This window comes from Mustela erminea, chromosome 1, assembly GCF_009829155.1.
Source record: "Mustela erminea isolate mMusErm1 chromosome 1, mMusErm1.Pri, whole genome shotgun sequence".
Lineage (NCBI taxonomy): Eukaryota > Metazoa > Chordata > Mammalia > Carnivora > Mustelidae > Mustela > Mustela erminea.
The window spans coordinates 52,696,721-53,709,459 of NC_045614.1; the positions used below are offsets into that span (position 1 = coordinate 52,696,721).

At 43.5% G+C, this 1,012,739-nt stretch overlaps 6 protein-coding genes, 3 long non-coding RNA genes and 2 pseudogenes across 39 annotated transcripts; 6 read left to right on the forward strand and 5 right to left on the reverse strand.

The window, feature by feature from the left end:
• Window positions 1-2,222: 2,222 nt before the first annotated feature.
• On the forward strand, window positions 2,223-130,746 carry SLC6A11 (solute carrier family 6 member 11). Its single transcript, XM_032327206.1, has 14 exons — window positions 2,223-2,690; window positions 5,625-5,759; window positions 5,876-6,016; window positions 9,541-9,631; window positions 30,437-30,569; window positions 62,396-62,530; window positions 97,836-97,939; window positions 103,370-103,494; window positions 115,378-115,490; window positions 118,629-118,766; window positions 122,360-122,462; window positions 123,296-123,396; window positions 124,149-124,319; window positions 128,434-130,746. Exons 1-14 carry the CDS (start codon window positions 2,432-2,434, stop codon window positions 128,584-128,586), a joined length of 1,902 nt encoding a protein of 633 aa, XP_032183097.1. The 5' UTR covers window positions 2,223-2,431; the 3' UTR covers window positions 128,587-130,746.
• Window positions 130,747-178,767: 48,021 nt separating this feature from the next.
• Window positions 178,768-222,198, forward strand: SLC6A1 (solute carrier family 6 member 1). Of its 2 annotated transcripts, XM_032327230.1 has the most exons (16): window positions 178,768-178,996; window positions 201,979-202,041; window positions 203,247-203,576; window positions 203,965-204,096; window positions 204,689-204,789; window positions 205,687-205,796; window positions 207,446-207,578; window positions 210,814-210,948; window positions 211,169-211,272; window positions 211,559-211,683; window positions 212,962-213,074; window positions 213,470-213,601; window positions 215,016-215,118; window positions 216,765-216,865; window positions 217,686-217,853; window positions 219,823-222,198. In XM_032327230.1, the coding sequence occupies exons 3-16, from the start codon at window positions 203,339-203,341 to the stop codon at window positions 219,925-219,927; spliced, it is 1,800 nt and encodes a 599-aa protein (XP_032183121.1). In that variant the 5' UTR covers window positions 178,768-178,996; window positions 201,979-202,041; window positions 203,247-203,338; the 3' UTR covers window positions 219,928-222,198. The 2 variants fall into 2 exon arrangements, with proteins under 2 accessions (XP_032183121.1, XP_032183111.1); XM_032327220.1 differs by lacking the exon at window positions 201,979-202,041 and having other exon boundaries at window positions 219,823-219,990.
• Window positions 222,199-306,132: 83,934 nt separating this feature from the next.
• Window positions 306,133-306,201, forward strand: LOC116580984 (annotated as a pseudogene).
• An 8,017-nt stretch (window positions 306,202-314,218) lies between these two features.
• On the forward strand, window positions 314,219-389,013 carry HRH1 (histamine receptor H1). 4 transcript variants are annotated; one of them, XM_032327340.1, is made up of 3 exons: window positions 314,525-314,599; window positions 334,760-334,887; window positions 385,198-389,013. In XM_032327340.1, exon 3 carries the CDS (start codon window positions 385,233-385,235, stop codon window positions 386,694-386,696), a length of 1,464 nt encoding a protein of 487 aa, XP_032183231.1. In that variant the 5' UTR covers window positions 314,525-314,599; window positions 334,760-334,887; window positions 385,198-385,232; the 3' UTR covers window positions 386,697-389,013. The 4 variants fall into 4 exon arrangements, with proteins under 4 accessions (XP_032183221.1, XP_032183231.1, XP_032183248.1 ...); XM_032327330.1 differs by lacking the exon at window positions 334,760-334,887 and having other exon boundaries at window positions 314,219-314,599; XM_032327357.1 differs by lacking the exons at window positions 314,525-314,599; window positions 334,760-334,887 and adding an exon at window positions 370,154-370,173.
• On the reverse strand, window positions 388,994-394,114 carry LOC116580763. Its single transcript, XR_004281777.1, has 4 exons — window positions 394,028-394,114; window positions 393,837-393,916; window positions 393,649-393,743; window positions 388,994-389,708 (listed from the first exon to the last, which is right to left on the reverse strand). It is a non-coding gene; the product is annotated as an uncharacterized LOC116580763 (long non-coding RNA).
• Window positions 394,115-394,135: 21 nt separating this feature from the next.
• Window positions 394,136-637,903, forward strand: ATG7 (autophagy related 7). 9 transcript variants are annotated; one of them, XM_032327289.1, is made up of 20 exons: window positions 394,137-394,223; window positions 410,501-410,673; window positions 411,360-411,414; window positions 419,108-419,225; window positions 421,209-421,286; window positions 424,806-424,922; window positions 426,227-426,376; window positions 435,069-435,157; window positions 436,748-436,869; window positions 441,104-441,194; window positions 441,998-442,142; window positions 445,718-445,876; window positions 451,405-451,599; window positions 453,080-453,283; window positions 455,036-455,151; window positions 459,635-459,710; window positions 472,816-472,896; window positions 509,825-509,947; window positions 618,213-618,276; window positions 636,212-637,903. In XM_032327289.1, the coding sequence occupies exons 2-19, from the start codon at window positions 410,514-410,516 to the stop codon at window positions 618,249-618,251; spliced, it is 2,118 nt and encodes a 705-aa protein (XP_032183180.1). In that variant the 5' UTR covers window positions 394,137-394,223; window positions 410,501-410,513; the 3' UTR covers window positions 618,252-618,276; window positions 636,212-637,903. The 9 variants fall into 9 exon arrangements, with proteins under 9 accessions (XP_032183207.1, XP_032183180.1, XP_032183191.1 ...); XM_032327262.1 differs by lacking the exons at window positions 618,213-618,276; window positions 636,212-637,903 and adding exons at window positions 404,396-404,498; window positions 519,716-521,535 and having other exon boundaries at window positions 394,173-394,223; XM_032327282.1 differs by lacking the exons at window positions 618,213-618,276; window positions 636,212-637,903 and adding exons at window positions 404,396-404,498; window positions 519,716-521,535 and having other exon boundaries at window positions 394,173-394,223; window positions 410,504-410,673.
• Window positions 558,849-563,459, reverse strand: LOC116580756. Of its 3 annotated transcripts, XR_004281776.1 has the most exons (4): window positions 563,342-563,459; window positions 562,782-562,852; window positions 561,899-562,031; window positions 558,849-559,206 (listed from the first exon to the last, which is right to left on the reverse strand). It is a non-coding gene; the product is annotated as an uncharacterized LOC116580756 (long non-coding RNA). The 3 variants fall into 3 exon arrangements; XR_004281773.1 differs by lacking the exon at window positions 561,899-562,031; XR_004281774.1 differs by lacking the exon at window positions 558,849-559,206 and having other exon boundaries at window positions 561,759-562,031.
• LOC116580755 lies at window positions 601,600-604,868 on the forward strand (annotated as a pseudogene).
• Window positions 637,904-638,392: 489 nt separating the features above from the next.
• VGLL4 (vestigial like family member 4) lies at window positions 638,393-796,443 on the reverse strand. 6 transcript variants are annotated; one of them, XM_032327374.1, is made up of 6 exons: window positions 796,259-796,443; window positions 781,430-781,506; window positions 680,802-680,991; window positions 645,728-645,950; window positions 640,618-640,741; window positions 638,393-640,169 (listed from the first exon to the last, which is right to left on the reverse strand). In XM_032327374.1, the coding sequence occupies exons 2-6, from the start codon at window positions 781,491-781,493 to the stop codon at window positions 639,898-639,900; spliced, it is 873 nt and encodes a 290-aa protein (XP_032183265.1). In that variant the 5' UTR covers window positions 781,494-781,506; window positions 796,259-796,443; the 3' UTR covers window positions 638,393-639,897. The 6 variants fall into 6 exon arrangements, with proteins under 6 accessions (XP_032183265.1, XP_032183288.1, XP_032183270.1 ...); XM_032327397.1 differs by lacking the exon at window positions 796,259-796,443 and adding an exon at window positions 795,171-795,419; XM_032327379.1 differs by lacking the exon at window positions 796,259-796,443 and adding an exon at window positions 792,316-792,409.
• A 30,997-nt stretch (window positions 796,444-827,440) lies between these two features.
• On the reverse strand, window positions 827,441-889,537 carry TAMM41 (TAM41 mitochondrial translocator assembly and maintenance homolog). Of its 12 annotated transcripts, none has more exons than XM_032327465.1 (9): window positions 889,122-889,537; window positions 886,261-886,443; window positions 883,795-883,887; window positions 875,507-875,657; window positions 861,288-861,433; window positions 851,317-851,482; window positions 849,795-849,857; window positions 830,693-830,775; window positions 827,441-829,514 (listed from the first exon to the last, which is right to left on the reverse strand). In XM_032327465.1, the coding sequence occupies exons 1-8, from the start codon at window positions 889,269-889,271 to the stop codon at window positions 830,699-830,701; spliced, it is 1,029 nt and encodes a 342-aa protein (XP_032183356.1). In that variant the 5' UTR covers window positions 889,272-889,537; the 3' UTR covers window positions 827,441-829,514; window positions 830,693-830,698. The 12 variants fall into 12 exon arrangements, 11 of the variants coding, with proteins under 11 accessions (XP_032183356.1, XP_032183387.1, XP_032183373.1 ...); XM_032327496.1 differs by lacking the exons at window positions 827,441-829,514; window positions 830,693-830,775 and adding exons at window positions 834,276-834,356; window positions 839,143-839,190; XM_032327482.1 differs by lacking the exons at window positions 827,441-829,514; window positions 830,693-830,775 and adding an exon at window positions 834,276-834,356.
• Window positions 889,538-957,696: 68,159 nt separating this feature from the next.
• On the reverse strand, window positions 957,697-961,066 carry LOC116580815. Its single transcript, XR_004281799.1, has 2 exons — window positions 960,853-961,066; window positions 957,697-957,910 (listed from the first exon to the last, which is right to left on the reverse strand). It is a non-coding gene; the product is annotated as an uncharacterized LOC116580815 (long non-coding RNA).
• Between the last annotated feature and the right edge of the window lie 51,673 nt (window positions 961,067-1,012,739).

Here is a 1,012,739-nt window from a genome sequence, read left to right on the forward strand (position 1 = left end):
GTTAATTTAAACAGTAGGACTCCTAGGTACTATGTGCCTACTGTGTGCAGGCACTGTCAAGGTCAGACATGAATTCCTTCCTTCATAGACCATTCTATGTGCAGTATTGAGGATCACGCCCCCCTCTCCCCCAAATCAAAGTACTAATATGGAGTTTTTGTGTGGGATAGACACAGCATCCGTTTAGAAGGAAAGGCTAGGGCAATCAGATTGTGGGGTAGTCTTGAATGTCAAGATAAGCAATTTGATTTCATCCTGTAGGCAAAGAAAGGCCAATGAAAATTTTTAAGCAAGGGAATGACATCACCATCAACTTCAAAATAAAAATAATAGCTACTATTCACAGAGTACCTATTGTTTTCAAAGCTTTCAGCCTGCAAACCCTCACACCATCCCATGGGGTCAGAACTAGTATCAACGCCACTTGGCAGAGGAGGGAGTCTGAGGACAGAGATAACACAGCTCCTAAGGGGAAGAGCCTGGATGTGACCCCACATCTACCTGAATTCAGTTTACTCTTATCCTAAACACTCGGCAGGATCTTTGCTTTTGGACATACCCTGTACAGCACATGGGGACAGAGGTGTGGGAGGTGTGGGCATTATTATTTTTTTTTTGGGTGATAAAGGCATGAGATGAAATTTAAGAGGAGAGAAAGAAAGAGCTGAGAAGCAGGAAGAGAAACAGCAGCTGAGGCAGGCAGTATTAAAGAAAGCATGCAAATGTGAGTTTTAAGACAGAAAGAAGAGGACAATGGTACAGAAAGTTACCTAGAGGTCAGGCAGGATGGGGATGGACAAGGAACTATAAGATCTGCCAAATGAAGAGGATTTCAGGGACTTCACAGCGCTTTCAAAGGAACGGTGGGGGTGGGCACCAGATTGCTGTGGGCTGAGGAGTGAGTGGGAAGTGAAGACAGGGCCAGCAGCATGTAAACTTACTCTTTCAAGAAATATGATAGTGAGGGGGAGGGGAGGAAGAAGGCCTGAAATGGGAAATGGTGGCAGGAATGGTTTTCTAGAGGGGTGGAGGTGGGGAGAGACTCGAGCAGTTGTAAGCTAGAATGAAAGCAGAGGCTGAAGGCTACCAGATGGGGGAAGTTTTCCCTCAAAAAGCCCCAGAAGGAGCTCCAAGGGATGGATGGAGAACACAGAGAGTGGCATTAGTAAGAGATCTTGTGGTTGGGCTCCTCCAGCGCTGTGAAATGACTGAGGTGGATCTGATGATCTCTGTAGTCCCTTGCAGATCTAATTTTCTTTCCCTTTCCTTCTTCCTCCCTTCCTCTTTCTCTCTTGCCATAGTATTTACTGAACACCTACTATGTGCTAGATCTTGCGTTAAGCTCTGTGGCTATTATAATGAATGAGACAGTGTATATCATCCTTACAATTTAAGTGACATGATAGATACTAAACAAGAAGATGCACAAATATAGACATTGTGTTACTACACATTATATGATATTGTTAAAAAGTGTTAATGTTCATTGAGCTCTTCCAACATACTCAGTACTTTATAAGCATTTTCTCATTAAGTACAAACCCACACACAACCCCTAAGAAAGGTATTATTGGTATTTCCTTTTGCATATCAGGAAAACTAAGACACTGAGGTCAGATGACTTCACACAACTCAGGTGGAGCATGATTCAACCTATACTTGCCTGTCTTCAGACAGATGCTCATCTGCCACACTGTCCTGGTTCCTTGTGTTTAGAACAGTGAGCACCAGGATGAACAAGTTCTGTAGGCGTACCCATACTAGGGAAGTTTGCAAACCTTGAGAACTGGGAAGAAATCAAGAGTTCATTTACTCTCCTTTTCCTCCAGGTGTAGTTCCTGAACCAGCAGCATCCACACCTGGGGATTGTTAGATCACAGAAGCTCCAGCCCTGCCAGACCCACAAGATCAGGATCTGCAGGTGCTTGGTATGTACCTTAAAGATGGAAGAAGTCTGGTCTAGAGCCCACTTCTCTTATTCGAGATGGGCAGTCTAGGCCCAAGCTTTCAGAGGTTAAACACGTGATGGAACTTGAGGGACTGGTGCCAGGAGCCCAACCTAGGCCCTTCCTCTCTTGTCCTAAGGCCAGAGGGTAGGAGAACAGCAAGGAAGGGCGCGCAAGGTGCTCGGCGCGCTCAAGGTGCTCGGCGCGCGCAAGGTGCTCGGCGCGCGCAAGGTGCTCGGCGCGCGCAAGGTGTTCGGCGCGCGCAAGGTGCTCGCGGGTTCCCGGGCCTTGCGGGGCTGAGGCGGCGTGGGCGCCCTGAGGGCCGGGCCCGGCGCGCGGCGTTCCCGTCCCCGCGCTGGCCGGGCCCGGCCCCTCAGCTCCACCCCCTGCTTCCCCCTCCCGCCCGCTCGCGCCTCCTGAAAAGCCAGCCCGCCCGGGGCGGCGGCGCAGAGCCGGGCCCGGCGCACGAGGCAGCCAGCGCGGCCATGACGGCGGAGAAGGCGCTGCCTCTGGGCAATGGGAAGGCTGCCGAGGAGGCGCGGGAGTCTGAGGCGCTGGGAAGCGGCGGCGGCGGCAGCGGGGGCGCGGCGTCCGCGCGGGATCCGCGCGACAAGCGCGACAAGGCGGTCCACGAGCGTGGCCACTGGAACAACAAGGTGGAGTTCGTGCTGAGCGTGGCTGGGGAGATCATAGGGCTGGGCAACGTGTGGCGCTTCCCTTACCTGTGCTACAAGAACGGAGGAGGTGAGGCGGCACGCGCGACGTGAGGGAGAACGGGGAGGGGAACTCAGCCCGGTGGGGGCGGGGAGCAAGGGGGCGAGCGTGCGACCCCGCCCGCGCCTGCGTGTAGCGGGACCCTCGGGGGAATGCCCTCTGTGGGCCACCTGGCGCGGGAGCATTTCCCAGGGCTAGACTCGCCTCTCCCAGGGCGCATGTGCACGCGCCTCTTCGCACCTGAATGTGCCGCCTGCTGGCACGCGGGGACTTGACAGCCAGGTGTGTTCTGCGGCAACTTGAGGTGGAGGCCTAGGCTAGGAGCCCTTGCTTTTTGTACCCGTATCACTGTTAAGGAGGAGAAAAACCCTTTGACCCTCAGCTTTCCTCACTGGAAACCAGCATGAAGGAAAGGGACTCTCATTGTGATCTGAGTAGGCTCAGGTTTTGAGCGCTTACTGAAATGCCAGACTCTGTAACAAGCTTTACCTACATCATCTCCTTGCATCCTTAAAGTCATCTTTGCGGGCATTGGCGTACCCATTTTGCAGATGAGATACAAAGGTTCAAAGAAATAACCCTGTGAGAGGTAAAGATGGGATTCTGCCACCAAGGCCTTGTTTTAAACTGGTATTGGACTGACAACAGGGAAAACTTTAAGTTGGGGCATTAATGTTTGATTACCTGCCCAGTCTTTCATTTGCCCTTAAGGCCTTCACTAGGTCCCCTTCCTGGCCCATCTGGTGGAAACATTGGCCCCAAGCACTTCCTTTCACTAGTCTCAGAGCCACCTAAAACAAATAGCAACAATACTGATTTAATGTGTAGGAGATACTTAGAGGTATTGGAGCAGGGAACAGGGAAAGGAAGGAGATGAGAGAGTCTTTCCTAGTGACGTGTCCAAGTCAGTTTGGTGGTGATGCTGCAGTGAATCCTCAAATCTTTCCACTCAAGGACTTTAGGAGCCTCCACCTATCATATTTGCAGGACAGAAGGCAGGTGCATGGCAAGGGTACCTTGTGATACCTTCTTGGGCACAGTTTCTCTAAGGAAAAGCCTGTGTCTATGCATTCCTCTCTCTCCCTGCTGTTCGCCTGCTCCTCCAGCAGATTCCCAGATCCCACTGAAGGTGGCTCAGAAGTTGGCTGGCAGGGACCACACTGTTAGGTTGCGTGGAGCTGGACTTCCTGTGCGAGCAGCTGCAGGGACAGCGAGAAGGGTACTGCTTGGCCCGGGCCCTTTCTTTGGAGACATTCACTCTGAAGGCACAGGCTGCTCCAAGCCTGCTCTGCACTGGTAATGAAGTGGCCGCCGGTGTTGGTGGCTTGGCATGAGAGAGAGAGAGGGAGTGGCCTTGGAGACCCGGAATGTGCCCTATGGCCTCAGCTGTGAGTTCTGCCTCTGCAGATTCAGCCTTTAGTAGCTGCCGTGTCTTCTTAGAAACCTGTGGAAACCCTTTAGGGTAGTCCCAGGCAAAAACTGTTTTAACACCTTTTTTTAAATACAGGAAATTATTATGCCAAAACCAAATGCATGCCTAAAAGGAGAAAACAGAGTGAGTTGGGTTAATTACAAATTCTGCACAGATTAAAAAAAAAAAAAAAGGTGTAGTGAGCAAAGTTTAAAAATTAGGTTTTTTTTTCTCTGTAATTTGCCAAGAGTCTCCGTTACGTACACAGATAACCTGATTTAATTGAGCTAGTTATCTTAAGGATTGCTAGTTTTGTGAATACATAGGCTAAAAGTTTTTCAGAAAGTGCCACCTGTTAGGTTCTAGAGGGTTCACAAGTATACTACAATGTATTAGGGAACCTACTGCAGCTTGTTGTAAACACTTAGATTTATGTTCAGCAAACAGATCCTCTTGTCCCTTCTCACACACTTTTTGCTTCTGATAGAGTTGGGGTATCTGATTACCAACTGCTTGCCTTTAAAAAAAAAAAATACACAGTTCTATTCATAGATCCTAACAATAGTTTAATGAATTTCTTTCCCATTGTGAAACTTTAAAAAAAGTATCTTGCCCAAAAAAGCTAAAACCCTTTCAAAATCTGGTAGATGCTGTCCTACTATCAGGATTGATCGAAACGGGTTGTTATTAATTCTAAGGTTAAAGAGACTTCATTTAGCAAAAAGCAATTTCAGTTAAAGCCTTCGTTTGTGAGATCAGATGGTGGGCAATAGCATGTGTGTTCAGGCTTTGTTATTAGATGGGTGAGAGAGAATGAGGGATTTGAAAAAAATCCCTTTCTGGTTAAAATAGCTCATGTTCACCTCAGTTATTTAATTTGTTTCACAGAAAGGCCCAGGCAATGGGTATTGTGTGTATCAAGATAGGAGCCCTAAAGCTTATGGTGGTCTTTTCTCAGACTGATTCAAAGTCAACTTTTCTGAATAGATAGATTCTTACAGCAAACCCCTTATAACTCAGCTCCTTTATCTGACTCTCATGTGCTGGGGCCTGAGGCTGCTTATTGCACATCTCCTGGAGAATGCATCTCCTAATGAAAACATTCTTTTTGTAGATTACTTTCAAAGTAAATAAGAAGAAGGGGTCACCCTTACCTCGCCTGTTGAGGTTACTTTAGAATACAAAAGGACAATGTAATGTTCAGAAAGGGAATTGATTTAACCTATGCTGTAGGGTGAAATATATAAACACAGAATCAAGGAAAGAAAACACTTTGACATTATCATCTTAGATGTACATTTCTGTGAGAAGAGTGGTATAGATATTGATTTTTAAAGCCCCATTTTACAGATGAAGTTAAGGCTGGGAGATGGGTGGTAGATGTACAAACAGCACAGACCCAGGGCCATGTTTTCTGACTCAAGGTGTGGACTTGACTTTAAGCTCAGAGAACATGTCTCACACATAGGAGGTGCTTATTAAAGATTTCTTGTGTCAAACTTGAAATAGTAGAGGCAATTTTAACCGCATTCCCTTACTTTGCATCCTTGTAGGGGCGTTCCTGATTCCCTACGTGGTGTTTTTTATTTGCTGTGGAATTCCTGTTTTTTTCTTGGAAACAGCTCTGGGACAGTTCACTAGTGAAGGTGGCATTACATGTTGGAGGAAAATTTGCCCTTTATTTGAAGGTAAGCATTGAGTTAGAAAATGAAGTGGTTCCTGAGTGATGTCAGGCTGTGAAAAGTAGCTGAGACTGTTGTAACAAGGTGGAGAGAGATACAAATCATTCCCTTTGTTCTTTCAGGCATTGGCTACGCAACACAGGTGATTGAGGCCCATCTAAACGTGTACTACATCATCATCCTGGCATGGGCCATTTTCTACCTGAGCAACTGCTTCACTACAGAGCTTCCCTGGGCCACCTGTGGGCATGAATGGAACACAGGTATGGCCCCCAGGGAGGGTCTGTCTGCTGGTGCTGGGGGACTTGGCATTGAGGGTATGCCCATATCCTGGAGATCAATCAGCCTTTGGCCTTTTGACATGAGTCCAGACTCCACTGAAATTGGAGGTCAGTTCTTAACTGGGTCTGGTTTCATTCTGTGGGTTGCAGCCCTGAGCTTGAGCTGAGCCCTGGCCCAGGAATTGGCACAGGTAGTGGAATGGTGATGTTCTTTCCTCACTTTGCCAAATATAGAGACTGAGTCCTGTGCAGGCAGGTATGAGGGGGTCAAGCTCCATTTCCAGCCCTGCATTTCTGGATATCAGATTTTCCTCTCTAAAATGAAGGGGTTAGACTAGATTAAGGGTTGCAAACCAGGGGCCTACACACCATTAGGTTTTTGATCAGTGATCAGTGAATTTCAAAAATGTATCTCGTTGACAAAATTTAAAAACCAGAAGACCTCACATGAAAATCCAGATTTCCAATTTCTCTTGAAAAATTAAAAAAACAACCTGGCAACAGCAGACCCACATTGCCAAATTCTTGCTTGGCAGCAATTCTGGGGCTAATAAGCAGTTGTCTTTGGACAACACCTCTGTCCTCAATTTGGCCACAGTCTCCACTTAGTCCACATTACATATTTACTTTACCTGTCTAACTCAGGTAGATATTTGAATTTACCACTCTCCTGCTTCCTCGAGTGGATAACTTTTTAGATTACTTTGGATTCTAATGTGCTGTTGGCTTTTCAATTTGTCCATCCTATTAAGATTGAGTCTTATAATCCAGGGAAGGCAAATAACATGTTCAATCCCTATCTGACGGCCAGGTTCAGAGCAGACATCACCAATCGATTGTAGACCTCTTCCCTTTTTGAATCTAGTCTTGGCCTCAGAACCCTTCTCCGCTCTGCTCCAGGGAGCCACTGCCTTTTGACTGGAATCGGCACACGTGCTTTAAGCTATTCATCATCTGTGTTATAACCTGTGGTTAGGTTGTCTCTGGAAGCGGTCTGTCATCCTGAGATACAGTAAGACTGGGTAGGATGTTGGTTACCAGCAGAAGGAACAGTAGCAATTAGGCCTAGGAAGTGCTGTGAAGTAGCTTCTAGTCCTGCATGACTTTATCCAGCTCCCACCCATTGCATTTTGTAGAGGTCTCTTATTGTCTCTCTTTAGGGTCGTGGTTCTTTTTTTTTTTTTTTTTTTTTTTGAAGATTTTATTTATTTATTTGACAGAGAGAGATCACAAGTAGGCAGAGAGAGAGAGAGGAGGAAACAGGCTCCCTGCTGAGCAGAGAGCCCGATGCGGGACTCGATCCCAGGACCCTGAGATCATGACCTGAGCCGAAGGCAGTGGCTTAACCCACTGAGCCACCCAGGTGCCCCTAGGGTCGTGGTTCTTAACCTTTCTTTGGCCAGGGATTTCATTGGGATGTTTCTCAAATTAAAATTCAAGTGTATACTCTAGGAGGCCTATGAGTCCTCCATGATAATTTAATTCTGTGTGTTTATTTTGAGGACACTCTAAAAATATGCGCCCATGGATTCTGTGCACAACCATCTTATAACCAAGGTCAGGCAGGAGGTTGCAGTGCCTGGCTGTGCGTGTTTGCAACTTAAGATTTGTTTTTGATAAATAGGATGGTGGCCAATGGAGAAGAGCAGAGAGATTTAATTTATAAATGGTGCTTCAGTACTAAGTGAAGTCCAGTTAAGAATGTAGCAAACTCTAAGAATAAGGATGTTGCGCAAGTGTGACCAGAAAAAAAATGGTAGTAGCATTGAATCTCAAGTAGCCAGTGGAAGAACAGGCAAGCAGAGCTCCATAGACCCTGCCTCCTCCCTGTTGATTCCATTTTTCTGCTGGGAAGTCCATTTAACTTCACAAAATGGCATTATACTACACATCGATTTTATGCTATCAATCTGAATTGTCTTTTGTAGTTGATACTTAATGTATAAACTTAATACTGCTTTTATAGTTGTATGATTACCATAATACTATAATCACTCATTTATTTGTACATAACTAAATGTCATTTTAATAAAAACACCTTGTCCATGTCGGATGTCTGAGAAATTTTTTTTACTCTAGGGGGGAAAAAAAAAACCTTGTTTTAGAGACTGATCAAAACTAAGGACTCCTCTCCCTGGATAAAGGCACAAGGGCACCTATAATCTCGGGTTTTCAGACTCTTTTCAGGACTTTGTGGACCCCACACCCATCCCCCTCTTCAGAAGATGATTAGCACTTGCCAGGGGAGCAGGAAGGAGGCCAGTGATCAGAGGACATTTCCCCAGCAGACTGTGAACCTGTCTGCCCCTGGTTTGTAGCCCCCTTTCGCTAAGAGTGTGTGAACACTGTTGATGTGGTGAACATCAGGTATAGGAGGGCTTCCTGCTCCAGAATTCACAGATGTAGCTGGAGAATTTGCTCACGTGTGAGGAGAGAGCAGTACCTGACTGGGCAGAGCACTGGCTCTATGCAGACTCTGTTGCTGGGTGCAGGGCCCCTGCAGTGAATGGCACAGCTGCCCTCAGGGAGTTCCCAGTCTGGCTCTGGTTCCCAGTCTGGCTGAGGTGGCTCTGTAACCAGGGGTGCTGTAAAGAACTATGGGTCCCCTGGTGGGGAACAGAGCTGGGTGATGACCATAACAAAGCAGCTGACTCCCTGGTCTGTCTGCAATTGGCTGGTGACTTTGTAGAGGAGGGAGAGGGTTTAGGTGCAGGTCCGTTGACTATTTCTGGCCCTTAAGGTTCTCCTTTTCAAAATAAAGGGAGTTGGAGAAGGTGGTTCCTTGGAGGGCCTTTAAATCCTAATTTTCTTAGCATTTGAGGGGAGGGAGATTGAGTAAGTCTTCCTGGAGGAGGAGGTTGATCTGGGCCATTAAGGTTCAACAGTTGGATGTTTTTACCTGAAATTCGAATCCCCCTTGGTCATTAAGTTTCATGAAATAAAGAGACATTCAACAAAACTTTCCTTGGACCAACGGATCAATTGAGGGAATGGTGAAGAAAGCAGAAATCCTTTACACATACAGGCTCATGACATTTCATCCAGTTATCATGTCTTTATGAGGCAGCTACAATGTTAGTGTTCTACATGAAGGAGAACTCAGTCTCAAATGCATTATTATCCTAGTGACCCCATGACTGACACAACTCCTTTAGTCCCGCCATTCCTGCTGGGGCCACTAGGCAGGACAGAGATGCCATGGGCAGGCCTTCAGTAGAGAAATAGAAAAGAGGGAGCAAGGCAGGAAGGAAGAGTTGGATAGGACGTATGGAGTGGGACTGAGAGAAGGTGCCCTGCCCTCCCCCAATTTTGCTCCTGTTCTAATCTGACCAGACCTCTCTCTTAAACTGACAAGTTATTGATCTCCATCCCCAGTGTTCTCTGAGGCATGTTTGCTTGGAGCGGCTAGGTAAAACCAGCTGGTTGCATCATCAAATCTAAATGTTTCCCAAGGTCCAGCCCTTGCAGAGGTTAATCTTCTATTTCTTGTCTTGTTTCCACTGTAGAGAATTGTGTGGAGTTCCAGAAACTGAACATGAGCAACCACAGTCATGTGTCCCTGCAGAATGCCACCTCTCCCGTCATGGAGTTTTGGGAGTAAGTGGAAAATGATTTGTGTCCCTTGGCCTGTGAGGCCTCTGTCCTGGTTCTGCTCAGTTAACGTTGCCCCACTCTGGGAAAAGCCTGACCTCTTCTTTCTTTGGCTTTGCTCGTGCTAGCTTCTGTGGGCATTTGACGGCTTTGGAGATTTTAGAGGTTTCCCAAAGAAGCAGCTGAGAGAAACGATTTTTTTGTTCTTTGATGACCTGTCAGCATGCCTGGTTGCTTATTAGGGTAAGAAACACTCGTAAAATGATAGTTAAAAAAGAGGCATTTTTAACAAAAGAGGAGACAGCGTGTTTGTAGTAACCTACGTCAAAACTATAGTCTGGAAAGCAGAAGTCTGGGTGGGGGACAGGGGGGATTCATTTTCTTTCAGTAGCTGAGGTGTCATGCTCAAGGGAAGCAGATCAGCATTGATGGATAGAGGTTATAAAGAGGCTGGTTTCAAATGTGCTTAAAGCAAGAGCTTAGTTTCACAGCACTATCTACAAGTACTTCTGAAGCTTGTGATCACCCATCTCTGAAAGTGTTCAGCTAGTGGAGGACCTCTAATCATTGTTGGGGAGGTGTTTGAATCTACCCACATTATAAGCAGTAATTGTGTGGATGGTCATTTTTCTTCATCAGCCTTCCAGAAGGGTTTATGACCTAGTGGTTATAGGGCTGCCACAAATGGTTATAGAAGCTGTTCACTGCACAACCCTAGAGGGCATCATTTATATAGTGAAATGTGTGCTCCAGAATTGTGCATTACCAACATGCATAACAGGGCACAGTGGCTCTGACTTAGCATCTTCTGAGTAGAGGTAGGAGGATCCCTTGTTCCAGGTACTGAAGAGACGCTTCCTCTCTGAGTCAGAGGTTGGGCTAAATGCTTTTGGAGGCTTTCAATCTGAAAAAAATATGGTTTTATTCAAGAACATCCCTTACCTTAATCCCTAATGCTTATTATAAGTAGTGTAGAGGGCCAGTGGTTTTATGAGTGATTTTAATTCTCTCCCCAGATACCATTTATCTCCTTCCCTCTTTAGAGGTCACGATGCTGAATTTAGACTGAGCATTCTCAAGTTTACACATGATGTGTGTGTGTGTGTGTGTGTGTGTATCTCACACACATATGTATATACACATGATATATTAATATATAATCATACATTTTAATAAGTAACCATGTAAGTTTGTATAAAATTATATGTTACATATAAACTATATGCTAATAATATGTTATATATTCATCTCCCAAATAGTGCCTAGACCTTTCTTGCATATTTAAAAATTTCATATTGATGGTATACATTATTTATATTCTCTCACAACTTTGTTTCTTTGCTCAGTATTGGTTTTAAGATGTTCCCATGCTGATACATATAGGTTTGGTTCATTAATTTTTTTCTGCCGTGTAGTATTTCAATGTATAAAAAGACTACATTGTGTTTAGCCAGCTCCTCTTGATGGGGATTTAGACTTTCTCCTGTTTCCCACTGTTACTAAGCACACAATAAATGTCTTTTCCATGCTTCCCTGTCTGTGTGAATGGAGGTTTCTAGGCGGTATACCTAGTAGTGGAATTGCTAGTAGTAGGGTGCATGCATCATGGGTTTTATCGGATAATGTCAAATTGCTTTCTGAAAGGATCATTCTGGTTTACTTTCTAAACAATAGTGTATGAAAATTCTGCTGTTCTATATTCTAGAAAGCACTTGGTCTGGTTGATTTTTTTTTTTTTTAAAGTTTTGAATCTTAGTATTTTAAATTTACATTCCTCTAATTACTTTTGTGTTTTTTCCTCTTGGGTTTCTCATCTGTGACCTTCTTGCTCCTATCTTTTTCTCCTTGGATTGTCTTTTCTCATGGGTAGGAATTCTTGATACATTCTAGATATTAGTATCTTGATACATTCTGAATATAAGTATGCTGCATATAGCTTTTCTTACTGTGTGGCTTTTCTTATTTGTTTATGGCATACAGGAGTTTCAACGTTATTGAAGTCAAATTTGCCAGTCTCTTCTTTTTGGTTTGCATAATCGGTATCTTATTTAAAATGTTATTTCCCTACCACAAAGTTGTAAAAATCTTCTGTATTTTCTTCCAAGAGTTTTAAATGTTTTATGTTTTCATACTGAGGGATATAACCTACTTTGAATTTTATTTTTGCATATGATGTGATGTAGGAGTTCAGGGTTTTGTTTTTTTTTTTTTTAATATAAATTATCAGTTTCTTCAGTAGTATTTCTTTTCCCTATTGATTTGTAATGCTGTCTTGCATATATAGTTCTCCTAAAAGTACAGGTCTGTTTGGGGCTTTCTGTTCTATTCTGTTACATTTTCTCTTTGGCTAATTTTATGTTAATACCTCACCTGTACTTTAATTGTAAGCCTGGAGATAGTAAGACAAGTCTCTCAGTTTGTTCTTTTCCAAAATTGCCCTCCAAATTAATCTTAGATTCAGCTTTCAGGTTAAACAATAATAAAGAAAAAAAAAAAACTCCATGGGGATTTTGGTTGGAAGTATATTGAATTTATAAGTTAATTTGAAGAAAATTGACATCTTTGTGATTGAGCCTCTCTATCCATGAACATGGTATAGCTCTCCATTTATTTAGGTTTTTCAAAATGCCCAATACAGTAGTATTACTTAAATGTTTGCAGACTAGCAGCACGAGAATCACTGGGTTAGACATGCAGATTCTCTAGTCCTCCCCAGACCTACTGAGTCATTGTCCCAAATATAGCATAATAAGATGTGTGCTAGAGAGGAGGCTACTGGGTGGGTAGGCCTGTGTGGCCTTTCCCAGCCCTCCAGGGCCATGATTTCCCAGAGTAATGTCACAGAGACTTATTTTTGACCTGCACATTTGAGGATCTGTAAAACAGGGTCTCTGTGCTTCCTCAGAGAACCCATCCTGAAACCCCACACTAGACAAGATCTCTGTGTAACTTACCATTGTTTTGCACCATTTATTTCCTTTGTAATATATATAGAAAACCTTAATTAAATCATTTTTTGTGCAATGGATTTGTTTATTGTCTGTATTCCCCAAAAGGTAGTTCTAAAGCAACACCTTATTTGGCTTTACTTACTACTGCTGATCTATGGAAGACCCCCCTCCCCCCAGTGAATATTTACAGAATGGATAGATGAATGGGAGCAAGACAGGCAGGCAGTATTTTCTGCATGAAGAGTCAGAGTGGGATCTGGCAAGAACTCATCCTGTCACTAAGCTGCTCACCCAACAACACTGATTACTTCCAGGATCTCTTTGTAATATCCCTATCACCTACTTACATGGGCACCAAGTGGTGGGAGGAGACAGCTAATTTACATACTCATGTGTAACTGGACCTTTTGGCTTTTCACTTGGCCATTCCAGATGTAAGTCTATCTGGACTTTTTTATGAGAGAATAAACCAGTGGTTCTAGTTTTCTCCTAGACTGCGTCTGTACTATATGTGCAGTGTTGAATTTTATGTCCTAAAAGTACTTAAAAACTGGTGTGACACTCCGCTTTTCATAAGATGCTTTTGTCAGCTCTAATTCATCTTTTCTCACAGATGAGCTTAGAACAGAGACTCTGTGAGATATTCATAACATCCTATGGAAAGCTGTTGGGGCCACATAAATTTGAGAAGGGCCAAAAACTGTGCTCCTCAGCAAGAACATCTGTTATCTTTGATTAACTCAAATTCCTCAACTTATTTTCCTGTGGAATGATTTGGAATCTTTCCCTTCCTTCCCGTACTGCGCCCCCACTCCCGGAGTGCTAGCAGTCCACAAAACACATACTTCGCTGGGAAAGAATTCTTCCTCAAATTCAGCTGACAGTTGACTTCTGGGGCTTTGGATAGAGCATGCCTAATTCCTTGCCAGTGTGACAGCTCTTGAAGTATTGGATCAAGTTTCCTCAGAAGCATTTCTTCTTTGGTTCTTTTTGCTGTTTCCCTGTGTGGCCGGCACACAGATGCCTTCCCTTGGTTCAGGTCTCACATGTGCTCCTATTGCCCTTCCTCGCTGACTCTAACTCCAGGGACCTCATTCAGGACCACACCGCTTGATAAAAATAGACCCTCAGCTGCCTGCCTGTTCACTCATTCCACAAATGTCTGAGCTCCTGGTGCATGCACATAGGAAGGACTATTGCACATTTGGGGGAGGCAGAAGCATGGGATACAGTTCTAGTGCTCTAGAAGCAGAGGGGAGACAAGCCCCTAAACTATCATAAAATCAGTAACAAGATATTAGTTACTTTCCTGCCCATGACTGCCCATGGCTTCACCTTGACCTTGGACACCTGGCCCAACCTGATCCTCCCCACCCCATCTTAAAGGTTCATTTCCTTTTTCAGTATATAAATTGTTGGTTTAGGCAGTGAGAACAGTTCTGGCCCTGGGTCAGTCTTGGGTTCTTGCTCAGGCAGGAGGTCTAGGGGGCAGGGGCCATTTGTCTTTCTGATGTCAGATTTCAAAATTAGGCCATCCTGGTTTTCTTAATAACTTATTATACATCTGGCATCTAAGCATTTATCTAAATATGTTTGTAGTTTTAAATGTTAAGTGCATGTCCTCTGGTGGGATCAAGTACTGTCAAGCATGTAACTAGCATCATGATATCTGGTGGGCTTTGGTCTTTCTTCACTTAAGACCTTGAATCCTATTGATCTGCAGGTTTTCAACAAGTCCATGTTTGCTGTGTATGCAGTTGAAATCACTTTTGCACGGTGTCCATTCAACTAGCATTTGTTGAACACATACTGTGTGCTGGGCCTAAATTAAGCTCTAAGGGTTTTCAGTTCTATATCTTAATTCAGGAGGATGAGGTCTTATCGTCCTGGTTTATCTTCACTGGATGAGTTTTTAAAATTAAATTATTTCTAAATCATTTTGGCCACTTGATTTTCTTTGGATACAAATTCTGGGAGGCAGAGGAGCTGGAGCGAAACCCTGATTCTTTCTGTGGACCTAGCGCCCAGCCCTGCCTCCCTCTCAGACTCGTTCCCCTTACCATTGCCCTCCTCTGCACCGGCATTCTTTCTGTCCTTTGTATGTATTTGTCCCACGCTCAGTCACAGGCTTTTGTTGTTCCTTTTGTTTAGAAGAGTCCTCACCTGTTCCTTGGGTGTCTGGCTTCTTCTCATCCTTACATCTTAATGCAGATGTCATTTGGGATGCCCTCTCTGACCATCCCACCTATATCAGCACTTAGCTTCTCTCAACCACATTTCTGTTATTTTGTCTACACAGTACTTACTGAAATTCCCTTGTCTTTGTTTATTTGTGTATTTTCTCCCTCCCTCCATTAGAATATAAGCCCCATGCCAGCAAGAACTGGCCTCGTTTGTTCCCTATTGTTCGGCCAGCACGTTCTAGATACTTAATAAATATTGGCTGAGATGGATGAATGGAGGAGGGAATAAATGAATGAATGGATGTTTCTTAACCCCTTGGAGGCAGGTGATCATGATAAAGCCCATCTGCAAGCCTGAGATGATGATTGAATGAGTCCTCACCTATATTGAGCCCAGGATAGCTTAGGCCCTTTGGAAAGGGTTGAATGCAGAAAGAGAATATTTGTGATTGACGTTCTTGTTTGTGAGATGGGGATTAGTCCTGTTCCCTTGCCAGTTTCTCTGGATCACTGTGAGGATTAAAGGAGAATTTTCATGGGTTGTAAATGGGGTTCCTGAGTTAGCTCCTGGTACTGAGGCTCCATGGCCCGTTTTGCCCCTACCTCTGCAGGTATGGATTCATGGCAGATCCTTGTGCAGAGTTGGCTTGTATGTCTGAAAGAGCCTTTGTGTCTCCTACTGAAGGGTCAGAAGTGCCTCCCAGACCCTTTCCCTAAGTCAGAACCCAACATCGGGTGGCACTGTCTACTTCTGCTAGTTTGGAGTATCCCAATCCCAATGTATTACCCCCTTTGTGTACACAGTGTAGACTTCAGCCAGCAAGTTCTAGAACCCAGTTTAAGTCCTCACTTCCTCCACTAGCACAGCATTCAACCCAAGGCAGCTACCCTCCTGAGTCTCCATCTGCTTCCCTGAAAATGAGATGGTAATAGGACCTAACTCTCAGGGTGGCCAGGAGCATTAGATGAGATGAGGCCTATGTGCTTTCCATGTGGTGAGTACTCAGTATGTGGTAGCTAATTTTTACAAGGAAGCTATCATTCAGCTCTTTGAAAGCCTATGTGGATTCTTTTCAGGATTCTTAGAGAAGTTTCTTCAGCCTGGTCTGAGGTTTGCCCCTCAGAGTGGACCTGAACAGCTCCCAGTGCATTTACTTTACTTGATTGTTCTTTTGACACTTTTGGAGAATCTACTGGGTGCTGGGCACCTTATCAGTAACTAGAAGATCTCCAGAATGCTATCTGTCCTTGAAGAAGCACATAGCTTAGTGGAGGAACCTGGAAAGTAAACATATAATAATGAAATAAAATAATTTTTTTTGAAATATAAAGCAACAAATATTTGTAGGATGGTTGTGTTGAGCTAAGATGAGGAAGCCTGGATGCCTGGGCTTTGGGGAGGTTTCATAGAGCTGATGAGGCTTAGTAGGGTTTTGCAGGGAGAATAGAAGTTTATGTGTTTGCCAGTGGAGTGAGTGAGGAGCATGCCTGGTGGAGAAAATAGCACAGGCAAGAACCCAATGACCTGAAGCAGTATGTTGAGGCTTATAGACTTTACCTAGTAGTGTCCATGCCTGTGGATACTGGGGAATGGTGGGGGCTTTGCTGAGGAAGTAGGCAGGACCAGAACATGTAGTCAGTCCCAAGTCTTTACTGAGTACCTGCTGTATGTCGGGTATCATTATGGGTTCTGGAATACAGCAGGAACAAAACCAAAGACTTGCCTGGTGGAGTAGATGTCACAGACAACAAGGTAGGCGGAAAGTATTAGGTTCAGTTAGGATTATTCTGCTGGAGAATAAGCAAGCGGGGAGCATGAGTGTCACAGGATCAGGGAAGGCCTCTTGGAGCAGGCACCTGAGAGAAGGGAGGCAGGCAGCCTGGTGGATATTGGGGATGAGCCTTCGAGTCAAAGGAGTAGCAGGAGCCGTGACCCTGCAGTGGGAGTGTGTTGGAGGTGTTCGGGGAAGAGCAGGCAGCCAGGGAGACTGGAGCCAAGTGTGAAGGACTTTGGTGCCTTTCTAAAGGGTTTGAGGGGCACCTGGGTGGCTCAGTGGGTAAAGCCTCTGCCTTCGGCTCAGGTCATGATTCCAGGGTCCTGGGATCAAGCCCCACATCGGGCTCTCTGCTCTGCAGGGAGCCTGCTTCCTCCTCTCTCTCTCTCTCTCTCTGCCTGCCTCTCTGCCTGCTTGTGATCTCTGTCTGTCAAATAAATAAATAAAATCTTAAAAATATAAATAAATAAAGGGTTTGAAATCATCCCGTGGAATGCCTCCAAAGGCCATATCTGTGTGATAACAGGGTGGGATCTGGGAGTAAGACAGATCACCCATGCTGCCAGGTGGATGCAGGAGGCAGGAGGCAGGGGTCATGGGAGCACTTTCTTGGTCTAGGCACATGAAACTGAAGTTTCTGCATGGAGAGAGGGCAGGAGTTGGGGGGGGATGGTGCCCTTACCTCTCAGGAAAGATGGGTAGAAACAAGTCTTATGGGGATGAAGGTAATTCTGCTTGGCCATACCATGCCCTGGGAGAGTAAGAGAACTTGCCCTTCTGATCCGTTAATGCCTCCCACCTACCCACTGGCACTAAGATGCCTACTACCTGCACATATCCTTCCTTGGTGGGCTTTTTCTGATGAGGGCAGATGGGAGGCTCTAAATTTGCCTGGACTCTCCCAGCTTTTACATAGCAGTGGAAGCCAACTTAGCAGTAACCCTCAGTGTATGGGCAGTGCATTTGCTTTGTCCCCCAAATCCCACTTCTGGAACTTTATTCCACTGGGGTGACCATGCTAGTTATGAACAGCAGGCCAACAGCAACAGCGTTTGTGATCATTTAAAAAAAAAAAAAAAGGACACATGTAAAATGTTCTTAACTATGATACTGATTAGATAAATTATGGTATTTTTGCAAGAACTGCTGAAAAGGAATGAGCAGAAAATGTATTGATACGAGAAAGACCTCTAAGGTAAAATTAATTAGAAAAAGCACAGTGTAGAAAGTTGTATATAATACCATAATTATAAAAATATATGTATATACCTTCTTCCCATAAATTTTTTTCTGGAAGGATACACAGGAAGCTGTTAACCATGATTTTCACCCAGGAGTGGGATGGAGGGCAAGCAAGGATGTTGAAAGAGATTTATTTTTTGCTTTATACTTTTTTGTACTATTTGAATTAAAAAAAATTAAAAACAAAAGCATGATTATTTCATAATTCAAAAAAAGAAGCTTGAGGAGTTACTGAATACACTGTAATTTATTACAGTGATCTCTCCTGAGTGACTAATCCCAATTACAACTTTGGTTTCACCTTACTAGTCATTATTTATCTATCTTACAAGTCATTTTTGTTAACATTGTCTCATTTAATTTTATATCGGCCCAGCAGATTGGTAAAAGAAAAAAAATATCCATTTTTCCGTTAAACATCATCTTGGAGAAACTGAGGGATTGTCCACCTCGTATACCAGAGCTCAAAACTCTCAGCTCCCACTGCCCCCAGGCAGCCCTGGTTTTTCCTGAGGGCCCTGCTCTGGAGTGTGCATCAGAGGGAGCAGCTGTCTCTCCTTACAGGTCCTTCCCCCAATGGACTGAGGAATTCCTTAATTCCTGCTGCTCAATCCTCACTGCCAGGGAGACACGAGGGGCCCTGAATTAAGGAGAGCAGGGAGGAAGTCCCCTTGAGATGTACAAGGTTTTGCCACACCAACCTCAGTGCAAAGGAGCTGGCCTGGGCAGCTCTTCCCCGCCCTCAGGAGATGCACCAAAGCAAACCTGAACTGGCATTTTGTGTCCTCTTTATTGTAATTATTTAACATTTCACTGATTGTAAAAGTAGTGAGTGTGGTAAGTGAATCAAACACAACAGCTACATAAATGTGATACTTTTGTGTATCACATATTAAATATGTGTTTTCACAGGTTCAGGCTGCTATAGCAAAAATACCACAGACTGGCAACAATTTATGTCTCACAGTTCTGGAGGCTAGAAGTCCACAGTCAAGGTGCTGATAGATTTGGTGTGTTGTGAAAACGTATTTCCTGGTTCATAGACGGCTGTCTTCTTACTGTGTCCTCACCTAGTAGAGGGGGTAAGGGAACTCTCTGGAATTCTTGTATAAGGGTACTAGTCACATTATTAGGACTCTACCCTCATGACCTAATCACTTAACAAAGACCCCATATGCTAATACCATCAATTTGGGGATTAGGATTTAATGTAAGAATTTAGAGTCCGCTGTAGTAAGCTCCTCCTGGCCCCTCCCCCCAAGAAACAACGATTAACAATTCAGAATCTCTTCCTGCCAATATTTCCCTGTATATTTAGTAACATTTTTACTTTTCTTTTTGCCATGTCTATTGAAGGAAATCGGTTCCCAGGTTCAGGAATTTAGATCTATTAATAAAGGTCAACTCTCTTTTACAGAAGTGGGTTCTCCAGTGAACACTGGGATTTCCTTATTGCAAAAGTAGGTTGTGTTTTGTTTTGTTTTGCTTCTTTTTTGTTTTTTTTTTTGGTTTTTTGGCAGAAAATATAGAAAGTCTGTTTAAGTAAAAGAAGGGAAAAGAGCACAGGCAAGAGGGTTTCCATTTCCGCATTGCTGAAACTCAGAGGGATTACTTGCCAAAGGCCACTGTTGGGACTCCCTTGTTTCCATCAGATCCACCCTGGTAACCACCCCTGAAGCAAGACCCAGGTGTCCCATTCAAGGAACAGCAGGCAGCTCTCCCCCACTGCTAGAAATGGAGGCCCGAGTGTGGGGCGCCCGGGGGGGGGGGGGGGGGGGGCTCACCCCAGCTGTGAGCTATTTGCCCTCAGTTGTCAGCACTGGGGTGCCAGCTTGCAGAGAGCTCCTGCCTCGAGAAGGACCAGTTTGTAGCTCTGCTGCTGATGCAGTCTAAACACAGCACTGTGAACAGAGCAGAGGGTAGAGGCCTGGCTCATATACAGAATTACAGAAATGCTCTTTAAAAATAACAGTGATGCAGTATGGGGATGCAGAGACCTGGGCTTTGGGTCCAAACAGCAAGAATCTGAATCCTTTTGCTTGCATTTATTAGCCTTGTGTTCATTACTTAAATCTCTCTGCAGTTCATTTTTGTTGCCTGCAGAATGGGAGCAGTAGTATTTGGGCTTAGTAAGTGCTGAAGAGCTTGATCTGCTCCTATGATCTTTTGTTGATTGGTGGAGTAAAGGTATTTGTATATAAAATCAGCCAGGAGTGTATTTGTTTTCACAGAAAATGTCTTACACTAAATAATGGGAAGTTGCAGTTTACAGAGCCAGAAGAGCTTTGTCTGAGGTTCCTTTTATGTCTTGTTGAGTACAGCAAGGGAAGGAAAGCACTGGCTGTGTGCGCCGCCCCAAGCATGCCCTCTCTCCATGCTATTTCAATTTAATCCACCCATCCCCGGGATAAATGGTGTGGCATCACTGTGGGGGTCCTCCTCCTACAGAGGGGATTCTGAGGCAGTGAGAGGTTAGGGTCTGGTCCAAACTGCCTCTCTCGGCAAGCCAGAGGCAGACCCGGGCTGAGAGCAGATCTCTCCAGTCCTCCCTGCGTCACTTCACCCCTCCGTGCTCCTCCTGCCCATGTCTGATATGCCAGCAACTGCCTGTTCTATCACGTGGCAGAATTTGACTGACATGTCCCTTCTCTCTGTAGGCTGGTGGACTGATGCTCTTGAAGGAATAGTTTTTAGCAGATGGGGAGATATAATTGATGTAGGAAGGGAGAAACTAACAGGGGAATGAATGAAGAGAAAGCTCTGGAGCCCAGCCAAAACAAAATAAAATCATCTTCGGGGTTCTTTGTTGGATTTCAAGAGGTTCCTTTAGGAAAAGGCTTGAACCTTGATTTTAAAAGAATATTGTGGTTTCCAGCTGAGCCAGGTATTGTGTGTGACCCTGGCAGACTCGGATGTGCTATGATGACAGATGTAAATTGATGCGGACCTCCAGCGTATGGCCCTGCAGCTGGTGGCATGGGCGTTCATAAATGACTATAGGCACAGAATAACGCATAAGTTAAGGACTGTTATCAAATCTTAGTGCATTATGTCTAGTCTAGATGCACACCCTCTTGTCTGCCCTACACTTCTCCTGGAAGACATCCAGGATGGGGAAGAAGCACCAGAACTGGAGGACATGTCCCTCCCACTTACTGGTGGGGCCCCAGGCACGTGATCTGAAACCTCTATTCCCTTATTGGTGAAATGGGTGTACCTGTCCCAGGCCTCAGGGTGCAGTCCATGTGAAATGACGGGCATGGGTAGTAAGTAACTGGCCAGTGGAGTGCCTCTCACTCCTGCATCCAGCCTACCTGCCACCCCCCCCCCCCCCCCCCCCCCCCGCCAAGGATAAGGTGACATTCAAAGGATGGAGATCTCCTGGAGGGAGACACCGGAGGTGGGAGCAGATCCCCACTCCCTACTCTGGATCTCCTTAGTCACCAAGGACTTTTCCTGATGGCATGTGTGCCTTTCCTGCTTGCTGTCCCTCCATGGCAGGCAGTGACTCCTTGCCAACCTTGACACAGAACATCTCAGAGGGGCCAGGGCTGGCAAAGATGGTCAGACTCCATCAGAGCTTTTGGTGGCTGATGATGCAGAGGTGGGGTACTGTGGGAACCCATGGGATGGGGCTGGAAAGGCCTGGGCAGCAGGTTAGGGCTAGGCAGAGTCCTGGCGAGGAGGAGAAAGGCTCAGGAATTGGAGGGTCCTGGGACCCCAGCCATGGGTGGCAAGGTCCTCTCTACTGCGGGGGATCTGTGTGACCCGTGTGAGGATGGACTCTGTTAAGAACCAGTGGGTTTCCAAAAACTGTGGCAGCCCCTCTGCTGCTCAGTTTGTCCCTTCTGCCCTTTGCCTCCTGATCAGCAGTACCTCTGTTTTACATCTCTCCATGAAGTACAAGTGTTGGGAGCCTTCCCCGAGTTTCAGTGCTTTAACAGTCCCTTCTTCTATACTCACTCTCCTTTTTTCACCACCTTCTACTTCCGTGGGTCTCACCCGCCAGCAGTTGCAGCACAGGAGGCTGGGGTGCAAGTCCAGGCTCTGCGACTTGCAGTCTGTGATCCAAGGCGAGGTCAGTAATGACAGGGAGCCTCCGTTTCCTCTGAACAGTAGGAGCAAAACAAGCTCACAGACACAAGAGTACCAGAGTGTTCTTCCAGCGCATGTTCTGTGTCATGCTAGCAAGTAACACTTTGGAAAGGCAGAATGGTGGCAGGGGACACTTCCTTCCTAACTTCTTAATAACTGACATCTCGTTTACATGCTATACACTGCTCCTCCTGTAGGTGTGCAAGTTGGTGATTTTGAGTAACTGTCCATTATGAGATCCTCACAATACTGGTTGACAACATTTCCAGGACCCTCTTCAGGGCTTTGGTACCCATTTGCAATTCATCTCTCCTCCCACCTCTGTCTTCAGGCCACCACTCCTCCACCTCTCTCTGGGTTTGCCTAGTTAGGACTTTGCATATAAATGGGCCATTCAGTGTGGGTCCTGTGGTCACTGACTTCCTTCACTTAGCATAATGTTTTCAAGATTCATCCATGTTCTGACATGGATCACTATTTCATCCCTCTTTGTGGTTGAATAACATTCCATTTTATGGATATCCCACATTTTGTTTATCTATCAGTAGATAGATACTTAGGTAGCTTTCAGTTTTTGGCTATTATGAGTAACCTAGGGGTGAAATCTCTGAGTTCTATGTTGAGTTTCTTTCTTTCTTTCTTTTTAAAGATTTTATTTATTTATTTATTTGAGAGACTGAGATCAGAAGTAGGCAGAGAGGCAGGCAGAGAGTGGGGGGGTGGGTGGGGGGAAGCAGGCCCCTGCTGAGCAGAGAGTTCAATGCAGGGCTGATCCCAGGACCCTGAGATCATGCCTGAGCTGAAGGCAGAGGCTTAATCCACTGAGCCACCCAGGCGCCCCTTATGTTGAGCTTCTTAGGAAATTGCCAAACCATTTTTCAGTGTGGCTAAGCCATTTTGCATTCCTACCAGAAATAAATATATGATGTTCCATTTCTCCACATCCTTGAGGACACTTGTTATTGTTTTCTTGATTACTGCCATCCTAGCAGCTGTACCCTAATGGGTGTGAAATACTATCTCATTGTGGTTTTAATTTGCACTCTAATAGGGAACACTTCTGAGTAAACTTGGGAAACATTGGGTGAATGAGAACTATGAAGGTGTCTTTATTGCAGGAATTCTCAGAGCCTTTAATATTCTTATGATCGTTGAGACTCTCAAAGGAGGGCTACAGTGTACATCATTTTCTCCAGTGAGGGCCTGATGTGACCTGAGAACTTGGAGTGATTGAGGGATTAGTGTTCTTTGGAAAGCATTAGCCTAGGACAGGGGTCTGGAGACTACTGACCAAAACTCATTTGCTGTTTGTTTTTGTGAAAAAAAAGTTTTATTGGAAGACAGCCATACTCATTCATTTATAAATTGTGTGTGGCTGCTTTCACACTGCAAGAATCAAGTTGCGTAGTTAGGACAGTGACCTTATAGCTTGCAGAGCCTAAAATATTTACTATCTGGCCCTTTAGAGAAAAAATTTGTTGCCCCTGACCTAGGAGTGCCTGGTGCAAATTAGGTGCTTGCTTAACCTTTAAATGAAAGGAGGGACTGACCCTAAGGGTGAAGAAAGCACTTAGTGAAGTTTTGTATTATTTGAGCAGGTGCTTAAAGGACCTGTGGAGTTTTTATAGCTTGGGAGAATTGAGAATGACATTCCTGGCAGAGGGAACAGCAGGAATGAATGCTATAAAGTAGAGAAGTCAGAGTGTGTTTGGGGGCTGGTGAGGACTTCTGCTTCACCTACAGAGATTTCTCAGGCCAACTTGGGTTCCTAGTTGTATTCCCTGAATGACAAGGTTCTGGCCTATCTTCCCCACGACCAGACAGTGGGTCCAAGCTCTGCCTCTAAAGTTGAACAAATGTGGCTTCAGGTTCTGCCTCAGCCTTCTTGGGCATGCAAATTTGTATAAGCCATAGTTTTCTCATATGTGAAATGGGAATAGCGGTTGCATTCCCCTTGGGAGTAAACATGAGGGAAAGCCAAGCTTTTACGTCCCCTGGGTAGTGAGCTCTCTGAGGGCAGAATGCCCTGCTTTCCTCTTCCTTGTGGCTTTAGTCCTCAGGGTACTCGGCGTAGCATAGAGTTTGCACCTGCTCAAAGGTTGCATGCTGAGGAGGCCTCATTTTCTTGATAAGGGGGTTCCTTGCCCTGAGGCTCCAGGGGGTTTTAGGACTCCTGCTAGGGGCTAGAGGAGTGAGCCCCATATGCAGGAAGAGCTGGGGGCTCCTCTTCTTTATTCCCAGAGAAGTGACAGCAGAACCCTGGAGGCAGAGAAGTTCAGGAGGGGGCAGGGAAGGCACATTTGTTTTGGTGATGGGCCCTTTTTTGTTTGTTGCTTGGGGAGACCAGAAGGGAAGACCAGCAAGGCTATTTATAGCCAGGCCCCTCAGTGCCAGTTTTTAGGGCGGTCTCTGCGTCCCTGGCAGCGCTTCCTCCGTGGCAGGTTAAAGAAAGGTGATGTGTTTGCCGGCTCCGGCTCCGTGCTGGACATTAAGATGAGGCCTCCCCGACTGACCAGCCGTGCTGGGAGCTGTTCCCACACAGTCTCTCCCAGGCTCTTTGGGGGTGGGGGAGGAGGGCCTGGCTGCCTGCTCCCTCTCTGCTCTCCTGATTCAGACCATTCCTGGCGCTGGAAGCTAGGGAAGCCCCAGGTGTGAGGCTCTTTCCTTCTCACTGGACCCAGTCTGTCTGAGTATGAGACACTGAGAAGGGAGTGATGCCTGAGGACTAGATTTAGGATTCCAGCAATTTCCCTAGGACCCTGAAAGTTGGAGGAGGGCCCTTGAGTGAGATGCCTTCTCTCCCTAGGTCCCTTTCTGAAGACAGCAGTTGGGGGATGCAGGATGGGCTCCAGAAGAAGCTGATTTCAAGTCCTAATCTGGGCAAGGTGCTTTACCTCATTTGGCCTCAGTTTCCCCATATATAAAATGGGTCTAATAATCCTCAGCCCTTCCTCACAGGAAGCACTGAATGTAGGGCTTTTAGTGGCATCTGCCTTTGTCCCCTCCACTGCCAGCTCCTTCCAGTCTTCTCCTGACAGTCTCTTAATAAGGATGGTTTGTTTTCAAACTGGCCTCATGGTTTCCCCAACTCTTTCCCTCCTGTTCCTATAGCAAATGGCAACATCTCTACCAGCATGTTCTTTCTTTTAGCACCCCCCCTTCTCCCTTACACCCTATCCCATCCTGTGTTTGACCCCATCCCCCCCTTACCCATTAACTACCCCACTTGCACCAACCTGAGAACAAAACTGGCATAGCAAAACAGCTTTTGTACTCTGTGGGACCCTTTTAGCTACCACAGCCTCTGATCCACAAGAGCCCAACTTCCTCAAAGAGCCACCTCACCAGGGTCCCATCGTGTATCTGCTCCACACCCAGAGCAGCCTGAAGTCTGTCCTGCTCCCCGCCCACAGCAGCCTGAAGTCTGCCCCACAAGGACCCTCTCGCCTTGCCGCAACCACACCTTCTGGTTGCAAATCCCGCAACACTCTCCCTCTCACCAGACTGCCCGCCAGCACGTGGCAGATGGGCTGCTTCCCCTTCTGGAATACCCTCTGCCTCCAGGGATACCCCCTTTTCCTGTTGCTCCCCTGCCTTTCTGCCTGCCTGCTGCAAGGACTCCTCCCTTCCTCTTTCTGGGCTGTGAATGCTGGGGTTCTGGGAGCTCCGTGGCAGGTCCTCTCCCTCCTCCTCCAGCTCTCCCCAGGCAGCCTCATGCTCTCCTAGCACACCCTGAGTTCAGGTCTCAATCTCATCCCTGCAGCTCTTTTCAGAGCTTTACAGCCAGAGCCCCAATTGCCTCTGGGCACTGCAGCTTCCTGGGTGTTCACAATCCTCAGAATCATCTTGTCTAAAAGATCGATTCTTTACCACCACCTCCTCCTACCTGCTCAACCTCCATTCCTGCTCAACTAATGACCCCACATCCAACCAAGTCAGCTGAGACCTCCCTCTTCCCTGCTACCTGCCGCCCGCTGGCAGTCACTTTGTACCTGTGCACTTTTCAAGTCCACTTATTCCTTCCAGGACCATTCCCCTACCTTGGTCCAGACCCTCTCCCTTTAGTGTCTAAACTAAGGGAGCCCTGCCCCATTCTACCGTTATTGTCCATTCTTCCCACTGCAGCCAAAGAGTTTTTTTTTGTTTTTTTTTAAAGATTTTATTTATTTATTTGACAGAGAGAAATCACAAGTAGATGGAGAGGCAGGCAGAGAGAGAGAGAGGGAAGCAGGCTCCCTGCTGAGCAGAGAGCCCGACGCGGGCCTCGATCCCAGGACCCCGAGATCATGACCTGAGCCGAAGGCAGCGGCTTAACCCTACTAGGCTTCTGTTGCCCTCAGGACGAAACCCTAGCTCCTTAGCAAGGCTCATAGTCTAGCCCTTGTTCACACTCCAGCCTTGTTCTCACCCCTACCTCTCATCCTAGCTTCTGGTACACTGACCCAACATACTATGCCCTTTACTGACCTCACCAAGCCTTCCTTCCAGACTTTTGCACCTGGTGGCCGTTCTGCCCCAATGCTCTCTCTGCCACTTCTTTGCTAATTCTCTTCCTACCCTCCAGGACCCCCTGGCTCAGTCACATCTCCACATCCTATTTTTGGCCAGATCCCCAGTGAGGGTCCCTGCTTTTCTCCATCCTGACCCTCTCCATGCCCAGTTCTGTTTTCTTATCTGCTTTCCCCTTTAGAACATGAGCTCTTTACAGAACCCCAGCTGTAACACGGACACACTAAGGACACCTTGATAAGTTCTACTTGAATAAATTAATAAATGCATGAAGGACATATGTACTACCTTTATGTCATATGCAAAGACATGTAATATAGCTTTGGGGCATGCATTTACCAACAGCTTTAATTTATGAAGAAGAGAGGAAGGCCGTCATTTTACAGGGTAAGTGTATGGGGGGAATCTAGGAGCTAGCATTGAGCCTGAAGGTGTGGCCTTTGGAGCCAGGAGCCCTAGATTCAAATCCCAGGGCTTTTGCTTGCTCCTGGTATGACTTTGAAATGATGGTGATTGTACTTAACCTCAAGGATTGTGGGGAGGGTTAGATGATGGTTGAAAACCTATCAAAGGGAAGTATTTTCATTCCCATGTTATGGATGTAGAAGCTGAGACTCAGAGAAGTGATATCCCTATCACAAGGCACACAGCTGGTAAGGAGCAGAGCTCAATTTGAACCCAGTCCATCTCTATTTATGCACAGGGGTGGAGAAGCAGAGGCCTCATACTTCCAAGCTCTGAGATTTTAGTCTCTGGATAGCAATCTCCAGAAATACTCTACACTTAGGGCCTGAAAAAGATGCCTCAGGAAGGATCTGCTTCCCTTCCTGGCTCATAGTAGTTGTTCAGTATAACTCGAGTAAAGGTCTCCAAAGAGTTCTGTCTAGTCTTCAACATTTCCCGCTCCCTGGACAGTGTCGGGAGGTCTGTTCCTTGGTCCTTTTTTTTTGCCAGGGTGTTGGCAGCAAACTCTTCCTTATTCAGACCTTTCTCCTGTCCCAGCTCTTCATGGGGGAGGGTCATTAAGAAAGCTTTTTCCCAGGAAGAGCTGTGCCTTCTCCAAGTCTCCGGAGTTGAGTGCCCCAGCCCCTGGCTCTCAAAGGCTGCCCTTGTGGGTTTCAAAACAACCCCCAGGCCTGCAGGCTGAGAACCTAGCCCCCGACCCCCCTATCTTTAGAAACCCAAGGTCCATTGCTAGCTAGAGTCAGCTATGGTAAAACCTAAAGAAAATCATTTGGGGATGTTTTCAAATAGCGTCTGGTGGAACAAAAGAGCAATTCATCCTGCGTAGCTTTTAGTAATCTGCTTCCCATTCTGGGAATTAGATTGTTCAATTAAGCGAGAGGGCGTCAAGGCAGGCTGCATGACTCAAAAGTTTGCAGCATCCAAAATGTGGAAGAGAGGGGACCTGAGCCAGCTCCCTCCTGGCTGATCTGCCTCCTCTGCTGCCCCTCTACCCCTGTACCATTTCCAGTTTTCAAATTCCAGTTCAGAAAACAACCGCATCAATAAGAAGGCATGTGTGTTTGTGCCCCCCTGCTAGCTAGGGACCTCATGTAAGTATTTCTTTAATGAAAAATTCAGAGCCTGGGGTGGACTGGGAAAAGCACACCATCTGCACTGGCCCACTTTCTCTCCTGTGTGGGCTTCACCCTTCTCATTCACCAGCTGCTGGGCATTTGGGTTGCTGTTGGGGGCAGTGGGCAAGGTGGTAGATATATGTCGCCTAGGAGACTCTTAATCTAGAAACAAGGTACTTGATGAACACCATGAGGTTTCCCTGCAGAATTTTGGGAGTGAGTGGGTACATCACAGTATTTTGGTGGGGAGAAAGTCAAGCCCTTCAGTAGCTTCTCGAAGGATACAGGATACCGTCCCCAGGTCCGCTTCAAAAATACTATTCAGGTGGAATTTGTAGGTCATTCCTTCATTGCCAGGGAACTCTACTTCTGTAGTGTAGAAGCCTTATCATGCATAAGCAGTCCTTGGGGAAATGTGGCAAAATGCAGCTGCCAGGGAGCTGTACAGAAAAGATTCAGACTCCGTGGGTCTGGGATGAGGTGCAGGAATTTTTGTATTTTTAGTAAGTGTTCCACAAAGGCTGTGCTCTTTGGCCCACTACTCTGTCATGATAATAGATATTCTTGAAGGTTTTATTTAATGGCCTGTAGGTCTTAAAAGAATTAAAGCCAGAAACTACTAAGACATAAGAAATGAAATAAAACACAAAAAACTGTTGCTGGGGCGCCTGGGTGGCTCAGTCCATTAAGCCTCAGACTTGGTTTCTGCTCAAGTCATGACCTCAGGGTCGTGAGAGTGAGCTGAGCACAGAGCCTGCTTGAGATTCTCTCTTTCTCTCCTTCTGCCCCTCCTGCTACTGCTCTCTCTCTAAAATAAATAAACCTTGAAAAAGCAAAAAACAACCTATTGTAGCTATGTGGCTGTCTCCTTCCTTAAATAACTTGGATTTTTTTTTTTTTTTTTTTTTTTTGGTCTAACATACTAGTAGAGGGCAAAACTTATACACACTTACCTTTTTATCTGTAGTATTAGTCGTACATAGTAGGTGCTCAATAAATGTGTATTTAAGTGGATTTTCCCACTTCTGGCTATAGGTCTGAAAGCTGGTTTCCTTTCAGGTGGGTCCACAGCTGCACACAGCCCAGTTTTGTTTGGGGGACTGCCGGATTTCTCCAGCAGGGACTGGGGCTGGAGGGAGCCTGTAGACCAGGGCTAATTGGTGTCATTGGATAATTAATGCAGAATCAGGCCCTGAGCAGATTCCCAGGGAGACAGACACTGAGGGAGGCTTTCATGCTTGGTGGGATGGGAGCTGCTTGCTCAAAGGACGTTCCCAGAGCGCTGAGGCAACCGGCGTGGTCCAGCGGGGGTGGTTTGGCAGCCAGAATGGGGTTCGTGGAGTGAGTTTGGAGGGGGTTTGTTTTGGTGCCATGGTTCTACACAATATGGAGCGTGGCAAGTTTGACTTTAAAGAAACACAAACCCCAGGCGTGGGCTCTGGGAGCCAGGCCTGTGTCAACCCTGAAGAATTGATGGTTCTGAAGGAAGACTGGGGCAGGAGGCACTGGCTCAGTGTAGCCAGGGGTCCTCCCCCTCCTGTGGATAGCCCATCTCTCAGCATGTTATTCAGGGCTCCCAGGGATACTCCTCTGTTTACCTTTTCTGCATTTCCCTTCTGATCCCCATGCTCCAGCATTCCCCAGGTATCCCATGCTCTGTGTTCTGGCTAATCCCTCGATCTAAAACAACCTTAACTCCCTCTCTCTCCTGACTAAATCCCATCATCCTTCAAAGGTTAGCTCAAATATCACTTCTTCCAGAACGCTTTCCCTGACCCCCTGTGTATCGGTCAGGATTAGTTGGGTTTTGCCACGATAACAAACACCTCCAAAGATCTCAGTAGCTTAAAGCAACAATGTTGCTTTCTTGATCACACCACATCTTGGACAAGGGGTAGCAGAAGGGCCTCATGAAGTCACTCAGGAACTTAAGCCTCTAGAAGCTTCATCTTGATACATACCCTGTCATGACAGCAACAATAGGGAAAAGGGAAAGAGGGGAACTGCACCACCTGGCCCTGGAAGTGACACAGGTGCCACTGGCCAAAGCAAGTTCAGTGTTCACTCTTTAGTTCAGCAGGCCAGGGATGTATAATGCTTCTGCTGAGGGAGGGACCTGGAATGTGTATGGACAGTGCTACAGTCTCCTGGCAACCTTGAGATAGGCTAGATGCTTCCTGGTCTCTCCAGAGCCCCTACAACTTCCTCTCCTTGCCCCGCTTACCATAAACCATCTACTAACTGGCCTGTCTTTTTCCCCATGAGTGAATCCATGAAGACAGAAGGCTGGGTCTTGTTCTTCTCTGGGGTCCCCATACCCAGCCCTGGGTTTGGCTCAGAGGAAGTGCTCAGCAAATGGTAAAGTGCAGGTGAATGAGTGGGTGGCCCATCCCTGCCCCTCTATAGCACTAGCTTTGCTGGGGGTTGGTCAGGGTGGGTTTCCAGCCTCTGTGACTCTCCCTACTCCCCTCTGCAGGCGCCGGGTCTTGGCCATCTCAGATGGGATTGAGCACATTGGGAACCTCCGCTGGGAGCTGGCCTTGTGTCTCCTGGCAGCCTGGACCATCTGTTACTTCTGCATCTGGAAGGGGACCAAGTCCACAGGGAAGGTAAGAGGTGCATCTTGAAGCAACAGCCATGGGCAGGGGAGGATATGAGCTGTCCTTGTGCGAGATCACACGTGAACTGTAGAGTGCCAGGGAGTTCACATTGCAAAAGGCAACTCTTCTGTGGGGTGGTAGGAGGAACACTGGACTGAGAGTCCACTCAGGAGCCCAGAGCTAGAATCCCAGGGTACCACTCACTTGCTGCACACCTCAGGGCTATTCAGTTCCCTTCTGAGCCTCAAGTTGCTCATCCGTGAAATAACAAAGCCCGTTCTGTCTTATGGAGAGCCATGCAAGGAAGGGGGAGGTAAAGTGCTTTGAACCCTGGAAGAAGTGCTAAACTACTACCATGGGATTTTGTAATGAAGACATGTGCTCCAGGCACATGCGAGGGCAAGAAATGCTGGCTGCCTACACTGATAGGCCCCGAGACCTCACCCACCTGGAGTCTGTGGAGGGAAGGGCAGATGCTTCCATCTTGTTACTGTGCTATCTATACCATGTAGCCTCCAGGACCTCTGTCTCCTTAGGAAAGAGAAATAGGAGGAGGCAGACAATCTCAATAGGCCTGGTCAGAAGGTTACCACGGGCCGCTTGCCAGAACCTAAGGCTTGGCCTCAGCTAACTGTCAGGGGGGCTCGAAACATAGAGTAGCAGGGGGACGTCTTTAGCAGAGCCATCTGTGCTGCAAGGATCAATACAGAGGTTGTAGGTAGCTCATAGACAAGTCCAGCCTACTCGTGTGTTTTATTTAAGAAAAGAAAGTAAAGAATTAGTTGCAAGCATTTAAAAATCCAGAGAGTTCATGGTGAAAAAGTAAATATGAGTCTGGTATCCTTTGGAAAGTTGAAAGGTTTGGTGACCTAGGGCCTGCATGCCTACACAGCAGCATTTGGCTGAGCTGCGCAGCAGCCACATCCTTCTAGGGATGCTCTGCTTGGCCATACTCCCCACCATTCCCTATTGCCCTGACCCTTTGGCTGAATGTCAGTGCCATTAGTGTCCTCATTTGTGCTGTTCCATTTTTTTCTTGTGGGAAAGAGGACATGAAGCTTTACTCACTTCTGGGTCACTCCTTGCCTGCCTGTTTCCAGCAGGCATTTGCTCATCACCTTTATTCTAATCTGTTAGCTTGGTCAGGAGCTGGAGGTCAAACCTCCAAGGAAATGGGAACTTAACAACTCTGGGTCCTTTTACAAAAGATGGTTCCCTCAGCTGCCACAGTGGTAAGTGTTTGGCAGGTGGACATACTTGTTGGAGGGAAGTTAGGAGAGCAGAAAACAGGTACCAACAAGCCCCCATGCTGTGAGCTCTAAGGGAGCTGAGGGTATACTAGAAAGGAATCATAATGTGCCCGGGGGGTGAGGTGTCAGAGAAAAGAGAACGGACACCCATGTCCTTTTGGCCAAGATGATTTTTCTCTAGTTTATATCAGGAGAAAGTAATAGATAGCATGCAAGACCATGGGGAAGGGGAGGGAAAACTGAATGGGAAGGGATCAGAGAGGGAGACAAACCATAAGAGACTCTGGGCTCCAGGAAACAAACTGAGGGTTACAGAAGGGAGATGGGTATGGGGATAGGGTAATGGGGTGATGGATCTTGAGGAGGGTGTGTGTTGTGATGAGCACTGGGTGTTATATTCAACTAATGAATCGTTGAACGCTACATCAAAATCTAATGATGTACTATATGCTGACTAACTGTACATAATTTTTAAAAAGCAGTAGGATTTTTCTATTTTTCCAAATCTAAAAATCTGTGCGTAATTGATATACTTCTTTAGACTATATACACTTTTTTCCTGTTCCCCTCTTTGCTGCCTCTTGTGGCTAAAGAGGAGGAGAAAGACTTGGAGGGCTGAAGACTTGGAGGGCTGAAAGTGTGGAATCAGGATTCACATCTCAGGTCTGTCACTCACTAGCTGTGACCATAGCATGTCACTTAACTTCTTTGAGCCTCAGTTTCCTCTTATGCAAAATGGGGATTGATATGAGGCTTTTCTCACGGAGTGGTTGCCAATTATGGCAAGTGCTGAATAATGGGGTGATCTTAAAAAATCTTGTTATAAAGATAAAATTTATTCGTTTGAGAAGTAGTTTCTGGGTATCTATACCTAGCATTGTTCAGTGGATATCCAAAGATGAACAAAACACAGCCTTTACCTTCCCAGTTAACGTATGTGAGAGGGCCTTGTGAATGGTAAAGAGAAGGGAGGAGGTGTCATGGTTGATACCATGATTGCTTCAATCAAGATTACAACTTTCCTGGGAGTCAATGCCAAGGCCAGTGGACTTGGCTGGGTGGCAGTTGTGTGTGGTGAGGTTTGAGGGCCACTGGACAAGATGTTAGTGCATGCCTGTGCTTGGGTTGTCCATGTGCACATTTGGCCTTGAGTTCTTGGGCCCAGGACATGGGCCTTACCAAAGTTTGGTTCCACCCAGTCCTCAGGAAGAAGCTGAGTCCCACAGTAGGCCACTTGCCATTGGTTGAGCCATCAAGCTTGTGTGTAGAGAATGCAGGGACTGGGGTTTAAGAAAGGACCAGCAGGCTGCATTCTTGGAGATTTCAAAAGAAGCATATGGGAAGGTATGGGAGAGAACATTCATCCACAGTCTTCTGCTCCCTGCACACTCTGCCAGGAATTTTTCATCCACATTAGCACACACAATCCCACAACCTGGGGAGGTATTACCTCTTAGCCTCTGGAGATGAGACCCAGAGGCTAAGAGGTTCAGGAACCTGGGCTCAATTACTTGAAGACTTTGCACTGCAACACTGACCCAGAGCTGCTCCATCTTACCTGTCCTTAGACTTGATCAAATTTTAGGCTGTCATGATGTTTTGAGTGATGTCCTTTTATACATTCTGCCTGAGCCTACTTGCTCTTGCCTCTAGTAGATATGGTAATGATGGCAACAGTCAAAGTGCTCGTGGTAGTAACAGATAATCATCACTGAGTGATTCACAGGCCCACTCCATTCAGATCATGAAACAAGCCCAGGAGACAGGGGCAATCATTATCTCTGTTCCAGATGAGGAAACTGAAGCTTGTGGGAGGAAGTAAGTAGCTTGCTTAAGGACCCTTGGGTAGGAAGCAGACCCCACGTCTTGGTGACCATATAGTCTGTGCCTTAGATGAGTGTACCGTCCTGCCTGTCACCTGTGATGTAGGGACAATGACAGTTTTCTTATGGGCTGGTTATAGTGAGGCAGTTAATGAGCTAGCTTAGCACACTGTGGGTGCTCAATGGTTGTTGGTTGCCAGTGGATCTAGATGGGCTTTTAAGGGAAATACTTAAGTCAGATGAGCCAATGCAGCATTTTTCCTGAAGGCTTCGTTTCAAGGGTTCTTCCCCCTATACTATTCTCAAGACCAGGGTTAGCATCCAGGATGGGATGTGGTTTTCCAGAGCTGCTTGATTTCTTAGAAATTATCTGGTCCATCCCCTCCCTTATTTTATCACTCAGGAAACTGAGGCTCAGAGAGCAGAAGCGACTTACCCAAGGTCATGCAGTAAATGACCACTGTCAGGTCAGGAACTGGAGCCTGGTGGCCCAACTTGTCAGCTGTTTATAAATGATGAGATTCTGACAGTTTTAGGGGACCAGGAGTCTCTGATCGGCACACGATATCTTCTTAAGAGAGGGGGTGATTCTTTTCTTACTGTTTATTGTGCACCTCTTCTTGGACACAAGCCCAGAGTCCAAAGGTTTTTTAGGTTCTGTACAAAAACAGCTAAGAATAAACACAGGTCATCTGAGTCTCCCTGAGTGGGCAGCTGCCACCCCTGTCTCTTGCTTGTGGGGCCCTGGCCAGAGCCGCTTTCATGAGGCTGTCCAAGGAAGGAGAACCCTGTTTTTCTGCTCTTCTCCAGGACATGGCTGAGTTCCAGCCCACTTCCCATACTCAGACCTCAGCAGAAATTCTAAAATTTCACTAACTTGAGAAAAGTTTCCTGGTCCCCTCTTTTATCTAAGGGAAAAACAATAACCCCAGCTTTAGCTTAAGATTCAGCAAACTGCTCCTAGAGGCAGACATTGCAGTCCTGGCCTGTTAGCAGGTGACTAAGAGGAGATTTGGGATCAGTTCACAAATGAGTAGATCACAGATGAATCTGTGACAGGGTCCCAGGTGAAGGCCCAGCCCCACTCCCGCAGCTCAACAGGCAGCACGTGGGCTCCCGAGTCTGCTCTGGCATTAGCATCCCCCAACCCTGCCCCGCCACTGATAGTCTCTGCAGATGTCCTTTGGGGCTGTCCTCTTCCACACCACATTCAAGTGCTTTACAGCCCTCTGATGTCACAGAACCCAGCATTTGGTATCTCCCCAGGGTCAGAGTGAGCAACCTTTCAGAAAAAGCTGCTCTAGTTTGGAGATACTGTGTTCCAGCTTCAGAATGTAGCAAGGTGCCACATCCTGTTCTTAATAAGCATTTGTGGAATGAATGAATTCTCCCTGCACCTGGGCGCTCCCCACAAGGTACTGGGATGCCGTAGAGGGGATGGTGGGCCATCTTGTCCCTATAGAGTGTGCAGCCTAGCAGGGCAGGCACAGACAGATAAGCAATTGCAATTCAGTGTATTAGTGCTAGCATTCACAATAGGACAGTTGGAGAATCAGATGCTACAAATGTTGGGGTTCTGATGGCTGAGAATTGGCTCTGGAATATTAGAGTGTAGCTTGTCCAAGCTGGGAGACATGTTGGTTTTTAATTTCAAACCCTATTTTATAAATAAGGCAGTAAAGGCCCACAGAGGTTGCATGGTTTGCCTAAGACCACCCTGTTTGGAAGGAGTGGTGCTGGGATTCAAGCCCAAGTCTGTCTGCCCTCCCTAAGCCTGAGCCTCCTCTGCTCTCATGCCCCCAGCTGGAGACCTTATGCAGGCTCCGTGTGAACACGTTGATTATAGTTCTCCGCACATGGTAGGTACTCAGAAAGCTGTTTATTTCACCCACCCCAGTCCAACAGCTATGGTTTTAGTTCTGCACAGTGATCTTTTTATCTCTTTAGACACTAGTGGAAATGCTAGAAATCTGGATTAGAAAAATAAGTAAAAACCTTTCTCAATTATTTATTAAATTTTGCAAAGATGCAGGATCCTAAGATACTTGCTTTCTTTCTTTTTTTTTTTTTTTAAGATTTTATTTATTTATCAGACAGAGAGATCACAAGTAGGCAGAGAGGCAGGCAGAGAGAGGGGGGAAGCAGGCTCCCCACCAAGCAGAGAGCCCGATGCAGGGCTCGATCCCAGCCCCCTGAGTTCATGACCTGAGCTGAAGGCAGAGGCTTTAACCCACTGAGCCACCCAGGTGCCCCAGATACTTGCTTTCTTTAGGAGGAAACTTCCAGGCTATTTGTACCTTGTCAGCCTCTGGATGATGAACAGTTTTACTCTGGATAATTGAAATCAAGTGACCACAACATGGAGACATCTTTGTGATTTTTCTGTGTCCTTGGTTTTTGTAGTTTGTTTTTAAAAGACTTTATTTTTTTTCCTCTCTTTTTAAAATTTTTTAAAAGATTTTATTTATTTATTTGTCAGAGAGATAGAGAGAGTATAGGTAGGCAGAGTGGCAGGCAGAGGGAGATGCAGGCTCCCTGCAGAGCAAGGAGCCCGATGTGGGACTCAATTCCAGGATGCTGGGATCATGACCTGAGCCGAAGGCAGCTGCTTAACCGACTGAGCCACCCAGGCATCCCAAGACTTTTATTTTTTAGAGCAGCTCTAGCTTTACAGCAAAACAGAACAAGAGGTACAGAGACTTCCCATATATCCCCTGCCCCTACACATGTGTAACCGCCCCGAGATCAAAATCCCCCACCAGAGTTGGGCATTTGCTGTAACTGATGAAACTACAGATGCTTCATCATCACGCAAAGTCCGTAGTTTCCAAATGCCTCACTCTTATTGGTGTACATTCTGGACATTTGGATGAATGTATAATGACAGGTATCCACCCTTAGAGTATAATACAGTATTGCCCTAAAATCCTTTGTGCTCCCCCTTTCCGTCTCCCCTGCATGCAACCCCTGGCAACCCTTCATCTTTTGACCATCTCTGTAGCTTCTGCTTTTCCAGAATGTCGAATCATTGGAACCATACAGTATGTGGTCTTTTCAGATTGGCTTCCTTCACTTAGTAATGTGCAATTAAGGTTCCTCCATGTCTTTTGATAGCTTTCTTTTTAGTACCAAATAATATTCCATTGTCTGGGTGTGCCACAGTTTATCCATTCACCTTTTTAAAAATTGGCTTAGTTGAGTATAGTTGACACACAGTGTTCTATTAGTTGCAGGTGTACAACATTGTGTTTCAGTATCTTTATGTGTTACACTGTGTTCGCCACATGTGGAGCTGCTGTCACCACAGGACACTGTTGTAATACCATTGACTGTAATTCCCTGTGCTTACCTTTCATGCCTGGGACTTAGTCATTCTATCCTGTATCTCCCATCCCCCTACCCTGCCTCCCCTCTGGCAACCATCAGTTTGTCCTCTGTATGTATGTATATGATTCTGGTTTTTGTTAGTTTATTCATTTGTTTTGTTTTTTATTTTATTTTTTAAATGATTATTTATTTATTTATTTGACAGCGATCACAGGTAGGCAGAGAGGCAGGCAGAGAGAGAAGGAGAAGCAGGCTCCCCGCGGAGCAGAGAGCCCGATGTGGGGCTCAATCCCAGGACCCCGAGATCATGACCTGAGCTGAAGGCAGAGGCTTTAATCCACTGAGCTACCCAGGTGCCCCTGTTTTGTTTTTTAGATTCCATATATAAGCAAAATCATGGTATTTATCTTTTCTGTCAGACTTATCACTTAGCATAATACCCTCTAGGTCCATCCATGTTGTTGGAAATGGTAAGATTTCATTCTTTTTAGAGCTGAGTAATATTCCATTCCAGCTTCTTTATCCATTCATTTATTGATAGACACTTAGGTTGCTTTCATATCTGAGCTATTGAAAATACTGTTGGAATAAACACTGCAGTGCCTATCTATTCGCCTATTGATACACATTTTGGGTACTTCCAAGATTGGCAGTGATGAATAAAGCCATTATAAACATTCGTGTGCAGATTTTTGTGTGGACATAAGTTTTCAACCTTTGGATAAATACCAAGGAGGGTGATTGCTGGATGGCATGGTGAGAGTTTTGTTTTGTTTTAAGATTTATTTACTTACTTATTTTTGAGAGAGAGCACAGTGGGGGGGGGGTGCGGGGGGGGTGCGGAGGGAGAGAGAAATTAAGATTCCGCATGGAGTGCAGAGCCCAATGTGGGTCTCTGTCTCAAGACCCTGAGATCACAACCTGAGCCGAAACCAGGAATTGGACGCTTAACCGATTGTGCCACCCAAGGATCCCAAAGACAGTTTTGTAAGAAACTGTGAACCTATCTTCCAAAGTTGGCTGTACCATTTTGCATTCCCACCAACAATAACTTATGCTTTATATGCTCACCATCATTTTGTGCTGTCAGTGTTTTGGAGTTTGGCCATCCCAATAGGTATGTAGTAGTGTCTCATTGTTTTAATGTTTAGTTCTCGATGACATTATGAAGAACATCTTTTCATATGTTTACTTGTCATCTGTGTATCTTCTTGGTGAGGTGTCTGTTAGGGTCCTGGGCCCATTTTGTAATGGGGTTGCCTTTTCATTGTTGAGTTTTAAGGGTTTTGGGGTATTTTAGATATGTGCCTTGCAGCTGTTTTCTTCCAGTCTTTGGTGTGTCTTCTCACTATCTTGACGTTATCTTTAGCAGAACAGAAATTTTTCATTTTAATGTAATGTATCCTATCAACTGTTTGATGGATCCTGCCTTTAGTGTTGTGTCTAAAATGTCGTGGCTAGGGGGTGCCTGGGTGGCTCAGGGGGTTAAGCCTCTGCCTGTGGCTCAGGTCATGATCTCAGGGTCCTGGGATGGAGCTCTGCATCAGGCTCTCTGCTCAGCGGGGAGCCTGCTTCCCTTTCTTTCTCTGCCTACTGCTCTTCCTACTTGTGATCTTTCTCTCTCTCAAATAAATACATAAAAATCTAGAAAAAAAAAAAAATCATGGCCGGAGCTAGGTTTTCTCCAGTTATCTTCTAGGACCCTTATAGTTCTGTGTTTTATATTTAGGTCTGTGATCATTTTGAGTTACTTTTTGTGAAGGATATAAGTAAAGTCTGTTCTAGATTTATTTTTTACATGTGGATGTCCATTTGTTGAAAAGACCAACTTTGCTCTGTCCTTTTTTGTTTGTTTTTGTTTTGTTTTGTTTTTTAATTCATCAACCAAATTCATCTTGACCACCCCTGACACCCATTCTTCCTCCAAGTTATTTTTGACATCGTCTCCCTTTCTGTCTCATGCAGTTATTGACCGAGTCTCCTTTTGTAATCTCCCTGGCAAACATCCTGTCCTCCCCGTTTTTGTTGTCCATTCATCTACTCACTCACCCACACATGCAACAAATATTGAGCCTTTGGTGGCTCCCCAGTACCTCCAGAGTGAAAATTGCTCTTAGAATTTCCCACTTGTACAAACATATTGCTGACATGCAGAATAATACAAATGCTGTGTATTCTATGAAACAGCAATTTCAAATAAATTCTTTGTGTTCCTGTCTTCATTCTGTTTTATCAAGTGATAGCATGTGAAGCAATGTCATGGTTTTGCAATATTTTCTCAATACCTCCATGCATATTTGTTGAAGATGGAAAAATCTGGTCATTACTAGTTGTCCTTCTTTTGTGGCTTTGCTAAACCTTAGTCTAATTCAGGGATTAACCAAATCAGGCCAATGGCCTGTTTTTATAAATAAAGTTTCATTGGAACACAGCCACATCCATGTCTATAAGCAGAGTTAAGTGCAACAGAGTTAAAGTGTTGTGACAGAGACTGTGTGATCCACAAAGCCTAAAATATTCACTGTCTGGTACTTAACAGAAAGCGTTTGTGGATCTGTAATCTGTTAAACTAACTCCGGCAGACTCCTTGCCATTTAACAAGAAACTAACATAAACAGCTGTCACCCAAAGCATGTTCCGATTCAAACACTGCAAAGCTACAGTGATAATTGCAATGGGGAACTCTTCTCAAAAATCCTTAAAATCTCACCCCAACATTTTCAGCCCCCAAATGTGCTATTTCTTGTATCCAAATGCTCACTTGGTATAGATGTTGCTCATTCACTCATGCATCCTGTAAGTGTCTGTTGCACACTTACTGTGAGCCAGGTACCAGGGTGGGGCTCTTTGCAGTGGTGAGAGAGCCAGACCATGGAGCTTACAGCCTGGTGGGGGAGATGGAGAATGAGCAAGTCATTGAAATGCAGCGGATGGAAGAAAAGCGGGGCTGGGAGAAGAAAGAACAAGGGCAGGAGGCACCTTGAGTGGGGGTGTCCATCTGTGATGGGAAGGATGAGAAGGGATTGGCCAGGTGAGCGGTACTCGTGAAGTTCTCAAATGGGAACGACCTTGTTAAGGTGCAGCTGAGCAAGTTGGGGCCCAGACAGAGTCAGGGGTGGCAGGAGATGGGGCAGGAGACATCGGCAGGGGTCAGACCTTGTAGGCTGTGGGGAAAGCTTGGGTTTTATTCTGAGTGTGATGGAGAGCCACGGAATGTTCTTAAGCAGGAGTAGCATAATCTGAATTTCATCCTGAAAAGCTGGCTCTGGCTGCTTGTTGTGAATGGATGGGTGGGAGAGAGAGAGAGGTTGTAGGAGCCGTGTTAGCAGGTGACCAAGGCGGAGGTGGCAGCGGAGTAGAAACAATCAGTCACATCAAATGCCTTTTGGTGTAACATCCTTGTTCTGTGGGGGTAGAAGTTTCAAGAACTTGTAGGGGTTCAAGAACTTGTAGTACTTTGACTTTTGAATGGGGGTGGCTCTCCCCAGCCTCTGCCTTCTGCAGACAGCCATCCTGCTCCCCAGATAGGGTGTCCCCTCATGTTGCCCCCCACTCCCTCCCCAGCCGGCTCGTCCTTTGCTCTCTCCTCTGCCCAATTTCTTCTGTCCTCCTCTCTGTGGATGATTTATGGATTTTTCCCCCTCGTTTCCTGGTCTCCAGGAGCAGAGGTTGAGAGGGGAGGGCACAGCAAAAACAATTCTGGTCCCTTCCCCGCCCCTTGCTATTGCCGCTTTAAAGGAAGCTGCAGGATTAGCTGGGATTTTAAGAAGAATCCTGCCTTTTCACTGCTTTGGGGCTCTGTTTTTATTCTTTTCAGAACTCTAGGACACCAAGGCAGGAGAAAAGAAAACACACACACACACACACACACACAGCCGCACTCACACAGAAACAGCTGCAAATAGCCTTGAATTGATTTTTTTTTCCCCCTTTCCTTTCCTTCATTCACCAACAAGTAGAGGAATTGGAGGTGGCACAAGGACTCTTAAACAGCCCGCATCGTCTGCATGATGATGATAGCAAAGCAAATGCTTTATGTGGCACTTTGATCCAGACCCTGTTCTAAAGCCCTCATGACGTTAACCCACTGAGTCCCCACAACAAGCCTGTGAGAGAGGTGTGACTGTCATTCCCATTTTGCAGATGAGAATACCAAAGTTCACAGTGCTTAAGCTGTGTGCCCTAAGATCTTGGGGCACCAGAGCCCATCACGGTGGGGAAGGAGCATGGTGGGGCCTCTGGGCAGGCGAGGGCACCTACTCCAGGCAGCCTGCCCTAGAGCTGCCTCAAGGAGGCACAGCTTTGAGGGGCCCTTGGAGGCTCCTCCCTGGAGTGCCTGCCTTTTTCTCCACTGCCTCCCCTCAGATTAAGGCGTGTTGTAGCCGCCAGCAGGGAAACGACCAGGAGCCCCACACAGAAAATTTATTCTTCGGGAGCACCCTATAAAGTGGCTAATGGATTCAATGAGGCATAAAGCAGGAGTAAAGGGAGCAGGGGAAATAAAAGGGAAAGATGTATGAAAGGGAAGAGAACAGGCCCAGGGAAGGAACTGGGCAGCGCTGTCTCTGGGCCCTCAAGTGGCCTTTGTTGCCGCCCAAAGCGAGTGGGGCCGGCGTTGGTGGCAGGGCTGTCCCAGCGGCCCGGCTGATGTCCGCATTCAGAGCGGAAACTAGAACACTCATGAGAAGCATGCAGAGAGCCGGCGGCCGGCGCGGGGCGAGCCCTGCCCTCGGGCCCCCAGAGCCCGAGGACACCCCAGGCCACTGCGGAGAGGTTTTGGTGCCCAGTCGGGAGAGCTTCTCCCACAACTGTGGTTTGGGGAGAGCCACAGATTGTCACATTAAGTCAAAAGAGTTTAGCGTCTTGATTCAAGCCTTTCTTTGGCCTTGACTGACAGCGCTTCACCTTTAGCGGGAACCCTGGCAGCGAGGAGACTTGGAAAGGAGGGAAGCTTTGGGACTCAGTAATACCGTCTTTATTAAAGCACAAAGGCCCCCCAAAGTCTGAGTGGTTGCTGGATGGGAGGGGTTCTGCAGGGGCTGGCCGCCTCCTGAGAAAACCCGTTGGAGCACTGCAAGGGGGACCTAAGCAGGGGCGGCGGGCACTCTTAACCCGTGGGGAGCGGAACGCCTCCGGTCCCCAGCACTCGGTGGAGCGGCCCACGTGTGTGGCCTCCCTGGGAAACGGGAACCCACCCTCCCTGATGGCAGGCGTAGAAGAGTCGAAGTGGCTTTGCTCTCCGTGTGAGACAAAGCACAGTGCTTTTGGAGAACAAAACCAGAAGCGAGTGGCTACTCGTTTTGTGCCTCTTGAATATCAGCACTGTGCTAGGCACTCACAAAGAGCTGCGTGCTGTGTATCCTGCCTTCAAGAATCTGGCAGAGGAGAAGAAGACGACAATGAAGAGGAATAGATAGAATAAGCCACCTTTTGGAGTCAAGAGTCACACCCTACCACTTGCAGACTATGTGACAGAGTGCAGGCCACCATTGCCTTCTCTGGCTATTCACACACTTCCTCTTGCAGGGCCTCAGTTTCCCCTTCTGCCAAAGTTAGGGTGACACGTGCAGTGACAGGTCAGTGGCTGTGCAGGTGTCACTCATGAGATAACAATTGAGGCGGGGGTGGGGGACGGCAGTCAGAGCCTGCTGGAGACAGGAGGAGGACCTGGGATCGGGTCTAGGAGGTTCTGGGCAGGGGTGGTGAGGGAAGGGTGATGCGCATAGACCCAAAGGGGTGTCCGGGGGAGCACTGAGAGGTGATGTGAGCTGGGTGAAAGTCACCCAGCCGGTATTGTAGCAGTGGCTATTTCAAAGCAAAAAATGGTCTCTCCCCACATGCTGCCTTTTGATGCTTATATATGTGTAACCATAGCTTATACCCTGTTTAATCATAAGAGGATGTAATTCAATATTTTACATTTTCATTTAACAGTCCTTCCCAAAGTATGTTCCCTCATTTTGCCATAATATGATTTCTAAATTCCACTGAGTAAATGTCCCATGACTTAATAAGCTACTCTGTGACCACTGGGCTCTTAGGATACTTCACAGTTTTCCTCCATCGTTGAAAATGCTAAAGGAAATACTTTATTCATATGGTTTTCCTTCCTTCTGGAAGGTCATTTTGAAGGGAAGGTTAAAAGGGGTGAAACCTAAAAAAAAAAAAAAATTTAATTAAAAAAAAATTTTTAAAAAAAGGGGGTGAAACCTCTGCCAAAATCACCGGTCTCATCCATCCAGAAAACCTCTGTCCACTACCTGCCTCCCCCAGCAAGGCAGGTACCCCCTAGCAACTCCCCCGTCACATCCGGTTCACTTCCCTCTGCCCTGACATTCTGGCCATGGCTGACGGTCCATCTCGAATCCCTCCTTGGCATTTGGGAAGTGCTAGCATTGGATGGAGGAGATTTAAGTTTCCTTCGCTCCAAACAAGTCTTCCCTTACACATGCTTCCCTGTCTCTATGCCGCTCTATGCACGACCAGTCCTCCCTGTGTCCCTGGCAGTAATGGGCATTGGCTAGGTAATGGGCAGCACCATGCCTTGTTCCAGCTCCTGCTTCCTCATCCACTGTTTTTCTGCCCCTCCCTGATGTCTCTTTTTCCTCCAGGAAGCCTTCCAGACCCCCTCCACACTCATCCTACTTGGCCGTCTCTTAACTCCTCCGCTGGCTCTTGATGGCAGCAGCACACAGCGGCCCCAAGTTTGCCTGTCATTGCCTCATGCCTGCCAGGCTTTTGGGCTCAGGGAGACTTCTTAGTTTGAGAGACAAATATTTATTAAGCATGCCCTGTACCTGGGACTACAGATATCAACCCTAAACAAGTTAAGAGGCTGGAGTGTCGGCAGGCAAGTAAACAGGCAGTTATGAAACGTCCCTGTGCTGGGGATGGTCCTGGGGAAGCAGTGGCATCCAAGCTGGGTGGTTATTAATTACCCCAAGGCAGAGGAGAAAGGGGAGTCCAGGAAGAAGGAACTGCATAAAAGCCAAAAAGCTGGCTTACATCCTTTTCCCCTTCCTCCTCTCTTCCATTTTCCTTCTGTCTTTTACTCTGTCCCTTCTTCTTCCCTCCTCCTCCTTTGGTGAGTGACATCCATTGCTTGTCAGGGGCTCTTGTGCATTTCTTTATCCCTAGGGTAAGCCACTTGGTAGGTGCTGGGAGAGTTCGCTTATTAGTTGATCCAGTCAGCTGACAAGTATGCGATGCCTGTCATGTGCTAGGATCTGTTTGATTGATTGGGGTGAAAGTTCCAAAGTATTTCCTGACAGTCATACAACCAAGCCCTGTTTCCTGCAACCCCCCTCCCAGTGGCTAGGAAAAGAGCAGAAAGAAGACCTGTCTTGGGGGAGAGGAGTGAAAAATGTGGCAGTGTCCCTAGGAATTGTGTGTGAGCCCAAGTGTGCAGCAGTAGGTGTGAGACCTTTGTCTAAGGTCCAGCAGCAAAGGGAGGGTGATCTCACAGGTCTAGAGAGGGGATGCGGGGAGATGGTGTCCCAGAAGCTATGGAGTCAGATTGACCCAGGTTCAAAGCTCGGGTCTTTGCCCTAAGCTGAGTAAATGATTTACTGTTTACTGTGCACCAGACATTGGGGTGGGCATTCTACATTCATTATTTAAGTTAACCTTCACAACGGACTGTCAGGTGAGTGTTAGCAAATCCACTTTATAATTGAAGACACTGGGGCCCACAGGTGCACAGGGCCACACAGCTGTTGGAGGAGTCAGGATTTGAAAGCAGGTCTGAAAAGGGGATCTGAGAACCACAGTGTTCTTTTCACTAGTGTATGTGAAGCTCTGAATAAGTGTTGGCTCCCTTCCTGACCTAGGTGAATATTCGTCAGCCCAAGCACTAACCATGTGCTTGGCACCATTGGTGGGTGACATGGAGGTAGGTGGGCAGGAGAGAACAGAACTGAGAGGTCCTGAGTTTGAACTGAAGCTCTGCCCTGCAGGTCTGGGCATGGCCCTTTCTTTGCCTCTGAGCTTTCCTCAACCGTCACTGGGGACAATAGGAGGACTCATGTCAGTGGGTCACTATACGGCTTAACTGGGGTGAGGCATGCAAATATTTGCCCAGCACTTGTCACACGGGACACACCCAAATTGCTGTTGTTTTTATTTAATTGCTTGTGATTTTTATAAACCTATTCTCTCTCTTAAAAAAGTTCTCGGTCTAGTGGAGAAGGAAGACTGGATTCCCTGACTCGAAGATAATTAACACAATTTTGTAGTATAGATTAGCTGTTCCAATAATGGTACTGTCCTGCTGGTACAGAGCTTGGATAAGGAAGCTCCTGTGGCCCAGAGTGGTCTGGAAAGGCCTTTTGGAAGAGGTAGGACGTGAGCTTCACTTTGAAGGACAGGCAGGTAGAGGGCTGAGCTGGGCCTTCCATGGAGGAGGGGTAAGGAAAAGGAGAGTCAAGGGTGGCTGTGGAAATTGGGAGGCCATAGGGAAGGCCAGATTTCGAGGGAAGGGAGCACAAGTGCCAGACTGGGGTCACATGGGCAGTGGAGATCCATAGAGGGTCCTTGAGCAGGGGTATATTTTGGGAAAGTGGAGGGGGCACCTACAGGCCTCATACTGTGTGCTTTGTAGTGGCATCTGCTTTCTTCCTTCCCGTCTGACAACCCCCTAAGTGTAATGAACTAGAGCCCACCAGTGAGAACACTGAAGCAGAAAGCAAATGTAATCTTTATCCTGAATCACAAGTCTGTGTGTCACAGTCAGGATCAACCCAATACCTTGCCAATAGTGGTATCAACACCAGGAGGCAAGGGCTCACTCCAGGCTGCGTCTGAGACCTTTACAACCCATCCCCAACCTGTGCTGCTTTAGCCTCTCACAGACTCTGCAATCTTTGGGTATGAAGAAGATGTGCAGTACTGCCTTTACCACCCTGAAATGCAATTCATAATCTACCTACACAGATAAGTTCAAGAAAGCTGATATAATAGCCCAGCTATATTTTAAAGGAAAAGCAAAAAGGAAGCAATGCATAAAACAACATGTGTTTCAGCACGTAAATGCTCAGGCACACCACAAAGGCGATAGTGTTGTCTGGTGCTGGCAACAACCTGGCATGAATTCATCTGGATAGAAGGCAAGAGAGCCAAGTTGCCGTAGGATGTTACCAATATGTTTTCTTCTGTCATTGACATCTTGAAATAAGAGCTACATTAGGGAATCAGCATGAATGCAACAGCTACAGATGTGGACTGATGGAAGGGGGTTGCACTGACCACCACTGGAGCTCCATCTGTGGCCTTGCCGTTAGTGATAGGATTTTCTGCAACATGAATAATATTAACACTCGATAAGGAAAGAGTACAGTCTACCCTCAATTTACATGGGGATTGTGTTTCTGGAAAATTCAGTTTCCAGAGGTGGGGGAGAGAGAGAGAATCCTCAAGCAGACTCTCTGCTGAGTGTGGAGTCTGATGTGGGGCTCAGTCCGAGGACCCTGAGATCGTGACCTGAGCTGAAATCAAGAGTTAGATTGTTAACTAACTGTGCCACCCAGGTGCCCCTGTAAAATTCAGTTTATTTTAAAATGAAGTAAAATATACTTTGAAGTTATTTGTAGAGCAGTTAGTTTCTAGGCTTAATAATTATAAACACCCCCCCCCATACACCCACACATGAATGTCCGGTGGTGCATTTGGAAATCATGAGAAACAGAGCATTTCTTATTATGTGGGGACTGTCCCATGCATTGCAGGATTGCCAGCTTTCTTACCCTTTGGTTATTAAATGCTGTATCTTAATCTTTATGATGTCCTCAAATGGCCCATAAGTCTCCAGGTTACCCCTTAGATACCAGTACTGTTGTTGTGACATCCACCAACTCACATTATGTTGTTTAATCTTTTTTTTTTTTTAAAGATTTTATTTATTTATTTGACAGAGAGAAATCACAAGTAGGCAGAGAGGCAGGCAGAGAGAGAGAGAGAGGGAAGCAGGCTCCCTGCTGAGCAGAGAGCCCGATGCGGGACTCGATCCCAGGACCCTGAGATCATGACCTGAGCCGAAGGCAGCGGCTTAACCCACTGAGCCACCCAGGCGCCTCATATGTTGTTTAATCTTTACAACAGTCTGTTGAGTAGGTATTTTCATTCCCGCTGTTGGGTGTGCACTTTGAGGGTTAGACAGGTGCTGTCCCCTGCTCATGATCACAGAGCTGGAACTGGAACCCACTTCATTTGTCTGCCTCACCATGGCATTTAATACTACATTAGTGTTATATGGAACCGTATGTTTTAAGATGAATTCAGCGTGCATTTATTAAACACCTACTAGATTACAGACACTGGTAATTCTTGGAGACACAGAAGCAAATGTCTAAGACGCAGTCCACGTGTAACACATGAGAGAGAGGGAACATCTCTCAGGAATGTAATAGAAAGAAGTTCACCATGGCCAGAGCGTCTATTCCTTGACAGGGAACGGAGAGCAGCAGGCTGGATTGACTGGCAGGGACCAGCTCAGGAGGGGTTTGTAGGCGAGCCTTGTCAGAAGATGAAAGTAGTGGTGAGAAACTGAAAGGCTAAACGCAGAGATATGACCAGGGTTTCTTATAAAAAGGCCCCTTTGACTGTGGTGTGGAGAATGGGTAGATGGGAGCTGAGGCTGGATCCCACTGTGGTGGTTCAGCAGGACATGATGGCAGCCTTGCGGTGGAGAGAAGAGGACGGGTTTGAGAACAAGAATGAGCATCAGCCCCCGCACCCTGAGACTGAATGTAGAGGGGGAAGGGGACAGAGACATCTATAAGGAAACTCATTTTCCTGGTTCAAGTGCATGGTGCCCGGTGCCACTGCTGGCTGAGATGGGGGACATGGCAGGAGGACGAGGCATAGCTGGAGCTGAGGGAGATCACTGTCATGTCTGTAACACCGGTGGCACCGCAAGTCGAGGTTGTCTGCACCATGGACAGGGAGGTCGAAATCCCAGGAGAGAGGGGTGTGCAGTGAGGGGTCAGCATGTATCTCAGGGTTTCTTTACCTGGGATCCACTGAAGCTTCAGGGGGCCACCAAACCTTTTGGAATTGCAAAAAATTATGGGACACACTCTTCTAGGGTGAGGGTTCATAGCTATCTTCTGATTTTTGAAGGGGCTTTTGTCCCCAAAATGTTGAGAAACTTCTGATATTCCAAATCTCATCTGATCTAAGTTACACCACTATTTTATATGCCAGTTCATAATACTACCACTGAAGAAGGACGTTTGCCAGAAGCAGAAATACTTCCAGTTCATCTGCTCTGCCTCTCCTGAACTTCCTATGTGGCACGTGAAGTAACCACAGAAGACTTGCATACACACCTACTGCTTTGAAGTTTCTTTGGCAGATTCTCCTGTCTGTAGGTGTATTGCGTGAGGCTTACTAGCTATCAGTCTGCATGTACTGCAGTAACAATGTAATACAGCTTCATCTACTGGGAGGCATTTTCTTTGATCCCTAAAATGCAGTTGGCTCTTGGGCATCATAGGGTGCTAACCCTCTGCACCGTCAAAAATCTATGTATAACTTTTGACCCCCCCCCCCAAAACACTTAACTGCTAATAGCTTGCGGTTGACCAGAAGCCTTATTGATAAAATAAGCAGTTGACTTACACATATTTTGTATGTTACATGTATTATATACTGTATTCCTATATAAAATAACTAGAGAAAACAATGAAGAAAATCATAAGAGAAAAGTATATATATAGCCCTACCCTTATTTATATTTTTAAAAATCCACGTATAAGTGGACCTGAGCAGTTCAAATCTGTGTTGTTCAAGAGTCAACTGTATTTGGTTTTCTCTTTGCAGGAAAATATGAGATTGTGATTATTTTTCTAGTGATTTATATTTGCTTTTCATTATCAACTTTCACCCCCCTTTTCTGTGCCTTTCTGCAGAAACATGGTATAATATTTTAAAAAGACAATTTAAACATCAAGCAGCAGTTGATTTAAGTTAATTTAATTTAAAATATTTTAACCAACAAAGCCACTCAACTAAAGTGATGGTAATAGGAACAGCTCTAACCCAGGTCCCTTATACTCGGGAGCAGCAACTATGTTGCAGCTGTCACCTAGAGCAGGGGTAGGGGGCATCCTAATTTCAGAGATAATAAGGTGAACAGTGCTAAAGTCATGCATCTCAGAATGGATGGAATTGAATCCCCAGGAACAGGTGGGCTACCCAGGGTGAGAATGTAAGAGAAGGATGGAGGGGCCAAGATAAGGGGTTTGGGAGGCTGAAAGGCAGAGGAACCTGAAAAGGAAACAGAGTTCTCTGGAAAGTAGGGAAAAGGCAGGGTGGTGAGGCCTTTGGGGAGGGTGGGGGAAGAGCCCACTCTAGCTGGCCACATGCCATGAGACCAGGTGCAGTGAGGGGGCTGTGGGACAGTGGAGTCCAGCTGTGAATTTCTCTATTCATGAAGAGTGGGGGACAGAGTAAGCGTGATGCTGTTATCCAAAAAAGGTACATATAGGAGAGACCTATTTGGGGGAGAAAGTCATGGGGTTGGTTTTGAGCATGTGGAACTAGAGGTAGGAAATCCAATTGGATATACACATAGATAGTTGAACGCCCCAGTCTTCAACTTGAGATTCAGCTGGGCTGGTGAGGGAGACTGATAGGCCATCAGGACATCGGTGACTCCTAAAACTGTAGGAGTAGGTAAGAAAAGGCAGGAGAGTGGGAAGAGAGTGAATAGAGGTGCGGTGAGGCCAGATTTGGGGAAGCAGCTTCTCGTGAAACAGAGGGCGGAGCTTACCCCTGATCTTTGTTGGCATCCTCTGCCTCCTACAGTGTCTGGCACAGGACGAAGCTCATCAGAGTTGGCTGATCGGTTAATTAATTGCTGGAAAGAATGAGTGAAGAGATGAGCCTGTGAAAGAGACTAAAACAATCATGAGGAAAAGAAGCAGACCACCAGAGGCATCATCTAATGAGGGAAAGTTAAAGCTGCAAAATTGGACAAGTCCTAAGAAATTACTGCATTTGACTTCATAGGTGTGCCCGGTGTCCTCCGGGGTGGCTGCTGACTGAAGAGGTGGGAGGCAGCATGTGGGTCTCCATCAATAGAGGCAAGTGTAGATTCTTCTTTCAAGACTTGAAGCTATTTTAGAAGGAGTGTGTTGCAGGCAGCACAGTGGTCTAGGAGGGACCCCTGTTGCTCAGGACTCTTGAAGAAGACCCAGGAGAATGCGTGATTGGCCTGTGGGCTGGAAGGGAGGCAGTTGGTCTCAGAGAGCAGGCGGTGATTGCGGGATCCAGACAGCATGCTGTCTGGCTGCAGACACAGTCCCTGCATGTCGGCTCTCTCCCCTCCGCTCCTCCGTTGCCATGAGCAAGCGTGTTGAAGACTAGCGTAAGAGGATGTGGGGTGGTACTTCTTAGCTGACAGCCTCCCTACACTGGTAAAGCCCTGCCTGGGATTTAATGGTGTGCCTTAATGGTGCTTTTGATCTCCATGGCGATGCCAGCTTTCTAGTCTAAGAGAGATGGATAGGGTTTAAATCATTATTAGCCAAGGTACCAAGTGTGTTTTCCAGGCAGTGAATAATAGCTCCTAATGCTAGTGTAGGCTTGGCTGGGCACTGCCTGGAATATTTATGTTACTTGAGCTTGTTTGGGGATTTGTTTTCATTTTTGTGGTCTTCATGGTGGAGCTATGTAAAAATCAATAGCATTGCCTTTCTAGTTAATTCACCATGAAATAGGCTTAAACACTAGAATCCCCCATCCAGTGATTTTTAGATATACTGTGGACAGGGATTTTAATTGGGCTTGGCTGTCTTAATGAGCATGGTTGCTGTTTAAGTATCTTCTCACCTCTGGGCCTCCACCTCTGCTCCCATGCAAAGCTTATCTCTTTCCCTGGAAGTGCTGGTCCCAGGCTGAAGCACCCCACATGCTCCGTGTCCTGACCCTCCTTGCTTTGAGGAATGCATTTCCACAGCACATTCTAGAGCAGGACTCTTTGGAGCAATAGGGACAATTTGTCCCCCTTCAAAGTGCAGGCCCATGAGGAGCTCTCTAGACACATCATTGGCACCTGAGCTGCCTGCTCCCTGATCACTCTGTCCCTGAGCTCCCACTGCTGCCACTGAATGGTCTACCATTATGGCTGTCTGTGTCTGTGGCCGGCTCTTACGTCCTTGCAGGCAGAGGCCTGATTCATTCATCAGCATGCCTTCCAAAACCAGCACAGGCCCCGGCCCACAGTGGGCTAAATGAATGGCTGGTGAATTGAATTAGAAATTTCTTTATCCTCAGATTGGGAGGCTTGTAATGAAAACTGTTTACACTTAAGGCCCATTGTGGCCGCATGGGATTATACCCTGTTTTTTGTTCCGTTGTGTTCGCACTGGGTTATTGAGGTCAGAATGTGTTTATTCATCAACTATTTACAGTCTTTGTAGGTCTTGTGAGCAGCATTCAGGATGGGCCAAGATGAATAAGCCCTTGCCCTTCAGTAGATCCTACTCTAGAAGAGAGGCCGGTGTATGAGAAGGTAGAGTGAAATACAAGCTAAGTGAAAGAAGTATGGGAGGCAGCTTGCTACAGCCTGACGGGTCAAGTCTCCATGTCTGGCGCTGTGTAAACATTGGCTCATTTAATTCTCACCCCTCACCATAAGAGGTAGGAGCTGTTATCCATATTCCATAGATTTAAGAATCCACAGTTCAAAGGGATTGAGTTAATTGGCTATATTATTATCCCCATTTTATAGAAGGAAATATCAAGACCTAGAAAGACGATAACTTGCCAAAAGTTGATCATGTACATAGAAAGTGCTGGAGGCTGGATTTGAACTTGGTTATTCTGTGGTCAAGACTGATGCCCCTGTCTGTATGCTGGATTGCCCAGTGTGCTGTAGGCTATAGGAGAAGCATTTCATCCTGTAGCCTAAGGCTGATTCATGGAAGACATAATAATTGACCAGTCTTGAAGGTTGGCAAGATTTTGTTAATTAGAAAAGGGAAAAAGGACCTTGGACATGAAGGGAATAACAAAACCAAAGGCTTACATGCATGCAGTACAGGGTTGGTTTGGGGAACGCAGGGACATGTGTAAGATGAAGCTAGTTGGATTACAGGGACACTTGAATTTCCTTTGGGTCCGTGTAGTGTTTGAATGCTGGCTTTGGAGTCCTACTACAGATCTGAGCCTGAATCCTGACTTTTTCTTTTCTTTTCTTTTTAAAGATTTTTTTAAAAATTATTTATTTGACAGAGACAGTGAGAGAGGGAACACAGCAGGGAGAGTGTGAGGGGAGAAGCAGGCTTCCCTATGAGCAGGGAGCCTGATGCAGGGCTTGATCCCAGAACCCTGGGATCTTGACTAGAGCAGAAGGCAGATGTTTAACGACTGACCCATCACAGTGCACCATGAATTCTGCCTTTTTCTTTATTTTTTTTTTTAAAGATTTTATTTATTTATTTGACAGACAGAGATCACAAGTAGGCAGAGAGGCAGGCAGAGAGAGAGAGAGAGAGGAGGAAGCAGGCTCCCTGCTGAGCAGAGAGTCTGATGCGGGGCTCGATCCCAGGACCCTGAGACCATGACCTGAGCTAAAGGCAGAGGCTTTAACCCACTGAGCCACCCAGGCGCCCCAAGTCCTGATGTTTTTCTTATCTCTGGTCCTATTCACCCGGATTTACCACCTCTTTATACCAGCCTTCTGTTGCCACCACATTGCTATTCATTCCCATTGATAGTGAGAGAACCCCATAAGGATTTTCAGGAGCCACTCTCTAGTCTCCCCTTACAGCTGAGACAGGGCTGACTCCAGACTCTCTGTTTATATTCTTGAATCACCTGCATCCCCCCATTTATGTTGTTCTCTGCTGGCTAAGGCTGCTCAGCCACTGAGCTGGAGGGCCAGTGCTTACTGAACCAGTGATGGCCAGCAAAGACAATCACAGTCCTTCCAGTCTGTGTGTTGGGTGCTTTGCATGGTGACCTCAAATTCTCACATCAACTTTTGAAGTAGGCATTATCCTCATTTCACACATGGAGAGCATGGAGGCTCAGGAAGACCTCAGAGACCTTCTGACTCATGTATGCACCTTTGTACTTGATGACGGGATTCACACCGAATCTGGCTACTCACCCTGTCAAGTTCATTCTAAACTGTGGCAGAGAAGGTTGGCTTATCAGAAATGGTGATCTCTTTGACAGGTCTGTTCTGACCGCTCTTTTAATGTTACTAACTGGGTCTTTCTGAAGACTTGCTGACTATATTTGTTGCATTCCTGGTTGATTCCAGGTGTGGAAGGATGTTCGCTCTGAAGAGTTCACCTTCAGAGTCCTAGGTCATCTTTGGAATCTTCTCTTCATTCTGAGCAGGAAGGAATAGTGTGGATCATTTGGGCAAGTACCTTCATTTAAGAAAAATGATACAGACTTAGAGCAGTAATGGGACCCATCCAAGATCACAGAGGCAATTGGTGGTTAGATATTTCAGTTCCATGTTTGACTTTTTACAGTGGAGACCTCAAAGAACAGTAGTGGAAACAAGACAGTTTATTTCTCTCTCCCGTAACAGCCCAGGTATGACTGGCCTGCTGTCAGGGACCCAGACTGTTTCTGTTCCATTGCTCTGGGTGTTGGGTGTTGCCCTCATTTCTGTGGTTGAAGATGGCTCACTACTTGGTCTTCATTCCAGCCTGTGGGAAGGGCAAGAAGGGAAAGATAGAATACAGCCCTTCCCTTTAGGGACACAATCTGGAAGTTGTACACGACACCTTCATGTGTATCTGATTGGCCATGATGTAGTCACATAGCCTAGCTGCAAGGGAATTTGGGAAATGTTGTCTATTCTAGACAGCCATGGATCCAGTCAAAAGTAGGAGTTTTGTTACCACAGTAAAGGGGAAAGTGAATCTTGAAATGAGGCTCATGGTCTCTGGCACTGTGGTAGAATAGGGACAAGAGCCAGATCCTCCCACCCTGGGTGCTGCCTCCAGTCCTAATCCTGTCCCTCTCCTCCTCCTCAATCCCAAATATGCCCTGAAGCATGGATTCCAAGGCTGGCCAGTGTTTTGGTATATTATTTTAGGCTCCACACCTAGGCTAACTTTTATAGATAACGATAAACCATTTATTGTTGCATAAAAACTGTAACTTCAGCTTCTCATGGAAATATTTCTGCATTGCTGAAATACCATTATCTCCTATAATAGTGAATATTTTCACTATTTTCTTGTGAAAACATGACTCCTCTCACTGATTTAAAATTTGGTTGCTTGAAACAGAATGTGTTTTCTTCATTTCCTATTTCTGTTAGAATGGTCTGAAGAATAATTACTCTAAAAAAAGGGTGAAGAGGCCAGGTATGCCCATGGTGACATCCCTTCTTTGGCTTCACATTCTCTTAGCACCTTGTTCCCAGATATCAGTAACATCTTATGGGAGGTCATACCAGGCTATTTGGTGCCTGCTCTGGTGTTTCTACCTCAGAATTCAGGTAGTTTTCTCTCGGAAATTATGTTGATATTCAAAACACTGATTCTGTAAGGGTTGATGTTTATTACGTGCTTTCCAGCCATATGTAATGGGCATATGTACCCTACACACAGAGGCAAGCCCAGCCAGAGGAGAAGTCGGGGACGACTGGACTAATACAGTATTTCCCACGCCAGGGTAGTGGGCTACGATGAGTTGCTGCCAAAAAAGTAAAGCAAGCCAGACATTTGTTTGTTTGGATCTTTGAAGTGAAGGACAGACAGAAGAAGAAACGGGAGTTGAAAACAGGAAGATGTGTCTGGTCAGGTTTGCGGCGTGGAGCATGGCACGTGTGTTGGAGAGAGCTGACTTCTGATCTCATAGTTCTGTGACCTGGTGCAAGCCACTTCTTTCTTTAATCTTCAAGAGTTTTTGTTTGTCTTTGTCTGCAAAATGGGGATAGAACCTGTTCAAATGGCATGGATATCAGATAGTGGGACCATATGACACATCTCTGGCACCCAGTGGTGCACAGTTAACAGCAGCCTCTTGCAAGGCCCTGGGTAGCTTGCTCTCAGAAGGTTCAGCCTAAATTAGTGTCAGGACCTTGGATAGCTCTATGGAATCCTGATCCTTTGCAAGGATTGTGGTTAACTATGAGCTAACTGTTCCAGAAAACACTTGTTTGCTGGGAAGGACCCTAGCAATCATGCATCTGATCCTTTCCACAGGTTTGGGAGATGTTCTTTCTATTGGAAGTCCACAGGATGATTTTAGTGACACGTGAAACTGTATCAAAGAATATTCAATTATATAATGAGATAATAGTCCTTTTTCATGTGCTTAAGGCAAAAGGTACAGTAAGCTGTTTTATCTTTTAGCACCTCCCTGATACTTGCCACTCTTGCTTTTGAACAAATGGAAAACACAGGTCAGACTCAGAGCCTTTGGCTCTAATTTAATCCTATATTATTCTCATTGTATTTATTTTTGCACTTACCTTCTATATTTGTGGTTAGAGATCATGGTTTTCTGTTTATGGTGGTAATTCAGTTTTTCCATTAATATATTTATTGAACATAAGAGAGAATATTGAATTCTAGAAAATATTAAGTAAACAGCCCAAAGGAATACATGCATATGGCAAAAAAAAAAAGAATTGGGAAAATGGTACAAGAGTGATTGAAGCTTGGATTAGTTCACCCCTGCCTCTTGTAGATGGTAAAATGCCAGCCCAGAGAGGGTATGGAACTTGCCCTAGCCACTTATTATTTGGATCTTCTGACCCTGTGGTTCTGTGTCTTTGCCCCCACACCACCCTGCTTTCCCAAAGCCTTTTGAACAAGGCTCAATTTTCCAATTTACCCCATTATCCTGGAAAACTTAGGGAGGGGCAGCCTTTCTGCAACCTTTGTCATGTTCCCAATGATCAGACGATCTCCCTGCTATGAAATAAATAGCTGTGTCCTGGAAGTAGGGGGAAATGCCCCACAATTCCAGTATTGGAATGCAAATGAGCAATTAGAGTCAATTAAGCAGGATACAGTATAATTACCACCAATTGTGCTAACCTTTATATTCAGGAGGACTTGACCTGCTGAAAGGAAGCTAAACAATAGTAAAAAAACCTCTTCCTCAACCAAAGCATGTGCTTGGGGCAGGAACCTCATTTCACAGGGGCCTCAGAGGTCTGACAGATTAGACCCTCCTTCTTCCACACCCACCTCTCTGGGTCGGAGCCATCTCTGGCAGCAGCCGGAAGCAGCCAGGAAGCAGCCAGCCTTTATCGTACCTTCTCAGTGACTTATTGTGTCTGTCACCAAACACTGCATAATTTACCATAATTCCTGAGGCCTGCTTGGCTCATCCAGAGAATCCTGTAGCGGCAGGCCTCTTGAAAGTGATGAATTTAGCTGGGGATTACCTTATATCTGAACTTTCTTGCCCTCTGTATCTGGACTGATCTGTCTTTTGAAGCCAAATCTCTTACTTCCTTATTTAGAAACCCTCCTCTCTTGCTCTCTCTCCATGTCCCTCTGCATGTGTGTGCTCTCTCTCAAATAAATAAATACATCTTTTTTAAAAAATCAGATTCAATTTTCTGAATCCCATTTTATGGACCTAGCATTTCATAGGACAGAGCACGCAGTGGTGTTCTGAGGCCCTGCAGCCTAACCTCAGGATCCAGGATCTCAGCCTGCTGATTTGTTTATCCTTCTACCAAATATCTATTGAGCATGTTTTATGTGCCTTATACTGTCCTGGGCACTGTGGATACAGCAGAGAAAGTAAAAGACAAAGCTCCCTTACCTCAAGGAGGTTATGATTTAGAAATCTGAAGCTTACAAGGCAGTAACACAGCTGATGGAGAGCTGCTGGAGGTGCTCAGAGGGTGCCAGAGTGATGGGGACGTGGGTGGAGTAGGGAGTTGAGGAAGGACGTGGTACTTTAACCCCTCAACAATGGTAGCTAAGAGGATCCTGGGTTCTGAGGTGAGACTGAGGTACAGTATCTGTCCCCCAATTCATGGTTTCACTTTTTCCCATTTCAGTTCCTCACTGGAAGCAATGATCATCCTTCTGATGTCAGAAGACTGGTAGTAGCCTAACTCTGTGTCACAGTGCCTGCGCCATTCCTCTCACTTCTCATCACATGTGCATTTTATCATGCCAGCCTCACTCAAGGATGAGTATAGTACAGTGGGATATTTGGAAGAGAGAGACCACATTCATGTAACTTTTATTGTAGTACATTGTTATAATTATTCTAGTTTATGCTCGGTTATTGTTTTTCACTTTACTTTGCCTAATTTATAAATTAAACTTTGTTATAGGTATGGACATACAGGAAAAAAACATATATAACATTCTGTATTACCTGTGGTTTCAGGAATCCTGTAGGGGTCTTGGAACGTATCTTCTGTGGGTAAGGGTAGGGGGCTACTGTGCTTCCTCCACTCCTCTGGGCCACAGCTGCCTGACATATAAAGCAGGCAGGACAATGATATTGCACCTAGAAGGCAGGGTCCCTGACTTGAAGGAGTCCTAGCCTTGTGGGATTTAAGATATACTCAGGATGAATACCTAGGACTGGGTGTTACAGATAAAGGGGGACATGAAAAGATAAGGAGGACTTACCCTCAGGGAGGCTGGCACACTCCCTGAGGGTAAGGAAGCTGGCATAGCAGAGGACAGAGTGGTTGGGGGAAGGATGGAAGCTAATCAAGTCACACAGCAAGTCGGGGCAGAGTCAAGGTTAAACACAGGTCATCTGACTCAGACCCCAACCCTTTGCACTGTATCCCACAACCTTGAATGTGAGCCTGGGGAGATCAGGAAAACACATGCTGGACTCAGTTTTGAAACCCAGGCTGCAGCGTGGATAGCATGGGGCTGTCCTGGACGGAGCAGAAAGATGACACAAGTTCCCAGTGATGGGGCTGAAGAGGGGGCATCATGTCAGAATATAGTTGGAGATCAAGTTGTCCAGACTCGCTGCCCCTGATTGAATGTGGAAGAATTTGGGGGAAGAAGGGAGGCAGGCTCCAGTTTGAACACCTGGAGCACAGCCTGGGAGACAGTATTCTCAGCCCATTTCCTCACTGTTGGCTAGTTTGACATCTTTCTTGGCGGACTCAGCCTTTCCAATTCCTGCTTAGTGTTGGAAATCTAGCTTCAACCCCACTGTCAGAGCCAGAAGGCTGAAACTATCCATAAAGAAGCTTCCAGCCCATCTCTCTAGCCTCCTTTTCATGTTTCACATTAGTCCAGTGGGTGTCATGATCCCAGGTCTGTCATTCAGGTATGCACATTCAGCAGTTCTTTCTTTGAGCACTAGATCTGGGTCTTACCACTCTGGGGACAGGCACTAAGGGCCTGCAGGACACTATGAATGCATCAGTGAAAAAAAGGGCTAGAGCAAGAGTAGGAGATAGTGGATTTCTTCCCAGTTGATTATGGAGGCTGCCCAGAATACTGTGGAGGGTCTTGAGGCTTAGCTACATCCAGGCTTAACTTCAGAGAATATTGTGATCAATTGGTGATGTCTGCCATGAGCACAGGCATGAGCACATGGGGGATGTGGCAGCGTGCATGCCTTTTATGTGCAATTTCTTAATGACAAGGTCTGTATTGTTTGCATAGTCTATGGCTGTTCTCAGGAAAAATCAAAGATATTTTCCAGGTGTCTAGTATAGTTGAGGGTTAAAGGGGCTGTTGGGAGAACTGGGACCAGTGTCAGATACAGGCTGTCCTCAGCATTGCATTTTCGACTTTCATACCATTCTCCACTTGTGTCCATTACATAATGATGCCCCTAAGCCACCTTTTGTTCCCTGACTCAAAGCTCTCAAACCTCAGCTCACAAAGGGATTTTTTCTAGCTAACGCCTGCCAGCCCGTGGTTTCATTTTGGCAGCCTAAGTCATTGTCTACACTGTGGTCTTTGGACAGTTCATCTGAATATTTTCTTTCCCTTATGGTTTTATTTTAAAAACTGTAAAAATGAAGGTGTGGATTTCAGTGGCGGGAGTGTAGTTCTCCTCAATGTAATGTAGAAGCAGAGCATGCATTTAGAGCTCTAAACAATGGGATTACTTCAGAAGAAACATTAGCCATTTAATAAGTCATGCCAGTTTGGACCTTGAGGAACAGTCCGTATCCATGTGTATTGCTGAGGGCATGGTCAGAGCTCATTTGGCCAGGTTATAAGTGACGCCTTAATGACACCCTGGTGGCCCAGTATATTCAAAACAGACCAGACGGAGGGATGCCTGGGTGGCTCAGTCAGTTTGCGTCTCCTTCAGCTCAGGTCACGATCTTAGGGTCCTGGGACCAAGTGCCACATCGGGCTCCCTGCTCAGTGGGGAGTGTGCTTCTCCCTCTGCCTGCCACTCTCCCTGCTTGTACTTGCTCTCTCTGACAAAAAAATAAATAAAATCTTTACAAAAATCCAAACAGATCAGGGAGAGCATAATCAACAAGTTTAGTCACATCAAGGTTGTCCCACATGGTAAGGTTAAAGTCCTATAATTTTCAATTGTTCTTCTGTTTTACATGGTTAACATTCTTTCCCTTAGATTTTATGAGCATGGGGAGTTAAGACAGAAATATCATTATTCAGAGCCTGGGCATTCTGGATAATTAATCTTCTGCCATACCGCAGAGACAAATGTGGAAAGTATGCAATTAAAAGCAATAGATTTTAGCGTCCCCCCTCCTTACTTTTCATAGACACAAGCTGGGTTGGATGGAGTGTGGGGGTTCATTGTGAAGGGAGAGAATCCATAATTTATATGAAATGCTGAGGATCCATGATAGAATATGCTCACCAGACTAAGGGAAACAGCACAGCACAGTTTACCTCTATGGGCAGGAACCGTCAACCCTGTTGATTGCTGGCCTCTGATTTTTTACTGTTAATATCAGCCATGGGCTCTTGTTCTTATATATCTAACTCACATTCACCTTTTCTGGATCACATGGTATATTACAGCAAGAGATTATTTGAAACAATCATGTGGCATGTCCGCGGAGCCGATGGTTGTTCTGGAAGCAGGACACTGAAATGGCTGCAGCCAGGTTGTGAGCAGGCTGAGGCTGGTTCCGGCCTTGTAGGTTAAGGACGATGTGTGGATGAAACAATCCAGCCCTCCAGACATAAGCAGCGTCCAGTGACACCTCCCCTTCTGCAGGTTCTTATTTCTTGTTTTTGAGGACTGGGTTTCCTGCTGTGCCACTCACCAACCCAATGACTTACCTACCTTTGCTTTTATGTAAAGTATGGCCTCTTACCTTTTAGTTTACAGGATGCAGCAGGTTAACTGTTTCTCAACAGTAACGGGTTTTTTTTGTTATTGTTTCATTGTGTTCCTGTCCCCTTCCTGTCCCTCCACTGCGCATAGTGGAGCATTCTTCAATGAAATATAATAGGGCAGTTAACACAAGGATACTGTGTGTCATACTGTAATTAATGTTTCTTTTAAAAAAAGAAAAAGATTTTTAGGGGCACCTGAGTGGCTTAGTGGGCTAAGCCTCTGCCTTCAGCTCGGGTCATGATCTCAGGGTCCTGGGATCCAGCCCTGCATTGGGTTCTCTGCTCAGCGGGGAGCCTGCTTCCCCCTCTCTCTCTGCCTGCTGCTCTGCCTACTTGTGATCTCTGTATGTCAAATAAATAAATAAAATCTTTAAAAAAAAACGATTTTTAAAACTTATTTATTTGACAGAGCAAATGAGAGAGCACCAGCAGGGGGAGGAGCAGCAGCCAGAGGGAGAGGGAGAAGCAGGCTCCCTGCTGAGCAGGCAGCCGGGACACAGAGCTTGATCCCAGGACCCTGGGAACATGACCTGAGTAAAAGGCAGATGCTTAACCGACTGCACCACCCAGGTGCCCTCTGTATTTAGCGTTTCTATTTCAGTTTTTCTACGATGTTAATTTATATGAAAATAAAATAAATAATTCAAGGAAAAAATCCAAGAGGAAATGCTGTATAAATGTGGCTATTTCTATTGTCACATGTGAAGTGATTGGCATTTAATAGGATTTTATTCTCTTCTTTCCTCTGTCCCCATTTCCCATGTCTTCAACTTCTGCTAATCCTTTATGGGCCAATCCCTGGATCACCTCCTTGGAGAAGCCCTTCCTGACTGCCTCTGTAATTAGTTCCTCTGTGCTCCTCCATCCTTTACTTTCTCCCCTGATCACATAATGCATTACCTACATGTCTGTCTGTTCTCCTAGTGGGGAAGCCTCTTGAAGCAGAAACTTCCATTCAAGACTCATTCTTATTTGTGTATTCCAGAATCTAACTCAGTGCTTGGTACGTAGGAGTGTTCTGGGTGTGTGAGTGAGTGAGTAGGGGAGGAGTGAGTGAATGAATAAACGCACAGAGTGAAGGACTGGACTGCCGTAAAAGAAACCCTGGACTGAGAAACGATTCCACCAGAAGAATTAAGACCATAGGTCATAGAGCACAGGTCCTTGATTGGGGCACTCTGAGTCTTTGAATCAGTCCGAAAGCTGGACACATTTCTGTGTCTGTGCACCTTTGGGGGAAGGACAGAGAGTCTGTAGCTGTCCTCGGATCCTCAGAAGTGTCCGTGGCTCCCACATGTTGACAAGTTGCTGATCTAAACAGATGGAACAGGCAGGCCCCACTGAGAGGACATGATCAAGTTACTTCAGAGGAGAACGTGACAAAGAAAAAAGTGAGAGCCGGAGGGGACACCGAGTCCTGCAAGGACCTCAGGTGAAGGTGTGCCCCAGGACAGGAACTCCCAGAGTGGAGAAGGTGTGGCTGTTTCCTTGTAAACAGTTCTTGTATAAAGAAACCCAGGGGGGATTTTGGTACTTGTTCAGAAGTGTGGGCTGAAAGGGCTGCCCAGGTTCCTTGGGTCCTCCAGACACACCCCGCGGAAATGAGCCCTGGCACACACTGGATCTTTCTCGCCTCCGATAGTGCCCTCCCTGACTCCTCTCCTGCACTTTTCTATCCTATCCTTGACTGTGAAAACTCAATTTTACTCAAGAGCATTGTTTTTTAAAAATGTGGATCATGGCCTGTTGGTGAATTGTGACTTGCATTTAGAGCATCATGACCAGCTCTTTTTTAAAAATAAGAAATCAGATATGATAGAAAATATTGAGTGCATCACACATGGAAGAGTGAGTATTTTGTGAAACATCCTGTTTCAGCTCGATGTGCATTGAATTTTGATATCCTGTATATTACCTTCTGTGGGGTATGGCCACAAATGACTGAAAAGCACTGATCTCAAGCATCTTTCTCAGTACTCAGAAGATACTCAATGAAGGAACTGGCCCTTGAAGGGTCCAGATGGTGAGAGATAAGATGGGAGAAGAAGCCATGTGGGATGTTCATATATCCCTGCACTGGGAAGCCCTTTGTGCCAGGCCAGGATTTAGGAGCCTGCCATGTCGCCCCCACATGACCACCCCTTCTTGATTCTTTCCTCTGCTCCCCTGGGCAGGTTGTGTATGTCACTGCAACATTTCCATATGTCATGCTTCTGATCCTCCTGATCCGAGGGGTCACGTTGCCCGGGGCCTCCGAAGGCATCAAGTTCTACCTATACCCCGACCTCTCCCGGCTCTCCGACCCACAGGTAAGAGTTGCTTGCTCAATGCCCAGTTGCCCATCACACCTGGGAAGCCTTCTGTGGGCCTCTGCTACTAACCCAGGGACTCACCAGCTGGCTGAGTACGTGGAATCCTGTAGACCCCTTCTCACAGCAATAATTTTCAATACATACCTTAACATTAACAAAAAACGAATTTGTGACGTGGTAATAAAGCATGTGCTCATTTATCAATATATCAAATAACAAGATTCTGCAATAGGTCCATTCGTTTTCATGATTTCAAAGTAGTGATGATCATAAAAGACCTTTGGAGATATCTGTACTGTGATATGAAAGTATCTGGAATTTCTACTGCTAACAATACTGTAATTTGTTGTCTGCCTTCATAATTGAAGAAGTGCTGAATTTCAGAGGTTAGTGACAATAAAACACACGTTTTGCTCCCACCTAAGGTCACAGATCCCTGCAGCCATGCATCTCAGCCAGAGGAACTGGGTCTGTGTTGGTGATTGATTTTTCTTATGGGTGTAGCTCACAGAAAGAAGACAATTGGTGAAGACTGGCTCCCCTGTTAGTTGTCTCCAGGAAGGCATTGGCTTCCTGTTGTATATGTGTATATGTGTATATGTTGTATATGTGTATTGGATAGTGACTGTTTATACCTAACCTTCCCTAAGTGGGTAGTGGGGGTATGCCTGGGGGTACATTAGACGAGAGATGAAACCAAACATCTTGCCCAGGAGTATTCAGCCTCATTACTTGTTAGAAGCTCCTGGAAACTTTCAAAAAATCCCAATTCCCAGACCAATTAAATTAAACTTTCTGGGGGTGGGTCCTAGGTATCAGGATCTTCTAAAGGTCACCAGGTAATCCCAGTGTGTATGTCAGATAATGTGCTCAAAGATATTTGATGGATGTGGAGACATCCATTTTTCTTTTTTTTACTGAAGTGTACTTTACATATAATGTTACATTATTTTCGGGTGTATAACACAGGGATTCACCATTTTTATACATTATGAGGTGATCACCATGATAAATCTAGCTACTGTCTGTCACCCTACAAAGTTGTTATATATTATTAACTATAGTCAATATAGTGTACCTTGTATCCCTGTGACTTATTTATTTTATAACTGGAAGTTATACCTCTTAATTCCCTTCCCCTATTTTGACTACCCACTCCCCAGCAGCCACCACATTGTTCTCTCTATCTAGGAGTCTGGTTCTGTTTTGTTTTGTTCATTTTTTTTTTTTTTTTAGATTCCACATATAAGTGAAATGCAGTATTTGTCTTTCTCTGACTTACTTCATTTAGTGTAGTACCCCAGGTTCATCCATGTTGTCACAAATGACAAGATTTCATTCTTTTTTATGGCTGAATAATATTCCATTGTGTCTCTACACCACTTCTTTATCCATTCGTCTCTCCACGGACACTTGGACTGCTTCCACAATTTGGCTATTGTAAATAATGCCACGATGAACATACAGGTACCCATATTTCTACTAAAACAAACATAGATGGATCATGCATTAGAATGTAGAATCTGTATTCATAGAAGATAAGCCTGCAAGAAATTCCAAGTGTGCAGTCTGTGGCTTCCAGCCACCCCCTGTTAGGAGAAATTGGATGGGAAGGTTTATGGAGGGTGAGTTACTGTAGCTCAGCTGTACTCATTATACTGATTAAGTCCATGGTGGAGTGGCAATGTGTACTCATTTCTATCTCAGTTTGCTGTGCTGTGAGGGGCCCCCGAGGCTCAGGGCACCATCGGGCATCTGAGGCAGCATCCTGAATTGCATGCAGAATCCCTAGGAAGAAGGAAATGAGCTCCTGACTGTTGGCCTTGCCAATGCCAACCTATGATGGCAAAGGCTCAGTTGGAGAATCGGTTTTGGAAAACCTATTTCCAGAATCACTCGTCTGTGCATTTGTGTTAGATCCACAAATTCTTGACAGATTTTCTGTTCTTTCCTCTACTCATGGGCCTCCTTATCCTGGTCCTCAAGGTCAGGCAAGAGATTCTGAGCATCACCCAGAGTTTCCAATCCTCAATGATTATTGAGACACCTTGGAACATGTTAAAAGTGCAATTTCAGGGGTTATGGGATGGAAACTGCACATCTATATTATTAGAAAGTTGTAGAGGAGATTCTGATGGTCAGAAAAGTTTGGGAAAACCCAGCCACCACCTATAACCATAGAGCCCTATCTACACATGTGCACACATGCGCCACAAACTCACACCCACACACAGAACAGAAGTGAAGCCTGATAGTCCACCATTCAGACTGCCTGCCCACACGATTCCAGTCTCCTGCCATCTATGTCCTCCTAGGCCTTGGCTCCCAGGCCAGCACTTACCTGCAAGGCTGTTCTGTGGAATGGCCTCTTGGAATTGTGGCCAGCACATTGGGCCAGCAGTCTGGACCTGGTTTTCCTCTGGCTCTGCTGCTGATCCTGAGTGACCTTGGACAACTTCTTCCTCTTTCTGGGCCTCAGCGTTCCCACTAATGACATGAAAAGATTGAATTCAGTCAGCAGTTTCAAAGTAGATCCAGAGAATCCTGCATTTTCTGTGAACGTGGGTTGACAAACTGACTTACAGGCCAGATTCAGCCCTCTGCCCTTGTTTCATAAATAAAGGTTTATTGGAATGGAGCCATGTTGTTTGTGGCTGCTCAAAGGCATAACCCAGAGGCAATGTGGAGTAGATGAGACAGAAACCATATGACCCCTTGTGTCGAGGGTGCCAAGACCCCACACACGTTGAGTGATTGACTAGAAGGGCTCAGAGGACTCAGCAGTTATACCCTTGAATGTAGTCTATTTTCATCATCAGATGAAGTCTGGAGGAATCCATGCTTAGTCTTCCCATGGTATTCTGCCAGGAGGAGACACCCTGAGCATCTTCCTTCTTGTAGTATCAAAATGCAGCAGCATGTGGTCAGTATTTCTGCCCAGAGGAGATTGCTCAGGACCTGGGTTTTTAATGAAGAAGATTGATTAATTGATTGATAAATATTTTATTAATTTATTTGTCAGAGAGAGAGCATGCACAAGCAGGGGGAGTGGCAGGCAGAGGGAGAAACAGGCTCCTTGTAGAGCAGGAAGCCTGATGTGGTGCTCAATTCCAGGACCCTGGGATCATGACCTGAGCTGAAGGCAGATGCTTAACTGACTGAGCCACCCAGGCATCCCAATGAGGAAATTTTATTAAGTGCACAGATACTTTCTGGCCATGTGGTCAATCACACAGACCCCAGAATTCCCGACCTTTAGAAGGAAAGCAGGTGCTCACCGTAAATTGTCTTGCTTGCATAAGCAATCCAGGCAGGCTGGCCCAGCAGAATTCAGTGCCCCAGACATCTGAAATGACTGTGTGACTTAGTACCAGGGGGAACATCTTACCTAAGTTCCCAGACACCAGTTAAGAGCCATTCCTGCCAGCAGGCCCTTTGGGACAGCAACGTCACGCCCCATGTTGCTCTCTACCTCTGCTGCTACCAACCTGGTCCAAACACCACAATCTCCCACTTGACAGGAGCCTCCTAACTGGTCTTACAGAAAGATCTTTTGACCCTTGTTGGCCACTCTCATACACCAGCAGAGTGACCTTTCCGAAATATAAATATGACAGATACCTCTTTGCTTAAATCCCTTCTGAGGTTTCCTGTGGTCTTTGGAATAAGATCCAAAGGGAAGGACCTCCAAGGGCTTCCTTGAACTGCCTCCTTGCTTCATCCCTCCTCCCTTCCCGCCTTTATAGTTCATCCCAGATACTGGCCTTCTTTCTGCTTTGGGACCTTTGCACATGCTGTCTCTCTGTTGAGAACACTCCCTCTTTCTTCCCCAGATCCCCCTTCCTTACCTTGCCCCCTAGCCACTCAGTTTAAACATCACGTTTTCAGGCAAGTCTTTCCCAGCTGCCAACCATTCACCCCCAAGGATTTCTACTTGTTTTCCAAAGCATTTACCATATGTACAATGGAATATTTATATATATACATACATATATGTCTGTATTACACGTATGATTCACTTGACGCCCATGCATTTGCTTAGCAGATACTTACTAAGTGCCTGCTCTATATCAGAGATTATTATAGGTATCAGGGATATAGTAGTAGACAGCGGACAAAACAATGACATTTATATGCTAGTCAAGGAAGAAGGCAGAAAACAGAAGTAAAAATAAAATATGTAGTCCATTAAATGGTGACAAGACCCATGGAGACCAAGTATGGAGTATCAAGGGGAGAGCTTGAAAGAGAGCTGAAGTTTCCAGCATGGTGGCCAGGGAGGACCTCCCAGAGAAGACAGTTTGGAAGCAAGCACTGTAATCTGCCTTGTCCACCACTGTGTCTCCACAGTGTCTACCAGTGCCTGGTACATAAAAGGTGCTCAGTAAATATTTGCTGAATGACTATAAGAGCCAAAGTTATTTTGATTTTTGAAGGAAGGTTCTATTGTTTTAGCTAAAATTCTAAAAACCTCCAGCTCACCAGATCTGAGAGTTATGTTTTTTGTTTTTTGGTTTTTTTAAAAGATTTTATTTATTTATTTGACAGAGAGAGATCACAAGTAGACAGAGAGGCAGGCAGAGAGAGGGGGAAGCAGGCTCCCTGCTGAGCAGAGAGCCCAATGCGGGACTCGATCCCAGGACCCCGAGATCATGACCTGAGCCGAAGGCAGCGGCTCAACCCACTGAGCCACCCACGCGCCCCGAGAGTTATGTTTTTGATCCTTCATCACCAATGGCAAGGAAATGTGTATGTGTGTGTGTGTGTGTGTGTGTGTGTGTGTGTGCACCCCAAAATCAACATGAGAGTTAACTGTGTGGGGCAGAGGTAAGTATAGTGACTGCAAGACTGAAGGTAAACAAAATTCCATGTAGCTGGTGTTTTTTGGAAGCTGGGGTATGTTGCGGGATGGGCCCAACATGGCTGAAAAGGGAGGAGGGAGCAGCCCTGAGCCTGCTTTCTGTCTGCTCCAGGGGGCTGAAAGTTTGGTGGTGGGATGTAAGGGACCCCTGAGTCTGTGGAGGGGTCTTCAGACTTTCAAGGCTAGCACATCACACAGGTTTATCTCAGTGTGTGGAGGGAAGGCGGCCTATGGGTGGGCCAGTAGAACCACAGATCCAGGTCAGAGAGGCTGAGCTACTTGCCTGTTCACAGAGCAGCTCAGTGGTCCAGTTAGGACTTAGAGTCCAGCGTTCCTGGGTTTTGGGCAAGAGAATACTAAATGAAGGAAGGTGATGTCTGAAGAAGAAAACAGCAGATCCACTCACCCCAGTTCCAAGCATTCTCATTTGTGCATGCCCTAGGCCATCGTTTCCATCAGGAAGGTCCTGGTTTCAATTCCCACTCTCCTGTTACTGGTTGTGGGGCATCTAGCAAGGCTCCTCCCCTCTCCGGTGCCAAGTCCGCCTTCCCTACAATGAGGCTTATAGGTTGTAGTTCCTGCCCCATCAGATGACTGGGAAGGTGAAGTACAATGACCCAGTCAGTGGAGGACTGGTTTTTTTCTTTTTATTGTAGTTATTTATTTATTTTCATGTGCATTAGAAAGAACAAAAAAACAAAAACCTGGGATATCAGTCAACCACATCGAAACCGTGACTTCATAGTTATTATTGCTAAAATGAAGCTCTATCTATGTACACTTACACACACATGCATATACATACTTGTATGTGATAAGGAGCCAGGTTCATTGAAAAGCAGCTATTCCATAAATACTAGAATGGGCATGGACTTGGCAAAAGCAGTACCAGGGGAAGATGGTGGGCTGCAGTTTGGGACAGAGCGAGGGCTGGAGAATCATCTTGCAGTAGTGTTAGGACTTCAGGTAGCCGCGTGGTCCTGCTCAAAACAATGGAGGCATGACTCAAAATTAGAGAAAGTAGGTCAGGAGAGCTGTCGGCTGGAAATCCTTAATCAGGAGATTAGAAAAAGGCTCAGTTTCTTGGTAGTTATCTCCTTTTATCAGGTAGTATCTCCTTTGTGGTTTTTTGTTTGTTTTTTGTTTTTTGTGAAATGATCCTGACTTAGTTTCCCATTTGCCCTTCAGACTGCACCAGAAAGAAAAGTTCCCAGGGAGGTCTAGTGGTTTGGGTTGTTGAGGGGTGGGAACAACCTTGTTTCTTGGGGTTGATCTAGAAGTTGCAGTGTTCAGGCTTCCTGCAGCTACCAGGGACAAAAGGGTTGATGGTGGAGCTACGAAACGGCCTCTTGTGGGTAAACAAGTAGGAAAGAGAGGGGATGGAGGAGGTGAGCCCCAGGGACTGGGGCTGGTCGGAGGGGCCGCTGCCAGAGACGGTCAGGTCTCCAGCCTCAGAGCCCCATCTGTTCCCTGCACTGCTCTAACCATTCCCAGAAGTGTGTGTGTTGGCGGGGGTGGGGGGTGGGGTTGTTGCTCTTAGGTGGACTGAGGACCAGCAGAGGTAAAATGAGCACTTCTTGGGAGTCTTCTCTAGGTTGCCAACTCCAAGAGGACAGGGATCACGACCAGGATCCTGTATACCACTCACCTATTGCCAGAGCCCAGCAAAGCTGTTACTTAGTGCATCTCACAGATATTTGCTGCATGTCTACTATGTCACATATTTAGTACATAGAATGAATAAGACTCTCTCCCCTTGTCCCCAAAGAGCCCACAGTCTGGTGGAAGAGGAAAGAGCCTCACTAGTACTTGACTGGGTTGGTTTCCATCCTTTTAAGTAGAAAGACAGCTGGAGGCGATCAGAGCTTCTCATCCTTCCTTTGATCTGTTGAGAAGAACATGCACCTTGTTCTTGGTGATGGTCCTCATGGCAAAGCATGTGAATAAGTCATGCCTTTTACATACCGAGGAAGATCTAAAGTAGCTGCATCCATGCCGTCCCTTTCCCTCTTTTGCTTCTCAGGAGCGTCTGTGGGCAGAGGCTTCATGGGAGGGCTGACCGCTGGTGCTCCAGGCACTGGATGGAACCCCCACTTGCCTTCTCTGTCCTGCTGCTGGAAGGGCCAGCCCTGTCCCAGCGATCCAGTAAGAGCTGTGAAGCCTGCCTGTTATCATCAGAGCTTTACTTCTCTGGAAGCAAACTTCTCAACTTCTCTACAGTTGGGGTTTTTTGAAGTCTTGGTGCCTGTGCACGTTAGCCAGGTAGGACAGGTAATAACCCACAGAAGGAAAATAACATTTGGGGTATCTCTGCCCCATAGGACACTCTTGCTCCCTGCAGCCCACATCCCAGCCAGAGTGACAAGGATGTGGGACCTTTCTGTGACACAGGATCTGCATGAATTCCAGCCCTGGCCTCCAGCTCCTTATCTCTGCTGCTTACAAGGGGTTCAGACATGCCTGTTTGCAATGTCATTTACATTTCTAAAGGAACACAGGGCTCCTGACAGGTGCAGCACTCTGGACCTCAGCTCCCTGGGGCATTAGACAAGGGAAAAATCCTTTCAAGGGGTGCCCCTGGCCCCTCTGGGCTTGCGTGGCATTCTGCAGGAAGACTGATGAAGTGTTGATCTGGATAGGCAAAAGCATTCAGAGGGTCCCTCCTTCTGTCTCCCCAGCCATTGAGGCAAGAGAATTCTAGAAAGCAGGTAAAGACAGCTCAGCTGTGGGGAGCCGGGGAGCCAAAAACACCTTCCTCACGGAGTAAGGAAGGTCTAGAGAGAGAGTCATGGAAGTTGTTTTAAGGTGTAAAGGTAGTCTCCGTGGGAGCTTCCTGACAACCACCCTCTCTAAAATCACACTTTCCTTCACCCACCCCGCACTTCCTGTTCACCACCCTGCCTTTGGTTTTTGCCATGACACCTGCCAACATCTAAGGCATCCTTCATTTTGTGTCATCACCCTCTCCTCACTAGAATGTTAGCTCCAGGAGGGCAGAGGACGAATCTGTTACATACACTATTAGATCTCCCACCCCTGGAAACCGTGCCTGCCAACATTAAGAGCTCAGTCAGTATTTTTTGGAAAGAATGGAAGGAAGGAAGCAAGGAACTGAAGGTAGGCAGGAAAGGAAGAAGGAGGGACGGAGAGTTTCAGGAGAAGCCTCTGTGACTCCACATTGCGGTGACCTAGCATGTCCTGCAGTCAGTCGTAAGCTCTCCAGAGACAGGATTTGTAGTGCAGTGGAATCTAGTTTCTAGGAAAGGAAATTGAGTCACTATGTTGCCATTGACCAGCTTGGTGTCTGTCCTTCAGGCTGTTTTCCCTTTACCTTTCAGGACTCAGGGTTCTCACCTGTCCATTGGGGTAAGAATACCCACCACAGGGCCTCCTGGGTGGCTCAGTGGGTTAAAGCCTCTGCCTTCGGCTCAGGTCATGATCTCAGGGTTCTGGGATAGAGCTCCGCATCAGGCTCTCTGCTCCGCAAGGAGCCTGCTTCTTCCTCTCTCTCTGCCTGCCTCTCTGCCTAGTTGTGATTTCTCTCTGTCAAATAAATGAAATACTGGGGAAAAAAAAGAATACCCACCACACAGTGAAGTAAGTGTGCACATGGTTACAAAAGCACTTCTGGTTCTCGTTTTCGGTGCCCAGCCCAAGGTCTGGCATATAGTAGATCTCTGGGGACACTGGTGGTGTTCTTCACTTGCCTCTATGTCACTGGCTCTGGGCAGGATGAGTCGGAGCCCCACAGCCCAAGGGGGAGGCTTTGAACTCAGAACCAAGTGCCTTTATTGTGAATCCAGTAAATTAAGTTTCTCGTCAAGAACTTGAAGCAACCCAGCAGCTTGCCTTCTTTGTCCTCTGTCAATTTGCATTCTGTGGTCTCTTATAACTTTCTAAACATCTATTTGTCTTCATTGTCAGCCCTGTGTTCTCTCTGAAGTGTAGAGTGCTTCCACTCCATTTTTTCCCCCCTCAAATTTTTATTTTCTGTCTTTTCAGTCTTTGGGGGAATGAAGGGGCTTTTGCAGGAAATCACATTTTCCTTGTCCCAGATTCCTGCCACTCTCACTCTTCATTGTGTTTCAAGTGTGTGTTTTCAGGGCAAGAACAGAAAGGCCTGTCACAGATCCAAATCGTGGGGTCCGCTTTCCCAGGGTATGCACACATTCTCCAAGTCAGTCTCTTCTATGCAGGGAACTGGAGTCTGCGGCTAAGGTGTCCAAGTTCTGAAGGTGGGGTAGAAGGATGTCCAAATAGTGAGAGCATCTCAGAACACTAGAAATCTACTCCACCTACCCACCACACAAGAACAAATCAGGGAAAATAAGACCTTTGGGTTTTTTTTTGTTTTTAAGGATTTTATTTATTTGACAGACAGAGATCACAGGTAGGCAGAGAGGCAGGCAGAGAGAGGAAGGGAAGCTGGCTCCCCGCTGAGCAGAGAGCCCGATGCGGGGCTCCATCCCAGGACGGGGCTCCATCCCAGGACGGGGCTCCATCCCAGGACTGTGGGATCATGACCTGAGCCGAAGGCAGATGCTTTAACCCACTGAGCCACCCAGGCGCCCCAAGACCTTTGATTAAAACCTCACCTGATGAAAAAAAAAAAAAAAAAAAAAAAACCTTACCTGATGAACCTAATGGACGTGCCCATGGAATTGCTGCCACCTGGTGGCAGTGTACTCTAGTTCCAAATGGATCCAAGGAAAAATGGGTTCTTGGCTGTTGAACTTTGAAACCAAAATGTAAATAATGACATTGACTTACAGATGTTGGAAACATTTTTGAAAATATTGCAAGCCTCACTGAACATGAGGGCTAGTCCTTGAGACTGAAAATCAATCAAGGTTTCCTTTTGGTATATTTGATTCTGGGTTAGAGTCCCTGTTCTACGAGCATTTATTGTTGTCTCCTCAGTACCAGGTACTGGGGATACAGAATCAGATGACACGATTCTTGTCTTCAAAACGATGACAGTTTCTTGGGAGGCACACATAGTTAATTAAGTCAGCAATAAAAGTGTGAAGGGAGTTACTGGGGTTGGAATTCATCTGACATGGGTGTTCTCCTTCCAGTCACCAGGTGAACTCAAGAATTAGAGACACATTACTGATCTAACTCACGCACTGAGAAGTAGTGAACATTTCCTCTTTTCTTGACTGCTTGAAATTCCTTAAGAGTTGCTACTCTCTGGAATCAGAATTCTGATATACTCCAAGGAGATTCTTGGAGTATCACTGGGGCTCCTCATTAAATCCTTTCAGTCACAGGTTTACTCAAAGGGAGGTTTTATGAATTTTAGTTCTGAACTGTTTCAGCAGCCCCTTATTAATCTGTAGTCTCAGTGGTTGAAGAACTGCTTCACTGCACAACTGGTACACATGAGAGTAGTGATTCTAGTTATTGTTTCTTTAAGGCTGGTTCTCTGACAGATGCTGTGCTTCACAAACTCACCATTTAATTAATCCTATTCACTGAATCAACAAATTCTTACTGAAAATTATTTTCTAGATTCAGGCACTAAGTCCTATATATAAGTACCTTAAATTCTTAGGATCTGTAAGAGAGGACCTGAGGTTCTATTACCCTAAGAAAGGTTCTCTCTTACAGGTCATGAGAGTTTTAAAAATCTTTTTCCTAAGGGTTTTACAGATGAGGGGACTGAGGGTCCAAGAGCTTAAATCACTTGTCTTCTGCTGGCAGAGGTAGTACTTAAACCTAGGTGACTCTGACTTGGTCATGTAAAGGATACACTCCTAAAACTCTTTGTCTTATATGATTTTTCTGGCCTTGCTCTTACTCTGCACCCCTGGGCTGCCCATCTTGGGTCTGGCATCTTCGAGCATCTCAGACCTACAGGACTACTTTACAAGAATGCTAGAATCTAGCTTCAGGTGGGTTTAGTCCCCACCCAGTGCAGGAATCCAGTCCATAGTAACCAGATCAGTTTCTGATTGACCTCCCCTACAAGGAAACCTTTCACCTCCACTTTGGAACAACTGTCCAGCTCACCTGGTTCCCATTGTTGAGACAGTCACTTATTCTTGCATTTGCTTGTTCTCTCTTGATTCATCTGCCCCAATTTGTGCCCCACTTTGAGAGTATCTACCAGGGTTGAACATACTAATTTAAGTGCATCTCAGACAACTAAGACACAAACCAGCCTCCTCTGGGCTAATAGAATAGCTCCAAGTGGACTCCCTGCCTCTTACCAGTATTCCCTTCCTCACCCTGCAGACTGAGGGAGCGTTGAAAAAGGAATTCTGGCTTATGTAACTTCCTGGCATTATTCTTTAAGGTGTTGCACTTTAATTCCTTGAGTGTGTTAACAATAGCTACTCTAAAGTCTTTGTTAAATCTCACATCTCTTTTTCTTAGTGAATCAATCATATCTTCCTGTTTTTGTGCATGCCTGGTAGTTTTTGATTGAATACTGTGAATTGTAGTTGAATATTTTGGATACTATATTATAGATGCTCTGGATTCTGTTATCTTCCTCTGAAGAGTGTTGGTTTTTATTTGAATAGGTATTTCAATTACTGGCTGACACCTTAAACTTCTGTAGACTCAACTTTGTGTTTTCTTAGTACAGATATGTGGAAATCTCAAGCTGTTTCTTAAGACCCTTTAACTTAGTGGGACTTTGGTTCTAAACTCTTTGTCCTCTGTACAGTTTGTCAGGGCTCTGCTTTAGGCCTTTTTAGGATGGGACTAAAGTAGTTATCTGTACTTCTTACTCTAGAGCACTGGTTCTCAACCAGGGAAAGTTTGCTTCCCAGGAGACATTTGGCAATATTTGAAACAGTGTTAATTGTCACTGCTGTGTGTGCTACTGGCATCTGGTGAAAAGAGGCCAGGGATGCTGCTAAACATCATCCACTACACAGGACAGTCCCTGCAACAAAAAATTATGGGGCTCAAAATATCCATAATGCCATGGTGGAGAAACCTTGCCTGGAGGCATTGTCCTTGCTCCTCAGTGGAGGTTGTTCTGTGTCTCAGCCAGATGCCAAGGCTGAATAGTTGGTGCTGGCCAGATCTGTCCACTTTTATAGGCAGGATCTCCAGTCTCCCAGCCCTGTTCTTCCTCCCCATTCCACTCCCTGTCCAGCCTCTAGTGTCTCTGTTCCATTCTCAACCTGTAGTAGCACTATTTGGCCTTGGATGGGCTCCCCCTGGACCTTTATAGCTCAGCTGTCAACCACAGCCTCACAGGGGACCTCCACATGGACTTCTGGGGCCCTGCTCTATACAGGTCCCCCTTTCTGATGCCCAACACTATAGATTATAACTGTGCCAGCTGTCCCACACTCTGGCCCTGCCTCCTTGGCCCGGTGAGACTATGTGTTCTACTCGGACTCTAGCCCTCTGTGCTGTGGTGAAGAAATTGTTCCCAGGTGGAATGCTGGGCAAAACCCCTGTGGAATTTCCCATCTCTTAGGATTACCAGCCCTGACTAGCATGTTATCCAATGCCTGAAACAGTTGCCTCTGCTATTTTGTCTGCTTTGATGGTTGCTTATGGAGGAGGACTAGTCTAATACCAGTCACTCAATCGTGACCGGAAGCAGAGGTCTGACTTTTCTGCTTACAGTCCCCCCCAGCAGCTTCCCCTTGCACAAGGATTAACATCCAAACTGTTCACCATGGCACCTTTGTGGCCTTGTTCCATCTCCCACATGGCCCTGGGCATTCTAGGCTCTTTCCTACCACAGACCCTGCCTGTGTGGATTAGTGTTCTCTCAGATCTTCCCATGGCCTGCTCTTTCTTGCCCTGCAAATCTCAGCTCCAAAGTCAGGTCACCTCTGGCTGCCTGAGCTCAGACATCCCCTACTAAACCCCATGACTTTCACCAAACCACTGTTTTCTTTTATTCATGGGGCTAATGGCTCTCTGAAGCAGTCTCATGTGTTGGTTGATGTGTTCACTGTTGGCCTCCCCCGTTAGTATGTAGCTCCATGTAACCAAAGAACTTCATGCACCATGGATTCCCCCACCACTGTTGCACACAGCCTGGTGCATGTGAGTCCCCCAGTCAATACTGGACTGGTGGGTGGGTGGGACGCCATCTGGTGGTTCAGATAAAGGACCATACATGGTCAGGAGAACAAAATTATTCCCAGTTACACATCCTTTAGAGACTTTGTGAAACATACAGCCTTTGATTGGATCCCTGAAGGATGGGGAAGAGAAGGCTATTTAGAGATAAACAAAGACCAGACATAGGAAAGTCTGCATATGCAAAGTGAATGGTCAGTAACTCAGTGTGGCTATAGGACAGGTTTTGTTGCAGGAAATCATAAGAAATAAGATTGAGACAATAGACTAAGACCCCATCACTAAGACCTTGGGTGCCAAGCCCAAAGAGCTTAGGACTTCATTCATTGGCCAGGAGGGAGCTGTTGAAAGTTTCTGGGCCTGAGGTTGGTTGGCATGTATAGAGCTGTAACTTCAGAAGACTGCTTAGACAGGAGGGGCTCAGTAGAACTTGGCAGCAGACTATGAGAGTCAGAGCTGCGTTTGAATGCCTGCCTCTCACTCACCTCACTATGTGACCTTGAGCAGGCACTCACCCTCTCTGAGCCTCAGTTTCCTCTCTTGTAAGCATCAACATCCAGTCTTTTACTCATCTGCTTCCCTTGTAGACATAGTTAAGATTAAATGAATCAGCAACATGTAAACTTCTCTAGGGGCAGAAAAAGAGAAAGCAAATAGGATGAGTTTGGAGGTGAGGAAAGAAGTGGACACATGTGTCAAATGACCTTGATTTTGGAGTGGGTGGGCAGAGTAAAGCAAGGAGGAAGCCCATCTGCCAAGGACAGTGGGGGCTTTGTAACATCATAGGGGACACAAAAAGTGGCTTCAGTTGTGACCTCATGGGTTTTTGCGCAGATATGGTGGAAGTTAGTGCCATTGTTTGAATTCATCTGGCTACTTCCAGAAGCCCAACAGGTGCTGCAGAGGAAAGAAACATGGGCTCATTTCAAAGAGATGTTAGCAAACCCTGAAGAGGCACCTGCTCTCTGCCAGGTCTGACCATGTACTGGGATTACAAGGGGTGAGTTGGACAGTGCTGTTGCTTTTGAGGATTTTGCATTCTCATAGGGAGAGAGAGATGTCACCAGGAGTGGCTGCAGTGGGGGCCAGAGGGGACCATGGACGGTCTTGACCCCAGCTGTACCAACACAGAAGAGGAGTGACCATGAGCCTTTCTCCTTGGATTCTTAGGCTGTTTTTTGTTTTTGTCTTATTTAGGATTCCAGCCTTGTGTTTTTTCGTCCAGCAAGTATTATTGAGCACCTACTGCATACCGGGCATTGTGCTGGCTAGGGCTTTACTTTTAAAATGAATCAGCAGAGGGGTGCCTGGATGGCTCAGTGGGTTAAGCCTCTGCCTTTAGCTCAGGTCATGATCTCAGGGTCCTGGGATCAAGCCCTGCATAAGATTCTTTGCTTGGCGGGGAGCCTGCTTCCCCCTCTCTCTCTGCCTGCCTCTCTGCCTATTTGTGATCTCTGTCAAATAAATAAATAAATAAAATCTAAAAAAAAAAAAAAAAAAGAATCAGCAGCAATGTGCCAAGTATCTACTCTTGCTGGACATTTGCTGGGCTCTATGAAATGGAGTGGGGTATGAGTAGTGTTTTCTAAGACAGGGGTTTTTAATTGGGAAGGGTTTGGGCCCCCCTCCACACAGTTGAACATAAAATTTTGTGCACTGAACATGTTCTTTTTTAATTAATAAACTTTCTAAAAGTAGTTTTAGCTTTACAAAAAGATACAACAACAAAGAATTCCCATATACCTCTTCACCAGTGTTCTGGTTTCCCTTATTATTTTCATTTTGTATTAGTGTGGTGCATTTGCTACAGTTGCTGAGACAATCTTGAGACATTATTATTAACCACAGTTTACTTTCAGGTTCATTCTTTGTGTTGTTCACTCTGTGGGTTTTGAGAAGTGTGTAATGTATCTACCACTATAGTGTCATACAGAAGAGCTCCACAGCCCTAAACATCCCCTGTGCTCCACCCACTCTTTCTTTCCTTCCCTGAACCTCTGACAACTGATCTTTTTCTGTCTCCATAGCTGTGCCTTTTCCAGAATGTCATACAGCATGTAGCCTTTTCAGATTGACTTGTTTCACGTAGTAATAAGCATTTTAGGTTTAGGCATATCATTTTGTGGCTCAACAGCTCATTTCTTTTTATCAATGAATAATATCCATTGTCAAGATGTACCATATTTGTTTATTCTTTCATTTATTGATGGATGTCCTGGGTACTTCCAAACTGGGCAGTTATGAATAAAGCTGCTAGAAACATTTGTGTGCAGATATCTCCTTAAGCATGTTTTCCTTTAAAGGAGTCCAGCCACTCTCAACAATCAAGATCCCTATTCTTGAGCTTTTGACCAGAGCTCTTGCATAGTATGGGGGTTACCATGGTTCATCCACTTTCTCACTATAACAACCCTGGGCAAATTACTTAAGTCTCTGTGCCTTGACTGTGTGCTTTTCAAATCTGTAACAAAGGTTGTTGTGAGGATTAAATGAGATAGTCCTCATTCATGATGTGTGTTACATCAAGTCCAGTGCATAGTAAATGCTCAGTAAGTGTTGACTGTTATTTTCTCTAAGAGATGAATGTACCTTTGATTTTATTTTCTTGACCAACACTTAAAGTTTTTTCCTACATCAGTTCTGCATAAACTGATTTAACCTTCTCCTGTTGTCATAGAGTTTGCTTTTAAAACCCTGTGGAAAACAGGTATGGCAAAAAGAGAAGATACACATATTAGTGGAAGCTGCTATTATGCTAGATGTGGTGGCTGAGTTAACTGACATTTTAAGACAATGGCTCTAAAACCATACTACTCAAAATGTAGTCCCCAGACCACCAGCAGCATCATCAGTGTTATTTGACAGCTTGTTGAAAATACAGACTTTCAGGCTCCATCCCAAACCTATTCATAAGAGTCTGCATTTTAGCAACATCTCTCTCTGGTTTGTATACACATGAACGTTTGAGGGGCAGTGGTCCAAGAAAGTATGCAGGGCAGGCTGAGAGCTGTCAGACAAGCAGTGAGGGCTGTGGTCAGAGGAAGGAATGGGGCTGGGGCTGAGTGTTGGTGCTACCCACCTGCTCTGTCTCACACTCCAGAGCAGAGGGTAGGAAAGACCACTCCAGGGATTCCAGCAAAGGTAGGGAGCTACCTCTCAGGAATCATTTGGGAATAGAATGGACCTCTTCAGGGATTGCCCACCCTTTAGAATTATGTTGTCCATTACAGTAGCTGTAAGTCATGTCTCACTGTTTAAATTTAAAGTAATTTAAATTAAATAAAAATTAAAGTTTAGTTTCCTCAGTTTGGTTAGACAAATTTCAGGTGCTCAATAACCAAAGGTGGCTAGGAGCTACCATATTGTATAGAGCAGATATAGAACACTTCTATCATTGCAGAAAATTGTATGGGACAGTAGTGCTCTAGATGAAAAATGGCCCAGGAAACAGGAACTTGGGGAGGTGACAGTCTGGAAACTGAAACTCAAACTGCTCCAGGCACTTGGAAGTGGAGTGGTGACTCCTGGCTCTTTGAAGGAATGCTGTCAGCATTGTGAGTTCCTTCCTGTTCCTATACCCCATAAGGGCCAGGTTATTTCCAGAAGAGTTCAGAGAATGCCCATTGAAGAATCATGACTGGAACTGTGGCCACTGTTGTCTTGGGCAGAAAGCACAGCAACTGGAAGGCCATCCTGCGAAGTCCTGAGAAGGTGGTGATAGTTGCTCATTCACTGGTTCTAGCTGAGAAGAAAGGTCTTCCCCAGAACACTGTGAAAAGATAGATGATGCCGAGTTCATCAGAGTGGCTGTTGGCCAGTCTCATCCTTTTTTCTGAAGAAGAAAATGCCTAAGATACAAAATTCCCTTCAAATTCCACATCCCTCTCCATTCTTGTTATGGTTATTTACTACTTTTTAAAATTCTGCCTTGTTACTTTCTGGAGTTGATACTTGGATTTTACAATGTTTACCCATTTCTTTGCTCCCTGTTACTTTCACTCCTTTCTACTGGATTACATTTCCTTCGTCCTGAAGTACATCCTTTAATAGTTCTTTGAGCAAGCTCCATAGGAACTAGCTCTCATAGTCTGTTCATGTCTGAACAAGTATTAATTTTACTGTCACTCTTGACTGGTAGTTTAGCTGGGTATGGAATTCTAGGCTGGCAATGCTAAGGTTGCAGTTTAAGCTTAGGTGCCCACTTTACAGGAGCCAAGTTTATCATACCCAAAGCTGGAAGTTCTGTGTTGAAAGTCCTGGTCTAAAGGGTAGGATTTTCTAACAACTCATTCATCATAGGACAGTCCTTTTCCAGCTCCTTGCCTTTTGCAGTAAGCCCATTCAGGTTTAAGTCATGCTCAAGGGTTATAATCTTAATTCTAGCCTTGAAAAGGAGTTTAAGCATCAGTCTTCTCTCTCTGGTTGGATATCCCCATGGGTTGCTGAGTCTATTTCTACTCCTCTTCTTTCAGCTTTGACTTCTCTCATTCTGGTATCTGGGAGAATTTTCTATCTTTTCAAACTAGGCTGTAATTTTAAGTGGCTATCTTATTTTATGTGTTTTCAGTATCTCCCACAAAATTATGTTTAACTCTCAATACTTTCTTCTCTTTACCTGCTAGTCTTGGATGTGACATACTGAGTGTTCAGGTAGCACATTAAGGGAATTGGCCCATAGTCATTTGTGCTTAATTTAGCAGCTCAGTCTTATTTGTAAAGTGATATGTTTGTGGTGATTTCATATTTCATACTACCCATTGAATATATTTTCTGACAGTAAATTTGCTTCCAGCACATAGAGTAAGATTATATTCATCAGGATAAAAAGCCCCATGGAGCCCATTTATTTGCTATTTTAACAAGTTTGAAAGTCAATATCTAGGCTTATTTTCTTCTTTTGTGGATGAGTAGCTGAGTGCCCAAGAGAGGATATGACTTACCCAAGTCCTCAGTTAGTGGAGAACTGGACTGGAATGCAGAACCTACAGTTGAAACACCTGTCATATTTCTATCCCTTTGAGCTTTTTTCCCATTTGTGAAGTTAAGAGGTTAGACTAGACATACACTGCACTCCTGACTGCCTAGTTTTGTGACATGGGCAGACCACTTAATCTATCTGGGCTTCTCTCTTAATAAGCCCTATCCTTTGTACCTTGGATGACCGTCAAGAGTGACAAACATGTTGATATGTACAACAACCCTGAGAAACACAAGGGTTGCAGAGACGTGCATGTAGTTCTTATAATTAAGATGCTGTGACTGCCTCTTGCAACTCCTCCTTAGTTAGGAAGAAGTCTGGGGTCTGCTTTGCACATACAATGTGTTCTGATGATTTCTGACCCAGCACAGATTGGAGCAAGGAAAGCAAGGATCTCTTTTGTCTGTAAGTAGCAAGGCTTTGATACATCTTAGTTTGCTGGGATTATGACATTTGATGTTCTTCTCTGTGAAAACTCACTGGTGTGTGAATCTCATGTTCCACTTCCCTCACTTCTCATATGCAAACCAAGCACTGGAAACCCCTGCAGGGCGAGTGCTGAGTCCTGCATAATGTTCACAAAGAGGTCAAACTTATCTCCTTCTCCTTGATGAGAGCCTTAGAGATGTTCTAAATATGAGGGGCCCGTGGGCAAAGCTCAGCCTCCAATGTTGTAAGGGCCTTGGTCCTTGCATTTCCTACCCTCCTCTGCCCCAAGAAGGCAGTGTTGCATAGTAGGGAACTCCCATGCTTAGAATCAGTTCTATCCCTGACCTTGAAAAGACATTGTCCATCCTTGTGCCACTGTTCCCTCAGGCATAAAATTAGGGTATCAGGTAAAATCACTGGTTTTCAATGTTTTCATTACCAGTAGCCCTTTACTTTTCTTTTCTCCCTTATGACCCATTCTCATGGGCTAGTTCATGCCAGTAGGAAGCTCCTATTAGCAATTGCATGTGTCCGATTAATAAAAGATAGCAGAACCCGGGAATTATTCTTTAAAATGTTCTTTGTGAAAATGAGACCCAGAGATTTGAGATGATTTATCTGCAGTCGTGTGAATGTTTTTATGTTCTAAATCATCCACATGCCTCCAAGGTTATGCATGATAGTGCATTAAGATTTCTCTAGGCCATACAACTAAGAAAGGAGCATCAGGTGAACATCATTCTAAGCAAGTATGAGGTTAACCTTCTTGTGGGGAAATCCAAAGTATACTTGATCATTATCCAAGACTACCCTTGCAGAACATAAACAAGATCTTATTCAACCAGACCTCTCCCATGGTGGGGACTTGCATATGGCCCAGCACACAGCAAATGCTCACTAAATCCTTCTATAGAATATGGTCATCATCTCAGTACTTCATTCATGCCTGGGACAGTTGATGCCATGATAACTGTTTACACCTCAGAATGGGCAACAGTGAAGACACAGAGTGGGAAAGAAAGAAAGGGTTCTGTCTAAGAAAGACAGGAAAATAAATAAATAAATTACAGGCATGATCTTCTTAGTGAATGCCTCAGAACCAAATGTTAAATGAATCTCTACAGTTGTACATAGATGACTGGGGACTACATACTTGTCCATTGCTCCTCCTCCTCCCATGAACCCTGGAAGGTTGTTCCACCTCATTCAGAAGAGAATGGTGGCTGAAAATGAGGTTTAACAACTCAGATAAATCCATGAATTACTGCTAGATGACTTATGGAATTCAGAAGGGTTTTCAATCATTGAGGTGGTGTCAAGGAGGAGAGAAAAGGAATCTCAGAAAAACCCACATGTTTTCAGATTGGTGGCTGACTCTGGGTTTGGCTCCTGACTGTCCCTAGAACAGCAGAGGGATTGCCTCAATTTACCCCTCACTGATGTGATCATGAGTTACTGGTCACAAAGCATATGTCTTCTCACTAGTGTATCCCTGGGAAGCATTCCCTCCCGAGTTTGTGGATATGAGTCAGCTCAGTGAGCCCACCACTTCCCGCTGCTGACATGGGAGCTTCCCCTCTTCATCTTCTTGGTTCTGCCTGCACAGGGAGCACCCACAAATCCACCACCTAGATTCTACCATCATTATTTTGCTGTGTCTGCTTCATCATAGACCTCTCCAAGCCTTCTATCCATCCATCCATCCACTTAATTTATTTTTAGATACATTTCAGAGTAAGCTGCAGACATCCGTACACTTTTTCCCCTAGATACTTCAGCATTCATGTTTGATTTACTTTGGAAATGATCACTCTTGTGTTCCTTAAGCCAGTGCCCATGGAAGTTGCTAAGAGAGGCATGAGGAATGAGGTCAGCCCCTCTCATGGCAGCTTTGCCCAGAGCCAAGGCCATAGTCATGGGCATCATTTGGGAGGGAGTGTGGTGGCAGCCTGTCAGTGCCTCCTATTAGTCCATGTGCAAGGTTAGCCAACCTTCCTGGGTTCTCTCCCTCTAAGACCTTGCTGTGGTCAGGAAGGTGGGGTCAGTTTTCAGGTGGAAGGCAGCCTGCTGTGCCACTGTGGTGACTCACTCACTCCATCACCTGGATCTGCTTTGACTCTGCCCTGAGCTCTCTGGGTGCCAAGGTTCCCAAGGATCTGGTGTTGTTTAAAACTCTTACCTCTCTATTTGAATGTGCAGAGCGGAGGCACTGTGAATTAGGTGGACTTGGGCCATGAAGTTTTTGTTTTTGTTTTTAAGATTTTATTTATGAGAGAAAGGGTGAGAGAGAGAGAGCGTGCACACAAGTTGGGGGAGGCAGGGAGAGAGAAGCCGACTCCCACTGAGTAGGAGCTCGATGCAGGGCTCGATCCTAGGACCTTGAGATCATGACCTGAGCTGAAGGCAGACACTTAACTGACTGAGCCACCCTGGTTGACAAGGATGTAGGGAGGTAGAAGGAGAACCATATGTGGGTGGATGTGGGCAGGTCACATGTCAGGCACCAAATCCATCCGGGCTTTGGGCCTGTGAGGCTGGTCATCCTGGGCACTCTCCTCTTGGTTGAGGTGGTGGCAGTCTCATGGGACAATTCAAAGGAGGGCTTTGGGATCAGACAGATCTGGGTTTTAATCTTCCACTTGCTGGCTAGGTGATGAAGGGCCACCTCCACAGCCTCTCTAGGCTTCAATATCCCCATCTGTAAATGGAGAAAATCGGAGTACCAAGCTCAAAGCATTGCTGGAGGGACTGAGATAATCGTCAGCCTTGTAGGGCCCCAGTGAAAAGAGTGAAGCATGTGAGGATTTGAGAGCCTTGTTTTCTACTGCTGAGATAATAGAAAAGAATGCACTTATCTTTTTTAGGAGCAAATGGTGTCTGCATCCCCACGTGGTACTCATGTAACAGCTTGCATAGTTCCTCGAAGGCCCATACGGAGATGGCAGGTTTCCCCTCTGTTCTCACTCCTGATGCTGCCCACACGTGCAGTCCTAAATGAAGCCTGGGGAGCTCGGTTCCCTGGGGTTTGTCTGTGGGGTGTGGGAGAGGATGCATGAGCTTGGGAGTTGGCCTGGCCCCTCCTGGGAGCACTCACCCCGGCGTGAAGAGGCCAGGGCTCTGGGGCCTGTCCAGAATAGATGACTTTTCTTCTGCTTCTCCCCCGGGACACACTTACTCAGCTTCCCAGACTCTTCAAAGACTCTTTCTCAAGCCAGAAGTAATGACCCCTCTCTGGCCCCTCAGCCCCTCCCACTGGATGCAGCATTTACTGTGAGCCAGGTATCAGTGTATACTCTATGTACATTGTCTTGTTTTGTGTCTGGAACAAAGCCGGCACCCTGGAGCTGTTGTTCTTCCCACAACACCCATAAAGAAACTGAGGTTCAAAGAAGTGGCTTCCCTGAGGTCACCCAGCAGAGCTGGCACTGAACCAGATTTGATACTGTAGACAGGGGAAGGTGCTTGCTTGTCTGACTTCTTTTTCCCTTGTTCACTTGCTAGATTGCAAGCTCCTGAGCAGGAAATAGGGATCTGAATTGTTTGCATATTCTCCACCCCAGCAGATACATGATGCTCAGAAAGTATTGTGGAGGGGATTAACTGTTTAAAGTTTTTTAGCAGCAGAAAACCTCAGTGATTTCTACCCTAACTTTCAATGCAATGCAAGAATTTCCTCACTGCGTCCCCAATTACTTAGCAAAAGGGAGCTCATCCTAGGGCTGAAGCTCTCTGCCAGGGACAAAGCTTAGTTGCTGCTATGACTGTCCCCACACCCCCACCACCATGGATCCCCCCTCCCCCCCAGGAGGCTCTTTGGAACAGGAATTTGAGTGCTTTCCCATTCACTCTCAGAGTTCTGTTTCCCAAGGGAGTAAGTAGCATCTTCCTGCAACCTCTGTACGGCCACCACAGGCATTTTCCCAAAGTCAGAGCAGCTTCCAGCCAAACATACCATGATGAATTAAATACCATCTCTGTGAATCCATGGGGCCAGGGAAGGTGTGTTCCATCCCCTCTCTTGTCCTTTGCTTACCTTAGAAGCATCTTCTGGGGCAACTTCATATAGATCTTTCTTTTCCCTGACTGCTAGGCCTTTGCTGATACCATTTACTCACTACTAGAACACCCCTCCTCTTCCTCTGGCCTCCAGGCCAGGACAAGTGCTGAAAATCCCTTGGAAATGTCTATTTCCATGAGTGGGACATCATTCTCCTCTTTCCTTAATAAAGTCTCTTGGCTCCTGTGTTTGATTTGAAGTCTGTTCCTGGAGTGGGGCAGGAGCATAAACTCTGGGGTGTCACAGTGTCTTCCTGGGCTTTCAAGACTGGAAGGTTGAAACACCCCAAGGAAAATGAGTCTCAACTGACCCCAAAACATATCCTTGCTCTATAAGCCTGGGGCATCAAGGCTAGAAGACCATCTTTCACAGGTTTTAGCTCACTTACCAATTCGGACTGGTAGTAGAATTCTACCACAGCTAGACGGAGGATAAGAACATGTTGCAAGTGATTAGCAATATCTTTCATGAGAGGAAGGATTGTGGGGGGCACGTTACCGATTAACAGTGTGTACCATGGGCAGGAATTGGAGTGGGATTGATTAACAATGTCTGCCATAGGAAGGAAGAGGAGTGAACTCGATTAGCAATGTCTGCCCTGGGCAGGAATTAGAGTGCGATGTGTGTGCCCCATATTTATCATCTGTGCTGCAATCCACTTTCCTTACAGATTAGAAGACTGAGGCTGGGAGAGAGAATTTTAGGGAGAACAGACAGGACCTATCAGGGCAACCTGGGATTGGAACCCGGTGTTCTGAACCTGTCAATCTGGCTCATACTGTACTTGGTCTTGTAGCCAGGACTCTGCAGGAGGCTTGAATACTCTGTTCCTGTGGTCTGGAGACGCTAAGCAGCCGTGGGCTTTCAGCACATAGTTTTGAGTGTTTACCATGTGCCAGGCAGTGCGTAAAGTGCTAGGGGAGCATCAAAGAAAAAGTAAATGAAAGTCCTTGCTCTTATTGAGGCTTTGTTCTAGTTGGAGGAGACAGACAATAAGCAATGAATATAATGATGTGACTCAATGTATTTACTTCTTTGTCTCTGGGCAGATGCAGAGGTAGCTGCCTTTACCAACTGTGGCTGTTTCCTTTTTCATGTTCCTCCCAAGGGAGTCCTTTCTCAAGACTGCAGTGTATGTGACCACTTGGCTCTCCCACAGTGTGGGGCATCCTGGCATGCCTTTGCTTTCCCTGGCTCCCTGCCTTGAACCAGCTCCATGATTCCTAGAGGAGAGAAGCAGTTATGGCAGGAGATGATGAGACTTCATCTTGGCTGCTTGCTCCTCTGACACAGGACAATGAACCACTTTGGGGCTGGGTTGGGAGCTGATGTCTGTTTTGGCTCAGAAGCCCCTGGCCTTTTGCTCCCAGGGATGGGATGCAGGTTCTGCAGCCCAGCCACTGATGCCAGTTCAGATTCCTCCTGCCTCACTGGTTCTCAGCCACTTAGGATCACTTAGAAACACATGGGAGCCTGATTCTGGGTTCTGCGATGACTGAGACTGCCTCTAGCATTTGGAGAGTGGGAGCCAGTGAAGCAACGCCCCCTGCAGTGAATGGGACATTTTGCACAGTGCATTGTCCTGTCCAAAATGCCAGTTGCATTTCCCTAGAGGAACACTGTTGGGCTAAAATGCAACCCCTCAAGGGTGCATGGACAGTTGTGAGACAAGCTCAGGACAGGGGACATGCTATCTTCAGGCCTTGCTCACACTTTCTGGTGCTCAGAACCTCTTCTGTTTAGTCATTTGGTAAAACAGGGCGCAGTTGTCCCATGGGATGGATTAAGGGGTAGATATGCACGGGCCTCAGGATTCTACCTCAGAAGGCCTGGAGGTCATTGCCATCAGCCCAGTGCCAACAACCACCCATCCACTCCCTCAGCACTCTGTGACTGGTACATGGCTGTCCAGCCTCTGGGCAGAGACCCAGCCACAGTGACCCTGCTCCCTGCTCCACACAAAAGGGCCACCAGGGTTAGCCTACACACCCAGGCTACCCCCCCACAGAACTGAACAGCTCCTCACCGCCCGTGGTGCAACACTTCAGCCCAATGACACTTTACTGGCAGGGCAGTTGGCAGGGCCCCAGGTGGCCCCCGGGGCCGGCTGCCCAGGGAAGCGCTTGGCTTCAGAGCCAGAGGCTGCAGAACATATTTCCAGTGGGCCTTCCAAGCCAAGAGCTTCTGCCCCTTCCCACCACTGTTCCCACTGGCCCTGCCTGCCTGCCCAGCACATTAGCATTTAAATATATCCAGAGTAGACTCCTCCATAGCCCTTTCCCCACCATTGAATCCACCAGGGAGGGAGCATTTGAATCCTTCTCCCTCCCGACTCCCTTCCCGCATAATGGCCATACTGTATTCATCAGCTTCTGTATGTGGCATTAGCCGAAAGAAGGAGAGAGGGCGCCTAGCAACCCAGAGGGGGCTGAGAAAGAGGTGGGAAGGAAGTGATTTTCATGTAATTATTCACTTCTACAAAAGCCGTTGTCAGGTACACACTGGAAACACAGCTGTTGTATTATTCTCCTAACCTACTTTTAATCTTTTGAGAATCTTTACCAATATAAAAGGAGAAAAGAAAGAGCTTAACTCAGCCATTTTCTGCCGGGCCATATAAGTTATGTTTCAGCCTCAATCAAAGGGTTTGCTTACAAAAGTTGTGTTGTGTATGTGTGTTTGTGTATCTGTGTGTGGCTGCTTGTATGAAAAGAAAATGTTAAAGAGACAAAGGGCTCTGGGTTGTGAGCCCCTGGAGGGCCACCAAGCCCTGTCCTGTCTACTCAGGTTCAAAAGCCAAATGCTGCATGTGTTGTTGGGGCTGGCAGTTTTCACGTATGTTCTTGGCCTGGCTTTGGGACTGTAAGGAGTCTGGGAGCGATGAGATGTTGGTTCCTTCTGCCCCTCATTGTCGTGTCCATGTTCCAGGCCCTAAAAGTAAGTGAGTCTACGGTAGTGGAGGGTGGCTGCAGTGTTTGGTGCTGCTCAGAAATCTGATTGGTTCACCTGGTCTCAAGGGGCTGGGATGGTAGGAAAGAGGCAGGAGCTGGTTTTCATGGTATAGTTGAGAAGTGTTAGCCCTGAAAAGAAATGAGATTAAGGGAATCTTACCAGGTACCCCACTGTGTACCTTACACTCACAGTATCTTTTACGGGTGAAGTGGTTGAAGTTCAGAGAGGTGAAGTAACTTGCCCGGGGTTGTGTAGCAGGTAAGTGGACAAGCAGGTCTCCAACCTGGGTCTTCCTGATTCCAAACCTCACACTCTTTCCTTAAGCCACAGCAAGGCTTGGAGTCAGGCATCTAACAGAAACCATCCTATTTAACTTATTCCCCCTGGGCATGGTCTCCCAGAGGGCAGGCCAGGTTCCAGAGGCTCATTTATCAGTAAGGCTAACTCCTCACACAGCAACCAGTATGTACATCTCTCCAAAGCTAGAGGGACATGTGATTTCACCTCTCCAGGCATTCGTTTTTTTATCTATAGAAAGGGGATAATCATAGCTCAACAGTGAGTCTAATACTTGCAAAGCCTTTAGAATAGCCCCTGGTGTGTTCTAGGCGCTAGCAGAGATGAGCTGGGATGGTGTTGGCTGGCATCACTGTCACCAACTCCTCCTCCTACTAGTGGCAGGATGGGTTGATGCTGCATTTGTCGGAGACCTCAGAGGATCAGTGCCACATGTGCCACCAACTCCAGGACACAGAGATGGACGTAGCAGGCCTGCCAACTGGCATCAGCTTTGACGCTGCACAGAGGCACTGCCCCTGTGCGCTGACGGATGGCTTCGTGTGTAGGCCTGAAAGTACATTTCACAGGCGCTTCTTCCTCTAGTCCATGCTGCACGAGACACCATAGAGAAGGAGACTTTCAGCTCCAGTCCCCCCTCAGGCTCCCAGGGCGGCAGCTGCATCTTTACCAAGCAAGGCCCTGGGCCCCACGGCCCTGCGACCTCAGCCCCTGTTGTTCCTATTTTCTCCTCTCCACCAGATGCGGGGTTGCTGCTTCTCTGCATTGGTATGTGGTCCGTCCTGCTAGAATGTGAGCCCCCTGAGGGAAGACGGTGCCTGGCACAGGGTGGATACCCAGTGCATGGGTATTAGAGGGAAAAGGAGAGAAGAGGCTTTTTTTTTCTTCCAGACTTTTGAATACTGGTATATCCTGAGGAGGGATGAATGTTGACTAAACACCTACCATTTGTTAGAGCTCACGGGCTGGGTTTCTGAGCACTTCCTTAGTGCCCTCCAAGAGCTAGGCACTGTGTTGAATATCTGTTGCACACACATTATCTTTTTAAGCTTTTGTATATAAGAGAAAAAGAGGAAGATGCTAACCACATATGCCCAAGGACCTTCTCCTTGGTTCTGCCTAAGCTGGATAAGTCTTTTCTCTCTAAGACATGAAGCATTCACTCACAAACGTCTAAGAGATGAGACATTCTACGTATATGGACAAGATGGGCATGTGGGGAGAGAGTAAGTATGTGTCTGACCCTGCACACAGCTGTCTCTAACCTGAGGATAATCATGCCCACCTCAAGGCAGCTGTGGGTCTCGGAATATAAGCAGGTGCTTTATGAACTGTAAAACGATATCCATGTGGACTGGGGCAGCCAGTACTGAGCATCTATCTTGACAAATGTGGCTTCTAAGCGGGGGTAGGGAAGAATTTGTCCTTGTCTGTCCATCCTTCTTTGCTCTCCCTGTTTATATCATTGAGGACCTACTCTGTGCAGCACAGTGCTTGGCTTTGAGGGTCTAGTTGGGAAGGCTGGTTGTACTCTAACCCATTGCTTTCTGTACCTGCTGTGCACCAGGGCTCATTGGAACTGGTTGCCCTGAAAGTGATGAGGTTGACCCGAAGCTAGAGGGAGGGACCACCTCTCTTCTAAAGGGGCCCTGCTCCCCTGTTCCCATGCAAATCTGTTCTCCAAACCTCTGAATGTGGACCGCCCACATTCATGCTGCCAGAACGCCCCCCATTCATTGCTGTAGAACATGGGGAGTGATCTGTTTCTCAGCTACTGACCCAGCTTCCTTAGGGTTTGTTTTGTGGAGACTATTTTCCCTTCAAATTGTGTTGAGAAAAGGAAGCCCTTTCTCCACTGAGCTGCCCCCTTTCTAGCATCCTGGGAGATGCTGGTCAACGGGGTTCAGTTGCCTGGTCTTCCTTTCATTGAGGTGGGGTTGCCTTTGTCTTTGACTGGACAGCTACAGAGCTGTTTAAATCCTAGCTGAGACTCCAGGCCTACTCAGCACACTGAGAGGCCCCAGGTTTTCTCTGTAAAACATGGAGCCAGGGTGTTATGTGTTCAAACCTGACTCTACCTGCTAAGCTGTTTGACCTTGTATGGATTCATTTCCTCATCTATAAAAATGGAGAAACTACTTACGTTACTGAGATGCTTATGTAAATGACGAGATCATGTCCACAAAAGCCTTGAGTACAGGGTAGGTTGTCAGCAAACATTAACTCAAGTTTTCCACTTCCTAAGACATCATCAAACTGGTGGAAGTGTTCATAAATATGGCCAGTCTGTTTTATTAGTCTCTCTTTTCCCTTTTTATCAAGTTATTCCAGTAGCCACCGTTGATCTTACTTGATCTCTGGGTGCCTATGGAAATCCAAGTTGAAGAGAGAAGTAGGGAAATAGACTTTTGGGATAATGCCTGTAGCAGAAATAATGCTATGTGTTCACCAACCAGATCAATATTTCCTTTTCTCATCCTTGTAAGTAGGAAGACTACATTTCCCAGATTCCCTTGATTTTAGCTTGGGACCATGCAATTTGGTTCTGCCCAGCTGTATGTGGGCAGAAGCAATACATGCAACAACTACGTCTAGCTCTTAAAACTTCCCAGGCTTACCTCCAATGTCTTGTTCTTTGCATCAGAGGGTGTGTTGATGTAGATAGAAGTATCATGATAAGGCAGATGGTCTTGTAAGGCTTGAAGAACACCCCTTCACAATTTGGGTCTGGCTTTTTGTCGGCAAAAAAATACATTTTTGTTGTGCTAAGCCTTTGAGATTTGGGGGATTCATTGTTTATTCCTGCATAGCCCAGCAGTAATTATCTTAATACATATAGCAGCTCCCTGGCAAATTAACTAATTCCTTCCCTGATGAAAAGGAAGGCTGACAGCTGGAGCCCTGTTACATTTTTGCAAAGACAGGCATATGTTTAAGAACATAGACACACCTCAGTTATGCAAATCTGTTAAGAAGTCTAATGGTACAGACTTCATGTAAAGATACTCATGCTTCTTCATGAGACTTTTTCAAGAAATCTAACCCTGAAGGTTCTTGGTTCTTGAATGCCCAGTGAGCACATGTCTAAGCAGAAAAGTTTTATCAACCTGAGTTTTCCAAATGTAGGAAATAGAAAAAGCCAGTGGAGAAAGGTTTGGAGCTGAAGTCAAGGAGATATAAAGTTACTCCTAAAATTCTGAGGACATCCAAATTTTTGTCTCCAGCCCAGGCCGTAATATTTAGCCCTGACTTTCCATCTGTCTCCTGCACATATCACTTGGATGTCTAAAACTTGCCTTATCCAAAACTATACTTCCCCATTTCCCTACTTTATACTTCCATCCTCCCTTTAAAAATCCAGCTCATCTTCTTTTTTTTTTTTTTTTTTAAGATTTTTATTTATTTATTTGACAGAGAGAAATCACAAGTAGATGGAGAGGCAGGCAGAGAGAGAGAGAGAGGGAAGCAGGCTCTCCGCTGAGCAGAGAGCCCGATGCGGGACTCGATCCCAGGACTCTGAGATCATGACCTGAGCCGAAGGCAGCGGCTTAACCCACTGAGCCACCCAGGCGCCCCAGCTCATCTTCTTTTATACCCCATCTACCAAATTGCTGAACCATGGGTGTTCTTTTCTTACCTCCAGTCAGCACCAATCTTGTTTCATCTGCTCCCTGAACATTCTTGAGAACCAAGTAGATAAGATAGCAACAGGAAAAGGAAAAAAAAAAAAAAACTTTAAAAAAATATTCCAGAATCTCACCACCAAAAGAGAAAAACCAGGATAGTAAAACAAAACAGAACAAAAAACATCTTCAGCATAATTAGGTAACTCCATTAAGCACAAAATGTGAACAGGTGGAGCCGAACACTGATACCAGTAACATCTGCATGATGTCAACTCTATGAGATGAGATGAAGATGAAGGCAAAGGGAATGTGGAAGGCTGAGAGCCAGCCCCTAGAAGGAGAGTATTCACCCCTAGAAGGAGAGGACTGTAGGAGAGTAGGCTTGGTGGAGATATCTTAGAATGTCAGCCAAAATTAACAGTGATATATGTGGGCCCCAAGTTATCGGTGAAAGTAGGAGAGCTGTAGGAAGCTTCGGCAGAAGTCTGGGACCCGGGAAGTCTAGGGACCAAGCAGCTGAGGCTCCATAGCCAGAGAGAACCCCACACTGGGGAGAAGCCACTAGGAGCAGAATACAATTTGAGCAGGATGGAGATACTAGAGGAAACAAAAAGAGAAATTTTGGATGGGAATGAGGGAAGGGAACAGAGAGTAATAATTTCAGAATGTACTGTCTGCACAGTCTCAGTTTATACTAATAGAAGTGGTAACCTAGAATGTAAGGCTAGACAATCTACCCTGGATCATCCCTATTCCTCCATACAAGAAACCCTCCTCGTAAGAGGACAGGGAAATGTATCCGACCTGCACATGAACGATGGAAAAGGATCATGTCAAATCCCATTAAAAACTACTAAGAGAAAAAGAATTCTGAGCATAATCGTATTCCTATAGATAATGTATGTATTCCACAGACAGGGCCACAAAACAGCTGAATACTCAAACCTAATATTTCAAAATAAGCTAAAAAAAAAATGAAGATCCAACAGATGTGATTAAGTAACAGTGTAGGTGAAATTGTGAGACAAAAAGATTTGAAAAGAAAGCTAACCAAAGGACAGCTTAAGAAAGGCAGAACATTTCAGGAGGAATAACTGAATAGAAGGAATAAAGAGGTGAGTAGACACCATAAAGTGAATAGGGGGTGGAAAGGAGGAAAATAAAAAAGTCAGAAAGGAGATTACTTAAAGAGTGGAAGAAAAGGTGATATAAAAGACAAAGAAGGTCCAACATACACATGGGTCCCCCAAAAAGAAATGCAAAGCAGGGGAAAGGAACAAATTGTTTACCTAAAACGGTAATTCAGGGATGTTTTTCCTTGAAATTAAAGAGAAGACTTGAATTATATCTTGAAGAAGTGCACCACAAGCCTGGGAATATCAGCCCAGGGTGATAAACGTTAAGACCTATTTTAATCAAAATGACCGAATATTAAAGAGAAAAGAAAAAACCTGTTGGTCATTCAGACAAAAAGAGTAAGTGAACAAGAATGGTATCAGATTTTCCTACAGCAGCACTCAGTGCCAGCAGACAACTAAACAGCTATTTAAGATACTCAGGAAGAGAAAAAGGAAACCAAAGACATTATATAAAGCCATACTGATGTTCAAGTATGAAAGCTGTTGGTCAACTGTTATGAACATGCAAGACTCCAGGAAGTATTATTTCCCATTAGCCTTGCCTAAGGAACCTACTAGAGAACAAACTACAGGCAATCAAACTGCCTGGAGAGGTATAAACATAAGGACTGGGGGCAGGGGGCGGGGAAGCATTAAATTTATAGTTACCTGTAGAACTCACAGTTCCATGGCTGTCAAGGAGATAATGCAATTGTACATTCTGATCATGCAGATATAGACAAGTATTAAAAATTGGGAAATTGTCTTTCTCTGCTTGAATTATTTCACTTAGCATAATCCCCTCAAGTTCCATCCAAGTTGATACAAATGGTGACAACCATTTTGAGAAAAAAAAAAAAAAGGAAAGAATGGAGTATGTATGTGAAAAATAGAATAAATTCACATATTGCCTTTACATATTAACTAGAAACAAATGAGTATTTCTTCTAATTAGATGCTAGAGGAAAGGGACGGAAAAGAAACTGAGACTACTGGCTAATTTCAGTATAGTTGGGAACCAACCCTCGGTGTCTCAAACGGGGAGGACTCAAAATATTATATGAAAGTATTGATTCAATGCTAACCATCAGAATAACAGTGACAGGCTTTTTACCATAGAGGTAGAACAAGAGGGAAAAAACATTTGAGAATATATCCTCCTCCTCTCACATGAACCTCCAGACCCAAGATGTCCTTTCTCATCCTTTCTCCAGTGTTTAAAGTTATGCCTCCATCCAGACAGCCTTCTCTGATTGTTCTAGCACATGTTAAGTGTGCCCTTCATCAACCACTCCTTGGTACTGGCTCCCTTTGCCTCTAAATGTCTCCCCTTTTCTCACGAAGAAACAGGGATGCAGTGCTCTATATAATTGTATAGTACTTCTTTCAGATTATGCCACAGGGTTTTGCATGCAGAAGGCCTTCAGTAAGTGTTGGTTCATCAGTAATTCGGAATTGATGGAGGGATTTGGGCTTCAGCCCCTGGGTTTTTCTATGAACTTAACATTGATACTAGTCAGAATTCTTTGAGTTTTGAAGTGACAGCAGTCCTATTCAAGTTGACATAAGAAAAAGAGGAATTTATAGGCCTCTGAAATTGAAATGTTTTAGGGTAGGATTCATTTCAGGTATGGCTGGATCCAGGTACTCAAGTCATTATACCAATAGCAGCCTTTCTTTGTTCTACTTTTTTAAAGATTTTATTTATTTATTTGAGAGAGAGACAGTGAGAGAGAGTATGAGAGGGGAGAAGGTCAGAGGGAGTTGCAGACTCCCCGTGGAGCTGGGAGCCACATGTGAGACTCGATCCCGGGATTCTGGGATCATGACCTGAGCCAGAGGCAGTTGCTTAACCAACTGAGCCACCCAGGCACCCCTCTTTCTTTGTTCTAGACTCTGTTTTCCTCTGCATTGTTTTTATTCTCATACAGGCTCTTCTCTCATGGTCAAGGATGATCCCCAGCAATTATAAGATTAACATCTCCAGGAAAAAAGGATGTGTCCCATTTGCAGTAGCTCCAGTAAAATTCCCAGGATTAAGTTTCATTGGCTTAGCTTGCATTATATGCTCATCCTTGAACCAATCACTATGGCCAAGACAGATGCTTTTGTTGGCTAGACCTGGGCCGTGTGAACACCCCTGAAGCTACATCCCAGTGGAGAAGAGGGGCTTTCCCAAAGGAAATTAGGGCACCATTTCCTGAAAAGGGGAGATGGATGCTGGGTGGGCAAAAACAGCAGATGTCTGTTTTAGTGTTGATGTTCAGTGAGAAGACTGCAAGGAAAATTCCCACAGGAGAAGATCATTCTTCGGGGTCCCAACTTTGAGATGTGTGGATGGAAATCTCTCTGGTGTTTTCAGAGTCACAGAGGGCTTGTTTACCATGTTTTGGGTGGAGAGGAACCAATTGCCATGGGGCCCAGCCACGATGAAGGAGCCAGAGTTCCCACAAGTTTGGTGGTTTTTCTCACTGTGGCCCTCATGCTCAGCCAGAGGACAGTGAGGGATCTGGGAGGAGGGATATTTAATTTGCAGAGGCATTTTCAGGAAGAGTAAGGGACTCGAGGAACAGGGCTCGACTGAGTGCTGAAAGTCCTGCTGAGTAGCTCCTGTGATCTTGTCTTCTGTTTCCTGGGTTAGCATCTGTACTGTGTTTTACCTTTCCTTATGATTTACTACTAGTCTTAGATTAGAGATTCAGTGAAAGCACCAGTGCCCTTGGACACTAAAATTCTTCCCTTCTCCAGGCAAAATACCTCTGTTTTCTTCCTCTTGGAGATTTGAGTACCTGGTATATAGATCATTACCCTGGATTGGGTTAAAGAGAATCCACTGAGGTAGCAAATGGGGAAACTGAGGCAGAATGGGTGGACTTGAAAATGCATACGTTTCTCTCCTACATATTTAATACTTTCATCTGCACTGGACCCTTCAACATTTAAACATCCTTGAGTTTCTGCCATTAAAAAAAAATATCTCGGGGCGCCTGGGTGGCTCAGTGGGTTAAGCCGCTGCCTTCGGCTCAGGTCATGATCTCAGGGTCCTGGGATCGAGTCCCGCATCAGGCTCTCTGCTCAGCAGGGAGCCTGCTTCCTCCTCTCTCTCCCTCTCTCTGCCTGCCTCTCTGCCTATTTGTGATCTCTCTCTGTCAAATAAATAATAAAATCTTTAAAAAAAAAATCTCCCTAAATTACACTACCATTACCTATCTCCCAACTCCCCTTTATGGCAAAACTTCTTATAAAAGCTTTTTTTTATTCCATCTTTCCATTTCCTCCTCCCCATGTCTCAGTCCACTCTGATCTGCTGGCATCCCTGCCCTACGCACACACACACACACCCCCCATGAAAGAGCTCTCCTTGAGTTCCGCATCAGTTCCAAGACACTCCAGTGAGGGAGAAAAATGTATTCATTTCTTAGGTTGAAAAGCAACATTATGATCTTCAATTTTAATAAGTATTTGTTGAATGATTTAACCAGCTTGAGCTAATCCAGGGTACAGTGACCTGTACTGTTATTATAAAATCCCTGAGAGAGGAAATAGAATTATTTTGCCTAGAGAAGGAAGAGTTCTAGGATCCAAGGGGCACTGATGCTTTCTCCAAATCTCTAAAATGCTACCATACAGAAGAGGAAGGTGTGGTCTGGATGGTCCCGGAACTAAGAACACCTTCAGGAAGGGGGATTTCCTCTCATTTTCAGAAATATTCTAATGGACAGAACTCTGTAAAGAAGAAAGAACTGCAACAGGATATAGTGAGTTTCCTGTCACTAGCAGTAATCAAACAAACTATTCTGTCAGGAGTAGTCAGAAGAGAGTCTTGTGTTGGATGGGAGGTTACCCCAGAGGACTTCTAGGTGGTCTCCATGGACCTGCCTTTACCACTCCCAGCTGTGTGGCCTTGAATAAGTCATGCAACTTCTCCGTTTCTGTTGCCTCAGCTGTAAAAGAGGGTGCATAATAGCACTTACCACAGAGGGTTGCTGTGAATATCCAAGTGCCATAACGCACAGAGGGCTCAGCACCGGTGCCTGGCATGTAACAAGTGCACAATAAATGTTAGTGGGTATTTGTACTTAGTGCAAAGCCTTGTTCTCTAGATGACACCTGATTCTCAAGCTTCAGTGTCATCGGCTGCATTTAGCTTTTAGCTATGGATTTTCCTTGGAGCTGAGTGCAGAGAGAGCTTGGGGGAAAGTGCTAAAGAAGCCATCATAACTCCTGGTGTGCATGTCGTGCTGTCAACAGCAGTTTTTGCCAGAGAGGAACCTGGAGACTAAGAAAGTGGTTTCAGTTATGTACCACATAGGAAGCCTAAAATGCATCTGTTTTGAAAGGTGAAAGATATAGGTGGGCCTCCCCCTTCTCCTATCCCTTCCCTGCCACCTCTTAAGCTCAAATCAACTATGCAAATATTTTCCTAGGGACAGAATCCTATGACAGTTTACTCATGGTATTCTTAATCGCAAAGATAAGCAGTCACTCATTTTGGCTTAAATATGCCTTAGCTTATGAGCTGGGTCCCACGAGCTTCCGTTCCATATCACAGGAATCCTCTTAACAATTCTGAGAGGGTAGTTCATTCCCCAGTTTGCAGATGAGGGGACTAAGCCTCAGAGAGGTTAAGTAGCTTTTCCAAGGTCACATAGTTGGAGCAAGGACCTAAACGTCCAAATTCTTGCTGTTCAGTGAACTATTATCCATAACCTCTGGAAAATTCTGGAATTAAGGACATTTGTATTTAATGAAGCAGTCTCCAATAATAGAACTCTTAAAGCACATTCCCGAGAAGGTTAGGAAGTTTATATTTTTGCTTTGCCTAGACTTTTTGGAGGACAAGGGAGGGTGGAGGATTTCCAAGAATGGGGCCACCCCTAATCTGACTTCTCTTCATGCTGACTTCTTTGTGCCCTCCTGCAGGTCTGGGTAGATGCTGGGACGCAGATCTTTTTCTCCTATGCCATCTGCCTGGGTTGTCTGACTGCTCTGGGAAGTTATAACAATTATAACAACAACTGCTACAGGTGAGCACTTCACAGCCCTACCCGCTGTCCACCAAAGCCCTCTGTGCTGCCAGGCTAGTTCACGTTTGTCTTCCCACTGTGTGGGGCCAGGATGAGACAGATGGCTTGTTTCTTAGACTCTCCCTGCCCCAGGGTCACAAAAGTGGGCCACCTGAGGAGCTAAGAAAATAATGAATGTGATCAGAGTACATTGCAGGCTAAAAGCAAGTCCACTCCAGGAATTTTGTTCCTGGCCTCCATCCCACCCTATATGGCAAACATTTATCCCAGGGCAGGTAAGTGACTTGCCCACAGTGACATAGCTAATAAGTGGCAAAACCAGGACTTGAACCCAGATCTGGCTTTGTTCTTCTGTCTTCTGTTCAGAAACCAGCTCCCTGCCCCTTCTCACTTGAATGTAGGCTCCTCTCCTCTTCTGTCCCCATCTGGAGTGGCCAGTGCCCCATCTTCCCCCACAGCCTTCCTCCCGGGCCTCCTGCATGTGGCCACACCCAGCACTGGGAAGGGAGGTGCCCAAGTTCGGGCCTGAGCCTGACACTGTCTGGTCCTGGCTGCCTGGTTTCTCATGCCTGCAGTCTGATTTCTGCTCTGAGGCTGAGACGCACTGAGGGCCAAGAACCCACCCAAGGTCCCCTAGCATAGCGGTGCATGATTCACATGCAGATGGCACCCTGAGCTCTAGCTCTAGGCCAGTGGTCTGTTTGCTGAGGTCTCTGCACCCCTGCATCCAGTGCCTGGTCATGGTAGGTAGCTCTTTGGGGGTTTTGTACCTAGTAACCAAATAACTCGATTGATCTGTGGCTCAAGTGAGATCATGCATTTGAAAGAACATTTAGCAGTGATAAAGTTCCTCCCACATTATCTCCAGCTTCACATAGTAGAACCTGGACTCTGGCTGAAGTCTCCCGGTTTCCATCCCAGGACTCCCGCACATCTCTCTGAAAGCTAGCTTCATGGTCACTTTATTAATCCATTCACTAAAACCATGTGCATTGTGGCACTCCAGAATCAGGAGTGGCACAGCCTCAGTCTACAGAGTTCATAAGTTGGGGAAACTGAGGACAAGGAAGTGACAGTGGGTAGGTCCAGCATGCTGTAAGGAAAAGCCATGGTAGAATCCAGTGTGCCGCTAGACAGCAAGTTCTGTTGTTCCTGGGGGAGCTTGGGCAGAGAGGTATTGGGTAGGGCTGGCCAGAAGGATGCTGGAGAGGTGGTTGACCATGCCAGGTTGTTCATAAGATCCTCTCTACCTTCCACGCATTCACGGAGAGGCAGGTCTGAGGGATGAGAGGCGGAGCACTGTGAGCCACTATAAGGACAGTCACCATGGGCAGGAAGCGAAAGGCACTGGGACAGGGAGAACAACACAGCAGGCTTCTGGTTTGCATTGAATGTGACCCACTTGGGATGTTAGGGAAGATTGCTGTTTGTCTACGGCTGTCACCCCATCAGCAGCCGGCACTCAACATGAGTCCTCCGTGCAGGGCACTGCAGAAATCATTTGGTCACTGCTCAGCTGTCAGTTCTGTGAGGACACAGTCTGGGTCTTCTTGTTCCACACTGTCCCTCAAGCCTAGTACAGTGCCAAATGATGTGTCAGGAAGCGAGGAAGGAGCCATCTGTTATACAGATGAGGAAACTGAGGCCCAAGAGTAGGTTGCTTGCTCATGTTCACATGGCCAGTGGTGGAACATGTCTTTGAACCCAAGTTTTTCTGGTTCCTGCACCCCTGTTCCTCACTAAGAGGGATGGCCAGTTTTTTCCCCAACAACTGAAGCTGACAAGAATTCGGCCAAGACCGCCCTGTCTTCAGGCTGTGTTCTGGGGCCGTAGCGACTGTCTTCCCCACTGAGCATATGCGTAAAATATGCTGGCTGCCACAGTTCCCTTCTGCTCTCCCATCCAATAGGCAGGTTATTCCCCCTCCCAGCGGCAGAAGAAAGCAGATGATATTGCAGGTGATATTGCAAAATCTGAAGGCCCATTTTATTTCTATTTCCAAATTGTTCTGCGAGAAGATCTTCCCAACTCAGAGGGAGTAAATTAGTACCCTCTCTTCTGACAGCATAATAGCTTCTGGAGGTCTTCAAAGCCCAGCTCAGCTCCTGCCAACTTTAAAGTGCTTGTTACATAAGCTTTCACGTAGAAGGTGCCCTGCAGGAAGTGGAGGGATGGGGAATACAGCAAACCAGGCGGGGGCAAATCCTCACTTCAGAACACAGGCTGCTAAGCCCCCTCTTCTTGAAAGTGCAGGTGCTCTGAGGACTGGGGTGTGGGACGCAGTGCTGGAAGGGACCTCAGGTCTACTCAGTGCTTTACTGTGCTTCTGTGGTGTGAGGCAGTCACTCGGGAGACCTCTGGGGATAGATGGGGACTTTGCAATAAGGGATATTTGTTTTTTTTTTTTTTTTAAATATTTATTTATTTATTTGACAGACAGAGATCACAAGTAGGCAGAGAGGCAGGCAGAGAGAGGAGGAAACAGGCTCCCTGTGAAGCAGAGAGCCCGATGTGGGGCTCGATCCCAGGACCCTGGGATCATGACCTGAGCCGAAGGCAGAGGCTTTAATCCACTGAGCCACCCAGGAGCCCCAGGGATATTTGTTTTTCAGCAACCACATGGTTACCCACAGATAATTGTCCACGAGTCAAGATCTGAAAGTCTTAATTCTTGGGGGGTGGGGGCTTTGTTTTTGTGCAGCTCCTGGAAGATGCATGGGTTTTAGTGTCTGAGATAAATGGATGCACATTCCATCCTCACCAGTAGAAGCCCCTGAAACCTTAAGTATGTGTTTTTCCTCCCTGAGTCTGGAGATTCAGTGACACAGTGTTCAAGAAACCCCAGCATAGGACTAGGCACATTGCAGATTCCGGTTATACAGGAGAATTCCAGAATGTAGAAGATACAGAGAAAGCACTTTCCTCACCAGGACCACCTTGTTTCTCACTGTTTGATGAGGCAGGGTCAGGAAATGAGCATGAGGGAACATCTTCACCCTAACCTTGGGCATAAATCTCCCTTTACCTTGCCTGAGTTGCATTTCCCTTTAAGGAGAGAGAAATCAGGGGCACCTGGGTGGCTCAGTGGTTTAAAGCCTCTGCCTTCAGCTCGTGTCATGATCTCAGGGTCCTGGGATTGAGCTCCACATCAGGCTCTCTGCTCAGCAAGGAGCCTGCTTCCCCCCACCTGCTTCTCTGCCTACTTGTGATCTCTGTCAAATAAATAAATAAAATCTTAAAAAAAAAAAAAGAAGAAGAAGAAGAAGAGAGAAATCTGGCTTGCAGATAATCTTCAGATCTGCCAGCCCAGCCCTCACCCACATGCCAGAGGAGTTCTTTAAAGAGACCTGTAATCAGTCACTCACTGCCACAGTAAAGCTGTGTAACAAACAGACCCCAAATCTCAGTGGTTTAACATGACAAGCATTTGATTTTATTGCTCACAAGTCTCCTGGCCAGCTGGGGAAGCCCTCCAGTGGGCTGTGAATTGGTTGGGTTTGGCTCCAAGGTGTAGGCAAGCTCAAATCTGCTTCATGTGTGTACGTTGTGGGGTGCAAACGCCAAGGACAGCAGCTCCCCTGGGGAAGTTCCTTTCCTTGCAAATCACAGAAGGCATAAAGGACAAGTTCAGTCACATAAGCATATCTCAGACCTCATTTGTGTCACATCTGCTAATATCCTGTGGCCAAAGAAAATCATGTGGCTAAACCCAAAGCCTGTGGGGCAGGGAAATAGACTCATCCCTAAGGAAGAAGGTAGGGGGATATGACTACTTGATAAAAAATAATCTGTCATAAGGCCCAAGAAACTCTGTTATCAAGCATTTTGTCCTATGGTGAGATCGGGTCCAGAGAAAAGAATTGCAGGGGGAAGTGGAGACCATGTCTCTGGACCCCCAGGGTAATGCCTTCTCCAGTATGCCCTTGATCCTCAGAGTCATTGCAAGGCAACTGGGTGTCACAGTCACCAACATTAGTGTAACCTTTGGTTACATTACAAAAAGTATGCTGTTGGGAGAAGAGGAGGTGAGAGTCCTGCTCTGTTCTTGAGTCTTGGTCCTGGACATGGCGCTTGAAGAGGGGTCAGACAAGCTGGAGTGTGTTATAGATCACTAGCAGGATGAGACAAAGCCATGCTCCTCCAAATCCCTGGTAGGAGAGGAAACCAGGGAAAGCAAGAGAGGAGTGATTTCCTGGGAACTCAAAGCTAGGAGGGCAGGAGAGGCAGGATGAGGATCTGGTAAAGGAACTGGGACAGTTAACTGAAGGAGCAAAAAACTCAAAGGGGATGTAGGGCCACTCTCTTCAGATCTCCCAAACCTGAAGGAGGTGTAGGCTGGTAGGAAGGGCAGAACTAAAACTCACCAGAGAAGGCCGGTTTGGGATGAACACACATGAGGAAGTTCTTAGTGCTGTAAGCAGCACAGGAGGGCCAGCCAGGGGAAAGTGCCATGGAACCAGGGCACAAGGCTTGCTAGGGTGTGAGCCGAGGCAGCCCTGTGGTGGCATGAGCCACCACCACCATGGGGACACCCCAGAGCCCTACCTCAGACCAGAGACTGGCCAGATCCTCTAGGAGCGCCTCCTGGGAAAGTGTGGCATCACAGGTGCCCTAAGCCTAACTGGCCAGTGCCTGCAGCCAGCAGCTGAGAAGACTCTGTGATTACTCTCTGTGGCTGCGTGAGGATGCCAGGCCTGAGGAAGGAGAGGCTGGGAATTGTGGGTTCTGCCTTCGTCTTGGCAAAGCCCCATCATTTGCTCTCATTTCTCCTGGGCCGCAGCTTCATGCTGGTGCTTCTGCTGCTAAGCCCCTCCCCAGGGCAAGAGCCAGGCACTGCTCTGATAACCCCTCCATGCGGTGTCCAACCTAGAAGGGTTGCTCCCTCATGGCAACTGAGCCATGAGGGCTCTGAGGCACTGCTCCAATAAACAGTGTGGCGTGATGGGGTGTCTCCTCCTGAAGCAGGTGGGAGATTCTAGTGTCAAGTCCATGGATGCTCCCCTGACTGAGAAGCAGCTGTTTCTCAGAGGCCTCTCCTGCCCTCTTAGCTTTGATTTCCCAGGAAATCACTCCTCTCTTGCTTTCCCTGGTTTCCTCTCCTACCAGGGATTTGGAGGAGCATGGCTTTGTCTCCAAATATCTTCTCAGTAGTGCATTTTCTCACGTGCCAGCCTTTCTTCCTTCCCATCCCTCTTCCACGCTTCTGGTCCATAACCACCTTATCTTCTAGAAATGCAAGAGAAGCTGTGTGACCATGGGCCAGCCACCTAACCTCCCTGAACCACAATGGCTTCAACAGGCATATGGGGCTGTCTGTGCCCACCGTGCCCTGCCTGCTCCACAGATGGCTATGGTGCTCAGAGAGAATGTTCGAGCAGTGTACCTGTTCCTCCCACTCTGACCTCAGCCCCTCTCACTGCTTCCCCGCAGGGACTGCATCATGCTTTGTTGCCTCAACAGTGGCACCAGCTTCGTGGCTGGCTTTGCCATCTTCTCAGTCCTGGGCTTCATGGCATACGAGCAGGGGGTGCCCATTGCCGAGGTGGCAGAGTCAGGTAAGTCTGCCAAAGGCGAGGGAGGCCTTGGGGGACTGGTGGGTCAGGGTGCAAATACGATCTGCCTCCTCAGCTCATTCTTCTCCTGGATTCAGGTCTTAGAAGGTGGCCCCACCATCCATACCCAAGCTATGATCGTAGGAGAGAAACTGTGACACCTCCTCACTCCCATATCCAAGACATCCCCAAGTGATATAGCTTTTGCTTCCTGGGTGTTGCTCCACTTCATGTACTTTGCCCCAGCAACACTCTCCCCACTAGCCCAGACCCCCATCACTGCTCACCTACGTGATTGCAGGAACCTTCCACTGGCCTCCCAGCCACCACTACTGCCCCTTCTGTTCCACGTGCAGACTGGCTTTCAAAATGCAAATCTGAGCATTTCTTTCTCTGATCAAAAGCTTTTCTTAGCTTCTCACAGTGCTGGATTCTTAGCAGGGCCCCAACGCCATCGTTGCCCAGCCTTTGTAGCTTCTCCACCCACATCATTCCCTCACCCTCATGCTGCCCTGCTGTGGTGGTCTGCTTTTGCAACATGGCTTGCTTCCTCCTACCCTGGGGTCTTTACACATACTGTTCCCGCTGCTTGAAGAATCTCTCTCCCTTCCCCTCATCTAAGATGCAGAATCATGATGAATGAGACATTCTTAAGTATAGATTGATGTGTGTTTATTTCAAACCCACTACAGACAGAGTTATTGTTGCTAATGTGATTATGCAAAATGGTGAATTACTCTTGCCTTGATTTACATGGTGTTTGAATTCTAGGAAAATTCAGTGTGTACTTTTTTTAAAAGTGTGAAAATAGTTTGTGTTTTTATGACAAACACATTCTAACCCCAATTAAGTCTGAAGTTTTTCACCCCCAAGAATATTTAGTAGAACAATTTGCCGAGAGTAACACAGGTAGCTTAGCCTTCTGGCCTCCATCTACTCCATGCTAGTCATGCCCCAACTTATTGCAACCACCCCCAGGCACCCCTGGGAGCCACACTGCCTCTCTTGAAAATGCTGGTCTACAGTGTCCTGTTTGGTGTGGCATGCACAGATAGGGAAGCATCCCTCTAACCCACCAAGATGGCAGAGTCGGGTATCTGGACATCAGAGCCGGTGCATGGCTGCAAAGCTCTTCTGTGTGACCACTCAGGGTCTCCCTTACTCTGGATAATGTATGCCAGAGATAGAGACAGTCCCTTCTGAGCTCAAGAGTCCAGATCTAAACTAGAGAATATTAGTATGACTAAAGGTCTCACTCAGCAAGTGCTGGCTCTGGGCAGGAGCAGTCTCAGCTCAGCCCTCCAACATTTGCTTTCCCTATTTGACAAATAAAGAAGCTGAGGCTCAGAGTGTGAAATGACTTATGTAAGGTTATACAGGCTGGAAGGGACATAGTTGGGACTTACTATGGGCCATCTGGCTCCAAAGCCCATGCTCTGACCATGCCATCCTATTGCCCACTGTGGTCACCTGACACTTGACCAAACATCCATGCTCCTTCCTGGCATGAAACTACATTGCAGCCCTGTGAAGAGAGAGCATTCTCTACAGGAGGATTGCCTTCTCCAAGAATCCATTTCCTCCTCCATAAAATGAATTTCCTAACACCTACCTTAGGTAGTAAGTGGAATAAGATATCTGCAGCACTATTTTTTCTCTTTATGTCACCTTTTAAATTTTATAGATGAAATTGAAAGAGGAGTCATAGATGGAAAGGAAAAGAGCCAACTAAAAATAAAGTTTGTTCATTTTTTTCCTAATTTCAAACTGAAAGCATATTCATAGTAGAAAAATGTAGAAATCTTAACAAAGGAAAAACTCTGCACTCTGAATATGACAACACTTTGGGGTTCTCCTGTCAGGATTTTCCATGCATATATATCCATACTTGTGGTGATGGAAACCAGATCAAATTATCCTTGGTATTCTGTAGGCTGCATTTTCCCATTTACAGTAAAGCACAAGGAGCTTTCTGCCTCCATGAACAGAGATCTCAATCATGAGTTTTAATAGTTATGTGGTCTTCCATTGGATGGATGGATGGGTCGTAACTGATTTACTCTGTCCCACTTGTCAGGCTCTGGGTGGTTGTTTTTAACACTCTACCTCACAAACTGCTCACAGCACCTCTACAAGGTAGGCTTTAAAAGGTCCTGCACTGGGGGCTGTGCAGAGTATGCACCACAGTCCTGCAGGGGACACTCTTCACATAAACAGCAGCCCTAGGCTTTCGAACCGTGCCCACTGCAGATGAGGACCCTGTAACACAGAGCTTGAGTTACCCAAGTGGTTCACCCAAGTTCACACAGCTCATAGGCGGTGCAGCCTGGCTCTAGCCTTTTCTGGTTCATCTTCCTGTGTTGCTTCTTGTATCCAGCAGGTAAATCTGCTCTGTGCCCCTGTTGGGCAATGTGGGTCAGGCTAAGATTCTCCTTAGGAGTCTCTGCCATTTGGAGAAATTGCAAGTTGCAAGTGAATGTGTAGCCATCTCACCTTGCTCAGAAGGACCTCGGCATGCTTTCTGATGAATGATTTTTTGAAGATACCTAATTAAATGGCAGAATGTTCAGTGGGATGTCCCAGCATACCTGGAACCTGATCCAGGAAGGCAACATGCACTTGTCACAGGGCTCAGATTTTGTCATGCTATGATCCCACCACTGAAATTTGTGGCCCTCACCCACATGTTCCTTGGTGTGTTTCTGTGATTCTTTCATCAGGTACGCTCTCCTAGAGGTTGAAATTTTAGACAGCTTAGAATTGGGTCTTGCTTTTTTATACTGTCTTGATTATCCATGTCTTTTAATTGGAGTATTTGTTTTCATTTTGTAAGTACTGATGTGGTTAAGTCCTAAATTCTGTTTCGAGGCAGAAAATGTCAGAATGATCATCAGAAGTGGAAAGTGTCAGATATGTGGTAGCAGGATTAAGTGATATGTTGTTAACTCTAGGTAGACTTTGATGGGTTATGGATGCATATTGTTGGCCCAGCTGCTTAGAAAATAATAATAATAGGTAGAGCTACAAAGCTTAGAAGAAATACAATTGAATATGTAAAAATATTGATTAGCCCAAAAGAAGGCAAGAAAAACACAACAGAGTAAATAAATGAAACCCCCCAAAATTCAGAAGGAACAAAAAGAAAACAAATATGAAATGGTAAACTTACACCTACCCCGTATCTATAATTACATTAAATGTAAATGGGCTGAATACTCCAGGTAAAAGGCAGAGATTATCAGACTGAGTAAAAAAGCAAGACTCAACTATAAGCTTTCTAAAAAGAGATACACTTTAAAGACACAGACAACGTGTAAAACAGAGGGAAAAGACATACTCACCAAACAACAAGTACAAGAAAAGTAGCTTTGGTACACTAATATTAGAGTAGACTTAAAGTCAAAGACTATTACTAGAGATAACAGGGGGACACTTCATAATGTTTATAAAAGCAGTTCATTTGTAAGCTATCTAATTTGTAATGTGTTGCTACATAATGACAGACATTTAAATTACATGAAACAAAAGCTGAAAGACTAAAACAGAAAATAGACAAAGCTATAACCATAGTTGAAGATTTTTAATATCCCTTGCTCACTAGTGTTAAAACAACTATACAAAATATTAATAAAGAGGTAGATATTGGAAAGCTACCAATGACTTGCCGTGGTTGACATTTATAAAACACTGCACCAAACAACTGCAAAGTACAATTCTTTTCAAATGAGCATGAAGCATGCACCTAGATAGGATATAAATTGAGCCATAAATAAAGTCTCAATAAATTTCAAAAGATTGAAATTTTAAGGTATATTCTCTGACTACCAATTAATTAAATTGTCCATAACAAAAATATAACTAGAAAATCCTCAAGTATGTATAAACTAAGCAACACATTTCTAAATATCCCACAGGTCAAAGAAAACTGCATGGTAATGAAAATACAACATACCAGAATTTGTGGGATGCATTTAAAGTACTTACAGACAAATTTATAATTTTTAATGCCTAATTAGAAGGATTTAAAGTTAAAAAAAATTAACTTTCTATCTGAAGAAGCTGCAAAAAAAAAAAAGTATAAATTAAACCCAGAGTAAGTAGAAACAAACAAATTTGTAAGACACACACAATACAATTCCAAAGCCAAAATTTGGTATTGAAAAAGATAACAAAATTATAATTCCCTAGCAAGACTAGTCAAGGAAAAAAAAAAAAACATGAGAAAACACAAATTACTAATATCAGGAATGAAAGAAGAGATACGACTACAAATTTTACAGACATTAAAAATAAGAATAGGAAATATTATGAACAATTATGAAAAATTATGAACAATTTCAAGTTAATGTATTTGGTAATATAGATCAGAAAAATTCCTTTAAAAATATAATTTACTCAAAATGACTCAAGAAGAAATAGAAATACTGAATAGCTCTATACTTTTAAAAGACATTGAATTCATTATCAAAAATATTTCTAGCAGGAAAACTTGAGGCCCTCATGGTTTCATTGGTGAATTCTACCAAACATTCAAGAAAAAATAATATCAATCTTATACTTTTTAAAGTACACTCTTATATTTTTAAATAGTCTTTTCAAAATTAGCGGAAATAAGACATCTGAATATCTGAGTATGGTGACAGCTGTATAGCCACTTTTGTAATTCAGTTTTCTCTCCAAACAAGAACAAGAAGGGAAAATATATTTTATACAAAACCATGTCCCTGCATAATTTGAAGACAGGAAATGTTGAAGCTACAGATAGCTCTAACAAAAGGAAAAATTATCAATCCAGGTGCACAATTCCTCCAGCTACCACCTATGCCTTCACAGCTGCTAGGGCAAACTGAGAAAAACTGTGGGAGAGACAGAAGACAGGCTGGTGAAGGGACCTAAAAATGATTTGGAGCAATCACCAGAAAGATTAAATCCACTCTTAAGTCTGAAAAATGCTGGAAAAGATCCAGACAAATCCCTTAACCAGGACAACGGAGAAAGGGCTCAGTGTGTGATTTAAAGGGGTAGGGACCATTTATAGGAACAGACACAATTTAAAGGAGAGACCATTTGAAACACAGAACTTCTGGGGAGAAAAAGACAGAAAGAAAGATGCACCCTTTAATAATTAGACAGTGAAGAGAAAACCAAAAAAAGGAGACAAAGTCCTGCAAAACAAAAGAGAACTGTTAAATTAGGGTGTGGAATGGGGAGATCACCTTCCCTCCACCATCAACACAAAATGCTGTTAACTACCTGGACTGAGTGCCTGGGTGGCTCAGTGGGTTAAGCCTCTGCCTTCAGCTCAGGTCATCTCAGCATCCTGGGATCAAGCCCCACATCGGGCTCTCTGCCAGTGGGGAGCCTGCTTCCCTCTCTCTCTGCCTGCCTCTCTGCCTACTTGTGATCTCTCTGTCAAATAAAAAAATAAAATCTTTAAAGAAAAAAGAAAACTACCTGGACTTTGTCATACTTACAAAAGAGGGCACTATTAGTTGGGAATATTATAAAATACCCAAGAACATGAACATGAACATTAGAAAACTTAAGTCCTTGCAGAACTACTGCAGAAAACAGGCATGTAAATTCCCCACATATCAATGACCATGAAATCAACCATAAAATAAAGCAAAATTATGTATCAGCACTCCAGACAGAAGTAAATATATCTGAACAAGCATATGAGGATGTTGGGAAAAAACATCTTGAACCAGGAATTTTAAAACTAACAAATGGGCAAAGGGGTAACAGGAATAAATGAAGAGAAAGTTGATCAAACTCGGGGAAAAATGAGAAAAAAGAATGACCAAGGTATCTTAGAAATAAAGAATAAATTACAAAGTGTCCAATGGAGAATAGTCTCAAAAAAGGGGCATTTTAAAAAGGAAAGAAAACAAGGAAGTGAATGAAAATGACATAAAGAAGTAAAAATGTAGAAACAGAAGACTAGGAAAGAAAAAAATATTAACATTATAAGAGTCCCTAAAGAAGAAGAAGAAAAAAAAAAAAAAACAATGAACAGGTAATATTTAAAACTATAATCCAAGAAGACTTTTCAGAAACAAAAAAAGAGTTAAATCTATACGCTGAAAGGACTTCTTAGGGACTAATGAAAATTCACATAGATTGATCAACTCCAAGACATTCTGGCAAAGATACCAGCTTTCAAAGAAAAAGATAAAATCCGCAAGGCTTCCAGGAGAAAAAAATTAAATAACTTACAAGGACAAAAGAATTAGATGGGGTATCACACTTTTCAAAACCAACACACAAGGAAAGGCAACTATGAAGCAGCATTTTTTTTTTTAATTCACACAAAGAAGTGTGAATCAAGGCTATAGAAAATGTCAAGGCTATAGAAAAACCATTTTAAACAGAACTTTGAGGCTTCTACATTCATCCGTGTTTTGGAGTAATCTATTAGAAGGTGAGCTTCTCCCTACCAATGATGACTGGAAAACTTCAGAAAAAGGACTGATAGTAAGCATGTAAAAATGTTTAAGCATACATCTAAGACCGAAGCAAAGGTGGGGAAGAGGACAGATGACTAATACAGACATATGTTGTGTACTGTTAACAAAGTAGAAATCATTGAATTAAAAGATGGAGAGACAAGGCAAGAGGAAAATAGAAAAAGCTCATTGTTGTGTGGGCCATAAGTGGTGTCAAATGATACGGGGTGGGAATGGGGATGAGGGGAGCCAGAAAGCCAGACAGTAAAGATTTAGATAAGAAAATAAGGGTTTAAAGGCCTTTTTAAAAGATGTAGATATAAAGGTAACCACTAGAACAAAAACATAAACCTTCCTAAGTACCAAAAAATATTTACAAATAAAAGAACAAAGAATACACAACTCATAGAGGAGCATAATAAATATTTTAAAATACACATAACCATAAAAGGTTTTCAACTTGCCTCACAAAATATGACCTATATATATGCTGCATATATAAGAGACACACCTAAAACAAAGTAGACTCATAAAGACTAAAAATAAAGGGGTAGACAATAATAGCAATCCTTATATCAGGCAAAGTAGAATTCAAGCCCCAGAGCACTAAGCACTACAAAGGACATTTTTTAATGGTAAAAGCTACATGTAACACATAAAAATATGTGCACAAAATAACACAGCAATAATCTTTATGAAGTAAAATTTCAGGAAGTAAGTAAGGAGATATAGATAGAAATAAACCGATATGAGAAAACTATACTAACCACATTTATCAATAAAAATAAATGAATTATACCTCTTTTTCAGAAAAACAATAACAAAATAGACCAAAAGAAAACATGAGGAAGGAAATAATAAAGAGCAAGAATGAATGAAATAATTATAGAGAAATAGCAGATCTAATTAACAAATTAAAATTCTGGGTCTTTAAAAATAAAAATATACAAATTACCAAATTGCCAAGAAAAAAAAGAGAACATACAAATAGAAATAAGAAATAATAAAGGATAAATAACCATTGAAGCAGAAGACATTTTTTTAAATCACAAGAGACTGCTTTATAGTCTTCTCTACACATAAATTTGAAAACTTAATTGAAATGAATATCCTAGGAAAATAGATTGCCACAACTGACTGCATTTGATTTAGAAAGCTTAAACAAGCCAATAGACAAAGTCTCTAAGGAACTACTCCACCAACAAAACAAAACAAAGCAAAAACAAAACACTAGGTCCAGATGGTTTTTCAGATAATTCTATCAAATTTTCAAGGACCTGATAATCTCAGTCTCTTTAAATTATTGCAGAGCATTGAAAGGGAAGGAAAACTTCTCAACCCCTTATATGAGGTATGTGTAACACTTATACCTACACCTAATAAGGCAAAGAAACAAATTATTACTCATGCATATTGTTGGAAAATAGTAAATAAAATAATAGGAAACCCAAATCGAAAATATTAGAATCCAAAATCACATTAAGAAGGTAATATACCATGTCTAATTTGGATTTACTCCTGGACTAATGCAAGACTGATTTAATGCTAGGAAATCTAATAGTGTTCAACATATTAATAGCCCAAATGAAATAAATTACAAAATTATCTTCACAGCAACAAAAAAATTATTTGAAAAAAATACAACATTCATCACAATACAAAAATAATCAAGCAAATGGATATTGAAGTGTATTTTTAAAATGGTAAATGTGTGTGTGTAAGTTTAAAAATCAAATATCTATAGTATCCTACCCATTGTATAAGAAAAGAGATATAAGAAAGCATGTCTGCTCATCTCTGCAGAAGAAATATGTAAAGGATGAACTAGAAAATAAAGAATGATTACCTACAGGGGATAAGTGGACAAGGGATAGAAGGAAGGGTGGAATTAAGGATGAGAAGGAAACAATACTTCTCTTAATATATTTTCGATACCTCTGACTCTTAGAGAACCATGGTAATAGTAGTTTTTCACATAGCACCCAAAATAAACAGTTCCTTTTTGTGGGTGGAATTAAAAGGGAATACAAACAGTAAGAAACGAGCCTAACTGTATTATGAATGAAAATGTAACCACACTGAAGAGAATGGGAAAGAAAACACTTAACCTAAGTAAATTTCAGGAAACAGTATTTTAACTGTACACTATAAGGCTAAAAACAAAAAATTATTGTACTATTCTCTTGTTTGTACAGGGATATGGTTTTGTAATTCCGTAACTATTGTATATGTATATGAGGATTGAACAAACAAATGAATATAGATCACTGGGGACAGATTTTACACTAAGAAAGAAGTTACAAATGAGGAAAGTGGAGAATCTACAATGAACTGTATTAGAATTTGAGGTATCAGGAGACTCATATGTTTGATATACATACAGATGGATATATATGTGTATGTATGTGTAGATATATATACATAGGTCTCCTAGCTTTGTGTGCTGCAAGAAGTGGTACCCCAGCTGCAATGAACACACTGGAAGCCATATCTTGGTTTCTGAACACCACTTTCCATGAAAGGAACCAGGGCTTCTTGGAGAAGCAGTTGATTCCAGTGCCAGGGCAAGACATGATGAAGCTGGAATATTTAGTGGTACCAGAAATAAGGAAGTGCTCAGAAAAAGGATGAAGGTATGTCAAAAGGACATAGGAACCAACTTGAAGACGCTCCTAGTAGCAAAACCTAGAACAACTTGAATAGCAGAATAAATATAGTATTAGATTGTGATCCATAGAATAAACCGAATACATAGGAGTCCATACTGAAGTAAGTAAAAATTGAATAAATAAATGATTGTGAAGGGATAGTTCTTTCTTACAGAATAATTCTAACTAATAAAATGTAGAAGGAATGAAAATAATAGAAACTTGTGAGGCAAACACCGCAGGAATAATTGTTGCAAGGAAGATCTACCAATGGATGCTAAAATCAGTGGGTATAAGTTTGACTTGAAACAGGATATTTTCATAATCTCAAAGTATCCTCCCAAGATATTTATCACTTAGAGAAACACAATAACTTTACAGTGGAAAAAACTGATATTAACCAACTTAATATCATGAGGAAGGAAAGCTTGATCGAGGTAAGGTTCACCTATAATACAGTTTATGGATATCATGTACCTCTCCCAATATAATGCACTGAGAAGGATACAGCATCACTTCTATGATGTCCTTACTCCCCAAAAATGTAATAATGTTTGATAATGAGAAAACATCAGACAAATCCATACCAAGGAACATTCTGCAAAAGAATGACCAATACTCATCAAAAATATCAAGGTCATAAAAGACAAGGCTGAGGAACTGTTGCAGATTAGAGGAGAGTAAATAAATATATCTCTGAAGTGCAGTGTGGAATCCTGAATTGGATACTAAAACAGGAAAAAAAAGACGTAAGGAGAAAAACTGGTAGATAATGAAAAAGGTCTGTAGTTTAATCAATAGTATTGCACAAATGTTAATCTGAACACTAAATATTAAATGCTTTCCCCGCAAATCAGAAACAAAGCCAGGGTATATGGTGTTTCTGTTTTTATTCCATATGGTTCTAGAGTTCTTAGAGAGTGCAATAAAGCAAGAAAAATAAATAAATATCATTAAGATTAGAAAGGAAAAATAAAAACTGTATTTTTGCATGAGCATGATTGGCCACTTAGAAAATCATACAAAAATTAAGTGAACTTAGTATTGTCACAAGATAAAAGGACAAGAAACAGAAATCTATTATATTTTTTATATGCTAGCAACAAACAAGTGGAAAATTTAAAACTTCTGCTCTTCACAAGGTACCATTAAGAAAATGACAAGGCAATGGGGCGCCTGGGTGGCTCAGTGGGTTAAAGCCTCTGCCTTCGGCTCGGGTCATGATCCCAGGGTACTGGGATCGAGCCCCGCATCGGGCTGTCCGCTCCGCGGAGAGCCTGCTTCCTCCCCTCTCTCTTTCTACCTGCCTCTCTGCCTACTTGTGATCTCTGTCTGTCAAATAAATAAATAAATAAAATCTTTAAAAAAAAAAAAAGAAAAAAAGAAAATGACAAGGCAAGCCACAGAGTAGGGGAAAATATTAATAACACTTCTCTGATAATGGATTTGTATTCCAAATAATATCAAGAATTCCCACAACTCAGTAAAAAAAAGGGGGGGGGGGACAACCCAATACAAAATGGGCTGACTCAACAAGGACTTTGCAAAAGATCTATGAATGGTCAAGAAAGATATAGGAAGAGACCTCCACATCTGATAATATCAAGTGTTGGCACAGATGTGGAGCTACTGGAACCCTCAAACATTGCTGATAGAAATGTAAAATGACAGTGAATTTGGAAATCAATTTGGCATTTCTCAGAAAGTTAAACTTATGTTACCAAATGACCCAGCAATTCCACTCCTAAATAAGATGGGCAAAGCTAATATGAGGTGAAAAAAAATCAGATCAGTGGTTATCTGGAGCTAAGACAGGGAATGGGGAGAGAGAGAATACAGAGGAGCCCAAGGGGACAATAGGAATGTTCCATATCTTGAATGCAGTTATCTGGATATACTTCAAAACTCATTGAAATATACACTTAAAATGAGTGCTTTTTGTAGGTAAATTAGATTTTAATAAGGTTGCTTTTAATTAAGGTAAAAAAAATTAATGATCAGAGTTAATGTTTATTGAACATTTACTTTAAGTGCTTTCCATATTCTGCATCATCTTACTGAATTCTCAAAACCACTTTATTAGGTAGGACTTTATTATCCCCATTTTTCAGCTGAGGAAACAGATAGAGATCCCAGTAAAGAACAAGGATTTGAACCCAGGCCATCTGACTGCAGAACCTGTGTTCTTGACCACTGTGCTACAGGTCTAGAACATCAGGTATCTCTCCCCTGATATTAATAAAAAATTAATAAGTCTCATCCTCAGGACATGCTAACCACGCTTTCTGTTTGGAGCAGCCAAAATAAGTGAGTGTGGATCCAGGAAATGAGGGGAGGAACCAAAGGCAGAGGCGGCCTAGGGTAGAACGGCTTTTGTCCAAGCCTGGACTCCAGCTCCTGCATTGGAATCACCTGGTGCCTGGTCCTTGCCTCACCCTAGACTGACCCAGTCTCTGGGGTGGGCCTGAGATCTGCATCGTATATGTGCCCTAGTGAGAACAATAGAGACAGGACTGTACAGAGGGAAGTCTGTGTGTCAGAGCAGCCTGGGTTTAAATCCTCGCCCCTCCTAACCCTTTCTCACCTCTCTATGCCTCAGCTGGCTCATACCCACCATGGATGTCATAATAGAACCAACTGCATAGGGTGGCTGGGAGATTTACGTGATTTGAGGGAGAATTAGGCATAGCACCTGGCACAAAGGCACTGGATATATGATGGATTAAAGTAACAATTGAATGAGGGACCGAGCTCGACCCAGCACCTCTCTCTCTCTCCTTCCTCTCCAGGCCCTGGCCTGGCCTTTATCGCTTACCCCAAGGCTGTGACCATGATGCCTCTTTCCCCACTGTGGGCCACTTTGTTCTTCATGATGCTCATCTTCCTGGGCCTGGACAGCCAGGTAAGGGGGGATCCCAGGCTGGGAGGGCAGGGAGATCACATGCTACTTTCAGGAGCGGCTCAGGGATCTTACCCACACCTCAGTGCTGGTTGTCTGGGCCCCGCCCACTGTTCCCACCCTGCTCTCCTCTTAGCACACCGTGTTCTCTACGGTCACCCTCAGACACAACTGTATGGCTCCTTCCACAGCTTCCCAAACATACTTTTCCTTACCTGAAATTCTCAACTCCCAATCCAAGTTTTAAAAAATTGCTAAATTCTTGCATCCTGTGAAAATACGTCTGTGCAATAGCACCATCTAGCAAGCAGAAGAAATTCTCAGAGAGAAGGCAATGGTTAATGGTATCCAAGAGCTCTACCACCATGTGTCCCTGTCCCAGGCAAATCGTGGGGGACACAGGAGCACAGAAAAGTACCCTCTCCTTCCTTCCTCTGTCTCTGTTATGCCCCCCGACACGCTCCAGGTGGACACGTGGGTCCTCGGCACCACCGTCAGCTCCCCAGTGCCCCTTGTCCCACCGGCCTGCTCTCTTCCTTCTCATTGTTGCTGATCCGGCTCTCCCCACCCACCCCCCTCTTGGCAGCCTGCCTTCCTCAGCAAAGGGTGTATAGTTAGAACTAGCAATTTAAATGCGTACATTTTCCTTTCTCTCTCTGTGAATTCATGCCCTTCATCTTCTCACACTGTAAAACTCACCTCTGCCTGCCCTCCCAGCCCTCCTCCAGGGCTCTTCTGGATTTTCCAGCCAGATGCCTGTGGCCTCTGGTCACTCACCACTCTCCGAAATCTACCCTATTTCCTGCTATTCCAGCATGGTGGGTTTCTCTAAGAGCCCCAGTGAATGTCTTCCACCTAAAGCTGTCCTGGCACAAAGGCACTTGGTATATGATGGATTAAAGTAACAATTGAATGAGGGACCGAGCTCCACCCAGCACCTCTCTCTCTCTCCTCTACCCATGACCTTGTGCTAGTCACTTAGCACCCAAACCTCATACCAGTATGTCTGTTAACCCAGCCAAGTCCAATTTCTTCTCCTGGGTGATTTCTCAGAAACTGCTGAGCCGAGCTGCTGAAGCACCGGGTGTTTCTGCTGATAATCTTCTCTTCCATTGTTACGGGCAGAGGCCTTGGGAAGGATTGGCAGCTTGTGCGTGACAGTGACCATCCTGCATAGGGAGGTGGGGGCTGGGGCCTTGGTTCTGTGAGTCCCTGAGGGTGTTGAGCACTTGGGCCAAGATGCTGTGTTAGCAAGGGGGACTGAAGTGGCAGACTGAAGTTAGCAAGGGGCCAAGTGGGCAGGTGGCCACAAGTGTGCTGCACTTGCTGAGCCTGGGCCACACCCTCCTTTCTCTGTCACAGTAGCCACATGGACTGGGGGTCCCCTTTTGTCATCCCCATTTTGCACATGAAGAAACTGAGGCTGAGTGAGTTGCTAGAACATGGACCCAGGTTTTTGTACCTCTTGGCCCACAGGCTCTGCGTCTCTTCAGTTTGGGTCCTGGATAAACAACCTTCCCTGAATTCTTCCTTTCCCTGAGGACCCTGGAGAAAGGACTGAAGATAGCCTTGCAGTAGAGGCAGGGTAGCCTGGAGGCTGGGAGCCTGGGCTTTGGAGTCAAACAAGGCTGAGTTTGAGTCTCAGATCCACAACTTTTACCAGCTGTGCTCTTCTGGGCCAGTCACTTCACCTCTCTGTGCTTGGTCTCTTTGCTCAGTAAAGCTGGAAATATCTTTCCTGAGGAGGTAGAAATGAATCAGAAAGGACTTGGGGCTAAAAAATGGCTCCAGGGAAGGAAATGTCTCCACACTGCAATCCGCAAAGGAATCCTTTGCTTTTTTAATCCTTTGCTTTTTTTTACTTCTCTTTGCCTTGGCAGTCCAGCACAATGGTTAAAGTCCAGTCTGTGGAACAAGATTGCCTTGGTCCCTACACAGGCAGGCTGTATCTCTGAACACCTCTGTGCTCTCAGGCAGGTGGCTTACCTCCTATGCTTCCACGTCATCACTTACAAAACAGGGATGATAATAGTACTACAGAGATCAAATAAATGAATATTTGTTAACTGCTCAGAAAAGAGCCTAGCACCATGTATTCACCATTATTTATTATTATTTTTATTGATTTATCAAAACTTTTCTGAGCATCTCCTCTGTGCCACTGGGAATAGATGAAAGTGGCATGTATGGTCCCTGCCCTCCAGGGTCCCAGCTTATAAGGAGATAGCTGTAAGCTCCATGGGCACCATGGGGTGAGGTGGGGGGTTGGCTGAGTATAGAGTAGAGGAAGGGTCTGTTCTGCCCAAGTTCAGGGCAAGGAGGAGCTGTCGGGGAAAGGCTTATGCAGGAGATCTGCGTACAACAGTGCTGGAAAACCCAGCAAGAGGTCGCTGGGATATTTGGGCCGGCTGTTGATGGGTAAGCAGGAATAGAATGGATACTGTGTGTCTTGCCCAGTCTCAGCATGGTGGGATGCACTTAGTGGCACAAGGTCTGCTGTCGTAAGCCTGCACAGTCTGGCTAGGCCCAGAGAGTCCCATAGCAGAAATGTAAGAGCTGGGCGTTGGCTCACCTCTGATTGCTCTCCACCCATCAGAGGGGGAGCTTTCCTAGAAGCGAAGGACGGGAGAACTATTCCAGTCCTAGGGAATGAGGAAATCCAGCCCTGCTCACAGAGACTGACCAGAGCCTGCCACTAGCGAGCGCCCAGCTCTCAGGACAGTTATGGAGACTCCCATCTCGCCTCCCAGACAGCGTCTCATTTAAGTGGTTGACCCTAGAACAGGGCCCAGCACACAGGCACATGACAGGAAGCATGGGGGAGAAGGAGTACTAGCTTCCGAGTCAGGAGTACCCAGTTGACGTTCTCACTCTTTTACTTCCTGTCTGAGCAACCTTGGACAGGTTACTTCCCCTCACTGAGCCTCAGTGTTCTCATCTGTTACATGGGTTTGCTGGAAATCTGTAAGTGCCTGGATTGTTATTATTCTCAGGCCCTCTTGTCTGTATGAGTGTGGAAAGAAGGGTGGGGCCCAGTGAGAGGGAAGCCCGGGGGTTAGGTCTGTTGCACTTGTCCAGAGCTGGGACCACTAAGAACAGACTTTCTCTCAGGCATGATGCCATCCTATCTGCCCTCTGCAGTTTGTGTGCGTGGAAAGCCTCGTGACCGCTGTGGTAGACATGTACCCCAAGGTCTTCCGGAGGGGTTACCGGCGGGAGCTGCTCATCCTGGCCCTGTCCATCGTCTCCTATTTTCTGGGCCTCGTGATGCTCACAGAGGTGAGTGACATGGAAACAAGTAAGTGATGTGACACGGTAACTTAAAGGTTAAGTGCTGGGCTCTAGGTTAGGCAAGTCTGATGTCAAATACCAGCTCTGGGATTGGTCGTGTGACCCCAGCCAGGTCTAGCATTTCTCTAGGACTCATTTTCTCCTCTTTGTGGAGATCCCTGGAAGTTCTCATTGAGCCCTAAGCATAACGTCTTCACGTGTGTGAAAGCTCAGCTAACAGTCACCGTGGTCACTACCAGAGGGGAATAAAACTCACAAAGAGAAAGACTGGGGTTATATGGTCATTATCCACCCATACAGTACTTTGGGGTGAAATGGACAGTGTCAGCCATGGACCCCTCAACCAGGTACTGCTCTTGGGCTGAAGTTCAGAGCAGGCTCTTCTAGAATTTCCATGAAAACAGACGTGCATGAGGACATTTGGCACCTCAGGCCCCTTGTCTCTCATCTCTGCTGGGCCTGTGAGTGAGGAAGTGTTCACCATGACCCCCCACATTAAGACTCTCATGATACCATGTTTCTCCCCCCGCTCCCACAACCATCCTGTCTAATAAATATTTTTTCAAGTACCTTGGGAAGGTGGGATGAGATATCTTTCTCCCCATGCTGACAATACTAGTTAATTAAAACACACACACACACACACACACACACACACACACATATACACACACATGCACACACAGAAAACTGTTGCCTAGAGACAAGAAGAGGTTTTGAAAGAAACATGGAAAGAAATGAGGGAACTCCAGTCCATTGAAGCAGCCGGGGTGACATTGAGGTTGGTCTGTGGATCCTCTGCTTCTTAGCTCAGAGGCTGCCTCCTGGAAGGCTCCTCTGCTTTCCTTCCTCAAGCACTTAGCTCCAGGCTTGCCCCAGCCTTTCTCCCACCTTAGAATGACCACTGTGTTCACCCGTCTCTCTGCGTCTAGGCCCCGAGGTCTTTGAAGGCAACAGCTGGACTTCACCGGCTCCGTGCCCTTGGGGCCTGGCAGGGGGTCGACGCTGAGGGCGTGGTGGCTGGTGTTATTACTGCTCCTAGTCATTGTCACATTAATGGGAGTGATAATCAGCTTTGAGCAAATGAATGGTGTGGCACTTCCCGTTTCCATCTCTCCTCTCCCCACATGGGGAAAGCAGCCCTGCAATGAGCAGGGCTTCATTAAGTGCTGATTAATTACACAAAGTAGAGTCTTCGTCACGTACAAATTGGGGGGTTAATGTGATGTGTTAACGAGGCTGATGGGAACGGGGCTACAAGAAGAGTGGGCATTGGCGTGGGTGTCATTGGCTTGGAGCAGACAGGCAGAGGACCCTCCTGGACCTCCAGCCCCAGTACCCCTGGCCTTGCAGAGCCTCCATGCCCACTCTTCAACCTGAGGCCATGGGTCTGTCTAGGGGTGCCTCACGGCCCCTGGGGCCCATCAGGGAAAGAGCGCTGTGGTGACTGTTAATCAGCACACCCTTGGGCTTCACATGCCAGCCCTCCAGCTCCACGGAGGAATTTCTGTGAGTGATTGCACCAGTGAAGTTCAGATTGCCAAATGGGCCATGTGGGCCTCAGCCTTCACAGTAATTGCTGGCAGGATCTTACCCCTCATTTACACACATTTAAAGTGTGGCTTTAGGGAAAAAATAGGCCACAGATTTCTTACCCTCCACCATGGTGGTGTGGTGGAGAATTAAGAGCATGGCATGGACTATGCAGCCGTACCACCTAGGTTCAAGCCTCAGGCTGGCAAGCTGGATGACGCACCACGAGCATTCTTGCTCCTCTGTGCCTCCGTTTCTCCTATGAAGACTTGAGGACAGCAGTTATGCCCTCCTTTTAATTATACACGCTGTAGGGATCTGGCAGACTGAGACATGGGAAGCAGCTCAATCAGAGCCCAGTACTTGGAGAGGGCTGCATCTGTATACACGATGTTCATGGGAGAAGATATTCCGGAGAGCAGTTAGGAGCATGGTCTGAGCTGTTAACTCAGAAAGCTGAGCACATTCCTAGCCACAGAGGAGCCTCAGTCCTGCTTCTCACTCTCATAGCCCCAAATATCCACCACAGTCAGCACCAACAGGAGGCCCTAGACCAGATATGTCCCAGAGATCCCCTTTGTTTCACCCCGCTGTGTTTTTAAGAACATAAAGAGGTTGCCAACAATTGAGAAGGACTTCTTGTGAAAATCTGATTTCTGGCCTCTTCTAGAAAAATCTGCAGATCTGGCCACACCCAGGCTTGCCTCCCCCAGCAACTTTCTTAAGGCATTGTGTGGCCACATGGGGCCTGTGCTCTCCAGTTACCCCCAGTCCCCCCACTTCCTGGGGTCACACACCGGGCCTACCTCTTTTCCTCATGTCATCTGTCTGGCCCTCTGGGCATCGAGATGCTGCCCCAGATCCAGCCAAAGAGATGAGTGAGGAAACAAACAGTCCCAGCCTGTGTGTGGTCTCAGAGGGTAGCAGGAGGCCCTAGAGGCCGTGGGAGCACTGGCTGAAAGCTTAATTCCAAGGAACAGGAAGCTGTCCAGGCTTTGTCCTGGCCTCTTACCTCCCTGTCCTGGCATTCACAATGCCTCCCCCAACCTGACCCTCCTCTTTTCCACTTTTATTTCTCCTGCTGTTGATTGTGTTATCCTAAGGGCTGTCATGTATTATATAGATGACCTATATAGATCCAAACCCTTCTGAGAGCTGCAGCTGCTGCCCTCTTCTCCTGCCCAGATGCCATCCCTCCTTTCTAGAAATCTTCCTGGTCATCTGGCCTCTGAGGCCTTTCCCTCTCACACTGGCAGTAGATACAGAGAGAACCAGTATAGGGGCCTACCCAGCAGAAGCCCAGAGCTAACAGAGCACCTGACAGGAAGACTTTAAAAAAAAACAAACAAACTGTGAATCCATAAAATGTGCTGCAGAGGCCTGAAGAGAAGATAAGTCTGTCAAAAGGGGCTTCTTGGAAGAGGTGACATTTGAGCTGAACTGTGAAGGAACTTACCAAATAAAGGAGGGACAGCATATGCAAAGGCACAGAGGCAAGACTATCCCTTAGTCTGTCAGGGGGAAGCATAGGGGGTTCTGCTGGGAGGAGGGGGAGACAAGGCCAAGTGAGAGGGCCGCTCTTACTGGCAGGCTGACAGGAGCCAAGGGGTAGTGTTAAACTGTGGAGTGACATAATTGGATTTACATAGTAGAAAGGTCCTAATGAAAGCTGATGTGCGGGGAAGGAGGTGAGGCTCTAGGCAAGGAGAGCGGTGGGGAGGCTGTCAGAGCCATCAGGGAAAGGGGCCGAGGCTGCCCAGCCTCTAGTCTCAGGTTTTCTGTGTGGTCTCTGACCTTTAGGGAGCAGAGACAAGAGAAACCTTCTCAAGCCCAGCTACCCCAGAGGGTGCTACCTTCGGGGTGCCCAGGTACAGAGGCTGTATTGTTTGAGGAGACTAGGAAGAAGCCGTCTGCTCTGGTGGAAGTGACCCTGGGCTGATGGTAGCCCCAGGGCCAAGCAGAGGGCCTTTCCAAGTCCAGCTGGCCAACCTGCTGTCCCATGTGTCTTTGCATCCCCATGTCCATGTACCTGTCCTCCTGCTCTGCAGGGTGGCATGTACATCTTCCAGCTCTTCGACTCCTACGCCGCCAGCGGGATGTGCCTTCTCTTTGTGGCCATCTTCGAGTGTGTCTGCATCGGCTGGGTGTATGGTAAGTAGAGGCCGGGCCCACCCACACGCCAGCAGCCTGTCAAGGTGCCCAGCATATGGACGCCTGGGGCTCTCTGCACTGGTTTCCTTCTGTATCCACCCTTCCTCCTTTCCCTCAGAGGATCAACCTGTCACATTTGTCAGGAGAGCTTCTTGATCTTATCCCCCTGCAGCACAGGTGGGGGTTCCAGACTCAGGCACTGTGACCTTGGGCCAGTGCCTCAGCCTCTGAGCCTCAGTTTTTCCATCTGTAAAATGGGGTAGTCCTCCCATGTCTCCAGGTAGGAGATAGTGTGGACAAAGTCGTCAGCATGGTGCCTGGCCCTCATGATCACCTGTCTTGTGGTCCTCCTGTTTCCTAAATCGAATGAGTGGATGAGGATTGCTGGACTCAGTGATGATGGCTATTCCCACTGTGAGCATAGCTTGGGAACAGGTCTCTCTGTGAGCTGCCCCTCTCATTAGCAGCCCAGCCAGGTGTCCCCTTCAGAGCCCTGCCTCCTGCCCCCACATATGTCAGCCAGGCCTTGGCCCTGCCTCTCTAAGGGACCATCTTCCATCTTTCTCCAAGAAATGTTTCCTTACACACTGTTTCCTGGGCCTCACTGACCAAGGTCAGGAAGGGTCTTTCCAGCATTGGTCCAGAATTCCTTCTACTGCAGTATATTCTGAAAACTCACATAGGTAACATCTTGGTAGTTGTTAAGTGGTAAATAAAGTCCCTGCTGTCATTTGTCTGTTGGGCTGGGGAAAGCAAACCCTCCTAGCCCTCCCTCTGAGTCTTGTACAAAAATTCTCTGGGGTGTGTGTGCCTGTTTGTTTTATTCTGGACAGGAAGCAATCGCTTCTACGATAACATCGAAGACATGATTGGCTACCGGCCATTGTCGCTCATTAAATGGTGCTGGAAGGTTGTGACCCCCGGGATCTGCGCGGTAAGGGCCCTGCCAGAAGCTGCCTCCAGGCTGGCCACCTACTCTCCCCTTCTAGCACCGCAAGCCCAGCTGAGGCTGGCCCCCTGGGAGACCCTCTGTTCTTCCAGAGAGTCCGCGGCACCCAACAGCTTCCTAAGTGGCAGTCGTGGGGGCAGTTTCTGGGCTTGGCCAGGGAGGGGACTTCCTGGGATCCCAGCTCTGCCACCAGCTTGCTATGTGACCATGAGCAAGTCCCCTCCCTTCTCAAGGCCTCAGATTCTATACCTGCAAGCTAAGTGGCTGGGGCCTGTCTCCATAAGGGCCAAGGATCGTATGAGAGACAACATTTAGCTTAGCCTTTAACAGAGAAAGCTACAGAATACAGCCACACCTTGGAGAGGTCTTCACATTTCATAAACACAGCCCCACGTTCTTCACGCAGTTCTTGGCACTGAAAGTGTCTCAGAACATCTTCACAAACCATCACAGTTCTGCAAAGGCCACTTTGAAAGCAGTCCCAAGAAGCAGCTAGAAAATTTCTTACTGGGCAGAGGCTGGGGATAAGGCTCCTGGGGTGGGAAGGGTTTCACAGCCCTGTTAAGGTACTGGGATCTGTGAGAGTCCATTCCTTATGTGAGCTGGCACAGGGCCTCGCCTGTCCAGGACTGCCACACGGGGTGGTCCCTAACCCCGCTGGCCTCCTGCACGCAGGCCTGGGCCTGAGCCTGTCACCGAAGGCTAGCCCTCAGGGACCTCTCCCCGTCTCTCGGCAGGGCATCTTTATCTTCTTCCTGGTCAAGTACAAGCCTCTTAAGTACAACAACATTTATACCTACCCCACCTGGGGCTACAGCATCGGCTGGCTCATGGCCCTGTCCTCCATGCTCTGCATCCCACTCTGGATCTTCATCAAGCTATGGAAGACAGAGGGGACGCTGCCTGAGGTGAGACAGCCCAGGTTGGGGGAGGGGTAGCGGGGTGGCAAGAATGGCTCTGAGGGTGCTGAGGCACACGCAGGGCCTGGCTCTACCTCAGGTGGGCTGAAGAGCAGGAGCAAGTCCATGGGTCTTATCTGAGCAATGAGTGTATGAAGAATGAGCCCTCATGTGTCTCCTGGGGAAGCCACGGCCAGCTCCTTCCTGGCAGGTGTTCACTCTTACCATGGTGTGAAGTCATCTCTGTGAGGCCTGGAGAGTGTGCCAGTTTCTCTGAGTGTCTTCATCTATAAAATGGGGACAACAGCAGTTCCTGACTTACAGAGGTTTTTATAAGGACTCAATGAGTTCATGGAAGGAAAGTACTTAAACTGGGACCTGGAACAGAGTGACAAAATGTTGGCTTTTACTGTTCTGTTAGTTCATGAATGACCCCATCCCCAGGACAAAGGGAGAAAATCTGATGTTGAGGGAACACCTATCCCCTGTCATCACCATGGTAAACTCTCTACATGTTATCTCCCATAGTCCTCAGAGAAAACCAGGGTGCTGGCCTCATTTTCTGCCTTCAGCAGGTAGAACCTGAAACTAAAGCTCAGAGAAATGAAATCGCTCAACCAAAAATTCGCATCGCACAGCCAAAACTTAGTAAACCAAATTTTTAAAATTGCGATATAATTGACATAAAACATTATGTTGGTTTTAGGTAACAACATAATGGTCTAATATTTGTATGTGTTGTGAAATGACCACCACCCTAAATCCAGTTAACATCCCTCAGCACAGTTAAAAATTATTTTCTCGTGATGAGAACTTTTGAGATCTTTTATCTTAGTAACTTTCAAATACACATTACAGTATTATTATCCATAGTCACCGTGTTGTGCATTACATACCCATGACTTGTTTATTTCCTGACTGGAAGCCTGTTCATTTCTGCCACTTCACCCATTTCACCTTCCATCCCCCCCGCCCACCTCTGGCAACCACCAGTCTGTTCTTTGTATTTTTGAGCTCAGATAGGTTTTGTTTGTTTGTTGGGTTTTGGGGGGTTTTTTTGTTTTTTTGGTTTTTTTTGGTTCCACATATAAGTGAGATCATATAGTGTTTGTTCTTGTCTGGCTTATCTTGGCATAATGTCCTCAAGGTCCATCTGTGTTGTCACAGACAGCAGGATTTCCTTCTTTTTTATAGCTGAGTCATATTCCATTGTGTAGATGTACCATAACCTCTTTATCCCTTCATCCACTGAGGAACAGTAAGGCTGTTTCCACCTCTTGGCTATTGTAAATAATGCTGCAGTGAATGTTGGGGGGTGTGGTGTACATACCTTGTCAAGTTAGTGTGTTCCTCTCCCTCAGATAAATACTGGAGTGGAATTGCTGGATCGTATGGTAGTTCTATTTTTAATTTTTTTTTAAGATTTTATTTATTTATCTGACAGACAGAGATCACAAGTAGGCAAAGAGACAGGCAGAGAGAGAGAGGAGGAAGCAGGCTCCCTGCTGAGCAGAGAGCCCGATGCGGGGCTCGATCCCAGGACCCTGTGATCATGACCTGAGCCGAAGGCAGAGGCTTCAACCCACTGAGCCACCCAGGCACCCCTATTTTTAATTTTTTGATGGAATTTCATACTAGTTTCCACAACGGGTACCAAATTTTAATAGAAACAATTTTATTAAAGTATGTTTAACGTATGCTAAGATTTACCCATTTGGAGTATGCAATTCAATGATTTTTATTGTAACTTTCTGTGTTCTGTGTATTAGAATCATCACCACAAATCAGCTTTAAAACATGTCCAGCACCCTAATAAGACCCCTCATGCTCATTCACTTTACCCTGTTCCTGCCCGAGACACCACCCATCTTCTCTCTGTCTCTGTGGATTTGCCTGCTTGGACATTGCCTGTCAGCAGCACCGTGTGTTGTCCCTTGGGGGCAGGCAGGGTGGTAAGCCACACAGTCCTACTCCAGAGCACTCACAGGCTCTTTACTCTCCTTTCCCACCTGCTGGCACGTCACATGGTTTGAGTCAGTATCTCACTCATTGAGCAAACTGCTGTGTGCCAGACACTGTTCTGTTTCAGCTGTGATGCCATTTAACCCTCATAGCGGTCCTGTGAGGTGGAGACTCTTACTGGCCCCACTTCACAGAGGAGGAAGCTGCAGCACAGGGAAGTGAAGCAACTTGTCTAAGGGCACACAGCCTTGGAGTGGCAGAGCAGAAGCTCTGAGCTCTTGTCACCTAAGTTTCGCTATCTCCTTCCTCTGCTCGGACTGGGCACCCTCCAGAGATCTCAGGGGTTCACCTTTTTCTCCCAGAACAAGGCCACAGGGAGATGGGAGTGGATGTGTATGCAAACACCCAAACATGAGTGCTAGCTCAGGGCTTCACCCAGCCCGCCTGCCCACGGGACGGCCAAAGATCCAGGAAAAAAGCCACATATCCAGCCCGAAGGACCAAGCTGAGAAAAAGTCTCTTACTCAAGCATGCCCATACCCCCTGGGAAAGTTTCCTTGGCTCCTGCAGGGAATTTAGGTCAAGGGCAGTCGGTTCTGATCTGGAACCAAACGATGTCCTTGGTTCCTGCAGGCCCCTGCCCAGACATCCAGTGGCCTTTGGTTTTCAGGAATGCCCAGTGTCAGGTGGGCAGGTGGAAGGAGAGGCTACTTTCCTGAGCTGCTTCTATCTCCCTGAGCTCACGCATCTGCCACCACAGAGAGCAAGGTTTATAAATGACAGCAGAACTGATTTCCAGGCCTTGCTTACTGAGGAAACTTGTGCCAGTTAGTTCACCTTTCCAGAAGGTTCTGACAGCTGAAAGAAAGGATCTGGATGGAAAAAGGGGGTCAATGGTACTTACCTGAGAGAACTGCTGTGATGATGGATAATCTGTGCTAATCTGTGGCAAGGTCAGCTGATCTGAGCCTCGTGTTAATCCCAAGAGGCAGGTGCCCTTGTTCTCTTTGACAGATGAGGAAACCAAGGCACAGAGAGGTTAAGTTTCTTGCCCCAGTGAAGTGACAGAGCTGGAATTCAAACCCAAGCACCCAGCTCTGGAGCCCATGCTCTCAGTCCTCTCCTGCATGGTGCCTGGCACACAGAAAGTGTTCAGCCTGGGAGATTTGGCCTGGTAATCCCACCTGGGCTGTGTAGATTCAACCTCTTAGTCGTGGCAGCATCTGGAAGAGAAGACAGAACCTTGATCATGAAAAATCAGACCTTCAAAAGTCTTTCCAGGCTTCCTGGGAAAGGGTTTATGCCCAGAAAAGACCTCCTAAGTCCTGGTCCAGTGCCTTCCCCTGATGGATTCTGCAGGATGTCCGTGGACCTGAGGTGTGGGGCCCCAGGCAGCACTGTGACAGCAGAAGCCTGCGTCAGGAGTCTGCCTGTGATCTCTACTCCTTCCCTGGTACAGTAGGGATGACAGCCACACCATCTGTGCCCAGCCCAAGGCTGGCCACTTTGCCAGGCAGCATGGGGCCACCATGGCTGCGCTGATGTTTCCATCTCCATGCATGGCAAAAGGAGCACACAGCACACACCACATATTCCCCTAGACAGTGGCCCCATGATAACATCGTCTTTGTGGGAAGCATACCCATTTGCCCGGCAATCACAGAAACAGGGCCAGAGGTACTGTAGATCACTTCTGCAACACCCCTCTCAGGCCAGTATTGTTCTCCCATTCCACAGAAGAGGAAAATGCAGCTCCTAGAGGTTATGTGAGCTGCCTAACAGAGCTAGTGAGAGGCCAAGCAGAGATTCAAAGCCAAACAGCTGTCTCCTGTGGAGGGAAAGGTGAGGCCATCAGCCCCAGTTATACCTGCAGTAGGTCAGGGACAGTACTAAGCATTTCTGTAAGCCATCACCTCACTCCTCAGCAAACCCCAGGAGTGGGTACCTCTGTCCTTCCCATTTCCCAAAGGAGGAAACTGAGACCTGGGAGGTCAGTTCATCATGCAGAACAGAGCTCTAAGTAACAGTGCAGAGGCCCAGACCTTGGTCTCGATGGTTCTGTGGCCTGCAGTATCCACCCGTGCAGTTGGGAGAGGCCGAGCCAGGCACCCGGACCCTGGCAGTCCCTCTCAGACAGTTCTTCTCCTTTCTAATCACATAGAAATTCCGGAAGTTGACCATCCCCAGCGCTGATCTGAAAATGCGGGGCAAGCTTGGGGCAGGCCCACGGACGGTGATGGTTAATGACTGTGACGCCAAACTCAAGGGCGATGGGACCATTGCAGCCATCACAGAGAAGGAGACACACTTCTGAGCCACACCTGCCACCTCGGATGCCTCTCCTTTCTTCCCTCCCCCGACCCCATGTGTATAAATGAATACCTGAGACACGTACTTCACCTAATGATAGAGGCTTGCTTGTTTTGCACAGGATTTATTAACAAGTTAATTTTAAGGTGGTCATGTACACTCTGGTTTAAAGTCCCATTCCTCTCCTTGCCCCCAGTTATCATGTAAGTAACATTATGAAGAGATAATACTGTACAGGGACTAGCAGAGTCTTCCGTGCTAGGATGGTTTTAACCAATGTTTTCTAGGGGTTAGGGAGAAGTTGTATCATATGGTCAAACTTTTATACTTGGGCTGTGGGGCAGGTGGGGTGGGTGTGATGCCTGATCTCTGTCAGCCTTTTAGCTGACCTGTCCATGTCCCATGTTCCTCCCTGACCATTACAGCTGCCCCTCTTCATGCCTCCAGGGACAGCTTTGCCTTCAAATCCTGCCTTTGCCATCCCCAACCTCTTAGCAGTGGGTTTGCAGACAGCAAGGCTGTGTCAGAGAAGAGAAAGTGATCTTTCTGCCCTGATCCCAGTAAGTGACCTTGGGTGCTCCCATCCCTTCCCTGGGCCTCAGTTCTCCCATTTCCTAAATGGGGAGGACCAAATCAAGTGATCTCTGAGGTCCTTCCTGACCTGGCCAGGTCTCTTGGGGATTCGCTTGTTATGTCTTGCTGGCTGTCAGGCCTGACCTTGACCTTGACCTTTAAGTGTTCTGAAGGCTCCCCCCTGCTTATTTAAAATCAAGTTTTTCATGGAAATGATGTGGCATTTTCCCCTTAAACTCTAGGTTGATGCATCTGTGAGTGACTCCATTCTCTGGAGTCTGGCCAGGTCCTCAGCCCCCGTGACAAGGCTCCTCCTGTCCTGTCCATCTGCTCTCCCTGTCATGTCTGCCTCTCCATTTTCATGGGGCTGACTGGAGTCACCTGCATGCTGGTTTTCAGGGTCAGGAAGCAGCTGCTATTCCCTTGCAGCTGTCTGTCCTGCCGTTGCTGCTGCCTCAATCAGGATCTGTGTCTAGGACCTTCTACCAGCTTTCCAGGGGAAAGAACCCCATTAGGGCCTAGAGCCTGGTTTTGTCTTCTGGCCCCTTCATCTGCCTGCCACTTCCTCTCTCTCTTATATCCTCTGCCCTCTTCTCTCTCCTGCTTTCCTGCTACCTCTTAGTCTTCCCCATCCTCCTCCTTATCACCAGCGGAACCTTCTCTCCCTACCCATTTTTTGGGAGCTATCCTAAATGCACCTCTCACCGGGGGCGCTGAGAAGCCTCAGCCCTTATCCTGGAGGAGAGAACTGGGCTCCCACCTCTCCTTCTGTGCAGGCCTGGGGTTGGTGGGGGTGAGGCCAGTGCTGCCTCAGACCTCTCTGCCTGACTTCTCTCTCTAACTGGATTTCCTTGGCCTTTTGTCTTGGATTCTGAGTTATTTGGGAACTGGGAAGGTACAATCTTTATCCTTTTCCTTTATGTCTCCAGTTTTATTTGGTGGAAACCAGAGCTTACTCTAAACCAAGGCCTTAGTTTCCTGTAGGGAACCCACATGTTTGATTCATCTGAAGCTTTCCAAACAGACAGCTTCTCTGGTCTGGCCAGCCCCCATCTGAAGCCTGAGTTTGTTAGAAGGGAGGCCCAGTGCCCTCTCTGAGGTAGGCTGGGATGCCTGCTTCTGGGCCCCCTTTTGCACACACTGCCAAGGACTGTCTGGCTCTCCCTGAGCTCTCGAATCTGGTGGATCCAGGAAGTGGACCCAGGAGGATCGGGCCTCATGCTGAGCCTTCTGCTGTGTCTGTCCTCGTCTGCTCTCTCCCACCAGGTGCCGGGGAGAGAGAGTCCCCACTGCTGCTGCTACCGGTTCTCCACCTACAGCTCTGAAGCCTCACTAGGGATGGGATGCACTGCACTGTACCTGTGGCACTTAACATTTCACTCACTTAACACTACTCATGGGGCAGGGTGGAGGGAGGGCTTTTGCTCTTTGTTTTTTGTAATTTCCTACTAGTATTTGGGCAACTTGGGGCAGGGCGGGGAGGGAAATGTGGGGGCAGGGGAAATGTCATTGTGGTGACTTTTTTGATATTCATTAGAAACAATACATCCTTTCTGAGATATTTACAGAATTATTAAAAAATGAAAAAGGTTGTACTGTTTTACATAATGAACGTTTTTATTGGGTATTCAAAGGGCACACGATTGTCTGCTTACTCATTTTTAAAAATTAAAGGAATGAACAAACTGTGTGTGGCGGTTCCTAGCAGAGTGGTCTCGCTGAGTTGTCCTTCCTGTGTTTTATCACATGCATGATTTATCTGCAAAACCCTCTTGGTTCCATCCCTGGAAGTCGTAGTTTCAACTCAGGATTATAAATTAGAAGCAGCCAGGGGTGTTTCAGGAGCCCACACTTCTTCCTTCCATGTGCTCAGCATACATTGAATGTCTGCTGGATGCTAGGTGCTCTACAGAAGTTGTCTCTTTACTCTTCAAAACAATCCCATAAAGCAGGCATCTCCCCATTTTACATTACTTCCCCCACTTTACAGATAGGGGAGGTTGAGGCACAGAGAAATTGGGTCTATCTGAACTCAAAGCCCGGTCTCTTAATCACTCTGCCTTTCTGTGTCTCATGCTGTGAGCCCCAAAGAAGGCAGCAGCTGCCTCGTCATGGCCACAGTGGCTGCCGCAAAGCTCATGGGCCCGACCTGCTAGGGAGACCTGCATGTCTGAGGCAGACAAGGTGGGGTGGAAAGACATTGAGGTTGGAAGCGTGGAGTCCTGATTTGGGCTCCACCCTCTGCCCTTGCCAGCCTCCAATTTCTCATCTCTACAAAGAAGATAGTAGCTCCTGTTTCAGGAGTGAAGATTATGAAGATCCCGTGAGGGTGATTATGAAGATTATGAAGAGCTCTGAGTAGGATTGGTAGAGCTTTGTATTCACATTGGTTATCATCATCCTGAACCAATAGTGCCCAGGCTCTAAAAGTGTAGCATTGCTTAGAACTTGGGCAGAAATCTCTAAATCTGCATCTGCAATTTCCAAAGAATTGCTTGGGACAACAAAGCATGTTTTGTCCTGCCAGTCCGTGGAACAGTACGATCATTACACACAGCATCTGCTTGTTCCTGTGTGGTTGACTCTTCTACTTCAAATCCCTGATCTTGGGATCCACCAGAAACTATCTTGACCTCTCGCACTCTGAGATGGTAACATCTGCTCATAGGGAAGGCATCCTACAGAGTTCCAGGTTCAGAAAATCTCTGATCCCCAGAGGGTCCCTGAGAACTTCATAACTTCATAGAGCTATGGGGATTGGTACAATCACTGTTTGCCACTATTCCCTCCTCATGTCCAAAGTGGTACAAAGCATCAAGACCCAAAGAGGCTGGGTCACAGAAATGTGGGTCTCCCTCATTCCCAGGAAATCTGATTGATGGGTGCTTAAGCTTGTAGAATTGGTAACCTATGGCATTATTTTACTCAGTAAACCCTGGAAGCTGCAGTGTGTGCTGGTGACCCTGCTGGCCAGGCAGGACTCTGCAGCCTAGCTCTATTAGGCACTGCAAATAACCAGAGCAGAGGAAGTGAAGTCAAATGCTACTTGGAAATGAAGTCAAAGGCTACTTCAGACCTAGGAGATTTTCCTCTGATTTTGGGTGGGGTGGGGAGCAATGGGAGTCAGGCACCAAAGACCTGACATTTTCTGCTGATGGCTGCAAATTTTGGAAAAGATCATGTATTCAACAGGCTTCTTCTTTTCCTTGAATGTCCTGTTCCTCTAGGTCAAGAGGACAGGTGTCCACACTTCTCTGGACAGGGGTAAATGCATGCAGAAGCCATTCTTCCTTCCAAGTCTCAGCCTTCTCCAGCCAGTTTGAGTTCTGTGGTGTGGCTCTGGGCAAGTCTGTCCATTGTTCTAGGCCTCAACTTAGCCATTGGGAGAACGGCGAAGAAAATAAGACCCAGGGAGGAAACCTACCTGGCTCAAGATCCCCCTAGAAGCCCTCTGCATCTTCTCAGACTGTTAAAAATCAAATGGGCCCTTGACCTGGACATCTTGCTACCCTTTAGGAAGCCAAGTCAATCTGTTGCCAACTCTTGACCTTCTCTGCCTCTCACTTCTGGATAAAATCCATGTTGCAGGAGATACCCATGCACTTTTCTCAGAGCCTCCAGGTCAGCTGACGCGTCAGAACCATGAGAAACTACAGGCAGAATGCCAAGGACTGAGTGCTCAGGGAGTGCCAAGCAGAAGAAAAGGACTATTTACTGAGCAGCTATTATGTTCTAGGTATCACACCTGCATTACCTCATCGGAGCCTTACAACAAATCTAAGAAGAAAGTGTTATTTATCCATTTCTCATATGGAGGAACTGAAGTTTGGAGGCTAAATAATTTGTCTCCAAAATGATAGACCTCCTGGTAGGTGGAGAAGCTGGGCTGAACCAATGTTTGCTGGTTCTAAATAGAGCCCAGGTACCCAACCACCTAACCAAGGATATGGAACTTGAGCTGCACCTTGAGGGACAGGGAGATTTCACCAGGCAGGGAAGAGCATTTGAGAGAAGGGAACGGCTTAAGCAAAGGTAGAGGCAGAAGAATGTCTTTAAGCAAATATGGCAGAAACTAAAATTTCTCCATCCCTGGTCTACTTTTACAAGCCCTCATGCTACTTTACCAGCTGTGAGGGTAGCCCCTCCCTCTTCTCTCAGAGAAAGGGGCTTAGGTAACATCCTGCTTATCAAGGATGGTATCTGGTGTGACACAGTGGGTGCTCCACGGAACAGGGCCTTCAGTGAACAAGTGCTTGGCTGGCCCTGGAATGGGGAGCCACTGGAAAGGGAATCAACAGACACTGAAGACCCACTCAGTGCTGGAAATCATGCTGGGTCCCTTCTTTTTTTTTTTAAACATTTTCTTTCTTTTTTTTTTTTTTTGAAGATTTTATTTGTTTATTTGACAGAGATCACAAGTAGGCAGAGAGGCAGGCAGAGATAGAGAGAGAGAGAGAGGGAAGCAGGCTTCCTGCGGAGCAGGGAGCCCGATGCGGGGCTCGATCCCAGGACCCTGAGATCATGACCCGAGCCGAAGGCAGCAGCCCAAACCACTGAGCCACCCAGGCGCCCCAATGCTGGGTCCCTTCTTATGTATTATCTTGCCCTCAGTCACCTTGTGGATTGGCAAGGTGTTCGTATTCTACCAATAAAGAAATGGGCTGAGTGAAGTTGAGTTAGCTGCCCAAGGTCCCAGAGCCAGTTAATAGCAGAGCTATGGTAGTGGCCCCATGGGGCTCTTGCTCCAAGTCCCATGCACTTTCCACAGACCACTTTTGGGAGCCTCCAGTGGCCACCACAGCCATCAGCACTGATGAATCATTGCAGGCCATGGAGAAACAGATGGTGGAGACCAGGTGGAGAAGGTCGGAAAGTCTCGAGGACCCTTGAATAATCTTTTGGACACCAGGGACCTCTGGGAGCCTCCTTGGTATCCCAGAAATGATAGAAGGTCACCAGGGCTCTCTGAGGTGGACAAAGGGATATTTGGGGCTAGTGAGAGGCACTGAGAGTGGAAAGGACCATTAGAACCCTGGAGACCTGTAGGAGAGATTGAGAGGTCCTGAGTGAGGAGCCAGAATTACGTGGAGTCAGCAATGAGAGACAGCCCTTGAGGAATTACGAAGCGTTGAGCATACTGGAGGGTGGGTATGGGAGCTCCAGGGAACTGCTGGGGGAAATGAAGGTTTATTGGGGAAGCACTTCAGAGTTGCTGGGGATCATCAAAAGCTGTAAAAATATATTACAGCCCTTGGTCATTACAGGGGGCACTGGAGCCATGCAGAGTTCGGGGGGTACTTAGGGTCACTGTGGGAAGCAGTATCTGAGGAGCACCCTGCAGGATGCAGCCTTGAGGAAAGTGAAGGAGAGGAGGGCAGGAACTTGGAAATCCTCCTAGAGGTGGCGCATGGACAGTGTAGATGCGGTGACAAGGGACTGAGGACCAGGAGGGCCTGCCTGGCAGCGATGGGGAGGCCCAGCCAGAGCTGCAAACCTCAGGAGACAGCAGGCAAGTTGCGCCTGGGCACAGGACTCCATGACCTTCATCTCACAAGAGTGGAGCAGGCTTGACTCTTCCCAGAGATCCCACACCTGGATGTGCCAACCAGCCAACGCTTGGCTTTTCTGATCTCCATGGAATTTCCTTTGTCTTCCTTTTGAGTATCTTTCCAAAGCCAGCGTTTCTGGAAAGAACAGGCTCTGGGAGTCTGGTCTGAGCGGGAGCTTGGGCCCAGTAGGGAGGTCCGGGCCTGATGTGTGGACAGTGGAGAGAAGGGACAGAGGAAATAGTAGAGCAGGCAAGTATCATTGATCACCTCAAGTATCATTTATTCAGTACCTACCATGTACCTGGGATAGGTTCAGGTATTTTCCGCAATGAACACAACTGCAGCAATTCCAATTTATTCCCATTTTACAGGCATGGAAACAGGCTCAGAGAGGTAGGGGAAGGAGTTAACCAAGGTCACATAGACTGAGTTGGAATTCAAAGCCAGGTCTATCAAATCCAAAGCTCTTAGTTTTTTCTCTATACCAGGTGGCCATTGGGGTGGCCCAGAGTCTCTAGCAGGGAAGAGTGGGCCCTGGGCCTCCCTTCCCTCCTTACGGCCCTCCCACCTGGAGCCCGGGGCTCCAGCAGACTCTGGTAGCAGCAAATCAGCCACCAGGTGGCGCTGCTGGTAAGCCCAAGCCCCCTCCCCAGGGTCCAGGCTCTGAGTAGTGAGGTCAGAATTGGAGCTGGGACCACAGGACTACTAGGCCCTCTCTAGATGCCCAGATGAGGGACAAAGAGGCTGCCCTTGACAAAAGGATGCAATTCACCCTTCTCACCCTGCCCTATCCCTTGCTCCTGTTCGAAGTATTACCCCAACAGCCAGGCACACCCGCTTTCAGTTCTCAACTTCCCCACTAGTGGCTCTATGGCCTTAGGCAAGTGACTCTGACTATAGCTTCCTCATCTGAGCAAATGGACGGAATAGCAGCCTTTTGGCAGGGATGCTGAGAGAATTAAATGAGACCATAATTCTATGTGGCTGACACATAGAATCTTGTTCTTCTGTGTCACTTTTCTCAAGATGACATCAGAAGAGCCCCCACTGGCATCAGGAGACCTATGTCCTAGTTCTCTACTCTCTGTCAGCCTTGGACAAAGTTACTTTGCCTTCCTGGGTCTCAGTTTCCTCATCTGTAAAATGGGGCTAATCACAGGAATTCTCTCATTCAGTTATTCTGAGAATTAAATGAGACAGTGGCTCTATGACATTTTGTTTTATAGAGCTCCAAAAGAACAGGAAAAATGATTAGTGAAAATATTCACATTCCCTGGAGTCGTAGTTAGGTGAATATGCAATGATGATAAGGTATGCAGGGGGCAGGGCAGCCCCTCAGGGACTGACTGAGCCTATGGGCCAGGCTGTGGGTTTTGCCCTGACCATGTACCAGCAATTACACAGGCCCTGTCAGCCAGGGTCCACCTGTGCCTGCTCAGTTTCCCCCCAACCCCTACTTTCCTCTATCATCCCTCAACTCCTGTCCCCAACACACTGGGACACAAAAATATAGAATAGAGGTGAGAAGGCTAAACAATGAAATAAGAGGATGATTATCTCTAGATGATAAAATTTGGGCTGATTTTTATTTTCTCCTTTATTTCTGTACTGTCTAATTTTTCTTTAACAAAGAACATCTATTGCTTTTATATTCCAAGAAAATAAAATCAATAAAGCTATTTTTAAAAATCCTCTCCTCGCCACTTGGAGGTTGGTTACAAATGAAGACTCGGAGCAATGAGAAATTATTCTGATGTGGCTGGAAGAAATGATGAGCAGGAGAAGGGAGGGGGTGTGTCGCCACTGCAAAAACTCCTCCAGTCCTCTGGCTCCAGCCTCCCCTGGGGATTCTGAGCCTCAGAATGAAGGAGAAGCAAATGGAGCAGGACCTCTCCACTGGGCCACATATTCTCCACATTTCTGTGTGGTCCAGGCATTCCAACATCTTCAAGCATTGCAGGAAGCTCTTGCAGCTGTGTGAGGAGAAAAAGAAGCAGATAAGCAAGGCAGCCACCCTTGGTTGAGAGCTGACTATGTGCTAATTACTGCCACTGCTTTTCATCTCATCAGACCCCACCCCCCATCGTAACTACACATGCTCCCTCAATGGTGAGGGAGCTAGGATTATTTGCCAGATGAGATTATTACTGCCTCCTGGGTATCTCCAGTTGGGTGACTGTTGGGGCCTCTCAAACTCCATTTTCTCAATTGAATGCCTCCTCTAACTCACATACCTCCCCCCAGTCTATCCCTCCTAGTCTCAATAAATGACACCATCATTCTCCAACTTCCTTCATTTAGCAAATATGATTTAGCAATCACTATGACCCTGCCCTCAAGAAGTTCTATTGAGAGAACAAAACAATGACCTTTTTAAAAAGTAAACATATATCATATAGCAGAAGATAAATGATCTGGCTAAAAATAAAGGAACAAAGGTATAGGGAGGAAGAGGAACTATGGGTTAGGGTTGGAATTTTACATAGGATGAGGGAAATCCTCACTGAGAAGGTGAGGGACAGAGCCTGTGATTTCCTAGAAAAGAGCAACCAGGCAAAGGAAGCAGCATGGGCAAAGGCCCTGGGGTGAGAGGTTCTCTGCGGTGTTCCCAGAGAAGCTAGGAGACCTGGGTGGCTGAAGCAAAGTGAGCAAAGGGAAAATTTTAAAGTGAGGTAGGGGAGGTGGGGCAGCAGATGACAAAGGACCTGGGAGGCTGGTGTAGATGTGAGATGAGGGTATTGAGCTGAAGGACGTAACCTGATTTGTTTTAATACGAATTTCTGGCTACAGTGGTGGACTTGAGTGGAAGCAAGGAGACCAGTAGGAGACTGTTCTAGTCTAGGCAAGAGATGATGCTGGCTGGACCAGAGGAGACAGCAAAGAGAGGACATGATCAGATTCTGGGCTTATTTTGAAGGCAAATTAACGAGACTTCCTAGTGGATTAGAAGTGGGGTATAAGAGGAATCGAGGATGACTGACTGTAGGGCCAGCTAGTCAAGTGAGAAATCCTCCTCACTCCCCTCCTTCCATCAGTCAGTGAGTTTCCTTGGTTCTTCCTCATCAAAATCTCTCAAATCCATCCACTGTCCTCCATCTCAGCCACTGCCCTGAACCACTCACCATCAATTGGGCCACCACTGTGACCTCCTGCCTGGCCTGCCTGCACACCTCCCATGCATTCTCTTCTTATAATAAAGCATTTCACACCTTGTGCTCCTGGCTGGGTGGACCTGAACCAGAGTGCTTCCCACCTCACTCAAAGCCTCTGTCAGGGAGCTTTCTTTCTGCCCAAAAGTTACCACCCCAAAAGGAAATCGGGAGGCACTGTTACCAACAGAAGAGGAAAAGATGCCGGGTGACCAAAAAAAACCCCACAAAGTTTACCACCCAGCCATACCCACCCAGTTCCATGATAACTAAGCATCAATCAAAGGGGAGAGGATGGTGGCCCCAGAGGTAGTAGGGAAGGCTTCCTGGAGGTGGTGGCAGGGGATGGGTCTTTGAAGAAGCTCAGAGCTTAGTGATTTCAAGTGGTGGGCTCTGGCATTTCACAAATGTGGGTTTGAACCCTGGCTTTACCACTCACACACCCTCTGGGTGACCTTCAGTGTGTCCCTTCATTTGTTGGAGCCTCAATTTCCCTCATCTGCAAATTGGGACCAAGAATCCTCAAGCCTAGAGATTTTTGCAAGATTTGGGAATTTCATTAGGCTGTGGCTTAACCTAAGATGATGTCTCCTATAGCCTGATGGTACCCTCTACCCCATAAAAGGAATAGGCACAAAATTTAGAGTTAGACAGACTCAATTCCCACCCCAGCTATGACACTTAACAGCCCAGTGACCTAGGGCAAAGCCCCACCATTTCTGAACCTCCATTCTTCCCCCTGCAATGAAAGCAGGGCAAAAAATGGAAGCTGTCCATGCACTCAGCCCATAGTAGGTGCCCAGCCAAGGTGCAAAAGAGTTAGGACCTCACCCAGGAGGCATCTGGCCCCATTGCATGAACACCCCCCTTCCTGGGCCAAGGCAGCTGCAGCCCCCATGCAGCGTTTTTTTATCTCCAAGCTGCAGTGGGCTCCAAAGCGCTCGGCAGAGTCCCTGGACAAAGGGCTGTTTCTCCCGCGGATCTAAAATTGCCTCCCTCTGATTGCCGCTATACAAACCCAGGCGGCTGCTCGCTTCCCCCATCCAGTTGGGTCTATTTCAAGAACACGCTGATTAGCGCTGATTGCGCCTTGATTATGGAGAACGCATCACTCAGCCCCCTCCCCAGGCTCTGTGGGGAGTACATGCTCCCACACCCACCCCCCACCCCACCCCCAGTGAGTGGTGCAGCCTCCCTGGGTTGGGGTCCTCATTCTGCTTCTACCGCCCATCGGACTTGGTGCAGGTCACTTTCCCTCTCCCTGGCCTCTATTTACTCCACGGCAAAATTCGCCTGTGCTAAAAAAAAAAGAAAAGGCATTAAACAAAATTGTGCCCAGGGAAATGTGGCTTTAATGGTGGGCTTTTAGACATTGTGATAGGTCACTAGGAGGTAGGACATGGTTTGGGTCAGGGGAAGCAACTCTTCAAAACACACCCATTCACACACATATGTCCATGCGCACCTGCGTGTGCACGCACACACACACACACACGCACATAGATTGTTCCTGCCTCTGCCTGTACTTGAGGCTGTCCTTGGCAGGGTGGGATTGAACTTTAATAATGAGAGCTTCCCTTACTTTGCACATGCAGGTGCCTCGGGCTCCTTCTCAAGTGCAAATGCCATAGCTGTTTTTGAAGCATGTATTTTGTGTCCATGTGCAGGTGAGGACCCACAGGCTAACAGAGGTGAGGTGAATTGCCCAGCATCACCCAACTACAGATTGGCAAAGTCAGAATTTGAACCAAGGTCATTGTGAAGGAAAGCCTGTGCTTCTCACCATCCTACTGCATGCTCTGGATTCTTCACCAGGTTGAAGGGACACCATAAATGGGCATTGTGTATCAGATGCCTTTTGCTAGTTATTTCTACTATGCCAGTCCTGTGTGGTCCTGGAAAGTATTCCTCCCCCGCCCCGGGGACCTGAGTCTTCCTCTGTACAATGGGGTGTGGACTCAGAGTGGTCCAAACTCTAGGCCATTGCCCATGGCAGATGGACTGATTCTTGGAATAACCCAGAAGTAGGTTTTTAAAAGGAAGATTCTGGACTTCATCCTTAGAGATCTGAACTCTATCATGCCGGGATAGGCCCACTATCAATATTCCGAGACACTATGCAGTGAGGGTCAGTGGTTCTGACATCAGGCAATTCTGCCCCAAACTCCATCCCCCACCAGCCCCATTCCTACTTGAGACCCAGCTGTTCTACTCTCTAATAGGTCAGCAATCTGGCTGCTTCTCCATATCCCTGTTGCTCCCTGCTCCCAGCCCCAGCCCCCAGCCCCAAGCCCCCATTGTCTTGTGCCCAGATCACCTCAGGAGCCTCCTCCCTAGACTCCTTGCTGTCATTCTGGTCCTGTTTGGTCCATTTTTATGCAAAAGATTGAAGGATATTCTTGAAATGCAAATCTGAATACTGACACTACCACCAACAGCCAATCTCCCTGCCCCCAGCTTTAACCATCAAGGCCTCCTCATTACTCCAGGGATAAAGACTGAACCCCACACTTTGCCTAGAAACCTCTGCAGGAACGTGCCCCTGCTCCCTCTCCAGATTCATTTTTTTGTCACCAACCCCCTCCTTGAAGCACTCCCCCCACCCCCGCCCCGGGGTTCTTTTGAATTTCAGACTTTGCCCCACTGCGTGCTGGCCCAGCAGAGGGGCTTTGCATTGCTGGTCCTTCTTGGAGCACATTTTCTCCCTTCTTTTTCTAGTTTAACTCCGGCTCATTCATTACATACAGCTCAACCTCACTTTCTAGAACTGTCCTGGGAGGGATTGGGCCGCCCTGGGGGGAAAACAAGCTCCCAGTGCAAGGAAGCATAGAAGAAGATTCTGCTGACCTACCTAGAAGATATCTGCTTTGGGTCTGAGCCCTAGATCCTTCTCCCTACCTAGGAGAGCCTGTGGTTCTCTAGGACAGGGAGCCATGCCCTCGCTGGGTGTGGGGAGCTAAGGGGATAGTGGAAATCTGGCTCCAGTCCCCAGAACCCCAAGGAACCTAAAGAGAGCCTGGTTGGCAGCAGTGGGGTCTCCCAGGCTCTGGCAGCAAGACTGGAATTCTCATTAGATTTTCCACTCAGCTCCTGGGCCCTGGCCAGTGCCAGGCAGTGGAACAATCTGTCACTGACATCTGGTTGGTGAGCACTTGTACCTTCAAAGGGGATTGTTGTGAGCTCCTCTCTTGTCTACTATCTGAGACCCCTTCTTTCTCCAACAGCCCTCATCCTTCTCCTCATCCTCCAGTCTTCAACAGTTCATCTCCCCTCCCCCCGCCCCCTTCCAGTGCTCTCTCCTCTTTCTCACCCCAACTCTCACAGGTGGCTCTCTCCTCTGCACACTCCCGCTGCCTCCTCTCCCCTTCCCATCCTCACTACCCAGTCCCTGTTGGTCTCTCTCTCTGCAGCTGCCCCTACTCCCATCTCTTTGCCAGACTGGGGACCTCTATCCACCTGGACCAGGGTGCCAGGGAAGGCTGCAGGTGCCAGGCCAGGCCAAAATGTTTCTACAAATAGCCCGAGGAATGGCCTCCCTATGGACAGGACAGGCAGGAAAATTGACCTGCTGCCCTTTGCTGTTATTCCGGGACTTCAAAGCCCCCTACACCACTGTTAGGGGACGGGCTTTAAAGTCACGATCTTGAGGAAGAAGAGAAGGGAGACACAAGTCCTTGAAAGCCCTCCCATGATGTCCCTGTGCAGAGCACAAGGCCCTTGGGGGAAGGACGGAGGCCCCACTGGTAAGAGGAGGGCACAGAACAAAGAGGATCTAGAGAAGGCCTTGTCATATTGGGGTTTAAAGAACACAGGCTCTAGAATCACACATGCCGGGGTTCAAATCCTGACTCTGCCACATCCTGGCTGGGTGACCCTGGGCTAGTGACCTGGCCTCTCTGAGCCTCAGTTTCCCCATCTGTGAAATGGGATAAAGCTAGTTTCTGCCTCCCAGGGTTGTTGTGAGAAGTCCATGAGCTAATGTTTGCAAATGTAGCACCAGGTCCAACACACAGTGGGTGCTCAATAACTTTAATAGGCAACTAGAGACAAGTCATGGTCTCAGGCTTGATGTCTAGGTAGGCAGGGGACATCTGAGCCAGTCTCTGAGTTTTTAGATGAGCTCTCAGAGTGAGGAGGTAGGTTCCAGAGTAAAAACTGCAAGGCATCTTCCCACCCGTCACTGTTATAACCCAATGCCTCCACCAGTTTGGGATGATTCCCTCTCCCGTGTTATACACGGAGAAACTAAGGGTGAGCCCGTGTGCCCTAAGCCTTTCAGTGTGTCTCCCACAACCAGGCCTGGAACTCCGCTCGGTCGCCCCATGAGACCTGTCTCCCTCTGTTACTTGGTGCTGGGCCCCAGCCCTGAGGACTCTCATGGGGTTGGTACAGAATGTTCGAGATCCAGGCCTGGGTTATGGGAGATAGGCAGAATGTTTGTCCAGATTCTGGGATTGTGCAGAGCCCGCCAAAAACCCCCATCCCTCAACCCCCGTTGCTAGGCAATAGCAGCTCATCCCTGAGGGTACAGCGGAGGGAGGCTGAGCAGCTGTTTTTGTCCTCCATGAAGAGGCCAGGGGAGGCTGTTCCCAGGGCAGGCCTTGTGAGACTCTGTGCCTCAGAGATGTGCAAGGACTTGTCCAAGACCACTAGAGATGAGGGTTAACATCTCAGCGCCCAAATGTCAGAGCTGGTAAGACCCTAAGAAAGTCAGCTTTCAGAAGCACATGCACTGTCACCCCTCAGTTCCTCAGCCAGGACAGACGTTACTCGTCAATGACGTCCATGGGGCCCAGCCTTAGCATCAGAATTCTCCACACGTGGTCAGTCATGGGTCAGATCTGGCGTGCAAGTTAATCTTTTTCTCATCTCTTCTCTGTTCCTGTGGTTTCATTTTATAGATAGGGAAACAGAGGCCCTGAGACACGTGGTGGAACAAAATGCACATTGAGCTTGGGAGTCAGAACCTCAGGACCTAGCTCTGTACTATCTTGCTATGTGACTGTGGGCAAGCTGCTATGCCTCTCTGAACCTCAAACTCTACTGTATGTAGCATGGGTTTGATGAAAGCAAACCTTCCCTGTAAAAATTAAATGGGGAAGTGGTTGCAAGGATCCCTGGGAGTATCAGACAGGGAAGTGGCACTCAAGGAATTTCTGACCCCATCCTCCCTTTCTTACCTGTCTCTTCTAGGTCTTGGCAGTAGTATCCTCCATCTCCAGGACACACCTTCCTCTGTTGCAACTTTGCCAGCAACTCCATTCCTGGAGACTCAGATGTTTGCCCAACAAGTGGGTTTAACTACGAGGGCCTGGGGGAGGGTCAGTACTGGAACTCATCAGGTCCTCGGTTAGCTGGAGAGGGAAGGAAAAGATGGCCACCCATGAGGGTGAGGACTAGAGATCAGGCTGGGGAGGGGGAATTATTGCCTGGCAACTGCGGGGGTTCAGCTGAGCATCTCACTGGCTTAGGTAATTTTGAGTCCTCAGCCTTCTCTCCCCTTCCCTAGACTCAGATCCCTTCCCTAGTTCTGCCTCCTCCTGGCTGCTGGAGAAGAACCTGGCAGGCTTCCTCTCCACACACCACACACCACACATATCACACATCATACACATATCACATACCATACACACACCACACACACATACCACACACCACACACACATGCCTCACACACACCACACACACAACTCACAGACACCACACACCGTACACACACTACACATACCACACACCATACATATACCACACATACTACACACATACCACACACACCTCACACATACCATACACACACCACACATACCACAGCACATATCATCACACACACAACACACATATACCACACATACAACAGGTTATTTATCACATACATACCATACACACAACACACACAACACATCACCACACACCAAACACATACCACACACCGCACCACAAACATGCACCACACATGTACCACATAAACTTCCCACACACCACACATCACATACCATATACACATACCCACATACCACACCACACTGCATACCATACTACACACACCACATATACTACATACATACCACATATCACCCTGTATATTACGCCCATACCCCACACATCACAAACCACACATTACACACACCATGTACCATACATACTACATATCACATATGCAGCACATACCACACACACCCCACACATATCACACACCACACATATCTTAAGTGAGCTCATTCAATCCCATGACACAAGAGCCAGGCACTTGCCAGTGGACCACCGGGTCTCAGCTCCTCTGACCCATGGTGGGCACACAGGGGACCAACAAACACATACACACCAACCCCAGGTCTTGAAATCCCTTCTGCAGCTGCCCTCACAGGGAAGGGCTGAGCCTCTCACATGGGTACTCATCCAAACCAGGGTCATCCTAGGCTCCTAGCCAGGAATCTCTGAAGGCAAGGTCTTGATTTGGGTAGCCCTGTTCACCCAGAAGACACAGTAGGTGGTTTTAGTAAATGTGCAGACCAGTGCAAACTGAGTGATGGTAGGAACAAACAAGCCTACATACTAGACTGTGACTTCCCTGAAAGCAGGAAGGGCTATGTCATAGCTCAAGGGCCAAACTGAGAGTAGGAAGACTGGGTTCTGTCCCTAGTGTGCACCTGACTATCCGACCTTGGGCAAGTCCCTCCCCTCCCCAGCCTCCATTTTCTCATCTGTCAATTGATGGGTTGGAACAGATGATCAGGTTGTGCAATTCAGAATATCCAAGGATGAGGTTTGTAACTTGCAAGACCTGCCCCTCTGGATGCGTCTGGATTGGGAAGCAGCTGACATGGGGGAGGACAGGGAGAGAATCTCCTCCTCCCCAGTGGCTTAGCTTGGGATCATCCCTTGCTAGGGAGAGGCCCCTCTGCAGGTAAGGAAGGACATGGTGGAACGGAGATGAGGGGTGCGAAGGGGGTTTTCGGAGAAGAATCATGCCGGTGGGAGTTTCCTGTAAGGATTCCCTAAACACAAGGTGGGACTTGAAATGAGAATGTCTGAGAGAAATGTGCACGCCCCCCCCCAACATGTGCATACATGGGCATATACACGCATATACATCACAACACACTCCACACACATGTACAAGCGCACACACACACACTGTTTTCCCTGTAGAGCTGTTTCTTTCTCCCCTTGAAATGTCTCCATGGTCTTCTAGATCTTCTCATCTCAAATATGATCATCCCTGACCCAGCTGAGGAACAGGGGAGCTTTCAATATTGGGCAGCCAGCAGCACGGCCACCAGCAGAGGGCTGAGGTGTGCAGTCCTGCGTTAGTGTCCAGGGCCGCGCTGACCCACTTTGGGGCTTGGACTCACCCACCCTAGGACTCTGGGTGGTGACCATCTGTGGGCCCTGAGTGGTCAGCTCTGCCCTGGGGCCCAGGTGTGATGCCTCATTCCATCAGCAGGGAGCGGCCCCAGGCCTACCTGGGGAAGAGTTAGGGTCCCCTGGCCCCGCAGCCTTCTCTGCCTGGGCTCTCGCTCTGGCTGCACTGGTTCTCACTGCACCCCATTCAGACAAAGAGCTTTGTCACAGCCTTTGCATGTCTGGTCTGCTGGGTTCAGAGATTCAGTTTGAAACCACTGTTCCCCAGTTTTCTCTTTACATTTTGTGAAAGTCCTCTCTTCACTGCGATTATGTGAGCCCCTTTTGTCTTGTTTCCTAAACAATCCAGTGAGCCAGGAGCAGGAGTGAAGACATCCAGTCAGAAGCAATGAGTTTAAGATTGCTTGTTAATCTTTTTTTATTTTTTTTTAAAGATTTTATTTATTTATTTGACAGAGAGACATCACAAGTAGGCAGAGAGGCAGGCAGAGAGAGAGAGAGAGAGAGGAGGAAGCAGGCTCCCTGCTGAGCAGAGAGCCCGATGCGGGACTTGATCCCAGGACCCTGAGATCATGACCTGAGCTGAAGGCAGCGGCTTAACCCACTGAGCCACCCAGGCGCCCTGCTTGTTAATCTTTCATTAACTCACTAAACAAAATTTTATTGAGCTCCTACTAGAAGCCAACCACCATGCTGAATGCATGTTTCTCGCCCCATGGGAAATATGCACTAGTAAGTCTAACCATAAAAAGAACAATAATGGTAATGAAGTGTGCTAGGAGGGGGTCAAGGGCCCTAGACGGGGCATGTTAAGGCCTAGGGAGGGTTGCTTCTGACAGAGTACTCAGAAAATGCCACTCTGAAGGACACACTCAAGGGAAGAAGGGAGGGAGCCCAGCAGAGCAGAGGGAACAGCATTATAGGGAAAGGGAAATAGCAAAGGCAAATCCCCAGGCAGGAGGTGCATAGTGTGTGTAGAACAGAGAGGAGGCCAGAAGGACTGGTGGGGGGGTGGGGGCAGATGACGTCATAGCAGTTAGGTGGGCTGGACTAGGGTTAGGTCTGGTGTGGCGGGCAGGGAGTGGACCTCTGGGGGAGAAAATGGAATCACGAAGAGTAGGTTTCTGCTTAGGTGACTGGAGGCCATGGCCTCCAGTGCCAGATCCTTGTGCTTTGTCAAGCTGGTGGCCGGCCCATCACTACCTTCCCCAACACCCAGGACTGAGTCTGCTGGCCAGGCAGGGCCTAGTCAGATCTACAGGGCGGCAGCTGCAAACACACGCTCCCTCGCTTCCTTTCCCTGACCCATAGCAGCTCCTGGAGTGTGGGCCCCAGGCACGGACTCTCATCTGAGACTCCCCTTACTCCCCTGGTGGGATCGAAGCTAGAGAGCATTCAGGAGGCCTGGTGCTCAGAGAACAAATTCCCTCACATCCCAAGAATTTCTGCTGCTTTTGTCCCTGGTCTCCCATTCCAGGGGACTCAGCCCAGGTAAAGATGGACAAATACTTGGTCTCGGGCTATGAGTATCCCACCCCCTAGAATTTAACTTGCACTTTTAGATTGGGCACCCCCTTAAATTGGGGCTCCCAATCCCACCAGAAACTTCTAAAAAAAATCCAGTTTCCCAGGACCCATCTCTGAATTGCCAGTTCAGACTCTCCAAGGGAATTCTGGATTCTTAGTAAGTTTTCCTCTGGGAACCATTGTTCTAGAATAGAGAACTGATGAGCCCGAGCATAGGACAGAGGGAAAAGATGGAGGTCCTGGAAGCAGAAAGCCCTGGGCTTAAATCCCAGCCAACCTACTGTGTGACCCTGGGTAAGTCGCTGAACCTCTCTGAGCTCCCTTTCCTCACCTATAGTGGAGAAACAACATAATTCCAGTCCTACCACCCCTCGCAAGGATTCTTTCCAAGATACGTCAAGTTTCTGGCACCTAGTAGGTGCTTAATTAATATCAACAGCTTTCACAGTTGTCTTTGAGGTATGTCCTTTTCATGGATGTTTAGACAGAAACTGCCGGCTTGTGCTGACTCTCCAAATGATCCCCAGGGCCCGCCAAGCTGGCCCCTTGTTCCTGCTCAGACGGGCATGCTGAAATCTCTCCGGCAGGTCTCCTTGACGCTGAGGGTGCCAGGCATGTGCTTTCCCCAGCAAAGGCAAAGAGGAAAAGATCTTTCTAGTGTCCCCAGTTGCCCTGTGGATGGGGGACAACCCCACTCACCCAATCCGGATGGGCAGAGAAGGAGGGGCCTGAGGAAGGCTTAGAGAGAGGAAACAAGTCCCAAAGTGGGTCAGCGCGGCCCTGGACACTAACCCATTTCCATTCCCTCCTGCCCACAGGCCCGCCGGCCACGGGACTGTCATCTTGCATTCACTCCTCTCCTGCCGGAGACTTTGACCCCATTTTCTACTCTTGGCAGCACAGAGGGAGAGAGCTTTGAACAACCTGAGCACAGATCACGGGAGCTGTGGGGAGGGCTCTATGGTTCATGCTGGATGTTCTAGGAGGATTTGTCACCCACATATCCTGACTTTACTTGGAGTGGGGATTATGGGGTGATCTGGGAGGACTGTGGCAATCAAAATAATACAGGCTTTAGGGCAGCCAGATATGGGTTCTAAACCCAACTCCCCTACTTCCGAACTGTGTGGTCTTGGGCAGTTGGCTTCGTTCCTTCTGAGCCTGTTTCTTCATGCATACAATGGGCTGTCGCAAAGGTTCGATGAGAAGGTATCTGCCAAAATCCTTCCTGGGGCCTTGCTCAGAGGAATGTTCCACCAATGAGACGATACAATGCCTACTGTAGTGTAGCAGAGTCTGAGAGGCCAGGCCTGGGAGTCAGCCAGCCCCGGAGCTGGAATCCTTGCCCTGTTGCTCCTTGTGGTGTGATTTGGGATAACTGGCTTCATTTTTTTCCCAGCCTCCATTTCTTTATCTGTAAAATGGAGATGCTCACCTTCCAGGCCTAAGGGGATCCCACGCAATGATGTTTGTAACAAAGCCTCCTTGTGCAGAGGAAAAAGCATTCTCAGCTAGTGATAGTCATTCATAGTGATAATTGGGGCTTGGATGTGACTCCCCAGGCCTCAGAGACAGAGTTTATTGACCATTGGGTGACCAGGGGTGCACGGTCCCAATGTGGAGTGTGGCCCTACTCTGTCCTCTGTAACCTTGAGTGGGGAACCTGGTTTAGTCCAATCCCTTTGCTCTCCAGAGGGTCCTGAGGATGGTGACGGACCCCAAGGTCCCCAGCCAGGGAGGGAGCCAGGTGCCCCAGTATACCACATGGCCTCTGCATCATATCTGTACTCTTAATGAGCCTTGAGTCCCTTCCATGTGAGCAGAGGGGAGCAGGCCATGAGCTTCCAAGCAGACACGCATCCAGAAGCCATCGGCTGGCATCTGCGGCTTGGCTGGCTTCCCAGCTATCAGTGACCTAGTAATGCGATGCCACAGCTGCTGGAAACCAAGCTGTAGAGGCCACTTGACCTAGGTGCCTATCTCTCAGCAGTTCTCGTGCCTGCATCTCCAGGATGTGAGACAAGGATCTGCTGAGACCCAGGCCCAAATGGGCAGCCGAAGTAGAAGAGCCCACAAGAGACCTGCTCCTGCAAGAGACACCCCTAGGCTATGAGGGTCAGGGGGGTCCCATTCCCTGGGGTGCTGGGGATGCATTTCACCCAAAACCCCTCCCTGGGAATGACCTGAGCCACCCGCTGGACACATGTTGCTGAGACAGAAATCTCTCAGAATTCCGCCTGGGACACTGGGCCACTTGGAATCTGGAGTATCGTAGGAAAGGAGCTAGAGACTCAGACTTTGGACCCAGGTTTGTATCCAACCATGGCACCTTACTAGCTGTGCCTCCATTTTTTTCTACTGTAAAGTGGAAACAATAATAGTAGTGATCCAAGGGACGGGAGGATGTTGAGAGGTTTAAATGGGTTCGTATATGTGAAGTGAGGAGAACAGGACACATAGCAAAGGTCTAATTAATTAATTATTTGAAGGAGTGAGAGAGAGAGAGAGCGCACAAGCGGGTGGAGGGCCAGAGGGAGAGAGAGATAGGCAGACTCCCTGCTGAGCAGGGAGCCCAAAGCACGAGGCTCGACCCCAGGACTCTGGGATCGTAACCTAAGCTGAAGGCAGGTGCTTAGCCAACAGGTGACCCCCTAGCAGAAGTTTATTAAGTGTCATATGGTATTATTATTCAGAGTGAGCAATCCTGCTAGTGGCAGGGGTACAGACAGGTGAATTGTCAAGGAGTTACCCAAAGGAAGCCAGTATACATAGCAGGTACATTTGGTGTCCAGAATATATCTGACTCCTCTGCCTTTGACTCCCATGCTCTTGACCCCTCTGATATCCACCATGGCTGTCCTCGCAATCTCCTTCTCACTTTGTTCAAGGACATGCCAGAGCCTTTGCCTGAATGTGGGGTTGTGGAGATCATTGGCACCTCATGGACGTGCAGCTCAGAAGTACAGGGAAGTCAATACCCCTGTCCCAGCAATCCTTGATAAATGGGGGCCCGGACCTGATGGACAACTGGGAGGACTTCTGTATACTCCACAGAAGGTCCTGATGGATTTGAGCTGCTGTTGCCAAAATGGCAACCCAGATCACACAACCCTGCATTGGTGTCTCCTTTGTGGCCTCCCTACCCCCACCCCCACTCCTATGTCCTACATTGCCTTTCACACAAACCACCTCAAGGAAATCCTGGTCTCAAATTCAGAGTTCAGGGGAATCTGAGCCTAGCTCAGGAGCATGGGTTCTCCCTGACTCTTCCCTCTACACACAGTGTGACCTTGCATAGGGCCATGTCCTCTCTGGGTCTTGGTCTTTGTCCACTCCATGGGGGGTTAGGTCTTTGTGACTGTGACATGTAGCCCTGGAGGGAATTCTGGGTGTTCTCTGGGAGACCTCACCCTCCCCTTATTCCTCTCCTCCCTGCAAGCCTTGAGGTCTGTCCTTCCCCCGACCTCAGGTTAAATCCCTTCCCTATCTGCTGTGGAATTCTCCCAGCATCTGCCCTCCGTCTCACCCAGCAATGTGTGTGATGGCTCAGGGGCAAATGTCAGTCCATACACAGGGTCACATGCACGTGTTCATGCACACATACATGTGTGTTTAAGTCCTGCACCCTCATGAACACCACATGTGCAAGTGCATGTGTGGGGATATGCGAGTCCACTGTGCATGTGCATGCATATATGTGCACACTTTCTCAACATCCACATTGCAGCCTAGGAGACCTCATGCAGCGGAGGCTCAAGATACCCACAGCCTGAGCCAGAGCCCCAAAGGTCATCTGTCTGTAATTCAGACCAGTCAGCCAAGGGAAAGCAAGGAGGCATGAAGCAGCAGAGACTCTGGGAAGGGGGGGTCGATTAAAGAGGAAGAAGGAAGAAATAAACTTAGTTAGTGGTACCAGGTGCTTCACAGATGTCATCCCCTTTTAACCCCATAACTGTGGGGTAGGGATTATAAACTCACTTTACAGACTAGGTAAAATGGCAAAGGAGAGGAGACTCATAGAGGCTCTGAAGTTCAGATCGTAGATTCAGCACTAAGAAGCTTTGGGAAAGGACCTTGATGTCTTTGAGTCTCAGTAACCTCATCTGTAAAATGGGGCTAATGATTCCTACCTCTCAAGATTCTAGTGGATGTTAGGGGGAAAAAAAATGACATGCAAAGTGCTTTTAGCTTCGTACCTAGCATAGAGAAAATGGTTATAAATGAGGGTTGTGATTATAACTAGGATGACATAGATGGGGTTCAGAGACTATGGTCCAGACTTTCATCCTTTGCTCAAGATCCTCTTTTCCCTCCTAACAGGCCCTTTGGTGGTACTGGTCAGCTCCATGCCCTTGGCTCCCTATGGTAGAAGACAGCTTTCATGGAGGCATCATCCTCACCCCACCAAATGCACCCACTACTCAAAAGCAGAGTCTTGGAGAAGGCAGTGAAGGTCATGAGAACCCCCCTCCCAACCTCTCAGAGACAAAAATAAAGTGTGGAACTGTCAGAACCATTATGGAACTGTCAAAGGTATATGAAATCACTCCCGTGAATTATTAATGTCACGGGCCTAATTATTCAGTGACAGTATAAAAAGAGACAAAATGTTTATCAAGAGATAAAGAATTCAAAAAACCAAAGAAAAGATGTGAGCTATGAGAATAGTTGGCCATGAGTTTCCAGAGCCAGGAGCCGGGAGTTAGGAGAAACCAAGAGCCATAGTACATAGTGTTTCAGGACCATGGAAAGCAGCATGGATGGGAGAAAGGGGAGCTTCTGCCACCATGCCTCCTCTGACCCAGGGCAACAGCCCCAGCTGTCTGGATCTCCACTCCTATGCCTTTTGCTCCAACTGCAATTGCCTTTGCCTAGACCACATTTGGAGCTGGCTACCCCGCTGGCTGTGACCTCACCTCCCTAGATTCCCGCTCACTGTAGAATCCATGGAGCCCAGTGCCCCCTTCGTGGCAGGAGAGGCTGGGGGTGCAGCCTGAGGATAATTATCTTTCTCTGAGCAACTCGAAGTAACTAATCAGCTCCATGATGTTGGCAGCTGTGACTGCTAATGGAGTTAGAAACTGTCAAACTGAAGGTAATAATTGTCTCCTTAAGAAAAAAACTAGTTAATTAGCATAATCAGGGCATAAATGGGCCAATATTCCTAACCCAAAGTGGGAGGTGAATATGAATTGTGGTGCCTTCAGGGACTCCACGAGAGATATTGACACCAGCCAGGAGTTGGGGTCACCAGTTTAGAAGGAGAAGGAGAAGAGGGCAGGAAATGTGTGTGTGTTTGGGGCTCTTGCTGTGTGAGTTGTCTACAGGAGATGTTATTTTATGTAAAAATGCACCCTTGTTTTCAAGGCATCAATGCTCATTTGGCATTTTTCCAACCCATCCTTTGATGTGTATTTACTGAGCACCTGCTGGGAAGGCAGCCAGGATTCATTTCTGGAAAAAAAAAAAAAAAAAAAAGGAAAGAAAATTTAAGTTCACAGACTGTGCTTCCCATCCTCCAAGCCCCTCATTCCCCCTTCCCATTCCCAGAGAGATTTGCTATCTGTTGTGGGTAAGGTGAGAGCTCACTCTAAGTTACATGTGTCTAGTAAGTCATCCTAGGAGGCTCTGGGAATTGAAAAAAATCATCTCTATGTCTCTCAAGGTCTTCTCTCAAATCATGGCAGGTAATGGCTCCCTGAGCTATGTGCCCTTCAGACGAGAATGAATAGGGAGAGTGGAGACAAGCATGACACCGTCCTCATAAAGCAAACACTTACACAGCACTTCCTGTGTGCTGGGCACTGACTAAGACTATACATACATTCATTTAATCCTCCTCACAACACTATGAAATGGATACTATTATCACCCCTATTTTATGGAGGAGGAAACTAAGGCAAGAAATGGTTAAAGGACTTCCCAAAAGCCACTGTGCCAGTGAGTTCCAGAGCCAGGATTTGCATGTAGCCTAACTCCAGCGTTAGGCTGAAATTTCAGTCTAAAAAGGGGGAATATGCTCAATGCAACCAAACACCCATAAGAAAGAATGAGGATAGCAGAAGGGAAACAGCTTATACTGAGCACCTGGTTCTTGGGAGGCCCTGAGCTGGATACTAAGGCCCCAAGGGAACTGAGCCATCCTCCCTATAACCAAGGCACTCGCAGGGTGAAGCTGAGAGTGACTGACATGCACAGCACTGGGCTCTTGCACAGTCACTCCATGTGCTCTGCATTCAAATCCTGGCCTTTCACCTCCCAGATAGGTGCCCTTGGGGAATGATCTGCATTTGAGTTTCCGCCAGGTGCTCATCTTGAAACAAGATTTTAAGTTTAAATAGTTTAGTTGAGAGGTGAATGAATATAGGAAGCATCAACAGTGAAGGGAGACAATGTTTTAGTTACCTATTGCCATCACCAATTACCCCAACACTTAACAGTATAAAACAACGAATGCTTATTATCTAACAGTTGCTGAGGGTCGGGAATCTGGAGGTAGTTTAATGTGGCAGTTCTGGCCCAGAGCCTGGTGTGAGGTTTCAGTCAAGCCATCAGCCAGGGCTGTAATCATTTGGAGACTCAACCGAGGCTGAAGGGTTCACTCCCAAATTGGATCTCATGGTTTTTGTCAGATCTGGATTCCTGACTGGCTACTGGCTGGGGGCTTTAGTTCCTTATAATGTAGACCTCTCCCCAGGACTGCCCATGATGTGGAAACATGCTTTTCCCAGAGCAAGCACGGGGGACTGGGGTGGGGAGCGGGGGGCTGGGTGGAGAGATCTAGAGAGATCTTAGCCAACAGTGTCTTAACCAACCTAATCTCAGGCACAACATCACTTTTTTCTTTTTGTATTGGCTACACAGACTGGCCACTGTGGACAGCTAAGAGCTTAACCCCACCAGGGGACCCTGGAGAAGAATGTAGAACATTCCTCAGCGTCATCTCAACCAGAGCACAAGGGCTCTCACCTGTCATCGGCTGAGATCTGTTTCTCTGGCATTGAATCCATCATTTTCTGCTTGCTCTGTGAGCTGGGCAAGCATGATGGGGGGTGATGGTCCAGTAGAATCTACTGCAGTAGTAACTTTCTCTTGCTTGAGATTCCTTAGGCGAGGGTGATAAGAGCGCTTGAATGACACAGTGACGACTGAGCGCTGCTTGAGTCTGGCAAACGGTAAGTGTTGAATAAAGCATATGATGTGGCCGAAGGGTTCATTCTGATGGATGGTTGTAAGGATGAAGGAGACGATGTCAACACCACTCTAGTGAAGTCCTGGTTTCCTGACTCCCATTCGTGTGCTCTTTCCAGCTCAGTACATCATTTCCCAAACTCCAGACAATAACACTTCAGGTCTCAGTGCTCTGCGGCTTCGAGGAGCCCAGAGACAAACTGCAGGTGGGAGTAGATGATTTCAAAAGTTCCTACCTACCTCAGCATCCATGACAAGCACAGGACTCAAGGGATCCCCATCTGGGATCACCTTGGATAGCTCCCAAGGGCGTGGTCCTGGCACAACCCCGCCTTTCCTGGTTTGATCCCCAACTTGTTAGCAATGTCTCCAAAGTAGTAATATGTCTTAAGGCCCTCCTGTGTGTCATTAAAGTAATTTGTCTGAACACAGCTACACAGGGGCAGAGCCAGGACTTAAAGACCAGGTCTTGGATGAGGTGTTATTTCTCTCTGCCTCAGGTTCCTCATGTGTAACAAGGGAGTGAGGTTGGCTTGTCATGGGCATACGAAATGGTTTAATTATCTTTTGTCACTGTTTTGAAATTCTCATTATATTCTTTTAAGATTTTATTTATTTATTTGAGAAAGAGACAGAGAGAGCACAAGTGGGGTGGGTGGGGCAGAGGGAGAGGCAGGAGCAGACTCCAGCTGAGTAGGAAACCTGGGGCAAGGTGGCGCTTGATCCCATGCCCTGAGCCAAAAGCAGACACTTAACTGACTGAGCCCCCCAGGTGTCCCGCTCAATAGTTTTTTCACTAGGATATTGGCATTTTCATCTTTGCATTAGGTTCTGAATATCACTGAGCCAGTCCTGCCTGGGAATGATCATCATCTATTCCCCACTCCGGGTCCACTCTCCAACTTTCTCCACCCTGCCCTGTGGCCCAGGAGGCTGGACTATGAGGACTATACCGTCAGGCTCCCAGGTCCTCTGACACACTGTTGTATTCCACCAACGGGGGGCGCTGGTGGGAGATGAGAAGGCAAGGAAAGTAGAGTACTCATGTGCAAGGACAGGCTACCCATCCCCCAGTGGGGTGTTTTCCTTGGGCTCCCTCCTTCTTGGGTCATTTCAGATTGACTACATTCTCTTGTTGGAGCCAGAACCCCTGCCAGGCAGCCTTGCTGGGATTATCTCCATTCTTACCAGGTTCCAGTAACATCTCCTTCCCTTGATCCACATAGGCCCATGGTTGCTGACCTCAGGTGCTTCATTATCTTTTGTTGGTTTCCCTGGACCTTTTGTTAAGCTCTCCAGGATTTCTCCATGTGTGTGCACCTTCTCTTTCACAACAGGACCAGCCTGTCACATTGTCACATGGGACTGCTGGGAAGGCTAAGAAGAACCCCACCCCTGGCTCACTGGGTATGGCCGCAGGTACACAGTAAGCACTGAGTAAAAGTTCACTGTTGTCACTATTGATTATGTAGCTCCAAAGGCCAAAAGCTTTTCATCGTCCTGCTTGGCACAACCCTCCCCAAACGCACACAAATCTGCATACACATACATACCACTCCACTGAAAACAGTTTATTTGGTGGAAAATAGACAACCAGAGAGTGCTCTCTAGAAGTTTCTGGCTCTGGGAATGAACCTTGATGTAAATCGCTCCAAGGACCTCTTGCTTCCAGCCCATGGGCTCTAGGGTAGTCTCTGAACCTCATCTTCCTCTCTTTCCCCCTATTCCCTCTAAGACAGCCAGCTGACCAGCTGGTCTATGGAGTCTTCCCTACCCTGCCCTACCCCCACTCACCCAAAGCTTGGGTCTTTGCAGTCTTGAAGACTCCTCTGCAACACATAAGCTCTGCATGAAAAGACAGAAGCCAGGACTTGGTTCTCTCTCTATTTGGATGAACCAATTACCTCTCAGCATTATTGCCCGTTTCCGAGGGTAGCTGGGAGAACTTACAACACCAGAAGGTATAAAAAGAGTTCTACATGGTGGCCAGGACAGTGCGAGCACCACCAGCCAAGGATGCCAACTGATCACTGCTATTTCCCAGAGCAGTGTTAGGAACCCTCAGAGGGCGCGCTCAGCTCCCTTCACCAGGGCCCTCTTCCACCAGACTCCCAACAACATAGATCCCCAAAACCTGGAGCCACCACAGCCGTGAGATGGCCTTGTTGTCCCAGAGGTATATATGCCTTGTTGTCCACTGCATCATTGGATCCTGATACATGGGGTGGGCGTTCCATAAATGTATGCTGTGTGAGTGAATGAATGAATGAATGAACGAACACTTGAGTCCATAAGCTGGTACAAGAGCCAGATGAACTCTTTCTGTATTTTAGAACCAACCTATTTCAGACAAGATCTCCCTTCATGTAAGGCCTGAGGATGCCTTGGAAGAATCCCCGCAGAAGGCATTTTCCTCCTTGTGGCCTTTTGACTCAACCAAATATACACTTCCCTGGCCCGTGGCAATTCTAGTTTGAGGGAAGAAATCCTCAACTACTTTAAGTAGTTCTCCCTCTCTCATGCAGCCCCATTCCTGACCAGGAACCCTATTGTGAGGGCAGGTGGAATTTCAAAGGAGAACTTCAAGGGCACTTCTGAGAAAACCACAGAGACAACTCTTGGGATGGAGAGTCTTGGCTGGGCTGGCAAAGAAAAAATGGCAGATGTTCCCCATGGAAACCACCCCTGCCAAGAATCCACCTGCCTTTAGTTGACTTCCCCCAGAAACAGACCTTGAGACAAGGGTTCAAATGCAAGCAGCTTATTTAGGGCATGACCCAAGGAAGCACTGGTAGGAGCCTGGGGAAGGTGGGGAGGGGAAGGAGTAAATAAATGGCTAATTACTGAGTAGGTGACCACTGTGAGTAACTAGGGACAATCCTCCCAGCATAGAGCACACCTCAGCACCATCCCATGGAGGGGCAGGAAGGTGGGTATCCATCCCCCACTGTCATTCTTCATTGGCCAAAGTTTGCTTCCAAGAGCAAGAAGTTCTAGAGTGTCCAGGCTGCCCAGCATGGCCAAGAGAAAACACTTGTCTGGAGAGGTGCAGGGCCTTGCAGGGGGAACTACCTATACTACCATCACCTAATATGCACCATCAGTCACCCCACAATAGGACAGAACTTTCTGTGAGGTGTATCTGGGTCACTACTGGATCCATGGGTCTGCATCACTACCCTAGGCAGAGCTTTACCCCTTACAGACTCACCACCACAGTCTTCACACAACCTCGTGAGGCTGGGGGGCCAGGCATCTGCACTTCACAGATAAGGAAACTGAGGCATGGGGATGCCATCACTTTCTCAAGGTCTTCTAGCCAGTATGTGAACAAAATAAATGAAAACTCCTACTCTGACATCACTTTAATTTGTGGAGAAGAAGACAGACAGTAAACAAAACAGTTAAGTTGAATGTATAGGGCTTTTAAAGCCGGCAAGCTCTGTGCATGTGTGTGGAGGAAAATAAAGGAGCTATATATACATAAAATACAGGAGCTATATATATGTGAAAAATGCAGAGCTATATATATGTGTAAAATGCAGGAGCTATTTATAAAATAAAGGGGATTAGGAATACAGGGGGGAGCAGTACAAAATGAAAGAGGCGATCAGAGAAAGTTTCCCTGAAACCACGGCCATTTGCCAGGGCCTAGCGAGGGAATCAAGTTCCAGGAAGGCAAGTACAAACTCCGGAGGTGATAATCTACCTGAGTATGGAGACAGTAACCTTCGGGAGGCTAGAGTAGGCTCCCTGACCAGGAAGTGGGCTTCTTGGGGACAGGGCCACCAGCCAAGATCACGCAGGGCCTCGCAGGCTCTTGCAGGTACTTTGATTTCCACTCTGAGGATGGTGGCTTTTGAGCCAAGGGGGGCCAGTCTGACAACATTCCATACCATCCCTCTGGGGACAGGTTTGAGAAGAGAACAAAGTCATATGTGAATGAACGAGTGAGTGAGTGAGTGAATGAATGAATGCATGAGTATCCTTGTACCTTCTCACAGATCTGTCCTGCCCCCTTCCTTTATGGAGAGGCGGGAAGAAAGCAAGAGAGGCCGAGAAGCTGCTGGAAGCCTGTGCTGCACACGGAGTCTGGAATGCGGGCCCTGCAGTCAGGCAGCTGGGCCTGGCGGGAAGCTGATGGTCTTCACTGTGTTCCCAGCTGCCCCAGCCATCCCTGTGTTCTCGCCGCCAGCACCACCTCAGGGAGCTGGTGTGATCACGGACATGAAAGGGAGCTCCATGCAGAGAAAATGATCCCACATCCTGTGACAACTGTTTTCCCTCAGAGTGTGCCTTTCAAGAGGCCCCAGGCCACCCCTGGCAGCCCTTCTCATCCTCATCCAGCCCCAGGCTGGTGGCCCCTGGCAGTAGGCTGAGGGCTGACCACTCGCAGCTAATAGGAGAAATGGCAATGCTGTCACCGAAGTTGTAACACTGTGAGGCAGGCACCCCTGCTCTGAAGGAAGGAGGCTCCCAGCTGCCTGGAAAGCCTGGGTAAACATGGGGCCACAGAGGCCCGAAATTCCCCCAATAGAGCAAGAGCTCCTTTGACTTAGACATTGCCTCCCTGCCCCTCCCCAACTCTCTCTGCCTTTAATTGTCAGTTGGGAAGGTTGAGAGAAAGGAAGACAAGGAACAAAGGCTCAAATGGGAAAAGGATAAGGGAAGGAAGAGACAGAAGAGTGGAAAAGAAGAAAAAGACAGAAGATCCCCAACTCTGGGCAAACACATTGCCAAAGGCTTTCTATTCGTGATTTCACTTAGTCCACACAACAGCCCTGGGAAGTAGGCCTATTTCACAGATATGGACAATGGGGCCAAGAGAGGTTAAGTCACCTGCCCAAGGACACAGAGCTGGGGTTCTGTGTCCTGCCACTGACCCTGCCTGCATACAGCAGTCTGATGAATGGTGCATTCTGAGCCTGGTTCCCTGGCAGGCTGAGGACCAGCAGCCCCGACTTCCTCCAGGCCTCAGAGCCTGAGAGAGGGAAAGATGCTAGGTGAAGGGCTAGCATCCAGGCACCAGGTCTCACTCAGTTCCAAGCACCCTGGTTTCCCCACTCAACTACCAGTCACAGGCTGGGCTATACTAGGGACTCTGAGCTGACTAAGACACCATGGAGTTCATGGGGTTATCAGTTCCGGGGGCACACATGACCAAAACCCAAGCTGGAAGTTTCCAGCTACTTCCAAACTCCTCTGATCCTCAACAGGATTTGACTAAGTCTATCCATTCCCCTCCCATTTCCTGGAGCACCTCTGAACCTGGGGCTACAGTGGTGAATAAGATGAGGTCTCTGTCCTCAAGGGGCTCTCTGCCAGGCTACAGGGGGAGGCAGGTATGTACATAAACATATGCAGATAAAAGTTTACAAATGCCTCTCAGGCCATCTTTTCAGACCTGAGTGGAAATCCATAAAGGGCTGATTGGAGAAAGTAGAGTGGGCTTTGAAGCATGATTGAAGCATGATTACAAGTGTTCTCAGATCAGGAAGAGAGGCACAAGCATTCCAGAAAGAGGGCACAGCCTGGGCCAAAGTCCAAGGACAATGAAGGTCATGATGTGGCCAGAGAATCGCCAGGAGACCAAGGCGGAAGGAACAATTTTCAAGGCATGCCCCACATCTCTTCCCTTCTCTTCTAGCCACATAGTCTCTAAAAGTCCTCTCTACTGGTAGAGCGTGCCCACTCTGCACTCAGCTTACATTCCTCAACTGGTCATTTGCCCAGTATTGGGGATCTCACTCCTAATCCCCCCCAAATATACAGGTAATCATCCAAATAAATCACCTGTCTTCCTGGATAGAAAATGAGCTTCTGAGAGTGTAGGATTTTCTGCACATGGTTACCCAAGAGCTAGGAAAATGTTATTTCATTCAACTGAGGAAAAAGAGCAGGGGAAGAGGCCACCATTCTAGCTGGGGAGGCTGGATGATTTATCGTGTTATTGGAGTGGATTGGGGTGCTTGCTTCGGCAGCACATATACTAAAATTGGGAGTGGATTAGGGTGCAGGGAGAAGTGATGAATGGAAAGGAGAGAGAGGCTGGGTCCAGATTAAGAAGGCCAAGAACCCCAGGCTGAGCTGCTGACATGCTGCTGGCAGAAGTGTGTGCCGTGGGCAGCTAGGATAGTCTTGGCTCTGGGTGACTCAGCTGGTGGCCACCCTAGGCGTGCCTGAGGTGAACACAGATTTGGCATTCAAAGCTGTCAGAAGTGATTAATTCATCAGCAGCACAGCCCACGGGACAACTGGCTCTGACTCAATGGTTCATTAATACCCAGATTCTGATAGGGCCACAGATGCTAATTCAAGCCATCTGAATAAAAGTCTGGGATTAACCTCTGCCTCACTCCCCCTGGCAGGGCACACACTCAGAGCCTAGAGGAGGTGAGTATGGGTGTGGGCTCTGGGCTGTCAGAAACCCTCCAATGTGAGAACAGAGAACAGACTCATGCTTGGCAACTCTTGAGAGACAGAGCCCAGTAGTACTTACAGATGATCAGGCCCAACCCCTGCCATTTTGCAGATGGAGAAACTAAGGCTCAACAAGAGACAGGGACTTCCTCAAGGCCACTTAGCACAAAAGTAGCAGAACTTGGACTTGACTCCAGACCTGAGCCCTTCCACTCTGTCCCTTTGTCTCGTAGTCCCTGAGGTACATGTATATGCCAGCACCACACCAGGCAGTTGCAAAAAAAAAAAGGCCTGGCCGAGCTCTCAACCCAACTGCAGGAAGATGGAAGGGACATTGCTGGGAGGCCAGCCATATCATCTTAATCAACTCCATATCTTAGCCCCCAGCCTAAGGCCTGGGATAGTGAAGATGCTTAGTAAAATGTAGAACAAATCCATGAATGAGTGAGCTTGGTCATGCCAGAATGCGGACAGGTGTACAAATGGCCCTGTGAGTTTAGAAGAGGAAGAGATCAAGAAATGCTTCCTGAAGGAAGGAGCATCAGAAGTGGGCCTTCAAGTAAAGAGACATAGACTGCTCTGCCTGGGCACCTTCCCTGCTTCCCTGGGCACCTTCTCATTTTTATCTTCACAACAGCAACCCAATTATAACCATAGTAAAAATTATACCCATTGTACAGATAATGACACTGAGACACTGTCAGGGTAAGTCCTTTTCTCAAAGTTCCACAGCCAGGAAACAAAGGAGTTGGGACTTCTTGTTGAAGTCCATGTTCTCACCAGCATCTGGAGGCCCAGCTCAAATGCCCCTGCCAAACGGAGTCCTAAACTCTCTCAGGATATGACCACTCAGGCCTTAGGATGCCATGTCACTCCATCCCAGGATCAAACTTGCCTTCTTCTGTTGGCTCCAGTCATCTGTGTCTAAGATGGGGTTCATCATAGCATCACCAGCATGGGAACGTTACAGCCTAGCTACCACCCATACATGTTTACCAAGGGGACTTTAATCCGTTGGAACCTAAGATCACAGAGCACTGCTGTGAGGAATCCATGAGTAGACACTTACGAAGTGACCGTCCCACTTACCACAGGAGGAGGCCACTGCTGGGCTGCTCACTGTTATTGGGACTCTCTGAGCCCCCCTTCCTGGATACAAAGCAATTCCTGCCTCCAGGAGCAGACCACAGAAGATCAGATAGCCACATGAGGCTCAAAGTTCAGTTTCCCAACTCCCATCTCCCTGGCTAGTGCTCCTTGGCCTTCAGAAACCTCACCATTCACTCATGGCTGGGTTCTGCATCCTTTGGTTACATAAAAGCTCTTCTTAATAATTCAACCTCAATCTGATCACAGAAGCCCATATCTGTTCGCTTTTTACCCTGTCCCTGTCCTATCCCTGCATGCCAGACTAGCCTGGAGTGCCCTGGGGGGATGTGTGAGCCCAGGGTAGTGGGTGGGCACCTGTGTGTGTGAAATGTACGAGCCCAGCAGGAGTGTGCATATATGTGAGTGTATGTGTGTAACTGTTGTTTCAGTCAGTGAAGACTGCTATGCTGCTGTAACAAATGGCCCCCAGATCTCTGTAGCTCACAGCAGCAGAGATTTATTCCCCAGCATCTCCGAGTTAATTCACAGGTTAATCCATTGCTTCCTCTCAACTGTGCCCTGAATCAGGAGTAAATGGGTAGCCTTCACCTGGAACACAGCTGGTTGCCATGGCAGAGGGAACAGAGAACACAAGGAACCATGGATAGGCTTTGAAATATCCTCTCCAGGAGTCACACACAGCTCTCCCACTTTCCTTTCATGGGCCACAGCTGGTCACAGGACCAGACCTGACTTCCATAGCATGGGAAGTAGAGCCCTTCCCCAGTGAGAGCTAGGAAATCTGTGAACAAGGAGATTGTCTAACGCACTGTGATTCCAGTGTGTTGTGCAAAGCCAATTCAAATGAGTGTTTTCATCTTGATGGGTATTGGTTTGTGTGAAAAAATTCAGGTGTGCAAACTTACCTGTTGGGGTGCTTTGTGTTCAGAATGTAGACAGGGGTAGGTTGGCATTTCTAGATGTAAAAAAAGTGCTTAAGAGGTGTGTACAAGAGCCTGTGGATGAATGGACAAATGTGAGTGTGCGTGTGATGGGAGGAATGTGGGTTAGGGGAGTGTAAACATGTGGGGGGGTGTGTATGCGTGTCCACATGTATGCATGTGTGTATATGGATATGCAAGCATGTGGGCATGTGTGCATATGTAAACATGCATGTGTATCCACATGTGTGTACACACTCGCCCTAGCCACAGCACCATCTGAGTCTGTTTGTAAGTATGCCGAATGCCCCCCACACTCACACCTAAACATATGCTCCCTTCCACAGGGAAGAGGCTCTCGCAGATGGGTGGTGAGATGCTCAATTTCCCAGCTGATGATTTAGCAGGTTCATTCACCCCTCATTTGTGGCCATCTGTCACCTTCCACACGGTGGCTGTTTCTACCTGGCCTGTACAATGTGGCTGCAAAGGGATGCTGGTAGGACCAGAAGACAGGCATTCTGCCTTTAGCTACCAACTCCAGAGAATGGGTCCCCCTTCCAGCCCAGGACTAATTCTCTTGGAGCTTCCTTGGGGGATGGGATCCCAATAGGATAGCAGCCCAGAGCAGTCCCCAAGGGTAGAAGGGAATTAAAGGTCTCCAAAATGCTTTGATTCCCCCAAACCTCCAGCAGCCCTTCCCATCACCCAGCTCATCCCCCCACCCCTCTAGGGAGCCCTGGCCAAAACAAACCAGACCCTAATCATTGCTGAGAGAGTCGCCTCCTCTGGGTGCTGATCTGATGCCAGGCTCTGTGCTAAGTGCTTTATATGTATTGTCTCATTTAATCCTCACAAAACCCAAGAGACAGGTGATACTCTGCTCCCTGTTTGACAGATAAGGGAACAGACACAAAGATCTGTCCAAGCTTTCATAGCCCGCTTGTAACAAAACTGGGTCTTGTGCTAACTTCTCCCTGTTCAGCTCTTCTAGGTGAGTCTAGGGGTGCTCCAGGTCATCTCCTCCAAGAAGCTGTCCCAGTTCACAGCCTGGAGGGGTCAGGCCTGGGTCTATGGCTGGAGTAGCCCTCAGTGTGGATTCTGGGGAAAGGGGGTGGAGGAGAGAGTCCAAGACACCCCATCTTCTTCTCTGGCAACCAAAGAACCATCCCCTTAAACAGGTTATTCCCCTTGACCCTGCCTTCTGATTCTAACACATCCTTGAAGTGAACCTTCTAAGCCCATGGCTGATTTTTGTCATGTCCCAGCTAAACTACTGCTTGGGGTACCACTACTCTCAGAACGAAGTCCAGTCCCCCCAACATACTGTATCAGGCCCACTTGTCTAGGCTTATCACTCAAATCTTCCTTCCCCTCTTACTTTGAGTTCCTCACTGACATTCCTTCATCTCTAATCCTTTGCGTACATAGGGCACTCATGGCTGAAGAAAGAGCAAGTGAAAAGGCCATGGGGTAGGAGTAGGTTTGGCACATTTGGGTTATGCCCAGGTAACTGGAGCATAGAGAGCTAGGGCGGGGGGTAGGGGGAGAGGATTCAGAGCGGTAACAAAGCATTTTCTGAACATTTTAAAACTTTGCCCTTGAATGCTCTAGACAGCCTCCAGAAAACCTTCTCTGGATTGCCACCCCTTATACCTCTGAGCTCTCCCAGTCCCTACCCTCATGACCCAAATCATCTCTTGGCCCTTTAGATGGAGGAGTCTCTAAACCCCTGCCTTGTCTTATTCAATGGATGGTAAAAACATTTTACAACTGGGCCTTCCTCCAGTCCTGGGTCCCAGGGTCAGGAGAGTTTCTGCAGGTTTTGGATAGGTCCCAAACAGGACAGTTGTCCTCCACATCAGCTCCAGCTCCAGTTAGCAGGTCTCTGGGGAGGCAGGCTGGACTGGCTGGGATGTGAGGCTTGGTTATTTATGGATTTCAATTTCCCTGGCTCCCTGTGACTCCCAGGAGCATCCGAGGGAGGCTGCAAAAACATATTTGTCTGGGACTAGAAGAAAGATTCAACTGTCAAATGAATCAAATATCCCCAGAAGGACCCATGGTTATTTCAGTGTCTGAGAGACCAAGAGAGACAGTGCAGAGGGCTCTGGCTGGGAGTCAGAAAACCTGGGTGCTAGCTCTGGCTCTGCCCCAATTTTAGGCTAGCTCTACTCTGGGACCCACTTTGTAGCTCAGTAAGAGGTGAAAGAGATTGTCTCAGTCAGAAATTGACAAACATTTTATAAAAGTCCATATAGTAAATATTTTGGGGTTTGTGGGCTATAGGGTCTGTGTCACAACTACTGAACTCCAGTGTGTTGTGCAAAGTCAATTGTAGTGCAAGTAATCATAGACAATGTGGAAACAAATGGGCATAACTATGTTCCAATAAACCTTAATTTATAACAAAGAGGTGGTAGGCCAAAACTTGGCCCATGGAACACAGATTACTTACCCCTGATCCAGGTGACCCTCCTATTATATCAGTTGGGACAATTTAGGTTACAGGCAACAAAATCCCAGTGCATACTGGCTTAAGTTAAACATTGTCTAGGGGAGGAAGGATTACCCTCTCAAACAAGAGAAACATCTGAGTAGACCTCAGGCATGGCTGGATCCAGGGGCCCAGATGATATCTTTAGGACTCATTGTGACTAAGTTTCATTATCACCATCCCTTGCCTACAGTTGCCTCTACTCTGGCTATGATTTTAGATAGACACTCTTCTTATGGAAGCAACATGGCTGTTAAAGCAAAATCCCTTAGGTTCGCTCTGATTGGATGAGCTTTGGTGATGTGCTCCTTCCTGTACCAATCACCCAGGTGAAGTTGAGGTAGTTACTCCAGTTGGCCAGGCTTGAGTCATGTTCTCATCTCGAGAGCTGGAGATGAGTCCAGTCCCACCAGGTTTATATGAGCTGGCAGAAGTAGAAATGTGATTCCCCAGAAGGAATTTGGGATAGTATATGGGCTGTACTTACCTATAGTGTACCTTCATGCGAAATAGAACAGCTTTGTCCTCTGTGTGGACATAGCTGTACACTTTAGATTGGCCTGCAAAGCACAGAATGGATTTCAGACCCACTTGCCCCAATGGTGGAGTGTGATGAAAGACATGCACCACAGTATATGAAGCAGACATATAGTCAGAGTGGACATCACAAAATGTCCATGTGGTCCTCCCACTGACAGCTGGGGGTTCTTGGTGTGGGACTTATATTCAGGGTTTCTCCTCAAGATGTCACCATTCTTCCTTAGAGGACCTCTTAATCCCTATCCACTCTCTCTCCGTCCAACCCCCACCACACACCACCACCTGATTAATCTTCCCATATCTGCCAAGTCACTCCCCTGCTCAAGAACATTCCTTGGCTCCCAGTTGCCATCAGGATAAAAACTTCATACCTTAGTCTGATGCTCAAGCCCACATGATCTCACCTTACTTCTCCTTCTCAATCTTTTCTCTTCTAATCGTCTATGCTGGACTAAGAATCCAAGACTTCCAGGGAACAGTGACCTTGTGCGACCTTAAACAAATTTCTATCTTTCTGGGCCCTCAGCCTCCTCATCTATAAATTGTGGGTGACAATGGCTACGTCTTGAAAAATGTGAGTCAAATATTCTATAAATAAGAAGGATTATTATAGCTTGAGTTGCCCCAGGCCTCCCCAGCTTATGGGTTCAGATGGGGCCCTGGAAACAGTCCTAGTTCCTGTTTCATTGGCTCTACACCCCCCTCACGTGGGCTCTGTGATGTCTCCCCAGTGCTCACCAGCCAGCCCGTCAGTGGTAGTCACCTGAGGCATCCACTGTGCTCTTCCTCTCTAGTGGTCACACTGGCTATTGCCTGCAATGCTGTCCCCAGCTGTCTTTGCTGATCTCTGGGCCCGGGGTGCTGTCCCCACGTGTCTCTCAAGCTGCTGGATGGGTGCTTCAGGCAAGGCACAAATGGAACAAGAAAGTGCCTTCTCTCCTTCTCCATCACTTGCTCCCAAGCCTGGGCAGAGCTACATGGACCCAGAGCCTCATGAGAACCCCCATGGAAGGGACTCCCTCCAGCTTCCACAGTAACCCCTTCCTCCTGGCCTATAGACCATGGTGCAAAGAACTCAGGGGTTCTGTGGTCCTGCATGGGTAAAGCATCACATCTTTATGTTCATTAATTCCCTTCCGCTATGAATGAAGGTAACAAACTACAGTCATGTTGGCTGTACCTGTGCCTTTGTGTGATCAACAGAAATCACATGTATAGCTCACAAAAATTAACACAAAATGGATCATAGATTTAAATGGAAAGTGAAAACCATAAGCTCCTAGAAGATAACAGACAAGGAAATCTATATACTTTGGGAATGGCTTTTAGATATAACACCAAAGGCACAGTCTAAGATGCCTTCGGTAGGTGAATAGACAAATAAACTATAGAAAGTCCAGACATTGGAATATTATTCCACACTAAAAAGAAATGAGCTAGTAAGGCAAGGAAAGACATGGAAGAATCTGAAATACATATTACTAAGTGAAAGAAATCAATCTGAAAAGGGCACATACTATACAATTCTGACTACATGGCATTCTAGAAAAGGCAAAAGTATGGGGAAAATTAAAAGATCAGTGGTTGAGATTCCCGGGTGGCTCATTTGGTTAAGCATCTGCCTTTGACTCAGGTCATGATCTCAGAATCCTGGGATTGAGCCCCACATCTAGGTCCCTTCTTAGCATGGAGTCTGCTTCTCCCTCTACCTCTGTGCTCCTCTTTCTCAAGAAAGTAAATAAAATATTAAAAAAAAAAAAGCTTTAAAAAAGATCATTGGCTGACAGGGCTTGAGGAATGGGGGAGGGATGAAAAGGCAGAGCAAAGGATTTTTAGGGCATTGAAAATACCTGGTATGGTCCTATAACGATGGATACATGTCATTTTACATTTGTCCAAATCCATAGAATGTACACCATGGACAGCCCTAATGTAAACTGTGATCTCTGGGTGACTATGATGTGTCAGCTGTAGGAGATGTACCCTCTGATGGGGGATGTTGGCAATAGGCGAGCCTATGGATGTGTGAGGGTGAGAAGAATGTAGGAATTGCTATACCTTCTTCCTAGTTTTGCTGTGAACCTAAAACTACTCTACAGTAAAGTCTTTTTTTAAAAAAAGCAAGTGGCAGAATGATAACTAGAGTACGGTGCTATATTTAGAATATAAGTGCACTCACCAAAAAAACCCATTGTTACATGTTTTCTAGGTATATATAGATGTATGCAACTGGAAAGGGAAAAGTCTAGAGCTTTTCTACACAGCACAGCACACTCTTCATGTTGTATCTGGGAAGGGAGGAAGAAGAAATGAAGATTAAGTTGTTAATCCAAAGGTCTTACATATTCTAATAGTTTACAAGGAGTGTGTACCAGAAGTATTAGGTCATTAATAATATTTTTTTAAGAGGGAAAATGAAGGAGAACAAAATAAGGAACTGAAAGAAAGAGAGAGAGGAAGAGAGACCAGGGAGTTACAAGGACAGAGAGAGGGTCAGGGAGAAAGGAAGGGAGGGGAGGCCACAGGGGTGAGGACTCAGGTTGCAGAAACCCCTTGCAGTCCACTTCCTCCACATCTGCCAAGAGCTCTCCATCCTCACCAGCCTGAGGCAGACAAGCTGAAATCCCAGGGCTCTGCAGTGTTCTCTCCCATTAAGATGTCAACTCTTCTCCTGTCCCCCCACCTGCCCTGAGCCTGGCCCCCTGCAAAGACCTTTATTCCTCTTATCTGAGAGAACCACATGGCTGGCCCCATGCCTGGCCCACTGATTGCAAATTGTTTCTGAAGGCGTGTTTAGCAATGGGTTTTCCCTCTCCCAGGACTATTCTAGGAATGTCAATAGCTTCCGTTTGGAATAAAAATGCTGAATCCATTTTTCTCATAAATACTGATATTGTGATTATCTGCCATTCTGATGGCAGATAATGAAAGTAGAGCATGCATTTGCTGCTTCTGGATCTCCTAAGATAGAGATGTGTGGGTGCCACAAGCCCTGATGGGGCATCGGCTCTGCGCCAGGCTTTGAGTCCATACACTCCTTCCACCTCTTCTGGGTCGTCGTGGCTGTGTCTACAGAGAGGAATAACTATGGCCCAGTGACAACATCCACCCTCAAAGTCCTAGAATGAACTGAGGACTTCTCTCTCCAAGAGCAGAATTCACATCTCTACACCCCAGCTGCCCATTACTCTTGGACAGCAGAAATTTCAGAAGATGAGTGAAATGAGTAGACTCAGAATGGGGCTTCCTGACTCACCCCAATCAGGCATTAGCCCACCCCTTCCCCAGTAGAGAAGATACAGTATATTACCATAACCCTGGGCTTGACCTTTCTCAGGGACTCTGACCAACCTCCTACTCCTTCACCTGCATCTCTGCCTGGGGGCTTCCACACAATACCCACGAAAACTACTGTGCCACATGCTCATTGGTCCAGAAGTGTCAGGAAATTAACACCATTAGAGCAGTCCTCTAACAATGGTTGTCAGGAGTGGGTGTGTGGATACCCCAGCTCCCTCTCCTTTCAGGTGGGGGTGATTCTGAAGTGCATGTGCTACACTCTTTCCTAGAGCTTCCCCCTGGAATTGAGTACCAATTGTCCACCAGCCAGTGGGCTGGGTCATGCACTCCATGCTGGCTGCCTTCCCTTCCCAATCCTACATCCTACTTCCTTACTGTATTCCCGGAGTTTCCCAAATAGATCACTTGCATTCAAGACCTTGTCTGGGGGCTGTCTCTGGGGGGACCCAAACAATGAGCCCCTTCGAAGCCAAGATCCAGATACATGGTAACAAAAACATCAGTCACCCACAACAGATCTCCTAGCAGGAACTTCCCAAGACTCAGATCTAATCACATCCTTCAAGTCTCTCTAGGTTAAGTTCAAGCTTTTTCAGTTTTATTTTGTTTTGCTTTGTTTTGTTTTCAATTGAGGTACAATTGACATATAGCATTATATTAATTTCAGGTACAACATAATGATTTGATATATGTATTTATTGTGAAATGATCACCACAATAGATCTAGTTACTGTTTGTCACTACACATAGTTACAAACGCTTTTCTTGTGATAAGAATGTTTAAGATGTACTTTCTTAGCAACTTTCAGATGTTCATTACAATATTATTAACTGTAGTCGCTATGCTCTACATTTCACCCCCATTACTTAGATACTTGATAACTGGAAGTTTGTACCTTCCCACTCCCTTCACCCATGCCCCACTCCCCCTTTTCTGGCAATTTCAGGTTCAAACTCATTAAGGTGGTATTTGGACATTTAGAGGATTTTCCCACTTGGTAAACGTTTTCCCTGGTCTGCTTACAACCTCTCAGTTTGGGGGTGGGGGTGGAGAATTAGTTCTCCAAACTCAGTCCAAAGAGAATATTGGATAGATAGCATCCTTGACAAGACCTTGTTTAGGAGTGTATGGATTCGAATCCTGTCTGGTGATGGAGCATCTGTTCTTTAAGTATTTTCTTCATATGTTGGGCAATAAGGAGAGGATCTTCCACATAGTCTTGTGTGGATTAGATGAGCTCATACACACAAAGTGTTGAGTATAGTGACTGGTCTGTGGTTCAGGTGGGTTGGTTCCACCAAGACTCCATGAAGCTGGACTGCATATGAATCAGGTTTAGCCAAAGGGAACATGAAATATCTCTGACCATAGGGACTGGTTTCAGAAACACACCCAAGTTAGTCCAGTGAATGTCAACCCTGAGAATTTTCTAGGAATACTGGGAATTAGATGGCTTTTCCTGATGAGAAAATAAAGATGTTTGTCTGGAGCTGTTGGTAGCCATATTGTTAACACATGGGGGAGAGGCTGCCCAAGAAAGAAGCCAAACCTGAAGAAAGCAGGACTAGGAAAGGGAAAGGAGATAGGGAGAGACAGAAAGACAGATATAGGCAGAGGAACCGAGACACAGAGAGAGAGATGGAATAGATCCAGTTATGTGACCAGGATATATCCTTGACATTTTGATTATGCAAGCCAATAAATTCCATTTGGTTTTCAGGTGGTTTGAGTTCAGATTTCATCTCCTGCAACCAAAGGAATCTGGAAAGGAAACTCGCTCAAGAACTAAATTGAATGAGCCAGACAGTCCTTTAAGATACTAAAGCCAATGACTTCTAACTTTTATCTCTAGCTGCACATAAATTGTATCAAATAAAATTATAAGTAGAAGCCCAGATTATAAAAGTGGAACTGTTCTGGCTGAATCAGAGATGTGGATCCTTGAGTCTGCCTACCTCCACCCCCAACCACCTCTCACATGTTACTGCTCCACAGAGGTACCTCCAAGATCTAGGGACCAGTGGGACCTCAAATCACTCTCCTATCCCAGCCCTAGAACTCTCCTGCTGAGGAGTCAGGAAATTCATAGGCACGTAAAACCTTCCAAAGCACTAGACTGTGGCAGAATTTCCCTTTACCTCCCATGACTTCTCCCTCACCTCCTATGACTTGCCCAAGGTTACACATTCAGAGCAACAACTGGAATTCAGGTGATTCTCTGACTCCACCCTCAACCCCCGTGTTTCTTAAGTTTCAGCCATTCACATGTCACCTTTATTTCTGTTTTCAACATTCACACTCCAATTTAGGAATTTTGCCATATATGGGCAGTACTCAGATTTCTCTTTAAAGCAATTCTCCTTTAAATGACAGTAAATTTATTTAAAAGGAAACATTTTGCCACTGCAAATGGAAAGCCAATAATCCCTTGCCAAAATAGAAACCAATTTAAAACAATTACAATAACAATAATAAGCAAAGAGCAATGTTATTAAATTCTATGTTACAGAAGGGAGGCTGAAGCTAGTTCTTTGTTAAAAAGGGAGATAGATTAGCAAGCATTGGAAAGGTGTTAAAGGCATGGTAGCACTAATCTGAGACTTTCTTTTTGATGTGACAGCCAGAAGCTGAGCTGAAGGAAGCCAAGAAGATAAAGCCACCTGCCATCTTAGGCAGCTTAAGGTTGGAATCGAAAAATTTTTGTTTTTTAACAAATATAAATAAAAACAGTGATATAGAATGCAGCAGGGACAAGAATCACATCAAATGGGTAATCATTTTGATGGGTCAAGCAGCACAGCTGTCAGATGAGGGAATTAAATAGCCATTGAACCTTCTCAATCAAAGACACTGGTGTAGACCCTCCCTTTGGCACTGGTGGAGTGTGAAACCAGAGCCCTGCACACATCATCTTTAGTCTCCCCATGACTGGGTGGGGACTTAGATAAGAATCCATTTCAAGGGCTCCTTCTTCCCTGTCAAAAGAGGCGGGTCTGGGATCTTACCACCAAGGATCAAGAGCTCTTAAACAGGCTGCTGACATACCCACCAAAGTTAAACACACACTCATGACCGACAATCCCATTCCAGGGATGTGAAAGGCAAGTCTGCAAGTGACTCTTGGCTTAAAAATATGTGACACTTTATCAGCGAATCTGTAAGTGTGAAAGAAAACCACCAACCAGAAATGCATTCATATGTGCACCAAAGGGCATATATGAAAAGATTTCCGGCAGCACCATCTATAATTGCCCCAAGCGGAAAACAACATAAGTGTTCATAACAGCGGGAAAAAAAAATAAAGAAATTATAGCACAATCATATAATGGAATACCATATGGCCCTGAAAAAGAATAAACTAATACCTATACCCAACTGTGTAGGTGAATCTCACAGTTGTGATACTGAGTGAAAGAAGCTGCACATGTAGAGTGTGAGTCTATTTATATGAAGTTCAAGATCACAACTTATTTCTAACACCAGAAGTCCGAAGAGTTGTTACCTCTTAGGGTGATGTATGGAGTGGGAATCTCTGGAGAGTTCAAAATGCTCTATATCTTGCACATGGAAGTATGCATGTGTAAAATTGCACTAAGCTGTCCACACAAGGTAAGTACTTTCTGTGCACTTTATTTTAAAAATTTTTAATTGCAGTATAGATACCTGTAATATTATACTATTTTCAAGTGTACAATATAGTGATTGTGCACATTACAAAATGCTCACTACAAGTGTAGTTACCATCTGTCACCATGCAAAGCCATATAATATTATTGACACTTTAACACATGTATATTACACCTCAGTTTGAAAACCGTATACCAGCTGCTGGCTGAGCCAGCAGGTAGAGTGAATTGACTGCTATGGGTGAAGAAGTGAGGTTGGTACGATCTGGTTGCTGGTGGATTTTGTCACCCAGTTGTGGGTTAGGGTATGATCAAGGAGGCACCCAAGAGCATGGCAGGTGGGGAACTACTCTCTCTCCATTTTCTTAGAAGTGCCCATGTCATCACCGACGCTGATCTCAAAAGCTGCACCAAGATTCCATCAGTTTGAAAGCCACCAAAAGCTCTCTGTGAGGGGCTGCCATTGTACCAACTGCTACCGTGGCTGGGCACAAGGCACTTGGTGGCCATCACCTTACTGAACTCAGACCACCAGCCCAAGGAGCAGAGACACGGCAGAAGGTTTAAACAACTTGCCTGAGGTCAGCCAGCTGGGAAGGGGTGATGTGGTTTTTACCCCTTTCTTAATTAATTGTAGGGAATCACACCTGCATCTGCTTCATGTATGAAAGCTTTATAGATAAAGCTCCCCCAAAATTCCTTACATAGGTGTGATGAGAAGTCAAGTGAATGACATAGGCATTGTGACACAATGTTAGGCTACCACTTGGCCATTGGACAATTCTTCAAAAGGAGGATCATCTGCTTCCCAGGTGCAGTTGACCAACCCTGGGTAAATGAACCAGAGGAAAACAAAAGCAAAACCACTGTACAAGGGATGACTATACGCAGACTGAATATACCAGGAAACTGGCCCACACCTGGAGGGCAAGAAGTGTCCCACTGGCACCCAATCTGAAACCTGCAGACTGAAGAAGTGTCCATCAGGAGAGAAGGGTAAGGGAACAGTGTCCCTGGCAGAGGGAACTGCATATGCAAAGGTCCAGAGATTGTAACCTTTTGAGGGAGCACTAAAAGTAGCCTCATGGCTGGATGCAGGCAATGAATGTGGAAGGAATCCAAATTCTAGGTTCTCTGCACCAAGAGAGGATAGAAGCATCAGTGGATATTGAGCTGCTACTGTGTGCAGGGCTCCAAGGGACAACAGTCCCTGGATCCACCAAAAGGAGAGTGGTAAGTATCTGCAAGGAGGCAGGAACAAGACCTACAAGGGGATTTCGGGAAGAAGTAATCACAACCATTTGGCTTCCCGGAGGTGGTAGCATTTAAGATCGTCTTCAACCCTCAATTAGGATCTTGTCGATTGCGAAGGGAGAAAAAAGGAGATTCCTTGTGAATGGCGCCTGAATAATCAAAGTATATTGAGCAGACACTGTGCACCAGCTCACTAGCTTGCTTTCTCCTAGCAACGCTGTCAAGGTGGATGCTATTATGATTCTCATTTTATGGATGAGGAAACTGAGGCCAGGGAAGGTGAGGTCACTTGGCTAAGATCTGTCCAGCTGCAAAGCCTGCATGTTATCCAAAACGCTGCAGGCTGTGGAGAAATGTTTATTGGGCTGTGTCCTCAGGGACAGGCTCCGCCTCCAACCATCTTTTGGGAGGTTGCCTCTTTGGAAGTGGCCTTCTGTAGAAGCATGAAAGTATTGATCCCAGCATGGTATGACACACACAAATATTTGAACATTTGGCAGCGAAGCCACAGCCAAGGATCTGCCCCAGCGTGACTCACGGGCAGGGTAACAAAACGATCTTATGTCCTATTATCTCCCGTGAGGTTTATTGTGGTTTTTCAAGTGATTACACACATTAAAGCTGCCGCTCTTTAGCTAATGGGGGAATTTCTGGCATGGAGGGGGGTGTGGTTAAGATAACAGCATCCCTTCAGAAAACAAAACAGGAAACTCTGTTTCCCCACAGGGGAGATTTTCTCAGGTGGAAGGGATGCTTCTCTGTTTTACTATAATTCTGGAGAAATTCGAAGAGGGAATTCTGTTGTCCACGGAGACAGTTCACTACAAGCAGCGGATGGGGGTTCAGGGTAGGAGGTCTGGGCAAGGCAGTGGGGAGTGAGGAGACTTGGGCGTGGCCTTCGCCCTAAGCCCCTCCCCCAGCAGCCTGGTGACTCGGGATGGCCGAAAGGCATGCTGTCTTTTTAATTTACAGGTAGGTGAGTAACCTGGGGCTCAGAGAGGGAAAAGGGTTTGCCCAAGGTGACCCAGAGGGTGGGTGACAGATCTCAGCATCCTGATCCCCAGATCAGGTCTCTTCCCACAGCATCACCTGTGGCCCAAAGGGAGGCCCCCAGAGATGGCAGAAAACCCCAATGGGGCAAGATTAATGAGCTGAATGGCTCAGTGGATTTGAAATGGCCTAGGTGGAGCTGGGATTCCCAGCTTTGCTCCTCTCCTGCTGTGTAACTTTGGGCTAGTGACTCTCTGGGCCTCTGTTTCCCTACATGTCAGTGATTAGCATGCTGCCAGTGCTCCAAAATGTCGACTTCTGACTCTTCCATCACACTGCAAGAGGCTCTCACTCAAGTCACTGCCTATCTCTGGGCCTCGATTTACCCATTTCTAAAGCAAAAGGACTTGACTAGGTATTATCTAAGGGTCAACTCCAATCGGAAGCCCTGTAAATATGACTTCATGAATTACCTCAAGTCAGGGAAGGAGGAAGACCATAACAATAATAGTACCAGTAATAATTTCAACCATTTATTGGGTGCCTCCTGTGGGAGCTCTGCTAGGTGCTAGCCCACCCCATGTTCCATCTACAATGCTAGAGCAGCTCCCTGCTCATCTCCTGGCTTCTGGTCTTCCACCCTTCAATCCATCTTGCACATCTGGCCAGCCTCAGCTCTCTTAGACCTTACCTTTCACTTCTGCTTCAGCACAGTCAATGGCTCCCCAGTGCCCCCAAGGTCAAGTCCAATTCTTTAATGTGGTGGTTAAGCTTTCCATGCTCAGGCCATGCCCTCTCTAGTGGATTTCCTATCAACTGTATTGTCTCTTTGCCTGGTCCTCTCCTGTGCCTGGTACTCGGAGGTGCTTAATAAACATTTGTTAAGTGAATGAACACGTGGGTGTAATGTTTCTCTAAATTAGGATACTCAAACTTTAGTCATTTGCAAACCACTTATAAGAGTTTTGTGAAATCTGTGCATCATGTCTATTTTTATTTACCTAAATATTTTTCGTTTTTAGATTAAATAAATGTATTCCAAAAGGAAATTGTACATCATGCTATAACTAGAAGATCAGTATTGCTTGCCAGAAATAGGTCTCCATTAAAAGAAACGCAAGGACAAATGAGCCAAGCATTCAATTCTAACTAGATATTGTTGTCTACCAAGGCTGGCATCCTAGGGCTTATCTCTCTCTTAAATGGGATTGGTCAGTACTTTGGAGAGGTGTTAATGAAAAATTAGCACCAACCTGAGACTTACCCATGGACAGAAATCACAAGAATGTTACAAGGAGATGAACAGAAAAGAGCTTTTCCTTTCCAAATTATTCCACTCCTCTGACAATTATCCTAGCTAGCACCCCTCGTTGCCAGGCCACATTCTGGAAACGCTACTTAATGGAACCCACCACGCTAGTCCATGGGGGACACCTGTGAGTTCTCTGGAAGATTTTAACTGGGGATTTTAAGAAGGACATGAAGGTCCTCCATACACCAACGTCAGCTTTCTAGTACAACGGCTCTTACCCAAACCCCACGGCACAGGTGACAGTTTTCAGAACTCCACTGAGATAAGAGTTTGTTATTTGAAACCATCTGCCTGATGGAATAAAGAGCTCCCATCATTGGAGATGTGCAGACAGATGCTAGACAGTCATGGGGGGAGAGGGGACCGGGAGCAGGGAATATTGTGAAGATAATTCAAGCATCAGATGGCAGCCGATGAAACTGACCTGACAGCCAGGATTTGCTTTGGTATGTAGGCAAAACACATGTACTGAAATAAAAACAGCAGAGAATGAACTTCTGATCAGGAATCTAGAAAAAAAAAAAAGAGAGAGAGAGAGACAATTGCAAACAAGGTGGTCCAGGAGACCTAAAGGCAGGATGGAAGTGGGAAGATGGAAGTGCTTATGATTATTTCTTTATATAGGTGATGCTTCATGTTTCTCAATCCAGCCCTGGATTCATCAGGACAATTTTGATTTTAAGCACCGGAAACTGAACTCAAACTTGCATAATTGACGAAAAGGAACTTAATGGGTTTTTTAAAATAACTATACAGCCTTCAGGCATGTCTAGATTCAGATACTCAAACGTTATTCATCAGAACTCAGTCCCCTCTCCATCTCCCAGCTCTTCCGTACTCTATGCTGGTTTCATTTTCAGGTAAGGTCTGCTCCAGGTGTGACAAAAATGGCTGCTAGCAGCTCCAGGCTTAAGAGCTGTGGTAGAGATCAAGCTTCTGTTTGACAACAGTTTTAGCAAAAGTCCCAGGAAGAGTTCTCACCGAGCCAGTTGATGTCATGTGTTCCATCCCCCCTTCCCCACAGAGGTCAGGGTGATGTACTCTGGCCCTGCTTGGGCCATATGTCCAACCCTGGAAGGAGGGAACCCCACCCAGCCACAGGAATGTGAGTGGAGGAGGGCAAATTCTCCAAATAAAAACTGAGGTGGTATCACCTAAAAAGTTGAAATGAATGTCAGGTAAGCAAAAACAGCTTCCATTTTAGTTAGCCTCTTATCCTCCCTCAAAGCTGTGCCCCACATCTCCATCCACACATCTCCTAATTATCCTTTGGCCCTCAGTTCAAATAGCATTTCTTTGAGGAAACCTTCCTGAACCACCCGAAGCTAGTCTGAGTTCCCCCCTGAAATGTATGCTCCTGGAAGAGCTAGTCACTCTGGGCTTATCTGGCCCATCTCCCATGCTGGACCAAGACCATCCTGAGGTTTCTCTTGTCTACCACTGTGTCCCTGGAGCATAGGACGGTGCCTGGGAGGTAGAAGCACAATATATATTTATCTGAAGTACCAGTGGAGGTTATAAGCATATAGAAGCTGGTGACCTGTGAAGGGGGGAGGGATGGATGGAAGACATCAAGAAAGGTATCAGGATTCCATGCTTGTGGGTGAGTGTGGGCAAAGAACAAGGAGAAGCCAGGGTGGCCTTGGGGAGCACTGTGTGTCATGGGATGCCAGGATGGATGACCCAAGCGAAGGGCAAGGTGGCCTAGAGGATAGCAAGTCAATCAGGAAATGCCAGCCTAGGGGAAAAGAGAGGAGGCAAAGAGTAGGTCAGGGCTGGAGAGAAGGAATCCTTTCTATGAGTCCTTGGGGGAACGGAGAGGGAAGGGCAGTCGTGGCCCCATTCCCAGGAGCCTTTGTGAAAATGGAGGTGGATGGGGGCGATGTCAGGACTTGGCAAAGGGGAGGGAAGGAGTCCTCAGGCACTGGGTTGGACCCACTAAGAGAGACGCTTCTCTGGGACAATCCCTCAAACCTCAGAAACTGGAAGTAGGAAGATGTCTTGGGGGTTCTGAGGTCAACCCTTGGGTGTTGTTCCAGGCTCTTTCCCCTTTTTAGTAGTCTGTTTATCCATCTGTCCATCCACGTACATAACGACTTGTGTTTCTAAGACCAAGCCTTGGTAACAAACTGCCCCTTCCTGCCACAGGCACACCCCCAGCCTGGCACCAAGCGCCAGTTAGTTAGCTTCAGGTCAGAAGTTGTGTTCCCCTCCTAACAGGAAGCAGGAGGCTGACCCGCCAAGAGAGGAGAGTGGGCCAGGAGCCCACTGCCACCCCCACCGCCACTGAGGGGGCCTTGTGACCTACAGAGAGAAAAAGGTGCCAGAAAGAGAAATAAAAAGGACAGACCAACAGAAGTGGTCTGCAAGGCTGGAAAGAAAAAAGCCAAGAGGTAAATCCGTGATGAGAAGGAATGGGAAACAGAGACCAAGACACGCGGGCTGAGGACCCTAGGGCAAGGCAGGAAAGAGGCCAACTGACAGAAGAAGGAATAGGGGAATGGGAAGAGGAGGGGGAGAGGGGAGCAGGCGAAACGGATGGAGGTGGGCTGGCAGAGGGGGAGAGAGAGGAGGGAGAGGGGAGGGAAAGCAGGAAAGAAAAGAGGAGGAGGGGAAGAGGGGAAGAAGGCGGGATGGAGAGAGAAGGGGGCAGAGGAGGGGAACGCAGAGAGAGCAGCGGCGACCGCTAGGAGAAGGAAGGGGGGAAGCTGCCCGCGAGGAGACTGCGGGGTGGGGAGAGTGCGGCGCGGGCCAGGGGGTGGAGGGAGCGCGGGCGGGGGGCGGGCGGCCGGCGACGCCCCTCCCCGGGCTGGGCGGGCTCCCGGAGCAGTGCCCCGCCCCCCGCCCGCGCGCGCTCCCGCCCTCCGTCCCTGGCTCCCCCGCCCGGCCCCTTCCCGGTGTCCCTCCGCCCGCCCTCGGAAGACCGAGCGAGCGGCGAGGTTGCGGGCGAGCCGCGCGGCGCGGAGCCGAGGAACCGAGGAGCCGACAGCGCAGCGCGGCCAGAGTCCGGAGCGGCCCCGCGCCCGGAGCGCACCGGTGCGGCCGAGCTGCCCGCGCAGCGCCCGCTGCGGGCAGCGCCAGCCCGGGCCGCAGGTAGGAAGGGGCGGCCGGCGTCGGGGCGCGGGGCGCAGAGCCCCGGACGGCCCGGGCAGATTCGGCCGGGCGGGGTGGGGGCGGGCATCCGGATTCCAACCCCCGCGCCTCCCCTCGGCTCGTCTCAGGGCTGCAAGAAGGAGCCCGGGACGCCGCTCCCACCGCCGACGTGAGCCCGGGCGATTCACCCGGGGTGCGCTGGGGGCATGGGGACTCGCGCGAGCGTCGCGAGAGTCCTCCTGCCCCTTCCCTGGCGCGGAGTCCCCTTGCACCTCCTAGCTGGCGCTGGATTCTCCTAGTTGGAGCCGTCGAAGCGCCGCGTCCATTTATTTCTCAGGGGATGGCGGGACCCCGGGAGTGAATAATTCGAAGAGCGTTTGCGGGGGACGTGGCCACTGGTCGGTCTCGGTCAGATGCGCTGAGGTAGAGCCCGTGCGCCTCATTTATTCTCTAAGGGCTCTGGGGCGAGCGACTTGGGGGTGGGTCACCCGCTTCCCATCCTGGGGCAGCTCAAGCTCTCGGGAGACGTTGGCTAAAAAGCATTTACCTCAGTCTGGGCTTAGCGCACACTAGCTCGCGCCGCGCTCTCCACTCCTTTCCCTGAGGAATGTGGGGTGAGGGGACTCCCTCTGAGGGTTTGAGGACAGTGTCCCCTTGTCGCCGCAGAAACTGTTTTCACCTTCTTGTGTCCCGCATTTTCTCACTGGGGATGGGGAAAGGGAAACTGCCTGCCAGGGTTACTTACCTCAGGACAATGACCCTTAGGTCTCCGTGTCTGGTCCCTTTGTGCCCACCATCCCCTATGGGGGGCACCCACAGATGCCCTATTCCAGTTTGACTTAGTCTTCAGACAAGGAACTTAGACCGGGCAGTCCCCCACTGAGGCTCTTAGCTAATCTCTTCCCAAAATAGACATGGACCCCAAGGAGAAAATTGGATTTAAAAAAGCCAAATGATAAAGCCCTGTTTCTTCCTGATAGGGGGCTGGAGCGCTCCCTGCGTCTCCTAGAAACCCCAGCCCATGAAACCCCTCCATGGGGTGGAGGGGGAAACACTGAGTAAAATGGCTCCTGAGCTTTGGTGACACCCCCAAATCAGAGGCTGTCAGGTTATGTGAATGGCCTTTGGGGTCGACCTTCATTTTTCTGTGACACACAAAGTGGGTGTTTGGTGAGAGGGGGTGTTGGGTGCTGGGTATTGCTTAGATTTTTCTCTTTGGGAACTTTGGGGAAAATTTATTCATAAGGGAGTCTGAAAAGACTGCCCCAACTCTCAAAGTCCAGAACAAAGGAGATCAGTGGGAACTACAGGCAACTTGTACCCTCTGTCTCCCTCTTTCTCTCTCTCTCTGTTTGGAGCACTCTCTCTGGGAAGGGTTGACCCAGCCTCTGCTCTGATCAGGGTCTGAGCAGTCTCAGGCCCTCCCCCAGGCAGAGGAGGAAGAGGAGACTTATGAGCCCTTAGAGGTACAAGTCCCAGGAGGAGTGGGAGGGACCTTTCCCCAGAGCATCCAGGGCAAAATGGCTGAGCCTCTCTTGAGTCTCGGAAATAAATTGTCAGGCAAGCAGCAAACAAAGAAAACGCTCTCTCTCTCTCTCCAGCCAAGCGCTGGCTCGGTGGCCAGGGCTTGGAGGACAAACAGTGAGTCCCAGGCCGGGGCACACAGCCGGGCTTGTCTGGCAGAGCCTCTGGAGAGTGGGGCGATTTCTGAGAACCACACGGGAGAGGGGCAGCTGCTGTGGGAGAGGAAGCAGGGACCAGCTCTCTTGTGTGCATCCCTTCATTCTGGGGCTGGAGGTGTGGGAGGTGGGTCCCCAGAAGCTTGGGATGGAGCTGAGAGGGGCATCAAGAGGCCCAGAAGGAAGCAACTCAGAGGGTAAAGAGGAAAGAGCAACTCCATCAAAGCCGAAAGAAGCACAATGGCTCTGTCTCTGAGGGATTTCTCATGCCTGGCCATCAGGAACTCCAAATGCCATTTGTTTATGCATGGCCCAGCCCAGAGCAGCACTTACAAAGTGTCTTACAATAAAGCCTGAATGGATGGAAGGTGCCGGCATGGACTGACCTGCAATATCTTTCTATGTCACTGAGCCAGGGAGGCTCTGAAAAGTAGACACTGAGACCAGAACCGGCCCTGGCTGGGTTGGCTTTGAGCTGGGGTGCTGCCATTTTCTGGCCCGGTGGTGACCTTGGATAAGTTCTCATCCCCACTGAAAGGAAAGATTGGAGTCCTGAAAGCTTCCAGTGTGGCCAGCTCATAATTCCTATCATAACTTTGCACAGTAGGTACTCTTCTAATCCCCACTTCGGAGGGGAGGAAACTGCAGTATAGAGAGGGGAAGTGAATTGCCCAAGGTCACCCAGCTAGGAAGAGGCAGGACAGGGATTTTAACCCCGCTCTTCTGATTTCCTGGCCAACACTCAGCCCCACTGTTGGGTCTCTAGGCCTAGGTTTTCACCTCCACAGAATGACATGGAAGGGTGGTTGGGACTGAATGGTGGACAGTTAGGCCTTGGGGTCTGGTGTCTGACCAGTGGCTATTTCTCTACCTCCTGGCATATGCTAAGAGCTTGAATAAAGCACTAATGTCAGATGGCTTCTTGCCATCACATAAAGACACTGTTCCTAGGCTTGGCTGTGAGCTCAGCAGCTGAGACAGAGCTGTTTCAAGACACTTGGAATTCGGAGATGGCTTTCTCCTTCCTCTCTTAGCACGTATATGCATCACAGGCCAGGTGCCAGTCATTAAGCTTTGTCCACCACCTCTAGCCCCCTGCATCTGCATCCAAGTCTGCCCCCTTCGTCCTTGGGAGGCCCTCTCTGTCACCTGGCCTCAGGTGTGCCCAGCTTCCTTGCCTTTGATCACTGAAGCCACACCACCCCAGCAGCCCTGTCCTTCCGTCCCTCCTCCCTCCGCTGTAGCTACAGGACAAAACCCATTTAGAGCCCCTTAATCGCCTTATTCCCCGGAAGGAAATGGAGATGTGAGTGTCAGCAGGCATGATTTTGCCCGTTTCAGACTGCCCCTTCAATTTCCCTGCTGCGCAGTCTCCTGAGCTTCTCTGCCTGAGCTTCTCTGTGCCCAGAGAACAGTGGACAGAGCCCAGCCCCTGCCAGGATGAAAACAACCTTGAATTGACTCCAATTGCAAAGAGCAGCGGGGACCCTCTTGGTGAGGAGATTGGCTTCTCCGTAGCATTCCTCTGCACTCTGGCCTCAAAGGGACCCGGTGCATGTGTTTCTTTGTGTCGCCTTTTTGCCCCTTTCCCTGAAGGTGGCTGGGAGATGGAGGGAAAGAGTGTGTGGTATCTAAGAGCAGGAAATGACTGGGAGGCCAGATATGGACCCCGAAATAGGGCTTCCCAGGAAACGTGCCTCCAGGAGCTTTGTGAACATGTAACATCTTCACTTGGAGCTCACCTGCCGACCTCAGAGCCAGGGGGAAGGTTGGCGAGAGAGTCAGTAAGGAACCCAGCTAATAGTAGGGATAAGGGCTGCCTGGCGTAGATGGTAGGTGTGAACACAAGCTGTGATATTTCAGCACAGACTTGGATTCAGTCACAAACAGCAAAAAGAAAAAAAAAACAAACAAACACACCCCACTAAATATTATTCCAGTGATAATATCATCAATAATAATAATAATAGCTAACAGTTATTGCACGTTGATGATCTGCCAGGGAATGTGCTGTGTGCTTTACTTACATCATTGCATTTAATTTTCACAAAACCCCGTGGGGTACATAGGATTGTCCCTGTGCAGGTAAGGAAACCGAGAGGAAGAGAGGTGAGGGCGCTTGCTGCAGGATTGCTAGGCTAGTAAGTGGCCCCTGGAGCCCAAGCTCAGCAGCCCTATGTTGACATCCCAGCCCCGGAAGAGCTCCCCCCAACCCCCACCCCCAGTACTGCTCACTTGGCAAGGACCACACACCCCATTTATGGAGCTGCAGGGTTGGAAAGTACTCCCCCCGCCCTTTTCCAACAATTGAGCTTTGCCACAGCTCTGGGAGGCCGGTGGTGTTCCTTAGGGGAAGCGGAGGCAGGGAGAAATGAGTTTGTGCCTGAGGTCCCTCAGCTGCTAGGGTGCAAACTGGGATCTGCACTCAAGTGCCCTGGGATCTGCGACTTAGTACCCTAAGTCTTTGTGAGCTAGACTTCCAAGTTCATTGAAAGCTGGCTTCAATATTGTGCACCCAGCCACCTTTCCCTAACTCTTAGGTGTCCCCCAATTTGTCTCCTACCCTCTCACTGCTCTGGAAGCCATTGAGAGCAGCCGACTAAGTCAGTCAGCTCCGTTTACCGTGATCTGACATGACACGAAAAGCGGCATCCAATTTGATGCGAGCCGCCTGCATCGAATGGCCTTCTATTTTTACATTTGTCACAAATTGGAAATTACAAGGAGGCCAGGTCTTGCTGAGTGATTGGCCGTGGCTCTTTGAAAGCAGGGGGTATGCAGCTAGGTGGAACGGGCCACATTAGGGTGTCAGGGGCCCTCTTGGCTCCAAGAGAGGCCCCCAGCTTCCGGGGCCGGATGGAATCCTGGCATACAGACCCGGCTGGAGGATGCAGGAGTTGGTGGCTGTCTCAGATGGTGACCTGCAGCTCTGCCCACCTGTCAGTGCACAGAGTCTGCAAGATCAATGTTGCATGCCAGCTCTTAACACAACTGAGCCCTGACCAGAGGGACGTTCAAGGTCAAAGACACCCCGAAAAACGTTGACAGCAGGCTGTTTTGGTACCTTATTGTTTGGTAAGGAGGTTCTGTCCAGGGAGAGGGCAGCAGCCACGGGAGGTGAGCAACAACATTTGGTATCAGAATTGCAGTTTGCCGAAGCTTAGTGCCGAGAAAACTCCGGATCGTCAGAAAAGTACTTTGGAGTTTGCGGAAAAATGTTCCTGAAGCTGGTGTGTCTTTTGATCCTATAAGTATTCCAGGGGAAGAAAATAAGGTCCTTGATATCCTGGAGAAGAATCCTCTGTCAAACAAAAAGAGACATTTTTTTAAAGCTAGTTTTCTCGTAAAGCCCAGGTCAGAATGACCTTGATTCAAATGAGGTCTCTGTGTACACACATGAGTTCATGCACACTTAACACTTAGGTAGAATTTTTTTTTTTTAAAGATTTTATTTATTTATTTATTTATTTGACAGATGGAGATCACAAGAAGGCAGAGAGGCAGGCAGAGAGAGAGGAGGAAGCAGGCTCCCCGCTGAGCAGAGAGCCCGATGCGGGGCTCAATCCCAGGACTCTGGGATCATGACCTGAGCTGAAGGCAGAGGCTTAAACCCACTGAGCCACCCAGACGTCCCAACACTTAGATAGAATTTTATAGTTGAAATTTGCAATAGCCCCGGGGGTTCCAAATGAAACTGTTATTGTTGTTGTTGTTATTATTATTATTATTATTATTGCCATTATTATCTCCATCCTTTGGATGGGGAAACTGCGGCTCAACAAGCCCTGAACACACTTATTCCTGACCTCTGGATTGCCAGCTGATGGGATTCACTTTGATGAAACCCAAGTTCAAATTCAGCAGGTTGCCCCTTGAGAAGGAGCCCAACGAGCCCGATCTGTGGCGGGCAGCACCCCAGCCACACAGGGACTGACGGCAGGATCGTGTGGGAAGGCACAGCCATGCAGTGTGGGAGAGAAGGCCCCGGCATCGTTTTAGTCTTCCCTGTCGTTTGAGCTCCGGCCAGAGGCTAACATGTCCTCAGTTATGCCCAGAGTTTGTGGAGTCTGACGTGTGCTCATTTGGCCAGGGGGCCCCAGCAGTAGCCAGATTTGGGAGGAAAGGAAGGGATGATTACTCTCAGACAGTGCTTGAATATCTAGGTGATTTTGGATGAAAACAAATATACCAGGGGCCCTGTGAGGTTGTCTAGAAGGATCTCAGGGCCCTGGCAACCAGGAAGCATGTGGGGCAGTATTCCTAGGTGAGCCTTAGGTTGTTTGGGACCTGCTGGAGGAGCAGGCTGATTAGTTCTGAGTCCTTCCCGGCAAAGAAGGTAGGAAAGGGGAGGGGGGGGGTCAGTCAGTTCTGGCCATTACTCCCAGTTCCCCTCTGCTCTTGCTGGAGATGATGAAAAATCACAAGTTCTGGGAGCTTCCTACTAGGGTGTTGGGGGGTGGGGATGCCTGAGAGTTTGACTCTCCCCCCCAACCCAGCCAGCTTTTCCCCAGCCACTGAGTTTGGCACACCCCCTGGGCACCAGTCCTGGGCCTGAGGCAGATGAGAAGGATGCTAGGTGTAAGGGGTCTAGGTTCTACGGTCTCCTTGGCCAGAGGAAGATCTGGAGGCTGAGGGAGATGGAGTCACTTACCCTGGCTTGCACAGCAGAGTTTGAACCCAAGCCTTGCTGATGCCAGCCCCCATATGCCTTTTCATGCTTACCACTACCTCTGGAAAGCACCTGAATAGAGGTCACAGTGGAGGAGACAGGGGCTTTGACTCACTGAGGCAGAATGTCAGCTATGCAAAATAAAAGTGACCAAAGCCAAAGGCTCCCATGCCCTTGTCCTGGGTCCAGTTCCCCTGCTGCCCGAGTCCCTTTGCCCCTTTGCTCTCATGTCAGATGTCCTCAGAACTTGAGATCACCTAGGATTTAAAAAAAAAAAAAAGTGAGCTTGGGAACAGGGAAGAAGTTGTCATACCGAGAGTATTATATGAAGATGGAATTTAACTGCATACATTTTTAACAGGTTGGTAGCAAATGATCAGATAGCTACAAGCCCTTTCTGGCCTTTGAGATCTGGCTGTGATCCCATGATCCAGGCACTGAGCTGAGGACTTGACAAGCACTATTCTAGGATCCTCCATAAGGAAACTGAGGCCCAGAGCTCACATGGTTGCCCAGGGGTGCCCCACTGATGTGCTGCAGAACTGCAACTCAGATCTAGGTCTACGGGACCCGGAGGCCTGTGTTTGCACTCCGGGATGGCCTTGAACTTGCAAGGAATAAAGGGCAGGGTCCTTACCCCTCTCTGAACTTTGCTTTCTCAGTCCATAAAGCCAAGGGATTTGGACTGGACTGGACGATGGGCTGCTCCCCAAGCCCGGCGCCGGTTCTCCAGGCAGGGGAAGGGTGGCTGCACGCCCCGTTTCCTCCTCCATTTCCCCCATAATAGCCTCCCGAGACTAATGACTGGGGAAGATAAGAGCCCTTTCTCCAAATGGCAGTGAATGCCACTAATGACAGAGCAGATGCAGCACTGTTAATTATGCCACGGGTATTAAATGAAAATGCCAACCCGGGATGAGTTTAATAGCGCCACTGGGCTGGCTGTGGCCATGCTGAAAAGCGGTGCTGTGGACCCAGGCTGAGGCAGAACCACCCCCTCCCCAACTGCAGGGCCAAGACAAGAGCCACAAAGCCTATCCACACTGGTCCCCTCCCTGGCATGGGGTCCACAGTGGCTCTTTGTGGCTAGGGATGTTGGTGGCCACTCTGGAACATTTTCATAGAGGCCTCTGGGGGCCTAAACAGGTTACCTTCAGGGGTAGCAGCAGACAAACAACTGTGCCCGGTAAAATTTTGAGCACCTTCTGTATGCCACGTCCGACCGTAGGTTGTGGAGACAAATCAGACATTGTTTCCAGCCTTTGATGAGCTGCTCACAGTCAAAACTGTACATACCCTACCAGCAGGAATGCAGTGTCTTCTGGCATCTCTGGTGCCCAGCATAGTGGGACACATCGTAGGTACTTACCTCTTGCTTTTTGTGATCTACAAGTCTTTCTCAGTGTGAGCAAGAGGCCACAAGCTGGGGACCAGAGCACATTCAGCCGTGGGCTGACGGGGAGGCCCGACAGGCAGGTGGACCGGCTAGCTCTTTTTCCCTGGCAAACCAACCTGGCCTTCCTGGACAGCTGGACTTTCCACCTGCTGGGTGACCATGGACAATCCTTTTGCCCTCTGAGCCTCTGTTTACACATTTGCAAAATAGGGGCTGTGATGGCTGCAGGCAAAACTGTGTCTCTTAACCAACCCCAGCTCTGAACTCAGAGATTGCATAAACATCTGAAAAGTGACATTCTGGTGGGCAATTCAGTAGAAGGAGAGTGTTTGGTCACTAAAGTAGCTTCTGGTTCTTCTCATGGATATAGGATATTACTTAAACCTCCACCCACTGTCTAGTGGCTCCAGTTCCCTGCCTTCTGCTTCCACCTGGAGAACTGTTTCTTAGGTTTTTCTAGGCCAGAGAAAGTCACAAAATCCACTCCTTTCAGACCCCCCTGTGTTATAGATGAGTAAACTGAGGCCCAGAGGGGAGGAGTCCTAGGACCACAGGCGCTAGGACCGAAAGCTTCTAACCCCTAACCCAGTGCTCTTTCCCCTGCCCCAAGCCAGCCCAGCTTCACTGTTGAGAAATTATTAAATAGAGTTGGTGGAAGGACTCTGGTTGCCGTGACAACGGAGCCTGTGTCCTCGGGAGATAATGGCGTTGTACAGGCAGAGTGATGTGTGTTGAATGCTGATTCGGGACCTGCTGGAGGAAGTGAGCAAGAGTGCAGAGGGGACTGGGTCTGGGGTTTGAGCTTCCCCAAGGAGACTGAAGCTGGGTGGATGGAGAGAGCTGTGGGGGACATTCGTCTCCCCTAGTTCCATCCTTCCCACAGCCTTGGCAGAAAAGGATAATTACCAGCCCTTCGTGGAGGTATGAAGTAAGGCAAAGAGAGGTGGCCTGACTCTTCTTCACCCAGGTCACACAGCCAGGCGAGAGGTGGAGCTGGGATCTAAATTTCAGACTGGTGTCAGGAGACTAGGCCCCGGGGCGGGCCTGGAGCAGCACCTGGAGAGTACAAGCAATTGGTGGGAACCTGAAGGGAGCCGGCTCTGAGCTCTGCACTCAGGGCACCTCAACCCCTCCAAAGACTGCTGAAGAGAGTGCTCATGGGGATTCTGATGGGCCAGGGATGACAGTTCCAGCCCAGGAGGCGTGGGGAAATAGTATGGCAAGACAGCTAGCTACCCATATCAACTTGGGAGCCAAAGTCCAATCCCGCCCTACCACTTCCTAGCTGCGTGACCCTGAACAAGTCACTTTAGCTGTCTGAACCTCCGCGTCCTCATCTGCACAGCGGGGACAATGACAGACTTCCCTCATAGGATTGTTCTAAGATCAAATAAGGTAAGGTAGAGAGCTCGTCAAACCCGGCTCCTAAGCACAGTGCAGTCAACAGTAGCTAGGATTATTAACCAAAGAGGAGATGCTAGGAGAAGGAGCCACTCCCAGCTGGGTAGCAGCTTGGAAATTGTGGTGTTGGAGGGGTGGAACTGGCTAAGATGGGGATGAGAATGATGAATAGCAGAGCTCTTCATTTCAGGCTAGTGAATATCAGTGGAACAAATGAACAGTCCCCATCACCAAAAATATACATCAATATTTTGCATTGGGAAAGCATGATTGATGTACCTCACTGCAACGTGCTCTCCCTAAAAGCCCATGTGCACACCACGCTGGGGAAAATTGCCTTTTCTCTCTGCCAGCTATCTAAATGACCCCATGCTGTGAACCCTTTTGGAAAATAAATACTCGCACCCACGCTCTTCCATTTCTCCCTCCTGCGCAGCTGGTGCAAAATATTTACTCCCCTCATCGGGGATTGGAGAGCATGGGGTTAACACCCTGAGAAACCCCAAAGTGTATCATTTGCATGCTGGCAAAGATGTGATGGAGCTGGCAGACAAGCCCACTCCTTTTGGGAAGCAGAAAGAGGGTGCCGGACTTGGGCATTGGGCTGCTTTAAAAGCAATGGTGAGAGCTGGGATCCTGAAGGCTCGGAGGCAAGCAACCATTTTGTTTGTTTCCGCAAACCTATCTGAGCAAATCCACCCCCAGAGATAGCAACCTGTTTCTGGATTCCCAGAGAGAAAGGGTCATTTGTTTGCTGCTGATCCTGGGGCTGGATGACAGGGTGTGAAGCAAGGAGCCTGAAGACCTCAGATTCCCACAACTCCGACTCGGGCGGCGGCAGAGGGGTCAGGGGGACTCATCCAATGGACATATGAAGATGGCTGACATTTAACTGAGATTTGAACAGAAGTGCTAATTGCAGGAAAGGTACACACATCCACTTTGGGAATCGTGTTTAAAAAGTATTTGCTCTGAGATTTTGATTTGATCAGCGTTTCCCGATGCTGGCACCGTTCCCTTCTATTGATTGCCTATAGGTTAAGATAACTGCGGCATTCTGCCCAGGACTTTCTCCCATAACTATCGAAAACAAAACAAATAATATTAGCCCTAGTCAAGTGATTTATGATAATACCTGCCAGGTAGCAAGCATTTTTCTCTGTACCAGGCTCTGTGTTAATCACTTCACGTATTATCTCAGTTAATCCTCATAGTAGCTAAACGGAGGTATCATCACCTCTGTCTCAGAGAGGATGGGGAACTAACCTATAGTCACACAGCATCTGAGGGTTTTCTTTCCCTTAGGGCCATTGTCCTGAACCACTCCCCTGTTCTGCTTGTCCCTGTCCTCACAGCCAGATCAACCTCCAAATACCCTTTGACATGCCCAGCGGAAGGTGTTCATGAATTTGTTCATAGACCATGGACTTAAAATGTGCTCAGTAAAAAATCCCATTTTCCCAAATGGGTAGGTTTTTTTTTGCTGCATGTGGTTTTTCACTTTACAAAGAGGGGAGATGCATACTCTAAAGATTCCTTTAGAAAGCTAAGTGAAATGAATCAAGAACAGATGCATTGGCTAAAGTGAGCATTCATTTGAGTCTCTTAAAAATAAAATCAGCTTTCTCTTGTGGGAAATATTCAAGACCCTGGAATCTGACCCACAATCAACTCTGAAAATACACACCCTCCTCATTCTTGCAAAATATTCTCAAGCAGTGTCTCTCAATGTTGTTTTAAAATCCAGCTGAGCTTTTATTGAGAACAATAGGATTTGTTGTTTCTCAGATACAAAATTACGATTACAATACAGATTTTTTTTTCTAATCCCTACCATCCCCAATAGTTTTGCCCATCTCCTAGAGGAGAAAGAGTAACTTTGTCCTTCTACCACTTAGAGGAAGAGCTTTCTGAGAGGAAGAGCTTTCTGGAGTGACTAGATTGCAAACTAGAGAGCAGAGAGCCAGGCAGTTCAAAGAAATGAATCAAGAGATCAGGGACAAGATATCACTCGTGGCAGGACTTGCAGTAAATTGGAAAACACATGCCTATTCCCCCCGTGCCTCCCCCACCAAAACCTGCAAATGCAAGTTTTAAAATTCTGATACCACTCAACCAGACACATGTAGGGGACCCTCTTGGCCCCCACAGGCCATGCGTTTGAGATCCCTGCAGGTTCTTACTGTGAGTTTGTGTGATCTTGATGCACACAGTTTATCTCTGGGGCTTCAGTGTGTTCATCCATAGAATGGAGCCCATAAAGCCCACAGAGTTGGAAATGGAGCCCCAGGTGTGGACGCTTGATAGGGAACTGAAGAAATGGCCCGGGCCCCTGCGGCGGAAGTGCTATTCCGTGACGCCGAGTGGGCTCTCTGTGTAGGCGGCGTGTCTGCATGTGACTTATTACAGATCATCATTTCGTTCAGCCTGTCTCTGCAGTACTGTGTTTTCCTCCCCCCACCCCCAATCTGAGTTTCTAAAGGCCGTTTATCCTAACGCCCTTCAGAACGCCCTTCAGAGTCCTTCAAGCACATCTCCCAACAGGAGAGAGCGGTGATTTAACCCCCTGGTTTTCTTACAAGAGTGTCTTAGAAGGCAAAGATGAAGAATGGTGTACAAGAATGCCAGGTGGTCAGCCTGTCATTCTCATTTCCCAATCGCGGTGAATCCTTTCTGACTGGGTGAGCCGGGGCCTTTGCTGAGGCAGCCCCTGGAGCGCAGCGCTGCAAAATTGCACGCAGCCAGCCAAGGAAGGGAGGGGGAAAGGCTTAGCCTGGAACAGGACAGGACGGCCAGGGCCCCGCGCAGGGTACCTGGCACTAGGGGCCTCCAGCCTTCCGAGCTGTTAGGAAGGCACAGAGGGATGGGCTGGCCCCCAGCAAGTCCAGTTACCAAAAGGAGGAAGGCAGGGGGGCAAACCCTATAGCCTGCGTCCCGGGTCACAGCTCCTCAACCACTTGAGACTGTGGGCTCTGCCACCATGTTTCTTTCTGCTCAAATGCAGGCCCCCTCCTTCATTGGTTCTCCAGAGGCTACTGTGAGATCATAGGGTAGAGCCTAGCACAGCCCACAGGAAAAGGACAGCACCCTGTCTCCCCCTCCCTCCACTGTCTTTTCTTTTTCCTTTTGTCTTTTTCCTTCTGTCTTCCTCCGTGCCCCTGTTCTCACCTCTCTGCTACTCCCCTCCCTCCGGTTTTCTTTGCTGTCCTTTCTTCTCCTCCTGCCTGCCCTCCTCGCTACATACCTTCCCTCTCCTCAGCACCCACAGAGGGCTGGACTGGGGCTCCACACACCTGCGGAAGCAGCAGTGTCCACTCCCGTGACTGTGGAGGAGGTAAGGTGAGCTTCCCTACAGGAAGCACACAAGAGTCCGCTCCCAGAGTGTGCTCATCTTCTCCCAGTCCTGTGACCTCATGGTGGCTCCCTGAACCCGCTGCAGTGGGAGCATTTACACCCCAGAATCAGCCTTCCGTTTGCTTTCCTGAGGGCCTGCTGGTAAACACAGCACACCGCTGCTTTGGAGACCAGTGCCACCTTCTCCGAGGCAGATGTTTCTTGAGGACTTTTAATAACAAGGTCTGCTGTCACAGAGAGGGACAGAGGGACAGGTGGGGATGGAAGGTGGAACTCAGGACAGCATGTATGCATCTATCACTGTTTGAGGGGTGTGGGGGAAACAGAGCAAGTCTTGGACTTCCGAGTCGCATCTGTGTAGAGGATACAATGTACCTGGGGAGATAAGACCAAATAGCCATTAGTCAGAATAGAAGTTGAGTTGTGAATAGTGACAGGGCCTTCCCCTTCACCTCCACGGTGATCCCAGCTGTGGTTCTGTCCTCCCCCACCCCAGGTGCCAATCTCCTGTCAAGTCATCGCCGGATCAGATCTCCCCACTTTTAAAGGCTCCATTGGCCCCCAATTCTCCCCCATTACCCAAGGTGTGGAAGAGCAGTTAGAAGTATGGGCTCTGGAATCTAGCCTCCTGGATCTGGGACCTCAGGCAAGGTGTTTTACTGCTTTGAGCCTCAGTTTCCACATCTGTGCAGTGGGGTGTGGTGAGAGGTAAATATGATCATCTATGAAATGCACTAACCGTATTAAGCACTTAATAAGCATTCAGTGTGATCACTGCTCTCACTACAGGATACAGTGCCCGCCCTTTTCCTGCATTCAAAGCCCTTTGCTGCTGCTTTCCACCTCTCCAGTCACACTCCTTCAATCAACCCAGCTTCTAGCCAGCCACGCCATGCTCCTCAGTGGTCCTAAGTGCATTATGCATGTTCACCCTCTTCTCTCTGCCTGAAATGGACCAGCAGCTAGGCTTGGGGAAAGGCAAGGATCCCAGTCCTGCTCTCTCTGGCTGTGGTTATAAAGAGAACCTCCCCACCTCTGTCCCCTTCTGTCAGGGAACACAGTGCCATTCTCTCCCAGGTGCCTGTGGAGAGGGCCATCCCTCCTCTGGGCTGATGAAGAATTTATCACATGCATGCTGGTTACCTGTGTCCCAGCTGTCCTGAGAGCTCCCAGCCATCCCGAGAGCTCAGTGGCAGCAGGCCCAGACTCCGACTGGTATCTTTCTTCCCCTGCACCTAATGTGGGTCCTGCTACCCTCGTGTGCACGGTCCATGTGAGCTGGATTGGATTGAAAATTGCCTGGATGAGAGGAGGTGCTCAGTCGGGCTTTGCAGACAGTTAGGGACCAGGACAGATGTTAGCACACCACTGACTGGGTAAGCTAGACTCGCAGGGTGAGATGAGAATGAGGACACAGAGTAGAAGGGGCACTAGAAGGCACAGTCTGGCACCTGTCCTTGCACACGGAGGAGAGCCAAGACAAAGAGCAGAAGGGGCTGGCTGGAGACCACACAGCTGGTAATGGGTGGAGTGGATTCCCACATGCGGCTTGAGGCTCCAGAGTCTCCAGCTGGCCATGCTCCCTCTTTGCCCTGCAGACATGGCCCGAAGGCAGGCCTCCTTCCAGCAGCACACAGGACCCATATGTGCAATTGGGGGAAAACTGGGGACTCCCAGAAGGGATCACCACCACTTGAGCCTGGTTGCCCCTGCCCCTCTGGGGGACGCTAATTAGAGCCTCTAGCCCCTAGGGCCTGGGGAGAGCTGATCATCCTGGATCCCATGTGGCCTCTTGTTGGCTCCCGGGACACTGGCAGTTCTGCCCAATATGGCCATGGGAACAAGTTAACCTCTCGGGAGCCAAACCTCAGCAGCCTGCCTTCAGTTTCATAAAAAGAACAGCAGGCCTTGTCCTTGTGGGGATTTGTCCTAGAGGGAGTTGCTTGCTGGAAATGGGCCACTCTTGCACACCTTAAAGATGGGGTTTGGGTGTCGCCTGGGTGGCTCAGTGGGTTGGCCCTCTGCCTTCGGCTCAGGTCGTGATCTCAGGGTTCTGGGATTGAGCCCCCTGTTGAACTCTCTACTTGGTGGGGAGCCTGCTTCCTCCTCTCTCTCTGCCTGCCTCTCTGCCTGCTTGTGATCTCTCTCTCTCTCTCTCTCTCTGTCAAATAAATAAATAAATAAATAAATAAAATCTTAAAAAAAAAAAAAAAGATGGGTTTTGGGGGTCCCACTGGAGATAGCGGAATAGAGTGTTTAAGAGCATGGACACCAGGAGCCCAGCTGCCTGGATTCATCCTAGGTCCCCTCACTCCTAGCTGTGAGACCTTTGGCAAGCCAATTTAAGCTCTCCGTGCCTCAGTTTACCATCAGTAAATGGAGAGGGAGTGAGAATAGTTAACATACATAAATCATTCAGAGCAGACTCTGGCATGTTAGTTAAGTGCTGGGCTCACTTCCTTCCTGTGCTCTGATATCTTCTTTTTCTTTCCTTCTTTGTTAATGAAATTTGGGGATTTTTTTCTCTGTGTGTCACCACGAAAGAGAAGCTTGACTCCTGGAGTTTATTTCACCATTAGATGGGTCTGTTAAGCCTCTAGCAGTTATAAAGCTGACTTTTTTTTCCTTTCACTCTGCTTGTTGGGGGTGGGCGGGTGCGTTCTCTAGCCATCTCCCACATTCTGGTTTTGGGAGCACCCCAGAAAACTCTAATTCCAGGCTCTCGGGGATGCAAGTGGTGGGGAAGGGCTTAAGCTTGGGTTTTCTTATCTGCATGGGTTTATGAGGCTGGGGAAACTCATCTACCTGTGGTCACATATCTTCTCCTCGGGACCCAGCAGGAAGGCTTGAGTAAGTGGTAAGGCTACATCTAGAGGCTTCAGAGAATTTCATACAGGCCTGTGTCTGGCAGGCACCTGCTGGGTGAGCAGATACCACCAGACTGAGCCAGGGGGCCTGAGTTAAATCCCATGTGACTTTGCACAGGTCATTTGACCTCTCTGAGCCTCGGTACCGTCATCTGCAAAATGGAGCCAGTAATCATTTTAGTTTCAGTGTATTTAGCACTTGCTGGGCTGGGCACAGCACTAGAAAATTCAAATCCAGTCCTTATGCCTCATGAAGTAGTTACTGTTGGCTCCATTTCCTGATGAGGAGACGAACACTTTAAGGAGATAAGTGACTTACTTGAAAGTCACAGTGGGATATTGTGAAGCATAGGTATACAATAGATGCTATTAAGAAATGCACCTGGGTCTGCAAATTACCTCTCAGGTATGTTGAGTCAGGTGAGAAGTTTGTGCAAGATGTGGAGCTGCTTTCCTTCATCTCTTGACTCTGAATGTGTAATGAGCTGAGAATTGGGGTGGTGGGGGTCTCCAAGGATCATACTGTTTGTGTACTGTGCGACCTTGGGCCAGCAACCAGCCCTCTCTTGGCCTTGTTCTTTTTTTTTTTTTTTTTTTTTTAAAGATTATTTATTTATTTGACAGACAGAGATCACAAGTAGGCAGAGAGGCAGGCAGAGAGAGAGGAGAAGCAGGCTCCCTGCTGAGCAGAGAGCCTGATGCGGGGCTCGATCCCAGGACCCTAGGACCATGACCTGAGCTGAAGGCAGAGGCTTTAACCCACTGAGCCACCCAGGTGCCCCTCTTGGCCTTGTTCTTAATCTGTAGACTGTTGGTATAGACCAGGTGTACAAGTGTGGCAGAGAACAAGCCTGGAGCAGGAAGGAAGCTGCATAGGTCCTGGCTCTGGCTGAGGGTTCAAGGAAAAGGACTTACCATCTAGACCTGTGGCCGGCCAGTTTGCTACAGCTCACACGCTGGTGAAGATTGACTCTTCGCCCCCAGACTCGGGTCTCTGAGACCTAAGTCCTGAGGCCTCATAGACCCTCTCCAGCTGCCCCCTCTCCATCAGAGCACCTTCTCTAGGGATCCCTCCCTAACCTTCAGGGCAGGTGGTGTCAAAGGCTGCCCACAGCACCTGCATCCACCTGCCCACATCCATCCTCCCTCTAACCGTCTGCACATGATTATCCGCTATTAATCGGTCCTCATATTTGTGCAGTGTTTTTCAATTACAAAGCACTTCCCCGGCCATTCATCTCTTTGAATAGCAATCGAAACTGCTGTTTACTGAGCACTTCCTGTGCACGAGGCCCTCTGCTCTCACCAGCCTCTTGCCATGCATTATCTTGATTCGGAGTTTCACAGCCATCCTGTGGGGCATGGGAGTCCACAATGACCACTGAGGATACCTGATACTCAAACACACTAAATATATAGCCCCTGCCCATACAGGGAATGGATGCAAGCTCTGTGAAATAATCGGGGTCGTCCCTAACCTACAACCTCCAGAGCTTCCGTGTGCACCCTTGCAAAGCTTGTATGGGCACTAGGACTTTGTTAAAATGCGTCTTCTGATCCCATGGGGCTGGAATGGGGCTCAAGATTCTGCATTTCTAACAGGCCTCTGGGTGATGCCAATGCTACCTCTTGGAGAACCACGCTTTGGATAGCAAGGGCTTGAAGCACCAAGCCGGCTGAGACTGCTTTACCATAGACACAGACTGGCAAGCCTCAGTTTCCCTATCTGTCAGATGGGTGAAATAGCCTTTGGCTTACAGAGGTCGAATGAGTACTGGGTGATATAGCACCTGTTAAATGCTTGGCACACAATAGGTGCTCAGTAAATGCTGGCTCTTCTCCCTTGATAGGAGCTGGCATGGGTCTGGATACACAACAGATGCTCAATGAAGCCTGTCCAATTTATTGAGCCTAGCATTTTTCCCTAAAGCAGAGAATAAACTGCATTATGTTTCCCTTTGGAATGAAGCCAAACCCAATATTAATTTTTTTCTTGAACTGCAGAGTTCCAAAAAGAAATAAAAGCAAGTAGAGTGATTGCAGTTTGAAGCAAGCCTCTGTAATTTCTGTAATTACAGAATGGGAGCAAGACAAAGCCGGAGTATGCACAGTGTCATGGGAGGGAGTGGGGGCCCCTACTCCCAAGCGTGCTGCTCCCCCTCTTGCCTTCCTGGCTCTTCATGGTGCCATACTCCCTCTGAGCCTCCTTCTGGGCCCAGCCCTAGCCTTGGACAATGACAGCCCTGAGACACTGGCCTTGGCCTTTTGGCCTCTGCCCAAGTTCCCACCCCACGCAGCCACCAGTCCCTCTGATGCAGTGGGACAGAGGGGGGATTGTCCAGGGTGGCTGCCACACGCTCCCCTCCCCCCAGCCTGCCATCTGCGCAGGCCTAGGCTGCTGATAGCCAGTCTCCTAGCAAGGCCTGCAGGGCCCACCTCTAAAATAGATCCCTGGTCCCACTCCTCACCACCTCTTCCCTAGCTGCCACAGTTGAAGTCACTGTCTTCTCTCATCTGGACTCTCAGCCTCTTAAGGAGCCTCCCTGCTTCTACCTCTGTCCCTCTGCCTCCTCTTCTAGACAGCTACAATGAGACTCTTAAATATAAGTCAGATTTCTCCCACCACTTACACCCTCTACTCTTCCCCATCCTGTTTAGAAGAAAGTGTAAACTCCTTGCTGTGGTCTCTGAGACCTTGTGTGATGTGGGGCTTGCCTGCTTCTGACTAGTTCTGTTCCCTCCCTTGTTGGACTCCAGCCAGCCCAGCCTCCATGCTGACTCTCAAACATGCCAAGCTTCTTCCAGCCTCAGGGCCTTTGCAGTTGCTGTTCCCTCTGTTTGAAATCATGTATCCTAGAGAGTCATATTTCTGGATCCTAATTCAAACTGAAAAAAATTTTGTTCAGGCCAAATAAAATAAGCCTAAGGGCCAGTTTTGACCCATTTTGCCACTTCTGGTCTAGAGCTTCCAAACTTCTTCTTCTTCTTTTTTTTTTTTCCTCTTACAAAGCATCGCCTCACTCAGGGATTAGCAGAGGTATTCTTTCTGCTTGGTTTGGCCCCATTTTTATTAATGGCTTTAGGACTTGGTCTCCAACTGCACATTGAGGAAAGAACATATTCATGGGAACATTTTCAACACTTTCCTGCCTTGAGTCTCGTTCTTTCACTCCTTCCCAGAGCCTCCCTGAGTGAGTCTTCTATAATAACAATCTGTTCACATCATCACCCCAGTTGCATCCTTGCAACTGGTCCCGAAGTTCCTTAGCCTGGCTTTCAAGGTCTTTCACAAACTGACCTTCCTATCTTCAAATCTTTCTACTTCTGTTCCTGCATTCTCTCCACTTAGGATGCCCTTCCCTCTTTTTGAGCCTGATGAACACCTATTCAACCTTCAAAACCCAGTTCAAATGTCCCCTCATCAGGGATGCTGCTTTTTTTTTTTAATTAGTTTATTTATTTTAGAGAGAGAGAGTAAGAGCAGAAGAGGGACAGAGGGAGAGAAAGAATACCGAGCAGCCTCTGTGCTCAGCATGGAGTCTGATGTGGGACTCGATCCCATGACCCTGAAATCATGAGCCAAAACCAAGAATTAGAGGCTTAGCCAACTGAGCCAATACCCCTAGGATGTCTTCTCTGGTTGAATTCCATCATTCCTTCAAGGCCTGCACAAAGGCCTCTTTTCATATACTCTTGCTAGAGTATATGAGTTCATATACTCTTACTACACATATCACAGGTACTATGATTGGCTACAGGCAGAGATATTTTTCATTATAGGCTGTGACCTTGTGAAGGTCATGGACCTTGTCTTATTAATGCTTGCGACCCACGTGTCCAGCCCAGCTCCACAAATACATTAAGCCCTGGGTAAATATTTACAAAATGGAATCTTTCTGCTGGCTCCTGTTAGTTCACTGATTCAGACTCTGCTGCAGAATACAAAGGGCTCGAAATGATTGTTCCATCCCCATTTCAGCACACAGCGCGTGCTGAGCAAATAGTTGCTGAATGAAGGAAGGAGTGAATGAGTAGGCGAGTGAGTACAGAGGACGTGTCACGGGGGTCTCACATTAACGATGCCCTGTTGAACGTTGCTTCGGAGGAATTCAGTCAATATGGGGAAACGTTAAGGACTTGGAGGAACGTGTATTCAGATTCTTCATCTGCAGAATTCTGTCATCTGAAGAGGAAGAACCAGAAGACTCTGGAAGAAAGCCTTGGAAAAATGCCCCACATCACGAAGGGGTGAAAGGCATTCCTTTTACCCATTCCACCAGCAGGTAGAGGAGGCCCGCGCTGCAGAGGGGGGGGAGAGATGCATGGTCCTTCTGCTGTGGACCCGCGGAGCTGTCCTCCGACACAGGGCAACCCCTGCCTGGCAGAGCAAGGGAGTCCGTTTCAGGAGAGGGGAAGTAACTCCTGGCTGACAGGTGGCTCCTCCTTCTGAGATCATTCTTTTTCTAGAAAGAGAGCCAGCTTCCTTTATTGGGCACTGGTACATGCCTGTGCTTTTCATGTGCCATTTTTGATGAGACAGGGAAGCAACAGGTTAACCAGCTGGTGTCAGGAATGAAAATTCACCAGCAGCTATACTCCTGGAGTGTCTGAGCGAGGCAGCTTCCGGAAGTGCTGTCTGTAAGTTCCAGGTCCCAGGCTTTTTAACTAATGGGGATCCCTTACTCATTTTCCTCCCATCTACTAGACTTTTGTTCTTGCCAGACTTATTAAGGAATAATCCCTTATTTTATTGACCAGACACACAAATGTACCACTCCTACCTTCTGCCTGGCCCAGGGTGATGGGCTAGACCACTCATCAGTTGGTATACAGAGAGCCCAAAGCAGGAAGATGTGAAATCTTTATTAGCTAGTTTCCCCCATGGAGGCTTAAAGGACAATTTCCATCAGTCTTCTGAAAGTGCTGCCAGTCTCTGGAGGGCATGGATAATAAGCCCATGATAAATGTTAGTCGTAATAGTGTCATCATTGCTGTACCTCCCAGGTTAGGAACCACAATCCGTATATAGTTGGTAATCATCACCATGATGAGAACGGCGGAGATGGCCTGAGCCCTCGCTCTGAGCCCTGTAGTCGCAATGATTTATGTGTGCGATCTCATTTATCCTTCACTGCAACTATACGAATAAAAGATTATCATTATTTCCCCATTTTACAGATGAGGATCAAAAAGGGGAGGAACATGCCCAATGCTAGTAAACCTCAAGGGGAGCCAAGGTCTCGATGTAGCACCATCTCACTGTCTTGTGACCCAGGGGACCTCCTCCCTAGGAATCCCCGAGGAAGCACAAGATATATCTGTTCTCAGCCTTCTACTGTTACCTTCACATTTTGTCTTCTAAAAGGAAAGCTCTATCTGGCTATGTGGCTCTTCAGAGGGCAGTCACAGGCATCTGCCCAAATCTTTTCCCTTATTCTGAAGATAACACATATGCCTTCCTCACGCTGAGCTCTTCAAGCAGCCGTGGTCTCTGATCTCTCTGGCCTTTGCACGAAGGGATGCTAACTGTGCTCAGGGAGGGGACGGTGGAATAAACCTCTTGGTGAACCGGAGCTCTCCTTCCTCCCAGTGTTCCACCTCTCTTCTGTGTTGGTGTTGAATGATTTCTTCAAAGGACATAAACACCACATTTCACCCCATTAAATGCACCTTGCTATCTCTCCTTCTTGCTGGGAGTGAGCCGGACCTGCACCTGTCTCTCTGTCTGTCTGTCTCTCCCTGAGTGGTGTGGGGCAATCTGAGGTCTAGTGCACAGTAGGTGTTGGAATAGGTTTGAGTCTCCGTGGATAGTCAACAAAGATATCGAGGGCAGAGGCCAGAAGTTGTTGTTCCCATAGGGCTACAGGCCTTCCTGAGAACTTAAGCTGAGTGGTAAGAGAACAGAGATTCAAGACGTTAGCAGGAATCCCCTGTGCCAATGTGAGCAAAAGGAGGGAATTTTATTTTGGCATGGTGGAGATGCTTTCTTTATGAACTCTGAGCATTGGAATGTAGCCAGGCTTAAGAAAGCCTGGAATGGCAAAGACAGATGCTTTCAAGACTCTCCATCTTTTTTTTTTTAAGTTATTTATTTATTTGTTTGTTTGTTTGTTTGAGAGAGAGAGAGAGAGAGATCACAAGCAGGCAGAGAGGCAGGCAGAGGGAGAGGGGAAAGCAGGCTCCCCGCCAAGCAGAGAGCCCCGATGCGGGGCTCAATCCCAGAACCCCGAGATCATGACCCACTGAGCCACCCAGGCGCCCAAGACTCTCCATCTTTTGACTTCTCATTTCCTTCCTCCTCAGCAGACCAACTCTCCCTGATACTCTGAGTGTGGGTGGGCAGAAGACAGCTGCCTAAGAGTTCCCAGTTCCCCGGACAGGCTGGCCTTCTTTCTCAGCCATGTGCCAAATTTCCAGGGAAGGAGCTTTGAAAGACTAGCCAGAGTTAGGTGATCAGCCCTGGTCCAAGGTAATTGGATCCTTCTGAAAAAACATAGTGGCTGGAACCTACAAGGGTAGGTCATAGGGACAGTTAAGCGTCATCTTTGATTTGACAGTTAATGGCTAACCACCTCCCCCCAACACACACCCTTTCCTAAGGCTTCTCTCTCCCCTGCATATGCCAAGACTTTCTGGTAGACCACAAGATGGGCTACCACTCCTGACAATGGGAGGTCACCCTACCTGAGTCAGGAGTTCCTTCTGATGGTGGCAGACCAAAGTCAGGAAGCAGGTAGTAGGCATCTGAGACAAGCCTGTGGGTCCTCTTGAAGAGTGAGAAACAGGGTTGGAAACTGTCTAGAGGTAGTCTGGTTTTCTGTGAACTCTAGGCAGAGACATTGGTGTCTGGGGATAAGGACTGAGTGTGAGGGGTGTAGAAGGTGAGAGCACGGCAATCCGGATCCCCCAGTGGGGCAGAGCTGAGAGAGGAGACCTTCTGGGGCCATGTGCTGCTTTTGCTCTGCTACTACATCTCAGAGGCTCCAGATTATTGTTTCACACAGTCCTGTTTGTTCTGAGCATTCTATAAGTTTATTCTGTGTTACTTGATTAATGTAAAAATTTTGTAGAAATTTAGAAATTATAAAAATCCAGAAAAGTGCAAAAAAGGAAACAGAAGTCACATATAAATTAATCACTGTGTATGCCTTAGAATATATCTTTAGGGTTTTGGAGGGGTTTTTTTAATGACTAGATTGCAACGGGATGGGCAAAAAAAGATCATACTAAAACTATTTTGAGGTCTGCTTACATGGCCTTTTACAACATTTCTGTACTTTTGGTTAGGGGATGGAGAAAAATCTCAGCTGCGTTTGTTGGCTCCCAGTTGGACCTTGAAGGGCTTTTGCCCCTCTGTTGACTTCTCTTTTTCTTCTGAAGAAATGATGGAAGGCCGTCCTCGCATTGCCCTCATGCCCATCCCCACAGCTATCCCGAGAAGGCCACAGGCCCCTTCCAGCATGTTCTAGTGCCCCATGGCTGGCATGGAGGCTCGTGTGGTCACCTGTGTGGGGGGCTCCCATGGGCTTCCTGCAGCCCTGCTACTCTCTCCCTAGGGCTGCCCATTAGCCACCACCTGCCAGCTCAATGGCTCCCTCCCCATCTCTGCTTTGCAGGTGTGCACTCAGAGGTGGCCGAGGGAGCTACTCTGGAGCTGACCCACCAGCAAGTATCATCAGGTAACATCCACAACCAAAATAATCACAACCATATGCAGAATTCTCTTTCTAAACCAGTCCGGTGAAAAATACCTGTACAACCATGAAAGCTTGTTTTTGCCGCAATTCTACAAGCCAGATAAGATTACTGCCATTTTATAGGTGGAGAAACTGAGACTAGAACAATCAAGAAGCATGAGGCTAGAGCAGGACGTAGGGTCACTCAGTTTATAAAAGGCAGACTGGAGATTTGAACCTAGGCCTGGGCTGAGTCCGATGTCATACATCATTTTCTACTCCATGCTGCCTCTGGAACTAAAGAGGCAAGCGAGTAAAGAGTGTAGATGGACTTTCTTGGGTCAGGGAGGTCAGGTAAACCAGTGGTCCTTTTTCAGCTGAGGGCTGTGACTTGCTCCCAGCATAAGAATCTCCTTTTGCAGAATTTGTTAAATGTATGGATTCAGGACTCATCTCCAGATTTAGGACTCATCTCCTTGAGATTCTCATGTGTGACATCTGGGGTGGGACCTGGGACTCTATCATTACAGAGCTTCGCAAACAACTTGGAAGCACAGCAAGGTGTGGGGACTGCTGACAAAATAGTAACACCACTTGCCAGGCACAAGAGACTTGCTGAGTAACAACCTGACATACTATTATCATACTCAGTTTAAAAGGTAAGGAGAGCAGGGCTCAGAGAGGTTAAGAGGTTTTCTCAAAGTCACACAGCTAAATGTGAAAGGGGACTTCAATCGTGATTAGAGTCTGTGCTTATCTACCACCTTCAGCCACTACCCATAGCTGGGTCACCTCCCTATTTGGCCCCATGGTAAGCCCCTCCATGGCTTACAGTGACTATGGTTACTGTGCCTCGGGGTATGAAAAATCTAATTGTATCCTGAGAGGCAAAGATGAGGAACACTTGATATTCCTGTCTGGAAATTTGGTCTCCTCAGCTTTCTTTGCTGAGCAAGACACATAAGAGAGGGCACATGACATAGATTTGCAGGTGTGAAGCTAGTCCAGGAGCCATAAAATCACTACGTCCTCCCCACACAAGTCTAGGAACAGAAGGCACTGTGCTTCCTCCAGGAGAAAGAGGGTGATGAGAGAGCCTTCTCTGACCCCTGGTTGGTTTGTGGGCCATTTTATTCTTGTTATTTTGGAACAACTTCAGGATTTGGCCACTCTTCCGTGCCTGTCACCCCACCCCTCTGTTCTCCTAGGGTGACCCTGAGCCGCAAAACTGCTGTCTGCGTGGACTGGGGCAGACGTCACACGTCCATCTGCCAGGACCTCTGTGTCCAAACTCCGAGACATGGCAACCAATGGCAGCAAGGTGGCCGATGGGCAGATCTCCACAGAGGTCAGCGAGGCCCCCATGGCCAATGACAAGCCCAAAACTCTGGTGGTCAAGGTGCAGAAGAAGGCGGCAGACCTTCCAGACCGGGACACATGGAAGGGCCGCTTTGACTTCCTCATGTCGTGTGTGGGCTATGCCATCGGCCTGGGCAACGTCTGGAGATTCCCCTATCTCTGCGGCAAAAACGGTGGTGGTAGGTGCTGTCCTGGCCACATCCCAGCTGGGTCTGGACCCCTTGAAGAGTGTCACACTTGGGCATTTTCTGAGGGAAACTTAGGGGAAGGGCCCCCTAAAGACCAGGTCCCATTTCCTGTTTTTGTCCCTTTAACAAAAGTTTCCCAAAGGACGATTGCCCTTTGTTAACAATACCAAACAGTTCACCTCTTCATTTTGCAAAGAACAAGGGATGTAGTTTGAGCAAAGGACATCCTGGACTGGATTTTGGCTGTGGGTGCTACTCTGAAGGCAGAGGGTAGGGAGATTGTGGCTGGGACCCTAGAATGCCCCGCCATTATGCTTTCTCTGAATGGGGCTTCTCCAAAGCTTTGGGGCCATGAGCATCTCTCTTCTCTCCCCCACAGGGGCCTTCCTGATCCCCTACTTCCTGACACTCATCTTTGCGGGGGTCCCACTCTTCCTGCTGGAGTGCTCCCTGGGCCAGTACACATCCATTGGAGGCCTGGGGGTGTGGAAGCTGGCCCCCATGTTCAAGGGTAAGTCTGCAGAATGGGGCCACGTGGCAGTGCTCCTGCCCACAGAACTGTGGTGAAACCAGGGCCATCCCGACACTCTCAGCCCTCCTGGAGAGAGGGACCTTGTTCACTTCTGAACAGAGTAGAGCCCTCAAAGGGGCCAGGTGGCAGATGGCAGCCCCGGCTAGGATCTAGGTGGACAGGAGGCCCCAATCCAGAGACGACCACCCCCACCCCCCCGCCCCTGTACACACATCAGCCTGCCCTGTCCTGTAAGCTCATTTCCCCAGCCAGGGCTGGGTACGACTTTCTTTGCTTCCTTGCTCAATTGCTCGACAGACCCTCAGACAGATACATGGAGGGCCTGGCAAGCCAAGACCCCCACCCCACTTGCAACCTGCCAGTGCTAGGCCCCAGACCCAAGTCCTCCCTTGCCAGATGTGTGTGACCTTAGCTAAGTCTCTCCCTCTCTCTTAGCCTCAGTGCCTCCATAACACCTTTTTCCAAGGTCCAGTGACCTGGTGGACATCATGGAAAATAAGATGACACTTCCTAGGGTAGTTACTGTTATTGCTCTGTTAGACCAATGTCATGATGCCGTGTCCACCCGCAGGTGTGGGTCTTGCCGCTGCTGTGCTGTCATTCTGGTTGAACATCTATTACATCGTTATCATCTCCTGGGCCATCTACTACCTGTACAATTCCTTCACCACAGTGAGTGGCCCCTTGGACCGCTCCTTCCAGAAGGAGCCAAACCCAGAGCCCACCCTCCATCCGCTGGACTACCATTCTGCTAATAGGGCTGTTCCTTGGGTTGGGGGAGAGGGGTGGGATGGTGTGTCTTCAGCAGCCCCTGTGTCCCCACAAGTTGTAGCACTGTGAACCAAGCACCTGCTCCAGGCCAGACCCTGCTCCAGGCCAGACCCTGAGCCATGGGCTTCGTGTGGACTGACTTCTAATCCTCCTGACTCCCCCTCTTAAGGTAGCTGTTGTTAGCTCATTTCATGTGGACTCAGACTGCCTGGGTTTGAATCCTGACCCCAGTATATACCAGCTATTCAACTTTGGAAAAGAGACTTAACCTCTCTGAGCCACAGAGCCCTTATTTATAAAATGATGGTGAAAATGAAACCTGCTGCATAGAGTTGTTGTGAGGAATAAGGAGTAAATATGTGTAAAGGGCTTAGCACTGTACCTTACAAAGAACAAGCACCGTTCAGTGGTCACTGTTAACATCGGTGTGCAGAGTGTCAAACAGGTGGGATCTCTTACCTGAGGTCACAGAGCTGGGAAGTAGCCCCAGGGCAAACACACAAGAAGTTACAGCACAGCTTGGAAAGCTGATTTTCAAAGCGAAATGATCAAGGTTCAAATTTCAACTCTGACACTTAGGAGCTGTGTGATCTCAAGCAAGTGGCTCCCCCTCTCTGATCCCCAAAATGGGGATCTCAATATGACCTGCATCTGGGAGCTGTTGGGAAGGGGAGGTGAGATCATGGATGGCTTGGAAGAGGCTTAGGGGATGGTGAGGATGGACAAAGTGCGCTGAGACCACTGTTGCCATCCCCTGGGGGCTCAGCAGACCTTGTCTCTGCCACTGTGCCTTTGCAGACGCTGCCATGGAAACAGTGCGACAACCCCTGGAACACAGACCGCTGCTTCTCCAACTACACTGTTGTCAACACCACCAACATGACCAGCGCCGTGGTTGAGTTCTGGGAGTAAGTGTGGGGCTGTCAGAGGTAGGGGGTGCCTGTCAGCCAGGGCCAGCAGGAGACAGAGGCACCCTCAAAAAGGTAATGGGAGCTGGTGAGGTGTTCCAGCCTCAGGGAGAAACAAGAGATAGTGAAGCCTTCTCTTCCCCTGTAGAGAGCTGGGCTGTGGAAAGGGCCACTAGACACAAGCTAGAGAGAATGAATTCCTGCCTTCTTGCTCCTCTGCCCAGTGACTCCTGCCATCCGTCAAACCTACTTAGAAGCCAAAGGGCCAGGGAGCCAATGAGGTAGCCCCAGCAGCCAGCCTCCTGGGACACAGAGCAGGGTGGAGAGGGTGGAGGGTATACCGCTGGAGGGCAATAGCACAGGCCAAGAAGAATCGCCAGGACAGGCCAATGAAATCTCAGTTCATCCGGAAAACCAGTCCACTCTACTGAGAAACGCAGAGATGTTTGGAATAAAGGCATGTGCACACACACATACACACACACATACACACGTACGCACACACGGTTCATAGTGAGGGCTGTGCTGATTGTATCTTCAGAAGAACACATTGTAGATGTGTGTTGAGGTATTGATTTTACAAAAGGAGGTCTTGGGATCCAAGTCTCTTTGGCATGAAGGAAGCATCTGTGCTGGGCAGCTTGCAAGGGTCTGGGAGCACCCAGGAAGGTTCCACGGCACCTTGCATAAGCTGCCAGGGGGAGCCATGCTCAGGAGCTGTCAGAACACCTGATGCGAGTCTCTTTGTGCAGAAATGTCCTTAATGAGGCTATCTCCTTACAAATAAGAATCAAATTCTTCTCCGGCTGCTTCTTCTTTCCAGCATGTGCCACATACAATTCTCTAACGCACCTTCAGCACTGCATTGAACCATGTAGTCAATAAACGTTTCTTGAACACCTACTATGTGCAGTCTGGTTAGAGACATGGCAAACAAAAGCAAACAAGCAGAGTGGCAACACCAGATGACCAGTACTAACAGGAGGGGATGCACAGGGGACTGTAGGGACCCCAAGATGGTACCTGGACTAGCCCAGGTGAGGAGCGATGTCTAAGGTGAAAACCACATAGGTGAGACCAGTGTTGGCAGGAGGAAGAGAATGCATGAAGGCTTGGAGGCAGGTGACAGCAAGCCAAGCATGGGTGAGGGAATGGGAGTCATCCAGTCTGATGAGCATTGGAGGGGTTTCAGGGAGAGCTGAGACTGGAGAGAGAAGCAGGGTAAGCTCAGAGAGCCTTGCAGGGTTGACCTGGGGAGGTGGGGCTTCATCCTGAGGACAGTAGGATGCTATTCATTGCAGGGTTTTGAGCAGGAGGGGACACAGTCAGACATATGATTTAGAAGGGTCCCTGGAGCTGGAGTGGGGATAGAGCAAAAGTGAAGGTGAGGGTCTTGCTAGGAGGGTCCCAGCAACCAAACAGGTGAGCAATAATCCTGGACAAAATAAGGAACCATCAGGTCCCTTGAGCAAATAACACTTCTACCGGTTAGTATAATGGACCCCACAGTCTCCTGCCAGCTCCTGGGTCTCCCTGATCACAGATGTCAGCACGGTCACAGCGGAGGATATCACTACCTGGGCACCCCGAGGCCATTTCAGCTCCCACTAGCCCCATGTGACTTTCTGCTCCTTCCACTATTCCACCAGGCGGAACATGCACCAGATGACAGATGGGCTGGATAAGCCAGGACAGATCCGCTGGCCTCTGGCCATTACCCTGGCCATCGCCTGGATCCTTGTGTATTTCTGTATCTGGAAGGGTGTTGGCTGGACTGGAAAGGTAAGATATGTGCACAGTGGGGACCAGAGAATGGGACTACAAGAGGATTTCTGTCCTGCACAAGGAGTCTGCACTTCCAGGAACCCCACTGAACCTGGAATGCAGCAGGTCCCTACATCCTGCCCTGCCTTGGTTTTCTTTCCTGTAATATGGGAATAATAACATTACCTACCTTCTGGGCAGTATGAGGATGAAATGCAATAACGTAAGTCAGTTACACAGAGCCATCACAAAATAGATAGTAAACTTTGCTCAAGGACCATTGAGCAGACTGTCCCTGAGCATTGCCACTGTTGGGTCCGTTATCAAAGGAACAAGACTGAGGCTAAGTGAAAGTTATGTAAAGCTTTATTCTATGCCAAGCATTAGAAGTCAGACTGACCGGCCAGGGCCTCCTTCGAAGAGAGCGACCCATCCTTGGTCTTACAGTTTTATAGGGCACAACCTCAGACCTCTACGTATGTGGCTTTGGCTGATTGGATGTCTCCTACCTGTGTGTTTTAGTAATGGTTACCCGGAACTGATACTAGTAACTGCTGAGGCGTTTATTAAACAACAAAATGGACTTGTTTTAGGTATGTGTTTTGGCAATGGTTAAACGGTTAACTGATACTGGAACTGGTAACAAAAAAATGGCTACCTAGGCAACATGGAGTCACTATGGCTAAGTAGGCCCAGAGAAGCCCTAGGGGTTTAACAGGTTTTAATGTGGAATTGGCCCCAACAGCCACCATACCAGGTTTTGTTCCAGGGTGATCCAGAGATGAACATTCCACATCCCAGCCTTGGAGGAGGAACAGAGATGGATCAATGAATGATTAAATTCTCGGGCTTTGTACTGAAATAGTCCTGAGTTCAGATCCCAGCTTGGCTGTTAACTTGGCTAGGTGGCCTCAGGCAGATCACTTCACCTCTCTGAAACTCAGTTTCCTCCTCTGAAGAATGGGGCTTATCTGTTTGTTTGCCAGGAGAGTCAAATCGAATGGGATTGGGTAAAGCACTTGGTAGCTAACAAGAGGAAATGCATTTGTTTTTGTTTTTAATATTGGTAAGGGCAGAGCCAGGTCAAGCTGGGGGTCCAGCCTGAGGACACCTGGGGATCTTTCCAATTAAGTTAGGGGGAGGGGCCTGGCTTCACTCCCACCCTTTTCCTCTTAAAGCTGCACCCCAGGGGTGTAGGGACAGAAGGTAGCCCAGGCCCTCACTGGACCCTGGCCTGAGGGAAACTTAGAGGAAACCTGAGTTCTGACAGCAAGTAAGAGAGAGAAGGAATTTGAACTGAATCATGCTGGAGCAGGGAGGTTCAGACTACCCAAGCTGATATGGACAAAACAGAATCTTCACAAATGCCATACTTGGACATGAATATGACTGATGAAATAAGTGCCCAATTCCAGTCTGGTGGGACCTATGGACTTACCAGTTCTCAGATCCGAAGCCGGTGTCTAAACCTCTCTGATGCATCCCTATTTGAACAGGCAGGAGGAAGGCACAGGTGTCTCCCAACCCAAATTTAAGAAGCAGAAGAATATAGAGCCTAAGGCCTCTACAAGAGATAGACCAGAGCTTGAGTCTCAGTCTTCCAATACCTAGCTATGTGTGCTTGGGCAAGTCATATCAACTCTCTGTGCCTCAGTTTCCTTATCTGTTAAATGGGTACAATAATAATACCTTACAAAGGTTGGCATAAAGACTGAGGAGAATAATCTATGTGGAGTATGTAGCACCTAGTAGGTAGACAATACATGGTATCAGTTGTCTTTTGACTGAGTCATCCAAGCCAGTAAATATTTATTAAGCACCTTCTACATACTTGGCTCCATACTAAACATGGAAGATAGATTCAAGTGCAAGACCTAGGCAATATATATTAGGCATGCTCTATATCCTCATACAACTGACCTTTCTGAGTAGGCAGGTTGATTGTATCCATTTTCCAGACCAGAAAGAACAAGGGTCAGAGAGGATAAGAAATTGACCCAATGTCACACAGCTTATAGGTGCCACAGATGGTTTCGAATTTCCTTTTCCTAATTCCAAGTTCAGTGGCTTTTCTAGTGGATCTTGGCTTCCTTTCCTAACCCTGAAGACTCTCGATCCAACCAGGGAAATGAACCTAACCCAGAGAACAGTTCATGCTGCCCAGAAAATAGGGTCACATCAGACTGTGAGATAACAAGGGTTATTAAACTTGAAAATGGCTCTTTCACAACGGCAAACAAAGAAATGTCATTTCAGACATTCAGACAATGACATTAGTCTTTTGATTATCAATTTGGCAAAAAAAAATAATGTTTTTAATTATTATACTCAGTGCTGGCAACTTTGTGGGGAAGGTGTGCTCTGAAATGCTAGACAAAGTTCCCTTTCTGGAAGATAATTGCCAATATGAATCATAAGCCATGGGGAGGTTCATCCCTTCTAGTCAGTAATTCTACTTCTAGAAAATTTTCCCAAGAATGGTATAATAATTTTGTAGACCAAGTTTTATACACAGGGGTTTCCAATATAGTATTAGTGAGATTCACATGAATGGATAACAGTAGGAGAGATTTTAAAGAGGATGGTAGAACCTCCTGGAGGACTATTTTGCATAATTAAAAACCACACTGTTATGAGACAATAAAACAATGTTTAGTAAACAAGAAATTAAGTATGCACTTTTTTTTTAAATTTTAAACATGTTAAATGAGAAAGCAAGCACATAATTGGAGCATCATATTTTAAGAAAATGTGATCATACATGCATAACAAAGTCTCAAAAGAGGAACATTAAAATGTTAACATCCATGCATTTATGTATTAGGCATTTATTAAGTGTCTCCTATAAACTGTGGATTGTTCTAGGCACTGGGAAAACAGAGGTGAACAAGACAAGCCCTCTCCTTCACATAACTTAAATTCTAGGGGCTGCTAAAGGGAACTTTAAGTGTGTGTGTGTAACTTAAAAATTTTCCTGAGACCATGTTTTACTTGAACAATTTAGACAAAAGTCAAAAAATAAAGGAGGGGTGGGGGGAAGTGAAAATCAGGTGCTGAGCTGGTTGGTTGAGATTCTAAGGAGAGGCCTCAGAAAAGTGGATAAACACAGTCAGTTAGGAATCCAGGAAGGTTTCCTGGAGGAAGACGAACTGGGAGTAAGCCCAGGGCCACAACGGACATAGATGTCAGTGAAGTTGGGGGAGGACAAGAATGGGCGCACTGGAGGGGGCATCGTTGTCAACTTTACCCCCAGGTGGTTTACTTCTCCGCCACCTATCCCTACATCATGCTCATCATCCTGTTCTTCCGTGGAGTTACGCTGCCTGGGGCCAAGGAGGGCATCCTCTTCTACATCACACCCAACTTCCGCAAGCTGTCCGACTCAGAGGTGAGTGGCCTTCCCAGGTTCCTGGCCCCCAGCGGCTGAGTTAAGGGCCTGCATGAGTCCTGAGCCACTATTTACCAGCTTTAGGATAAGTCATTGGACCTCTCTAACCTCATATGTAAACGGAGATGGTTGCCAGGTACAGCTGGTTACATGTAAAGGGCCATGGGGCCCGGTGGCTAGGATCATAATTTCGACTGTTTTTTGTTCATTCTACCTATAGGTGTGGTTGGATGCGGCAACCCAGATTTTCTTCTCCTACGGACTGGGCCTGGGATCCCTGATCGCTCTTGGGAGCTATAATTCTTTCCACAACAATGTCTACAGGTGAGAGAGCCCAGGGGCCCCTTTCTTCCTGGCCACGCCCCTCCAGCGCCACGCCTCCTGCAGCCACGCCCCTTATAGACCCCGCCCCGGGGGAATTCTTATAGCCACTCTTTCCACTCTTTCCACCAGCTACCTGGGTGGGGTGGGGGCACCCTCCCTCCGGCCCTGCGGCTCTGCTCCCAGGCCCCCTCTTCTGCCCTTGCCGCTTGTCCCTCGCTGCCACTGCTCCTAGCTCACCTCCTTTGCCAGCCCCACCGTCCCTGAGTCCACCCTTTCTTCTCTGCAGGGACTCCATCATTGTCTGCTGTATCAATTCATGCACCAGCATGTTCGCGGGATTTGTCATCTTCTCCATCGTGGGCTTCATGGCCCATGTCACCAAGAGGTCCATTGCTGACGTGGCGGCCTCAGGTCAGCGCTACATATGGGAGGGCCAGGGCTCCTGGGGTGGGAGGGGCTAACACGTGGGCTTCTGTGGTCATTACCGCCCTCACCAGTGGGAGCCAGAGGATGAGCGTGTTGACAGAGAGAAAAGCCCGTAGAAGGACGGTGAGACAGGGATGAGTGTGGTGTGTTGGCTCCAGGGCTGTGAGCATCACTAGGTACCAGAGCAGGGAGCATTTTATGTGAAACTATCCAAAACCGTGGAGTCCATGTTTTTTTATTCCCTTTACTAGGTGAGGAAATGAGGCCCAGGGACCATGTTCACCAAGCTAGAGAGGTGATGGAACTAGAGTTGAGCACAGACCTGGCTGATCAAAAAGCTTGGGCTCTTAATCACCTGACCATACTGGCACTTCCAGCACAATCCTGCCTTTTGCAGGGAGATCTGACTCTTGCCCCCGAGATATAAACCTTCCAACTCAGACATGCTTAAATCTTTGCTTTAGTCCCATTCCAGATATGTTCTCACCAAATAGTCAGCAATGCTGTAGGGTCCGAGGAGAGCCCCAGGCTCAGCTGGGAAAGCAGTGAGCAGGAGGGACTCAGTCTGTATACAGCAGAGGCCCTGAGACTTGGGGAGGCAATGGGACTAGCCCCTTCCCCATCACGGAGAATTGGGCTGCTCATGTGGAAAGGAACTTTCTCCACTGATGTCCTCATCTTCTCTACAAGGGCTAGCTCGTTTCTCTGGCATTCCCCAGCCACCACCCCTCTTTCCTGAGCCAGACCCAGAGAGCTTACAATTTCTTTCCTTCTCCTTCCAGTGGTTCTCCTCCTCCCTTGACTCAAACATAGTATGTCCCAAACTGACCTCCTTAAACTTACTTCTTCCCTGTGCTCCCCACTGCAGCAAAGTGCGCCAAAGTCCTGTACCCAGGACAGCCCCAGCATCATTCTGGACCTTTCCTTCACCTTTACTCTACAAACCAACCAATACCAGGACCTGCCCATTCCACCTCCTTAGTATCTCTCCATCTGTCCCCCTCTCTGCACCATCTCCATCCCTGTCACAGTCCATCCTTTCATCTCACCGGTGCACCTCCCCCACTCACGCACACTCTGTATCCTCACCTAGGAAAGGGGGTGCTGACAACACTCACCCAAAAAATTTACTCTGAAGATGAAATGCAATAAAGTCTAGAAAGTGGGGGCTGTGCTGGTATGCTGTAGGTGCTCAGTACTTTTCTTCTCCCCCCCCCCCCTTTTTTTTTTTTTTTGGCTTCTTTTTGATCCTTTCCTCCACAGGCCCTGGATTGGCGTTCCTGGCATACCCAGAGGCGGTGACCCAGCTGCCCATCTCTCCCCTCTGGGCCATCCTCTTTTTCTCAATGCTGCTGATGCTGGGCATTGACAGCCAGGTGAGGACGCCCTCCCTGGCACCTGGTGGAGGCCCCACCCAGCCTTGCTGGTCTGGAAACAAGCAGGGAGAGGAGGCCATTGGCCATTGTCTTGGGCCCACAGGAAGATGACCAAGAGTTTCAGACCCCTAGACTGTTCCACATGAGACTTTAGGGTAGAGCAGCTCAACCACCTTCCGCATTTTCCATCTCGGGAAACTGATGTCCAGAGGGAAGGGACTCTCCTGAGGTCACAAAGAGAGGCAGAGGCAGAATCAGGCCTGGATCCTGGGGCTTCTCTGGCTCTACCGTCCCGAGAATGCCAGACCCCTTTGGTCTTGCCCCAGAGAGTCAAGCCCTGGGTGGGTCGGGGCTGGGGTCTGCCACACTTGGCTGACCTTCGTCCCCCCTTGAAGTTCTGCACCGTGGAGGGCTTCATCACGGCCCTGGTGGATGAGTACCCCAGGCTCCTCCGCAACCGCAGGGAGCTCTTCATCGCGGCTGTCTGCATTGTCTCCTACCTGATTGGCCTCTCCAACATCACCCAGGTGAGCTCACCGGGCCCCGAGCACACCTCTGGTGCACTGCCCCCAGGCCCACTCCCAGGTCCTCTCTACCCCAGCCTCATGCTGTCCCACCCTTCTTCTGTTCCTTGAGCACCGTCTCTGTCCCAAGTCCTGTACAAACAGCAGCGAGGCAGATGGGAACCCTGTCCTCAAGGTGAGAGGGTGGGAGACACAGATACTGAGCTAGAAAAGATAAGACACAGCTGGAGAATACAGCCCCTAACTCAGCCTGGAGCACTCAGGATTGCTTCCAGGAGGAGGGGATACAAGAACTGAGTTTTTTAAAAACACACAAAAATTAGACAGTCCATTTGGAGTTGGGCCTTTGACATTGACACTGCCCCCTTCTTCTCGTTCCCACTTTTCTTTTACTAATGATATTGATGATCAGTCCTCTCCGCATTCAAGGCCCTCCTGGTCTAGCCAGAAGGCAAACACATAACCGATGAATTGTACAGCAAACATAAATGACCTGAAAGCCATGAACTCAACCCTGTGGGTCTGCTTTATGATCCACAGAACTACCCCTGGATTCAAATACAGTTCATCCCCAGAATATTATTCATTTGTCCGTTTATTCCTTCATGGTTGTTAAACACTCACCATGGGTCTGTCATGACCTTGGAGATTCAGCAGTTAACGGGACAGACACAATATCTGCTCTCTTAGAGCTTATGCTTTGGTGGACAAGACTGACAAATTAAATCATCTCAGAGTGTGTTCAGTGCCATGAAGAAAAGGTGATAGTGAGACAGGGAATGACCAGTGAGGGTGGGAGGGATGCTGCCTCAGACAAAGTCATCAGGAGAGGGCCCTCTGAGGAAGTGGCAGTTGAGCTAAGACTGAAATGATGATGGAAGAGACAGCCAGGGGAAGATGAGCATAGCAGGTGCAAAGACCCTGAGGTAGGCATGGGCTTGTTAAGTTTGAGGGGTAAAGGGAGTGATCAGATAAGTAAAGGGAACAGAAACAGATCATGCAAGAACTTAGAGGACAAAGCCATTTGTATTTTGCGTTTTATTTTATTCTCTCAACTTTTTGATGTGTTAAATTTATGTCCTTTTTAAGCCATGGAAGGTTTTAAGCAGAAAGAAGACATAACTGGTTTAACTTTGTGGAGAGATGGCCTTGATATCTAGCTCCTCTTTTAGTCCAGCATTCCCAGAAATGGGGCATTTCTCTTCCCCAGACATCTTCCCAATTCCCAGGGAGTCGATGATCACACCATCTCCTGGTTACTCGGCTCTCATGCTTCTTTTAGTCTTCCCTTAAGCCTCCTCGCTGCAGTGTTATCTCACATATACCTCGCCAGACTGCAGAGCCCCTGTTGGCTGTGAACTGAGTGTCTTGGGCCTCAGTGGGAAGTGGACCCCCTTCATTGCTTTTCCTCTTTTAGGGGGGCATCTATGTCTTCAAACTGTTTGATTACTACTCTGCCAGTGGTATGAGCCTGCTATTCCTCGTGTTCTTCGAATGTGTCTCCATTTCCTGGTTTTATGGTGAGTGTCCACCCTCCTCCTTCCTTCCCTCCCTCCCTCATCCCTCCATTCATTCATTCATTTCTTCAATCATCATTCAACAGATAGAGCTTGAATACCAAGCCCTTTCTGTACATTAGCTGACAACTGACCCTTGAACAACCGGAGCTGCAACAGCACAGCCTTCTTGTTGTGTGTGTAAATGCAATACAGTATTTTTTCGTACTCATTTTGATACAAAGTAGTACTCTACAGGTAATTTCTCTTCCTTAGGATTTTCTTTTTTTTTTTTTTTTTTAAGATTTTATTTATTTATTTGGCAGAGAAATCACAAGTAGGCAGAGAAGCAGGCAGAGAGAGAGGAGAAAGCAGGCTCCCCGCTGAGAAGAGAGCCTGATGTGAGGCTCCATCCCAGCACCCTGGGATCATGACTCCAGCCAAAGGCAGAGGCTTTAACCCACTGAGCCACCCAGGTGCCCCTCCTTGGGATTTTCTTAATAACATTTCTTTTTCTCTAGCTGACTTTATTGCAAGAACACGGTATATAACACGTAGAACATACGAAGTATGTATTAATCAATTGTTTGGTATTGGTAAGGCTTCTAGTCAACAGTAGGCTATTGGTGGCTGTTTTGGGGGAGTCAGAAGTTACATGTGGATTTCGACTACATCAGTTGGGGGGGCAGTCAGTGGCCCTAGCTGCCACTTTGTTCAGGGGTCAACTGTTTTCAGTCCTCACAGCAATCTAATGAAGTTAGCAGGGGGGTCTTGTGTTTAGGAGACACCATAAGACGGGTTAAATAAATTCATTTAAAGTGGGAGCCAAAATGTCTTCATAAATTTGGGGATAAGAGGGTTTGAGATTTTATCTAGAAAAAGTGACACCAAAACTACAAAAGAAAAAGTCCAAAGTGAAATATTTAACAAAAGTGGGGCTATGGTGAAAGGTACACACTCCCTTAGAACAAAAAATGGAAGAAACAATGATTTTATTTATTTTGTGGCCTGAGTTTCTAAATCCCCCCTGCACAATAGTCAAAAGGCTGTCCTTCCCTGAGCTTTGATTATCCCAGCAAGACAATGTGTTTGAAATGTTTTCCTTGGTCCTTGATATTCACTGTGCTTTTTTTTTCTTTTTCCATCTACCCCTCCTTGTCATCCCCTCTCCCCTCAAATCAGTTTCCTTGCTGGGTCAGGGGCTTTGCACAGAACCTGAGGGATGGCCAGTAACAGTCTTGGAAACTTCATGACACTGGTGGTGTTTTGCAATATTTGTGGTTCTTCTTTGCAGCCTATCTCCAGTTGCTTATAGCATCAGAGCTCTGGGGAAAACCGCTCTGTCCAGCAGAGCTTTGAAGGAATGGCTGGGCTAGCTATTGGGTGGGAGGGTCACTCAGAGAGGTGAGAACACGCTTTATAAGCATAATCTTTTGTTGGTGGATATTTTCATGTGAGGTTCCTGGCTTTCTCACACAACCCACTTGCTGGGTGTTATTGAGTGCTTAGCGAACAAGGACCCCCTCAGAGCTCTGGCTGCTATTACAAAGAGGCTGAAGCTCCTAGAGGTCGGGCTGCAGTCATACTGCCAGAAAGTGGCAGATTGAGACTTTGAGCCTGCAGTGCCCACAGCTCATTCATCCCTTCTGCTCTCACTCTGAATGTCACAGGTGTTAACCGATTCTATGACAACATCCAAGAGATGGTTGGCTCCAGGCCCTGCATCTGGTGGAAACTCTGCTGGTCCTTCTTCACCCCAATCATTGTGGCGGTAAGGAAAAGTCCTGGCCAGCCCTGTTGGGATCAGGCCAGGCCCTGCAGTGACTCCGGCTCAGAGAGAAACTTCTGGAGGCAAAAACGCCCATTCCCTAATAATACTACTCCATCCCATTTGCTGAGCATCTGCTCTGTGCCCTGCACGACACCAGAAACATTACGTCATCCTCGTAAACCTCAACAAAATAGGCCTTCTTGCCCTACTTGACTGCTGAGGGCCCTAGGCTCCCCGCTGCCAGCGTCACCCTGTTAGCTGGTGCTGCATTCAAATCAGGTGGGCCTGATTCTGAAACCCAAGGCCGTGGGCTCCAGGAGACCTCTCATTCTCAGCTTCCTTGATTCCTTCAGGCAGGAGGAAGCTGAGGTGTGAACAGGCCTGGGATGGCTGCCCCAAGTGCGTGGGGTGGGTTGGGCCACGGGGTAAGTTGTGTCCTGCACAAGTGCACTCGGCAGATGGCAGACTAGAGCCTAAAGTCCAGCCCTTGCTCTCTTTGCCAAGCTGGTTAACTTGGAAGAAGAGGAGCCTTTTTTATTGTCCTCCCAGAAAGGATCCCTTTTTCTGGTGGGCAGAGGGCACTAACTTCAAGTTGTTTCTCCCAGAAGGGGTGCCTTTTTCTATTCCATACAAAAATGTCTTATGTAGTAACAGTGGCCTTTGGTGCCGGATTCCCACGAGGCTGGACCCTTGTGAGAGTCAGCCTCATGTCAAGGGAGGTGGTCAGTAGACCTATCAACTTCAGAGTCTAGGGAGGGGTCTTCATTGTCCAACTGGGGAGACTGACTGTGTCCCATCCCCTCTCCTCTCCCCTCCCTAGGGTGTCTTCATTTTCAGTGCTGTGCAGATGACTCCTCTCACCATGGGAAACTACGTTTTCCCCAAGTGGGGCCAGGGCGTGGGCTGGCTCATGGCTCTGTCTTCCATGGTCCTCATCCCTGGGTACATGGCCTACATGTTCCTCACCTTAAAGGGCTCCCTGAAGCAGGTAAGTCCCTTCTTCACCCTTCAGATTGCTTAGTTTCCTTCCCCTACTATGCTGGGCACGACCCCTACCCTCGTGGAGCTCACAGTCTAGTTAGGAAACAGACAACTCAATATCCAATGACAACAGAATGTTGGAAGTACCATTATTTGAATAAACCAGGGAGATGAGTTAGCCCTGCCTGGGTTGAGGAGGGTGAAGGAAGGCTTCTTAAAAGAGGGGATAGCTAAGAAGAAGCCTACAGATGAGCCCGAGATAAAAGTAGAAGCAGAAAGAATGTTCCTTAGAAGGGGATGAGAAATATGTGCAAAGGCCCAGGGGTATAAACAGCTTTCAGTAAACTGAAGGGAAATCAATGTGGCTGGAAGGTAGAGTGGAGAGGGATGCAGAGGGGGTGATAAGAGAGAAGGTTGGGGATGTAAGAAAGTCAGGCCAGCTCATGAAGGGCTTTGAAAACTAGGACAAGAATTTTTTTTTTTTTAAGATTTTATTTATTTATTTGACAGAGATCACAAGTAGGCAGAGAAAGAGGGGGGAAGCAGGCTCCCCGCTGAGCAGAGAACCCGATGCGGGGCTCGATCCCAGGATCCTGAGATCATGACCTGAGCCAAAGGCGAGGATTTAACCCACTGAGCCACCCAGGCGCCCCTAGGACAAGAATTCTTAATTTTATCTTGAAGTTAATGAGGAGCCTCAAGGGTTTGAAACAGATGAAGGGTGGGGTTCTTGTATTGTGGGCTTACTCTAGACCCCTTTTGTGTGTTTGATAGAGACACAATGTGGTCTTGCCCTCAAGGTAATATAATGTAAGGCATGCTGTCCTTAGAAGGGGCCCTAGTGGCCCATTCTAGGTCCACACCAGCTATTTGTTAAATTATGTAGAATTCTCAAGTGACACAAGGCAGTGCTGCAGGTACTCAAGAGACATCACTAGATTAAGAGTAAGCTGAGAAGATTTTACTGGGGAGAAGTGGATGATCAGAATATGAAGGGCCACAGCTGGGAGGCCTTGGATCTGTGGCTCTCAACCTTATTTCTACGAAGATGGGCCTTCCAGACCAATCAGAGCCAGAAGAGGGAGCTCTATGGTCTGTGGCCTAAGGAAGGTAGGGGTCCATGTGCAGCACCCGGACCAGCCTCCTCCTTTCGTGGATGCAGAAACTAAGGTCAAGCAAGAAGCCACTTTCCCACCCCTTGCCATAAGTTATTAGGAGAGCAGAGGCTTGTAGCCCCTTCTTCCAGCTCCAGACCCAGTGCTTTCATTTTCCACAGTCCTCTGCTGAGTGGCAAAAGGCAGTGAGGTCTGGGAGGGGCAGAGAGGCAGAGGAGGCTCATTTGAGGAGGGGAGCACAGCCTGTTCAAAGGCCCAGGAGTGGGCACATCTGATGACAGCACATGCTTTGGGGGGACACGATTTCAGGGAATATGTGGAGAGAAGGTAGGGGGAAATTAATCCATTCAGGAAATAGGTATTCAACACCTACTCTGTGCCAGACAGTATTCTCAGGGCTACAGACACAGTCATAAGAAAAACAGGCAAAATTCCCAACCTCCTATTCTAGTAGAGGAAGACCAACAATTAACAAAATAAAAACATGTTAGATGGGGATGAGTACTGTGGAGAAAAATAGAGTTGAAGGGGGTTTCAGGGAGTGCTGAGTGAGGTCTTGCTGAAACCGTAACACTGACCCAAGACCTGAGGAGGTCTTGAGCGGGATCAAGCTGTGTAATTATCTAAAAAGCAGGATGTCTCAGACAGAGGGCACAGCAAGTGTAAAGGCCCTGAGGCAGGTGCATGTTTGGCATGTGTGAGGAGACGTGAGGGGGCCAGAGAGTGTGGAGGGTGTGGGGACAAGGCCAGAGTCTGGGTGCATTTTGAAAGCAGACCAGGCAGGATAAACTTAGAAAGAGGTGGGGGGATGGAGCCTCCAGTCTTCCTCCTCCCCACCCGAATTCTCCCTGGGGCCTGCAGCGCATCCAGGTCATGATCCAGCCCAGCGAAGACATCGTTCGCCCGGAGAATGGTCCGGAGCAGCCCCAGGCCAGCGGCTCAGCCAGCAAAGAGGCCTACATCTAGGGGTGTCTGGCGGCTTGCCGACCCGCCACTCTCACCCCCCAGCCCGGCTGAACGTGACCACCACTTGATGTCTGAAGATACCGTCTATCTCAACCTACCTCGAGTGGCGAGTCCAGACACCATCACCAAGCAAAGAGAGGGGAGGTGGGGGACAGTCACACCCCTGGTGGGCCCCGCCCTGGGCAAAGTTACCCGATGGCTCCAGCACCTGCAGGCTGGTGACCTTTTGAATCCGGGCCCCATAAGCATCAAGCAATCAGCCTTCGTGACTGAGCCGTAGATCATTTTTATCTTGCCAGCGAGTGCGATGCGGCGAGGCCACACACTCCTGGCTTTTAGTCCTGTTCCTGACTGTTCTCTTACTGCCGAAACCCATGACTCTTATCTCGGACTTTGCCGGAGTTCGGTTCCGTTGGAACGCCGCTCTGTACACATGAAAAGGGCATTTTGTATAATGGGGATTTCCAGGGAGAGCTCCCTCTTAAGTGCAGGGAGCCCGCGGAGCTCTGACTTTCATTTTTTCGGTTGATCCTTCCCGAGGCAGCTTGACAAAACAACCCCCCAGGACCTCCATCAGTATTCCCCTGGAACTGCCCCCGTGTCCCCAGCAATTTGCTGAGCATCCTTCCCTGCCCCCTCCTAGCCAGGCCAGGTGGATTGCACCTGGCCCAACAGCGATCATTCCAGATCATTCCAGGCAGCCCAGCTCCCTCACTCCCTCCTTGGAAAACTGCCACAAGCACAACCGATTTTTGTTTTATTATTATTGCCATTCTGGGGGCCTAAGATCCCGCTGGGGATATTCCCTAATCAGGAGCCCCAGTTTCTCTTAGACAGCCCCGTTTTATGGAGTACAAATCAGGTGCAGAGGAAATCAAGGTGAAGGTGTGTCTGTCCTTGAGTCCAAATGGATGTGGTTATCTTCCCAGCTTTCCCTTCAGCTGTGTGCTCACTGCCGTCCCCGTCAAAAATGCTGCCTTCTTCCTTCATATTCCTCAGCGGGAATCCCCTCACTACCACTAAAATCTCCCCAGCCCACTAACTGAGGAGCTAGGGTTCATCCAGACCACCCCCACGCCCCCTCCCCGCAAAGTGCTTCCAAGCTTAAACTGCTTCATCGAGAAGTAGTATTTGTTTCTGGAACTGGGCTCCGTGGCGATGGCGGCGGTGGCAGGTGGCAGATCAGGCAAAGACAGTTTCTGGCAAGCTCCAGTGACTCAGCGTTTCTCCTTTGCCAGGAAGATGGGTTCCCATGTAGCAAATCGTATGTTGTGCCCCGTAGCTCCTTAGCTAGTTAGCTCACAAACTGTGTTTTACAACTAATCCTTAATAATTATGGTAAATAACTGTGACTGTGGGTTTTTTAATCTCTTGTCATTCTCATCCGACAGTGACCAGCATACCCATTCTTGCAATAAGGTATTACCCTCAGAATAGTAAGCACATTCTTGTAGAAAAACATACCGTACGTGTACACATATAAAGGCACACACATAAACGTTCATCCTCACGCGTGGTATATAGGGTCTTATTTGATATCGTGTAGGAAATCTCAACCCTTTTCCTGAGGTCATCTGTAAAATAGTCTCATTGCTAAGGCATCCCAAATGCCAACTGGTGAATCCATGATCAAAATGCATATGTGTTGTTAAATTATAGGGTTTAGAATGAAAGGAACCCTTCACTGTGTCTCATGGTCCCCCCCCATCCTGTGTGAACTCCTTTAGAATAAGGGCAGGAAGACTTCTGACTTTCTCTTTGTTCTCTTCCGTGTGAAACTAAGACCAAGTCTTTCTAAGACAAATGCAGTGTACTTAATGTTTGTATGCAAATCTAACGGAGATGTTTGGCAAGAAATCCCCTAACCGATTTCCATCCAAACCTACTTAATATAGCACAATATTACGTGTCGTACAATTCCAGTGAGAACTGTGAATACGTGTACCTTTTTTTAGTATTTGCCCTGGGGGAAAGATATTGTATTATCATATATGCTTTTTTTGCAATAAGGATTTATTCTCAGAACACCAAGTAAATCTATCTCTATATAAAAAAATATATGTAATATATACTTATTCAAACTATATACAGAGCCTGTTTTAAAAAAAATTACAGTATTATTTAGAAAAATTATCTGTTCTATGGACCAAATGTAAAATATTTATAAATGAAGATGCATTTTAAATGTCTATAAATGGTGTCATAACTAGAGCACGAGCGTTATGTACGTTTCTAAGAATTTAGAGGAAAAATAATAAAGGTTCTATGATATACGATGTCAGACCTTCAGTTCTTTGGGTTGGGGGCAAAATAGCTTCTTTCATTGCAACAACGACATATACACACAGCACTATTTCTTCCCCAACAGAGAGAGAGAGATTGGGGCTCAAAAATCCAGCAAGATAAAGCTGGGTTTCCCCAAAGTCCTGGAATGAGTGATTACCAAATGACTCTGAGCTCCCTAAGAGAGGTGTTTTTACTGGGAAGCAGGGCCCTGAGAGGTCACACCCTGCTCCAACCAGTACCTGCCTCCAATGCAGAAAAAGGCAGCGGTACACTAAGAGACGCTCAGCACCCAAGGACCCCCGTCACGTGCTTTCTTACTCCAGTTACTTCCCCATTCAAGCCAACCACTCACACTGAAAATGATGGCCTAGAAGGGAAGGGAAGGATATGGGACCCCATACTCTCCCCAAGCATCAGGAAGTGGAAGAAGTGAGTATGGGCGGCAAGTGCACATCTAAAGAAGGGAAATCAAAACAACCTAGTTTTGTGCAGGTCTCTCCTGTTCTGGAAAGAACAGAATGCACATGCACATATAAGTTTTGAAATATGTGTTGTGTAATTCACACATGAACTAAATGCTCTCCTAGTGGCATTTGTGCAGTATAAAGATGAACAATAAAATGTGTGCAGGGTGATCACGACTGGTTTTGGCGAGTCTAGAGTGCCAGTGGGTTATTCCTTTTTGTATCCTCACAAACCATCCCTTTCGTGAGTGATCTTCGAAAGAGCTTCCCGGGGTCACACCTCAAGCTGGCTGAGCTGTTGCAGGGCCTCTTCAGACGCCACCCCCTGGTGGGTAGCGGACAGTGGTAATGAATGCTTATGAGGTCCTGCGCCCACAACCTTTGGAGCACTTTCTCATTGAACCTTAGGACACTCCATGAAGTGTAGGGGATCCTCATATTGGTGCCCCCTTGGGTCCCTTTCCCATTTTCATGTTGTACACATGTGCCTTCACTCCCATATCCGGCACCTCCTGTCTGTGCCACAGACACAGACATTACTTTTTAAAATGGGAACCACATAATAAACTGTATTTTTTTTTTTTTTTTAAATCACCGAGCCACATGGGTTTGCCAATCTGGAGGAGGACAGTTTACTGACAAGCCCATCTCATTATGATGCACATATAATTAAAGACTGTGCATATTTTACTCTTGGAGGAAAGTCTTCTTGTATTAAAAAAAGGCTAATGGGGACATGGGTGAGCAGCCCAGGCACGACAGGGAATTCTAATAATATCTAATAATATCGGAACACCATCTGAGAAGAAATCAGGGGCTCCAGTGACATGATCACTGGAGATTTCTTTCATCTGATGTTTTCAAGAGGATTTGCTGGTGTTTTCCTTGAGGTTTGAGTCTGTTCAGGTCCAAAAAGAAGCAGACAACAAGACAGAGTCAGAAGTACAAGAGATTTACTGGGGTAAATATCTCTGAAGGACATGGGAGCAGGGCAGGAGCAGGCACTCAGGCCACGGTGGCAGTTGAGCACCTGTGCAAGGAGGGAGAGAAACGGAGGGTGGGGAGAGCCTCAGGCCACGGGGCTACAAGACAGTTCTGGCCAGGCCCAGGAAGAACCTCAGGCCAGCGGCTGTCATTAGAGGAATCCCACGCTGAAGAATTCTCCCTGCCCCTGCACGTCCACCAGGCTTGGTCCCTGACTGTGGCTTGCCAGGGGGAGTGCAGACTTGATCAAAGGTGCTGCAGCCGGAGGTCACGGTAACTGTACTCTCCACTGCAGTTCCACAAAATACAAAAGTATAGGGACAAGAAAATTGTAGCCACATTTCCTAAAAATGTTTTATTTGTCCAACACCCTCTCAAGAGATGCTGTTGTCTTCTCATGGCCATCTTGCCAACAATCACAGATTATTCTTTCCTCTAAGAGATGAGTATCCTGAGGCTCAGACAGGGACAGCAACTTCCCCAAGGCCATACAGCTACAAATCATGGGACCTAACACCATAGTGGCCTCCTTGGGCAGAGAGACACCCACACAGGACACCGGGCAAAGGTCTGAGAGCAGGCGGAGTTAAGGCCAGAAGGTAGTCAGGAAAAATCCATGGCATGAACTTCAGGGGCTCTTGACTCTTTTCTGATGGAGCTTCAGGGATTAGCCCCACCCCTTGTGCCTGCCCCGTGGGTGAAAGGGCCTGCGCTGGCCCCGAGCATGCAGGGAGCTCCCCTGTACAGATGCCCAGTGGAGTCGACAAGGAACGTGCCTCCTCGCACCCTCCCGGAGGCCCCAAGCACAGAGGGTGCTAACTGCACCTTCAGAAAAAGAAAGCTGTAAGCCTGCCATGTACAGGGGAATCAGGAAGGCTGCCAGATCAAAAGCTGATACCCAGGCCCATTTCAAACATTCTGATGCAGGAAACCTGGGCTGGGACCCAGAAATTGCCTTCTAAAAAGCAGCCCCAGTTTTCTGAGAAAACTGACTGCCAATCGCATCAAGAAACACTGTTCAGAACAATCCAGGAACCCAGATTGAGGGTCGTTTTACAAAACAACTAGCCTCTGCTTTTGAAAAATGTCAAGGTCTTCAACAACATGGATGGGAGGATTTTTCAGATTAAGAAGTGACAACTGAATGTAACACATGGTTCTGAGTTAGATCCTGGGCCAGAAAAAAAAAAAAATTTTTTTTCTTTTGCTATAAAGGGCATTGGTGGGACAATAGGTAAAATTTGAATAAGCTATGTAGATGAGATAATTGTGTTGTATCAGTGTTAATTTCCTGATTTTGAGCAACACACTGTGGTTATGTAAGAGAATGACCTTGTTTTAAGGAAACGCACGCTACGGTATTCTGGGCTAAGTGGATCAGGTCTACAATTTATTCTCAAATGATTGAGATAATCATAATGACAGACACATGTGTGCACGTGTGTGTATGTGTGCTAGGGTGAGAAAAATTTGAGTGATGAAGCAGGACAACATGGAGAAATAACCCTTGAGGGATCTGGGTGAAGGGGATATAGAAATCCTTCACACTAGTCTTGCAACTTCTAAGTCTGAAATTATTTAAACACATGACCGAGAAGGAGGCTGGGTGTCACCTGCATTCGATGAAAGCCATCCAGGGGTCCCTGCAGGCCTTCAGGGGGCCCGGCCATGGATACCCAGGCTTCGGTTTGGAACAGGGTCACTCCTCACCTGCACACATCCATCCTGTAACTGCCCCCTCCTTCTGGAAAGCAACTCCTTCAGGTCTCAAGTGAGAAGTCCCTCCTGCAACCTCTCAGAGGCAGCAGTGCCCAGGGTGCTGGGTGCCCCCGCCATGCTCCCTGGCAGGCGCTCCTCTCCCTGCTTGCTCACTTGTCTCCCCCACTGGCCCGAGGGAAATAGACTGTGTCTCATTTGCCTTTGTGTCCCCGGTCCTGGTACAATGTTTGCCACAGACCCATGCTCAAAAGACTGCTTTTGGTTTCCTATGGCTGAAATCCAACATTTTGCAATACACACTCACTAACAGCTTTGCCTTCCCTGTCTCGTTAGCACCCAGAAAACTTGTTAAGGTAGGTCTGATTACTCCCATTTGATGGATGAAAAAATGTTTAGGAAAATGAAGTGACTTCCTTGGGGAAAAAAGTCTCTTGGATGTACAATGAATAAGTAAATAAGACAGAAGGTGCAGAGTGTTCCTTGACCCCAGAGAGGCCAAAGGTGTGTGTATTAGAAGTGAGAGAGGGTCCACAGGAGATATACTCCAGCTCAACCGAAAGAAGCACATTCTCACATTCAGGACTATCCTATAACACAACCAGCTGCCTTGGTAGGGAGTGAGATCTCCATCCCTGGGCTCATGCAAGCAGCAGGTTCTACCTTGACAGAGATGAGAGGAACATGAGAGGTGGCTGACAGCCAGCAGGGGGCCCATTCTGTGATTCTTCTAGCAGCAGATGGTTTCTGAGCTGATCCGGTGGAAGAAGGGCCGTGAGACTGGGATACATGAAGGGTGGGATACATGAAGATATGCCTTTGTGCCCCTTCCTCTCCCTCGCCTCAACCCCCTCCAAGAGCAGCATTTCCCTGAGGGCATGTGGCCAAGACCTTGCCCATCAAAACATGAATTTAAAAAATTTGCCCTTGCCCTTAGAACATTTTTAGGCTGAGGCTTTGCAACAAAACAATGGCCCCCTTCGACTTCATCTGAAACGAGGATGCTGACCCTCAAGCAGACTCCTATTGGTCATGGGACCTGCAGCTGGTCCCATCTGGGGCTTGAGGCCAACTGGGGCGTTCACAACGGTATCCTCTCAGCCTTGGCCAGAACCCTGCTCCCAGCACCCATCCCTAGCCAGCTCTCTGCTCCAGGTCCCCACAAGCCCTCGATGTGGGACATTTACCTGGGGGGGGGACCCCTCAATATATCTCAACTCCGGTCTCTCTTGCCCCCACCCAGTGCAAACCACCCATGGCCTGCTGGCTGGTCTCTGTCTTCTGCCTCCAACCCATTCTCTACCCACAGTCAGAGAGCTCTTTCTAAAGCTTAAGTCAGGAGGTGAGACTCCTGCGGAAAACACTCCAGCATCCTCCCACGGCCCTGAACATCATGTTCGAACTCCTTGCTGTATTCTGCAAGACCCTGTCTGACCTGGTCTCCTCCCTACCACAACCAGCTACCCCTTGTTCTCTGCACACTCACCTAGCTGTTGGCATGTCTGGTTTGGCTGTCACCTGTCCCCACTCCCCTTGTAAACTCCTACTCATATGTCAAGAGCCTTCTGGAGCACCCTCTCCCTCCAGCGCCCATCCCTGAGCCAGGGCCCTCCCTGCACTCCGGCGGTGTCTGGCCCCATGGGCTGTGCAGAGAGATGCCGGTGTTGCCATCAGCTCACTCCTTCTACAGCTAGACTGTCAGTCTCGCGAGTACAGGGGCTGTCTTGCTCACCATCATTCCCCCCACACCAAGTGCCTGCCTGTCACATTACAGAGGCCCACTAACTATGTGTTGACTGAAGTGGGTACAAATCAGTGAGAATACCAGAGGAGAGGTTAAACTGTACTCCCCACAGGAACAAATCAACAAATACCACATAAACACAAATGAAACCTCACATGGATGAATGCTTACATGTAAGTAAACAAGTAAGTGACAGAACATTTATAACAACAGTTCCCAAACCTGGCTTCATGTTGGAACCTCATGGGAGCTTTTTTGTCTTTTTAAAGATTTTATATATTTATTTAAGAGAGCCAGAGAGAGCATGAGAGCGGGGAGGGTCAGAGGGAGAAGCAGACTCCCTGCCGAGCAGAGAGTCCCCAGACTCCAGGATCAGGATCTGAGCTGAAGACAGTCGCTTAACCGACTGAGCCACCTGGCGCCCTCACATGGGAGCTTTTAAAATATCCTGGCCCAGGCTCCTCCGCATCGATTAGCTCAGAATCTTCAGGCGGGTCGGTGGGGCCGGGGCAGGGCGGGGTGGGGATGGGGACGGTTCAGGTTTTCAAAGCGAGTGATTGTAACACACCCTCAGGGTTACGTGGGTCACGTGGTTCTCCTGGTTCTCCTGGTTCTCCTGGGTCTTGACGTGGTCCGTGAATCAGCAGCAACGGCTTCCCCTGGAAGCATCCGTGTACCTCAAATTTAGCCTGGCAATCTTCCAATTCCTGGGCTCTGTGGTGGGTCCTGGTCATCTGCTTATCTGACAAATTCCCAGATGCTGTTGGTGGGGGTGACACTCGAAAGCCCAGAGCTCTAGAGGCATTCTTTCTCTCCGGTCCTGATCAGAAGAAGGAGAAGGACGGAAGGGGTGGCAGATGATGTTTGCCGTTCTGGGGTCAGGAACCCATGGAAGGAGGGTGTGCAGATATTATTATATCAATTTTTTTCCTTTTTCTTTATTTTTTCATTTTTGTGGATGAGGAATCTGAAGCCTGGGGGGAGCAGCAATTTGCCCAAAGGCTGGGATCAAACCTTTTTAAAAATAATGTAAGGGGGCGCCCGAGTGGCTCAGCAGGTTAATCCTCTGACTTCGGCTCAGGTCAAGATCCCAGGGTCCTGGGATCGAGCTCCATGGGGAGTGTGCTTCCTCCTCTCTCTGCCTGCCTCTCCGCCCACTTGTAATCTCTGTCAAATAAATAAATAAATAAATAAATAAATAAATAAATAAATAACATCTTAAAAAAAAATAATGTAAGGATATTTATTGAGCCCTTGTAAGTACCAGACATGTTCTGAACTCAGGGATCAGGCCTCCTAACTCAGTCCTGCTTCTTTGGAGTTGACACCAGCATCCCAAGGGCAGAGCCTGGGGGTGGGAGGTCTCTGGTGCGGCCCTAGCTCCACGTTAGCTGGGCCAGGCTTCCTGCTCCTCCCATACCCTGGTACAAAAAGTAGATTTATCCTCCGCTTCTTGAGCTCCCAGGGTCTGCCAAGACCCACGGGGAAAATGATGAGGAGCCAAGGAGGCAAGGCAGCCAACTGGAGGCTCCCGGCTAGCTGCCACACAGGACGCTGCCTCCCTTGGGTAAAGCTCCGTGCCGGCACAGTCCATTTTCCTGTCTGCCAAGGTGGTCTCTGGAGACTGTGAACGACACAGCAGGCTGGGGAAAGCAACAGCCGCTCCCCCACTTCTCCCACAGGAAGAAACCCTGATCTTGTTCAGGGATCAGGCACCCTAGGTCTACAGGAGAGGTGGGGCTCTGCCCAGCTCCAGAAGGTAAATCTTGATTGGTCTAAGTCAATTAGGTGATTCCATTCTCCAGGACAGTGATTGCTGGAGTCCTAGGCGGGGGAGCAATTATGGTAAATGGAGGGTTTTTGTTTTGTTGTTTTTTTGGTTTGCTGTTGTTTGTTTTGTTTTGTTTTGTTCTGCTCTTGAAAGTAGATGCTGAGGAAGGTGAGTGGGTGCAATTTGCCTAAAACACAGTTGGGAGGTTCAGGGGTAGAGCACTGGGCCCCTTATAATGCTTCCCAGGGCCGCGCCCCCAAGGCTAAAAGCTGGCCTCTCCTCTCTGCAGTTACTTCTCTGCTGCATTCAGAACCCACCTTGTTCTCTGTTGTTGACCAGCTTGCTTCCTCCTGTCCAGGCTGGGATCTCCTGAGGGCAGGGTGGGGCAGAGTAGGTGCTCAGGGGATCTTGGTTAACCAGAGCAAGTGTGGGGCTCACGGTAAGGACTGCCCAGCTCTACTCATTCTTCCCTCCTTCCATGCTGAGGGGACCCAATGTATTTGGGCCGCAATGGACTCTGTCACTGAGGACAGATCACTCCTGGCCTAGTCGGGTAGTTCTCAAATCTGGCTGTACATCAGAATCATCTGAGGGAGATTTTAAAAATAACCAGTCCATGCCTCGAGTCCAAAGATTCAGGTTGGTTTAGTTGGGGATTTAGGCATCAGGATTTTCTGAAAGCTCTTCAGATTACACTGAAGGGCAACCACAGCTGAGGACCCCTGGTGTAAACCAATCATGGTAAACCGACCCTCCTTTGCCAGAAGCTCACTTCCCAGTCTCTCCTAACTACAGGGTTGCTTGTGACACAGTTGTGTTCAGTGGGAAGTGAGAAAGTATCTGGGAGAAGGAGGGAAAAGGAGTTTCTGGGAGGGATGTTTCTCCTGAGGAAAAGATGACAGAGCACTCTTCTCCCTTCCTGCTTTGAATACAGGTGCAAGGAATGTGATGTTTGGAGATGTGGCAGCCATCTTGTGATCATGAGGTAGGAAGACAAAAAGCAAAGGACACTTGTGCTTAATGACATCATTAAGCTATTGAATCAAATCTGCCTCTTGAATTCTAGTTATGCAAGATAATTAATTATGCTGTTTGAGCTTCTATTATTTTCTGTAACCTGTAGTTGTATATATACCAACCAATACCAAAAAATAAGAGAATGGATGAACAAGTGAATGCTTTTTCCTACTGGCCCCCTACTAGGACCTTTTACCTAGCCAGAAACATCTTTCCTCTCAGATCCCCCCTCTACACCCATATATTTGCCCCAAAGTCCCTCCTTTCATTCTTGGAACTCTTCTGGGTAGCACTGTGCCAGACCCTCCTGGGTTCAAATCCTGGCTATGCCACCCACTGCTTTGTGACTTGAAAATAGGTCTCTCCCTCTCTGAGTCTCCATGCTTCATTTGGACCACCTTGTAGAGAAGCTGTGAGAAAGAGACAAGGTGCTTTCTCTGAAGGTCAGCATTCAACACACAGCGCGTGCCCAAGAATGAGCTACTACTAAATGTTATTATTTGCTAAGCCACATTCCCCAGAGATCACTCCCATATACCACTTCCTTTCCCAGGTCCCTCCCTCGAAGTCTCTAACCACCCTTCACACAATATTCTTGTAACAATAATAACTACAATTCATTGCACACCTACTCTGTGGCCGGCAGTGTTATGAGCCCCTAACACATGAGAGTTCATTGAATCCTCACTACCAGCATAGGGCGTAGGTGGTAGGTGGTAGGAGTAGATGCTATCATCATTCCTGCTTTATCCCCCCAGGACCCAGAGGCCTACAGAAAAAGCTTAGAAAGTCCCTATACCACCGCGCAATTTACATTCTAGTTTTCTTAGGGCAAGGGTAGAGTAGAGGTGCCAAACAGAAGTTCAACAGAAAAGATGTTACATGCAAGGCAGAGCAGGGAGAGCTCCATGGGGGTGGGATGGGTAGACCCCTGTGGGCTGAGGTATCCAAGAAGCCTTTCCTCACAAGTCACCTCTAAAAGGCTCCTTCTCTTCTCTCCCCATTCACTGTCCCCCCCCCCCCCACTCACTGGGGTCACTGAGGTCCCCGACCCCTGAGGCTCTTCTACCTTTGGCTTTTGCACATGCTGTTTGCCCTACCTGGAGCTTCCTCATCCTCTTGTTCAGCTGGCTAACTCCATCTCTTCCTTCAGGTCTTGGTCTAGGTGCCCTTCCTCCAGGAAGACCTCCTGGGCTGCCAACGAATCTCTTGGGAATCTGAAACCCATGAAGCAAGAAGAGAGGCAGTAAACCTGTATATGCCCAGCTCTCTGAGAGGCAAGTCCATATTTGGTTCTTCCAGGACTTCCCAGACCAGGCAAGACAGGCTTTCTCAGCCCCACCTGGCAGATTAAGAAACTGAGGACCAGAGAGGACAGGAGACCTACATAAAATCACACAGCATTCTTGCTGTCAGAATACAGGCCCTAGACCAGGCCTGTGAAATTTGGCAACAATAGCAACAAAGATAATAGTACACGCTGAGGGCTATTTGGCATTTATTGAGAAGAGATCTAAAAGCTTTATATGTATTTGTTCCCTTAGTCTTCACAACAACCTACGAAATAGATACTATTATCCTCAGTTTATAAGTAAAGAACCAAACATGTAGAGAGATGAGAAACTTGTTTTCCCAACTACCAAATTTTCATCAAGTTCCAAAATACTCCTCTTTTCACCCAGGAATTAAAGCAACTAGAGCGATCTTCCTCATCCATTAAGTCCATAAAACTTTAAAGAATCATAGACAGTGGTATCAGCAAGGAAAAGAAACACATTCATGTATGTTGGACCGATACCTAAACTGACTTTTTAAAATCTTTCTGGATACATTTTGGCAATAATATACAGTAGGATACATAGTGAGAGTATCTGTTCCCTTCGACACAGCACTACCACTTCTAGAAATCTCTTAGGAGATACCAGAAATGTGGGGCAGAATTGCAGTGAAAAGAAAGGAATTCACCTAGAAGTTTAAGAGTAACATTAGTGGGATAAACCATTGCACCCCCAGCCCACAAAACATGACTCAGCCATCGAAGATGATGTTAGGAAAGAGAAGTAGATGTCGTTTTTTAAAAAAATGTCCAAAATTCAGCTATGATTAAAAATAAATGAGATGAAAAATTTTGTGTATATAATATCATAATATCTTTCACATTGTGCTGTGCTGTATTGTCATCTACTTGGAAGGAAACATCCCCAAAGGTTGACACCTGTGCAGCAGAATGGCTGAATTTATTGAACAGGCTGGACTGGGTACATAATGACCTCATTCCTCCTCCTATCAGCCCCTAACACAAACACTGTTGTATTGTATTCCCATCCCACAGATGAGACCAGTGAGGCATAGGACATTAAGCTCCTTACCAAGGCAAGAACTGTCCAGCTCCAGAGCCTACACCCAGACCCACACCTTCTATCCCCTATTTCTCTGTTCATGGTCTCTCAGTATGACACTATAGGTAGACAGCTGAAACTTCTGGGCTTTTAAAACTTTTTCCTAAGCTGTTTATAATACACATCCATCTTTATATAATGATCAAAGTTGGGAGGCAATAAAATCATTCATGTATGCAAAGTGTTAGAAAGTTCCAGAAGGCTACACACACTCAGGTGTTAGCCGTGATTATCTCAAGCTGCCAGGAGGACGAGAGCACACTGGGGCTCTTTATTTTGCTCTGTTTTGTCATTTTTCCGGAGAAAGTAAGCACATGAGTTGTTTAGAAGTTGGATGTCTTTAGCATCTGGAGTTTGCTTATGATCAGCAGTGGCTTTGGGGTGGGAAGGGACGGCTCTGATGGAAAAGGGGGTACCCCAGACCCCTGCCTGCCTCCTGCCCACCAGCCTGGGCCATGGCTGCTCCTTCCCACGGGAAATGTGGAAAGCCAGCACCAGCTTGTGTCTCTCTTCCTTCCCTCCCAAGAGGGCCATGTCCTTGCTCATCTGTAACTTTCAATTAACCAGACACCAGGCTCCGGCTCAGAGGCTGAGCAAATGTTCCAAGGAAGAAAAGGAAAATCAGCCCAACAACTCCAGGAGGACATTTCCTTTTAATTAAAGTGAGGATCCAGGCGGCCCTCAAAATCCCTTTCTGATGAAAGTACAGTTGGCCAGGAAGGCAGAGTAGGCAGGGGTGGGTGCCAGAGGGAGCAGGATTGTGTGGGGAGGGAGCCCCCCTCCTGTCCCAGCAGTTCTCTCCTGATCCCCTTTGCAGCACTGGGATCTTCTCACCGAGGTGAGGCAAGGTGGCTGATCTCAGAAGCCAGGACTCCCTGAGAGAGCCCATCCCCAGAGATGGGATTATTGGCAACTTTCTGACTGGTGGTGGTGGAGGTGGGGACCAGGCGGGTGCAAGCCATGCTGGAACAGGGCTTTGGACTTGGCCCATGAAGGGCTCTGGGTCTCCAGGCTTGCTTACTCCTCTGGCTTGCTGAGCCAGCCTGGTTTCTCAGCATTTGTTCTGACATAATGAAGGGGAGGAAGAAGACAGTGTGGGGTTGTGACTTCTCTTGAGCCAACTTCCCAGAGGCCTGTCAGCCGAGCTGGAGGCCCACCAGGCAGTGGGTGGGGATGGCTACAATCATTGCAGTAACTTCTATTGACTGTAACTACTGCCCCTGGGGGTGCATCAGGAAGAGCACAGACTGTGGGGCTCAGCCTGTGTGAATGTGAATCCTACCTCTGCCACTCCTGAGCTGTGTGGCTAAGGGCAAACTTAATTCACCTCTCTGGACCTCAGTTTCCCCAGCTGTAAGGATAATTAGTGAGTCCTGTCTCACAGAGAATAAAATTAGTAAACATGGATCCAGTGTAAGAACAGTGCCTGGCACGTGGCTCACACTGAGTAAATGTTAGCTGTTATTAAAGCATTACATTTAAACGAGTTAACTCAGTGATCCGTCCCAATATCCCATGTGGGTTCATTTTCATGAGGTCTCTTGGCGGACGCAAACACAGGCGCAGAGGTTGGTAACTTGCCCAAGTTCACACAGCTCCCCTAGTAAGGAGAGGGGGAGGGTTCAGACCTAGGCCCTCTGGGCCTCATCTTGTTCTGCTTCCCAGTGCGGATATGTGAATGTGGAAACATAGATGTATATAGTGCTAAGCTGCAATCTTTTAAAAAGATGATGAATATTAGGGGAGTGGCTATCAAAGTTGAAGGTCGGGGCTCAGGAGTCCGGCAGACTTGAGTTCAGGCCTCAGTGGGGGCTGTTTTCTAGGTGCGTGCCATCGGGCAAGTCCCTTGGGCCTCTCTGGGCCTCCATTTCCTCATCTGCAAAATGGGAACCCTGTCCCTTCCCAGGGCTGAAGTAGAGTAAGAAGCAGTGCAAGAACAGTTCCTGGGAAGGGTTCCTGGATGAGATGGGATGTGAGGGGCACCAGGAGAAGGGCCTATCCCCTCTGGGTCCTGGACTCCTGCCCAGAAGGGATTCCTCCCTCCTCTACTCTCTGCCTCTTACAGCCGCCCAGAGCCCACAGAGGAGCCAAGGCAGAGCCCCAAACCCCCAATGACAGCCTAACATAAAATGATGAAACATGATGCCCCCTCATTGCACCAGATCCCAGCAGGGGCACTGCAGGCTGAGCCTAAAGGAGCTAGAAGTGGGGGCCCTGCTGAGGGCAGTGGGGACAGAGGCGGGGGATGGGAGGAGACCAGTGAGAAGGCCCTCCTTGCTGGACCCTCTCGTTCCTGTCACTTCCACAGATATGCTAACAGTCCAAGACTCCATCATCTAGATTGCCACCATGTTTTTCCCCCCACACCCCTCCTCCAGGCCTGCTTCCTCCAATCCAGCCTCCGTGCTACAGCGGAGGGGTCTGTCTAATGGTGGGTCTGATCTGATCTTGTCACTTTGTGGTCAAAGCTCTCCAAGGTTCCCCACTCTGCATCATGTTCCATATCTTTACCATGACTCTGAAGCCTCTTTCCCTCTGGTCTGGTCCTTCCATCCTGACTGGCCTCTGCCCTTCCCACTTCATCTGCTAAGTTCAGACAACACTGAACATCGCTTGGTGCCATGCTCTCTCACCTCTGCCTTTGACCATATAGCTCCCTCTTTGAGAAGTTCCCCTCCTGCCCACTCCCCCTCCCCACCGCACTGAGACTGCTACACCACTTCCTTGAAGAAACTCTTCCCAGCGCTCCCCAAAGTCAGCTGCCAAAGGTTTCCACAACCTTCTAAGCTTCCCTCATTGAGAATTTACCACACTCTGTTGTAAGTGTTTGAAAAGTGTGTCTCCATTGGACTTAGAGGACTTCAAGGATGGGGAGCAAGTTGGAGTTGCTTATTGCTGAAATGGTGGTGCCTGGGACAGAGAAGATGCTAATGGGTCTGCTGGATGGATGGATAGAAGGATGGATGGATGGATGGATGGATGGATGGATAGATGAATAGATGGATAGGTGAATAGATAAGTAGGGGAATGGAAAAAAGGAATGATTTATTGGGAAATGAATAATGGAAGGATAAATTAATAAATCAATAGTGGATGAGTGGGTGAATGGTTGGACAGATGAACAATTAGTTGACAGATGAACAATTAGTCCATCATTAGTCCAACATGCACAGTTGGATGCTGGTCCTTCCTCTATCATTAGAGGTGGAAAGCTCCAGTCTTGGATATCAAGGTTTGGAAGGCTCTGTGCCTGCCCCTAGCTCTTGTTTTCAGTGGCCACAACAATAGTATTAACATATTCTTAAACCAGGCTTCTTTTTTATTAATTGAGGTAAAATTCATATAACATGAAATTTAACATTTTAAAGTGAGCAATTCAGTTGTGTTTTTAATACATTCACAATGTTGTACAACTGTCACATCTAGCTGCTTCTAAAATATCTCATCACCCCAAACTAAAAACCCATGAAGCTGCTTCTCACCACCCTCCCCTCCCCCAGCCCCTGGCGATCACTAACCTACTTTCTGTAAAGGGCATTTCATAGAAATAGAATCATACAGTATGTGACTTCCCCTGTCTGGCTTCTCAAATCAGACCCCTCGTGTTCAACAAAAACTAGCATCTGAGGTTGGGGAGGAATCCACAAAAGGGGAATATGACAGCCCTGGCCCGGCACTCCTGCTGGGAAGACAAAAGGACTAGTGGAAGCAGTGGGGGCTGAGAAGCCTGCAGAAGGACCCTAAGGCTCCAGGCTATGAAGTGGGCATGGAGAACATGTTGACCTCACAGGGTTTGCCAAGCACCTGGCTTAGGGTCTGGCAGGCAGTGAGGGCTTGAGAAGTAGGAATTGGAGTTAAATAAAGGGCATGAGGAGGAATAAAGATTCCCCTCACCTGGTTCTGTAATAGTCCCAGAGGGGAACTTTCTCTTTCTACGTTGATAAACACCAATAAATGCAAAAAAAATAGGTTACTTGCTGCATGCCAGAAACTCCACCACGCCTTTTCGCTTACTCTTCCCCAAAACCTGGCAGAGGGTCTATCAGAAGTCCCCTTTTACAGATTTGGAAGGGCAAGCTCAGAGAGGTGAAGACACTCATCCAGTGCCTCGGAGCAGAAAAGAGCCTGAGCGGGGCAGGAGCTCATGCTTATTTGACACCAACCCACAGGATTCAAACCCTGTAGGATGTAGCCCCCTGTATCCCACCTCCTGAAACCTTCTTAATCACTTCCTGCTGCTGGTGGCATCCCAGACAGGCTCCCTTTCCCCCTAGCAGTCCGCTGCTCCCCTCCAGGCGGCAAAGTCTTCTTCACGGCCCGAGGCTGCCACCTGGTGTCTATGTCGGGTACAGCAGCCGCAGAGGGAACCCGGGCAGCAGGCAGCATTCCCTGCCCAGGGCGGGAGCACTGGTTCCACCTCGCCGCCCAGGGCCGGGGTGGGGGTGGGGGTGGGTTGTAGGGTTAGGCCAATTTTATGTGGGCTCCTCCTCTGTGACTGGCCCTATGCGTGGTAGGTGCTTCACCTGCACCGATCTCATTCAATACACACTTTAGCCCTGTAAGAACTACTCCCCATGTATGTAGCAGGGGCACGAGAAATACATACAGCAGATAGATCAATGTCATATGATTCCATTTATATGAGGTTCCTAGAGCAGTCATATTCTAAGAGACAGAAAGTAGGATAGTGGCTGTCAGGGGCTGGGGGGAGGGGATTGGGGAGTTCATGTTTCACAGGGACAGAGTTTCCGTTTGGGAAGATGAAAAAGTTCTGGAGATGGACGGTGGGGATAGCTGACAACAGTGTGAACGGAGTAATGCGTCAGAACCGCACACTTCAAAATGGTGAAAGTGGGGAGTTTTAGGTCATGTGCATTTTGCCGCAGTACAAAAGAGAAATATACATGAATGAATAAATTAAGAGCGGAGCAAATGAACAAAGGAATGCATAATCACAGGATGTCAGTCATCCTTGTAACACGTTGTTTGATTCTGAGGGAATTCTATCAGGATATGTCTCAGGGCTAGAGGCTCTTGGGGTACAGCAGTGAGCAAAGTCCCTACCCTGACAGAGCTGGCATTTTGTGGGGAAGATAGCAAACAAGGAATATGAAAGTGTCCAAAGCTGCCGTGAGATGATGACATGAGTTTGTGTATTGGGAGCCTCGATATGGTGGCTGCCCCAGTGGCCGGGTCCACACAGAAAATGTGACCCTAACCTGGCCTGTGCTTACAGGACACACACTGCCAAGAAAGCCTGACGTGTGCCCATCCAATCCTCCAACTCAGCTTTAGCTAGCTCACCTTTCCCTGGAAAGTAGGACCTGCTAGGCTCCTAAGGAAATCCCCCATCTCATAGTCTATCGTGTCATGTTTCCACATTGCCTCTTCCAAAGTTCTATAAAACTCGCAGTTGGCCAAAATCCTCCCAGAACCGTGCTCCACTGCTTGCAAGGCACTGTCCTCCTCCAATCCATGGATTGTTTCCCTTACATAAAGGACACCAAACCCATTACAAACTTTTTTTGTTTTGTCAATTGACAGTGCTATAAAGAAAAAATAAGGGGTGCCTGGGTGGCTCAGTGGGTTGAGCCTCTGCCTTCTGCTCAGGTCATGGTTTCAGGGTCCTGGGATCGAGCCCCATATCGGGCTCTCTGCTCAGCGGGGAGCCTGCTTCCCCCTCTCTCTCTCTGCCTGCCTCTCTGCCTACTTGTGATCTCTGTCAAAAAAAAATTAAAAAAAAAAAAAAGAAAAATAAGACAAAGTAAAAGAATGAAGGAAGGGAAAAAAAAAAAAAAGAATGAAGAACATCTTGGATGGAGATGGGGGAGCTTTCAGGTGGATGTAACTTGGGAAGACCTCTCCGAAGAAGTGGTATTTGGGCATCCTGGCTTGATCCTCACCACATGCCTATGAGGTAGGGACTATGGTTATACCCATTTTACAGATGAGGCACAGGGTGGAGGTGCTCAGGGTTGCCCTACCAGGAAGTGGTCCAGCCAGGAATTGAATCCAGATCTGTTGGAGCCTAGCCCTGAAGGTCTTAACCTCACTGTGAGTAAATGAGGACATGATAGAGCTTCTTGGCCTGCAAATCTTTTTAAAATTTATGTGTGTATGTGTGTGTATTTTTTTTTTTTGAGAGAGAGAGAGAGAGAGGAAGCAGAGAGCTTGACCTCACAATCCTGAGATCATGTCTGAGCAGAGTTGGACGTTTAACCAACTGAGCCACCCAGGCCCCCCAAATACTTCAATCTTTGAGGGCCTCAAGGCTCTGTTTCAGAGCCTGAGCCTGGTGCTCCCCTCCCCACCATCAGGTGGCAACAGGAGGGGCAGACGGTTGCTGGTGTCCAGCAGGTGGCGCTGCTGCCCGACCCAGATGCGCCCGCCTGTGGAAGAGCCCGCTGCGGACCTCTCACAGGCCACAGGTCCACCCAGGCTGCACGGGAGGGGTTGGGGCGAGGGATCTAGGGGGTATGGGATCCGCCTGAAGTGAAACTAGGTGGGCGCTTCAGATGAAGATGGAAGGCTCCTACAGTATTGCCCTGGTGCTGTGAGTGAGAGAGACAGGCCCAGGGTCAGAATGTCAGCCTTGTGTCACTGAAGCCGAATTCTGGCAGATGCTGGTTCTCTCCTTCCTAACAATCCTTCACAGGTCATTGGGAGGATTCAGAAAGCTCGTGCATTCATTCATTTGAATGAATTGCCTCCTCTATGCCCCGCCCTTGGGATTCAGCAGGGATCAAAGCTGACAAAAATCCCTGCTCTAGGGGACACCCTATTCCAGTGGGGAGACAGACAGCAAAGAAGAGAAATAAGGCAAACATTAACTCAGGGAAAGGTGATAAGGAAAAACAATAATAAAGCAGAGAAGACAGGTGGGATATGTATAATTGGGGAGGGGGGGTCAAATGCTTCGTGTGGGGAGCTGAGGAATAGTTTGCTGAAAAAGTGACATTTGAGCAAAGGAGGTGAGGTGGCAAACCATAAGGGAACACAGGGCCATACCACTTCAGGCATTCCAGAAGGAATAGCAAGGCAGAGAGCATGTTTGGTGTGTTGGGGACAGCAAGGAGGCCAGCAGGACCAGTGGAGTAAGTAGGGGAGTCAGAGGAGAGGGGTCTGGGCAGGGCACCAGAAAATGAAGGGCTTTCCCTGTCATAGTGGAAGGAATTGGGCTTCCACTATGAATGAGATGGGAAGCCAAGAAGGTTTTCAACAGTGGAGTGCCGTGACTCTTACGGAGCTCCAGGGTCCTTCTAGCTACTCTATAAGGAAAAAGCCTGGTGCATAGTTGGTGCTCAATAAATGATGTGGGGGGGGGTTAATACCAGTCAGAACAAATAATAACTGTAGTGCTAGGCCAACTGTAACCCCGTGTCCCCACTGCTTGAAGCAACAGAGGTGTATTTCTTACTTATATTACATGTCCAACAAAGAGTTGGCCCCAGTGGATTGGGGTTCTCTTCACAGGGTCCAGCGGATTTCAGTGCCACCAATCTATGGTGCTGATGTTTTGACAGTAGCCTTCAGGGTCCTTCAAGAGAATGGTGAAAAGCTGAACAGCAACTAGAGGCTTCTGACTAGAAATGGTCTATATCTCTGTCTCTCGCATTTCGGGGGTCAGAATTAGTCAGGGACCCATGCCCAGGGCTTTATTAGTCAGGATTCTTCGAAGAAACAGAACCAACAGGAGGCATGTGGATATCTCTGTCTATCAATATTCCCATTTATATATCTTTCTATCTGTGTCTATATACATGGAGATTTATTACAGGAATTGGCTCATGCCGTTATGGAGGCTGAGAAGACCCATGGCCTGCTGTCTGCATGCTGGAGACCCGGGAGAGCTAGCGGTCGGGGTCTCATCTGAGTCTGAATATCTGCCGACCAAAGAGCTGATGGTCCCAGGGTGAGGACAGAAGGACATCGTCCCAGCTCAACAGTCAGGCAGAGGAGAATTCTCTCTTCTTCTGCCTTTTTGTTCTATTCAAGCCTTTAACGGATTGGGTGATGTCCCCCTCCAATGGTGAGTGAGATCTTCTTTACTCTCTCAGTTCAAATGCAAATGTCTTCTGGAAACAAAAGACACAGACACACCCAAAATAATATTTAGCCAGACACCTGGGTAGCCCACGGCCCAGTCAAGTTGACACATTAAATTAGCCATCACGGAGTGGGAGGGAAAGTGTCATCCTCAAAATATTCAGCATGGCGGAAGTTGGATTAGCAATGGATTAGCAATAATAATAATATTATTATTAGCAATAATAGCAATATTAATAATATTTCTATTAATAGCAATTTTAATAGAAAATTGCTATTATTATTTTCTACTGTTGTAATATTTTAAAATATTATAAAGTTATAGAACTCCCATTGGAGGGCTGAGTAACTACCTCTACTTCCCAGGGAGAGAGTCTGGGCGGACATCAGGTGGGACCCTGTTTGAGTAAATGGCTTCCCCTTCCACCCAGCTTCTTACGTCAGAAACCCGGGCATCATTGTGGACTCTTCCAAAGGTCCCCCTCCCATGTCCCTTCATCACTTCCCATGCATCTTGCCTCTAAACCACATCACAAGCATATCCTTCTCTCTCAACTCCCATCAGAGACAGCTTTCCGGCTCCGACTGCAACCATCTCTCACCATGTAATAGCCGCTCTCCCGCTGGCCTCCCTGCCCTGGTCTTGCCTGCATGGTCTCTTTATGTGGCCACTCTGAGCACATCACTTCCCTGACTTCTCTCTAGTGGCCCCAGATGATATCATAAAAAAAAAAAAAAAGTGCTTTTCCTGGCATTCAGACCCTTTAGGATTCAGCCTTCTCTTACTCTCCAGCCTGATCTCATACCATTTCCAGCCACACTTTCCATGCCCCAGGCTCACAGGGGTTGTGGCTCTTCTCCCTGCTTTTCCTTGCCTCTGTGCTTTGGGGCCTGCTCCTGCTGTTCCCTCTACTTGCAATCCCTTCGCTCTTCCATTAGGGAAAAAACTCCTGCTCATGGTTCAACCACCTTTTGTGTGAAGCCTCCCCAGTGTCACCCAGCGGAGGGACTGAGCCCTGCTGGCACCCTCCCCCCACCCCCGGTCCCCACATCCTGCCATCTAGCGCCCACCGTGCAGTGTCAACATTTTTTCCACAACATCTCCCCTCCCCCAGAAAATACATTTCACATCAAAATCCCATACCCACAATCACACGCACCCTGGATGCAAGAGTTTCTCAAACACTATTTTCCCTTGCTACCTGCTATGCACACTAATATTTTCAATTACGGTCTATTCTGTTTCATTTTATAAAAACGTGCCAGTCAACCCATTAAATTCATTTCGCTACAGTCTGAAAAACACTGGCCTAGGACCTCCTGCCGGGCTGCAGGGACTGCGTCTGTAATTCTCTCTCCATCTCCCAGAGCTGAAGGCATTAATAAATGTTGGTTTAAATAAATCGGTAAATAAATGAGGGAATGGTTATTTAAGTGTGAGTGGAGGTGTGAATTATTGAATGAGTGAGTGAAGAAACTGATGAGTGGAGAAGCGAACTGACGCATCAGTGAAGGAATGGAGGCGGGGCCGGCTCCGGTGTGGGGGCAGAAGTGTAAGCCGGTGGGCTGCCCCGGGACGCTGCACTGAGGATGCGGGCTTTCTCTGGTTAGAGTTCCTGGGAGCAAATGAAAAATGCAGGTGCACCTTAGACCCATGGAACCAGACTCTCTGGGACGGGGCATGGGAGTGTGCATCTTTGATGGTGCATTTCTCCCAGGTGATGCTGAGTTGTGCTCAAGTTTGAAGACGCTGCTCCGGCACCAAACCAAGCTATGGTTGGAAGAGGCATAGCGAAAGGAGCAGAGCAGAAGCACCAAAGACCGATAAGTACCTCCCCTGCATCCTTCCCTGACTTGCTTCCAAAAGGTAGGGACTTCCGGTGACCCTGCTCCTTCACCACCTGCAGCCGGTGGTGAGGGGGCGAGAGAGCCCCAGCCCACGCAGCTGACAGAGGAGCAGGAAGCACTGGTTGCCATGACAGCACATTAAGAGAAGCAGAGCCACCTCCAGTTTCTGCGTCTGGAAAGGGTCAAGCCTTTGGAACCTGGAGTGGGAAGGGAAATCGCTCCCCCAAAATCTTTATAATTAACAAAACCATAGCACTGTGCCTGTGACAAAGCCCTTTTAACAGGCATTACCTGGTGGGGGATCCCACAAGGTAACTGGCAAATGGTGTTCCCATTTTACAGATCAGGAAACTGGGGCAGGAGCCCCTTGCCAAGCCAGTCAGTGGCAGAGCTGGTATTTGAATCCAGCCTTCCAGATTTCAAAGCCTGTGCTCTTGTCCTTCTTAGGAAGTGACAGACAAGGGCAGAGAGACTCCAGAATCCTGTCGGCATTGGAGTCTGGGGGGGATGGGCGTCACATGCCTTGACTTGACACTACCTGCAGCCCACTATGCTTGGCACCCATCTGCAAAAGCTCACATTTGCACAGACATACAAAGAGGAAAGCTTCCAAAACACGCTCATGCATGCAGGGCATGTATACACACTCAGAGAACTTATACACACACAGCAACTTCACATGCACACACACTGATGCCTGAACACACTTACATTCACAAACAAATACACATATACCTATAAGTATAGAACACCTGCTGAGGTTTTGTGGTTGTCTGTTATACAGATTTATTATAGCAAAGGTGTAGTATGTATACACCACAAGGGAATTTGTCACATGGTGTGTTGGCCTTTTAAAGGCCCTAGGAGGGGATTCTAGCAATGTGTTTACCTAGTCATATGGTTTTGTAAAATTTGCCAAATTAATATTCTTCTTTAATAGCTTGAGATATAATTCACATACCATCAGACATACCCACTTAAAGTGTACAATTCTGGGTGGCTGTTTTCTTTCTTTTCTTCTTTTTTTTTTTTTTTTTAGCATGTTCACAGAGTTAGACAACCATCACCACTATCTTTTTCCAGAACTTTTTCATCACCCCAAAAAGAAACACCATACCTATTAGCAGTCACTCCCCCATCTCCCTGCCCCCAGCCCCAGGCAACCACTCATCTACTCTATAGGTCCGCCTACTCTGGACAGTTCATATAAAGGGAATCTGACAATATTTGGCTTTTATGTGTCTGATTTCTTTCACTTAGCATAAGTTTTCAGGGACCATCCATGTTGTAGCCTGAGTCAGCATTTCATTCATTTTATGACTGAATAATATCCCACTATATGGACATACCACACTGGGTTTATCCGTTCATCAGTCAATGGGTTGAAAAACAGGAAAAGTAGCACATTCCAACTACAATCTGTTAACACTACTAGCTCTTTCTTCACAAACCCCCTCGGTCACATGACAGGTAGCATTTTGGGGACACCTTTAGTTTGGGAACCAGAGGGGATATACGTGTGGTTGACCTTCCCTTTCATAGACAGTTTATTATTAACCATACTGGCATAGTGATGGCTTCTAGAAATCATGCTTATGTCCAGGTTCATGACATGAAGCAGTGAGACCCATGGTTGTGCTGAGAGAGTGGTGTTCCCTGGTGCCTCCTATGCTGGAGATTTCTGGGTAACAAGAGAAAAGAGACTGGTAATGTATGGAGCTGGAAATTAGGCTTGGGAGTGGAAGTGGACACTCTTCTCATCATCAGATATGTAGTATTATAATTGGTTTCAGTTCTCATCGACATCTAGTCATAAATGGATTGCCTATCCAGGAGTATACAGCCAAAAAGATAAAAAGAAGTAGGAAATCCATTTCAGAAAGTATCCAGAAGGTAATTTATACACATTATTTTTCTAGGTTCTGTGATGTTTCTGGCATTTGTGAGTTTTAAAAAAAAATTGTAACATTGTGACTTCTTTTTTTTTTTTTTAAGATTTTATTTATTTATTTGACAGAGATCACCAGTAGGCAGAGAGGCAGGCAGAGAGAGAGGAGGAAGCAGGATCCCTGCTGAGCAGAGAGCCCGATGTGGGGCTTGATCCCAGGACCCTGGGATCATGACCTGAGCTGAAGGCAGAGGCTTTAACCCACTGAGCCACCCAGGCGCCCCACATTGTGACTTATTTTTTTAATTTCAAATAAATATTCATATGGGCACCTAAATTTGTATTATTTTGAAATCTTTTACTTAAACAGTGTCCCCCAAATTATGTAAACTTTAAATCCCCCCTCACAAAATTTGGGACCACCCTTGCCACCACCAGTGCCTGTCCATGTGCTTCCGTGTGCCTAGAGCAAGAGCTCTTCGAGGTCAGGGATGGAAGGAGGAATGGCAGCTCTATTCTTAGGAGGCAAATGAACCCCAAGTCACATATATGATCCCGCCTGAGAAGCTTTTCTGTAAAGAGCCAGGTTCTTAGTATGTTATGTTTTGGGGGCTATGGACAGTCCCTGTTGCCATGACCCAGCTCTGCCACTGGGAGAAAGCAGCCATAAACACTATTCAAATGAATGAGCAAGGCAGTATTTCAATAAAACCTTGTTTACCAGAACATGCGGTGGGCCAGACTGGGCCTGAGGGCTGGAGTTTGCAGACCCTACGCTAGTCTAAGCTCCATGTTCTTCTTCACCACTAAACCTTGGGGGTGTCCCAGCATGGCTGGCGTGGAGTGAGATCTCAGCAGTATTCATTGGCTCTGACTGTGTGTGTCTCTCTGTTTACTGCTTTGTTTCCTACTCCTCTGTCTCCCTCTGTCCATGAACACTCACCTGGCCTTAGCCTTGCAGAATCACAGCCACCTGCTCCCAAGTGAGTCAGGCAAGGAAAAACACCTCATGCTTAGGGGATCAACTAATTGCACAGCTCTCCCAAGCGCTCAGGCAGAGAAGGGAGCTCGGCACTTAATTCCTCCTCTCTCTTAAGCCTCACCACCAACTTGAGAAAGGCATTTAGTTGGAGGGGCCCAGGAAACCTCAGGGACAGGCAGAGCTGGCCTGTCGCCAGCTGTGAAACGCTTTCTCCTTTCTTGTTATTCATTCATGTGCTCATTCAGGATTTCCTGAGTGCCAACACTGTGCTAGGCACAGGGCACTCAGCTTGTGGTCCAGCAGGAGAGACAGAAAATGAACACTTACACAGTCAGTGATGCATGGAAAATAGCCAAAAAGTTGCTAATGAACAAAAGAATGGAAATATGGATTGGTTCCACCAGTGAAAAACAGGCACGTTTTCCTAGGGCTAAGCACAGGAGGACGGGGCCTCGGGATGAGTGACTATCGCTTCCTGAAAAAGGGAGGCCCAACTAGGAGGCAGCACTGATTTGCCAAAAACAAGGTGTTAACAAAAAATTTGATAAGAAAAATAGGCAAGGGATCTGAACTGACATTTTCCTGAAGAAGACATACAGATGGCCAACAGGTATGTGAAAAGGTGCTCAATGTCAGTCATCATCAGGGAAATGCAAATCAAAACCACCATGAGGTATCACCTCACACATGTGAGCATGACTATTTTATTTTATTAAAGATATTTTTTAATCATTTGAGAGAGATACTGAGACAGAGATTGAGAGAGAGCACAAGCAGGGGGAGAGGCAGAGGGAGAAAGAGAAGCAGACTCCCCACTGAGCTGGGAGCCTGACATGGGGCTTGATCCAGGACCTGGAGATCATGACCTGAGCTGAAGACAGGTGCCTAACCATCTGAGCCTCCCAGGCTCCCTGTGCATGGCTATTTTAAAAAGACAAAAGACAAGTGTTGGTGAGGATGTGGAGAAAACGGAAACCTCATGCATTGTTGGTGGGAATACAAACTGGTACAACCACTGTGGAAAACAGTATGGAGGTTCTGCAAAAAAGTTAAAAATGGAATTGCCATAGGATCCTGTAGTTCCTCTTCTGGATATTTATCAGAAGGAAATGAAAACATGAATCCAAAAAGATATCTGCACCCCCATGTTCACAGCAGAATTATTTACAATAGCCAAGATACAGAAGCAACCCAGTATCTGTTGGTGGATGAACAGATAAATAAAATGTGGCATATATATATAATGGAATACTATTCAGCCATAAAAAGAGGGAAATCTTGCCATTTGTGACAACATGGATGGATCCTGAGGGCATCATGCTACATGAAATAAATCAGATAGAGGAAGATAAATACTATATGATCTCACTTATATATGGAATCTTTTTTTTTAAGGTTTATTTACTTATTTGACAGAGGGAGACAGAGAACAAGTAGGGGGAGTGGCCGGCAAAGGGAGAGGAAGAAGCAGGGTTTCTGCTGAGCAGGGAGCCCAATGCAGGACTCGATCCAAGGACCCCAGGATCACAACCTGAGCCAAAGGCGGATGCTTAAACTGACTGAGCCACCCAGGGGTCCCTATATGTGGAATCTAAAACAAATAGACGAAGGGATAAAGAAGATGTGGTCCATATATACAATGGAATATTACTCAGCCATCAGAAAGGATCAATACCCAACATTTGCATCAACATGGATGGAACTAGAGGAGATTATGCTGAGTGAAATAAGTTAAACAGAGAAAGACAATTATCATATGGTTTCACTTATTTGTGGAACATAAGGAATAGCAAGGAGGGCATTAGAGGGAAGGGAAAAATGAAGAGGGGGATATCAGAGTGGGAGATGAACCATGAAAGACTGTGGACTCCAGAAATGAAACTGAGGGTTTTAGAGAGGAAGTAGATAGGGAGATCTGTTAGAACAGTGATGGGTATTTAAGAGTGCATGTTTTGCATGGAGCACTGGTGTTATATGCAAGCGATGAATCATGGAACACTACATCAAAAACTAATGATGTGCTGTATGATGACTAACATAATACAATAAAAAATTAAAAAAATAAAACAAAGTCATTGATAAAGAGAACAGATTGATGGTTTCTAGGGATAGGGGATGGGGCATGGGGGAAATAGGTGAAGGCGATCAAAATGTACATACTTCCAGTTATAGGATAAGTAAGTTTCAGGGACATGAATGCAAGCATGGTGACTATAGTTAATAATACTTTATTGTATATTTGAAATTTACTAAGAGAGTACATTTCAAAAGTTCTCATCATAAGAAAAGAATTCATAACTATGTATGGTGATGGTTGTTAAATAGACTTATTGTGGTGAACATTTCACATATACATACAAATTTCGAATCATTATGTTGTACACTTGGAACTAATATGTTATATGTCAATTACATCTCTAAAAAAAAAAAAAAAAGGGCATTGGATAATGATCAGCCTTGTCCACAGAGAGCTTGGAACAGCCTTGCCAAGACTCCACCTTCAAAGAGGAGCCTGTGCCAAAGGCACAGGGCACCAGTCTCTCTAGAGATGGGACAAGGAGATCCAGTGGGGTACCTGACTGTGGGAAGGTTACCACCCTTATATTGGAAGTTAAGTGTAACACACTTCAAGGAGCATAATATGATATAAGTCTGTGTTCCTGCTCAAGCTACAGTTCCACAGGAGTTGTCAGTTGCTTATTCTGGAATTCACAGTCCAGAGGTGGCCAGTTGGCATCCTCTTCAGGAAAGCCTCACTGGCTCCAGAAGGCACTAGGACAAGAGCTTCATTTATCCTTGATGTTGATCAACACTAGAGGTTTTGCTGATTAGCATAATGACTGTTAAAAATAAATAGATTTTCAGAGGTGAAATCAGTGGCTTGTTAGCCAGCTTAATGGATGCTAGAAACAGGCACTTGTTGTTGAAGTTGATGAGATTCAGAAGATATAGCCTGGCTTAAACATTTTAGAAATGCTCCCTCCCTGGCATGAACAAAGTGTGAGTCCCACAAACACTTAGGAGGGCACCCCAGGTGGGTCCCTGTGGATCTGCACTCAGCCATTGGTGTAGGATGATTCTGGTTGTCTGACAGGGATTCTAACAGTCACAGAATGTGGCTCTGGAGTATTTTTATGTCTGCCTCAGATTTATTGAACTTAATAATATATTATATGCACTGTTTGGGGCCTATTTGCTCATAACAATTGTTTAATAAATGCCACTGAAGGAGTAGAATTCTGTCCACCACTTGCTTTCGTTATAGACTGGTAGCAAGACTGTGGGGAAGCAGCAAATCCTCCCTCAGTCCTAGTTGTCGGCTATTGCTGTCATCCACCAAAAAGAACTTCGATTGTGCATTTCAGATCAGATTAGATATTTTTGCAGTAAGGGCCCAGAGAGTTGGTGGCCCTGGAACGAGGTCTAACTCCCAGACCATTGCTCTGTCCCTGTCAGCTGGGAGGTGACTAGGTGTAGCTCTGCCACGTACTAGAAGGCATCTTTCCTCCAGTCCTTGCCAGAAGCCATTTTCCTAGCAAATGGGATGGCTGGGGGAGAACAAGTAAAGGGAGAAAAATATCTCAGACTTCCTGAATTCCATTAGAGATAACTGTGCTTGAGATCCATCCTCTTTGGTCACGGAAGGGCATTCCAGAGCTACCCCTCCATGATCCTATGGAAATTAATGAAAGGAAATCTCATATAGAATGGAGTGGGGAGGGACACCTGGGTGGCTCAGTGGGTTAAGCTGCTGCCTTCAACTCAGGTCATGATCCCAGGGTCCTGGGATGGAGCCCCACATCAGGCTCCTTGCTCAGCAGGGAGCCTGCCTCTCTGCCTACTTGTGTGCTTTCTCTCTCTTTCTGACAAATAAATAAATAAAATCTTAAAAAAAAAAAAAAAAGAATGGAGGGGGGAGGGGTGCCTGGGTGGCTCAGTGGGTTAAGCCTCTGCCTTCAGCTCAGGTCATGATCTCAGGGTCCCGGGACCAAGCCCTGCATCGGGCTTTCTGCTATCTCTCTCTCTGCCTACTTGTGCTCTCTCTCTCTGTGTCAAATAAATAAATAAAATCTTAAAAAAATGAAAAAAAAAGAATGGAGTGGGAAGGCTAGCAGGGGTCGCTCTCACGCCCTACCTCTCCTTGTTGACTGTAGACCCAACAGGAAGAGAGGGATTTTTTTTAAAAATTATGTTCAATTAGTCAACATATAGTATGGGACCTTGCGCAGGGATACTATTTTACCATCTCAGCAAGAGGAAGAAAGGCTTTTCTTCTCCCCTGGCAACAGCCCAGCCAATGAGAGGCAGTGACGACTCAGCCAATGAAAAACCACTATACTTCCAGTGCCCAGTTTATCCAATGGATGTTTTGTTTATAATAGTCTGCAAAACTTCACGCTTTCCTCTACAAAAGAGCCTCATTCTGCTTTATTGTTTGGACTTGCCTATGGTTTTGGTGGGCCTTGCTTGTTTGGCTTCCCAGCTCTCTGCTTTTCCCAAACAGATTCATCTTTTGCCTGTAAAGGAACCAGCAGTTTTATTTTTAAGATTAACATTACTTGGTGACCAGAAGTGGCAGGATCCTGAGAAGAGTAAGCAAAACCGGTGCCAGGACCGCAGAGCCAGCTTTCTTGAACTTACTGGTTTTTTTTTTTTTTTTTTTTGCCCACCCTGGCTGGAGTCTGAGGGTAAGTTTTCTCCTGGATCTCAAGCCGCTCTCTCCTGTTTGAGCTCTCTGGGCTTTATTTAGGATCTGTTTTAAGGTCTTGGGTTTTTTTTTTTTCCTCTGAGAGTACTCGTTTGCCCTTCAGTCTGACTCCTTTTCGAAACCTGACGGTTCCTGTTGAAACTGTGCTGTTTAGGAATTTCTTCTTTTTGCTGTAGAGAAAAACCTCCTAGAAATGGGATACCAGTCATCGAAATACTTTGAGGGTGGTGCCTCCGCCCCCCCCCCCCCCACTTTTGGGACCCTGGCCGGTTTTACATTTACAAAGTATGGTCCCTCCACCTGCGCATGTATAATATAATTAAATGGACTGACTTAACAAAAAGTAATTTCAAACACAAATGGCCATTATGGGGAACTGAGCTCTCTCCCAGCTTGTTTCGTTCAAAATTAAGTGAGAGAGGCACTCCAAAACCAACCAACAAGAAACCGCATTGGATGCCTATTTTACTTTATTATTTTTTTTTTAAAGATTTTATTTATTTATTTGAGAGACAGAGACAGAGAGGGAACTCAAGCAGGAGAAATGGGAGAGGGAAAATCGGGCTTCCCATGAAGCAGGAAGCCCTGTGTGGGGGTGGATCCCAGGACCCTGGAATCATGACCTGAGCCAAAGACAATGTTTAAGGACTGAGCCACTTCGGCGTCCTGGGATGCCTAAAAGGTACCTCGAGGCTTCCAGATGTTTTCAGGATTCTAAGATTGCCTCTTTGCAAAATACTGTTTCTAAATTAACTGATGTAAACAAAAAATTGTGAAGGAATCAAAATAGCTTCTTAGGCAGCTTTTTCTTCCCCTCCCTTGTCGTCTTTGTCTGCAGCCACCTCCTGCTTTGGTCCCACATTTGTTGCCATTTTCCTCTGTCCTCTCTGCCATAATTCCGTTTTCCTGAGGCTCTCCCCGCTCCCTTCTCTTATGAATCCAATAAAACCTGCATTTTTAAAGTTAAGTCTTCCGAAGATCTAAGTAAAACTGAAATTTCTTATCTTCCCTGGACTAAAGCCGAGTTGCAAGCCATAGTTAAGGAGTTTTCTAAAGTGACTGAGGAACCCCCTTAAGTTTGCCGGAAATTTTAGTGTAGTTATTCCAACTTACTAACCTGGTTTCTCAGATTTATTTCAGTTAGTTCACATACTTGTGGGTGAAGGCTGGGCCAAACACTGGATGAAACTAGCTGGACGGGAACATCTGAAGCTTGTTTAGAGAAACCGCTAACTTTTGGCAAGATGCTAGAACACTTTCTAGAAATCTCCACTGCAAAATTGCAGTAGCTTTTCCCAAGCCTGTTGTTTGGAACAAAGTTCCAGCTTTCACACAAAAGCCTGATAAACCTGTTCATAATTATTACAATCCATTCCAAATTGTCTTTTAAGAAAACTCTGGTCTTCCTTTAGATATTGAATTTATTCACATAGATATTGATGCCATGCTTATTAACAGGATGATCTGGGATCTTTCTCCTTTAGTTCAAAGGGCCAGGATAGACTGGGAAACTGGCTCCTCCAGATTTAGGTAACTTGGCAAACCAGCTCCCTCGCATCCTGGATGAGTTATCTAAGAGAAAAAACACTAAATTCTCAATTTTCCATTCTAGCAAGTGAAGACCCCCAAACGAACACTCAAAAATCCATAGTTTCTGTTTTTGCAAGGGGCCAGGGCACTGGAAAAAGGATTGTTAGAAATGTATGTGCTCCAGGTACTTTGAGCCTTCTAGTCAGTATTTTCAGTGCCCTCCTAATTCCCATTCAGAAGGATCTGAGAAACTACAGGGGTTCTTCCCAATCCTCCCTCTCCATAGGCTTGGAGAAACCACTCTCTGGTTTGGGAATGGCTCTCTGTCCCTGTTAACACCAGAGCTACACTCTCTGGTGTTCAGCTCAGCCCCACTGCTGTAAAGCAGCTCCTGCCTCAGAGTGCTAGAACAGCTCAAATAGTGGCTCAACTAGGTGTGAACAGGTTCCTGTCTCTGAACCTATTATCCCTAAGCCCTTGGAGAGACACACATCCTTTTCTTCTCAGTTCCTCTACCCCTAGTCATTTACTGGACTGAGATTTCTTAGGAGTATGCCAGAATTTCTTTCTTCAAAAAGGAGGAAACAATTCTAGAATTTGATAGTGGTAATCAAAATAGCTAATGAAGAGAATTAAATGACCCTTTCACATCTTTTATCTGTTCCTGTAGGATCAGCTACTGTTCTCTTTATGGGCAAGATCCTCAGCTGATGTTGACAGAATCCACAGTGCACCCCCACTGAGATTCAAATAGATCCCTCAAAAGTCTCTTCTCATAATTAATCACTGCTGTACAAATAAAGGAGCACTTTAAGGCATCAAGCCCACAGTAGAAGATTACAAGGTTCAGGGCCTCATTATCCCCTGCACTAGTCCCTGTAATACCTGTATTTTATCTGGGAGAAAACCCAGTGGCTGAGGTTGGAGGGTTTTCCAGGACCTCTGAGCAAAAAATATCTTTGTTATCCCTTGGCACTCTGTTGTTCCTAGCCCCCAGGTGCTACTGACATCCATTCCCACTGAAAGCAAATTTTTCACTGTAATTTCACTGTTTTAGTATTGACGGTTGAAAAGGATAGCCAATTTTTTTTTGCTTTTACTTGGGAAGCACAGAAATATACCTGGACAGTAATGCCAGGGTTTCAGAGAGTCTTTACTTTTCACAAAGCTTATAGACTAATATGGACGATCCGAGGTTTTCCACAGGCTCTACTTTGTTACAATATGTAGATGCTTTGCTTCTCTGCTTCCCTGGCTAAAGGTATTCACAAAGAGACAGCACCCATCTCTTAGCTTTAAAGGGACATAAAGTTTCCAAAGAAAAATTGCAGTTAACTCAAACTCAGGTTCTATACTTGGGGCATCTGGTCTCAAAACAAGGACTATTTTGGAACCAGATGAAACCCTCTTGACTGCTTAATGCTGACAGGTTACCTTGGGAATCCCTGTGACAATTCACAGGAAGCTCCTCTAACCTGTGCAGGTTTTCATGGTTTACCAATAGTTCTTATAAAAAGGATGAAAGGGATAAATACTGTGCTGGTTTACCATTGCAGCTCCTTTTGAAGTCATCGAGACAGCACCTTTACATTTTGATTAATTCAGCCCAACAGGCAGAATTAATATGCCCTTTCTCAAGCCTGGACCTTAGCCAAGGGTAAAACAACCAGAATTTATGCTGATAGTTTGTATGCATTTGGGGTAGCTCCTGACTTTAGAATATTATGGAAACAACAAATGGACCTTACCTCCTATGGGAATAAATTAAAAATGTAGATGTCCAAAATTTATTAAATGATGTTCATTTGTTGGCTGCACTGGCTCTTAAGGCTCCTGGGCATTCTAGACTTGACTCCACCCTGCTGATATTTCCACCAAAAACTGCCACTCTCAGGAAAATTAGTAGCTAAATCTCTGTCATGGTCCAGTGGAACATTATCACAGATGATAATTTTAGAAAAAATGACAAGAGATACCCAACAATTGACCCCAGCGAGGAAGGAAAGAATATTGGAAAACTAATAATTATCAGGCCAATAAAAAGAGAACTCTGGTTTGGACCACATCATAATCTGGCCTTACCAGAAGATTTTAAAATTCCCACTCCTTTCCATTGTACATGCATCAGGCCACTGGTCTGCTGACAAGATGATAGCATTCATGGACCAGCACTGGTGGGAAAATGTATAAGGCCATGAAAGGTGCCTACCTCACCTGTCCCACCTGTCCACAGTACATTCCAGGGAAACCTGTTGGCACAAATGGATTTTATACAACTTCCTCCTCTCACACATAAATATGTTTTAACCACAGTCTGTATATTTTCTCACGGGACCAAAACGTTCTCCTGTAGACCGTCCAATGCTGCTTCTGTTAGAAGAGAAGATCCCTACCTGGAGAACACCTCTCAAACTCGTTTTGACAACTCTCTGCTGTTTGCTCAGTTTTTCCACACTTCTATCATGCACACCACTCTTAGTCCTCAGGCTTAGTTGCATGCACTTGTGGTTCTATTAAGACTCAACTGGCAAAATTTGTAGAGAACCTCCAAATACCTTTTCCTAAAGCATTGCCATCAGTCTGTCTAAATTTCCAACCCACCCCATTGGGAACTCATAGACTCTCACCGTTTGAGATGGTCACAGCCCAAAGCATGGAGCCCCTACCACCTTTGACCCAGAGTTGATAAAAGGAAGTCTGTTTCAATAATGTACAGGCCTGATTGCTTCTATTTAAAATAACCGTGCTTTGGTAGAGCAGTCTTCACAGTGCACTCCTGGGAGTTGACCTTAAGCATCAGACCTTGTAACCTAAAGATTTTGTCTGTTAAAAAATACACCCCAGAAAGACTCTTCAACCTCTCTGGAAAGGCCCTTATAGGGAACTGCTAACCCGTGCCACTGAACTCTAGGGAGTAGACTGTTGGATTCACGTGACACACCAAAAAAAAAAAAAAGATGCCAAACCCAGACTGGAGCCGCATACCGTCTGGTGGCCTGAAAGTAAAGATTTCCTGGAATTGAAGGGGGCGACATCTGACAGCACAGCTTTCCCAAGACATCCAGAGCAGGCCAGGACACCTTTGTCTCTCCTTTCTGAAGGCTTTGAGAGTCCTGGAGGCAAGAAGTCCAGAGGGGAGGAGAAGGAAACAAGTATACTTCTCACCAGCGCACCCCACACCCACCTGCATCAGTAGTGCCCCACTGGACCGTGAGAAATGCAGCTTTAGGTGGGTGTCGGGAAGGAGCCTGGGGTTTGGGGAAGATGTACCTCTCCAGGAGATACTTCTCTGGGACTCAGACCAGCAGAAGCACTGAGGGCTGGGGGTATGGCAGATGAGTCACCCCTCTGACAAGCTGGTCAATTTGGAATTGTCCCTCCACCTGGCATCCTTTCCAAGGCCCTCCCAAACTGCTTGGAAAATGTCACCTCCTGTGCCTGACTCATCTGGGTCCAAACTCTCAGCCTGGGCTGGACTGGACAGCTGCCCTTGGGCTCCTTCCATGGACGGGACTCTGAGGAAGCTGGCTAGGCCTTCTGCAAGGAAGATCTCACTCTTCCCTTTGGGGAGACACTGCCAGGAAGCTCTGTGCCTCCTCTTCCAGAGGTCTCGAGAGCTGGCACAGCTGCCCACAGTAATAGCCTCGATAACACAACTTTATATATTGACTTTTCTCCTGCCCTATCCCACTACCCTTCTTCCTCCTTGCTATTGCCCAGGATACCTCCCTGACCATATAAACCCCTCAACACCAAGTCCCTGCCTAAAACTCCGCTCTTGGGGGACTCGGGCTGTGACCCTCCTCATGGAGGTGGTCTTGACCCCTCAGAGGTGCCAGGATCATCCCTACACACTCTGGCAACTCCCTACATTTCCCATTCATAGCTTTTAATCACCCTTGCAATTAAACTTTTATGGAGTTATCTATTCATGTCTCCCTCCTAGTTAGACTATAAACTCCATAGGCTGAGAAGAGTCTGTCCTCTTAACTCCTTTATGCCCAGAGCACATAGTGTGTGTTAAATAAATACTTGTTGAGTGAATGACTGATGGATGGGCAGCAGGTGGAGTGGATGTAATTGCTATCACATACCAATTCTGCCATGTTGATGAAGCTACCAAGAGCCTCCCTGCTGCATGTCCTCCCCTGTGTGGAAACAAGGCCCCAAAGGGCTGACCTGGGGGCTTAAGGAGACTCCAAGCCCTTGACATTGTAAAAAGCTGAGCAGAAGGAAATGAGGACCATGGTACCCAAAGAAGTGCTGGGCCTTTCTTTAGGTTACCTGTGAGAGGTTGGGGGCGGAGGAATTAACATTTATAGTGCATCTCCAATGTTCTAAGCACTCAGTTGACATTGTTAAATGCACATGTGCTACCCTGGGTCCTACCACACTCCCTAGCTCCCAGGAAGACATGTGAAGGAGAAGGCCTTCCTCTGATCCCACTGGAGAATTTACTGTTCGGTCAGCAAACCATGCATCAGACCCTTATTTCTCCCAACAACAATAGAAGATACCACTCACTGCTCACAAGTGGGGTGCCTCAGTAGCCCTCCAAGGGGAGGACCATCAGTCTCCCCACTTTGCAGGATCTGAGCAATGAAGCCACTTCCACAGGGTGTGCCGTTTAAAATAAGACAGATTCAAGCCAGGTCTGTCTGACATCAAAGCCCAGATCCTTCAGCCTTTCCCTGGAGAAGGCCTCATTAACCATGTTTCCAGATGGCCAGAGGAAGGCATAGGAGCCAGGAACCTTGATTGTTTCCTGGAACCTGGGGCTGTGCCTTTCTTTGCCTTCTCCTCCACGTGCAGAATGCAGGCGTGGAGGGTACAGGCTGAGAGCCTGAAGAACAGTAAACAAATGCCAACATTCCGTGAAAGGCAGGGAGTCATCTTGATGCCCTTGAGCTAAACTTTTACTACCGTGACAACTACATCACAAAGAGAACGAGGAAACTCTACTCTGGGATGCTGATCCTGGGCCAGAGGGTGGGCTAGGATTGGGCCCCAACTGTTTCATCTCACCCGCAAGGGAGCCATATTCAACCCCATTTTCCAGAGGAAGAAAGTAATGTTCAGAGAGGGGAAGTACGTGCCCAGTTTCCCACAGCTGCTACGTGACTGAATCAGGATTCAACACTCAGTCTGAACTCAACGTCCCCATTCTTCCCAATTACCACATTTCCCTGTTAAAAACAAAAATTCAGCTGTGTAAATTTGAAGAACAAATTGGCTTTATTCACTGATTCATGAATCAGGCGGCAGCCCATCTAGCAGTAGAAAGGAGCTCCACTAAGCTGTAGAAAAGGCAAGGTCTTTAGAGGTGAAAAGGGGAAATAAAGAGGAAATTATTAGCAAAGTGTGCATTGTTTCAGGCAAGGTCGTCCTCTTAAGGGGAGAAAAAGGGGTCTGTCAAGTTATCTCACCAGTGCTGACCAGGTAGTTTTATGATGACTGATTAAAGTTTACATTTCTGGGGGGTTAAAACTGGTTAGGTTAGGTATCAAGGTTTGCTGTCTTAGGGTTTAGCGTGCATGACTCCATTTTTCTTGCTGTCTCTTAAACAATCTCCTCCTTTTGACCTATCAGCTTACCTGAGAGATGTCCACTCTACTCCCAGTTACTGCTCTCCAGTTCTTGAAGCTTTTGTTAATTCTTTTGTGATATTCACAGGTCATGATATTTTTGGATTAATCTTTGTGATATTCACAGGCCAAGACCTTAAGTTCACAATTCTTAAGTTGTTCTCTTCTTTCTTTCTTAACATTGCAGTCTTCGGGAGATTGCTCTGTGGTTAGTGGCTGCAAATAGGTATGTAAATCATTGGGGGAATACAATACACCAGGGAGATTATTATGATTATTATAAGTAGGATAACTCCCAGTGTTTGGACTGTACTTCAGGACCATGGTACCCAACACCCAAGCCAATCAAAATCAAGTAAGTCAAACAAAGACTTATTTAAGGGGGTCACCATTTTAAGCCAAGTGGTTTGCTCAGTAATCTTACATGACTGAGTTTCAACATCCCCCAGAAATGTTAATCCAGATGTAGCAGGTAGAGTTGCCCACTGCACAGACCTCTCCCTGCTCAGCTAAATGGTAATTGGGCTGTCCTGTTATCAAGACATCTTTGATGAGACTCAGGACTTTTGGGGGGGCAGCTATTGTTTTAAAAGTGGATTCTGTAATATCAAGAGTTAAGGAGAGATTCCTGAGCATAGCCTCATTTACATTTCTAATCAGGCAAGTATTGCAAGTGAATCCTGAGTTAGGACTGACTCCTGGCAATTCCTAACTCCATGGTGTAAAGCCAGGAGAGTTGACCAATCAGGTGTGTCTGTGTTTGTTTGTGGGCAGTTAGGGGCACAGTTAAATAACCTAGGAGGCACTGTTCAGTTACATACCAGCTGTCTCGGCATTCATAGGTCCACAGAGAATGATAACGACTACAATGGCAATCCCTGTTGGGGCACACACTGCTCCCTGCTCAGGTGGCATTATTAATGGACAGATAAGGTTTTGATTTCAAATCCAGCAGTCTGAGATGTAAAGGCTACCCTTCTCAGCAGTGACTGGGGAGATTTGCATGAGGTTGTTACCTTCCCAGGCCAGTGCCAGAGTAAAGGAAAGAAAGGAAGGAAGAGAGCGTTTTATGTTTCAAGTTTGAAGTCTTTATCTGGCATCTTGGGAAGAGGCAGTCTATCTCTATGTCAACTCCTTCTGCTGGTCAGTTGGATTTGGAGGTCTCCAGTGTTTGCACAGAACAGAGCCTTCTTCAGGTGGAGCCTTCTTCAGCTGTGAGAAGTGGACTCAAGGTTCAAGTCCCTGAAGGGGCTTGACTGCTGCCTTGGTTGTGAGGAGGACCTGGAATAGTTCTTTCAAAGGAGATTCAAGGGCTTAGTTTTTAGTGATTCCAGTCAGAAGGGTGGGAAACAGAAATGTTAGTTTGATGCATCATAGTCAGGTATTTGAAGAAACTAGAACTCAGAATCCAGTCCAGGTGAAAGATACATTACAAACTTCAAGACAGTTAACAGTATTAGAATCTAATATCTACAAAGGTACAAACATAATTTTTCTTCCTGTAATTATTCCTGGTTTTTTTTTTAAAGATAATCACAGTAAAACATAGGTTTGTGTTAAACTTGGCTTAATCATAAGTGCAGTGAGGTTAGTGATTGACCATAAAAGCTCTTTTTAAGACCATTTTGCTAGAATCTTGTGAGTAAGGTACCAGGCTGATTCAAGAGATTTTATTGGCTCCATAAAATCAATCTTAAAATGGAGACTATAGGCTGGAACCGAGGAATTGTGGGCTAACCCAAAGACCAGGGATTTGGGTTCAGGATGGAATTTTCTGCCAGCAAGTTGACACATTAAGCTCTTGACTGGAAAGTCCATTAGATTGGGAGTTCAATGCAAAGAGAGCAGAGCACAGAACCAAGAGGGATTGATTTACTCATGACCCTCAGAAATGACAGTGATCTCAAAAAGGGTTTACAGGGTACCATGCCTGTATTTCTCACTGTTCCCAAATACCATCAGAAGTTCACTTTGGTTCCTATAGCTACCAACCAAATCTGATAGGAAACAAATTCAACTGAATAAGTTAAAAGATTAAATAGGCTTTATTCAGTGATTCATGAATTATATAGCATCCCTTCTATCAGTAGAACGAAGCTCCACCAAAGCTGTAAAAAGGAAAAGTTTTTAATGACAGAGGGGAGTGAACAGAGGAAATTATTAGTGAAGAATGCAATGCATAGTGAAGATCACCCTCCTGAGGGGAATGGAAAGGGTCTATCAGATGGGTTTTTCTCACTAGTGCTGACAAGGTAATTCCATTTGATTGGCTTAAGGTCACATTTGGGGGCAGGGGTGGTGGTTGAAACTGCTGTTAGGTTAGGTATTACGTCTTGGTTTGCTGATGTGGGGTTAAGCACAAGTGACTCCCTTTTGGGCCTACTTGTCTAATTTCTAACACCCCCCTTCTAGAAAAGAGAATAATTTTAAAAATAAAAAAGATTCTGCTGTAAGAGTATAAAGTTCAATTATATTGCTCTGATTATAGCTCAATTATATTTTTATGATTGGTAGACAGGGAGATTAAGGAATAAAAAATCTTTAACCATTACTACCCTACCCAGATGGTGTCTCTCCCATTGTCCAAGAACTTTAGTCAGCTTCAGACTGTTTTATTTTTTCACATCTGTGACCTGTTGGTGCTGCTCAACCACTGTGTGAAATGGGTTCCAGTCATTCTCCCAGTTTACAGATGAGGAAATTGAGGCCCAAAGGGCTTAAGCAGGTTTTCCAAGGTTACACAGGTAGGAAGTAGTGGGGACAGGGTCCAGCCTGAATCGCATACTGGTTCCTTAAGCTACTACATGCATCTGCTTTGTCAATCATTGCTTCACTTAATGCTCAAGATGATCTTGTAGTAGAGGAGGATTATTTAATCCCATTTTTTAGGAAAACAACAGAATCTGGGAGCAAGGAAGACACTTGCTCAAGTCATATGGCAGGCAGCATCTGTCCATCAAGAAAACCCTAAGACAGGGCGCCTGGGTGGCTCAGTGGGTTAAGCCTCTTCCTTCAGCTCAGGTCATGATCTCAGGGTCCTGGGATCAAGTCCCACATCAGGCTCTCCGCTCAGCGGAGAGCCTGCTTCCTCCTCTCTCTCTCTCTCTCTCTCTGCCTGCCTCTCTGCCTACTTGTGATCTCTCTCTGTCAAATAAATAAATAAAATCTTTAACAAAAAAAAAAAAAGAAAGAAAACCCTAAGACATCTATTTTGTTTCCCCTGAAGAATGACAGATATGTCCTTCTATTGTGGGTGCAGGGCTTGTCTCCTTGTCCCAGAGTTACACAGATGTGAGCTGTGGAGGTGCCTGCGGAAGCTGCCTGGCTGAGCCTGGATCTGGGATGAGAGTAGATCAGTAACTTCATAGCTCAGCTAGCTGTGTGGCCTGGAGACTTATCCATCATCAGGTAGGGAAAGACAAAGGAACTCAACCTGAACCACCACCTTTCTCCCATTGTCAAGTCATTGGATGTTCCTAACTTCCCATCTCATAGATGAAGAAACTGAGGTCCACAGAGGGAAAAGGATTTACCCAAAGTCACATGGCTTATTGAGCAGGGATCCCCACACAGGGCTGTCTAGGAAGCTGGGCTCCCTCCTTTGGTCCAGATTCCCCAGTTCTTGAGGCTAACCCTATTCATGGGGGTCTCCTAAGGCCCTGAAAAATTACCAAAAAAAAAAAAATCAGAGTTACCTACCTGGGGCCTTCTCTTCCTTTTTTCTTGCTGTTCAGTCCTCCCTGGGTTCGGTGCCAGGCTGAGGCTCCACACCACAGCTGTCTTTGCCCAGTTCTGTGCCCTCCAGATCGCACAAGCCTTGCCCTTTTCCTGGCCTTCCTTTCTAAGATGTGACCCTGGGGAGAGCAGAGCAGATGGACAAGGTCAGGTGCCAGAGGCTTGAAAATCTTTCAGCCCTTGCCAAGGAAAATGTCAAACTTTATAAGGAGAAAATGATCTCCCACCCACTCCAGACTGAATTCCCACTTCCCTGCCACTTACATGCCTAAAAGCATATGTCCTTTTAGGAAATAAAGGATTCATTTTTCCATATTTGCTTAAAAGATATGGTGAGATATGGAGAGGAATTTAGCCAGAGAAGTAGAAAATTTAGCTTGGATCTTAGCTCTGTTTGGACAAAGTTGTGGGACCTTGGGCTACTCACTTTCCTTCTCTGGGCCTCATGTAAAAAATAAGTTAAAACAGATGATCTCAAGCTTTCCTCCACTCAGCCCTGACATTCTGTTCCTTGAAATTTAACATGACCTATATTTGCTTTGCTTAAAGTGGGTTGGCACTTGTTCATCCACTGGAGACTGGATACAGAGAGGTACAGGGGTATAGTGGAATACTATTCAGCAATAATAAAAAAATGGCTACAAATAAATGCAACAACATGGATGAATCTTAGAAAGCTATCATGTTGACCTATCATACCTAGTGAAAGAAATTACATAGGAAGGACCATGGATTACATGAGCTTATTACACAAAGTTCAAAAACAGAAAAAACTTGAGTAATAGTGGTTACTTTGGGGGTGGGGAGGGTGATTATTGAATACAAAGGAGCACGGGGAGATGATTTGTTGCACACCTTGATCTGAATGAGGGGGTTACAGTGATCTAAACAGCTAAAAATTCATTGAGGTGTATGCCTAAGATATAGGCATTTTCCTATACTTTAATAGTAACTCAATATATATAATTACATAAATTGCAATATGTAAACATTTACATATAAAAATATTAAAGTCTGAGTGTTTTGCTTCTAGAACTATGCATAATTAAAACCACTAGAAGCATCCAAGTGCCAAGTTTTCATAAAACAATTGACAAACTATGCCCATGGGTGTGATCATGCCCTCAAAGGAAGAAAAGTGATTCGATCCTTCTTGATAAAAATTTCTTTGTGTGACCAAGCTTTGGAAAATGCCACTGTGTCCAAGAGGCAGGAGGAAAAAAAAATTCAGGTTTGAGGAAGTCTGTTTAAGGCCCAGGGCAGCCAAATCCGTGCCACGTGGTACGGAGGCATGTGGGAATATGCTGGAGAACAGTTTTCCAGATGTAATCACCACCCGGCCCTGCCCTTCTTGACACAGCTAGAAGTTTTTGGGAAGTCAATATGTCTGGTCCCAACCTCACCCAGCTGTGGGCTTCTGAGCCCCTATGGGGGCCATCTGCCTCTCATCCCCAGACTGAGCTGTCATCTGAGGAGTCACAACAGTTGCCCTGGCAGCATCCCAGGGGCCACTCTTAACTTGTTGTACATGTCTGCTCAGGCTGCTGTCTGTAACAGCACCACAGACTGGCCAGCTTAAACCACAGAAATGTGTCTCTGCATGGTTCTGGAAGCTGGACGTCCGAGATCATGGTGTCAGCAGGCTGGATTTCTTTTGAGGCTCATTTCCTTGGTTTGCAGATGGCCATTGTCCTGCTGTGTCTCTTCACATGGTCTCCCTCTGTCTGTGTCTGTCCTAATTTGATCTTTTTATAAGGAGATGAAACATCTTGTTAGGGCCCATCCATATGACCTTACTTTACCTTAAGGACCTCTTTATTTATTTTAATTACCTCTTGAAAGGCTCTGTCTCCCAAAGCAATCAGATTCTGAGTTTCTGCAGGTTCCACCTTCAGCATATGAATTTGGGAGTAGGGCATGATTCAGCCCATAATACCCATCAAGGACACTTTCTGCCTAATTGCCAAAGGGAGTCTTCTAAAACACAAATCTGATAGTGTTGCTTCCCACTCAAAGTACTTCATGTCTCCCTGCCATCCTCAGGACACTTTTCAAACTTCTTGTCTGGCACAAGCCCTCCCCACCCCGCCACAGCGTGGTCTGGCAACTGCCTACCATCCCAATCTCATCTCTCTCCTCTCTCCCCTTGTTCTCTCTGTCCACCCCTGCCTCCTTGTTGTTTCCCTACTGCCCCAGGGCCTTTGCACAGCAGGTCCTTCTGTCTAATGTGTGTGTGTGGCAAAGTCATTCATTGGAGAATTTATTTCTAATTCTCACTCCTGCCAGTGAGTCAGAAAAGTTACTTGTCTTTATCAGTTCCTCCTCTCTCCCCCAAATCCCTATAATTGCTAGTATGTATTCTGATACTCCCAGGAGCGTTTGCGATACAGAGCCTCAAACAGAACTTTCCAGACCTCTAGAAGGGCCCTCACCTATACCAGATTTCAGCTAGACTTCATAAGTCTATGTGGGGAGGCTGGGATGGAGGCTGAGATCTGACTAGGGAAGAAGGGGCAGGGAAGGAAATGGAGGGGTTCACAGGGTGGTCATTTTTGCAGGGAGGGAAGATCCATAGTGTCCCTGCAGTTGCAGAATGCCTAGGGAAATAGCCCTGAGTCCATGAGTAAATTCATGAGGGTTTCCACATCCAGGCATGTGGCTGGTGGTGAAAGAAGACTTCAGAACCAATAGAGACTGATGGAGCAGAGAAGCAGACCAAACACCTACCTTGGAGAGCAGAGGGAGAAATGGCCACAGTATTGGCCACAGAAATGGCTGCAAAAAAATTCTTGTTTGAATCTAAAAAGGGTAGCCTGAAAAAACAGCTCAAAAAAACCATAGCTGAGACTGAAGTGTTCGCCAATCCTGGTGAGTGTGGACAGAGGGACATCCTTAAGTGACTGAGACAAAATAATAGGATTTTTCGTATGTCTTTATGTTGTGGAGTATACTGGTACCCACCTGTAATAGCCAGTGTCATGTGTCAACTTGGCTGGATGACAGTGACCAGGCATTTGGCCAAACATTGTTCTGGATATTTCTGTGAAGGTATATTTTGGATAAGATCAACATTTAAATGGGTAGACTTTGAGTAAATCAGATTGCCCTCCATAATGGGAGTGGGCCTCATCCAATCAGTTGAAGACTTTAATAGCATTAGAGACTGACCTCCCCTGAGCAAGAAGAAATTTTACCAGCAGGAGGCCTTTGGACTCAAACTGCAATTCTTCCCTGGGTATCCAGCCTGCTGGCTTACTCTGCAGATTTTGGATTTACCACACTGCAGATTTTGGATTTACCACATTACCACAATTGTATGAGCTGATTCCTTAAAATAAGTTTCTTTGTACATATAAGCATGTTCTGTTGCTTTTGCTTCTCTGGAGCATTCTGACTAATACACCACCATAAACTTTTTAGCTCCCCCCAGGGAAGACTGCTCACATTCTGGTTAATTATGTTCATTCTTCCTGTCTCTGCTTAGACTGCACTTCCTACAGGAAGTCTTCTCTGGCCACCACCAGCCTCACTCTCACGCTGCTTTAGGTGCCTCCTTCATGTTCCCATAGCAATATGTACATTCCCCATTGTAGAGCTTTCATTTTCCCATGGCAGAGATTTCCAAACTGAGGAGTATTTTCTGTGTTCCTAGTAGATTATGAGCAGAAATGAAATCCATTTTACTAACAGAGCCTGATACATAGTTGCTGAATGATGAACGAATGAGAAGAGTAAGTAAATGTGTGAATGCTTGTATGAATTTCTGTCACTGCTATTAACAAATTACCACAAACTCAGTCGCTAAAAACAACATAAATTGATTATCTTACAGTTCTGGTGGTTAGGAGTCTTAACACCGGTCTCCCTGGGCTAAAATCAAAGTGTTGGCAGGGCTGCATTACTTTTTGTAGAATCCATTGCTTCACCTTTTCCGGCTTTTTAGAAGCTGCCACATTCCTTGGCCTAAGGTCCCCTTTCTCCATCTTCAAAGCCAATAACATTGCATCTCTGACCTGATTCTCTGATTTTTAAGGACTCGCATAATTATATATTCTAGGAGAATCTCTTTGACTCAGAATCCTTAATCAATCACATCTGCTGAAGTTCTTTTTGCCAGGCAGTGTAACTTACTTACAGGGTCCAGAGATTAGGATGTGGACATTTGGTGAGTGTTCTTCCTACCCCAGTCCTTCCCTGTTAATTTAACAGACTGCTCAGATTTCCCCAGGGTCTCCATCTCCACTAAGAGCATTGGGACACAGTTCAATGTACCCATCTAACAAATGAGAAAAGGGAGAAAGGGGCATTTATTGAGTGCCTACTCTGTGCCAGGTGCTGTGCTAAGAGCCTCTCACGGCTTGTCTTCAAACAACTCAAGAGGAATGTATTATTGTTATATATATGACACTACTGAAGGACTCTTCAACTGCAAAGGACAGAAAACCCAACCCAAACTGGCTTTAGTAAAAAACAGTGATTGAAAACCCTGAGGCGATGTTCAGGTCCTGCTGGATCCTGATGTTCAAAGGATGTTATCAGACACATTCTATTCCATCTCGTGGCTTTGTGTTGTCTCCTTTCTCAGTCAAATTCTCCTTTCATGGAAGCAAAATGGCCATGAGCAGCCCTGAGTACAAACCCTCCTTGGAGAGCCCTGAAACACCTGTGGAAAGAGCTGTTTCTCAAAACATCCAACAGAAGTCCTGGAAATGAGGTCCACTGAACCTTCAGGGGTCCAGCATCCATCTCTGCACAATAAAGGGGGGCCTGACGATGGAGTACACTTGTAGGCCAGGGCTGAAATGCATGCCCAGTTTGAAGACCAGCCTTTTCTGAACATAGGGCCTGGGTGTGCAGGGGCTACTCTCCAGGAGAAGCAGTGCTGCTACCAGAAGTGACAATTCCTGTGTATCAAGGAGGAAAACCCCCACTATCAGGAAAAAATGCTGATTATCATCATATCTGTTTTATAGGAGTAGCAACTGAGGCACAAAGTGGTTTGGTAAAATGCTGTAGATCACAGAGCTGGTTCAGTGGTCCTGCCAGGACTCAAGCCGTGATTCTCTCCCCCTGTAGGGGGCAGTCTTAGAATTCTGGGCAGGGTCCCTGCACACTTGGATCTCTCTCTCACTTGGTCTGAACTTCGAGACTCTGTCAAAAGACACACGTGACTTGTTAGCTACCTCCCTGGACCTTGAGATCAGGCTGGAATCCTGCTGCCTGTCCCTGATATGTATGACCTGTGAGTGTCTCATCTCCTGCAGAAGCACCTCTAGTAAAGGGAGGAAATAGGCACTGACCATCAGCCCCTTTGAAGTCATCTGTGATGGCAGATTCTACGTGGGCCTTCATCCTGTCTTACTGGGATGCCAAACAATGGACACAGCTTATTGGCAAAGGCTCTACCTCAGAGAAAACTGTCTTTCCAAGGAAAGGGAGGCCGGATGGAGTGGACAATGAGGGTGCTCATAAAAGAGATGAGTCTTCTGGAAGGTGTAAGAGCGAGCTAAGAAAAAATAACCGAACCTTTGTGGGCAGTTCCTGGAACTGAGGCCAGAAACGGAAAGGACAAGAGTCCCTTCCCAGAGGGTGAAGAGTTTCAGTAGGGTAAACAAGCAGGATGAGCAGGACCCCCTAGCGCAGGTGCTGAACCTAGGAAAGCTGCCCCCGCCCAGGGATGACAGGACCAAAAATACATTGTTCCAGAAGAGGAAAGGGGCAAAGAGAAAACATTTACCAAGTGTTTACTGTGTGCTAAGCACATCACATCATGAGGCTTCCTCTCCCCTCTCATTGTTCTGAGCAGGCACATTAATTTATCCCTTAAAATTTTTTTTTTCCTTACAAAGAGGGAAGCTGAGGCTCAGAAAGATAAGGCAACTCACTCAAGAGCACACAGACAAGAAATGGCATAGAGGGATTCAAAACCAGTTCTATCTGCTTCCAAAGTCAATGCTTTTCCCTCCACAATGTACATACAGTAGGTTATTAGAGAATATGTGGACCTCCCAAGAACATTTTAAACTCACTGTTTCTAGAAAGCCCCCATCAAAAGCAGAGTCCTGGGTTGAATGGACCAGATGATGCTCAGTGGTCAATGCTCAACTTCTTAGAAGCAAATGATAGAGAAATGTCAGAGTTGGGGAGAGCGTGGGGACAGGTGAGTGGAGGCTCCCCTGTCTCCAATAGGTGTGCATAAAGATCATCCAAGTGCATGGCAGGAAGACAGAATGATGTGGCAAGCTGGTAAGACCAGATGATTGTCAGCCACCATCCCAGGTTCTTAAAGTTAAAGGGTTCCCCATCACTGCCCCAGCCACTGTCTTCAGGAACCCCAAACTTCCCAGGAACTAAAGAGGTTCTCCAGGACCCAGCTGCCCTGCCAGCTTCTTTCTGCCTATTGCTCTTGCTTAGATGCATAGACTTTCGACTCTCACTCTGCCATGGTCCCCAAAAGTGTTGGATTTGCAGTAGGCGGGGCACGCACATTTGCAGTACTAAGTGCCACTTCTCTTGCACCTAAGAAGTAGTTATTATTTCTTCACTGCCTGTTGTGTGAACTTACAGAAGCCCTGGGCAGTGGGTATTTTACCCCTTTAATAGGTGCTGTTGGGGCCCCAATCAGGTCTCCATAACCAGGCCATCATACACACCCACCAGCTGTGTAATTGTTGGCTGTCAAGAGCTCAAAGCTGCACCCCTTCTCTGGAAAATTGCCCTAGGTTGACAGGAATCTCACTAGTTGATTACATCCCTCCAAGAACATCTCACAGTCAGTGCTGAAAAGTGGGTACAAAAGACTGGCTCCCCATCTCATCTAGGGCTGTGAATAGCTTTGTAGTGTGATTGTCCCACAGCCTCCAGTGGATCAGGCTGCGGCTGGACCTTCCTTACCTGGGGTGACATTCCCCCTTGGCTCCTCCCTCTTCCCTATCCTGTTTCCCTTACCCTTTATAGGTTTTTCTTAAGAGCACTCCTTCAATAAATCACATGCACCCAAAGCCCTAAAACACCCCTGCCACATTTTACGGAACAGGAAACTAAGGCTTACCTATGATGTCCCCAGAGTTCAAGCCCTTTCTGCTCCTTTCATCCTGTCTGGACAGAATGGGCAGCATATAGGTCAGGAGCAGAAACCCCAAGTCCCCACAGGGATGGGCAGATTTCCTCCCTCAGCAGCAGCAAGGCTCCTGTTGCCTCCCCCACACTGAGTCATCACCCATGCAGAGCAGTGATAAATCAGAGCAGGAATGGGCGGGTGGCTGGCACTCAAAATGAGATTTCTCAGAAGCCTCAGTCCTGCTCAGTTCAGGAAAGCAGGGGTTTGGGATGGAGATGGGGTGGGGGAGGGGGTGGCTCCTCTTCACTCTTAGTTCACCCAGGGCTGGAGACTGGAGGCCCAGGGGCTCCTCTGCCTCCTGTTGAGCCTCTCCCCAGGGACCAACTCTCCAAGGTGTTTCAGGAAGGATGGGGCAGATGGCAAAGCCCAGGTCCTAGGAGCTAAGCTGACTCAGCCACCAAAGCTATATAGCAGGGTAACAGGAGGCAAAACAAGGTCCCTGGAACACACCAAAGGCTAAGCCACACCCCTACTTAGACACCTCCCAGGGCCCTAGGGCGTAGAACATCAGAGGCAAACTGTGGAACTTTGAATTCTGGGTCTTTCAATTTGACTCCAGACACTTCTCTAGTCACCACTTCTGCCTCCCACCTTTTTCATTTCTTTTAGTTGAAGAAAAATTTATATACACTCAAATGCACAGATCTTGGATGTACCAATAAACAGAGTTGAGAAAATGTACATACCCACGTAATTAACACGATTCTCAGCATACGAAACATTTCCATCACCAGAAAGTTTTTTCATGTTCCTTTCCAGTTAACCCCCATAGGCAATCACTCTTCCGATTTCTATCACCATGAATTAGATGTACCTTTTCTTGACAATCATATAAGTGGTATCACACGGTCTGTACTTTTGGGGGGTCTGGATTCTTTCATTCAACATCATGTCCATGAAATTTATCCATATTGGGCAGTCGTGCATTCCTTTCCATTACTAAGTGGTATCCCATTATGAATACACCACAATTTGTTTATCCATTCTCCTGTTGATAGCCATTTGTGTTATTTCTCCTTTTTGACTTACAAATAGACTGCTATGAATATTCTTGAACAAGTCTTTCTGAGGGCGTTTGTTTTCATTTCTTAAGGATTAATAACTAGGAGTGGGATGGGTGGGTTGTGGGGTAGGTATTGTTTAACTTTATAAGAAACTAAACAAACTGTTCTCCAAAGTGGGTGTACCGTTTTACACTCCCACTGGCAATGTTTGACATCTTGAACTGCTTTGTCCTCATAAACATTTGGCATTTCAGTGCTCTTAATTTTAGAAGTGGCATTTCCCTGATGACTTATGAAGTTCATCACTTTTTCACATGCTCATTGGCCATTAGGATAAATTATTCTGTGAAGCATCTGTTCAAGTCTTTTGCCTATTTTCAAAAAAGCTTTTTTTCATTATTTATTTTTGTTAATAATTTGTATTTATAAGTTGAAAAGAAATACTCTACAGCTCATCCTGTCTTAGGAACAATTAGAAATTGATTTATTTGTGTTGAGATACACATAACATGTTAGGGGATGTCCAGTTATTAGAAGATGGAACCTGACTGGGGAAACTCTGACAGAGAGGATGGATGTCATGCTATATCCTTGGTTAGTATTATTACATCTTAAATCTCCATGGAGAACACTGGATTTCATATTGTGCATGTACTTTTTTCTAGCTCATTGATTGAATATTCTACTACTATGTAATCAAATTTATAAAAGTTGAATCAGTCATCTTCTATTGAGATAACCGTTGGCTTCTCATCCAGCATCGATTTCCCTCTTCCTTCCTAATTCTTTCTCTGTCCAGTTCTCATTCTTCCCCCACTGAGCCATTTGCTGCAGGGAAGGTTGATAGCACCCCAGATCCAGGCTGGTCCTCAGTGGCTTCAAAGTAATACTGTTCCTGATTGTAGCAACTGGCTTAGGATGGACACACAATCTACTTCTGGCCATAAGATGTGAGGGCATATATCTTGGGGGCTTTGGAGGAAATTTTCCTCTTTCTGAAGAGAAAATCTTAAGAAGATGAGCTCTCTTTTTTGCCTCAGGACTTTGTTTTGTCAGATGTGATGCCTGGAGTCACTTGAAATTGCTTGCTACAAGTTTGGAAAAAAATCTCGCACTGAGCACTACAAGACCAGAGAGATGTACCAAAATCTGAGTCCTTGACACCAACATTCAGCTACTGAATCAGTCTATCTGGAGGGTTCCTTCTCCCTTTGGACTGCAAGCTTCCTGAGTCAGTAACCTTTCTTACTGGTTAAACTAGTGGAGGTTGTATTTGTGTTACCTGCAGATGCTAAGTGTATACTCTTTTGATTATTTTATTAAACTATGTAACAAAGAACAAATATACAGTTCAATGATTTTAGTGTATTCATAAGGTTGTGCAACCACCTCCACTATTTAATTCCAGAACATCTCATCACCCCAAAGGGAACCCTGTACCAGTTAGCAGTCACTCCCCATTCCCCTCCCCCAGCAGCATCTGGCAACCATTAATCTACTTACTGTCTGACCCTATGAATTTGCCCATTCTGGAAATTACATGTATATATGGAATCATACAGTACGTTCCCTCGTTTGTTTGGCTTCTTTCACTTGGCACAATGTTTTCAAGATTCATCCATGTTTATATCTTCATTCCTTTTCATGGCTGAATAACATTCCTTGGTGTGGATAGACCGTATTTGTTTATCCATTCATCAGTTGGTGGACATTTGGGTTGTTTCTACCCTTTGGATCTTATGAATAATTGTGCTGTGAACATTTGTGCACAATTTTTGTGTGAACATATGTTTCCAGTTCTCTTGGAAATATACCTAGGAATGATATTGTTGGGTCATATGATAACTCCATGTTTAACTTGGAGGAACTGCCAACCTGTTTTCTACAGCAGTTTGCATACTCTTACATTCCCACTAGCAAGGGTCCAGGGGCTACATATCCTTGCTAACTAACACTTGTTATTGGTGTTTTTTTTTTTAAATTATTCTAGTCATCATAGTAGGTGTGAAGTGATACCTCATTGTGATTTTGATTTGCTTTTTTTTTTTTTTACTGTGTTGTTTTAGTCACCATAAAATGCATCATTAGTTTTTGATGCAATGTTCCAAAATTCATTGTTTATGTAAAACACCCAGTGCTTCATGCAATATGTGCCCTCCTTAATGCACACCACCAGGCTCACCCATCCCCCCACTCCCCCTTCTCTAAAACCCTCAGTTTATTTCTCAGAGTCCACAGTCTCTCATGGTTCACCTCCCCCTCCAATCTCCCCTAATTCACTTTTCCTTTCCTTCTCCTAATGTCCTCCATGTTATTCCTTATGTTCCACAAGTAAGTGAAGCCATATGATAATGGTTTGACTTAATCTTCTTGACTTACTTCACTCAGCATAATCTCCTACAGTCCCATCCACGTTGATGCAAAGTTGGGTATTCATCCTTTCTGATGGCTGAGTAATATTCCATTGTGTGTATGGACCACATCTTCTTTATCCATTCATCTGTTGAAGGGCATTTCAGCTCTTTTCACAATTTGGCTATTGTGGACAGTGCTGCTGTGAACATTGGGGTCCATATGGGCTCTTCTTTTCACTACATCTGTATATTTGGGGTTTGCATTTCCAAATGAGTAATGATATTAAGCTTCATGTGTTTATTTGGCACTTGTGCATCTTATTTGGAGAACTATCTATTCAGATCCTTTGTCTGTTTTTAAATTAGGTTATTTGTCATTTTTTTGGTTAAGATTTATTTATTTATTTGAGAGAGATAGAGAACATGTGCACACAATGAGAGAGGGAGAAAGAGAATCTCAAGCAGGTTCCCTGCCAAGCATGGAGCTGGACGTAGGACTGGATCGGAGGACCCTGAGACCATGGCCTGAGCCAAAATCAAGAGTCAGACACTCAACTGACTGAGCCACGCAGGTGCCCTTGGGTTGTCTTTTTATTGTTGAGTTTTAAGTGTTCTGTATGTGTTCTGAATATTAGACCTTTATCAGAGATATAATTTGTAAATATTTTCTCCTATTCTGTGGATTGTCTTTTTCACTTCCTTGATGGTGTTGTTTAAAGCACAAAAGTGTTTAATTTTGATGAAGTCCACTTGATCTATTTTTTAAATTTTGTTGCTTGTGTTTTTCATGTCATAGCTAAGAAACCATTGTCTAATCCAACAAAAATAACACCCATGTTTCCTCCAAAGGTTTTGTAGCTTTGGCTCTTTATACACTGGAGTCTCTGATTCAACTTGTATGTGGATATCCTGTTTTACTACTACATTTTGTTGAAAAGACAATTCTTTACCTGTCTTGGCACTCTGTCAGAAATCAGTCATAAATGCAGGGGCTTATTTCTCAACTCGCAATTCCATTCCAGATGGACATATCTATCCTCATGCCAGTAGCACAGTCTTGATTACTGTAAGTATGAAGTAAGTTTTAAAATTGGGAAGTATGATTTCTCCCCCTTTGTAGTTATTTTTGAAGATTGTTTTAGCTATTCTGGCTCTCTTGTATTCCCACATGAATTTTAGGATCAGCTTATAAAAGAAAAAGGATAACTCTAATTTTAATAGAGAATGCATTATGTCTGTAGCTAAGTGTGGGTACTATTGCTGTCTTAACAATACTGTCTTACCCATGAACACAAATGCCTTTCCATTTATTTAGGTGTCTTTTAGTTGCTTTCAAAGTACTTCATAGTTTTCCATGTAAAAGTCTCTCACCTCTTTTTTGAAATTTATTCCTAAGCATTTTAATCTTTTGATTGTAAATGGAATTGTTTTTTTTATTTCATTTTTGGGTTATTGTTGCTAGTACATAGAAATATAGTTGATTTTTGTACGTTTGTCTTGCATTCTGCAACCTTCCTGCACTCAGTTATTGGCTCTAATAGTTGTTCCTTTCTTCCTTCTTCCTTTGTGATTTCTTTTTCCTCCTTTTCTTCTTTTCCTTCTTCTCTACCTTCTTCTTTCTGGTGTTCTTCCTTTAGGATTTTCCATGTTCATGACTATGTTTTCTGAAAATTGACAGTTTATTTCTTTCCTATGTGGAGACTTTTCTTTTTCTTGCCTAATTTTCCTGGCTAGAACCTATAGTACAATAGTGAATGGAAAAGACGAGAGTACATACACTTGTCTCATTCATGATCTTGGAGGAAAAACTTTCAGTATTTCACTAATATGTAAGCTACTAGATGTTGCTTCTTCATAGGTGTCCTTTTTCAGGCTGAGAATGTTCGTTTTTATTCCTCATGGGTTGAGAAATTTTTTTCATCATGAGAACGTTTGGGTTTTGTCAAATGCTTTTTCTGCAACTATTGAGATGACCATGTGATTTTTATTTATTGTTCTGTTGATATGATTAAATGATTTTTAGATGTTGAACTGTCCTTGCCTTTCTGGGATAAATCCACCTTTGTCATAGTGTATAATCCTTATATGTTGCTGGATTTGATTTACTTGTATTTTGTTGAGGATTTTGCATATTTATTCACAAAGATGCAATGGTTGGTCTGTGGTTTTCTTATGTTTTTTTTTTCTGGCTTCTGGTATCAAAGTTAACACTGGCAATTTTTTATTCTGTAAGGTTGGTAGTAATGCCCCCTCTTTCATTCCTGATCTTAGTAATTTGAATCTTCTCTCTTCTGCTTCTGGTCATCTAACCAAAGGTTTGTCAATTTGGTTTATCTTTTCAAAGAGATAACTTTTGGTTGTATTAATTTTCTCTATTTTTTCTGTACTCTTTTCATTCATTTCCACCATGATCTTTATTATTTTTTTCCTTTTGCTTGGTTTTAGTTCAGTTTGCTCCTCTTGTAGTTTCTTAAGGTTGCTAAATAAATTTGGGTTATTGATTCGACATGTTTCTCCTTTTTTATAGGTATTTACAGCTGTGGTGATTTTCTAATCTCATTCCAGTGTGAGCAGAGAACACACTTTATATGATTTCAGTCTTTTAAAATGTATCAAGCTTTTGAATTTTATTGAGACTTATGGCCCTGTTTATGTTCCATCTTAGTGAACATTTCATGTACCTTAAAAAAAAGGTATTCTGCAATTATTTGGGGTAGTGCTCTTAAAATGTCAACTAGATCAAGGTGATTGATAGTGTTCGAAGTTTCTATATCCTTACTGATTTTTGTTTATTTTTTCTTCAATTACTGAGAGTTTTTAACCTTGCCAAACATGATGATAGATTTGTTTATTCTTCCCTTAAACTATGGGGTTTTGCTTTATTTATTATGAAATTCTATCCAAATTCTTTTGGATTGAAGTCTGTTCTGTAACTAATTAGCTGGGTCACTTTGGCCAGCAAAATTACATTGAATTGAATTGGCTTTCTTGTCCTTATGAAAAGTCTCTCCTTATCCCTGATTGCTCTCCTTATCTTAAAGTTAGTTTTGTCTGGTATTTACATAATATCACTAGCTTTCTTTAGCTTGCCATTAGGGCTGTATGTTTTTTTTCTGTCTTTTATACTAGGACACAGCCCCAAAGCTTGATCTTTACTCTTAAGGTGTGACCTTTCTGAGCTGTCAGCTGAATGTCCAAGATACTCAGTGATGACTGTCAACTCAGATTGGGATGGAACTCCATCATGTGAGCAACCAGTGTCTGCATTCTCTGCTGGGCCTCTCAGAGTCTCCCTGTACATGTGCATTCCAGCCCTTGGCCAAGGACCTATCAGAAACCCCCACATGGACTTTTCCCACTGCCATCCTCCCCTGTATAAATCCCCACCCACCCGGCACTCTGTTCTGCAAGTGTCAGCTACTTCAGCAGATTCAAACTGCTGTCTGCCACCATCATACATTATGATCTGGAAAGTGCCTCTAGGCTAAACATCAGGGTGAACATGAGGGTTCACTCATGTGTTTGCCTTCTTTCCACCTGGCTCTTGACTTTTTTAATCAGTGAAAGTGGAATTCCCATCCCTACTTCCTTTAATTTCATAAAATGCACACAGTAAAAAAATAAAAGGATATAGGAGCCTTTTGCCTCATTTGTAAAATGGGAACAGCGATACTAACCACAATGGTTGTGTGCACTGGGGTTCCACTAAGGCACCTGATGCAGAATGAATACTGAGTATATATGACCGCACTAGGCAAATATTTATCTAACACTCCCCATGGGCCTGGCATCACAGACAACCCTTTATCAACAGATATCCTCTAATCCTCATGATACACCCCACCAGGAAGGTGCCATTATCACCTACATTTTACAGGTGAAGAAATTAAGGCTAGAGAGGTAATGTAATTTTGCCGCCCAAAGTGACCCAGCTAATTAGTTACAGGGCCCAGAATCTGTGCTCTTAACCATGTTCTCCCCCTTTCCACAGCCTTTCTCAGGGGTGCCCTCCCTTCTCCTGCCCCTCAAAGAGCAGGAGGTAGCATTACCTAGAGGTCAGGTACCTGGGTATTGACGGTAAATGACTTTTCAGCTCTCATTTATGGACTGTATAGCATTGAGCAAGTTATTTGCCCATTCTGAGCCTCAGTTTCTATACTGATTTCCCAGGGCCTTTGTAATGAATTACCACAATCCAGTGGCATAAAGTAACACACAATCATTATCTCAGTCTGTAGCTCAGAAGTGTAAGGGGTTCAGCTGGGTATGTACTTGGAGTCTCACAAGGCTGCAGTAGAGATTGTAGGCCAGCCCAGGCCCTTAGCTGGAGGCTAAGTGGGGGAACCAGCTTTGGAGTGGAGTCGGGTTGTAGGCAGGGTCCAGATCCTGTGGCTGTAGACTGAGGTCCCTGTTCCCTTGCTAGCTGTCAGCTGGGAGCCAGCCTCTGTCCTAAGGGCTGCCAGCACTCCTTCTCAGGTGAGTCTAGTCTGTCCCATGCTTTGGATCTCTCCAGCTTCTCTTTCTGCTGCCTCACTCTCACTCCAGCTTGGAAAAGTTCTCTGCTTTTGTTAGCTCATGTAATTAGATTGGGTCTCCCAGATAATCTCCCTATTTTAAGATCTGTAAGTTCAATCACACCTGCGAAGTCCTTTTGCTAGGTAATGCAGCATATCCACAGATTCCTGGGATTAGGCCACTGACATTTTGGGGGGGTTGTTCTGCCTTCCACGGTTCTTTTATTCCTTCATTCAACACACATTTGTGAGCTATGGAGCAGATATTTGGGTGCTGTTGGTGCGTGTCCAGCCCAGCTCCCCACTGCCGGCACCTGTAGCCCCTGGCTACAAGCTTTCCTGAGATGCCAGAGTGATCTTGCAGAGCCTATACAGTAGGACAGAAGTGCTGGGGAACTCACACCTACCCAGGGGCAGCCTTCAACCTATGGCTGGTGGCATTAGTGGATAAACCCCCAACTCCATCCACCTTGAGATGGGGTAACTTGGAGCCGTGTGTCTACACTGGCACCCAGCAACCTTCTTCTCCAGCTGCCCATACTGGTCACTTACCAGAGCACACTTTCCCTGCTGCCTCCTTCTTCTCCCTCATTTCTTCCTCCCTGCCTCAGATCTCACCACACAAACAATTTCTGCTGGTACGCTTGTCTCAGGGTGTCCATCTGCGGTGACCAAGACCAGCACTTGCAACAGACAGACACTATTCCAGGCCACATGATTAGCTCTGTTTACAGATGGGGAAACTGAAGCACAAAGGGACTGGTTTGCCCACATGGTTAGCAACTGGCAGGCTGGGTTCAAACCTAGGCAGCCCAGTCACAGGGTTCCCACTCTTATTAAACCATACTGGCTTTTCCCTGAGCCATTAATCAAAAGCTATGTTCCCATGTCAATAACATCACTGTGAGGATTAAATGAGATAGTGCTTGTGAAGGCTTCATTATTATAGTGGCATGCAGTGAGCACTCAAAAATTGCCCACCTGAAACAACAACACCCCTGCTAATAGTAATAATGCTTCAGACCCAACTCTGAGGCCAAAACCTGAGCCAGTGGCTGGCCAGTTTAAGGGGAACCCGTCACTCTACAGGCAGATCCATTATCCAACAGGGACTAAATAACCCAGCTAAGTGCAGAGGAAGGTGGTAGGTGTTGTTATAGCAACTGAAGAGCCTTTCTGTGTCCTCACAGCCAAGTGGGAGGTGGAGCAGGGGAGGAAGAAGCTCCTCAAAAGAAGCCGGCAGGAAGTGAAGGGGGGGCACACTCAGGGAAGCCCCACCTCCCTTCCCCATTCTGGCCCGACAGCCTTGACTCTATGCCCTAAGGCTGGCAGGGGGCAAGGCAGGCTGCTTCCCTCCTGGGGCAAAGGGCACCGAGGTGCTCAGAGGCCAGGCAGGGGGGAAGGCATGGGAGTCATAGCGCTTGGGCCCTCAGTGCTGAGTAACCACAGGCAGTAAGCTTTGTGGACACAGGAAGGCAGGTCTTCACTGTGCCTGGAGTGAGTGCTTTGGAAGCACTATTTTAAGAATAGAATCTGGCAGCTCCAAAAAGGGACTGCTCTGGCCCCTGTGGCCCTGGACGGAGGAGCTTGCTAATGGCTAGTGGTGCAGCCACATCCTAGCTAAGAAGCCGAGTCACCTCTCTTCCTCTCTCCCTCCCCCGCCTGGTGTGGTACTGACGCTTTTCTTGGGATTGTTGTCCTCCATGAATTGTGTGACCTCCCTCCCATCTGTCCTTCCATCCATCCATCTGTCCACCCACGCATATTGAACTCTGCCGAATGCCAAGGAGTGAGCGAGGCATGTGGGATTCAGCTGGAAACAAGAGAATCTTGGCCTTCTCGAGACTTGTGACTTATGGGAGAGGCAGACAGACAGGCAGATGATGACCATACAGAAAGGAAGGCCCAAATGTAGGTGGTAGACCAGGAGTTTCCAACTGATGGCGCATGGGAGGAATTCATCCCATTGATACATTTTTAGAGTATTTTATTTTTTTATTTAATTTTATTTTTTAAGTGTTCCAAGTTTCATTGTATATGCACCACACCCAGTGCTCCATGCAGTATGTGCCGTCCTTAATATCCACCACCAGGCTCACCTAACCCCCCACCCTCTCCCCTCCAAAACCCTAAGTTTGTTTCTCAGAGCCTACAGTCTCTCATGGTTCATCTCCTCCTCTGATTTCCCCCAATTCACTTTTCCTTTCCTTCTCCTAATGTCCTCCATGTTATTTCTTATCCTCCACAAGTAAGTGAAACCATATGATAATTAATTCTCTCTGCTTGACTTACTTCACTCAGCATAATCTCCTCCAGTCCCATTCATGTTGATACAAAAGTTGGGTATTCATCCTTTCTGAAGGAGGCATAATACTTCATTGCATATATGGACCATATCTTCTTTATCCATTCGTCTGTTGAAGGGCATCTTGGCTCTTTCCACAGTGTATTTTAAAAATAAGAACATTTAACATAAAAGTCTTATTTTTAAGTTCTCATGAGAAATAAGGAGGTCTGGTGACCCTGAGCCTCATGGTGACAATCGTGAGAACCTAGTAGCAGAACCCTTCAAGTTCTCTCCAGTTCCCCCTGCTCCATATTGTCCTACATCTGGCCCAGCTCCTCCAGGGACTTTGGTCAGCATGCCAGGAGTAGGGTCAGGACAACTCAATACAGAAAAAAAAAAAAAAAAAACCCTCAGCCTCAAAGGTCTATCCTCTGAATAGCTAACAAGGGTGAGCTCCAGTGAAAATCACAGCCCTTTCTCTGGTGACATCAGAGAAGTGTAAGCTGGGGAGGGGTGGCAGAGAAGGATTCAGGGAGTACATTCCTAAGCCCAAGCTCCAGGACCCTTTGGCTGATACCACTGGGTATGCGATCCTCAGGAACATCAGTAACTCAGCTTAGCCTCAGCATGGGTGTCCTGGCTGCTTTGCCTGATTCAGGGCGTTCTCCAAGCTCACTTCACCCCTCGGATGGTTCTGGGCTCTCACTTGGGGCATGTCTTATCAGAATCTGGATTAAGTACTTAACTATGCCATGTGTTGCTGGAGGTCTGTGCTTAGGGTTCTTAGGATGCAAACAGTAGAAAGGGACTCAGACTAATGGAAACAAAGGAAACTTAGTGGATTCATACCAGGGGCTTAGAACTGAGTGAAGGCTGAAGAACTTGACTGGGGTGGAGGCAGGAACCAATGTCAGAGGGCTAGGATGCTAGGACCTCTGCAGTGAGACTATAACAAGGGCAGTCTGATCAGGGGGCCACCACCTGATGAGTCAAATTCAACTACCTTCATGTTTTTGTCCTTTTGTCAGAGTTTTCTATTGCAAAGACAGATGATCAGTGAGCTTGTTGGTGGGTCATGGGCCAAACTTTCAGGCAGGAGGAGGGTCCCTGCTTTTACTCCTGTAAGCTATATCAAAGGGTGGATGTAAATCCTCAAAAGAAAATTGTCAGGAATTGGAGTCAGACTCCCTTGAATATGCCTTGTTTTGTAGACTTGACTTGGAAAATATCCAAATATTTTACATGATTATAAAATGAAAGTGTAAAAAAAAAATCACCAAAAGTAAAAAACTAAATAAAACAAGACTTAAAAAAAAGAAAGCAAAAAAAAAAAAAAAAAGAAAAAGAAAAAAGAAAGAAAGCAAGCAAGCATTGCTGATGTAATCACACAGAGAAGAATTATGATGAAGGACAGAATGATTTGACTGTATACCCCGGTGGGATATAACTGAAGAGCTCTAAGGACAGAAATAACTGCAAAAAGGATGAACATACTAAGTACCTACCATGTGTCATCTCTGTGTGAGATGCTGGGAGACACTGATGAATAAGGCAGACATCCCTGCCCTCAAACAGTCTTGTTTGGTGGCCTCTGCTACCTATATCCCTTTGCAATATGATGCCAACTTCCTTAGAACATTTTTTTTTCTACAATGCAAAGTGTCAGACTTCTATAAAGTAGGCAGAATAGTTAAGAAGACCCAAGTGTCTTTCACCCAGCACCCCCATTATCAATCCTGTTTCTTTTCACCCCACCCCCATTATTCTCTCCCTTCCCAGATTATTCTGAAGCAAATTCCAGACTTCATATTATTTCAAAGTACCTCCATAAATATTTCAGTATGTCTCTCTAAAAGATAATGACACTCTAAAAGAATAATAACCACAACACCATTATCACACCTAGAACAAATAACAACTCTTAACAGCCACCAAATATTCAGTGTTTAGATATCCAATTTTCTCATAAACACTATAAAATATTTTACAGATTGCTTCCGCCAGGATCCCAGAAGGTTCACATATGGTGATTGGTTGATATGTATGACTCTGAAGACTCTTAATTTATGGGTCCTCTCTCCATTAATTTTCCCCCTTTAAAATGTATTTCTTACAAAAAAAAAAAAAAAAAAAAGCTAGATTGCTTTTTCTGTAGAGTTTTCCAGAAAATCAGAGTTTGTTGACTTGGCTGACTGCATCAGGGTGGTGGTGTTCACAGGTCCTCTCTCTTCTGAATTTCCTGGAAACCGGTTGTTGAGCGGAGCTGTGGTGTTTGGGACAGTAGCCGCCAGGTGCGTGTGGCTACAGAGCCCTTGAATTGTGGCTCCTCTGAGCTGAGATGTGCTGTATGCACATGACACACACCAGATGTCAAAGACTGGGTATGAAAGAAGGATGAAAATGAGTTTCATCGATCATTTTTTGTATTGATTGTATATTGAGATGATAATGTGTCAGATACATTGGGTTAAGTCAGATCTACTAAAATTAATTTCACCTCTTTTTCAGCATGCTTTCTAGAAAATTTAAAATGGCATATGTGACCTAAGTGACTTGCATTTGTGTGTATTTCGCTGAATAGTTCTGTGCTAAGGATTTGGTCAGATTTAGGTCCAATTTTCTGGCAATTTCAGGGTGATGCCATGTTCTTCGTCAGGAAGCCTTAGTGTCTGCTGGCCGTTCTTTTTGTGATGCTTGTGGCCACTGATGTTCAAAGCATGGTCCATTAATCCTTTGGGGGTTGCAAAATTAGGGTAGGTGCATGCTATTATTTTATCTTTATTTATTAGCTGCCATTCTATAAAGAAAAACTTCTTATCATCTTAGGGAATGTAAGTCAGCCCCTTAGAGAGGTTTTCCCAGCTGCCCTTTGTAGGGCGTAGTACTCCCTTTCGTTGTACTGTTGGTCTCTTTCGTGGCCCTTTTCACCATTTGTCATTATCACCATATCTGCTCACTTGCCCATTGATGGCTGCTACTATAGCATAAGCCCCCAGAAGGGGAAGGACTAGCTCTGCTTTCCTCATCTATGAAATCCCAGTGTCCCACCCTGATGAGGTGCTAGGGAAGTACCTGTGGAACGAAGGGAGAGATTACAAACGGATAAAACCCCAAGCCATAACACAGGAAACCTGAGCTTGAATCCCAGCTCTTCTGCCTGCTGAGGTTCAGTCCAGCCTCTTCAGGCCTCAGTTCCCTCAAATGGGACAAGCAAGTGGTCAGTCCAGTTGCTGGAGCACAGTTCCAGCTCTGGGGGGCTCTCATTCTGCAAGACTGGCCTCCCTTCAGTTTATGCTTCTAAAGGCCTCTCTCCCACCAGGGCTGAGCTGGGGCCAGGTGGCAGATGATTAAAGCGACACCCCACAGCTCAGAAATCCAAAAGCTAATTAACTCCAGCTCAGCAGACTCAAAGGAAGTCAGTCTGGCCGCAGCACTGATGGTGGGTGGTGTTAATACCTAATGGTCTATTCTAATCGCTTTCTTTCCCCAAGTTCCTCCTGTTTCCCAAAGCACTTTCAATCAAGCAAAGAGCATCCACAGAGCGCTTGTGAGCCCTGTCCCCTGGAGAAAAGAGGCCAGGAAAAAGAAAGCCTCCCTACCAGGAGCTAACGAGGAAGCTGGCCAGATGAGATATAACATTCAGGGAGGAGTGAAATAGCTGAGCAGGGCAGGGTGAGGGTTTGTCTTCCCTAACTAGTATTTGTCCCTCACAGCGTGCAGGGTCATCTCTGTGAATGGGACTGGCTTACCTGGCCTTTGGGGAAACTGAGGCTCAATATCAGGACTGCCTTAGCCAAGGTTATGTAGCTAGTGAGTGGCAGGGCTGGGAAGCCAACCCAAACGGATTTATTATTCATTCACTAACAATAGTGATGGGACCCCTGCTGTGTGCTAGGCAGTATGCTACACATGGCATACTTAGGGCATACTGAGAGCACCCAGGCATCTTAGGGCAGGTGCTCAGGAAGGGGAGCTGCAGTCAGGGTGGTTATGTACATGTGGGGTGGGAACTGAGTGAGGACACGACATCCCAGGGAGGCTGGCTTCACCCGGGCCCTGCAAATGTGCATCACTGAGCTGGTCCCACCTTGAGGCAAGGGGCAGGATTTTGTATCTGTGTCAGTCCCTGGCTGAAGACACTCCCAGGTGTGGAAGGCCGGACCTCCCAAGCAAGAGGGCTTCCATCTGGCTGAGGGCAATTCTCAGGAGAACTGGGAAGGGCACCAAGAGCACACACAATAGTAGGTAATATAGAAGGTGAACATGCTTCCTGTTCTCAGGTCCTTGCAGTTGCAAGACAATGTATCAAGGAAAACCCTTAGAAAACTCACTGAGACCTCCTGACACCACCCTATAAGCATGCTTGCACTTACACTTCTTGAGGAAAGTAAAAGAGATTGAGTCATTAATAATTTCATGAGAACTTCTATGTGCTGAGCACTCCTCTAAGCACCTGAGATAGAATGGTGGAGGGGGAAAGTCAGAGCTTATATTCTGATGGGGGACAGAGCCATCCTACTGCACAACTCTAGGAGGAGCCATTGTCCTATCACATTGCAGTCTGTGTAAATAGTGACTTCTGGAACTGCACAGTGCGCGCCCTGCGCAACAGGACACAACGGTTTCAGTTGGGGGAGACAGATAATAAACAACATAGGTAAGTACAATATGTGCTACAGTAGATGGTGAGAAATGCTGAGGAACTTAAAACAGAGAATACAGAGGGGGTGTGGACAAGTGGGATGGTGCAATTTTATACTGGGTGCCAGGGAGTAAGCTCACCAAGATTACCACACCCAACAGCATCCCAGCAGGGAACAGCTGGCACACTGAAGTGGATCATTGGATGAGAGTTAGCAGAGAAAGTATTCATAATGATGTGGACAGGATGGAGAGAAACCACAGGGACAGTGACCCTGAGGCTGGCAAGGCAGGCCACATGACAGAAGACAGAGGCAGTGTAGAGAGGCCACCTGTCAGGGCCACAGCCCGCCTGCAGCAGTTACCTGGGAGTGCAGGGAATAAATAACTGACCTCACTCCTTCTTGAGGTGCCCTCCATAGACCAAACCCAGTGGAAGCCAGAAGGTGAAGGCTCTGTTGTTTAGTCCCTAGAGTAAATACCCAGGAGACAGAGCGGGGTGGAAATACTTGTTGAGTCGATCCAGGCATGCAAACAGAAGCTACACAATGACATTAAATCAGAGACCTGAAGGGAATAAGTTTGAGTGGATATGTGGAAAAGAGTATTCCAGGCAGAAGGAAGAGCATGATCAAAGGCCCTGTGGCGGGAGTGTGCCTGGGGCATCTATGCCACAGCAGACTGGCCTCTAGCTCTAGCAGAGTGAGGGGAGCAGATGAAATCAGCAGGTAATGGGAGGTTGCATGGGAGCGACTGTCTAGGCTTTTGAATGAGATGAGAAGCCCTTGGAGGGTACTGAGCCGAGGAGGGGCATGCTCTCCCTTCCATCTTGACAGGTCCTCTGGCTCAGTGCAGAGATGAGGCTGGGGACAGAGGTGGAGGCATCAAGAGCAGAGAGGAGGCTGTGCGGCAGCCCAGGTGAGAGATGGTGCAGGCTGGGACAGTGACAGGAGCAGAGGTGGAGACATGGGGTTGGATATTGATTCTGTTTTGGAGGTAGAGTGATGGATTGGTTGTGGGGTCTGGGAGAAAAAGAACTTGTTACTATATTGTCTGTTAACCTTTGGCAACTTATTCATGGCCAACATGTGCCCTTTCCTAAGATGTAGCTTGGAGAAGCTACAATATCAGCCAATTCCCTGGGAATCCCTTTTTGGGGATTATTGCTGGCTAAGGGCAGGGGATAGAGCATAAGGGTAGTATTGTGGTTCTGCCTAAAAGTGATGCATTTTTCTCTTAAACTTAGTCTGATATGTTTGCAGTTGAGGTGATGAGAAGCCTGGGATTTGCTGCAGAATAATATGGGAGGGGGCAAGGCTACAGAGAAATGGAAGCAGCTGTAAATTGGGAGTTACTGAAGTTTGCTGATGGCATATGGTGTCAGTTACACTATGCTCTCTATTTTTGTGTAGTTTTAACTTTTCCAAAACAAAAGGTTTTTTTAAATCCCTATTGTAGATCCTGGTGATGGAACTGTTCTGTATTTTGACTACAGAGAGAGGGTCACATGAATGTACACAGAGGATAAATTTGCAAAAAACTGCTTCTATACACACACGCACATACACATACATGAGTGCATATAAAATTGACATCTGAACAAGGTCAGCGGATTGTATCAACATCAGTATCCTTGCTGTGATATTCAGCTATACTTGTGAAAGGTGTTATCATTGGGAGAAATTACGGGAAGAGTATCTGAGGTCTCTCCACAGTATTTCCTAAAGCTGCATGTAAATCTATAATGATCTCAAAATTTTAAGTCCCTGTAAAAAATTAGAAGAGAAATTAACAAATGTTGGAGAGGATGTGGAGAAATTGGAAGGCTTATAGATTGTTGGTGGGAATGTGACATAGTGTAAATGCTGTGGAAAACAGGTAATGCCTGAAAAAATTAAACATAGAATTACCCTATGACCTAGCAACTCCACTTTCGGGTGTATACCCTAATAATTGAAAGCAAGGACTTGAAGAGATACTTCTACACACTTCTACACACATGTTCATGGCAGCATTATTCACAGTATCCAGAAGGTGAAAACAATTCATGTGTCCCTTGATATGAGAATGGTTAAATAAAATGTGGTAAATTCATACAATGGAATATTATTCAGCCTTTAAAAGGAAGGAAATCCTGACACAAAATGGATGCTTCCAAGGACAGACATTGTGCTAACTGAATTAAGCCAGTCACAAAAGGACAAATACTGTATGACTTAACCTCTGTGACTTCCCTAGAGGAATAAAGTTCATAGAGATGGAAAGTAGGATGGTGGGTTCCAGGGGCTGGGGGAGGGGACTGGGGAATGAGTGTTTAACAAGAGTTTCAGTTTGGGGAGATGAACAAGTTCTAGAGGTGGATGGTGGGGCTAGTTGTACAACAGTGGAAGTACTCAGTGTCATGGAACTGTACACTAAAAATGATTAAAATGGAAAATTTTGTTATGTATTTTACAACAATTTTAAGAAAGATAAGTGGAAAACAGTTTCATTGATGTTTCAAAAAAGGTAAAAATGGGGGCATCTAAGCAGCTCAGTTGGTTAATCTGCCTTCAGTTAGCTCATGATCCCAGGATTCTGAAATTAAGTCCCCTGTTGGGCTCCCTGCTCAGTGAGGAGCCTGCTTCTCTCTCTCCCTTTGACTCTCCCTGCTACTCATGCTCATGTTCTCTCCCTCTCTAATAATTAAAGTCTTTAACAAAAATAATGGAATACTACTCAGCCTTCAGAAAATGAAATCTTGCCATTTGCAATAATGTGGATGGAACTAAACGGTATCCTGCTAAGCAAAATAAGTCAGTCAGAGAAAATATGATCTCACTCATATGTGGAATTTAAGAAACAAAACAGAGGATCATGGGAAAGAGAGGAAAAAATAAAACAAGATGAAACTAGAGAGGGAGACAAGCCATAAGAGACTCCTAATCATAGGAAATAAAATGAGGGTTGTTGGAGGGAAGTGGGTGGGGGATGGGGTAACTGGGAGATTAAAAGGGGCATTAAAGAGGGCTCGTGATGTAATGAGCCCTGGGTGTTAGATAAGACTGATGAATCCTGACCTCTTCCTCTGAAACTAATAATATATTATATATTAATTAATATATAATTATATATTATTATCAATCATTATAGTTTGTCTCCCTCCCAATCCCATCTTGTTTCATTTATTCTTCTCCTACCCACTTAAGCCCCCATGTTGCATCACCACTTCCTCATATCAGGGAGATCATATGATAGTTGTCTTTCTCTGCTTGACTTATTTCGCTAAGCATGATACGCTCTAGTTCCATCCATGTTGTCGCAAATGGCAAGATTTCATTTCTTTTGATGGCTGCATAGTATTCCATTGTGTATATATACCACATCTTCTTGATCCATTCATCTGTTGATGGACATCTAGGTTCTTTCCATAGTTTGGCTATTGTGGACATTGCTGCTATAAATTAATTAATATATTAGCCATGCAATTAATTAATGTATTAATATAGACTCAATTAATATATAATATATAATTCAAATACTGTGTATTTGTTAAATTATAATTTAGATTTAATGTTAAATCAAAAATAAAATAAAATAATTTGAATCATTTAAAAATTTTTATGATACTTAATTTATATTAAATTATTAAATATATATTTAATTTATATTAAAATAATTTATTAAAAGGAAAAAATTGGTTATAATCAAATGTCAACAGATTTCCTTATTCTCTTTCCAGAATAACATAATCAAAGGCAGAAGGAGAGCCACTGACAGATTCTTTTAGGTGCCCTTGTTTCCATTTCAGTGCCATCAGAAGAATCCCAGGCAGTGCTCTTCCAGGCTATGGAGACATCCCCGACATGGGAGTCCCTAAGACTGAGAAATCAATCAGCAAAGGATGAACTGGCACCTATGGTGCCAACCATACAGGGGGCATCACCAGGCTCTGATCACATATAATGGCAGCCCAAACCACTGGTCAACCTCTACATGTCTTTCAGATCCTAGCTCCAGCATCCCTTTCTCAAGGTAGTCTTCCCTGATTCCCTGGCTTGATGGTGCTTCTCTATGTTGGAATTACCATATATCCCAGTTTGCCCAGAATAGTCCCAGTTTATGCCATTTGTCTGGACATAATTATTAACAGCCCTTATGTTTGCTTTCCAAAGTGTCTAGATTTAGATGGTAAATCAAGTGGCCATCCATTCATTTTGGACCCTTCTAACGTCTCTTAATTCTGACTACTTCACTGTGTAATGCTGTCTCTCCAGCTGTGGTGTAAAGCTCCTGGAGGGCAAGAACATGCCTGCCTGGTTCACTGTCATAGCCATGCTGTCTTTATGTTTATCATGAGCTTAATAACATTGCTTGGATGAATGAATGTTTCCATTGTTGGGTGTCTGTGGGGGCCACAGAGCTGCCCCTTTAAGTCTCCCTGCTGGGATGCATGCTGTTGGCTGACTGCCTCCAGCTGCTGTCCCAGTTGGCTCCCAACTCGTGAGCACAGTGGGGATAGCAGAGCTGGGCCTTCCCTCCCAATGGTGACCCCCTCTAACAGCCAGTCTTTCTCCTGAGGCTCCCCATCCCTCTGCCCTCGGCTTTCTCAGCACCACTCTTCTCGCTCAGCTTTCATGAGTGTCCAACTGCACTTGGATCAGAGGCTTTCCTGTCTCCTCTGCTCCTCTTCTCCTTGATTATTCCTCACAAGTGGCTTGCCCCCATATCCCTTGCACGCCTCTTGTCTTGGGGTCTGCTTCTCAGAGGACCTGAACTGGTGTACCATCGCAATAAGAACATGAGGTGGGAACCTGGGTCCAAGGCTCTTCTTCTCACCAAGACACACCCCCCCTTCCCCTGGAAGGAGGGGAGGGCCTGCCCAGCATACTTTCTCCTCGCTCATGTTGGGCACTGGGGAATATAATCTCTGGTCAGTGCTTTTGTGCTTCCACAGGTTTTTCTTTGCTGTTTCTCCACTTACTCTTGGCCAGTTAGCTCAAGAAAATATCTCCCTTCCTCTCCCTCCCTCTTCCTCCCTCTTCCTCTCCCTCCCTTTCTCCATCTTCTTCCCCTCTCCCTCTGCCTTCTTTCCTCTCTCTCTATCCCTCTCTCTCCCTCCCTCTTCCTCTCTCTTTCTCTTCTCTCTGGGTCTCAGCCTTTGAGAGTTTCTCTCCATCTCTTACTTTGTTTAACTCACTCCTCCAAAAATAAAGCTTTACGAACATAGTTTTTCCCATGACATAAGCTAAATCAAAAACAAGGGTAAGATAAGAAGAAATGTGCAACTTGTGAGGCCCTTGAAAGTGTCCACACATTGTCTTCAGCATCTTTGTGTCTTGTCTCCTCTAATTAAATCTGCTTTTCTCCAGCTGTAATATTCAGAATCAATTAAATAGATAAAAGGCATTGATTAAATGGCTCTAGCTCCAGCAGTACAGAGTACTTGTGTACTTGTGTACTACACTAATGTGCAGTATTTGGCTGCACATTAGAATCCCCTGGAAGCTTCTTAAAAATAGTAATTCCCAGGCCCCACCGCCAAATGATTAAAATGCTGATGCCTGGGCCCTACTCCAGAAGGTTCAGATTTCATAGTATGGAGGTGGAGCCTGGGCATCAGCTTCCTGAGGGGTAGAATGTGCAGCCCAGATTAAGTACCACAGGTATAGAAAGTTTCCCACGTGCATTAGTTAATTCTGCCAAGGGAGTGCTGCTATCTCCTTTCACAGATGAAGACACTGGGGGTTGGGGACATGGAAGGAAGTAGAATACAGAGATCCCAGACCTGTACCTGCTGGGGGTAGACCCAGGGGGAGGAGAGTTTCCTGGTGGGAAGAGGAGCCTTGGAACCAGTTTCCCAACTCATGGTCTTATTGCAATAGGATGCCAGTCCAGGTCCTCTGAGAAGCAGACCCCAAGAGTCAGGAGAAGAGCCAGCAACCTCCCTCTTCCCTTGCCCCAGTCCACCTGCACCCAAGAAATTTGCCAGCTGTCCTTTATGGTGTCATTCTTTACAGTAAGACTTGAGGCCCTGTGGTTGTGGGTTTTTTCTTAAACAAACATTCTGTAACAGTTATCTCATTACTGCCACCTCAGGGGTCAGAATCTTACTGTCATGGATTTGACTCTAGAGCCCAGCATAGTGCTTGGCCCAAAGTCAATACTTTAAAAATGTTTGTCGAAAGATTGTTTCAGAAATATGTTGGATGGGATGAATGGATAGATAAACAGACAGGTGGACAGACATGAATGGATGGTGATAAGCAGATAAATGGATATGAGCAAATGGATAGGCAGTAGATTGGATGGACGGATGGACAGATTGATGGATAGATGGATAGATAGATGGTTGGATGGGGAGGTGAATGCAAGAATAGATTTGTCTACACCCTTCCTTGTGTCCCAAAGGATTTGAGATATGCAAAAGGTTTCAAGATACTTACAGTAAAATTAAAAACTAAAATTTTAGCAATCTCTCTGCCTGGCTTTACTCTAGGCAATAGGATACATCTGTGAACAAGAGACAAAGATTCTTCCCCTTGTGACCTTTCCATTTTAGCACCATGAAACAGACAATAAACAATAAACATAACAAATGAGTAAATTATATAGATATGTTAGAGGGCTAAGAGCTATTGATGAGAGAAGACAGTAGGGAAAGAGAGGTTGGAAAAGATGGGAAAAGCCAAAGAGGCAGGAATGGAATGCCATTTTAAACAGGGAGATGAGGGAAGGACTCATGTAGAAGGCCTGAATGAGGTAAAAAAGGGAGTCCTGAAGGGATCTAGGGGGAGAGTGTTCCAGGTGAGGGAGAGGACCTATGCAGAGGTTTTGGATGAGAGTGTGTCTCTGGGTTTAAGGTATAATATCAGAGGCCAAGCACCTGGAGCAAACTGAGTGGAGGGGAGAGTAGGGGGTCAAAGGTCACAGGGTGGCTAGGGCACATAGGACCTTGTAGGTGATGGTGAGAATTTTGGTGTTTTTGCTGAGGGACATGGGAGCCACAGGAGGATGGATGTGACCTGGCTTAGATTTTAAAAGGATCCCTCAGAAAACTCATAAATGAATAGACCATTGGAGGTTGAAATCAAAGCAGAAAGAGCTATGAGAATTCTCATCCTAAGAGGAAATGGTGCTCACACCAGAGTGCGGACAGTAGAAGGGATAAGGGGTGGTCAGGGTCTAGGTATACTCTGAAGCTAGATCCAGCAGGATTTCATGGCGACTTGGATATGGGTGTCAGAGGAAGAGAGGAATCAGTTTTGATGCTGGGCTTTTTGGCCTGAGTAACTGCAAGTCAGGAGTTGCCACCCACCTAAATGGGGAGAGCTGGGGTCAGGTCAAGGTTTTGGGAGGGGGCACAATCAGTAGCTGAGTTTTGGACATGAGGGGTTTAGCTGTGCATTGGGTATCTGGCGGAAATGTCAAACAGGCAGTCTCTGTGCTTGGAATTCAAGAGAAGTCTCGGCTGGAGACATAAGCGTGATCACTTACATATAAATGGTATTGAAAGCGATGACATTGGGCAAGGTTACCAAGACAGTGATACAGATGGGGAAGAGAAGAGGATCAAAGACCAAGCCTCAGCTCTTCTCAGCATTAAGAGGTAGGGGAGAGAAGAGAACCAGTGAAGGAGTAGAGAAGAGAGAAGGAAGAGAAGGAGAAGGAGGAGAGACCAGAGGGAGGACCGAGACCACACGGTGTCCCAGAAATCAGACAAGGGAGAAGGGAGCAGTCAACTGTGGTTACCCATGTGAGAGATGAGAACTGAGAAATGAGCATGGATTTTGCCACGAGGAGGCCACTAGCCACCTTGACAAAAGGGCCACCCATGGAGCAGCAGGAATGGCCCCTGGTCAGAATGGTTTACAAAGAATGGGAGGGAGATGTCAAAAAGATTGAGCTCGGGCAGTTTCTTTGAGGAGTTTTGTTGCAAAGGATATTGTGGCATTCTGTTGCTCAGTGGCCCCAGGGACCTTGTCTCCTGTTATTCAGGTCTTTGTATAGTCCCTTCCCTTGCATCTCAGCTGTCCCTAGGACTGACTTTACCCCACAAAATGTGGCAGAAGCCACACTGCTTCTGTTCTAGGCCTAATTCTTAAGAGAGCCCAGCAGCTTCTGCACTGCTGGAACCTAGGTGGATGCTATAAGAGACCCAAACCACAGGGCAGGCCATGTGGAGGGGAGCAGGGAGGCCCTGCACTCAACAGGCCAGTTCAGGCTCCAGCTACCAGCCAGCACCAAGCACTTCCAGGCTTCCAGCACACCAAGGCCTCCAGACTTCCCAGCCCAGGGGAGCCTCTAGGAGCCTCCAGCTGCAGCTAATACCACATGAAGCAGAAGAGCTGCCCAGTGGAGCCCTGTCACCCCATGGTATGGAGACCTGAGAACTTGGTTGTTGTTTGAAAGTTATTAAGTTCAGGGTGGATTGCTATACAGCAGTAAGGAATCCAAACAGGGAGACATGGAGGGATCATCAAGGGGGAAGAGGAGTCAAGGTTTTTAGTAGTGATGGCATCACTCTTTTTTTATTGAATTATAGTTGACATGCAGTATTATATTAGTTTCAAGTGTACAAGATAGTGATTGGATATTTTTATACATTACAACATGATCACCAACATAGGTCTGGTTACCACCTGTCACCATAAAAAGTCATTATAATATTATTGGCTATATTCTCTATGTTGTGCATTATAGTTTTCTTTTATAAGTAGAATTTTGGACCTCTTAATCCCTATCACCTATTTCACTCATCCCTCCCACACCCTCCCCTCTGGTAACCACCATTCCCTCTCTGTAACTGTAAGTCTATTCCTGTTTTGTTTTGTTTGTTGTGTTTCTTTCTTTTTTTTTTTAAAATAAACATATAATGTATTTTTATCCCCAGGGGTACAGGTCTGTGAATTGCCAGGTTTACACATTTCACAGCACTCACCATAGCACATACCCTCCCCAATGTCCATATTCCCACCACCCTCTCCCGTCCCCCCTCCCCCCAGAAACCCTCAGTCTGTTTTTTGAGATTGAGTCTTTTATGGTTTGTCTCCCTCCCAATCCTACCTTCTTTCATTTTTTCTTTTCCTACCCCCCCAATCCCCCCACATTGCATCTCCACTTCCTCATATCAGGGAGATCATATGATAGTTGTCTTTCTCTGATTGACTTATTTCGCTAAGCATGATACGCTCTAGTTCCATCCACGTCGTTGCAAATGGCAAGATCTCATTTCTTTTGATGGCTGCATAGTATTCCATTGTGTATATATACCACATCTTCTTTATCCATTCATCTGTTGATGGACATCTAGGTTCTTTCCATAGTTTGGCTATTGTGGACATTGCTGCTATAAACTTTCGGGTGCATGTGCCCCTTCGGAGCACCACGTTTGTATCTGTAGGATATATATACCTAGTAATGCAATCACTGGGTCATAGGGTACCTCTATTTTCATTTTTTTGAGGAAACTTCACATGTTTTCCAGAGCGGTTGCACCAACTTGCATTCCCACTAACAATGTAGGAGGGTTCCCCTCTCTCCGCATCCTCGCCAGCATCTGTCATTTCATGTGTGGTGTAAGGAAATAGTCCAATTTCATTTTTTTGCATGTGGCTGTCCAATTTTCCCAGCACGATTTGTTGAAGAGGCTGTCTTTTTTCCATTGGACATTCCTTCCTGCTTTGTCAAAGATTAGTTGACCATGGAGTTGAGGGTCTATTTCTGGGCTCTTTATTCTGTTCCACTGATCTATGTGTCTGTTTTTGTGCCAGTACCATACTGTCTTGATGATGACAGCTTTGTAATAGAGCTTGAAGTCTGGAATTGTGATGCCACCAACTTTGGCTTTCTTTTTCAATATTCCTTTGGCTATTCAAGGTCTTTTCTGGTTCCATATAAATTTTAGGATTGTTTGTTCTATTTCTTTGAAAAAAATGGATGGGATTTTGATAGGGATTGCATTAAATGTGTAGATTGCTTTAGGTAGAATAGACATTTTCACAATATTTGTTCTTCTAATCCATGAGCATGGAACATTTTTTTCTTTCTTTGTCTTCCTCAGTTTCTTTCATGAGTACTTATAGTTTTCCGAGTATAGATTCTTTGCCTCTTTGGTTAGGTTTATTGCTAGGTATCTTATGGTTTTGGGTGCAATTGTAAATGGGCCTGATTCCTTAATTTCTCTTTCTTCTGTCAGTATAAAGAAATGCAACTCATTTCTGTGCATTGACTTTATATCCTGACACTTTACTGAATTCCTGTACAAATTCTAGCAGTTTTGGAGTGGAGCCTTTTGGGTTTTCCACATATAGTATCATATCATCTGCAAAGAGTGATAGTTTGACTTCTACTTTGCCGATTTGGAAGCCTTTAATTTCTTTTTGTTGTCTGATTGCTGAGGCTAGGACTTCTAGTACTATGTTGAATAGCAGTGGTGATAACAGACATCCTTGACATGTTCCTGACCTTAACGGAAAAGCCTTCAGTTTTTCTCCATTGAGAATGATATTTGCAGTGGGTTTTTCATAGATGGCTTTGATAATATTGAGGTATGTGCCCTTTATCCCTACACTTCGAAGAGTTTTAATTAGGAAGGGATGCTGCACTTTGTCAAATGCTCTTTCAGCATCTATTGAGAGCTATCATGTGGTTCTTATTATTTCCTTTATTAATGTATTGTATTACATTGATTGATTTGCGGATGTTGAACCAACCTTGCAGCCTTGGAATAAATCCCACTTGGTCGTGGTGAATAATCCTTTTAATGTACTGTTGGATCCTATTGGCCAGTATTTCAGTGAGAATTTTCGCATCTGTGTTCATCAAGGATATTGGTCTGTAATTCTCTCTTTTGATGGGATCCTTGTCTGGTTTGGGGATCAAGGTGATGCTGGCCTCATAAAATGAGTGTGGAAGTTTTCCTTCCATTTCTATTTTTTGGAACAGTTTCAGGAGAATAGGAATTAATTCTTCTTTAAATGTTTGGTAGAATTCCCCTGGGAAGCTGTCTGGCCCTGGGCTTTCATTAGTTTGGAGATTTTTGATGACTGTTTCAATCTCCTTACTGGTTTTGGGTCTGTTCAGGTTTTGTATTTCTTCCTGGTTCAGTTGTAGTTTATATGTCTCTAGAAATGTATCCATTTCTTCCAGATTGTCGAATTTGTTGGCGTAGAGTTGCTCATAGTGTGTTCTTATAATTGTTTGTATTTCTTTGGTGTTGGTTGTGATCTCTCCTCTTTCATTCATGATTTTATTTGTTTGGGTCCTTTCTCTTTTCTTTTTGATAAGTCTGGCCAGGGGTTTATCAATCTTATTAATTCTTTCAAAGAACCAGCTCCTAGTTTTGTTGATTTGTTCTATTGTTATTTCAGTTTCTATTTCATTGATTTCTGCTCTGATCTTTATGATTTCTCTTCTCCTGCTGGGTTTAGGCTTTCTTTGTTGTTCTTTCTCCAGCTCCTTTAGGTGTAGGGTTCGGTTGTGTACTTGAGACCTTTCTTGTTTCTTGAGAAAGGTTTGTACCGCTATATATTTTCCTCTCAGGACTGCCTTTGTTGTGTCCCACAGATTTTGAACCATTGTCTTTTCATTATCATTTATTTCCATGAATTTTTTCAATTCTTTTCTAATTTCCTGGTTGACCCATTCATTTTTTAGAAGGATTTTTTAGAAGGATGCTGTCCATGTATTTGGGTTCTTTCCAAATTTTCTCTTGTGATTGAGTTCTAGCTTCAGAGCATTGTGGTCTGAATATATGCAGGGAATGATCCCCATCTTTTGATACCAGTTGAGACCTGATTTATGACCCAGGATGTGGTCTATTCTGGAGACTGTTCCATGTGCACTAGAGAAGAATGTATATTCTGTTGCTTTGGGATGGAATGCTCTGAATATATCTGTGATGTCCATCTGGTCCAGTGTGTGATTTAAGGCCTTTATTTCCTTGTTGATTTGTTTCTCAGATGATATGTCCATTTCAGTGAGGGGAGTGTTAAAGTCCCCTACTATTATTGTATTATTGTCCGTGTATTTCTTTGATTTTGTTATTAATTGGTTTATATAGTTGGCTGCTCCTAGTTAGGGGCATAGATATTTACAATTGTTAGATCTTCTTGTTGGACAGACCCTTTGAGTATGATATAGTGTCCTTCCTCATCTCTTATTATAGTCTTTGGCTTAAAATCTAATTGATCTTATATAAGGATTGCCACCCCAGCTTTCTTCTGATGTCCATTAGCATGGTACATTGTTTTCCACCCCCTCACTTTAAATCTGGAGGTGTCTTCGGGTCTTAAATGAGTTTCTTGTAGACAGCATATTGATGGGTTTTGTTTTTTTATACATTCTAATACACTGTGTCTTTTGATTGGGGCATTTAGCCCATTTACATTCAGGGTAACTATTGAGAGATATGAATTTAGTGCCATTGTATTGCCTGTAAGGTGACTGTTACTGTATATTGTCTCTGTTTCTTTCTGATCTACTTTTAGGGTCTATCTTTGCTTAGAGGACCCCTTTCAATATTTCCTGTAGAGCTGGTTTGGTGTTTGCAAATTCTTTCAGTTTTTGTTTGTCCTGGAAGCTTTTTCTCTCTCCTTCTATTTTCAGTAATAGCCTAGCTGGATATAGTATTCTTGGCTGCATGTTTTTCTCATTTAGTGCTCTGAATATATCACGCCTGTTCTTTCTGGCCTGCCAGGTCTCTGTGGATAGGTCCACTGCCAATCTAATGTTTTTACCCTTGTATGTTACAGACTTCTTTTCCCAGGCTGCTTTCAGGATTTTCTCTTTGTTGCTAAGACTTATAAATTTTACTATCAGGTGACCAGGTGTGGACCTATTTTTATTGATTTTGAGGGGCGTTCTTAGGATCTCCTGGATTTTGATGTTTGTTCCCTTTGCCATATTAGGGAAATTCTCTACAATAATTCTCTCCTATATACCTTCTGCTCCCCTCTCCCTTTATTCTTCTTCTGGAATCCCAATTATTCTAATGTTGTGTCATCTTATGGTGTCACTTATCTCTCAAATTCTCTCCTCGTGGTCCAGTATTTGTCTCTCTTTTGCTCAGCTTCTTTATTCTCTGTCATTTGGTCTTCTATATCACTAATTCTTTCTTCTGCCTCATTTATCCTAGCAGTAAGAGCTTCCATTTTTTATTGCACCTCATTAATAGCTTTTTCTATTTCAACTTGGTTAGATTTTAGTTCTTTTATTTCTCCAGAAAGGGCTTTTATTCTCTCCAGAGAGGGTTTCTCTAATATCTTCTATGCCTTTTTCGAGCCCAGCTAGAACCTTGAGAATTGTCATTCTGAACTCTGGATCTGTCATATTACCAATGTCTGTATTGATTAGGTCCCCAGCTTTTTGTGTGTGCCTCTTTGTGTGTGTGTGTGTGTGTGCGTGTGTGTGGTGAGTTTTTCCGGCTTGTCATTTTGTCCAGATAAGATTTGCTTTCTCCTCCTCTGGAATTCCGCTGTTCTTCTTGGTGAGTGAAGTTGGTCTTGGCTGGGTTTCTTGTTGATCTTCTGGGGGAGGGGCCTGTTGTAGTGATTCTCAAGTGTCTTTGCCCCAGGCAGAGTTGCACCACCCTTACCAGGGATTGGGCTAAGTAATCCGGTGGGGTTTGCTTTCAGGAGCTTTTGTCCCCTGAGCGCTTTCCATAGAGTTCTGGAGGACGGGAATGAAGATGGAGGCCTCCCAATCTCCAGCGTGGAAAAGCCGAGAGCTCGGGGTCCCACTCCTCAGTGCACCCTCAGAGAAAAGTGCCCAACCGCCCTCATCTCCCTGGTCTCTGGTCGTGCTTGGAGGAAAGTGCTCAGTTGCTCACACTTGGAGAAAAGTGCCCGGTCACTTCCGTCTCCGTGGCCTCTGGCCGCACTCCGAGCTCACCCAGCCTGCGACCGGCTCAAGGAAACCCCGAGCTGAGAGCTCACTTCTCAGCTTTATCACTGTAGCAGGCTTCCCCGCTCTAATATCTGCGAGCTCTGCGACACTCAGACATCCCCGGGCCTTCTGTGACCCCGCGGGACCTGGGGTTATGCTGACCCCGTGTGGTCTTCCCCCCAGTTTAGCCTCTGGAGCAATGTCCCTCCATGGAGCATACTTTTAAAAGTCCTGATTTTGTGCTCTTTTGCTCCGCCGCTTGCCGGGAGCCAGCCCCTCCCGCCGCAGTCTATCTTCCTGTGGCTTTGGATTCACTGCTCCGCAGGTCCTACCTTTCAGAAAGTGATCGATTTTCTGTTTCTAGAATTGTTGCTCTTCTCTTTGATTTCCTGGTGGATTTGTAGGTGTTCACAATGGTTAGATAAGCTATCTAGCTGATCTCCTGCTACCTGATGTTGTCTCAGCCTGCTACTTCTCCGCCATCTTGACTTCTACCCCCGTTTGTTGTGTTTCTTAGATTCTGCATATAAGTGAAATCATAGCATATTTGTCTTTTACCTTTGACCTAATTCACTGAGCATAGTCTCACTCATTTATTTTTGTTTTTTTCCCTCTCGTGTGAGAAGACAGATCCAAAAGAATGTTGCTAAGACCGATGTCAAGGAGATTACTGCCTATGTTTTCTTCTAGGAATTGTATGGTTTGGGGTGTTACATTCCAGTTGTTAGTCCATTTTGAACTTATTTTTGTATATGGTGTAAGAAAGTGGGTCAGTTTTACTCTTGCAAGTAATGGCCAGATTTTTGTTGTTTTAAAGGATGGGGGAAATTAATGGCATGTTTGTATGCTGATGAGAATGATCCAGAAGAGATAAAAATGATGCTGTGGATCAACATGGATGGAGCTGTAGGGGATTATGCTAAGTGAAATAAGTCAAGCAGAGAAAGACAATGATCATATGATTTCACTCATATGTGGAACATAAGGAATAGCACGGAGAACCACATGGGAAGGGAGGGAAAACTGAGTGGGAAGAAATCAGAGAGGGTGACAAACCATGAGAGATTCTGGACTCCAGGAATGAAAATGAGAGTTGCAGAAGGGAGGGGGATGGGGGGATGGGGAAAACGGGTGATGGGTATTAAGGAGGGTACATGTGGTGATGAACACTGGGTGTTACACACAACTAATGAATTGTTGAATGCTACATCAAAACTAATGATGTACTTACTATATGCTGGCTAATTGAGCCTAATAATTTAAAAAATCCTATGGGGGAAAAAAAGCCCACCAACATAAATAAATAAATAAAATTTAAAAATAAAAATGATGCTGTGGAAAAAGAGGGCAGATGAATGGGGCTGGAGTCTAGTGCACAAGGACAGGCCATTCACCTGTAGCAGCAAGTAGGAAGCCTGAGTACATGGGAGGGTCAGCACATGCTGGGTATGTGGACATTCTGAGGGCTTTGATTTTGTTGGTGAAGAGGCAGTGGAGTGTGTGGGGTGTGGGACACTAAGGGTTTAGGGGAGCAGAGGAGTGGAGCAGTAGTCTAGCAGAGCTGGAGAGCCAATGGGTAGGTAGGTAGAGCCTAATAGCCAGGCAGCACCAAGGGCCCTCTTGATGTTCAAGGTCATGAATTTTAAAGTGAGCACAGTCGAAGCAGTTGTTAAGCTGCAGTTGCATGGGGTGGATGCGGCGTTGGCTGAGAGTGGACATGACCAGAGTTGTAGCTTTGTCGAGTGAGTATGGAAAACACAAATCATAAATGAAGAAATAGAGACCTGGGGAAAGCAATTCAAATTAAGAGCTCAAGACCAGAGTCAAAATTAGAAAGCAGACCATGGAAGGGGTGGAGGAGGGAGGAAGGAAGGAAAGAGAGAGAAAAGAAAGAAGCATTACAATGTTTTGGATTTGTTTTATTAGACAACTGCACTTGAGTGTGGATGAGGTTCAGATCCTGTCCAGAGAACACGTTTAGATGGAAAGAGCAAACAGGGAACCAGGAAGGTGCCAGGAGCCCGAGACAGGCAAGGAGGTGACCACTGAAGCCCTAGCCAGCCCCCTCCTCACCACAGTTCCACCCTGACCCAAGACAAACCTGTCTTCTGTTTATTTTGGTTTCAGTTCTATTCATTGTATGATGGAGCTTCCTATTTCCCTCCGTCCCCAGACCTCCCCTTCCCATCTCATTAGGGTCTGCACCCCAAGAGACTTCTCTCCCCAGAACATCCTTAACAGCCAAATCCAGCAAGGAGAAATTATTTCCAGCAGCTTGGCATCAGGGAAGCCAGCTTTTGGCTGCCAGTCTGGGAAAGTAAGGTGGTCAATCACACACAGCTGGGACCTCAGTGACCTCTCACCAGAGGCACATCTCAGAATTCTGGGAAGAGAACCAGACCTCCTCAGAAGATGGGGCCCCCTTGCCCTCTCACACCTTTCTGTGTATTCTCAGAGTAGTCACCTACTCCCCTGGTTCCCAGGAGAGTCACCTGTTAAAAAATACAGATAACAGAACACCTGCCAGAAGCTGCAGTAAGATCCAGGGATCCTTATTCTCAACAAATTCTCGTAGTGATCCTCTACCACAGTCAAGGTTGAAAGCTACCAATTTGTCTCTTTGGGCCTCAGTTTCCCCATGTGTTCTAAAAGTTAGTGGAAGAGTCTAGATGTGCTTTCCAGGCACACATGTTCTTTGAGCTTCACAACAGCCCAGAAGGTGTTATCATTTCCATTTTTGAGGTGGGAAGAATGGGGTTTTAATAGAGGCAAAGGGATGAGTGGTGGACCACAGAATCTCTAAGGCTTTTTCAGTGCTGTGGTTTGAGGCATCTGAGAGGGCCAGGGGTAGGGGTGGTGGGCAATGGAATCTGCCTCCCAATACCTAGGGCTGACTCAGGCTCTCACACACCCCAGAGACTCAGGTGAGTCCACTGAGCCGGCCTGCATGTCTAAGTCCAAGCGCATCACTACACATGCGTGAGTGAGGTTCCCTTCCCTCCCCCTGCAGCCTTCCCCTCCCCCTTCCCCACACAAACCAGCTCCTCCCTGACCTGTTGCTGCCCAACCCATGACCTATTTTGGAGTTCCCCACTGCCATCTCTTTATGTCAGAGTGAGTGATTTCTGCACAGTGTGGAGGCGGGGCAAGTTGGGAAATTGGGAGAAGGTTCGGTCTGGCTGAGTCACTTCAAGAAAGAGGGTAGAGGAGCAGTCATACCAAATGCCCCTGCCTAAGCGTGGGTCTTCTCTCTTGACTTTAGCCATTGAGAAGTTGGTGAGGGGAGAACCACGATGGGATACTTACTTAAGAAGAGTCACTCTGCTTCTGCACTGAGGGAAGAGAGAATGGACTGGAAGAAGAAAGCAGGGAGGTCTACAGACAATTACGGAATGACTGAAATCCTTCAGGTAACCTGGGCCTAGACTGGGGTGTGGGGGGAGGAGAGAAGAGGGGAAGTGAGAGCTATAGTGGCAAATTGGCTGGTGGCCTGAGGGGGCGCTGGAGTTTTCCCTTGAAAGTCTGGGTGATGGTAGGTATTATTCATGGAGACAGGCAGCTCAAGGGGGAAGGGACATGTTATTTTCAGATTTATGCCCTGAGTGCCTGGCATGTGGGGCACTCACTGTAAACGTACAAAGGTACTAACATGTTCTCTTTGGTAAGACCTCTGAGGAACCATTTGTTTCCACAGTGGGAGAGTGTTCAGTGCTCTGGCACCAGGGGTAAGGTCCCTACCAGCCCCAGAAGAGCCCTACCCATCAGAGAATGGGAGGAAAGAAAAAGGCGATCCCCAGAGAATGGGAAGAAATATTTACAAATCATATATCCAATATTGGTCTAGTATCTAGAATCTATATAGAATTCTCACAAAACAATACTAAAGGCAAACAACTCAACTACAAAATGGACAAGGGATCTGAATAGACATTTTTCCAAAGAAGTTATACAAATGGCTAATAAGCATATGAAAAGATTCTCAATATCATTAGTCATTAGAGAAATGCAAATCAAAACCACAATGAGATATCATTTCACCCTCACTAGGATGGCATATAAAACACAAGACAACAAGTGCTGGCAAGGATATGGAGACTTTGGAACCCTCAAACATTGCAGTTGGGAGGGTAGAATAGTGCAGCTGCTCTGGAAAGCAGTTTGATGGTTCCTCAAAAGTTAATCATAGAATTACCATATGATCCAGGTGTTCCATTTCCAGATATATACCCAAGAGAACAAAAAACATATTCACACAAAAACCTGGACAAGAATGTTCATAGCAGCACTATTCATAACAGCCAAAAAGAGGTAACAACCCAGTGTCCATCAACTAATGAATGGATACACAAAAATGTAGAATATCCCTATAATGGAATATTATTCAGCCCCCAAAAGGAATTAAGTACTGCCACAACATAGATAAACCCTGAGAACCATAGATAAACTTCAGCTAAGTGAAAGAAGACAGTCACATTCAGCAGCATGTGGTAGGGTTGATTCCATTTATCTAAAAGTGCAGAACAGGGAAATTTATGGAGACAGAAAGTAGATTAGTGGTTGCCAAGGAATGAGGGAGGGCGAATTGGAAGATACAGAATTGTCTTCTGAGGTAATGACAAATAGTGGCGATAGTTGCAAAATATTGTGAATATAAATCCACCCAAGAAGCAAAATAAGCTCTTCTTCCCACTTTAGGCACCATGGTTGACTTTGGCCCCAGCTCCAAGATCTCTCACTCTGCAAAAACCTCCTGCTGCAATTGTACCTACCACTGGAATTTCTTCAGCCAAGCCTCTTCCACACACCCAGGCTTGCTCATTCTTTCCATTCCATCTATGTTCCCTTTTTGTCTTCATACCCCTAAGGAGCCTCCCAAGGGCTCACCCCGCCCCTTTAGGTCCTCCATGCCCCATTCTCTCCACCAGGCCACCCCCCCCCCTTTTTCAGAACCGTGCTCCCTGCTCACCTCTTCCTAGAACTTCCCTTAGAGGAAACCCTGACAGTCCTTTGCACTTGTAAGGGCACCCAATGGCCAGGCTTTAACCTTGGCTCTGCCACTTGAAGCCCATGTGACACTTTGAGAGTCCTATAACTTTTCCAGTGCTTCAGTGTCCCCATCTGTAAAATGTACATTGCCATGTGTCTTAGCCTGTTTAGACTACTGTGATATACCACAAACTGTGTGACTTAGACTACATAAATTTATTTTCTCACACTTCTGGATACTGGAAGTCTGAGATCAGGGTACCAGGTAGTTGGGTTCTGGTGAGAGCTCTCTTCTTGGCTTATAAACAGCCACCTTCTTGCTGTGGCCTTTTCTCTATGTGTGTCCATGGGAAGAAATAAGGAGGGGGAGAGAGAGAGGGAGGAGAGGGAAAGAGAAGGAGAGAAGAAGAAGAAGAAGAGGGAGAAGGAGAAGGAGAAGGAGAAAGGAATGAGGGAGGAAGAGAAAGTTCTCCATGGTGCCTGATCTTATAAGGCCACTAATTCTATCATGAGGTCCCACTCTCATTATCACATCTACCCCAAATTACCTCCCAAAGTCTCCACCTCCAAATACCTACAATATATTGAGGGTTAAGTTTTCTACATATGAATTCGAGAGAGGGGAGACACATTCAGTCCATAAATCCATGCTTTACTTGCCAGGTGGGAGTCTATGGATTTCTGCAGGTATGAAGCCTTATATATGCAAAGTGCCAGACCCTATGAAGTGTTATCATTTCTCATCACTCCTGTATAAACATGTGTGTTTCTCAGCAACAGAACACCATATGCTATTCATTAGCATCTGACCTCCTGTAGTCAGGTACTCAAGGGAAGGGAATGTGTCTGCTGCTTTTGGAGTGTTCTCCCTAACTATGAGAAACTACCAGAAACCAGAACCCAAAATTCATCTCTCCTTCCTGGGATCCTAGAGCTATATTTGCCTTGGGTCATACACACTGAGTTTCTGACTCTCAGACCTGACCATTAAGCCCTTAAGTTCAAGGGCTCTGCACAGAGAGATTTCATTGCCCTACACCTCAGTTTTCTTGTCTTGTCATCTCATAGCATGACTGGGAGGGTTCAAATGAAAAACCACAGGGTAAGCTCTCAGTAAATGTCAGTGATAAAGATGAATATGATAGATTAGTTACTTTTTACCGTAAAACAAATTGCCCACTTAGTGACTTGAAACATCAATAATCATTTGTTCTCTCATGGTTTTAGTGGGTGAAGAATTCAGGATTACCTTGAATGGGCAGTTTTATCTCAAGGTCTCTCATGAAGCAGAAGTTTTAGTCATCTGAAGGCTTGACTGAGCTTAAGAATCCAGTTCCAAGTAGCTTGCTTATATGTTCCCAACCTGGTACTGGCTGTTGGGAAGTGTGGGGGCCTTGGTCCCTCTTTCCACAGAACTCCTTGAGTGTCCTTACAGTGTGATAGCTGGTTTACCCAATGAACAATCCAGGAGTCCCAGAAGGACCTGCAGTACCTTTTATGATCTAGATTCAGAAGTTACACGCTGTCCCTTCTGCAGTATTCTGTGCGTCAGTGCAGGCCAACCCTAATTGAATGTGGCTACACACAAACATAAATACCAGGGGATGAGGGTCATTGGGACCCGTCTTGGAGACCAACTATCACAGAGGATGGCAAATATATTCTTCATGTGAGATCAGATGTCCAACAACTGGAAAGTGGCATAGCCAGGATTTGAATTCAAATCTATCTAGCTCAGACTCAGAGATCTTAACCACCACTCTTTGTTGACACCCATTTTCTTCATGCAAGCAATCACTTACTCATTCAGGAAACCTTGCCTAAGTACCTGCTGTACTGTGAGTGCACTGGGTGCTAGCAAAGCCCCTGTCTTCCAGGAGACCCCATCTGAAAAGTGTGTGGATGGCGGAACTAGATCCAGCTCCCGAGTCTTTTGGCCTCTAGTTCACTGTTCTTTCTATTCTGATATGCTTGCATCAGAGGGGAAAATCGCTCAAGCCTTACAAGTCTTTTGGCAAAAAGAGGTGGAGGGGAATTACAGAAAATGAACTGAATGTGGAACCAATTGTCCTGGGTCTAGTCCTGTCTTTGACAGTGATTTGTAGGATGCCTTTGATAAGTCCCTTCACCTCTCTGGGCTCAGTTTTCCCCACTTGCAGAATTAACTGTAAGGAGCTTACCTGTGCAAATAGTTCATTCAATACCATTTATAAAGCACATACTGTGGCCCACATGCTCCTCTAAGTGCTGGGGACACAGAGGGGAACAAGCTAGTGTTCTTGCCCTCTAGCTACTCTCTTATATTAAAATGTAGACTATAAGACAATAAACAAACCAGCAAGGAAAAAGATCACTGCAGACATCTATGACAACCACAAAGGTTGAAATGATAGGCAGGGACCACTACTTTGACCAGGGTAGGCTTCTCTGAAGGGTGGCAACTGAGTACAGAATGGTGGTGAGGTGACCGTGGAAAGACTGGCCTGGGGTTGGGGGCATGGAATAAGTATCCCAGGCAGAAGAATCATCAAGTGCAGAGGCTTCAAGACAGGACAAAATATTGTTCTGTGTTTGTCTGCAGCAAAGAGAGTAGCATAGCTGGAAGGTAGTGAGCTCAGGGAGGAGGGTGAGACATGAGGACAGGGAACAAGGGTGGATGATAAGGAGACTTACAGACCTTGGGAAGGTGTGTGGGCTGAATTTTAAGTGGGATGGGAAGCCTCTGGATGATTTTCAATAAAAATGATCCAATGTGCATCAAAGGAGCCCTCTACCTGTTCAATGGGAAATGGGTTGCTTTTAGCTAGTAACATGTTGTTTAAAAAGTTTCTATTAAATTTTCTTATTGTGATAAAATACACACAGCATAAAATTGACCATTTTAATCACTTTTAAGAGTACAATTCAGTGCCATTAAGAACATACACAGGGCGCCTGGGTGGCTCAGTTGGTTGAGCGACTGCCTTCAGCTCAGGTCTATGGTTCCGGAGTCCCGGGATCGAGTCCTGCATCGGGCTTCCAGCTCCGCGGGGAGTCTGCTTATCCCTCTGACCTTCTCCTGTCTCATGTTCTCTCTCTCTCTCAAATAAGTAAATAAAATCTTAAAAAAAAAAAAAGAACATACACAGTGTTGTGCAACCATCACCACTATCCATTCCCAGAGCATTTACATCATTCCTAACAAGCTCTCTACTAAGTGAAGTTTTTCAGTGGCGCCTATGGTCATCAGAATTCTCTCAGCTCAAAGTGACAAAAAACCCAACTCAAATAGAATTACTCCAAGAAGAGAAGCTAAAGTGAAAAGTACAGGTTTGGGGCACCTGGATGGCTCAGTGGGTTGAGCCTCTGCCTCAGGGTCCTGGGATCAAGCCCCACATCGGGCTCTTTGCTCAGTGGGGAGCCTTCTTCCCCCTCTCTCTCTACCTGCCTCCGCCTGCTTGTGATCTTTCTCTCTGTCAAATAAATAACTAAAAAAACTCAAATAATAATTAAAAAACAAAAACCTCACTTAAAAAAGAAAAGAAAAAAAGTACAGGTTAGTCTTCAGACATGGCCGGATCTAATAGTCCAAGCAATATCCTCAGACATAGGGCTCTGTTTACTCAAGTGCTGGCTTTATTCTCAGGCAGCCTTTCCTCCTTCTTGGTGGCAAAAAGAGCCATCAGCAGCTTCAGGCTTCCAGTCCACCAGCTCAGCAAACCTAGAAGGAAGGAGGGGATTCTTTGCCAAGAGTTCCAGCAGAATTTCCAGGGCTCTCATTGGATCAGTCTGAGTCATGTGTCAATCCCTGAACTGCATTCCACCAGAGAGCTGGAACTTGCCGATTGGCCAGTGTCACATGTCCTACACCTGAGAGGTGGGATCACCCCCACTTTAGGCACTTGACCTGAGATTAGGAAGCCATAAGTTCTCTGTAGAAAAAGCAGGGTTCTATCATAAGAGAAAGGGGGAAACAGACACTGGACAGGCAAAAGTACATCTAGCCAACTACTATAACACTTACAGATGTTACCTCCTCTGATTTTTTTCTCAGCAGTTGGCTCCTCCCTGACATGAAAGGCGAGATCTTGACAGTTTCTTTAACTTCCTGCCAATCTTATCAGTTGGGAAAGCCTTTCTCCCCAGTGTCCCTGGAAGCTCTTCCCTCAATCCCAGTCCCCTTTTCTTCTGCCCTAACTCAGACCACATACCCTACCTCTTGGATTATTGCAACCCCCTCTACACCACTGTCCTCCCTCCCTCCTGAGGGAGCTTTTCTAAAGCTCAGATCTGACCACAACTTTTAAGGCCCTCCCATTTGAGCTTCCATCTTGCTTATGAGGCTCCATCAGATCTGACTGCTGCTTCCATCTGTAGTCCTATCCTCCCACTCTCACCCCCCAGTCAGGTTCTCATGGGACTCACCCAGTGCCTTTGCATGCAGTTCCTCTGTGCCTGGAATGCCCTTAGAGACATCTTTTGCTTAACCTTCAGTTCATACCCTTTGACATTTAGCTGAGCCATCCCTTCCTCCAGGAAGCCTTCGTTGGGGAGCCCTCCATCCGTACACCTCCATCCATACATACACAGTGTGGTTAATACCCACCCCCCTGGGCTAGCATAGAGTGCTATGTGTTTACCTTGTCATAGCACCCAGGGTAGCATATTGTTTTTGAAATATTAGCCTCTGGGTTTTTTAATTAAAATAAAATTTTAAAAACTGATTTCTGCATATTAAAATGCACAGATATATCGCTTCTCGGCCTTTTGGCTAAGATCAAGTGTAGTAAAATGCACAGATATTAAAATTTTTACCTATCTATGTACGTGTGTCACCATCCCAAAGATCAAAGTATAGAATTTTTCTAGCACCTGCTTCCAGTGCCTCTTCTAGGTCAATAATAGTCCCATTCCCCATCCCTCTCCCAGAGGTAACCACTTCTAAAACTGTAAATTAGTTCTGCCAGTTTTTGAACTTCATATGAGTAGAATTATACAATATTCACTTTTTTTTTTGCATTTGGTTTCTCTTATTCAAAATAATGATTTTTTTCTTCTGTGTTGTGGGCAGCAATAGGTCCTCTACTTGGATTGCTGCATGGTATCCCAGACAATGAATTTGTTTATTCAAACTCTTGTTTGCATGGATATTTAGGTTGTTTCCAGTTTGGACTATTAGGAATAAAGCTGTTATGATTTATGTGCAGTTTCTGTGGACATGTTTTCATTTCTCTCGAAGACATACCTAGGAGTGGAATTTCTGGATCATAAGGCAGATCTATGTTTATTAAGGTTGCCAATCAATTTTCCAAAGTGCCTGTGCCATTTTACATCCCCAACAGGCATGTCAGAGAGTTCTAGGGGCTCCACAGCCTGGCCAACACTTGATGTTGTCACTCGTCTTTATTTCAGTCATTCTGACAGGGGATGGAGGAAGCTCTTGGAGTTGTTTTGCATTCCTGCTAATTTCTGTTACCCAGAGGTCTTATCTTAAGCTACTGTCTCAAGGCTATTTTCTTTTTCTGGCCCTCAGAAAGAAAACAAAATCTTTCCCTGCCTTTTGGGTTTCAAAAATCTAGGGTCTCAGGAGCTACAGGAAAAGGTTCTTACATACTGATGACATGATTAAAACAGGGAAATGCAGTGTATTTAGGAGGAAGGTTCCACTTCTCTGAAACTAGGCAAGAGTTTCCAGATGTGAAAACATGTTAGGGAAACTGAATTCAGAATTGGAGTAGGGAAGCCATGGTCGCAGGTTGCATAGAGCAGCAGGAAGAAGGAAGCTTTCTTTTTAGTCTGGCAAAGGCAAGCTGCCCTCGCCTGCAGTCAATGAGAGACTGCCCCCACTTCAAACTCTCATTTTCTTCTAATGAACCTTTGTTCAAAACAATCCCACCCACTCCCTTTTTCCTTCTATAAAAATCACTCCTCCTTTGTTCTGAGACTTGCGTATGGTCTGTTATAGTTTGCTTGTCCCAAATTGCAATTCCTCTGCTATTTCTGAATTAACTGGATTTTACTGGTTGAATCACTTACCTTGTTATTTTAAAATGTTGACAGAGACAAGGGTAGGAGAGAGAGCTGGAGCTGCAACAAAAGGGGAGATGGATGGTACAAGCCCCTTGAACTTGCCCCTTCTCTGGAGATGGCCCTGAGGTTGAAGAAGGGCCCCCAAATCTCCAGATAACTTCAGAGAAGTTGAGTGTAGAAAAACCTGTACTCTTCTCCTAAGCATACTCTTGGGCATAAAAATAGCTTTGTGTGGCTGGGCAGAAGAACCTCAATGTCTAATAGAGTTCTCTCTGCCCCAGGGGCTGTGGGAGCCAAGCAATGGCTCCTGTGCACTTGGAAGGACCCTGGGAGCAGCTGAGAGAGGAAATGAGACTCAGGAACAAGAGATAATATAGCAGTGCCCTGTGTGTGTGTCTGTGCATGCACACATGTGTGTGTGTGTGTGTGTGTGTGTGTGTTCCCACAAGATCCTTAGAACTGACATACTACCCCCAGAGAAATAGGAAAAACCCAACTTAACTACCATTAAGGACTCCCACCTGAAATGGGAGATCATAGTGGAGACTGAGCTTATGTAACAGAAACTAAAGTTACCTTTCTTGCTTACGTGAGTTTGTGAATTGGAATTGTAATTTTTAGGATTTTTGTAAGTTAGGATTGGGTTTATCTGTATGAAAGAGAAAATCCAAAATATTGGGGTGATAAGGAAAATAAGTTTCTTTTTTATATAAAAGAAGTATGGAAATAGACAATCCAGGGCTGGTATAGCAGCTCCATGGTATCAGTGACTGAGGCTATTTTATTTGCTCCATCATCTGAGTATGGGGCTCCCTTCCCAATGTGACATCATAGGTCAGAATGGCTGCTAAAGTTCCAGCCATTGCATCTACATCCCAAGCAGCAGGAAAAAGGAAACAAGATTTGCTTTTTCGTTGTGTTTTTTTTTTTTTTTTTGTAAGTTCCTTTTAAAAAGACTTTGCACTAACCCCCACAACATTTACCCTTACATCTCATTAGCCAAAATTTAGTCATATGACCACACCTTGCTGCAAGAGAGGCTGGGAAATCCAATCTTTTGGTTGGATATTGAAAGAATGGTTATTAACAGGTCAAGCACGGTCTCTGCCACATTATTCCTTTAGCATTTTCTACGGCATACCTGGGAAGGTTTATTTTGATATTCTTCTCCACAGCTAGAATACCCGAAGGCAGATTCTTGTCATCTTCATTCTCATATCCCGAAGTCAAGCACATTTGGAGACACTTGAGATGGAGGAATGAGTGACTAGGTGTTACCTTTCTTTAGATGCCCCAGGAGCCCCTTAGCATGAATCTCTGCTCACAGCAATCCTCCAATAATTGTTTGAGTGACATGAATTTACATGTTCTTGACCTCAGTTTCCTCATTTATTAAATGCATATAAATGACCTCAAAGATCAATCCCAATTTAGACATTACCAGAGTCCACTCTATAAAATTTGAAGAATAAAGCTAACCATTAAAAAAATGAAAACCCAGCCAGAGATAGAAGCTGTAGGTAGCTTTCACTCTTTCACTGTTTCTTCTGCATAAACACATAGACCTGTTTTGCATATGAATAGGATCCCACTATGCACATGTTTTATAACTAGCCACTTTTACTTAAATAATATAGGACCAAACTTCCTCTTCTGCGCAAGAAAACTAGCTTGTAGAGAGTAGTGCTCTCCATATTCAACTACAAAACCCAGCTAGAACTGTTAAAATGAACATAAAAATCTGTTCAAAGGCATCAAAGAGCTCTCCAGGAAGCCAAGACCTGAAGGATCAAGATCCCAGAGTGAAGAGGAACTCATGGAGGTAAGCCCAGCATTCCATGTGTTTTCCCCTGGAATCTGCCAATTCCCAAGAAATGGTAAAGCTAAGCAGAGCTTTCACATAGTCATATAGGGCTAGAGGGGCAAAAATAATTTATACTGAACCCATTTCTAGACCATACATGTTCTCCCCTAACATATATGGACATTCATTGGAGCTCACAGACATTTTCCATACATAGGGTTTTAGCCTTGGAAAGAACTTCAGAGATAATGTAACCAAACACTTCATTTTAGCAATGTGGCAACTGAGGCCCAGAAACTCTGAGTGACTTGCCTGGGGCCACATAGCAAATAGAACACATAGCACATAGCCTCCTGGTTCAACCTTCTTGCACTTCCCTGGCCTGCATCTGTTGCTGCTACTCCTGCCCTAAGCTCCCCATTCCTTTTCACATGTCCTACCCAGAGAGAGAGAGAGAGAGAGAAAGGGAGATAGGTCAATTTAATCTCACTTCTGGTTTGTGATTTTTTAATAAGTGAAAGTGCTTTTCTAAAAGGAAACCAAACATAAATCCTTTTATAACAGTTATTGGGCAATTACCTAATTACCAAAGTAATACAAATTTACTAAAGAAATATTAGGAAATACAGAGGAGTAAAAACCAAAAGCATCCCACTCCTTACCACTATGCCTTATACAACTACTGAGGGTTTTTTTAAGGTATTTTTATTAATTTATTTGTCAGAGAGAGCAGGAGCACAGAGAGCTGCAGGCAGAACAGGCAGAGTGAGAAGTAGGCTCCCTGCTAAGCAAGGAGCCCAATGTGGGACTCGATCCCAGGACTCTGGGATTATGACCCAAGCTGAAGGCAGATGCTTAACCAACTGAGCTACCAAGCGTCCCAACTATTGAGTTTTTTTTTATACATAGGTACACTTTTTCACAAAATGAGTTCATACATACCAGTCTTTTGTTACTAGCCCTTTTAACTTAATATTCATATCATCACCCATTTTCACATAATTCTATAGTATCTAAGATGACCTTAACAGGTCCATTCTATCTGTATACCATAATTTATTTCACCAGTTTCCTGTAGTTAGACATTTGGATTATTTTCTTTTCCTATTACATGCAGTCCTGCAATGAACATCTTGCTGTATATCTTGGTGATATTCATGATTATTTTCTCAAGAAAAACTCTTCGAGCATGGAATAGTAGACTGAATGTTTTTAAAGTCTTCCACATTTGGTTCCAAATTGCCCTCTGGGAAGTCTATATCAATTCATGCTTCCGCTAGCGGTGTGCACTCCAAACCTATGTGCTTTACTTAAGAGGGGAAGGAAGGGGTCAGTCTTACTCCAGGTTGATATTTGCCATTCTTGCTCATTCTTTGCTCACCTTGCTTCACAGCATGCCAGTCTAACTAAATTTAGAGTGGAGAAGTCACACTAATGGCCCAAGGCCAGAAACTTTGGAACTGCATCAGGGCCAAGTTGAAAGGGTCAATTTTGATAATTCTAAATAACATTCTTGCTACTTGGCCCACTTCAGCCCTGAAGGTCGAATATCTGTTCTTACAAACTGAGCAGGAAATAAAACAAGAGAAAGGCCATCTTGCCTTCTTTGGGCAGCTATCTGAAAAACGACCTCTTGGATTTCTCTGCAACCAGAGTGCAGAGTCCCCAGAGGATATGGCTGAGTTCATAACATGTTGGGTGGGGAGCTGGACTGGGCATTCTGCCCATCAGCCCGTCCATAGCTTGTTGCACGGTCTTGGAGTCCAACATAAGTTGTGTTCATGTCCTCTGGGTCTTAAGGACTTTGTGATTTCCTGTGTCCCCTGTGCAAATGCAAAGAAAACTCCTTTGGCTAGTGAGCGATCTCAAATTTCTCAGCTGAGACTTTTAACTGGAATTTGTTTCAGTTCAAGGGACATTGCTTCTATGATTGGGTTCTGTGGCCGATCCCCTGGGCCACCTGGGCCATTCTCCTCTCTGGACCTTCTTGGTTTCCCCATTTGAAGGAGGAAGCAGTTGGCCTGGATTTGGTGGGCCATGAATCCTGTTTCCCAAGAGTGAGGTCTCAGTTCCTGAGCACCCACCACAGCCAAGCATTTCACACACATGAATGTATTTAATCCTAATAATGGTTCCATGGGAAACTAGACATCTGTGCCAGTCCAGGCCCAATGCTCCCATTATTCTGCTAATAGCACCCTGATTTTCTTTTAGGGACCCATCACTTATTTGGGGCTGACCCCACTCCCTGACTCTAGCCACAGGCATAGAACTCAGGCTTTGCTAATCAGAACAGCTGGGATGCGTTTGTCTGACCATGTGACCCAATCCAGGCCAATGGAGATCAACCCTGGGATTTTGGCTGGAAGTATTGGGAAGGAAGTGATCTCTTTGCCTTGAGGTTGCTTAATGGGCTATTCTTGCTTGTCTGTGGAAAGACCCAGCCTTCTAATAAAGCAGACACAAAAGAAAACAGAGTCAAGACACAGAGGGAAACAGATTCACAACAACTTCCTTTGAGCTTCTGGCATGGACTATGTCTGAATCCAAAATGTCTTCTGAAATTTTTCAGTTAATAACAGTTTTTGGCTGAACCTGCTTATAATTGGGTTTACGTTCCCTGCCACCAGAAGAATCATCATTAAAATCCTGGGTATGACCCAGGTGTTAGTCTCATTTAACAGATGAGGTCACTGAGGCTCAGAGAAGCAACTCGAACACTGACTTAACCAGTGGTAGAGCAGATATCTTTCATCTACCCTTCTTAATCCATCTACCTTTCATCTACCTATCTTGACTCAGAGGCTCAAATAGTCCCCCTTTTCTTGCTTGCCTCCAAAAAGCACAGAAGTAGGAACAGGCTTGGGGAGCCAGGCCAATCCAGGTTCCAGACCTGCTTCAGCTGCTTCCTAACCATCTGATCTTGGAATGACTTACTAGCTGTGTATCCTGAACCAGTCTCTTCCCCAATTTGTGCCTCACTTTTCTCATCTGCAAAATAGGAAGCTAAGAGTATCTTGCTAACAGCATTGTTGTGCAGAGTAAGTGTATTCAATTATGTCTAATGCTCTTAGAGCCTGGCACATGATAAGAGTTAACAAAAGGCTTACAGTTATTTTTCTTCTGCTGCCTGCATGTTATTAGTAAGTTGGTTACCCACCTCCGTCCCACACACCCAGGATGCAGCCTGAGTTATGATATATCAGTTCCAAATGCCACAATGAAAAAACACACACCCTGCTCACCCAGGGCTCCAAATAATATCTGACGTGCTGGTTCTAAAATGCTGATGTTTCTAAAAATGGTGATCACTATGGGCTTAGTAGGCCTAAAACCAGCCCAGGAAGTAAAACTTTGGAGAGGCACTCCAAATAATCAAGCTTTTGCTGACTTGCAGAAATGAGAGGGGATGGGACTGGGCCCAGCCATTTCCAAGCTCCCCTCAAACTCTTATCAGCCTCACAGCTGCAAGAGGGAGTAGATTACATTTCCCTTAGAATTTATAGCAGTTGCTCCTCCAAGGGCTAACTCAATTACAAAAGTGGCATCAGTCTGGCAAAGTATAAAATATGGAGGACCTAGAGAACCACCAGGGAATAGAAAGGGGCTTATGGATTCATTGAGTCCCAGTGGGGCAGGGTTGCTCATCAACAGAGGTCTGGTCAGAGGAACAAGGCAAGAATCCCTTGCCTCTCTGATTAGTGAATGTCAGAACTGGTACCCTGGATGATAACATGGATTGTCAGCTATCTTGAACCTAAAGTTTCCTATCTCTGTGAATCACCGTCAGTCCTTTAATCCCTAACTTGCAGAAAGGCTCAGTGGTCTCTGAGCTACCATTTATGGACTTGCTAAGTCTCTTATGTAAATGATCTCATGGGATTTTCCAGCAGCCCCAGTGAGATGAAGATGACAGCACAGTAACTATGATCTTGGACCTTCTTGTAGCTGAGTTGTATAGGGTGGATTCCCACTTCTTCTATATACCAGCTGTGTGACCTTGAGCCTGTTACTTAACCTCTCTGTTCCTCTGTGAACTAGGAATAGTTATCGTTCCCACTTGTTCAGGGTGTCATGAAGATTAAATGCGTAAGCACCTGTTGTACTTAGAAGAGTACATGGCACCATGACAGCTGTTTTTATTCACCCTCATTTTGCACATGTAGTCCAGGAGGCCAGAAAGATACTACATACCACGCACAGCTTGTGAGGCTGGGCCTCAAACTAGCTCTATGTGATCTCACTATTAAGTGGAATTGCTTTCTATCAGAGGAAGCTAAAAGCCCCACCACGCCCCAAACCTGCCCCCGCCCCCCGCCAAACTCCAAACACAGGGTTCTTTCCTCCTCAACACCCTTCTCTCCCTCTGAACTTGAGTGTCTCTTCTGAAGCACTGAGGTAAGATCTGAGGTCATAACTGTTTAGAGGTTCAGATGGAGTTTTCCTGGTACTGAGGAAAGAAAACTTTGCCTCTCTTCCCTGGTTTTGTAAATGAAGGCAGCCAGTAAGAAGAATTCTCAAGTTGCCAGGAATAACCCCCACCCCCCAAACCTCTCCTGGCCCCAGCTCTAGATTCAGTCTAGCACAGGATGCTAACTGAAACATATTGTAATTTTGAAACTTGAGCTCATCTGGAGGGGCTGCGGAGAAATAGAGGAGGGTGTAGTGTTCTAGACTTTGGAGGTCTCTCTAGTTCCCCATGAAACCTCTAGGGTAGGGTGCCTATTTGTCAATCTTATTGTTTCTTGGTCTGGCTGGCTCTGTCTGTGTTTCTATTTTGGCCTCTCCAGCAAGGATAGTGGAGGTGGGTTATCACTGTATGTCTTTGTCTATCCTTCGGTTTGTGGTTGACTTTGCCAAACATCATCTCCTTTCTGACTTTCCATCTCCTTCTTTATCTGGACTTACCTATTTTGGTCTGCCCACCCTCGTGTGAGAGTGGGCGGTGGGGAGTTCTCGCCAGGGTTCTGACCAATCTTTTTTTTTTTTTTTTTTTAAATTCTGACCCTCTGTCACATCGCTCTCCAACCCCGAGGAGACGTACCGCGGCGCCGAGCCCGAGGCTGGGGTGCGCGGCGGGAGGTGCGAGAAGGTGTCAGAGCCCAAGGCGCCCCATAGCGCCCGTTCGCGCCCCCTCCCGGTGTGGGGGCGGATGTGGGAGCTCAGAGCCCGAGGTGACGGCGCTGCAGGCCCGCGGGCCTGGGTCTCCGCCTCCCTCCCTCGCTCGCCCCCCTCGGCGCGGCTCCTCCTCCGGAGCCCCGCCTCCGCAGTCCGCTCACTCTGCGCCCCCGCCGCCGCCGTCGCTGCCGCTGCCGCCGCGGAGCCCCGAGCAGCCTGGCCGCCGCACCCGCGGCGCCGCCAAACTTTCCCCGGAGCCGGCGCCGGTGAGTCAGAACCGAGCGCGGGCAGGGCGCGGGCAGGGCGCGGGCAGGGACCGCAGCGGGGCCGCAGCGGCGGGGCGAGGCTGTGCGCGGCCGTTGGGATCTGGGCATCCTTATGGAGCATCGGATACCGCGGGAGCCGGCTGGCGCGGGGTGGGCGCGCTTGGGGTGTCCGGGGACCCCAGCGGCTTGGGGCGGGTCCCGCAACACGGCTCGCTGCAGGGCACCCTCCCTGATACACAGTTCTGGCGCCGCGCCCCAACGCGCAGACACCTGTGGCTTCCACGGGGTTTGCCAGGGTGCGCGCCCCGGGCATCTGCCTTCAGGCTCCGGGGCTGAGAGGGCGAGTTTCCAGCTTTCCCAGAGCTGCCCCTGACTCTGAGTTGGATGTTGACCGCAGTCCCACCCCATCTGTTAAGTGCGTTATGTGTGCCAGGCGCTGGGTATCCATTACCTCTTGGGATTCTCCCTGTAAACGCCAGGAACCGGGGATAATTACACCCATTTTACAGAAGAGGAAATTGAGACTTAAGCAAAGTTGTGCGCAGGGGGGGTCAGCCGAGTCAAAGAGAGAGCCAGGGTTTTGAGCCCCAGTTGGCCTGACTCAAATCATTTGACTTCACACGGGCAAGCCCTGGGTTCAACGTCACCAAGCGTCCAGTATGGGAAAGTCAAGACCACAGCCAGCGGCCTTCTGGGACTAGGCTGCAAGCCCAGGAGGGATGTACACATCCTCAATGTACCTCTTGGACGATCCTTTGGAGAAATGGTTTGTCATTATTGCCAGGTGTGGATTTTGGTTGCCATAGCGCATGGGGGCTGCTCTTTCAGGGCAAGAGTGAGAGGGGACCAAATTCTGGAAGTTGCTCTAGATTTTTCTGGAAGGAGACAAGGAAGCGAAGAGCAGGATCTGGAACGCAGCACTCTTTTATGGAAGCCACTTTCTCTCTCTGGATGATTACCGCCCTCCTACCCACTCCCCCACCGCCAGTCCTTCAATGTCTTTGAGGTGTCCGCTCAGCCTGGCTGCTGATAGTTCAGAGATGCTCCTGGCAGGATCGCTGTTCTCCGGCAGGGGGCTCCCACCTCAGACTGGCACTTAATAAGAGAGGACCAGTGCTTGTCTTACTATGTGAGCCTGACTGGAATGCACTAGGGTAACTCATTCCTGGGTGGGGGGTAGGCCCCTGTGAGTGGAGCACAGATGGAGTCTATCTCCAGAACATGGAAGAAAGGTGGTTTGGGGTTCTGATATAGCCCCATTCTTGGCAGCCAGGAAAGAGCGTAGACTGGGAGAGGGAGAGAGAGAGGACCGATCATAGTGTCATTATGCATTATTCCATTTAGTTCTCACAGCAACTTTACAAGATAGGCACTGTTATTACAAGCCTCATTGAACAGATCATTTGTTGAGGCTCGGAGGAGTTAAGTAACTTACCTGAGTTTGTCCTGCTGGTCTCTGGCAGAATTGGGATTGAACCCAAATCTTACTTGATTCCTTCCAGATTATCAGTGAAACTCAGGCTGCAGATGGGACCTTAGGGCCCTCCTACTTGTGGCTGGCAGCAGCAAAGGTAAAGAGTAGGGTCCCTGATGTGTGTGCACCACTCTCCTTTTTCTCTGTTGGGTGTCTTGCGGGAGGCCTGCTGCTGAGTGGGTTATCATTCACAGGAATCCCTGACAGCCCTATATAAATATGCTAGTATGATTCAGGGATGGCTGGAGCTTCATCAGAGCCCAAGGCTGTCCAAGGCTGCCTGGCTCTATCAAGAGGCCTTTCACCTGGAGGAGAGAGGATCTGTGGACAGGGGAGGGACAGCCTGGTACCATTTTCAAGTGTGAGGCAGATCCTTTCTGAGGTGAGAGATGGCCCAGTATTCCCTGTCCATGATTTCAGAGCCGGGTGGAGACTGAAGCTACCTGCAAAGGAACCTGTAGATCTGAGGAGACTGGGCAGTCCCTGGTTGGAAGTGCTCCCTCCTGGCCCTCAGCTGAGTGTCCAAGGGAGGAAGAACTTATATCCAAACCTCCTGCCCCTGGACTCTCTCAGAATTCCATGTTTACACTTTCCTTTTCACAAGTGAGTTGTACCTAGTGGAAATGGAATGACCTTTCCTTAACAAAGAGGAGGGATGGGGAGGAGAGCAAAATTGTGAACCCTGGAACTGGCTCAAATCCCAATGCTGTTTCTGAGCTCTGTGGCCTTGGGTCAGTTGCTACGACTCTCTTTTCCTCAGTTTCCTCATTCTAGAATAGGAAGATTCAAAGCACCTTCCTCACTGAGTTGCTGAAAGAATTGTGTTCATATTCACAAAGCACTTAAATGGGATGTGTAATACATTAACGTGCTATTTAAAAGTTAGTTGTCATGATTGTTAGTATTAAGGTCAAACAGGCCCAGCTCTGTACCCTGACTCTGCTGTCTGCAAGCTGCCTCACAATTCAAGCCTCTTGCTTTCTCATTTGTCAAGTGGGAGACATAAGTGTGTGTCTGGGAAGTCTTAGCGCGGTTCCTGGCTTTAAATAGCCCAAAACTCAATGTCCTGGGGCAGACTTATCAAAACTTCTGGCACCCTGCAAAGTGCAATCTGATGCAGATGCTGAACATGACCACAATTATCACTGTTATGATGAACCTCATTCCTTCACATAGTAGCTTGAACTTCATACTTCAGCTTGGTTCTATGGGCCATGGGGTTTGGGTCAGTTTTCTGACTTCTCTATTGGGAAGTGAAGGGTTCTGCCTATCTTTTAGCCAGGCTCTCTTCATGATCATTCTCAAGTCTGAGCCTGGGCCTCTCAGTGGCTGTGCATGGTAGGTTTGAAATTCATTTCATAAGGTGTCCTGTCCTCACCAAGGCAAAGGCCTCAACAGAACACACCATCGAGCTGCCTTTCAGATTGTCCTACTGACTTGGGATATTTTGCGCACCTTCCAAGTGAATGGACACAACCAGAGTTCTGAAAATGTTGTCCCTTAAAGATAGAATGGTGAGATTAAAAACAAAACAAAACAAAAAAAGCCCTCAGGGTTAGAACCCCAACACTTTGCACTTGGGCATTAGTCTTTTCATCTGCAGAATGGCCCTAATCACATTTCCCAGTGTCTGGTTCTTGGAATCATGTCAAGATGGAAAAGCAGAGAAAAGGAAAAAAGCAAAGAATTACATGCAATTGTAAGTAATTCTCATTAGCATTCAGGCAGAGCATTAGCTGTAACTGCTCCTGATCCAAGATGTTGTATCTGAAGGATGTACCTGGCAGAGGATCATTCAAGCCCCAGTCACCTGCTGCCCTCCCTTTCACAGTGATGCTGAGCATTTCTGAATCTCAGGATGGAATTATAATAAAGCTCCTGTATCTTATTTATAAGTGACTCACTTCTGCCATTAATGGTGGCAGAGGACTCAGGCGCACACTCATTGGGAACAATGTCACTGATGTCATGGGAGGGGGGCCAGGATGCCTCTCCTCGTTTATGCATTCATCTTCCCTGCTGTAAATCTCCAGTGATAATGCACGAGGATCACATGGGCTGGGATCGAAGCTGACAGCTCTCAATTTGTGCAGTAGCTTTCATGGCAAGGCCCATTGAAATTTGCCTCTGCCAGCAGAGTGGATGTTAGAAATCAGTACATCACAACAGAGGGAATGGAGTAGAGGAGGTTGAGGAAGACACCTCCAGGGAGTGGTTAAAAACGTGGACTCTGGCGTTCTATAGGCCTGAGTTTGAATCTTGGTTCTGCCAGCTCATTAGTTGTGGTATGAATTTTGGCCATCTTCCCAGCTAGACTATCACTTTTGGTCAAGCAGGGTCCATCTCTATCTTATTCTCCATGGTATTCTTATCTCCTGGTACATAAGGGGTTCATGAATGAAGAAATGGGTATACAAATGACAAGTTGCTAGATTGAGTCTCAACTTTCTCATCTGTAAAATGGAGTTAATATAGCACCCACCTTGTAGGTTGCTGTGAGTACCGAGTGAGGAAATTCTACACACAGAATAAGCACTCAGCAATGCGCTTGGTGACAAATTGATGAGCAGAGTCTGCAGAGTGAGAACCTTTTCCCCACCCTCAGACCAACAAGAGGTCATGAGAATCTCTGTATTTACACAGCACTCTACAAAGTGCTTTCATATCTGTTGACCCCTGACAACTAGGGAGAATAGCTCTTTCTGTTTTACAGCGACAAACAGGTTCAGAGGAGTTGGTGGGATGCCCAGAGTCACAGTTAGAAGCGGCAGGAAGTAAAATATAAGCGAGTTTGCTCTGATCTGCTACCTAATACTGAGAGCTTTCTGTTGCCCCACTGGGGGCCAGATAGTGCATTATTTAATCTTTCATGAACATGGTATCTCTCTGCATTATTTAAGGTATCTTTAACTTCTTCCCAATTTTGCCTTGGTGGTCTTGCACATCTTTTGTTAGATATATTCCTACTTATTTGATATCTTACATACATTATAAATTATATACATACATATATATTTTCATGTTCCATTGTTTACATTTTGGAAAAATATGTTTGCATTTTGTATGTTGATTTTTTATCTGGAAATCCTGCTAAGCTGTCTTACTAATTATAAAAGTGTATTTGTAGATTCTTTTGGAAACAATGTGTATAGAATTATAGCTGGTGCAAATAATTGTTTTTCTTCCTTTCCAATCCTTTCAGTTTTTTTTTCTTTTTTCTTTTCTTTTTTCCTTGCCTTATAGCCCTAAGACTTCACCTTCAGTACAAGAATGAATTGAAAAGGGGATAATGAATTGAAAAGGGGATAGTGGACATCTTGCCTTTTGTAGTTATTATGGAGGAGCTGTCCACAGTTGACAATTAGGTATGTTTAGTCTAAGGTTTTGGTAGATAATTTTTATCAGATTAAAGGAGTCCCTTTCTAATTCAAATTTGCCACTTACTCTTTTTCTTCCTTTTCTCCCCTTCCTCCCCCTTCTCCCCCTCCTTTTCCTTCCTTTTCTTTTTGGTTATAAATGGACAGATGTTTTTTTCTGCATCTGCTCAGATAGTCACATGATTTTCCTCTTTCCATCTGTTAACACAGTGAAGCACAATGACTTTCACATTTCTGAAATCAACCCAACTTGGGTCATCCTGTAGTATCATTATTACTGGATGATTTCTGCTCACTTTTTTTGTTGAGGATTTGCACGTTATGTTTTCATGAGTGAGATCTACTGGTGATTTTTCTTTCTGGTGCTTACTTGTCAGGCTTTGGTATCAGGGTTATGCTGGCCCTGTCAAACGAGGTGGGCAGTGTTCCCGGTTCTTCAGTTCTCTAGAAGAGATTGTGTAAGCTGGGTGTTGTTTTTGTAGACTATTTGGTGAACTCACCAGTGAGGATCCAGAGGATAGAAGCTGAAGAAAACGGTGGGGAGGGCAGCTGGTTTCAGCTCTGTCCAAAGTGGAACTTCCTAACAGCAAGAGGTTCAGGCTGCCTCAGGTAGGGGTTCAGGGATTGTGAACTCCAGCTGACCTGAGTGCTGCAGGGGGAGCCCAGCCTTGGATACTGGGGAGGGCTTTTGCAACCAGGGATCCTGGGTGAAGGGAGCTCAGCCCAGGGTGAGAGTCTGATGCCTATGAGCTTTGGTTGAGTGTCCTCCTGCTTCTAAAATTCCCATGGCTGCAGACAGTGTGCTCACCATACATTATTAGTCTCTGGTGTCCACAGATGGAGGGACCTGCCTCCACAGACCATTTGTCTTCCAGCTGGTAGGACAGGCTTTCCCTCTCTGTGATGTCAGTTTGCTGGAGTCCCCAGATTGGGACCTGGGACCACACGCCTCCTGCTGATTCCCCCAACCCACTGTCCCACTGGGGTAGCTAGATCCGGGCAAACCTCTTAGCCCAGTCTTCCCTCCACCTTCTTTTACCCAAAGCACCAAGGTGCTATGCTAATTTGGATCATCTCTCTTAATCCCCAGAACAATGTTTTAAGGTAGTGACTGTTATCCCCATTATTCACATTAGGAAAACAAGGTTTGGGGTCATCATTATCTCAGTGGTTTCCAATTTTACACTAAATTATCCTTCTCTAAGCTATTTTGAGTTTGGGTGTAAATTAAAGGTGCATCTTAATTTGCTTTTCACATCTTTAACCAGCTGCCCCCATCCTGCTTATGGCCACTTTCTTCCCTTTCTCACCTGTATGCCACCTGTATCAGACACTAATACACTCCGTATGGTCAGAGGCAGAACCACAGCAATGCACAACTCCAGGGGACACCAGTCATGGTCTCTGATCTTGGGCCTCAGGGTGTATCAGCTGGAAACCTTGTCATTACTAGCAGGTCTCTTCCCAGGCTGTGTGTTCTGGTGTTGACCTTTCTGATGATTCCAGCAGCCGACCAGCTGACAGGATTATGGTGGGAAGCAGAGGGCAGATGCCAGCTGGGCATAGGAGACTGGTGGGGACTGCGCCGCAATGCTCCTATGATTAGCTATGTACTAGATGTGTTAAGAGTTGGCAAAGACATCTTCCTTTGTCTTCATTTTCTTTTCTTTTTTCTTTTTTTTTTTCCCTCCCTTTTAAACTTTTCTAGGCAGTTTTTGCTCAACTTATTCCTCCTGAGAACTTTGTTTATTTACTAGCTGCCTTTTCTCTGTTTCTGGAGGATATCATCATTAAATAAATTCATCCTGCTGTCCCTCGCCCTGACCTATGTGAGACATAGCCCATCACCAGCCCACACATGTGGTCTGAAACGTCTGCCAACATGACTGTTGATCCTGGGCCGAGACAGAAGCCTCACTTTCTTTCCTCTGTCCTCGGCACCTAACTGCCTGAATGGTGGGTCCACCCTGATGGGCCCAACATGGGCCTCTGGTGGATCTAGTTTCAGCCTCCCTGGGGAAGGGCGGTCTAGCTTTTCGAAGTGCCTCCTGTGGACTCCCCAGAACAAATTGGGGGGAGGCAGGGAACTGTGAATTCTGGATTTAAATCAGATCATCACAATCTCTTGAAAACAGGTTCCTGTGAGACAGAAAGAGAGAAAATGTTGTGTAGATAAATTTAGTAGGGTAAGTGACACTTGTAAATTCAGCTTATGGTCAGAGCAGAGATCCCAGGGCCAGACGATGCAGGTTTGGTGTCTGGACCCACCACTTACCAGAGTATGTCCAGGGCAAATCATCCCACCTATGCTTCCTTTGATCCCCTCAAGTATAAAGTGGGGTTAGTGACTGTAGTAATTTACAGCATCACTGTGAGTAATAAGTAAGTCATGAATTTCAAAAGAATTAATATTTGAAAAGGATTTATCACAGAGTCTGGCAACTCATAAATGTTTATAAAATAAACCAATTAGTAAGTAAACATAAGATGGATTTTTTTCTCCCCTACGAGATCAGGAGTCATTTTGTCATGTTCCAGAACGAGCCCCACTGGGTTTTAAAAGTTGGAATGGTGTTAATCCTATGCATCAATTTCTGATCCTCCCTGTGTGATTAGTGTTTTTGGCATGAAGATATTTTCTCAGATTACACTGGAAGCTTCTTGAAGGTGTGCTGTATGCCACTTAGCTGAAGCACTCCAAGATAAGATTCTTTTAAAAGTTGCCACAACCCAGAGATAGTGGGTTTAGTGGCAGTATTTGGGATTTCACATCCTGATGCCATCAGTAGTTACCTCCTTGGCCTCAGAGGAAGCACTGTAATCTCCCTGGCCTCAGTTTCCATATTTATAAAAAGGAATAATAATAATTATTATTATTACTTTTCTCATAGCATTAGGGATCACCTCTTCTCCTAAGCCTGCAGTGACTGATCTTCTCATCACCGAGGACTCAAATATTCCCTCTTTGGAGAGGCGTTCCCTGACTACCCTGTTTTGGCTTCCTGTCCCCACTCCAATCCGGTTCCTCTCCACTGATTTTCTTCATAGTGCCCATCAGACTTCCAGCCCCAGGGGTAGAGATGTCTTCTGCCTGGTTTACTGCTATGCCCACAATGACTCCATTAGTAAGCCCTGAGCACCTAGTAGGTGTGCATTAAAAACTTACTAGATGAAGAAAGTAAGGTCACAGCTGGAGCCTTAAAGACAAAGGCATGCCTGGATCCCACGGAGGGTGGCAGACACTGCCGAGATGGGGGATGTACCTGGTACTTTGTAGTATTCACACACCCCAAAATGCTTTTAGGCATTTTAAGAGTAGTAAGAAACACTGAACAAAGATGGGTTCTTTATCATTGTTATATCAAGGATGCAGTCAATATTTGTCCATTATTGATTGATTGGTTCTCCCAGCACCCAACACCAGACTTGACTGAGACCCCGAGGAGCTCGATAAACAAGCTGGGGACAGAGGGCAGGGTTTCTCCTTCTCTTCTCTCCTTTTGGGGCTGGAAGTGGGGGGGGGGGGGCAATACATAGCACTCCTTTGCCTGACTTGCGTTCTGGCCCAACTGAGAGTTCTGCTCAGCTGGACAGCTAGAGAACAATGTGTCACCATTAGCACTGATTGCAGTAACCCTGGCTGAAGGCCAGAACAGTGTCCCTACCTGTCTGGGTGCAGGCAGTGCTGGGCCTCACAGGGGCGTAGCCCCGCCTCCTTCCTGGTAGAGAGCCCAGTTAGATACATGCTTCCTGCAGGTAGGCTGGCTTCTAGGGGAAGCGGAGAAGAGAGTGAATAATACTTGCCTATTTCATCTCTGCAACTCACTCATAAACATGTGGTATGCAGCACAGACCCAGGAGATGAGCAAATGAGGAGGTGGGGGAGGCCAGTTCCCATTACCTGGAAGGAAACATGTGGAAGGAAATAGGACAAGAAGCCTCCACAGAGGTAGGGACAGCTGGGGGCCTCTGACACCTGCTCATTATGTATACCAGCGGACTCTGAAAAAAGGACTTCTGAGCCTTCTGATCCAGCTGACCAGATCCAGCTGACCAGGGAAAAGAACTGCCGTCTGTTGAGGAAAGCACACCAGGCCAGGGCTTTCCATTCATGATGTCGCCAGTTCCCTCCACAGTCCTGTGAGATAAGAATGAGTGTGCCCATTTTATCAATAAGAACACTGAAGTCTGAGATGTTGACTAACTTATGCTAGCGTGGAACTGGGGAGACCTGTAAGGTGGCTATTGCAGTCTCCAGATGAGAGAATGTGGTCATTTGGACCAGGAGGTAGTGGCAGTGGGGAGAATGGGACGCACTGACACTATTTTGGAACAGATGCATTGGGACAGACAGGTGGTTGAGTGTGGTGAGTCTGGCTGGGGCATTACTTTAGAACAGTGTTAAAGCAGTGCCATCAGGTAACTAACTCATGGGTTTTTCTGCTTGTTTCTTGCATTTTGGGTAGAATAGACAGGGTCCTTCTGGAGAGATTATTCGAAGAATTAAGAATTCCACAGGCACCACATCTGCACGTCTCAGCGGAACTGAAACTGATGATCACTCATTCTTAATTGGGAGTGCTAGCTGGAGCATGCTGGGAGAGAATGAATGAGAACACACAGGGGTGAGGTGGGGGCCAAGGGAAAAGATGCTTGGGTCTGTGAGAGGTCTTGTAAAGAAGGGGGTCCCACCCTCCGCCTCCTGCATTTCCTCCCTCCCTTAGTATTGACAATTGCTGCACCCACTGCCCTGTCCTGTTCCCCGAAGCCGAGCCCGCTCCACAGCCCCCCTATTCCAGCCTGGGTTAGGCCTTCCCTCCCCGCTAGAAACCCCTACAACACTCTGCTGCCCGCCCTTCTCCCCCACCCCACCACCCAGGGCTCTTTGCTAGGCACAAATCTGATCATGTCAATTCCCTGCTCAAAATCCAGTGGCATCCTCTGTAGCCATTAAATAGAATGAAATCCGAGTATCACAACTTGGAAAGATGTCCATGGTAAACATGTCATTAAGTGAAAAGAGAGTGTGGCAGGATAGCTCTGACAGTGTAGGATGGCACAGTGCACCAGTCAGAAGTGTGGGTTCTGGGGCCATGCTGAGTTTGAACCCCAGCTCCGCCCCTTGGTAGCTGTGTAACCAGGAGCAAATTCTTAGTGTCTCTGTGCTTCAGACTTCTCATCAGGTCAATGGGAACGAGAGCAGTGCTCACTCCAAAGGGCTGAGAGGGCTAAAGGAGGGCTTAGCCCAGTGCTTGGCTCCTAGCAGCACTCAATAAGCGGTCATTATCATGGCCATAACTGTATATATTCACATATATTAAATGTGAATATAAACCTCTTTCTCCTCTCATCTCATTCTTCAGAACTCAGATTCAGAAGTCTCCTCTTCCAGGAAGCCTTTCTTAAACACTGCCCGCCCCCTTAGAGGCTAGGCTGGACTCACAGTAGGCTTCTCTGAACTCACAGTACCCCCTGGTCTTACCTCTACCACACGTGTTACTCCTTGTTGTAACCACCTATCTGCTCATGGCTGTAAGCAGCCTGAGGACACAGTCTGTGGCTGTCTCTCCCATTAGATCCCTGGTACCCATCACAGTGTGGGGGGCATAGTAAACCCTCAGAAAATATTTGTCGAATGAATGCATGGGTGAATGAGTCAATGTGAACAGGGCTTTGAAATAGAAGTTTTCGATGGATAGGGGTGTGGAGGAAGAACATTTTGGGCAGAGGGAAGAGCGTGAGCAAAGAGGCACGCAGGTGGGAGGGAAGGAACAGTCTTCGGGAAGAGTAAGTAGGCTGGTCAGGCCACATCATAGAGTGTGACCACGGAGGGACAGGAAGTACTGAAAGTTGGAAGGTAGGTAGGGAACCCAAGAAATGTCATGTCAACAAAAGGAAAGTAGACGTAATGAGGGTGGGTACAGAGAAGGAAGTGATCTATTTTGTGTTTGTGTGTGGGGGGTGGGGATCATGCCCTTCTGTCACTCATACGCTGATCCCCCAGACTGGCTGTATCCTCAGCATCACGTAAAACAAACACCTGCTTGGGCGCCTGGGTGGCTCAGTGGGTTAAGCCGCTGCCTTCGGCTCAGGTCATGATCTCAGGGTCCTGGGATCGAGTTCCGTATCGGGTTCTCTGCTCCGCGGGGAGCCTGCTTCCTCCTCTCTCTCTCTCTGCCTGCCTCTCTGCCTACTTGTGATCTCTCTGTGTCAAATGAATAAATAAAATCTTTAAAAAAACAAACAAACAAAAAAAAAAAAAACAAAAAAAACAAACACCTGCTTTACCTGTCTCTTTCCACCTCCAGACTGCAAACTTCGCAAGAGATGGAAATGTATGTTCTCTCTCTCTTTTTTCTAAAGCTCTTCTTGCCCACAAAGATCAGCTCTTTCCTCCTCCATACCTGCTTTCCTCTGCCATATATGGCTATAGACATAGATTGTGTTGTGCGTTCTGATATCTGGATCCTAGTATAAATCACTCCAGTTTTTGTGGGAGTAGAAGATTTATGGCTTTTCTGCTTAATTGAAACCATCCGTGTGACTCTGCTTCCTTTATGGAGTTCCTGTATCAAACCAGCAACAGAAACAGACTGCAGTTCAGTCCTGGGTCAGAGGCAAACATTGGTCTTTTGACCGGAATTCCTGCAAAAGAAGTCCTCGCTTATAGTCTTAGAGCTGCATGGAGCCCTTGCCAAACCTAAACAAGCAGGGCTGCCTGGGTTCAGCGGCAGGTGAAGAAAAGGAAAGCAGGAGTTGGAGTCTGTTGTGGGGATCGTGCCCCTGCTGTGTGCTTGGGATGCTGCAGTGGACAGACAGACACACCCATTGCCTTTACAGGGTGGCAGAGAAGACAGACACTGGACAAGTCACAGTGAAACAGGATGTGAGGTTCCCAGCTGGGAAAGTGCAATGTTAAAGGAAGCTCAGAGAGGCTGAGTGACTCGCCCAGGGTTTCACAGCTAGTTTAGCCAACCTGGCATTTAAACAGAGATCCTCTGACCTTTTTCCTTAGTGCCACGATGCCCCTAACGTTAATTGCCCAGAACATTTTAGAAATCGTTCAAAGTCAGACAATCCTGACTCTTCCCTTGGTATCCCAGGATATATTCCTTCATTCATGCCTCTATAGATATAAAATGTGGCTCTTTCTAGATGTGAGTTCTAGGGTGGGTGGCAAGAGTCAGTCACAACACTAAACCCTGGGTTCCCTGTGTGGAGAGCTCACTGATACCAAGAGATTTCACTCTTTCCTTTCTGTTACAAGCTGGAAAAGCAGGCAGGCAAGTAGGGAAGAAAACTCAAGTGGGGCATTTGGCTCTGCAGGTTGAAGCAGGGAGCTTGAGTGAGGGACAGGGATTCAGATGCACAAGGTTTGGACACCCAAGTTGCCCCGTCAGTGCTGAGTTCTCTATTGGCGAGCTCAACAATGCCAGTTCTGAACACCCAGGGCTCTCTGCGTCCTTGGTTGCTAGGGGAAACCAAGTGTTTTCCTGGTGAATGCATCTTACTCCCTTTTATCCCAGACACAGAGCTCTGTGTGTATCTGTGCACTTAATGTTACCTTGTAAATAGTGCAGTAGGGGGCAGATCTCAACTTCTAGGCTTATTACCTTACATTATTGCCGTCACACATCACTGGCATCACCCAACACAAGGCACTGGTAATAATGGCACACACTGAGCATCTACTATGTGTCTGATGTCGTGCCGAGCACTTTATATTGTCAGCTCATCTGGCCTCTAAATAGCCTCATGAGGTCAGGACTGTTGTTGTCCCTGTTTTAATGATGAGGAGCCCAGAATCACACAGTCAGAAAGTGGAAGAACTAGGATTCGCAGCCAGATCTGGCTCCCAGCCCCTCTTCTTTACCACATTGTTTAGGGGACATTAGAGCTACAAAGGTCTCTCCTTCAGAGGAGGAATGTGGGCCTGGAAGAGGGAGGGAGACTGGCTCAGGGTCTCACCTCCTATAATGACAGAACTGGCTCTAGAACCCAGGTCTTGTGGCCTTTGTGGGCACCACCACTGACTTTGAACAGACCGCTCTCTTTCTGAGACTTCCCACATCAAATCTAGACTCCAGGCCAGAGTTCTATCCACGGGCTCTTTGTGCACTAGTCCCCATCCATGCTGGACAACTCACCCTTCCCCGGACACTCCTCGTGGCTCCTCGTCACCATGACTTCGTTGCCATCATACCTCCCACTTCCCCTGTCCACTCAAGCCCTAAGTTCCCACTGAATTGTACACTTCAAACAAGTGAGTTTTATTCTAGGGATTTTTTTTTATTGTGATAAAATATACATAGCAAAGTGAGGGAATCTTATGGTTTGTAGATTATATCTCAGTGCCACTGTCTAAGCACAAGAAAGAAAGAAAGAAAGAAAAGGAGTGAGGGGAATGCTTGTTCTGGGTTCCCCCTTCCGTGGTGACTCTTCCAGGAAGCCTTCCCTGTTAGTTATTTGGGGCTATAGCAACTGGACTTGAGATGCACCCTGGGGTGTATGATCTGTATATAATGGAATGTGAGAAAGACAAAAAAGAGTGTCACTGCTGTCAGATGACAGTGTCAGGCCCCATGGGGAACTGGAGGGTCATTCAGATCTAGTGTTTTCTGTTCCCCTCTCTAGGACAGGGACAATGAAGGGCCTCAGCAATCTGCTCCTCAGCTTTGACTGTTCCTGCTGATGCCAGCTGGTTCTTCTTTTTGCTCCACGGCTCCTTTCATTCATTCAACAAACATTTATTGAGCATCTACTGTCTACCAGGCCCTCCTCTAGGCGCTTGGGACACTCAGCAGAACAAAGCAGGCAAAGATGTCTACCCAGGCGAGCCTCTGTGCTGCTTCCAGGATCCTGCTGGCTCGTTTATGACCTCTGTGTGTCGTGTTTCTGTGACCTCATGGCTTTGGATGTTTGTCCCTGATTTCTACCAACTGCGGCTGTTCTGTATGTTTCACATTCTGCATTTCAAGAGTCAGATTTATACTTGGGGTTAGCCTGTTTCTGGTTGTGCAGAAACTTTGCCCCAGGCCACCCCACAGATAACCCATGAATGGCTCTTCTGGGGGCTAAGATACAGGGATGCACAAGATGAAAGGTGCTACCTTCTTAGGGGAACAGGTGGGAAATACATCAACAAGTGAATATAAAATGCAGTGATAAAGAGTGGTAAATGATAAACAGGGTGGGAAAATTAGGGGTGTCCATTCATGTGGGTAGGCAGAGTAGCATATGAATCAAGTGAGGAACTGAAGCATGAGGGAAAAGCCTTCTGGACAAAGGAAACAGCAAGACCCTGAGCTGGAGTTGGTCTGGAATGTTCTAGAAAGAGGAAGGAAACTTGCGTAACTAGAGCAGAGTGTGCAAGGGCAAGTGTAGGGGATCGAGTCAGAGTCATGGGGTCAGGCAGGCGAGGCCTCGATAGCCATTGTGAGGACCTGGCTTTTGTTCAGAGGACATTGGGAGCCTCCAATGACATGATCGAATGTGCAATAGAGAGCATCACCCTGGCTGCTGTGTGGGCGATACACTGTAGGGAGGGAAGAGTGGTGGCAGATGACTCCAAGGAGGCTACTGCCATCTTTCAAGCAGAGGGCAGTGGTGGCCTAGTCCAGGGTATAGTGTGGACACGATGAGGCGTGATAAGCTCCCAGGCCTATTTTGAAGAACTGAGCATAATCAGTCTGGTTACCCGGTTATCTGGGCGGACGCAAAGGGTGCCTCCTGCCTGAGAGGCTTACTTTGGGTGCCACCAAGGAGTTTCCTGATCTGCAACAAGAGAATAATAACTGTGCCTCCCTCCTGAGGTCATTGTGAGCATGCAGGACCCTAGCAGGTCAGGGGGTACCCAGTAAACGAGGGCCATTATTGTTAGGAACACGGGAAGTGGTGCAGCATACAAGGGACACCTCTGGGTTGGACTGCTACTGGTGGATTTTGGGCAGCCCTGGCTCTGCTCTGCCCAGAACCCTGGGGTTGGGGCCTTTCCAGTTGGAAATGGAACACAGACCCCTTTACTGAAATCCAAACAAGAGCCTGGGGCTTGCTCTAACTTATTTCTGTTCTCACAGTCCCTTGGAGCAATGGAACTCACCAATCCCATTCTAGAGTCTCAGAGAGGTGAAGGGATTCATCCAGGGGCCTATGGCAAGTGTCAGACTTCAGGCCTTGACCTGTGGCCAAGGGGCAGAGTGATATAGTGATTAAAGGCCTGGACCTGGGGCCCACAGAAGTCTAAGTTTGAATCCTGGCTCTGCTCCATGTAATCCTGAGCATGTTGCTTACCCTCTCTGTGCGTCAGTTTCCTTAACTATGAAATAGGACAATACCAGGTTCCTTGCTTCGTTGAGGTAAGCTGTAGAGAGGGGCTGGGTGTCAAGTCTTGGACGGGACCCACACAGAGTAGGTACTCAACAGCCTATCACCCCCAGGCCTGTGTTTCTGTGGCTCCTGCCCAGCATCCTTGCTAGCGTTTTGAAGTAGATGCCTCATTGCCAGATGCTGTCATGGAAACCAAGAGGTGGGGGAGTAGGAGAAGCCTAGAAGAGGTCCATGGGGAGGGAACATCATTCCCTTGCTCACCCTCTGGCCCACCTCAGCCAGCTCATTATAGCAGAGATGGCTCAGAGAAACAGAGTGGGGGTAGGAAGCCAGGCCGTGATGGGGGAGACAAAGGCTAACTGGGCTCATCTGGAGGCTTTGTTCCTGTAGGGAGTGTGGGACACAGGGCACCACCCGTGGGGCCAACTTGCAGCCACCTCCCAGGCCCCCAAAGGCTTGGACAGGCCGAAGCCCGGATGTGACTCATTCTGGAATCCCTTATCCACCTGTGTTCTTTCCACCCCCTTCAAGAGGCAGTACATTCATTGTCTTGCCCTTTGAAACAGCCTCCCTACTGCATCTCTATCAAGTCAAAGCTGACAACCCTTCCGGCTGTGTCTGTGAATTGATATCAAACATGAGTTGCTCACTGTCTTGCAGCAAGAACAGCTCCATTTGGAGACCTAATCCCCCTATCCAGGTACCCTTCAATAATTAGATCCCTTTGACACCTTGTCCCAAGGAAAGGGCCCCCTTCCCTGCACGTGGACACTCTTAGGCCTCCTCTCCCGTATTTAGAATGCATATTTCAAGCCCTGCAGTTTTGGAGGAATTCAGAAGAAGGATCCCAGAGCTTGGAGTCACACAAAGCTTGGAATTCCCATTTGCACACTCCATGACAGGTCAGCGGCCCCTGGAAGTCCCAGTTTTCTTATCTGTCCAAGGGGCTTTGATAGGTGGATCTGCCTCACAGGACTCAATGATTTAACCCAGATAAAGCAACTGCAAACTGCATTACTATTATTTTCACTTCACACCTTTCTTTAAACTCAGGAGCAGGCAAGGAAGCAGGAAAAAAAAACCCAAAATCACTTTGTTTATAATATTAAGTCTTTTCTCTTCAAGATGGAAAGAATTTGCTGAACTCTTTTCTTGGAGGAGATGTTACCAGCTTTGGATCAGAGTACCAGACGTTTATCACACGCCTCCTATGTGCCAGGCTTTGTACTAGGCGCTGGAGAGACAAAGGGGACAAGGCATGACCCATGCTTTTGAACTTGCAGCATGGTGGGGAAGGCAGACCTATATCCACTCAGTCTCCATGTAATAAGATATGTGTCATGGTCTAGATGGACGCAAGGCTCACAGCTGCACAGATGTCGGCAGGGTTAGGTGGGAGTACTTAGCTCAGCCTAAGGGTGTGCCTGCCTAGTTTTCAAAGATGAGTAGGATGAAATTCAGCAAAATGAGGTAAAATGAGCTTACAGGCAGAAGTTATGGTCTCAGCAGAACAAAACAGCATTCCAGCTAAATAGCATGGTGTGTGCAAGAAACTGTAAAGAATTAGGTTTTGCCAGAGCATAAAATAAAGCTTACGGGCAGGGAGGTGGTTGGAGATGGACACACCTAGAGAGAGAAACAGGATGGTTAGGGATTGCTTCCCTTGATTTAACCTAGAATCTTCTCATCACAATGAGTGAAAGATTCAGGGTTGCCAGGTGGCCCAGTAGGTGGGTGGAGGGGTTTGCATGGCCCATTTATTCTCTAGAAACTTGCCCTTCGTAGAGTGGTCCTAGGACCAGGACCAACAACATAACTTGGGAGCTTGTTAGAAAGGTGGAGCTGCAGGCCCTACCCCAGACTTGCAGAATCAGAATCTGCATTTGAACACGATGACATGTACACGCCTTACAAAATGAGGTGATGCTGGGCCTGGAAGCATCTGGACTTCACCTGCTCGGCCTCCAGCTCTTGCTACTCTTCATCCAGTGCAGGACCCTGAAATAGGCATGCGGCATTGGTCTTAGATGAGGACTAAGAGTGCATTGCCCCAGTTTGGGGACTACCCTCCAAGGGGACATGTCTGAATCTCTTTGACCACCTCCCTGGGGTCTCTTGCTTGTTCTCAAGCAGGATCAAGTGGGATATATCAATACAACTTTCTTACTTATTTGTTAAGTAGAAAGTTTTTCTTTGTTCCTTATTAAAAAGAGTGTCCAAAATAAAAGATATATGAACAGGAGATGTGGCAGGTGTTACTTACTTGGCTCCTTCTGTGAGTTGGTCTGTCTTCGGGGACAGGGTACCTAGACCTTGTGCATGTCACTTTTATAGCTCCTTTGTTCATCCATTTGTTCTTTTGAGAAAGGGACAAAGACTAAAAAGTCTGCCACATCTCCCAGGACCTTGAAAATCAGGCCAAGTGATTTGGACTTTTACCAGAGCACTAGGGAGATATCAGGGAGTTCCAAGGAAGGGAGTGGCAGAATATAGCTGATTGAAAGGCCACTCTGCCAGCAGCGAGGAATTGGCAAGAAGGGTCTGGAGACATCAGTGCAGATGCTGATGTCAGGGTCCAAATGAGAAAAGATCAGGCCTGAGTCTAGCCAGTGGCCCCATTTGGTGACACTGCACCAGCTTTCAGAGGCCCATACTTTGTCCTGCTAAGTGGGTAATGACACAAGAATTCTGAGTTCATAACCTATTTAGCCTGCTGGAGACAGAAGTGGCTGCTAAGTTAGAACTAGCTGAGAATAAAATTTGGAACCCTCTGTGTGTGATCTGTACCCAATGAGGTCATCTATTTAGAGCCGGACAGTTTAGGAACTGCTGGCTGGACTCTTGGCTTCCTGGGGGAACTCCTCTGGATTCTCACAGTGACCCCTGGGGTGAACATAGAAGGGCCTGCTGAGGACTGTGGATCCCTGCGCCCAGCTGAGAAGGGAGAAGAAGAGAGAGAAACAGAGCCTCAGAAGCCCTTCTGTTACCTTTACTGCATCTTGGTAGGAAGAGAGAACAGTGTTTCCCAAAGTTACTCTGCGGAACCCTGACTAGAAGAAGGATCCATGGCTGCTTAAGTCTAGGAATGCTGCATATCATATCCCCTTCTTAGGGATTCACAGTGCCCATTAAAGCATGAGGACTTCAGTCAGACAGAGCCTGGCTTTGACTCTCAGCTTCACTGTTTACTGTGATCTTGGCAGTGAACTTCACTTCTTGGGTTGATTCAGTCTTGTCTGCAAAATGGGAATAATAGCAGTACTGATGATGTAAAGTTACCATGAACATTCATGAGATAATGCATAGCACCTGTCTTGCACATTAGGAAACATTAAACAAAAGATAGCTGTTAAATTATTATATTTATAATGGTATTAAATTATTTATAAAAATTTATTTTAAATATATAAATTATTATTGTCTTATTATTTTACCTTTAAAGGCTCTGAGAAATCCTGCAGTAGAATCTGCTTGACTTTGCTTAACTTAAGGTTTCTGAAATTTACTTGATTTTGGAGTCACATTTTTTATATAACATAGAGGACTTTCTGAGGAAATTGTGCTCTGTGGGACTCTGGGATTTTTGTGCTTTGGGGACAGTCTGGGGAAGCCAATATCTCTGAACCAGAATCCTGTCTAAATATGGATCATTCTGGGTGTAGAGTTATGTTTCATTCTCAGTCCCTTCTCCACTGCCTTTTCCCCCATGGTTGTGACTCAGAAAGAAAGGCATGGGCTAACCATGCCAGAGTTGTAGGGCTAGCAGAATGAGGTGAGACTTGCGAGTCTAGCCCAAGACTTAGAGAACTCCTCCTCATCCCTCAATCCCCCATTGCAATGTTAACGTCTCTCAGAAGGCTTCCCACCTTGCCTAGGTGGAATTAGTTGGCCATTTCCCTGTGGGATGACCTTTAGAGTGAATGTCATACTCAACATGTACCACATTTAACTATAGTTATCTGTTACATGACCAGCTCCTCCCAGCTAGACCATGAACTTCTTATCTTGGTCCTCTCAGATGACACTTGATCAAGACCAGATTTCCTTCCTCACCTTCTCTGAATTAATTTTTTTTTAAGCAGGTGCTTTTAAGATTTTTATTTATTTGTTTGACAGAGAGAAACAAAGCGAGAGAGGGAACACAAGCAGGGTGAGTGGAAGAGGAAGAAGCGGAGCAGGTAGCCTCATGTGGGGCTTGATCCCAGGACCCTGGGATCATGACCTGAGGTGAAGGAAGATGCTTAACGCCTTAGCCACCCAGGCATTCCACCTTCTCTGAATTCCTAATGACTCAGCCAAAGAGAGGAGGTCTAAAGAGATGGTTCTCCGTCTCTTCTGAGGCCGGGAGGGGACCTCTCCGTTCTGACAACTCTGCGGGTTCCCATTGCCTTGGGGGAAGGAACCAGTTCCCGCTGATGGCCAAATGCATGGTTCAAGGGCTGCCTGGGGTTCCTGAGAGCCGGAGATGAAAACTGGGATTACTGTGAGGAATTGAGAGCAACGTTCAGTGAAAGAACAAAAGCCACCAGAGTGATAAGAAAAGCCAGCTCCCAGGGCCCACTCCAGAGTCTGTATGTCATGAACTATCACTTGGTGGCTTATGTAGAACCAGTTGAGGGCTCCATGGATGCCTAACCATGGGAGGACCACAGCTGTCTCCAGCACTCTGAGGCTGACGTGGGCCTGGTGCAGAGGGGCCTGGCTGATCCTGGAGGCTCAGGAGCCAGAGCCGGCACCTAGGAGGCGGCTCCTGGCAGGTCCCCAGAGCCTGCGGACTCAGTGCAGGGCATGCCAGGGCCCCAGCAGTGGTGGGAAAAGTGGGGAAGCTGAGCTCAAAACCAGTGCAGAGACTGGAGGAGCTTTGGACCATAGAACACATTCCACCCACACCACCCAGGGCAGCACTCAGTAGTGAATCAGGCCTGATTCACATGGTCCCAACAGGGGTGTCTTGGTTTCATGGTTTATATGGATCTCTCTCAGGTTCTGGAGATCAGGATGCTGAGCCAGGCTGGAAGTGGCTGGTGTGGTTGAAACACTAAGGCCCGGTCACAGCTCAGTGTTCTACGTTGGGGAGGACTCCAAGGAGAAACAGCAACAAGGACATAATGGTAAATCAGTTGTTACTGTTACTGTTGTTACTGAGCCCTTAATTTGTGCCCTTCCACAGTCAACCTTATTGAACCCTCACTACAACCCTTTGAGGTGGCTATTTTATCCCCATTTTGCAGACAAGGAAGCTAAGGATCAGCAGGATTATACAAATCCCCTCAGGTCGTATAATTGTGAGCAGTAGAGCTGGGTTTCAAATTAAGTTTTTCTGGCTCCCAAAGCCTGGCTCCTATCCTTCGGCTCTACTATCTGTCGGGAAAGATTCCCATTTCTTTGGGATGGACTTGTATGGACTAGACCAGTGATTCTGAATCCCTCAGACCCAATGCTCCTCCCACTTTAAAAAAAAAAAAAAGATTTTTATTTATTTGACAGATAGAGCGAGAGCACAAGTAGGCAGAGCAGCAAGCAGAGGGAGAGGGAGAAACTGGCTCCCCGCTCAGCAGGGAGCCCGATGCAGGGCTCAATCCCAGGACCCTGGGATCACGACCTGAGCTGAAGGCAGTTGCTCAACCAACTGAGCCACCCAGGTGCCCCCCAATGCTCTCTTTTATTACCAAAAGTTTGTGATACCCTCTTTACCATCCTGAAATGCAGTTCAAACATAGATCAAACAACCTATCTACAAACACTAAGAATAATGTAGTAACTGCAAGAATGTAATTACCAGAATGTAATTCATAGAATGTAATGTACTACTCCTAATGTAATTAGTAGAAACTAATCTTATGGTAAAGGAGAAATGAAAGGAAAATGATTTATAATGTAATAATAATACAGGTTTCACTATGTAAACACTTGGGCATGCCCACACTTGAAGATTTTCTGAAGCAGACAGAAGCCTGCAGCCACATCTAGAATCAGGGAAATGCAGAGCTACAAATACAGGTGGATGTAGGTGTGTTGAATTGGCAGATCAGATGTCAACAACTGATTCAACCCATGGTCAAGCTCCTTCAATTTCAGAATGTATCACCTCCCTCAGTTCACATGATCAGAGCAATATTAGACAATTCAGAGCAGATCAAAATGTGTGTGTATGTACATGAGTTCTTGCATGTGTATGAGTTCTTACATGTGTATGTGCACGGAAGTAGGGGTTCTTGCATGTGTATATACATGGAGGTAGGGGTTCTGGATTTAGATGATTATATCATGTGCTTCTGTCTACATGTAGTCCAGGGAACCTTTGAAAGGTAGGCAGGACAAAGGATGGTGCTTGTTGCATGGGTCATCACGGCCACTGCCCACAAAATGCCAGCTGTGCCCTCCAAATTACTGTGATAACTCAGAATACTCCCTCCACTTCCAGATGCTCCATAGGAGATACCCCCCCAAACACCACCACCACTGTCTATTGAAAGCATTTTTCCAGGCTAGCACGGTGGGGTGGTGGGCCTGAGGGTTAGAGAGGTACACAGGTGCTGTGATTCTCACCCCACCACGCTAGAATATGCATTGCAGGCCTCTGGCTACAGTTCCAGGTGCCACCTACTGGTGAACCTGAAGGTGTCCAGTGTCTTAAGTTGGCTCAGGGACTGGGCAGGATAAGCCCATAGCCAAGTAAGAAAAGGGGAAAAGAAATGAATGAACATTGAGCGCTTACTTTCAGCTAGGCACAAGGTCATCCTGTTCATGAGGGGCGAAGCCAGGATTCAAACTGGACCAACTCCAAAGGAGATAATATCTCTTGTACTTTTTTAAAATTAGGGTTGTAATGTGGGAGATTAACGTGATGGGAGTGTCAAGATAGTGTTATATAATCCAGAGTACAACCTGGAGTCAAGTACAACCCAGTCCCGCTACTCATCAGCTGAGTAACTTTGAAACAGCACTTCCCTCAGTCTTTTCTGGTGAACTCCTACTCATCCTTCAAAACCCAATTCCAATATAACCTCACTTGTGAATTATCCCTAGTTCCTCCAGGATGAGGGAGTAGTCCCTCTGAGCTCTATGCTCCCATCATTAACTCTCATCATGACACTTAGCACCCTGGGTTGTGATTCCTGCTGTGTGTCTGTCTCCCCTACTTCATGATGAGCTCCTTGAGGGCGGAGACCTTGTTTGAATTCCTTTTAACCCCTCCACCCACTCCCCTCCACCCCCAGTGTCCAACACTGCCATCCAGGTGCATCACGGGCATGAAAAGTGCAGAATTTATGTTTGATTGAATCAATTCACTTTTCCTGCTAAGTTGCTCACAGAGCAGACCCTTCATGCTGGGTGACTAAGTAGAACAGGTCACAGTCACCTGGGATTTGTGAGCTGTTTATGGTTTCCCTTTAAACACAGCAGCTTCTCAGCTGGCACAGATAGAGACAGGAGTCAGCCTGTCCCTGCGGCAATTCAGCCTCCCTCTGAAGAGGTTTATCCAAAAGAGTTCCCTCTGTGGGGTTTCTTTCTGACACATCTGCTTCCTGCAGTCATCTCTGTTACCTCCGCCCCTCCATGCCCACACCAGAGCTTCCCCCAGCCAGGAAGAGGTGGCTGGGTTGCATTAGGACCCAGGCCTCGGAGGGAGGAGGCGCTGTCCGCCTGCCTCTGTCCTTTTCCTTCAGCACACAGCCCTTTGCCTCATACATACTTCATCCTCTTTTCTCCCATGGGGGTCAGGTTCATGTCCTCCCCAGACTGTGGCCTCTGGGTGCTGTCCTCCTTTCCTTCTGGGTCCAGCTTGTTCTCCTCCCTCCTGGGGGCCTATATATTTGGTCCATTCCCCAACCTAGTCTATGGGCACATCCCTCCTAAAAAGGGTGCCAAGGTCATAGACTTTGGGAACAGACCTGGTTTCAAATCCTAGGTCCCTTATTTCCCACCTAGGTGCCTGAAATGGATGGTATTGGTCAACTACCAATCTCCTTTACAGTTTCTGTGCAACCTCCCTCCAACTCACTGTGCTTTTGCTCCAAAGGTACACACTGGCACCCTCCCTAGACCTCAGTTACTTTTTCTTTTTTAATAGCCTTATTAAGACATAGTTCACATACCATAAGGTTCATCCATTTAAAGTGCACATTTCAGGGTTTTCAGTATGTTTACAGAGATGTGCAACCTATCACCATGATCTAATTTTAAAGTATTCTTGCCACCCTGCAAAAAAGCTCCTCCCCTTTACAGCTACTCCCCATTTCCTCCCTCATGCCGGCTCACCTTCCGGCCCCTGGCAACGCTAATCCACTTTCGGTCTCTGTGGATTTGCCATAGAGAAGGACATGGGACATTTCCCATAAATGGAGCCATATAATATGTGGTCTTTTGTGGTATCTGGCTTCTTTCACTTTCACTTTTTCACTGAGCATAATGCTTTCAAGGTTTTATTCATGTTGTGGCATATGTCAGAATTTCATTCCTTGTGGCTGAGTAGTATTCCATTGTGTGGATGCACCGCATTTTGTGGATGGACATTTGGGTTGTTTCCACATTTGGGCTATTATGAATAATGCTGCTGTGAACAAGTTTTTCGGTGAATTATGTTTTAATTTTTCTTGGGAATATTATGGGAATAATACTCTATGGGAATAATATATATACATAATATATGTAAATATATATTATGAATCTATATTTATACACTTAGGAGTGGAATTTGTGTCATATGTAACTGTGTTTAATTTTTTGAGGGATTTCCTATTTTTCAAAGAGACTGTACTATTTTACAATCTCATCAATATGTATGAAGATCCTAATTTCTCTACATCCTCAACAGCACCTATTTGTCTTTTTTATTTTAGCCTTGCTAGTGAGTGTTAGTGATATTTCATTGTGGTTTTGATCTGCATGTCTCCCCAATGGCTAATGATGTTGGGCATTTTTTCATGTCCTTATTGACCATTCATAGATCTTTGGAGAAAGATCTCCATTCAGAGTCTTTGCTCATGTGTTTAGTTGGGTTATTTGCCTTTTGTTGTTGTTGTTGTTGTTGATTTGTAGGAGTTCTTTATATTTTCTGGATTATTACTTCCTTATCAGATATATGAGGACTCATTTCCCTCATCTTTAACTTGCTATTCCCTAGGTTATGATACAAAGTATATAAGGTGCCTGTAAATACTAGGTAGCTGTTAGTTGGTATCATTAATGGAACATTCTTTAATCTTTTTAATATTTATTTATTTATAGTAATCTCCTCATGCAGCGTGGGGCTTGCACTCATGAGCCTGAGATCAAGAGTCCCATGCCCTCCAACTGAGCCAGCCAGGTATCCCAATAGAACATTGATTTCATTCACAAGGCCAGATAAGCCTTCTGATATCATCCAATCTGTCCCTCCCTTCTATCTACCCATTTCACAGATGAAGCAACTCAGGCCAGAGAAGGAAAGTTATTTCCTGCTCTTGGCTTCACAAATGGTCCAACGCAGATCTGCAGTGGAGTTCAGCTATGTGACATTGGGCAGGTCACCCCTCTCCACGTACCTCAGTGTTTTCTTCTATAAAGTAGAGGTGACGGGTGGTGGGGTGTGGGTAGTTAGAGCTAGCCTGCACTGAGCAACTCCTCTGCGGCAAGCACGGTCTGAAATGCTTCCATGAACATCATCTTGTTCAGCCTTCCCAACTTCACAAAGTCATAGGTGTTCTTATCTGCCCATTTCACAGATGTAGAAACTGATACTCAAAGAGATGAAGTCCCTTGCCTGAGGCCTTCTGTCTGGGAAATGACAGCATCAGGATTTTCCAACCTCAATGACTGTCCTCTCTTTGGCTGACACACCATGACCCCTGGGGTACTCCATCTCCTGGATCACTCCAGGAAAGCACTTTTTTTCCTTTTTCTCTTTTCTGTTCTTTATTGTGATTATATCAGAACTTTCTAATCACCACAGAGGAAACCTGAAGAAGAAGGAAAAGGTACTCCCACTCTGGTCATATCTGTTGCTTGTACTACCTCTTAGACTGGCAGGATTTTAAACACCATGTAGGCCCAGCCAAGTCCCACCATATTGAAGTGGTAGCCTGGGGAGGCTAGAAGTTCACCATTCCCGGGGTCAACCCTGGCTTAGACTGTGCTGGTTTTGGGAAGCGAGATCCCTTAGGCCTTTCCTTCTAGAAGTGGGCAGCTCTGAGTGCTCACTGGCTGGGGGAGGGGGTTCTCTTGGGCAGAGGGGCTCCGATTCTAAAACAGTGGTTCTCAGCCCAGAGTGGTTTGGCCCCCACTGGGCATTTTTCTACAGGTATTTTTGGTTGTGGTGCTTTGGAGAGGGTTGGGAGAGTGAATGCTACTGGCATCTAGTGGGTAGACGGATGCTACTGAACATCCTGCAGATGCCCAGGACAGCCCCCCAGACAAAGCATTCTCCTGCCCCAAAGTGTCAGTAGTGCAGAGAAATTCTGTTCTGGGCAGATACAGCTGCAGGATTGGTCCTGCTCTTCCCCGGTGCCGGGACATGTGTCTATGTACATGGGTGACTCTACTCTACAGGAAGATCTTCTTCAGTTGGTGCCTGGGCATTCTTTTCCTTTCCTGCCCCCTTCCTGTGTTCTAGGCTGGACATCACAGATAAGCTTGTGATGAAGCCAGGCAGTGGGAAATCACAGATAAGCTTGTGATGAAGCCAGGCAGTGGGAAATCTTGCTTTGTTGTTTAAAAGCACACAGGGCCCTGCCACTCAGAGAGGCAGATGATGCAATGGTTTGCTCGTTTGTTGAAACCTGGCTCCTCTTGAGCACAGGCACTGTGTCTCATTCACTGGTCTATTTCCAGTGCCTAGTGCGGTAAATGAACATAGCTGGTTTTCAGGAAGAACTTGCTGAATGAAAGCAGTTAGTCTGAGAAGATGCCTTCTATTGGTTTAAGAGCTGCCCCAGTCTTGGCGATGGCCAGCCTCCCACCCCCCAACTTTCACCTCTAAACCCTATGGTAATATAATGAAAGCAACTAGTTATATAAAATGTATTATATCTGACAGGCACAATTCTAAGACCTTTAACATATGGGAGTTCTGTTAATCCTCACACAGCCTATGGGATGGATATTATTGTTGTCCCTATTTTATGGATGAAGGAACTGAGACCAGAGAAGTTAAGGAATTTGTAGTCACACAGCTCAGAAGTAACAGAGGCAGAAATTGAACACAGGCGGTCTAGCTCCATGCTCTTTATCATGGAATGTTTTCTCCCTTTCTTAAAAACTACCAGGGAGGTATAGCCTGCCCTCCCTCCCTGCCTCACGTGTCTCGGGCCAACTTTCTCCCAGATAGACACAAGAAGTTCCCGGAGCTCCAGGCTTTTCTAACATGTTGGGCATTATTAATGGGAGTGGAGGAAGCACTTTCTTAATGTACCCAGATAATGTTTTTCAAACACAAAGGAGAGAATCAGACTAATTATGGTAGGATAAATGGGCATGGGGTTTATCCCTGGGGTTTCTGGTTTTGCTTTTCCACTGGATTTAGTTTTTCTTAAAACGAATAATGCTCCTAAGAAAAAAGTGCCAATAGCTGCACCCTTGGATAGCAGGCCCCAAATGCACACCCTCTGATGAAAACCTGGGGGGCTAGGAGAAAACTCAAGTGCCTCTGGGTACTAGCACTATAAATTCAGACTTAGAAGGTCTGGGATAAGGCTTAGGAATGGGTATTTCTAACACAGTTCCCTGGAAATTCTAAAGTACAGTATAGCAGTGAGGCTCAGGAACCCGACTTTTCAGTCATTGAGGAATAGATCAACTCCCACTCATCAGTGATGATGAAAGCATCATTCAAGGTCTGTCTCACAATCGCCTCCTCTGGGAAGCCTCCCCAGATTCATAGTAACTAATTGTTCCTTCTCTGACCTCCTGCAGCATTTGGTACACTCATTACACTTGACATCACAGAATAGTTACTTATTTATTTGATCCTTTTGAGAGAGAAAGTTCTTATCAGCCTCTGTATATCTAACACTGATTCTAGTCCTAAATATGAAGTTCGTGCTGAATGAATGTTTATTGAACAAATAGATGACTAAGTGGACAGGCCACTTTGGCCTCTGTCCAGAGCATCTCGTGGTCTAGCCTATAGATTGAAAAGAACTGAGTTCTCACTTAGTGCATTTCTAGCGTCTTGAGTTTGGGCTACTCATGTGCTCCAAGTGAATCTTAGTTTACTCATCTGGAAAATGGGAATAATATTAATGTGTTGCTCTTTGGGGAGCTTAGATGATACAGGCAACAGTGTGATGATGGTTTATAAACCTAAGGGGCCATGCTGGTGTGGGGTGAAAGAGAAGGGAGAGGATATGGTGCCTGTTCTGGAATGTGGGCATTCTGAGAGATGCTGGTTAGGGCAAGTTGTGGGCTCAGAGCCTGGCTTCCCCTGGGCTCCCAACACTCAGAGAGGGCAGATAGGTGTTCCAGATATGAGTGACATCACTGGATCATTTGGTGTTGTATGGAAGCCATGACCTCCAACCACCATCCCAGTTTTCCTGCTCTTTCGGCCACCCTTGCGGGACTCCGAAGCAGGACCCCTCCGGAGCAAGACTGGCCTTTACATTAATTGTTTTTTAGCTTTGCAGCTCTAAGGTCAGATGTAACGTTCCAATGGGCAGGCCCTTTCTTCTCCCAAGGAACTTGCCCTTGGGAATCCTTTACCCTTGGGGTGTGTATGGCCTGAACTTCAGATTTGTTAACTAGCTGTCAGGAAGCTTCCCAGGTTGGCCCTGTGCAGTGATGGATGTTACTTGCCTGAGAACAAGGGACAGCGGCTCTGTCCTGGTGGCAATGCTCTTGGTGATTTTAACTGTGGCTTTTACTACCGCACCTCCATTTGCTGTTAGCAGGCTGAATCCTGGAACCATGACATAGGTGTTATTATTACTACCATTTTGCAGATGAGAAAACCAAGGCTCCAGGATTTGAGCAAACTTACCCAAGGGCAAACTCCTTGACTCTTGAGAAAGCTAGAATCCAGCTCAGAGCTGGCTGATGGCCTTCGCTGCCTCTGAGAGAACAAAGGGAAAGAAGAGTCTGACTTTTATGCCTGGTTTATCTCCCTGTCTTGGTGGATCAGGATCTGGGGCCTCTCTGATCCTCCACCCCCAGGGTCAGGAAAGCGTCCTCGCCAGTTATGGGAGATAAAGTGGCACAGACTGGGAGAACCTGGTTCTAGCTTCATCTACACCATAAGTGTGCAGGTTACTATGCCCACATATGAAGGTGCCTGGCTCCAGAACAGATAGGCACAGATACAAAGAACAGAAGAGTCTGGAAATAGATATATGAGAATTTAGTATGTATTAAGTGTGGCATTGCAGACCACTGGAGAAGAGATGGATCACTCAATAAATGGTATTGGAACAATTGGAGAGCTAACTGGAAAATATTAGGGTAGACCTCAACCACTCATTTCACCAGAATTAGTTCTGTGTTGATCAAAAACTTTTAAAAAAAAAGATAAAATACAATTACTTGAAGAAGATGAGAGATTTTTAAAACAACCTCAGAGTGAGTGGAAAGGGACTTTCTGAGTATAATATACAATCAAAAAATGCACCAAAAATGTTTGATAAATTCTAACACCTAAAAAATATAAATATCTTCATTACAATACTATAAGCAAAGTCAAAAGACAAATAACTCACCTGGAAAGAAATAGCTATTAACACATCTCACACATGAGCTAATTTTCTTAATATATAAAGAGTCCCTACAACCAATAAGAAAAAGATCAACCCCATAGGAAAAAAAGCAGTCAAAGAAAAGGGGACACAAATGGCAATTATGTAAAACAATGTACAACTTTCCTTATTATGGGAAGTATGAATAAAGTACAACCATATCACTTTAACTTAACAGACTGGCAAGGATTTAGAAGTTGGACAAGACATCTTGTTATCAAGGTTGTGCAGAGAGAGCCTGAGAAATTGTAAGTAGTGCACAAATGGTCCAGCCTATGGAAAGCACTTTGGATCCTACAGAATTTTAAATGCACAAATCCTTTGACCCAGTGATTCTACTTCTTGAAGTCCATCCTACAGACAGACTTGCACATGTGTGAATCAGTGATTGTCTGAAGAGAGTCTGAAGTGGGAAAAACTTGGAATAACTATAAATATCCACCTCTAGGGTACTGGTTAAATAAGTGATCATGCAGCCATATATGTCTTACTATGCAATTGTGAAGAAGGATGACTCAATTCATAGAAACTGACACAGAATGTTTTTCAAAGGCCATTTGTTTAAAAGAAAGAAAGAAAGGAAGGGAGGAGCAAAGAGTTTATGTCAACACATGGACTTCCGTGCACATAGTCTGGGTGGGAAGGAGACAGAGGATGCTAGAAACGGAGGTGCTTCTGGGAATAAGATCTCATTATTAGATCTCAGCTGGAAGATAGGGCTTGGTTTCCATACTCTATTTCTTCTTCTTCTTCTTCTTCTTCTTCTTCTTCTTCTTCTTCTTCTTCTTCTTCTTCTTCTTTTTTTTTTTTTTGATTGGAATATAATTAACATACAGCATTGTAGCAGTTACAGATGTACAATATAATGATTCAACAATTCTATACATTTCTCAGTGTTTATCAAGATAAGTGTGCTCTTAATCCCTGTCACCTGTTTCACCCACCTCCCCTCTGGTAACCAGCAGTTTGTTCTCTCTATTTGGTTTTTTGTTTGCCTCTTTTGTTTGTTTGTTTGTTTCTTAATTTCCACATATGAGTGAAATCATACGGTATTTGTCTTTCTCTGAGTTATTTCACTTAGCATTATACTCTCTAGTTCTGATCCATGTTATTGCAAGTGACAGGATTTCATTCTTTTTTATGGCTGAATAATAGTCCTGTGTGTGTGTGTGTGTGTGTGTGTGTGTGTGTGTGTGTGTGTGTGTGAAAGAGAGAGAGAGACATCTTCTTTATCCATTTATCTGTCAGAGGACACTTGGGCTCCTTCCCTGTGTTGGCTATTGTAAACAATGCTGCAATTAATAGGGGCATGTATATCCCTTCAGATTAGTGGTTTTGTTTTCTTTGAGTAATTACCCAGTAGTGGAATTACCAGATCATAAGGTAGTTCTATTTTCAATTTTTTGAGGAGCCTCTGTGCTGTCTTCCAGAGTGGCTACACCAGTTTGCATTCCCACCAACAGTGCATGAGGGTTCCTTTTTCACCATATCATTGCCAACACTTGTCTTGTGTTTTATATTTTAGCCATTCTGACAGGTGTAAAGTGATCTCTCATTGTGGTTTTGGTTTACATTTCTCTGATGATGAGTGGTATTGAGCATTTTTTCAGGTGTCTCTTGGCCATCTGTATGTCTTCTTTGGAGAAATGTCTGTTCATGTCTTCTACATGTTTTAACTAGATTATTTATTTTTTTTGGTATTGAGTTGAGTTGTATAAGTTTTTTTCTATATTTTGGACATTAACCCCTTTTTGGAAATATCATTTGTAAATATCTTCTCCCATCCAGTAGGTTGCTCTTTTGTTTTGATGGTGGTTTCCTTCACCATATAGAAACTTTTTATTTTGGCATAGTCTCAATAGTTTAATTTTGTACTCTATTTTCTTTAGTATCTTTTTTCCTAACCCTATACACAAATGTGTTTTTCATAAATCTAAATAAATAAATAAAAGAATAGAACGATGTAAAAATGCCTGGCTCATAAGAGGTACCTAATATAACAGTTTTCTTCACCCTCATTGAACTTTAGTTTCCCCTTCTACTAAACTGGAATACTAAATTATGGCACTGCCATCCTCTATGGGCCATTGTGAGGATCAAATGCAAGAGTTAAAAGAGGCCATGCTTCGAAAGGGGCCTAAAGGTCTAGTAATGTAGAGTTTCAGTAGTAGTACTGATGATAGCACCATTATTTCAAGTCATTATGGTCCCCCCAGATGTGGCACCACCTAGGACCTAGCCTATTTATCCTAGTGACTTAAATTCTCTCTCTCTGGGCCTCTCTCTGTTTTTTGTTTGTTTGTTTGTTTGTTTGTTTGTTTGTTTTTTTATCTGTTAAAAAGGTCCATCCAGAGCTCCCATTGGGTGATTTCTGACCCTGGGGTCTGCAAGGCTTCCTGCCTGTTCTGGTAAGAGCTGTTCTATCTCCTCCGCTCCTCAGTGGACTAGAGACCACCCTGGATTCTGCAGTTAGCTTTCCATTCACCCTCAGGATTATACATTTCCAGACCTGTCTTCTTCCCAGATCTCAGGGTGGAGAAATAGAGGGAACCCAAAGGCTTGGAAGAAACCAACCTCAGGGTCATTACACTGAGCCTTGCTTGCCACAAAGATTAAGGTAACAACAGAATGACCTTAGTAAATCACAGATTTTTCATCTCCTGTGACATAAACACAGGGGGCTCCTAAGAAACTAGATTAGCCCATTTGGAAAGTCTCCTGGAAGTATATACTTAAAGTGGTTTTTGGTGGCAGCATGCAAATGCCAGGTCTCCATAGCTCCCCTCCCACCAAGTTCACTTGTTTCCCCACAGACAATCCCTGTTGTCTGTGCCTCGGCTGCTGGTATAGGCAGTCCTCATGGCCCCACTTGACCTATTCCTCTGCTTGGAAGTCAGGTTCATGGCTTTGTCATCTGCACATTCCCAGCCCTTCAGTCAGGCTGCACTCCATGCATGTTGACTTTATAAGTGAGTAAAGGGATGCCCAGGGAAGAATGGTATGTTATCCAAAGTCACCCAGTAGCAAGTGGCAGAGCCAGGACCAGAACACATCTGTAAGGCCAGAGGAGAATAGGGTGCTTGGTGTTTCCTTCCTGTGGGAAGGAAAAGAAAAGTACCTGTGGGAAAGAATCTCTCCTGAGCCCCCTTTTCCACCTAGGCTAAGCAGGGCATCAGTGGCAGCTCTCAGGAGTTCACTTGAGTAGAGGTACTGACATCTTGTGATCCACAAAAGTTTCTATGAATGTTGCGCAAAAAGGAAGACTTCGCCAGGGTTTGGGAAGAAGGGAAAAGTGTGGCAGGGACATTGGTCTACTCTTGGCTGGTTTTGGGTCCATGGGCAAGCCATACTGTATCCCTGAATTGATTTCCACAGCCATAACACACCCACCAACCCCCAAATGACCAAAGGGCCCAGAGGAAGGGCTCGAGAAGCACTGGAATCATTGTTGAGAGATGCAGATGTCTTGTCATCTTGTCCCGGGCAGTCCCGTCCCCTCTTCTCTTCCTCCTCCTCCAAGTGTGAACTCATGGCCTGGACATGACCTAGGATTTTTCCCTTCAGTTAAAGGGCATTTACAAACTTCCTCAAAACAACTGTTGTCTATAAAACTGAAATACCTGTGTCAATGACCAACTGTAGGGTGAGAATAGCAAGTAGCTCTTTACAGTGAAAAAAGAAAAGAGAGAAAAGAAAAAAGAAATGAGAGAGAAACCCATTTTTGCTAAGAAATTATGACATCATCAGAGAAGCCTTCTTTTTGACCTCGTTCTTAATTTCTCTAATAAGCCTGGTACGGTGTTAATCATCTCTAATATGCCTGGCATGGTGCTGAGAACTGTGGCAGAATGTAAAGTGAACAAAATTTGGCTTCATATCACATATAGTAATGCTCATCTGATAGAGCACGTGCTTCCCTACTTTTCCTGGCCTCTTGCAGCCAATCAGGGCCAGTAACTAGTTCAAACTAGTTGAATCCAAAGCACTTCCTTAGTACTCTCTTCTGCTGTGGTGTTAATATTTCAGACGATAAAGCCTCTTCATCCTGGTTCCCTGAGTGACTGTATGGAATAGCATCCCCTGCTGACTTGCACTGGCCACATAGCATGAGTGAGAAATTAACCTTGGTTGATTATACCTTGAGATTTGGGTGTTAATTTGTTTCTGTAGCATAACTGCTCCTGGGCTGACTAATTCAGTCCCTATATTACCTCGATAATAACAGCTGCCATTTATTGAATGCTTATTATATGCCCGAGCACTTGACTTGCTTGATCCCATTTAATACTCACGGCAGGCCGGTGAGAGAGCTCCTACTGTTTCCATATCCCCAATGAGGAAGCAGAAGCTCAGGAGTCTTGCCCAGCCAGGGTCATGCAACTGTGAAGTTGCAGAGTCAGGGTTCTACCTCAGGTCTATCTGATTTTGAGGCTAGTGTTTTCTTTCTAAACTAGTTTCAAGTTCAAGGGAGCTTAGACAAGAAAATACATTGTGTAAGGTGAAGGTTGGAGACTAGGGAGGCAGGACAAAGGGGAAGTAAGTCCACAGTGCAGGGTGAGAAGGAACATCCAGGCCCCAGATCCCAAATTAGAATGCTAATATTATTGAGAGACCAAAATACAACTTTAAATACTATTTTGGTAGTGACCATCCCTTGATGTTGCACATAAAGAGGCCATTAATGTCGACATATAGCTGCTATTTACTCCCACCAATAAGAAGAATCCCTAATGTGAGCTGTTGGCTGTTTCACAAATATGTTAACCCAGAAACAAGATTAAGTCATAAGACATTAGAACAGAAAGGAACCTCCTCTTACCCTTGGCATCAAGAAGGGTGAAGCCCAGGGTCTCCTGGGTGGCTCAGTGGATTAAGCCGCTGCCTTCAACTCAGGTCATGATCTCAGGGTCCTGGGATTGAGCCCTGCATCGGGCTCTCTGCTCAGCAGGAAGCCTGCTTCCCACTCTCTCTCTGCCTGCCTCTCTGGCTACTTGTGATCTGTCTCTCTGCCAAATAAATAAATAAAATCTTAAAAAAAAAAAAAAAAAAAAAGAAGGGTGAAGCCCAGAGAAGGAAAGTCCCCTGTTTCACACAGTGTGTTCTTGGTAGCTGTCCTTGTTGTGCCTCAGACACTTTGCTTGAGTGTTGGCTAAAATCACAGAAGAAAATGCATGGGTGCTCTCTGCCTTTCCTATCCTGTAAGGTCCTAAATGTTTCCTGAAAGCAGGAGTAGCATTGCACTTATCCATTTGTCTCTTTCCCTTCATGCATACATTGTCCAAAAACTAAGTATTTGCAATAGGAGTGATCTCTTCTGACCTTCACAGAAACCCTTTGAGTGAGCAAGGCAGATTTTTGTCTCCATTGTGCAGATGCCAGAAAAGTCTCAGTGAGGTGGAGTGTTTTGTCCAAGGTCACACAGCATATGTGTAACTGCAACCTGATTCTTTGCTCTCAGATGAACTTGCTATCCTTTTGGATCCAGAGGACACCCTTGGGCTTATGTTGTAGACCAGCCCTGTGATTAAGGTCTTGGCTCTGCATTCATAATCTAGCGAGTCAGTCCTTCTGTGACTCACTTTCTAAGTTAGGAGGATAATAGTAACTATCTATCTCAAGAAGAATTAAGTAAATAAACACATACAAACCTCTTAGAAGAAGCTAGGGACATAGTTAGTGTTCTGTGGGTATTAGCCAGGACTCTAACAAGATGCTTGGCATCAGTGGGTGGATATTTTGGCGGTTCTCAAAAAGACCTCAGTGGTCCATGACATGTAATCATTTGTTGTTTTTCTGAGACAGATGTTGACTACTCACATGGAATGATACGGTGATGATCATCTTCCAACACTCACACATTCTTTTTTTGTGAAAAATGACCACTATGTGAGTGAGAATAGTATAAATCCTGGTAACTGGGGGAGCAACAGGCAGGAACATGTGCCTCTAGAACAGCTATGTGTAGGCAGAGAGCAGGAGCCTTTCTGGAGCAATCAGGAGGTCTCTGGGAAACTCTATGGATGTTGGTAGAAGGGTGTCATCCAGATGCCATTTCTCCAGAGGTGCTGGAACACAGGGCCTGCCTTGCAAGTCCCAAGAGGTAATGTAAGTGCCCAGAGGACACAAAACGAAGTATCAGTCTCCAGCTGTGGCTCCAGAAACCCCCCAGACATGGAGTGAGCATGACCAGACGAGACTGGAAGAGTCCCTTCCCTGTCCTCACTCAAGGCCCAACACTTACCACCCCAGTAGCTGGAAGAGACCTAGCCATCCCACGCTGTCCCAAGACCTAGCTGCCCCGGTCTGCTCATTCCAGGCCTCCTGAGGACAGGGCGGTGGGCCTGCTACATGGCAGGAAGCACTGGTTCTGCAATTTGTTGGGTTGATACTAGGTTATCCAAGCACAAATGCAAAGAGATAATGTGGCATAAATTAGAGCATTGGGGTAAAATTGGCTGTGTCCCAGGTACGGTGTTGATGAGGTGTTTGTAGGAAGGACCGTGTCCTCCCTAGAGGTGACAGAGAATGATACATTGTTCAGGGTGGGACAGTGCCCTCAGAGATTTTGGGGCCTGGAGGCAAACAGACCCAAATCCAGATCCCAACTTGGTGCTGTATCATACTCTGCATTTGGATGAGCGATCCCATTTCCCCAGGGCTCAGGGAACCTGATGTGGGGCTCGATCCCAGGACCCTGGGATCATGACCTGAGCTGAAATGACTGAGCCACCCAGGTGCCCCTTGTCCCAGTGTTCTGCAGATGTCAACTTTGGGTACACTGATGTGCTCGCTATTATTTACTTAATCACTTTCTAAGTCAGCTCACATTTTAGGTTAAGCCTCATCCTTAGCAATCGTAGCCGTGAAATGATGGGCTTGATATGCTTTTTTTCCCCCCTAACATGCCTTAAAATATATGCATAAGCACCAAAACAATATTCTTTGTGTGAGACCAAAGAAAGAAGAAAAAGAAAAAAGAATCAGTGTGCTCAGCAACATTGATATGCACACCACACTTGGGGACGCCCGCATGTCCGAATTTAATCCCCGAGCTGTCCTGTCAAGAGGAGAGCTCTTTTTGAGATGAAGAAACGGATTTCCCACTCAACAGCCTGCATTCAGTTAGTACCTTTGAGAGGTCAGTTTGACATTCCTTCCAGTCATTTTCTTTTTAAGAGGAATCTTTCAGATCCTCAATCTTCTTCTTGCCAGGAACCAAAAAGAGCAAAACATTGTGGGGAGTGCTCCTCGGAACACGCAGCTTTCTGCAAGGTTGTTTTCCTTTTGAAAAGATTCATATTCATCTCAATCCCTTGTAAATCAAACCCAAACCTCCAACGTGAGGAGAAAACATAAACAAGTTTGAATGGGGCTGACTGGATGGTGCCAACAGTGAACCTTCCAAGCCAATCTGTCCAAGCTGTCCAAGCCAGCCAGACCATATTTAGGCATATCTGCCCTGTGATTCCTTTACAACCTTCCCTCCTCCCCAGCTCACCTTCGCATTCCTGGGTTGACTAGAAATCCCACCTCCAGGGAGCACGTGGGGTGACCTCACAGGGCCCAGGCATAGCTCAGGAATCTACATGCATTCTTCAGAGCCAAGCAGCTCTCACGACATCTGGGCTTCAGTGATGGGGCATCCGGAGACCCCAGTCCTGGGGTGTTGCCCCTTGCCTTCATAGTGCTGTCCCACTTGTGAATGCCTCAGCTCAGATGTGCTGCAGAATTCTCCAGTGCTCCAGTGCTGCAAGAGACAGAAGCCACCTCAACCAAAGAAGTCCTCATAAGGATACAGAGGCATTCCCAAGGAAATCAGCACAGGACAGCAGAGGAGCCTCAGGAAGGGCCCACAGTGTTCCACAGCTCCCCTTCCCCTCCCCTGCAAGCCCTCTCTGTCCCAGTTACTTCATGTGTGTCTCATTCATGCCCCGGTCTGAGCACATCATCCGTCCCTGCCTCCAGCATTCTTGGGGCAGAAAGTGGCCATCCACAGTTGTAGAATTTTATGCCACCCAGAGAGAGACTGGAATGTTCTCTCAGGCCCAGTTCCATGCTCCCAGGGAAGGGGCTATACAGTCTGACCCACAAGTCCATTTTCTTCCCTGTGACCAGTGATCTTGTTTTTTTTTTTTTTTTTAATATTTATTTATTTATTTTAGTGAGAGAGAAAGAGTATGGGATGGGGAGGGGCAGAGGGAGAGTGAGAATCTCAAGCAGGCTCCCCCCTGAGCGTGGAGCTGGACTCAGGGCTCCATCCCAGGACTCTGGGATCATGACCTGAGTCAGACCCTTAATCCACTGAGCCTCCCAGGCGCCATGTCCTGTTCATCTTTTCAAAATGTAATCTGGTTATAGTCTTCCCCCCCCCCCCATATTTGTCTTATTATGATTTTTGGATTTTTATTTGTCTACCCCCATTCAACTGCTCACTCCATCAGGAACGGGATAGCTCCTAGCGGTGTTCCTTAGTAACAGCAGTGTTCATGCCGGAGCCTTTAACTGAGTCATCCCTCAGAACCTTTCAGAGCAGCCAAGTTTCAAAGGTGGATAAAATATTTGAGATACTGCCTTTTGGGAATCTGCATGATCCTGTCAGAGGAAATTATATCCCAGATCATAAGAAGCCATTCAGCCACTTTATTTGTGGTCCATGGACCAGCAGCACCTGAGAGCGTATTAAAAATACAGAATAGGCCCAACCCCAGCCCTACTCAGTAGGAATCTGTATTTTAACAAGTGGATTCGTGTGCACATTGAAGTTTGAGGAACGCTGAGTTAGGACATCTTTTTCTATGTTCCTATAACCTCCCTTAGTTTCTTTCCATTCCCTTTAATTTCTTTCCATTTCTTCCTTAGTGTTGGACTTCTTTTCTAGCCTGTGAGCCTCCTGAGGGTCGGGACACTGGCTGCTTTGCCTAGCTCTTTAACCTTGGTGCCTGGGACACAGCCTGGTATACATAGGCAAGGATGATCCCCCCCCCCCGAAATTGTCCCCCAGGAAAGGGTCCATCCAACATTCTATTAATATTATAGAATGCTCTATAAATTATTTTGTTCTGAACAAAAGTTACTGTCTGGGAAAGTCACGTTAATGTGGAGATGACCTCAGTGCTAGCTAGTTTGGATGTTTGCGGAGGTCACTCAATGGATTCAATGAACAGTGGATAAAGAAATGCAACCCAATTTAGTCATCATTTCTGGAAAATGTGACTTCACAATAGTAATTACTAGAAAGCACTGTACATTCCTTTTGAAGATCATCTTAAAAAATATTACAGTGTGTGGTTATGTTTTAGGGTTATGACATATAACCAGAGAATCTTTAAAAAAAAAATCAGACAGGTCATCCAAGACTTCCTTCCAGGCTGCACACTGGCTAATGCTAATGAAAGCATTCGCCTTCAGGAGTTAAGGAAGTAAGACCACATCTGGCAGGTCATGGGAAGGTCCCTGCCTTGCCTTTTGCCAGCCTGTAATTGTATATGATCCATTTTACTTCCTTACCTGGGAAACAGGGATGCTGCTCTCCAATTCTACCTGTCTTTTGATTTCACGTATTCCACTAACTAGTGGAAGGCTGGGTTATCCAGCTCTCTGCAGGTCCCTCACCTACCTTCAGTACCCTCAGTCATGTGTTCCCTGCACCACCAGTAGCCTGCGCTGTGTGTAGCATGGGGGACATGGCGACCCTGACTCAGCCTTCTGCAAAGCTGTGAGGTCATACCGGCTGCAGTAGGTCCTGCATGCCCTCAGGATTTCTGTTCTCACACACTCACCCAGATGCTTGCCCATCGCCCCGCCCTACAAAGTCCCACCCAAATCCACTTCTGTCTCCCCCCACCCCACCACTTTCCAATTCCCCAGGCTCCAAACATTTACTCTCTCTGATCTGTCTAATTTCCATTCTTCAGGGCCCTGCTGCTAGGATTTATAAGAAGGTACTAAATGCCAAGAGCTTATGAATGACTGAGAGACCCATTTTTTAGTATTATAATAACCACTACAGTGGATCGGACATCTGGTTTTGCCCAGCTTTCTGGCTGGATGTGCAGCTGGATGGTGGTGCCATTCTCTGGGATGGAGAAGAGGAGAGTGGGGACTTGCTGTTGAAATGTCTGACTGAGCTGACGAGGGAGAGCCCCATCCCTGGGCCCACACCTTACAGACTTGAGGCCCAAGGCAAGAAAGAGTACAAATAGTCTGGGGGTGGCTGCAGCCATGGGTTTTCTGGAGGAAGGTGGAAGTGAAGGTTGTTTGGACCCACATTATAATGGATCTTTATGGAATTCATCCTGGAGGATACAGAGAGCCAGTGAAGAGTCAGAGAGGACGGTGGCATGATCTGATTGGCATCTTAGGAAAATTCCATAGAGGGCAAGACTGCAAGCAGACAGACTAGTTAGGAGAGAGTCAGAGCATTCCTGCCAGGAGACCTGGACCACCTGAACAGAGGCAGTGACATGAAAACAGCAGGTGAGGTTTGATGTGTAAGAAGTTTCCAAGGCAGAAACGGAGCGGCAAGGAAAGAGAATAACTTAAGGTGACTTCCTGCTTTCCAGGCATGTGGTTGATAAGGTGGGGTGGGGACCTTGTTACTGGTGCCCCAGAAGGAGGCTTGGAAATGCCAAATTTGAGGTGCACGTCCAAGAGGAGTTGTCCAGGAAGCATTTAGATATATAGGCGGGGCTTGGCAGATCTGGGCAGATTTAGGAGCCAGCAGGATCAAAAGTTAAGGCAGGGATACAGAACGCTAGAGCTGCTGCCCAGGTGAGATACAATGGTGGCCCAGCCCAGAAACGGTAATGAAATGGCACAGAGAAGTGGATGGACTTGAGAAGCATTTAGAAGGCAGAACAGACAGCACTTAGAGATGGTTGGAATATAAGAGGTGAGCTGGAGGGGAAAATCAGTGGTGGTTCCCAATTTTCTAGCTACAGCATCTGAGAGGAGAGCAGTGTCGTCCATGGAACAAGATGTAGTTTGGGGGAAAGATAATGACTTAGTTTGGGTTCTCCTCAAAGCAGAGCTTGAGGCAAGGATTTAGGTAAGCACTTTATTAGGGAGGTATTCCAGGTAGGAGTGGGAAGTGAGCCAGGGCAAGTTTGAATGCTTATGGAAGGCGTGTTTGTGCACGGATTACTGCTGTGGGCAGTGCCACAGCTCTCAGTGACAGACTCTGAGTGACAGACTCTAGGCCATGCCTGAGCATGGTCCCCTGAAGCTGGTTGTGCTTTGTTCTTGGGGTATTAACTCTCCAGCACTTCCATCCCATGCCTCATTGGGGGTGAAGAGAAAACTTTCTCTGGTGGTATAGACAGCTCTCAGAGTAGACCAAGGTTGTATGGGTGGGACATCAGAGGCATTCGCTACAGGTGATGAGATGGCTCAGATGGACTGAGTCTCAGGCATCTGAGACTTCCAGCTGGAGATGTCCCCAAACAGAAAATGGTAGTCATCAAAGATTCCTGACACTGTACCCTGGAAAGGTAGATGTCTTTATGTGTGTTTATTTTATGGGGTTTTGTTTTGTTTTAAGAATTTTATTTATTTATTTTTCTAGAGAGGGCAAGGGAGAGAGAGAAAGAGTATGGCGGAGTGGGTGGGGCAGAGAGAGAAGCACAAACTCCCTGCTGAGCACAATGTGGGACTCCATTGCAGGACCCTGGGATCATAACATGGGCTGAAGGTAGATGCTTAACTGACTGAGCCACCCAAGTGCCCATATTTTATGTTTTTTTTTAATATTTTATTCCTTTATTTGAGAGAGAGAATGCATGAGTGGGGGGATGAGCAGAGGGAGAAGCAGACTCCCTACTGAGCAGGGAGCCCAATACAGGGCTGGATCCCAGGACCCTGAGATCATGATTTGAGCTGAAATCAGATGCTTTGCTGACTGAACCACCCAGGTGCCCCATGTGTGTTTAGAGCCCTTGAGTATCAGTGGTCTGGGGGACCCAGCCAATGAGCTCCTCTCCCACCCCTGGGGCTGGCTACAAGGCCAGTATTTGGGGCTCAGTCCACCTCTCACAGAACAGTCACCAGGTGTTGGTATAGCTCTCCCTCCCTGTCTGTGTATCGAGAGTGCCACTTGTCAACGGTTCCAAGAAGTGGGGCTCATTAAGCAAAGAGGAAACTGGGGATCTGGAGAAGACAAACTAAGGACAGAGCAGAGACTGAAAAACAAGAGAGCTGGGGGGTGGGGTGGCGAGTGCCATCACCATGACATCAGCTAAGTGAGTGAGAGGAGAGTGAGTGGAATGAGTGCTAGCCAAGGATTTGATGCCGTGTCCCTTGTCCCCACCGTACCCTCTTAGCCACAGAAGGCAGGCATTGAATGCGTTTGTGTTTCAGTTCCTTGACATTTGCAGTGGGATAATTTACTTCGCCCAGCCCATCCAGTAGAAATAGGACGCCATCCAGAAATGTAATTGTAAATATCCTAGTAGCCACATTTTAAAAAGTAAAAAGAGCAGGTGCAGTTCACTTCAATAGCATATTTTATCTAACACAATATATCCAAAATACTATCATTTCAATGTGGAACCATTGTCAACAATTATGAAGATGATTATCAGATTTTTTTACATTTGGGGCTGTGGGGTTAACTCTTCAAATGTGTGTGTATTTTGTACTTAGAGCCCATCTCAATTCGGACCCACCACATTCAAGGACTCACTAGTCACATGAGGTTGTCCCACTTATTGGGTGGCCCGAGTCCAGCCTGTCTGCCTTAGAGAACCATGGGGAGGAGCGAGTTGAGCTCCACCCATCTCTCTCATCATATCTCTTCATTGTAGGGTCTCGTCCTCACAATATGATAATTATGATAACTGAGGATTTACACTGTGGTGGGAGGTTTATGTACTTGACCTTATCTGAGCCACACATCCTGTTAAACATAAATTATTAACCCTGTATTATTTATGGGTTAAACAGTTCAGGCACTGTAAGGTCAAGTAGTTTGCCTGTGGTCATATTCCTCATTAGTACTGACCTCAGGATTGGAAAGTAATTCTCGTTGACTCAAAGGTCTTGCACTTACACATGAAACATGCTGCCAGTCCCAAGAGTCATCTCTCTCATTCCCCCTCAGGGCCTTTGCACACATTGTTCCTTCTGCCTGCAATCTCCCTCCCTGACTCACTCCCACTAAGGAAGACACACATAGAAAGGGATGGTTTTTCTTCAGGATGTTGACTTGTCAGGGTGTGACCTCTGTGCCAGTGGCAGCCATCTTGATACCAGGAGGCGTATTCCTGACAGGTGAGGATATTCCTGACAGATGCTGAGGATGGCCAAGCCAAAAGACAGAACTGAAGTCCTTGATGATGTCCTTGAGGTGTTGAATTAACCAACACTGGATCTGCCCTACCTCAGGACTTCTTGTTAGAGGGAGAATATATTTTCTTATTACATAAGCCAAGTGAGTTGAGATTTTTCTATTACTTTTAGCCTAACTCATCCTAACAATTACATTGTACCATGGAGAGAGAGAGTATAGTCTGGGACCAGTTGGGGAAAAGAGCAGGGACGTGGACTCCAGCTCCAGCACTGGAGGGTCTGGGATATCTTTTATGCATAGATTGGATGCCACTTCCACACAAAGCCTTCTCAGAGTGCCACCTGCCCCCCCCCCCAACCTCCCGCAGCCTCCCAGGAAGTCATTCCTCCTTCCTTTGGACTCTTCTGTCTGCGTATATTGGTAATCCATGTGTATGTCTTCTCTCCCTGTTGCTTATAAGCTCCCCAAGAGGAGAGCCTGTGTGTCAGTCATTTCTGTATCCCCCCAGTTAAACCCTGCACATAGCAGGTGCTTGAAAAATGATTGAGGAATAAATGGAAGTGCGAAGAAGTTAATATTAATATCTCTATTTCCTATCATAAGAGAGAAGGCATTTCCCTAAACATTCCACCTGGCTGACAGATGAGTAAGTCATTTTTCCTGCTGTAGGCTCAGCTTTTCCATCTGTAAAATGGGAAGGTTGGATTAAATCTCCAGCTCAAAAAAACCTCCATGACTTGATAGTACTTTTTATTGGGGTCTGCTCTGTGCAGGCTGTGCATTACAGGCAAGAATCAGACACATTCTCTTCCATCGAGACACTCAGGGTCTAGGGTGGAGGTTCTTTACCTTTGTGGAGGGACTAGATCCCATTGATGGCCTCTCCCCAGAAAGATGCTCTTGCCCTCTTTACATCTGTGGGCAGTTTTAGGGAATCCATTGAGCTATACAAAAGCCTCCAGAGGCCCACCCCTGCCTTCCAGGCTTGTCTGAGCTGGAGCTAGAGGGCACGGAAGAACAGCATGTTTCTCAGAGGAGTCCCCAGTGCAGAAGGGAAGGCAGATATGTTGATAAACCACTGGTCTCCCGTGTGAGAGGCGCTGCAACAGGCAGGCTCTGGTGACAGCAGGAACTGCTGGGGAATGCAGAGGAAACACTGCTGCTTGTGTAGGAGTTCACCAGGTTCTTGTATGAGGAAGACCTCTTGGCAGCCAAGCAGGGGGAACAGGCACCTGCCCATGGGCTGTGAACGGGCACCAGCTTTTATGGCTGTTGGGTAACTGGGCAGCTAGAAACCAGAGAGATGGTGGAGGGCAGCAGAAGGTGGTGGGGTGGGAGAGAAGCCAACAGGAAGTGGCCAAGTTCTGCATGGTTTTGGGCATGCCATAGAAGTGGGGATCAGAGCAGGAAATCTCTATAAAGGTTCATGAGGACCTCAGGTCGGATATGGGCCTTCCAAGAAGCAGGCTGAAGATTCAACACAGCCTTAGACTCTGCGGGACAAGGGCTATCTGTAAGTTCATGGTGTTACCAAGGCTGTCACTGTGCCCTGAAAGGGAGCCTTCCAGGCAGAAAGCTGTCCTCACCAGGCCTTGTCATGTGCCTGTGGAGCTGCCAACAGGAAGCAGGTCTAGCTAGGAAAAATAAAAGCAGAAAGCTTTTCCCTTTGTGTGGTCCCCTGGTGACTCTTAACTCTGGCCCTTGTCCTCGGCCTCCAAAGGCTGTTGTTAACATTTTGGGAAGTTAAAGGAAATCATTTTTCCTGCTGCCCAGGCCCCGGCGGGCCTTCCTTTTTGCTGGAAATGCTTGGCAAGGTGTCTCCACATGGCTCCCCTCACACTGAGCAGGCACCAAGGGGATAAAACAGAATGCCTTTGAGTAATTCAAAGCTGGGAGAGTGGATTTTTCCTTAATTCATGTAGTTTTGTGGTAGATGAAATTATTTCATAATGGGAAGATTAAAAGGAGCCTTTGAGAACAAATTAACCAGATCATTTCTAAAGTTCTTTCCAGATTTCCCATCCTGATCGTATGTGGTGTCAGCCTCCAGGCTCCCTCTAGGCTCTGCTTTCCCCTAGCCAAACTGCTCTATGAGCTAGCTACCTGGCTGCTTCTGACTCTTCCTTAATCAAAAGGAATGGGGGCATGGAATGATGTTCCATGGGAACCTATTGTGTGCCAAATATTGTTTAATCATTTCACAACACCGTGAAATGAGGGTGAGGTGATGATTCCCATTTGACAGATGCATTCAATGAGGCTCAGGGAGGTGTGCACATTAAACAAACATGAAGGAAGGACCTATGCGATAAACCCTAAGCTGGGAGCTGGAGAAACAGCAGAGGGCACGATGGAAGTGTTTCCCAGACTTACAGAGCTTATTGTCTAGCTGGGAAGAGAGGGACCCTTGTGAAATAATCCCACAGATAAAGGATGTTAGGAGAGTGTCATCAGGGTTGGGGAAGGCTTCCTGGAGGAGGTGACACTTGAGTGCTGATTGGAAGCATGAGTAAGTATTAAAGCAGAGAGCCACAGGCCAGATGATCCAAGCAGAGGGAAGAGCACTTGCAAAGCCCTTGAAGCAGGAAGGAGCTTAGAGCTTTCCAAGGACTCGGAGGTGTGTGTGGCTAGAGCATGGAGGGGATGATATGAGATCATACTCACTGAATTAGGAAAGGGTAGACGGGGATCGGCTCCACATGACCTCCTGAGTCTGCAGTGCAGAAAGAGAGGGCATGAGAAAAAGAACAAACTAGATACTAGGTTTTGGGCCAGGCGCTGTGATCCCATCTGATTCCAGAAGCCACCCAGGGGCAAATATTTTTATTATCCCATTTGTTGCCAGACAAAACTGAGGCTCAGAGAGGGCACACAGCTGCAGTTCCACCGCTGGTCAGAGGTGGACTCAGGCTTCCTGCCACATCCAATTCCAAAGCCCAGGCCAACCTCAGCTTCTCATGTTAGGGGCCTGGACACCCCGGCTGCCATCCCCCCACCACCCCTGCCTGGCCCCTCTTCTTTCAGGTGGGAGATTTCCCACGGGGAGCGCCCAGCCTGGTTCTCCTCAGCCCCATGTGTTTGGCTTCTGGCCTGCCTCTGTGGCATCCTTGCTTGGGATCAGAGAGGGAGAAACTTGGGGTCTGGTAATTGTATTCCATTAAGCCTAATTAAGATGCAAATTTGTACAGTTAATGAAGAAGGCAATTTGGAGGCAATTTCACTGGTGACACAGGACTCTCATCAGTGCCTCTCAAGAGGTAGGGCTGAGAATATGTGAAATGTATGCACTGCCGCCCCCGACACAGCCTCTGGCTGCTCTCCAGGGATAAATTCTTCCTGCTGGAGAAGCACAACCCACCCCAGGTAGAGCACATTGTGCAGAAACTGCTCAAATCACATAATCCCTGACGTGGGGATCCCCTGGTTCTGGGCCCCTGGGCCCCCACCCATGGACTCTGCCCTGCCCAGGTCCCTCGATGTGGGGCTGGAAGATCTGAGCAGTTTTCTGGAATCAGACTGCCTGGCTTCAAATCCTGGCTCCACCCTCACCAGCTGGGTCTTCGGGCAAGTTTGTTAATCTGTCTGGACCTTAGTTTCCTCCTCTGTGAAATGGGACACAAATAGTATCACCCGTTAGGGTTGCTGTGAAGACAAAGTAAGATGATGCATGGAAAGCACTTAGCAAGACCCCTGGCGCGTGAATGTGGGGCATTTTCAGTAGCTTGGCCACTTTTCCACACTCTGCTTGGGTGGGGGTTCTGCCCCCAAACCCTAGGCTCCCAAACTTCTTTCTGTGGCTGTCAGAGGTCTGTTGTCTTGGAGTGGGACTTTACTCGGGTCCTGGATGCCCTGTCCCTGTGGTCCACCTGGCTGCAAAGCAGTGACCTTTGACACAGATTGCTGCTTGGTGGTTTTCCCATTTATGGATACCAAAACCGGCTTGCTGGCCTGGACTTCAGTAGCTGACTCACTGTCCTCCTGCCACCTGGCTCCCCCTGCCCCTGTGGCCAGATTCATTTATAAATAAGTTACTCAACTGACATCATCATGAGCATAGCTAGGATTTGTTATGGGTTCGCTATGTCAAGCTCTTTGCCTATCATTATGTTATTTCGTCCCAACAACAATTTACAGATGCAGAAACTGAGGCTCAGAGTAGAGTGACTTGCTCACTCTACTGTGCTCCAGGTGTCAGGGTCATTCAGCTGGTGTGGTACGGAAATGGAACTCAAACTGTGTCTGTCTGGTTCCTAACCTGAATTGTAAGCCCTCTGGTCAAGTCCCTCTACAGTTCCCAGGTACCTGCTGGGGGCCAGACGCTGTGCACAGTGCCTGGGGCAGAAAGCCCTGTCTATAACCTCTACAGGCATATAGATTTGTAGGAAGGAGCAGACAGTAGGACAGACAATGCCAGCAGAGCGGAAGTGCTGTGATGGAGGGAACCTGGAGGAGTGGGGTGTGGGGGAGCTCTAGGCTGGGGAATTGAAGGATGGGTGGAAGTCTCTGGAGATTTGCAGGGGAAAAGGCATTCCTGGAGGTAGATACAGAAGGAACAGTGACAGGGAGGTGTGAGACACTTGAATGTATTGAAGTTAGGGGTCATGGGTAGATGGTGGGCATGGAGCGGCAGTGATAGGCAGGGGGTGGGAGGAGGCAGGAAAGGCAGGTAGAAGCAAGATCATGCTAAGCCTCCCAAGCCAAGTTAAGACAGAACTCAACAGAGATTTAGAGTGAGGTGTTCAGGACTCAGACAGACCTAGGCTGGAGTCTGAGCTTTTCTACTTATTGGCTGTGTGACCTTAGATAAGACTCTTTACTTCTCTGAGCCTTGGTTTCATAATCTATAAAATGGAGGAGGGTAGTGGTTTTAAGTGTGGTTTTAAGAAGATGCACAAAAGATTAGCAGTCTTTACAAAGGGAACCTTCAGTAGGTACCCAGGGAACCTTCAATATGTACCCACTGCTCCCCTCATTTGAAGCATTGGGGGATGGGGAGCCACTGCAAGACCCAAGGAAGGAGAGTGGCCATCCCTGCATGTCCAGTGTGTCTGTCTAACCTGTGCCCTGAGAGCTGTCAAGAAGGGTGGGCCTGGTGGGCCACCAAAACTAGATTAGTGGATAAACAGAAGGAGTTTTCCTCACTCAGTAATTTATTATTTAAAGGTGAGAACAGTTTTTCCACTTTGTGGAACACACACAAGAGCAAGGCAAAGAAGAATTTAAAACTGTATTTCAAACTTTCACACTCCCTTTGCAATATATTCATGTCTCTTTACTCCCTGCTCTACCTGTTCTTCCCTTAACACTATTCTTGAAATCAATTTTAAGTTGACTTTTTTTTTTTTTTGCATAACTTGTCCTGACACAATACTATCCATTAAATAAAAATCCAACGCTTTTTTAAAAAGTCACTTAACATCCTTCTACCAAGGAAAAACCAACTACGAATTTTCAGGCACCTTTTCTCCAAGGATACACACTCATCCGATTTCGCATAATACAGTTACGTATCATTCTGTAACCTTCTTAATTTGACAGCTACGAACATCTTCCCACATCCACATCATTATTAACAGCTGCATATGTTCTTAGTGTTCTTATGAGCCCATACTTAACCAATCCCGTGATAACTGTTGTTCATATAGCTTCTGGTTTTCTAAGAATGTAAATAGCTAGACAAAACTCACATTAAAAGCATTGCTCTAGCCTTCTGTTTCCCAAACATATCTTCATGGAAGATGCCATGAATCGAATGCTTGTGTCCCCCTGATTCATATGTTGAAGCCCTAACTGCCAATGTGATGACATTTGGAGATGGGGCTTTTAGGAGGTAATTCGATTTAGGTGTGGTTGTGAGAACGGAGCCCCCATGATAGGATGAGTGCCTGTATAAGATGAAGATACCAGAGTACTGTGAAAGTATTTTCTCTTCCTTATGACTTTCTTACCATGTTCTTTTCTCTAGCTTACTGTAAGAATACAGTATATAAGACACATATACAATATGGGTTAGGAGTGCCTGGGTGGCTCAGTGGGTTAAGCCTCAGCCTTTGGCTCAGGTCATGATCTCAGGGTCCTGGGATCGAGCCCTGCATCGGGCTCTCTGCTCAGCGGGGAGCCTGCTTCCCCCTCTGTCTCTGCCTGCTTGTGTTCTCTGTCAATAAATAAAATCTTCAAAAATGAATAAATAGATAAATAAAATATGGTTTGATTGATTGCTCACTGTTATCAATAAGGCTTCCAGCTAACCGTAGGCTATTAATAGTTCAGTTTGGGGGAAGTCAAAAGTCATACATGGATTTCCAACAGCGCAGGGGTTCAGTGCCCAATGTCATTCAAAGGTCAACTGTACTTAACAAAGAGATTTGGAAATTATTTATTTGTGATGGTAAGTTTTAATTGTGTAGAGATTCTTGATTCTTTTCTTGGCACATCTGATCTGGTAGTAAAACAGCTTCTGATCTGTATGAAGAAATTTAATCTATCGTATTTTACAGTGTTTCCCTAATAATAGCCCTGTGACTTCCAGAATCTCTTGTCTTAGCTCAGGCTGCCACAACAAAATACTGCAGACTGGATGCATAAACAACAGATGTGTCCTTCTCACAGTTCTGAAGGATAGGAAGTCTGAGATCAGAGTATCCATATGGTCAGGTTCTTGGCGAGGGCTCTCTTCCTGGCTTGCAGACAGCCACCTTCTCACTGCGTCCTCACATGGTGGAGAGAGGACCCTCTGGTGTCTTTTCTTCATCTTATACAGGCACTCATCCCATCATGGGGGCTCCGTTCTCATAACTGCATCTAAATTGAATTACCTCCTGAAAGCCCCATCCCCAAATGCCATCACATTGGCAGTTAGGGCTTCAACATATGAATCAGGGGGACACAGCATTCAATTCATGGCATCTTCCATGAAGAGAAGTTTGGGAACCAGAGGGCTAGAGCAACGCTTTTAATGTGATTTTTTTCTCTCCCGCAGTAGCCAATAAACTCGATTGTTCATTAAGTGCTAGCTACATGCCAGGTTCTCTGTTTGGTACACTCTCTATGTATTGTCTCAGTGGACATCCCTACAAGGAAAGGATTATTAGCTCCATTTTACAGAGGAGGATCCTGAGGCTCAGCTAATAAGAGCTGGAGCTCAGATTGGGAGGCTAACTCCAGGCCCCTGCCCATTGTCATTCTACTACATGGCGGGGTAGACTGTAGGTACAATTTCTGGAGGGTAGGGGTTTGTCTTGCTCACCTCTGGATCCTATCCCAGTGTCAACATAAGGCAGATAGCATCTAGTCCAGCTGTTAACAGGTAGAGTAAAGCCTTAGCCTTAGTTGTCTTGGATTTGAATCCCCCCCTCCCCCATACCAGCTCTGTGCCTTTGGCTTTGGTTTTCCATCCCTTAAATGGGGTTCATAATCCCCACCCTGCAAAACTGCCTTGAGGACAAAATGAAATATTGTGTGCAGCTGGTATGTAGTAAGCACTGAACAAATTTATTATTTTTGGTATATTCATTTAGTACCCCCAAAGACCCCAGGATCCCATGAGTAGAGCACCTTGGAGTTCAAGATAGTTCTGTGGACTCTCAGAGTATAATAACATCATCTGTTCACTTATCCATGCACTCAGCAAATATCAATGGAATACCTATTACGTGCCAAGCATCAAAATCCAGCAGTGAACAAGATAAAAGCCCAGCTCCCAAAGAGCTAACCTGCTAGGGGGATTGAGATAGAAGATAAAGTAGCCAGCAAATAAAGTGATTCCAGTAATGCTGGGTGCTATGAAGAAGAAAAAAAACAGAAAACAGAAGAGGAAAAATAAAGTAAACTAAGAGGTTAGAAATGAGAGAAGGCTTGGGGAAGAAGAATTCATTAGACAAAATAGACAAGGAAGGTGACAACTGAGCACAGACATAAATGAACTTGAATGCACCATGGGAGAATTTTAATTAGCAAATCTGGTGCCTGAAGCAAGCAGCTAACAGGGCTCTCAAACCACTATTGTAAATCCCGAGGAAGGGGTGCCAGCCAGGAGCTCTAGCTGGTGGCCCCTTATTCCAGCCATTATAATAATAAATGTTGCCCATTGAGCTTTTTTGTTTCCAACCGTTAGGGGAGTACCTATTGCCAACATGTAAATTCAGCAAATTGAGAGATGAAACAGCATTTCATAATCAGGATTAGACCTTGTTTTCCTTTTAGAGGAAGGCAGGTCTGGCACCCTCTCAGATATGCCTGTCCCCAGGGCAGCTGCAGTTTCAGGGCGTGGGTCTTCCTGAGAAGGACCCAGAGAGCAAACCCTGCATGTTGTTGGTAGCTCAAGTCAGGAACATCAGCAAAGACTGGGATTTCAAGATTCTCCTCTGCTCAGATTTACCCAGGAGAGTTCCCACCCGTGTCGGGAGCCAAAACGTGCTACTTGCGGTGTGAGAAAGGATTTGGGGCCACTTCCTGGAAGGTTCAATGCAGAAAGATTGGGCTCTTGGAGCTATTCATGGGGCTTGGGTCAGTGATTCTCAGACTACCAACATCAGAATCACTGAGGACTCCTTATTAAAGACTCAGCTTCTGGGCCTCATGCCAGACCTCCCGGGTCCAGTTCCCTGGAATCTGCCTTTTAAGAGTCTCCTCAGAGGTTCCTATGCACTCCAAAGTTGGGGGATGGTTGGTGGGTTTGCAACCACAGGACGGTCCTAGGACCACCAGCGCTTCCACGCTACTGTCAGACAGCACTTCCCAGTTGGACAGGGCAGGGAGGCGGTTTGGGGGCCTGGCCACATCCTGGGGTTGTATTTTTATCTCAGAGAGAACTGCAGCAGGAAGGAAGGCAGGAATTTCAGGAGATGGTTTTTGTCATGCTGTGAGACAGTGTGTGTGAGAAGGTTCTGCCATATTTCTAATGAGAAGGAGGAAGAAAAAAAGACATATATATATGTGTGTACATATATATATATATATATTCATTCTGGAGGCAAATGTGTGACTTCCAAATTGATTGTTTTCCAGCCTGGACAGAATTTTCATTTCTCTCTGGTGAGTCACTATAGATGTTGCCTTTTTCTCTCTGCCTCTTTCAAGCAAAGGACACATTTCATGGAGGGGCTGAGACCTCCCCAGGAACAGGCCTGAGAAGTTTACACATCGCCGATCCAGTTAGAGGACCCACTCAAGTCACCCCAGAACCCCAACCAGTCCTGTGCTCTGGGGGCCGCAGATCCTCCTGACTAGCAAGGGGGTGGTTATGCCAGCCCCGTTAGCTCAGATCTTGCCATCTCTTGTTGTTTTGGGCTGTCTGGCTGCCATCCTGCTGGTTTCAATGAGAAAATGTCTGCAAGTACCTTTTGGCACTCATTCAAGTAACAATCAGAAAGTATAGCATAGTAATGAAGAACATGGGTTCTAGGAACCATCTTCCAGTGGCTCCCTGTCTCAAACAAAGTCAAAACCAAAGTATCTAGCACGTCTTTAAGGCCCCAGATGATCTCATCTCTACCACCTTTCTGCTACCATTTCTCACTCAGCTCCAGCCATACTGATATCCTGGGTGTTTATCAAATATATCAAGGATGTGTCCACCCCAGGGCGTTTGCCCAGGCTGTTCCCTCCTCCCGTCATGCTCTTTCTCCCAGATCTTTGTGTAATTCATTTCCTCGCTTCCTTTAGGCCTCTGCTCAAATGTCACATCACCCTGACCATCCTTTATCCAATAGCACACCTACCTCAGATATAATATTCCCCTTGTTTTCTCAAAGCATTTGTTATCACCTAATGTAGTATTTACTTTTTTTTTTTTTTTTTTTTTTTTTTTTAATGAACTGTGTCTCTGCGCTAGAATGATAGCTCTTTGTGGATGGGAACTTTGTCTGACTTGATTCCTGCTATTTTCCCAATATCTAGTATATGTCTAGTATATTATAGGCCCTTACTAAATAATGATTTATGGAATGAATGAATGAATACATGCATGCATGCATGCCTGGCTTTGTTCCTTGCTAACTCTGTGACCTTGAACATCTTAGTATCTCTGAGCCTCAGTTTCCAGGTCTTTAAAATGGACATGGTTATAGAGGTTTACATGTTAAATGAGACAATGCATGTAAGTTCTTTGCATGGTGACCAGCACAGTTAAAGTTCTCAATAATGATGATTGACCTTAGATAGTTATTATTTAGACCAACAAATTCAAATAGAATGTACTAAAGAAAATGAGAGAGGTGTGCAAAGGGCTGTCCTGTTGAGAAATGACAAAGGTTCTGACCGGGCCAGGTAGTAGGAATCAGGAAAGCGTCTCAGGAGGGGTAGCCTTTGAGCTGGGCCTCTGGGTTGGGCAGGATCTCAGTAGGTCAGTACTGATTTTATAGAACGGTGGTGCAGGAAAAAGGAACAAGTGTGAGCAAAGAGGCAGAGAGTTCAGGGACTGGTCAGGCTTGCTTCAGGGATTGGGGTGGGGGCAAAGTCCTCTTTCTTGACCTCGGTGGTATGTATCTTACAATTATCTATTGAGTAAACCCATTACATTAGTGTTGTTTCCTGTATTCATGTTTTGTTTTAAAAAAAAAAAAAAAAGAAAAAAAAACACTCACACACTTAAAATAAGAAAGGAAGAGGTATTGGATACAATCAGATGGAAGTTCACCGCCTGCCTTCTGCCAGCTCTCTGACCTTTGGCAAGTTATTTAACCTCTCCCAGCCTTCATTTCCTTATCTGGAAAGGAAATTATAATAGCACTTACTCCTAGCATGTGCTGGCCATTTAGTAAAAGAATGCATGTCATCCACACCCAGACCCTTGTAAGATCTGTCAGTGTGAGTTGGTGGTCCTAGAAAGAAGCGGACTTGGGTATCAGAAGCCCTGAGTGCTGTCTCCACCTCTGTCTACCTCTCCCCCTGACTTGCTTTGTGATCTTGGCAGAGTCCTTTCTCTGAGGTCTGATACCTCCTGATTCTCCTGAAAATCCCATCTCTGGTAAGAACTGTAGCTGAGATTGGTAGGCTGCTTGCTGGGACCTGGGGTGCTCTGGGCTGAGCCTGCCCATACTTGTGTTACCTCCAAACACGCGGAGCACCCAGTGGCCCTGGGAAACAGCAGGCAGTGAGAGGTGTGGAATCCCCGATGTTTCCCAGGCCTGCCCGTGGCAGGTGAAAATGCGCCGGAGACACAAGGCCGAGACAGTAAATTGCTTTCTGGTGTTTTATGTAGGGGAAATGGTGCTGCTTTTACTCTTCTAGGCTTAGGCTGCGTCCTGTAAGTTTTGTTTGCCTCTACTGCCTTCACCAGGTCATGTGGGCTTAAAGAACAGACAAGTGGAGGGTAATTACCTGGGAAGGGTTCCCTGCCTCTCTAAGGGTCACTTTTCCTAGCCGGTGTCCTACACAATCCTGCTTCCTTGGGAGCAGAAGAGAGATGACCAACTCCTGATTTTTTGACTGAACTGAGAGGAGAAATCAAGGCAGATGAATCAAGGGTTGCTGCTCCCTGAAGTATCTGGAGGTGGGAATATGAGTTTATAAGAAAATGTAAAATGTAACAATTAATTGAGCACCCTGACATCTACCAGGAACTCACATTCAATGTGCCTTGAATTCCCAGGAAGATTCCGTCTAAAGGTCCCCTTCAACTGACAAATCCTTTTGTATTAGACACCCCACCCCAGAGTGTCGCAAGGAGTTGCTTGGTCAGAACCTCTTTCATCTTAAAAAACTGAACCTCTGTATCCATCAAACACCAACTCCCCATTCCTGTTTCCCCCAGCTGCTGCAACCATCACTAGACTTTCTATAATAAGCTCTACATAAATGTGCTCGACATTTCTATAAATGTGCTCTTAGAACCACACAGTATGTCTTTTATGACTGGCTATTTTACTTAGTACAATGTCCTCTAGGTTCATTTTTGTTGTAGCAAGGATCAGAATTTCCTTCCTTTCTGAGGTTATATTTCATTATAAGAATAGACCATATTTTTTTTATTCATTCTTCTGTTGATGGACACTTGGGTTGCTTCCACCCATTGAATAATGCCACTGTGAACACGATCAGTTTCTCCTTAAAATCGTCCATTAATCCTATATGCCAATGGTAGTGTAGTTGTTCTGATGGGCTGGGGTACTAGCAGTCAGCTTCTCTTTAATACCCATACCCTGGGCTCAGAAACTGGGGAGATAGCCATGTAGCTGTGGAGCTTGGGCAAAGGACAGGAACAGAGTCTTATCTGAAAAACATGGGTGGACAGGGTGCCTGGGTGGTGAAGTGGGTTCAGTGTCCGACTCTTGATTTCAGCTCAGGTCTTGATCACAGGGTCGTGAGATCAACCCCTGTGTCGGGCTCCACACTCAGTGGGGAGTCTGCTTGAGATACTCTCTCTCCCTCTTCCTCTGTCCCTACCCACTAAAAAATCATAGGTGATAATAATAGTTCCTTCCTGACCGGGTTCCCATAAAGTTTAAATGAGACTATGCATAACAAACTCTCAGCTTCCATAGATGTAGCTCTCATTTCCCAAGTTTACAGACAAGGCGGTGGTGGGAGAGAAGCCTTCCAGGCAAAGGCACAGCCCAGGTCCCTGAGGGCAAAGCAGGCAGCCTTGCAAGGGGCACACCATGTGCTGGGGGTACAAGCAATGGAGAAGAAGGTGTGCTGGCAAATGCCATGGGAGGTCGCTCTCGGAGGCAGGAGGGCCCCCACCCAAATAAGGACTTAGGGCCCCCATATTCATTTATTAGCTCTGATCATTTTCTTGTAGAACCCTTGGGATTTTCTAGATATAAGATCCTGTCATCTGCAAATTGAAAAGTTTGACTTCTTCCTTTCAAGTCCGCGTGACTTTATTGCCTTCCCATGCCTAATTGCTGGTCTGCACTTAACTTCATTTATTTCAACTAGGCGAGAACCAGGCCTGGCTGGGGTCAGAGAGAGGGACAGACACCCCTTTGGAGGGCTGATCAGACGTAGCCATGTAAGTGCCAGCACCGATCTCTCAAGCTCCACTGTGATATGAGCTCCCAGGCTAATGAGCAGAGGGGAGAACACTGGGAAATACTTTTCTACAGTCCTCATAGCTGGAGCATATTTCTAGAGAATTCGGTAACTGTTTATTGTGCAGCTTCCTGGTTCTTGGGGCTGAGGACACAGAGATGACTCAGACTTAAATTTGGCACCTACAGTCTAATGAAAAGTCTGGTCAGTAATTAAGAAATTACAACCCAGCTTGACAGGGGTTATAACTGAGATCTGTACAAAGTTCAGAAAAGCCCTAGAGAAGGAAGCCAATGGACTCTGTCTCATGGAACTGAGAAAGTCTTAGAGGAAGTGACATCAGAGCTGGTTGTAAATAATCAATTGAATATGTTGTCAGGCTGAGAGGGAAGAAACAGGCAGCCCCCGTAGAGGCAACGGCATTTGGAAAGGTACGGGGATGCTTGAGAGCCAGGTTTATGGAGGCAACATGGAATTGCAGGAGAGGAGGCCACACAGGAAATTGGGTACATCCCAATGGAAAAGGCTCTTGTGTGAGGTCAAAGGTTTTAATATGCCACTGCCGGTCCCTGTCCCTGTCTCTCAGTTTCCAGAGTGGAATCTGTTTTTGAATGCTTGTCTCTTGGGCTTCTCTTGTGTTGATTGGAGTAATTTATGAGTAAAGAAAACATCAGGAAAGCAAAGTGGATTTCTGTTAAAAATGCAAGTTGACTTCAACAGGTCAGAAAGATTGGAGTGTAGATGGGAGAAAGGTAGAGTAGAAGGGGGAACCAATGCAAACTACAGTTTTTGAGAAGAGAAGAGGAGATTCAATGGCAGGCAGATGACCCAGGAAGTGGCACAGTAGGGTAATAGATGGGACAAGTGGTGCTTTAGGATTTTTTTTTTTTTTTTTGCCTTTTTAAGAGTCTTCAGAAGAGGTTTAAGTTATTTCCCATTTGTTTTCTTCCTGGATGTTAGAGTTGAATTTCTTCTGAATATAGTACCATGGTTAGACTGGGTACAAAACAGCCCAGTTTCATTTGGGTTATCCTTGTATTACACATAGGAGGATTACCCAATGTATCCAATTGTGGCGGGACAGCCATGGCAAGCCATTAGAGTTTCCGTAAGAGAAAGAGGTGATTGGAGGCGTGGTTTTTTAGAAAGATTATCTGGCTGCTGCATGTAGGATGGGCCGAGGGCACCCAGATCAGAATCAGGATGACCAATTTGGAAACTGTTAAAACAGTGGAACAGAGAGCGAAATAAGTCAATCAGAGAAAGACAATTATCATATGATCTCTCTTATATGAGGAATTTGAGAGGCAGGGTGAGGGGTTGTAGGGGGTAGGGAAGGAAAAAATGAAACAAGGTGGGACCGGGAGGAAGACAAACCGTAAGAGACTCTTAATCTCATGAAACAAATTGAGGGTTGCTGGGGGTTGGGGGGGGTAGGGATATGGGTGGCTGGGTTATGGACTTTGGGAGGGTATGTTCTATGGTGAGTACTGTGAAATGTGTAAGCCTGATGATTCACAGACCTGTAGCCCTGGGGCAAATAATACATTATAAGTTTAAAAAAAAAGTGGAGGAGAGATATTATCAAAGTCTGAACCAGAACAGCAATGGCACAAATGGTTATTATCTCTGCTTTTCAGTAATCTGTGGTACAAATCTTAAAGCAGCTCTGAATATGAGAAGGCAGCAACTGGGAAGGAAGTTCTCTTGAAGTGTGAGGTAGTTCAGATCTTAATCATATCCTAAGGCCTTTGACTTTCTTTGTGTAAATACACACCCAGAAGGAAGTTTATTTAAGTAGCACAGGGTTTCTCCTGTGAGACTCACCTGAGTCGGCCACCTCTGAGATTCACCAGTAACTTCTGCAGTGCTTGGAGAGATCTAGACAGGACCACTTTCTTTTTGCTCGGTTCACTCACTCCTACCCTCCAGGAACTTTCTCTCTGGGAATTTATATAGTCTGTCCTTACATTTGCTGAAGGAAGCAGCCAGGAGGAAGGTTTGCTGTCAGCCACTGGGGAGATGATTGCTGTTGGTACTGGCCAATTAACCAGCAGGACAGAAAGTTCTTGGACGAACAAGGACACAGCCCCAGCTTTCCCAAAGGCACATTGGAACAGGGGGAGAAGTGAGAGTCTTACTCATGTTTTCATCTCCAGCAGCGTGGCCTAGCATAACACCTAGTACTGCGTTATTGCTTAATTAATAGTTCCTGAATATATTAATGAATTAGCATAGCATGAAACCCTAAAAATGGTCATGTTGGGTCAGGACTGTGATGTGTTAGAGTAAGAATTCATCCACTCATTCATTCTTCATTTACTGAGCTCCTCCTACCCTTCAGCTTTGGTTAAGCAATGGTTCACAGTCTTGGCTGGATCTGGAGAGTTTTCAAAACTCCTGATAATCAGACCACACTTCACAACAAGAAAATCAGAATCTTGTCTAAGGGTGGGAGCCAGACATTAGTATTTTTCTTTATTTTTTTAAAAGATTTATTTATTATTTATTTATTTGAGAAAGAGTGAGAGAGAGAGAGCCCAAATGGGGACAGAGAGAGAGGGACAAGCAGACTCCCCGCTCAGCAGGGAGCCTGATATAAGTCTTGATTTCAGGACTCGGGAATCATGACTTGATCTTGGGGTCATGAGATAGAGCTCCACATCAGATTCCTCGCTCAGCATGGAGTCTGCTTGAGATTCTTTCTCTCCCTCTCAAATAAATAAAAAGATCTTAAAGGAAAAATAGAGATATGGAAACAATACTGTGGGAACCCAGAGGAAGGAATGCTTAGATGTGGCTAAAGGATATAGGAAAGCTTCGAAGAAGAAGGAAATTTTAAGATGAGTTTTGTGTGATAAGTAGAAATTCAGGGGTGCCTGGCTGATTCAGTCAGAAGAGCATGCGACTCTTCATCCTCTAGTTCCTTTGTCCTTCCATCTAAATTTTAGAATGGTCTCCTTCATATCTACAAGACACCTTGCTGAGATTTGGGCATTAATTGCATTAAAACTGTACATCAGTTTGGGGAGACTTGACACATCTACTAAGCCGAATCTTCTACTCTGTGAACACCGTGTATCTCCTCATTTATTTAGATCTTTTATTTCTTTCATCAGCATTTTGTAGTTTTCAGCATACAAGTCTTGCACAAGTTCTTCTTCTGAGAATGTATTGATTCCCCTTCATTTCCTAAGGGTATTTTGCCAAGTGAGAGATACTGGGTTGACATTTCTTTCCCTTTGGATTCTGAAAATCTTATGTCACTTCCTTCTCATCTCCACATTTTCTGATGAGAAATCTGTTGTCATTCTCATTATAGTAAAGTGTTTTTCTTTGGCTGCTTTCAAGATTTTTTTCCTTTAGTTTTCCAAAGTTTAACTATTATGTATGCTGGTGTGGGTTTCGAGAGGCAGTTATCCTGTTTAAGGTTCACCCAGCTTCTTGATGAAGGTTTATGTCTCTTACCAAATTTAAGAAGTTTTCTTCAAGTGCCTTTTCATATGTATACTCTTTCTCGTCAACTTCCAGGACTATGCCTACATGAGTGTTAAGTCTTTTGTTATATAGTCCTACAGATCTCTGGGACTTTTTTTTTTTAGCCTCCAGTCTGTTTTCCTTCTGATGTTCAGATTGGGTAATTTTCATTGTCCTATCTTCCAGGACAATAGGTAATTGTCCTATCTTCGAGGACAATAGGTAATTTCTATTGTCCTATCTTCCAGTTCACTAATTTTTTCCTCTCTTCCTCCATCTTGATGTTGAACCCAACCACTGAGTTTTTATTTTAATTACCAGATGTTTTGGTTCTAAAATTTCCATTTTGGTTCGTTTTTCTTCTGTTTCTTTTCCCAGACTTTCTATTTTCTCATTTGTTTCAAGGATGTTCCCATATGCACAATGAAGCATTTTTATGATGGTTACTTTAAGTGTTTGTTGCATCATCCTAGCATCCCTGTCATTTTGACATTGGTATCTATTGATTGCTTTAAGAAAAATTCTGTATGAGCTCTTCCCAGTTTTTTATATGAGAAATGATTTTCAACTGAAATGTGTGTGTTTTGGGTGGGCATTTGAGACTCTGTATCAAATTTAAGTCTTCTGTTTTATCTGGTGTTATGGGACACTGCTCTGGCAGGGGAAGCAGGAGGCAGTGAGAAGGGGGTATGCCATCTCGTTACTTCCAGGTGGGGGTAGAAGTCCAGATTCCCTGATCAGCTTCTGTGATACCTGAAGGGGAATGGGTCTTTATTACTCATGAGCATGAACAAGTTCTGGCTCCCTCCCAGGCCTCCTGGAATAACTCCCTGGCTGGGAGGGATAGAGGTGCATCCTTACTGCTCCCCATGTGGCCTCCACTGACTCTGGGGGGTGGGCTGCAGGGCTGATCTCTACCTGATGAGGATGAAAGTCCTTATTAAGGACAGTAGGGACACGTCCCCAGCAAGAGAGTCACGTCACCTTGTAGTCTGACAACGGTGAACACCTTGGCTCCCCTCAGCCTCTGCTGGCCAGGATGGGAATGGGACTCTAGTGTTTTCTGTGGTGTTTGACTGCAAGTAGACCAATTTTAGTCTAGAAGTTTTCTATTTTGCTATGCTTCTCCTTTCCTGGTCCTTTGGATAGACACAGCAGGCTTTGGGGAGGGGGCTTTTTTTTTTATTTATCTGTGCCCATTGGCATTTCTGATCTGCCATCCTTTGTGGCTCAAAGTCTCAGATATATATGGCCAAACAAAAACCCAGGGAACTAACACTGTGTCATTCTTTGGGTCCAGGGATCCCTAGCTGGTCTGCCTTTGCCTCTCTGCCTTTTAGAGTTGTCTTATGTTTATTTTAAATATAATGTTCAGGTTTTTTTTTTTTAATTGTACTTAACAGAAAAATAGGGAAAAGTACCTGTACTCAGTCTTCCCTGAAATAGATGTCACAGGTAGCCAAGGTTGAGAACCATTGGTATAGGCCATGAGTTCCATGAGCAATGGGGTTGTGTCTATTTTTCACCTGGCATAGCATCTGTGCCTGATGCCTCACTAAGGAGTTTTGAATGGGTGGATTGGTGGAAAGAAGAGAAGATGGATGGATGAATGGATGGATGGATGGATGGATGGATGGATGGTTGGATGGATGGATAAGTAAATGCATATGAGAATGCAACGAGCCGCCAGACTGATTCACTCCCACCTATGCTAGTGTACACGTATAACCTCAGTCTAGAGACGAGCATGGCCCAGTACCAGCAGGAGGCTTGGCCAGCAGGTGGCGCTGAAGAGCCCCCGGTATGGTGCTGGCATGGCTGTTGCACAATCAGGCAGGGGGTCCCTTGACTGAAAGAGACAGATATTAAAGAAACTCCCAATTATCTAGTAGCTTTCTCTTGTAAACATCTCATTTGCCTCTCCTTTCTCTTCTGCCAGCTCTTTTATTTACTTCAATATCATACATAATTCTTTTTTTTCTCAAGAAGAAAACAGGCTGGATAACTTTGTTCTTTGAAAGTACCTTTCTCAAGGCTTAATCTCCGGGACTTGGAACAAAAATAAAACATTATTCATTGTGTCCTGAAGTGATACGTGTGTGTATGCTGGGCCTGGTGTTGTGTACAGTGTCCTTGTCTAATGTTAGCACAAATGTTTGTAGTACCAATGCCATGAAATGTTTATTTAAAGCATGTATTTACTTCTATCTCTTTCTTACTATAGTGAAAAGGTGGGTGGGTTAGGGCAGGTGGTCTGAAGCCCCTTAAATAGCCTAGAAGGCAGGTGTCACTTGGGCTATTAAGGGACTTGTTCTTCAGTCATCTTTGGATCTTAGTGCAGGGCACCAAAAAGCGTATAAACTCCAGAGACCTCTGTTTCCTCATCATTAAAATAGGGGCAAAAAATGATTCCTTTATCATAACCTGCACTGCGAGGATTCAGTGAAGCAACATGGAAACCCTCGCAGCCCAATGCTGGTATGTCATAGGAAGCCTTTGAAATACTACTTTTTCTTCTCATTCATTGCTTTTCAATATCAGAGGGTAAGCGAGAATGGAAGCTGGGCTTTTTCTGCTTCTTTTGTTTGACATTTAGTGATAATTATGCTTTGGCTTCCCATTCCTGGCCTAATTTCAAAATCCCAGCCTGTCATACCAGTGGTGGGGCTTGTAAAGAGCAAATAAACAAACCCAAAGTCTTAAGCCAAATTATAAAATGAGAGAGGATCATGGATGCACAGGAGGAAAGAGTTGATATAGCTAAGTTTTGTCCACTCTACTGCCTAAGGATTAAGAAGTTACAATGTAACATCGCAGTGTGCCTCCCACTCTAAGAAACCATTTTATCTAAAACCGTAATTCCAGTTAAAGCTGTCTTTCTGCTAAGCAACTATTTTGCTAATGACATTGCTAATTATGACATTGCTAATGACACTAGAATCCTGTAATTGATCCTGTTTTTCCTCTTTGCTGTGGCTCCTGGGAAGCTCAGAGTCAAAATTGTGACCCAACTCCAGTGATTCTCTAGGATCTACCCTTAGTTTAATCCTTATCTACCTAACACCCCTTTATTTCCCTTAAAAAAATTCTGGTGCCTGGTAAGTATTTTAGAAAGCAATACTAGTGTACCAAAACAAGTTTTTAAAACAGACAGAAGTCTGGAAACCTAGACAGCCTCTTGCTTGGACCACCAAATTTCTTTTTTTTTTTTTTAATTTTATTTATTTATCTGTCAGAGAGAGCATAAGCACAAGCAAGGGGGCATGGAAGAGGGAGAAGCAGGCTCCCCCGCTGAGCATGGAATCAGATTCAGGACTCATCCCAGAAGCCTGGGATCATGACCTGAGCCTAAGGCAGACACTTAACTGACTGAGCCTCCCAGGCGTCCCTGAATTTATTTTTAATCAACTTTTTTGATAAATTATCTATATACCACAAAATTCACCCATTCTGAGTAAATCATATAATTAAATTATTTTTAGTAAATGTCCAGAGTTGTATAATCATCATCAGAATTCAATTTTAGAACATTGCCATCACTCCCAAAGACTCCTTCCTGCTTCCACCCCCAGTCTCAGACAACCACTAATCCACTTTCTGTCTCTATGGATCTTCTATCCTGGACTTTTCCTGTAAGTGGAATCATACAATATGTTGCCTTTTGTGTGTAGTTGCTTTTACTTGCATGATGTTTGATTATCCATTCACCAGTTGATGAATATCTGGGTTGTTTCCACGTTTTGGCTATTTTTATAATACTAGAGACATTCACATACAAATTTTTATGTGGATGAGTATCTTCCATTGTCTTGAGTAGATATCTAGGTAAGAATCACTGGTTATCATGGTAACTCCATTTAACTGTTTGAGGAACTGCCCGATTTTTCCACAGTGGCTGCACCATTTTTCATTCCCACCAGCACTATAGGAGGGTTCTAATTTCTCAACATTCTCATTAACGCTTATTATTGTCTGTCTTTTAAAAGTATAGTCAACCAGTGGGTGTGAAGTGGTATCTCAGTGTGGTTTTGATTTGCATTTTCCTGATGACTAATGATGTTGAACATCTTTTCATGGGTTTCTGAGCCATTCTTATACTCTCTTGGGTAAAATGTCTATTCAGATCCATTGCCAATTTTTAAATTGGGTTTTTTGTCTTATTACTATTGAGTTGGAAGAGTTCTTTATACATTCTGCATCCATCAGATGTATAATCCAGCAAATACATGAGGTACAAATGTTTTCTCCCATTCTATAGCTTCTTACTCTCTTACTGGTGCCTTTTGAAACACAGGAGTTTTAAATTTTGACAAAGTCTAACTTAATTTTCTCCTTTATGGGTTATGCCTTTGGTATTATATCTGAGAAATCTTCAGCTAGCTCAAGATCTCAAAGCTTTTCTCCTGTGATTTCTTCTGATAGTTTTAAGACGTTTAGCTGTTACATTTAGGACTATTGTCAATTTTGAGTTGATTTTTATATAAGGTGTGAGGGGGAGAGGTCTAGATTCATCTTTGCACAGGGAGAGATCAGTTATTCCAGCACAGGTCATGACATTTGTTCCCTGCCTTGTTACAACCTTTCCTCTGCTTCAGGGCATCTGCTTATGAGCACCACTGCCCCTCAATGGTAGCCACAATCCCTCCCCTTTCTTGTCACTTCAGTTCATGAGACCAATAGACCGTCTTGGCTGCACAACCCCCATCCCAGTTTTCTAGAAGAAAGAATGCAACTTAGCCCTTCTAGCTCAGTTGACATCCTACAGTCCAATCACATTATTAGAGGTCACATTTACATGGTATAAATTCGGCTGCCAGTATCTACTCCTAGATGGATGATGGTTCCCCGAGAAGGAAGCTTGTGAATTGGGCAGCTACCCCAAAAGGGGTCTAATCTAGGGTCATTATCTTGTATCAGCACTCCAGATTCCCTATGAACTAGCTTGACATTTCCAGCTCGGGGCTCACAGGTCACATCCTCAAAATTTGTTATTGCTTGACCTGTTTTCAAGTGTTCAAGAAAACAAATGAAAAAACTAAATAAGGGATATTTTATTTATTTTTTTAAAAATATTTTATTTATTTATTTGAAAGAAAGTGGTGGGGGGGAGACAGAGGGAGAGGGAAAGGGAGAGGTAGGCTCCTTGCTGAACAAGGAGCCTGATGCCGACCTCAATCCCAGGACCCCTGGGATCCTCAAATGCTTAACCAACTGAACCACCCTGGGGCTACAATAAGTGACATTTTAAAACTAAAAGATTCCATGTAAACATCCATCTTTTATGCTTCATTTTTAAAACAGGCAGATCTGGGCCTGCAGCCGTTGGTGGCATCTGAGCAAGAGTTGTCCTCTTCAGACAGAATGTGCTCTCCAGGTTGCCCCAGTCCCCACCATTTCCTCTTCCTTGAGACACACAGTCCCTGTTCTTACTAACTTTCCCTTCCTGACTCTTTAGGCATTTATTTTTTTTTAAGATTTTATTTATTTATTTGACAGAGAGAGATCACAAGTAGGCAGAGAGGCAGGCAGAGAGAGAGAGAGAGGAGGAAGCAGGCTCCCTGCTGAGCAGAGAGCCCGATGCGGGACTCGATCCCAGGACCCTGAGATCATGACCTGAGCCGAAGGCAGCGGCTTAACCCACTGAGCCACCCAGGTGCCCTCTTTAGGCATTTAAATGTGCACCTCCACCTCCAGAAAAAATCTTCAGGGCCACTCTCTCCCCACAAGGTCATCTACCTCTTGCATCTTACCCAGAGGCTAATTCTCAACCCAGCACTGCCCTACATTCAAAATCAGGCATGTTCCTACAGCACCAGGTTTATAACAGGATTTTGCTATTTGCAGTCTGCTCTCTGCACCACAGCCAGTGGCAGTGATAAGCCTGGATGTTTTATGGAAATTATACCTTGGCGACACTCAATGGGAATATGCAATATTTGGGGTACTTTCATGCATGGCACCTCACTCTTAGAATTGGAGCGAAGAAACTAATGTTCAGACTGAACTGACTAAGATAAACATCCAATGCAAATGAGTCTCAGAGGGTAGAGCAGTTTGGAATGAGGAGTGGTGGGTGAGGCAATTTAGAATGTATCAAGAAAGGAATCCCAAACTCTCAACGCTTCACTAAAGAAAATAAAAGATGTGCTAAGAATGTGGAAGACCTTTCCTTAAAATTTTTTCCCCAATGGAATAAATCTATTTTATCTTGTTTTTTAAAAATGAATGCAGTTAGTTCTTATTTTCCCCTGTTATAAAATAAAGATGCTCTTATTGTTGATATCTTGGGAAATGCCAAAGATAATAAACATCACCCACCACCCATAGGAAACCACTGTTAATATAACCTAACCGAGACTCACCCTTATACTAAACCTAATAACAGAATGGACATCATCCAGGATAAACAGCATCTGTAAATTTAATTTCATTGTAAGCATTTTTCCATACTACTAATGGTGGTCCATAAATGTGATTATCAGTGACTGCATGATATTCCATTCTGTAACTATCCCATAATATGTTTAGTTCCCAGATGTTAGATTTCTTTTCTTTTATTGGCTATTTTAAATGATGTTGCAGTAAGCATCCTTGTGTGTAAATCTGTATTCATGTTTTGGATTACCATGAGAGAAATTTTCAACAGTAAAGTTTCCAGGAAAAAATAGAAAAGTTAAATGAAGGTTATCAATATTCATCAATAGCATAAATCTTACCTCTGATTTTTGTTGACGTAGGCATCTTTGTGAAAAATAAGCCCATGCTTTCCTTTTTTTTTTTTTTTAAGAATTTTATTTATTTATTTGACAGAGATGACAAGGAGGCAGAGAGGCGGGCGGGCAGGGGGTGGGGGGCCCAATTTGGGCCTTGATCCCAGGACCTGAGATCATGACCTGAGCTGAAGGCAGAGGCTTAACCCACTGAGCCACCCAGGCACCCCAAGCCCATGCTTTCTGCAGTTGGATTCTTCCTCCTGCATCTCCTGCTACTCTTCATTCATGTCTTGCTTTTCAGAGCCCATCCAACAAGTGTCCATTGAGCATCCCTCATGTACCTGCATGGCACCAGCATGGGACAATGGTGGTGGAGGAAAAGGGGTGGCCCTGCTGTAAAGAAGGGGGTGTCTCCTTGATGATAATTGGTGTCTCACGTTGGAAACAGAAATAGTAGACACTTTCCGTGCCCCTCAGTGGGTACTCCCTGTTAGGGACAATCAGCTGAAGAAAGAATGATAAGCTCGGTGTTATGAAGGGGTGTTAGAGGCATTGAGGGGATGCAGAGGGAGAGCAACTAAGAGTTTCCAGGCAAAGGGTACTCCATACAGGGAAACATCACAAGCAAAAGCATAGAGGTATAAAAGAGCTTTCTGATACCTTATCCCCTGATGCCTTCCCAGATTCCTCATTCCAACAATTCCCTCCCAATTCCTCACACTCAGCTCTGTACTTTTTAAATTTTATTTTATTTATTTGTTAGAGAGAGAGAGAGATCACAAGTAGGCAGAGAGGCAGGCAGAGAGAGAGGGGGAAGCAGGCTCTCTACTGAGCAGAGAGCCCAATGCAGGGCTCGATCCCAGAACCCTGAGATCATGACCTGAGCTGAAGGCAGAGGCTTAACCCACTGAGCCACCCAGGCGCCCCTCAGCTCTATACTTTTATTCTTTTTTTTCTTCGTCCTTAAATTTCTCTTCTTTCCTCCTGGTGAACTTTTACTCATCCTTTGAAGCCCAGCTCACACTTCACTCCTTCTCCAATGTTCTTCTTGACATCTGCACTCTACCTTGAGAGAGGCTGTCCCTCCTCCCTCTGTCCTGTCACCTGCTTTGATCTTACTTCAGTCATCATATTTGTGCAGGTTACATTCTAGAATTTTTTTTATTTTTTGATGCTGTTCCTTTATCTTTTGTCTTTATTCTCATGTTAATGGACAAATTCCTTGAAGTCAGGGACTGTGTATCAATTAGGATTTGGTTTGGCTGTGTGTGATAGAAAACCTAACCTATCCCAGAGAGGGAGAGCCCTGACTGGTTTGGCAGCTTTGCAGTCATCAGAGACCTCAGCTCCATCCAAATTGCTGCTTCTCATTCTGTGGTCCTTCCTCATGGTCCCAAGAAGGCTGCTTAAGCCCTATTCATCCTACTACCATTCCAGCCAGCTAAAAGAATGAAGGGCCAAAGAAAAGAATCTATCAAGACAATTCATTGCATTGTTAGATAACATCTACCCTTTTTTACCTTGAGCAGAAAGCTGTATTCTTTGGCAGTTCAAGGTGTTTATTCTTCAGTTAGACCATAGATCTAAACTAAGGATCATTTTTGGCTCCCAGTGGATATCTGGCAATGTCTAGATATATTTTTGGTTGTCACGACTGGGAAGAGGGGGAGGATGCTACTGGCACCTAGCAAGCAGAGACCAGGGATACTGTGAAACAGCCAACAATGCACAGAACAGTCCTTCACAACAAAGAATTATCCAGTTCAAAATGTCAATAGAACAAAGGTTGAAAAACAGATAGACCCAGGTTGGAATCTTGAGTTTATCAGTGTCTTCCTAGCTGTGTGACCCTGCGTTGGTTACTTCACCTCTCTGAGTCTGAGCTGACCGTTTCCTCATCTGTACTTTGGAGATCATCATAAGACCTCCCTATGGGCTTGTGGGAGACATTTAATAACTAATATCTGAAACGCTTGGCTTGGCTTGGCTTGGCTCCTTACAATCTTAGCTGCTCCAGTCAGCATTCCCAAGGAACTGGAAGAGACCTGGACTACCTTTGTTTACTTGCTGCCACATAGGCCTGATTGGATTAGACTATTTGTAATCATGCTGGAAAAAGTCCCACTGCAGCTAATGGTTTTGGAATGGAGCCATTGCCTTAATTCAAAAATGATGGCTTGCTTGTGCACACAAACCTCTTTAGAGAAAAGGGATTCATTTCTGCTTGTCACCCGGTCCTCATTACCTGGGGAATTAGCCGAGCTTTCCCACCCCCACTGCCTCAGAGGACCCTCTCAGCAGCCTAGGGAGGGAGGTAATGATGTTTTCCCTGCTTTACAGGTAAGGAAATTGGAGGCGTGGCTGTTTATCCAAGCTCCACACAGCCCATCAAGTGGCAGAGCTAGGAGGAGAGCCCTCCCCTTCCTCTCCTGCTTCTCTAGGGACACAGTGCTCTAAAGGATTTATAGGTACCCACCTTTCTTTTCCAATTGCCCTGTCCGAAGTGCCTCCTTGAGCTTCCGTTCTCTCTTCTCAAAGAACAGCCCATTGCCTTCCCCTTTTCTTTAGGCTTGACCTTGATCCCAGAGAGAGCCCCTCAGAACCCTCTGGGGTTTGGGCAGACTGAAGGGAGCATGGCCTGTGTAGCATGAGGGTACAGTGAGGATCCATGTCCCCACACAATCCCACACTCAACTTGACGTCTCTTTGGCATTTGTAGAGAAAAAACCATTCAGTGATCTGCGTTTTAAAATGCAGATCCCTGAGGGAGGTGAGAGTACCTTACATTAGTTATCTCACCAGTCAGGGCATGTTCGGGATTGGGTATAAGGACCAGAGAGCAGGAGTGGCATACAGCAGCCACACAGACTCTTGCTCAAGAGGGCCCCTGTCTCTGTTTCATGTTCTGCTGTTGCCATCTTGAAATTCTTAATGATTGTTTAATTTTTAATTTTAAACTGGGCTCCACAAATCACATAGCCAGTCCTGAGTGGGACAGGAGGTCACAGGAGGCAGCAGCCAAGATGGGTCTGCAGGCAGCAGAAGGGTGCTGCAGTTGCCTTTCTAGGAATCCTCCCCAATTCCATAGCTTCAGAGGGCAAAAGTGGATTCTCTTGCTTCTGAAGCAGATCACTGAGCTGAAGGGAACCTTTTACCGATAAATATCTATTGAGTGAGTAAGTTCTTTTTTTTTTTTTTTAAGATTTTATTTATTTACTTGACAGAGATCACAAGTAGGCAGAGAGAGAGGAGGAAGCAGGCTCCCCGCTGAGCAGAGAGCCCGATGCAGGGCTCGATCCCAGGACTCTGGGATCATGACCTAGGCTGAAGGCAGAGGCTTTAACCCACTGAGCCACCCAGGTGCCCCTGAATAAGTAAGTTCTGAATGGAGATGCTTTGTGGCACCTGCCTCTCCCTCACTCACTCATCCATTTGACAAATATGTATTGATCTTTAGCTTTTATGTTTATGCAAACTAACATGTCTGAGCTACGAAGGAGAACATGTGATAAAGAACTAAGCTTACAGTGATAGGTGAGGAGGATAAACGTATATGTGCTACGTTAATTTTCCCCAACGTCTTCCTAGGAAAATTACTGATAAAATAGAAAAGTTGCTCACAGACCTGTACCCCTGGGGATAAAAATATATGTTTATAAAAAATTAAAAATTAAAAAAAATAGAAAAGTTGGAAGCATTGTACAGAAAATACCTATATATCTACCACCGAGGTTAGGAATTAACATTTTGCTCTTTCTGCTTTATTTTATGTCTGTTCCTTTATCCCTTCTAACCAACCATCCATCTAATTCTTTGATTCATTTCAAAGCTGTAGACCTCATAGATTTTACCTCTAAATGCTTAATATGCTACAGTAATTTTTATTTCAGTAATCTCAATTCAATCATCACAACTTTTCTTTTTAGTCAAAAAGGGAAAAAATCAGTGATTTTTTAAATCAAAAAATCATTTTCTGTCACATTGTTGAATGACAAATAGTATACACACAGTGAAAAGAGATTCTCTGTGTGCAATGAGAAATGTGGAAAGAGAACTTTCTTCAAGGCAACAGAGGGTTGCAGAGGGTGGTTGGAGCTACCTTGAAAATACCCGCCTGTAGGAGTGTTTGGGGAACTGCTTCTGTCTTTGTCCCAACCAAAATCCAAAATAAAACTGAGATGAACCTCCCTAGCCTCTTTCCTCCTTCCTGTGGTGCCTGTGGACAATTCCAAGGGGTGTGAGTTTGGTCAGGGCTGAAGGTGAAGCTACGAGGTCCTGATTCAGGATGTGAAGGTAGAGAAGGAGAAGGCTAAAGCTGTAGATCTGGGGCCTATTATCCTCACAAAGCTGATGGCTGAGGCTGACAGGGGTGAGTGGGGAAGGCAGGCAGGCAGACAGCAGAGAGTGACAAGAGCAGAGAGCAGGGCTGGGTCACAAGAGAAGGTGAGGCTGTTCAGAGGAGGCACACTCGAAGAACCTGGAGTGTTGCTCTGATGGGCAGTTCTGAGCTGGAGGAGAATATGGAAAAATACCCAAAACAAAACTCTAAACAGGATACCTGGAAAAGCCTTTAGAGATCACCCACACCGCCTTTCACATTTGACCCGTGAGAAAATGCAGGCTGAGAGATCACTCAGAATGTCAGTGGCAGAGCTGGGGCAAAATCAGTGCTGCTCACGTGGTGCTTTTATAAGAGTAACTCGAGGATTCCTTCCAGAAGGATCAAACAAACGCCTTAGGGCCTTCCTTTTTATCTTTAAGAAATCATACAAATTTATTTTTCATCTCAAGAATTTATCTGGCTTTGTCCTAACATGAAAGTACTTTGCTTTTGCTAAGTTATTAAGAGAGATTTACACTCTGTTAGGGCTTCTCAGTTTTCTTCAAACTAGAGTACCATATCCAGCCTAGACCAGTCAGAATGTAGTCCATCTTCCCAGAACACGTGCAACATGGGACTTATACAAACTTTGTCCTGCTTTTGCCCAGCTGCCTCACTAGAATGTAAACTCTAGGAGGGCAGAGATTTTTGTTTTATTCACTGCTATATTCCCAGTGCCCAGAATGATGCTGGGAGTTCACTAAATAGTCATTGAATGGGTGAAGAATTGAATGACTAAGGAAGAAGGGTATATAGACTGTAGGTAACTAGCAGTATCTACTGCCTTAAACAGCATACAACCCCAGTTAGATAAACTTGATGGTCCCAAGTGACTCTACTGATCTCCAAGGCTCTGACCTTAATCCTTGTGTCTTTCTTCTCAGGGAGGGAGCCACAGCTGAAGGCTGCTCTTGTGCCAATGACCCTTCCCAATTCTTCCTGCACTTTCGAAGACAAGATGTGCGAGGGGAATAAGACCACCATAGCCAGCCCCCAACTGATGCCCCTGGTGGTGGTCCTGAGTGCCATCTCCTTGGTCACAGTGGTACTCAACCTGCTGGTCCTGTATGCTGTGCGGAGCGAGCGGAAGCTGCACACTGTGGGCAACCTGTACATTGTCAGCCTCTCCGTGGCAGACCTAATCGTAGGGGCTGTCGTCATGCCCATGAACATCCTCTACCTCCTCATGTCCAGGTGGTCCTGGGGCCAGCCTCTATGCCTCTTTTGGCTTTCCATGGACTACGTGGCCAGCACAGCATCCATTTTCAGTGTCTTCATCTTGTGCATTGATCGCTATCGCTCTGTCCAGCAGCCCCTCAGATACCTGAAGTATCGTACCAAGACCCGAGCATCAGCCACCATCTTGGGGGCCTGGTTTCTCTCCTTCCTGTGGATTATTCCTATTCTGGGATGGCATCACTTTATGTCACAGTCCTCGGGACACCGGGAAGACAAGTGTGAGACAGACTTCTATGATGTCACCTGGTTCAAGATCATGACTGCCATCATCAACTTCTATTTACCTACCTTGCTCATGCTCTGGTTCTACGCCAAGATCTACAAGGCCGTGCGACAGCACTGTCAGCACCGAGAGCTCATCAATGGATCCCTCCCTTCCTTCTCTGACATAAAGATGAAGCCAGAGAATCCCAAGGCAGGGGCCAAGAAATCAGGGAAGGAGTCTCCCTGGGAGGTTCTGAAAAGGAAATCAAAAGATGCCAGTGGTGAGCCTGTCTTGAAGCCACCATCCCAAGACCCAGAAGAGATGAAATCCCCAGGTGTGTTCAGCCGAGAGGAGGACAGAGAAGTAGACAAACTTCCGTGCTTTCCCCTTAACATTGTGCAGGTGCAGACTGAGGCAGAGGGGAGTGGCAGGAGTTATGTAGCTATTGACCAGAGCCAGGGCCCACTCGGGATGGATGAACAGAGCCTGAACATGCATGGGGCCACTGAGATATCAGAGGATCAGATCATCGGTGATAGCCAGTCCTTCTCTCGGACAGACTCAGACACCCCCACAGAGTCAGCATCAGGGAAAGGTAAACCTAGAAGTGCATCTAGCACAGGCCTGGATTATATCAAGTTCACTTGGAAGAGGCTCCGTTCACATTCAAGACAGTATGTGTCTGGTCTGCACATGAACCGAGAACGGAAGGCCGCCAAACAATTGGGTTTTATTATGGCGGCCTTCATCCTTTGCTGGATTCCTTACTTCATCTTCTTCATGGTCATTGCCTTCTGCAAGAGCTGTTGCAATGAACGTGTGCACATGTTCACCATCTGGCTGGGCTATATCAACTCCACGCTGAACCCCCTCATTTACCCCTTGTGCAATGAAAACTTCAAGAAGACATTCAAGAAAATTCTGCACATTCGTTCCTAAGGGAGGCAACAAGGGGATGCAACCAAAATGATGTTTCTGAAGAAAATGGAGGATGAAGGCCTGTGAGTTTCCAGGCACCTGGGCTTTCTGGAGTCAAAAGACTAGTCTTAAGGACTAGGTAACTTGGAAAGTTCTAAGGGACTGTTGGCAGAATAGCAGATGGCAGAGGTGGTCAGCAGACAGACTGTACGCTGAGTAAAGAGCAGGATATTTCCAGGAGAATCAGATCTGGATGAGTTCTCCTGCTCCTCAGGAAATGTGGGAGCCTCAGACTCTCATTGTAATTCAAGCTTGCAGACTGGAATTAATTGGAAACTGAAGGGACATGTAGAGAGAGTTTCACTGCTGAATCAGACGGAACTCTCAAGCCTTCCTGGAATGGAGTTATAGGACTGTGCAGAGACCTTACATATGCAGATTGATGCTGTCCCTTCCAGGGGTCACCTTGATAGGCATGACAGCAATTCCATTGTGACTGTCACTTCTCAGAACATCTCTCCTCTGAGCCCCTTCTGCAACTTTCTGCAGTACCTGTGTCTGAACCAAGTTGGAAATTCTGCCTTATTATTTCTCTTTCACACACACATCTTAGAGTTGGTAGGAAATTATGCAGCTTGTACATTCATTGTTTTCAACCCCCAATTCCTTTTGACTAGTAACAAAATAATTATAAAAGCTACCCTCAAAAGAAAGAGGAAAGGGGTATTTTTTTAATGGTTGCACAATAAAAACAAACAAAAAAATGGGAATGGGGAGAAGAAAGCCGTATTTCTTGAAGGCTGGGTCATGCTTATCTCATTGAGGCTCTATGACATTCCACAGCAGGAGGGTGGTGTTATTGAGGAGCAAGCTGAGGTGTGGTGAGGTGAAATAAGGTGCCCGACATCACACAGTTAGAATGAAAACCCAGTGGGGTTCCAGCTTGTTGTCACATGTTACCTCCAAAAGGCAAAAATTTGTCCTGTTAAGTATACAAGACACACACACACACACACACACACACACACACACACACACACTTCCTGAAAGTGGTGGCAGTTCCAAAAAGATGTGTTGAGAGAAGGAACGGCTGACATAGACTATGCCCGAGGCTGCAGAAAGTGGTACTTGAGGGCATAGTGTGCATTTTTATCTGTGAGTTCTGCTGTGTTTGTTGAAGAAGAGTTGTCATGTTCTTTTATAGTCACACTTCTTCAGTAAAAACTAGCAAAGTCATGGGAACATCCAGTTTTCCTTGGGGTTTATATCGCAATCTGGTTGTGATTTATATTTTAAAACTTAATGCCAAACTGTCATATATGTAGTAAAATGGAGTGCGTGCACAAGCTGGTATTTTGTCTCTTGTGTTCCTGTTTGCATGATCTGTTAGAATGACAGATTTTTACCTACCTAAAATATGATATTTGAAACTATACTGAGTTTGATTTATTTAATTCTACCTTCCTGGGTCTCTTCGACTGAGAAGATATATTGAAACGTACTGTCAGATATTATATAGGGTTTCTCTTTGGTTTCTGGTTACCTTTGTAAATGTCTTTAGGAAAGAACTTACTTTTTATAACAAGCTTCACTCTCAGCTTGGCATCTCCCAAAACTCCTCTTGCTTAAAACTGGGAGAGTGAAAGAGACTTTTATGCTGGGTTTAAAAGCTGCAGCTAGTCTGTTCCCAAGTCAAAAAACATTTCCCAAATGCCCATTATTTATGTTGATAAATGTTTGAGGCAACTAGTGAAGAAGACAAATGTTTATGAGCTCTGGTTTTGGGTTGAAGAGACCTGGATTTGAGTCTGATAAGAACAAGAAATGGTCAATATAAATTGTCAGAGCATTAAAAAAATGAGGCCCATGCATTACTGAATGCAGTGTTTATGGTGCCTGCTGAGTGTCCTGTACACAGTGGGGACTCATATGTAGTTTTAAAACATGCTGAAGATACTGTGTGCCAGGCCCTATGCTTTACCACTATTATCCACTTTAACCTAAAACCAATATCATGAGGGAGAGTTCTGTGATTTTACAACTAGGCAAACTGAGGCACAGAGAGAAACTGGGGAAAGGGAAAGTAGAAAGTGAGGGACAGAAAGAGCATAAATGAAGTGGCATAATATTACTACACTCAAGAAAAATCTACATTCAAGAACATATTCTGGATTAATGTATTCAGAAGTTAAATATATTCAAAAGAAGAATAAACCATCCTTAGCTTTTGATAAATAGAAATTCCTTCAAATGATTCTCTGAAGACCACATGAAAATCAGTCAATTACCACATCACATAAATCTTTAAAAGATTGTGAAACTATTCTATCTAACAGAGATTTCTATAGATCTTAGAAGTTGGTAATGTTAATAAAGTGTTCATTCAGAAAATCCATTAGTCTGCAGATTGGCCATTTGATGAATTGGCCATTTGGCTACTTGGCTTGTAGAAAATTGCTGGTGTCTCTTTTGAAAATGGGCATTCCAGAGGTAGATTTCAGTCCTAACACAGGGTGAAAAGGATGCTGTGGCTATTCTGGCTGGGGTGCATTCTAAGTCCTGGGAAGAAATAATGCTGTTAAGATTTAATTTGCCAACATGTCTTCACACAGTCTCTTGTCAAAGCCAAGGCATGTGGTTCCCATTGTGGGGAGCATGTGCTCTCCTCAACTGAGCTGCAAGTCAAATGATGAAGGTGGATTGATCTGAATCGCTGTGGTCTTGGTTAAGTGTCATGGGCTTCATTGCCTTGCTGTGTCTGAGAATATTCTCTGCCTTTTTGAGAGTCCTGATCTTGAATCTTTCGTGATGCTCCATCATCTTTGTGCCCCAAGGCATGAGCATCAACTCAAAAGTCCAAAGCTTAGAGGAAAGAATCATCCTGTGTCTACCTCTGCTGCAATGAACTCTGAAGGGAGGTGGGGGCCAGATGGCGGATGTGGTACAAACATGGCTGGAAGACCAACAATTCCCAGAGAAGCAGAGACATAGTGAGCTGGGCAGAAACTCCCAAAAGGTGTTAATTATAAGGATCTGTAAGTCCAGCAGAGAAAACAAGCTTGTAAAGAACTAACTTAAATGCAAGCTCATATATGCCTAATAGAGGGAAGCCTAGAGGTAGGTGGGTGTCATTCTACTGGGTTATTTTAAAAACCAGCTTTGTTACATTCAATATATACAGTAAAATTAACCCATTTAAAATGTGGAGGTCAATGAGTTTCGACATATGTATACACCCATGTCATCTCCATCTCAATCAAGATACAGAACATTTCCATCAACTCAGAAAGTTCCTCATGCCCCCTCTATGTCCCAGGCAACCATTGATCTAACTTCTAATCACTACAGATTAGTTTTGTTGATTCTAGAACTTTGCATAAGTGTAATTACATTATATATATATATTCTTTTTTTCATTTTTGTCTAAGATTTATCCACATTTCAATGGGTTTATCATCATCATCATCATTATTATGATTGAAATAGAGTTGACATGCTTTTGGTTGTCCATATATTGACTTTACAGTTCTATGCATTATTCAATGTTCACCACAGTAAGTCACCATACAACATGATTATATTATTGACTATATTCCCTGTGCTGTACTTTTCATCTCTAAGACTTATTTTACAACTGGAATTTTGTACCTCTTAGTCCCTTTCACCCTGCCACCCCCTCCCTTCTGGCAACCACCAGTTTGTCTCTGTATTTATGAATCTGTTTCTGTTTTGTTTGTTGACTTGATTAGTTTTTTAAGAATCCATATATAAGTGAAATAATATAGTATTTGTCATTCTCTGTCTGACTTACTTTACTTAGCATAATAGGTCTTTCCTAGGTCTTTCCATGTTGTTGCAAATAGCAAGATTTCATTAATTTTTTACAACTTAGAAATCGTCCACTGTATCTTCTTTATCCTTTCATCTGTCAGTGGGTATTTGGACTGCTTTCATATATGTTGGCTGATGTAATTATAGGGGTACAGGTATCTTTTCAGATTACTGTTTTTGTTTTCTTTGGGTAAATAACCAATAGTTAAATTACTGGATCACATGGTATTTCTATTTTTAATTTTTTTGAGGAACTGCCCTACTGTTTTCCACAGTAGTTGCACCAATTTATATTCCCACCAACAGTGCACAAATATTCCCTTTTTTCCACATCTTCACCAACTCTTGTTATTTCTTGTTTTTTGTTTTTTTTTGATACTGGGTGTTTTGATTAATGTGAGAGGATATCTCACTCTGGTTTTGATTTGCATTTCCCTCATGATTAGTTGATATTGAACATCTTTTCATGCATCTGTTGGCCTTCTACATGTCTTGGGAGAAAGGTCTATTCAGGTCCTCGCCCATTTTTAATTGGATTGTGTGTGTGTGTGTGTGTGTGTGTGTGTGTGTGTGCGCGCATTGAGTTGTGTAAGTTCTTTTTATGTTTTGGATATTAACCCCATCTCAGATACATGATTTGCAAATATCTTTTCCCATTCACTGTACTGCCTTTTTGTTTTGCTGGTGGTTTATTTTGCTGGGAAAAAGGTTTTTATTTTGGTGTAGTCCTAATAGTTTATTTTTGCCTTTTCTCCCCTTGCCTGAGGAGACATTTCCAGATATTGCTAAGGCCAATGTCCAAGAGATTACTGCTTATGTTTTTTTTAGGAGTTTTATGGTTTCAGGTCTCACATTTAGGTTTTAATCCATTTTGTATTTGGTGTAAGAAAATACTCCAATTTCATTCTTTTGCATGTGGCTGTCCACTTTTCCCAGCAGCATTTATTGAAGAAACTGTATTATTCCCATTGTATATACTTGCCTCCTTTGTCATAGATTAATTGACCATATAAGAATGAGCTTATTTCTGGGCTTTCTATCCTGTTCCATTGGTCTTCTATTTTTTGTGTATGTGCCAGTCCCATACTGTTTTTATTACTACAGCATTGGAGTATACCTTGAAGTCTGAAATTGCGATACCTCCAGCTTTGCTCTTTTTTTCCCAAGATCACTGTGGATATTTGGGGTCTTTCATAATTCCATACAAATTTTAGAAGTATTTATTCTCATTCTATGAAAAATGCTGTCAGTGTTTTGACTAAAATTGCGTTGAATCTGTAGATTGCTCTGGGAAGTATGGACATTTTAACAGTATTAATTCTTCCAACCCATGACCATGAAACATCTTTCCATTTGTGTCATCTTCAATTTCTTTCATCATTGTCTTATATTTTTCAAAATATAGGTCTTTCACCTCCTTGGTTATATTTATTCCTAAGTATTATTTTTGGTACATCAACTTGGTTTTGAATACAGAGAGAATTACACAAGCAGAGGAAGTGTGAGGGTATTGCAGGGATGGAGATTTGTATAAAAGAACAGAGTGTGCTTAAAACATCAGAATTAGTTTGGTGTGACCCAAGCGAGCAGTCTGAGGGGGCATTGGCAGAAGAGGAACATGCTATAAAGAAAGAGTTTACAATATGGAACTTTATCTGATCGCTGAGCTCTTGAAAAAAGTATTGGTTTTTCAACACCCTTCTTCCACTTTTCTGTCCTCCGGGAAGGGTTTACTGCAAAGAAATATCTACTCCTCTATGACTTAGGTTAAGACTCATGGATATCATCCTTGTTTACCTGTGACAAGGCAAGACAGTCCTTCTGAACTGCTCTTCTTTGCCTTCTAAATGTTTAGTTGAACTACTTGTATCCACTGATGAATCAAAACAAAATGCTTTGTTAACCAACTTTAGTTAAGCTTCTCCCATACCCTCCAAGCCCCTTATTTTTTTTTAAAAGATTTTATTTATGTATTTACAGACAGAGATCCCAAGGAGGCAGAGAGGCAGGCAGAGAGGAGGAAGGAGGCTCCCTGCCGAGCAGACAGCCCGATATGGGGGCTCGATGCCAGGACCCTAAGATCATGACCTGAGCCGAAGGCAGAGTCTTTAACCCACTGAGCCACCCAAGCACCCTCAGCCTGAGCCACTATACACCCCCTGCAGAGAATAGACTGACCTCATGGTAAAACAGTCTCTGACCTACTACTATCTGATCAAGCCACCTTTTCCTCCCACTTTCCCACACTCAGTTCTTTCTAGCCTTCTTTACTCTTCCCTATTAAGGAAAAATTATCTCTTTTTCTAAAAAAAGAGTTTATTTATTTGACAGAGCAAGAGAGCACAAGCAGGCAGAGCAGCAGAGGGAGAGGGAGAAGGAGAAACAGGGCTCCCCATTGAGCAGAGAGCGCAATGCAGGGCTTGATCCTAGGACTCTGGGATCATGACCTGAGCTGAAGGCAGTCGCTTAACCAATTGAGCCACCCAGGAGCCCAAGGAAAAACTTTTGTTGCCTAACCCTTAGCCACTTGCAGATCTTTTAGTCAGAGTGGTCTCCCTATTACAATAGTTCCTTCTCTTCCCTTTTCCTCCCCACTTGCCAATATTCCTTTCAAATAAAGTATCTCCTCACTAAGTCTGGATTTGTTTTCTTATTTGGCAAAGTCAAACATGCTTCCATTAGAATGCTCTCCAAGGGATGCTTGGGTGGCTCAGTGGGTTAAGTTTCTGCCTTTGGCTCAGGTCCTGATATCAGGATCCCAGGATCAAATCCCGCATCTCTGCTCGGCAGGGAGCCTGCTTCCTCCTCTCTCTCTGCCTGCCTCTCTGCCTACTTGTGATCTCTGTCAAATAAATAAATAAAATCTTAAAAAAAAAAAAAAAAAGAATGCTCTCCCTAAACCTCTGAAACCTTCAGCAAATCACTTAACTTTTCCTGGTCTCTCTTCCTTTACGTGTAAAATGGCGATAATATGACATCTATGTTTCAGGGTCTTTGTAGTGATTAGAAAATATGAAACCCTGAAAACAGAATAGATAATTGTAATTACTCTAATCATTATGAATCTATTGATCTACATCTGAGTCACTTTCATTCCTTATGAACTGAATGGCCTTATATGTCGCATGAAGTTTATACTCACTATTGTGTCTTCAATATCTGACAAATGCTTGGCACATTGGAAATGCGCGATAAATAATTTGGAAGGAGTAACTTCATCCCATTGACAGCAGGGAGCTATGAGAATAATATTTGGTTTAGAAAGAACAGGTTAATCACTGACGACCTTCATGAGATTTTACCTGTTAAAATTCTCATCTGTCTCTACACCTGTCTACTTAATGGCACCTAGGATACGTTTAAAGCTGCCTCTCCTTGAAAACGGAAATGATCATAATTCCTATCATGCTCTGAAATCGAAAGAGAGAACGTGAAGCAGTTTTTTTTCAAAGCATGACTGGCGTATACACATTGCCACAGCTAATAAACTAGCTCATCTCTCATCAGGGAGACTCGCCCACCTGCTGACGCTCCGCCTTCGCTGCAACTCAAGTTCCTCCCATTCAGCCCGGTGCTAGGGGCTCATTTACCAGGTTGGCCCGCGCCTCCGTGTGCGCAGGCGCACCACTAACCCTGGAGAACGGGTGGGCGGGGCCATATTGCGTCATCGGGGCGCGCGCTGCGGACGACGCTGTGGTTGCCGGAAGTTGAGCGGCGGTAAGTGAGCCGCGCAGGTGAGGGAGTGTGGGGGGTCCTGTGGGTTGAGTTTTGGAGGCCTGGTGGGAAGGGGCGAGCTCGGCAGTGTGGGCGAAAGTCTTGGTGGATTTCAGGATCCTCCCTTCTCCGGGGAGTCACTGACTCCGGCTCTCACCCTCCTTCTCCAGCCACATCCCCGGGAATTGTTCAGTCCGGGGTCTTCTGACTAGAAAGCTCCTAGTGTCCTATGTCAGCCCCTCCTGTCGTCTGGCAAGGAATCCTCTGAATCTTCGGTGTTGGGATACCGGAGATAGGACGGCAGGGTTCTTATCCTGGCTTTGCCTGCATTTGCTCTGTGACTCTGGCATGTCACCTCTCTCTGAGCCTCTCTTCCTTCATCTGTAAAATGGGAGTGATGATGTCGTTTGTGAATCGAGGGCGTTAAGTGAAGCCAGTTTTTTTTTTTAATATTTTATTTATTTATTTGACACAGAGAGATCACAAGTAGGCAGAGAGGCAGGCAGAGAGAGAGAGAGGAGGAAGCAGGCTCCCTGCTGAGCAGAGAGCCCAATGCGGGACTCGATCCCAGGACCCTGAGATCATGACCTGAGCCGAAGGCAGCGGCTTAACCCACTGAGCCACCCAGGCGCCCGTGAAGCCAGTTTTTTATAAGGGCTTTCTGAGCTAAGATTCTCTACTCTTCAGTTTGACCCAGGGTTACAAAGTTTAATGCTTATTCAGTCAGGTAAGGTAAATGTAGGTGTAAGAAATATATTTTCATATCAGAGTCAAACGTATTTTTACTGAATTGAGCTTATGAGCACAGCACTAACATGTATGAAGTTGGAGAAATGAAAACAAAACTCGTGTGTTGCTCTTGTGTAATCTCTTGATTTTTAAACACTGACGACTACAGTTTTTTCAAAACCAATTTTAAAAAGATGTTTTTTAACTACAGCTGGAACCCGGCATATCTGTGACTGCCAGTTTCAGGCCTCTGGGTCCCAGGTTCCCTTTCCCATTGAATACTTAGATTTCTTTTGTGACACCCCTGCCACGGGTTAAGTTTCTTAAGTGGCAGAAAACTCACTATTTCTGGTTATTGTTGTTTGGTCTTTCCCTAGCTTTGACTTAGGCCATATGTTGAGCTGAAAGCGGCTACCCCATAATCTCAGCTCATTTTCCCTCTTTCAGGCCCTTGGGCTCTCCCTTCCACTTTATTGCGCACACACCTTTGAAAGCTGCTAGTTTATCTTCTGCTTCACACCATTTCTTCTCCAGGCTGAGCACATTTAATTTATTTACCCATAGTATATGCTACAACAACTGAGAATTTTGTTATGTTCAAGGCATCACTGTAAGCACCGCTGATGTAGAGGTGCTGTTCATGGAGCATACCTTTTGATCATGGTGGTGGCAGTTGTGGCAATTGTCAATAATATAGTGCTTTTAGTGGATGGTAGGTGTTTCAGATCCTGTTGGACCCTAGAAAAAAGAAACAGTAATGTGATGGAGAGTAACTGGGGATAAGCGGAGGGAGCTAGTATAAAATCTAGCTGGTCAGAGATGCACTCTCTGAGGAGATGACTTTGGAGCTAACATGCGAATGAAGAAAAAGCCAGTCTTGTGAAAGTTCATATTGCCTAATTGTTTCTCCATCTCTCAATTCTGTGCTTTGGTCTTGTTAAACTGTTTACAGGTTGTGTCTCACTTGTGACCCTTTGCTCCTGTTGCTTCTGCTGCATAAAACATCTCTTCTTCCCCTTCCATTTTTCTTGGCCAGCTCCTCCCTAACCCTCATGTGACATGATTTTGAAATTCTTTAAGGAGTTAAGTGCAGGGCTCTCAGTCAAGATGCACATCTCTGGCCTCAGGGAGTTATTTTTTAAGTCAGGGAGCTAGACCACAGCACTATGGTATGAAGCTATTGAGATTTGCCAGAGGAGGACTTAGAGCGATTGTTAAGTCAGGCTGAGGCATCAGAGAAGGCTTCTGTGAGGACATATTGCCCATAGGCCTGAAGGATGAGCAAGAATAGTTAGGAGAAGAGGAGTGGAGGAGGGATGAATTGCAGACATTGGGAATAGTGTGAGCAGATGTACACCCAGGCTAAGATATGAATGTGGAAAGGTAAGCAGGAGGCAGATCACAAAGGGCTTTGTGGGCAACATGAGATTGTATAATACATAATTAAGAACACAGATTTTGGAATATAAGTTACTTGTGTACCTATGCTGGCTTTGCCATTGAACTAGTTTTGAGACCTTAGGCAATCACTCTAAACTTCAGTTTCCTCACATAAGCCAACCTTCCAGGGTTGCTGTGAGAATTGAATGCTTTATGTTACCTGCTTGATGTTGGTAGATGGTAAATGATAAACTAGCTGTTAATATTGCCATGCTAAGATTTCTGGACTTTCTTGAAGGTATGGTGTTGGAGAGTTGAGGCAGTGAAAGTTTAAAAAAGGGTGTGACATGCTCTCATCTATTTTAAAGTACCCAGACGGTTCCATGGTGATTATACTGGACAGGGTAGGGTCAGCAGGGAAACCAGTGAGGACACTGTTGCTTTGGTCCAGGTGGCAGAGGAGGGAGCCCTGAACCAAGGCAGTGGCTGTGTGGAGGGAGACAGATGGGTGGGTTTAAGGGACAAAGGAAGGGGTTTGCTGGACTGGTAGTTACCACCATGGATAACACCACATGGGGAGAGGAGGAAGATGAATTGGGATATGGGGGATGGAGGGAATGGATCCTGTGTGTGGATGTAAGTAATAACAAAGTTCTTTGATTAGTGGTCCTTGATTTGTTAGCCCTGATCTCCTCTGAGATTTTATTTGAAAGTCCAAATGGCCTCTTTTCTCCACATTGACCCATGGGAAGTGAAGTTCTAAAATGCCTTCCTCCTCTTTTTTTCTATTTCCTGATCCTTCTACCTATCTCTAGTGTAAGGCCTGGTTGTGTATTTGAGGGAGAATAATGAGATGCTGCTTTGTTACCCAGTACGTACCAACAACTTGGTGTCAGGCCAACCCCAGATGATCACCTCTGGGGTTTTCTCACACCTTCTTTGTTGTGATTACCCTCCCTTGAACTTTTCCTGTTTGACAGTCTGTCTTTGAAAGTGTGGTATGTAAAAGAAGATCTTTTTCCTCGGGGAGTCTGACCATACAGACCAGGGCTGTACTTCTTTTGTGGTGACCTGAGCACCGCACCACCCCACCCCTAGTCTTTGTTGTAGACACATCCTGTCCACTATCATGCTGTGGGCTCCTGGTGCTACTTGGCACTCCCCATCTGCATTTGGACGGCTCTCTTGCCCATCTCCTCCTTGTCTTTCAGATTTTCATTCCTCTCCCAGCTTCCTAACCTTGCCTTTGACTTCACTAAGTTGCAACCATCAGTTAAGTCTCCTCAACTGCTATCATTTACAAACTTATCTCCAGCTGACCATATCACTTTGCCTAATTTTGTGAAAGAAATATGTTTAAGGCTAATTCTTTTACTTGTGCTGAGATTCCATCTCCTTTTTTTCCTTAGGACTTGGTTCCATCATTTATTCCGTTTCTTTCCTGCTTAACCATCTCTTCTCATTTAAATATCTGGGAAAAACAGAACACCTTCCTGTTAACTTCTGTCATCACACCACCTCTTCCCAACCACATTTCTTGACTTCCTGAAGTCGTCATTCACTGAAATCCTGCTTCCACCCACAGGTCCTCCAAAATTGCTCTCCCTAGTCTTCACACCTCTGTGTTACTAAAACTCCTGAACATTTTTTCCTTCCTTGTCTTGAATTCTGAGCACATCTGATATTGCTGATATATTGCTTCATTTATGAAAACCACTCCTGCTTTGTGCTATCTCTCTGGCTGTTTCCCCTGTATCCATTGTATCCTTTTTTCCTCCTTTTGTCCCTTACTTGCTAGTTTTCGCCAAGGCTCTGTCTTATACTCTGTGCTCTTTTCACCCCCAACTTCAGTTCCCACTTAGTGTGCCAAAGACCCCTGTTCTGTGCCCTGAGCTGGGATCTCTCCTGAGAACCAGTCCTCAAACTCAGTCCAAAGTGAAGCTCATCAGCTTCCCTCCTATAGTTCTTTCTACATCCATTCTGACTCATTCTCCTCCTTCCATTTAGTCATTCAAGCCAAAGCCTTGGAGTCATCTTGGACTTTTCTCTCTCATCCTGTCCCAGGTAGTCATCAGAGTTCTACAGATTCTCCCTCTTTGATATCTCTTAACACATTTTCCCCTCTATTTTCTCTCCTACTGCCTTAGTCTGGGCTCTTCTCACTTCTTTCTCTATACCTGCATGGCCTCTGAGCTGCTTGCCCTGTCTGGCCCTTAGTGGTGCTGCAGTGCCCTTTCTAAAATACCGATCTTTACTAAAATATAAATCCCTGCTTTTTCAGTCTAATTTAGGTACCTCTCCTTCCTCCTCCCTTAACAGTCTGTACAAACACTTATACTCTGCAGCACTAGTTTTATGCACAGATTGCTATACTGTCATTCCTGGTCTGTCTAATCCTCAAAACTTAGATCCTAAAATGCAAAGACCTTAGCTTTTTGCCGTTAAATGTTGAAATATAGCACAAGAACTTGTACATAATATATTGAAGTTTATAGAGGGAATAACTAAGTGGAAATCCCTCTGTCTCTGACACATTTTATTGGAAACATTAATTATGTTTTTGAGTACCTCCTGTGTCAGATACATGCATTTTATAGTTGAATCCACACAGTGATACAACTATACACGGTTGATGTCCCATCTTATAAGTGGGGAAACAGACTCAGAGAAATTAAATGACTTGCCCAAGGTTGTGTGGCTAGATGTAGCAGAGGTGGGATTTTAACTCAGGTGTCTCTGGCTTATTGAAGCTAGGCCCTTCCGTTACCATACTGCCTCCAGTGTATCAGCCTGCATTGTCCAATTTTTTTTTTTGACTTAGATTTAAGACCCTATGTTTACCTCTATGAAGTTTTTAGTCCTACTAAAATAGGCCTGTTATATCAGCTGGTCAGAACCTTTTTTATTCTGAACTTTTATTATCCATTATATTACCTATTCCTTCCTGCTTAATGTCGTGTATAGAATTGATAAGCAAACCTTTATCATTATCCAGGTTATTGGTAAAATGCGGTAACTATACCTTATTTAAAATATTTGTTTATGTGATTTCTGTGTCTCTTTCTTTGTTCCAGACCCCTAACACAGGGTTCAGCACACATGAAATACTTAGTAAATACTGATGAATATTTGTCCACACAGAAAAATAAAAATAAATTGGGCAAAACCAAAGAATGAGCCAATGAACATCTGTTAGCTCCTTATTAACATCAGTTCATACCTTAACCAACATTCTTTGGATAAGACTACTTTACCAGTTTTTGATCCCTCTGATTATGTCAGTATATCCAGTTATGACATCTTCATCTTGTCTACTAGGATATTTGGAGCATTCTTGTCAGAGACCTTGCTGAAGTCCAGATATCCTAAGTCCTGTGTCTGGGGTTCTTTGATCAAGAAAGAAGTGCTGTTAATCTGTTATGACTTGTTCTTAAACCGTAGTGGCCTCTTATAATTACTTGGAACTGCTTCATTCAGTTGTACCAAGTTGTACACTGAGTAAGAGGCCACACCTGAGGGGTGTTTTGTATAGGTCATAGGCATCATGGGTTTGTTTTTGTAGCACCAACTTTCTGGCAATAAAGGGTAAAATGTCTTGAGCCAACCTATCAGTGTATTACAGCAGTTTTCTAAGGGAAGGAAGTAAAACGTCTTGAGGAAGGGTTGCAGTTTCCTAATTGTACAAAAGTGCCACGTGATCTAGAATGGCCCACATGACACTCCTCCTGGGAGCAAAATCTCTGTCCAGTGGGATGTAGAATCCAACCCTATTCTCATCTTTGGAAATCAATATTTTGAATCTGGTATCAAGTATTGGCTTGGCCCAATCTTTCAGCCCCTCTTCCTTTTCTAGGACTCCTTAAATATCACTGAAACTGAAAACCACAGAGCCTCTGTTATTCAGAAGCTAGCCTCCATAACTCAGCCAGCTTTCAGGAAACCATCACGGATTTTACTTGTTGGTTGACACAAGGCTCCACAGTGATTCAGGTGAATCCAGGTGGCTGTCCCTCATATACAGAATGGAGCAAAGTGACACTGTTGATTGGTACAGGTAACAAAAAGGACTCAAAAGCAGGCAACCAGTCTCCATCTTCCTTGTATTGTCTCTCCTCTCTCACAGGCCTTCTCAGCTTTTACAGCTGTCACTACCTCTCCCTCCTAGGTTTGGACGCCCTACAGTGCTGGTAGCCAGTGGACCCACTCTCAAAAACAGGCTGAACAAGAACAGAGTGTGTGTGAAGCTTAAGGTTATTAAAGCAGAAGGAAAACCAAAGAAAAACAACTTGCACAAGTAGCCAGTGAGAATGAAGGTTATAGTTTGAAGAGTTTAGAGGTGACTGTCAGTTCTCTGATTGACTTCTTGAAGAAGCAAATAATGTCGATTTGTAGGGGTAAAGGTGGCATACGTGGAACGAGGGAGACAACTCATCTGCAATAGCAGTTATCTTCTCTGCGTATGTGATCAGCTGTGACCACTTCACAGTACAATCATAAAAAGAGCCATTTTAGATGACTTGGTGTCTTGTGGAGACATCGGTTTGGCTCAAGGGCATCTTGACTCTGATGTGATTTTTTAAAAGGAATCGAGGCTTCTGAATCCAGCTGGTTCCCCTGTAGGAGTCCTGAGTTTTCGTCTTCTGGTTAAGCCTAATCTGTCTTCGAAGTTTGGAACTTTGCCCCACCTCCTTTTGGAAGGGAGGGCTTGTAAACCTCCCTCTTTGGCAGCCTTGCACATTATTTCCAAAACTCATGAACTCACAAAGCATTATTAGCTGACAAAACATGCATTGGCTCCATATGCCAAAGGGGCCCTCTCCCCACTCCTGACCGTCTCCACCTCATTTTTTTTTTTTTTAACCCATCAGCAGCTAAGAATATACTCTGTTTGTCAGTAGGACTTGGCCATATGGTTTGGTGCTTATTTTAATGACTGCCAGAGCTCGCAGCTGGGAGAACGAGAACAGAAGTCTGCTCTTTGTGCTCCATTTTGGCCCAGAGAAGGTACTTTGGGGCCAGACTGCGGTTATTCTGGCACTTCTGCTAAGTGAATGGTCCCACACGGCCTCAGGGAAACTGAACACAAAGTGCTCCTAACCCTTAGAACTTACTCCTCTGGACTTCTTGATGACCTATAGCAGGAGACCATCCGTTCCATTTTAATTAAACCTCTGTTGTGACTGCAGTGCTCCTTTGAGGGAGGGGAGGCTTCAATGAGGCGTGTTGGAGGCAGAGAAAATTTTCATAGTGTATGGGGAAGGGCAACCACATTAGTCAGATGCTGTTGGCTAACGTGGGAGGATGTGTTGACAAGAACTAATAGCCGTACCATTAATTGACTGCTGACTGTGCTAGGCACTGGAACAGGCACATCACACACTTTCTCATTTAGCCCTCCCAACAACCTCAGGGCTTGGGTACAATTATCCTGATTTTGCAGATGAGAAATCAAGGCACAGGGGATGAAGTTCCTTGCCCGTGGTTCCTCAGCCAGTGAGAGTTGGAACTGGAACTCACACTTGGGTCTATCTGAAGACCAGACCCCCAATTGCTATCACTTTAGCCTCCCTTCTCTGAACCATTAAAAGTCCCCCTGCCCTCCCAAAGCAGACAAATAAAAACCCAATGAACATAGGTGGAAAGTGATAGCAAGGCGTTTTTTTCGTACATGGAGGCTGGTCTCTTTTTCTGCTGTCCCTCCAAGGGTCTAATTTCCCTGAAGACAAGCTTGTTTTATCACCATGATTGTTGTTTATCTTCTACCAATTTTACTTCTTCATTTTTACAAAAATCCTATACTGGCTTAATATTTGCTGTGTCCAATCCTGTTGGCCTCCCACCAGAGGGAGACCAGTTGGACAGACTCAACAGGGAGCCTTCCTGCTCCAATTAATTATCTAAGCAGCAAAGCCAAAATATTTCCTTCTTTAGCTTCTTTAAAACAGATGCCAGGGAAATTTATGGAAATGATACTTCGTTTAGCCTTATTTAGAGCAATGAATTTCTTTTCACCAAAGCTAGATTTAAATAGGTCATCTGTTAACTATTAAATGAATACAGGAAGGTTCTTTGTAGGGTCATGGTAGCTTGAATACTGGGGTTTCTGTTTTACTTTTTTTCTTTAAGTATAGTATACATATAGTAAAGTGCACTAACCATAGATCTATAGCTCATGGGTTTTTACATATATATGTGCCCTATAACCAGCTCCCAGCTCCCAGCTCAAGGTATATAGAATATGTCCAGCTTCCCAGAAGGCTTCTTATTTCCCCTTCCCAGTCATTAGCCCCACCCCAGCCTATAATTACTCTTCTAACTTCTATCATGTTAATTGGTTTTGCCTGCTGAATATAACATAGGCTAGGTGTGTGCAGGCATTAAAATTGTCTTCATATTTTATTTTGGAACAGTTTCAAACTTGCAAAAAACCTTACAAGAATAAGACAAAGACCTTTCATATACCCTTCTCCCAGAGACCACATCCAGATTTTGTCTCAATAGCAACATTTATAGAAGCAGAGTGTCAACCCAAGATCACTTGTTGCCCTCAGTCATCATGTCTTTCTCTTTCACTCTGGAACAATTCTGTAGTCTTCCCTTGACTTTTAAGACCTTGACACTTTGGAAGATTATAAGCCAGTCTCAGTCATTGTATGGAATATTTTTCAGTTAGGGTTTACCTGACATTTCCTCTCACTGAGCTCCAAGTCATGTTTTTAGCCGAGTGCTGTAGATGTTTGTGTTTTTCGTGGCATTCCATCAGATAGCATGCATGTCTGTTCGTCCCACTGATGCTGCTGTTAACTTTATTCCCTCCATGAGGATGGTGTCTGCCAGATTTTGTCACTGTAAAGTGACTTTTTCTCTCCTTTGAAATTAATCATTTTTTTGTGGAAAGTTACTTTGTGACTGTGAATGTAAGCTTTTAACTCCTGTACCATGGGAATATTTTCAGGAAGAAAGATCTATTCTTTACTAATTTTGTAATTTTTTGATTAAGGTTTCATTTCACTTGATTTGTACATGCATATCTCTTGCCTACTAAGGTCTTAGTCCTAAAAAAAACAATAGGTTTAGAGACATTCTGAGTATATGGACTATTTCCGTATGTTGTTCATGATTTCTTACTCTAATCACCAAATTCCGTGGTAATGAGCTTTGTCTTCCCAATTGCAGAAGCCTGGCTTATTTCTTTCTCTTGCTTCTCTTGTAGAAGGTACCCATAAAAAGGTTTCTAGAACTCATCTTAGTAACATTTGAGAGCCACTGTGCAAGAGACTATGGTATATTGAGAGGAATATGATCCAGGATCTGCAGCTTTAGAGTTTACAATCAGATTGACGGGGGTAGACAGATCAGAGAAGAGCTGGACAATAATACTAAACGTGGAGGTAGCTCAGAGAAGAAGTGATTAACTGTAGCCAATGGAGAAGAGCAAACAGAGTAATGAGAGTGAAGGGCAGCTCCGGGAACGCTTTCTGGAGCAGATAACCTCTGAGCTGGATTTTGAAAAGTGCGTCAGTCACAGGGACAAGGGTGTCTTTTAGACAGCTAGCTATTTGTTCAGAGTTGAGGAGGCAGGACAGCAGGTATGTGAGGGGAGCACTAAGCAGCTTGATGCTTCTTCAGCATCAAGTCAGAGGTGAGGCGCGGTGGGGCCACCAAGGTGGCTCCAGAAAAGTTGGAAGGTAGTAGTAGGGGTCCAGGAAAAAGTAGGAAACATCAGATGTGTGGGAATATGCCAGTTTTGTATGTGACATGCCACTAATGGCATTATTTATTTATCTGAGAGAGAGCACGGGGAGGGGCAGAGGGGGAGGGAAAGAGAATCCCCAAGCAGACCCTACTGAGCTCATATCCCTATGTGGGGCTCGATCCCAGGATCCTGAGATCATGATCTGAGCTGAAATCAAGTCAGCCACCCAACTGACTGAGCCACCCAGATGCTCTGAGCTTCAGTAAATATTAACTGGGCTTCATGGTAGCTTACTGATGCTGACATATGTGTGAGTGTTCTGTGTATACTTGGTTTTCCAGTTCATAAAGATGTATTTGCAACATTACAGGGTTTCTACTGTAGAACAGCAACTGTGGCCTTGCGGACTGCTTCACCAAATGACAGGTGTGGAAGATCGTCTAGTCCGAGGGTCCTCAAACTGCAGCCTTCAGGTCAGATCCTGACCAAGGCCTTTTTGTGTGTGTGCAGTCCATGAGCTAAGGATTGTTTTTACGTTTTTCAAGCATTGTAAAAAAGGAGAAGAAACTATGACAGAAACTGTTTTGGCATGCAATGACTAAAATATTTACTATCTGGCCCTTTTCAGAAAAAGCCTGCCAAAACCCTGGTCTCATCTGACTGCCTGATACAGTAATCCTTTGTACAATATGACTTGGCAAATAATCATCTAATATATGCTCGGACACTTCCACTAATGGAAAATTCATTATCTCTCCAGCCAATCTGTTTCTTATTTGGACAGTTCAGGCTATTAGTAATATTTAAAGTCTGCTGTAATTTGTCTCATTATAGGATCCATCTATTGGCCTTTTTTGGGGGAAGAGGACTATTATTGTGTCAACATTTACCAAGCTCCTAATATAGTCTAGGCAGTGTGCTGAGGGCTGAAGAAAGATGAGTAAGACATGGTTTGCACCAGGGATCTCTCAGGTGTTGTTTCTTGGAATTAAAGCTGCTATGCTGGTAGTCTTGGGTGTCTTTCATTCCCCGTCTTGCCATTGGGTTGGGACTTTTTCTTTAATTATTTTATTTATTTCTCTATTGTTATTCCACATACACAAAATTCATTGAGTTTTGAACACAAATTCAGAGAGAATAGGGCCATACAGTGAAAATAAGTCTCTCTACACCCTTGTCTCCTGACTCTATGTCGCTTTCTTGGGAGGCAACCACTGTCACCCATTTCCTGTGGGGATTTTACTTTAAAGAACAGCACTACCCAAGGTTTAGGACCATTTGTAAAAAACACTTTTGGCAAGTACTCAGACATTGGTGTTTTATGAGCTCCTACTTTGTATAAGTTGCTGAGTGTGACTTAGTTTTATTTTCATAAAGTCTGAAATTTGCACCACGTTTGGGTGGTACACACAGCCCCAGAGTTTGTATTTACCCACCTGATATTTAAGTTAAATCTTGACTGGATATTTTGGCTACTGCTGGGATTCTTGCTCATGACAGTGTTGAATCCTCATCAAAGCCTCTCTCTTTCAGTGGAAGTGACACAACCCCATTTTGTGTAACTCCCAGGTTTCACATCCTGAATGTGATAGAAATAGTTAGAAATGAAGTTGAACTACACTTATATTGATGCCCCTGTCAGTTTCCTTCCTTGATTATGTCTGTTTGTAGTGTTGAAGTATGGTAGATATAATCTTTAACTTTCTAAGCAAAGCAGAGGCCAGAATTCTCACCTTGTGCTGTCTGGGGTTGTACAGGCACATCATTTTTTTTTAAGGAAACAGGTGCTGTTTGGATCTAGGTTAGTGACAAATAACTTTGTACCTATATTCACTACTCCTTCCAGAATTCCATTCTGATCATTACTTCCTTAGATCTTCCCTTCCAGCTTAAGGAGATGGCAATGTGACACAGATGTATGGGTTCTTAAATGATGCAGTTATACTTGAGTGTGTTCTTCAGATGTTTCCAGCAATGTCCTCATCACATATTGCTGCTGCTGAGGACCTTTCTGTTTTCTTAGCCTGTCAAGCAGTAGTTCAGTGGCTGAATACCAACCACTTTCTCTTGTGAAATAGGCTCTTGGGTTCTGTTTGAAATTTCTAAAGGCTCAAATAAGTCAGAAAATGTTTAAAGGATGTGTCTCTTATGCATATCACTTTGTTAGTATGCCCATCTGTCATCTTGTAAGTGGTCTTCCTGAGTCATTTTTTCCCAGCTGTTGAAGTGTGGTATAGGAGAGAGTCTTCTCTTTCATCTCTGGCACTGGCAAAATTCCATCTTGATGACCTCATCGGGTCATCCAAATGATGATGAGTTACCGCTGACCTTTAAGAGTAAGTTGTGGATGACTAAAGCGTGTAGGAGCCTGATGACCCATCACACAGAGGCTTTCAGAGATCCATTTGTACCACTGTCTGCTGCTGTGTTGATTTCCTTCCATAGTGGATGATTACTCTGGCTATGACCTTTTTCTTTTGACTCTGTTGGAGAGTAAGTTAGTATGAAAATGTTTTTCAAAATGGTTTTTTCACATATGTGTGGCTGATAGGCAATAAAAAGGCTCTGAAAAGGGGTGTCTCCCTTTGAGGCAGTACAGATATAGTGATGAGAGAGTTGGGGCTTTGAAGCTAGTCAACGTGGATTTTAATCTCAGCTCTTTTCCTTCCTAAGTGAGTCACTTTGGGCAAGTTACTTGATACCTCAGTGCCTCCATTTCTCTTCTATAAATTAGGCATAATGCAATAACTTTGAGCTTGTCCTAAGATAATGTGTAAAATGTTTAGTGCTTGGCACAAAATAAAAATTCAATTAGATAGTTATTACTACTACTGCTATTATTTAAAAAGTTTTGAAAAGCATATAATCAAAAAAGCAAGTACGATTCATGATGGCAAATGCCCTAATGAAGTTTTCATCTGTCATCACGGAGAAGGGACCCACTGATGCCCACTGACTGTGGGCGTTAATGAGAGCTTCATAAAAAATCTTAATAGATGAGAAGGAGTTTTCATGGTAGAGATGGGGAGAGGTTTCCGAGGGAAAGGCGTAAGGCTGGGAAACAAGCAAGCTGAGACAGTGTTGACACCTTACTCTTTCTGGGGGTAAGGCTGGTAAGATTTTGTTTGTTTAAACAAGGGAGTGCCCTGTGCAAATCAGTTCCAGTAGCAACATAGATGTCTTGTTTGAAGACAGAATAGTGGAAAGCATTGAAGAAGACAAAGGCAATGACCTGTGAGCATGTTAACTCAGGAGCTGAGGTATGAGATGGTGGGCCTGACCTGTGCAGGGGGATGGAGGAGAGAAGGGAAGCTGACTTGGATACAGGAAGCACAAAATTGCATGAAGAGTATGGGCATATGGAATTTGGATCCTATTCCTCCCCACTTCACTGCACTTTTCCTACCTGTATGTCCTTCTGTGGACTTCTTACCTCTCTGAACCTCAGTCTCTTCCTCTGTAAAACCGGAACTGTCACTTATTAGGGCTTTCGAGAGGAGTAAATTCAGGTGCATGCCCTGCTGCAGTGCCTTGTCCTGGTCAATGCTCTGTAGCTGTCACCTTCATCTCATTCCAGAGGCCCGTTTAAGGTTTAGCTTCTAGCAATTACTGATTTACTGAATGTGAAAAATAGAAAAACTGAAGATGACTTTGAGGTTTTGACCTCGGGTATAGTTGTACTATTAAGTTAACTAGGACATACTGGGAAATAGGCAGAATTTGGGGAAAAGAAATGTTTAGGGCGCCTGGATGGCTCAGTGGGTTAGGCCGCTGCCTTCGGCTCAGGTCATGATCTCAGGGTCCTGGGATCAAGTCCCACATCGGGCTCTCTGCTCAGCAGGGAGCCTGCTTCCCTCTCTCTCTGCCTGCCTCTCTGTCTACTTGTGATCTCTCTCTCTCTCTGTCAAATAAATAAATAAATAAATCTTTTTAAAAGAAAAGAAAAGAAAAGAAATGTTTAGTTTGGGGTTTGCCAAACTTGAGTTGTCTGTGAGAAATCCAAGTCTTGGCTTTAAAACATACAGATGACTCTTGAACAATGTGGGGGATAGGGGTGCCGACCCCCACATATTCAAATCCATGTATAATTTTTGACTCCTCAAAACTTAACTACTTATAGCCTATTCTTGGCCAGAAGCCTTACTGATAACATCAACAGTCGATTAACACATAGTCGATTAACACAAACAACTAGGTTATATGTATTATAGAGTGTATTCTTAAAATAAAGTAAGCTAGAGAAAAGAAAATACTATTAAGAAAACCTTAAGGAAAATACATTTATAGTACTGTACCTTATTGGAAAAAGCTCCATGTAGGTGTGGACTCGTGCAGTTCAAACCTGTGTTGTTCAAAGGTCAACTGTTTGTTTGGAGGTTAGCTCTCTAGAAATATAGTCCTAAAGTTCACTGGCATATAAATAGAAATTAATATAGAAAATGAATAGTTTTGCTTTTGAGAAAACTTACAGACCAAGGAGAGGGCTGAGCATGGATTCTTTCAAAAACCAATAGCAGAAAGCATTGTGGAGAAAGAGTAGAAGGGAATGATTGGAGGAAGCCATTTGGGTATTCTAGACCCACGTTTCTCAGTGCGAAGCCCCCAGATCACCTATATGAGGGTCTGTTTCTCCTTTGGGCACTGAAGTCTCAGTGCATGGGATCCATAAGCTTTCCCTGGGCCAATGGAAATAGATGTGACCTGGAAAGAGATGAACATTCTGAGAGTACAGAATTATAAAAAGCCTTTCAAATAATTAAAAGCCAGAAATTATTTAATATGGGATGAGGGTACATTTAAATATATTTGAAATGGTTAAGAGGTGGGCCCTCCAAAAGTAAGACTGCCAGTGGCCTGAAGCCATCAAGTAGTACCAAACTTGAATCAGACCTGCCTGGGCACTAGTCAAACCTGGGGACTCCTGGTCACCCTCATCCTCCCTTCTCCTCTCCAGTAGCTGGAGCCCAGGCATCCTCAGTTTAGTCTCGTTTTGTTTAGTTTAGTTTTGTTTAAGATTTTATGTATTTATTTGTCAGAGGGAGAGAGAGAAACCGGCAGAGGGAGAGGTAGGCTCCTCACTGAGCAAGGACCCTGATAAGGGATTCCATCCCAGCACCCCGAGATCATGACCTGAGCTGAAGGCAGACACTTAACTGACTGAGCCACCGAGGTGTCGCTTCATCTTCAGTTTTTAATAAGCCCTCAAGGTGGGGAAAGTTTGAAAACCTCGGGTCAGGCATTGTCTAACGTATGATACTGAGAAGGCATACTAAGGCGGTGGGGAGTTTTAAAGAGCACCTTCTCTGAGACTTCCTCCCTACTCCATACTCCTCTCCTCCTGGAATTTTAGCATTTTCATGTAGTGCTAACTTTGCACTTTACCATCTAGTTATTATCAGTCAAAAGCTCGTTATATCTCTCTTTTTAAAAGATTTTATTTATTTATTTATTTGAGAGAGAGAGAAAGCATGCGCATGCATGCACACTAAGGGAGAAGGAGATGCAAACTCCCTGCTAAGCAGAGAGCCTGACCTGGGGCTCCACCCAGGCACCCCGAAAGCTTGCTAGATCTTAATTCCCAAATCCAACAAGTTTGGAAAACAGAAAGCTATGTAATAATCTTGGCTCAAAACTGTGATGTGGTTGATGTGAACTGTTGTCATCTAATGTGACTCTTCATACATTCTGCTGCAGAAATATTACTCTGTCTGGTCATAGGGAAGTTAGAGTGGAAAGTGAAGAGACCTCTCCCACTTCTGCTTTTTGGAAATACCAAGGTCCTCTAGTATTGTGCTTCTCCAGCTGGCAGTGGTGTCCCCCTGAGTGTGCATGCAGGAGTAGGAGAGTTACAGTGTGCGCATGCCTGATTGCCAGGAGGGTCACATTTATTTGATGATTTCAGGGGGAGAATGAAATATTAAAATATGTATATACAGTAAAATGCAAATTTTCCATGCATTTAAAAGATAAAAGATGGTATGTAAAAAAAATTCAGGTTAGGTGGGCAGAAATTTGTTCATTCTCTCCTCAGCAGGGGCAGGGGGTGCTCAAGTGCAGCTCTCATTCAGAGCTTGGATAGTTGGCCTTGTGTTTCTGACCTGCTGGACTCCGGTTTTGCATGTGTGAAGTTCTCCAGGACCACACAGGAGGACAAAAATTTCTGTGACTCTGATTATGTCTATGAAGGCATAGCACTTTTGCTGCCATCAGACTGACTTGAACAAGAAAGGGAGATACCCAGAGGGTAAAGGTCAGAAAGGCCTAAGAGAAAGGATTTACTTAGAAAATCATTTGTGTTGTCAGGAGGTGAAACTTAGCAATATAGGCCAAATCAGGGTGATTTTCAGTTAGGTCTTTAGGTAGCCTGTATACCTCCCATCATTTTTTGCTTGTTTGTTTTGGTTATGCCTTATTACAATTTTTTTTCCCTCACCATATGTTGTGCTATTTTGCTGTGTTCTGTTTTGTTTTCTAGTAGGCAGCAAATAATGGCAGCAGCTCCGGGGGATCCTGGGCTGTCCAAATTGCAGTTCGCTCCCTTTAGCAGTGCCTTGGACGTTGGATTCTGGCATGAGTTGACCCAGAGGAAACTGAATGAGTACCGGCTGGATGAAGGTCCCAAGGACATTAAGGGCTATTACTACAATGGTGGGTGACAGTAACTCGGTATTCCGTCATCTTCTGTTATGCTCTCTGCCCTCCACTATGGGGTCAGCTTTCCTACCTTTGTCTTTTATAATTCATGCTCTTCACTGGTTTCTATTTTACTTCCTGACCATCTTTAATTAATTAATTTTTATTTGGATGTCATTTACACATAGTGCTACATTAGTTTTAGATTTACAGCATAGTGATTTGACAAGTTTATACATTATGCTCTGCTCACTACAGGCGTAGCTGCCCTCTGTCACCATACAGTGCTATTACAGTAACATTGATTATATTCTGTGTGCCATACCTTTTATCCCCTTTTACTTCCTGGCTTTTGACACAAACTCGTTTTCACTTCTTTTCCTCTGTTGCAGGGAAAAGAAAAGAGAGTAGTGAGACTCCCGTTATTAACCCAAAGAATTAATACTGACTACTTAAAATTGCTGAGGGAGGAGATTGGAAATTTTTTTTCTCAATGAATCTTTTTTTATAGTCTGGGCAAATTCCTCCAATTTAGAAAAGCTCTGGCATCTTCTGCTAAGTCCCTGTTGAATATGGATGACCAGGAATTGGACAGGGCACTTAGGGCTCAAGAAAGAGAACAAAATTATTCACAGACATTTTAGTTATGAATGCTGCTATTACTGACTCATAATGGAAAATGTGATAATGCTTCTGTCCAGGTGATTCTGCTGGGCTGCCAGCTCGCTTAACATTGGAGTTCAGTGCTTTTGACATGTGAGTATTTTTTTTTCTTTTTTTTTTGGCTTAAAATCTAAAGTGTTTGCTTTCTGTGAGGAATGAACATTCTTAACTTTAAACTTAGGTGAGCCACAGGGGGACCTTTGGGTAGCCCCCAGAAGCAGGGCCAGCTTTTCACTTCTCTTGTAACCCCCAGAGACAAGTGCTAGATGCACAGAGACAAGTGCTAGATGCTTAGGACTATTGGATATACCTTTTTCCAGCAGGTAATTATCAGAGCCTATTAGGTGTCAAATATCATCTAGATTGGTTGAGATGTAGATAGTAGCCCTTCTGCTTTGGATTTTATTTAATATTTTGTGATTCCTTATTGATACTTCTTCACTTACTCCTTCAGTTGCTTATCCATGGACATCAGTGAACATTTATTAGGCTACTTCTACATACAAGCCACTGTGTAAGGCATTATACAAAGAAACACGACATACAGTCTCAAAGAGGTTTTTTGGTTTTTGTTTTTTTTTTTCCCTGGTTGGGAGCCATAGGTACTGCTGGAGAGAAGAGAGACATTTATTGACTTAATTATGCAGGTGTTTTCATATACATAATCCTTTCAGACCTGCCAGATGTGATTTTTCTCTTTTTTTCAGACGAGGAAACTGTGGGTCAGAAGGTAAAATGGCTTGCCCAAGGTGGCTAAATTTAGAAGCAGAGTGAAATAGATTTCTGAAGTTGTAGTCTGAGTAGCCATATTCTATAGAAACAGAAAGACCAGGAGGGGGATACTATTTTAGGAGGAGGTTATACTTGGTTTAAAATATGTTGAGTTTGAGATGACATCATCTGGTGGAAATGCCCAGGAGGCCCTGGAGTCAGGGAGAGGGTCGTCCATGCAGAGGAGGTCTAAGGGAGGCTCTAAGAGAGGAAGACTATCACGTAAGAAGAACAGAGGGCCAGACTGGTGAGTGGATCTGATCGGGGGTGCAAGAAGGAAGATACAGAACTATCAAAGGAAATAAGAATTCTCAGAGAGGAAGAAGAACCAGAAAAATGCTACAGAAACCATAGATGGATGCTTTCAGGAAGGAAAGAGTTGATCAACAGTGTCAGAAGCAGAAAGGTCAGCATTCAATGCAAGGGTCATTGGATTTGTTGATTAGGCTCTTTGCAGTCTCAAACTGAATTCCACACAGAGAAGTGGAGCTGAAACCATATTGAGGGGTTCTGAGACGATTAGTACTTGAAGAATTGAAGGCTTCAGTGTAGTCAGTGCTTCCACATTATACAGTGTTGTATTAGTTTCAGAGGTACAATATAGTCACTCAACAATGTCACATATCACCTAGTGCTCTCATCATGACAAGTGTCCTTCCTAATCCCCAATACCCATTTAACCCATCCCTTCATCCCCTTCCCCTCTAGCAACCATCTGTTAAAGATAAAAAAACAGAAGAGTCTGTTTCTTGATTTCTCTCTCTCTTTTTTATCCCCTTTGCTTGTTTATTTTGTGTCTTTAAATTCTTAAGTTTAATTTCTTAAATGCAGGAAATCATATGGTATTTGTCTTTCTCTTATTTCTCTTATTTCACTAGGTATTATACTCTCTAGCTCCATCCATGTCATTGCAAATGGCAAGATTTCATTCTTTTTTTATGGCTGAATAACATTCCATTGTATATATGTATATCTCATCTTTTTTATCCATTCATCAGTCAGTGGAAGTTTGGGCTGCTTCCATAATTTGGCTATTGTAAATAATGCTGCTGTAAATATTAGGGGTGCATGTATCCCTTTGAATTAGTGTTTTTATATTCTTTGGGTAAATACCCGATAGTGCAATTACTGAATCATACAGTAATTCTATTTTTAATTTTTTGAGGCGCCTCCATACTCTTTAACACAGCAACTGCACCAGTTGGCATTCCTACCAGCAGTGCGTGAAGGTTCTTTTTCTATACATCCTTGCCAATGCCGGTTGTTTCTTGTGTTCTTGATTTTAGCCATAGAATATATTTTTAAAATCTCTCAAAAAGTCAACACATTTGATTCTTCTATCTCAAATTGCAAAATTTAATGGCGTAACATAAATCTAAAATGGTATTAGTCCTTTTCCCTATACCAGGTAAATCAGGGATCTGATATGCTGAAATAAATAACATGTCACACTCTGAGGAGAAAGAAAGGCTTAGGAAAAATAAACAAAACGTGGTCCTAGTAAAAAATATATTAGTCTTTTTATCTTTAAAAGGTATGTGTTGGTGTTTCTTGTTCTCTTCAGACCTTTCTTGCTCTGTAATAAATTCCTTGTGATTGCTTGTCAAAACAAGTCAAATCCTGGTAATCTCTCTCTTGTTTTGGTAGAGATTAACTTACCTCTGAAACAATTACAAGATAATAAGGAAAAAAACTGACAGTGTACAAGCATTAAATTAGCTGGAGTTGTTCAAGGGGGCATATGAGCAGTGTAGTTTTAATATGATCTCAAGACTCTAACATTAATTAAAAGCTAAACTTGCTCCCATCTTTACTCTGGACTAGACTGAAGGGTTATGTTCTGTTTTTTGTTTTTTTTTTTTTTTAAAGATTTTAATAATTGTATTCTTAGGAACAATTAGTTACAGGAAAAAAGTAGTTCATAGAAGTTAGGTTTTGATCTTATTACAAAATCCAAACATCTTAAAATCAAGTGATCCAGAAATTTTAGTTGATGGAGGTAAGAATATCTGTGATTGCACAGCTATGACTTTCACAGAAATTGCTTGATCTGACTGGTCATATCTTTTCTTTGCACTGTTGAATACCTGCAGTGTTGGAGGCTATGTGGTTGAGGAGATGGGCAGGAATGAGGCGTGGCCCTAGTGGCAGTGCTGGATCCGGCAAGCCTCTTATCTAAGGCGGGTTAACTCTCTTACCTAGGATAAGTGCTTTTAATTTCCTCACATTCAGTTTCCTTATCTCTGGCACTTGGCTTCTGATCTTCCTTCCAGTTTTACAAGTCTGTGATTTTCTGAATCTGTCTTAGGATGGTTAGTGTTTTGGTCTGAGTGTTTGTATCCCTGCCTTTCCTATGTTGTAAACCTGATGACCCTGGTGATGGTGTCAGGAGGGGGGGCTTTGGGGAGGGGGTTAGGTCATGAGGCAGAGGCCTCATGAGTGGGGTCAGTGCCTTTTAAGAGACCGCCAGAGAACTAACACGCCCTTTCCACCACTTGAGGATGTGGAGCTAAATGGGCAGTCTGTGACTGGAAGAGGGCCTTCACCAGAACTGGACCTTGCTGACACCTTGATCTTGGGTTTCCAGCCTCCAGAACTATGAGAAATAAATTTCTGTTGTTCATCAGCTACCCAGTCTGTGATATTTTCTTATAGCAACCCCAACAGACTAAGACAGCTAGGGAGTTTAATGGAAGTACTTGGAGTACCACAGAAGAAAGGAGTTCTTCATATGCAAATTATTTTCATTATTATTCTTTCTTTGTTTTTATTGCCTTACACCTGCATGGGTTTGTAAGGGAAATCGTTATAAATTTACTCATCAGATGCTGAATGCCTCTTACATGCAGGATGGGTAGGTGGTAGAAATACAAAGACTTGGGAAACATGGGGAATGGATAGAGGTAGAAGATACATGTTTGCATTTTAGTGTGCTCTGTGGTGTAATAAATGTGAAAAGGTAATGCTTATTTCAGAAATACTTATTGATTGCTTCCTCTGTATCTTGACAATAGAATGTGCTAGGCACTGGGCATGGAGAGAGGAATAAGGTACAGCTGAAGAGCTAACAGTCATAGTACTCATTTGTAGATGTCAAGAGTATCTCAGCTTTGCATAGCACCAGATAAATCCCTTATTCTCTGAGTCCCTGGAAGCCTAATGGGTCTCTGCCAGGGGTTAGCACCATAAGAATCCTGTTCTCCACATTGTATGAGGTGAATTAGCAGTCAAGTAGTATTTTGTCAGGCATCAACCATTTTGCACTGGAGAGAGCTGTCTTAGTGTAGGGTATACTGCTAAACCAGACTCCAAAACGTAATGGCCCAAACACAAAAGAGGTTTATTTCTTGCCCACTTAATAGTCTGGGACTGGGGTTCAGTCTTCTTACCTCTAAGGCTCCCATCATTCTAGAGAGCTTGTATTTGTGTATTGCTTAAAACGGAATTGTAGGGGGCACTTGACTGACAGTTTGTGGAGCATGTGACTCTTAAACTGAGGGTCGTTGCGTTCAAGTCCCATGTTGGGCATGGGACCTACTTAAAATAAAAGTATCTTAAATTCCACATAGGTATTTAAACAAAACATAAACATAGGGAAAAGGAAGGACAATAAAATAAGAGAGAAGGAGACAAACCACAAGAGACTCAACTAGAGGAAATAAACTGAGGATCGCTGAAGGGGAGGTAGGTGGGGGGATAGGGTAACTGGGTGATGGGCATTAAGGAGGGCACATGTTGTGATGAGCAATCGGTTTTATATGCAAGTGAGGAATCACTAAATTCTACCCCTGAAACTAGTACTATACTATACGTTAGCTAACTTGTTCGAAATAAAATCTTGAAAGAAAGACCAAACAAAAAGTTAAAAAACAACAGCAACAACCCAACAACCTGAATTGTCACTTTGCCTTGCCAGGCAAGGACATGCATCACTTTGCTCAGGTTCCACTGGGGAGAGCATGAGTCTGGGAAGCGTGGTGCCCCACCTCAAGCAGCATATATGTACTCTATTTCTGTTTAAGAATGGAAGAGTAGATTTTGGTGGACAATCTCTGCATAATTGTGAAATTGATTCATTAAAGCATTAGTTTTCTGGGCTTCTTTCCCTTGAGGAACATTTTATCTTTGCAGTCAGAAGAAATATTTTTTTTACTAAGCTTCAAGTTGGACTTAATTAGAGAAATAGAAAGCATAACCCTTGCCCTCAAAAAAACTCTAAAAAATAGTTAAGGAAATTAGACTCATATGCAAAATCATCAGCACAGAACAGAGACTCTCTTAATCTCTGCTATCTCATTAGCCCCTAACACAGATCTGACATGTACTAGTTGCTCATATAACTGCTGAAATCAATTACAAGCAGTCTAAATGCATGGCTTCCAAAATGGGATGTGGTGCGATTGGTGGAAAGACAGAAGTGGAATCTGTTAGAGATGTTGCAAAACAGACACTCACAGATAACTACAAAAAGCATGATGCATGCCCCCAGACTAAATATAACTTCTAGGTTCCCAAAGTTCCTCGTAGGCCTGCATAGCTGTGCAGTTAGAACAGAGATTCCTCCAAATAATGCAAAATCACCTCTGTCTGTCTTCTGGGGAATTTATTCTGTCCTGGCCACCACCCTGCCTGTCTGTCCTGCCTTTGGCCAGGTATGAATAACAGGTGCAAACCAGCTTCAGAACTTCCCTCACTCAGGGCTGGGAGACTGAGTGAAGTGCAGGCTGAGTTCCTAGAGATAGCATCCCCAAGGAGGTCCAGGCTTGAGACCTTTCTAAAATCAGTCCTTTACCTGTTTCGTCTACATCATTGGGAGTTCACAGTTGGCTTTACTATCTGGGAAAGATTTCTAATTCTGATCTTTTAACAGTTTCATTGAGATATAATTTACATATCATAAAATTCACCCTTTTAAAATGTATAAGGCAGCAGTTTTTACACTTGTGTATTCACAAGGTTGTGCAGCTGCCACCACCAATTCTTGAACATTTTCATCACTCCAGAAAGCAAGCCTATACCTATAAGCAGTTACTCTACATTCTTCCCTTCTCCCACTCCCCAGGCCCAGTAACCATGATCTACTTTCTGTCTATGGATTTGCTATCCTGGGCATTTCATATAAATGGAATTTTAGGAAACTAAACTAATATGTGTCTAGGACCAGGATGTGGACTAAATTCTCTTGTTTCGAAGTCCAGGACTCTTTCCACTCTTCGTCTGAGCCATCTCTCTTCACTTGTTGTGGAACAAGTGAACTTGAACCTGGAGAGGTTGGCAGAATGGCTTTTCCTCCCACTATCACTTTTTAAATTTGTTTCCTTGGCTACCTCCCCTGGTGGGACTTTACTCATGAAAAATTCTTCCCTTTGAAACTTCATCTTATGCTCTCTGATTAACTTGCATGAGCACTAATGTTCTAGGAGCCTGGCCAGCATGCTGGCAGTTACTTGACTTCCCATGATGACACTTCAACACTGCATTCACATACCTGGGACAATCAGGCACTTAGGAAGAAGGGTCCCTTCTTTTTGTGCATGTATCACAATTAGAGCAGAGCTTTGTCCCTTCTAGTTCAGCAGTAATTTCATAAAGCCAGGTCTGAATGTAGGGGGCCTAGTGTACCAACCACTACTGTGCTCTTTCTTCCTCCCTCTAGGTTGAGTCTTGCTCCTTTGTGATTTGTCTTTTTCTTTAAGACTGTCTTTGATGTCCTCCTCCTACGTCAATGAAAAATATTTTATTGGAGTAGAGTTGTGAGAAACAGCTTATGATTTGCTAACTTGTCAGCCCCCAAGGGAAGGCTCTGGCCATTGAGTTACTTTTTCCCAGGACTTGGCATTTGCGCCCCAAAGACAACATTTGGCACGGCCGCCTTGGCCACCCATTACACCCCCACACACCTGGTCTAGGTTTCGATCCTCTATCCTCGCAGCCCCTGTGAACCCAATTGTACAGATTCCAAGAGACATGAGGTCTTTGAAACTGTACAATCAATAAAAATGCATTCTCTCTGCAGTAGTTGTAATTGACAACAATATTAGACTCCTAATGAAATGAGTATTTTCATTTAGCATCTGTAACCTCTAAAACACAAATTAATCATTTCAGAGAGGAGACCAGATATTTCCACATCTGAGTTTGTACTTAGAATTAACTTGTCTTCTTCCCCCCTGATTTTGATTACTCTGAAGACCGTAAGGGGACAGTATAGAGTGTGATACACACGTGACATGACAGATTGGCAGGTAGCCCAGGTATGACACATTTTGTCTGTGTGACTCAGACCACCACCGGAAGTTGGCTCAGTAGCATCTCTTTGTGGAGCCTGTTTAGGCTGAGTGAGGTCTGGAAACAGTCAGAAGAGGGAGACATGTTCCCTGCCCTCAGGGAGCTTACTGTCCTCTAGTCGGGTGTCTCTGATGGTCAGTCTTAAAGATACACTAAAATGTAATGCTCAGTTTCCTGTGCCAGCCATTACCAGAGAAAATGGGAGGTTCTTCCAGGAAGGAGATGGTTTGGAGCAGGGCCTTGAAGCCTGTGAGGGTTTGAGTAGGGATTAGGCAGCTCAATACCTTGGAGTCTGCTAGTTTTGGCTTCAGATTCCTGCCCCGCCTATCTTATGTGACCTTAGGTGAGTTACTTAAGCCTTTAATCAGGAGAAAGAGTTGTTGCAAAAATGCAAAACTTGTACAGTTCTTGGTGCAGTAGAAGTTCCATAAATAATGTTTCCCTTTCAGGTTAAAGATGAGAAAGGGTAAAATCTAGATAATGGATGTATATTTGAGGTGAAGTGGGAGGTGGTGGGCAGTGGAAGAACAACAAGAGGTGAGGGTAAAGAGAATATAGAGATTTTGTGTGTGTGTATAGTTCCAGTTTTTTAGTTCTTAAGCAAGGATGTTCATGTTTTCCCAAAGAGATGTGTGTTTGATTATCTTTTTGCCCTGCAGAGCACTGTCTTTTTTCTCCCACTGCTGTCCCATCTTTGCCTGCCTAACCATGTTTCTCCTGTGTCTAGGAGTGCTCCCACGCCAGCCCACTGCTGCCCAGCTGTTGGAACGCTCTTTAACACCAACACACTTGAGGCTTTCAAGGCAGCAGATAAGAAGCTACTTTTGGAGCAAGCAGCAGATGAGGTTAGCTGGGAACTGATGATGTATCTGTCCTGTCTTCCCTGGTCTTGGTAGGCCCAGTGGTTCTGATCAGCTGTATGGGTCTGTCAGGGAAACTAGCATAGAGTCAGTACTTAAAGATCCTTGCAGGCTTTGGTTTATTTCCCAGAGGGGGTTCTTACAGTCTCCTGCATTGGCAGGAAGTTCAGGGAGAAGACATTGAGCCTCTCAGCTGGGGATAGGCCGGAAAACCATGGCAGGGCAGTTGTGAAAAGCTTTGCTGCTGTTCTCCAGTTAGCATTTGGAAGCAGTTTGACCTGTCTTAATTAAGAGTTCTATCCCTGTTTCTACATGCCTTTGGGTTCTCTCTTCTTTGTGCCACATGGCTTTCCAGTCCTAAACACTGTAATGCTGTCAGAGATGATTATATTATCTCTTTGTATCTTTAAAGCTAAATCTAAACTACTCCATCTAGGGCACCTTGGTGGCTCAGTGGGTTAAAGCCTCTGCCTTTGGCTCAGGTCATGATCTCAGGGTCCTGGGATCGAGTGCCGCATTGGGCTCTCTGCTCAGCAAGGAGCCTGCTTCTCTCTCTCTGCCTACTTGTAATCTCTCTCTCTCTCTCTTTCTGTCAAATAAATAAATAAAATCTTTAAAAAAAAAGAGTATGGGTGCCACGGTCAGAGAAGGAGATCTTCTGCCTTTGGTCTTAAGGAAGGCATCCCTAACATCCCTTGAGATGGAAGTAGCTTGTGACCCAGGTGATGATGGTGGTTTTTCTTGGCCTGCAGCTTGACTGCTCCTGGGCTCCTGGTCTGGCAGCACATTTCAAAGGCTGTCTCCAAGGAGCTGGGTTGGGTTCTCATCCATTTTAAAAAATCACAGATTGTTCCCCACAGAAATCCCACCCCTCATCCTGCGGCTCAGCCTTTACCCCGATTCACACGCCCGAGCATTTCCCCCACCCTCTTAGTTTTTCGGACATGGGGCCTACTCTTCTCTGCTCCAGCTCCTTCAGGGCTATTATGTCAATAGTAGGAAAAGAATTCTCTTTGTTTATTTCCTTCTTCCACCCAGTGGCTCCTTTGGTGCAGCTGTTTATCTTGCATAGTGACATAAAGTTTAGTAGCTAATCTTAGCTACTAAAACCTTGTGTTCAGCAGCTACAGACCAGTACCAGCTTCTGCTTCTGGTCACACTACTTGCTGAGTATGCATAAACTCATTCTCTTTCCTTCATGTCTCAGGGCAAGATAATCCCAAGTGATACTTTCAGAAATCCCCTATACCTAGGTCAAATCACTGCCTCCTAGAACCCCTTCCCAACCCAGTTCAATGCTCCTCCCAGGAATTCCACATCTTTTTGAGGTAGCATGTCCTAACTGGTGGTGTATCTGGACATTTATACCTGTCTCCCTCACTGAACCCAAAGCTTCTTGAGGGTAGGGACTGTGTCAGGGTTTTTGCTGTTGTTGTTATTTTTAAAATTTATTTATTTGTTAGAGCATGAGAGGGGAGAGGGTCAGAGAGAGAAGAAGACTCCCCATTAAGTAGGGAGCCCAATGCAGGACTAGATTCTGGGATTCCAGGATCATGACCTGAGCCAAAGGTAGTTGCTTAATCCACTGAACCACACAGGCACCTGGGACTGTGTCTTTTATTCTATAATCCTGATGTGCCTGTAAGATAGTAGACAATCAGTAAATATTTGTTGGAGGAAATAATGAAGGCATGAAAATGGCCTGCTTTCCTCCTTGGATGCTGAGTCTGAGTGAGAGGAGGCTCCTGGGTTCTGTCAATTTCCTCAGCCCCCACAGGGAGTTTGTTTGCGGTGGTAGAGAGGCCATCCAGAGTGGCCAGAGTGAGGTAACAACCCACTCTAAAGCCTGGGGTAAGTGATGTTGGGCCTGGAGGAAGGAAGCGCTCAGAGCTTTTCACCTCTATACTTCATTTGTGAGAAGCTCAGAGACACCTGAGAACTGCCTTGACCCTTCTCTTCTTCTGACAGATATGGGAAGCTGTAAAATCAGGTGCTGCTCTCGAAAACCCTGTCCTTCTCAACAAGTTCCTCCTCTTGACCTTTGCAGTAAGTAAATGTACTCTCAGTCATATTTAGACTGCTGAAATGCCCCAGTCAAGTCCAGGGTCCCAGTAGGATGGTCTGCGCTCTTCTCACTGAAGCTACTACCTGGTGTTATTGAATTCAGAGCTGTTCAAGAAACACTCGTTTGATAAGTCGCCCAATAGTGTTGGCACTTATCACCAGTGCAAAGTTAATTCATTCTGAAGATACTGTTGCTAGTTGCATGGTTAATGGAACACCGAGACCCATGTCTTGTTGTTCGGGACAGTCAAGTCAGCTTTAGGGAATAGTGGTTCTTTGTCACCATTATCTTTGTTCAGTACAGTCCTACAGAGCTCAGTTGCTGGGTCCATCAGCATAAGGAAAAGATGACATCTTGGGGATCCTGGCTATCCCCCAACAGCTTCCAGGCTAGAGGAGTTCACACTGCATAGTTTGTCCAAACAGCTATGTTTTTTTAAGAATGAAAAATGTTTTGTGTAAGTGTAACATCAGCTGCCTAGGGAAGTAGGAGCAAGGACCTGGTCTCTGGTGGGCAGTGTGGGGAAATGGAAGGGTTGGTTATAGAGACCAGCCATATACACTGCACACGTGTATGTGCATGTGTGTATATCTGTATACATATATATCTCTGTGTAAAATAAAGTTAGCCTTTCTAATTAAGTTGACTGTGTAATATTCTATCAAGTGTATGTTCTTTAGACTCTTGTACATCTAGGTTGTTTCTAATATTCACTACTTTAAAAAATGCTGCAGTGAACGGTATTGGCCACACTGATTTTTATTTCTGCTCATTTTATTTCTTTAGGATAAATTCTTTGGAGAAGGCATATAAACATATTGATGTTAACATATATTGAGTGTTTTGTTTTATCAGCTTCATCAGCTTTGGATATTAATCCTCTTCCCCACATCTATCTCTGCCTTCCCTCCCTCCTCTCTCCCTTACTCCCTTCCTTCCTTCCTTCCTTTTGCCCAGTTATAGGTCTTGCCTTTCTTCTTCCTTCATGAACTAATCCTCTGTTTCTTCTGAATGCTGCCTATCTGATTTGCTGCCCAAGGCAAAGGAGAGAATGATAAAAATCATACTGAAGGCCATGCCAAAGGGAGGCAATCTATAAGGAGCACATTTCCTAACAAGTTATAATGCTCTCTGTGTAATAGCGGGAGAGATATAAAAATGTTTAAATTCTTTATGAGATTACTAGCTGTAGTTTGGAATTAATTGTATAAATTTGAGCAATTTTGTAGATCTGCTACTAAGAGATATATAAGTAGTGCTAGTTAAAGATTTCTAGGTTTGTTACTTTAACATCAATACGTTTTCTGTATCAAGAATTCTGTGTGTTTGCCCTGCTGCCCTTTCTACTGATCGTTCTTAACCTGCCTTTTAAAAAAACTAAAAGTCTCTTCAAACACAAAAGGCTTTATGTTTAATTTAATTGAGGTCCTTTGTATCCTGAGAAGAATTTCTAAGAAATTCAAGCCTTTTTCTTTTGAAGATAATCTGATAAAGCTTCTTAGAAATTGTGAGGTCCTTCATCTTGAATTGTTTAACCTTTGACTAAAGATCAGTTATGACAAATCATATAAGTATAAGGAAGAGAATAATCTGTGATGTTTTACTTTCCTTTCTGCTATTTTTAGGACTCAAAGGAACGGACACTTTAATTTCTGTTTTATAGTTTGTTTTGCCGCCATCAAAAGGGAATTTGTTGGGGCGCCTGGGTGGCTCAGTGGGTTAAAGCCTCTGCCTTCTGCTCAGGTCATGATCCCAGGGTCATGGGATCAAGCCCCGCATCGGGCTCTCTGCTCAGTGGGGATCCTGCTACCTGCTTGCTCCTCTCTCTCTGTCTGCCTCTCTGCCTACTTGTGATCTCTGTCTGTCAAATAAATAAATAAAATATTTTAAAAAAAATGGGAATTTGTTCTTAGTTGATCAGAGAATAGCAGAATTAGAGACTGGAAACTATAATTACTAGATTTCCTCACCCAGACATATGTTTATATATACATTTATATTTAAAAAGTTATATGGTAAAATTTCCTTTATATGAAAAGCCCAGGAAAAGCAAATCCATAGAGACAGAAAATAGATGAGCGGTTCCCAGGGGTTGGCGAGAAGGGGGAATGGGAAGTTCTGTGGATGGGTGTTTTGTTTTTTTTTTTTTTAAGATTTTATTTATTTATTTGACAGACAGAGATCACAAGTAGGCTGAGAGGCAGGCAAAGAGAGAGAAGAGGAAGCAGGCTCCCTCCTGAGCAGAGTCCAATGCGGGGCTCGATCCCAGAACCCCGAGATCATGACCCGAACCGACGGCAAAAGCTTTAACTCACTGAGCCACCCAGGCGCCCCATGGGTGTTTCTAATTAATCAACTGATGGGGGCTTTTTACACTTTAACATGATAACTTTTATGGTGTGTGAATTATATGTTAATAAGAAGTCATCAAACAACTATTCTTTATTCTTAGCAAATCAAGAAGAAATACTGATTAGCCAAATCAATAAACTGATGGAGAAGCTATCAAACACCGATAGAACTATGAGATCCACCATAGGAGTAACTTAGGCCACAAAAGCTGTAAGAATTCAGAGGCAAGAGCATCCAACCTAAGTGGAACAGTTTTCAAGAACAGCTTCATGAGTCATTGTCCCTGCCTCCCTTCCCCTGGTGGAAGATATACCTTTAAAGATGTAATCTCGGTGTTGCTGATGCTCCTTTGTTCTCAGAACCTCTTCTGTGACCCATGGCTATTAATCATGGACTCACTTTATCTCTGCCGGTATAGAGAGTGAGCTGCCTGAGGGCTCGACTAGCTTTTATTTATCTTCTTATTGTCAGAGTGTCTAACGTATTGCTTTGTACACGGCAAGTGTTTAATAGTTGTTTACTCAAATTACACCAACAAGGCATTTCTGAAAGCAGTGTTTTATTATCGCAGGCATGTAGAGGTTATGGATGGCACAACCTTTTCAATAATATGCTCCATTCATTTGACTCTGAAGAGTGTAACCATGTCTGCTGGTTGGGCCTTCCCAGATAGTATAGTACATACTAGTACCTTAGTATGTGTGGTACTAGGACAGAACTTAAATTTCGGAAACAGAATTCTACCCTCCTCCCCATCATTCAGTATCTTTGTTTTGTTCAAGTACTTCACCTTCCTCTAAGCTTCAGTTTTCTGTCCATAAAATGGGATAATAGTTACGTCCTGGGGTGGTTTTGTGTATTTAACAGCGATGATGGTAATTGCCAGTTAACACTTTCTGTTAGCAAGTGGCTAATATGTTTATCATGAGGTATTAGTGTGTGGTGTATGGGAATATTTTAAGAGAAAGACAGAAATTCTGTATTCTATCATGAGCTCTGTTGGAGATGAGACTTTCTGACCAGCTGATCCTATTTTGTGTGCATCAATGTGTCTATCTACATGACGATAGGGAAATTACATTAATGGATGCATTCCAGTTTAATCATAGGTGCTAATCTCATATCTTCTGTTATATCCTTTCTTCTAGGATCTAAAGAAGTACCACTTCTACTATTGGTTTTGCTTCCCTGCTCTCTGCCTTCCAGAGAGTATACCCCTCATTCAAGGGCCGGTGGGCTTGGATCAAAGGTTTTCACTAAAACAGGTATCAAGAAATTAAATAAAAGGCAGGCAAAATTGGGTTTAATACATTTGAATACTTCAGTTCATTCTAAAGACAGATAGGTACTTGTCTGAATGGAGAGATGGTCACCATGGAGTCCTACAAAGATGGTACTAGGAGCATACTTATTTACAAAATGTAAAAATCATTTTGAAGGAGTACTGAGTGATACTTTTTTAAAGTTTTCAATGACATTTGGTGAAAGGCTAAGCTGGTAGGGAGGAGTTATAGGAACATGTTGAAAGTCTGCAAGAATTTGCCAAAATGTGGTTTTCACTTTCACTATAGAGGATCCTATGGCAGTATACTTTGGGAAGAGTCTTTGAGAACAAGTAGAAGACATTCTACCACCCTCACACCAGGTTGTGGAACTTCTACATCAGAAATGGTAGACAGAGATCTAGTCTTTTTGGTCTAAGAAAGACAATATAGTCATCAGAGATGGTCTAGTGGAGAGCAGTGAAAATAATCAGGCTAGTAGAACACAAACCCTAAATCAAAGAATTCCAGTTGTCGTTGAGGCAAGGATTGAGTGGCAAGATGATTTGAAATCATGAAGCACATTAATCATTAAACCATGAATTCTAACACCAGGGAGAAACCCTCATTGATGAAAAAATAGTAAGTTTGGTTAGGGCAAATTGAAGGTTGTAGTTTTGTGGAACTAATTTCCCAAGAAGAAAGACAAGTAGAGGAAAAGGATAATGCCATGGGACTGACAGCTGATGTAAACAAGATTTCTTTTAGGAGTGACATAAATATTCTAAAATTATCCTACATTTTATAAATATTCTAAAATTATTGCACTGATGGTTGCATAATCCTGCAAACATGCTACAAACAGCACTGAAATATGCACTTTACATGGGTGAATTGTCTAGTAAGTGAGGTATGTCTCAGAAATGCTGTTATTTTATGGAAAGGTTCAAGGTAAAATTCATCAGTGGTGGATTCAGTACTTGGTTATTATAGGAGAGAAATAATGTTTGGAGCTCTCTCTACACCACTGTGATTAACATCTTAGGGAGCCACCATGCTGTACTATAAAGTGTCCCCTCAAAACCTCGTGCCCCTCTCTAAGACACACCACCATGCACGTGGAAAGGGTTACGTAGAAGTGAAGGGGTACTATTTGGGTACTTCTATGTTCATTTGCTACCAAAGAATAACAGGGGTATGCTCAGTCATTTCTAGTCTTCTGGCTTTAACGTACCTTTTATATTAATTTTTAGCTCAGAACTAGAAAGTAATTGTCTGGAGAATAATTCAGTGTTTCCTGTTCTTAGATTCAAGGCCTTGAGCGTGCATATGATGATCTTTGTCAAACAGAAGGAGTCCCAGCGCTACCTTACTTCTTAATCAAGTATGATGAGAACATGGTGCTGGTTTCCCTGCTTAAACACTACAGTGATTTCTTCCAAGACCAAAGGACAAAGGTCAGAAAAACTCTGAGTTTTGTTTTATTATTCTTAAAAAAAAAAAAAATCTGATGTTCATGTCTTAATAGATCATTGCAAAATTCAAAATCACTTAGATTTCTTTAGCCCTCCAAGGAATGTTGTGGAACATTCTTTAATCTTCATCCTCTCTCAGCCCTGCTGTTTCCAGATCAGCCTCTCCTCCAGATTTTCCTAGCTCTTTTACACCTCAAAGTAATTTTGGGTTCCTCCTTTCCAATTCGTGATAAAGTTATTTCAGTTTTCCTTCCTGATATATTTTGTATCTGTATTTTAACTTATTTCCAGAGTTACCACCATAGTTCAGGCCCTGATTACTTCTGTTCTGGACAGTTAGAGTCTCTTGCTTCCATCCTGTTTACCACCACTTGCTTCAAACTACTCACATTCACCCTATCATTCAGTGATCGGGTTAATGGTGTCTTCCATCTGGCTCCAGGCCACTTCTCCTGCTTCATCTTCTGTTGTTTTCCTCATAAACCATTGCTCTCAGGTGAGCTTGCCTGTTTTTTCAGAGAATCCTCACCCTCACCCCTACTCCCACGAATCAAGTCTATGTAGGACTTTTTCTATAACTCTCTTTGACCTCACACAGTATCATCTGAAACATACTCTGTGTGAAAATCCTGAGAAACTCTCCTTGTTGGAATTCCAGTTCCATGGTGAAGCCTTCTCACAGGGTGGCCTGGCCGTGTGTAGTCTTTCCTTTTTTGATCTCACTGCACTTACTTTCTGATCCTCATTTTCTGTCCTGTTTGCTTATACAAGTTACTTTTTGTTCTATCCTAGATGGTAAGCTCCTAAAGGGCAGAGCTTGTATCTTAATGTATCTGCATCTACAAAATATCTTAAACTGGTCTTAGGTCCTCAATAAAATTCTGAACAAATGAAGAAGTACTGTGTCTTTCAGAAGTGTATATAGTGAGCTATCTCAGTCATATAAGGGATTATACATTAAAAATAAACAACTGATGAATTTTATGAGCTTACGAAGTCAGGTGGGATAATTTCATTAGCCATGTAGATATATCAGAGTTGAGAAAAGAGAGACCTCTAAAAGATGCCCTGATTATTTCTTAGCCTGAACTTAAGATACCTTTTTTTAAGTGCATTTTTTTCTCAACTGTATTAGCATTTTCCTTCACAAAATAATACTTTATTAGGCACTAAGCATTCCGTTTTCTCTCCTCTTTTTGATCTTTTTTGAAAGAGCCACTACGTGACTGGAACTCACAAATAGCTTATCACTTTAGTTTGGACAGTGCTGGTTGGTTGCCCAGTGGGAGAGTACTGGCCGATAAATGAACTGCACTAAGGATGGTTCCATTTGTGATTTTTATTTCCAGCTGCATCTTTCTGTTTTTAAATTTTCTTGACGTTATTCAACTATTATTTTAAGGTATCAGGTTTTTTTAAAGTGAACATTTTGTATATTTCCTACTAATCTTTTTCTATTTTTTAAAGACTAAGATGATACCATATTATTTTTTATTGTAACATTTAGCATAATACTGTTACACTCTGTATCAACTTCCTTTCTGATAGATAACATCAAATTTTTGACATTTAGTTTTCTGATACTTCTTCATTATTAGGAGCTTCCCTGTGCATCAGATTCCTGCCCTCTACCCACTTACCTTGAATTATTTCCTTAGGAAGGATTTTTAGATAGAGAACTACTGACTTAAAGGGTTTGGACATTTTAAGGTCTATGATCAGTGGTGTGCTCGTAAATGTTTGACAGCTGGCTCTCTGGTGGGGCAAAACCCTGATTGTGTATGTTTGCTTCTTTTCATGGTGTCAGTCCTCCCACCATGGCCAAGTTCAGGCTGCCAACATGAAGTCACAGAACGCAGAGATGGGAAGAGATGGTAACAGTTGGCTTTCCCAAGTCTGTTCAGGCCAGCTCTGGCCTACCACTGCCTGTCATAACTATGGCTCACAAACTGTGCTGGTTTTACCTTCTGCCAGCCATGCACCCAGACCAGCCCTGGGATGTTACACATTTTACACATTTGAACCAATTAAAAAAGGGCCTCATTTACATACTTCATTCCCTCAGTGAGACTGTGATTCCACTTACTGGTCATGGTGACAACCGCATCATTAACAATTAGTTGTCTTTCAAGCCAGTGTTTGTGATTCCATCAAAAACAGCCCATATCTCTGTGCCATTGCCAGTCTTTTGGGAAAGCTTGCTTGAGTCTTCTGCTTTCCTCAGAGCAGTTATTGAAGATTGGGTGTTTGGGAAACATTTTGTAATTTTAACAACATTAGCCTTTAATTCTGGGGTTTTAAAATCTTTGGACAGGAGCGAAGCAAAGGAACAGCAATTGGTATGCTATTAGCGGTCCTCTTTCTTCACTTAGCAAGCTCCACATCTTGGCAGCTGTCTGTGACATTGCAGTGCATTAGATACTTGGATTTTTGTGTCCTGTACTTTTAAAACATGTAATCGCCTTTGCGCGTTTCCTGTTACATCAAGTATTTGAGTAGTAGATGGCCATTTGTCAGATAAGTGTATTTTAAGGGAGCAGTGTGGAAATTTCTCCAGCTGAAAGTACTCAAGTTGACAATTTTGCCCTCTTTTCTTTCTCATGTACTTTTTCAGCAAATAACTGGGTGGACCATAGCCAGAGCATGACTGAGCTACTTCAATGAATTGTGTGCTCTCGGCCAAGTAGAAAGGAGCATTTATTTCGACAATCTTCTAAACAAAGTTTTTTTTCCCCCAATTACATTTTGCTTCTTTCTACTGATTGGTATTATAAAAGAAGTGATTTGCCCAGCTTCACACAATGATTGTGTGACAAAGCCAGGTGGAGAAGGCAGAACTCTTAGCCCATAATGATTTGTGACTGCCACTACCACCAACAAAAAAATCTATTTACCCAAACAGTTAAGCTGGCTTACCTAGCATTGTGCTGACTAATTCCTACAGTTATTGAGGTTCCTGATTTGGTTCCGAAAGCACTTAAAGATTTTGGAATCAATTTTGAATCATCAAAGAAATATTAAAGGATGTTCAGCCTAATGTCAAATGGATTCTGTCGTTTTCCTGTCTGGATGCTTGCTTTTTGTACTCATGCATGCCTCATGTGGGTAGGAGAGTTACTTTAAAGCATCTTGAAGTTGACCTCCCTTTGTGGTTGATAGATTTCTCTTCAGCAGTTCACTCCTACTCTGTAGCTCATCTTAGGTCAGGTTGCTCTAAGAAACTGATTCCTGTTTTTTTCTTCTCAGAAAAATTTGGGTTTTTTTTCTTACTACCTTCCTATCTCATTGCCTTTGTATTTAGTGTCAGAAATGTACTCATTCTTTGAAATTAGGCACCACTTACAGTATCTAATATGACATTCTTGTTTCTATAACTTCATTTAGTCCCAACTCTACACTTATAGATGATAAAGCCTAAATGTGGAAAGTGTTTGATAAACTGGAACTTATCCCCTTCTTTTCTCTGCCAGTTAGGAAAAAGGGAACTTTGAGATGGAAGGTAGATCGCTACGTGACAATAACAGATTGAACTGTACAGAAGGGTCAGTGCAGGTATGACAGAGAGTTTATTTACATTGCTGTTATAGTTAGCATTGATTGAGCTTGCCTTGTGTGCAGTCTCCATGTGCAGGCAGAGTTCTCCAAAGAGGAGAAACCTAAGGTACAGAGAAATTGTATGAGAATAAGGCATCTGCTAAGAGTCCAGATTTATTGAGTCACATTTGAAAATTGAAACTCAGAGTCTCAATACGAAGGTCATGCATGCCTGCTGACCTCTGGCTTTTTCTACCACATCAGGTCATTTTCTTCTTCTAAGCTGTTTTAAATGTTATAGAAGTAGAATGCCAGCCTCCCCCTTCTCCCCCTTTTCTTGCTGGATAATAGACTTGTAAATGTCTTTGATAAATTTTTTAAAATGTGAAGGCAAAGCAATGATTACTTAAATATAATTTGTCCAGCAGATGCCATCTGTCATGATTGACAGAAGGGAATAAAGCTTAAGGGTGTCCCAAGTGGTGGTGATTGCCAACAGGACCAGAACAACTCAAGGGAGACAATTTCTTCATTCAGAGGGAGCCTTGGGGGGAATGCCTCATTTTTCGGGTTTTCTCATCTCTCAGAGCAAGTCCTTTGAGACTAAACTGTCACATTTTCATCCAGGGCAATCCCAGTGTGGAAATGTCACTGAAGGGGGAACCTGTACTGTTGAGAAAAGAAAAGGGAGGGAAAAGGGCCAGCTAAGATGCTGTACCATGGCTTTATATGTGAGCTTCAGATCTCTGTTGGTTAGCCATCATCTCCCTCCCTCCAGCTGCCTCCCAGGATCCCTGCCCAAAGATAGGGTATAAGGGGCAGAGCTTCTCATATAGTGGGGCCTGGAGAAATGGCCAGTTCTGTCATTTATTCAGCAGAATTTGCTGAACATCCATTACTGTGCCAGGCACTAGGGATGGAAAGATGCATGTGATAGACATTGCTTGAGCCCGCACAGAGCGAGGCCGCTTTAAGCACTCTCAAGAGGTCTTTGTAACTTGTTGTGCTTTAGAATTACCTGGCGAGCTTTTAGAATAACTAATGCTCAAGCCACAGCCCAGACTAGCAAAACCAGGACCTCAAGTGGTGGGACCCAGGCAGCAGGATTTTTGAAAGCTTCTCAAGCGTGATTGTCACACACATTCAAATATGAAGACCAAGACAGGAGAGAGTTGAGGAACAGGGCAGTGCTGCTCAACCTGCCTTGAGCGTGCAGTTCACCTGGGTCCTTGTTAAAATGCAGAGTCTGATCCAGTGGGACTGGAGACAGGGAGCCTGAGATTCTGCATTTCCAACAGATTCCCAGGTGGTACTACTGGTGCGTGGAACCCATTTAGACATAGAGCCAGTCCAGACTTTCCAAGGTAATGAAAAATGGCCCCACAGACTTCTCTTTAGTCTACAAGATCACCTTCTCTAATGGTTCTCCGAGTAAGTGTGTGAACTGATCCAACGGCACCAGCATCGCTTCAACACTTTATACAGATACACATGGCTAGGCTCACCACTGGAGATTTGGAAGCATGAATAATGTTAATAGCACTACACATATACAGGGCTTTTCATGTCAGTATCATACCCTGTCATCCTCACTGTGTCTCTGTGAAGTAGTTGCCCAGAGATTCAGGTTTAAAAAGCTAAGACCTGGATGCCTGGGTGGTGCAGTCAGTTTCAGTGTCTGACTCTTGATTTTGGCACAGGTCATGCTCTCAGGGTCGCAAGATTAAGCCCCAGTGTCAGGCTCTGCGATCAGTGGGAAGTCGGCTTGAGATTCTCTCTTTCTCCCACTCTCCCTCTGCTTACCGCCCTGCCCCGCTCCCGCCCTGTACTCACTCTCTTTCTCTCAAGTAAATCTTTAAAAAAAAAAAAAAAAAAAAAGCCAAGGCCTAGGGGCACCTGGGTTCTCAGTCAGTTAACATCCTACTCTTGATTTAGGCTCAGGTCATGATCTCAGTGTCATAAGACTAAGCCCCACGTCAGGCTCCATGCCCAGCATGCTTAAGATCCTTTCTCTCTCTCTCTCCCCCTGCCCCTTTCTGACTACCCCCCCAAAAAAACCAGCTGAGGCTTAAAGGATTTGACTGATTTGCCTTAGCTACAGTCATGGAGCAAGGGGCAGTACTCAGAATAGTCTGTGCAAACTCTGTTTTTAAAAGCTTGGATGCTGGTGTTTTTATCTCCCATGGAAAAGGAAGTCTCAAATAAAGATATTCTGTGTTTCCTGAAAGGATAGTTATATGTTTGAATCTGTTTTGAATAAAATATGAATCTGTCTGTTTGCATTAAAGACAGGAAATGCATCTACACAAAAAGCTTCAGTGTTAAGAATAGAAAATTTCACATAGAGAAGGTAGCAAAAAAAGAGTACTCTTGGAATAATGCAGTAATTATCTGATAGTACTAGAGTAGAATTCATTTTCAGAGATTTTTCTTGAGCACAGATGAAGGCTAATTAATTGTCCTTCCATATAGGAAATAGAAAAAAAGTTGTGGTGCACCAGTACAGTGGAATGCCATTCAGCCACTACTGACAGAGGTTGTAGAAAGACATTTATTGGCATAGAAGACAGTTAACAATAGAATAAGAGCTATTATTATAGCACTGTCTCATTTTCATTTTGTAATAAAAATTATACTAAAATTATATAATTATATAAAAGTTGTGGTAAAAATATATTTATGCAAAGATAAAATTAAGGGGGATTATATACCAAGGTGTTAATGCTGTTTTTTTCTGGATGGTGGACTTCTAGGCCTTTCCTTCCTGCTTGCCTGCCTTCATTCTGCCTTCCTGACTTTCTATCTTTTGTTTCCTTTCTTTTCCTTTCTCTGAGTAAGGGTTAAGCTTCTACTTTGTGTCTAATATTATATTGAGCATTGTAGTAAAATAAATAGAATTGTTTGGCCTGGCCCCATTCTCATGGAACTTAGTGGATGTAGAGTAGCTAAAATTCTACTGTGTTTTTATTTATTTAACCCAAAACTATACCTATAAAGGGAACCTGTTGGTTGATTTATGGTTCTCTCCCAGCCATCTTTCCTCTATCCCTCCCTTTCTCCCTCCTTTCACACACCAACCCATCCACCCTCACTCCCTCCTTCCGTCTCTCCTTCCCACCCACTCATCCCTCCATCCATCTTTTCATTATTCAACATGCATTCACTAAGTATCTGGTATATATACATGAATTGATCATGGGGAGATGAAAAAGATATTCCATGCTTTCCAGATGCTCATTGTCTTCTTTTCTTTGAAATAAACTTTTTATTTTGGAGTAACTTTAGATTTATTAAAAAACTAAAACTACAGCGCAGAGAGAATTCCCATACACTCTCACCCAGTTTCAGTTTTCTCTGATGTTATCCATAGTACCTGAGAAAGCAACATTGGTGGATTACTCTTACCTAAACTCTGGACTTTATTCTCCTTTTCACCAGTTTTTCCCACAATGGCTTCCTTCTGTTCCAGGAGCCATTCTAGGAGACTACATTGCATTGTGTTGTCATGACTCCTTGGTCTCCCCTGGTCAGTAGTAATTCCTCAGACTTTCCTTGTTTTTGATGACCTTGATAGTTTCGAAGAGTACTGGACAGTTATTTTGATAGAATGTTCCTTAATTTGCATTTGTCTGATGATTCCCTATGATTAGACTGGGGTTATGGGTTTTTGGGAAGAAAGCTGCCAAGGGTGAGCTGCCCTAGTCATTACATCATATATCAGGTGCCTGATATGCACACGGCATCCATGATGATGTTAAACTTGATCATGTGGTTAAGGTAGTCTTTGCCAGGTTTGTTTTTTGTGAAGTTACTGTTTGTTCTTTGGGAGTAGGTCACTGAGTCTAGCCCACTCTCCGGGAGGAGAAGGATTAAGCTCTATTCCTAGAAAGGGCAGTATATTGTTTGGAAATCTTCTATAAGGAAGACTTGCCTCTTCACCTTCTTACTTTTATTTATCCCATCATTTATTTATATCAGTATGGATTCACAGGTATTTATTTTATACCTTTGGATTATAATCCAGTCCTGCATTATTTATTTGCATTGTTCAGATTGTTCTAGCCTTGACCATCAAATGCTGTTTCAGTTGGTTCTGGTGTCCCCTTGGCATGGCTCCATGCCTTTGTTTGTTGAGCACTTACTTTCTGGTATACAAGATGCTGCAGGCTCATCTTGTATTTTCCCTGCCTCAGCCCTAGACTTAGCCATGTGTTTAAGGAGCCCTGATTCCTTTTATTGGAGAATGGTATTTAGAAATTAAGATCTGGGTGCTACGTACTCATTGTCTTTTGCAAGGAAGAAGAAAAAGTAAAAAATGGTATGTATGATCTACAAATTGCTGTGGAAGCACAGCAGAGTGACTATTCCCACCAAAGGGAGTCTTCACTGAAGAAATGGTGTTTGAAGTTGGATAGAGTTTTCTAGACAGAGGTCAGTGCTGAGGGAGTTGGAGGGGATGGAATGGAAGGAAATACATATTAATATCAAGAGCATCTGACTTTTAAAAAAAAATTTTATTTATTTATTTGACAGAGAAAGAAAGAGCACAAGTAGGCAGAGAGAGAGAGGGGAAGCAGGCTCCCTGCTGAGCAGAGAGCCCGATGTGGCACTCAATCCCAGGACCTTGAGATCATGTCCTGAGCCAAAGGCAGAGGCTTAACCCACTGAGCCACCCAGGCACCCCCAGAGCATCTGACTTTTTCATTTGATCTGACTGTAGGCTTGTAATGGTAGTGGCCCCTCTTTGATTTTTTTTTGTTACATAAACATTAGTAGTTTTCACAGGTTGTGTCTCTTTATGAGAGCATGTTCTCTATGTGAGCCCTGACAGTTGACTGTCTTCCCTCCCAGTTACTTTCCCTGCAATCTTTCTTCCTTCTAAATGTATCTAGTTCCTACTATGCCAAGCCTACTGCAAGGTGTGGAGGCTCAGAGAAGAATTCGATAGCCCCTCCATCTAGAAGCCCTGTGGTCTGGCGTGAGATCCTTTTGCTTTCTTCTCTACTCTCTAGCCCTTCAAGTGTCTAATTGTTAATGCTTTTGCAGAATAGCATAAAAGGGAAGAGGAATTGTTAGCAGTGTCTGTACTGTAAACCTGACATGACACTTGACTCACTCAAAACATCTTTTCTCTTTACAGATAACAATTGGTGTATATGATCCCTGTAACTTAGCCCAGCATCCTGGATGGCCTTTGAGGAATCTTTTGGTCCTAGCAGCGCACCGATGGTATTTACATGTGTGTGTCTGTGTCTGTCTGTGTCTGTCTGTCTCTGTCACTCTATTTTTGACACTGTGTATGCCTCTGTCTGTGTCTCTTTTTTTCCAATGCATTTTTTCATTTCTGGCATAGAAACCAGATAATAAATTAATTCATCAGTCATGATCCAGTTTCCATCAGTGGGAGCCCCTAAGCAGGTATGTTACAGAGCTGCAGACATTTCAGAGTAGGGCAGAGTGAGCAGCCAGAGGTCCCAAGCTGGAAATTCCAGCCCCTCCCTCCAGCTGTCTGAGCTGTCAGCCTCACATAGGATTTTCTTACTGCTGCTATCTTCCTTTTCTTCTAGCCCTAAAATAATGAAAACAGAGGGTATCTAAGAGGTCAATATACATTTAAAAAGATGCTCAACATCATTAGTCATCATGGACATAAAATATGATGAGATTCTACACAGTAATAGAGATAATGAGGTACCATTCTAAGATACTACTACATGCCTACCAAATGACTTGAAAAAGATGACAGCACCAAGTGTTGTCAAAGATGTGAGTCAGTTGGAACCCTCAAACAGCTCAGAAATGGGCAGCATCCACCAAAGTGAAAACTATCTCTGGCTCAACAGTTTCTTTCCCAGGTAGATAATGCATAGAAATGTATGCTTAGAAGCAACACACACATGCAGGGATGTTTACAGCAGCATTATTCTTTATAATCAAACACCAGGAATAACCCAGATGTCCTTCAACAGTGAAATGGTTGATAAATTGTGGCATATTCATTGTGATGGAATGTGATGTCGTCATAAATCTGAGTGAACTGCTGATGTTCATGTCAACACGGATGCCATGAGGTTCAGTGGAAATAATCCATCCCTTAAGAGAATAGGCCCTCTGATTCCTTATCTGTAAAGATCAGAGCAGGAAAAACCCAGGAATAGACTTAGACATTAGAGTAGTAGTTACTCTTAAAGGGGCTGGCCAGTGACTGGGAGAGGCAGGAGATAGGCTCCTTTATGTTTAGGATTTGTGTACTTGTCTTCATATCTGTTTTACTTACATAAAAATGCTTTTAAAAAAATGAAGATGGTTAATTATAGATTGTCCCCAGAGGGAGAATTGTTACACTTGCTTACCCAGGTAGTGTGTCTGGAGAGTACACATAGGCTTGCTAACTACTTCTGACTGAGGTGCTATTTCATAAAATATGAGTTCAGAGGGAGAAGGGGGGCCAGGAGAACCCGTGAATGTCTTAGAGTTTCTTTTAATGTCTTGTAAGCTTTATTCCCCCCTGTATTTTAGATGGATTTGTCAGAATTATTTATTTTTTTATTTATTTAATGTGATTGTTACATAAAATCCATTTAGAAATCACAGCCAATTCATTGTTCGGTCTCTAAGCATTTGGACAAAGAAAAGCATCTGTGAATGTGTTCAAAATTTCTCAGAGGTTAAGGCCATGCCCCAAGAGTTCAGGGAGGCATAATTAACAATGAATTGAATACTCTCCAACTGGTTTTGCTGAAGCTCTTATGTGAGCTCTTTCTTTTCCCTCCTTCAAAAAAAAAATGAATTAATTCAAACCTGGGGCCTGACATCAAGGAGTAGCAGTTTCCAGTCTGTTGAAGTCCTCTGCTTCCGGGACCGCACCATGCAGGGGGTGAGAGACATTGCTCACAGCATCGTCTTCGAAGTGAAGCTTCCAGAAATGGCATTTAGCCCAGGTAATTTGCCAGTCTTTGAGAATGCATATAATTATCATTTATCAGGAACTAAAGCAAGTTTAACTTTCCTTTCATTCCCTTCACAATGGCAGCAGAAGATAGAGAAAAGTACTGCGCCTACCTCTTTGCCCATGGGAACACCTCCCTTGAACAGAGGGCACACTCTGCTATTCAGAAAGGAACAAAGGCAAAGATGGTCCTCAGGAAATTTCCTTCAGGCCTTTGTTTTTTCCCTCCAGTCTTGAAGATTCTCCCCCCCACCACCTAGCTTTTGTTTCATATAAAATCTTTATTCCTGAACTTTCTTACAGGAAGAACAAAATACTATACTTACATATTTATTTGTTGTGTAAAGTTATGTGATCTTTCTCTCCATATAGTAAATCAGTCAGCAAAAGTGCCATTTCTCCTTCCACATTTAATATTCTTCACTAGATCCTGAATGGTAGACATCAGCTGTTATCTCCAGTTTGTAAGTTAGGAAACTTGGGCTCATGGATATTTTATAGATGTGTGTGTGTGTGTATGTGTGTGTGTGTGTGTATACATTTATGTATTTTTATACATGTTACAAAGATAGAATACATACTCAAATCCAAGTAAAATAAAGTTAATACTTACCTCATGGAGTCTCCCTTAGGACGAATGTGTGTCCTGTATAAAAGACAAAACACTATCTGGCTTATTATAGGCATTTAGTAAATGCTAATTTATGTTAATTTCCTACATAAACAAAGCCCAGCATTCTCCAAAATGATCTCTCAGATTTCTATGACTTACATGCTTTCCAGGGTACCTTTATACATATTGTTTAATTTGCTTTTCCCCACATCTACATTGTTCCACGGCACTTTGTTTTCTTTCTTCTGGGGGTCCTGTGCCTCAGAGAGAGAGAGAATGTGTGTGTGTGTGTTGGGGAGGGCACTGTTAGCTTCTCTTCTGAGATGTCATTTCTATAGTGATGTCAGAAGGTTTCAGGATTGGCTCTGAGGGCATTTTATTGGTGATTCTTTGCCATTGCACTGATAAATGTCTTAAATAGATTTCCTGGATAAATTTACAGTGGATTCAGCTTAGGCAAAGAAGGGTATAGGTTGTAAATTGAGAGCCTTAAGAAATCCACAGCTTTCCTGCTGTCTTTAGATCCATGCATTTGATTTAGCACCCTCTTCTGGCACCTTCTAAAATAGCGTCCATGTGCTGTTAACTGAGGTGCCATACCTGCGTGATATTAAGCCACAGTTGTAGATAGTTCTAGAGGAATGGGTGAGTTACCTAACAAGTGATATGTGCCTGGTCTGTGCCTGGGAGGCCACCAGGTGCCTTCCACACTTCTTCACTCACTTAATCCTGCCAGCTGTCCTTCAGAGGAAGCACTTTTTTTTTCCATTTTTATGATAAAGTCATTGTATGATTCTTCCTTCACGGTTCCGATGATCTCACTGATGCTTGGTGAAGCTGGCAAAGCCTGGAAGTACTGTACATTTCCTTTTGAAAAAGGTGTTTCCTATCACCCAATAAATACCTTCAACATATCTTTTTTTTTTAAGATTTTATTTATTTATTTGACAGAGAGCACAAGTAAGCAGAGCAGCAGGCAGAGGGAGAGAGAGAAGCAGGCTCTCTGCTGAGCAGGAAGCCAGATGTGGGGCTCAATCCCAGGACCCTGGAACCATAACCTGAGCTGAAGGCAGCTGCTTAACCAACTGAGTCACCCAGGCACCCCAATATATCTTCTTTATACTTGATATCTAGTGTAGATTATTTAGTTTAGGAAAGGCCAATTTTCTTTTTTTCATGTAAATTAATGTTTTCCCTCTTAGCTCTAAATAAAACTTGAAATAAACTTTTGTCAAGAGTTATTCTGTATCATAGTATGAAATGAAGGCTATTGATATGGTAGTATTTTTTATTATTTCGAAGACAGTCCAAAATTGCAATGACAATGGCATAAGAAGTACAATTTTAATCATCTTTTGCTCCTTGTGGTGCAAGGAGCCCACTGTCCATTGTTGATACAAAAAGTGTACTGGCAGCCAGGGGAAGGAGACAGCAGACTCTGCTGTGAGTGGGACATTCTTCATCTTAATTCTTGTCCTTGATGTTCTCCTCCTGCTTGTTCAGCTGTGGGAAAGCAAGACCTGATTTTCTCCTAAAAAATATTTTTCTATTATTTGGGGCATGGCTTATGGATACAGTTTATATAGAGGCAGATAGGACTGACTAAATACTATTAATGGATTAAATATATTTTTCCATTGTTAATAAGCTATATCTAATATATATATCTATATCTAGATATATCTAATGTCTATATCTAGATATATCTAATATATATAGTTTTATATATATTTCTTAGAAATGGCTGTGACATTTTGAGTACAGAGATGTTTTCATTTGAAATGAAATTTTGTTTTTATCTATGACTTCTTATCTGTAACAGGAGAAAGCTTAGGCCAGAGTTGTTAGTTACAGTACTAAACTGTTCCAAAGTTCTTTCAAGTTTTTGGCTATATGTTAGAGAGGTATTTTTTTATTTAATGTAAGAGTAGTTAAGGAAAACAAACAAAATATGAATTTAGTAACATGTCTGAACTCCTTTTCCTAGAAAAAAAAGAATTTTGAACTCTTAACCTCTGTAAGAACTACTCTTTTATAGCAGTTTAACTTTGTTACATTAAAAAAAAAAAAATGGACCACTTCAGAGTGCCTGAGTTAAAATGGGAAGAGGCATTCGTTTTCTGGCTTCTTGCTGTGAATGATATCTCCAGCCACAGTGGGGCCCAAGTAGCTTTCGAGGATAACTGGCCCCAAGGTTTTCCAATGGTCATTCTATCCCAGAAAGGAAAGATTGCATTAAGAAAATCTACACCTTCTAGGTCCCATAATTATATTGAGCAATACTATTTTAAAAAACAGAGGTCAAAAGCTAAAAAGTTCCCAAGGAAAGAAAAATAGAAATGTTGACAGCAATCTAAAAGTAGGAGAATTGGGGCACCTGGGTGGCTCAGTGGGTTAAAACCTCTGCCTTTGGCTCAGGTCATGATCCCAGGGTCCTGGGATCAAGCCCCGCATCGGGCTCTCTGCTCGGCAGGGAGCCTGTTTCCTCCTCTCTCTCTCTGCCTGCCTCTCTGCCTACTTGTGATCTGTCAAATAAATAAATAAATAAAATCTTTAAAAGTAAGAGAATGGCCAAAGAACACCAACATACAAATTAGAAACATACAGTTCTTCCCAGCAGTCCTATACATTTTTAAGTCAGAGAGTTCCTGTACCTTCAGAGAATGTTACTTAAGGCAGACATTGGAAGGGATGCTAGCAGCATAGATTGTGGCCAAGTGAATTCCCTATCAAGGAGTTGAGGTTTTAGTGTGAATTTCAGGTATTTGGTGAGAATGGGAGAGTGACAAAGGTCCTAAGATGTGAGGAATATAAGAGGGGCCCCCATTAGCAGGTTTCCGCCAAGGAAGTCAGATTACCATTAAGGTGAGAAAGTAGCAGGAGCTTTCTAGAAAGCAAGCGAGACACTTAAGAGATTTTCTAATAGTAGAATAGAGCAACCACAGGACCCTTATCCTCTCAGAGCATCACACAGAGCACACTTTGAGAACTGGAATTAAAGTTCTGAGGCATCCATAGCAGAGATTAAGAGAGGTTAGTGGAGAAGAGAGAAGTCAGGGAAGGGGAAGGTCTGAATGGATAAGGATAAACTTAAAGGAGAGGGCCGCTTAACAGAGGAATAGGCCAGGTGCTCAGTGACAGGCTTGGGAGGCTGAGCAGAGGGACATGGTAAGCATGAGAAACAGAAAGGAGGAACTGAATGCAGAGGTTGAAAGCCTGGTGGGAACTTCAGCGGAAAAGTGTAGTCACACTGGCTGGTCTTCCTTGGTTAGAGAGCCCTGCACAGGGTTATACATAGCCCAGAGGGGATCGTCTTATTTTGAGCAACTTCCAGGAGCTGGGGAAGTGGAGGCTACTCAGATGAAAATTGAGGGTTATTTCAGAAGCCCTTTTACAGAAAAACCATGCCCGGGTCTGGTGGTCTCTCCACAAGGGTGTGGGTAGTTGGGGCAGATGGCCAGCCACTTAGCAAGTATGTGCAAGTTCAAGCCCTGGAGCCTCTGTGAGAAAGAAGTGAACTGAAAGCTTATTAATGTTTGGCCCTCTTGCTACTTTACTTACTTGTTTTTATTTTTCCTTCCTTCATTCAACTCCCTATTTTATTTGCTTTAAGATTGTCCCAAAGCAGTTGGATGGGAAAAAAACCAGAAAGGTGGCATGGGACCGAGGATGGTGAACCTCAGTGAATGTATGGACCCCAAAAGGTATATTTTGGAAGCTGTTTTATCCAATGGGGCTGTTTGTCACCAGGACACACAGAAGGTTCCGTCAGACCAACCACATCACTCAGGGCAGCGCAGGGGCTGTTGTTTATAATGACAAGTGTTACTCCAGTCTTTGCTGCCTGACTTGATTTAATTGTGGTTGTGAAAACAAAATATCACCAATAGAGATTTGGAAGGGCACACAGTTCATCTACTCTTCTAGACATTATAAATTTTGTTCTTGCTTTGAGCTGAGATACTCAAACCTAGTTAGTCACAGGTACCTACCACCTTTTAGTCCTTTATTCATGGTCCTTTGATTTTTCCTATTAGCCTACATTGAAGGACATTGTAAGAAATATTTAATGGAAACTAATGTTGTATTTAAGGGATGATATAAGTGCACCCTTTTTTGAGGGGATGTGGAAAATATTTCTTGTTTTCAGTATTAGGGAAAATTTCCTCTTAAGTAGCTGTGGGTTTTTTTGTTTGTTTTGTTTTGTTTTTTAAATTTGTAGTTACAATGACTCCTATAAGTGGCCATGTCTGCATTTTCCCCTTGGCTGCTAGGGGCTCAGTATCAAATTCATGGCCTATCACTAGCGTTGCAGTAGTCTAAGGTAGCACAAATTGTGTGCCATTTCTCCTCCCTATTGCCCTAAAGCTTCATCTTATTTTCCCTTTGATCCCATTTTGCTCAGGATTTGTTACTCAGTTTCTTATTCAGATGCTTTCTACCTTTTTAGGATAAGATGGGGCATAAATGAGTGACTGAATGAATAAATAATTCTGTCATTTTCTAGGTTAGCTGAGTCATCAGTGGATTTAAATCTCAAATTGATGTGTTGGAGATTGGTCCCTACTTTGGACTTAGACAAGGTTGTGTCTGCCAAGTGTCTGCTGCTTGGAGCTGGCACCTTGGGCTGTAATGTAGCTAGGACATTGATGGTAAGTTTATGGGGGCCAAATGGTACCTCTGAAGCTGTGGCTTCTTTTCTTATTTTGCTATATACCATATTGCCTTCTACCTCCCAGATTTCCTTTCCCTCCTTCCCTTTCTTCTTCCCTACCTCTCTCCCTTCCTTTTTCTTTTCTCAGTTATCTTTTTAACAATGTAAGGCACTCATACTTTTTTTTTTAAGATTTTATTTATTATGGCACTCATACTTTTATTACAAAGTAGAAACAGAAAGTCTTTGTCCACCCTCATCTCAAGTCCCATTTCCCAGAATTAAGACTTCCTAGATTAGTACACAATATCACATTCCTTGAACTTTTCATAGGCAGATGCAAACATATAGAGGGACATTTGTTATCTTTGCTGCCATTTGTTTATATTTATAAAAATTGGATCATAGTATACTGTCTGTAATAGGTTTTTATTCTTAACTTTATAGAAAAGTAATTGTGGTTCTCTGTGTGTTCTGTATAATGTATACTTAGTGTGCATGTCCTCAATTTTTTCCAACTTCAGCATATTTTTTTGAGATGCTGTTGAAATTAACATTTTTATATCTTTACATATGTGTAGGATTATTTCTTTGGGAAAAAAGCCCTAGAAGTAGAATTGTTATTTTAGAGAGAATGTATGTGTGTATGCACCTTGTGTGTATACTCACATGCACTTAAATGTACAATATATACTATGTACAATATATTTATATGGGGTTTTTTCCAAGCTTAATTACCTTCCAGAAACATTTTACTAGGTTGTACTTTTAGAAACTTGTACAAAACAGAGCTTTTTAATTCGCATTTCTTTTATTAGTGAGAGTAAATCTTTAATTTCATTTCCTTAGTAAATTTTCTTTTATTCATCTAAATTTTCAAATTAATTGACACAAAATACATATGGTATTCTCTTAGCATCTTTTAAGACTCTCTTTGTCTTTTTTTTTTTAAGATTTTATTTATTTGGGGCGCCTGGGTGGCTCAGGGGGTTAAGCCTCTGCCTTCGGCTCAGGTCATGATCTCAGGGTCCTGGGATCGAGCCCCGCATCGGGCTCTCTGCTCAGCAGGGAGCCTGCTTCCTCCTCTCTCTCTGCCTGCCTCTCTGCCTACATGTAATCTGTCTGTCAAATAAATAAACAAAATCTTTAAAATTAAAAAAAAAAGATTTTATTTATTTATTTGACAGACAGATCACAAGTAGGCAGAGAGGCAGGCAGAGGGAGAAGGGAGGAAGCAGGTTCCCTGCTGAGTAGAGAGCCCTATACTGGCTCAATCCCAGGATCTTGAGATCATGACCTGAGCCAAAGGCAAAGGCTTTAACCCACTGATCCACCCAGGCACCCCAAGACTCTCTTTGTCTTTTTAAAAAATCTTTCCTCATCCCTAAGGTTGCATGTTTATGTTTTCTCTTTTTTTCTCTTATTCAGACTTGCTAGAGAGGCGTGTCTATTTTATCAGTCTTTTTGGAGGACTAAGTACTTGATTTATTTATTAGTTCTATAGTTTTTGCTCTCATTTTGCTTTGCTTTCAGATTCATTAATAATTACTTTTATCTTCATTAATATCTTCCTGTTTTGTGGAATTTATTTTATTGTTCTTTACCTGGCTTCCAGAATTAGGTGCTTAGGTTTTCTCAACATTTTTAAAAATTATAAAGCCAGTGGAAAGCTACTGTAGAAAATTTGTAAAGTGTCAAAAGTTATAAAGCAGGAAAAGAAGACACCCATTTTCCTACCAGTTTTTCACTTATTTCCTTCAATGTTTGTTAAATATATATTTTAAAACTCTTATTTATAATAATTCCCCTTGCTTTCATATATTAACATTGTAACACTTTCTCATGTAATTAAAAATGATGCCTGTCAGGCATTTTTAATGACTATAGAATATGCCTTCTTAAATGATGAAATATACTATTCTGAGACATTCCCCTAGTGGTAGATGGTAACATTGTTTCCAGTATTTTACAACTGTAAATTATGTTGTGGAACATTTTTGTTAATATTTCGGGTTACTTCCTCGGATAAATTGCTGGAAGCATTTACTGAGGATAGATTGCTGCAAATAGACCAGAAGATAGGAACATTTGAAAGATTCTAGAAACATATTGCTAAATTGTTTTCCAGAAAAATTACATCATTTTACATTCTCATCCAGTACAATAGCTTTTCATCACCACACCCTCACCAGCATCAAGTGTTACAGTTTTCTTTAATCTTGGCAGGTTAGCCATTTAAACTGTGTAGCATTCCAAAAAGCCAGAAGCAAATACCCGCCTGCAGGTGGCTAACCTGTGGTCTGTTTGTAATTTACCTGGCTTTCTTCCCACTGCCCAGCATCTTCCCAGACCGTCTTCCTTGCTGTCCACTCAGCATTGCTTTAAGGAAGGTAAAAATACTTCAGAAATAAATGTCCCCAAACCAAGCACAAGTGACTTTTAGATTTCCCATAACTTTATTCTGCCTCCATTGTAGACTGCTTTGCTGGTAAGTCACTTACCAAACTGGATGAGTAGACCAAAGTTTACTAGTGGGCTTTCAAAACAGATAACCTAAACTATACTTTTGAAAGGATGGATTCTGGCCTGTCCTTCTCAACCCTGAAAATAAATCTTGGATTTCTGTTGACTGTGCCCTTGGAACCATCAGTCTAATTGAGTTTCTGAATCCCTAATGGAAAGATATTGAAATAAGAGAGAGCAGAATCAGCTTTGTAGCCAGTCATAGCAGGGCTGCTCTTAGATCACTATGCTTTCTTATGATCTGCTAAAATACACACACTGCACCTCACTCTTCAAAAAGGAGGCATCTTCATTTGGTTGCAACTCTGGATTTCATTCCTTCCCAACCATTAACCAGATCTATGACCTTAAATGATTTCCGGGCTACTCTTGCCATCTCTGTAGAATGAAATAATTGGACTAAGGATATTAGAGATTCCATCTCACTTCAAAATTGTGTGGTTCTATAAGACTTTCTAGGAGTTATAATTGAAGTATATGAAATCATGCAAACTATTTCTGAGAACATAGAATTGTCTGGTGGATTACTGAATATTAATAAGGCCTTTACGTCTCGAAGAAGTAGTACAAAATCTTCTTTGACGTTATACGACAGGGAACAACTCCTAAGTTATTTTTCTGAGGAGTTAATTCAGGCTTTAAGTGAGTTTTAATGTGAGCTGTTATTTATACTTAATTATTCATTAAGGGAAAGCAAGGACATTTAGGGGCTTATCACTAATCCTTTTAAGACAGCAACATAGACAATTCTTATGGGACTCACCTCCAGATCTTCCTCTGGTGCCACTGTCAAAAATAATGAGTTATTATTCAGACCCACCCTGACATTTCTTAGTCTCATTACTGCAGGAAGCCAGGCACCAGGTATATAATTATTTTATCTTTTAAAGGAAGTTGACCCTCTGTGGATCAAAAACTGAATTTGCACAATTCATTTTCTGAAGTTTCCTGTATTTGAGGTTCCCAAGCTACCCCCAAGCAATACCTTAAAGAGAGACATTCCGTGACATGTTCATCAGAAACACACCCTGATCTCTTGTTTCCATGCAGGGTTGGGGCGTCAGACACATCACATTTGTGGACAACGCCAATATCTCCTACTCCAATCCTGTGAGGCAGCCTCTCTATGAATTTGAAGATTGCCTAGCAGGTGGTAAGCCCAAGGCCCTGGCTGCAGCAGACCGGCTTCAGAAAATATTCCCTGGAGTGGTACGTGATGCTGTTTGGGAACGTCAGAGCTTGTCTCCTGTAGCTTCTCGCGATTAATCTTGGGGAATGGATGTTTGTCACTTACTACCCAGGACTCCATTATATGGCCAAGCTTCTGTTTCCTGTTCTCAGAGATGGGCATTAAAACAAAACAAAACAAAACTCTCATATATTTGAAAACAAAATGAAGCACTTATGAAAAGTTTTTGCAAGTTTTAAAGCATTATCTGAGTCTAAGTTAAGGAATGTGGGAATATTGGCAAAATACTGCCCCCCAAAATTTGGCATATTTTTATATACTTCCTTAGTCCAAGGGGATTCTTGGTAGCTCAGGTATAGGATATTCTTTCTTCATCACCAGAATACTTGTTAGTTACTTAGTACAGGCTTATGAAACTAAATTGAATGTAGTCTGTGCAGAAGGAGTATCTGGCTAAATATTTAGCTTTTTACTCAAGCTGTTTTCTTGTTTTTGAGTTGCATTGTTTACTTTGAAAATACCAGATAGTAAGAGACAAGTTTGTTCGGCTCATTTGATTCAAAATCCTGGCAGGTTTTTTTTTTTTTTTAAAGATCATCCATAAAAGAAAATGTGCATCTTGCATGCTTAATCAGTTTATCTGACAGAAGTTAGGTTAGATGTCTCCAAAGAATCTGCTAACACTTAAAGTGGCATTAGAGGTTCTCAGTGCTAGCTAAAACAAACAAACAAACAAACAAAAACCCCTTTCTCAAGGTTTTTCTGTTTAATCACTCAGTCTTAGATTTATTCATTTTAGTTCTTATAAATTTTTTTTTTTTTTAAGATTTTATTTGACAGGCAGAGGTCACAAGAAGGCAGAGAGTCAGGCGGAGAGAGAGGAGGAAGCAGGCTCCCTGCCTAGCAGAGAGCCCAATGCGGGGCTCAATCCCAGGACCCTGGGATCATGACCTGAGCCAAAGGCAGAGGCTTTAACCCACTGAGCCACGCAGGTGCCCCTATTCATTTTAGTTCTTGCTTTAAAAGAGCAATGTTGTTTGTTTTGTCCATTTTACCAGTGATCCAGAGGAAAATCATCTATTGGGTTTAATTTAAGACTATTGATGAATACCAGCTGTGTCCCCAGCTAGGACCTTGATGCCAAAAGAAATTAGAATGTTACAACCCCATCATATTAGCTAGGTTTCTGCTACATTATTGCATACCGCACAATCCTCACATCTCTGCTTTACTATTATAAGCATTTATTTCACATTCACAGGTCTGCAGATTGGCTGTGGCTTAGCTGCTGGGCTAGGCTGGACTCCAGGTTTTAAGTCAAGTTCCAGTCTGTGCTATGTGTCATTGTTTTAAAATCTAGGTTCAGGGAGCAGCAGTCTTCTGTGTCATGCTCTTCTTATGGTAGAAGTTGGAAGTGTAAAAGGATTGGTAAAAACTTAGACCTCTAAAAGTCTCAGCTCACCAGTGACACAGTGCAGCATTCTCCATTCCCTTGCCAAAGCCAGTCACAGGGCCAAGCCCAAGGTCAGTGGAGTTGGACAAACTCCTCCGCCTTCCTAGTGGGAGGTCCTGCAAAGTCATGTGGCAAAGGGTGAAGACATTTAATTCTATTAGTGAGAGGCAGTGCATAGTTCGGAAGAATAATCCAGTCTGTCACTGGAAAGTGTTACAAATTCCCCTCAGGGCCCAGACAGACCTGGCTTTGAAGCTGACCTCTGCTACTAGTTGCCTGAAATTTTTCCTTGTCCAAATGGTCTGTGATCCAGTGCAGTCCTCCCTATTTATTTGTTCAGTTATTCTTTTACTTAGTCATTAAATATTTAAGGCTTTCTGTGTGCTAGAGACTGGGGAACAAAACAAAGTTCCGTCTTTCCTGCATGGGGCTACTGTAGTCCAGAGGGGGAGCATGGTCAATAACTGATTTCCTAAATAGTTATAATTGTAGTAAGTGCATGAACCAGGAGCTCAGTTGCTGTGAGGATGTTTGCCAGGCAGCCTGACCTAAGTTACACTCCCTTGAGGAGGCTAAGTCCTGCAGGATGAGTGGGGATCAGCTAAAGTAAGGGTATCAGAGCTGTCTGTACAAATGCCAGAGTCAGGAGGCAGCACAGCGCTTCTGTAGCACCAAGGAAAACCAGGGAAGCTGAAGAGTGGAGGTCAGGGAAGACAGAGAAAGGCCCTGGGGTAGAAGGTAGGGCCAAAGCTAGGGCTGACTCTTGCTGAACATTTGAGATCAAGTTTACCTTTTCTTGAAATCATTAGCCCACCAGGTCAAACATCTTCCTTGGCACTTACATTGTGCTACTTTGCTTTCCTTACTAGGTTATTCAGTCCTTGAGGCCAGGAACCAGGTCTGTTACAGTTTTATCCTTCCTACCTTATAAAAAATAATAGATGATGTGCAGAATCCATTTAAGTCCTGGTGCAGTCCATCATAATTTCACTTACAGGTTACTCGGGCTTATGGTGCTTTCTTTGTATGTTCGGTGTGGTGGTTTTTTTTTGCTTGAACAAATACTTACTCATCACCTTCCTCATACCAGGCTGCAGACATGTCTTAAGTGAACAAGACATGGAAAGAACTATTCTACTGCAAATACCCTATGTAATCCTGGGGTTGAATTAACTGAATAGGAAAAAACCTGATCATTAATAAGTCAAATAACTATGTGAAGTTCCCTTTTCTAAGACAAGGCAATATAATATAGGATTGTGGAACCACCATTAGAGCTTTTAAAACCCAACTCTGGACATCTGTTTTTAACTCTGATGAGTAACTGTTATTGGACCAGTTCTCCTGCCATAAACAATTATGCAGCTGGGTAAAATACATAAATTGACTCTCTCCAGTCAATGAACAATGGAAAGACAATGGTCCTAGACAAAAAGGAAATAAAAAATGTTTGTCCCAGCCCATTGCATAGAGGAACTTTCTGGCTCATACCAGAGCCCATGAGGAGCCCATGAGGAGCTGTTCCTGGGCTTGATGAGCTGAGGAAACTAACATCCAAGTTCAGAGCAGCTAAGGGAGCTGGAATGCACAGGACAGAGTATCAGACATGGGAGCTGAGCAGAGAAGTAGTCTGGGCGGCACCTTGAGTCCTTGACCAGATCAAGCTACATGATCTCAGGTCGTGACTTTGTGAGGCTGGGCAAAAAAGCACCACTGTCTGCTGTGAGAGTGGAGATTCCAGAGCTCCCCCAAGGCTGGAAGACATTGGAATCCCACCTATCCAGAATGGATCGCCCTCATGGAGCACCCTAAGCCCTTAGATGACACTCTAGTAAGTTCAGAACTAAGCATAAAAGCTGAACTACCGAGCTTCCAGGAGAAAGTAGTACAGTGTTCTTGTGATACACAGAGGTTTCCTAGGGCCCAGGAAATACTGACCGTAAGTGAAAAAATGGATAACTTGGACTTAACTTCATCAAAACCTGAAACTCCTGCTTCCCAGTCAGTTCCATTAAGAGAGTAAAAAGTCTGGCCAAAACCCAGAAAACATTCATGGTATGTCTACTTGGCAAACAGCTATTAAACAAAATCCATAAACAACCTCTACCACACTCAATAATAAAAGGACAGACAAGGATTTTTTTTAAAGGGGCCAAAGACTTCTGCAGGCATTTATTTCATAGTGAAGACCTATAAATGGCCAGTGCACACACAAAAATGCTCAACATCCGTGGTCTCAGGGAAACAGGAATTAAAACCATGAAGATATGCCCACTAAAGTGGCTCAAGTTAAAAAGGTCAGGCTGCCTGGCTATACATTTGAATCATCTGGAGAGTTTTAGAAAATATTGATGGTAGGGCCTACTCTCAGAAATTCTGATTTAAATAGTCTGGGGAAAAGCCTAGGCATTAGGAATTTTAAAACCTCTCTAGGTGGTTCTGATGTGTAGCCAAGGTTGAAAACTGCCATGTTGAAACTTGCTGAATTCCAGCCTTAGGTATGTGAATCTAAATGGTGGGCTGAGAGCCAGTCCTGAGTAGGCTTACTGGCTGAAGTTTTAGCAAGCAGAGGATCATGGAGGTCAGTGAAGTGGGTATGGATCTGTATTACTGAAAAGATCCAAATTGGTGTTGAGTAGTTATGCTTTAATCTTGGTGTCATTAATATACCTAAATAATACCTTTTTTGGATCAAGCTACCACCAATTAAAATGCTTTGCCAATTGTAATAAGACAATAAGGTAACAACATTACTGTAGTCTCTGCTATTGTTTACTATAGTATTTGGTACCTGGTAGATGCATAATGCTTAATGAGTTAATTAATTAGTGAGGTCCAGATAGCTGCCTCTGTAGTGTTCTCGTTGTTAAAATGGACTTGTTTTGAACCCTCTTTCTGAAGTCCTTTCTGTCTGGCGTCTTTTCCTACTTTGCCTACAATTTTTTTTCATTCTTTTAAATATCACTGCTTTTGTTAGTATTGTTTGTCTCTTCCTTGAATCCTGGAGATGAGGTTTAAAGTTTAAGATAAGAAGAACAGAGCTACAATCCACAAAGAAAATTTTTTTTTGCTTTGTAAAAGGACCTATTTATTCTGTCCTCCCTCCCCACCCTCAGCTGTTCTTCTGGTAGGTGACAGGTTTTGGGAAATGAATGAGAAAGCTAATGATTTCACACTCCTACCTGTAGCCAGCCTTAAGCAGGGAGTTAAGGGTGCAGTTTGTGATTCTAGAACACTTCCTTTTCTGTGGACAGTTAATATCCCTGGCTTCATTGACACCCATATGTGACTCACTGTTAATCTGCCAAGACACCGTGGGTCCTTCAGGGGACCAGTGGTAAATTACAGAGCTGTTCTAAAGCCCCTATGAAAACTCCTGAGTCCCCACACTTGAAGAGAATCCTGGCCACCTGACAACTTCTTTGGACAAGGAATGAAGTTTCATTTGAGTACCACACTCTGCTATAGCTCATCCCCCTTCTGTCCCCTCCAAAAAAAAAAAAATCTGTACGCTCCTAAGTAGATTTTCTTATTGTGAGTTAGAGAGTTTTTTGGTTTAGAGAGCTTTTTTAAAGTGCATATACCTCTAAGATTAAAGCGTAACTATCAGTCATTCTGATCTTATGTGATCCTATTTGGAGATGTTAAACACTAAGGAAATGGTAGAGGGGGCAGTTTGGGAACCAGTAGGGAGAGACAACTGGACAGAGGACCTGAGCAGGCACAGGGCATTTTCATAGAGGTTCCTGGCCTCAGATTATAGGAAAAACCAAAGTTACAGTTTTCTTCAGTGTCCTCCTTGCCTCAAAGGGAAGTACTTACTTCCTTCTTTAGAACTAGGATCTGTATGTCTCTGTTTGCTGCTTTATCCAGGCTCAGGGACCCTGAGATGACAGAACAAGATAATCTAGAATGTAGAGGTAAAGAAGGTACAGGGCACAGGTAGCAAAAGGGACAAGCAGCAAAATCATGCACAGAGAAATTTCTGGTTGCAAGTGACCACACATGCATGCTTGTAGCTATGGGGAGAAATGGGCTCTAAGATATAACCTATATGTTTGCTTCAGACATCTGTATATCTGGGTTTTTCCCCAGAATGCCAGAGGATTCAACATGAGCATCCCGATGCCTGGACACCCAGTGAACTTTTCTAGCGTCACCCTGGAGCAAGCCCGCAGGGATGTGGAGCAACTGGAGCAGCTTATTGAAAGCCATGATGTCATTTTCCTGTTGATGGACACCAGAGAGAGCCGGTGGCTCCCTGCCGTCATTGCTGCGAGCAAAAGAAAGGTAGATTGTGTGGATCTTGGGGCTCTTGTGTCTGGTTGTGACTTGATGTGCCATTACCCTGGAGGGAGATCTGCCTTCCCTCCAGAAGAGAGATGTGCTGGCAAATGACCTAGTGACATGGTGTCAAAAGGCTTCCGCTGGCAGACGGTGTCTTTGTCTCATACACCACCATCTAGTATAATAGGTTTCTTCTGTTTAATTTTCACAGCAACCCTTTGAGGTCTTCTAGAGGGGATATTCTACTTAAATTAAAATGTAAGCTCCAAAAGGACAAGGACTGTCTCATTTATTACTTTTTGGTCAGTGACAGCTTCAAGGGCCAACAGTATGAAATGGTTAAGTAAATCACGGTACATAAATGTGATGGAATACTATGCAACTGTGCACAATTATGTTCTCAAAGACTTAACATGGAATATATCACATTATGTTAAAAAAGCAAGATATGATATTGTATACATTTAATAATATTAAATTATTATATGATATTGTATACATTTTATATATCGGTAAATATATAAACATTTACATCTGTTTAGCAAGAGGGTGGGGAGGACGCAAGAAGAAGGGAGAAAGAGGGGGCAAGGAAAGAGAAAGCGTGAAAACAACAGGAAGAAATACCCAAAACTATTAGTAGTAAGTGTTTGAGCCATGAGATTGTGAGTGATTTTTTTTTTCTGGTGAACTTTTTATTATCCAACTTCCCATATAACCAGAAATTTAGGAGAATAAGTTAAATTACAACTAAGAGAAATTCTAATATAAATGAGAAAAAAAGTGTCCTTAAAAAATCTCTGTGAAGGTTGAATTATAGTGTGTCAGTTATGTCTCAGTGAAGCTATTATGAAAAAAAAAATTGTCTGTTAGGGCCCCTGGGTGGCTCAGTCAGTTAAGCCTTCAGCCCAGGTCATGATTCCCAGTCTCCTGGGATTAAGCCCCATGGCTAGCTCCCTGCTCAGGGAGGAGCCTGCTTCTCTCTCTGCCCCCTCTCCCCAGCTTGTCATGTATTCTCTCTCAGTCACTCTCTCTCACTCTGCTCTCTCTCTCAAATAAAATCTTTTTTTAAAAAAATGTGTGTAGACATGGCAGATGATAGCACAATGGTGGAAAGAATGTGACTGAGAACTCTCAAAACTTGGTTTTATACATTTACCTCTTAACAGCTAAGTGACCCTGGGCAAGTTATAGAAGTAACTACTCTGACTTTCATTATCCTTATCTGTAAATAGGATATATAAAACTGTAAATATCCTCATCTGGGACTTCTAAATGAAACCAAAGTAGATAATTAGTGATAATCACTGGTCAAGCAAATCCTCAATGTTGGGTAGCTTTTACTAACATTGGCTTCTAGACTCTAATTACATTCAAATGCACATATTTATAAAATAAATTTTTAAAGTTGACCAAATATGAAATTAGCCATGCTTAAAATGTAAGTGTCTCTTAACTCTAGACTTTTATTCCTTGAAATCCACAGCTGGTCATCAATGCTGCCTTGGGATTTGACACATTTGTTGTCATGAGACATGGCTTGAAGAAACCTAAGCAGCAGGGAGCTGGGGACTTGTGTTCTGGTCACCTTGTGGCGCCTACTGACCTCCTGGGCTCATCACTTTTTGCCAACATCCCTGGCTACAAACTTGGCTGCTATTTCTGCAATGATGTGGTGGCTCCAGGAGACGTAAGTAGATTTCTTTGTGCTTCCAGGTATTTCCTACAACTGTCTTGCCCACTGGGGCAAAGAGACCCAGCTCTTTCTTTTGTGACTATTTAAATATTGTCTTTAAACAAATAGAAAAATTCTCTAATTTGGGAGTGACATTATCTCCCCACGAGCCTTGATTGGTGTTATAAACTGTGCACAGCTCTTCTTGTTCACTAGCTTAAATGCAGTGACCAACAATTTTTGTGGAAAGCTCAGCAGGGAAACTGCAGGATAGATTGGTCCCTGGCAGCACTCAGCACTGTTTCCTGTGCTTGTATCACTGAAGACAGCATCAAGTGAGGGGTTTGAAGACCCGGATTCCAGTCCAGGCTTGGACACTGCCTTGTGGGGTGATTCCAAATAACACTCATAGACTGCCCATGCGTCTGCAGAATGGGGCCGAGTCCCATAAGATTGTCAGATTTAGCAAGTGAAAATACAGGATTCCCAGTTAACTTTGAATTTCAAGTGAATAATATTTTAGTATGAATTTGTCCCATGCAATAGTCAAGACCTGCTCATATTAAAATAATATTCGTTGTCTATCTCAAATTCAGATTTATCTGGGTGGCTCTTATTTTACCAGTAGGAGAGGGGAGAATACTTTAACCTGATTGCTCATAGTGCAAGGTGGGTCAAATGTGAAAGTGCTCTGAACAGCAGGTAGTACACTGTGCAAATGTAAGATTCTGTGGCGTTAAAGCCACCACACAAGGCACAGTCTGTAGGAATGGTCTTTTATCAGAACAGATAATCACTTCTGGTGAAACACAGCCTAGGTGTTTCTTTATACGTCCCTTCGTTTTCCCCTTCTTTAAAAACATGTTCCTTAATAATACCTACCTCTTTTGGATGACTGGCTTTTATGGCCTTCCTGTATAAAGAAAAAAAGATAAATATTCTCCGTGTGAAGAAGGATGACTTGATGATCTTCATCAGAGGTGTTATAATATACAGCTTATCCTCTTACTTCATCATTACCAAGAAATAGGATTAAGAGTCAGTTGCAACAAAGTTGTATCTGTTCATAAGGTGAAAATTTCAGAGTCAAAATCAACCTTAACAACCTCTTAACTTGCCTAAAGTTGGAAGATTAGAATTTCTTTTGTTGCACTAATGAGGGCTTGTGTTTGGAGCCATGTTGTAGCAAAAATACTTGTACTTCAGCCCAAAAATCACACTCAGTGTGACATGATGTCCACACTATGAGAGGCACACAGGAGCTGAGGACGGCAGAAAAGGCAAATTACCCCACATCACAGGCACTCTGAGGCATTGGCTCAGTTAGAATGGCAGGGCAGAATCATTTGCATTATTCAGAAGATTATTCCTCTCTGTGTGTTCCTCAGTTACCAAGCACAGTGGGGTTGATTCGAATCCGTTAAAAGAGAACGTGACAAAACTCCATATATGGGGCAGCTAGGTCCCAATCTTTGATTTGTTCATTACTGTTATTCCCTTTTAGCAAATTACCTCATTTCGTTACCTAAGTTGTATATTTTGTTTTTCTTGGTACTTCCAAGAAGTGGTCTTATTTGAGGCTGAATGTTCTTTGCTCACAGTGAGCAAGTGTCTGGTTATCTTATGTAGCTTTAACATGGAGGCGGACGATAGTAAGCACTATTATATAGTGCTTACCTTATGCTAGGCACTGTTCTAATCACTGCTTCAGACAGCACAGTTGAGTGGACTGAAACTTTGAGCACACATCAATGATTGTTCCTCTAGTCAACCAGAGACCGGACCTTGGACCAGCAGTGCACTGTGAGCCGCCCAGGACTGGCCATGATTGCAGGAGCCCTGGCCGTGGAATTGATGGTTTCTGTTTTGCAGCATCCAGAAGGGTGAGTTTACTCTGTAGAGATGGTCATTTAAACAAAGACAGCTTGGCCTTTTCTCAGCCTGACTCTTCTGAGAATTTTTTTCTTCAAAAATACAAGGTTGAAAAACCCAGTCTGATTCTTTGGCCTGGGGGAGCTTATTATGTGATCTTTGGGGCTCTGTCTCTGCATCCTTTTGGAACTGAACTCTCCTAGAGTTATTTGGTAACTGATGAAAAGGAAAAATAAACATTTTGGTGGAGGCCTTAGGGACCTTCATGCTTTTATTCTGTTAGTAGGTTTTGATCTCCTTAGCCCTGAACATTTGCAAGGCAATACACGAATCACATGTGATAGAAATTGCATTGGGCTTTATGTAACATCCTCGGTGACTTGACCAAATGGGAGTTTATTTTGCTTATGCAGCAAGAAGCCTAGAGGCAGGCAATCCAGAGTTGGTACAAAAGCTTTGTTAAGCCATCGGGACTGAAGTTTTCCTTCTTACCATTCTCCCAGATACTGTCAGCTTTTCTTCCTTATGCTTGCCACCTCCACCTCCAGTACTTCTTCTGTGTTAAAGTTAAGAACACCTGTCAGCTCAGTTGAGGCTGCTCCCTTTTAAAGAGCTTTCTTGGAAGACTCACCCATTGATTCTAACTCCTATTATCATGTGGCCATACTTTGCTGCCAGGGAGACTGACAAATATGGTTGTTTTATCTGGGCACATTACCTCCCTGAAAAAAGTTGTGATGAGATAGATGTGCAGAATGGATGTTGGGCTGGCAAACAGAAGTGTCTGCTCACTCATTTTTTTTGGATTTATGTATATATTTTAAAACCCCAGAAGAGATTATTATGTAGTGGTATTCATTATGTTTGCCTGGCATTTTCCTTTTTTGTTACTTTTCTTTTTTTTTTTTTTTTTTTTGTATCTTGGAGCTTCCAGCCAGGGCTGTTATCCTTCTGCCAGAAGAATGCCCTTTATTATTTCCTTTAGGAATACTAGTGACAAGATACTTCAGTTTTTGTTTGTCTGAAAATGACTTTGTCTTCATATTTGAAAGATATTTTTGCTGGGTATAGAATTGAAGATAATGGGGGTAATTTTCTTTTAGCACATTGAGAGTATAGTCCTAATATCTGTGGGTGTTTTTATTGTTGTTGAGGACTTGGTTGTTTAACTCACTGTTGCTCCTCTGATACAGTTTGTTTTTCTTCCTCTTTCCCTGCCCTTAGTAGCTTTTAAGGCCTTCTCATTGTCTTTGGTTGTGAGAAGTTGGACTGTGATATACCTAGTTATGTATTTTTCCTGGTTGTGTTCTCTAGTGCTTCTTGAACCCATGGCTTGATGCCTTTCCTCTCGTGTGTAAAATCCTCAGCCATTATCTCTTAAAATATGGCTTCTGCTCCTTTCTGTCTTCTTTCCTTTTGAGTCTCTAATTGCATGTCAGAATCAACGTATGCCCTTTTCTATATTTTCCAGTATTTTGTCTTTCTTTGCTTTAGTCTGCCAGTTTGCTTTTGGGTTATCTTCCAGTTTGCTAATTCTTTCTTCTTCTATGTCTAATATGTGTTAAACCATTCACTGAGTTTTAAATTATTTTATGTTTCAGTTATAACAGTTCCATTTGATTTTATTTTATACATTTCCTAATCTCTGCTGAAATTGTGATTTTGCTCTTTTTCATTCCTTAAAAACTTAATTATGTTTTTCCTTTTAATTCTTATAAGGTATCTCCATTATCTGGATCTCCTGTGATTCTGTTTCTCTTGCCTGTTGGTTTTGTTTTTTGTTTATTTGTTTTTTGACCTTGACCTTGGCTTTTGGTTATATATTACCTCCTCTAGTACCTGGTATTTTTTTCTTTTTTTTAGACAAATCATTTTGATTATGGAAAATTCAGACATATATGAAAGAAAAAGTATATGTAAAATAATAAACCCCATTGTATAGACCCCCCAGCTTCAGTGGTTACCAACATATGGCCCATCATCATTTATCTATACTATTATCCCCATTTTTTCTCTTCCCACTGGCTTATTTTAAAGCAAATCCAAGATGTAGCAATTCATTCATAAAAATGTATCTTTTTAGTAAAGATACTTTACATATAAAAATAAAAGTAATTCCTTCATACCACTTCACAACCAGTTAGTTTTTCAATTTCCCCAGTTTCTCAAATCTGCTTGGTTTTTCTTTTTTTTTTGCTTGATTATTTTTTACTATTAGACATTAAAAAATTGCCCAGATGATGTTATTTCCATTTCCTTCTGGAAAACTGCAAGACCAAATACATTAGTAGTCCTGGAATACTTAAGTCTAATTAGGGGTTGTCTATTTCTGGTTCACTCTTATTCCTAGAATGTAACCCCATTGTTCCCAGTCCAACACCTGGAATATTTTTCATGATTCCTCCTTATTGGCAGACCTCAAACTCTAGTTTTTCCTTCCAGTCCATTTGTCTGTCCATATAACTCTTCAGCTTCTGGATTCCTCACCGCTTTTTGAGGTTCGTAATCACCTTATGACAGAAAGTTGCCCTTGAGAATGCTGTGTTGAGCTCTATGGGCTTCTCTCCTCTCACAGATCTTGGCTCTGCATTTCTTCCCTACTTTGGTAGCTGTCATGCTTTCAAACAAAAGTTTTAATACGGAATCTAGCTTTCTGTTTGTTTTCAGTGGAGGGTTGGTCGTGACTACCTAGCCTACCAATGCCATACCACTTTTTTAAAATATATTTTTTAATTTATTAAGCACTCCTAGTGTACTAGCTTGCATGTGAGAGTAGAGAAGTGAGTGACCTGATATGCTTTGTTTCAACTGGACCTTGGCTTTATGGTACTCTATATGATTACTATACTATACTGTATATGTGTTATATTAAAGATACAAAGCTTAGCATGATTGTGATCTGGACACCCTATCTGCTCCAAGAAAGAAGCTCTTATGTAATGACCTATAAAAAAATATAATTTATTCATCTTGTAATAAATAGAAGTGAGGTAAAATTAAATTAATTTCAAGATTAGAGCCAGTAATTTTAAGAAAGAAAGAAGGAAAGGAGAGATGAGAAAGGGGTGGAGGAAAGAAAAGAAGAGGAAACAAAGAAAAAAGTAAAAGAAAAATGATTAAACAGTTTAAGATTCTCTCTATACCTGCTCAAGGGTCTGCTGCCAGGTGTCAGCTAGCAGAATGAAGTCAAATGGATTTTTACACCTAATTATCTGACAAATACACTGTAATTTATTTTGTTTGTCAGATGCTTATTATATAGTGCTTACCTTGTGCGAGGCACTGTTCTAATCACTCTGCAAGAGTAACTCACTTAATCCTCATAGCCAATCTATCAGGAAAGAACTATTACCTGTCCCATTTTTGAGGGGGAAATTGAGTCATAGGATAAGTTGCGGGAATTCACAAAGCTGGTAAGTGGTATATTTGGGCTTTCACCCAAGACAGTGTTGCTCCAAACTCTTTTTAATCATCCTGCTATGCTGTTTGTAACACAGAAAGGAGAGAATTGAATTTTTGAAAGATTTGTTTTTCTAATTCTCAGAAAATAACATTGAATATTCTCTTTATTCTATGACTCAAGAGTTTTTCTGCACGATTGAAAAGATGACCTCTATACAATATTCGTAGAATGCATAGTTAGTCTAGGTGTAACAGAGTTAAATGAAAATAAGCAGCTTTCTTCTTCTTCTTCTTTTTCTTCTTTTTTTTTTTTTTTTGTCTTCCTCTCATCTTGTCATCCCTCCCCCCCACCTCACCTACCCCTGCCTTCTAAGTGTCATATGTCCTCCTGACAGGGTGTTTCTGGGATAAATTCTTGGAGAGCCGATTCTGCCATTCCTTGACACTGTCCCCTCAGTCTGCAGTGTTTGCCCTTGTTGTAGGCTGAAACCAGGTCCTGTGTCACATATCTTCTGTGCCATAAGGAGACATCACACTCTCATTCGGGAAGAGTGCATTTGTTCTCCTGCCCAATTAATTCCTCACTGTTCTATTTCCTTCCTCCATTTTTGTAGCATTCATATCACCTCAAGAAGTTAAGGTTGGCAAGTTTTCCATTTCAAAATTTCAGTACAAAAATGTGCCCTTGTTTTTTTTACAAGACTATCTCAGAGTAAGGGAGTTAACAATCTGCTTAGCATATGCCAAACTTTGCACTTGGCAGTTTGTCTAATTTATTCCTAATTTATTCCTCATAATGGTCTTATTCCTGTTTTATAGTTAATGGACCGAGAGCACAGAGAAGTTAAGCAACTTTCTTGTGGTCACAAGCTCTGGCCTTTCTGACTTCAGAATTCAGGCATTTTGTGTGTGTGTGCTCTTCTTCCTCTTTCCCTCCCATGGAAATTAGGTTTTTGCTAGTTCGTGCTTTCTCACAAGGGACATTTTTGGTTATCCTTATAAATCTCACATGGCCCCCCTCCAGATCATCCTCATGGGTCTTAAACCTAAAGTTTTATTAGACGAGTACCTGTAATTGTTTTCTTTTTTCAGGGGCTATGCCATTGCCAGCAGCAGTGATGACCGCATGAATGAGCCACCAACCTCTCTCGGGCTTGTGCCTCACCAGGTTAGTGATTTGGAAGTGAAGTCATAATTTTGGACCTGGTTCCAGTGGTACAGGGGGAACGCATGTGGGGTCACCTCATCATACCATCATCAGTTCAGCCCACCTTCTTTTCCACCCTCTTTCTCCTCCAGCTGCTTTGAGTTTTGGTGGGAATGTTTTAAGACTACCCGGCAAGTATCCCATTTTGCAGGGATGGTGATGAGGAGAAATTGTAAACAAGTAGCATCATCCAGAGTCTTGGATACATTTAGCATGTTGACTGGAGGTCTTGTAGTGAAGAAGCAGCAGCAAGAACATACTCTGGAATTGGCCAGACGACAGTTTAAATCCCAGCCCTTCAGTTAATTAAGATGGCCTTCCTTGGCCAAATCCCTAAACTTGTCTGAGCCCTTGTTTGCCTGTCTATAAAATGGAGACAGTAATACTGCCCTCGTGTGGTGGTTGCAGAGATCAGAAATGATGGGTACAAGAGTGCTTGACAGTGGTGCCTGGCGTGTCATAGGCCCTTGGTGAAGGATGCTGGCTATTTTTGTTGCTGTTCTTTATTATTCAGTCCCTAGCCACATAAAAAGCCTTATGGGTATACATGGGAAAACCCTTAGAAGTGTCAAAAAGTAGGGCTTCTTTTCAAAAAAAGAATCTGAAGTATGAAGAAGATCCATCCCATAGAGAAGGAGAGAGAAAAAAAAATGATGGAATGAACATTTCAAATTCATGTTGCCTTGTCACTAGTTTTTGTTACTGTGTTTTTGGAGGAATGAGGATATTTTCCAGTCTTACTTTCTGGAAGCCATTTATCCAGGTGCTATCTGTGTATTTCTGTGTATAAGAGGAAGGCTGTCTCCACACAGAAAGTGGTAACAGTGCCCGCCAGTCCCATCTGGGGGTTCTGAGGACAGGCTCACAGCTGAAGACAAGAGTAGGGTGGCCCCTCAGCCCACATTGGTCTCCCCATGCCTCCCCACCTCCTGCTTCCTGTCATCTAGGACAGCCCTACCATTTTCCAGTGGATGGTTTGAATCAGAAGAAGGAAAATTATTTGCCCACAGTCATAGAGAGGTAGTGGATGAGCCAAAACATGAACCTAAATTTGGCACACCTACTGGTGCTCTTCGTGAGGCATTGTGAGTGAAACTTTCCCGGCCTGCCCACGGGGAGTGTTACCTTCTGGTCGACACTCCAGCCCTCTTGCACTAAGTCGCCCGTCAGACACCGTGTGTTAGGTCACTTACCCTCTCAGAGCCCCTTTCCATATTAGTAAAAGCAGGTGCCTTACCTGGTGTCCAAGTAGGTCACTTACCCTCTCAGAGCCCCTTTCCATATTAGTAAAAGCAGGTGCCTTACCTGGTGTCCAAGATTGTATCTATGATGAGGCTTTGCAGACCATAAAACACAGTGCAAATGTGGCTTTTCCAGTCTGTCTCACACAGACTGTGTGCCACTATGCTGCATTTATTTGACATGAATATGTTCATCTTTCTACAGAAACATTTCAGACAGAACCCAACAGACACTGTAATAACCTTCCATCATAAGAAAGCTGTCTTCTGGAGCCGACCTCTGCTATTTACGCTCGAATCTCATTCGAATCCCTATCTACTTCCCCTCTTCACATGTCTCTGTCCCTCTTTTCTGACCTTGAAATGTGCCCTCATCGCCCTTACAGATTTCATACTGAGAAGGGCCTTAATTAAATTTTCAGTCATGCCCCTGCACTTCTCTCCTTCTTTAAGTCCTTTATGTTAAATCACCACAGCTGTAGTTTTCTTAGTGCCAAGGCCAGAGGGCAAAACAGTCTCTTTATAGAAGGGTCCAGTGTCAAAATGCATGTGCCCATGTTTTTAAAGTACTATGGCAACTAATCCCTCTCAGCGTCATTTACCCCCATTGAGCTTCACAATTGTTTGTCATTCACCAACTCTTCTAGTTCTTTCTCCTCATTTTCAAATGTCTGAAGGATTATTTTGGTTGTTGGCCATCTCTTCATTTGGTCTTTTCAAAGGCTAAAGAATAACCCAGCCATATATGGGAAAAGCCCTGTGCTTGTGTGTGATTAGTTGCTTACATTATTTCAAGTTTCAAGCCTTTATTTTTAGCTACTATCTAAAAAAGACAGTGGAGAAAGAACTTTAAAATTAATCAGGGTTGTGTGGTTCCTATTTATAGGCTTTAAATTTCTTCTTCTTTTTCTCCTTTTTTTTTCTTAAGTGGAGTGAGTCCATTTATGCAACTCTGTTTTGATTAGGGGAACATCGTTTCCACAAAAACACTGGGCTGTGTTGCAATGCCCTGCTGCAGACTCAGCACTTCCCTCCTCCTCTTCCTGGCTCTCCAGATTTCCTCTTGGAGAAGAACTTGGTAAACCCCTTTGTGTGCATTGCATACAAAGAACGACCCCATGAGTTCCAGGGGCTTTTTTTTTTTTTCTGTCCCCCAAGGAGATTGTGTTAATTGGCCCCTGTGGAATAAGCTGTAGTAGAAAAGTGATAGCCCTTGGATAGAAATGGCAAGGCCCCCCCACCAGCAGCGCATTGTGTAATCTGGAGAAAGTTGCTTAACTTAGCCTATGGGCTCTGTATCTCTTGCTTTCCTTGTCAGACCAGGGAGGCCTGAGGATGACTTAGTTGATCTGCCTGTGGGACTACAGGCAGATTTTGGCCCATTCAGAGGTTGACCAAGTGCAGGAAAGGGCTTGATTAGGCCTTGATATTCATAATAGTCAGCCTGAAAATAACCTGACTGATTTTGAAAACCGTGAAAACACCATTTAAGATAAGAAACTAGGCTTGTGGGTTTATTCTTTTTTAAAAGTGGCCCAGTGTACATGGATGGGGTTCTGCAAGCAGCCAGCAATAAGCATAATCCTCTTTCTGTCTGTATAAAGCTCATCAACTCTTACAAATTGTTAAGTATACAACCTGAGTTATCACAAAGTAAACACGACTCATGTACCCAGCACACAAATTAAAATAAAATGTTCTCAAGCATCTCTGAAGCCCCCGTCATGCTTCTTCCATTTATTGTCACATCCTTCCTACACAGAGGCAAGCATCGCTTGACTCTGGACACTGTGGGAGACTTTTGTCTAATTTCGAACTTTCTGAAAATGAAATCATATAGTATAGTATACTATACTATACTACCATACTTTGGAGTTTGGCTTCTTTTGTAGAGAGAACTTTTTCATTGCAGAGCTTAGCATAGTATTGTTTCTTCTCTTTCCATCTAATGGGATCCTAAAAAAAAAAAAAAAAAAAAAAAAAAAAAGGCTTTTCTTGGCTCCTGGGGTGGTGGCTGAGTTCCATGAGGTCAGACCCTTTTTCTGGTTCTTTGGTGCAAGGCACAGCTCAAGAGTTAGAAAATGTATGGGTCACTCCTTATATCTCTAGGAAGTTGGTTTGCAGGTTCATGAGAGATCCTGAATGTGATGGAAATTGGCAGCCTGTGGAGCTGCTGATCATTTGACTGGACCTCCCTCAGAATATGAAAAACAAGGTGGCAATACAACAATCCTCCAAACACCGTGGTCATTAATCTAGCAGTCAGCTTTTATCCCACTTGTGGACCAGGCAGTTCACATTTTTTGTCTTTGAGTGAATGTACTCTTGGCTCTCAAGTACTGATGAATAAACACCCTGAATGTGTATGCCATTCCTAGGGGTTTGGACTTGCCAACCCCATGGTTCTCTTGGGCTCTTGAATTCTTTATTTTAATTACTTTCAGAAAAGCAGAACAAAGGTGGAACTAGGGCAGAACCCTGAGAGAAACCTGACCTGGGAAACCTCTGACACATGTCTGAGATAGAGCTTGGGTCCCCTACCCATGCCTTGGGTTGCTAGTTATCTGGCCTGTCTGCACAGGCTATGCCCCCACAAATCCTCGGGCCTTTTTTAATAAGCTCTCTTTACTTTGCTCAGAAATGCTTATCACAGTGTGCCTCTAGGGGTATGGATGGACTGACTGCTGAGGAAGGAGATTAAGAAGAAAAGCAATAAAAGCCCATTTCCTGAGCTATAGCCCAAGAAAGGGAGTCTTCTTCCCCTCTGGTTCTATACTCTTCCAATAATGATAATGGGAATGGCAGGAAAGACAAATAGTCTAAATGTCTGCTGTTTCTCTATCAGATATTCTAGTTTGTGACCTATCCATCCTCCCAGACCCCCTTCCGTTCAACCATCCCTTCAGCAGATGATTGCCAAACACTGTGCCAAGCACCATGATGTTCCGAGAAGTTCAGTAACTGACACAAGGGCACCCAGTATTTATTTCCATTTGCTTTTGGAATCATCTAACTCGGTGGATATACCCCCAAGCCGTTTGGATGTGGTGGAACTTCATTCCAGAGGGAGGCCCTGATTAAAAGGAGGGATCTGGGTACAAAATCTGACAATATCTGTGCTTTCTGTGTGGGGCCCTAGAAGAATAGAGGGTGATAGGCCTTCCTTGGTGCATGACAAAGGGGATGAATTACACATAGTGCAGAGTTCAAATGTGTCTTAGAGAGCATCTCTTGTCCCTGAAGACTTGGGCATAAGTTTATCCATCCAAGGATGTTATTTGTGCCTCCCGAGTTTTGCTCACCTGATGAGTCCATCCTGTTTGAGAGGTCCCATGTGGGAGGCAGCCTGTAATCTTTATGATCATATAGATCCAATTAGAATCCTGGGTTTTCTTCTTAATTACATTTTAATCCATTCATTCTTTAGCTCCTTTTACAAAATATTTGAAACAGCTCTTGTCACTTGTTAGTGTGTGGCCTTGGGCAGGTTACCAGTTGTCTCTGAATTTCATGTTTCATGCCAGTAAAATGGGGATAATTATATAATAAACTCCTGGAATTAATATACAGGTTATATCACATTTACTAAGCACTAGCACAGTTTTGGGCACAGAAGGGATACTAGTAAATGTTGGTTTTATCTTTCTCTTTCACTTTTAATTAAAATGGTTAAATGGAACTTCTATGCTCTTCTAAATAGGGAGTTACAAAGAATCTCCATAAAACTTTGGAAGCCTTCCAATGAGTACATTGGGAAGGACTGAAAAGATTAGCCAGCACCATTCTGCAGGATTTTTCTAAGAACGTTGCTGTCTCATGTGCAGCTCAGTCCTTCCGTCCCTTGGTGTCCAGTTCACTTAAGGAGAGGAGGACCATTGGTAGCCATCGATGCCATTGTCTGAAATGAGGGTGACTGTGCTACGCCTGGGGTGTTGAAATTTCTCCACTCCCCATTTTGGCATTGATTTTCATTAAGACCCTTCAACGTCCAAAGTTTATCTCTTGGAGTTTGGAGTTCGTTTTTATTTATGCAAACTCCAAGGTCTTGAAGTGTTGCCAAGTCTGCTGGAAACTGGTGTGAAGTCAATGCAGCTGGTTCAGTTGTGGCCACACAGTGCCTGCTCAGCGTGGGCACTTTGTGGGCATTGGCTCTCTGCTTCCCATAGAGGCAAGGTGGGCTTAGAGCTCAAGCTGATTTTACTCAGTTTTGCTGTACACACTGCCAGCAGCAGCCCAGAATGGAAGCAGCTCCTTTCTATTCCTGATCTATTGATTTTGTAGCCAATGAGGCACAAAGCACTGAAGATAATTTCATTCACCCAGGCCCTGATAGCTGCCTTGTAGGTATTGAGTTTTTGTTCTTTGCAGGACTTTTTGTTTGTTTTATTCCTGTGGCCTTCTTTTCCTTGCCTTCTTTCTTTTCATCTCTCCCGTGCTCTGCAGCTCTCTTCTCCAGGCTTTGGAGCCAGAATGAGCAAAACTCAGATTCCTGGCTTTGCTACTGGTGATTGTGGAACCTTGGGCAAGCCATGCTACTTCCCTGAGAAAGTCACAGGATGATTGTGAGGGTAGATTGAGATAAATGAGCAAAAATACCCAAGAGCACAGGACACAGGGATGGCACTTAAGAGTGCTGTCCTCCCTCCCTTCCCATTTTCTACATTATTTCAGGACATGCCTTCCCACACAGCTTGCAAGGAGAGGAGGGAGCAGCTGTTTATGCGGAAGGGAAAAAGGAGAGGGGTAAGCACTGTAAGGGAAGCATAGGAGAGGTGGAGAAGATGGGCGAAAAGGGTGCTTGGTGAGTTTGAGGACCTGCAGGGCTTCAGGTGTGCCTATAACACAGGCCTGGAGAAGCACGGGGGATGGGGTGGAGGGGATGCAGTCAGAATCCAATAAACTATTTAAAAGGCTTGGATCCTCACCTCAGGGGCGGCGGAAAGCCAATGGAAAGTCATGAGCTGGACATAACATGGTAAAATTTGGCTGCTGCCTGAAGAATGGACCAGAAGAGATCTGAGCGGGTCTGGATGTAGACTTGGAGTCAGCTAGCCTTTAAGAGGAAGACAGCCCAATCCAGGGATTCCCACGTCCGGCTGTGCCTCATGAGTTACCTCAGGAGCCATTTCAGAATCAAATTTCCCGTCCCTCTTCCAGATCCACTGAGTGACAGCCTCCCCTCCAGGGATGTTAGGCATTTGAGAACCACAGCTTCAGTCTATTTAAAAAGGCGGGGGGGACTTCTTGGTGGCATCCTGTGGGACAAAGTACATTACTCGTCAAGTTAACACAGATCAAATCCTGCTCTTCGAACTTGCCTTTGAGTTCTGTGCTTCCACCAACCCAAGTTCTATTTCCAAAAGGACTCTTGATACCTTGCCCCAGCCCACACCTCCAGCCCAAGCAGGTGTTCTTGCCAATGAGTCTGTGGAGCTAATTAGGCAAGGCACAGGTGTGTCTAATGCCTTGGGGCTGGGACCACCCACTGTCCTGCTGGGAGGGCCAGGAGGAAGGCCAAAGAGAGTTTAAAGGCCCTGCTCTGTGGCATTTTCATATCTCCTGCCAGTTTGTTTGTCTGTTTGTTTCTTTTCTTCTGGTGAGGGGAGCTTGTCCTTCTTTCAAGGCCCTGTTAGCCAAAGGCAAATACCAGCAATACCTTACTAGTGTTTGACAATGGGGATTTCAACTCAGTTTGGGCCGCTTTCGTCCTTAATGGGGCCTGGGGACCATGAGTGCTAAGGGAGCCAAGAAACCACAGCTAATTTTATTTCTTCTAGGTTTTGTCATTCCTGGGTAGACTTTTACATATTCAGGGGGCTTAGCAAAGATACATTGTAGAGCGGGTTTGTGCATGAAATATTTTTGTTGTTGTTGTTAGAAGGCAACACAGGAAGCTGATGCCGGAGGTTGTTTTGAGGACAAGGGGGTTGAGGGCAATAGGAACTTACACTTTTCATTTTGTGCCTTTCTGTACTATTTTGAAAATGTTAAGATTAGAAAGAGGTATAATTTATATAATATAATTTAAGTGTGCATTTCAATGAGCTTTAACAAGCGCATACACATATATAACCACCACCCCAAGTGAAATGTAGAACATCCCAATGAACCCCAAAATTTCTTTTTTGCATTTTCCAGGTAATATCCCCACCTTCAGTCCCAGGCAACCACAGACCCACTTCCATATGGGACATCTAAATTTTTCCTTATTCTTTTCTGTTTTAAGAGGGAAGAAATTTAATGTAAATTTAAAATATAAAATGTGTAGGATAGGAGGCAAGGTTTAGCCCATCTAAGGAATCGCTCTTACTAGCCCCAAAGCTAGGTATAGAGGCATGTGTGTTTATAAAATCGGCAGTTTTCCCCTCTTGGTGTTCAGAGGAGACCATTTAGAAGGAAGTTAAATATTTAAATATTTTTTTTAAAAATGTGAAAATGGGAGTAAACATCTTTTTGGAGCATGGGTTATTTTTTGTTGTTTGCTCTTTTGTTTTCTCTCATGTGCTTAGTGTTTATTTCTAGGTAGAGTTAAAATTTTAAAATAGCTGTTTAATGCCTACCCTCCTGTACAGAAAGATTGACAGCAAATATTAGTATTAGAATAAGAGTTTACAGTAAACTGTGTGCAGTCCCAAAAGTAAGAGAATTTACCTTGAGCAGTGTCAAGAGTCCTTACTTTTTAGTTACTGCGTGGATGGAGAAATGACTTTAATGTCATTTCATAAAGGCTTTTCATTTGAATGTTATTTTAGATGTGGGCAAAATTAGGTAGGTGTGGTAGTGCTATTTTTAGAAAACGTGGAAAGAATGAGAACTTTGCTAAAAGCTTCCATCTGTTTTCTGACCTCTAACAGGTGATGTTGAGTGGTATACAGCAAACTACAGGAAGGTGTAAATAAGTTTGGTAACTGAAAGCTCCTGTTTCACAAGTTTGCCTGATGAGAATCACCTGGGGCTCTTGTTAACATACAGATTCTCAGGCCTTATCCTAGCCCTTTTGAATCAAATTTCAGGGGATTCTTTTCTCTGCTCTGGCAAGTTTAGAAAAACACTGAGCATATTGCTTTACATCCTTTGCGCACTTCTAAGTGGGAAGATGATGGTGAATTTTTCCTCACCCAAGCTAAGAACAAATTGTTAAAACGTCTTGGACTGTGAATTGGGGACTGGCCTCTTAAATATGTGTGAGTATATTTATTAGGATTTTGCATAGGGCACCTGGATTTTAGATTGCTCTGCGATTTCTAACCATGTCTAAGGAAAATGCTGAAATTTTAAGTAGTAATCCCTGCTCTTTAAATTTTACCCATTTCTTGTAGGATCGGGGGAATGAAGAGCATATTGTGGAAATTCAGTGCATTTTTAATACTGGGGATTTAAAGCATTGGTGATGGGGAAGGGCTTCAGATTGCCTGGAAAATGTGAATGGTGCTACATTGGAGTTTTCCTTGTGGTTTATTTCCGACTTGTTTTCTCTGTATAGTTGAGATATGAATAATTTGATAGGCTTTGGGATGTTTGTGTTTTTTCTCATTCATTCATTTCATAGTAATATGTAGTCTCTCTTAAAAGCATGTCACTGTGCTATGGCCAAGTGCAAATAGTTCAACCTATGTCTTGCCCTTTATAGGCAAGAGAAATAAATATTTTTGTTCAGTATAGCACACAAACTGATCCTAAAATTCATATGGAAAGGTAAAGGACCCAGAATAGCCAAAATAATCCTGAAAGAGAAGAACAAAGTTTCAAAACTTAGTACAAAGCCACTATGATCAAGACAGTGTTGTACTGTCATAAGGATAGATATATAGATCTACAGAATGGAAATGAGAGTCCAGAAATGAATTCTTAAATTCATGGTCATTTGATAACCATTCAATTGGGGAAGAATAGTCTTGTCAACAAAGTGTTGGGACAATTGGATTTCTACATGCAAAGGAATGAGTTTGGATGCTTATCTCATACCATATACAAAAGTTAACTCAAAATGGATCATAGACATAAATATAACAGCTAAAGCTATAAAACTAGAAGAAAACATAATCCTCATGACTTTGGGTTAAACAATGGCCTCTTATATATATATGACACCAAAAGACAGGGCAACCAAAGAAAACATAAATAAGACTTCATGAAAATAAAAAGTCTTCCACTTCAAAAGGAACACTGTCAAAAAAGTGCAAAGATGACCCATAGAATGAGACAAGATATTTGCAAATCTTATCTGAAAAGAAACTTGTATTCAGAATATCTTTTTTAGAAACTCTTAAAATTCAACAATAAAAAGAAAAAAAAAGCGCCCTATTTAAAATTGTTCTAAGAATTTGTGTAGTCATTTCTCCAGAGAAGATTTACAAATGATCAAGAAGCACATGTTCAGCATTATTAGTCATTAGAGAAATGCAAATCAAACCACAGTGAGAATACCACTTCAGACTCACTATGATGGCTGTAATCAGAAAGACAATAACAAGTGTTGGCCTTGTAGGTGGGAATATAATATGGTACCGTCACTTTGAAAAACAGTTTGGCAGTTCCTCAGAATGTTAAAAACTACAGTTACCATACGACTCATTAATTCCTAACATAATGGGAGTTACTGTATACCCAATTTTGTTGATACCCAAAATAAATGTCCCAACTGATGAATGGATAAACAAAATGTGGTATATGCATATAATGGAATGTTATTTGGCAACAAAAAGAAATGAAGTACAGAAACAGGATATAATATAGGTGAAAACATGCTAAGTAAAGGAGGCCAGTCTTGTAGGATTTCATTTATAGGAAATATGTAAAATGGACAAATCAGAAATAGAAAGTAGATTAGTGGTCACCAGTGCCTGGGGAAAGTGAAGAATGGGGACTAATTGTTTCTGGGTTCTCAGTTTCTCTTTGGGGTAGTGAAATGTTCTGAAATTAGATATTGATGATAATTGTATTATTCAGTGAATATACTGAAAGTCTCTGAATCATATACTTTTAAAAGATGAATTTTATAGTACACGAATTATATTCTACTAACCTGTTGGGGTTTCAAAAATAACTATTATACAAGGTATTTAATAATAAATATCAAAAAGAAGGATTTCATGTGATGGAGACATTATCTCTAAGCTTGATGATAGGTAGATTAAGGATTTATGAAAGGTCTGTTTGCATTGAGTGGTTTTTAAGGAAGATGGAGATTTGGCTATGTAGCTGTTTCCAAAAGGAAGGGTTCTGAGTCACAGAATTCAGCATGAGACAAGGTCAGGAACTCAGAAATGTCTTTAGAAGGAAGTTGTACTTCAGCTTAGTTAGTAGCTGTATGAGGCCTATGAGCAGACTGAATTTAAGACTTAATTAGAAAGGCAGGATGGTCCCAGGTTAGTGGGGGATCTTGAATGCCAGCATAAGGAATTCTCTGTCGTGTTTGTTTCAGCTCTAGAAAGTTGATTAAAAAAAGAAAAAAGTGACACACCCAGGAGCTGTGTATTAGAAAAATACATCAATGGCAGGGTGTGGCATTATATGGAAAGGTGGGAGCTCACCTGTGGAGATACCCATTAGGAGGCTGATGCATTAGTTTGAGAAAAGGCCTTCCTTTTTAAAAGTACCTAACACTAGGGGCGCCTGGGTGGCTCAGTGGGTTAAAGCCTCTGCCTTAGGCTCAGGTCATGATCCCAGGGTCCTGGGGTCAAACCCAGAGTCAGGCCTTCTGCTCAGCAGGGAGCCTGCTTCCCTTCCTCTCTCTCTCTCTGTCTGCCTCTCTGCCTACTTGTGATCTCTGTCTGTCAAATGAATAAATAAAATCTTTAAAAATAAAATAAAATTACCTAACACTAATTACTTTGAGCTCTAGGCCTTCTGATACCAACTTGGTGAATTTAAAAGGCCTCATACACAGATGTTACTTTACTTCATTTCCTGGGAAAATGAATCACAGTTTCCTAGTAAAGAGCTGTCTGGGGGTGCTAAACAATAGTGTGTGGCCCATACTTGGCCAGTCCATTCATTTTGGTTCCTTTTTCTTCTCTTGCTCACCACCTGTGTTGTTTGTTTTTATTTTCTTCTTTCCTGCCTTTCTTCCTGCTCCTATCTTGGTCTTCTGTCTTCCTTGCCTTCAGCTTTACCTCCTATCTGTAATCATGAGACAGTTTAGCAGAGAAAATTACCAATATTTCTTTATATAGCATAAAGCTTGATGTTAGGTGTAGGAGAAAAAAGAATGAAGAAAACCTTTTTGTGGTTTTCTTCCACAAAATGCCTGTGGAGGCATTAACATAGGCTTTATCAATGAACATTTTAATAGAAAATGTGCAAAATATGGCCACATTTTTTTGGAACTTAGTATCAAAGGTATTTATATATAAACATATATGTATGTATGTATATATATATATAAATGTAATATAAAAGTAACTGAGGTATGAGAAGACTCACTTTGAGAATTCTTTTAAGCCTCTCACTTCTTCATCTTATGAGGATCTCAGCATTCCCATTTATGACCTGTTAAAGTCTTTCCTAGAAGTTTGATGTCTCCTGTTTTGGTGTCCTGAATAGCAAACTTAAACCCTGATTGTGCCTCCAGTACTATAGAATGAAATGGTTACCACATTCCCAAGACTTAGGAAACTAAAAGATTGTTGCATTTTTCAGAGGTTCACAGTGAGGCCATCTAACTAATACAGCTCTCTAATTTATCATTTCTACCAAACGCTCTTTTGATCTTGGAGTACATTGAAAAGGGTATTTAAAAGACAGCCAAGCCATGTTCGGTTTTCCAGCACGAACGTGGAGTTAGACTAGGTGCAGTGCGGGCATGAAGATGGGAGTTATCCCAATCCAGGAGAAAGCTTTTTTCTTTGAAGATTTTGTCAGGTTTTACTTGTTTTTATTTTGGGGAAGTTGTTGGTAGGGTAGCTAAAGACAATAAGAGTGTGTGGCTGGGTTGTTTTGCTCTTTTCAGGTGAGATTATCAATTTATGTTGAGATCTAATATTGAAGACAAAACTGTGATGTCATGAGAGAAAGGGAAGAAGGGAGGTAAGGTAAAAGGAAGAGGCTGGACCGTGTTTGGAGTAAAGACGCCTACTTTTGAATCTTAGCTCTGTCACTTTCTGTTTTCCTGAGCCAAGTTGTGTCACCTTTCTGAATCTGAATTTTATCAACATAAAATGGAGACAGTGGGGAAGATCAAATAATTTAACTCATGAGAGGATTCATTCATGTTGTCTGACTTACTATAAATGCCAAGTCCTGTGGAGACTTAACAGTTTATCATTCATGTTTTTCAGAATAGTATGTTCTTGATCTACACAACAGCTTAAAATTTCCTATTTGGCATAAGTATAGTTCTAGAGAGGTATAATGTTCTCAGTCAATTACTTAAATCCTAGTTTTTGAAACCTGGTTATAGCTGATTCCTTGAAAATGGCAGTTAGTTGTAGTCCAGAAGTTTATGCTTGAGGTGGCGCTGTTTCCCCATAAATTTGGTGATGTTTTGCATTTTTATCCCTATCTATTCCAAGTCAAGCAAATAACTAGATGTAAATTTAGAACCACCTCTGCCTGGCATAATCCCCAGGCCTCACCTGTGAAGCCCCACCCAATATCATATCCTGTATACAAAGTTTGTAGGTTCCTAATGGAATTAAAGACATGCTATAGTTCTTCTTCAAACTGATTATAGTACAAGGAAGACTGTCCATGCTGTACTTCATTTTTGCTGGTAATCTGTCAAGACCACCATATTATTTCCCACTTTTTGTCAGAAACTTCAAATATATTTCACAGGTATGGGCCTTCTGAGCTTGATGTCAATTGTTCTGTTTTGTTTTTAGATCCGGGGATTTCTGTCACGATTTGATAATGTCCTTCCTGTCAGTCTGGCGTTTGACAAATGTACAGCTTGTTCTTCCAAAGTAAGTCATTCTGCATTTGAGGGACTTGTTTTTCAAAATGAATCTGTTACCCTTACCAGCGAGAGGCACTGAACCCAACTGAGGACTTTTTTGAGGGGGAGGGATGGGGTCTAAAAAACTGGAGGGGATTTGACATTTATGTGTATTCATTCTCACAGAGAAACCAGCCTGAGAAAGTTTGATTTATAGTACAGAGAGAGACTGAATTAGATATTGTAGTTCTGTATCAATACTTGCATCACAATGATTTTAGCTTGATTGTGAACTTTTAGGTTTTGCTCCTACCCAGAGGTTCCTTGCTCACATGGACCATCATGGAGCAATTTTTAAGTGTTCTTAGAGGAGGAGGGATAGATACTAGGCAGCCCTCATGGTTTGTCTTTTGGAGATCTATATAATGACAAAAAATAAACAGAGATTAGGGGCCTGGCTAGGGAGCACATAAAAAGGGCCCCTTCAGCTTTGATCTTTCCAGAGGCTCTAAAAATAGAGCTGGCATGTCCTCCATTGTAATGGGAACCGGCTGATGGATCTCCAAACTACAGTGATGGCATCTCACTTTTTCATAGGCCTAGAGATAGTCTGAGTTACTTGTGCCTGTATACTGTGTATTTATAGCTAACTTTCTTTTGTATGCTAATTTTTATAGCTAATTTATAGCTAATTTTCTTTTGTATTTTCTTTAAGCCATTGATGCCCGGTGACTTAAACTGGGCTTTTAAAACTCAAACTTCTCGGGGCGCCTGGGTGGCTCAGTGGGTTAAGCCGCTGCCTTCGGCTCAGGTCATGATCTCAGGGTCCTGGGATCGAGTCCCACATGGGGCTCTCTGCTTGGCAGGGAGCCTGCTTCCTCCTCTCTCTCTCTCTGCCTGCCTCTCCAACTACTTGTGATTTCTCTCTGTCAAATAAATAAAATAAAATCTTAAAAAAATATAAAATAAAATAAATAAAACTCAAACTTCTCGATAAGATTTTCATGTTCAAGTATTGGCAAAATGGTTTGGGGGTCATTAATCCCAAACCCTCGCCTCTTACTTCTAATTTAGGACTTTTTTTTTTTTGCCATGGAGACTCATCTGGTAGTACAGAAAGGATTGGATTCTGGTGAAATTCTCTCCACTCTGAGTTGATAAGCTTCCCTCCACCCATCCCCTTGTATGTTAGTGGGGGAGGACTTTACTCGGTCTGTAAATCTATGAGAAGCTGAGAAGCACAATGCTAACCAATCTAAAAACTTAATTCAGATTTGAGAATGTTGATAAATTTGGTTAATTTTAGGTGCTGAAACATTTAGAGTAATTTTTTTTCTTCAAGAAGTAAGCTAAGCTGTTTTATCCTTATGCATCCCAAGTGTCAGTGTTTAGATTTAAAGCTTACCATTTCTCAGTAGTGACCCACGAGCTCGGTTGTTTTTTTGTTTTTCTGGTTTTTTTTTTTTTGTCTCTCTGTTCAAGTCAAGGCCTTAAGGATGTCTACTTCTGTGTTCAGAAATGCAAGTTTTAGAATTACCTGCTTTTTAGTTAGCACATTTTTTTTTCTTTGAATGGCTGAGCTAATTGGTCTCAGAATAACTTGGCAGTATTAATTTTCATGCTGAACTCATTTGGCACAGGTACCAGTTTTTCTGTGGCTTTTTGTAGACCAGGCATTTCAGTGAAATAAAGGTAACTGGGTTCTGTAAGTGAAATGCAAACACCCATTCTTTCTTGTTCTATTTCTAATTAAATTAGCCCTTGAGATACTGTTTGTGAAATAATCACAAACATACCAGCTAACTGAGGTCCCTTCTATTCTTTGAAAGAGAATTGCTTTGCAGTTTTAATGCTTTCACACTTATTGTAAGCATTAAACTAAATATAGGTATCACTTTTTTTGTTAGCAAAGTTAATTCCTCTTGGTGGTCATTCTGAGAGTCCTGAGATACATAAACATGCTGGACAATTTAATACAAACTGCTTTGGATTTTAACAGCTGTGCTATTCCCATAGCGATCACTTTTCATGTGGTCTGGGTATTAAATTTCTTTTGTGCTGAAAAGGTTGCTTCACTGGTGCACGTATTTCCTTACAGTAGAAACACAGTATTTACTTACTTGGCTAACTTCTTTATTCGCTTAGGAGAATGTCATTCTCTATTATCTGCAAACCCAACATTAATACTTTGAAATGACAAATCCAATTATAGTTTCATCGCTGTGCATGTGAATTTTTCTTAATGCGTACTTAGCACAATATTTTTATACTGAGTCATATCATAGTTGTTATTGTTTCAAAAAGATTCTTTGGGGCTAAAAATGACTTTTTAAAAATTCTGCTTTGATATCCATGAAGTAATTTTTTCCTTTGGTAGTGTTTGGTATTTTTGCCTCCATCCCCCACCATCCCTCCCGCCCCCTCAGGACCAAGGTCATACTTATATCTAATTTAACACAAATACAGACAGAAAGATGGGGGAGTTAGGGGCACCTGGGTGGGTCAGGGTGTTAAGCCTCTGCTCGCTCGGTCATGATCTCTTTGGGATCCTGGAATCTGCCCTGTGTCCTGCTCTCTGCTCAGTGGAGCCTGCTCCCCCCGCCCCCTGCCTACTTGTGATCTCTCTATCAAATAAATAAAATCTTTAAAAAAAAATGGGGGGGAAATGGGCGAAATAGAATAAGCTCTGCTGAGTAATATGCTCTGTTCATTACCATATTTATATGTATGTATAGACCTTTTATAAGGCCTGAGGTGGGGAAGAGTAGAGTTCTCTACTATGTCAGGGAAGGCCAAATCATCTACACACAAATAGTTTCTTACCTTGTTTGGTTTTAACTTGGCAGGTAGCCAGATTAATTGTTCCATCTTACAGAAAAAATACTGAAGAATCTGGAGGGAGGAGGGTAATGAAGAGGCATTTTCATTCCAATTTCTGATTATTGTCTTAAAAGACTTTCTTAAAATGTTAGTATCTGCCCCAGAATTTCAAAAAGTCTTATTTGAAGCTATATGAGTTGTTTTTAGTTCTGAAAAGGAACTTAGAGCCAACTGAAGTTTTTGTGGATTGCTACCAGCAGGGAAAAAAATGGAATTTTAAAACTAATATTCTTGAAAGAATTTCTCATAATACAGTCAATTAGTTATTATTAGCCTTTCCTCTAAATATTTTGGGGGTAAGTTAGGGTATTTTTTGGTATGTTTATATTTTGATATAATTTTATACTTACAGAAAAGTTGCAAGAATAGTACAGAGAACCTCCTTATACTCTACCCAGACTGACCATTTGTTTGCATTTTGCCCCATTTATGTATGTGCACACTCCCCTCCCTCGCGCCGTGCTTCCTCCTCCTCACCCTTCTCTTTTTTTTTGCAACTTTGAGAGTAAGTTGGAGACATTGTGGTCCTTTCCAACTAAATGCTTCAATGTGTATTTCCTAAGAAAAAGGATATTCTCTTTCCCAAACACAATATATTTTCAAATTCAGGCAGTTTAATGTTGCCACAATACTATCATCTAATCCACTGTCGGTATTTCAAATGTTGTTATTTGTACCAGTAATGTTCTTTATAGGTTTTTTTTCTCCTAGACCAATTCAGGATCCAGTTCAGGATCAAGCCTGCCTGCATTTAGTTGTTCTGTCTCTCTGGGTTCTCTCAATCTGGAAAAGTTCCTTAGCCTTTTTTTTTTTTTTTTTCTCTTAACCTAAACATGGTGATGTCTTGCTGGTTTTTTTGTAGCATTTCCCTCATCTTGATTTTTTTCTAATATTTCCTTATGATTAGAGTCAGGTTATGAAATTTTGGCAGAACTACCAAAGACATGATGATGTATCTTCATGTTAGGAGCCACATGATGTATTTTATCCCCTTTGGTGAGGTTATTCCCCCGCTTCCTGTATTTGTAACTACCTTCTCCAACGGTGAGAAACCTGGCTCTTACTATCCTGCATGTATTTACTCCCTGCTCAAGTCTAGCATATACAGAAAGTAGTTTCAAAATTGCTAGCTCATACTACTGCAGAAAATAAACCTATTAATTAGAGTTCAATTTTTATGCATGGTCCTTTTTTTCTAGGTAAAATTTATATACAGTGGAAGGCATGAATCTTAAGAGAGAACAATTCTGTAAGTTCTGACAAATGTATACATGTGTGTACCCCTCATTTCAATCAAGATCTAGAATGTTTCCATCACCCCAAGAAATCCCTGTGTCTCCCTTCCCAGACCATATCGAGGAATGAGGACAGTATGATGAATACCAGTATGTTGATTACCAAGCTAGGCACTTTCTGGTATTTCATGCAACAATAGCCTAATTTCTGGGTCCTGGAAGTTGACTAGAAACTTATTTCAAATCTATATTCGGGAGCAAGACTGTGCCTGACATGACTGCATGTGGATATTGTTCTCATTGCACAATCTGTCACCCATAACCTTTGTGATTCTGCAGGAATAGCCTTGCATGAAGAAGCAGGCCCCAGTCTTGGTTTTCATACCATCTGGGACCTGCCCACTGCACAGATGTAGCAAGCTGTGCCCAGAAACCTGATCTGGGGATTTTAATTAGCAATTAGCAACCCTAATAATACACTTTGGTGTTTACCATGCCATGAGCTCTTCTGTTGATGGGTTATGATTAAACTTCCCATGGTGACTTGCTATTAACTTTTTGTATGTATCTGTGTACATGTGCCTTGAGTGATAGAGCGGGTGTAGGAATAATACACTTTGGCTGGTATCCTCATGTAGTAAATTACATGTTGGTGTTTTGTTTTTTTTTTGTTTTTTTTTGCCAACCTGTCCATTTATTTTTCTTATACTATATAATCCTAACGTTTCTCTATCCTATATCTTTGTTACTTAAGTGTGAAATAATGATACTCAATTTAGCTTTTTAAACTAAGAAAAACCTCTCCTCCAAAGCAATCTGTTGCCTCAGGTTCAACAGTTGCATGCCCTTTTGAGGATAGAAAGGCAAGTCATGGATATGCAAAAAGAGGTTAAAGTCTTCCTGTATGGCTGTTAGCAGGTGTTCATTTATTCAGCTGCCATTCGAGTCCCTGCTGGGTGCCAGAGATACAAAGATGATTAAAATGAATGCTATTTAGAGGATGCGGCAGACTTGTAACGCAGCAGCAGTCATCTCACTTATATAGTAATACGCTGTGTGGTCAAGGTGTGTCCTCCTGCAGTGGTGTGCTAGTACCCACTACTTTTTCAAACAGGAGAGACCAAGGATGGCGTTGTAGAAGGTGACTTCGGAGTTGATGTTAAAGGATGAGTAGGAATTTCTAGAAACACATGGGAGACAGAACAAGAGGGGAAGACCCTGTAGATGGGGAATTGCAACAGTAGCCAGAAGAAAGAAAGCCTGGTATAGGCACAGAGTCGTTCAGCATAGTTGTTCAATGTAGCCGTTGCGACAGAGCATCAGACATCCAGTTCTCTCCCAACCATCCTCTCTGAGTGCCGTTTCAATTTCAGCTATTCTTGAGTTGGAATCTAGTGTACTTTGTCTGACATTTGAGGCTGCTGTTTTCAATTTTACAATGCCGTATAAACTTGTTTCTCACCTAGCACCAAGCTTAGGGGGTTTCCTAGCCTAAGGAATCCAGCAGCTGCAACAGTGTGGTGTGGAGGCCAGGAAGTCGTTCTGGGGATTTCCAGGGTCTTGGCTCCAAGTCCCTTGCAGGCTGCCCGAGTGACCACAAGCAAGGTGCTCCCTGCTCTGCTTGCCTCCATTTCTTCTTTTGTTAAATGACTCAGTTGGATGAGATAAGCTCTGGCTCTCTGTTGACTATTAGCACTTATATTTTCTTTAGTTAATTTTATTTTTTATTCCACAGCAATCTATTTTAATTATAGTAAAATCAGAAAATATATTTAAGGTTAAAGAAGATAATCAACAGTATTCTAGCCACTTAGACCACGGTTAGCCATTGACCTCTACCCTTTCTGACTTAAGAAAAAAGAATTTCTATGTAAGGAGGTATGTGTAGATAATTTTTCTCTCTGAACATTCCTATTTTATGTTTGAAATTAGCTTTAGAGAGAGAGATTTATGGTTCTGCACCAAGGACACTCTCTGCTTCTCTGATTTGATAGGGTTTTAAATCTCAATCATTTTTAAGGACTGGCCAGAGCCCAATCGGAAGAGCTCTCCAAAGTTTGTGCCAGGAATTTTTGCATACAGCTTCTCAGTGGCAAATATTACTCAAAACTGGGCTGCAGCCAGGTTTTCCTTCTCCTTTCCAAAAGGGACATAAATCTCTGATTTGGAAAATGATGAGTAACCCCCAGGTTCCCTTTTCCTATCTCGTTTACCCAGTGAGGCTTCAAGTCTTCTGTTGTAATGTGTGATGGATTTCATATGCACGGTTGAGTGGTGTAAACTGTATCGCACATCTTGTGCTTAGCAACTAGTGTTTCCCCAATCTCCAGAGCCATTTGGTTCCCTAAAGGAGCCAGAATATCCAGCCAGAGCCAGTGTGGAGTATCGTAGCTGCAAGCTCGAACCTCGGAGCTCTTGGCTGTTCACCTCCTTGAAAAACCTTGGACATTTCTCCCTTTGCTTCAATTTCCTCATCCGTAGAGTAGGGAAAATATTTTCTGTTTCCCAGGGAAATGCAATGGCTGACGTGTATTTAGTTCCCTGTGACCAAGTACCAAGGCCTTTGCCCACTTCTGGGACTGATGTTGACATCAGAAATGAGAAAACAAAGAGCCCTATGATTGAAATAGGTCACCCTGGGTATGTGGAACCCTTTCCGGGCTCACTGTACAAGCAGGTAGAATGAGAAGCCTGACTGAAGGTCAAGGCTGCCCTGGTTTTGAGAAGCTGCAGAAACCTTCCATCATTACTCATGACAAATACTGCCAAAACCTTCCCCCTTGATTCCAGAGAACTGTGCCTTGCTTGTTACTTCTGACTAGTGGTCTTCTGAGACCACCTAATTGGTAGTTAAGTTTGTACTGCTTGCTCTTCTCCCTGTCACCTTTGGTCACAAACAATCCAAGTTTGCTTGAACACATGTTTTCCTTATAGGATCCTTTGACCATCCAGACCAGAAAGTTTATCTTACATGGTTCCACTGGCTGTCTGGCCCAAGTAAAATCTTGAGGTTGTTGAAAATCTGGGTTCCTTTTAGTTTGGAATTAATCTCATTCACTTTTAGCCTCTCCTCCCGTCCTGCACCCCAAGCCCATCCTTGACAGAGTGGTGCCTAAAATTTTTGAACCCTGGACCTAGTTCAGACTGACCAAAGCAGCAGACCCTGCTTCCCTGAAACAAACAAACAAACAAACAAACAAAAAAACGTAAAGCCATACACAATTTTCCAGACAATTTCAGTGGTGTTATAAAGTGCCTGAAAAATGCCTGTGGATCCTAGGAAGGCACCCTTGTTCTATGGGTTTTTCTTTGATACCATTCCCAAACTGTTCTGGATAAGACACTGGGGAACCAGTGTTGTAACCAGCCCCACCATGACCTCTTCTATGGCTTTGGAAAGTTGGCCCTCTCTCTCTGGAGACTCATTTTCCTCAGCTGTTGTAAAGAGAGATTCAGGAGCTCATCTACCACTGAGTTTTGTTTTATGACTAAGATTGTAGAGTCTCTTGATCTGCTAATCCATTTCTTTAGGCCCAGCTACATTTAGGATGACCCTTTCAGAGTTCTAGGAGTTCATTGTCACTATTCTAGTGGTACATTGATTTGACTCCTGATGGACAAAGCCCCAGTCATCATCTGCTCGTGTTTCTTCTTTCCTTTTTACTTACATAAAATATAACTTATGTTTTATATTATTTTTATATTCATAAAATATTTTATATTCTTTACTTCTCCCTCTACCCTTAAAAGCTTTGGAAAGAAGGGAGGGAGGGAGAGAGGATCATGGTAGTAACTGCTGGGTTTTTAAAATAAGGGAACCATCAGTTTGAAATAGGAGATTTTTTTAATGGATGTACATGCTTGTACATACAGAGTTTGTATACAACATATAACTAAGCTGAATACTGAAAACACCCAGATAAATATTTCCATGAATTTATTTTAATGACTACTGTCCCAGGAGTTCACTTGAATAAACATTAGAACTCTTAATTCGCTAAGCATGATACGCTCTAGTTCATTGGGAGGGAGACAAACCATAAGTGACTCTTAATCTCACAAAACAAACTGAGGGTTGCTGGGGGGAGGGGGGTGGGGAGAAGGGGGGTGGGGTTATGGACATTGGCGAGGGTATGTGCTTTGATGAGTGCTGTGAAATGTGTAAACCTGGTCATTCACAGACCTGTACCCTTGGGGATAAAAATATATGTTTATAAAAAATAAAAATTTTTTTTAAAAATGTAAAAAAAAACCTCTTAATTCATGATACTGTGATTTTGAATGATATAGAGGTGAATAAGAGCCTCTGAGGTTTCCAATGATAACCTTCTAGATAGGATAGTAAAATTTATTACATGATAAAATAACTTGTTATACCAGAATTATATAAACATCCTTACTCAAGAAATATACCTAGCTTGGAAGGCGTAATTAGTTTTTAGTAACTGGTAGGAAATGATTAAATGTTTTGAATGTCAGGAAAAGTTTATGATTTAATAGATGAATAAATGAACAGCAAAACAGGATAAGAAAGAAGTAGTATAGTCTATACTGTCTAGGAACTCAGTCGCAGAATGCCTTTGCCTGTTAGTGCAGAGGTGTGATTTATCATTGTGCCATAAGTGGTAACTATTACTGAATATTATGTATTTCGGCGTTCTGAATGTTTATCCTTCTGATCTTCTTTTTCAGCTTTTACTCTCTCCTTTGCTTTAGTTGGTGCTTTTGATGTTTTGTTATTATGTTGGAAGATCATTTCCAGGGTATATTAAAACAAGGAGCCTTTGGGATTCATCAAAGATGACCTAACATTTTATTAAAGGATACATTTTGGCAGTGGATTCTTAGAACAGTTTTGCTTGCTCTTCTGCAGGATTTTTAAGAGTCTCCATTTTATTTTTTCTAGAAGGCCTTCCAGTATCCTGTCCAGGTATTTCTAAAAGAACTTAATCTCTGCAGCCTTTTTTTTTTTTTTTAAGATTTTATTTTATTTTATTTTATTATTTATTTGACAGAAAGAGATCACAAGTAGGCAGAGAGGCAAGCAGAGAGAGAAGGGGATGCAGGGTCCCTGCTGAGCAGAAAGCCCAATGCCGGCCTTGATCCCAGGACCCTGGGATCATGACCTGAGCCGAAGGCAGAGCCACCTAGGTGCCCCTCTGCAGGCTTTTTTGCCATAGAAGTTGTGAACGAACAGTTTGAGAATATCCTCATCCTAACATTACTGTCCTTATGACTTGCCTATGTGATATTTACGTGATGACAGTGATAAATTCTAGAATATCTAGCTTTCCCTCATTTTTAAAAAATTTCTTTTGAATTTTAAGTAAACTCTACGCCACACAGGGGCTTGAAGTCATGACCCTGAAATCAAGAGTCACATGTTCTACAAACTGAGACAGCTAGGCATCACTGGTCTTCTCTAGTTTTAAGTAATTTTTTCATCCTAGAAACTGAAGACTTTTTTCTTCACAAGGAAGAAAAGACAACATATTTTTTTCTAGAATGCCTAGTGGATAATTAAAGGGTAGACCCAAATTCGACCTCTTGAATTTATAGCCATCAGACTAAAATTGGAAAATACCTTCCCTGTGATCCTGAAATGGCTGCAAGTGTGCCAAATGTAAACAGTCAGTGGGAGAACAGACATAAGATCCACCATGTTAAAACTTCATGAGTGCGTATCCAGTGGGGTCTTGAGGAATGGCAGTCTCTAGGATAACTGCCTCGCCTCCCATGAGGGCTCTGTGGCATAGTCCCAAGGCGTGTAGTCAGAGATTACCCATCTTCATGACTCTAGACAGCATTCGTATCTTTGTAGTTGACTCTGGATTTGCTGGAGCATTTGGATACTCTCAAGGACTTTGTCAGCACTCCAGCTTGGGATAGAAATCCATTTAAAGCATATTTTTGTGTTCTTTGTAAAGGGGAGAGAAAATTTGGGTTTCTCTCAGTTCTTAGTTGTGCTTGACATTTCCCTATCATGGCAGCTCTTTCATGAAGGACCCTGACGTGGGGAAAAGATGGTAACAAGTGGTAACTGAGTCGAGTTACTCCCTGTTGAGTTAATACCTCTCACATATCCCAAATGGGGAACGTGAGCCCAGCTTCACTCTTTATGGGCCCATATCTAGATTTCCTGTTAGTTCAATTTGACCTGACAGATTGACTTCAATCATAATGCAAGCAGATTTTTAAAAGTAAACAAGTATAAACTGACTTCCTAGTAGAGTAATGTGTTAGAAAACAAAAACACACACGTCACTTGGCTCTATTGGAGGAGTCAGTTTTATTTCCTAACATCTGCTGTTCTTTGCCTAATCGCTCAACTGCTTATTTTTAAGAATATTCCAATAGGCCCTTGATACCTGAAAAATGAGACCTGCGACACCCTATCACACTGTGCAAAAGGACTGCAAGTCCCAAGAAGTGGCCCTTTCACAGTGTCCCTGGGGGAGGCAGTGTGCTTGTTTCAGTTCTGCTGTGCTCACTCAAAACAGTTGACATGTTCTTCTTGGGAAATTGCTTCAGATCTCACAATATTTTCCTCTTAATAGCCTCAGCATTCGTGAGTTCTTGACCTCTGAAGGGTGGGTTTGGTATTTGGGAAGGCTCAAAGTAATTTGAAGCTGCATGTTGTGAATCAAGGGATAAAGCAGTTTGCAAGGAAAGCTTCAAGAATTAAAAAGCTGCAAGAGCTTCAGTTCGTGGGTCTGAATAAATGAAAGTTCCAGTGCGAGGAACTTGGAGTATGCTAATTTTCTGTCTATGAGCTGGCTGAGAGACAACAGGACGTTTTAGTATGGTTTGTGCCATTGAAGTGGTCACTGGCTTTAGAGATGACACTGCCCACTGTGTGACCAAAGAAAAGTATCTCAAACTTTCTGTGCTTCACTTGAGTGGAAAATAGTTAAGATAATCTTTTTAGTGGCAATGAAGATTAAATGAGAGCTGTGTGCCAAGTGTCCTATAGTTGGTACTATAAATTTTTTTTTTGTCGTTTTTTATTTATTAGAGAAAGTGAGAGAGTACGGGGGGTGGGGGGCAAAGGGAGAAGAAGAAGGAGACTCTGAAGCAGACTCCTGGGCTGAGCATGGAGCCCTATATAGGGCTCTATCTTGTAACCCTGTGATCATGACCTGAGCCAAAATCAAGAGTCAGACGCTTAGCTAACTGTGCCACCCAGGCACCTGGTACTATAAATCTTCTTAATTGCTCCTTCTTATAAGCAGAAATCAGATGTCGTTCCCATTTCTTTTCATAAATAGGCTCACTTAGTAATTTATAGCCATAAAGTCTTTCTATCCTTAGAGGCTGAAAAGGGTTAGGGAACCAAAAAAGGATGAGCAATTCATTTAAAAGGGCATGGCCTCAAGAGGTGAGCAAATATGCAAGGTATTAGATTCTTTGTCTTTTTCTTTCCTTTTCACTTTTCTTGTCATGTAGGCATTTAATCTAGGGGTTTCATTATTAACCAGAATGAAGCTGAGGTTTAATGTTCCTGGGAATGTGCACTAGGGGAGGAGGTGAATCCTCTTACTTGCTGAAGTTCCTGTGTAGGTATCTGGGACTAGTATCAGGCCCACAACTTTAGATGAGCTGGCATGACCTTGGGAAAGACTTCTTGACTGTTGTCTCTGAATTGTGAATTTCTCTTTGCCCTTAGAGGGCAGGGGCATAAGAAACTTAGGATGGTGGTTCTCTGACAGCGCCAGCCCTGCTTCTGCCAGTGCTGTTATTCTTGCCCTTGTTCCACACTGTTCCTCGGAAGCCTTTCTCCAGCCCCAAGCATCTTGCTTTTCCATATTATGGCTGTAAGTGGATGAAGAGTTGGCTTCATCCTGTCAGATGCTGCAGTGTTTCTCTCTTTGGTACCATTTTGTGGATGTCTTCTCAGTGTTCTTTTCAAGCTTCCCAGAAAGTGTCCAGCAAGAGGGCTACCCCATCTTACCCCAGCCAAGAGCTCATTAGGATCAGCGAAATGACACGGAGGTCCACGATTTCCAACCCTCTCAGTTCACTTACCTACCATATTAAGCATCTCCCAGACAATGATGTGGCAGGAATAACACTAATAGAATTCCACTGTACTGTCTCTGGGAGAGTAGGGGTGGGGAAGATTCCATGTAAAATTTTTAGCAGTTCTGAGGACTGGTTGGTTAAACTTGGTAAACCAACTAGGAGACTTGTCCTTTTAAAGGAGACTTGTCCTTTTAAAGGAGAATCCTGACCCAGAAGAATGTATTTCAGACTGTGACATCAGGAAAATTTATGTGCACTAGAGCAACCTCTAGGTGCCCTCCGGCACAGGTGTGGGGGGCAGGGATGGGAGTTTCAAAGTTTTTCTTAAAGGAGTTGTTTATGACAAACAGTTCACTTGGCTGTTTTAGTTAATTTTCAGCTTAAGTATTTTTAAAAACGTTTGGAAGGTAGGGACATGCAGCTGCTAAGAATCTAAGACAGTACTGTTTTAAAAATGCAAATACTTCTTTTTTTCATCTACTTATGGAAATAGAATACTTGCCTCCCATCTATCTATTCCTTTAAATACAGATATTGTTTAAATGACATCATTTTGAATAAAATACAGAGTCCAGGTGGTTTGGGGGCAATCAGTGGGAAAAAGTTATTAAAAACAAACAAACAACAACAAAAAAAAATTTGGGTATCATTGCATTCCAGGGGCCGAGACAGAATGATAGTATTTTTGGCAGGCTTCCAGGCCCAGCAAAACCCACACCCCAAGGCTGTCTCTGTAGCTTCCTGTGGTTTTCCTACTGAAGAGAAACAGCCTTTCTCTTGGATGGTCCAGGATGGCAAGTCTGTACATTAGCTTAATCAGCATGATGTTCCTGCTTTGAGGTTATTTCCCAGCAGGATCCATTTGGGAAATTTGATGCACCATAATTGTTGCAAACTAAACTGCATTTTAATCTTCTTGGTAGAAATTGGTAGCTTCCAATGGTTACAGGTTATCTTGCTACTATGTGGTTTGTAACGATAAAGTCAAGTCTTAGACCAAATTTTGCCACACATGTGAACATTTATTAGTAAACAGACACAAAAGCTGGTCAGCCAGTTCTTACAGACTGAGAAAAGCCCAAACTCATCTTTTTCATATGTTTCTCACATCAGATATTCAGTAGAGACAGATACAGACATATTCTCGTTAAAGGATATATCTAATCTTTCAGTCATATCAGGTGATGAACTCTTCTATTAACTGTCCAGACCCAAGAGCAGAAGCTTAGGCCCAGAGTGCCACTGCAAAGAATGGTAGGTTGCCTGGTTTGCCAGATTTTTAGAATCCTCATGCATATAAGATTATATTTCCATCCAGCCCATATATCTTGAGCACTATTACTTTCATCAGAAAAATTATTCCTCCTCCTCCTCCTTTATACTCACTAGGAAAACCCTCCAGTGTCAATTTAGGTAGCTATAATTAGTATACTCCGATTTGGGAAGTTGGATTTCTTCTACTTAGTCTTTCAGATGTGATCTACACCTAGATGATACATTCCTCATTAGGGTGCCTCAAATACTAAGTAACTACCCTTAGGATGTAGAGAATATATAGTGCACATTATTCATGTACACACTATGTATGCTGGAGTATTTTAAAATAAACTATAACCTAACATTATCTATCTCTTTATTTGCACCTGGAATACTGTGTCTTGTATAATGTTGCTAGCCATTAATGAGTGACCTGAAATGTCAGTTGACCACTGGCCTACTATGATGAGTTAACTAGAGCCATGGATGAATAGTTCACCTGTGGGGAGGAGAAACAGAATTAGTTTTATAGGCTTTTTCAAGCTCTTTTCCATTCCTCCATCTAATCTTCTGATATGCATGGAAGTATCTCCCACCCAATTTGCATAGAAATCTTTGTCCAGGGTCACAGAGGAATTATAGGAATTGTAACTTGAACCTTAATTCTTTATAGTGCCTCTGTACTAAAAGGCTGCTACCAGGAATACCTATCCTGATCTTCAAGGAATACCATAGAGCTTTCACTTTGGGGCAGGTATGGACAAGGTTAGGCCATGTGCTAAGGATATAATACATAAAAGAATGTTGGAAGATTAGTAATTTAACTCATGGGAAGCCATATAATTCAAACCACTTCTTTTACTGCAGTCACACAAAGAAACTAGATATATCATTGTTTTTTAATATTCTAAAACATCGAAGAACTAATAAATTATGAAGAATTATTAAGTTGAGATTTGGGAGAGAATGTGACAGAGAGGAGTGAGCCTGACATTGGGGGCTCTTTTATCTTATGGGCATTTGCTGATCAAGAAGAGGAAGTTGAGAGCCTGAGATCACCTTTGGTATCTTTTCAAGGTTAAAAACTATAGTCTGGATCTTGTCAAGCTTTGGAAATCTGATAAACCATTCCCCACTTTGAGCTGGGACTCCCTGAAGAGATACACTGAGGCGTAATTGTAACTGGAAGTAAACCAACACTCACATTGACTGCAGCTCTGTTTCACATTATCTGAGTGGCCCACAAACTTTAAAGTTGACTTGGATTAAGATGACTGCATGTAGCTAATGCCCATAGGCGCCAGGTAAAAGCAATGAAATCTTAAAGGAGAATATGATAATCCCAGTCCTCAAATTACTTCCACAAATAATTTTTCAACTATAGTTTCCAGCCATAATCAGAGGTAACCAGGTACACAAAGAAAGAAGATACCAAACACAAGAACTAACAGAAGCTACAGACAACAGAAATAGACTCTGAGATTCTAGATACCGGAATTATCAGAAGCAGACTATAATGTACTACATTTGAAGAATTAAATAAAAGCCAAACTTTAGTTTCAGCAGGGACTGAGAACTTTAGAATGTGGCTTTGTACATTAAAAAAAATTAAATTCTACAACCAAAGTATAAAAACAAAGTGAATAGTTTATAGGCATATAGAGAAAATCAGTGACCAGAAAAAAATTGGTATGAAAAAATCTATTCAAGGTGAAGCATGAAGAGACAAAAATATGGGAAATATAAAAGACAAGGTAAGAGTGCTCTTATCACTTAGTAAATTATAAGGGTTTCAGGAGGTCTGCGCCAGAGACTGGGGGCAGAGATCAATATATATATTTTTTCTATTTTTTTTCTATTGTCTCACAAATGCGTACAAGAAAAGGTCAGTGTTGGTAATTGAAAATCTGATCAACATGATAAGAAGCCTAGTGAACACATTATACCAAACTGAAGTACCTATTCTTGTCAACCACACATATAATATTTTACAAGAATTTACCATAGCCTGGGTCATTGAGCAAGTCTCAACAAATATCAAAGATCAAAACTTATACAGAATGTTTACTTTTATCCCAATGTAATTATGCTAGAAATCAGTAGTAACTAGATAACTAGAAAATCATCCCCATGTATTTACTTGGAAATTCAAATATATGCCCCTAAAAAAGTCATGAATTGAAGAAGATTTAATGGAGGGTGCCTGGGGGGCTCAGTCAGTTGAGTGTCTGCCTTCAGCTTGGGTCATGATCCTAGTGTCCTGGGATCTAGCCTCACGTCAGGCTCCTTGCTCAGCCGGGAGTCTGCTTCTCCTCTTTCTCTGCCCCTCCTCCAGTTGTGTATGTGCATGAATTCTCTCTCTCTCTCTCTCTTAAATCTTAAAAAAGGAAGATATGAAAATTAAGTATTTTAAGTGAGTGATAAGTATTTCATGTAAAAATTTATAGGATATAGGTAAAGGAGTAACCTAACAGGAAAATGGATAGCCTTAAAAGGAAAAAAAAAAAAAGGCCTAAAATTAATGAGCAAATATTTATCTCAGGAGGTCAGAAAAGGCAGCATAACAAATGCAAACAAGTCAAAGGTAGAAACTAAAGAGCAAAAAAAGATGAACAAAGCCAAGAGTGGAAACAGAACACAATTAGCATGTATCTTAACATAGTATTGAAAAATGTGGAGCACCTGGGTGGCTCAGTGAGTTAAAGCCTCTGCCTTCAGCTCATCCTGATTTCAGGATCCTGAGATCAAGCCCTGCAACAGACTCTCTTAGCAGGGAGCCTGCTTCCTCCCTCTCACTCTGCCTGCCTCTTTGCCTACTTGTGATCTCTGTCAAAGAAATAAATAAACTCTTTTAAAAAAAATGTTTTAGGGGTGCCTGGGTGGCTCAGTGGGTTAAAGCCTCTGCCTTCAGCTCAGGTTATGGTCTCAGGGTCGTGGGATCGAGTCCCGCATAGGGTTCTCTGCTCAGCAGGGAGCCGGTTTCCCTTCCTCTCTCTCTCTGCCTGCCTCTCTGCCTACTTGTGATCTCTGTCTGTCAAATAAAAATTTAAAATAAATTTAAAATAAAATTTTTAAAAATGTTTTAAAAGAGTTTATTTATTACACAGAGAGCACATGCACATATGTGCAAGGTAGGGAGAGGGAGAAGGAGAGAATCTCAAGCAGACTCCCCACTGAGCTCAGAGCCTGACTTATGACTCAATCCCATGACCCTGAGATCATGACTGGAGCTAAAACCTAGAGTGGATGCTCAATCAGCTGATCCACCCAGGTGCCTCCAACATGGTATTAAATTTTTAAAGGTCAGATACAAATGAATAAATGTCTGAGTTCAGCATTCAAATATAGTAGAGCTAAGGGATGGTGTTTGGAAGCACACTTAGGTGGAAGAATTAGAAAGAATAAGGAAGTGGTTATCCTACAAGTCAGTGTTTACCTCAGAGAGGCAAGTGGGGTGTTGTGATTGTAAAGTGGGCTTTGTTGGGACTTCTGACGTATTGGTGTTCTTGATAGTATTTTTTTTTAAATATTTTATTTATTTATTTGACAGAGAGAGATCACAAGCAGGCAGAGAGGCAGGCAGAGAGAGAGGAGGAAGCAGGCTCCCCACTGAGCAGAGAGCCCGATGTGGGCCTCGATCCCAGGACCCTGAGATCATGACCTGAGCCGAAGGCAGCGGCTTAACCCACTGAGCCACCCAGGCGCCCTCTTGATAGTATTTTAAGCTGTAATGGTTTATGTCTGTTAATGTTATATTATAACATTATATTAATGTTATATGTTATATATTATATACATTATATGTTATAATGTTATATATAATGTTTTATTTCATGACCAAAAGATTAAAATAATGTATAAGCTTTGTGCTTGCAGGTGTTTTCAGGTTCACACCTGAAAATCATTTACATTATTCTTTTGGCTATACACGAAAGAGTCTTAATCTGACACACTGCTTTTTAGAGAATGGGTCCTTCTAGGCTGAATGTTTCTAACGCAAAAGTAGAGGTGGCCTACTGGTAGGTCACACAGCTCAATAAGCTTAGGCCATAAGGGATTGACTCCAAAGGAGCTTACCTATACCATACTTTATTTAAGCCAGAGTATAATACTTTCCGAAGTTGAGACTCTACCACGTATTCCCTCTTATGCTGGGCATCCACATATAAAAGCCTGTAGGGCAGGCCAATAAATACATGAATGGAGTGAACTAGTGTGAAGATGACAGAAAATGAATGCAGACTATGGCCAGCTAGAGCTCAGGTTCTCTCTGAGGGGGAGCTAGGGTCCAACTCTAACTGATCATTGACCAGTAGAAATCTGGGAGTAGTGTTGCCAGATCTTCTATTTGTTTTTTCTTTTTGTTTTAAGAGTAAATGGAAATCTGAATTCTAAAATCAAAGCATCTGATTTTTTAGTTTTAATTCAAGTATGTGTTTTTCCCCAAATATTCCATGAGTCAAACCAAACCTGTGTCTGGGTTATTTCCGGTCAAAGGCTATTAGTTTATGGCAGTGACATCAAGGGCCATGCAGGTGGAGATAGAGAATAATATATGAAATAATATAATCAAATGCCTAGTTTTACTCAATGGACCTTGCCTGCCAAATATATGCTTGTATAAGTCTCAGTTCCAGAATGAAAAGAAAGTCACTGAACCAATATTCACACATTACAAAGTCACTTGAGGTAATAATTTTCTTAATGAGAGCTGGCTCTCTTTGCAGGGCACCTAAAACCTTTTTACCACAAAGAGTTTATTAAAGGAATTGACTAAAACTACTAAATAAACAGTATCACACAGTAATTTCTTTTAGGAGGAACAGCTAAAGATGAGTTTTTAATGTTAAGGGAACATACATGCTTCTTCATGGGTTGAGTCTAAAAGAAGGTCCTCCTGCTTAGAGAAAGAAGATGTATTCTAAAGTGTGGTCCTATGACCCACAGCATCCATGTCTTATGGAAACTCACAAGAAATGCAAGTTCTTAATTAATTAATGAGGAACTGGGGATGTGGCCCCACTCTCTAGGGGATTCTGATTTGTGCTTTCAGACCAAGACTCTAGTTCTTGTGCCTTTGAAGAATGACTTTAGAAAGCTGTACTTTGTTACATCAGGGTTTCAAGTGTACTCTTTTTAATGTCCTGGGATCCTCCAAATGATCCTTCAAAGAATATCTTTAGTTTATTATAGTCATGAAAAAATATGACTTAGGTTAAAAAGAGGACTGAGAAAAAAAAGCTCTGTCCCTAAAAATTTCATTTGAAAGTAGTGACTGGTATTCACAGTAGATAAAATTGTAATCTCTCTTTGCCTTCTTATCCTCTATTCATAGAATGAAACATAAATTTTTCGATGACATTTTTTACTGTTGAGGTCATTGGGGGAAGGTGATAAGACAGATTATCAAGAGAGATTATATTTTTTAAGGTGGTGGGTATTTAAGCTTGTTTGTGTTCAGATGAGAATATAGAGAGGTAGAGAAAGTTCTTGTCTGATTCCTTCTGTTTAGGCATTGTTGAGTCACACAACTAAACAAGCTTAGATGATAATGGATGAAAGAAGGTCACTTAAGAAACCAACTTACACTTTTTTTTGAAACCAACTTAAACTTAATGTACATGTTTTACTTTTGTATTTTTTAGGATTTTTTTTTTGTCTTGAGTTATTTATATTTAATTGGGGTGAAAAATTTCTCTTTTACATATTAGTGTTAATACTTAAATAGGTAAGGTAATCCAGTTCTTTTTCCCCAACCTGGTTATATAAATTAGAATAATAATGAAATGATACAATAAAAACAAACCAACAAAGCATTAGGTATTAATAAGCCTGAGACCAAAGAATGAATATCAAAAGTGTAAAAATAGTTCTGCAAAAATTGTGCATTACAGTGAATATTTGATTATCTCCTTGGCAAAAATAACACCCCTGTACACTTCTGTTCATAGCAGGATTATTCACAATAGCTTAAACACAGAAGGACCCCAGTGTCCATCTATAGAAGAATCAACAAACAGAATGTGGTCTGTCCATATAACAGAATGTTATTTAGCCTTCCAGAGGAAGGGAATTCTGACACACACTACAACATGGGGGAACCTGGAGGATATTATGCTAAATGAAATAAGCCAGTCCCCAAAAGACAAAAATGCATGACTCCACTTAAATAAGGTACTTAGAATAGTCAGATTCCTAGAGTGAGAAAGTAGAATGGTGGTTACGAGGGCTAGGGGAGAAAAATGGTGAGTTTGCATTTAATGGGTGTAGAGTTTCAGTTTTGCAAGATGAAAAGAGTTCTGAGATGGAAGGTGATGGGGATGGTTGCAGAAATCATTAATGTACTTAATGCCACTCAGGCCTCTAACCTGAACACTTAAAAATATTTAAGAAGGAAGATTTTTTATATTTATTTTACCACAACAAAAAAGATGAAAAAAAATAGGATATTTCTCATACAGAAACATAGTGAATGTCCCCAAGAAGCCTGTATCCTGGAGCAGGCTTTGTAAATATTCAAATGAATGTATTGAGTGGCTTGGGTAATAGTCTTTCTTAGAAAGGCTTCTTGTTAGCCTTTTTACAGTTCATCTCCTTGTTGACTTTTGTCCATATTTAAAATAAACCCTCCTCAAATTTATGACTTGCCATTGTGTAAGTCTAAAAAGATTAGATTAGTTGGTCTGATCATCTATTTGTAAATATTCTGATCATTATAATATCATGCTTATTAAGCAACACAATTTTGTAAGGTCAAATTATTATTATTGTTATTGTTATTATAGTTTATTTTGCTTTTATGATAGAATTAAAAAGAGAGCTATTTTAGATTTTTTTTAATTTAGGTTCAGTTAGCCAACATATAGTACATCATTGGTTTCAGATGCAGTATTCAATAATTCATCAGTTGCATATAACACCTAGTACTCATCACATGGCCTCCTTAATGCCTATCACCCAATTACCTATCTCCCCACCCACTGCCCCTCCAGCAGCCCTCAGTTTGTTTCCTATAGGTAAGAGTCTCCCATGGTTTTCTTCCCTCTGATTTTTTCCCATTCAATTTTCTCTCCCTTCCCTTATGATCCCCTGCACTATTTCTTATATTCCACATATGAGTGAAACTCTATGATAGTTGTCTTTCTCTGATTGACATATTCACTCAACTGGACCTCCAATTCCATCCATGTCGATGTAAATGGTTAAGTGTCCATCCTTTCTTATAGCTGAGTAATATTCCGTTATATATACCATATCTTTATCCATTCATCTGTCTTTGGATATCTCTGCTCTTTCCACAGTTTGGCTATTGTAGACATTGCTGCAATGAACATTGGGGTGTGGGTGCCCCTTTGGATCGCTGCATTTATTCTTTGGAGTAAATCCCTAGTAATGCAATTGCTGGGTCCTAGGGTAGCTCTATTTTTAACTTTGAGGAACCTCCATACTGTTTTCCAGAGCAGCTGCACCAGCTTGCATTCCCACCAACAGTGAGGGTTCCTCTTCACATCTGCGCCAACATTTGTCATTTTTTGTCTTATTAATTTTAGCCATTCTAACTGGTGTGAGGTGGTATCTCACTGTGATTTTGATTTGTATTTCCCTGATGCTGAGTGATGTTGAACTGTGATGTTGTTGTTGATTTTTCATGTGTCTGTTGGCCATTTGTGTATCTTCTTTGGAGAAATGTCTGTTCATGTCTTGTACCCATTTCTTGACTGGATTATTTGTTTATCGGGTGTTGAGATTGATAAGTTCTTTGTAGATCATGGATACTAGCTCTTTATATGATATGTCATTTGCTAATATCTTCTCCCATTCTATAGGTTGCCTTTTAGCTTTGTTGACTGTTCCCTTTGCTGTGCAAAGGCTTTTTATCTTGATGACGTCCCAATAGTTCATTTTTGGTTTTGTTTCCCTTGCCTTTGGAGACATGTCTAGCAAGAAGTTGCTGTGGCGGAGTTTAAAGAGGTTGCTGCCTATGTTCTTCTCTAGGATTTTGATGGATTCCTGTCTCACATTTAGTTCTTTCATCAATTTTGAATGTTTATCTTTGTGTATGATGTAAGGAAATTGACCTAGTTTCATTCTGCTGCATGTGACTGTCCAGTTTTCCCAGCACCATTTATTAAAGGCACTTTTTTCTCCCCATTGGATATTCTTTCCTCTTTTGTAGAAGATTAATTGACCATAGAGTTGAGGGTCCATTTCTGGGTTCTCTAGTTTTTTCCGTTGATCTATGTGTCTGTTTTTATGCCAATACCATACTGTCTTAATTATCACAGCTTTGTAAAATAGCTTGAAGTCTAGCATTGTGATGCCCAAAAGCAGCTTTGGTTTTCTTTCTCAGCATTCCTCTGGCTATTCATGGTCTTTCCTGGTTCCATACAAATTTTAGAATTATTTGCTCCAGCTCTGTGAAGAATGTCGGTGGTATTTTGATAGGGGTTACAGTGAATATGTAGATTGCTCTGGGTAGCATAGACATTTTAATAATATTCTTTCAATCCATGAGCATAGAATGTTTTTCCATTTCTTTGTGTCTTCCTCAACTTCTTTCATAAGTGTTTTGTAGTTTTTAGAGTAGCTATTTTAGATTTAGATGAAATTGTGTCCGATTAGCTTTTCTTTTTTCAGGTTGGGGGAGGTGAAGCAGATTAATTTTTCCACAAAGGGTCTGCCGTGGTTCTTTGATCTTCTACCACTATCCAAAACTTGAAGGTTGTGAAACCTTCTTAGGAGACCTTCCTTTTTCTTTTCTTTCTCCTCACTATATATATTTATCTTTGCAAGGATCTTAAGAAGTACTGTTCATCTTTTAAGATGATAAACTAGACTTCGTGCTTACTTGGTTTCAAACAACTCTAATTGGAAATGACACATTTTTAAGAAGCCGTCCACAGATCGATGGGGGGAAGGTTAAGTGCATCCATCCATCAATCCACCCCTCAATTCTTCCTTCCAGGTAGTGTTTTTTATTACTCAATCTGCTTTACAGACACTCTACACTGAATCCTCATACTAACAGTTCATATAGGTCTTTTATCTTATTAAAACTCAATTCATGGGTGCCTCGGTGGCTCAGTCATTGGGTATCTGCCTTTGGCTCAGGTCATGATCCCAGGGTCCTGGGATTGAGTTCCACATCGGGCTCCCTGCTCGGCGGGAATCCTACTTCTCCCTCTCCCACTCTTCTTGCTTGTGTTCCCTCTTTTGCTATGTCTCTCTCTGTCAAATAAATAAATAGAATCTTTAAAAATAAAAAAAAATTAAACACAATTCATATATCATAAAATTCTTCACTTTAAAGTGTACAATTCTGGTTTTTTAAGTATATTCACAAGCTTGTGCAGCCATCACACTATCTAATTAGAATATTTTCATCACCCCAAACAAAACCATAACCCCAATGCCAATAGTAGTCATTCCCCATTCCCAGCTTCCCTCAGACCCTCGCAAGCACTAATCTCCTATCTGTATGTATTTTCCTATTCTGGACATTTCATATAAATGGAACCATACATGTAGATTTCTGCAAAAGGCTTCCTTCGTTTAGCATAATGCTTTCAAGGTTCATCCGTAATGTGGCATGTGTCAGTATTTCTCTTCTTCTTAAGGCTAAAAAATATTCCATTATATGGATATACCACATTTTTTAATCCATTCATCAACTGATGAATATTGTGTTGTTTCTATTTGACAGCTTTTATGAATGATGCTGCTATAAACATTTGTGTATAAGTTTTTGTGTGAACATATGTTCTCAGTTCTTCTGGGTATATACCTAGGAGTATGATTATTAGGTCATATAGTAACTCTGTATAACATTTTATAAAACTGCCAAACTGTTTTCCACAACAGCTGCACCATTTTAAATTCCCATTAGTGTAGGAGGATTTCGATCTCCATCTTATTGTCAACACTTGTTTTTGTCTCTTTTTTATTGGCGCTATCTTACTGGGTGTGAAGTGGTATTTCATTGTGGTATTGATTTGCATTTCCCTAATGACCGCTGGTGTTGAGCATCTGTTCATGTGCTTGTTGGTCATTTGTGTGTCTTTTTGGGGGGAAATGTCCATTTAGTTCCTTTGTCCATTGTTAAATTATTCGGGTTTTTATTTTTGGTTTTGGCTTTTTATTGAGAAGTTTTAAGAATTATTTATATATTCTGGATACCAAACCCTTATCAGATATGTAATTTGCAAATATTTTCTCCTATTTTGTGGCTTGTCTTTTCACTTTCTTGATGTAATCTTTGAAGCACAATAGTTTTTAATATTGATGACATCCTAATTTGGGTGGGGTGGAGGGGGTTGAGCCTCTTATGGGATTTTGTTGCCACATCTAAGAAACTGTTGTCCGACCCAAGCTCATAAGGATTTATTCTGATTTCTTCGAGTTAACTGTTTCAGCACTTAAATTTATATCTATAATCCATTTTCAGTTAATTTTTGTATATTGTATGTGGTGTTTAATTTCATTCTTTTGCATGTAGATATTTGATTGTTGCTGTACTATTTGTTGAAAAGAGTATTTTTTACCCCATTAAATTATCTTGTTATGCTTGCCAAAAATGTAAGGGTTATTTTTGCACTCTATTCCATTGATCTGTATGTCTATCCTTATGCTAGTGCCATCTAGTAACCAATACTTACCCTTTAGTAAGTCTTGGAATAATTCTTTTTCAAGATTATTTTAGCTGTTCTAGGTCCCTTAGGTTTCCATATGAATTTTAGGATCAGCTTGTCAGTATCTGTCCTCACTTATTAAAAGCCAGCTAGGGATTTCACTTAATATTAGATCAATTTGGACTATATTGCTATCTTACTAACATTAAGTCTTATAATCCATGAACTTGGGATGTCCTTGTATTTATTTAGTTCTTTTTTCAGTGTAGTTTTCAGTGTATTTGTATTGCACTTCTTTCATTAAATTTACACCTAGATGTGTTTTTGATGTTGTATAAGTGGAGTGGTCTTCTTTTCCTTCTCCTTTTCCCTCTCACTCTTCTACTTCCTCCTCCTCTTCTTCTTCCTCTTCTTGTTCCTTTTTAGATTGATTTATTGATTTATTTATTTGAAAAAGAGTGTGAGCAAAGGGAGGGGCAGAGGGAGAGAAGCAGACTTTCCCTGAGCATGGAGCCCCCAACGGGGATCAATCCCACAACCCTGAGATCATGACCTGAGCTGAAATCAAAATTCAAATGCCCAACCGACAAAGCCACCCAGGCGCCCCTAAATGGAGTGGTTTTTCTTAATTTCTTCTTTGAATAATTCATTGCTGGTGTATAGAAATACAGTTGATTTTTGTATATGGCTCTTATATCCTGCAAGAGTAGAATGTTTCTTGTACTCAAGAGTAGGAGTCCTTTTTTTTTTTTTTCTTAAGAACATTTTGTGGATTTCTTAGGCTTTTCCATGTATAAGATCATGTCTTCAAGATCATGTCTTCTGGAAGTAGAGTTTTACTTTTTCCTTTCTATTTCAGATCCAATCTAGACAGATGCTTTTATTTTTCTTGCCTATTGCCCTGACTAGAACATCCAATACAATGTTGAATAGAAGTGGCAACAGCAGGAATCCTTGTGTTATTCCTGATATTACTGGGAAAGCTCTCAGTCTTTCACCATTAAGCATAGTATTAATGCTTATTGATGCCCTTTAGCAAGTTGAGGGAATTGTCTTCTATTACTAGCTTGTTGTTTATTAGTATGAAATGGTGTTGGATTTTTGTCAAATGCTTTTTCTGTGCCTTTTTAGATAATGATGTGGATTTTTGTTCCTTACTCTCTTAATGTGATATATTACATAGATTTCCATATGTTGAACCAGCCTTGCTTTCCAGGGATAAGTCTCATTTTGTCATAGTGTGTCATCCTTTTTATACATTGCTGGAGATTCAGTTTGCTAATTAAAATTTTTTTTTTCTTAAATTTACTTAAGTAATCTCCACACCCAACATGGGACTCAAATTCACAACCCCATGATCAAGAGTCATGTGCTCTTCTGAGCCAGCCAGGTGCCCCAGTTTGCTAATATTTTAGGTGAAGATACTTGCACTTATATTCACAAGAGGCATTGGTCTTTGGTTTTCTGTATTTGTAATGTCTTTGTCTGGTTCTGGTAACAAGATAATACCCGTCTCAAATGAACTGAGATATGTTTCCTTCTTTTCTGTTGTTCAGGGGGATTTGTGAAAGATTGGTTAATTCTTCTTTAAATGTCTGGTAAACAGCAAGGCCACCTGTTTCGGGGCTTTCTTCTCTGTGGGAAGTTTGTGATTACTACTTCAGTCTCTTTACTTTTCATGTGTCTATTCAGATTTTCTTTCTTTCTTTCTTTCTTTTAAAGATTTTTATTTATTTATTTATTTGACAGAGAGAGAGAGACATCACAAGTAGTCAGAGAGAGAGGGGAAGCAGGCTCCCTGCTGAGCAGAGAGCCCAGTGTGGGTGGGACTCCATCCCAGGACCCTGAGATCATGACCTGAGCCGAAGGCAGAGAGGCTTAACCCACTGAGCCACCCAGGCACCCCAGATTTTCTTTTTTTTTTTTTTATTCTTTTTTATTTTTTTAATCTCTTTTCAATGTTCCAGAATTCTTTGTTTATGTACCACACCCAGTGCTCCATGCAGTACGTGCCCTCCATAATACCACTACCAGGCTCACCCAACTTCCCACCCCCCGCCCCTTCAAAACCCTCAGATTGTTTTTCAGAGTCCACAGTCTCTCATGGTTCATCTCCCCCTCCAATTTCCCTCAACTCCCTTCTCCTCTCCATCTCCCCATGTCCTCCGTGTTATTTCTTATGCTCCACAAAGAAGTGAAGTCATATGATAATTGACTCTCTGCTTGACTTATTTCACTGAGCATGATCTCTTCCAGTCCCATCCATGTTGATACATCCTTTCTGATGGAGGCATAACACCCCAGATTTTCTATTTCTCTTTGAATCAGTTTCAGCACTTTGTGTCTTTCTCAAAATTTTTCCATTTTTTATCTAGGTCATCTAATGTATTGGCATATAGTTGTTTGTAGTATTTCCATATAATTTTATTTCTGAAATATTGACAGTAATATCCCCTCTCTCATTTCTGACATTAGTAATTTGAGTCTTTTCCCTTTACTTTTTGGCCAATCTAAGTAAAGGTTTGTCACATTTGTTGTTTTTCTGAAAAGATTTTTTTTCTACCCCATTTTTTGTATTTCCTTCTTCATGCTTCATGCTTCATGTATTTCCTTCTTCATTGTGTTTAGGTCATTTTTTTGTTCTGTTCTTAGGTTGGAAAGTTAAGTTATTGATTTGAAATCATTCTTTAATACAGGCATTTATAGCTATAAATTTCCCTCTGAGCACTGTGTTCAGTGCATCTCATAACTTTTGGTATGTTACGTGTGTATGTGTGTTTGTTCATCTCAAAGTATTTTCTAATTTCCCTTGTGATTTCTTATTTGATCCATTGCTTTTAGGAGTGTGTTAATATCCACATATTTGTGAGTTTCCCAAATTTCTGTAATTGATATCCAATTCCATCGCATTTTGATCAGAGAAAATAATTTATATGATTTCAGCTTTTTTCACTTATTGAGACACATTTTATGGTCTAACACATGGTATATCCTAGAGACTGCTCCATTCTTTGAGAAGAGTATGGATTCTGCTGTTCCTGGATATAGTGTTCTATAGATATTTATTAGGTTTTATTGATATATAGTGTTCAAGTCTTCTGTTTCCTCAGTGATCCTCTAGTTGTTCTATACATTACTGTACTTTCAGTACAGTTGAAATCTCCAACTATTATTGTTTAATTGTGTATTTTTCCTTTCAATACATTTTTTCAAAATTTTTCAATTTTGAAAAATTCAAGGCAAAATACATTTTTGCTCAATGTATTTGGGGGCTGTTTTGGTAAGTACACCTCAGATTATAATTTTTGTATCTTTTTAATATGTATCTCTTGTATCTTTTTATTATGTCTTTCTTTGTCCCTGGTAACAATTTTTGTATTAAAGTCTATTTTGTTTGATATTAGTATAGCCTCTCCAGTTAACTCTCTTTCGGTTTCTGCTTTCATGGAGTCTTCTCTTTTTTTAAGCAGCTATTTTTGACATATCATTAATATATACGAATTATACATTATTTAAAGGCTGTAACTTGCTGTGTTTATGTATCTTGAAATGATCACCACAACCGAGCTAGTTAACATATCCATAACCTCTACAGAGTTACCATTTTGTGTGTGGGGAGGTGGGGGTGTATGTGTTGAGGAGTTTAGTATAAGATATCTTAACGGATTTCAAATATGTAGTATGCTACTGTTAACTGTCATCACCATGCTCTGCATTAGATCTCCAGAACTTATTTATCATGCATAATTTAAACTGCATGGAATATCTTTTTCTGTTCTTTTACTTTCAACTTATTCATGTCTTTGAATTTAAAATGAATCTCTCATAGACAGCATGTAGTTAGATGATGTTTTTTTGTTTTATCCATCCATTCTGCCATGTCTGCCTTTTAGTTGGAGGTGTTTAATTCATTTACATTTAATGATAAAATAGAATTTACATCTGCCATTTTGGCTTTTGGTTTCTATATGTCTAATGCCTTTTTTTCTTTCTCTATTCCTCTATTTTTCTTTATTTCACCTTTTTGTGTTAAATAGATACTTTCTAATGTGCCATTTTAATTCCCTTGCTTTTTCTTTTAATATATATATTTTTAGTTATTTTGGTGTCTGCTCCAGGGTTTACAATCAAAATACTATTCATAACCATATGTTTGGGTTTAACATCACTTTAATTTGGATAACAGTAAAAACTTTACTCCATTGTATTTTGGTTTGCCTCCCCTTCCTTTGGGCTTACTGTCCCATAGCTTAAATCATCATATGACAACACAGATGTATAATTATTGCTTTATGCATTTGTATACTTGAATTTTATTTGATTATATATCTGTATTTTAAATCACATAGAAGAAAAAAATCACAAAGAAAAAATTGCAGTTTCCTTTACCTGCGTTCTTTATTTCTTCTTGAGGATCTGAGTTATTGTCTAGTGTCCTTTCATCTCAACCTAAAGTACTCACTTCAGAATTTTTTACAGGATAGGTTTGCTGGTGATGAATTCTCTTGTTTTGTTTATCTGGCAATTTGTTAATTTCTCCTTCATTTTTGAAGGGCCGTTTTGTTGGATATAGAATTCTCAGTTGACAGTCTTTTGCTTTCAGCACTTTGAATATTTCATACCAGTACTGTTGGTTCCTATGGTTTCTGAAGAGACATTAGCTGTTAATGATTTCCCTTTACATGATAGGTTATTTCTCACTTGCACTTGCCTGATCATCCCTTTGTCTCTGGACAGTTTAATTTTGATGTGTCTAGATATAGATCTCTTTGAGTTTATTGTTCTTGGAGCTGAGCTTCTTGGATGTGTAGATGAATGTTTTTCATAAAATTTGGGAAGTTTTTACCATTATTTCTTCAAATATTCTCCCTGCCCTTTTCTTCCATCTCTTCTGGAACTCCTTTATTAGCACATGTTGTTGTATGGGTCTCTGAGACTTTTGTTCATTTTCTGTTTCTCAGACTGGGTACTTTCTTTTCTTTTCTTTTCTTTTTTGAGAGAGAGAGAGAGAGAGAAAGAGAGATCATGCATACAGATGGCAGAGGGAGAAGGAGAGAGAGACTCTTAAGTAGATTCCACTCAGCACAAAACCCAGCATAGGGCCTGATCCCACAACCCCAAGATCATGACCTCAGCTGAAATCAAGAGTAACCAACTGAGCCAACCAAATGCCCCCACAGACTGGATATTTTCAGTTGATCTGTCTTCAGATTAACTGATTCTTTCTTCAACATGCCCAAAACTGGTTTCAGTCTCTCTAGTGAATTTTTCAGTTGTTGTATTTTTTAACTCCAGAATTTCTCTTTTGATCCTCTATATTATTTCTCTTTATTGAGGCTCTATTTTGTCCAAGCATCATTTTCATACTTTCATACTTTTTTTTTTTTTTTAGGTTCTTAGACATGGTTTCTTTCAGTTCTTCAAATTTACTTAAAATAGCTATAGCTGTTTTAAAGTCTTTGTTTAGTAATTTCCTTAGGAATGGTTTCTGTTGACCATTTTTGTTTTGTTTCTGTATATGGGACATATTTTCTGGTTTCTTTGCATATCCAGTAACTTCTTTTTTTTTTTTTTTTTTTTCCTTAAAGATTTTTTATTTATTTATTTGACAGAGAGAGAGAGATCACAAGTAGGCAGAGAGGCAGGCAGAGAGAGGGGGAAGCAAGCTCACTGCTAAGCAGAGAGCCTGATGCGGGGCTCGATCCCAGGACCCTGAGATCATGACCTGAGCCAAAGGCAGAGGCTTTAACCCACTGAGCCACCCAGGTGCCCCTATCTAGTAACTTCTGTTGAGAACTGGATGTGTCACATAATATATTGTGCTAAATCTGGAAATCAGATTCTCTCCCCTGCCCATGGTTTATTTTTGCTCTTAGCTATTGTTTGTTTGTTTGTTTGTTCGTTTGTTATTTAGTGACTTTGCTGAACTACTTTCATTAAGCTGGTGTTCTTTGTCTTATGTCACCATGAAGTTTCTGCTTGGTTAGCTTGGTTGCCATCTAATGATTAAAGAGATTTTCTGAATTTCCTGGAACCAGTAAATCACAGTCTTTGCCGAGGTGCTCTGTGTGTATATTGGGGAGTGCCTTCGGTGCTAAGCCAGGCATTTAAGAACTCTGCCTTACCTTTCATCTCCTGCTTGCACAGATACTCAACTAGAAGTGAGAGCTTAGGACTTTCTCAGATCTTTCCTGAGCATGTGCACAGCTTTGGGCATACATATCACCTTGTGCCTATGCAGTCTTCTAGATTCTCAAGAGTATGTTGGAACTTTTCAGTGTCTCTTAATGGTAGTCCCCACACTTTTGTTTACACTCTTTGGTTAGCACATTGTTGCAGCAACTATTATCTACCATCTCAGGAGATCATGATGTTAAACAGTTGTCCCTGATACTTGTTGACAGCTAGCCCTGGGAGAAAGGCTTTCACACTGGGTGAGTTCTGAGTCAGGTCAAATGCAAGGAACATGCAAGCAGGGTTTCCCTGGGAATCACCAACAGGTGGCATTTTTCTGAAAATGGAGCTTTAAAGGAGCTTCATTCCCAGTCTACCCCCTCCAGTGGCTGCCAGGCTGGTTTCCACTGTGACTGTGTCCTGTTAGTGTTCAGGGCTACATTTGAGCTAGAAAGGGGAAGGGGTGGGAATGGAGCATGTTGAAAACCTCAAAGCCCATTGTTTTTACAGAGATTCAGATGTTTTCTGAATAAATACTCCCCAGACTTTGTCACTGTTCTGTTTTCTCTTACAGAGGAGAGAGTTTGCAGAGATCCTTGCGCTCCTATTATCACTGACACCATTATATGTCTTCTTGTCGTGTGTTTTCTGTATTTATCAAACTCTATTTGGCAATAATATATTTTTTAAAGATTGTATTTATGTAACAGAGAGAGAGTGAGCACACAAGTAGGCAGAGCAGCAGACAGGGGGAGAGGGAGAAGCAGGCTCTCTGCTGAGCAGAGAGCCCCGATGTGGGACTCCATCTCAGGGCCCTGGGATCAAGACCTGAGCCTAAGGGAGATGTTTAACTCACTGAGCCATTCAGGCACCCCTTGGCAATAATATTTTTAAAGTAATAAATGCTTAGTATTTTTACTTCCCTTTATAAACCATTCTTTGTCAGTGATTGAAGTCATGAAATTCTTTTTGTATCTCAGTAGGTAGGGAAATAGGCGTGGAGTTGCCTCCCCATTTTAGAGATGAGCAAACAGGCTCAAAAAGGTGAAGTGTCTTGCTCCATGTGCCAAGTTGCTCCCAGTTGTGGGTTAATGCCCAGTTATAGTTTGTTTTCCATTGCCAGTTGACTCAAGCAGAATTGTGATTTTGGTACATGAAAAAACTAAGATACAGTATTTGATTTTTTAAAATGCAGTTGTGTATTATACCATAAGAAGTTTAATTAAAATACTAAAGTGTTGGTACCTTTGTTCCATAGTCTGTTATCTTGATGTTGATACTATTTGGTGTTTTGGCTTGAACTCTTCCACATCCTCTAAATTATAGTTGTGCCCAAATTTTGCATTTGGATGCCTAAGATGGTACACTATACAGTGACTTTAGGGAAAGAACAAGATACTTGTTCTATATTTTTGGCATGCCAGTAATACCATTTCATGTCTCGAACTCAGATCTTTCTTTTTTTTCAAGTTTGGTCTGATAAATCCTGCCTATGTCCGATAGAGTGAGTTAACAGCAACAGATTTAATTAGATTGATAGCTATATGTTTCCATATGAAGCTGTTTTCTATTCCATTATCAGCTTTGTATCACTGAGATATATGGAAACTGAAACAAAGTTACCAAACATGTGGTTGATAGTTGGAAACGCCAGCAACTCTCGATTACCAGGGAACTGTGAGCATTTCCTTCAATTCATTTGGCAACTTAGTGTGCCCTGGAGAGTGGGGTCAGAATATAAGAAGGAAGAAAAGATCATAGGGAGTGGAATTAATCAGGCAGGACTTGCTGTGGGAACTGGTACTTGAGCTGAATCTTGCTGGAAGTGAAAGATCTTATTTGATGGGGAAGGCAGGTCACCATCAGTGGTTAGCACCAAGAGGAAACAAGAGCTGGGAGCAGTGAAGGTGGGACAGTAGTTGTAAGAGCTGCTGAAATCAGAGCCTTTTTTCCTCCTCTTTGATTCCTTTTTATTATGATGAGAGAAATCCCAGACACCAAAAGACAGAAACCGGTTGATCAGGGTGTTTCCTGGTTTTATTAGTGATGCTTCCAGCTCATTATCCAAAGTGAGGCTTTTCCATGCTGGAATGGCTCCCTTAGCAACAAAACAGGGTTTGCCATCCTTGGAGCAAAGCCTCTGCAGACTATTGGGTGACTCTCCATCAGATGGGAGTATTTTGACCCTTCTTTTGTGGATTCTCCTATGTAGGACGGGAATTAAAGGTCCTAGTGTCTACCAGCCATACTTTCATTACTCTATCTGGGATATTGGGCTAGCTTTCCCTGAGAATATTAGAAATCATGACACATGTTTACTTTTAAATAATTTAGAGTAAGTGAATACAATTTCTAAACAACAGAGACTTAAAATAAGAGATTTGTAGACACTGCATGAAAATAGATAAGCTGAAAGTAGAAAACACAAAAGCTATTTTTTTGTTGTTGAGTACTCAGTTCCTTGTATCCTTGTTTAAGAATAGACAAGAGTTGCAAACCATGAATCTCTTCTGCTTCTCATGAAATGTAAATCATTGCATGTTATGCAAGGTCAGATGTTAGGCCCTATAAAAGGCATTCTCCAGAGAGTTGTCCAAAGTTGGAGGCTTCTGGAGGGACTGAAATGCCTAGCTGGGGGCTATGGGTTTGATCTAGTAAAGAGTACTCAAAGAATCTCAGCAAGAGAATGGATACTCCTAAAACCGTGTCTTAAAAAGAGATTCTACCGTCTTTGTCCAGCAGTACGCATGTGACACGAGTAAAGCTCACCTAGTCTAAGAGAACAGTGAAGTAAGAAAAATCATGTTCATCAGGAAAGGATCCATATCTTTGTATTAAAAGTCATTATTTCTCTACTTAGCAAACTTCCCAGTACCTTTAGAGTACTTAATAACCTGTCAAAATGTAATGTGCACACTTCTCAGGACCATGTATTATATAATTACTTAGGAGGTTCCGTGTGTTTGCAGACTGACACATTGTAGCAGTGCTCATATTCATTGTGATGGTATCTTTTTGAGGCTGGGGGTAATTTAAAACACATTTTCCTTTTTAAGAAGGTCAAACTGTAGGGGAAAATATCTTTGTACCTTTTATAAGCTGCTTATACTCGTAACACAGATTAACTTCCCAGCACATAAAGGGAATACTAGAAAACCCTTGCATGATTAAATATGCCCCTGGAGGATTAAGTTTTTCCACATATTTTTGAAGCCAGAGCTATGAATAGTGTTTCAGCATTAAACTTTCTGTACATCTTGATTATGGGGGAAGGCTTTTATTCCTACTGCTCTTGCTGTTGGTTTTTCTGCTATTCAGATTTGTGGCACTGCAGAATTATCTGTGGAAACATGGACTTGAAATCTGAAAGATTAATTAAGGTCCAACAAAGTGGACCTGGAATTCTAATTTTTAAAAAATTCTTAATCCATTTTTTCAAACCTGTTTCTTCTTTCACCTTATTGAAAACGTGGCACAAACTAGCTAATTAGTGAGCTTAATAGTTCAGAAATAAATGATCGCCAAGCACAAAGTATTTATCATTTTGAAAAAGATCATTAATTTTCATGCATAATTTTCCTAAGATAAAATTCTTGTTTGTAAGGAATCTCTTTATTACTGAGGGATTCAGTTACTAAGTGCCTTTTTATCCAGGCATTGGGTTGTCAGATTAATTTACTGGGGCTCATCAGCCAAAGGCTTTGCTGTGTGACCTTGAGGCATACTGATCACCCTTTGCTCCTCCATGATCCCCCGTGTATCTCTTCCCTCCAGTCTGCAGGTCTTACCTTACCTCCCTTGGCTCCCTTCACTGGTACTCAGCAGCCCCTTGATTTTTTTGACCTCCCTGTTGCCTTTATCCTATCAGTGCCCACGCTTACATGGTCCTTAACCACATTTCTCCCAAAACGTATATTATCTGTCCTGAGCAGGGTCCTCCACTTCCTTTCTCACATTCCCCACACAGCTGTCCTAGACCATTATTGCCATGGTCCATCCACCCCCTTCTCTGGCAGCCGATGACCTTGCTGCCTGCTGTCAGACCCCAGAACTTCTCAGCCTCCAGTTCCCTGCTCTCCTAACATCACAACTGCTGTTTTGTTTCCCATGGCTGAAGGAGAGGGCTGCCCCCCAGCTCAGCTCTAGCTTCGTCAGGGCTTTAGGACTCTTTTTCCTCCTCCTCTGCTGGGACCTTTCTTCAGCACTAAAGGGAAAAAAGAGAGACTTTAATATTATTTAAATAAGTAATATATGCACACGATTTTAAAAATTCAGGTAGTATAGAAGAATTTGCAGAGCCAACTACTTGATGCCAGTCGTGTGTATGCATACTTCCAGAGATCTTATTATATGCAGGAACAAGCATACACACAGCTGCATTTCCCTTTCTTTTTCCTTACTCCTCCATCTTTATTTTTAAGAGATTACTACCAAACACATGGTCTGGACATTGCTTTTAATATACCTGTATGTCTTGGAAACAAGTTTATATAAATACTGTAGAGCTACCTCATTCTTTTAATGGATCTAACTTATGCCCTTAATTATAAATACACCATAATTTTGTCAACTAGCTCCCTGTTAAAGAGTAGTGGCTTCTAATCTTTTGTTGCTGCAGAGTGTTTTAGTGAGCATCATTACATGTCAACTTCTTTTACCCATGGACAACTGTATCTGTATGAAAAGTCTTTGAAGTGGAATTATTGCATCAAAGCGTTTATACATTCTCATCTCTTTTATGGAGAAGTTTTAAAAATTGTTTTCTTGTGTTACTGCTTCTCCAGCCTTTCTATTCATGTGTAATTGATTTCTTGGGTTTATCTTCAATGTCTGCTTTTGAGACATTCATCTATTTCTTCTGAGTTCTTTTTTTTTTTTTAAAGGTTTTATTTATTTATTTGACAGAGAGGAATCACAAGTAGATGGAGAGGCAGGCAGAGAGAGAGAGAGAGGGAAGCAGGCTCCCTGCTGAGCAGAGAGCCCGATGCGGGACTCGATCCTAGGACCCTGAGATCATGACCCGAGCCGAAGGCAGCGGCTCAACCCACTGAGCCACCCAGGCGCCCTATTTCTTCTGAGTTCTGAGAGAATTTTTGAGGCACTCTGGTTTACTGTTTCCAAACACTCATAATTCCTGTGATCTTTGAATTTTTAAATACAATAATCATTATTTTCTTTGCTTCTGAGAACTGAGACATTCTTGTATTGTTCTCCTGTCAAGACGCAGGCTTTAAATCTTACCAGGGGATAACATATATACAAAAAAGTGCTTGATGGCTTTTCACAAAGTATACCAACACCCAGATAAAGAAACAAATGTTATCAGTATCCAGGACCTCCCTTGTGCCCCTTCCAGTTACAGTCCCTCCATGGGTAACCACTCGCCTTAGATTCATTTTGCCTGTTCTTTTTTTTAATTTTATATATAAAAATGTAATTGTGCATTAAATATTGCTTCTCTCTTTTTTGTTTAACATTATGTTTATGAGAATTATCTATATTGTTGCAAGTAGATACAGTTTGCTTTCATTGCTAAGTAGTATTCTATTGCATGAATATACCCTTTTGTTCATTCATTCTACTATTGATGCACACTTGAATAGTATCTAGTTTGGACTACCGTGAATAGTGCTGCTGTGGACACTTTGTTTGGGTCTTCTGATACATAACCACATACCCTTTTTTGCAGGGTATATATATCTAGGAGTATAACTGCTTGATCACAGGGCATATAAGTCTTAAGCCTCTAAAATGGCTTTCTTTTTTTTTTTTTTTTTTAGTATTTTAAATATACATTTATTTTTTTTAATTAAATTAATTTATTTATTTTCAGAAAAACAGTATTCATGATTTTTTCACCACACCCAGTGCTCCATGCAATCTGTGCCCTCTGTAATACCCACCACCTGGTACCCCAACCTCCCACCCCCTGCCACTTCAAACCCCTCAGATTGTTTTTCAGAGTCCATAGTCTCTCATGGTTCACCTCCTCTTCCAATTTCCCCCAACTCCCTTCTCCTCTCTAACACCCCTTGTCCTCCATGATATTTGTTATGCTCCACAAATAAGTGAAACCATATGATAGTTGACTCTCTCTGCTTAAAATGGCTTTCTCATTTTGCACTCCCATGAGAATCCCAGTTCTACATTCTTGCCAGTACTTGAAATCTTCTTTTTTACTTTAGCCATTTTGGTGTTTATAAAGTAAGATTTCATTATGGTTTTAGTTTACATTTCCCTAATCACTTGTAATGTTGATCAACTTTTCATATGTTTATTGGCCATTTGGATATCCTCTTTTGTGACATGCCTAGTGAAATTTATTTTTATGTTTTGAACTTTTGTTTTTTAAAAAGATGTATGCCTAGCCAGCAGATCACATTTCCCATCCATTTGTCTGTTTGTCTTTATCCTTTTTAATTTTTTTCTTGGCTCTTTTCTGGCCCGTTTTTTTTTTCCTTCCTAATAGGTGAACTTTAGAAGTAGGAAACCCAGCCTTTACAGAATTTTTAGTGAATTTGCATAAAACTTATTTGACTAAAATTGTCTTGTAAATTGGAAAAGGATATTGTCATTGTTTCTAAGAAGGGAAAGTGATAAATACTAAGCCCTCCCAGTTTTTGCCCTCCAGATTGCATTATTATCCCCATGTTTAATTCTAGTTTTAGTTTCATTTTTGACAAGTGCTTATAGAAGTGAAAATCTTGTAATATACTTTTAAAGCCTGCAGCCCCTTTTAACAAATATAAATGTTTTACAGGTTCTTGATCAATATGAACGAGAAGGATTTAATTTCCTAGCAAAGGTGTTTAATTCCTCACATTCCTTCTTAGAAGACTTGACAGGCCTCACTTTGCTGCACCAAGAGACCCAAGCTGCTGAGGTAAGAATAAAACAAGCTTTTTGTACTGAGGACTGGTGTGTTTGAAACCTACTTGATACTCAGATTTATGGCATAGTAAGGAAGCAGTGAATTATGATTTGACAAACATTGCTGAATAAGTCTGCTAATTATCAGAAAAGAAGGAACCTTCTGCAGTCACTGTATGTTGATGTGTACAGATTGTTGTATAGCAGGTGCCCAGTGCACATAATTAAAGGGAATATGGGTTATGGATTTTCAAGCACCTCTGTTCCTGTCTGAAAAACAGTGTGCCTGTGGCCATGGGAGAGTTGTTTCTGATGTCCACACATCAGAATGTCAGATAGGGGAGACTGGCTCTGGCCATGTTCTTCAGAGGAAATATGCCTGGCTTTTATTTGATAATTGGATACATCTTAGGTCACTGAACTCTACTATAAAATGGCTTCCCCAGTCACAACCTGAGAGAGTTATGCTTTGCTTGTCAATTAGAATATATTGCAGATCTTAATTTCCATGAAGAAGTTCTTAGGAGAAATGTGGCCTGTCTTATCATTTCCACAAGCTGCATAAAGAAAACCTTGAGCGCCTGTGTCCCACAGGAGTGGAACATTTGCAAAGATGCCATTAGTCCTGTTGTCCTATTTATTGATGACTACACCATTCCTACCCCTGCCTGGGGTGGTATGTCTTTACCACTGGGGCAGGCTCCAGTGGTCATTGAGTAGACATTCAGTCTGGATACTGGACTAGCTGGTGGCAAACTAAGGCTGCTGTTTGGAAGATTGGAGCTAGTAGCACTAAGTAAAGAAAATTGAATCTACCAGAGTCAAATCCTTTGAAACTTTTAGCAGATTGAGGGGAGAGTTTCAGGCACACCAGAGAGGCAAGATAGTACATCTCTAGTACTACATTTAAAACTGAAATCATGGGGTGCCTGGGTGGGTTAAGCCTCTGCCTTCAGCTCAGGTTGTGATCTCAGGATCATGGGATCGAGTCTCGCATCGGGCTCTCTGCTCGGCGGGGAGCCTGCTTCCTCTTCTCTCTCTGCCTGTTTCCTTCCTCTCTCTCTGCCTGCCTCTCTGCCCACTTGTGATCTCTGTCTGTCAAATAAATAAATAAAGGAAAAGAAAAGAAAAAATAAATAAATAAAACAAATCAGTTCTGGGGTACCCGGCTGACTCAGAAGATGCAACTCTTGATCTGGCGGTCATGAGTTCAAGTCCCACATGGGGTAAAGATTATTTAAATAAATAGACATTTTAAAAAAAAAAGCTATAACCAGTTCTTCTTTAACTTGCCTTGGTGTCCTCTGGGCATTTAATGGATGTAGTACTCCACTTATAACCAATAGTAAGGCCCACATAGTCTCTTAGCTTCAGTTTCAGAAGATGAACAGTATCTGTGCTGAATTTGAAGAGAATTTGAGATTTCCCCCAGAGTTGTTATTGGTTCCCAGACATGGTTCAGAGCATTATGTTGATCATGGCTGCCATTTTATCCTTTGTGTAGCACTGTACTGCCTGATAAGGTTAAAATAACTTACAGGTCTTTTCAACTATGCAATTGTTTGACTAGTTTGCTGAGGGAATATTTCTACCGAGCTGGAAATAATTCATATACTTCTCTTTTGTTGGCTAGATGAATTGCAACTTGAAAGTGACTCCAAATTTCACTCTTTAAAACAGAGCTGGATGCTAGGATAATGGGCAGATTCTTGGTGAGATCTGACTTGCTTTGCATTTTAGCTGGTCAAACATTAATAGCCTTTTCAAAGACCCAGGAAGAAAAGGGGAAGTTTAAGAGACCAACAGTGACTAAGTAGATGGTGGAACAGGAGGGAACATGGTTTCATCCATAAGTCGGAGTTTTCTGTTTGAAATTTTCCTCCATTCAGTTATGTTTATTGTTTTTGGAATCATAAGCCACACATCAAATTTTTTTTTAAAGATTTACTTATTTATTTAACAGACAGAGATCACAAGTAGGCAGAGAGGCAGGCAGAGAGAGGAGGAGGAAGCAGGCTCCCTGCCGAGCAGAGAGCCCGATGCGGGGCTCGATTCCAGGACCCTGAGATCATGACCTGAGCTGAAGGCAGAGGCTTTAACCTACTCAGCCACCCAGGCGCCCCCACACATCAAATTTTTGATTAGAGATGGTAGACTGGTTGGCCTGTGAGCCAGATATGGCCTGCAGGTGTGTTTTGTTTGGCCCTCCCCTGTGTTCTGAGTTCTGAATAAAGTCAACATTTAAAACTTATGAGTTTTCGGGGCACCTGAGTGGCTTAGTGGGTTAAGCCTCTGCCTTCAGCTCAGGTCATGATCCCAGGGTCCTGGGATCGAGCCCCACGTAGGGCTCTCTGCTCAGCAGGGAGCCTGCTTCCCTGTCTCTATGCCTACCTCTCTGTCTACTTGTGATCCCTATCTGTCAAATAAATAAATAAACTCTTTAAAAAAAAAACTTACGAGTTTTACATAAAAATCTGAATTTTCCCATTTCTAACTTCTTTGAAAAATCAGATCTGGCGAGCCCAGGCCTGCATTTCTTAATCGTGATGGTTAGCTGGAGCCAGGATGCAAATTTTATAGATAAATAATGTACTTTATATGAAATTTAAAGGTATAAAAAATATTCCGCATGTAAAGTAAATCTTCTACACTTGTTCCTTATCACCTGGTTTCCTTTTTGGAGACACACTTGTTGTTTTTTTGCCCAAAGTTATTTTTTAGGTGATATTCTCCATTTAAAAGAAGCTCGTGAGTTAATGACCCTTTCAGGTGTTAGAATTTGTGATCCTTATATTAGAGAAGGATCATTTATTTTCTTAAAAAGCTTTATATAGGGCTGTGAAGGGCTGGGGGGTGGCTACCTGGGTGGCTCAGTTAGTTAAGCAACTGTCTTCACCTCTGGTCATGATCCCAAAGTCCTGGGATCGAGCTCCCTGCTCAGTGGGGAGCTTGCTTCTCCTCGCTCTGCTGCACTGCCTGCTTGTGCTCTTCCACTCTCTGTCAAATAAGTAAATTTTAAAAATAATAATAATTAAATAAATAAGTAGGGTTGTGGTTTTCCTTTTTAGTTTAAAAAAATTTTTTTTGCTTTTTAAAAAAAATATTTGTATTTATTTATTTGACAGAGAGAGAGCACAAGTAGGCAGAGCGGCAGGCAGAGGGAGAGGGAGAAGCAGGCTCTCTGCTGAGCAGGGAGCCAGATGTGGGGCTCGACCCAGGACCCTGAGATCATGACCCGAACCAAAGACAGCCGCTCAATAGACCCCTTTTTTTGCTTTTTTATTTCATCTTATTTTCCATCATAATAAGTGTACTCTTCCTACCTCAACACCATTTCCCCCATGCCTCCTCTCTGGTAACCATCAGTATTCTATAGTAAAGAGTCTGTTTCTTGGTTTCTCTCTTTTTTTTTCTTTGTTTTTGTTTCGTTTCTTAAATTCCACATAAGACTGAAATCATGATATTTACCTTTTTCTGACTTACTTCACTTACCATTATACTCGCTAGCTGTATGCATGTTGTTGCAAATGGCAAGATTTCATTCTTTTTTATGGCTGAATCGTACTCCACTGTATTATATGCCACATCTTCTTTATCCATTCATGTATCAGTGGATACTCGGGCTATTCTTGTAGTTTGGTTGTTGTGAATAATAATGCAATAACCAAAAGGGTGCATGTATCCCTTTCAATTAGTGGTTTTATTTGGGGGGGGGTGTAAATACCCAGTAGTGTGATTAATGGATTGTAGGGTAGTTCTATTTTTAATTTTTTGAGGAACCTCCATAATGTTTTCCATAGTGGCTGCACCAGTTTGCATTCCCATCAGCAATGCACAAGAGTTCCTTTTTCTCCATATCCTCCCCAATACTAGCTGTTTCTTATGTTTTGTTTTGTTTTGTTTTTGTCATTCTGACAGTTGTGAGGTAATATCTCATTGTGGTTTGATTGGAATTTCCCTGATGATGAGTGATATTGAGCATCTTTTCATGTAACTGTTGGCCATCTGGATGTCTTCTTTGGAGAAATTTATCTGTTCATGTCTTCAGCCCATTTTTAAATTGGATTATTTGTTTTTTGGATATTAACTTGTATTAGGTCTTTATACATTTTAGATAGTAACCTTTTACTGGATATGCCATTTGTAAATATCTTTTCCTATTTGTAGATCATTTCCTTAGTTTTGTAGATTGTTTCCTTCACTGGGCGGAAGCTTTTTATTTTGACATAGTCCCAATAGTTTATTTTTGCTTTTATTTCCCTTGCCTCAAAAGATATATCTAGAAAAGAATTGCTACTTCCCATGTTGGAGAGATTCCTATCTGTGCTCTCTTGAAGGATTTTTATGATTTCAGGTCTCACTTAGGTCTGTAATCCATTTTGAGTTTATTCTTGTGTATAGTGAAAGAAAATGATCCAGTTCCATTCTTTTTCATGTTGCTGTCCAGTTTTCCCAACACCATTTGTTGAAGAGATATTTTTCCATTGTATATTCATTCCTCCTAATTAACCATATAGTGGGTTTATTTCTGGGTTTTCTGTTCTATTCCAATGATCTGTGCATCTGTTTTTATGCTAGTACCATACAGTTTTAATTGCTACCAGTTTGTAATGTAACTTGAAGTATGGAATTGTGGTATCTTCAGTTTTGCATTGCTTTTTCAAGGTTGGTTTGGTTATTTTGGGTCTTTTGTGGTTCCAAAAGGATTGTTTGGGTGGCTCACTTGGTTACGCTTCTAACTCTTGATTTTCGCTCAGGTCAAGACTTCAGGGTAATGGGATCAATCCCGGCATTGGACTCTGCACTCAGCACAGAGTTTGCCTGCGATTCTCTTTCCTTCTCCCCCTCCCCCCACTTGCGCGCTCTCTCTCTCAAATAAATAAATAAAATCTTTTAAAATAAATTTAGGATTGTTTGTTTTAGTTTTGTGAAAAATGCTGTTGGTATTTTGATAGGGATTGCCCTAAATCTGTAAATTGCTTTGGGTAGTATAGACATATTAATGATACTTGTTCTTCCAACTCATGAGCGTGGAATGTCTTTCCATTTCTTTTCATCATCTTGAATTTCTTTTATCCATGCTTTACAGCTTTTTGAGTACAGGTCTTTCACCTCCTTGGTTAAGTTTATTCCTAGATATTTAATTTTGTTGATGCCATTGTAAATGGGATTGTTTTCGTAATTTCTCTTTCTGCTGTTTGATTATTAGTGTATATGAAGGCAACAGATTTCTGTACATTGATTTTGTATCCTATAGACTTTACTGAATTCATTTATCAGTTCTAGTAGTTTTTTAAAATCTTTTGGGTTTTCTATACAGAGTATCATGTCATCTGCAAATAGAGTTTTACTTCTTCCTCACGAATTTGGATGCTTTTGATTTCCTTATGTTGTCTAATTGCTTTGGCTAGGAATTATAGTACTATATTGAATAAAAGTGGTAAGAGTGGACATCCTTGTCCTGTGACCTTAGGGGAAAAGCTCTTGGTTTTTTACCATTGAGTATGATGTTGGCTGTGAGCTTTTACCATAAGGTCTTTGTTTTGTTGAGATATGTTTCCTCTAGACCTACTCTGTAGGGGGTTTTGTTGTTGTTGTTGTTGTTGTTTTTAAATCATAAATGGATGTACTTCATCAAATGCTTTTTTTGCATCTGGTTTTTATCCTTTCTCTTACTGATGTGATGTGTCACATTGATTGCTTTGTGACTATTGAACTACGCTTGCATCCCAGGAATAAATCCTACTTAGGAATGTTGTATGATTTTTAAAAATATATTGCTGGATTCTGTTTGCTTGTATTTTGTTGAGAATTTTGCATCTCTATATGGAGATATAGAGAAATATCTCTATATACATGAGAGATATTTGTCTGTAGTTTCCATTTTTGTGGCCTTTTTATCTTGTTTTGGTATCAGGATGATACTGGCCTCATAGAGTGAATTTTAAAGTTTTACTCCTCTTATATTTTTTAGAATAGTTTGAAAATAAGTATTAATACCTCTTTAAATGTTTGGTAGAATTCACCTATGAAGCTGTCTAGTTCTGGACTTCTGTTTGTTGGGAGTTTTTTATTATTATTATTATTACTGATTCAATTTCTTTGCTGGCAGTCTGTTCAAATTTTCTATTTCTTCCTGCTTCATTTTTAGAATATCATGTTTCTCAGAATTTGTCCATTTCTTCTAAGTTGTCCAATTTGTTGACATATAAGTTTTCATAATATTCTGTTACAAGTGTTTATATTTCTGTGGTGTTGGTGGTGGTTTCTTCTCTTTCATTAGTGATTTTGTTTACATGAGTTTTTCTCTTTATTTTTCTTAATCAGTCTAACTAGAAATTTATCCATTTTGTTGATCTTTTCAAAGAACCAGCCTCTGTTTTCATTGATCTGTTCTAAATTTTTTAAGCTGTTTTTTCACTTATTTCTGCTCTAATCTTTATTATTTCCTTCCTTTTGCTGGTTTTGGGTTTTGTTTTTTCTTTTTTCTAGCTCCTTTATGGGTAAGGTTAGGTTGTTTGAGATTTTTCTTGCTTCCTGATGTAGTCCTGTATTGCTATAAACTTCCCTCTTAGAGCTACTTTGGCTGTATCCCAAAGATTTTGGACATGTGTCTTCATTTTTATTTGTTTCCATGTAATTTTCTTTTTTAAAAATAATTTTATTTTTCAGTATTCCAAGATTCATTGTATATGTTATTTTTTTCCATGTAATTTTCAATTTCTTCTTTGATTTCTTGGTTGACCCATTCATTGTTTAGTAACATGTTATTTAACCTCTATGTGTTTGTGCTCTTGCCAGATTTTTTTCTTGTGGTTGATTTCTAGTTTCATAGCATTGTGGTTAGAAAAGATCCATGGTATGACTTTGATTTTTTTGAATTTGTTGAGATTTGTTTTGTAGCCTAATATGTGATCTGTTTTGGAGAATGTTGTGTGTGCACTTGGAAAGAATGTGTATTCTGCTGTTCAGGATTGAATGTTCTGAATATGTCTGTTAAATCCATCTGGTCCAATATGTCATTCAAAGCCACTGTTTCCTTGTTGATTTTCTGTTTGGATGATCCGTCCATCAATGTAAGTGGGGTTGTTAAAGTCCCCTACTATTACTTTATTAATATCGATTATTTCTTTTTTATGTTGGTTGTTAACGATTTTATGTATTTCATTTAAATAGGGCTGTGTTTTAAGATAATTCTCAGTAAAAGACCTCATAACAGTAAAATTCCTTGTCCTACCTACATTATTTTACATTACTATGAAAAATATGCACGTATATGTAAATAAATATATTTCAAAAAAATATATAGCTGTGTGAAGATACCATTTTGATTCACATATTTGATTCCTCATGGAATAACAGATGTTGAGTAATAAAAATACAAAATTCTTCTTTCCATATAGAAAGGTCCTGATTTATTTATTTTAACAATGTAACCAAGAATGCCCAATTTTCCTCTTGGACTCTTTTTTTTTAAATTATTTTTATTAATGTATAAGGTGTTATTTGCCCCAGGGATACAGGTTTGTGAATCGCCAGGTTTACATGCTTCATAGCACTCACCATATCACATACCCTCCCCAATGTCCATAACCCAACCACCCTCTCCAAACTCCCCCTCCCCCAAGCAACCCTCAGTTTGTTTAGTGAGATTAAGAGTCTCTTATGGTTTGTCTCCCTCCCGATCCCATCTCGTTTCATGATCTTGGGCTCTTTTTATGCCTCAACTTTGAAAATGCAGAAGATTCAACCAGATAATTATATGCGTCTGTATCATTTTATATATTTTTATGAAATGTGTATTTGTACAAATACTCTTTTTTTATAACTGGAATTATTGAACAGCTTTAAAAAAATTTTGATAGCAAGTCACTGTGTTAGTAACTGAAAACAGAAGTCAATGAGATGTACTCATAGTCTAATATGAGAAACATAGGAGAAACAGATGTAAATAGTACATTCTAATATCATCAAAAATATTTTAGTCATTTATATATATTAAGTGCTCAGAGAGCAGTTACTTCTGCCTTGGGGAGTAGGGATGTCAAAGAAAGCTTCACACAGAAGGGAACAAGTATTCCAGTTAAATTTTAAAATTTAATTAATTTCTAATTTAATTTTTATTGAGCTATAATTGACATATTACATTATATATTAGTATCAGGTGTTCAGTGTGTAATGATTTGATATTTATAGGTATTCCAAAATGATCACCACAACAAGTCTAGTTAACATCCATCACCAGTTAGTTTTAAAGGATGAGTAGGCTGTCTTTAAAAATAAAAATTGGGAGGGAAATAGGGGAGGGCTGAATAAAGGTCTTAGAGGCCAAGAGTCTTTAGTGTGTTACTCAGAATCATGAGAATGTAGTGGAGCCAGGCTTATTTGAAATCAGATAAGGTGTTGTTGTTTTTTTTTAATAACAACTTCATTGAGTTGCAATTCATATACCATGAAATTTACCCTTCTAAAGCGTACAATTCAGTGGTTTTTAGAGTATTCACAGAGTTGTTGTGCTACCCTTACTACTGAGTTTAGAACATTTTCATCACCCAAGAAGAAACTCCATACTCATTAAACAGTCACTGCTTATTTCCCCCCTTCCTTCCAGGCCTGGCAACCACTACTGTACTTTCTGTTTCCATGGATTTGCCTATTTGTGGACATGTCATGTAAATGAAGTCAAATGATTTGTGGTCTTTTGTGTCTGCTGTCTTTAACTTAGCATGATGGTTTCAAGGCTCATCCATGTTACAGCAAGATAACTCTTTTTTCATTAAAAAAAAGAAAAGTTTTGATGCTTTTAAACTATCCCCTATCCTTTAACACCTGTGGTCTATCTCCCCAAATATAGACCCTTTATAAAGGAAGAATGCAAAGCTGATCCTACTAGAGACTACAAATCCCTTTCTTTTCATAGAAAGAAGCACAGGAATAATGGATTGGAAGACAGAATCACCTAGATCTAGGAAGATTGACTAGTGCAACCCAATCTTTTGCACCCACCTTTCTTCCATCATCAGATAACCCCAGATGATTGCCATTATTTTAGTCTAGGTTACTAGTGTAATCACATTGCTGTTGAGATTAAGATTAACAGACAAATCACCAGGTTGGTTTCTGTGGGAGAAGGGGTTGAAATGCAAGGTGCAGAGTGGGGACTGGAAGTGTGGTTAAGGAGGGAAGGGAAGGGTGGATAGACCAGACTTACAAAGATGAATTTATTTGGGGTAATGGTGATTTTGAGGTAATGGAATAAATGAATGGAAATGACTGAATGGTATTAGAGATAGGATGATGATAGAGTTTGGAGAAAAAGAGGAAGACTGGTAGATGGACTTAGCAGGTAAAGAAATTATCCTGTTTCATTGAGTACAGTGAGGAGAAGCTATAGAGCTAGGATGCAATAAAAAGTATTTAAATGAGGAATGATAGATTGATTTTGTCTTGAGTTGTAGCTTAAAATTTTAAAAATGCTCCCTCATAAATGTTATTACAAATGTTGTGTTTCCTAAAGAAGGGGTCTTAGACAGAGACCCATGTCCCTAGTCTATAGCCCACCTAGCTGCCAAATTATGGTTATATTCTACTCATGAGGTATTAGAAGGCCCCATGGAGGAGAGCCCCCCACCCCCAGCTTTTGCCCTCTTAAAATGTTGCCATCCGAATAAGGTGTTTTGCATGAAGTTCTGATCTTTACTTTCAAGAGCCTTTTTGAGAATGAGTTTGGATACTTGGAGATTGACCCGAGTTCTCTCTTGTTCATCTCTATTTATCCCAGTTGGAACAAAAGGAAATGGCCTTAAAGTTGATGAAGCACAAGATGTCCAAGTCATGAAGTTGTTGAAGTGCTGACCAAATGCTTTTAAAACTGCTGAATTTGTTGAAGAAAGAAAGGCTCAGTATAAATCAGACATGCAAATGACTTAGCCATCTTTCCATAAAATTTGCTGTGACTTACCTTCTTAGGGTTATTTTTCATCAAGTACCTGTTTGCATGTACTGAGTTAGTTCCAACTGTGGGTTCAACATTGTGCTGTGGGAAATGCCAAATAATGTCAAACCCCACGTAAGTAGAGAGAAAAGACTGGTACATAAGAGAGGTAATAAAGCAAGCTATATCCCTGAGAAATTCAAATAACAAAATTTCATAATCCAATTCCCCTGAAATGCTTCATTCTCATTTTCGAAGGTTTGCACATTCCATGACTCTAGGTTTTCCTCCCACGCCTTGACTATATCATTCATATTTGATGGCTGTGTCATGCAGCTATGATTGCAAGATTGCAGTTAAAGCACTTCATTAATAGAATTTGCATCTTTGTCCAGCATTTGCTAAGCAGAACTTTTTTCCTGCAGAATCAGAAACTAACAAATGATCGTTTAAAAATAAAGTTTAATGTCAATAATAGCATAAGATGTAAAATCATGAACAGGCTGGCAGAAATAAAGAAGGCTGAGAGCCAAAGGGTTGATTCTGAATTAAAACTCAGGTTCTGACTCATCTACTACAGATTTCAGAATTCTAGAAAATAAAGTGCCCATTTCTCTCATAGCAGGAAAGTCATATGAAAAACATTATTTTTAGTCATGTGATATGACTTCATTGGCATGACAATTTACTATTCAGCAAAGTAAATAACACAATTAACAAGTGTTTCTGCTGGGCCTTTTGCACTTACACTGAGTTTTTGGCCTCTCCCCCTCACAGATGGTTTTGATTTGGTTCCTGTGGAACATTTTTTTTGTTTTGTTTTGTATTTAACAACAGTCAGATATTTATGTACAGCTTCATCAAGAGCCTCTGATGACAAATATGCCTTTGGAGGCCAGTAGAAGCTGTGGGAAACCCCCGTGTCAGCACTTAGACCTGTTTCCAATGGAGAGAAATCACTGTGGGGACTGACCTAGCCTGCTCATGAATCCAGTTCACTTTTCCCACAGCCTGTGCTCGCCCACTTCCAACCTGCACTGGCCCATCCTTAGACTGTATCCTGCCTTGATTTTTCCTTATGAAGCAATCCCTGGAGACACAGCCTTGGCCTTCTCCCCTAATTGCAGAGGAAAGGCAGAAACAACAGGCAGAAAGCCATTTAATTCTTAGATTGGAAATGAGAGCCTGGTTTTTGAAATAAGGCTTGGCAGTATCCCTTCAGAACTCACTTCATAAAATGAATCCCTTTTATTTGCTTTCAGAGTTATCTACATGGATTTGAGATGTTTAGATAAGTTGGTGTTGGGGAAGGATCCAATTGGAGGATAAACAATGAAGTTTGGGCAGAGTCTCCACCCTTCCAAAGAGCAGTCTTGGATGGTATAATCCACTTAGAGGTGTATGGGAGAGAGAAGAGAATCATAAATGCTAAAAGCAGAGTTAAAACAGCAGATATTGAGAAATAGAACATGGAAACTGCATCCTAAAATTTTAGTTCTTGATCTGCTCGTGTTCTCCTGAGTACTTGTGTGAATAACTTGAAAATTTTGTGTATGATCTTCCCCCTTTAAATTAAAGTGATTGAACCATATGTGAAGTCCTTTTAGGCTCTAATAATCTGATGGTTTTGTTTCAAATATAGCTGGTATGACCAAGAAGTAAAACAATGGCCAGTTTTTATGTCAAAATGTTTTAAAATATATCAAGATGATTACTTTTTTATACATTTTCTAACTGTTCTAGTGTCTCTCCTCTCTGAGTTGTCATGGCTGGGGACATTTTTTGTTGTATTCTTTAGAGATATAGATCTATTTTGAGCCATAAAATAGTATTTCTCATACTTTATCTTGATTGGTATGTATAGTGGTGTATTTAAATTCATTATGGTGTAAGCCAGCTTAATTTAACTTACCTCATTGTCCAGTCTTGATGCCCTGAACTTTTGGCTTCTTCGTAAACTAGAGTCTCCCCACACCATAATCAAGTGTGTTCCTTAAATCTGCCACTTTGGCAACCTCTTGGTTCCAATGATGAATTCCAAAGCCCTTAAGGAATGGCAACATCTTTAGAATGTTCCATGTATAAAAACCAAGGATTTTCTTTAAAAAAAACCATATTACAGTATAATACTCATAGTACCTGAACTCTGGCTGGTGAGATGATCTGAGTCCAAATCAGAGCCCCAACAAATGGCCAAACTGCTGCCTTTCAGCGGTTTGCAGTGTGCAGGGTAAGACCATATGTAGCAGCCCTGTGTGAGACCTTGGGTCATTTGCCTAACTTTGAGTTTCATTTTCTTTATTTGTAGAATGAGTTCAATAATTCCTACTCCTCACAACTATTTTGAGTGTTAAATTAAAAAGTACCTAACAAAAGAAAAGACAAATTGGAGCACATCAAAATTTAAAACTTTGTGATTTAAATCATTTTTTGCAAGTCATATATCTGATAAGGAACTGGTATCCAGACTCTATCGGAAATTCTTGCAACCCAATAATAAAAAGACATAAACCCAATTAAAAACTGGGCAATGGATTTAAATAGACATGTCTCAGAAGAAGATATAACCATATCCAATAAGAACATGAACAGAAGGATGTCTGGGTGGCATAGTTGGTTAAGCATCTGCCTTCAGCTCAAGTCATGATCCTGGAGTCTTGGGATCGAGTCTTGCATTGGGCTCCTTCCTTGCTCACTCTCTCTGCTTGTGCTCACTCTCTCACTCGCACTCTCTCTCTTGCAAATAAATAAATAAAATATATTTTTTTAAATGGGTGAATTATATGGTATGTGAATTATATCTCAATAAAGGTGTTTAACCAAAGAGAAAATAAAAACAACATGGAGCCCCAGTGCACATAGCTGGGACCCTGTGTGCTTCCTTCTCTCCTTTTCTCTCTCTGGCTTCTAAGGGCAGTGTTGATTTTCTGTTGTGACAGGCTGTCAGAGCATGTTAGCTTATTGTTTGTAGAAATGAACTTTGTCTAGATGAGATAGTGATTTTTTCCCCCATTTTTATTGTGCCTTGGTTTCCAAGCCTTAGTCTCTGCTCACCTTCTCTCACCCTTTTTCTGTGGCTAGCACATCCACACAACACATCACAAACACACTCACATACCTTCTCTTTTCCCGAACGATTTGAAAGAAAGTTTCACATACCATGACACCTCACCTCTAAATTTTTGGCATGGATCACCTAAGAATACAAATATTCTTTTCATATAGACAGAATACCATTATTGTTACAAAATAATGAATAATCATCCCATCATGGCATCTAAAATGCAGTATGTGTTTCTATTTTCCCAGTCATCCACAGAATTTTAAAAGCACCTTTTACACCATTGTTTGCTTTTTTCCTCATTTATATCTGTATACTTAAAAAAGTTAAAAAAAAAAATTCAGCATCAGTCACTTGCTGTATGAACTTTATCTTTTTTCTTAGCACTTAACACCCTGATTTCTGAATGGGGAGAGACAGTTTCCCTATTTGGCAGCGTAGCTCAGAGGTTCTGCTGCTTCAGGCAGGCCTCGTCCTGGTGAGGCATCTCCAGGCATCACGTTGGCATCGTAGCCTGATTGAGCCAAACTTCATAGCCAACTGGCCCTGAGCAGTGGGTTCCTGTTCATCCTCCCATGTGGTTGCCCAGTGCCTGAGGCTTTTGAGGAGGTAGGAATGGGACTGTGAAGTCTATTTTCAATATTTTGTAAAGCCAACGCAGAAATAAAATGTTTAGGACATGAAGTTACGTTGATCAAGTTGGTTTTCCTGAATTCTGTTGTCTCAGAGTGGAATGGAATGCCATTTAGCCTGATCCAGTCAAAAGTTCTTATTGACAGTTATGTATGCCTTTGAATTATAAAAACAGTAAGATAAAAGTCGTGCATTTTATTGGATGGGAACAGTTTTTCAAGATGTAGTCTGACAGGGAGAAAGTAGGGGTTAGGAAGAGGAGGGCCACTGGCCGAGGGCACCACTGGCCCTGACTTCCTGACTGTATCAGCAGTAGAGGTCCCGGGGAGATGTTCCTGCAGTTTGCCCTGTGACCATTATTCCAGGGGCTATATTTTTACAGCTGACCCTTCTCATTTGCAAACGTAACAGTTGCTGTGTTGAATTTGGGGGGTTTCCATGTTTTGGTACTATAAAATTAAATTGACTCTTCGTTCTGAAATCTTAGTCTTGATCCGTCTTGTTTTGCCATTAGCTGTAGGAGACCAAGGAGGGAAGGGATGTGAGATGTTCTAAGATGTATATTGTTTTTAAATTAAATATTGTTCGTGTTTAGTCAGGGCTTCTGTCAATCAACAAATGTTGACTCCTTGTCAAGTTCATGGCGGTGTGGGGATTCAAAGAGGTACACACACCAGGTGTTCAGGAGGCTGACGTGGCACATTTAGGTTGGTAGAACAGATGAGTAACCAAGGCTGCAGGGCAGTAGGTGTGCACAGAGAGCTGGACACATGGCACAGGAAGTCCTGTAGGTTTCAGGAACCTAGGATCGGCTCCAGGGAATAGTTGGATTTTAACTGGTTCCTGAAGATTGGCACTGCAAATGTAGGAGAGAAGGAGAGAAGGCAATCCAGAATGGGCTGTGGCATGGGAGCATCCGAGATCACTGATGAAAATTACCAAGAGAGACACAGCAACTAAGGCTGATTACATCATCTGCATTTTTCATGGAACTTTTGTACCTAGCCTTTGGTGCCATACCAGTCTTATGAGATGGGTCTTAACATTTTACAGCTCAGAAACTGAACTGATATGCTAAGTTGACTGGACACTGTTAAACTTAACTTGGCTCAGTATTTATCTATATCTTGAGGTTTACAATGCGGTTCATGTGCCTGAGAGCAGATAGGAAGATACAGATGTGTTCTGCTTTACAGAGAGTACCTCTGCTTTCAGACTGAGCAGTTTCAAAGAGTAGTTTTGCTTTTTGTCTGTTTCCTTCCAACAGCATTCTTGAAGAGCATGTTTTCTTTCACTCTTCCATCCTGGACCCTGGTCAGCCAGCCTCCCTTGTGCTTTCTTAATCTTGAAATGTCTTTAAGAACAGACTGGCATCTTAAAATCTGTGGGAATGAGGTTTTACTCATTCATGATTCTATCTCCAGACTTAACCAATGGGAAAAGGACAGATAAGAGACAACTTGTTTGTTCCTGTCCTTTACTTTTTCCTAATAAGAGAAGTTAAAATCTTGCTCCCATTTGTCTTTATTCAGCCATCTGGTTAAAAAAAATCAGTGCTAAATTAGAAATATTTAGATCTTATTGTTGCAAGACAAAATCATTGAGTTTCGAATTACCAATATAGTAAGCTGCTATGGATTGATTTATTTGTTTGTTTTAAAGATTTTATTTATTTATTTGACAGACAGAGATCACAAGTAGGCAGAGAGAGAAGGGAAAGCAGGCTCCCTGCTGAGCAGAGAACCCGATGCAGGGCTCAATCCAGAACCCTGGGATCAGGACCTGAGCTGAAGGTAGAGACTTTAACCCACTGAGCCACTGAGCCACTGTGCCCCAGTTGATTTGTTTTTAATTATGCTACTAAACTTAAGGTATAATGGGATAAATGGGATAATACCTACCCCCACCAAGTTGGTGTTACAGTGTGCTTTGAAATCTTAGAAGTGTAATAGAAGTATCAGTTCTCATTAGGCTAAATGCAAATGAGCCATAGGGAAAACTGCTATAGTTTTTCTAAATACATTTTTTTCTTGCTACACCATAGGACTTTGAACATAAATGTCTTGAATTAAACTTGAAACATTCATTAACCCTTAAAATAATTTGTATTAACTGGAACTTGAGCATCAAAAACATTAGCAACAAATGCTTTTGTTGTAGAAGAACCTATAGAAAACCACTTGATTCCAGTCCAGGTATAAGAAAACACATTAACTTTCAAATAAATCTGTGTAAAACCTCCTATTAACAAACAGTTGCAACTTCACAGTTCATCATGATCTTTAAAAGAATATTCTTATTCTATTCTGAAATTAACTCTTCAAAAGGACTGTTGAATAGCTTTGTCTCTCACATGCCCCTGTGCGTTCTCTGCAGTTCTGTCTTGTGTACTTCTGTCCCATTGCCCCATCCTCTTCCCACTTGAGATTTGGTTGAGCCCGTCCATCTGGTCAAGTCCTGTTTCCTTCCCCCATGGGGTCTGGCTGGTATTCCTGCGGGCCCTTCTAACTCAAGTGCCAACCTCCTTTGAAAGATGGTTTCTGACTCTCTACCCAAGGCTGGGGTACTCATGAGATCATTTAAGGAAGGTCTGAAAGCACCATGTGCATTTGGTACAGTTTTGTATCATTGTGGAGCAGAGGAATGACCATTGATCCAACAATGCTTTAGGAAAATGAAAATGGCAAAGATCAAGAGCTTTCTCCCCTCCCTTTTTCTTTTTATCTTAATATTTTCCCCTTTTTAAAAAAAGATTGCATTTATTTATTTGATAGCACAAGCAGAGGGAGAGGCAGAGGGAGAGGGAGAAGCAGTCTCCCCACTGAACAGGGAGCCTGACACAGGGCTTGTTCCCAGGGCCCTGGGATCATAACCTGAGCCGAAGGCAGCACTTAACCAACTGAGCTACCTAGGTGCCCCTATATCTTAATATTTTCAAGTGAGCTATTACATAAACCAGAAGAAAGCGTAAAACATTATGTATATGATATAAGAGGATGATTGTCGTATTCACACCCAGATCAAAAAGTACAGCATTCCCTTTTACCCCTCTCATGTTTGGCTTCCTGAATCACAACCCTTGAAGTAAATGCCCTGCTGACTCTTATGATAGTTATTTCCTTGCTTTACATAACAGCTTTAGTTGGGTGTATGAACAACATAATTCACTTTGCCTGACTTTGAACTTTTATATATGGGAGTGAGCCCTATATGATCTTTTGTGTTTTGCTTCTTTTGCTGACCATTGTGAAGGTTACACATGTTGTGTGCAGCTGAAATTTGTTCCTTCTTGTTGCTGTATAGTATTTTATAGTTTACATATGCTGCAGTTTGTCGATTCTACTGTAAATGGATACCGGTAGCCTGTCCGGTTTGGACTATAATAAAGAGTGTGGGTCAGAGCATTCTTACATTTATCTCCTAGGCTACATAAGCAGTGTTGCTCTGTCAGTGTTTCTCAACCTATTTTTCCTATATCAGCTCTCCTAAGTAGAAAGCTTGATTAATTTTAAACTAAAAACTGTAAAATTAATCCTAAAGAGTAGGATTTTGTTGGACAGAGTTGAGCTTTGGAAGGCCACAAGCCATTGTGATAGCCAAGATTTTTTTCCCTTATCAAAAATCAAATTTGGGCGCCTGGGTGGCTCAGTGGGTTAAGCCGCTGCCTTCTGCTCAGGTCATGATCTCAGGGTCCTGGGATCGAGTCCCGCATCGGGCTCTCTGCTCAGCAGGGAGCCTGCTTCCTCCTCTCTCTCTCTCTCTGCCTGCCTCTCTGCCTACTTGTGATCTCTCTCTGTCAAATAAATAAATAAAATCTTTAAAAAAAAATCAAATTTTGAAAAAAAAAAATCAAATTTTGTTCTTTTGTGGAAATAATATTACCCACATTGAAAATGCACATTCTAGGTTGTATAACTAAGATCAGAATTGTTGGGTCATAGAAAATGTGAATCTTGAACATTATTAGATCATGGCAAACAGTCTTTCAGAGCAATTGTACCAACTTAAGTGATTATATGGGAGTTTCTGTGGCTATATATCCTTGCTAAAATCCTGGTACTGTCATATTTAAGAATTTTTGCCAATCTGTTAGATGTGTAACAATATGACATTGTGCTTCTTTAAAAATTTGTAGTTTCCTATTATCAGGAGGTTAAACAGCTTATGTTTATTAATAATTTGGAATCCTCTTCCCTGATGTTTTACTTCTCTATTTCTCTACTTCAACTTTAAAAATTCTTGTATGTTCCACTTATGTAGCCCCTGTGAAAAGAAAACACAATAGGATGACCTGATTATTCACTTGAAAAATACAATGAAGCCTGGAGACCTGTGTTCTAATCCCAGATGAACTGTTTGTCTTAGAGTCCCGTATCTCTGGGACTTAGTGTCCTCATATACTAAATAAAGGTACTGACTGAGTTAGAGGGGTGGTTCTCAACCCTGGCTGTCTGTTAGAATTGTCTTTTCAAAAATACTGATGTTTAAAGCATACGTCTACTAGAAAATCTGATTGAGTTGGATTAGAGATTTCCATAACCCTTCTAACATAATATTCCATGATATTAATAAAATAGTCTTTGAATCATCCTCCTTGTGTGTTCCCTATATTAGGTATTCTAGGACACTATTTCTCTGTTGAACATTAATGTCTTTTTGTAAATGAGTTTTAAAGAGGAAGAAACTTGAGGCACCTGGGTGGCTCAGTCAGTTGAGCATCTGACTCTGTTTCAGCTCAGATCATGATCTCAGGTTGTGAGGTCAAGCCCTACATTAGGCTCTGCATTCAGCAAAGCGTCTGCTTGAGATTCTCTCTCTCTCTGTCCCTCCTGCTGGTGTTCTCTCTCTCTCTCTCTCTCAAATAAATAAATACATCTTTAAAAAAAGAGGAAGAAACTCCTTAATTTAGTCCACAAAGGAAAGGTAGTGTCAGTGTTCAAAAAAAAATTTTTGTAGCTGATTTTCTTGCAACACTAATAGGGTTTTCTATCATGACAAAATACACATCCAAAGACAATGCTAAGAAATCATAAATGAGCCTTGGAAAGCATGAGGCATATGTCAGTTTATGAGTCTGGGCCGAGTACAGCCTGATAAGGCTGAACTCATAAATTCCTGAATTTTGGTTTTTTGCTATAAGATTCTGTCCCATTGCCAGAAGCCAGACTTTCACTTCCAGTCAGACAAGAGGCTTCTCAGGCCTGGAACCAAGGCACAAAGGGAACAGCTGTGCTCCAGGAAGAGTTGGTCAAAGCCCCTGCTATCCTGGCATGCACATAGGTCAGTGGTTACTGGACCTCTGGAGGGATACTGAGAGAAGGCATTGTACCATTCCATGTACCTCTGTGTGTCTTCAGAAGTCCCCCAAATGAGAATTTCTTAAACCCCTCTCCTGGTATCTAGTCAGCCATTTTTCTAGTGCACACCTGCCTCTAATAACATGTGATTGTATGCGATCACTATTTGACACTTGCGTGGCACGTGTTTTTCAGAGTGTTTACTTGCATTTACTTAGTTGGCCATCATAGCCATCATTATTAGAGAAACACCATTGGTAGCCCTCTAGACCCAGGTCATGATGGCAGAAACCAAAAGCTCAAATTGGCTTTAACATATATAAAGAATGTGTAGCTAAGCCATGGAATCTTGGCTCCAGGGACTTTACAGAGAGGGATTTAATGTCACAACCATTTTTCTCTTTATTGTACCTCTTTGTTCCCTCTTTATTGGCACCATTTTCTCTCACTGCAAACAGGTACTCTTTCTTTCCCATTTAGCAAAAAACATGACCTCAGGCAGCTCCAAAATCTCGTTCTTCCTTTAGGAATATCTTCTCTGGTGGCTCCAAAATGGAAACCCTGGGACATAGTCTGTGATTGACCAGGCTTGAGTCACATGCCTTCTCTGGACCACTTGCAGTAGAGAGGGATGGACTGCTGTGACTGGCCAGATTGGGCCACAGGCCGGGTTTGGGGATTGGCAGCCTCCCTCAGAACCATGTGGTGAAGGTGAGAGCAGCATCGTCCTCTCCAAAGGAGGGGCTAGTCCCCAGATTTGCCCCCAAACTTGACTTACTCTGCTTTCTGAATTTACCTCATCTTCTCACCTAATTACTGGTATCCCTAAGTGCTCTTTATTCATTGAGGCCTTAGGAAACTAGCTGCTCAGTCTCCCTCACAGCCAGCCTCCAAAGGGAGAAAGAATTTTCTCCTAGAGCGAAGCATAGGGGTTCTCCCTTTCTCTGTAGTACACAAATATCTAATTCTAGGATAAAACTCAGCTATTCCTTCTCCCAAGCTCCCACACACCATAATAAGGCCACACCTCCTAGGGTGGGAAAGGGTCGTGCTCTGGCTGCCTCTTCTGACCAAATGGGGGCAGGGGAGCTGTGGACAGGGCCCAGTGTGCCACTTCCTCTTTCAGTCCAGACGGCAATGGTCAGTAGCAGTGTCCCTGCCTCAAGACATGGGCCTTTAGTCTCCTCTGCAGTCTTAAAAATTACTTACCATGCTGAAACCTGTTGATAAACCCAGATCTGTAATTAGGAACATAAAGACACAATACAGGCTTCACACAAATGAACAGTTGTGGGGGATTATGGGCCCCTGTGGATTATTTGACTGAAGTGAAGGAGGGGGGAAAGCTGGTTGCTGTTGAACAAATTGCTACCAGATGTAGAGTTCAATAAACACCACACTGTTGTTCCTTTGCCCGAAGGTGCTATGAATTTCTTGAGGCAACAGAGCAATCAGTAAACTGGTGACTATTCCAACGTGAATGGAGCCTCCTGGTGTTCTTTGGTCCTGGGTATTTGTCCACAAAATGCAAGGCAGACCAAGGGGCCTCTCTCCCCTACCTGACATTTTACAGGAGAGTAATGTGCTTAAAATGCAGCAACCAGATCCTGTGGAACCTAAAAGAAGCCCGGAATGTGGGTTGGAATGTCACAGAAAGAACCCATCAAGGTGGGGAGAAGGGGATACTCTAAGAGAATAAGGATCAGTGGTTTTTCTTACAGATGTTACTTATAATAGCCAGGGGATAAACCTGCCTTATTCAATAAGTATGTGAGAGCCTGTCTGTGCTACATGATGAAGAAAACCCACTTGTCTTCTCTTCTCTGGACTTAACAGTTGAGAGGCAGAAGGATATTCAAGCAGTAGTTACAAATAAAAAATAGCCTTCAGTGTCCTGCCAGAGAATCCTGTGTGAACTCGCAACATGGAAGCAGCTTGTCCACCTTCACTAGTTGTTGCCATGGGCCGGCCAGCACATGAGCCTGAGAATTTGAGACTGGAAGGTCCCAGAGCCATCGTGCTACTTTGCTGCACCCTGAAGGGAATGAAAGGAGAGAGAGAGAAATGGAGAAGGAGATTGAGAGATGGAGGGAGAGAGAATGTGATTGATTTTGGTTTAGTATACTAATAGGTTTGTCATGTTCCATAGAATGCAGTGAGTTCCCTGAGCCTTCTCTTGGTGATGGCTCTCTAATAAAAAGTTAAGCACCAATGTATGGTTGGCCTAAATCCAACATATATGTCTGTATCGCTGTGTGGTTCTGTGATCCTCTCTTTTCCTTTTGATGTTCAGCTTCTTGAGGGCAAGGACCACTTTGTCCCCTTATTATTTTTGACTAACAGCTGCTTTGCACATAAGGTATACATAGGTTGAATGCCCCCCCCCCCAAAAAAAAGACAGTTTCACATGAGCAACACATTGGCTACTGAGATAGCTTTTTCGTTTTGAATTGCATGTAGCAGGAGTTTGAGGGGCTGAGGAGCTAATTGGAAGTCCTGGGCTTTGAAGTAAGTAAGTTTGTATTTGGTCCTCAGTTGACAAATCTCTCTGCCTTGATTTGAACTCTGGGAGACGCCCCCTCTCACAGGGTGGTCTGTCGTCTTTGGACAGTGATGACATGATGCTAACTTCTGAGAACTTACTGTGTTCCAGATGTCATACTAAGCATTTATTTGGATTATCTCATTTAATCTTCACAACCACTTTATTTTACAGAGGAGGAAATTGAGGTGCATGCAGGCTAAGTTGTCCAAGTTCATGTAGCTAATAAGTGTCAGAGCCAAACAGTTTGGCTCCAGAGCCTGTGTTCTTACAACTGCTTTGTTGGTCCTGCCTATAGCTAGTTGTATTCCTCTTCTAAATGGCAGACCTTTGTATGTTCGGCCATGGTTTTCATACCTCTCAAACTTCTGTTCTCCAGATTTATGCTTTGGTAAATCATCATGTTCTATGGGTCCTACATTTTCAAGTCAGAAACTGGGTTTTGCCAGAGCATGAAGACTCTCGAGGTTTAATTTCCCAACAGCCAAACTCATAAGAGATTGATGTATAAGTGAGGCTGTTTAATTTGTTCTGTCCACCCCCCCCATATGTACCTGGGGAGACATGTAATCAGATTTCATGATCACTGCACTGGAGCTGTGATACCCCAAGTTCTGCAGGGATCTGCTTTCCAGTGAGATCACCTTGCTAAGTTCTGGACAGCAGCAGAGACATTAACAAATTCTTTCGTGAATTCTGAGACTTCTTAAAAATCCACATGGACCCTGTTACCACATACGAATAATCTAGGGTTACGTAGGTTGTAACTCTCTTACTTAAAATATATCTCCAGCCATCAGTCCTTTGTCACTTTGATTGAAGATGGAAATTCCCAATCTCCTCGACTCCATTTCTACAGTCTCTTCAGATGCCTAACTTCCACACATGGCTAATGTCTTCCAGGGCATGTCAGTTCTTACTTGCTCCATTCTGCAAGGCTAACCTTATTTTCAAGATCTACAGCAAGACCTCAGTATATTCCACCTTGGATATGCTAACTACGGTCGTTATCACACAGGAAAATCCCAAATACCTTATTGGAAACCTGAGAAAGATACTCATTTGGGGTGTGTGTGTGTGTGTGTGTGTGTGTGTGTGTGTGTGTTTCTATTTTAATTCCAGTATAGTTAACATACAGTGTAATGTGAATTTTAGGTGTAAAACATAGTGATCCAACACTTCCACACATTGCCTGGTGCTCATCACCACAGGTGCCCTCCTTAATCCCCCATCACTTATTTAACCCATCTTCTACCCACTGCCCCTCTGCTAACTGTCCGTTTATTCTTTATTCCTTTGATTTCGATGGAAAGAAAAAGACAAGTTGGGTGCATTTAAAAATAACGCCAAACTTCTGAGTCTTTACCAAAGACAGAATCTTTTGAAAAGGGCAGGTCAGGTACAGGTGCTGCTTGATCAAATAAGTAGAAGTAAAGGTGGACATTTGTAGGCCCAATCAGCACATGAGATGGAGCACTGGGTACCATCTACCTGGTAGAGTTGAACCCAAAAGGAAGTGGTGGGCCTTTTGGCCTGAGTATCCCACTGGTATAGAGGACCTCTGCCAGCTAATATGCAGTGTGGCTGTTATGCTCAATAGGAAACGTAGAGAGTTCTGTGTTCAGCAATTGTTGTTGGACTATGAGTGGCTGGAAGGCAGGCACTGGATTTTACTTAAGTCCGTGATTCCAGCACTTGGTATGAAAGCTCATACATAGAAAATACAGGGCCTTTTAAAAAAATGAGTGATACTCAATTTATATAAAATATCCATATTAGGAAAATCTACAGAGATATAAAGTAGATTGATAGTTGCCAGGAGCTGGTGGGGGTGGTGGGTTAGGGGTAGGGAGAGAGTTGGGGGGGAATAGAGGAGTAACCACTAATAGGTACTGGGTTTCTTTTGGAGATGGTATGTCCTGGAATTCTATCGTGATGACGGTTGCATAACTCTGAATAGTGCACTGAATGGTGCACTTTAAATGGGCAGATTGTATGTTAATGTGAATTAGAGTCCTTTGGAGTTAGCCCTTGAGGACTGGGAAATCAGTTAACTAACTTACATTTACATAACCAGTTAACTAGTTTACACAGGCTTGAGACCCATAATAAAGAGCACTTTAAAGTTGAGTCACCTTAGAGTTGAGAATTTGTTAAGATTGGGGGACTGAGGTTCACTGGGTAAAGTCAAAGAGCTGAACACTTTATTGGAACAGCAAGTATTGCAGACATTAATGTTTAGACCCATTCTGTTTAGTATTTTTTATGCACAGTCTATCTCCAAGTTACCAATAATATTCCACAGTTGACCGTCATTCATTAAGCACCTACTGTGTGCCAGTTGGCAAGCCCAGGGAGGCCCAGTTCTTGTGTGCTGGAAGTGCATAGTCTATGGGCTCCTGCAGGCCCCGTTCCAGTCCGGTAGGGGATAGGCCCACTGACTGCTGAACTGAGCAATCCAGGAAACCCAGAGAGGATATTGCTAACAGCCCCTCCTTTCTTACCAAGCAGCAATTTCCACCATGCTTGGAGAGCCACACTCCAGTGAGAACATTCGCTGTACAGTAGAAGGAGGGGTAGTCACTTTGATGTTGAGGGGACTGAGCGGTCTCTGGATTCCCAGAGGAGAGCAGAGGGAGTCATGGGCCTTCTTGCCATGGGGCTGAGCACTGGATGTCCTTGAAATGCAGAAAGTCCTGTCCACGAGCTTTATTAACTTTTTTTCCACCTAAAAACAAGCCAAGGAGTTTCAGAGTAATCCAGAATCATCTTCACAAAAGATAATATCAGAAAACTCTGAGGGATAAAACGATACGCTTGCTAAAAAGACTATTTCCCAGCTTCAGCTAGCCCTTGGAGCCAACAAAAGCAAAGCCTCATCAGTGTTTAATGAGAGAGAGGGAACAGCTAAAAAGGGGTGGAGAAGTAGACAGAAGGAGGCTATTTAAAAGGCCCTAAAGTGCTGCAGCTGTTTTGGCGAATTTTTCTCATTTCAGTGATGTTCCAAGCTCTTTGTCTTCTCTGTGGGGCGAATTCATTTGTCTCTCTCGTGAGTCATCCTGCCCACAAATAATCTCTCTTGGAGTAGCCCTTATGAAAATAGACAATTCCCATTGCATTGTGTGAATTGGCAGTTGTTATGTCCCTTCCCTGGGTGGGCTGCATTGTGTCTGCTCTGCCTGCATCCACACATGTCAGGACTTCTAAGGTCTAGCATACCCTCGGTGTGCTCGGTGAGAGGGGGGCACAGGAGGAGACATCTGGACTCCCAGATTGACTCAGGCAGGGAAGGCTGCAGACAGCAGGCCCTGGTCACCTGACTGCTCCCTCCTAAAGGTTTCTAGATTTCATAAATGTAACCCTCAAGGGTTTTAAGGTATGGAGAAGTGAACATCAGTGGAAATTCTGTGTAAGTAAACATTACTGTCATTTCAGTATGGATCTTGCAAATTGAGTATTTCTTTTAAGATAATATTTTCTTTACTATCTGGCCAACAGATCTGACCAACCAGCATTTTTCTTTAAGAAAAAGGGAGACACGGAGCTCTTCAGAGACTACAACGGATGTCTTTTGTTTGCTACTTAGCAAAATTTACTCTTCCCTAATGATCACACCTTGGCTTTATTCTGGGAGGCCATCTAGGACATTACTTTCATCCCATGTGCTTTTCTGGTGGAGTTGGCTCCACCCTTGGCTAAGGGTTGGAGCGTGTAATTGTGGCCCAAGTCAGTCAATACATCATATTTCCCTGGCCGTGATGACTGGTGCAGAACTGGGCATCTGTTCTGACCCAGTCACGACCAATGAGATCTAATGAGCCTTTGGCTTGGGAGATTGGGGTCAGGGCTTGGAGCTTTGACAGTGTGAGCTCTGGGCTGGGGCAGCTCTCTAGCGATTATGAGTGGAGAGCCAGTTTGAGCATGGAGACCACACATGGAAGAGAGCCGAGTCTAACTGAGGAGGGAGAGGGCGAGGACAAGGATGGTCATGGTGTTATCCTTGAAGCCCTTAGCCAAGCTGCCCTGAAGGCACCATTATCCTAGTCTTTCCAGGCATGTGAGCCAAAAAGTTCACGTTTGGCTTGAGTTAATCAGGGTCGAGTTTGCTGTCCCTTCCATGAGTTTTAATTCATTCAGGGTCAGTGTTTCACTCATATACCCAACATCCAGTAGAGTGCCTGCATATAGAGGAAGCTCAGAATTTGTTTATTTATGTGCAAATTTTCTTTCAGTCAACAGATGTTTATTGAACACTTACAAGGAACAAATGTATTATTCTGGATCCTGTAGGGCTGCACTGCGGCAACCACAGGCCACATGTAGTTCTTTAAATTTAAGTTAATGAAAATTAAAATAATAAAAACTCCAGTTCCTAAATCACACCATCCACAAGGCAAGTGTTCAATGCTCCTTTCCTGGACAGTGCAGATACAGAACATTTCTATCATTGCAGAGAGTTTTATTGGACGGCGCTGCTGTAGAGAATACAAACATAGATAAGACTTGGACCATAATTCCAGGAAGCTGTATTTTTGCAGATGTTTGTTATGAAATGATCAATAGTGATCAATAGCACAATGTATAGAAAAATAGTCGGGCTTACTGAAAGAAGTGATTTATGAAGGGTCAGCTTTATTTCTCTCATGTATGATTAATGTATAAACAGTAATTATAGTAGTGTAATAAAAAAAAATTACCATGTGGAGCCACACATTATACAGAGTGAGGTGTGCATGAACATTCTTTCACGCAAGAGGAACTAACATTTCCTAGACCTGGAAACTGAAGATAATTAAAATGCCTTGTTGACTTTTGGAGGCTTTTCAGGAAATAAGTCATTAATTTTTAAGCGGAATGTCTCTCAAGTAGTAAAGTCCTAAAATTTCTCACAGAATTCATTCCTTCCCTTTACCCAGTAAGACTTGTACATGCCAAACAATAATGATAGTGATACAAAAAATAGCCTGCTCCAGAAAAATCAGTTTCTGGCAAATGGCTCCCAGACACCCAGTGATCCTCTTCTGCCCTTTGATGTCCCACATCCAGCTCTTCATCGCAGGTGAAGGGTAGGGTGTCGGAAACAGATCCTGACTTCAGCAGGACTCATTTTGAAGAGGAGTGGAAGCAGCCTCCCAGCAGCTCCTTGCTCTAGTGTCCTCTGTTTCTCCTAACAGTTGTAGGAGAGGCAGACAGAGAGGTGATTGATTAGCATGCTGCTCCTTGTTGACCTGGAAGCAGCAACACTCATAAGGCTGAATGGATTCTGCCTTCACCAGCCCTGTCATCCACCCCTCTGATTCACTCATGCTGACACCAACTATATTTTCTTTTTTCAAGATTTATGTATTTCAGAGAGAGCAGGGGGGAGGAGCAGAGGGAGAGAGAATTTTAAGCAGACTCGCAACACAGGGCTCAGTCTCACAACCCTGATTTCAGGACCTGAGCCAAAACCAAGTGTTAGACACTCAACCGACTATGTCACCCAGGTGCCGCACAACTATGTTTTTAGCCTCATGTCCCCAGTCCTGCCGCCCCCCGCTGAAGGCTCCCACCTTAACAAGTCTAGAGCACCCCTGTCCTTTGGCTTGTACTGTGTTGCTATCCATCCACCCCACCTCCAGTTAAGGATTTCTCCTCAAAATGTAAATACCTCTTTTCAAACCATCTAAGCCAGAAAACTCTTTATCCCTCCTTTGAGCCTCTATAGTGTTGTGTGTGCTTTTGTGTTTTTTTTTATAACAGCTTTATTGAGATCTAATTCACATATCCTGAAATACACCCTTTTAAAATACACAGTTTAATGTTTTTTTTAATATGTTCAGAGTAACACAACCATCACCATGGCCTGTTTAGAATATTTTCATTGCCCCAAAAAGAAACCCAGTACTCCAGTCCTCATTTCCTCCCTTCCTAGGCAGTGACTTATCTACTTTCTGTGTCTATAGATTTGCCTTTTCTGGACAAGTCCTATCAATGGACTCCTATAGCAGCTGGTCTTTTGTGACTGTCTTCTTCTACTTAGCATAATGTTTTCAAGAGTCATTCGTGTTGTACCGTGTGTCAGCACATCATTCCTTTTTTTTTTATTATTAAAGAATTTATTTATTTGACAGAGAGTGAGAGAAGGAGAGAGAGCACAAGTCGGGGGAGCAGCAGAGGGAGAGGGGGAAGCAGGCTCCCTGCTGAGCAGGGAGCCCGATGCGGGACTTGATCCCAGGATCCTGAGATTATGACCTGAACCGAAGGCAGAGGCTTAACCCACTGAGCCACCCAGGTGCCCCAGCACATCATTCCTTTTTAAGGTCAGGTACTATTCCTTTATATGGATAGATCCCATTTTGTTGAACCATTTTGATGTGCATTCAGGTTGTTTCCATTTGGGGGCTATTATGAACAATGCTGCTGTGACCATTTGTGTGTAAGTTATGTGAGCAAACATTTTCACTTCTCTTGGGTAGATACCTAGGAGTAAAATTTCTAGGTATTATGGTAATTCTGTGTTTTGGACCTTTTGTGGGGGGCAACATTATATATTCTGATATTTAAATCCCATGGTATTTAGTTATCATTACTACATTTTGTCTTACTTAGGAAATGTAAACATTTGAGGGAAGGGGAAAAGCCTTGTTTTTTCTTTATATTCTACCCAGTACCAGCCATCATGTCTACCTAACAAAAGAACACCATTACTGTTAGGACAGGAATATGTAATGGAAAGTGGAGACCTGTGGCATTCTCTTCCTTGTTTAAGCCTAATTTATGTCACCCTTAGTGCTACATCTGTATTTCTTTTTTTTTTTTTTAAGATTTTATTTATTTATTTGACAGAGAGAGATCACAAGTAGGCAGAGAGGCAGGCAGAGAGAGAGAGGAGGAAGCAGGCTCCCTCCTGAGCAGAGAGCCAGATGTGGGACTCGATCCCAGGACCCCAAGATCATGACCTGAGCCGAAGACAGCGGCTTAACCCACTGAGCCACCCAGGCGCCCTACATCTGTATTTCTAAAGTCTTTGGTCTCCCTGAGGCCAGCTGTTGGAGGTGAATTACCTGAAGATGCAGGTGATCAGTGTACAACAGTCTGCACATTCTGAGGGAGATGTACTTTGGGGCACAAAGAAAGGGCACCTTCGAACCTGGCTCCTTGCAGACAGCACTGTGCTCTGTTCTCCACTCAGCTTTTGTGGGGTAATAACATACCTCCAGGAAGCAAGGCTTCTCAAGGCCTTTATTCATCTATCACTGATAATTAAAATGTTTAAAGACATTATAAAAGCCATTAAAAGGAAAAGACCTCTTCCTGTTTCCCCACCCCCCAATCAGACCCCAAGAAAACTGCTCTAACAAAGGACAGAAAAGATGCCAGGCTTATAGAACAGAGGCCCTGCATCTGTCTTCGAGTTCACCTTGAAAGGGAGGAGATCAGAAGTATTTTTTCCCAAATTCTTGGGGGCAGGAAGAACCATACTAGGCGGCACTGTCGGTAGCTGGTTCTTTCCTCAGTTGGTGAAATCGCTAGATGTGAAAAGCAGCTACTCTGGGGAAAGGGGTGTGACTGACTCTGTAGCAGCAGATGGCAACCATGGGTGACGGCAGACAGAAGATGGAGGGCTGTGCTGCCCAGGCTGAAAGGGAATGTTCTAGTCAAAGAGGAATGCCTCTTATTGGGACATAACTGGTCTTTCGTGAGCCTTTATCAAGGGTTCTTAAGGTACCTAAGAGAATTGAACTCCATCCAGAACTTAAGTCAATGCTAAATAAGAGTTTACATTCTTTTGCTCTTTTGCATGGGGGGACTAGGGTTCTAGTACCTACCATAAGGACTTCCAGTTGCTTAGGATCTAATAACTATGTAGTAACAATACTAGTGCCGAGATGACAGATAAATTTGGTTGCCTCTCTTATCGCTTGCTCATGGTCACATGGAGGGGGTCTCTTGAAAGGATTTTTTAGGCCAATTTCAAGCTTAGCTGGAAAGATGGTCATATATTGAATTAGTGATGTCTGTTATGAACACCTAAGAGATGAAGAAGTAGCACTTGTGTTGAATAGTTTTCCAAGACCTTGAGCTCCTCGACAACAAGTCTAGTCCCTGGACCTGGTGCGGAGTAAGTCAGCAGTAGGTATGTATTGATTGAATGAATGAACTGATTTCCTAGTTTGGGAATTGGCCCATAACTCTAAGTTAAAGACTCATATTGAATGCCTTTAACAGTTAATCAATGTTTTTGCAACAGAAATATTTCCCAGAGAACTTTGATTTTTGTGGAACTTTTGCCTTAATGTTTTCAAAACAGCTCTCCATTTTGCTACAGCAAAATAATACATTTTAAGAGTTTTCATTTAGGGTGCCTAGGTGACTCGGTTTTTAAGCATCTGCCTTTGGCTCAGGTCATGATCCTGGGGTCCTGGGATCAAGGATCTGCTTCTCTCTTTCCCACTTCCTCTGTGCCTGTGTTCACTCTCTCTCTGTCTCCCTCTGTCAAATAAATAAAATATTAAAAAAAAAAAAAAGAAAAAGAGTTTCCATTTATAACTGACTACTCAAAGCAGATTTCCTCATTTTCTGTTTCAGTGGTCTAGAGAGGCATCTTGGTATTTTAGAAGGAAAACCAGCTTAGAATTCAGATTTGGGTCTTATTAACATCTTATTAACACACTTGGCGATCATAAGCAAATCACTTCTCTACTCTGGATCTCCATGCTCTCCAAAAATATTTATTAGAAAATCGAAGACAGTAAACTCTTTGATTCTGTGAATCAGGATAAAAGATGAAAAAGAGTATGGGTTTCAACAAGATAATCTTTCTCTCACAGCCTAGCTAATTGCTTCTCTGACTTCAGCTTCATTTTCTGTCCTAAGAGTTGTGATCTCAGGGTAAAGAGGAGGAATGACATGTTTAATGATGATCACTTACAGTAAAGTGTCAACATAATGAAAGCCTTTTCTGATATTTCTGCAGAGTGTTACATGAGGTTTGCCCTATATTTCAATATGATTATGGTATGCATGATACATAAAAATATAATGTATCATCTTAGACACATGTCTTGGCTGACATTCATCGAGAATCTGACAAATATTTTTATATTTATGTACATCCTGCCTGGTTCAGAAAAAAAAGATATAAGAAAGTTATCCTCAATACCATAGAAATAATTAAGCCTAAAAATCTTTAGAATGAGAACGGACAAGAGCCAAGTTGTTTTTTGTGGGTTTTTTTTTTAAGTTATTATTTTAGAAAACTTAAAGAAAGGCTCCTGAAGTTGAGGAAGGAAAGAAAAGAAAAATGCGAGCACAGTTTGTCATCCTGCCATGCTTGTTCTAATAGCCTCTTATCAAAGCAATAGCTATCAGTTAATAAAGAAACCACTGAATCATGAGTAAGAGCCAGTGTAGACCAAACCTTATACTGATTGGTTGGTAGCCTATAGCCAGGCCACATATAATAATAGCTGCTGGTGCTTACTCTTAATGTGCTTATGTGCCAGACGCTCTTCTAAGTACCTTACCTATATTGATACACGAAATCCTTACAATAGTGAGGCCATGTGAGTTAGGAACAGTGCTTTGAGCTCTGTGATCATAACCACTGTACTATACTGCCTCTCACATCTCTGAAATCACACAGAGATTTAACTCACCACCAGTTACGCAGCTCAGCATCTCAGCTCTGAACCACCTCAGGGCAGAATGTTTCATTTATAGCAGCAATAACCAGTTTACAAAGTAGGCGGCTGTGGCGCTTCATAACGGGGTGGATCAGTCCTTTGCTGTCTGAGTTAGTGGGTTCTTTTCACGTTGTTTTAAGATGGCATCTTGAATTTTAAAGAACAGTGTAGCATTGCTTTGCACATCTCCTTGTTGGTGTGAAGAACATCATACATCAGCCATGTGTCCTCTCGTCCCAAGATATCTTTAATCTACATCAGGGATGTGAAACCAGCCCGCTCCAGCAGGAGAAGTGTCTTCATGGTAAACTATATTGAAAAGGGTTCACAAGCCTGGTTCAGATGTCATGAGAGAGAGGTTCATGGCTGAGTAGTAACATCAGCCTTGGACAATCATAAGTCCATATCTTTGCTGTCCATAATCTAGTTCAGGATGAAACTGCATGATTTCAGAGGTTACTTTTCTTTCAAGAGGGTAACAGGATGTTGTGATCCACATAATTCATTAATTCATTCTACAAAAATTTATTGAATTCCTGCTTTGTACAAGACAAACAGTAGAAAAATGAATAAGTAAAAGTCTCTGTCTCCACAAATTTTATTGCAACCAGAGACCTATAAATTGTAACGATTTTTATACAGTGAGATAATAAGCATTCTTAGAAAATGCTGTGGCAGCACAAAGAAAAGAGCTGCTGTCTATGCCTGGGAAGAACAGACAGGCTTCACAGAGAGGGTGCCAGTTAGTTCAAACCTGAACTCAGTCCATGTGTATGAAGCCATTAAGGGGGAGTGTTTTGGCAGCCACCTGGCATGACCATCTCCCATTGTTTCTGTAGCTATCCTGTTCACAATACATACACCACTACCATTACTATGGCATTTTTTTTTTTTTGAGTGTCAAAACAGTTACACACCCAGGAAGAGAGGATGAAATTGATCCACCATGTTGGATCAATATTTTACAAGTTTGGCTGTATGATCTTTGGGTAAGATGAAGCCAGGGAAATAGGGAGCCAGTCCTGGACAGGTGAAATAGGACACTGAAAGGGAAAATCAGAAATGCCAGGGATGAGGCAACATTGATACTTCCCCCAGGCCAGTTCTGTGTCCATTGGGGAACACATTGTCTGTAGACATATGAAAACTATAGCAGTGGTTGGGGTCAGAAATGGCTTCAGAAGGGCTGACAATTTTTGTATTTAGAAAGGGTGTTACCCTAATCCGGTTAAGGATTTCTACAACATACTCTCTCTTAAGAAGTCACAAGGCTTTCCTTTTTCCCTTCTCACTGCCGCATGAAGACAGGTATCTAAGATCCCCATTTGCCGGTGAGGAAATTTGAATTCGTCGTGTGAAAGTGCACAGTGAATTGAGCAAAGACTTACAAGCAAGTGCTTACTCTCTCTTACCCCTACATTTATTTGCCTTTACATTTAATACTTAAAATGAGGAGAGTTGTCCCTGGTAGTTTTAAGAAAATAATAAAGCTTTATATTATATTTAATCATCAAGAACAAAAGATTAAAACCAAGAAGACACTTTGGAGATAATCTTATCCTGTGCTCTCATTCTAAGATGTGGAACCTGAATCTAGGAAATTGCTCTGGACCTTGAGAGGTCCAGTCATTAAAACCTACTCAGGGGCACCTGTTTCGCTCAGTTGGTTGAGCATCCAACTCTTGATTTTAGCTTAGGTCATGATCTCAGGGTTGTGGGGTTAAGCACCACATCCGGCTCCATGCTTAGGACAGAATCCGCTTGGGATTCTCTCTCTCTCCCCACTCTCCTTCTGCCCCCCCCCATCCCTCAAACAAACAAACAAACAAACACACACACATCTTTAAAAGTAAAATAAAATCTACTCAGTCATCATGGTTTCTGTTTGTAACTGGAGACCAGTGCCTCTAAGAGTGGTTTAAGAGGGCGCCTAGGGGACTTAGTCAGTTAAGTATCTGCCTTCAGCTCAGGTAATGATCCCAGGGTCCTGGGATCAAGTCCCCACATCCAGCTCCCTGCTCAGTGGGGAATCTGCTTCTCCCTTGCCCTCTGCCCCTCCTCCCCACTCTTGCTCCCTTTCTCTCAAATAAATAAATAATAAAAATAAATGAAATGCATCTTTAAAAAAATTATTTAAAAAAAAGCTGTTTAAGAGCCCCTGCTTATCCCTTTGGGACTTAATTTAAGGACTTCTGCTGGGTACCTGCTCTCAGTTTGCATTTGGGTTCAGAGCAGCCTTCCTGTCGCCATTTGTGAGAGCCCTGGCTCTTCCCATAGATTGCTATCCATTTATCAGACTCCCACCATTTCTGTAACAACAGCTCACTTCAGCTTGCAGGGAAAAAAAAAAAAATCACCCTTTGCAAGTCAAAAAAGACTCAGAGTGCTGACCAAAAGCATAAGAGGTCTCCCTTCAAAGTATTAGATACTAGTTGTGCTGTCCTTATCTGCTTCTGGCTGGGCTACCTTTCAGGGAGGCATCTCTTTCTTGCCCTGTATGAAAGGTTGCAAGATGTAGACAGTGCCTCCAATAATCTGATGTTTCCCTAAATCCCCTAAACCTCTGGCCTCGTTAAACTGAATTGCCTGTAGCAGCAATTGGGAGTTTTTCCGCCCCAGATGTGGAAGGTTCTTATGGCTCCTCCTCCCACCTGGTCTTACACTTTCCTGCATTTAGACTTGCTTCCTTTCAGCTCTCCATTCCTGGTACTGTTTCTAAATTATTCAGGACTCTGTTGGTTTCAAGTGAAATAGACCCAACTTGAATTACCAGAGGCAAACAGAAACAATGGAGCATTGCACACAACTGAAAGAGAGGTTAATCAGGCACACCTTGGGAAAAGCTGCAGTTCAGGAATAACAGGAACAGGGGTTGTCCCTGCAGACAGGCCTCTTCCGCAAGACAGGAAACATGGCTGCTGGCAGCTCCACAGCCTCCTAATTTATAGCTGCATCATCTGACATGAACCGGCCTCTCGGGTCCCTGACTAAAAACCCAGGGCCCAGCTTAGGTCTGTTGCTCATTCTGGGACCAGTCAAGTTGGGCCAGAGAGGCAGGGTCTGTAAAGGAGCATGGTTAGCAGTCCCCATCAGAAAATGTTTGCCATTACTAGAAACCCCAAGGGTGCTGGGCATTCAAAACTAAAGGTGTCCAGGGGTGCCTGGATAGCTCAGACCTTTGAGTGTCTGCCTTCAGCTCGGGGCATGATCCCAGGGTCCCAGGATCAAGCTCTGGGCTCCCTGCTCAGCTCCCTCTCCCTCTGCCTGCCACTCCCCCTGCTTGTGCTCTCTCTGTCAAAGAAATAAATAAAATCTTTCTAAATAAATAAATAAAGGAGTCAAACTAGCCTGAGAGCCCATCCTAACTGAAAGCAGGTTGGCAAACAAGAGGCATAATGTGCTTTTTAAAATTATTATACATTTGGGGCTCCTGAGTGGCTTAGTTGGCTAAACATCCAACTCTTGGTTTTGACTCAGGTGATCTTAGGGTTGTGAAATCGAGTCCCATGTTGGGCTCACGCTCAGCATAGAGTCTGCTTGAAATTCTCTCTTTCTCCCTCTGCCCCTTTTCTACTTGTACACACAAGTGCACATTTTCTAGCTCGCTCTCTCAAATAAATAAATAAATAAATAAAATCTCTGAAAAAGTATTATATAGTCAGTACAGCTTTCCTAATTGACTTTCCCTTTATTGACTCTCTAATTAACTACACTCTCTTGTTAAAGCATTATCTCATACCCACAGAGGCTGGATGCCCCCAGCTACTAGGCTGGTTTCTAGAACACCTGCACATTTCTTCTCCCACCAGTGGAGGGGTATGCTTTCCATAGCCTGGGAAAGCCAGATGGACTTGTAATTATACCATTTAATTAAATACTCCCTGAGTGAAAAACAGTGTTAAGAAGAAAGTTATTGCTCTGAAAATCAAGTTTAATTCAGAAAGTTTTGGTGACAGCCAGAAGCTAGAAACGATGGCTCTTCTGTAGTGGGGGAGAGGGCTTTGAACTTTTTATTCCAGAAGAGGTTCTAGATCCTAGTTCCCTATATTAAAGTTCTAGCTGTGTAACCTTGGGCAGTAGTAGTAGCAGCATCTTGAGACTTAGATCTTCATTGTAGAATGGAAATAATAACAACTTTGTTGGGGGAACTTTAAGGGTTAAACAACTTATTTCTGTTAAAGAATTTAATAAATTTATCTTAATAACAATTAGAAGTGCTTAACCATAGAGAAAAATCATTTACTTATCAAAGAAATCCATGAAAACCTAAATAATATTTCTTTTTTTAACCTTGATAAAATATTAATTTTAATAATTTATGTTTTATCCTTTATATATAGAATTATATATACAGAATTACATTAGCTACAGATAAAAATGTCTTACTTCTTTCTTTCTAATTTTTTATATATTTTTTTTTATTTAAAAATTTTTTATTAACATATAATGTATTATTTGCCCCAGGAGTACAGGTCTGTGAATCGCCAGGTTTACACACTTCACCGCATTCAATATAGCACATACCCTCCCCAATGTCTGTAACCCAGCCACACTCTCCATACCCTCCTCCCCCCCGGCAACCCTCAGGTTGCTTTGTGAGATTAAGAGTCTCTTATGGTTTGTCTCCCTCCTGATCCCATCTTGTTTCATTTTTTCCTTCCCTACCCCAAAGCCTCCACTTTGCCTTTCAAATTCCTCATATCAGAGAGATCATATGATAATTGTCTTTCTCTGATTGACTTATTTTGCTCAGTGTAATACCCTTTAGTTACATCCATGTCATTGCAAATGGCAAGATTTTATTTCTTTTGATGGCTGCATAGTATTCCATTGTGTGTATGTATGTATGTATGTATGTATGTATAGACACACACACACACACACACACACACACACACACACACACACACACCATATCTTCTTTATCCATTCATCTGTTGATGAACATCTAGGTTCTTTCCATAGTTTGGCTATTGTGGACATTGCTGCTATAAACATTTGGGTGCATGTGCCCCTTTGGATCACTACATTTGTATCTTTAGGGTAAATACCCAGTAGTGCGATTGCTGGGTCATAGGGTAGCTCTATTTTCAACTTTTTGAGGAACCTCCATACTGTTTTCCAGAGTGGCTGTACCAGCTTGCGTCTCCACCAACAGGGTAGGAGGGTTCCCTTTCTCTGCATCCTCACCAGCATCTGTCATTTCCTGACTTGTTAATTTTAGCCATTCTGACTGGTGTGAGGTGGGATCTCACTGTGGTTTTGATTTGTATCTCCCTGATGCCAAGTGATGTGGAGCACTTTTTCATGTGTCTGTTGGTCATCTGGATGTCTTCTTTGCAGAAATGTCTGTTCATGTGCTCTGCCCATTTCTTGATTGGATTATTTGTTCTTTGGGTGTTGAGTTTGATAAGTTCTTTATGGATTTTGGATACTAGCCCTTTATCTGATGTTATTTGCAAATATCTTCTCCCATTCTGTCAGTTGTCTTTTGGTTTCATTGACTGTTTCCCTTGCTGTGCAAAAGCTTTTGACCTTGATGAAGTCCCAATAGTTCATGTTTGCCCTTGCTTCCCTTGCCTTTGGCAATGTTTCTAGGAAGAAGCTGCAGCTGAGGTTGAAGAGGTTGCTGCTTGTGTTCTCCTCAAGGATTTTGGTCGATTCCTTTCTCACATTGAGGTCTTTCATCCATTTGGAGTCTATTTTTGTGTGTGGTGTAAGGAAATGGTCCAGTTTCATTTTTCTGCATGTGGCTGTCCAATTTTCCCAACACCATTTGTTGAAGAGACTGTCTTTTTTCCATTGGACATTCTTTCTGCTTTGTCAAAGATTATTTGACCATAGAGTTGAGGGTCTATTTCTGGGCTCTCTATTCTGTTCCATTGATCTATGTGTCTGTTTTTGTGCCAGTACCATATTGTCATGATGATGACAGCTTTGTAATAGAGCTTGAAGTCTGGAATTGTGATGCCACCAACTTTGGCTTTCTTTTTCAACATTCCTCTGTCTATTCGAGGTCTTTTCTGGTTCCATATAAATTTTATGATTATTTGTTCCATTTCTTTGAAAAAAATTGATGGTATTTTGATAGGGATTGCATTAAACATGTAGATTGCTTTAGGTGGCATAGACATTTTCACAGTATTTGTTCTTCCAGTCCATGAGCATGGAACATTTTTCCATTTTTTTGTCTCTTCCTCAATTTCTTTCATGAGTACTTTATAGTTTTCTGAGTACAGATTCTTTGCCTCTTTGGTTAGGTTTATTGCTAGGTATCTTATGGTTTTGGGTGCAATTGTAAATGGGATCGACTCCTTAATTTCTCTTTCTTCTGTCTTGGTGGTGGTGTATAAAAATGCAACTGATTTCTGTGCATTGATTTTATATCCTGACATTTTACTGAATTCCTGTACAAGTTCTAGCAGATTTGGAGTGGAGTCTTTTGGGCTTTCCACATAAAGTATCATATCCTCTGCAAAGAGTGATAGTTTGACTTCTTCTTTGCTGATTTGGATGCCTTTAATTTCTTTCTATTGTCTGATTGCTGAGGCTAGGACTTCTAGTACTATGTTGGAAAGCACTGGTGATAACGGACATCCCTGATGTGTTCCTGACCTTAGTGGAAAAGCTCTCAGTTTTTCTGCAATGAGAATGATATTCGCTGTGGGTTTTTCATAGATGGCTTTGATGATATTGAGGTATGTACCCTCTATCTCTACACTTTGAAGAGGTTTGATCAAGAATGGATGCTGTACTTTGTCAAATGCTTTTTCACATCTATTGAGAGTATCATATGGTTCTTGTCCTTTCTTTTATTAATGTATTGTATCACATTGATTGATTTGTGCCTTGCAGCCCTGGAATAAATCCCATGTGGTCGTCGTGAATAATCCTTTTAATGTACTCTTGGATCCTATTGGCTAGTATTTTGGTGAGAATTTTCGCATCTGTCTTCATCAAGGATTTTGGTCTGTAATTCTCCTTTTTGATGGGGTTTTGTCTGGTTTGGGGATCAAGGTAATGCTGGCTTCGTAAAATGAGTTTGGAAGTTTTCCTTCCATTTCTATTTTTTGGAACATTTTTAGGAGAATAGCTATTAATTCTTTTTTATGTGTTTGGTAGAACTCCCCTGGGAAGCTGTCTGGCCGTGGGCTCTTGTTTGTTGGGATATTTTTGATGACTGCTTTAGTCTTCTTACTGGTTATGGGTCTGTTCAGATTTTCTATTTCTTCCTGGTTCAGTTTTTGTAGTTTATATGTCTCTAAGAATGCATCCATTTCTTCCAGATTGTCAAATTTGCTGGTGTAACTTTCTCATAATATGTTCCTATAATTGTTTATATTTCTTTATGTTGGTTGTGATCTCACCTCTTTCATCCATGATTTTATTAATTTGCGTCTTTTCTCTTTTCTTTTTGATAAGTCTGGCCAGGGACTTATCAATCTTATTAATTCTTTCAAAGAGCTAGCTCCTAGTTTCATTGATTCGTTCTGCTGGTTTTTTGGGTTTTTTTGTTTGTTTTGGTTTGGGTTTTTTTGTGTTTTTGGGGGTCGGGGTTCTGTTTCATTGATTTCTGCTCTGATCTTTATTATTTCTCTTCTTCTGCTGGGATTAGGCTTTCTTTGCTGTTCTTTCTCCAGCCCCTTTAGGTGTAGGGTTAGGTTATGTACTTGAGACATTCCTTGTTTCTTGAGAAAGGCTTGTATCACTATATACTTTCCTCTCAGGACTACCTTTTCTGTGTCCCACTGATTTTGAACAGTTGTGTTTTCATTATCATTTATTTCCATGAACTTTTTCAGTTCTTCTTTAATTTCCTGGTTGACCCATTCATTCTTTAGTAGGATGCTCTTTAGCCTCCATGTATTTGAGTTCTTTCCAACTTCCTCTTGTGATTGAGTTCTAGCTTCAGAGCATTGTGGTTTGAAAATACACAGGGAATGATCCCAGTCTTTTTGTACCAGTTGAGACTTGATTTGTGACCCAGGATGTGATCTACTCTGGAGAATGTTCCATGTGCACTAGGGAAGAATGTGTATTCTGCTGCTTTGGGATGGAATGTTCTGAATAGATCTGTGACGTCCATCTGGTCCAATGTATCATTTAAGGCCTTTATTTCCTTGTTGATCTTTTGCATGGATGATCTGTGATATAGATAGAGATCACTCCATTTCAGTGAGGGGGCTGTTAAAGTCACGTACTATTATTGTATTATTGTTGATGAGTTTCTTTGATTTTGTTATTAATTAGTTTATATAGTTTGCTGCTCCCATGTTAGGGGCATAGATATTTAAAATTGTTAGATCTTCTTTTTGGATAGACCCTTTGAGTATGATGTAGTGTCCTTCTCATCTCTTATTATAGTCTTTGGCTTAAAATCTAATTGATCTGATACAAGAATTGCCACCCCAGCTTTCTTCTGATGTCCATTAGCATGGTACATTGTTTTCCACCCCCTCACTTTAAATCTGGAGGTGTCTTTGGGTCTAAAATGAGTTTCTGGTAGACAGCATATTGATAGGTTTTGTTTTGTTATCCATTCTGATACTCTGTGTCTTTTGATTGGGGCATTTAGCCCATTTACATTCAGAGTAACTATTGAAAGATATGAATTCAGTGTCATTGTATTGTCTGTAAGGTGACTGTTACTGTATATTGTCTCTGTTCCTTTCTGGTCTACTACTTTAAGGCTCTCTCTTTGCTCAGAGGACCCCTTTCAATATTTCCTGTACAACTGATTTGGTGTTTACAAATTCTTTTAATTTTTATTTGTCCTAGAAGCTTTTTATCTCCTTCTATTTTCAGTGATATCCTAGCTGAATATCATATTCTTGGGTGCATGTTTTTCTCATTTAGTGCTCTGAATATATCATACCAGTTCTTTCTGGCCTGCCAGGTCTCTGTGGATAAGTCTGCTGACAATCTAATATTCTTACCATTGTAGGTTACAGACTCCTTGTCCCAAGCTGCTTTCAGCATTTTCTCTTTGTCACTAAGACTTGTAAGTTTTACTATTAGATGACGGGGTATGGACCTATTTTTATTGATTTTTGAGGGGCACTCTTTGTGCCTCCTGGATTTTGATGCTTGTTCCCTTTGCCATATTAGGGAAATTCTCTACAATAATTTGCTCCAATATACCTTCTGTCCCCCTCTCTCTTCTTCTTCTGAAATCCCAATTATTCTAATATTGTTTCATCTTTTTAAAAAAATATATTTTATTTATTTATTTGGAGAGAGATATCACAGTAGGCAGAGAGGCAGGCAGAGAAAGAGAGGAGGAAGCAGGCTCCCCGCTGAGCAGAGAGCCCAATGCTGGGCTCAATCCAGGACCCTGGGATCATGACCCGAGCCGAAGGCAGAGGCTTTAACCCACTGAGCAACACAGGCGCCCCATATTGTTTCATCTTATGGTATCACTTATCTCTCGAATTCTCCCCTTGTGGTCCAGTAGTTGCTTGTCTTCTGATCAGCTTCTTTATTCTCCATTATTTGGTCTTCTATATCACTAATTCTCTCTTGTGCCTCATTTATCCTAGCAGTAAGAGCCTCCATTTTTTATTGCACCTCATTAATAGCTTTTTTTATTTCAGCTTGGTTAGGTTTAAGTTCATATCTCCAGAAAGGGCTTTTATTTCTCCAGACAGGGTTTCTTTAATATTATCCATGCCTTTTTCAAGCCCAGCTAGCACCTTGAGAATTGTCATTTTGAACTCTAGATCTGACATATTACCAACGACCATATTGATTAGATCCCTAGCCTTCGGTACTGCCTCTTGTCCTTTTTTGTGTGTGTGTGTGTGTGGTGAGTTTTTCCACCTTGTCATTTTATCCAGATAAGAATATATGAATGAGAAACTAAAATAATAAAAGGGTGGCAAAGACCCCAGAAAAATGTATGCTAACCAAATCAGAGGAGATCCCAAATTGGGGGGAGAAGAAAAGGGGTAAAAAGAAATTTTTTAAAATGTTAAAAAATTAAAAATCAGAGGAGACCCTAAATTGGGGGGAGAAAAAAAGGGGTAAAAATAAATTTTTTAAAATGTTAAAAAATTAAAATTTAATTTAATTTAAAAAGTAAAATTAAAATTAAAAATGTTAAAAAAAATTAGACTGGTGAATAGAACAGAGCCACCCACTTGATTTTGGGTGTATTTTGGTCTCTTAGAAGAAATTACATCCCAAAATTTTAAAGAAAGAAAAACTTAAATATATACAAAAATAAGGGTAAACATAATGAAGGGATGGAATATGACTGTAAAGATGAAATTTTTAAAAAAAATTCTAAAAAAGGAATTGATAAGTTGGTTGGAAAAAAGAAAGAAAAAGAAAAGTGGAGAGAATTTGCTCAGGCTGGAGACTAGAACAAACCCTGTGGTAGATTTAGGGTATATTTTGATCTATGGGAAGAAATTGTATCCAAAAATTTTTTAGAAGAAAAAACCCTATACGTATACAAAAAATAAAGTTAGATACAATGAAGGATAAAATATGACTATAATAATGAAGGTTTAAAAAGATTTTTTTAAGAAAGTTATTGTTAAGATAAAATAGTTAAAAAACATTACAGAGGAAAGAGGAAAAGTTTTTAAAATTAGAATAAGAAAGAAATAAAATTTAACAAATTTAATTAACTTTGCAAGTCTATGGAGTCTTGGTGAGAAAGCCATGAATTCCATGCTTTGGTTTCCCCTCCTCTGGAATTCCACTGTTCTCCTTGATCAGTGAGCTTGGTCTTGGCTGGATGTTCTTGATCTTCTAGGGGAGGGGCCTGTTGCAGTGATTCTCAAATGTCTTTGCCCGAGGTGGAATTGCACCATGCTTGCCAGGGGCCAGGCTAAGTAATCTGCTCCAGTTCGCTCTCAGGAGCTTTTGTTGCCTGAATGCTTTCTGTAGAGCTCTGGAGGGCAGGAATGAAAATGGTGGCCTCCCAATCTCCAGCCTGGAGGAGCCGAGAGCTCGGGTCCCCACTCCCCAGTGTGCCCTCAGAGAAAAGCGGTCAATCGCTCCCATCTCCCTGGTTTCCAGCCACCCTCCAAGCTCACCTGGCCTGTGACCGAGTGTTTGTGTCTCTGGCACACAGCCCCATTTGGAATCTCCAAAGCCAGCAGATTCCTGCTCTTCCAGCAGAGGAAGATGGGTCTCCCGAATCTGCCACTTGGAGGGGGGTGTCCCTGCTCAAAGAGCAGTGGTACCACTATGCCATGGATCACAGTTTAAGGAAACCCTGAGCTGAGAGCCCACTGCTCAGCTCTGTTTCTGTAGTCAGCTTTCCTGCTCTGATACCTGCGAGTTCTGCTACACTCAGACACTTGTGACCCCGTGGGACCTGAGATCACACTGTCCTTGTGAGGGCTCCACCCCACTTAGCCTCTGGAGCGATGTCCCTCAGTGGAGCAGACTTCTAAAAGTTTGGATTTTGTGCTCTGCTGCTCCACTGATTGCTGGGAGCTGGCCCTTCCCACCATGGTCTATCTTCCCGTCCCTTCAGATTCACTTCTCCACATGTCCCTTTCAGAAAGTGGTCGATTTTCTGTTTCTAGAATTGCTGCTCTTCTCTTTGATCCCCTGTTGGGTCTGTAGGTGTTTGGAATGGTTTGATAACTATCTAGCTGATCTCCTGCAACCAGATGTCATCTCAGTCTACTCCTCCACCATCTTGACTCTCCCCCAAACCTAAATAAGTTTTCTAATGTAAAAGGACACCTCCAGAAAGTTCTATAAACCCAATTTATTAGGATGAGTCTATAGTACATCCTCCTTCCCAAGTATGTTTGGCTTTCGTAAGGAAAAAAAAAAAATTAAAGTCAGGGGGAACAAACTTTAAAAGTAGAAGAGATGATTGGAAAGTCTCCGGGTAGCTTTAAGGAGTCTTTGAGTTGCAGCAGAACCCATGCTGGCTCTATTCATAATTTTGCTTTCTGAACTAGTATTCTAGAACCTGGTACATTCTTTTCATTTGTGTCTTTCACAGAGGGCAGTACAATTTAGTTCTAAGTGTATTTCGGGCATCTGGATTCTAGTCAGCATTTCTGGCACTGTTTTAGAACCTAAAGTCTGCGGCTTATTCCTAATGTGGAAAATGGAATAATCCCCCAGGCACAAGAAGAAGAACTCCAACATTCGGGCTGCTGTTACTATAGCGAGACAGTGCTACAGACATCACAAGACTTGTTATACAAGGAAACATGATTACAACGGATTAGAGAAACTCGCCAGAGCCTTGAAGGATTTATTGCTTTTTGAATTTTGAATGAGACATAAATATGTTTTTCCCCTCTTAATTTTGGACCCCATATGGAGAAGGTGAGAAAATTCTTCAGCAGATTCTAGAATGCTTAGCTGCTAAAGATTGGTTGGGTATTGTATCCAAGTCATATTGCAAAGGGCATGAATGCTTGCTTGGCAGAGATGCAAAACAGTCACTCCTTTCTGTCTGCACTGCCAAGTTAGTTACTGCCTTGTCTCCCAGTGGGAGAAAAATGTAGCTCCTTGGGGAGTCTTCTGGAAGGCAGCATGGTGTAATGGAAAAAGCAATGCACTCAGAGGCACAAGGCCTGGATTGCAGCTTCCACACTTCTAAGCTCTGTGATTTTCAACAGGTTACTTAAACTCTTTTATCAAAGTATAGGGACAGTAATTCCCCTCTCAGAGGATGGCATTAAGGATTAAAGTATGTTAAATATCATGTAGAAAATCTCAGATGTTAGTTGCATTAGCATCAAAATGGCAACTGTAGTATACTCCTTTGAGTTCATAGATCTCAGAGTTTTGCTGATATCCTGGAGAGGGAGTTTTAAAAATAAGGATGGTTTGTCACCTTCTGTGTTCTCCAAATTCTTTGGTTTCTCTGGAAGCTGAAGCAATATAATGGGTTAGTGGTTAGGAATAGCTTTGGGATCAGACACACCTAAGTTTAAATTCACTACTTGCGGGGTGCCTGGGTGGCTCAGTGGGTTAAGCCGCTGCCTTCAGCTCAGGTCATGATCTCAGGGTCCTGGGATCGAGTCCCGCATTGGGTTCTCTGCTCAGCAGGGAGCCTGCTTCCCTCTCTCTCTGCCTGCCTTTCCATCTACCTGTGATTTCTCTCTGTCAAATAAATAAATAAAATCTTTAAAAAAAAAAAAAATTCACTACTTGCTTACTGTGAAGCATTGGACAATCCACGTGACTTCTGTTATCCTCAGTTTCCTCATCTATGAAATGGATATAAAAACAGTCCCTCAGCCATTCTTTATCCCTTTTGCCTGTTTTATTCTCTATATGGCACTTAATCACTATCTGAAATTAGCCATTTTTGTTTATTTCCTGTCTCCCTCTCCAGCCCCCACTCAAATAGAATTCCCACAAGGGCAAAGTCTTTATATGTGTTCTTTACCACTTTACATGTCTTGCCTAAGATAGTGACTCGTGGTACTTTGTTAACCTTTTCACCTTTGACTCCTGGTTGTTATTGTTATTGTTATTGTTGTTGTTTTTAATTCGCATGCCAGTATCATGGCTAAATTTATATACAGTAGCTGAGTTAGAGACTGGGCTGCGATGTTTTGCATTTGGAAATACCTGTGTTCTTACAGTTGAGTTTCTGTTTCCTAAAGATGCTTACTCAGCCTTCCATGGCTCAATTTGACTTGTGACATCAGAAGATTAACAGGCAGAAGTCTGACTCAGGGTCTCAGCTAGGAAAGAACATGACTTTCAGCCCTGCTCACCCTTTGAGGGATGGCTGGACAAGGCTCAAAAAGGTCTTGGATTTCAATTCATCTAGGAAGGTATTTAGCAAATTATTTTTAACCATTTGGATCTGAGACAGATCACCCGAGGAATCTGCTGTCTGTGCATAAGAGAAGAAGAAGAAGAGAACTAGTTGGAGCTGAGGGGAAGAGACCAGGCTTTCTTACTACTTCCCAGGGAAACCTGGTGACTTTAATGTACCTAGCACGTTGGACACCACTAAGATTCCAAAATGCTCCATAACCCCTAAGAGTTAGGCACTGCAGACAGATCAGTGTTCAGGCTAAATTTCCCCTCATCCATTAGCCGTCTCCCTGTGAGGAGGTGGCATTCGTGGCAATGATTTGTGTCCTAGAAAAAACTGAGCCCCAAGAAGAGGAACTCTTGACTCTCCTACCTCTTCTTTCAAGCCCTGTGAACTGGTTCCTCTAAATTCCTGTGGGACCAAGATGGGCCTGCAGGTGGGGCAGGGGTGGTTCCTGAACACCCAAGGGTTGTACACCAAAGGTTGCATGTATGTGTGTTATGGAGGGGAGGTTCAGTGTCATTATACTCTCAAGAGGTATCTTCGGTCTAAAGTAGGTTTGGGACCATTGCCCTTGGTGGCTGAATGTGGTTTTTTAGTGTTTGCAAACTCTGCAGCTTTGCCCCTCTGGCGCCTAAAGCTCTGTGTGGGTGGCTTGAGGATGGAGATGCTGAAGCAGTGTACAGCTGCCCAATCTTGTTGGATTTTTGCATTATGGCTCTCTCATCTTTTCCTGAGTTTGCGCATTTTCACAAACCATTAAGCCAGGCCCAGTGGTAGCCAAGTCCCAACTTGTCCACGGAGGGTTTAGTTAAAGAGGATTGTAGGAAATTCTATAAACAAGCTATCTCTGTAGGTTTGGCTTTAGGAATAAGATAAAGCCACATCATCAACAGACCTGTTAGTCCCCTGAGTTTCTTTCTTCTGTCACAAAACATTCCCCAGCTTTTAAAGGAGGGATGACCATAGAATGACATTTTCACTGAGAAGGAGCAGCATGTATACTGCATTTCTGCATCCAAGAGCATGAACATGCATTCCCCTTCTGCCCAGCATCCTCCACTGCAGCCAGACCAGATTGCTATGGACCTTCAGAGTTACTGAGCTTCTGTTAGTCCCTCTGTTCTAACTACCCAGTAAAGTGCTCCTGCCTTGCTCTTAACACAAAAGTCTTTTAACTGTAAGGTCCAGGAGTCCCTAGAAATGAAAAGCTGCTGGTAGGTGTGAGTATCTTTGCCAGTGCAGTGAGCTCATCTTCAGCAGGAGTGTGGCTGCTTTTGTGTAGTGAGTATTTATTACGTGCCGGGCTCTGTACAGAGCTCTTGGAAATTTGTCTTATTCAGTCCTCACCCTGAGGTAAATGTCAGTATTCCCATCTTACAGATGTGGAAGTTGAGATTCAGAGAGGTATAGTCACTTATAAACTTTTTTTTTAAAATGTAGAGGGCTCCTGGGTGGCTCAGTTGGGTAAGTTTCTGCCTTTGGCTCAGGTCATGATTCCGGCGTCCTGGGATCAAGCCCTTCATCGGGCTCCCTGCTTCTCCTTCTCCCTCAGCCTGCTGCTCCCCCTGCTTGTGCACGCATGTACGTGCACTTTCTCTCTCTCTGTGAAATAAATAAATAAAGTTTTTTAATAAAAAAAAGCGTAGGGATGCCATAGCATAGAGAACTCCAAGGGTTACCAGCAGATGTGAAGCAAAGGCCCTTCCCTGAAGCTGAGTCATGGGGTGAATGGACATTAGTTTGGAAAAAGAACTTAGGGTGGAGGTAGTGAGATCCAGAGTCTGAGGAAAGTGCAGACATGTATTACCATCTTCCAGTATTACTCTTGTTCTGTCTATGTTATTTAAGATGCAGATAATCATCTTGACCAGCATTCTTCTCAAGTCACCTGTATGGGATTAGCATTCATTGTTCTTTTGAGTTGGAACCACAGATACTTGCCTCCTAGTTTCATCTGGCTTTTCTCCATCAAAGTCCCACAGCCATTTCCCATTGACAAGCACAGACCCCAGTGAATCCCACCTTCAGTTCCTGTCCTCTCCAGTCCTGCCTCCAGCAGCCACCAGGCTTCCCTTTCTGACACAGAGACCTGAGCACGTTACTCAGGATCTTATAGAGGCTGAACTTTGCTTTGGGGTAAGGTAGGCTCCTCAGCATGGCAGTCACAGACAGGTCCTACAGCAGGCTCCAGCATACCTCTCAAGCTTGTTGGTCTTAGCTGCCCTACACTTCTGCCTGTCCCTTGGCACTTATTCGCTCCACCTGGCAAATGCGTGCCCATCCTTTAAGCTTTCATCCTTTCTGAAGGCCCCCCGGTACCTGTCTCACGCTTGTCACACTGGACCACAATTATTTGCTAGCTTCTTGAGAATAAGAATGTGTCTTTATATCTTTATATCCTCAGTACCTAGCATAATACCTGGCACATGCTCAGCACTTACTAAGAACACCTTTGAAAGAATGACTGCCTGACTCTGATGGGGAGCTAAGGTGAAGGCTTGGGGACATAATAAATAGAAGGTCCCCTTCTGTTTACAGAAATCTCACAGTGCAGTTGTCTCATGCATATTCACGTCACATACATATACGTATTTGGACCAATAGAATTGTTAGTGTGAGAAATGTAGGAGGTTTCCCAGCATCTCACATATTCTAACTCTTACTCTTTTTTTTTTCTTTTCTTTTTAAGAGAACTCAGAAAAGTACTTCGTGTACTGCTTTTTTAGATACCTCCTTTAGGATTAAACTCTACAGGATTAATTACTGTATGAGTCAGATTCTTTGGGTTGGAAATTAGACACTAACCCAAATTTAAGCAAACGTGAGGATTTATATGTTCTAATAACTGAAAAATTCATGGATAGTTCTAGCCTCAGACACTCCTAGATCTAAGTGTTAAAAAAATGTCTGTGGTATCTTCTTCTCTTGCCTGGCTTTTCTCTACGCTGCTTCACTGTTCATTCTTAGGAAGGCTCTGGCCTTGGGATAACAAGATGGCACTGGTAGCCCATCCCCAGCCATAGCAACTACCAGGGAAAGCAAGCCTTCTTCCCATTGGTGCTAGCTAAGGTCCTGCTTCACTGGTTTCTAGTGACCCAGTTACCATGGTGGGGGCAGGGAGGTAGCTCTCACTAGTCAGAGCTGGAATATGTTCCCATCTCCAGTGGTATTAGGGTAAACAGTCCACCAAAATCACACAACCTGAGAGTCAGGGAGAACTTGGTGGAGAAAATTAGGAAACTGGTGTGGTTATCATAAAGATAATGATACAGCAGGCTGAGCATACAGAGTGGCAGATATCCTTTTTGGTTACCTTTCCTTTCTTTTTTACTAATATTTCTGGTATTTCTCTTATTTCTTAGAGCTAAATGGTGTGATAGGCCCGAAGCAGGTGGCTTGTCTTTTCCTTTTTCTTTAAATACCTGCCCCCTGGTATTGTTAAAAAGTCACCTTATTGCTCTCTTTCACTTACTTTTCACCCTAGCTTCTAAGTCCTGTGTGATACAGTATAGGTGATAGTGCTCTTCAAGTTCAGAAAATGGTGAATTCTGCCTCCGCATCCCACGCCTATCTGAAACTGACTGGATATATATATATATATACGATTTAATAATTTTATATATATTTTATATATATTAAATTTTAATATACTCTTGATTTAATATATATTAATTATATTATATTATATTATATTATATTATATTAATTATATTAATTATATTATATTATAATTAATATATATATATTAAATCAAGAGTTTACTTTAGGGGCACCTGGGTGGCTCATTCGGACAAGCAGCCAACTCTTGGTTTCGGCTCAGGTCGTGATCGATCATAGGATTGTGAGATCGAGCCACATGTTGGGCTCTGTGCTGAGCAGGGAGTCTCCTTGAGATTCTCTCCCTCTGCCTTTCCCCCCGCTCGAACGCTGTCTCTAGGATGTGCATACGTGTGCTCTCTTGCTCTCTCTCTCTCTCAAATGAATAAATAAATCTTAAGAAAAAAAGTTTATTTTAACTGTTACCGTGGTTCCAGTTGACAGTATTCTCATTTACCACTACCACTTTGTTTACAGTGCGCCCTAAATTTAGGCATTTATGTCTCCTCACCCTTCCGTTGAACCCAGAAACATTTGCCTAAATATCTTTATATATGTTCACCCTTACAACCACTGCCTTTTAGGTTTCATGAACTCCTTGATAAGCACAGGTCACAGTTATGAGCTCTCTCCATGGTCCACCTGCTTTGGCAAGACTGTGGCCAAGGGAAGATTTTTAGCGACGCTCTGGACATCTGTGTCTTGGTTGAATTCAGTGCATTTCAGCTCAGTGGAGGTTTCCTGAATGCCTAGTAATCAGCAGCCAGTGTGCAGGGCTCTGTGGGGGGAACACAGCATATTCATTTGGTGTCTGCAGTTCAGCCCCTTGTAAGCGCTGGTAGTCAAGACACACAGGGCAAGGTCTCTGTTTTCATGGAACTTCATGCACAACAAACAAAGACCCTTTCAGCTAATGTTGAACACAAAGATGCAAACAAAATGGGAGGTTGGGGTAGAGTGAATTGGTGTGGGAGGAGAAGAAAATAGAGGTCAGGAGTTAGTTTAGACTAGCAGGTTAGTGCAGGCCTGTCTGAGAAAAAGACTTCTGAGCTGATACCTGAAGGCAGAGAAGGGATCCACACATGTGGGTGTCTGGGGAAAGAGCCTGTGGACAGGGGGAGCATCTTGTGCAAAGACCTATGGTGGGAACAAGCTTGTTCAGTTTCAGAAATGGAAGAAATGTAGCCAGCATGGCGAAAGCACGGTGAATTGTGGGGGTGTGGTCGGAAGTGAGGTTGGAGACAGAGGCAGAGGACAAGTGACCAGAGGCTCTCGTAGGCCATGAGAAAGAGCTTGTATTGTGTTTTAAGTAGGAGACTGTCAGAGAGTGATTTGCATAATTTTTAAAGCCTTGGCTGCTATGCGGGGAATGGATCGGGGTGTAAAAAAGTAGAAACAAGAATGTTTGGGGTGAGTGGCTGAGCAAGATAATTTATGTCATTTTAATTATCGATGTTATCATACACCTGATGGAGGAATTTGAATTTGGGTTTTCTTCTAGAGGCAATGGTGTGCATCATTAATAGCTTCTGCTTAGTGAACATTTATCAGTGCCAGTCACATGGCTTTCTGTGCATTTTTCAAGTCTTCTCGCACGCAAAAAACCCTATAAGCTGAGTTTAGTGTTCATGTTACCTTTTATAAAGGAAGAAACCAATGGGGAGAGCTAGATGCTGACCACTCCTAGTGAGGAAAGGGAACAGGAGCAGCAGGGAGTCTAGGCACCAAACTCCTGGAAGCGGGGCTGGGAGGCTCGTCAGGACACACACTGGAGTTTGGTGGTGACTTTGAGATGCAAAGAAGAGCTGGTCCTAGGAATGGTGAAGAGCCTGCACTAGGAGCACACGTCCCAGGGCAGGCTGCACACTGTCAAAGCCTGCGGTCAGTGCCATGGGAGAGCCTTGAATAAAACAGAGGCCGAGGTTGTTCCCCCTGGCATTGTACAGGCTGGTGATGAGATGCCTCTAACACAGACTAAAAAGTGGGAACTTCTTGAAGGAGAATTTGTTAATTTGTTGATACACTTAACTTACAATGTCAGAAAAAGTCCTGGTGTCTTCACTGAATTCCTACACCTTTTCCTAGGTCAGTTTTAAGTTAGAATGGTCTCAGAAAATCTGTCCTGACCTGTCTGTGCCCTTTACCCCCAAATGAGCAGGTGGGCATTTTTTTCCTACCCTCAGTTTATCTGTGTCCTTCGTCTCTGTCTCACTGTCTGCATCCCACCCACCCCCACCCCCGCCAACACACACACATACCAAAAAACTGGGCTTTCTGGGGCATCTTGAGAGTACCAGGGGAGCCTGTTCTGCCCTTTGTGTTTACCTTGACACAGAAATGATCCCTGGCTGTAATAGGTTTCCCTCAAGCGCTCAGGGTCTTTTCATAGCCTAAGACATCATCGTGACCTTCCAAGGACTGGCTGTTTCTGTGGGCACCTAACAGGGGTCAAGTCTGCCCTGAGGTACTACTAGGAAAGCTGTTGGAGCCTAATCTGCTCTTACTTACGGTAACTTCTTTTGGTTTTCTATGAGTTTCTTTCTTCTTTCTTGAGAGGACTTACTATGTTGCCTTTAGCTTGCGCCCAGCATTCATTCTAACAAAATCTGGAGTCTCTGGCGTTTATCATTGGCCAGGCTCCATATGAACTGGTAGAAAATGGTTGCAGTTCTAGGAATTTCCAGCCTTAATTTGTTAGCCAAATACATCAGCAGGGGCGGTAGCTGTTAGTTGATCTGAGTTTTTTGTGGTGAGATTTTTTTTGTTTTGTTTTTTGTTTCTCCCCCTCCAATGAGAACTACTGTTTGTTAGCACTGAGATCATCAAACCATTTCAGTTTAGGACATTGTGTGAGAATATAATTATACCTCCCAAAGATAAAGGTCTGGCCTAGTTAAATGAGGGCAAAAAAATGAATAGGGTCCATAGAGGGGAATGATTACTGGTACCAGGTACGCTGAATGGCAACTCACTTATTTTCAGTGATATTATACAAATCAAATAAAATCCTATTCCCTTTTATTTTAGCTAAGTATTCCTGTCCAAATAAAAATCAGATGTTTTTCTTCTTTTTCATTTTTTTTTTCCAAACCAAATGGTTACAAACACTTATTTAATATAATTTACTGGAGCTTTTTTTTTTTTTAAGAACATTTACATTACTTTCTTTTATGCATGCAGTAACTTTTGATCAAAACATGACTCCACGCTCTTGTTTAATGTTGAGCATCTGGATTAAAGGCTTCTTTTAATCTTAAATACAGATTATGACTCTCTCCCTTTAAGCAAACCACCATAAAACCTTGGCTTTTTTCCAGTTTTCTTCATTAAAGCTCTCTTTATTATAGTGTTTTCGGATGGCAGTCATTAAATGATTGTTATGCACAATGGGCACTTGATTATAATTATTTAACTGGCAATCAGTTATTGCAGCAATTTGGTAGTGTAATTAAAAGGGAGCATGTTTGTACCTGCCAGCATCTTTGAGATATTCAGCTCTGGATTAGGGAAAGAAGCAGAATCTAAACATATGGACAGGAAGAATCAAACACTTCTGTGAATGGAAGCTTTTCTTTTATTCTTCCCCAGTCTGGTTCCTGGCCTCTTTTGTTCCATAAGGTAGACGAAGGATAGTGATGAAATGTGGGTAAGAATTTTTGTGCTACAAATTCCTGGATCAATCAATACATTCAGCAAAGATTGTAAATTTGCTCCATGTGCTGAGAAATGCTTAATGGGTAGAAGTGAACTTAATCTAATTCTGCTTTTTTAAACACAAACATTTTTCCCCACTCTGATTTAGGCATTTCAGCATTTCTTTCTTGACCTATAAATTGATAAGGAATACAACTAGCAAAATGTTGGCATAAAAGACAGCTGGCATTCACTTATTAACGGCAAGTCATCAATCACTAAAGAAGTTAGTAATGCTGTGATTCCCAAGTTAAGATCATCCACAGTGGGGCGCCTGGGTGGCTCAGTGGGTTAAGCCGCTGCCTTCGGCTCAGGTCATGATCTCAGGGTGCTGGGATCGAGTCCCGCATCGGGCTCTCTGCTCAGCGGGGAGCCTGCTTCCCTCTGTCTCTCTCTGCCTGCCTCTCCATCTACTTGTGATTTCTCTCTGTCAAATAAATAAATAAATAAAATCTTAAAAAAAAAAAAAAAAAAAGATCATCCACAGCATGATTCAGAACCCTTTCCATGTGACAAACATCTAATCCTAACCAACCTTAGCAAAGAGTAAATTTCTTGGTTTATGTTATGTTATTGGAACCGCTAATAGGATTAAAGGGAGAGCTGCAGAAACCAGGGCTCAGGGTTAGAAACTGGGATTCAGTCCCTCTTGAGACTCACCTTCCATTCACCTCTCTGCTGAGCCTGACTGTGCTTGGCTTTGTTCAGAGGACAGGTCTCTAGGCTTCTCCCTGTGGCAGGAAAAATGGCCATTAGTAGCCCCAGATTCTGATCTTCCTTACTGAGCAACTCCGGTGGTAACACGTGTCTTCTTTCATACACTGGCCTCAAGGAAGGGCTCTGATTGGCCCTACTTGGGTCATACTCCACCTCCTGGACTAATTACTGTTGCCAGGGAAATGACCCCATCTGATTGGCCAGGTCTTGATCACACCCCTGTGGGTAGGGTAGGGAAGATGGAGTCTATATCAGAGACTCTATATCATATCAGAGAACTTGATATGTTCCCATAGGTGGGGTTCCCCAGTGACTAAGAAAAACACAATGGTTATTTTAACGAATGAATATGAAAATCTGAAGTATCCAAACCTAAAGAATATTCTCTGCATGTTTTCCCAAAGTGGTTCTCATTCTTTTAGAAGTACTTCACCTTTGTAAGACTGAATTATAGAAGAGTCCATCTCGGTTTCAAATGATTTGCCTAACCTTACCAACCTTACCTTCTTGAGCCTTTAATAGTGTGCTCTCAGGGGAGGGTCCTAAAGAGATGGAACAGAAATAAAAATGCCTGTTGTGGTGGCCCAGCCACCATAGCTACCTTATTACAAGGGACTAAGGATCCAGGGTTCCATACAGCACAGTTTTCAACTATGACCTCACAGTATCAAACCACTTCCCACAGTTCTGCATGATAAAATTTTCCATTTTTCTCTTGATTTAGTTCCACATTTGAATCTGAGGGAAAGGCTAAGCAGTCTGAAAAATGGCAGACTTAAATAGCAAAAGACCTTTAAAAAGTAAAAGAGAACATTAAGTGAAAATTTTAAAATGCTTTTCCTGACCCCCCCAATACCAACCAAACATGATCTAATCAATAAGAAAACTATGAATCATCCTATTTATTAATCACACAAGGAAAATAATCAAAATATCCAAACTCAAACTTGAATAAAAATAAATTCTCAATTTCCTATTTATCTTATTAATTGGTGCACAATTATTTTTTGTTTTGTATTTATTTGTACAAATGAGATATTTAAGCTCATGGCAATTTAAACTACTAATGGAATACCTGAACTCTGGGACGGTTTGGGGACATCAGCTTCTTCAAATCAAGTAAGTGTGTGTATATTTACACACACACACTTTTTTAGTTTGTGGATATTGGACAGTGCTAGAGACATTTCTTGGGAACCTAATCTTCTCAATGGCAAGTTCCAGCATTGCCTTTGCCAGTAGTTGAGTTCATATGGACTTGATGCCAATTTTCTTCTCACATATGTGAAATAACATTTGGGCACATAACAAACAAAACAGTGACACCACAGAGAAGCCTAGTGCTTTTTAAGAAGTGAAATGGGTGGATTCAGAACTAATTTTTTCTTTAGGTGAACTGAGTTTAAATTAAATTAAATGTTGCAAGAGATTACAGTATTTGTATGACTCTCAAAAAGTCAAAGGCTGTGGCAATAAAGTATTTTTATTTTATAGAGTTTTTCTTGGAGAGGCTGCGTACCATGTGACAGCAGAGTGCTTCAAACCCGGAGGCTGGTGCCAGCACAAAATCCAAACATAAAGTTACTTCCAAAGCACAGATAATTATCGGTCCCCTCTCTTGGAACAGAGCATCTCTCAGCTAATCCAAATCTGCCAGTCCAGAATCACCTTCCTAGTCTAGGGTTTTAAGTATGAATCGATGGGTAAGGCATGTTTTCCGGGAAGGAAAGGAGACGTTATTGAACAACAATGGTCAGAAGAGTAAAAAACCATAGACAACAGTACTTTCCCAATTTTTTCTCTAGCAGAATTTCTTTTTTCTTTTTTTTTTTTCTTTCTTTTGCCAAAAAAAGACAAGGGAGGCCAGCCAGTGGCCCAGTGGCCATTGCTATGTGCATGCCTGGTCCATCAGTCAGTTTTTGAAAATCCAGCTATCTTGTCTCCAACAAACAGCTTAGCTCCAACCCTGTCCACTTAGGGCAGTGTGTCTTTACCACACTAGACCTTTCCTAAATAAAGGGGCTGATTGTCGAGGCTTTGCATGCTTTTGCAGTGCCTGAGAATCAGTTAAATGCCCTGTGATCCATACTTCTCTGCTTCCCCAATTCACCCAAAGGGTACTGGGGAAGCCTTTGCCTTCTGTCTAGGCTGCTTCTATACACAGAAGCTCTCTTAAAGCTTTGCTCACCAGGATTTGAGATCCATGCTCTTCAGTGAATTTCCATCAGAGGATCACTGCCAAGTCACACAAATCTGTCAAAGGAGGCTTGTCTAGGAGTGCACCAAGTCCCTCTCCACAGAGTGACAGCTCAACAACTATCCCTGAGTGCTGGCCGGCCAGCCATCTCTTCTTTCCCACCCCCTTCACTAGATTTTACTACCACCTGCTAATGCATCTAAAGGGAGCAAGAGGAACTCAGTCACAACAGATGATGAGAGTTGATGCCAGAAGTGTAAACAAGTCATAAATTACTCTTAATTCCTCTTGGCTATGGATGCTGTTAGTCTCTAGCAATGGAAAAATATACTCGCTTTAATCTCTTTTATTTATATAATATAATAGTTGGTCCTCTCATATGACTATAAATCTCACTTTTCTTCAACAAGCATTTCCTAAGCATGTGCTCTGGGCAAAGTACTGTGTAAGCTGCCACTCTTAAGAACAGATATGGGAGTTCATGTTTAGTGGGGACAGGAGTTTGGGAAGATGAAAAAATTCTGGAGATGGATGATGGTAATTGTTGTGCAACAGTGTGAACATACTTAATGCCACCGAACTATACATTTTTAAATGACTAAAATGGTAGATTTTATATTTTTTAAATGGTTATATATTTTATCACAAAACAGATTAGGGATCGTAAGCATTTTTTTCAGTCAAGATTAGCTGTTTGTTGTAAGTTATAAATTCTATATATATATCCTATAGCAAAATAACAAATGTGTGGGACTCACCACAAAAACCTGGAGTTCCCCATTTCTTATATTTTACATAGCAAATACTGAGTTCATTATGTCCCTAATTTCTCCTATTGTCAGAGTACTATATAGGTCTTTTTTAATGATTATCCTCTGCAATCAAGGTGAAAACAGAGTCTCAACAAGAGCGCTGATTAATGAAACCTGAGTTAGGCTTTATGCTTAGCATCCATACCACAGTGCCCCAGAATGGCCAGAACTTTATTGAGCGTGGAGAACAGAGACTCAGATCCTGCCTTGAGGCCAGCCAATGTGGAGAAAGTCATGGCTTTCCATCTCTGTCTGGTTCCTGCTTCTGCCTTTGGCCAGTGCTATGACTGTGGGCAAGTCTCCTCATCTTCGTGAACTGGCTGCTGTGTCCTTACCTATAAAATGGGAGTGAAGTTGCCTGCTATGCAGGCTGTCAGGACCAAACAAGCCAACATTTATGAGAACACTGAGTGCTGGGCTGGGGGCAGGTGGTAAATCAGTGCCACCCCCTTGCCCCTGCAGCTTCTGTGACAACGGAGTGAAATGCAGTGGGTGTCTGAGACAGCCTCCAGAGCGCTCTTCATTCCACACATGTGGGAGTGTGTGAGACACCTGAAAATCTTTCCTTCCTCTCCTGTTACTCTCTAGACTCTGCTCTCCTGCTCTGCCTGCCTTTGAACTATAGGAAGTTCATGATGCAAATATATTGGTGCTGTGGGAGAGGAGAGATGGCCCACCCCTGGCCCAGTGCCAGCAACATCTTGGAAGCAGAGCAGTGCTCAGGGTCTTGTGGTGTTTGGGCCTCTTGCTCTTTCAAGACCCCAAGGCCTCAGTGTCTCGCTTCTCAGACCCACTACATTTCCCTAGGGTTAAAAGTTGTCCCCTTGGTTTCCTTTGACCTCTTGTCCCTCAGTCGGGAGCTAGAAGCAAAGAAAGGTCCTTATTACCCCAGACCTGTGTCTCTGCAGCCAGTAGTTTGGCCCCCCGCAACCCCTCTTCCTGCAGGTCTGAAAGGCTGTGTCTGGGGACTGTCACCCTTCCTTCCTTCTGTGTCCATGCTATTTCTCCTTGCTCCGGGGGACAGCCCAGCTTTGTATATAGGTCTCACCAAGACATAGAATCCAATTTGTAGAAAGATTAGAGTGCTTTGATGAGTGGTATAATTTATCAGCTACCCCAAGTTAATGACATTCTTTGAGCTGGGTACCCCTTCTATACCAGCACCGTATGTTAAAGGGGATGGCCAGGCTAGTGCCAGGCTACTAAGCCAGTGGTTCTTAAGCCTTTTATTATTTTTAACCTTTTTATTGAGAATTGTATAATTTATATACAATTAAATATGAATTCTGTACAAATCTTAAGTATACATCTCAATGAATTTTTGTGATCTGCACACCTGTGTAAATACTACCCAGACTAAGATTCAGAACATCTCCAGTACTCCAGAGCCTCATACCTATTTCTAGTCAGTATCCCCAAAGGTAACTACTGCTTCAACCTCTTCTCATTGGATTGGGTTCTTGACTTTCTCACACTTATGTCCACCCCTAAGTCCCAATTTTCTACTTAATATCATTTAAGAATTCAAAATCTGTTATTGCCTGTTTTAACCAAAAAGAAACAAAGAAGTGGTCATCTTAGAAATGCTTTTCCTGCCCTCACCACCGATATACATCCCAATATACCCTTCTGGCCCCACCCCCCCCAATCAGGTCATGGTCAGGGAGGTAAGATCCCCATCCTTTCTGGTCAGTCATGCTCAATCCCAGAGTCTGAAAAGGGACAGAAGCAGATTCCCTAGGACCTTGGTTCTGTTTTCCCGGTGCCCAAACTTCAAGGTATAGTGTTTTCTAAGCTGAACAACGGTATAGTTCTTAGAATCATCAGATATCCACTGAGCTTCTAACACGCTCAGATTCCTGCTTTCCTTTTTCTGTCAAAGTAGGATTATCTTTTCCCTGATTATGTTTTCAGTTTTCTTGAGAATGAGGAATGTATTTGAAGAGAAGTATCACCATTGCATTCCCTGTGTTAATGTTGACCATCTTGAACTGTTTCTACTGAAAAAATTACAAGAAAATGATTTTACAGGAGGTACACAGAAGCCCCCATTTTGGCATGCACTGCCATACTCAAATCCTTGTATTTAAAAGTGGAGCTTAGTCTGTTTATCCTACAGTAAAAATATCTACAAGAAGCTATTATTATATTGACATTGGAGCCAAACAGGAAATCAGAGGAATCACAGATGTTATCTGCTTTAATGCAATGGGTTTTCTACACTCTGGCTTTGCAGCCAATCAGGATAGACTCCACAAAAAGGATTTAAGAAACATATTATTGATATAATGTGTATTTATTGGACTCTGCAAGCTACATTGTGTTCCCAGAGTTCTGAGGGCAAAAGCAAGAGGGAGACTTAAGAGAGAGAAGATGAACCCAACAAGAAGAAATTGAGATTTAAAAAAAAAAAAAGAAGAAGAAGAAGAAGAAGAAATTGAGATAGATTCCATCATTACCATGGATATATAATTATAACATATATGGGGGAGAATTTAGAATAATTCGAGAGTGTATGTAAGCATTTATTATATGCACAGTATTGGATAACATAGTTTGCTGCCCAAAGGGAAGATGATATGTCAAAAGAAGTAAGTCCTCAAAACTTTTTCAGCATTTTTATCCGTAATTAAGATTAGGACAAAACTGGCACATCTGGCTAATTCGTGGGTGATGCTAAACCTGGAAGAGCACTAAAATCAGGATCTAAAGAGATAATGACAGACACAAGGCTGAATCTGAAAAGTTGAAATATAGCAGGCACAAGTAGAAGTCCTTAGATTATTAAAAAAAAAAAAAAGAAGAAGAAGAAGAAAGTTTCTGTGAGTCTCGAATAGGGAGACTCAATAAATAGCACCTGTGAGGAGAGATCGTGGCTGCTTGTCCGCACAGTGTGGGTAAATCAGTGGTAAGAAGGGGCATAACAAATAGCTTCTGCACTGTGAACTCTCATTTCTCAAAATTGAATGGCTAGGACCCACACCTGGATACAATACTGACCTCACTTCAGATGACCACACTTAAAGATGCTGAGAGATGTTGAGAACCAGGATCAGAAATTATGTTACCTGCTTTCACTGATTTCACTTATTTGTGGAGCATAACAAATAACATGGAGGACAAGGGGAGATGGAGAGGAGAAGGGAGTAGAGAGTGTCAGTTATCATATGGTTTCACTTATTTGTGGAGCATAACAAAAAGCATGGACGACATGGGGAGTTAGAGAGAAGGGGGTTGGGGTAAATTGGAAGGGGAGGTGAATCATGAGAGACTATGGACTCTGAAAAACAATCTGAGGGGTTTGAAGTGGCGGGGGGGGGGGGGTGGGAGGTCGGGGTACCAGGTGGTGGGTATTATAGAGGGCACGGATTGCATGGAGCAGTGGGTGTGGTGAAAAAATAATGATACTGTTATGCTGAAAATAAATAAATGAAAAAAAGAAAAAGTAAAGAAATGTGAGCCTATCACTAATGTGAATAAATACATGACTTGGTATTGAAAAAAAAATAATGAATACTGTTACGCTGAAAAGAAATAAAAAATTAAAAAAAAAAAGAAATTATGTTACCTGGAACATTCTTAAATAAAAGAATGAGTAGTTAGTTGAAAGAACAGAAGGGATGCCCATGTCCCATCCTCGGATACCTGAAGGCTGTCCCACATGTGAGGCACATGAGGCTTTTGTTCTGGAAGGCTGTGTTAGGATTAGGGAGTGGTTACAGAGAAGGGACTCTGGTTCAATTACTCACACTTGAAGCTGCTAAGTGGAAGGAGTATGCGGCCTCATGCCTGTGTGTGGGTATGGAGGACACACATTTTTGGAGGTTGGACCTCATACCAATTATAGGGCTCCATTGGGTGCTTGTCAGAGGGGTTGTGGAAGGGATTCACACACTCTGTAGAGCTTTGGAAAAAATGCCCTGTGAGGCCTTGTCCAACCCTGATAATCTATGGTTGTTCACAGGCCTATAGCACAGGCTCAGATGAGTTCTAGTAAGATGGCCGTGGGCTAGAACATCTGGGGAAGGAGGCAAGGACTGTCATGGAACTTGAATTGTGATGGAATTGAAGAGAACAAGGTAAAGATAGCAGGCATGGGGTGGGATTGGGCGATTATGAGAGAGAATTTGGTTAGATAGGGTGGGGCAACAGAGTGGGAAACCGTAACAGATGGAGATTTGGGTGCCCCTGCTGTCATGTGATCTACAAGGACACAGGGTGACAGAGACCCCAACCCCACAACTTCAGTGATAGTGGCAGTTCCCTCTTCTATTGGTTGAGAGGCAGTGGAAGTGCCCAGACCAAACCACTCAAAAGTTATTTCTGCTGCAGAAGAGTCATAGGCAGTTTCCTAATGACCATGAGGGGAAGGCACCTTGCTAGGACATGGACATCAAAGCTTCTTTATCCACCTGCAGCCTCATCGGAGGTTTTGCATTTGTACTAACATGCTAACTCTGAACATTCCAGAACTTCAAGGTGTTATTTCCAGTGGCTGTCATTCTCACTAAGTTTGTGTTTTGCCTTTTTGGCTTCAGAGAGCCCTTCTGTAGTTCTGGTCACCAGGATACTTGTCTGAGTGGCCAATAGCAAGATGAAGAGTGTTTTCAGGGGACTCAGTTCATTTGTACTGTAAGGACTTACAATGTATTGCAAGTGTATCACATTTTTATCTCCAGGCATTTTCTACACAATGGTGCTATGATGTGAGTAAGTTAGGGCTCATTCTCTGTCTCGCAGATGAGGAGATTAATGCAAGAGAGGTAAAGTGAAGCAGGGAGAGTGGTTTCATAAATGTGGAGAACAGCCGGTTTTATGAACAGAAAGGCCATTGGAAGTAGGACGTTATTGCTCTTTAACTAAAGAAATGTTTGCAAGGCCAAGTTAAACAGGATATGGCATTCTCTCCAAGCGTTTCCACCACCACGCCCCTCTCCTCACTCGGGTGCTTGTGGGTCACTTCCTAATCTATGAATGGTTTCGCTGACCTGTAAGCAAGGGTGGGAGGTAGAGATTGCACTTGAACAAACTCATCAAGGGAAGTCATTCTGCAAGTTTCCCAAGGATGAGAGAATGTTTTTTCTTCCCCCTCCCTTGCCACTCCCCCACCTCCTCCACTGTAACCTACCCTAGCAAAAACTGTAACCCAGAGCTGCATTTAGAAGACTACCATGGCCATGTTCATCCTGTTCTTCTCTGGGGACTACTGAGGCTTTGTGCCCCCACTTGACGAGTGCCTCTAAAAAGATGTTTTAGGGCTATCAAAGAGACTGCAATATCTGGGGGCCATTTAAAAAGCCAGAGACATTTTCTATGACTCATTACCAAGTCCTGACATTTAATAATCCCATCACGCTGGGGGGGGGGGGGGTCTCCAATACTGTCTCATTTGATCTTCGACCCAATTTGAGTAAAGAATCAGAAGTGCTTTATGGGCTGATTGCGTAGGATGCATTATCATTCCTTCTGAAGTTGGAAAGGAAAAATAAAGCTGTCATTGCTTGAATTAAAATAAAATAAACACAAACCCATAGGACTTGGCTAATGTCTCTTCTGATGTGGCCTTTATTGGGTATTTCTAGTGTTTGTAACTGTGTCAAATTCTAAGCAGTCATTCTGCTCCCTGATTTCCCCTGATTTTCCATCATCTTCTCCCTGTCATACTTGGACGCTCCTGCTCTGTCTTCATGCAGGTTATACAGAGCTTGTTTATTCCTTTGAGACACAAAGAAGATTGTTTGCTTAATTTTTATTTTAAATATTGTCTGTGAGTCGTCATCATGGGGCAGCTTTGGTAAATGGGGCTGATTTTTGTTCCCTAGAAGTCTCTGCCAATACTCCCATCTATTGTATACATTCAGTGCTATTATAGTAATAATAGTTTACAGAGGCCCAGATTATGATATTTTAATAGTATAGAGCCCCTTGTTGATATAAATGCTTATGCAAATTGGAATGAAGTATTAAAACCGCAGTTTTGGCTCTACTTATCAGTATACAAAAAGTTTGGACTTGATTCCTTAGATAGAAATGAGCCCTCTTTGGCAATTTAGAATTTCTTCATGTCTCACATCATAGAGCTCTCATTTTAAGAATGAAGAAGAGGAGTTCTGGGACTACTCTTTGGTGAGTTTTTGGTCAAATGAGATTGAATTCCAAGTATCCTGGCTCTTAATCCAGTATTTTTTCCCTCTTATTCTATGTTTAACCTCTCTTTTTGTATACTTTCCTATAAGCAAGGCTATGATCTCCAAGCAGAATTTCTGTAAAGTCAATTCCAGCGTGCCCCAGTTAGAAAGAATCCTAAAACAGCAATTTTCCAAGCATGCAATCAAGGGCTATGATTCATGTTCTTAGGATATAGCTCTAGGAACTTTGCAGTATGGACTCCGTGTAGTGTGGCTGCTGAGGGAGGGAACTGACGCCTACTAGGTATTGTATCAAACTTGTCCTATATAAGTGCACTCCTATCTCAGGTGATATAATTTCTTACCATCTCATCCTCCAGTTCATCTACTACCCCATTGAATTAATCTTCCTGAAACATTGGTTTTTAATGTATCAGTGCTGGGACCAAACACCTAATCAAAACTCTAAACTCCTTAGCTTCTCATCCAAGGCCCCCCACCAGACCAGTGTCTTCACTGTCTCATATTCATTCCCAGTCCTCTTTGCTCTTGTCAAGGGTCTCCTTCTCCGGTCTGTGCTTCAGGCATTCCCAGCCCACAGGGGCCTGGCCAGTCCCACTTGTTTGAATCTGTTCTATGTTGTGCTCCCGTCTGACTATACTCCTTCCATTCTGATCTCCTGAAACATATACTGATTCTATGAGAGTGTATAACCATGACATTTGACATCCTGATTACATTGCTGTCATGAGTTCTGGTCTCTGAAACTCAGCTATGAGTTCCCAGAGAAATTCTCAGACCGTGCTCTCGGAGTTTCAGGAATTATTTCACAGAGCCCACGAGGCCAAAAGAAAAACACAGAAATTTCATTTATGAAGTAGTTAGGACTCAATAAATAGTCCTGACCTAACAATTAATAGCTCTTTGAGAAAATAATGCACGTAAATTGAAAAAAAAAGTCATTGTTTTATTCTAAAAACAACCACAGTTATTTACTAATAGGGTTTATGTTCCCGTTGGGTACTTCATAGTTTCCCAAAGCTTGGAATCAGATGGGACACTACCATATTCCTTTCCTGTTCTGTGTTGTATTTCACATAATACTTTTTGTGGTACAGTTGCCAAAACCCCAGTTTTGCAAAGATTTGAGATCATCAGAAGGAATATAGTACAAACTAAAATGTCAAAGCTATAAACTACCTTGATCTGGTAGTTTCTGCAGTGCCTGACAGATACTGTGTCATGCTTTCCTGAAAAATTTAAAATACCCCATCCTGCAGTGCCCCGAGGGACACACTTTGGGAACCACAGCTCTAGAGTAAGGTTAATTAGAGTAGTATCAACCTTCCCTTGTGTGTTCCACGAAGTGTATTGAGCAATGTAGTCCTCCTAGTGGGTAGCCAGTAATACTTGTTGAGGACTTTAATTCTTGACCATCTGACAGAGGCCATAAGCACCACAGCTTCAGCAATGTACTGAGTTTCCCAGCATGGCAATAATTCAAGTTAAATCCATTTGAACAACCTTTGGGTATGCTGGAAGGGAAATTCCTGTACAAAATGGAGGTTGGCTTAAATGCCCTTTAAATTCTTTTCCATCGCTAAGGTTCTCTAATTCAGCAGAAGTGATGTGCTGTGTAAGACCAACATTAACCACAATTGCATGACAGAGTAATAAAGATAAAACATCTCAAACTCTGAGGCCAAAAATATAAAAATATTTGAATTCTAACATGCTGAATTTGGTATGGATGTAGACGCATAAAACTACTGACTCCTAAACTAATAAGGGAGATTCGTTGAGAAGCCTTTTTCTTTTCAATTACCACAAAAATTAACCATATAGTAGGAACAAAGAAAACCACGGTACTTATCAAAAAAGTAGAAATAGGGGTGCTTGGGTGGCTCAGTGGGTTAAGCCTCTGCCTTCAGCTCAGGTCATGATCTCAGGGTCCTGGGATCGAGCCCCACATTGGGGCTCTGCTCAGCAGGGAGCCTGCTTCCCCCTCTCTCTCTGCCTGCCTCTCTGCCTACTTGTGATCTCTCTCTCTCTCTCCCTGTCAAATAAATAAATAAAATCTTTTTTTAAAAAAAGTAGAAATAGCACAAGAAAACATATCTGATCAGAAATAGCACAAGAAAACATATCTGATCACTCTATAATACAATTAAGAAACACAAATTTATAAAATTAAAACACAAAAAACACCACTGGGATTTTTTTTAAAACTCCTCTTGAGTCATTGAGGAAATCAAAATGAAAATTGTAGACTATCTGGAAAAGAATGTGAAAATTCTGCACGTAATTTTTTTTGACACAGCTAATGTAGTACTTCGGAAAATTCACCAACCAACCTCAGTTCTTATATAAATAACAAAAGTGAAGGAAAATAAAAGAAATTATGTGTCAAACTTATGACATTATTAAAAAAGAAAAGAAAATTAACCCAGGGATGGCAGAAGAAAAAATCTTAGAAGATTGCCTTATGCACCGTAAGCACTTAATAGATGTTAGCCACTATTTGAAAGATACAGAAAATTCTCCTGGATAGAGTAGTAAATTTGAAAAGCAAGGTTCCCTTTTGAGACAGTTGGGGATATTTGAATATGGACTCCATATTAACATGATAGTATTGAATTAATGTTAATCTTCATGGGTGTGGTGATGTTATTATGGGTGTGTATGAGGACACCCTTATTCTTACAGGACACATGCTGTTGTATTCAGAAGGTAAGTGTCATGATGTCTGCAGTATACTTTTCAGTGATTTAGGGGAAAAAAAGTAAACATAGAGTAAGAGAAAAATGTGGGGAAAATATCAGCATATTTATGGGAACAGGATAGGGTACTGATTCAAATTTTCTCTAAGTTTTAAACTTTTCAAAAGAAAAATTTTCCAAAACCAGGGTATAGAACATGTGTAGCATGTTTTTTAAAGAATCATATGTGTATGTATGTGTGTGTGTGTGTTTATAAGTTTATATATGCATAGTATAAGGTGTATACCAGAAATTGAAAACAGTGGTTGCTACTGGACAAGAGAGCTGTTTGGCTGGAGACAGGACTGGAAGGAGACTCAGTTTGTGAATCTTGTACATATGCTTCCATTTTCTATCCTAATCGGTGGGGGGCTATTATAATTTTTATTTAATTTTAAGCTCCATGTCCTATGCTCAGTTTTACTGTTGGACAAATGAAGTAATTTATGCCCCAGGGAGCAGAGACTGCTTAGGAAGTGCCTTATCTCCAGGCAGACTTCTTGGACAGATTCCTCCTTGGACTGTCCAGACTTTGCTGCGGGTTTCCTGTGGGCAAGCAGCCTGCATGCCTCCTGCCCCAATATCCCACCCCCTCCCGCACACAACACCCTTTGGCTTTGGCTCCATGGGGGTTTCATGAAGACGTTTTTACAGCTGGTGGAAGGTGGTAAGCACATGGGATGGTCCTCAGAAGAAAAAGGTGTGGGCTTCCTGTTTTCACTGTGACTCAGGCAAGTGGGAGAGCATTTCTGTTGAACACTCTTAATAAATAACTTGCTCACCCTGACACCAGTGAAACTCCCCAGTGTCAGAGTTCAGGGCAAGAGGCAAATGGTGGCAAGCTTTCCTCCTTGGTGAGAACCAGAACTGAAAGTCTTTTGGATGCAGCTTGCGGTGCCGAAGATTTCAGAGCTGGAAGGGATATACCCGAGTGATCCAAACCATCCACTTTACAAGTGAAGCCACCAAGGCCAGGAAAGTTCTGCAGATGTGGACAAGTGGCACAACTAGTAACCATACACCCCCTGAACCATCTCTGCAGGATTCTTTCCATGACACCACAGCCACCTGAGAGGCCCACAGGGACTCAGAACTCTGTGGCGGGTGTCAGGCTCATTTCATTGGGCAGGTGGTGTTACAGCTGATCTGCTCACTCGCTCGCTCTCAGAAGAAAAGGATTCAGTACGTCTTAAAGCTGAGGAGCCAGGGAGGGAGATGGGGAGGAGTAGGGAGGCAAGGTTCACTAAAAACAGTATTTTGCCTGTGCAAGACCTGGCAGGGAACCCAGTTCACCTCTTACTTAAAAGAGATTGATAAACTCAGGGTGGATTCTATTTCTGCCCTCAGAGCATTAAAATACCTAACCCTAGAGATTTTGCATAGAATGCTTGAGAACTTTTTTTTCACTATTAACCTTATTATGAAATACCTCAGGCATGCAGAAAGACTTAATGAATGCAATGAAAGCATGCATACCACACTCAACCAAAGAGTGACTAGACGGGGTGCCTGGGTGGCCCCATCAGCCAAGTATCCGACTCTTGGTCTTGGCTCAGATCACCAAGCCCAGTGTGGAGCTCTCTGCTCAGCACAGAGTCTGCTTGTCCCTGTCCCTCTGTTCCTCCCCCTGCTCATGCTTGCTTTCACTCTCTCACACTCTGTCTTCATCCACCTCTAAAGTGAATACATAAAATCTTTTTGAAAACATAAAAAATAATTTAAAAAATTCTTTTAATTAAAAAAAAAAGTGGGATATTTGGTTGAGGCCCCACCCCACTTCCCTGATCACGGTCTTCCCTCACCCCTTCCCCCAGGGATAAGCCCTGCGCTGAATATGTTCCTTATCATTGCTCTGTGTGCCTTTATTACCCTGACTGCATGTGTGATGTCTCCCTAGATGAGGTATCACCTTATTTTCCATAAAATTTTATGTAGAAGGGGTCACATTGTATGTTTCCTTACACAACTATTTTTTTCCCCTCAAGAATATATTGTTGAGATTCATCCATGCTGCTTAGTGCAGCCCCAGTTCAGCTGTGTTCACCAGAGCAGAGGTTTTATTGACGACATACTTGAAGACCCCTGTGCATTCTTCTGTTGAAAAACATTTGTTTCCAAGCTTTGATACAAATAATGCCCCAAAAAACATCCTTGCATTTGTTCCTTGTGCACATAGTACCCGCCTTTTCTCACTATTGCTGTATCCTTCACTGATCCACAGACTGAACAAACGGTTCTGTCTCTCTGTTTCAGAAATTCATGATTTGTAGAAGTGGGTGTTTATCTGGGAGACAGCACTTTGGTTTATCTCAGGGCTTTTAATTTGGAGAGTGGAATTTTTTTTTTTTATTCCTGCAAAGTAAACTGAGGTCTTTACCTCAGTTTACCTACTGAAGTTGAAATATCTTTGTGGGCAAGAAAAGCTCCTTTTGGAGATGCTCCTAATGACTGAAACCGTCCACTGATTGACTACCCTGCTGTACTCCGGCAGGCTATGCCCCTCTGACCCATCTCACTAAACTCTGGTCATGGCCCTCTAGAAAGTGGGCAGACCCTGTGAGAGGAAGTGCCTTTTCAGCAGAGTAACCACCGTGAATAGCAGACACCGCTGTGTGCCGTCAGGGCGTGCCGGTGATACCATTTCACTTCCACCCATCTCATCCCTTCTAGGCACCTGTATTTATGGCAGCTCAGCTGATGTTTGTATTTCTTCTGTGTTAGAAAAGGCTTATCCTCTGTAACCCCAGATCTGGGAGCAATCATTTACTCTAGTATCAAGCTAGATATAGGGGTTACAGTCCTGCCTTCGGTAAGATTGTATTCTGGTGCTAGAGGCTTCAGGCACATGCATTTACCATTTTATTATTTTTTTTTTAAAGATTTTATTTATTTATTTGACAGAGATCACAAGTAGGCAGAGAGGCAGGCAGAGAGAGAGAGGAGGAAGCAGGTTCCCTGCTGAGCAGAGAGCCCGATGCGGGACTCGATCCCAGGACCCTGAGACCGTGACCTGAGCTGAAGGCAGAGGCTTAACCCACTGAGCCACCCAGGCGCCCTGCATTTACCATTTTAGCACCAGAAATGTGATAAAGGCTGCTCGATATGTACAGGGAAAGGGTAGAGAGTACGAAAGAGGGAATGATTCCAGTATGAGGATAGGGAAGACTTCATGGAAGAGAAGCCATTCAACTTTACCTAAAAGGGCTAACAGAGAAGATGAACAATGACAACAATGACGCAGAGAGATGAGGCTTGAAAGGCAGGAAGGTGGGTAGGTTGAGGCCGGGCAAGGAAGCATATTGAAGGTACTTCACCCTGATGAATTGGGGAACACATAGAATTGTGTTAAGCAGAGAAAAGACTCTGTAGGGACTGTTAGAAAAATGCCTTTGGCAGCCAGGAAAGACATGAATTGGAAACAGCTGGAGGCCTGAGCAGGAGATAGGAGGAGGCAGTAGCGATAGGAAAAAGGAAGGAAAGAATAAATTTGAAGGCAGCTACTCGGTCAGGAATAAGCAAAATGCAGATTGGTGGACAAAGGGCAGCTTTTGTTATTTTATTTACTTTATTTATTTCGACTTTATTTCTACTATTCTACTTTATTTCTAATCACCAAAATGGAGTATAATGTGGAAGTAATTGTATAAACATCTAATTAAGGATAAGAGTTTGAGGCATATGAAAGAAATGAGTATCCATTAGAGTCATGCCACATGTCTTAACTCTCGTGTGTTGATTTCTGCACATGCTTAAGTCAGGAAAAGGGGCAAGTCTGCATTTGGAATCAGGGAGCCAACATTTAGTGTCCCTGCCCTGCCTCTTGACTATCTGTGAGACCTTGTGCATGCCACTCGACCTTTCTAAGACTGCAGTCCTTTCCAGCGTAAAACAGGATTTGTCTACTGCCCCAGGATCCCTTCCAGAGCTAACATCCTCCAGTCTCTTTTTCATGCCTGACTGCCCTGGCCCTGGACAGGCCCTGTTAGCTTTTAGAGATCAATTCTAGTTTCTGTTGCGATTTCTTGGACCTATGGGTTACTTAGACAGGTGTTGCTTAATTTCCAGTTATTTGGAGATTTTTCTCATCGTTCTGTTCTTGCATTTCATCTCATTTCCAAAGTGGTCAGAAAACATGATTTTAATCCTTTGAAATTTGTTGAGATCTACTTGATGGCTAAGAATATAATCTGTTTTGGTAAATGTGCCATGTGCACTTGTAAAGAATCTCTATTCTGCAGCTGTTGCGTATGTATGTCAGTGAAATTGGGTTGGTTAGTGATGTTCAAATCTTCTGTATCCTTACTGATGTTTTGTCTGCTTCGTCTGTTAGTAAGAGAGGTGTGTTAAAATCTCTAGTGATAACTACAGATTTGTTTGTTCCTTCTTTTTATCCTCAACTTTGTTTTATTTCTTTTAGAACTAAGTTATTTGATCCATTAATGTTTAGGACATTTATCTTTCTTTTGCATTGACCCTTTTATCATTGTGAAATGTCTCTAGTTATTTCTCATGGTACTTCTTACTTTAATATCTATTTAGCTCATATTGCCATACCCAAAGCTTTCTTTTTGTTATTTGCCCTGGTATTAATCATTTATTTTCAACCTGTTGAAAAGTGAATTGCTGGGTTTTTTTAGCTGCATCTCTGTTTTTTTAAATTCCAATATTATAGTTTTTGTCTTTTTTTTTTTTTAAAGATTTTACTTATTTGTTCGACAGACAGAGATCACAAGTAGGCAGAGAGGCAGGCAGAGAGAGAGGAGGAAGCAGGCTCCCCGCCAAGCAGAAAGCCTGATGTGGGGCTCGATCCCAGGACCCTGAGATCATGACCTGAGCCTAAGGCAGAGGCTTTAACCCACTGAGCCACCCAGGCGCCCCAGTTTTTGTCTTTTAATTAGATTGTATATGCCACTTACATATAATTACTTAGTTAGATTTAATTCTCTTGTCATTTGTTTTGTATTTATCTGCTCTGTTTTTCCTCTTTATTCCCTTTTCTCTGACTTTATTTATTTTTAAGCATCTTTCATTTTTTTATCCTTTTTTTTTTTTAAGTCAGCTCTACCCCCAACGTGGAGCTCGAGCTGTTTAAGGGTTATTATAGAAATTCCCAAGTTAATCTATTACAGTTTACTTCACCATTGCCAAAGCAAGCAAGAAACTTAAAGTATATTCCATTTCCCCCTTGCCAATGTTTTTGTTACACTTTCCATATATTTTATTTCTACTAAGTGATAAGCCCCACAAGGCAGTATTACCCCTATTGTTTTTAATGGTCAGTAGTCTCTATATTTATACATATGTTTACTTTTTGAAGCTACTGATTCCTTCTTAAAATTGTATACTTCCATATCAGAGCATCTGCCCATGAGCCTGAAGAACATCCTGTCTTATAGTCATCATACCCTTTGGTATTACTCATAGAGGAACTCTATACAAGAAATGAAGACTCATTCATTTTCTTTTTCTGAGAGCATCTTTTACTGCACACTTCTTTCTAAAGGACATCCTCCTTGGGTATAGAATTTATAGTTGACTTTTTATTCTTCAGAACTTTTAAAATCTTTTACTTTGTGTAATTTTTCTTAAATCAACATTCTTCTTCTTTTTCACTTTCTAAAAAAAACTCCAGTATAGTTAACATACAGTGTTATATTAGTTTCAGGCATACAGTAGAGTGATTCAGCAGTTCCATACAACTGTACATGACTCAGTGCTTATCACGATAAGTGTTTTCTTAATCCCCTTCACCTATTTCATCCATCCCCCTACTAACCTCCCCTCTGGTGACCATCAGTTTTTTTGTTTGTTTGTTTGTTTTGTTGTTGTTGTTTTGACCATCAGTTTTCTATAGAGTCTGTTTCTTTGTCTCTTTTTCTCTTTGTTTGGTTTCTTAAATTTCACATATGAGTAAAATCATATGGTATTTGTCTTTCTCTGACTTACTTCACTTAGCCTTATACCATCTAGGTCTGTCCACATTGTCTCAAATGGCAAGATTTCATTCTTTTTTAAGGCTGAGTAATATTCCCATGTGTCTGTGTGTGCGTGTGTGCATGCATGCGTGCTCAGGCCACATCTTCTTTATCCATGCATTTATCAGTGAACACTTAGGCTGCTTCCATAGTTTGGCTATTGTAAATAATGCTGCTATAAACATAGTGGTGCATTTGTCCCTTCAAATTAGTGTTTTTATACTCTTTAGGTTATACCTATTAATGGAATTAATATGGTAATATGGTAATCATATTTTTAACTTTTGAGGAACCTCCAAACTGTTATCCACAGTAGCTGTACCAGTTCACATTCCCACCAACAGTGCAAGAGGGTTCCTTTTTCTCCATATCCTTGCCAACATTTATTGTTTCTTGTGTTTTTTATTTTAGCCATTCTGACAGGTATACGGTGATATCTTATTGTGGTTTTGATTTGCATTTCCTTGATCATGAATGATGTTGAACATCTTTTCATGTATCTGTTGGCCATCTGAATATCTTCTTTGTAGAAAAGTCTTTTCATGTCTTCTGCCCATTTTTAATTGGATTACTTATTTTTTTATTGTTAGGTTATATAAATTCTTTATATATTTTGAATATTACCCTTTATCAAATGTGTCATTTGCAGATATCTTCTTCCATTCAGTAGCTTTCCTTTTAGTTTTATTGATTGTTTCCTTCACTGTGCAAAAGCTTTTTATTTTGGTGTATTCCTGATTATTTTTGCTTTTATTTCCCTTGCCTCAAGAGACATGTCTAGAAAAATGTTGCTATGCTCCATGTTAGAGAGCTTATTGTCTGCGCTCTCTTCTAGGATTTTTATGATTTCGGTTCTCACATTTAGGTCCTTAATCCATTTTTTAGTTAATTTTTGTGTATAGTGTAAGAAAGTTGTCCATTTTCATTCTTTCACACCTAGCTGTCCAGTTTTCCCAACACCATTTGTTGAAGAGAATGTCTTTTTCCCATTGCATATTCTTGCCTCCTTTGTCAGAGATTAATTGACCATGTAAATGTGGGTTTATTTCTGGACTCTCCATTCTTTTTCATTGACCTATGTGTTGACTTTTATGCCAGTAACATACTTTCTGATTACCACAGCTTTGTAGTATTTCTTGAAATCTGTAATTGTAATACCTCCAGTTTTGTTCTTTTTTTCCTTTTTCAAGATTGGTTTGGCTATTTGGGGTCGTTTGTGGTTCCATACAAATTTTAGATTTATTTTCTCCAGTTCTGTGAAAAATGCTGTTGGTATTTTGGTAGGAATTGTATTAAATCTGTAGATTCCTTTGGGTAGTATGAACATTTTAACAATATGTGTTCTTCCAGTCCGTGTGTATGGAATATCTTTTCACTTCCTTATGTTATCTTGAATTTCTTTCACCATTGTTTTATAGTTTTCAGAGTACAGGTCTTTCACCTCCTTGGTTAAGTTTATTCCCAGGTATTTTATTATATTTGGTGCAGTTGTAAATGGGGTGGTGTTCTTAATTTCTCCTTCTGCTTCTTCATCCTTAGTGTACAGAAATGCAGTTGATTTCTGTATATTAATTTTATATCCAGTGACCTCACTGAATTCATTTATCAGTTATAGTAATTTTTTTTGATGGAGTCTTTAGGGATTTCTATATATGTTATCATGTCATCTGCAAATAGTGAAAATTTTACTTCTTCGTGACCAGTTTGGATGCCTTTTATTTATTTCTCTTGTCTGATTGCTGTGGTTAGGACTTCCAGGACTATGTTAAATAAAAGTGGTGAGAGTGGACATCCTTGTGTTGTTCCTGACCTTAGGGGGAAAGTTCTCAGTTTTCTCCGATTAAGAATGATACTAGCTTTGAGTTTTTCCTAGGTGGCCTTTATTATGTAAGTTTTTTTCCCTCTAAACCTACTTTGTTGAGTTATTATCACGAATGGTTATACTTTGTCAGATGCTTTTTTTTTATCTGTTGAAATGATCATATGGTTTTTATCTTTTCTCATTTATGTGATTTATCACATTTGTTGTCATATAGGTTTTCATAATATTCTTTTGTAATCCTTTGTATTTCTGTGATATTGGTTGTTATTTCTCTTTCATTTCTGATTTTGTTTGAGTCCCCCTTTTTTCTTTCTTTCTTTTTTTTTTTTTTTTAAATAAGTCTGACTAAGGGTTTACTAATTTTGTTGATCTTTTCAAAGAACCAGCTCCTGGTTTCATTGATCTGTTCTGTCGGGGTTTTTTTGTTTTTGTTTTTGTTTTTTTATAGTTCTATTTCACTTATTTCTACTTTAATCTTTATATTTCCTTCCTTCTACTGGTTTGGGGTTTTGTTTCTTCTTTTTTTTCTAGCTCTTTAAGGGGTGAGGTTGGGTTGTTAATGTTTGAGATTTTTCTTGCTTCTTGAAGTAGGCCTGCATTGTTAGAAGCATCCCTCTCAGAACCACTTTTGCTGCATCCTAGAGATTTTGAACCATTGTGTTTGCATTTTCATGTGTCTCCATACAGAATTTTGATTTCCTCTTTGATTTCTTGGCTGAGCTATTCATTGTTGAGTAGCATGTTTTTAACCTCCATCAACATTCATTCTTATTGTTGTTTCCTGGAGTATAATCTGTTCTACCCCACCTCTCCCACCCACCCCCACCTCCCCACCCCACCACCCTCACCCCCCCCCCCCGGCTACTTTTAAGATTTTCTTTTTATTTTTGCTTTTTATCAATTTGTGATGTACCTGGGTTTAGTTCTGTTTATTGTCTTGCCTGAGAATCACTGAGCTTCTTGAATCTGTGGGGTAGATGTGTTTCCTCAGATTTTGAATATTATTTGGCATATTTTCCAAAACTGTCTTCTTTTCCATTCTCTCTTTTTCTACCTAATGTGAGTCCGGTGGTATATGCATGTTGGATCATCTGACTGTGGCTCAACTCTATATTACTTTCTGCTTTTCTTTTTCTTTTTTTTCCTCTTTGTGCTTTATTTTGGATATATAATATTGACCTATCTACTGGCTCATTAATCCTGTCTGCTGTGTATCTACTCCACTGTTGAACCCATCCAGTGAGTTCTTAATCTCTGATTTGTTTTTGGAAGTTCTGGGAAATTTTCTGGATTTTTTTATTTTTGTGGCTCCTAAGTTCAAATATTCTATTTTTTCATATTGTTTTTCTACCTCTTTTCTTTTGAATATAGTAATCATAGTTATTTTGGAGTCTTTGGTTAAGTCAAATATCTGGATCAACTCTGTTTTTAATCACTGTTTTATCTCTTGATAATTGGTACATTTCACAGTTTTCAGGGGTAAATATTTATTATATACCAGACACTGTAAATGCTAGATTTACTCTGAACTATATAATAGTAATCTACAAAGTATTCAAATTTGTTCAGTCAGCTAAGTGACTAGAAGGCCTTATTTAGGGAAGATCTAGCATCCCCTTAACTAAGTATGACTGATAATCTTATGGGTGACTTTTCTGAGTTATAAGTAAATGTTTGGTGTGTTCACCTATGTCTTCCACTCTGCTGTTGTCCCAAATCCCACATCTTTTCAATACTGTTTAATACCTGGCATTTCCACTCACTTTCAGCTTCACAGCACATGCTTTCTCCCAGACCTTTAGGAGTCTCAGCCACTGCTCAGTAGCCCAAGAGTTAGCCAGGGATCCAAGGGATATTTCCATGTAGATTTCTGGGTTCCCTCCCTCACATTCAACCATCTCTACCATTCTGCTCCCCAAATCTCAGCCACCTTCACAGCATCGAACTTTTATTTCTGCTTCATCCCTCTATCAAAACAATTGCTCCCTGCTTGAGTTTCTGTGTTGGCTGCTCTCTGAGCCTGATAACTGTTATTTTATATATTTTGTCAACTTTGATTGTTTATGGCAAGAAAGTGAGTCTGATACCATCTACTTTATCATAGAACTGGAAACTAACATTTTGCTATCTTAGTTTCAGTTACATTTTTTAGGATACTCATTTTAAAAAGCACAGTTTATGGATAATTTTTATTCTAAGTTTACTTCATGGTAATTTTGTTATTCAGTACTGTTTCCCAACATTATTATTTAGTTGGAAAATGACTATAAGCAGCATCTTTATTAATGTATGAGTGTTTCATTTGGCCTGTTCAGCTTTGGTGCTCACTATATTAAGAGATAGCTTCTTTGGCATTTGCCTAGTTTGAAAATCATCTAGTGTTGAGAGTCTGCTCTGGCTTGACCCTATTTTCCTGGTAAGCATAGTCCCAGTAACAGCACATCTTGGCAAAAGTGACCTGTTGTCCTGGGTGACTCCCAAAATGGCAGCCACTAGAGTTTAATTCCTTTGGCCTTAAGTTTTATCTCCTGTGAAAATTCAGCCACTTCAGGGGAAGAATGGTAGAGTAGACTGTATTAGTCATTAACATGAAAACAGTTTCTCAGATCCCTTCTTGTAGAGCTGGTTTAACAGTAGCTGGGGAGAAGCTTTTGTGGTTACTCCTTGGTGCCTGAACAGGGTCATACGAGGTGAGAGAGTGTACATAAATTAGAAAGGATTAAAAAAAGATAACTCTTATCATTGTTTTAATCCTCCCCCAAAGAGCTAGGCTACTTCAGTTTTTTTATGTTTCCTCAAGAAGTTCTTCATATAATATGATAGGAGCTATAGCAATAAAGCAAAGTCTAAAATGATACAAAGAGCCTGATAATAATAGAGTAAAATCTAGAGTGATTAAGGTAGGCTGAGGGATGCCAGAAATTGGCGACATTGGTTTCTTCCTAGGAGAGCTTTTGGGTGACTTGGCATTAGGGTTGGGAGACTACATTATATAATCTTTTTTCCTCCTGAAGCTTGAGCTATGTGAATGTGTTCCTCAAAAAAAAAAAAAAAAAGGGGGGAAAGAAAAGATCAAGCATGTTTATTTGTTATCCTTGTTATCCTTCTTATGACACCCTGAGAGTAAAGGGATATTTTTAACCCTCAAAGTTAATAAGAATAGGAGAGTAAACAATGGCAACAAAAGATTTGGAGTCTGGAAAGATAATGCGGCAGACTGACTGAATGTTTGCATCCCACTAAAATTGATAAACTAATCTCCAATGTCATGGTATTTGGAGATGTGTGGCCTTTAGGAGTTGACTAGGTCATAGTTGTGGACTGCTCATGAATGGGATTAGTTGCCTTATGAAAGGAATTTCAAAGAATTCCCTTGGCCTTCCACCATGTGAGGATACAGTGAAAAGATAGTCATCTATGTACTAGGAAGCAGGCTGTCACCAGACACCAAATCTGCTGGCACAAACTATGAGAAACAAATGTTTGTTGCTTAAATTACCCAGCCGGTGGTGCTTTTGATACAGCAGAAGGAAATTTAAAAGATATGGACAGAAGGAAAGTTAAATTCTAAACCAACCAGTAAAGAAAGCCAAGAGTTTCCACAGATCTACTTGAAGACTTGAGAATTGGGGACAGTAGATGCATCTGAAGATGGGAAGTAAATATGAGACTTAAACAGGAGGGTTGGTTGAATGTCTTAAGAGGCAATTAGATCCCTAAACAATCATGATAGCTTTTGCACAAAAGGACAACTCCCTACCCAGCTCCAGGTAGAAAACAAAGTTTACTTTCTGGTCAGAATAATACAGTTTCTGGACAGGACATATCAGAGTTGAAAGTAGAATATATATCACTGAAAACATGGGATTGAACGAATGTTTACATACTAAATACAGAGATATCAGACCTCGCCACGCTGGGCTTCCACAACACAGATCATCAAGCTTAAATACCTTTCAGACCGGAGAGAGAATGCTCCATCTCCAGGGAGTTTGCCCAACCCTAAAGAGAAAATACCAGGAACTCTGTGACATGATTGCTCAGCTAGATGACCTTGCAGTGAAGTCCACAGTAGACCTCAAACAACTTTTGAGTAATTACTTAAATAGGAGCAGAAACCAAGTATTTCTAGGCATCTAACTTAAAGACAGAGACTAAACTAAATTTGAAGGAAACAGATCATGTCAAGAGATGAAAATTTTAGGTACTCCAAAATATTCCTCTATTATTTATATTCTCATTGAGATAAAAGATTATATTCATGAAACAAGAGCAAAGGGCCATGAAAAGGGATATTCAGATAATGAAAAAAAACTCTCAGAAATTAAAAATGCAGTAAGTTTAAAATTCAACAGAAAGAGTAGACTATGAAATTCAGGATGTCTTCCAGGAATTAAAAGGAAATGAAAAATAGGGTATAAAGGATAAGCAAATTATGGATTGGGGTAGGAGAGCCAACATCCAGATGACAGAAGTTGCAAAAAGAGAGAGAGAGAAAAAAAAAAAAAAACACTGGAAAAAATAAAGAAGGAATTAAAAAAACTTTCCCAAAATTGAAAGACTCAAGATTGTAGTAGAAGGGTCAGAACAGTGAATGACAGTAACCAACACCAGGGCCCATCATGATGAAATTTCAGAACAGTGGAGTCAAAAAATAACTACCACTTAAAGAGAGGAAAAAATAGGGTCACACACAGTGAATCAAAAATCAGAATGGTTTTCCACTTCTCAGTAAGTATACTAGAAACCAGAAGTCAATGAAACAATGCTTTCAAACCATGAAGGAAAATTATTTCTAAACTACAATTCTATATCCAGTCATACTCTTACTTGAGTATGAAGCTAGAATAAAGCTATTTTCAGATACACAAGCTCTTCAAAAATTTACCTTTTATTCACCCTTTTTGAGAAAACCACTGAAGGATGAACTCTAAAAACACAAAAATAAACCAAGAAAGAAGAAGACATGGTAAATGGGAAAAAGCAGATGGCACATAGGAGGGAGACTGAGGAATCCTCAGAATAATGGTGAAGGGAGATATCAGGATGACCTGAAGCAGTAAGGACAACTATAACAGACTGGATCAGGGCAGAAGGCTCCAGCACAGATTTTGTTAAGGAAATAAAGTTGTTTAAATACTTAATGTGTCTGAGCATTTATTTAGGAGATTTAGACAATTGGCAGAAAGTTGGGGATTAAATTATGGATAGGTACTTAAGAACAAAGTAAAACAAAAAAGACAGTTGTTAACTCCAGGGAAAACAACCTCGGAGAAGAAATGAAAAGTAATCCTAGCATATTACACAGTGCATGTTGATAGAGCAATTAGATACTGATCTAAATGGAATTATAATTATGTTGACAAGATGAAAGGAGGGGAAGATAAGAGTTTGTGATTGTAGGGGTGAGGGGGCACTTAGTGGAAGATAGCTGAATTCTCATTTACCAAAATGGGAAATGGATACACAGTGCTTCAGCCTGAGGGGGGGGAAATCATGAAGTCAAGAAGTAACACTGTAGACATTAAAGATTTAGTACCCAGTTCCTATTGGGGGAGGAGTCTCTCACACCACATCACGCAATTTTCTGATACCAGCCAGGTGTCCTACAGTTCAACTCAATTCTGACACTGTCTACCCAGGGATGATATCAGCTTGCATCAGTCCTACAAGACTGCATTCCACTTTCAATGCCAGTTACAAGTCCACATGATTATCCACTGGGCTAGAAATCAGAGGTTCCCGTGACCCTCTCCTTGGGTTCAGTTAATTTACTAGTGGCTCACAGAACTCTGGGTATCATCTAAGTAGATTACTGAGTTATTATAAAGGCTATTAAAGGATATAAATCAGTAGCCAGATGAAGAGATAATGGGGTGAGGGCCCAAACAAAGGAGCTCTGTCCTTGTGGAGTTTGGGGCTCAGCACAGTGGTACATGGGAGTGTTCTTGTTCACTAACCTGTAAGGTCTCTGAACCTCATCCTTTTGAGTTTTTATGGAGCCTTCGTTGCACAGGCATAAGTGATTACATATTTGGACATTGGTGACTGATTGAACCTCCACTGCCTCCTCTCTCCTCCCCAGGAATCAGGGGGTGGGACTGCCGTCCAGAGTGCCAAAATGCTGGAAAGTACATGGTGTGGTGGTGGTAAGATACGGATTTGACTCCTGGCTATACTCTCTGTGTGACTTCAGCAAAGTCACCTAACCTCTTTGAGAATAAGATAGGGACAATAATAATCACAGGGTGATAATAGATATCAGGCAAAATAATGTATATGGGAATGACTTGTAACTAGAAAATTCCTATTACAATTCTTGGTTTCAATTTGCAAGTATCTTTATGTGTTGAGTTTGTACAACTGTACCTTCTATCCCTGGTATATTATTATTATTATTGACTCTAGGTAGGGTTGTGTATTAGTTAAGGTATAGGTTAAAGTACTATAACAGGGGGAGGACCAAAAATACGGCAGTTCAAACAAGACGGAAATCTGTTTCCCTCTCTTATAACAATCTAGAGCTGTGCTATCCAATATGGTAGCCACTACGTACTTGTAGCTATTTACATTTAAATCAAGTACAATTAAATAAAATTTAAAATTCAGTTTCTCATTTGCACTGGCCACATTTCAAGCACTTAGGAGCCGCTTGACTGGAGGCTGTTGTATTGAACAGCACATATAGAACATTTTCATCATCCCAGAAAGTTTTTTTGGGCAGCCCTGATCTAAAGGAGTGGTCCAGAACTTCAAGGATAGTTCTGCTCTACAAAGTCATCCACAGACCTGAGTTTCATAAATATTATTGCTCTGCCATCCCCTAGGTAAAGCTTCTTAATGTATTTTTGGTGCCATCGATCCCTTTGGCACTATGACAAAACCTACAGACTACTTCACAGAGTAATGTTTTTAAATGTCTAATATAAAATATGTAGGATTATAATAGAAGTTAATTAATGTTGAAATATAATTGTCAAAGTATAAAAAAATAAGATGAACTCATGATATTACAACGTGTGCTTCATTAATACACCAAGTAATGATCTAGTGACAAATCTAATGGCCACTTTCAAAGTATTGATAAGTGTATGTGATTTTTTTCAAGATAATCCATAGCAAATGTGATATGAAAATGCCTATAATTTCAGTTGGTGACAGTCATGGATATAGCAGATACCATTTATGGTTTGTTCCCTACATGATAACTGAAGGAAATGCTAAATTTGAGATAGACGTTAATGAAAAGAAAGTTGCATAGTTTTCTTCCCATCCAAGTTTACAAGACCAGCATTCCTATTTATGGACCCCTTGTGGTGGGGTGGAGGGAGTATCTGTGGACTTCAGGGTTAAGAACCCTTGCCGGAGGATGTCAAAGCTGGCTTGGCAATGCCAAGTCCACCCTCTAGATTGTGGAAAGGGCAAGGGTCAGTGATATCTCTTTTAAAGGACATGAGCTAGAAGTGTTTTCCATCCCCACTGGTCAACAGGCGGTCGCACCTGTAGTGTAAGGCAGTCTGGGAAATGTAGTCTTCAGGGCAACCCTTTACGTTGCTATTAAAAATCTGAAAGCAGTTCTGCCAGTAAAAGGAAGAAGAGAAGAGGTGATATTAGGATAAATAGCAGTCTCTGCTACAACTTCATTCATCACTATGGAACTGAAACAAAAAAAAAAATGTGTTCCTATTATTCAAAAATGGCTGTTTATTCTCTGACATTTTGTGCATTTTCAGATCTGATTCAGAAATGCCAGGAAGAGTTTCACTCTTACTAGCTGTGGACAGGCTCCCTGTGTTACCAGTTCCTGAGATGTATAGTGTCTAAGGGATATAGCATATTTTGAACTACTTTGCCCCAACTCTGTGCATATGCCTGCAATCACCGGCAACATTATTAGCTCAGAGACCGCAGTCTCATCCCTGTCAGGGTGTGTTTGTCCCTTATTCAAAGCAGACTCAGTATGTCACCATCTGTACTGACAGAACCAATAACAAATAGATATCTGGTCCTGTCACCAGTGACCAGTAATGGGCTATGTGCAAGAGAGCATAAAAAGTAGAAGGAGGCAGACTTTTTCCAAACAAACAAATCCCTTGAGCAAATGCCCTTTAAAGTTTAAAATAACAACTCCTTCAGTTGTGCATGCAGCTTTTAACTTTTCAGAGAGCTTTAAATACCTTAACTCTTCTCATTTTATTAAGGTACCCAGATCATGAGGGTTTTTCATTTTTCTTTTTTTTTTTAAGTTAGTTAAATAAATAGCAATTTTGACACAGCACCACATAGCCGACAGCTTTTAGTTTATTTAAAAAAAAAAAAAAAAAAAAAAAAAAGAGTCTGAAAAGGCCTACTTAACGGGCAAACCCTCTTGGCTCTGGCAGGAGGGAAACAGAGCTGGTCCGAGCCCAAATAGCACTTCAAGGGCCAGGCAGCCTCTCGTGCACACCTCTCGTCTCCATCCCAGGGGGTGTTTTCTGATGGAACATGAATGCTCAATGTTATTTTCTTTAAAGTCCGAGATTGTGAGCTCCCAAGGGGAAGCCCCACAAAGCCTGGTGCAATTCCCTGTACATCATAGGCACTATTTGCTGACTGATTGCTTCTATTTTATGAGCATTTATAATGGCCTTTTAAATAAGTGTGATTTTAAAGTTTGCTGAATGAAGAGTGGTTTTTATTTAGTTTTAGGGTCACCATCGTCTTGGGTTTTTTTTGTCTCCCTTCCCCCCGTCCATCTCTAGTTTTAAAATGTGATTCACTAGGAAAATATGACTCTATTAATTGAATTAATCTTAGAGCCAACTTTTCAGGAACCTATCTATTTCTGTAAAGTGAGATCCACTTGCAAGTGTACCATTTGGTGCCAGCACTCAAATTTTCCCTGACTCAGTTGCTCCGGTGGTGTTTCAAATATCTTCCCATAAATCAGGCAGCCAGTGCCCCATACTTGTGAGGATTATTTACAGGGTCTTGTGATTCAGCCCAGGATCTGATAGTGATCTTGGTCGGGTGTTATAAATAGGCTAGGCTTTGCCAATGGCTATTTTTATAAGGGAAGCTTTCTAAGTTGATTTTCTTTGAACCCAGAATGACTTTCTCCCTCTGGCTTCCCCTGTTTTCCTCTTCCACTGGGGAGATCCTCTCTTCTGTGGGCCTGTCTTTCCACCTCCCCCCGCCAGCTGGTGTCTGCAGAAATCAGAAGGAAGACGCATGCCTGTCACAGAGTTGCCTGAAATCCTATATCTTCACCCCCTTTCAGTATTCTCTTTCTTTCATCCCGCGGGAGAATGGCACCCACCCCGCCCATTAGGCCACAGGATCTCTGGGACTAGCCACCTTGTCTGAAATAGATACCCATCGGCTCTCAGGCAGAACAATTCCCTACATTCATACCTGAATGTATATTTTACAATATTACCTTTTGTTTGTCTTTGTAGACTTGCCCCTTCCCCAAGTTGGGGGAAAAAAAAGTCCTGAGTTACTGCTGATGAACTGAATTGCCTCATTTGAGGTAACCTCAACCCCATGTGTGATTAACACCTCTGCCCCAGGTGATAAACTAAATCGCCTGCTCAGGCCTTCCCCAGGGTTGTCTTTTCCCCAGGTCTCCAGAGCTCTCTTTCCTTCTGGTGGGGTACCCCTACGTATGCCATGTGCAGTCAGACAGGAGAGGCTTGCCTTGGGGCACTGCCCTTTCTTTGCATCCTTTCCCCAGGTTTTTATGCCGAAAACAGCACATTCTCAACATGAAGCAAAAATTGATCCTGCTCTTTTTCATCCTGTGTTTTTGACCATGCTGTTCTTGGCAGTCAAATTTCCAGGCTTGGGGGTAGAATTGATAGCTTCAGGCATAAGTTAAATTGGTCGGCAGCATGCCATGTGTAGTCTTAGTCCCCCTGGATAAATTACCAGCATCTGTGGCTTCACCCACCCAATGGCCTTGAGTGTCTCCTTAACTTTACAACTGGCTTGCCTCTTGGAGCCCTGCCCCCACCCTTCCACCCACCAGCCAGCTCTGAGGGCTGGAGCACTTTCTCACTTCTTGGGCCAAGTACTGGAAGTAAAAGAGATTGTTTCAACCTCTGAGTTCCACCACAGGGTCAAGGGCCCTAGAGCCTGGTGCTGCAGTCTGGCCAAAGGGACCACAAAACAGGTCACCAATGATGTCCATCCATGTTCTGAGCTTTCGTTCTGCCTTTCCCTGGGATTAATGTCCCATCTTATAATAATAGTGAAGATCAAATAAAATAAGACATTATAATTGAAATGCTTGATGAAAAGTAGACAGCATAAAAGCAGCAAAAATAAAAATAGTAGGTACTGTTTTATAGGCATCTGTTGTGTCCCGGGTACTTTGTTTAATGCTTTAAAGGAACTGCCTCATTTAATCCTGATAACTACTCCTTTAAAGTATTAGTATGCCCATGTTACAGAAAGGAAAGTAAGGCTTAAAAAAGATGAAGTTATTTGTTCGAATCACATACTTAGAGGAAGTGGTAGTCAAAATTTGAGTCTGGCCATGCTGACTTTAAGGCCCATATTCTCATCTATTAAGCAGAATATTCCCCTTCCCACTTCAGAATTGGTAAGAGAAACGTAATAAACTTCAAAGATGGGCATTTACAGTGTTTTGTTTGGGCTATCCATTTTACCTTCCATTTTCAGATCAACAAGCCATTTCCTGTGCTCAGGCCTTATTTCCAGAGCAGAAGGAACTCGGTGGTTTTTCCCCTGGGAGAGGGAGACTTGAGATGTGTCTGCCTGTTCCAGGAAATGCCACCCACTCTTGTCACCCACACTATACCGCCCAAGTGCACTGACTATACATTAGCCAACATAGTGATGACTCTTGTGTAAGCCACTAGCTGTCAACATGAATAAGGCTCAGACAGTGCTCACTGCATTTCTGTTTCTGTGGTTGACAGTGGATTCAGTAGGGCATTTAGACCTGCTGTGCTTTTAAGAGTCATTGGCCAGGTGTGAGTTCATCAAGTCCCTGGCAGAGCACATGTCTAGCCACAGAAGAATGAGGCATAAAAGCCTTGGTTCCTGTGTGGAGCCACCGTCCTGTAGCAGAGACAGGACAGGCATTGTGACTAATCAATGTGCATATGTTTGGCAGTTTTGGAAGAAGTGCATCCATCGAGAGAATTCAGAAAAGGGGACGGTTCCGTGAAAGTGTTTGATCTGGATGCTGGCATGTATGGGTAGAATGGTGAGGAGAGTAAAGAATGTTCCAAATACAAGAAACAGCCAGGGGTATCTGGTCAAGGTTTCAAAATTGCTTCATTCCTGGGGGGGATTTGATATAAATTGGGTTTTAATCTTAATTCAAGAAAAGGCACCTGGTAAAACTTGCCACTTTTCAGAGTGCTTATGTCTTGAGAAATAGTGTAATTCTGTTCAACATGTCTTAAGTGTATAGTTACAAGACCAAGATGCTGTCCCATAGGCAGGAAGAGAATCAGAAGTGAGTGAGATTGTATTGGTCGTGACACAGACATAGGTGTGTATAAAACTCACAGAATTGTTTACCCCAAAATGTCAGTTTTTTGCTATTTGTAAATTTTAAAAATATTTTTTAAGTGTGTAAGGTCAATCCTTCCTCTCAAACGATTTACAGCTTATTGAAAGATAAGCTAGAAAACTGTCTTCCATGTTTAAATACAGTGCGCATGATAACAGAGATTAAACAGAAGAACGTTGTGGGAGCTTGAAGCCAGCACAGAGCACTGCTGTCTGTGGGAAACCCAAACCATCCTGACAGTACGTGGCATATGCAGTTAGATGTCAAAGTGGGAAACTGCCAGAAAAAAGGCATGGGAGCAGGGAGGTGTGTTTTGGAACAGCTGTCATTCCTTTTGGTTTGGCTGGGTTGGGTTGGGTTGGTTTTTTTGGTTTTTTGGGGGTTTTTTTCTTAACATAATTCCTAAACTGGTATTTGTTGAGCACCAACTCTGTGCCAGTAGAGTACTGAGACTCTGAGCTGAGTCCCCATCTGCACCCCCACCTCAGCAGAGAACATACACAGATGGCAAAACAGCATATGAAAAGATGCTCCCTATCGTCTGTCATTGGGGGATTTGCAAATGAAAGCAATAATGAGATTCCACTACAGATTTATTAAGATGGCCCAAATCCAAAACACTGACAACAACAAATGCTGGAAAGGATATGGAGCAACAGGAATCCTTTTTCATTGCTGGTGGGAATACAAAATGCTCTAGCCACTTTGGAAGACAGTGCAACAGTTTCTTACAAAGCCAGACATGTCCTTACCATCCATCCAGCAGTCTTGCTCCTTGCTTTACCCAAATGAGTTGAAAACTTATGTCCACACAAAAACCTGCACACAGATATTTATAGCAACTTTATTCATAATTCCCAAAACTTGGAGGCACCAAGATGTCCTTCAGTAGGTGAATAAGCTATGATACATCAGACAGTGGAATATTACTCAGTGCTAAAAAGAAATAAGCTGTCAAGCCACAAAAAGACATGGAGGAAACTTCAGTGCATATTACTAAGTGAAAGACGCCAGTGTGCAGAGACCACATACTATGATTCCAACTATACGACAGTCCAGGAAGGGAATAACTGCGGAGGCAGTAGTGATCAGTGGTTGCCAGGAGCTGGTGGGGGAGGTGGTGAGAGAACAAGAAGGCAGAGCATACAGGAGTTTGAGGAAAAAACTCTGCTCCTGTTCTTTTTTTTTTTTTTTTAAGATTTTATTTATTTATTTGACAGACAGAGATCACAAGTAGGCAGAGAGGAGGCAGGCAGAGAGAGGAGGAAACAGGCTTCCCGCTGAACAGAGAGCCCAATAGGGGGCTCGATCCCAGGACCCTGGGATCATGACCTGAGCTGAAGGCAGGCAGAGGCTTTAACCCACTGAGCCACCCAGGTGCCCCTCTGTCCCTGTTCTTAAAGATGTCTGACCTAGCTAGGGGGCACCCAGCTCAGAGGGAGGTTGAGGACATACCCAAAAGAAGCCATAGAAGGGAGCTGGCTGGCCATAGGAGGCTTCACTAGAGGCTTTCTAGGGGAAGAGGTACATCTAAGGTGTGACTAGAAAGAGCTGCAAATAGAAAGAAAGCAAGAATATTCCAGGCCACAGAAACTTAACATGCGAAGGCCCAAAGATAAGAGAGAGGAAGAGAAACCATCTGTGACCTGAGAGCAGCTCAGCACGGCTGGGAGGGATGGGCAGGGAGGCTGAGGCACGGATGGGCTAGGTCATGCAAGGCTTGGTCAGGCACACAAGTACATGGAGAGTTCATGTTGAGAGCTGTAGGGAGAACCTTGGAGTTCTGCGCAGGATGACATGATCAGCTAGATCCCTGCTTCAGAAAGATGGCCACAGGGCAGAGGACAGGTTGCAGATGATAGGCTGACTCAAGGAGGATAGTGGCTTGGCTAAGAGCAGGCCAGAGAGAAGTGGATGAATTTGAGAAGGTAGAATCTGCAGGTGCCAGTGATTGGTTGGGTGGTGAGTGAGAGAAAGGAAGGACTCTGGTGCCTCCCTGGGCTCTGGCTCTGGCCTAAACAGCCAGCAGGGGAGGGAGCTGTGGGTGAGGGGTCCACGAAGAGGAGGGTAAGGATAAGGGAAAGGAGGATTGGGGAATAAGGCTAGAAAGGTGGATTAGTGGGTGCCTGGGTGGCTCAGTGGGTTAAGCCGCTGCCTTCGGCTCAGGTCATGATCTCAGGGTCCTGGGATCGAGTCCCACATGGGGCTCTCTGCTTGGCAGGGAGCCTGCTTCCTCCTCTCTCTCTCTCTGCCTGCCTCTCCATCTACTTGTGATCTCTCTCTGTCAAATAAATAAAATAAATAAAATCTTTTGAAAAAAAGAAAGGTGGATTAGAATGTGCTGTGTTTGCCAACGTGCGGACTATGTGAGGAAAACCCAGGGAAGGCACGGTCTCCTTACAAATCACTGCTTTGTTACTGCTCTTTTCTTTGATACATCAGACTTCAGCCAGACCCTGGAATATAGATGGACATCTGGGAATTGTTAGATTTTAGAATAAACACTTGACAGCTTTTGCATTCCCAAAGTAGCCCATACCCAAACTGACAGTTGGGGGCTTGCTAAGGCCTGGAGAAAAAAACTTGATATGAACCTCAAAGCCAATGGAGTTAATTAAAAGAGAATAGCTTTTATTGAATTTTAACAATTCTTTCTTAAGGTATTGATTTTAAATGATAAGGTAAACAATAGAAACAACCTTAATCTTTCTTGACCCCAGTTTTCCCATCTGGTAAATGAAGGAAAAAGAACTGTTGATCTCAGAGTTCCCTTCCAGCTCTGAAATTCTACCCCTATAAAATTTTTCATCATGATTTAAAAAAAAAAAAAAAAAGGCTCTATGTGAGTAAACACAGAGTACAGGGCTATCCCTTACTGAGCCTCAAACATTTTTTAATCCAAAATGTTAATGTTGAGACTCCAACTTGTCAGATTTCCCAGAGTGTCAGTCCTCTGATGGGCATGCTATTTTTTTTTTAAAGATTTTATTTATTTATTTGACAGAGAGAGATCACAAGTAGGCATAGAGGCAGGCAGAGAGAGAGAGGAGGAAGCAGGCTCCCTGCTGAGCAGAGAGCCCGATGCGGGACTCGATCCCAGGACCCTAATATCATGACCTGAGCCGAAGGCAGCGGCTTAACCCCCTGAGCCACCCAGGTGCCCCTGACGGGCGTGCTATTTTTTTTTTTTAAAGATTTTACTTATTTATTTGACAGACAGAGATCACAAGTAGGCAGAGAAGCAGGCAGAGAGAGGAGGAAGCAGGCTCCCCGCTGAGCAGAGAGCCCGATGCGGGGCTCGATCCCAGGACCCTGAGATCATAACCTGAGCCAAAGGCAGAGGCTTTAACCCACTGAGCCACCCAGGCGCCCCACGGGCATGCTATTATTGTTTGAAAATACTGTAACCTCTGAAGCTCTGACTGAGGGAGGAAGGGAGGGGGAGAAAAAGGGAAGAAGGAAGGAGGGGAGAAGGTATGTTTCAGGCTTTCAGCGATGAATTTCCTGTACTAATGCTACCAAAACCTTAAAACCATCTTGTGTCCCATAAGGAACCCAGGTGCAATAGAAACAATAGAAACAATAGAAAAAATAATTCCCAGTTTTGTTTGTCATAACTAACTTTACATTCTCGTTTCATCCTCGAATTTCCATGATGTGGGTAGGTTAAGTTCTCTTCCTCGCTTTATATGAGGAAACAGGCAGAAAGTGGTAGAGTGACTTGTCTACGCTTACAATTAGGAAATGGCAGTGCCAGGACTCATCTTAAGGCAGATGGGCTCGGGAGAGCCTGCTCCTGACCACTCTGTCCTGCTGTTCTCACTGCAATTATCATAGGTATGGAGTGTTCGGCATCAAATATTCTCCCCCGTGGTCTTTGTCAGCAGATAAATGAACTGTGTGGATAAAACCACTCTTTGGTTAACTAAACAACATATTCCACATGCCTATGGCCAGAAACAGCCGCGGTATCTTGGTTCACATCTTTGCCCATATTTTAGGCCTAGCTCTTACAATGACCAGATGACTGCCTCACTTGTGAAGTTGAAGCCTTGGCAGGTTACCTGCAAGTGTTTTTCAAGGCTGGGAGCGTGGGCCAATGAGTGTGCAGGAAAGTATTGGGTTGAGGGTAGGATTCAGGAATACCCTTTCTGCTTTTGCTCAAGGCTGAGTGGAGATTTGGTTGCTAGGTATTTTTTTCCTGCTCCCCTAAGTCCCCCACACCATTGCTGATGAGAGAGGCCCTTGCCTCTTGTGACTGCTATGTAGGTAGCTCAAGCATAAAGAAGTCATTCCTAATTCTTGCCCCAGTGGCAGTGTTATGAGGAATTGCTAGGGCAAAGGGAATGATGCTTTTGCCTGAGAACAATAGGGGCCCTACGCCTGTCCAGAACCTCAGATATAAATTGAGGGAATGCACAGAGGCAAGTACCGAAGAGAAGTGTCTTGTATTCTTGGGAACCCTCAGGCCCCCACTACTTTTGATTCAGGCCAAATAAGCACCCTACTTCCCAGGCTCTGCTTCCATCAAGCCCATCTAATGTGGCCCATTCGGCCTAAATACTGTCAGTAGCAGTAGCGGAAGTACCATTTTGTATTTAACAGTTTACAAAGTGCTTTAACTTGCACTGTCTTCGTTTGATCTTCACTGTCTCATTTGTTCTTCACAAACCTGTAAAGCTAGTGATACTCACATTTTACAGAAGAAGAGGTTCAGAGAGGGCTGGAGTATAGTGGCACAGATGGCACCTATGTCAAAGTCAGCAGGCTTTCTCCTGTACTTTAGGAGAGAACGGGGGCATAAGGAAGTCTGTGTGTCCTTTCAGGGATAGGTGGCAGTAATTGCTAACCTCTGACATACATCAGAATCACCTGGGGGATGTTTAAAAAATAAAGATGCAAGGACCTTACCTCAGATGTAACATAAGAGAACCCCCAAGTCTGGGTACCTGGCATATGAATCTTAGAAAAAGAAAAGCTCCACAGTCAATTCCGGTATGCACCAAAGGTCGAAAAACTCTTGCATTCAAAATTCTTCTAGATGTACCAGAATAGTCTAATAATAGACTATTATTTGATGGGAATGCTTTGCTTCCCATAAAGGAAAGCAAGTAAATATTCCCATGGAGAAAACAAATCTAAGATTTGGTCCCTGATCTCCAGGAATTTCTAATCTGCTTGGGGATAAGACATGTGCATAGCCACATGTACACTGGTCTCCCAGTGTCTAAGACCTGAGTAGTCAGAGTATCAGAGCAGTCCCACAAGAGAGGCAGGGGGAGAACATAGAAGGAGATTTGGGCCAGTGAGGTGATCAGTTTGGCCTGAGCAAATCATTCACATGAGCAAGATGTGGGATACAAAGCTGCTCACATAGGCAGAAGCCATATCGTATAGGGGTTTCCCTGCCAGGCTGAGGGACTACAGATGAACCTTGGCACTGGATAGACTCGGGGTGAGGGGTGTTTAAAGCAGAATGTAATTAGACATGTTTTACAAACAATCCCCATTTTAATGATGAAGAAATAAGTAGATGAGGGTATTTCAGAACCCTCGCTTCCTTGGTGGAATAGATTTGGATAGTGAATCTTACTCAGATTTTGTTCTAATGCAACCAACCCTCCTTGGGGTAAAGGGATACAGTGCATACAAGTGTCCTACAGTCATGCACACAGTATTATTTACTTACTGTCAGTGAAGTCAACTGGTGAGAGTTTTCATACACCTTAACCATTTTTTGTTTCTCTCCCTACTTTCAGATAATGATACTTCATATGGCATTTTAAAATGGTTATAGTTTGGAGACCACATTCACATAGGTTGAGGCTGTGCTGGTCTTGGAGTGAGTGATGGGAGGAGGGAACCTAATACCTCCCCAAATGGCAGCTCTTGCTTGAGACTTTGCACACACATTCACTTAATTTTCATAGGAATCTCCTGAGGCCAAGAAACTGAGGCTCAGCAAAATTCAGTAAACTTACCCAGAGTCATGCAGCTAAGAAGGGGCACAGCTGGATTTGAACCCATTTCAACCAAATGCTCCCCCCTCCCCACCATACTTCTCTACTAAGCATGCTGCTTTACCATGACAGGGGCACCCCTGGATAAAACTCCTTCTCCACCAGTATGCTGGTAGAGAACTAGCATGTCTGAAATCCACCGCCTTCCTTTTGTTTATTCATTCAGTAAACAAAGGAAGATGATACATCCACCTCCCTCATCAGGACATTTTTTTTTTAAGATTTTATTTATTTAGCTGAGAGAGAAAGATAGGGATGGTGACAGCACAAGTGTGGAGTAGAGGGAGAAGCAGGCTCCGACTGAGCAGGGAGCCCAATGCGGACTCCATCCCAGGACCCTGCAATCATGACCTGAGTTGAAGGTAGGTGTTTAGCTGACTGAGCCACCCAGGTACCCCAGGACATTTTTTTTTTAAAGATTTATTTATTTTTAGAGCATCTGCATGTGCATGGCGGGGGATGGTGGAGGCAGTGGCAGAAGGAGAGGGAAAGTGGGCGAGAGAATCTTCAGCAGATGGGGCTGGATCTCATGACCTGGAGTTCATGACCTGAACCAAAACCAAGAGTCAGACTCTCAACATTTTAAGGATATTTTAAGGATTAAAGAGATAGAGTCCCTTTAAGAGTATTGGCTTATAGCTCAGCAGTACGTACATGCTAAACAGTAGGCCTTAGGGCCACTACTAGTGGCTGCTGAGCCAGGTGCTATGCCAGATGGGCTGGAGAACCAGGTTGTGAGGAAGTTAGTCCCTGCCCTGGAAGAGCTCACACCCCATGGAAGCAATGACCCCCAACAAATAACGAGCATATACTGCAAGCAGGACCTCAGCTCAGACCCTGCACCTCTGAGGCTTCCCTGTTGCCTCACAGCAGAAATTTCAATGACCTGGCAAGCTTGGTTCTGGAAACCATTGTGGGTCCAGGCTTCAGCTTGTCAGTAACCAGCAGTGTGTTTGGGATGCAACTTTGCCCTTTATAAAAAAGTCAGTATTTGGTAGGATCCCTCACCTTCCAGTGCCTCACATCTCACTCACTCCTGAGAACAAGGCACAGTTCACTGTGAGTCCTCTCCAGGGCACCAGCACCCTGCAAACATGCAAGCATTTCCTAGTATGAAAGCTGCCATGTTAGCTTAATTTGAGGGCACTGTTGTTCCAGGCCATGCGTGGGGATTTGAGGGGAAGAATGTGGAGTGGACAGCTGTAGGTTATCAGGTTCCCAGTGGCCTGTTCTGTAACAAGGGGATGATGGTAAAAATGTCTAACAGAGGTGTTGGAGGGAGAGCCCCAACACACCACCGATGATGAGATAACAGGTGTAGCACATTAGGGATCTGTAAAGCACAACGCAGAAATGAGTTGCCATCGGTAAGGGTGAGGTGGGGAGGCCAGGAACTCATGAAACAGCTGGATGGACGAGATGCCGCTGTGCACACCACGTGCTGACGAAGTTCTAATGGAAATCAGCGTGGCTGGCACCAGCTTGGGAAAGGGTGGCTGAGAACAGCGTCACAGAGGTGTCGACTCAACCTCAGAGATGATGCATATGCTGTCAAGGAGAAGAATAGGCCTACGTTCTAGGTGAGAGGCAAGGCGCGCAGAGTGGTAGGATAGTGGGCGGCGGCAAGCTGTGTAAGGGACGGTGAAGACCCTCTAACGTGAGACTCTGCCCCAAAGAGACTCTGCCCTCTGCACCTCTTTCGGATGTGCTGCCAGGGCCGGCAAGGGGATCAGCTTTGCATGGATGTCCCAGAAAGCTTTATGGGGAATTTTCCATGCATTTAGTGACTATAGATGGCAACTGCTGACAATAGTAACAGAGTAGATAAACCTTTGAGTGCCTCCTGGCCCTGTATGTCCTGAGTCTTCACCACAGCTGCTTGAGATAGTGACCATTGTTATTCTCATTGGTTAGAAAGGACACTGAGGAGCAGAGAGCTTATGTGACTCACCCCCAAGTAATTAGCTAGTAAGTGGCCAAGATAGGGTTCCATTTCAGAGTGATCCATTCCCACAGCACAAGCCCTTAACCCAGCGGTTGTTCTTGGGAGTAGGAGATTTTTTAATGCCCCCGACCCCATTCACCTCCTTTTACCTGCTTATCTTCTGTTTGGGAGCTTTCCTTGGAAGGGTTAAACTACAGCAGAGACTGGCAAATCTTCTTTGGCAGAGTGTCAGGGAAACCTGACATCTAAAAGCCAAAAGTTGAGTATTTTTGGAGGCAACCATCCTTTTGTGTGTTGGCTACTTTCTCCTAGCTACAGGTGAGTTTGCAGTAATTTGAAACATGATTCTGTGCTAGGAGACACTGGGGAATTACTGAATAAGCTCAGAACTTGCTAATCAAAGAGGAGCGATGAGCCTCACAGAGTTCACAGCTCTGCAGGTTGGCCAAGTGAATCAGCAGAGGATGTGCAAGGCTTTGACACACCTCTTCTGTGTCTGCACAGGGCTGGGAGGGGTTTGGAACAGAACCGGTCATGCCCCAAGGCAAGGAATTGAGACTAAATTCTATCAAAATGGCCCACCCAATTTTCAGACTGTTTACTGGGCAATTCCATGTGACTGTCAATAACAAATTCAAACAAACCTCAACCTTGGGGCTAGTGTGTTGATTGCTCATTGTGTGTCCACTACTCCGAGTCTGACGTGTCTGCATTCAAGCACAGCAGTGTCAGTCAGTAGCAGGGCTGCCAAGCGCTGTAGGCAGGCGGTGATCACCCTCACTGTTTTGATTCAGTGTCTGAGTGGCTTAGTGGGTTAAGCCTCACGTCATGATCTCAGGGTCCTGGGATCCAGCCCCACTTGGGGCTCTCTGCTCAGCGGGGAGCCTGCTTCCCCCATTCTCTCTGCCTGCCTCTCTGCCTACTTGTGATCTCTCTGTGTCAAATAAATAAATAAAATCTTAAAAAAAGAAAGAAAGAAAGCTCCTTTTCACAAATTCGTAGACAGCTCTGGATCTAGAATCAAACAGAGCAGAGGTCCGGTCCCAGCCAGCTACCCACCAGCCATATGGCCTTAAGTCACTTGCTTTTCCTGTCTCTACCTTTTTTCCCCATCTGTAAAATGGTCACACTGAGACCTCAAAGGGCTTTTCAGAGGGGCTAATGACATTGTGTGATCACACTTTGTAAAGTACCTGGAAAATATTGGTGACGTCATTTTGTGTCATATAGGAAATGCTTCCTCCAGTGCTTGTAACACCCAACTCGGGTCCTTCCTTAGAACATCTTCAAGTTGTAAGGATCCACCAGATATTGTGACAATGATCTGTAAATGTTTGGTGTATAAACTAAAATTAGTACCTTTCCCTCATTCTTTGGTGGAAGGGTGGAGGGAGGGAGGGAATGTCCAATTCTGTTAAAATGATCTTCCTAAAGTTCTTACCCAACCATGATTTTACCCTCTATCCTGGTGACTCATCGCATACAAGGCGTAGCTATCTAGCTTGTCTCTAGGCCTAGAGAGAGGAAGGGGGAGGATGCTTTCTAATTTGTACCATATGCAGGACTCCTTCCTCATGTACCTTTGGGCAGAGGTGAAGTACTCCACAGTGTTTGATTTAGAGTAATGGGGAAATCTGCCCTACCTTTCCTCTGGGAGCCCTAAATGTTGATTTGCCTTTGGGAGGGCAGGGGCTTCAGTGAAACCTGATTTACTGCGTCGCCCTGGTACCGATTTCCTTTCACATACTCTAAAGGAAGTGCTCTGGTAATATTGGCAAAGGTTTTAAAATGTCAGCTCTGGAAATGAAACTGTACCTTGTGATGTTAGAATAATTATACCACACTGGATCTCTGATTACAGCCAAAACAACAGTTGCTAAATCCAGCTAACATGGAAAAACTGGACAAGAAGGGGAAAATTCAACCATGCCTGTGGAAAGGGTTGGTGGGACACAAAGTCTTGCATTTCTGCTTGTCTGGTTTTAACTGGAACACCTTGTGGCCCCCGGCCCAGGCCCCCACCCTTTTGTTTTCTGTAGCCATAGCCCCAGCATGTTGATACTAGCTGTGGGAATTCTAGGATTTAACAATGAATTGAAAGAACTGCTTTTATCATTTCAAGTATGCGGCCCTAGGCTAAAACAGGCAAAAGAGTTTATAAAAATCTTGTTCAAAAGCAGGCTTCAGAAGAGGCTTGCCTCCAGTGTTCTCCGCTGTGGCAAAAAGAAGGTCTGGTTGGACCCCAACAAGACCAATGAAATCACCAATGCCAATTCCTGTCAGCAGATCTGAAACTGATCAAAGATGGGCTGATCATCTGGAAGCCTGTGACTGTCCATTCCCAGGCTCAGTGCTGGAAGAACACTTTGGCCCCCTGGAAGCGCAGGCATATGGGCATTGGTAAGAGGAAAGGTACTGCCAATGCTCGAATGCCAGAGAAGGTAACCTGGATGAGGAGGATGAGAATTCTGCGCCGACTACTCAGAAGATATCGTGAATCTAAGAAGATTGATCGCCACATGTATCACAGCCTGTACCTGAAAGTGAAGGGTAATGTGTTCAAAAACAAGCGGATTCTCATGGAACACATCCACAAGCTGAAGGCAGACAAGGCTCACAAGAAGCTACAAGAAGCTTCTGGCTGACCAGGATGAGGCTGGCAGATCAAAGACCAAGGAGGCTCGCAAGCACCATGAAGAGCAGCTTCAGGCCAAGAAGGAGGAAATCATCAAGACTCTGTCCAAGGAGGAAGAGACCAAGAAATAAAACTCCCTCTCTTTTGTCTGTACATAGTGGCCTCGGCAATAAGACAGATCAGTTATTCAATAAAACAAACTTTTATCTGAAAAAAAAAAAAAAGCATTTGAAGCATTCTCTGTTTTTCTCACCCATGTTTCTCCATCAGAAGGAGCCCCACACCTTTCCCTGTTCTGTGTACCCTATTTTTGATGATCTGCCTGGCAGGCTTCCCCCGCCCCCTCATTTCACAGAGGGTGAAGCAGGCATTTCCTTCCACCCATTGGTAGAGCAGCCCATTCCACTGCATGGCACCACCAGGGAAATCTGCATCAAAGAGCTGAAAAATGGGATTAGGGTTTCCCTGACTGTGGCATGTTAGAGAACCAGAAAAGTGCCCTATAATAAAATGGTGGCAGCTGCTGCATGTTTCTCCAAAAAGTGGAAGAATTCTAATAAAGGATGTGCAGTCTGTTCTTACGGCCACCAATAAATACCATGCATTCTGAGTCTATAGCAGACCGCCCCCCTCCCCGTTATCCTGTCATCTTTCAGGTGAGGGTACCTACTCTGTACATTATTAAGAACACAGCTCCCTATCAGTGGGCAAATGCTTGAAACAACGCAGCAACAAGCCCGCATTCTGTGTTGTCCCCAGCTGCTTCAGGATTGAGGATGGAATTTAGGCACATTTATTCCTCCATTCAAATCTCACATTAGCTATTTCCAGTGGAGTAGAAAAAAAGTGCCGCTCCTCTTTGTTCTGAGTGGTTGACTTCGTGCAGAAGAGATTTGCAGTAAATCCTCGGTGGGATTTGTTTCTGCCTTGCCCTGGTATTTGGTAGGTACTCACTTGTTTGTTGATGGAGCATCTTTTATGCAGCCGGAATGAATATCTAGTTATAAACTTTTTTTGAAGCAGAGGACTAGGGACTGAGAAACTCTGTAGCCTTTGTTTCCTCACATGTAAAATAGATTCACCCCTCACAGGACAATTTGAGAATCTATAGTGTTACTGTGAAACTTGACAAGCCTCGTTGGAAGGAAAAATGGTTTGTCCGACTCACAGAACATCTCTATCCTCTAAATTTGTAGATGTCCACACTGAGCCGTTCTCCAGTTCTCTCCGGACACAGCCTGTGTGTCCTGCAAATCAGTCTGACTCTGACGCTGTCTGCCCGGAGGCAGGTTAAGGGCTCAGTCACACAGGACTGCCCTTCCACCACACGCCCTCCTTAAGGTGCCACTTGCAAGTAGTAGATCCCCAAGTTACGCACAGTTTGTCTGACCTGGCTCACAGATTAGGGATTCCTATGACCCCCTCCCCGGTTTCAGTGATTTGCTAAAGCAGCTCCCAGAACTCAGGAAAACAGTTTACTTACCATTTGCTGGCTTATTATTTAAAAAATAGAACTCAGGGGTTCCTGGGTGGCTCAGTTGGTTGAGTGTCTGACTTGGTTTCTGCTCAGGTTGCAATCTCAGGGTCATGGGATTGAGCCCTGCATCAGGCACTATGCTGCTTGGGACTCTCTGCCTCTCTGCCTCTCCCTCTCCTTCCGCCGCTCCCCCTACTCTTGTTTTCTCTCTCTTTCTAAAATAAATAAATAAAATCTTTAAAAAAAACAAAATTATTCAGGAAAAGCCAGATAGAAGAGACCATAGGGCAAGGTATGCGGGAAGAGTTGTGGAGCTTCTGTGTCCTCTGCCACCTTCCCAGCACCTGCGTGTGTTCAATCCTGCAGGTCTCCAAACCCCATACTTTAGGGGTTTTTTATGAAGCATTTGTTATGTAGGCATGATTGATTATTGATTATTAATTAAATCTCCAGCTCCTTTCCCCTCCCCCAAGGGTGGCAGGTGGGGTTGAAAGTTCCAAGTTTCTGATGTGGTTTGGTCTTTCTAGGGACCAGCCCCCACCCAGGAGCCCACCAAGGCTCATCTCATTAGAACAGAAGATGCTTCTGTCACCCAGGAAATTCCAAACATTTTAGGAGCTGTAGCCAAACACCACAGACAAAGACCAAAATATGTATTTCTTTTTTGTTGGTGGTGTTTATCCATTTGTTTATTTATGTACTAAAGAAATATTTACTGAATCCTTCCTTTGGCTGAGACTCTGACTAGGTACTAAGGGCACAGGTGAAAGTTCAGGAAGTTTCCAGGCTAATCATCTCATTCACACTTTTTCTTCCTCAATAAAGCTGTCAGCTTTTATCCTCCAGACCTATTTTCTTCTTTAGGTTCCCCAGAACTTTCTAGGGCAAACAAGATCCACTCATTTCCCTTTCTCCATGAAGCTTTCCCAGACTGAGCGAGATTCTGCATTTCAGTTTCTCCAACTATAAAATAAAGCCCAAAGGGAGTTAACAATATTTCCAAAAATTCTTAGGAAGTTAAAGCAGAAAATAAAAAAAGACTTTATACCTGTTGGGAAAAATTTACCAAGCAGGTGACACTTTACTGTCAGCTCTAAGATATGTTCGTTTGGAGAAGTTCTTTTGTTTTGTCTTTTTGTTAATTTACTGTTTTTTAATAACAGCTTTACTGAGATATAATTTACATGTCCTACAACTGACCAACTAAAAGTGTACAATATTTAGTATTTTCACAGAGAATATTGTGCAACCATCACCACAATCAGTTTCAGAACATTTTCATCACCCTAAAAAGAAATGCACACTTGTTGGCAGCCACTCAACTCTTCTTTACTGATATATTTCTTACTATACAAAGTAAATATCGTACTCAGTAAACCGTAGAATTCTGTGCCAATACAGATTGATTATTGCTGCTCTTTTTTCCAAATTCATAGGCAGAGAGTAAGATTCTGTAACCTTGAACCATACCCTCCTTGTTTTTAAACTCCCAACTTATAAACAATGAGATTTTTAAATAATGTCCTGATTCCTTCTGTTTCATTTTTTAAATTGATTTTTATTGGTTGTTGTATGTTGCTTATATGTCCAACAACATTGTTGTCCTATCTCATTAGTTTTCACAGTTTGTCTGAATATCCTTTTATTATTTACTATTTATTTTTAAAGGGTTTATTTTTTTAAGTAATCCCTTTACCCATCATGGGGCTCAAACTCAGAACCCCTGAGATCAAGAGTTGCAGTCTCTACCAACTGAGCCAGCAAGGCACTCCTGAAATTCCTTTCAGATTCTCCACATAGACTGTCGTACCTTTTTTCAACTAACAGTAGTTTGGGCTCTTCTTCTTCAATTTGTATACCTCCTTACTTTTTCTTGTTTTATTTCATTCGCCAAGGCTGCCAAAATAATGTTGAATCTGCTGTTACTAACAGCAGATTTCCTTGAATTGTTCCTGACTTTACTTAGAATGCTTTTCAAGTATTACTATTTTCTATGATATCTGCTGTAGGTTTTATTAGATTAAGGAAGCTTCCTTTTGTTAACAGATTTGCCGTTTTGCTAAAATTGTGAGTGGATGTTAACTTTTCCTGATCTACTAAGATGTTTAAATTTTTTATCCTTTTATAAAAATGAGAAATGTGGTATACTAAGATACTAAGTTTGTTTGTTTGTTTGTTTGTTTTTTATGTTGAGCTATCTTAGCATTCCTGAGACACTCTCATTCTCCTCCACCTGTCCCTGAATAACTATCTCCTGTAGTTAAGAATTTGCATTCCTGGGAACTCCTGGGGTATCGGTGACACTGGATTATTTTTCATGTTATACAGACACCTCACATTTATCACTGTGTACCAGGACTGGGTGGGAAGGAACACAGGCATTCATGTTTGTAGGCGCAATTGTTAGAGTGTAGGACCCTACAGAGTTTATTTAGGAAGCAAACATATCAAAGTTTGAGAAACTTATGTCCTAGAAAGGACTTTAACTGCAGTGGAAACAGTACACTGCCTTCTGCTTTAGGATTTCTCATCCTTATCTATGCAGAAATGCAATAGGAAGTGATTTGGTACATATTCTGTTTCTGTGCCTATCTGTGTGAATCATTCAGTCTTCCCCACTTTGCCTGTTGCTTGAAGGCCTACAGTGCGTTCATTTCTACTTCAGTTATGGGCTTGCTATCACCTTCTCATTTGGGGGACCATGGGAATATGTGCAGCAAAGTAAATAAATACTTTAATGAAGAAAGGTTCTGTTTACCATTCTAATTTCACAAGACAGTGTTTTCTATATTGAATCCTGTTTTCAACCCACAAGAATATTGACTTCATTCACCCCATATCTATTGACACTGCTGTTAAATCAGCCAGTGGCAGCCCCTGCTGATGTGTCCAGGTATATCCAAGTTTCAATGGCACGTACCTTACAGAAGCATAAGTCAACTCTCCTGCCTTCCGGGAGTTTAGAGTTAGTCATTTATTATCACTAATATCTACTGAGTCAGATGGCTGTGTACTTCCTTTGTGCTATTCACCAGCAGAGTCCTGGAGAAGACTATAGTACAGAAGGCTGGTCTCTGACATCATAGTGTAACATCAAGTCCAGTAGGAGGGACAATACAAAGTGCACATAGAAAAATGTTAAATAACAGAAATTCAACTGAGTATATTTTAAAGATCTGATTGGCTTTATTGAGTGATTTATGAATCAGACAGCCTCTGTATTGAATTGCAAAAAAGGAAAGGTTTTTAAAAGAAGAGAGGAAATGGAAAAAAGGAAATTATTAGCAAAAAATACATTGTTTTAGGCAAGAATGTCCTCTTCAGGGGAATGAAAAGGGTCCTATCAGCAGATTACCTCCGCGTGCTAACCAGGGTTTTCCATATTGACTGGTTAAAAGGTCCCATTTAGGGGGAGGTTGTAACTGCACTTAAGTTGGGTATGAAGTCTTAGTTTGCTGATGTGGGGCTTAGTGGAAGTGACTCCATTTCAGATCTGTTGTTTCTTTTTGATAAAAGTTAAAAGCAACATTGCAAGAATGAGGTCAGAAATCAAGGACACAAGAGAAGTCATATGTAGAATGTTGTTGAACTCTCATAACTACATAAACCATCAGATGTGGGGGCAAGAGAGGTGGGAGAAGGCTTTTTGCAGAACAGATAGGAATTGCAGAGGTGGGCCTGGGGGACATTGTGGTGAGAAAAATACTCCCTTGAAAGCAGGGAATGGTACATCGGGTGACAGTGGGAACCATCCAGCATAGCTAGGCAAGAGGGAATGGTACATCGGGTGACAGTGGGAACCATCCAGCATAGCTAGGCAAGAGGGCATGTGAACCAGGTGGAAGGAAGAGGGTCATGTTCTGGGACAATGAAAAGCCAGCCTGGGTAAGGAGTTTGTATTTCCCCTTGAGAACATTGGGGCAGAGGTGGCTCTATGACATTGTCACCTTCAGACACCAGCTCTCTCCCCTGCTCTTTGCCCTATTCTTACCCTCACTATGGCTGATGAGAGAGAAGGAGCCTGCAGCCTTTTCTCATACTCGCTCCTTTATAATTAGAAAGTGGTGGAGAAGATGTGTCCTTGGCATTTGTGGCTCTGCCTCTTGCTCTGGCTGGGGAGATGGGGGTGGTTAGAGGCAGGCCTGAGGACCGCACGGCCCATGCAGAGAGAGCCAGCACAGATGTGCTGTATGTAACATCCTTCCCACCTCAGCAGACGTGACTAAACAAACTGTCTGCTCTGAACAGTTCATCCGGTTGTCAGAGCCACTCACAAGGCGAGCAAGGCCTCGCAGGCAGCAACACGTTCTCCGCAGCAACGCTCCTGGGTGTGTATGTGTGCCTGTGTGGACTTCCTTCTGTTGAGCACATTGCCAGCCAATGTGTTGAACACACTAAGATAAACTTTGAAGGAAGTGCAACATTTTGAATTTAAAGAGACACAGTGACCTGCGTTATGTCTTCCCAGAAGTTACTTCCAGAAGAACGGCTTTAGTTGGTTTTCTGAGAAAGTTGGATGCTGCATTGGGAAGTAATGATTTGCTCTAGTTGAAAACAGGCCAGAAAAATCAAATTCTTTCCAACTAGTACCCAACCTGGACATCATGAAATCATGAAATGTGCTCCCCTCCTTTGCCTTCCTAACTCCCCATCCATCGGTGACCTCCATTTAGTCATGATTGTTCTCTCTCCAGTTCTCTTTAATAACGACTAGTAACTCATTTGTTTTATTCTTTATTTTTTAAAAAAATTTTATTAACGTATAATGTATTATTAGCCCCAAGGGTACAAGGTCTGTGAATCACCAGGTTTATACTTCACAGCACTCACCATAGCACATACCCTCCCCAATGTCCATAACCCAACCACCCTTTCCCTACCACCCTCCCCCAGCAACCCTCAGTTTGTTTTGTGAGATTAAGAGTCTCTTATGATTTATTGCCCTCCTGATCCCATCTTGTTTCGTTTATTCCTTTCCTACCCTCTAAACCCCCTAAGTTGCCTCTCAACTTCCTCATATCAGGGAGATCATATGATAATTGTCTCTCTTCGATTGACTTATTTTGCTAAGCCTAATACCCTCTAGTTCCATCCACGTCATTGCAAATGGCAAGATTTCATTTCTTTTGATGGCTGCATAGTATACCATTGTGTATATATACCACATCTTCTTTATCCATTCATCTGTTGGTGGACATGTAGGTTCTCTCTCTAGTTTGGCTGTTGTGGACATTGCTGCTATAAACATTCGGGTGCACATGCCCCTTCGGATCACTACATTTGTATCTTTAGGGTAAATACCCAGTAGTGTGATTACTGGGTCATAGGGTAACTCTATTTTCAACTTTTTGAGGAACCTCCATACTGTTTTCCAGAGTGGCTGCACCAACTTGCATTCCCACCAACAGTGTAGGAGGGTTCCCCTTTCTCCGCATCCTCGTCAGCATCTGTCATTTCCTGACTTGTTAATTTTAGCCATTCTGACTGGTGTGAGGTGGGATCTCACTGTGGTTTTGGTTTGTATCTCCCTGATGCCGAGTGATGTGGAGCATTTTTTCATGTGTCTGTTGGCCATCTGAATGTCTTCTTTGCAGAAATGTCTGTTCATGTCTTCTGCCCATTTCTTGATTGGATTACTTGTTCTTTGGGTGTTGAGTTTGATAAGTTCTTTATAGATTTTGGATACTAGCCTTCTATCTGATATGTAGTTTGCAAATATCTTCTCCCAGTCCATCAATTGTCTTTTGGTTTTGTTAACTGTTTCCTTTGCTGTGCAAAAGCTTTTGATCTTGATGAAGTCCCAGTAGTTTATTTTTGCCCTTGCTTCCCTTGTTTCATTCTTTAAAATGAGGATGCCTTTCACCCTATGGTGGCCCCTCCCCCCTGGGGAGCGTGGAGTTCCTTAGACCCAGCTTCACCTCCCTCAGCCCCCTGCTCTCAGCTAGTAGGTCACAGTCAAGACTAAAACCCGGCTGTTCCGATCTGGGCCTGGCACTCAGGGTGCAGGGGCTGTGCATAGTCCCCAGCCAATGCTAGGGTTCTGGGGGAAGCAAGGAGGAAGAACGTGAGGTTGGGAACCTAGGCCTGCTGTCCTGCCTGAGAGGTGGGAGGACTTGGGGACCGGAGGGGACCTCCCCTCACTTCATGCTTGGCATTTACTTACCTCTCAGCCTGTGTGTGTGACCTGCATAGTGAGGCAAATACCTTCCTCACAGGGACACCCCACCTCCATGCACCAGGCCTTTGCTGGATGGCACTGAGTGTGTCACCCTTTTGTAATCCTCCTTAAGCCCAAGCAACAGTCACATGGTCTACAAGTTTGTGTGTCAGCTTTCACTAAACTTCACCATGACAGCACAGCATTTTGAAGCTTCTTAAATAGCCAAAACTAGACCTGATAAGAATAGTAATAACAGCACCTAACATGTATTGAGTGCCTATTGTATGCCAAGCACTCTTCCAAACACTTTGCTGGCATTATCCAGTCAATCAGTTTAATTTAATCATCACATTCAATTATTTGATTTTCCCCAGAATCATCCTGTAGGAAGCAACAACTTATTAAGACTTAGGGCAAGATGGCATGTCACACCTGCAGACAGACAAGTGCATCCCTGAGCCTCCTGTGCTGGGCAGCGTGCAGGCCTGTAGGCGCTGGTGTGGTGGGGGTGGTGAGGGGTGGGGCGGGGTTCCTGCCCTCAGAGAGCTTGAGAAGCAAAATGGTAAGGAGAGAATTGACACAGTGTGGCCCGTTCTTTTATGCCTTCATTCCACAAGCATTCGCTGACGCCAACTTGCTGCTGTATGTCTGGTTTATGATTACTGAGCCGTTACTAGCACTGCGTGAGAGCTGCAGGCATGCCACAGAGATGTAGCCCCTGGCCTGGAGCATGTCGTCTGCAATGAGTAAACCAGAGGTGCCCTGTGCTGGACCCCCAGGAGAGGAAAAGGACAGAGGGTTGGGCCTGGGAGGGTGAGCCAGAGGTACAGAGAGGGAGATGGAATGGGTAGCGGAGAACACAGGCCCCTCTCCGCTCTCTCCTCTGCTCCCCAGGTGAGCAGTCACACCATCTCCCTGTGGGCTGAGGATGGATCTAGGTAACATAAGAGTGGTGTTTTACCGCCATGCCCAGCAGGCAGGAAGAACAAGCTTTGTTATTAATAGAGTAAAAGTGTTCTGACTGAGGCCCTGAGTTTTATTCATTTGTCTGTATGCCATCCCCTATCCCCCAGTGTTGGAATTGGCTCCTACAATCTGGGTACCCAAGTGCTAAGCTGGAGGGTTTCCCAGAAGGGTGGAAAAGAGGAGTAGGTCCAGCCTGAGAGGGGAGGGCTGGAGGAAGGTCCCCAAGATAGGAACAGTCTAGAGGGGTGCCTTTGTGCAGAGTAGAAGGAGAGTGTGGGCTTAGTGCTCTGCACCCAGAGTCCCTGACCTCAAGCCCCCCAGACCCCAGGGACGCCTGGGGCCATGATCTGCCTGGAGTGGTCTCTCTCTGGTGGCCACACTGGGCTGTTGTCCCCCGGCCCTACTCTCCGGGCTCCTTTCATCGTCATGGTGCATGTGCATTTAAACTCAGCAAGACCCTTGCCAACGAAAACAAAGAAAATGATCTCTTAGCGGTTATTTATATTGTAAACCTTCTCTGGAGTGACTTTTTTCCTAGTTCAGCTTGCAGTAATTTATTAAGAAAGATAAAGTGATTTTTAAGTGTGATTTTAAAAAGCTAGGCCCATACACGAGTTTGCTTTGTGTTATTCTTCTGCTTGGGTTTGATGCTGCTCCCAGTGTGAACTTTCATTTACCTCCTTCTCAGGGTAGTTTGGGACCACTGAGAAGTGCCCCATTCAGTGAAAATAGTCACCCTTTACATAAATACATTGAAGCAGAAACTCTTTTCTAAAAAGACTGAAACTGTCATTAAAAATTATTTTCAGAGAAAGATGGGAAGGAAGACATGGAGCTGGTTCTTCAAAGATTTTAGTTTTTGAATCCATAGTTGTTCCTTTGTTCTTTGTTAACCAGAATGCAGCCTTGTGGACTTCATGCCTGGTGTTTATCAACAAACTAAAAAAGAAAAAGAAAAAAGGAAAGAAACTAGAAGCAGGAAACACTGAATTGTTTATAAAGTGGATTTTTTTAAAAAAATGTTGTTGGTTTTTTTTTTTTTAAGATTTTATTTATTTGAGAGTGAGAGAGCAAGCAGAAACCCCGGGTAAGGGCAGAGGAAGAGGGAGAAGCAGACTCCCCGCTGAGCAGGGGCTTCTTGATCCCAGAACCTTGGCTGGGATCATGACAGGAGGTAAAAGCAGACACTTAACCAACTGAGCCACCCAGACGCCCCAAGAATGTATTTTGAAGAAAAATTGAACTACGCTTCTTTTCTGCTCTTAAAATTTTAAGTTCTTTCAAGTTATGGCAATTTTAAAAACTTGCATTGTATCTTAAGGTCCAGGTTTCCCACCATCAGAAATGTGTAGCCACAAAGGAAAACTTGAGAATTACAGTATTTCTGAGCAATCTGGGCTGGAAAAGTACTGACCAGAGAGGATAACCTCAGGCTGGGGCCCTTGGGCTCCGCATCTTTTCCCTCCTAGTGAAAATCTGCATGTCTAACCTGCGGGCATGGTTGTCCCCTTCTGCGGGGCCATGTGTCTTCTTCACCTGTAGCTGAGGATGTTCAGTCTGAGCAAAAAGGAACTTGGGATTCTAACAACACACAGTGAAAAGCTTCTAGAGTCTTAACACTGGGCCCTTCTGCTGTAAGTTGGACTTTACCAATTCTGCGGCAGCAGGCAGATGTTCCGCACAAGCATCTATATTTAGGTGTGGGCATGAGATTGCCAAGGTAAAGAAAGGCATGGTTGGTGTCACTTCAGCATGCTTTTTGTCTTGGAACAGAGGCCCTGTGTTGCCCCAGGGGCTGAACACTTGCACAGAGGAGAAGGCCTCTGCCCAAAGCCTAGGCAGTTTGGAAGGCAGCAGAGCCCTTCCTGAATGACTGTCCTTCATGCTGGGTGGCTACGTGCTGCCAGGCAGGGACTGCACACTGTGCTTTCCTATTTGCTGTCCTTAAGGCAGCTGCTGCAATGCTTTGTTAGCAGGGCGGTGGTCAAGCCCTAAACGACCCAGCCGTGTCCGGTGGGTCATCACCTCTCAGAAGCAGATGTTCTTTAACCCACAGCGGGAAGCTGCTCTCACCTGGCTCTGTCTCTTGTGTTGCTCAGCATCTGGGGGGACAGAGCCCCAGTCACTGCCGGCTAGCACGTACCTGGCTGCCTTGGGACCTCTGTAGTGTCCTTCCCACCCCACAGTGGCTCAGCTCAAGCAACCTTGCACTCGCCTCAGCAGGCCTTACCCAACCAGTAGCCCGGACACTTCTCCCTGGTTTGGACCCATGCCCCAGAAGCCTTGCTTGCCTTGCTTTCCTTACTTCCTGACAGTGATCTGCACCTCGGCTGACCTTCAGTCCTCTTCCTAAACCTCCTCACCCAGTGCCTTTGTTTTCTTGTGTTGCCCAGCTCTGCTTTCAATTCATACCCTTATTCACTTGTTGATCACCTCCTCCTCTGTAAAGGGCCAAATGATTTCTTCCTTGACTGCCTTGCTTGGAGTCCTCCTTCTCAGGAATTTCTTCTGGAATGTTCCATCCTTTGGGTTCTAGACCCAGACCATCCCATGCAGAGCCTCAGCTTAGCCTCTAGCCCTCTGCTCCGTCAGGCTCAGAACAATCACCTGGGCCCATCTATCAGAAATCCTGTGTAGTGTAATCCAAGGTGCATATCATTTTCCTGGGCAGAGTGCAAGCTGCCGGGTCAGGGATGGGGAGTGAGGGGTATCTCATCTTAACCATCTTTGTGTCCCTAGTGATACCTACTACTATGCCCAAGACCCTAGCATGGACCCCCAGCTTCTGTCAACCTGGAAGTCTCCTGCATTGGCCCCTTCCAGAACAGGTGGAGGAGCATGTGCCGAACAAGAGGAGGTTCAGAGCAAACCTCCTTTTGTAGGTGTGTGGGGGTGATGATGGGACAGTGGCCTTGATTGGGGGCCCTCAGGCCAGACTGAGATGACTGCTATAAACCCAGCTTTTCAGGTGAATATGGCATTTGAGGTCCAGGCCCCCTCTGCAGAGGGCTTGGCCCTACCAGTTTCCGAATATCCAGGTCCAGGCTCTTTGGTACAGAGGTTGGGGGAGTCCGGGATGAGGCTGGGCTTTTCCTCCTGGAAGATCTATGTGCTCTGTCATGCCTTCCAGAGTACTTTGGAACTCCCCTGGACCAGGGCTCCTGCTAGGCTTATATCCTCACTCTCATAGTAAAACACATCAGTCCTTTTTTAAGAATTTTTGCGGAGCCCACAAAAAATGAGCCCCAAAGCTTATCATCTTCAGAGGGAAAAAGTGGTTCCATATGGATGAGCAGAGTCCCCTGCCAAACCACTCTCGGGCCTGGCCACCAAGCCTGGCCATGGGCTGGACCTGCATTCTTGGGTTCAAGAGGGACAGAGCCTCAAGACAGGCCAGTGGGATAGCGAGATTTCCCCTCTCTGCTGAGTAGGTCAGAGCCAGCCAAGCCAGTAGGGGGAGTTTGGAAGCACTGCCTCCCCCAAGGGCCCACGGGAGCAGGACTGGAGCAGAACTGAGAGCCTTCCGGTGGGTTTGAAAGAGCTCATTAGGGACAAATTAGGGAGCGAAAGAACTGTCTTTAAGGACTGCTCCTAGGGAGTATGGCCATCTCCTCATAAGCCCTGAGCTGGCCCACAGAGCCCCCGACCCATGTGGCCTCAAGAAAGTGTGCCCACCCTGTTGCATCAGTGTTGATCATCAACACAGACTCCTTTTGTTCCATCCTACCCATGGAGCCTGGATTACAGAGCAGGTCAGTGCCTTCCCAGGACCTTCTCTGGGACTGCAGAGGAAGAAAGCCAAAACTTCCATTTCCCAAGGAAAGTGCCGAGTTTCACACACACCTAGGGAGGATGTTTGTGTTCCATGGAGGTCATTGCCCTTGTTTTCAGAGTAAACCTCAGTGTGTGTGCACTCCAAAAGGGGGTGTCCGTGGAGAAGGGACCCTCTTGCTTCTGTTTTCACAGGCATGGACCTACCCTGAGCCCATAGCTCTGACCTAGGAGAGCCAGGGACCACCCTGGTAGTTTAGGGTTCTAGACCCAGCTCCATCTATGACCTTGCTTAGCCCATGTCCTTTTCTCTGGGCTTCAGTTTCACCTTCAGTAACACCGGGAGCTGAACCTGACACATGTAAGGTCGTCTCCAGCTCTGTTGTTTTAGGATTCTGATCTTCGATATTTATGAATATTCTGATTATCCCTTCAAGATATATTGCAGATATGCACTCTGGCATGTTCCATGATCATGTCACTTCTTGCCTAAGTTCAGTGGTTTAGAAGAAACCCAGACCCTTCACTGTGGACCGTGTGAAGGAAGTCTGTCCTCCTCGTGTTCCTCTGTCAGCCCTGCCCTCTCCAGTTGCAGGTCTTGCTCCTGTTCTTTCTTCCACCTACAGCCACCCTCCCTCTGCCCTTTGATGGGCTGGCTCCTTTTTACCTTCAGATCTCAGCTGAAATGTCACCTCCAAGAGGCTCTACTCAAAATCCCTATCTAAACTCAGGGCTCCTCTGTTTTTCCACATCTCACTCTGTGTTTATTTTTCCTTCATGGTACTTAAATGTCTTGGAGCTCTTTTCTTAGATCTGGTTATGTGTTTGTCTCTTGTTTGCCTGCATTAGAATGTGGGCTTCACACAAGCAGGAACCCCCAGGACTAAGGGCCTTCCTTCTCTATCCTGATCAGCTACTTAACACCCAGCACCTAGCATAGTCCCTACTACACAGCAGCCATCCCATAAATGTTTGTTGAGTGGACACATGGTTGAAGGGATGGGTACCCCTCCGTATGAAGAGCTCTGTTCCTCCTGACCACTCAGGCCCCATATTCCCTCAAGGATCTGGATATAGCAGAAAAGGGGGGTTATAAAACAAACCAAATGTCCGTTACAAAGCCCTTAATCAGTAGCCAGGAGGTGTTTTCACTCCCCACTCTGGCTTTTCGCTCCTGCAGGCTCACGCACTTGGACCAGACGCCTTGCACATTTCCTAAGGACCTGCTCAGTGCCAGGTTCCGGGTTAGTGCTTTCCAGTCATTATTTCACTTACCCTTGGTGACCTTTGTGAGTTTGATGATAGAAACTGAGTCTCAGAGATTAAGTCTCCTTGCCTAAGATTGCAGAGCTAGAAAGTAGTAGAACCTTGCCAGCAGTCTGGTGCTGTTTCCTTCACACCCCATGTCACTGAGCCAAGCCACTTCCTATATACATCACAGGGGTCCAGGAACGGTACCGGGCCTGGGAAGCCTGGCAGGTCCTTGTGTGTGACTTCACACTGCCTTTATGGTCCTCCTAGCTCGGGGAAACATGCAGCCCGGGCAACTGACATCCGTGTGTTTCATGGGAGCCTCAGGTAAGGACTTGGCAATTCTAGAGCCCCAGTGTGCTATAGAGCATGGGGGTTGTGTCAGGATTCGTGATAATGGAAAGCCTAGGGGATGGGCTGGGTGGTGCTGTCCCCTCCGAGGTGACCTGTGGCCATTTCAGGAAGGCCTTTCTGAAGGTCAGCACGGGCGGTTTCATACAGCTGCCAGCCCTTCAGAGTACAGTTCTCTTGTTCAAACAACCCCATGGAGCCTCAAAATAGACCAGTGCTCAGAATATAAAGTGCTCAGAAGGGTGCCTGACTGCCAGAGGTGCGGTGGAGAAGAGAAGACAAGGCATGGAAGCACAAACCTGGGTTTGAATCCTAGCTCTGCTCTTTCCTGGCTGTATGACCCTAAGCAAGTCATCTGTTCTCTCTGAGTCCTATTTCAATATAACGCAGAATCAGCACTTAATAATTCTTGTGCCCGAGTGAGTGAGTGAATAACATATAAGACATCCTCATCCTGAGGGGACAACAAAAAAAGAGGAAATAGCTTTGTGTTATTTTCAGCACGGAGAGCTTTTTTCGGTATTATAGGAGATTGATTACCCACAACTTCCAAAAGCTTCTCAAAAAATGTTAATGATATGAACAAGGATTTTTTTTTGCTTCAGGTTTAAAAGTTGTGTTCTCAGCAATTTTAAACAAATAACAGCACATATGCATGTGTTTACCCTGTCAGGCACTCTTCTGAGCACTTTATATTCTGTTTAATTATCACAACCCTATAAGGGAGGTACAGTTTGGGCTTTGTTGTTGTCATTGTTGTCATCTTATTATTGTCAAAATCATCATCATCATCATTATTATTATGTTCAATTAGCCAACATATATACATCATTGGTTTTGATGTAGTGTTCAATGATTCATTAGTTGTGTATAACACCCAGTGCTCATCACAATGTGCTGTGCTTTGTTTGTTTGGGTTTTTTTTTAATATTTTATTTATTTATTTGAGAGAGATCACAAGTAGGCAGAGAGGCAGGCAGAGAGAGAGGAGGAAGCAGGCTCCCGCTGAGCAGAGAGCCCGATGTGGGACTCGATCCCAAGACCCTGAGATCATGACCTGAGCTGAAGGCAGAGGCTTTAACCCACTGAGCCACCCAGGCACCCCTGTGCTTTGTTTTTAAGATGAGAAAAACAGGCACAGAGAGATTAAGCAAGTTGCCCAAGGTCACAGAGCTAGCAAGTGGCAGAGCAGAAACACCATCCAGGAAGTCTGACTTCAGAAGCAGAGCTCTTAGCTCCTGGGCTAAGCGATTTAATGTTGCTTGGCGACTAAAAGAGAATCCCAAGCAGGATGCACGATGAGAGAAGGCATGCCATTTAGCTGAAGAAGCAAGAAACACTAGATTGTAATGATTCTGTTTCCCCCTTAAGAGACTGGGAAGCAGTCTCTTCTAGGTAAAATGTCTGGGAAACTGGAAGGGTAGAAATGGGGTTCCCCTTTAGGATTGCCAACCCTCTGCCGTTTTGGAAAGGACAGTATTCCTCTTTTCTGTCTTGGGGAACTATTATAAAGATGCATTTATATTCTGTGAACTGCCCCTTTTAGCTGTGTTTCTTTCTTTTTTTTTTTTTTTTTTGCTGAATTTTTAAAAGATCATATTCCTTATAATTATTTATTGTAATTCACTACAGTAAAATGTATGTAAAAGTGTACATTTCTATGGGTTTTGACAGCCTTACACATCTTCACACACTTTTACACACACCTTTACACACACCTTATACACAACATTGCACCACCACAAATAGGGACAATTTCTATCACTCCAAAAGGTAAAGATTTCCCTGGGGCCCTTCACAGTCAGATCACACCCAGCCCACATCCAAGGGTCTGCTTTCTGTCATTATAGATTCCATTGTATTTTCTAGGGTTCCATACAAATGAAACCATATTTTTCTTTTATGTTTTATTTTTAAAATTTATTTTTGTCAAGATATAATTGACATAGCACATTGTATGAGTCTAACGTGTACTATGTTAATTTGATAATTTGTTATATGGCAATGAGTACCACCTTAGTGTTGGCCTCTACCAAGTTACAGCTGCTTCTTTCTTATGGTGGGAAAAGTTAAGATCTAGTCTCTTAGCAGCCTTGAAGTGTATAACATAGTATTGTTGACTATAATCACTGTGCTGTGCATTCAATCTCCAGGACTCATTTATCTACTGATTGCAAGTTGATACCCTTAAACCACAACTCCCTAGTTCCTCACCCCCCAATCCTCTGGTAGCTACTATTGAGTTGGGCTTTTTTTAGATTCCACGTATCAGAGGAACATACGCATTTGTCTTTCTCCGACTTATCTCATTTAGAATAAAGCCCTCAGGGTCCATCCATGTTGTCCTGGATGGCAGGATTTCCTTCTTTCTCTTGGCTGAATAATAATTCAGTTGATCCATCCAGCTGTTGATGGACATTTAAGTTGCTTCCACAGCTTGGCTATTGGGAGTGATGTTGCAGGCGGCGTGGGGGTGGGTCCATCAGTCTCTTCAATATCATACCCAGCAGTGGAATGGCTGCATCACACGGTAGCTCTATTTTTAATTTTTAATATTTTATTTATTTATTTATTTTTTAAAGATTTTGTTTATTTATTTGACACACACAGAGAGAGATCACAAGTAGGCAGAGAGGCAGGCAGAGGTGGGGGAAACAGGCTCCCTGCTGAGCAGAGAGCCCGATGCAGGGCTCGATCCCAGGACTCTGGGATCATGACCTGAGCTGAAGGCAGAGGCTTTAACCCACTGAGCCAGCCAGGTGCCCCTCTATTTTTAATTTTCAAAGGAGTCTTCATACTGTCTCCATGGTGGCTGCCCCAGCTTGCGTTCTCACCAGCAGTGTGTAAGTGTTGCCTTTCTCCATAGCCTCTCGGAAACATCTCTTAGCTTCTTGACAGCCATCCTAACAGATATGAGGTGGTATCTTATTGTAGTTTCAGTTTGCATTTACCTTACAGTTAATGATGTCCAGCACCTTTTCGTGTACCTGGTGGCCATTTGGGTGTCTTCTTTGGAAAAATGTCTATTCAGTTCCTCTGTCCATTTTGTCATCAGGTCGTTCAGTTTCTTGTTACTGAGTTGTAGGAGTTCTTTATGTATTTTGGATACTAATCTCTTATCAGATATGTGGTTTGCAAATATTTTCTCCCATTCCATAGGTTACCCTCTCATTTTATGGGGTTTTGTTCTTCTTGTTGTTGGCTGATACTGTTGTCTTGGTTGGTTTGCTGTGCAGAAGCTTTTTAGTATGGCATCGTCTCACTTGATGAGTTTTGGTTTTGTTGCTTTTGTACTTTTGGTGTCACAGCTCAAAAAATCATTGCCAAGACCAGCATCAAGGATCTTCTTTCCTGTGTTTTCTTGTAGGAGTTGCACAGCAAGAGGTCTTGTGTTTAAATCTTTAAGTTAACAGTAAGTCTTGAATTAACAATAACTTCAAGTTATTGTTTGTGAATGCTGTAAAGTAGGGGGCCGGCTTCATTGTTTTGCAGGTAATTATTTGATTTTCTCAGTGCCCATTTTTTGAAGATACTACCTTTTCCCCATTAATAGTTCTTGGCCCCCTTGTCAAACATTGGTTGACCATCAGAGCGTGGATTTATTTCTGGGCTCTCAATTCTTTTCTGTTGGTCTGGGTATCTATTTTTATACCAGTACCATTCTGTTGTAACTATTGTAGCTTTGCAATACAGTTTGAGGTCAGGATGTATGATGTCTCTAGTTCTGTTCTTCCGTATAATTGCTTTGGCTGTTTGGGGTCTTTTGTGGTTCCATACAAATTTTAGGATTATTTTTTTGAATCATATGCCAAGTCTTCTTTTTTCTGGCTTCTTTTGCTCAATGTGATATTGTTGAGACCCAACCGTGTTGTGGTACGTCTCGGTTGTTTTTACCACTGAATAGTATCCTACTTTGCGAATATACCACACTTGTTCACTCACTCATTGTTGAGTATTTGGATTGTATCCTGTTTGGGACTGTTCCAAATGCAGCTCCAATGTGTGTTTATGTACCAGTCTTTGTGTGGACCGCATCTTTTCATTGCTCTCAAGTGATTACCTAGGACTAGAATTGCTGGGTTTTGTTGTAAGTATAGGTTTAATCTCTTAAACTATCACACGGTTTTAACATGGCCATACCATTTGCTGTTCCCACCAGCAGCATTTGAGAGTTCCAGTTGCTTGCCTCCTGGTCAGCACTTAGAGCTGGCAGTCTTTCATTTCAGCTAGTTAGCTGGGTAGGTGGTGGTAGCTTGTGGGTGTTTTCTTGCCATCCTCTGATGACAATGGATGCTGAACGTCTTTTCATGTACTCATTTGCCATCTCTGTGTCTTCTTTTCATGACATTTCTTTCAAATCTTTTGCCACAGTTTCTGTAGATTATCTTATTATTACTGGGTTGTAAGAGTTCCTTATATTTCCTGGACATGGGTTCTTTGCCAAGTATAGGTACTACATATATTTTTTCCATCATATCTTTGGCTTGCCTTTTCATTTTCTTCTTGTCTTTAAGAAAGAAAAAGTTTGGGTTTTTTCCAAAGTCAAGTTTCCTAAGTTTTTATTTTATGTTTCATACTTTTAGTATCTTAAGCATTCTCTGCCTGCCCCCGTGTCTCAATTTTTTATTTTATACTTTTATATATTTGTCCGTGTTTCAGTCATTTCAGGTGAATTTCTGTGTATGGTTTGAAGTAAAGGTCAAGGTTTGTTTTTCTCCACGTGGGTATGTAATTGTGCCAGCACCATTTGTTGAAAAGAGTCTCCTTTCCTCATTGAATTACCATGGCACCTTTGTTGAGATCCATTGACCCAGTATATGTGTGGGTCTCTTCCTGCTCATTCTTTTTCTGTCCTTACTTCAGTGCCACACTGTCTGATTTCTGCAGCTTTGTACAAGGTCAGGGCCAGTGTCTGTCTCATCCCATGGAGGCCACGCCTTCATGACTCCGTGTAGGGATACCAGCCATTTTCTCGAACGTCTGCCGGGGACTGAATCAGGGCCCTCTCGTGATGTTCCAGGTCACCTGCCTTAGCATTTATAAAGTTTCAAAATTATCTCTTGCCAGGTACAGTCTGTATTCATCTCGCTCTAGAGCTATGAGTTCTCAAACATTTATTTCTCCCTTCCCTTCACTGTCTCTCCAATGTTGACCCCAAAAGCCCTTTGAGGTAGAGAACAAAGATGCTAAAGTGTCCGTCTTTTTACAGGGGCACTTTTCAGAAAGTTCTCTAAGGAACTGAAAAGAAGAACTACATAATGGAAACCACTTTGCAGCCTCCAGCACGGCCATTTATCTCAATAACCATTTCATTTAAAATGTGGGCCAAACATATAAATCATATCTTGAAAGAAAGTATGTTGGTGCCACAGAAATTGCCCTGTATTCTTACCACCTAATTTGAAAAATGTGTTTTGAAGCTGGGAAGAAAGCAAATAAGCCTGGGGCCCGGCCGCCCTTCTCCCACATGTCCCCTTCCTTCTCTCTGTCCCCAAAATAAATCTGCTTTACTCCCCAGACTAAGTAGAGAGGCTGAAGCACGCCACACACACCCTGTTGTTAGTCATTCTCTGGGGCCGCCGATGCTATTTTGGAGGCTTTGCCTTTGAATGTCACTTGGTAATGAGGAGTTGAGAGCCCAAAAACCAGGCTGCTCCCCGCCAGTCCTGCCGATCCTTGGACTCAACTGACCCCTCTCAGGCCTCAGTCGCACCCTTGGCCTTGGGCAATAAACAATCCTAGGAGCTTGCAGATCTTGGTGCTCCTTTAAGGACACATTCAGAGGGGGGGGCGCTAAATAAGGCAGGGCTGCTAGTCCCGTTTTCCAGACTAATCGTAAGGGGAGATGTTCCGCAGCTGTTGCTTGGGGCTGGGAATTCCAGGGTCTCCCGTGGAAGCCTCACCACGGAGTCCATGGTTAAGATGGCAGCCTCTCCTCCCTAACCCAAGGTTTCTTATGGTTCTGGGCACTTCAGCCCCCAGTATGCTCACCCCAAGGGGCCCTCGGGGCCTAGCGGCCCACTCCGCAGCTGCCTCTTCTTCTGGTCAGGAAAGTGCCTTGTGCGCTTTGTGAAAACATGTAAAGGAGAAATGGGACACCCGTGACTCTATTACTTGCAGGTTATTGTTTGGTTTTGCTTTTTCCTTCTTCTTCTTCTTCTTTTTTTTTTTAAAAAAAAAAACAAAAAAACAAAAAAACTCGAGTGTATGTGATTGGGGCACTTGGTTTTATTTTCTCTTTTAACGTGTATGTTTCTGATGATTTTCTCATATTATGAGAACTTGCTTGAAAACATGTTAAATGCCTGCCTCCTACTCATCCAGTACATGGGCCAAGCTCTCCGGTCCAGTCTGCCCTGGTGTGGGGGCAAGGAAAGGGGTCCCACTTTCTCTCTTCTGCCCCAGGGGATGGCTTGAGACTACTGTCCCCCGTGAAACATACCTTCTCTGCTGCCTGCCTCCTGTCCTTCTCTTCTGGCCTTGGAGGCCCACCCTGCCCCTGGTGGGAAGGTGGAAATGAGCAGCCCTTCCTCAGGTGGACTGTCATGGAGCCTCGCTGTCACTGAGTGTTTTCACCTGAGCTCTGTACCTCCCCACGTGGAGGGGAGCTAAGCCTTGACTTTGTTTTCTATTCTCCCTCCCTCAGGCCTAGTAGCTGCTCTTAGCAGCCTGTTCTCCACTGCTTACCTCCCGTGCTTCCTTTAAGATGACAGCCCACCCAGGGACCCCTCTCCGGGGCATCCTATCCCTGTCTCTGTGTGTTTCAGGTGTTAGCTGGGTTCTTGATACCTCAGCCAGTGAACTGAGCGCCTTCCCAGCACTTCTCTGAGTGCAGGGCTGGTGTGTTGGTCTCTTTCGCTGTATCTAGGTTCCGAAACAAGAGGCCATTTTTTCAGACCCTTCTCTTGTCAGTTGCAGCCCAGAGCATCTTAGTTGGGGTTGCTGTGGGGGAGGACTGGGGACAGAGGCCCCACGAAGGTGGCATGCAAGCTGCATGTGTGCACAGGCCCAAGCCCTGCCCCTTCCCTCTGCCTTTGATCAGTTGTGTAGCCAGACAGAGGCGTCCTCCCCACTCCACCCCACCGTAGGGAGAGAGGTACCCCATCCTGCCGCCAGCACGAAGCATTTCCTTTCTCCTTTGTCGTCCCTCACCACTGGCTACCCAGTGTGCTTTGTATAAGCCATTGTTTGCATCTCGCCAGCTGCCTGGGCCACAACTATTTCTTTCTGGTAAAACCTTATTACCCTTGTGCTAGAACCCCTGCTGCAGTGGGGTCATGAGGCAGTGCACACTGGGTCCATGAATTGGCACGTGTAGGGGTGGAGATGGGGCAGTCCTCCACCAGAAGACTGTAGCATTGGAAATTTCCCCCAAAGTTCAAGCTACCCCATCCCACTTCCTTCCCCAGCCCTCAGCTGCCTGGTGTCTGGGAGGCTGAGTTTGGGGCTGGGGTTCTGTGAGAAGAGGGGCTGAGTCATAATTCCTCTCCTAAATCAGGTGCCCAGGAGAGGCCAGGTTGGAGGAGGTAGTGAGTGCTTGGGGCCCAAGGGTGAAAAAGTCAGCAGGTATCTTTAAAAAGGAAGGTACCAGAGCAGTCCTGTATAAAAGAGCGTGCAGAGCCCTGTGGATGGGGTGGGGAAGGGATCAGTTCATCTCCACTGAAGGAGGGTGGGAAAGGCCTGTGGATGGAGCAAGAGCAAGGGTCCCCTGCAAGGGTGCCTGGAAGTACCCTACAGGGCGGGTGGTCAGTCCCCAGGGCCGCCCTAGCTATCTGCTCTAACCGTCCTTCTGCAGACTTTCTGCCCTTTCTCTTCTCCCTTGTTTGTCTGTTATGGCCATCATCTGCTTATACCAGCTGGCCTAAGCAGTTCACATCGGCTATATCCACCTTTGCAGAAGGGCAGAAGGATCGGAAGTTTTCAGATCCCATGGTAGAGACATGGATACTGGGCCACATAGTTCATCCTCTGGAATTCTGGACTTACTGGGAGAAAGAGCACAGGATTATTCCTGAGTTGGCTCACGTGCCCATATGTGATGTAGTTCCAGGTGGGAATCTGGGAACTGGGGAGTCAGAACCTAGGCCTTTACCCAGCGGCACCTCCTGCAGCCCTCCACAGGCCCATGTTGCATGAATAGACCTGGGTTGGGCATGGTCACAGATTAGCCTGAAAGGCCCCCCAACTAATACCTGCAGAGCATCCTTTCAGACTAGCACCCACCCTACACTGGGACCTTAGAATCCAGAAGCAAGAATTGTCCACCACTGTGCATTGCCATGGCCTGGCGTGGGACTTCATGGTGGGCCCCAGGAAGGAGAATAAGGGTCTCAGTGGTCTGGAGCCCAGGCCTCCCTTTGGAAAGTCGGCTCTGGTGCCTGCTTAGCCCACCAGCTCCTGCCTGGAGATACCCACAGGCTTGCCCCACCAGCCTTTGGGGTTTGGAGGGCCAGGGCTTGACTTGCCAGAGTCCCCAGCAACCATCTGGACTGAGGGACCTCTTTCTCTACTGTTTGGTTCTTGGGTAGTATGTTCACATCAAAAATTGCCCTTTCTTTTCAGACGAGACAGTTCGGAGTCACTGTTCAGAGGCTGTGTATTGGGTCAGACTCTGTACCAGACCCTGGAGTGCAGCAGTGGGCTGAGCCTGGCCCTTCCCTCAGGCGGCTCACATCCCCACAGGAAGTCAGGCAGATACACAGTCTAGAATGGTGACAAATCATGGTAGGGCGCTGAAGGAACCAAATGGGTTGTTTGCACCAAAGAATGAGGGGAGGCTGTTTCAGATGGGTGATAAGAGAAAACAGCAGCTGTACACAGGCAGGAGCCAGCCAGCCAGGCAATAAGGTCCTGGGGAAGATCTTCCATGCCCAGGGGAAGTATGGGCAAGAGCCCTGCAGAAGGGAGGAGCTGTCAAGCTCAGATGGCTGGAAGCAGGTGAATGACGAGTCGTGGGAGGTGAGCTTGGAGCGGTCAGCAGGGCTATGCACAGGGGCCTGGGGGTGCAGAAACCAGTGTGGACTGCACTGCGCTCCCCCTGTGTGAACAGTACTCCAGGACTGTGGAGACCCAGGGAGAGCAACCAGGGGCCAATGACATCTGAGGACAACAGATCCTATTCTCTGCTGGGCCTCAAGAGTCTACCAAGTGGCCCTGGAAACAGTCCTTCCCCTCTCCTGAGGATACCAAGGTGTCTGTCCTCTGGAGCTGTGGCAGAGACCTGCAGGATGCCTGGGGTAGGTGAGGGACTTTGCCGAACTCAGGCCTGCAGTGTGCCATCTGCTCCTCCCCCGTCTTCCTCCTCCTGCTAGGCCATCTCCTCCCCTCTCTTCCTGTCCTTGAACCTGACCTAGGATGTCAAAGACTGAGGGTAGGTCCACAGTCTGCTGGCGATGGGAGCCCTACAATCTCTGTCATCTGTCTGGTTCTCGGCTCTGATTGGGGAGCCTTGCCTGGCTTGGCCCTATGGTGGGCATGTCTCTGCTGGCTGCCTTCCAAATCTGTTCGGGGCTGTCTTCTGGGTGCCTCCTAGTCTCTTCCTCTGCTGGTCCCATAGTCCCTTGGAAGTGCTCTGAAGGGGCTCAGAGACTACCACACTCCTGCGCCTCAGACAAAATGGGGGTTAATGCCCTCCATTTCCCATAGTTTAAAGGAAGGTACTGACCGACTGGACAGGCAAGAAATGGAGAACAGCCCCCTCCATGCCCCGCCCCACCAGCCTAGTGGTGCCTACCCAGTAAACCTGTTTTTGAATAAGTGATTGTAGATGAGTGAATGCATGGATGGATATAGTGGGATCCATTTGGAAACATGATGGGGACTTCGTTCTTTCCCAAGTGGACCCAATCCAGCTGGGAATTCTGCTGGGGAAATCCAGGCAGATGTCCTCATCTGGTCCCCGGCCAAGGCCACCCCCTAGACCTCTCTGTTCTCTGACCTTCCCGCAGAAAGACGCATACCTATAAGGATCCCAGAGAGGAGGTATGGGAGCAGGGCTTCTCAGAGGCCCAGAGAGATCAGGATATTTCCATTTTATATTAAAAAATAAAGAAATGCCCAAACTGGGTTTCAGAAACTGTGGTATATTTTAAATGTTTACATGAACACTTTTAACACATGCACACAAATATAATCATGCCATTCACAGGGTAATTACCATGTTTATAAAAGAAAAACCTTAGTTCGTGGCAGGCTCCAGGCAGTGCGGTCCAGAAAGGGGACCCAAGTTTAGAATTCGATGATGAACGGCTCCTCTCAAATGTGTCTGTCTCATGTGGAGAGAGCAGAAAGTGAAACCATAGGGCTGTCTGGGGGTGTGTGGTCCCGCTGCCTGTTCTGCCTGGCTTCTAGTGAGTCCTGATGTGGGAGGGTCCTCCTGCTGCAGAGCAGCACCCTGGCCGGGTCGTCCTCAGGCTCACCCTGGCTTGAGGTGCCTCAGTGCCACCTCTGGCTGGGCCCAACTCCGTGCTGCTGCGGTGCTGCTGGGGCCCCGCGGGCCAGGCCCTGGGCCAGCCAGGGGCAGCACAGGCCTCAGGGCAGGAGTGAGGGTTCAACTCCTGACGGGGGTCAGAAGACAGCAGGCGGGGGGCCGTGGCAGCCAGGACAGGTAGGAGGCTGGCCTGTGTGGGTGCATGGTTCCCCGTGTGTGCGGTCCGGCTGGGCGGCCACTCATTGGGAGTCAGCGGAACTGAGCGTCGGGCCAGGAAGCAGGTTCGGAGACTGTTGTCCTTCATCGGTTTGTTTCAGAAGAAATTGTGTTGAACAATAAGGAAGTGGTGAGATCAAGTGGAAAAGCCTCAGTTTGACCCTTTCTAGCTGGGTCTCCTGGGCAAGTTTACCTAATATCTTCTGGCTGCAGTTGCCTACTTGGTAAATGGTCACACCACCATCCTCAGGCCCTGGAGAAGACTGAAGACACGCGTGCATTTGGCGAATGAATCCGTGCCGTCCAGACAGACCCCATTCCCACTCATCAGTTGGGAGACATCTGCGTTGTTTCCACTTTTTGACTTTTACAAATAATGCTGTGAACGTTTCTATACGAGTTTTTGTGTGACGTGGGTTTCCATTCTCTTGGGTACACACCCAGCAGTGGGATTGCTGGGCCACAGGATCACTCTGGTTAACTCTGGGAGGAATGGCCAGAGCATTTGCCACAGCGGCTGCAGCGTGGCATCTGCGCCCAGCAGCATTGATGGGGTCCGGCTGTTCCGTATCCTCCCCAGAACCGAGTCTCTGCTTTTCTGACCAGAGCCATCCTAATGGGTGCGACGTGGTGTCTCTTCATGGTTCTGATTTGTATTTTCTTAATGACCAGTGATGTTCAGGTATATTTTCATGTTGTTCTTGGCCATTTATGTCCTTCTTGGAGAAACATCTACTCAGCTTCTTTGCCCGTTCATAAATTAGGTTGTCTTTTCACTACTGTTGTAAATGGTCTACACACAAATTGCTTATCAGGTGTATGAGTTGCAAAGATTTTCTCCTGTTCTGTGGATTGTCTTTCCACTGTCCTACTAGTGTCCTTTGGGGCACATTTACTTTCGATGAGGTCCTGTATATCTGGTTTTTGTTTAGCTTGGTTTTGTTGCTGTGCTTTCAGTTATTTTTCTTTTTTAATTTTTTGACTATATAAACATGGACTTGATGCTCAAATTACAAGGGATGCACAGACAGCCTCTCCCCCATCCCACCCACCTACTGTAGGGAACCATTAAAATTAATTTCCAGTATATCACCACTGTGTTTACTTTTGCAAAATTGTGAAAGAACATAAAGATGTTCTTATTTTCTCTTCCATCTCACACCAAAGGTGGCTTGCCACAGACACTTGCATTTTTCTTTCCCTCACTAAGGAGATCCTGGAAATGGCGCCCTACTCTTCACTGAGCTTCCTCGCTGTATTTTAGGGCCACAGCCCTGATGTGGCTGTGAGCAAACAGCTTAGCCAGCAATTCCCCTGTTGGCGGCCCCTCGGGCTATTGCCAGTTTTTGCCTATAACGACCCATGCACAGTGAATCATATCCTGTTGTATTTGTGAAGGTGTAGCCCTAGGACAGACTAAAATCAGCCTGCTGGGTCAGAATCCAAGACGAGGAGTTCTGTCGGAGAGTGCCGGTTGCCTCCGTAGGGCCCTGGTGCTGTTTGTGTCCCATCAGCTTCCACCCAGAGGGCTGCTTTCCCACAGGTTCACAAATACAATGAATGAATGTATTTTCGAGCTTTGGGATTTGTGCCCATCTGATAGGTGAGAAAATGCTCTGTGCAGCTTTTAACTTTTTTATTAAGATTTTCTTATTTATTTATTTTAGAGAGAGAGCGTGCACTCGCGAGTGCAGTGGGAAGGGCAATGGGGGAGGGAGAGAACATCAAGCAGACTCCGTGCTAAACAGGGAGCCCAACTCAAGGCTCGATCCCACGACCCTGAGATCATGACCCGAGCTGAAATCAAGAGTCAGATGTTCAACCAACTGAGCCACCCAGGTGCCCCTGTTCTGTGAAGCTTTAAAAAAATCAACTTTACTAAGGTATAATTTGTGTAAAATGAGACACCATCTAAAGTGCATCGGTTGGTGAGTTATCTACCTTCTGTCATCACTGATTAGTTTTGCCACGTCTACAATTTTACATAAATGGATCCAGAGTGTATGTAGTTCTTTGTGTCGGACTTTTTTGACTCAGCACAATGGCTCTGAGACGCGTACGTGTTGCTGCACGCATTCGTGGTCCGTTCCTCTGATGGTGAGTAGTCCCCATTGTGAGGTGATACCGCTCTTTGTTTCTCTTTGCTGCCATTGGCCATTTGGGTTGAGTCCAGTTTGTGCCTCTTATGAATAGAGCTGCTGTGAACACACTTGCACAAGTCTTTTTGTGGACATGTGTTTTCATGCCTTTGGGGTAGAGAGGAGTAAAATGGCTGCATCATATTATAGGTTTAACTTTAGAAGTCAACAGCCTTATTCTCAAGTGGTTAGGCCAGTTTCCCTCCTGCTCACCACAGTACGGGAGCTCCTGGTGCTGCACACGCTCACAGACCTTTGGTACTACAGGCCGTTTTCATTTTGGCAGTTCTAGAAGGTACAGCGTGGTGGTCTCTTTGTGGTTTGCATTTCCCTGAGGACTAAGGATGCTGAGCACCTGCCCAGGTTCTTACTGACCATTATATTTCCTTTCTTGTGAGGTGTCTACATCTTTTGTCAATTAACAACAATAAGGTTGCCTGTCTCTGTATTATTGAACATAGGAGTTCTTTGTATATTCTGGCTACAAGTCCTTTTTATGTACACTGTGAATATTTTCTTCTAGTCTCTGGTCTGCCTTTGCATTTACATAGTGGTATCTTTTAGAAAGCAGAAGTTTTGATTTTTGTGAAGAGTCAGTATTTTTTTTTCTTCTGAGTATTCTTTGTGTCCTAAGAAATTTTAGCATTTCTTTTATTCTGAACAACTGAGCCCCTTTTCTTAGGTTTAAGGGCTGTTTGCCTATCTTTTTCTGGGGACTGTCCATGTATTCTACTTAAAATAGAGTTCTTTTATTGCTCTTTCTCTTCTTGATTTGTAAGAGCTATTTGCATATTAGGGAGATTAGCCTTTTATGGGCTGAAGTGGTATTTTCTCCCACTTTGTTCTCTTTCCAACTTTGCATGTAGCTTTTCTGTGCAAAATTGCACACATGTGTTTTCACATAATCCATTGTATCTGTTTTATTGCTTATAGATTTAAGGCCATAGGCTCCTCACTCCCAGGTTATAAAGGAATTCACTGATGTTTGTTTTGTATAGTTTCACTGTCGTACATTTAGATCAGTTCCATTTGGAGTGGATTCCAATGTACAGTGAAGCATGGAATCAATTTTATCTTTTTGCAAATGACTGTCCAGCTGTCCCCATATCATCTATTAAAAAGTCGTCTTTTTCTAATGACTTGTGATCACCTTATCTTTAAGATACTAAGTTTCCATATGTACTTGGATGTTCTCTTCTGTTGTCTCTGGACTCAGGTCTTGCCATGGGCCCATCTGTCTGTTGCCATGGTGATGCAATCCTCTTCTAAGTTGTTGGCTTTATGACCTGCTTGAACATAGAGCAAGGGAACCTCCTTAGCGTTTTTCTTCACCAAAGTTTTCCTAGACATCTTTGCTTATTTATTTTTCCCCCATAAACCTTAGAACCAGCTTGTCTAGCTCCAGAAAAGATACTTGTTGATTTTTTTCAAGTGGAGATTGTGGTAAATCTCTGTATGGATTTGGGTGAACCTGACCCGTTTCTTGCTGCTGAGTCTCCCTGAGTTCACACGGGAGAACTTTCTCCGTTGGTTCCAGTGTGCTTTTCATAAGGCCCTGGCGAGGACCGCTGTGGGGCTGAGCTGACGGGTTTTTTTCATTTGAATGTTATACATTTCATGTAGGTTTATTCCCTAGGAATTTGTTTTTCATCACTCTTATGATGGGTTCTTCTCTCTCACTGTTTTCCAACTGGCTGCCGTTTGCATATATGAAGGTAGACTTGTTGCTGGTCATCTTATACCTTGCTATCTTCTGAATATTGTCTTTATTCATCTCTTGAATTTTCTGGGTGTACTTGCATATCATCTGCAAAAAGAGATCATTTATCTCTTCCTTAGGGTATGAACATTTTAAAGCTTTGTGTTATATTTTGCCAAATCTCTTCTTTTGAAAAATATGGTACCAATTTATGTTCCTGCTGGAAGTGTTTTGCCACTCCCTTGCCAGCACTGAGTATCAACATTTTTAAAATCTTTGCCAGTTTTAATACAACCTTCATTCATTACAAAGACGACATTCATGGGGTCCCTTGTCCATCAGGCGCTTTGAGGGAGGCTAAGGTCACAGCATTCCTTCCCACCCCCAAGGCCTTATTCTAGGGTGAGATGACACTAAAGTTTGTTTTTTTCTCCTCCAGCTTTACTGAAGAATAACTGACAAATATGTGTACAAATTTAGGTTTTACAAAGTACTGATTTAATATACATTATGAAATGATTGACACCATGAGATTAATTACCATATCCATCCCCTCACATGGTTAGTGTGTGTGCATTGAGAACACTTAAGATCTATTCTCTAGGCAAATTTCAAGTATATAGTATTTTTAAGTGTAATCACCATGTGTACATAAGATCTCCAGAACATACTCCTCTTACAACTGAAGGTTTGTACCCTTTGGCCAACATCTCATTTTCCCCAGTTCCTAGCAACCACCCATCTGCTCTCTGGTTCTCTGAGTTCAGCATTTTTAGATTCTACCTATAAATGAGTTCATATGGTTGTTGTTGAGGCTCAAGCTTCTGGAAGCTTACAATTAAGACTGCTACCTTCCTGGACCCAGCCTATGGGAAAAGGACTGGCTGCCCTAGTGGAGGAACCCATCTCGGGCCCAGAGAACTCTTTCTCGAAAATCCCTGAGCAGTTATAAAAAGTCCATTACCCGCCACCCCTTCTGTAGAGCCCTGTCATAGTAAGCCCTTGGAGTGCCTAACTTGATTCCCTGCACAACCTGGGTGATGCCAGGAGCAAGGGGCAGAGCCAGTACCCCTCCCAACCCTCCTCCCACTATGTGCAAACGCAGGGCCTGGTGCTGAGGACCCTTCCCCATCAATAAGATGAAGTACAACAGATGGAGCCTCTGGAGCTCTTGCTTTTCCATTGTGCCCTTCCCTGGACCCAACTCCCCCAGCCCCCAATGTCCTTTAAAAAACCCCATCCATTCACAGAGGGCACTGCTTGTTGACATAGATGGCCCAGGCCCTGGCTGGCATCCCTCTCATCCCCAACAGGTTTTAGCACCCCCCACACCAACCGTGGCCCCCTCCTTCATGCAGCCTGTCCCAGGCAGCCTTTGTTGTTCATGTAACCTTTGCCCACACACCTGTGCTCCCAGCTCTGTACCTGACTCGCTCTGCGATCCCAGGCGAGCATCTTACCTCTCTGAATTTGTCTCCCTCTGCACCTCCCGAGCTGTGCTGGAGTAAGGGAGGGCAAATTTGCATCAGTTCTGTGCAGCCATAGCCCAGGGGGCCCCCTCCACCAGGGGCTCCACCAGTGTGTGTTTACTGGATGTCAGAGTGAAGGAAGAGATGAGCCCCAGCAGTACAGCCCTCTGGGAGCTGATTCTGCACCCAGGTGGTCTGGACCAGGGGATACTCACATCCAGGGGCTCCAAAGGGCAGCCTCTGCTTGGGCTACAGCCACTCCATCCCATCCCCCATCAAACCCCATCTGAGGGTCTAGGCCCTGGAGTCTATTTCAAGCCATGCCCTGGAGCAGCTTGGTGGGCAGCTGGGCCCCAAGTACGGCAGGACTGGCCTGATCTCACTCTGGTCACTGGACCCCAGCCCAGGCTCCTCCCCACCCCGTCCCTGCTCCTACAGGCATCTGGATCTTTGCTGGTGTATCTTGGGGACAGTAGGTGTATGTAGAAAGGGGGTATGGGTGTGCAGCCCAGGCAGCTGGGACCTCAGGATAAAGGAAATTTCCTTCTCTCTGTATTTATTTTCCACATCCTTGACTTTGAAAGCCAAGCTGGTGTTGATATTTACCTTGGCCGGGCCTCCCCATCTCCCTGGGCCAGCCTCATGTAAACATCATGTCCCTTCTCTCAGCTCTGCTAGGGTTGAGGTGGCCTTTTGCAACCAGTTCTAGGAATTTTGAAAGTTTGAAGGCTTAAGTTCAGAGACCAGCCCCCTAGGGAGCCCAGGGTGCGAGGAGCCCCAGGGGCCGCTGTACTGGCCTCCGGTTCCCTCCCATTCCCTCTCAGGGATCCGAGCAGATGGCAGCAGAGAAAGAGGCAGTTGGGCAGGGCCTCCTCACTCCTCTTAACAGCGGTGATGCTGTGAGAGCCCCACTGTCCCCTTATTCATGCTGCCCCCTGAAGGTTGGCCCCCAAAGTTTTGGGCTCCCCAAAGACACACAGGGACAGAGGCAGGACCTGGCTGTCTCCCCTGGGACTGGTGGGCAGAGAGCTGATTCCCAAGGGCCAGCCATCAGTCCTGGTCCAGGTGGGCCATCTGTAGTGCATTTGGCACCTGGACCACAGCTGACGCGCTGCCCCGGGGGTGGGAGGCTGCTGAGGTGGGTAGCGTGTGCACAGGCATGTGGGGCCTCCTCTGAGCAAGTACACAGGCCAGAGTCCCGGCCCCAGGGGACCATGAGGAGACAGGATTACTTGGATTAATTTGAGAGGATGACGGGACAGGGGTCGGTGCGGCAGAAAAAAAAAGCGGGGCAGTGATGGCGCTGTGTGGTGGGCATTGGAGGTGAGGGGCGCTCACAATCCCCATGTGGATCCCAGCACTCCAGCCCCCAGGCTGGCTGCCATTCACTCACTTAGCAGTGAGACCTCAGGCAAAAGACTTCCCTTCTGTGTGATTTGCTTCTGTGTGATTATTCAAGAACTGGGGTGTCTGTCCTTAGCGACAAGGGTGTTGTGAAGCACGCGGTGTGTCGTCTTCAAGTGGGAGCGGTCATTCTTAGCTTGCTCACACACCAATAGATTTGAGGCCACATCAGTGGGCACCACCGGCCATCTGGACACTGAATGTCTCCCCTTCTCCACACAGATCTGGGACATGAGCGACGATGAGACCGTATGACGTGGCCCACCCTCGCCGCCTGCTGAGAAACCCTTGGGTCACTAGAGCGGGACTGCTGCCCCCAGGACCGGTGATTCTGGGCCCTGTGCCCTCCCAACCTTTGTGGTCTCCTCCTCTGCATACCTTGAGGACCAGGGCCCCCGCTTCGCTGCCCAGGAGCATCTGGCGTTCTCCATTTCTTATGACTCATGATCCTACCAGTTCTGAGCTGAATAATAACCTTGGCTTTGGCATTGCCCTTGATCTGGGACTTCGTTCCCTCCACGAGTTTTTTTTTTTTCTTGTTGTCAAATGTTTGATAGTCAAAACTCCCGGGATCCCACCAGCTTGGCCCCCATAGGGCGTTAGTAAGGACGGGGAACAGTGAGCCCAACACATGCCAAATGCGGGGCAGATAAGAGTCCCTGGGCTATTCTACAAACCCCAGAGAGGGGCCTCTGGGTACCAGTGAGGGCGGAGATCCTTATAAACTTTGTCAGCCTGGCCTGCTGGAGAGGGAGGGCTGTCCGGGACAGAAGGGCCCGCACCTATCCCAGTGAACCCAGAACTCCAGTCTAGAGTCTGCTACCCAGACGGTTCCTCCACCTCCTGGCCTATCCTCAGCTGTGGGCAAAACACCTGTGCCGCCCTGCCTCCCTGCTCAGGAGAGGAACAAAGTTGCTGCTGCTGCCTTAAACTGGTGGAAGGGCCACAACCTAGTAGTGGCCTGGGTGGGCGCCCCACCTGCCCCAGAGGAGGCCTCACATCCCCAGAGCCCACTCCTCTATGGCCAAGGGAAGGAGACGCCTTCCCTCAAGGCCCTCCTCAGTGGTACTCAGAGGGCCCTGACTGCAGTATTTGGTGGCCATCCGTGACACCCAGAGCGGCACCTAAGGACTCGGTGGGGATGGGGGACAATCTCTCCCCAACTGTGATCCTGGGGTGTTTTCTTCTGTCTCAGGCCTGGGACCCAAGTCAACAGTGAGTCTGAAGGCTGACTCTGAGAAAGGTGGGGTTTCTGCAGGTCAGGTCGTGAATGGGGCTTCTTGGGGAGTTGGAGCTACAGACGATGTCTGCCCGCCTGCCTGGGGCAGAGGGGGCACCTTTGGATGCAGGTGCATGCAAGCCCGCTGTGCCGTTCCCCGGCCCGTTGGTCACACGCACAGCCTGTGGTTTAAGAGCACTTTATTATTGTTCTTAAGGCTACTTTTAAGTACAAAAAAAAGATGGCCTGCCAAACCTTTTTTTTTCTTCTTCTTCCAGGAAAAACAGGCCACAGAGAATGGTATATTACAGATTTACAAACATGGAGAGAGAACGGTCAGAACGCACTGCGACGGCGTGGCTCTGTGAAGAACTCACTGTGCTCCTCCTGAGGCCAGGGAGTGTGTCCTTTCCCAGTGAAATGTTTGGTTTTCTGCTTCCCTGTGTGCCCGGGGCCCCTCCAGGGGCCCGCCTATCCCAGATAGGTCAGTGCCGGGCGCCGACAGGCCGCTGCCCGAGGAGCCCGCCCTTCCCAGAGCCCGCCAGCGGCGGCTGCTTTCCCGCCACAGCGCTCAGTAGCCTGGAGCAATAACAAACTAGTGGCTATTAAGGCAGATGCAGTGTTCTCATAGAGTAACTGTGTTCCTGCACTTTTACAGACAAATCTACGACAAAAAAAAAAAAAAAAAAAAAAAAGATCAACTTTTTTTTCCAAACAAAAAAAATATGAATGATTACAATGGGAAAGGGGAAATTAAATAGCTACATATCATTAACAAATTAATTGTTCTTCAAAAAATACCTACAAATTTCTCTGTACATTCTTTACGCACAGCGTAATGATGGTCTTAAAGTTACCTATATAAAAAAAGTGTTCTCACCGATTTTTCCTACAGAAAATATAGGGGCCCGAATGCGAAAGCCTGGAAGCCCAGTTACGTGGGGGTGAAATGTGTGCAGGGGCAAGAGGAGAAGGGCTTTTCTTCTGCCTGTGGAAACACCTGCAGCCACCCTGGGACCACAAGAGCCGATCTGCTGACCTTTTTGCCCAGTGACAATTTTTACAATTAACCAGCTAACCTGTGTTTTTCTTATACAGAAAACCAGCCTCGAGGGCTCCCGGGCGTCCACAGTGCCTCACAGGGGAGGCGGGCGCACCTATTGTCACCTGGCCAGGCAACTTTTTAAGCCCTCTGGTGGCCTTCTAGAGGCTGGAACAGGGCGGGGGGTGGGGTGGGGGTGGGATAGAAATGTACATTTACCAAAAAGAGGAGCAGCTGTTGAACATCCACAGCTGTGTCCGTCATGCTTTCTTCTTTGCCTAATTTCTAGTTAGTAGCTATTACTCTAGCAAACGATAATAAATGCAGTGATAACTGTATAAAGTCAGAGGAATGTATACTGCCTTGGCCCCAGCGTACGAGGAAGCACACAAAATACCATATCACAGATTGTCAGTAATCTGCTGTTCAGCCAAGAGGGTTGAAAGGGAGCAGTTTCTGCATGGAGGGAAGCTGGAAAACACAAACCCCAACTCCCCTGGTAGCTAGTAATAAGCAGACAGGGATGCAAAAAATAAACGTCAGCTGGCAGCAAAAACCTCCAGCATCCTACATGGCGGCTGACCCACGACTGGCCTGCCCGTCTCCAGGGCCTGCCAGCCCCACACGACTCAGGAGTAATGTGAATATCAAACAAATCTCAGAGTACAACTGTACCAGCAGTAAGTATATCTAGGACTGTAAATGACAAAAATAAACTAATTCTGAAAAGAAGCTAGTAAGTATTAAGGTTCTTGTTTACTATATCTATACAATTAATAGAAACCAGCTATTTTTCTCCATTAAAACATGCATCACGTTGAAAGCACTACAGAATCCTCCAACCTCAGCTCTAGTCTAACAAACTGCAGTGTTTAGGAAAGGGAGAATGCCCGTGATTGGTAGAGTCTGCAGTCCAGTTGCAAGCACCTGAAATCTAGAGAGAAAGACCTATAACCTGTATGAGACTTCCCCTTCCAAAGCTGTTTTGTCTAAATTTAAAAAAACAAACAACACACAAATGGTCAGAAATGTCATCCTTAAACCCTTTGTTTTTCAGCAGTTTGCCCTCAGAGTACTAGCATCTCACAGAAAGCTGTCAGGCAGGCAACTTTAGCCCTCCTCCAATAGTGCAAATCAGACGCGACAGTTCTCTGTTCTCTTCAAGTAGACGCACGCACGCAGACGCACTCACATGCGGCCCGGACCAAACACGCAATGGAAGCGAAGCCACACACACACCCCGGTCTCGAGAAGCAAATTGAAAAGCACGAAGCATCTGGGTCACCAACGTCATGGCTTGTGACTGAGAAAGCGTGCGCCGTGGAGTCCTGGCCCCCGACGGGGCAGCAGACCTGCATCAGAGGTTTCTTTGGTAACTGAGGCAGGAAGGCAGGACGCTAGGTTAGATGGTCCACGGGCAGCTCCCGGTATCGAGTTTGAGGGCCCCCGGGTATTAAACCAAGCAAGTACAAAAACAGAACAAAAATCCAACGACATGGTTTTTGCGAATAAACCATCCCTTCCCTACCCTTCCCCCTACCCCACCCAATTTTTTTTTTGTTGTTTTTGTGTTTTTTTTAAGCACTGACTGTTCAAAGCTCAGGCAAACCATGCAGATTGACATCTTGTTTGAGGGTGGCACTCCCTTCATGAGACCACAGAGGGGGAGTGACTGTGGCTGACCATGTGCGCGGAGGGGCTGGCCGGCTGGCCCCTGCGCGAGGCTGACTCAGGGCTGCTGGACGCGCCATCCTTGGCTGCCTTGATCTGAAGCCACGTATCGCCCAGGGCCTTGGCAAAGTGGTCGTCCACGGAGCCTGTGATGGACACTGAGTTGGGCGCTGGCTCAGGCTCCTTGTAGTTCTTGCCCAGGCTCCTGCGGAAGTGCTCCTCCACCACGGGGTCGCAGGTGGTGGTGGCTGTAGGGAAGGGGGACAGCGGTTAGTGAGGTCTCTGGGGACAAAGGGCCCGTCCCCACCTGCCCTGGCTTGGCACTTGGCCAGATCTCTCTTCTGAACCTGTAACATGGCAGCATGCCCACCTGAACTAAGGATGAGTTCAGAGAGAAAACCTGGCCTTGATAATGGTAGATCTGGTCCCACTACAGCTTCTTCCCCGGAGGTTTCTTCCCTCTGTCCCACTCAAGCCAGACACAATGCTGGGCGCATGTGTGCTCAAAACAAAACAAACAAACAAACAAAAACCCCAACACAAAACACTTTTTCAACCTCAATAAAAATACAAGCTCCAGAGGCCACTTGTTCTGTCCACAGCAATGTAGAAAGAATGCAAACACTCCACTTGAATCCTGTCCAAGGAGGAAGCCCGAGCCCCCACCCCAGCCGCCCCATGTGCAGGGTGACTTACAGCTCGGGGCCCTCCGGTAGCTTGCTGGCCCGGCCGCCACACAGCCGCTGTGCGCAATGGGGCAGTGGGAGAGGTTGCAGTTGCGGGTGCTGGCCGAGGCGCACGTGATCACCGAAGGCCGGTTCTGGGGAGAAGAGGAGGCTGCTGTCAGCTCTGGCTTGGGAGGTCAGATAAGGAGCAGTGGTGCTCAGCCCTGCTGATGACCGCAGTCCTTATACACTTGCCACAGCTGGGACGCAGAACAAGTCTCTGTCCCTCTATCACCACGGAGAGCACTCATCCTGCCTGCAAGGAGCCAAGGGCCACTGTCCTCTGGGCCATCAGGTCCCTGTCCTCTGGGCAAGGCTACTCTGAGGTGCGCCTGTCCTGCAGCCCCTCCTGACAAGAGGCAAAGGCAAGGCTGGCCTGTCTGCCACCTCCAACTGTGAAACCAAGTGAACTTGCTAAGCTACAGCAAAATCAGAGTGAGTGGGCCTCTGTGGGTGCATGAGAAGGCTCCACAGCTCCTGCCATCAAGTCCCCAGGGCAACCCAGTCCCTGCCCTTCTCAGCGTGTGCCCTATAGCCCAAGGGCTTCTAGGAACCCTCCCAGTACCCTCCCAACATACTCCCAGTTTTTGCTTAAACTAAAGACAGCTCAAGTTGGTTTCTATTATGACCACACAAATCCTGATGGAGATGGAAATGCAGGAAGTCCATCCAAGTATGAATTTAAATGCACCCCAGCCCAAATTGCTCTACAGACATTCTCTCCTTCCCCACGACCACCTCCCCATTTAGCAAGTTAATCATGCCTTCCAAGTGCACCAGGAAGACCCCAGCACCTGGCTCCGCTAGCCCACGCACACTTCAGAGCAACAACCAGGAAGCATTTCTGGAGCCCCAGACCTTGGCACAGTATCCAGGACAGAAAATAGCTCCCTCAGGTTCCATCCAGGAAAGAGCTCTCCTGACAGTACTGAAGACAAGATAGAAGAGGATATGCCCGAAGTTCCAAAAAAAGTAGAGGGGAGCTGATGGAAGGGCTCCTCAGAGAGCCATCAGGGCTTCTCTACCCCTGGCCTTTGAAGAGTTCAATCAGTAGCCAGGGTAAAGACAAAAAGGCTTGCACAGCAAACCTTCCCACGATGGGAAATGAACAGGAGTGAAAAACATGTTCTGTGATAAAGATCTGGACCTGTAAGGATGGGCCAGGACGTGCCTGAGTCTAACACAAAATTACTCACATCCAAGATGGGGGAAGGCATGGCTCGGCAGCAGCATGGAAAGGAAAAATGGAAGTTTCAATACTACCTCAACACATCAGCCACAGGCATGGAGTTTGAGCCATCGCAGCACGGACAAAAGTGGTGCAGACAGAACATGACTTTGAGTCCAGGTCCACTCCCCCTTCATGTGGCAGCAACCTTCACCCTCTTCCCCTCCGTTTCTCCATGTATGAGACAAGAAGAGTGGCAGCTGAAGAGGGCGTTGGAGGACCACCTGAGGTGAGAGTTTGGGGCCAAGCCTTGGTGGCAGGAGCCCTGCCCTGCAGGGGCTGGTCTTACTGTCCCTGGAGGGTAGCCTGCAGCCTGAAGTCCACCTTCTGAAGGTTCTTTTTAACCCTGAGCCTGTGATCTCCCTGGTTCCCCTCTCGTAGAATGTGCCCTCCATCCATGAGACAGGGCTGAGGCAGCCATGTCCATAAGTGACCTTGCCCCACTGGCCACGCTGGAAATCGGACCCAGGCTTGGGGCCAACTACTAAGCCAGACTAAGTAAGAGATTCAGGTTGACCTCAGGAGTCATGGGATGGTCATACCAGAATGGCTGTGCAGGTTAAGAAGCAGAGAGAGGAAAAAAAAGAGAAGAGAATGTGGAGACTGGACCAGCACAGAGCCGGGGAGGGAGAATGTGGCTTCCTCACCAGCTCTCAGAGGCAAGGGCTGGCCCTTCCTTCCTGATCCTGCCATACCCATGACCCTGGGCTCCAGGAGACGCCGCAGGTCCTCCCAATAAAACTCCCTTCCTTTTGTGCTTACGTCAGCTCAGACTGGTTTTTGTTCCTCGCAACCAGAGTCCTGGCTGATGCAAATGTCGCCAAGTGGGGTCATGTTTTGGGGAAGGGGTCATGGAAGGTGAAGAAAGGTAAAGTGTAGGAGAACAAATTTGGGGAAGCTCCGAATAAAGCTATAAGAATCAAGTCAATGTCCACTCTGGAGCAGAAGGTGGCCCCTGAGCAGGGCCCAGCAAGACAGAACCACCGGTGAACATGTGGCCACCAAGAAGACATTTCAATCTCACTCCTAGTAGCAGCAGATCATCTCCAGGACCCCTCCCGGCTGGAGATGAAGGAGTGCAGGCCTCTGGCTGAGTGCAGGCCAGGCCTTTGGCACCCACACACCCACCTGGAACAGGCCTCTGCCTCCAGATGCTGAATGCAGTGAGGCCTCGTGACCCAAACTCCTCCCCACACACCCTCATTTTCCAGATGGGGAAAACGGAGGCCAGAAATGAGTAACCTGCTGGAGCTTCCCCAGCCACCCTGAGGCAGGGCCAGGCCCAGACGGTCACTCACACTCCCTCAGCCCTCGCCCCACCCGCTCTGGCTGTGCCCAGAGTTGGGCTGCCCTCGGGGGGGGGGGGGGAGAGCATCCGGAAGAGAACCATCCTACTATTCACTGTCCCCGGGGGCTTGTTCATATGTAACTTTAGCCTGCATCTCCTCATTGGCCCATTCTCGTGGGCTCTTCCGCAGCTTTCTTGAGGCCACACTCTCCCCTCTGAGCCACCATCACAGAAACATGCAGTGGGGTGACACTTTCAGCAGGCTCCCCACACATGCCTCTCTGGGAACTTTCCTATCCCAGTTCCCAGAGATCTGAGTCACAGTTTCCAGCCAAGAAAGGCAGGCTTCCACTGCCTGCCCACCACCCGGAGCGTGTCGTTGCTCCAGGAAGCCCTGTCCGCGTCACTGCCCTGGCTCCAAACTGCGCGGTGGCAGGCCCCCTTCCCCAATGGAGCCACCCTGACAGCTCACAAATAAAACCCAACCCCGGACATGGGTGGATGCTGCCGAGCTGCCCACTGCTGTGTGGCCAACAGAACTCAGGAACCATCCAAAAGGAAGCTCAGGCCCCAGTGACCATCCAGGCCACACCATGCTGGCATAGGAAGGAGCTCGATGAATGGTCACCAGGTGCACAAAACACATGCTGACCCGCAGCCACGGGGCGAGGGGGGGGGGGGGGGGCGCAAGCTGATAACCTCTGCTTCACCACCAACCCCAACCTTGAATTAAAGTTTAGGTCTGGGCCACCATGTCAGGAAAGCCAAAGCCACTATACCCAGGAGAGCTGTGAACTTATTCTACCGCTACTGACTTTGTTTTCCAGCCAGGAATCACCCAAGATCTCAGGTTCTCAGTCCCAGAAAACACGTTCAACAGCCCCACAGCTCATCTGACGGGTCAGGGACCCTCTTGCTGGACTGGGCAGCCGGGCACACTTTATAGACGGATCGGGGAGACCCTGGTTAAAAGAGCCAGGTCACTCCGTCCAGCAGCACACTTCTCACACAGCAAATATGACCAGAAGCAACCAGAAGACCCTCAAAAATCACAGAAACCCGTTCCAAAGCTTCAGACATAGCTGTTCTGGGCAGAGACAGTTCCAGGGGTTCTGGGGAGCTTCTTACCCAAGCCATGGGCTTAGAGGCTGAACTTCCCCGTGGAGTCCCACCCCCTACACACACGGACACATCAAGGGACTCTCTATGGCACTGGCCACAGCCAGAGGGCTCAGTTCCCTGATCCTAGAAACCAAGTCTCTGATACTTAAACCACCTCTCCTGTGGTCCGAGTGCAGCCCCCTCTGCACACACCCACCTCCCGGACCGGACTGCGAGCTCCTTCCAGGCTGGACCTGTATCCTACATGCGTGTCTCTGTGTCTCCAGGGCTTTGCGAAGCCCTGGGGCACAGTCCACACTAGTAAGTGTGCAATCTGTGAGTGCAGGAACAAGTCTGCCTGAGCTGCTATCAGAGTAAGCGGCCATCTGCTGCCACATTAGTAGCTGAAGTACTACAGTCACTTGATAACAGACTCGTCGAGACTGAAATGGTCAGTGCCTCTAGCTTACTTGACCAGCTTCTACATCCTCCCCTTGCACACAGTAGGCGCCTACCAAGTTTTGTTAAATGAATGAATGAAACAAAGGAATTGAGATGTTAGCCTTGCTGGGATACCCAGGCACCAGCACCATCTGTCCCAACGACAGACTGGATCAGAGACAGGCGCTGGGCAGTGCTGGCCGGGCCGAAGAACAGCTGGGGCAGGCACGGGTGCTGTCGTGCGCGGTGGGGTGCTGCAGGGAAGCCGTGGCACGCTCAGCAGCAGAGTCTCCAGCTGCACCCAGCATCTCCTCAGGACATGGCACCTGCCTCGTTCACTGCCCATCAGTTTTCAGCAAACACCAACCGGGGATGTATTGGGCCACAGGCCCCAGAGGTTCACAGAGAAACACCATGGCTTGTGCAGGAATTCCAAACCTTGATGCAAAGGATTTCCCCAGGAGCCCCAATTTTTAAATACTGTTTTTTTTTTAATCAAGCAAACTGTTTATTAAGTAATAATTAATTTCCTTATTTTCCTTTAATAAAAAACAACCCTATCTGCCAATGACAGATTTCTCACCAGCAGGAGCTAAGAACCGCTTTAACCACTGACTGTAGAGGATTCCAACCCAAAGTAAAGGAACCTGACGTTTAACTTTGTCTGTGTGACGTTATAATAGGTAAATGCAGGATTTTCCTTGATCCTCCTAGAAACAGGATTCCCGAGGAAGACTGTTGAAAACCTGAACCGACCCTGCCTTGTGCAAAGACACTAAGCCCCAGAGATGTTAAACGTCTTGTCCAAGACTATCAGTCCTGGGAGGTCAGGCCCAGGCAGGTCTCAGTGGGAATTAAACACAAGGCAGCATTTGGTAAAAGGATCCGTGCTGCTGCCACTCTTCTTTCTAAGCACAGAACCGAGGGTAAGCACCACCTCTCCTGCCACCTCCCTCCTGGCCCTCCATCCTGCACACTCCGCCTGGTCAGCCACCAACGGGAATCCTATGGCCAGAGGCATACCTGCTGCCGCTCCACTGGGGTCAGCGTGGGCGAGATGCCAGCCGGCCTGCTGGCGTCCATGCTGTTCTTGGTCAGAGCGAGGGGCTGCTCCATGCTGAGGCTGGGGAGGGACGTGTACAGGTGGTTGCCGTGCAGGCTCATGGTGGGGGCCACGGCACGCTCGATGGGGCTACGGCTCCGTTCCCGGGGGTCTTTTCGGCAGTCTCCATTGGCAGTCTTGTTCCTGAAAGACAGGAGAGAGCACTCAGATGGGAATACCTGGCATCCCCTGAATGGCGAATGGGACGCCAGCCCTGTGCCAGGCGCTACAAGCTCATTATTTCATTGAATTCTGCTCCGTGCTGGGGATAAATATTTATCATCATTTCCATTTCCTAAGGCTCAGGTCAAACATCTCCCCAGGAAGCTGAGGAGCCCCAGCACTAAACTAGGGTCTGAAGTTGGCTCTGCAGGGCCATCCGAATGAAGGTGGTACCCCTCTGCTCAGCATGCCGCCCCGCGCATGGCTGCGCCTATCAGAGCCCTTGTATGAGAAACTCTATGTGCTAAGAGCCTGGAGAACCAGCCTATGCGCCTGATGCCAGCTTGGTTAGATAAGGATCTGCCATTCAAAAGGATGAAGAGGATGACGACGCAGTCACCAGACACCTCCTACGGGGTGGATCCTGTTCTGGGCCTCCAGCAGCATGAGCTCTCCAGGTCCTCCCAACAGCACCAAGGAGACGCCACAGCGTTCTCCTCTCCAGAGGACAGAACCGAGACTGGGGGGCAGGGGCATGTGGCTGGTAAGGGGTGGTGTCTGCCGTGGCTCCCTGTGTGCAGCTCTACCGTCTGGAACACACCAGCCACAGCAGTTGGCTTCAGCAGAGTCCCAGAGACCTCGGCCACACGTGTAGCACCCAGCAGGTGCCGTGTGAACATGGACGGGCTGCCGACACCAACCCTCCTCACAATCTGAGCGACTGCGGCTCAAGGCAGCATCCTGTGCAGCATCTGTCAGACAATGACTGGCCAGGCACAGCTGATCAAAGCCCAGGAACACCGGGTCGGGCCAGCTCCCTCCTGCCCCATTCTGCAGGGGTTCTTTCTGCCTCTGGTCTCAGCCCCTGCCATCTACCATGTTCTCAGCTGCTGGCACAATCTTATTCTCAGAACAAATAAGAAGTCTTTTAACTAGAAATGTGGCAGATAAAAACTTCAGTGACTTTTCTTTAAGGAATGCAAATTATTCTCAGAGTCCACAAGCAACCATCCTCTTGCCTCAGTACACAATGTTTTATAGCAGAGAAGCCTAGGCTCACACACTAATAAAACCAAAGAAAGCAAAAGTCACAGCCTGCCTCTCTGCCTGAATAAGAAAAGAGGTCAGTTGGAATTTTATACACACGGAGAGGTGCCTGTGTGTGACAGGCATGCCTTCTTCTGTCGTAGGCTCATGTGCATTTGTAGGAAATAAGACAGAGCGATCCCATGTGCCCTTTGCCCTGTTCCCCCCGATGGTGACATCTTGGACAATTACATAGAGTGTCACAGCACACCCAAGCTACAGACACTCAGACAACTGGCCAGCCTGATTCACATGCCCTGCATTACTTGAATATCTCCAGCATGACCTCTTTATAAAGCAGATCAACCCACATCCCACCCTGAGTTACAAATCTCAGTAGCTCAGCACCCCTTCAAGGCCTTTCCCACTCTGGTCCCGACAACTTTTCTATTGTCATGCCCCCAACCATGGTGCCCTGAAGTTACAACCATCTTCCTGCCATTCCTCAAGTAAGATGTGCCACTTTCGGCCTCTAACTGTGTGACCCCCAACACACAAATACACCACTCACTGCTGACCGTGCCTGCTGACCTGCCTTAGCTGCTCTGTTCTCAATCCCTAAGTGCCCCATGCATACCTTTCATAAAAAACCTATCACACCATTAGCAATGTCTTCATCTATGCACTGCCCCCCAACCTCCCTGGGGGCTTCTGCGGACACACCAAGCCCTGTTGCACTTTGTGGTACCTTCCCCGCCCAGCATGCTGCCCTGTGCGGCAGGCCCACAGCGAGCATGAGTGAACACAGAGAAGCAGCACGCAGGTGACCGGGAAGGAAAGGCAGGCACTGTGGTAATGGAACCAAGGACTAGCAAAATCGGGAAATGAGGTCTGAGGAGCCAGCTACAGGGGTGTTGACACCCTATGGATGGGGGACAAGCTTGGATCAATATGCCCATGGGGGCGAAGCAGAAAGAGTACAAGACGTGGCGAGCTCTGTGAGCCCCAAGCTTTGGTCCTGCACATCATCTCTCGGGCAAGCCAGGGAGCCCAGCGTCCTCACCTACCTGTGGTCACAGCAGAATATCCCTCCAAGGGGTTTCAGCAAGGACTGAACAGAAGACAGACACCAACAATCATGCTAGCCCAGTGCAAGTGAGCAAGGGATACAGTGGGACCACATCAGCTCTAAGGTAGGGTAATTCACTGCAGAAGGCACAGTGTTTAATTTATGGGTGGTTTTTCTCCCTCTTACCCTCTGGTTGACTATACAGAATGACTTAAAAGCAATTAGAGAGTACACTGTCAGCCTATTAAGACGGTCATGCAAGAGTATGTCCTGGTCACACAGTTTAAGGCTACACTGCACACACGCCACTGGCAACCCCAGCCACTTTCTTTTCTTTTCTTTTTTTTAAAAATATTTTATTTATTTATTTGACAGAGATCACAAGTAGACAGAGAGGGAGGCAGAGAGAGAGAGAGGGAAGCAGGCTCCCTGCTGAGCAGAGAGCCCAATGCGGGACTCGATCACAGGACGATGAGATCATGACCTGAGCCGAAAGCAGCGGTTTTCGGTTCATTTTCAAAGAACTACAGTACCAAAAAAATACAAAAAACCTTAATTTTGAAACCAGCCCGTTCGTCATCCCATCTTCCTCTGACGATTCAGAAGACACAACAGGCCTTTCCAGGGAGGGCCACAAGGGCTGCGGAAGCATGTAGCTGGGATCAGGCAGTCCCGCTGAGGAAGTCCCCGCAGCCAGCCCACCAGCCTGTCCCACTCGGGATCGACAGGACTTTCTCCAGACGGGTGTTTGTTGCTAAATATACATTTTCTCAGACTAGGAAAAGACGACATCATCACAATACTCATCCTCAGTATCAGGTTTTCTTCTCAATTTGGATAAAATACAATATTTGACGGATCCATAAACTGCTTCCTTGACACAATCTTCTCCCTGCTCCCCACCCACCAAAACGACGTTCCTGGAGGCCACTGAATGAAGAGCAGGCACTCAGGGCACAGACTGGTGGGCTTCTTAGTCCCAATCCACCTCTGTCCGATTCAGACTCCCAGCTTCTCAAGCAATGTTAACCGAGCCCCTATTCTGTGAAGGTTACAGAAAGGAAGACACGGCCTTGCCTTCTTGCAGGTTGGTGAGCCGGCAGGCCAGGCGTGGGCTCCCAAGGGGCAGCTACAGCCCCGCAGTGCCAGCAGGGCCCTGGGTCCGGAGGGGAGGAAGAATGCTGGAGAGTCAGAGGGCAGAGCCGCCCAGGGCTGACAGCAAGGAGCAGTTTTAAGCTCAGGCAGCACCTATCTCCATCCAATGTCAAAGTCACCAGTGCGGACAGAGGGCAGCCCGCATCCCCCAAATCTGACATCCGTGGGGCCCTTCAGTGTCAGCCAAGTACAGTGACAGGTATCAACCCGTCAAGCCTCGGGATGGCCAGATGACGAGGCCTGGGGAATAATAAGCCACATCCCAGGGGAGAAGGACGCCCCAAGGCAACAGGGAACGGTCGAAAGGCATCCAGCTAACAGGGCAGACAGCAAGACAGGCCAGGGCCATACCCACAACCTGCACCCCCAAAGACCTGCTCTGCACCCACCCCGCCCCCAGGATTGGGAGAAGAGAACTTTGGGGAGGCTAACCCAAAAAACAGTCAACTGCAAGCATGACGCAGTAGGGCGTCACGGATCAGGCAAGACACTGACAAACACAAAGAGAAAATGTCTGAAGAACTTGGTGTTCAATTTTAGCAAAATTATACATTACTCACATTTCCAGCTCATTTTCCTGGTTCCCAGAGCTTAAAGACAAACATTGTTTTCCACGTTTCCCCCCTCCTCCAGTGAATCATAGCCCAGGCTCCCCAGCTTCCCAGAGAATCATGTGCTCTCACTGACAGCAGACAGACCACACGCTTTCCGCCCAGGAGATCCAAGTCGCCCCCGTTCTAGTTAAAGGCAAAGTCTGCTCATGAAAAACCAACTGCAGGCCCGTCGGGGCCCAGAGGCCTCCCAGGTGCCTCGCCGCCACCGAGGCCAGGCAGCTGACTCTGCAGCACGCCGGCCGCTCGCTGGGAACATGCACTCCCCCTGGGGCAGCACCCCACTGCCAATGTTCAAGGAGAGGAAGCAGAAAGGGGGACAAATGTGGGGAGGTGGTAAAAAGGAAGATGTCTATTCCACGTTCTTCCAGGACCAAGTGTTCCAGGGAATGGACAGCGTATGCCCCTCTGCCCTCTCTGAGTTGAGAAGCCAAGTGTCCACTGGGTCTGGGGAAAAGTGCAGTGAGATGGCAAAAGAATCCCTCCACCACACGCAGAAAGGGCACTGTGTGCATCTGTGTTCTCATTAGAATGAGGTTTTCCTGCCCTTAGACAAACAGGAGCTCGAAGTTGAAACCAAACCCTTGGAAAGGATCACTTGACATTCTGGGGCCTTAGCTGAATTCCATGAACTACTGACGGCTATTAAATAAACCAACATGAGCCTGAATTCTTCTAGCAGGGGAGAGGCAATGGGTAGAAGACATTTTAGTTGGTGCTTTCAAGGGCATATTCTGGGCCCCGGGGGGCCGCCGTGGCTGCGGGTCTCTCAGCCCAGGTGAATGAGGCAGGGCCTAGCCAGCCCCTGCAGGAGCAAACCAAAGGCCTGCCATGGCCTCCTCCATGGGGCACGACAACAGAGGTTCAAAGCAGAAAGGAGCCCGAGCAGTGGTGGGGCCCTGGGGAGCAGGGGCCATGAGAGGAGGGTCACAGCCAAGACACAGCCCTCTCCCCAGTGCAGTCCCTCCGCTTCCATTTCACTCCTTCCTGGAGCAGTTGCCCTCTGGGAAACCTACAGGACAGACAGACCTACAGTAACAGACCTTTATGGCCCAGCACCAACAATAATAAAGTCAGGGGGCACCTGGGTGGCTCAGTCGGTTAAGCGTCTGCCTCAGCTCAGGTCATGATCCCAGGATCCTGGGATTGAGCCCCACATCAGGCTCCTTGCTCAGCAGGAGCTCACCTGTACAAGTGCACACCCATGCTCTCTCTCAAAGAAAATCTTCAGTAAAAACAACAATAAAGTCAGGAAAGCATCTTCAATTTTAAAAAGCTTCCTCAGACAACATACTTAATGCCACTAAAGGGTACACTTAAGAATGGCTACAGTGATGTCTGGTTGGCTCAGACAGTAGAGTGTGTGACTCTTTATCTCAGGGTATTGAGTTCAAGGCCATCGGGTGTAGAGATTATTAAAAAAACAAAATAAACTTTATTAAAAAATGGCTAGAATGGTACATGGTATGATAAATACGCTTTACCAGGATTAAAAATAATAACGATTTTTTTTTTAAAGCCAAAAGCATCGAACAGCCATTACTTACTGAGTTCCTCATGTTTATGACGGGGTGGGTGGTGCTGCCCCAGTTTCACAGAAAAGAGGAGCAAGATGCTGAAGATAAACACTTAGCCAAGAATGGAGGGAGAGGCAGGGCATCAGCCAGACATCCCAACCGCTCCTCCATCGTCCGCCCAGGCCCTTGTAAGAGTCCTTCTCTACTGTCTGCTCTGCCCAAGCTTCTAGGAGGCCTTCCCTGGCCTCTGGACTGCACGGATAGAGGGAATAGTGGACACGCATGAGGGGACCAGCCCTCCACTGTGTCGCCTTGCCTTGCAGTCAGCCAGCTCCAAGGACACTGGCGAGGGCCCTGCACCCCTCGTGCTCTGCCCTCTCCCCAGAGGCCTGCGCAGGGCCAGGCACATGGTGGACGTTTCCCTTTTCAATGAACAAGGGAATTACTGAAGTACCTACGTTATGCGTGCCTCCAGAGAAGAGCATCTGTGGTTAATGAAAGAGGGATTAAGGAAATTTCAGCGGCAATTCCCAGCAAGAGAAACTTTCTGAACAAGCAGAATTTAGGAAGCTTTTAAATACTGAGAGTAAACAGTAATGAAATGTCTTCTCCCTGTAACTACTTTCCCCAATTTTTGTCCTCCTGCCCCCCAACTGTCTCCTAGGCCGTCACACACCACCCCCACTTTCTCCTAGTGAGCAGGGTAATATTCACAGCTTCCTGACAAGCAAGAGGGCATTGGATGTGTCCCCAAGACACTCTGTCAAGCCTGTCACTCCTTGGTACCAACTACAGACTGGAAGCAGAGGGGTCGTGACACCACCAGGACGCTGCGGGGCAGAGGGAAGGCAGAGGTCCCCTCCTGGATTCAGGATGATGAGCTGTGTGTCGCAGGCAGGAAAAGCTGGGAAATACTGGCATTCACAGTGTCCCAAAGACACAGAATAATCTGGGACCTCTGCTTCAATCACAAGCCCGTTCTGCTTGGCAGCAGAAAGGGGACAGAGACTGACTTTGACTTTAACTGTGGGGAGACACTGTGTTGCAAATGAAATTATCATTGCTTAACAATCAAGACAAAAGCCAGAGCCCTACCACCATCCAAGGTCCAATCTGCGTGGGAAGGGCCCCGCAGTTGGTGAATTACACTGTTGCCACATCTATCCACCCACATAACCGTCTTCCCTGTGAGCTCCCCACAAAGGTAGCATCCCTCTTCTGCTAGTTCAGCTTTCAAAAAGCACACTGTAGGACGTGTGTGCCCTACAGTTCCAGTGAGGAGCGTATACCACTGGCATGTTGCCCTTAGGAAGTAGTGTCCAAAAATATAATGCGTTTAAAGTCAGGGAATCCCTCTATTTACCTTGATTATCTTTATTATCGTGAACTATCACTTATTGAGTGCTACATGCCAGATCATAGTCTAGCCCTTATTGTTACTAAACCCCTCACTACAATGTAAAGTATCATCCCCATTTTATAGAGGAGTAAACTGAGGTTCAGAAAGGTTAGGCAGTTCTTCTAAAGTTGCAAAACCAATACAGTACAAGGATTCTAATTTCTATGTGACTGGCTCCAAAGCCTTTCCTTTGCACCTTTCCCTCTCAAGAGAGGGGGAGCGCAGCAGGGAAAACGACAACGACCTATGTACCCACCCCCCAGGACTGACAAATGAAATCACATACGGTATGCGCTTCTGACATTTTCTTTCCTCTTATGGGAAATGCTGGCAGCAGTCGATGCAGTAGAACATGGGAGACACGGCTGAAGGCCTTCCTTCGTGCTCCCCGGCCCCAGCTCATTCCCCTTCTTCAGCCCTAGATGCACCGCTGTCCTGTATTTGGGGCATCTTCCTATCTGTGCTTAAGAACCCTCACCACAGAGGAGTCTGTCTGTAAGTACTATGTAGCCAGCCCATTCTAAATCTACATTACGGTCTCACACTGTACGTACTGCCTCACAACCATATGCTCTCCTCCTTGCATGGTTTTGGGGCTCTACCCGTGCCCTGACCTACAGATCCAGCCGTGCACCTGCTGTGTGGGACGACTTCACATCTCCACAGGAAGTCACCATCATGTGTTTACCCGTCTCTCTACCACCAGGCACCCCGATCATCTCCCTGGTTTGCCTCCTTATAAATAACCCACGGTGCTTCTGTCCTTGCACATCTCTGCCCGGGAACAGGGTTTCTGAGTACCGCTCAGGTAGATGTCTAGAAGCACACCACTGGCTGCCGAGCTCACCACCTTCCAGACTTCAACAGATGCTGCCAAACCCATCATGACATAGCTGTCCGCTCTGCCCAGCCTCGGCCAGCGATGCGTCACCGGCCCTGGCCACGTGCATCTTCCACGATGTCCGGCTTCGACAGCCTGTGGATTTCTGCTATTTTTGTGGTGCACAGTCATTCCTCCTTGATGTTTTAACTTGCATTTCTCCAGTTACCAGCGGAGTTGAACATATTTTCATACATCTCTTGGTCATTCATTTTCCCATTATAAATTGCTTTTCATTTGTTATGGGTTGAATTGTGTTTTCCCCCAAAAGATGTTGAAGTCCTAGCCCCCAGGAACTATAAATGTGATTTCATGTGGAGTCTTTGCAGATAATCCAGTTAAGATGAGGTCATGAGGAGCGCCTGGGTGGCTCAATGGGTTAAAGCCTCTGCCTTCAGCTCAGGTCATGATCTCAGGGTCCTGGGATCAAGCCCCGGGTCAGGCTCTCTGCTCAGTGGGGAGTCTGCTCCCCATCTCCCTCTGCCTGACTCTCTGCCTACTTGTGATCTCTGTCAAATAAATTTAAAAAAAAAAAAAAAAAAAAAAAAAAAGGATGAGGTCCTGAGGGTGGGCCCTAATCAAATAGGACTGGTGTCCTTATAAAACGTGGGAAATTTGAATAAAAGGGCAGACAGGAAACGATGTGAAGACGCAGGGAGAATGCCACCTACAAGCCAAAGAATGCCTGAGGCTACCAGAAGTTAGGAGAGAGGCAAGAACAGATGGACACTCAAAGCGCTCAAGAAGGAACCGGCCCTGCTGACACCCTGATCTGGGCTGTCTAGCCTCCAGGACTGGGTGACAGTCTGCTTCTCCTGAGCCCTCTGCTCCACAGCACTTTGTCACAGCGCTCCTGGGGGAACCGGTACAACTTCCATGGCTTTTCCGCACCACTGCTTTATACTTCTTTAGCTGTTCTCCACAATCATGTTTTTTTCCTGCTTTATCTGTAATTAACATACCCCATACCCCTGCAGATGCATGAATGTCTTAAAGCTTCATTTTCAAAGAGGCTCCCAAGATCCACTGGACCTTGTCATCCATGCCTGTCAATAGGAGGGATATTTAATAAAAGTGCCAAGAAATGACAACACAAGTTGACATAGTGTGTGTGAGGCCAGACGTGCCAGGGGAAGCTGGAGGGTTAAGCTATCCCCTGACTTCACTTCCAAGAGCAATTCAGGAAGTCAGGAAAAGGCATCCCCAGCTGCCCCCACATACAAGAGGGAAGAAGCCTATCAGCCAAGTTATAATCCAAAACCTTTTGGCTCAGTAACATTTTGGACAAATGATGGGATGAATGACCCACCAGATCTTTCCAACATGCTGCACTGATAGGCTCACCGACAACCAATCCCTCCAGCCCACAGGCCAACTGTGGGTATTGTCCTCCTTCCCGCATCAGTGCTTGTGCAAGCCGTCTGGGGTGCCCACCACCATGCCCTTGGAACACGGAAGGAACAGGAGCTGAGAGGTGGCATGATCACCGAAGGTCACCAGGTGGGCAGGTGGTGAGGCAGGGACTCAAACCAGACCAACCCCTTCCTCTTCTGCCAAAATGGCCTGCAGGGGCTTGAGAAACAGCCCCTTCCTCTAAGGCAGGGAGTGGGGGTGAGATCACAAATACTGTGGAGTGTAAGAGGAAGTTTGTATCTAAGTGACAATTCTACCGTTAAGGACTCGGACTGTCTCTATAATTGAGTCAAGGGTTTCCAGTCAAAGCCTTCCCAAGAGTGAGAGCCACTAAATTAGTAAAAGGACATCTCTGCATACCGTCCAGGCTTCAAGATTCTTCAGACTTCCCTCCATTCCTCCCGAGATCAGCCCTCATGAGCATTCTGGGAACTCCTGCAGGAGACTGGAAGGAACTCCAGCGGACAGCAAGTCCCTCCTTGAACACAATTACTCTGCAGATCTCACAAGAGACCCTGGGGAACCCAGAAAACCTGATTGACATCACCAGAGTCATAGGGTTGCACATACCCAGCACAACCACTTAAGTAAAGCTTCTAGAGAAAACCCAAATGTGAGCCTTAAGAGAATACATTTCTTAATGATTTTGGTTAGAAACCTCTCTAAACCATCCTATGATCTCCTTCCGTTCTTGGTGACTCGGGATCTTCAGCATAAACATGGCTCTCGGAGGCAAAGGAGCAGGCCTCTGTGACAGGCCCGGCCCGAGTTCTCTCAGATGGCTCGGCCACTTGCATTCTTGGGTCAGCAACTACAGAGTCACTCCTGGAGAAGCCACTGCCCGTGCTGGTCACCCTGCTCCTCGTGGTGGGCCAAGAAGCCGGGCAACTAGGTATGATAGAGCAGTGTGTAAAGGATGAGTAGATAGGCCCTGAGCGAGTTCAGGGCTGGACAGGGTGCCCTTCCCCATCTCCCACTCCAGTGTTCACAGAGCTGACCTGCTGCACAAAGGAAGAGCTTTCCAGAGCTGTCACCCATAGGAGGCCAGACGCCCGGCGATGCTGGCGGGCAGGGCAGAATTGCCACAGATAGTCAGGAGACTCAAGCCATGGTTCCAAATAGCTCAACCCCATGCAAATAAGGCATTGGTTTTCTTCGACGAGAAATGTCTGTACATGTTTCCCACCATTAGCAGAGACACAAGGAAAAACCCGAGAACATGACTTGTAGAGCATCTCATTCAACCCTCCCCGCGCCCACTGCCCCCACTGGCGATGATTGCCACTAAGACAGTGGGCCCCTACCTGAGGGCCGGGGATGCCAGAGTCCTCGTGCATGGCAAGCCCTGCTCGCCCCTCAGATGAATCACATGCCCCACATGTGTACCCTCTTGCACTTTTGATGAGAATGGATGTGTGGCCGAGATTCATGAATTAATTTAAAATTCCTACTGCTAATAAATTGGTAGGAGCTTTGGACATTATGTATTCTCTCGATGAATGATGCTTAAAAAATACAACCACTTTCATATTTTTGGCATCAAACAGAGTCCTTGTACCAGAGATGGGATGGAAAACGTAATGTCTCCCCTTCTGTAACTGAGCTACAATGTCTGAGGTCGACAAAAGCCTTGAAAAGACCATCTACCTCCTTCCACAACAAAGAGGAATCAATATGGTGCTATTTTGCTCTGCTGGCCTAATTTGGGGAATGCTTGGGTCAGCTGGGGCCAGGTCAGGAGAAAAAGGGGGAGCAAGGGACCTGCCCACCAAGACTGTCCAGTGTCAGCACTGGCTTTGCTGGGGAAGGCCAGACGCCCGGCAATGCTGGCGGGCAGGGCAGAATTGCCACAGATAGTCAGGAGACTCAAGCCATGGTTCCAAATAGCTCAACCCCATGCAAATAAGGCATTGGTTTTCTTCGACGAGAAATGTCTGTACATGTTTCCCACCATTAGCAGAGACACAAGGAAAAACCCAAGAACATGACTTGTAGAGCATCTCATTCAACCCTCCCCGCGCCCACTGCCCCCATTGGCGATGATTGCCACTAAGACAAGCACAGCTGTCCCTGCTGCTTCCCACCCCACTTTCCACGCCCTCCGTTTGATTCTAAGATCCACAGGCAAGACTTTCCTTGTGCTAGAAAAGTGGTATGCGACCCATGGCTTTATGTACCCTCCTCAGGAAGGCGGAGGATGGAAGCACCCCCTTTCTTAGCTATCCACTGGCCTAAGACCCAGAGAAGAAAGGTCCCTCTACACACACCTGGGGTGAAACACACTCGGGAAAATGACTTCCACTCACAGTGTACTTCTCACCCCTGTTGGTGTGTGGACCGGTGTCTGGCGCACAATGACTAACTTCCGAATGAACCAACCAAAGAACACACAGATTCTTAAGAAAAACGAGCACTTACTGGTCCAAACAAGGTAGAGGAGTTCACAAAGCTGGTGACCAGAGCAGCACCGGCACAGGGGGAACTGCAGAGCCCACTCCAGCCGTCTTCAACTCCCCAACCCCGCTGCAGAAAGGAGGGCTCTGGAAATACCTTCCATCATTATTCCTCCTTCCATTCTTCTGGGCTGTACCGAGCCATCCTTCATAACTCCATTCAAGTTCTTCAGAAGGCTCATTCTTAGTTTTTACTCTGCATTTTGCTACAAATCATCGGAGAATATTATAAAGCCGTTTAGCAAAAAGACTGGATGTTTTGTCCTACTCAGAGGAAGAGAGCTTCACGGTAAGACGGCTGTGAATAAAGGAGAGGCGAGGAATCAGAGCATCCCAAAGACGAAGATGGCCATACTGCTGCTTTTTTAACAACGGAAGTACAGTTGGTGCACAATGTTGCACTCTCAGGTGTGCCACAAAGTGATGCAATACATCTGCTACGTTCGTCTCTACTCACCCCAAGTGTAACTACCAGCCGCCATCACACAACCCTATCACAGCACCACTATGCTCCTTCCCTATGGCATGCCTTTCGCACCCTTGACTCATTCGTTCCATCACTGAGGGGTGGCTCCTTCCCAAACACTTCTGGAGATGGGCATTTACTTCCTCTTCGGGCATTTCACTCAACGACTAAAGAGCTTCAGTGAAATGTTCTTCCTCACAATGAATGAAATCTGCTTTCCAGCATGATTCCTTGGACAAAGGTCCAAACCTCTGGAAAGCCTTTCGAAAGACTCAATGAAGTCTCTTTGAGACTCTTCTAGCTCCTGGAAAACTACTATGTCAGCCCTGCCACGGACAGATTCCTCTTCACCAGAGAATTGCTCTCAACTGTGCCGGAACCCCCACCATCCTGACACCCACCCCACACGCCCTACAATGAACACTCATTGGTGAGTATGGTGCCCAGAACTAAACATAATACTCCAGAGGTGACCTAATGCAGAGCACACAGGAAAAGAGAACTCCCCTCAATTTATGGTAGTATATTTCTGAGCCAAACATCAGGACATAAGGTCTAGTAAGAACCAAGGTCAACAGAATTGAATACTCCAGGAGGACTTCAACACTCCCAATCATCTAGAACTACACTTTCAACAGCATTACCCAAGATGCACCTGGGTCATAGAGTAAGTGTGTGGTTTTCTTTTAACTCAGCTCTATGTGGGACCCCACCATGGCAAGGACAGAGGGGTGCCAGCCCTATCTGCATCACACATGCATGCATGTCAGAGGTGCACGGGCCAATGTCCTTCCTGTGCTGCTGGGTTTGCCGCTGCCTCTCTTCCCCTATGGGCACCACACACAGTCACCTTCCTGTACCTGATGCTGGTGGCAACCAGTTCCAAATGATTTCCTGACTTCTCGGTATGAGAGGATAACCTCTAATTCAGTACATGTATTCAGCACCAAACAAAATTTGGCCAGTTTTTCTCTCAACACCACCCGCCTACCCTGACTGACATCAGAAACTTTTCGGCTAAATTACTAAGTTACTATATAACTAGACTAAAAAGTTTGAAAATAGAAGTAAGGTAAAGTGAGTAAATATTCATCTAATATAATGAGGGACCTACCAATATTCTTTAAAATGGTTGTAGCAAAGAATCTCGAAGAACTTTTTTTTTTAAAAGATTTTATTTATTTATTTGTGAGAGAGAAAGCGCACAAGCAGACAAAGTGGCAGGCAGAGGTAGAGAGAGAAGCAGGGTTCCCACCAAGCAAGGAGCCCGATGCAGGACTCGATCCCAGGACCCTGGGATCATGATCTGACCTGAGCCGAAGGCAGAGGCTCAACCCACTGAGCCACTCAGGTGTCCCTCGAAGAACTTTTATTGGAAAGTAAATTATGCAGGGCATTAATGCTAGGCATTTAGTGCATTACTTCCCTCTGAGCATCTAGATAGTCTAGGCTGTCTTTCGAAGCCTAGAGGGAAAGTTGGCTTTTTTTTTTCAACACAGATTACACGATAGGAACAAGATGTGAATTAATGATTACTTTAAGGACCTGCAGGTGCTTGGAAAAGGTTATTACAATTGATAGGCAAATCACACATCAATTTCTATTCTTAAAGCAAAGTTCCCAAAGGACCTAAAAAAAAAAAAACCAACATATATGGCCTATTTCATTTTTCTCTGAGTTATAAAGTTGTATTTCCTTACAAATATTCTCAGTTGCAAACCATGGAATTCAGAACTAATCAAGCTGCCCACCTGGTTCTATTATAACATCCCTAACATCTAAGAGCCATCCCCTGGCTATTAAAATCATGTCTGTATCCCAAAACTGGAACCTGGAAAAGAAGAGGGAAAAGGAACCTCAGGGAACCTGGTGATTCTGTTCCATGTTGAGGTGCCATTTTCCCCAAACTCTTGAACTGATGATTCTAGAACACCTTTGGAGAATCTGGAAGACCACCATTCCCTAATACTCCAATGACACCACCCCTCTTCTCTCCTTGGGGAATAGTAAACCAAATGGTAATCATTAATCCTAACTACCCTTTAAATTGCAATTACCAATCCCCCCAAGAGTCATCATATTGTGACTCTCTAGTATTAGATACTAAATATCATATCCCCAGGGAACTGGACGTCTGCTGTCCTCCAAACCATTTACCTCCACCTTACACACCTCTCATCCCAGCTGAGTATGGAACACATAACAGAATCACTATTGTTTATTCAAGCGAACTGAAGTTCATCACGCATTCTTAGATTATTTTTTTAATGTGGTAAAATACACACAAAATTCACCATTTTAGTCATTTTTAAGTATGCCACTGAGTGGCATTAAGAATATTCACACTGTTGTGCAGCCATCACCACTATCCACCTCCAGAATGTTTTCATCTTCCCAAACAGAAACTCTGTCCCCATTAAACACGAACGCCCTGTTCCCCTCCTCCTTTGCCCAAACCACCATCCTACTTTCTCTATGAATCTGACTCATCACATAAATGGAAGCATACACTGTCCTTTTGTGACCAACACACTTCACTTGGCAAATGTCTTCAAGGTTCATGCATGTTGCAGCGTGTGTCAGAACTGTGTTCCTTTTTAAAGGCTGAGTAATATTCCATTGTGTGCATATTCTGTTTATCTCTTCACCCAGTGATGGACATTTGGGTTGTTTCCACCTGTTGGCTATTGTGAATAATGCTGCTATCGACATGGATGTGCAAATAACAGTGTGAGTCTCTGCTTTCAATTCTTTGGGGCACGTGCCAGTAAAGTGGACTTGCTGGGTCATATGCTAACTTATGTTACATTTTTAGTCCTTACAAGTTTCGACAAATCATCTACATGTTTGTCCCTCTCTACTAGAGAAAAATAAAGGGCTTCCAAAAGGATGGGTCTGGCCCACAACAATAAGGACAAGAATGGAAGGAAGCCTTGGTAACCACAGTCCAAGTGGTCCATGAGAGAAATGCTCATGAATAATGTAAATATCTGAAATAAAATTAAGTAAACAAAGAACATCCATCACCCAGCTCACTAAAATCAGCAAAGCCAGGCACACACAGGGACGGCAGTCAATGACGCTGTAACCACCAGTGAGCATTTTGGAGACTCACAAGATACAAATTTGTGGTTTTCATTTCTCACTATGGGCCTTTAAAAATTACTCCAAGTCATCCAAGGATGGCTAATGTTAATAATAGTAATAACTACCACTTGTAGAGCATTAGCGTACTGTTTTACAAAGTGTTTTGCACATATATTATCGTTAACAGATCTTCGGCCTGCAACTCCTCCATGCTGCCCAGCAAATGTGTTTTTCCAATGATGGAGCTAAAACCCCAAGTGTCTGCCTGTGCAGACAGGTGAGGGCACCCGGACGCCCAGCTCTCCAGGAGGGAGTCCCCTCGCTCCGTTTTAACCTGAGCTTTGATTCGGAGCAAGGAGGGGCGAGGAGGTCACTTTGTGGAGTGACCTGACAAGTTACTTACACAAAAGCCCTCATTTTCTATTAAATGGGAAGGATCTCTCCATCACTAATTGATCCAGCCTACAGAGAGGGGACTTGAGTACAATTTCCACAGAGGGAAGTGGTCAAGTAGCTGAGGTCAAAACCTCCAGACTGCAATTGTGGCCATGGGCTTTTATTTCCCTTGTAATTTTCTTGAAGAATATATGTTAACCCTTTTGGAGGCGATCCTGGCAGTTGAAGTGAGTAGGAAGCAAAAGTCCCCTGTACTCCCTAATTAGCAGCCCCTCAAACTACGCCCCATTATCCTGAGCAGTCCCACGACAGCCGGGCCTGGCAGGAACATGTCAGCCATCACCTGAAGCCCGGTTACTTCCACTCCATCAAGGCAACAATCACTAGTGTGCCTTCGCCCCTCCAGCTCATATGTGTCCTCGAGGGCCAGCGCGGCAGCCCAGCACACGGCCCTCTCTCTGCACCCGGGCCCCTCTCCGAAGCCGCTCGGGGGACATGGCTCTGATTGGGACAAGGTGCCATCTGGTGAGGGGAGAGGGCTGGGCAGGAAAATCACTGCTGTCCCTTCTGAGCAGAGTCAACTCTACCTCTCCCAGGACTCGCTGCCTCATGGTTTAAATTAATTACAGCTGAAAATACAGGGTTGCCATCTGGTTTGAAAAAGCAAGGATAAGGGAATAAAATGAAAGGGTTTTTGGTACTAACCTCACTTTAATCATTGCCAAAGAGCATGAAGACAGCCCAGCGTCCTCCCACAAGAAAGCCTTGGGCCTCACAAACTTGGCAAGCAGGCCAAGGCACAAAAGTGGGTAGGCAGATCGCTTGTCAGAATAAGAGTCCCCATCGGCGAGGAGAGCTGCAAGGTGAGGGGGCCTGCTGCCCCCACGCTGCAAGCCAAGCCTCCTGCGGGTCCTGGGGTAGGTTAGCAACTCCTGGGAGGGTTTATGTACACAGGATGTCTTGCCAAAATGTTACATGCATCATTACAGTTCCATTCGGTGCGCAAATAGATCTGCTGTCAGAATTATAGCATGCGATTTCCGCTTTCTTTGTTTCTCCATCTTCCATAACATAAGGCTTTTATAAAACTCTAAATAAGGCTAAACAAAACACAGGAGGGGAAGGTTGCTGGAGAAGGGAGCCAGCTCTGACGGAACCATGCGTGCAACTCTGCGGCACCCTTGTATCTGGCCCCTCAGTGAAGGAATGTCAAAAATCCTCATTTTTCTTCCCATGCAGCCACAACTAGTCTCACTTGTGTTTTGTAGGAAGCAACTTCCTTCTCCTTTCCTCCCATCAGCAGGATCCCGGATGAGAGACTCTTCTCTGTTAGGACTCGGGCTACAGAGAACTACTGACCGTGGGCACTGGGAAGGCAAAGATACCACAGCAGTCCTTGCTTTGTCTCAATGGGCTTTTGGTGGGTACAGAAAACTGCCAAGTCTGCAACTTTCTCCATCAACCGCCAGCGTCAGGTGGCCCATCAAGGGAGGGCATCAAGCCAGATTTTCAACCCAATTTAAATCTCCTGCCCACCACTGGAGTTTTTTTTTTTTTCCAACCCAGGTGAGTTTTACAAATGAAACCTGGATAAACCTGAGTCCAGCGTTTTCAGAAAGGAATCCCCACTGAGGCACAGTGGTGTTGAATGGAATAAACTCTAAATAGTAGGTTATAGTCTTTCATAAACCACCGATCAGAACACTAACAGAGAAGGTAAGAGCAGATTATAAAGATAAGCATTTCTGTTCTGGCAAAAAACACATCTTCAACCCAAAAATGATTTGAAAGTTGTCTTCCAAATCCTGCCCTGATAGAATCATTGTCTATAGCAACAGTGTCCATAACATTCAGAATCTCAGGAGTGTAACTTTCGAGTAAATGGTACATCTGTCAAACCACAGGAAACATCTGGTAAAATGGTTAAATAAAAACAGAATTTAAACTTTTGATTTCAGAGCTTACTTACGGTACCCAACAAGAGGCTATTGAAACAAACACCGAAAGCACTCTGGCCATGCACAGTGCTCAGTGATGGTGAAAAATGTCCTTGAAGAGGAGGGAGGGAAAAAGCAGACAAGTCAGGAAAGGCAAGCGGTGAGTGTTCCCTCCCCACAGGGCTCTATCCTGCACATCACCAGGCACGGCTAAGCTCCCTCCCCTAACAAGGGCTGACTCCTTCCCTGCACACCCACATCCCCCATGCCACCAACAAAGAGGCACTTGGGAAATGCCAGATAAAATGGACTAATGAAGTAATACACAGACAACAGGCCCTTCTCCATTCCACGGCAACCATGTATTAAGTAGATGCAATTATCCCACTATCAAAACACAGCAGACATGTTACAAGGTACTAACCAACACATTTCAGTCCATCCCAGAACACTTTAGAAGATCTTCCATTAAATAAAAGATTGAATGATTCACCCCCCCCCCCAAAAAAAAAGATTTCAAAAAACCAGTAAGGTTGAAAAGCAAATGACAAACTGGGGAAACGGTTATTTTCCTAACATAGCTGATGGAGGATGCTTGACATGAAAAGTTGTAACTCAGAAGAGAAAGAAGATGAATGGCCTAATTAAAAGAGAGAGAGAGAAAGATACAAAGTCACAAAAGAAGAAATCCAAATGTCCAATAAGCATGTGAAAAGATCACTCAAGTTCCCTAGTGGGGGGCGGGCAAGTTACTACAATGATTCCCCTGCAAACCTTGCAAAAATCAAATACATGTTAACAGTCACTTTGTGCTGATGCAGGGAGACAGGCAGATGCATACAGTCACCCGTGGGAATGAAAATCAGAGGACCTACTAGAGACCAAGCTTGCAGAATACACCATAGTAGAAAAGGGTGCCCTTGGACCCAGAAATCCCACTTCCAGAAAAATGGGAAATATGACCTATGAACAAGGACAACTATACACACATCATCCCAGAAGTTTTTAAAACAACAGATTGCAAACAACACAATATCTGCATTTGTCAACAAGTTCTTTTGGTTACAAGCAACATAAAACAAGGCTAGCTAGTTGAAGAAAAAAGCGGGGGGTGGGGGGGCGGAATTAACTGGAAAGATACTGTGCTACATTTCTTGGAAATGAAAGAAGAGTTAAATAACCAATCCTGGAAAAGGACAAAAATGAGGCAGCCCCACAACCTCAGCAAAAGGAGGCAGAAGGAGCTCCATACCCCCGTGAGCAGTCCACAGCTCCTGCTGCCCAGAGCGTGCCTGCCCTCTCTCAGCACCAGGGCAAGATGCTTGGCTGGGAGGCACCATGGCCAACAGCTCCAGGTCTTAGCACTTGGTCCCCTTTCCAGGTCCTACCCACATACCTGAACCCAATCACAGCACCATTGAGGAGTTACTGACATAAAGTCTTAAAAATTCTGAGACTGTTTTTACTAGATACCATACATGCTGCTGAAAATTAGAAGACACCCCCGCCCCCACACCATGGCACCAGTTTTCAGCCAAAAGACTTCACCTGAGCTTTACATGAATTATTTCTCAGTAAGAAATTGGGAATCTTATAGGAAAGCAACCTTCTGAGGTTCTGTTTGAGTTGTGTAGGTATGGGAAGAAAAGGAACAGGGAATGTTCCATCTTCGCCATGAATAAGTGAAGGTATTGTTGTTTTGTTTTAAGTAAAACTGTTGGAATTGGGACGCCTGGGTGGCTCAGTTGGTTAAGCAGCTGCCTTCAGCTCAGGTCATGATCCCAAGCGTCCTGGGATCGAGTCCCACATCGGGCTCCTTGCTTGGCAGGGAGCCTGCTTCTCCCTCTGACCCTGCCTGCCACTCTGTCTGCCTGTGTTCGCTCTCATTCTCTCTCTCTCTGACAAATAAAATAAAAAAATAAAAAATAAAAATAAAAATAAAAAAAAAACTGTTGGAATTATGGCCTAGAAATAGAAATGAGCCTTAGGGGCATTTGTAGTAAAAATCTATGAAAAGGTATCTTCGACCGGAGGCATGAAAATTTTTCGTTTGTTCCATGAATCTCAGCCGTCTGTGTTCCAGATCCTTTGCCTCCCCCTCCTCTACTTCTCTCCCTTTCCCTCATCGCTGGATTCTGAGCTCTCACATCCCACCACTGAACAACCACACACATAGCCTGAATATGGCCTTTATGTGTCCTGTACAATGCCACCCCTCCCAGCTTCCCAGACAAACCAACTCCCTGCCAGAGGACCCAACAGAGTCCCAAGGGAGACCTCACAAGGTGCTGACACTTGTCCCTGTCCAGGTCCCCTCTCCTTTAGCCACCACAATGCCATCACCACCTACCCCCCACAAAATGGGAAAATCTATCCTAAATTAAATGCAAAGTATGTTGTGTAAATGAATCCTGAATTAAAGAGAAAACATCTATAAAGAACATTACTGAATGTGAAAATATTAGCATATTAGGTCTTATCATTGTTAAAACATATATACAGGGGAAAGCAACAACTGGTGAATCTAGTGACAGGTACTCACTGAATTAGTTGTTCAGTGTTTCTGTAGATCTGAACTTTTTCCAGAATAAAAAACTGGGGTAGGGGATAGTGGAGGGAGAGAAGGATGGCAAGTCAGATTATCACCAAATTTGGATGGTATGTCTAGAATGATCTAACCAAGTGTAGGCCAAGTGGCATGTCACACAGTCTTACAGAAGAGCCAATACAGGGATATGGGGAGGAACAGTGGGATGGACAGGTCATGCCATACACATTAAGATGCCATGGGCAATGAAAATGTTAGTTTCAAATATAAGCCTCAAAATGGAAATCATGAGGCAGGTTGGACAATCCAAACTGACCACCCTGAATTCTCCATGAGCTGCTTCCCACATTGGAGCTTGCCTGAAGGTATGTAACAGTGTGAATTCAACTAAATTCTTTTAAAATTCAACCACGGCTAAGGAATAGATCAATGATCAATAGTCCATGAAGGCCATCTCCTCAGAAGTAAGTGGGAAAAGGGAGTTTGGGACAGATCACCCAAATCCCTGAAAGTTACCCTAAAGAACCTGGGTTTTATCTTGTTGTCAAAAAGGAGCCAGAGCCACCCTCACCGCCGCCCCTCGCCAACAAACTCTGCCAGGTCCTCCAAATAAGCTCTCAAGGTTATCTGATGACCACAGCACTCTGCAGCCATCAGCAGCCTCTTGCAGCGAGGTCTCCGTTCCCAGCTTTACCCACGTTTCACTGTTGGCTCCTAGAGAGCGCTGTCTCCATCACTTGCTCTCACCTGCTCTAAAGCTGAACGCCTAACGCAAAATGATGCGGATCATTCAAAACCAACACGGAGGGACCTCGGGCTGTTGGCAATGCCAGCCCGAAGCTATCACACACAAATAAAATAAGCACAATTTAAGCACAACACATCTACTAGAATAGCCAGTAAACACTTTGGCTTTGAGAACTTTCTTTTTAGGTAGATTTGAAAAAAACACCAAAAGCAATGAACACTTGGGCAAGTATTTGTTTGCTTTTCTCAGAGGAACAGATCTACTCTTTGGGTTGATTTGCACCCCGAAGAAATGTCTGGCCATCCCTCTGAAGCATGAGGTGCGTCCAGCTGAAGTGAATTTCTCATTTCCACATACCTTATATTACATTACGCACACACTGGCGTCAGAGCATGATGCATAAGAAGAAATACAAATAGAGAAGTAAGGAAAAAACACATTTCATTCACATGATAAACTCTAAAGGAAAAGATCATTTGATCCCAAACAAGCATCCCAAGTAGGGCTAGTGTTTCACCTTGTAAACTGTGCCTCCGCCCAGGTACTAGGGATATGTACTTTCCTGTCTTGGGGGAGCAAGGGATAGACAGGGAAAGGAAGGCAGTGGAGGTAGTGACAGTGGGGTTCTCTCTGTTCCGGCAGCTTCTCTGAACTAAACATCAAGGCTCCAAGGAAAACCCAGAAGCACAGTAAGTGGTGCCATGCAGGGGTTATTACATAAATTCTTAAAATCTTTCCCAAAGGGAAGAGAGTTTCAACAGTATTCTCCTAGTGACTTGTTTTTCATTCAAACAGTTACTTAGCGCCTAGCAGGTGTCGGGCATGGTGCTGGGTGTTAGTGGGACAGACGTGAGTAAGACTCAGCTCCCGCCCTGGAAGGATGTGCAGTCTGGGGAGAGGGAAACAGACATTCGCACACAACTACAGCAAAGTGTCACCCTTTATACAAAGACATGTCCATCGCGAAGCAGAAGGAATCCCCATTCGCCAAGAGAGGGAGGCAAGAAAAGTGTACCAGGAAGGAGTGAAGGCCCAGGGGCTCACTTCAGCAAGCCGGAGCACAGGGGCAGAAGCTCCTGCAGACAGATGTCTGTGTGGTGTCTTCTGGGCAGACTGGAGTCACAGAGGAGGAGAGGAAGATAGCAGAAACCTTCCGAGGTGCCCAGACCAGGAAAGAGGGCACTGTCGTGGAAGCGGGGTCTAAGCTGCGGCCGGGGCCCATACCGACATGGACAATATTTAGCAGGGCGTGCCAGTGGGTTTGACATGAGGGATAAAGTGGGAGAAAGCCACTTCGAGAGCAAGTGGAAAGATAGGTGTCCCATCATAAAGATGGGGGACAGACTGGAAGAAGAAGGAGGTACTAAAACCAATTCCAGCAAAGCAGCACCAACCCGAGGAGCACACCCAGTATCTCAAAGGCAGGCGGCTCTACAGGTGCAAAGGGCAGGACTCGGCTAGAAGTGAAGATCTGGGAACCCTCCACCTGGAGTGGTAACCCAACCCACGAGTTGGCATGTGGCTTCCTCAGCAGCATCTGGACAGTGACCAGGACACAGCTCAGCAGAAGAGCAGTAATGCCAAGTCTCTGAAAGATCCTGACTGGAGCAGGCCCAGAAGTAGGAGGGGAACCAAAGAAAGCGAGAAAGGGGCCATAGAAACCACGGGGGAAGACCCAAGGAAGAGGAAGTTCAATCAGATAAGGAATTGCAGGTTTCCTTCTAGATCTGGTGACGAGTGGGTCACCAGGGAACGAGGGAGAGGAGTTTCATTAAAACTGTTGGCAGAGGCACACCTGGGTGACTCAGTCGGTAAAGTGTCTGACTCTTGATTTCAGCTCAGGTCATGATCTCAGGGTCATTGAGACTGAGCTCCACAGGGGGCTTTCACAGAAAAGTATGCTTCTCTCCCACCCCTCTGCCCCTCCTCCCGCTCGGGCTCGCTTGCTCACTTTCTCTCTAAAATAAACGAGTCTTTAAAAATACATAAGTTGTTGGCAGAGATCACAGTACTGGACTGGGAAGTAGATATGGAAGTAGAAATAATATGCTTTCTAGAAAGAGCTGAGAGAGGGGGAGAGAGCCAAGGATGGAATATGAGAGACACAAGGTCAAAGGAGGACAGGACCTCAGCCTGCCTCAACCTCTCTAGACTCAACGGAACTTCCCCAAGAGCCCCAGACAGGAAAGACGGCATCCAATAGTCCCAAATCCAGGAATGACACAATCATTTCATTCCAACAGCTGCTACAACAGTACAGGAGCACCAGACCTTTGTGAATCTGAATGTTCATAACAGAATTGAGAAACCAAACAAAATGCTCATTATGTTAGGCAAATGTGCTTCCTGGAATATTCCTGACAGGTCTCATGAAAAAGGCGTGAAGGAGTCCATGGCTACTTACATGATCAGTCGTGGCCTAAACAGTGTTTCCATACATCGGACTTCTCAAAGCCTGCTATGTGCTACCATGAGCAAGCAGACCTGCAAGATCGGGTTAGATACTTCCCAAACTTGGGTGAGGGAACACTTTTTTCCTTAGAGCATGTGCAGGCAAGAGCATTCTGAGACAATCTATGGGCAATAGTGCCTTGAACCTGTGAGGAGTGGGACTTCAGTGGTCGCATGCAGCTGAGGAAATTATTCCTGATAAGTTAGAAAACTCCATAACCATTCCTTGAGGGGCTCAATGCCAGCGAAAGATTTAGGGAAGCAATGAGGTTTCAGTTCTCAGACTTGGTTCTACAGTGACCTGACCTAGTGAGAGCTGATTTGTTTCTTCCACTTGACCTTCACCCAGTTTCTGGAGCTAGTTTCTATGTGGATCCATTAGTTGCACTTCTTAGATCTCTTCAAGAAAGGGAAGGCAAGAAGGATAATTTTGAGGAGTGCACAGTAGTGAAGTCGGTTTCCTTCTTCTTCTTTTTCTTTTTTTTTAAGATTTATTTATTTGACAGACAGAGATCACAAGTAGGCAGAGAGGCAGGCAGAGAGACAGGGAAGCAGGTTCCCTGCTGAGCAGAGAGCCCGATGCGGGACTCGATCCCAGGACTCTGGGATCATGACCTGAGCCAAAGGCAGTGGTTTAACCCACTAAGCCACCCAGACACCCCCTCCCTTTTTTAAAAGATTGATTTATTTGAGAGAAACAGAGTGTGGGGGGTATGTGTGTCTGGGGGGGGTAGGCAGAGGGAATTTCCAGCATACTCCCCACTGAGCCTTATGCACCTGAGATCATGACCTGAGCCAAAACCAAGAGTCCAATGCCCAACCAGCTGAGCCACCCAGGCCCCCCACATCAGTTTCCTTCTATTTTGCAGTACATTATGCCTCTGTCAGGGCTATGAAGGCTGAGATCCAGAATTCAGATCTCTTGTCTGGCAAGGATTCTAGCTACTGCCAGACTGAGAACACTACTGCAACATTAAGGTCTCTAATTACGCTTTGCAGACAATTTGTGAAGAAATTTCAAAATGGAGGCGGGGGTGGGAAGAGTTGGTTTACCCAGGAATTTAGCAAAGAAGATAGAGACCGGGTACTGGCACTTCTCAAATGAAAGCTATGCCAGACACAGATCAGTGGGTCTGTAAACTCCTTTGCTATATTCCAGCTGCATGTAGCACAGGCAAATGATGGATTTACAAGCAAGACCCGAAAGAAAAATAAAAGAACCATCAGCACTCACACACAGGCAATGCTTCTCAGCATTTTATTCCTGGTCCTTGGTCCAATCTACTCAAGTGACAGCACTTTCTAAACTTGCAGGACAGCCTGGCTTTGTATCGCAACAAGAGGTCTCTGTAGTCATAAAGCCACCTCAAGATTAATCCTCTAACTATATATAAACATAGCTGCCATTGTGTCCAGATGCACCTTCAAGACAACAGCACTTGGAAAGCTTCAGAGCCCAGAGATCCGGGCAGGACAGAGAAACAGCCAAAGGCTGTGTTGTTTTGTTTCCTCACCTTTGGAACAAATGCTTCCGACTTACTCTGTAAATAAAAAGAGTTTTTTTTGTTTTGTTTTGTTTTTTCCCAGCTTTAACATGCCATTTTAAAAAGTGACTTTACATGCTAATGGAAGTTTTCCGATATATCCCAAATGTTCTCTAATTCCTCTCTAGGAAAAAAGTCCTCCTTTTTCAAGGTTCTTGTCCCACTTTTATATTCTCGGCAACAAAGATAAGCAACACAGAGGTCCCCAGAGTGGACCTGACAAACGATAGTCTTACTAATTCTGCTCCTTTGACTCCTGGCACTCCTGGCATTTCTTTACTCTGTGTGTTATTTGGCCAGAAAAAATACCAGTAGCAGGATGGGTATCTCCCCTTCCAGCTTTCTGCAAAGACTCTTAAGGCAGAAGTGATGCCTGCTGGGAAAAGGCTGATGTCAGCTTTTAAGAGCACAGCTCCCTGCTCGGATAAGGAGGTCTTTGTTTTCGGCTGAACTGTGAAAATGAGAAAATGCCTCTAGCCTGACAAACAAGCAACCCACACAACACAGGTCAGGCCTGTGACCTTTATTTAAAGGTACCACACTTCATTAGCAAAACACTTGCACGGAACACACAGATGCGCCTTTAACGTCACAAGGAGCAGGGGCAGCCATAAAAAACCAGCTCTGAGTCCGTCCCTGCTGAGGCTTGAGGCTGGCCTGCAGCTCCAATGACCGTGGTAGGGGCAGTCTCACACGAACCGGTTTTTAACATGCTTCCCAAATGTGAAACATTACTAAAGATCCAGGCTCCCTTCTCATTCACTTTTTTTTTTTTAAGTAAATACACCTATTTGCTGTACATGGAGGGGAGAGTTTTTTTTAAAACCCTAATTTAACATTATCTCGGTTTCTGAGTTAATTATTTAGGATAACTAAAATTAAGACTATAATATATATATATATATATATATATATATACACACACATATATGTATACATATATATGTATATGTATATATATGTATACATAATTTAATTATTTAGGATAACTAAAATTAAGACTATAATATATATATATATACATATATGTAAATAATTAAATGAGGTGGTAATTATATATATTATATATATATAATCTCCATATCCTCCTAAATACCCCAGAACACTTTTGGGAGTACCTATAAGGCTGTGTGTAAAACTACAGAAAAATACAGAATATTCCAAGGCTAAAATGTCCCGAATTTGGATGATGCCAAGAAGGATGTGGGAGAGAAGAGACAGCACATAGTTTGAGGGATTCTATTTCAAGAGCATTTGATTTATGAAATCTGAAAAGGATTTTGTGTCTGATCCTGAATGGGATCCTGAAAAGGATTATATGTGTCTCTATCTACTTAAACCAAATTTTAAACTGCTCCAGTGTGAGTCTGTTAGACTAAGTTTACTATTGGCCTGTGCCTCTAACGCACTAAAACTGGGTTAGAACTTTTAAACAAGAACTAAAACAATTTTTTCAAAAAGATTTTTTTATTTATTTGAGAGAGCAAGAGAGAGTGAGAGAGAACACAAGTTGGGGAGGGGGGTGTACAGAGGGAAAAGCAGGCTTCCTGCTGAGCAAGGAGCCCGATATGGGGCTCGATCCCAGGATCCAGGGTTGTAACCGGAGCCAAAGGCAAATGCTTAACCAACTGAGCCACCCAGGCGCCCCCCAAGAATTAAAACACTTTTAAAAGCACTTTCCTTGGGGCACCTGGGTGGCTCAGTGGGTTAAAGCCTCTGCCTTTGGCTCAGGTCATGATCCCAGGGTTATGGGATGGAGCCCCACATCAGGCTCTCTTCTTGGCAGGGAGCCTGCTTCCCCCTCTCTCTGCCTGCCTTTTTGCCTACTTGTGATCTCTGACTGTCAAATAAATAAACAACAACAACAACAACAAAATCTTTAAAAAAGAAAAAAAAGGCACTTTCCTGGGCATAAATGAACAAACAGACAAACACACACCCCTTCCTGTCAGGCGCTAGCCACACAGACTCACCATTTCAAGCCTCTTCTGGGGAAGCTAAATGGCAGCTCTCTTTTGCCATCTCCGAAGGGACCCATTACTGCTCAGAGAGGATTTGCCTTGCAGAGTTACTGTTACTGCAGTGACCACAGTTACTGTTACTACAGCGTTTCTTGTTACTGACAGCTCTTTACCACCTCATGCCCCCACCCTGGCTACTGTTAAAGTGAAGTCTCCACCTCTCATCTCCAAAGCATCATCGGTAGCATTTTGAGAGTGCTTAACTAGAAGATTGTCTAAAACCAAAAGGCGCTAAGGTCCTGGATCAGATGGTTCAGAGCGACTAAATACTGACACTATTAATGTAAATGTACCGTCCTCACCAAGAGGATCTGGCTCTGGGACCAGAGAGCCTGGGTTTTGATTCCTGGCCCAGTGACCTATTAGTGAGCTGTGTGACCTTGACCAAGTACAGGACCTCTCTGGGCTTCAGTTTTCCCATCTGTAAGCAAGGGATAATCACAGCATCCACATCCTGGGGTCGTGAGGATGGGGTGAGATCACGCCCATGAGGTGCTCAGCACAGTGCCTGGTATACAATAATCAATCCTCACTGTTATTAAGAAGCCCCAAGGCAAAGGCTCTCATGATTCCGGGGATGCTGCAGATCCCGAGCGGTCACCATTCTCAGTGGTAAAGTGTGCCCCCTCTAAGGTTTATGTGGACGTGAACACATCTGTAAAGCATGCTGTCTATAAGTATGTATTACTGTTTACCTGACCAGGTCCCAGCTGCCCGCAGGGTCAAGGTACCAAAATAACCCCAACTTTTCAATTTCCTCTGGGTCTAGTTTTAATATGAAATGAGGGATTGTCCTCATCACTTTCATGGAGTTTGTGGAATAAACTCTCGGTAAAGCATGTCCATATGTATCCAAGTTAAAGGTACTAAAGAGATACAAGAAACACAGCATCACCAAAGGGAGCACGACGCTGCTGCCAAGCATTTTACACACAGACACCACAAACTATAGATACTCCAGAACATCTGAGGTAACCATTTATACAATCAACCCCACTGCAAAAAATAAAACCCAGAGGAAAACCCCAAAACCCATTTTAGCCAGTAGTTAGTAAGTTTTTATGTTTTGTTTTGTTTTACTGAGTTTCCTTTATAGGACTAGCACTTAATTTCAAAGGCCACCTCCAACCTTCTGTCAAGCTGAAAGAATCACTGGTTTTGAGTTTGTCTGTTTCTCCCTCTTTTCTATTCATGCTTATGGAGGGAAGAGAAGGCAACTAGGGCCAGGGGGGTGGTGGGAGGAGTAAGAATAGGGAATGAAGGGAGGGAGAAAGCAAAGACCAAAGGAGGAAACAGAGGAAAAGGAGGAGCAGAGGAAACAGAGGAGCCCAGAGGCTGCATATGCATTCAAAGAGAAAGCAGAATTGGCTACATTAGGCTTGAGAAAAGACTTCAAAAGAATGGCCACAGAAGCAAAGACAACAGCACTGGACACATTTCACACCAGGACAGTATTTCAAAGGAGCGCCACCCGTGAGGAGAGGCACTGTTTTCTTTCACTAGCCCTTCCCCATTCAGTGTGGACTCCGTCTGTGGCAAACCCGGCTGGTTAGAGCACAAGCCTAGAGACCATGGCTTTGATCCCAGTGTGAGCTTACAGGGTTTTACCCCATCCCAACTGCATAACACTGATCACCAGGGGATGCCTCCCCCAGATGGAAGAGGAGCACAATCTCTTGCAAGTGGGTCTAATTCAGTTCAACACAGAAATTATTTAGTCCCTACCATGTACTGGACATTGCACTGGTGAAGTGTCATAAATATATGATGTCCATATTTAAGATGCATGCAATCCTACCTTGGGTAAAATACAGTTTTGGCAAATGACCTTTGGTTTCACACACAACAGGGCTAATCCCAGCTCCACTGCTTTGGACCACAATTATCTCAGAATCTCAATTTCTGCTTCTCTAAGTAACAGAGCACTCTCTCTCTCTGTCTCTGTCTCTCTGTCTGTCTCTCTCTCTCTCTCTCTCTCACACACACACACACACACACACACACCCCTACCTGTCTTAAAGGATCTTATTTATTATGAGAGTCAAGTAAGACAGTATCTTTAAAGTATCGAACACAGGATGAGCATACAGTTGCATGTATGTATGAGCATACAGCATACAGCACTCAATACATGCTCCCTCCCGCTCACAGATGACCCAACTCAACTGTTCAATGGCAAACCTTTAACACACATAAACCCTACACATACCTACACACATACAGAGAAAGCTGAAAATGGCTTTCTTTGCAAAAGTCACCTTCGACTGTACTCTTCAGCACAGAACTCTCAGCCAAGCAGCCCAAACCAGGTCACAAAACCAGTATGAATTTAGCCTGTTGTCTTAACTCCACCAATTGTCTGCCTTCAAGAGTTTTTATAGTACTGCAAACACACAAGACACTACAAATGCAGAAGTTTCACTACTGCAGCATTATCAGGATTGTAAAATGCTGGAAATTACCTGTATGTCCAGACAAAGGAGACTGGTTAACTGACCTCTGGCACGTGCACACCGTGGAAAGCTATGCAGCCATAAACTAGGAGAAGGAAGGGCACGGGAAAATGTCTACCGTATATGGTTGAATGAAAACACCAGAACTCATATGAACATATAAAGTATGTTAAGAAAAAGATGGGGAACTGAGAAACCATTTGTGTATCTGCTTACTTTAACTTTAACAAAAAGAACCACAAGAAGGATAACAGCCTACAAGAGGAAGGATCAAAAGGAAAGTACTCCTCCAAGTACTTTTAAACACAGTTCTGACTTTTAGAAGCATGTTAATGTTTTACATATTCAAAAATAAAACACAATCAACAAAGATAGATCTACAGCTAGATGCAAAAAGAAATGAATGAACCCAACTATATATTCTGGTTAACAGAACATGGAAAGGTGGGGAGAGGAAGCAACTAACTACAAAGTTACAAGTACTTTGTTACACAGTCAGCACAGACTGAAAAATGAACTGCCAGCAAATCTTGAACTCTTCTTGGTAGGTTTGTTTTTCACAGTGGTATGGGCACCGCAATTCTGAAACTATTGTATGTGAACTACAGGAGTGAACAATTAGTAAATGTATTACTGGGAAACAGGGAGATGCAAATAAGGAATGGGGGATAGTGAGGAAGAATTCTGTGGAATTGGGATTAGAACTGGGAGTAGTAATATGAACTCATGATTTCTTAGCTCTTTCCCCTGACAGAACTTTCTGTGATGGTAGAACAATTCTATATCTGTGCTGTACAACAAGGTAGCCACTAGCCACATGTGGCTGCTGGGCTTGAAATATATCTACCGAGTATGAAATGTGGCTAGTGCAACAGAAGAACTGAATTTTAAATTTTATTTAATTTTAAATTCGAATTTTCACATCTAGCTAATGTCTGTAATACTCAACAACTCAAATCTAAAGGCAATGACAGACTGTGGACTCTGAGAAACAAACTGAGGGTTTTAGAGGGGAGGGGGCAGAGGGATGGATGAGCCTGGTGGTGGGGATTAAGGAGGGCACATATTGCATGGAGCACTGGGCATTTACATAAACAATGAATCTTGGAACACTGCAAACCAATGATGTATTTATGATGACTTAACATAACAATAAAAAAATTTTTAATTAAAAAAGCTTGGGATAACAATAACAACCAACAACAAAAAGACAAAGGCAATGACAGCATAAAAATACTTAGCACCCAGATTTTGGCTTCTAAATCCTATTAGCCACAAAAAGGAACCAGGGTCCCCTGGAGAAATGTTTGATTCCATGGCTGACACAGGTAGGTTACAAGAGGAGGATTGTTTGCCAGAAAATAAGAAGCACTTTAAAAAAAAAAAAAAAAAGGCCCGTAACAAGGACACAGGAGCCAGCTGAAGTACTCCATGAGTCCATATGGGTCATGGATATAGTAAGAGAACTCTTCCTTAGCAGATCACACCTGAATACCAGGGTCATAGAAAAAAATTACTTTTTGACATTTCCATGAGAGGAATCCCGACACCCATACCCCCATACCTTACTTAATCCACTTTCTTTCTAAGAAACACAGTATCTTTCAACTTCTAAATTAAACATTCATGTTCTTAACACTTTTCTTAAAAAACAAGCAAAAAAATATTTCTCTGAGTCACCATATCAAGTCAATGAAGAGTTCAAATGACCCAGGCTATACAAAGTTGGAATAAGAGTCCAGGAATTCTCAATTTCCAAGTTCTGGAGAAATCACTAAGGAAACCTCTCTTCTTTGTCTTCCTCCTCACTGAATTAAGTCAGATAAAATTTAGTCACTTTCTGTAGGTTCCTATTCTGGAGACACCCAACCTCTCCTCCTCTATACTGGAAAGTATCTCAATATGATGATTATAATGAAATGCAGCCAAGACGTGCATCTTTGAAACTCTCTTAGTTGTCAAAACTGTTTTTCAACAACACTCCATGCCCAGAATTATTGTGATTTCTTCAGTGACAAGATAAACAAAACACATTTTCACTACACAACATGAACATGTTCTAAGAAGATAAAAGCAAAAAATCATTTTATAATTTCCTTAAAGAGACAAATATACTAGGCCATTCTTTTCCAAAGAAATATCAATTTGTAATTTATTATTTTAAAAAAACTCCTTAGACATATCAAATAAAAAGGAGGGAAAACCCTTATAGCTCAAGGAGGAAATGTTCCCTCAAATCCAACAATAGTAAGTACAATATGAAGAGAGATGTAGCATCTTTCCAATTTGCCTATAAAATCTGTAATTCCATTCTTAGAAGATACAAATAGAAATACTGTTACCCTTACTGAAACAAATAATCATCACAGGAGAACAGTGACAGAAGAATGAACAGGGGCGCCTGGGTGGCTCAGTGGGTTAAGCCTCTGCCTTCAGCTCAGGTCATGATCTCAGGGTCCTGGGATCGAGCCCCGCATCGGGCTCTCTGCTCTGCGGGGAGCCTGCTTCCCCTCCATCTCTCTCTCTCTGCCTGCTTCTCTGCCTATTATGTGATCTCTGTCACATAAATAAATAAATAAAATCTTTTAAAAAAAAAAAAAAGAAGAAGAAGAATGAACAGACCACACGCTGATCACCTAGAAGTCCAAGCAGAAGAAGAAGAATGAAGAGACCACATGCTGATCACCTAGAAGTCCAAGCAGTGTGGCCCAGGGGGCCACTGCTCTTTCTATTTGCCTAAAACACTGTGTGATGATGTCAATTGTGAGATGCACATGAAAACCCAGCAATTCTATTTCTATTATGTATACTTTAAGTTATTTATAGTGTCCTCATTATAACATAGTATGAATAATTTATAGTCATCTGTACTTCAAGATCGTATTTGCAACGACCCAAGGAGTTACAAAATCATTTTGTTAGTTTGGTTTTTTTTTCCTTAAGAATTTATATATTTATTTGACAGAGAGAGCGCATGCAGGGGAGTGGCAGGAGGAGGGAGAAGAAGAAATAGACTTCCCACTGAGCAGAAAACCTGACGTGGGGCTCGATCCCAGGACCCTGGGATCATGACCTGAGCTGAAGGCAGATACTTAACCAACTGAACCACCCATGCACCCCTCATTTTCTGTTTTAACGTTATAATAATAATATTAATGATGACTTTGCCTGAGTGCTTACCATCTAGAGCCAGGCACTGCAAGAGGCATTACAATCATCCTATGATGATGTAACTATGATGACTTCCACCAAAAGATAAAGAAGCTGAAATCTGAGTCCAGACATTCTGAGTGCAAATCAGACACACTCAGAAATTAAGTTCCCCATAATAGTATTTTTATTCTTTACCATTGTTATCAATATTAGAATAAGGGACTCAGCAATAATAAAAGTAATAAAACTGCACCAAACTCCCCACACATGCTGACTCTCATGCTCCTGACAGGTGTCTCGTGAGCTAGTATCATTGCCAGTTTACAAAGGACAGTGGGCCCAGGTACATTAAGTGGCAGAATAGCCATTTAAACCAAGGCATGTCTGCTCACAAATATACTGTTTCAGGGCTACCTCCCCTTTGGTTCCCAAAAAAAAAAAAAAAAAGACCAACTGTCTCCTAATTGGGTTTCAGGGAAGAGGAGGCAGAGGAGAAGAAATTGCTAGTAACAAGAGAATGAACAAACAGTTGAGCGCCCAGAACCTACATGACCAGCCTCTCCCTATTTGGGAGAGCTCATTGTTTTGCAGTGCCCTGTTGCTAGATTCCTGATTGTAGCAAATTCCAGGGCTCCAGACTGCAGGCTCAGCCTCTGACTAACACTACCATGATTTATTTGAGGATAAATACCTCTGTCAGTATGTCTTATGACTGAACACAACAGTCCAAGCAGGCTGGAATGCACGGAATGCTCGGGACTGGGGCGCTGAGGCAGCACGGGGCTGCGGGCCTTGGCGGCGGCCTCTCCCTACGCAGGGTCTCCGCCAATGAGAAAACAGGAACTCTCTGAGCAGTCACGCTCCTGCCAGAAGCAGCAGCATCCTCAGAAATCAGAACTGGGGAAGCCAAGCATTGTGAATAATTATGAAATATCAATTTCTGCCCGGGGAGGGGAAAAAGAGTAGGATCTTTTAAACTGAATCTACAAAGCTACACCTTCTAATAATCAGGGCTATCTCACCCCCTCTGACAAGCTCCCCCACTCCAACAATACCGACTCGTTGCACAGTTGCCAGAGCAGACCTGCCGGGCAGCTGGCTGGCTGTCTCCAAGCGCTGAGAACATGGGAAAAGGCATTCCACTCCCTTTGTGGGACATGAGTGTTCAGAAGAGAGTGCAAAGGGGAAGCCGGAACAAGGTGCACAGAAGCAAGCTATTTTCCTAATAGATGTATGGATTCAGAAAACTTTCATTTCAACCCCTCTGTTTCACAAATAAGGAAACTGAGGCCAAAGAGTTGGAGCAACTCATGTCATGACTGTAGAGAATGCTGGTGGCAGAGGGAGGACTAGCCCCAAGCCAAGTGCTCTAATGGCTACAACAGGCTCACATACCAGAAGCGACGAGCAGCACCTTATCGTAAACACAAAAAGCCATCTTTCCCACTTAGGAAGGTCTCAAGTTTATACCCTGAATATACACAAGGTGAAAATTAATTCAATCACTCCCCGGCTTTTCTGCAGTTTGCTTTCCACAATCAGCTGTGGCCTGGAAGCAAATGATTCTCCTTCTAGCCAACAGCAGCTGAATGCTCCATCCCAATGCCTCTGTCATTCACCTCCCAGCATCATACAGACATTTTATGATCTCACACCACCACAAGAAGAAGGGTGAATACAGTACAACAGATACTCTGAGAGAAAGACCACATTCACATAACTATTATTATAGTATATGATTATAATCATTCTATTTTATTATTGTTGTTGTTAATCTCTTACCGTACCTAATTTATAAATTAAACTTTCTCACAGGTATCTATGTCTAGGAAAGCACACAGCTTATATAGGGTTTGGTACTCTCTGTGTATCAGGTATCCACTGGGAGTCTTAGAACATATACCCCTCGGATAAGGGGGGTGCGCTACTGTACTTTTTTTTTTTTAAGATTTATTTATTTTGAGAGAGAGAAAGTGAGAGAGAAAGCAAGCATGAGAGGGGGGCAGAGGCAGAAAGAAAGGAAGGAGCAGACTCCCCATTAAGCAGAGAGCCCGCCGTGGGGTCTGATCCTGGGGGACCCAGATCACAACCTGAGCTGAAGGCAGACGCTTAACCAACTGAGCCACCCGGGTGCCCCGCTACTGTACTTCTTAATGTGTACAAGCCTAGACTCCTAAGCAAAACATTTTACATATGTATGCTCAGGGGCTAACCTTTCCTTCCATTTCCTGGACATTTCCATAAGACATTCACCAAAGATGTATTCTCTTAACACACACACACACACACACACACACAGTCATAGAAATAATTTGGAAGGAAAGAAGATGTCATCTCTCATGTTATTAAAAACATCTCTCATGTTATTAATCTCCCGCCTAGCAGGTAAGCACTGTTCATTCTTTCACTTCACAGCTGGCATGAAGTTGCAAGAGAACACGGCCCCAGCACAGAGCACACGGAAGCCACCACCAGAACGCCTTCACTTCAGAAAGAAGGAACTCACAGATGGGGGTTGAAGATGCGACTCATCTTAGAAGCATGGTCGTTTTCACAGTCCAGGTCGTCGTCCCCTTGCTCCACGCTGAACTTCCGCTTGCTGGGACTGATGGGCGGAGGGCCTGTGCGGTGACTGGTGAGGGCAGACGCCACAGGGAGGGTCTGCATCCTGGGTTCTCCCCTGAGAGCAGCTTCACCTACGCAAAGAGAGATGATGTCGTCACCAAGGAGGTGAAACGCCCCCACCTCGGTGCGCCGCTTGCCCGCCCACCCCTTGCAAAACTACTCCCAGTGGAAAGTTTTGGCAACCGAACGGGCGGCCTGCCATTCTCGGAACATGGCCTGAGCGCGAGGTGAACTGCCAAGCACAGGACGTTTTACACAAACGTGGTTTTCTACACAATAACGCCCTCCCCTCCCCCAGGTTTACTGAGATGTAAGGAATATACGGCACTGTGCATGGTTAGGGTGCACGCCGTGCTGATTTGCTAACAGCTCCATCGTGACACACAATTACCACGTCTTCACCAACTCTTTAGGGTAGAGTTTAAAATTAAAAGTTGCAATGAAGTTAACAGATGGGTAAAAGTACTGACCACAAACCATCTCAAAAGTTAATTTAAAACAACAAAGATCTTTTGATGTGTGGGTATTGGACTCTATACCTGGAAGAGAATGACCTAACACAGGCTTCATTAGATCACGACTAGAAACTCACTTTTCTTGCCTGTTACTTTTTTATTACAATTTTGGTATGTTATTTTTTTTAAAGAATGAGGAAAATTTATGGGTTAATAATTCACATATTTGCCCCAAATGTTAAGAGAAATGAAAACACACTGCTTAATGAAAAATAAACATTTCATTCTTACAGAACACTAAAAATGGCACATTAAATATATATTTTTTACTATTATCAGCACAAAGTATCTGCATATAATTTGTCATGAGTTTAACACACAGGTGCAGTTCTCAAACACTTTCAAAGTTAAACACTCAAATTAGAATCCACATTGTGATTTGATTCAACATCTTGGAGCTTTTCATTCCTATAATTAAAAAGATTTTATACTAAGTAATAACTTTGTGCTTCATTATTAACTAAAATAAACATAACCCTTTATTGTAATAAATGTTTTATACCTAAAATTTATAAATAAGAATTATAGTTGAAGAGAAAACTTCTAGTTTTCTAAGTCATATGAGGGGTACCTAAGTTTTTCACAAATAATAACCCTTTTGTCATGTTACTATTCATTCATATTGGCCTCTAAGGCATGGCCAATTTTGTTTTCACTTGGTCACAATTTGAAAGAAATATTAGGGTAAAGTCAACTTCATCTGAGACCCTGTGGTACCTAAGAAAGGACATCTTTGTTTGCCGCCACTAATTTTCATATCATCACAGATGTGTGGACAGTTTTAACAGTCGTTTCCTTCATACACATATGACAAATATGATTTTGTTAGGGAGAGGAGTGAGGGAAAAGCCTCCTGAATGTTTACCAGGAAAAATAAAACTTTTGCCAATTTAGTCAGCAAGATATAAACTAGCAAATATACAGTGACCCCATAATACACCTCCAGGCAGGATTTCTTTTAGAGATTTTGGCCCCAAAGCAAACTGGAACTTTCCATTTTAAATGAAATACCTAAAAACAGGCCATATGCTGGCCTGCCACACTCGGACATTCAGTAGAATTTTTGCTTGTCCTCTACTTCCTATTTATGAATTTTTGGTTTAAAAAAGCAAGCAAACAGGGGCTCCAGGGTGGCACAGTCGGTTAAGCGTCCGACTCTTGGTTTGGGCACAGGTCATGATCTCAGGGCCATGGGATAGAGCCCTATGTGAGCTCGACACTCAGCACAGAGTCTGCTTTAGACTCTCTCTCCCTCTGCCCATTCTTCCTCAAATAAATAAATAAATCTTAAAAAAAAAATGCAAGCAAATAAAAAGCCATACTAGTATTTATATTGTGATAAATCAGAAAATATTCTTTTCAAATATGCTCCCCTCTCTTGTACCCTCCACCTCCACAGAAAAGGGAGAGGACGTTTCCAATGTAAAGTGTCAGTAGCTCAGCTAACTTTTGGAGGAACCCTGACGATACCCCCAGGAACTCGGCAATTGCAAATCAAGCCTCATCAAAATGGCACAGAGCCACCATGCCCTCCTCCCTGTGTTTCTCCACATCCTTGGCAGGTTCAACAGAGATGAGGAGCACTTGGGCTCTGTGTGGACCCCTGGGCTTTGGGAACCATTTTATCAGATGCCAGATGTGTAGCAAGAGCTGTTGCCATGGAAACCTGCCGCCACAGCAACAAATTCAAATCACTCCAAAAAAAGAAGAGTTGCTCAGTACAACACGCGCACACACTGCTATGCAAAAGGCAAAACTCTGAGTGAGAACAACATTCCAACCGCCCTCCCCAATTCCCATCGTAATATAAGCTTGTTTGTGCTTGTTGGCAGTTGAAGCTCATCAAGTAGATGCCCCTCTTATCTTTAAGACCGAGTGGCTGGTGTCTGACATAGAAAGAAGAAAGTCCACAAGAATCCTTTGGAAATACTGGGATTTCTAACCTGATAGGTAAACTACCCACAGAGGAACCACAGGTGGTTCTTTTCCCCTAAGGGCTAGGACAAACTATTCCAAATCCCCTACAGACAAGGGACATGCATGTTGTTAGTGCTGGAAGGGGCCCTGGACACTTGAATTCCCTCATTGGACAGAGAAAACTGTGCCCCTAGACATGGAAGGAGCTGCTCAGGTTCACAGTGTGAATGGTTTACCATAAGCAAGAAGCCATGGCCTCTGTCCATCAGAGTGACATCCCCTCATAAACACTGTGAAAGGCCCACACATGGTCAGAGCAAAGAAACCACAGATAGAAGGGAAGAAATTCACAGTTACAAGTACAGAAATAGGTTTTTTCAGTTATGTAGCATCGTTCATTTGGGGGCCTCCACTCAAGGACCCTAGAGCAACATCCTGTATTACAAACTGGGATTTGCTTTTATTATGGTCTAGGTGGCAAAGGAAGGTTAAAATTATTTTAGAAAAACTGAAGAGAACACATAGTCTGGGAATCAGGACACTGGCAAGACACTGGCACTGTATTGAGGGCGAGGTGAATATGAGCACACACTTCCCTCTACGGCTTTGCCTAAACTACAGGCCTTCTTGGCCTCTAAAGCACTTCTCCGTTCCCAAGCCAGAAACACAGCAGTGCTGCTTTTAGTGACACTCCCCACCATCCATCAACCTACAGATTTCTGTAAACTCAGTCTTCCAAGGCAGCATTCTGGCTATGTCAACCCAGCAGGACCCCAAACAGTCACTGATGAAATAAACTCCAGGCTGCTTCTGCATTCATACCCAACAGGTGGCCCCACGGCCTTCCCAGTCTCTGTTCCTAGTATCCTCCTTTGTAAGGTCTCAAAGTGTCAGCCCTAGAGGTTAAACCAGACTGGACACCAGAGCTCAGGGATCTCACCATCTAACCCCAAGGCCTTTGCTCAGTTTCTTCCTCTGATCTTTTATACTTAAATTCTATGCAACCAGCAAAGGCCACTTAAAATGCCTCCTCCTTCAGGTTGTCTTCCTTTACTGCTCAATCTAAAAGTCATCACTTCTGAATACCCACAGAAATGTATCCCTATGATACTTGCCTTCCTACTTGGTTTTGTGCTCCTTGAAGCAGGGGATGTTTAATTCATTTTATATACTTGAAAATGCAGAGCACAGTACCCTCCACATAGTAGATGGGTGGTAAACACTGCCTGAAGGACTCAGTGAGGCGGGGCAATGGGGTGCCCATATTAGAGAGTTACAGAATATGTTAAAGATCAAAGATGCCATAAAATAAGAAATTTCAAAAGATTTAAGAATATATAAAGAACTCTCAAAACTCAACAATAAAAATAACTCAATTTGAAAATAGGAAAAGATCTAAATAGCCTTTTCTCAAAGAAAGATATGCAAACAGCCAATAAGTACATAGAAAGATGTCTAGGGGCACCTGAGTGGCTTAGTGGGTTAAAGCCTCTGCCTTCAGCTCAGGTCATGATCCCAGCGTCCTGGGATCGAGCCCCACATCAGGCTCTCTGCTCAGCAGGGAACTTGCTTCCTCTTCTCTCTCTGCCTGCCTCTCTGCCTGCTTGTGATCTCTGTCTGCCATATAAATAAATAAAATCTTTAAAAAAATAAAATAAAAAAAGAAAGATGTCTAACTTCATTAGTGGTCAGGAAACCAGAAATCAAAACTACAATGAAATACCACTTTACACACACTAGTGGGGCTATAATCAAAAGACAGAAAGTGACAAGTGTTGACAAGGATGTGAGGAATCTGGGACCCTCATGCACTGCTGGTGTAAATGCAAAACAGTGCAGTTGCTGTGGAAAACAATTCTGGGCAGTTCCTCGAATGGTTAAACACAGAGTTACCATATAAGCCAGCAATTCCATGTCAAGGCATTTAACCAGGAGAAATTAAAACACGTATTCACATAAAAACTTCTATGAATGTTCAGAGCAACATTATTCATAAGACAGTCAAAACCCTAAATGCTCAGCAAGTGACACATTGGTACAGAAAACATGTAATCTATCCATATGATGGAACATTATTCAGCCATAAAAAGTAATGAAGTACTGATTCATAGATGAACCTAGAAAACAGTAGGAGAAGTGAAGGAAGCCAGACACAGAAGGCCATATACTGCCTGATTCCACAGACATGAAACGTCCAGGACAGGCAAATGTGAAGAGGCAAAAAGTACAGTAGTGACTGTTGTGGGGGGAGGCGTTACACCATTTGGAAAGTAACTGCCCGTGAATGTAGGGCTTCTTTCAGGGATGATGGATGAAAATGTTCTAACATGGACGGTGGTAATGGTTGCTGAACTCTGTGAATATACTAAAAACCACTGGATTGTATACGTTACATGGGTGAAAATTACACTGGTGTGTGAATATCTCAATAAAAATATCACCCCTAAAAATAAAAATATATTTATAAGTAGATGAAAAGACCCTCCAATATTATTAGTTCCTTTCCTGCCTCAGGTTTTTCACACTGAACTGTTACATAAGAACAGGCATCTATTCATTTATTTCTCCTGGAATAAAAAATCAACCTTTTGCTATGACAGCTACAAGCTCTCTACAATGCTGAAGTCAAATTTTTTTTTTTTAAATATTATTAAGTTAAGAAAAGGCAAAGCAGGGAAGGAACCGCTTGAGGTTACAGAGGCACTTGGATTCATCAGAGTTCTGTTAAGCTCCAGCCTGGCTTGTAATTGGACTGCATGTGTGAGCGCCTGCTGCATGCTGAAGGCTGTGTGAAGGGCTGTCGCAGAGACAACTGATGAAACTTATACAGACCCTGACCACAAGCAGGGGAGGAAAGAATACAGCCAAAAGGAACTTACCTTGAGGTGTAAAGGACTTTTTGCTCTTGAATTAACGTGTATTCTAAATTTCACAATGGCTTGGTAAATGAAAAGGAAGAAAGGATTATCTCTCTTTTTCAGGATTAAGCAGGAGAAAGGAGATCTCAGTAGCCTGGTGTTTCAAGTTTCTCAAGTTGCCCTCATTACAATTGTCAATTTAACTTTAAAAAAAAAAAATTCTGGTTATAACAAAGGACGTTCAATTTTCAAAATGTATTTGGTATTTTTTTTTTAACTTTTTTAAATGTATTTGTCTCAGAGAGAGAGAGCACAAGCAGGGAGAGCTGCAGGCAGAAGGAGAAGCAAGCTCTGGGGCCTCGTTTCAGAATCCTGCAAAGATTCTAACAAGACGCTTTACTTCCTACATTTTAATAGAGCTAAGCCTGAGTTTGTCTTAACAATCAACTGGCATATTTTAATAAGCAAGGCAGTTTCTTTCTTAGTGGGACAACAAGATAATGGTGCATCTCAGAATGGATACACATGGAACCTAACTGCAGAGCCCTCAAAACAGCATCCACCTTGTTAGCTCTGCTTCTTCATTTATAGAATTAAACGGTTTGATTACATGGCCATGATGGCTTAACTTCAGCTCGAAAGATCTCTGTTCTACGTAATGCACATCTTCCGAAGTTAAGTTACACTTTAACCACTGATCAAGAAATAGTCAACTTTTATAGGGCACCCTTTACACAATAGGGAAAAAAAAACAGACCCCACTAAGTATTCCTAACTTACCTCATCCTTGAAGGAGATGCAATTAAAAAGCAAGTATACTAGGGGCGCCTGGGTGGCTCAGTGAGTTAAAGCTTCTGCCTTCGGCTCAGGTCAGGATCCCAGGGCCCTGGGCTCAAGCCAGCATGGCATCGGTTCTCTGCTCAGCAGGGAGCCTGCTTCCCACTCCCCCACCCCCCCACCCCCGCCTGCCTCCCTGCCTACTTGTGATCTCTGTCAGATAAATAAATAAAATCTTAAAAAAAAAAAAAAAAAAAAAAAGACTGTGGCAAGCCTCATGAGGAATTAATCAAAATCAAGGCATTTTTTTTTGGTCTTTTTTTTTTTTTTTTTAAGATTAGTCAAATAATACAAGGCTGAAATGGCAGTGTTTGTGTTTTCGGAGAAGGGGAAGGTAATGACTGTAGGAAAAACAGAAAAAGTATCTTGCTGTAATTTTTAAGGATAGAGTTTTCACAAAAATCTGTATTGCCTTCCTTGCTCCAAAGCTTTCTTCCACAATCTAAATCGTTGTGGTGTTTAAGACTTGATGCTCTACTCCCCACCCCCAGCCCTTTTATCATGTTTGAACCTAAATCAAAGTAAAACCACAGCTCAGTTCCCCCCACACCCACAAGCCTCTGGGCTACGTGGAAACGTCTCCTGTCTGACCACAGCCCATGGCCACCAGACTGACATCACCCTACTGGCAAGAGTCACCCAGATAAACAGCAGCACTCTCCTCTCACACTCAAGACTGTGCAGGGCAGCAGCCCCGGGCTTACTCGTTCTCTTTCAAATAATACTTCTTTGTCTCAGGGACTAGCAGCTGGAGAGAAGACCGTGAAGTCAACCTCTTTCACACAGTTCAACTGGTGGCTATCCCCATTCTGGTTCCTTTTTTTCTTTTTGTGAGGAGGGCTGTTAGGCAACATGATGAAACCCGGGTGAGCCAGCAGAGATAAAAGACGTGACGTAGTGTCTGCCAGCAGAGCAGGGATTACAATTGATTCTACAATTCAGTGACCGCGCCCCCTCGCCCCCACCCCGCCCCCACCCCTTTCCCACCGCCACTCTTGGGAGCCCAGTGCCACAGCAGGAGACCTGCGGAGCCCAATCTCACATCTGGAGGCCAACCCTCAGTGAAAGGTCACTCTTGTACAGTCAGCCAGGCAGGGGAGGCCAGACCCCCAGCTGCGTATGATTTGAGCAGCTCTGGTCTTTTCAGAGCAACAAAAAGATTGCTCAGGAAAAAAAGAAAAATGCTTACGGTATATTGCTGGCTGCTAATAATATGATTAAGGGTAAGAAAACATAGTAAACGTGGAGTTGAAACATACCCCATTGTAATCAGAATTTCAAGTAATCCAAATAATCCTGTAAACATTACACTTCGTCTGAGCTTTCCTGTATCTTATGTCAGTATATTTTACTTTTAAAGCATTTAAAAATAGGATCTGTAACTCTGGTTTTTTCTTACTAGAGTCTTATATTGCAAGAAGGGAAGAATGATTCCTGAATTGTAGCTGAGGAAACTAGTGTTTCAAGAATTAAGTGAACTGCTCAAGGTCATAGAGCTGACCCAGAGAAGAGCTGGAAGGAGAAACACGCATTCAGATCCCTCCATTCTCATATTCTTTATAGCTATGCAGGATGCTTTATCAGGTTAAGGAAAAGAAGTGGGAGGGACACCTGGGTGGCTCAGTGGGTTAAGCGTCTGCCTTTGGCTCAAGTCATGACCTCAGAGTCCTGGGATTGAACCCTGTATCAGGGTCCCTGCTCAGTGGGGAACCTGCACCGCCCTCATCTCCCTCCACCTGCTGCTCCCTCTGCTTGTGCTCTCTAGCTAACTCTCTCTCTCTCTCAAATTAATAAATAAAATCTTTAAAAAATAAAATAAAAGTGGGACGAAGGAAGAGAGAGCAGAAGGGGAAGTCCAAAAGGGCAGTGTTGTGGGCTGAGCTTTGTACCCCCAAAATTTGTAAGCCCTAACCCCAGTACCTCAGAATATGCCTGTATTTTGGAACAGGGTCTCTACAGAAATAATTAAGGTTAAATGAGGTCATTAGGGTGGGCCCTAATCCTGTAAATTGGTATGCTTCTAAAAAGAGATGAAGACACAGACACGCACAGAAGGAAACCATATTAACATGAAGACCGCCATCTGCAAGCCAAGGATAGAGGCTCCAGAAGAAACCGCCCCTGCTGACCTCCTGCCCTCAGACTTCCAGCCTCCAGAACCGTGACACAACAAACACTTGTTAAGCCCCCAGTCTGGGGTGCTTTGTTATGGCGCCAGAGCTGAAGAGCACAAGGAGGACCAACTAGGCAGGGAAGAACAGTAGGGAGGGAAGAAGAGTGGTGAGGACAGGTGTAAAACCCTTGTCTGTTTGCAAGGAGAAAGCTGTTCAGTTTGGAACCAAACAGTTCCGGCCACCTCATCTATTCCAGCTCACCCAACACAGCAGGACTGCTCAAGATGCATGGATGCTGCTTTGGGATTAGAAGTCACAGAGGAGTGGAGACCAATGGGTCAGCACTGAGAAAGAGTGGACATCTTGGCTGGGCTCCAGGAAAAGTGTAGAGCTTCAGCACAAATGAGCAGGGTGCTCAGCTCTTAGCTGCACAGGTGAAGGAGAGAACCCTGCAGAACAGGTCTGGGTAGTACCTGCTCCAAGACAGTGCTGGTGCATGTGGAAGGGCGGGGGGGTGGGGTGGGGGAGCTGGTGTCCTCAATCCTTAATGGTTTTAAAAATCTATAATTCTATAAGGACTGGTATAAAAAGGGTAAAAAAAAAAAACCCAGGGGAACACTAAAATGTCTAGAATTCTCAAACTCCATTCTGAATAGACAATATATGTTAAATAAATTGACTAGAAAGGTTAATCTGAATATAAAAAAGCACTAACGGAAGATATTTTGAAGACAATTAAAAATTATTATATTCACATCCATATGTTGCTATTCATTTAATTACATTTTATACCGCTTAAAATAATTTTGTTGTTTTGGGGATTAAAAAAAGAAAATCCCTGCAACCTCATTTGCTCTACTGAACTCACTTTACAATTTAACAGTAGCTTCAGGGAATATGCAACACTGTAATCTCGGGGGCGCCTGGGTGGTTCAGGCAGTGAGTTAAGCAGCTGACTCTTGGTTTCCGCTCAGACCATGACTGAGCCCCACTGAGCGGGTGGGGGTCCCATTTAGTGGGGATTTTGCTTCCCCTCTGCCCCCACCACCCTCCTCAAATAAATAAATACATCTTTTTTAAAAATACTGTAACCTCGGTGAAATTATCACCAAGTAAGAGAACTGAAATTAATGTCTTATTATACATATCACTTCAGCTTAAAGAAAAATTCAGGTATCTAGCAACAACACAATGAGGCTAAAGATCAGATTTCAGAATCAGGCTGGGTTTCGGCTTTCATAAATCACAACTGGGACTCAAAAGATCTAACAATTGTCTGTGTCCTTGGTTTCCTGAGCCAGACCAGTGACCACACCAACTTCTATTCCTGGTCCTCCAACCCTAGACTGTGGTTCTGACTGAGCTGCAGAGGATTCAAAGTCAATCAGGAAGCCCAGTCTCGGGGTGTATGCACTGCTTTCCTCTACCAATGAAGCCGGAAGGGCTGTGTCTGCCTGGATATTAGAACATTGACATAATGTGTCACAGTTCCTCGCAAATCCCTGTCAGAGGGTCCAGCACCAACATGTGACCCGATAAAGGCAGCCCAAGAACCTTTTAGTCCCAAACGTCCAGAAACTTCCTTAATGGATAAGACCCTATAACAGCAGAAATTCTTCACTATATTTACCAGAAAAACTACTTTTGTGACAAGTTACTGCTAATGAGAAGGAGGAGAATTACAGATTTTACAGATGGTCTTAGAATCAGGCTCAATTTCCTCCATGGTACAGCTCATAAATGTTTAGAAGGAATCACCAAACAAGCTGAAGTGAAAAAGGCTTGTTCTAGCCTCTTCAACAGCTGAGCTGCCTCCTGAGGGACTCTAGTTGCCATAAAATAGAGAAATTAAGCTGTGGAGGAAATGGTAAATGGAAGTGGGTAATGTATGTGGGGAAAAATACCCAAAGAAACTCTCTCTTTAAGACCTCTGGTGGTGTGCAACAGGTTAAACATCGAAGGTAATATGCTAGTATCTGCGTTCTCAAAACATTCTTCACGTGAAAGGAATTCTGGAGAGTATGACTGGGCCAGGAGCTTCTGGAGGATTAAGCCTTATGATAAATCACTGACCACTGGAGGAGGAAAGGGGAAAAGAAAAAAAAAAAAAAAAAAAGACAATGTTGGGAGGGAAAGGTGAGCCTGGAGACCTTCCCTCCTCTGATACCCCATAACCTCTGGAATAGACTCATCACAGACCGCCTATAGAAGAGTCTACCGGTGCCCAGCTCACTCTATAACACCATACCCATGGGCAGGAGTACCTCACGTCTTTCGGTACCCCTCACTACACTAACCTAGTAGAGAAACTCTACAGAAGAGGGTTTGGGAATCAGAAAAAGTGATCTTGGCAAAGTCTCTTCACCTCTCTCATGAGCCCCCATTTCTTCATCTACCTTCAAGGACTTTTGTGTCAATCACTGAAAACTTATCAAAAGTTCCCAGCCCAAAAGAGGCCATGTACTGTACTGTGTTTAATTCTATCAGATAACATTTCCATTTAAAGGATGAGATGAGGGGTGCCTGGGTGGCTCAGTGGGTTAAAGCCTCTGCCTGCAGCTCAGGTCATGATGCAAGGGTCCTGGGATTGAGCACCACATCAGGCTCTCTGCTCAGCGGGGAGCCTGCTTTCCCATCTCTGTCTCTGCCTGCCTCTCTGCCTACTTGGCTAGGCATCTGCCTTCGGTTCAGGTCATGATCCCAGGGTCCCAGGATCAAGTTCTGCATCAGGCTCCCTGCTCTCAGCCTCTGCCTGCTGCTCCCCCTTCTTGTGCTCTCTCTTTCTGTGTCAAATAAATGAATAAAATCTTTATTAAAAAATTAAAAATAAAGGATGAGATGATGGGGGCAAAAGAGACTTCTCCAAACATCACTCTCAGTATTTGTGAACGTTCCTCTTCTCCCATGAAGTTCGCACATACACAGTTTCCACCAACTAACTTTAAAGGTCAGGAGACTGTGCCAAGGAGCATGGGTGAGTGAGCATTTCCAATGTGTTCCACTGGGGACCAGCAGGTCAGCTGGGGGCAGCTACCCGACTTTCTATGACTTTTTCCACATGTGTGAAAATGACCATGGGAACCCACACATAGGCAGGCCCCGAGCTAGTTCAAAGATTCAACAAGAAACTCGGCGGAATGGCTGGCACATAGTTGACTGGCACCACTTCCACCCCAGGCACACACTCAACTCCATATGCCGGCTTCCATACACCTTTCTCCCTACAAGAATGCATTCAGAGTCCCTCTCGGCCAATTCATATTCCTCTCCACTTCCCAAAGCCAACCCAGAGGCACACTGCCGCCCCCCACCCGGAGCACCTCCTCTGACACCATGTGGTAAGGCTGACCAAAATCATAGTCCGGGGGACATTCTAGCACTGTCTGCCTCCAACTCAAAAGCTTCAGATTTTTTGAGCCATACCATCATGTTTGCTATAGTCTCTGAAATATATTCTAGTCCAGACCCTGAGGAATAAAAGGATACTACTAGGAACCAATTCAGAATCGTTACACACATTGGCATATTGACTGCTGAAGGTCACATACGGGCCTACCTATTCCAAATATGAAATCTCATTATCAGCTCCAAACCACCAACAGAGCTGAAGTGGGCAGGTTGTCAAGATGGGACAAACAGGGCACCTGGGTGGCTCAGTGGGTTAAGCCTCTGCCTTCAGCTCAGGTCATGATCTCCAGGTCCCAGGATCAAGCCCCCCTGCATCGAGCTCTCTGCTCAGCAGGGAGCCTGCTTCCTCCTTTCTCTGCCTGCCTCTCTGCCTCTCTGCCTCTTTCTATCATATAAATAAATTAAAAAAAAAAAAAAAAAAGATGGGACAAACATCCTCCATCAAATATCTCAGAAAGCCATGCTGTTATCCCACAGAGATGCATTAACTCACTGTATTACTTATCATTGCTAAACATGCTGGTTTCAGAAGCCACAGACTGAATTTCCCAAGGATTGAAATAGGACGCAGTCAAATACCGAGAGAGCGACAGCCAAGGCTGGGAGAGTGAAAGCGGCGTGAAGAACTCAGGCGCGCACACAATTCAAGTGCCTAATAACCAGGAAGACTGTAAAACAAGCCACTTAAAGTAACATTCTGTAAACTTTATTGGTGAAAGAATTAGGTATGAGTCATTTTCTTCCAACTTTTTATTTCAAAAACATTTTAAAGCCACCAAAAGTTGAATGAACAAGGAGCATCCCACCCCGTACATCTAAGCATCTGGTCAGTGTTTTCCCTACACACATACACTTTTTTAATTTTTTTGCTCTAACTGCTGTTAAGTACTTGAAGTAACTTGTACTATATCATATTTCACCCCTAAACACTCCAACAATTGTCTTCTAAGAACACTGACCTTCCTCTTCATCACTACAATACCATCACTGCACCCAACAAGGGAAAGCGGATAAACTGCCATTTTCTAATATCCAATTCATATATCCATATTCAGATTTTCTGACCTGAATGCCTTCTTTTCAGAGACCATGGGGGAAGTGGTGGGAGCATCCAGATAAAATCAAGAACCTCACACTGCTGTATGTAGCTGTCATGCCTCTTTACTTTCTTTTTATCTAAAGGAATTTTATCTTTCCTCCTCTTTCATGGCACTGCATTTAAAAATGATCCAAACCAGGGATGCCTGGGTGGGTCAGTCAGTTGAGTGTCTGACTCCTGGTTTCAGCTCAGGTCATGATATCATTGTGAGATCGAGCCCTCATTTGGGCTCCAAGCTGAAACGGGAAGTCTAACAGAGATTTTCTCTCTCTCTTTCTCTCCCTCCGCTCCCCTACCCCGATCCCTGCTCGTGCATGCGCTCTCTCTCTCTCTCTCCGAAATACATACATCTTAAAAAAAAAAAAAAAATCAAGGCCAATTAGCTGTCCTACACCTTGTTGTGGCCTGATGAGAGTTTCTCACAATTACAATCAAGTTGAACATTTTTTGCCAAGATACTAGGGAGGTGATACTGTGCACATCTCACAGACTCACATTGGGAGGCACCTGGTGTCACTTTACCCCATTGCTGGTGAAGCTAAGCTTGATTACTTGCTTAAGATGGCATCCACAGATGTCTCCACTATGAAAAAGTGGCCTTTCCCCGCTGTAGTAACAAGGGGTGTACGTATCTTGTCATTATCACTCAATCGTTTGCTCATTTATTAAGCACTTCTTATTTGTTATACAACAGACCAGAGCTAAGCTGGATCAAACAAGTCTGATCTGGGATATAATATTTTCATATAAAAGACAATCAGGGGCGCTTCGGTGGCTCAGTCAGTTGAGCATCCAACTCTTGGCTTTGGCTCAGGTCACAGCCTCATGGGTTGTGAGATCAGGCCCCGTGTCAGGCTCTGTGCTCATTAAGACGTCCACTTGAAGATCCTCTCCCTTTGGCCCTCCCCCAACTCATGTGTGCACACTATGCCTCTCTCAAATAAATAAATCTTTATTTTTTAAAAAAGACAATGAAAAAAATATATCATGAAATACCCAGTGTTATCAGGGGTTGGCTTATACTCTCCCTGGAATATAGCAGGTACTCAATAAATATCTGTTGAATAAGTGATCTGTATAGCTCAGGCAAACAAAAGCTACTGGAACTAACCTCGTGTTTCAATTCTTCCTTCTCATATCACCTATACCTTGGGCCAAGAGTCTTCAGCCATGAGAGATTAAAATCCCGGAGGGACTGGACTGCTGAAATAAAGTCTGAAATTCTTCAAACTGGTAGTCTAGACCTCCACAGCCTCTAGCCTTGTGTCTCTCTCTCTGGGTTTCACTACTTCTCCCAAACTTCACTGCACGTGCCGATCCCTCCTGCTGGGCATTGTCTTCCATCTCCCCTCCCACCTGTCTAAACCATACCCTCGCTTTCACTCGGGTCTGGGCTAGGGTACAAATCCTACCTTCTTCAGCAAGATCCTCCTTGGCAAGTCAGCATTCCTAGGTTTTTACAGTCTTTAAAATATCTCTCAACCTGGCTCTCTGGGTCATGCACTGTGTTCTTAATCACATCACCTAATGGGAGCACTGCTTCACAGAAGCTTGGACCAAGCTGGTAAGCCAACAGGCCACTGGACAGACCCAGGTTCCAGGGGCCAACCTTAGTCTGGTCTCCTTTGCTCTGAAAGCTGCCACCCAAGCTCTGTTCTTAAGATGATCCTCATCCCACAATGATAGTTAAAGTGGGATTTGTATCCCAGCCTATCATCCCAGAAACGGACATGTGGAGCCTTTATTTTTAAGGCTAATTGCTAACTGTTGATGTTAGCCCCAGTTGAAAAAAAGTATGAGATGTTAGAGCTGGCAGAAGAAATAAAGGGATACATTTCACTCAAAAGCATTTTCGTGCCTGGTATGTTTGGAGTACTATGCCAGGAATGGAGGAAAATACAAAGATGTTTTCAGATCTGGTCTCTGCCTCAAGGAACTGTAGTTCTATAGGAGTGATAAGTCATGGAGATAAATAACTACAAGGAAAAACATTATAAATGCCAAAATAAAAGAGATATTCTTTAACTGAGTGAATCATGTGCTATATGAATCAAAGCTCAATAAAGCAGTTACAAAAAAAGTAATAACTGAGGACCGTAAAGAGTTTTTTTTTATTATAGGACTCTATCAATAATTACCATATTAGGGGCGCCTGGGTGGCTCAGTGGGTTAAGCCGCTGCCTTCGGCTCGGGTCATGATCTCAGGGTCCTGGGATCGAGTCCCGCATCGGGCTCTCTGCTCAGCAGGGAGCCTGCTTCCTCCTCTCTCTCTGCCTGCCTCTCTGCCTACTTGTGTTCTCTGTCAAATAAATAAATAAAATCTTTAAAAAAAAAATAATTACCATATTAGGAAGTACAACTGAAGAAAGTGTTCAAATATTAATTTGAAGATAAAAATAAACTTAGTACATTAAAAAAAAAAGGAGGAAAAGCAATAGGCATTTAGTAAAAGGAAGACGTTAATTCTAGCTCTAATAGGAGTAGAATTTGAAAAACGGGTAGGATTTAAATGCTTGAAATGATGGGTAGAGGTATTCAAGGAGGGGACAACTGTTTGAAAAAATGGAGAGAGCAAGGATGATGCCATGTGTGTGCACATGTGCAAAGGTCAACCTAACTGGAATGAAAGGCTCATTCCTTCCAGTAGTAAAGAGTTAGGACTAAGGAGATAGATGGGTCTGATAAATAAAGGGCTTTGAACACAGGCAGAACATTTAGACTTGGTGTGACAAGCATCTGATAGGGAGCCATTTTAAGTGTTGACACAGCTAAAGCAAATCTTCAGACACTATGCCAGTGACTTCCAGGATGGACACACCTGAGCCACGGGACAAGGCAGTACTGCACGTGGAAGGGGGAAGGGCAACTCTGTTCACATCTGTGAGTGTAGTGAAGAGAGGCAAGTTCAAGAGACATTTTAAGGAAAGATCTTCTTTATAAATTGAGAAACTACATAAACTGGAAAAGCCAGAAAGCTACACTCTTTTTCAACCTTATCAATATATAAGTAGAAAAATAAAGATTGAGTTACAAGTGTAAGTCTGTATTTTAGGCTTGCCAGGTTGATGTAGAAATCTAATTAGCCTTCTACATCCACATTTTTGTTATGACATTTTTATATTCTAATAAGATGATTTTTATTGCTAGACAAAAAAATTCAACACACCAAAACTCATTTCCTTTAAATGAGCAGAGATGTCTACTGTTTTTAATTGCAGAAGTTATGCTAAGAGTTTCCAACTGTCCATGAATAATCCAAATTCATTTAATAGATATTTCCTGGGTAATATCTGAGTTGTGAAGAATATCAAGCTTCTCAAACAATAATGGGTACGTAGAGAAGAAAAAAAAATTTTTTTTGAAGATTTTATTTATTTGTCAGAGGGAGAGCTGCAGGCAGAACAGGTAGAATGAGAAGCAGGTTCCCCACTGAGCAAGGAGCCCCATGTAGGACTGGATCCCAGGACCCTGAGATCATGACCTGAGCCAAAGGCAGACACTTTAACCAACTGAGCCACCCAGGTGTCCCAAGAAAAAAAATTGTTTACAGTGATTTAAAACAGACTCAAATGAAATCCACCCTGTATTAAAATAAACCAATTCTAAAAAAAAAATTAAACATCCTTCATTAAATTAGTGTCAAGCTAATACACAGTTGTTAGGGTTTTTTTTTTTTCATAGTATGCAGTATATTTTGGGGTCCTTTTATGGAAAAATTTTATTAATTACAGTTTACATAAGCTATTACTGAAAGATGTTTGCATTCTCCACCCAAAAACTAAAACACTTTTGGACTTGGAGTCTAAAAGTATACTAACCAGTTTGAGAGAGTATCAAACCATTCATTGCAGATTTACTGGGCAGGCAAACAATTAATTTCATCTACAGATAAAAGTAATTATCCCCAAATTTATTTTTATCTCATACTAAAAACAATGGCATGGCAGCCGTATGCAGCCTAACCAAAGGATATGTGAGTCTGAGGGGGAAAGGACCAATGCAGATTTGTTTCCTAGGTTTTAACAGTAATTGGAAATAAGATCCTTATGAAAAAAATTATACTCAATCAAGGGGAACTTTTTGTATCCCTATCAAGTGCCAAGAGAAGATACTGTTAAATAATCAACTAAAAAGTGGTTAACAGTTTATCTGAAAACAAGTGATTTCAGTAGCATGGAGAATTTGACATGCTTCCCCAAAACAATACACCTCCGTGACGCTAAGAAGTTTTACAGGGGAGTCTGAAGGCAAAGGGGGCTTCCCCAAATTAAAGAAATTTAAAAACTGCAGAAGGGAATGCTGCTTACATTTCACTTCTGCTTCTCCCCATCCTGTCTACACCCCTCCACCTCTTTTAAAGTTTACATTAGCCAGTGAGCAAATTTTATCAATGAAAGGCCAGGAAGGAGTGACTCCTCTGGCATATTTGCTTAAGATATGAAGGTCAAACAACCACTGTGCTCATAAAAGTTGTGGCTGGTTCAGGGCCTACACTTCAAGTCTCTCCTTACCTCCAAGTGACTCATTAGGAAGCCAAAGAAAGAGGAAAACTGAGCTGATCAAAGGCCAGGCTGTCATTAAGTGAAAATGAGCAAAGATGAAAGGCTTGCCCTCCACTTCAAAGGTTCAGCAGAGGCTGGGTGAGCTGACAGCAGGAGTCCCTGGATCCGAGGTGCAGACAGCAGAGGTATGGACCAGACATTCCTGGAGCTCCTGTATGCCCGCTACACAGAGACCGAGGACAAACAAACTCCGGGGGTTTCCTCCTGAATGTACAGAGCGGTGGGTGACCCAAAGTATAAAGGGGCAAACACCATTCCCACACTTCCAAAAATGAAAATTAAAAAAATGTGGTGCAGTTCACGGACTGCTGCAGCTGGTGGTGTCTCTGAAACAGTGCATTTATGCTGACGGAGAGTTTCTCCGTAGGCCCCGCAGGTGTGTAAGGAAACAGATCCTGATTCTGAGAGGTCTTGGGTGAAGCAGTAAGACTCATTTTTCTCTACAAACTGAACACAGGATGCTTAGTGTGTTGATGCAGAAGGCCACCCCAGACTTGCCCGAGGCTTTTGGGTGTATGAGCAGAGCTGGTCTACAGTCACAACAGGGCTAGGGAGGAGCCAGAAAGTCGCACGGATTTAGGATTTCACCACAGTTTCCTCATTCTACCCTGTCCCTTCCTTGTACCCCAACTTCCCACCCATTCCCAGTACCTCCAAAGACAGAGGCTTCTTCAGGCAGGGAAGATTTTACATTAGAAGGGGCCACTAAGTCAGGTGGTCTCATCTCCATCCCAAGACAGATTCCTTGGAATGACTACAAAGTACGGTAAATGTGCCCTCCCTACCTCACCCCCTTTAACACATGGTACAACCTTATCTGTATGGTTTTGACCACACTGGAGACTTTTCACCAAATTTGCAATGCCGGGGCGCCTGGGTGGCTCAGTGGGTTAAGCTGCTGCCTTTGGCTCAGGTCATGATCTCAGGGTCCTGGGATCAAGTCCCGCATTGGGCTCTCTGCTCAGCAAGGGGCCTGCTTCCCTTCCTCTCTCTCTGCCTACCTGTAATCTCTCTCTGTCAAATAAATAAAATCTTTAAAAACACACACACACACACAAAACCAAAAAAATTTGCAATGCCCTCCCACCCTGTATTTACTGCTAATAACGGAAGTGCACGTAAGGGCAGAGGGTGAAAGGACAAGGGAGCCCCCCACTCTGCCCGAAACGAATAATCAGGTCGATAGGTGACACTCAGAAGCATTTACTTAGTGTTCCAAAAGCTTATATACATGAATTCATTTCATCCTCCTAATTACCGTGAAGTAGGTATTCTTATGAGCCTCATTTTAGAGAGGAGGAAATGGAAGCAAAGAAGTGGCTTAGCAAGTTGCCCAAGGTCATATGCCATTCAGAGAGGCTTAAAGGAGCAGATGGTGCTCCAGCTGGGTCTTGAAGGATGAACAGGAATTTTGTACAGGAAAAAGTCCTGCAGACCAAACAAGCTCTCAGTGCAGAGTGGTGGGAAACAGCATGGCACCGCCAAGCTCCTGGGATGTACAGGGCAAAGTGAAAGAGCAGTAAGTGACGAAGCAGGGAAAGACAGTGACGGTGGGGGACAGGTTGGGCTTTGGCCATCTAAATGCTTTAGCACCTCGAAGGCCCCCTCAAATAAATGTTCATTATAAGAAAAATTAGCTTCTCTGCAGACAAGCACAAGGCAAGGCCATGAGCCCTGCCTTCTCCCACTTCCAGTCAGACTGCTACCACTAGAGCTCTCTTGCATGGAAATTCTGTAGCAGCCTCCTCTCCCAAGCCATGCTAAAGCAAGTGCGGGCTTTATTTTGGAGGCAATGGGGAGCCAATGAGGACACTCAACTGGAAAAGCAACATACTCACAAGTTTATGTTGCCATCTGCACATCTGCCCTTGGCAGGCAGCTTCACCTGGAATTCCATCCCCCTCTTCTGCTAATCCTTATCCCCAGGCCCCAAACACACCCACCCACAAGTTACTCTCTGTAAAAAACTACCTTAATTTACAACATGCATGATGCCTAACTTGCTTCTTATACAATAACTAGTACTGATTATAAAGAAAACATACTAGACTGTCAGCTCCTTGAGAAGAGCAGTGTGGGCCCCCTGCACCAAACACAAAGCCTGGTGCTCAAATATTCATTGGATGACCTACAGGTGCCATTAGTAAGGTTCATCACCAAACTAAGGATATTTGGCAAAATGTTTTCATGTAAGCAAATCACACATGAAGGACTTTGCAAATAATCAAATGAATGGAATAAGAGTACAAACAATATTCTCCCCTTCAAATCTCCAAATTGTATAATAGCTTTATTAAGAGATAATTCATATACCACACAATTTACCCATTTAAAGTGTCCAATTCAATGAGTTTTAGTGTAAGCACAGGGTTGTACAACAATCATTAGAAACTTCTTCCCCGCAAAAAACACTGTACCCTGTAGCAGTCACTACCCACACTATACCCCCTCTCCAGTCTCTGGCAACTACCACCATATATTTTGTTTCTTTATAATTGCCTATTCCAGATATTTCATATAAGTAGAATCATATCTGTGGCTTTCTGTGTCTGGCTTCTTTCACTCAGCTAATGTTTTCAAGGCCAATCCATGTTGTAATATATATACTAGTACTACATTCCTTTTCATCACCAAGTAATATTCCATTCTACGGGATTTACCACATCTTATTTATCTGTTCATTGGTTAAGGGATATTTGCATTGGTCCTTTTTGGGGTGGGGGGCAATTCTGAATAATGCTGCTATGGATGTCTGCGGACAAACTTTTGTGAGGCTATGTTTTCAATTCTCTTGGGTGTATACCTAGGGATGGAATCACTGAGTCAAATGGCAGCCCTAAGTTTGACATTCTGAGGAACGAGCACACTGTTTTCCTAAGTGTCTGTGCCATTTACAATCCCACCAGCAGCATATGAGGGTTCCAATCCCTCCACATCCCTGTCAGCCCTTGTTACTGTCTGTTTTATCTTAGCCATTTTAGTGGGTATAAAGTGGTACTTCGCTGTAGTTTTAATTGCACTTTCCTAATGACTAATGATGTTCAATCTCTTTTCATGTGCTCATGAAATTTTTTTTTTAATATCTTCTTTGCATATTTGTATACCTTCTTTGTATTTGTATATCTTTGTATATCTTCTTTGGAGAAATGTCTATTCAAGTCCTTTATCCAATTTTAAATTGGGTTACTATCTATGTTATTGTTGAGGTGTAAGAGTTCTTTATATGTTCTGGATTCAAGTCCCTTACCAGATATACAGGATTTGCGCAAATTGTTCTTCCAGTCTGTGGGCTGCCTTCTCATTCAAATCTATTATTACCAATTATCTATTCCATGGCCTTCAGACTTGGGAACAAAAGACGCTTACACAAAATCTGACCCTCATTCTTACCTCTTTTACAAGGCATGCAAATTTTATAACAAACGCTCTTTTAAAAGCCATTATCTTTCCATCCTGTTTCCTTTTTCTAAGATTTTATTTCTTTATTTTCGAGAGAGAGAAAGAGAGAACGTGAGCAGTAGTGGATGGGGAAAGGCAGAGAGAGGGAGAGGAAGAAGCAGGTTTCCCACTGAGCAGGGAGCCCAATGTGGGGCTTGACCCCAGGACTCTTGAGATCATGGCCTGAACTGAAAGCAGATGCTTAATCGACTGAGCCACCCAGGTGCCCCTCCACCCTGTTTAGTGATAAGCCAATCTATGCTGACTGACAAGGACCCAGCTATTACTAAATACCCACCGGGGTAGCAAACTCCAGAAAAATAAATAACAGTGATGTTCACCACAGACATTCTGCCATTTTAGAAATTCAATCCATCCTCCCAAAGCCTTGTTCTAATGGTTTTACAAAATAAAGAAATATAATGTCATGCTATTAACAGACTGCAGAACGTACATGCATCTTGCCAACCTATTTTCTTTAAAACCATGCTGACAATGATTGTTAAAACTGCTCCCATGCTAGAATGCTCCTAAATTGTTTTAGCCTTGACACAAGGTCAACAGGAATTAGACTAATGAAGAAATAAAACAAAACTGAAACACTTTAATTTGGGGCCTACTAGACTATATTAGGTTTTTGGCAAATAAAATGGATGAGTGGTTGCAACCAGTGGCATTTATATTTCACTATTAGTTCTCCAAGGTCCACATTCTCTCTGTGTCATTAACCTTCAGGGTCTAGGTCTCTGTCAATCTCACTTCAACCATGCTTTCTCAGGATTACAGAATCAGTAATTCCAGAGCACATTATGGCACAGACCCAGTCAAATCAGAGAGACAGATGTGAGCTCATGTAATTGAGAGGCTTCCATCTGTTCCACTGAAAACCGAGGACTGAGACTCTCGCAGTTTCTTATACTCACTCAGGGCTATTCAGGCTCTGGATGGCCCATTTACTTAAGCGCTCAGTAGTTCAGCAAATATCTAACACGGCTGAAGTTTCTATCTTTCTTGCCAAAGGTGGATGGACATTTATTGAAGATGCTCACATTAGATCTATTACGGATCCCCAATGTGGCTGAAAGCACAGAGGTGATAATCCCAGATGGAGAAAGTGACATCACCTCAGACATATCCAAATCCTAGCTTCCACATCAACCCACACATCATCAAGTTTCCTCACTGAGACAGCAGATTATCTACTGGGATAATATCAAGGCACTGCAGACTTGCTGGAAGGAAAAGAAGAAAGAATCCACAAAGCAGAAGCAGTAAAGGTTTTTGTTTTAGCAAAGAGTTAAAAACAGGTGTTGTACACAGAAGAGAAATTGCATTTTTTAATCTCAGGATTTTCTGTAAACTGCTAATGAATATTTCTAGGACTACTGAGATGAAGCTGACTCTATGTGACAAATGCTATTACTGGAAATTTGGAAATAAATTAACTTTCACTTAAGTACAATCTTGATCTACTGAGCTCCTATTTGGAGCTCCGTTTACTTTTATCAATCCATGGAAATTCTCCTTTTTGTTTCTCATTCAGTCCCTCCTAATCCTCACTTAGCACAAGGCTTTTAAGAAGTGTGGTCCCTGGACCAGCTACATCAGAAACACCAGAGACGCTTATTTAAAACGCAGGGGCGCCTAGATGGCTCTGTCAGCTGAATATCTGACTCCTGTTTTCAGCTCTGGTCATGATCTCATGGATGGATTGTGAGATAAGTACCAAGTCAGGTCCCACGCTCAGTGGGGAATCTGGTTGAAGATTCTCTCCCTCTGCACCCTGCCCTGGTCATGCACATGCACATTCTCTCTCTCTCTCAAATAAATAAATCTCTTTTAAAAAATAATAAAATAAAATAAAAAGACTATTCCTAGACCTGACCCCAGTCCTAATGAAAAAGTGAGGGACCCTAAAAATTTTAAGTCCAGCATGCTCCCCAGGGGTGTTCCTGCATTTTGCTTGAATCTCCTCTTGTGCCCCTTCACTCTCAAAGCTGATCCATGATATGATTAAGCAATACTATGATCAAACAAACATTTCCAACAGCCTAAGGGACGTTGCAGCAGAAACTGGTGGAAGGGGAAAAACTGATGATCGCGAGTATCTGAATCCTCAAGCATCCAGTCAGGAAATTTCTGAAGAGCTGGGGTTCAGAGAATAGAGTTTAGGCTCTCTCCATTACCACCAGCCAACAATAACATGTAAAAGAGCTAAACATAGCCTTGAGGAGAGCTCATCTCTGTTTTCAAACAAAGACATATTTCTCTCACTGTTTTTAATGTTCACTTCTTCAGATGTTAGAATGTTTAAGTTAAATGACCTTCAGTGGTGCCTCAGTTTCCTTACATGTAAAATGGGCATACTAAACACCTGCTCCCTTATACTCTCTTTAATGTGTATTCTGCCATATACTTCCTATACGTCTTTTGCATGACAAAATAACTCATCCCCACAAAAGCCTTGAACTATGCAATAAAAGCTTTGAGATAGTCGGTAAAAGCCATATAGATCCTTCTGATCACCAGTTTGTAAATTTCTCAAAGCCTAGAAAAACAAAAGGGGAAGGAAAGGGAGCAACGAGAAACTTCTACTTTAACCCCAGAAACTAGCCTTAACTTGCTCAGCAGGAAACAGCTCGCCTTCTTCCAACTAGCTCCTCATGTTTAAACTGAGACCAGCTATAAAAGCACTGTGATCACTCTCTGAGAGGTCACAGCAGGTAAACTGAGGACGGCATTAAGACCTGCTCAGCATGACTGGTGTCAGTGGAGGGAGAAATCAAAATCCTCTGGTGGATCTGCCTTGGAAAACATGTCACTTCATTCTGTAAATACTTACAGCATAAGAAACAAAGTAAAACTAATTAAGAAATAAAATAATAATTTAGGGGGAAAAAATCACATGCTGACTTCTAAAGGGTTCTCTCTTCAAAACTTGAGAAGTACCAGAGGCTTTTCCTTTTGTCCCAGATTGTTTCCCAAATGCTACTTTCTGACAGAAGGGTGCACTCAGGAGTCCTGCATGTTGCCATGTGTGTCAGATCATTCATCTGAGGCCGTACATTTCCTTTAAATCCTACAAGCAGGCCTTCTAAGTAGGATTGCTAGCATTTGGCAGTCTTATCTTTCTGACCCCATGAGAACATAGAACAAAATTACAGAACACTTAGTTTATAACCCATTATGGATTTAGGTTGAATGACATTTGGTTCTGAAGTCTTTCAAAGTACAGTCTTGAAAATGTCAAAGACCATCTATCCATCTATAGCCATACAGACAGATAGAGATATTGACGTAGATACATATTTTTAAATTTATATATATAAATATATATTTATATATATAATTTATATGTATATATAAATATATATTTATATATATAATTTATATGTATATATAAATTTTTAAACAGCTTTGCTGAGATGCAGTTCACATACCACAAAATTATATATACATATAAATTATATATAATGTGTTTCTATTTTATATAATATAATCTCCTAAGTATAGATAGCCAGGTGAAATTACAGATCTGAAATAAAAAAGCCAGTTTCACTGCCATACACACAGACACGTATATATAAAATTTCATACACAAACACAACAGAATCACCACCTCTACAGTGTAAATTACTCCAGAGCAATTCACAAACAGTTATGGCTCTGTGCAACATATAAATAGGGGAGCAAAGCCAAATGGAGTAAAGACAAAGCCAGAGATTGTCAGCCTACCTGTAAGCAGAAATTATCACTCAGATATTCAAAATAAACCATGCTATTACACTAAAGTTATTCCCCTGGGTTGGGACCATGACACCTTGCTGGGGTTCATATGCTAATCAGCAAATAAAATGACATGTCTTCTCTTGCTTTTTCATAGCTGAAGAAGAGTGAAGAAGGCGTTGTAGTCAGTATACTGTTCAGCCCAACCTTCACCTAGGAGCTATTACATATATATTTTTTAATTTAATATATATTTTTTTTAAACAGACTTATTTATTTGAGAGGAGAAAGAAAGAGAGTACGTGAGCAGGGGAAGGGGCAGAGGGAGAGGATATCCAAGCAGACTCCTGTGGAGTGTGGAGCCCGATGCGGGGCTCAGTCCCACAAGTCATGAGATCAGGACCTGAGCTGAATCCAAGAGCTGGACACTCAATCGACTGAGCCACCCAGGCATCCCTCTATTATTGCTTCTTAAAAAATACTATTGTTTGGATAAATAAAACGTGGTATACCCATACAAGGGACTGTATTCAGCAATCAAAAGGAATGGAGTACTGACTGATACATGCTCCAAGACAATGAACCTTTATCATGCTACATGAAAAAAGCCAGTCACAAATGACCATATACTATATGATTCCATTTATATGAAATGTTCAGAATAAGCAGATCTATTGAGACAGAAAGTAGACTTGGGGGTTACCAGGACCTGGTAAGAGAGGGATGGAGAGTGACTACTAATAGGTACAAGGTTTCTTTGGAGGGTAATGAAAATATTAGATCATGGCGATGATTGCCCAACTGTGAATATACTAAAATCGGTAAGCCGTAACATTTTACAGGGGTGAATTTTGTGGTATGTGAACTGCATCTCAGCAAAGCTGTTTAAAAATCCTAGGTTTTAAAGTAACTATCGTCTTTTTAAAAAACTATAGCAGGAGGATGCCTGGGTGGCTCAGTTGGTGTTGGTTAAGCCAATGCTTTCCACTCAGGTCAAGATCCCAGAGTCCTGGGATCGAGTCCAGCGTCAGGAATCCTTGCTCAGCGGGGAGCCTCCTTCTCTCTCTGCCTCTGCCTGACACTCTGCCTGCTTGTGCTCTCTCTCACTCTCTCTCTCTCTGACAAATAAATAATAAATAAAATCTTTATTTTTTTTAAACCAACTATAGCAGAAACAGAACCAACAATGAGGTGAGTAAATAGGGCAGCTTTGTATCTTTCCAAGATTCTCAGTAAACCCTGGGCATTATAAGAATTAGTTAACCAACAGGCACAGCTGCAGTGGTTAACTAAAATGAGGTAAATCAAACGTGGCAGGGAAATTCTGAATACACACACACAAAATGTGCCAAGAAAGAAAGAAAGAGAAAGCCCTATACACATATGACACAAAATCAAAGCAACAGGAGCCCTCATATGGGTGGATGAGTGTTTAACTGTCACTCATGTTACCAGGGGTTCTCTTGTTAATTAAAAGATAAGACCTGGGAAAGGCAGGAGCCTGAAGTTTTGTTTCGTCATGACATGTAAAATCTAGCATAGCTGGAGATTTCATAACATTAACAAGGCAGTAATAAGTATTTTAAGGTGCCATGCATATTTCCCAGGCTGTACTCTAAACACCACTATGACAGCTATGAGCTGTGATGATCCCACCTCTTTAAAGGGAATGGAAGAGTCATGCTACAGAAAAATCACTTACAGACAAACTAAGTGGCATTCCCATCTTCCACAAAGTGAAGTGAAAAACAGGTTGCTAGAAGGTCACAAACAGCCACTGTACTGTGTGACACACAAATCAGTGAGCAAAGTGAAACACGATAAAGTCAAAGCCGGAGATTGTTGGTCTACCCAACAGACCCAACTGTTACTTGATAACAATCATATTATCTCAGCCCTCTAGCATAAGGGCTCTATGATCTTGAATTATCACACATTTACTTAGTACCTGCCATGGTCACAAACAATGAGAAATGCTACTAGCAGAAGGATACAACAAAGATGGTGTTCTCCATGCCCTCAAGTAACTTGCACTTTAGATGTGATGATTTCCTATCTAGATGGCAGTGAAAGTGAATTTGAAAGTTTTTGTTAAACATACAATTGAGTCTTGTCATTTTTCAAAGCAGTCATTCTAGAATGATGCAAATCTACCTATTCCAAAGAAAACAGTCACTGATTTTTTTAAAAAAAGATTTTATTTATTTATTTGACAGAGAGAGATCACAAGTAGGCAGAGAGGCAAGTAGAGAGAGGAGGAAGCAGGCTCCCTGCTGAGCAGAGAGCCCGATGCAGCCTGATGCGGGACTCGATCCCAGGACCCTGAGATCATGACCTGAGCCGAAGGCAGCGGCTTAACCCACTGAGCCACCCAGGCACCCTGAAAACGGTCACTGATTAAAAGGTATTTTCCAGGGGCACCTGGGTGGCTCAGTGGGATAAGCCTCTGCCTTTGGCTCAAGATCTCTGTCTGTCAAATAAATAAATAAAATCTTTTTTAAAAAATGGTATTTTCCAGCTCTATTTGTGAAACTGGCTTTAGAGTAACAGAAAAAAAGAGTTCATCATTTTATAGGCATACCTACACAGAACTGTGCCTGGCAAACAGCACTCTACAAGTGTCTAATATATATGGAACATATAATATGTAATACTTACATGTATATATATATATATGTATATACAATGTATACACAATATATATACAATCACTAGCCACCATATAAAACAGTCAAAAGAATGTACCTCAGACCTTAAAGGCAACTTCTTAATAAAAAAAAAAACAACAAAACAGCAATGTTCTGAGAATGAGATCACCACAATGTTAGGTTAAATGTGTAATTTTCCAAGGTAATTATTTTGAAGACAAGTTTGAACACCTTACTTATTCAGATATATAAGTTGTTACATTTGTTTGCTTTTAATGTCATACTCTATTTACATTAAAGATAACAAAATACAGGTGATATAACTGCCAAATGAATATTACAGGCTATAAACCCTACAGAAATTCACAAGAGGGGGATATAAACATTGTCATACATGAAAGAAGACGAGGCATCTTGTTAGACATTGAGGACTTAAAAGGTTACACACAGTACAATTCCTGCCTTTAAAAAAGTTTTAGATCAAGTTTCACAGATGGAGGATGAGCCACACCCTGAAGGGTATATAGAATTCATCTAGCTGGAAAGAAGCAGGAAGGGCATTCCAAATTGGGAAATTGAAAGAACCTCCTGGAGGGAATGGCTATGCAAACCAGAAGAGAAATCAAACTGGAGCGAGGAGAGCTTAATCCCTGAGCTTTACTTTAACAGGCCAGTGGTTGGATGAATCATTACTAAATACAAAATAAGGCAAAGCAACACTATACTAAAGGGAAGTGTTCCCAAAACAGAGTCCTCTGTGCCACGTTGGTGTTTGTTCACATCCCTCAATCCGGCTGCCTGCTGGTTTCCACGGCTTGGATTTACCCGTTTGGAAAAACCACCCCTTTTTTGACAATACCAAAATCACTACCTCTGCTTGTGATCTGACAAGGAATACACAGATTCCAGCCTTTCAGACGATCAACCCATCGAAAGTAAAGAATACATCTTTTCGCACAAAATACCAAACAGCAGTGTCATTCCTAGTATTCCCACAAGTAACGCATTTTAAGTTAACAATGAAAAACACTTTAATATTGTCCAGAGACCTCCAGCATGACTAAAATTTATAAGACCAGCTACACAAAGTATCAGTGAGGATGTCTAGTTCCTGGAACCATTATACAACACTGGTAGGAGAACAGGATGGTACAACCACTTTGGAAAACAGATGAAAGTTTCCAAAATAAATAAATAAATAAATAAAAGAAGAAGAAAGAAAGTGAAACGTACCAATGACCCAGCAGGTCCACACGTATGTATCCAAGAGAAAGGGGTGCATTTATCCCCAAAAACGCTTGGACAAAAATATTCAGAGGCTGTACCACCAAGTGAATGAATTTAAGAGCTATACTGCTAAAAATGGTTAAGATAATAAATTTCAGCATATGCGTATTTTGCGACAAAAAAATGTTTAAAGCAATTTTATTCATTTAAAGCAATTTTATTCATAATAGTTAAAAACTGGAAACAACACAAATGTCCCTCAACCTTAGACTAGATAGGCAGATTATGACATACTCCTACAATGGACTTCAGCCCAGCAATACAAAGAACAAATCACTGATCCATACAACACGCCACTCAAAAATATGTTGAGCACAAAAAGTTGAAATCAAATGATTCTATTTATATGAAGCTCAAGAGTAGACAAAACTAATCTATAACTACATAAGTCAAAATAGCGGTTATCGTTGGGGGATGTGTATGGCCTATCCAAGGAAGCATAAAGGAATACTCTGGGGTGATAGATATGTTCTGTATCTTGATTTGGTTTGTTCTTACAAAAGTTATAAACAGAGGGAAAAATCATTCTAAGCCATGCCCTGAAGACTGCACCATCATCAATTATGCCTCAATAAAAACAAAGTAAGAAAAACAAAAATTAAATAAGTAGAATACACCAGTAGTCCTTTATCCATATGAAGCCCAAGGCTTGCATTTTTATCTAGTCCTCCCCAAATACGCTTTTCACAGAGAAAGAGCTCACAATAAAAATCTCCCCCCGGGGTATTGTAAGATCTATTCTATTCAGGGCAATAACTTTAAAGGTCTGACCAGAGTCCTTTAAGAAGGACTCTTCTGACCAGAAGTCCTTTAAGAAGAGCATATAAATTGATTTCCTGAGCCTTTTTAAAACTCACTGATTTTTTTTTCTTTTTTCCTTTTTTTTTTTTAGAGGAGGGAGAGAGGGAACTAGGAGGGACAGAGGGAAGAGGAGAGAATCTTAAGCAGGATCCACACTCAGCATAACATGGGGCTTGACCTCATGAAATCATGAACTGAGCCAAAATCAAGAGCTGGAAATTAACAAATTGAGCCACCCACCAAGGCACCCCAGGTGCCCCAACATTCACTGACTTTTTAAATTCTAAATATATTCTATTCTTCTAAGGACATAAACAAATCATTTGACCTTTGTTAATTAAAAAAAAATAAATAATAAGAGGGGCGCCTGGGTGGCTCAGTCAGTTAAGCATCAGCCTTTGGCTCAGGTCATCAGGGTCCTAGGATCAAGCCCCACATCAGTCTCCCTGCTCAGTGGAGAGCCTGCTTCTCCCTTTCCCTCTGCCTGCCACTCTGCCTACTTGTGCCGTGCTCTCTCTCTCTTATCTCTCTGTCAAATAAAAAAATAAAATCTTTTAAAAATGAATGAATGAATGAATGAATGAATGGAAAAGAGCAGGGGGCCTGGGTGGCTCAGTCATAAAGCATCTGCCTTCAGCTGGGGTCATGATCTTGGCGTCCCGGGACTGAGCCCCGCATCAGGCTCCCTGCTCAGTGGAGAGCCTGCTTCTCCATCTCCTACTTCCCCTGCTTGTATTCACTCTCTCACTGTTTCTCTCTGCCAAATAAATAAAACCTTATTTTTAAAAAAATGAAAAGGAAAAGGTGATAACGCTACAATAAATGTTAGGTCCCAATATAAAAGCCAGGTATAATAGAGTGAAGCAGTCTGATGCTTTGAGCATGGGGTGGGGGGGGGGGGGTAAAAGGGGTGCCTGGGTGGCTCAGTCATTAAGTGTCTGTCTTCAGTTCAGGTCATGGTCCCAAGGTCCTGGGTTCAAGCCTTACATCAGGCTCCCTGCTCAGTGGGAAGCCTACTTCTCCCTCTCCCACCACCACCCCGCTTTTGTTCCCTCTCTCTCTCTGTGTCTCTGTCAAATAAATAAATAAAATCTTTTAAAAAAGGGGGGGGGGGGGGGTAAAAGACCTGACTTCTCATATTCCAAAGGAAATTTTCCAAAAGTTTCTTTGATGTACTTTAAATCCTTCACAACACCATGAGGGAAATAAATCACCTACTCAAATCTGTACTTTGAAGCTTGAAGCTTAAAAATAAAAGCAGTCACTTTTTAGGTATGGATGCAACTATTCTAAATAGTAAATCAGCTAACAGACATCAACCTGTTAATAATGACACTTCAAAATCTGTAATTATCTTCTTTATTTATGTACCTGTTCACAGTCCATCTCTCCTGCTAGAACATAGACTCCAAAAACCCAGGGATACTGCTGTTTGTTTTGTTAAGAGCTAAGTCCCCAGCACATAAACCAGTGCCTGGCACACAATAAGTATTAAATAGTTTCCCATAAATGTTCTGTTAGTTAACAGACAATCCAGAGTGCAGTAATTAGAAAACAAAAAGAACAGGAGCAATTATTACAACCAACTAGTCCACTTGCTAAGTTTCTCTACAGAAACAGCCTTAAACAGTTTTCTTTCTTCCCCTCTCCTTTGCCAGCTGCTATTCCTTCCTCTAAGGACATTCTAAGAGTTAACTTCCTTGTGTTACCAAATAACTGACAATCCCTGGGTTAACCACACAATTTCAATGTTTCTTTCTTTAACAAAAAGACCCTGGAGTAGATTCATACCTAAGCAGACACCACAGATGTTTGGTGCTAACAACAAAGAGATGAAAGACAAAGTCCTAGCCCTCCCAGAGTTTATAGAAAGGCAGACTGAGGAGTATATAACACAGTGAAATAAATTCTCTGACAAAACCATGCTCGGCATGCCACAAAACTACAAACAAAACACCTAATTCAGCTAAAAAGGCAGGAGTGAGGAGGGTCACTTTCGAGGAGTCTCTGCACTTGAGGGACTAAGAGAAGTCAAGAGAAAGGGCAGGGGACGCGGATTTCAGAGAGAAGCAATGGTTCACTCAAATACAGCTGACCCTTGAACAAAATGGGTTTGAACTGCTCAGGTCCCCTTGCATGCAATTTTCTTCCAGTAAATACAGTACAGTACCGTAAATGTACTTCCTCTTCCTTACAATTTTCTTATTAACACTTGCTTTTCTCTAGCTGACTTTATTGTGAGAACACAGTATATAACACACAGGATATACAAAACATACATGAATCACTCTTTGTTATATTATCAGTAAGGTTTCCAATCAACAGTAAGCTATTAGTAGTTAAGTTTTTGGGAAGTCAGAAGTTATACACATGTTTTCAAGTACACGAAGTGGGGGCAGTAAAGGGAGGGGTGGATAGGCACCTCTCACCCTCAGCAGTCTGTGAACTGTAATTTGATGTATCTGGGCTACAGGGTGTGGGTGAAGGAATAATAAAAAATAGGGCTGTAACAGCAAATAAGGGATGGCACTCTGGTAATACTATGGATAAAGGCTTAGAAGAGGACAAGATGAGAGGCAGGGGTCAGTTGTGGGGTTATTTTAGGAATAAAGAAGAAAATTGATAGAGACCTAAGAGAAGAGTTCCTAGTACCTCTTCAACTCCTCATTCTGTTCTTTGTTCTCCAGTGACCATTCTTGCCCAGAGCTTCACTTATTCTCTCTCCCAAACTAGTATCACCAGCAATGGCCTCTTGTCTGAGCTCTAGACCCATATATCCAATCCTATAATATTTAGCTCTTCTTCGAAATTTTAAAGATCCTTCAAACTCAACATATCTGAAACTAAACTCGTGATCTCATCCCAGAACCCAGTTCTCTCACTGTATTTCCCACCTCTGCAAATGGCAGAACCTTCCTTCCACTCACCTGGACAAGCTAGAAACCTAGGAAGCACTTCCATGTCTTCTATGTCTTCTCTCTCATCCCCTACTCCAGCCTCTCCCCATGTACTGCCAGTCTTCTCTCTAAATTTTTCTTCTCCTCCTTTGCTTTTCCATGACCGCCACCACAATCTGAGTGACTACTATCTCTTGCCTAAACCAGTGCAGCACATTCACATTCTCTCCTATTTCTACATTCTCTCCTTCTTCCCTTCCAATCTGTTCTCAAGCTGCAACCACAGCTTGTTTGTCTTTAATGTTTATCAGCCTGCCTCACTCTTTCATACCCTCCTACCAACACCAGGAGCTCCATAAAGCTCCTGTCCATTTTGCTCACCACATGCTCACCAGCACTCAATTCCCAATGGGGTGCATATTCAAAGAGTATTTGAGCCAAGGGATATAAGAAGTTTAAGATTTTGGAAGGAGTCAACACCAAATGGTATTAGGAGATTCAACTAGGTAAGGACTGAAAAGTGTCCACTGAACTTTCCACTAGGATATCACTTAGTGGCTTCATCCAGAACAACTTAAGTGAAGCTGTGGGAGCAGAAATGAGATGATGTGAGATGACAGTGGACTGAGGAGAGACTGGACAGAAGGAAGTAGAAACAAGTTGACCACATTCTTCTAAAAACTTGGATGGCAAAGGTAAGAGTCTAATAGCTGCAACAGGGGTGGGGGGCAAGAGAGTGGGTAAGATTTAGGGATGAGTTTGGTTTTGTTTTAAAGTTGGGAAAAACTTGTGTGCTTAAGCACATGATAAAGAGAAAGAACCAGGAAAGGAAGAAGGGGGAAATCAGAAGCAGATCACAGAGAAGTCCCTGAGGCCAGAAGAGCTGGTATCTATGAGCACCAATAGAAGAATTAGCCTTTCAGTGAGCCTAAGGGAAGGGGAAGAAGGATGGAGGTGGATCCAGAAGAGTCTGCAGGTGGAAAAGCAAGATGTGGTGGTTCTTCTATCTTTTCCTTAAAGGATACACAAGAGTTCTTCCAGCTCTATAAGAAGGCCCTCTCCCAATCTGTTTTGAACAAAATATAGAACCAAGTAAGTGCGTATGTGTATTACATTTATTGCTGGACACCAAGAGCAATGTCCGATGTCTGCTGTTGGTTCTAGAACTCTACTCCACCTCCTCCCTCCCCAAATCAGCCATCTTTCACCAGTATAAAGCCTCTCAGAGAAAAAGTGCTCCCATTGTGGTCTCCAGAAACTAGTGGTCATTGTTACCGATTCTGAATCCAGTAGAGCAGTGCTGGAAAACTTTTTATAGGTTTTATCCTGAGAAGGACTACTATTTTCCATCTCTTTTGCCCTCTGCCCAACAGAACTTAGAGCCTGGTACAGCTGCTACTGGATATTCCTTTAAGAAAGCTACTCAAAGCCCTCTCATGGGTGATTTTAAGCACTGGCAAAGAGGTCATAACTTTTCAGCAGAAAAATAAAACAAGAGTTTTCTGTGAGTTCAGCCAACAGTTTATCAGTTGCTCATCAGAAAAAAATAATCATTTAAAAGGACACACATAGTAAGAATGGGAGAAAATGGGTACTGGAAAGAGCTGCTGACATTAAAATAAAATTTTAAATTAATCCCCTGCCACTCTAACAGTGCTGCCATATAATGGAAGACGTGTTTGTTTTCAAAGGGGGAAAAAAATGTCCAGAAATTTACACTCATCACTCCCTGAACTGTTATCAGGGAAGAAGACTTGGCTCACTCTGTCCAGCTGGATTTGGGGTAGTGTAAACAACTTTGCTAAATTGCTTGGCAGAATGCATCTGCAACAAATCATTAAATTCTGGAATTCACTCTATTAAAATCGAATCATTAGCCAAAAACAATTCACAGGCAACTATTTTCATGCAAAGCAGATATAAAATAAAAATCAAGACCCATACATATGGATGATTCTTTTTCATTCATAATTTTAGATGGTGCATAATGCAGATGATTGTTTCAAATCTTTGTTGCCCTCAGACAGCCACCTCTCTACAATGTAGAGTATTGTTTGACTACTGGAACAACTTAAGCTTTTTCTGTGTATCTGAAAGTCCCTGGATTAACATCCAAAGAAATCTGGCACTGTAACAAAGTTGACTTGTAACAAGTCTCAGCCTTTAAGCAAATTGCTTATTAATGCAGAACGAAAGCCCTTGTTCAGACCCTAATTAAGCTATGTATCTCCTCGAGCATCCCCCACTTTGCACTCTCACAAACTGCAGAGTTTCTCAGACATACAAGTTCCCATTACGACCTGCATGGTCGAGGGCTTTCAACAGGTGAGGAAGACTGTGAACAAAACACTGACTGAAAAAAAAAGTTTGGATCAAAGCATCACCAGCTATGTTTAGTAGACAGTGAGCAGCAAGTGAATGAGAAAGACGCTGGAGCGTCCACATATATTCCACAGCCAAGATTCCCACACGTGAAGATAAGCTGGCTTCACATGGAAAAGACAAGGACATCTCCACTATAAAAAACCTCAAGCAAGACAAAAAAGAGGACATAGGAAATAATTTCAATTGGGCTCAAAAAAAAAAAAAAAAAAGAAAGGAAAGGAAAAACACACAAAACTAATTTAATTTGTTTAGAATTGCACATAGAGGTAGGAGAGATAGGAAGAAAAGACATGTTATAACTGTGATGACCTCTTGGGGCGAGGAGGAATTTGAAGGAGGCAAGGAGAGAATACTTGAAAGAGGCAAATTATTATTTCCTGACCTGGTGGTGATTATAAGGTTGTTCATTTTCAAACCACACATGTGTTTTATGCATGTTTATGTACATATGACATATTTCATAATAAAAAGTGTTGCAAGAGAGAGGGACAACCCAAGACTTAATATATTCCAGCACAGCACACACGCATTCCATATACCTTTAAGAGAATGGATACTGGGTGGGAAAAGGACAGGACTGAGTTTTCTGTGATGACTTAACTAAATATATTTCAGTTTGTTACGTTTACAGACTTCTTTGTTAACAAACAAGTTATTAAGAGTTCAGAAAGATCATATAAATCAGCCACAAATTAAAGGTAGCTTTAAGAATAGATTTTCTACTTTATTTAGGGTAAATAACCTTTCAACTAGTAGTAATTTGCATTGTTAGGATTTAAACACATTCTGTACACAATACCCTGAAATTGTAACAATCTACAGTATTCTTTTAAAAAAAAGGAAAAAGGACAAAGGAAGGCAAGATAACAAAGCAAACTGACAGAAAGAGTTCCTTACAACTTAGCAGAACATGTAACATTTAGGAAGGCAAAGAGAGAACAAATGGAAAAAGTAAAATCATTTTCAGACTCTGCTTTTAAAATTAAGCGTCCATGGTTGGGGTTTCTTTGAGGGGAGGGATAGGGGACTGACATATGAGTTCATTAAGAAATAAAAAAGGGATTGCGCACCTCTTGATCTCAGGGTTCTGAGTTCAAGCCCCACCTTGGGTGCAGGGATTGCCTAAAAGTAAAAGCATGCGGGAAAGGGACTATTCTATAGAACAAACTGATGTTGATGAGCCCAGCTAGGGAATACTTCTAATAAACTCAATACCCGATACAGAGATACCACTAAACACAAACAGTCATTGAATAAATGTCAGATACGGAGATAAAACACAGCCAGAAACAACCCCTGGTTAGACCGGTTTTATATATTTGTATATATGCAGAAGTGCTAAATCTGGATCTAATTTCTTCAGACAAAACCAAGTTTTCTGCAACATCCTCACAGTTGAGCGGAACGAGGCTATATTGAGAGGTTCTGAATCTTCTCACAAGCCACGGGGGTATTTTTTGTATCTTATGGCGTGTTTAAAAAAACCTTCACAGCAACAAATCCCAACACCCTAAGAATAGAAGGCCATGCAGACAATAGGGAAGGAACGGAGGAAGGAAGGAAGAGAAATCTGCCTTCCAAAACAAAGCCATGTGTAAGCTCCAAGAGATAAACAGCCAAGTAAAATAATCTTTCCAGAAGAGGGCAGAGAAACAAGGGAGGGGAGCTGGAAGGAAGGAGGGTATAATCACACCTTCCCTTCACAAACTGTAATTAGAAGAAATACAAACTGGCTGGATCTCTTGCAGGAGATCTCCTGGGCTCACCTAGGCATGTTTTACTAATCAAACTCCTCTCAGCCTCTCTCCCAACCACCTCCCGTTCCTCTCCCCCAACAACTGCTCCCCTCCCCCCCAACCCCTCCTTCCTCTCCCCCCAATTTTCCCCTTCCTCTCCCCCCGAACTTCTCCCCTTCACCTCTCTCTCCTGCAAACAAAATGCTAAAGTAAAATGAATTTCCACAGCAAAATAGTTGCAGATGTTCGACTTCAGAATACACCCCAGGATCAAGAGCTGGTCACTTGATACACAGGGCTGGAACAGAGGCGGGTTCAAATGGCTCTGCTCTGTGGCCTTTTCACCTTAATAGTACCCAATGCTCTAAGTTTCCTTGATGCCTCTGAACTCATTAGACAAAGAACACTAAACTGCTTGCTGGTTAGACTGGCAGAAAACAAAAGAAATCCCGTCACCCAACCTTACTCCTAATTCTGGCAAAGTCTCACTCAACAACTAGTCTGCATTTTCCTTTCAATTCCAGAAAATTAATTTTAAGTGTACCCTGTGATGAAATAAGTGTAATTATGTTCTAAAACAATGAGTAGCTCAAAATATGAGGAACTTAGAATACTCTCCTCTCAAGCTTTCAGATGATCACAATATGCAATTTATTCTTACTTTCTCCCAATATAAATCGCACTATTAAATTAAAAGGGGAGAATTCTTCTACCAAATTACACACTAATGGCTCTTAACCCATAATTAAAGTATCACTAACAGCAGCTTAAAGCCACGGCCAACCATGAGCACATTTATTAGGACCTATGTTTTCAGCACCACGTAATTATGTAAATAGAACCGTCAGCCATCTTGAGAAAAATCAATGGTCTAACCAGTTCTCTACTCCCTTGGGAAAACACTCTTTGTGAACTGGCATTACACAGGGCCTCCTCCTCTGCACAATCAGGAAAAAAGTAAAGCAAACCAGAGCAGCAAGGAGAACAAATTCCAACAAGGCTGGTCACCTAGAGTTCTCATACTCTCCTTCCTGACATCACAACAGCCTGGAAATCTAGACCAGCAACTGGCTTCTCAGGGCAATGAGGACTCCAGAACAGGCTCACTGTGCACTGTAATCCCAGATGTCCCCTGCCACCCCGTGCTGGGAGGGTCCCCAAGACCGAGCACAGTCCCTATCACTGACAAGCTACAAGACATAAAATGATCGTGGAGAGGCAGTAATGCTACAGAAAAATCACAGACTAATGAAAACCACTCAGTCCTCACAACAACTCATTTCTGCTACAAACTTTCTGAATCAACTTGAACAGACAATTTACCTCTCTGGGCCTTGGTTTCCTGGGGGGGGTGGGGAGTCAAATGTCTAAGATATACCTAAGGCCCTGAACAGCTCTACAATAATTAGAGAATACGAGATGTATATATAATGAAGTACTAAATTATACAGTAGTGACTACACTGCTATTGGAGAGATTTCATGGTTTGTTTTTTTTCTTTTTTCAGTCAGCCACTTTCTGGGAGCCAAATAAGGCACCGTGGCAGGATTCCAGGATCCAGTGGTGACCGAGGCAGAATGCCCTGCCTCCAGGAGGCTTTCAGCCTACTGGCGGAGTGTTCTCAGGAGTTACAGGGGAAAAATGAAGGCTAAGGTTGGCTTATGACCTTTTCATGGAGATAGAGGCAAAACTGGGGTTCAAATGGGAATAACATGAACATGCAGTATGGTCATGAACGATGAGCTGGTTAACTGTTGAGGGTTGTGGTAATAAGCCATGAGGTTTTTTGAACAGACTCATTAACACAAGCAGAGTTCTGCTAATTTGCTCATTACCAATGAAAGTGATGGGTTTCCAGAAATTAGCCAGACTGAGATGCTTTCTGCCCTTTGCCAATCTCCTTCTCCTACCCAATGGATCCCACCCCAAGCCTATTTGCAGTTAATTTTTTCCTTTATTTTCTTTTTCAATTATGCTTACAGACTAGTATGGGGAAAGTCAGATGACAGAGAGCAGTCACCAAGCAGAGTCTGTGTCTGAACCAGTTAGAGTTGCTCTAAATGTAGGACTTTAGGAAGGCCTTGTATGCTGCAAGATAACTCGCTAAAAAGGATCTATTTGTAAAAAAAAAAAAAAAAAAAAAAAAGGATCTATTTGTGTATATGTTGCCAGAGAGGCTGAAGAATGACAGTGCGGACACATGGTTTATTTGGCAGAGTAGAGCTGTGAACAACAGAACCAGGGAATATGGTATAACTAACCTGGATAGTAAGAATAACCATCAACATCTTAATTGTTAAAACTAAAACTTCAGAAAATTAAATTGTCCCTTATTCTTAAAGAGATGTAAAGCCTGCCTGTGCCCCAAGTGAAATTAAATGCTGCCTACCAACTGTACATTCCATTTTCCAAATAACTTCCCTGGAATGCTGGTGAGCTGCTATGCTTAATACGAATACTTCCAGAGTATTGGATTTAAAGGAACAGTAATGGTTCCAACTTTCCTTACCAAAAAAAAAAAAAAAAATTCCCATCTGAGATTTATGCCCATCCTCAAAACACCCCTTTGAGTTCAGAACAGATGTGTGCAGTGTTTATACTAAGAAAACCACCAGGGCATAAACAACCCACTAAAAACACCACTCAAGTTTTGCTGTGCTTTTCTTCATTTCCTGTGTATTTATTTTGGTGTTAAAATAATGTTAACTTTCATAGCAAGGAAAAGAGCAGCAGATGTTTAAACCAAACAGACTACAGCAAATCATCCTACATATCTACTCAACTTTCAAAATCAAAGTTTCTTCCCCCAAATAAAGAGGGAGACTACAAAGCAGACTACTCTCAAGTATATTACAGACTACAAAACAACAAATCAACCTGGACAAGCTTTCCATAAGCTTTTCCTCACCACCCCGCAACTAGAAACATACAAAATTAATGGGGTATCAATTTCCTTGCAGTCCGTCTATTCCTCAGTTAGGCTGATAATTACATTTTGTTTTGTTTTGAAAAATATCATATTACACAATGACAAAGACAAGCCAACAGATCTTGCCTTAAAAGTCTGTGATTTCTTATTCAGTGAAGAAAGAAATGTTTTTAAAAACTGCAGTATGTTAATTTCACAAGAAACAAGCCCAGTTACTTGTTGCTGCCCAGTCACCATCCTGAAGAAGTCTGCTTTTAAAATGAGTGACTTCAGATGATCTACTTAAAGCAGCAGATTCAAAGAAAGCTATCCACCATAATTCTCATCAGTGAAACAAGCAGGAGTTAAAAATATTTATATACCTTTTTAAAAAAAATCTTAAGTATGAAATCCTTATCCAGAGTTAAAAACACAGACACACACACTACACACACACACACACAAACAGTATGAATGAGATTTCATTTTCCTTGAAGGGGAAAGGGTAAGTTTTCAACTGATTAGGCAACAGGCCTGAAATTTTACATGCAAGTTTCTTCAATGTTTTCTTTTCCAAAAGAAACGTTTAGTTCACTATTAAGAGAAAACATGGAAACTGGTTCCACTGAATCAGAAAGGAGATGTCTCCTCCTCTATTTGTATGTGGTTACAACAAAAAACACTCCTCCTGCCAAGCTAAATTCCCCCGGAGATGCCTCTCCAGCCACTCAAACCCAGGCCATTACCACTTTTTCAAATTGCACGTAGATAATGTTTCCAACACATTAAGAAGTTGCTTTTTCTCTTCTTACTACTAACAGTTCGAAATGCTACAAGGCAGTGGAGAAACACCTCATGGTTATAACAGGAGGTAATAAACAATAAGAATTCAGAGTAGGTTCCTTTCTTTCTTTTTTTCTTTCTTCCTTTCTTTCAATTTAGCTTTCTGGTTGGTGTGTTGTGCAATCACTTCCACAAGGGACCGGAGTATGGAGGGAACATCCTTCAATGTCAGAACTCTCTCAGAGCTGTACAGGAAATGGGAAATCAGACAAAGAGCCAGCCTGTGCTTTGTGACATGGGTGCCCTTTCAGTCCCCCAAACTGAATAGAAAAATTCTTCATTGTTTGGGACAATCGCTCCTGAAAACAAAAACTCACTGTAACTTTCTGTTCCCCTCTACATGAAAATCCCAAGTACTGATTGGAATACAACATGAATACTGTAGATAGTGCATGTTTAAAATAAGTATCAAACCCGGGGGGGGGGGGCGGGGGACAACATGTTTAACTTTTCTTGGACCTAGAAGTTCTTCCTCTAAAGAAAACATCAACAGAATTAAAAAATAATCATATTATCAAGAGTTAAAAATGTGAAGAGTTAATATGTTGCAAGCAAAAAGGAAACTTTTAACAGTTTATATTTCACTGCCTTCCCTCCCCCACTGTTACCCTGAAGGCTAAGATACAAACAACAAACTTTGTACTGAAAATAGTACATAATCAACACTCGCCTTTCAAAGCACCCTGAAATCTCAAGAAAGAGAACAAAATACACAGAAGGCATTCAGAACCCTAAAGGAGGAGTGGCCTTGACAAAAGCAAGAGAAGAGCAATTTCTAGAACAGAACCTCTACCTTCGTAGCAGAGAATGCCGATATTGTTGTTCATCTTGTCCAAGTACTGGTAGTTCAACAGGTCCATCTTCATAAATAGCATTTATTGGGCTCGCACAGAAAACCAGCTCTTTGCTTTTGCCCCAAAGAGTATGTTTCAAAAAATCAATTATTACTGAGTAGCTCCTGGCTCTTCTCAAACTTCACAAAGACTGTGAGGCCCAGCCTCAGATGATCAAAACAAAGTATGTAAAAGTTAAAAAAAAAAAAAGAAGAAGAAGAAGAAGAAAGAAAGAAAAAGAAAAGAAAAAACACGCACGAAAAATCAAACACAAAAACCCTTCAAGGGCTTAATTGTAGACGGTGTATGTTTTGTATCCTCAATCGAGCACTTAAAAACGTTTCAGAAGTCTTTACGAATCTTTCTTCGAAATAAAAAAGGGGTGAAAAAAGCAAAACACGAAGCACATTTCCTAGGACAAAGCCGCGCTCGCTTTCCTCACAGCCCGCTGCAAGTTAACTGCGCTGACATGCTGGCTATGCCTGGTATGACTCGTATGTAAACGAGCTTCCTCTTCCCAGCGGGAGGGAGCACGGAGCATGCTCACTGAATCCCTGGAGCTCTTCAAATGTCAGGGATATTTTCTGCACAAGATCAGTCTCTAAATGTATTAAGTGTTTGAAAGAAAGAGAAAGAGGAGGTGGAGAGTCTGTGCAGAGGGGCTGCGGCAGAGCTGCTCTCGACAGGAAACAGGCTTGCCACTGGAGAACCGTAGGAGGAGAAAGAAAACCCAGGAAGTTTCTTTTTCGGGAGCTGAGTAAAAAGTAAAAAATCCATCATGGAAGCAAACTTCCATAGAATTTAACTTTTTGGTGCATCTTTGCTGTCAGGGTCCAGAAACACACACTGTTTTTTGCTGTGGTACATACACTGCACATCTATGTAAGGTTTCTTTTTTCTTTCTTCTAAAAATTGTTTTATAAGGTCCATTTATACTTGAACTGTGTATTTCAAATTTTGATGTTAATGTTACATATAACTTCCCTCATAATCTTCATGACAACTCACATGAACAGGGCAGAGACAGTATCATCTTTTTACAACAGAGGGATTAAATGACTGGCCCAGGACCCCAAAACAGTCGGTAGAACTACTTTTAAGGTATTTTCCGCCCTAATAATTTTTCAAAACACAACAACAACAACAAAACCAGGAAGGAAAAAAGAGAAAATAGAGAGAGAAGTTTAAGCAAGTAAGAAAGGTATATCCAAAACCACATGCCTATTTGAAACAATGGGGTGTGGGGGGAGAATAAAAATATTTTCACTTTGCGTGTGTGAAAGCTGCTCCATCTATGTATTAATGGCTAGTAGTATGCTGCTGTGCTGTTCCTATCCTGTTCCTTTAAGAGCCTTAAACTGCATATCTCCAGTATCTAGCACAAGTAGGCACCCAAAAGCTGTTTACTGAATGAGTAAATCACTGAATGTTCAGAGCCTTCAGCACATGAAGAGCACACTAGCAAACAGAGGGGAAAAATCATTTTATCTTTGCAGACTGTAGCTAGCTTTTGGCACCACAAATAGACTAATAATTCACCACAGGAAGTGTTTGTATATTGGTATATTGTATGCTATTGTATATGGGTATATTGTATGCTATTGGGAGATCTAGAAAATATTAAGCAGTGGCATAGAGTAGACCAAGACCTGAAATTTTAATACTCTAAAGTAAGAGTTGAATAAATGATTTCAAGGAATTTGATTTTTAAAATCCAGCAATAATTGCACTTCAGATGTTAGACATTCATGGCAAGTTGTTCTAATCATATCTTATTAGATTAATAAAACACCCAATACCACCACCATCACTGGATAGGAGCAGGTGAAGCAGACAACTCAAGATTTCACGAGCTTTAATTTATAAGGGTATTAACACTAGGTTATGTATTCTGGATACTGAATAAGCTATACTGAAAGACATATATACCATCAACCATAATTAAAATAATGGTGTTTGGCAGGGAGGGTCAGAAGAAGCTCTGATAGCATCTATAATACACTAGATTATTACATCTCAAACAGTCTTAATATTTTTAAGCACCACATTCAAATTCAAATGATAGTTTTAGCATATAATTACTGTGCTGTTCTTTGACATCAGGTCTCAATCAGAAAACATGATGAGTCATTAGCATGTCCCCTATGGGAGAAAGTTGGCTGCACATTAGAATCAACGTGGACTTTTTAAAAATCCTGATGCTGAGGTGGCATCAAACTTATCCGAGGAGGTGGGACCCAGGATCAGTATCATTTTTAGAGTCTGAGGTGATTCTAAAATGCAGTCAAGGTTGAAAACCCTTGTTTTTATCAAAGAGGAAAAAAAATTTACCTCCCTTAAGATACTTCAATTTTATTTTGAGGAGGAGAGTTTTCTATTTTAAAATATAGTGATTGAGGGGCACTTGGGTGGCTCATTTGGATTAAGCCTCTGACTTTAGCTAAGGTCATGATCTCAGGATCCTGGGATCGAGTCCCACATCGGGCTCTCTGCTCGGCAGGGAGCCTGCTTCCTCCTCTGTCTCTGCCTGCCTCTCCACCTACTTGTGATCTCTCTCTCTCTCTCTCTCTCTCTGTCAAATAAATAAATAAATAATCTTTTAAAAAAATAAATAAAATAAAGTATAGTGATTTAGGGGTGACTGGGTCAGTTAAGCGTCTGCCTTCCACTCAGGTCACGATCCCAGAGTCCTGGGATCAAGCCCCAAGTCTGGCTCCCTGATCAGCGTGAATGCTGCTTCTCCCTCTGTGCCTCCTCTTGCTCAGGTTCTCTCTCTTTCTCCTCCCAAGTAAATAAATAAAATCTTTTAAATAATATAATATGACATAATATACAACTAATATATAACTAATATATATAATATAATATAAGTGACTTAGCCAGATTCAAACAGTACAGCTGTCCAGGAAGGTATGAGTACTTTATAACTTCCCCGAAATGAGGCTATGTCACTTGCAATGTGGCCTCTGTGTGGCCATTATCTGTGTGGACAGTCCCAGAGGTGTATACTTTGACTTGCATTTACAGCCATCAGTGGCAAAATTCCCGGTATCCAGGCCCATGGATGGGTTCTAGAACTGGTTGCTACTATCCATAAGAGATAGATACGGAAATGGAGAGTGAACATTTCAAAACTTTCAAAGCAGTTTGACAGAGCAATTTAATGCCTCTTTAGTTAAGATTTAATTTAAATCTTAATTTTAAAAAATGAGGGTTTATTTTTTTATAGTTTTAGTTACTGAGTTTTATTACATTTTATAAAAGCTGGCAGAAAAAAAACAACACAGAAAACCTGGTTCCCCCGTCCTCCCCAGGCAGTCTGAGCAGCTGGCTAGTTACAAAGGTGGACTGCAGTGCAGTGACCTCCCTCGACGAGTCCATTCCCAGCTCCTCGCGAGTCTTTCACCTCATGCTTCAAGCACACCGAATCACACATTTTAACACCACATTATTTCACTCCTCGGTGCATATGCTCTCTTCATGCAAGACTTTTCCAGCCTGTCTACTCAGCAAACACCTATTCTCCCCTTAAGACTTGGCATACGCCTCTCATGTCCTGTGGGACCCCGCCCCATCCTTCTACCTTCTTGCTCCCTGTTCTCCGTTATTGTGTTTCCAGAAACACACCTCAATCCTGAATGCATCTAGACTTGAAGAACAAGGACTATGGACTCCTCACTTCTTCAAGGTCAGTCTGGCATTAGCCTGGCACAAGGTAGGCCAATCAGCAAATATCTGTTGGACAAAATCAATAAGATTAAAACACCTCACAGGGGGAGTGTCTGGGTGGCTCAGTTGGTAAAGCAGCTGCCTTCAGCTCAGGTCATGATACCAGGGTTGTGGGATTGAGTCCTGCATCAGGATTCTTGCTCAGTGGGGAGTCTGCTTCTCCCTCTGCCCTTCACCTGGCTCGTGCTTTCCCTAGCTCTCTCTCAAATAAATAAATAAAATCCTTCCCAAAAAAATGTGATATTTTAAAAATTAAGTGATTCTGTATATGCCAAATTAATAACAACAAAAAGACTTTTCAGTCTTATTTATGTGCTGGTGAGGTGAGATCCTAGTAGACTCTGTGTTTACTGCTAGTGAAGTGTAAACAGATCATGCCTTTCTATAGAGCAGTCTGACATTCATATCGAGCTATTTGTGGTGTTGAAAATGCACATACTGGGGGGTGTGGAACGTTTGTATTCCCTTCTTTGCACCAGACTCTACTTCTAGAACTCTGCCTCAAGGAAATACTAAGATTTGATCAAAGCGTTACATAAAGATGCTTACCACCCTTTTATTTACAATGCTGAAAACTTGAAAACCTGAAGTCCAAAGAGACTACATTTAAACTACAGTATATAGGGGCTCCTGGGTGGCTCAGTCAGCTAAGCATCTGACTCTTGATTTTAGCTCAGGTCATGATCTCAGGGTTCTGAGATGGAGGCCCATGCCGGGCTCCACGCTGAGCATGGAGCCTGCTTAAGATTCTCTCTCTCCCTCTCCCCTCAACCCCCAACCCCCACTCAGCTCTCTCTGTTGCTCTCTAAAAAACAGTAACAACAACAACAAAAACCTACAGTATATTGACAGAATATTATGCAGCTATTAAAATTCCTTCAAAATTATTACAACATGAGGAAAGGCTATACTATGATCTGTATGATAATAGTACTACATGTTAGCTGAATATAATCAAAATAGGATGTAAAGGTAATATGTACACAATATACCAGTTTTGCTTCTATACTAATGAGACAGACACATTTATAGGAAAAAAGTATACATATGTATTAAAAACATAATAAAAAATACCAAAACGACAGTGTCTATCTTTGAGGAGTGGGCATTATGACATTTTTTCTGTATTTCTAATTAAACTACATATATGAAATACATATATTTCATATATAATCAAGGTGAGGGTGAGGAAGGTTCCCCACTTATTAAAAAGCAAGCGCATAATGAGAAAACATGCCCTGGTAAGGCATGAGCAGTGGATCATTTGTATCTTATCTGTAAACACCTCAACATATCACTTTGATTCACGTTTAACAACTAAAGATTCCAAATATTTATTTAGACCTTTTTGAGATTCAAAGATGTTTATGATGTTTATTCGAACACGTCCTAAAGGGACAAAAGAGAAGCTCTTTCTACTTTAAACTTTCAGAGCAGGTAGACACATATGCATATGCTTTCTGTCTCCTATTGTTTACTAATTATTTCACGTATTAGTATCGATTCCCCAAGACCTCTCTGTCTTCTGGAGCACAAGGAAACAGAGCTTCAGGGCTTGGCATAAAGCTCCCCACGGCACACGGCAAGTGTTCCATGCATGTTCACTACGGCGGCGTCTCAGCACCTCTGTGGGTAACAATGACAGCAGTCCAGGCTGATTACTAAGTTAAATTGTTCAATTTGCTAGAGTTAACTACCAGTTTAGAACAGAATCACCAAAACTGTGAGCTGCTTAAAAGCCAGAAGATCAAATTCACTCTCCAGATATGTTTTTAAAAACAAAATGCCCTCGTTAGAGCATGTGCAGGGAAGGGAAATTTGTTTTAACTTGATTTTTTTAAAGTTAAAAACTTAAATTCCAGTTAGTTAATGTACAGTGTAATATTAGTTTGAGGTGTACAACACCCAGTGCTCATCACTGTTAAGTGCCCTCCTAAATTCCCATCACCTATGTCACCCATCCCCTCTGCTAACCATCAGTGTGTTCTCTGTCCTTAAAAGTTTTCTTTGTTTGCTCCCTCTCTCTTCCCCCCTGCTTTGCTCATTTGTTTTGTTTCTTAAATTCCACATGAGTGAAATCATATAGGATTTGTCTTTCTCTAACTGATTTCACTTAGTATAAAACTTTTTAGCTCCCATTCACACTGTTATAAATGGCAAGATTTCATTCTTTTTGTGGCAGAATAATATTCCATTGCATACACACATACACACACACACACACACACACACACACACACACATCTTCTTTATCCATTCATCAGTGGATGGACACCTGGGCTGCTTCCATCTGGCTATTGTACATAATGCTGCTGTAAACACTGGGGTGTGTGTATGGAGAAGGTGATATTTTATTTTATTTTATCTTATCTATCTTATCTTATTTTATTTCTTAAGAGAAGTGGGGATGGATAGAGAGAGGGGAAGAGAGAGAATCCCAAGCAGGCTCCATTGCTGGGCTCGATCTCACAATCCTGAGATCATGACCTGTGCTGAAATCAAGAGTTAGATGCTTAACCAACTGAGCCACCCAGGCACTCCAAGGAGGGACTCTTTTTTTTTTTTTTTTTTTTTAAAGATTTTATTTATTTTTATTTGACAGAGAGAGATCACAAGCAGGCAGAGAGGCAGGCAGAGAGAGAGGAGGAAGCAGGCTCCCCGCTGAGCAGAGAGCCCAATGCGGGACTCGATCCCAGGACCCTGAGATCATGACCTGAGCCGAAGGCAGCGGCTTAACCCACTGAGCCACCCAGGCGCCCCCAAGGAGGGACTCTTTTAATGTTAAGTCTAACAATAATCTCTTCAAAGACACAGGGAAGTAGAAATAACCCTACTATTCTATTTGGTTCCTTTAGTGGATTCAATTGCTCTCTTCCCAGGATTCTAGGTAAGCTAGATATGTAATTAATGCTCTTGTTTAAGTTTTCTCTTTACCACACATTTATTCTTTTTAAATAATTTTAATCTGATACATGAATAATAATCAAAACAAACCTAACCAAAGGAAGAAAGTAAGTTTGACTATACCTTGACCTAAAGTCTCAATTGAACAAGAAGCTCACTGTAGAAAAATACTTAAGAGCATCTCTAGAATCCACTGCCATTTGTGGTTACATTCCTCAGTATAGTATGAACAGCAAGAGTAACAATGATGAGGATGCTTGTACAACATTTCCTTGGGTAAGGCACTTTTCCTTTTTTATCTAATTATATTAATTGCTAAGATGAAGGTTTTAGAAGGAAAGCACAGAAAAAAAGATTAAATTAACACCTAGACTGATTGTCAAGAAAAAAGATTTAAGAAACCAAACTTTCTTTGCTGTTAAATATTGTCTAGAATGCAAAGTTTCGTAGGTCCTTAAAGGCCTCCTTAAAACCCCAACCTCAAGAATCCCATTAGTTAGGATTAATCTGTATAATCCACCATATTTTAAGCATACTGCACTTAAATCTAAAACAAAGGAGATTATGAGACAATTTATATATCTGTCACCCACCAGTTTATAAAGACTGCTTTGTACCTACTAGGTCTTCAACAACATAGCTGTTAAACAATAAGATACCAAAACAAAAACAATTTTCAAATGCCTCAAATATCAATGAGGTAAACCTATATATCTGTCAGGTTTCCTATGTTAACTTCATTTTCTTTCAAGAAAAGAATTCCTAAATATATAATAAAATATAGCTTTTTCTCTAACTTGGAGTTCCTCACAGAGGAATGATGAAAAATATGCACTATTTTATTAACTTTTTCACAAAAGCAAATACTTTTGATTATAAAATAGTCCCATTTCTAAGTTAAAGTACTCTCAACTTTTTTTTTTTTTAATGATTTTATTTTTAAGTAATCTCTAACCCAACATGAGGCTTGAACTTGCAGCCCCAAGATCAAGAGTCATGTGCTCTACGGATTTCTCCAGCCAGGCTCCCCAAAACACTCTCCACTTCTATTAAGTACTACTAGATTATTTGCTGTAATATAGTGAGATTTTAGTACAAATAGAAGTACTTTTTAAAAAAACTTAAAAAGGTGCTGCAAAGATTTAAATTTTCAATACAACAGTGCCCTCTATGGGTGAATTTTAAATAGAAACAACAATTTTGAGAATTCAAACTGCACAATTTGGGCCATTTTCACCATAAGACATTATATTTCAAATACAATAAGCCTCTTATCTTAATTAATTTTAAAAGTCCCAGAAAATATATTTTTTTTAAGTAGGCCCCACACCCCGTGTGGGACCCCAAAGCAAATATTTTTTAACAAACAGCTGAACTATCACTAAACTATGCAACATTAAAATACTAACAAAACCAATTCAATTATTATCAAATGAATGAATATAAAATCTTCCTTTATTAACATGAATTTAAGATATAAATGGTTCTTAAAGTATTATTTTATGTTTTATATATATTTTGAAGCATAGTGGATATACAATTCTATACTGGTTTTGGGTGCACCACATAGTGAATCAACATTTATATATATTACCAAGTGATCACCATAACAAGTTAGCTAACATCTTGAGGTTGAGGTCCTCTCTTTTTTTTTTTTTAAAAAAGATTATTTATTTATTTATTTATTTATTTATTTATTTATTTATTTATTTGAAAGACAGAGATCACAAGTAAGCAGAGAGGCAGGCAAAGAGAGGAGGGGGAAGCAGGCTCCCTGCTGAGCAGAGAGCCCGATCCCAGGACCCTGGGACCATGACCTGAGCTGAAGGCAGAGGCTTAACCCACTGAGCCACCCTTGTGCTCCAGAACTGAGTTCTTAAATTGGAATAAATCAGTACTGGGAGAAGGAACTGAATCAATCAGCATTCCCAAGGAAGGAGAAATCTCTTGCAAAACACCATGCCTTATTAGTTTACAGCTAGAACCTTATACATTTGACAACGTATAAGCAAATGTTTTGTCGCAAACGAAACTTTTACCATAGAGGTTTTCATTACTAAAAAAAACTTAGGTTCAGTAAATCCCATCCAAAGAAACTTCACAAATAAAATATTAATAATAAAAGATTATTCTGCTATTCACATTCTCACAAACCATAATCATCCACAGATGTATTCCTTCAAGGCTAAAACTGCCTTCCACGGTAAAAATCAGAGAAGAAATCCAATGGAGGAAAAGTCCCCAAGATTTAACATTTGAAGGGCTAAGATCACTGACCATCCCAACGTCTGGACTAATCTTCAAGTAACAGTTCAATCTGCCTTCACAGTACCTGAGTATGCAGCATTTTCTACCTCCAGAACCACCCATTCAACCAGTTAGGATCCCATCCAGAAAATAAACCCCACACTTAAAGGAGGATTTTAATGCTTCCCTGCCTTGTGCCCCCTTCTAGGTAGTACCCCCATAAGGTAACTAATACCCTACTCTTTCACAACATAAATTAGTTTGACCACCTCATATAGAGTATGTCCTATATTCTTCTGTGACTAGATTTTTCCACTCGACTTTATGAGTATTACACTTATTTTTTTTCTTTTTTTAAGATTTTATTTATTTATTTTAGAGAGAGAGAGAATTGCTTCTTAGGCTTTTGCCTAAGATCAAGTGTAGAGAGAGAGAGAGAACATGCAAGCAGGGGGAGGGGCAGAGAGAGAAGGAAAAAGAGAATCTTAAGCAGAATCCATGTTGAGCATGAAGCCTTTCGTGGGACTCAATCTCATGGCCCTGAGATCATGATCTGAACCAAAATCAAGAGTCAGATGCTCAACCGAGCCACCCAGGCACCCAGTATTTCCTTATTTTTATGTGTAGTTTAAAAAAAAAAAAATCATTCCTTTTCATGGCTATATAGCATTCCACTGCCCTAATAGATGACCACTTCTTTCATTCTACTATTGATGGGCATTTAGGCAGTTTTTATTTATTTGGGGGCAATTATAATGTTTGACACAAATCTTCTAGTACATGTCTTTGGTGAGCATATAGCTGGGTTTTGTTGTTGTTATTGTGGTTGTTGTTCTGGTAAGTCTTAAAATCAGATATTGTGTGTCCTCCCACTTTATTTTTTTGCAGCTTTACATTTTTATGTTTTTCCACTGTAGCTGACACACAATGACAAAAAAGCAGCCATACCAACACACAGTCCTGCCAGCAATGTATGGGATTACAGGATGTTCCACACCCTTGCCGACACATTCCCACTACTCTGGTAAATATGGAACAGCCACACTGTGGTTTTACTTTATACTTCTCTGACCAACAGTAAAACTCCTAAATGCTTTAAGAGGCAAAGAGACAGGCTCCACCACACAGAACAGAAGGGGGAGAGTCTAGGCCACTGGCTCTCAACCAGAGCAATTCTGCTTCCCCCCGGCCTGGGGGACATTTGGTGATGGCTGGTTGTCACAACATGGGGGATACTACGGACATCTAGCAGCAGATAGAGGCCAGCGATATGCCAAAGGTGCTACAATACACAGGACCAGCCCCCCACAACAAAGGATCTGCTAGACCAAAATGGCAACAATGTCATTATCAAGAAACCCTGGTTTAAGCAACCCATTATTAGAAATTTTCTCCTTAGCCATATAATCAGTGGCCAGTACAGCTCAAGAGGCCAATTTCCTATTGTCTCAAAATGTTATTTTCTCCCTAAAGATGAAGGGATAAAAGACAAAGGATAACAAAAGCCAAACTATTGAAAGAGCCTAGGTGTCTATCAACAGATGAATGGATAAAGAAGATGTGGCGTATAAATGTGTGTGTGTGTGTGTACACAATGGAATATTATGCAGCTATCAAAAAGAACATGAAATCTTGCCATTTGCAACCACATGGATGGAACCAGGTATTATGCTAACTGAAGTAAGTCAATCAGAGAAAGAGAACTATCATATGATTTCTCTGATATGAGGCATTTGAGAGACAGGGTGGAGACTCATGGGGGGAAGGGAGGGAAAAATGAAACAAGATGGGATGGGAGGGAGACAAACCATAAGAGACTCTTAATTTCAGGAAATAAACTGAGGGTTGCTGCGGGGGGGGAGCGGTGAGGAGGGGTTAGGGGAAGGTGGCTGGGATATGGACACTGGGGAAGGTATGTGCTATGGTGAGTGCTGTGAATTGTGTAAGACTGATGATTTATAGACCCGCACCCCCAGAAAAAAAATACATTATATGTTAATTAAAAAAAAAAAAAAGGACAAAGGACAGTACTAGATGGTGGGCGTGATTCACAGAGTAGCGTAGCATGGCTGTCATGTTCTTTCTCACACCTGGTTTCTTTTTTAATCCCCACAACAATGTTATCAGGGACATCATAGTTTTACAGATGAGGAAACAGGTATCAGCTAGCCTAAGTGGCTTGTCCAAACTTACACAAACAGGGGTGGGCTCTGGATCTGAACCTGTGCTTTTCCACTACACCCAAAATCTTACTTTCAACTAAAAATAAGAGCTTTTAAAGTCCACAAGGATTATGAACTTGCGAGGGACAAGTTTCACATCAGATCTGCAAAAAGCAACTGAATAAAAACGGTATGGGGGCGCCTGGGTGACTGAGTTTGGTGAACCCTCTTGCCTTAGGCTCAGGTCATGATCTCAGGGTCCTGGGATGGAGCCCTGAGTTGGGCTCCTTGCTCTGTGGGGTGTCTGCTTCTTGCTCTGCCCCTCCCCCCACTTGTGCTCATGCTCTCTCTCTCAAATAAATAAATAAAATTTCTCTAAAAAAATTTTTTTAACTGGATATGAAAATCAGATCATTTGCAATGTTAAGATTAAGACAGACCTATAAGAACTATACCTTTAAACTTTTAAATAAATCCACCTTCCTCACCACACTGTGAGCTCTTTGAAGCTAGATCATGTCTTTTTTTTTTTTTTTTTTTTTTTTTAAATTTGCTCCAATGCCTATAGGAGTAGGCATTTAAAGTTCCTCGGATTACTGACCTAAAACCCTGGTGAGGGAAGACAGAGTCTTCACAAAGTAAGCAGATGGTTCAGATTTTACTTTTTCACCCAACTATATTTAGTAAAGTAGAATTAAAAGGTTATTGTTGCAAATATTTAATTAATTTAAACAACAGTCAGTACCATCAAATTTTTTTCACAACACAATCAAATTTTTCCAAGGATGGATTTGCACACATTGCCCTGTCAATCATCCTTCAGGTTGTGATGCATCCATTAGTGAGGACTTCACAGCTTTAAGGCCACCATCAACTAGAAGAGCAGTTTGCAATCCTGGTCACATATCACAATCACCCAGGAGACTCTGAAAGCCATGGATGCCCAGGCCCTGTGTCTAGAAGGTGATTTAGTAAATCTGGGGTGGGACACAGTTGGGCCCAGAAAGATGTATTTTCAATTTATGCCCAGGAAACAGCTGCACTTGGTACTGTTTGAAAATAGTTCCCTATGTAATTTTCACACGTGCCCCTCCTTGAGGTTCAGGAGCTCTGCACTGGGAATGTTGAGTGGAATTTAGTAAAGCACCTGTGTGAGGAAACCCCTTACCTTCCACACTCGCCAGAGTTCAAGGACATCCCAATGACTTATTCCTGGGCAGGACTAGGGGGCGACGTGAGCCAACCTTAGGGCTCAACTTCCTTCCCACTGGGAAGCAGGACTGTGAACTCCATCATTTGAATTTACACATTGTGTTTTGCTTTACATGGAAGAGACAAATGAATCCCCACATTCTCAGCCTGTCTTCTTTAACCACTGATACTCAGTAGCCAGAATAAAACTAGAGATTTATAAACTGCCAATACTCAACTGTTTTAATACCAGAAATGTACAAACCAGGCTTTTCTGCCTCTCCCCACATGGGTAGGTGTGTGTTAGTGTGTGAGGGGTCCTGGAAATGAGACAGGGCAATTACTGGAGGAGCAGAAAAGCATTTCCGCGGTATATGTGTCTAAGAGAAGGCTGGCAATGGTGAATTTGTAGTAACTCAGCACCATGTACCTTCCTGAGGAGGACTCAGACAGCTGTAATGTCACATTTGTATGTGCCTGTGATTAATGTCCATCTCCCTCCCAGTCTTTTCACTATTTTCCCAGAACCTACACAATGCTGGGTACTTTGGTAGCTGACCAATAAAGAAGTAAGTTTCTAACCAGGCTTCGAAAACTAGCTACATTCCGGCCTCTCAGAGAAGCACGGACTACTGTGGCCCCAAGCAGTAAACCACAGCTCTGGGGAGGGAATGAGACCCAAGAGAGAGAAGAGGGCCTAAGAATTAAGGATGAAGCCAAGGAGGAAGGGCTGTGAGGAAACACAGCTCTCCACAGAGGAAGTCAGGAATGGGGAGGTGAAGGAGGAGAAACAAGGTGAAACTGGAAGCTGGTAGCAATGAGGAGCCTACCCTTTCCACTCTCCAACCTCAGACTGGCTTTCCAGTAATAATTACAAAAAAAAAAAAAAAAAAAAAGGCACTAGACTCGAAGTCAGAAAAGTTAGGTTCCCAGTTCCCAGAGAATTCTCCCTCTCCCAGCCTTAATTGCCTTATCTGCAAAAGGAGAATAATAGGGGCGCCTGGGTGGCTCAGTGGGTTAAAGCCTCTGCCTTCCGCTCAGGTCATGATCTCAAGGTCTTGGGATCAAGCCCCACATTGGGCTCTCTGCTCGGTGGGGAGCCTGCTTCCCTCCTCTCTCTGCCTGCCTCTCTGCCTACTTGTGATCTCTCTCTGTCAAATAAATAAATAAATTCTTTTTTTTTTTTTTTAAAAAAAAGGAGAATAATAAAACTTCCCTTGCCCATAACAGGGCCGTCGAGGACCTAGTGAACAACAGCTATTACAGCGTTGCATCAACTACAAAGCAGGTACAAATGTAGAGATTCATTACTGCCATTCTTCCCACAGATGAGGTTTCTTGGTATCCCATGTGGAGAAGCGGAGCCTGTTCAGACAGTAAGACAGCCCTGCCCACTCCCCCACTCCCAAAGAACTTCAAACAGAAACATCTATAAAAACGCGGGAACAAAGGTCGTCTTCTTGTGGGTTAGCAGTTTCCTTATGCTTAATTAGACCTCTGTGGATTTCTGAAAGGGGAATCCAGGAAGGCCCGTGACGTGTACCTCCTCTGTGTATCCTGAGGAGGGAAAAGTAATTTAAGACGGCTGTGGATCTGCAAAGGAACACATCTATTTTTTTTTTTTTTTTAAATATGATCATGATGCATGCTCAGTTAAATTTAGTATACTTATCCTAAAAGTTGTCAAATATTTAAAAATCACATTGACTAGGTATCCATTATTTGGATGAAACAAAAGCCTATCCTGTAGACTGCATTAAAAACAGGGATCTAGGGGTGCCTGGGTGGATCAGTTGGTGAAACATATGCCTTGGGGTCAGGTCATGATCCTGGGGTCCTGGGATAGAGCCCCACGTTGAGCTCCCTGCTCGGCGGGGAGTCCGCTTCTCCCTCACTCTCTGTCCCTGCCCCTGGCTCGTGCTCCCCCACTCTCTCACTCAAATAAATACAATCTTTTGAAAAATAAAATGAAAATGAAAACGGGTTCTAATACTAGAGCAGATTTATTCTCTTGACTTCACACAAAATGTACATTTACTAACAAATCTCCCCAAGCCTCTTTCTTCTTTCTAATGTACTGTATGTCCCACTTCGATAGACAACATCCTTTCTCCAATCTCTGTGGTGCATGAATCAGCCTGAAAATTCTAGGGTTCCAGATAATTCCTCCCTTCCTTTTTACCCCTTACCCCTACCCAACCACAGGTTGCCACATTCATTTGCAATCTCCTGACAGAATTTCATGTTTTACAATAAATGGCAGTATTTACTATTTAGAGAGGGCTGTTTCAGCTGGGTTTATGGGTGATTTTTCTTTGGTTTTACTGACTGAAGTCATGTGGAGAGAGAGCACACTGTCTTCCCAGGGCAAAAAAAAAAAAAAAGAGAAACACACACACACACACACACACTTTTAGCCTAACAATGGGCATGAAGAAAATTGTTTAGCTCATTTTCCTGGTGGTTTGAATTAACAATACCAACAATAACAGCAAGAGGTCTTGAAGTAATCAGAAGTTTTACATTTCTTGGGGAGAACATGAAGGCAAGTCTTCTGCTACCTAGAGGGGAATCTGGCTTTTCAGCTCAGTAAGAATAAAAAGATCTAAAATTCCTGGTGGTCTTTAGTTCTAGGTTTAGTTCAGTTCTAGCTAGTTACTAGAGGGTTAAGGAGCCGAACCAGTTCACCCATAAAAGTTTCACAGATAATCTTACTACTTTTGAGCGGCTATCCGTGTTCTTTGAAATCCTCCTTGCTCAAAGACTCCTGTTACAGGATATCTGTGCTAACAACCCTGTGGTACAGGTTGCCAAGAAGAAAATTACGATCCTTGTTGCAATAATGCCAATTTACGTGGCATCAAAATAAACGATTCTTCCTGCTCCCTCTTCTCCGTTTTCCCAGTAAAACAAGTTTTAAAATGAGAGAGAGAAACATGAGAAAATACAGCTTTGCACCTGCACACTCAGGGCTGTCTGCTTCCTGTACAAATAACCAAATGGCGGGATTTTATTTATAGATGCTCTAAAAGTACAACTGTTTCTAAAGAGGTTAAAACACTTCTAGTTTTAGAAGAGAACCTGGAACCACCAAGGAAAGGTACACTAATACACTTTCCTTTGGAAAGCTGACGCATAAAATAGAAGCTTGCTTTCTCTTGTTTAAGCAAACCTTCCAAACCTCTTCTGACAGTCACTGCAGTGTGTTTGCTGCTTTAATATCATGACTAATTAAAGACCCAGCTGCCAATTTTAATAAACTGGGAAGGCCAGAGTGAAAAGGAATACATGAACTCTTTCTAGACCTTTCTTTTTATTCACCTGGCATGTGGCCCACTAATCTTCATGAAAGAAAAACCAAGTCTTCAATTCTCACTCGTAAATACACATTTAGCTAACAAGGAACAAAAAAGATAAGAGGCTCAGAAGAACTTGCCTAATATGCAATTATAAAGTACTGAAATGCCTACTATGCGCACTTAGTGCCTGAATGGGAAAATATTTTGAAGACCTGAAAAGTGCTATTTGGCTGTTGCAAGAAGACACTACATACAGACACTTAGAATTCTTGTTGTTGATAAAAGAGTGTTGCTGAGCCCCAGAAGCAGAGATATCCAACAAGATTTCGCATCCACATCTGAGGCCTACCCTCTACGCCTCAGGTACAATTCATCCTGCTCAGGATTACAGAGGAAGTGAAAATCCACCCAGCACAGATACAATTTTCCTACCTCTAAGTATTGTTTACTTGTCTTTGGGACCCCAGACATATGACAAGCAAGACATCCATAAAAAGACAGCTAGAGTGCCCTGTTAATGCAGGTACCACTTTGCTGGCCTAGAAGAGATGGGGACCCAAAGGTAAGACAGAGTCCCTGTCCTTGAAGAGTTTATACTGGAGGACAAACAACAAGAACTACTAACAACAGGAAGCAAAGGAGGGAGGAAGCCTATATTCTGAAGGGACGTAGGTACGGCTTCATCAGGAAAATGGCATTTATCTAGACCCTCACAAGAACAAAATTTCAAAGCAGAGCTGAGGGTAAAGGCATTCCCAACGGTATTTCCTAAGACACAAACAAAATAAAATATTTGATATAGCTCAATGAGTTTTCCACAGATATAGTAAGTGAACTTGAAGGGATTACTCACGGCAAAAGTAACTTAAAATACTGAAATACTTAAAAGTGTCCAATCCTGGAGGCCGGGAGCTCGTCAGAAGCAGGTTTCAAGCTTGTGCTGTTACGGAGTAGGTATGTGAGTGCAGGTGTGTTAATAATGCCTCTGATCTATCTCCCCACCTTTGAAAAACGAGGATAATGCCAGCACCCGCAAAAGACCAATCACCCTCCTGGGATGCCTTCTATTGTGGCATTTAATACAGCCTGGTTTTATCTCCCGTACAGACCAGGTATCCCTGCGAGCAGACCTCTTCGCTTATTTACTCTGAAACAGGCCGGTGCTCATGGCAGGGGCACCCAAAAGATGCCAAATTCTTTTCCCTTCTATTGAATTTCTAGTCACTATGAAAATTCCGTCCTTTGTACTATGAAGTATACTGTTCTTCAAATTCTGAAATGTCCCTATTTCAAAATTTGAGTTTCATCTTGCACATTCCAGCATATCTCTATCCCAGTAGAATTTTTTGTTTGTATGAATGATGTTATAGGTTAAAAAATATATCTATCTGTTTGGAGACCTGGCTGTATGAAATGCCAGTGAAAATCATTTATATTAAGTTCTAGAAATTAAAAAACTTTGAGATCCTAATACTCAAGCTTTATAACCGAACTTTCATTTCAGCTCTGCCTCCATTTTAGATTCAGAACATAGAATACCAGGGCCTCCTGAGTGGCACAGCTGGTTAGGCATCTGACTCTTGGTTTTGGCTCAGGTTGTGATCTCAGGGTCGGTCGTGAGGTCTAGCCCCGTGAGAAGTCTGCTTAATACTTTCTCTGGCCCGCCCCCACCAGCGCTTGTAGGCACAGCTCTCTCTACAATAAAACACAAATCATTTAAAAAAAAAAAAAGAAGAAGAAGAAAGAAAAGAAAAGAAAAGAAAAGGAAAACAAACAAACAAACAAAAGAACACAGGACACCAAACCACAACAAAAATGATCCATCATATGGTTCAGTTTCATCAGGGCAGCTGTGGGACCAAGCAGCAAAACTATCAAACGTGAATGTCCTCACAAAAATGAATACATAGACCTGCTTATTTATCTATTCAAACACTAAATAAGAAGGACCTGGGTTTAAGGGCTTCATGGGACAGTGCAAATTCCTGTTCCACTGGAGAAAAGAAATACCCTTAGGAGGGAATGCCAGTAACCATGTGCTGTGAGGCACCAGACTGAAAGTCAAGCTGCCTCTAGCACCAGCACTCTCCCCAAACACGCCCCACTCACTGCTGTTGGGCAAAGTACCACCCCAGAAAGCCCCATTTAAAACTGAGCAGTAATGAGAAAGATACCATCACCAAATGATGGAAGATAAAAGAAGCAAAGAAGGGGTACCTGGGTGGCTCAGTGGGTTAATCCTCTGCCTTCAGCTCAGGTCATGATCTCAGGGTCCTGAAATCCAGCCCCACATTGGGCTCTCTGCTCAGCAGGGATCCTGCTTCCCCCTCTCTTTCTCTGCCTGCCTCTCTGCCTACTTGTGATTTCTCTGTCAAATAAATAAATAAAATCTTTAAAAATAAAAAAAGAAAGAAAGAAGCAAAGGAAGGGTGCCTGGGTGGCTCTGTTGGTTAAGCACTGGACTCTTGATCTCAGCTCAGGTCCAGATCTCAAGGTCATGAGTTCAAGCCCTACACTGGGCTCCATGCTGGGCTTGGAGCCTACTATAAAAAAAAAAAAAAAGAAAAGAAAAAAAGCAAAGAAACATTACAAGTAACAAGGTGTTTGCAAAAACACACCAAGCAAATTATGCTGCAAAGAATTTTGAAAGTTATAAAACAGTATTTCTCTATGAGATTTACAAGAAGAAGAAGAAAAAGAAGAAGAAGGAGAAGAAGAAGAAAAGGCATAAGCCCTCTGAAGATCTCTGTTTTTAAGAAAAGTATGACCACACGAGGAGATGAAAAAAAAGCTAGCAAAGTTCTGGAAAGGAACTGGAAAAAAAAAAATTAGGCTGCAACAGACATGGATGTCACATTAAAAGCAATAAAAGAGATAGGCATGAATGAACACCCAATTAGGTGTATAAAGGACAGGCTTCAGGAAATCACAAGAGTTGGTTCAAGGATGAGAATACTCCTTGCACATGTTTGCTGTAGGCTTTCTGGAAAGAAGCTAAGAGAGCTACCAGAAGAGAGAGTCTTCTCTGGCTCATATGATGAAGCCATGCTGCTTCTACAGATGAGGTTGGCCCAAGGACAAAGCCACACACTCAAGAAAATCATAGGGAAATAAGCCAGAACCTGATAACACCAGGAACCTTTGAATCTTACTGCCCCGAAGCCCGTCCTACCTTTGGACTTTGAATTAATAGGTTCCTTTTATTTTTAAAATCATTTTGAGTCTTTCCATTACTTAGAACTGAAAGCTTCTTGATGAGATTAAAAAACAACTGAAATAGAAAAGGCAGAATTTTCATAATTTAAAATAACACACTAGGAAGCCAAAAAAAAACCCAAAACAAAACAAACAAACAGGGGCGCCTGGGTGGCTCAGTGAGTTAAGCCGCTGCCTTCGGCTCAGGTCATGATCTCGGGGTCCTGGGATCGAGCCCCGCATCGGGCTCTCTGCTCAGCAGGGAGCCTGCTTCCTCCTCTCTCTCTCTCTCTGCCTGCCTCTCTGCCTGCTTGTGGTCTCTCTCTGTCAAATAAATAAATAAAATCTTTAAAAAAACAAACAAACAAACAAACAAACAAAAAACCCCACACCTGAAGAAGTATTCAAAACAATAGACTATAGTAAAGTGGCTTGTTATAAAGTCAATTGTTATAAAAATTCAGTATGAAAATAATATTTTGTGTTTGACAGACACAATCTGATGGCTAACTCAAAATACACACCCAACTCCCTTCTCTCTATTACCTCCACTAGGAAAACTAGGAGTAGGCAGAGAACACAGGCCTGGCCAGTGAGACATAAACATAAGTCTACTTTGGGCTTCTAGGAAAGCTTTTGCTTTTCTTAGTAAAAAGACCAGTTATGAGACTCTTTTTTCTTCCTTGCCTGACTTACTGTCTGGAATGCACATGTGATACCTGGAGATGTGGCAGCCATTTTGTGACCATGAAGCAAAAAGCCGGAGAAGGCTACAAAAGAAACTTACCAGGAGTTACCTCAGAAAAACTAGGAACTTAAGATGGGAGCGATTTTCTTCACTGACTGAATTTTTTTCTCTGAACATTTTTTTTTTTAAAGATGTTATTTATTTGACAGAGACTGACAGATTACAAGTAGGCAGAGAGGCAGGCAGAGACAGAGAGGGAAGCAAGCTCCCCACCGAGCAGAGAGCCCGATGCAGGGTTTAATCCCAGTACCCTGAGATCATGACCTGAGCCGAAGGCAGAGGCTCAACCCACTGAGCCACCCAGGTGCCCCTTCTCTAAACATTTTATAATCAAACTGATAAATAAAGAATTATTTTGTAACCACAGGAGGAGAGATTACTAAGAGTCATCCAGAGGTTGTTAGGAGGCTTTAGAGAAGGGACGAGTAAGAGCTGGATAGGCAAAAAAGTAGGGGGCAAAAAATGTTCAGGCTACCAAAATGACATGAGCTGTAAGTTTAGGGAAGGGTCAGTAGAAAATATACCTGAAAAGATAAAAGGGGCCAGAGGATGAGGACCAGTACTAAATCATACTTGACTCTGCACAGTAACACACAGTAATACAAAATTGCCATTGGCTCCTTTTGGGGAGATGGAGATATATAGATAGATAGATAGATATAGATATATATAGCAATGGCTGAATCAGTCTAGGATACAGAATAAGCCAGGAAAGAAGCAAAAGGAAAAGGAAGTAGAAATCTTAACTAATTCATGCTGCCTAATTCTCAGGTTTCAAGATTAAATTAGTACTAATACTTGATAAAAAAAAAATTATGTTGAAGAATTTGGACAGCTCTATCATTACATACTCTTTCTTTATATATCGTTATTTCTGAGATTAGCAAAATGATAGATTCCATTTTTCTGTGCAAAACACAAATGTAAGAGAACACATTTGCCATTTCTTTCTCCATTTCACTGTAAGACTAAATCCCATCTCAACAGCTCCAAAAGGAGAGCAGCTGGACACAGAACAATCCCTGGATGGAAGGCAACCTGAGTCCAAACTACTACTTCTGCAGAGAGGTAATAAAAGAGCATGAGGTTAGGACCTGGGTTCTAGTTCCAAGTCTACATCCAGATGACAAGGGAGTCATCTCCTCTCTCTGAAGCTCAGTGCTCTCATCTATAAAACAAAGGGGTTGGACCAGAAGTGTACTATAATCCTTTCTAACTGTAAACCATTACAAACAGGTTAAACTTAGAGCCGGCAGTAATAGCAGCTGAGAACCTGGGGCCAGAACCAGAGAGCTGGGATTGAACAACAGAGTCTGTGTAATAACAGGTTACCAATGACACCCACAGTGAACATCTCTCCAATTGGCTATTTAAAACTTCTTGAATACTGAGGAAGTCCTATCCTTAAGAACCTATATGACCCAAGTTCATATTTACCTTGAATATAGAGATCTTAATAGCTATAATAAAATATATCATTCATTACATATATAAGACTTTTGAAAAATTGTATAACTAGTAGCTTGATAGTAGAGAAAGTAAAAATTCACCCAGACTACCACCATCTTAATGTATACATGGCTTTCATTTTTTTATACCAATTCTTTCTATTTCTTTAATATAGTCAGAAAATACAGTGTATGCATCTAATGGAGTATGATTCGGCCTTAAAAAGGGAGGAAATTCTGCCATATGCAACAACACGGATGGACCTGGAAGGCATTGTGCTAAGTGAAGTAAGCCAGTCACAGAAGAACAAATACCAATCCCACGTAATGAGGAATCTAAAACAGTCAAACTTGTGGAAAGAGTAGAAGATTGGTTGCCAGGGGCCGGGGTGCGGGGAAGGGAGAAATGGGGAGGTGCTGTTCAACAGGTGCACAGTGTCAATTCTACAAGATGAGTAAGTTCTAGAGCTCTGCTGTACAACATGGTGTCTGTAGTTAGCAATACTCTTGTGTGCATTTAAAAATGTGTTAAGGGATGCCTGGGTGGCTCAGTCAGTTAAGCGACTGCCTTCAGCTCAGGTCATGATTCCAGGGTTCTGGGATCAAGTCTCACATTGGGGCGCCACCTGCTCTGTGGGGAGCCTGCTTCTCCCTCTCCCTCTGCCTGCTACTCCCCCTGCTTATGTGCTCTCTCTGTATAAATAAATAAATAAGTGTTAAGAGGGAGGGGCGCCTGGGTAGCTCAGTCAGTTAGGCGTCCAACACTCGATTTCAGCTCAAGTCGTGATCTCAGGAGATTGAGCACTGCATCAGGCTCCACACTCAACAGGAAGTCAGCTTAAGGTTCTCCCTCTGTCCCTCCTCCCACCTGCATGCACTCATGCTCTAAATAAATAAATAAGAAATGTGCTAAGAGGGTAGGCTGCATGCTGACTGTTGTTACTATAATTGAAAAAAGTACCCACGAAGAATATTATTCACTATCACATTTTTTGCTCTTACAGTGCTGTGATGAGTCACCTTGTAAACAAATTTGTATGCCTTTAGGTGAAAAGGTTAGTTAGATAAATTGCAAAAATCATATTCAGTCTTTCCATTGGCATTTTCTTTATATCATCAATGTCTCAAAAAACAGAGTGTGATTTTTTTCATTGTTAATTAATTCAGTGATATAATTTTTACACTGAGATATTCTCTTTTATAAATCTTCATCCTCAAATACCTTAATAAAGATTTTTTTCCTTGGGGCACCTGGGTGGCTCAATCAGTAAAGCGTCTGCCTTCAGCTCAGGTCATAATCTCAGGGTCCTGGGATCGAGTCTGGCATCGGGCTCCCTGGTCAGCAGGAGAGTCTGCTTCTCCCTCTCCCTCTGCTCCTACCCCTGCTCATGCTCTCTCTTGCTCCCTCTCAAATAAAATCTTTAAAAAATAACAAAAAATTGGGGCACCGGGGTGGCTCAGTGGGTTAAAGCCTCTGCCTTCAGCTCCGGTTATGATCCCAAGGTCCTGGGATCGAGCCCCATATGAGGCTCTCTGCTCAGCAGGGAGCCTGCTTCCTCCTCTCTCTCTCTCTGCCTGCCTCTCAGCCTACTTGTGATCTCTATCTGTCAAATAAATAAATAAAATCTTTAAAAATAATAATAATAAAAAAATTTTAAAATAAAATAATAATAAAAACAATTTTTTGAAGATTTTTTTCTTTAGAGAGATTTCTTTTTTTTTTAATGATTTTGTGGTATTTTTATTTATTTATTTATTTATTTTTAAGATTTTATTTACTTATTTGTCAGGGATAGAGGGAGAGAGAGCGAGTGAGCACAGGCAGACAGAGAGGCAGGCAGAGGCAGAGGGAGAAGCAGGCTCCCTGCCGAGCAAGGAGCCCGATGTGGGACTCGATCCCAGGACGCTGGGATCATGACCTGAGCCGAAGGCAGCCACTTAACCAACTGAGCCACCCAGGCATCCCTAAAGAGATTTCTTTTCTTTTTTTTTTTTTTAAGATTTTATTTATTTATTTGACAGATAGAGATCACAAGTAGGCAGAGCGGCAGGCAGAGAGAGAGGAGGAAGCAGGCTCCCTGCTGAGCAGAGAGCCTGATGTGGGGCTCAATCCCAGAATCCTGAGATCATGACCCGAGCCGAAGGCAGCGGCCTAACCCACTGAGCCACCCAGGTGCCCCCCAAAGAGATTTCTGACTGGAGAAGGATATTTATAGCACTGGGATGCGACTTATGCTCAGGCAATAGTCAGGTCACAGCGAGAGGCACCCAGGCTGTGGCTAGCACAGATAACAGAAGTCTCGCTAGAAAAGCATTTAAATGTTTTTAACTAAATGGTATGAAATAGACTTAAATGGCTAAGCATCTGGTTTAAAGCATTTCATTGACCAATGTATAAAACCAAAACATGTCAGAGTTGGAAGGGATCTGGGGGTTACCCAAATCTCACCTCCGCACTAGAGCTGAAGAAATCACTCTACAAAAGACCAGTGAGTGGTGGCCCCCTTAGCTCCAACTGCTGAGGGCTCAGCATCCCCCCTGTGAGCCTTTTATTCCACTGCTAGACAACCCTTACTATTAGACACTTCTTATTTCCTGTGAACTAAATCAATTCCTGTCATTTCTGCCCACAGATCCCAGTTAAACCCACTGGAAAAAACACAGGATAAGCTAATCCCTTAGCTAAAACAAGAATATCTGTCGTGTAGAAACCAGTTCTCTCTCACCTTTAGACCTCTCTCTCGATTAAATAACCCTAGTTCCTTCCACGCATATCTCAGTTTTAACCCCACATCCTTCTGTTCCACTTCCTTCTTCATGGGAATGGAGTTTGTTACTGACCCGCTTTTAAAAATGATATACAACCGAACACAGTATTTCAGCAAGGAACTGGCCAACAGAATGGATTGCTGCATCCTACAATCTGGTCCCTCCATATTATTGAGACTACCTTCTTCTGCCGCTTCCTCTTAGATTATGGCGCTCTAATTCCCTCCTTTAGATTCCTTGCTCCTTGCTCCCACGAGCTATTGCAAAAACAAAACAAAGACACCACATACCACTGCGGTACTATTTGCTAGGTAAGTTTAAAAATGTATTTGAGAAAAATTAGAACTGGTAGGACCTGTCTGAACAGAGAAATCCTATGCATCAGAATCCAGTGAGTAAATTACCTGATAATTGAAATTCTATTTGCTTGTGTAATTTTGCCAAGTAAAACTATGGTACAATCACATTTAGAAACAGACTTCTTTAAATTGCTATTAACTCGTCAAGATAAACATCTTAACTTCTTGTCAATTTAGAATACCTAAGTACCCAAACTCAGTGACACAGGCATACTCAGGCTTCACTATCCACGGTAGATACAAGAAGCAACTGCCCTGAACTCCTATTTATTGGAAGTTTGGGAGAAACAGAATATTAATTCAAAGCTCTGGTTAACTAAGTTACCCCTTATAAATAATTTTCAATTACTTGGGAGATAATCATGGAACGACTATTTAAATAAACACCTACAGAAGAGCACACAAAGAACAGCTCAGCCTTCCTTCGGCATCCTGAACCCATTAAGCCAGGTCATCAATAGGAAGATCAATTATCTCAGCCCTGGGCTAAGTATAAAGCAGGTAATGAGCTCAAGCCAATATATACTAAAAACTAGCAAACATCTATCCCAATTTTCTAAGACAATCCCAACTTTACGTATTTTTTCCAATACAGGCAATTCCTTTCAAATACAGCTAAATAGATCTAGTTTCTCTACCTTAGTAATAATGCACATATGACACTCACAAATCAAAAAAACTTTGCAATGTGTCTTAGTACTTTATTTGAAGAAAAATGATTATACCTCTCACATATCTAGCAAAGCACCTTAAAAAAACCTCCCTAATACAGAAACACACATAGATATATAAAAATGTACATGACCACATTATTTATAATAAAAAACTGAAAACAACCTGAACTTATAAACTGACAAAATAAATTACAGTACATCTATATAATGCAGACATTTAAAATGATTCAGGGGGCACCTGGGCAGCTCAGTCAGTTAAGCTTAAGCGTTGGACTGTTGGTTTTGGATCAGGTCACGATCTCAGGGTCGTGAGACTAAGCCTGCATTAAGCTCTGCACTGGGCATGGAGCCTGCTTAATTCTCTCTCTCCCTTTTCCTCTGCCCCTCCTGCTCACACCCTCCCTCTGTAAAAAGTAAAATAAAAAATAAAAGCTTAAAAAAATTTTTAATTAAAAAAAAATAAAATGATGTAGATCTATACTTCGTGATATACAGAAATGTTCACAATAATTCTAAGTGAAAAAAGTAGGCAAAACATATGCTTTTACTCCAGTTTTGTTCATATGTGTGATTCCATTTTTATATACATATTTCATATAAAAAAACTGTATATCTAACAATACATAAATATTTTATATATATATATTTTGTGATGTATTATGTATTTGTATGGAAAACTGAAGCCTATACACTAAAACTAGTAGGTCATTTTGTGGGCAGAAGGGAAGACTTCAGATAGTTTTTGTTACTGTTTTATATATTTTTTCTAATTTTTAATAAACAAAAAGCAAATGACCATAAGCTTACATCATTTTTAAAAATCTCTACTACTGGTTTAATTTCATTTGTCTTTCGTTCATGGTCATAGAAGTTTACAAGTTTACTGCATTAAAATCTCTTATGATTTATCTACACACACACACACACACACACACACACACACAGAGTCATTTGTAAAAATAAACTCCTCCAAGGGCTTCTGATATGCCCTAGAGGTAAGATGCTTTCCACATAAAAGAGACACTAGTCTAGACTTTGGTGAGAGAGGCAGACTCGTCAAGAATTATTACTGGAAACAATTTCCTCAAAGAGAACATAGTTCTGGAACTAAATATCTCAGTACAAATAAGTAGAAAAGAATAGATGTTAAACCTTGATTTGCCCAAAATGAAAGTCTACCAACCCCCAAATGCCTGCAACTCACAGAATTCTCTCTCAGAAAATAAAACTGACACCCCAGTTAGCCCAAGTGTGTTCCCATTCTCTTTTTCCTCCAAACAGGGCAGCATCTTCCCATATTTTCTTACAGGACATACATAGCTCCTTCTAGAGACTGCATAGTCACTGCTGGAGATTTCCTTTAAATTTGTTTAACTCCAAAATAAAGTTCCAAATGTTGCCTACCAAAATGAAAGAGATTTTAATGTCTTCCCTTACTCTAAAAATTTCACCATATTCAAATCCCAACATGCCTTCATGCACCTCTAACTTTGCCAAAGCCAATTTACACCATGCTGCCAGCCCACAACCTAGAGGATGAGTAACTTCTGAGTGGGCAGAGGGAGCTGACTGAGCAGCTGTGGAGGAAGGAGAACCTTTACCACATCTATAAAGAAAGACCCAGATCTGTAAAGAAAGCCAAGTCCCACCCATGCATGAAGGTGCCTAACAAAGTCTGTACCAAAATACCACCAGAAGAAGATGGTATTCCTTCATTCAGCACGTATTTATTGTTCACCCACCATGTGCCAGGGCTATTAAGGCACTGGAGATTCTACAGTGAATAAAGTAAGACAAAAATTCTGTTCTCGTTGATCATACATTCTAGTGTACGTGAGAGACAAATTAGATAAAAATAAAACAGAAACATGCAGTCAAGTCACAGATGGGGAATAGGCAGGGGACAAGGAAGGCTGCTCTGAGAAGGTGCATTTGAGTGAAGATATGAAGGAAGGGAAGGAACAATCCCCGGAAATATCTGAAGGAAGATGATCCTATGCTGAAGAAACAAGTGCAAAGGTCCTAAGGTTGGGGGAGGCGGCACAGGCCGCATGCTTCCAGGAGTAGTGAGGCCAGCTTGCCTCAGAGGTTATATAAGAACATCAGGGTTTTTTTTTTTTTTTTCCTTTAAATTTTTATTTATTTATTTGTAATTTTTTCTTATTTTTACAAACCCCTATGTTGAGGGTCTTTTTTTAAAAAAAAACTTTTAAATTTGGGGGCTCCTGGGTGGCTCAGTGGGCTAAGCCTCTGCCTTCTGCTCAGACTCCTGGGATTAAGCCCCACATTGGGCTCTCTGCTCAGCAGGGAGCCTGCTTTCCCCTCTCTCTGCCTGCCTCTCTGCCTACTTGTGATCTCTGTCTGTCAAATAAATAAATAAAATCTTAAAAAAAAAAAACTCTTAAATTTTAATTCAATTAATTAACATATAAAGTATTATTGGTTTCAGAGGTACCGAGCTGTGGTTCATCAGTTGTATATAACACCTAGTCCTCATTACATCACGTGCCCTCTTTAAAATCCATCACCCAGTCACCCCATCCTTCCACCCCCCCATCCAGCAACCTTCAGTTTGTTTCCCATGATTAAGAGTCTCTGAAGGTTTGTCCGTTTGTCTTTTATTTTTTCCTCTCTTCCCCTATGATCCTCTGTTTTCTTAAATTCCACATATCAGAAATCATATGATAACTGTCTTTCTCTGATTGACTTATTTCTCTTAGCATAATACCTAGGCTCTTATCTCAGCCTGAGAGGGAAAGCCACTGGAAGGGTTTTGAACAAAGGAGTGACATAATCTGATTTACATTTTTCTGAAGTAAGCTCCACGCCCGCCCAACGTGGGACTTGAACTCAACCAGATCAAGAGCTGTGTGCTCAACCAACTGAGCCAGCCTAGGGCCAGATGTGATTTACATTTTTAAAGAATCACTCTAGCAATAGGTCTGACAACAGACTGAAAGGGGATCCTTAGTAGTTGACAGCAGCTGGGAAGCTTCTGCAGTAGAGGCAAGAGGAGCGAGTCTGTGGCCCAGGGTGGTAGCAATGACGATGGTGAAAAGTGGTCAGATTTGGGATACATTTGAAGGTAGATGCAACACAGTTTGCTGGTGGGTAGTTTGTGAGATGTGAAAGATAGTCAAGAATGACTCCAAGTGTTTCGGCCTCCATATAAAGATTTTTAAATGTATATTTGGTATAACTACTGCTGAAATACTGAAATCAGGCTTGGAATCCAGAGCCAAGGAGACTGTAAACTGTAAAAGATTTTCTGCAGAGACCTATAAACCTATAGGCTTCTAAGGCTCCATAAAACACGCAACTTAACAAATAAATTAACAGCAATAATCACAAAATGTTAACAGTTTTACTTATTACATAGTTTTACTTATTCCCACTCTAGACCCACACATTTTTCAGAAATGTATTTGTTCTCACAAATCACTAATAATACATTCTTTTGTTCTCACTCTTAGTAACTTCTCCAGCAAAAACTACTAACTCCCCGTCCCTGAAGAAGTCCCCCTCCCTACCTCTGCAGTGCTCTCCGGCTTTCCCATTTCCTTCCCTCCTTTCACTTTCTCATTCAACACACCTTGATGCTGATCTTTTCCAAGTTCCATCCTCCTCTATTTCTTCTTCGATCTCAACAGCCTTTCACTCAGCAATTTTAAATCACTTCACACAATAATCGCTTAAAAGTAAAGAGCACACAGATTCCCATCTCTAGCCTGACTCTCTTCGGACCACAGTTTGCTATTTCAAACGGCATCCCTGACACATGGGCGTCATCTCCCACAGCCTCTCACGTTTACTAAGTCCCACCTAAGGTTCTACTCTTCTTCACCTGCTCTGATCCACTAAAGCCAGGCGAGCCTGACTCTGAAACACAGGCTGCATTGCCTGGGCTTCCTTTGATAGCTAATATGGAACAAAACAAGACTGGTCAGTTTCCTGATAATCTTCCCTTATCTTTCTTCTTGAATATACATAACATGTTATCTGTCTTGTTTTTGTGGTAAAACTGTCACATTCTATCTGATCTAAAAAGTGACATATCCTATTTATATATCTATATATATTATACACACACACACACACACACACACACACTACAATATATAGTCGTTACCATTAATCTGCTTGTTTTATCTTCCCTACCAGACTACATAAACATTTTAGGAACTATTTGAATCACTTTATATCACTTCTGTGTAGTACCAGGGCATACAGACTTGGTGTTCCACATTTTCACAAAGAAAGGCCATGATATTTGTTGCATCACAAACAAATGTAAAAGACAATGGAAAGGGACCAAACATCAAAGCCAGCTCATTAATAATTTTTTCAAAAGGCACTTCATTTTAAAACTTTCTAAATACCATTACCACAGGGATTGCATTTTCCTCGTTCTACAATTAACAAAGGTTCCTTACCAACAGAGAACCCTTCTGACCTATTTCATGAGGGTCCCAAATTCCTACCTATAAGCCACGGGAAGTGACCCATTTTTTTAAGATATAAACAAAAACAAAAGAACAAAAATGAGCAAACTTAGAGCGTATTTTGAAGGGAGACAGAATTTTAAACATCAAAACAGCTTTAGTCTCATCTTCTGAATCCAAAATACAGCCTCTTAGATTTCCAAAGGCATCTTCCTTTTTAAAATGGTCAGATCCATTCTCCCCTTACTACTAAAGTGAGGCCACCAGCAGTATCAGCAATACCTGCGAGTCTGTCAGGAAAGGAAACTGATGGGGCCCTCTCCAACCTACTGAAGCAGACAAGCTCTTCGGGTAAATTACTGGAAGGGGACGCTTGGGTGACTCAGTGGGTTAAGTGCCTGCCTTAAGCTCAGGTCAGAATCCCAAGAGCCTGCTTCTCTCTCTGCCTGCCGTTCCCCCAGCTTGTGCTCGCTCTCTGACAAATAAATAAACAAAAATCTTAAAAAAAAAAAAAAAAGAAAGAAAAAGAATTGGAAGGATAGCTCTGTCCCACAGCCAGAGTCACATTTTGAAAACCACCCTCAAATTGTCTTATCTTTCATCAAAAACCTTCAAAGGCCACAGGATAAAGTCCAAACATCTTAGCAAAAAGTCAAGGCGCTTTGAAATGTGATTGCAACCATCTTCCCATTATATCACTAAGCATTTGTGCTGACCACCTGTTATAGGCCAGGTACTTCTGCAGGGAGCAAGGATGTAACTGAGGTCCCCACTCTCATGGAACGTAGCCTCCAGAGGCGTAAACTGCCCCACCACCCGCATTCTGGTCACACTACCTCGTCTCCCTTCTCCAAATGTATCCATGCATTTTACTGACTTCACACCAGGGTTCACACTGGTCCCTTAATCTAGAACTTCCTTTACACCTGTAAAAACACCTTTCAACTCAAAGACAATGGATAAAATCACTTCTACCCATCCCATCTACAGGCCCATTTACAGGCCATCCCATGGCCTGTGTCCTTGATTAAATACCAGGCTGAAATAATCTCTTCTTTCTCTGGAATTTCTCTGGAATTTTCATTTATTCTCTAACACAGTGAGGGCTGTACCCTTACATTGTGATTCATATTTAAATCTCTCTTTCTCCTCCCCTGGGCAGTGTGCACCAGGAAGGGGCAGGACCATATATTATTCATCTTTGTAGCCTTGGAACCCACCGCATGGTTTGAAATAAATAGGCACTTAATTAATTGCTTTTCCAAATGTAACTCAGACAGAACATTGTCTTTGTTCAAAGCTCTTCCTTGGAAATCTTTACATTTTCCTCTATGTAAAAAGTCTATGATCTTTTTTTTTTTTCCAAAATGACTTTATTTTAAATGATGGAAAATATTCTTTGAGGATATAATTAGAATTTTAGTAAATACCTGATCATTAAAAGTGGTGTGAAAAAGGATAATTAAAATAGGTAATAGAATTGCTATTCCAAAACAAAGCTTAAATACTAATACAAGTGATTATTTGTGCATATTTCATAAACTCTTCCCTAAGGCAACTCCAAAAGTGTCTTGAACCATGACAGTAGTGCTATAATATTTTTATCCTAGAGTAATGGTTAGAACATTCTTTTGAATGTACCACTCTGGCATGCTTCTTTAAGACTAACGAGAATCCCGCTTCCAGCAGTAAGACTTCTCTTAAGAAGTCCACATGTTTGCAGGAATGCGTTATGTATGAAAGCGGTCATCTGTTTCTAAAACACCTAAAAGTAAAAATATTCAGATCGGAGACAGGCTACCAGAACCCCTTCCTACCATCCTTCCTCTTCCCACCCACATCTTTGGCCTCTGAGGACCCCAATGGAACCTCTAGATACCTCAGAAGGCATTCAGAAGCCAAAGGAACAATGAAAAGAAAACCGAAGCATAATGTGGGGAAACCATTATCCTAATTCCTAATATCAGGACCTTTGAAAAGTATTTCTGCTGTTTGGGCCTCAGTTTCTTCACATGTAAAGTAAGGAAAGCTTATGTTCCTTCCAGCTGAAAATGCCATTATGTTCAAATATCTTCAACTCTGGAGACAGAGCATGTGACAATTTTCCCAAATCCTGTGGGTCCTTTCAGGATATATACACATGGTTAATACTTGGGATTTCATTTAATGAAGTACTATCATTAAAGACTTTCCAACATTCATACTTCAAGTATGTATATTCATTGCTAAATTATATTCAGTATCATCAATATCTATAATATTACATATAGGGGGTGCCTGGGTGGCTCAGTGGGTTAAGCCTCTGCCTCCAGCTCAGATCATGATCTCAGGGTCCTGGGAACAAGCCCCACCTCAGGCTCTCTGCTCAGCAGGGAGCCTGCTTTCCCCTCTCTCTCTCTGCCTGTCTCTCTGCCTCCTTGTGATCTCTCTGTCAAATAAATACATAAAATCTTTTTTAAAAAAATAGAAATAAAAGACAAAGTATTACATATTAATAATATTACATATTAATAAATGCCCACCTTCTGTTTTAGATAAAAATAAGTACAAAAAGAACTTCTCTAGTGACCTCTGCCATTGCCTTTAGTGCCCACTGATTGAGGAGAGCCCTATTCTGCACCACAGGAAGGACCCGGTGCCAGGAGGGGGCGGAGTGAAGACAAGGAGCAGCAGCAGGAGTCCCTGTTCTTAGGAAGATTATCGTCTGGTCTCAAGCACAAATGCTGTTTTCAGAGGTTAATGAGGCATTTAGATAAACCTCCCAAACAAGAAAAGTACTGCATTATAATTTCACCAGGTCAATTAAGAAAACGTGAAAAAAATTTTAAAAGTGGTAATTTATGAGGTGATGTGTTATTCACTTAATTGTGGTAATTATTTTACAATGTATCCATGTATCAAATCATCACTTTAAATATGAACAATTTGAAGGCATCTGGGTGGCACTGTCGTTAAGTGTGCCTTCGGTTCACGACACAATCCCGGGGTCCTGGGGTTGAGCCCCACATCAGGCTCCCTGCTCAGCGGGGAATCTGCTTCTCCCTCTCACTACCTCTGCTTGTGTTCGCTCTCTCGCTGTCTCTCTGTCAAATAAATAAAATCTTTAAAAAAAAAAAAAAAGCAAATATGTAAATTTTATTTGCCAATTACAGCACGATATGGCTGGGGGAAGAAAACTGAGTCTCCTCCCTCTCCTTATCTCCCCCCAAAAAGAAAGAAAATATAAAAATACAGAGAAGAGGGGCGCCTAGATGACTCAGACATTAATCGACTACCTGAGGCTCAGGTCGTGATCCCAGGGTCCTAGGATCGAGCCCCGTGTTGGGCTCCCTGTTCAGCAGACAGCCTGCTTCTCCCTCTCCCTCTATCTGCTCTCTCCGTATCTCTCTGTCAAATAAATAAATAAAATCTTAAAAAAAAAAAAATACAGGGAACATTTTTATTGTGGTGTAGAGCTGTGCTCCTAAGTTTTAGAGTGCACAAGACTCACTGGGAATCTGGTCACAATGCATCTTCTCCATGGGTGGTAGCTCTGCTGTGAGGACTATGACAGCATTTCTTTTTTTTTTTTTTTAAATATTTTATTTATTTGACAGAGTCACAAGTAGGCAGAGAGGCAGACAGAGAGAGAAGGAAGCAGGCCCCCTGCTGAGCAGAGAGCCCAACGTGGGGCTTCATCCCAGGACCCTGGGATCATGACCTGAGCCAAAGGCAGGGGCTTTAACCTACTGAGCCACCCAGGTGCCCCAAGGACAGCATTTCTCACCAGCTCCCAGGTGACACCACAGACCAGAGTGGAGCAGCAAAGAGGTAGAGAATACACTCTCTGCAGCAAGATGTTTCTGAAAGGGACTCGTTTAGAATATATCTTCTAAAATTTCACTTTTTTTTTTTTTTTTTTTATTTCAACTGGGAAAATTCCACAAAGCCAGACCCTGGCTCAAAGCCCAGGATCCCAGCCACACGCCTCTTAAAAATAGGTTTTCAAAATGCCTAGCATTTTTTCAAAAAAGAATAGGATATTTGGCTAAAATTCTAGCAAAGTTCTTGATACCAATCCAATTACTATTTTTTTTTATTAACTTCATCCTTGTTTCAGTTTTCACATCCTGCTCTACCCTGTCATTAAAATGTGTCACAAAACTTCTAAATCTCAACTATTCTTGCTTGCCAGGTAGCTAAAACCCCTTTTGCCATCTGCTTATCTCCTACAAAACAGAGGAAGACTTTTTTCCCTGGCAAGTTTTCTAAATTCTTTTGGGTTTGTCTTTTTTTTTTAATTTCAGCTTTATTGAGGTATGACTAACATATAAAATTATAAGATATTTTAAGTGTGCATCGTGGTGTTTTTCTATACATATATATATTGTGAAAGGATTTCCCCCATCTAGGTAACGCCCCTATCACTTTACTTGTTTTTTTTATTTACTTAGGTGAGAACATTTAACTTGTCTTAGAAAATTCAATTTTACAATGCAGTGTTCTCAACTCTAGTCACCATGTCTTATATTACAGCCTCAGACCTTATTCATCTAATAGCTAGAAGTTTGAACCCTTTTACCAAACTCTCCCTCTTTCTCTAAATTCTTCAAGATTCCCAACAACATACAGTATTTTGCTACAGAGTCATGGAATTGGGAAACCAAGAACTTTTGGACTTTCTGAAAGTTCGAGGTTACTTCAAATCATCATCCCAGAGAGAGGGCAATTAGGAGTCCTCTTTGCAAAGCACAAACTCTATTTAACAATACAACTAGAATTTAAGTACAGGTCAACTTCAAGTGAATTCAGGTTGCAAAGATATTTTCAGACACCCAAGCAATAACGTGACTTTCTAAAGACTGTACTCAGTATTAAAACTACTCAAGAAGAAAGCATATGCTTCTGTTCAGTGTTGTTGTTGTTTTTTTTTTTTTCCTGTTGTAAATTCTACTTTCCTACTATTTTCTTATTTTTTTTTTTAAAAAGGTTTATTTCCTTATTTCAGAGAGCAGGGGCAGGGGAAGAGCGCTAGAGAGAGAAAGAGGGAGAGAGAAAGCCAAGCAAACCCCATGAAGGGCTCAATCTCATGACCCTGAGGTCATGACTTTAGCTGAAACCAAGAGCTGAACGCTTAACAAACTAAGCCACCCAGGCACCTCTATTTTCTTATTTTGAAAAACATCTTCGTTCTCTTATTCACTATCTCTGCAATCCTCGGCAAATTCCTCACAATTCCCCATGAGTCTTCCAGCAAAGACACAGGTTTGCAAGTCAAAACCTGTGCAAACATCACCTGTCAAACTTCTGTAAGGTAATGACACATGCATCCTGAGCTCTATTCACCGTTTCCTTGCTGAGACTTTGCTAAAATTCTTACCACGGCAAGAGAGCCTTTCAAACAGCTTTCTCTAGGCTCTTCATTGTACAGGTGAGGACACAGAACCAAAGACTGTGACTCTCTCAAAGCTATACTGCTATTGAATCAGAGTCTTCCCAGCTTCCTCATCTGTGCATTTTTTAATACTCCACAGGGAGGCAGAGCCTCCCAACCAATTTTGAGAAATAAAAGCTATCTGTAAACACTTACCTTAGAAATTACCAGCAACCAAAATCTATGAAAGGAAAAAAGATAAGACTGAGCTCCTTACCTTAACTGAAAAAGAAAGGGCAGACATCACACTGAATACTTAGGTCAGCTACTCACCAACTGAATATAAAAAAGCAAATTCTCCCTCATCTATTCTACCAGCCCAGGTTCCACAGCAAATTTCTGCTATTCAGTGAAGGGAGGAAATATTTTTTCATCAAGTACAATTGACCAAGCAGAGCAAATGACAATCAGTGAAGGATCATTCATAACTACAAGAATTCAAGTTGAATTTCTGAGAAATAATTAGAGTATACAACTAACTTTTCAAAATATGAACAAGACCACTGTACTTTGGTCAAGATATTCATTTATTATTTTCATTACATATTTCTATTTTATACTGGTTAAAAGAGGTATCCCAGACTGAAGAAAGCTGAAAGCTCCATGTAATTCCATGACAGAAGGGTTTTGGGATTGCTCACCATTGTATCCCAGTACCCAAAAGAGTGACAAATACAGAGCAGATGTTCCACATAGTAACTGGACGAGTGACTCAAAGGGAAAAAGAGAAGCAAGTTGCAGGATACAGATAGACACCTTAAATCCACTGGGATGGCTGCTTATGGGGACAGAAAATGGGGATACAGTGTACTAAACAGATAAATCAGAACTGAACTTTTTATGGATCAATGACAGAGGGTAAGTCATGACTTATTTGGCCAATGAAAAGAGAAAAAACCTTGGGTGAGATAGGAAAAGGTTGGGATAGAGAAGAATGCTTAGCTTTCAGGCATTAGCAACTGACTCTATCTTCAGAGGCCTCAACAAAAGAAGCTGAGGGGCTAAAGCCTGCCTTTAGGTTCTCTGTCCCCCACTCAATGACAAATACTTATCAGTAAACATAAATAGGAAGCTCAATTCCAAATAATAATTACTAGTTTGGAAAGAAGGAATCTTGGAATCCCAGCTACCTTTATCCCATCCGGAAAAAAAAAAAAGTGCATTTTCAGATTAACCTGAACTAACCTGAAGATGAAAACAAATGATCCTGCAACAAGCTATCAAAAACAACATGGTACTGGTACTGTGTCCTCAGCCAGCTGTCATTAGTTAGCTACACAAATTTGTCTGTTTGAGAGTTTTTAAAAAATCTACAACATAATATTTTGTAAAAATATTGTACTATCACCTTCTAAATATTGTATTATCACAACATTCCCTCTATTGCCAGCCCTGACCCCCAAAGACAGCATTACATAAGAGATTCTGCTTTTACTCGTGAGCTCAATGTATATATTACTTACTCTGATCGCCTTAAAGGCTAGTTCTGTTATCATTAATAATAACAACTTTCAAAAGTTAAGGGCTTAAAAATAAGTTAACGAATGTATTCCTTATTTTTTTTATGCTTTCTTTTTTTTTTCTCCTTAAGGGATCTTCAGTTACCCTGATTCTGACTACATTTATTTATTTTTTAACTGAAATAAAATTGACATATAACTATGTTAGTTTCAGGTATATAACACACTGAAGCAATATTTGTATGTATTGGGAAATATCACAACAGGCCTAATTAACATCTATCACCACACAGTTAACAATTTCTTCTGATGAGAATTTTAAATGGCTACTCTCAGCAACATTCAAATATACAATACAGTATTGTTAACTATACTCACCAGGCTATCATACATCACATCCCAGGACTTAACTTATTTTATAACTGGAAGTCTGTACCTTTTGATACGTTTTACTCATTTCATCTACTGTCTCTTTTTTTTTTTTTTTTTTTTTTAAATTTTTATTTATTTGACAGAGAGAGATCACAAGTAGGCAGAGAGGCAGGCAGAGAGAGAGAGAGGAGGAAGCAGGCTCCCTGCCGAGCAGAGAGCCCGATGCGGGACTCGATCCCAGGACCCTGAGATCATGACCTGAGCCGAAGGCAGCGGCTTAACCCACTGAGCCACCCAGGCGCCCTCATCTACTGTCTCTTTACTCATTTCATTACTGTCTCTGGCAACCACCAACCTGTTCTCTGTACCTATGAGTTGGTTTTTTTTTAAATTTTATTTTATTTTTAGGCTTTATTTATTTATTTATTTATTTGAGAGGCAGAGAACACAAACAGGGTGGGGAGAAGCAAAAAAAAAAAAAAGAAAGAAAGAGAGAGAAGCAGACTCCCTGCTGAGTGGGGAGCCTTATTTGGGGTAGGAGTGAGTGGGGAGGGAAGCCTCCACCCCAGGACTTCAGGATCATGACCAGAGCTGAAGGCAGACACTTAACCAATAACCAACTGAGCCACCCAGGTGACCCTGTTTTTTTTATTTTTAAGACTGTACCTAATTAAATGAGGTCATATGACACTTCTGTTTCTCTGCCTTATTTAATTTAGCATAATGCCCTCAAGGTCCATCCATACTGTGGCAAATAGCAAGAGTTCCTTCTTTGTATAGCTGAGTAATATTCCACTGTATACACAGACACCACATTTCCTTTAACCATTCATCCACTGACTGACATTTAGGTTGCTTCCTGGTCTCAGCTAATGTGAATAATGACACAATGAACACGCAACTGTACATGTCTCTTCAATATCCTGTTTCTGTTTCTGTCAGATAAATATCCAGAAGGAGGACTGCTGGATCAAATGATAGCTCGATTTTAATTTGGGGGGAAACCTCCAGACTGTTTTCCATAGTGGCTGTGCCAGTCTACATTCCCATCAATGGGGCACCATGGTTCCCTTTCTCCACAATCCTGCCAGCACTTATTTCTTGTCTTTTTGATGAATACCATTCTGACAGGAGCAAGGTGGTATCTCATGTGGGGCTCAGAGTACAAGCTTCCCTCTGCCTTTTACTGACCTCAGTCATTTCTTCCCTGACAAGCAGATATTTGAGGGAAGCTACTAACATGCAAGAAAGAGACCAAATCAAACAAAAAAACAAAAAACAAAAAACACCACACACACACACACAAAACAAAAACAATCTAAGCAACCCAAAGACCATTGAAAAAGGAAATTTTTTTCAATGTATCAATTGCCTCAGAGAGATATAGCACTGGTGAAGATGGTGTGGTGAAGACGGTGTGGCTTTTAAAAAGAGCACCAGAAAATTAAAATAATAGAAGTTATAAAAATAATCAGTAGAAGGGGCACCTGGGTGGCTCAGTGGTTTAAGCATCTGCCTTTGGCTCACGTCATGATCGCAGGGTCCTGGGATCAAGCCCTGAGTCAGGCTCCCTGCTCAGAAAGGAGCCTGCTTCTCCCTCTCCCTCTGCCTCTGCCCCTCCCCCCAACTCACGCTCATACATACATGCTCTCTCTCTCAAATAAATAAAATATTCAAAAAATTAAAAAAAAAAAATATATATATATATAATTTCATGGGCTAACTTCAATGAAGGCTACTGTTCTCAAAAGCTCAGGTCTCAAGAACAGAATCCCTAAAGATTCACACCAAATAAAATACCTCTGACCCATAGCTAAATTCTTATTACCATGGTATTTTTTACTCCAGAGATAACATAGTATTAATTCTGACCTACATACTAATTATGTTCCAGCAGGAATGCCATTCCTGGTCACAATGTCGCTTTCCTTTTCAACTGGCTTTTGTTTAGCGCTGACCCTCAACATATCATCCTAATTTAACTGAAAGTATAAGAGAGCCCATTATAATGTTCCCCTTACTTGTTTACGTTGTAAAGTTTCCACAAAACAAAGTATATTCATTTTTTAAAAATTATAGGCAAGAGATGTTCCTAAGCCATCTCATTTTTAAATATTCCCTAATATTACAACCATGCACTATTTCCCACAGCAGTATGATAATCAAATATACCAACACACTAACAAATTCATACCTACTAAGAGAAACAATAATATTCAATTTTAAATAAAGTAATTATTTTGCTTAAAGTACTATCCAAAGATCCTCTGTGGTATCAAAATGTGTGGGAGACAGACTGACAGATAACAAGTTTGAATGCAAGGCAGACTACATTAAAATACAGGGTCTCCTAATATACTAAGATTAATTCCAGAAAGGCAGTGGGGAGGACAGTGGAAGACATAACTTAATGCCTTTTTTTCTCATGGATAGCACTTACACCAAGTCCCTTACAAAATTCTAAATAAAATGTGCATGATTAACTCCCAATAATCAATTTTTTTAAAGATTTTATTTATTTATTTGACATAGAGAGAAAGAGACAGCAAGAGAGAGGATACAAGCAGGGACAGTGGGAGAGGGAGAAGCAGGCTTCCCGCTGAGCAGGGAGCCCAATGTGGGCCTCGATCCTAGGACTCTGGGATCATGACCTGAGCGGAAGGCAGCCGCTTGCTTAATCGACTGGGCCACCCAGGCGCCCCTCCAATAGTCAATTTAATGTTCACCTATGTTGAAATAGCATACTAGAAAGGATATGCACTATGAAGTCAGTGAAGTCTGATTACCCACCCCGTCTCTGCCACCAACTGGCTAAAGCAGATGATACCTCCATGTCAGTACTTAGCACGGCACCTGTCATGCCAGAAACATTCAATAAGTAGTTGTTGAATGGATGGATGGAAGGGTGGAATCACTGTGAGGACTGCATGTAGAAATGCATACATCACTGTAATAGCACTTAAATGGCAGCATCCTTCCCCTTCCTTCCCCTTCCCAGGGCTCATTTGCCTTGCTTTTATCCGCTATGATTTTCTCTCCCTCATAGATGATCCCTTCCCACAGAGTTGACTGTTAATCTTTCTGGAATAAATTCCAAAAGCAGACTGTTAGAAATGATCATCTGAACAGATATCAATAATGTTTGTCATCTTGCCCCCAGAATTAGCTTCCTCTCTAAACTTCCCTTTTTTTCACAACCAAGCAACCAAAACTGAGCACCTACTAATAAGTTCTATACTGTGCTGGGATGAGAATATAGACTCCTACCCTCAAGAATTTCATACATACTTGGAAATAATAAACTAACAACATCTAAAACAATAAAGAGAAAATAGTAACCGATTCACACCACATAACAAAAGGTTACTTAACTGAAAATTCAACTATATGTGATAAAATAAGAACCAGAGAATAGTGTTTTGTTTTGTTTTGTTTTAAGACTAGAGGACAGCCATGATAGAGGCATACACACAAATTTGGACCTAGTAATTCCTGTCTGGAAACTCACTGTAAAGAAATAACCCTAAAGGGGAAAAGAAGATGGAGAAGTTGTCTGAATGCATAAATGGGAAAATTAGAAATAACCTTAAAATTGAACAATATTTAAAAAAAAAAAAAAAAGTAGAGGGGAGGGCACCTGGGTGGCTCAGTTAGTTGAGCATCTGCCTTCAGCTCCAGCTGTGATCCCAGGGTCCTAGAATGGAGCCCTACACTGGGCTCCCTGCTCAGCAGGAACCCTGCTTCTTCCTCACCCTCTGCCCCTGCTCATACTATTGTTCATTCTCTCGCTCTCTCAAATAAACAAAAATCTTAAAAAAAAAAAAAAAAAAAAAACGTAAAAAACGTTTAAACATTTTAGGAATATGCAATTCTCATGTACTTTAGCCAGAAGAGAATTCTCCACTTGGAGCCTAGTGTCACTTGGTTTCTTCTTACATTCATGAGCCTGGCTCTCCTCTAGACACTAAGCAGGAAATATAATACATACCATAATATCATGCAACAGAGCACGACCCTGCCCTAAGAAGGGCACAGTGCCTAGAGCCTGCAATATTTTGGGAGGCCCATGAAAATGGTTTGTTTCAAAATCAGAAGAAAATGTGAACACTTAGGCTACAGAGAATGTTTTAATATGTAATATTAATATATTCATCTTTATACCAATACAGTCATAAAGTATAATCTTTAATGCTTTTTTTTTTTTAATGACAAAAGATATCTGCAAAGGCAAAAGTGCCTCAGACTCAAGAAAGTAATACTGCGGCCCTGGGAAACCTCCATATTGAGGACCAAATATGAAGAAGGAGCCGGCAATTCTGATTTGAGAGAAGAGTATTTCAGGCAGAAAAAGCAGCTGAGGGCACCTGGGTGGCTCAGTGGGATAAGCCTCTGCCTTCGGCTCGGGTCATGATCGCTCATCAGGGAATCTGCCTCCCCCTCTCTGCCTGCCTCTCTGCCTACTTGTGATCTCTCTCTCTTGGTGTCAAATAAGTACGTGAAATTTTAAAAAAAAAGAAAGAAAGAAAGAGCAGCTGACAAAAAGGTCCTTAAAATGGCATAATAACTGATAATATGTATGGAAAAGGGAGTAATATGACAAAGGCCTGGTTTGGACCACTTGTGAAAAGAATAATAACAATTTAGAATAAATTAGTAATGCTAAGGGATTTAGAAATTTAACCGAAGAGGTGAAAGTTCTGAACATAAAAAAACCACAAGAATGAAAGAAATTGATGACATACAAGAAAACGGAAAGAGGAACGCCTAGATGGCTCAGTCAGTCAAGCATCCAACTCTTGATTTCAGCTCAGGTCATGATCTCAGCAGCCTGGGACTGAGCCCCACATCAGGCTCCTCACTGAGTATGGAGTGTGCTTGTCCCTCTCCCTCAGCTCCTCCCCCCCTACCTGCTCATGCACTAACAAATAAATAAATGCTCCTCAATAAATAAATAAATAAAATACTTTTTAAAGACTGGAAAGCCATCTCCTACCCATGGATTGGAAGATTACTACCATTAAAATGACCATACTACCCAAAGCAGTCTACAGATTCAATGCAACCTCTACCAAAACTCCAATGGCATTTTTCACAGATACAGAAAAAAAACAATCCTAAAATGTGTATGGAATCATAAAAGGCCCTGAACAGCCAAAGGAATATGGAAAAAGAACAAAGCTGGAGGCATCACCTTTCCTGATTTCAAACTACATTAGAAAGTTATAGTAATCAAAATGGTAAGGTACTGGATAAAAACAGACACTTAGGGCAATGAAACACAATTGAGAATTCAGAAATAAACCTACACATATAGTCAACTAACCTATGAGAAGGGAGCCAAGAATACAGACTGGGAAAGGACAGTCTTCAATAAATGGTGTTGGATCATTCAGCATCAGGGAAATACAAATCAAAACCACAGTGAGAGACCACCTCACACCAATCAGAATGGCTAAAATTAAGTCAGGAAACAACAGATGTTAGCGAGGATGTGGAGAAAGGGGAACCCTCCTACACTGTTGGGAATGCAAACTGGTGCAGCCACTCTGGAAAACAGTATGTTGGTTCCTCAAGAAGTTAAAAATAGAGCTACCCTATAACCCAGCAATCCCACTACTAGGTACTTACCCAAAGGATACAAACACAATGATTCAAAAGGGCACACGCTCCCCAATGTTTATAGCAGCAATGTCCACAATTGCTAAAATATGGCAAGAGCCCAGATATCTATCGACAGATGAATGGATAAAGAAGATGTGGTATATACACAAAATGCAGTTATTACTCAGCCATCAAAAAGAATGAAATCTTACCGTTTTCAACGACGTGGATGGAACTAGGGGGTATTATGCTAATCGAAATAAGTCAGAGAAAGACAAATACCACATGATTTCATTCATATGTGGAATTTAAGAAACAAAACTGATGAACACAGGGGAGGGGAAGGAAAAATAAAATCAGAGGAAAACAGAGAGAGAGGCAAACCGTAAGAGACTTAACTGTAGGAAACAAACTGAGGGTTGCTGGAGACACGGTGGCTGGGGGGATGGGATACCTGGGCGATGAGCATGAAGGAGAGCACTTGAAGTAACGAGCACTGGGTGTTGTATGCAACTGATGAATCACTAAATTCTACTCCTAAAATTAATAATACACTATATGCTAATTAAATTGAATTTAAATTTAAAAAATTTTAAATAAAACAAACAGTGTTGGGAAAACTGTACTATTCATGCAGAATAATGAATGGGATCCTTATCTTATACCTTATACAAAAATCAACTCAAAATGGACTAAAGACTTAATTAAGTATAAGAACTGAAACCATAAAACTCCTAAAAGAAAACACAGGGGATAAGCTCTTTGATATTAGTTTTGTCAATGATTTTTTTTTAATATGACACCAAGAGCACAAGTAACAACAGTAAAAATAAACAAGCAGGATTGAATAAAACTAAAAAGCTTCTGCACTGAGAAAAGAAAAACAACAAAATGAAATTTCCTCTTCCCATAGAAGAGGGAAAAAACTGCAAACTATATATCTGATAAGGGGTTGACGTTCAAAATATGCAAGAAATTCATACAACTCAATAGCAAAAAAAAGCAAATTACCTGATCAAAATGTGGGCAAAGCACTCAGATATTTTCCCGAAGATATACAAACAGTCAAAAGATATATGAGAAGGGGCTCAACATCAACTAATCATCAAGGAAATGCAAATCAAAAGCACGATGAAATATCATTTCACATGTGTTAGGAAGACTATTATCAAAAAGACGAGATAACAAGTATTGGCAAGGACATGGAGAAAAGGAAACCCTTCTACAACTGTTGCCAAGAATGTAAATTGGTACAGCCTCTAGGGAAAACAGTATGGAGTTTCCTCAAAAAATTAAAAAATAGAATTATTGTATAGTCCAGCAATCCCACATCTGGGTATATACACTAAGGAAATGAAAATAACATCTGGAGGAGACACCTGCACTCCCATGTCCACTTTAGCCCTATTCACAATAGCCAAGATAGGGAAACAACTTAAGTGTCCATCAATGAATGATCAGATAAAGAAAATGTAATGTGTATATGTACACAGTGCAGCATTATTCACACACACATGTGCACACACACACAAAGAAAATCCTGCTATTCGTGACAACATGGATGAATCTGGAGGACATGCTACATGAAATAAAATATAAATATGGTATGATCTCACTTATACATGCAATCTAAAAAAGTCAAACTCATAGAAACAGAGAGCAGAAAATTAATTGCCAGGGGTAGGGGGTAGGGGAGAAACTGGTCAAAGGGCATAAATGTTCAGTTAAGGATAAATAAGTTCTGAGGATCTAATGTACAGCACTGGTGACTACAGGTGAAAAAACTGTACTGCACACTTCAAATTTGCTAACGGAGTAGATCTTAAGTTTTCACTCCCCCCCCCCCCCCACACACAGACACACACAAAATTGCTAATGTGAGGTGATGGATGTATTAACTAACTCAACTGTGGTAATCATTTACACTGCATACACATATCAAACCATCATGCTACACATCTTAAGTATACACAGTTTTGTCAATTATACCTCAATAAAGCTGTAGGGAAATATAAAGAAAGGACATCATATAAGAAATAGGTGAGAAAATGAAATATTTCAAAAGGATTAAAGAAGAAACTTAAAAAAAATGTAACTTTCTTCAATTTTCCCAAGGGTAGAAATTGGAACAATAACAAGGATTGGAAGAGGTATTCTTAGTAGCTGGGAGAAGAGGGTCTAAGGAGAGAACATTACAGGAATGCAGACTCTCACTCAATAGTAAAAGTGCTCCAGGAGTGCCTGGGCGGCTCAGCTGATTAAGCATCTGACTTTGGCTCAGGTCTTGGAACTGAGAGTCCCTATGTGTCAGGCTCCCTGCTCAACAGGGAGTCTGCTTCTCCCTCTCCCTCTACCCCTCCCCCTGCCTATGCATGCGAGTGCCCGCCCACACACACACTCTTACCTCAAATAAATAAAATTTTGAAAATAATAATATCAACAATAAAAGCAGTCTAACTCCTCCAAGTGCTCAACACTGACAGTGCGGTTACATAATAAACTCCCATCTCTTACCTTCAAGCAGAGGAAGAGAGCTAAACAACAAGAATATTGCAGAGAAGCGTGCCTGGGGGGTTCAGTGGGTTGAAGCCTTTGCCTTCAGCTCAGGTCATGATCCCAGGGTCCTGGGATAGAGCCCCACATTGAGTTCTCTGCTCAGCAGGGAGTCTGCTTCCCACTCCCTCCCTGCTGCCTCTCTGCCTACTTGTGATCTCTGTCTGTCAACAAATAAATAAAATCTTTAAAATATATATATATTGCAGAGGGCAGCTGTGCATCAGAAAGAAGGTTGAACAAGAGAACAATCAAGGTCCTTACCAGCCCAGTAATCCTAAACTAGCATCTGTTTGCACAGAGGTCTGCTATAAGCTGGGTTCACCAGAAGACAGCCTGAGGCAGAAGAGAGTGGCAGGACCTGCTGGGACTGCCCAGGAGCCCAACTTCTCCTTCTGCTCCTGTGTGCTTCTGTTCCCCCAAAGGGACAATCCTGACAGCTCCCCCAACAAACTTGCTGCACACTATCTCCATTTATCTTATGAATTTGGATAGTCAAATCTGATTTTACTATAAAATGCATTGCAGCTATGGATTGCAGTTTTCTTTTTTTTTTAAGATTTTATTTATTTATTTGACAGACAGAGATCACAAGTAGGCAGAGAGGCAGAGAGAGAGAGAGAGAGAGAGGAGGAAGCAGGCTCCCCTCTGAGCAGAGAGCCCGATGCGGGACTCAATCCCAGGACCCCGAGATCATGACCTGAGCCGAAGGCAGAGGCTCAACCTACTGAGCTACCCAGGCACCCCAGATTGCAGTTTTTAAAAAATTTAATAAATACTGTTGTAGGTATCCTGATGCCAATATTACCCCTATTTTAATTGCTTTATAGTAATACAATTTATAGAGTTTTTTAGTGCCTGATATCACAAGTCCCTTCCCTCCCTACCCTTTATTTTTCAAAAATTTTGATAATTTTGTCAATTTAAAATACCTTTGATATTCTGGCTAGGATCATACTGAATCACGCAATCTCATTAGGATTAAAAAGATTAAAATGAATGTAACTGACACCTTTATTTGACTGAACATTTCTACTCAGGAATATGGTATTTTCTTTTATTCAGATCATCTTCATGTCCTTCTATGATTTCTTCATGTGGGTCTTACGTGTTTCTTGTTAGGTATTTTCCTAAATATTTTGTATCTATGGTTAGTATGTGAATAAGACTTTTCTAGAGGTAATTTCTAACTGGTTATTACAGGTGAATAGGACAACATTGATTTTTTTTTAAATGCTACTCTTATAATCAGCCACCTTATTTGAGTCTTTTATTAGTTCTAGTAGTTTTTTCGCATTATGATACATGGGGACATTATGATTTTTCTAGTAGACTATTTATAAACATCTGAAAATTACAATTTTGCCTATACCTTTCAGTTTTCAAAAATTTGCTGGCCAGAATTCAATCCCTATCAAAACACCAACAGCATTTTTCACAGAACTAGAACAATCCTAAATTGTTTTTTAAGATTTTATTTATTTATTTAACCGAGAGAGAGAGATCACAAATAGAGAAGCAGGCAGAGAGAGTGGGGGAAGCAGGCTCCCCGCTGAGCAGAGAGCCCGATGCGGGGCTCGATCCCAGGACCCTGAGATCATGACCTGAGCTGGAGGCAGAGGCTTAATACACTGAGCCACCCAGGCACCCCTAGTACAATCCTAAAATTTATGTGGAACCACAAAAGACCCTTAAGGGCCAAAGTAATCCTGAAAAAGAAACAAAACTGGAAGTATCACAGTCCCAGATTTCAAGTTATATTACAAAGCTGTAATAATCAGGCACCTGGGTGGTTCAGTGATTAAGCCTCTGCCTTTGGCTCAAGTCATGATCCCGGGGTCCTGGGATGGAGCCCTGCATCAGGCTCCCTGCTCAGGGGGAGGCCTGCTTCTCCCTCTCACACTCCCCCTGCATATGTTCCCTCTCTTGCTGTGTCTCTGTCAAACAAATAAATAAAATCTTTAAAAAAAAAAAAAAAGCTGTAGTAATCATAACAGTATGAGGCAGGCATAAAACAGACACATAGATCAATGAAAAAGAACAGAAAACCCAGAAATAAACCCACAAGTATACGGCCAATTAATCTTGAACAAAAGAGGCAAAAATATGCAATGGGAAAAAGTCTCTTCAATAAATGCTGTTAGAAAACTGGACAGCTACATGCAAAAGAATGAAACTGGACCACGTTCTTATACCCTAAACAAAAATGAACTCAAAATGGATTAAAGTCCCAAATGTAGTCCCTCAACCATAAAAATCCTAGAAAAGAACACAGGTAGTAATTTCTCTGACATCAGCCACAGCAACATTTTTCAGCTATACTCCTGGGGCAAGGGAAATAAAAGCAAAAATAAACTACTGGAACTACATAAAAATAAAAAGCTATTACACAGCGAAGAAACAATTAACAAAACTAAAAAGCAACCTAATGAATTGGAGAAGATATTTGCAAATGACATATCCAATAAAGGGTGAGTATGCAAAATATATAAAGAACTTACACCAGAAAAACAAATAATCCAATTAAAAAATGGGCAGAAGATGTGAACAGACATTTCTCAAAGAAGAATCCAGACGGACAAAAGGCATTCAACATTAGTCATCATCAGGAAATGCAAATCAAAACTACAATGAGACATCACCTCACATGGTCAGAATGGCTAAAATAAAAAACACAAGAAACAAGTGTTGGTGAAGATGTGGAGAAACAGGAACCCTTGTACACTGTTAGTGGGAATGCAAACTATTGTGGAAAACAGTATGGAGGTTCCTCAAAAAGTTAAAAATGTAACTACCCTATGATCCAACAGTCGAACTACTGGGTATTGGCCCCAAAAAGTACAAAACACTAATTCAAAGGGATACATGCACCCCTATGTTTACAGCAGCATTAATTACAATAGGCAAATATGGGAGCAGCCCAATTGTCCATTGATAGATAAATGGATAAAGATGATGTAGGGTGTGTGTGTGTGTGTGTGTGTGTGTGTGTGAGAGAGAGAGAGAGAGAATTATTGAGCCATAAAAAAGAATGAAATCTTGCCATTTGCAACAGCACAGATGAAGCCAGAGAGTATAATGCTAAGCAAAATAAGTCAGAGAAAGATACCATATGATTTTGCTCATATGCAGCATTTGAGAAACAAAATAATTGAATAAAGGAGAGAGAGAGAGAGACAAAGAGACTCTCAACTACAGAGAACAAACTGATGGCTACCAGAAGGGAGGTGTATGGGAGGATGCGTGAAAGAGGTAAAAGGGATTTAGAGTATACTTATCATGATGACCACTGAGTAATGTGCAGAATCATTATATACAGATGTTGAATCACTATACTGTACACCTGAAACTAAAATAACACTGTATCTTCGCAATACTGGAGCTAAAATAAAATTAAAAACTGGAGAAAAAAAAAACCTGAAAAAAAATTTATTACCAGGAACTTCAAGTTCAATGCTATTTGAGCTGTCTTGATCCTGACTTAAACTGTCTTGTTAAACATACTGATCATGGGTTTCTAGTGGGTTACTTTTATTTACGTCAGAAAGTTTCTTTTGCTCATGCTAAGTTGTCACCATATACGGATGCTGATAACATATACTTTTATCAATGTAAGAAAGTTCTTTTCTCCTAAGTTTTTATCATTTCTGATGCTGAATTTTTGAATTTCTTTTTGATTTTTGTCATGCACCTTACATGAATTTTTCTTCTTTAATCTACTAAAGTAATACAAATAATTTATTACTTTATAAGGCTTCCTTGTTCTTTAAAAAAAAAAAAAAAAAACGGGGACACCTGAGTGGCTCAGTGGATTAAGCCTCTGCCTTTGGCTCAGGTCATGATCTCAGGGTCCTGGGATGGAGCCCCGCATCTGCTCGGCAGGGAGCCTGCTTCCCCCTCTCTCTCTCTGCCTGCTTCTCTGCCTACTTATGATCTCTGTCAAATAAATAAATAAAATCTTTAAAAAGAAAAAAGACTTCCTTGTACTGACCAATCCTTGCATTCCTGTGATGCAAACAATTTATCTAGACATGTAATATGTTGTTCTTTTAATACACTGCTAGACTGACTTTTTTTAATATTTAATTTGGGATCTTCATATCTATGTTAAAAGGAAACTGAAAAAAAAAAGCGGGGGGGGGGGGGGGACTGATTTGTAAGGTATACATGTGCCCTGTGCTTTCTCTGTCCACTTCTGGTATCATAGTTATACTATCCTTACAGGAGTTAGAAAGTGCTCTACACACTAAAAGAGTTTTATAGGGAGATTTGTTTCTTGAAGATTTGATAAAATTTACTTATAAAACTGGCTAGGACTAAAAAAAAAAAAAAAAAAAACTGGCTAGGACTCATATCTTTGACTACCTCTTCAATTTTTCCTATAATCATCAACCAATTCAGGTTTCTGTCTCTCTGTGATTCATATCATCCATTTCACTTACATTTTTTCATTGTTCTACATGTATATGTGTTTGTGTATTATTCTCATCTATATTCATCATAATGCCCCTTTTGTCATCTCTCGTTTTCTATAACAGCATATATCCTCTTTTCCCTAATCAAATTGCCCAAAGATTTGTCACTTATTGGCCTATTAGAAAAAAAAAGTTTTTTATCATTTAGGTTTATTGATTTTCATTTTTATTTATAAAAATAAAAGACCAATTCTTTTCTTTCTACTTTGGTGTTATTGTTACTACTACTATGACTATTATTATTTTGGTTGTTCAGTGGGCCCATTAATTTCCTATTTTTCTAATAAATGCATCGTCCCTGTACTTCTTTGGCTTCACCCCACCAGAACTTCCAGTTGGTGGATGTTTCAGATCTCTATTACTTCCTAAGTTCCTTGTGATATTCTGCAAACTTTTGTTGCCTATCTTCCAGATCATTAAATTTGTCTTTAATCATATCCACCCGATTCTAAAGCTGATGTATTTAATCTCTGAAGTTCAATAACCCTATGTTAAATTTCCATGAACTTTATTGCAGCAATAATACTTTTTCAAAGCAGGCTATTATCTAACATAGTCACTACCTCAAGTCTTTTTGAAGATACCAACTAACATGTTTTTAACTTCTCATATATTCCCCGAAGTCTCTTACTCTGGGTCTTTCTCTTATCCTATTTGTTTTCCTTGAATGTCAGATGATCCTTTGATTTTCATTCATACTTCAGCAGAAAAGACTAGGGCAGTCAACAAGGGCAGCTCCCGCACATATGTGGGCTGACTAGCAATGGGTCTCTCCTTGGGGAGTAGGCTCTCTTACACAGAGAGGAGTACCTTTACTCTTATATAGTAGAGGAGTGTCCAGGGACCCAGCTGTGCTTTAGGGCATATGAATGGGAAACCTGCAAGACAGCAAGCTGGGAGACAGACACAAACGTGCAGAAATAAAGTCTTTCCTCTAGTGGTGAAGATCCTGCCTACTGGAAGGGCTTACGTTGCTTTGCACACCCTGCTTTTTGTTGGGGGTGCCCATGCTGATATCAAGCTCTACTCTGCTTCTCTCATATCCCTACACCCACTTTCTTCAGAGCACAGTTCTCAGTTCTTTGCCAGAGAGTCACTGTCATAAATGCAATACTTTATAGTTTCCTGAATTTGGCTCTAGGGCCCCTTCCCCTCAGTAGCAGTTAGTCACTGTAAGCTCTGCTATTAATTCCATTTTCTTCTGCACCTGTGTTTTGGGTTATGATTTTTTGTTTTTGTTTCCTTTTGTCAATCTAATCCCATCTGCCATCTGTTTTCAGTTTTCCAGGAATTCTTCCTAACTTTTGGTCTACTGAAGGTGGGCATCTTTTCTGGTTTTCTAGCAGTATAACAGATTTTTTTTTTAATGTCTATATTTTGTTATTTTAAAGGATTTTTATAAAGACGGGAGTTAAAAGCATGTGTTCAGGCTGCCATTTTGCCCCCAAATTCCAGTCTATCCTCCTGAGTTCCTAAATGAAATATTCTTTTGCAATTTAAACTGTTTTATTCGAAGCATCTCAATGAACACTTTGCTAAGGAGAAGAAAAATCATTCTTCTCAATCCCTGCCTTCTGGTGAACAACACAGATTTCTGCTTTGTCAAGTTCATTAAAAAAGCGACTACAATCTAGTTAAACATGGCAAGTTCCATAAAAGATGTGACATTTAACCAATATTTTTCCGAGGGAGAAAAAACAACACATACAAAGTTTAAGAGAGAGGTAGTCTTAGAGAAGGAAATGGGAACGTCCCCAGATTTCAAATGGAAGATTTATTCATTTCATTTACAAGGCAATAAAAAGGCAGTTACAATAAATCTAAAGCCACTAAGGATGTAACAGTTTGATTTTTCTAAGTTGATGCTATTTCCCTAAAAGTGTAAACTGAAACGTATTCCTTCTGCAAATTACATCCACATCCCATATCAAGTCAATAAGTATTTTGTAAGCCTGAAACATAAATCTTAAAGAAACAAACAAGGTGAAGCAAAGATGTGGCCTCCATCTTTTAACAGAAAATCTGAATTCAAAGAAAAAATACACACATATCCAAATTAGCTTCCATATTAAACTAATGAGAGATACTAGGAGGTGGGTCAATGTTTTCAGCTCTTAAAGAATTGCTATAGTAATTCACAACTACAGTGAGAGGAGGGAGAGAAGCTGATGCAGATTGCTTTTTTTTTTAATCTACTATGATTTTAGGTTATGTTAATAAAAGTATTGAAACTAGACCACAAAGCACATACTAGAGTAACACTTAACAGGTCTGATCTTGGCAGGGAGATGATTGTTTAGCTCACATGGCATTTTTAAAAATCTACACATTTTACATAAAAATCCAGGATTCAGGGCGCCTGGGTGGCTCAGTGGGTTAGGCCGCTGCCTTCAGCTCGGTTCATGATCTCAGGGTCCTGGGATCGAGTCCCGCATCGGGCTCTCTGCTCAGCGGGGAGCCTGCTTCCTCCTCTCTCTCTCTGCCTGCCTCTCTGCGTACTTGTGATCTCTGTCTGTCAAATAAATAAATAAAATCTTTAAAAAAAAATCCAGGATTCAGTCTGTCTTTAAGAATCAGAAAATTTGGCAAATCTGGCCCCATATTCCCATGTAAAAGGAGTCACAGGGAGCCCGTGCGCGCTGGTAAATGTTAACTGGCTCCACTGAGAGGAAAGACCAAAGAAGCCTATGTGCCCACAGAGGCTGACTGCAAGTTCCCAGCATGATGTCCTGAGCTGAGACAGCCACCTCCCCATGAGCTGGCTCTGACAAGAGAATGACTGGAGCTGGGTTGTGGCTGCCTCCTGAAAGAGGGCAAAGAGCCCTGTGTTCTGCAGGATTCCCCTCTCTACGGTCTGACGCGTGGCCACTTCCCGCCCTAGGCACCAGTCTGCCCTCCCACTTCCTTTGTCCCTACGTCCCAAAGAACTCCAGATCAAAGCTGGTGGCAGTACCGGGGATACAATCCCCAGACCACACACAAAAATCATTGTTTACTCTGAATGTACCTATTACAGGAGGGACATGAAGGAGCCAGAGGTGGCAAAGGAGATAGTGACTCCCAACAGTGAGTTCAGAGGCCTATGCAACAGAGAAGGGTTGCGGGTGCTGGGGATGATCCTGCTTGGGGGCGGGGAGGGCGGGGGGAGGGGGGAGGAGGGCGCGGGGGGGGGGGGGGGGGGGGGAGGCGCAGGTAGTGATTCTCGAGAGGCAGGGAGGGAAAAGAAGGAGCATGCTGGGACACTGAAGATGGGTATCAAATGAAAAAAATAAGTACTTCATCCAAGGATTCTTGACTCTGACATTTAAAACTGAATTCCAAACGACATTAAAGTAGCTCATTACATTTTTATGTGTATTAAAGGAAAGCATGGATTTCTAAAGACTGAGAAATATTGGTTTAAAGGAAACATAATAAATCACCCTCAAATGGCTGAAGAGCTATTCGGGAGAAGAATCTATTTCCAACATCCATTATGCTAATTAACAAGCCATTATTTTCACCAGTGGAGATCCATTTCTAACATTTATTATGCTAATTTGAGCTGATATAAAAGTACAAAAATAGCAGAGACATTTGTAGTAGCTGTCTCTGGAGGGGAGCCCTTCTGATTATATGCCAGGTGCTTACCCTGGGAGGCAAACTTTGATTAAAGCAGCTGACCACACCTAGAGTGTCCTAAGTTAGCACAGAAATACTCTCCCACCTTACTTACGCTTCATGGACTTTTTTTTAAAGTAAAATAAACTTCTAGGAGATGACATTTTCAATGCCACTATTCACAAAAGGGGAAATAACTGAAAGCACAAAGCATATTATTAATGACTCCAACCTTTAGAAAGGGCAGTAAATACAGTCCTTAATTTCAAAAATCCAAAAGAGGCTTGGGAACATGGAGTCAGAGAAGGAGGCAAGCTCCCCCAAGACCTCGTGCCTCCTTCCCCTGGAGTCCGCTGCACTCCTCAGGAACAGAGGACACGTCTTTGGCAATCACAGCATGACTACACACGAAGGCATTGAGAGAAGGGTCACACTTTTTTTTTTTTTTTTAACACTTTATTCTTGATTTAGGCATCCAACTTTTTCAGGCTTAATTTTTTTTTCTCTGACATCTCCCACCCAGCCTACTACAAAAGTTCCTGTTACAACCATCAAATGAAAATGTTTCACCAACTATTAATTACTATCAAGTGGAATATAGTACTCCTTTCAATTTGTACATTATTAATAGTAATAATGATAATTATAATGAGTCGTGTTTGCTAGTGTAAAATAAATTAATTCCTTAGAGATGAGCCTTTCACTACAGTGGTTACTTTATTACCAACAGATGTTTATTAAATGCCAACCATATGTATGAAATGGTACAAGCCTGGAATACAAAGCAGTATGGAACAGGATCCTGGCCTTGAGCAAGTCTAGGATCTAACAGACTCACAGGACCTGAGGTCAGCCAGCGTGGCCACCCACCCCCCAACCAAGTCTTTCCTACAGTGACTCTGAACAGTGGTTATCACATCTCGACTTGAACTACTTTGGCAATAAGGGATCTGTTCTTCTGGGAGGCCACCCATCCCCATCAGAGCATCTTAACTGAGAGAGATTTACCAGAAAAGGCGGCTCCATAGAAAGAGCTCTGTGGCTGCGAGCATCTGAGCCACGGACATACATGGCAGAGTCCCTGCGGCTCCTGAATAACAAGCCACCACCCCTCCTCTCATTTGGCTGACTGCAGCTACTTAATACTCAAGAAATGCTGTTTCACTGGTTGGGAAACATCTTCCAAAGAAAAACCTCTTGGCTAACTTATTAGTGGAGGTGGGCTTTACAGAAGTTGTGTGTGTGTGTGTGTGTGTGTGTGTGTGTGTGTATGCATTTATGCATTCACTCAGCAACCCAGTCTTCAATGAGAAGGCAGACAGCAGAGAAATTATGGGCGTGGGCTTCAGAGTCGCACTGCCTGACTTCAAATCTCAGCACAGCCACTACCAACTGTGGATCCTTATTGATTAGTATAACAAATTACTATAATTAGTATCCAAATCATTTAAACTCTATAAGCCTCAGTTCCCTTATCTATAAAATGGAACTAATCAGAATACCTACTTAATAGGGTTTTTGTGAGAACTAAATGAGATAATACAGTGATTAAACTGAAGTCCACAGACAAAGCTCAGAAGTCTGTGAGGAATTTTAACTTGTGTTGTTATTTTAATGAGAATCTTTAAAAATCTGACATAAGCAGGAAGAAAAGGCTCACTCAGTCAAGAGAGCATGAGACTCTTGTTCTCCGGGTAGTGAGTTTGAGACCCATGTGGGCCACAGAGCTTACTTCCAAAAAGGAAAATCTGGGGGAAAAAAATCAGACATTTACTGTACAACCAGGTACTGGCACATGATTTCAGGGACTCTCTGCATTTCTTCCTGGCCTAATGAGAAAAGGATAGAAATAAGCCTAATATGAAATCCAAACAGGCACTAAAAGAAGGCCAACTTATGTCACCACCATCTGTACAATGGAGTATTTTAGAAGAATCTGCAAAGATCAACACGGGGAAGAACCTGTGTCAAAGGGCACTTTTGCAGTACAGGCACCTGACACTGAAGAATCAAACCCAGCATGGAAGCAGGACCACACTGGAGAAACAGGCTTTAGCCGGAGCAGATTACTATTCACCATATCACGGCTAACTTTTATGGCTGCATTTAAATTATAAATTCATATTCTGGTTAAAAGTTGCTAAAGTGCTATATGCATAAAGATTTTATGCCTAGTTTTATGCTTATATATATTCAAGTAACATTTTAATAAGGATAACCATATTGTGATTATGCAAGAGAATGTTCTCATGTGTAGGAAATACATAACTGAAGTACCTAGGAGTACAGAGGCATGGTATCTCCTGCTTTCAAGTGTTTCAGGAAAAAAAAAAAAATATATATATATATATATATGCCTATATATATATATATATATATACATATTTATACAAATATATGCACATATATATGAGAGAGAGAGAAAGATAGAGGAAATGGGACAAAATATAAACCACTGGTGCATCTGGTGGAAGAACATATGATAGCCAAGGAATTTTAGAGCATCTCACACTTAGGTGGACCTAGCCCCTCCTTCTTCAAGATTCAGATCCAGAATTGCCCACAGTATCATTAACTCAGTATCACAGTACCATTAACTCAGCTGGGAGAAGGGATCCAACAACAGAATCACCTGGTAAGGCATTTTCAGAATGCTTACAAACACACCTTCCTCCTCGCTTTGGAAATCACTGCCACAACAAGCCACTGTCATGAGTGGAAATACACAGTATCCCTCTTGGGTGTTTTAAGCTATGAAGAATAAAAATCACTAATGCAATTATCAAAGCCATCAAATTAGGCTACAGATGATCAGATGGCTGTCCTCTCAATTAAGGTCTACTAGGCAATCTCAACACAGCCATGGTTCAGCTAGGAGGACACTTCAGGGAACAAGATGGAACTAAATAAATTTAAGCAAAGGAGAATGACCATTTTCCCCTCTAAAATTTGGAAACAACAGAGCCTGAAAGAAGGAGGAACTGCCTCTAATGGAATAGTCACGTTTGCTCACAAGTGGCGTGCCAAGTCCTCCAGTACTCTTGAAAGAGAATCTGATGATGTCACTCCTGTCTAGTCACCAATCTATTCCAGCATGTCTGAATACCAGAGTATTCAGACGTGCTCATGATATCTTCATGACCCATGTGTTAGTCAGGTCTTCCCAGTACATTAAGGGAGGAGCCAGCAGCAAGCTTATCCAACAAAAGAGATATAACCGAATCATGTTCTTTCAAGTGCAGGCCCCAATTCATCAGTGGATCCTAAAGTCTATTTAGTGAGTCATGACCCCACTCTCCTTTAAATAAAGTAAAATATAAAGAACAAAACAGGCATCTCACCATGCAAATCAGGGTAATCTTTGTTGCATGCAGCTTTTGTATCATTTATATCAATATATCAATACAAGGGTCACAATGTTTTTGTACTATGTGCATTGGCAAAAATGTTTGAAAGCCACCCTAACAGATGCTGAGGAAAAACAGGAGACTAATAAACCTCAGTGTCTTAAGTCCTGTTCTCAAATTTTGTTCAATTTTGACTGCTAAAAAACAGACCTAGCAAAAGGTTGGGGTCTTCCCAGCACCAGCATTAATCACAACTGAAAGGAAAGATTCCTCCAGCACATGGAAAACGGGCAATCTCACGTTGTATTTTCATAAGTACCTTCCAGGATTACCCTGGATGCTGATTAAATCAATGTCTCATGAGCAGTGGAATAATTATTTTAAGTAAATGTACTCCTTCTAGGCCATCCAGATAAATGACTATTGTGTTACTACAAAACCACCATTTCACTATTGACTTCAGCTCTACAGTCCACCACTGAGATATTTCTTTTATTCTCTGCTAGTAGACATAATGAAGCCTTAAGGCTATCAGGTATTATAGACTCGAGTCCTAATAGCCACTGTTCTCTTCAAATGCTCAAACAATAACATCTTCAAAAATGCCTGAGTTTTCGGTTCTCTCTGAGCCAAAGAGAAGACAATCATTCAGGTCACCTACAGGAGTCGGGAAACTGATCTCAAGTAGTAGGACATTTTTCTGTTTGTAATGAGACACCTAAATCAGATTACATACACAAGACTTTCTTAAAGTGTTGAAGAGAATGTTAAGTGTAACAGCAATTTATAACAAAAGCTAAAACAGAATTAATCTGGGACAGAGAAAGCTGATTCAGGCTGAACAAGACCAAGTAGGTCTTAAGAAATCTACTAGAGGACTCTGCACTTAATGCTCAATTTTGCCTATAACCGGCATAAGTTTTCACACACTTCCATTACTAGATAACAAAAAATACAACAAATGCCTAGTTTTTTAACTCTGTGCTCTCATGGGTGGTGATCCACACACCACCACTGTAAAGAAAAATGTTTCTAAAAATGCTGTCTACATGTTAATAATAATGATTACAGACATCTTTGGACTTTTTTCCTCTCCTTTAAATAGAAAAAAGGGGGGCGCCTGGGTGGCTTAGTGGGTTAAGCCTCTGCCTTCAGCTCAGGTCATGACCTCTGGGTCCTGGGATCAAGCCCCGCATTGGGCTCTCTGCTCAGCAGGCAGCCTGCTTCCCACCCCCCCCTGCCTGCCTCTCTGCCTACTTGTGATCTCTCTCTCTCTCTCTGTCAAATAAATAAATAAAATCTTTTTTAAAATAAATAAATAAATATAAAAAAGGATCCTGAGAAACTGAAATTATTTCAGAGGGATTCCAGAATCATGACAGCCCATTCCTAAACCAACTGGAATCACAAGAGTCCAAAGAAGAATATTCCAGAATAAATTCTACTCTGTGTTCTTTCTGGCCTTGCATATGCATAGATCCTGACTCTGCAAATCACTAACTGCTGTGTTAAACACAGGAGGTAAGTAAGAATTCCTCTAGCCCTTGAAATTATCATTCTATTTTTATCACCAAGTATGCCCCGTCTCCCCCTATTATACATTTTACAGCTGCAAGAGTTAAGTTCATCAGCTCCATAAAGGCAGTGTCTGTCCAATCATTGCTCACTGAATTGGTCTCCAGCCTGAACACACTGCCCCTGAAGCTGGGTTCCAGGGCTGAACCTGAGAAAGTAGCACAAAAAAAGAAGAAACTTTTACTCTCTGCCCTCAAGACACAAAGGGCTGTCCTGAGGTCATTACTTCTATTTTTTATTTGTATAAACACCATCTTGTTTTACTAATCCTAACTAAATGTGGGCATTATAAAACAAATATAAAATACTGTCCTATAAAGTATAAAAAATTCTAAAGTAACTACTTTCATACTTAATGAAGCTTGTAACTAGCTATTCAAGTCAATAACATGTATTGCAATCTTAGAGGCTTAAAGGAGTTTTTGTGGGTTACATAAAAGCCTACAACCTGAGCTGCCTCTCCTTAGCTCAGTGTCCTTGGGAATGACACTTAACATCCCTGAGCTTCAATTTCCTTACAAGGGATAATTATACCACACCAAAGGGTAGTTATATCCTCGGAACAATCAAAAGCTAAGTAAATGTAAATTATGGAAGAGGTTGAAAAGAAAAAAAAAAACCCCTCTAACTGTTATCTCATCCAGTCACTAGTCTAAAGATAACCTTGCAGAGTGTTGGTAGTAAGAGAGGGTGGGAGGATACAGACACACAGACAAATACAGAGACGAGAGTAAATCCTACCAGAAGCCAACCAAGTGCCAAGAGAGCACAGAATGCGGCAGTTCCCATCAGAAGCTGAGAGCTAAGACAAGCACCATCCATGCAATACCTCCTTGAATACTCACAAATACCTTCTAAAGCGTTGCCATTTCATGTTACTAATGAGGAAACCGAGGCTCAGAAAACCAAAAGTCTTAGCCCATGAAAAGGCAGAGCTTACATTTTAAAGACAAGCACCTTTCAGCCTGCCAATTCATTATGCACTAAGCTCAAAAGCAGTTCATCTTTAAGAACTTATAATGTATATTGGGACACCTGGGTGGCTCAGTGGGTTAAGCCGCTGCCTTCGGCTCAGGTCATGATCTCAGGGTCCCGGGATCGAGTCCCACATCGGGATCTCTGCTCAACAGGGAGCCTGCTTCCTCCTCTCTCTCTCTCTCTGCCTGCCTCTCTGCCTACTTGTGATCTCTCTCTATCAAATAAATAAATAAAATCTTTTAAAAAAAGAACTTACAATGTATAAAAGCCCAACCTCAGATATTTCTTTTGTTATTAGCATTTTATTGTTTAGGAAAAGAACATTTAACTTTGTTCCCGGTCATTCTCACAAATACTGTTCAGGAAGCAATTTTAACATTGAACAAGAACGTTTAAAAACAAATTAACCGGGATGCCTGGGTGGCTCAGTGGGTAGCCTCTGCCTTCAGCTCAGGGCATGATCCCAGAGTCCTGGGATCGAGCCCCACATCGGGATCTCTGCTCCACGGGGAGCCTGCTTCCTCCTCTCTCTCTCTGCCTGCTTCTCTGCCTACTTGTGATCTCTGTCAAATAGATAAATAAAATATTTTTTAAAAATAACATAAATATAACTTAGGGTGAGCAGGAAAACCACTTTAACGCATTGTGGTGTGATCTCGTGGAGGACCATGTCAAGTTCTCTTTCCTTTTCGTCTGTGCTCCACCACATTAGTGAATTTTTCCCCAATATTTGCTCTTTCTCACTGATACAAATGGAATTTTCAAGACTGTTTTCCATTATATGCATTGCATATTCCTATGACAGGAATGATCTTGATTTTTTTCCATCTCTAATTCTCTCCTGGTCAATTAGTCTGTCAAACAACATACATTTATCTAAACTTCCAGAGACACTTAAGGACTATCTCCACTCAAGAGGCAGGAAGCCAGAAAGGCCAAAAATTCCTAGAGTTAATCCTTAGAGCTCCGGCATCCAAAGATGACATTTATAAAACTTACATGTTCTAGCATTTGAAAATAAAAATGAGGGTACTAAGCTATTATCCCTGAAGAAAACAACCAAAATGAACTGCATGGAGAAACACATGAGTCTATTAAAATGAGGGAGACAAGAGGCTACAGGTAAAAAGCACTTTAATACAGGTTTCTGACTTACGTTTCTCATCATCAGCGTGCACCAGAGATGCTGCCCTTGACAAAACATCCAATGGTGTCTCCATTCCTGGTTGGAGCCTAGAAGGTAAAAAAGAGAATAAAAAACTTAAAGAGAATTCAAACGACTCATTTAGAATTGCGGTAGTTAACAATTAGAAGGATTCCCCCACCACATGCAAATCAAGGGTCAGAGGATGAAATTCTTCCCAGTCTGAAGAAATTCAGTGGATTTGGTCCAGGCACAGCTAGAGCAAAGGGTTAAATTCCACTCTGTCTACTAAGCTCAACCTTGCTGATTCCAGGAAGCAGTTGGTTTTAGAGCTAAAAGAAGGGATATTGTGAATATTCATGCCCATGTTATTTGCGCTTATAAACCTTTATGCGTGTGCATAATAACATGCCCATACAGACATACCTAGTAAAAAACAGCTTCAGAACAAAGGCTGCTCTATGAATGTAGTATTACTACCAGTCTGAGATTTTGTTGTGGTGATGTGTGTTGTTGGTTTACTAGTTTTAACAAAATTTACTAAGACTGAACAGTTCTGTTCATTCACCTCCTTAGCGGAGACTCTGCATGACCATATCACTATATATTCGATGTACTCATGAAAGGTCTGTGAATTCCAATGCAACTGGTATTTTCCATTCCAATAGGAATCTTGGTTTCTAAATATCATATTATGGGGGCGCCTGGGTAGCTCAGTCGGTTGAACATCCGACTCTTGTGTTTCAGCTTGGGTCATGATCTCAGGGTTGTGAGATCAAGCCCTATGTTGGGTTCCATGCTGGGTGTGGAGCCTACTTGGGATTCTCCCTCTCACTCTGCCTCTCTCCCTCCAAAATAAATAAAATGCTTTAAAAAATAAATAAAATACCATATTTGTATGGTACTTCCTATCACCACAACCCATCACCAATTTACCTAGTGCTGTGTTTTTTAATAAGCCTAGGTTTTACTTTAAATTTTGTTTTCTTAAATTACAGCATACATATAAAAGCAAAGACTGCAAAAGATTCAAAGATGGTGAAAAACCTAGAAAATCAGGCCACTTTGCCCAATTTTCCTTTTCTGGGTTATTTAAACAAGTACACATGCACACACACACATGAACACACAAACACAGGCACACACAATTATTGGAAAAAAAGGCACACCTTATTAGTGCAACTTAAGTACACCCTTTTAAAGGCACTGAGTACTGACTGTATATGTGTCAGTTACAAGACATGGGAGATCAGCTTGCTTTGTTAATATCATATTTCAGGTCTCCAAAGAAACATTAAGTCTTGCCCGGCAATGCAACTTCATTTAATAAACGTTAACTATCTACAAGGTGCTAAGGCAGGAAAATAATAAAAGGCCAGTAGTTATTTTCAAAGAGTTTCCAATCTGTACAACAGACAGGCCTACAAGAATCTAGTTTAAGTATCTTCCAAAGTGTTTTGCACTGTATGTTCTATTTTATAAGAAAAAAAAATTTTTAGAAGTTTGGGAAATGCTGAAGTAAGCCAAATTAAGCTGCTTATTTTCCTTCCTGTGCACACTTCAAATATGTTGCTATGCCTTCCTTCTGCATGAGGCTTAGGAAGTAGGGATAGTAGCTCTCTACATATGAAATCCCTTGGGTGCCTGGCTGCCTTAGTCAGTAGAGCCTGTCACTCTCAACCTCATGGTCTCAACACAGGCATGGAGAGAAAGGAAAGGAAAGGGGAAGGGAAGAAAAGGAGAGGGGAAAGGAAAACGGAAAGGAAAGAGGAAAGAAAAGGAAAAGGAAAGAAATCTCTTAAATTGCACCATTCTTTTTTTTTTTTTCATTATTTTTACTAACATATAATGTATTATTTGCCCCAGAGGTACAGGTCTGTGAATCATCACTCTTAAACAATTTGCAGCACTCACCATAGCACATACACTTCCCGATGTCCATCACCCAACCATCCTATCCCTGCCACCACCCCCCAGCAACCCTCAGTTTGTTTTGTGAGATTAAGAGTCTCTTACGGTTTGTTTCCCTCCCAATTCCATCTTGTTTCATTTTTTCCTTTCCTACCCAATACGACCCCTCGTCCTGCCTCTCAAATTCCTCATATCAGGGAAATCATATAGTAACTGTCTTTCTCTGATAGACTTATTCGCTCAGCACAATACCCTCTAGTTCCATCCACATTGTTGCAAATGTGGATGCAAAAGATTTCATTTCTTTTGATGGCTCAAACTGCACTGTTCCTACTGGGAACACTTAGGAAAATAATGGATTAAGGGAAGACATGTTAAGTACCAAAGCAGTGGTATAAACAAAGCCCTATAGAAATAAGGAAATAAAGATGAAAAAAAATACAAATGAATTCTGAAAGACTTTGTGGAGAAAACAGAACTAAGAGCCTCTGAAGTATGGATATATAAGTTCTTCCAAAGAAGAACAAAAGAAGAATCTATTCAGGAACAAGTTGCCCCGATTGGCTAGAAAAAAAAAAGAGTAAAACAAGGACAGGAAGTAAGAGACAGGGATGGGAATTGACTGGGGCCACACTGTGGACAGACTGAGACTTGGGTTTGATCCTGTGTGCGTTAAGGAGCCACTGAAATCTCTGAGCAGAGAACTAGCTTGGCCATTGATAATGAAAATTATCCTGGTAGCATCACGTAGTCCCATTCTATGGAACGGGAAGCCAAAGGCAAGGTAAACAATTGGAAAGATACAGCTATGCAGCATTACAGGAGCTGTGGGGACAGGAGAACACTGGAGACAGACTGACAGGTCTGGAAATATGAGCAGACAAAGACAAATACTTGAGAGTTGCTCCAATGTGAAACCGAGAAAACAAACTCAGAGCCAGCAAATAGTTTGGAGGTTGCACGGGGAGGGGGAAGGGGATAGGTGAAGGGGGTTGGAAAATAAATAAATCGCAATACCAGAAATGGGGCAGTGGGGGGCAGGGGAAGATATAAGTGGAAAGTCAAAGCAGGCTGTCAGTGAGGGCAGCAATGTCATCAACCACAGTTCATGTCTTTTTTTTTTTTTTTTCCAGAGACAAGGGAACATGAGTAAAATCAGAAGGAAAAAAAATGACATTCACATTCCCAATCTTCTTGGTAAAACAGAAAAGATCATCTCTTGGGAGTAAGGCCTTTTGAACTTGTTCAAAGGTAAAGAACGCAAAGAACAGTTTGAACAGAAGGACAGGAAAAGGTTTGCTCAGCTCTTAAGAACTCAGTTATATTCTCTTCATCTAAGTCAGTTTCCTATTCAGGCAAGAACTGGACTTAAAGTCTTTTATTCTGATTAAGTTAATGCTGATAAACATTCTACTCCAGAATACAGTATTTAGACTCAAATTCCTTAATTTCCCGGTGAAGCTGAAGGACAAAGCTTGTGAAGGACACACCCGTCCCAATCACACAGTCTTAACTCTCCTCTCACCTGGTGAAAATTCTAACCTCAAACAGATACACGTTAACATATCCCTTAAGTTACAAAAATTATACACCTAAGTGTTACCCACAGAAGCAAAATACCAAAACATAGAAACATCAAATACGCAAAGAAGTAGATGCAGAATTCTAGCATCATAGGACATTACATATTTAAGTTTACTCAGATACCATGAAATCCAAACCTCCAAGCAACTTAACGTTCAAAGCAGGCAGGTAAGGGATTAGGTGTTTAAGGTTCACCTACAAGGCACCTGCCATCTGCTGCAGCCTTACTTAATGAAACCAACCAATTTTTATTACACAATTATCCTGAGTTCAGGGAAGTACTCGGGAGAAGTAAAAGAGAAACAGAAGATACAATCTTTGCTTTCAAGGAGTTATGATCTTATTGGCGAACCTAAAGTATAAAGAATAGATTAACAGACAAATTTTTTTAAAGGAATGGGGTAACGAACAGACACATTTAAAAGAGAATAAAAGACAAGAAATAGTTTAAGACCAGAGTGTGTATTGTCTGATAAAAGAGAGATCAGAGTCAGCTGAAGAGTATACCTTGTGAACATTTACTCTTTGCTTCGAGCAGACATGTGTGTGCTTCAAAAAGCCACTTCAAAGATCTCCTTCCCTAATTTCTCTCCCTCGGGCTGTCATGCTCCTCCCTGACCTCTCTTACTCACCTGGCTCGCAGTGTCGGAGTATCTCCTGGGCGCAAGGACCCTGTCTTATCCTTACATGTACGGTCATGTTGGATCAAAAGCCTGAAGAAAGGTGCAGAGACAGGAATGAAAACCCAAGACAGGGAAACTGAGACCATTCTGGTCAGAACAGAGAGTCCTGGTTAAGAGAAGGAGAAGTTAAGTGTGGGTGAGCGCGATGTGGGTGGCTGTAGGAACAAGCCAAAGGCTAGCTGGACAGGTTTACACTGAACATGGTAGGCAAGAGGGAGCTACTATTTAGTCTCTGAGCAGGCTGGTGATCTGATATTAACGAGAGATCCTTGTTTAGCAGTTCTGGAGAAGATGGTCTGACACGACAGAGTGAAGTGAGAGGTCAGTAGAACCAGATCAGTTAGGAGGCTTCGACAGGAACCAGGTGTGAGAGAAGGACAATAGGGCTGGTACAATATATGCAGGTGGGAGATGAAGGCCAGCAACTATCTAGCCACAAAAGACCTAAGCAAATACAGGTGGAAGAAAACAGTAATAAAAAAATTTTTAAACCTTATGAAAATAAAAAAAAAAAAAACCTTAAGGGTTTTACAGCTCTACAATATTCACATCGCAATTAAAAAAAAAAACACGTTAGTAAAGTTGTGGGAATTGGAGGGAGACAATGGTTACAGTGTTTGATGGAGGGTCACACCACACTGAGAGACAAGTTAGCATAGTGGTTATTTAAGAGGATGATCTTTAGACACCAAACCATCTGAGTTTGAACTGGGCTCAGCCGCTTCCTATTTGCGTGTCCCTGGAAAATGACTTTACCTCTGTGGGTCTGTTTCCTCGTCTGTAAAATGGGAATATGAATTCCTATTATCCTTCACAGGGTGTTATAAGAAGTGGATAGGCTTTATATGTATTAAAATAATCTTTGTCAAAATTTTTGCAAACATATTAAATAAACTGCAAATGATGATGGTAAATGTTTTGAAAAAGGGTGCTGACCACCACTTTACACAGCGGCGACGTCTCTGAGATGAAGGAAAGTTGAGACCTCAAGGAGAGGAATCAGTCTTGCAAAGGGAGGCAGGGGGGAAGGAGACAAAGAGCATTTGCAAAACACCCAACAAACCCAAGCTGGGCTTGGAGATTTGGAGGGAATGACCTCAGTTCAGGGCACACAAGGTGCCCACAAGGTGGGGCAAAGTAGTGACTGGTGGGGTATGACAAACTGAGACTTTATTCTCAGTGCAAGGCTGAATGGTCTTACACAGGGGAGAGGGACGCCTGGTTTATTATACATCCTTTATGAACCATAAATCATCTACTACCTTTTGCCAAAGATTACGCAGCATCCAGAAAATAAAGCCAAGTATATCCCAGTAGCACGTTCTCCTTTGTTCTCCTTTCCGTGATGGTTTCCACTTTATAGTATCATGGTAACCAAAAATGCAATCACTTGAAATGCTCACACCTGAAACATAACATCATTCAAGTGAAAAGAAAGTGGTTTTGGAAAAAGACATCATGTGCACCTGTGAAGGTGTTCTACCCTCTTGCAACTCATTTCCAGTCTAGCCATTTACCTTTCCTGGGGATGACTGACAAATATGACCATAAGTCATCATGAACAGAACATACATTTTGTTTCATTTTGCAAGCAATGGTCTGTATTTTCTCTGCCAGCCCATATGCTCTACTTCAAGCTCCCTTATTGCCAAAACTAATAAAAAGCTTAAGGTGGAGAATAGAGAATAACAGATCAGTTCTAAAGCTACTGAAATGTAGGGACATTCAGTGCGAATGAAAAGCTCAGCTATAAATCTGAATGCCATTATTTTGGACTTCCACAAAGAACTGTCCCTTTTTGATCAACAAGAGGACAAAAGCACCTATCTTGGAAATAGAATCACAGGGTGTATTCGATTTTTTTTTTCCAGGCAAGAGAACAGAATTTCAAGACATGTTACAGAAATGTTCTAAGGAGATTTCCCAAGTGAAAGCTACAGCACCAGGCCTGCCTCACTCCGTGGCTCTGCCAGGAAGTAGCCTGACTACATATTAATTTGGGGAAGACTAGGAGAACATGGAGCAACCACCCTAGCAAGGGCGGGAAACCAGTGGGAGTGGGGAGAAGCACATTCAAACTGATGTTCCTGCCACACTGTCACTTGGCCAAAAAACACAAACAGGAAGACATCACTATCCTGAGATACTGATGACACCTCCAGCTTCCAGAAGCACGCTAATCAGGATCTCTAACTCCTATTGGTCCTGCTCCATCCCTCTATCCCCTGCAATCAGGTCCACTTCCTGGGATAATCTAAACCAGCCTCAGCTAATAAAGCACAACTGGAGGGCAAGTTTAGGAGTATGAACCCTCACACCATAGCAGGGGATTATGGCCCTTTGGCCATCAAGAATTTAGAGGCTTTCATTGTGTATCTCCTATTTCTATTAAAACTATATCCAAAACAAAACAAAACAAACTATACCCAGACCTTACAGAAGTAACATAAACGAAATATATATCACACTGTGGTCAATTTGGCCAGCTGCCCATCTCAGTGAGGAGGACAACTGAAATAAAATTTCAGACCAAATCATCACCAGGTTCTGGCAGCCACATGGAAGCATGACTTTGGGCACATCATACAGACGAGCATTACCCTCCTCACTGTTTTCTTCTCCATAGTGTGTCCAGCTGATGCCCCACTAACTTCTTGCAACACACATTCTTCCCATTAACACCCAATTCTCAACCATTCCTCTATGTTCTTGCTCAAAATATCTTGTTTGTGCGATCCTTTTTTTTTTTTCTCACACTTTACCATCTGTTAAATCAATGGAGCCAGGACTTGAGCCCTATTTTAACACTTACACTTGTTCAGTCAACAACCACCACTTTGTTCTAGGCTTTGCTCTACAAGCCTAAGCCTGATTGTATGGGCCAGCCATTTAACCTCTCCAGGCCCAAGGTCCCTCACCTAAAGAAACTGGCAATAATGTTGCTCACTTCCTAAGTCACAAACTTGTCCTGTGGACTAAATGATACAACGAAACTCCGGCCACCACATAAGGCTGTAAAGCACATGCTTTTCCAAAACACACTCACGTAAATTATTTCACTGGATTCTCGCCGTAATTTGGCCAAAGAGGATTATTACTATTCTTCTGCAGATGAAAAACCCAAGTGCCGAGAACGTAAGTGACTTCCTGAAGAAACTAAGACTAGAATCCAAGTCCCCTGACTCACCATCCGTGCTATTTTTACTACACTTAAGCTGATTTTCATAAAGACTTCTGGAGAAAAAGCAGTTATTTATTTTTAGTTTTTTATTAAGCTATACCTCCCTTCCCAAAAAGAAACCCCTTCTATCATCAACCAAGGCAAGACTTCCAGTCTGTGTACCTCCCCTATAACTTGAGATACATCAGCCAATAACTTCACAGTTTCTAAAGCGAGGAAAGGGAAACCAACCCTCCCCTCTTACAAATGAGAAAATGGCGTATTTTACTTTCTTTGAGGAGAGACAGGCATGGAGTCTCAGGAATGGTAAGCAAGCCAGGTGGAAAAATGCTCACAGTCAGCGGGTTCTGAGAGTGGAACTAGTGACCCTGGCCACCACCCGCTCCACAGCTACAGAGCAATTAAAGGGAAGCCCTCAAGGCTTCAGGCTCTGAAAACGACTTCAGTATTAGGAAGGACAGTTTCCACTTAGTCACGCTCAAGAGAACCTGCTGTTGAGCTCCCATGGATAACTATTATGGATAGTTCATTTTTATCTGACAACAGTGTCAAGAAATGATGGGAACAGTGAATGATATTTTCAAATCTGCTCCTTATTTGTATTTCTCACAACTGTAAATTGTACACCACACTACTAAAGAGAGGCCAACCCTTACTCAAAACACTCTTCCAAGAGTCATACTGTCGGGATGCCTGGGTGGCTCAGTTGGTCTGCAGCTGCCTGCAGCTCAGGTCATGATCCCAGGGTCCTGGGACAGGGCTCTGGGTTGAGCTCCTTGCTCAGCGGGGAGCCTGCTTCTCCCTCTTCCTGCGCTCCCCCTGTTCAGGCACATGCTCTCTGACAAACAAATAAACCTTTAAAAAAAAAGAAGAAGAAGAAAAAGTCATACTGCCAAAGAAAGCATGAACAGATGGATCCTCTGCCAGGCCTATGTTCCTCACCTGGGCATAGGGCTGGTATGTGTAACTGACCCCTACTGCCTAATGTACAGCACCCCACCAAGTACCGTGTCAGGGCCTGGCCAGCTTCCACTTACACCCGGTTCTTCACTTCTACTCATAGCCACTCCTGAAAATCTATTCCAAGGCCAAGTGTATTAAATCTGAACAATATGCCTAAACGTTCTATGCTTATTTCCAGAGAACTGAAAATACATATGTATAAAATCCCTAGTTGGGCTTTTAGGTGCCTACCAATCTCAAACAGAAGCCCCAGAATAAGAGTCAGCTGATGGCAGTCCTTCCATCCTAGAAAACTAATAAAACCTGGCAAGCTGGGACAGTCTTATACCCTTTCATAATGATATAAGGCCCCTCCTATGAAAGCTCTGCAGGAGGCAGTCTACGGGTTGGGCAGCCATCCATCTCTGGTCCTCCAAAGTGGGATTCATTAGATGGCGAAACAAGGTAAGCTCAGGTGTCTGCCATCAACTCAGCTATGCCTACTTCTGGTCTCCACCTCCCATCATCTCAATAGAGACTGAGATCCCAGACAGCGGGGGCTGAGTAAAGGGTACCACTCTGGATGGAAACTCCTGAACCAATGCTCAACTCAACCACTTCAGGTTTTCCGATGCTAAAATGGCCCAAAGCATGGTTCTATGGACCCCCTTGACCGCCCCTCCCCCAGGATATGATATTTAGTCGTCTTGATGACCCTGGCAACAGGAGCTGCCAAGCAGTGCTACCATGCAGAAACTAAATCCTCCGGTCCTATAATACAGTTTGGTATCAGTGTCAGCTCTACACCTGCACAGACAGTATGAAAGCTAAGTCATGTGCCAGTTGAGAGTCATGTATATAGCAAGCCCAATGTTGCACAACTAAACTTAGGTTACAGCATATTTCCTGACCTTTTATGTGAGACTGCCTGGTGCTGGTAAAAAATCCTCATTGCTGGCTGAAGTCTACTTATCTCCCCCAAAGGATCCCCCAGGAACTGTACGGGCCCACACTAACATGTGTCTAAGTAAAAAAAAAAAATAAAATTCAAGTCTGGATTTCTGAGCAGACTACCGATTCCCATCATTTCTTGACACTGTTGTCAGATAAAAATGAAGTATCCTTGGGGTACCTGGGTGCCTCATATGCTGGCCTACAGCACAGCATATGAAATAAAGGAAACTGGCTGGGTTTTTTAATTTACTCTGGATATGCCTGTTCCAGCCATTTCTTTTATTTGGAAACTTAGAATTTCCTATTCACAAGTCCTAAGGTGCCCCCTTCCTCTCAGTCTGTTTTGGGGTTTCTTTTTGTTTGTTTGTTTAGTGGAGCCCAAAATGGGGCCCAAACTCACAACTCTGAGATCAAGACCTAAGCTAAGATCAAGAGTTAGATCTTCAACACACTGAGCCACCCAGGCATCCTTCTCAGGGACCTTTTACCCCCAAGAATGAGAGACATGAATTTGCATCAAAGTCTAAGGTGGCATACTTCCCATAATATCTAAGTCTAACTGTCCACTGTTCCAAAATCTCAACTCAGCCTATTAAAGCCTTGATAAAACCTTCTAACCCATGACAGACTATACCATTAGGAAGCACTCTACTTATCAGCATCAGTATATATGCTCAATTCTCATCATTCACGCAGCCATGCTCTCTAAAGTCTCCAAGAACGGTGAATTACTGAACACTGAGCCACTGCTCCTAGGGGAAGCACATGGTTAGGTTCCTTTGAGCCACTGGTTACATTTTTGTCAACTGATCAACAAATCTTGTTTTTAGGTGTGTTTCTGTTTAAAGACACCTTATGTGATATCTATTACTGATTCATTCACATTGCATTTATGGCCAACAGCACTATAATTCATGCCCGAATGAAGCTTATCTAATGCACATATTTTCACCATGTATTTTTTTTTAAAGATTTTATTTATTTATTTGACACAGAGAGAGAGATCGATCAGAAGTAGGCAGAGAGGCAGGCAGAGAGAGAGGGGGAAGCAGGCTCCCCGCCGAGCAGAGAGCCCGATGCGGGACTCGATCCCAGAACCCTGAGATCGTGACCCGAGCTGAAAGCAGAGGCTCAACCCACTGAGCCACCCAGGTTGCCCCCACCATGTATTTTTTCTAAAAGGCACATCACAGCCTCCTTGCTCCTGGGATCACTATGCTGGGAGGGCCACTGTAAACACCAAAACCAACAAAAAGCCCCAAAGGAGAAAAATATGGCACTAAATAGACCACAGGTAGGGAGTACAGTGTGAGAACTGAAACAAGAAGTCAGAGTAGTTTGCCTTGTCTGACCTCACCTGAGAAGTGTGCACTTAGGTAGACTCGTATTTTTCACCACTCAGTGCATGTGCAGAGTGACAGAGAAAGTCTTGCAAGTTCAGCTTCAGGCTTCCAAATAAATTTTGGTAAGCAGATGAAGTAAGAAATCCAAGGAGGCACCGTATCTGGTTATCAGACCTGAGGCATGAGACAATGCATTTTACAAGGTTTTCCTCCTTTGCAAAGCAACTGTCATACTGCGTCCCGGGTAGCAAGAATTTTTCTGGTTTCAGCACCTCCCACTTATGCTCCTGCTTTTCTTACCTTGGCAGTTTATACTCAATATTTGGCAGCCCATTTCTTTCTTCCTTCTCTTCTTTCTTTCTTTCTCTTTCTTTCCTTCCTTCTTTCTTTTGATCTTATTTATTTGTCAGGGAGAGAGAAAGAGAGGGTGCGCGCGCACGCACAAGCAGTGGGAACAGAGGTGGAGGGAGAAGCAGGCTTCCCATAAGGAGCCCGATACGGAATTCAATTCCAGGACCCTGGGATCATCACCCAAGCCAAAGGCAGACTCTTAACTGACTGAGCCACCCAGACATCCCAGTGGCAATCCAATTTCTAAGCAGTTGTTGTTGCTGTAGTTGTTTTAACATGGTCAGAATCTAAATGGCTACAGACTGTTGGCAGCATTCCCTCTTCTCTCCTATTAGGCTCATATCGACTTCATTACCTTTAGTTTAGATGGCCTCCCTAAAACAATCACAAATGAGCTTCAGTTATGCACAAACTTAACACACAAATATTTTCTCTCACCAGGTTCTGCAAGAGCTTACCTAACACAGGCCAAACACCAGACTTGATATGTGTTAAGACTGCTACAGTGTCGAAATTGTAGTTACATTAAAATTTTCCCCAATGTATGTGAATTTTACCTCCTGAATTTACAACTCTTATTATTTTATGAAGTCATAGTTACTTTACTTATATTTCAGGAAGGCAAACTAGAACCTGTATGGCAAAACTACCCAGGAAAGATGCTGAGAAAAGACACAAAGTAAAATCTTCCTTGGGATTTGTTTTGGCAACCACCAAAGGTTCTCAACAAGGCTGACTCCATAAGCAGTTAAAAGGAATTTCCCCTTACAGCACTCTTGTCAAACAGAACATCTGAAAGTGAAAGTTTTGGTTTCATAATGATCATGTCTGTAAGAACGGTTAAACTCTTCAGATAAACTCATAGTACTAAATCAGTTGGGGGAAGGGGCAACAACTGTCATTAAGAAGCTCTCTCAAATCTTTAAAGGCTTCTATAATAACATAATACAAACTACTTTCAAAGCACATTATTCCCTCCAATTCCTGAACTTCTGTGATATGTTGGGAACAAATACTATTACCCTCTCACAGAAAGAAAATCAAATACAGGGGCGCCTGGGTGGCTCAGTGGGTTAAGCCGCTGCCTTCGGCTCGGGTCATGATCTCAGGGTCCTGGGATCAAGTCCCGCATCGGGCTCTCTGCTCAGCAGGGAGCCTGCTTCCTTCTCTCTCTCTCTCTGCCTGCCTCTCAGTGTACTTGTAATTTCTCTCTGTCAAATAAATAAATAAAATCTTTAAAAAAAAAAAAAGAAAAAAAAAAAGAAAATCAAATACAAAGGGTAAGTAGAAGTAACTTCTTCTGGTCACAAACTTAATAGGTGACAGAGATTGGAGTTAAAATCAAATCTCCAGAAATAAGCCAGAGCTGTTTTTACTACAACATTCACAGTTTTGGAATGTAGTCCATGGTTATTTATAGCAGAATTATCTTCTTAATTGTATTGTGTTTGGTCAACATAAAAATTAGTTTCCATTAGCTTCCAAATGGAAAGCAAAAGCAAGCTGCCCCAAACTGTGACAAAAACAGTGGCAGGGGAAATCAGCCTGGGATTAAACGTGCACGAAAATCAAATAACTATTTGAGGGGTTTACATCATTTCTACCATGAGGGAGATGATTTTCAGCCAGATGCAACAGGAAACACACAGAAGAAAAACAATCAACCAATCAACCAACACAAAATTGTGTCTTGAGTATAAGACAACAAACTTCTGAAGGAAAGTATTTCTAAATGCATTATTTAAAATTAAAGCATTGAGATTTAAAGACGATAAACAACTTGTTCCAAGTTCGAGTCGTACCCCATAAGGCTGTACCCCTAAGCTCTCTTTCAACTACCCACGCTACTCCTCACAGTCTTGCGCGGCAAGGAGGAAACAATGAACATTGCAAGTTAGTGGACTAGAGGAAAGAGTTAAAGTTTGGTATGCTAAAATGGTATGCAAAACGTACCTTCAAATACTAATAGAAAAGTATCGTTTCTTGGTTTTGTCTTTGAAAGTTCAGAGGAAACAAATGCAAGCCTTCGCCTTTATTCTTGGATTTAGAAAAAGATTTGCAAAATCTACAAATTGGAAGATAGTACCTTTCAAACAGAGGGAGCAACTAGCTGCGATAAAAGCTAGAAGTGGCCCCGGGGCTGCTGGTTCTTATTAACCACAAAGAAGGAAATACAACCAGCAAACATACAGCACCAATGATCAAAGTGAAACCGATTTTTTAAATCTCCAACATTAAATAGATGACTATATGCCAGTAAAGAGCAAAGAAACTAAGTTAATAGCCCCAGCAAGTACTGTCATCCTAACCTAAGACATTTCAATGCCTCAGTGTCAGGAATCAAAGGAGACTTTAAGCAAAAAAAAAAAGGAAAAGACGTTTGCGTTTCGTTGAGGCCTGCACTCGGTGCTGGAAGAGTGTGCCATTCTGTTTTGGAGAGGGTCAGGGAGTACAGGAAGAGAAAAGAGAGACCCGTCCCAGCAGCCCATCCTCAGCCCCTTCCCTCAGTCCTGCACCCAGCCCTCCTTTGCCTCCGGTCAGGACCAAGCGTCTACAGGGCGCGCCGAGCCCCCTTCCCAGCGCCGCGCCTCGCACTCCCAGGACGCCTTGCTCGCGGGATCCCCCAGGAGCCGGACCTCCCTCTAAGAGTCCCTGAGCTTCGGCTCCAACCCGGAGCCTCGAATTGCCCCGCGAAAACCAGCCGCCGCCTCCCTCTAGGAGGACGTCCTCAGTCCTGCCCAAGTCAGCCCACCCGGAGTTCCCCCGCAGGCCAGCCCTCGCGGGCCGGGTCCTCCTGCACTCACCGCCGGGCGGCTCTGGGCTCGCCCGCCTCGAGCCGGCCGGGCCCCTTGGGGGGCAGCCGCGGGGTGGAGGCGGGACCGCCGGGCGCGCGGGGCGCACTCCGAGGGCGCGCCGACGCACAGGCGCGCTCGCGCCCGCGCTCCCGCACCGACTCCCCCTCCGCACACCCACACGCACACGCGGGCGGCGCGCGCCGAGCCGGCTCCGCGGCGGACGCGAGCGCGGAAGCGCGAGGAATCCCTGGAATGAGGCGCCGCCCGCCCTCAGCCGGGCACTGCCGGGCTCCGCCTGGCCCGCCAGACCACGCCCCCGGACACGCCCCTCCCACCGAGCAGGTGGGCGGCCGAGGCCAGGTGAGCGGGCCGGGAGGCGGGGGCGGGGCCTCGTGCTACGAGGAGAGGCGCGTTTCCCCTCCCCCGCCCGCAGCACGCCCGGCGGCGGCTCGCACCTACCCGGCGGGTGAGGACGCTCTCGGGCTGGGAACCGCCGCGGCGGGCCCGGAGCCGCGCTGAGCCCCCGGGAGGAGGCGCCAGGTCCCGAGGGTGCAAGGACCCGGCATCTCACACACATCTATGCCCCTCAAGGCCCAGCCGGTGGAACACCTTCAGTGTGAGTGTACACGCACAAACGAAGCTTTTGTGAGCGCCCAGGTGCCTGCTGCTGTGGGCCAGGCACGTTCCCCACACGCACACAGTGGGTCCACGCACCAATGGACAGAGCACACGTGACACCAACGTCCACGGCTGAGCCGTACTCCACACCCGCTGGACCTGCCGCCCCTGCCCCGCCACGCGCGGCCGGCAAGTGCCAGAGCCTCTGAGCATGACCTGCAGCACTACGGCTGCCCTCGGCTTCACACCCGCACCCGTCCTCTTTTCGAGAAGCAGCCGCTGCCAGGGCGTCCAACCCCTCCGGCGCCCGGGGACCGGCGCTCCCACCCGGCTCACCGCGGGACCTCAGCGCACACGGGTGCCTCCCGCACACCCCGGGCTCCCAGCTCCCCGGGACTCCGACCTGGACCGCTGCCTCACTCTATCGTTGACCACACACCCAAGCCACACTGCCCAGACAGGCCGGCGGCCACACGTACCTGCAGGTACAGGTCGCACTTGCTCGGGGAAGTGTGTGCTCAGGTGCCACTTCGATCAGAACAGCCGCTGCAGTCCCGGGCACTCAGACGCGGCTCGGTTTCCTCCCATTACAGCATTTTACACTCCACCACTCACTCCTCTCACTCCTCTCTCTCTCTCTCTCTCTCTCTCTCTCTCTCACACACACACACACACACACACACACACGCACTCGCGCCCCAGGCGCCCAGCAGCGTCTTTCCTCCCCCTCCCTCGCCCGGAGGAGGAAGTCCTAGTAAATGAAAACAGTGTGGAAGGGAGGGAGCGGAGGAGGGAGGGAGGGAGGTGGGAGTGGAAAGAGCCCCTTCCAGCAGCTCACGCAGCCGTGTTTGCTGTGTTTGGCAAACTCCAGGAGTCCACAACCCCGGCTGCTCTGAAATGTGCCCGGGGAGGGGCAGAGGGGAGGAGGTGAAACATTTCTAATTGGTGCAGGTTCTCATTACAGCAGCAGCGTAGACATGTGACCACGAAAAGAAAAGCCCTGTCTTTAATTTTTTCCTGTCATTCTCTAGAGATTTGGGGGGAGGGGGTTAGAGGGGGTGGAGGCCTGATACTCCGGTCTCCGGCAGCCCTTGCCCCATTGTTTTCTCGTACTGCCACAATTAAGAAAACATTTGCTTAACATATCCAGCCGCTAACTTCATAAAATAAATAGTCAGACACTGGACTTCCTCTGGTTTGCTTTAAATGGCTTCGGGTTGCTCGCCTTCTGGCTGTTCTCAAACCTGGGTCGTTATTAGGAGCTCCTGCTACTATAGGGCTTTCCCTGGGAGAAGGCTCTACTGAGAGGCAATGATAACAATAAAAAGAAATACCAGCTTACATTAATGCTGGGGCGGGGGCGGGGGGCGGTGTAGAAGAGGGGGTGCTTTGCCATTTTTAAACTCTTATGGCATCTGTGACCTAATCTGATCATATCAGATCACAGCATATTACTTCATTTGATCTTAGCCCCCCACCCCTGGATAGCAGGACAGGTATTAATAGTTCCATTTTACAGCCAGAGTAGATGTTCTCCCTAAAGCAGGTAGAGGTGTTGCCTGTACCAGAACATGGGTCTTAGGGCCCCTGGTGAAATATACTCTCCTCCAGGCCACACAGGACGACTGTAAATGGGAACCCAAGTGACAAGTCAACCCTAGCATAGCCATCCCTGGTCTCTCAGTCCCCAGATTAAAATTCAAAGATTAAATCTGGGAAGACTCCCAGTCTTCCCAAAGATATTTTTACTTAGACTCCATGTTACTTCATCACTAGTCTTAGACAAGGAGGGGGAAAAAACCACCCTGAAAAGAGGAGGTTTTCATCCTGCCAAGTTAGGGCAGGGCATGAGGAAAGAATGAGGACTGCATGGGCAGATTTCAGGAAGTGTGGCAAGACAGAAAAAGGGCTTGGGATTTGGACAGACCTGGATTTGAATCCAAACTCTGTTTGTGTTTGTTATAGGATTTTGGGTATGTCATCAAGCTCAGGTTTCTCATCTGTAAAACAGATAATTCTTACCTTGAAGATCCATTGCAGGGACCAAGGATTACGCAGAATATTGAATGAATACTCACATCTTCCTCCTTCACTCTTCCTACCTTAAATCCAGTCCTGCTGTGGCACGTTATAAACAGACACCCACTTTAACATGGGGGGGATAGGAATATAATTTGCCCAGATAATGCAGATGAATAATGATAGCAATAATAATACAACTACACATTTATAAAATGGCTTTGGGGTTTACAAAGTGTTCCCACATCATTATCTCATTTGATTTTTATGACAATTCTGCCATTTGTATGCTGCTAAATGATTTCCATTTGGGGTCAGTGTGGATGTCCTAAAGCTGCCTCTTTAATTTCCATCACTGCTCAGTGCAAACCTTACTCTGCAGATAAATCATGGGGACAGAAGGCCTTTTCTCATGGATGTGACCAGTCTTCGACCTTTCCAAGAATTAATCTCACTGCTTCCCTTACATCAGCATTAGTGTGACTTTGCTCTAGCGACATCGAAGCATGGTTGTTTGAGCCTGGCTGTTTTAGTTGTGCAGAAGAAAGACACACTCAAGTTATCCTAAGAAAAAGGGGGTGTGCCTTCAAGATGTAGGTGGACCAGAACTGGAACATGTCAGATACATAGACTATTCACACAATGGGATATTAGCAGCCTAAACAAACGACGTATGCTAACACATAACAATAGGGATGAATCTTTTTTTTTTTTAAAGACTTATTTATGTTAGAAAGAGAGAGAGTGTGTGCGCATGCACAAGTGGGAGGCGCAAAGAGAGAGGGAAAAAGAATCTCAAGCCGACTTCATGCTGAGCTGATTTCACAATCCTGAGATCAGCACCTGAGCCAAGTCTGTGGCTCAACCTACTGTGCCACCCAGGTACCCCAAAAGGGATGAGGGTTGACAATATTAGGTGAAAGAAGTTAAGTCCCACAGGATTACATACAGCATAATATCCTATTTGTAATGTTACAAATAAAATGAAAAAGAATTGTAGGAGAACATACACCTACAGTAACACTAATACAAAAGAATAAGGGGATGATGACCAGAGGATTCAGAGTGGTAATTACCTAGGGAGGGGACTGCATTGGATGGGTGGGAGCGGTCACTGGTTAGATGGAGGTTATCGTCAAGCTCTACACTTTTGGATGGTGGATTCACAGGTTCACTATTAACAATAACCACTTAAATGATGGTGGCACAACAGTATGAATGCCTAAACCACACACTTAAAACGGTTAAAATAGTAAATGTTGTGCTATGTGTATTTTACCATAATTTTTTAAAGGGGGGAGGGGCGCTTTAGGAAAAATACATTGGGCAACTTTCTAAAAACAAAACAAAAAAAACTTGCTGAAGTAGCTAACTGAAAAAACAAAGGTTGTACAGGGACCATTAATGAAAATGTGCTTCAAACCAAGGATTTTATAAATGTACCAGACATTTTTTTTTTTAAGTACACTCTAGACCCAATGTGGGGCTTGAATTCAGGACCCTGAGATCAAGAGTTGCATGCTCTACCAACTGAACCAGCTGGGCACCCCAGAAATATTTTTAAAATATTTATTTATTTATTTTAGAGAGAGAGGGAAGGAGTGGGGGCATGCAGAGGGAAAGAATCCTCACACAGACTCCCCAGTGAGTGCAGAGCCCAAGGCAGGGCTCTATCTCAGGACCCTGAGATCATGACCTGAACCAAAATCCACAGTCAAACGTTTAACCAACTGAGCCACCCAGGTGTCCCCAGAATTTTTTTTTTTTTTTTAAGAAAGAAAGAAAATCCAGGAGGTAGGTGAGCAGAGGTTGAGAAAAAACAAAATTTGCCCTGAATTGATCATGGTTGAAACCAAGTGGTGGTTACAGGGGGTTTGTTATACTATTCTGTCTGCTCTTGCCTGTGTTTGAAATTTTTATATTAAAATGTTAAAAAATTAAAAGGAAAAGAAAGTATGAAGGACCAAAAGAGACTCTGTGGACTATTATCCTTACTCCTGCACAGTCCACAGTATTATTGGCCAGTCCTCCTCTCCGTTTCTCTGGGACCCTCCCTAGCTTAATTCCTTACCCCTCCACCAAGGAGCTTCCTGGTCACTACTGCTCCTCTTGGCTTTTGCTCCCCTGGTAATGGACTCCCTTTGTATTGTCATAGTTCACATTGTTCATGGAGACAATCTGATTCTTCTCTTCCTGCTTGTCCATAGAAAGGGCATCAGTCTGATCTACCTTGAAGTGGGGTGTCCATGAGGGTCTATGAGGGCCCGTGACATCAGGCACAGTCCAGGAGGAGAAAGGATAGGGCAAGGGAGAGTGGAAACTATGGGATATATAACAGCCTCCAGCAGCAAGACTCTGACCAATGCAACATGTTGAAAGGCCCTCAGTTGTTCAATCAAGTGAGAGTAAGTCCTTTGCTTTTCCATTTGCTCCTTACAATTTAAGCCTCTGCAATGACTCAGTATTGTAAAAACAGGGTGGTTGTTTTTTTTTTCCCACCACCAACTTCCAAATAAGTAGTTTATTTTCCAATATGTACTCTCATGTCATACTTCCAAGAGGGAAATTGGGGAAACTCCAAGATGGCTGCCAATATGAAGTGCTCATAGTATGTAGAGACTCATTATTCTCTCAGTACATTAACCTGCTGAGGAAGAAATGTCCTTTTCTACCCCATGGCCCTTTGCTTATAATGTGCTCACAGGAATTTCTCCTGTTCTCCTCTTCACGCAAAATTGTTTTCACAAAGAGCGCTGAGGGAACAGAAGATATGGGTTCTCATTCAGAAGATGTGTGTTCTCTATGTGACGATGTGGGCCCATGAAAGTCATTTTACCCCTATGGGTCTAAGTCTCCACACCTGTGAAGAACTTAGATCAGATTTGGCAAAGAGGTGTCATCTTGAGCACCAGCTCTGTCTGGAGTCCTCTCTTAATAAGGACTCTAAGCCACAACTGAGGTTCAATGAAAACAGAAGTGTCATGATGGATTAGTAATGTCTGCTCTGGGCAGGGAATAGGAGCTAGTGTATTGATGTTTGGCATTTCCGATTAGAGGAGCTCTAAAAATTCCTTCTAGCTATAACTTCTCTTTTCTTATCAAGTGGGAACAGGTGAATTTCTACTTTTCCAGAGACCAAAGTAACCAGTGGAAAAACTCAAATGATCTTATTTCAGTGCAAGAATACAGAATGAGAAATTAATGAAAGTAATAATGATACCTAACATTTAACAAGCACTTGCTATGGTCTGGACACAGTTCTAAGTGCTTTTTTTTTTTTTTAAGATTTTATTTATTTATTTGACAGACAGAGATCACAAGTAGGCAGAGAGGCAGGCAGAGAGAGAGAGGGAAGCAGGCTCTCTGCCGAGGACCCTGAGATCATGACCCGAGCCAAAGGCAGAGGCCCAACCTACTGAGCCACCCAGGTGCCCCTGTTCTAAGTGCTTTAAAACAAATATCTGGTTTAAGCCTCACAACAGCCCAGCCCTATGAGGTAGGAACTGTAAATATTCCCATTATTTAAGCGAATGAAGAAACTGAAGCACAGAAATGTTAAGTAACTTGCCCAGGGTCAAAATAATAATGGAGCAACTAGAATTGAACCTTGCACTCTAATTCTGGAGTCTGCATATTTAGCCTGTCACTCCACATCAGATATGGGGGGGGACCTTGATAGTAATGCAGACTCTTAGGCCCCACCCAGACCACCCAGACCTACTGAATTAGAATGTGCATTTCAACAAGCTCCCCAGACGATTCATATGCACATTACCCTTTGAGAACAACGGTCTACACGTATTATCCCTAGCAGGATATTAGCCACGATTTATTAAAAGCTTACTATACACATATACTGTGCTACACATTATGCCCATATAATTGTGTTTCATCCACATAAAAATCCTAGACGGGAAATCCTACAAGATCAATGGATTGACCAATGTCAATATTCTTTTTTTTTTCCTTTTTTTTTTTTTCCCCAATGTCAATATTCTGGTTGTGATATTATATTGTAGTTTTTGCAAGATGTAACCACTTGGGGAACGGATATGTAGGATCTCTCTGGATTACTTCTTATAACTGCATGTGCATCTATAATTCTCTCAAAATAAAAAGTGTAATTTTAAGAATCCCATGATGTAGGTTTTATTTTTCCTACTTTTATTGTTGAGGAAAAAGAAGCTTTAAAGGAGCTAAGCAGCCCAACTTTGCAAATAAGGATTGAGATCCTACTATGTAAAAGGGACTTTTGTAGCCACTGGGGACATAGCAGCAAACATTGCTCTCACTGAGCTATCATTCTGTTGCAGGTGGTCAGAACTCAAACCCAGATCTGGCTTGCTAAGTAAGTCCTCTACTGCTCACATTTTGGAATGTGGTAAATTAATAGGGCTATGAGTGGTTAACATATTTGCAGAATTTCTAGCAAGATGTGTATGAAAGCATCTAACAGTGCCAGGCACAAGGTAAGCACACGGTTAATTCCCTTTCTTTCTTTCCTTGCAAACTGTTTCAGAGCCCACAAATGAGCCTCAACCTCCATGATGACCCAAAAGGAATTTTACCCTTCACCCAGCTGGATAGAGTCCAGTGATAGGACCATTTTGAGTAGCAGTAACCCAAGTCTCAAATTGTTTGTGGAATTCACTGAAGGTGATATTCCGAGGTTTGGAGAAGTACCATTTTCTGAATGTCAGCTCTTTTCCTAGAATGGTTCTGAATGAATGATCTTAAGCAAGACCAGAATTATGGCCAAAACAATTACTGAGACCTCAGATCTCTGAGTGATACCTGTCTAACTGATCCAAGGATTGGATTTATCCTCACACAAGGAATTTTCCTTCAAATGCCATAAGAACAACTCATCTTGGCAGTAGATGCTTGCCATCTTTCTTAAGGACAAACCAGTGGGCTGTGGCAGGAGATAACAGGAGCCATCTTCCAGAGAAAAGAATGTTGCAGATGCTGGATTCAAAGTCATCGAGAATTTGACCACAGGTAACTAGCTTTCAGACAGAGAATGGTTTGAGCCAGGGAACTTACCAGAAATGAGTATGCACTTTTCCTCTGAGTATAGAATCACTCAGAGGACAATACCACCTAGGAGAGAAATTCTTCAAACCAAGATTGCCACATCTCTCTTGGCTCCAGTTTCTTGCTTTGCATTCAGCTCTTACAAGCATGTGCTATATATAGGCAAGAAGAAAGTAAACAAGGAAGGAAGAAGATCAACATTCCTAGGTGCCAACTATGTACAAGGCATTCTACTGAGCCTTCCCATTTAATGCAGCTTAATCCTATGAAGAAGACATTATCAACCCCATTCTGCGGATGAAACAATGGGGGCTAGAGAGGGTAAAACTTTTGCCTTAGTAGTGCAGAGCCAGGATTCAAACCAGCTGTCCTGATCCTGATTCAACCTTTCAATCATATCATTTTTTTACCCAGAAAAGACCCTGTTGAGAATCTCTAAGTAAACCATTAAATCTACTCTTACAGATCAACACTTGAACTCTTAAGGGAAATGTCTCCTTTTGGTGGTCCATCCCCTGTGGGCTACCATATGGAACTGCAATATACTGAGGTTCTAACATCATTTTTTTAAAAGATTTTTTAAACATTTATTATTTGACAAAGAGAGATCACAAGTAGGCAGAGAGGCAGACAGGGAGAGAGGGGGAAACAGGCTCCCCACTGAACAGAGAGCCCGATGCGGGCTCGATCCCAGGACCCTGGGATCATTACCTGAGCCGAAGGCAGAGGCCCTAACCCACTGAGCCACCCAGGCGCTATAACATCATTTTTGACCTAATTTGTCGAATGATAGAGAAACACTTGGCACATGGGAATTACTGAGATGTCAGCATCCGCCAGACTAGAGTTCAAACCCCAGTCCCACCATTTTCCATCTTTATGACACAGGACACGTACTTGGACACTGCCCACCCTTCTATCTTCTCTCCTATGCATTAGTGATGATTCCTGCTTAGAAAGGGCTGGTAAAACAAGTACTGACAGACAAAGAGACAAGTACTGACAGACAGGGAAAGACAAATTTTGTATGATCTACTTATGTGTGGATATGCGGACTCTAAAAGGAAGGAAGGAACAAACGAACGAATGAACAAACCAAACTCATAGAAAAATCATAGACCAGATTTTTGACTGCCAGAGCCAGGGTTTGGAATAATAGGAGAAAGGTGGTCAAAAAGTAAAAACTTCCAGTTACACGATTAATGTACAATATGATGAAATCGTTAACACTGATGTCTGGTATATATTTGAAAGTTAAGAGAGTAAATTCTAAGGATTCTCATCACAAGGAAAAAAATCTTTTTCTCTCTTTCTTTTTTCATATCTATATGAGATGATGGATGCTTCCTAAACATCCTGGTGATCATTTCACAATATGTGTAAGTCAAGACATTATGGTATCCAGTGTTCTGTGTCAATTATATCATATTAAAACTGGAAAAAAAGAAAAAGCCCTAACTGGGGGGAAAAAAAAGATTCAGGGTTTTGGGTTTTTTTTTTTTTAAGCTTTAAGTACTTAAAAAGATCGTAAAATCATTTAATGGCTGTTTTTTCCACTTCATCATTCCTCTGTTTGACCCTACAGTTGATTACTTAAGACATCTTTAAAATCCAAGTCAACCCTACTTAGGCTGATGAATCCATATTAGCTTGTGTATTTTTAAAAAATATTTTTGTGTACATTAGAACAGTTGCATATTCAATAAAAGTGGCTCCAGTTCAAAGTCTAATGCACTCCTACTGTATATAATGCTGGCATCCCCAATAAGCAGACTGTGTTTGTATTTAGGGCACCACAATGTACGAACCTATTTTTGAAAGAATTTGATATATGTAAATAAATAAATACTCATCTTGAGCAACCACGTCTTCATTATACTGTGTTTACAGTTTAACATGCTTCTGAATTACATATATAAGGAGGCCCCATAAACTTTCCAGTGCTTATTGGCAGTAGGGAAAATAGGTTTGGGTCCAAAATAGATGAGGTTTCTGCACAGAAGGAAAAAGAGAAGGGTAAGGGTGTTTTTTTTTTTCCTTCCAGAGTGGGAGCTTTGCAAAGAAGAGTAAGCTGATGCCTCAGGGTGGTAGGTAATGTCATTTCTATATCCTCGAGGTTGCTTCAGAAGCCAGAGGGCTGCTCAGTTGCCTTCCATCTGTGTCTCCCCAACCCACTCCTCCCCCACCTCCAGAAACTTGGTGTGGACCCTGGGTTTGCCCTGTGAGGGGCCTTGATCTAATTAGGGCAATTCTTCCTCTCTTCTTCCTTCCTTCTCACTTCCCATCCTCCTTCCCTCCCCCACTTCCTTTTGTCTAGAGCACCCTCTGTTTGCCAGTTGCCACTCTAGAAGTTAAAGCTGTGGCTATCAATAAAACAGACAAAGGTCCGGCCCTGAAGGAGCTTATACTCTAATGGGGAGGTGTTGGAGAGGAGGTGGGAAGAGAGACAGCTGGGAAGCATAATTTTAAGTCACATAAGTTACTTTAAAAGAGTTAAAAATAGTAGTAAGAGCAATGAAAAAATACAACAGGGACAGGGAATAGAAAATGACAGGTAGTGGCAGCAGAATGGCCTCAGTCTGACAGCGGATCAGGGAGGGCTTCGGTGAGGAGGTAACATTTGAGTTGAGAACTGAATGTAACAAAGAACCAGTCATGCCACAGTCTGGTGGGAGGATTTCCAGGCAGGAGAAATAGCAAGTGCAAAGGCTCTGGAACAGGAGCAGGTGTGCCATGTTTGAAGAACCATGTGAGGACCAGAGTGGCTGTACCATATGTAATCAGTGAGGGAGAGAGATGTTTGAGATACAGTTGGGGAAGTAGGCGGGCTATAGGGAGGAGTTCAGACTTTATTCTGCATGTAAAATGAAGCCATTTGAGGGGGTTTAGAGAAAAGGTAACACAGGTTTGAGTTCTTAAAAGACTTCTCTAATGCGGCACCTGGGTGGTTCAGTGGGTTAAACCTCTGCCTTGGGCTCAAGTCATGGTCTCAGGATCCTGGGATCGAGCTCTGCATAGGGCTCTCTGCTCAGCAGGAAGCCTGCTTCCCCCTCCCTTTGTCTGCCTCTCTGCCTACTTGCGGTCTCTCTCTGTCAAATAAATAAAATCTTTTAAAAAAATAAATAAAAATCCCCTCTAATGACTGTGTGGGGAATAGAAAAATGCCATGTATGGGGGAGCTTAAACAGCAAACATTTATTTTTCTCAGCTCTGAAAACTAGAAGTCCAAGAGCAAGGTGTCCTGTATATATTTGCTGTCTGGTGAAAGCCAGCTTTCTGTTTCTTAAGTGAGCATCTCTTTGCTGTGTTCTTAGATGGTGGAAGGAGCAGAGGGGCTCTCTGGGGTCTTGTATAAGGGCACTAAATCCATTCAAGAGTGTTCCTTCCTCGAGACCTGATCACCTTCCAAAGGTCCCACCTCCTAACACCATCACATGGGACAATCCCTTGGAACCATGTACTAAATTTATTTACGGTTTTCAGGGAAGTACCATATAATGCATGCCCCGATATGGGTCCTCCTGGGCAATGTCAAGTAGCAGAGATGGCATTCCACCCCACCACCCCCCGCGCCCCACCTAAGACTTACACCATTAACATATGTCAAACTTCTTTTGATGTCACCTCTGCTAATATTTCTCTTCTTAGCTTTAAGGTTACTGCCGTGCTTTCCGGGTTTCAAGGGTGCTTCCTCCCAGTCTTTGTTGCAGTCAACTCTAAGAATCCAAGGACCCTCTATTTTTCTTTCTTGACATTACAGCTTTAGCCTGAATTTGTGGGGGTGGGGAGAGGGGGACTAGAATTTTGCCACTGATGCCCTTGGGTGACAGGCTGGGTGCACATCTGCTAATTATCAAGCAGCTCTAAAAAAAAAAATCCCCTCTAATGACTTTTTGGGGATTAGGCTTCAGCATACGAATCTGCAGGTTGCAAATACCTGATCTGTAGCTGGTAGGGAGACAGAGGCAAGGAGATCAGGTAGGAGACTTTCACAGTCTTTCAGATGCTAGAGGATGGCAGGTCAAAACAAAACAAGAGATTAGGGAAACCAGGAGAAAAAATTTGAGGTGTGTTTTGGTGATATATGTATCAGTCAAGGCAATGCCAGCTATTGCAAGAGTTGACCCAAAAGCTTGGTGACTTTTCACATAAAGTCCAAACAGGTATTCTAGAAGAGCCAGGGGCCTGTCCTGCAAGTGGTGACTCAGGAATCCAGGATCCCTCTGTCTGTGGCTCTGCCAGCCCCAGGACCTCAGAATCCTTTGCAGGATCTTCTTCATCCAGCAGATGGAGAAAGAGAGCATGGAGAGGACACACACGTTTCTTCCTGGGCCTAAGCATAGATCACTTACCCTTAATCCCATAGGTGAGAACCAGTCACATGACCTCACCTGAAAGACGCGGAGCTTAGAAATGAAGTCTCCATGTGGGCAGCCACTTCCGGGCAACGATTCTACTCTATGGGAAGAAAACTCAGATTCTTAGTGTCTAACTGGCCATTTCTGTTATGATAGAGTTGGAAAATTTTCTGGTGGATTGCACATGGGGTTTGAAAGAAAATGAGGCCCCTAGAATGACTTGTTGGCTTTTGGACTGAGCAAAGGTAGAGGTAGTCATTAGCTGAAATAGGAAGTTGGGAGAGAAGCAGATTTATACTAGAGGCAGGATGTATCAAAAGACCCATTTTGGCCATATGCAGTATGAGTTGCCTATGACACGTCCTAAAGGAAATGGTGCTAAGTCAGGACTGCAAAGGAAGGGTCAAGATTGAGGGTTTAAATGTTGCAGTTCCCTTTACCCAAGGCTTCTGATCCCCACACCTTCTTATACAGGTATGGGACCCTCATTACGCTTGACCCTCAATGCATTAACTGCATCAGCATAATTTTACCCCTCTTTAGAGATAATGTAATTCTATAACCTATGAAATGATAACTGTGACTATTACATGCATTCACTCATTCAATACATAATTTATTGAGTGTCTAATGTGTGCTGAGCCCTCGTGGTTAGTCAGTAGTGTCTACCCCATGAAGATGCCATTCTAGCAGGAGAAGATGATATAAAATAAAGAAGTATACTGTGTGTCTGTGGCCCTAAAGAACAACAGGGTGGGGTAAATGAGAAAAATACGAGGGAAGCCAGGCACTGGAGTTACTAGAGGCAGGAATACTTCTATAATAAGAAACACTTGAGCAGAAACCTGAAGGAAGTTGAGAGTTTATGCAAACAAAAATGCAGATGCAGGGGCTCAATCAGCTAGAGGGGTTATCCAGATAACCCAATATTTGCTTATACCAATTTTGTGTCTATATGTCTTGTGCCTATACGGCACAGAGTGTGCGCCAGGAAAGGGCAAAGCAAATGCAAAGGCCCAAAGGCAGAACAGTACCTGGTATGTTCTAAAAGCAGCCACGAGGCCAGTGTGGCTGGAGTAGGTGGGAATGGGGGAGAGTGATAGAAGATGAGGTCAGAGAGGTGAGGGGTGGGCAGGCCATGCAGTAACCAAAACAGATTTTTTTCCCCCAACATCTTCATGTAACTGGAGAAGGAGGGAGAAAAACAAACCTATTTCCTCTTGTAGAAATTCTTGCAAAGAAAGTAACACACAATCAACAACTTCCTGTGCAACTCCCAAAATGAAACACTTTCAAAGTGGAGGATTTGCAACCAAAATAAGAAAGGGTAACAGTTTCACAACATGGAGCACAGAATGCACAATGTTTCCTCTCGCAGCAGGTTTTCTTCACAGTTAATTGCAGCCACATGTGAAGCCCATTCCGATCTGAGGGAAGCATTTTTAGCCAGCACGGTAAGAGACCCAGCCACACACTTCCCATCCCTCATGCTCCAAGCAAGACCACTTGCTAGATTAGCTCAGGAGGATGGGAACCTTAAAATGCTGCAATGATAAATACTCTGTTTTCTGAATCTCAACTCCAGAAACTGAGCCAGAGGCCTTTTATTAGCTGGTTTTTAGAACATTAGAAGAAGCTGGTTTAAATGAAAAACAAAACAAAACGAAGAAACAAAAAACCATTTTTTCAGGGGGTTCTCAAGCCCATTATATTACCTTGCATGGTTCTCTCTTGATCTGCCCACTACGGTGAGAGCCATGAAATGGAAAAACCAGAGGTAGAATCTAGGCCTTTTGAAGCTGCTCTTCATCACTGTGGGACTTGTCAGACAGTGCTCAGCAATGACTGCAAACATGTGGGCGGGCTCTACAGGTGATGCTCATGGGGTTGTCTTAGTTAATGCTGACATCCCTGCAGCCGGTCCCATTTTCTCTGTTTTATAAGTAAGTGAATTGTGGATATCAATGAGGCTTTGGATCCCCAGCATCTAGAGGTCCTTCCTATTTGGGAGAAATTCTTCATTGGCTAGGTTTACAGAAGCTGAAAAGTGCCCCGTGGTCCCTCCCTGGCAGCCAGGAGGTGGGCAAATGGTCTAGGCTTAGCCAACCAGATGTTCCTGCCCAGGATCTTGGTGGTGGCAGTGTCAAGGGTCTTGGAATGGCAATGCCTGGGCCAAAGTGAGGAATCTGGTGCTGGGATAGTCAGAGCTGCTTCCGTGGAAGCCCTGACCATCCTCTCCAGCTCTGACCACTTTCTGGGTCTGGTTGTCTAGTCTTCCCACTTGTTTTTCAGCCACCCAATCCCTATTCACTAAACTCCATTTCTGCTTATATTACCAGAGACCATTTCTGTTCACTGTAACCCAGAGCCCTGGCTTAACGTTAAGTAATTTGCAGATACCTAATAAAGAACAAAAATTCTGGACTCCCAGAGTTGATGTACATTATCCTTGTTCTCATGTCACTTGATATGTATAAGCTCCTTAGAAGCTTGTAGCTCGGTCTTAAGCAGCTAGCGAACACAAACACATTAACAAGGTAAATAAAGCAATGCCACAAAATTACCAATGTTGACATTAACAGCATTGACCTAATATGACAGATGGTGCTGCTTTATGAAATTAAATAGCTGTTAATTATCTGAATGTGAAACTGACTGATATGGGCTCATGTGTTTTCATTTTATTACTACCATGGACCACTTGATGACTTCTCTTTTTTCCATTCAAACCTCTGTGAACACTTCATTTGTACAGCTGATCTTGAGGTCATTTGCTCTTTACTTTGCATAGGTGCACCATTCATTAATAAAGACTGGTGATGTTCTGGCTCTTTGGGCTGGGATCATTGAAATTGTTCTACTTGCCTCTAATTCCAGTGTAAGCATAAACGCAAATGCAAGGATTCAATCAGCTAAAAGGGTCATCCAGATAGCCTGGTATTTGCTTATATCAGTTTTTTAAAGGTTAACATCAAGATTACAAAATTTAAAAAATTCTCCTACAAAACTCATAAATTCCTAAGAATACATTTGTAAACTCAGTTTCAGAAATCATGGCAATGTAGTTAAGGAGCATAAGCTTTTTTTTTTAAAAAAAAAAAAAAAAGGAAAGAAAAAAGGAGTGTAAGCTTGTGAGTTAAAGGAAAAAAATTCTGGTTTTGAGTCCTAACCCCATCCTGTAATAGTCTTGGAATGGTGAGCAAGTTGTAATCTGAGCCTTAATTTTCTTACCTGTAAAATGGAACAATAATACCTATCTTTCAGGACAGTTATATTAAACAAGATGATTGTGTAACTATAATAAATGGTAGTCATTGTTGTTATAGATGTCCTAATTGACATTCAAATTGGTTAACATAGTTGCCCCAGTTCATACAACTAGTTGGTCCCAGAGAAAGGCCTGGAACCCAGATCCCCTCAACACCTCAGCATCTGTGCTGAGCAAGGCGAGGCCCCTAGGAGCAGCAGCCTACCTTATAGGGCTGTGCTCCTAGGGAGCTGCTGTCTGGGAGATTTACAGTCCGCAGGAAATTACTCATTCTAGGTTAATTTCGTGGATGATCATTCAAAAAGCACGTGATCACATTATTCCCCTACTTGGAAACTATCCATTTCCTATTCTTTATACCTATGGTTCTCCAAAAGAGGTCCCCTGATCAGCAGGGACTTGTTAGAAATGCAAATTGTTAGAAATGTAAATGCAAATTCTCAGGCCCAATCCCAGACATACTCCAGCAAGGTCTGGTGGTGAGGCCCAGCGTTCCGTGTTTCACCGAACCCCTGGGATGATTCTGAAACATGCCAAAGTTTAAAAAACTGCGGCACAATAGGACCAAGTCCAGACTTCTTAGCACAGCATTGAATGGCGAGTCTTTTCCTGTGCTGGTCCCAGGCTACTCTTCTAGCCTCTTCACTTAACACTCCTGAAAACACCTTATGCTCCAGAACCATCAGACTTCACTTTCTGTCTTAAACAGGATAGACCCTCTTATGCCTTGGAACATGCAGCACAGTTCCCTCTACTGGGCATTTCTTCAAAAAGTCTCCTCCTCTGTGAAGATTTCCCTGATTGCTTCGAGGCTAGACACAGCCTTGATGTCATATTCCTATGACAGCCCTTACGCATATTTCTATGACAGCTTTTATGTCCTATTTCTATTACATACACAAGCAGTTGTCACACTGTATTGTTTCTCAGTAGTTGCTGAGACTGCTGTTTACCAATCATTACCCATGTTCTCCCTGCCCCAACAAGAGAATGCTGATTTCCCAACGCCTTTGCAAGACCGAGTGGTCAATGAGATGCAGGTGGAAGCTGGTGGGTTTGGGGAGTGTTGATGATTCAGCTGGCAGGTACTCTGCTGCTCTCCCCTCCTTCCTCCTTATACAAGCCAAGCTGCATTGCCACCTTGCAAACTTCGTTAAGCTTGAGGCTGGGGGACCATGCTAAAGATGGCAGAGAAAAAAAGACAGCAGGAGCCTGGGAAATTGGTGACATTGTGAGGTCACTGCTCCATCTCTGGACCTTTGTCCCCTGGCTTTAGGTTACGTGATAGTCAAATAAATTCTTTTCTTTTTTCTTTCTTTCTTTCTATAAGTCCCTTTCTTATTGGAGTCACTTCCCTCCCCCACCCCACCCAGAATCTAACAACACAGTGTGTCTCAAAGGCAGGACTGTCTTTTACTCATTGCTGAATCTATGTGCCTGGCACAGAGCCTAGCAGATGCTTAATAAATGCTTGAGGAAGGAATGAAAGAACAAATCCTTATTATTTCTGGTGCAGGAGGAATCAGAGTTTGCATATTGGGCCTAAAATTGTCTTTCTGGAAACTCTGGGAAACCACATCAGGTTAAAAATGAAGACAGATCTTTTAAATTTTATTTTAAATTAAAATGTCACAGTTATAACTGAAACCAGGATAATATTATCCTACCACTGGACAGAAAATAGGTGTTAAATGAAGACATGTGTCACTCCTGCTTAAAAATCTTGCAATATTTCCCATGGTTCTTAAAGTCTTAAGTTCCTAGTATTTTCTGGTTTTTCACTGTTTTTTTTTAATTTTATAGTGATAACTATAGATTTATATGTAGTCATAATAAATAATAGAGATCCCATGTACCCTTTGTCCAGTTTTCTCTGACACAAACTATGGTACACTACCATAACCGGAAAACTGACATTGATACACTCCACCAATCTGATTCGGTTCCCAGTCTTTGTTTATATTCATTTGTGTGTATTTGTGTACATATGTGTGTTTAATTAATGTGTGTAGGTATTCACATATCCACATCCACGGTCAAGACACAGAATATTTCCATCACCACAAGGATCCTCTGCATTGCTATTTTATACCCACACTTAACCTCTCTTCCGCTGTGCCCTCTCTCTCGATCTCTGCCTCCTGGCAACTGCCAATCTAGTCACCATTTCTAAAAATTGTCATTTTATTTTATTTTTTTTAAAGATTTTTTATTTATTCATTTGACAGATCACAAGTAGGCAGAGAGGCAGGCAGAGAGAGAGGAGGAAGCAGGCTCCCTGCCGACCAGAAAGCCAGATGCGGGGCTCCATCCCAGGATCCTGGGATCATGACCTGAGCTGAAGGCAAAGGCTTTAACCCACTGAGCCACCCAGGTGCCCCTAAAAATTGTCATTTTAAAAAGTTCTGTAAATGGAATAACACAGTATGCCACCTTTTGGGATTGGTTTCTCTCCCTTGACATTATTAAGTCCCTGGAGATCCGTCCAAGTTGCTGTGTGTATCAATCTTTCCATTCCTTTCACTGCTGAGTAATTACTGCTCAGTGGTATGGATGGACCACAGTTTGTTGAAGCAGTGGCCTGTTGAAGGACATCTGGGCTATTTCCACATTTGGGCTATCACAAAGCGAACAAGAGAGCACAGATGGGGGTGGGGGGTGGCAAGGGCACCAGGAGAGGAAGAAGTAGGCTTCCCACTAAGCAGGGAGCCTGGGGCAGAGCTCCATCCCGGGACCATGAAAGCGTGAACTGAGCCTAAGCAGATGCTTAAGCAACTAAGCCCCCTAGGTGCCCAGGAGTGAGAGAATCTTAAGCAGACACCATGGTGAGTAAGGAGCCCAGTGGGGGGCTTGATCTCACAACCCCAAGATCATGACGTGAGCTGAAATCAAGAATCCGATGCTTGACTGACTGAGCCACCCAAGTGCCCTGTTCTGTGCATTTTTAACAGTTTTTTATGTTTGTTTGTTTGTTTTTTCTGAGTTAGTAAAAAATCACAATGAGTCACCATTTCATATCTGCTAGCATGGCTAAAACAGTATTAGAGCCAGCAAAGATGTAAAGCAATTGGAGTTCTCATGTACTGTTTGACCCCCTCCATAAACATTTAAAAATTTACACATACACTTATCATATGACCCTGAAATTGCAAAGCCAGATATACACCCAAAAGAAATGAAATGTTACAAAAAGACTTGCACACAATGTCAGAACAGCTTTGCTTTTTATAGTTAAGGACCATAAACAAGTTAAAGGTCCATCAACAGGTAAATAGGGGCACCTGGGTGGCTCAGTCAGTTAAGTGTCTGTCTTAGGCTGGGTCATGGTCCAGGGTCCTGGAATCAAGTCCCACAACCAGCTTCCTGCTCTGTGGGGATTCTGCTTCTCCCTCTCCTTCTACCTGCTTCTCCCCCTGCTTGCACTTGTGCACGTGCCCTCTCTCTCTTCAAATAAATAAATAAAATCTTTAAAAAAAAACCAGGTAAGTAGATATAAAACAAATTGTGATCCATCCATGAATGGAATACTCCTCAACAATAAAAGGAATGAACTACTAATACATGTAACAACGTAGAAGAGTCTCAAAACATTTTGCTAAGGAAAAACCCCTCAAGATATAAAAGACTACATACTATATGATTTTATCTATATGAAATTCCAGAAAAGACACATCTAATATGTGGTGATAGAAATGAGTTCAGTGGTTACCAGAGATAAGGCTGGAGGGAATGACTGTAAAGAGGCATGAAGGAACTTTCCAGAATGGTGGAAATAGTTTTATCTTGATTGGTGGTTTCACAGGTGTATGCATTTGTCAAAAGTCCTTAAGCCATACACTTAAAATAGACCTAGATTACACTTCAATGTTGAAAAAAGTTGAAAAAGTTGAAAAGTTGAAAAAAGGCAAGTGGGACACAGTATTTACGTATCAAACACTAGAATCCCACTCTTCAGCCTCAATGTCTCATATTAATGTTAATGTGTCTTGTACTCTTACATGTGGTAGTAAAATGATGAAGAAAAGAAAATGAAATTGACTTTATTTATTTATTTGAAGAGTTCTCTTCAGTGGGAATTAACAGAAGAGTCATCTGGATGAGATTTGAACCCTTGGCAATTATTTTGTTACTACAATGAGAGCTTAGAGGGGGTCCTGCTTGGCATTTATATCTATGGTCTATCTTTTGACCCTCAATACCCTAAGAAGCAAATTTCATTGTATTCATGCTTAGGATTGAGCCAAGTGGCTTATACTTGCTAAATAACTTCCTTGTCCCACACCCAGAAAGTGGTTGAACTAGGGCCCGAACTTCATACTCTTGACTACATATCAGGAAACTAGAATCCTATATTCATATGCCTTGGGTTCTGGCCACCAAAACCCATTTTCTTTGCTTTCCAATGATTAGGGTCCCCCAGAGGTCCCTGAGTTCTCTACAACTCCAACCTACATAGTTGAGGAACAGGGACAATGGACTGCCTAGTCCATTAGTTACTACAGTTGGTCAGGATCTGTTGCCAGATTTTTTTTCTCTTTCAACCATTTTTTTTTTAAGATTTTATTTCTTTATTGAGAGAGAGGGAGAGGGAGAGAGCAAAAACAGAAGGGAGGGGCAGAGGAAGAGGGAGACGCAGATTCTCCACTGAGCAGGAAGCCTTATGTGAGGCTTGATCCCAGGACCCCAGGATCATAACCTGAGCCCCAGGCAGATGCTTAACCAATTGAACCACCCAGGTGCTCTGGCCATTTATTTCTTTTTATTTACAGTTATGTTCAATACAAACCAATTCCATAATATGAGAAGTTTTATGAATCAAAGAATAAACACATGAATACAATGTACTATCCAAAACAGATATGAAGCAAGAGGAAATATTCCTTCACACCCAAAGTAACCTGAGATCTGCTGGGTCTGTTTTTCTCATGCTGGTTTCTGAGGATGGAAAGAATTGACTTTGGTTTTTAAGACTACCATGGCCATATTGGATACTGGAACATTTTGGAATCAGTTTTGTGCCCACAAGATCAAAAGACTTTAGGGAGAGTCTATTTCTAAAAAGCTTTCTTTGTATTGAGGCAGATATATAAGATCCCGTTTCCAGAATCAAGCCCAATAGGCTTCCAACCCTTCTGGACTTACATTCCCAACCTCTGAAATATTTACCAATTGTGACAGCCATTCTGATTCTCACATCATTCTGGTACCCAAAGACTTGTGGTTCGGATTGACATTCTACTTGAATAAAATCTGCTGATGGCTTTGATGGTGGTGATGGTCACAGATACATACATATCCCTAAGCGCACTGAGTTGTATACTTTAAATCTGTACAGCTTTTTACATGTCAATCACACCTTGGTAAAATACTTAAAAAAAAAAAAAAAAAAAGACCCAGGAAAGTGGTGGATGTCAGAAGGAGTAGACCTAAAACAGGATGGCACTCAGTGCACCAAGGAAAGAGGAAGGTCATGTGTCTGATCTGACTAAGGAAGGGCAAAAGACAAAGAGGGAACTGGGCAGGGCAGTATCTTGCTGGGCTCTGTGGGCAGCAGTAAGGAATTCAGATTTATCCTCAATGTACTGGGAAGCCCCACGTTCTCCTCACAGGTCTCTTGCATGTCTCTGTGGTTTTTTGTGAGCTGCTGCTTCTCTGCCTGGACCTTAAGTGTTACTGCTCTCATTCTTTCCTGAATCCCTTGCTCTTCTCATTCTACCTGGGTGGGTGGGAAAGTGATGGATCTTGATTGTTCTTGGTTGGCAGTGGAGACCTTTCTCTGGGGCTTTGGATTCATGTATCAAACACAGCCTGGACCCTTCAGCTGTCTGTCCCATGGGCTCCTCAAACTCATGCAAAGCCCTCTTACAACCTTCCCTTCCATCCATTCCATGTGTTGTCTCTCCAGCTCAGGTAATAACACTACCTATTACCCAGACATCCAACCTAGAAACCTGGATGTATCACTGTGACTAGCCCTCCCTCACCTTGTACAGCCAATCACCAGTTTTTAAAACCTCTGAAATACTTTCAAATCTCTTTTCCTCACTACCCTGCCTGATCTAGATGATAGTGATAAACCAGATGACCACAGCTCTTCCACAGATGGCTGCAACAGCCCCCTAATGTGTCCCTCTCTCCCGGGGTCCTGTTCCCAACAAAGGTGCTATTCACACCGACCACCAGGGTGAAACTGCTAACATGTGAGTCTGCCCATGATGCAACTGGGAAAGTTTAACTGCTTGTGGGGTGGTGGGATCCACTTTCTCTTCCTTCCTCCCCCGCACTGTTCTTCCAGGCCTTGGCAGATGCCTTGGCTGGATAACAAAAGAAAGTCTTGGGAACTGGATTGAAGGCAGAGAAAGGATGAGAGGAAGCAAGACAGTGCACGGATATAGGAGACAGACAGAGAGGGCCACTCTCTCAGTTTTGTGGAAAGTCTGGAACTTGCAGACACCTCCTTGACACAACTTACAGCTCCCAGGCCATTCACTGCCCTGTCCCGAGGATCCAGGCAGAAACTAGGAAGAGTGAGATCCTGGGGAGAGGGGATGGGAAATAGCTAAGGGACTGCAAGACCATGAGGGGACGGCATAGGGGTTCAAGCACCCATGTCAGAGGACACATTTCTGTGCAGGAGCTGAGAATAGGAACTGACATGAGGAGAACCAGCTGTAAGCCCTCGGAGCACCCTGTAACAGTCAGGTGGGAATGTTCAGGTTGAACATGAAGACCAGGTCCATTTCCCGTGCCCTTACGACCCACTTTTACTCAATGGCCAATGTGAAGGCTGCTTGATGACCCGACCCTGTCTCTGTGTAGGGGTCTCAGTGCTGCAAAAGACCCTCACCACCGGCAGTCCTCCCATACGCCTCTCCTGCCTCTCCTCTTGCCTTCCCCAGACGGACTTCTCCAGTTCTGTAAAGCATCTGATTGCTCACGCTTCATTCTCATACACTACCTGCAATGATTTCGCTCCAGAAAACACACTCCCCTGCCCATCTCCTCACTACTGTGTATTCACCCTTACAACAGACGTTGGATGTTTGAATATTTTATAACGGGGAGAAAAGCTGTGTTTGCTCATCACACAGTCCTGGATTAGAATTCCAGCCTTTGTGTTTACTCACCGAGACCTTACAATCATTGTATCTATCTTATTATCAGTAAATACTACTACAAACAGTGTAGGATGCTACCAACAGTGTCTGATAGCGTAGCCTTTCCCTTTTTCCTTGGCTTCTCTTTACTGGTTAGCTTGAATGCAATTCTCAGTTACTATATATTGGAAGTGATGCACTTTCCATGTGGAATAATAGGATGTCCACCCTGTGTCTGGTCTTCACTAGATGTTTTCCAGATAGTTTCTTGACTAATATTCACAGTGGTTCTCAGGAGGCTCATAGTATTAACCACTATCCTATACTTGACCAACCTGAGGCTCTGAGAAGTTAAATAACTACCCTGAAGTCACACAGCCAAGTAATTGTTAGATCCAAGATAGAAACCCAGTCTTCTGATTTCCCCGGGGCCATGTTCTTTCAAATAGACCACATTTCCTTTCATGAAATATCATAATAATATTAATAGTAATCGAAATAGTTAACATTTAGTGATTATCTATGTGCTGGGAACTATGATAGCTCAGTATATATATTAATTAACCTTGGCAAGTCTCCTACGAAGTAGTTACTATTACTATTCTACTTCACAGAGAAGTGAAGCATCGAGAGGTTAAAATATTTGCCCAGATCTCCAAGCGGAGTCTGTGTGTATATATAATGTCATAGAACACTGCAATTTCAATCTATCTTCTTTCCTCAATGAGCATAAGATCCATGATCAAACAGCAGAGAGAAAGTGGGAGAGTTTTACAAACAATGAAGGTTTGTTAGAAGGATGTGAGCTGTTACACTGCAGTGCAAGTGAGGGGACATTGAGCAGAGGCACTGGTCTCCTGAAGCTCTAAATGTACAGTGGAGGGCACCAACCCAGAGGGCCAGGCTAGATCCTGGGGTCACAGGGAGGGGAAAGGAGCCCAGAGACAGAAGTTTGTCGCCCATCTCTGGAGACCTCCAGAATCCTAAGCCTTACAAAGATGATTAGCAGCCCAAGATAGCAAGGACGGCCCCTTCCAACCAGCAAACAGAGCTGGCAACTTGCACGATCCCTTGGGAGTGTGTCACCATGATGTCATTTTGTTTATTCCCCGCCTGGGAATCAGGTCTCACTGGGGTTTGATTAACTGCCCGCTCCAGGCAGCAAAATGACAATGCTTTTTAACTTATTCTTCAGACCATCAGGAGCTCTCCATCTGAAAGTCACTCAGAAGTAAATCACAGGGTTGTTTAATCTTTGCTCTGATTCTGCGATTTAGAAGCAATTCTGTGTCGCTTCCCTTCAATCACTGGGCATGTCAGCACTTAAGCATTGTTTGAAAATCATTCATGCAGAGAACATGTACTCACTGAGAGTGTCTTATATGTCTGTTTCCTGAGTAGGCGGTCAGGATGTATTAGTGGACAAGGATGGTACAGTCCCAGTTGGTTAGGGACTGAGTGTAGTTGGGAAGGGGGCTATTTAAGAAGCAACTAGAGTTTATTAGCATTTATTAAGGGCAGTGTACAGAGAGCCATAGGAGCACACAATGAAGGTCTCAGCTCAGTCTTAGGAGGGCAGAAGTTGCTTCTTTGAAGAACTGATATCTAACTGAGCCCTGGGGGTTGAGTAGGAGTGAGCTCTGTACAAGAAGGAAAGAAAATCATTATGAAGGCAGGAGACAGCAAAGCCCAAAGTGGCCAGCAGGAAAGAGGCAAGAGGGAGAGCACTACATAGAGGCAGGACAGCTCAGTTGGGACAGATCATGCAGGACTCTGTCGGGCAGGTTAAGATGTGAAGGGCTCCAGGGGCTCCTGGATGGCTCAGTCGGTTAAGCGTTGGACTCTTGATTTCGGCTCTGGTCGTGATTGCAAGGTGGTGAGACAGAGCCCCGCCTTGTGCCCTGGGACAGGGAGACATGGCTTCAGATTTCCTCCTTAGTACCTCCTGGAAAATTTGATAGACTTAGGTTCAACTTTTGGAGTCTCAGTTTCCTCATGGCCACATGGGGATAAAAAGAGCTGACTTCCAGAGTTGGTGTGTGGATCAATGAAAATGTGTGGAAAACAAGTACATTGTGCAGTTCAGTAAAAGCTCCACCCTTCTACCCCACCCCAGCTCCTCCATCTTCTAGGGTGAAGAATCTAGACGAAAACCAAGGCCTCTTATCTAGAACACTGAGGAATACAGACCCCCCCCAATCCCTGGTGACTTGCACAAATTCTGGCACAAAACAGGTGCTCAGTTAATGTTTGTCAAATGACTTCGTCTTAGACTCCCACTGCTGTCTTCTAGATAAATCGTAGTCTTTCTTTGCTTTCTTATCTATCCTACCCTTCCCCTTCCCATGCCAAACAGCACAATCAGAGAACTCTCTCTTATCACCCAGGCCTTGCTGCCTGACCCCTCCTTTACCTAGCACTACTGGCACTCACTGTTATTTGATGAGTATTCGCTTCCCGGTGTGGACACAAATTTCTGCTTTATGAATTGAAGATCTTAAGAGGTGTCTTTCTATTGTTCTGGAATTTGTTTGGTCTAAAATGTGAAACAATATAATACAAAATAGTAATACAGTTCTGTAATCCTGGGTTATCTGTAAACAGCCCATAAGTGAGGACATTCTCGATAACTTCCTATAATGTTACCTTATATTTGAATAAAATCCAATTTATCTGAGTGAATTTCACACCAAAGCTATGAGGTACATATTAGTATTCATTTATTACAGATGAGGAAAGTGAAGCACAGAGAGTTTAAGTGACTTGGTTGAAGTCATACAATAGGTAAGTATCAGAACCTTTTCATTCTAATCTTTGTATTGCCTAGTACAGTAGTGATATTTCTACTGTTACGCTGTTTTTCTAAAACTATCCTTTACAAGTGCCAGAAACATGAAGATGACCTTCATTATCATCTTTGTGTTAATATTATCTCTGACTGAGAAGATTTAAAACATTCATAGAATCACTGATTTTTATTTATTACGGATCTCTCTGGGTTCCCCCCTCCCCGCCCCGTGGGTTTTGTTGTTGTTGTTTGTTTGTTGTATTTTATAGGTACAGTACTAGGTGTGCCTGAGGACAGGGACTATTTTGCCTCCTCAGTGCTCAGTGAGGCGCCAGGCCCTGAGGCATGTTTGCAGAGATGTTCCAAACCGTTCTCCCAAAGGTTACACAATCACACACAACCTTAAAGCTCAGGTTTGCCATGCAAGAGCCGATGTCACACAATCCTACACTTTTCAGTTAAGAGTAAACGTGTAACCAAATGTGATTTAAGTCCTATACAAACCTTTTCATATATAAGACACCACAAAACACACACATTTCTAAAAAAAGAAAATAGCTTTTTTGGAATAGGTATTCTGAGTTTTAGCGAGGAAAATACAGTCAGATTGTTAGATCACGATTTGTATGAAATGCTTTGTGACTCAGTCAACCACCAGCCAACCTCAGGACACAAACCTTAGCTGGCCTCATCCCTTCTGTGTTTTTTCCCCACACTGTTTTTGTGGCTTTCATTTAAAATAATATTAGCTTGAGCCTCCCGTGTAATCAGGCCTTTGTTCTCCTCTTCCTATTGATCCTGTAGCAGAAGTGACAATAGAAGCCTTTTCTCTGGCTCTGGTGAAATACAGCCCATTATCAAGAGGGCCCAAGAACCTACTGGTTTTACAAAGACACGTCAGGGACAACAGTGCATAAATTGCCACACTTGGTATTATCATCATCATCATAACTACCATTTTTTTAGTTCTTGCAATGGGGCAGTTACTCCACTGAGCCTTTTACATAAAGTAGTTATTCTTGTAATTTTAACTTTCACAACAAGTCTATTGAGTAGATGTTATAATTTTCTTTTTACAGAACATGAAACTGAGATTCACAGAAGTTAAAAACTTATTTTTAAGAGGTAGACGTAAGATTAAAAAACCAAGTCACCTCTGGTTGGAATCCTCTTAATATCCCACATTAAATATTATGCATATAATACACACACATACACACACAGAAATAAATGTGCTGCGTTGCACCTCACTATTTGATGTAAGATCATATTGGGTAGCCATTTAAACCGTCATTAATGGGGTGCCTGGGTGGTGGTTCCATCAGCCAAGCCTCTGCCTTCGGCTCAGGTCATTATCCTGGAGTCGGCTTCTCCCTCTGCCTCTCCCCATCAGCACATGCCCCTCTCCCACCCCTACTCGCATTTTCTCTCTCACTTGCTTGCTCGCTCTCTCTCTCTCTCAAATATATAAATAAATAAAAATCTTTAAACATTCATTATGATTTTTAGTTTTTTTCACTTTTTGGAGACATTAAATATATTTTTTAAAGATTTTATTTATTTGACAGAGAGAGATTACAAGTAGGCAGAGAGGCAGGCAGAGAGAGAGAGAGGGAAGCAGGCTCCCCGCTGAGCAGAGAACCTGACGCAGGACTCGATCCCAAGACCCTGAGATCATGACCTGAGCTGAAGACAGAGGCTTAACCCACTGAGCCAACCAGACGCCCCGGAGATGGTAAATATTTTTATTGCATCCAACACTCTGGTCATTTTTTGAAAAATTCATAGGTCTATGAGCTAGCTAGGTCTGTGGTTTCTTTTTTTTTTTTTTTTTTTTTAAAGATTTTATTTATTTATTTGTCAGAGACAGAGGGAGAGAGAGCGAGCGAGCACAGGCAGACAGAGAGGCAGGCAGAGGCAGAGGGAGAAGCAGGCTCCCTGCCGAGCAAGGAGCCCGATATGGGACTCGATCCCAGGACCTTGGGATCATGACCTGAGCCGAAGGCAGCTGCCTAACCAACTGAGCCACCCAGGCGTCCCAGGTCTGTGGTTTCTAACCAGTAAAAGATGCCATTAAATAGCAATATCATTTAAGGAACATGGACATCATGCTCTGAGAAATTCTTATTTGGGGAGGAGAGAAATAGGAAAAAGATAGAGTATGTTTTTAAATTAAATTTTTTATTTTTAGAACATTGTAGATTCACATGCAATTATAATAAAGAATAGAGAGAGATCCTATGTGCCTTTTACCCAGTTTCTCCCAGTGGTAACATCTTGCAAAACTATAGTATAATTTCCCAACCAGGAAGCTGAATTGATAGAATTCACCAATTTTAGCTCTTGTTACAGAGTACTTCAACAACAACAATATGTAATCCACTACCATACAATTAACCTATTTTTAAAGTGTATAGTTCAATGATTAAACTGTACAGTTCAATTCACAGAGTTGTACAACCATCACCACTGCCTAATTCCATAACATTTTTATCAGCCCAAAAAGCAACTCCATAGGGGCGCCTGGGTGGCTCAGTGGGTTAACCCGCTGCCTTTGGCTCAGGTCATGATCTCAGGGTCCTGGTAATCGAGGTCTGCATCAGGCTCTCTGCTCAGCAGGGAGCCTGCTTCCCTCTCTCTCTCTCTGCCTACCTCTCTGTCTACTTGTGATTTCTCTCTGTCAAATAAATAAATAAAATCTTAAAAAAAAAAAAGCAACTCCCTACCCTTTAATGGTTCCTGCTTATCTCCTCCTCCACTCTCATCCCCACTAAACTTGGCTACCATTAATCTATTTTCTGTCTCTATGGACTTGTCTATTTTGAACATTCTATATAAACACAATTTTAAATACATGGCATTTTGTGATTGGCTTCTCTCTCACCGAGCATAATGTCTTCAAGGTTCATACATCTCACAGCACAGGTCAGAATTTATTCCTTCTTAAGGTTGAATAATATTTCATAGTATACAATATACCACACCCTGGGATCATGACCTGAGCTGAATTCAGATGACTAACTGACTGAGCCACCCGGGTGCCCCACATGTTTACTATTGTTAATAATGCTGCTATGAGTATTTCTGTGCATGTTTCTGTGTGGATGCAGGATCTCATTCCTCTTGAGGATGTACTTGGGAGTGGGTTACTTGGTAACTATGGACCTGTCAAGTTGTTTTCTGCAGCATCTGCACTGTGTCATGCTCTCACCGGCAATGTAGGATGTTCCAATTACTCCATATCCTCACAGACACTTGTCACTATCTATCTTTTTTTTTTTTTTAGATTTCATTTATTTATTTGACACAGAGAGAGATCACAAGTAGGCTGAGAGGCAGGAGGAGAGAGGGGGAAGCAGGCTCCCCGCTGAGCAGAGAGCCCAACGCAGGGCTCGATCCCAGGACCCTGAGATCATGACCCAAGCCGAAGGCAGAGGCTTTAACCCACTGAGCCACCCAGGTGCCCCGCTGTCTGTCTTTTTTATTACAGCCATTCTGGTGGGTGTGAAGTGGGGTCTCATTGTAGTTGCTGGTGATCTTGACCATCTTTTCAGGTGTTCATTTGGTCATTTGCATATCTTTAGATGAAGGAAGACGTCTTTTATTTTTTCTTTCTTTCTTTCTTTCTTTTTTTAAAGATTTTTATTTATTTATTTATTTGACAGAGAGAGATCACAAGTAGGCAGAGAGGCAGGCAGAGAGAGAGAGAGAGAGAGAGAAGCAGGCTCCCTGCTGAGCAGAGAGCCCGATGCGGGACTCGATCCCAGGACCCTGAGATCATGACCTGAGCCGAAGGCAGCGGCTTAACCCACTGAGCCACCCAGGCGCCCCAGGAAGACGTCTTTTAAAAGCCCTGAACGTACTTGATGATAAAGTAAATGAGACAATATGTTTATGGTGTTTTGATATTAGAACAGAAAGAAAAAAAAATGTTGTTTTATACATTTACACAGTCACTCAGTAAGACATTTTCTGAGCACCTGTGATATTTGTATGGAGTATGAGATGAGTATAGAGATGAGAAGAAACCAGAGATCAATAGTGAGAGGACTTTTACAAAGTCAGGTTCCTGGGACTTTTATAAAGGTCTGTTTCTGACTTACTTATAACATCCAGATGATTCATCTTCGTTTCTGTCAGAGGCAGAAAGGCAATGAGACAAGGTCCCTGATCTCTAGTAGTTCATTGTCTAGTGGTGGAGACAAACACATAAACACATCACACAATCCCATTCGGTCAATACAGTGGCACACATCCATCCGAAGAACTGTGGGAGCATAGAGGAAGGAGGGATGAATTCTGCTGGGCATGTAGGAAGGGCACAGAGGGGAGGTAATATTTGAATTTGGTGTTAAAGGATGTTTAGGGGTTTGGCAGATAGAGAAAGTGGGAGGGCATTCCAGGCATCCTGCATGCCACGGACAAAGGCGTAACTGGTGATGTCAGAGCTGAGCAAGGGCCGAGGTGAAGGGTGGGCAGGAGGGATGGAAGGGGGTGTGGGCAGGTTGTGGAGAGCGCACCAAGGAGCTCTGTTTATAGACTGCTGATTTTGAGTTTCCTTGTTTTTGTTTTGAAGCAGAAGAATGGCATGATTGATTTGAGCCTTGAGAGATCACTCTGGGGGTGGCCAGGTAGATGAATTAAGAGGTTTGCAAACTCTGTGAAGGACCAAATAGCAAATATGTTGGTCTTGCCAAAACATGATCTTTGTCATAACATCTCAGGTCTACTGCTGTCACATGAAAAGCAGCCATAGACAATACTCAAATGTATAAGCCTGTGTCCTAGTACAACTTTATTTCTAAGGCCAGGTGGTGGGGCGCCTGGGTGGCTCAGTCAGTTGAGCATCTGCCTTCGGCTCAGGTCATGAGCTCAGTGTTCTGGGATCTAGTCTCATATGGGGCTCCCTGCTCAGTAGAGTCTCCTTCTTCCCCAACCCCTCCCCCTCCTGCTCTCTTTCTTTCTCTTATGCTTGCTCTCTCTCAAATAAATAAATAAATTCTTAAAGACAAATAAAACCAGGTGGAATGGATATGTTTGGGGGCCTGTGGCTTAGTGACTCTTAGGTTAGACCAAGGGAAGAACAAAAACCAGTAGACGCCCCCTCAACACAGTCTGGGCTGGGGAATGGGACTCTTCTTCCCACCCACCAGCCAGCATTTCCTAAAAGGCCAGGCAGTACCCCAAAGCTGTGCCAAAGCACATCTTTCATTCAGGCCACTGGAATTTTCTGTAGGGCCCTGAGCAAGGTCAGCAAGGTGGGAGAGACAGATTCTGTACAAATGACAAGCCTGCCAAGGAACCCACAGCCCAGGCAAGGAGAAGCCTAGATAATAAGGTCAAAAGTCTTGGCAAAGTGCCATTTGCTCTGACACAGAAAGTCTTGATGCCAGTTAACTTAAGTAAAAATAATTTAAGTAAAGAAGAATGTGTTCAGAGCCCCTCCTAGAACTCAGAGGTGGGATGTGTTGTGCTCCTGGCCTAGAGCCAGGAGCTGCAAAGTTAGGAGCAAATGCCTCTCTTGGTCTGGCAGTGTCTACAGCAGGATTTGCATATCAGTTTTTTACCCTGGTGTGCAGATGGCTCAACAGTCAGCATGGGGTGGAGACACGGAGCAGGTTTATGAGTGGCCCTGTAAAAATACACAGGCTTTCAAACAGCCGTTTAAAAAGTTCTGCTGCTGACAAAAACTGTCAAGCTTCTTTGCTCTCGGTTGGGCTTCTGTCAACCCAAGGTAGTAACACCAGTTATCCCACACTAATCAGCCACTCTGATTGGCTGCTAGTGACATAACAGAAGTTCATGGACGTGATTGGTGGGTGGCCATCCCAGCCCCGAGCCTCCGAGCAGGAGGGTGGAGGACAGGAGTGGCACATGGCCAGGATGGGATCAGAAGAACAGGGGGGTCCTGTTGGGGGTGGACAGCCACAGTCTTTGAAGGCATGGAGCCGTGTTTCAAATAATTAAGGTAGTGAAGGTAGTGAAAACTGTGCATGGCCCCCAAGGTACACCTGGGTTCTTTCGTGTTCTTTCTGCCTCCTCCCGTACCAGGTGTCTTTCTCTCCCTGGTGACTTGCAGACAAGTGCTGACATGCCTCCCTTCACTCCAAGTCCCTTTTCCTCTGCCCCAACCTGCTCACTGGAGCCCTGAGGCAAGCAGCCAGCCTCCCTGCTCTGCCACCCAGGCCAGCCTAGCTCCCGGAGCTCTTCCCTGCTCCAAGTGGCCACCATATCAGCCTCCTGGGCTGTGGCCTCATGGGGGGACAAGACACCTAACTTGACAAATTCTCCAAACAGAGCAAAGCCACAGCAGGAGGATGAAACATAACAAGAAACACAGACGTGTGGGCAGTCAGGAGAGGGATGTTTTCTCTAACAGGAACAGTAACTAGGGACTGCAGACGGGCTCACCTGGTGAGTCACTGCACACTCTCTCCTCTTGGCTGGCTACCAACAGAGCACACGTGCCACAGCCAGTGGCCTTGAGGGACAACCTGGGGCGTTTGAGAAAGGCTCTGGGTTTGCAGAAGAGAATAGCACAGCAGGGCAGTGAGGCGCTGGGAGTTAGGATTCTATGGGCTCACAGCAAACTGGCTGTGTGACTTTGGGATCCTCTGTGAGTCTCTGTTGCCTCATCTGTTGCATGGGGTACACAATTCAATTGTCTCTAGGCCTTTTCTAACTTAGTTTTTCCCTACCACTGAACACTGGTGTTTTGGGAGCTGGACAAAGCATTCCAGTGTCAATAACGCTAACAATATTGGTCCTTTATTAAGCCTCCTACTGTGGGCCTGGCACAGTGCCAGGGACTTCACATACAGGAATGCTAATCTTGAAACTAATCCTGCCAAGAAGGTATTATCTCCATCTTAAAGAAGAGGAAGCAAGCAAGTTCCAGAGATTAAGTAACTTGCCCACTGTCATGCAGCTAATACTCTTGATTTAAACCCAGGTCTTTTCAGGCCACTTGGATGGCTCAGTCTATGGAGCACCTAACTCTTGATCTTAGGTTTGTGAGTTCTAGCCCCATGGTGGGCATGGTGCCCACTTAAAACATAAAAGAAAACAAAACATAAGCCCAGGGGGTTTTTTTGACTCCAAAGTGCCTTGCATGTGATCTTTTTTTTCCCTATTGATTTGCTATAAAAAAAAAAAAAAAGCTAAAAGCTAGTATTTTGTTAATTTTTTTTCTCCCAGAACTTTTCTTTGATGACTACTATCAGGTACTAGCAAAATATCCAAACTTACTGGCAAGTGAATACTGGAAATGAATGTTGTGGAGACACTTGGAAACTGGACACTTAGAAGTTGCTTGTTTCTCCCCTAAGACAGTATGCTTACAGCTGTGATTTTATTTTATAACAGTATGCACAATTAATTAAGCAGATGTTTCCAGCCCAACCTAGAAGCAAAATCCATCAATATATTATGAGCTAAGTCATTATTCATATAGTGAGGCATAGAAATGCCAGTGTTTCATCATCTTCCGCAAAGGACGCTGACATGCAGGTGCCTTGCCATCTAAAACAGGTCTGAGCACCCTTGTTCTCTGACTCTGTGAATGCTCAATTTATGCACAGGAAAGCTTCCTGGACAAAACAGAGCAAGGGAGAGTTCTCTCACCATCTTCAAAATCTCAGCTCTGGGAGGTATCTTTTTTTTTTTTCTTTCCTGGGAATTGGAAGGTATCTTTCCCTTTGTATGTGCACCTGGAAATTTCTCTATCAAACCAAGCTGACCCAGACAGGCTCCCCACCCTGCCAACAAAAGCAGTAACTGAGTTCCAGAGTGGCTCTTAACTAGATGGCTAGGCTAGCCCAAGGCTGACTTGTACAATGGGCAGAAAGAAAGCAGGAGCTCATCCAAAGTAACCACATGCCAGAGGCCAAGGAGTGGAGACTGCACTCTCCTGGCTCCCAAGACTGCCCCTGGACCTTACCTCTCACCCTTTGAGGCCCAGGCCATGAGCCAGAATACTTTTTTTTATTACTGTCTCCAAATGGCCTCCCTACATTCCCTGCAGGCTTTGGAATGCTGCTTACCATCTTCCTTTCTGTCACATTCCCAGCCACCATCTTGGAGATCTCTTTCTTGTTTTTTTTTCTTTTAAAGATTTTATTTTTAAGTAATTTCTTCACTCAAACTTACAACCCCGAGATCAGAAGTTGCACACACCATGGACTGAGCCATCCGGTGCCCCGAGATTTCTGATAGCCATGTGAATGTGAGTAATTCACCCTTGGATTATGTCTTCCGGACTGTGTCACAATTTTTTGTCAAGGTGGCTAGGACCTGGCCATTCTGCAGTCACATCTCCATATATAAACTATCACAAATTTCAAGAGACACATGTGCTGAGAAGTTTTAAAATCATTCCACTATGCCAGTGGAGGTGATGTCATGATTATTTACTGAGATCCTGCTGTGATGAGCTAGGTGTTACTAGGCATGTTGTTCCATTCAATCCTAAAGGTATTCAGAGCTAATCTAACTCCAAAACGGGGTTGAGGTGCCACTGTGTGATGTCAGGATTAACATTGCTGCTGTTTTACAGATAAGAAAACAGTATTAGAATAAATGTTGTCCCTAAGCCCACTGAGGACTTGGCATACTAGAAACTTGAGCTTAAATCTGAGAGGTACAGTGACAAGAGCAGGGAGCAGATGGGACAATTACCACCTACCTGCAGGGTTATTATAGAGAACTTGATGCTAAGGTGAAGTGTAGGACACCAGGAGATACTGGTGCAGTGTTACCATCCTTCCTTGTGGTCCTTTGGAATTGGAGTCACACTTCTTCTTACTCACCGGGATGCATCAAGGAAGAAGTATGTAAGCTTTATGGTGGATAAAATGCTACCATAGTGAGTTAATCTGCACCTCATGCCAACCCTTGCAAAGTAGTGATTATCCCTATTTGCCAGAAGAGGAAGTCCAACTTCTTGGAAGATAAATGAGGTCTGATAAGCAGTAGGGTTAGGATTTGAACCCAGGTCTGATTACACCCAGAGGCCACATTTTTCCCTTTAAACAACAGGGTTGCTTTCTGAGTTAATAATTACTTTCCTCAGAGCCATAAGCATAGAGAAAATATGTATTTCCTTTCAATATGTTGACACTATGTAGAAATATTTGAGAACTGGAAAGTGAAGATGCTTCTTCGTCTGTCCTGTGAATATAAAGGAAGGAGAAGTTGAGAAGAGTGTTAGCTACATAATCATATGTACATACGTAATCATGTATAAAATAATCACATAGTTTAAGGTTCACATGCCAACCTGATGAAAACAGCCTGCTTAGTACATATTTTTAAAACAAAATGTATTTTACATTTATAAATGAGTTAAACATTTCTAAAATTCTCATTCTTTTATTGGAAAAAAATCTTTTGCTTTTTTGGTCTTGAATAAAAATATCTGGAAAACATATGTTTGTTGTTCTAGTTAAATGAAACCATTGACATCACTACAATTATGCTAGCTGTGATTGTATTCCTAATTAAAATAGTGAAAAAACGACCTCAAATCCGCCCCCATCCGACCTGCAGAATTGGAAATGGGTCACCTCCCAGTGAATTCACAGTTATCTGCTTCGATTAGCTTCATATTCTGGAATAGCTCAAGAATTTGGAAAAAACAAATTATTTGCAGCATCTGGTCCTCCCAAAAAGGAAACCTTAAAATTAACTCTGAGTTAGGAAAGATGCATAATAAGTTTATGTTAAACAACTCGAGTGTGCTTACAAAAGAAAAACATAAATGGAATCTTCCATCAGGGATCAAATCAGGTCGAAGTAAGTATTTAAATCACTATGTAGATGCATCTGATTAAAAAATTCCATCCTGATCTTTGAACTAAGACCTAGACTGGAACCCAACTCATCTGCTTACAGTCATTTTTCAATATAAAAGACATGCAAATGGCCAAGGAACAGGTCAGACTTTCTAATCCCATAGGGCCAGTGAAAATATACATGTCACAGTACTTTGTGAGGATAGAATTAGATAATGCCCAGGAACACACTCACAGATTTCTTGTGGCTCTGAAGACTGCACAGACACTAGCCATTAGTGTGGGATCTTGGCCCACTTGCTTTCTTTGCGGGATATCACTACCTCCTACTAAGCTCCACTTCCTTTCACACACCCTTGACACACCCACGTCTTTCTTCTTTCCCATCTGTGAGGAAACTAACAATCTGACCAACAAAATTACGGAGCAGCATCTGAAAGAGGGAAGTGAAACTGAATGGGATGTTCCTGCTTTGTCATGTTCCTGAATAACATTTTGTGAGAGTTTACTCCAGGCAAGGTATGGGTGACTGCAAGAAATGAATAGAGTTCTTACCAGCCATCAAATGAAGAGAGACCTTCTTCCCACAAGGTCCAGACTTTCAGAAAATGTGCGTGACAGTGCTGCCCAGTGGAGTTCTAATGGGAGCCACACGTGTTAATTTTCAATTGTTTAGCAGCATATAAAAAATAAATAAATAAAAAGGAATAGGTGAAATTAGTACTAATAATAGCATTAATAATGCTAGTATTGTATATTGCATACAATATATGTTTTGTATTATACATACGATTAGTATTATACATATAACTAGTATTACATATACTAGTATTAGTATATTAATAATATTGGGCCAACATATTCCAAATACTTATTTCAACATGCAATCAATATTAAAAAATTATTAATGAGGGTGCCTGGGTGGCTCAGTTGAGCGTCTGCTTTTGGCTCAGGTCATGATCCTGGGATCCTGGGTCGAGCCCCACAGGAGACTCCCCACTCAGCGGAGAGTCTGCTTCTCTCCCACTGTCTCTCCTTGCCCCCAGCTCAGGATCTCTCTCACTCGCTCTCAAATAAATAAAATCTTAAAAAAAATTATTAATGGGACACTCTACCATACTAAGTCTTTGAATTGTGGTGTGTAGTCTATCCTTACCTCCCACCTCAATTTGGACCAGTCATATTTCAAGGGCTCTGTGACTACATGTGTCTTGTGGTGACCACATTGGGCAAGAGGTCTGTGAGACTTTCAGAGAAAAGTGCTCAAGAAGAGTGTTAGCATATAAATGTTTCATGTTTGAATATTTCTTTTGTATATATTTTATGGTGGGTGGGTCTGAGGTTTTACCAGCTAAAAAAGGTCCAGAAGGCCCTTTGGACTTCAGCACCATTCAGATTTCCTTCCAGAACCAGATCAAACGTTCCTCCAGCTGCTGGGACTGTTGATGGCTGATGGCTCACAGCTGAGTCTTTCTGTGAGCTCTGTCACCGGCCAAAGGGAGTTGCCTCACCAAGGGTAGTAGGCCCCACATCCAATAACCAGTTGTTGCCTTGGTAAGGCCTGCCTGCTTGTCTTGATTTGGGACCACCCTGCAAGGCCACCCAGCTCCAGAGCTACCCTGGAAGAATGACTGAAGCCCCTGTTGCTGCTGCTTCCCAGCTCAGCTTGTCCCTCTGCCTGATCCCATGGCTGCCTTCACCTTCACCTCTTGAGAGCATGCTTCCACACACCTCCTCCAGGCAGACCCCCTTCTCTTCGAGCCTGTTCTCCCAGGGAATCCACCTAAGACTTCTCACCAGTGCTAGGTTGTCCTTCACAAGGACAGCAGCTGTGTTAACAGACTGAGGCTTTTGCGTGTCATACTTGCACAAGGACACTGAAGTCTGTGGGCCTCTTGTCAGCTGATTGGCTACAGAACTACACTAAAGGAGGAAAATATGTAATCACAGCAAATTCCCTCTTACAAGTTGCTCCAGTTTTTGTTTTTTTGTTGTTGTTTGTTTTAATTTGAGAGAGAGAGAGAGAGAACGAGAACACGAACAGGGAGGAAGGGCAGAGGGAGAGGGAGCAGCAGACTCTGCTGAGCAGGGACACTGATATGGGAGTGGATCCTAGTACCCTGCAATCGTGACTTGAGTGGAAGACAGCTGCTTAACCACTTAACTGACTGAGCCACTCAGGCCCCCCAGGTTGCTCCAGTTTTAGGAATCATACTTGTGTCTCCAGTTTCTGTAAAAGAATAGGGAGAAACCTGCTACTTGATACACCGGTCAGGTAAGATTGGATGTCACCATGGCCCATTACTTTAGCTCTGCTTCCTCACATGATGAGGTTCATAGATTCTCAATTCAAAGGTCCCAGCAACCTCTCTGGGAGCAGGCTGAGGAACCTTGTCTTCTAGTAGAGGGGTACGAGCAATGTAGCTATTAACCCAGGTCTTCTTTGGCATAGCATTAGAGAGGAAACAGAGTATGACACTTAGATTTGTCTCCTTGTCCTCAAGACTAGTTTGACTTAAGAGATGACAGGAAGGGGCGCCTGGGTGGCTCAGTGGGTTAAGGCCTATGCCTTCGGCTCAGGTCATGATCCCAGGGTCCTGGGATTGAGCCCCGCATCAGGCTCTCTGCTCCGTGGGAAGTCTGCTTCCTCCTCTCTCTGTCTGCCTCTCTGCCTACTTGTGATCTCTGTCTGTCAAATAAATAAACAAAATCTTTAAAAAAAAAAAAAAAGAGATGACAGGAAGTTCTAGTGTGAGACCCTCAAACAAAACCCCTAAATTTTTAGACACACACACACACACACACACACACACACACACACAGTACTACTTCTCACTCCCTGACTCTTCCTTTTTTTTCCCAGCCTTTGTGCTCATTCTTACTTGCTCTTTCTCCACTTACTCCTCACATTCCTTTGAGACCATCTCAAGGGCCTTCTCCTCCATGAAACATTTCCTCCATTTTATTTATTTTAAATTTATTTTTATTTTTTAAAAGATCTTATTTGTCAGAGAGAGAGAGAGTGCATGTACGTGTGTGGACATGACCAGAAGCAGCGGCAGGAAGAGGGAGAAGCAGGCTCCCTGATGAGTAAGGGGCCTGACTTGGAACTCGACTCCAGAACCCCGGGATCATGACCAGAGCCGAAGGCAGACACTTAACTGAGTCACCCAGGCATCCCCATTTCTCCCATTTTAAAACACTGATATATGATTCACACACCATACAACTTACCATTTAATGTACTCTAACCACTGAATTTAAGCACAATTCAATGCTTTACAGTATATTCAGAGTTGTGCAGCCATCTACCAAGAAAATCACTTTTAGAACATTTTAAAAAACCATAAGACACCCTGCATCTCTTAGTTCTCACTCCCAAGCCCCCCATTACCTACTCCCAGCTGTAGGTAAACCACTAATCTACTTTCTTTCTATATTTGTCTCTTCTGAGCATTTAATATAATATCAAATCCTTCAATATGTCATGTGTGGCTTATTTTACCTTGCATGTTTTTAAGGTTCCTCCAGGTGGTAGCATGTTGTCAGAACTTTGTTATTTATTATTTTATTAAAGATTTTTATTTATTTATTTGACAGAGAGAGAGATCACAAGTAGGCAGAGCGGCAGGCAGAGAGAGAGGGGGAAGCAGGCTCCCTGCTGAGCAGAGAGCCCGATGCGGGGCTCGATCCCAAGACCCTGAGATCATGACCTGAGCTGGAGGCAGAGGCTTAACCCACTGAGCCATCCAGGTGCCCCACTTTGTTCTTTCTTAATGCTGAATCATACTCCATTGTGTGGGATATACCACGTTTTATCTGTCCATTCATTAGTGACGGATATTGGGTTATTCGCACTTCTTGGCTATTGTGGATCATGGTGCTATGAATATTCTTGTCCAAGTTTTTGTGCAAGTACATGTTTTCAGTGGAATTACTGGATCATGTGATAAGTCTGTGTTTAACCATTTGAGAAGTTACCAGCCAGTTTTCCACAGCAGCTGTGATGTTCCCGCAAGCAGCATGTATGAGGGTTCCCGTTTCTTCACATCTTCACCATTACCTGATATTTTCTGTCTTCTGATGATAGCCACCCTGGTGGGTATAAAAGTGGTTTCTCATGGTCCAATTTGCATTTTCCTGATGGCTAATGTCAAGCATCTTCTCGTGTACTTATTGGTTGTTCATGTATCTTCTTTGGAGGAATGTGTATCCAGACCTTTTGGACATTTTAAAATATGGTTGATTATGTATTTATTGCATTGCAAATGTCTTTATATATTCTAAGTACAGCGCCTTATCAAATGTATGATTCACAATTACTTTCTCCCATTTTTCTGTGGGTTGTCTTTTATTTATTTTTAAAAGATTTTACTTATTTATTTACTTGAAAGAGAGTGATATATATATATAGAGAGAGAGCGCATGAGTGAGGAGGAGGTCAGAGGGAGAAGCAGACTCCCCATGGAGCTGGGAGCCCAGTGCAGGACTCCAGGATCATGACCTGAGCTGAAGGCAGTTGCTTAATCAACTGAGCCACCCAGGTGCCCTGTGGGTAATCTTTTTTTTTTTTTAATTTTATTTATTTATTTGACAGAGAGAGATCACAAGTAGGCAAAGAGACAGGCAGAGAGAGGAGGAAGCAGGCTCCCTGCCAAGCAGAGGGCCCAATTTGGGACTCGATCCTAGGACCCTGAGATCATGACCTGAGCCAAAGGCAGAGGCTTAACCCACTGAGCCACCCAGGTGCCCCTGTGGGTAGTCTTTTAAACTTCCTGGTGGTGTCTTTTGAACACAAGATTTAAACTTATTTTTTTTTTTAAGATTTAATTTATTTATTTGACAGAGATCATAAGTGGGCAGAGAGGCAGGCAGAAAGAGGAGGAAGCAGGCTCCCCGCTGAGCAGAGAGCCCAATGCCGGGCTTGATCCCAGGACCACGCCCCAGTTGAGGGCAGAGGTTTTAATCCACTGAGCCACCCAGGCACCCAACAAGATTTAAATTTTGATGAAGACCCATTTATCTATTTTTTCTTTTGTTGCTTGTGCTTTTGGTGTCTGGTCTAAGAAGCCATTGGCTAATCCAAGGTTATGAAGATTTAATCATGTTCTCTTCTACGAGTGTTATACTTTCATTTGTTATATTTACGCTTTGACCCATTTGAGTTGATTTTTATATATGGTGGGAGGTAGAGGTTCGATTTCTTTCTTTTGATGTGGCTACTTAATTGTCCCAGCACCATTTGTTGGAAAAAATAATTTCTCTAATTAAAGCCTTGCTGCCCTTGTCAAAACTCAGGATACCAACCGACTGCACAAAACCTTTCTTGACCCTCCCAACTCAAAGAGGACCTGTGCCGAGGGAGCAGGCTCTATGGGGAGCACTCCCAGTCCTGTGGCAGAGGGAAAATGAAACATGATAAACTTTGGGCTGGCTCTTAAAGTTTTTGCTCAGAAGTGACATGTCAGTCCCATTCTTCATTGGCCAAGAAAAGTCATAAGGCCACCCTGCGGTCCTTGGAGGTAGGAAAATTAGTCATCCTATAGGGTAGGGGCTGCAGGGAGGGAAAAGAGATTCTTACTGGGAATAGTAATACAATTTAATTCTTCCTCACCATCTCCTGTATGACTTGACATCTTGTTCTCCTAGTTTTCTTCTGATCTCTCCTTATTCCTTAGCTTTCTCTGCCTGTTCCTTTCATGTTGGCATTTCCCAGTGTTGTGAGCTTGGCTCTCCTGTCTTCATGCTCTACAGACTTCCTGGGGAAATCTCACCCACTCCCTCATCTAATACCTGCCAACTCTCACAGTTACACTGTCAGCTTCTGACCTATGTAACCGATGTCTATTGAACATCCACAGACATCCCAAATTCAGCATGCCCAGTCCCGAATTTATGATGCCACCCCAAATCTGTGCCTCCTCCTGAATCCCCAGCTTGGGAAATAGCACACCATTGTTCCAGTTTCCTTAGCCAGAATCTTGGCATTTTTTCTTTAGTATTTTATTTATTTATTTAGAGTGCGAGCACGGGGGAAGGGAGAATGAGAATCTCTAACAGACCAACCATTAAGCGCAGAGCCTGAGGCAGGGCTCAATCCCACAACCCTGAGGATCACGACCCAAGCCAAAATCAAGAGTCAGATGCTTAACTGGCTGAGCCACCCAGGTACCCCATAGTCTTGCCCCCCCCTTTTTTTTTTTAAAAGATTTTTATTCATTCATTCGAGAGAGAGACAGTGAGAGAGAGCATGAGCGAGGAGAAGGTCAGAGGGAGAAGCAGACTCCCCATGGAGCTGGGAGCCTGAGGTGGGACTCGATCCTGGGACTCTGGGATCATGACCTGGGCCGAAGGCAGTCATCCAACCAACTGAGCCACCCAGGTGTCCCTAGCCTTGCCTCTTCTAATCCATTCTTCATGTTGCAACCATAATGATTTTTATAAAATGCAAATACAGTTTTGCCACCCTCCAGCCCCCAAATCTCTCACTGGCTTTCCACTGCTCTGGGGATAATGATTAATACACTGACAGGCTTCAGTAAGACCTTTTATGATCTGGCCTCTGTTATTTCTCCGTCCTCACCTCTGTACAGCATCTGCCTGGCATTTTATTCATCTTGAGCTAAATTTAGTTCCCTAGACACACTGTGATCTCTTCATTCAGGGCTTTTGAACAAGCACTTCTCTGTGTCTGGATACTCTTCCTTCTCCTCAGGGTAACGCCTACTTGTTCTTAAAGTAATGGGCTGGGCATCGTTTGCTCCTTCTCTTCAAACTGTGCAAACACAAAGTGACTGAAAGATATTCTAACTCAGAGGTTAAGAGGGAGGGCTCTGTGAACTGATGGCCCAGTTTTGAATCCTGGCTGTCATCTACCAGCTTTGAAACGGTATGCCAGGCCTCACTCTTCTGTGCCTGTGTTTCCCCTGGCATAAGTTAGGGAATAATAAGAGTCCCTATTATATAATATAATCTAATATATATAATATAGAGAGCCTATTATATAAGGCTGTGGTGGGGATTAAATGAATAAATCTATAGAAAGTGCTTAGAATAGTGCCTGACACTGTCAGGGCTCAACCAGTATTTGCCATTACTTTTAGGCATCTCCAAAGCACCCTATAGTTACCTCTATAATTAAGCATTTATCAGATAAATATAATTCCCAATTTACTTACCTGACTACTTTACTGCATTTTAAGATCCTTAGATTTGGGACAATGTCTTATTCATTAAGCTTCAGTTCCTGACACACAGTATTTATTAAATATTTGTTAAATGACTGAATGAATGAATGAACTTGTCTTCATGCAACAACCACTTCTCATCTTCTATTATGAGGATAAATTCTGTCTTCCCCACTTGATGTACTACAAGCATCCTTACTCAGGATCACAAGTATGGTTATCTTGGCCAATCCCATCTCCTTCCAACCTAATGTTGCTTAGCAACACTGAATTAACCAGTTGAATTAAATTCTCCTCCCTGAGAGCCTTTAGTCTTCTCCTGGCTTTTCCACTGGCCATAACTTCTGATCTATTTCTACACAACCCATTGTAACCTGAAATTCCAGGGAAAGACATTCCTCTATCTCCTGCCCATTTGTTAGAGTAGGTTAGTTATACAAGAAGGGGTTGAGGGCAGTTAAATTCAAGTTAGAGTTTGGAGTTACATAGGGTCAGGGGTCCTGTGATTTCTGAAAATAATACTGAGCTGAGGGATTTTATTTTTCCTGATCTTGTAAAAGCTACTGAAATCCAAGGCCTTGTTATAATTTACTTACATGCTGGGTGGGTAGAACAGGCTGAAGTGAAAGGGGATTAAGTAGGATGTAGGGATGCAAGTTTTAGTCTAGGCTGTCGACAAACAGATGTGACTTTGGAAGTCACCGCCTTTCTGGGCCTTATTTATCCCACCTGTAAAGTGAAGAAGTATAAATGGTGTCTAAGTTTGCCATAAATTCTGACGTATCATGCATCATCTCTCCAGAAGTAGCTCATTCTAGGAAGACATTCTCTGCTCTTCCACTTGATCTCAAGACACAGAATAGAAATGGTACAGAAGAAACCATAGCTCCATGTCTTTAGCTCCATGGTCAGTAATAACTGAAAATAATCATAGAAATCGTCTGAATAAACCAGGAAAGAATTATTCATATCTTGCAGGTGAGGCCTCAAGTGGGATGTAATACTGGTCTTTTGAGTAAAACAGGCTTGAATCAAGTCCCAGCTTAGCCATGTACTAGTTTGAGGGCTGTGGGCCAGTGGGTCTGTGGTTAACTTCTTTTTTTATTTTATTTTTTTAGATTTTCAAAATTTATTTATTTGACAGAGATCACAAGTAGGCAGAGAGGTAGGCAGTGAGAGAGGAGGGGAAACAGGCTCCCTGCTGAGCAGAGAGCCCGATGCAGGCCTCGATTACCAGGACCCTGAGATCATGATCCGAGCTGAAGGCAGAGGCTTTAACCCACTGAGCCACCGAGGTGTCTCTGTTGGTTAACTTCTTCTTTTTTTTTAAAAAAGATTTTCTTTATTTATTTGACAGACAGAGGTCACAAGTAGGCAGAGAGGCAGGCAGAGAGAGAGGAAGGGAAGCAGACTCCCTGCTCATCAGAGAGCCAGATGTGGGGCTCAATCCCAGGACCCTGGGATCATGACCTGGGCCGAAGGCAGAGGCTTTAACCCACTGAGCCACCCAGGTGCCCCTCTATTGGTTAACTTCTTTACCTTCAGTTTCCTTGGCTATAAAAAAGCAGGGCTCATATCTATGTTGTAGAAGTAGGGTAAGGATCAAAAGAAGCAGTTCATGTATCACACCTGGTATGTAGGCCTTGAATGAACATTAGGTCATTTTCCCTGTTCTATTCAATCCTTTGCTAGCCAAAAGTACTTTCACAGATTCCCACCCAGGCCTGTGAAACTATTCATTTGCTTGTCCTCAAAGGTATTTGGGTCCCTTAGATAAATGTCTAACACATACATTTCAAATTCAAATATTATACAAACCTAGGTATCTTCAAATTCAAGCAGTGCGTCAAGGTAACAAATACTGTGCTGTGAAAAAGGATCACTTTATTAATCTATACGTAACACATATAAAAGCAAGCAAAATCAGGATGTTTTCCTTAGCCATCCTTTCCACATTTTGTGTAGCTTTAGTGAACTATAAACCACTGTTTTCTTCACACCTAAAAGACAAAGAGAAAAGATGGTGAAAAAATTGGTGCTTGCTGACTACATACTCAGCTGGAGCTTCCATGATATTCTAATCAGAGACCTAACTTTGGAGTGGAGCAGTAATGGGATGACTGGGAAGCCCAGGAGACTGTTTTTTTTTTTTTTTTTAAAGATTTTATTTATTTATTTGACACAGAGAGAGAAAGATCGTAAGTAGGCAGAGAGGCAGCAGAGAGAGAGGGGGGAAGCAGGCTCCCTGCTGAGCAGAGAGCCCAACGCGGGGCTCAGTCCCAGGACCCCGAGACCATGATCCAAGCTGAAGGCTAAGGCTTAACCCACTGAGCCACCCAGGTGCCCCTGGAGTAAGTGAATCTTTTAACTCACAGGTCTATCATCAACCTTTGACTTGAGTAGCTCTTTCAGAGGAGAAAGGAAAACAAAGACAAAACTCTGTATGTAACTAACTGGATGTCCTCAGCTTCCTTTCTATGCCGGCATTCCGACCACCCCAACCCAGCTCCCTGCTGCTGTGTAGCTGCGTGTGTCACCAGTCTGCCCAGAACAAATGTAATTCTATCACTTTCCGAGGGTACACTCCTCAACCCCTTTCAGATTCCTTCTACAGAAATGCTTCCCTGGACAACCCAGGCCAATTCAGACACAGCTCCTCCTGGTCCCAGAACAGCACCTGTGCTGACCTCTCATACACACTTAACCACACTGTGTGGTGTTCATCAGCTTACTGATCTGTCCCTGCACCTAGACTGGGGGCTCCTCAAGGACGGGGAGCTCGTCCCACTCATCTCTGTATCCCTATCACATAGTAGGGACTCAGTAAATGCTTTTGAAATGATGGAACAGATGTACCTCATTGAGATATCTGACCTTCTAGCACCCCTCACCTCATTAATCACAAGCAGCTGATGAAACTGGAGAAGAGACTCTCTGGGGGCTAATGGGACAGAAGTAAAATGGGGTAGAATATGGGGATGCTATTTGTCTGTCAGGTCTAATTGGAGCCTATTTGCAGATGGTATTATGGGCTCGACTTCCTTTGTACTGAGGATGAGATCACTTAGTCTGTGTTTCAGGGTGTGGCTCAAAGATCCAAACGGTCTTTTTCCCCAAGAGATAGGAATTGTGGTTTGTGCTGCCAGTCTGAAATGCACACCTCTGGCAGTGCACTTTAAGCACAGGTAGGCATTGTGGATTTGGAGACTGCTAGCATTGGGGTTTGAGTAGTCTCTTGAAAATACCTGGGCCTGTTACCTGTAAGCTGCCCAGTCCACTTAGAATCTTTGAAGAGGCAGTGGCAGGTAAAAAGGCTGCAGACCAGGAAAACTGTTAGCAAATACTTCCAGAAACTCTGGCCCAGCTTGCCTACTATTTGCAAACGAACTGAGCCTAGTCAAGAAACTCAGAGCTCCTTTCCCTGCCTCCACCTCTTTTAATTTTCTCCCTGGAGCAACCACTTTGGCGAACCTCATCCACTTGAGCATTGAGACTGGAAACTTCTTACGTAAGGTGCTTTTTAATATTCCAGCCAGAACCAATCAAGACACTAAGCAGAACACAGGTAGGTACATACAGTAAGGTTCAACACAGCAACCCCAGGGCACTAAGTCACAGCTAGAGGAAGGTGCACTGGCCATGATAAGTCCCAGCTCAACTTCATAAACCTTACATACAGACATGCTGGACTTTAAAATTTAAGGTAGATATCTAAAGTACCTCAGTGTCACCATGCAGCCATATTTTGTTGCTACTGCATAGAAACTTCCCTTCATTGGGGCACCTGGGTGGCTCAGTCAGTTAAGTGTGTGCCTTCAGCTCCAGTCATGATGTCCTGGGATTGAGCCCCACATCAGGCTCCCTCCTCAGCAAGGAGTCTGCTTCACCCTCTCCCTCTGCCCTGGCTTATGCTCTCTTTCTCTTTCTCTTTCACTTTCACTTTCAAATAAATAAAATCTTAAAAAAAAAAAAAAGTCTCTCCCTTTGACAGCTCTGCCTGAGATTCTTAAAAAGACCGTAGCAGGGAACTGTGTTAGAAAGAGCACTGGAATAGGAGTCAAGAGACCTGAATTCTAGTCCCAACTGGGCCATAAACTTACAGTGTGACACACCCTCTCTCGGCCTCAACTTCCTCATCTGCAAAGAGACTGGTTGGACTAGTTCAGGGTTCCCTGACAGGGGGCTGTGGGCAGGTTTCAACACTGGTCTGCAGGCAAGTTAGGAGGAAACCAGGAAAGTTTGCTGTGTGTGTGCATGCATGCACTTCTGTGCCAAGGGTACAGATTTCGTTGGGTTTTCACAGGGAGCCAGGATTTGCAGAAAGTTAAGAGCCAATAGACTGGAATGAAGGATCCTTTCTGCCTTAATAGTCTAACTGCAACACAAGTGGAAAACAAAAACCCCATGAAGTTGTGGTGGGCAACCTTTCCTACACAGGGCACAAAATGCTACCCATAAAGGACAAAACTGACAAATTGTCTTGAATAAAACTGAGAATGCCTTTTCATCAAAAGACACCATCAAGAAAGTGAAATGACAGACCCCCAAGTAGGAGACTTTTGCGTTCCATATATCAAAGGACTTGTATCCAGACCAAATAAGGAATTCAGTAAGAAAAGGCAGACAATTCAAGAGAAAAACAACGAAAACACTGGAATAGGCACTTCACAAAAGAGGATATCCAAATAAACATGAACAAGTGCCCAGCTTCATGAGTCATCAGGAAAATGGAAATTAAAACTCTAATATGATGCCACTACTCACTTACTGGAGTTCCTATAATAAAAAAGACACAGAGTATTAGGTGAGGAGGAGCTGCACCTAGAGCTCAGCTAGTGGGAGTAGAATGTGGACAACTGTTTGATAGTATTACCAAAGAAGAACATTCACATACACTAGGATGCTGTATTCTACCCAAGTATGTACCTAAGAGAAATGTATACGTTTGCTTACCAAAAGACAGTCACAAAAATGTTCACAGCAGCACTACTGGTAAGGGCCCCAAACTGGACACTCCAAGAAACAATCAAAGGAGAGTAGATAAACTGTGGTATAATCATACAATGGGTTTGGTGCAATGAAGATAAATGAACTATTGCTGCTTCCAACACCATGTTAAATCTCACTGATGTAAAGAGGAGTGAAAGGCCTGGGAGACTACAAATTTATCTAAAGTTCAAAAATGGGCACAATAGAAGCATGGCATTGGAGGTCAGAGAGTAGTTACTCCTGGAGGACTAGTGACTATGACTGGCATACCATCTGGGGGACAGTCCTATTCTATTTCTTCATCTTGGTCCTAGGTTCATGGGCATGTTTACTTGGTGAAAATTCACCAAATTTATGATTTGTGCACTTTTCTGTATCTATGGAGATTTTTTTCCTACTACCAGAAAACCTAGAATCTTTCATTTACTCAGTCGCTGAAATACACTGAACCAGTACTTATTAAGCATCTATATAATATAAAAGACATTGAACTAGATGTTGAGGCTATGCTTATAGTCTCTGCTCTCACAGAGTTCACAATCCTCAGAATTCTACTTGGCTTACATTAAGCCTACTTTTGGTTTCTGCTCGCTTTCTAGAGAAAAGGATGATGATTTAGGAAGTCTGCATTTAGAATGTGTCTTTAGGGAAGACAGTCTGCTAAGAGAGAAACTTTAAGAACAATCATCCTCGTCTCTGCTCCTTCCCCAATGGATAAAGATGCAACACCTCTACAGATAACAATGTCTTTAGAGACATCCTTATCCACTGAAAGTGAGTCATTATAAATTTTGACTAGTATCTAAAGTCAAGTCTTTTTTGGAAGTGTATAGAAATCCACTTCAATATCTGGATCCTCAAGTTTTACTTTTGTTCATTTTCAGCCTGTTTCACATGACCTGCAGCAAAGTTACTACACATGTAAGACCACAAGTCCTTGTGTGACCTTAAATAAGAGGCGTCCAGTGACAGACATGGTTCTCCAGGAAACAATATGAGGCAGCGATATGAGTAGGTTGTGAGAGGTCTCTCCCTTCCCATAATTCTACATTTCAGATATTTAGGAGGGAAAATCAGTAAGCCCCCAAACATTCTTCCAATTATTTTCTAACCACAATTAGATATTATCTACAAAGAAGATCTCTTGAAGCAGAAGTACAAACTTATATTAAAAGGACTCTCAGGTTAAGTAATAAGCAAATCATTAGGAAAAAAAACCCCTTAACTATTATTATGTGTTCTTCTTATTTAATGTGTAGATACCAAAAAATGGAAGAAGTACTTTAGTTATAAGAAATCAGAAGTGGAGGGTAATTGACAATCCATTCTCTTGTGTTCCAGGAAAGGGCTGGTAAGGAACCCTTCAGGCATGCCAGAAACTTCTCAGCAACAAGATCAAACCTGTCTTGTTAATTCAGGTGAATCCTTTGAAGCTAGAGAGGTAAACAGGTATTTGTCCCCAGAGTCAGTTCTGACTGACCAGAAAGTCATGTGGGGAAAAATAAAGCAAGATTTCAGAAATTAAGCTCATCATCCTCCCAACCTCCCTCACCTCTGGGAATGGCACCACTTCCCAAGCCAGACACGGAGTTATCTCTGACTCCTCTCTCTCCTTCACTTCCCATATCCCTCCAACCATCTGGAACAGATAACTTGACCTCTAAATACTGTGTGCATCTCTTCTCTCTACCTGTACTGCAATGACCTGAGTTCAGGGGGCAACCACAGCTCCTCTCTGACTGGCTGCAATCACAGCTAATCAGTTTCCTGAGCAAGAATGTTATTTCCCTTCCATCTGCTCTCTACTCTCTAGCCATCGAAGTCTTTCTACAGTCCTTCCTTGGCTTCCCTCCACCCTCAAAAATAAACTCGGAATTCCTCTGCCTGGCTTTTCAGGCTCCCTTCACCAGCTGCTGCTTACTTCTCAGTCTTTTCACTAAATCTCCCATCTCTCTCCTATTCCTGTACCAGAAGACTCAGACGGGTTAGTAATGTGAAGGCTGTTGCTGATCAGAATACAACCCTTTGCTTTGCTGGTCTTCTGTGACCAGTCTGAGAAGTGATGCCATCTGCTGCTACGATGAAAGAAGAGAAGACAAGTATCAGGAGACTAAATGGCCTTTCACTTCTCCTGAGCTGTTGGTGAGTTAGGCTAAAAGGGGGAAAAAGTGTTTGGGTTTGGAGGCATTTCTGTACTCAACTTTGAACATGGGTGTATCTGATGAAGGGATTGAGGGAACTAATAAAGACAGAGTGTCAGACCACATGAGAACAGGCAACTGTGTTATCTAACACACTTTATGAGAAAAGGCAATCCTCTGGGCTGGTTATAGATTCCTGGCCTCTATCTTGTCTAGGAATATAGAGTTGTTTAGATCTAGACTCACCCAAGTTTATAAAGCACCTACTAGGTTCATACTGGACATGCAGAACTCATAGTGGCCTGGGTATTAGTATCCCTTCCACTTTAAGGAAGGAGGACTAACTAACATGCCAGGGTTAGAGAGTGAAAAATAAGTAGCTACAACTCAAATCCAGGTCTTCTGACCCCAAGCGGAGCTCCTTGGTTAGTGCTCTCTCTGAACTGAACTTGAATATAAAAGGTATTCACTAGCTAAAGGGGAAGACTGAACCTTCCTTTTCACCCCCACTGAGTGGGATGGTGAGAAGGGGAGGGGTGAGAATGGCTCCTATGGAATACAAACTCCATCAAATACACGGGTTCTCCCCCGTCACATGATGTATCAGCCAGCTGAAAAACTGAACACAGGTAGAACTTTGAGGGTCTTGCCTTAGCAAAGTGAGCAGTGTGATAGCTATGACCACAATGAGATGCTTCTAAGGAAAACATGCAGAAGCACAAAGGTTCTGAAACTTGCTGTGAAGTCAGAGGGAAAAGAAACAGTAAACCAGCCACTTGGGGCCTTTCGTTGCTAGTTTACTCCAATTGGAGACCTGGTTAATGGGTCAGCAAATGTCATCTGAATATGACACTGCAAAGAGGCCTATTCTTTTTTATTTTCTTTCTTTCTTTTTAAAAATATTTTTATTTATTTATTTGGCAGAAAGAGTGAGAGAGCATAAGCAGGCAGAGCAGCAGAGGGAGAGGGAGAAGCAGGCTCCCCACTGAGCAGGGAGCCTGATGAGGGGCTCGATCCCAGGAGATCACGACCTGAGCCAAAGGCAGTCGCTTAACCAAATGAGCCACCCAGGCCCCCACCCACAAAGAGGCCTATTCTAAAGAGGGGTCAGGAAACTTTTAGGTAATGGTACCAAAAAGAGAAAGTCCATGTACAGCGCTAGATGGGTTTGTTTATCGTAAGATGTAATTTTCACAACCTGGTGAGGCAGGTATAATTATCTCTATGAAATTAAAACTAAAAAAAAAAATTGGGTAACTTGCCCAAATCACAGTAGTTATACTGGAATATGAGCTCCAGGCTCTAGGCCTTTGGCCTGGGTCAACTTCACAGCCCACAAGCACCATAAAACCAGAGAAGCCAGAGCACAAGGTAAGTAAACCCACACTTTGAAGGGATGCCCATCACTTTCCACAGTTTCTGCACCTGCAGAGCAGGCTGCATATATTCAGGTATTTTGGCCTTCCATGATCCAATAAGGCATCTTTAGAAAGGAAAGGGAAGTAGGCAGTGAGCACACGCAGGAAGGAACACTGGGCACTAGCCCGGCCACAGGAAAACGGCTGCGGCTTGTGTCACCCGCTGCCCTCTGCTGGCCACTGGAAATAACAAGTGGAAAGAGGACCAAAGATTCATTTCACGTTGAAGCGTCAAGAGGTGATGATGACGGATTTCTAAAAACATTTTATTAGACAAAAACTCAAACTTATAAGAGAAGAGTAGAATATGTCCCATGTTTCTTCACTCAGCTTCAACAATTTATCAATTCAGGGAGAATATTGTGTCATCTACCCCAACCCACTTCCCTCCACTATATTTTTTTCCAAGCAAAACCCAAACATCCTGTCATTTCATCTGTAAAAATTTTAATATGTATTTCTAAAAGAAAAGAAAAATTAGAAAACCCCATAACACATGATCACAGCTTAAAAAAAAAAAGTCCATAAATCCAATAATTCCTTATGGGCCAAACAGCCCAAAATGGGGGGCGGGGTGGAGAAAGAAAGAAAGACCTAAAGCATTCAGCCTCACCCAAGAAGCTGCAATCATGCAAATCACAGATTAATAGCCTGAACCACCCAAGCAAACAAAAACACCTCATCTATAGCCTTGCCAGGATAAACCAGCAGGAACATAGATAAAAAAACTATGTGAACTGGAAATGCAAAGCTATGTACTTCTGTATAGTAGGAAGATTTTCAGCACATGGGCTACTAAATCTTTGTTACATTTTTGGCTAAATCTTTCCAAAGACTCAGGAGGGGCAGCACTGTGTCCTTGGGGCCAAACATAGCTGGGTATCCATTGGGGTGAGAGGTAAGAGGGTGACCACACCCACTTCCCTGGGCAATCTCAGCCCAGGGATCAGAATCAGGCTGAAAGAGTATTCCCTACTTTGTATTACCTCTACGCCATCTATCACCCAGTATTGCAAATTTCTATTCACACATCTGCCTCCCCTTCTAGATAATGAACTCCTTGAAGGCAGAATGATGTTGTGTTCATTTTTGTATCCTGCATGGCTGACACATTAGAGAGGCTCAGAAGATGGTCACATAAAGAAAGACTGAGTCAGGAAAGTCCATCATTTGACAATACCAAGTGTTGGAGAGAAATGGGGAGAAAAGAGAACTCTAATTTCCTGCTAGTAGACCTATACATTGATGTAACCACTCCGGAGGGCAATGTGGCAATATCCAAAGATATGTTCAAATGCTTAAGCCTCTAAGACAAGAACAGAATATTTAAATTTTTTTTAAAAAAATATACATTCTGGGGCTCCTGGGTGGCTCAGTTGGGTAAGCGTCTGACTTCTGATTTCAGCTCAGGTCATGATCTCAGGATCATGAGCTCAAGTCCCACATGGGGCTCTGTGCTCAGCATGAAATCTGCTTGAGATTCTCTGCCTCTCCCTCTGCCCCTTCCCCTGCTCATGTGCACACGTATGTGCACACACTCACTCTAATAAATAAGTCTTTTTTTTTTTTTTTAAGATTTTATTTATTTGACAGACAGAGATCACAAGTAGGCAGAGAGGTAGGCAGAGAGAGAGAAGGGGAAGCAGCCTCCCTGCTGAGCAGAGAGCCCGATGCGGCTTGATCCCAGAACTCTGGGATCATGACCAGAGCCGAAGGCAGAAGCTTTAACCCATTGAGCCACCCACGCACCCCAATAAATCTTTTTTTTTTTTTTTTAAGATTTTATTTATTTATTTGAGAGAGAGAGTATGAGAAGGGGGAGGGTCAGAGGGAGAAGCAGACTCCCTGCCAAGCAGGGAGCCCGAGGCGGGACTCGATCCCAGGACTCCAGGATCATGACCTGAGCTGAAGGCAGTCACCCTACCAACCGAGCCACCCAGGCATCCGCCCCAATAAATCTTTAAAAAAATAAATAAAAATGTACATTCAGAGAATAAAAAAGAACACAGAAAGAGCTCCTGAAAATTAAAAATATAATAACAGAAATAAAATACTCAAGAAGGGTTGGAAGCTAAAGTTGAGAAAATCTCCTAGAAAGCAGAGCAAAAAGACAGAGATCAAAAACAGGAGAAAAAAGAAAGAAAGCCAAAGGGCTCTTCAAGGAGGTCTAATATTTGAATAAAAGGAGTTCCAGAAAGAGAAGAGAGAAAACAGATGGGAAGAAGGTAAAAAAACAATAAAAGAAAAATTTCTTATATTCTTATTTTCTAAGTTTCCAAAATGAAAGGCCAATGAGTACCCAGTAAAGTAGATAAGAACAGATACATTATCAAAGCATATTAATGAGAAATATCAGAGCCCTGGGGGCAAGTGAAGACCTAACCAGCTTCCAGAAAGAACATACACAAAGGATTGAGAATGGCTCTGGATCTCGAGAGCAATCCTCAAATGAGAAGATAATTGGAATAATGATATCAAAATTCTTATTCTTTTAAAGATTTTATTTATTTATTTGACAGAGAGAGATCACAAGTAGGCAGAGAAGCAGGCAGAGACAGAGGAGGAAGCAGGCTCCTTGCTGAGCAGAGAGCCCGATGCGGGGCTCAATTCCAGGACCCTGGGATCATGACCTGAGCCGAAGGCAGAGGCTTTAACCCACTGAGCCACCCAGGCGCCCCATGATATCAAAATTCTTAAAGAAATGATTCCTATCTCCAGCTTAAATGTCCATTATCTGTAAGGATTAGCTAACGAGATTTATAGTTATACAGTCTCCCGATTTGCCTCCCTGCATCCTTACTCAGGAAGTTACTGGAGGCATGCTTCATCAAAATGCAAGTATACACCACAAAAGTAAAAGACACAAGAGATGGGAAGATAGGGGATCCCTCCCAAAAGACAGGGGAAGACAATCTCCGTGGGAAAACAAAGTTGTGCAGGGAAGGAAAAGTGTATGATACGGCTCACCTATGAATCACAGTTAGAGACTCATATGTTGTAAATGCTGACAACTGGCTTCACCGAAGGTGCACAGTAACTACCCGAGGACTGAGGGATGGGAGGGGTGAGCATGTGTGGCCCGGTGGGTACAAGAGCTGAATTCTAATCTGCCACAGTGAGAAGTCCACAGATGATGCCAACAACTGAAAAGGAGAGAAGCGGCAGTATACACCTACTATTTAGCAAACTGGCAGTGGAAATAAAACCAATCCACTAGGAGAGTTAGCAGCAGGTGTCTCTGGAAAGGTGAAAATGCAGGGGTCGGGGGGTGTGTGGAAGGGCAAGGTACTGCTGCTTTGGTAACGATCCGCACATGTGACTTCCATAAATCCTAAAATGAGGGGATAACCTGCATACAAGGAGTTATTTGGAAAACTGAGAGAGGCAGTAAGGCTTCCAACAGTACCTCACATGGTTTTGACTGTTTCAGACTGATGACAGTGCTGTTTTGCCAGTCTGTACACCAGTGCTATGTCCTAGTTAATGACCGTCATAATTTAGCACTTCAGAAGTACTTGCAGGATACAGATACAGCTTTACATTTTAATCAGGAATGCTGAGACCTTTGATCCAACAGGTACATTAAGCCTAGATCTTCAAGAAGGAAATGATTTTACTTTGCAAATAACTAATGTCTCTAAGACGATGTTTTTTGGTGTTGGTTCAGAGGCTCTTCCCTGTCCCCTCCCTTGAAAGAGAGCTCTTATAACCCAGGACTCGGCCCAGGTAACACACACAGGGTAGCAAATGGTGATAGGAGCTTTGTATAGAAATATGTACATTTGTGTTATAGGCCTTTTCACGCTTTATGTGTAGATTTTTACCTGTAACCTTCATTACATTGTGAATTAAATGTAAGTCTTGTCAAAAACAGAAACAAAAAACCAAAAACAACCAACCATGGATTTTTGGAAGTTCTTACCAGCAGTGAAAATGCCTTTGGTGCTCTGTTTCATACTAGAAGGTCTCACAATTGCTGAAAGCCCTGTGAGAGAAAACCAACAAAGATGCAAAAAAACCCAGATGTTAGTCATCTTCACACGTTTAAAACCTAAAACAAAATACTCTTTCCAGTTATCTATAACACCAGCAAATCCAGCTCTGCCCTGGTGTCACAGAATGACAATGGAAGGGCTATCAGGATTGAGGGCCAGGAGATCAGAGCTGCCAGCTCTGTCATCAACCAGCTGTGTTACCGACCAGCTATGGGAGCTCAGAAAAATGCCTGGTCCCCTCTGCGCCTGGGCCTCCTCACCTTAATTAAAACAGGAGGTAGATTAAATCAACATCGAAGCTCATTTTATGACTTTTAAATCTGGTTAAGGCTGCTGGTTCTCAACCCCAACATCTGAAATGATTAAAAAGAACCCAAAGTTTCCATCTAGGAGCTTTCATTCCTCAGTCCTCCATCCTCTCACAAAGGCAGAGGAGATCATATTGTGACAGAATCATGTTAAAATGAAAACAAACAATGTGCCTCCTCACTTATCTTCAGAAATAGGTACCTGGGAATCTAGACGCATGCCCTGATAGCCTGGGGCAGGTCCCCGGGAGAATGCATCACTGGGTAGGGTATCTAAGCCAGTAGCTTGCATCCTTGAGGAGCTCTAGAAATATTTACTCAATAAAACAGGAGAATGTGCTCATCTGGAGAAGGGAGTCATTTTTAGTCATGATTATTTCTTTACGGACAGCCCTTGTAAACGTTTACCTCAAAGGGAAGCAGGTCTCTGAAGATAAGATTTTTGGGTAAACAGGAGCACCTGGGTGGCTCAGTTGTTAAGCGTCTGCCTTTGGCTCAGGTTATAATCCCAGCATCCTGGGATAGAGCCCCACATCAGGTTCTCTGCTCCTCGGGAAGCCTGCTTCTCCCTCTCCCTCTTCCCCTGCTTGTATTCCCTCTCTCACTCTGTCAAATAAATAAATAAAATCTTAAAAAAAAAAAAAAAAAAGATTTTTGGGTAAACACTGAGAAGGCCCCAGGGTAATATGTGGAACATGGGCCATGTCAGAGGGAACTGAGGAAACACATGATGAGACACACTGAACAGGAGTCAGCTGGTGAAAGCTGTATTCCTGATGTTATAAAAGCACTAAAAATGTCACCAGTCTCCTTCCTTCTCAGACCACCATGAAGGACATGGAGGAGTCTTTGGAAAAACTTCTAGAAGTTATGTTCTTAGAACCAAAACAAACATTGTTTTCTCCTTTGACAGTGATTTAGGATCCAGGAATCTGAAAACAGAAGTACTTTCACCACCCTACTTCAAACAAATGACAATTTAGATTTGGAAAAACCCCCGACTGTTAGCCCTTTCTTCTTCCATGAGACAATCTGTCTCTCCATCTCACCAGGAAAGGAAGAATAAAGAATACATTTCAGTCACAGAGTTTGCTTTTTACCCATGGCCAGCATTTCCTGAACATCAAATCCAGAAATATACCTAGTCGCACCACTTCTCCACAGTCAGGATCATGAGCAACTTGCAATAAAGTTTCTTCCACATCTCTGTTTTTTCCAGGAGGGTCCATAATATGATTAATTTGTTGCTGTAAGGTTTTGGGCAATGTCATTAGCTGAGTGAATTGTCCTTCTGGGCTTTTATCTATCTAAGGGGAGAAAAAAGATAATGTCTATGCAAAGTTCTTTGAATTTTTTTTTTTTTAAACTTTTTTTTTTAAAAGATTTTATTTATTTATTTGTCAAAGACAGAGGGAGAGAGAGTGAGTGAGCACAGGCAGACAGAGAGGCAGGCAGAGGCAGAGGGAGAAGCAGGCTCCCTGCCGAGCAAGGAGCCCCATGTGGGACTCGATCCCAGAACCCTGGGATCATGACCTGAGCCGAAGGCAGCTGCTTAACCAACTGAGCCACCCAGGCGTCCCAAAGTTCTTTGAATTTTATAAAGATTCAACGACACATGGCTTCTCTTTCAAGTCACATAAATATACACTGAACCTATTCCCTAGACTGGGCAGCACACTAAGGAGACTTGCTCCTTTCTGAAACTGAATGCACAAGAGTTCACATGCTAAGTTCCTTCAAAGAGGTCAACTCCTTTCCTATAATGGTCCATTTTTACATGAAAAAAGTATAGAAGCTTCTTTCAACGATCAATTTCTGTCTCTCAGTTTTGAAGTTCCTATGGGTCTTATATCCAGCAGCTGAAGGAACTGAGACTGCTACTAACATTGACTGAGGCTCAGCAAATCCAGGTACTCACTCTCTCCCATTTTAAGCACAGAGGCACTGAGTGGCACAACCAGGGTCCTACGGCCACTGCGAGAGAGCCACCTCTAACCTCGTGCCTCCTGCCTTCTGGGCCTTTTTATTCACCAGGCCGTATTTCATTAACCGTAGGACTAAACTGAAGACAAGGACTAAGTTTATTTGCTTTCAACCTTCTGGCACATAGTAGGTAGTCAAAAACCCTAGCTGAGTAAGGAATGAATAAGTGCATCAATAAAACTTAGTTTTCGTTATTTCTTAAGGAGGATTAAATTACACCAGTGGTTTCTGTGCCCCACATATTCCAAGGACATCAAGTTGAAAGATAAATACAGAAATAAAACATACAAACTACACATCAGACTTTACTTTGAATCCAAATTTAGCCACAGAGCCAAGGCTACACCTAGCTTCCCTAACTCCTAGTCTAATATACTTTACTTCATGGAACTAAGTTTTTACAAAATCATGTAGACACTCCCTGCCTGTCAATGTGAGAACCAGTAGCACCGCCCTTAATGGCTCATCCCATTATTTTTCAGGTAAGAATCTGTCTTATATTCTTTCACCAAATGTTTAGGTTTTAACTTGGACTAAGAGGAGAGTAAGAAAAAATGAGACAAATGAATGTATTAAATTTTAGATCCAGATTTTCTAGATATGACTTATTAATACTTAGTTTCACTTAGTCTACTACTTCTTTTCATATAACAAGAATTTGTTGAGTATTAATGTCTGGATTTTCCAGTTTTCTATAAAATTCATGCAAAGAAGAGCAAAGTTCTATTATCCAGTGGCTCCAGTAAAGGTTTTTTTAAAAAAAATTTCATATTTATCATTAAAATGATTCTAAATCCAAAGAATTTGTACTCTATTTAGATTTGTTTCAATAAATGATAGAAATGTGGATATTATGGGGCACCTGGGTGGCTCAGCGGGTTAAGCCTCTGCCTTCAGCTCAGGTCATGATCTCAGGGTCCTGGGATCAAGCCCCTGCATTGGGCTCTCTGCTCAGCAGGGAGCCTGTTCTCCCCCACCCTGCCTGCTGCTCTCTGCCTACTTGTGATCTCTGTCAAGTAAATAAATCTTTTTTTAAAAATGTGGCTATTATTGTAAAATATATTAGAAATAAACATTTATGGACTCATACATTGGGGCTAAGAATTGAGATTAGTAAAAAGGATCTTATATTTCTGTAAGGCTTTATCTATGAATTTCAGAGATACCAAAATGGCTTGAGTAATATCAAGAGTTAAAAAATAGTATTTGCCACTGCTTTCTCTTGAGGAAAAGAATGCACTGGAATTTTTGCTTGAAAGACAGAACATTAGGCGACATTTTCAAATAAATTGCTAAATTCTGTGTAATTATCCTCTTTGATTCTCATTAAAACATGGAAGTGAAAGCATTTAGTTAAATCGTGAGAGTCAGTAAATAAAGGAGAAGAATTTGAAAAAAAATCGTGGAAGTCAAACTGCATTTTAAAAGCAGATAAGAGGGGCGCCTGGGTGGCTCAGTGGGTTAAGCCGCTGCCTTCGGCTCAGGTCATGATCTCAGGGTCCTGGGATCGAGTCCCGCATCGGGCTCTCTGCTCAGCAGGGAGCCTGCTTCCTCCTCTCTCTCTCTCTGCCTGCCTCTCTGCCTACTTGTAATCTCTGTCTGTCAAATAAAATTAATAAAATCTTTAAAAATAAATAAATAAAAGCAGATAAGAAAAGGCCACACACTGTATGGTTCCATTTATACAAAGTGTCCAGAATAGACAAATTCATAGAGGCAGAAAACAGATTAGTGGTCACCTGTGGGGTGGGGAAGATAGAAACTACAAATGGATGTGGGATTTCTTTTTCAAGTGATGGAAATGTTGTAAAATTAGACTGTAGTGGTAGTTGCACAACTTTGTGAATATGTTAAAAAACACTGAATTTTATAGTATGTGAATTACATCTCAATAAAGCTGATGTTTTAAAAAAGCACATGTGGTCACAGGATACTGGATGCTGCATTATACCACACAGATCCTGGCTTAAGGGCCAAGGTATCCACTCTACTAGCTGCTGGGGAAGTTGGCTGACTCCCTCTCTTAGAGTCCCTCCCAGACTTGTCCTCAGCCAAAGGGAGGGCTTGGACCCAATGACTGGACAATGCAGTAGTACAAAGGCCTGGCCTCTTTGTCCCAAGACGGGACAACCAGGAAAGGCCACCTAGTTCCACAGTGCCATCGTAGGATCAGATGACGGCTTGTTTCAAATCCGCTCAATCCCGATCCTACACAATAGGTACCAGGAGTGGTCCTAATGCGCACACTCTGTGTTGGTATTTTAGAGCGGTCATACTAAGGAAGGCCAACTGGAAGCCTCTGAAGCTGCCATTTTACCTCTCATGCAAGACAGTGATTACAAAAACAACAACAAACACCATATCTCAGGAGGAACGGCAGAGTATCAGTGTTATCTGTATACCTAAAGGATACAGGGGTGTGATGCTTGATTTTGTGTCACTTGGCTAGACTATTGTGCTTAGTTGCTTGGTCAAACATTAGTCCAGATATTATTATAAGAGTACTTTTAAAGATATAATTAATATTTAAGTCAGCAGACTCTGAATAAAGCAGATTTCCCTCTATAATGCAGGAAGGCCTCATTTAATCAGCCAAAGGCCTTAAGAAAAAAGACTAAAGTCTCCAAGGAAGAAGGAATTCTACCTCTAGATTGCCCTCAAACTTAAAACTACAACATACTCTTCCCTGGGTCTCCAGCCTGCTGGCATGCTCTGTACATTTCAAACTCATTAGTCTCCACAATTTAATTCCTTAAAATAAATCTCTATATATATCCTATTGGCTCAGTTTCTTTGGAGAACTCTGACTAATACAAAGGCTAATGGTCTCCATCATACTTCCTTTAAGTCTGGCCTTCACAAAATCCAAATGTGTTCTGGAAGATTACAGCAGACTACCACAACTCAACCAAGTGGAAGTCCCAGTTCCATCTGCTGTGCCAGATGCAGTAAATCTATTAGAGCAAGTCAACAGAACTGCAGGTATCTGGATGGGGCCAAAACGAGGGAATGCACTCTTTTCCATCTTTATTTGTAAGGAGGATCAGAAGCAGCTAGCATTCAGGAGACAGACAATAGTATATCTATGTTTGCCTCAGGGCTCTGTTAACTCTCCCATTCTGTGTTGTAAGATCCCCCAAGGAAACCAGACTGTGTGGCCATTCCATGTAATCTTGGGCTGACCCACTTCATCAATGCTTTGCTGCTGCTGTTACCTGGTAAGCAACAGACACAAGTACACTGGAGTGCCTGGTAGATAAATGCACTCCAGGGGGTAGAAGATAAACCCTATGACGTTTCAGGAGTCTACCATATCAACGAAAAGTTTGGTGGCCAAGTGGTCTGATGCATGCTGGGACATCCTCTCCAAAGTAAAGATGAACTTTGTGCATCCTGTACCTCTTACTGCTAAGACTGAAGCATGATGCTTGATAAGCCTCTTCAGGTTTTGGAGGCAGCAGATTCCACACTTGACTGTAATGTTCAGACCCATTTATGAAGTGGTATAAAAGGATGCCAGTTGTGTGGGCTCAGAGCAGAAAAGAGCTCTACAACAGATCCAGGCAGCAGAGCAAGCAGGCCCTCACTTGGGCCATACACTCCATATACACTCCATAATGCTAAAGGTATCTTTGGTATAAAAAGAAGCCACAGGGGCACCTGGGTGGCTCAGTGGGTTAAGCCTCTGCCTTCGGCTCAGGTCGTGATCTCGGAGTCCTGGGATTGAGCCCCACATTGGGCTCTCTCTCAGCGGGGAGCTTGTTCCCCCCCACCCCCGCCCCCTGCCTACTTGTGATCTCTGTCTGTCAAATAAATAAATAAAAATCTTAAAAAAAAAAAAAGAAAAAAGAAAAAAGAAGTCACAGGAAGCTTGTGGTAGGCTCTCAGTAGGAGAATCACAATGTAGACTGCTAGGGTTCTGGAGATGGTCATGCTCTCTGGAGTGAAGAACAATACATCATTTGAAATCAGCTCCCAGATATGGGACCCTTCTAACTGTGGAGCAATAAAAGACCATGCATCAAGAACCATCCATCATGAACTGAGATCTCTCATATTCACCAACTGTTAAGTTCAGGCAGCTCAACAGTAATCCACTGTAAGACAGAAGAGGTACACCAGCATAAGTAAGGCCAAAGGGCACGAGTAAGCTGCACATGCAGGAAACCCAGGCCCCATACCATCGACTATGCACTGTTGCACCAGTGCACGCCATCCTATTTCTCCACTGTTTCATGCATATGGCTACATGGAGGTTCCCTTATGACTGGCATGTGGTGGATAAAGAATGAGTTTGCTCCAGGGATGACTTGGCTTGGTATGAACAAGCCAAAACTGATGCATTACAGCCTCACTCAGGGGCAGCCCTGAAAGACACTAATGAGGGGAAATCCTCCCAAATGGGTATGCTTCAGGTAGTGCACCTGGCCATCCACTTTACATGGACAAAGCAGCCCTGGGGAAGAATATACAAAGACCCATGGGAGTGAAGCATGTTTCACTGGTTGGCCAGACCTGAAAGGAAAAATACTGGAAGACTAAGGACAAAAAACTGGGGAGAAGGAACACCTGGGTGGCTCAGTGGGTTAAAGCCTCTGCTTTCGGCTCAGGTCATGATCCCAGGGTCCTGGGATCGAGCCCCACATCGGGCTCTCTGCTCTGCAGGGAGCCTGCTTCCTCCTCTCTCTCTGCCTGCCTCTCTTCCTACTTGTGATCTCTGTCTGCCAAATAAATAAAATCTTTAAAAAAAAAAAACTGGGGAGAAGAGGTATGTGGATGGACGTACAGGAGGCATGCACAAAGTGTGAAGATCTTTGTATTTTGCTAATGTCCACAAGAAAGTATCCTTCACAGAAGAATCAACAATAACCAAAAGAACAATTCAGCCAGTTAATTCCAAAAGCCTCTGGCACAATGGCTTATAAAAGGAGTAGCCATGGTGGCAGGGAACAAGGTTCTGCCTAGTCCAAGGCTGACTTAGCTACTGCTGTTGTTAAAGTCTATCCTGACAGCAACAGAAGCAACAGAAGCAACAGAAGCCAAAGCTGAGAACCTGATAATAAGACCATCTCTTGAGACTAACCAGCCACTTGGTGGACGTTAACTACATTGGACACCTTCCATCTGGGAAGGGGCAGTAATTCATCTTAACTGGAAGTTACACATGTTCTGAACATGGGTTTGCCCTTCCTGCCTACAGGACCTGGCCAATACCATGACAAGGCCTACAGGATGCCTGCTTCACCAACATGGTTGTACCATGGAACATCACTTATGGCACTCATTTTAGAGCAAAAGAGGTACAGAGTTACAGCAACGGGCACAGGACCATGCCTCCACTATAACTACCATATACTTCACCAAAGCTGCCAGACTGATAGAGCAGTTCCCAAAAAGAGGAAATCTGGGGCCCATACAGCAAAGAATTATCTAGCCCCAAATGCTAATAGTTCCATCATTAAAAAATCCTGACAGAGCAATGAAGAACAGGTGAGCCAGCAGCTTGGAGATGATACCCGGTGAGAATGGGGTGCAGTACACATCCTAAACATCCTAAATTAATGCCTGTTACAGAGTACCTCATTCCCAACCAGTAGAATGCATAGGTCTGGGAACCAAGGGATGGAAGAGGTAGCCTTGCTTCCCATTGTTCCCAGTGACCCACTCAGAAAATGTGTGCCTCCTATGCCTACGACTTCAAGACTTTAAACTTAAAGGTATGACTGCCACCCGCTCTCTTCAGATCCCATGCCAAAAGTCCAGCAGACACAGAAAGGAGTCACCACAGTGGCAGAAGTAATTGATCCTGATCATCTGAGGTAAAGCTGCTGGTGCACAACTCTCAGTACCCCTTGCCCAATTTTGATGGTAAAGGGAAAGGGCAGCAATCGTAGCCTGAAATGGGGAAGGTGACCGGGTCTCAGATGCCTTAGGGATGAGGGTCTGGGCCACCTCGTCTAGCCCAGCACAAGTGCTAGATAAGGGTGAGGGGAGTTTGGAATGTGTAGTACGGGAAGGAGCAGGGGGGTGTCAGTGACAACCTCAGTAGTGCCGGGAACTGTAATTTGGTCCATAAATCTTACTCTTGTAAGCTTCCCCAGGATAAGAGATAAATTAGGACTTAGATCATGCAGACTTTCACAGGCCATAGCGAGGAATGTGGAAATATCTTCAGGGTTAAAGAAAATTCCCAGCCCCTTTCCCTTGCTCAGTTTCCCAAAAGTTGGCAGCTAGGCAATCTTTTCTGATTCCAAACCAGGGAGTAGATGATGTCTCTGGAGAAATCCTACAGATTCTAACAGTAAGAGAAATAGAAACAATGTAGAGAAGAAGATAAAACTTCAAAAATTATAATGAAGACCACTAAAGGGGTGATAAAAGATAATGCCTTTGGAAAACAAAAACAGGATGCTATAAGAAAAAAAGAACAAAGGAAATTAAAAATTTAATAGTGGTGCTAGAAGATCAATTGGAAAAATTCTTCTGGAAAGGAGAACAAAAACCCCAAAGAAAAAGGAAGGAGAAAAGAAAAAAAAAATTAAAAAGATCAAACCAGGAGGTCTGACAACCAGCTAACAGAAATTCCAGAAAGAGCAAAGTAAGAAAATGGATATGAAGAAATTATTATAGAAGTAATAAAATTTCTTAGAATTGGAGCTCAAGAGTTTCCAGACTGAAAACACTCATGAAGTGCCAGAATAATAGTGAAAAACACATATACAAAGACAAATCATCATGAAATTTAAGACTGGAAAAAGGGAAAGGATCCTAAACACTATCTGAGAGCTAAAAAAGTTGTATCCAAAGGACAGGCAATCTGAAAGTCACTGGACTTTTTAACACAACACTTAGAAACTAGAAGAAGGATGCTGTGACTTAAAAAGTCTGAGGGAGAAATTATTTCCAACCTAGAATGTAATACGTACCCCAAACTATCAATCAGTGCAAGAGTAGAATGTGCAGAGGTACATGGTCTCAAAAAATTTAGCTTCCTTGCAACCTATGGTAGAGAGGTACTAAAAGGTATATTTCACCAAAATTAAAGCGTAATCATGAAAAAAGAAGACAAAAAATGCAGAAAACCAAAACCTAGGAAAGGAGAGAAGGCGGAAAGAACCCTCAGGGTGATAATGAAAAGATGCTCCAGGAGAAGAGCTGTGCCACAAGGCTAGAAAACAACCAGTCCAGAAAGAACAGGGCACACGGAGCTCCAGGAAGAAACACCCTCAAGAAAAACAAGAAACAGAAAATACCTGATGTGTTGGTCTATGATGAGAGAAGCTATACAGATCTGTAAGAGGGTATCAATTAGTGACAGGTATTAAAAAAATTAAGCAAATGAAGAAAATGAGACAATTATTAACTCCAAGAAAAACACATTTGCACAGGAAAGAAGATTTCATAGTAGTGTATCCCAGCAATGAAGAAAAAGTAAGTTTCACAATAATGTAAATAGAAAACATTAACTTAACCAAAAATTATGAAATAACTGTACGTGGAGCAAGAGGGAATGAGGTGGGAAGGGAAGTGTGTGCGTGTGAGTGTGTACCCGTGAGAGCATGTTGATGGGAGTGACAAAAGGGAGTAAAAAAATCTTCATCTTCCACAGAGGAGGACAAAAATAAAGTATAAAACAGAAAAAAAAATCAACAAATAACAGTGACATCATATTGTTTAGAAACATGGAGGTAAACATTGGACCGCTAAGGAGATGAAAGCAGTCACCTCTGGGAAGAAGCACTGTGAAGCCGGAAGGTGCCAAGTAGGGAACTGTTACTTTTTGTTATAAACCTTGAGATCCCATTTGGTTTTTAAACCATGTGCGTGCATTTTTTTGAGAAAAGTAAAAAGTTTAAAAAACTTGCAAAATTCTGGGCATTTCATGTTACTCTCTCTTTTTAAAAAAAATACTTCCTTTTTTTTTCAAGGTTCCCTTTCAGTTGTAAAAATTCCATTAATTCTATATTTAATATAATATTAGTTGCCCCTAGGGGAGCCTGGGTGGCTCAGTGGGTTAAGCCACTGCCTTCGGCTCAGGTCATGGTCTCAGGGTTCTGGGATTGAGTCCCACATCGGGCTCTCTGCTGGGCAGGGAGTCTGCTTCCCTCTCTCTCTCTCTGCCTACTTGTGGTCTCTGTCTGTCAAATAAATAAATAAAATATTAAAAAAAAAAATTAGTTGCCCCTATTATTTGGAAGAGGAAGAGCAGTGTTCTTTGTGCTAAACATAAAAAATAACTCTGTGGTTTCCAGAGTTTTAAAAAATCTTAAATTCAAATTACTTTACTCAAAGGAAGAGTTCTTTAATATTTACTTTCAAATATTTAATAATATAATTTTTGGGGGTGCCTCAATCGGTTAACGTCTGTCTTTGGCTTAGGTCATGATTCCAGAGTCCCAGAATCAAGCCCTGCATCAGGCTCCCTGCTCAGCAGGGACTCTGATTCTCCCTCTGCCCTTTGCCCAGCTTGTGCTCTCACTCTCAAATAAATAAATACCATCTTTAAAATATTTATATATATAATTTTTAAAGATATTCGGGAACAAAGTTTCATTTGATGTATCAAAAGGAAAGCCAAGATATAATAAACCCAAGGAGTGAGGAAAACAATAAGCATCAGAAAAATATATGTAAGTGAGAGCCCATTTACATAAAACCAAACCAAACAAACAAAGACCAAACTCATACATGTGTATATGTACAAATAAATACAAAAATGCACACAAAAAGAGATCTGGGAGAATATATGCTGAACTGTCAGTAAGGTTACGTCTGGGGAGGCAAGTGGGTTTGGGAATGAAGAATCTGAGAATTTATTTTCACTTGTTTTTGACTGGTAATCAGTACACATAGTAAGAATTTCAAATGGCAAAAAAGATATACATGGTAAAGACAGGTCCTTTCCCACATCAGCCCCTGTTCCCTTTCCCAAAGGTGGCCTCTTATTACTTGTCTCTTATGTTACCTTTGGCATTATTCCAAATACATGGACTAGTATGTTTACATATGAAACCTACTTTTTATAAACTGTAAATGTTATCACACTAATCATATTGCTCTAACCCTTCTTCCTCTTAAAATAGCTCTTGCCTTAGAAACAATATAAATTATTTCTCACATACAGTTTACCTCCAGTCTGCCGTGCTGGATCTTATACACCACTTGAGGATTCTCCTGTAGTATGCTGCCATAGAGCTCACGAAAGTGGGCTATGTTGGGCTTCACAATATTCAACACTTTTGTCTTATCCTCTCCAACCACCATCCGAAAGTCACCTGGTTAAAACAAATGGAAAGACAAATTTTCCATTGATAGTCCACATCCTGACCTACAAAACTACAGCCCCATATTCATCCTATGCTAGTTCAAGATGGTGGCATCCCACATTCAAATCATTTGCCTTTCCTCTTTAAAACTGTGACTAATACATTACCCAAGAAATGCAGGCACTTTTTCAGGGGCAAACAGAGCCTCTCAAATCATAAAGCCCTTTTTTCTGGTTAAAATGCAGTTACCTAAGTGCAAAAGGTAATCATCATTGAGAAGCTGATTTGTTTTTGTTTTTCCAATGCAAATGCACCTATACTTATAATCTTCCATCCTGTGAGCAAAATTCTGTGACTAATCATGGAGCTGATGGCTGTGTGTCACCTTGGATGTGTCCTTGCTACTGCTTACTTGGCTTGAACCTCTTTGGTGTGTTTGTGCAAGGGCTTTGAGGTACTTTATGAATATAAAGAACTTTATCTATCATATTTGATAAGGACAAGAGCAGCGAGCATTAAGAGTCCTAGCCACTGGATGGCTCAATGGGTTAAGCCTCTGCCTTCAGCTCAGATCATGGTCTCAGGGTCCTGGGATCAAGCCCTGCATCTGGCTCACTGCTCAGCAGGGAGCCTGCTTCCCCCCCTCCCCATCTCCTCTGCCTGCTTGTGATCTCTGTCTGTCAAATAAATAAATAAAATCTTAAAAAAAAAAAAAAAAAAGAAGTCCATATTCTTTAAAAAAAAAAAAAAAGATTCCTAGTAAGAGGTTTACATTTAAGATGAAATTCTTGAAAGCAGATACCATGTTTTACATCGCAAGTGGTGAGAAATGAGGAATGTTACACTTGCCTGTGGGATGAATTGAGCTGCAGAATAAACAGTTCTGAAAGACAAAGAGCCAATTCTGACACAAATTTGAGGTGCCCTGGCCTGCTTATGCCATTGACAGTTATCGGCAAGATGCAGAGGAAAAAAGATAAGGAAATGTGAAAACTTGAGGGAAGCCCTACTGGGCTAATCCATGTTCAAACAGGCTGGGTGCATGTGAGGGCTTCCCAGGTGAAGGCTGGTAAGAACACGGTAATGAAACCTTCCTGACAGGTAGAAAGTCATCTGGGAAAACAGTGAGGTAGTAAGAGTAGGCAGGTACCCCGGGTGCTAACAAATTCCGAGGCATCAGGTGACAGTGTAATTCATCATCTGAACAGGTCGCTTTTGAGGGTGAAGTGGGCGTGATGGATAATCATACCAGGATAAGTAAAAACTGGGCAAACCCAAACATATGGTTACCCTTGCCAATTCATTTTCTCGGGGGGTGGGGTGGGCAGGAGAGGAGGGAATAATTGAAATTATTATGTGTCACAACAGATATTACTAGACCAAACTATCGCTTTGTTCTAGAAAAAATACTGATACCCAATACTATGTACTTCAGTAAGGAATAAAGTATGGTGGGTTTTAAAGGTTCAGAGGACCAACTTAAAGCACAATTTCGTGGAAAGCAGCTGCGGACTACAAGCTTTAGGAAAACAAACATAAAAACAGCCTCTGCAATCCAACATTTGTGACATGAGGTCTGTTCAGGGCAGTGAGCAGAAGAGAGTTCCAGTTGTAACAAGCTGCCCCAATATGGGCAAACTTTTCACTATCATTTTATTTTAAAGAAGATTTTATTTATTTGAGAGAGAACGTGAGACAGAGAGAAATCAGAGCAGGCAGGAAGGGTAGAGGGAGAAGCAGACTCCCTGCTGAGCAGCGAGCCTGATGTGGGGCTCAATCCCCAGACCCAGGGAGCATGCCCTGAGCCAAAGGCAGATGCTTAACTTCTGAGCCACCCAGGCATCTCTTTTCACTACATTTTGAAGGGGAAGAGTTACACAGTTAAATCCTGGGGTAGTGAGGGTGTAGAGAAATTGGTCCTTTCACAAAATACCATTGAGATCCTAAACTGGTAAAATCCTTTGGAAAGCAGTGGATGAAACAACTCCATCTCTATAGAGCAATCCTAAAGGAACAGACCCAGAGTTCCGGAGGTAATGTTTGCTGAGCACCTGGTAAGAGCCAGGCACTGATGCAAGTGCTTTGCTGTATTCCTTCATTTAATCCACACATCCCTGTCCTCTCAGATAGATACCTATTCTATCCCCATTTAGTATCAGGGCAACAAAGACAGAGATGAAGCCACAGGCCCGAGACTTCCCAGTAAGTAAAAGAATACACTGCATATATACAACTGTTCTTGAGGCCCTATTTATAATACTGAAACATTGGAAGCAGCCCAAATGTCCAACAACAGGGGAATGGATAAGTTCCAATGGTACTGCCATATCCTACCACAAAACAGTGTGCAACCATTAAACATTATAATAACCATACATAGCAAGATGGAAAGTGATCATATAATAGTAAGAAACTAAGAAAACAAAAGTACAACAAGAAAACAACTTGGTACAAAAAGAGGAAAAACGAGACAAAAAGATGACATAAAAATGTTTTTACTCTAAAAAGTACACATTTATTGTGGCTTTTTGGGGGCGTGCACGCTTTATACTGTTAACTTATTTAGTCCTGGCAAAGCCTCCTAAAGAAGGCGATAAGTATTCCCAATTTTATAGATGAGGAGATTGACGTGCAAAGGTACAGCCACCTCTTGGTATCAGGGCAGTGACATTTTAGGTGACTAGTACAACTGTACTTTGCAGTTTTCCTCCATTTCTCTCACTTCCATAATGCTGGCATATTACTTCTAGCATTTTTAAATAGATGCATGGGGTGCAAAGATGTGCTAACTTGGCAAATGTGCATGAAAAGGCAGCTGGGTTAACTTTCAATGTGTAAATCCTTAGGCTTTTATTTAGAGCCTATAAATGGATTCTATCAATCTTGGAAGGGAAAAAATGTCACCCAACTCTGAAACCAATGTGGCTGGCTCTGAAGTGAAAGATCAGTTCCGATCACCGTTGAATTCTAAACAGGTGTGTCTTTTTTTTTTTTCTTGTACATTCAACAAGGAATTCTTACATTTTAGATAGTAACTTTCTAAGAGTGGCTGTATTTTACCAAAATATAAAACAAACTAATCCAAAGTCTACCATAAAGAGCATCTGCATGTCATGATTAAAGGGCCTGGAAAATACTCTGGACTCTATGAGAACAAGGACTGGGGTGTATTCATCCCTGTATCTCCATCTCCTTGTGCACTGTCTGGCACATGGAAGGCACATCAATAAACGTCTGCTGAATTGAATTTCTCCAACTGCTGTGCAGCAGAACTAGCTCAGCCACAGGGAACAGCAAGCAAATGGGCTTACTACCCATTTCTTCTGAACAAAATGAATAAAATTGTGGGCACAGCATGGCCCAGCATTTTGATCGTAAGAATCCATTTTTCTTACCTCAAGAGATGTTTGCAACAAAACACAGGGATTGAGAAAAACCGACTGCTGACTTTTATTTTATACCTCTACTGGTAAGTTTAACTCTTGACTGCTCAAGCCAGAAAACTGCCAGTCTAATAACAATGGGTAACCAAAAGGATGATTTCTCTTCAACTTTGAAATGAAATAAACCCAGAGGCTTGTAAAGCATCTGTAGTCGGCCTGCTCTGTGATTCCAGCATGCTACCAATGGCCAGGGGCCTTATTATGAACGTAGGGACGTAAGGGGCTGCACTGCCCGGTGGAAAGACCCTGACTTTCAAGTCTGGCAGTGTTCTAGGGTGACTGGAGATTAACCCTTCTGAGTCAGTTTTCTTATCTGTAAAATGGCTGTAACCATCACACTGACCTCACTAGGTTATTTATTATTATTATTTTTCAAAGATTTTATTTATTTATTTGACAGACAGAGATCACATTAGGCAGAGAGGCAGAGAGAGAGAGAAGGAAGCAGGCTCCCTACTGAGCAGAGAGCCCGAAGCGGGCTAGATCCAAGGACCCTAAGAATCATGACCTGAGCTGAAGGCAGAGGCTTTAACCCACGAGCCACCCAGGCACCCCTATTTTTTATTATTTTATTTTTTAAAAAGATTTTATTTATTTATTTAGCAGAGAGAGAGACAGTGAGAGAGAGAACGTAAGCAGGGAAAGTGGGAGAGGGAGAAGCATGCTCCCTACCGAGCAGAGAGCCTAATATGGGGCTCGAATCCCAGGACCCTGGGATTATGACCTGGGCCAAAGGTAGACACGTAACAACTGAGCCACCCAGGTGCCCAGGTTATTTTTAGATTTAAATGAGTTAAGGCAGTAGCAAATGCTTTGTAAGTAGTAAAGCAGATAGTACTGTTGCTATGATATGCATATGGGATGTGGAAAGGACAGCAGGGTAGAGGAAGCCCTAAGTCTTTGAAAATAAAAACTGGCTAACTTTTTCCCTCTTAAACTCTTTGCAATACTGCTGTTATTTCAGTTCAGTAAATATCTGGGTGGCTAGTAAGTACTAGGAGCTGTACCAGATATTGGAGATATAAAGATCTTTGCCCTACCTGAGGCAGGAAGTGCTATGAAAACAGGTCTTTTGGGGCGCCTGGGTGGCTCAGTGGGTTAAAGCCTCTGCTTTCGGCTCAGGTCATGATCCCAGGGTCCTGGGATCGAGCCCCACATCGGGCTCTCTGCTCAGCAGGGAGCCTGCTTCCTCCTCTCTCTCTGCCTCTCTGCCTACTTGTGATCTCTGTCTGTCAAATAAATAAAATCTTAAAAAAACGAACAAACAAAAAAAACAGGTCTTTTCAGTGTGGATTACAGAAGTGGGGATTTCTTATGTGGTAGTGTTTAAGAACAGTAGCCCAAACTGGATGTTGATATGGCTGAATAATAGTCATTTAAAAAAATATTTACTTATTTGAGAGAGAGAGAGAGAAGGTGCACACACATGCCAGGGGGAAGGGGCAGTGGGACAGAAACTCAAGCCGACTCCATGCTGAGCTCAGAGCCTGATGTGGATCTCACAATCCCAAGGTCATGACCTGAGCCAAAATCAGAAGTCAGATGCTCAACCAACTGAGACTTCTAGGGGCCCCAAATAATATTCATTTTTAAAAAGATTTTACTCATTTATTTGAGAAAGAGAAAGCATGAGCAGGGGAAGGGACAGAAGACAGAAGGAGAGGGAGAAGCAGACCCCTTGCTGAACAGGAAGCCTGACGTGGGATTCAGTCCCAGGACCCTGAGATCATGACTTGAGCCAAAGGCAGATGCTTAACCAACTGAGCCACCCAGGTGGCCCCAATATTCATTTTATAACAGGTTATTTTTTAAAGATATAATTTATATACCACACAATTCAACCATGTAAAATATATAATTCAATTTTTTAAAGTATTTTTAGTATATATTAAAGGGTTATTCAACCATCTAATTTTAGAACATTTCGGCCTCCCAAAAAGAAACCCTGTACCCATTAGCAGCCACTCTCTGTCTCCCTCCATCCTTCCATTCCCAGTCCTAGACAAAGACTAATCTACTTGCCTTTAGATTTCCTTATTCTGGACATTTTATATAAATGGAATTGTACAATAAGTGGTCTTTTATGACTTAGCATTATGTTTTCAAAGTTCACCACGTTGTAGCATGTATCAATATTCATTCCTGTTTATGGCTAAATAATATTCCATTGGATGGATGTACCACATTTTAAAAAAGATTTTACTTTTTTATTAGAGAGATCACAAGTAGGCAGAGAGGCAGGCAGAGAGAGAGGAGGAAGCAGACTCCCCGCCGAGCAGAGAGCCCAACATGGGGCTTGATCCCAGAACCTTGAGATCATGATGTGAGCCGAAGGCAGAGGCTTAATCCACTGAGCCATCCAGGTGCCCCTATGTACCACATTTTTTTAATCGACTCCTCACCTGATAGACATTTGGGTTGTTCCCACTTTTTGGCTATTTATTATGAATAAAGCTATGATGAACATTTGTGTACAGGTTTTTGTGCATATATGTGTTCTCATTTCTCTTGGGTAGATACTTAAGAGCAGAATTGCTGGGCTATATGGTAACTCTATGTTTAATATCTTCAGAACAGCCAAACTATTTTTCCAAAGCAGCTGCACCCTTTTACAATCCTATCAATGATGCATGAGAGTTTCAATTTCTCTGCATCCTTGTCAACATTTGTTCTTGTCTTTCAATTATAGTCATTGTACTGGGTACGAAGCACCATTTCTGGGGTTTTAATTGGCATTTCCCTAATGATTAATGATGTTGAGCATCTTTTTAAGTTCTTACTTGCTATTTGTATACTTTCTTTGAAAACCTGTCTATTCAAGTCCTTTGCCTATTTTAATATTGGGTTATTTGTCTTTTTATTGCGTTCCAAGAATTCTTTATATATTCTGGTGTTATTCCTTATCAGATATACAATTTGTAAATCTCTTCTCCCAAGTTATTGGTTGCCTTTTCACTTTCTTGAGGGTATTGTTTATACCACAAAAGTTTAATTTTCATACAGTTTTCCCATTTATCTATTTTTTCTTTGTTGCTTGTGCTTTTGGTGTATATCTAAGAAACCCCTGCCTAACCCAAAGTCACTCTGCTAAAAGCTTTCGACTTTTAGGTCTTACATTTGACTCTTCTATACATGATCCATTTTGAGTTTATTTTGTGCATAGTATGAGAAAAGGGCCCAAAGTCATTCTTCTGTATGTGGACAATACAATACTTATTTAAACACAGATAACTAGGACAGTATTTCTAGGAGGCAGTCTACTGCACCATTCAAAATATATTCCCCAAATATCTCCATGGCTGCAGAAAAGACACCATATCATACCACTTGCATGTGGAAGACAATGAGATAAGAATAAATAGCTTTGGGGTACCTGAGTGACCCAGTCAGTTAAGCATCTGACTTTAGCTCAGGTCACGATCTCAGGATCACTGAGTAGAGCCCAAGGTCAGGCTCCCTGCTTCTCCCTTTCCTTTTGCCCCTCCCCCTATTTTGCACCTCTTTCTCTCTCTCAGATAAATAAAACCTTTTTTAAAAAAGGAATAAACAGCTGATGCACACGGTGATATAAATTTGAATTACCTTTTCTTTTCCACACTTTAGCGAACACAAAATAGATCAGTGTAGAAAGGGAAGGGGAGGAATCAGGTTGACAATACTGGTTCAAGAAGGAACCAATATTACAGTCATCCATCCATTCATTCATTACATATTTACTAAACAGCTAGAATGTGTCAGGTACCACTCTAAGGACAAAATAAGACAAACATTTCTGCCCTTTACATTCTAGTAGTGGAACAAAGACCAAAGACAAACCAACTAACGAACAAATAAAATAATCAGTATTTCAGACAGTGCTGTGAAGAGAACACAAGCAGAGAAAGATGACAGGGTAGGGGCAGGGGAGCGGCTGGGGGAGGGAGATAAGTCACCCAGGGACCTGGAGAAGCCTGTCCCAGGCATGGACCAGGAATGATACCCACAATAGACCATTGGTAGAAGAGCAAAGGGTTCTAGAACCAGATCCCCTGTGTTTATGTCCTAGCTTGGTATTCATAAGCTACCTGACCCAAGGCAAGCTACTTAGCTTCTCTAGGCTTCAGTATCCTCAAATATAAAATGGAAGCAATAACAGTAGGTCGCTTATAAGATTCAGGAATTAAATGCATTAATACACATAATACAGAACAATATCTGACACATATAGTAAGTAATCCATAAACATTAGGTATTATTGACGATTAATATCCCTTCTGGAGTACTCAGAAATTAACCAGTGACTGAGTATAGAGGTCCAATTGAGGCTTCAGCAAAAGCTCAAGCTTGCCAAGCATAGAGAAATATGCTTCCAAATTACTTAGTCTATCACTAATAGTCAAGTAATCCAATGGCACCGTTTGCAAGGTTTCAGATGGTTCGATTCTCATGCAATAAATCTTAATAGCTCTCCAGAGAAGAAGTTTCTTTACTGGCTTTTACTAGGATCCAGAAATGAGGATGTTTACTCATACTTCAGAGGGCTGGCACCCAGTTCTAATTTTTTTTTCTCCAAGAATCACTCAACTGGCAACTTCCTCGCTTTGTCTTATTCCTAGAAGTAGCTGAGCTTGTGTTCAGACAATCTGGCATTGAAAGAAACCCATTCTCTCTCTTACACAAGAGTGCTTGAAGGTGTTTTTTACTCCGTAAGGACAAGAAAGGACCAAACGAATCCACTTGATCTAAGTGGATTCTAATGCCTGCTAATTTTTGTCAACATGTAACAAGTTTTGTAATTCTTTTAACTAACAACAAAATTCTGTTTTGGAGAACACATCCCAGGAAGTTAGTGACCCCCTCTCCCCCATTTCCCTACCAAAGTAATTTCTCCAAAGTGATTCACAGCCGTGGCATTAATAAAACAATGGTAAGTGGAGCCAACGTGAATGTCCATCTATCACTGAATGGGCAAATAATGGTGTCTCAACCTAAGACAAAACTGTGTGGCCAGGAATACTATGTTAACAGTAATAAATAATGATAGCAATAATTTTCTAAGCACCAACTATCAAAGAGGTATGATGTTAGGAATTTTTTCTATATTAACTCACTGAAATAACAGGACAGTTATTCTGTTTTACAGATAAGAAAACGGGCTCCAAAAGGTTCAAGCACCTCTACAAAGCCAGTATTCAAACTAAGGTCTGACGGTGGTCTTTCCCTTTCTTTTGTTTATTACATTTTATTACATCAAGGGGCTGTGTGAGTACAATCACGTATCCAAAATGACAATGATAACACTTACTGAGCCTTTACCAAGAGCCAGCCACTGTGTTAAGCAATTTACATGTATGATTGCATTTAATCTATATAAAACCCTTCCTTAAAGATGAAGAAAACTGAATTACAAGGAGCTAAGAAACTTGCCTGAAGACAAAAAATAAAAAATGCAGCCAGGCTTTGAACCCAGACCTCTGACTCTAGAGCCCCAGCTTTTAAACACTTCCCTAATTCTGCCTTCCATGAGTAGAATGTTTAAAAAAAAAAAAAAGGCAGCAAGGTACAAAATAAGATACTTAATTTAAGAAGTTAAGGGCTGAATGTCAATTCTTCTCATAAGAATTTGTGTACTTTGCTGAGATGCTACTCTAATTCAAGGCCTCATCACCACTCACCCTATCAATAGCCAACAAAGATGGACAGTGTGCTGTGCCACTTTGTGCCACGGCACTGTTCCAGAGGCCGAGGATGTGAGGCTGGTTGGACATGGGCACAGTCCTAACTAGACCCCTCTCTGCCTAGACAGCTCTCATGTGGGCTCTCCTCGTGGGTCCTTATCCGTTGGTGCTCAGTTCAAATGTCACCTTCCACAAAGACTTCCCTGGTTATAAGCCACATTAGCTTTCCTCCCCTATTCTAGCACTGCCATGAGTTTGCTGTCTGACTTTTCAACTGGAATGAAAGCCCCAAAATCTCAGGGTCGATGCCCGCCTGATTTATTTCCTTCATCCACAGAGGTTAGAGAGTGCTTGGCATAGGAGACTCTTGTCCTTATTTGCTCAATGAGTAAGGCCTTTCCCTGTTTTTAGTCTCTCTCCCTCCTGAACAGTGCTGGCAAAACGATCTTTCTACAGCAACAAATCTCATGCCACCTCACAATGTCTGGAACTTCCTGTGGTTCCCAGGTGTGTACAGGATATCAAATTCCAGTCTCATTTGACTTTGTATTCAATGCCTTATCTGGCCTGGCCAGGGCCTAACCTCTTCTCCAAAATACCTGAGAAGCAATGAAGATAAATGGTGAAGAGCATGGGCTACAATTCCAGCTCCACCACCCATGAACCTACCAGAAAGATTTGGGCCTCCGTTTCTTCATCTTAAAACAGGGCAATAAATGAGCATGCAAATCAAAAGAAGACTGCAAAGATTAAACTAGTTATTAGATCAGAAATATTGAGAGTTGTTCCTGGCACATAATAATAAGTGCTATTTTCTCCTGTTATGAGGCATGGACTTCAGTCACATCAATCTATTCCTTCTTTCCTAAATAAGCCGTGTTCTTTCACACTCCCTGCCTTTTCTATATGTGTTGTTTTTTAAGTCTATCACTGACTCACTATGACTACATGTTTATTAATGTGAAGTTCTTTAGAGCAGAAATTATAGCTTTAATTCTTCATGAGGTATGGGATGCTGATTCATTTGATAAATGTTAAACTAGGATCATTATGTAAAATTAGTCATTTTAATAGTTTGTACTTACATGAGAAAGGTCAATGTGACCCTTTAAAGCTCATTTGGTTTTCCTTTTCTGTTTACTTAAATGCTGACTTCTAAGAATAACCGAAGGATTAGAAAGCTTTCTCCTCCCCTATTCTGCAGGCTCTCATCTTCCACCTACTCCTTTCTCACCATCATTTACAACAATGTCATCAATACCGACCCCCCCAAGCCAGTCAAAGTGATCCTTAAATACTATATAAAATGTAAGGAGTTATTACTACTACTAGTAATACAGACAGATCTTGCCTCTGCTAGTAACTACTGGCAGGAGCTTGTCCAATAACATGGAGAGATGCTGTTTCCTGTTTCCCTATCCTTACCCCATTCCAGGGAGAAATGCTGACCTATGCAGGTTAGGAGCAACATAGAAAATAAATGTCAAAGTTGTAAATAAAAATGAAACTTGTGAGTTAATTTGTAGTCTGGAATATTCTGGGGGCCCTGGGAGGTTTGCCGACAGGATAGAATCCAATTAGTTCAAGGATATTGGGTTCTCAGAAATCAAGGAGGAAAAGCTTGCTTTTCAACACATGGCCTGGGGCAGGTCTCACACCTATGAAAGGTATCTACCTGTAGGGCCTAGATCCTTCCCCATCCTCACTATTCTACTCTAATTTCATTATTTTATGGAGTAGGTAATCATAAATTATACAGTGTCCTGGCTTAGGAATATCATATGCTGTTGTCTTGGTGTAAAAATATGTTCCCAGTTCTAAACAACTGGCTGATAGACTGCTTTTTGGAAAATGTCTCATTTATAAACTGGGGACTGCATAGGTTTGGAATCAGTTCCCTCTGGAGAGGATGTGCCAAGTATTGTGTCCTAAGTTTTGCAGTAAAAAGAAGCCAACCTCAGCGAAATGAGTAATGTAGGATACTTGGCCAAATTCTCAGATCCAAATCCGGGTTAAGCAATAAATAATATAATGGCAAGGGAGCAAGAGGAGACAAGATGAGAAATGGGAGAAACTAGAAGCTGAGAAAGCCAGAATCAGGCGCACCAAGGTTAGGACCTGCCCCTTAGGAAGCAGCTCTCCCCATGTGCCCTTCTCCCATCAGCTCAGGGTGGGCTCCCTGCCACTACTAGATCTGGACTTAGACATCACCACTTTAGAGGGCCCTCCCTGCCTATCCAAGGTAAAGGTGACCCTCCTCAGGATTTCTTTTCTTCTCTTTATTGCACTTGGTGCTCTTTAAAATGGCCTTTCTGCTTCTTTACCACCTGCCTCTGCCCAAGGGAACACGAACTCCACGAGGAGTCTTACTCATGTCAGGCTCACCAGTGTATATCCAGGGCCTAGCATAGTGTGTGGCACATGGAAGGCACACAGGAAATACTGATTGAACTAACAGGGTTACGGTGTGAGAATTCAATGATGGAATCAATGATCGATTTATCTATATATCCCCGGACCTACTGATTTTTTAATCTTTCTACTTAACCCCCTCCCCACCTACTATGTCTGGTATAGCACTGCTACACACCAGTCCTTCATAAAAATTATAAAGGAAGCAAAACAGACAATGATACTGTTATGAGTCAACAAGAACTCACTGAACACTTTGTACATGTCTCACAGTATAGGAGAAACCAGGAATATAAAACAGGGCCCATCCAGGAGGCAAAACAGAATCAGCTGAAGACTGATAGCAGCTTGCATGCTAACTTGAAATTTGCTAATACATAAAGGCAGTTATGCCATTCAAGACACTTCGAGTCAATGTTCAGAATTTATAGGAACTCCTGGTATCCACCTGACACTACGCTGATGTTGATCACAGTGGAGGAAATGGAGGAGTGGCAATGGTGTGGGCAAAGGAGAAATTGGCTCTGCATCATTCTCCCACAGAGTTAACCCTTTATAAAAGGTTTTGGGCCCATCTTTTTTCACAAGGGAACAAGGGGAGGGAATCATCTTATCAGGGTGACCCCCTTTTCCTACATGTTGCACAAAGGCCCATTTATTCCGGTACCCAGCCACAGCAGCCTCTGACCCTCCATTTCCTGTTGAAAGGCAGGGATGCTGCCATGTGGAGCTGACCAAGTGACCAAGACCAAGGGCATGTCACTTCCCTTCTCTCCAGTGTTACAACTGCAGCTGTAGTTCTGTTAGCTGCACTTTGGGGAAAAAAACTCGAGAACAAGGCCTTCACAGTCTCTTTTAGCATTATAGTTTCATAAAATCTTACCTGTACAGGGATTCAGAAAATGAGTAAACTGCTTTTGACATGTTTTCAGCACAGAGTTCTTTGACTCACACTTAAAAGTTGGGAAAGAAGATACTTATTTAAGACAGTGGTTTCAAACTTTTTAAAGTAACGGACTACTTTTTTTGTAAATAAAATTTTACATGGATCCTTAATACACTAAACAGGAAGGGGAGCTCCCCTCTGGTTGCAGCTAGGGTGAGAGGCCCCGGGCTATATCCTCTCAGCTTTCCCCTCTCCCTTTGAAGGGGCCCCTGACATCTCTGAGGAACACACTTGTCTAAGAAGAAAGGGAAAGGAAGTTAAGATTTAGATAAATAAACCAATGAATGGGGAAGATGGGAAAGCTTTTTCTTAATGGTCAAGGAGTGGGGGAGTTGGAAAGTCCCTACTTGTAACCATCATAATAAAGACTGGTTGGAGCATGAATCTTCAATGAATGCTCTATCTAGGACGGAAAGTTTGATAAGAAGCAGGAGATTCGAATGATCTTCAAATGTCTCCTCTTGGATTGCTTAGAAGAGAAAAAACTCTGCTTATCAGGGCACAAACATCACTGGTCTAAGTCTTCAAAATGTGAATGTCATGTAAGAAAAAGAAAAGCTAAGGAAGTGTTCCTGATTAAAAGATAGAAGAGAGAGGGCATTTTAATAAATATGATCCTTGACTGGACTGTGTACTTGAGAGGGAAAGAACATCACTGCAACATATGACTATGGATCATCTATCTGATAAAATTTCAGTGTAAAATTTCTTGAATTTGGTAACTGTGTTGTGGTTATAGAAGAGAATGTCCTTGTTCTTGGGAAACATATATTGGAACTATTTGGCTTGAAGGGAACAGGATATGTGTGAGCTACTCTCTAATATTTCAGAAAAAAATACATGATATAATCTTTACAGGTAAAGAGAGAGCATGGTTTTCTGAGTGGGATCGCTGCAGGAGCATCAGCTTCACCCACTTGCTAGAAATACAAATTCTTCAGTTCCACCCCTGATCTCCCAAAGCAGCTGTGTGGGGGTGCACTCAGTACCTCTAGGGTATTCGGATGCACACTCCAGTTAGAAAACCATTGGGACAAAGAGGATGATAACACAAATGTGAGGAAACACTAAAATTGGCAAAGGGCAGTGGAGGGCACATGGGAGTTCTTTGTTTATTAATGAAACTTTTCTGTCAGTTTGGAATTGTTTCCAAAAGAAAATGAATAGTAACAACTGTAAGACTACCCTGGGGTGATTTACATACAGAGGTGGAGAGGAAGAGCCCTTGGAGGCAAGGAGGCAAATCCTGGGGTTCTGGCAGTCCGACCCCCTCCCCGCCAGAGGAGGTGGTGGGATGGGGGTGGGGGTGGGGTTGTGGGCCTGCAGCTCCAGCAGGGAGTGAGAAGCAGGATGTCTGTATGCGTGGTCTTCAAACAATGCATCTCCTGGGGAACCTGGGTGGCTCAGTGGGTTAAGCCTCAGCCTTGGCTCATTCTGGGATCGAGGCCCCGCATTGGGCTCTCTGCTCAGCAGGGAGCCTGCTTCCTCCTCTCTCTCTGCCTGCCTCTCTGCCTACTTGTGATCTCTATCTGTCAAATAAATAAATAAAATCTTTAAAACAAACAAACAAACAAAAACAATGCATCTCTTTCCTGCAGAAAACATGAGCACCAAGTCTACTAACCTGAATAAGAGAGTCCAGCAATCTCTATAAAGAGGTCTTCTTCAGAAAAGCTTTCAGGGAGCATGAGGAAGGCTGTGGTCACAGCACTCTTCAGATTTTTATCAAGGGCTGACCTAAGAGCAACATTCTCATTCATTGCTATGATTTTTACCTGCAAAAAAGCAGAACATTTAGAAGAAAAATGTCAAAGTGGACTACTGCTCAAGCTATGGGTTCACGCATGGACTGAAACTATCCCAAACCCTTTGCGCTGAAGATCTTGAAATATTAGGCCAGTAGACATGAAATAATTATTCTAATAAGAAATCCCAGAGGCTTGTGTTCTTTGCCAGAATCAAAGATATCATGATACAGGAAAGAAAGCAAACTAAATATTTCTCTTAAATGAGGAAATTCTCCATAGGTTTTGAAAAGGAAGTCAGTATAAATGAAATAAACATCCTTCGGGAAATTTTGTATTTTTAAATTTTATAATCTCATGATTATTTACTTAATTTTATGGTAAACAAAGGCATTTTACTTCTTTATTTAGAACTCACCTCTACTCTTATCCATATATAATCTAAGAACTTCATGTTTTATTTTGAACTGATTGTGAACCTGACTAAGGAAAAAAGGAAAGAAAATTAGCTAGAGTAGAAACAGCATGCGTTTGGGGGTAGGTCTGGGCTCAGGTCCAGGTATTTACTAGCTCGTGAATTTGACCAAATTACTTAATCTCTCTGAACTTAAGTCCTCATCTATAAAATGGCGATAAATGTGCATCAAAGAATTATTGCAAAGATTGTATGAAATAATAAATGTAAAGTACCTAATGTACTAGTGAATGCCTTGATCAATAAAAAAGGATTTTTCTCCTGAATACACAGTGGAAGGTGCTATCTTTGACTTTCCTCAAATCCATTAAAATATAAATTGTTCCGGTCTGCTCTGAGATTCTGTTTTGAAGATGGCACTGTAGTTAGGAAAGTGTTCAAGACCCATCTCCATCTTTTGGTAGCTCTGTGACTATGGCCATAATTCCTTATCAGTAAAATGGGGTTAATAACAGAACCAAATTGATAAGGTTGTTGGTTAGATTAAATGAGATACTGCATACGACCCTCAGCTGAAGTGAGCTTCCTTCTCTATCTTTGGGCACAATACAAGAATTTCCCTGGCCAGAGCTTCTCACCTTTAGCAAGCACCATCAATCACTTGAGAGCTTATTAAAATGCATATTATTAGGCCCATTCCCCAGCATTTCTGATTCAGGAGGCCTAAGCCAGGCCTGAAAATGTACATTTCTGACAAATTCTTAGATGGTCAAGGAACCTTCACATTTTGAGAACCACTGCTTACAGGTATATATTTAGAAGTAGAAATGCCACATGGCTCTTCAGAGTGCTTGTGCCAATTTACACTCCCGGTATAATCTTTTTAAACCATCAGGCTGCTTCTAACTGATTGTCTATAAACAAGGGAAGAGTCTGCAAGTTCCTAATAAGGACCCTCACCTATCTGAAATGTATCCACCTTCTGTAAACATTTAGTGCTGTCACCAAATCTTCCCCAATTCTAGAAAACGGGGCTTAAGTTGCCTTTTATTTGTCAAATAAGGATGATTTCTGAGAAAAATTAAGATGGCATTAAAAGACATACACTATCAGAAACAAAATTAAAATTTTATTAGACTGCAAGGAGAAAAGATGATGTATGTCTCAAAGTAATTTCTTCTTTTTATTGTCAAAAACGGTATTATAAAACAACTATTTTATTAACTTAAGAACCTAACTTCTATCTTTTACCTTTTGTCCCTACTTTTTTCCTAAGGGAATATTTATAATAACCAAACCTCTCTATGGAAGGTAAGATACCTTATTCAATACTCCCAACTCCTCCCTTGTAATTACAGCACTTAATAGCCCTTAATTAGGCCTTTCAGCACTTGGGTGAGTTTAGCATTACTGCAATCATCTGCAGAAAGGAAAATGAAGGTGCAGTCCAGTAGCATGACTTGCCCAACATTGCATAATGAGTTGATGGCAAAAATCAGGGTAACACCCTTATACTTGGCAGATCCAGTTCTAAATTTTTTGAATTATTTTCATGCATTCAGTTAGGGATCTGTTCTGGTTAACTTTTGTTGTTGTTGTTGTTCTGGTTAACTTCTTTTTTTTTTTTTTTTTTTTTTTTTAAATTTTTATTTATTTATTTGACAGAGAGAGATCACAAGTAGGCAGAGAGGCAGGAAGAGAGAGAGGAGGAAGCAGGCTCCCTGCTGAGCAGAGAGCCTGATGTGGGGCTCGATCCCGGGACCCTGGGATCATGACCTGAGCTGAAGGCAGAGGCTTAACCCACTGAGCCACCCAGGCGCCCCTCTGGTTAACTTCTTATCTGGAAAGTTGATTAAAAGAAATGTTAAGTTCCTATATAACTCCTATGTTCACTCCTTGAATAACTTTCCCAAACTTTGTATTCCATAAAGAATCAGGTCTAGGAGGGCAACGTCCTCATTTTCCTAATTGGGAAACTGAGGCCCAGAGGGTTAAAAGATCTTCCCTTGAGAAGTAGTGGCACACCAAAAGAGGACCTAGGTCCCTGATTTATCCAGAGCTCTTTCTAAAACCCTGTGAAGCCTGTTTATTTCCTTATTCCTGTTCTTCATCCTCATTCACCAGGTCCTTCTCAATAATTCATCATCCTCTCTCTTTTCAGTGGCTTTTACAGAAACTCAACAAAAACAGAAGATGCTAACAAATCAGAGTAAGTTTGGGGAAATTTTCCTATTCAAAGCAATACACTTGTTCTCCAAGAAAGTCACTCTACTTAGTGAAAAAACCCAGTTTGCTAAGTAAGGTTAAGAGAATAAAAATAAAAGCATCCTTACTCAAAGGAAAAATGTCAATTCAGAAGACTCTGCTACTGTGCTGATCTGGCTCTCCAGTGTAAGGTGACCTAGGCACTTGTCTCAGCAGCACTGTTATTTGTGGTTCAGAGTCAAGCCAGTGAACCCCTGGGACACTGCCAGAGAGGCCTGGGAAAAAAAGAAAGTCCTTCGATTCGTGAATAGCTGTTTGTATCTTACTGGGAATGCCCCGACCTGAACCGCATAGATAGCATTAACATTACTGCCAAGGGGAAAATCGTTACTGGAGAGAGGAAGGAGTAAAGCTTGAAGGGACTTTCAAAAGCTCAACTTGAGAGATTTGTGAGTACCTTTCAAGATAGAAAAGAGTCACAAGCGGTGGTTTCCTCTATAATACAGTCACATGGAGACAGTCCTTGAATTGCAATCAGTAAAGTCATAGTCACAAAGAACACAGCCCTACCTAGTGTTCACTCAACTAGTAACCAAATGACACTTTCCACAGAAGTTTTCCATTCCAAATGGCCAGAAACATTAATTTTTCTAAATGGTCACTGCTTGAGGACCAAGAAGAAACCCTGAACATTCAAGCTGGATGAAACGTTATCATCTATCTGTTGGACTGTGGGTTCTTCCAGGATCAGCAATGTGGTGGTATTTTTCTATTCCTTTAGCACCCACAGAGGGGAAACTTAGTCGTCTCTTGAATAAGTAAATTAATGGCTCAAATTTTGCATTTCAAAGGCTAGCGGCACAAACATTTGCTCACAGCTGGGCAGAGCCAAGAGCAGTAAGTCAGGTTTTCCAACTCTCTTTCAGGGATCTTTAATACCACTGGGATTTTTCTAGCTACAAAAAGTAAATCACTGAAGTTACAATATGGTAATAATTGCAAAACGCTGAATGTACTAAAAACCGCTGTACACTTTAAATGGTTGAATTGTATGGTATGTGAATTATACTCAATAATTTATGTTATAAAATATCTATATTACTAGCAAAATAAGAAAAAATACTGCAATGAATATATTAAATTAAAATTCTCTTAACTAGGTAGCAAAAGGCTATGACATATCAATGAGAATGCTTTAAAAATTCAAACCAAATTATCTATACACTAAAAGCATGAAATACAAAAATCCAGACTTAGGTTAAATAAATAAATTTAAATAAATAAATTAAATTAAATAAATTAAATAAATTTCTTTAAAGTTCTTTTGACTTAAAAAAGAACTGACCACAAGATTCTATTAAATACTTCAAATTTCATTGCTCTTTCCTTGAAAAATGATTTGGTAAGTGACTCAGAAACTTAAAGCTACACTAGAAATAAAAGTGACTTATCTAACCTCAGTTACGAGGTAAGTTAATGGTAAAGTATGATAGAAATTTAATTTATACTTATTTTTTTCCCCAGAAATGTCCATCTTTTCAAGCAAGGTATTCCTTTATATTTTTAAAATATTATTAATAAACTTTATTATTTTTTAAAAGATTATTTATTTATTTATTTAACAGACAGAGATCACAAGTAGGCAAAGAGGCTGGGAGAGAGAGAGAGGAGGAAGAAGGCTCCCTGCTCAGCGGGCTCATCCCAGGACCCTGGGATCATGACCTGAGCCAAAGGCAGAGGCTTTAACCCACTGAGCCACCCAGGCACCCCAAATAAACTTTATTTTTTAAAACAGTTTTAGAGTCACAGCAAAACTGACCAAAAAATACAGAGTTCCCATACACCCTCTGTGTATTCCTTTTAAAGACCTGAATTGAGAAATTTTGTTCTATTTGCAATATGGAAGATAATTATAAAAGTTTAGACAATATAATTTAAAACAACTCCTTCTTTTAAAACACATAAAAACAGAATTTGTACTCATTTCACGATTCTAAGACCTTCACTTATTTTTTTGGGGAGGGGGTCCAGAAGGCTACCACCAACCCTTTCTCATGAGATTTGTTCACGTTTGACTACTACTTGCTGCCACCTAGTGGTAAAAAAAAATCATTGGTTTAAAGATCGTTACCACTGACCATTCTCTGGTTAACAGTGATTTCCATGGACAGGGAAGGAAAATGCTAATGGGTGAAAGAGTTAATTCACCCATTCATAATTTTTTATTTTATTTTTTACCATGTATTATGCTCAACACTTTCAAATGAGTCTTAATATAGCCTAATTTTCTTCAGTTATTAGTTTAATAAACCTGAAAGGCAGTCATTGTCCTCAATAACATTTTCTTTTTCAAGTTAGCTGAGAAATGCAGTTTTGATCAAGATGAGTATAGCAACTACTACTTGTCTTGAGTTGCTGTTTTTAATTTATCAGGATATGTGATATTTAGATAAAATCTGAGGTTATTTCCAGTGCTAAATTCTGAGACTTTATGGCATTTCATTTTCTAAAACTTATCTTAAAAAAAATTGAAATATTCCAAGTACAAAGCATAGTACAGATAATAATAGAACATTTTCACATAAAATATCTCATTTATCTCAAAATAACTCTGAGATAGGCAAGGACAAAGAGAAAGGAACAATCATTTCCTAAGTATCTATTAAGTGCCAGGCATTTTAGATCGAGGCATTTCTCAAATGCCTTTTAAGGTTGATGTTGTCAAACTAATCCACAGAGGAGGATATCCTAAGGCTCAGGGAAATTTAGTCACTGGTACAAGGTCACATAGCTGGGGTTTGTCATAGCTGGGACCCAAACCCTAGATCTCATTCTAAAACACCCGTGTTCTTTCCAGCATTATCATTCTGCTTCCACTTGTCAACACCTTTGTGAAGGCAAGTACTTTCTTGTTACTCCATCCTACAGATAAATTACCTGAGGTTCAAAAAGATAGGAACAAGTTTCCCAAGTTCACATAAACAGCTAACAAGTGGCAGGAATGAATAAGACCTGAAGGTTCTAATTCTGTTTTCATTAGTCTTTCCATTAGGCTACATTATTTTATAAATTTATTTTATTTTTAAATCTCTTTCATGTTTTTAAGTAATCTCTAATTACATCATGGGGCTTAAACTCACAACCCAAGATCAACAGTTGCATGCTCCACCAACTGAGCCAGCCAGGTGCCCCCATGTTTTATAAACTAAAAAAAGAAAAAAGAAAAAAATTTGGGAAGATAATATCTACAAATTTTCAATTATATCTATTCATTAAATTATTTTACTAATTATCCAGTTTTACTGGATTATCTTTAATAGTTATCCAGCTTAGAAATGAGAAATTCATTTATGTATATGAAATTAATTCAGTAAGCCCATTGTTTCTGAAGTTTAAGAAAAATGTTTTACTGGGGTACCTGAGTGGCTCAGTCAATTGGGTGGCCAAACTCTTGATTTTGGCTCAGGTCATGATCTCAGGGTCCTAGGATAAAGCCTCTCAAGTCAAGCTCTGCACTCCATAGGAAGTCTGCTCCAGAATTCTCTCTCCCTCTGCCTCTCTTCTCGCTTGTGCCCACATGCACACACACTTTTTCTCTCTCAAATAAATCTTAAAAAAAATGTTTTTACTAAAGTAAAAATTACATAGTGAAATGCACCAATCTAAAGGGTACAGCTTGACAAATTTTATATATGGACATACCTATATACCTATTGTCCTGATCAAGTGTTTCTGATCTTTTAATGAGCTATCCCATTAAATTCTAAGTTCAGAAGCAAGGTAAGAGAATTGCGTCCACCCATGTATATCAATGGAGATTTGGGTGGGGGGAAGGGCAGAGGAGAGGAAGGAGAATCTTTTTTTTTTTTTTTTTTTAAGATTTTATTCATTTATTTGACAGACAGAGGTCACAAGTAGGCAGAGAGGCAGGCAGAGAGAGAGGAGGAAGCAGGCTCCCTGCTGAGCAGAGAGCCCGATGCAGGGTTCCATCCCAGGATCCTGGGATCATGACCTGAGCTGAAGGCAGAGTCTTTAACCCTCTGAGCCACCCAGGCGCCCCTCTTTTTTTTTTTTTTTTTAAGATTTTATTTATTTATTTGACAGAGAGACACAGAGAGAAGGAACACAGCAGGGGGAATGGGAGAAGGAGAAACAGGCTTCCTGGGGAGTGGAGGCCCAACTCTGGGCTCAATCCCAGGACCCAGGGATCATGACCCAAGCCAAACGCAGACAGACAGCGAACCAACCCATGTGCCCCAGGGTGAGAGAATCTTAAGTAGGCTCCACACCCAGCACAGAGACCAAAGCAGGGCTCAAACTCATGACCCTGAGATAATGACCTGAGCTGAAATCAAGAATTGGATGCTTAACGGACTGAGCAACCCACATGCCACTCAATAGACATTTTTATGACACAACCAAGTGAGCTAAGGTTGTATAAATCTCTAATTTTTTGCTATAACTGACAAAAAGAGGAGCGGCAGAATCACTTTTATGGGAGACATTTGAGAACAAACCATGTACCTTGTTTTGGGGCCTGAGACCCTCTAACAGCACAAAGAAAATTGTTCCTTGCTGTGATATTAGCAACTATTACTATTCTGCATTGTTCTTCAACTATGAAAACACTCCTTCATAGAAAATAGGCTATATATCTGCAAAAAGAATACAATGTCAAAAGTTCAAGTCCTTTGGGAAGACTGGGTGGCTCAATCGGTTGGGCCATTCTCTTGATTTCACCTTCCTGTTTTGTTTCTATTAAAACCCAGGGGAATCTTATCCCCCACAGCCTCCTCTGGTGGCAACCCAAATGAAGGAAGGACTTTAAAGATTTTTTTTTTTTAATTTATTTATTTGACAGAGAGAGATCACAAGTAGATGGAGAGGCAGGCAGAGAAAGAGAGGGGTGGCGGGGGAAGCAGGCTCCCTGCTGAGCAGAGAGCCCGATGTGGGACTCGATCCCAGGACCCTGAGATCATGACCTGAGCCGAAGGCAGTGGCTTTAACCCACTGAGCCACCCAGGCGCCCAAGGAAGGACTTTCAAACAGGATCTCACCATGGGCCTGAGGAGGGTAAGAAAGGGGATCAGAATCTACTCCCTTCTGAAATACTACCTGACTCATTCATTTACTCAAAAAATGTTTGCTGGATGCTTACTATGTCCCAGGCACTGTCCTAGGCACTGCTGGGATACATCAGTGGACAAACAGTGCCCCGTGGCACTTACATTCTGGAATGGTGACTTGGGTCATGCTGACAGAGGTTCCACTGAGGCACTGGGCACCTCTCCTGTCATCCTCCTGAGCCCAAATGGACTGATTCTGAGCCTCATTCAGACAACTGCGGTATCTTTAGAGAGAAGGCAGGAGTAGTGTGGATAATATCTGGATGTTGTTTGGCACTAAATTCTATATGGAGTAAAAGGAGTCTGAAATTCATTTCTGTTTTGGAGTTCCATCTCATTGTAATCACACAGATCAAAGCAAGGTCAGGTTCAGAGAGGAGAGACATTCCTAACTGTGGCAGCCAATAAAACACTTGCTCACCGGTTTTTGGAGTCGTCCAGCAACATACAAGTTATTCCAGTTGAGAAGATCTTCAATCAAACTGTTAGTGCTAATGACCCCGTATTTGATAAGCTAGAAAAGAAAAGATATGGGCATGAAAGAGAGTAAAATACCACACTGTTGCTTTTGCAAATGCAAAATATAAGAAAAAAAATTCTGACCAGAGTAGCACTTTGATTTCCAAAACCACTTAAAACTTCTGCCCTGTGAAAACACACATCTCCACCAGAATCTTTCACAAAGGATTAGTTTCCAAGACTCATCGTCCCCTCAGGGATGTGAGGTGAAGCAATCACTATCTTCACTCAGGCTCTTGTGATGATAAAGGCACAATGGCTCTCTACTGCTATCTAGCACATACTGGTCCTCACCAAATTGGAAATAAAAACTGGGTCTGCACCACAGTGTGAGAAGCAAAGATATAGTTCATGTTTCTCATTTCAGAAATAAGAGACCTAATAAATGGTGTGCCCAAGGAGGCACCATTAATAGCTGAGCAAAAACTAGGTCCTGAATGTCAGTCTGGGCTTCCAATGTTCATCACAGAGTACAAGAAATTTTCTTTACGTAGAAGTTTTCACCAACATCCTTTACATGGTGAATATCTCTTTCACTATTAAGTATTTCAAACACTTATAATTTCAAAGCCACATCTAAAAATTAAACCCCTTTATCAGCGCTAAACACATGGAATTATGGCCAAGCTCATTTCAAAAGCAATGTGTACAAACCCTGAATGTAGTTGTTCCAGGTTACAAAATCCCATTTGCTTCAACAAATAACTTCAGATTCACTCTGCTAAACTTCAGTATTCAAACAGCCTTCTCAGGCTACAAATATTAAAAAGTAGCTTAAGAATTTTAATTAAAAAGTACAGTCCCTTTGGCATATAATTATGCCCCAACATTTGGCTACTGGAGCTTATAATATTGTTGAAACCACTAATTAGAGATAGGCTCAGCATAATACTAATTATGGAGAAAGAACAAAGTTACATGTTTGGCATGACTAAAGTAGATGTGAAACACTGCACTAAGCCACTATCGATCCTACAGTCTGGCCACAATACAGCAGAAAGCCCTCCTTAATGCAGGCACAGAACAGCTGGGTAGTAATGGAAACACCACTGACCTGGAAGTTAGGGGCCTCTCACATTATAACGAGTTGCATGACCTTATAGAAGTCATGTCCACTCTCTGAACCCTCATTTCCTCAACTGCAAAATTCAGGTTGGAGCAGGATTAGACCCCAATCAGAAAAGTAAACAGAGGGCCTAAAGGCTATATAGACATCACCAATCAATCATAGTACTCATTTCTGCCAAGTTCAGACAGGTCTTCAAAATCCTTAAGTCAGTACTCCAACCTCCTGCCCTTCAAAGCCTGGTCCATTGATAAGTAGTATCAGCATCACCAGGGCGCTTGTCAAAATACCCAGAATCTCAAGCACCATTCCAGACCACCTTAATCACTATCTGCATTTCAAAGAGATCCTCACGTGATTCATCAGCACATCAAAGTAAGATTGCTCGAAGCCATCAGCAGCACAGAGCAGAACTGGCAGAGCTGATGCAACCTGTATGTCACCAGTAGCCCGGCTTATCTCTAGGGGGTATATGACTTAGTCCCCCCTTGGTCCTCTAAGGCTGCAGTCCTGCCTAGTTCTTGGCAGCTCTCTTAGAGATTGGGCCCCTTCATGTGAAAGTTTGGCAGGGTTCCTGCCATCAGACAATCCTCTGCTGTGATCTGTGCTGTTTAGCTACTCTCCAACAGGGACATGGGGTGCCTCCTCAAATTCTACCCACTTGCTGGCACCAAAAGGTTCCTATTGCACAGCATCACATGCTCTTGACTACCTGTGATACCCTCATCCTGAGTGGGCCTGAGTATTTGTCCCACTAACCAAAGCAGTGGTTCTCAAAGTGTGTTTTCCAGACCAGCCGCAGCAGCGACATCATTTGGAAGCTGTCAGAAATGTAAACCCTTGTTACTAAGGGAGTAAGTCTTGAAAGTTCTCCTTATCAGAAAAAAAAAAACCCAAAAAACAATACCTGTGTGTGGTGATGAATGTTAACTAAACTTATTGTGGTAGTAATCATCTTGCAATACAGACATATATCGGATCATTACATTGTATACCTAAAATTAATGCAATGTTCTATAATTATATCTTACTTAGAAAAAAATTCCTCAAACATCACCCCAGATCTACGGAATCAGAAACTCTGGCAGGGAGCCTAGCAATCTCCTAGGCCCTCTAGGAGATCTGATGCTCACTCAAATTCGAGAAGCACTGGCCAAAGGCAGTAATTAACAGTCTCTCTCAACCACCTTTATCCAGCAGGAATGTGAACACTTCCTGATTGTAAGAATACATATTTAGCTGGTATTGTAATATTTAATTTAATAACCACCCAAGTTAAGACAAACGTCCAAAGTCACTTACCCTACCATCACACATGATCAATGGATTATAGTAGACTCCAGCGCCATAGTTATTCTGGATAGTGGTGATAATCTTGGGTCCCAAAACTTTTAGGAAAGAGTAATGGTTCCAATTTTTTTTCAGGTTCTTTGAGTGCCATGTGACAGGGTCATCTACTGTGAAAACAAAGTCTAGCATGGCTTTCTGGGAATGAAGAAAAGAGATTTTAGTTTTAATTCCTCGAAAGGTACCTAGATAGAGTGGAAAGCTCTAAAATTCTATGCCATTATGATTAATAAATAAAAGACCTGAGGCTGTCATCAGAAATCTAAGCAAGTCTCTGGAACCAGTCTGAGCTTGCTTTCATCAACGTGCATAGTGAGGGCAATGCTTGCTCCACATGTCTGGTCCTGCCAGCACTCTTCCAAATACTTTGTATGTATCATAGTTCAGTCTATCCTCAAAACAATCCTACAAGGTAGGTACTGACATTATACCAATTTTATAGGAAAGGAGACCAAGGCACAGAGTAAGTTCCAGGCCTATGGACACAAAGCTAATGAGTGGCAGACACAGTCTGGTTCCAAATTCTGAGTGCTGAAGCTTATGCCACACATGGCCTTTCATCTAAATGTAGCTACATGTGTTCCACTTTTCTTCCAGATCACATAACACAGGATGGATAAGCTCTGAAAAGCATTATGTAATGGAAAATAAGTTATTTTAACTCTTACCCATTCACCAACCACTCACTGAGCACCTACAAGGAGCTCTGATAGATCCTGGGGTAGAGGTAAAGAGAGTCTACTGGGGAGAATAGACAAATTATCACTAAATGAACTTGATAGAGGAATGCAAAATGTACTAATTTTACTCAAAATGGGGTCAGAACAGAAATGAGAAACTTTGCTATGAAATTACATTCTTCAAGACTCTGATAAATCTGAGTCTTGAAGAAGGTACAAGAGTTAAGCAGGCTTGGTGGAAGGATAAGCATGGGGAAGGGAAGGGAGTCTTGTTAAAAGAAAGCACTCTTATGCATATGAGAGCTAGGCATGTACTGGATGTTGCATTTACTTTGATATGCTGGAAAAGAACACAAGCAAGGGAGACCAGAGGAGGGCTCGGTTGCCATGCTAAAAAAATCTTTCTGCAGAAGAGCTCACTGAAGGGAAGGATGACTAAAAGTGGGAAACAACACAGGGAGCTAACTGCAAAAGTCTGGGTGAGAAGTGAAGACATTAAGTAAGGCACTGAGGGTAGGGACTGATGGGATAGAGACTTTTTATTGCAATCTATAAGGCTTGTTATCTTGTAGGGAATGAGGGTGAAGGAAAGGGAAGAAAGGGCCTTTTCTTGGAGGAAATTCCAGGCCTAATCAAAGGAAAATCTCCATTGAAAAATGAAGTGGCTATTGAATCAGGAGGCTAAAGCCTGCTCTAAGTGTCTCAAAAACCACAAACCACTGGTGAAACTTAAGATTTGGGGTGGACATGTTTTTTTAAAAAATGTGTAACCAGGGGCACCTGGGTGGCTCAGTGGGTTAAAGCCTCTGCCTTTGGCTCAGGTCATGATTCCAGGGTCCTGGGATCCAGCCCCGTATCGGGCTCTCTGCTCTGCAGGGAGCCTGCTTCCTCCTCTCTCTGCCTGCTTGTGATCTTTGTCAGTCAAATAAATAAAACCTTAAAAAAAAATGTGTAATTATGTTAATGTATGTTAGAAAAAACAACTAACCTACAATAATCTATAATTTCTTACATACCTACAATCTATAAATTTTCATATGTTGTCAACTTAAGGCAAAGCATTACTTAAATACTGTATAGTTGGAAAAACAGAAATTCAAGCAACAAGTATAGATGGCCTTACCGGTAAGTGAACAGGCAAACTTTAACCTAAAAACAGATTACAGTCAGGTGTCCAAATCAAGGAGGCCCTATCACAATCATTTCCTTAGTTTGTGTGACAATGAATTGTTAAGCTGGGCGTTAACCACAGCAAATAAAAATCCAGTTCACCAGAAAACATCTCTATTTAGATTCTTGCTCTTTTTATATTGATTTAGCAAAAGCTTTAAAGCCTGAATGGAGAAAGTCAGTAACAGCCTCATTTAAATGAAAATATTTGCTTGCTACTCCACTTCCATAGGTCTTGAATCTTGCTTCCACCTTGGAAGCAAACTTTTTCCCCCTATTGACAGGAAAAAGTCGGCAATCATAATGAAAACTGTACCCTCACTGCTATTGCCCTCAGGCAACTTTGAAGAGTAACAACTCCTAGTCCTAACTAGACTCCTGTTAAGTCCTGAGCATGTGTAAATATACACGCTTTTGCTGGTAACTTCACTGCATCTGCCCTGGCCCTACAATCACCCGCCATCATTTCGTACTTTCTCCCACAGCTATAGATGAGACTCATATTTGGCTGCTCATTAGACTCACCAGGTAAGTTTTGTTGTTTTTTTTTTTTTTTAAATTCCCGAAGCCCAGGTCTCATCCCAGACCAAGTAAATCAGAATCTCCACAAGTGGAACCCAGGCATCAGCATTTTAAAATTCTCAGAAAACCCTAATGTTCAGCCAAGGCTAAGGACACTGAACTGGCAAATTATTTCTTGTCTTCCATCTTGCCTCTCCATCAGCTTTGCCCTCCGCATAATTGCATCTCCTGTTCTACACCGAAGTGAGCTCCTACTTAACCTTCAAAACTCAGCTCATGATGTCATACCAGGTAAACATTCCTACGGTTTGTAATTTGCTAGTGGATACGTGAAATGCGCAGAGTAGAGGGGCAGCTCTAGGGCTCTGGAGGGATCCAGGGCAAAAAGGAACTCGTGAAAACAGGCCGATTCCCGGCGTGGTGCCTGCCCCGGGGCCAGCTCACCTTCTGGTCTGAACTGGGCCCCACCTGGCGGTACACCCCGGAGCCGTAGGCGAAAGCCAGGCTCAGCTCCTCGGGGAAGTGAGACAGGATCTTGCGGAAGGCCACCCCCGAGCTCTGCAGCGCCTGCAGCGCCATGGGGCCCAGGATCATAGACAGACACACTTCGCGGAGCACGAAGGGCAGAGGACAGCGGGCCGGGGAACCGATACTGGGGCAGCCGGTTCAGGGTGGGGAGATGCAAGTTAGGAAACGGCCCGGACAGCAGAAGGCTGCAGCCGCGGGTGGGAAATGAAAGGACCGGCGAGAACTCGGGCCAAAAGCCACACCCCGCCGAAGCTTGAGGAGCGGCGCGTATGGACGCCGGAGCAGGGGGCAGTCTTGCGGGCCGAGAGGACAATCCTCCCCACGCCTCTCGCGTGCACACGCGCTTCAAAGGCGCAAGAGAAGACGCTCCTCCACGGGTGGGGACGCGAGGGCTCTGCGGAGACCCCTCGCGGTCGGAGGAGCGCTCTGCAGGCTGGCTGCCTCGACCCGTGACTTGGAGATGTGGGTGCGGAGAGTGCGGCTAATTGAACTGCTTTTGAGGCTTAAGAATCCGTTTTTGGTGCTCGCTTAGGCAGCACATATGCTAAAATTGGAAGAATCCGTTTTTGTTCTCGACTCAAACACATTTCAGTAAATGGCTGTAAATTCATGCATGTATATGGCAGATTTTTTTTTAATAAGGTGGAATTCACAAAGCTAACATAAAATTGTGCACTTTATGTGCACTTAAGTGGCATTCAGTGCATTCACAATGTAATGCAACTATCATCTCCAACCAGCTCCAAAATCGAAGATTTTGAAGGTTTAGGAAAGCACACATAAAATTAAAATCATGTCAATTCCATCATCCAGAAATTATCACTGTTAAAATTTGGCTGTAATTTTTTTCCCCTCACAAAAGCCCTTTTCAAATCCAATGATGGACATGAAAGTGTTCCATGAATGATAAGGGACTGCACCAATGTTCTCTGATATTTGTATTTAATTCTAAGGGTAGAGAAGATCTTTGCCTCTTTGCCTGAGGAGCCACGCTCCTCACAGCAGGGCATATCAAATGCAATTTCTGGAGGAAACAGACCCCACGAGAGAGCTCACCTGTTTAGGTATAACTAGAGAAATTTGTTCAGAATACTTTAACTTCCAGGACAGAGACTTTTCAGATACTCTTTTCTTCTTCCCTGGTGCACACTGCCTTTCAAAAAACAGAAATAGTGGGGCGCCTGGGTGACACAGGCAGTTAAGTAGCCAACTCTGGATTTCAGCTCAGGTCATGATCTCTGGGGCTTGAGATGGAAATCCCTGTTGGTTCTGCGCTGAGCATGGAGCCTGCTTCAGATTCTCTCTCTCCCTCTGCCCCCCTTTCTCCTTCCCTCACCAAAATAAATAAATAAGTAAGCAAAAAGCAGAAGTAGCAATGGTCAAATCTGGGTAATGTTGATGCCCTTCACATGCAGTTTTCCTTGAGTCCCCTCCACTACTGGCTGGGAGGAGGTTATTGTCTCCATTTTACAGATAAGGAAGCTGACTGTTAGAGATAGAAAGCAGTGTGCTTAGATCACATTAGCCTGTGACAAAAAGTGCAGCTAAAATTCAGAGCTGAACGTCAGCCTGGATTGGGAGGGAGAGCAGTTAGGATGCTGTTACCATAGTTTCACCAGGAATGAAAGATGACTGGCCAGGGGTAATAGAGGCAGAGAGGGGATTAATTCAAGTTGAAATAAAGGTTATGTGAATTCAAACTTTGAGCCCCGTACTGAGGTAAGTGCTGAGGATTTGAGATGGGTAGACCAGGGCTGATGCTTTGCAGGTCAGGGTCTGTAAAGGAGACAGACAAGAGAACCCAGAACGTCACACGCAAATGAAGCTGGGGAGCCCAGGACGCTGTGGGAGCTCTGACAAAGGACTGTTAATCAGCTCTAGGTGTGTGGGGAGAGACCAGAGGAGGTTTTGCAAGGATGGTATCTGAGCCAGAGCTTGAGGAATGGGTAGGAGTTTATCAGGCAGAAGGTAGATGGAAGAGATTCTACCAAGAGAGAATTGATAGGGCAAGACAATAACAATAGTAGGTGATACTTGTTGATATATTTATTATTCCCAAACACTTTCTTTTTTAAAAATTTTAATTCCGGTGTAGCTAACACAGTGTTATATTCGTTTCAGGTGTACATCATAGTGATTCAGCAGTTCCATGTATTACTCAGGACTCATCAAGATAAATTTCCTTGCATTTTCTATTCTCTTTTCATCATTTGAAAGACCCTAGTAGGCAGGATGTCTAGAATCTTCATTTTTCACGTGAGGAAACAGAGGTCCTGACAGGAGAAGCAAATTTCTCAAAGTCACACACTTAGAAGAGTGGTGAAATCGGGATCTGAACCCAAGGCTCGGGAACTCCAAAGGCCAGGTTCTTTACCACAGTGTTTTAGCGCCTTCTAAAATGGGTGGCCCGTGAGACAAGAGAAGGAAAAGGAAAAGCAGCTACTTCTACTCTGTCAGCCAAGTTTGACGAGCAGCAGCACTAGCCAAAGGGACAAGCTAGAGACCAGAATAGGGACTGTGTCTCATTCTCACTGTGTGAGCACAATCATTTGGGTTCATTCCGACCAAATAACACCCTTGCCCAGATTGCTGGAATCTGAAATTACAGAACTGCAGAATTACACTAAAACCTTTCACATAAATACAGTGAATATATCTCTGCCAGCCATGTTTCTTTTGTTCTTCCCTTTCTTTGCAAAGTAATCTATGCTCATAAAAGTGTAAACATTACAAAATTATTATACCATCTCCCAGAGATAGCCACTGATAATCTTTGGTACCTATTCCTTCAGATATTTGCTACATATCTGTTAACATTAAAAACATTTGAAAATGTTTTTTAAAAGTTTTTCAATTAAAAAAAATTTAAAATACTAGATACTGTTTAGCAATGTGCCCTTTTCACTTAACATATCAGAAACATCTTTCTGTGTCAAATATATAGATTTATCTCATTCCATCCATTAGCAGCAAATTTTTCTAAAATATGGATATGCCATCATTTGTTTAAATATTTTCAAAATGGTTACAGAGGTTATTTTCTTTTTTTATACATGCAAACAATGCTACAGTGAATATTCCTCATACATAGACCTTTGTGTACTTGTACAAATATTGCTATAAAGTAGATTCCTAGAAGTGGAATTGCTGAATCAAAGGGTCTGCACCTTGCCAAAATCCCCTCCAAAAGATTATACCAATTCAGATGGCCACCCACGAGGTTCAGCCCTTGATATAAATAAAAATTCTGCAATGTTTCTCCATTTTTCTCCCTTACAGGCATTCACAACTAATTGTCAGTAATTTTCATTTTCACAAACACTTTCCTTCCTGATAATGGAAAACTATCAACTGGAAAGTTCCATCATACGCCTGTGTGCATTTTGCCTCTCTCCGGCAAGAGGCAGAAGCAATGGCAGAGAATGCATTTGCATTCTTCAGCAGAAATCTCCTTGCTTCTAGCAGTTCATCCGTTCTCTTTTAAATTACCATGGCTTGCTAAGTTAGAAGGCTATTAAAAAGGCTTGGTGTTCTATGTAATCGCTTTAGGGTTCTGTTAGAGCTCTCATACCAATGCAATACAAACGTTAGAGAGCCGTTTAAACTGCAGGTAAATGCCACTTGATTTCAGTGAAAGTTGGGCCTCATTTTTCTGATTTATCCAGCTGTTGGTTTTGTATCTTTAACAATGACCTTATTAGGTTGGGTTTCACTAGGACAAGGCTCAGGTAGTCTATCTTTTTAAAAAAACCCATGAAATCTCTTGTTACAAAATCCTCGGAAATGACACTATGGTAAGTGTTAGGGCTAGGGTTATGGCAGACCAGGACTGCCAGTGCTCTTTCGATCTTCACAGAGGACTGAGTTGAGAGCCAAGTTCAGGGTGAGGGTCGGGCTCTGGGTTTGTGTCCATGGGCTGGGTAAATGTAGGGGTGGCCACAGCTGCGCATGCAGGTTTCTGCTAATCTGAATCCCTTCTGGAGTTCCAAATGGCACAGTTTCCTTCTGGGTGACATGCTGAGTCCTCTGGTATTGCTCAGGTGTCCCCAATGCCTGGGGCTTTGGAGTCAGGATTCTGTGGATGGACCTCTCAGAAACCAACCTAGGATTAGGGTTAGGGCCTGGGGGTATGACAGGCCCTTTTTGATCTTTACAGGAGGCTGAGATGAAGGCATGAGTCAGGGGCATTTCTAGGGTCGGGTTTGTGTCCAGGGGCCCACTAAATGCGTGTGTGCCTCTGGTGGCCATGTTGATTTCCCTACACTGAATCTTTTTTGGAGCTCCATATGTCACTGTTTTCTTCTTGGTGATAGCCTGAGTCCACAGGTAATGCTCAGGTGTCCCCAATCTCTGGAGATTTGGGGCCTCTCCCTTGGGGATGGAACTCTCAGAACCCAGCCTAGGGTTTTCAGCAGGGCCTTGGTGCTTGGTAGCTCTGAACTGAAGGTGCTGTAGGAGCCTCCCAAGGGGTTGAATTGATGGCGCGAATTATGGTAGTGTCTGGCTCTGGGTTTGTGTCCATGGATCCATCAAATGTGGGTGTGGTCCTTCTGGGTGGCAGGCTGAGTCCTCTGGTATTGCTCAGGTGTCCCCAATCTCAGGGCTTGTATGCCAGGAATCTCAGGACAGAACCCTCAGAACTGAACCTAGGGTTAGGGTTAGGGCCTAGGGGCATGGCAGACCCGATCTGCTGGCACTATGCCGTCAACTCAGCAACCATCATCATAGAAATAGTGCTGGAAGATTGGGCCTGCCATGCCTCTTACCATAGTGTTGTTTCTGAGGGTGCTGTAACGAGAGGCCTGGCACAGAAGCCCCCAGACTGGGGAGACCTGAGCAATACCAGAGGACTCAGATGCTACCCAGAATGAAACCAGGCTGTTTGGAATACTGGAAATGATTAACAGCAGAAGAAATCTGCCTGCCCACCTGAGGCCACGCCCACATTTAGTGGACCTCTGTTCAAAAAACCCAGAGCCAGACCGTCTCCCTGACCCACACCCTCAACTGAGCAGCCCTGGAAACTCTCCACAGAGCCTTCAGTTTGGTCCTGCCATACCCCTGGACCACAATTGTAACCTTTGGTTAGGTTCTGATAGATCCATCTCCAAGGGCCTGTCCTCAAAGCACAAGGGACTGGGGACACCTGAGCAATACTAGAGGACTCAGTCTGCCACCCAGAAGGAAACCATGCCATTTGGAACTCCAGAAAGGATTCAGAATGGCATAAATATGCATGCCCACTTGGGGCCACCCACATTCACTGGCTCCCTGGACAGAAACCTGGAGTCTGAGGCTCACCCTGCCCCATACCCTGATCTCAACCACCCTGCCCCATAAAGTTTGAAATAGCACCGGCAGATCAGGCCTGCCATGTCCTTAGGACCTAAACGTAAACCATAGTTTGGGGTTTGGCCCATAGTTTGAGGGTTCTGGCCCCAGAGGCCTGGCACAGAATCCACATAGTTTGGGGACACGTGGGCAATAGCAGAGGACTCCACCTGCCACCCAGATGGAATCCACACCATTTGGAACTTTGGAAAGGATTAACAGCAGTAGAAATCTATATGCCCACTTGAGGCCATGCCCACATCGAGTGGACCTCTGGATGCATACCCAAAGTCAGGCACTCACCCACAACCACACCATCAACTCAGCCCCCCATACAGCTCTCCACGGGGTCTTCAGATCTGTCCTGCCAATGCCCTAGTCCCTAACCCTAACCATTGGTTGGGTTCTGAGAGGATCTTTCCCTAGGGTCTTGTTTCATATCGCCAGGGATTGGGGACACCAGAGCAATACAAGATCGCCAGCCATAAGGACACTGTGCCATTTGGAACTTCAGAAAGGTTTCAGAGCATGAGAAATCTGCATACCCACCTGAGGCCACCCCTAGATTCAGTGGCCCCTGGTAGAAACCCAGATTCTGAGGCCACCATGGACCTGCCCTCACCTTAGTCCCCTAAGAAGCTCTCCTCTGCACCTTTAGAGTGGTCCTGCCTGGCCCCTAGGCCCTAACTCTATGTTGTGCCCTGAGGGATGCCTCACCAAAAGGGAGATCCAAAGACCCAGGGTTTGGGGAACATGAGCAATCACATAGGACTCAGCCTGCCACCCAGAAGGAAACCATGGTCTTTGGAACTCAGGAAAGGATTCAGAGTAGGAGAAATCTATAGGCCCCTTGAAGCCACCCCAACATTCAGCAGTCCCATGGGCAACAAACCAGAGCTGGACACTCAAACTTAACCAAGTCCTCAACACAGCCCTCCATAAAGGTTGAATCAAAGCCAGCAGGAACGACAGCTGGGGAATCTGAGTGTGGAGATAAAGCGTATTCGTGCCACTGTAACAAGTTGACTGCACTTTGAAATCACCACAGAGGAAATGACTCCTCCAAGCATCACATCACAGAAGCAGAGAGGACATCAAACTTCAAGATAGAGGCCAAGCCCTCCCAGATCCAGTTCACTCACCATGGAGTGACCACTCACCCTTGTAGGAGGCCATGTGTTGACAAGAGACTTGTGGGAGGATTAAATTGGGGGCCCCCATGCAGTAGAAGCAGTGGGATTTGGAATTCCAATATTCTGATATTCCAATATTCCACAATGCTCCACCACAAACTGGTTAGAACTGTGAAAAAACATGAAGAGAAGCCTCAGTAAAGTGGGCTGGGGATGCCATAAAGGGAGGCTGGAAGGCAGAGCCTACCACTCAGTGTCCACTACAGACTCCATTAGAATCCACCACAGGAGAAACTTATCCATTCCAGGCCCCACAGGGGAAGCTGGAGGGTTCATCTCCTACAAGAAATCCACCATCCCCACAGCTCAGCCAGTGAGAATCCTCCATCACCCTGAACCCCTACCTTTCTTTCTCCGGTGGACTTTCCTTCCAAACAACTCTCTCAGCCTCTTCTTCCTTCTCCATGAAATAATGTTCCTTTCCTTTGTTTCTTGCACTTGACTGTCATGTGACTGTAGCTTGCTCATCCCAGATTGCAATTCTCTGCTATTCTTAAATAAACCCATTTTTGCTGATCCGATAACTGGCAGTTTGAGTTTAAGGTGAATAGAACTAATAAATTCAAGAAACTTGCAAGGAACAAAATCAATATACACAAATCAATTGCATTTCTATGTGCTCCTAAGGAGCCATCAGAAAGAGAACTATGGAGAACAATCTCATTTACACCTGCATCCAAAAGAACAAGATACCTAGGAGTCCTTTGAACCAAGGAAATGGCAGACCTGTCCTCTGACAGCCGTGAGGCACTGATTACAGACATGAAGGGAGACACACGGAGACAGGAAGACACTCTGTGCTCAAGGAAGAACCAACACTGGGAAAATATCTACTCTCCCTAAATCCGTCCACAGAGTCTACGCTGTTGCTATGAAACTTCCAGACACCGGATCAACCCTGAAGCAGGTGTGGATATGGGAAGGACCCCACAGTGCCAAGGCTCAGAGGGTAGCATGAGCACTAAGGCGAGCATCTGCTCCCTGACTGCAGACTGTCTGAGGAACCCCAGGAACTGAATCCATGTGCACATAAACACAGATGGGGGACCCAGGGAGTAGATCTGAGCCCAGAAAGGGGAGACCTAACAACCCCATGCACAGCACAGTGGGAGTCCACATCACTGCACACAAGCTACGGAAACCCCACCATCTACACAGCACGCTCTTCCTCTGTGGGGTCCTGAGACCATGCACCCCCCTTTCCAGTCCCCACTCAGGTCGATTCTCCCCACCTCCTCCAGAGGCAGGTCCTGAGGAGGCTGGACTGCTGTCAGTATGGAGGTGGCCCCACATCCCCCCTGAAGCCTCCATGGTGGGTCCTGAGGAGGCCAGGCTTCTGTTGGTGTGGAAGCAGACCTACATCCTCCACAGTGGTTCCTGTCAGTGTGGATGCAGACCCACATCTCCACAGCAGGTCGTGTCAGCATGGATGCTGCCGCAGGTCCTCCACAGTGCGTCCTGAGAAGGCCAAGATCCTGTTGGTGTGCACATGGACCCACATTCCCCCCCTCCAACAAGCCTCCTCAGAGGGTCCTGAGGAGGCCAAACTCCTGTCTCAGCTGAGACTGCGCATGCCAGGCTCCAGGTGGGAGGTGGGGTCCTGCGCCCTCTGCAGGCAGTGGAGGCAGTGCAGGACTAGGTAAGCTCACCTTTAAAAAGGAAGCAAGCACCTTCGCCCTCCCTGGGTCCAGCTGGAGCCATTTCATTTTGGAAATTCAAGCTGTATGGAGACCAATATCCCCCAACTTCTCAAAAAATATCTAAGGAACAATAAATTTAAAATAATATGGAATGACAACAGTCCCTGACCCAAACAGTGACACTAAACTTGACCCTGGCCCTGATGCAGACCCACACTCTGACCTCAGCTTGGTCTCCAGCCTGGCCCTAACTCCAACCCAAGACCCTAACCCTAGCCCCCAACCCAAACAATGTTCACAAGAATCAAAAGGTAGAAACTGCAAATATCCATCAATGGTGAATACGTAAACAAAGTGTGGTGAAGGGTTTGAATTTGGGTTCAGGTTCAGGTTCCAGTCAGAGTTCTAGATGAGGGTTTAGGTTTAGGATCAGGGTGAGGATTTAGGGTGAGAGACAAGGGAATGGTTAGAGTTAGAGTTAGGGCTTTAGGTTTATGATTTAGGGTTGAAGACTTAGGGCTTACAGGATAAAGTTCAAGGTCAAATTTGGGGTTTGGGTTCATGCTGTGTTTTGGGTTCAGGGCTTATGACTCAGAGTTCTGGTTTAGGGTTTGGGTTTGTGGTTCAGGGCTTGGATCCAGGGCTCAGGTTCAGAGTTCTGGCTTCAGGTTCCATTTCAGATTTGGGATTCAGGGTTCCAGTTTGGGTTTTAAAGTCAGGTTAGGTTTCAGCATTAAAGTTAGGGGTTAATGTTAGGTTTAGGGATGACATATTTTCTTTAGTTGTCATCATGAACACAAAATTTATATCTGATGTTTTTAATGTTTCTAAATCTGAAATGTATTTCGTCTGGGTGTCAGGAGTTGGTTTAGAATTTAGGATCCCAATAACTCTCTACTGAGAGCGTTTGGATTCTAGAGTCTCCCAATCACCCAGAAGCAGTGTTTTTCTTGGCTCAAACATACCGTTGGCAGAGAAGGGCAAGCTGGTGCCAAAGTTGGGATTGATTTCACAATGGTAGAAGTGTGAAACCAAATATCGTGGAAATGTTCATGGAAAATGAAACAGGAGACAAATAATTGGTCAACTCCTGATTCTTCCACAATAACAAAGTCCAAGTTTCCAACAGAATCTGATAAAGTGCCCTAGGAAGGCCTACGGTACTCATTACCAGTACCAAAATAGTGCTCCTCCCCTGGTTTAAACTAAGAATCACAGCAGGATACTTCCTACTTTGTGTCAAAAGTAAAATTTTATTATTTGGCTGTTCCAGTGTACAATTTGTGGAAGCATTGACAACATTTCCCATTCTCAAATCCTCATTAACACACGAATAAATTGCAGGCAATGTTGCAATGCACTGCTCATTAGGGTACCAACTGGGCTATTTTTTAAAAAAAGAATTTTGTTTATTTATTTGATAGACAGAGGTCACAAGTAGGCAGATTGGCAGGCAGAAAGAGAGAGAGAGGGTGGGGGGAAGCAGGCTCCCCGCTGAGCAGAGAGCCCGATGTGGGGCTCGATCCCAGGACCCTGGGATCATGACCTGAGCTGAAGGCAGAGGCTTTAACCCACTGAGCCTCCCAGGCACCCCTGGCGCCCAACTGGGCTGTTGGAAGTAATAATAATAAAAAAAAATCGAATGTGAAATTCAGAAAAAGCACGCCTTAAGAGCACTTAATGAGGATCCCTAACCATAAGATCTAACATCTTATCCTGTGGAATTCACCCCTAAAAATCATCAATAAAAATAGCCTGCCGACCACTGTAACCACCCCACCATTGACCTCTAGGCTTGTAATACACACTCCAATCAACTAGAGACACACTTCTCAGCAGCAGAACGGGACTTGCCCACTGGTCCTGGTGGACCAACTCTTACTTACAGTATGCAAAAAAAATCCCTGGAAATCCCTGGACAATGTTACAGAAACCACACCCAGAACTCAATAAAGACAGACATCTCTTGAAGCAGTTGCTGCAGATCACTGCCACTAACACGAAGTAACTACAGTGGACTCCAGATCTCTCCTCTTCCCAGGATTGCAAGGGGCACCACATTCTTCCAATACTCCATCCTTAAAACAAAACCTTGAACTGTCCTCATCAGTTCTATGTGCAGGCTCACAGTGATCCCTGCAAAAGCCAGACACCTTCTTGAAAGCTCTCAGTCTCTCACACCTATCCTAGCAGATAGAGCGTGCTGCTCTCTCCGACTTCTGTACCAACTAGAAAATACTTGGAATGAGTCTTGCCACACAGCATACAAAAGGCATATTTTTCATCTGCAAAATGATGGGTGGTGAAACACCATGGAGTCCCTGCACCTTCTCTTGTGCATGCTGAACCATTCATCCACTTTGCTTATTTTCAGCCATTGTCTTTGCAGAGTAGTACAGTAGTACCAAGGTGCTGGGACAGGTGCTAGATGCTAGGCCAACATCTTGGACCCACTTACTATCATAAATTAATGTTCATTTTATTAACAGATGCATCCCAGAAGATCTTGTCACCATGACCATTAGAAAAGTCATTACAACACAGGTTCTAACAACCTGTGCCAATCTCTGTGGCTCCACTCCCTGGCTCCAGGGATTGGCTCATCCATGGGCATGTGACCTGGTCCCAGACAATGAGGTGGCAGGAATCTTGGGTCTCAGCCTGCAGAGCCAAGCATTTGGTGAGCCACCCAGGATGGGGCTTTTCCATCACAACTGCAAAAGTTCCCTAGGCCAGGCCTGTGCCAGTGTCACGGAGGGCCCAGGAAGCTGGGTGCTCCATAACATTGCTGAGGGCTGAATCAGACTCATTCTAAAGTCTGCACATGCTAGATTCTCTGCTTACTCAGGAGAACCCTAAATGTGCCCATGGTCTTGGCCTGAACAAGATGACCATCTGTGTGGTATATAACTTGCAAGATATACCCAGGCAATGGAGACATACTCAACCAAACAATACCTACATGGAATTCAACCACAAACAAACATCTCATGGGAAACTACCACCCATGGACCAAATGGGACCTCCCCCCATAATCCCTCAACCAAGTATGGCTGGAACATAAGTTATGGACAGTCTGTGGCTGCTTTCAAGCCACAGTGCAAGAGTGGAGTCATTGTCAGAGAGACCACATGGATTGCAACACTTAACAGAAAATCTTTACAGAAGACTTTACAGAAAACTAGGTGTGGATCCCTGGTCACAAGATCATAGGATCATGTCACTTCTTTGAGTAGAACGTAGCGCCTTCTGGGTAAAATCTAACTTCTTCACTCCCAGAGGCAAGAACTTCCATCCTTTTAGCCCTAAATTCATACCCATCCTCCTCTATTTATTGAATGGCATGTCTACATGTCTGCAGCCCAACAGGAATTCACTGTAGTTTACATGGTAGTTATGCTCAGAAATGGAGGTGTAAGTGTGAACTTGTGAGTGTGAATGTGTGTTTCCTCTTTGATAGCCACAGTGTGCAAGGAGAATACAATACAGTAGCATGCTTTCTGTCTCACAGGAATGGCCACTGAGATCATTACGTGGTTCCATAGTGATCTCAGAAGGAATCCACCTTCATAGAACAAACTTCTTCTGGGAGGACCCTCAAATCCCTTGTCCTAGGCACTATGTTTCACTGAGGCTGGGGACACACAGAGGGAAAGAGATTCACCCTGCCCATCAGGGTTTTGAAGGATGCCCGCTGTTCCAGGACAAAAGATCCCAAAAGCATTCATCCACCTGTCATCCAGCCAGGCATCTCTGAGAGAGATCTACTCCAAGAAGAAAGGACAGACCTAGAGACAACAAATGACAACCTTGTGTGACAAGTACCATGACAGAGGACACTCAGGAGGACTGCTGGTGTGCAGGGTTGGCAGAGCAGGGGGCAAAGGGATCAGGAATGCTCCAGGAGGATGATCTCAGCTGTGTCACTATGGGGGATGCTCAGGAGGACTGGGGGTGTGCAGGGCTGGCCAGACCCAGGAGACAGGGGGACCGGGAGTGCTCCAGGAGGATGTCACAGTTGTGCCTTTGTATAACTACATGTGTCAGTGTGACTGGGCATTGGCCAGACTGAAATGACAGGGTAGGGGAGGGGCAGTGTCCCTAAACTGTCCTCTGCAAGGCAAAAGTTCAGTAAGGAATTTCAGTTTACATGGATATATGCGTCCCTAAAATTGACTGTGTAGAACATGAAGTATGTAGTTTGCCCTTTCTTTAAAGTCTGAGGTGATGGGGGCAGAGCACACTTGATATTTCTTTTTCTTGCTTTCAGAGTAGAATGACTTTTCCCACCTTCATCTCTGACCCAAGAACAGGGAACAAAGGCAACACAGATCCACACTTCAAAACGTCAACAGAAATCTGAAAACCCAAGTTCTCACAGGAGCTAAATGTTCAGGACCAGGGTGACAGAAAGGGGAGGCAGATAGCAAGGAACCAAAAGAACATGTCATGTGTATGTGAGCTGGCCCACTTCTCTACCTGTCAGAAGGAAGCCATGCTTGCTTGCTTGCAGGGAGTCACACCTGCACCTGGTTCACCTGTTTGCTGCCCTTGAGCATAGCAGAGGATGTGCTGAGCTGGGTGTGGTTGTCGGGGGGAGATGGGCAGCTGGCCACAGATGCTACCTGCCAAGTACCTGTAGGACAAGCTCCTGGTCCTCAGCTAAGATGAAACAATAATTATGTTTAGTTACCTACTTCCTGGGACAGGTAATGTACTCAGTGCTTTGGTGACTATATCCTCTCCTATTTTATTTTTTAAAAACTCTTCAGGCAGGTAAGATTGACATACAAAAAGCTGTCCATAGTTAATGTATGCAACTTGACCCTGACCCTAATCCTAATATCTAGTTAAGATATATCCGTTTTAGAATATCGCTCATAAATCAGAGGATGTTTTTTAGGAGGTGAGGAATTCAGGGACCAACCTTATTCTGTCTTACTCTCCCTTGAATCTCGAAGTTGGAACACATTGGGCCACGTGCTATCTGGAGAGTGGCCGCATGGGGGCAGCAGTGAGTATACATTGGCGCAAATCCCACTCTAAAGCCAATTCTTCCTTCATCCTGTCAAGCCTTGTTCATTCAATGTTTACAGATCATTTTATAGATTATGAAAAGAGTGACTTTGTTGAATTTTTTAAAAACAAAACTAATTCTTTCAACCTGTTAGAAATAGAATATGTTTTCAAAAATCTCAGACTTGGCTAGCAGATAAAGGCCCAAGGGCCTGGGGAAAGGCTATTACTATCAAATATATTCAGTTCTACTTAGGAAACAAGGATGACTTCTATTCCAGTTCTTTTCAGGAAGAATTTGTGTCAACTAACAGTACTGAATCTACACAAAACAGTGCAGCTCAGAGGAAAGCAAAAGGAGAATCAACAGCCTCACCCAAGAAGCAGAGAAAGAGCCACAGCCAGGAAACAAGAAGACATACTGTGGAGGCTCTGCTCAGGCCAATTTGCAGTCTGTAGATCCCCTGGAGCTAGACTGCCCCCAGTGCCCCTGGGGGTCGTGGGTCAGGCAGAATGCACACTCTGTCACTGTTGTAACCTGTGACAAGCCTCCCTGTCCCTTCCTCCACCAGATATCCCTTGCCCCCTGACTACTCCAGCCTGCTTCTTGAAACTTCCATTCTCTTTTCTGACCCCATCGTTCTCTTTTCCCTTCACTGTCATAGTACAGAGCACATTTAACTACATACTACTCTGTCATTTAAATGTTTTTTGTCATGTTTGTTGTGAAACTATACTTTGCATCATCTACCCTGATGTAGAATCACTTATCGCATTGCATGACCTAAGTCTGGACTCAGAGTACCCTCACAGTGTCATGGGGTTAGTGTCCTGGGGAAGATACTCACTAAGCCAGCTCAGCTGTTTCAGTGAAGGCCTGATCCAGGCACTGCTATTTAAGTGCAAGTAAGACAGCCCAAGGCCAATTAGCTAAAACATTGGTTTGAGTTCAGAAATGCTCATCGTCCCTCAGTGACATCATATGGCCTGGGGGCACATCCTGAAGACACTTGCTAGTCCAATGTTGCCCTAGGAAATTTCCATGGAACAGCCATTTTGTACAATGGAGGAACTCAATAGGAGCGGGGAGGATGGGAGTTAGAACTCCTGAGATAGAATCCATCTTGGAGACTGCCCAGAACTTCCTAGAAGTTCATTCCATAGTCTTGAGTGAATCAATTAATTTAAAAACATTTCCTCATTTTAGAAATGATGATCCTGATGAAGTGACTGTCCTAGGTCGTACTGGAAATCAGTGAAAGAGCCAGACTGAGATGTGAGATGGCCTCCAGCATGATACCCCAGAGTGGCTTTAGCTAGAGCTGCAATCACCAATTTATCTTTTCTGGACTCCCAGACTCTCATGAGACTCTTCATGTGGCATATTCTGGGAACAAAGGTCATGTCAGTGCCACAGAAACCTCTGACACTGGTTACAACAAGACTTTGTGGTGGTAATGGAATCCCAAGCCATAGGCCATCTCAGAGTTTGTCTGCAAGGACATGGTTGGTGGGAAACCCACATGCTGACAGAGGGTAGAGGAAGATGGGAAAAGCTAGGGAAAGAGAAGGTGCTCATGTCACATCTGGCCCCATATGACATGGTGGTGTCCAGTAGGAAAAGCCCCCCAGAGGCCTCCAGCGCCTTCACAGAACTCACCCCTAAGGTTTGAAGCTGAGCTTCGTACATGGGTCATAAGTACCCTGGCTAGCTCAGGGAAGCATGACACAAGACATAATAAAGCCACAGCACTGACAGATGTATGTTCATGGAGAAATAGTTTTCTTCAAATATAGTCTGAAATGGTAAAAAAAACTCATGGACAAAAAATAAATATTTTTGATTAAAAAGAAAGACATATTTGTTCTGTTAATAAATGTTTATGGAGTATCTACTTAGTGCAAAAGCACAGCTCTAGTCCTACCTGGGAGCTTGCAAAGAGTGTGGGATATAATCAATGGATCAGTGATAGGAAGGAAAGTAGGCTAAGGGCTAAGAAAGCCATCCTATTCAGAGAAACCCATTAAGGAAGCCCACTGAAAAGATGCTTTTCAGCCAAGACCAGAAAGACATGGTCAGCAAATCCTGTGTGAAAAGAGTGACAGAGAAACTCAATTTTTAATTATTTTGACCATAAAACATAAATGCCAAGAAATATCTTAAGTGTTGCTTTGGAACTTTTTGTTCTTCTCCATAATATTTGGGTTACATGCTAACCTTTACTCACTGTAAAATACTCTAAGAAAATGTCTTATTTAAGCATGGACATCTTGTATTAAAAGGCAAATAAATTAACCTTAGCAAACACCTAAACCTACCCCTACCCCCACCCCTACCCCTAACCCTTGCCCTGACCCTAACCCATGACCCTAAATCTGACCCCAATGCTGACCCTAGATTGGACTCAGAGGGGTCTGTCCCCAGAGACCTGGCACCAAAGCCCTAGGGACTAGGGACACCCAAGCAATTCCAGAGGACTCTGCCTGCTGCCCAGAAGGAAACCATGCCAACTGGAACTCCAGAAAGGATTCAGAGCAGGAGAACTCTGCATGCCCACCTGATGTCACCCCCACATTCAGTGGCCCACTGGACACAAACCTGGAGGCTGACACTCACCCTGACCCATACCCTCAACTCAGGCCTCCAGGAGTCTTGTCACACAGCTGGCAGATTGAACCTGCCATGATTCTAGGCACTCACCCTAACCCCAGGTTGGCTTTTTAAAGGAACACTCCCAGAGGCCTGGCTCCACATCTCCAGGGAGTGGGGACACATGAGTGAAGCAGAGGGCTCATCCTATAACAAAGTCAGAAATCATGCCTTTTGGAACTCCAGAAAGGATTTAGAGCAGGAGAAATCTGAATGAAATCTAGAACCAATCCCTGCTTATTTGTACTTTCATACCATACTGTACACAAAGCCTGAGGCTGATACTCTCCTTAACTCTAGACCTCAATTCAGAGGTCTGTGAAGGTCTCCACACCTAAGCAAATCACACATTCCATGCTCCTGGGACTACCCCTATTCTAGCTTAAGACCTAGGTGTAAACATGAACACAACTTTCTACCAAGAGGACATACCAGTTACCAAGAGACACACAAAAAAGTGCTCCACATCAATAGCCACCAGGGAAATACAAATCAAAACCACAATGAGATACCACTTTACAACAGTCAGCATGGCTGAAATTATCAAGGCAGGGAATAACAAATGTTGGCAAGGATATGGTGAAAGGGGAACGCTCTTACACTGCTCTGGGGAACCTAAGCTCATACAGTCACTCTGCCAAATGTTATTGAGTTTCTTTAAGAACTTAAAAATAGAGCTACCCTACAACCCAGAACTGAACTACCAGGTATTTACCCCAAAGATACAGATTGAGTGAAAAGTAGTGGCACCTGTCCCCCAATGTTCACTGCAGCAATATCCACTCTAGCAAAACTATGGAAAGAGCCCAGATGTCCACGGACAGATGAATGGATAAAGATGTGGTTCGTATCCACAATGGAATATTATTCATCCATCTGAGAGGGTGAAGACTTACCATTATATCCAGTTGGTTGGAACTGGAGGGTATTATGCTGAGCGAATTAAGTCTATTAGAGAAAGACAGTTGGCACATGAGTTCACTTATATGTGAAATAGGAGAAACACCACAGAGGATCAGAGGGGAAGGGAGGGAAAACTGAATGGGAAGCATCAGAGAGGGAGAAAAACCACGAGAGACTTTTCATTACAGAAACAAACTGAGGGTTGCTGGAGGGGAGGTGGATGGGGGATGGGGTAACTGGGTGACGGGCATTAAGGAGGGCATGTGATGCAACGAGCACGGGATATTATACACATCTGACCTATTATTGAATACTACATCTGAAACTAATGATGGCACATTAGTTGGGTCATTGAATTTAAGTTAAACAAAAAGAACTTAAGCAAACACTCCTAAAAATTTGTATGGAACTGCCAAAGATACTGAACAGCCAATGCAATGTTGAGAAGAAAAACAAAACTGAAGAAGTCGTAATTCCAGATTTCAAGTTATACTGCAAAGCTGTAACAGTGTGGTACTGGCACAGAAATACACACAGTGACCAAGGGAACAGGATAGAAGCTCAGATATAAACCCACAATTATGTGGCCAATTAATTTTCTACAAAGAAGGCAAGAATATAAAAAAAGAAGAGGACAATCTCTACAACAGTGTTGGACAAACTGGACAGTTATGCACTAAAGAATGAAATTACTTTGATTCCTTATACCATACTGACAAATAAACTCAACACAGTTTCGCGACCTTAATGGAAGACATGAAACCATAAAAATCCTACAAGAGGGCAAAGACAGTAACTTCTTGACATGGACCAAAATAACATTTTTTCTAGACTGTCTCCTGAGGCAAAGGAAATAAAAACAAAAATAAACTACTAGGACTATATCAAAATAAAAAGTTTCCACACAGCAGAAGAGCTATGAAGAAGTAATAATAATAAGACAACCTACTGAAAGGGAGAAGATATTTGCAAATATCCTATAGGATAAAAAGATAGTGTCCAAAATATACAGAATGGATACAACTCAAAACCCAAAAAACAAATAATCCAGTTAAAAAATAGAAAACATGAACAGACTTTTCTCCAGAGAAGAAATACAGATGGTCACTGGTCCTTTGAAAAGATGTTCATCATCACTCAACCTCAGGAAAATGCAAATAAAAAGTGTAATGAGATATTACCACATACTGTCAGAATGGCTCCCAAAACAACACAAGGAACACAGGTGTTGGGGAGGATGTGGAAAAAGGGGAAACCTTCTGCACTGTTGGTGGAAAAGCAAGCTGGTGCAGCCACTCTGGGAAACAGTATGGAGGTTCCTCAAGATGTTAAAAATAGAGCTACCCCAGGATCCAGCAATCACCCTACTGGGTATTTACCAAAAGAATACGAAAACAATAACTCAAAAGGATATATGCATCCCTATGTTTCTTGCAGCATTATTTACAAGATCACAATATGGGAACAACCCAAGTGTCCATTGATAAAGTGCTAAATGAGCTGAGAGATGTATACACACACATGCACACGCATACACAGTGGACAATTACTCAGCCACAAAAAGAATGAAATCTTATCATTTGCAGCCACATGGATGGATCTGAGAGTATTATCCTAAGTGAAATCAGTCAGAGACAGACAATACCGTATGATGTCACCCTAATGTAGAATTGAAGAAACAAACATACATAAATAAAGGAGAAAAAAGAGACAAACTGAAATACAGATTCTTATCGCCCTCGACCCGCAAGGACGACAAGAAGCCCCAGTTCAGATGTATCTTCTCTCTCTTTATTTCTGCAAGTCTACACACTTATATACGTTTACATGACCAATCAGCGAGCAGGGTACAGGAGGGAGCGAATCAAGCTGTGCACCTAAACGAACAACTTCGCTAGCAACCAATGCTGTTTATTTCCTCTTTGGGAGTTCCACTTAGTCTCACGAGGCAGTCCTAACCTGGCAACTAGCCAGGCGCCATCTTTTAATGGCAGAGGCCGCCCTGGCCAGGGGCCTGCCTCCGACAATTTTTAACAACAGAGAACAAACTGATGGTTACCAAAGAGGAGGTGGATGGAGGGATGAGTGAAATAATGAAAGGGACTAAGAGTATACTTTTCTTGATGAGCGCTGAGTAACATATAGAATTATTGAGTCACGCAATTGTACACCCGAAACTAACATAATGCTGTATGTTAACTTGACTGGAATTAAACAATAAAAAAGATTTTTCTTTCAGTAACCTATTTGAAAAAGCTTTGGCACACAATGTTCATATGCCCTACTTGGGAGTACTTCCTCAACAATAATTATTCATTCTATGCCTTGAATTCAAATTTCACTGAATTCTTATATTTACTATTAATCCTAGCCCACAGGAGCCATGGTCCCCTTCCATCCAGGATCAGCACCTATGCATTCAAGAGAGTGTAAACAGAGATAGGTGCCATTTCATAATTCAGAAAGCTATTATTGTTTCTGTTTTAGTATGAGATGGTCACAGAGTGTAGGACAGATTTCAGAGCAGGTTTGTTCTCTATCCTGGATCACTAATTCAGTGGTTTTTACCTGGATCCATTTGGCTAATAGTTTCCTTATTAAGGAGCTTGCTTCCAAATACATCCATGGAAGACAGAACGGTGGGTGGGCTCAGTGCGGGATAGGAAGAAGATCAAGTACAGACAAGAGTATGATCCCTCCCCTGATCCAGGAACTGCCATGGGTGCAGGTATGGGAGACAGAAGCAACAGGAAACTACCAAGCTCACCAGCTGAATGCAGGAGGCACAGGTCAAGGGATCTAGAGATTTAGGGCATGGGGGCTGCTCTGAGCTACCTCTGGGAGGGAGAGTGGTGAAAGAATGAGAAAGAGAAACTGCTTGCACCTGGCCTATGCCAGCTGCCCGCCGCTTCTGGCACACATCAGTCTACACAGCTGACATAGACTGGGCTTAGGATGGGCTGGCTTGGGTCCCTCAACACTCAGTGGGACAGCTGGTCCAGGGCTCAGGGACATGCTGAGGGAGGTGGCAGGGAAGGCAGCCCCTCTGAGGTCATTCCCTATTTGAGCAGACAGCCCTCCAGGACTGCTGAAAACCCAGTGAGAGGTTTGAAAGACATGCCATGGATGAACTAAGGCATGGAGAAACAGAAAACAATGTTGGTTTTTAAGGTCAGAGTTGTCAGCTCAGGAAGTGGGGAGAGCTTTTCTGAGGGGGACTGAGGGGAGGGCAGGCCAGGCTGAAAAGGAAGATGTGGCTTTCCTGAAGGGGGGCCTACAGTGCCCTTCCAGGTCAGGGTATCACCCTCACCTCACAGGGGATCCCTGGAAGTGTTCCATCAGGGGACTGACAGAGCTGCCTCTCAAGAAGCCTACCCTGGCATTGGGTTGCACAGGGCATAGGATGAAGGCCACATGGAGGGAGGGCAATACTCCGGGGGGCCATGGGGCAAGAGCAGAGGCTCATGACCATGAAGATGTGAAAAGTAGGAGGCAATAGCATGGGAGCTGGCTGGCACAAAAGTGCCATGGGCACAGTGCCCACAGATACAGTGACTGGGTGCCTTCAGTGCCAGGCACGGTTCATTTCAGTGGGCTCCAGACTAGTTCTGACCACAACCCAAGGAAGTGTGCACCACCACCACCCTCCTTTCCCCATGTTGCTGCTAGGAATCACAGTCACCAGATCCCGATTGATTTTCATGGAAACTGAGCAGCGGCTCCCACCACACACTGGGTCTCTGGTGGTGGTCCAGTGTGACCCTCATGCCTGGCCAGAGACTGCTGTCTACCTGTCTCCACACAACTCAACAGACAGGAGGATTTCCCTGAATTCCACAGATTCTAATGAGACAGATACAGAGGCCCCACTACCCCACCCACCACCAACACCCAGTGGGTCACTTGGGACCTCAGCTATTGTCATGAAATTCAACATGTCCCATTTCTGTCACTTCCTACAGAAAGTTGTGTTGTGATTCCCCAATTTATCATACTGGGGGCCATGCCATGAACTCACATGGCACCTTTTTGTTAGAGAAGGCCACCCCTGCACCTCCTACAAAATGTTGCTAAGGAAGTACAAGTCCATCAGGATTATAGTGTGAATGGTAGTACACAGACTGCATGGTAGTAATCAGTAATCCTAACAAGGGTTGATCACTCCCCCCACCCCAAGTCTCACAAAACCTTTCTATGTCCCCATGGAAGCCAGGGTCGCTGTTAGAAAATACCCTAGGAAACTAACCTTTAAACTGCATGCTCCCTTCATGCTCTGGTTCAAATCATGTCCAACTACAGTAGTATGAAAGTAGAAATAAGTTACAAGAAGAAAATGGGACAGTCAAAAATATGTGGAAATTTAACAACATCCTAGTAAACAGCAAATGGTCAAAGAAGAAATCAAAGGAAAATTTAAAAGTACCTTGAGACTAATGAAAAAGAGAACCTATGAAAAGTTATGGAATGCAGTAAAGGTAGCTCTAAGGGAGAAGTTCATAGAAATTCAGGTCCTCATCAATCCCCCTGAAAACTCTCCAATAACCAATCTAATTTTACATGGGAAAGAAGTAGGGAAAAAACGAACAAAGTTCCAAATCAGTAGATATAAGGAAATAACAAAATGGGATGTGGAAATAAATCCAATGGAGACTAAAAAGACAGAAGATCAATGAAAATACAAGCTGCCTTTTTTTGAAAGATAAACAAAACTGACGAAATTTTAGCTAGACTCACCGAGAAACAGGACTCAGATATATCAGGAAAGAAAGATAATTGATTCCTGCCTCACATCAAAATCCTAGGGAGAACACGGGCAGCAACCCCTTCGACCTTGGACACTGCAAATTCTTGCAAGACATGTCTCTAAAGGCCAGGGAAACAAAAGAAAATGAACTATTGGAACATCATAAAGATAAAAAGCTTCTGCACAGCAAAGGAAACAATTAACAAAACTAAAAGACAACTTACAGAATGGGAGAAAATATTTGCAAATGACATTACAGATAAAGGTCTGGTATCCAAGATCTACAAAGATCTTCTCAAACTCAACCCCCCCAAAACAAAGAATCCACTCAAGAAATGGGCAGAAGACAGGAAGAAACACTTCTCCAAAGAAGACATCCATCCAAATGGCCAACAGACCATGAAAAAATGCTTCACATCACTTGTCATCAGGGAATTCGAAACCACAATGAGATACCACCTTACACCAGTTAGAATGGCTAAAGTTAACAAGACAGGAAATAACAAGTGTTGGCAAGGATGTGGAGAAAGGGGAACCTCCTAACACTGTTGGTGGCAATGCAAGCTGCTGCAGTCCATCTGGAAAACAGCATGGAGTTTCCTCAAAGTGTTAAAAATAGAACTGCCCTATGACCCAGCAATTGCAGTCTTGGGTATTTACCCCAAAGATAGAGACACATGAAAAGAAGGGGCACACTCTTTCCAATGTTCATTGCAACAATGTCCACAAGAGCCAAACTGTGGAAGGAGCTCAGGAATGGATAAAGAAGATGTGGTAAATACATACCATAGAATATTACTCAGCCATCAGAAAGGATGAATGCCCACTATTCACATCAATATGGATGGTGGTTATGCTAAATGAAATAAGTGAAACAGAGAATGAAAATAATCATATGTTTTCACTCATATGTGGAACACAAGGAAGAGTGTGGAGGACCACAGGGGAAGGGAGGGAAAACTGAATGGGAAGAAATCAAAGAGGGAGACAGACCATGAGAAACTCTTAATTATAGGAAACAAACTGGAGGAGAGGTAGGTTGGGCGATGGGATAACTTGGTGATGGGTATTAAGGAGGAGACATGTGGTGTTAAGCCCTGGGTGTTATACAATACTAATGAAACATTGACCATTACATCAAAAACGATAACTTGGTTAACTGAATTTAAGTTAAAAAATGTGAAAAACTTAAAAAAAAAAAGAAAGATGAGCTATTACAATGAATACCAAGGTCATAAGAGAGTATCATGAGCAAGTAGAGGCCAACACCTTGGACAACCTAGAAATGGATAAGTTCCTAACAACAACCTAGAATGACTGAACTGTGAAGGAAAAAAAATCTGAAAAGACTGATCATTGATTAAAAGATTGACTTGATGATCAAATCCTCCCAACAAATAAATACCCAAGACTGGACAGTTTCACTGAGGAGTTCAAACAGACAGTAGAAGAAGAAATAATACCAACCCTTCTCAAACTGTTTTAGAAAAAGGAGAGAAGGGCATACATCCAGACTCATTTTATGAAGACAGCATTATCCTGATAGCAAAACAAGACAAGCATGCTACAAGAAAAGGAAAGCCCAATATCCCTCATGAATAAAGATGCAAAAATCCTCAACAAGTTACTGGCAAAGTTAATTCAACAATACATCAGGAGAATCACACAACAGGATCCAATGAGATTTATTCCAGGGATACAAAGATGATTCCAAATCTGCACATCCACCAATGGGATACACCACCTAAACAAAATAAAAGATAAAAATCCTAGGATTGTTACAATAGATGCAGAAAGAACACCTGACAAGACTCAATATGCGTTTATGATAAAGACCCTAACTATCTGGGTATTGAGGGAACATACCTCAAACAAACAAAGGCCCTATATGATAAGCCCACAGAAGACATTATACTCAGGATAAAATGCTGAAAACTTTCCCACTATGATCAAGAACAAGAGAAAGATGCCCACTCTTAGGACTTTCATTCATCAGAGTATTGAAAGCCCCACCCAAGCTATTTAGACAAAAAACAAAACAAAAAAAGATATGACATCTAAATAGGAAAAGAAAACAGTCACTCTTTGCAGATGACATGATACTATGTATAGAAATCCCATAAGAGTACCAGATAACTGTTAGAATAAACAAATCTCAGTAAAGCTGCAGGATACAAAGTCAATATACAAAGTCAATATACACCAAAGAACTGTTGAATTTCTGTTTTTTAAGTATTTTATTTATTTATTTGACACAGAGAGATAGAGAGAAAGAGCACAAGCAGGGGGAGAGGCAGAGGGTTGGGGAAATGCAGACCCAATGGTCATCAGGGAGCCCAATGCTGGGCTCAATCCCAGTATCCCTGGATCATGACCTGACCTGAAGGCAGACACTTAACTGACTGAGCCACCCCACCACCCTAACTTGTTGTATTTCTATATACTGATTACCAAGTTTCACAAAGAGAGATTAAAAAGGCAATGTCATTGACAATTGCATCAAGAAAAAAAAATCTAGGTATAAAAGTAATTAAGAATGATAAACCGCTGGTATTGTGAACACATGGTGGAAAAGAAAGGAAAAAAAAAACATATTTGTGTTGGGGGGTGAATGCATGGGCCAAGGATTTGGAAAAACACAAATAAATGGAAGTATATGCCATGCTCATTATTTAGAAGTTAATACTATTAACATGTCCACTGTACCCAAAATAATCTACAGATGTGATGAAATCCCTATCTGAATCCCAATAACATTATTCAAAGAAATAGAAGACAATCCTAAAAGTCATATGGAATCACAAAAGACCCCAAATACCCAAGCCAATCTGGAGAAAGAAGAAGAAAGAGAGATTCCAAGATGGTGGCAGTGTAGGAGAACTTAATTTCGTCTGGTCCAAGGAATTCAACTAGATACCTATGAAACCATTCTGAACACCTGCAAACTCAAGCAGAGATCAAAGAAAAGAATAGCTGCATCTCTACAAACAGAAAAGCCACCACTTTCTGCAAGGTAGGAGGTGTAGAGAAGTGAATCTCAAGCTATATATGGGAAGATAGACTTTGTGGGGGAAGAAGCTCTCTCAGCCAGCTACTGGCAAGTGCTAGGGTCAGCAGAGCACAAAATAACAACTTTTAGAAGTCTTCTCTGATAAGGAACATTGCTCTGGCAGTGAAGCAGGGGGTGGAACTCTGGATGAGACAAGGTGGTCTCAGGATCCTCAGGGTTTCAGGAAGATCAGGGGTGCTTGAGGGCAACAGAGTTCCCTGGTATTGGAGCAGGGAGGCCAGCTGCAAAGAGTGAGCCCATGAGTGGACTGTAAGCTGGAGGTTGCCATAAACTGTGATTCACAGCACAGTCTGACTACTGCTCTTTGAGAAGGGGCCCAAGAAGCAACAGAACTGGGGAGATCCCCTTCCTTCCCAGAAGAAGCTGTGCAGGAGCATGCTGCAGGAGTCTGTGGGGCTTGGAGACTCCAAATGGGGTCATGTGCCACAGGTAGAAATGCTCAGCCACAGGACCAGTGAGCACAGAGTGTGGACAGAGACCAGGGATACATGAATGATTTGAACACTTTTCTGTGAGAGTGCACCGAGGATTGGGCCCCAAGCTCTCAGCTCCAGGGCCAGAGATTGGGAGGCTGCCACATTCATGCTTCTCCTCTAAAGCTGTGCAGAAAGTCGTCAGGGAACAAAAGCTACAGAGAGCAAACCTAAACAGAGTACTTACCTTGGCCGCTGGCAAGGGCAGTACAATTCCGACCTGGGCAAAGACATTTGAGAGTCAACGCAGTAGGCCCCTCCCCCAGAAGATCAACAGGAGTATCCAGAGAAGACCAAGTGTACCGATCAATGAGAACTGCAAAACATCAGCACTAAGGGAATACAGCACATAGAATTCATGGCTTTTTTCCCAATGATTCTTCAATCATTCAACTTTAATTTTTTTTAATTTTTTTGTTTCTTTTTTTTTCTATTTTTTCCTTCCTTTTTTCAATCAACTTCTCAATGTCTGTCTTCAAATCCTTTTTAATCTTCATTATACTATCATATTCGATCCCTTCATTGTATTTAACCTTACTTTGTATATATATACACGAGTTTTTCTTTCTTTAAAATTTTGGGATGCTGTTTCTTCTAACACACCAAAATATGTCCCAGATCTAATGTATGGCTCTGTTCCTATCATCCACCTGATCATATACTCATTTCTACCACCGCCTCCCTCGGTTTTGGGTCTCTTCTGTTTAGTGTGTATTTCTCTGGGGTCATTGTTGCCCTTTGAGTATTTTTGTCCTCTTATTCGTCTCTTCTTTTCTGGACAGAATGACAAGATGGAAAAACTCACCTCAAAAAAGAGAACAAGAGGCAGTACTTATTGCCAGGGACCTAATCAATATGGACATATGTAAGATGTCAGAATGAGAGTTCAGGATAACGATTTTAAAGATACTACCTGGGCTGATAAAAGCATAGAAGACACTAGAGAATCCCTTAGAAGAATCCATAGAAGACACTAGAGAAATAAAAGAATTAAACTCTAACCAAGTCAAAATAAGAAATGGCTATTAATGAGATGCAATAAAAAATGGAGTCTCTAGGGGTGCCTGGATGGCTCAGTCAGTTAACCATCTGCCTTTGGCTCCAGTGATGATCCCAAGGGTTCTGGGATTGAACCCCACATTGGGCTCCCTGCTCAGCAGGAAGCCTGCTTCTCCCTCTGTTTGTACTCTCTTTCTCTTCCTGTCAAATAAATAAAATATATATTTTTTAAAAAACTGGAAGCTCTAACTGATAAGATAGATGAGACAGGAGAGAGAATTAGTGATTTAGAAGACCAAGTGGTGGAGAATAAAGAAGCTGAGAGAAAGAGAGATAAACAACTACGGGATCACAAGGGGCTAATTCAAGAGAGAAGTGGTACCATAAAGTGAAACAGTATTAGAATAATTGGGATCCCAGAATATTAGAATAATTGGGATCCCAGAAGAAGAGGAAGAAAGAGAGAGAAGGGCAGAAGGTATATTGGAGTAAATGATAGCAGAGAGCTTTCCTACTTTGGGAATGGAAACAGGCATCAAAATCCAGGAGGCACAGAGAATCTCCCTCAAAATCAATAAAAATGGGTCAACACCCCAACGTCTAATAGGAAAACTTGAAAAACTCAGAGACAAAGAGAAAATCCTCAAAGCAGCTTGGAACAAGAAGTTGGTAACCTACAAGATTAGAAATGTTAGATTGGCAGAAGACCTAGCCACAGAGACCTGACAGGCCAGAAAGGACGGGCATAATCTATTCAGGGTCCTCAACAAGAAAAATATGCAGCCAAGAACACTTTCTGTAGTTAGGCTGTCTTTGAAAATAGAAGGAGTGATCAAAAGCTTCCAGGACAAACAGAAACTCAAACAATTTGTGGTTACCAAATCAGCCCTTCAGAAAATATTGAAAGGGGTCCTCTAAGCAAAGAGAAAGCCCAAAAGGAACATAGACCAGAAAAGAACAGAGACTATATACAGTAATGGTCAGCTTACAGGCAAAACAATGACACCAAATTCATACATTTCCACAATTCCCTTGAATGTAAATGCGCTAAATGACCCAACCAAAAGACATAAAGTATTAGATTGGATAAAAAAGCAAGACCCATCAGATATGCTGTCTGCAAGAGACTCATTTTAGACCCAAAGACACCTCCAGATTGAAAGTGAGGGTGTGGAAAATAATTGATCATGTTAATGGACACCCAAAGAAAGCTGGGGTGGCAATCCTTCTATCAGACAAATTAGATTCTAAACCAAAGACTGTAATAAAAGATGAGGAAGGACACTCTATCATACTTAAAGGGTCTATCCAACAAGAAGTTCTAACAATTGTAAATATTTATGCCCCTACCATGGCAGTAGCCAGTTGTAGAAGCTAATGAAGAACAAAACCAAAGAAACACATGGACAATAATACAATAATACTAGGGACTTTAACACAACCTTTACTGCAATGGACAGACCATATAGGCAAAGGATCAACAAGGAGATAAAGGCTTTGAATGACATACTGGACCAGCTGGACTTCACAGATATATACAGAACATTCCATCTGAAAACAACAGAATACATATTCTTCTCTAGTCCACATGGAACATTCTCTAGAATATATCACATACTGGGTAACAAATCAGATCTCTACCAGTACCAATAGATAGGGATCACTCCCTGCATACTTTCAGACCACAATGCTTTGAAACTGGAACTCAATCACAAGAGAAAGTTGGAAAGAACTAAAATACATGGAGGCTACAGAGCATCCTACTAAAGAATGAACAGGTCAACCAGTCAGTTCAAGATGAATTTTAAAAATTCATGGAAATAAATGAGAATGAAACACAGCTGTTCAGTATCTTTGGGATGCAGCAAAGATGGTCCTAAGAGGGAAGTATATAGCACTACAAGCTTTTCTCAAGAAGCAAGAAAGGTCTAAAGTACACAACCTAACCTTACACCTAAAGGAGCTGAAGAAAGAGCAAAATAGAAAGCCTAAACCCAGAAGAAGTGAAATAATAAAAATTAGAGCAGAAATCAATGAAGCAGAAACCAAAAGAACAGTAGAACAGATCAATGAAACTAGAAGCTGTTTCTTTGAAAGAATTAATAAGATTGATATGCCCCTGGCCAGACCCTCCAGAAAAACAGAGAAAGGACCCAAATCAATAAAATCACGAATTAAGAAGGAGAGGTCACACCCAACACCAAAGAAATACAAACAATTATAAGAATATATGATGGTAACTCTATGTCAACAAATCAGGCAGCCTTGAAGAAATGGATGCATTCCCAGAAACATAGAAATGACTAAAACTGAACCAGGAAGTAAAGGAACCTGAAGAGACCCATAATCACCAAGGAAATTGAAGAAGTCATAAAAAATCCCCTAGGAAAAAAGAGCCCAGCACCAGATGGTTTCCCAGGGGAATTCTACCAAACATGTAAAGAAGATTTACTACCTATTCTTCTGAAACTTCTCCAAAAAATAGAACTGGAAAAAAAATTTCCAAACCCCTTTGATGAGACCAGCATTACCTTGATCCCAAAACCAGAAAAAGACTCCACTGAAATGGAGAATTACAGACTACTATCCCTGATGAATATGGATGCAAAAATTCTCACCAACGTACTAGCTGAAAGGATCCAACAGTACATTAAAATTATGATTCACCATGACCAAATAGAATTTATTCCTGCCTGCAAGGGTGGTTCGACAAACTCAAATCAATCAATGTAATACATTACCTTAATAGAAGAAAGAACAAGAACCATAGGACCCTCTCAATTGATGCAGAAAAAGCATTTGGCAAATTACAGCCTTTCTTGATCAAAACTCTTCACTGTGGAGAGATAGAGGGAATATACCTCAATATCATAAAAGCCATCCAAGAAAATTCTGCAGTGAATATCATTCCCCTAAGGTCAGGAACATGGCAGGGATGTCCACTATCCCCACTGCTGTCCAACATACTACTAGAAGTCCTAGCCTCAGCAATCAGACAACAAAAAGTAATAAAAGGTTTCTGAATCAGCAAAGAACAAGACAAACTCTCACCCTTTGCAGATAATAGGATACTTTATGTGGAAAACACAAAAGACTCTGCCCCCAAATTGCTAGAACTCATCCAGGAATTCCATAAAGTGGCAGGATATAAAATCAGTGCACAGAAATCACTTTCATTTGTTTACAGCAACAATATGACAGAAGAAAGAGAAGTTAAGGACTTCATCCCATTTATAATTGCACTGAAAACCATATGATACTTAGGAATCTATCTAAACAAAGAGGCAAAGGATCTGTATTCAGAAAACTATAGAATAGTCATGAATGAAATGGGAGGAAGACAAAAAGAAATGGAAAAACATTCCATGCTTGTGGATTGGAAGAACAAATATTGTGAAAATGTCTATGCTATCTAGAATAATCCACAAATTCAATGCAATCTCTTTGAAAATACCATCCACATTTTTCACAGAACTGGAATAAATAATCCTAAAATTTGTATGAACAAGAAGAGACCCCGACTAGCCAAAGGAATGCTGAGAAAGAAAAAAGAAAACTGAAGCTGGTGGCATCCCATTCGCAGACTTCAAGCCCTATTACAAAGCTGTAATCCTCAAGAAAATATGGTACTGGCACAAAAACAGACACATAGATCAATGGAATGAGAAATGGACCCTCAACTCTATGGTCAACGAATCTTCATCAAAGCAGGAATGAATATCCAATGGAAAAAGGCAGTCTCTTCAACAAATGGTGTTGGGGATATTGGACAGCCCGATGCAAAAGAATGAAATGCACCATTTCCTTATGCCATACACAAAAGTAGACTCCAAATGGATATAAGAACTTTGTGTATGATATAAGACCTGAATATGAAAAAGGAATCCATCCAAATCCTTGAGTATAGAGGCAACAACTTCTTTGACCAAATCCATAGCAACTTCTTGCTAGACAGGTCTCCAAAAACAAGGGAAAAAAAGCAAAAATGAACTGTTGGGACTTCATCAAGATAGAAACAGTCAACAAACCAAAAGACAACCAACACAATGAGAGAACACATTTGCAAATGACACATCAGATAAAGGGCTAGTATCCAAAATCTATAAATAACTTATCAAACTCAACACCCACAGAACAAATAATCCAATCAAGAGATAGCCCAAAGACATGAAAAGACATTTCTCCAAAGAAGATATATAAATGGCCAACAGACACATAAAAAAGTACTCGACACCCCCTCAACATTAGGGAAATACAAATCAAAACCATAATGAGATACCACCTTACACGAGTCAGAATGGCTAAAATGAACAAGCCAGGAAACAACAGATGTTGGCAAGGTTGAAGAGAAAGGGGAACCTTTTCATACTGTTGGTAGGAATGCAAGCTGGTGAAGCCACCCTGGAAAACAGTGTGGGGGTTCCTCAAGAAGTTGAAAATAGAGCTACCCTATAACCCAGCAATTGCACTACTGAAGTGGCGGGGGGTGGTGGTGGGAGGTCGGGGTACCAGGTGGTGGGTATTATAGAGGGCATGGATTGCATGGAGCACTGGGTGTGGTGAAAAAATAATGATACTGTTATGCTGAAAATAAATAAATTTTAAAAAATTATATAAAAAAAGACAATTGAATAATAAAAAAAAAAGATATGAAAGTAGTGATCTGAAAGGCCACCTGCACGCCAATGTCTATGGCAGCAATGCCCACAATAACCAAAAGAATTATGGATGTCCATGGACATATGAATGGATAAAAACGGAGATATATCTATATCTATATCTATATCTATAGCTATAGCTATCTATCTATCTATCTATCTATCTATCTATTCTCCTATATATAGGAGCCATAAAAATGAAATATGCCATAAAAATGAAATCTTGCCATTTGCAATGACATGGGTGGATCTAGAGAGTGTTATGCTAAGCAAAATAGGTCAATCAGAGGAGGACAATTATCATATGATCTCACTGATACGCAGAATTTAAAAAACAGGACAGAGGATCATGGAATCAGAGGAATCAGAGGATCAGAGGAATAAAGGAAGCAAGATGAAACCAGAGAGCGAGACAAATCATAAGAGTCATTTGATCTCAGGAAACAAACTGAGGGTTGCTGGAGAGGGGTGGGTGTGTGGGTGGATGGGGGTGGCTGGGTGATGGGCATTGAGGAGGGTAAGTGTTGTGGTGAGCACTGTGTGTTGTGTATGACTGGTGGAACACAGACCTGTACCCTTGAAACAAATAATATTTTATATGATCATAATAAAACAAAGGAGTGAAAGAAAAACATTTAGAATACAAGTTTAAACTGAGTAAAAATAAGTAAGTCAGTAAATCAATCAATTAATAAGTATCTGATGGCTTATAATCTCATACTACTTGTACACAATCTTGTATCTGATGGAAGAATATAATACTACTTAACTAGTTCCACCCAAATGTTCAACCTGTTGAAAGCTATAGATCCATTTACTCATTTACAAAAATACAGATGTCAGAGAAATGTCCTAAGAAATAGTATGAACACATCATCAATAAAGTCCACACTGCATATATTCTGACAGGAAAAACGTTTTCCCAACAGATAAACTGTAAGAGCAAAAGGAAGGAAGGGAGGAAGGAAGGGGAAGGAAGAGATGGAGGGAGGGAGAGAGAAAGAAAGAAAGAAAGAAAGAAAGAAAGAAAGAAAGAAAGAAAGGAAGAGAAACCCATACATATATGGTCTTAACTTATGACACAACCGCAGGAAATATACAATGGGGAAAGGAATGTCTCTTCAGTAAATGGTACTGGGAAAACTGGACACTAAATGCAGAAGAATGTGACTGGATCACTTTCTTTACACTGCACACAAAAATTACAAGTGGATGAATGACTTAAACATAAGAGCTGCATCCATAATCCTCTAAGAAGAAAACACAGGTAGGAAGATTCTCGACAGTGGTTTGGTGAAGTTTCTTTTACATCAGATGCCAAAAGCAAAGGCAACAAAAGCGAAAATAAACAAGTAGAATGACATCAAATTGAAATTCCTACATAGCAAAAGAAATGATCAAACACTTCAAAGGCAACCTATGCAATTATAAAAAATATCTGCAAATTATATGTGTGAAAAGAGGCTAATATCCAAAACACTCCTTCAAATCCAAACAAAAACTGAATAAAAACTGGGGAGAATATGTGAATAGGTACTTTCCAAAGATGGTATACATGTGACCAATAGACAGAGAAAAAGTTGTTCAACATCACTAATCATTGTCAGGTTAACACAAGTCAAAACCACAATCAGCTATCGCCTCACAACTGTTGGAACAACAATTGTCTCAGAGACAGACACCAGGTGTGGTCAAGGATGTGTGCAAAAGGGGACCCTGTGCACTGTTGGTGGGACTGTCAACTGGTACAGCCATTGTGACAAACGTTATGGAGGTTCCGGAAAAAATGAAAACAACTACCATGTGACCCAATAATTGCTCTACTGAGTATTTCTTTGGAGAACACCAAAACACTCCCTCAAAAAGGGAGATGCACTCCTATGTTTACTGCAGCATTATTCACAATAACCAGACATGGAAACATTGACCTCAAGAGCATTATGCTTAGTAACTCAGGCACAGAAAGACAAACACCAGAGGGTCTCATGGACATTCCACATGGAATCAAAAAAGTACCAAACCCATAAATACTGAGAACAGATTGGTGGATGCCATATTCAGGGAAGGGGGGGAAGGGGAGAAGATGGTCAAAGGTGCTATGTTTGAGTGATAAAATCTGCAAGTCATGGAATGTTCTGTGCAGCATGGAGACTAAAGCTAACCCTGCAGGATGAGGTACAGGATCCCCTGCTATTCAAAAATGCGGTGTTCCTAGGAAATTCTTCACAGCAGAAATGGTGTAAACTGGTGTAAACTGAATTACCATTTATTTCTACAGACAAATTGGTGAGCATGCTGAGTCCAAAAATCCCTTCTCTTTGGCTTATTGTAGGCCTCAGGACACAACAACCTAACAGATGTCAAAAATAAATGGAGATAAAGCACAGCAAATGCTCACAGACACAATTCAAAGTGCTGGTGGCTGGATGTGGAGAGCAGTGCCCAGGAATGAGCTGGTTGGAGTGCATGCCACCTCTGTAGTGGTTCCACACAAAACAGATGTTGAACGCGATGCCCACTTTTTGACTGTTTTCATAAGAGGGAAATTCTCACCAGGTTTCTTCCTGCTACTGGAGCTGTGTACTAATGTAGATCTTTCCAAAAAGCCAAGTATCTTACCACGAACTTTGAGAAAAGTGGGGGAGACTTGTACTTGAAAGTTACTGAGGGAATAGATGTTAACTGTTCTCCCAGACACAAATACCCACAGATCCACCATGAAAGACACCTTCCTCAATAGATGGAACAAGGACTACCTCCACCCCCAGAAACCTCCTCTTTCGCCTTGCTCAGAACAACCAACAAGAGCTGCAATTTACCTCAATTCCTCCTTTCTCCCATTCCCAATATCAAACATGTCAATAAATCCTGTGAGCTCCATCTTCAGTAGGTACCCAAAATAACCACTCTTTCCGAGCCACCTTCTGGTCCATGCTGGAGCTCATCTCTAACCTGAGTTCCTGGAAAAGTTTCATCATTGACCTCCCTTGCCCATCCTCAACCCTGTGTCATCCATTCTCAACACTGTAGCCAGGATGGCCCAGTGAAAGAGGGTCCCATGGGGTCATGGCCCTGCAATGCCTTTCTGTCACCCTATTGTCACCTCACTGAGGTCATGTCCTAAGCTGTCTTCTGTGGCCACATTGCCTTTCTGCTTCTCCTGGACATACCTGGTATGCTCCTGCCCAGGGCCTTTGTATATTCCTTCCCTTCCATTTAGATCACTTTTGATGTGATATCACTCACATTCTTTAGGTCTTGACTCAAGTATCACCTTCCTGGTGAAGTCCCATCTGGCCCCTATGTGAATAGCAAGAATACTCCCCTTCAGCACCTGTCTCCTGTTTTATATTTCCAGAGCAGTTATCATAATCACTAGTCCATCTTGGCAAGGGAGAAATAGAGGCCTACACGGATGGTTTCACCACTGAATCCCTCTGATTTCCTAGTCCAGAGCCCTGGGGGAAAAGGTGACCAGAGCTCTTGCATGGCCAGGATGCCAGGGAAAAGGGTTCCACCTACAGCACCTGAAGACCATCAGGAAAATGAGCCATAAGAGGAATCCACTTGCACATGAAACCTGAAAACAGACACCTTCCTTGATCCCGTGAGCACACACACGTCCTCCCCTTGCCTGACGTGCTCACCTGAGAAAGCTGAGCGGAGAAGCATCCCAGGGTCCAAATCTCCCTCTGGCCAACATCCTGAGAAACAGACATGTCTCCCCCCTACACTAACCACCTGTGATTGACATCTGGCATCCTCCTGTGGTCAGACAGAGTGGTGATTTGTCCCCCTTTCCTGGGATGTCATCACAACTCAGGCTTTGCTGCATGGTTTTCGGGAAGGAACCACTACCACCAGCAGCAATAGCAGCAGCAGTAGTAGGCTGCCCAGCTTCAGCCTCAGTCTCTTATGTCAGGCTCCACATGGAACTAGAGCTTCAAGGAGACTGGTGTCCCACATGGCCTTGGAACCTAACAGTGGGAGATGAGATTCCACTCCCAAATGAAAACTGGCCTCTTCCACACAGCAAAGCAAAGTGGAGGATTTCTCAGCACTTCTCTGGAAGAAGTGCTTCTGCTGGCTGAATTCACAGATGCTAGGCAGAGGACACCTGTAGTGCCTCCTTCAAGGAAGCAAGGGGCACACTGGGCAAGAATCCATAATGCTGCCTGTGGGCTGCTTCCCACCAAGCTCCCTGCTGAGATGAGGGCTGGAGAACCAAACAGGAAGCAAGTATCCTATCACATCTGCAGCCAGAGGCCTGATTGGGGAGCAGATCCCTGTCCCTGGAGCAAGCTGCCTGCCCATTCAGAGCAATGGCCCACTGCCGCAGCCTCATTATTTCCCAGCTATCTGATCTGACTCCCCTGCCAGGTTCACACCTGCTGACATGGTGACTCCTAAGACCCAGAGACTGCTTTCCACCCCAGCGCAATGTTACTCACAGAGAAGCAAACTCCAGCCTCAGAAATGTGTTCATCCTTAGCTCTAGCATTCCCTGGGTTTGTCTACACTGGCCTACCCCGGTGCCCCTTCCAGATCATTCCTCAAGTGCCCTAGGGTTTCAAGCCACTTTCAGGCTGCCCTTCAAAAGGCAGGAACTGGTCTGATGAGGCAGACCAGCCGAGCGACTCTGCGTGCGGGGAAACTCAGACAACAAACATCCTCCCTGAACACCAATGTTTCCAAGTCCAAGCTTCAAACCCTCACTCCCTGGGCACGGAGCACCACACAGCATGAATACTGCTCTTTCAAATCGCTTTTCTCCCATTCCTTCAAATCAGAAACCAAGCTCCAGTCACCAATCTATTTTCCCTTCAGAGAAATAAGGGGAAAGATAGCATAAAACACCACGTGTGCACAGCACATTTCTATCCAAATAGAATTCCTTGTTCTTTCTCATACGGGCAGCCCTACATTACCTATTCTAATGAGAGATACCACAAATCCAGTCCTCATATATGTATTTGTCCTTATGTTTTTCATTTGGATATTTGTATCTCAAAGTCAATGTCTAGGTTGCTTTCTTAAAATAACAAGAATAGTAATGACATGGTCATGTAAAGGTCTGGATCTCCATAACCAGACAACATGGCTCTGGTTCAAATAAAGGTGAAGACACAACTTCTTCCCATGAAGCAAAGCCCACAGCCTTGGGGACCCTGACATGACTCACAGGTGATGAGTTCCTTTGCTCCATGGAGTTGTCTGAGTGCAAAGGATACAGGCACACTCCAGGGTTCATTCTGCCTTCTTCATAAATTCCCCAGGTCAAGTAGCAACTGATTCACCAGGTCAGGTTTCAGAGCCCATGATGGGCCACCAGGTGAGCAGCACCCCTCCCCCCCATCAGGAAAGGCTAACAGGGGCTTGTGCTCCAGTGGGAGCACAATGAGCCACTCCACGGGCTCCTAAACAAATTACACTCCTCCATTTCTCCCCCTCACGAAGGACACCACACCCTGTTACAGCTCTGAGGCTGTGCTTTACTTTAAAAAGTAATAAAAAAAAAAGATTTTATATATTTATTTGACAGAGAGAGACACAGCAAGAAAGGGAACATAAGCAGGGGGATTGGGAGAGGGAGAAGCAGGCTTCCTGCTAAGCAGCAGCCCAATGCATGGCTCGATCCCAGGACCCTGGGATCATGACCTGGGATCATGCTAAATGACTGAGTCACCCAGACACCCCTAAAAAATAATTTCAAATATCAGAAAGTGGTTCAAGGAAGAGAAAAACATGAACCCCCACAAAGGATTCTTTGACGATTTCAGAAGCCTGTTTTTTCATTGTTTAATTATATCAGGAAAGAAAAACACAGATTGCCCCTTCCACTAGCTGGTCTGATTCACTTCAGTGATTGAAAGGAGAGCAGGAAATAAAAGAGTAACAGATGTTTGATGACCCATCGTTTCCACCATCTAACTTCCGAAACTTCACCCACATGCAGAGAAAGAAGCACAAACCAACGTCTCTGCCTGGTAACATGGAGAAGTCTGGATTGGAGTGACAAGGAGATATGATGAGGCTGCGTGTGTTGCTGAGGCTTGTGGCACAGAAGAAGGTGCTCTGGCTGCTCTCCACCCGGGTCTCACCTGTCCTCAGCCAGGAAACTGCTCACAGCACTGACCTGTCACAACTGTCACACGGGAGCCACTCAGCCACCCCTGGAGACAACCTGCCCACATTCCTCCTGCAGAACACACTGAGCTCTCCTCTGGGACCTCTGAGAGCTCTACCCAGACCTGGAACTCCCTTGTCTGCTGCAAAGCTCCAGGATCTCCACCCCCTTCCAAAATTACACTGGCCCAAGGCTTTCACGAGAAAGACAGAAGGCTACCTCCTGAATGGTTAACAACTTCTTTCCTCTTCTGTCAGATTTCTCTGCACTTACCTTTCTACCTGGGCAATCTGTAAGTAGCATATCAATGGAACATGAACATGATCTGAGATCTGAATCTTTCATTGCAGCTTTCTGAGGACTCCTTATGTAATAGGAAGCTAGCATATTCTACCACAGTGTGTTTGAAAATTATATCATCTACAGAATAAGAGAGTGAAAATCACTGCATTTTTACCTCACTCTTCATGAAGCAGAACATGGTCTTTTTCTTTTCTTCATTGATTTAAATTCCAGTTAGTTTCCATGTAATGTTAATTCCTTTGCTTCAGGTGTAGGATTTAGTAATTCCTCACCTGCCTACAACAGCTAGTGTTCATCACAAGTGCCCTCCCATCATCCATTTAACCCTTCCTGCCCATGCACCTGCGCTCTAGCAACCCTTGGTTCGTACTCTAAGGCTGAGTCTCTTTCCTCATTTGCCTATCTTGCTCCCCGAACTATGTGTATCTGTGTTCTTTCTGAAATTCCATAGGAGTGAAGTCAGTGGGTATTTGTCTTTCCTTACAGATTTTGCTTAGCTTAACCCACTCTAGAGCCATCCACTAGATTGTTCTAGTTTTAGAAAATTATGAATAAAGTCTATATTCTTAATCATTATACAATGTGTCCTAGAACAATGTAGTTAGATTTGAAAGGAACCTTCAAAATGGAATGGTTTAGTTAACTCCAGAAATCTTAATGATGATTTCCATTTATTTACTAGATGACAGACTCTGTGCTAGGGTCACCCAGGACACAGTTTTTATGAGTTCCTGATGAAGTATTGATTCAGCACAGATTTCATAAGTGTGTGTCTGTGTGTGTACGTGCACCTATGTGTGTGCCAACACTGGCTGGACCCTGGGTCTATAACAGGCAAAAGAAGAGACATGGTATCTGCCTCCTTAAAATTCACAGTCTGCTGTAGCTATGCCCTGTGGACTCTACATTCTGAAATAATTGCTATCACACAAACCACATCATTTATTAAGTGTAACCCATTTCTTCATCTGTAGAACCCTTGGGGTAAGAGGTCATAGAATCAGCAAATGAAACATGTCTGTTCCCACTCTTGTGCTTTGAGAGATATATCCATTTGGCTACTTTCTGCTACATGAAACAAGTCTGGCTTCAAAGTAGCTTCGAATAAATTCAGCAGTAAATTGTTTCAGGTATAGAGCAGGGTTCTGGCTCCATTTTTCTCTTTTTCTTTAGGTTCTATTTCCTAGCTTGGTTTCTTGGTTTCCATTTGGTTGTGGATGTCAGCTGAAGCCACATGCTTCCTGGCTCTAAGTCTGGTAGTATAGATAAAAATTCTCTCTACCCTCCTTATTCCTTTCAGCTTATTGGGTCACATGCTCACCCCTGGACCAATAACATTTGGCAAGAGACTGATATGCACTGATATTGGCTTGAGCCTGGGCACCTGAATTAATCATGAGCAAGGTGGACTGCCTTCATCTAATAGGTAGTCTCCTTGAGCTGAAGGTGGTATCAGCTATCCTCTCTCCTGGAGGAGGAATAAATCCTTTTTAAAGAAACAAAGTCTGCTAGTATGGATCCAGCAATTCCACTTCTGGGTATATATCCAAAGGACATTAAAGAGATAGATGCACTCCCATGTTTATAGCAGCATTCACAATAGCCAAAATATGGAAACAACTTATGTGTCTGTTAATGGGTGAATGGATAAAGAAGATGTGGTGAATATATATAATGAAATGTTATTGAGTCCCAGGAAAGGATACCCTGCCATGTGTGACAACATGGATGGATCTTGAGGACATTGTGCTAAGTGTGAAAAGAAAAATATTATATGATATCACTTGTATGTGGAATATAAAAAAATCAAACTCATAAAAACAGAGCAGAATAATGGTTGCCAGGAACTGGGGGGTGGGGAAATAAGATTTTTTGGGGAAAATTTTATTTATTTATTAGAGAGAGAGAGAGAGCGCACAAGCAAGAGGAGCAGCAGGCAGAGGGAGAAGCAGGCTCTCCACTGAGTAGGGAGCCTGATAGGGGACTTGATCCCAGGACCCTGAGATCATGACCTGTGCTGAAGGCAGATACTTAACTGACTGAGCCATCCAGGTGCCCTAAGAAAGATGTTGTTTAAGCGTATGAATTGCAGCTAGTAGCAAATAAGTTCTTCTAGAGCTTACAACATATACATGTATCAAACCAACATGTATCAAACCAAACCTTACATTTAAACAATGCTTTTTTTTTAATATTTTATTTATTTGAGAGAAATAGAGATAGTGAGAGAGAGCATGAGTGGGGAGGAGGGAGAGAACCAGATTCTCTGTCAAGCAGGGAGACTAATGTGGGGCTCGATCCCAGGACCCTGGGATTATGACCTGAGCCAAAGGTGCCACAACGATGCTATAAATTAAATGTATTTCAATTAAAAAATAATCTGTTACTGAGAAGGAGGGGAGAACAATGGGAATGGACAGTAGGTTTGTGTGGTAGAAATAAAGTTGCATGTTTACCACACTTTTTCCTTCTGTCTGGGCGCCCAGGTACATTTCTCAGTTAGATTGGAGTCATGATTGAGATTTAGCCAATCACAGAAGGAAGCAGAAGTGATTTGAACCTCTTCCAGGCATCACCCTTTATTTATTTTTCTAAAGATTTTATTTACTTATTTAACAGAAGGAGAGAAATCACAGGTAGGCAGAGAGGCAGGCAGAGAGATTGGGGGAAGCAGGCTCCCCGCTGAGCAGAGAGCTCTTGATGCGGGGCTTGATCCCAGGACCCTGAAATCATGACCTGAGCTGAAGGCAGAGGCACAACCCACTGAGCCACCCAGGCACCCACAGGCATCACCCTTTAAAAACATCTCATGCACATTCCCATACTCTCTTTCTTTCCTGTAGTTAAGTTAGCATATGTGTGATAAGGGAGAAGGCTATGAAAACTACATTGGACTGAGGTGTGAGCAAGAACTAAACTTCTATGGTGTTAAACTCCTGAGATTTAGGGAGTTATTTAGTACTATAGAATAGCATAGCTAATCCTGATAGATACAGTAAAGCAATGGTTTTTAAAATGTGGTCCTCAGGGACCCCTGGGTAGCTCAGTCAGTTAAGTGTCTGACTGCTTAGGTCATGATCTCAGGGTCCTGGGGTCAAACCCTGCATTGGGTTCCCCATTCAGCTGGCAGTTTGCTTGTCTCTCTCCCTCTGACCCTGCCCCTGCTCATGCTTTCTCTCAAATAAATAAATAAATAAATAAATAAATAAATAAATAAAATCTTAAAAAAAAAAAGTGTGGTCCTTAAACCAGCAGCTTGGGCTAAGACTTATTTAGAGATTAATCTAAGACTTATTAGAGGTTAATCTAAGACTTATTTAGAGGTTAATTCTTTGGTCCCCACCTAGGGCCTACTATTGAAACAAAATATGTGGGGGGCAGGACCTAGCACCCTGTGATTTAGCAAGCCCTCCAGGTGATTCTGTGGCATGCTGTCATTTGAGAACCCATAATTTAGGGAATCAAGAGCATCAGGAACGGCTCTCTGGTCCTCTTGGCTGCCTTGCGGCATGTGCTGTGTTCCTCCTCTCCTCCCCCAGCTGCTGAGCCTGACTCCAGTTTTCATAGAACCTGAGGGCACTACTGCTTTAACTGGGATGATGTGTTTGTCTGCCATAAGGACCATCTGTACCCATCAGGTGTGACATCCTTCTCTTCTCTAGCCATAGGGTAGTGTGGCCCAGCGCAAACTACCAAGCCTTTGCTGTCTCTGAAGTACTACTCCAGTTGGCTTCCATGGTGACAGTCCCCTCCCCTGCACCAGTACTGTTACATAAGCAGCTTAAATCTGTCCCTCCCTCCTCTATAAAAATTATAACTAATAACCTGTGAAGCCTGATGTTTTTATTGCTCCGGGCAGACTTTTGGAAGGTAAAAGAATATTTCTATTAAATTTTATTTGGAAATATTGAAAGTAACCAGAGGATCTTTTAAATTGTATTGGAAGTCCACAGGGGTCCTGATACTCTGAGCTAGGAGTAGGACTGATCTAATCCTACCCAGCTCATTATAAGAGGAAGCCATGAAGTGCACGGGAGGTGCACGGGCCTCCCCAGTGCTTCTAAATTTAGTATCAATGTCTTTAACAGTGTTTTGACTTTTAGATGATCAACATGCTATCTCTTTAAAAACACAATGGTGGGTCAACTGGGCGGTTCAGTCAGTTAAGCATCTGTCTCTGGCTCAGGTTATGATCCCAGGGTGTCCTGGGATTGAGCCCCATGTTGGGCTCCCTGCTCAGTGGGGAGCCTGCTCTTCCCTCTCCCTCTCCCTCTGTCACTGTGCTCTCTTGCTTGCTCACTTGTTCTCTTGCTCAAATGAATAAACAAAATCTTTAAAAAAATAAAAATAAATAATAAAACACAAGGGTAAGTTTAGGCAAAGAAAACATTCTTTTCCATTGTAGTGGTAAGATATACATGACATAAAACTTATCTTTTTAACCATTTTTAATGGTGCGGTTCATTGGCATTAAGTATATGCACACTGTTGTGCAACCATCTCCACCACCCACCTCGAGAATGTTTTCATCTTTCCAAACTGAAACTTTGTACCCATGAAATGTTAACCCTCCCTTCCTTCCTCTCCTGGCCCCCCAAAACCACCATCTTATTTTCCATCTCTATGAACTGGATGACTGTAAGTGCCTCACATGAGTGGAATCGTACAGTGTTTGCCCTTTTGTGACTGATTTACTTCACTTAGCATAGCATCCGAGTTTCATCCATGTAGTAGCATGTGTCAGAATTTCCTTCCTTTTCAAGGATAAATATATTACATTGTATGTGTAGGCCACACTTTATCTATTCATCTGTCCATGACACTTCTCTTGCTTCCTTTCATTGTTTGGCTTTTGGGAATAATGCACAAATGGTGAACGTTTGTGTACAAATATCTGAACATGTGTGTACAAATATCTGTTTGAGCCTCTGCTTTCAATTCTCTTGAGTATGTACCCAGAAGTAGACTTGCTGAGTCATGTGGTAATTCTATTTGATTTTTTGAGGAATTATTGTACTTAGTATCTGTCTTTTTGAGTAAAGCAATCCTAGTGGGTGTGAAGTGGTATCTCACTGCTGTTTTGATTTGCATTTCCATGACGAGAAAGAGGTTCAAATTTTAGCCTTGACTAAAGCTTGTTTTTCTTCTAACAGATTTACAATTTAAGCTCCTATATGTATGTGTTTGATCCATTTTCTATTATTTTTTAATTAACATGTAATGTATTATTTGCCCCATGGGTACAGGTCTGTGAATCATCAGGCTTACATATTTCACAGCTCTCACCATATCACATATCCTCCCCAAGGTCCATAACCCAGCCACCCTACCCCTCATCCCCACCCTCCAGCAACCCTCAGTTTGTTTTGTGGGATTAAGAGTCTCTTATGGTTTGTCTCCCTCCCAATCCCATCTTGTTTCTCCCCCAAACCCCCACGACTACCCCCTGCCCCGGCCCTGCCTCTTAAATTCCTCATATCAGAGAGATCATATGATAATTGTCTCTGATTGACTTATTTTGCTTAGCATAATACCCTCTAGTTCCATCCATGTTGTTGCAAATGGCAAGATTTCAATTATTTGATGGCTGCATAGTATTCCATTGTGTGTGTGTATGTTTGTGTGTGTGTGTATGTGTGTGTGTATCACATATTCTTTATTCTTTCATCTGTTGTTGGGCATCTAGGTTCTTTCCATAGTTTTGCTATTGTGGACATTGTTGCTATAAACACATGCCCCTTCGGATTATTACATTTGTATCTTTGGGGTAAATATCCAGTAGTGTGATTGCTGGGTTGTAGGGTACCTCCATTTTCAACTTTTTGAGGAACCTCCATACTGTTTTCCAGAGTGGCTGCACCAGTTTGGATTCCCACTAACAGTGTAGGAGGGTTCCCCTTTCTCCACATCCTTGCCAACATCTGTCATGTCCTGACTTGTTAATTTTAGTCATTCTGATGGGTGTGAGGTGGTATCACACTGTGCTTTTGATTTGTATTTCCCTGATCCTGAGTGATATTGAGCACTTTTTCATTTTTCATTCATGGTCTGTTGGCCATGTGGATGTCTTTTTTGCAGAAATGTGTGTTCATGTCTTCTGCCCATTTCTTGATTGGATTATTTGTTCTTTGGGTGTTGAGTTTGATAAGTTCTTTATAGATTTTGGACACTAGCCCTTTATCTGATATGTCATTTGCAAATATCTTCTGTCATTCTGTCAGTTGTCTTTTGGTATTGTTGACTGTTTACTTTGCTGTGCAAAAGCTTTTGATCTTGATGAAGTCCCAATAGTTCATTTTTGTCCTTGCTTCCTGTGCCTTTGGTGATGTTTCTAGGAAGAAGTTGCTGCGGCTGAGGTTAAAGAGTTTGCTTGCTGCCTTTGTTCTCCTCAAGGATTTTGATGGATTCCTTTCTCACATTGAGGTCTTTCATCCATTTTGAGTCTATTTTTGTGTGTGGTATAAGGAGATGGTCCAGTTTCATTCTTCTGCATGTGGCTGTCCAATTTTGCCAACACTCCTTGTTGAAGAGACCCTTTTCCACCTGACATTCTTTCCTGGTTTGTCAAAAATTAGTTAACCATAGAGTTGAGGGTCCATTTCTGGGCTCTCCATTTTGTTCCACTTGTCTATGTGTCTATTTTTGTCCCAGTACCATACTGTTTTAATGATTACAGCTCTGTAATAGAGTTTAATGTCTGGAATTGTGATGCCATAACTTTAGCTTTCTTTTTCAACATTCCTCTGGCTATTTGGGGTCTTTTCTGGTTCCAAATAAATTTTAGGATAATTTGTCCCATTTCTTTGAAAAAAATTGATGGTATTTTGATAGGGATTGTGTTAAATGTGTAGATTGCTTTAGGTAGCATAGAGGTTTTCACAATATTTGTTCTTCCAATCCATGAGGATGGAACATTTTTCCATTTCTTTAAGTCTTCCTCAATTTCTTTCATGGGTACTTAATAGTTTTCTGAGTTCAGATTCTTTGCCTTTTTGGTTAGCTTTATTCTTAGGTATCTTACAGTTTTGGGTGCAGTTGAAAATGGGATTGACTCTAATTTCTCTTTCTTCTGTCTTGCTGTTGGTGTATACAAATACAACTGATTTCTGTGCATTGATTTTATATCCTGACACTTTATTGAATTCCTATATGAGTTCTAGCAGTTTTGGAGTGGAACCTTTTGAATTTTCCACATAAATTTCATGTCATCTGCAAAGAGTGAGAGCTTGACTTCTTCTTTGCTGATTCAGGCCTTTAATTTCTTTTTGTTGTCTGATTTCTGAGACTAGGACTTCTAGTAGTATGTTGGACAGCAATGGAGATAGTGGACATCCCTGTTGTGTTCCTGACCTTGGTAGAAAAGCTCTCAGATTTCCCCATTGAGAATGATAGTTGCTGTGGGTTTTTCATAGATGGCTTTGATGATATTGAGGTATGTATCCCTTATGCCTACACTGTGAAGAGTTTTGATCAAGAAAGGATGCTGTACTTTGTCAAATGCTTTTTCAGCATCTATTGAGAGCATCATATGGTTCTTGTTCTTTCTTTTATTAATGTATTGTCTCACATTGATTGATTTGCAGATGTTAAACCAACTTTGCAGCCCAGGAATAAATCCCATTTGGTCATGGTGAGTCATCTTTTCAATGTACTGTTGGATCATATTGGCTACTATTTTGGTGAGAATTTTTATATCCATGTTCATCAAGGATATTGGCCTGTAATTTTCCTTTTTGATGGGGCTTTGTCTGGTTTGGGGATCAAGGTAATGTTGGCTTCATAAAATGAGTTTGGAGGTTTTCCTTCCATTTCTATTTTTTTGGAACAGTTTTAGGAGAATAAGTATTAGTTCTTTTTTACATGTTTGGTAGAATTCCCCTGGAAAGCCATCTGGCCCTGGGCTCTTGTTCATTGAGAGATTTTTGATGACTACTTCAATCTCCTTACTGGTTATGGGTTTGTTCAGGTTTTCCATTTCTTTCTGGCTCAGTTTTGGTAGTTTATACTTCTCTAAGAGTGCATCCATTTCTTCCAGAATGTCAAATTTGCTGGTGTATAGTTGCTCATAATACATTCTTGTAATTGTTTGTATTTCTTTGGTGTTGATTGTGATCTCTGCTCTTTCATTTATGATTTTATTAATTTGGGTTCTTTCTATTTTCTTCTTCATAAGTCTGGCCAGAGGTTTATCAGTCTTATTAATTCTTTCAAAGAACTAGCTCCCAGTTTCATTGATTTGTTCTACTAGGTTTTTTTTTGTTTGTTTCTATTTCATTGATTTTTGCTCTAATCTTTATTGTTTCTCTTCTCCTACTGGATTTAGGCTTTCTTTGCTGTTCTTCCTCCAGCTCATTTAGGTGTAGGGTTAGGTTGTGTACTTGAGACCTTTCTTGGTTCTTGAGAAAGGCTTGCATTGCTATACTTTCCTCTCAGGACTGCCTTTGCTGTGTCCCAAAGATTTTGATCAGTTGTGTTTTCATTTTTATTTGTTGCCATGAAATTTTAAAATTCTTCTTTAATTTCCTGGTTGACCCATTTATTCTTTAGTAGGATACTCTTTAGCTTCCATGTATTTGAGTTCTTTCCAACTTTCCTCTTGTGGTTGAGTTCTAGTTTCAAAGCACTGTGGTCTGAAAATATGCAGGGAATGATCCCAATCTTTTGGTACCAGGTGAAACCTGATTTGTGACCCATAATGTGATCTATTCTGGAGAATGTTCCATGTACACTAGAGAGGAATGTGCATTCTGTTGTTTTGGGATGGAATGTTTTATATATATATATATATATATATATATATATATATATATAAAATATATATAAAATATATATATAAAATATATATATAATCTGTGAAGTCCATCTAGTCCAGTGTGTCATTTAAAGCCCTTATTTCCTTGTTGATCTTTTGTTTAGATGATCTGTCCATTTCAGTGAAGGGGGGTGTTAAAGTCCCCTACTATTCTTGTATTATTGTTGATGTGTTTCTTTGATTTTGTTATTAATTTGTTTATATAATTGGCTGCTCCCATGTTAGGGGCATAGATATTTAAAATTATTAGAACTTCTTGATGGATAAACCCTTTAAATATGATAAAGTGTCCTTTCTCATCTCTTATTATAGTTTTTGGCTTAAAATCTAATTGATCTGATATAAAGATTGCCACCCCAGTTTGCTTTTGATCTCCATTAGCATGGTAAATTGTTTTCCACCCTCACTTTAAATCTGGAGATGTCTTTGGGTCTTTGGGTCTAAAGTGAGTTTCTTGCAGACAACATATCGATGGGTCTTGGTTATTATTATTATTTTTTAATCCATCCTGATACCCTGATACCCTGTGTCTTTTGATTGGGGCTTTTAGACCATTTACAATTCAGGGTAACTATTGAAAGATATGAATTTAGTGTCATTGCATTACCTGTAAGGTGACTGTTACTGCATATTATCTCTGTTCCTTTCTGATCTGTTACCAGACTAACTAACTTTCTTGTTAGGTTCTGGGGGGAGAAGAAAGGGGAGGGGGAGGGAAATATATATATATATATATATATATATGTATATATATTAGGCTGGTGAAAAGAACAAAGCCACACACTTGATTTTGGGTGTATTTTTGGTCTTTTAGAAGAAACTACCTCCCAACATTTTAAAGAAAGAAAAACTTATATATATACAAAAATAAGGGTAAACACAATGAAGCAATGGCATATGACTGTCATGATAAAAATTTTAAAAGATTTCAAAAAAGAAATTAATAAGATAAAAAGTTGGTTAAAAAAAAAAAAAGAGGAAAGAATGAAATCGGGCTGGAGACTAGAACAAAGCCATGCACTAGACTTAGGGTATATTTTGATCTAGTAGGAGAAATTGTACCCCAAAATTTTTAAAGGAAAAAAAACCCTATAAACTCAAAATGGATAAAAGACCTCAACATGAGACACGAATCCATCAGAATCCTAGAGGAGAACATAGGCAGTAACCTCTTCGATATCAGCCACAGCAACTTCTTTCAAGATATGTCTCCAAAGGCAAAGGAAACAAAAGCGAAGATGAACTTTTGGGACTTCATCAAACTCAAAAGTTTTTGCACAGCAAAGGAAACAGTCAACAAAACAAAGAGGCAACCCACGGAATGGGAGAAGATATTTGCAAATGAGAGTACAAACAAAAGGTTGATATCCAGGATCTGTAATGAACTCCTCAAACTCAACACACATGAAACAGGCAAACATATCAAAAAACCACATTGAGATATCACCTTACACCAGTTAGAATGGCCAAAATTAGCAAGACAGGAAACAACATGTGTTGGAGGGGATGTGGAGAAAGGGGATCCCTCTTACACTTTTGGTGGGAATGCAAGTTGGTGCAGCCTCTTTGGAGAACAGTGTGGAGATTCCTCAAGAAATTAAAAATAGAACTTCCCTATAACCCTGAAATTGCACTCCTGGATATTTACCCCAAAGATACAGATGTCGTGAAAAGAAGGGCCATCTGTACCCCAATGTTTATAGCAGCAATGGCCATGGTCACCAAACTGTGGAAAGAACCAAGATGCCCTTCAACAGATGAATGGATAAGGAAGATGTGATCCGTATACACTATGGAGTATTATGCCTCCATCAGAAAGGATGAATACCCAACTTTTGTAGCAACATGGATGGGACTAGAAGAGATTATGCTGAGTGAAATAAGTCAAGCAGAGAGAGTCAATTATCATATGGTTTCACTTATTTGTGGAGCATAACAAATAGCATGGAGGACAAGGGGAGATGGAGATGGAGAGGAGAAGGGAGTTGAGGGAAATTGGAAGGGGAGGTGAACCATGAGAGACTATGGACTCTGAAAAACAATCTGAGGGTTTTGAAGGGGCGGGGGGTGGGAGGTTGGGGGAACCAGGTGGTGGGTATTAGAGAGGGCACGGATTGCATGGAGCACGGGGTGTGGTGCAATAAACAATGAATACTGTTATGCTGAAGAGAAATACAAATAAAATAAAATAAAATAAAATAAAATTCTCTTATTAAAAAACCCTTATGTATACAAAAAATAAGGTTAAATACACTGAAGGGATAAAATATGATTATAACAATGAAAATTTAAAAACATTTTTAAAAAGATATTGATAAGATAAAATAGTTAAAAATGTCAAAATAAGAAAGAGGAAAACTTTTAAAAAATGGAATAAGAAAAAAATAAAATTAAAAAATTTTAACTTTGAAAGACTAAAGAATCATGGGAAAAAAGCCATGAATGCTATGTGTTGCTTTCCCCTAGCTCTGGAGTTCCACAGTTCTCATTGATTGGTAAACTTGGTCTTCAGTGGATGTTCTTGCCAATATTCTGGGGGAGGGGCCTGTTGCTGTGATTCTCAAATGTCTTTGCCCAAGGCAGGGTTGTACCAACCTTGCCAGGGGGTAGTCTATGGAATCTCCTCAGTTTTGCTCTCGGGAGCTTTTGTTTCCTGAACACTTTCCATAGAATTTTGGAGGACAGAAACAAAAATGGTGGTCTCCCAATCTCCAGCCAGAGGAACCAAGGGCTTGGGGCCCCACTCCTCAGTGCACCCTTAGAGAAAAGCAGTCAATCCTTCCCATCTCCTGGTCTCCTGCTACACTCAGAGCTCACCTGTGACCAAGCATTTCGATCTCTGGTGCATGGCCCTGTTTGGAGTCTCCAAACCCAGCAGATTCCTGCAGTGTACTCCCCTGCCACTCCTCCTGGAGGAGGAAGGTGAGTCTCCCCAGATCTGCTACTTGTGGGGTCCCTGCTTGAAGAGCAGTGGTCTGATTGTGCCTTGGATCATGGTCTAAGGTAACCCAGAGCTGAGAGCCACCTCCTCAGCTCCATCTCTGCAGCCAGCTTCCCCACTCTGATACCTGGGGGCTCTGCCACACTCATGCACCCTGGATCTTTCTGTGACTCCATGGGTCCTGAGATCACACTTTCCCCGTGAGGGGTCCACCCCCACTTAACTTCTGGAGCAACATCCCTCAGCGGAGCAGACTTCTAAAAGTTCTGATTTTGTGCTCCTCTTCTCTGCAGCTCACTGGAAGCAAGTGAGTGAAATAAGTCAAGCAGAGAGAGTCAGATTCGCTTATCTATACATCCTACCTTTCAGGAAGTGGTCGATTTTCTGTTCCTACAATTCCTGCTCTTCTTCTCTTTGATCTTCTGTTGAGTTTGTAGGTGTTAAGAATGGTTTGATAACTATTTAGCTGGCTGGGACCTGATGATACTTTGTATATGATGAGGTAGGGTTCCAACTTCCTCCTTTTGCATGTAGGTATCCAGTTGTTCCAGCACCATTTGTTGAAAAGACTGTTCATTCTCCATTGAATTATACCAGCACTCTTGTCAAAAATCAATTATACATGTAAGGGTTTATTCCTGAATAGTCACTTCTAATCATTGATTTATATGTCTACCTTCAGCCAAGTACCCCACTGTCTTGATTACTATAGGTTTGTCTAGTTTGGATCCTTTGAATTTCTACATAAATCTTAGGATCAGCTTTTCCATTTCTGCCAAGAAGTCAGCTTAGGTTTGTTTTGTTTAGAGAGAGAGAGATAGATATGGAGGGAAGGAGAGAGAGAGGAGGAGCAGAAGGAAAGGGAGAGAGAGAATCTTAAGCAGGCTCCACAGTCACTGGAGAGCCTGACATGGGGCTCAATCTCAGGACTCTGAGATCATGTCCTGAGCTAAAATCAAGAGTCAGATGCTTAACCAACTGAGCCACCCAGGCACCCAAAAGCCAGCTTAGATTTTTTTATAAGGACTGCACAGACTCTGTAGATCGGTTTGGGGAATCCTAATGATTTCACAGAATCTAGTTTATGTTGTGGTTGAGACAAGCACAGAGAGAATAAGGAAGTCAGCTTCTCTAAGTCTCAGAGGTGATGCTTGGAAAAGCATTTTTTTTTTTTTTGAAGATTCATCTATTTGGACATTTAAAATTTTTTTTAATAAAACGTTTTAAAAAGATTTTATTTATTTATTTGACAGACAGAGATCACAATAGGCAGAGAGGCAAGCAGAGAGAAAGAGAGGAGGAAGCAGGCTCCCTGCCAAGCAGAGAGTCTGATGTGGGACTCAATCCCAGAACCCTGAGATCATGACCTGAGCAGAAGGCAGAGGCTTAATCCACTGAGCCACCCAGGTGCCCTTAATAAAATTTTTATCTTTTATTAACATATAATGTATTATTAGACCCAGGGGTACAGGCCTTTGAATCACCAGGTTTACACACTTCACAGTGCTCACCATAGCACATACCCTCCCCAATGTCCATGGCCCAATGTCCATCACCTTCTCCCTTCCCCCTCCCCCAGCAACCCTCAGTTTGTTTCGTGAGATTAAGAGTCTCTTATGGTTTGTCTCCCTCCTGATCCCATCTTGTTTCATTTTTTCCTTCCCTACCTCCCAAACCCCCCATGTTGCTTCTCAAATTCTGATATCAGGGAGATCATATGATAATTGTCTTTCTCTGATTGACTTATTTTGCTCAGCCTAATACCTTTTGTTCCATCCACATCGTTACAAATGGCAAGATTTTATTTCTTTTGATGGCTGCATAGTATTCCATTGTATATATATACACCACATCTTCTTTATCCACTCATCTGTTGATGGACATCTAGATTCTTTCCATAGTTTGGCTATTGCGGACATTGTTGCTATAAACTTCTGGGTGTATGTGCCCCTTTGGATCACTACATTTGTATCTTTAGGGTAAATATCCTGTAGTGCGATTGCTGGGTCATAGCGTAGCTCTATTTTCAACTTTTTGAGGAACCTCCATGCTGTTTTCCAGAGTGGTTGCACCAGCATTCCCACCAACAGTGTAGGAGGGTTCCTCTTTCCTTGGAAAAGCATTTGAAGCACAAATAGCAGTTAGTGAGAAGAAAGGCAGGGAGAGAGGGGAACATTTGAGACTGGTGAGTAAGCATGCACAGAGCCTGGTGTGTGTGTGTGTGTGAGAGAGAGAGAGAGAGAAAGAGAGAGAGATGGACAGACAGAGAGATTGAGAGATGAGGGACATAGAGATAAAGAATAAAGAAATAAACAAGGACAGAAAGAAAGATCTAAGGGGTCTGTGGGAGAGAGAGAAGAGTGATGAGGCACAGACAGAGACAGAGATGGAAAGAGATGTTGGGGCTAAGAGAGAAAGGGGCCAGGAGATGAAGCACTAAGGAAGAGCAAGTAGCTCAGTTCTGTGGAGTCCGTGGAACAAGAGCTGAATGAGAAGTCTGGAGAGATAGCAGGAACTGGATCATGAAGGATTTCTAAAAGCAGATTAAATCATTTTCCTGGTTTCTGGAGTCAGGACCCTATTTATTGCTTGTTCTTTTGTGCTCCCACTCTAATGGGGAAAATGACACTGCAGGGCTAGAGTTAAAATGTCAGCTTACGCCATGGGTTGAACAATCCTTGTGTATTCACCTTTCTCTAGAGAACAGTTACCAGATCAAATGGCTGCAGATCCCTATAGGAAAGGGCAGGAGGGTAATTTCTATGCACACAGGCCATGGTGTTGCAAGGGTCCTTCCTCCAGGGGACCAGTCTCCTATTCAGTCAATGAATTATAGGTCCAAAAACTGGTTCAGGTCTGGAACTGGGCAAGCAATCAGGCTTTTTCTTAAGACAACTGTCTTAAGCCTCCAGATCATTCCTCCTTGATTTCCTCCAAATGCACAAGCTGCCTATCTATTTCGCCAAGGATGTTGTACGCTATTAACCAGCTCTGCAGGTCAGGCCCCTTGGCTGCCACTCCAACCCTGCTGTTCACTATGATAATTGCATCCACATGGCTTCTGGCAATTACATGCCACCACCTGGCCTCTATTTTGGGGTCCTATCACCTCCACTGCTATCAATGAGCCTAGCTCTTACCATTCCTCCCAACTATCAATTCTGGCTTATGGAAGAGTGCCATTTATCACTGAATTTTTAGTGATGCCAGTATTCCCCTCACCAACCCATTCTTAAAGTCTTGGTAAATGGTGTAGCCTCCAGGCCTTTCTATGGGATACAATCTTCTAGGGAGTCTTTTGGCATGTCATAGTACATCCACTTCCTTGAGCATTTTAATAGTCTTTTCCATGGTCAGCCATGACAATTGAGACTTTATTTAACATGGACCAGTGATTTTTCGTTGTTTTTCAGAACCATGCTAAGGAACCATTTCCTGGAGTTCTCTGCCAGGGTGTCAATTCCTGTATCTAGGGAGAGTGCTTGGCAATCTACAAATACTCTGGAATCCTATCTTGTGTTCTTGATCATAAGGAGCCTTGATCAAACATTCTTGGAATCCAATCCTACCCATGTTTCTCTAGCTCCTGGAAGCACATGTTTGCTAGGTCTCAGAGCTCTTTGTGGATATAGCCCCTTTCCTTCCCTTCCAGGCCCACCATGTCACCTAGCTGTAGGCTTGGTGGCCAGGATAGGAGGTGGGGATAGATCCTAAGCAGAGGTATTTGTTGTAGAGAGGCCTCTCCATGGTTTCCAAGTAAAAGGTGGGGTGGGGGGTTAGCAATGCTAGCTTTTAATAAGAAGAGTGGACCACTTATGCTAGCTCAGGACTTCTAGAGGAGATCAGATGTCCCCTTCCTGAGTGTCAGAAGCCCAAGTTTTCCCAACCAGGGCCCTGACCTTGACCTGACAGAACTGCCTTAATCAAGTAATCTTCCCTGGAGCTTGGACACTCTATCAGGTCTGGGCCTGGTCCATGGTTCCCCACCATCCTGCTGTCATAAGCTATCAGGAGGTCCCTTGGGCTTTCACATGTGGCTTTCAATTGCCCCTTGATCCAGCAGCTTTTCATGATTACTATCAAAGGCATCAATGGTGTTATGCAATAACCATCTGTAGTAGGTTGAATTGTGGCCTTCAAAAGATATGTGTACCCCAAACCTCAGAATGTGGCCTTACTTGGAAATAGGGTCTTTATAGAAGTAATTAAGTTAAGGATCTTGAGATGAGATTATCCTGGATTAAGATATGCCCTACATTCAATGGTGATGTCCCTTAAGAGAAAGGAGAGTGAGATTTGAGACAAAGAGGCACAGAGAGAAGGCAGTGGGAAGATGGAGGTGGAGGTTGGAGTCACAAAGCCCCCATGAGCAGCCATGAAGAGAGGCATGGAACAGATTCTTCATCAAAAGTCTCCAGAAGGAACCAAACCTGCTGATCCTTCAATTTTGGGCATTTGGCCTCTGGAACTGTGAAAGAATATATTATTGTTTGTTCAAACTGCCACATTTGTGGTAGTTTGTTACGACAGTGATGCAACACTATTGCTCCAACCAATCCCATTGTCCTCATAGCTACTACGTGCCCATACTTCTAAACACCTGATAGGTCACACCAGCTCATGCATGCCATCAGTATGTGCCATCCCTATTCATCACAGGTGCATGTTTTAACAATTGGACCATTATCACCTTGTGCCAGGGGCTGTCTGTGCTCCTCCTACCATTAGTGATGGGGTCTTCATTGGTGAGTGGTTTAGGTCTAAACCCACATCTATTGCCCATTTTTTGAAACTCCTCCTGATACCAACTGTCACAGATTAGATTCTCCATAAGCAGTTGCTGAGATAAGGTTTGGCATGCAGGATATTTAATGGGGATCACTAGCTGTGGCAGGGAAAAGGAGGAGGAGGATTGGGCAAGAGGAGAAATCGAACTGTAATGCAGACATGAGAAAACCTTGGCCAGCCCCATCAGGACTACACTGCAGAGGGCTAAGATGGGTGCACCGTTCCCTAAATCCTTGCTGCACTCAGTCTTTGGATGAGGACATGCCCTGAAGCCGACCCTGCAGGAGCTGACAGCTGGGGCAACAAGTCTTTCTTTCAAGCAGAGTGTGGGCAGCTCATGTCTGTATTCACCACTTCAGTATAAAGATGAGAGAAGTTTTATCCTCATTAGCACATGAGAAAACTGAGTCTGAAAAAGGCTAAGTAATCACCAGCCCACCATTAGCGATTGGCAGAATCAACCATGAATCTTCCAGCAAGAAGGAAACCAAGATTGGGAGGGTTACTATGTACCAGGCTCTTTAGGAAATTTCACATATATTTCCTCTTTGTTCCTCATAATCTTTAAAGGCATTCATAACTTTTTCTAATTTTAGAAGACAACTAAAGCCTAGAGGAGGTGTTTTGCCCAAGGCCAATGGGGTTGGTAAGAAATGGAAATAGCTAGAATTTGAACCTAGGTCTGTGTGATTTTCGTAATCCTTTAAGCAACCAGGAGGGAACATTGCCTCTCGTGTACTTATAATCAAAAATCCAGAGAGGAGCATTCCATAATTAGCTAGACCTCAACTATTATCTAGTGAAAGGCAAAGTGTATTTCTAGTCTTTATTTAGAACAACAGGATTGCAGGCAAAATCTGAATCAGAGATATCATCTGGCAGCTTTGCAGGAAGCTCCTTGTTGGAAGGTTTTATTCCTTCTTGGATGATGTGGAATGAGATAAGTGGTTAGTCATACATGTGACAGAAAAACAAGACTGGCTTACTGGAAAAAGCTAGAAAAAAAAAAGGCTTTTTAAAATAAGCACTGACAGTTTGCTATGAGAGAATTCTGGCGTTACAGTCAGAAAGCCTCAAATTTTTAAAATAAATATTTTTCTGATCACAAAAGTAATTTATGTTTATTATATAAGAATACCGAGCAGCAAGTAGAAGAAAATTATAATCATTTAGATCTCTACCACAGAGATAATCATTACAAACATTCTGATGCTGAGCCTTCTAGTTTTTCCTCTTGTGAATAAATAACTACTGATATAACCAATATATTTGTGTAAAATATATGTGTGTATTTACATATAATTGTAAGTTTTATAGGTTTTATTTTACCAGTATGGTACCTATAATGTACAGATTGTTTTTTGTTTTTTTCAGATCATTTTTTAAAAAAGATTTTATTTATTTATTTGACAGAGAGAGATCACAAGTAGGCAGAGGCAGGCAGAGAGAGAAAGGAGGAAGCAGGCTCCCCGCTGATCAGAGAGCCCGATGCGGGGCTCGATTCCAGGACCCTGGGATCATGACCTGAGCCAAAGGCAGAGGCTTTAACCCACTGAGCCACCCAGGCGCCCCTCAGATCACATTTTTAAAGAAGATTTTTATTTGACAGAGAGGAAGAGAGAGTGAGAGAGAGAGCGAGAGCAAGCAAGGGAGAGAGGCAGAAGGAGAAGGAGAAATCAACTCCTCACTGAGCAGGGAGCCGGATGCAGGACTCAGTCTCAGGACCCCAAGATCATGACCCAAGCCAAAGGCAGGCACTTAACAAACTGAGCCACCCAGGCGCCCCTCAGATTACTTATTTATTTATTTTTAAAATTTTTAAAATATTTTATTTATTTGAGAGAGAGAGAGAGAGAGAGAGAGCATGAGAGAGAGCATGAGGTGGGGAAGAGGCAGATGGAAAGGGAGAGACAGACTCCCCACCGAGCAGGGAGCCTTATGCAGGTCTCAATCCCAGGACCCTGGGATCATGACCTGAGCTGAAGGCAGATGCATAACTGACTGAGCCACCCAGGTACCCCTCAGGTTACTTTTTTAAATAGCAACTTTCTGTCTGATTAAAAAGCAATACATGTTCATGGAGAGAAGTGGAAATTGCAGAAAAATAGAAAGAAGAAAATAGAAGTCATCTGTAATGCTACTTTCCATACTACTGCCTGATATTTTTTTAAAGTTAGTGCTTAAATGGAACTCTTGAATCATATTTACAAGATCCCATTTTCTTTCCTGAGATATAATTGCTATACAACACTGTAGCAGTTTTAGCTGTAAAACAGAAATGATTTGTTGTATGTATATATTGTGAAACAATTACCGGAGTAATGTTTAGTTAATGTCCATTACACATAGTTACAGATTTTTTCTTGTTGTTGTGATGAGAACTTTTAAGATCTACTCTCTGGGCAATTTTCAAATATAATATACGGTATTAGTAACCATAATCACCACACCGTACGTGACATCCCCAGAACTGATTTATCTTAGAACTGGAAGTTTGTGCCTTTTGACCCCCTTCACTCATTTTGTCCGCCCTCATCCACAAGACCCCAGTGTTGCCCCCACTGCTTCCTGTATAACCAAAGGCAAATCCCTAATCCTCTCTCAGAGCCTCAGTTCCCTCAGCTGACAAATCGAAATTATGATAGTGCCTGTGTCACAATATTGTTGTGACCAATGCAGGTAAAGCTCTTGGTGTTGTGCATGGTACATCGTTAGTAGTCAAAGACATTTGTCATTACAAATACAATTGCTGGTTGTTATCGGAGGAGAACATATTTAATACGATAGTAGCTGCTTTGGGTGCCCTTAGTATTTTCAATTCCTTCTTGGCTGTTTCTGAACCCACCCCACCTCACCATGCTGTCATCAGCTAAGCAATTGTTTCCAAGTTATAGCTTGTGTCAGAATGGCCTGGAGTGCTATTAAAATGTTGCTGAGACCTACTCCCAGAGTTTCCCACTCAGTAGGTCTGAGGTAGGAGCCAAGAATTTGCACTTGTAGCAAATTTCTTGCTGATGTAGTTGCTGCTAACCACCAAGCTAGATTATTCTGGGACAAATTATCCCAGGAAACGGATGTGTTGGCAGAGGAAAGAGTGCTGCTTCTGGCTTTTGAGTTCCCAAAGCTTAGGCTTTCAAGAGAGTGAAAAGAACTCAGGCCATATTTGACACATCTGAAAGAAGAATTTGAGGCCTCTTGTCCTCAGAAATGACAGAACGGTTTTCTGTGCCAGGTGAGAAGGAGAGGGACAGAGATGGCATGGCAAGGTAGAGGATTTGTGAGTTTGGACCTGAAAGAACCACGTGGATGGGAGTAGAGCCAATATCTGCTCACCATCCAGCTTCCACCTGTGTGAATGTTGCCCCTTATCTGCAACCAGGAGAATTTGGGAAATGAGTCAATGTCTATGGGCTACTCCACCTCTGTTTTAAGGGGCCTGCTCTTTCTTGCTTGTGAGCAGTGAGGACCTCTTTCAAAAACCTACCTGTGCCCCAAGACTTGGCTCTGTTCCTGTCCAGCTGCGTTGTGCAGGCATGGGTTAACTGGGTTAACTGGGTTAACAACTCCCCTTAGCACATTCATAGACACTCCTAATCCTTCTGAGATGGAGTGTAGGGGCTGGCTTTGATTTGAAGGCCCAATATCCATAGAGAACCCCATCAATTATCTCCTTAGATTTAAGTCTCTGACCTGAACATGGACAGATGCTAAAATAATCCCATTCCCTTCTAATGATCTTAAGAGGTGCTGCTGGTTTGAGCTCCCCAGTGCATGTAAATAAGCCATAAATATTGTGACTTCCTGCTTATAGGTGAATTGAGATTTGGAAGGACAGGAACTGCAAAAAGGAAGGGAGAGAAAAGTTACATTTTATTGAGTATGTGCTATGGACCATCCTCATGCCAGGTACTTTCACATTAAGTATCTCATTAAATCCCCACCATAGCTTACTCCAACAGGCATGCCCAATAAACCACATTTAACAGAGAAGGGAACTGGGATTCAGAAAGTTTTCAGAAAGATTCAGGTTTAAGGTCACATTGAAAAATGGGAAAGCCCATACACTATGAAGATTCTTTACTTGCCAGGATGCTTTCCAACCCCAAGCATCTTCTACCTCAGTAACGGTATCTCTAATGTGCCTGGATCATGCATTGCAACACATACAGCCTGAGGCTTCATTTGGCAAAGGGGGGTGCCTGGCATGCTTGGAAACTTGCCCTGAACCAGTTAGCAGTGACAAGAGCTAGACTGGAGGTATACAATAAAGTCACTTACTAGCTTCTTGTATTCTTGGGCAAGGGACAATCCCTTAGTTTCCACAACTATAAAGTGGGGAGAAGACTATGAATCTCTGATAGCTGTTGTGTGGGCCAAAGTAGATAACACTTGAAGAATGGAATTTTTGACACCTGGAGAAGGAATGGGGGACTAAAAAAAAATTGCATTCTGTAGACTCCTTTTCTTTGATGTGCAACCTGATATTTCTGAATCGGAATTTCTTCGTGGGATTGGGAGAATTGAGTGAGGAGTTTTAAATGAAAGTATTTTCCAGAGTACCAGTAGATCCTCCACAAAGTGAATTTATTGATTCTTCCCTTCTCATCTCAAAGGGATCAGCAGAGGATGGATGGGTGGATGGATGGAGGGATTGATGGATGAATGGATGGGCAGATGGAAGGATGGATGGATGAACAGATGGGTGGACGAATGGGCAGATTGGTGGATGAATGGATGGATGGATACAATGGCACTCTACTTACACTACAGGTTTCCCAGGACACAGTACCCACCTTCACTTATGTTAGCTTTTTTTTAAGCACCCACAGAAACTTCCTGAGAGATGGATATGATTATCCCCTGTCTACAGTTAAGGAAACCCAGAAACTGAGGCTCGGTGAAGTTGAGTAATTTGTCTAGGATTCGTCTGCTGGGAAGTAGCAATGCAAATTTCAAACCCAAGTCTGGTTTTATTTGAGAAAAGGGAGGGAAAATAGAGAACAATCAAAAAGAATGGGAAAAATGACATTCTTGGTGGATTTCCACAGATAAAAAATGAATAAAGCCTAACAGAACTCAATTTACCATACATTACCATCTGCATTCCATATTAACATTGTTGTTAATGATTTCTAAGTGGTACAACTTTCTTCAGTTAAAAAAATTAAACCACAATTTATATACAGTAAAATTCACCTTTCTATTGCTCGGTTCTGCAAGGGTTGACAAATGTATACAGTTATGTAACCACCACCACAGTCAAGATATAGGAAAGCTCTATCTTCCACCCAAATTTCCCAACCTCTCAACCCCTGGCAGCTACTAATCTGTTTTCTGGCCTTATAATTTTGCCTTTGGAATAATGTCATATAAATGGAATTATATGATATTTGGCCTTTAGAGTCTGGCTTAATTCACTTGGCATATCTGCATAGTACATCTCCAAATGTTTCCTAGGTACAGTCTCTTTATTATAATTCTCATAAACTCTTTGTTTTTTCTTCGCTAGGATACAGGGGGGAAAAATACTCTGTAATTTTCCAAAGACAATTTCTCTTTAAACAGTGAAAGGAAGGGAAGAGGTGGGGAAGAAAGGAAGATTTGAGTTGTTTTCTCTTTAAATCTTCTAAACCCTAGGAAGCACACCACTGAGTCTAGTTAACTTTTCATAATGTCAAACACAAAAACCCGCTTAATCCTTTGTGATCAGTCATTCCCGATTAAACCTTCAGGAAACTCTTAGGAACTGGGGAAACAATAAAGAGGAATGAGTCTTGATTTTAAGCAATGTAAGGACTAACCCCCATAAATAAGGTACTTGCTTGGGAGCCACAGGAAACAGTGAATTGGTTAGAAGCGAGCAGAGCAGATACGTGATGACAAGGATAATAGAAGATGTGGACTTTCATTGGCCAGGAGACATGAGAACCAAGGGGGCAAATTCTGTACTCATCTGTCCTTCCATGAACCCATTAATCATCCATCAATCCATTAATTCAACCATTGTTTTCTGAGCACATGTGTTATGCAAGTGAGAACAAAATGTAGTTCTCTTGTTCTTCTGGGATCACATGGATCACATGCTGAGTTTCCAGATACAGTTGTGTAGGATGTATACTGCATAACTTCAGAGGCACTCTTTACATCATTGTCTCTTGTGAGTCATGCAATATATAACTCATGATGTCCTGCCACAGTCTAGACAGAAAGAAAAACAAGTTAACAGGCAGTTATGGTACAGTATTTAAGATAAGTTAGAAGGGAGACTGTAAACAGAGAGGAGGGGGTACTTAATCAAGTCATTGGACATGGGGGTGAATTTCACTTAAGGCTTCCTGGAGAAAGTAATATCTAAACTGGAGCCCTGTGGAAAAATGGAAGTTAGCCAGGTGAAGATGTGGGAATACAAAGTTCCAAGCCAAGGAAATAGCATTTGAAAACCCCTAGAGGCTTTCTCTTCCTTGGTACATTCAGGGATCTATGAACAATTTATATGGTTGGAATGAAAAGGGAGGGAAAGGGAGGGATAGTCAAAGAACATAACAGATCGATTTAGAGAGACTGGCAGGACCACATCAGAAGAGGTCTTGTAGGGGAGGCTATGATGAGCATGGACTTCATCCTGAGGCTAGTGAGGACCAACTCGAGGAGGATGTGATATGTCCAGAGCTCTTCTTTAGAATGATCACTGTGGCTACTGTGTGGAAGATGGGTTGGAAGTGGACCAGACAGGAAGCATGGAGTTTGGTGAGGAGGCTGAGCAGTTACCCAGGTGTGAGACAAGAGGGGCTGGAGTAAGGTCGTGGTAGTGGGTTTGTAAAGAAGGGGACAGAGATGAACTATATGGGGAGGTAGAACTGTTAGGATTTGGTGATAGATCAGGTAACAGAGATGACAGAGGCTAGGAATGAAGGGTGGCCCCAGGTTGCTGGTTTGACCTTTGGCTGGATACTGGAGCCATTTACTGAGCTGAACGAGAGAGGTGAGGTTTGTGGGTAAGATGATGAGCTCCATTTAGGATATGTTGAGTCTGAGATGTCCACGGGTGTTGATGAAGGTAGCATTACAGAGCTCTGATGCTTGGGAGGGTGATATGGGAGGTCCTTATCCCCCACAGTCATTGGAGGTGATCCTCCGGGGACCTTGTGGGAGTGAGAGGAAAAGAAGACCCAGACTAGAACTCCAGGAAGCACTGAGTGTTAGGGACACACCGAGATCAAGAAGAAGGAGGAAGTCAAGGAGAGCGACCCCATTTTTTTCTTCCTGCTGCTTCCTGGGTTGTCAGTTTGACTTTGGCCAAAGTGGTGTGGGGTCAGGGTGATTTCTGAGCTCCTGAAATATTCCTCACAGCACCCCCAATACTTGGTCACAGAGCCTGGCAAGTGAAGGTACTTATCTGATGGTGGTTAAGAGAAATGACTGAATGGGGCGCCTGGATGGCTCAGTGGGTTAAAGCCTCTACCTTTGGCTCAGGTCATGATCTCAGGGACCTGAGATCGAGTCCTGCATCAGGCTCTCTGCTCAGCAGGAACCTGCTTCCCCACTTCTCTCTTCTCTGCCTGTCTCTCCACCTACTTGTGATCTCTGTCTGTCAAATAAGTAAATAAAATCTTTAAAAAAAGGAAAAGAAAAATGACTGGATGATTAAATTAAAAAGTGTGACTATACAGCACAGAGACTTTAAGAACAATATTCCAGTGAATATACATCCAAAATCATGTTCCCTGCAAAGCAGTTGCCTTAATGAATATTTATCTCATGTAGGAAAATCCTCTCAAAGTATGCAAGCAAAGACAGATACCATTTAGAAAATGATCTACATATCTGACTACATGAAGTAAAAAAAATATAATTGAGAAAATTATTAAAGATTGAAAGGCAAGGGACAAATTAGAGAAAGCAAAGTATAGGACATACAAAAGGTGGGTTTTCTTACTATATAAGCATGCCTACAGAAAAGATAAGGATTGGGGTGCCTGGGTGGCTCAGTCAGTTGAGTGGCTGCCTTCAGCTCAGGTCATGATCCCAGGGTCCTGGGATCGGGCCCCACATTGGGCTCCCTGCTTAGCAGGGAGCCTGCTTCCCTCTCCCTCTGCCTGCTTCTCTGCCTACTTGTGATCTCTCTCTCTGTCAAAAAAAAAAAAAAAAAAGATAAGGATAAATACTTCAATATGAAAATAACCAAAAGTTATGAATAGACAACCCACAAAAGAACAAATACAAATAAGAAACAAACCCATAAAAATTTCCATCTTATTAATAGTCAGAACACTCACCTTAAAATAAGATAACATTGTTCACTTACCAACTTGGCAATGAATTTTGAAAGTTTTAAAAATATATCTACTCTTTCATCCAGAAATTCCACCACTAGAAATTTGTACTAAGAAAATAATCAGAGATGTGCAAAAAAATATATATATATGAACATGAAAATATTCACTGCATCATAATTTTAATAGCAACAAAATTGGAAACGACAAAACAATGACAGGAAATCACAGATGACTTTTTTTTTCTATTTTCTACTTTCTGCAGTAGAGATAAATGGCCTTTGCAATTTAGAAAACAAATGCTGCTTTAAAAAAAGGGGGGGGGGGACCTGTTACCTTGACTACAAATATTCTTTTGGAGGGCTGCCACTGTTCAGAATCTTCCATGACCCCCTGTGCAGCAGTCTTAATAGCTAGTTTCTGAGACATAGAAGAAATTGATTTTTTAAGGTTTTATTTATTTTTTAAAAGTATTTTATTTATTTATTTGACACAGAGAGATCACAAGTAGGCAGAGAGGCAGGCAGGGGAGGGGGAAGCAGGTTCCCCACTGAGCAGAGAGCCCAATGTGGGACTCGATCCCAGGACCCGGAGATCATGACCTGAGCCGAAGGCAGAGGTTTAACCCACTGTGCCACCCACGTGCCCTTTAAGGTTTTATTTATTTATTTGACAGAGAGAGAGAGAGATCACAAGTAGGCAGAGCAGCAGACAGAGAAAGAGGGGGGATACAGGCTCCTTCCTGAGCAGAGAGCCCAACGCAGGGCTCAATCCCAAGACCCCGAGATCATGACCTGAGCCAAAGGCAGAGGCTTAACCCCCCAAACCACCCAGGCACCCCAAGAAATTGATCTTATTATTCCCTAAGCATCACTTCATTTGGAGCAAATATAGGCATGATTCATTTTCATCACCCACCTAATTCATCTACTTCTATAACAAATGACTTTAGGGTCTTGTGAAAAATCGCTTTCCTAAAGTATGAAAATTTTCCCTTCACTGAAGAAATGCAAAGGAATGTTGTTTGGATTTTAGGAATATATATACTTAGGAGTATATATATATGTATATATGTGTATATATATGTTTATCACCGTGCTCAGCATATGGAGCTCAATAAATAGTAGCAGTTGTTATTCTCATTTTCTTATTTGGCTTTATTTATTTCCTCAGTTGTCTAGGAGGCCAGATTGCTGAGGCCAGATGGGTGAATTCTCCAGCTAATGCTTTTGATAAAATACTGAATCATTCCATCACTTTTTTTGGGTGGACACTCAGTAGCCTCTCACTTTAAAATGTCAAGACTCCAGAAGCCGCAGAAGCAAATGAATAATGTCTAATCAACTGCTTTAGCAACATCCACCGACTCGGAGCGGACATTGTAGCTCCTCCATACACATCAATATACAATCTTTGAGATAGAATGTGGAATTTGGAGTCGAGCCTTGGTCTGCCCTCTAGTGCCATCTAGGGGTGTGGAGGGGAAGTGCTGACTGTCCCTAGTACCACTTAGGGAAAACCGTGGGTTGCATAGTGTCACCTCTAGAGGGAGCTCAAGCGTGTCTTCCCCTACTCCAAAGCTGGGTCTGGTTGGAGGTGAGACTAAAGAAATCTAAAACCAGACCTTGGAATGTGACAGATCTTTGATCTAAGCTCTATCACTTACAGCTGCATGACTTTGTCACTCTCCCTGAGTTTCATACTATGTTAAAATGGGGATATAATAATGGCTGTTTCATAGGGGTGTTTTATGATGGATTGAGATAACAAAAATAATCACCTAAAATAGCGTCGGATACATTGTTCCACAGATGGTGTCTCTAGTAAAAGATTCAAAGCACATGATTAATAAACGCTTCTGGGGTGGGGGTGTAAAGAGATCATAAATAAAACTGGCTGGTGGGGTGGGGGAAGAATTCTCTTGACTATTTCTTTCCTTGAAATTTCAGAATCCCATTTCTATTTCTTCCCTTCAATGAATCCAGTGCTGGGGCTGTGTCCCAAGCAGGCAGGCTCTAAACCCTTGGAAGACCTATCCATGTTTGGTAGAGTGGAAAAGAGGGCTACCTAGAGTAGATGGCTCAGCACAGCAGCTCTGCACAGAGTCAGAAGAGCTGGATCAGAGTGTGGGCTGGAAAGAGGGAATAGGAAGAGCCATCAGTTCTCACTTTCCATACCCAATCTGATTTGGGGAGTGGATGAATGTGTTGAGAAGGAATCTCAAGAATGAGTGTTGTGATCAATTAGCAATGCCTGGTGTGGTTGCAGGAGAGGGAACTGGAGGCACATCCGCCACATAGCTGCCACCCTGTGACCTGACAAAGTGTGGCTCAAGAACAGCTGATCTTTAAGCTGTTAGAAACTGGTCTGTGACAAAGTAAGAGCAGAATTGAGAGTACATGTTTAAAAATTTTTATAGCCATTTGACAGAGTAGTTTTATTGAATCTAATCAAATCTATTGAATTTATTGAATCTAATTATAAAACATTCAGGCTTTTATTTTGAATGTCTTTTTTTCTTATTTTTTCTAGTAATTCACTTTTATTACATTTTATGAAATTATCAGTCCAAGACAGATTGAAGGAAAAAAAAAATCGTTCTTCACCAAAGCACTGGCTGAGAGCTTTGCTGAGAGGGGCAATAGGAGTCTTTTCTGCTCCAGTGTGGACTACCAAGCAGACAACATAAGAAGTCTGTATTGCTGGGGCGCCTGGGTGGCGCAGTAGGTTAGGGCCTCTGCCTTCGGCTCAGGTCATGATCCCAGGGTCCTGGCTCTCTGCTCAGTAGGGAGCCTGCTTCCTCCCCATCTCTGCCTGCCTCTGCCTACTTGTGATCTCTCTCTCTGTCAGATAAATAAACAAAATCTTTTTTTTTTTTTTTAAAGATTTTATTTATTTATTTGACAGACAGAGATCACAAGTAGGCAGAGAAGCAGGCAGAGGGAGAGAGAGGAGGAAGCAGGCTCCCCGCTGAGCAGAGAGCCCGATGTGGGACCCGATCCCGGGACACGAGATCATGACCCGAGCCGAAGGCAGAGGCTTAACCCACTGAGCCACCCAGGCGCCCCTAAACAAAATCTTTAAAAAAAAAAAAAAAAAAGAAGTCTGTATTGCTTAGATTTCTGCAAATCTCCCTTAGGAACCTGCAGCAGTTAAATAAGAACTGGGGCAGAGTTCAAGTTTGAAATTCTGGCTGCCTTTGCTTTGGAGAATGGTTAGTAATCTGAATACTCCCATTTGCCTTTTTTTTTCTTTTTGTCCTCCTAAAAGTTGATTGCTTTTGGAAAAACTGAGACAGTTCAACCAATACAACATAAATTCTCACAAAAAGTTTCCAAGGTAGAGTTGTTGGTATGTGTATGTAGTTTCCCATGGAAACTAAGGGAAGAGAATGTACACATGCAGATGTGGCAGGCCCTAAGATGTATCACTGAGTGAATGACACAGATGGCAAGTGTGGTGGACTGCTTGCTATCTTTTCTGGATCCTTGGAGCTAAACATATGTTTACTTCCTCTATTCAACTTCGCTGTGGATTTGTGCAATCTGATTTCTATAGCAGGCTGAACAGGCTAGGGAATGACAATTCTCAGGAAATCATTTATATTGAAATCATGAAATAAGACGTGCATGGTAGGGGAAAGCAGATGAAAGCTGAAAGCTTAACAGAAAATTGTAATCATGTAGGCAGACAATGCAAAGGAAGAATGGGTAGGTGGATGACAGCCCTCCCCCTCACCTGGGAGCTGTTTCAACTCACCCAGAAGCAAGAATATCTTTGCTGCAGCCAAGGTTTTGCACAGTGGTTCCCAAGACTTTATGCTCAGAGAATATGGGACCAGTATTGGTAGAGGTCACATTATGTGATCTAGAGGTTGGGATGGAGTCAGACAGATCCAGGTTCAAATGTCAATCTGCTGCTTACTAGCTGTACCATCATTGGCAAGTTGCCTTACTGTGGTGACTCACAATTTGCCTCATCTTTAATATGGGGATATTAGGACTGCTTCCTAGGGTACTTGGGGTATAAGCTGACAAATACTGAGAGCCCACAGGGACATTTCTTTAGCACATTCTTGCGGGAGTGTGTTCTAAAAAGAGTTGAGCTGAGCTGAACATGAGAATCTATCTGGTCCAACTTCTTTATGTTTTCAGATGGGGAAACTGAAGCCCAGAGAGGGGAATGAAATTGCATAAGATTAAATTTGCCAAGTAGTGCCAGGATTGGGTTTAGACTCCAGGTTTCTTGATTTGCCAGCTAGCTAAAAAAAAAAAAAAAAAAAAAAAAAATCAAAACTGCTTTATCATCCAAGTTGAAACATGGTCAAAACCAAAATGGTTTCCTAGTTTTAAGCTTCCTTGTGTGTGCAGCTCAAGACTGAGTGGGGATTCAGATGAGAATTCTGGCTCACTAGCATCCCAGTGCCTCCTGGGAAGGAACTTATCCTAAGGAGAGAAGGCACCTAGCATAATGAGCTTGACTCACTACTATATTATGGTCTCCAGGTAGGGCCATGTGCCCAGAGTGGTGGTTTTCACTTGGTTTTGGGTTCAGATCCAGACACTTATGTTGAGGTCCTTGCAAAGGAGAGGATTTTAAGTGTTTTATTTTACTAAAAATTCTATGATGTTTTGAGCACAGACAGCATTACTCTAACATCTCTAACAGAGGGTACCATGAAAAGAGGTGGAAAGCATTGACTTCACTTGCCGGCTACCTCATAGGGAAGTTTGCCACAACTGACCAGGCTTCAGCTGTGGCAGAAGATGGTGTCCAGAGGGGACACAGGGATATTCAGTGGGTATAAGAGAGCAGGCAGAAGCCTGTCATGGTGGAGGTAAGTCTATTTGAGTTGTAGACACGACAAGTTGTCCACTCAATACCATTCCCTCTTCTTTGATAACTGAATTACCATCTTGTTCAAAGAGAAAATGTGTCTGGCCCAAATTATGGATTTGGTCTAAGTCAATTATCACAATAGCACGCCCCCTCTTTCCCCGTCTCCCTTGAAGTTGAAATGACATGTGACATAGTCCTGGTCATGGTGCCTTCAGGGGCAATCGGCTCTGGGGGCTTCTGGGAAAGTGTTCAGGGTATCAGCGTGGCCCCCTTTCTTTTTTTTCCTGCACGAATGTGGATTTGATGGCTGGAGCTGCAGCAGCCATTTATTTGGACTCCTCATTAGGTGACTCCGGCAAAACAAAGTAAGACAAAACAAAATGGAACACCCTTCTACTCATTTATGCCACAAAGATCAGGTTTTCTGTTCTTTGGGGTGGAAAGCACTTGTAATTTGATAAGTAAATACACATAAAGAATACAAGCTGTGGGATCCCAGAAATGTTGGAGTTGGGAGGGAAGTCTGTTCCACAGAGAACTCTGGTGTTCTGTATAGCAATTTGGATTATACCGTTGTACTTATGAATGAGCTCTGAAGCAAGAAAGATTGACAAGAGGCATAGTTATTGGAAAGGAAGCAACAAATACATCATCACTTCTAGATATTATGATCGTGTATATAAAAAAATCCAAAAGAATCTACACAAAAATGATTACATTAATACATGAATTTAGCAAGGTCACTGGCCATAAGACCAGTTTTATCGCCGTCCAGCAGCGATAATAATGACCCTCCATCCGGTTGGGTTTTAAAAAAGGCCCTTTATTTCATATGGCCATCGCTTATATAGGGGAGCTAAGCCAATCAGCATAGACAGCGATATGCATCCACCAATCTTAAGCTTGTTACCAAGTACCCACAGCATAGCAATAGTTCAACAGCCAATAGGTAGTACTTCCTGTTTACGATCAGTCACTCTAGACACACCTTCTGGCAAATCGCCAGGCGCCATTTTGCAAAGCTCTGCAGTTGACGGATCTCCGGGCCCCTGGAGCATCCACCTCGACAGTTCCCCCTTTTTGTTTTATGGTAGAAGGAAAGACTCAGCAGGGGTCGTGCCTGTCTTAGGTTGTCACAAGGCCAAGAATATCCTTACCCGTCATTGGATCATGATGCTTATAGGATCATGTCCTGTCTTAGGTTGGTATATTCCGCCTACGATCCTACCCGTCTTTGACTACCGATCCAGCATACTGAGCCATACCTGGGACTACTGTCCTAACTCGATGGATAACAGGGCTTGTTTGATGGCAATGGTGTCTCTTTTATGAATCCTCATCATGGGGCAAATGCACCATAAGCAATACACCACAGCGAATATCAGCAATCCACCCATGGATATGAACCCAAACCATTGCTTCCCCCATCCTACAACATTTTTTATAAAGGCAACAAATTGAGATACTGAAGCTACTTCTACCTTACTGGCATTAACGTTAACAATATTAGCACGAAGCTGTATTGTCAGATTCTCGAATCTGGCACTCCAGTTGCCTGTAAGCATCTTGGATAGTTCCCTGGAATAATTAGCTGCTTGAGTGAGGTTATCATATCCAACTGGAGTAATGCAGAGTCCAGTATCTGAGGGAAGGCATCCTACAGTCAGTAGTTGTATTACAATGTCCATTTGTTCTTGTAGCAAGTCAATCCGCTGATTAGCAAAAAGAATACCCGCAGCGAGATGATCATTAATTTCACTCTGGGTTTGTAGAGCTTCTGCGGTATTCGTAGACAGTTGATTAATCTCCTTGGCTGTAGGAATAGCAACGGCAAGTGCAGTAGCAGCGGCAGCGGCGGCAGCAGCGGAGGCGGCAACAGCTGTCACCACGGCAGCGGTGATACCAAAGTCTCTTTTATGTCTCAGCAAAACTGGAAGGTCTCCCTCTGGGACAGAGATGGGCATAGGCAAAAACACTGGAATACGCATTATCATAGTAAATGAAAAGCCTGTAGCATTCCAACATTGTGTAAGGAAGCAAGTGTTCAACGTACAGTTCAACTTATTAGAAATGGTTGTACTGTTACTGACAAGAAACATAAAAGGGGGGCGAATACAAACAGGAGTAGGCAAAAACGTGATATTTTTAGAACAAGTTTGCACTTCAACACTCGTTTCAAACGTTTGGGAAAAGTTGTGCTTTTAAGAGGAGTTACATAATAAATTAGTAGTTAAGAGTGCGGGGTAAGTAGCAGAGGAAGACGTTAAAGGGAGTGGATAGGGCCAGGCTTTAACAATGGCCCAAAGGGTCTGTCCTGATGTCATGGTCAGGAGTGCATGGATAATCATCATCCGGATTATCGTCACCATGGCTGTCGTCCTTTTGGGCTTCTGCTTCTTTTGGTGCCGAGTATAAGACTGGCTTGACTAGCCTTTCAGGGACCCAAATAGGGGATGGAGCACTCTCTGGAAAGACACAAACAGAGCCTTGGCTCCAGATTAGCACTTGGTCTGGGCCCTTCCATTGACCCGACAGAAGGTCCCTCCAAAGAACCTTAGGTTGAGAATTGCCTAGTGTACACCAATGTCTTTCGGTGGCAGTACGCTGGTTTTTATCCACATTCAAGAAATTTAAAATGTAGAGGATAGTGGATAGTTTGTCTCTTGGGGATCGGAATGTATCTCCTATTCCCCCTTTTTGTTTAAATAAGGTATTTTTAATAGGTGGGCACGTTCCACTTTGCTTTGACCCTGGGGATTGTAGGGGATACCAGTGACATGAGTGATTCCAAATGTAGCACAAAATTGTTTAAATGTAGTAGAGGTATATCCAGGGCCATTGTCTGTTTTTAATTGTTTTGGTATCCCTAGAACAGAGAACGAATGCAAACAATGTGAGATAACATCTTTAGTTTTTTCTCCAGAATGCAAGGAGGCCGTAATAAATCCCCAGAGAAAGTGTCAATGGAAACATGAACGTATTTTAAGAGTCCAAATTCGGGCATATGTGTTACGTCCATTTGCCTATGTGATTAGGGAGTAACCCCTTTGGATTGACTCCCAAAGAAGGTTGAGGGAGTAAGGAGACACAGCGTTCACAGGATTTAACTATATCGTGAGCTACAGCTTTAGTAAGTTTGAATTTTAATTTTAAGGTAGAAGCGTTCACATGGAATTTCTCATGAAAGGTTTTTGCTGCTTCTATAGAGTTAAGTATATGTGGATCTTTAGTAGCAGAATCGACCAGGGCATTTCCCAATGAGAGGGGCCCAGGTAAATTAGGATGTGCTCTTAAATGCCCTATAAAAAAAGGATACTTTCTGTTCCAAATAAGAATTTGTAATGCTCTTAAGTAGGTATGTACAGAAGAGCTAGTAGATATAGTTCCTGCTGTTCCTAACAGAGATAGTGCATATACTACATTTGAAGGGGCAAAAGGAGAATGCCTTGAAGACCTCAGTGACTGCTAATAATTCCACACGTTGAGCAGAGGTAGTGGGAAACAAAAATGAATTAATTTTCCCATCTGCCATAAAGGCGCCAGTTCCATTATTGGAACCATCAGAAAACACCACAGGGGCGTTATCAATAGGTTTTTGGCTGGTTATCCTTGGGAAAATTATGGGATGTTCTTTCCAGAATTGTAATAAAGGGTGGGAGAGATAATGATTGTCAAATTTAGCAGTAGTACTAGTCATGATAATGGCCCAATTAGAGGAGGAGTTACTCAAGAATTGAAGTTGGGCAGGGGTGTAGGGTGTGATGACCAATGCGGGTGACGTCCCAAAGGAAATGGTGGCTATGGATAAGTCTATCTACAAAATCTGCATATGGTTCATTATTTCCCTGGATAACTTTTGACAATTGACCCTGTAAATCACCTGTGTTTTGTATGGTTTTCCATGCCCTAGTGGCAGCAGTAGCAATTTGCAAATACACTGCAGGTGGAAAATTGATCTGATTTTGATTTCCCGAAAACTGTCCTGTACCAGTCAGCATTTCTAAATTCCAAGCTCCATTCCCAGCTCCCGCATAGTATAAGCAGCCTGAGGGCCATAAGACATGACTGCCTCTTTTAGCTGTTTTACTTGTTTAATATCTAATGGCTGATGCATGCGATTCCCTTGCTGATCTTGAAAGACTGGTAGGGCTAAGCCTAACTGTTGTCCTATTGAATTCCAATCAGTGACGTCATGTCTATCCTGCGAGCAGGCTCCTGGGCAGCTACAATTTATTTCAGGATTATAAGGTGGGGGAGCTGTAGGCTGCAACGGCTCACAAGATAAGTTGCTTAATTTTTTTGCTAATTCATCCCCTGAAAGCTCTTCTTCCTCTTCTGAAGAGGCCCCTATAGTTGAGGCCTTCAATCGTTCCTCTTTTACTTCCTCCAAAACCTGTTCCCCTGCTTGTAGGCTTTCTCTTATAATCTCAGGGGGTCTGGGGCTAAGCAAACAGGATCATATGAGAGCCCATATAGCGAGTGTGCCAGATGGAAGGGGTTTCTCTTTATCAACCTTCCTAAGATCCTCCCCTAAATGTTCCCATTGTGGAATGTTTAATAATCCATCTAGGAACCAAGGGCTGACTCCTTCTACGGTGCACAAGAACGCCCGAGCAGTTTTCATTTTCAAAGGAGTTCCATTTGCTTTTAACAACTCCCGCAGAGGCCCTTCCATACGTATTCTTGAGACTCTGAACCCATAGTATTTCAGAAATAAATAGTCAAGAAGCAAAGAAAAGACTAGTCTGCTATCGTCACTAAAACACTGAGCTTTCTCAAAATCGTCACTAACACCAGTGAGCTTATGTTGCAATCGTCACTATAATCAGTGAACTTTCCTAAAACTTCTCTGGCCAGAATTTTCTTCTAAATAAATTCGTCACTTACCTCAGTGCACTGTTGGAAACAGAGAAAGGGGGCTCCCCGTACGGGCCACCATTTATCGCCGTCCAGCAGCGATAATAACGACCCTCCGTCCGGTTGGGTTTCAAAAAAGGCCCTTTATTTCATATGGCCATCGCTTATATAGGGGAGCTAAGCCAATCAGCATAGACAGCGATATGCATCCACCAATCTTAAGCTTGTTACCAAGTTCCCACAGCATAGCAATAGTTCAATAGCCAATAGGTAGTACTTCCTGTTTACGATCAGTCACTCTAGACACACCTTCTGGCAAATCGCCAGGTGCCATTTTGCAAAGCTCTGCAGTTGACGGATCTCCGGGCCCCTGGAGCATCCGCCCTCGACATAGTTTATTAAAAAATCTTACTTCTAAATACTAGCAACAAACAAACTGACAATGAAATTAAAAAAAAATCTATTTATAATGGCGTACAAGGCATCGACTATCTAGGAGTAAGTTGAATGAAAGTTGTATAAGGGCTAAAAATACACCAAACCTGAAAAACATTATTGAGAGAAATTAAAGAACTAAAAAAAAAAAAAGATATTTCACTTGAAAGACTCACTATTGTAAACATGATAATTCTCACTACATTTAGTCATAATTTTAGTGCAATCTCAATTTTTAAAAAATCCCAACAGGTATTTTGGGAAGATCAACAAACTTGGCAAAGAGGAATTGTCAAAGCAATCCTGAAGAAGAACAAAGTTGTCTTAATTACTAGAGCTTTATGCCACTATCAGATGTGAAGATACAACATAAAGCTTATAATCATTAAGACAGTGTGGTACTGGCCCAAGGATAAGCCAACAGAATGGGATAGAGAGCCATCTGCATTATCATTACTTAACGACATTCTTTGAAAGCAAAGGAATGAAAAAAGCTAGACGCAAAAGGGTACATGCTATATGATTAGATTCATATAAAGTTCAAACAAGGGCAAAGACAGTAGGATGTTAGATTGTAGGAAATTGGGTAGAAGTTAGCTGGGGTGGGGTTTAGCAGCTACAACTGAGCAGGAGGACACTTCTGTGCTATGTCTCTTGATCTGAGTATTGCTAATGGGCAATATTCACCCAGTGAAAGTTCTTGAGGCTGTACCCATATGACTCACGCACTCTCCTCATTTCTGTTATCCTTCTGTAAAATGTTTACAATGAAAACTTTAAAAGAGTGTGGGCTCTGGAATCAGATGGGTTGGGTTCAAGTCCTGACTTGGCCTCTTACTGTCTGTGTCCTTGGAGAAGTTACCAGTACCAATGTCTCAGTTTTTTCCGCAAGTCCATTGGAATGAAAATAGTACTTTCTAATAAAACCCTTAAAACCATCTCTGGTAAATTGTAAGCATTCTCTGAAGACTGGCTATTATTATTATTCCTATTATGTGACCCATTTGCAAACTAAGCTGGTGAGAAGCAAAGGTTACACTTGATAGCTGGGGAAGGAACTGGGAAGAGGTTAGTGTCTAGGTTTTGAAGCCAGAATGATAAAACAAAACAAAACAAAACAAAAAACAAACAAACAAACAAAAAACCCCCCCACCAAGATGGTCTCCCAAACTATTTGCTTGTATGCTTGCTAGCTGAAGTGTTTCCCAACTGACATGCATTCAAGCCAACAAAAGAGCTTGAAATCCACCATGGATTCCAATTACTCACTTGTTTGTCTGTTGGCTCTGAATTTGAGGGAAGAGGTTTCCTCATTAATTTGCAAGTTAAAAAAAAAAAGGCAATTCAAATCCTTTGCTCACTACTTTGTTAGCGAACTAAAAGCCTAAAACTGAAGATTGTTCCCAGCCTTTTCCTTAGCTTCTTTTGCTAAGACATTCTTAGTTGTGAGTTGCGAAAGGCACACTTAACGATTCTTAGGTCTTTGCCGGCTCAGAGGTTGGAAAAGGCCTCACCTTGTCTGTCTTTCTGCTATTCCTTAAGGCCTTATCTGTAATTATGGAAGGAAAGCTTTTGTCCTTCTGTGAAAGGGTTTTGGGCTTCAGAGGTCAGCTGGGTGGTAGATAACACTGTATCCTGGGAATCACCTTGGTAGAGGACAGAGAACCACAGTGTGCCCTGGGGTGGAGACATCAAATAAGAACTAGGAACAATCCTGCTCTTTGGAACCCAAACCTGCCAGCTGGTTCAAAATGTCACCTGCTTTTTTTTTTTTTTTTTAACTTTTCCTAAGATAGGAAATTAAATGACCACACCTGTAGTGGTTTCTGCTTGAAGCCTTTAGAACAGAGAGCTTGTCTTTCCAGATCCCCAGGGCAAATTAAAACAGCAGAAAGCTCTGATGAAAAACCAAAGACAAGCAGCTCCGAGTGACCTCGCTTTCTCTGGAGCTGGTGCCCTTCAAAGCTGAGCCTTATATTCATTTGTTCCTCTCTTTGGGGACTTTCAGCCATCTCAAAATCAGTCACTCTCCTCGCTGGAGGGCAGGCACTTGGAGAGATGGATGTGGGTACAGAGAACAGCTGGGCTCTTTGTCTCATTAGCTCAGTGGGGATAATTATTACACTGCTTAGTTGGAAGAATATTTCTTTCTTTGTTTAAAGGCCAAAGTAGGCAGTGATCTATGAGGCTCAGCTACACAGAGTGAGAAGGAAAACTTAGAGTGAGGTTCAAACCTCAGCTCTGCCACTTACTAGCTCTATGACCTTGGGAGCTGGTGAACTTGAATCCCTTCACCGGTTCATAAGGGCCAAGAGCACGGACTTCATCAGGTGGTGAGGATTAAAAGAGATAACGTGTGGAGAATACTTAGCATGGGGTCTGGCACGTGGCAGACCCTCAGAAAAGGACAGATTTTAGTTTTATTATTCATGTCAAGTGATAACTCTTGTGGCTTCTGAAATTATAGCCAGTTTTCTTCTCTGTTTTGAATCTTCCAAATGAATTTTACTGTTAAAATGTTTGTCTGTCTCCAGTGGTCTGGTATCTTAGCTAATCAGGCCGGGGATGTCTGTTCCTTGGAGACATTTTGCCAGGATAATTGGCAAGAAATTGAGTTAGGGGCTGCTACAATTTTCTCAAGGTTGTCCAATCATGCGTCTCTCGTCTCACGGCTAGGGCAGTCTGGCTTTTGTCTCCATCTTCAAAAAGCTGTAAGCGTGGGTGTGAGGTGACTTCAGGCCTCTGTAGCTCCTTGCGCCATTGGGAGGCTTGCCAGAGGGAGAGAGAAGTGGCATACATCCATGTCTGTCTGCTTTTGTCTGCCCACAGCTGGCAGAGTAAGAGCAGGCGTCTGTCTCCTAAACTATATCCTGCTTGTGCTGGTGGTCTGGCTCACTTTGTGGTTGCAGGTGGAAGATTTGGGCCCAGCCTAGGCTACCTCTTTGTGCCTTATTTCTGGGACTCCCCCCTCAAATAATAACAATATTAGTAATGATATCCATTACCATTATGTATTCTCTTCTCAAAAGATCCTTGACTGTGGGGTCACATCTTGACCTGGCCATTTATTAGCTCTGTGAATTTGAACTATATGGCTTTTACCTAAACTGGTTGTTCTCAAACTTTGCTATTTAGTAGAATCATCCATGTAGGTTTTGAAAATTCCAATGCCCAGGCCCTACTAATTGCATCAGAATCTGTGGGGAAGGAGGGGGGCAGAATCCAGGCATAATCATTTTTAGCTAACCCCAATATGTAGCTCTGGGGACCAGTAAGCTGATTCCCCAGGCTCTCGCCTTCTACTTGGTATGGTCCTCAGACCAACTGTGTCACTATCACCTGCAAAGATGGTAAAACTTGGGGTGCCTGGGTGGCTCAGTGGGTTAAGCCTTTGCCTTTGGCTCAGGTCATAATCTCAGGGTTTTGGGATTGAGCCCTGCTTTGGGCTCTCTGCTAAACAGGGAGCCTGCTTCCCCCTCCCCCTCTGCCAGCCTCTCTGCCTACTTGTGATCTCTCTCTCTTTCTGTCAAATAAATAAATAAATAAATATCTTTTAAAAAAAAAAAGATGCTAAAACTTGGGGCACTTGAGGCCTCACCCTAGACCTACTGAATTGGAATCCCCACGTGATTCTTCTGTACACTAAAATACATGGGGGAAGCACAGATGGAAGACTTGCTCTCCTTATTGATGAAGTTCTTGAACTGCCCTGTTATCCTGAGAAGTGGCTGATTATATACACAGGAGTTGGGTAGGTGAGGACAAAGAGGGTGATGTTAGTCTCTAAGGAATTTTGGAAGCAAGGTCTCCAGGACCTTGAGGGGCTAGCTATTGTTGGGAGAAAGGTTATTCATTGCTAGTAGTAAAAATCTTCTTGTTGATGAAGTTCTTGAACCTAGGGGAGGTTCAATGGGGTGAGGTTCAGAGCTGACGGCTAAGAAAGAATTCTTAAGACGTCTTTGGTGCAAAATGGTGGTTTATTAGAGCACAGGGACAGGACCCGTGGGCAGATGGAGATGCTGCTGCGCCGTTATCCTGAGGAGTGGCTGATTATATACACAGGAGTTGGGTAGGTGAGGACAAAGAGGGTGATGTTAGTCTCTAAGGAATTTTGGAAGCAAGGTCTCCAGGACCTTGAGGGGCTAGCTATTGTTGGGAGAAAGGTTATTCATTGCTAGTAGTAAAAATCTTCTTGTTGATGAAGTTCTTGAACCTAGGGGAGGTTCAATGGGGTGAGGTTCAGAGCTGACGGCTAAGAAAGAATTCTTAAGACGTCTTTGGTGCAAAATGGTGGTTTATTAGAGCACAGGGACAGGACCCGTGGGCAGATGGAGATGCTGCTGCGCCGTTATCCTGAGGAGTGGCTGATTATATACACAGGAGTTGGGTAGGTGAGGACAAAGAGGGTGATGTTAGTCTCTAAGGAATTTGGAAGCAAGGTCTACAGGACCTTGGGGGGCTAGCTATTGTTGGGAGAAAGGTTATTCATTACTAGTAGTAAAAATCTTCTTGTGAGACCCTTTAGATGTCTATCAGTGGGCCATATGCTTGGGAATGATTCTCAACACTATCTTGGAGATCTAGAGATAAAGTTTCACATTTCTCCTATCAAGTGTCCTTGTTAGTGAGATTTGGGTTTAGAAGAAATATAACTTTATTTACTTTTCCTTCTGCCTCAGCCTCCTTCAGTTTTTATGGAGGGGAGGGTGACATTAGGGCTTGAGGAACTGAGTTATGTGCCTTTGGAAATTGGGCTATTGATAAGGTAACTTCTTTGTTGTAAATCTCAAAGATATTTGTAAACCAAGGGAGACTCCTGCCTTGCAGGATTGTGATCTCTGCAAGTTAACTATTTGTTTTCCTTCTAGGGTAGTCAGGGGTGCCTGAGGAATGTGACGCGTATTACTGAGGGGAGTGGGTGGAGAGGGGTGCAATGTGCCAGCTTTTGCTTTGTCCTCAGCCAGCCTCCCGCTCCCTCATCATTATCAGTAAAGTAGAGGTTGTAATAACACCTGTAGTGTTTCTCAAACTTACCTACTCAAAAGAGTCACCTGGAGTGTGTGATGAAAATACAGATTTGGGACACCTGGGTTGGCTCAGTTGGTTAAGCGTCCGCCTTCGGTTCAGTTTACGATCCCAGGGTCCTAGGATCAAGCCCCACATTTGGCCCCTTGCTCAGTGGGGAATCTGTTTCTCCCTCTGCCTGCCGCTCCCCCTGCTTGTGCACTCTCTCTGTCTGACAAATAAATAACTATAATTTTTTTTTTTAAAGAAAATACAGATTGATTAGACCTCACAGCAGTCCCACTGAATCCGGGCAAGACTCTCTGAATTTATATGAATGCCTAGTGCTCCCTCCAGGTGATTCTTATAACTAGGCAAGCTTGGGAAATACAGACTCCTAATCCTCAATGGAGTATTGTCAGGACTGAGAAAACAAAGCTCTATTTTTGTTGTTATTTATTATTGTCAGTTATCAAGGGTTTACTATTGTGTGAGGCAGTGCTAGCTGCTTTGTGAACATTCTGATTGCATGAGATAAATATTGTCTGCATTGTACAGAGAAAGAAACTGAGTTTCAGAGAAGGAAAGTGACTTGCTCTAAGTTGCACAGCTGGGGCACAGTTGAGTCAGGCTGGCTTTAAAGTCTGAACTCTTCATCACTTCCTGCCATCATGTGAAGTTCAATTCATGCTTTTCTTCTCCATCAAGAAGAAGAAATTTTGCCTTCAAGTAGACTATTAGAATTTCAGATTTACCTACCAATTCCTGAACCCCCTCACCTGGTCACCAGGTATTTATTGAACACCTACTGTTTGCCAGGCACTGTACTGGGCAGTGGGGATGCAGCTGTGAGGAAGGCAAGGGCCGCTGATTGGAGCTTAGAGTTCAGTGAGGGAGACAAAGAGTCTTGAAGTAATCCTACAGATGGTCATTAAATACAACTGAGACAAGTGTGGAAGGACCACACACTCTAAAAGTGGAAAATAAGGTACTCTAATCTAGTCTGTGGAGCCAAGACATCTTCCTGAAGGAAGTACCTTTGATGCTGAGGCTTGAAGGATGAGCAGGAGTTACCAGGCAAAGAGGTGAAGGGGACAGTGTCCCAGGCAGAGGCACCAGCATGCCTGAAGGTCCAGCAGCAGGATGTGTTCGTGGGACCTACAGACTCAAGCTGTCAGCTTCTGACCCAGGGTTTCACTGACAGGAAGCCAGTGTCTGCCCTGCCACCAGAATGATCTAAAATACAAATAGTCCCAGTCTAACACTCTGTAAAAAAAACAACAACAACCCTCTGATTGGATCCAGTCCCAAAACCTTGGCCAAGAATTGAAGACCCTTTGATGATCTGTATCTCCCAGCCTATGTATTGTTTTCTCACTACTTCTTTCAGTGAGTCCATGTCTTACCATCAGTGACTCATGCTCTATCCACCCATCCATCCACACACCCACACACCCACCAATCATCTATCTACCTATCCATCATCCATTTTGGGGGAGGAGAGGACTATTTTACTCTTTATTAAATACAGAGCTCGGGGGCTCCTGGGTGGCTCAGAGGGTTGGGCCTCTGCCTTCGGCTCAGGTCATGATCTCAGGGTCCTGGGATCGAGTCCCGCATCGGGCTCTCTGCTCGGCAGGGAGCCTGCTTCCTCCTCTCTCTCTCTCTGCCTGCCTCTCTACCTGCTTGTGATCTCTGTCTGTCAAATAAATTAAAAAAAAAAAAAGATTCTTAAAAAAAAAATACAGAGCTCGTATGTTGTCAGTACTGTGCAGCTGGAGTTACTTGACCCCTACTCTATGCTCCCGTGCTACTTTATTCATCCTTAAGTGTGGCCAAAGCTGAGGACACACCTGTGGGCACCTTGGACAGCGTTTTATCTGCGCTGAACCAGATTAGGCTTTAGTAGTAACAAATTAGCCATGAATCTCTGTGTTTGAATGTGACATTTCTTTTTAACAGCTATATTGAGATAAAATTCATACACTGTAAAATTCCCCATTTAGAGTGCACAATTAATGGCTTTTAGTCTGTTCACAGAGTTGTGCCACTGTCACCACTATCTAATTTTAGAACATTTTATCACCTCAAAAAGAAACTCTCCACCCATTAACAGTCGCTCCCTCTTCCCTCTCCCAACCCAGGCCCTGGCAACCACTAATCTATTTTCTGTCTCTGTGGATTTGTCTATTCTGGACATTTCATATAAATGGAATCCTACAATATGTGGTCTTCTGTGTCTGACTTCTTTCACTGAGCATCCTGTTTTCCAGGTCTGTCCACCTTGTAATGTATATCAGTAGTTTTTGTATGGATAGACTGCTTTTAATTTACCCACTTATCCATCGATGGACATTTGTGTTGTTTTACTCCTGGGCTATTATGAAAAATTTATTTCTTGATTGGTCCAAGTCCACTGAGACTCCATCCGACCCCTAGAACTGTGTCTTCCATGTGCCTACACTCACTGGGTTGGGCCACTTTGGTTTTGTAGCTTCATTATCTCAACATAAGGCCTCTGCATTCATCATGGCAGGGGAAGAGAGAAGCAATGAGAACTCGTATCTGCTGGTAGGTGCTTAGGCCTAGAAGTGACACATGTGGCCTATACCTAGGGCCTGCTATCCAGAACTAGACATGTAGTCCCATAGAGTTGCAAGAAGGCCGAACAGCGTAATCTTCTTGTGAAAAACAAGGTCAGATAATGGTGAGTACAAGTACTGTCTATCCTAGGCAGGCTAATAATTTGGCATTCCTTCAAACCATTATTCTTCAAATATTTGGTAAAGGAATTTAGTGAAGAGGCTGAATGTTGTTGGGTGTTAAGAATGCAAACAAATATTCCTCTTGGCAGTAATCGCTCTGTTGTCCAAGCAAACCAGCTCTGGGTTCAAACTCACATCTCTGTTCAGCAAAACAAAAAGCCTGCTATGCATCTGAACCCTCCTCCCTAAAAGGCTGATGAGTGGTTAGAAGAGCTGATTCAGAATCAGTGCTGAGTGTAAATCCTGGCTTCATAACCCTGGACATGTAGGGACATGTAGCAGGTGTTCACTACAATATGACAATAATATTAATAGCAAAGACTTATGTAACACTTTTTTTTTTCTTTTTTGAGTTATATAACACTTTAGTGTGTCAGGCACTGTTCTAGGTGCTTTACATATATTAATTCACTGACTTCTCACAACAGCCCTGTAAGGTTAAGTACTGTTATTATCCCAAGCAAACGGTGACACAGAGACTTCAGGTAAATTGACACAAAGCTGATAAATGTTTGAGACATGATTTCCACCATTTGTGCTCAAAACTCTACAATACTAAGAGATTCCTTTATGTAGCAAACTGATTGAGTTCTCAAAATCTGCTCCTAAATTCATTTGCTTTAAGTCTAAATGGCACTGTACCAGTGACTGCTTTGTTAACAGAGAGTAGTCAATGCCTTTCTCCTCTGGCTCATGCTTACCCCTAGTTCCTAATAATGCAAGGTCAAAATTTCCAAAGTGGTTGAGCTTCTGTGTTATGGCAAGAATTACTATTCTTGTGATTAACTGAGCATATACTAAGCATCGGATACCACATAAGAAGATTTCATTCATGCTGTTTCATAAAATTACTAAATTAGCTCTATGGGATAACTATTTTCATTTAAAAGATAAAGAACTTGAGACCCAGAATGTTGAAGTAACTTGCTCAGGGTATCATGGATTCTAAGGAGAGGAATCAGGAATCAGACTCAGATGTAGCTGAAGGCAACGCTGGAGCTCTTTCCACTGACTGACACTTTCCTGGAGGTGGCAGGTGGGAAAGGCTAGGCAGAAAGTGTGAGAGGGAGGGCAGAGGAAAGGGAGGGAAGGATGGAAGTCAAGAGGCATGGGCAGTACAGGCTTAATGGGAGCTCCACCCAGTGTTGCTTGAAACATGGGCAATGGGTATTTTGTGTTGTGCTTAATTAATCTTCACTTGCCTCTTTGTCAGTATAACTGTGAAGATGCATTTATAAAGCCCCTGATGTTTAATAGCAAGTTGGTTTAGTGCAAAAATGAGAGGACTTGAAGTCTGGGTAGCCGCATTCTTTGTTCAGTGTTATCAAAAATTTGCCATATGTCCTTGGAAGAGTCATTTTACGTCTGAGCTTTATGTTCTCTTAAAACAAGGGTCAGATTGGCAGGACAAGGCATTGGGAGGATCAAATGAGGCAGTGCATTTGATTTCTAAGCATTATTTTTTTATATTTAGTTACAGATAGCACTTATTATAAACACTATTTGTCAATAGTGGAAAAATTGGAAAACACAAAGAAACAAGCGTTAAAAATTGTGAAAATACTCTTTGTGGTAGGCACCATGGGCTGGCTAACCTGACGCCAACCTGCCCCCTAGTTTTTTCAGCTTCCCTCAAACCTGAGGTAGCCATGTAACCCAGTTCTGGCCAAAGAGACAAAAGTGTCAAGCTGTTGCTTTTCCAGCTCAAATGAACAGATGAGGTTTGTGCCATCCTGACTTCCTTGAATATGGAGTGTAATGTGTGAGTTACAACCATCTTGAGACCACAGAGAAAGGCCAAGAGAACTGCACAGATGCTAGCCCTGACAATGTTGTATTGCTGAACCAATGCCAGCCAGCATCCACCTCCCTCCAGATTTCTTATTTTGTGAGAAGAATAAACCCTTGTTATTTTAAGCCACTGTTAGTTGGGCTCTCTGTAACTTCTATCATAACTGTTACATTAATATACTCCCATCACCCAGAGATCATAACTGGTAATACCCCAGCCTGCATCTTGTTAGATATTTTCTCATGCAAATGGGTCAGAAAACTTTTGTTCTGTTTTGTTTTAAAGTGGGCTCCACACCCATTGTGGAGCCCGGTACAAGGCTTGAACGCATGATCCTGAGATCAAGACCTGAGCTGAGGTGAAGAGTCAGATGCTTGACCCACCACTGAGCCACCCACACGCCCCCAGAAAACTATTTTGAATTATTAAGAGGTTGTTCTCTCCTAACACATGCTGCCTCCTAACACACATGCTACAGGGTATATAGACCTGCACTTTCATGTTCTATGCTCATTATTCAAGCATTTTCTGGGCATTACCCAGGAGGGAAGATAAATGAGAAAAAAAAGGCCTAATTCTTGGTTACTCCTAAGGTGATTTGAAATGTACAGCAGGGACAGAAATTTGGAAGCCAAAGTACTTTTGATACACAAGAGCCAGGACTTTTTGACAGAAAAAAAAAAAAAAAAGTTTATCTCTAGATTTACAGCAGTCTGATTTTATATATAAAAGAGCAAACCTGAGAACCTTAGAGAAGTGTTTGGAAGATAAGCCCCAGATGAAGAAAAATGCAGGTCCAAAAAAAGAGATATAAGTTGGAATATCTGGAGATGAAAATGAGCATTAGAGGGATGAAAGCTGAGCTGACATAATACCTAGATTTGGAGGAAGGACTCAGAGCTCTGGCCCGCCCCTGAGACTGCAAATGGGTATTAGGAATTCTAAATAGGTTTAGTGAGAATTCAAGTACAGAGGCACTTGAGCCTCTCTTACCAGGGTGTAAATTCACTGAAGTCACTCTGTATCAAACCTGACTCTTTGAAGGGCAAATTTGCTTGGGTAGGGGTGGCCGGGATGAAGGCATTCTTTTAGATGAGGGAAAGCATTTAGGAATTCCCCAGTGACCTTCTGTAATGGGTACCAAAGAAGCTGAGAATAAATTGGGAAAATTTATTTATAATGAAATAATAATTATATTATGTAATAATATCTATAATAAAATTTATAATAATTGGGAAAAAGGCCAGGAGTACATAGACTTCTCAACTGACAGCCAGAAGAGGACTATAGTTACCAGAGCTTGATAATGGGGACCAGATAAGAGAACTGCAGAGGCCAGGGAAGAGCAGAGGGTAGCACAAGACCAGATTCCACTTCTCTGAATTCCAGAGCAATGCATCTGTCCATGGAAGAAATAGGAAGGAACAGGAAGTGGGGAGGATCTTGAGCTGTCCTCCTTATATCAGGAAGTCTCTGAGTTACGTTGAATTGCAAGATTAACTTTTCTACAACCAGCAGGAATGTGGCTAGGAGTCTAAGACAAATTCAGTTTAAAGAAATAAATAAAGTTTTTTTTTTTTGGCACTTAAGTACATATTCTGTAGCTTTTAGCTCACTACCATACATACCTATGTTTATAACATGAATGTAATTTTTCTAATTTGGAAGACTATTGCACAAACCATTTTATAAATGTCTGTTTCTCCAATCTATTGAGAACATCTTTCTACGTCTATCAATATTAGTTTGTAATAGTGATATCTAAAATGTTTTTGGAAACCTTATAGAATCTGATAAAAATGCAAATCTGAAAAATGCAAATGTGCATCCACACAAAAATGTCTCTGTATAATTTAAGGGTACTGTTTGAGAACACAACATTAAGAATCCCTTGTCTGTAATATAAATTTCCAGTAACTGAATGTTATACATTATATGGCCACCCCACCATTTATTTCACCAACGTATTATTGAATAGACTCTAGTTTTTCTCTATTATTGATGATTTTTTGGATAAATTCATACAAGCAGAATTGCTAGTTATGATAGGAATGTTTGCGGTGCAGATAATCGAATACCCAAGTAACAATGGTTTACTTTTCTCACATAATGAAAGGTTCAGAGGAAGCAGCTGTGTATAGACTCAATAATGCCACCAAGGACTCATATTTTGTTCTGCTCTTCTTAGTGTTTTGTCTTGTCACCTCATAGTTACAATATGGCTACTGTAGCACCAGATATCATATCTTTGTTTAAGGCAAGAGAAAGAGGATAAAGGCAATTATTTTTATTGGGAAAGCACACTTCTGTGTAAGTCTCAATAGTCAGAACTAGATTACATGGCTGTAGGTTTCTTTTTTTTTTCTTTTCTTTCTTTCTTTTTTTTTTTTTAAATGGCTGTAGGTTTCTAAGGGAGGCTGAAAAAGTGAATATTTAGTTTTTCCAGACTTCTTTAGTGGAAGCAGTTACGGGAGAAGAGTGTTGGTGGTGGGTTTTGGATTAACTAGTCTGCCACACAGGGCCCCAGTTTTAAAGGAGTTGATCTATAGCGGCAACATAACTGAAAGGGCTTTATAAATCAAAAACTTCTGTACAAATGTGAGGTATATAATTTATTAGAAGTGATGCTGTGTTTTCTCAGCAGATCAAATACGTAGTATTATTGCTAACCCCTGGGCAACTGCCTTGTTAATTGGCCACCTCTGCTCAGAAGTACATTGTTAAAAAGCTCTTTTTATAGGAACAGCTTTTCCATACCCAGTGACCAAATTACTTGTTTACATCCTGTTTTGATATTTCAGTCACCTCCTACCGAGGTATTAGGGAAACAACATCAGGCATGGGGCCCAAAGACCTGAGTTTCTTTCTTAGCTCTGCTCCCTGATCACAGGGAAGACACTCCCTCAGGCCTTGGATTCCCTACCAGTAGGATGTGAATAATAATTTCTACTTTGAGCATTGCTAGAGGGACCCGATGAGATTATGGTTGAGAAAGTGCTATGAAGTGGGATGTTGATATGGGTTGTTGTTGTTGTTAAGCAGTCATTCTTACTGGCCACTTTGGGACCTGTTAAACCAACTCCAGGGCCTATGATTTGCTGGTAAATGGACTCTTCAAGCATTATGCCCTATTGTTTTGTAGTGTTTGGTGATATTCATGGAATAAATACTCCCACCATGGCCAATTTCAAGCTACCAACAGTTTAACAAGCAGCTGCAATTTTGCAGATAATCTGCAGATATTTAACAAATCTGCCTGTTAGTGGGTATAACACAGCTGCTGTATACTACTGGTCTGGAGCACAAAATCGCTGCCGTCTTGCAGCCAGGTGTCCTGGCTGGGTCTGAATCAGCATGTAGATACACCTGGCAGGAGTAGTTACAAGTCAGTTCTCATTTCATCCCCACAGTCTATCTTCACACACACACACACACATACACACACACACACACACCTGGATATGTGGAAGGTATTTGCAAACTCCAAAGGACTATCCTCATGCCAGTTGTCTGATGAACTGATTTTTAGTAGCATCTAGTTCTATACCTCTGAAAAAAGGATTAGATTTATAAGAGGAGGAAAGTCATTGAGAACTAATCCTTACCTGTACCTTTGGTTGGTCAGTGACAGAAACCCAACTCAAACTGATTAAAGTAGAAAGGAAAGCTTCTCATACCTATATGGCCAACTAATCTACAACAAAGGAAACAAGAATATACAAGGAGAAAAGACAGTCTTGAGTAAATGGTGCTGGGAAAACTGGGCATCTACATGCGAAGAATGAAACTGGACCCCTTTCTTATACCACATATGAAAATAAACTCAATATGGATTGAAGATATGAATGTGAGACCTGAAACCATAAAACTCCTAAAAGAAAGCACAGGCAGTAATCTCCTGGACATCAGTCTTGCTTAGCAAGGTATTCATGGAAATGTCTCCTCAGGTAAGGGAAACAAAAGCAAAAATAAACTACTGGGGCTACATCAAAATAAAAAGCTTTTGCATAACAAAGGAAACCATCAACAAAACACAAAGGCAACCTACTGGATGGGACAAGATATTTGCAAATGATATATCTGATAAGGGGTTAATATCCAAAATAAGTAAAGAACTTATAAAACATAACACCAACCCCCCCCAAATCCAATTAAAAAATGAACAGAGAACCTGAACAGATATTTTTCCAAAGAAGACATACACATGGCCAACAGGCACATGAAAAGATATTCAGCATCACTCATCATTAGGGAAATACAAATCAAAACCATAATGAGATATCACCTCATACTTGTCAGCATGGTTAGTATCAAAAAGACAAGAAATAACAAGTGTTGGTGAGGATGGAGAAAAGGCTTACTCATGCACTGTTGGGGGAATGTAAATTGGTGGAAAGGTAAATTGGTGCAACCATTGTGGAAAAGTCTATGGAGGTTCCTCAGAAAATTAAAAAAAAATAGATTTAAGAAACAGTAATTCCAATATGGGGTATTTACCCAATGAAAACAAAATCACTAATGCAAAAATATATATGCACTCCTATGTTTATTACAGCATTATTTACAATAGCTGAGATATGGAAGCAACTCAAGTGTTTATTGATATATGAATGGTAAAGATATGGTATACATATAAGTCAAATACTACTCAGTCATAAAAAGAATGAGATCTTGCCATTTGCAACAATATGAATGGACCTAGTGGGTATTCTGCTAAGTGAAATATGTCAGACAGAGAAAGACAAATACCATATGATTTCACTTATATGTGACTCTAAAAAACAAGCAAACTAAAATCAGACTCCTAAGTACAAAGAACAAACTTGTGGTTGCCAGGAAGTATAGAGGGGGAAATGAGCAGAAAAAAAAAAGAAATAAGAAAAACTTATTGACTCATATAACCGAGATGTTCAGGGCTAATGGCTTCAGGCAAGACTGGATCCAGGTGCTCCAACAATGTAACCAGGGTCTCAGGCAGGCTTTCCCCCTGTAGTGGCAAAGTAGTCACTAGAAGTTCCAGTTTAGTGACCCTGGTGAAAAGAGAGTACTTCTTTCTTTTTTTTTTTTTTCTTGAATATTTTAAAATTTATTCGTCAGAGAGAGAGCACAAGCAGGGGGAGCCGCAGGTAGAGGGAGAAGGGAGCCAGACACAGTACTTGATCCTGGGACCCTGGGATCATGACCTGAGCCAAAGTCAGATGCTTAACTAACTGAGCCACCCAGCCATCCCATTCTTTCTTGATAGTGTCAGTAATACCCTCATGAGTTGCTGCTTTTTTCAGCTGGAATCATGTGCTAATCTCTGAGGCAACCCTAGTTTGCCGGAGATTGTAATACTCTCATTGGCCAGGCTTGAGCCATGCGCTTATTCCTAGGAGCTGCAGGTGTGGTCTGCCCATCTAAAACTACATGGGCTAAAAATGGATGAGGGTGCATCCCCAAAGGAAAAGTGGAATTCTGTTACCAGAAGAAGGGGTAATCAGTGATTGGCAGATCATAACAGCAAATTCCAGTATAAACCTGATGTGCTTCCCGTTGTACTGGGGTGATTTGCGTGGCATGAAAGACAGATGTTCCAAATATAGCTCAGACATCCTTGGGCTTCATCAGCCTGTGGTTCCCATGAAGGTCGTATTAACATTAATACTCTGTCTTTTTTATAGACTGCTTTTAAAGGTTGCCCCTCAGATATTTCTCAAAGTCCCTCTGGGATATGGTCATAGGGATTCACGAATCAGTCTGGGCTATTGCTTCAGCAAAACTTCCCAGACAGCACCCTGCTGTTCATTGCTACACTCCAGAACCACGAGATGAAAAACTGTGTGTCCTGCTCCCTGAGCCCCCAGTCCAGGCGGGAGATGAGATGAATAATAAACACTACATACTGAACATTTACTGGAGACCAGGAATTTAACATGGCTTTCTCCTTCAGTCCTCTCAACAATTTTTTGAGGTATGTATTAGGACCTGCAATTTACACATGGCAATACTGGTGGCTGGAGATCTTGTCCATACTGACTCAGCCAGAATAAGGTAGAGTCAAGATCTAGCTTTCTTTCTCATCTCCCTATTTGCCAGAAGCAAATCTAACTCAGTTTGATAATATCCCCGACTCTGAAACAATGTTTCCCTCACAAGAAATGCTCAGTTGAAATTGAATGGCTATAAGAACCTGTCCATGTTCCTCAGATGGGCACTGATCTGAAGGAGTGAGTTCGCTGGCATAGGACGGTGTTATGGACTGAATTATTCCCCAAATTGCATTTATTGCAGTCCCAACTCCCACCCAGTACAGCAGAATGTGACCATATGTGGAGATAGGATCTTTAAAGAGGTAGTTAAGTTAAAATCAGGCCATTAGGGTGGGCTGTCATCTGATATGACTGGTGTCCTTCTAAGAAGAGGAGATTAGGATACAGAGACACATGGAGGGAAGGCCACATAAGGATGCAGAAAGAGGGCGTCCATCAGCAAGCCAAGTGGAGACACTTCAGAAGAAACCAACCCTGCAGACATACCTTGACCTTGGACTTCTGCCATCCAGAAGGGTCAGAAAATAAATTTCTGTTGTTTAAGGCACCCCAGTCTGTGGTACTTTGCTGTGGCAGCCTAGCAAATACAGCCAGGAATATCTTGGAAGAAGAAAAGTCAGGATGAAATGGTATTGAGATAGAAGAACAATGTCTTTTGATGATTTTTTAAAAATTACCTAGGTAATAATACATGCACATTCAAAAGGCATGAAGCCTCCCTCCTACCTCTGCCCCGCCTTCACCGCCACCTGCTTTCCCTCCGAGAGGCAACCGAGAGGCAACCAGTTACCAGTCTCTCAGGACTCCTCCTCTTCATTTTTTTCTCTCTCCACAAATGTATATTTAAGTTCTTTTTCTCACCCTCTACACACTGTTTTGCACCTTGCTTTTTTGTTTAATAAAACATCCCAAAGATCCTGCAATAATGACTTTAACAAAGCATGTTTGGAGAGTAAGAAAAATACCCTGGTGAATCACCAACATGATTAAGAAGTGAAAGCAGTGCATTGAAACAGCACAGCCGCCTGCCAGGTATTTTAAGCCTGCTGCATTCTGTGGAGCAGGGAGGAGAGGCCTCAGAAGCAGGTGAGATGGCCACTGGCTGGAGAGGAGCCTGCCTCTCTCAGGAGGACAAACCTTTGGTTATTCACACCACCCTCAGCCCTCCTCTCTGCCCTTCTCTCCCTCACACATAAAGTAGGTCAGCTTGAGAGACACTGCCTTGAGCGAGCAGGAGGGAGAACGGTCCATGCTGAGTGGGAGGGCACGATTCTGGGCCCATATTGGGATGCCATCTGTAATTGTAGACTCTCAGAACTGCAAGAGATCTTAAAGATCGTCTTGTCTAATTCCTTCATTTTACTGATGGGGAAGCTGAACCCATGGCAGGGGAGGGGAAGGAAACTACCTAAGGTCATATAGGTAGGTGGGAACAGCATGGGGACTAGAATGTGGACGGCCTGCCACTCAGGTCAGTGATCTTTTGATGTTGCCACAGTGCCTCTGTTGGCTCTGTAACCTTTGTCTGGGTGTTCAGATTTTACTTTGTCTTCTTTGTCATCTGTACCTCCCTTCTGCAACTGAAAGCAAGAAAACAAACCCTAAAGTCAGACTGCTTGGGTTTCAATACTGGTTCCCCTTACTAGCTGGGTGATACCGGGCAAGTTAATCAACATTTTTATGCCTCAATTTTCTCTTCTACAAAATGGGAATTATTAGAATATCTACCTTTTAAGGTTGTTGACAGGGTGGCCATGTTGTATAACTTCAAACAACACCTTTCATATGGTGAAGCCCATGATGTAGACAAAATAGGAGTAGTACTCTCTAGAGTTGAGCAGTGCACAGCCTATAAGGCTGTCTATGGTGGTCCTGGCTGTGATGGGTTAATGAAATCATGCTTGTTAATTTTTTAGCATACAAAAAGCTCATTAAATGTTGACTATTATCACCATCGTTATTTTCTTGTCGTCATGAAGGACCACTCGCCTTGTCTTTAGAAGCAGCAAGGAATGGGAGAACTAAGGAGAAAAGTCATTTTTCATGAATTCATTTTTCATGAATTTCATTTCTATTGTAAAGGCAATAAGCACTCAGAACACAAAACCTGGAAGACGCATATAAAAAAAACCCCAAACAACAAAAATGATACCTCACCAACCAGAAATAACCTTTTTTGATGAATGCTGTGTGTTTTTCCAGATCTTCTTTTTTTTTTTTCTGCCTGATTTTTTTTTTAAAGATTTTATTTATTTATTTGACAGACAGAGATCACAAGTAGGCAGAGAGACAGGCAGAGAGAGAGGGGAAAGCAGGCTCCCTGCTGAGCAGAGAGCCCGATGTGGGGCTCAATCCCAGGACCCTGGGATCATGACCTGAGCTGAAGGCAGAGGTTTTAACCCACTGAGGCACCCAGGCACTCTCCTGCCTGATTTTTACTTACTAATACATTGGGAATGCTTTCCCATGTCAATATATTCTAATCCACAACACTAGCTTCAATGAGAAGATTATAGCATAAGGGTTAAGAGCATGGATTCTGGGGTGCCTGGGTGGATCAGTCAGTTTAAGTGGCTGCCTTCAGCTCAGGTCATGGCCATAGGGTCCTGGGATCGAGCCCCATGTTGGGCTCCCTGCTCAGCGGACAGCCTGCTTCTCTCCTTCTGCCTGCCTTTCTGCTTACTTGTGCTCTTTCTATCTCTCTGTCAAACAAATAATGAAAATATTAAAAAAAAAAAGTATGAATTCTGGTTCTGGATGGCCTGCATTCAAATGTCAGTGACTTTGGGCAAGATAATTAACCTCTCTGTGCTTCAGTTTCCTCACTCGTAAAAGGGGATTAATAATTATTACATCTACCTTGTAGAATTCTAGTGAGGATTAAATGGGTTAACATATCTAAAGTCCTTAGAAAAGCACTTGGTATGGAATGTCACGTTATTGTTTTTAGATCAGTCCAGTTTTAAAAATAAACCATAATTTGCTAAGCTGGTCCCCTATTGTTGGCTCTTTAGATGGTTTCCAATTTTTTCCTATCCTAAATAATGTGGCCACAAATATCCCCGACCATGTATCTTTGAGCACATCTATGGTTATTTTATTAAATTCCTAAAAATGGAATCACTGATTTATAAGAGGGTGTGCTTGCCAAATTATCCCAAGTTTGTACCAGTTTATATTCTGGCAACATTTGAAAGGACAGGATAGAGCATGACTCCCTGAGATCCTGGGAAAACAGAATAGGGGACTGAGGACACAAATTGAGACTAGTGGACATGTCTTTGTTGTCAGTAGATCCATGCAATTTCCTGGAGATTACTTGTCTACCTTTGTAGCTTGATACCATGTTTTCTAAACGTCAATCATTTTAGTACCACCTTCACGATTTTTTTCCCCATATCCAAGAAACATCTATACTATATTTAATATTTAAAAATATACTTACTTTAAAAAATACATTTGAAGTTTAAAAGAAAACTTTAAATCACTACTATAAATGTAAAACCAGAATCACTCTCATAAAAAGAAAGTAACTATAAAAAATAAATATGACAAAAATGTAACAAAAGCAAATGTTATTAAATTGTAGCTAGACACTGTTGCCTGGGAAGACTCTGAGTTCCTGGCCCTGAACTTTGCACTGTTAGAGAGGGGATTAGAAAATTAGCAAGTAGTAGAGAGGTGTAAGAGACTTACGAGCACTAAGCTGATGCTTTCCCCTTGGTATAGTCAGAAGGATCAAAAGTGCATTGAAAAGTTATTTTTTTTTTTTTGGAAGGGTGGGGGACATGTGATTTTATGGTAAAGGAGCTTTGAGTTTGCCTCCTAAAATTATCTCTTTAACCATTATTTTCCTCACTTGAGAAAGATCAGACAAAATTGCCATAATGAGAACTAGCGTCCTAAGTGTGAAAGAACTCCTACTGCCCACACTCATATCTTCTCAGTAACTTCTAGTAAGAGGGCTGTAATTATCACCTCCATTTTACAGATGAGGACACTGAGGCATGGAAAGATTAAATAAAATGTCCAAGATTGCTACAGCTAATCAGTAGGAGAGCTGGGATGTAGAACTCAGATGTTTTGGCTCCAGAGTCTAAGTTCCTAAATTATATATATTGATATATTATCATATTTGTATATTTGTAAATATGATATATGTAATATATCATATTTGTATATATTATTTATATAATAAATATACATGAATGGTAATAGATGGTCCTATTACCTGTTATGAGCTGCATCTATGATCTCTTATAGCTGTAAAGGTATATTTAGACAATGGGACTCATCTTGGACCCCCTTAACCCTGTCTGATAGCTGGCTTCTCCCCTTACTAGCTTGACCCTGAATTGACCTTGCTCTGACCTTGACCTTTCCTTGTTGACTACACTGGTGACTTTGAGACTCTGAAACCCTCTGTTAGCACTGATAGCTAAAGACCTTGCACCAAGGATGCTTGGGTTTAGAAGTGAGTACTACATTTGCACAAGCTTTGTGGGGACTACAATGGAGAGAGGAACGACTTTGCCAAGGATGCCAAGGGTGCAGAGTGAATTACTGGCAAATTCAGATCTAAAACCCAGATTTGCTGAGTCCCACTTGAATCTATCACATCCTGCAGCTTTTTTAAGTTACATGGACAATTTCCCTTCATATCAATTGTGTTATTTGCTTTTCCCAGCAATCTTGGGAGATAGGTAGGTATTATCGTGAATGCTTTATAAATGAAGTAACTGAGGCTGTGCATAAGGTCATATAGCTAATAAGTGGGAGAGCCTATTGTATATACCAGGAGAAATTCTGACGGAAAGCGGGGCTTAGGACTAGAACCCCAGTCCTACTGGCTTTAAGTTCAGATTTCTTCCTACAAAATGCCTCATATCTATTTTAGCTTCCTCAGCTTCCTAGGTCCTCATGCTATTCCCCATTTCCTAATTTTCAATCTTATCTCTTTTCCAGTGGGGTTGGGGAATGGTGCCAAGGATGAGTGACTCATACTGATGTGTAAATGACTATACCTAACTTCATCTGGGTGTGTTTGCACTTAGAGAGGTTGCTCTTTAGTGCAACTGAGGAATTCACTCATATATTTGTAATCTATTGCTATATAACAACTCTAAAACTTAGTGGCTTGATATAACAAATAATCATTCCTTGTCTCTTATAATTTCCGTGAGTCTGGAACTTAGACGGGGCAGAGGAGAAGTCTTGCCCCTGCTCCATGATATGTTGGTCCTCAGCTCCAAGACTTGAAGCCTAGGGGTAGAAATCATCTAAGGCTCACTCGCTCATTTGTCTGGTGGGTGCTGTTGACTTTCAGCTGTAAGTAACATGCTGGTGGGCTATCCACATGACCTGAACTTCCTTTCAACATGATAGTTGGGTTCCTGGGGCAGGTATGCCATGAGAGACCAGTTGGAACTCCTATTCTCTTTTGTGAGCTAGTCTTGGAGTTCATGCAGTATTTCTGCCTCATCTCACTGACTGAGTCAGTATTCAACAAGTCTACCCAGTTTCAAGGGGTGGTAACATGGACCTCACTTCTCAATGGAGGAATGGCAATGCCATATTATAAGAACTTGTAGGGTAGATATGTACTGGTACAACTGACTTTGGAAACAATTTGGTTCAACACTCTAATGGTGGGATTTCATGTGTGTGTCTGTGGGAACAGGTTTTTGGATAGTGAGGGGTCCTTTTAGTGTGGCTCCAGTCAGATCTCACTGCTCCTGGCGTCACTTTGCTCCAGCTTCCTACATGCATAATTTTGTCTTCTCTGCTCTGCATTTATCCTGCAGGAGGTTGTGATCCATTTTTCTCAAAGGGCTCAGACAGCCCTCACCACTGATAGGCAGGGGCATGATCCTGCCTGCCAAGAGGACTTGACATTGACAATGAACAGAAATAAAAAGTGCTGATTTTCTTCTGGGCCATTGGATAGAGCCCAGCCAGCAGTGACTAGAAAGTCTCCTCCTTTGAATCAGGCCTTCCCTGGGCCTTAGGAGAAGCTTATGTCCTGAAGGTGGGCTCTGGGTAAGGGTATGTGTATACTGGGGAAGGGTGGTATCAAGATTTGTCCAGCAGGGGCGCCTGGGTGGCTCAGTGGGTTAAGCCGCTGCCTTCGGCTCAGGTCATGATCTCAGGGTCCTGGGATCGAGTCCCGCATCGGGCTCTCTGCTCAGCAGGGAGCCTGCTTCCTTCTCTCTCTCTCTCTGCCTGCCTCTCAGTGTACTTGTGATTTCTCTCTGTCAAATAAATAAATAAAATCTTTAAAAAAAAAAAAAAAAAGATTTGTCCAGCAAAGTGGCAGTAGTTCCAGAATTTCTATATGGGGAGGGGGGTGCTTTATGGGCAACAGTTTGGTTGGAAGGAAGGATGGGAAGTTCAATTTGCATGACACTTTACATATGTTTGAGAAAGCACTAGTTGTCTATTTCAAAGATGTGGGAAAGGGGTTTGTCTTTGGATTTGACCAGAAGCAGACCCTGAGATAAAGAGTGAAGAGTGGGGAAGTGAGACAGCAAGGGAAGGCAGGCAGTAAAAGGCATGTTAGCCAGCCAGTTATCATCACTGGTGAATGGAGCTTCTCTTGCTGGGAAAACAATAGAAGCCCATATAAAACTCTCACCTTTGGAGTTAACCCACCCAACAGGTGACAGAGCTGGGGGATTGGTGTTCCAGCTGCCATCAGAGCTGCTCCTGTAGAGCAGGATTTAATTCCATCTTACTGCTCTGTTCAGAGCAAGCTTGCAAGGCTTTGGAGAAAGTCTTTTTAGACAGAGATGAAGGAACTGGCAGTGGGAAGGTGGATGGTAAACATGTAAGTGCTAAGAAATATGGGCAAGGCATTGATGGTTTTTCCTATAGGGAAAGGGAATAACCATCCCAGTTTGCCTATAACTAAGGGGCTTCTGGAATGTGGGACTTTCAGTTTTAAAACCAGGAAGTTCCCAGACAAACCAGGACGAGGAGGTGACCCTACCAACAGGGTTAAAACAAAATGAGATCTTAAAGCCCATCCATCATTCGAAACTCCTGTCTGAAAAGAAAGGACCAAAAAGGATTTACAGATGATAAAAATGTTCCAGAATTACAGGTATACCTCATTTTATTGCACTTCGCTTTATTGCACTTAATAGGTTATTATTTATTTATTTATTATTATTTTTGTTTGTTTGTTTACAAATTGAAGGTTTGTGGCAAGCCTGTGTGTGGAGCAAGATGCTCAGTGCCATTTTTTCAATAGCATCTGCTCTCTTCACGTCTTTGTGTCATGTTTTGGTAATTCTGACAATAGTTCAAACTTTTTCCTTATTATTATATTTGAATTCTGCAATCTCATGATAAAACTATAATGAATAAGGAATTTTCTTCTTATGGATGGGCAAAGAAAGTGGTGCTGTGAAATAGAATCTACTCCTGGTGGAGGTGCTGTGAAGATGTTGAAATGACAACAAAGGACTTAGAATATGATGTCAACTTAGTTGATAAAACAGTGGAGGGGTTTGGGAAGATTGACTCCAATTTTGAAAGAAATTCTGCTGTGAGTAAAATGCTGTCAAACAGCATTGCATTCTACAGAGAAGTCATTTATAAAAGGAAGAATCATTTGATGCCACAAATTTCAATGTTGTCTTATTTTAAGAAGTTGCTACAGCCATATTAGCCTTCAACATCTACCACCCTGATCGGTCAACAGCCACCAACATTGAAACAAGATCCTCCACTAGCAAAAAAAAATTACAACTCGCTGAAAGCTCAGATGATGGTTAGTATTTCTTAAGCAATAGAATATTTTAAAATTAATATATGTGCATTTTTAGACATGTTATTACACACTGAATAGGTTATACTGTAAATATAACTTTTACATTCAGTGGGAAACCAAAAAATTCTTTTGACTTACTTTATTGTGATATTTGTTTTATTGTATTGGTGTGGAGCCAGAGCCACAAATATTCCCAAGAAATGCCCATAGATAGTGGGTGATGATTGCACAATTTTATGAATATACCAAAGACCACTAGATCATATACTTTGAAAAGTGAATTCTATGGCATGTTAGTTATATCTCAATAAAAAATGATTTATGCAGGATAGACATATGGATCAATGGAATGAAATAGAACTAGGGAATCTCAAAATAAACCCTCATTTTAAAAAAAGTATTTATTTATTTTAAAGAGAGCAAGAGCATGCATGTAAGTAAGAGGAGGGGCAAAGAGAGAGGGAGAGAAAGAATCTGAAGCCAACTACCTGCTAAGCACAGAGCCCAACACAGGGGTTTGATTTTATGCCCCTGAAATCATGACCTGAGCCAGAGCCCAACTCTCAACCAACTGAGTCACCCAGGTGCTCCATAAACTCTTATTTTTATAGTCATTTGATTTTTGACATTTGTCATTAGATTTAGGGTCCACCAATTAATCCAGGATGACCTCCCCTCCAACCCCCCTCCAAGATCCTTAGCTTAGTTCTGTCTATAAAGACTTTTTTTCTCCAAATAAGATTATGTTCACAGGTTCCAGGGATTAGGACGTGGACACACATATCTTTTGGGGGGTCACCATCCAACCCACTATAAAACCAATTTTACAGATGATGAAACTGAGTGACTTACTGAAGCAACACAGCTGGAAATGGCAGAGCAGAGATGTGGATCCAGGCAGTTAGACTCCAAAGCCCATTTTTTTAATCACAGAGAAACTAGGGGACAAAACGAGATAAGATTTTTCCAGCTGCGCGGTGAAGGATGGGTGGGAGAGAAGAGATAGGTGGCGCATAAACAAATTAGGAGGGAATTATGAAAATCCCAAGCAGACATTGAGGAAGGACAAAGACACTAAGACCGTGACAAAATGAATGGAGAGAAGGGGAGAGGCCCTGTATCCCATTCTAGTAACTAGTAACATCCTAGTAACTAGTTCTTCCCCAGCCTTTGATGGGGTAGGTTGGATGGTCCACGTGGGCTTTAGGCTATAAAACTTGTTTCCTTGGGGGTTGGATTATGCCTTTCCTGCCCACTGTGATGGAGATGAGATGGAGGATGTCGCTAGAGATGCAACTATGAAATCTCTTATCTCCCCATCCCTCCTCGCACACATATTTAAGTAAAACTGGGGGATAGGAGCCTCCAAAAATAGTCTGAATTTGGGTTTGTATCATAGCTGAGGTGTGTGTCTTGGGTACTTATCTGAACTTAGGTATGTGTCTTAGCTTCAGCCATACCAAAATGCCGCAGACTGGGTAGCTTACATAACAGAAATTTATATCTCACAGCTCTAGAACCTGGAAATTCAAGATCTGCAATGCAAGCTGGAGACCAGGATAGCTGATGGTGTAAATTCCAGTCCATGTCCAAGTATGAAGGCAGGAGAGGACCACTGTCCCAGTTCAGAGACAGGCAGAGAAAAAGAATTCCTTTTTACCCAAGTTTTAATCTATCCAGGCCTTCCATGGATTGGATGAGGCCTACTCATGTTGGGAGGACAATCTGCTTTATTCATTCTACTCATTCAAATGTTTATCTCAGAAATACCTAGACAGACACACAGACATGCCTGGACAACATACAGACATACCTTTTACACACTTTTTAACAATGTTTGCCGAAATATCTGTTTATTCTATGACCCAATAAAGTTGACACATAAAATTAACTATTATGAATCAAAATATGTTTTAGTTCTTTCAGGCTGTCATGATAAAATATTATAGACTGGGTAGCTTAAACAAGAAAAATCTATTTTCTCAAAGTTCTGGAGGCTGGTGCCAGCATTGTTTGCGTTCTGGAAAGAGCTGTCTTCCTGGCTTGGAGATGGCAACCTTCTCACTATGTCCTTGCATGGTGGACAGAAAGTGCTCTGGTCTCTCCCTCCCCCCCTCTTTTAATTAACATATAATGTATTATTTGTTTCAGGGGTACAGGTCTGTGAATCATCAGTCTTATATAATTCACAGCACTCACCATAGCACATACCCTCCCCAATGTCCATCACTTAGCTACACTATCTCTCCCCCTGCTAGCAACCCTCAGTTTGTTTCCTGAGATTAGGAGTCTCTTACGGGGGCGCCTGGGTGGCTCAGTGGGTTAAGTCTCTGCCTTCGGCTCAGGTCATGATCTCAGGGTCCTGGGATCGAGTCCTGCATTGGGCTCTCTACTTGGCAGGGAGTCTTCTTCCTCCTCTTTCTTTCCAATTTTAAGATATGTGCTGCCGAAGCGAGCACTTCTTCCTCCTCTTTCTCTGCCTACTTGTGATCTCTCTCTGTCAAATAAATAAATAAAATCTTAAAAAAAAAAAAGAGTCTCTTATGGTTTGTCTCTCCATCTTGTTTCATCTTGTTTCATTTTCTGGTGTCTCTTTTCTTATGAGGGAACTAATCCCATCATGAGGGCCTGACCTTCATGACTTCATCTAAACCTAATTATCTCCTGAATGCCCCATCTCCAAATATCATCATATTGGAAGTTAGAGCTTCAACATATGAATTTGGCAGGGGAACATAATCTAGTCCATCAAAGTATGAGAACTCAGAGGGCTCTCTTAGCATGACTTCCCTCTAAACACCAATAGCTCCCTCAGACCACAGCCTAAAAACCAACTCCTAAAAATCTAGCCCCTCCCTACTTCCCAGGACTTAGCTCCTATGCCTAGTTTCTTACAATTACCCTCTGTTCTACCAGGTGACTTGTGGCTTGTAGCCGTTATTTGAGAAGTCAGACTGATGGCAAAGTCACAGAAGTAATGGATTTTGTTTAGCCAGTGAGACTTATGGGTGAATCTTGACAGTGTAGAATCAGGCATGGCCTGCTTGAAAGAATAGGGGATTGAAATCCAACAGACCTGGGTTCATATTATGGTTCTGTCACTTACTTGTTCTGAGACCTTGGCCAACCTACTTAATCCTTTGAGCCCCTGTGTTCTTATTTATGAAAAAGTAATAATAATAATAATACCCATCTCAAGGGGAATTTTGTGAGGATTCAGTGAGATAGTGCCTCAAATTCTACCATTATGAGTCTTTCTAAATTCTTCACTCTGCTTATTGGCATAGGCAAATCTGAGGGAAACCCAGTAAAGGGCTGAGTTGACTAAGAATTTCTCTGAAGGCAGCAACCTCAGTTTGGGGAGAAGAACTTATTCTAATGAGCCCCACTTTGCTGGAGGGAGAAGTGTTTTGCTTGAATTTAAAATATTCCCTCACTCTCTTGGCCCTCTCTGAGGCTGCCTCCAGGGTGGAACCCTGTAGCACTGCGATCACCCATCTGGCTTTCTGCCTTAAATCTCCTCTTACTCACAGCCTTAACATCACCCTGACTTCAGGCAGAACCTAAGGACACCAAGGACAGAGAAAGAGCATCATCATTACTGATGAAGTACTATTTTCATGGCTTACATTTATTCTGTATTTAATACACTCTGGGTACTATGCTTAGAACTTTACATGTGTGATCTCATTTAGTCCTCCAATAAACTTGTAGGTTTTGCTAGTACCCTTATTTTACTAATGAAGGAATTGAGGTCTAAGAGAGTTATGTAAATTACCAAAGCCCCCTCAGCTCATTGGATCATTGGATCAGGAATGGACATCTGTTGCAGCCTGAATCACTCAGAGTCTCTCCCCCAGAAATGGAGAAATGGATTTGAGATGCTTGATATTCTGCTGGTCATGCAAAATGAGGACATGTAAACTTGAGAGCTATGAGGTGTTCACTAATGGTTAGGTACACACAAAGACAAATTCTATAGGGGGAAAGAAGGAGGCAAACACAAAGAAAGAAACACATGACTGAGGCTGTGGAGATGGAGAAAATGAGAGAGACTTCCTGGATTTCCCAGTTGGATTTCTTGCCTGTGTTAGTCATGACTCTAGGTTGTAAATGATAGAAATCTGACTCCTACTGGCTTAAATGAAAAAGAATCAATCTATTGGCTCTAAGAATAACACTGGCTTCAGGCACACCTTAATTCAAGATGCTCAATGTTGTTGGGATCCTATCTCTGTTCTTTGGATTTGCTTTCTTTTGTGTTGGTGTCAGCTTCAAGCAGGCTCTGTCCATGGTAGAAAGATGGTTACCCAAAGCCCCAGGCACAGATTATTCAATTTTATCTCTGCAGAGAGTATCTCTTTCCCAAAAGTTGCAAGAAAGGTCTTACTATTGAGTCGTTGGCTGGCTTGGGTCATATGCCCAACTCTGAGGCTATTATTATGTTCACGGAGACGGAATGCATAGCTGGCCAAACATGGTTCCAGGGATTAGAGTTAGTTCTACTCAAATCACATGCACTGAGAGGAGAACAGTGGCTCCTCAAAGAAACACTCTTCAGAGGAAGTAGGACTAGATATAGGGCAATAAATACAATAGGTGTTCATTGCATGTTACTCTTGTAATAAATTTCTTTGCTTTCTTTTAGCCAGCTTAAAATGGTTTTGAGGAGAAATTTGTTATTTGTGACTTAAAGAACCTTTGCCTGAGATAGCCAGATTTCTACTATATTCTTCCAGATCTCCTGCCCTACCTTGTAATATCTTTTCTACCCAGCCACCACAAAGTCTTGTCCCACTTGCTCTAATACCTATTTGTAATTACAGATAAGATTGGTACATTTTTTCCTACTTCACTAGCCTGATGCAAACCAACTTCTGGAAGCCATGTTGAAGGTGGCAGATCTTCAAGGTAGAAAGAACTTGGTTTCTTAAAGAACCACCTGTCACTCAGGAGCATACACGTTGGAGTACACGTACACAAGAAATAACCTATTGTGTTTAGCTGAGATTTGAGAGTTGATGTGTTTCAACGGATACTTTTACCTTAAATAATACAAAAATAAAGAAGGCTAGGTTAAGGACTTTAGACTTGACTGTCACTGTTGAACACTAGACATTCCAGGTTGCACAGCCTATGTGCAGTCCTGGGTACCTCTCCCACTTCAACCCCTAGAAACTGGGTGTGGTGGTTGCCACTCTGTGTTTGTTTCTTTTCATACCAACTCCAGGGGTGGAGGGTGGGCTAACTTCTAACAAGTTCTCAAGTGATGCAAATCCTACTGGTCCAGGATCATATTTGGAGTAGCAGGGACCTAAGTCAGGCAGGATGAGAGCTTAATCTTAGGTTAGTGGCAGTGGGATGGAGAGGTTCCAGATTCTAGAGCTATGAAGGAGATGGAATTGACAAGATTAGACAATGGTTCTGATATGTGATAAAATCAAGAATGAATTTCTAAGTTTCTAGTTTGGGTAACTAGAGGGCAGAGTTGGGGGGATTTTCTTTTCACAGATCCACATTTCTTTTCTTTTTAAAAGATTTTATTTATTTATTTGTCAGAGAAAGAGAGAGAAAGAGAGAGAGGGCAAGCATACAAGCAGGGGGAGCAGCAGTCAGAGGGAGAAGCAGGCCCCTGCTGAACAAGGAGCCTGAGGTGGGATTCGACTCCAGGACCCTGGGATCATGACCCAAGCTGAAGGCAGCCGCTTAACTGACTGAGCTGTCCAGGCATCCCATGGATCTACATTTCTCATAAAGGACTTGTATTTAATTGTGCATTGAAGAGGGAATAGAAAAGAAATTGATGATATTGTAAGGAGCCCAGGTAAGTAAGAAGGTATTTTAAAATATAATAAATATATTTAGCTTTTGATGAATAAAATATACACTTTTCAGTTGAATAGTTTCTTCGGTGTGATCCATGCTGAATTGTTAGAAACTATTCAGCTGCTGGAATCCAACAGCATTCCCACAAAGACATAATAAAGTATGATATTTTTTGTTCCTTGTTAATTTAAGAACTAATCATGGTATAATGCTGACCAGGTGTGACATACTGATTTCTCTTTAAAAATAGTTTCCAGGGAGCTGATTGTGAAAACATAAGGCAGATAATGTGCTTCTTTCAATACTGAACCCAATTAATTTCAGTGACTCATAAGTGCTAGGGTGAGAACTTAGAATATTAAAGCTACATTTGTTTAAGAAAGAAATAATTTTTCTTCTTCTCAATAGACTTCTAATTGTTTTGTACATAATTTTCTCTCTGAAGTCAGGTTGGAGAATTCAGTAAAACTAAAGGAAGGTTCATCCCTCGTCTTTACTAAAAGAATATCCAACGACCTGGTGACAGTCTGGGGGCTGAGGACGAATTGATCACCCTTTAACAGGAAGCAATGATGATAATAGTTAATACTGAGCTCTTTTACGCACCACACATCTTGTTGAATTTCTCACCACACTCTGAGATACATACGTTTATTTTATTTTATTTTATTTTTATTGAAGTATAATTGACATTTAACATTATATTAGTTTCAGGTAGACAACATAATAATTCATTGTTTGTATACACTGAGAAACGATGACCACAACAAGTCTAGTTACCATTTGTTGCCATACAAATTTATAAATTTTCTTCCTGTGGATGAGAATTTTTTAAGATTTCCTTTCTTAGCAACTTTCACATTTGCACTACAATGTTATCGACTACTGTCATCATGCTGTACATTATATCCCCATTTATTTATTTTTATATCTGGAAGTTTGTACCTCCTGAGTCCCTTCACCCATTTGCTCACTCTTCCATTTCCCCTCCCCTCTGGTAACCTCCAGCTATTCCCTGTAACTATGAGTTTTGTTTTGTTTGTTCATTTAAAAAAATTCTATCTATAAGTTAAATCATACAGTATTTGTTTTTATCTGACTGACTTATTTCACTTAGCATAATACTGAGGTAGGTAATTTTAATTCCCATTATATAAATGGCAAAAACAAGGCTTATCGAGGTTCAGTGATCTGTCAATTTGTCTTGGATGGTAAGTGACAGAAATGACACTTTCATCCAGGTCTGACTGCTTACAGAACTATGACCCTGGAAAATTCTGCCTCTGAATTCTAGAATGTCAAACAAGGGAATAGAAGGTGCATCTTCTAAAGCTTACGTATGAGGAAAGCAAAGTTCAGGTGATTCCTGGTCTAGTGTGGTTTCTGATGAGGCACCGCATTGCCTTTTATAGCAACCGGTCAAAGCTATAAAGTTAGTGAAATAGATCTGATTTATAATGCATATAAGTGGTCCCCTATTGGTATGACTTTGAAAGCCCTGGGAAGAAGACTGTTTTCCCCAAGATATGCTTTCCCCCATTAGATGGGCTCTGAGGTTCTATCATTAAATATTAATTACTCTAAGTTAAACCATTCATATATCCTTGTTAAAATACAGTTGCTCAAGCATTCCAAAGTGAATGTGTGCATACCCTTTCCTTGAGAGAGGTTTTAACTGGGGAGGGGGAACCAAAGAGTGAGGGGGGATAGGAGCCAACTGAGATGAGTGTTGGGGCAAGAGAAAAGGAATAAGGAAAAAGATGAAACATAGGGGATCTGAGAGCCTGAATGACAAATCTCTAAAACTACTTTTTTTTTTTTAAAGATTTATTTATTTATTTGAGAGAAAGAGAGAGAGAAACTTAAGCAGACTCTGTGCTGAGCATGGACCCTGACATGGAGTTTGATCTCATGATCCTGAGATCACCTCCAAGTGGAAACCAAGAGTCAGATTCTTAACCAACTGCATTACCCAGGCTCCCCTCAAACTACTTTGTTGAAGAACTGATTTAGACTAAAGGCGGACTCTTAAAGTTAATGATAAATTTTTGTTTTGAATAGAGATAGAGACAACATTAAGCAGACCTGATTTCTGTCACCGAGATCGCCTACAAATATAACGTGGATATGCCACGCAGTTACAAAGAGCTCGGAGAAAAAGCCCTGAATCTGACTCTTCCTTATTTTCTGACCCTGAGCAAGTCTCTCCACTCCCATTACCCAGCTTTAGCTTTTTTTTTTTAATTTTTTATTTTTATAAACATATATTTATCCCCAGGGGTACAGGTCTGTGAATCACCAGGTTTACACACTTCACAGCACTCCCAGCTTTAGCTTTTAACATGAGTTGCTGTCAGGTGGGGCAAGAGAGGAAGGCCAGAACTGAGAATTGATTTGGATGCTGGGTAGATGATATTTTTGAAACACTCTGAATCTGTTCTAGCATTAAATCCTCCTAGAGCGTATCCATGCTGGACATGCTTCAAAAAGGTTGACATTAAGCATTCTTACAGAGCCTTCTCAATTCCCAGAAGCTTCTCTGGTTCACATTCCTCTCCTGTTAGGGATCATTAGTGGAAGAGTCTCAGCTGTCCTTCATAGCATTCTTGTTTGGCCAGAGAAGCCTCCACTGCACACTTTTTCCTAGAGGGGTCCTTTGTCAACTCTGGGTAAAGCAGAAGGAGAAACAGTTTACATAATGGTGTGATCACATCGATGCTTCAAACTAATTTTTCTCCAATTACCACATTTTCTGACAGCTGGTTTAGAAGTTGTTACCAATTTTTTTTTAAGCTGGAAAGCTTTCAGTTATAGATCTAAGTTTATCAGAGCATAGCTTTAAAGAGCACATTTAAACAGATCTTCAGATTTTAAAACAGATAATGAGAGCTATTTCACCAATGACACAGATCGGAAAGAGGGTGATTCCTCCTCTGAGGAACCTAGTGAAAGATATTAATGTTTGGGAATTTCCCCAATAAAACTCATGGGTGAAATTCTTCACAAGGCATCTTACATTAGATTGTGGTTCAGCTTGGCACAGACCTATCTGTGTGACAACCTATTTGAAAGACCTATTGACACAGCTGATGGAAGAGGAAAGCCTGACAAAACCGTCAAGGCCCTGGCCACTAGCAGGTGTTTATGCAGTTGGTGAGAACAAGGGTTTGACATAATCCATCAAACCTTGGATATAGTTGTCCCCTGTTGTTACAGGGCCATGATGGGAAAGAAGAATGAGTTGATTCAGATAAAAATGAGATAAACAGCTTTCTGTTATGAAAAGAATATGGGTTTAAGAGTCAGAAGTACCTAGGTTAGAATCCTTGCTTTGCTGCTAACCAGCTAGATGACCTTAGGGTGAGACCCTAGACTTCTCAGCTTCAGAATCCTCATGCATATGGTGGCATTGTGTACAGGTGGATGGGACAAGAAGATACAATGGAAGGTGCCAAACACAGGGTCTGGTGAATGACAAGTTCTCAGTACTTGGGTTAAGAGCAGCTTTAAAATCATTTCCTGGGGGTGCCTGGATGGTTCAGTGGGTGAAAGCCTCTGCCTTTGGCTCAGGTCATGATCCCAGGGTCAGGGGATCGAGCCCCACATAGGGGTCTCTGCGCGGCGGGGAGCCTGCTTTCCCCCTCTCTCTGTCTGCCTCTCTGCCTACTTGTGATCTCTATCTGTGAAATAAATAAGTAAAAATCTTTAAAAAAATAAAATCATTTCCTGGCATCTACCCCTAATTTCATTCGTGATTTTCATTTGGCTTCACCCATCTGCTGTAGTCAGGTCACTCTGGCCATACTTCAGCCCACTTCTTAGACTCTGTATGTTGACGAAGTATAGAAAGCTGTCATTGATGCAGTGTAGCTTGAGGGCATCACACAGATCTTAAGTGGCTCTGATGGCTCCCCATTGCCTCAGAATCAATTAAAACTCTGTAGCAAGGGAGGCAGTGTTGTGGTGAAGAGCTCTGCCTCTGGAATTAACTGGGTTTGAATCCCATCTCTGTCCCATCCTTCTTGTTTGACCTGGTGAAGCTACTCCCCTCTCTGAGCATCAATATTTTCAGTGGTTTAAAATAAAAAAGGGATTATAATAGTGCCAATATCATAAGGTTGTTGAGATTATGTGAGATAATGCATGTGAAGTTTTCAGCATGGGCCTGACATACATCAATCATGTAGTGTTTGCCATTGTTGTTACTATTTATTATTATTATTACTATTATTTTATATTGTTGATAAAAAAATTCTTTTTAGAGAAACTCTTATGCAGGGCTTGATTTCATGACCCTGAGATCACTACCGGAGCTGAAATCAAGAGTCAGACACCCAACTGACTGAGCCACCCAGGTGCCCCTTTAAATTTAATTTTATTATTATTTATTACCACTTGGTTTCATCTTTCTTGTTTAGCCTTATTTTCCTCTCTCTATAATTCACACAACACCATGCTTCAGCCACTTTGAAATACTACCAAAAATGTATCGAACAGTATAGTGGTTATAGTTAATAATACTGTCTTATATAATGTAAGTTGCTAATAGAGTAGATACTAAATATTCTACCATAAAAAAGAAATGGTGATTATGTGATGTGACACAGATGTTAGCTAGTGCTATGATAATCATCTTCAATATATAAGTGTATGCAACTGACATGTTGCTTAAACTTATACAATGTTATTTGTCCATTATAACTTAATAAAGCTTGGGAAAAAAAATCTAAAAAATGCATTGAGCTCCTACTATATTCTAAGCCATTTCTAAGTGTTAAGTACTCATTCAAGAATACAACTCATTTTTTAAGAGATAGGGACTCATAGTCTAGTTGAAGACTACTTGCTGTTTTTGCAAGTTTCTCATACTTTTATGCCATAATCTCTTGGTGGATGCCCTTCCTGCTGCCTGGCAAGACCTTTCTTCCTTCTCTCAGTGGCGGTCTTGTTTATCCCTTAAAGTCCAGCTTGATTGTAAATATTTCCTGATCCCTTGATGTAGAGCTAAATGTTCTTTGCTTTTGGATTATATAGCAACTTGCATGTAATTCTGTTATAGTACTTATTGTACTGGGGTGTTTGTATATCTGTTCCAGCTACTAGAGTGGGAGCTCATTGAAAGCGGGGCTCTGTCTCACTTATCTAACAATTATTTATTAGCCTTATGTGCCTGGTACCAGTACACATGTTCAGACATCAGAGATCTAATGCATGTTCCTGCTCTTAAAGAATTCATAGTTTAGTAAAACCATTTATCCATCAAATTCAATTCAGATTGTTATAGGGCATACCCACATCAGTCTTATTAGTCTGTACATTCCTCATACCTAAGCTCTGTGAGTTGGCTTGATTTGATTTCCGTCGCCAAAAATATTTCCCTTAATTTCCCTTTTAGTTTGTTTCCTTCGGGCCTGTATTAATCAGTATTCTTTTGGTTGCAAGTGACAGAAACCTAATTCAAATGAGTGTTAGTAGAAAGAGGAACTTACTGGCTCACCAAGGAAAAGGTGAAGAGCCAAATTATGTGAAAAGGCAGGGGAATCTGCATTTCAGGAAGAAGTAGTATCAGAGGCTTACTGTATTTTTGCCTTATAGTTACCACTACCATCAAGATTAGTTATTATTCTTTAATTTAATTATATTTTTAAAAAAATTTTAAAAGATTTTATTTATTTATTTGACAGAGATCACAAGTAGGCAGAGAGGCCGGGAGAGATAGGGGAGAAAGCAGGCTCCCTGCTGAGCAGAGAGCCCGAAGTGGGGCTTGATCCCAGGACCCTGAGATCATGACCTGAGTTGAAGGCAGAGGCTTTAACCCACTGAGCCACCCAGGCGCCCCTAATTTAATTATAAAAAGAAAACCTCCCAGGGACACCTGGGTGGCTCAGTCAGTTAAGCTTTTGCCTTTGACTCGGGGGTCATGATCCCAGAGTCCTGGGGTAGAGTCCCACATCAGGCTCCTTGCTCAGCAGGGAGCCTGCTTCTCCTTCTGCATTCCTCTCCCCCTGCTTGGGCTCTCTCTCTGACAAATAAATAAATAAAATCTAAAAAAAAAATCCCAAAAAACAAAACCCAAAAAAACAAACTCCTAGAGAAAGATTCTGATTAGGATGGCCTGGGTCAGGTGAACCAATCAACTGCAGTCAAGAAAGTGAGTCATATTAAACATGGCAGCCATGTGGATGAAGTCTGGGAGAAACTACCCAAGATAATGTTGGGGAAGAGGATGTATACAGACTCACAATTAAAAATTTCCACAGGGTTGGGGCACCTGGGTGGCAGAGTGGGTTAAATCCTCTGCCTTCGGCTCAGGTCATGATCTTGGGGTCCTGGGATTGAGCCCTGCATCGGGCTCTCTGCTCAGTGGGGAGCCTGCTTCCCCCCCGCCTGCCCGTCTCTCTGCCTACTTGTGATCTCTCTCTGTCAAATAAATAAATAAAATCTTAAAAAAAAAATTTCCACAGGGTCTTGGAGACATTGTAGGTTTTCAGAACTCCTTGGAAAATCCATGGTGAAAAGTGGTGTTAGACTCATTCTTAAACATTTTCAGGTGGTGTCTTGTTGGTATTGATGATGGTCAACTGAGAATAAAGCATTATGGATGGCACCCACAGGAGAACAGCAGCATCAAGTACTGGCCAGGAGCTCTATAATGAGAATGGGAATGCAGTAGAGGCAAACTTATACCTTCTGTTGGGGGCCAGCCTTATCTGAGTCCCCCTAATGGCCCAATGAAGGTACAGTCCTTACTACTCTAATGGTTATACAAATCAAAAATTATTCAGGAGCCCTAAGGTTCAAAGCCCAGAGGATAAACAAGCTACAAAACCCCAGAAAGGGCCAGAGGAAGGGATCAAAGTCTGGGAATGGAGCCAGGAGTTCAGGTAGTTTGATTGGGTAGGCTGATTAGACAGCAGTGGGGATCGACAGTCATTGAGGGATTGCCTAAGGTATCAGCTACCATTTATAGCTTGCCTTTAAGGTCTGGCAAGAATGTGCTATGTGGGTGGGATGGTCTCATTGAAAGATCCAGTGGCAGAACAGCCATGGCACAGTGCAAAATGCACACATCAAACTCTTACCGTGAGCCCAAATGAGCCATAATTATAGATTAGTATATTTGGAGACTTAATGGAATTTTCCAGGAGAATTCAGGACCAGAGAGCCCTGTGCAAGTCAATAGAATCTGTAATTCTTGGGTATCAGAGGCTTTAAGAAAGAAAGAGAATAACGGCAGAGAAGGATTTGAGGTATTTGTTTCATATGGATCTTCTGAGATAAAAGGATATTGTGACTGTCAGCGAGAAATGCAGACTAGGCCTCACAGGTGTCAGGCTTGTGAAGTCAGAGATCTAGGACCCTGTATTCACCCTGCACAGCCACTAAGCTGTGATGCACACTCTCTTCTGGACACATGGCAAGGCAACTTCATGCATTTACTGTATACCAGATATTGTCTTAGAATTATTCATGTGTCACTTCTTTGAACCTCAGAAAACCCCATGAAGTAATTACTAAAATTGCCCCATTTCACATGAGAAATGAGGGCCATAAATTAATTGCTGAAGTCACACAGTTAGCATAAGGTAGATCTGGAGATAGAACATCAAACTCCAAGTGATTGGTCACCTCACTAAGCTCTCCCACCCTACTTTTAACTCCCTTAGTTACCAACTTTGTTATTCCATGTATCCCTTCAATGTCCACAGTTACTCATTCAGCTAGTACCCAGTGTCATATTGATTATTACTAAAAAATTATTCTTTTTTTCAACTTGAATTTTTTTGAAAACTAGGTAATATAGGCAGATGGCATAAAATTTAGAGATACAAACGAGTATACAGTTATTTCCTATCACCCAGTTATCTTATTAAGCATGTTAAAAAAAAGACATCAGGCCCAAATGGAGTCACTTGTGCTAGATCTCATGTCAGCAAACCAAGACTTAATACCTAATCTAGTGGCAGTTTTCAATTCTCCAGGAATGTAACTTAAAAAAAAAAAAAAGATTTATTTAAGTACTCTCTGCACCCAGTGTGGGGCTTGAGCTCATAACCCCAAGCTCAAGCATCACATACTCTACCAACTGAGCTAGGCAGGTGCCCAGGAATGTAACCTTTAACCAGTCAACATGGAATCACCTGGTCAGGACTAAAGAGATAATCTTCCCAATAGACCCCCTTGCACTCCCCTTAGAAGGGTGACCTTGCCTGAAACAATGTACTCTTTGCTACTAATTTCGACTTTCTGCTCCCAAAAACTTTTCCTTAAACATATGGAGGTTACTCAAAAAAGTTAAAGTGAAACTATTCTATGATCCAGCAGTCTTTCTATTGGGTATTTACCCAAAGAATATCAAAATACTAATTCAGAGAGATATATGCACCCCAATGTTTATAGCAGCATTGTCTACGATAGCCAAATTACGGAAACAGTCCAAGTGTCCATTGATTGAAGAATGGATAAAGAAGATGTGGAGATTATATATATATATATATATAAAATATATATAAAATTACTCAGCCATAAAAAAAGGAGTGAAAGTCTGCCATTCAAAACACATGGATGGAACTAGAGAGTATAATGCTAAATGGAATAAGTCAGTTAGAGAAAGACAAATACCATATGATTTCACTCATATGTGAAATTTAAGAAACAAAACAGATGAGCAAAGGGGAAAAAAGGGGAGAGAGAGGCAAGAAACAGACTCTTAGCCATAAAGAACAAACTGATGGTTATCAGAGGTAGGTGGGGGGATGGGTGGAAGAGGTGATGGGGTTTAAGAGGGCACTTGTGAGGGACGCCTGGGTGGCTCAGTTGGTTAAGCAGCTGCCTTTGGCTCAGGTCATGATCCCAGCGTCCTGGGATCAAGTCCCACATTGGGCTCCTTGCTCGGCAGGGAGCCTGCTTCTCCCTCTGCCTCTGCCTGCCATTCTGTCTGCCTGTGCTCGCTCTCTCCCCTCTCTCTCTGACAAATAAATAAAATCTTAAAAAAAAAAAAAAGAGTGCACTCGTGATGAGTGTCACATGGATATATTGAATCACTATATCGTACACCTGAAGCTAATATTCCACTATATGTTAACTAAATGGAATTTTTTTTATAAGATTTTATTTTATTTATTTGACAGAGAGCGAGATCACAAGTAGCCAGAGAGGCAGGCAGAGAGTGAGAGAGGAGGAAGCAGGCTCCCTGCTGAGCAGAGAGCCTGATGTGGGGGGGCTCGATCCCAGAACCCTGGGATCATGACCCGAGCCGAAGGCAGAGGCTTTAACCCACTGAGCCACCCAGGCGCCCCAACTAAATGGAATTTAAGTAAAAACTTAAAAAATCTTTTTCTTTCTACAGTTTAGCAGAGCTTCTTTCTATTATTTGATGGGAAGCTGCCTGATCCATGAATTGTTGAATAAAGCCAATCTGATCTTGAAATTTACGCAGTTGAATTTTTGCTGTTGAAAATGCATGAGGTTTAGAAGTCATTTGTGTCTTCTTTCTTTCACGTCTATTATCTATTTGCTATAGAATTGTTTTTGTTCTTACTAGTATGTAGAATCTTTTATTATAAGGGAATTAGTCCTATGCCTGTGGTATGAACTGTCAGTATTTTCCCCAGTTTGTCTTTTTGCCTTTTGAATATATGAAGGTTTTTTCCCATGGAGAAATGTTTTGGCAGTCTAATTTATTAATTTTAAAAATTTTATGATGGAGATATGTTATCCTTAGATAGCTATTCCTTACTCCAGGATTATAAAACAAAATACTCTGCGTTTTCTTCTATTACTGTTTTGGTTTTGATCCAGCTGCAAAATTTTTGATGTAACATATGAGATATGGATCCAATTTAATTTGATAACTTTCAAGTTATTCCAAAAATATTTGTTGAATAATCTTTTCCCCCACTGCTTTGAAATGTCGCATTTATTCTACACTAGATTTCTGGATGTATTTAACTTGTTTCTGAGTTTTCTATTATTGGCCTCTTTTTTTTTAATTTTTTAAAGATTTTATTTATTTGACAGAGAGAGAGAGAGCGCATGCACAAGCGGAGGGAATGGCAGGCAGAAGGAGAAGCAGGCTCCAGGATGATAAGGAGCCTGATACAGGACTTGATCCTAGAACCCTGAGATTATGAACTGAGCTGAGGGTAGACGCTAAACCGACTGAGTCACCCAAGCATCCCTATTGATCTGTTTCTTGATGTGTAAGTACCACATTGTTTAAATTACTGTATCTCAATACCATGTTTTAATATCTGGTAGAGCCAGTCATTTTCCTTCTACTATTCCTTTTCAGAATTCTCCAAGCTATTCCTGCTTGTTTCTTACCTTTTCTTTCTTTTTTAAGATTTTATTTTTAAGTAATCTCTGTAACCAATGTAGGGCTGAAACTTAAAGACACTGAGATCTAGAGTTGCAGGCTTTACTGACTGAACCAGCCAGGCGCCTCTCTGCTTCCTTATTTTCTATATTAATTTCAAAGTTAGCTTATCTAGTCCCCCCCCCCCCGCCAAAATCTTTCAGTATCTTTTCTATTGAAATTGCATTAAATTTACAGATAAATTTAGGGAGAAATGACATTTTTATGATGTTGAGTCTTCCTATCCAAGAAAAAGATACAGCTTTCTTTTTTTAAGTGTACTTTGGTGTCCCTTAGTAACATCAGTTTTTTTTTTTCCAAATAGAATTTGAGTACATCTTTTTCAGTTTACTGATGGATAATCTATCTTTTTTATTGTGATTATAAATATTTGTTCCCTTCCTCTGTGTATTCTAACTGCATGTTCTTTTGGCAACAATTTAAAATCTCTACTGTGGCAGTATTGCCTCAAGCTATGTTGAGAAACATCATATCTGGTTTGATTTGGGTTCCAGTTCTTGCTGCTAGCTTGCAGGCAAGACCTAGACCCCTTGAGATTGAGGTGGCCTCTGAGGGTTCTGGCTCAGGGAATGCCCTATCCATTCACCCTAAGCTTTTCTAGAATGGGTGCCATGGATACTAAAACAGGTTGATGATGTTATATATGTTATAAACAACTACAAATCTATATGAATTGAATGCCTTTTCATCCACTGTAAGGTGTCTGCCCATACCAGGGCAGAATATGGCAAATTAAAGCTTACGCTGCTTCAAGCCAAAAACTCTAGATAGATTTTTCTTTGTAGTCCTGACAACTGGTCACCTTGAGGAAATTGATGCAGCATTCAGTATTACACTTTCTAAAGATGTGACATGATTTTCTACTCAAATCACAAAAGGCAGTAGGGAGTCTAGTATCCTCCCAGAAAAATGGAATCTTGGGCTGGCATTGGAATTTGTCGATATTCATTAACATTCTTAACCAACATTAATATTTAACAAGCCCCTGCTATCTATGTACCATCCTGTGCTGGAGCTTCAGACCCATAAATGAATAAAGTCACAATTCTTGCTCTAGAGGAGCTTGTGGTCAAGTGGGAACAATAGGCAGAAACTCACTGTAATGTACTAGCTTAAATACTCAACTGAGTTAAGATCAACATACTCTGGGAATGCAGAGAAGGGGGTTGTGAAATTTATTTGGGCTTAGCAGTATTGGCTTTTGAGCTAAGCCCTGAAAGGTAAGAAAGTAGTAGTTAGGGTAGCAGGTGGTACTAGTACCCTGTAACTCTCTACTTAAGCACTAGTTTTGGTAAAGAGATATGCCTGGCTCTTGCAGGCTGCTGGGGGAACTAATGCTCCCAGGAGCAGTACTCAACCAATCTTGAATGGGATTTGGTGGATAATTGCCCTAGTTTTCTCACCTGTTGAGTGGCATAACTCCAAGATATGCTTTATCATATCTACCAGGGTTGCTGAGTAACACTGGACCCCAGCCACCCAAAGTGGTAACCTTCTCAGTAAGGCACATTTTCCTGGCTTTCTTTCCCCCGTGGTCTCACTTGTCCATGTCCGCACTGGGGCTTCCTGGGAATCACCTCCGAGCAAACTATTTGCTCTCAACTCCTAGTTTCAGGGTCTGCTCCTGGGAAACTAACCCAACAGAGCAAAGCATAGGCAGAGGACATTCCTGGACGAGGGAAGAACATCAGTAAAGGCACAGAAATATGACAGCATGCCTTCTTTTGGTCCCAGAAAGCAGTTGCAGATGATTGCAAATCTGTGCAAGGAAGGCTAGGAGATGAGCAATTTGAAGGAAGGATGGTGGGATTAGAATGGGATTTTTTTTCTAAGTAGACTCCACACCCAGTGTGGAGCCCAATGTGGGCCTTGAACTCATGATCCTGAGATCAAGACCTGAGCCGAGATCAAGAGTCAGACGCTTTTTTATTTTTTTGAGTACTTGAATATTTTATTGCATATTACATTGAACATTTCAGTAAGAATCTTTCTAATACTTCTTCACTTCAAGGAGGATCAGTTGGTTGATTTAACACTGAAAGTGTTTTCCAGAGTAGGGTTCACATTATGAAATAGGACCTTGTGTTATATGACATTGATTACAATTGCAGAAATAATCCCAAACAAGTCTCACACAACCAAACTATTCTTATATTCCTGCCCTTGCTCACCTCATTATTGTGTTATTCTAATTTGAGCACTGATTCTATCTTCTAATAGAAGTCATTTTTATATGCTCCTAGTCAAATATCAGAAGATGAAAGTATGCTCGTAGAAGCGACAATAGGAAGTCTAAATTTGTAAATGTAACACACCAAGAGTCGATGCTTAACAGACTGAGCCACCCCGGCGCCCCTAGAATGGGATTTTATAAAAGGCCCTCAGAAGATATGGTAGTGGGCAGGGGCATTGTTTGGGAGCAGGGAGAAAAAAGATCTTCATTTTCTCCTCCCTGGTATTTTTGTCCAAGGACTGGGGCTCCAAGCTCCAGCTCTGTAGAGCTGTAGGGCTCACGCCCTCACCTGGTCGATCCTCACGCCTTTCTCCTGATTCCGTAGCTGCCTTCATCACCTGCCAGACCAAGCCAAGCCGTTGCCGGGATGCAGCAGCGCTTGGGGAGGTGGGCGGAGCTTGGTCAACAGCCGGCGCTGTTGCCAGGCCCTGGCGGCTGTCATCCCCAGCGGCTGTACAAACGGAATTTTCCTTCCTGCAGCTGCGCCTTAGCACTCACCACTTGCCTGTCTCCGCTCTCCATGCGGGGCTCATCTGAGGCTTTCTATTCAGACAGTCATTGATATTCCCATCCTGTTGTTGGCTCCTGTCAATGGCGGAATGGGGAGACTTTCGCAGAATAGGCTGGGGAAGGACCAGGTGCTTTTCCTGTTTGCCTGGATAGTGAGAGGTGGTATTTTTTAAAAAGCAGGTTTCTTAAGCAGTCTCTGGCCTTTTTTTTCTTTTCCTTCTGCCTTTTATTCTTCAATCTTCCTATCTTCTGCCGGTCCTCCCTCCTGCCAGACCCTGGATGAGGCATTCTGGATTCAGAGATGACTTAGTTGAGATCTCAGTTTAGTGAAGGAAACAGAACATGACCCAATAACTTCAATACTGTGTGCTGAGTGCTACAATTGACTTATTTATGTATTTTAAGTATTTGTTAAATGAAAAAAGAAAAGAATGAATGTTAGGGCGTAGAGGAGGGAGGCATAGTCAGGAAGGGCTTCACAGAAGTGGTGGTGCCTGAGCTGCATTAGGAAAGACTGGTTAAAGTCATGAGCACCTGCTAATAATCAAGCACGAGGCTAGGCCCTTTTACTCGAATACTCATGACAATGTGATGAGGTAGATAGTCCCATGTTACAGAAGAAGAAGAAAAACCTCAGGGAGATTAGATAAATGATCAGAGATCATAGATCTGCAAACGGGACCATCAGGATTCTAAACTAGCTCTGTGTGCTGCAAAGCTTGTTCCACTGCACCATGCTGCAAGGCATGGGGACGGGTACCCCAAGTAGAGGGAATAGCTTGGCAAAGGCTTGGAGGCACACCAGAGATGACATATAGGTTAATTTTCTGGAGCTGTTGGCTGCCGTGTTCTCTAGTCTCTAGTACTTTCCAATGTGCTCATTGTGTCTTATAGGAAAAGCAAGTGGCAAGTGAGTGTTCAAGTTTTTCCCCTAAATTGTCTAGCAGAGTTTGAATCTCAGCTCTTCTGGGACAGGCTGTAGAGCCTCTGTTTCCTCATTTCTTTAAGTGAGAGCATGATTCTTACCTTGTAGAGTTGTTGGAATTCAAAGCAATGTGTGAAACAATCATTACAATTGATTTGTTCAAGGTGACTTTAGGATACCCAGGACTAGCTCATGATGGAGGAGTTGGCTGAATCATCAGGCAAAGGGAATTTTAGATAATTGGTTGGGGGAATGCCTTCCATCCTTCAAGAAATGAGAACCCTGGCAGAAAGCCTACTGCTAGCCTGTTTCAAATTGACCAGATGCTATTTTGGAGATGAGAAAAGACATTCTATTGACAGTGTAGGGAGAAGATAAAAACCAAGGAATAGGAAAACTGACCCCACTCCTGATCAGGAACAGGGGACAGGCAAGCCAGCCAGGTGTCTGCAGCTCTCCAGAGAGCCTCCAGCCCTGGCAGAGTCCTACAGATTCTGGGACTCAGGGGAGGGGATGGAGAGAAAGTGCTGATGGGCTTTCAGGCTGAATCACACTCATTAAAACAACAGTCAAGTGTTTGACCTTGGATTATGACTGTTTTTCTCAGGTCCCTGGAGCTGGCTGTTTTCAAGAGAAGAAATGGGGTCATCTGCTCAGAGTTGGTCCCGATATTAAGAAACCTTCCCCTGGGGACAGCTGTGCAGGAACTCATATAATGTGCTGTCAAGGGTGGGAGTGGGGGAAAGATTCTTCTCAATGTATAGATATATTAAGTAGTTATGCTATTGATTCCTCATGGCCTTTCAGCAATAAAGAAGTGGATGGCTTTTTCACAGAAATCCTCAGAAATTATAAACATATCTTCAAAATAAATCTTCACTTAGAAATCATAGGTTTTGGCAAACTCCTGATGCCCCACTCTGCTCTGCTAGCTCAGCCTGCCCACCTGCACCCACCATAGCCACCATTCAGCAGCTAGTAGGAAGATGGTGCTTAGTGGAGAGCAAAGGTTTTGATGAATATATGTAGGAAGTGGGAGTGAGATTGACTCTGCAAAAAGTGGGTGCAATGGCCAAACCAGATTGTATCCTCTTTTCTGACAGCAAAACCTCACCATAAAAACTGAGAGCACTCTGGAAACAACAGAGTTTTCATGTAACCTGGGAGAGAAGTCTGAAGAAACTACAGCTGATGGCAGAAAAACTCAGACTGTCTGCAACTTCACAGCTCATTGGTTCAACATCAGGAATGGGATGCGAAGGAAAGCACAATCACAAGAAAATTGGAAAATAGGAGACTGGTGGTGAAATGTGTCATGAATTCGAGTCTATGAAAAAGTAGAGTAAAAAATTCCATCACCATTTTGGACAGAAATTAGCTGTGAGGATGAACAAGCTCAGTTCAGTGAGCAAATCTCTATACTGCCTTCTTTTTTTTTCCTCCATTACTGTGTTCAGTTATCTTTATCACATTTTACATGCAACTGTTTCAAAGTGTTGCTTTAATTAGGATCATCTCTTTGGTTAGTAAATAAATGTGTTTGTGTTAAAAAAAAAAAAGAAGAAAGAAATCATAGGTTTTGAGCTTATGAATCTATATAACCTCTTCATTTTACACCTGAGGAAACCGAGGCCCAAAATGAAATTGACTTGGGGCGCCTGGGTGGCTCAGTGGGTTAAAGCCTCTGCCTTCAGCTCACCTCATGATCCCAGTGTCCTGGGATTGAGCCCCACACTGGGCTCTCTGCTCTACAGGGAGCCTGCTTCCCCCTCTCTCTGTCTCTGCTTGCCTCTCTGCCCACTTGTGATCTGTCTGTCAAATAAATAAATAAAATCTTAAAAAAAAATGAAATTGACTTCAGGATATTGCATAGATAGGGGCGCCTGGGTGGCTTAGTCTGTTAAGCATCTGCCTCTGGCTTGGCTCATGATTCCGAGGTCCTGAGATCAGCCCCGCATAGGTGAAGGGGAGGTACCTGCTCTCCCTGCTCAGCAAGGAGTCTGCTTCTCCCTCTCCCTCTGCCCCTCACTCCCTGCTCCTGCACTCTCTCTCTCTCAAGTAAAATAAATAAAATCTTTTAAAAAATATTACATAGCTATGAAGATATTAAGTGGTGAACCAGGGGTTCAAATATTTGTTTCTAAATCAGAACATCTGCTTAATTATATTTCTTTCTTTAAAATAATTGGTGTCATGAGAATGTTCCAGACATTGTATTGAGCACTGTTTATAAATGATCTCACTTAATTTTCTTCAAAAACTCTGCAAAGAATGATTAACCCCACTTTACTGATAAATAAACTGAGTCTCATTAAAGAAATTGCATGAGATTGTTTTGCTAAAAAGCAGCTGAGGCAGAAGATAAACCCTTATGGGTCTAAGAATCTAATTGGTTCACAATTTAAGCATAGCTGAGATTACAAACACAACAGCACATTCACTAGCATCTTTTTAATATCTCTTCCTATCACCTGGCAGGAGGCTCCTTGAAGAGGAACTGTAACAGAATTAGAGGGAGGGGGTTGCCTTCTACACCCAATCAGTACAGAAAGCTCAGTGTTGTCCCTGGGGTGGGTTGAATGCTAAGTGGAAAGGATGCTCTTTCACTTATCCATGAAGTGGTGTGAGGAAGTATCAGAGGTTGCATCAGAAGCAATCTCTGATGAATCCTCTGAGTTTCCCAGGCGGGGGAGACCCACTCTGTGCTGCTCCTGTGTGTGTGTGACAGTAATGTTCCTCTATCACCATGGCAACAACCAATACACCCGCATCCCATGAGAGGCCAGAGCTGCTTTGTGGGGAGCTGTGGTCCAAGCTGGGTGGGAGGAGGAGTGGGGTGTATGGGGGAAGGGGTGTCTCATTGGCTTGATTCTTTTCGCTTCAAACTAGCTTGTTCCTGGGGGGCAGGAATGTTTATATAGGATGCCAAGCCTCCTAGGTCTGCAGGGTTTGGGGCAAAGGGAGATGATAGGGAAGCTGAGGAGAGGCCAGGGGGGCACATTATTTCTTGTATGGTTTCCAATGAAATGCATTTATTAGGCAAGCTGCTGCTGAATGGCATCTTTCTAAGGGGCCTGCCAATATACTCTAATGGGGAATCTCATGGGTTTTGTAAGCAACCAAACCTGCCTTATAGCTCTTCAATATTTCAGTTCTAAGATGTTAGTTAGTATAATGTCTTTGAAGTTCAATTGCTTTAATGGTAAAAAGGGGACATTTAACACCTCCCTTGGGGGAGATTTAATGAGATAACACACGGGCAGTTTCTGGCATGTGGTCGGCATCTCATCAGTTGTAGACATTATTATGTCCCTAATATTGCCAGAGAAATGGGGACTTGGCAAGGGGACCATCTCTGACTCCTTTAAGTCAGGGGAAGACTTGGAATTAGAATTCATTCCATCCATTTCTCCTGGGTGCCTCTGCTTCTCTCTCTTTATCTCTCTCTCTTCCTAAAGCCATGCTCAGTGTTGGCTCCCCAGACTCATCCCCTGTATTCCCTTGCTCAGCCTGGTGACATCAGGTGCTTATTTTCCTCTGTGGGTCTCCACTCACAGAATCTCACAACACTAGACCTTGGGGATCACTCAGCTCATTTTCCAGGCCAGGAAATGAAAGCTCAGAGAGAGAAGTGCATTGTTCAAGGTCACCCAGGAAGGTAGAAGCAATTAGCTGAAATGATTGTTGCATATATTTTAGCAGGTATGACTAAGCCTGGGAGTGACTGCAGAAGATCTACCTCATGCTTTCCATGAATTCTCCTGGGTGTGTAACTTTAGGATCAGTATGTGTAGGGAGAGTCCTTTTTTATATTTCACTTGTGGTGCTGGCGAGTTCTGTGATTCCCCTGGCGTCAGAAATATTAATAGCTAACATTTGCACAGGGCTTTACTGCTTATAAAATACACTCATAGACTTGATCTTATTTAGTCTTCACAATAGCCCTTCAAGGTCATTATGATCATCACGCCTTTCTTTTACAGATGAGAAAACTGAGGCTAGAAGTGATTTGTTCAAAGTTACACAGTTACCATGAGGTTGATTTAGGAATTAAACTTATATTTGTGTGATTCCTAATCATAGCAAACCGGCCCAGCTGACATGGCCATCTTTGGAGAATTCAACGTCAGGGACAAAGCTGTCCTCTATCCAGAGGCAAATGAGGAAGGTTATCCATAGGGCTGATTATCAAGAAGGGTCACCTGAATGAAGGTGACAAACTCAACTCAATTGCGTTCTCCGAATTGCTTTGTGGAAAGCAATATTGATGCTTTTTCTGGTTAACCTTTTCACTTTCAAAGCGTTCCCATATTATCTCCTGAGAGGCCCAAGGCACACCTGTCCCTCCCTGTTTACGTAAGAGGCCTAGAGAGCTGAGCAAATTTTTGAAAATCACAAAGCCAAGTAGCGATGGAACTTAACAGTTTCTAGAATTCCAAATTCCTTCTACATCTCTTTAGGGCAGGTGGGCCTGAATGGGGTCCCCCAATCCTGAGAAGTGAGCAAAGGCCAAAGGAGGCATGTTCTAGCATACTTCCTTGTTTGAGAGGACACCTGGGCAACAAGTGTTTGGTCAGGTGGCTTGGTATGCCAGCTTTTCCTTTAAGCTGTTTTTGATCTCTGCCTGCCTTTCTCCCTGTGAGCATTCTCTGCTGCATTGTTGTTCAGGGGAAGAGAGAAATCAGAGAGGCGATAAAGCATTTAAATTAGTTCCTGATTTTAGCAGGATTCTTTTATCTGTAGTCGCCAGATGTGTGCCTGTGTTTACAATTCAGTGGGAAGATAAAGATTATGCAAGGAAGGGGCTTACAGAGTCCAGGGCTTCTAAAACTGGTAGAGACTCCTGAAATTCTGATATTTGGCTTAGTTGGAACCTGAGTGATTCAGAAAAGCGAGGGAGACCCTTCCACCAATTGCTTTGGGAGAAATGCCTTCTACCTAGAGATGGGAATGACTGGTTGGTCTCAGAGAAAGACAGAAAAGGCCTGAACAGTGCCAGAATTGTATATTTTATAGAATTTCCAAGCCCTGTTTCTCCTTCAATTCCAGAAAAAAGGCAGGACATAAGATAGAATGAAAGTGCTATATTCTTCCTGCATCTGGAACCTGGATTCGCAGGTAGGGATAAAGGAAAGATTTTCATTATGGCTCATTAAAAACACAAGCCCACTTATAAGTGTGTCTTTGCATGCTGCACCGACACTTCTTGGCAAGAACTTAGCATATAGAAAATATTAGTTTAAGCAGTTGTGATTTACAGTTATGCCAACTAATCAAAATCTTCTGCTCATATACAACTGATTAATGACCATACATTCCCAATTATAAGAAAATGGTCTATTTTCCCATAAGAATAATATTCTTTTTAAAACCTACCAGAAAGTAACAATAAATCCATGGAGTATTTGATAGATATTTTTCAATGGTCTTGTAGGCTTCCATTGTATCAATGAGGGAATCTAAACCAAAGGAGTTCTTTGGGCATATTTGGTCTAGCACCCAAGACTGGGATACCAAGTGTGTGTTAGATGTTGTATCAGGCTTTGTAGAACATTTTGAGAGGAGAAGAAGAAGAATCCTTCACCTTGAGGTACTTGTTACCTAAAAAGAAACCTGGATAGACACTAGCAACATAAACAAACAAGTACAACCTGCAGAGCCTTCTTACAAATATGTAAGGGCATGCTTCAGACCAGGAACTATTCTAAGGTTCAAAAACTATAGTGATAACACAGGTGAGGTCTTTGCCTTCAAGGAATAGATCAATACATTCTCACTACTTACCCAGTTTAGCTTCCCTGTCTTTGCTTTTCCTAGCCTTTCTGTCTTGATTGTTTTCTCCACCCTGTCCTGGGTATCCGAATTCCATCATTTCATAAGGACTGAGTCCTACCTCCCCTGTGAAATCCTTTCATCCCTCAGATCCTTTCTTCCTCTGACTCTCTCTCTTTTTTTTTTTAAGATTTTATTTATTTATTTGACAGAGAGAGAAAGATCACAAGTAGGCAGAACAGAAGGCAGACGGAGAGGGGGAAGCAGGTTCCCTGTGGAGCAGAGAGCCGGATGCGGGGCTCGATCCCAGGACCCTCGATCCCAGGACCCTGAGATCATGACCTGAACTGAAGGCAGAGTCTCAACCCACTGAGCCACCCAGGTACCCCCTCCTCTGGCTCTTTTAACACTCACTGCCTGCTCCACTTTCTGGTCATTCACCGACTGCTCTGCTATTGCTGGTTATGTGTTCACATGTTTACAAGTTGTCTTCTTAAGGGTGTAACTTGGGTTTTATTTATTCTTGAGTCTTCTTTATCCATGAGTGCTTAGCATAATACCCTGCATGTATTAGATACTCACAACATGTTTTTTAACTGGTTGATTTAAAAATATAATACATTCACTACTAGCTTCATGATTAAGGAGAATTACTTAGTGAAATATGAAAAAAAAAGATAACCCAACATCTGAAAAATTGAAGTGATAAAAGTATATGAAGTCCCATCAAGAGATTTATCCTTTGGAAAAGATTCATCTGATACTCTAAAAAATACTTATAGGAAGGGCAGTACATTAAACTAAGTTTATTTAGTTATTAGTGAAGTTATCAGTTTTATTCTCCAATAGACAGACACAAGAGCTGAGCTGGATAAGAGTACAGTTCGTCTCTCAAACAACTGAGTCCTTAATGCAGGCCAAGGACCATGCTTCATGCTGGAGTCCAAGATGGCTCAAACATAATCCTCTCCTTGAAAAGCATACATTCAAGCCACCAGAATATTTTATTATAAAATTTTTAAGGGGCTATGACAAAACCAGACACAGGTTTTGTCTACTGTGAAACACTTAGTCTACCGTGGAGGATTGAGGGAAGGCTTCCTGGAGGAGTCATCAACTAGCATTCCTCAAGTCCTTCTCCGCCAGAGTGCCTTCCCTACTTCTCTGCTGGTAGTCTTATAGCTGCTTTAAGACCCACTTCAAATGTCACCTTCTCTGAGAAGCCATTCCTAAACCTCATAGGCAGAATGCATCCCTCACTCCTTGGTGTCCCTAAACCACTTAGCCCAACAATATTACAGCATTTCTCACATATTATTGTAGTAAATCGTTCCTGTGCCTATCTTCCCTGCTCTCTGCTCTCATAGATTGTGAACTTCACACAGACAGGATCTACTTTGCGTTTATATCAGTCTATCAAGCACTTACCACTGCCTGGCATGAGGTGGATGGGAAGACCACTGTATTATTATAGCTGGCTGGAGACCTCTTGAACATCACTGGGTCTCTGGCTCAGAGCCCAGTTGTGCATCTATAGGTCCCAAGTTTGTGCCAGCTGGGAGGCAGGACTCAAGAACTGCCTGTCAGTATTAGTGACAAGATGTTCACTGATTCTGTTTAGTCCAACAGATACATACTGAGAACTAGTTCACATAAGAATAAGAATCTAGCCACTGCTACTAGAATATCTACTGTGTGCCAGGTGCTTTATATACACAATCTCATTTATTCTGTGTAACAACTTTGAAAAGTTTTATCTCCGTATAGCATAATGTATAAACTCCTTGAATCACTATAATCACCTGAAATTAATGTAACATTGTGTGTCAATTATACTAAAATAAAAAATTTTTAAAAGCATTATCTCCTTTTATCAGATAGGGAAAAGAGGCTCAGAGGCTAATTTGCCTGAGGTCACACATCACCCAGAGTGGGCTGAATGTAAAGTACTATATCTGCTGTGTCCTCTTCCCATACAACACATGGATTAAGTATATATCTCATGAGAGGTGAAAACAAAGATCCAGAAATCAAAACAGATTTAGGGAGTGCACATGGAAAGGTGATAATCAGGTCTTCATGGAGGTGGAAACAGATCTAGCCAATTAATGAACTGGAAAAAACATTTAGAAAGATTTTTGAAGAGATAAACTTCTTGATACAATAAAGGACGCATCACTGCCTATCAGGGAGGCAAGCACAGAAAGGGTGGGGGACCCTTAGATACCCCACTTGCGGGGAGGGGTCTCCAGCCTTACGCACTGTTTCGCCTCTCTGGTCCATGAGGATGGGAAGAGAAGGTGCTCGTAAGTGAGCCATCCCTAAAGGGCAGGCACCAAAAATGCGCCCACAGACCCAGTGGAAGATCTGTCAAATCTCTGTCACCAAAAGGATGAAGGGGTGGGGGTGGGGGGTGGGGGGTGAGGATGTCTTTCTCATATTGAGAATATTGAGGAGGGAGTAGTTCTTCT

Excerpts from the sequence above, each read along its gene's own strand:
- SLC6A11 (XM_032327206.1), top strand. The coding sequence starts at position 2,432 with ATGACGGCGGAGAAGGCGCTGCCTCTGGGCAATGGGAAGGCTGCCGAG. Across the intron at positions 62,531-97,835 it reads CCCGGCTCTCCGACCCACAG|GTCTGGGTAGATGCTGGGAC; the intron begins GTAAGAGTTGCT and ends GCCCTCCTGCAG. Across the intron at positions 97,940-103,369 it reads TATAACAACAACTGCTACAG|GGACTGCATCATGCTTTGTT; the intron begins GTGAGCACTTCA and ends GCTTCCCCGCAG.
- SLC6A1 (XM_032327230.1), top strand. The coding sequence starts at position 203,339 with ATGGCAACCAATGGCAGCAAGGTGGCCGATGGGCAGATCTCCACAGAG. Across the intron at positions 207,579-210,813 it reads GTGTTGGCTGGACTGGAAAG|GTGGTTTACTTCTCCGCCAC; the intron begins GTAAGATATGTG and ends CTTTACCCCCAG. Across the intron at positions 217,854-219,822 it reads TAAAGGGCTCCCTGAAGCAG|CGCATCCAGGTCATGATCCA; the intron begins GTAAGTCCCTTC and ends TGGGGCCTGCAG.
- HRH1 (XM_032327330.1), top strand. The coding sequence starts at position 314,368 with ATGTGGGAGCTCAGAGCCCGAGGTGACGGCGCTGCAGGCCCGCGGGCC. Across the intron at positions 314,600-385,197 it reads TTTCCCCGGAGCCGGCGCCG|GGAGGGAGCCACAGCTGAAG; the intron begins GTGAGTCAGAAC and ends CTTTCTTCTCAG.
- ATG7 (XM_032327241.1), top strand. The coding sequence starts at position 410,514 with ATGGCAGCAGCTCCGGGGGATCCTGGGCTGTCCAAATTGCAGTTCGCT. Across the intron at positions 453,284-455,035 it reads ATGTGGTGGCTCCAGGAGAC|TCAACCAGAGACCGGACCTT; the intron begins GTAAGTAGATTT and ends TTGTTCCTCTAG. Across the intron at positions 472,897-509,824 it reads GTACAGCTTGTTCTTCCAAA|GTTCTTGATCAATATGAACG; the intron begins GTAAGTCATTCT and ends AATGTTTTACAG.
- VGLL4 (XM_032327368.1), bottom strand. The coding sequence starts at position 721,774 with ATGCTATTTATGAAGATGGACCTGTTGAACTACCAGTACTTGGACAAG. Across the intron at positions 645,951-680,801 it reads CGCATCTTCAACCCCCATCT|GAACAAGACTGCCAATGGAG; the intron begins GTGAGTTCCTTC and ends CCTGTCTTTCAG. Across the intron at positions 640,742-645,727 it reads CCCCAGTGGAGCGGCAGCAG|AACCGGCCTTCGGTGATCAC; the intron begins GTATGCCTCTGG and ends TCTTCTCCCCAG.
- TAMM41 (XM_032327465.1), bottom strand. The coding sequence starts at position 889,271 with ATGATCCTGGGCCCCATGGCGCTGCAGGCGCTGCAGAGCTCGGGGGTG. Across the intron at positions 886,444-889,121 it reads GGCCCAGTTCAGACCAGAAG|AAAGCCATGCTAGACTTTGT; the intron begins GTGAGCTGGCCC and ends CTTCATTCCCAG. Across the intron at positions 861,434-875,506 it reads TGCTGGACTCTCTTATTCAG|GTGACTTTCGGATGGTGGTT; the intron begins GTTAGTAGACTT and ends TGTTTTAACCAG.